The sequence below is a fragment of the Cetorhinus maximus genome, chromosome 7, assembly GCF_964194155.1.
Source record: "Cetorhinus maximus chromosome 7, sCetMax3.hap1.1, whole genome shotgun sequence".
NCBI lineage: Eukaryota > Metazoa > Chordata > Chondrichthyes > Lamniformes > Cetorhinidae > Cetorhinus > Cetorhinus maximus.
The window spans coordinates 138,602,195-139,755,627 of NC_135885.1; the positions used below are offsets into that span (position 1 = coordinate 138,602,195).

At 43.3% G+C, this 1,153,433-nt stretch overlaps 1 protein-coding gene, 1 non-coding gene and 1 pseudogene across 7 annotated transcripts; 1 reads left to right on the forward strand and 2 right to left on the reverse strand.

Annotated features, from left to right (window-relative positions):
• Positions 1-50,662: 50,662 nt before the first annotated feature.
• Positions 50,663-708,698, forward strand: pcdh9 (protocadherin 9). 5 transcript variants are annotated; one of them, XM_078546009.1, is made up of 4 exons: positions 50,663-54,397; positions 448,972-449,173; positions 482,433-482,563; positions 707,800-708,698. In XM_078546009.1, the coding sequence occupies exons 1-4, from the start codon at positions 51,365-51,367 to the stop codon at positions 707,827-707,829; spliced, it is 3,396 nt and encodes a 1,131-aa protein (XP_078402135.1). In that variant the 5' UTR covers positions 50,663-51,364; the 3' UTR covers positions 707,830-708,698. The 5 variants fall into 5 exon arrangements, with proteins under 5 accessions (XP_078402135.1, XP_078402133.1, XP_078402134.1 ...); XM_078546007.1 differs by lacking the exon at positions 482,433-482,563; XM_078546008.1 differs by lacking the exon at positions 482,433-482,563 and having other exon boundaries at positions 449,098-449,173.
• Positions 547,820-548,267, reverse strand: LOC144682509 (small ribosomal subunit protein uS19 pseudogene; annotated as a pseudogene). Its single transcript, XR_013577063.1, has one exon. The product of XR_013577063.1 is annotated as a small ribosomal subunit protein uS19 pseudogene (transcript).
• Positions 583,347-583,455, reverse strand: LOC144683139 (U6 spliceosomal RNA). Its single transcript, XR_013577185.1, has one exon. It is a non-coding gene; the product is annotated as a U6 spliceosomal RNA (small nuclear RNA).
• Positions 708,699-1,153,433: the final 444,735 nt, after the last annotated feature.

Sequence of the window (1,153,433 nt, forward strand, 5' to 3'; positions counted from 1 at the left end):
TCCTTTGCTTAAAAGTAATAAAAAAAAAACATTGGGTGACAGAGGGCAAGTAGGCTGTTGAATTTCTTCTCCAGTACTCCATTAATCTGCATGAAGCTTAGAAGGGAATGTATGCTGCTTGAAAATAAAGACTATTCTCTACATATGCTTCTCAGGCAGCAGAACTGTCAGAAGGATCAGCTTCACTGAATTTTCACATACATAAGAAACTTTCTCGAGATCATTTGAATTCCCATTTCATTTATTTATGACCCACGTTAGCATCAACAACACTTCAAACCCAGGTTAATGTATGCATTAGTGAACACAATCATAGATCTTCAAAGATCACAGGAGTCTTTAAAGGGACCCAGGAACATCCATTAGGTCACCAGAACAGTATGAGGTCAGAGATGAGACGATTTTTTTTTTCTCAGAGGGTTTGGTGACTTTGGAACTCTCTGCCTCAGAAGGCAGTGGAAGTGGGGTCACTGAATAATTTTAAGGCAGAGGTAGATAGATTCTTGTTAGGCCAAGGAATCAAAGGTTACCTGGGGTAGATGGGAATGCAGAAATCAAAACACAAACCCATCAGCCATGATCTTATTGAGTGGCAGGGCAGGCTCGATGGGCTGAATGGCCTATTTCTGCTCTTATTTCATACGTTCATATCAGATTTCAATTCTTGCATCACATTTAGATGTATTTTTTTGGAATTGTTGATCGAATAGGATGCCAATTCTGCTGGGAGACAGATTTTAAAAAAACACATTTTCTGCAATAATAGTGTTATTACTGTAATTTCTTCCAGCCATGCAATCGTCCAAGAATGTCGCATCCCTCCAATTCTTGCCTCTTGCTCAGGCCTGATTGCCTTCGCTTTTTCTTTGGCAGACCAGCCTTCAGTTGCCTCGGCCCTAAACTTTGGAATCCCATCCCTAAATTTCCCCCCTCCCCCAACACCACTTGAAGATGTTCTGTATAATTTAACGCTTTTGCCAAGGTTTTGGTCGCTCGTCCTAACATCACATGTGGCTTGGCACCAAACCTGATAAATGTTCCTGTGAAGAGCCTTGGAGTGCTTCACTATGAAAGATGCTCTATAAAGGCAAGTTATTGTTTTTCAATAAGAGCAGTTGGTGCTCTTTTTTTAGGGTTAGGGAATGAGGACAGCATGAGGAAGGGGCCTCTGGCCATAGTTTTGTAGTTCCAGGTTCCAAAAGTATATTGTAGTTTTTTGCAAGAGGTCAGCAGCAAACAGGGTGAAGAAGACATTGTTCTAAAATTTTCGATTGGTTTAGTTTTACTAATCCATATTTTTACATTCTAGAAACGCCTCTTTTAAATATTTAGAAGGCGATGCTTTTGTGCCAGACACATCACATGCCATTAATAGGAGGAAATAGAAAACTCTCCTGATTTTGCCACTCTGCATTGCTTATGTGATTTCTGACATATTTTCCTTTTTTTAATTCTTTAACGGGATGTGGGCATCACTTGGGAAGTGGCTAGAATGCTGAACTTGTGAATTGCGTAGGTTCTTTTAAAGGGCAACTAGTTAGATACATGAGGAGGAAAGGAATAGAAGGACATGTTGATAAGTTGAGATGAAGTAGGACGGCAGGAGGCATATGTGGAGTATAAACACCAGCATAGACAAGTTGGGCTAAATGGCCTGTTTCTGTGCTGTAAATTCTATGTAACTCCAGGTGTTACTGAGAAAACCTTGACCTGGATCTTCCGATGCCAACAGCAGCTAATATTGGGGCGTCCGCTGCTGTTGCACATCGGGACCCTGCATAAGTCCTGACCCTGGCACATATGTGGTAATTGCCTGGGGAGTTTAAACTTCCAATGAGCAGCTTTTGCTGCCCATGCCCCTCTGAAAAAGTCTTGGGCCTGTTGTGTGATACTTACCTAGATATTTATCCTAGCATTGTCCAAAACACCACCTACTTCTCCTACATCCCCATGCCCCTAACTCCCCCAAGCACCCCCAACTCCCCAAACCTCCCATGAACCCCATCATCCCCAATCCCCCTTGCACTCCACATTCTCAGCCGCCCCAACCTTCTTGAGTACCCACCCCAGATGTGGCTACCTAAGCCTTTGACTACGCAACCCCAAGAGGACTATCCACACCCCAACTACTCACCCCCTGAACCGAACTTTAAAAGCTTAGCTGAACACGGCAGCTGGCGTTGTAAAAAGGGGGTGTGGCCTTTCTGCTGCTCCTCTTCACAATTGCTCTCCATGGCTGGTTGCACTGAGGGATCCAGGCTGTAGCCGGAACAGGAGGACTCGACTGCAAGGACAGCAAAATGTAGGGGCATAATTATTTCCACAGTCAGCGATGATATCCCCAGTATCGCCACTGACCAGGACACCTTGGCCCATAACAGTGTTAATTTTATGTTCATTAACTTGTTAAGATATACAGAGGAAGGGTATTGTTTAATTAAGCGCCTAGAGCATTTATAAAGAGAAACTTCTGGGGCACTGAGTTGATAGGTATGAGGCAGACAAACGTAATGCTGCATTCTGTAAATAAACCAACTGTTAGGAAAATGACTTGCTTCTAGTCTCATACTTCATCTGGCTTCAGATCCATTTATCATTCAGTGGTGCACATAGTTGTTTGGTCATTGTCACATTAAATCTGTGTGGGAGCTTGCTGTATGCAAATTGGCTGCCATATTTCCGACATTATAGCAGTGACCGCACTTCAAAAGTACTTCATTAGCTTAAAGCGCTTTGGGCTGTCTGGTGGTTGTGAAAGGCGCTGTACAAATGTAAGCCTTTCTTTTCTGTATCCTTTGGCATTACAGCAGAAGTTGCAGTTGCCACATTTTTAACAGAACTAAGCATCAGCCAGTGCATTCTGTGAGATGTTCAATGAGTGTTCCCACCCTCTTTGCGGCCTGTCACATGAATCATTGTGCAGTGTGAGGGTGCATTTAATTTTTTGGCAATACATTTTTCCTGTCATGCATACAAGTGATTTGAGGAAGCACATCCTCCAAGAAAAAATGGCTCATGTCTACTGTTCTCAGATCACACAAGTATTTTAAAATGAGCCCTGCGGCACTTAAAGCTTTGGAGGCACAATCAAAAAAAAAATGAATGCTGCATTTTTACTGATTACACTCATAGCATGTGAGTGATTGAACCTGTCACTTTTTTTTAAAGAAATGGCATTGGAACATTTGATTTTAAAATATTTAAATTTGATTAACAACAAAAGACCAGGAATGTCAGCTTTGAGAGTTAAATTGTTGCTCAGCTCAGCTGAGCTGACTCTGCAGACTTAAATCACGCTGCCCTTTTCTTATTCTGTTAAACGAGTCCTTGGAGAAATTCATGTGTCCAGCCCCTGCTCAACGGCACCTCATTCACCTGGGGCATAGATAAGAGCCTAGAGTGAATCACAGAGCTTATTAAACATTTAATAAGCAATAAGGAGCCATCAGCCACTGAACTCACTTTGTGAACTATGAGGCTGCTGCAGGCTATGTGCTGAAATCACCATCTAGACGCAAATCCAGGTCCTTGCACAACATCGAGGAATGGTACAGGAAACTGCTGAAAGGGGACCAAGATTTTTTAAAAAGATGACCTGTAGGGAGCATCTGCATGACCAGTACTTAGCTCACTGCTCTACAAGAGCATCATGAAAAGCGCATACAAAACACCTGCCACTTTCCAAGCTGCTCCCTAAGAGAATATGACTTTCCTTTTTCAGGCACTCAAATTCTAGTTCACTCCTTGCATTTCCAGCCCTTCAAATTGTTTTCAGAGCTTAAAATTTAATCAAGGGATCGCTTAATGGAAGCAGAGGAAGAGCGACATCAGAAATACATTTGACAAAGGGTAACAAATTTCTATTTAATAATTTACAATTGCCCTCTATAGCTGCTTACAGACAGCAAAGTAGTCAGGCTTCTAAAGCTTCAAATCCACCAGCCTGGAAGGACAAGGACATCTATTTGTCCTCGTGCCGTGCAAATGGTTTTCAAGATTACATCTTGTTGATCTTGATGAAATTACCAGTGTAGGATCTGATGCATTGTGCTGGGAATTTACGAGCATGGGTCACTTACAGAATCTAATATTTCTATTCAGTGTTTTCCATGCACGTCTAGACAGCACTTAATTCAAGTCATCTCTTAACCCCGAAAATTTCATCAAACAGCTTCATTTTACTCTGAGACATAAAGTTTTGCTCTTAGGAGTCCAGTTAATAAGAGGTTTCATTCTTCCGGTCTGGACAATCAAACGGGAATAAAACGGGGCAGACAAATGTGAAAGTCCAACATTTCAAAGGGAATTCATTAGAAAGCAAATCAATTTTCTTTCAAAACAAAACTGCTAACAGTGTGTTTGTTTCTGTTGCACAATTAATCACAAAATATCGTGCTGTTGACACCGTCCTTTCAGAAGCATGTAAGGGAATTATGTGTCTTTTTTTCAGGAGAACTTAATTCCTTTGAGAAGATGTATCACTGGAAGCCCAGCCTTCTGAATAAAGTGAGAAGACAAAAACAATATTGCAGTAGATTTCTTCTCAGGGCATAATCTGTTTGCTGCAAAATGTAATTGAGGCATCAGGTGTATTCATGCGTTCACTTAACACACTTACAATGAAATAGATCATGTGTGTGCAGGATAAAACATTCTGATAGAATATCAATGCAATTCTTAGTCCAGGATCCTCACAGAGTGCAGAACATAATGCGAAGGACTGAAGCTTAGAAAGGGAATACTGTAAGTTTAAAAGCAGAGTGAGTTCAGACCAGAAAAATAGGGTGATAAGGATTTTCTTTTTAAGTTGCAAGACTTGGTTCTACTTTTCCCTATCTAATCACAGCGAAACATCTGCAGTAATGGTTTTTCTTCATTATTACTTCTGGAATCTCCTAAGGATCTACCCCGTGGCTCTCTCCTATTTCTCATCCGCATGCTTCCCTTGATGACATCATCTGAAGACATGGAATGGAAGGCTGAAAGATAGACATTGAGGCTGATGCCAGCTGGATGGAATTGTTATAGCACTTTTACCACTGCCCTTTTAAATCCATCTTCAACCTTTAGTACTTAACATCACTGGATGCGAGTGTTTACACAGCATGATTTCCATCCAAAATAAACCGGGAATGAAACATGGAATGAAAAAAAGAAAAACTTGCATTTATATAGCACCTTTCATGGCTTTGGATGCCCCAAGGTGTTTTATAGATAATGACGTATAGTCACTGTTGTAATGTAGGAAACACAATAGCCAATCTGTGCACAACAAGGTCCCACAACCTGTTTTCATTAAGCTGAAGGATAAGTACTGACTAGGAAAACTCTCCTGCCTTCCTATTTTTTTATTCATTCATGCGATATTGGCGTTGCTGGCTTGGAGAATTTCTGCCCATCCCTAATTACCCTTGCTCAGAGGGCTTTTAAGAGCCAACCACATTGCTGTGGGTCTGGAGTCACATGTCGACCAGGCCAGGTGAGGACAGCAGATTTCCTTCCCCAAAGGACATTAGTGAACCAGGTGTTTATTTTTTATGACAATCAACAATGGTTTTGTGGTCATCAGTAGACTTTTATTTCCAGATTTTTTTGTTCAATTCAAATTTCACCATCTACCATGGTGGGATTTGAATGCAGGTCCCCAGAGCATTACCCTGGGTCTCTGGAATATGAGTCCAGTGACAATACCACTACGCCACCCCCTCCCCTATGATATCTTTTGCCATGGTATCTTTTATGCGCACCTGAGAGAGAAGATGGGTCCTTAATTTGACATTTCATTAAAACAATGACAATACAGCACTAGGAAAGTCAGCCTAGATTTTGTGTTCAAGTCTCTGAAATAGGACTTGAACCCAGAACCTTCTAACTCAGGAACAGGCTATTGCGTTCCCTACTGAGTCACAGCTGAATCCTGAAAAATTAACACCTACAGTGAAAGTAAAAGGATATCATTAAGTATAGGAATAGAACTGGCCATGCAATCCCATGAACCAATTCCATCATTCTATTGGATCATGCCTGAACTCCATTTACACACTTCTGCTCCATATCCCCTGATATCCTTTCTAGCAAAAAATCTAACAATAACGAAAAAAAAATCTATCAAAATGGGCATGGTAAAGACAGAAATTTCACATATAGACAACATTTTTCACGCATAATGTTTAGATTCCATCTGAAATGTATGTTATTGATAAATTGGCCGTTGTTTAGTTTTGTTTACTGTTGGGTAAGCTACTAATAAGTTCCGCTGGAGGTAGAGTTGCTGATCTTTCATTTCAAACATGATTAGTTTTTAGGAAGGTTTTCCAGAATGTGTGTGTATTGCTACATACATACAGCACTCTGCTGTCCCAAATGCTAACACTGTGATTGGCTACAAATAGGGGGTAAGGGTTGAAAGGTCAGTGCTGTAAAAATTAAAAGTCTGTATTTCATGTTTTTGATCTTAGCTGCTAAGTAACTCCAGAGCTAATCATGTTAGGAATGTGTTTTCCTCTTCCTGTAGCTAATCTCTCTTTCTGCCTCATCAACAGATGAAATGTGATTGCACCATACTGCAGCTTTGAGCGCTAACAAGTACATTACTTTGTGACTCAATTAGTTCTTTCTGTAAAATTCCATGTTGGCATTTTGCAGAGCATTTCTCACATTTTGCTGCTTTGGATGAAGAACGGTTAGGCTGGAGTTTACTCATGGGGTCTTGACTATTTAATGCTGAGCACAGAGAATACTGCCTGCTAGCCATGGATAACAAGCAACTAATCTAACTGAGGCATTCAAGTTATGTCATAGGAAGCAAGAGCAAAGCTCAAACACCTGAATCCTGAAATTAAATTGCTGCCTGTAATTCACTGATGGGTGAATGGCATTTTATTTTAAATGTGTTGTGCATTTTTCCATTTTTTGACAGCAGTCATTTTTATTGAAATTGTGGAATAATGCCAAGTGACATATGACCTCTGAGAATAATGTACCATAATGTAAAGGTTTCCAGGATATGAGGCTACGATGAATTGCAGACTGCACCCTGAGACCTCGCTGACTGTGATATAGGACTTAACAGGATAGTAAATGGACGTTACCTGGGACCATGATGAAGGACCAAAGGAACATAGGAATTTAAAGCATAGGAGATGGTCTTTTGGTTCATTTTGCCTGACACAACCCTCCTTCAAATAATTATTCATTCTCCCTTTAAAAGTTGTGAAGTTCTCTTCATGAACAGCTGCCTGCACAGAGCACCCCATTGCTCCTACAGCCCTCTGTGTAAACCTTAATAGGTTTGGATTAGTTGCGGGAATTTCCATGCTGGGAAATGGAACAGATGCTTTGTTCATCCAATGGCAACAGGTCAGAGATAGCAGCGATTAGATACAGGAAACTGGAAGATTTAAAGTTAAGCTCCAATAATGGAGCAAAGCAGCCTTCCTCCACATGAACACCTCTGTCATAAAGTTCTGTGAACTATGAGGCGTTTAAGATGATTAAAGGGTTTACATAGTATTTAAATTGCAGAACCAGGCCATTTGGCCCAACAGGTCTAGGCTGGTGTTTATGCTCCACATGTGCCTCCTTCCATCTTACTTCATCTCAACCTAAAACAAAAACAGAATTACCTGGAAAAACTCAGCAGGTCTGGCAGCATCGGTGGAGAAGAAAGGAGTTGATGTTTCGAGTCCACATGACCCTTCAACAGAACTGAGTGTAGTTAGGAGAGGGGTGAAATATAAGCTGGTTTAAGGTGGGGGGCGGGGGGGAGAGAAGTTGAGGGTGGGGTGATTGTAGAGTTCTATCACTGCTTGTTTGTCCCTACAACCACCCCACCCTCAACTTCTCTCCCTCCGCCCCCCACCTTAAACCAGCTTATATTTCACCCCTCTCCTAACTACACTCAGTTCTGTTGAAGGGTCATGTGGACTCGAAACGTCAACTCTTTTCTTCTCCACCGATGCTGCCAGACCTGCTGAGTTTCTCCAGGTAATTTTGTTTTTGTTTTGGATTTCCAGCATCCGCAGTAGTTTTTTTGTTTTCATCTCAACCTATCTGCATGTCTTTTAATTCCCACCTTCCTCTTGTACCTAGGGGAGGCAGATGGAGAGAAAGTATTGCCTCTGGCGGAACAGTCGAGAACAAAGGGGCATAACCTTAAAATTAGGAGTAGGCTATTCAAGGATAATGTCAGAAAGCACTTCTTCGCACAAGGGCTAGTGGAAATCTGGAACTCTCCCCGCTGCCCAGCTCAAACAAAAAACTGCTGAGGCTGGACATTGGCAGAATAGATGCAAAGGAAGGGTCAATTTAAAAGTTCCAAACTGAATTTGATAGATATTTGTGGGGCAAGTGTATGAAGGGTCAAAGTGGATAGATGATGTTAAGATACAGATCAGACTTGATCTAACTGAAATGAGGGGCAGGATTGAGGGGCTGAATCGCCAACTTACTCTTGTTGCTATGAGCTTTTATGTTCTCGGTTGTTTAATGAGCTGTCGTGCTTGTTGCTATCTGAGAGTAAATACTTGTCTTTAGCCGCATGGGGTACAGTTACACAGAGAGAATGTTAGCAATTCAGGAGCATGGCCCCTTCTGTTTGAATGTTAATTTTACCATTTCTCACAGGACACAGGGCTTCAAATTTTAAAGGTGTTTCTCAATAGCCCCTTGCCACATTACGAGCCATCTGCAAAGGCGGTGGGGGTTGTGGGTGGGCGGGGGGGGGGAGGTGGAAGAAAGCACGAGTCCTGAATTTCCTCGATAAAATCTGCTGGAAAGAGGCAGGGATGCAGTTCCACTGACTTCCAAATGATTCCAGGAATTTTGGGGTGGCCTTGTAAGGGGTGGCATCTCCACCCACCTCTTAAAAGGCCAGTGATGCCAAGGGAGTGGTGAATCCACACACTGAGAGCTCCTGATTTTGTGATTCAGTTGAGATCTTGAAGATCAATAGGCCAATAGGCACCGGTACACTGAGTGAGGTGGGACTCATGATAGAAGTGGGGTGGTGGGGTGGGGAACTGGGGTTGAGAAAATTTAGGTCAGTCAGGCTGCTTGAATGTATTGCCTTTTTGACAAAGAAATTTGAATAAATCCTCTTTGCACGAGTGGACTGCTGGTTAGAGTTTTGAGATGGAGCTCTGGGCAGCAAGCTACGTTCATAGTTGGCCAGCCCCAGATTTGCTGGTAGCATGGGGCAGACAGGCATTGGAAATGTATCTCCAGAGGCATGACCGCCCCTTATACAGGGGGACAATGGGCAGCTGGATGGAGTCTTGAGGTGGGGGCTCTGGATAGCAGCCATCCATCCCCTGTAGTTAGCCAGTATCAGATCTTCCAGAAGTATGAGGTAGGCATTGGGAATGGACCTGTAGAGAGGGCACGAGGCAGCCCCATGCAAATGAGGTTCTGTTCCACTAAACTTGAATTACCTGTCATCTAATTGTCTGACAATGCCTGAGATTGTGAAACGCTCATTTTCAAGACCATAGAACTAACAGCTCAGAAAACCAACAATATAAAATCTGTATATAAATACAGATAGGTCAGGCAGAATGCAGTGCACAACCTATGAAATAAATATAGTGTTAAAGAAGAGAGCCTTAAGTATCTGCTTGCATCTGTTCTCCCAAAATCTTTGGTCCATCTTCAGAACAAGAAATCCTGAAGTGAATATAACTCATGTTAAACACCTGTAAAGCTCCTATAGTTGGAGAGGAGACATAAATTTGTTATCTACTCTAATCATTAAATATATCTTTTTTCACCAAGGACTAACACAAAGGAAAACTTTTTTTTTTGTTTCCAGATGTGTGGCTTTAAAAGGTGTCAATGCCTGACATTTATTACCCTACATATGGATCTTCACGCTTAGTTTAGAGTCAAGTCATGGGGAAGAAGTGACATGGAGCATAAATGTATGCAACCAGGTAAGAATAATTGCCAAAGCTCCAGATACCTGCATATTTGCCCTGCCCAAAAGAAAGCATTATAAGATTATTTAGAATGTATGGGACAGAAACATGCCATTCAGGGCACATTAGCCACAACTTGTAACTGTACAATTATTCATTAATGCCTCTTGCGTATTATGAACACATTCCTGTAAAACTAAATATACTCAGTATATGTCAGTTACAGGTAGGTAATCATGCACATTTCTCTTTACCTCCAGTTAAAGGAAATGGATAGATGGACAACTTGAATTGTGAAGAGCATTAATGTTTCAGTCTCCTGATGTATGTTGATTACAGAAGAGATAAAGTTCACACAGCAATGTAGGCTCGAAAAAAGTAATATCCATAAATATTAAGATTTATATACTCCACTCACTTACTACATAAATAAACTCAGCTCCTCCACACAACAGCCAAGACTCTCAAGCTAAGTGTTAGGTGGCTGTGTAGCTGATCAAGCTTGTTAACATAATAAACACCACAGCAACTAATATACAAATAAGATGCGCTGCTGGCACTTAATTTTGTGCTAATGAATGTGTAAGGTGGCAGCAGCAAGCATCTACCTGGCTGGAGTTATTGCACAGCGCTCAAGCTTTTTATTTACAAATTTCAAAAGGAAAGCCAACCGACTCCTTTCGTAACTGATGTTTATTAGGTGTCATACGCACTGTGAAGCGTGCACTTGACTGTTCAGTGTGGATGAGTAAAGGCTGAGCCAATGTCAAATGGAGGTGGAAGCTTACTACGGGAATTAACACTAAGAAGCCGACTTTCAATAAGCCTGGCAGAAATATTGAAGCAATGGAAGATGTGGGAAGTGCTGCGTTGATCAATGTTTCTAAAATAATGCCACTCCTTTTAGAAGTCGTGTGCCTTGATCCTGACCTAAAGCTGCAGGGGTCTCCTCGTCCACCTTGCTCAGATTGACTCGCTGGTAAAAATGTTAAATTAAACAGCAAACCAGCAGCATGAGATGGACGAGGTCCATATTAAGTACAGAGGAATAAAGGGGTGCACCAAAGCCAGGCATTTCACTGATATATAGGCTTTAAAAATGCCTCATCACTCTGGCATAATCATAGAATCATATAACACAGGAGGCCATTCAGTCTGCTGTGCCTCTGCTGGCTCTTTGAAAGAGCAGTTATGCTTAATCACACATCCCCATTTCTTGTCCTTTTCTTACACCCTAGTACCCATCCAACTCTCAGAATTATTTATTGAGTCAGCTTCCATCACCTTTCCATGTAGTTTCATATTCTTATAATGATATAAGTCCTTGAGTTAATTTGCTGTATAAGACACAGGGCACCAATCACCCATAAGGGATTGGGTAAACACATCATGGATTCATTTATTAAGACCAGACACATGAGAACAGTCTTACATTGTTGTAAAGCTTGAAGACACCAGGAGCTGTGTTGTCTGTTCTGCTGCTTAAAGCAAAAGTGAAACTAAAACTGAAACGCCTAATCATTTCCCTTCTGGTGATGTATATAGAGACATATTCATCCTTCTAAAGACGAACTACAACAGGCAGAGGGTTCCAGATCTTCATCTCACCTCTATGATTTGATTCCATTACCTCTAGTTGTTGAATCTCTCATCCGAAGGAATCTCTTTTTTTCTATCCAGTCTAGTGAAATATATCATCCTGAAACCATCTATAAGGTCACTCCTCAACCTTCTCTGTTCCAAGAAGAACAGTTCTAACTTTTACAACCTCTCCACATATTCAAAGTCCCGCATCTTTGCCTTTCCTAAGTCCCTTCCATCCTTTCTGAAGTGTGGTGTCTTTCCGTATTAATCCTCCCAAAGTTCACACTTCTCCTTCAATAAAAGCTTTCCTATCTATTTTCCTAACCATGTCCTTAATTAAGGGCGCGGCACTCCCTTTCTTCCCTCCTCCATCTCTGCAGAAAAACTGATAGATCTGTTTCGTATGGGGCAATGCTTTGTTGAAGCTGAGCTTCCACTGAGGATATAATGCTGTGGCTCTCCATTATATTTAGTAACTCTGGGCAGAATTTTGCCCTTGATGGGTGGGCAGGCCCTACCGACTCGGCGGTGGGCGGGCAGCCGATCGCCGCCGCCGAAATGGGCCCCACCGCCATTTTAAGTGGGCAGGCCAATTAAGGCCCGCCCAGCGTGTCGCCCGATGGGAAGCGCTATGCGCTCCCTGTGCGGGCGAGGGGATGGGATTCCCCAACTGCCAGTGTGCGCTATATCGCGCATGCACATGAAAGAGCACACATCTCCCTGAGGCAAAGCACTGCCTCAGGGAGATCGCTGAAACTCTGTGAAACTCTAAAAATAGAACAATTAACAAATCATTAACACGTCCCCCTCATGTGAAATTGTCACACGAGATGGGGCGTGGTAGTGAAGAACACAAACATTTTATTAAAAGTTTTTAAACCCGATATCAAACCTCATCCCGCCACTGGATGAGGTTTGTAAAAAAATTGCTTACCCGCCTGCCCGGTGGGCCCGTGCGCCGACCCGAAGTTCACACGGGCTCCTCAAAATCCTGGTCGATTGGAGAGTTAATGGCCTTAACAAGGCCTTTAATTAAAGGCGGGCGTGCGTCCTGCTACATAGTGCGTCTGCCGACCGAAATATCGCAATGCCGCGCGCTGACATCGGGACACTCGCACGACGTCAGCGCGCGACATTTTAAGCGCTGGCGTGCGGACTCCACCACCCGCACGTCAGCCAGAAGATTCTGCCCTCTAGTTCCAATGGACTCCCAATAAGCTTCCTCCTCACCACCAATCATTTTAAAATCAGCCAAAGCAACCGTGGGGCATCAATTTGTCTTCACTCTCAAATTATCACACCAGAAAACTTGTTTTTAGGTGCATCATAGTTGTCATGTTGATTATTGCTTGGCCCAATGTGATGTTCTCAGTCAAGACAGTCAGGACAATTGTACATATGCTAAATATGGTCCGAGTGCTCCAGCGTTAGGGAGAAAAACAGATGTGTATTTATATTGCACCTTTCATGACCACAGTATGTTCCAAAGCACTCTGCAGCCAATGAGGTACTTTTAAAGTTTAGTCATCGTTGTAATGTAGGAAATACAGCAGCCAATTTGTTCACAGCAAGCTCCCACAAACAGCAACGGGACAAGGACCAGGTAATCTGTCTTTTGTGGTGTTAATTGAGAGACAAATAGTGGCCAGGACAACTCTCTTGCTCTTCTTCAGGATAGTGCCATAGGATCTTTTACATCCACCTGACAGGCAGACAGGGCCTGTGGACAGCACCTCCAACAGTGCAGCACCCCTCAGTACTGGAGCGTCAGCCAAGATTATTGTGCTCAAAGCCTGGAGTGGGACCAGGATCCATAACCTGCTGACTCAAAGGCATAAGAGTGCAACAACGGCGATACATTTTCGTACTCAGTCATCATCTAGTTACTGCTGCTGAGAAAGTGCATACATGTGGACTTTGGATGAAGATAGGAATGACAACTCCCACATGACTAGACAGCATGGCAATATTTACTGTACAGACACACGAAAGATGAATGATCTTGTATGTGGAGGTAGCAGATGGTACACACTGTGTCTGTGTGGGAGAGAAGAGAAAAATCTGAGTCTTGAAAAAAAATAAAATCTTTCTAAACACACAGTTCATGAGGTAGCACAGTCATCTATAATCAGTCATGTCAATGCTTCAGATAAAACTGCTTTTCTTTCTTACTTATTCTTTGAAGTTCTAAATGCTTGTGGAAAATCAGCAAAAATAACTCACGATGGGTAGATATTTCCATGGAGCAAAAGGCCTGAGGAACAGATATAGATGAAGTCTGGCTTCAATGAACAGCTATTTCTCCTTCAAATGACTTTTCATATTAGCAAGTACAAATTCAGTGAGAAGGAAAACTAATGTTGCTGCTTGTTCTCACTCATGTTCATGACAGAAGGATACTGAATCACAATTAAAATGTTTCTTTCCTCCTTCCCATTGCTCTTTTCAGCACCATCTGTTTCATTCAGTTCCTTTGCTCTTCTTCCATCACTCCTTGCTAATGGTCTAGATCTTCCCACTCAGTAGTAACATTTATTCTGAATCAGAGATTACACAACAATATGTATAGTCTGCGTGGATCTGCGTTTGAGTTGGCAGTAGGGGGAGGGGTGGGTGGTCGGAGGGGTAGTTGGGTCTGGTCGGAGGGGGAGTGGAGGGGACAATCGAGGGGTAGTGGGGGCGAGGTCAGTGTGAGTGATGAGGGGGTCAGTTGGACAATTACCCAGGAGTTAGACTAGGATTTTTCTGTCTAATATCAAATGATAGAATACTTTGAGGGGAGTTTAGGACATTCAGGAAAGATGGATTAGGGGCAGCATCTTGCCCTTGTCAGGTGGGCTCGGCGGGGGTAGGTGGGGGCGGTCGCGAACTCAACAGCCACCCGCGATCGAGGCCAGAAGGCGATTTCACGCTGACAGGCCAGTTAAGGCCCACCCAGCATGAAAACACGAGTGGCCGTGCTGAGCGCTGCCTGTGTGGGCGGGGAGAGGAGGCTGAGTGGGGCGAGCACGAACTTTGCACATGCATGCGAGTGTGCACTTCATAATCTCCCTGATTAGAAGACATGTTCTCCCATGTGACTCTGTCACACGAGAAGGGACATGTTATTAAATAAATTTTAAAATTTTTATTTTATTTTCATTTGCTTTAGGAAACCCCATCCGGCCCGTGGATGAGGCTTCCTAAAAAGTTCAAAGGCCGCTTGGACTTTTCGCCTGCCCGCCAACCGCAAAGTTGGGCAGGCAGCGAAAAATGTCAGTCATTTGATACTTTAATGGCCTTTTAATTGTCGGCGGACGCGCTGCCAACTCTGGCGTGCGCCTGCATGCGACTGCGTGTTGACGTCGGGTCACTCGCCCGATGTCAACTTGCGTCATTTTACGCACGAGCGGGTCAGGCGTGTGCCCTCCCACCGAGCATTTGAGGCTAAAATAGCATAATCTCAATTCTGCCAACTCAACTTTTCTATCATTTCTATCGACCTGACTAGCCCCCACCACCTAACTACCTCTCCGACCCAACATGACTAGCCCCCAACCTGACAACCCCTCCCAACACAACTTGACTACTCCCTCGACCCATCTACCCACTCATCCACCCTGCCCACCTGCCACAATACCCACCAGCTAACCTACCCACCTATGACCTCACCCATCTACCCACGCTTCCCATCCATTCATTCATCCACTCACCCATTCATTACCATTCACACTGGACATTTAAACTCACTTTATGGCAGCTGGTGCCATATAAAGTTGGCTTGGCTCCTGTGCTGAATCCCTTCTTTGCTCTGTGCATGGATTTCCACACTGAGAGAGTTCTCCTGCATTGTGGATCAGAAGTCTGGCTTTTTTTAAATGTATACAGGCAAGTGGGTAGTTTTTGACACGATCAGCGTTGGACGCAGTTCTGACTCTGATCGGAAGATTTGGGCCAATATTATTCATTTGTTTCAGCTCTCTCTTCTCCCGGACCATTTCTCTTTCTTTTCCTCTCTACTGTTTCTCTCTTAACTTGCTTCTTTCCTGTCTCTCTTTCTTCTGAGCCTCCCATCACCTCTTCTAAGGTGCCCACCATCAAAGGATGTGCATTTGCACTCCAAAAATTTCAGTGATCAATAAAAGACCGACCCCCTGTAAAGTTGACAAAATTGGAATTATGCTTTTTAGCTCAATGGTCACTTAAATTTATCCTTCCTGAATCCCATAAGCTCTCCTCAAAATATTCTATCAATTGACATTAGTCACTATTCATCAAGAGTAAGCTTAAATTTGTAAATGGAGTGAGCACCATGAACTTAGTCGTAAGGTTTATTCTAAATCAGAGATTACACAACAATGCATATAGACTGTGTAGATCTGTTTGGTGTCAAGATTGCAGTTGGTCACTTGAGACAAATTAAATTGTGGAGTGTTCAATTGTTCAGTTGTTCGGTTTTTGATTATGTGTGTATGGTATCTGTTCTCTGTTCTAGGTGTGATTAGTTGAGCCTGGGTATGGTAACTGCAAAGCAAAACCAACCTATAGACAAGCAGCTGGATGCATGATGGCAGACATTTTAAAGCATTGAATAAAACTTCTGTTCAGACACATAATCTGGAGCGTATTATCTCTGCATATTTCCAAGGCATAAACTACAACACATTGATCTCCTGGTACCCTCACTTAAAAAGGGAAGGTACATTGCTCTCCACCTTCTGAAAACTATCTGACATTACCTTCACTTAAAGGTTTTTTTTTTGCAAAGTCTTATTTAAACACAAATTTAGGGCCTCTTGTTCAGAGTAAACACATTGTGGTAACATCAGCTGGAGCAAGACTTTCCCACTCTTCCCAAGTAGTGATTGTCCTCTGTATTTTAATGGAGGGTTCTATAACCTATTGAACTATCTTGCACGTTATAAAGATGCTGAATTTGTTTACATTCAGTACCTTTCCCCTCCACTCGACATGATCCATTGCTGCCTGTTTTTTTGCAATTAATTCCAAAAATAGTTTCAAAGTTATTGTGGAAGAAATTCCGTTTCATGCTCTACCTTACTTTGGTCCTATATACAATAGTTCAAAGAGACTTTGATCTGCAATATTTTTTCATCAATAAACTGATAAATATATATATACACAGCAGGACCTGGTGTGCTTTATAAATAACCAATATTGTTGTCAGTCATGTAAAACAAGTCTTCCAACTTGCAGGGCCAAATACATGCTGGGAGAAAGTCTGGCTGCAAGTAGAGTTCAAGACAAACATTGGAGTGATAATGAGTATTACAGACCACCGCACCAGGAGAGAGAAATGAAGAGGTGCAACAGTGTGATTGTATCAATTAGATAGTTAATAAAGGGAAGGTAATAGTGAGGGGATAATTCAATTACTCACTTACAAATTGGACCAACAAGGGCAGGCACCAGAGATGGGAGGCCCCCTGCAGGCATTTATTGCTATGATCAATGATTACTTCTTAATGCCATACGTTGGAACACATAGAGCACACAATACATTGGATTTAGTGTTCAAGTAATGCACCACAGCAGGCTATATGACTCCTAAGTGCGGCGTCTTATGAATTTAGACTCCCCCAGTGAGCTAGGATGCTGTAGCAAGTTTATGTATGATTTTATGGTGGTCTTGCATTTTCAAATAAACCTCAATGAGAAAAGAGAAAAAGTTACAGCAAAACACACAATTGTGCATCAGAGTTAGTAGCCCAATAGAGACAAATAAGAGGGTGTTGTTCAACTGAGGAAATGGGCACATGACTGGCAACTGTCCTTTGGTGTGGATAGTTTCTTTTTTTTTGTTCCTGGGGTTTGGGCATTATTGGCAAGGCCAACATTTATTGCCCATTCCTAATTGCCCTTGAGAAGGCGGTGATGAGCTGCCTTCTTGAACGTGCTGCAGTCCATGTGGTATAGGTACACCCACAGTGCTGTTCGGGAGGCAGTTCTGAGATTTTGACCCAGTAATAGTAAAAGAAACATGATGTAGTTCCAAGTCAGAATGGTATGTGGCTTGGTAGGCAACTTGCATGCGGTGGTGTTCCCTTGCATCTGCTGCCATTGTTCCCCGAGGTGGTAAGAGTTCACGGGTTTGAAAGGTTCTGTTGAAGAAGCTTTGATCAGTTGCTGCAGTGCATCTTGTAGATGCTACACAATGCTGCCACTGCATGCAGTTAATCACACAAATGAAGACATGAATGTGCGTCAGCTACAAGCAACTGAGAGGGAGAAAGATTTGGGAATAATTTTTAATCACTTTTTCAATGTTCAGACTCACTATCAAGGGACCATAGCTGAAGCAAACTATTAATTACAAAACTAAGCTCACAAAACATAAGAACAGCAATTCATATTTATATAGCACCTTTAACTTAATAAAATGTCCCAAGGAGCTTCACAAGAGTGTTATAAAGCAAAACATGAGGGTTATAAAAGGTTTTTGCTCCTGACATTTCCTGTGACTCAGGAGAAGGTGCAAAGGACAATAAGAATAATCACTGACTTAAAAACATTACATTGTATTTACAACAGAGAAACAGGCCGAGGAGGTCCATGGACAGAATCTTCTACCTGTCGGGCGGGCCGGCGGAGAGTGGGCGCCGAGCTGATCGCCGCCCGTGATTGGCTGCGCGCCACCATATTACGTGCATGACACTCGCCCGGTAGCGTTCAGCGCTACCTGTGCGGGCTGGGTGGGGGGGGAGAGGAGGGAGAGTCAGGGCCTGCGATGTTTTGCGCATGAGCACAAAAGAGCGCAGCAATCTCCCTGAGGCAGCTCCGTGTCTTAGGGAGATTAATTTCATTATGAAAACTTGAAAAAAAAAGAATTTAAAAAAATTATTCAGACATGTCCCCCTCATGTGACAGTGTCACGTCAGCTGGGACCTGTCAATGAATTTTTAATGAAAATTTTTATTAAAGTTATAAACCCTTCATGAAACCTCATCCCCTCCGTAGATGAGGTTCCATGAAAAATGCGAAGGCCGCTGAGCTGTTTGCCTGCCACCCCCCCCTTAAGGGGATGAGGGAGAGTTGGGGCCTGTGCTCTTTCGCGCATGCACACAAAAAAAGTGCAGAAATTTCCCTGAGGCACAGAGCTGCCTCAGGGAGATGAAGTTCAGGTTTAAAGTTTAAAATGAAGAAAGTTAAAAATCATTTACCCATGTCCCCTCATGTGACAGTGTCACGTGAGCTGGGACATGTTTATGAAATGTTTTTAAAAAACGTTTATTTATTCAATAAAACCTTCATGAAACCTCATCCTGCCCGTGGTTGAGGTTTCACGCAAAACGCGAAGGCCGCTCAGGCTCTTTGCCTGCCCCCCCGACCTTAAGGTTATACGGGCATCCCTGCCAAATTGTTTAATTGGTTTATTAATGGCCTTAACAGGTCTTTGACAGTTGGGGCAGGCGGGTGGCCGACTCTGGTGTGCGTCCACCAAACGGAAGATCGGAATAACGTGCGGTGACATCGGGATGCACGCCCGACATCACCGTGCGTCATTTTACGTGTCGGCATGCGGCCCCCTTCCCCACCTCCCCCCGCCCCTGCACACCGACGAGAAAATTCTTCCCCATGTGTTAATGCTTCACACAAAACTGTTTGAGCCAGGAAGGCACTTCCTGGGTTAGCACTTTCTGGAAAGATAATGGGTTAGAGGAGGTCAGACCCAGGTGTTTAAGGTTCCAAAAGGCATGGACATCATTTCAAGTAAGTAGGATAATTGATATGGTGGAGTCTGGCAAAAGCACAACCTACTCTTACGAACAGAGGAATCAGGAATGATATTGGATAGTTCAGAAGTCTTACTTTTCTCAAGAGGGTATGTGATTGATTTGTAGAACCTGATAATAGAGAAGGTTATGAAGAGTGATTCTATACAGTTCTTAAATTAAGCAGGAGATGGAATTGGGGAAAACCTCTTGTCATATGAAAGGGAAGAGTAGATTCTCTTAGATAATAATTAATGGATGGGGCTTGACTCAATGTCAAGAATGGGTAAAAAGTGACAACCTTCTTGGTTGGGTCTGAAAGGGGTTTTTGTCAGATGATTCCTAAACTGGGTGCATATTTATGCTTTATTTTGCCTTTTTCTGAAGGTAGTGGGAAAGGGGATGAAACCAGCCAATGGATAGGGTGTGAGTAAGCATGCATTCACTTGGCTTTGGTCACCTTGATACATAAACAGGACTGTTTTCATTTATTCACGTGTGTTGCACACTGATTGAAATATTCACTATTTTCTCACTTGGGATTTGTTGCTACTTTATAAATGATGTTCAAAAATAAAATAAAACGTAACATTTTCAGGAAGTAGAAGGTGAATCCTGAAGTGCGACAGGAAAAGTTTGTTTCACTGGCATAGATATCATGGCATAGTTTAGGCTGAAACAAAAATTATTCTGGGGTATGAACATGGGAGACTAGGTATGCATGGCCACTGGAACAACTGCATAGAATTTGTGGAACAGATGCATGCCAACTATGATCGGGTTTAGACTCCACCTGAGCCTCCTCCTGCTCTATTCATAGTCATGTCATCCTATCAATATATCCTTCTATTCTTTTCTCCCTCATGTACTTATATAGTTGCCCCTTAAATGCAGCTGTGCTATTCACTGTCGTAAAGTGTTGGGGATGGTTCAGTAGGTCTTATTAAAGTTTTTTTTTGTCTTAGGTAGTTCAACGGTAAGTATTTATTAACTGCTAGAAACTATATATATAGGCACAGTAAAGGTCCAAGCTAGGAGCTGTCTCCATGCTTGTTTCTACACACAGCTCTGTCCAACACTACACTGACCCCTAGGTGTGGGTCATGTGTTCTCTTACATCGCTTTTTGGGCGGTGCTGTATTCAGCCCCATGTTAACCTTTTATGTGCCAGACCCTTATACTACATTCACCTCAACCAAACCATGTGGTAGTGAGTTCCACATTGTCACCAAACTCTGGCAAAGAAGTTTCTCCTCAATTACTTATTGGATTTATGAGTGATTATCTTATAATATAGGTTCCTAGTCTTAGACAGGAGGAGGCCATTCATTACCTCAAGCTCTGCCATTCAGTTAGATTATGGCTGATCTGTGTCTCAATTCCATTTACCCACCTTATGGCTTGCAAGTATGATGTATCTACCATGCAATCTGCCTGGCAGTATATTTGCGGAAATGATCTATATAAATTGTCAAACGTGAATAAAAAAGCCATTAATCCACATGACATCTATCCGGATGTGAACAAAATACTTAAAGCACCATATTTACTGACAGTCATTGAAAGTCAGCTTTATAGAGCTGAACCTCACTCATATAAAACTGAAGGTCTACAATAATTGTAATTCCTAGCTCATAAGACGGTACACAGAAAGCAAAGGATATCCCGCTTTATTGAAATGGAAAGTTATTTTGCTCAACAAAGAAAAACAAATCAAACATGGAGACAATCAGAAATTTCAGTCATGTTCTGCTTACTTAGTATGGACACATTCCAAATCTCTACTTCAGGGGAATATTCTCCCTGTAAAATATCTTGTAACATATTTCACCAGAGCTGTAAACACAGTGGTAACACTGATCATGCCTGCCACTGCTAACTTAATGAATTTTGCCTTTAAAACAAAAATAAGAGCTTTAGCGTCTTCATTCCAGGAACAGATTAAATAATTACACAAATGCTTGGGAGTTAATATTCGAAGAGCTCAGTTTATAGGGGCAAGAGGAAAGCAAATGCACTGTAAAAAAACAAATGCTGTATCTGCTCTCACGTAAACACAACCGGGCAAATTATTTTGTGGATTCTTGATCTGGCTTTAAAGGCTTTAGTTCCGTCTTATCCATGAAATTGGTCAGTCCAAAATCAACCCGGTGCAGCATCATTCTCCAGTTAATTTTTTATGAGAGATGTGCTTTTATCTGCCTCACAAATTGACTCTATATTGTGCCATCCTGCAGGATATAACCAGTGCAGATAACCTGTAGCCTCATAGCATGCAAACCTATGGATTTTTAAACTGCTTGGCTCACCTTTCTGGGAACTATATTGCTGTGCACTGCCTGACATCCATTATCTAACACAACCTCCAAAAACAGCAACATTGCTGAACTTGTGCTTTCTAAGGTCCAATTACATACACACGGCATTTTAAGGATTCCATGAAATAAATGTTATTTTGCGTTCTTCTTTCTCATTAACACACTCTTGGGTTAATAGTTGCAGCATTCCCTCATAGTGCTGTGTATCTAAAATTAAAATTTGGTCAATTCAATAAGAATTATGAGAATACCATCTTGAGCAACACATTTGTAGAGGTTTCTTTTCATTATTAAGAGGTTATAAAAAGCAGACCATAAACAAGCATTGAACCAGAATTTGCTGTCAAAATAACAATGAGATTAATGGCACTTGCTGTTGTTTATGTGTAAATGAAATAGCAACTTCAGAAGAGGGCAAATACATGAATAAACATAGAATCCAAGTGTTTCTGTCCAAGTTGTGCTGCCCCACTGTTAGTTCCACAGAAACAGCATCTCACTGTCTGGCTCCCCATTGAAATGCAATGGATGGCGTGAAATTGCTGTTTTTGCATGCTATGGGTATGAACTAAACTCACCAAAAGTTAACTCTTGTCCCTTTCAGTATAAGTACCATTTTAACAATATGATAAGTGTTGTTAACGTTGCCTGACACTGAAAAAAACGATCACAAGTGTGTCATCTCATTCATTCAGGTTTTGATTATTGTTAGAGATTTTAGAAGAGTATTTTTTTAATTTTGCTTTTCCTCTCTCTCTCTTAATCCAGACTTTCCTTATCTTCATTTCACCCATTCTGATTTATGCATTCTTAGTCCTTGAGGTGTTAATCACAATCCTTAAATCTGATTGGTTATGGAAATACCCTATTGATTGCCCTGTTCACTCAGGTCCCAACTGCCTGGTTTCCCCACACTGCGAAATTATCAGCTCACAATTCAAGCAAACTCCAAAAATTTTGAAATCTAAAACACGCAAGAGCAAGGCTAACTAATGGCAAACACCATAGATGCCCTGTTACCACAAATTATGTCTCCTGTTATTTTATTCCTGATTAGAATCACATTCGCTATTTTATAAATTATTTTGAAACCTATATTCATTTCTTTTTTTTTAAACACAGTTTTGACTTGTATTTTGGCTCGATGGATGAAAATAGAACCAGGGCAACCCAATCAGTTGCTCTTGTACTGTTTTTATAACCAGCAAATTGACAGTAGGTTAGTTTGCTCTGTTGGTTCCCTGCATTGTGTCCCTGGGTGAGAATGTTGCAAACTGGGTTTAAGTAGGATTAGATGCTGGCTTCATGAAGGAGATGGGTGAAAGGCAGAGTGGGAGAAGAAAATCATCAGATGAAACAACTCCAAATTCTAGGAAGTGCTTTTACGCTAGAGGTTACAAAGGAACATGTGAAAATTAAGAATGGGATGTTTTGTGCGTGTATATATATATGTATGTGCTGTTTAGCTACTTAACTTGAAAATCTTTCGATTTTGCTTAATTGATCAGTTTATAATTTCACCACAGCTGTTGGACAGGGAAGATCTTGCTTTCCCCTTATTTTTAAGTACTTGCTGTTTACCTGCAGTTAAATAATGGTAAATAAACAAAGTAAAAAGTGACAACCTTCTTCCTTTGTGACCTGTGTATTTGTTCGATACTATTTGAGTAATGTAATGCGGGGACATGGACATTTTACATAATATGAATTGGAGACATAATGTTTATTGTTAAAGGCAATTTGTTTAGTGGCATCAATCATGCTTAGTACATGAAGTGGGGCAATTTTTTTTTTAATTGCTGACATTGTCTGGTCCATTAGATGCATTTCTTTACCAGACTAATGTAACCAAAACTCCATTATTCTCATTAAAGTTAGAAAATGTAAAATTGCATAATAGTAAACTTACTGTGAGTGCTGTTGATGTAATGATGATAATGGACGGAACCCATAATTGTAACGTGGTAATGTTCAATGTAACAAATTGGTGCTGGTCGGCAATGTCTTATTACAAGGTCTGACTACAATGGCTTGATTTGACAACCATGTTGAAATACCTTGTGACAGCATTCTTAAACAGTACCACTGTCTCGCTCAATTTTATATAATGTATTTCTGTTTGGTTAAATTTTGTGTGATTGAGTTTCTGTCTGTGCAAAGCACTTTGTATTGCACTAATGTTAGCCAATAATAAAATTATGCCTTGGTTTATGTCAAAACCAATCTTTCTCAATTGAAATCTTTTAAGATTCATTCCCTGGTGGCGGCTGACACTGCACCTACACATGAAAACTTCATAGACAAAAGCAATTTTGGTGGAGGAGTGTACTTACATACACACTTTGCCTCAGTGCTGTGAATTGAGTCTTCATGCAATTAATGTTAACTCTTTACATCCCTTAATACTGCTGGATAGGGAGAGAATAATAGCCTAAAGTGAACTCTACACTGTTACTGTAGCAATGAATATTATACTGTGTTGCCTGGCATCAGGTAAAATCTTATCATGATGACCAAGATTTTGCAGTAGCGATGATGGCGAACTGTTAGCATTTGCCATCATTGCTCCTCTAAAACTGATAGCAACTTCTGGAGTTCACACATGCACAGTTAAATGTGGAGATCCAGAAGTTGCTGTTAGTGATTCTACACTCTTCCGTAGGGGATGGTGTTGAGTACCACCCAGAATGCAGAAATCACTGAACTGACGAGGAATTTACTCTAATTCCATGTGCGTATGTTGCAAATCATTTACATTGCTTTCTGTATAATTTTAATTCAAAGTGAAAACTTCATTCTTTTTCACCTCCTGGTTTGCTCTTTGTGAGACTACTTCAATGTGATTGGCCGCTTACGCTACCTGATGACATCACTATTACTGGATGTCTAGGGATCCCCGGGACTTTGTGCCACATTCAAACTCACATTGGGAAAGAGGAAAGCCACAACACTGTGATCCCTAGATCTTTGTGGCCAAATTTCCTCAAGGTCACTAGTAAGTGCCATTGTTTCCTGCTGTCACTAAAATCCGGGTCATCAAACATTACAGCCTAAATATTACTTTTGGCAATATACTTTCTGTATAACATTCATCTATTTCTATGTTAATGCAGGTTCTTAAGCAGGTTATCTTGCTAAAATAAAAATATCATATGAACATATTAAACACTTGTTCACCATCAGCAGCTATTAAATGGTCCATCATCCATGGTGTGGCTTATGGAATCATGCAGTACAGAAGGAGGCCATTCATTCCATTATTCCTGTGTCAGTTCTTTGAAGAAGCTATCCAATTAGCCCCACTGCCCTGCTCTTTCCCCATAGCCCTGTACATCTTTCCTTTTTAAGTAGAGATCTAATTATTTTTGAAAGTTAACGTTGAGTCCACTTTCACTGCCTTTTCAGACAGTGCGTCCCAAATCATAATGCACTAAATAAGAAAATCACCTGATCCTCCTGCTTGGCTTTTCTTGCCAATTATCTTGAATCTTTGACCTCTGGTCCTCTGGTGAAATCACATCTGGAGTGCTGTGTAGAGCTTTGGCCTTCTTAATTAAGAAAGAATATAATTGCATTAAAAGCAATGGAGCAAAGGTTCACTGAATGACTCCTGGGATGAAGGGGTTGTCTTGGGGAAAGTTCGGACTGGTTGGGCCTGTATCCATTGGAACCGAGAAGAATGAGAGGAGATCTTACTGAAACATATAAAATCCTGAGGGGACGTGACAGGGTGGATGCTGAAAAGATGTTTCCCTTTATGGGAGAGACTAGACCTAGGGGACACAGTTTTAAAATAAGGGGTCTTCCATTTAAGACAGAGATGAGGAGACTTTTTTTTCTCTCTCAGGGTCATTATCCTGTGCAATTCCCTTCCACAGAGAGCAATGGAGGCAGGGTCACTGAGTATTCTCAAGGCTGAGTTAGACAGGCTCTTGACTGACAAGAGAGTCAAAGAGTATAGGGGTTAGACAGGAAAATCAAGGCCACAATCAGATCAGTCATGATCTTACCAAATGGCAGAGCATGCTCAATGGTCTACTCCTACCCCTACTTTCTACGTTTGTACATTTATATGGTTCCCCCTTCTCCTGCTAATGAAAACTGTTTCTCCTTAGTTACTCTATCAAAGCCCCTCATTATTTGAAAATCCCTATTAAATCTCCTTTTAGCCTTCTCTAAGGAGAGCAACTCAGCTTCTCCACCCTCTCCCCAAAACTGGAATATATCGAGTTAACCCTGGTACCACAAGTAACCAAGAACAAGCCTTGGGCTCAGCTGAAGCAGGGTAAAATGGTGGGGGTTAATTAGACCAAGGCATGTGGACACAAATCAAATTCCTATTTTAAAATCATACATTCTGACCTCAATTACATATTTGCATTGTAAATTGTTTTGTGCATGTTGGTAATGGAAACTGAAAATGTAGGCTAATCATGCTGATATTATACCTACATCTCAGTCATGATGGGCGTAACTTCACAGCCGTATTGCCACTTCACTCCTAGTTACTTCCCTGAAATGACCTTCTGAATCAGGCCAGATGAGAAAGGTGCAGTGAAGTGGGTTCCTGGGGTCTTGTGTCGAGAGCAGCTGAGTCAGATGTAAGGAAGCCACACTCCCTTTTTTACTGCACTAGATGCCATAAAGCAGATAGATTTAAAGGGCCAGCCACTTTGAGAAGCCAGGGAGAAGAAAAGTGTATAAGATAAGTGGGTCGGATTGGGGGCGTGGGGGTCGGGTGTTCAGGAGGCAAGGGTGGGGGGTAAGGTGGGAGGGAGGTAGTGGGGTAGGGTGGGTTGAGGGCGTGGGGGGTTGGGTGGTCAGGGGGTGGGGGTGGTCAATGGGGGGGTGTTCAGTGGGTGAGGGTGGGTGCTCAGTGGAGGGTTGGCAGTGAGGGGAGTTGGATTATCAGTGGGGAGTGGTCAGTGGGGGGTGGCCAGTGGGTGTGATCGGTGGTGGTCACTGGGGGTTGTGGGGATGTTGTCGGGGGGTCGGGAGGGTAGTTGGGGGCTGTGGGGTAGTGGGGGATGTGCGGGTTAGTCGGGGGGGGGGGGTGGGAATGTAGTCAGGGGGTGGGGAGGGCAGTCTGGGGGCAGGGGTAGTTGAGGGGTGGGGAAGGCAGTCGGGGGAGGTAGGTGTGGTTGGAGGGTCCCCTGAGTAGTTGGGTGGGTGGGGGAGTCCTGTGGGGTGTTGCAGGGTGTAATCAAAGGGAGGGGGGAGTTACTATAGTTACCCTGGAGCTAGAAGTGGTTTTATTGCTTCTATTTTTTTCTGGGTAACTATTCCTATAAGACAAACAGTCAAAACTATCTAAAGTTTGCAATTTAAAGCGGAGTTTTGGATGGTTCCCATTGCAGGGCAATTGCCCAACAGAAGTTTGAACTTCCCGGGCAATTGCCATGCAGTCCTTATCTGGGGATTTCCAAGGAGGATCCCCCAGCACACCTTTGGGGTAGACCCCTGGGTATGGTACCCCGGAGCTCGGAGTCATGGGCTGATATTGCAGTGCCTCTACAAATGGGAAGGAATAATTGCAGCCTGATGAGTTTTACATTAACAATTTTCATTGGGCCAGCCCTTGCTGGAATGAAGCATTTTGCATTGAGCACTATTTATTAGACTAGACAACCATTGCATCATAACTTGCTGGAAGTATGAGCTGATAATAACATGGTCAGGGCAATGGGACATCTGGGAGCCCTGTGAACAGTGGTACCCACTGTCTATCTCCTTAACCCATGAGATTTAAAGATTGGGACAGAGAAGGAGAGTGAACAAGTAAAATCAGGCACAGAAAGATAAATAAAGCGATGGAAAGAAAAACTGGATGAAGAGGAGCTTGTTTTAAATCTCCAATAACAATTTACTACATGCAGGAATGAGTTTGAATAGTTCAACATTTCTGGGCTGGAGAGATTGATTCGCATTGCATTAACTATCATTATGCTGTTACCAAGGTACTTATCATAGTAACAGGGCTCAACTTTCTGTGGTGATTTTAATGGGCAATTAATGTGCAAATACAGCATGTTCTTAAGAATAATAGAGAGGCAACAGAGAGGCAAAAGGTGAGCTGCCATTTTTGCGAAACACCGGATATTGTAAATCGGAAGTTCAAACTTCTGTTGGGCAATTGCCTTGTAATGGGATTGCAGAGGAGTGTGGCTCCAAGTGACTCCCTACCCATAGTCTTCTCCAACCAAATTTCCTTCCCTTCATGTCTAGATGCCTCTTACCCCATCCTCCCCATTATCCCGTTCCCTTCCGGACATCCCCGTCTTCTCAATCCTTTAAAAAAAAACACACACACACAATAAGAATTTTACCTCTATTTACCCTTGAACTCCACTCTCTAATTTGCTTTAAATAATTGAGAAACATTGAAGAATAAATTACTCGACACTCAAGGAACGCATTCCTCGGTATATATCTGGCCAGCTCGGATGCCTCCTGGATAATTATGTGCCCCTGCACATCAACACAATCCAAATTCAGCTGACAGTGTCACAGTTGTGAACAAATCAACTCCAACCCTAAACGGAGACCTTCAAGTAAAATCTTTAACAAAGGTGTTAAAAGACACAAGTGCAAATCAATTGGTAAATGTAATCACTTTATTGTGAAATGGATACTTTTTGAATATGTTGGTTTAATTCTGTCTTTGAAGCTTCAGCTACCAAGGAAAAAGTACCAGCTCTAATAAAATATATAAAATATTCTGAGTGTATTTTGGGTACCTAGTGCAAAGTTATGCAATCGGAAGAGTTTAAATAGATGTTTCAAATAGATGGATACAGGAATTTATAAAGGAAATAGTTGACACTAAAACTGTGACCAAAATATAAGAGCAGAAAGCGTTATAGCACCAATGTTTGGCATATTATCAATATCACTATGAATTAAGGCATATCCTGAATGCCTTCTAGTATAGAATGCTATGTGCTAACAATGAACACAAACACTAGACTCACCTGTACTAATATAACATTTAATACAGTATTTGAACATGCCTGTGTGGTTCATACAATGAATTGGATCTTATTTTCTCATGTCCATTAGAACGTATTAATAAATTACAGTTAATAAGCCAGCCAGTTAAACATTTTGCTTGGGGAACAAAATGCCAACCAATGTATTCTGTTTTAGGCAGACTACAGACATTGGTAGAAAGGCACCAAGACAAGAAGTTAGCAGCTGGTGGCTCAAAACAAAATACTTGTTGCATCTCTTCATGAGAATTCTGCTTCAACCTGGCAGGCAAGGGAAAACTGGCAGATTGACCAGCACCAGTTTTGACCAAAGAAGTAGAATGATCTGAATTAACACCCTTTACTTCAGATTCTAAACTATCCATATGCACAAAACCTCTTAAGTAGGCTGGGAAAGGAGTTACAATTTCTGACAGTATGTTGTTCATTTGAGTGTCTTCAAAACTTATTAAGGGTAGCTTTGCCAATATTGTAAAGTGAGGGATATCGGATAGGCTGCTTGCTGCACATCTCTCACAGTTTTCATTTCCGTTAACTTCAATGGAACAACAGGCGAGATGATTGCATTCAATAGCTCACATTTTACACTCGTTACCCAAGGTTAAGATAACTCCTTCCCTCTCCGTGCTCCTTTTTTGGTATGTTGAGTCTCAGTGCTATACTTAGGGAAGCTCAGGAAATCTTGGTGAAGATGCGCCCCTTGATACTGGTATTGTACGCAGGCATTTGAAGTGCGTCTGACTTACAAATGAGCCTTTCATTTGAGTTACACTGAACATTGTAGCCTGCTTTGAGGCTGATCGCAATTCTGCTGCACAGCATAAACTTGATAGTACCCCCAAAAAAATGTTAGAAGCATTCCTGTTGCCTTTGCTTCAAATACTTTCTCGAATTAAGTTGCAGGGAAAGGTAACACATTAAAAGAATTTTACATTTTACGTTTTAATTTGCTTGAATTAACTTTAATTTGGATTGATTCCTACTTGTTTCCCAACCAAATCAAAAGTCCCATTGTTTAGATTGAATTTCACAGGAAAAATGCATGGCATTCCTCTTTGATTAATTAAATTAAAGAAAAAGTCTCTCAGGATTTAGAAGGATTACAGTCAATATTAATAACACTGACTTTTTCCACAAATGGCAATTTGATTAATGCAAAATTCAACAGAGCATACCAAAACATCAAAATCCCAAACAAATTGTGAATTTATTAACTTTGTTTTGCAGATATTAAAATCTAAGGATTGTTAAATTGACTCAGTTTAAGTTGCCACTTAGGAAATGTCTATACTGTGTCCAATCAATGGGTTTAGATATAACATTTGCATTGTAAGTCAATGTTAAGTAACAGTATCTTTCAGTTTCATTAATAATTATTTAATAATTAATTAATAATTAATAATAATTGCATTTCATAAGTCAATAGGGTGTGCAACGATAAAAGAAAGCCTATAATATTTGAATGATTTTACAGCTTTGTTATGCATTACACAGACTATAATAGTAATGTGGAAAAGGATTCAAAGTGTAAAAGTAAGTCGGGCTCAAGACAGTCCCGTGGAGTAGCACAGTGGAGTAGTAATGCATTTTTTTTTGCAGCAGTTTGATACATGATTGTGTCTTGGATTGGCTGCATAGGAAATTTGCAATCTGTGCCTGTACTGTTGGGTGAAATTGGCAAGGGAAGACAAAGCGTTTCCCTGCAGTAAGGGAGAGAGAGTCAGAGAATGAGTCAAAATAGGCTATTTTTAGTGAACGTTTAGACTGAAACTGACAGAGGGCTGGAAGCGCGGAGGGAAGAAATTGTAAGCATTTTCCATTTTGTTGCTGTTGCACTGTCAAAGCACATTGGCTCTAAAGAAGATAAAGAAACATGGAATTCACAGGAGATTAGACTTCACATAAGAGTGGCATTCTTTCTTTGATAAGGATTTAGCAGACAAGAATTCATGGTTCTGTACGCTTCGTACTTTCTCCCCTTCTTTCCTAAAGGCACTGCCTTATGCTTCCATGACTGCTGACACCATTTGGTACATCTAAGCATTCATTCTTCATCTGGAAACCTAGAAATTGAGTACCTGCAAACTAATCAACCACAGCGCAACAGCTAACCCATTTCTGTCCTCATCTAGCATCTACCCATTTACGTTTTCTAAAAAGGATTTTATCAATCAAAGTGTTTTTCTCTCCCTAGCTCATGTACAGTGATGCCAATTAAAAAGCAACTGCTATCATTTGGCCAAGATCTGATACCTCAGCATAGGCAGGAAATGAAAATGTTATTGTTTATGCAACTTGGCAACATAGCACACCGTGCATTTACCCACTGAGCTATCTGTGAGCTAGTTAACAATTAGTTTTTAACATAAATGCATATTTAAGTGATTAGATTGAGCCAGATCAGGATCACATTCAGTGCCACTGTCAACCACAATTAGGCCTTGGTTTCATGCCAACACCAATCTGAATGACCGACTTCTCAATGGAATCAGCACTAATTTAAACTAGCTAAACTCTTCTGTTCCACCAATTACATCCAAAAAACAGACTTACATTGATAGAGCATCTTTCATGACCACCAGGTGTCCAAAAGCATTTTACAGTTAATGAAGTAATTTTTGAAATGTAATGCCTGTTGTAATGTAGGAAATAAGGCAACCGATTTGCACACAGCACTCTCCCACAAACAATATTGTGATAATGACCAGATAATCTGTTTCTGTGATGTTGATTGAGGGATAATTGCTAGCCAGCACTCTCGGGATAGCTCCCCTGCTATTCTTAAAAATAGTGCCACGGGGCCTCAGTTTAATGCCTCATCTAGAAGACAACACTGCCATTAGTCCAGTACTACTTCAGTACTGGAGTGGGACTTACACCCATAGCCTTCTGACTCAGACGTAAGAGTGCTACGTACTGAGCCATGGCTGACTCCATTCATTATATGGGTCTCTCAGTGCTCCTTAGCAATCAATTGTTTATCAGCTTCAATTTGTACAATATTAAAACTCAAAATATTTTCCCGTACATACATGCCCAAAAGACAAAGTCTTGTGGTGCAGTGGGTAATGTCCCTGCCTCTGAGCCAACAGCTCCAGGTTCAAATCCCGGTCCAGGACTTGATGGCCAAGGAAGGTATCACTAAACAGGTTGAGTATCAACCTGCAAACCCTTCTAACACATGCCAGTGGCAGATGGTAAGAATGGGAGAGATTCCTGGTCAACCGTGTGATGGAAAGAAAGCTGGAGCCTCTATTATCACTATCCAAGGCTCCCGACGACAGAATGCATGTGAAAGTGTAAGTTGTCACAGCAGCTTGAATTCCTTGTCTGGAATTTTCCAGCCTTCCCACAGTAGGGCCAGCGAGCCATTGAAATCTCCGTTCACATCAGTGGGACCGGAAAATCCCGCTGGCATTAGGGGCTGGAAAATTCTGGCCCCTGAGTGAATTGCAACAGGCCACAGCCACATTCCCAAATATCAATAGAACACTCCAACTATTTTGTTGAGAGCCTTTTACCTCACAAACTGCTCATCTCTTGTAATATAGATGCATGATTGCACTGTGCATTTGTTACCTGAGCTGGTAATCCCGAGGCCTGTGTTAATAATCTAGAGAATATCAGTTCAAGTCCTATCCATGAATGTTTGAGACTTTGAATTAAAAAGCTGGCAACAGTAAAAGAAAACTGTGAAGCTGTTGGGTTCCCAACTGGTTTACCAAAGCCCTTTCAGGGAAAGAAACCTTTCTTCCTTAAACTCATCTGGTCTAATTGGATGTCCTAAGAATATAGCAGGGGGGCCTGTTAGCTCAGTTGGCTAGACAGCTAGCATATGGATCAGATTAACACTACAGGTGGCTGAGGTAGACTTGGGCCTTGCTTCCTCTCCCCCTCTGTCATAAAAAAGAAATAGCACTTTGGCATAGTTAAGTGAATAATCACCAAGGATCTGCCTTCATGCAGAGAACTGAAATGGAAGAATATAACACACAATGGACCATGCAACTTGGGCCAAGGATTATTGAAAGTACTTGAAGTGGTTAAGATAAATAGAATTGATTAATTTAAAGGGAAGCTAGGTAAGTGCATGAGGGGAAAATGGATTAGGGGATGAAGTAAGGTGAAAGGAAGTTTGTGTGGAGCATAAACACTGGCAACAACCAGTTGGACTGTATGACCTTTTTCAGTGCTGTAAATTCTATGTAAAATCTACACCTAGGTAATTGTGACTCCAGTTATGTCACCAACATATTTGACTTTTAACTGCCTTAGCAAGTCACTCAGTTGTATCACCACATGCCCAAGGTGATTAGGAATAGAGAATGGAATACAGCTTTGTTGGATATACACGCATATCCCAAGAAGGAGTTTTTAATAAATTAAGAATGCAGTTTGAGGCGTTCTAGTCAATTTCAATCCTTTGTGACATATTACATAGATAACAAACTTTGTTATCTGTTTAATTTTTTCTCGTTCATCCGAAGGCAGTATAATCCATTCATCTTAATATTAATAATGAAAGACACACAGACTCCCAAATAATTATTCTGAAAAATACAAATTTGATCCAGTTAAGATCATTCAGATAAGCAATAATGCTCTGCATACACAGTTAAGCAATGGAATGTTTTCTGAGCAAGAATGATGCTGTTTCATTAGGTCTCTCCCAAATGTTTGTGCCCTCACAACTTAACAAGCTCTTGCGTTGGCTAAAATAAACCACTATCCTCTAAGTGCTTTTTAGAAGAATTGTTTTGCTTATTGTTGGTGTGTGCACTGGAACCGAATAGCAAGTGCTGGGTAGAACATGCGGTCTATGCAAGGCCCCCTAGATAAATTTCTGCCCCCACTATCTCTGGGTCTTCCACAGTGATCTGGTAAGATGTAAACTTGTTTCTTGAATTTTGTTTATCGGAATTTGCATGCCGATGCAATGGCTGAATATTTTGCTGAAATAGCATTTGCCGGAGTGTGTAGTGATTCAGTGAGCCTGATGGGGTACTAATGTAATATACATCCCATGCTTTGTATCTTATAGGCTGTGGCCATTTCACTGCCACTGTGGAGGGTCTATCTGTAGGAATTATTTATTCCTTTAGCATTTGGGGGCATTGTGGGTGTGTGTGGGGGTGGTGGTGGTGGTGGGAGGCAGTGGGGTTGCTTCGCTTGCTAGTCAGGATAGCTAGCTTCTCTGGCCACACCCATTATTCTGAGAATTTTAGTTGCTTCAGAATATTGAAGCAGACTATTTGTTATGGAGTGCCTGAAAGGGTGGTGGAAGCAGATTCACTATAACTTTTGAAAGGAAATTGGATAAAGGCATAAAAGCTGGGGCGGGGGGAATACAAGTCTAGGGGTAAAAGTAAAAGGGAGTGGGGCTAATTGGTAGCACTTTCAGAGAACCAGCACAGGTGTGATGGGCCAAATGGTCTCCTTCTGTGCTGAATGATGCTGTGCATTTCTATCCTGAATTTATGAATCTTGATGACTCCTGATGATGAGGAATTACATTTGAAGACACAAGGAAAAGTTATAAAACACAGACTGCTTCTGGAATTCAAATTCTTATATTGTATTTAACTCAATCACAAAGATGTTTAGTCGGGCAGAATCGGCTACAAAAATTCAATCTGTGTTGGGGAGAGAGTGGGGCCATTAGGGGTGGGGTAACAGATGAACAAAGCAGGCATGGGAAGCTTTCCTTAATTGCATTTATAATGCTTTTTTTAAAGTTTATAATTTATTAATAATGGCTACATAATTTATAAAACGTTTATAATGGTAATAAGGGATATGGTCAGTCCTGCTTAAGTGAATACCCAATAATTGCATTGAAAATGAAAATCCCAAACCACTGTCTATCTGCACTAACTACTGAGATATCCTTAAAAGAGAGGCTGTTTTATGATATCATGTTCCCAGCAGGGAATTTTGGCATACCTTCCCACAATTTTATGTCTGTGGTAGATGAAAAATTACAGAAATCCCAAATTTGAATATGGGTTCCAGTTAGTGAGGCAACAACTTTTTTGAAAACTTACTTCTTAAATATCTTATGAATTTAACACTGCTCTGCTGTTACATCCTTCTTCACATATGCAGCTCAAAATGACATGTCATCACCTCCTTTGTCAGTGTTGCAAGACTTCCATTATTTATGCAAGTTACAAGAAGATAAAAATGATAATGTTACACAATTGCTTATATATTACAGTGTATATTACATTTGTTACAATCCTCCTAGATACCAATAACTTTAACAAAAAAGAAATTTGAACTTCCAGTTAATAACTGAAAGGATGACATGAGAAGATTTTACATTTTAAGACTTTTGCTGTAACAACCAGACTAAAAGCACTATGACTAAACACTAATGTTGGAGGCCACTTATGCTTTAAACTACAGAACAGAACTTGCCCCTTTCATGTTTAACAAAGCCAAAAATCCTATTTCACAGGTATACTTTACACTGTCCCTTAAGTAGACATTCAATTCTCTCAAAACCAGTCCAAAGTGATTCTTATCTCCTGAGGTTTCACTTCCATTTTTTTTCCCTTCCCTGGCTGGTGACGATTAACCCCAGAACTGTCTTTTGTAGTGAGGGCTTTCACTGGAGATTCTCTTTCACACAAGCTAGACAAATCTTCCAGCCTTATTTCAAATCCTCTCAAATTTGGTCCTTTCAATCTGAGCATGTGGGCTCCCACCTGCTTCCTGTACAGTGAATCATACACTTTCAACCTCTAGCTATTCTTTCTCTCCCATATCCTGACAGACTGTGTCATTAAGTTTCAGGGATATCTTGTAAACCCTTCCCCTCTAAAGGTCAATTTCCATGGCAACATGAATCACATGGGCCTTGTATCCAGGGAGATATGCTGATTAGCTATCCTTGAGGCCCCAACTCTCTTTATCTTGGAATTAAATGGACATTTTAACGCACACCTGCTTATAACCCAACATTCTCAACATCTCCCTGGGACTTTGGAGACTAGCAGTCTAACCATTGTAAACACAGATGCTGCTCCTATTGTTTCCATGTGGAAACACCTTGTACCTTCTTTCCAATAAAACAGTCTGGGCTTCCTTTTGATCTTTAACAGCCATGACACCCAGGGCTCAGAATAGGACATATGACCTCCTTCATTTTATCCTAAGGGCAGAATTTTCACGTCAGCGTGCAGGGCTGGGCCGGGCCCCACATACCGACGTGTAAAATGATGCGTGGTGACATCGTACATGCATCACGACATCACTCCGTGTCATTCAGATCTTCTATTCGGTGGGCGGGTGCCAGTGGCAGCTGCGTGCCCGCTGAACTGCCAAAGGCCTGTTAGGGCCAATAATAAACCAATTAAACTAATTCTCAATGCTGCCCATCCCACCTTAAGGTTGGCGGGCTGGTGAAGAGCCCAAGTGGCCTTCACGTTTTACATGAAACCTCATCCACGGGCGGGATGAGGTTTCATGAAGGTTTTATTAAATTAATAAATAAATTTCACTCTCTTTGTAAACATGACCCAGCTCATGTGACACTGTCACATGAGGGGACATGTCAGAATAATTTTTATCTCTCTTTATTTCAAACATTAAATATGAACTTAATCTCCCTGAGGCAGCTCTGTGCCTCAGGGAGATTTCGGTGCTCTTTCGCGCGCATGTGCATGAAAGAGCACAGGCCACGACTTTCCCTTCTCCCCCACCCCACATAGGTAGTGCTGAGCGCTACCGGGCACGCATCATGCTGGGCAGGCCTTAATTGGCCCGCCCATGTAAAATGGTGGCGTGCAGCCCATTGAGGGCGGCAATCGGCTCCGCGCTCACCCACGCCCGCTCCCGACCGGCCCACCCGACAGGGATAAAATTCTCCCCTAAGTTTAGGACACAGTCCTGGAACATAACAATCTTATCAGACTCATATTTGTAATACGCCCAATCTTCTGTCAAAATGAAAAATGCATTAAAAATTTCCATTGTATACAATTTCATGCTCATATATTGGCTCAAGTTCCCGGTGAGTGTATTGAATGATGAGCCAGTATCTTTTCCTCCTGTATTTCTGCCAATTTCCTTTGAACAGACTGACGTCTTGCTGGAGTACCAACGTACCCTGACAAACCCTTCAGCGTATCCTTCATGCAGGAGCATTGGAAATGTTATTAGCTACTAACGGGATAAAAGGGTAAGACGTACAGAGATATAGGTCAAAAATACAAAGGAAAGAACTAATGAAGTACTTTTGGTGTGTGGTCACCTGGCAGTCGATTTTTGCACATCAAGATCCCATAAATAAAATGATAATAACCTGAGGATCTTCTCCAGTGATGTTGAAAATGGGGGATAACTCTCCTGCTCTTCCCTGAAATAGTGCCGCAGGGTCGTTTTCATCCACTTGAGAAAGCAGACAGGGGTTCAGTTTAATATCTCATCCTAAGACAGCATCTCCACTACTGTAGTGCTCCCTTAGTACCGTACATTGTCAATGGATATTTTTGTGCTCAAGTCTCTGGAGTGAGACTTGAACAGACAACCTTCTGGCTCATAAGTGCACACTTTACAAGAGGAATTGGATAGCAATAAGGACCATGAATCATGATTATTTTTTTATTTCTTTCCCTATCCATGGGGTAGTAAGGTCTTTACACTACCTTGGATTATATCAGCTAACTCAGCAGAGGTTTGACCAAGCCTGAAACTTTCCTCCCTTGTATAGCTCATCTCCACACTAGGCTTGTCCACGTACCTAATGAATCATTAGGTGTGCTTATTTTGCAGAAAGACAAACTGTAACTATAGTCAACCCTTTTCCCACTAAACTGCTGACCACCCAACTTCCCTTCCTGTCTTCAATGTTAGCTGATATTGTTAATGGTTCACTCTCCTTAAGTACTGTCCCCCCCTCTCCTTCAAATCTGCTGTCATCATCCCTTCTCTTCAAAAAGCCAACACTTCACTGATCTGTTCTCACGAATTACCACCCCATTTCCAACCTCTCTTTCCTCTCTAAAGTCCTTGAATGTTTTGACACCTACAAAATCCATGCACGTGATTCCCAGAACTCCACATTTCAATCCCTCAAATCAGGTTTCTGTCCCTGCTATCCAAACGGCTCTTATCAAAGTTGAAACTGACATCCTAAGTGGCTGCGACAAAGGCAACTTTTTCCTCCTCGGCCTTCTTGACCTCTCTACAACCTTTGACATGGTTGACCAAACCATCTCCTCCAAGGTCTCTTCATTACCACCCAGCTGGGTGTTACGCTCACCTGGTTTCATTCTTATCCAATCATAGCCAACGATTCACCAGCTCTTATGTCCCACAAGAATCTATCCTTGGCCCTTTCTAACTCTCATCTCCATGCTGCCCCTCAGTGACATCATCCAAAAATGCAGCATCAGTTTCCACATTTATGCCGATGACACCCAGCTCGACTTTCACCACCACCTCTCCCGACTCTTCCATTGCTTTGTCCAATACAGATTGAATGGTAATTTCCTCCAATTAAATGTTAGGAACATCAAAGCCATTCTTTTTAGTCCCTACTACCAACTTCAGGCCTTGGCAACTGTCTGAGGCTGAACCAGACTGTATGCAACCTTGGTGTCATATTTGACCCTGAAATGACCTTCCAACCACATATCTATGCCATCACTAAGACTGCCAGTTTTCACCTCTGTAACATTTTATCTTACCTCGCCCCTGCCTCAGCTCATCTGCTGCTGAAAACCTCATCCATGTTGTCAACCATTAGACTCAGTTATTCCAACTCACTCCTGGTTGACCTTCATGTTCTGCTCGCTATAAACTTGAGGCTATCTAAAATTCTGCTGGCTGTTCCAAACATGCACCAAATCCCTTTCATCCATCATCCCTGTGCTCACTGACCTGTAATGGCTCCTGGTTAAGCAGCATGTCAATTTAAAAATTCTCATCCTTGTTTTCAAGTCCCTCCTTGGCCTCACCTCTTCCTAGGTCTGTAATTTCCTTCAGACCACTGAGATATCTGCACTCATTTAATTCTGGCCTCTTGAGCATCTCTGGTTTTAATTGGTCCACCAATGTCTTCAGTTGCCAAAGCATTAAACTTTTGAATCCCCTCCCTAAAACTCCCTGCCTCTCTCCCTATCTTTCCCTCTTTAAGACACTCCTTAAAACCTACCTCTTTGAACAAAATTTTGGCCATTGGGTCTATTATCTCCTTACTTGTCTCAGTGTCAAATGTTGTTTTATAATGCACCTATGTAGCGCCTTGGGGCATTTCATTATGTCAAAGGTGCTACATAAACACAAGTTGTTGTTGTAATTAACTGTATTTGCTTTTGCTTCCTAAGTTATTTTTTTCAATTCCCTTCCACATCATGGATACGACTCTCATCTTTAACTTGTAAGGCTGTGGAATCAAGCCCCACTTAAGATCTGAGCGTACTATCTAGGCTGACATTTCAGTGCAATATTGAGGGAGTGTTACATGGTCAGAGATGTTGACATTTGGATGAAATATTAAGCCAAAGCTCTATCTCCTTGTTTAGGTCAACTAATAGATCCCACTGGTATTGATTTAAAGAAGAACAGACAGTTCTGATTAGCACTAATCGTTCAACCAAGATTAACAAAATAGATTATTTAGTCATTCATCTCATTGCTTTATATGGGATCTTGCTGAGCTCAAATTACTTGTCACATTTTCATACAAAACAAGAGTGGCTACAATTCAAAGGTCATTAGTTGACCTACAGAGCACTTTAGTCCATCCCGAAAATGTGACAGTGCTATATATTTTTTTACTTACCCAGGGTAACACTTTAGGAACATAGGAACAGGAGCAGGCCATTCTGCCCCTCAAGCCTGTTCTTCGATCAGATCACAGCTGATCTGTATCTTAACTCCAACTACCTGCCTTGGTTCCGTAGCCCTTAATAATCTTCCCTGACAGGAAAGCTTTGCATATTTGAGAAGGAAAGAAAACTACCACATGAAGACGGAGCTTTTGAAAGCAGCAGTATTTGTTTGTCAATTGAGGTGTTATAAACCTAGAATTGTCTTCTTGTTTTGGCAGCCAAGTAGCAATTTATTCTTTCTTCAGAAAAAAAATCCTGCTTGTTCATAGCCTGTTAGAAAGATGTGCAAACCTTGGTATTGTTGTTACTTCTGTGGAGTCTAATTTACTCCACTCATTGTCAATATAATTTTCTGTTCCTGATGTTCTTATGCCTGCTGCCTCAGTTTGCTGATTGAGGAAACTCATATCTTTAAAGCTGTTTATGATGTACACAGTATCAGTCAGCACTTTTTTTTTATATCTCCTCTATGTCTCACATCACACATCTGCAAATTCACCCAGAGTGACAGACGAGGAAAATAATGCATCTGCTGCTGCATTCACAGCCGCTCGCTCACCATTGCTTGATTATCACTGGGCCACACTCGAGAGTATTGTACCTTAAGCATAAATAGCTCTGTCGGCATTTTTAAACAAATATTGCTAGTAAAACCTTAGAGACCCTCTGCCCGATTCATGTCCAAGAAGCAGCTGACAAACTGACCATTATTAATCCCGAATGGAGTACCTGCAGTACAACATTTAGAACTTGCTATTTGCTCCTTTGATGTTGAAGGCTGAATTTCACATGTTTCAAGGAGTGGGCTGAAGTGGTGACCCATCAGTTACTGAAATACATCAATCTAAGTGTATCCATTTAAAAAGTTCTAACACAGGCGTGTGCTCCAGCTTATTTTATTCAGGATTGATGCCAACGAGCTGACACCACTCTTAGCTGGTATCAGAGTTTTGGTGGCTCTCACCACTAAAGAACTACAAAGACTGGGACGGTGAATTCAAATGGCACTGAGTGGCTATTCAGGCTCTATGTTTAAGGCGCTATATAAACGCAAATGAAGTCCGGGGCAAGCGAAGAAGGGTCAGCATGGAAAAAAAAAAGAAAGGCTTACATCTATATAGTGTCTTTCATGACCTCAGCACATCCCAAAGTGCTTCACAGCCAATGAAATGCTTTTGAAGCGCAGTTACCATTGTAATGTAGGAAATGTGCTAGCCAACCTGTGCACAGAAAGCTCCCACAAACAGCAATGTGTTAGTGACCAGATATTTTGGGTTTTTTTTGTGATATTGATTGAGAGATAAAGTTTGATCAAGATACTGGGGTTAACCTCAACCCCACCCCGCTCTCCTTCAAACTAGTGCCACAGGATCCTTTACATCTACCTGAAAGGACCTCACTATAATGTCTCCCAGGACATCATCTTTTACAATGCAGTGCTCCCTTACTACTGCAATGGAATTTCAGCCTTGCTTTTGGTGCGCAAGTGCTGGAATGGGTCTTTAGCCCACAGACACTACCTTCTGACTCAGAAGTGAGAACATACCAACTGAGCCACAGCTTAGGTGGTTTGGTGAAAGGGAGAAGATGAGTAGATAATTAACAGGGTCAGTAACAGAGGAAACAATAACAACTTGCATTTATAGGCACTGAGCCACCATTCAAGAATAATATCCACTCCTAATGTGAGCAAACCAGGCAGGCTGACAAGGTTGGGGGTTGTGGTACTCAGGATGGAAAGCAAGGAGCATATAAATATTTACACTATAGGAGAACTATCCAGGCTCAGCCCACCTTCCAGCTCTTGGTCCGAAACCCTATAAGTTATGGCACCTCAAGTCCAAATTCAAAGTTTTTTTTAAATTGCAATGGGGGTTTCTCCCTCCACCACTCTTTCAAGCAGTGATCCAGATCCCTACCACAGTCTGGGTGAAAAAGGTTATTCGACTCCCCTTCGTTCCTTCTACTAATTACTTTACATCTCTGTCTCCTGGTTATTGACCTTTAGGTAAGGTCCTTCCAATCCACACTATCTAGATCCCCTCAAAATTTTATACTCATCAATTATATCCCCCCTCAACCTCCTCTGTTCCGAAGAAAACAACCCCAGCCTATCCAATCTTTCCACATAATTAAAATTCTCCATTCCTCGTAACATATCTTTTGTATCCCCTCTAGTACAATCACATTCTTCCTCTAATGCCGTGACCAGAACTGTACACAATACCCAAGCTGTAGTCTTAATAGTATTGTACACAGTTTAGGCATAGCCTCCCTGCTCTTATACTCAGCATCGACCAATAAAGGAATGTATTGACCAGCTTATCTATCTGCCCTGCTACCTTCAGCAACCTGTGGACATGCACTCCAAAGCCCCTCTGTTCCTCCACACATTTCAGTATCCTAGCATTTATTGTGTATCCCTTGCCTTGTTTATCCTCCCCAAATGCATTACCTCACTTCTCTCTGGATTGATAGGGAACAGGACAAAGACTGCCAACAAAATTGAAGGTGAAAAGTGCCAACATGAATTAAGGAGGGAGGGAGTTGCAAGATGCTAGTTTGAGCTGAGACATGGGCATGAAAGATGTTACCAGGAATTTGGGAGTTGGGGGTGTGTGGTAAATGACATCATTAACCAAACTGAACTAAGGTGAGGGGAATTGGGAAAGATAACAACATAAACTGATGGCGAGGCAAGAAAGTGCCAGTATAAACTGAATGGGGCAGGGCATGGCAAGGGGTGAGTGGGGGGGGCGGGGGAAGGCATAAACTGAGGATAAATTCACTACTTAACTATCTGATGTTTGTGGATGCCAATCCCAAGTGCAGTCCTGCCCTGACCCAGGAGTTAAACATATTTTCACAAAAAGTCACTGAATGCAGGTCATTAATGCACACTCCTGCTACTATTTTCCCCTATTTATGTAAGGATGACACCTGGTGCTCAACTAAATCCAATCAACGCAACATAGATGGAGGATTATAATGTTGATGACATCAACGACTTGCCTGTATATAGTGCTCAAAACTTAGAAAAACTTCCCGAGATGCTTCATGGAGAGGTCATCAGACAATAGAAGATGTCGAGCCACGGGTGACATTAGGAAGCCTGGTCAAAGACCTGGTCAAAGAGGTGGCTTTTATACTGGGTCTTAAGTGGGTGAAGATGGAGAAGCTGGGGAGTTTAAGGAGGGAATTCTCAAGAACTGGGACTAAATGGTGTGGCCGCCAATGGTGAAGCGAAGTTCGGGATGGAGGGGAAACTACACAAAGGGCCAGACTGACCTGAATTGGGGGAATTGTTTGGTTGTAGAGCTGGAGGAAATGACAGAATTAGGGAGGGACAAGACCAAAAAGATTTCAATTTTAAATTGGAGGCATTCGGAGTCCAAGAACCAATGTAGGTCAGTAGGTACAGGGGTGATCAATGAATGGGATAACAGAGCTTTGGATAAGCTGCAGTTTAAGGAGGGCAGTGGTTGGGAGACCAGCCTGGGGAGCACTGAGATATTGAGCCTGGAGGTGGTAAAAGCACGGATGATGGTTTTGAGGAAGATGGGCTAAATCAGGGCTGAAAACAGGAGCTATTACAAACAGGGTAGTAGCAGCCCTTTTAAAGGGAGAGAATATCAAGTAATAGATTCAGATAGAGGCTGAGCAGGGTACTGAGACTATGCTCAGACAGACAATGGTCAAGAGGGTGGAATGGTTAGCAAGGGTACAGGGTTCGAGGCAAGGAGTCGGTGACAATAGCGTGACTCATTCCAATGTTTAACTGGGGGATCTTGCAGCTCATTCACAACTGGACATTGGACAAGCTGTGTGACAACACGAAAGCAATGGAAGATCCAGGAGTGGTAATTGAGAGGTGAAGCAGGGGGTTAGTGTGCATACACCAACTGGTCCATGTCTGTGGATGATTACACAAAGGGGCAGCATGTTGTTGAAGTATAGAAGGAGGCAGAGGTCTGAAGTACGGGGTGGTCCATAGTTAATGTTCAGGGGCAGGAAGAGAAGCCATTGCTAATGATGCTGCATAATCGGGTAGATAAGAGTGGAAGCAAGCAAGGACAATCCCACTCAACTGGGCCAGTGAGAAAAGATATTGGAAGAGGATTTAGTGGTCAACTGCGTCAAGAGCTGCAGAGAGATCAAAGAGCAATAATGCTTTTTGGTCACAGTCTCAATGAATGTAATTTGTGAATTTGGTTAGGACTGCTGAGAACTGAATTTGGTACCTTCCCCCATCTGAACAATTCAGTACCACAACATGTGGTGCATTGCCTTTTCAAGGGGAATAGCTTTGACATTGATGAGCATGCTGTGTAAGATAGCAGCTAAGAAACAATATCAGGTTATGAGTGAGTTGTTCAAAAATTCACCATCCTTCATACAATATATTCCGTCATTATTCAGAAGTCACAGGAAAGTCACTGGGCTCCCTGTGTCAGTCTGGAATCATTATCCTGGCAACAGTTTGCAACAGAGCTTCTAAGAGGTAATATCAGCTCTGACCAATGTCACCTTGTTGGCATCTGTGCATAACCCCAGCGGCCGCGTTTGCTCTTATTGGTGGAAATATCCCACATCCAAAAGCCAACTTCAAAGAGAAAGTCAAGTTTAACGGCCCTCACCAACAAACAGCCAATAATTACGTTGAAGATGCGCAAATGTCATCAGCAAAGAAAGCAATCACTGAGAAACAAATGCTGGATGATCTAGTTTTTAAATGAGTGCTGTATACACAACTCAAACACGTCTTGTGGATTGGTTTCCTTTATGTTTTTGGAAGGAGACGAATTGTCAAGTGTCTTTGTTCTCATCAGAGATACTGGAACAAGGGACGTTGCAGCTCTCAATGCTCACATCGAACGTTCAATCTCTAGAGAGCGACTGCCCCACCCCCATTATACTCACCTGAGATTTTCCACCCCACCCTCCAATTTTCTTATGGTTTGCTCAAGTGACAGCACTGATGTGTGTCACACATTGAAAGCAGTCTATCCTATTGGATCTGTACTCGTTGTTGGTTTAAATAGCCCAAAAATCATTCATGTTGGACGGTTAAAGCTTGAACAGTTCTCTCTTCTCTGGTGGCTCACCACCATCTTTTCAAGGGCAATTAGGGATGGGCAATAAATTCTGGCCTAGCCAGCGAAACCCACATCTCGTGAAAGAGTTAAAAAAAACTTTAAACCAAGCTGTTAGAGATGAAAGATCTATGTGCCAGACATCCCTGCCATTTAACAACAGTCCCATTCCTTCAGACCACTATGAACACTGCCAAGTTATATTTCCATAAAGTAGTTATGTCAGTGTGTTATGACCTTGGTAGAGACTCTTGACGTATATTTTTTAAGAATCTGAAAACCCATGTATTTATTAAATAAATAAAACCACGAGATTCACAGTTTAAAACAAAAATTACCACCCAAAAATCAAAGAACATAAATATTAATAACTACACTTGATCTTAAATAGTCAGTTACAGTAATGATATTAAACATACAATGAACATGATTACTTATAATCTACACCAAACTTCTTATATCAAGTTTCCTTCTATAGCCACCTGGTATATACCCTCAATAACTCGAGTTAGATACTCATCAGAAATTGAGCATTCCTGATATTTAAATTTAACACTTGGTTTACAAACTGTTTCAAAGATTCATATAAGTGTTGAACTTTCTTGGACCTTCTGCTTACTTCCAGAAAGGTTGCTACTTAAAATCTCCTCCAACTGTTTCACGGTTGAAGACTCCCAGTTCAACACTAGGTGTCACTAGCACCTTAAGCGTAACCACCTCTGGCCAAGACTCTCCTGGTTCTATTATTCTTTAACTCTGGGGTCTTGCATTTAAAACTGTCCCTCTCTTCTCAGCTTGGCTCTCCCAGAAGTTCAACTCACTGTTAGGACTTCTTCAGTTAACATGCTAAACTCTTTTAGCAACCCAGAGAATTTCACTGAGCCCTGTTTGAAAGAAGCATTTCCTTCACTCCTGCTTGTTCTAAACTAAAAACCCTGCTTGAAACAGAACTACACCCATAATCTACTCACCCCTATAATTCACTTCTGGTTGACCCTTTGCTATTCTATTGTTTATTTCCCAGGTAACTTGGTGACATGATTAGTTACTGAAAGCCAGGTGCTTTCCATGAAATCATCTCTTAGAGAAACTGAGTTCTTAAAGCGACCATCGCACCAACCCTAAACTACAGGTTTATCCCCAAAAGCACATGGGCCAAAACAAGTACAAAACCATAATCATTACCAGGTGGTCTCTCCTCTTGTTTATAATGTTTTCCAGCCTTACAACCCTCTGAGGTCTTTGCGCCCCCTCCCACCCTCCAATTCTGGCCTCTTGAACATCCTCGATTTTAATCACTTCACTATTGGCGCCTGTCTAGGTCCTAATTCGGGAATTACCAATTGAAACCCTTTCACCTCTCTACCTCTTTCCCCCTTTAAGGCATTACTTAAAATCTCCCATTTTGACAAGGCTTTTGATCACCTGTCCCTTTTGTGGCTGGGTGTCAAATACTGTTTGATAATCCCTTGTGAAGCATCTTGGAATGCTTTATCATTTGAAAGAAATTCACGTTGCTGTTGTAATTTCAAATAAAGTTGAAAAATCTGCATTTGTGTTCATAGAAAAGCGAAATATCAAGGATAAATGCAAAATACTGCAAATGCTGGAAATCTGAAACAAAACAGAAAATGCTGGAAAAACTCAGCAGGGCTAACAATATCTGTGGACAGAAAGACAGAGTTAACCTTTTGAGTCCATTTAACTCGAGCTAAAGAAAAAGAAAAATGTGGTGAAATGTATATTGTTTAAGGGGGTGGGGTAGGTGAAGCCAATGATAGGTGGGGGCAAAGGAGAGATTGCCAAAGATGTCATGAACAAAAGGATAGAGGGGTGTCACCATCAGCACCTCCTTTAGCCAGTATCACTACCATTAACACCCCTCTGTCCTTCTGATCATGACATCTTTGTCAATCTCTCCTTTGCCTCCACCTATCGCTGGCCTCCTATCCAGCTTCACCTGCTCCACCACCCACCCCCCCCACCCACCCACCCTTAAACAGTATAAATTTCATCACATTTTTACTTCTCTTTAGCTCTGATGAAGAGTTAAATGGACTCGAAACGTTAACTCTGTCTGTCTCTCCACAGATGCTGTTAGCTCTGCTGAGTCTTTCCAACAATTTCTCTAAATACCAGGGATGCTGGACATCATGAGTATGTTGTTTCTGTTCAGTGTTTAATTCACGGGCGCTTCTATTTCAAGAATGCTTACCTTGCTCTTATCTCTGATGGGGATTTCCCTCTGTCTCTTTTTGCATTGTTCACCTTCCTTGCTTTCAGTCTCCCTTCTTACGTTTAACCTGTGTCTACTGAAACCAATTCTTGTGAAAGGCCATTGCCTTGAAATGTTGGCTCTGTTTTTCTTGTAGCACTTTTAAGACCTTTTTTCCAATTAATTCTGCATTAATCTTGTATTGGTTTGCGGATACAGAATCATTGACACACCTGCAGTTTTACTTGTTACATATCCACTTTACTTCAGCTATTTTTTTTAATATATCATTTTAGGTTGCCTCCCATTGCTTGGAGAGTCCAGAACCAGTTAACATAGCCGCGGGGTAAGGAGGAATTAATTCTCTCCGAAGGTTGTGAATCTTTGGAAGTCTCTAGCCCGGAGAGCTGTGGATATTCCATTGTTGTGCACGTTCAGGGTTCAGGCCCATCGATTATTGATGTCTAAAGGATATGGGGTTCCAGTAGGAAAGTGAAGTTGTGGTCCAAGATCAGCCATGACCTTAAGGAATGGTGCAGGAGGCTGGAGCGGCTGTGAGGCAGACTCCTATTTGTGATGTAGTGTAAACATGATAAACTAGTGTGGATAAACATATACTTTTTTTAAAAAAAGGCTTGACCACCCCCAAAAGGAAAAAGCCAGTAAACTTGGAAGGGTACCAGTAAAACTTGTCCAAACTGGCCTTGTATATATTAAAATGGAGCTCCAGTATTACTGTTTTTTTTACTGGGATTTGACAACTTTGAATTGTTTTTCCCTTGTACAATTCTAACTGGTTAATTAGAAATGTGCAGAAAGCCCACCGACAATACTGGCGCAAAAGGACATTGCAGTGGAATATGACCAAGTGCAAGTGCTCCATTTCCACCCCCTCGCCTCGCCTCGCCTCGCTTTTTATATCTTCAGCTTTAACTTGTAAGTCCATGATTGTCGTGCGGGTGAACAACGGAATATCGAAGACTTGCATTCGGGCAGGCTGTTATTAAATAAAATCCCCTCTAGATGGCAGCCTTGACTAAAGCAGTAACTCAAGTTTCCTTTTTTGAGAAGACCTCCAGAGACCATTATACTCACCGTTTCCCAGCACACAGTAATCATAATGTATTGAAGGGTTTTTTTTTTTTGCAAATTCCTTTGGGCTTCTTTAAAGGGATAATATGTCGGATTACATATCTGCCTTACTCTTGAAAGGGTACAGAAAGGATTGATGTGAAAGACTTCAACGTTTTGGCTGGAAACGTGAGGAAATTGATGAACAGTGTTGGGCCCTAATTCACTCATTTCAACTATAAACCAGTGAAACTACACTTCATTGTCCTTATTTAGTTGATCTTATCTGCCCATCGCGCGTGATTGCCAGCGCCTGTGTACTTTTAAAGGATAACCCAACGACAGACTGATGATTTCATCAACAAAAATAATAATCAGCGCGGGTCACTTTTCCCATTTAATGACTGCATTGTTTTAGGACGAGTGATTTCCGACTTAAATATGCTGTATTTGGCTGTAATAAGAAAAACTCACGCAAGATTCGTGGAATAATGCGTATTTAACCATTCATTTTTGCCTGAGTGCTGTTAATCCAGTGCTTTGATGTTGCTCTGAGGGCCACTTGGATCCCAGCAACCTTTCTCCCACCCCCCTCAAAATAAAACTCCTTGTTTGCTCTGCCCACTATATTGGACAGTGGTTATTTCCGTCTAGACAAGTCCTGGCACCAGATATTTCAGGAAGGAGTCGCTCTCTCTCAGCCTTGCCAGGCGAAGGTTTAGGGGTTTTAAAACCAATGGATAATGAATGCACCGTCTCCTACAGATAGGGTTGGACTATAGGTGATCCATTATTGTAATTACAGCATAAGCTGTTAGCCCCGGACGGCACTTAAGCCAATCCCTAATAGATCAATTCAGTTTGACTTCAAAAATATCCGCGGGAATAACATTTGGGTTTTTTTTTTCATTCTCCCAAATAATCTCCCAAAATGTTTGTTGAGGCTCCCATTTTCCTGTCGGTAATGGGCTTGACATACACGAAAGTTAAATCAAAATACCGCCAAACTGAATGAAAAAATAGTTTTGCGAGGACAATCGTGGTTGTTATAATTTGCCGTTGTGCTTTGTAAATTAGAGCTGAAATTCTTCTATTGAAAAAAAAGTCTTCCATATTTAAAACTCAAGTTCACCTGCACCACAATCGTTTCTGTTGAAGACTGGGTGGAGGTAGAGGACTGGACTGATTCTAAGTGGCAAGAATTAATCCGAAGGTGCAAATAATGTGTGTAACTCGGATGACCGGAACTATAATAACCACTGGGTCATTCACATCTGGGTTATTGTGTGCGCTGACTTGTGTGTTCCACATTCTCCACTTTAAAACCTGACTTAGGGGCTGTGCTTGATTTCTCCCCTGTTTTTGTTAATTTAGTTAATTGTTTTAACTCTACAAGAGATTCTCCACTTTTAAAAAAAAAACTATGCCTCTGCCTGATCTCTGAGTCACGCCCCCTGCAAACAAGCCTTATTGCTGGATCTCACTCGGTGTGTAGCAACAGATACATGACAGACACGATGGAAGGGAGAAGGTGAATGGTACAGACTCCTGTTGGAAGTCCAGGAGGCTTGGGACAAGATTTGTTTTTATTTTCATGCGCGTTCAAGGTATAAATCACGAACCCTGGGCACCTGTACAGAGTTGATGGGAATTATTCGGTTAATGAATGAATACTCCTTCCCTCCGAGTGCAGGGGCTACGGCTGCCCGAACTGCAGCTCTTCTCACACCAGTTCTGTTACTTGCGATGAAGTGACTGCGTTTTAATTCGATCAGCGAACATTTTTCATTTTGTGCACTTAATTAAAGTGGATCCATTTCTGGTGAAGGGGAGTGGGAGTAGTGGTGGTGGTGGTGAGGATGTCAAATAAAGGACTTTAATGAGCATTAGAGTGAGTCCATGAACTAATAACCTCAATTATTTCGGGTTTGATGTTCAAATGTCACTTTTCACTAGTAACACCTGTTAATTGGTGAAATGTAATGGGGGGGAAAAAAAAGATGGTGTAACGTTGCATGAAATTTGCGCCCACTGAAACTGACGCATCGGCGCAACTATGCCAGAGTCTACACTCCACACGAGCACACACACCCCCTCTTCACCTCACTCTGCCCTTCAAGTCCTCTCTCCCTCAAGTTTCCTCCAAATACAACTTGTGCAATTCACCTCAGTCACTCCGGGTGGCAAAAGCAAAATACTGCGGAGGCTGGAAATCTGAATTTTTTAAAAAAAAAATAATAAATGAACAGGAAACTGGGGAAAATCTCAGCAGGTCTAGCAGCGTCTGTGGAGAGAGAGAGAAACTCGAAAAGTTTCGAGTCCTTATGATTCTTAGTCAGTGACTATAAGGGAGCCAGTTCCACCTTGTCTGCCTCAAGGAGTAGGGTCCATTTAGTGACTTGTCTTTTGCTTGATGCCATTTTATTTATATATTTTTTGGCCATATCCAGTGAATTATTTCTTGCACTTTGTCAATATGCAGTTAGAGAGGCACAGTGGCTTGAGCAGGAGAGTTGTTGGTGCCTCAGTGCAGGTTGGTAAGTGTGTGTGTGTGTATGTCTCTCTCTCTCTGTAGATTTAAAACCCTGCCTCTCACCAGTCACTCGCTGTCGGTGGCTGACGTCAGCTTTGCAGCTGATTAGGAATTCTGCACAACTTTCAAGGCCAAAGCTGAGGATTGACAGCTCCTGGCACCAATGGGCTGGCTCCTCGGGTCCCACTGACAGGCAGCGGGCCAGCCAATACGAGCAGGGACCGGGGAGGAGGGGAGGAGGGGGGGGGGGGGTGGGAGGGACCAGGAGGACTATACTCCACTTGTGATTGAGAGTTAGGGAGAAGATTCAGTGGAGAGACATGGATGTTTGTGAAAAGAAGGGGAATTAAAGAACGGAGGAGAGACAGGGGAGAGAGGTGATTCAATGCCCGCTGCATCTCGTCACAGCTCCATCCTTTAAGTTCTTTGCATCCAGCTTTAATTTGTTTCGTTTTTAAAAAAAATGTGGAATGGCAAATGGTGCAGAGGGAGAAGCATCCTTTAGAGGGAACGGGATTTAAAGCGGAGAGAGGGGACAAAACAGGAAGATTCTGCAGTTGGGTGTAGTGTCTGCTCTGCCCTCGCAACTTCTGTTGCAATATGTAAACTGTCGCAATAGTGGGATCGTTGCAAACTGCTGCCTTTTCGTTCGCTTTGTTCAAATGATAATAATAATAAAAAAAAAGAATGTGAAAATGATTCTTTTCAGCCGGTCGTGTGGCACGAAGAAGGGATCTGCAGACAACCTCTTCTGTGGCCGGGAACTGAATGCATCCTCCGGCAGTTTTGTGCACCGTGCATTGTAAATATTGCACCGAAGGAGGAGGGAGAGAGAGAGAGAGAGGGAGAAAGAATTACAGTGCTGTCTGCAGGAACCTTCGGGGGGGGTTTAAGAATTTTAAAGCAAAGTTATTGGCAGCAGCGATGGATGCAGGGGTTTGTTTCAGATAGAAATTGAATTATTTTGTTTCCCCAGTAGTATCGTTTTCTGAGAGAGAGGGAGAGAGAGGGAGAGAGGGAAGGGGAGAGAGAGATAGAGGGAGGGAGGGAAGTCACAACTGGGAAAGTGATCCTGTGCCTGTGATCCTGGTGAAATGATGGACCTGCGGGATTTCTACCTGTTTTTTGCTCTGATCGCTTGCCTGACGGTGGACTCTGCCCTGGCCCAGGAGCTGGTGTACACCATCCAGGAGGAGCTGCCGGAGAACATCCTGATCGGCAGCATCCCCCGGGACCTGAACATCTCCCACCTGAACGCGGCCACCGGGGCCAGCGCCAACCTGATCTACAGGCTGGTGTCCAAGGCGGGCGAGGTGCCCCTGCTCCGGGTGTCCAGCGGCACCGGCGACATCTTCACCACCTCCAACCGGGTGGACCGGGAGAGCCTGTGCGCCGGCACCTACACCGACAGCGAGTGCTTCTTCGAGATCGAGGTGGTCATCCTGCCCAACGACTACTTCAGGCTCATCAAGGTCAAGATCTTCGTGCAGGATGTCAACGACAACGCGCCCATGTTCCCCTCCCCGGTCATCAACATCTCCATCCCGGAGAACACGTTGACCAACAGCCGCTTCCCCATCCCCTCGGCCACCGACCCGGACACCGGCAGCAACGGGGTGCAGCACTACCAGCTGCTGAACGGCCAGAGCATCCTGGGCTTGGACATCGTGGAGACCCCCGAGGGGGAGAAGTGGCCCCAGCTGATCATCCAGCAGAGCCTGGACCGGGAGCAGAAGGACACCTATGTGATGAAGATCAAGGTGCAGGATGGAGGCAGCCCCCAGAAGTCCAGCACCGCTATCCTGCAGATCACCGTCAGTGATGTGAATGACAACAAGCCGGTGTTTAAAGAGACCCAGCTGGAGGTCCACATCCCCGAGAATGCCCCCCTGGGCACCTCGGTCATCCAGCTCCACGCCACCGACGCTGATGTGGGCTCCAACGCTGAGATCCGCTACCTGTTCAGCCCCCAAACCTCCCTGGCCGTCCGCAGGCACTTCGCCCTCAACAGCACCCTGGGTCTCATTACTGTCCAGAGACCTCTGGACCGGGAGGAGACGGCCATCCACAAGATGACAGTGCTGGCCACCGATGGCAGCTCCACTCCTGCCAGGGCCACCGTCATCATTAATGTCACCGATGTCAATGATAACCCGCCTGGCATTGACATTCGCTACATCATCAGCCCCATCAATGGCACCGTGTACCTGTCCGAGAAAGACCCCATTAACACTAAGATAGCACTGATCACCGTCTCGGACAAGGACACCGATGTGAATGGGAAGGTGGTCTGTTACATCGAGAAGGAAGTGCCCTTTCACCTGAAGGCAGTGTACGACAACCAGTACCTGCTGGAGACCTCGGCTTTCTTGGACTACGAGAGCACCAAAGAGTACAGCTTCAGGATTGTCGCCTCGGACTCAGGCAAGCCCACTTTGAACCAAAGCGCCCTGGTGAAAGTCAAGCTGGAAGATGAGAATGACAACCCGCCGGTATTTAGCCAGCCCGTCATCGAGCTCTCTGTCCCAGAAAACAACCACCGTGGCCTCTACCTGACCACCATCAGCGCCACCGACGACGACAGCGGCAAGAATGCCGAGATCGTTTACCAGCTCGGGCCCAACGCGTCGTTTTTTGACTTGGACCGCAAGACTGGGGTCCTGACTGCTTCCAGGGTGTTTGACAGGGAGGAGCAAGAGCGCTACATTTTCACGGTGACTGCCAGGGACAGTGGTAATCCGCCGCTTCAGAGCCAAGCGGCAGTGATCGTCACAGTGCTGGACGAGAATGACAATAATCCCAAATTCACCCATAACCATTTCCAGTTTTTCGTGTCAGAGAATTTGCCAAAATACAGCACTGTGGGAGTGATTACAGTCACCGACATGGATGCCGGGGAGAACGCAGAGGTGATGGCTTCCGTTGTCGGCGACAATGCTAATTTTATTTTGGACCCACTGAGTGGTGTAATAAGGTCCAATGTCTCGTTCGACAGAGAGCAGCAAAGCTCCTACACCTTTGAAGTCAAAGCTGTAGACAGGGGGAGACCTGCCCGTACCTCCATTGCCAAAGTTACGATCAATGTCATCGATGTCAATGATAACAGTCCTGTTGTAATCTACCCACCTTCAAACTCTTCATTCAAACTAGTACCTCTTTCTGCTATACCTGGTTCAGTAGTGGCAGAAGTGTTTGCAGTGGACGTTGATACCGGGATGAATGCGGAACTCAAATACACCATTGTTAGTGGAAACAACAAGGGTTTGTTTCGAATTGACCCTGTGACGGGTAATATTACTTTGGAGGAGAAACCAACTGTTGCAGACCAGGGCTTGCATCGTTTGGTGGTAAACATCAGTGATTTAGGCTACCCCAAACCCTTGCACACCCTTGTCCTTGTCTACTTGTATGTAAATGACACTGTCAGCAATGCTAGTTACATTTACGAGTTAATCCGGAAGACAATGGAGACTCCCCTAGATAAGAACATTGGAGATAGCACCCAGCCCTGGCAAAATGAGGACTATCTGACTATAATGATTGCGATTGTGGCGGGGGCTATGGTGGTGATTGTGGTCATCTTTGTCACTGTGCTGGTGCGGTGTCGGCAATCTTCGAGGTTCAAAGCCACACAGAGGAACAAGCAGGGTGCCGAATGGATGTCTCCCAATCAGGAGTGCAAGCAGAACAAAAAGAAGAAAAGGAAGAAAAGAAAATCCCCAAAGAGTTCTCTTCTAAACTTTGTTACCATCGAGGAGTCCAAACCCGACGATCCTGCCCACGAACCCATCAATGGGACCATTACTCTTCCAGCTGAGCTGGAGGAGCAGACTATAGGACGGTTTGAGTGGGGCAGCACACCGCCCACTACCTTTAAGCCCAGCAGCCCAGACCTAGCAAGGCATTACAAATCTGGATCTCCGCAGCCCTCTTTTCATCTAAAGCCAGACACCCCCATTTCTGCGAAAAAGCATCACGTGATTCAGGAGCTCCCTTTGGACAACACCTTTGTTGGGGGCTGTGACACCTTGTCGAAGCGCTCTTCCACTAGTTCAGACCACTTCAGTGCCTCAGAGTGTAGCTCCCAAGGAGGCTTCAAGACAAAGGGTCCATTGCACACCAGACAGGTAACCAAAAGCTTTTACTGGTCATTCAGATTCGCACTTTGCAGCACAAACAAGGGCAAAGCACAATCAGTGGCAATTGCCTGCAGAAATCCACAGAAATGATTCTATTGCAAATTAAACTTTTCTGCCCTGAAATGTGTAAACAGCAGGATGGTTAGAAAACCAACAAAGTTATTCTTTTTCTGTGCCAACTGTTTGTTTGCCTAGGCCTGTTAATTTCCCACTAATAAAGATTTAAGTGAAGCTGATTTCAAATTATTTGACTGCGCCTAAGCAGTCAGGAGAGCAGCATGGCCTGTAGATGGCAGTGGAGCACTTTCTGCTTATGAGTGGCAAGATGCCAGCTGCAGTCTATATGGTGGGGGAAGGCGCGAGGAAGAAAGGCTGTTGGTTACTGATGATTATATTGGAAAGCACCAGATAGTTGTAGTTTGATGGTTATTTGCAGACGAACATTAGTGCACCTGTAGTTTTGTTTAGTGATGAACTTTGGAATAGCGTGGCTTATATTATTGCCATACATAGTCACCTAGCAAAACAATAACTGATTGCATGGTGAAGCATTGCAGATAAATGCTTCTTATCCAGAGAACCGCATCTAATTATTTTCCCAGTTATTCTAGTGGAGTACTAGCATTTTTTGTTAGGCTAGAATTTAGGAAAACATTTGAAATTTTATGACTTGTTTCATCTATATACATAATATATATACAAATATAAATAGATATTTTCAGACTATATGCTTCTGGTAGATTACAAATACAATTGTTTCGAGTTTACCAGTTTTTAAATTTATTTGTAGTTTCAGATATATCTCCATATAAGGAAAGCCTATGTACTCTTTTTTTTCGTGCCTTTCTATATATTATTTCATTTCCATCCATGTGAAAGTATTCAAGATTGGAGAAAAGAATTAAAAATTGATTTTCAAAGTCGATTGAAAATGCAATGGTGCACAATATATTCAAGGCCTGATTACGGTCCCAATATAATGCCATTACCTTATATCAATGATCATCTTTAAGCAGTAAATATTGATAAGATTTTGCCCAGTCACACTGAATATCTTTATCCACAGCCAAAACGTTAATTTTGAACATTCAGTTTCTGTTGTGAAGTGCAAGGTATATAGACATAGCAGTTGAGAGAAAACAGCTAGATTGTGATTAAGCTAATAGTGTTTGTGCTTCTCTGTGTACCTCTATATAATGTGCATAAATATATATCTATATATATATATATATATATCACGGTAAAACCATATCACAGTACTTTGTCTGACAACATGACCATGCTTCCATGGAATTTTTTTTCCGAATATTATAGTGTTTAATTTCTCCTTGGTGGAAATTCAGAGCTTGCTTTCGTGAAAAGACAAGTGTTCACACTGCAAAGTGAAAGTCAGTACAGAGACTTTTTTTCAGTTATGTCAGTGAGGTCAAGCATCCCAGTTATTTGACCTCAGCCAAAATATTTGTGGGTCATTAGCACAGGTTTCTGCAGTATTTTATAAAAGGGGTGTGGGTAGTTTTAAATTATGTAACAGAAGCAGCTAATTTTGTCAACAAAGGGAATCGATTTGTAATGTGCTTGCGTTTGAAAATATTTTACTGTCTGCACAAAATTGCTACTTATCCCCATACTACTGTTGAAAGTCTACATGACCTCATTGTTGGGACATTGCAGTGCTGCTGGTTCACTGGCAAATATTGAGAGTGTGGTGACCATTACTTTGAAATAAGAAGCGTGTTAATATCTCAATTAAAAATGCAAATAATATATTCACATAAGATATGCTTTATAAAATTAGGTTTTGTTTTGAAGAAGTCATGCACAATTGTAGATGAAGCAGACCAGGACACAACTCTGCATATACAGCATAAGTGAAATTATTAAATAGCTGTACGTCAGTATCAAAGACAATTTGAAGCTCAGGTGACTCAAGTTGCATCCCTAAACTGTACCTTTTTTAGTAGCTTTGACTGATCTGACTATTTTCAAGGACTGCTAATGCAGACAGTGGCATCACATTCCTGAATGTTTTACTGTAGCATTTAAGGGGGAAAAAAAGAATAATTTAGTTACAATGGAGAAAACAATAAACTATATCAATGTTTTAAACTCATCATGAATCTTAATACAAGTATTGTCATCTACATTGAGCATGCTGGGAGAAGGATGAAATGTGTATCTCATATAGCAACAGCTGGACTGTTTTAACTTTTTGAGGCTTGTGGTATTGTTAGCAGCATAGTCCAAAATAATACACAAATCAGAATTTTTCATTCCTGTAAATTCTTGAAAGTTATGTATTGCTTATAGCTCAGTATAGGGTGCATTCCATTTCTGGGAGGATTATGCAGTCTACTTCTGATGATTCAAAGATTTTTTGCACTTTAAACGATCAAGATATAAAATAATGTGAATTAAACTTTGTATCAATGTAAAGCTTTTTCTAAATAAATTAGTAGATCTTTTGATTTAAGTAACTTTGAAATGCAAAGAAACATTCAGTTCATTTCCTTAGTCCCTGGATATTTTCAGGTGAATGTTAAATTTGACAGGTCTGCATTTTAAAGGCTTGATTTTGTCAGTGTGACTGGTAAGGCTTGGCTGGAGGATGTACAAAAAAAAAAGCACTAATGGATTAGTGCCATGAACTGAGAAAACAAAACAGGAACCAACTTAAACAGTCGCCGACTGATTTTTCTTAGGAATACTCATACGAGCAGCTCTTTGTGTGGTTGACAAAGTTGTAGACTGTGCTATATTATTGTGAGCCAGCGGTCCTTAGCGTTTTAAGAGGCGCTTATAGAGTATTGTTTTAAATACGAAACCTCATCAATTTTAAGTTGGCTTAAGTGGGAAATTATATCTGCTTCCACTGCATGAGGGAACAGTGGCACGTTCTGCTTTCTGCTTTTAGCTGCATGGAATGAACAATGAATCGGACTCACATTCCATCAGCTAATGCGACATTTTTCAAATATCTTTGGACACCAAATGAACAAAATGAAGTGAGGGGGAATGAGAGACAGAGATGGTTGCAATCAGAGGTCAAGTGGGGAGAATATTTAAGCAGAAGTGGAAGGGTGGGCGGAATGAAGCCTTTCGCAATTCTGTGATAGCCAGTGGCACTATTGGTTCAAGGGTGTTTTAAGTAATCTCACTAGAATTACCTTCAGCCATTCTTTCTGGGTGAGGCAGCTGCCATTAACGTGCCACTTGCAAGGGGATGGTTTTGTGACATCAGTCTTACTTCCTTCTAATTTTTGTATTTCCAAACCGTTCTCACCGTAGCCATCGTCAGGCAAAGCTGGCAATCATACCTTTAGTTAAATCGAGCACATAAAACGGACAGTGAATGTTTGGGGAGGGCTGGGTTTGAACTCATGCTTCTTTTAATTAAAAATGAAGGTAAAAGTCGAATTCAGGTGAGGGTTGTTTTTTTTTGTGAAATGACAAGTTATTTCCAAGTGATCTATAATTAGAGTAATATTGGGCTCTATTCTTTTGCAGAATTCCACACAGTATTCCCAAAAGTATGAGATGGAAACTTATTATGGTTAAAACTGAGCAAAAGTCAGTTCTCAAAGGGGTTAAGATGGCTCTCATCCAACGCTTGCCCACCTTGAAATTCACCAAGTGCACATTTAAATTGTCGGAGAAATTCATGACCAGTATGTTGAAAAGATACCTGTAAACATAGCGCTCATGCCTTCGCTTCTTCTGTAATTGGAGTGCTGCCTCTCTAAACAGGGATTTATCCAGCGAATGTGATAAAGGGAGCAGCTGCTCACGTTTAAGATTATGGGACACGGTCAATTGGACTACCTCTTTATAGGGGATGTCCTTGAGACGATGAATTGATGCCTGCCGTGTTTGAAGTCTTTTGTCAGGAAAAATGATGTGGGAACTGGAATTATTTCACTCTTCTGCCAAGATGTTTCTCTTGAAACTGCAGCACCTCTAGCATCAATGCAGAACTGCAGCAATCTTGCCATGGCCTTAGAGAATACAGTAAAATGCTCTCTGAGTAGTCAGAATACACATTTACCTTATGCAGTTGGATGTGTTCTTACATACGTTGGTGGAAAATTACCCAGTGGGTTTGCAAAATATTTTGTTTCTAAATGCAGCTTTTGTTAAAACACGATGGGTGGAGTGTTCAACTGTTGTTCTTGTAAAAATAAGGCCAAGAAAAGAGCAGACCCTCTCCACTCTTCCCCCCCCCCCCCCCCCCCCCCCCCCACCCCCAACGCCCTTTTAAAATCTGCTCCTCCGGAACAAGGGAGTTCCCCAAACATTATTAATCAGGGGTTCTGTCATAACAGGACATTAGGATTGGGGGGAGAGTTGAAAGAATTAATGGAGCTCAGCAGAAGCATTCCAGAGCAGAAGATCTAAGCAGCTTCTCCTCAGCCCTGCTCAAGCAGGGAGAACTGAAACTGGCCACCGGTCCTGGCTCTTGGGTATTTTGAGCCAGCTTTTCTCTCTTAAGCTGTGTCACACTGAGTGGCTGGAAAAGATTTTGCGGAAGTTCTTATCAGTAACCAGGCACCACACATTTTACAGCGTCTGAAAGCACCGGTCTTTTGGGACTCACTGAGAAGGGTCAGATAGTCATGTCAGTGTTGGTAAGGGCGAATCTATAAATATTATTATACAGTATTCACAGACATTTGGCTTGAATCACAATGTATATTTAAATATATCCAATTATTATACTCTTGTATTTATTTTATTGCTGTTTTTGCCATTATATTTAAAACTGTATGCACATATTGTGGTTGCAGATTTCTGTACTAAATAAAGTATAGCCTGATTATTAAATTTATTTTATACCATTGTTTAATTTATCATTTTGTGTAAGTTGTGTTTTTGTTCCTGTTTATTTTTTTTTGTTACCTGAGCCCATTTTTTGTTGTTGTTATGTTTCAAACTTTTGGTTATCCGAGACATTAATGTTTTTTCTACTTTTCACACGACACATTCTGGTCAATTTTAGCATAGTTTCTCAGACTCCGTGGGTAGATCTTGCTAGTCCTTTGGCTGTTCCCTTGACTAGGAAACTCAAGAACGTTACATTCTTTGCTACATTCTACATCGTGTCACTGCCCCGCTGTAAGATCTAGTCAGTTCAGTAAAATCACCGACACTTATCACTGGCTTCCACATACCCACCCAAAAAAAAAAGACACTCATTTTCTTTACACAAAAAGTAAATGAAGTAAAAAAACTGACCAGATTGGGGCGTGAACACTTTTTTTTTAACTTTGTTGGAAGATCAGGTGTCAGAGCCAACTGCTGTTGGAGTTGTATAAACACAATGGAAATTAAATTCATTTGGGATCGTTGGGATCTAATTTTATGGAACTACATCTGTCAGGCCAATGGCATGAGGGAATTGCTGAACACTAGTAATAAAACTTAATGGGTAGGGAGTGTAGCTGATATTCACAGAACAGTAAAGAAAGATGGAGCTCATTGGTCTGTCGAGGGCCACATGTGAGTTTTTTTTCCTCTCTCCATTTTCTTTGCTGCTCATAAAATTAGCAAATTAGAAATGATTTTAACCACATCTCAAGTGTTGCCGCCCCCACGTAGGCACAGAATTCAAAGCTGCCAAACCACTTTCTGTCCTTATTTAGAGTGTTTGGTCCAAGCGTATCACTTAAATGTCATAGAATGATACAGCACAGGGGAAGGCCATTTGGCCCATTGCCATAGCGCCGGCCGGCTCTATGGTAGAGCTATCCAGTTAATCCGAGACCCCTTCTGTACAAAACTCACATTGCGCCCAATTATCTAATAATGTGTTAATTGGAGTGTGGTTAGTGGATGAGTAACCCGGAGGTTGTACAATTCAAATTTACTTGCGAACAGCTGGAGACTTTGGGGCTGATCATTTGCTAACCTGATATTATTGAAATCTCAATAGTTTTGCTATCCTTGGTCAGATTTGAGTGTTGAATGAACTGGGATTTACAACAACAATATGCAAATTGCCTATTTTTGATTGCTGTTTCTAAGCATGATCCTGATTCGAACATAACATTGGCAAAGTAATTATTCATTTTTAAGAATTAGCCGTACACCAGATACCTCACTAAAGCTGTACACAGTCACCATTGCAGCCAAATGGGGAAAAAAAATCATAAAATATCTAAAATAAAATATCTAAACATTTGGCAAAGCAATGTGGGAGTTGCCTGCCATAATTGCTGTGAAAGTATACATTAGTATTGCCAATAGGCTTATTTAGCATATTACACCAATACGCTACAGGAAAATCAAACATATTGCATGTTTTGCCTGTTTGGAGAGAGGAAGGATAATGGAATGGGGGAGTGGGGGCAGAAAGAGGGCGAATAATAGAATGTGGTGGGGAGGGGGTGGCAGAAAGAGGGTGAAGAATGGAATGTTGCTGGGGCAGAAAGAGGGTGAATAATGGAATGTGCGGAGAGGGCACAGAAAGAGAGCGAATAATAGAATGGGGGGTGGGGGGCGCAGAGGCGCAGAAAGGAATACTTTGAGTGCGGTTGTCATCATTGGGTTGATCAAGATATGGCAGAGATCTGGAGACGATGTTCTTTCTAGATCCAGACGAATTTTCAGGCCTGCCCATCTCAAGGCAGCATAATGCCTCGAATGCCTCCTAAAACAAATAATAGGTCCTTCATTGGCAAATACAAGTGAGTCTGAATTTTTTACAGCAATGGCAACTTGCATTTATATTAGGATAGTTAAGAAGTACCAAGGCACTTCACAGGCACCATGATCCATCAACATTTGACAATGACTCTCCTAATGTGACCTTAGGATGACTGTCAACTTGGTCAAAGTAGTAGGTTTTTAAAGGAGCATTTTAAAGGAGAAAAAAATAAAGGAGGTCGAGAGACTGAGGAAGGGAATTCCAGAGCTTAGGTCCTTGCCAGCTGAATTTCTTCAACTGCTTTAGTTACAGATAAGATATGTTTGAACCTTGACAAATCCAGCTTCAAATCATTTTACAATCATCTGCCTTTATGGTTTAAAGAGATAATCATGTTTATCTGCTTCACTGGTCCAAAATAGGAACAACTAAGGTATACATTTCTTTGGGTAAACCAAAAACTGAAAGAGATACTTGATCTGAGACTAAGTGGTTCCATCAGAACTCTATGGGCAGCATACAGTGTTATCATAGTTAAAAATAGATCGGTATTTCATTACAATGTGAGCTTCTATTGTCTATCCGCTATCTGAATTATTCCAAATATTTTCTTCTATGAACCAGAAGATAGAGAATAAAATGTATTTTCGTTAGCAAGATCACATTGATAGGAAATTGTTTCTTTCTGATTGTTACTATACAACAGAGGGTTGGTGTAAAAGGTGGGTAAATGAAAGGATGTGTTTCCTCTTGTGGATTTTGTTTGACTGTTAAGTAGAAAGCACAATAGAGCAACACGGCCTACCTGATGGCACATCTGGGAATATGTGAGGAGCACAAGGCAGAGCTGGCCCTTTTTGTTAAGGTCCATTTGGCCCCTGGAAAATGGTGAAAGAGCAGTGATGATGATTACAAAAAAAAATGACAGCACAGAAGGCAGGGCTTAGCATCTTAGTTCCATGATGCCTGCTAACTTTTGTCTGTCTTGTTGTACATTTGTGATCAGTAGGGTGAGCTCATTAGAGTTTCATTATCTTGCAGCTCAGCAGCTCAGCTACCTCTCCTGTGAGGAATGGCGGAGCACAGATACAGACCAGACGTGTGACCCAGTGGGCAGTTGATGGGAGTTTTGTATCATGCAGGCAGCAACAGCTTATCACACATCTTACGCAAACACCTCCTCAGTCATTAGCTTGACTTTTTGTCTGATTGTCTCTCACTAGTCAGTTCGAGTATCCTTTTATTTACCAACCAGCACAAGCAATATGTCACACCCTGCCCTCTTTTTAACTCCAGGAATTTGTTACGCTGCTTCAGTTCACTTGACTGGTTCCAGACGTACATGTAACCCTGACAGAATTATCATTTGGGTGTCTCTGATATCCTGTTTGCGTGACAGCTGCTAATTCGGTTAACTGCCAAATTTTCAACTGTGCTGCATCAAAAGACAGTGTCAACCGTGTATCGTAAATTGAATGCACAGTGTAAAATCGCGTGTAGTGAATTAAAATGCCTGCTGTAAATGGTGTGCCCTTAATTAACATGCATGGTGTAACTACATGTAGTGATTTAAAATACACGGTGGAAACCATGTGCAATGAATTAAAATGCATCATGTAAACTGCATGCAGTGAATTATGTGCACTGTGAATCATGTGTATTGAATTAAAAGACACAATATAAGTCACGTGTAGTGAATTTGGTTAAATAACAACAACAACAAAACAGCTTGCATCTCTAAAATGCCTTTAATGTGGTAAAACGTCCTAAGGCACTTTGCAGAGGCATTGTTAGTCAAAATGTGATACCAAGTTACACAAGGAGACATTGAGGTAGATGACATAAAGCTTGGTCAAACAGCTGGGTTTTAAAGAGAGCCCTGCATTTAATGTAGTGCTTTTCACGACCACCAGGGGCAGGATTTTCGGGTCGTTGGGCAGGCCTAGGAGCAGCCAGGGAACGGCCGGCCGTCCATGATCAGCCTCGGACCGCGATTTCACGCTGGCTGGCCAAGCCAATTAACGGTCGGCCAGCGTGAAAGGTGCGCTGAGAAGCTCAGCGCTGGCAGAGGAGGAAGGTGAACGCAAAAGTCTGCGCATGCGCGGGGGTGCGGGCACTGAAAGTTCCCTGAAGGCAGGGAGCTGGCTCAGGGAGCTGAAGAATTGTAAAATCAAGAACAAAGGTTTTAAAAATGTGAAAAAGATGATCCCAGATAGTACCCACTCACATAAACGTAATAAAAATTCTTCCCAAATGTTTTTTTTATATTTAATTACGGAAACTTCATTCCACCCTAAAAAATCCAAAGGTCGCCTGACTGATTCGCCTGCCCGCCAACAGTAACGTTCGACGGGCAGCGAAAAATACACATTAATTAATTGATTAATGGCCTTAATAGGCCTCTTAATCGTCATCGGGCGTGCTGCCGACTCTCGTGCATGCCGGCTGACTGAAATATTGCGCGAGCGCCCGATGACGTCGGGACACTCGCCCGACATCGTCGCACGTTATTTCACGCTGGGGTGTGTCGGGCGCATGCCCACACGCCGAGTGGAAAATCCTGCCCTGGAGGCCTTTGCAGCCAATGAAGTGAGTGTAGTCCCTGTCATAATGTAGGAAACACAGCTAATTTGCACTCAGCAAGCTCGCACAAACAGCAATATAATAATGACCAGGTCACTACTTTTTGTGATGTTGATTCAGGGACAAATATTGGTCAGGGCATCAGGGATAATTCCCCTGCTCTTCTTTAAATAACACTATGGGATCTTTTACATCCAGTGTAGAGGATGGATGGGGCCTCAATTTAACACCTCATCCGAAAGATTGCACCTCTGGCAGCGAAACACTCCCTCAGTACAGCACTGGATTTTCAGCCTATATTTAACAATCAAGCCTTTGGGGTGGGAACTTAACAGCCAAGTTCTGACTCAGAGGGGAGAGTGCTACCAACTGCACCACAGCTGACACTTGCTCTTCAACTTTAAAGAGCCATACTTCTAGATTGGCTGTGTCCCTACATTTATAACAGTGACGACATGTTACATAATTAGCTGTGAATTGTTTTGAGACATCCTGAGATCATGGAAGTTGCCATATAAGCGCAAGTTCTTTCTTCCATTTTTTTCTTCTGAACTTCCTGGGTTCCACCTTTGTGGGGGGAAATGGTTCTGATTATTTCCTACAACAGTGGTTACACTTCAAAAGTACGTTATGGGCTGTCAGACTCTTTGAGACATCCTGAGGCAGTGAAAAGCACTATAAAAATGCAAGGCTTCCTTTCTTTAATATTGATGGAAACACTGGTTGGTGGAGCTGTCTTTCTGCCCATTAGTGCTCTCAAGACTGTAGATACAATTAGATCAATATTTACTTGTGTCAAACTAATAGCACTAGCCCTGCATGAGTCATTTGGACAGTGCACTCACAAACCAATTGTCCACAAATGAAAGCTCATCCACAGTGCTAAAGAGTTGGACCATATATTGTTGGTCTTTTGTCTTTTATTGAGAAGTCAAGATGAAGGACCAAAGCAGGAAATGCATGACACTATGAAAAGAGGGAAATGAGAAAGTAGTAATTAAGTTTAAAAGCCTATAGATTGAAAGCAGAAGTGGAGATTGGGGGCAGCTGAGACATTTCACAGTCCTGAGGTCCGTGGAAAGAAATTGGAGCAGGAGACAAAGATAGAACTAAATGGATCAGATTTCATCTCAGTGCAGCGAAGATGCTGGTAAAAGGAGGAGGACAAGAGAAAAGTTTTGGAGAAGCAGAAAAAAAAAAATCAGCTCTATACAGATTAAACACGGACCAAAAATTGTAATGGGTAGAACATTGGAAGGTTGAAAGTGAGAGAGGAATCGCCTCTCTGAATGAGGGCCAAGATTGATTGTCAACAGGGGCATGTAATGTATAGAGTTTGTGTTACATTTCATATATAACCCTCACTACCATCATAGAAATAAAACTTTTATCCTGTCATTTATGGTTATGTTGGAGTCAAGTCTGAGAGAGCAGGGAGTAGGTTGCATTCTGACTCATTGTAGCAGCTGGTGTACTTTTGTTGCCTCCTCTAAATTGGAGATGATGCCTGTGCTATTAGCTCCCATAATGGAGCTCTAAACTTTCATTCATCGTCCTTTGACATTCAATGGCATTACAACCGCTGATTCCCCCACTATCAAGCCACTCACCATCCTGACTTGGAAATATATTGTCGTCCCTTCTCTGTCTCTGGGTCAAAATCCTGGAACTCCCTCCCTAACAGCACTGTGGGTGTACCTACACCACAAGGACTGCAATGGTTCAAGATGGCAGCTCACCACCACCTTCTCAAGGGCAATGAGAGATGGGCAATAAATGCTGGCCAATCCAGCAGTGCCCACATCCCATAAAAAAATTAATAAAAAAAAACAATTCCAGGTTAAACAACATCAATGTTCATTTCACCTTAGCTACTACCCCCAATCTGCAAATTTTGGTAGTTTTCATCTAGGCTGCTAAATGGAGCAACCAGTACAGAATGTGAGTACTCCATCTCAAGTAAAAAAGACCAGCATGTTCCAGTCATGGAAGTGTGGAGGAATGTATTGTCCAAAAGTGGAGTAACCTGGATATGAATGGGTCGGTGGTAAGTTGAGAAAATCATTTTCAATTCATGGAAAAAATGAAAAGCAGGCTGATCTGATGCAATTGACCGCCAGTATAACGTATACAAAATACATTTTCAATCTGTCTCAAATCATTGTGTAGCAGCAATAAACAAAATGGGTGAAATGCTAACTTACAAGCAGAAAGATATCAGGTTGACTCTGTACCGTACCCTAGCCTGACTGCACGCCAAGAATTGTGTTGAGTTTTGATAACCAAAATCTTTAAGAAATATCCAAGCTGCAATGCTGATCCTGAGTGTCAAAAGATTGAGCTGTAGGCAAAGAGTGGAGAAGCTGGAACTCTCTGGCTTTGAAAGTTCACCTTCATAGAAAAATGTAAAATATTAAAAACAAAGTTTACTATGGAATATTACTTCAATTTATAGTAGGATACCAGAACACTAGAACAACTAAGGTATAGGCTAAAATTGGATAAAGGACAATTTAAGATGGATATTTTTAAAGCAGAGGTAGATAGATTCTTGATAAGCAAAGGGGCAAAAGGTTATCGAGTATAGGCGGGAATGTGGAGTTAAGGTTACAACCAGATCAGCCATGATCTTATTAAATGGCGGAGCAGGCTCAAAGGGCCAAATGGCCTAATCCTGCTCCTAATTCATATGTTTATATGGATATCAGGAAAAATATCTTCACACAAAAATGGTCAATATTTGGACTGGTCACCTGGGTAGTGTAATCAGATGATTTGAAGACAAACTTTTATTTAAGATGCAGAATAATGGAGAGGGGGGGAGACAATGATTAAAAATACAAATCTGGTTGGATAAGCTAAGATGGGCTGAACTATCTCTCTTGTGTGTAATCCTGTAAACAGATAGACTAAAATCCTGATCATTTATATCCCCTCCACATGCTCAGTGCAGTCTCCAATTTTGTAGTGTGTACTTTGCTTCAGGGCAAAGTTACCATATGAACCAGTAGGTTTGAAATAAATTTTTTGTTTAAGCAGGCTACAAAATTCGAAGATGTTTGTATTCAGTTTATTCCTGAATGCTTACATGTTAATCAGTAATACTGAAAAAGGCAACACAGTTGTAATCCATCAACTCACCTCAGTATATCTATTATCGGGTAGAATCTTGATATAAAGATCAATCCATTGCCACTTTGTTTTTAAAATGTGACCATGTATTAACAATGTTGAACAGGCTACATGTACATTCAGGCAGTCCCCCAGTTAAAGGAATGCACCACGAAACAAGGGTCAAAATGATTATTCTGAATTACAAAATGCAAAGTAAAAGAAATGACACAACTCACTGATCAACAGTAGGTGCAGAGAGTGTGATGCTCAATGGTCAATATTCAATTTCCAATGAGTTGATAGATAATTACACATTTGCATTCCACAGTAAAACCTGTTTATGGACAAGCACTTAGAGAGCGAGTGAAATCTTTATAAACCAAATCAATTTAATGGACAGAATTTTGCTGTCGGTGAGCAGGGGGCGGGGCCCACTCGCCGACGGGTAAAATGATGTGGGATGACGTCGGGCAGAACCCCCGATGACATCCCGCCCCATTTAAATTTTCAGGAAGGCTGGTCCACAGCAAAATCAGCTGCGGGCCCACTTACCTGTCAATGGCCAATTGAGGCCATTAACAGGGTCATTCAAACAATTAAAGGACCTGCCCGTCCAACCTTAAGGTTGGCGGGCAGGCCAGGAGCCCCGGCGCCAAATAGAGAAAACATGAAACCTCATCCACTGGCGGGATGAGGTTTCATGTAGGGTTTTTAAAAATTTAATAAACTTATTATGTGAATTATGAACATGTCCCATCTCATGTGACATTGTCACATGAGGGGGACATGTTAGGGAATTTTTCTTTTTCTATTTTTCATATTTTTAAAAGTTTCAGCGATCTCCCTGAGGCAGCACTTAGCCTCAGGGAGATGTGCGCTCTTTCGTGCGCATGTGCGAAAGAGGGCACTCTCGCTCTTGGGGAATCCCCCCGCCTGCACAGGAAGTGCAGAGCGCTTCCCACCGGACGTCACGCTGGGTGGGCGTTAATTGGCCCGCCCATTTAAAATGGCAGTGGGGCCCGCTTCTCCGGCAGGGATCGGCTCCCCGCCCGCCGGAGATTGGGTCGGGCCCGCCCACCCGACAGGCAAGAAATTCTGCCCAATCATTCTCTTTTACTCCTGAATTAAGTTATCTTCATCCCAAGCATAACTCTCCCACATGTGGGCCAGTGGAGATGTCGGGGTTACTGTATGGAAAAACAGCATCACCCCCAACAGAAAGGAAGTTATTGTTTGACTTACAAGACTGATGCTTTCGGTAACAAATTAGTGCCATTCTTGTACTTAACTTAGCCTGGTCAAGATCCATCCTGTTCCAACATCTTTGAGTCAGTTCTGGCTTTGGTCCCTGTGCTGAGTAAGCACTTGTATGAACGTGCTAAACAAACAACAAGACCTTTCCTAAACAAAAAGACTAGAAATTGTTTTCTTGGCTTGTGTAGCAAACAAATAGCAAGCTTTTATAGTAAGCATTCAAACATTCTTTACCAGGTTCAAGGTATCACCCATTCCCATCTCGGTAACCTCCTCCAGCCTAACAAATCTCCCAGCGTTCTGCCATCTATCAATTCTGGCCTTTTTTGTCCATCCTTCACTCCATTCACCCCACACTGATAGCCATGCCCAAGCATTGGAATTCTCTCCCTAAGTCTCTCTTTCACTCCACCTCTCCCTCTCCAATACACTGCTTATAACCCATCTATCTTAATATCTCCTTACGTGGCGCGGTGTTAAATTTTGTCTGACTTATGCTCCTGTAAGGCATCCTTAGGATGTCCTCTACATTAAGGTTGCTATATAAATGCAAGTTATTGTTTGCAAAAACCTTTAATAATGTAGAGTATCCACTTTTATGAGAATGTTTACTCGCTGGTTTTACAGTAACGATTTAGGTGGCAATGAATTTTGTACGGATATTCTCTGTGTTTTGAGCAGATATTCTCTGTGTTTTGAGCAGATATTCTCTGTGCTTTGAGCAGATATTCTCTGTCCCCTTAATGCTGCTTTAATTATATCAATGACAAATTAGTGATTACCTTTTGGTTTAATTGGAGGGAGTGGTGAATAGATCTTAAGAACAAATTAGGATTTATTTTTTACCCTATTTGCACTGTGTTTGTTTGTGTGTGTGTTTGTGTGCATATGTGTAACTGAATGTTGATAAACCAAACAAATTTGGTTGAAACAGGATCATCGAATTGACTTAAATTTTGTTTATACTTACATAATACCTTTGTCCTTTCGTTCCTCCCTAATTATGGCTATAATTAACAACATAGTAGCTCTCAACACCTTAAGTGATGTAACTATCAGTAGGTTTCCATTTAAAGCCTGCAGAAATTGTGGAAATGAAAGTAAATGTGTATATAAAATAAATTATCTTTAATTATTGCAGAATAATATTGCATCTCAATTTAGGACTCAGAAATGAAAATGAAGTATGAATTTTATACTTTTATACAGGGATGTTAATGCTGTCAATTGGAATGTATGTTATCATTGTGTTCTCATCCTTGTGTTCAAATCCCTGCATGGCCTGTACCCCACCCTGTCTTTATAACCCCTGACAACCCTACATCCCTCCGAGATTTCTGTGCTTTCCCAATTCTGACCTCTTGCACATCTATGATTTTCAGTGCTGCACAACTGGGAATTGTGCCTTTAGCTGCATGGGCCCTTAGCTCTGGAATTTCCTCCCTAAAATATCTGCATCTCTTTCGTCCTTTAAGACACCACTTTAAGACCTTCCTCTTTGATAAAGCTTTTGGTCACCTGTCTTAATAACCTGGAAAGCAAAATACTGCGGACGTTGGAGATTTGAAACAAAATCAGAAAGTGTTGGAAGTAAGTCTGACACTATCTGTGGGGGGAAGCAACAGAGTTAACATTTAGGCCCATGACTGTAGTGTTCAATTGTTCAGTATTTGACTATGTGTGCCTGTTGACTACTCCCTTGTATAATTGGTTAAGCCTGGATGTAATGAGTTAGAAAGACAAACAAAGCTGCAGGTTGACGAGCTGTAAACATGAATAAACTGAATAAAATTCCTGCGCACACACACAAGCATATCTCCGAGGCACAGAACACAACAATGATCTTCTGCCAGAAAAGTTCAGATGAAAGGTCATTGACCTGAAACGGTAATTCTGTTTCTTGCTCCACAGACGCTGCCTGGCCTTTTGAGTATTTCCAACACTTTCTGTTTGTATGCCTTTATGTGGCTCCTGTGAAGGGCCTAATATATATGGAAGCTGTGTTTTTTTTCCTGTGTGATTCCAATCAACAGTGCCCAAGGCTTGTTCAGAGGACCTTAGTTGAAATTCCAGCCTCAGCTTTTAACCTAGCGCAAGTGTGCTTAATGGGTAAGGTTTAGAAGCATTCCTCTTGGCTGTCTTTTAGATGACTTCAACTTGATTAGTGATGTACTCCCACCTGATTAAAAGAAAAATAGACCGAGGGATGCTCCATTCCACATTACTGAAGGACAGCTCCTATTGGTGTGTCGTGGAGCTATTGACAAGGTGTTGATGCCCTCCTTTACCTCTCCTGTGCTGCCAGTTACATGGGCATAGCACGGTGGCAGAGATTCTTAGGGGATACGGAAATTACAGTTCAGGCGTATCCTGTGATTCTCCCATTTTCTTTTACGATAACACTGAATTTTGCAGAACTTCAAAAATGCAGCCTTCATACGAAAGATGTTGTGGGAGGATCATATTTTTGATACTCCTGAAAGCTATCGTTGGATTTGAAGGAGCCCTGTTTCTCCATAGAAAACCTCACCAGCTCAAAACTGAAGCTATTTGTGAAATGCACAAAATTTTTTGAGAATACTGGGGATGATGATATGATTGTTGAATTTTCCAGAGCTTCAGCAGAGCTTACTGGCTTATTTGAAATGACTCAATGCTGCATTCTCTTTTTGCCAGAATATATAGGTGGACATTAAAGGCAACAAAAACTGACTCTGAAAAGTGAATATTTCCCTTTCAAAGTAATTCATCCTTCACATAACATGCCAGGTATTTCTGGAACTATTGTGCGTTATCTCTGTCACAGTTTACAGGACAAAATGTTTCTCATCAAACTTAATTATTTCCCTAGAGGAAAAAAATAGCTAGAATATTTTAGAGAGTGAACAGAGTTGATAGATACCATACTAAGGGGAATTATGGAGAGAATGGCTGCGCGCCGCCATTTTACATGGGCGGGCCAATTAAGACCCGCCCAGCGTGACGTGTACCTGTGCGGGCGGGGGGAGGAGGGAGAGTCAAGGCTTGTACCCTTCCACACACGCACGGAGCTGCGTCAGGGAGATTAAGTTCAGTTATAAAGTTTAAAATAAAGAAAGTTAGAAATCATATACGCATGCCCCCTCATGTGACAGCATCACATGAACTGGGACATGTTTGTGAAATGTTTAAAAAATATTTATTAATTTAACAAACCCTTCATGAAACCCCATCCCGCCCATGGATGAGGTTTCATGAAAAATGCGAAGGCCGCCTGGGCTCTTCGCCTGCCCCCCCGCCAACCTTAAGGTTGGACTGGCAGCCCTAACAAAAGGGTTAATTAGTTTATTAGTGGACTCAACAGGCCTTTGACAGTTCGACGGGCGCGCAGATGCCTCCGGTGCACGCCTGTCGGACAAAAGGTCGGAATGACGCACGGTGATGTCAGGACACACGCCTCCACACACCAAACAGAAAATTCTGCCCTATAATTGAAAGGGAATTTTTGATCTCTTGCCATTTAACTGAAAACTTTTCTGGTTTATAAGATAAGTCCAGACTAAGGTTATATGGACACAATTAGTACCGTGACTGTTAGTAGCTCTGTGGAACCCGTTGCTCCATGCAAACAATAAAGGTGATTCCAAGGAGTCTGAGAACATGGGCGGGATTGTTACCCCCACCAGCACTGGGAACAGAGGCGGGCAGGTCCCCTGTCTCCATCCCACCCCTGGGCCATTTTCCTAGAGGTGGGATTGGGGAGGCGCAGGGCAGGTAATCAGTTAATCAATCTAATTAAGGGCCACTTGAGGCCAATCGAAGGAGGCCGATTAGGATTTTCCAGTTGGCCTCCAGGTTCCCCGAGATGGTGGGGGGCAGTTTAGTTGCTTGGAGGCAGCCTCCTGGTAGAAGATTTGGAGCGGAGGGGGTGGGGGAGGCGGGGAGCAGGGCTCCAGGCAGGTTTATATTCCCTCCCTTATTGTTTGGGTGCAGCAAGAAACTTCAGGCCAAGCTGTCGAGGGGTTTCTCTCCACCTCCATCCCAAACTCCACCCCTCACCCTACGCCATTGCCTGCCTGCAAAAGCTATTTTCTCTTTATGCTTTGAAAAGGTTGGAGAGTGGATGTCTCTATTTGAAGCACCCTCTCTCTCACTTACCTGCCAAGGCATCCTGCTGCTACTTTCAAGCTGCAGGTCCTTTGTCGACCCTCCAGTTTGAAGAGCCTACCCACAATCCTTAATCAGACAGTGAGCCCACCCTCTCTGACCATGAATTGGCCTTCTCTAGGGAAAATCCGCATTGACTGACTGTTTCCTACACTGTGCAGGGTTTCTGACCCCCTTCCTTGAGCTTGACGGTAGGGCTCAAGGGCCCACGGGGAAAATCCTACTCCATGTCTATAGCATGCTGCCAGTCTCAGATTGATAGATCTGAAGCAAGGGTTTCAGCTAGTTTCCTCTTGTTTGTAGACATCTACAACTGTTAGTCCACATTCCTGACACCGTGAGAGAGCTTTTCAAAGTTCTACAAATTCTACACTCTACAAATTCCACTCCATGCCACTCCATAAGGGAATAGGAATTTGTCTTGGGCTCTTGCACCAAATGCGCTGTATTGGATGGGCCACTCATTCACACAACACCAGGTCCATTGGCATTAAATAGCAGGGTGCTAAGTATAACGGGCAGCTACTCTGATACCATTCATCTTGCACCACTGAACGAGATGAATATTTACCACAAAATATTTTGATACATCAGTCAGGGCTGCCAAGGTTCTCAAAGAGTATATTTTACAACACTGTTTCAATACCGCAGGATCTCTCAAAGTGCTTTACAACCAGTGAAATACTTGTTGTAGCGTTGCCACTGTTGTACTATAGGAAACACAGCAGTCAATTTGCATTCAGCAAGATCCCACAAACAGCATTGTGAAAAATGACCAGATTACCTGTTTTAATGATGTTAATTGTCGGACCAAAAGGTTGGTGACTGATTGATCTCTTCAGCTGGACAGAGTAGATGGGAAGAAACTGTTCCCAACCCGCGAAAGGGTCGAGAATGACAGGGCACAGATTTAAAGTGATTTGTAATAGAAGCAGAAGCGATATGAGGAGAAACTTTTTTTTTACACAGCAAGTGACTAGGGTTTGGAATGCACAGCATCAGAGTGTGGTGGAGGCAGGTTCAACTGAAGCATTCAAAAGTAAATTAGACTGTTATCTGAAACGGAAGAATGAGCAGGGTCACAGAGAGAAGGTGGGGGAACAGCACTAGGTGAGTTGCTCATTCGGAGAGCTGGTGCAGACAAGGTAGGTTAAATGGTCTCCTTCTGTGCCGTAGCAATTCTGTGATCCTGTGATCACCTTGCAAAGATGGGAGGATGCTGATGATAAATACTGACCAGGACACCAGGGAAAACTCCCCTGCTTTTCTTTATGATAGCATTCTAGGATTTTTTCCATCCACCTGAGAGAGCAGACAGGGCCTCAGCTTAATGAACATATATACAAATATACGAATTAGAAGCAGGAGTAGGCCATTCGACCCCTTCAGCCTGCTCTTCCATTCAATAAGATCATCACTCATCTGATTGTGGCCTCAATTCCACATTCCCGCTGAACCCCAGTAACCTTTGACTCCCTCGTTAGTCAAGAATCTATCCACCTCTGCCTTAAAAATATTAATTGCCCATCCCTCCACCACTGTCCAAAGACTCACGACCATCTGAGAGAAAAAATAATTCTCCTCGTCTCCGTCTTAAATAGGAATCCCCTTATTTTTAAATTATGAGCCCTAGTTCTAGTCTCTTCCACAAGGAGAAACATCCTTTCAGCATCCATCCTGTCAAATCACGTTAGGATCATATATGTTTCAATAATGAAAGATGACACTCTCTCAGTACTGCACTGGAAGTGTCAGACTAGATTTTATTCTCAAGTCTCTGATATGGGCCTTGAACTTACAACCTTCTGACTGAGAGGTGAGAGTGTTATCTATTGAATCACGGTTGAAAAGGTGCTTATAAAATGACACTGAGATCATGCTTCAGTTTTGGGCATCATCCAACTTCCAGGTCTAAAACTTATTGTTGTGAACCCCTTACGGGCTGTAATTTGAAAATCACCACCCAACCTCAGTTTCCTTTGTTTAGGATGGCCTGAAACCTTTTTTTGCTTGCTATGCTGGATATAAATCGAGAGTATTGTAATGATAGACTGTACAAAGAGTGTAACAACATTTAAAACTTTTTTTTATATATATAAGGACTTAGGTAGGCTTGACTTTTATTTCCTGTGGTTGAAGGTAAGTAAGCATTTGCAAATGAACAGTTGAGTCAGGCTAATTAATAATGATTTATCAAAAGCTTCTTTTAATGAGAAGAAATGAAGCCTAAATCCAGCAATATTAAAATGGTAATTATAAGAAATGAACTTGCATTTACAGAATGCCTTATTGCATTCCCACTTTATCCGAACAGTTGAATTGCATTTTATGTACATTCACTGCTGTTAAAAGCAAAATACTGCGGATGCCGGAAATCTAGAACAAAAACAAAAATACCTGGAAAAACTCAGCAGGTCTGACAGCATATGCGGAGAGGGATACATTTCTATATTTTTTAGTTCTGATGAAGGGTCATACGGACTCGAAACGTCAACTGTATCTCTCTCTGCAGATGCTGTCAGACTTGCTGAGCTTTTCCAGGTATTTTTGTTTTTGTTCTCTGATGTTATGTAGGCAAATGTAATCGGTGAAGAGTCTAAAATAAAGAGTCAGAAGAACGATCAGATGCAACATAAAACAGAGGCTAAACAGAATGGGTGAAAGGGAAAAAAAGGCAGATTATCGAACGCCTTTCACAAGCTCAGGACCTCCCACAGCATTTTCAAACCAACCAAGTCCATTTTGAAACAAAGACAAAAATACCTGGAAAAACTCAGCAGGTCTGACAGCATCTGCAGAGAGGAACACAGTTAACATTTCGAGGCGGAATGACTCTTCATCAGAACTAAGGAAAAATAGACAAGAGGTGAAAAATAAGCTGGTTTAAGGGCGGGTGGGACAGGTAGAGCTGGATAGAGGGCCAGTGATAGGTGAAGATTGCCAAAAGGTGCCATAGACAAAAGGACAAAGAGATGTTGACAGTGGTGATATTAGCTAAGAAATGTGCCAATGGTGACATTAAGGGTAGAAAGCAGGACGAGCAAGGTACAGATAGCCCTAGTGGGGGTGGGGTGGGGGGGAAGGGATCAAAATAGGCTAAAAGGTAGAGATAAAACAATGGATGGAAATACATTTAAAAATAATGGAAATAGGTGGGAAAAGAAAAACCTATATAAATTATTGGAAAAAGGGGGATCGGAAAGTGGGTGGGGATGGAGGAGAGAGTTCATGATCTAAAGTTGTTGAACTCAATATTCAGTCCGGAAGGCTGTAAAATGCCTAGTCGGAAGATGAGGTGCTGTTCCTCCAGTTTGCGTTGAGCTTCACTGGAACATTGCAGCAGGCCAAGGACGTACATGTGGGCATGAGAGCAGGGTGGAGTGTTGATATGGCAAGCGACAGGGAGGTCTGGGTCATGCTTGCGGACAGACCGAAGGTGTTCTGCAAAGCGGTCACCCAGTCTGCGTTTGGTCTCTCCAATGTAGAGGAAACCGCATTGGGAGCAGCGAATGCAATAGACTAAATTGAGGGAAGTGCAAATGAAATGCTGCTTCACTTGAAATGAGTGTTTGGGCCCTTGGACGGTGAGGAGAGGGGAAGTAAGGGGGCAGCTGTTGAACCTTCTGCGGTTGCATGGGAAGGTGCCGTGGGAGGGGGTTGATATATAGGGGCTGATGGAGGAGTGGACCAGGGTGTCCCGGAGGGAATGATCCCTGCGGAATGCCGCTGGGGGGGTGAAGAGAAGATGCGTTTGGTGGTGGCATCATGCTGGAGTTGTCGGAAATGGCGGAGGATGATCCTTTGAACGCGAAGGCTGGTGGGGTGATAAGTGACGACAAGGGGAACCCTATCATGTTTCTGGGAGGTAGGGGAAGGTCTGAGGGCAGATGCGCGGGAGATGGGCCAGACACGGTTGAGGGCCCTGTCAACCACCGTGGGTGGAAAACCTCGGTTAAGGAAGAAGTAAGACATGTCAGAGGAACTGTTTTTGAAAGTGGCATCACCAGAACAGATGCGACGGAGTCCATTTTGAAGTGTGGTCATTGGTTGCTGTATTTCATATATTACAACGATGTGCCCATATTATTCCCTCACAAGCAACAATTTGATATTGACCGCATCATCTGTATTAGTGATAATCATTGAGGAAAGACTATTAGCCAGGAGAATACCCCTGGTTTTCTTCAAACAGTATCACAAAATCTTTTTATCTCCCAGTTTTAACATTCCACCTCTAGTGCAGCAATCCCTCAGTACTGCACCGGTAGTGTCAGTAAAGATTCTGTGCTAAAGTCCCTGGATACATGACCTTCAGTCTCAGAGGCGAGAGTGCTACCAACTGAGTCATGGTTGACAGATGGCCATGGTATACTTTTACTCGTCAACTAAACAGGACAAATGAACAATTCAGCTCATTCATTTTTTGCTTTTGAAGGAATCTCACAGCTGATTGGTGTACCAAGATGATTTGAGGGCTTATTTAGTAAGAACTAAACTGACATAGTTACGGCCTGTCAGTCTCCCAGAATAAGTTGTCGATTATTTTAACAGCATTGAAAGGAATATTCGAATGAAATAATTTTATATGGAGAGCATTCAGGGATTCTTAACTCAGCCAGCACAATAGCAGACTAGCACTGAAGGAGCTAAATGGATGGATGAGTATTCTACTGAGGTTGTTAATACCCTGTAAAATGTCATTTGTACATTAGGTTACTGCAGATACAGTGATTTAATAAAACAAAATGCAATGTGGGCTTCAGCAACATAATTTAGCTTTAGAATCTGTTCCTGACTAAATTGCTCATGTTTTATTTGCTGTGCTAGTGCAGACTGGTGGGATTTAGAAACTGTTTCACTTCATTGAAATAATCCTCTCACAGGTATCTTGTCACTTGCCACATAAGATGGTGTGTACCCCACACACAAGCAGGACAAATACTCCTTTCTGCTGCTGTAGACTAAATACTGCAGTGCCCGCCCCTTTACAATATCTGCAGACACACTTGTATTCCATAGCCTGTCACAGATAAACTGACTCACGCAGACTTACAGTTTGCACACACTAACACATTATCAGCAATTTCTGCTGATTTATTCTCTAGAGCACTTTCTTTTCAAGAATGAGTGTTTTTCATTCTGTTTGTTTGAATACTAAAAGGAAGAATGAAATGCAGCATTCTGCATGCAGCCCAGTGAACAAGCGAACAGATCAAATTGCTGGGACAAGGTGTAACTGTGATCATGAGCAATCTGTGTTCTTACCTAGTTTGTCTCATTATACCAGGATTGGGGGTGGGTGGATGGGAGTAGTGGGAGTCTTTCTACTTTGTTAAATAACACACATTTAGGATAAGGATTTTTTAAAAATTCGTTCATGGGATGTGAGTGTCACTGGCAAAGCCAGCATTTGTTGCCCATCATTAATTGCCCATGAACTTGGAGCGACTTGTCAGGCTTTACAGAGGTCGGCTGAGAGTTAATTGCATTAATGTGGGTCTGGAGTCACACGTAGGCCAGACCAGGTAAGGATGGCAGATTTCCTTCCCTAAAGGACATTAGTGAACCAGATGGAACAATCACTGTTAGCTTCATGATCACCAATACTGAGACTGGCTTTCAATTCCAGATTTATTAATTGATTTTTAAATTCTGCAGTCAAAGGATCTGGTACCTAAAGGGCTAACAAGAGACTGAGTAAAGTACCGCCCACACGATGATGTAAGAAGGCACATGATCTAGAGCTAGTTTAAAGATGAGTAGCAATGTGTAAGGGCTGAGTGTGCAATCCTGTCCATACCACTGTAAATACCGTTAATAAAAATTCCCTTGTAACTTACACAAGACTGCTTTATGGTGTCCAAGCAGTAGCCTTCAAGCATAGCAACAACAGAATATATCATGGTAACAGTGGTAGAGTCCATCAAATTCCCCCAGCTACTGCAATGGGATTTGAACCCATGTCCCTAGAGCATTTCTGCATTACTATTGGTGTATTAAATGATCTGTGATGCACAGGGCATGTTGGTCTCGAATCGTTTAGCTGACCTAAACACCAATGCTCCTGATGCAAAAGAAGAAAAACATCACAGAGCATTGAACATGGCAAGTGGATAAAAACTGAGCACGAAGTCATTGTTGAAGAGAAAGTGTGGTCGAGGCAGATTCGGACGTGGTTTTCAAAAGGCAATAGGATAAGCAGCTGAAGGACAACAAGTATTGCAGAGCTACAGAGAAGGGGCAGGCAAGTGGGGCTAGTTACATTGCTCTTGCAGGGAGCCAACATGTGCTCGATGGGCCGAATAACCTCCATCTGTACAATGACCATTCTATGATTTTATTCAGTTGGAAGAGAATGATGTTTGGGAGGCTTTTGGAAGTCAAATAGCCTACAGATGCTCAAAATCAAATAATGGTGACTTGAGTAAGGAATGAAAGGGTGAAAAACATATGAACAAAATAAGTTAGTGCCTTCAGGAGAGGGGATGGAGGGAGCAGCTAAAAATTAGCAATACAGAGGCACAATCCACCATGTTTAGATTTGGAATTACCAGTATTAAGCATGAATATGTTTCTGAGTTATATTTAATTGTGGAAAAATCTACATATGATAAATCCCATACTTAAAGTATGTGAAGTCTTGGCTGTTCATCATGTTATTAGCAAAATCGGTTTTAAGTCAATAGGCAAGTAAAGGACACATGGGGACCACAGTTAAACATCTCACCCACAGGAAAGCACTGCTGACGACAGTTTTCCACTTTCCTTTCAACTGTGCTGTATGCACTCAGGTAATCCCACCCCCCACCCACCAATCAGGAGGTCCTTGATGGTCTGATTAAATTCACTGGTCTTGGTTTGTTCAAAGGGCATTGTGACAGTACTGTTAGGTCCCAACTCACAGACCCAACTTTCACATAGAGCTGCTTCCGTAGTCTCTGCTCTATCCTTAACGGCTTTCTGGAGGAGAGAGTTCGAGATTTCCAATACCTTTTGTGTGAAGAAGTGTTTCTTGACATCATGCTAGAATGGCCTACCTTTAATTTTAAGGTTATGCCCCCTTGTTCTGGACTCTTCCAATCAAAAGAAATCTACCTATCCTATCCAACAGTTATCCTTTAATCTGCTACTTTAAGGCAATATCAGAATAGTCTTTGCATCCTGTCATAATTTAACCCTTTCAGCTTAGATATCATTCTGATGAATCTACACCCCCTCCAAGGTTAATGTAACCTTCCTGAGGTATGCTGCCAAAATTGAACACAGTTATTCTAAATGTGGTCTAACCAGAACTTTATATAACAAACATAGCTTCCAGTCCTCCAGACCTTCCAGTCTCCTTCAGCTAAAGGCCAACATTACTTTGGCCTTTGAAATTAACTTTTGTAACTGTTCACACACTTTTAGTGATTCCAGGGTCTCTCTGTATGGGAAATCAGGGCCCTGCATTTGTTTCCTGCAACGCTTTGGAGGCTCCCAGTTCTGCTCCGTTAAAGGAGATATACGGTGGGAATAATTTTATCAATGGTGGGTTTCAGCACCATGTTATTTTGATGTGAGCTAATCAGAAATAAAAGGTGTACTATGTTGTTTTCAGGGCTTAAAATGAAGAGAGTCTTGAGTTCTAGTGGCTCTCAGTTTCAAAGCAACAGATCTCCTTATAATCCCTTTATGTTGCCTCAGTTCAAATGGAGCCTTGAAAGTTCTTTGATTTGTAATATGTTTTTTCAGAGATTCCTAATACCACCTGCTCCCGCTCCCTTGCTTCAAGATAAACAGCCCATATATATATATTTATATATATATATATATTCTCCAAATAGATTTGGGAGAATTGAAGGCGTCAAATAATCATTCCTGAAATGTCTGATGTTCGCCTACATTTTTCAAAAAATGTTTATGATTGCACAGCCAGTTCAGAGTTGCATTCTGTGTATTTTACTGGCTATCTAAAGAATGGAAAATCATAGAATCAATCCAATCAATCCAATTACAGCACAGAAGGAGGCCATTTAGCCCATCGTGTCTGTCTTGGTTCTTTGAAAGATCGGTCGTGTTAAGTCTCACAAACCACCCACACCACTACCCCCACCTCCACTGTGCCGCCCCCAGCCCCCACCTCCTCACCCTGTGCCCCCAGACACTTTGTCCATAACTCTGTAAAGTCGTCATCGAGTATCTGCCCTGTTTGCCATTGAATCAGCTTCTGGAGATAAATAGAGCTTTATTTTAAGAATAATTCATACTTCTGTTTTCTTGTTGTTTGGCTATTTTCTGTACATTTGTGATTCTTTGTTAAGAATTCTCTTAGGCAGGAGGTTAATGATCCTCTTGGTAAAGTTCTGATGTGGTCTGAGGTGAACTCTTGATAGGCTTCCAGATGAAATCCTCCTAGACTTTAAAAGACAAAGACAAAAGATTCTTGAATTTGCTCTAAATCAGCTAAAGATGATCCTTATCGAGCCAGGCGTCTATTTGGTTTAGAGTCAAATACACCCAAAGGACTTACAATGATTTATCTTTCTTATTTTATTTCTGTTAAACAAAAATATTAAGGGGTGCAAAATCAAGGCTGGTCAATGTAGTTAAGATGCAAATCAGCTAGGATTTAATTGAAATGTGGAACAGACACACGGGGCTGAAACCTGTTCCCATTTTCTTGCAAGTAAAGAAATCATAGAAAATCACCAATGGAATGGGAATTTGAGACATCAATCTCTAGCGGGAGATGGTGGTGTAGTAGTCACTGGATTAACAATCCCGGGCCCTGGCTAATGCTCTGGGACATGGGTTCAAATCCCACCATAGCAGCTGGTGGAATTTAAATTCAATTGATAAATACGGAATATAAAGTTAACCTGTTGTAACGGTGACCATGGCAACTATCAGCAATTCTTGTAAAAACCCATCTGGTTCACTAATGTCATTAAGGGAGGGAAATTTGCTGTCCTTACCTGGTCTGGCCTACATCTGACTCCAGACTCACAGGAATGTGGTTTACTCTTGACTGCCCTCTAAAATGGCCTAACAAGTCACTCAGTTGAAGGGCAATTGGGGATGGGCAACAAATGCTGGCCTTGTCAGCAGTGACCACATCCCATGAAAGAATTAAGGGAAAAAAAATCATATTTTTCGCTCCTGTCACCATATTGACAATTTGGGCCACTGACCTTTGGAAGGTATTAGTGAATTGGATCTGTTATGACCTGTTGAGGAGCAGTTGAATGGCTCCTCTCTTTGCCCTCTCCACGTTTGACCACAGCAGGTTTTTTTTTAATGTCTGGAAAGGATATATTTGCCAACTCAGAGTACTTGGCTATTTAGGCACTGTGATCATAAAAGGATCAATAGGACAGATTTTCTTGAGTTTAGCAAGGAAAAAGGTTAGCTTTATTATACTGAAACCAATCTAAGTAAAACAATAAAGTATGCACCAACTTTCTTTCTCACACACACACAGACTACTCAAAGTTACATGCACATAAATACAGATTACTGAGTGGGGAAAGATAAATAGGTCAAATTGGAGTCCATAAAAAAGTGAAATATTATACTGTCTGTAGTTTGGTGACTCAACTGACTTTAGGCTAAATTTGATGGTCAATGCTTTTGATTTAAAGATGCAGATGACTTGAGTTGCTGTTCTTCAGGAGACGGTAGTGCTAGGTTTCCTCTGTCTACAGCAAGGCATCCCTGGATGATCACAGTCAGCAAACAGGGCTTGAAGCTTACTGGATGAGTTGGAGAAAAAAAGGAGGCAGGAGTGACCCCACTTTGGTCTTCTCATCAAGCTGCTTGCCCACAGTTCTGCTGAGAAAACATGTGCTTAAAACTTACAAAAGGTTGGCTTGTCATGTGACCTTCCTTCTCCAACTGCCAGAGGGATTAAAAAAAAAAGACATTGTTCGTGTATTCCAAAAGATGACTTGATAAGCTCATGTCTGGAAGGTTAACTTAGCCTGGGTACCATTGTGCAAGCGATTAGGCTTAATGGCCCATCTCCAACAGTGGAATACCTCTGGGGATTGCCGTAGATGCCTTGCTAATGAGACTGGAGATGTGAGCCCTTCATGCTCCCCTAAAGTATTCGTCTTTGATGGGTTTTACAGACAGACTGACTCTACTCCAATGAATTGGATTGTGAATGTATAGTATAAATAGAGTTAGCCATCTTGGGCTATGAGTTCATGTCACTTTAGTCTCTGTTTTTTTTTGAAAGTCTATTTTTAAAAATTCAATTCAGATTTAAAATCATAATTTGGCACAAAGCACATCTCCATGATAGATTGTAAATTTATGTCTTTTAGTGTTACAAAGGATGATGTTGGATTTTAGGGCACCTAATTGTGCCAAATGTCATTCTGTAGTCTATCTGTCCAACAAGGAATGCTGCCAAAGGGAATAAAAAAAGAGATGTATTGATTCAAAGATCTGGGATTATTCTCCTCAGAGCAGAGAAGGTTAAGGGGAAAATTAGGTTTTGATCGAATAAATAGAGAGATATTTTCCATTGGCAGGAGAGCAATTTTCCACTCGCAGGAGAGCCAGTAACCAGAGGACACAGATTAAGGTGATAGTGGAAAGAATGAGAGAGGTGAGGAGGAGATTATTTTGTTTTACACAACAAATTCCTATGATCGGGAATGCGCTGCCTGAGAGGGCGGTGGAAGCAAATTCCATAATAATTTTCAAAAGGGAATTGGATAAATACCTGAGAAAAAAAAATTGCAGGGCTTCAGGAAAGTGCAGCGGCATGCTTTAATTGGATAAGAGCTGGCACAGGAATGATGAGCCAAATGGACCTTCTGTGGTGTATGATTCTATGAAAACACTTAACTATAGAAGCAGGTAGGTTAAAGGCCATTTTTACACTGAGGTATTGCAGTTGACAGCTGAGAGTATCAACTTGGATCCCATCTAGCTTAGGATCAGTGATTTTACAAGTGAGGGAATCGTCTTAACAGGGCTGGACTGAGATGCAGTTAATGTGTGCAATTGCATTCCACTATCCTGACAGTTATCCCTGGTTGCAGTGACAGACTCAACAAAACGTACATTTTTATCCAAGCATTTTCTGAAGTTACTAGGTCTGCCCATTCCACATCATGTTACATTCTACCTCCTGCCAACACATATTTCGGCTTTGGCACTAGGTCTGTGTTCACTGGCCCAAACACTGAGTCTGTATCCTTTGGTCTGCCTAAGCAGTGGTCTGAGCACATTCCATGTGAATAGAATGTTGTTGCACTGTCGGACAAATGTTTCTGAGAGAAAACAATAATTTGTTCACCAACAGTATTGAAACAAATGTTCTGTATCCACCGATTAACACAGTGGGCAGCATTTTGCTCTTGATGGGCGGGCCGGCCCGACCGACTGGGCGCCACCGAAACGGGCCCCGCCGCCATTTTAAGTGGGCGGGCCAATTAAGGCCCCGCCCAGTGGGCTGCCCACGGGCAGCGCTATGCAGTTTCTGTGCAGGCGGGGGAGGGGGGGGGAGGGATTCCCCAACTGCCAGAGTGCGCTGTATCGCGCATGCGCATGAAAGAGCGCACATCTCCCTGAGGCAAAGCGCTGCCTCAGGGAGATCGCCAAAACTCTGTGAAACTCTAAAAATAGCAAAATTTTAAAAATCATTAACATGTCCCCCTCATGTGAAAATGTCACACGAGATTTAAAACTCCTACGGATGTGAGTTGGTCAATTCAAACTTACTGGGCAGAATCTTCTGGCTGGCCTGCGGGTGGCGGAGCCCGTCCCGTCAGCGCTTAAAATGTCGCGCGAGCGTCCCGATGTCAACGTGCGGCATCGCGATATTTCGGTCGGCGGGTGCGCTATGCAGTGGGACGCGCGCCCGCCATTAATTAAAGGCCTTGTTAAGGCCATTAACTCACCAATCGACCAGGATTTTGAGGGGCCCGTGCGAACTTCGGGTCAGCGCACGGGTCCCAACGGGCAGGCGGGTAGGTGATTTTTTTTACAAACCTCATCCACGGGCGGATTGAGGTTTGATATCGGAATTATAAAATTGTAATAAAGTTTTTGTGCATTTCATTAACATGTCCCATCTCGCATAGCGCTTCCCGTGGGCAGCCCACTGGGTGGGCCTTAATTGGCCCGCCCACTTTTAAAATGGCGGCGGGGCCCGTTTCGGCGGCGGCGATCGGCTGCCCACCCACCGCCCAGTCGGTTGGGCCCACCCGCCCACCAAGGGCAAAATTCTGCCCACTATGTTAATCAATCCATCTCATTGGCACATTTCTCAATATATTAGACTCCCTTCACCTAGCCAGTGTTAAAGAAGTTGTTTGTCTTAATGTGGCTTGAGTGCTTACCTTCAGCATTTACTCAAAGCAAGATTCATTTGGTGGCAACATTTTAGAAATAATGTACTATTTTTAGATAAAGTAAAGGTTAGCAGGGTGCTTGACGAGAAAGCTAAGTGTTCAGATTCTAAAAAATGAATAATACGAAGGAATCTAATATAAATTAAAATAAATGGCTCCATCTTAACAAGGCAAATCTTTTTTTATTTAAGGTAAAAGGAACTGTGTAGCATTTCTGTTAGAATAGTCGTGCATATAAGTAACATGATAATTTTGTGAAATGCCATTTACGTCTTTGCCATTTGCGTTAACAAACAGTAATAAATAAACATGTTAATGAGGAAATCAAAGGAGGTTGCAAGTTGTGGAGGATGGCTCTTTTATTTTTAGCCTTCTTATACTCATTTTACATTTGGCTTGATCTTGTTTTCCTGGTTATGCACTTGCCAGGTACATTTTGCAAATATGTTTTAGGCAGATGCTTAGACAGGTTCGAAATTTCAAGGGAGATTTTCCTTGCTCCTGTTTGTGCCAAAATTGTAACCTTTTTCTTCATGCTGACGTTTATGTTTTCACTACAAGTGTCGGAGTAAATCATCACCTTATAAAACTGAAATTTTTAGCGATTTTAAAACATTACACACAGGAAGAGGATTAGACCATTCAGCCCTTTGAGCCTGTTCCACCATTCTGCTAGAACATCTGTACCTCAATTCTATTTACCTACCTTTTCTCCACATCCCTTGAATAGCTTAACTAAAAAAAAAAGAATCTACCGATTCCAGTCTTGAACCAGCACTCATCATCTTTTGGGGAAGTTCCAAAGTTCCAGTACCCTTTATATGAAAGAATGCTTCTTAACTTAACTGGACTAAATTCTAAATTTAAGACTAAACCCTTCTTCTGGATTTCCCGCTCTGGATTTCTCTATATCTACCCTATTGAAACTCTATTATGTTTGCATTGATTAGATCAACCCACAACCTTTAAACTAAAGAGAATATATCCTTCCTGAGTTGCTGTGCTCCAGACTGAAGATAGTGCTCCCAACGAGTTCTGACCAAGGCCCTGTAAATCTGAAGCATAAATTTCTGGTCTTAAAAGTTGTTTGAAGTTATTCATGGTGAGAGCAGCAACATTGAGTAAGACAATTTTGTGCTTACACCATCGAACATTTGCTCTGAAAAGATCAGAGATGTTAATCAGAGACCTCGGAGGTCAAGGAGAAACCGGAAAGGTCATGTTGGGGGTGCCGTATATCTGATCACACAGGGTTTGAGGAAGCAGTTTCACTAAGTGAAAGAACAATTTTGCCTCCTGGGTGCAGAAAGCCTCACTTTGTAGTTTGGGAAACCTGAGTGGTCAGAATTAAAGGTAAAATAGTGGATCAATGTGAGACATGCAGTCTAACTATGATAGTTAAATTGACAACCCATCTCCTGGGAGCAGGCTGGTTGCCCTCACCCCGCCTCCATTAAAACGAGCAGTGGGCAAATTGGGGTCAGGGCTTTGATCTTCAACACCTTGACCTTCCACCCAATCTAAACCCACCTTTTTTTTGGAGTTGAACTTGCCTATATGTTAAAGCACTCCCATGACTGTAAAGAGCTTTGAAACATCATGAGGTGGTGTGAGCTGCCATATAAATGCAAATATTTCATTAGTTCTGCAAGCTTTCTGCTGATCATTGACTGACATTATAGAATGATATCAAGAGACCTCTTCTTCCCCGTCGTGTTTAAGTTCTATATGTGACCCATGTTTGTACGTATAGAGATTGCACACCAACACAGCCTCGCTAAGCTTATTTGAGTAAATCATGATCCTCATAATAATTAGTCAGATAGCCAACAGGTAAAAAATGGTCATTGCTTGATTTCAGATGTCAACTGTTTGTTTCAGGTAGGCAGAAGTCCAATATAAGTGAAATAAATCTTCATCATGTACCATGACATTACCAGCCATTTCACTATCATGTCACAGCTTTGAAAGTGATTGTCTGTTGATTTCACTTATATCGAATGACATAGAATTTAGAGGAAGGCTATTTGGCCCAATTGGTCTATGCTCATGATTTAGTGGTATCGGTAAAAGCAATGGTTAAGTCCCACACCAGGATCCTCCCACCTACTTCATCTAACCCTATCACCCTTCTATTCTTTACTTCCTCCTTCACGTACTGTAGCCTTTAAATATGGCATTCGCCTCATACTCATTATGGTAGTGAGTTTCATATTCTTAGCACCGTTCAGTAAGTAAAGTTCTCCTGAAATCCTTATCAGTGACTATCTTTTATGTAGGACCCACGTTCTTGTCTCCGGCACAGTGGAAACATCTACACTACATCTCACCTATTAAACCTAGTCTGAATTTTTAAGACGTCCACCAGGTTTATCCCCTTTCTGTTCAGTCCTTCCTAGTAGTTATAACCATTCGGTTCTGGTATCATGCTAGTAAACCTTTTCTTGTACTTGCTTCATTGTGTCTATATTTCTGTTATGTGGAGACTAGAATTGGATACACCTGCTATTAAATGCAAGGTGAGCAAATGAGTAAAACAACCAATGGGCCCTCATTGGTAGTAACTCCTGATTAGTCTACAATTGTGGGATATGTTCACCCCCCTGGAATTAAATTGTGCATTATTTTTCAATAAATAATCTCCCAACATAGGATGCAAATCTTTGCTATTCAAAATATCGGTGGATGATAAAATCAGAACCTCTTTAGAATAACAGCAGGATTCATTAACAACAGCTATAAAATAGAAGAGAGAGGAATATATATTGTATAAAAAAAAATAAATGAGAGGGTGTGTTTGAGGCTGTAACACAATCTCATGATCTTCACCAGTAAATGCTATTAGAACATCTGAATTCTGTAGCAGCTATCTACTGCAGTATGACCCATTTTAATTCTCTGTACATAACATGTTGGCATCTATGTGCTTTTTGCTCCATGTAAAATGCGACCATCTGTCTTTTGTTCTCTTGCTTTACATTCGAAGTTGACCCAAGCAGTTGTCTGCCAAGCAGCTGACTATTCAATGTTAGTACAAACTTCTCTGTTGCTGCAAGTCTAGCTGAAATTACTTCAAATCCTATTCCGACCCAGTAGATGAAATTCTAATGTGCCAATGCCATACCAAGGATGGAAATTGTGAATTTGTTCTATTTATTAATTTTTATTTAATAAACTTGCAGTAAGGGTTTTCATTTTTTCTTCATGTTTGATGTTAGGGCTTTTACAATATTGATTTAAAGTGTGTGACAGATAGCTTTTCCACCCACTATCGCACAGTGAGACATAACAGAATGTGCAGAGCCTGCAGTGCTGGATGTTTGGTTAAGCAGAAGAGCTTTAGGCATAAACTGGAGTACTAGAGAGCCATCTGCTGAATTATTCATCCCTCCTCAACAGACTGGTGCTGTTGTATCATTATTTAGGGAAGAATATTATATTGTTATTGATTATAGCACTTGCTGTTACATTTCATTTGCCAGGCAGAGTGTGTGTGTTGCATTACTGATGCCTACAGTAGCTTCTGCACTGTTCACTCTGATCAGAGATAAATTGCAGAAGAATGAATATGGGTGGGTACCTGTGAGTATGAGTTTAAAAGAAAGAAAGACTTGCATTTATATAGTCACTGGACATCCCAAAGTGCTTTACAACCAATTAAGTACTTTTGAAGTGTGGTCACTGTTGTAATTTAGGAAACATGGCAGCCAATTTGCACACAGCAAACTCCCACAAACTGCAATGACCAAGCAATCTGTTTTTGTGATATTGATTGAGGGATAAATATTTGCCAGGACACTGGGAATTATCCACCCTCCTCTCTTCTTCGAAATAGTGCCACAGGATCTTTTACATCCACATGGGAGGGTAGGCAGAGACTTGGTTTTACATTTCGCCTGAAAGAAAGCACAACCAACAGCGCAACACATCCTCAGGGCTGCCATGAAACGCCATCATTGAATTTGTGTTTGAGTCTCTGGAGTAGGACTTTAACCTGAAACCATCTGACTTAGAGATGAGAGTGCTACCCTATGAGCTAGACCTGAAATTATACATGTACGCTTGACCACAAGTGTGTACACATGAATCCTTCCGCAAAAGAAACTGGATAAAACTCTCAATGTTAAAAGCAGAACAGATATGAACATAGGAATAGGCTCTTCAGGTGGGAAAAGGCCTGCAGTACATCCCCCTTACTTGCACAACTGAATTGGACAACCTTTCCAAACTATGTGCCAAAGAGAATAACTTGAGAATGCTAATTTATATTTACATTAGTAGGAGCACTTTGTTTTAGCTGTTTCAACTGGATAGAATCAATTTGGTGGAGAATTAACCAAGAGTTGCTATCCAGCACCAGCAAAAGCTAGTTTAAAAGCACAGAGAGATATGGGTGAAGGGTATAAGGGACACATGCAGGCCTCCTTGTTTGTGTTCGGTTTGTGCGTAACTACAAAACACTGTACTTAATCCCAGTTTTTATTTATAACCTGTGCTCACTGTGGAGCCTTATTATTATACATTTAACTTAAGAAAAATCCATCAGAACGAAAGGGAAAGGAAGATTTGGAAGGGGAGAAGTTTGAGGCTGTACAGACCAGTGCCAAGTCCAAATGAGCAACAGAAACAATATTTCAGTTGAACAGGCTTAACTGCAGTTCATTTTTGATGGACATGCAATTGAATTTTCTAAAATGGGCTTTGGAAGTCTGCAGAGGTATTTTCCATTTTAAATTGATTGGCCGCTCTGATGAATGCTGCCCACTTTTGAGAGGCAACACAGACATTTCATGTTCCAATAATTCATACCGTCATTTTTGACATTGCCACTCAAATGCTTCTTTAGCCTGGCCCTTTTAACAAAATTAAATTTTGCCGGAAAAGTAGAAAGGGTCTCGCTGTAAGCGAATATGAAGAACAAGTGAACTATGTACTTTTATTTTGTGGCCAATTAACCAACCATTCTCCATCGATGTCACTCATCCTCTCAATGGACCCAATGTTGCAATTAAGGTGTATCAATGTGTCAGAATTTGGACCCAGCTTTTTTAAAATGGTGCAAACAAATACTGATGTTAAAATGATGCAAATGCAACATCAAAGCAAATGTTAGAGTGCCATCACACTATTCTGTTGGGAATTCGGACATTGTCTGGCATCCATGGTTTCTAAGCTCCGTTATCTTGTCAGGAGGAGAGGTATTACTTTTGACCATTATCAAATATTTTTTGCATTGGAGATCCAAGTACGATTGATTGCTCAGTCAAATAGACGATGCGCTGGCAAGTAAATAAAATGGTTTGCCAGCCAAATTATGATGGCTTGACGCACTACGCGCTTAGAGCTTCATTGATTTTTTTTTTCATGTTGTTTTTAAGATAACAACAACTTGCATTTGAATGATAATAAAAAACGCAAAATGCTGGAAATATTCAGCAGGTTTGGCAGCATCCGTGGGGAGAGAGAAAGAGTTAATGTTTTCCAGTCAAGGACCTTTCTTCAAAATTGAAGGAAGATAAAAATGTGAACAAGTGAAAGGGGGAAGGTTTGTATTAGGTTGGAGAGTGAGAGAGATTAACTGACAAAAGATTTCATGGCACAAAAGGCAATTGAAGTAGTAGTGGTTGTAGTAAAGAAACACAGATATGTTCAGAGTGGGTGTGAATGGCAGAATAAGGAACGTCTGAAAATAATGTCCAAAGCAAAGTCAAGAAAACCAAGGTTCAGACTGGCACATGCAAGAAAAAGAAACAAAATGGGAACGGGGTCAGAATTTATGATATGAAGTTGTTGAACTCGGTGTTGAGTCTAAAAGGTTGTAAAGTGTCTAATCGAAAGGTGAGGTACATTTAAATGGCACCTGGTTAATGGCTCTTCGCAATAAGCAGCTATTAAGCCAGGTGACCAAAATCTTAGTAAACAGATAGGTTTTAAGGAACATCTTAAAGGAGGAGAGAGAGAGAGTTACAGAGGTTGAGAGAGAGCGTTCAAGAGCTTAGACAGCTAAAGGCACGGCCACCCAAGGTGGAGCAATGGAAAAAGGCATAAAATATAGACATGAGCCTACATGAACAGACACCTTGAATATACAATGATAATCAATTTGCCATCATGATAGAGGCTGATTGATTTACACCACCCCCTCTAGGAGCCAGGGAACATGTCACTGACTGGATAAAACTCTTGATTTTACCCTCTGTGTGCTTCAGTCTGAATCTCCAAACACCCTCTATACATTAAGATAAAAGTAAAAAACTGCGGATGCTGGAAATCCAAAACAAAAACAAAAATACCCGGAAAAACTCAGCTGGTCTGGCAGCATCTGCGGAGAGGAACACAATTAACGTTTCGAGTCCGAATGACCCTTCAACAGAACTAAGTAAAAATAGAAGAGAGGTGAAATATAAGCTGCTTTAAGGGGGCAGGGGGGAGGTGGATAAGTAGAGCTGGATAAAGGGCCAGTGATAGGTGGAGATAACCAAAAGGTGTCACAGGCAAAAGGCCAAAGAGGTGTTGAAGGTGATGATATTATCTAAGGAATGTGCTAATTAAGGGTAGAAAGCAGGACAAGCAAGGTACAGATAGCCCTAGTGGGGGTGGGGTGGGGTGAAGGAATCGAAAAAGGCTAAAAGGTAGAGATAAACAATGGATGGAAATACATTTAAAAATAATGGAAATAGGTGGGAAAATAAATTATTGGGGAAAAAAAGGGGGGGAATCAGAAAGGGGGTGGGGATGAAGGAGAGAGTTCATGATCTAAAATTGTTGAACTCAATATTCAGTCCGGAAGGCTGTAAAGTGCCTAGTTGGAAGATGAGGTGCTGTTCCTCCAGGTTGCGTTGAGCTTCACTGGAACAATGCAGCAGGCCAAGGATGGACATGTGGGCATGAGAGCAGGGTGGAGTGTTGAAATGGCAAGTGACAGGGAGGTCTGGGTAATGCTTGCGGACAGACCGAAGGTGTTCTGCAAAGCGGTCACCCAGTCTGCGTTTGGTCTCTCCAATGTAGAAGAAACCGCATTGGGAGGTACCTTCTACCTCCTAACCAAAATCCACAAACAGGACTGTCCCGACAGACCGATCGTGTCAGCCTGTTCCTGCCCCACTGAACTCATTTCTTGCTATCTTGACTCCCTTCTCTCTCCCCTTGTCCAGTCCCTTCCCACCTACATCCGTGATTCCTCTGACACCCTACATCATATCAACAATTTCCAGTTCCCTGGCCCCAACCACCTCCTCTTCACCATGGACGTCTAATCCCTCTACACCTCCATCCCCCACCGGGATGGTCTGAGGGCTCTCCGCTTCTTCCTCAAACAGAGGCCCGAACAATCCCCATCCACCACTACTCTCCTCCATCTGGCTGAACTTGTCCTCACACTGAACAATTTCTCCTTAAACTCCTCTCACTTCCTCCAAATAAAAGGTATGGGTACCCGCATGGGCCCCAGCTATGCCTGTCTCTTTATGGGGTATGTGGAACATTCCTTGTTCCAGTCCTACTCCGCCCCCCCCCCTCCCCCACAACTCTTTCTCCGGTATATCAATGATTACTTCGGTGCTGCTTCATGCTCTCGTCTGGACCTGGAAAAATTTATTAATTTTGCTTCCAATTTCCACCCCTCCATCATTTTCACATGGTCCATCTCTGACACTTCCCTTCCCTTCCTTGACCTCTCTGTCTCAATTTCTGGTGATAGACTGTCCACCAATATTCATTACAAGCTTACCGACTCCCACAGCTACCTCGACTACAGCTCCTCACACCCCGCTTCCTGTAAGGACTCCATCCCATTCTCTCAGTTCCTTCGCCTCCGTTGCATCTGTTCTGATGATGCCACTTTCAAAAACAGTTCCTCTGACATGTCTTCCTTCTTCCTTAACTGAGGTTTTCCACCCACGGTAGTTGACAGGGCCCTCAACCGTGTCCGGCCCATCTCCCGCACATCCGCCCTCAGATCTTCCTCTCCCTCCCAGAAACATGATAGGGTCCCCCTTGTCCTCACTTATCACCCCACCAGCCTCCGCATTCAAAGGATCATCCTCCGCCATTTCCGCCAACTCCAGCATGATGCCACCACCAAACACATCTTCCCTTCACCCCCCCTGGTGGCATTCTCGTTCCCTCCGTGACACCCTGGTCCACTCCTCCATCACCCCCTACACCTCAACCCCCTCCCACGGCACCTCCCCATGCAACCGCAGAAGGTGTAACACCTGCCCCTTCACTTCCCCTCTCCTCACCATCCAAGGGCCCAAACACTCCTTTTAAGTGAAGCAGTATTTCACTTGCACTTCCCTCAATTTAGTCTACTGCATTCATTGCTCCCATTGCGGTTTCCTCTACATTGGAGAGACCAAACGCAGACTGGGTGACCGCTTTGCAGAACACCTTCGGTATGTCCGCAAGCAGTACCCAGACCTCCTTGTCGCTTGCCATTTCAACACTCCACCCTGGTCTCTTGCCCACATGTCTGTCCTTGGCCTGCTGCAGTGTTCCAGTGAAGCCCAACGCAAACTGGAGGAACAGCACCTCATCTTCCGACTCTGCACTTTACAGTCTTCCGGACTGAATATTGAGTTCAACAATTTTAGATCATGAAATCTCTCCTCCATCCCCACCCCCTTTCTGATTATCCCCCACCTTTTTTTTTCCAATAATTTATATAGATTTTTCTTTTCCCACCTATTTCCATTATTTTTAAATGTCTTTATATCCGTCCATTGTTTTATCTCTACCTTTTAGCATTTTTCGATTCCTTCATCCCACCCCACCCCCACTAGGGCTATCTGTACCTTGCTTGTCCTGCTTTCTACCCTTAATTAGCACATTCCTCAGATAATATCACCACCATCAACACCTCTTTGGCCTTTTGTCTGTGACATCTTTTGGTTATCTCCACCTATCACTGGCCCTTTATTCAGCTCCCCCCCTCCCCCCCACCACCCTTAAAGCAGCTTATATTTCACCTCTCTTCTATTTTTATTTAATTCTGTTGAAGGGTCATTCGGACTCGAAACGCTAACTGTGCTCCCCTCCGCAGATGCTGCCAGACCAGCTGAGTTTTTCCGGGTACTTTTGTATTTTTGTTTTTGTTTCGGACCCCCTATACATTGCCAGTTTTGGAACAAACAGAGCTTCTGGCAGTGGAGTGTAACCTCATATAGTTCTGTTATGTCTTGATATTTTCATTATTATTTGATTGATGTTCAATATTTATGACATTAAAAAAAATTAAAATGCGCCAAGTAACCTGTCATATCAAGGCACGACATCTCATTCAATGAAGTGACATTTAAAAAGGTTAGATCATATTGCATATCACTGGGCTGTTTAAATTCTAGCGCAGTGTAGTGGTAGTAAGCAGCGGGTGTTTAGTCAGTTTTTAATCAGCCTTCTAAATTGTAGTACAGCTATTTTATTAAATCCTTTGAGCCTGCTAGATAGTGTACTGTAGAGCAGTAGTATGGCTTTTTGTTGATAACAACAATTGTTTACAATGTACCAAGACTTTTCTTAAAATAAGGAGCCCCATCATGTTATTCATCCATGGAATGGGGTGTAAAATGAACTGAAACGTCAGTAATGTGAATTAGATCACAGGCCCGATTTGGTCTACATGTACTGTCTAGAATGACATTTGTTACCATATTCAGTGCTTGACGAAGAAGTTGACTGAACTTACAATAGATGTGTGGAGAAAAGGCTGAACAACTAAAAGAAACAACGAAAGCTTAAGACTTTCAATTATACACTGCATGTCCGAAGTATTTAGAAACATGAGTCATTGGAGTAGAGTTGCCAACTCTTGAGGATTGTCCTGGAGTCTCCAGGAATTAAAGATTAACCTTGGCGAAACTGCCAAGAGCAACCTGATAGAAAAATCGTAGGTAGGGACAAGAATATTTCTGTTTAGTTTTCTTTTGGCTACTAAATATATTGAACATGCAAATAAAGGCTGTACAAATGAGTCAAGGAAAAGTCTTGTGTTCTAATTGGCGTGGGAAGGTGGTACGCCACAGCTGTGGGCATGTTGGGCAACCAATGGCAGGAATGTGGGGGTGAGGTTGTCGGAGGTAGTATGTCATGTGATAGTATCGCCTGTCCTACCAGAGTTGGCAGCCTACTTCAGACAGGCACAATGCAAGTCCTGCCCACTTGATGCCCAGTTGAAATTCATCCCCCAGTTGACACAAATGCATTTACTAAATAGGATAGTCATAGTCAGGGCAAATATCACTTTCTCCTTATTTTGACTCTTTGCCTGTAATAATTTTCTCCTGGAAGTTAACCATGTTAGACTGAATGGACTTGCTGCTTGCATTACAATTTAATGATAGTTTACATGAAAACTCAGGACAAGCTAAACAAACAGCATGGTACCTTTTCTAGATGTGATGCATAGTGAGCTGTAGTTTCACATAAGCTTTTACTCAGGCTGGTGTTTTCATTAGCTCCTGTGGTGGTCCTATCAAAATGATCCCATTTGTGTACTGTGTCGAGTTGTGCTTGTGTAATCTCCATGTTTTACGTTGATTGCAGGCTACCATGGCAACCCCATAGGGACTGGATTTTACTCTCCCTCACCAGCGGCTTTGAAGGCAGGGGGGCTCATAGATTCCTGCCTGCTGCCTGCCCACCTGGCCCAGACCAATTAATGGGCACTTGAGGGCCTCAGCCCACTTCTGCCATTATTCCACCTGCCGTATGGGGGGGCCCATGCCATACGGGAAGCCTGGCAGCCTTGGCATGCTGCTGTCGGACAAGGGGGTGGGGAATCCTCATGAGCACCACAATGCCCCCATGGTCATTCATCCCCTTTTAACCCTACCTCCAGCTTCTTGAACATGCCCCCAACTGCCCTCTGCCCCATTCATCGAGACCTCCACGCCATGGGCTCACCCTAGGCTCCTTGGCGAGCTGGGAACACCTATAGTCCCAGCAGTGGCCACAGCACCCATCTGGCACTGGTGGCACTACAGAGCCGCAGGCGATCCAGTTGGCTGGCAGCTCTCTAAAGCAGGCATCCCTCCTGAGAAATTGGTGACGGTCTTGCCTTAAAGCAATTGACACTGCTGCTTCCAGTGTTAAATTGCTGCTGGGCAGCCATCGGAGTCATGGGCAGGCTCCCCCCCTGACTTTATAGCCAGGGTTGGGGGGGTGGTGGGGTGTGGTGTGCGGGGCCCTTGGCGCCCTGTAAAATTCAACCCTCAGTGTTGCTTAAACCATTACAGGCTAAACATAGAACATTGTGACATCTTAGTGATTTGTCTAAAAGCACAGAAGAGAAAACTATATCACAGGTTCCTTTGTCAACAATAGCAGCACCATGTATGTCCTTTCTTGAATTGCCTATTTTTATTTGGAGCAAATTCCCAATCTCATTTATTGACTTTGCTTGAGGGAGCCTATAGCCATGGTTTCATATAGATAGGATCTGAGATTTATATAGAGAACGTGACTGAAGGCTACCAGAATTCCATTGGAGAAATATGGCATTTTGTTTCGGAATCTTAAACCCAAAACCGTCAAATAGTCCCAATTCAATCTGAAATAACTTTGTTCCAATCCGAGACCAGACCCCAAATTTGGTTACAATTAGTTAGGCACTAGTAACTTTTTCTTTGAAGTGCTCGCAATTTGAAATCCCAGTTACTTACTAAGGGAATAAAGCTACATAATTCAAAGGGCAGAATTTTGCCCTTGGCGGGGGCGGTTGGGAGGATGCCCGCTGCCCGCAATCGGGACTGGACTGCGATTTCACACTGGGTGGGCCAATTCAGGCCCGCCCAGTGTGAAATGCGAGCGGTAGCGCTGAGCGCTGTCTGTGCGGGTGGGGGGAGGAGGGCGAGTGGGCCGAGCGCAAACTTCATGCATGCGCACAAGTGAGCATTTCATGACCTCCCTGAGGCACAGAAGCTGCCTCAGGGAGATGAAACGTTAGTAAAAAAGGAAATAAAGAAAATAAAAATGTAATCAACCATGTCCTCTAATGTAACTCTGTCACATGAGCAGGGACGTGTTATTAACTCAATTTTAAAACTTTTATTTTATTTTTATTTGCTTTTGGAAACCTCATCCCACTTCAAATCTCTCAGCAACCCGCACAGATGAGAGTGATCAATCTGAGTCAGAAAAATTCCCAAACTCTGTCTCTCTCATAAGGGATTTTGGCTCTTCTCTTCTGAAGATCCACCCCTGATTTCCTTCAAAGCTACTCCAACTCAGAGTGCCTCAATGACTGCTCACCTCTCAATTGCTCAATCTCTTCTCCTGAGACTACATCCTACTGGATTCCCAAGGCTGCGCTCCAACATCTAATCACCGGCATGATTCCAGTTCTTTAGCTGTACTGAGCAGAACACCACTACTCACATGCATTCCTTTGCCCCAACTGCCCAGCAGCACAGAGCCGGTGACCTTCTGCTGCCTTCCCAGATTCCGATGGGCTTCTTCGAGCCCAACTGCATAGAGCTGGCAAACAGCTCACAGGGCTTCTCTGAGCCCCTAGCTCCTCAGAGCAATGATAACACTTCAGCCACATGCAGCTAGCTACCTTCTTCGACTGCTTCACTCATTACTGTTCACTGAACCTTGAATTGATCTATGTGACCTATTAAAATATTCCAACAAGCTGCTTTCCCTATTCCTAGGCAGAATCAGATGCAGCAATCAATGGAAGATTTTGTGCTTTGAATGTTATGATCTCCAGTAAATGAACTGTCACTGTCTGCAGGTGAGAACTTACAAAAGCACAGACTTTAAGAAAAAGACCCCAAAAATTAGATTTCATCAAAAATTTAAGACTGATGCTTGTCAGTACTCTGATTAGCTTATTTGTATTATGACTATTTTCATTCTATTTCTGCTCTACTCTATTATTTACTTTTTTTTTGTATGCTGTGTTTAATGTTGGCGGATGTTGAATGCTTGTGCAAAATAAGCCGGTATCCAGGGTTGTCCTACATCAGAGAAATCCGTTCCTGTGAAGATCTGCCTCACATAAAGCTACTTCAATGAAGACATCCATGATATCAAGCTGGTCAGCTTCCATCAACAGCTCTGCTCTCATGGTTTATGATGTTTCTGAAGCCCTTCTTTGGAGTTTATGGTCCTTTTATCTATAAGGCAATTGAAGAAAAAAAAAATCCTGCATTTTCCTCCTTAATGCCTCTCTTGGTCTCTGCTATGTCAGCGGTAGCTCAGTCAGTCACACTCTCGCTTTTGAATTAAGATCCACACCAGAAACTTGAGCACAAAATCAAGGCTGATAACTCCCGTGCACCGCTGGAGGGGCTGTCTTTTGGATTAAACCAAGGCCCTAACTGCTGTTGCGGATGGGCACAAAAGAACGCGTGGGCACTATTTCGAAGAAGAGCAGATGAGTTCTCCCCAGCGCCCTGATCAACGTTCATCCCTCAACCGACATTGCTTAAAAAGCAGATTACCTGATCATGCAAATTGGCTCCCACATTTCTTGCATTACAACAGCGAATGCACTTCAAGATTACTTCATTGGCTGTAAAATGCTTTGGGATGTCCTGAGGTCACAAAAGGCTCTATATAAATGCAATTATTATTTTTTTTTTCCTTTTTGCAATCCCGGGCTGCGAGAGTGAGCAGTCCGGTGCTCCTGCATCACTAACACAAATAATTATTGGTGAAAACACAAATATGATTCTTCCTTCAACATACTTTTTTCCCTCATTATGGCACAAACCCTGATGTCTGCTACAATCATCTACTGATATTATAAATTCATTGCATAACTAACCACCAATCTGTGTACTGCCCCGGGCAATCATATGTCCTCAGACATGTGGTGGCACTATGTTACTTGATTAGTTAAGTGTCTTGCCATTCGTGAGCACTACCCTTGCCTTGTGACTGGCACAATAAATCTACAGGATCACTCACATCCATCCGTACTCTGGTTGACGGGATTTCCTTGCATATCAGTAATTCTTTGCGTCATTGGGGGCACCGTGTTCAATGATTTAAAACAACTAAGTGCAGTTAATCTTACTGAATGTAATACAATATTAGGGTTAATGGGGATTTGTAAGCATTATGCCTAAATATACTGGAAACATTAGTGTTTGCTGATGAAAGCTATTCCATGGTACCCAGACATTGTGGAAGGTGTTGGGTGAAACTGCTTATTATATTCTCAGGGAACAGAAAGACAAGGGCAGCAGATGCACGGGAGCACCGCCGCTTGCAACCTCCCCTCCAAGCCACACACCATCCTAACTTTGAACTATATCACCATTCCTTCACTGTTGCTGGGTCAAAGCCGTGGAACTCCCTTTCAAACAACACTGAGTGTACCTACACCACATGGACTGCAGCCGTTCAAGAAGGCAGCTCACCACCACCTCCTCAAGGGCAATTAGGGATGGGCAATAAATGCTGGCCTAGCCAGCGATGCCCACATCTCATGAAATAATTTTTAAAAATCCTCCTGAGTTGTGTCAATGGTTACAGGCAAAATGGATACAACCAGAGCATAAAAATCAGACTTCAACTGACTTGGGTGAAAATCTTTCAGGCATGAACAAGCTCTTCAGAGAATAGGTGCATTGGGGAAAGGTGCTCCTTCTTTGTGAGACAATGCTTTAGATGAGCAAGATGGGGAAACTGGGACAGAGAGTACAGTCAAAACCGACACAGATGCTCTGAAATATTAAATCAGTTATGCTTGCTCTATGATATGTGTGCTGAAGCAATGATGATTGACATGGAAAAGAATGCAAAGGATTGAGGTGGACAGAGTTTTGCTGTGTGAAGAGGCTTCCGTTTAATGCATACCCTGTCAATTTGGCCATTAATTAGTGTCAGTATAAAACAGCCCGAATGAAATACACTTCATATTGTGTCTAAATCATCCCTGCCAACAAAGATTGCAGGATTTTTGTTTTCTGTTATGGCTTTGTTTGTTAAGAAAGGAAGTTCCTGCGCATGACAACTAAGTGAAGATGTTGCCAACAGATATTTCAGTTCGAGGTCTACGATGTTTTGGGACTGAATGTTCCTGAATTGCACACCAAATGCCTTCTGAATAATTTATTGAAATGGGAAGTAATGTTTTTTTTTCTTGCTCTCATTCATTGGCCTATCACACAGTCAGCGTTCTCTTCTAACATTTGGCTGTGTCCATGATGGAATATTGAACTGGAAGTGAAAGACAGAAAGATTTGCATTTCTATAGCGCCTCTTGTGACCTTGGGACATCCCAAAGCACATTACAGCCAATTAAGTACCTTTTGAATTGTTGTTGTTTTAATGTAGGAAATAAAGACACCTGCTAAAAGAAAATAAATTTAATTGCTGGTACTACAGAACTTGAGTATTGCTGAAAAAGAGACATGTCTAAGCTTTTTGTCTTGCACTCATCAGGATATTCGCAAGAATATCAATATTAGGAGGAAAGCAACAATTTATACTGTATGTGAACAGAGTGCTGATTGGTGGCAAGTGGCGTTGCCATGGAGAATGCACCACTGATGGCGACTGACAGTTAACTGCCAAGCATTGTTTGAAATTTAAACCAGGCAGCTTGACCCTGGTTGGTCAAGGCATCGCCCTGAGGAATGATCCAGCGAATGGCTGTTACATATTTTGTTTAGCTGAAACAGGAGCAATGTGTGTACATATTCTTTCTGTCTGTAAAGAGCAGGGCCCTGTGTATTAATATATGTAGCTTCCAGTACACGCAAATGCACCATATTGCAAGCCCAACTTACAATGTTAAATTGGTTGTCAGCCAGCCCATGCTTGCAAACCTCAAAACACAGTGTCCAACATTAGATGTGATTCCGCGATTGGACAACATTTGCTAAATAATCCTCAATGTGCTAAGAATTATGTTGACAACCAATTTAAGGTTGTCAGTCAGGTTTGCAATGTGGCACATTTGCTTGCACTGTAAGTTACATGTATTAATACATAGGGCCCTGCTCTTTGCAGACAGAAAGAACATGTGCATACATTGCACCCATTTCAGCTAAACAAAATAAGTGACAGCTATTGGCTGACTTATTCCTCAGGGCAATGCCTTGACCAATCAGGGTCAAGCAGCCTGGTTTAAATTTCAAACAATGCTTGGCAGTTAACTGTCAGCCACCATCCGTGGTGCATACTGGATTCAGGCCAGCTGCCCTGAGAAAGAGTCGGAGGCAGCCACAGGGGCTGCCAAGTGCTGAAATGGGCTGTTTTAAAGGCCTACCTTGGTGCAGTGAGCCTTCGTCCCAGTTAAAATAAAATTAGAAACAGAGCAATGGATATCTAGGCTCTTGGACAAGCCTCATTATGTATGCTTGGCTGAGACCCCAGACATATATTACTCTGACAGAACACCTGAGTCCCAGAGAAAACATTGTTTGATTGACAGATCTGGCCTTCTGGTCTCTGCTATCAAATTCATAATGCCTATTTACACAAGTTTAAGTGATTTTAACGGCTTGCCCTTACTTTCAGTGATACTTTAAAGGGACTGGGTGATTGACACTTTTATTGGACTGTAGTGAAATGACTTTTTTAACATAGCAGAAATGAATAAATAAATAAATGAATGACTTTTTAAAAGCTTTTTTTACACGTCCTATTGTCACTGTAGGGTTCATTAGTTCTATACACTGTATAGCGGATCAATGGGCATGGGAGTGCCATAGCTTGGCATTGGGAGCATGAGAGGCAATGGGGGTTGGGTGGAGGGCATACCTTGGCAAGGGTGACACGAGGAGGACCTTTTGAAATCATCTTTTAAAAGGTTCCCTCATGCAGACTATAGTTCACGGCTTCGCTGAGGGGCTGTGAAGCACAACTCTTTGAAAAGCTGGCCCGACTCCATGAAAACTGTGGAGGGCTAGGACCTGCCTATCTCCGCAATGTCGGCCAGGTCGGGAGTGCGGGGTGGGTGCTCGCAACCCGAACCAGCCCACACCCTTTAAAGTCACTCCTGAAAATCAGACCGCCAGCAATGGGGTTGGGAATCCCAGAATTGGGCCCCGCCCGCCATTTCCAAAGGGCTCTCTCAAGCCATCCAGACTCGATGAAAATCCAGCCCATTGACTTTGACAATCCTGCTCACTGAACGTGCAAATAGGATATTTGGACTATTTTCCTGAGTACCCGGTCCTTCTCATGAGTTTAGGGTATGGGGATAATGTGGTACTACATTAACCCAAGAACAATTATTTTTTTTTTACAAATGGCTGTGGCATTGTCAGCATTACTCTTAGGATATAAATGACTAGTTGTAAATATGTCACTGCCCCCCTGGACCAGACATGTGTCGCTAAGGGTACCGCTAACTGTGAACAAGAGAGGCAACGGTTTGAGGTTTAACTTTTGAATGCTCTAGTTATTTCAAGCTGCATTGCATCAAATTCTATTTTTCCAAGGAAGAGCAATTAAAGAATTCTATCTGAAAAGCAATCGCTATGATTTCCAGCTTTTAAAAGCGAGATCGTTGACAAGAACACTTGTGCAGGTAGCCCTAGGTCAGATTGACAATGACCCAGGAACAAAGATTGGAGATCAACAGCCAGAGTACATTTTTCTTTCCACACATTTCCTGAAATTAATGGTCTGCTGCGAAAACTTGCAGCAGCATCTGCCCCCAGAAGTGAAAACGTTTTAATAGGTAGGCTTCTTCAGTTGCTGTGTGGATGCCAAGAAAGATTAATTGTAGGGCAGTTGTGGTCCAGTTCTTGGGCTCTGCAACATAGTGCCTAAAATAATGCTGAAATAAACTTTCCTGTTTCTGCCAGAACCAATTAAAAGAGGAATTACTTCCTCAACTGCAGAATTTTTATACTGTTGTTTTAGTTCTTGGAAGAACCAGAAAACATCATGTCGAGGGCTATGTGAAGCTTGCATTGCCAGAGGCTATATCTGGTGCAGGCTGATAGAGTTTTTAATTATTATATCACAAGTATAAATAATATTGTGTTTACCAAAGATGGTGTACGCAGCAGGTTGGCTCCTGAATGTGAAAACAGCAAAGTGTTTTGCACGGCACTTTGCAGTGTTGGTAACACTGGTTTGAACAAGATGGTTGCAGTGCCATCAAGCCCGCTTTAAATTGCTTACAGACATTCACTGCTATGGAATGAAGCAACGAAACATAGATGAATTCACAACCTGGAAGTCATATGATTTTGTTTTTGTTAGGTTTCCCCATGTGTCTGTTTGAAAACTAACAAGTTCAAATACAATTGAAACCAACACGGCTTGCAGAAAACTGAAATGCGACAATGCAGTCAACAAGATAACTCCATTCATGTTCTGTGTTATTATCATTCACTTTGAATCTAACACCTTAGTAATAGCAGCCTTATATGGAGACTTCGAAAAGGAAATGTCAACCTTGTATAGTTATTCCTAGATTAACATGCACGTGGCAAGTAAGCATGATGTGCCTGATAATATTCATTCCCTCACTGAATTATATTTAGATTGAGACTGTCCTGGATTGGATAGGCCTGGAATCCCTTACACTAACTCTGGTGGGGGATGGCTAAACTCCCAGGAAAATGATGGAGACATGATAGGCCCCGTCATTCCTGGAGGTTTTGTAGTTGACTTGGAAGGGGGCACTCCTCATGTTGGCTTGAGCCTAAAGGGGGGGGGCCTGCTGTTTCTGTGGTAGTCCTTACACAGCATGAGTGGAGGTGTAATGAATTTCACAAAGCCATATGCGAGCCTCACTTAGTTTCAACCCCAACCGGGCACGGGAATGTTACCCAGGCTGGTTTCCCTTTGCTCAGGGGGCTCAGGAGGGCATGGTTAAAGTTAGGGAGACCTCCCTGACTACCCAAGGTGAAGAGGTGAGACTCCACGGACATGGGGCAGGCAGTTGCCAGAAATGCACGCGTGGTGGTGATTGCCTTTGATTGCTCCATGCTAATGAGGTGACCTCCCATCGACCCTGCGAACTATGACAGAGTCTGCACTGTATGGCTTTTGTTGGGCATATTGCCAGTATAACCACCTGGGATAGTAACCCATGGAAATTTGGGGCCCAGGTATTTTACAAGTGAACTTAGAGGTGGACCAATGCTTATGTCAGTAAAGAGAAAACCCTGTTAAGTGTGCACAATCTCAAAGGATTTTCAATCATTCATATATTTTATAAATGATCCACATTATGGAAATGCCTAGACCTAAAATCTGAACTAAAAACTGAAGACATTCCCAATGAACAGCAGGTCTGTCAGTATCTGAAAGAGAAGAATAGGTTCATGTTTCAGAAGTGACCCTCCATCAGAACTGAAATAATGGGCCAAATCTTTTGGTCTCCCGATCGTCGGAGACCCTGCAGAAGTCCTGACATGTGGACCTCCATGGGAATTGCCCAGGAAGTTTCAATTTCCAATAGGAAATTCCCCTGCTCCCAGGAACATGCCGCAAATGTCACCAACTCTGAGTTAGATTCAGAGGCTTCAGACAATTCCGATGTACTTACCTGGATCGTTACCCAGGAAACGTTAGACAGATTAAAACCTAGTCTGGGTAACTGGCCCCATAAACACTCACAACGACCGCCCCCGACTACTCCTTCTGACGCCCCCCCGACTACCTGACTACCCCGCCTGAGTACCCCACCAACTCCCCGACTACACCCCGGACCACCCAACTACACCCCCAACCAGACCTGACCAGCTCCCGACCTGACTACCCCTCCTGATCCGGCTACCCTCCGAACCCAACTACCCTCCTGACTCTCCTATCTAACTACCCACTTCCATCCACCCACTCACCCACTTGCCCTCTACCCATCTCACCCCTTACTCTCCTACCCACTTACCCACTCACCCCCAGTGCACCTACCCTGACCCCTACTCATCTCATCCAGCTCACCTACTTAACCTCCTACGCCAGATACCCCATAGCCCTGCCCACTTACGTCCTCCACCCACTTACCCACCTACCCATTACACTGGACATTTAAGCTTACCATACGGCAACCAGTGCCACAAAAAGGAGACGTGTCCTGCCTTGCTCCAACTCTACTTCGCTTCGATGGAGTTCCCCGAATGACACTATGCTCTGCATTTCTGGAAAAACTGACCTCAGAAGGCCCCCAGAAGGAATGCAGAGCAGCAGTGAATCGGGGAATTTTCAAGTGGAGTGGCAATCCAATGATGACTGTCGATCCTCGGAAGATCCAGGCCATTGTCCTGCCAATAGACAGCCTTCACTTGTCTGTGACGCTTTACATCATAAAATCTTTGACTTGATTCCTTATGTTGAATGTTGATAACGGAAAAAAAAACATTAAATGCAAAATCAATTATTTAAAGTATCAGGATGACTTTCAAGGTTTCAGGTAATAAATGCAAGTTCTTTCTTTTAAGATGGTGGAAGTAATTTTTTTTTGTGGTTCCTGGTGGGTTTTGAGTATCTACCTCTTGAGAGGTCTGTGGGCCACATTGTGCACTTGTACAAAGCAGTTTTGGCTTCACACTGATGTAAAATGTATAACAAATCCTGGTGCTAAGTCACTCAAATTGAATTTAGATTGAAGTGGTGCAAAAGCTCCACAAGGACATAGTCACACGCTGCGGAGGTTTCACATTCACTTCATTTGAACTCTACCTGGTACAAAGCAACCTTTTTAAAAGTTCTCTTGTGGTCTAACACATGCCTGGGAGCTTTTCAGTGTTAACAAAGAACTAACTTTAATATTGCATCTTTTGTTATGATTAAAATATAACTGGCCAACTCTACAATAATTGCAGCCAGAATGTTGGGCATGCGTGTCCCTGGTTGCAGTTACTGGATGTCCTAAGCTTGCCACCTGGGTGTTAAAATCAATGCTGACAATTGGTTGATTACGATAGAATCTTTGGGAATGAAAATCCGGCGGTTTCCGATAGGGTTGCTGAACCGGCATATTAGTTTCCTGCCCAGATGACAGGTTAAGAATCCGCCCCAAATGTTTTAAGACGACCTTGAACTTAATTGACGTGGAAATATTTACAAAGCTCATAAGCCTTCTGAAATGCTTTATGCTCTTTTATCCTGACGTTTCCATGTACAGCGTTTGGTCTGGATGCTGCCCAATGTGAATATGTTTGCGTTCATCAACAAGCCAAGTCCCATCAGTGAGAAAAATGTATAATTATACGATTTGCAAGCTGAAAAGTAATTATAAAAGATGATCCTATTTTCACCAAGTCATTCAAATATTTCATGGAGAAAGTGCATTTTTAGTTGAGGCGCAAGATCATAAGATTAATATACATGAGAGAGGCATTTTAAGTCATTCATCTGTCACCCCTGTCATCATTGCATCCCATTGCATCATCCATTAGTAGTTCCAATGTCTTTGCCTCTACCATTCCACCATTCCTTGTGTTGATCATCTTTTGTCTGAAAGAGTTATTTTGCCTAAATTTCCCTTTGTTTCTGTGGTCCTACAGCTCCATATGGTATAGCCAAGATTAAATATGAAGTACTGACTTAAGCTCATCCAAAGCTGTGCTGCCCATATCCAAACTCACACCAAACCCCGTTCACCCATCCTGTGTTCGTTGACCGACATTGGCTCCTGGTCACACCTCAAAATTAAAATTCTCACCCCTGTTTTCAAATGCCTCCATGGCCACATTCCTCCCTATCTCTATATCCTCCTCCATGCAGCCCTATAGTCTTCCAAGATATCTGCAATCCTCTGAGAGAGGTGTAGAGGCAGAGGGGTGTAGGAAGGCCTCTTGAATATTCCTGATCAGTCCACCATTGGCGGCTGTACTTTCCAGACCCTAATTCTGGAATTTCCTTCCTAAACCCCTCTACACCTCTCTTTCCTTCTTTAAGACGCTCCTTAAAACATGGTTCTTTGACCTATCTTTTGGTGTTGTCTCCCCTAATTTCGCGTAAATTGTACCAAATTGTGTTTGATAATGTTTCAGTGAAGTGCCTTGGGACAATGTACTATGTCAAAGGTACTATATAAATGCACGTTGTCGTTGTCACCCTGAATTTATCCCTTATGTACCCTTTACTATTTTATATACGTCCTGCAAGTCTGATCTCAGTCTTACTTTCTTTCAAGGCTGAAAAGACCAAATTGCTCCAGTCACTGCTCATCAATCAATTTTCTCACAGCAGAGATCAGAGACATGGCTCTTTTCTGCAATGCCCCAAGGCCTTTGATGCTTCCCTTGTGCCTAACCCCAACACTCATTGTGAGGTCTGACAAGAGTGCTGTAGTCTCAACGTAATGCCTCAGCTTGTAATTTACTGGCTTAGCAATATAATTCAGCATCCTATCTACTCTGTTGATTACTGCTCCAAAGTGACTTGACATGTTAGGTGCTGAGTCTGTTAGAACACTTTCATTTCACCATTAGTTAATTCAATGTCATTGAAGATATCCATTGCCTATTTTTCTTCCATTTTTTCAATGCCTTCCCCTTGCACTTGTCAGTATTAAATTTCGTCTTCATCTACGTCCAAACTCTATCCGTTCACTTTGTAGGTCCTCAGTTACCTCATCAGATTCAACTGACCCATTCAGTTTAGCATTGTCTGCAAATATGACCAGCTTGCATAGAGATTCTGAGCAATTTAGAGTCTAGGCCACACTGCTCTGATCAGAGCTTACACTGAGTGCTGATACCTAATGATACTTGTGTTAAAGCTCCCAGCATTAGGGCAGGGATCTGATTTTTTATTTCTAGCATTTTAGGCTCCTTGCTTTTGAAATCTTTAGCCCTTTCATGCAAACGTGATTTTTGTAAGATCAAGGTGGATGAAATTGTTTAGTAAAAGGTATTTGGTTTGCAAATGCATTTTAGATGTACTTGAATATTCAATTGCATATAAATTATGATATGTATATTTATACATTGCCTTGTCATATTGAAATATCTCAAAAATGCTTCACGCAATAAATTACTTTTGTGGTGCAGTTAATAGTTGACATATAGACACATTTAGTAGCTGAATGGTGCAACAGCCTGATAATAAGTGGAGGGTTAATCATCAGTGCAGCAGCAGTTGCCCCTGTTATAGCCAGTGATATTAGTGACTTAGTGCAAATCCTTTCATGTTTATTGCCATAAAAAAAGAGAAGGAACTTGCATTTATGTAGCATCTATCACAATCTGATAGATTAATCAAGAACTCTTGAAATCAAGTCACTGTTGTAATGTAGGAAATGTGGCTGTCAAATGCACACAGCAAAGACCCACAATCAGCAAGTGATAATGGGCTGATAATCTATTTTGTGATTTTGGTTTAGGGAAAAAATATTGGCCAGAACACCACGAAGAACTCCCCTGCTCTCCTGCAAAATTGATTTTCCTTACTTGTTTTAGACTACAAGTTGCTGAAGGTTGCGTCTAATGAGGCATCAACCGTTTGATCTGTCTTTCCTGGGGAAGTTTGTACCATGGAATAACATTGTTGAGGGACAGAAGTCTTTCTTTGTTTCTTAGGCTGTAAAGCTAACAGAAGATGTGACTAAAATGATGGGCGAAAGCAATGTAAGACTGTTCTGCCATATTATCATTGGTTTCGCATTTTTCTCATACGACTGTAAGGCGAGTCACATTTCAGGATTTTTGATGTTTCTTCATGGAAAGAATTTTGGAATCGAGTAACCTTTTATCTCCAGTGATTTCAAAGCATAAATTCAAACTTTCTTTTCGTATTTAGCCTCTGCGTTCCTAATTTTATCCCTTGCTCTCTAAGTCTTTTTCCCTTCTCTTCAGTTCCAATTCTCCTCTTGTAAAACACCTAGCCCAGTCCTTTTCTGATTTCCTATGTCCTGATTCCCAGATTTTCTCCCGATTGCTTCCTCTGACTCCCTCGACAAGCATCATTCAGCTTAAAAACAAAGGAGGATGAACACTCTGCATAACACTGTGCCCCAGAATGGGAGAATAGCGGAGTAAACCAAATCTTGGGAATGAACAAAAAGCTATGCTTTTATTTTGTATGGACATCTATAGTTACCATCTTGCTGTTGGCATGCCAGATTTATAATATACTAAGTCTTGTGTATAACTACCATTTCATGTCAACATCACACTTTCTTCTGGTCATAATATGTTATACGCCCTTTTTAATGTACCCCAGTCGTGACGTGAGTTATATAACATGAGGTCTGTTGGTACTTTACAAATCTTGGGTGGAATCTTCCGCTCTGAATTCTAAGCCTGGCAGTGGGTGCAGAAATGTGAGTGATTCCTGCTGGGGCCGGAGGGGGGGGGTGGGTGGGGGTGGTGGCTGAATATGCGTGATCTTGCGCTGTTCAGCTCATTTACTTATGCATCTGTGCAGAACATGCGAATCTTGTGGCAGGAGTGGGCAGGAAGTCGCCCATCTCGTCATTGACGCCCTGGGCTCAAAGGTCCAGGCACCATATTTAAAAGGCACCCAAAAGCCTCCCTCCCTTCCCCTCCTTATCCTGCCTCGCAGGTCCAGCTTCCGCTCCACCCTTCCACCCTAACTTCCAGCCTTTGGGCAGCTCTTGCTACCAGCACACAATATGAACAAAATTATGAACAGTGCCCAAAGAGGCGAAAGCAGCGCCAACTGACCTCAAAGTCATGGAAGAAGTGAATCTCACCAGCTGCATGCCCCTTATATAAAAGTGAACGTTCTAATTTCCTGCTGGCGGGGAGCTTAATTTGGAGGTTGGGGGGGTGGGGTGAGGGGGGGTCTTAATTCCAACGAGGTGTCCTTCTGATGAGCATGCATGACACACTAATATTTGCAAAATGGCTTCCCGACAATGTTCATCAGGAAAATCGCCCCGCCTTTAAAGTCCCGGGAACAGAATTCCGACAGCTCATGCCAACGTTGGGAAACTGATTTTTGGCCTTCCGCCAAATTAAGTTCAACCGCCCTCCACAATCCTCCCTGTTGGTGGGACCGGAAGATTCCACCCCTTGTTTTACTGAGTCCTAATTGTTCCATCTGTTCTTCTTTAAATTCTCACAGACTCTCAGGATTACAATTCTGAATACGTTCATCTGAATGCTGGATTTTAGTTATTTACGTAATATTAACAATACGACCAATTTGCACGAGCATTAATGAGTCGACGGCCATGCTATACATAAATACAGCAGGTTATTGATAAAATATTATCAGTTTTACTCCTGATATATTAATATTCTTTAATGGTTGTATGCCTAAAATATTGTTTTGGGGAGTAAAGAATAATACTGTCAGGAAAATGTACTGAGCAAAACTACATTTAGTTTTAGAATGAAAGATCTCATGAGCAGGCATATCTCCAAATGTGATCCTCATGTTCATATGCAGACAAGGTGATTATTTACTGTTAATGGCAATTCATTCAGTCATTTATCAATTTGGGTACAAGTTCTTTGATGCTAACCATTTCAAACTGCATTGCAGTGCAATAAATTAGATATCCCAATACTTTGTCTTGCTGTTCCAAAGTGCTTGAATTTTCCACAGCCTTGCTTTCCACATCTGGATCAACAACATTGAGCCCAGTTTAAGTAGCTCATTAACTGCTTGAGATTGAGAAACGAGTATAATTAGATGTACATCATGATTGGTTGGCATTTTGCCATTATGGCGGAAGAGTTACTCATTATTGTTTTACATCACTCCAAAAGGAATTTTATACCTGTGAAGGAATCAATGTTGCATGGACTAGGCTTGTATTCCCTTGAATATAGGATTAAGAGGTGATCTAATTGAAATGTTTAAGGTGATTAAAGGATTTCATAGGGTAGATGGAGAAAAAACTGTTTCCTCTGGAGGTGAAGTCCAGAACAAGGGGATATAACCTTAAAATGAGATTAGGCCATTCAGGGGTGATGTCAGGAAGCACTTTTTGATGCACAGGGTCATCGAAATCAGGAACTCTCTCTCCCAAAAAGCTGCCGAGGCTGAGGATCAATTGAAATTTTCAAAACAGGGATTAATAGATTTTTGTAAGGCAAGGGTATTCAGTATTATGAAACCAAGGATATTAGATGCAGTTACATCACAGATCAGCCATGATCTAATTGTGAAAACAGGCTCAAGGGTCCTAAACCCTTTCCTATGTTCCTCAAAGCACTCAAAGCTTTAATTCAACTTGGTACCATGGCTTCATTGCTGTTATTTGCATATAGCAGTTTATTCTGCTCACTCATATCAAGAAGATCATGTCAATCGCTCTTTTTTTACATGAAATGATGTAACATTTTGGAACAGTTAAGCATGTAAACAACTCCTCCCTTACCTAGGCCATAATACTGCAATACTGGGATCACAGGGGAATTTCAGACACTACAGTGCAATATTGCCAGCAGCTGGTAATGATTTGATAAAGTAGAAACAGCCTGCTAGCATTTTGCTAGTCATCTGCTGTTAAACTCAAAGCCTAAATAATGATATAAGGCTGTCGGAAATACCAGCTATTTTTTAACATCTCCTTATGTCTATATACATTCAAACATATTCGGAAGTGGCAAGTTACTGCAGCACGTTAAAGTTGCATTTTCTTTGAATAATGATTGTGAGCTACAGCTCTATTTTATATCTATTGTGAATCTAGAAGGTTTGGATGATTGCAACTTGTTTTGTTGTCTGTTTTTTGACAAGTACAAGGTGTGCTACTGAAAGCGCAATTGAACGTGTGTGTTTTGAGGGAAGCTTCAGGCTTGACAAAGCTTATGTTTAATACACAGTAACATGATTAGGCCATTCAGGCCTTCAAGCTAGTTCCACTCAATTAGATCATGGCTGATCTGTATCTCAACTCCACCTACCTACCTTGGTTCCCCAACCATTAATGTCCTTGGCAGCAAAAGTTTGTCAATCTTTTTTGGTTTTGAAATTTTCAATGAGCCCCCAGTGTAGTGTTCAATTGTTCTGTGGTTGATTAGGTGACCCTGTTTACAACTGATGCTCATTGTGTTTGATTGGTTAAGCCTGGATGTGTATTCAGAGAAAATTAAACAAAGCTGTAGAAAGAGCTGAAAGTCAGAGCTGAAGCATGGAGTGGACTGGTTAAAGCATTATGGATAAAAACTGTTATACACATAGAAACTACTGTCATCTCTGCACAGTTCTGAGATATAGAATATACAACAACCACCATCAACCTATCTCTGTGTACTCCCTTTTTTACCTATTCCTTTTCTTCTCTTTCCTTGATAGGATCTGTCCTAAACAATGCATCCATAGCTGAAAAGATGAGTTGCTATTTGCCTCCACATTGACCTCCACCATTTTGAAAAGTGTTAATAGAAGCTTGTTAAGAGTGGCTAGGGATGAATCTTTGAATTTCTTCTCCCTCCCTGTGGCTAAAAACTTGGTCTTTGACCCATACCTTTGAACAGTTGAGGAGGAAGCTGCAGAGATCCAGATGCCAGTAGGAAGACTTTGCATGCATCATCATAGTGTGCTGCCTCGCATCAGTGCTTCAACTCACTGTGCTCCCCTACAGCTAATATAAGATTTGCTCAAAGTTTCCCAGTTCTCTAAAGCTCCTTCATTGGGTGCCAAGTATACTAGAACCTAACATTGTGAAGCTGCTGTGGGAGTTATTCAACTCCTTCATCAATAGCTTTCAAAAATGAATCGCTTTACATAATCAACTTTGAACACCCCAGAGCTTGACTGAAAATAAATTATATTTTAGTTTGTTTTGTCAAATATCACAAGGTTGTGTTCAATACTGCAGCAGTACCTTTATCCAGTAGAACTATGCAAAGAACCATTTGTTAGAATCTAATTTCTAATAGAGAAAGAATGTGGCTGAATTTCAAACAAATCTATAGTTCCACAGGTACCTCTGGATACTGTAATCTTTGACATTGGAGCAATGTAAAGCCTGCAAATTTCAAACTATTGACGCTTCAGTTTCACGCATTTGAAGCAAATAGTAACCAAGCTCTTTTGAAACTGCAGGATATAAGCATCAATACTGTTATAAATTGGAAGTGCATTGACTTTTGTCAGGTCTGAGTGCAATAGATGCTTAAAACACCAATACCAGACCAAATGGTATGAAAATGGAAATGGGATTTCATACCTACTGGATTTGCCATTGGAGACATTGGTTAACTCAGGTGGTCTTACCCGGGGATTTGCTGTAACCAACTCTTCACTTGTAAGCAGAAAGCAATGCTTTGTTTCCTAGCTGCTCTTTCACAAGGTAGTAGCAAAAATAGACAAATCAAAAAGTCTCAATATCTAAGTCAGATATCCAGGCCAAAATAACATTTTACATAACTTTGAAGAATGCTTGGATTTCCTGGTGGATGATGATGGCCTTTTCACAACCTACCCTGTTATCTGATCTTTAACCACAACAAATCATCTTGCAAAGGACACCAAACTTATTCAACGCACCTCCCAGTGAGGGTGGCAAATCACGGAGATTGGGGAAACCCCTGTTGCAGTTTAAAACCAAATTACTTTGGTGCAAACAGCCCAGTGTCCACATTTTACAATAGACAATCAACACTTGGAGGAGCTATGGAAAGTCAAAGGTCGTTCTGACAGGAAAGTAGGCAAGGATTTTTATTACAGTATTATTAATATTTGGGCTATAAATCACTGGGACCATTACTCTTGCAGCGTGTGAATGAAATGAGAATAAAGCAAAAAAGAAGCTTCATAGATGAGATGGAGAGCAAAGCTGGAACATTTAGTCTAATTACAATAGTGCCTTTACATCAATTTGGCATGAACACTGTATTGGAATCATAGAATCGTACAGAATATTTGGCCAGTTCTTCCGCAAAGTTTGTTCCTTCTTCCCTCTGATCCCGCAAAACGAGCATTATTCCCTGACATGAAGGACGTGCTGGCAAACTGCTTTCTGGACTATACCTGTGGTGTAGCAACAGCTGCTGGCAGAGTTTTCTTGTACCTCCCCTTGTCTCAAGTACCGATCTCCACATCACTGTCAATCCTAAACCACCTACTAGTCCTGCAAGACTGGCAAGGGTTTGTCTGTTGATGATTTAACTCACCCAGAGCTTGATTTGAGAGTGAAAACATAGTTCATCAGAGCTGTAATCAGCAGATGAAATATTTCACTAAGAACATTCGAAATATGGCAACATGTCTTGATTTATACCCGTGCTGTATGGGAGCTGAGCTGTTGTGTCGGTGTTTTATCAAATCCAAATAATGTGCAGCTCTGAGGGGAAGAGAATTTTCTTAAAGGTGTTTTCTTCTTACCGTACTGATGTTTTAATGGGTTAAGCTAGTTCTAATCCCTGCTGCTGTAGCACAGTAAAAATGGGAGCCGAGATTTTTAGTCTGTTTGAACATAATAAGCTCTCGCCATCTAAATCAAAAATACCACATACGCAGCAGTCCTGTTGAAAGATCATTGACCTGAAATGTTAACTGTTTCTCTCGCCACAGATGCAGCCTCACCTGCTGATTTTTTCCCCCCAGTATTTTCTGTTTTGATTGTACCTTCCTTTCGTTTAGTCACACACACACAAAAAATTGAGTGCTGGATAAAACTGGGAAGCAATGTCAACAGATGAAAATAAAGGTCTTGAACTTTGAAGTAGTGTTCATTATGGGGAAAGTGCAGGGCCCAAATGCATACATAATATATAATATAAATAAAAACAGAAAAACCCAGCAGGTCTGGCAGTATCTGAGGAAGAGAAGCAGAGTTAACGTTTTGAGTCTGTATGACTCTTCTTCAAAGCTAAAGAGAGGTAGAAATGCGATGGATTTTATACAGTTTAAGAGGGGGTGGAGCAGGTGGATCATTTTTCTCCACGTGTTCCACCCCCTCTTAAACTGTATAAAATCCATCACATTCCTGCCTCCCTTTAGCTCTGAAGAAGTCATACGGACTTGAAAAGTTAACTCTGTTCCTATCTCCAAAGATGCTGCCAGACCTGCTGAGTTTTTCTGGCATTTTCGGTTTTTATTTTGTATTTCCAATGTATGCAGTATTTTGCTTTTATCCACATATATTTTCCACACCCTGTGAGCTATCCTACAGCACGTGTCATGGTTTCACTAAGTGTGGATGGAACATTTGCTTGAATTGCCAATTGGTAACCAACCTCAAAGAAAGCGTTTGCAATTATTTGTGATTTAAATTAACCCTCTCTATGATTTTTACTGCCTTTGTTGGCCACAAATAAGACTGGGAGTTCACAGCGCGGGGCAACACAGCAGTTAAGCTGCTTCCTTGAGTTCCATGCAGGGACCAGTACAATGCTGTTAGGCGTGGTTGCCACCTCTAATGGACTTATTCCTGGAGGCGTCGCGACGTGACCTCCCGACCCCATGCTCCCATCATTGGTCACCTGACATGTCCATCCCCATGGTGCACTACCTCTCCGCAGCCAATTGGAAAGCGAACAGATTCTCTGAGCCTGCTGGACGATTCTTGATCGCTGACCAAACAGCCGTTTCTCCTGTCTCTAATACCTTAAATGAAAGTGTTGAAGGAAAATGAGAAAGCTCCAGACCATTTTTTTTAAGTGTCCTGATGATTTTTTTCTCTCTGTTGGGGTTTATGGAGGTTGAACTGCAATTCCTGAAGACTTCACGGCTTCCTGGGGAGTTGCCAACACCAATGATAGGAGATACACACTTCAGTTCCACATCCTGTCCCAGTATTCCCTCTGTTTCACTGTGAGCGTCTGATTTTTTCTCTCAGCCATTCCCTGATAGCTCATCTCAAGATTTTGAGCTTCCTTTGCGGGGAAAAGAAGTGAACCCACAAATTAATCTGTCAACACAGCGACATGCAGATCCAACCAGACCCATCAATTACCAATTTCAAATTCCTGCACACCGCAGGCTAGTAAACACTGTCACAGGAACAGTCGAAACTCGTGTATTATGGAATCAGACAATCAGTATGCATTAGGTTAGCATGTTGTCACGGCAAAGTAAAAAACAAATGAGTTGGAAGTAGGATAATTAAAAGATATTCATGAGGAAATGAATGTGGTTTCATTAAATAGACAATGGAAGTGAATCAGTGCTCTGTATTGCCAGTAATTTGCATGTAAAAGTTTGATCACATTATTGGTACAGCCAGCTTCCACAGGTGAGGCAAGTTATTGTAAGTTTGGTACAGTTATCAGCGTATTAGAAAACAGGAAGTTCAAGGGCTTTTGACATTCTTTTGTAGTGGGAAAGGGCTCAGGAACTAAGAACATAAGAAATAGGAGCAGGAGTAGGCCATTCGGCCCCTCAAGCCTGCCCCACCATTCAATAAGATCATGGCCGATCTGCCCCAGGCCTCAACTCCCCTTTCGTGCCAGCTCCTCATGGCCCTCAACTCCCCGATATTTCAAAAATCTAACTACCTCCCCTTTAAATGAGTGACCTAGCCTGCACAACTCTCTGGGGTAGAGAATTCCAGACATTTGTAATTGTTATCAGAATGTTGTCGCCCACTAGCAAGTCGATCAGAGCATGTAAACTGTCATCTCATTGCTTGGGAACATGCAGGATATCAGACCTTAGCAGATATATTTTCAGGGACAGGAATGAGCTTTTGAGTTTAAAATTTTTGTACATGGAGTGACCAGTTGTTAACAATCTGCATATGGAGGGATCATTCATTTCTGAATGTAGTTTCATAAGATATAATCAAAACCCCCAGTGGTAGAAGTAAATGTGAATGTGCGACATAAGGATTAATGTGATTTTTTTTAAAAACTAGACAACTTAATTTATTAAATTTACTCAGTAAAGTTTCCAGGCGGTGAAGGGAGTGAACAAGTCTGCCTGTGCTCTCACAGCGATGGACAGAAGAAGAAAGATCTTGTATTTATGTAGCGCTTTTTGCAGCCTCAGGACATCCCAGAACACTTAGCCAATGAAGTACAGTCACCGTTGTAATATAAGAAATGCAGCAGCCAATTACATACAACAAACTCCCACAAATAGCTATGTGATGTTGACCAGATAGTCTGTTGCAATGACGTTGATTGAGAGGTGATTATTGACCGGGGCACAGGAAGAACTCTCCTGCTCTTCTTAGCATCGTAACATAGATCTTTTACATCCAGCTGGGAGGACAGGCAGGGCTGTGGTTTAACATCTTGTCCAAAATGTGGCACCTCCGACAGTGCAGCATTCCCTCAATGGTGCAATGGAGTGTCAGTCTAGATTCATACTGCCTGGTCCTAGAGTGGGACTTAAACAGACAACCTTCTTACTCAGAGGTAAGAGTGCTAACTGAGTCAAAGCAGATAGCAATGATAGTGATTAAAGATTGCCTCAAGAAACTAATTGTTATTACCAGCCCTGATAATGTAGGAATATAAAATACACATTGGGCAGTGATGTAATTTGCCAAGAACAACATAGAGCGATGAGAAAGAAGTTGAACTTTCGTTGTCTATCTGGTGATTCAATTTGGCTATCCATTTCTCTTAGTTTATCTTACTCTTAACCTCAAAGCCCTGCTACACATCACACATGAAAAATGTTAATTTTTTCTTAACCTTTGACCAGAAGTTCAGATGTATGAACGTTTCTGCGAAGTAACACATTCAAGTGATTATTACAGCGCAGATCATTTTGCTGAAGTATAAGCTACCTTTGGCAAAGAGACACAAATTTGGATATATTTGCTGCTTGATAAAAGTGGTCTTTTCCATGTAGTGATTTCTGTGTTTGAATCGTCACCTCGAGAGAGAGACGGTCATAGTTTCAACTGAGCTTTTTCCAACTGTTTGGCCAACTAAGAAGCCCACTTCATAAATCCTGTTGGTAATGAATCTGTATTTATGGGAGGTTGTTACTTACTATTCATCACCTTCATTTGCAATACAACATATTGAGGGATGTATGGCACAATGTGGTAGAACACTTTCTCAATAGTAATCTAAGCACTGCATTATTTATCTAGGGGAATAGGTTAGGTAACAGTCTAAGCGGTGTAGCTGAATCCTCCTCTGTATAACAAGCTTGATTCCAAAGTAAATATACCAAGTATCTTAAACAACAGGACTCAGAAGAACATTGTCAGCTGTGCAAGATTAAAACTGATGAACAATTTGAGCCAATGCATGAAAGTTTTCTACCAAACCATACACCATTATCTTGGATACTTGGATATATGTCATTGAGTGTACAAGATCCTGGTGATGCTGTGTTACAATTCACTCAGGGAATCAGAGTTGTTGTGGAAGCATGCACTTTTTACATGCATGTTGTAGTCTGGAACTATGGAAAATGATATGGGCTCAGACATTCTTCCCATCACACGGCTGGCCAGCAATTTCTCTCACTGTTACCACCTGCCCCCGGTGTGTGTTGGGAAGGTTTGCAGATTTATGCTCCAACTGTTTCGCTGCGTTATGAACACACCTTCCTTGGTCATCAAGTCCTGGGGGTGGGACTCAAACCTAGAGGCCAGAATTTTGACGTTGGCATGTGGGGACAGGCCTGACACGCCGAAGCGTAAAATGACGCGCGGTGACATCGGGCGTGCCTCTGAGCTAGAAACTCTGGGGAGAGTTTTCTCCCTGTCGGGTGGGCGCCCACCAAACTGTCAAAGGCCTGTTAAGGCCATCAAGAAAACAATTAAAGTAATTAAGGTTGTTGGGCAGACGAAGAGCCTAAGCAGCCTTCGCAATTTTCAGGAAACCTCATCCACGGGCGGGATGAGGTTTCCTGAAGGTTCCATTAAATAAATAAATAAAACATTTTTGCACATTTCAAACATGTCCCAGCACATGTGACACTGTCACATGAGGGGACATGTGTTAATAATTTGTATGTTTCTTTATTAAAAAATCTCATTATGCGCTTAATTTCTCTGAGGCAGCTCTGAGCCTCAGGGAGATTTCTGCGCCCTTTTGCACGTGTGCATGAAAGAGCGCAGGCCCCGACTTTCCCTCTTCTCCCCCGTCCATACAGGTAGCGCTTGGCCGTGTGTCACGCTGGGCGGACCTTAATTGGCCCGCCCATGTAAAATGGTGGCGCGGAGCAGATTGTGGGTGGCGATTGGCTCTGCATCCGCCCATGTCTGCTCCCGACCAGCCCACCCAACAGAGAGAAAATTCTCCCCAGAGTTTCTAGCTCAGAGGCAGGGACATCAACCACTGCACCACAGGACTGTATTATTATCATAACCGGGCTCTGGGTGCCTTTGACAGAAGAGAGCTGGAAACTATGCTGTTGCAAACTAGTGAACATTTACTGACTATTTATGGAGACGAACTATAGTTGGACTCCATTAGAACCTCCTTCCCTCAGGTTCCAGTTACATGTGATCTGACATCACAGATGATGCACTCTAGCTATTAGCAGACCAGCTACTATCCTTTTATACTACAAAGGCTCTTGGTAGGCCCTACCTAATACCATGGTGGAAGCACCATCACCACAGAGAGTTCAAAGAGAAGGCTCCCAACCACTTAAGATCAACTATGGGCAATGAATGGTGGCCCAGCCTGTGTCTCCAAATCCCAAGAACAATTTTTTTTTTAAAATCAGCGTGATTGGATACTATGAAGTCTATGGGCACAGATGTTTATTCTAAATGATGAAATTTAAGGACCATTAAATCTGATGGTGTGCTGGATCCTCGCAAATAGTACTGTAAGTAACTAATTCAAATTTCTTTAACAACTTCCATGATCTCAGAAGATCCCAAAACACTCTACAGGCAATGAAATAACGTTGAAGTGTGGTCACAGTTATGATGTAAGAAATATGACAGCCGATCTGCGCACAGCAAGATCCCACAAGCTGCAATGTGATCGTAACTAGAAAACCTATTTTTTGTTTAATGATGTTGGTTGAGGGATATATATTGGCCAGGACACCAAGGGAAAAACTCTCCCACTCTTCTTCCAAATAGCACCATGTCATCTTTTATGCTCACCCGAGGCGGCAGATAGAGCTTTGGTTTAATGTCCTATCTGAAAGATGGCACCTCTGACAGTGCGGCAGTCCCTCAGTACTGCAATGGAGTGTCAGCCTCTAGTCACTTGAACCTAAAATGTGCCGACGCCAAGCTAGAGTGCTACCTGCTGAACCCCATGAAACGGCTACCACAATACTAGCTGGATATTTATATATTTTTGATTCACTTAAGTTTTGTCACCAAGGTTTTATTGCCAATGGGTGAAACCAGCTGCTGATCACTCAACAGAAAGTCTCGCAAAATAATTTTTCTGGGAGAAGAAAAGTGAAGTTGGGTGAGGAGGCGGAACAGTGCTGAAAGACTGGTATGGATTAGCCAGGCTCTGCTTCGTGGAAGTGTCTCGAAGAGCAGTGGTTGTTGTGAGCAGCATTGTAGTGAAACACTACAGACTGCACGTCATCATTACTGACAGTTTGAGGGATGGAACAGATAATGTTTCTCTATATTTAAACTGTGTATCCCTGCAGCCCCCTCACTCCAACCAAAACATAAACCTCCACATTTGACTTGAGAGGAAAACACCAAGATTTTAAAATGTCAATTTAGTACTGACTTTTGCAATGAAAAAAAGGTCACTGAATTTTAAAAAAATTACATAAGCTGACAAGAGCAACATGCTTAAAGACATGGCACCTCATCAACGGCGCTTATTAAATAAATGTCAGATAAGCAAGTCATAACTAAATACACTTTCAAATCCCTTTCCTAATGATGTTCTGCACTTGAGCCTCAGCCCTGCTAAAGAGTCCCAAATATGTCACTGCCTCAATCATTAAGATGGGAATTTTAACCTTGTTGATAAGCAACATAATATCTGACACATCGATCAGTGCTGCAGCTCGTGCTCCATTTTTATTGGGCTGATAAAAAATTCAGTAGAATTAAATAATACAGTACCTCCGAGATTTTTTTTAAAAAATGAGTCAATTCTTTATGAGAAGAGATTAACGCTGTTTTTAAGATGCAAAGAAAAATGGAGGTACTTGAGAGCTGACTACCGCGCTGGGAATGCAGTTGCGTAGGCCCAGGGGAACTGAATGGAATATTCTGTGCGATGCTGATCTGACTTCCACTTGCTGACATTCAGCAGTTTTCCACACTGATGGACACGGCCACATGTCCCATGGCACCCTCAGGGTAATAATCATGGATTCAATTCTTCCGGCTTTACACGTGGGAGGAATGTATCCATTATACGAACGATTAGTTTTATCCACATGGCATTGCCCTGCTATTTTGTTCTCCTTAACTCTCTCTCTCTCTCTGTTTTTCACCGGTTAGCTGCTCTCTGCATCCGATATAAGTATTTCCCAGTAGCTGTTAACAGTCTGAGTAACAGCTATTCTACCTGAACCAAGTGGTTTGTGCAGTCAGACCAAAAGCAATTTGGGAGCAATGAAGCAGTTAGGAAATGTGAACAGAGCAGTAACTTATGCTGGTATCTTCTTTTTTGTAATGACATTCAGTGCCTTTATTTTTAAGCAGAAATCTTCTTAAAACAAAAGAAAAAAAATAAATGCTCTTAACTTCCACTCTTTAAAGTCCTAACATTTGATTTTTTGTTTTGCCTGTTTTTCTCCCCCTCATCATTGAATATTGGGGCTAATGCTGGGGTATGTTTCCCAGAGTGGCCAACATTAGCTGTAAAACATTTAAATGCAAGTTGCTTACCTGATACCAAAGTGGTAAATACATGGCAAACTGTGTCCATTACATGGATCAGAGAGGACAGTCAGGTGGCAAAAATGTATCTTCTCTTTTTTAAAATTCTTTTTTCTGATGCTGTCTTTTCTCTCTCTTTCTCTTGCCCCTTTCTCTTCCCCCTGTGTTTCAGTTTCCCTTTCTACAGCTGGTTTTTCCTTATAGCACCGCTGGGGTTGTTCCCATCTTGATCAGCTCCTAATGCTAGCGGTGTGGGCCATTTCTTTGCAGTGTGCATTTTTATTTATTGCAATGCTAGATGGAATAATCTTGCCTCCGTGATGCACCTTGGTTAGAGAAAAATGACCAGGTTTACCAACACGGTTCGAATACAATGAGATTGCGATTCTACATTGGGTAGATGGGAGTTTGTAGACCTACTGGCTCCACCAAGTGCGCACTTCCCATGGGTGAGCTTGTACAGTGATTCTTGAAAGGGTGTGGTGAGGCATCGCAACCTGGTCCGAGCTTATCCTCGCCTGCACTGCACATGCAAATTTTGAAACGCAGGTCACTGGGATTGCAATTGGGGGTAAGCTCCTTGCTTCATGCTTGTTGTAGTGTCCTCACCATTGCCCTACCTGAGGTAACCTGGATCAAAGACAGAAGACAGAACCATCTAGCTTCTTAATTAACAGCTCAGGACCACAACAGGCAGTGCCTTCATCTGCTGAGCCATACAGGGAGCCTCCAACACCCCTGTGCTTCACTATAATGTTATTTGCTTTGTGATGGCTGTAAAATGAACTTCTCTAGGATCACTCCACTTGATTCCTAATTACATTATTCTAAATGGAGCACAGTCTGTGAGGATAAGCTATGAGGGCTGTTTCTATTTAACTCCTTGGCTCTCGACTTATCCAACTGCAGTTAACCTTTTTGGTTGGGAGGAAGGAAGATAACCTCATTGCTGGCTCAGATCTTTCACCCTTTCTATTTCTCCAGTCTCTAGTCCTAGGAGGATGGCAGATGATGTTGTTATTGTAATAGGTGAGACCACAGTGACAGCGCTCAGTCAACGAAATAATGTATTTGGCGACTGTGGTGCTACTACTAACTGGGTTTGGGCCATTCTGGTACATGCTGTGCTTAGCACAATTCCAGGATTACTGTCAAATTGATAATGTGAAAGGGAGCTGCAGCAAATCATAAAATTATGATGGAACTACTGGCCTCACGGTGTATGTAAAGGGACAGCACCACTGTGGTTGAATGTTCTGTTATCACACCTCTTACAGTAGTAAGGCATGCAGACAAGTTATACAAGCCAAGAAAAGCAGCTGAACAGCTTCTACCTCCACCCCCTTAGACAAATATTGGGCATCTCTGGTAAGACAGACTGCTAAATATGGAAGATCAGCGTGTAGGGATCCCCAGCATGTTTACCCTCTTGAGTCAGCGTTGACTCTGTCGGCTGGGTCATGTGAGCCGAATGGATGATGGCTGTATCTCAAAGACATGCTCTATGGTGAGCTTGCTATCAGCATAAGACCAACAGGTCGCCCACATCTGCGATACACGGGTGTCTGCAAGCGAGACGTCAAGTTGACCGGAATCGGAGTCGATGCATGGATATCCTTGCTGCTGACCGGAGTGCCTGGAGACAAGCAGTCAGGAAGGGCATGGAAAAATCAAAGGGAAAAAGAAATGAACCCGTCCGAAGGAAGAAACATCATTGGACCTCGGGCTGACGCTATTCATCTGTGCCAGCTGTGGAAGGAACTGCCACTCATGAATCGGTCTCTCCAGCCACAACAGACGATGTTGATTAGAAAAAGTGGCTGCACGCAGCCCATCGGCTCCTGAGATGGATGGATGGATGCCATCAACTTCAATCAACTTGTCACACTTACTGTAACAATATTGCTTTAATTACATAATTTGTTTATTGAAAAATTATAATGGCAGCAGGTGCCAAATTATGATGACGATTTAGATAAAACATGTAATCATAATTCATAACATAGTTATAGACAATTATTAAAATAAAAACAATGTATAAAATAGCATAAGGGCTGTACAATTACGAACATTGCAATATAACAATACGTTGCAAAAATGCAGGACTCCTTAATTTATAGAATAAGGATGAAGTGTTGACTATACTTTGCATTTTGCATTAAAGTCCATAGATCATATATTGTCAGGTTGTATTCGTTAAATTCTCAATAATATCCATACTATTTATGAGTTTTATAAAGTAGGAGATTGGGCTGATTCGCAGTCTCTTCATTCTATATCTTATTCGTGGAATGGTGTCTTTTCTCCTTAATTTCATCACGCATTTACTTTTGTGTGGTTGTCGCAAGAGATAGTACACTAGCTAGCACTGGAGCTACTGCTGGTAAAGCAGGTGACGCTATACATCTCCACCTCTCTCTTTTAAAAAATTCCTTAAAACTTAGCTCTTGGACGAAACTTGGTCACCTCCTCCTTACCTGACTCGGTGACAAATTGCATCTGCAACATTCCTGTGAAGTGCTACGAGATGTTTTATTATTTTCGACGCACCATATAAACTTGTTATTGTGGTAAACACCCACATTCTGTTAGAAAGGGCCTAGACCGGGATTGCAATGTTTTAAGTTTTGTGAAATTTTGCGTAGCTATATGAATCCAACCAACAATAAAGAGCCCACTGAAGTTACTATGAATACAGACATCGGAACGTATATATTAAGTACAGGGAGTGGACAAAGTAACAAGGTTAGCAATGACATTATGCCAGTTTATTAGTCTTCCCCCATTCACTTTGTACAGAATTGAAGATACTTGTGCTACTCGCTACAGAGGTCCAATATTGCAGCTTTGCGTTACAGGTTTTGGAGATCAGAAGTTAGTAATACGGAAGGTGGGAGGGTAATTTTCAATGTTTGGGAGTGGATCATCTAACCATTGTAGAATCTATATTTGAATAGCCATCTCATTGAACTGTCACAGTCTATGTGGTGGTGGAGGGCTCCCAGAGTGCTGGTAGATAGAGTTCCAGAATTTTGAACCCACTGGTGATGAGGAAAAGGCAATATATGTCAAAAGTCAGAATGGTGTATGACTTGGAAATGATGGGTTCCCAAGCGCCTGTTGCCCTTATTCTTGTTGGGTATTCCTTTATTATTTTAACTCCATACTTTTTAAAACTGTGTTCATTGTTTGATAGCAAATGGAAAGGTTTTTAGAGCTACACGGAAACACATAGGAGTATTTTGGTAACCAGGACCTAAGAACTGTAAGTACTCCAATGAATATCAATAAAACACAGCAGCAGCATTAAGTTAAAGTGCTTTGTTCCTACTTCTGCACAAATTCCTGCTTAACTACAAGGACCTAAAATATTCTTTCCCCCTCAATACTAATATTAAAAAGGCTTATATTATCCTGTAAAAATAATAGCCTCATGCTCAGTATTCCCAGCAGTGGTGAAAGTTATAAGTGGATATATTTAAAATAGAAAAATGAATTATGGATAAAAATCTGTGAAATCTCAAAATAATTGTCTCTCTTTTTAATGAAAACATTTGGGTTACAAGCACTATACCAGACTCAGATTTAAAAACAGCCAGACGGGTGTTTCCAGAACAGCACTGCTATTATAATCAGAGATCTCTGATTGCAAAGGTGGTAGCCCTGCTACCAAGCAGATAGCGTGCAATAGCCAGAAAAAGATTACAAAAACAACAACAACTTAGTGTTTTTTAATGTAAAGAAAAAATCCCAAGGTCCTTCACAGGAGCATTATAAAGCAAAATGTGACATTGAGCCATGTAAGGAGATATTGGGGCAGATGGCCAAAAGGTTGGTTAAAGAAGGAGGTTTTCAGCAGCACCTTTGAGAAAGAAAGAGAATTATAGAGGTTTAGGGAGGTAATTTCAGAACTTAGGGTCCAGGCAGCCGAAGGCACGACCACGAATATTGGAACAATTAGAACTGGGGATCTCAAGAAAGCAAATTAGATAAGCGCAGATAACTTGGAGAATTGCGGGGCTGGAGAACATTAAAGAGATAGGGAGGGTTGATGCCATGGAGGGATTAGAAAACAAAGATGAGAGTTTTGAAATCATGGTATTGCTTGACAGGAGCCAAAGTAGGTCAGTGATGGAGGGGACTTTGTGTGAGTAAGAACACAGGCAGCAGAATTTTGGATGATCTCAAGTTTACAAAAGGTAGAATTTGGGACTTGCAAGGAGTATGTTGGAATGATAAAGCCTCCAGGTCACAAAGGCGTGCCTGAGGTTTCGACAGCAGAAGAGCTGAGACAGAGATCAAGTCAGGCAACGTTACAGAAGTGAAAGTAAGCGGCCTTAGTGATGGTGCAGATGCAAGGTTGAAAGTTCACCTTGGGGTCAAATGTGACACCAAGGTTCCAAACAGTCTGGTTCAGTCTTAGACTGTTGCCAAGGAGAAGGGATGGAGTCAATAGCGAGGGAATGGATTTTGGAGCAGAGACTGAAAACAATGCTTCAGTCTTCCCGATATTTAATTGGAGGAAATTTCTGCTCATTCAGTACTGAACATCGGACAAGCAGTCTGATAACAGTGGAGGAGGAGAGCTGGGTGTCGTCAGCATGCATGTAAAAACGAACACTGTGCTTTTGGATGATGTCACTGAGGGATAGCATGTAAATGAAACGTAGGCTTTAATCACATCATGTCTGCACCCATATGAAAATCCTTGCTCAGCTGCTTTAACATGAATGTTAAATTGTGTGAACGTCTTTGTGTAATATTTTGCTATCCTATGCATTAGCAAGTGTCAGCTGTGGCTCAATTGTTAGCACTGTCATCTCTGAGCCAGACCATTTTAGTTTGAGCTCCCATTCCAGAGACTTGAGCACAAAATTTAGGCTGACACCCCCATTGCAGTACTGAGGGAGTGCTGTTTTTCAGGTGAGATATTAAACCGAGGCACCATCTGTCCCCCAAGGTCCTGAAGAGCTCCTTCGATGAATAGCAGGAGACTTCCCTCTGGCATTCTGATCAACATTAATTCATGAACTGACATCACTCAAGCAGATGATCTGGCTGTTATCACAATGCTGTTCGCGGGAGTTTGCTGTGTGCAAATTGGCTGCAGCATTTCATGCTTAACAACAGTGACTCCGCTTTTGCAAACAAGCATGAGTACTTGGTTGGCTGCGAATTCCTTAGGGCATCCTGTGGTTATGAAAGGTGCTATTTAACTGCAAGCTCTTTTTATCTTTCTCATCATACTGCACGGTCCAATTTTAGGCCAGAATATGAGTGGTGCTGCTTTTTTCCCTTATGCAATCTTTTTCTCTTTTAATTTAATTTTGATATTGTTCAGTTTCTTATATTAAGGAAATCGTGCCACAAGCTGACAGAGCAAATTAGCTGGTCAGGTGGAGGAGCTGATTAAAGATGATAGTGTGAAGAGATTTGATGAGATTTGAAAAGCCACATGTGCAAATAAAGAATATTGTGCCGAACTGCACTCATTACAGCAAATATACACAAGAGTAGCGACTGCAAAACTTATAAGCAATCATGCCAGTGACTCATAAGTACCTGATTTGAGTAATGTAGTTACATCTAATTTAACAAATAGTACAGCAGAAACCTCTAGCCAGGCAAGGGCCTGCTTACAATGTTTCTCATTATAATATCTTCCATCCCAGACAAGATTTAGTTTCTAAGAGACAGCGTAGGCAGTGATGTTTTATTCCAGGTATCTGTTCTCTTAAACTTGGAACTGTCAAATTATTAAGGATGAGATTTCAGAATACTTGGAAGTGCATGATAAAATAGGACAAAGTCAGCATGGTTTCATCAAGGGGAGGTCATGCCTGACAAATCTGTTAGAATTCTTTGAGGAGGTAACAAGTAAGTTAAACAAAGGAGAGCCAATGGATGTTATCTACTTGGACTTCCAGAAGGCCTTTGACAAGAGACAGGAGGCTGCTCAGTAAGTTAAGAGCCCATGGTGTAATGGGCAAGGTACTAGCATGGATAGAAGATTGACTATCTGGCAGGAGGCAGAGAGTGGGGATAAGGGGGTCCTTCTCAGCATGGCGGCCGGTGACTAGTGGAGTTCCGCAGGGGTCAGTGTTTGGACCACAACTTTTCACTTTATACATTAATGATCTAGATGAAGGAACTGAGGGCATCCTGGCTAAGTTAATACAAAGATAGGTGGAGGGACAGGTAGTATTGAGGAGGTGGGGAGGATGCAGAAGGATTTGGACAGGTTAGGAGAATGGGCAAAGAAGTGGCAGATGGAATATAACGTGGGGAAGTGTGAGGTCATGCACTTTGGTAGGAAGAATAGAGGCATAGACTATTTTCTAAATGGGGAGAGAATTCAGAAATCTGGAGTGCAAAGGGACTTGGGAGTCCTAGTCCAGGATTCTCTTAAGGTTAACTTGCAGGTTGAGTCGGTAGTTAGGAAGGCAAATGCAATGTTGGCATTTATTTCGAGAGGACTAGAATATAAAAGCAGGGATGTGCTGCTGAGGCTTTATAAGGCTCTGGTCAGACCACATTTAGAATATTGTGAGCAATTTTGGGCCCCGTATCTCAGGAAGGATGTGCTGGCCCTGGAGAGGGTCCAGAGGAGATTCACGAGAACAATCCCAGGAATGAAAGGCTTAACATATGAGGAACGTTTGAGGGCTCTGGGTCTATACTCGATGGAGTTTAGAAGGATGAGGGGGGATCTGCTTGAAACTTACAGAATACTGAAAGGCCTGGATAGAGTGGATGTGGGAAAGAGGTTTCCATTAGTAGGAGAGACTAGGACCCGAGGGCACAGCCTCAGAATAAAGGGAAGACCTTTTAGAACAGAGATGAGGAGAAACTTCTTTAGCCAGAGAGTGGTGAATCTAGGGAATTTATTGCCACAGAAGGCTGTGAAGGCCAGGTCATTGAGTGTATTTAAGACCGAGATAGATAGGTTCTTGATTGGTAAGGGGATCAAAGGTTACGTAGAGAAGGCGGAAGAATGGGTTTGAAAAACTTATCAGCCATGATTGAATGGCGGAGCAGACTCGATGGGCCGAATGGCCTAATTTCTGCTCCTATGTCTTAAACCCTATAAGTCATTTCAGGTTTCCCAGCAGGTTTTGTATTTGTAAAGTCTGCCTTCAAAGCTCTTGTTCTAACTCACTGCTATTAATGATTGACCCAATCTTGAATGCACAACATAAAGTATCATGGTGGCCTGCAGTAGATAACCAGTTGCTAATTTAAGACAATAATTCATAGTCAAGGTTTTCATACAGATTTCAGTCCTTGTTTTTGTGGTTTATGAAATACCAGGAGATGCAATTGAATTACTACCTTGTAAAGTTGTTGCAATCCATCTATGCTTATTTATGTATACACAAGTTTCCTTTTTACAAGAATGAACAAATTGCAAGCATGTCATTTTTCTGTAAACAGAGGCTGATAAAGTGCCATTTATGCCATAACAAGAGCTTGAGTTTATGTTGCACCTTTGTACAGTACAGAAACTGAAGGAATAGAAGGATGAGGATATCGCGGTGGGAAATTTGATGTGGAGTTTGGCTTGGTGGTCGAGAATGAGGATTTTGAAGGGTGGGTGAGAGGAGGGTGTAACAAGGTGAGGTAATGAAAGGGGCAGAAGGCTAGGCCAATGTGAGATTGTGTGATGAGGGTCACATCGCCAAAGCTGCGTGTGTGCCTTATTAACATAGCCCTAAAAGAGGATGATTTATCACTGCTATTCGGGGTTCATCTGACATTGAGTCAAAGTTAGTTTTAATTTAAATAACTTTAGTTTCCAAATTAAACAAAGAAGAACAATCTGCTTTGGGCATAGTTTTTGAAGAGGCTCATCATACTGCCAACAACAGGATTTTGATGCTGTTGTGATTCCTTTACACATGTGAGCTTCTGACATTGGGAATCAGTTGATTTGCCTTTTCTATTCCGAATATTTTTACTAAGTAAGAAAGTGCAAACAATATAAATCTAGGCAGAGTGACAATCTGCATGAGAACTATTTTGGGATTATATGCTGGCTAGGACACTTTACTCTGTGGTTCTCAAGCCCCAATTGCCAAAGTTGACCGCCTTTATTTCTGAAAATATTCTTATTTTAATTCTCCAGGCTATGGGTGGCAATGTCAATATTACGTTTTTAAAAATATGCATTTTGTCTGCAACCGTCCACTAAGTTATTTTGTATCTCTTCAACCTGCCTGGCTTATGCAACCTGGCCCAAGGAAGCAGCAAGTGCTTATCCTTCTATTAGACCCTTGGCAACATCCCCTTGGTTGGTTGGGAGTAAGCATGAAGTGTCACCCAAATGGGGTCTACCATAAGATTTTCTTTGACCCGGAAGGGGAAATCATAACCTTGTTCAGCATCTGTCTGTTCAGTAGGGTCAAAGCTTTAATGGTAAATTATTTTACGATGGCTTGAGATCCAACAGGTCTATAAGGACTGTGGAGATAGAGTTCAAGTTGGTAGTGTAGAAACATTGGAACACATGAACAGGAATTGCCCATTCAACCCCTCGAGCCTGTTCTGCTATTCAATCAGATCATGGCTGATCTGGGGGTGTAACTCCATTTTCCTGCCTTCCTTCCATATCCCTTTAATGCCCTTGCCTAACAAAAACCTTGGAATCTCAGTTTTGAAATTTTCCATGCACTGAGCCCCAGTCCAATCTAATGGGGCTCTGATACCATTGAGCCCCAATAAATTTGAGTTCCAGATTTCCACAACCCTTTTGAGTGAGAAAATGCTTCCTGACATCACCCATGGATGGGTTGGCTCTCATTTTAACGTATGCACTGATGCTCTGAACCCATCTGCAACCACCCAAAATAATTTCTATCTTACCTGTTCAAATACCTCAATCATTTTAAGCCCCACATGGTATCACAATTTAACCATCTATATCTTTTGCATTTAACCATCTACATAAGGCTAGTCTATGCAACTGACAATATCTTTTATGCTGCTTAAATCCAGTGAAAGATTTTTAAACAGAGCTACCCTGGTGCCTTGTTACTTCAAATTAATGGACAGCAATTCCTTCCTCCTGTGCTGGAGATTGCAGGAAACAAAGGGTATGTTTATCATCTGTCTTGAGAGCATTGCTGTGTCAGACCTCCCACTGGAATGTCCTTCAAGTACAAATCCTCATGAATCCTCCATGTTGTATTGTACGTTTTAAGGTTTGGGCATCACAAATTGGCCCTAATAGGCGGTTGAGAATTTCTAAGTGATTTTAATGTAGTTTATTAAGTTAATTAAGAAGCAACAGTTTAGATATGATGTATAAACTAAATAGCCAGGAAATGACCGTAAGACCATAAGACATAGGAGCAGAAATTAGGCCATTCGGCCCATCGAGTCTGCTCTGCCATTCAATCATGGCTGATAAGTTTCTCAACCCCATTCTCAAGCCTTCTCCCCGTAACCTTTGATCCCCTTGCCAATCAAGAACCTATCTATCTCGGTCTTAAATACACTCAATGACCTGGCCTCCACAGCCTTCTGTGGCAATGAATTCCATAGATTCACCACTCTCTGGCTAAAGAAGTTTCTCCTCATCTCTGTTCTAAAAGGTCTTCCCTTTATTCTGAGGCTGTGCCCTCGGGTCCTAGTCTCTCCTACTAATGGAAACATCTTCCCCACGTCCACTCTATCCAGGCCTTTCAGTATTCTGTAAGTTTCAATCAGATCCCCCCCTCATCCTTCTAAACTCCATCGAGTATAGGCCCAGAGTCCTCAAACATTCCTCATATGTTAAGCTTTCCTTTCCTGGGATCATTCTCGTGAACGTCCTCTGGACCCTCTCCAGGGCCAGCACATCCTTCCTGAGATACGGGGCCCAAAATTGCTCACAATATTCTAAATGTGGTCTGACCAGAGCCTTATAAAGCCTCAGCAGCACATCCCTGCTTTTATATTCTAGTCCTCTCAAAATAAATACCAACATTGCATCTGCCTTCCTAACTACCGCGTCAACCTGCAAGTTATGCAATGCATATGACCTGCGAAAGGTGAGAGCAGATTGCTGACCCCGGAGTATGAACGGATTGATAGCACAGGTTCTGTTGATCTCTATAGCTTGTGGTGGCAGCCTTTTGCTCAGTAGCTGAAGTATTAGGAAGCTCTTCCTCCAGTCTTCCTCCATCTTCTCTGTTTTCTCTGGTCTTCCCCCATTTAAGGAAGGCAGCTGCTCGCTGAGGACTGTCCGCTGCCACTGCGCACCCATTAATATACTTTATTTCTAGGGGCTGGTTGGCTACCTTATGTCAATCACTTCTTTGAACCCCACCATCCAATGAGTACATGATGGATACCCAAGGTGCCAGAAGGGGTCACCACCTTATCCATCACTTTGGATTGAGGTTACTTTTTAGTTTGTCTCATTCCGAGGGCCATTTGCTAGACCTTACCACATGCTTGTATAGATAAAAGGATATATTAGACACAAAAAGGCTCCCTGCTATCTGTTCAGGATTATCTGTGGAGTCTAATGGCCTCTATACAACTCTCATGGGAGCACAATGTTTGTGATACTTATCCGTGACTTGTTTTGGTCCCTTACTGCTTGGTATTGTTTGTGTTTTTTTCAGGGAGGGGGAGAACAAATGCTATGCCAATTAATTTTATAAGAATGCTATATTATTCTGAAAAAGGTCTGTTTCTTACGGTGTCCTGTGTTATGACCGAGCCATTTGGTAAAGCAGAACTATTTAAAAATCCCAGAGGGAAACTGTAAACAACTGTCATAACCTATAATTTTAAGTGTTATGTTTGAGATGTGACTCTAAATTCAGGAATTACAGAATTTACATTAAACCAAATTAAATATTTTTAAAAATTTACACAGGTTAAAATATATATACACATGGCGACAAATTACTATATAACTTTTAACAAATTCCCAAACTAATCTCCATTAAGGCAACAGCAACCCATAGACTTAACCAGACACCAGGCAAAGCATTTTCACCTTACAAATTCAAAATGAGGTTCTTTTCACTTTGGTTCCTGTGGCGACAGTTGTAGGCTTACAGCTGCTTTTGATCTCACATTGCCTCTGCCCTGCACACACAAAACTTCTGAAATGATACCTAGCACAACTCATTGAATGTAAATTCACATTGTATCACAGTCCTCTGAACTAAACCTCTCTAACAATAAAACCCCTTTCATAGTACCAATTTTAATAGTAATATAAACATATTGTTTGGTATCTGCTTGGTAGTTTTCAGCCCACTTCTTGAATGCTGTATTCAAAAAATGCAAATGCACGCTATCTCTCTCACATATCAAAACTAGTATATGTCAAAACTAGTGCACATCAAAGCACCCAGACTAGCTGGCTTTAATACAATTAAGACACATCCATAGGCTAAACCTCTATTTTAAAAGAAAAATATTTTCCAATAATATTATATACATTAATAGCTTCATGATATCCTGGTAGACACCTCACCTTCTACACTGGCTATGGTGATGTATTAGACTGCTTCAGTCTTCTAATGGCAAAAATAAATGCATTTCACATGCATGTAAGGATCCTCATTCCACATAAATTTCCCCACCTGATTTACCCACCTATCATTCTGTCCTTCAATCTTCCTCTGTTTCCTTTTCAACTTATCTGGATCTTTGTTCCTGCCAATCGTTCAAACTGTGCATCTCACTCCCGGTTAATCTGCCCCCCTTCATGCACAGCCTGCTAGCCCTCTTGTTTCTGGTCTGTCTGAATGCCCTTTGCTTGTTTCTGCTTTCAGTCATATGGGGAAATAGCATTATCCCAAACTATCCAAGAGGGGATTACCTGGGAGCAGGCTGTTGCCCAATCTTTTAGTTAGGGACGTTGTTTGGGATAGCGAGTGGAGGAACGCATTAAGATAATTTGTTGATTCTTGATGAGAATCAACACTGAAAGTAAATAAGAAACAATTTAAAACAAAGGAACAATAACTTGAGGTTTATAAACTATGAAATAATTCTCATGGTTATAGTATGATGCAGTAGTTGTGCAGAAATTACAGGATTCTAGCTTTCAAATCCCTCTATGCCCCAACCCTCTCTATCACTGTGATCTCTCCAGCCTACAACTATCTGAGATCCCTGATTTTCATCGCTCCACCATTGGCAGCAGTGCCTTCGGCTGCCTAGGCTTTAAGGTTTGGAAGTCCCTTCCTAAATCTCCATACTTCCTTGCCTCTCCCCTTTTTTTAAGATTCTCTTATAAACTTACTTCTTTGACCAAGCTTTGTTAACCTGACCAAATAACTCATGTGACTCAATGCCAAATTTTGTTTAATAATGGGCAGAATTTTGCCGTCAGTGAGCAGGGGGCGGGGCCCGCTCGCCGACACGCAAAATGATGTGGGATGACGTTGGGTGGAACCCCTGATGTCACCCCGCCCCATTTAAATTTTCAGGAAGGTGGGGGCGCAGCAAAATCAGCCGCGGGCCCGCCAACCTGTCAATGGCCAATTGAGGCCATTGACAGGATCAATTATACAATTAAAGGACCTGCCCGTCCAACCTTAAGGTTGGCGGGCAGGCCAGGAGCCCCGGCGGCAAATAGGTAAAACATGAAATCTCATCCACAGGCGGGATGAGGTTTCATGAAGGGTTTTAAAAAGTTTAATAAAGTTATTATGGAAATTATGAACATGTCCCATCTCATGTGACATTGTCACATGAGGGGGACATGTTAGGGATTTTTTTTTTTCTATTTTTGATATTTTTAAAAGTGTCAGCGATCTCCCTGAGGCTGCACTCAGCCTCAGGGAGATGTGCGCTCTTCCGTGCACATGCGCGAAAGAGCGCACTCTCGCTTTGGGGGAACAACCCCGCCCGCACGGGGAGCGCATAGCACTTCCCGGCAGACATCATGCTGGGCGGGCCTTAATTGGCCCGCCCATGTAAAATGGCGGCAGGGCCCGCTTCTCCAGCGGGGATCGGCTCCCCGCCCGCCGGAGATTGGGTCAGGCCCACCCGCCCGACAGGCAGAAAATTCTGCCCAATGTTTCAGTGACGTGCCTTGGAAATTTTTGTTGCATCAAAGGTGCTATATAAATGCAAGTTATTGTTCTCCAATGAGCTATCTCACCAATGCTGATTCGTTTTTTTTCTACATTCATGCGATGTCAGCATCACTGTCAAGGTCAGCATTTATTGCCCATCCCTAATTACCCTTGAGAAGGTAGTGTTGAGCCACCTTCTTCGATGCAACTGAGTGGCTTGCTAGGCCATTTCAGAGCGCAGTTAAGAGTTAACCACAATTGCTGAGGGTCTGGACTCACATATAGGCCAGACCAGGTAAGGACAGCAGATTTCCTTCCCTGAATGACATTGGTAAATCAGGTGGGTGTTAACACACTTTGGTATATTCATGGTCACAATTACTGATACTAGCTTTTTATTCCAGATTTTACTTAATTAAATGAATATAAATTCCCCAGCTGCCATGATGGGATTTGAGCTTGTGTCACTGAAACATTAGTCCAGATCTTGTGATTACTAACCCAGCAACATCACCAACTATGTTACCGTACCCTTATTCTCCATTGTGCTGCCTTGGTTAAAACTGCAAGCAGGTCAGCAACTTATAATTCTGTCTGGAAGATTTTATGATTACTTGAGCCATGGGTAATCTATCATGACTGCTTGAAAAGTGACAGATCTAATAAATAATTTTTTGATTCTTGACGAAAATCAACGCTGAAAGTATATAAAGGAGAGTTTAAATTCAGGAGACAAAAAAGAGTATCAAAGACGAGGATTTCACATGAATGTGAATTCCCAATGAGACTGTCAGGCTGTAGTTAATAATTCTCTTGGAGGGTTGATACTTTCAGACCCTGTCAGTTCATTGGCTGGGAAGGGGCTTACTGTATCTTACCCACTGGGGCATGCGTATTGCCCAATTATCAAACCATTGTCAGATGCTCACAGAATGCTGCTGGTCTGTTCATGCGTAAGTGTGTTTGCACTGTGGTGTCTGAGGAGCACAGAGACTGAAGCGAGTATTCAAACCATTGAACAGCATGATGTGCTGTGACGAGCACTCCCAGCCTAACAAGCTCCTCTGAAATTGGCTGAGAGAATTTAATCTATACATAATATATATGTAAAATATTAATGGAGACATCACATAGGGGAGTTTCAAAGGTTTGAATTACCTCAATGTTTAAAACCATCTGCAGCAATATTAAATCAGTACTTAGAATGATTTAAAAATTGGAAAAGCACTTCTTGATTTTCAATAGAAACTGTTAAATTCATTTTTTTTTAAATGGAGAACATGCACAGCCCAGGGGGAAATGATTTTTTGTTTCTAGATTCAGGTCAGTTATTCTAAAAAAAATGCTTCATATTCTTGATAAATACGTTCACAATGTTAACAAAAAAAGCGACTATGTTTTAAAAATACTTCATGGCTGTGAAACTCTTTGGACGATGTAAATGGCATGATGTAACTTTCAGGGTGTAGTTAAGAGTCTTTCATATTGGACTATTCCAATAATTACTCTTCCCTAACTCCCTATCCTCTACTTCTTTAACTTTCAGCTTGTCTGCAGCCTATATCCTTCTGCAGCTTCTGATCCCTGAATAAGACAAATTGAAAATTGTCATCTTTCTGTTTAGATCCCTCTGCAGTGTTAGCTGTCCCGACCTCTGTAACATTCTCCACACTTATAAGCCCTTCACGAGCTCCCCTTTTCTTGGCCATTTCTCCAGCTGCCTAGGCCCTGTCCATTGGAATTTCCTTCCTAGGTCCTTCCATCTCCCTGTAAGATGCTCCTTAAAGCCTACCAAGTGTTTTGACCCGCTCTCCCAGTCATTCTTTGGCTGTGCTGTTTTCCCTCATGGCTTTATAAAAAAACCATGAGACATTTTTCTATGTTAAATAAATGCAAGTCAAATTTTGACTATGTTAAACACATGCAAGCTGTCATTGTTAAAAGATGCTTCCTATTCATTAAAGAGCTTGTAATGGTTTGTGTGGAAGTTGCATAACATTTAAAGCAGGACTATAGCCTCATTGAAGAAGACCAACCCACATAAACTCTGAACTAGGTTTCATGTTCTTGTCACTGCATTAACCCTTCATCCAGTTCGCCACCACCCTGAACCTTCAAAACATTTATAGACTTTTATTGCTGTAGCTGCTATCACAGGTTGTTACTTTAAGATTTTGCAAAAGGAAAAAAAAAAGAATTATAACTCTATTTCCAAATCTTTGCCAATTCACCTGGACTTGCCTCAGGATAGCCTGCTCCCAGGTTTCCATCCATATTCCTTTTGTTGAGCTGTGAGGGAGCAAATTAATTGGATCCCCCTTATCTTTTCCAGACAGGACTATGAAAGCCAATGTTCAGTCAGCTTTAAGTCAGAGCCTGAGGAGGGAACCGACAAGTTGATGCTTTAGGTGTGGAATTTTTACCAGAATGGGAAGAGATTACAAACCAGCAGTATTTAAAAAGGCAAAGAAAGGGGAGCAGGAGGAAAACATAAACACATACAATAAGTGGCTAAAGAGAAAACAGGGGGTGGTTAAATGGCTGACATAATATTAACGAGAGAATAGGAAGTTTACAAGGTATTTTTAATGTAACCTGCCGATTGGCAACTGACGGGATTGGTTGCACTAGACTCCGCTGAAGTCAACAGAGAACAATATTAGGCGGGATGTAAAACCAATGTTTTCCACCACCCTCCTGATCCTGTGGGTTTCCTGCCAGGGTTCATAATTGTTCCCATAATGAAAGGAGTGAAGGAGACAGAGAAAGCAGTGCGGCTGAGGTAGATAGAAATGAAAGAAGGACGAAGCAACAAAGGGAAGCAAACTGAGGAGGAAGTTGGGCGGCCACGGGGGACGGTGAGGAACGGGGGAGGGTGGAGAAAAACCACATTAAAATGAAGGATACAGAACACCCGACCAGCATGGTGTTCCAGTAAAGGTTCCTCACCCCAAGTGCACATGAGTTCACTGAAAGTGAGAGTCTGTTCTTAAATCTTGGTGCATCCGAATAGAATACTATTTGCATTGCTATGTATGAGTTAATGCAGAAGTGTATGAATTGTGCAGGAGATCCTAATATATCAGTCCATGCATGCGCAATAGAGGACAAAACAGAGTAAATTTTATCAGTCTGAATTCCTGGCAGTGAGCCTTGTTAGATGGAAACGGACCAGGTGGAAAAACCAGTTGACCCCATCACTCCCGATAAGCAATGGATCCACATTGAGAGCCTGCTTTGCAAAATTCTCCCTTATTGCATCCTAAGCAATTCCTGTATGGCACTGTTTGGTGCCCCCTGCTTCAGGCAGCCTCATAACATTCAGCCTTGTATTTCACTGCTTCTTTCCGCATAGTCCCTGGCATGGCAAGAGCTGAGGCAGGTAAGTGGGCACCTTTGGGGGCTGGGGAATGTATAAACAAATGTGATGCCTGTTGCATCACCATGTACACACTCTGCATGCTACCCAAAAATCACCTAACCTCCTGGGAAGCCAAGGAAAAGAACACTGGGCAAAAGTCTTAGCAGGTTCCTGGGGTTTGCAGAAATTCAGCGATAGAAAGCTTTGCACACGAAAGGGTCTGCAAAATTACCCAGACATGGCAGAGTAACAAAATTATTGTCTTGCCTCGTCAGCATGCCAAGAAACCATACTCTCTTGTCATAAGCAATTTTTTTCTGATTCTTTAGCAGTGTAATCCTCTTGTAGGCTGCTTAAGCAGTGGAATTGTCTGCTTATTGAAAATTAGGATCCTCGCAACAATAAAAAGAGAAGCAAAGGCCCAGTTTACGAACAAATGCAATTATTCCCTATCCCGCGTAATCCCCTCATAACGGACTGATCCGTGGAAAACGGATTTGCTCGGTTTGCAAAATGTCCATCGTAACCAGACAAAGCAGGTCGGCCATTATTCGTTTTAATGCCTTCTGGTGTTCCTAGGGCCAGAGGTGTTGAGGTAAAGCATTAGAGGCTGGAGTTGCCAACTCCCCCAGGATTTCCCTAAAGTCTCCAGCAATTAATCATAGATCCCCTGAACTTGGCTGCGAGAAACCAAGGAAAGAAACGACACCATGCGGTACATTTTTTTAAACAAAGGATTTTTTTTTCTCATTTTTGAAGACTTTTGCTTATTAGTCCTAAAAATTTGGAATGGGGAAACAAAAGGCTATTTGCCTGAGCAGGGCAGTTGACGGTATGTGGTCATATGGAAAACCTCCAAGAATAAATTCATTATTGCAATATTATTAATTAATGTTATTGCAATACAGCAGATGAGAGAGGAAAAGTGAGAGATGGGCTGTGACATGGGCAGATAGAGACCGAGGAGCTGGAAATTAATGCACAGAAGTAACAAGTAAGAGGACAATTTGAGAACTCAGAACAGGGAGAATGAAACTAGAAGCAAGAGTTTTCACATAAGGCTTTCCTCCTTAAGCCAGTAATCACATCAAAGCAAGTTAATGAAAAATAATTGTTGCCTATGGGGTCCTATATCTCTTCCCAAAATTCTCAGACATGCTACATCCCTTTTCAGTATCCCGTGAGGCTTAAGTATAAGCCAATCCAAAATAATCAGCAATTATCAAAATACAAATAAGACCAAAGCCTTGAAGTTGTATGATGTTAATGTTAGTGTAGGGATATGAAGACGTTTGTTAGAAATTCCTTTGTTTATCTTATCTGTCAGATATCTCTGGGCCATAGCAATCTCAAATTTGAATCTTGCTGATAAGAGAGACATGTTGCTGAAGCTTTTCATCTTGCACTCAACAGGACAAACACAAGAATGCCAAATTTCAAACAATCACAACAAATTATATTTATAGGAGAATAGGGTTTGGTTGGCAAATTGACTCTGATTGGCCAGAGCATTGCTTTGGAGAAAGCAACAGGGAATTATAGGCTCCCAAAGCTCCCAAGTAATTTTTAAAAAGGCACAAGGCTTGAATATATTTCTTTTGTTTGCAGATAACAGATCCCTGCATATGAATGTACGTCACTTCTAACTTTAAATTTCATTTGTTAAAAAGGGTAGCAATCTTAAATTTCATCCAGTGACGAGACATACAAATAACCATCAACCAACCTGTGCCAGACTGTGGTTATTAACTATCCCCCATAGAATGGGCACACTGCACATGTTGACTCTTGTTAGTCAATTGTTGTTCATCACTTGAGAATTAAGATTACAACTGTGTTTTTTTTTGCTTTCAATATCATTGTACAACAAGAATGTAGAGTTAACCTGATTTCAAACATCTTAGCACAACAACTATAATTTAAATTTCAATTCCTGGACAGTGGCAAAAATGTTTTGTGTATAAGTAATTGCATTTGGTTCAGGTCAGGTGTTAGACTGTGGTACCAAAATTTCTGGGGTTCAAATAGAACCCATAAAGGAGCCAAGCCTCCCGATCATGTTTCCTGAAGTTACCCTGAGTTAGTTGACCCTTTGAGAATGCGACATTAACAATATAGCCATTATTTGATATTCCTACTCATATGGTTGTAATCATAAAACCACTATAAGGCAGCATGTACTGGCCCTGAGTAATTCGCAAAGAGATAATTTAAGAATAAACCTAGTCTGGTCATATTTAATACAATCTGGGCTTTGAGGTGGAAAATGCAAAATGAAACAGAATTTATTATTGCGACGGTCCTTAGTTGGTCAGGATTATTGTACAGCATGAAGGTTGAAATTTAATTTGACTGTGAATTGATTTACTTGTTCTGTAGAATTAAATCCAAAAGAAACAGATATTTAATGTTGGAACATTAGGATTAGAGGGGATTCAGTTTAGTTGTTTTAATATGTCTGAGATTGAAATGGCAGTGTGTGATTAAGAGATTTTTTTGTTGCTATAATTGCTTGGTATTTAATTTAATACTGCATTTTGCTAACTGTTTAATAATAAAGTGCTACTGACCTATTTTATAGGTACAGTTCCTGCTTAGATTTTAATAAGTTGCGTAATGTTGCTTAAAATTTTTACTTCTAATATTCCTCTCCGCACTAATTAAATGTCACAATTTCTATCCATTTGAATAATAAGCTTACTTCAAATGTCTGGGCCAGAAGATTCCTATTTAACATAATTAATGAAGTGTTGATTTCCTAAACTTTCTATGCGTTTGGTGATAGTGGGTAATTATTTTACTTTTATAAGTACCTCAGCCATGTTTAAGGATTTGAATTTCAGCACATTAAAGTATCACTGAGTAGGAAGTAATTGGAATTCAGCCTCCTCGCAGGGCTGTAAAAATAAAATTAAGGTCAGTTAGCAGCAAAAAGGAAAGCTACTGTGCATGGTTTTTTCCTATATTTAATTTTTGACTCTTTACATAACTTGTTCCAGGCGTCTTCCCCTATCTTTCCTTCCTGTTCTTTATATTTTTTAAAACATCTGAGGATTAAGTATAGGTAGGGAAAATGCAAGTAAAATACTGGTTGTCTCCCCATTGCCTCACCCCATCCTTTCTCTGCAATCTCCTCCAGCCCCACAACCTGCCAAAATACCTGTGGTCCTCCGATTCTGACCTCTTGAGCATTCCCAATTTTAACACTCCACCATTGTCAGCAGTGCCTACAGCTGCCAAAGCCCAAAGTTCTGGGATTCCCTCCCTATATCCCTCTACCTCCTCTGCTTTAAGACATTTCTTAAAACCTACCTCTTTCACCAAGTTTTTGACCATCTGCCCTAATACCTCCTTATAGGGCTGGATAAAATTTTGTTTGATAATGCTCTTGTGACATTTTTTGACATTTAAAGGACAAATATAAATATAAGTTGTTGTGGTTGTTTGGGTGCCTGGGAAACCCAATGTGCTTTTCGTGATAATTCAGCATCCAGTTAATACAGAAAGATTTACAATTCTCTAACGCCTCATCACAACTGAGAAAAACCCCCAGTGCACCCAGCATGAAATGAATGATGGTGAAACACAGTTACCATTGTCAGGTGGGCAAATTCTCCTATTCATGTCTGATTCTGTTTTTGTGGGAGTACAGGGTATTAGTAACAACAACATTTTGCATTTATATAACACCTTTAACTTAATAAAATACCTCAAGGTAAATTATATTAGCGTTTGGACGAAGACTTCCTTTTCGACCCAGTGTCAACATCAAACAATCTGCGGTTGGGAATTTCTGGGTCAGATAGAGAGTAAAATTTTTATGACACTGCCTTAACCTCAAACCTCAAAGCACCATATCCAACTTTGCAAATATGATATTCTTTATGGCCCTTTTTTTTTTGCTGTTCCTCTAATTTGTATTGAATTTGCACACTTTAAAGATGGAAGTTTCTCATTTCACTGTTGATAGGGAGCAAGTGAACATTTCTAGTTATAATTGAACCAAGTTCTCGTAAAACCCTCAGAAGAAAATGAGCATCCGGCAAACCCTTTATTGGATGTAATACTGCATTCCTACTCTTTACATACTCGCGTCTGCTTTACAGTTAGGCCTTCACTTGAGTTTCTCAATAAAAAAAATACTTTGCACAGATATTTGAGCAGAAAATTGTAAAAGCCTCTTTTATATATATATATAGTGTGTCTGTAAAATGTATGTGATTGTATTTAGTATTCTACACTCTTACATGGTACCTGCTTCCATTACATTTTGATGCAGTTAGCAAAGTGTTCAAGTACAGCTCAAGGAGAACTTTTCCATTAGTTCCAGTGCTGACCCCCTGACTTCAACCAATCTATGTCAACACCATCTAATTTTTAAAAAAATATATTCTTTTGAAACCTCCGTCCATTGAGATCCTGTGGAGAACTCTTAAGAACATGATATTAGAATTCAAACTCCTGGTGCCTGTTCCAGTGAGGCCCAACAGTGCAGGTTAGTTCAAGCGCAAATGACATGCAGTTATGGGCATGGCTTACAGTCACTGGACCATTAATACTGAAAACAAAAAAAAAACAGTTGCTGCAGGAAAAAGGCACTGGAAAGTCTCAATAAGAAACAACATTGGAAAGTAATATTTTAAAGAGGCATCGGAAAATCAGATTTTAACCAGTCGTAATTAATTTCACAAAATTAACATGTGAACATATTTTTATCAAGTACAATAATTTTGGTCAAATAATCAAAGTCTGATAAATTATGCTAAAAAATTCGCAGGCTTTTGGTGGAGGCAGCGGCCTTGCCCACCAGCTGAAAAGTCAGGGGTGAGCCCACTTCTGCCAGACCAGGAAGCCATGATCGGATTTTACAGCCATCAGGCAGTTAATTGCCTGAGGTTGTGGCTTCCACCTCCCCCCTCCCCCCCCACCCCGTGTGGGAGGATGTCCCGTCTCCGAGAGCTGCCGGCCAGGCAGGTGGCCAGCAGCTCTCTAGTCCCAGCAGTGCCACCACTGGGAGCAGTGGCACCTGCTGGGACTGCAGTCAACCATGACGAGGAACAGCTCGGCCGCTGCCGCTGGCAAAATAGCAGCGCTGATGGGAGGAGGCCCGTGAGTTGCCTTTCATTGGCTGCTTAAGGGCCTCGATTGGCCCAAAGGCAGTCTGGGGGTAAAACACAGCAGACCTTGGATGAGGTTTCATGAAAAATGTGAAGGCCGCCTGGGCTCTTTGCCTGCCCCCTGCCAACCTTAAGGTTGGATGGGCAGCATTCTTAACAACTTTAATGACTTTCTTACTGGCCTCAAATGCCTTTATCAGTCCGGCGGGTGTGCCGCCAAGTCGGCGACGTGCCCGCTGAACGGACAATCTAAATGATGCGCGGTGACGTTGGGAAGCCCGTCCGAAGTCACCGCGCGTCATTTTACACGTCGGCGAGCGGGGCCCGCCCCCGCTCGCCGACCTGAAAACTCTTCCCATAGTGCTGCTCACAGAGGGAGCAACTTTCTAATAAAAAGGGACTGTCACTGAACAGGTTTTACTTTTGTTCTTGCGTTATTTGTGTTGTTTTTAAATTTGTGACTCTTTTTCCTTTCTTCATGACGGAGTTTTGTGCCTTTTTAACTTCCTATTGTCGACTTCTTCCTCGGGTTTATTCGATCTTTCTTGAATGTTGGTTTATTTGATTTATATTATTTTCCCTTATGCTTTTGACTTAGTGCCGGAATGAGTGAGGGGCAGTATGTGACCCGCAGGCTGTTGAGACCTCTGTATCCAAGGTAGGGATAGAACTTCATGAAGTTAGATAACATGCGGTATAGTTTTAAGAAATTACAGCCCATAATTACCTTTAATCAGGAATTACTCCCAACCTTTAAAAATATAATGTTCAGCTGAGAGAGGAAGGAATTGAGAGGTAAATATTACTGATCTTTGTCCTGTTCATTGCTGCAAGTAAAGACAACAGAAAGTTGAATAAATGTCACTTGATTTAAGATCTGGTCTGGAGCTGTTTGTGTCAATGTAACCTGGATGAATGCTCCCAGCTTTTCCTCCATGATAGTAGGTTTGGCCTTTCTCAGGGAGCCAAAATTTCACTCCTGACACCCAGGGCCAGGGAAAGAAATGGGCCTTGATGCTTCTCCTGTTTCTGGGCCCCTTATTCCTCCCCCTCACTTTAACTCTCCCCCTCAATCAAGCATGATATGTTTTCCCCTTTCAAGATTCACCAATCAATTCACCAAACAATCACAGAAAGGACCTAGTAAAATGATGATGCCCATTGTTGGCAGCTGGTCACAAATATTGTCCCAATGTATATGCAGCATGAGTCGTTAGTATTAAGGGCAGCAATGATATAATGCAGTGAACACTTACATGCTCTGCATAGGTGACTATTAAACAAACCAGAAAGTACAAATTTTATTTTAGCAGCATCGTGCAATATTATTAATTTGTCACGAAGATATCCCATTAATTATTTATAACACTGTGCAGACGATAACACTGATTTTGGTCACTGCCTCAGCCCTCATGAACCTGTTCTGCACATTGCACCATATGGACATGGTTACAGTAAATTCATACTCGTTAGAAAGATTCAATACTTCCAACCCAGATAAACTGCACAAGATCTTTATCTGCCTGGGTGCATTATATTGTTCAATATAATTATTTCATACAAGGGATGTAATTGGATTCTATTTTATCAGTAATCTCACAGGGTAGAAAGATCAAATGACTCATGAGCAACAAAGTGGAATGATTGAACAACATAGGGTCTTCACTGTCAGAAAGAAGCATTGGATTCCTCAGGTCTCTCTGTGTGACACAACTTTTAAGAGGCCAGAGGACAAAGACTGAATGATTCACTATTGTAACTGTGTTTTTTTATCAGCGAGTCTGAAGACTCTGCTGATTGTTGCTTCTCACTATGCTATATTTGCAATATCTACTATGCACCACAGTTTTATCACAATATTTCAATACCTCAAAGAATTCATAAAAAGCACCAAGATAGATGGGATAATAGCTAAGTAGACAAAGAGCAAGATTTAAATCAATGGAAAAGACTCTCGGGATTCATGTGCAGTGTAAAACAGGTTACGGATTCACTATGAGCCCAGTACGCACTCCTGTCCTGGCAATCCCACCCCACAAAGTGCACTCGCGGTAAACTTTCATGGCTAACATTCCAGATTTATTAATTAATTGAATTTAATTCCTTGTAGTTGTCATGGTGGGATTTGAAATCACTTATCAGGATCATTAGTCCAAGCCTATGGATTACTAGTTTAGTGACATAACCACTATGCTATGGCCCCTCCAGCACTGAGGAAGCAAGGGCCTGCTGTTCAGTTGTGAGAGAGGGGCCACTTTCATTTTAAAAGTGCCCTCTTTCCAACTATTTCAACCTTTAAACTAAATAAATGTGTTCAGCAGCCAGACCAGGATTGTGAAGGGGAACCCACAAGGTGGCCTGCAGCTGCAGCTGCAGCTGGAACTAGACAGATGGGGAGGGCCTGAAATCCTGCTTGGAGCACGGGCCCCTTTAGGCCACCGCTGGGGAGGCCGCGGCCAGGCTGGTGGTCTAGTCCCTGATGCAGGAAAGATCCAGTTGGCCTCATCTGACGATACCCCTTAATTGGCAACTGCTGTTTGCCAACAGGTAGTCCTACCACATCCTCTCCCGCCTCCAGGAAAATGGCCCGGGGCAGGGATAGTGCTGGCAATCCAGCAGCCAGCTGGTGGCTTTAAATTTTCTTCTTGCCTCCATGATTGCCCCCAGTGGGGCCTAAAACTCCTGCCATGGCGCTAGCAGGGCCTGGGAGGGGCCGATGCAGATGATGCCAAACACCAGGGCCCAGGGCTAGCTGGGGATGGGGGGGTGGTGGGGGGTCTGGGCTCCACGTTTTAAACAGGAATGAATAAAGAATTGAATAGTGAACCTGCCCTCTGGAGACTGATTGTCAATTTGATAAAAATCACTGCCGGGCGATTGTTTCCCACACAGTGCTGGGTTGTGACCCCCATTTGACCTTGATGTTGAGTTCACGACCCAAAATCCTGCCCCATCTGTAACATGATGAACAGGACTGAGCAGTCACTTCGACTCCGAGTCATCGTCATCGTCTGTCGAGGTTGACGTCTACTCAGGGTTGCAAATTTCTCCCATGGGTCTTCATGTGACTGAACAGGCTGACTCTCAAGCTGCAGATCTTTGGGCACATGGGGCGGGATGTCCCGTAAGGTACTACTCACGGGGTAGAGCTTTTACTAATTCCCTTCAGTTGGTATGAGATTAAGGCTTTGTAGGCATGGAACTGTTAACCATTAGATAGAGAAAAGGCAGGCCAATGCTTCAGATGACAACCATTGGGATGAAGTTACATCAAGGTTCAACAAGTATCATTAAAGCAGCCCATGTGGTCATGCACACATTGCTATTCGTGGGCGTTTGGCCTGCGCAATTTGGTTGCTATATGTCTTACATCACAACAGTGACTGTAAATGTGCTGTAAAACATTTTGGGACATCCTGAGGTCATTAAAATTACTATATAAATGCAGCACTGCCTCTTTCTGTTTTCTTTCCTCTCTTCTGTTACCGTAACTTTTGGTGGGGAGCCCCATTCTTCTGGGAGATTTTGTAACTCTTACACTGAAATGAGAGACGAGGAGAACTGCCACTGACATTTACTCCTCCCACTGACATTTACTCCTCCCACCCCCTCCTCGGTGCCAAATTGTCAAGATTCTGAGCCAGATTTCCGGAGGAGCACAGGGCTGGGACTTGTTGCGGGCCGGATTGGAAAATTGCAGTCCTGGGGGTTGCGTTGGGATCCCCATGCCTCCAGGACAGTTTGCAATCTTCAAGGAGCCAGTGGATGTGAGGGAACATGAAACCTACTTGTCAGCAATTAATGGCCCCTAAAACTCCTTAAGGAGCTTTTTTAGTGGGGCCTGTCCGGTGTGCAATTGAATTTTTGAGCTTTATTTCAGCAAACCCAAAGAGTCTGGTGCGCATTAATACATGTCTGTAATGTTCGCCCTGAGCCAAATTAAAGTTTACCTCTCTCTGTTTATTATCTGTTTCTTTTCTGGGACCCACTTATGCCAGCGCGAGCGCTGAGCTTTCATTTTTCTTTCATGGTGCCGTCCAGCCCCATCAACGCTGCTGGCCCTCCGGGGAGCTGCCTGCTCTAATTGGCAAGGCGACAGCAGGCTCCAACATGGCTGCCACCTGCCTTTGCTGCTGCACCAGGCAAGCCGCTTCGCCTCCTGGAGGCGCTAATTGGGCATTGCGCTCACTTCCTGGCCAATTAGGCCATTCGAATCTTAAAATAACTTCTTAAGGGTGACATTTTTGAGGTGCGGGGGCAGGGCCCAGGATTCATCTGGGTGTAGGCATCACCCCGAACCCCGCTTTGAAAATCTATCCCCCTTTGTCCAAAGTGTTAACCTAATTATTCACTGTACTGCTGCTCAAAGCCCACTCCATATTTTTAGCACGTTTCAGATTGCCAGCACTTGGCAGACTTTATTTTTCTTTTCATCTCTCCAGCTGGTTGGATACTGCTTTGCTCCTGCCTGGTGGGAAATCGTTCTTGAAAACTTTTCACAAACCACTTGCCTGAAGAAAAGAGAAGATACAGTTTACAGTACAATTTACAATACTCCTAGAAATAACAGTTGTGGATATTAACCCTGCGTCTGCATTTCCTTTACAAGACCCTGTCCTACCTGCTGGTATCGCAGAGCAACATAAAGCGTAGCGGGTCTAACAAGCTTTACTCGCAGAGTGGCCTTCAGAGTTACTCGTGCCTGCCCGATAATCCTACAGGTTCAGAGAAACCCACAACGAGACATTACTGAGGAGAGGAAGAGTTGTAATTTTCCCACTTCACCTTTTGTTTGGATCAGTGTGAAAATTGACACACAGCCCATGATTTGCCTCAGGAGATTGTATGCAGTCTGCATTTCCCATTCCCAGTGACTGGTTGACTCTCTATTGGCAACATGAATTGGTGAAATTACAAAGCGTAAATTGATGCCATCATCATTATATCGCAGATGGACGTAGGAGTATGTGCGCACAAATCATTGAAGATGGCAGATGAGGGACTTCAGTTACGTGGATAGATTGGAGAAGCTGTTTTCCTTCGAGAAGAGAAGATTGAGAGGAGATTTGAGAGAGGTTTTCAAACTTAGATCTTGCTAGGAGAAGCTCTTCCCTTTGCTGGAAGGGTTGAGAACCAGAGGACACCGATTTCAGGTGAATGGCTAAAGAATCAAGGCGGCATGAGGAAAACCTTTTTCTTTAACCCAATGTGCGGTTAGGATTTGGGATGCACTGTCTGAGAGGGTGTGGAGGCCGATTACATTGTGGCTTTTGAAAGGGAATTGGATAATTATCTGAAGAGATCAAATTTGCAAGGCCACAGGGAAGAGGTAGGGGAGTGGGACTAGTTGAGTTGCTCTTGCAGAGAGCAGGCACAGACACAAAGGGCCAAATGGTCTCCTTCAATGTTGTAACCATTTTATGATGACTCTACGGGACTCCGAATAACATTAAAGTATGTATTGCAGACTTCCAGCTTGAGGAGAATAATCTTCCCAAAAGCCAAAAGGGTGTTTTCTTACATTTAATTTCATCCCGTGAAACCTCCTGGTCTCACAATCCCCTCCCTAGAGAATGGGTTCTTTTGACAGAGAACTTGTTGCATTCCCTAGTTGCTAAGGTAACCCTAGTGTATTAATAGCATTCTTTGCATTACGTGGTTTTCTTACACATTTATACTCTCCTGATATTGTGTTTTCATGACCTGACCATGACACCCTTCACTGGTTGAAAGTATATAGTGCGAAAGAGACTAGACCATCAGAAATGTCAGGCATTTGGATGATTTATGAATGATCTATAGGATTCTCCTTAGCCTTCCAGTTGCACATGTTGCACCTTTTGTGATTTTGCCATTCAAGCCATAACTCACCAGGCATCTCAATCTGGACTTACCACCAAATATTCAGTGTTTGGGTGGGAAGGTGGGGGTTGGGGCTGGTGCGGGGGCAGGAATCTGTTTTGCTGTTAGCACCCATGCAAGTTTCTCTTGTCACTTTGGCAGATGGTGAAAGGTTCTGTTCAAAAGTGTTGGGGGGTGGGGCGCATATTGAATTGAAGCTGTAATTATGCAGCGATGTGAAACATTAACCTTACATAAGCTGGGAGGTAATCACACCTGTGTACTGCTGATAGACACTGGAGGAAGAGCAGGAGGTTATTTTAAGTTTTAAAGCTTTGCAGAATCCATGCAGTACTTTGTTATCCATATTTCAATCTGCTTCCTTTTTACTGCTGCAAGCCTTTTATCTTCCTGTCATTGGCGTACGTGTCTGCCCTCCTTATCCCACGGAATTTAAACACCAGGATGGGAACTTTAAATTTGAGGTGTTGGGAGACTCGGAGCCAATGTAGGTCACCGAGGACATGAGCGATGGCTAAGTACAACTTGATGTAGCTGAGTGTGTGGGCAGAAGAGTTTTGGATGAGCTCCAGCTAATAAGGGGTGGAAAATGGGAGGCTGGTCAGGAAAGCATTAGGATAGTTGAGTCTGGAAAGTTGAAAAGCATGGATGAGTGTTTTGGCAGCAGGTGGCTGAGCCAGAGGCAGAGATGGGGAATGTTACGGGGGTGGAAGTAGATGGTCTTTGTGTTGGAGAGAATGGGATCAGAGGCTAAGCTCAGGGTCGAATAGGATGCCAAGATTGCAAACATCTGGTTCAGCCAGAGATGGCGGCCATGGAGAGGGATGGACTTAATGGCAAGTGAATGGGTGAATGGAGTGAGTGGTGGGCTTTGAAGACAATGGTTATGTCCTGAGGGGACTTGATAGGATGGAGGCTGAGAGGATGTTTCCCCTTGTGCAGGAGTCTACAACTAGGGGGCACAGTTTAAAAACTAGGTTTCTCCCATTTAAGACTGAGATTAGGAAAAAAAAAAATTCTCTCAGAGTGTTATTAGTCTTTGGAATTCTCGCCCCCGGAGAGCAGTGGAGACTGGGGCATTGAATATATTCAAGGTTGATTTAGATAGGTTTTTAATTGAAAAGGTTGTTATGGGGGCAAACAGGAAATTTGAGTTGAGGCACCAATCAGATCAACCATGATGTTATCAAATGACAGAGCAGGCTCGAAGAGCAGAATGACCGACTCCTGCTCCAAAATCTTGTGTTCATGTGTTAACCAATGGTTAACTTGGGGAAATTAGAGCTCTTGTTATGACCTGGCTAACCAATGGAAATCTGCATTTCTTAACTTATCGTAACCCTTCATCATTTTGAAGTCTTCTACCTCATCCCTCTCAAGTGAAAAAGCCTTATTTTTTTTTTAAATCGCTTCCTTTACTGTAAATCTTGGTAACATAGCTGTGAGCCTATGTTCCACTCTATCCATTGCTTTGTACTCCTTCTATAAGCCCCCCCGCCTCACCACCAGAACTACACAGCATACTCAAAAATATGGCATTGCCAAGTTCCTTGTCAAACTCAACATGACTTAGCTCAGTACAAGTCATTTTGTTTGCTTTTTATTGGAATCATTCAGTGAACAATCCAGGAATTTGATCATTAATTTTTGAGTGCAATAGCCTTCATCAGGAATTAATGAACTATTGGTTATGCAATCAGAAAATGCTATTTCGCTCAACCATGTTTTAATAGGTTAATAATGGACATCCCAATGTGTTAAATACTGAGCTGAGGAAGTCAAGTCAAGCATCAAGAATCTATTTTGCAAAAGTCCAATTATGAGTTTGGTGTTCCCTTTTTCGGTGTCAATTTGTTGGAATGTTTATTACTGTCAGTGGGTAAAGGCTGTTTCAAGAATATGGGTTTTTGCTACATGCTAACTTATACCGCCTAACAACTCAGACTACTCATTGCACGTGTATCTGTATAATTTTCAAAACAATGTTGGAACTGGGAAATAAAGTGTAATTGATTGGCATTCCCAGTTGTAACACTGTGCTGAGCAAGATTTTCTCCACTAATAGATTCCGAAAGAAAGAAATCTACTGCTTCAGTTCCTGATTCCCTCTAGGCTGCAGCATGGGTCGACTTGGACAGTTTCCTATGCCTGCTGAGATATTGAAGCACAGACAAGCGGAACTAGACTATTAAGGCCATTTCAGATGCCGATATCATACTTATATAGCATTTAATAGTGTTGCTCCTCTGATCCCCTACTACTAATGGCGAGCATTTTATAAAACACTGGAACACCCGTTTGCCCATCGAGCAGGCGTGCTGCAATTTATAGGTATGGCTTCTATTGTGTATTAAAATGACAAAACTGGGTTTGAAATGAAAGTCTGTCTGTTGCACACTACATCAATATATTGCAGAGGAAATGAACTGGTGGTGCAGATTCTGAGGGGAGTTTTGCCTTACTAAAGCACAACACCCGCTCACTAGAAAAGATAGATATCTTTCATTCGATTCTGTGCCCTGTATGCTCCATTGTGCACTCTAGGGCGGCACTAATACACAATTCTCCCAGCCTAGGGTGCTCCAGCGGTTGCAAGTGTTGACACTGTGCAAAACGGCCTATGCTCCTGAGTGGCAACGAAAAGGAAAGTTACCTCAGTGTCGTTCAGAGGTGATGTCAGGAAGTACTTCTACATACAAACGCCACTTGCCGGACTGAATGGCCTCCTCCTACTTTCATGTTCTTTGGCAAACTTTATTCCTCATTCAATATCACAAAAAAAAATTAGATTTTTGGTCATTTATCTCATTACTGCTTGTGGACTTCACTGTACGCAGAATGAGCTGGTGCATGTATGTATACTACAACAGTAACCACACTCCACATTGTGAAATGTCCATTGTTTCAGAAGGGTTATGGGGATATAATCTGTTGTTGGCTGTCCTGGGTGCCTCATGCAACTGTATTACTCTGTCATAATTATACCATGGGTATACTTGCTGTGTAAATTAGTAGCACACCTGGCATGATTGAGGAATCCTTCACTTGTTGTCTTTGGCTGCTCCGTGCATCACAAGATTGGCATTGGTGGCCGGGCTGGAACATTCACTGAGCTACCGATGCTTATGTTCAGCAAAAGAAAGCAAGTTGTTCCAGCTTCCATACATTAAGTACAAAAGCCCAATTAAAATGGAACTATTGGTCATCCAAGTTTTTCTTCTCCCTTTTTTGGTAAGTCCCACCAATGGCAGAGTCAAACCAAGAGCTCATTGTGTGAGGAATTCCAGTAGCATATGTAAGATGATTGTGAAAAGAACCAGAGATAACGTGAGGGAGAAACGTATTTTTTTTATTCGTTCATGGGATGTGGGTGTCGCTGGCTAGGCCAGCATTTCTTGCCCATCCCTAATTGCCCTTATTTAGAGGCCATTTAAGTGTCAACCACATTGCTGTGGGTCTGGAGTCACATGCAGACCAGACCAGGTAAGGACAGCAGATTTCTTTCCTTAAAAGACATTAGTGAACCAGTTGGGTTTTTGTGACAATGGTCATCATCAGACTTTTAATTCTAGATTTTTATTGAACTCAAATTTCACCAGCTGCCATGGTGGAATTCAAATCCGGGTCCCCAGAGCATTACCCTGGGTCTCTGGAATACCAGTTCAGTGACAATACCACTATGCCACCACCTCCACCTCCTCTATGTGGTGAGTGGTCAGGCTCTGGAATGCACTGCTTAAGAGTGCAGTGGAACAAGATTCAATTGTGGCATGCAAAAGGGAATTGGATAATTATCTGAAGAGAGAAAGAAAATTGTAGGGCTGCGGAGTAAAAGCAGGGGAGTGGGAATGGCTGAGTATCTCTTAAGGGAACTCATAGAGAGTCTGCATGGATACAATGGGCTGAACAGCTTCCTTCTGTACTATTACCAGTCTATGATTCTATTGCTATGATCCCTGTAGAGGTTGATAACTTTAAAAGAGAGATATGGAATTCCCAGCAACCAACATAAAGCATGGCATGACAAGATCTCACACATAAGACTTTTATTGTAACAAACAGACTAAAAGCAACATTGACTAAACATTGGAAAAGCTCAGCAGGTTGAGTAGCATCTGTGGAGAGAGAAACAGAGTTAACGGCTCGAGTCCGTATGACACTTCTTCAGCTGCTACAGTTGTACAGGACATTAGTGAGACCACATCTGGAGTACTGTGCACAGCTTCGGTCTCCTTATCTAAGAGAGGATATAATTGCATTAGAAGCAATTCAGAAAAGGTTCACTTGACTGATTCCTGGGATGAAGGGGTTATTTTATGAGGAAAGGTTGGACATGTTGGGCCTGCATCCATTGGCGCTTAGAAGAATGAGAGGTTATCTTATTGCAAATATCAGATCCTGAGATCCTGAGAGGACTTGACAAGGTGAGACTGAGAGGATGTTTCCCCTTATGGGAGAGACTAGAAACGAGGGGACGGTTTAAAATAAGGGATCCCCCATTTAATACTGATGTGAGGAGAATTGTTTTCTCCCAGAGGGTCATTAGCCTATCGAATTCTCTTCCCCAGGGAGCAGTGGAGACTGGGTCATTGAATATTTTTAAGGCTGAGTTAGATAGAGTCTTGATTGACAAGGGAGTCAAAGGGTATAGGGTTAGGCAGGAAAATAGAGTTGAGGCCACAATCAGATCAGTCATGATCTTATCAAATGGCAAACTCGAGGTTCTGAATGGCCTACTCCTGCTCCTAATTTGTATTTTTAAATCTCCGCAAGCCCTGTCTCTACAAACAGAAAATCAGTTCCCTTTAGCATCGTGCTTGATAGATAACACAATCTTTTTCTCTGCTTTGCACAGCTGCAGCTGTTTCTCTCCCCCTCTCCATCTCTCTGAGTGTGAATGTGCCTATGTACAGAAGGACCAGCTATCCCTCTCTTGTGTCAAGGTGTGTAAACTGGTGCTTGATTATCTATCAGTTTCAGCCTGGGCCTCTTTCTCTATGACAAATAAATCACAAAGGCCTGTCGCAAGACGGAGTTTAGTATGATTTCACTATCCCTTAGTGTGTTTTACCTTAGTTTATAGAGACAGTTTAAAACATATCAATCTTATGAAGTCTTGCATTCATAACACTATGCTCTGTCGCTCCGTGATGCAGCTTGTTGCAATATTCTTCAGAATGGCTGTCAATCGCAGCATTGAGAAAACATAACTAAAATTCATGAGGAACACTGTTATAGAGCTAATTTCAGATTGTGCAGCTGATGACAACTTTAGCACTCACACAGGATTTGTGCATTTTGTTTCTTTGCAAAAAAATAGTATAACATTCTGAGTAGCGCTCTGTCAATTGGTTCAGCGGATTAAGTCAACAATTGGCTGATCTTCTAAGCTCTAGAATTCTCCCAGTTATCAACACAATGTGCTTGCTGAGTTCCCTGATCTCAGTAGAAACATGTGCTATGGCATTATAATTAGCCTCAATGTCAGACACCCCTTCTTGAGCTGAGAAGCAGCAGTCAGGGTTTCTGTATCTGTATTACCCAATGAACCCCTAGGGCTGAAAGTGACCATGTGTGTTCAGCAACTGAGGACAGGTTTGTTCTTGGCTGTAATACCCTTGAGTGGTCAATTGGTCTACTCGTGTTTACTGTCTAGGCTACTACTGGGAGGTATCTACCCGAAGAAGTTGAATACATTGGAACCACAATTCATTAAATAGCCAATATCTTCAATAGGGCCGTGAATGAGCCACACACAAATCACTAAGTCTGACAGACCTGTTCTGTTTTGCAGTACTTTTTAAAAATTCTGTGGTCATTTGCTCTGTTGCAATTAAGACATTATCCCACCCGGTCTGATTACAGACCTATAAATATTCCCAGGAATCTGTTAATCTAGTCTTTTTCTATGATTTAGTAATTTCTCTGCATTAAGATCTGATATTTGATCACCCCATAGTTTGATTTCAATTAGAAATCACGCTCTCCGTACTTTGCTGCTGCTCATATCACAGCCATCAGTCAGAAATATCTATCATCTCCCATCCCTGGATTGAACATAACCTCGAGATGATAGCAGAACTGTGATCTTTTATCTAAGCCTTTTGTAGTATCTAATTTTCTCTTTCCTTTCAAATAACGAAATAATTAGCTTTAATTCATTTGTTCCCCAAAGTGCAAATTAAGTTATTTTATGCTTGATACTTGGCTGTAAAGCGCAAAACCAAATTGCAGCACAGACGCTTCTAATGTGCGTAACTAGTGTAGTGTACTCTGCAGGATTAACGGGTACAGCTTTGTCAGATGGCCAGCGAATGAATAATGTCCAATTACGCATCACCTCAATCACATATTCAGGTTTTTTTTTTCCCCCTTGGCAGCCCGGTTTTGTTCACTCTATTTTTGCCTCTCCAGGATGTTATATGTCTGCGGGGAAGTGGGATGAGGTAGGAGAATATTGTGGGGATTGGGAGAAAGGATGGAGAAAGTATTTAGCCATGATGTTCCAGCCAGCATGGTGTGAAAGACTTGATTGACCAGCTAATTTTGTATGCTCGTAATGCACACGTGTCACTCTCACATAAATACTCGCACCTATTTTAGCAATTCTATTTCCCAAATGTTCAAATCGCTGTTGCAGTGTTTATATGGACTAGGTGCAAAGAAATCAAGAACTTGTCAAGAAGTTGGGCTGGATCTGATCTTTGTTTGCGGTAAACACCAATTAAATTTTCATTGGAGAGAATTTTCTCCCCCATCGGGGGGGAGGGTTAGACGAGAGTGTCTGTGCGCCGCCATCTTATGTGGGCGGGCCAATTAAGGCCCGCCCAGCGTGACGCGCACCCAGAAGTGCGGAGTGCTCCCTGTGCAGGTGGGGAGAGTAGGCTGAACCGGGCTGCACGAAAGAGCGCAGAAATCTTCCTGAGGCACAGAGCTGCCTAAGGGAGATTAGTTTGATTTGTAAAAATTTTAATAAAGAAAAAAAAATTAAGACATGTCCCCTCGTGTGACAGTGTTATTTGAGCTGGGACATGTCAATGAACGTTAATTAAAGCTTTCATTCAATTTATAGACACTTCATGTAACCTCATCCCGCCCGTGGATGAGGCTTCATGAAAAATGCGAAGGCCGCCTGGGCTCTTTGCCTGCCCCCCGACAACCTTAAGGTTGAACGGGCAGCTCCGTTAAGTATTTCAATTGCTATTTAAATGGAGTTAATTGGCCTTTGACAGTTCGGCGGGCGCGCAGTCGACTCTGGTGCGCACCTGCCTAATTGAAAATCTGAATGACGCACGGTGACGTCGGGATGCACGCCCGACGTCACTGCGTGTAATTTTACGTGTGGGGCCCACCCCCGCTCACTGACTCGAAGATTCTGGCCATTAGTTTAGGGAATGTTTGGAGTGTCAGCCGTGCCTCAGTGGGTTGCATGCTCAGCTCTGAGTCACGAGCTTGTGGATTCAAGTCCCACTTCAGAGACCTTAGCACAAAAACCTAGGCTGACGCTCTAATGGAGTAAGGGAGTGCTGAGTTGTGGGAGGTGTCATCTTTCAGTTGAGATGTTAAACTGAAATCCATTCTAGCCTCTCACGTGGGTGCAAATATCCTGTTGCAGCATTTCAAAGAGAAACTGGGAAGTTTATCTTCAATGTCCTGGGCAATATATAACAGCACAAAACCAAATCAAATTATCTGGCTAGTAACACGTGCTGTTTGTGAGAGCTTGCTTTGCACAAATTGGCTACTAAATTTCCCGGATTATAACAGTGACGACACTTCAAAGTTAATTCATTGGCCATAAAGTGCTGAGGAATGCCTTGAGATTTTGAAAGGTGCTATGTAAATGCAAGTCTCTCTTTCCATTATGCTCAATTCCTATAAACAAGCCCAAAATTCCATTATTTAGTCAACATTGATTTGCATTTAGCTTGTGGAATTTTCTTGTTCTATATTAAGAGGGAAAGCTACAATCTAAGGCAGAAAGGTCTCTGTTCAGATAATGTGAATTAAATGCTTTCTGAAATAATGTTTTGGAGCATTAGTTCTTGTAGCCATTTTGACACTCAGGCTGCCGACTGTTCATATAAGGGAGTCATTTGCAACCTGTTCATGTCAAAAAGACACTTATGTTATACAAAGTAGTAACGTAAATTGGATTTAGGGATTAACAGCTTGAAAATGTGAATTTTATGTAGTGTCATTCATTTATCCAAAGGAGACAATTCAGTGACACTTTCTGACGATTTGCTTGTTGCTCTGTAACAAGTGCAGCATCCGTGTCCTGAATTGATTGGAGTCTTCTGCTTCCACCTGTTTGAAAACCTTTCGCTCTACTCGGCCAGCAGTACCAGGAAATTTCTGGAATATCGGTGCAGTCTGACTTCTTCCATCATTGTTATGTAGTTCAGCTGTTATATCTGCCAGATTAACCCTATTTTGTGTGTGCCGGACTTCAGCCGAATCCCTCCTCTTGCCAGTCGTTGCTCTTTGTTTCCACTCTTGTGTATCTATCTTTCTCTGACTGGCTCTGTAAAAGCTACCTTGACATTAGTGAATGCCGAGTTTACCTCTATTGCTCGGTTAAGGTGAAGGAAAAAGTGTGTAGTCTCATAGATTATCCCAGCCTAGCCTCTAAACTCTTCCCCCCCCCACCGCATGAAATTCTATTTTTTATGTGGCAGCCAAGCCTGTGTGTCTTTAAGGCATTGTCATTTGGAACAGCCTGGAGAAGAGGGTGTGTGAATCCACTGTACTTCTGCTGTCCAGATTAAGAGAATTATCATGCAATCTCTCATTTGGATGAGATGCTAACCTGTAGCCTCATATAGTTTCTCATTTGGACAGTAATTCATTGGCTGAAGCTGATGTCATGACATTGTGGAAGATGCTATATAAATGGAAGTCTTTCTTTTCATTAAACCTTTCTTGCCTCTCCTATTCTACTGATAATCTATGCCTTTCTGAGCATTCCTTTTTTGTTCCTTTAGTTCCCCATTCTTTGGTCTACAGGATCTCTCTTCTGTCTATGTGCCTCCAGCTGCTGCGCCCCTAAGTCTGAATTCCCTTTCTAAACCTTTCTGTCTCTCGATCTCTTTTTCCTACTTCAGAGGCTCCTTCAAATCTACCTCTTTGAGCCTTTTGGTCACGTCCTAATTTTTAAATATTTCTTCATGGGATGTGAGCACTGCTGGCAGGACCATCATTTGCTGCCTATCCCTAATTGCCCTTGAGAAAGTGGTGATGAGGTGCCTTCTTGAGCTGCTGCAGTCCATCTGGTGCAGGTACACCCCAAGTGTTTTATGAAGAGAATTCCAGGATTTTGATCCAGTGATAGTGAAGGAACTACAATACAGTTTCAAGTCAGGATGGTGTGTGGCTTGGAGGGGAACTCGCAGGTGGTGGTTTTCCATGTTTCTGCTGCCCTTGACCTTGAAAGTAATAGAAATTGTGGGGTTGGAAGGTGCTGTCCAAGGAGCATTGGTGAGTTGCTTCAGCGCATCTTGAATATAATACATAGAGCTGGTGGTGAAGGGAGTAAATGTTTAAGTGCTGCTCAAGTGGACTGCTTTGCCCTGGATGGTGTCGAGCTCCTTGAGTGTTGTTGGAGCCACACTCCTTCAGGCAAGTGGGGAGTATTCCATCACACTCTTGACCTTTACCTTGTAGTTGGTGAACAGGCTTTGGGGAGTCAGGAGGTGAGGGGAATTCATGGTAATGCCATCGAGGGGAGATGATTAGATTCTTTCTTGTTAGTGATGGTCATTGCCTGGCACTTGTGTAGAATTAATATTACTTGCTATTTACCACCCCACGCTTGAATTTTGTCCAGGCCTTGCTGCACATGGATACGGACTGCTTCAGTATCTGTGGAGCTAATTACATAAGGTGCCAAACGTTCTGCAATCATTAGTGAGAATCCCTATTCCTGACCTTCTGATGGAAGAAAGATCATTGATAAAGCAGCTGAAGATGGTTGTGCCTAGCAATATCCTAAGGAAATCCTGCAGCAATGTGCTGTCACTGAGGTGATTGATCTCCAACAACCACAACCATCTTCCTTTGTACTAGGTGTGACTCCAACCAGTGGAGAGTTTTCTCCCTGATTCCCATGGACTTCAATTCTGCCAGGGCTGCTTGATGCCACACTCTCACATGCTGCCTTGATGTCAAGGGCAGTCACTCTCACCTCCTGTCAGGGGAAAATTTGTCTTTGCTAGTCTTTATATTGGACAAAAGACTGAGTTTGAATAGAAGGTTCTGCAATGAGGATACAATGTCTCCATTAACTTGCATTTATATTGTTCTCTTAATATAGTAAAATGTGCCAATATAATTCACAGGAGCAATTATTAAACAAAATTGAATACTGGGATACATAGGAGATATTAGTGCAAAATATAAGGCTGAAGCATTTGCAACTATCTTCACCTAGAACTGCTTAGCAGATGATCCACCTCGGCCTCCTCCTGAGCTCCCCAGCATCACAGATGCCAGTCTTCAGTCAATTTGATTCATTCCATGTGATATCAAGAAGTGGCTGAAAGCACTGGATACTGCAAAGGCTCTGGGCCCTGACAACATTCCAGCAATAGTACTGAAGACCTCTGCTCCAGAACTTGCTGCACCCCTAGCCAAGCTGTTCCAGTACAACTACAACACTGTAATCTACTCGACAATGCAAAAAATTGCCCAGTTATGTGCTCTCCACAAAAGCAGGACAAATTAACACCCAATCACTCTCCTCTCGATCATCAGCAAAGTGATGGAAAGGGTCGTCGTCAGTGCTACCAAGCTGTACTTACACAGCAATAAGCTGCTCACTGATGCCCAGTTTGGGTTCTGCCAGAGTCCCTTGGTTCCTGACTTCATTATAGCCTTGGTCCAAACATGGTCAAAAGAGATGAATTCATGAGGGGAGGTGGCTGCCTTTTACATGAAGGCAGCATTTGACCAACTGTGGGATCAAGGAGCCCTAGAAAAACTGGAGTCAACAGGAATCAGGGAGAACACTGTCCATTGGTTGGAGTCATACCTAGCACAAAGGAAGGTGGCTGTGGTTTTTTAAGTCTGTGGGCTTTGCTAATCTGAGTATCATGGGAGTATCCTTTGACCAAAGTCAAGTTGTGGAGTGTGTAGTTCACCACAGCTATCCTGGACAGCTCTGAAGGGAAGGACTGCAAGGCTTTTCTTGACTGAATTGCCACCTGGGTAAAAGAGGAAGCCTCTTTATAGCTCTCCTCAGTGGCTGTCCCTTGGAAAGCACTGAGTGGTCAAATCTGCCAAGGTTGGACAAAGTATCACTGGTTTCGCCAATTTCCAGCCAGATGGACAAGCATGATATAGAAAGATAAATAAAGACATATTTTACTCTGCCACACTTTTTACTGTTCATTCAGCAGCTTAAATAGAGCCATTTTCTGCTTCAAAAATGTTCATCACGGCAAGTGAGGTGGGTAACCATCTCCCATCTCTCAGTCAGTGTCATTTTGTTTCGGGCATCAACAGCTGCATCAGGAATGAGTCTATCTCTGAAGTTCATTTGATGCTTCTCTTCAGTAATTTGTGGTGGGGGGAGGATGTGTGGGATTGGCGGGGGAGGTGGGGGGGGTGCGGTGGAACACATGAGTGAGATCTGTTATTCAGCAACATGATGGATTTTAATGCTGTGTCACCAATTCATTGATATCTATCTAGGTATATATATAACCTGCTTCATAATGACATATACTGGCTCTCCCCTAACTCCCGTAGAGCACGCAGGAGAGAGACAGATAATTGGAATATAGGAGCTGTAAGGGCAGGACTAGGTGTTCAAAAGGAACATGATAAGAGGAAAGTACTGACAGACACTGAGTGATTGGAGTATCATGTAACACAATTACACACTGAAACACAGGTAGTGTGAAACCTCTGAACAAGAAAGACACAGAGACATCAAGGACAGGAACAGAACTGCAAGAAATAGTGCCAAGCAAAAATAAAGACTGAAGGTGGGAGAAGATATTTGAAGGCATATAAAAAGAGTAAAGAGCAGAACAAGCAAATTCATTACATAGGAAAAAGAGTTCAAACAGGAACAAATAGTAAATGGAAAACCAAAGAAAAATAATGGACAGGAAAATGTGATGGATAAAAAAATAGAGAAGGGAAAGAGTGAAACAGTTCAGAATCCACAGCTTGATCCTTCGCCACAATATGATGAACTTATCACATCAGCAACTTCTAAAAAGGAAAAAAGTCTGGATGAGAAAATAGCACCTTCAGGATTCTGCCTAATTAATTTGTTGCCTGCTATTTTTGCTGGAGTTTTGGTGCATTATAGTTTTAGTTGTTAGGAGACTTATCCCTATAATCCTCAGTAAAATAAGTGACAAGGTTTTGATTGACTACTTCTGCTCTGGCCCACATGAACTAGCTGTTCAATAAATTGCCAGTTTCAGCAACAATCTGAATCCTTGTCAAGCTATTGCGCACCTGCAGCAACTGTCAGATCCAATGCTTAAAGCACTTAAACAACACCAATAGTTTGTTTGGCTGCAGAATCGTTCTCACTTGAAACACTGGAATAACCTATTTTGACTCGTGTTTTATGGAATCTTCATATTGTTTTACATTGCTTTTAGCATTAACTACATAGGCATTTAAGTATGAGTAAACTAAAAGCAAGAAAAACATTGTACTTTCGTAGCATCTTTCACAATCTCAAGACATTCAAAAGTGCTTGGAAGCCACTGAAGTACTTTTGAAGAACAGTCACTCTTGCATTGTGGGAAACACGACAGTCAATGTGTGTATAGCAAGCTCCCACAAACGGCACTGCGATAATGAGCAGAATATCTGTTTTTTGCAATGTCAATTAAGGAATAAGTATTGGCCAAGACTCCAGTGATTACTTGCCTGCTTGCCTCCAAGCACCTTGGGGTCATTTACATTCACCTGAGGTGGGCAGTTGGGGCCCTCAGTTTAAAATCTCATCTGAGAGACCTCATTGCCAATAGTGCAGCGCTCCCTCAGTACTGCACCGGAGTGCCAGCCTAGATTTCTGTGCTTATGCCTCTGGAGTGTGACTTGGGCCGCTAACCTCATGACTTGAATCGCTACCGATTGAGCCACAGCTGGCACATGACAGATCACACTCTCACAGTCTTTATGGAGCAAGTTTTATTTCCAATGTAATGGATCATCCTTGCTGTTTAGTGCCCTCAGCTGAGCATGTCTATCAGATGAATTGTTGTGGGGTTGCAGAACCTTCATTGAACTTTAATAACTATTGCCAAAAAGCAACAGCTTCTTCTAAAATTCAGGAATATGAGGGCATTGTGAAGGCCCAAGACTTAAAACAACATGTAGCAGAATTTTACAGCTCCTCCCGCCAGTGTTATCTTCCGGCCCGGCCCTGCCGAAATCATTGGACTTTGAACGGCTCGTCGCATTTCTGGCCCCGCCCCTGCCTCAATGGGGCCATAAAATTACATCCATTGTGTTCTGGTAAAATTGTCCTGCAAATATGCTTTTTATGACATGAAAGCAAAGGGTCTGTTGGTTCATGTATGCCATGATTATGTTACACAGCTACCTATTGGTGCCAAACTTTTGTTTGATAATTGCTACTGTGAAGCACTTTGGGGCTTTTTCCGACATTGAAGGTGCTACAAAAATGCAAGTGGTTATTGTTGTTGTTGGCTCAGTGGCAGGAAAAAAAAACGTAACATTTTCATTCTCTTCCCATCCAAACAAAACCTCTAGTGAATGAATGCTGTTCAATGTAACCTGGCAACCATCATGAGGGCATTATAAGTCTTTTGCTGCACTCCTGTTTGATTCATCTATTTACTCTCACCTTACACTGTAGCTTATGTTTCTAATATGGTAATGACCTATTTATTTGATGCAAAAGCTAAAAATCACTCAAGAGATTCTGCAGGGCTTAAATCCCAATATTTCCTGACTATGCTCCCGGGATAGAGTTCTGTGATTGACAAGCTCCTTTGGCTCCCCAGATTCATGCATTTCCCACCTGATGGGCACAGATAAGCAACAGTAGTGAGACCCCTGACTGATTTTCCCAATCTCAATCCAGGGGAGGTGAAACCAGTTGTAATATACCAGCTGTCAGCCCCGCTCAGCTCTGCTAACTCACTGCAGAATATTAAGTGAAAGGTCTTCTGGTATGTTTGCCTTAGCTACTTGCCACTGTCATGAAGAGATATTAATGTATATAATATTACTGGAAATTATTTTTTAAAATAGAGGTTTAGTCTGTGTGTGTGTTAATTGGATTAAAGCCAGCTAGTCTGGGCGCTTTGATGTATAGTAGTTTTGAGATGTAAACAGTAAGATAAAGGGTGCATTTGCATTTTGTTGAATAAACCATTCAAAAGTAGGAGTGAAATCTTGCACCTAGCTAGGAGACACCAATCAATGTTTATATTACTAATAAAATTGGTACTATGAAAAGGGTTCAAAGGGCCTGGTGATACAATGAGAATTTATATTCAAAGGGGATGGCGGGGTATAACAGAAAGGGATTTATGTGTGCAACTCAGTTCAGTGTGGAGCAGTAAGTTCCTAGCATCTTTCCAGCAGATCAATAACTTAGCCAATGGAATGCAAAAAATAAAATCAGGCAAAGTGTGAACTCAGTTGCTGGTGTTAAGTCATTAATTCACAGAATGTGGGTGTCACTTGCAAGGTCAGCATTTATCATTCATCAATATTGAAAAGGTGGTGGTGACAATTGAATGTTATGTGGGTCTGGAGGCCAGAGAGGCAGATTTCCTTCCCTACAGGACATTTGTGAACCAAATAGGGTTGTTGATGACAATCTAGCAGTTACATGGTCACCATTACTGACAGTAAGTTTTCAGATTTATTTAATTATTTTAATTTATTTAAATGCCATGGTGGGATTTGAACTCATCAGTCAGGCCTCTGGATTACTAGTCTAGTAACGTAACCACTATGCTACTGTGCCCATGAAAGGAGTTCAAAGGCGAAACAATGAGAACTTGCATTCAAAGGGAAAGGCTGGGTATAACAGAAAGGGGTTTGTGTGTGCAGGTCAGAGGCATGTAAGGTCTAAGCCTGCTGATCATTTTGCATTACTGCCAAGACCAATTTCAACATATGTGTCCTTATTTTTGGCAAACTTTCACCCTGCCAGTTGTTAGTAATTAGTTTCAGCATTCATGGATTAAATCCCAGGCCTCAAATTTTCTGAATGGTTTTGTTCCAAATATTCAACAGAGATATTCAACCTGAAAAGTAAATTACGTGATGAAGGGGATTACCCCGTAACTAGAAATAATTATTTACTTCTGGGAGGCATTTATTTTAATAATGTTGTGATTAGCAGATTACCAAGACAGCAATACAATATTGCATCTACGTCTGAAAAATATAAATAGATGCTTACATCATTAACCAAATTGTATTTCAAAGTTACAGGATCTTTTTGAGTATAGCTTCTGGGATAAACAGTATCTGAACATGTAGAGTCCAGTAGTATCTCTTGAAATTTAATAAGAATTAAAGTGGGTGAGAGGAATTTGTTTTCAACTTTTATGGGATGTGGGATTTATTGCCCTTGAACTGAGTGGCTTGCTCAGCCATTTCAGAGGGCAGTTAAGAATCAACCATGTTGCTGTGGATCTGGAGTCATGTGTAGGCCAGACCAGGTAAGGATGGCAGATTTCCTTCCCTAGAGGGCGTTAGTGAACCAAATAGGTTTTTACAACAATTGATGATAATTGTCACAGTCACCATTACTGAGACTAGCTTTATATTCCAGATTTATTAATTGAATTTCTATTCCACCAGCTGCTTAGATGGGTTCAAACCCCTGTTGCCAGAGCATTAGTCTGGGTCTCTGGATACCAGTCCAGTAACATTATCACTTTGCCATTGTCTTCCCTCAGTCTAGTCTATGTGTTGGTGTTGGGTGGAAAAAAACTGTGATTATAGTCATTTATAACACTAATTTTAACTGAAACTTCATCAATTGATATGCAATCTGACCTGAATAGCCTGTACAAATAAACTTTTTGCTGCTATTTAATGACCAGTCACTAATATGTGCCTCTCCATGTGGCCTGGGATGGTTGGTTCTCCAATTTTAGCTGCTAGTTTGGGGAGACATTAGAGTGGAACATTTTTTGTTGGGTGCATCTTCCAACATCAAGAAAGGGAACTTGTAACCTGTCCATGGCAAACTGTATTGGTTGACACTGCAGCATATTGTGTCGCTGCACCAGCTCAAATAGGTTGACCTTCATGGATGTTGAAGTTCCTGTAAGAATAATGATGGTTGTGCAGTTTGGTGTAGCGGTGTCACTGCTCACTTCCCCGAATGCACACCATTTGTCTCTGAGATTGATTTGGCTGGAGGTATCTCCTGCAATTGTAGTTCAGACCTATAACTGAACTTCTATCGTGTTCCGGATGACTGGTTCTTTGTGGAATGACTCTGTGGTACTCAAATCGCCAGACAAATTGCTCAAGCTAATTATATTCAAGCAGCTGATTCACAGTCAGTGTCGTTGCCGATTAATTAAGGCTTTGAGGTCCTCTTCTCTTTGATGTAGGAAGTGGTGGCGGCTTCTCAGCAGGGCTGTATTATTTCTTAATTGATTTCACAACCCAGTCTTTCTTACTAATCTCACTGTTTGGGATTCATCAGGCGACATATCACTGGCTGGCTTGGATTCAGATAACTAATTACAGGTCACTCGGTGTGAAATATTTTTGCGTTTGTTATAGAGCAGCATTTCCTTGCCTCTGTTGTAAAGTTTCTCCACACTGTTTTTGAGGTGTTTCACAAATGGCTGAAACGGTAAACATGTTGCCAGTGTGGAGTTCACCACAAAGGATCAGCAAAGTTGCAGTCTCAGCCTCACTCTGCACTGAATTAGCTGTCCGAGGATGTCAGCAGCAGTGCTACAATCGGCCTCGGGCTCGAGCTTTAGGGAGGGGACTGCACATATGCATGGACACTGGGGGAGAATGCAGTCGGATCAACTGTGATGCTTCCTTCACAGTCAAATAGCATATTGTCACTCTGTCTATGCATGAATTCATGTATGAAGATTAACTGAGGTTCCTAGTGGAACTGTTATACAGCATGATATAGCACCTTCAGGAAATTGGGGGAAAATAAATTACATTTATAGAGCACCTTTCATGATCTCAGGATGTACCTAAATACTTTGGAGTCAATGCAGTGCTTTTGGAAAGGAGACACTGTTGTGACAGCCAACCTACGCATAACAAGGTCCCAGAAATAGCAACATCATAATGACCAGATATTCTATTATTAAGGTGTTGGTTGCGGGATTCGTATTGGTCAGGATATTGAGGATAACTCCCCTACTCTTCTATAAAATGGTGCCACAGCACCCACCTGAGACAGCAGACAGGGCTTCGCTTTTAACTTCTTATCCGAAAGACGGCACCTCTGACAGTGCAGCACTCACTCAGTACTCCATTACAGTGTCAGCCTGGATTATGTGCTCAAGCCTCTGGAGTGGGACTTGAGCCACTACTGCCTGACTCAGAAGTGAGAGTGCTCTCAGCAGGGCCACAGCAGAGAACAAAACGAAGATAATGGGGCTCTTGCGGTCTCTTCCTACATTACATTGTGTTGCTGTTAATGTGTTTCGAATCTTCCAAACCACTACGTAATCTATCATCAGCTCAATAGACTGGCAGTACCCTTTTAACATTTCAATGTAAGATATTTATGGCCTGTTGCGCAATTATAATACACACTTAACTCATTAATTTACAGTCAAAATTATTCTTACAACAAAACTTTCAACATGCACAAACGTTGAGATGACCAATTTTTAGAACCGGAACAGATTCTTCCCTGACTCCTTAATAAAGCACATCTCAAGAAAGATCTGTGACCTTGTACAGTGCCCTATCCAATTATATGATTTTGGCCTTTTTGCATGTCTGATTTCCATGTTCTACCATTGGTAGATGTCCCTTCAGCTGCCTAGGCCCTGTAAGTTCTAAAATGTTGTTCCTAAACTTGTTTGCCTCTCTGCTTGTCTCTCTTCCTTTAGGGTGTTCCTTAAAATTTACCACATTGACAAGGCTTTTGTTCACCTGTCCTAATAATTCCTTAAATGTCCTGGGGCAGGATCTTTCAGGTGGCAGTGTATCCTTCCCTGCCACCCAAACAAATCCCTACTGGTACCGGCTGCCCCGCAGCTTATTTACATTTAGTGCAGCATTAATTGGCTAAGGGCAAGACATCTGCCCCCATCTGGGGGTAGGTGGGGATAGTGGGGCTCCCTTAGAGAGCTGCCAGCCAATCAAAATTGGCCGGCAGCTTTGTAGTCCCAACAGTGCCAGGTTTGAGCGGTGGCCACTCCCGGGACTACAGCCAGTGTCCGAAGAAGAGGAGGTAATGGAACCAGACTTGAAGGTAGGTCTGGGGTATCAGTGAGGCCTGGCTGGCAGGCCCCAGCGAGGGGAATGAGTGGGAGGGAGGCTGGGTTTGAGAGGCCGAAGGGGGAGGGGGTTATGACCCTGGTGGCGGGGGAGGGCCTCCGAATGGTACAGTGGACACCAAAGGGAGAAACCCCTGCCCTTGCTTGACACAAGCCCATGTAGCTAAATCTGCTGGGCTACTTGCTTGATGTGGGCTTCCCCTTGCACTGGGTAAAATAGTGGTGGGAACAGGATGAAGCACTTTAGTGGCCATTAATTGGCCACCAAAGGGCTTCAATAGGCCCAAGGGCAGACAAGCCACTCAAAATCTCCACTGCCCATCGTATAATGGGGAAACAGTTCAGGGGTGGGCAAATAGGCAGCGGGCACACCATGCACCGCATTTTATGAGCCCTCCCCCCAGCAACCTTCAGCCATGCCGATAGGCTGCTATAAAATTCTGCCCTTAGTGCCAAATTTTGTTTTATAACGACTCTATGAAGCACCTTGGGGTATTTTGCTATGCCAAAGGTACTATATAAATGAAACTTGTGTCAGAAATTCTGTTGATGGGTTGGAAAATATTACCATTTAGAATAAGTAAATGTTTTATATCCAACTGAGGCAGAGGAGAATTAGAAATAAATCCACTTCCTTACAGCTTTGTGCATCACAAAGACACCCTGGTTAAGGCAAGATTATGTGCATTTTTCTTCAGGGTGACGTGTTAATTTTATGTTTGCATAGCTTAACTAAAAAGTCCTTAATGTAAAAAAGATTCATTGTATTTTATTAGATCTGTTCCTCATATTACTGCGGGGAATAATAATGTTTTTCTAGCCACGCATTATCCCTGGCAGTAGATCAGAACTCATGATATGTATTTCATAAAGATGTACTGCGAACATTCTTCAGATAGAAATTAATTGTCTGAAGCATTACCTTCTACTCTCCACGCTGGCTCTTAATGAATGAAATATGTAGCTGGTCTGAGGGCAGCAGCAATCAGATTTTACTCCTGTCCTTGGTTACAAGCTCGTTACATTTGAATAACACAGTGATTCACAAATAAATAATCTGGCTCTGTCTCCCAAACCTGACTGTGGAAGAACATCATTTTTATATTAGACCAGCCATTGATCTGTGTTTTGTGGATCTAATAACGCTTACATCTGGTTATCTGAATGTTCAGTAGTGATAACAGTAGTTACTTATTGGTTACCCAGCTCTTAGGGTCAATGACAGTCTATGGAACATCAGGCTATCAATTGAGTGAAAATTGCTTGAAAGCAGCCAGAGATATCACTGCCTCATGGAGATTGGGGTTGGAGCTGGTGGGATGGAATAGAGAGAGAGAGAGAGAGAGGGAGAGAGAAAGAGTGCAACACAAGTTGAGGAGGGAGGGAGAGAGAATGGAACACAACATGATGGGGAAAGGGAGAGAGACAGCAGCATAAATTGGAGGAAGGAGAGGGATAAAGAGTGAATGATAGAAACTGGGGAAGGGAGGCTCAGATTTTCACCCCCGAGGCAGGTAGCACACTCAGAGAATTTCCCTGCTTACTGCACCCGTCTGGATAGAAAGTGCTCTGGATGGTGCAACCTTCACTCCATACCCCCATGCCAATTCATTGCCAACTTGTTCCCCCCACCCACCCCCAATGGCCACTCATACCCTCCATGCTCATTCACCCAGTATATACTATGCACAGAACCAATGAACCCTATAGTAACAATGGCATATGTGAAACGGCTTAGAAAGAAACACCCATTCATAATTCCTGGGGAAGCAAAAAACTGTTGTTTCTACAACTCTATAAATGTGTCAATAAAAGTGACCATTAAATTGTCAATAACAGAAACTTTAACCACTTCACACCTCTTTATCACAACAGCTCTGAAGAAAAGTCATACGGATTCGAAACGTTAACTCTATCTTTCTCTCCACAGATGCTGTCAGACCTGCTGAGTTTTTCCAGCATCTTTTGTTTTTGTTTCAGATTTCCAGCATCCGCAGTATTTTGCCTTTATTACACCTCTTTACCTTGTGCAAATAAACATTGAGACATTGACAAAACAGATGGCAGAAAAAAAACTTATTATAACCACATAAAGATTTCAATCAAGCAAAGTCAACAGTTCTCTTCAACTGTGTGATCGGGAATCCCAGGGTTAATCTTTTTAAGAGTTTGGGCTCTCTTGAAAATTAACTCTGTGGACCTTCTAGTTTACACAAACTGAGAGAGGAAGCATGGGAGAGAGAAGCACACTGGCGAGAGGCAGAGAATGCAACACAAATGAAAGCGGGAGAGAGGAAAATAAACTGTGGAAGGAGGGAGAGACAGCAGTGCAAACTAGGGATGGGGGGGATTGAGTGAAACAAATTAGGTGAGAGAGAAACAGAAATTGGAGGGAGGGAGTGTTGAGATCTGTGATGTTGTGCACTGTTGGATAGGTTTGATTACTGGAGTCAGACAGCTTTTGTGTTGCTCTTTGAGGACTGAACTTCACCTCCCTGAAGCTGCCCAGTGTGTTAGTCAATGATTTGAATTAGGTTTGCTGAATTTGCTGTGCATCGTTAAAAGTCACAAAATTGCATGAAAACTTAAGTCAGAAGTTAATTCTATTGATTTTTTTAATCATCAATGGGTCCCATTGTGGTCAACACTGTAGCAGTCTTTATTTAAACATCATGTGGCAGTGTTTCTGCTTTGGGTACAATTGCAGATGCCAGTTGAAATTGCGACCAAAATTGCACCCATTTTGAGAAGAGATTTTCTTTCCTGAGATTCCGCTCAAACTCATTTGCATGATGCTAAGTGCAAAACCTTCCATGAACCAGTGCAGTCACACAATGATTTAAAATGTAACTGCTCTTTTAATTTTACCTTAAGATTTTTCCTTTGTGTTTAAAAGTGGTAATTTGGCAAGGTTTGATTAATACAACTGAAAATCAGTTTGTCACCCAAAAAGAGCATTTATATTCACAGCTTCTATCCAGCAGCTGAGTAACTCAATTTTAAATGGCTATAAATGGCTTTTTAAAAAAATATATGTATGAAACCATTTCCTAGATATATGAGGCTACATTTGTCAGTTTCATAGTAAATTAAAACAAAAATTGTATTAAAAAGCTTTTACAATGTACCTCTTAAGAGGCCTTGTGTACAAAAGATTAGGCCTAATTCTTGGAGACTTCACGAAGGCCTAAAAATGAGTGTAGTTAACAGAAACTTCCAGTTCATTCAACCTGAGGGCATGGCCAGTTTTGTGGGTGGGGCCTATTAAAACCAGCACAAAAGATCACAGAAACTCGAGTTCCGGTAAACGCAAATTGCACTTCAAACCCTTTCCGCTGGTTCTCCGGTTTCTGCCAAATTGCATCAAAGCAAACCACTGCCATTGAGTAAAATCTTCAGGCCTATTTATCATGAACTCTTTCTATTGTTTCTTTTTTTCTTCCTTGATCCACAAATTACATTTTTTAATCTCACCACAAATCAAAAAGTCACATGTTATTCGGGTCTTGGCAATACTTAGACAATCAACTAAGGCAAATGCCGTAATATTTCCTTAGTTTTGTTGGAATGGGAGTTTATGAAATAAGATTCCAGTTTCATTCATTTTATTTCTACTTCCAATAATTAGTTTCTGAAAGCTTTCTTTCCCTCTTTTGCGTTAACAACGCCTGGAAAATAGTACGACAGCAAAGAGACACCATTCTGCATTTGTGTATGGATGCTCAAGACAACCTGGCCAAAAGTTCAAATCAACTTGTACTGTTTTGGATGAATTATAAAAAATATTCAGCGTTGCAATGCCTTACTTTTCCTCAAACTACGTTACTAAGGCAAATGTTGCTTTAGCCTATATGGATTTTGATAAGATTCTGATAAACAATCTCTCTTTCATGGTTGTACTCTTATTTTTCCATTGTCCCCTCCCTTCACATGTTCCTGATGAGAGATGCAATGAACTGTTTATATGTGTAAACCATTGTGATTTGCACAAACAGCTGGGAGGTAAATGAGGGCAGAACAAATTGTATTCCCTTTCAAGCTTTTTATCTTATCAAGTTCACATCACATGTGAATCCCATGTTCCAGTACGTTAGTGGATGAATATGCTTTGCTACTGGCATTGCAGCCTTTCCAAAAGGGTATTTTTAATGTATCCTCAGATAGCACTTTAAACATTTTACAAATCTCTTCTGTGGCAACATTTTAGAGTCTTTTTGCATTTTCTTTGCATGTAACATTCAGACCTCACGAATACCATACTGTGACCATCTCCAAGGAGAGAGAATCTGACCATCTCCCCTTGACCTTCAATTGAATTATCAACATCCTGGGGGTTACCACTGACCAAACACTTAAATGGATCAGCCATATTAATACTATGGCTACAAGGGCAGGTCAGAGACTGGGGATTCTGTGGCGAGTAATTTACCTCCTCACTTCCCAAAGCCTGTCCACGATCTACAAGGCACAAGTCAGGAGTGTGATGGAGTATTCTCCACTTGCCTGGATGAGTGCAGTTCCAGCAACACCCAACAAGCTCCACACCACCCAGGACAAAGCAGCCTGCTTGGTTGACACCCATTCCAGCAACGTAAATGTTCAGTCCCTGCATCACAGATGCACAGTGGCAGCATTGTGTACCATATACAAGATGCGATGCAGCAACTCATCCAACTTCCTTCGACAGCACTTTACAAACCCGCAACCTCTTCTGCCTAGGACAAGGGCAGCGCATACATGGGAACACCATCGCCTGCAAGTTCTCCTTCAAGCCACATAACATCCTGACTTGGAGTTATATCACTGTTCCTTCACTGTTGCTGGGGCAAAATCCTGGAACTCCCTCCCCAACAACACTGTGGGTGTACCTAGATCAGTTGGACTGCAGTGATTCAAGAAGGCAGCTCACCACCACCTTCACGAGGGCACCAAATGTTGACCTTTCCAGTGACATTCGCATCCTGTGAACGAATAAAAATAATAGAATCATAGAATCTTACAGCACAGAAGAAGATTATTTGGTCCACCAGGCATGTGCTGTCTCTTTCAAAGATCTCTCCTATTTAGTCCCTCTTCACAGCTTTCTCCCCATAATTCTCTTCAAGTATCTTTTGAAAGTTCCTATGCGCCGGAATTTTCCATCCCCTCAAGCCGATGGGATCTTCCAATGTGGACAGAGATTTCAATGGTTCGCTGGCCCCGTCGCGAGGAAACCTGCCACAATGGGGAGGGGGGTGGAGGTGGAGGCGGGGGGATTGGGGGGGGGATTGGGGCAGCTGGAAAATTCCAGCCATGGAATCTGCTGGTATTGCTCTTTCAGACAATACATTTCAGTGCATTTGAGATCATAACAACCCTCGGTGTGAAACAGTTTCTTCTAATTTTCCCTCTCGTTCTCTTGCTAATTATTCTTGATCCGTGATCTCTGGTTGCTGGGGGAAACAGCTTCTCCTGACCTCTCCTCTCAAAACCCCTCTTAATTTTGAAGACCTCCATTACATTTAATTAATAACAGTGCAGTCATTTCAGCCTAAGAGGAATGCTGGCAATTTAAAAGTAAAGAACTTTGAACAACATGCTCCCCAGTCAGGCCGTGGAAAAATAAAACAATTATTCATGACGAGAATAAGTAATTACAGTGAAGAAACTATACTCAAAAGACTAGCTTTTGTGATTTAACCCCTGTTAATGAACCCTCCCCCCAACAAACACTCTAATCTGATATATAATTATGACTCTGTAGCTTCCAAGAGTACAATAAATTCTTTAAGCAGCTGTCCAGACCAACAGCAACTTCAGAAATAATAGGATCACAGACTTGGGAAAGAGTTTGGGTTGAAAGAGCACTGATGGATCATCGTTTACATTAGGTGAAATGTTCATAGAAATTTGCATAATTACCTGCCTAACTTGCTTCTAACAGGCAGCGAGATTCACTTTTGTCCCCCGGCTCTTTCCTCTCCCTTTCGAATCTGCAGTCGAAAGGGTGAAAATTCTCTCTGTGTCTTTAGAATTTACTAGTCTCCAGTGCTTAAGTATTTCCCTCCCGTCCTTGACGAATCCTGGTCATCTTTTTTTTTCATGCGTTTGAACCAGTGCCAGTTCATTTATTCACATAGGCTCTGTAAGGCATGGATAAATTTATTCTATCTAGCATTTAATAAAAAGTTGAATTAAAAATTGACTTATGCTATGACATGCTTAGTTTTGCCCTTCTAGGGTTTGAATTCTGAAACTATTGGCCCTTTCAAGAACGTGATGAGTCATCAATCTCCGAGCTGTGTGACAAGGCCACTGATTTCTTACAGTACTACTTGAGGCGGTTGTTTAATAATTAATTTTTCCGTTGCTGAAGTACTCAATAAAGTAGATTGAAACATTTTATTCAAGGGCAAGATATTACATCTTCAGCACGAGGTGAAAAAGAAATCTCATTCCCATGCAAAGGTTGGGCCATAAATCAAAATGTAGTTTAATAAAATCCTTATTTGTAACAATGATTTTTTTTTTTGCCCTCCTGAAATGTAGATTATGTTTTAAAGACCCGTAAATTTATATTTTTAATTTGTGGCAATATTGTCACTATTTGTCTTACCTGTGAAACATAAATGCTGTCTGCACAGATGGATTAAGTTTGATGCTGATTTTTCGGAGGTTATATTGTTATAGTTAGCTGAGTAATGTTGCATATAGTTTGTGAAGGCATTGCATTCGATGCAAGTGCGTTCTGCACGGTTCAATCTTCATAAATGTCAAGACATCTGTCTTTTACAAACTTGGAGTAATGCTAAAAATCTGCACTGATGGTCAATTCACTTGCATAAAAAAAAATTGACAAGTAGGAAGACTGCAGCCAATTAGACTGTCACTTACTGCATAAAAAAAGCATAACTTCCCCCGATGAAGATCATTTATTTGTTTGGCATTATTGCTGAGCTGGTAGAATTATCTCTGAAAATTGTTTTTGAACTCCACAGATTGTCCATAACATTTTCCTTTCTTCACATGTCAAACCTACTTTAGTTTCAAGAGCACTGATATACTAGCGCATTCAAAAGTAAACAAATTATGAAGTGGTTGGATGTGTAATTTAGGGTGAACACTCACCAATTTTCTTTAGATTTTTGGATTTTATTAATTCTGACTTCAGAAGTCCACCAATTATTACACCACAGTGAACTTTTTACTTAATCTATAAGCCTTTACAGTCTTGAAGTGGGGAGATTCCATTTGTCAAGTTGCCAATTTGTGTCAAGTTGAGTACGGTTGAGATGAGATGACCTAACTTCCTTTTCAGAGGATCCTCGAACCAGTAAGAGAGAGACGAATTTCATCCCAGCAACTTCAAAGCCAGGTTTCCCGTTGTAAAAGGACACCTGGTTGAATTTTGATCATTTAATGCTATAATTCCAGGTTATAGAAAGGCTACATAATAAAGGAGCTACTCCCGAAGTTTATCAGTTTTGTTCCACAGCTATTAATTTTGGCTGCAAAAGTCATTCATGCCATGTAACCATCCTCCAGTAGTTCCAGATAGTAGTTTAATAAGGTTCCTGTTCCAAAGAGGAATCATATTCGACATGAACCATTAACTCTGTATCTCTCTCCACAGATGCTGCCAGACCTGCTGAGCATTTCCGGCACTTTCTGTTTGTGTAGTAGTTTAATACGCTTCTTGATTTTGGCAAGGTTGTGCACTGTTTCCAAACCTAGTTACGCAGGTGTGAAAAGGCTTTAACTTTGCAGCAATTCCAAACTATAGCACAGTCGTGCTACACACCTTTATCAAACTCGACACCGCTCACCAAAAGGTCTTATCCAGAAATCTCAGTGGAAACTGACTCGTCAAGCTCCCCACTATTTTAGCCTGAGTTGTAGGTACAATCTAATGCCGTGCATTAAAGTCTTTAATCTGGACTGCCAAAAGACAGAGGTCATTGAATGCCCACAGGAAGAACAGTTCGATATGTCCTTAACACATTAATATGCCTGGCTCCGAGTGATTAACCATGGCTGTTGCTGCAGGGAGGATCCAGAAATTTGGTGTGAAGATAAAATATATAATACATCTTTTGAGAAACACGCCCCTTGTATAATTGATCCGTTTTCATTTGCAGTATGATTAAGAGACCAAAGTAATTAATCTACAGTTATCTAATGCAAATACCTTCCAGTATCAGATGAGTAACCCGTGTAGTGCAATCGTAAATTAATAAAATACATTGTTTTCTTGGGAAATACTTAAATGTATACTAGCAGACACATTTTCAGACAGAGTAAGTTTATTTAATTGCTTTCTATTCCTGCCCGGCAGCATTGGAATGCTGAGTTAATACATAATGCATTTTGTAGAATTTCACTCTCATTAGATAATTTGAATATCTGGTGTTTGCATCAGTCATAGTAAGGATTTCATTATGAAACAGGAACTTGAGACTTTCCCTGAATTAAATGGCTATTCTACTCAATGGACACGCCCCCTAGTAAATCCTTGTCTTGTGCAGTAAGTGAGTCATATGGACCAAGAAAATTCCAGGCTTGGTTCCTCGTACATTGAGGGGGCAACAGAGTTGGGTGCTGGAATTGGTCTTCATGCTATAAGGTTAAGAAAGGGAAAATTGGCCAGGGTTCCTGTTCCTGATTGCTATCTGAAACTACACCAAGATCCCAAGTACTTGGAATGGTAGCATAGTGCTTATGTTACTGGTTAAGTAATCCCCCAGAGGCCTGCACTAATGATCCAGAGGCATAAGACAGGGATGAATTTTTGCTTCCAAGGCAGGTAGGCCCATCTAGCCCATGCCAACTCATGCCAACACACCCACTACTCCCTTGACCATTACACCCTTCATGCCAACTCACCTAGTACCATCATGGGCAGACTTCAGCGGCCATGTTGAGGTGAAATAAAATAAAGTTCTAAAAATGTAAAAAAGAAATCCCCAGTCATGAAAGCCCTTTCAGACTCTTTACATCCCAAGGGGTTAATCTCTTATAAAAACAAACTTCTATTCATACCTCACATCAAATAAGTTAATCCTTTAATAACATCTTTGAGCTGTCAATCAAATTATGAACTCATCTTAACCATATTACGATAATTATAAGTTTTGGAAATCAGCCAAACATTTATAAAGAGCCCTTATGGAAATGTCAACAGGCTGCTAGAAAAGAGCTTTTTTTAAATTCTCATTGACTCCAACCATTTTTTTTTTCCATTTTTAAGAGCGGGTGATTTAATTATCTTTACACCATGATAGTTACATTGACTTATCTGCCCTTCAAGAGCATTTCTGTCTACTCCATAAATTAGTGACTCCCACGTTGCAGGTTAAGGCCCTTGCAACAGCCAAAATGGGATCAGTTTGAACTCAGCACTGATTTCAAGTGACCTTACTGCGCGTGTGTGAGCCCTGCCTCACCCCTTTTCCGTCACTGGCAAAAATTGGATCTGTCGGAAATGGGCCAGCACATCAACATCCAGGTCACTCAGCCACTTTGGAAGCTGCGTGGAGCCTCCACGACTCTGCAAAAGCCCAGTTCATGATTTTAAATCCCACCATGGAGACTGGGGAATTTAAAATCGGTCAATTATATAAATCTGGATTAAACAGCTAGGACCAATAATGGTGACCATGTAACTTCTTAATGGCTGTAAAAACTCATCTTGGGCGGGATTTTGCCCTTGGCGGGGATGCTCGGTGGGAGTGGGCCCGCGATCGGCTCCGCACCGCAATTTCATGCTGGCAGGCCAATTAAGGCCCGCCCGGCATGGAACGTGAGCAGCAATGCTCAGCGCTCAGCACTACCTGTGCGGGTAGGAGGAGGAGGGCGAGTGGGCCTAGTGCGATCTTCACGCACGCGCAGGAAAGAACGCTTCAATCCCCCTGAAGCACGGAGTCTCGTCAGGGAGATGAGGCGCTGTTTTTTTTTTAAAAAGGAAATAAAATTGTCATCAAACATGTCCCCTCATGTGACTCTGTCACATGAGCTGGGACATGTTTTTAATTCAAAAATACATTTTTTATTTGGTGTTTCTTTGCTTTAGGAAACCTCATCCCGCCCGTGGATGAGGTTTCCTAAAAAACGCAAAGGCCACTTGGCCTTTTCGCCTGCCTGCCAACCGTTAGGTTGGATGGGCAGCATGAATTTGAATTTAATTAGCTTCTTAATGGCCTTAATAGGCCTTTGAATTGTTGGCAGGTGCGCAGCCGACCCAAGCACGCACTCACTGAACAAAATATCGCGAGACTGCAGGGATGATGTTGGGACACTCGCCTGACGTCATCGCACGTCATTTTACGCTCGGGTGTGCCAGGCGTGCACCCGCACGCCAAGCGACATATTCTGCCCCATGTTTACTTTAGGAAAGGAAATTTGCCATCCTTACATGGTTTGGTCTATGTGTGTTCCCAGGCCCCCAGCAGTGTGGTTGGACTCTTAATTGCCCTCTGAAATGGCCTAGCTATCCACTCAGTTGTCACAAAGGCAGCTCACCACCAACTTTCTGGGGAATTTGGAGATGGGCAATAAATGCTAACCTTTATCTAATGCCATTCACACTCTGTGAATGAATGAGAGCAAATTATAGCTGAGATTTTGACTATCTGGAAATAATAAGTTCATTTGCACACTCTCCATCTGCTTGTCCCACACTTTGCACTAATGACACTGCAGTCATTAAAAAAAAAGTTAAACCTGAAAATGGTCTCACTGCAGGACATGTACATGTGCAAATGCTGTGAACAAGACTGAGACTCACATATGACGAGCTATGTGATCAAATAACTTGACGGCCCTCTCACAACCCTTGCTGACATATGCCATAATAGCTGCTTGTATGATGTACCATAAGGCACCCAGCAGCTGCAGAAAACAAAATACGCATTGCCCCATGTCTGTTAGAGTCTAAACCAAAATTCATGAAAATGCATCATTTGTACAGCCTTACTCCTGTCATATCTGTTTCTATTTAAATCCAATGGTAGCTGGTCCTGCTTGCTTTCAAAGATAAATCAGCCGACACTGTAATTATATGTTCCTAGAGTCAGTGAATGGAATCTCAGGACTGCCTGATACCTCCCAATCTGTTCACTGAGCACCCAGAGATACGCTTGTGCCATTTTTTTTCAGCTATGTCCAGATGGGACACTGCATGCAAATGGAGTATGCCTTCTCAAGCACAGAAAAGCTAGCGTAGTCTGCCTTGTCTCGCAGTGAGGCTTCTGTCCTAACAGATTGTTGACAGTGGACATTCTCACTGCAAGAGGATAAGTGGAGGCCTTTGCAGGAAAATAAAGGAAAGCATATGGAGAAACTAGAGATAATAAACGGAAGGGGGGCCGTCAGCACAGGTTGTATTGCCCCTGCATCTAAACCAGCTAGTGGCAAACCTGAATCTCAGAACTGTCTGTCATTCCAGCCTTCTTGGCAGAGCTTAATTTATTTCTGTTTTCAGTGAAAGTGCTTGCTGTTGAGGGGCAGTAAAAGATGATTGGATCACCCTGCTGTAAATATAACCTCTGCCAAGCAATGACAGAGGTAGAGGTAATTCACAGTCCAGGAGCTGAAACTCACGGTGTCTGACGTGCCTCAGTTGGTAGCACTCTCACCTTTTGGGTCAGAAAGCTGTGAGTTCACATATCCACTCCAGAATCACAGCATACAAATGCAGGGTGACTTTCAGTGCCGCACTGAAGGAGTGCTGCACCGTCAGAGCTGCTGTCTTTGGGACAAGGCATTAAACTAAGGCCCCATTTGCTGTAAGCGATCTTGTGGCACTATTTCAAAGAAGGGCAGGGCAATTATCCTGGGTGTCCTGACCAATATTAATTCCTCAGTTAACTTCACAGAAAAAGCCCAGATTATCTGGTCATTATCTCTTTGCTGTTTACCAGAGCTTGCTGTGTGCAAATTGGCTGCTGTTTATAACCGTGACTATAATTCATTGACTCTAAAGTGCTTTGGGATGTCCAGACATTGTGAAATATCTTAAAAATAAGTGCATGTTTTTCTGATCTTTTTGAAAAGCACTCCTATAGCAAGGTTTAAATGAAGAGAAAGTAAGGGGCTGGCTGGTGCAGGGATTCAGATCCTTGCTTCTCACCTCTGGGATCAGTCTCCATATATAATTTAACTGCTGGAGTGAAGATCTTTTTACCCCTCTTGACTGTAAGAGTCCAAAGTCAAATGAGTTTGAGAAACTTCAGCCAACAAGGGCGCATAATACTGTACTCATCCTAATTCACAGCTAAAGTGACGCATCCAGTAAAACAGCAAGGGAATACGTTTAGCATTCATGCACCCATATGTGCCACAGCCATTTCTGTTAAAATTAACAATCTCAAAACAGAGTGACTGTTGTGGCAAGCGGAAAATTGTCAGAGGTAAAATATCTTGGATGCTGGGTATCCAAAATAAAACCCAGAAATCGTTGGTAAAAAAATTAGCAAGTCATGCAATATCTGTGGAGAGAGACAGAGTTAACATTTCAAATCGATGAACTTTCATGAGGACTGAAAGAAGCTAGAGAAAACTGCCACACTGATTCCCCCCTCCCTTTTTGTCCCTTTATTCTCATCATGGGATGTGCGCATTGCTGGTAAGGCCAGCATTTGTTGGCTATCCCTAATTGCCCCTTTAACTGTGTGGCTTGCTAACCCATTTCAAAGGGCATTTAAGAGTCAACCACATTTCTATGGGTCTGGAGTCACATGCAGACCAGACAAGGGTGTCAGATTTCACTTCACAAAAGGGGATTAGTGAACCAGATGGTTTTTTTTATATAACATTCAGTTGATTATATGGTCATCATTACTGAGACTAACATTCAATTCCAGATTTTATTAATTAAATTCAAATTCCACCAGCTGCTATGGGATTTGAACTCACTTTCCCCCAGACCATTACCATGAGTCTTCGGATTACTAGTTCAGTGATATTACCATGATCCCACCATCTCATTGGTAGGAAGAGCAAGGAGAGGCAATATAAAATAAAGGGCACAATTCTAAAGGGGGCACAGGAGCTGAGGGACCTGGTGGTATACATGCATAAATTACTCAAAGTGTCTGGTCAGGTTCAGAAAGCAGTTAATAAAGCAAACAGGATCCTGGCTTTTATAAGTAGGGGCATAGAGTACAACAAAAGACAAGGAAGTTACGATAAACCTGTGTAAAATACTGGTGTCCTCAACTGGAGTATTGTGCCTATAGGCACCACACTTTAGGGAGGATGTGAAGGCATTAGAAAAGGTATAGAAAAGATTCACAAAAATGGTTTCAGGGATGAGAAACTTCAGTACATAGATAGCTTGGAGAAGCTGGGGCTGTTCTCATTAGAGAAGAGAGGATTAAGAGGAGATTCGATAGAGGCGTTCAAAATGATGAGGGGTTTGGACGGAGTAAGTAGGGACATATTGTTCCCGTTAGTAGAAGGATCAAGAACAGAGGACACTGATTTAAGTTGATCGGCAAAATAAAGAATGGCAGCATGGGGGAAACTTTTTTTTACATAGCCAACCCAGGTTAAGATCTGGAATGCACTGCCTGAGCATGGAGGGTGGAGGCAGATTCAATCGGGCTTTCAAAAGAGATTTGGGCAATTATCTGAAGAGAAATGTTTGCAGGGCGACGGGGAGAAAAACGGGAAAATGGGACCAGGTGAGTCACTGTTGCAGAGAGCCAGCATGGACCCAATGGGCCAATTGGTCTCCTTCAGTGCTTTAACCACTCTGTGATTCTATGATGGAGAATAGATGTTCTTCTGAAGTTGAATCTGAGGACTATTCAGCGTCATATCTTGAGAGTACATGTGGAATGGGAGGAAGTTTTTTCTCTGCTCATTACTCAGTCTGATCCATTCCAAGTCAGAATTCATTGAGTGTGTGGTTTTGGCACCTCCTAGAAGGTGAAGGAATTTGGATTGGGGTCGGGGGGCCGGTGGGGAGGGGGGGGCACGGTGAGGGGGTTGGGGTGGGGGCACATCTCTTTTCCAACAACAATGAAGGGATTGATGATTGGAAGCATGGCACATATACACCCTCCTGACTATATGCGTTAGGACAGATGGCTGAAGAAAGCAAGTAAAAAATCGGTGAATTTTAAGACAGACTGTCTTCACTGCAAAGGAGCACGTGCTGGCCAGAAGCTCAGTTTATAGTTTGCTGAAATTTATATTCCTGTTCAAATGGACTGAATTTTAAACAAAAGGTTAATTTGATGCAGAAGTCAATATTCCATAAAGTCATTTGTTCTTTCAAAGGTGTTAACCGAAGCTATTTATCTAGTTGTCGATGTATTGTATTGAGCAGGACTCTTCCATCATTTCAGCTGAGAAGGTTGAATGTTTGCAGTACCACATTTAATATAATTTCTAACAATGCCATTACATTCCTCAGATAAATAATCACATGCCATGTTTGAAACTTGAGGTTTAAAAATCTATGCAGACTAAAATTACTTGCATTTGTATAGCACTTTTCACAATAACCGGGTGTCTCTGACTGCTTTATTGCCAATGAGGTACTTTTGAAGTGTAGTCACTGTTGTAATATAGGGAATGCAGCAGCCAATTCGCACTCAGCAAGCTCCCACTCACAGAAATGTGATAATGAATGGATTAATCTGTTTTTGTGGTGTTGGCTGAGAGATAAATATTAGCCAAGACACCAAGGATAACTCCTGTGCTCTTCTTTGAAATAGTGCCATGGGATCTTTTACATCCACCTGAGAGGGCCTTGGTTTAATGTGTCATCCAAAAAAAACAGCACCCCTGACAGTGCAGAACTCCCTAGGCACTGCACAGGAGTGTCAGTCTTGATTTTGTTTGACTCAAATTCTGCAATGGGACTTGGACCCTGAGTTTGGAACTTAAAGGCAAGCGTTCCACCAACTGAGCCGCAGCTGACACACACACATTTACCTGTTTTGTTTCACTTCCTATCTAAGCTAGTGCTTAATTTTTTTTAAATAAAGAATGGAAATTGGAGGAAAAAATGGAAAATAGTCAATCAGAAATGAAATGAGAGAGAAAAGCGTCTTATTAAAACCCCTAAACATGTTTTAGTGATTGATAACCTGATTATGTGGCGTGTGGGGGTACAAAATCAACATCCTCCACAGGAATATAATTGGGCATCACTAAAGCAATGATTTTTCTTCTTTCAATGCATATGTTTGTGAAACATGGGTTATAATATGCTGTACATCAGTCTCAATCTGGAATATTCAAATACATTTCTTTATTTAGAATCTAAAACAACTTCATTGCCTTTTCATGTGTTTGCCTTCATAAGCACATTGGGTGAAAGTAGAGCAACATCATCAGGAAATCAAGGAAACATGCACTCCTCCCAGGAAATGTTCGTTCCCAATCAAGCAAGAGGCTAATTATTCAAGGAGCAACTTAAAAAGAAAATCATGCAGTTAAAAATTAGTTTCTCCACGGAAACTCGGGAGACATAGAAAATGTGGGAAAGATTAAAGGGAACTGGAATTTCTTCCATGGGCAGTTGGAATTTGCACCTGAAATCGTGCCAGTTCTGCCGATGTCAGATTGTGCCCAAGTACCTTTCCAATTTCACTACAACACAATTGAACTTAAGATGGGTAGAAATTGGGGGTAAATAAACGGGACCTGAAAAGGCAAACGCACACCAGCCTATCTATGTCTTCTTTGAGCCATCGATATAAGATTGTCACTAATAAATCCATTAACAAATTCAGGAGGAATTTCCATGCCCAGAGAATGGTTCAAATATGGAACTTGATCCCATGTGAGTTGTTGAGATGACCAGCAAAGACACATTTAAAAAAAAGGTTTGGTGAACACAGGAGGTAGAAAGGAATAGAAGGGGTTTTTTTTAAATTTATTTTTTCATGGGATGTGGACATCACTGGCAAGGCCGGAATTTGTTGCCCATCACTAATTGCCCTTGAAACGAGAGGCATGTTAGCTCATTTTAGAGGGCAGTTGAGAGTCGACCACCTTGCTGAGAACCTGGAGTTACATGTAAGCCAGACTGGGTAAGGATGGCAGATTCCCTTCCAGATGGATTTCTGCAAAGATCAATGATTGTTTCCATTCTGGAGATGAGCTTTCAATTTCAGATTTATCAATTGAATTTAAATTCCAGTCGCTGCTCTGATGGGATTTGAACACGCATCCCTAGTCTAGGCTTCTGGGTTGTAAATCCATTGACATTACCAATATACCATCATAAATTAAGGAGATAATGTGGGACCAAGCTGTACAAAGTCTAAATCATTGCAAGCGTATAATTTATATTATTTATATCCAGGGAGCCTCTAACTCTTTAGGATCCCACTAGTTCAGATATCCTTATTCTAAGTTTACATTGCACTAAATTGTCCCATCACATATATGATACATGTTCAGAATGAGTTCATAGTTTTAAGCAGCATACTGCCCTCACATATAAAAGCACATTGTGTTAAATTCCACATAACCTGTAGGAGTTAAACACTACTTTTATTTACTGTTATATATTGTATATGCAAGAGCAGGCCAAGTATTCTTAGTCATCCATTTGTAGCTTATGATCTTGTGACTCTGTGATGCAGACATTGTTTTGATTCTGGATTTCTCTGCTCATACTTGCACTGTGTCTGCCAAGTCTGGAGAGGTTAAGATGTGCAGCGCCACACGGCTCTCTCATTCTCTGAGAGTTTCTGTGGGTTTTCTCCCATGGAGGAGCAATGGGAACTCCAGGGAGGGATCATTGCCTTTAACTGTATGATCCTCTTAATTGAAATCCAATTATCCTAAGTTCCACAGAGCATGCCACACAGACACACACACACACACACACACACACACACTCTCTCTCACATACAACTTTTGCCTTTATAACCCAATTATAACAAGTGATGCATATAAAGGACAACTTGCTAATTTTATTGGACCTTTAGCACAGCAGCATTATATTGTATTGAGACAAAGCAATTTTCCTGTGTTGCACAACAAAGTGCCCGTCATTTATTTATCTCTTCCTAGTTGCAAAACCTGTGAATTTCTGTAGCTTTTTTTCTCTCTATGCCACTACAAGTGTTACATCGTAGATGCTTCGTGTGAGAGGCGTTATAATATATTTTTTCAACAGCTGGGGTGAGATTTTGCACCTCATTAGAAATTATTTTTAAACTGCAATTAGCATGTTTTTAGCCCTAAATTCCTTGAAATAATCTCTACTTTCCACTCAGATTTAAATGACTTTTTGCACCTCGTCATTAGAGGCTTGTGGCTTGTGATTTGGCTCTACAAAAGATTCATTAACAGCATTTCTCTAATAACTTCAACTGTGAATGTATGGGCAGCCGCACGTATAAAATATTAAAGTTAGGCCATCTCAATGTTTATCTGCTCAAGACTAACACATTCCCTAAATATTGGAACAAAATAAAAATACTGATGCTTCCCCAAATAGTATCAGCCATGGTTCAACTGGGTAGCACTCCCTCTTCTGATTCAGGAGGCTGTGGATTCAAGTCACACTACTGGACTTCAGCACAAAAATCAAGGATTCCTCAGTGAGGCATTGAGGGAGTGCTGTACTGTTAGAGGTGTTGTTTCTCAGATGAGATGTTAAACTGAGGGCCTTGTCTGCCCTCTTGGGCACATAAAAAGATCTCATGTCACTATTGTAAAGAACAGGGGAGTTATCCCTGAGGCCAATATCCATCCCTCAATCAATATCACAAAAGCAGATTATCTGGTTATTATCACATTGGTGTATGTGTGATCCTGCTATGCACAAATTGCTTGCTTTGTTTCTTACATTGTGACAGTGACTATGCATCATCAAAGGTATTTCATGGCTGTAAAATGCTTTGAGTGTCCTGTGGTTGTGAAAGGTGCTGCAACAATGCAAGTCTTTCTTTTGATGGTTGAAACCTGAAATGTAAACAGAGAAAACTGGATAACACTCAACAGGCAGGCAGCATCTGTGGAGAGAGAGAGAAACACAGTTAACATTCCAGACCTCATGTTTGGATGAAAGATCAGTGACCTGAAAAGTTAACAAAAACAGAATTACCTGGAAAAACTCAGCAGGTCTGGCAGCATCGGCGGAGAAGAAATCAGTTAACGTTTCGAGCCTTCATGGCCCTTCGGCAGAACAGTTCTGCCGAAGGGCCATGAAGGCTCGAAACGTTAACTGATTTCTTCTCCGCCGATGCTGCCAGACCTGCTGAGTTTTTCCAGGTAATCCTGTTTTTGTTTTGGATTTCCAGCATCCGCAGTAGCTTTTAGCTTTTTGTTTTTACCTGAAAAGTTAACTCTGACTGGCTGACATGCTGAGCATTTCCAGCACTTTCTGTTTTTGTCTCTGTTTCTTTATTCATTCATGGGATGTGGGCATCATACGAATATACGAACAAGGAGCAGAAGTAGGCCATTCAGCCCCTCGAACTTGCTCCGCCATTTAATAAATGACAGTAACCTGAAATCTGCATCCCACCTACCCGCCGATAGCCTATCAACCCCTTGCTTATCAAGAATCTATCCACCTCTGCCTTAAAAATATTCAAAGACTCTACCTCCACCACCTTTTCAGGAAGAGAATTTCAAAGACCCATGACCCTGAATGAAAAAATTTTGCCTCATCTCTGTTTTAAATGGGCGACCCTTTATTTTTAAACAGTGACCCGTAGTTCTAGATTTTGTCCACAAGGGAAAACATTCTCTCCACATCTGCCCTGTCATGACCCCTCAGGATCTTAAAGGTTTCAATCAAGTCACCTCTTACACTTCTAAACTCTAGTGGATACAAATCTAGTCTGTCCAACCTTTCCTCATAAGACAACCCACCCATTAGACTCTTAAACCTTCTCTGAACTGCTTCCAACGCATTTGCATCCTTCCTTAAATAAGGCAACCAGTACTGTACACGGTACTTAAAATGTGGTCTCACTAGTGCCCTGTATAACTGAAGCATACCCTCCCTATTTTTGTATTCAATTTCCCTTGCAATAAATGATAACATTCTATTAGCTTTCCTAATTACTTGCTGTACTTGCATACTAGCCTTTTGTGATTCATGCACCTGGACAGCCAGGTCTCTCTGCATCTCAGAGCTCTGCAATCCCTCACCATTTAGATAATATGCTTCTCCTTTATTCTTCCTCCCAAAATGGACAATTTCACATTTTCCCACATTATACTCCATTTGCCATATTTTTGCCCACTCACTTAATCTATCAATGCCTAGCCTCTGCTTCCTCTTAGCCAGCCAATCTTTCATCCATGCTGATATGTTACCCCCTATGCCATGAGCTTTTATTTTCCACAATAACCTTTGATGTGGCACTTTATGAAATGCCTGCTGGAAATCTAAGTACAGTACATCCACTGGTCCCCCTTTATCCACAACACGTGTTACTTCCTCAAAGAACTCCAAAGTTGGATAAACACGATTCCCCTTTCACAACACCTTTTGATTCTGCCTGATGACCTTGAGCTCATCCAAGTGTCCTGCTATAACTTCTTTAATACCAGCTTCTAACATTTTCCTTATGACAGATATTAAGCTAACTGGCCGGTAGTTTCCCACTTTCTATCTCCCTCTCTTTTTGAATAATGGAGTTACATTTGCTATCTTCCAATCTAATGGGACCTTCCCCGAATCTAGGGAGTTTGGGAAAATTAAAACCGATGTATCAACTATCTCACGGGACACTTCTTTTAAGACCCTAGGATGAAATCCATCAGGATCCGTGCTCTTATCGGCCCACAGCTCCAACAATTTACTCAGTACCATTCTCTGGTGACTGTAATTTCCCTGAATTCTTTACCCACTTCCATTTTCTGGTTTATTGATGTTTCAGGGATGTTACTTGTATCCTCTATAGTGAAGGCTGATGCAAAATACCTGTTCAATTTATCTGCCATCACCTTATTTTCCATTCTCATTTCTCCAGACTCACTTTCTATCGGACCAGTGCTCACTTTGTTAACTCTTCTACCTGTTTTTATATTTCTGGCTAGTTTTCTCTCATACTCTAATTTTTCCATCCTTATTAGTCTTTTAGTCATTCTTTGCTGTTCCTTGTATTCCGCCCAATCTTCTGACCTGCCACTTGTCTTTGCATAATGTTTTTTCATTAAGTTTGATACTATCTTTAACCTTTCTAGTTAACCACAGACGGTGTGTCCGCCCCGTGGACCTTTTCTTACTCATTGGAATATCCTGTGCATTCTGAAATATACCCTTAAATGTTAGCCACTGCATCCCTATTGACCTATCCCTTAACCTAATTTGCCAATTTAGCTTGCAAGAGTCTTGCCTGAATGCTTGTGAAGCTGTCTTCAAGAAGGACACTAAGGCATCGCTAGCAAGGCCAGCATTTGTCACCCATCCCTAATTGTCCGTGAGCTGAGTGGCTTGCTAGGCCATTTCTGAGGGCAGTTAAGAATCAACCAAATTTCTGTGGCTCTGGAGTCATATGTAGGCCAGACCAGGAAAGGTTTGCAGATTCTCCCCCCTAAAGGACATTGGTGAACCAGATGGGTTTTTCTGACAGCTAATGATAGTTTCATAGTCACTATTACTGAGACTAGCTTTACATACCAGATTTATTAACTGAATTTAAATTCCACTAGCTGCCATAGTGGCGTTGAGCCCATTTCCCTATGAGCATTAGCTTAGGCCCCTGGATTTAGTGACATTACCACTATGCCACCATCTCCCCCCATTTCTCAGAATAGTAGATGCTGGGAGGATGTTTCCCCTCATGGGAGAAACTGGAACTGGGGGCATAGTTTCAGAATAAGGGGTTGCCATTTAAGGCAGAGATGAGGAGGAATTTCCTCTCTCAGCGGGTGGTGAATTTTTGGAATCATCTCCTAGAGACAGATGCGGAGGCTGAGTCACTGAACATAATCAAGGCTGAGAGAGACAGATTTTTGAACTATGGGGGAATCAAGGGTTATGAGGACTGGACAGAAAAATGGAGTTGAGGCCAAGATCAGATCAGCCATGATCTTATTGAATAGCGGAGGAGGCTTGAGAGGCTGAATGGCCTCCACCTGTTCCTATATTTCTTATGTTCTGATCTGAGTTGTGTTTTGGATGAGGCCTTGATTTCAAAAGACTCTGCATTATCCCATTGGATGATTCTTCTCTACAGCTAAACAACCCTTCTTTCCCCAACACCAATACGTTTATGGCTAACAAACACAAGCTTTCAATGAAAATTTTGAATAAAAGGCATAATTTTCAACGCCCCCTATGATTTATCTTCATGTATATTTGCAGCAATGTCCTGGAGATTAGCTTTGACTTCCTGGAGATCTCAGGCCATTCCTGGAGAGTTGGCAAGCCAGCTTCTGAATTGTTGACCCCTTCGTGTTTCTCCTCGTGTGGAGCAGAAAAAGATTAGGGTGTTTAAAACACTTCTGATTCACAATGTTTCCTGTTACTCATTCACCAACTGTAAATTAATCAGGGAATGCTCAAGTGGGGCTTGTGTTACAAACGGGCTCATTTTAAGTGTCATTGTTTTCTGACCTGGCCGCATACAATCCTTTTTCTGAAGTAATTGTGCTTTGAATGGCAAAGCTGATTTAAAGTTGGATGACTGCTTGGGGATCGGTGATAAAGTCTAAGTAGGCACATTTTGACCCTTGCTCCCCCAACCATACACAGAAGGTGCAGTACTCCACATGCTTCGCCAAGTTGAATTACTTAATGGACCTTTAGTAAACGCTTTCGGTTGTTTATCAAACTCTACTGGGTACACTATGCTCCAGAAGAGGTCTGTACAGTAATTCTGGCACGTTATATTTGACACATCATTGCTTTAACTGCAGCATGCCACAGAATGACCCTTTGACCATTGGGCCTGTGCAGCTCCTTAATCACGCTGACATGCCTTGTAAACGGGAGCCCAGATTATTCAATCTCACAGAATCTCAATGAGTTTTTCAACGCAATACCAATCAAGTTAAAACAACAGGAAGCAGGGCTCGATATATCAACTCCTTTGTGCTTTTATCACAAATAAAATGAACATGTTTGTGTTTTTAAAACAACCTTTTCAATCCTTTTGCCTTACTCTTTGCGCAAAGGAGCTGGAGGTCATAAGAAATGCCCGGATGACGTGGGCTGTTGAAGGTTGTAGATTTACGTGGCATTGCAGAGCTGTAGCAGTTGAGTCTCATTTAAAATGCAGCCGCAGATTGGCATTATTTTGGACAACATTAAATTGCCGGTGTTTAATGTTGGCCATTGTCTCCATGTGAATGCATCAAAGTTGCATTAAGCGGGAAGTGGAGAAACATATGAGAGAGAATGGAATAGAGAGATATGCTGATTAGCTGAGGGGTGCAAAGAGGTGTGTGGGGCATAAACATCAGCATGGATCATTTAGGCTGAATGCCCTGTTTCTGTACAGTAAATTTCAAAGTGCTTCAAAGAATGGTGCCCCCTCACAGCACGGCCAGAATCGACAATGTTTAGAGGCACATTATGACTATTTTGCTTGTTAGTCTGTTCAGAATTTCAATGTACAACATCACATTGAACCTTAAATATTTACAAGATATGCCTCACTGGAATTGGATACTACAGAGATAATACTGTTTTGTTGATACTTGGCTAGCAGATATCCAATGATGCATCATCATCTTACTCTTGGCCCCTATTGCTCTTAGCTGGCACAGGTTATATTCTGGATAATTGTCTGGTTGTTGGCAAATGCTGTTCAAGGTGTCTGACCTTCACAGGTGTTGGGACCAGAAGAGATTGTGAAAAATAGTTTGAGAGGAGATTTGTGATTGATATGGAGGACTGAATTTCAAAAGTTAACATGACACCCTTGAATTTGTTTGTGTTTGTGCTTCATTCAGAGAAAGACGTGCATATGTATAGTGCTTTTTATGACTTCAGGACATCCTCAAGCGCTTAACAACCACTGAAGTACTTTAGAAATGTAGTGGCAGTTGTAATGCTAAAAACGTAGCAACCACTTTGCGCACAGCAGCTCCCACAAACCACAATGTGATAATGACCAGATAGTCTGTGTTTTTTTAATGTAGATTTGAAGGATGAATATTAGCCAGGACACCAGGGATAGCTCCACTGCTCTTCTTTGTACTTATACCATGGGCAGAATTTTCTCTTCGGCGTGTGGCCCGACGTCACCGTGTCATTCCGATCTTTCATTCGGCGGGCTTGCACCGGAGTCGGCTGTGCGCCCGCTGAACTGTCAAAGGCCTGTTAACCAATTTAGGCAATTGACAGGGATGCCCGCCCAGCCTTAAGGTTGGCAGGCAGGCGAAGAACCTGAGCGGCCTTCGCGTTTTGCATGAAACCTCATCCACGGACGGGATGAGGTTTCATGAAGTTTTTATTAAATAAATTTAAAAATTTGACAATTGTTAAACATGTCCCAGCTCATGTGACACTGTCATATGAGGGGACATGTCTGAATACTTTTATTTTTTATTTTTTTGAAACTTTCGTTTTGATCTTAATCTCCTTGAGGCAGCTCCATCCCTCAGGAAGGTTTCTGCGCTCTTTTGCGCGCATGCGCCAAGGAGCGCAGGCCTTGACTCTCTATCCTCCCCCCAACTGCACAGGTAGCGAGCGCTACCGGACAACCTTAATTGGCCCACCAAGTAAAATGGCAGTGCGCAACCGATCCTGGGCAGCGATCGGCTCTGTGCCAGCCCATGCCCGCTCCTAACCGGCCTACCCGACAAGGAGAAAATTCTCCCCCGTGAAATCTTTTACGTCCGCTTGAGAGCGCAGTTGAGGCCTTGGCTTAACGTCTCAACCAAAAGATGGCACCTCCGACAGTGCAGCACTCCCTTGGTACTGCGCCTGAGTCAAGGGTTCATAAGGTCAAGGGATGGAGCAGAGTTGGATATTGGATGACACAGCAGATTAGCGAACTGTCATTTCTTCCCAATTTCTTCCCACGGTTGTAAATCCAGTCTGAAATAATTAAATGAAAAGATAATCTCTCTCTGCCAATTATAAGGGCCCTATGTAAACCACATTTGTCAGATTGGTCAAACCCCTTAAATCCTTTCTTTCATGGCTCTTTAGCAAACATAGTTTTCAATTAGGAAAGAGTTGTTACTTTAAATATAGTGAGCTAGATTTTCCACTTTGAGTTCAATCGAGAGATTGTGTTGAAAATGCGACTGAAATTATGCTGCCCAGGTTAGACTTCAAGTTCCTCAGAAAATTCATTTATATAATTACAAATGTAAACTCCTCTGTAAATCATTGCAATCAGATAGCTTAAAGAATGTAATTGTATCTTTCATTTTCCTTTCCATTAGTAAGTATTCCTTGATGTAATTAAAAGCAATGCCTGTGGTGCAGTTTTATTAATGTTGTTGAAAATGGGTTTATCACCGAAAATGAGCATTTATAATAAAAGTGCCCAGACCTCCAGCTCTCAGTGATCTGATTTAAAATCACCGAAAAATGACTTAAAAAAAAAACAATACTGAACCATTCAGTAGTTTCTTTGGTATACACTAGGCCATTACTTAGCAAATTAAATAGATTTTGATATGAGAAAGCTTTTAGAATGTCCCTGTGTGCTTAAGGAAATGAGCACAATTTGAAAAGTGCTCCCACGCAATTGGCAGGAGCTCGCAATGCCCTAGGGGAGGTGAATCAGATCTTGAACCAGCATAAAAGATAAAAGAAAACATGATCAAATGCGGTTTTGGGCGCAACTCACTTACATTTAAAATTCCCGACGCTTTTCGTGTCGGATTGTGCCGATATTAAATGCACAGAATCTCAACCCCGTTATTTTAAAGAGCCCAATTAAAAGTGCAGTTAACTGTTTTTTAATGCGGTTGACTCAGGCACTCCTTGATCTTTGCTGTTTAGTACCATTGACTGTAAAGCTGTTTTTACAGCAGCATTCGGTTAGTTGACACAGATAGAGGGATCTGGGAGTCAGTATTTAAACTGCTGAATCCAGTTCTATTCCTCCAGCAGCAGAATCATGCTCCCGGTTTTCTCGTGGGACCCTGAGCCAACTGCTGGGGTTAAGGGAGCCAGACGTAAAACATCAACAGCTATCACCTAGGGATGCCAGGGTCCAAGAGACTGAAGTAAACCGGCACCAGTATAAAAAAAACTGTTGTTTCCTACATTATAACAATGATGGGACTTCAACGACAGGTGTACTTCATTGAATGTAAAGTGCTCTCGGATGTTCTAAGGAGGTGAAAGGCACTATATAAATGCAAGATTTTATTTGGTAACATTACGCTCATCCATCCAGCACCTCAACACACTCTTTGAAAATTGTTGCAAATCAGTTTAGAAATATTTTCAGGGAGGTTTGAAGAATTTCCTTATTTTATCAACATTTGTTTCAGATATATAGAGCTTTTTAAAGTAATTTTGTTAACCAATGGACATAGCAGCAGTGGCGCTGATGTAGTCAGCGATTTTTAAAAAATATGTACTGCCTAATGCAGCAAACTATCTATTTAAATTTGTGGTGCTTGATAGCAGAAATAAATGAAGCTAGAAAATATTGTTTGGATTATTTTTCACTCACTGTAACAAATCACTCATTTTAATGGTTCAGTTGTTACCTGCATATAATCAGTGCAATGCCGTATCTAACATTTCAGGATTATCATCTAATAGCTGAAGCTTACAGCACTTTTAGAAAATGACAAGTAGCAGCTACTGTGTGGGGAGATTTACAGACTGAAGGCCGAGTAAATGGAGAACGCCATGTAGTTCAAACCTGAACAAACAGAAAAGATACAGGAGCTCATTAAATAACAGAATTGTCTACATTGCTTGTGAGAATGGAAGCACATACAGTAGGCCAGGACACTTTGAAATGGCATTCCTATTGATAGGGAAATTCAAAATAAAATAATAGGTTACTTTTGCTTGAAAAAATGGAAAAAAAAATAAAAAACTATGTACTAAGAAGCTGTCCAATTGTGTTGGCTCATGAAAGATGTTAGGTTCACTGATGTGCAAATGAGTTTGGGCAAAAAAAATAGTTCCACGCCCACAGTAAAAATGAAAGCCTGAGATTCGCAACTTGCTTTCATGATTGATAAAGCTGCAGTCATGTCTGTTATCTCAGAAGGAGAGTATAGGAAATAAGGCCACATTCACTTATGCAAAGCTGGCGTGAATCTAGTTATTCCAATAGCAGTATTCCAGTTTTCGGGGAAGTTGGTTAAGGTGGAATACGGTGATACATCCTATAACTTATCATTGGTATTGTGCTAAGTGAGCACAAAGTAGTCTTTGCGCAAGGAGGACCAAATGATTAAATTAGGCATCACAATCCAAAATCAAGATAAAGGACAGTATACTGCCGACATTTTGCAAGGTTAGGCCTTTTGCATAGTTAGAAGCAATAAGGAAAGAGCTGGGTAGATTACAAAGACATGGTCAAACACAAGGAAACCATGGGAACAGGTGCCTGTTATTTTTTTTGGAAGTGGGAGGGAGAGAGTACCTTGTTTTGGTCAATAGCTATAGCAAGTGGATAAATGTTGAGCCTACAAGTGCCAAAACTATTGAAGCTCTGAGAAATTGGTTTGCAGTTCATGGGTTGCCAGAGGAGTTGGTGCTAGATAATGGTTCATAGTCAGAAGAGTTTGAAATATTCCTGAGTAAGAATGGAGTCAAACACACTGTGATACCATCATACCACCAAGCATAGAATGGTGCTGCGGAAAGAAGTATACAGATTCTGAAAAGTCTTTGGAGAGGTATTTGCTCAGTAACAAGCTAGGCATTAATTTCCATGTTTCCCTTTGACACAGGCTAGACAATTTTCTGTTCTCTTATAGAATTACCCACAGTCTACAACAGGATGCCAGCCTTACAAGTTACGGTTTAAATATATTCCTAGGACAACATTTAGTTTACTTTTGCCTGATGTTAATAGCAAAGTAAGAGAAAAGCAAGGCCAAGTAAAGATGATACACTGGGCATGGTGGAAAGCTACCAAGGTGATAAGGAGAAGTGTGTGATTGGAATTGCTATAAAAGGACAATATGCATTCACATATCCAGTGAAGAATGGTGAGAGACTCTATCAGTGTCATGTAGATCATTTGCTTGAAAGAGGAAACCTGACAGAGAGCATGATAAACCTCCTAGAGTTCAAATCCCTCCTACAGTCCCAAGTGAAAGTCAGAAAGAATGAGGAAGTTACAAAGGAACTAAAAGTTTATAGGTATCACATAATCTACCAATAGAGCACCGTGAGTCAGGGTTTTTGACTGAACCAATGTCACAGCGCCAACCGTTAAGTGGAGTTGGTAATCAAAATCAAAGTTCAGGGTTGACATAACCAGACATGTTGAGAAAACAGATTCAAGCTAATAGAAATGGAACTGGACAAAGATATCTGGACAGAAAGAGAAAGAAACCAGAGTGGTTAATTGGAAGTACTTAGGAAAGAAGAAAAAAAATTGTATTTTAATTACTTTAACATGCAAATTACTCTGGCAGAATCGATCATCTATATTTTGGTTGTGATTACAGTAAAAACAAATATGCAACCCAACCTGTTAAATTTCAGGTCTTGTTGATACTGAATTAGTCATATTGTATTTTGGGAAATTAAGTACATGTATCATTTTGCATTTTTAAGTGGGAAGGGAGTGTAGTATATCGCAAGATCTGAACATTTTGCCCTCTCTGTTGGGGAGGTTTAAGTAAAATTATTTCAATAACGGCAGCCTGCAGCTGAGTATGTGTTAGATGTGACAATTAGCCCATTTTTTTTTACTGAAGAAAAGGATTGTCAAAAGGTCTTCAACTCTCACCAGTTACACCCATCTCCATTGAAGAATATTTGACATAAATACAATTTTGCTACAGCTGTATAACTGTTTATTTGTCTATCTATTAAAGAGGAAGGTATACGCCACGAATCAGGAATGACAGTTTAACCTTGGAAATGATCTGAAGCAAAGAAATCCTTTGTTACTCTTCCACCAGTCAAGTGATTGATAACTTACATTTGCTGATGTTAAATATTTCTGAGCAGCATTGTTTTTTATGGTAATGAGCAAGTTCAAGGCCATTACAGACATCTCAAAGTACACTCACGTACATTTGTTAAACGGAGAATAGCATCAATAAACAGCTTCTCCACCCACGCACTGAATGAGTTGTTAAATGTGCAGAGACTAAAAGCAGCTGAAAACAAATGCCACTTCAGAACTGTTGGTCTATGCAAATACTTTCTTGTCCGAAGTAGATGCATCGCTGACATGTCGGACCCACATTGATTGCAAAAGGACATTAACATTTTCCTATTGGCCTTTGTTTTTCTCAGGTCACATCTGTGCAAATGGTTCCCAGAATTTTTAATTTCTGACAATTCACCTGATGTGACCTGTGACATTTAAAAAGCAAATCCTCAAAGCTTTCCATCTTGAAGGCACTGACTGGTGCTAGGACACTATGCTGCTGACTACCTTCTAGTACCTCACCCAATCACTATTCTTTATGGTTTAACCCAGATAGTGAACTAAAACAGGCATTCAACTAGACTTGACTATTGCAATGCACTCATGGCTGGTCACCCATTTTGCACTGTCTGTTGACTTGAGTGTATCCAAAACTGTGTTATGCTGCATGTCCCCTTTGCCTGCCACACCCTTGCTCTCTGTTGGCCCCTGGTCTGACAATGTCTTGATTTTAACACTCCCATCCTTGTTTTCAAATCCCTTCATAACCTCGTCTCTCTCTCTATCTCTATAATCTCCTCCAGCTCCTCTGAAATCCCTGCCCTCCTCCAGTTTTTGTGCAAATCCAATTTTGATTGCCCTACAATTGTTGGTTGTGCCAATAACTGCCTCTGGCTTATGATCTGGAATTCCCTCCAGAAACCTCTCCACCTCTTAATCTCTCTCTCCTCTTTTAAGATGCCACCTCTTTGACCAAGCTTTTGGACACCTGCCGTAATGTTTCTTCATGTGGCCTGATGCCAAATTGTATTTGATAAAGCCCCTGTGAAGCACCTTGGGATGTTTTATTACATTAAAGGTGCTAAACATAAGCAAGTAGGCAATATTGCTATCAATAAAGCCTATTTCCCTGATTCTATCCTTACTCGATGTCCATGCATGAAACTTTCCTTCAGCACTCAATGCATAATGATAGGGAGCAGGAATCCTGACTGATTTTGACTAATCTTAATTTATGGGTGCACAGCTACAACTAAATTAGCAACTCAGATTAAGTGGCATATGCGGTATTTTTAATTAATACCCACTCCATAGGGAGTTTCTTTAACCTACCTGGCCTGGCAAAAAACCAACAGGATTGAGTAGAGCACTAGATTTACACCTTCCCCAATATTACTCTGCACGATTGAGAGCAAAATCAGATGGTGTGTAAAACAAGCATTACACCTAATCCCGTTAGTTTCCTGGCTGCAGGGGTGGGATAAAATTACTCCCATTTTCTCCGTTTTTGTTAACAATACTTCAAATGGGCAGGATTTTCCCCTTGTCGGGCAGGCACAGCAGGCGGGCCCAGGAACAGCCATGAAACGGTCCACCACCCATGATCGGGCAATTTCACGCTGGCTGGGCAATTAAGGGCTGCCGGGGTGGGGGCGGGAGGAGTGTGAGTGCTGAAGTGTGCGCGTGCGTATGGGGGTGTGCTCAGTGAAAGCTCCCTGAAGGCACAGGGCTGCCTAAGGGAGCTGAAGAATTTTAAAATGAAAAATGAAGAATCGACAAATAATATAAACATGTCCGCACATGTGACTTAGTCACATGAAGAACGACATGTTAAAAATGAGTTTAAAAAATTTTTCTTTTTTTTACTCACTCCAGGAGACTTCATCTCGCCCATGGATGAGGTTTCGCAAAAAAAGCAAAGGCCGCCTGGCTTATTCGCCCTCCCGCCAACCGTAACGTTGGACGGGTAGCGAAAAATTCAACTTAATTGCATGCTTAAGGGCCTTAATGGGCCTCTTAATTGTCGGCGGGTGTGCTGCTGACTCTCGCACACACCCGCTGACTGAAATATCGCGCGAGTGCACGATGACGTCGGGATGCTCGCCCAACGTCATTGCGCGCTATTTCATGCTCGGGCGTGTCGGGTGCGCACCGAACATGCCAAGCTGAAAATCCTGGCCATGAAAATTGACAAAATCTCTGAAAAACACTCCCAGTGTTTAGCATAGACGATACAAGGCACATCATTGAGTTAACCTACCTACAAAAAAGGTTCAAACATTCAATAGCAAGTTATTACAACAAAGTATTTTGAAATAATCCCATTTCACTTCAAATGATCCCTTCAATCCAATTGTATTATTCATAGGTATGATAAAATGGTGAACATTGAACAGTGTTTCCTGATCTGTACAAATATAACACAACAGTAATATTTATTGAGAGTAAAACTTTCCATACAATTTCATCTTGATAGATTACAGCACCTCCCCTTTCATGATTATCAAGAGAAAATTCAACTTACAACTCATTAATATTATTTCCAAGCAGAAAAACAGTGCACAACAATACTAATTTTGATCTGGTCCCTTTATTTCGCCTTTCCCCCAAACAAGAATTCCAATTATAAACAATTAGCAGTTGCCATAGTTACTTGAGATAATTTGGCACCTCGGCAAATGCATTGTATCAGGGAATGTGGAGGCTAATTTTTCTTTGCATTCAATTATATGGTTCCATCAAGACGATGAATAGAGTGATCTAACTGGTTGATTGTTGTGTGACAACTAACAGCGACAAAGCTAAGAATTTTTTCCACTCACGATATGTTTTGATGCGAGTTTGCCTTATTTTTCTCTCCCTCGCGAACCTATTTCTCTTCTCCTCTTCCTCTCTCTTGCCTCCCCTCTCTCGCCCCTACTACCCCTCTTTCTCTTTCTTTGCCTTCCTCTCCTACTTTCTCGCTCCACATTTCTCTCCTACCCCCTGCCCTCCTCTCTGTCTTCCCTGCCCATAACTCCCTGCTTCTGCCCGCCCCCACCCCCCCACCCCATTCAACTTTTCCCTCCTGTATTTCAAATGGCAAATTGTGGGCTTTGATTAATCTCAGAATTGCACTCTTGCTGCACTGACTCCTTTCATAAAGGTGTACCAGAGACTTCTAAAACAATTAACTGAATATCCATCGAGGCTGGGGAAACCCGATCTGTGCACTTTTGCGGCTCACAAAAAGCATTCCCGGCCCAATGTGTGACTTCACAAGAGATATTCAGACAAGGGAGCCCGACTTCAGCGGGGCTGGGTGTACTTTTTGCACATTAGGCATCCCTGACCTGAAGAAAAGCCAGGTGAAAATGTCTCAGGGTCAGCAATGCAGAGGATTGCTGTGCTCATTCAGCGACCCTTTGTTTTATATACTGGGCTGTCTTTTTTGTCTGGGTGCAGAGGTACATTTTCCTCCATAAAAAAATCAGTGTGGCCATTCACACACCAAAATGCACCTCTGTACCCAGACAAAAAATGACGGCCCAGTATATAAAACAAAGGGCCACTGAATGAGCACAGCATCAGAAATGACATGGGGCTTTTGATTAGCATATGAGTAATTGTGAAACTAATTAAAAGGGTGGATTTAAAAGCAAAAGAATGATTATAAGCAAAGCTGGATTTAAGTATTTTCAAAGCAAGTGAATCTTACATTAAATCCAGCCAATATATCCATTAAAAAGCAATCTAACTTGTTGTATTCCGTTGGCGTTGCAATCGAGCAGAAGAAATGGAAATGGTGGAGCTTTCTTGAGGGAAAAAAAGCCTAATTAAAATTTCAGTTACTGTAGCCATTGTTTGGAGGTTATTGTAGGAATGGCTTGTTACTGAAAAATGTTTTACCAATGCAGAATCTTCCTAGTATGGGCAAAAGGATTGTCTTGTAAGTTATTGTTCATTAGCTTCGCATTCTTTTATTAAGAATTAGGGTGCATAACCTTAAAATGAGGGCTAAGCCCTTCAGGGATTATGCCAGGGATTAGTTCTTCATAAAAAAAATATAGTGGAAAGCTGGAACTTTCTCCTCCAAAAAAACTGTTAAGGCTTGGGGTCAACCGAAAAATTCAAGACTGAAGTTAATAGATTTTTGTTAGGCAGTGTTAGTAGGGGCTATGGAATCAAGACAGGTAGATTGATTTAAGGTACCTATCAGCTAGGATCTGAATGAATGGCCATGAGTCTCAAGGGGCTGAATGGCCTATTGTTTTTCCTATGTTCCTTCTTATGCTCCTAAAATGCAATTCAGCCTTTAAGTAGCTAACAGGCAGAAAGAGCTGTGAAAACCTGAAGGAGGAAATAAGACATAAAGACGCCGTCAGAGAATTGCTAAAATGGAGCTCTTATTTCGGAACTAGTATTGGCTAACCAATATTAAGGCCAGAATTTCACACTCCCCCAGCAGCGAGTTTTTAGGCGGGGAGTGGGGGGGTGCGGGAGAGGGGTGAGCATGAAATTGAAGGGACGGGATTCCCACCGGTTCCCGCCTGCCCCGACCACACAGCGATTTTACGTCAATTATTGGCCACTTAATGGCCGTTTCCCCGTTTCCTGCCCAGCTTCGATTTTTAGGCTGGCAGGGGGATTGAACTTGTGTGGAGGAAGGCCAAAAATCAACATTACATCTCAGGCAGACAGGGCGGAGGAGGGGGATGTGGGTGGTACCTCCAGCAAAAGCCCCCTATTGAAGTCGGGTGACCCCTCCCCTCTTAAGGTCTGTTGGCCTCCGGACCTCTCTCCCCCTCCCCCCAACCCTGCCCCGGCCTCTCCCCTGAGACCCCAGTCACCCCCCCAGGCCTTCCCTACCCTCCCTGCCCAGGGGCCCCTTGAACTTAACAATCAAATTGGCCAATAGCTCTCTATGGCAGAACGTCTTGAACGTCCCGCCTGCAGCCACTTAATTGTCATTCGAGCGTGAAATGGCTGCGGCTAACTCGGAGTGGGCGGGGATGTGTTACCCGCCAACTCTTTGGATGGCAGGAAGCGAGACCCTACCATCCGAAAAAATTCAGGCCTAAGAGCCTTAGTTCTTAATTGTTTCCTTCACCTCTTTATTGGCAGCGAGAATGGAAAAGAATCCTTTGAGCTTCATAGCATTTCTGATGCCAGACTGCTTTTGGGTGAGCGTAGGAACTTTCGCTGCTGGCACCCATGTGGTTATTTTCAGCAAGTACATAGGGCACTTTGGGAATAAATGGTCTATGCTGACATCAGCAAGGCAACATTGTGTATTCTGCTGATGTTGACAAATATAGATTCTTAAATGATTCTCAGAGCTATAACTCCTCTAGTTGGCAGGTATCAGAATGACTATGGTCTTCACAAGCAAGATACTTCTGCAGTGCCTTTGCCTGTGAGATTAGGCTGCTAACTCCACAAAAACGCCAGAATCATTTTGACACGAGAATAGTTTATGAACTTTGCTTCCGATTTTTTTCCCCTCTTGCTCACCATAGGATAGGGGGCTCGCTCATTGCTTTTGAGTTTTACAATTGGCACATTCCCTCGCCCACCCCTCCCTCTCCCTTATCCACAGGAGACTGAGCTTTTGATTCAATTCTTTGCAATGCCAGTAAATTTGAGACCTGTTTGTTCCTGAGAGATTGGATTATTAACTGAAGGATTTACCAAGCCAAAATGCTGGCATCTCTGAGATAGTATGTTCTGCTCCATGAGGTGTGGAATGTGGCAGCCCAGTCTGGAGGCGTTCATGAAACTCAACTCATTGCTACCAGGTAAATTGGGCTGTTAGATATTCTTGGAATTTGAATGTTGAACCACAGGGGATGCAATGTCAGTTTATTCAATTTTTAAAAAAAAAAACTACATTGCAGATTATAATATGCTTGCAAAGCTTTGCTTCCTAGGAAACAGTGTTCTGTAGCTCTGCTATTGGCTGGTGGTCTCAATGTTACCTTATTAAAGTTGCATGTAATCATCGGAGAGTCAACTTCCCAGTTGCTTTCCCCATTAAAGTTAGAGTCTCCTGCTGCCTGTAAACATGACATGGATGAACAGATTTGAATCTGGAGTAAAGCAGTCACACCAGATGCACATGAGAAGTGGATGCTTGGCAATACCTTGGCAATACTTACTGTCTACCTGCAGAGTCCAGGTTGATTTGGATTTCAAATGATTTTTTATACATTAGATCAGGCAGCAGTTATGTGGTTACAATTATGTACAGGGATGTACAGTGTCCTTTCTGCAACCCTTACTGCAGGTTACATGCATCCACTTACTGTATTATAATCACTTCTGTGCAATTCTCTCAATTACTGCTTCCAATGACCTTCTAATTGACTTTATTCAGCAGACACAAAGAGTTTCTTCTTGTGGGGATGAACAAAATGAGAGGTCACCAATATAAAACAGTCACACAGAAATACAACCAAGAATTGAGAAGAAACGTTTTTATCCAGAGGGTGGTGAGAATGGAACTCCCTACCACAGGGAGTGGTTGGAGTGAATAGTATTGTGTATTTAAGGGGAGGCTAGAAAAGCATATGAGGGAGAAGGCAGAGGGTTATGATGATAGAGTTGGATGAGGAAAGATAGGAGGAAGCTTGAGTGGAATGTAAATGCTGGCATGGGTGAATGGCCCAAATGGCCTTTTTCAATGTTGCATATCCTATGCATTCCTATGTAACCTGCCATCAAGGCTACATTGAAAATGTAAACCTTCTGGCATTGTTTTCCATTAGACGAATTACATGTGACATTTTTTTAAAAATAAAATATATCTCATCATGTTGTTGAAACCATTGTACACGCCCAAAACAACCTTTAGATAAAGAGTGAGCTGATAGGGAGTTTGATAGGACAGATGTAGTAGGGCAGATGTATCCACATGTCAGGGATTCCAAATCATAATTAAGATAGCCACTAATAATACTAAGAAGGAATTCAGGAGAACCTTCTTTACCCAGAGAGTGGTTAGACTGTGGAGTTAATTACATATGCAGTGGTTGAGATGATTAACACAAATGCATTTTAGGGGAAGTTTGATAAGAGGAGAAAGAATGAAAGGGGTGCTGATAGGGTGAGGTGAAGAGGGCTGATAGGAAGTTTGTGTGGCACATAAGCACTAGCATCAACCAGTGGGGCCGAATGACCTGTTTGTGTGCTTTGTGTAATCTGAATTGAGGCAAAAGTAAAAATCCTTATTTACCTGGCCTGACTGTTGGGACTGTAAGTTTATTTTTCAGTGTTGTGAGGGTTAGAGTAATAACCTGACTTACTCTAGAGATCTTTATCATCTCACCCATTTTCTGGAGATCACTTTGTAAACGCTGTGGGCAGAATTTTCGGGTCGACGGGCTCTGGAGCGGCCGGGGAAAGGACCACCGACTACGATCGGCCCCCGACTGCAATTTCATGCTGGCTGGCTGATTAACGGGCAGCCAGAGTGAGAGGCGCGCTGAAAGGCTCAGTGCTGCCGGAGTGGGGGGAGGGGAGCGGGAGGAGGGCGAGCGCTGAAGTCAGTGTGGGCACGAGGGAGCACGGAAGGAAAGCTCCCCGAAGGCGAGAGCTGCCTCAGGGACCTGGCAAATTTAAAATCAATAAAAACAGAATGTAAAAAAATGTCCACACGTCAGAATGAGACACCTCAACCAAGGGATGATGAAAACGTTTTCAAGACATTTGAATCTCTTTAAAAAATTAATCACGGAAACCTCATCTCGCCTTTGAATGAGGTTTCCTTAAAAAAATGCAAAGGCAGCCGGCCAATTGTAACAGACGGGCAGCGGGAAATCACCGTCAATTGCTACTCTGCCGATCCTGGCGTGTGCTTGCCGACCGACATCTCCTGCGAGTGTGCAATGACTTTGGGGCACTCACCCGACGTCATCGGGCGCTATTTCACGCTCGAGCATGTTGGGCACGCGCCCACACGCCCCGTGGAAAATTCTGTCCTGTGTGGATTTGTTTCCGACAATGTGATAAGATCTATTTGATTTTTAAAAAATTATCTTGGAATTTGTCAAATGAAAAGCAGTCTCAAAATAGCCCACTTAAGGTTTCCATTGGCAGCATGGCTGCACAAGATGACTGTGATTCAGGTTGTTATAGTTAAAAACATGTTCACTTCTTGACTACCTGGATATTAATAAGCCGAGTACTTCACTGTCTGATTTCTGTGCATTGTGGTTGTAAAACTGAGTCCGTATAGGTCTCCTGTTCTGCATCAAAGGGAAGTAACGTATATTTGTTTGTTCACCACTTGCATTTTAGGCTCAGCTTTGTGTAGCAGAGGGCATCTGATTTGTGGCATTGTCAGAATTTAACGTCAGATCACCCACAATCTAGCTGAAGGGTGGAAAAGGTTCAAAGGACCGAATAGCCTACTCCTGTTCCTAAATCCTAGGCTCCATGTTCCTATGTGCTCCAAAAAAATGAGTCTAATTTCCTAACCACCAGCCCATGTTATACTATCGGGTGGTTTTGAGCAGATGAAGTACTACCTGGCAGAAAAGGGCAGATTTCCAAAACAAAGAGATAACAGAGCTCCTCCGCCGCTGAAAAACTGTGGGATGAATTTATGCACTTGCTTTGCGAAATGAAGACAAGATTTTGCAGAACCTCATTTTTCCAGCATTTGTTAATATACAACTAGCTCACCTGCTAAAGCACAGCCCGTTCCACTGAGGCTTTCGTGTCAGTCTTCCTTAACTCTAAACTGATTAAAACTGGCGGTGGTAATAATAACTGCAAATCCAAAGTGATGTTTCCATTATAAATCTGTCTCTGGATTATGCACAGGAAGTTGTATCTTTGATTATTCAGAATATTGTTATCATCACAACACACTTTGGCAGTGTCAAAACAGATCAGCAAAGCTTCTTCTGTAATTATTTACATCTTTTCAACTGAAAAAAGCTGTTGCAAGTAGTTTCTGATGCACACCCACCTCTGGATTCCAATAGGGTAGCAACCTCATCCCTTCAAGCTTATCATGTTGAATCTGACTCACCTTTAATTTCGGCTCGCAGGTATCCCGTGAAACAAGGCATCAATGTAGGATCCTCTAAATGAGTCATTTCACACTGATGTTTTAGAGTTTACTACTAAAGGGAGGATAGGCCATCTCCCTGAATGGATGAGTCAGAAAAGAAATAGAGTTGCATATTATGGGGCGGGGGAGCAGCCCTGGAAACAAAAACAGTGGGAAGCCAATTTGCTCCATGCCTCCAGTGAAGCTCAGCGCAAACTGGAGGAACAGCACCTGATCTTCCGACTAGGCACTTTACAGCCTTCCGGACTTAACATTGAGTTCAACAACTTCCGGTCATGAAGTCTCTCCTCCATCGCCACCCCCTTTCCAATCCCTCTTTTTCCAATAATTTATATTTTTAACATATTTTTCTTTTCCCACCTATTTTTAAATCTATCGTTTTATCTCCACCTTTTAGTCCATTTTGATCCCTTCCCCCCCACCCCACCCCCACTAGGGCTATCTGTACCTTGCTCGTCCTGCTTTCTACCCTTAATGTCACCATTAGCACATTCCTTAGATAATATCACCACCGTCAACACCCCTTTGTCCTTTTGTCTACAACATCTTTGGCAATCTCTTCTTTGCCTCCACCTATCACTGGCCCTCTATCCAGGTCTACCTGCCCCACCCCCCTTCAACCAGCTTATATTTCACCACACTTCTATATTTCTTTAGTTCTGATGAAGAGTCATCCGGACTCGAAACGTTAACTGTATTCCTCTCCGCAGATGCTGTCAGACCTGCTGAGTTTTTCCAGGTATTTTTGTTTTTGCTCCATGCCTACCTGCCCAACAGCAATAATGAGCTCCGGGTGGGCTACATTGCCTGCCGGTAGGATTTCCACCCCTCACTGGGGCTCACACTTGGGAACTGCCAGCCAATCGGATTGGCCAGCAGCCCCAGCAGTGCCAAGATCTCATTAGTTCCTCTGCAAAGGGCACCCCCGACGATATAATACCCCCACCCCACTTCCTTCCTGCCGTTTCAAAATGTTTTATTTTTAACTAACGGCCTGCCTACTCCCACCCAGCTGCTCACGCCAACTGTGTTATGGTGTGGGCAGCATATTATTCGGGGTCAATTGGCTTGTTAACAGGCTCAGTTGACCCTTGATTATTTATTTAAATATGGCAGATGGGCTGCCGATATGAATTCTGTGAGGATGACTGTCAGGCTGTTGCAGAGACAGCACTACCAATTTTGGCACTAGCCCCTAGATGTTCAACTCTGCAGGGTCTACAGGGTTGAGTTTGCCATTGTCATTTCCAGTGCCTAGGTCGATCTGTCTGGTTTTATTCCTTTTTTGAGGCTTTGGAGCAGTTTGGTACAACTGAGTGGCTTGCTAGTCTATTTCAGAGGGCAATTAACAGTCAACCAAATTGCTGTGGGTGTGGGGTCACATGTAGGCCAGACCACGTAAGGACAGCAGATTTCCTTCCCTAAAGGGCATTAGGTGATGTGTTTTAATAGCAGTCAACAATGGTTTCATAGTCATCATTAGACTTTTAATGTCACATTTTTATTGAAGTCAAATTCCATCATCTGCCATGCTGGGATTTGAACCCAGGTCCCCAGAGCATGACCCTTGCTCTCTGGATTACTAGTCCAGTGACAAAACCACTATGCCATCGCCTCCTCTTCTGATGGAGGTGTTCCCCCACTTCCAGTCAAAGGCCTAAGCCCAATCATTTTTGGGCTTGCCCCGCGCCTGGCAAATCCTCCCGCCAGCCTAAAAAATGAGGCTGGGTGTGAAAGGCCCCTTAAGTGGCCAATAATTGGCCACTCAAATGCCTCAGCTGGGGAAAGGCCTTGGCTGCTCCAGCGTAAAATCGCTGTGAGATTGAGGCGGGCAGGAACCCAGCAGGAAGCCCGTTCCTTCTATTTCACACTCTCCGCCACTCCCCGCCTAAAAACCCACCGGCGGGGGAGCGTGAAATTCAGGCCGTAATGCCTTTCACAACCTAGGGATGACCCAAAGCACTAGACGGCCAATGAAGCACTTCTGAATTGTCGTCATTGTTCTTTAGTTAAAAAACGATCAATAAGAAATGTAGAGGGACAGCTGACAGAAAGGTCAACCCGTGTCTTGAAAAAGAAACAAAATGACGAAGAAGTAAGGAGCAAAATTAAGCTCTGGTAGTGTAAGCTCTGATAGGTAAAACGGATTCATCCAGCTGACAACATTTGATTAAATTAAAGCTTTCGATACAGTTCATTTCTTCAAGAGCACTGACTCCAAAAACTCATCACTTACAGAGGATGCTGCTGGAACATTAAGCCCTGGCAAGAGCACTGCACCACTAACACAGGGAAGAATAGTATAGCTCAACACAGCTGGACCAATAATGACTGCTACTCTCTTGCTCATGTTGGGGAGATATTGCCCATATTATGAATGGGTCCGGTGTTACCATGAAGGTGGAAGAGCTACAGCTGCATTCTGTCACAAACCATTTGGCTTTACCGGGATGTACAGTTTTGTGGTATTTGTTGGCTCTAATGCATTTATAATGAGACTAGCCCATTAAGTCAGCGCATGGTAGGAATTTTTTGAAGTGTGTTTTGCTGCATTTCGGAAAGGCAAACAGATATTTAGGCAGGCCTAAAAAAGAAAATCCCTTTCCGCCCCACCCCATTTGGCCTTGAATGAAACCAGTGACAGAGAAAAGAAAGTTAAAAAGCAGGCAGACTCCAAGTAGGTTTCCAACCATTCATGTCTCCCCCACTGCACCCTTCTCCAGTTAAAATAGACCAATAGAGAAGAGTGCAAATAAATGGGGATGCCAGAAGGTTGCTCATTCACACCTACCATTTTGTTCAGGATGTATTTAATCGATAGAGGTCATATCCAACTTACAATAAAAGGCTTGTACTCAAAATGCCTCAGCGACACCCAATTTGTACACAGCAATGAGATGGTTGACCAGACAATCTGCTTATAGTGTTGCTGGCTGAATGATAAATATTGGCCAGGACACCATCGATAATGTCCCCGTACTTCTTCAAATAATACTATGTGATCATTTACATCCAACTGAGAGGGCAGGTGGGGCTTCACTTAATGCCTCATCTGAATGACAGCACCTCTGACAATGCAGCACTCCCTCCGTACTGCATTGAAGTGTCAGTTTAGATTACATGTTCAACCCGAGTGTGATATCAACTTGTAATCTTTTGAATTGGAGGTAAGTGTGCTACCACGGGACCATGGCTAATACCTATGAGGAAAACAGAGTATTGTACAGCTGTTTCATTGGGAAGTGCCATCAACTGGTTAAGAGATAGTACTGGCTGTGACCTTGTAGAAGTCAACTGAGCGATTTATCCTGCTCTTAATGGAAGGAAATGTCTCCTATGAGGCAACCAAAAACTGTATATCAAAAATATTGCTCAAAAATTATGTTTGCTTTTCCCCTCAAATGCAGCATGTTCAATTGACAAACTTGTTTTGTATATGTAGGGCTGGAGCTTAAAATGCTACATGACACCTTACTTTTTGCTCAATATCTCTGTTCACAGTCAGCACAAGTGATGTGAAGCCATCAGCCTTTCAAAAGATGCTAAGTTGCATGAGATGCTGGCGCCTCAGCAAAGTGGCACAGCAATGCTGGATTGAATAACATCACTCTTGACCAATCCACAGGAGACTGACAGCAAACTTGCAATCCAATCAACAATTGCCATCAGCTCTATCTCATAGCAAACTCAACCTGGAGTGTTAAGGAGCCAAGGTGGCTGAACAGAAAATGTGCTCTGTTCTCCATTCTATAGTGGACGCAATGAAAAATGGTAGATATCCTTGATAGAAGAGAAACCACTGTAATCGCATCTGGAAATATTCCACGAGTAAATAAATTATTTACAGGGGAAAAAAAACGGTCTGGTCATAACTGCTTGAGCCAATGTAAGGCAAGAGCTTTTCCCAGAGAAGAGAATATCGAAATGAGAAGCTATTCATTTCCTGACAATATCTTAACATGGCAAATGGATCACTCTCTTGTTTTCTTTTCAAGAAAGCAGTAGGGAAGAAACCATTATTTCTGTTCTTCTGGCGTTATATATCTGTTGATAGAGTATGGTTCTGATTCAGAGTGCCCTGTTTAATTGTAAACTGTGTTAGGAACACCTGAGCTCACTGCTCACAGGAACAGAAAAAACCTACTAAATCAACTGTGAAGTAATGGACTACTGTCACTGCTCCAGATCCCAGATAATCTCAGCCACTTTGCCAGGGCCCTTTAAGAAGATGGCATCACAGGCAACAGGGTGATATTGTCAACAAGGTAATTATTATCGACGATTATTTTTTAATAACTTTGCAGATTCTTTCGACTTGTCACTTGTGTAAGCTGTGGGGTAGAAATCTTGTTTAACAAACCCCCCCTTTTTGTACACAACAATCATAAATATTCCCTTGTAATCACCTTAATCATGATGTGCAATAGTGTTGCAAACATAAAGCTTATTTGAGGATAATACGACTCTATTTTCAAATACACTGGATAAGCAGCAACTCAACACATGATTTTGTCCAGCTTGTGGTTGTACTTTATCAAGAGGGAGATGTTTCCTTTCTCTAAATGTGTTTCTTCTTTCTTGACTGACTTTTGTGGTAAAATTATCAGTGGGAGGAATTTCACTTGCCTCGTTTTGGCGAGTGCTAGCTTGTTGCTCAGACTTTATTTGAAAAAGTGGTGAGAAAAAGAAGTGAGTGAAAGCCCGGAATCTAATCTCTGAGCTTAGAGGATGTCTGTGAAGCTTATTACAGCATCCTAACTCATGATTAGATTGCTGCCATGAAATGCCTACATACTATCCATTATTCTGTACATATTGTCATGCTTTATTGAATGATTATTATAGTTTTAAATTAAAATTAAAGTAAAGTGGCTCTGACTATGTGATATCTTTAATGGCATGGTGCATATCTGTTCTATTTGTGACTATCTCTGCTGAACATACCGTGTTGTATTACATGACGTGACTTGAATTCATAACAGGACACGCATCCATAGAGATTGTGGGTAATGTTTTTGATCAGCAGTAATAATCCTGCAAATAGATGGCTAATTCTATTTAGCAATTACTTATGAGCCAGTTTCTTAGAGAATTACCAGAACTGGACATGCAGGCCATTCCAATTGTAAGCCACTTATGGAACATTACAATCAGTGGGGCGACCTGGTTTCATTTATATGCAAATCCTGGAGAGACACTGTAAGCAGCCTGTTTCCTCTTGAGAGGTTTTAACATGCGTGGATCCCAGCAAAGAGTTGGTTTAGTGGGGAAAGAGAGAGAGAGAGGGATTTACACCTCACACGACCCTCTCCTAGAGTTGGTGCAGACCATAATATCACAGTATCACTCACATGCCATCACTCAAAGCCACATCTGTGCTGATGTCCGATAGGAAGTTCTAGCTTGTCCACTGTTGGCATAGTAAACTGGGATGCTGCATTCCTAATCTTTCATCTTTGTCTTCTTGTGACTGGCTAAGTAACTGTACTGAATATTAATTCCATAAATTAGAGCAGCCCTGTTGTCTGAGGCGAGGCAGGGTGCCCTGTGAAGAAATACATTGCTGCTTGATGTGCAAATAAATGAATTCTGCAATGAACTGTTCTGAGGTAAATAAGAACCACTGGGTGCTTTATAGCCTGTTTACAGTGACTTCATTTGAGCTCCATTTACATTTATAAATATTGTGTTCTTCTATGATTTTTCTCTTTATTTTTAATATAACTTGCTGAAATTATAAACCACAAAAAGTAATTTGTGGCTTCCTTGCTGACTATATTAAACAGCAGTAGTATTGAAAGCAAATACACAATGGGGATCAAAATACACGGTCAGTGCAGCTGACTATTTCTTACGGATTGTAGGACAGCTTTGTGTGTGTTTGGAAGCTTTGGTTAACATATGCCCCAAAGAAAAATGACAGAGATCAGCCATGCCCATAGTGGGTGAGGGTTGGGGTGCTATGACCATCTGCCACTGGACTGCTGGTACTGGCCCCTTAGAGATGGTTATAGGGCAGAGATCCCTGCTCTTGGAACTGGAAGGGGTAAAGTGTGCACCATAGGGAGAACTTCAGAAATAAACGAAGGAAAAAAGAACTAAAGGCATTAAAATTACAGTCCATCATTGATCTAGATTTTTTTTTAAAAGGAGTATTGATCCCTTTAACATTTAATATGGAAAGATTTCATACTGTAGGTGGATCAAAGACACCTTTGATTTTCTTTTAAATTCAATCTTAAAGTAACTAGGGATTATCTAAAAGGCTGATACTTAAAATGGGGAAGTGGAGATTCATCCCAAATCAAATAAGTGCCAGATAATAACTGGTACAGGTAAGACAAGTGCATTCGAGTTACACTGTAAATAGAAACATCTAAAATGGTAGTTAACACAGAATAATAAAGTTTTATTACAATGTAGTATTTTCGGTTCATTTCTGGCCGTGCATATTGGAATCTATATCTCACGCTTTTCAAAGTAATTATCAGCTTTCTGCACTTTTTTTTAGCAAAAGAAGCGTTTTCTACATACATTTTAATATCGTCCCATCAGTTTTGGTTTTGGCTTTGCGGTATATAACAGACCCTTAGGCTCTCTTCAGCCTTACAAATCTCTGTTTCACTCACCCCAAGAGAAAGTCTGATGCTCAGGTTTATTTTGGAGTTGGAGGCTGGAAGTGTTGCATGTTCTCCTTGCAACGGTTTGAATTTAGCATTACAATTGAAGAATGTACAGACTTGCTTTTGTTTGGGTCTGTAACGGACACCTTTTGGTCCGTTTTTATTTCATTCTGAAGTTAGCATATATATATATATATATATATGTATGTGCGTGTGTATATATAAATATATATATGCTGTGCATCCAGGGTTTTGCTGAACCTGTGGTTATTGCCTCTTGATTAAGCAATCACCAGTGAAATGTAGAAAGATTCAGAGATTTCTTGGTCAGTCTGCCGTAGTGAAGTTAAGTGATCTGTATTGTGGCATTGTAGTTTAAGATATTGGGTGAGAGAACAGGCACTCGGTGCTTTGACACTGAATTAACTCCCATTAAACTCATTATTTTATGTTCTTGAAGAATCCTTGATTAAAGGGTGTTGGGGGGGGTGGATGGTGATGGAATATATGACACCATTCAAGCGAGACGGCAATAAATATGACATGCATGGGAATATTCAAGGAGTCCCACATTAACACAGAAAATCATGAGCGAATGTCTTATACAGTCGAATAATTTAACAATTAAACATCAGACAATAAAAAGGGAGTTCATGTAAAGCAATGAAAGCTACCTCGACTACAGCTCCTCACACCCCGCTTCCTTCTGTATTTCAGTTCCTTCGCCTCCGTCACATCTGTTCTGATGATGCTACCTTCAAAAACAGTTCCTCTGACATGTCCTCCTTCTTCCTTAACCGAGGTTTTCCACCCACGGTCGTTGACAGGGCTCTCAACCGTGTCCGGCCTATCTCCCGCGCATCCGCCCTCACGCCTTCTCCTCACTCCCAGAAACATGATAGGGTCCCCCTTGTCCTCACTTATCACCCCACCAGCCTCCGCATTCAAAGGATCATCCTCCGCCATTTCCGCCAACTCCAGCATGATGCCACCACCAAACACATCTTCCCTTCACCCCCCCCGGCGGCATTCCGTTGGGATCGTTCCCTCTGGGACACCCTGGTCCACTCCTCCATCACCCCCTACTCCTCAACCCCCACCTATGGCACCTCCCCTTGCCCACGCAGAAGATGCAACACCTGCCCCTTCAATTCCTCTCTCCTCACCGTCCAAGGGCCCAAACACTCCTTTCAAGTGAAGCAGCATTTCACTTGCATTTCCCCTAACTTAGTCTTCTGCATTCATTGCTCCCAATGCGGTCTCCTCTACATTGGAGAGACCAAACGTAAACTGGGCGACTGCTTTGCAGAATACCTGCAGTCTGTCCGCAAGAAAGACCCAAACCTCCCTGTCGCTTGCCATTTTAACACTCCACCCTGCTCTTTTGCCCACATGTCTGTCCTTGGCTTGCTGCATTGTTCCAGTGAAGCCCAATGCAAACTGGAGGAACAGCACCTCATCTTCCGACTAGGCACTTTACAGCCTTCCGGACTGAATATTGAATTCAACAACTTTAGATCTTGAACTCCCTCCCCCATCCCCACCCCCTTTCCGTTTCTTCCCCCTCCCTTTTGTTTTTTCCAATAATTTATATAGATTTTTCTTTTCCCACCTATTTCCATTATTTTTAAATCTATAACTGTAATGCCCTGTCAGTCTTTCCACCCCACCCCCACTAGAGCTGTACCTTGAGTGTCCTGTCTTCCATTCTTAATTAGCACATTCTCTTAGATAATATCATCACCTTTTACACGTCTTTGTTCCTTTGTCTGTGACATCTTTTGATTATCTGCTCCTATCACTGCTTGCTTGTCCCTACAACCACACCGCCCCCCAACTTCTCTCCCCCCGCCCCCCCACCTTAAACCAGCTTATATTTCACCCCTCTCCTAACTTTACTCAGTTCTGCTGAAGGGTCATGAGGACTCGAAACGTCAACTCTTTTCTTCTCTGCCGATGCTGCCAGACCTGCTGAGTTTTTCCAGGTAATTCTGTTTTTGTTTTGGATTTCCAGCATCCGAAGTAGTTTTTTGTTTTTATCATAGAATTACAGCAAGCTGTGCTCATGAAATTTATTGGTGTTTGTCTGTTTCACAATTATACCTTTGAACACAGCCCCTACAGCAATGTATTATAAATCAGCAGTGCTCATCCAAGTCATATCACAAGCCTTGGACAGGCAGACTTTTTGTTTCATCGCACCCTGAACCCTCTGTATTCTCCGGATGTTACATACTCCTGATTTTGTTAGTCCTGGAAAAGATTCTGCAGGACATCTGGCAGTGAGTCCTGCCTTAATAACGTAATGAGTCTAAAAGTGCTTTCACTGGCTATTCACAACTTACGTGAGTCCTTGCCTCACCAGTAAGGTTACCCCATTAGCTCTGCTTTCACCTATACACCAGTCTGAGGTTTTTACAGTAACATGCCTGATCACAATGTGTCAAGAACAGAAGTAATTTTCCATAGAAGGCTTAGGTTAGACATAATTTTCTATACCAAGTGGTTTGGCAATTCTGCACAGAATGTATATATGTGAAATCTTACATACCCACTGGATACTGCAAAGGCTATGGGCCCTGACAATATTCTGGCAGTAGTACTGAAGACTTGTGCTCCAGAATTTGCTGCGGCTCTAGCCAAGCTGTTCCAGTGCAGCTACATTACTGGCATCTACCCGGCTATGTGGAAAATTGCCCAGGTATGTCCTTTATACAAAAAGCAGGACACGTCCAACCTGGTCAATTACTGCCCCATCAATCTACTCTCTTTCATCAGTAAAGTGATGGAAGGGGTCATCAACAGTGCCATTATGCAGCATTTGCTTAATAATAACCTGCTCACTGATGCTCAGTTTGGGTTCCGCCAAGGCCACTCAGCTCCTGCCCTCATTACAACCTTGATTCAAGCATGGACAAAAGAGCTGAACCCAAGAGGTGAGGCGAGATGAGAGTGACTGCCCTTGACATCAAGGCAACATTTGACTAAGTGTGGCATCAAGGAGCCCGAGCAAAACTGGAGTCAATGGGAATCAGGGGGAAAAGTCTCCGCTAGTTGGAATCATACCTAGCGCAAAGGAAGATGGTTGTGGTAGGTGGAGGTCAATTATCTCAGTTCCAGGACATCACATCATAAGGTCAGAAATGAGGATGTTTGCTGATGATTGCACAATGTTCAGCACCATTCACAATTCCTTAGACACTGAAGCAGCCTATGTCTGGGCAATACCCAGGCTTGGGCTGACAAGTGGCAAGTAACATTTGCACCACACAAGTGCCAGGCAATGACCATCTCCAACAAGAGAGAATCTTACCATCATCCCTTGACATTCAATGGCATTAACATTTCTGAATCCCCCACTATCAACATCCTGGGAGTTACCATTGACCAGAAACTGAACTGGATTAGCCACATAAATACTGTGGCTACAAAAGCAGGTCAGAGGTTAAGAATCCTGCGATGAGTCACTCACCTCCTGACTCCCCACAGCCTGTCCAGCATCTACAAGGCACAAGCCAGGAGTGTGATATAAAATTCTCCACTTGCCTGGATGAATGCAACTCCAGCAACATCCAAGGAGTTTAAAAACATCTAGGACAATGTAGCCCAATTGATTGGCACCCCATCCACAAACATTCACTCCCTCCACCACCATGCACAGTGGCAGCAGTGTGTACCATTTGCAAGATGCGCTGCAGTAACTCACCAAGCATCCTTAGACAGCATCTCCCAAATCCATAACTGCTACCATCTAGAAGGACAAGGGCAGCAGATACATGGGAACACCACCACCTGGAAGTTCCCCTCACCATCCTGACTTGGAACTATATCACCATTCCTTCACTGTCGCTGGGTCAAAATCCTGGAACTCCCTCCCTAATAGCACTGTGGGTGTAACTAAACCACATGGACTACAGCAGTTCAAGGAGGCAGCTCACCACCACCTTCTCAAGGGAAATTATGGATGGGTGATAAATGCTGGCCTAACCAGCGAAAGCCACATCCCATGAATGAATTTTTAAAAGTGCATAAAAACTATCAAATACTTCACTTGCTGTCAATCAGTACAATATTCTCACACAAAATACACGAAACACCACTGTCCAATTTAGTTATGATATGATACCTGATACCTCCCAGTGATTTTAAAAGTAGTGCAGTGGATAGCTTTAGATAAGATCAAAACCAAGATTGAAAAATTTCTTACACTGAGAACTATCTAATATTCTGAACGGAATAGAGTTTCAACAGTGCATGGAGCCAAATAGTTCACACTGTAAATAGACCAGGCATTTATAGCACATATTTATTGAGCTATTGGCATCAATAAAGAAACTTAACAGTGGTCGTCACAGTTTTTAATTCTTCACCACAAGCAGAATGACAGAGTGACTATGCAAAAGACACTGGGTGATAACAACAAACTGGACGTCAATCAGTAAACCAAGCACAAATCACAATCTATTCCTCCCCCAAATCCCTTGTGTGTTACAGAACAATGTGGTAATAAAAGCAAGGCTAGTCTCATTTTAGGTGTTGCATGTCAAATATAAACAACCCAAGTTTTAAACATTTGTCATTATCTGACTCCTTGATGAGAGTTCTGCCTCATATTCAGTCCTGTATGTCCATCTTTCGCTAATAGCCCGATAGGCTCATACAGTTAGAATGAGGTCATTTGTCTCAATGGCCAGAATTTTCCAGCACCTCATGCCTGTGGGATCTTCTGGTCCCACCGATGTGAATGGAGATTTCAATGGCTTTCCGGCCCCAACGCGGGTTCCCTCGTGGCAGGGGTGATGGAAAACTCTGGCCAATGTTTCTGTGACATGTCTTCAAAAGACCTATCCACTTAGTCCCACTCGCCTACTCTTTGCCCAGAGCCCTGCAAATCGGTGCACGTGACCTGGGGAGCACTTGGTGATATTGGTGTCCCCATGCTTCCCTTGTCCTTGTAGGTGTAGAGGCTGTGGATTTGGGAAGTGCTGCCTAAGAAATCTTGGCAAGTTGCTGCAATGCATCTTGCAGATGATAGATACTGCAGCTACTGTGTGCTGGTGGTTGAGGGAGAGAATGTTTATCTCCATAGCTGTTGGCAGCATTTCTTGCTTCCAGCAAAGGCCTCCCTCCCTCCAACCCCACCAACGCTCTGCCCTGCAACTGGCCTGTCCTGAGGTGCCCATTACAAATGGTCACTTAGTGACTGGGAGCACCAGTCAGATCAGGAAAAAAAAAATATGGGAAGCCCTCTGAATATCAATAAACACTGTGATGTTAAGAAGATTGGCACTATGCATATTACATCATGCCCATCACACTATCAGCCCGTGTATGCTGCATGGTAATTAGGTAAAATTTGACATGAACCATGCTGATTGAATTTTGGTGAAAGTGAAAGATAATTGAACTTTCAGAATCTCTCAAAATTTACATCCAGGTCAATGTAACACCATGGCAACATTTCTACCAATCAGAGACCACTTGCTAACCAATAAGCACTCTCTTCTCATACAGAAGAATATGTTATTTCCCCTGACATTGGCATCGTCTTGCGAATTGTCCTGATGAGTGCAAGATGAAAAGCTTCAACAAAAAATGTCTCTTTTCTCAGCAATACTCAAGCTGCGTACTACCAAATGAGTATTAATTTGCATTCACATAAATCGAACTGATCACATCCGTAAATGTTTTCTTACAAGCATTTTTAAATGATCACCTTGGCCCATGATTTATATTACCTCTTGCCTTTGAGCACAGAAGTCAAGGCTGACAATCCCAGAGCACTGCTGAGTGGGAGCGCACTGTCGGAGGTGCTGACTTTTGGATGAGATGTTAAACCGAGGCCCTACCCTTCCCTCTAGGTGAATATAAAAGATGCTATGGCACTATTCTGAGGAAGAATGGTGGCTTAGTAGTGTCCAGAATGTCTTCGCCAATATTTACCTGTCAATCAACATGACAAACCAGGAGCTCTGGCCATTATCACTTTGCTGTCTATGGGAGCTTGCTGTTCATTGATTGGCTGTTATGTTTCCTACATTACAACAGCGACTACACTTCAAAAGTTTGGGATGAGCTATAGTTGAAAAAGGTGCTATATAAATGCAAATCTCTCATGCTTTCTTTCTTTCTTTGAATTTAAATCTATATCCGACTCAGCAGATTTCCCATGGTGTTTTTCATGGTACATTGACGGGCTTATGTGTCATTATTTCAAGGCAGGAAAGCATATTGTTCTTTTGTTCAAGTGGAAGTCTATCTCTTTAAAGCCATGATGCCGAATTGCTGTAAAATGATTACAACATGGTCACTTAGAGCTTACTTGTATCATCTAAGATGCTTGTTAATTTTGCTTTCTTACCCCAGATTAATTAGTGTATTTATTTATTTATTTTTAAGATTGTTACTCATCTACAATAAAGTGGGATGTTTGGTGTGTGATGGGCATGTACTGGGCATAAAACATTAACCAATTGTAGGAATGAAACCACAGAAGGTACCAATGAAGTCCTCCACTCTGCCTTCCACTAAGCCCCACTACCTTTGCTTACAAAGGCTATTCATTTTTGCAGGATCCTGTATTACCCTTTGCTCCATTCCTGGAGATGGGATTGTTCAACTGGACCCTGCATCCCTGCTATTTTTTAAAGGGGTGGGATGGGGGTGCCTCAGTGCATGCAGAATTTCTGGCCACCTCACGCTCCACCATTGACCCCTGCCTGACCTTTCTAGTCTTCCGACTAGAAACTATCATGGCAGTCGCTTTGCTCCTCCGATAAGCCCAAGACTTCATATTTTATTTATTCTCAACAGTCGTGATCTGTGTGTTGCTGTACCAGAAAGCAAGGGGGAATGCACTATTGTGGGAGGTCATAAAAAAGATTACTGCTGGGGCCTCAATTGTAACAGGGAGCATTTTAATCTTTCTGCCACGGGCTGGAATTTACAGTGGTGACAATCTGTATTCATGAGAGAGTTTATTGAAGTATTTCATGAATCTTTCCTCAAACAGCAAGGTGAGGAGACCGGCAGCAGCCTGAAGACAAGATTGGATTTGTTTCTAATTAATGAGGTGCAAGTCATGGATGCAGTTCAGGAAATGAAACATTTTGGGGTGTGGTGATCATAAATGTGTTACTTTTATGGCTGTATTGAAAACAGAACAGATAATTTTTTAAAAAACCTATTAAGAGATTAGAGTTCGGGAGGGGAAACTTTGAGTTGATGAAGTGTATGAAAGGAATACAATGGAAATGTCTGTTTAAAGGAGAGGAGAAGGAGTTTTTCTTTTAAGGAGCTAATTTTTTCATTGCAGCGGTAGAAGCAAGATAAGGGCCAATGAGAGCGTGATTGAGATTAATGAAAAGCGAAGTCATGGAAGGCAACAGGGACAAAGAAAGGGTCCATAACATTCAGAAACGAGATTTGAAGTGGGGGCAAAAAATGTTTTCAAAAGGAAATTGGATGAACACTTGAGGAAAATAAATTTGCAGGGCTACGGGAATAGAGCAGGAGAAAGAGACTAAGTGGATTTTCCCACAGAGAGTTAGCATGGATATGATGGGCTGAATGGCCTGCTTCTGTGCTATAATGATCCTATGACTCTGTAAGGGAGGCTCAGGATAGTGAGAAATAACAAAGTCAAGCATGTGAAAGCCAAACTCTGGTGAGATGCATTGGCTGTGTTCAGGGCAATCCAATTATTTACATCAGGCCTCAAAATAGTGTTAAGTCCTTGAAACACATGCAATGGGCCTAATACCTATTTAAGACATTGGCCCTGGTTGGCTAGTGTCTTACCTATACTAATATGGTGTGTAGTATGATATGAGCATAATGAGAGCATGCTTCTTCTTCACCATATTGGAAGATGCCCATAGTGCTTGCAAAACAGGTGTTACACTATGTACGTTCATGTTTCTATCCTTAAAAATATTTTGCTTCTCTTATTCCCTCAAATCCAGGTCTGCCAATTATATTCAGGCATCCCCTGCAGTACGAAAAGCCATCATAAATGACTCTTACCTGCGGGTACCACTTATCAAACATCTGATTTGATTAGGTGTTTCCTGAGACATTGTCAAAAGGGTCTATAAGTTCTCCTGTCTTTTTTGTGCATATCTTTGCATCCACTCTTATGGCATAACTGCTGAGCTAAATTCAACAGTTCAATATCTGTTGTAAAAACTCAGTTGTAAATGGCTACGAGGCTGGACATCCATGTCTTTGTTACCTCCAGAGTTGACTATTCCAATGCACTCCTTAACGACTTGCCACATTCTACCTTCCATAAACTTGAGGTCATCCAAAACTCTGATGCCCATGTCCTAACTCCCATTCAGTCATCACCCCTGTGTTCGCTGAACTACATTTGCTCCAGGTTAACCACGATTTTTAAAATCTCATCCTTGTTTTCAAATCCCTTCATGACCTCGCCCCCCCTTCATTTCTGTAGCCTCCTCTAGTCCTATAACCCTCTGAGATTTCTGCACTCCTCTAATCCTGGCCTCTTGAGTATCCTTGATTTTAATCTCTCTACCATTGGTGGAGCAGCCAAGGTCCCAAGCTCTGGAATTCCCCTCCTTAACTTCTCCACTTTTCTACCTCTTTTTCTTCCTTTGGGACACTCCATAAAATGTACCTCTTTGGCTTAAGCTTTTGACCATCTGCACTAATATCGCCTTATGTGGCTGAGTGTCATGGTTTGCTTTATAATGCTCCAGTGAAACGCCCTAGGATGTTCTATTACAATAAAGGCACTGTATTAATACAAGGTGTTGTTGTGGTTGTTGTTTTTTAATCCAGGTGCTCTGAACTGCAAAATGCTACTGAAGCCCTCAAATGGCTCGGTGGAATTATAATTAATTTGTCATTCAGATGAAGCAAAGTATGTAATAATAGTTCAGCATTGTTGCACATCACAGGACAAGAACAGATGAGGATGGGCCATAATAAACAATCTAGCTCACCATCAAGAAGTATTCGCCCACCACAGCTTCCTCCTTTCAAATAATACAAAGATTGTTGCCGGTGTTGGTCTACCCACTTGTCCATCCTATACCTTTATTAGTCTTTGCCTAATGACTTACATCCTGACATCACTTTAGCCAGTTAAAACTATGGCTCAATGCCATCCAGTCAAGATTTAATTGAGGTAGTGCTCAGGAATTACTTGACTTATAAGCTCTTGTGTGCTGAGTATCACTTTGTGAGTTCATCTTGGTTGCCTCTTTTCATAAGCAAAGAATCCAATTTTCTCCAGCCTTTCCTCATAAATCAGTCTTTATACTTTAGCATATAGCCTCATGGACCTTCTCTGCAGCCCTTCCAAGCTTTCCATGGCTCCCTCACCACCTCCATGAGCCAAACTGTAGAATGTACTGGAAGTGCAGTTTGACCAGAGCTATAGGTTTGGGATCCTCTGACTTGCACTTTAATAGTGCTGTAAATGACCATTGCCTTCTCACAAATCCAATTTAGTTTTGCAAATGTTTTCTTACAACCTTTTTAAAGAGGTTAAGTAAAAATAACAAGAGAAACATGGGCATCTTCAACTTGGCCCAAAATATCTTGTAGAATTGGCAGGCTTTAGTAGCAGTGTTACTGCCTATTTACTTTAATATCAGGTATCATATAAGTTCTATTTCTCTAATTTATATTTGTTTATGCCATCCATGTTCCTTTGTGTTAGAGTGCATTCTAACAGTATGTGATGACATTATTTAGTGTGATCCATGGGATGGTTAGATCTCATTCATTAGGTTTAATCAAATGAACTTAGATTGGCCTAGTTCTGTCCCTCTGGTTCATTTTATTCCATTCCTCACAGAAAATGCACTGAAGTGGTTGCTCTTTTCAAAGCTACCGTATATTTTTACTGTGTGTAGACAGGAGAAAGCATTTTTAACCAATTTTCCCTGGCCTAAATCAAGCCCCAATACTTCTGTCATATTGCAAGGTTCAGAAAGTCCAGTGAACTGATAGTGTCAAGGGAAATTATACAGGGGTTCACAGAAGTTTAATGCACTGTGACTCACTGAACATTAATTATGTTTTGGCTGTTTTGGATCATGCTATGATATGTGATTAGAAAGAGTTTTCCTCTGCATGGCAAGTGCTAAATGCACAACACTGATGAGAAGTGCCAGTGTATAATTAGAAGTTAGAATGCAGTCTTGGTATTTACAACCGGAGAATATATTAGGTCAAGAAAATTTGATATTGATGTTTCGTGATGTTTTAAACAAATCCATTATTTGAATGTTAACATTCAAATGTTGGTATTAAAGCTTATTACTATATCCATTCAGGGAATATTTCTTCCATTTTCTCTTCCCACTTTGTAACACGTTGTAAAAATAACATTTTCCCCATGGTGGATACCATGATGCAGTTCCTGTAATTGGCCAATAGTGGAAATAGTTCAAATATATCATGTTCTGCAGTCAGATTTCCAGAGGTTGTATACCATGTGGCAGCTTCATTACCATATTCATGCTGGGATCTTATGGGATACATCGGGTCTCAGCACAATTTTCGGGTACCAGTGGGTGAAATGTACACAGGGTACACTCCACCTGTTGGCACTAGGCATAGAAGGGCCAAACCTTAAATGGGCCATGCAGATTGTTCAGAAAAATGTTCAAACCCAATGCTCCTCCTGACCCTTTCAAAAAAATATTCCTACTTGTTCCCATCTGAATCCCCCATGCTACTGTCTACACTGAGGAGCAAAATAATGTGCAAACTCAGTGACTTTATGAAACTTTTCGGGAGGTAAGAGGGCGAGCTGCCATTTTTGCGAGACTAAGGGCAGAATTGAATGGTGCACACTCGTCCTAATGACTATTTTGGCAGCAAACTTTGGACCAGTTGCTTGAACCTCTCACTGAGAATGTCAGACGGTTATCACAATTGCTTCACCCATATAATGCCCACCAAATACGGTACAAGTCATAAAGAAGCCGTACTTGCACATATCATGTACTTTGCTGTTGTTCTATTTTATAATCGATTTTACACTGATGCTGAAGAACCTATCCTCCTGCTGCTTGTCATTCAAGAGAGACATAAAGAATGGGTTATAGGCAAGCTTTTGTGAATCATTTGAGAAAAGCAAACAAAACGAAATACAAAGAAATCCAAAAATCCAAAACAAAAGGATAGAGAAAAGAATAAAAGGTAACATTTCATCCATTATGTGATTGACTTTAAAAACAGGAAAAGAAACATTCAATTTATAAAAGCACGTCAACCATAACACTTAGAATTTTCTGGGAAGCAAACTCACCAAATATCAGATAAACAATAAAATCATCCTATAAGAACTGGGAAAGTGTTACAGAATTATCAACAACATGCAATTATTCCCATCAGACAAGTTAGTTGATTCCACTCTTGGAAGGGATCAGAAAGCCGGGGCTTATATCAATGAGAAGGTTCACAATTTAAAACTTCCTCTTCTCAATTTCTATTTATATTCATGAATAACATGAACTTAGGTAGTTTTAATGGATAAAAGGGTTTTCAGGAGAGGTTCCAAGAAAGATATGCAAAGGAGAGAAGCATCAACAACCTGCCACATATCTGATCTAATAAAAAAAAAATAAAAAAGACCCCATTAATCATTCCCTTGGATATTAAATCTTGAATATTTAACTTAAAGATAAGCACCAAATTGAAACCCAAACAGCCTACAAATAAATTCTGACTTCTAATATGCCTTCTCCTGATGCAAATTGATGATGCCACTTTCATCAACTCAACACATCATCTCTGTTAATATATATGGCTGTTCAAGCATAAATCTACTGTCGACCAAAAATAGATCTCCATTTTTTTACATTTGGCTTCCCCTCCAAACTCTATGTTAGTACACCAATCAAAGATAAATCTATAAGAACTTTGATATAACTGCAAAAGATCTTAAGATGTTCCAATATGTTGTATAAAAAGCACCAGATAATCCACCAACTCCCTAAGCTCTATTTCTCTTTAAAGAAAACTGAACATTTGGCTAAATCTTCCTCAGTGAAGCATGGATTATTCTTTTCCCACTCTTCTTTGACGGTTATGTCTTTAAAAAGTTTTATCATGTTTCCAACGGTCTTATTATGAAATATCTTTACAAAGGAATATCTTGCTGAAAAAAAACATATTGCCAGAGCTTGCACTCATCAGGACAATTGCATGAATGCAAAATTTCAAACACCCACAACAATTAATACTATAGGAGAAAAGGGTGCTGTTCGGTTGGCAAGTTGACTCTGATTGGCCAAGGCATTGCCATGGAGAAAGCAATGGGGAGCTATAGGCTCCCCAAGCTCCCGGGTAATTCAGAAAGGACACAAGGCTTGAACATATTCCTTTCGTTTGCAGGTAATATAGGTCCCTGTATATGAATGTATGTTGTTTCTAGCAAGTATAAATGAACCATGTTACAAGCTCAACTGATTATCTTAAATTGGTTGTTAGTGTAGCTATAAGTGCACTCAGGATTGTTCAGCAAGTGCTGTCTAATTGAATATACATGAGGAATAAACAAGAATATACATGATCTAACAATTGCTCCTTCAGGAGTTTGCACATCCCACCTTAGAAAAGACATATCAACCTTGGAAGGTGTGCAGCACAGATTCACAAGAATGCTAGCAGATCTCCAAGGGTTAGATTTTGAAGAGAGATTACATGAACCAGGTTTGGATTAAAGAATATTAAGGGCTGACTATTGATCTTTTTCCTTTAGGATTTTGGAGGAAAAAAAATGATAGGGTAGCTGGGGGAGTCTGGGACAAGGGGATATATCTCTAACGTTAGAGTTAGGCCATTCAGGGGAGAAGTTAGAACACACTTTTGTGCTAATGGTGGTGAAAGTGTGAAACTCTCTCCCATAAAAACTAATAGATGATAGCTCAGTTAATAATTTTAAACATGAGACCAATAGATTTTTGTTAACCAAGGGTGTTAAAAGGATATAGAACCAAGAAGGGGTTGATGGAGTTAGGATACAGATCAGCCAATGTCTCTTTGAATGGTGGACAGGAATGAGCACTGATACTCTTTTCGAGTTATCAATAGTCACAGATTGCAACTCTTTTGAGCACAATCACAGTTCTTGGTTTCCGGGAGTGGGACATGAACCCACAACCCTCTGATTCAAAGGCGAGGGTGCTATGAACTGAGCCACAGCTGACACCTTTGAATGGTGGACAGGTTTGAGGGGCTAAATAGCCAACTCCTGTTCCTTTGTTCCTACTACATGGTTTCTGACTAAGCCCTAGCTTGAAAAATCACTGAAGAGTCATACTGACTCGAAATATTAATTGTGTTTCGCTTTCCACAGATGCTGCCAGACCTGCTGAGTTTTTCCAGCACTTTCTGTTTTTATTTGAAAAATCACTTCCTTTGTTGATTAGAAGGAAGAGCCTGGATTGAGTAATTTAATACTTAATGCAAAACCCACTTTTGTAATGCTCAAATAGGCATTTCAGATCTAACCATTTGTTCTCTCTCTCACCACTGAAGCTTTCATGCCATCCATCAATTTAAAATAAGTCTTTGCTGTTTCCTTCATCACATCCCAGTAATCTCTTATGGACTCAAAAGAAAATTCTGTGAAGGCTTCCATTCCTTAAGGTGCCGTTTAAAAAATGCTCCTTTTTTATCTTCCTGCAGTGATATGCTCGATTTTCATCTGCCTCTTCCTATTTCTATAAGGTTAAGGATATATAACACTGCTTGTAACACTGGGTGATCTGTTAAGAAGGTGACGGAAAAGGGAGGGAACCTAATAGAAAATGGAAAGGAAATGAACCAACTCCTAAAATTTACAGATCCCCTTTCATTCCCCACATTTTCTTTTGTCACTATCGCCCAAATCTCAGTTTTAAAGTTCATTCCCACCTCCAATTCTAGCCCTCATTCCCCATAGTCATGACATTAAAAAAATGACTTATCTGCCATTGGGAAACCAGATTCTTCATGAAGCAATGCAATCCTATCACCTGTCTCATTTTTATTCAATCCGTGATGGTTGTGTCTTGAGCTGCCAGAGCTCTGAACTCTGGAATTCCCTCCCAAAACCTCACCACCTCTTTTTTTCTCTTTCTTCCCGAAGGCACTGCTTAAAATCTAACTCTTCGACTAATCTTTGCGCTAATATTTTCCTATGTGGCGTGGTGTCAAATTTTGTTTCATAATTTTCCTCTGAAGTGCTTTGGGATATTTCACAACATTAATGGTACTATAGGAATGCAAGTTATTATTTGTTCTTAAACATAAATGCTCATTTTAATCCCATTTCACACATTAATAAGCAATCCATGTTATCCTTGCCATCCTCCTATTTCTCATACATTTCATTAACCAGATAGCTTCCTTTCCTGGTTCCACCTCACCTTCTCATCACAAATGCATTGAACTCAAGAAGCATTCCCCCTGTAGTTGTGACCTCCCCACTCCTTTGCTCAAAGTTTTTGGAGGCATGGTGCTTGTATAAGAAGGGGGATAACTAATGATGGGTTGTTGATCCAATATATAAACATCACCTTCTGCCATTGTTCGTGCTTCTTTCTCATTCGATGCATCCTAGTTGAATTGGAGTTTGGGCAATTCCTAAATTCATGTCCATCATTCCCCTGAAGACTGCATCTTTAGATTGAGTACAATCTCTGGTCTCATGGTTATACCCGCTCTTCATATATTTTATGACGATGCTGCTGGTCCTTGGCGCCCAATTCAGTTGGAGAATGGGATTGACTTGATTGCTCTACAGCAAGCCAACATGGACTTGATGGGTTGAATGGCTTGATTACATGCTGTAATGACTCAATGAATGGAGACATTCCATCAGAGACAACAAAGTTTCTAGGTCCTTCATGCTAAGAGAACTGGTGAGCTGTCTTGCTGGCCAAAGATTCAAATTCTGCCTTCAGAGGGTGAATTTTATGAGGGCGCGTGTTGCTCGCCGTCCTCCCTGCTGTTGCAAAAGTCGGTCATGAACCGACCGACTTAATAAAAGGCAACCCCACAGCAGAGAGTGGGATTTCCACCTCACCTCCGAAAGCTACCGGCCAATCTGATTGGCTAGCAGCTCTAGCAGTTCCAGCAACGCCAGAATTCAGTAGTGGGCACTGCTGGGACTGCAAGCAGGCCCAAGAAGAAGAGAACAATGAATCTCAGGTGGATCTGCGATTTTTGGACAGGGAGGGAACCTGGGGCGGTGGGTGGGAGGGGGGTTGGGGGGTGGGGGGGATGGGGGTGAAAGTGGGGGTGGGGCTGGGGGGTGGGGAGGGTGATGAGCAGGGTGGGGGGTGGGTTTTGGGGGCTAGTCAGGGGGGCACAAAGGGGGGGTATCGCCTTGGGGGAGGGTGGCCCCAATGCACACAGGGTCCCCCCCCAAAAAAAAGATGTACACCCGCTTCTGTCTTTTTTTTTTACCTCAGAATGAATGGTGAAAAAGCAGACTCTCCACTCTCGCCCGCCAGCTCATGCCAACCACATTATGGCATTGGCAATGTAACATTCAGGTCAACCGGCTTGTTAGCAAGCTCAATTGCCTGTGAGTGATTTTTTTATCAAAATGGCAGGAAGGCTGCCGATTTCAGCACCCTCCTACCTACCACCTTATGGGAAACTGGCATGTTGATGTCGGGGCTTGTAAAATTTGAGCTGTATGTTTTAAAATAGCTAGAGGTTTATCTTTGATATTTTTTTCAATGAATTTAGTCAGATGGAAAACCTTACAGTCTTTTGACACATCTAGTCAGGCGAATTCTAATTACGTTAAGGTATCTTCCTTACCTTGTCTCGCAAGATCAGTAGTTAGGCTGCATTGTGCCATTGCACTTTTGGTTGTAACTAGGCTGAAGATTGTTTCTAGTTCATCTCACTGGGACAGGGCACTGCAAATACTTATAGGAACCAGCTCTTCTATGCCTATTGATTTTACTAGTCATGACTTCTCTCTGCCACCTTACAGAAAAAAAGTGTGTACTGTTGACTGAGATGCTTATATAAAACATAGAATATCTAAAACTCATCATAACGTAAACACAAAACGCGTAATGGTGAATGAATATCTATGCCATATAGTTCTACTAGATCCGAGTAGCTAATTGATAGTAGGTAACAATACAAGGAAAAAGCTATTCAACCTAATATTGACCTAATTCTTTTCACCACAGCCAAGTACAGACAGACTAGAAAAACCTCATCAGTTCATTGATGGACTAACAGTTTACAGTTTTTCACTGTGACAAAGGACCTATCCTCCTGCTTCATAAGAATACCATTAAACTAAAATACCCTCCAATACTGTAACACTATTTATGTCCTATTTAATAATCTTTAGTAAGATACAATTCTGAATATTGAATACTCACTGCTATTTATCATACCACTCTAAATTTCCTTCTTGTATTAAGCTTACATGCATGTCCATTGTAAGTGGGGCTAAGGAAAAATTGTGGCTATGTTTCATCTGTGAAAATTGAATCTCCTCTACAAAATATGTTTTTCCCTGCTTTACAAGATCAAAAATTCCCCTTCCTTGAAGAATCAGAGCAGCAGATACATGAGGACAAATGAAGGAAACCAAAGTCTATAAATGAAGGTAGAGGAATGAAAGCAGGAGACCAGTGCCAGCTTGGTATTGGGGTGCGGGGAGATGGAAGGTGAGAACAGGCTGAGAGGGAGAGGGAGAATTGTGAACAGTCTGATGGAAAGAGTGCAAGCCTGATATGGACATGGGAAGAGGAGAGACGAGTCCAAGCATGAGTGGTGGTGAGTGAACAAGGGTGTTGGTATGAACAAGAAAGGATTGGGATTACTTCCAAAGCCAACTTCTGATAATTTATGAGTACTCCTTGTCACCTAGCCCATTAGAGGAGGCTCCAAGGGCTGTCACTTTACAAAACGAGAGAAGGAAAAACTGTAGGTTGGGTTGACCTGGGAACAACTTCTCACTAAAGATATGATAAAGATATAAAATATTGAGATGGAAATAAGGTCAAAGCAATCCAAAGACATACTGCATGGTTCTGCATGAATCAGTATGGGAAATACACCAGTGTTGCACCAATGATTTGGAATGGGGATCACTACAGCAAAGGAGAAAGAAAAATACACTGACTTTGTTCTGTAAATTACGGAATGAATTGGTGAAAATGGAGAGAAACATGTAACTGGTGCCCTCTGGCAATGACAGAACATGAGGTAGCCATCCACACAAACTACAAAGACCATTTGTTTCCAAGACAGTGTGTCAACAATCTTTCTTCCCAAGGACAATCCCACAGTGGAACAAGCTGCCAAAGGAAATAGCCACAGACCCATCACTTGAAATCTTCAAGACCCATCTTTAGATCATTTCCATTTAAAAGTTTTCATTATCAGAACTACCATCTCAGCAGGTCATGGCCGGTTTAGATACCCAGGTAAATATCGGCGGAATATGGATATTCGTCTGTGATGCCGACACAATTGAAAGCAGAAGCAAAACTACATGGGAGAAAGTTGGCCTATTCCCGCATCAATAAAAACAGAAAATGTTGAATATTCCTCGCTGGTCAGGCAGCATCAGCAGAGCATGGAGAAGAAGTTAGGCTATCCTTTCAGGTCTGTGATCATTTGTTAGATGTTACCGTTGAATAGCCCATGAGGAAAAGAGCAAGGGAAAAGAATGATCTACAAAGTAATTAAATGACAGGAGTGATAATAGCTGAAGACAAGGAGGCTTGTTGAGGGAAGTTAGAGAAATGGAAGCAATGTGTGAGACCCAGAGGATGTGTGAATAGTTAAAGCAGAATAGCAGATCAGGAGAGAAGCAACGAGAAAAATAGATTGCATTTACATAGCAGCCTTATTGTAATAAAATGTCCCAGGGTGCTTCACTGGAGTTCGATCAAATAAAATTTGACGCTGAGCCACACAAGAAGGTGTGAGGACAGGTGACTGAAAGCTTGGTCACCAAGTAAGGTTTTAAGGAGTGCTTTAAAGAAGGAGCGAGAGAGGTAGCAATGTGGTGAGATTTAGGGAAGGAGTTCTAAAGCTCAGGGCTGAGGCAGACAATGGTTCTGATAGAAGATCATCGAACTGAAAGGTTACCTCTATTTCTCTCTCCACATACACTACCAGGTTTGCTGAGTATTTCCGGCATTTTCTGTTCCCATTTCAGGTTTCTAGCATCTGCAGCATTTTGCTATTATACTGAAGTTTTGGATAAGTTCAGTATCAGGAGTCAGGGGAGCCCCATTGGAAGCATGGAAAATATGGAAAAGCCAAGCAGGTTTCAGTGGTCCAGAAGTGTGGTGAAGTATAAAGACTGACAAATAATCACCAAAGGAAGCTCAAAGTGAAGGCACAAACTACATGTAAAATGAAGCAGCTTTCTGTTAACCTATCAGTAATTTGTCATATGCGGGATGCACATTTCATTTCTTGTGGTGGCCAAGATATGCTTAGACCAGCAATCCAGCATAAAATCATTTCAGAAGCAGACTCTTAATGCCCTGATGTTTTACTTTTATTTTGTGGTTTGGAATTTTCAGTTGGAATAAATTCATCCTGACTGCCTCATTGTTTTCCAACTATTTTGCCTGTGTTTCTGAAAACTAATCATGCCACCGAATCCGTAATGATAGGAATAACCCTCGACTTGTGCCGGCCCCATTCATAAATATTTTTAGCTTCTCTCTGATTTACCTCTTTTGTGAAGTGATCATTTTTGTAAGCCGCTGTTCTTGACTCTGATTCAGTCAAATCTTACCAAGTCAATTCCTCATGTCCAAAATAGACAAGGTATAAAATTAACGTTGAAACATATTTCTTGAGATGGCAACTGTTAGGATGACTGCCTCTAAGGATGCTGCAGGATTCTGATACAATAATGCTTATTGCAGTTCTGTTCAATTTTTTTCTCCTGCTATTTCAGTATAAGCATTAATCCACTTAACTCTACTAAAATAGCTGAGAGAGAAATTTCAGATAAAACTTCAAATATATTAGTAATCCAGGTCTTTGCTTCTGGGCCTGCAAATCTATAAAGGTCAATCAGTTTTCATATTGTGAGCTGGATTTTATGTTTCTCGGCAGGGTAAGGGACGTGGAATGAAAACTGAGTGCATGGTCCTTCCCGTCCTCGTCACCTCAAATTGTTCAATCAAGCGTTAGATGGCAAAAGGGAACTTGGTGCCCAATCGGCATTCTAGGTTGGGACATCATGTTGGCGCAGGGGTAGTGCCGTGAACAGGAAGTCAGTCAGGGCGAGAATTGTAAAGGCTCCCTGCCCTCAGAAACAGTCTTTATTTTTTTATTGAAGGCTCAAAAAAGATAAGAAAAAGTAATTGAAAAAAAATATATATACAGCCACTGCCACCTTCCCCGGCAGAATCTGCTGGTACATTCAACCATGGTCTCAGGAGCAGGACTTTTCTACTGCCCTTTGGCCACCTGGCCACAGATGCCGTAAAGCACTCCCCGAGCTTTTTCTCGTCCGATGCCTGTGAAATGCAGCGGGCAATGAGAAATTGCGGACGATTGGGTTGCTAACGAGCCCTATCGCTTGTTAATTAGTGATTTCAACATAGCGGATGGGCTGCCAATGTTCGCGCCTGCTCGCCTCCTGTAATTTGGGAGACTGGTGCAATGACATCATATTGCCCACACAACTTCATCACTTTTCGTCAGCGCGGGAGGGGCACCGCGCCAGATTTGGGTGCATAAAATCCAGCGCATGATGCTTTTCTGTATAATACTTTATGTTAACCTGGATTGCTGGGCGCAGGTCATGACAGCTTTGTAACATTGAGGACATTTCTCAAGAGTATTGAAAGAACACCTGGTTTACAGTAGGGTTGTGTGAACTACACAAAAGCTCAAAAGCTCTCCTGAGGTCAAAGTTGATAATAAGCTATTTAAATTAATCAAGGATCAACACATTTTATGCTGATATTTCTACTTGGCTCATGCACACCTACACACATATCCATGTGACCACATGCGCAAATAGGCATCTACATTTTTCATGCCAAAAATATGTGGGGTTTTCCACAGCTACGTTAGTTTCCTGCTATGCTTGTCCCATAGAATAAGAAAGTTGCATGACTTTCCAAATTAATCCTAACTCGAAAATGAAACAGCTTCAGACCATATTCACTCGTAGAGTTGCAATGGTGAAAATTGCTTTGTACTTGTTTACACTAGGACTGCCAAATCGAACGCAAGGAAAGACTTGCATTTATATAGCGCTTTTCACGAGTATCAAGCAGTTCAAAGCGCTTTACGGTCAATGAAGCACTGTTGAAGTGCAGTCACTGTTGTAGTGCAGGAAACACAGCAGACAATTTGCACACAGCAAGCTCCTACAGACAGCGATGTGGTAGTAACCAAATAACCTGCTTTTGTGATTTTGGTTGAGGGATAAATATTGGCCAGGCATTGGGGAACAGCTACCCTGCTCTTCTTCAAAATAGTGCCATGGAATCTTTTACATCCATCGTCTCACCTGAAAGACAACATTTTCAACAGTGCAGCACTCCCTCGAGTATTGCACTGGAGTCTCAGCCTTGATTTTTTTTTGTACTCAAGTCCTGAAGTGAGATTTAGTTATTTAATTAATATGAGATAATGAAATATAACGCCTTTACTGCCATTTTTCAAATGAGCATGTGTAGTATGTGGACCAGACTGACACCAAAAGGCTAAAGTCCACTTGATCCTGCAACCCAAGTCTGATTCACATATGTTGGAGTGACGACTCGAATGGTAAACAAACATGTAGACTTGAGAAAATATTAGAACAACAATGCTTAGAATGGAGGACTTAATCAATGTATTGGGTGGCACAATTTATCCAGCAATTTGTGACGATTTACAACTCACGTTGTATCTCTTCCTCGCCACACAATTGCTTGGTTATTTACACAGTAATAAGGGTGTGTGTCATTAAAATCACCAGTACTTTGCCAGCAAACTCTGGTGTGAAATATGGAAAATTCTTTAATTTGCCAACATCTTTTAATGACCAAAGAAAGCTTAAAGTCTGAAGCAGGGTTGCTTCCTTTTTAACAGTTGAGCTAATGAAGGGACGTATTTTACCTTTGAGGGAAGGAGACTATAGAGTAAGACACCTCTAGATTAAGGCATGGATTAGTTTTGGAGGAAAATAAGTCTTTTGGTTATCAGAAACTGGTGCCCTGTAAAAACAACACTGCTTTAACATCTGCAAGTTTCGTGGCTCTTCAGTCGTGGTAGATGCTCTGAAGGCTGACAGCTGTTAGTGGCTCTTGAGGCGATTTGGTATTGGTTTAATCTTCTATTCTGCACTTGGATGCTTGCATGGAAAACAAAAGGACCCTGCATCTGAATGCTTGAATCATTTGACTGTCAGAGCACAACCAAAGTGAATGTTGAAGATCTATTTCTATTCGAACTTTCTTCATAAATTGATTCACCTGTTTTTTTTCCCACTCTTAGCTTTCATTCCAAAGAAAGCATTCATGTGGCATCATGGATCAGCAGTCAGTTTTGAAATTGGCTGCTTGCATACAGTAGCCCAGCAAGAGATACACTGCTGCACTGATGAATAGGGTAAATACATTACAATTTGAACCATTGGAATTAGGGTACATTATTTTTTTGATGTGACTCTCATTCCCTTAAGATTGACTTTGCCGCAAGTGCTGCTGAGCTCCATATTTCAGCATCTTTTCAGCTGATTTTATATTTGTTTGCACGAGGGTTGATTTATTTTCAGATGAACAAAAGGCAAAGCATTCAGCTGGATCTACTATGCAATAATGGAGTTGCCATTGAAACTGTGCTCCCTCTTGCTTGTCGCAATTGGCTCAGCAGATTTGTACTAAGATGACTTGAGCAGAGTCTGAACAGACTGCTCCTTTTTTTTTTGGCTAGTGGTATAACCTTCATCCTGGAATGCAGTTTTGTATTCCTCCAAACCCACAACCACTACCACCTAGAAGGACAAGGGTAGCAGATAGATGGGAACACCACCACCTGGAAGTTCCCCTCCGAGTCACTTACCACCCTGACTTGGAAATATATTGCTGTTCCTTCACTCTCACTGGGTCAAAATCCTGGAACTCCCTCCCTAACAGCACTGTGGGTGCACCTACACCACATGGACTGCAGTGGTTCAAGAAGGCAGCTCAGCACCACCTTCTCAAGGGCAACGAGGGATGGGCAATAAATGCTGGCACAGCCAGCGAAGCCCATATCCCCTGAATGAATAAAGAAAAAAATAAGTAAAAGACTGAGGCAGAATATTAACCCCTCTGCTTTTTCTGTTGTACGCTGTGCTCTGAATCTGTTAGGTACGGTTGATAAACTCTCTGGCGCCGTGCTCCAACCTGTTTATGATGAGAAACATGATTTGGGTTTTTTATTTGCATTTTGGCCACTCTTGTAAAACAGCCCTGGGCAGAAATTTTCACTCAGTGGGCGGGCGCGCGCCCAACCCGCTCAAGCGCGAAATGACATGCGCTGACGTCGGCCGAGCGTGATGACGTCAACGCGCAGTCGCGCGGTAGTTCGGTCGACCAGTGCCAGCCGGAGCCAGCAGCGCTCCCGCCAACAATCACCAGGCCTGTTAAAGCTCATTAAGCTGTCAATTAAATTAAAACTTTCGCCACCCGTCCAACCTAACGGTTGGCGGGCATGTGAAAGGGCCAAGCGGCCTTTGCATTTTATTTGAATCCTCATCTACGGGTGGGATGAGTTTTCCAAAAGCAAATGACAATAAAATAAAAGTTTTAAATTTTAATTAATAACCTGTCCCTGCTCATGTGACAGAACCACACGAGGGGACATGTTTTATTGCATTTTTATTTACTTCATTCTCTAACGCAGCTCCGTGCCTCAGGGAGATTATGCAGTGCTCACTCTTGTGCATGCACTAAGTTCATGCTCAGCCCGCTCGCCCTCCTCCCCCCACCCTCACAGGCAGCGCTGAGTGCTGCCGCTTGTGTTTCACGCTAGAGGCCAATTAAGGCCCGTCCAGCGTGAAATTGCGGTGCAGTGCCGACCGACGGTGGCTGTTGGCTTCCCGACCACCCCTGCCCGCCTCCACTGAACCCACCCGCCAAGGGCAAAAATCTGCCCCCCCTCAGTCTCCAGTCACTACATAGTCACAATTTTTAGCATTTTCATAATGAGCTGGATTTTGTGATAAGCAGTGAGGTGACCACGCTCACCTTGAAGATCTAACAGCCTCTGTGGCATGAATTTCTCTTTTTCTCAATGTTAATTTCAAGCTTGCACAAAGTCAAGGGGATTTTACAGCAGGAGTGATGTCATCAAGCAACGCAAGCCAATCACGTTGTATAATTCTCACAGATAGCAAATCAAATCAGGATGTAAAATTCACTGGTATTCCTTCAATTTTCAACAACATTTTACAGATCAGGAGTGGATTATCAGACTGAAGCAGTGGCATTTCACACAAAATGGCCTGGATTTTGCAGTTGTTTTACAGAGCAATGTAAAGATTGAATTATATACACGAGAAGCTAAAATATCATAAACAAAGTAAAAACATAAACGAGAAACTGTGGAATGTCTATCAAAATGGAAAACATATAATTTGTCAGGGTGAGAGAGGTTGTTCAGCAGTAGTTAAGACATAGTTCACCGTTAAAAATCCAATTACATCTTGTTAACACGGTGTAACATTTTCAGGGGGTTCTTGACAGCGATGCTGCAGTGTAAAAATGGAGCTTCTCATCTGTTCAGTGATTTCTAAAGATGGCCACTTACAGGGACTCTTCACACTGTACCCTGTGAAGCAGCACATTATCACTGACAGCAACTTCTGGATTTCCATGCTTAACAGGGCATGTGCAGAGGCCAAAAGTTGCCCTCAGTTTCAAGGGCAATGACGAAGATGCTGACAAGTTTGATTACCATTACGACTGCAAAATCCAGCCCATTGTGTGTCAAATGTCACTGCTTCAGCCTGATAATCCACTGCTGATTTGAGTCCTAATTCCTTTTCACCATTTCTGACCCCCTTCAGGTTGGTTGAAGACTAACCAATCCCATATGGCATTGATCAAAATAAGTAGAAGAGGAGAAAATTCTGCCTAATTTGTGAGGCAGGCCAAAAACAAGAGATCATAAAAATAAGATAGTCACCAATAAAGAATTCAAGAGTTACCTCCTGATATCACGTCAATCAGTTATACTTCCTTTTTTATTCATTCACAGGATGTGGGCATCGCTGGCTAGGCCAGCATTTATTGCCCATCCCTAATTGCCCTTGTTCAGAAGGCATTTAAGAGTCAGCCACATTATTGTGGATCTGGAGTCACATGTAGACCAGGTTAGGACAGTAGATTTCCTTCCCTAAAGGACACTAGTGAACCAGATGGGTTTTTACCACAATGGTTTCACGGTCATCATCAGGCTTTTAATTCCAAGTTTTTATTGAATTCAAATTCCACCACTTGCCATGGTGAGATTCAAACCCAGGTCCCCAGAGCATTATCCTGGGTCTCTAGATTACCAGTCCAATGGCAATAAGTGCTTATGGGTCCTGCACCAGCATGTTGGCTCCACACCGACGTTGTTTCCCAGGAGGACATGCCATCTGCAACCCCGCCACTCACCCCCTGCCGGTATTATTCAGCCCATTATGGCTAGTTGGTGCAACAGAGGTCAGTTAGAGGTAAGTTGCTTTACAAGACCAATTGAGGCTCAATGCTAGCTCAAAAATATTTTTTGTGTTGTCAACTAAGTTCCTCCATGAATTTGGAATGATTGCTTCCTTTCACCCTTTTTATATTCTTTATTTTAAAAGTAAAGCATAAATTTCCAAGTATGCTACTTAGTGGACAAATCTCAAAAATGTCTAAGAATGTATCTGAACAGAAGCCAACTTTAAGATAAAGGAAGAGCTGTGAGTTTTGGATTACAGCAATGTTGCCAAATGAGTTTCCTTGTTGGAAATTAGTATGTATTTTCTGATTGTATATGTTTAAAGTGGGTATAAAAGGGGGGGAAATTGGATCCTCTTTAAAGCACTTTGCTTTTCAAAATTCAGCAAAGTACTAATATACTTTTTTTTTTACCATTTGCAACAGACTCCAATATAATGAGATTTGATTCTTTTCTTAGTGCACATTAGCTTCTCTTTAGCACAACAAGACCACAGTGCACCTGAGAATAATTCAGGCTATTGCTTTGAGCACAGCAGGAAGTATAACTGATTGATGTGTGGCATCAGAAAGTAACCATTCATTGATGAGCGTTGCCTTTTGGAGATAAGACAGGAACTGATAGCAAAAAATATCTTCATGACCACGTAAATGTTTTGAGAATGAACATCATGGCAGAGGTAAAGGCCGTTTGGCCCATCATACTTGTACTTCCTATCCTTTCCTTTTATATTCTTCATTTTCAACTACTCTATTCCTTTTTTAAAATACGTTATAATCTCTGCCTCAGTACTACTTGTGGCAAAGTATTTCTTTGATCCTTTTCGTTTTCTTTTTAATTCCCCAGAGAAAATACTTCCCCCTAGACAGATGTGTTCATTCATCTAACCTTTTTAGTATAAGTGCTTATGGGTCCTATTGGTGCATATTTCAATAGAGTTATTGCTGGTGTGCTGGACATTTCACCTTCAATTCATCCCAGCACCCTCGTACCCTTCATTATATTTCCTTGTTACTGAGGGCCCTTTAACAGGAGCTAAAATTGGAACAACACAATGGGGCATCAGAAAACTGCCCGACAAATGTTATGTTGGAGATCTTTGCCCGTATTTTCCCACAGCATAAATTTCCAAGCTCTGTCAGGTTGTTATGGGAATGCGATAGGTGAAAAGAAGGGGGGAGAGAGAGAAAGGGAGAGAAAGAAAGGAAAATGTTTGTCAGCTACTAGGGACAACCCTTGTCTACTTGTTGACCACCATGAAAGGGAGCATTGGCTACATCTTGGAAAAAGGTAATTTACCTGGCCTCTTGATTTGCAAATTAAAGCAAGCAGTTAAAACAAAAAGGCGTTGGCTGATTTGTTGGTCAACTTAGAGGACTAAATCTAACTTATAAAATGAGCAGGTCCAGAGTGTTCGACTAAAGTTCCTGCCTCAGCCTTTTTACCTTCAGCTAATGCTAACTATTTTAGAGCTTGTCGCTCTTGACTGTTCAGTCTTGCTGAACAGATTTTGGCTGACTGCTTTCTTAATTTCACTTGAACTGCCGAGCTTAATTGATTTCAGCTAAAGGTCTGCAGTAGAATGCAGGTGATTTTCTAACTGGAACTTTCCAGCATTAGCCTTGTAGCTGTCTGATTATATTCTTTTCCATCTTGTCTGCTCCCAGCTTAAGCTCCATCTTACGTGCATTTCAGAGAATTATCTATAAAGACAGTTAGGCACGACATGAATATTTAACCTGCTTTTCTGCAGTGTTCTCTCTTCTCCCCTCTGCTTGCTGAACGCTCCTTTCTGCCACAATCAGCATGATTGCATGGATGGGAAGCAGTGCAGCAGGATACAATAAGTTTACATAGTCATATCTACAGCAGAGGAACAGGCCCTTTGGCCTGTTTATGCTCCACACCAGCCTCTTCCCATCCTACCTCACCTCACCCTATCAGTCAAACCTTCTGTTCCTTTCTTCATCATGTCCTTATCCAGCTTCCCGTTAAACGCATCTGTGCAATTCATCTCAACTACTCCATGTGGTAGGAAGTTCCACATTCTCACCATTCCCTTACCACAGTCCTTAGTCACACATAATGCCCTCTGCATGGATTACACACCTCTTTTACCAGTCACAGAAAAGTGCTTTAACTTGTGAGGTATCTGTCACTATCGGGTTAGGTTGGAGGTGCTGTGACAAACAGAGAGGATGATACTAATCGACTGCAACAGGACATAGGCAGCCACTCAGAATGGTCAGACATGTGGCAGATGGAATTTAATGCAGAGAAATTTGAGATGATGCATTTTGACAGAAGGATTAGGGAGAGGCAATATATACCTAATGGCACAGTTGTAAAGAGTGTGCAGGCTCAGAGGGATTTGGGGGTGCATATGCATAGATCTTTGATGGCGGCAGGACATATTGACAAGATAGTTAGAAAAGCATATGGAATCTTGGGCTTCATAAATAGAGCTATTGAGTACAAAATCAGGAGAGTTATGCTGAATCTGTATAAAGCTCTAGTTAGGTCACAACAAGACTATAGCATCCAGTTCTGGCCACTGCACTTTGTGAGGGTCATTGAGAGGGTGCAGAGGAGATTTACTAGTGTGGTTCCAGGGATGAGGGATTTTAGTTACAAGGCTAGGCTGAAGAAGTCATGGTTGTCCTCCTTGGAGCAAAGGGGTTTGAGGGGATAAAGGTGTACAAGATTATGACTGGTTCAGATAAGGTAAACAAAGGAAAAGCTATTCCTATTAGCCCTGTGCAGATTTAAGATATTGGGTAAGATATGCAGCGAGAATGTGAGGAATAACTTTTTTATGCAGTCAGTGGTAATGACTGGGAACTTATGGTCGAAACTAAGATTATCAATGATTTCAAAAGGAAATTGGATGGGCACTTGAGGGAAAAAAAAACTTGCAGGCCTACAGGGATAGAGTGAGGGAATGGGACTGACTAGATTGTTCTATAGACAACCAGCATGGATTGGATGGGCTGAATGGCCTCCCTCCGTGCCTTAATGAATCAAGGACTTGATGGCTTTATGACTTTGAGCTGGGAAAAGGGAAGCAAGATAATTACCAGTGATCCACCTCTTTAATATCTGTGCCAATCGAAACCTCAACTTCAACCAGCATAGTAACTACTTCTCTAGCTCTCACACTCAGCTGGCTAGATGGCTAGAGTGTGAATAATGCCAACCAGCTCGGGTTCAATCTAATCACTGTACAAAAATATAACAAGTACACAGAAGTAGTCAGCTATAGTTTGTGTTACAGTATCACCCTATATGTATTATCTTTCAGATTCAAATGTGTTAGAATCCAAAGCGTTAGCCTGGATTTTATGGCCCCCCCCACCATCGGGCATGTTTCTGGTGGGGGGGAGGAGGAAAATATGCCAGGTGCCTTCCCACCCATTCCCAGAACTGATCCCCATAATACGCAGGGGTGGATAAGGTGCCCATTAGCTCACCCACCTTTAGGTCCATTGAGGCCCTTAAATGGCCCATTATAGCTCACTTAAGGCCCTCACCTGCCTCCACTGCCATAATACGCTGGACATTGTCAGGTGGCCGTGAGTGGGAAGCTCGTTTTTTCCACCCAAGCTGATGAAAAGGCAGGAAGGAAGAGGGGATGCACCCTTTGTAGAGTGTCCTGTGCATATTGGGGCACCCCCTCCTAAGATTGTAACCCCAGCTTTGTGCCTCCCTGTCTGGCCTCCAAAGCCCACCCTTTCCCCCGCTCCCCCACCCACCCACCCCCCCACTCCCCCACCCTCCCTAAAGTGCCCAATCCCTCCCCACCCAAAAAGCCTGAGACTTACCTGGGTCCGGTGCCCATCTTCGACCTCCATGGGCCTCTGCAGTCCCAACAGTGGCCTACTGAATTATGGCGCTGCTGGGACTGCAAGAACTGCCGGCCAGTCAGGCTGGCCTGCAGCTCTCGAGGGTGGGACTTCCTTCCACTAGGAACGAAAGGTCCACCCTCTGTTTGTTAAGGCCACCCGCAGTGTAATACCGCTGCAGAGCAGCCACTTTTAAAGTCGGTTGGTTTCAGACCGGCTTTTCTTCCAGGGTTTGAGGGGTGGGGAGGTTGAGCAGATCGGCCGCAATCTTCTTGAATGGTGAAAGAGGCTTAGGGGGTTAAATGGCCTAGTCACGTTCTTACGTTCCCAGGTTATTGTTATAATATAGGAAACACAGCAGCTAACTTGCGCACAACATAATCTCACAAACAGCAACGTTCTTAAGAACACATTAGCACTGCTAAACGTGTATTTGATCTGAACCTCCTATTCCTTCTTACCACACACATGACAACCAGTACATTTCCTCCTGACCTGTTCATTTTGAGAAGTGTGCCAGACAAATATCGAGCACAGTCAAGCGACATGTGCCTGCACCACCCTGACATACTGGCAAACTCAATTTCGTCAGGACTGACCGAGTGGCGCTGTAAATCTGACGACAGGATGAAATCCTGTTGCACACCTCTATACTTGTGGTGACATTCTCCTAAAGGGGTCTCTTAGAGGGAAAACAGCTTCTGAAATACCACTGCCATCCCCTTTTACTGCTAATGTAACCTTTGTGCTTATAGATAATATAGCTTATTACAGTTTATAGGGATACTGCCTGTATCTTGCCACTGTAGGAAAATATGCCACTTACTTTGCATCAAGACCTCCAATAACTATACAGCCTGTCCCCCAACCACCAGTTGATAGTACTGATATTACTAACAAACATAGCACTATTCATATTATTTCAATATTTTAATAGTTCAATTATTACATCAGAGGACGTAATAATTAATTTGCGTAACTTTCTAGCCAGACTGCATTTTGAATAGTCTGTTTGCTACTACTTGTCATGAAACTGGAGAAAAGTTCAACAAAGGGAGGCTATGCAGAGATTAACCACAAGGCTGCCTACTTAGCAGGCTGAGTGTAGCTCCAACGACACTCAAGAAGCTCGACACCATTCAGGACAAAGCAGCCCGCTTGATTGGCACCCCATCCACCGCCTTAAACATTCACTAGCTCCACCACCATAGCACAGTGGCAGCAGTGTGTACAATTTACAAGATGCATTGCAGCAACTTGCCAAGGCTCCTCTGATAGCAGCTTCCAAGCACACGATCTGTACCACCTAGAAGGACAAGGTCAGCAGATTCATGGCAACATCATCGCCTATAAGTTCCTCTCCAAGCCACTCACCATCCTGACTTGGAAATATATCACCGTTCCTTCACTGTCACTTGGTCAAAATCCCAGCACACCCTTCTAACAGTGCCATGGGTGTACCTACACCACATGGATTGCAGCAGTTCAAGAAAGCAACTCAACACCACCTCACCACCTTCTCAAGGACAATTGGGGATGGGCAACAAATGCTGGCCTAGTCAATGACACCCACACCCATTGAAAATTTTTTTTTAAAGGTTTATCCTTAATACCAAGGTTCTGAGTTCTGAGGAAAGTCTGGAGGGAAGTGACTTTTTGTGCTGTGATGGAGATGACTAAGAGGTATACAATATTTTTAGGGTACAGAAAGCATTAACCCAGAATAGTATTTCAAATGGAAATGTGAAAGTAGAGCTAATTGACATGGGTTCAAACTGGAGAAGGGTATATTTAGGACAGATATCAGGAAGAGTGATTTGTATGCAAAGTAAATTTTCCGGATAGATTTGATGAAAAGAAAAAAAATGAATGATCTAATAAACAATTGGATGATAAAATGGGGTGATATTAGTGTCAGTCTAGATGGATTAACCAAGAATGGGCCAAATGGCCATTTTCAAACTGCTCAAATCCTCAAGCATTCAGAATTTTTTTTGTTGCCCCAGTGTTTCATCAACTTTTTCATAGTTTTTCTGGCCCTAGTCTTTATGCTCTGGTGACCCAGGCAAATGTTAAAGGTCCCATGACACCATCTGTAGGAGTGCAGAGCATTTTCTTAATGTTCTGTGGGTGAGATTGAGAGTCACGATTGTGACACCTACCTCTCCAGATGGAAAGATTGCACAGTGCTGCCTGACTCCCACTCGTCAAACAGCATCTCCTGCTGCCTAGTAGCTTGGTCGGCAGCTGCACAGTTTATTTACAGGACACCATTCCACATAAAACTGAAATGTGGCTACTATCGAATAATTAGAGGGGACATTGAAACCATGAAATCCCAGATGAAAATGTTCTGCTGCAAAGTAGATATTACAGCATTAATTATGTATGTTGAAGAAAGACTAATAAAAAATAATTCTGGAGTGGGGGGGAGCAGGGAGGGGGTTATTTACCAAGGTATTACCACACCTCCACAGCGCTTTGATAGATAAGAATCTAAATATAAAAGTCTAATAACATGCCCGGAAGTCTACTAAATTGTCCCTGTACCTAGCCAACGTTTTTAATATTAACATGTATTTGCTACCTTGATGAAAACATCTTATATTAAAGAATTTGCAAAGGATCCAAAGGTTCTTATTTCTGACACATAAATGAGACTGAAAGGATAATCCCATACATATTGTGAGCAAATGCATTTCACACAGCAGCATAAAACAGGCAGAGGTGAAGCAGTCCACTTATGCTCCGAAACGAAAGAAAAGAAATAATTACATTTATATAGCTCCTTTCATCACCTGACACCTCAAAGTGCTTTGCAGCCAATGAAGTCCTTTTGAAGTGTAGTCACTGTTGTAATGTTGTAGTGAGGTCTCGTGGTGCAGTGGTAGTGACCCTACCTCTAGGTCAGGAACTCTGGGTTTAATTCCCACACCAGGACTTGCTGACTACGGAAGGAGCATTCATGATTCGGTGCAACAGGCTGATAATCAGCCTGGAAATCCTTGCACTATGCCCCAAAGGGGATAAAAGTGGTTTAAATGATATGCTTAAAAAGATGTTGTGATATCTGCCTGATTTTCAGTGAAAACCATGCAGTGCTCAGCTGCTGTTACGCAAGACAACAAACATGTATATTAACTTGACAAATATGGGGTTCATAGCACCACCACCTTAAATGATGGTGTGGGGAGCAATTTGCCATTCTCATAAGTGGAGGAAGAAAATTGATGTAAACTGGCTCGCAAGAGGACAAATGAGCTTTGGCTCTGCACTTCTGTCCAATAGATAAGGCATTAAACAGAAGTCCAATCTTTATGTTCTGGTGATCCAGGCAGATGTTTAAGGTCCCATGACGCTATTTCTAAGAGTGCAGAGCATTTTCTTAATGTTCTGTTCAACATTCTTCCCTCAGCCAACATCATCTGAAACTCATGAATTAGTCCTTCATCTTATGGTTGTTTAAAGGAGTGTTGTATTTGCCTGTGTTACTGAAATTTTTTTAAAAAGCAATTTATTCAGCAAAGCACCATGACATGTTTTGCAGTGAAAGCTAATATTATTGGAAGCCAATATCTATTAATAGGATTTCTTTTACTCCTAATACATTTTCAAAGTGTAAATTCCCTGTATTTAGCTGGTTGTGTATGAAACCAGGTGCATGGAAGCTGAATTCTATAACATAATGAAGCTGTAAGGATGTTTGCCAAACAGATTAACTGGATAGCACAGCAATATTAATATAAAACAGCGAGCTATTCATTTCTCAATAGCTAATCTGTGCCATGTTTCTGTGCATAATATCCTTTTATATTGGAGATTTTCTTCATAACTAACGAGTGTTTATTCTTCACAAATATCACAACTGCCAGTCCCAAAGATACAGATAAATTCATTGCAAAATACATGCTGATACATTTGTGATAAGAAGCAATAGTGGAAACCTGGAATTTCACACACCCCACCCCCCTCCCCCTGCCCCCAGCCCCCGGGAAGCTGTTCAGGCTGAAGGTCAATTAAAAATTTCAAAGCCAAGATCGGCATTGTTGATGGAGTGGCCAGGACCTTGAAGCCGCCCATCCCCACCCTGGTGAATCTCGCCAGTGCTGGGAACAGATCCGAGATGCCGTCACACCAGCTGGCACTGGTATTTTCGCCCCCTGCCGGCCTCAGTTCTCGCCTCCTGAAAAACTTAGCACCATGTCTTTAGCAGTTGAGATGAAAAAAAATAAATTGTGAATATATTTGAACTGATACGGGAGTAATGAAGATTGAAAAAGGCACCTGGTAAACCAATCACTGTTCAATTGCCTCTTAACACCCATCCTCACACCTATACCATAGCGAGCAATTAGGTCTTCGCCTGATGAACGACTATCGAAAAATATTGCCCCATACTCATTTAAAGTGGCAAGTAAAATTGTTGATAGAGCATCTGTGCAAATGCTTTGTTGCCTCTGGTACCCTTATACTGGCCCATGAGAGGCAGTTAACTCATGGCCTTTTGTAACAGAAAATCTATTCTGGGGCTTTTGAACCTCCCAGGTACATTTTCGCTGAGCATTCCAGCACAGAGCTTCAAACATCTGGAGCACAAAGTCCTGGTTTTGCAATGCTCTGTTCAGAATGCACTAATGATCGAAATACACCATCTAAACATTACTTTGCGACGAGCGGAGTGCCACGTAGTTGAAAACACTATAAAGAAAGGTACCTGTGTCTTATTAATGGCTCTCCATCTGAACTGGCTATCATTTTTGGTACCTTTAAATCGTGGGTTAGACATTTCAGGAAAAAATTCATTTCATATGACACTGTAATTTTGTTCCTTCATTTTGATTCCCTCTTTAGTGACGTATTAGCTTTTGTCTCACATTAAGCGCATTCATTTTGCATGTGCTAATTCCTCTGCTTAACTATGGTGAGAAGGATTTCAGATAAGCATTAACAAATTATTTTTTTTATTCATTCTTGGATTACGGGCTTCACTGGCTGGGCCAGCATTTATTGCCCATCCCTAATTGCCCTTGGGAAGGTGGTGGTGAGCCGCCTTCTTGAACCAGTGCAGTCCATGTGGTGTAGGTACACCCACAGTGCTGTTAGGGAGGGAGTTCCAGGATATTGACCCAGTGACAGTGAAGGAAGAGCGATATATTTCCAAGTCAGTTTGATGTGTTATTAAATTATATATGTATTATATATTCATAAAGAGGCAGTTCTGCCCTTCTTTCAAAATGTCATTGAAAAGTTGGAACTTCCAAAGTGCCTGCTGCCAAGTTGTCACTGACTGTAGTGAATTCAGGTCTGCTGTAGATATCATCTCAGAGTCAGTATGCTGATTCCTCCCAAGTGACTTGCTTTTCAAGGAGTTGACTCACACTCTCTTATATTTGCTTTTACAGTAGCGTGACCCAGCGCTATCACAACAGCAATCCTTGGTGATCTGTACTGGATATTCATGTATTTTGCACAAGCCTCTGAAGTGGGCTGAGTTTTTACTTATTGAGGTCATTCTGGACATTGATTGTTAAGGTATTTTATCCAATAGTACTGTGGACATGCAGACAGTTATGATCAGTTTGACTTAATTCAATTGATGCAACTTGACTTTTCCTCATGATTTGAAATAAGGAACAAGCCAAGTTCCCTCCAATGAGTGCATTATCGTGCGAGAGTTAAACAAGATTATCCCCTAGCGTTTCTAACCTCCTCACTTCAATGAAGACAAAAACAGCTTCCCCCTTAAACAAACTTGACTGCCCTTGCAGCCAACCCATTTCAAAAAAAAATCTCTACCTGCAAGTCATGTGCTGTGTAATAATGTGTCAGCCTATCAGTCCACTAGCCACATGGAGAGCTGAAAGAAATACACTCAAAGCTCTGGCATTTTGAGCCCAAAGTGCGATTGGCCCAAACCCTCCTGTCCCTAGATCATCGGAGAGGTGATGTACGCCAGGAGATGTGCATCAGAGCCCTGCAGAAGTCCTGACACACACTCACAAGTGTTAATTGCCTGGGAAGTTCAAACTTCCAATGCTGTTTCTCTGCTGTCTGGGACCGTCCGTGAATGTCTCCAGCCCTGAGCTCAGGGTGTAGACTTGGGCGAGATGTGCGGGACTTACCTGGATATTTACTAAGGAAATGTTAGACAGTTTAATTGTTGGTCTAAAAGCTGTTTGGCTCAACTGAGCACCCAACAATTATCCCCCCCATCGACCATCTGACCATTTCCCGACCACACCTGACAACCCCCTCGACCAGATCCAATTACCCCCTTGACTGGAACTGACTAACCCCCTGCCCCAACCAGATGTAAACACCCCCTGTCCCAACCAGACTACCCCCCTGGAGCTGATTCAACTACCCCATCAATCACCCAACCAACCCTGGACCCTACCCGACTACCCTTCCTGATCAGCTGACTACCCCCCCCCCCGACCTGACTACCCTTCCCGACCACCTACCTACACTCCAGTTAGACCCGACTATCCACCCCTGATCCGACTACCCATCTCACCCATCTACCCACTCACCTACCTCATACACCTACCCACCTCATCCTTCTCATCCACCTACCCATTCAGTCACTCACTCACCCATCCATTCACTTACCCATTCACTAAGCCGCACTCGTTCATTAAAAGACTTGGACCTTTAAAAACTTACCTGAATACGGTAACTAGTGTCGTAAAAAGGGGGCATGTCCTCTTCTTCCCCTGACTCTAACACGCTCGATGGACTTAACCTCCAGATGTTGTGCTGCCCATTTCTGCTTCATCTGGGATTGGAAGGCCCCAAAGAAATGTGGAGTATTGTGGGTAGGTTAACATTTTACTGGCAGTGGCAATGCGCCCATCATTACTGCTGACTGGAAGATCCAGGCCAATTTATTTCTAACTTATGGGAGCCCGAAGAGGCAACAAAATCTAATTAAAAAGTGTTTCAGTGTTAATGTTTACAATTTGTTTGTGGAGTTCAACCAGCAGTGACAAGCAGCAGTGATCTCCCCTTAGCAATCAATGACTGCTCCTCAGTTATGGAGAAGCATCCACTCTGAAACTTGTTCCGCTCTTTCAATGAAATGAAAAGAGCAAACCAGTAACCACGGAGATATATCGGAGGAGTGCTCTATACATTGAACCGACGTTGAGCAGGAGTCCAATTTTTCTCATGAGTAGGTATGAATACAAGGCAGTTGTAAGAAGAAAAATCCATAGAGGCCATTGTTTATTCCACAGACCAGATATACGCTACTTCCTAAGTATGCTCAGACTAAGTCCTGAAAAATGTACCTCGAGCTCCAAAGGTAGTTAAGCAAGTTTTTATTCCATTCCTATATGTGCCGCTATACACTCCAGAGGTTGTGTCCAAGATAGCAAAAGCCTGATGTCAGGGTTGCCAGCACATGTTCCAAATAAACTGGAGATTCTTGGTCTTTTGAGAAGTAACTCAAACTATAGGTTGTACAGTTCAAAGGGTCTGCTGCCGTTCCCTGTATTCACATCAAGGGCTGTTCATCCATCACCCCTGTGCTCAATGACCCATCTTGGCTCCTGGTCTAGCAACACCCTGAATTTAAATGCTCACGCTCACATTTAAACCCCTCCCTGGTCTCGCCCCCTCGCTATCTCTGTAATCACACCCAGCCCCACAACTTTCCAAGGTCTCTGTGCTCCTCAAATTCTGGTCTCTTGTCCATCTCTGATTTTAAGTGCTCCACCATTGGTGGCCTTGCCTTTAGCCTTCTAGGCTTAAACTCTGGAAGTCCCTCTTAAAACCTCTCCACCGCTCTACCTCTCTCTCCATCTTTAAGGCACTCCTTAAAACCTACCTGTTCGACCAAGTGGTCACTTGTCCTAATACTCCTTTTATGTGAATGAACAGTAGCAGCAGTGTGTACCATCTACAAGATGCACTGCAGGAACTCACCAAGGCTCCTTAGGCAGCACCTTCCAAACCCACAACTGTTACCATCTAGAAGGACAAGGGCAGCAGATACATGGGAACACCACCACCTGGAAGTTCCCCTCCAAGGCACTCACCACCCTGACTTGGAAATATATCACCGTTCCTTCACTGTCGCTGGGTCAAAATCCTGGAACTCCCTCCCTAACAGCTCTGTGGGTGTACCTACACCACAGGGACTGCAGCGATTCAAGAAGGTGGTCACCACCACCTTCTCAAGGGCAATTATGGATGGGCAATAAATGCTGGCCTAGCCAGTGACGCCCACATCCTGTGAATGAACATATTAAAAAAAATTGTTTGAAGTTTGGGATGTTTTAAAGCTGCTGTTTAAATGCAAGTTGTTGTTGTAAAGAGGAAATCTTTCTGGAGCTCCAAACCACCTTTGACCTCTAGTTGATTTTTGATTCCGCAAGTGGTAGTCTGGTGATCATTTCAGTTCTGGATATTTTACCTGGTGTATTGTTCTGTTGACCCTGCTTCAGGATTATGTATTCAGCTGCACTGTTGCTCTGTTAGAGAGATTAGCTAGATGCTTAGATCTGTAATAGAATATGTTCCTTTGCAAATGATTTATTTATAGTACATATTTTCTAATATGTAATGCAATCTGACATGGTAATGGGATCGCTTTGTATGTGCACAAGTACTTAAATTACCAGTTTAAATTACAAAATGATATTTATAATGCAGAGACCCACTAACAGTTTATGATATCCTTGACCGCTTTCCAGTACATGCACTGTTTTTTGAATGGGGACTAAGAGGTTGCTGAATGGGCCAGATACACCGCATCCTCTTTTATATCTGCGTCCTAATGCCTCCTTCTTTGGCTTGAGGGCAATTTATGTCGGATTATGTACCTGCGAAGCATCTTGGGATATTTTCCCACCTGAAGGATACTATATAAATCAAGTTATTGTTATTTTTGCTTCAGTCATGCTCCTAAAGCCCAGCCTTACCTCAACATGTCCAGTGGAGGTAGAGGCATAGTGGTATTGTCACTGGACTAGTATTCCAGAGGCCCGGGGTAATGCTCCGGGGACCTGGGTTTGAATCCCACTATGTTTGAATTTAATAAGGTTCTGGGATTAAAGGTCTGATGATTGTTGTAAAACCCCATCTGGTTCACTGATATCCTTTAGGGAAGGAAATCTGCTGTCCTTACCTGGTCTGGCCTACATGTGACTCCAGACCCGCCTTGCCCCCAGCAATGTAGGGGGACTTTAGGGGGTGGGCATTAAATGCTGGCCCATCCAGTGACGCCCATACCCCATGAATGAATTTTTTAAAAAAGTAATCCGTGTAGTAACAGACGTCAACCAACAGGGAAGAGAGCAAAGGCCTGAAAATGGCTCTGCCTATCCCATCAGCCATCTGGTTAAAGCCAGGCAGGGCAGCCGCTTGGAGACTGGAGCCCACGACTTCCATCACAGCAGTGTAAGCAAGTTTGGAGATCCTCCCATTGTGCAGGAGGCCCCGCCATTCAAGTCCCACTCGAGGGACCTAAGCACAAAAATCAAGGCTGACACGCCAATACAGGGAGCACTGTCAGAGCTGCTACCTTTCGGGTGAGACCTTCAACTACCTGCTTCCCCTGGTGGATGTGAAAGTTCTCATGCCATGATTTGGAAGAAGATCAGGGGAGTTATATCTGGCCAGTATTTATCCCTCAATCAACATAACAAAAAACAGATTATCTAATCGTTATCACGTTGTTGCTTGAAGGATCTCACCGTGTGCATATTAGCTGCTGTGTTTCAGCAGTGACTACACTTCAAAAGCACTTTAGTGGCTCTAAATGCTCTGAGAGGACCGGTGGTGTGCAAAGCGCTATATAAATGCACGGATTTCCCACCTCCCCCCCACCGGCCTTTATACCTACCAGCATAAACCTCAGCAACACTGGACAAATTATCTTGTTACTTATCGATAGCTGGGATATGGAATGAAACTTTACAGCTCCATCGTGGTGGTTGCAGGTCCCAAAACCACAGCGAGCTCCTGTTCAAAAAGCCCATTGATTTCAGCAGGACTGGAAAATCCCGCTGCAGAGAGAGGCAGTAAAATTCCGCCCCGCGGTGTTTTACGAGGGTGTAATGATATCTTGCAGCGAGCTTGAAGATCTGACAGGTGTATAAACGGCACAACTTCATCCATGCTGAAACTCAAGGTGCTGCTGCCCTGACAGAAATGTTTGAGCGTTACTAAATACTAACATTTCCTTTGGTGTGTTGTTCTCCATAAGTACAGGTGCACCATCAGTCTCTTCTGAAAGCAATTTTTATGCTTGTGGGTGATCATGAGGGTAGCTGATTTGCTGAATAGCTTGTTGTGATATATTGGACAGGAGCAGCTAATGGAGCTTGGAAGGAATAACTTTAAATTGATCCAGTTGGCAGAAGGGAGCTCGATGTTTAGTGAATCGGAAAACTACATTTGCAAAACTACATAAGGTGTCTTGAATCTCAATATGGGAAGTCCATTTGTCAGATCCTGCTAACTGCGGTGTCAGTCAGGTTGAAATGGGCAGTTGTGGTGCTTGCCTGTGGAAACATTGCAATGAAAATTGGGCCCTCCTTTTCTGGCCCTTCTCCAACCCTAAATAATGTAAAGGGCTGGCAATCATGTTTAAATCCGCAGAATCCTGATCATAGGCTAGTATTATTTAATCGTCGCGTCCCTTTCTTCAGGCAGGTACAGCAGGACAGTGGTTTTGTTATTGGGCTAGTCATCCAGAGGCCTTGACCAATAATCTGGAGGAAAGAGCTGAAACCCTACCATGGCAGGTTGTGAAGTGAATTCAGTAAATTTTGAATTGAAAAAGTGTATATGTAATGGTGACCATTAAGCTATTGGATTGTGTTAAAAACCTACCTATCTTACAAATTGCTTTTTGGGGGGGTTGGGAACCTGCTGTCCATATGCAGCTTCTCCTATATGTGGCTTTGTGGTTGAATCATTACTGCCCATGAAATGGTCCAGCAAGCCATTAGAAAGCTCAGCACCACCTTCTCAAGAGATGAACAATAATTGTTGGATTTCCCAGTTTCGCCCACACCTTAGCCAGAATTTTTCATGAATGCAGTGGGCCTATCGCACATCCCTCCCCCCTTCACTATCCCCCCTCACTAACCCCCCCCCCAACCCTCACCCGCTGACTGCAAAGCCAGGGGTGAGCCTGCCTCCGCAAGGCCAGGAAGCCATGACCTGCTTTTATAGCCGTCAGGCTGTTTAAGTGGCCAAGGTCGTGGCTTCCGCCCCCATCTGGGAAGATGCCCCGCCTCCAAGAGCTGCTGGACAATCAGAGGGCCAGCAATCTCCAGTCCCAGCAACGCCACCGGGAGCAGTGGCCACTGCTGGGACTGCAGCTCTCTGCCACGAGAAGCAGAAATGGAGGTCAGATTCAAAGATGAGTCCTTCAGGCAGGCCTTGGCGATAGTGGCCTTGGCCACTATCATGAGGACAGGGGCTGGGGATGGCAGGGTCGGGGGTGTGGGGGGGGGCGGAGTTAGCAGGATCGATGATCACTATTGGGGAGGGCATAGGCTACCCAAACAGGGGGTGCACTCCACCAACCTCCCCACCCCCACTGAGCCTGTAGTCAGGCCACCAGGGTTTACCTGTAAACTACCAGCAGTCAATAAACTGCCAGCAAACTACCATTGATTGGCTAGCGGCCTCAAATGACCCCACGATTCATCCAACATCTACTCCGCAGCTGGTAAAATACCAGCAGAGGTGGGCAGGTGATAGCCATGGCGCTTCACTATGCCATCAAATTTTACACGCTTCCCCCCCCTACCACCCGCTGCTCTGGGGCTGGGGTGGGGCAGGGTGATAAGTGGGGGAGAGGTGCTATAAAATTCCAGCCCCATAAATGAATGTTTTAAAATATGACACAAGAATGAATTGTATGCTATATTATGTCTGCATTAAGTGAAGCAAGCCAAATACTAAAATAAAAGATGGTAAATAAGTTTGGAGTTAGTGATAGGCCAAAGTAAAGAGGCTTTGCCATTGAGCAGCAGCTGGTGGGATGGGCTATGACTGAATATTTAATAGGTCAGCATGGTCACAGTGGTGAGCAGTCTAAACATTGTATCACAAATGAGGAACATGGAGTGTTTAATACACTGCAAGGTCTTGTGATAATTTTATAATTTAAAAGTTTATCAGGGCTTCTGATTCCCTCCTTACAACTTACTGTGAATGGAAAGGGTATGGGAAATCTGAGGACTTAATTGCTTGACAACTATTGCGCAATTTGAGGTTGGAGAAGAGGCAAAGGAGATGTGCATAATTTATTGTGTTGATTTTACACATAAGTAACAGACTTGACTGGCACTACTCTATGTATTAATCCAATCCTAAGCCAGTTGGTGGAGTATAATACTGGACACTTATACTTTCCTTGATAACAGGTTTATTCATAGATGCAGCATTATACATGTCTGCTTCCTTCTGAGTGACACAATATCCCAGCAGTCTCTCTCTTTATACTCTTTTGAGCAACCAGTAAAAAAATAAACTAATTAACAAATTAACTGATGAGCAAGTTAACAGCCCCTTAAATAGGCACTGTAGCAAAAGAGACAAAACTTTAAAGGAAACTTAACAAATTAAATTAAGATGGCATTTCTGGGGCTGATGAAGCACTCCAGCTCCCGCGGTGCTCAGGGGTTACGGCAGTCACTCTTTATAAGTGCTCTAATTACTTAATTAAACAATGCCCTTCATTGTGGATGTTAAGAATATAATGAACATACCATTAACACTGCACTGTGTGTTCATCAGTGAATTGTGAGACACTTTCAATCATAGGATCCTGAAACCATATAGGCCATTGAGCCTAACATGCCTTTGAAAATGCTATCCAATTAGTCCCACTTCCCGGCCCTTTCCCCATGGCTTTGCACATTCTTCACCATCAGTGTTTATCCAAGTCCCTTTGGAAAGTTACTATTAAATGTACTTCCACCACTGCTTCAGCAAATACATTCCATCACATACACTTAACTTTTTAATGAAGATGGTGTCACTTGAGGCTTTTATAAAGCATTGCTAAAATTGGCATTGGCCCAGTTTTTACTGTAGCAAGGCATCTAATTGAATCTGCCATCAATCAGAATTGCCCATGTACCCTTCAGCTCAAAGCATTTTTCCCCAAAAGGCTGCTGGAAATGCAAATGTTTCACAGTGAGGCAAAGGCAGGACCAGAGTCAACAGGGAAATCCAAAGAATACCTCTGTAACCAATCAGATTGAAGGATTGGGAAACAACCCAGGATGAGAAGGAAGCATTCATAAGAGTGGGTAAATCCAAGGTCAAATCAGGTGCAGAAAAGGAAATGAAGAGGAGGAAAGAATGAGTGGTGAAGAGAGAATGGATAAGTTGAAATTGTCAAAATCGCACCAAAATATTCTAAACCTAATGGAATGAGACTTTAAACTTGGACTAATATTTTGGTGCAAGAGAGATTGACTGACAAATCAATAATACTGATCAGGTCAATAAAAGGGTACTTATTGCACTTCATATATACCGTGCGAATACAGCAATGTCAGCCCATTCAAGATAGATTAGTGATGAGGTAGACCAGGAAATCCTGTCTTTATGAAGCTAATAACAGAGTGATGTATCTTGGACAGACATTTTAACATTCCTGTGTTTAAATTACGTTGTTGCCCTTGCCTTGCTGTACCATTTACAATAACAGAGAACACCATCACCCTCACCATTATTTTGAAAGTGACACTCTGGCCCAATTGTTTTTTTTCTGGTGGACAAGTGTACAACCAGCTGAAATACAGTACTCAATGTCATTCACTCATGCAGCTTTTGCAGGAAAAGTGACAACTGTGAGAGGAGATGGAAACGTAGCTGCAAAGTGTGGCATCAACAATACATTATCAATTATATTTAATTTGAGATTTCAGGAACTTTGCATTTCAGTCTGACAAATCTTGCAAGGTGCAGTGTAAATGTTACTCTCTGCACATTTCAACCTGGCAGACACACTCGGACTCTTTCATGCTGGTCAGTCATTTTCAACGGTGGGTGGCCTATTTTGCATAGAAAGGATTTTTTGTCTTTTATGATTGATCATAATCTGTAATTATAGTTGGAAACTCATAGTTTCTCAAAAGACATGGAAAAGTCAAAATTCAATTATTAATTACAATACTGTTGCCTCTGTAAGACGTTTTGATACTGAGTCTTTGAACGGCGCAGTAGAACTTTGATACCAATGGCAAATTAAAATTTTAACAACATAAAATAATACAGTCCATGCATTCTGTACATTGTCCCCTATTTTCTGCAACAGCTACATTGTGCCCTGAAAACTAAGGCAAAATCCTGCCAGTGCTGGAAATCGTGAAATTCGAACAGAAAATGCTGAAAACACTCAGCAGGTCTGGCTGCATCTGTGGAGAGAGAAGCAGAGTTATTTTTTTTTTAGTTGGTGAAATCTCCTATAACCCTCTGCGAATTCTCCGTTCCTCCAATTTTGGCTTCTTGTATATCTCCGATTTCTTTCGCCCCCTCCATTGATGGCTGTTGTCAACGACTTATCAATTAAATTGTTAAGGTTTGTTAATGTCAATTACATTGTTAAGGTTTAGAAAAACAGGTGATGGTCATTAATTGTCTTTGAGCATATATAAATAGAAGATAGCTGGGACACTGGGTGGAGCGGGAGGAGAGCTGTGAGACTGAACAAATCAGTAAACTCTTTCAATAAAGAAAAGCTCTGTGACTTAGTTTCTGCTTCACCAACCGGTTTGGATCCTGTTAACAGTTGTGTCTTCAGCTGTCTAGACCTAAGCTTTGGAATTCTTTCCTATACATCTTTGCATCTTTCCCTCTCTCTCTTCTTTTAGCATGTTTATTAAAACTTAGTTCTTTGACTAATCACTTAGTTACCTGTACCCATGCCTGCAATGCCATTTTTTTTTTATCAGATAACACTTCTGTAAAGCACTTTGTGATTTTTTTCCACATTAAAGGTGCTATATAAATGCAAGCTATTATACTTGTTGAATGAAAATTCATGCTTAACTCCCAAACCTTAGAATACCATGCTCTGCTGTCTCAACAAGTCCACCCTCAGAAGGAGAGAGTCATTGTGAAACATTTCAATCTTTCTGGACTGATTGCCAATTCTCCATTATTTCAGTGTGGGTTGGAACTGGGCTCTCTTGTAGGTGTCAGAGGAAGGAAAGGTGAGATTTAACTACAAATCTTGGTGAAAATTGATCCCAGAACCCATAGGTGGAATGGCAACCTGCTGGAATGATCTGCCACCCACTCACTGTTCTGCTTGGCATGCTCATTATTACAGTACTTTGACACCTAAATCATATGGAAATGCAGTACACCCCCAAGTTTACTGACTGCAACTAAAATATTATTATAAAAGCATACACTGCCCTCCTCGAGTGCACGACACGAAGAGCACAAAGACTGTTAATGGAGCAGCAGTGAAATACAATGTGTTATTTGAGAGACTCCAATGGAAAAAAAATGAGCAATTTGATTAAATGCAATTTAATTCACTAAGAATTGAAAGTTCATGTTATGGTTAGAATTCTGTATGGACAAATAATAGGGTTTGTGTAGCATTAAGTGACTCAACCAAATAGTCAATTATGTAACCATATCATGCGTTGGACTAAGTGCTCATATAAAACATTTATTTTCCTCTCGTCATTAAAAAAGCCCGAGGTGAAGGGAGTGCTAAAAGCTAAACAGCTCCAGTTCAATTTTCAAAATTTATTGTAAGAGATTGGAATAATACATAAGTAGTTGTATAGTTCTTACCTGTGGTTTTTCACATCATGCCGCTGTGAATTTGATGTCTAGAGAAGTTAATGGTTCTTAGTTTTTCTTTGTAGGTACTTCTATCTTCAAATAGACTTTTTCCACCCCTTATCATCGTCATTGTGTCTCCAACTGTAGTTCGGTGTACAGTTCTGGCTTTTTGGTGTACAATTCTGGCACTTTAGAAAAGGTGTGAAGGGTTCAGAGAAGTTAAGATTTACAAGAATGATTCCAGGGCAGCAGTTATGAGGGTAACTTGGAGAAGCCAGGCTTGTTTGCCTTAGGGAAAAGAGAGGAAATTGGATGGAAGTGTTCATGGTGCGGGGGGGACGGTCTAGACAGAGTAGGTGGGGAAAAACTGTTCCCGTTGGCAAAAGGGTTGAGAACCAGAGGACACAGATTTAGAGTGAATGACAAAAGAACCAAAGATGACGTGAGGGAAAACATTTTTATGCAGTGAGTAGTTAAGATCTGAAATGCACTGTCTTAAAGGGTGGGGAAGGGTGGATTCATTCATAGCTTTCAGATGGAATTTTGATAAGCATCTGAAGGGAAGAAAATTTGCCGGATTATCGGGAAGTGGAAGGGTAATAGAACTAGCTGAGTTGCTCTTGCAGAGAGTTGGCATGAACCCGATGAGCCGAATGGCCTTCTCCTGTGTTGTAACTGTACTATGATTCCATATTTCCGTGTTTGAGCCTTTAACTCTCCTATAGGGTTTTTAATTTGGCTCCTCCTAGGTTTCACAATCTTCAAACAAAGTTTGAGGATTGATGCTTTTTTCGTATTGGAAGGAAAGGGAAGCTGCCTACATTTCTGACGGCCTTAGTGAAGCAGGATTGGCAAGAAGTGACAGTGTGATTTATTGAAAAGAATGGAGAATATTCGTTGTTTCTTTCCTTCTGTATTTGGATGGGTTGCAGTTTATTTGTTGGGTGTAAGATCCTAGGTGTTGATTGTTAACATGATGAGATACCAGAAAATAGTAAATGACATTATAAAGTAATGTGTCATCCTTATGTACAGCATATGTGTGCTTTAACATAAATCTTGGATTGTTGGATATAGCTGGAAAATCAAACTCAAATTCCCAGGTGCATGAAGCTTGTGAGCCCAGATGTTTTAAGATATCAAATCCTAAATGGTGCAGTTTTAAATCACAAGGCCCTCCACAATGCAGTTGGCCTCTCTGTAATGACTGGAAATTGCATCCAGGCCCAGAATATGAAGATGGAGAGCTAGAAAGTAATTGAATGTGAATGCTGTCTCTGTTTTGACTTAAGAACGGAGATTGGCTTTTCTGACGATAGGCTTTCACTCCCTAAGTAGGACTGGAAGGGCTGATGCACTGAATTTCCACTTCATTTCATTGAGCGCCAGAACAGAACTATTGTGTGCGATGCTGAAAGTGGTTTTGGCTCAGAGCAGACTGGTAATTGTTGCTCTGTGAGTCATATAATAGGATTAAAAAGGAAGCCAATTAAGAAAAAAGATTACATAGAATTTACAGCACAAAACAGGCCATTCGGCCCAAGCAATCTGTGCCAATCCACACAAGCCTCTTCTCAAACCATACTTCAATACAGTTCTTGTCCTTCTATTCTATTTTCCCTTACATAATTAGCTGGCTAGCTTCCCCTTAAATGCATCTATGCCATTTACCTCAAATACCACATGTGGTAGCAAGCTCCACATTCTAATCACCCCCTCAGAAAATAAGTTTCTCCTGGATTCCTTAATGGGTTTATTATTGACCATCTTTCTAGTTGAGTACTGCTGAACAAAGAGACGCACTCATCAGGACAGGTTCTCAAGAATACTAATCTAAAGCGAACAACAATTTATACTGCATGAGAAGAAAGTGCTGTTTGTTTGGCAAGAGAGTCTGTCCTCATAAGGGCAAGACGAAAAGCCTCCACGGCATGGCCAGAATTTTCCGGTGATCCGGCGGGCTCAGCGGGCAGGTCCGGGAGCGGCCGGGAAACCGACCGCCGACCGCGATTGGGTTCCGACTGTGATTTCATGCTGGCTGGCCAATTAACGGCCAGCCGGCGTGAAACGCGCGCTGCGGCCCTCAGCGCTGCTGAGGCGGGGGCGGGAGGAGCGCGAGCGTGGAGGTTCACGCGTGCGCGCGTCAAATCATCTGAGGCACAGAGCTGCCCCAGATATTAAAAATAATGAAAACATGTCCCCCCGTGTGACTCTGTCACATGAGCAAGGACATGTTAAATACGAGTGTTTAAAAGGTTTTATTTTTTTTTTTAAATCACTGGCCGAAACCTCATCACGCCCACCAAAAATGCAAAGGCCGTTTGGACAGGCAGCAAAAAATTTGAATCAATTACTCCATGAAGGGCCTTATTGGGCCATTTAATTGTCGGCAGGCTGCTGCCAGCTCCTGCGCGCTGCCGCTGACCGAAATAGCGCGCGAGTGCACGATGATGTCAGGACGCTCGGCCGACGTCATCGCGCGTCAACCTACGCTCGTTCGGGTCAGGAGCACGCCCGCCCAGCGAGCGCAATATTCTGCCCCATATCTCCATTTTCAGCTATACTCAAGTTCGACCAAACGACTATCTTTCTATTTATGATCCCTGGTTCTGGACTCTGTGACAAGTGGAAACAATTTCTTTACGTCCACCCCGTTGAAACCTTTAATAATTTGAAAGATCTATTTAAGGTCACCCCTCAGCCATATTTTTTTTCCCAGAGGATAGAGCCCCTGCCTTCAATCAGTCAGTTATAACCTCCCAATTCCGGTATGGTCCTTGTAAATGATGAAAATATGAAGAATGACTAATAATAGGCTGATATCCTGAAAACCTGAGAATATTCACTCTAGGGTATGGCACGTGGAATATCAGGTGATGATGCACATTTGCTCATCTGTTTTGTAAGGGGCATTGATCTTTTGTGCAGTTCACAACTGAAGATAACCTGGGGGCAGAAATTTTCGCTCGGCCGGTGGGTGCACACCTGACCTGCTTGAGCGTGACATGATGCGCGTTGACGTCAGTTGAGCGTGCCGACGTCAAGCGCAGTCGCGCGATAGTTCAGTCGGCGGGCGCGCGCTGGAGCCAGCAGCCCGCCCACCAACAATTAAAAGGTCTGTTAAGGCCATTGAGTGATCAATTAACATAAATTTTTTACTGACGTCCAACTTAACGGTTGACGGGCAGACAAAAAGGCCAAGCGGCCTTTGCATTTTTTTTTGGAAACCTCATCCACAGGCAGGATGAAGTTTGCAAAAGCAAATAAAAATAAAATAAAAACTTTAATAAGTTTTGGTTAATAATGTGTTCCTGCTCATGTGACAGGGTCACATGAGGGGACGTATTTTATTACATTTTTATTTTCTTTATTTTTTTTTACTTATCTCTTCATCTCCCTGAGGCAGCTCCGTGCCTCAGGGAGATTATGCAGCGCTCACTCATGTGCACGCGTGAAGTTTGCGTTCGGCCGGTTCACAATCCCCCCCTCCCTCCCGCACAGGCAGCACTCAGCACTGCTGCTCACGTTTCACACGTGGCGGGTCTTAATCGGCCTACCCAGTGTGAAATCAGGGTGCGGTGCTGATCGCGGGTGGTGCTCGGCTTCAAGTCCTCCCCCGTACACCCGCCAAGGGCAAAATCCTGTCATTGGTTTCAGAGACCACAGAGGTTTTCTCCTTGAGATATTTTAAAAACTAGCAAATTACAATCTTCTGATGAGATCTCCTCTCTCCCATCGTTGTGTCTGCCAACCTCTGAAGTTAAAATTAAAAGCAAAATGCCTGGGTTTGCAGTTAGAGTCTGGTTTGAGCAAACCGCACAAGATCCTGTCAGTGTCTTCCTGCTGGAAGAAAGAGGGTTCAGATCGCAGACTTGGACACCTACATTTAGGGCAGAATCTTGCCCTCGGATGGCGGGCGGGCAGCCGACCCCCGCTGCTGAAATGGGGCCCGCCGCCATTTTGAATTGGCCCACTCAGCAGCCTGCCCAACAGGAAGCGCTATGTGCTTCCTGTGCGGTGGGGGAGAGAGGGATTCCCCAACTGTGAAAGTGCGCACTTTCGAACATGCGCGTGAAAGAGCTCACATCTCCCTGAGACAAAGTGCCGTCTCAGGGAGTTTACTGACAGGTAAGGAAAGTCAAAAAATAGAGAAATATTAAAATTATTAACATGTCCCCCTCATGTGACAATGTCACATGAGATGGGACATGTTAATAAGAAACACATAAACTTTATTAAATTTTTTAAAAACGGACATGAAACCTCATCCCGCCAGTGGATGAAGTTTCATGAATAATCTGCAGCCCGCTGAGGCTCCTGGCCTGCCCACCAGCCTTAAGCTTGGAAGGGCAGGGTCTTTAACAAGGTTAATTCACCTATCAATGGCCTTAATTGGCCATTGACAGGTCGGCAGGCAGACAGCTGATTTCGCTGTCCGCCTGCCTTCCTGAAGATTTAAATGGACCGGGATGACGTCGGGGGTTCCTCCCGATGTCATCCTGCTTCATTTTCCCCTCAGCGAGCGGGCCCCGCCCCCAAATCGCCAAGGGGAAAATCCTGGCCTTAGTCTCTACTTTTTCTACACAGCAACAATGGGCAGATTCTTTTGTTCAGCTTGCTGGTGTGGACCTCGCATGCTGACACGTAAAATGACGAGTGTGCGCGTCCCGTTCGGCAGGCGCGCAGCAGAGTCGGCTGTGCACCCGCCCTACTGTCAAAGGCCTGTTAAGGACATTAATTAACTAATTAAGCCTTTTGAGAAAGTTGCAGGTGAAGAGCCCAGGCGGACTTCGCATTTTTCATGAAACCTCATCCACGGGTGGGATGAGGTTTCATGAAGGCTTCATTAATTAAATATAAATTTATGAAAATTCATAAACATCCTAGCTCATGTGACACTGTCACATGAGGGAACATGTCTGAATATTTTTTTTTTCCACGTTTAAAACTTAAGTTAATCTCCCTGAGGCAGCTCCGTGCCTCAGGGAGATTGCTGCGCTCTTTCACGTGCATGCACGAAAGAGCGCAGTCTCCAACTCCCCCTCCTCCCCCCCAACGGGTAGTGCTGAGCGCTTCCGAGTGTGCGTCACGCTGAGCGGGCCTTAATTGGCCCGCCCCACGTAAAATGGGGGCGCAGCCAATCGCAGGCGGCGATCGGCGTTGCGCCCGCCATCGCCCGTTCCCGACTGGCCCACCCAATGGGGAGAACATTCTCCCCAATGACTACACTTCAACCATCAACATCCCTAAACCAGATTATTTATTGCTATTTGCGAGATCTCTCTGTGTGCAGATTTGCTGCTGTGTTTCCGACATTACCATATTGACTGTCCTTGGAGGTTCTGGTGTCGTAAAAGGCGCTACTTAAATGCAAGCCCTTCTTTCTACCAAAGAAAGCCCGCGCAAACAGAAGAGAAAACGTGATTAAGCAAGAAAGCTAGAAATCTTAAACGAAAACAGTCAAATTTGAAAGACATCAATAGGTTAATGTTTCTGGTTTGACCCCTGCATTCATCATTCCTGATAGAGCCGCAATCAAAATATTAGCCTATGTTGCTCTTTATATGCTGACTGACCTACTGCGCCTTTTCAATATTGTCTATTAAACTATCTGTGTGGTAAGAGTCTAGGGAATTTCACGCGGTGTGGTCTCCCGCAGAAGGTCACTGTTGCAAACAGTGAGACAAAACATGCATAAAGAAAGACCATGTTGATGTCCCGTGTCTGCAGAAAGAACCCTTATCAAATATTTATAGCTATAAAAATATTAGTTTACTCTATTGACTGATGCACATATACAGTATTGATTTAAAAAGCTGAGAATGAAGATGTAGACAGTGCCCTCTCTAAGCCAGCGATGAGTCACATTGCAAAGGTTTATAGTGCGACTGATGCAGTACCTGTTTTAGCCGAATGCACTCTCACAGCTATTTCGGAGCTGGATATTTCCACTTCGGCAGGAAGTGAAGCAGCTGAAAACGCAATTGAAATTGGAAAAAAAAAAGACTTTTTTTTCATGTTTTTCTCATTTTTCAACTAGCAGTTTTCCATTTCGGAGAAAGAATATTTATGGAAAGGAATTTAAAATTCAAGTGCCCTTTATGGATACCATGCCCTCTCCTAAAAGTCACTGAACCAATAAAACATGCTTTCTTTCATTTGATGCAAATGCAAAAAAATAAAATAAAATTGCTGTTGGTCATGTTCAGTATGTCATATATGCAAAATTCCCATTTACAGTGCAGCTGAGATGATTTCCAGAGGAGAGTTAGGGGACATTATACAGTTTTCAATTGCCTATCAGTGCAAGGCAAAACAGTTCAGACAATGTCACAACTAATTACTTAGTGGTTTTTCATGTTAACATATGAATTGAATAGGTGCAGTTTCCAACCATAATAACGACAATTTGCATTTATATGGTGCCTTTAATGTCGTAAATAGCCCAAGGGCACTTCACAGTAGCATTGTCAAACAAAATTTGACACCAAGACATGTAAGGCGATATTAAGACAGATGACCAAAGGCTTGGTCAAAGGGGTAGGTTTTAAGGAGTGTCTTTAAAGGAGGAGAGAGAGGTGAAGGGGCAAAGAGGTTTAGGGAGGGATTTCCAGAGCTTAGGGTCAAAGCAGCTGGAAGCATGGCCACCAATGGTAGAACGATTAAAATCAGGGATGTGCATGAGACCAGAATTGGAGGAAGCAGAGATTTCAGATGGATGTGAACCTGGACCTGGGGAGTTTATAGGGATATGAAGGGATAAGGCCCTGAAGTCATTTGAAAACAAGCATGAGGATTTTAAAATTGATGCATGTTGGACTAGAAACCAATGTATGCCAGTGAGCACAGGGGTGAAGGATGAGAGGGACTTGCTGCTGAACTCTTATCAATGCGTAAGGTGAAGGGCAAGTTACATTGCCATTCTTACAGTAAGAATCAAGTACTGACTTGTGATTTTAAAGAAATAGACATAATCCACATCTTAGTCAATCATGAGTCTATAGGTATATGTCACATTTTGGGATTTTCTGATCTCTTATCGTCGCATAAACTATTTTGGGATCGAGTTAGGTTTAAGGGTAATGTTTTGAAGCCAAGTGAATTCACACCAGAATAAAAAAGAAAGGCTGCCGTCTTCAGGTGGTGGAGAATAAGTACAGAAGCCAGAGGAGATGCTTTGGAGGATGCCACCACTCACCGTTTATTTCAAACTGATGTGGAGATCATTTTCTTTCACCCCAAGTCACAGCAAATCTAATCTCACTCAGCAAACAGTAAACAGAGTCTACTTAAACGGTACATTACAGCAAACAGTCTCAACAAAAACAGAGCACTCTAGGAACCCCCGCAAATAGAACTCATGGCCAAAACTATACCAATAAAAGCGGGATTGCAAAATGCAGTGAATGGATGATGGTACAAATGACATGTGCAGATTCAATCTCAGTTGTTCACAGCATTGATTGGCAGGGGGAAATTAATCAGTCATCTCCATTCTAGCTAGGGCTTGGAAGCATCATTGCACGCATCCTTGTAAGAAATGCCTGCAGGGACATGCTCCAGGGAGATGGGTTTTGGTTTGATTTGTCAGCCTGCTGGTGATTTCCCTACCCAGAAAGGCGCCAGGAAGATTTTCCCTTTGCTCCCTGGCTCCGTAAGTAATGGACAGAAAGAAAAAGTCACAAAGGAGCCGCATAGATTATCATGTTTCAAACTGAATAGAGTGAGGCATAGCTGATTGGCCTGGAGCGAAACATTCTTTATACAGGAGGCCATATTTTGTACTGGAAGTTAACAAATAAGGCAGAGCTGAAAAGGGACAAGGCATCTCGTTTATTGTTCTTTCCCCATGTCTTCAAGGAAAGAAGTAAGATTGAGCTAACTAGATAGAATTTGAAAAATAAGAAAATCTCGGATTTATATGGTGCCTATCACAACCTCAGGATGTCCCATAGCACTTTACAGCCAATTAAGTACTTTTGAAGTGTAGTCCCGGTTGGAATGTAGGCCTCCTACTTTCTATACTTAATAGTCGCGTGTAGAAATAACGACTTGTATCATCCTCCTCTTATCAAATGTCCACAGTCCACTTTTGGAGAGACTGGAAAAATGCCTGTGAGGGAAGTGTGAAAGACACTTATCCAGCTCACATCTTATCCCAGACTATAGTGTTGTATAGGTAAATATCGGGGGATGTATGGATGAATCTCAAAACATAAGATTCTTATACTGCAACTAGCAAGTGACTGGCAACTAAGAGAATATGTAAACTTGTCGGTCTGACTACTGATTTGCATACGGTCGCTTAAAACTTACATTCACACCATAGCAACAGCAAGTAGCACCTTTTTAAAAACAAATGGGTTCAGCTCATAATATGAAGATTTTTATAAAAAATATTGGATCACTCCAACCTCAGTCATTGAGTATGCAGATGACGTTTGTGTGGGTGCTCGCCCAGAAACAAAGCTTCAGATCATTGTTGATTCCTTCTCCGAAGTATGTGAGAAAATGGACCTTTCACTAAACGCCGGGAAAATTAAGGTTTTCTTCCAATCAGCTCCTACAGCACAATGCCTCCCCCCTTCAATTAAGATCAATGGTGAGATACTGGAAAATATGGACCATTTTCCATATCTTGGGAGCCTCCTCTTGGCGAAGGCAGACATAGACAACAGAATTCACCATCACCTCTAGTGTGCCAACTCAGCCTTCAGGCAACTGAGGAAAAGAATATTTGAGGACTATGCCACAACCAGGTGAGGAGGGGCTGGATGGATCTCCTTTCCCCCCCCCCCCTCCTTGTTCAATCACAATTTTTTTTTGCTTGAAAAGGATATACTTGCCAATTCAGTGAGTACGTAACTGTTTAGCCATTGTGACCATTAGAAAAACAAAAGGACAGGTTTCCTTGAGTTTAACAAAGAATGAGGTTAGCTTTATTATACTTAAACTCATCTAAGTAAAATAATAAAATACGCACTGACTTTCACACACACACATACATAGACACACACACACACACACACAGACACACACATACATACAAACACACACACATACAGATTACAGAGTAGGGAAGGATAGGTTGGCCAAATTAGAGTCCGTAAAAAAAAGTAAAAGATTATAGGGTGTTTTTTTTCTGATTCTGCCTGCCGGCAGGATTTATCGGTACCGTCAAAGTTAATGGACTTTTAGCTGGCTTGTCGCATCTGCTGCGGTGTGACCAGAAAATCCTGTCCATACTGTCTTTAGCTTGGTAACTCGGCTGGCTTCAGGCTGAATTTGATGATCTTAATGCTTCCAATTTAAAGATGTAGATGACTGAGTTGGTTGTTGTTGTTCAGGAGATGTAGTGCTGGTTTAGATTATTTTAAGAAATCTGTTTGCAGCAGGGCATCCCTGGATGGTCGCAGTCACCAAATAGGGCTCCAACATTACCAGGTGGGTTGTAGAGAAAAGGAGGCATGAAGGACCCCACTTTAGTCTCCTCCCTAAGCTGTTTGTCCTTGGTTCTACTGAGAAAATGTGTGCTTGAAACATAAAGAGTTGGCTTGTCATGTGACTTTACTTCTCCAACTGCCAGGGGAATTTTCTTTTAAGAAAAGACATTGTCCATGTATTCCAAATGTGACTTGATTATCTTATGCCTGGAAATTAACTTGGTCAGTGTCCCATTGTCAAAGCGATTAATATTAATAGCCCATCTCCAACAGTTGAATACTTCAGGTGATTCCCATAGATGGCTTGCTAATGAGACAAGAAATGTTTCACACTTCCTTAGAGTAATTGCCTTTGATGGGTTTTTCAGACAGACTGATGCCACTCCAATGAATTGGAATGCAGACTGTATAGTAATGCAAATTGGGGTTAGCCATCTGGGGCTGAGTTCAAATCACTTTAGACTCTGTGTCACTAGGCTAGGATTAGATTTGGAAATATATTGGTTGTTACTTCATTGTAACTGGATCAAAATAGTGGTACTCATGACCTAACATCATAGTAGGAGGGTCTTCATTATGGGATGCAGTAGCATAGCTGCTAAGTTACTGGACTAATAAGGCACAGACATGAGCTCAAATTGCATCATGCAGCTGGAATTTAAATTCAATTAATTAAATAATTCTGGAGTAAAAAATTAAACTTAGTAATAGTGACCACAAAATTATCGGATTGTCATAAAAACCCATCTGGTTCACAAATGTGCTATAGGGGAGGAATCCATAACCGGTCTGCTCTCTATGTGACTCCATACCCATAGTTGACTATTAATTGCTCTTTGAAATAGCCTCACATGTCATTCAGTTGTATTCAAGAATGTTGCTCACCACCAACTTCACAAAGGAAATTTGGGGATGGACAATAAATGTGGCTTTGCAAGCCATGCCCACTTGCTGAGAATAAATATGAATAAAAGGTAAATACACTCTCCTCTGTGATACTGAGCCATGGTTATATTCCGAGGTAGTTTAACTCAGCTGAGCATTCAGGGTGTGACTTAGGCTGATTCCTGTGATGAAGGGGTTGTCTTAGGAGGAAAGGTTAAGCAGGTTGGGCCTATATTCATTTGAGTTTAGAAGAATGAAAGGTGATCTTATTGAAACATATAAGATTCTGAAGGGTTTGACAGGGTCAATGCCGAGAGGATGTTCCTCTCATGGGGGATTCTAGAACTAGGGAGCATAGTTTAAAGCTGAGGGGTCTGCCATTTAAGATGGAGGTGAAGAGGAATTTTTTTTTTCCTCAGAGCGCATTAGTCTTTGGAATTATATTCCCCAGAGAGCAGTGGAGACTGGGTCAATGAATATATTCGAGGCTGAGTTAGGCAGATTTTTTATTGACAAGGAAGTCAAGGGTTGTGGGGCCAGACAAGAAAGTGGTGTTAAGGCCACAGTCAGATCAGCCATAGTCTTGTTGAATGGTGGGACAGGCTGAATAGGCCGAATGGACACCTGCTCTTATTTCTTATGATCTGATGATCAACACTGATGAGCTATGGATGGGTAAAGGAAAGTAGCTGATATTTTTTCATCCCAATCCTGATTGTTGGCCACATTTTCCTTGAATGTTTGAGGAGTGAAGGATTGCTTGGGCTATGGTACTGTATACCTAACTGCCACCACCACAAGTAACTAATCTCACAGACTTGCCATTCTGATTTTAATAAAGCATAAATGTGGGCATGTGAATTTTTTTATATTATAAGACAATTCAAATTTCCTTTCATACGTGACTTGTGCTTGGGGAGAACATTTGCACCTACATAACGGCAATGTGGAGTGCTGATGATGGCAGTGTAGGGGAATAATTTGAAGATGCTGGTTAAGAATGTTACCACCAGACACATGTTGGCACAGCAATTAAGTGCATTAGGTTTTGTGCCTATTTTGCAACAGTGTATTGGTATCAATGCACCAAATAAGGCCGGATGATAAACCAAACCCAGCTAATTGGCCTTGAGTGCAACACGTTGACAATGGTTCAAGTCTATTCTCTGCAACTTTCTGTCTAAACATCTGCCCTAAGCCAGTGCAAATAAAGGCCATTAAAGATCCAGTCACATCGATCACTGCTTTATTCCATTAATTTTGTAATATTGTATTCTTGAAATAATTGTATCCAGTGGCAATGGAGAATGAAAGGGCACGGTATTAGCACACCACTGTATATTTAACATTCTGCTTCACTTATGCCAGAAAGTTCCTACCTGCTATTGTAACCCACTGCCCTAGTATATGTCTATCTAATTATTAGATGATTAGAACGTAGTTGAATGAAATCGCTTAAGATTCCAATTAGCTGGTCAGTAACAATTTAATCTAAAGAAGAAGGAATTCTGAATTTCTACGGATGCAAAAGCAAACATTCAAAGGATAAAGTACGCCCGAAGGGAACAGAATAAAAAATAAATAAACTCACCCTGAGCTATCTCCTGACTGATTCATTGAATGGTCGAGCAGCTTTTAATGCTGAATGGGAGAGCTCAAGATAATGAAACCACTCTGCCCTTGGCACCTGCTTTAATTAGCTGTCTGTCCCCATTTCAGTAAGAAACCTATGGGACCCTGCAGCATGTTCTTTCAAGCATGCAAGGCAGAGCAAAATTAAAACACGCCACATGAACCCAAAATTAAAAGAGTTTGCTCCTGGCTTGGAATCTCACATCAGATGGAACGACACATCAGAGAATCAGTTTAAAGTCAATGGTCAGAAAATGAGGAATGAGGAGTTTGTGCTCATATTGGCATCCAAGATCTGGGTTCTTGCCTCTGAGCCAAGCCTCCACCCTCAGTGCCAAGCCTAAGATTTTGGGGCAGTAGTGCTCATCCACATTATGACTGGGCCAAGAAATGAGGTTTTTTTTTTCATCGAAAGTCCAAGTGTCACTATATTTTTTGATGAATGACAGTCTTAACTGCCTAAAAAAAAACCTCAATTTAAGCACTTGGGTTTTCTTGGCAGGATATGACCCAGAGGAAGGAAAGTTTATGAAGGAGGATGTTAACTTGATAGGTCCAAACTCAGGCTGAGAAGCTTACACTTGCTGTGTGCAAATTGGTTGCTGCATTTCCTACGTTACAGAGTCATAGAGCACAGCACAGAAGGAGGCCATTCAGCCCACCAAGTCCATGCTGGTCCTCCAAAGAGCAATCCAGTCAATCCCATTCCCCTGCTCTATTCCCGTAGCCTTACAAGTCTATTTCTCTCACATGTCCATCCAATTTCCTTTGGAAATCATTGATCAGGTCCACTACCATGATTCTCATAGGCAGCCGGTTCTAGGCCAAGTGTTTGGCCAAGGCAGCAGCTCTTGTCCTGCTTTTGTGGAAGTGAATAGTTGAAGTATGTGGGAGACACTCAAGTTCATGTGTACACCTTGTGTCCAAGTTCATTCATGAATGAGAAAGAAATAGAAGAATATGCTGAAGCTTGTGTAAAAGCCGACATGGAGCAGTTGGGCGGAATGACCTATTTCTACAAAGGCTGCCATTTATATAGCACCTTTCATGATGTCCCCAAGAGCTTTACACCCAGTGAAGTACTTTTGAAGTGTAGATACTGTTAGGTTTGGCATTCTTCCTGGAACGTGGTGCCCAGAATTAGCACAACACATCAGTGGGGGGCTTAACTAATGATCTACATAACTTCCTTGCTCCTGTATAGGATCCTGTAAGCTTTATCAACGGCCTACCATCCAAGATTGGCTAATGTGAACCTCCCCAGGCCACTCCCTTTAAAAAAAAATTCCACTTCCCGACCTAGAACCGGCTGCCTATGAGGATCATGGTAGTGGACCTGATCAATGATTTCCAAAGGAAATTGAATGGACATGTGAGAGAAATAGACTTGTAAGGCTACGGGAATAGAGCAGGGGAATGGGATTGACTGGATTGTTCTTTGGAGGACCAGCATGGACTTGGTGGGCTGAATGGCCTCCTTCTGTGCTGTGCTCTCTGACTCTGTAACGTAGGAAACGCAGCAACCAATTTGCACACAGCAAGCTCCCACAAACAGCAATGTGATAATGGCCATATCTGTTTTAATGATGTTGATGGAGAGATAAATGTTGGCTAGGATAGGGGAGGATAATTCCCCCATTCTTCTTTGAGTGCCATGGGATCATTTGTGCTCATGTGAGAGCAGATGAAGCTTTGATTTATCATTTCATCTGAAAGGTTGCACCTCTGGTAGTGCATAACTCCCTCAGTATTGCATTGACAGTCTAGATTTTTGTGCCCAGGTCCTGGGTGGGGGGGACATAAATCCACAACCTTCTGACTCAGCATCAAACTGCTAATCACTGAGCCATAGCTAATACTAAATTCTAGTTTAAAATGTGGCATTTTCCAATTCTGCCTTTAAAAACAATACTCATTTGCTCGAGCTTCCAATGCTTCAATGGATAAATGTGCTACCCTCTGTGGTACTGAGCCTTAACTATGTGCTGTCAGTTTATTTCAGCTCACATGGTGGTAGGATTGTGGTAGGATTAGGTATACAGAAGGAGAAAAGTTGCTATTTTCCTTATCCTGATTGTTGGCTACATTTCCCATGCTGGAAGCCACTTGGGCACAGAAGGATTCCTTGGCTCTAATGCTCCAAATTTTCCACATTTTCTTTTCCCCACTTTATCACATTTAATAAGCTTTGCTAAAACCCCTTCATGGCACTGCCCTTTCCTCTCTCTGTAATCTCCTCTAGACAGACAATCCTTCTCCCCACTCTATTCGTTCCGCTATTGACAACTGTGCCTTCAGCTATCTAGGCACTGAGCTCTGGAATTCCCGCTCCTAAGACTCTCCATCTCTCTCATCATTTACGACCCTCCTGAAAACCTATCTCTTTGACTAAGCTTTCAATCATCTTCTTCATATCTCTTTACTTACCGTGGTGTCAATTTTGTCTGGTTCCACATCTGTGAAACATCTTGGGACTTTTTTCCAACATTAAAGGTGCTTACAGAAATGCAAGTTGTTGCTGCTACTGACACTGTCTACATTCATGTAGCAAGGATGGCCATTGCATGAGATAGTGGAGCAATGTTGGTGCCTATAGACACGTATTTCAGCAGGAAAGGGGATAATATACCCCATCGCATGTAAAATGCAAAAAACTTGCATTGATTTAAAGCTTACTCTCAAGTAAGTCTCTGGAATTCTCTCCCTAAACTCTCCACCTCTCTCACCTCCTCTAAGAAGCTCCTTAAAACTTACCTTTTTGACCGAACTTGACCCAATATTGCCTTATGTGGCTTAGTGTCAAATTTTGTTTTGATAATGCTCCTGTGAACACCTTACGACATTTTACTATACTGAAGACGCAATATAAATACAAGTTGGTGTGTTCCAGGTCGAATATCAAATATGATAGAACCAGTAATGTAGTATAAGTATGGTGCTATACAATGTGAAAAATTGATTCAAAGGCTTGATTAATAGAAATTTATAGAATCAATTTGTCATTGAGGCAGCTGACAGAGGCATGATCCTTTTACACTGAACACATTTAATCTGCTTGTTCACCCCTGTTTGATGGAAGGCTACTAACATAATAAGCTGCCACATGATATTTTTAGCCTCCAATTTATCATCTAGGCAATTAGCATATGTATTAGATTTAAAAAAAGAACAAACCATAATCTGAAAGAACGAGGGATTAATTTGACCTAACAGATATGCTATGACAGACGGTGCTGAATATTTTTGTGATGTGGAAGTTTCACTTTTTTTTTACAGAGCTAGTTGATGTTCAGTGGCACTGCTCGTTTACAGAAGAAATACTTTACGGCATTTGCATTCTACTGAATTGTTTGGGTATCAGTTTTTTTCAATAAAGTAATAAATGAACATTGTTTAATAAGGTGTTGGAGGGAATGAAGTTATGTCCTTTCCAATATTTTTGGACCATACACTCTATCACACCACAAATGAATGGCTCAGGAGCAAGATGGGGCCCATTTCAATGTATAAGACAATATATAAGTTGCATTTATCTAGCAGTTTTCAATGGGAAATATTGATCACTGAGGAGAAGTGGAAGAGTTGGTGGTAATGACCAAAGTATCATTGAAATGATGGGCTTTAAGGAGGCTCATAAAGGTGTTGAGAGAAGGAACAATTCAAAGCGTTTAAGGAAAGAGAACGAGGGGTTGGACGCTAATTGGCCAAAGTTGGTGCCACTGATCGTAAAATGGAGGGGAGGTTGATGTGAGGCTAGAGATGGAAAATCAAAGGGCACAAACTGGGACCTAGGGTCTGAGGAGGATGCAGAGGACAAGGTCATGAGTGAAATTTGTAAACCAGAATGAAATGCTTATATTTGAGATTGGTGAGAACAGGAGTGATGGGAAAATGGGACATAACATGAGACACAGCACAGGCACAGTCTAGTGAACAGGACTGATCCTGTGTAAAGTGGAGCTTAGGACCCTTGTAGAAGAAGTCAAATTTGGAATTATGAAAGCATGGATAAAGGTCCCCGTGACTTACATTACACAAATCCGTAGAGAGCTATTCTCTTCGATCTATTCACTATCCCACACCCAAGTAAGTGACAATAAGTTGTAATGTAGGCACAACTGAAAAATATGAACTCATTCAAATTGTCAAGGTAACCTTCCTCCCCATTGCTAGGCTGGATTATTTATTAGAAATGTCAATGCAGATATTTGTAGATCAAGATTCGGTACGATAGTTGTGCTGTGCTTTATGATCTCATTTGCTTTGGCTGAAAGATTGCTTGTGATTGATTTTTATTGATAACACAGCAATACAGTAAACTGGATGAAGTTAACACTTTTGTTCTGCAACTATTTCTACTATCTTAAAATTTTGTATTGGTGCAGTTTTATTTTGGTTAGATAGCATTTACAGAAGTATTTATCAATACTGTATATCTGTTGGTATGATTGTACATGTCAATATGGTAATGGTACACACCTAAGGATTAGGATGCTCTAACTTGTCTGATAACATCATTGGTTTGTCTTCATATTCTTGTGGTGCCCAGAGCTGAGAAAGGCATAATTCCATTCGCAACTGCCTAGGCCCTAAGCTGTGAAATCCCCTCCCTAAATTCTATGTGTTTCCTTCTCCCTGTCCTCCATTAGGATGCTTCCCAAAAAGCTATGCCTTTGGCCAAGTTTTTTGGCCATCTGTCTTAATGGGCTAGATTTTCGATTCGGGTTTGGAGAATGTAAGTCGGGGCTGTTCCCAACTTTGCCAACTTGAACGTGGCACATCCTCCCACACCTGCCATGTTTTTGTCTCCTAGGGGCATGGGCAGGCAAGGGTCGGATATGTCGCCTCCATAGGCAGCCCCAAGGCAGCGATGGAGGCGTGTGGGTACCAAGGCAGACTGGTTATCGGAGGCATTGGCCCAGCTCTCCACATCATTATTTATGCCTTCTAACCCTCACCCCATACCCCCTATCTCCACCCAATCCCGATTCTCCTTCCATTCCCCCATAGTGCCATGCCCTCTCCATTCCCTCTCATATCCTCCATTCCCCCACATCCACCATGCACCCTCTGTGACCTCTCATATCCCTTATGCACCCTCCATGCCCCTTCATACCTCCATTCCCCCCATATATTCTCCCAGCAACTCACCCACTATCTAGTATGAACAGACCTCAGGAGCCACGTAATAGTAATGGAACATCTTTGGAACTGACTTGAAGAAAATCAAACCTCTAACAATCTAATATAACTGTCAATCAAGCATAGTGTCATTTATACTGCATAGAGAAGAAAATCCAGTCCCATTGAAAAAAGTGAACTCCCTTTAAGTGAAGCTGTCAAAACAAACCTCTGTTAAGAAACCACATCAAAGACAGATAATCCTATTATAACCTCCTAAAATTATCAATCAATCTGTGTAAACAAACTCCCTGCTGAGCTAAGCACTTCATAATGTTTTGAAGCATAGCCAAACATTCATAATGGGCTCCGCTGTCAAAATAAACCATTATAACTCTAGATAATGGAACCAATTGGAAATGAAGAAACAGATGGCTGTTTTTTTTTCCAAGCTACCCCAGATGGCTAGTTGTTTTTATAAGCTGCACCACATGTCTAGTTTTTGTTTCTAAGTTAAAGCAGTGTAGACATTTAAATTACTTCAGATCATGACACAAGAGTTTCCAAACACTGTTTTCTTCAGTTTTGAATACATAATAGAACTTTTTCAAATGTGAAAAATACTCTCATGCATCTCAACGCTTACAGAATGTTGGCATAATGGTCAACTTACCTGTTCAGGGCAGAGCCCTGTTATCAAACACTGCAGTAAAAATACATCGAACTTATAAGGCAGCATTAATAATGGCTTTTGATATTGTCAAGACATTTCACACTTAGCTGTCAGAATACTCCTGACTCATCAGCAGGCTTCCCACAAGGTTTCTGAGCTCCCTTACCTGATGGGCTTTCCAAAGTCTTCCAAAATCTGCCCGAGCTGATGAAAATAATGTGGCACGTGAAATATAAATTTCCCCTAGGCCTGTCAATGGTGACCCTGACGCCACGGGATATGCATTCAGGGTCGTAACCCAAACCTCTTCCTGCCTTTTTGAGGGGGAACTTCAAACTTTTGGTTCCGCAGCCTCAGCTTTGCTGACTTGGCCCCCCCATTCCCAATTTTCATCTCTGTTCCAATGTCTCCTTCCTTGACTCAGTGTCAAAAGGCGTTTTTTTCTCTCTCTCTGATTACATGCCTGTGAGATGCCTTGAGATGGTTTTACTATGTTAAAGATACTATATGAATACAGGTTGTCGCTCCCTCTTTGCAGCATTACCTTTCAGAAATGGAAATAGGTTACAGAGTTGATGAGGGCTATTATGTTGGGCAGACCCCAGGAAAGGAACTAGAGGAACTGCTTAGCACTACATTCGGTGTGGATTGGGATTACACTTTGGGATGTAACTCCCCACTGCGATGAGAGTTTCGCTAATATGTGAGTCACAGTGGAACCTCAGAGTATCTTCAGCAGATGAGGGAAGATCTAGTCTCACAGACCTTTTAGATCGTTTTGCAGGGTATAGAATAAGAAAATTATGGTCTGTAGCTCCTGGTCTCTCATACAGGTCACCACAGTGCACAGAGACAGACTTGTTTTTTGGCATTTGAGTACTATTAGTTCCACTTAAACAGTGGGGGGAAAAAACCTAATAATGCCTGATGGAATAATCATGTGTGGCGTAAAAACTGACCTCGATTTTCCAAATTATGAAACCAAACCTTATGTTGAGGTGTTTCCAAAAAGCACATTTGAATATTGGCTCCATTTGCCTGCTACTGATTTTAACATCTACAAATAATCTTAGAAGTAATTGAATCTTGTAAGTAGGAAAGTTGTACATGATGGTCATTTCTATCACTCCGAGGTCAAATATCTAGAGTTACAGTTTTCTACTTGACATTGTTACTATTTTAATGATAAATGCCAATTCTTGCCATTTCCTTCACAGGTCAAATACCAACAAAGAGAATGACTTGGGCCAAGATATTTCGGATGGCAGGGTTTCCTGTCCCGCTACCAAAGAGTTGACGGGGAACACATCCCTACTGACACTGTCTGCCCTGCAGCCATTTCACACTCAAATAAGCGTGAATTGGATGCAGGTGGGGACTTCGACCCCTCACTCGGGAGGAAGTCCTGCCTTAGAGATCTGCCGGCCAATCTGATTGGCCAGAAGCTCTCTAGTCCCGGCAGCGACAGAAGCTGCAGTGGACCAGAGTGGGACTTCATGAAGTCGATGAAGCCCACGTCCCGGGAGTGGATAGAAAGGTTAGTTTTCGAGGTCTCAGGGCAGGGAGGGTGGGAAAGCCTGGGGTGGAGTGGGTAGTAGGGGATTGGGGTGTTGGAAGAGAGGGTGAAGGAGGTCCAACGCCACTGGACCTGAAGGGGTGGGGTGCCCAAAGTTAGAAAGGGGCTTCTGATGGAGGCATCCCGGCCTTCCTGCCCAAGACCTAAAGCCGATCATTTACGGGCTTCCCCCACAGTGGGGAAATCCTCCCAGCAGCCTAAAAATTGAGGCTGGGTGGGAAATGGCCCTTAAGTGGCCCAAGGGTCTCAACTGGGGCATGGGCAGGTGACCCACCTGAGGCCCCGCCTGCCCCAGCATAGAATCACTGAGAGGTTGGGCGGGCGGGAACCCAACGGGAAGCCCATTCATCATATTTCACGCTCTCCCCCGATCTAAAAACCCATCTGCAGTAGAGTGTGAAATTCAGATCTTGCATTTATTTAACCTGTTTCACAACCACAGGTCATCCCAGAGTACTTTACAATGAATCAATTACTTTCGAAGTGTAGCCAATGTTATAATGCAGGAAATACAATAGCCAATTTGTGCACAGCACGCTCCCACAAATGGCAATGAGCAGATAATCCGTTTGTTTGTGATGTTGATCGAAGTATTGGCAAAGGCGCAGGGGAGAACTCCCTACTCTTCTTCAGAATATTGCCATGGGATCGATTATGTCCTCTTGAGAGAGGCCCCAGTTTAACTTTGCATCTGAAAGGCAGCACCTCTGACAGTGCAGCACTCCTTCTGTACTGCACTGGAATGTCAGCCATGACTTTTGTGCTCAAGCCCTTGAAGCCACCATCTTCTAACTTAGAAGCAAGAGTGCTACCAACTGAGCCGTGGCTGGCCCTCAATTGACATGTACAACTGCTACACAACTCGGGTGTTGTTCATCTGCATGCACTGCCTGCTGAGGGGTATTTATTCTTCGTTTATGTTCTGTTTCATTAATAATATAAGAGGCATAAAAGTCTATTTCATACAGTAACAGCAAAAACTATCAAAGAAATATTTTTATTCAACAGTCTCATCCTTGGTCTCCACATGACATTTGGAAGCTCATCACTCATGCACTGGATAATAATTACCCACTGCATTGTGATGAGAGAAGTTGGCATCAACTACTGAATTGAACACCCTCAATACCTGCTGTTTTGCCATATTAAGTGAAGCATGTCTAGATGTTTAATTCATAAGATTGCTCTCTCAATTGTGAAAGTTTATTCTTGGTTTGTCAAAATAGAATGTGAATCAATTAAGAAAATTCCATTCTACATTGCTCATAAAGAAAAATATTTGTAATTAAACAACATTTCGCTTATACATCTTGCTTACCTGGATGATTATTTCAAGATGTTCTCTGCAGTTGGAAATACCTGACCCTTATACCCTCTAGAAACCAATACATTAAAATAGATCAACTGTTTATTTGTCTCATTTGGTGAATGTGGGAACTTGCTGTGCGCAAATAACCTGTTGTGTTTGCTCGCATACTACATTGATTGTGCTTTGCAAGTAATTAATTGGTTGTGAAGTGCTTTTGAGATGGCCTGTGGTAAAGTGAGGTACCCTGTCCATTTAAGAGAACGCAAGTGTACTGATCATGTGACAGCACTGATGAATCGCTGCACAGCACGGGCAACTGGGAACTTTAAGTCTTGCTCACTCAGAATCCTCCAGAACATGTATGATCTGGTGCTCTGCCCTATGTCTCAATAAACCATCACTGTTTAGTCTTACATCAGTCTCTCCCCATTATTGATTGCAAGCAGCAATTGATGAGAACACAGGAAGGCCAACAAACTCATTTACCCAAGACATAAAATTGGCGACGAGGATAAAAACATTGCAAGAGCCTTGAGTGTGAGTCCACAAGATGGGTGAGCAAAGCATTGGAAAGAGCATCTGTACTTAACTTATAAAATAGGCGACAGCCGGCAGTCGGAGCAGAAAGCAGTGCTGCAGTTTAAAAACATTTTAAAAACCCTGTAGAATCGTGATCGCGGGGATCCTGCCAAAACTGAAAAAGAGCACAAAACCCAGCAGAGAAAAGCCGACAGCTGCAAAGACAGAGTTAAAAAAAAGTAACTGTTCTTAAAGCGGCAACGCATTTAAAAGGGTAAATACATGAAAAATGGCTATGGAAGAAAATGATAAGAGACCTCAGAGAGAGGACGACTCCGCAGTAAGCCAAACACCTAAACTCGGCAATACCTGGAAAGCCTATTGGAAGCGTAGCTCCCTTGCAGTCATTCATGATGCCACAGTTCAGGTGTGTCAATCCATGCGACCCCATTTCAGATGACTGGTCTCAGTATGTCGAACGCCTAGCATTCTTTTTTACCACTAACGACATCACAGGGGAGGAAAAGAAGAGGGCAATTCTTTTGTCCTCTTGCGGGTGCAGAACGTACGGGCTGGTCCGCAGCCTTACACCACCTAGCGCCCCAGACTCGAAGACTTTTGACTAGCTAATGAAAATTGTACAGAGCCACCTGAAACCAAAGCCCTCAGTTACTATGCAGCACTTCAAGTTCAATTCAAGGAACTCGCTTCCAGAGGAAACAATAGCTGACTCTGTGGCTGTTTAAAAGGCATTAACTGAGCATTGCGAATTCGGAACATCCATTGGGGATATGTTGAGAGACTGGCGATATGGGGGATTGGAGCTGATACTATCCAAAGGCGTTTGCTAGCCGAGCCTAGTCTAGACTTCAATAAGGCATTCGAATTAGCTACTGCGATGGAGAGTGTTGTTAGAAATTCCGAAGTTATAAAAGATACACAAAATGGGACTGTCCATCTGATCGAACAGGACAATCCGGCAACAAAAGTTGCGAGAACTTCGGATTCCACGGAAAGGCAGGAAATGTTCTTTAGCTCCAGACCATTGAAAAACAGCGGTACTACAGTGAAAACCCACAAAATGAACGAGAGAAATGCATCCAGGTCTCCAGTGAGCGAATGAGAACTCAAACAAGTCGAGTGCTTTTTCTGTCACTGCTATGGCCACATTAGGCAGCACTGCAGAGAAAGGCTAAAACAACATTATAAAGGCAGAAGGAAAAATCATGAAATATGCCTCATAGAAGAGCCAGAAGAAATAGAATCAGACACTCATTCATTATATAACCTCAAAGTGGGTCGAACCGAACCAATCCAAGTAGTCATTCCAGTTAACGGGCAACCCATTAAGCTGGAAGTTGATACAAGAGTGTCGATGTCCATCACTGGAGAGCACACATTTAGATATCTGAGTAAAGGAACCCATCCTTTGAAGTTAGAAGTTTCGGACACAAAGCTGAGGACACACACGGACGAAGAAATCAGACTGAAAGGGTTATGTCAAGTCTCGGCGACGTATGGAGATCAATCTGAAAGGTTGCCCTTGTGGTGGCGGCTGGAGAGGGCCTCAGCTTAATAGGCCACAACTGGCTCGAAAAGATTAAATTGAAATGGGCCAAAATTTTTCACATTACAACGAAAGGCTTACAGGAATTGTTGCAAAAGTATGCTTCCATTTTCAACGATGAGTTAGGAAGGATGTGAGTGCTCCAGGCCAGGATCCACGTAGACCCAAAGGCGACCCCCAGATTAATAAGAGCCAGACCAGTCCCTTCTGCTGTTGAAAACAAACTGGACAGACTGGAAAAATTGGGCAACCTACAACCAGTGCAATTTTCTGAGTGGGCGACACTCGTCATACCTGTGCTGAAGCTGGACCAAAGCATGTGTTTATGCGATGACTATAAGCTAACTGTCAATAAGGTGGCCAAACTTGATAGACACCTGATACCCAAGAGTGAGGAATTGTATTCGAAGTTGGCAGGGGGCACCACATATTCAAAATTAGACATGAGCCATGGCTATCAGCAGGTAGAGTTGGAAAAGGACTCTAGAGAATTCATCACCATTAGTACGCACCGAAGATTGTATCAATACACATGTCTACCCTTTGGGGTCTCCTCAGCGTGTGCTATTTCCCAAAGAATGATGGAAAACCTGCTCCAAGGATTGCCCCATGTTATCGTTTACTTGGATGATGTATTGTTTGGGGGACTGACCACCAATGCACACTTAACAAATCTAGAAGAGGTGCTCAAACGCTTCGCACAAGCGGGGGGTACGTTTAAAATGAGAGAAGTGTCTGTTCCAAGCTAAGGAGGTAGTTTACTTGGGCCACAAGGTTGATATGGAGGGCCTGCATCCTGTGGAAGAAAATGTCCAGCCCATTCACGAGGCACCTGGCCTGAGAAATACCACAGAGCTTAAGGCCTTCTTAGGCATGGTAAACTACTACGGCCGATTCCTCCCAAACCTCTCGACTGTGCTGGGCCCATTGTACGGCCAGCTTAAGAACCAGAAATGGAGTTGGTAAGTCCCGGACCAGGATGCCTTCCTGAAAGTGAAGCGATTGTTAAGATCGTCAGCCTTGTTGGTCCACTTTGACCCTAAGAAGGAACTAATTTTAACATGTGATGCATCCCCTTATGGAATAGGGGCTGTTCTTTCACATGGGATGGTGGATGGCTCCGAATGACCCATTGGTTATACATCTCGCGCACTCAGTGTCACAGAGCAATAATATTCCTAGATTGAAAAAGAGGGCTTATCTATTTTGTTTGGCATCCAGATGTTTCATCAATATCCCCACAGTCATCATTTTCATATAATAACTGATCACAAGCCCCTATTGGGATTATTTGGAGAAGACAAAGCGATACCACCTATCACATTGACTCGCATCCAGAGATGGGCACTAATATTAGTTGCCTAGGAATACGCTTTTGTTCATCGCTCGGGAGCTCAAATCGCACATGCTGACCCACTAAGCCGCCTTCCCCTACCAGCTAATAACGACGAGGCTCCGATTCCTCAGGGACCGGTCTTAGTGCTAAATTTTCTGGATTCCTTCCCTGTTCAGATCAGGCAAATCTGTGAGTGCACAGGCTGGGACCCACTATTGTCTAACGTCCGGGAGCAGGTCTTGAATGGTTGGTCAGGTGGATCTAAATTCGAGGAGATGAAGCCCTAATCTGATCACAAATATGAACTCTCCTGCCAGGGAGACATATTACTCTGGGGAGCAGGGGTTATCGTGCCCCCGAAGGGGGAAAGGCCATGAATAGCCGAGCTACATAGCGCTCACCCTGGTATTATCAGAATGAAGATGCTCACACGCAGCTATTCGTGGTGGCCAGGCATGGTCTTGGATATTGAAGACCTGGTCAAAAGGTGTCCTCAATGTCAGCAGGTGCAAAAACTACCCCCCTCCGCCTTAGCTCCATTGCACCCATGGGAATGGCCAGGGTGGCCACGGGTGCGCCTCCACATCAATTATGTGGGACCCTTCTTAGGCACAATGTTCATTTTACTGATTGACTCCAACTCCAAATGGATGGATGTCTATGAAGTCCGGTTGCCCACATCGGCTGCCACCATAGACCGTTTTCAGCAGAGTTTTGCAGTGCATGGGTTGCTGGAGGCCCTTGTGTCCTCATGTCCGCTTTTGCCAGTGGGGAATTCTGCAGGTTCATGACCCTTAACAGCGTTACCCATATCAAAACCCATACCCATACCCTACCACCCAGCATCGAACAGCGTGGCTGAGTGGGCAGTCCAAACCGTTAAATTCGGGATGAAAAGGATGGAAGAGGATTCCATTGGCACGAGACTGTCCCAGTTCTTGTTCGCTCAACGGACCTCGCCACACACGACGACCAGCCTTGTCCCTGCAGAACTACTAATGAAGAGATGTACCCCCACCTGCCTGACCCTTATCCGGCCGAATTTAGAGGGGAGAGTGGAGAAAAGCAAGAGGCGCAGAAGACCAGGCACGATGGTCATGGTCGCGAAAGAATTTTTACGATGGGAGATGTGGTCCTCGCGAAGAACTTTGGAGATGGGCCCAATTGTCTGTTAGGCGAGGTGAGTGCAGTAACTGGACCCCTCTCCTATAATGTAGCGATAAATGGCTGAATAATTAGACAACACGTGGATCGTCTCCGCAAAAGAACACCAGTCCCACAAGAAGATATGCAGTCTTCATCTACGCTTGAGTTTATGCCACATGTAGAGGACAGGCCACATGATTTGGAAGCACCAATGGGGCTTGTGGGACCCGAGGGGGTCGGGAAGGAAAACCTGCCAATTTCCACTGAGGAACTAGTGGACAACTGTTCCCTGAAAATGAGGTCTCGGAAAAACCAGCCGAAGTTGTTGAATTGAGACGCGCAACACACCCAAAAAAGTCCCCTGAGAGACTTGACCTATAACTAGTCATTGTGTAAATAGTTAATGTGTTTTAAGCTTGTTAGCTGTACTTTTAAGTAAAGGGGGAGGGATGTGGTAAAGTGAGGTACCCTGTCCCTTTAAGAGAACGCGAGTGTACTGATCATGTGACAGCACTGACGAATCACTGCCCAGCGCGGGCAGCTGGGAACTGTAAGTCTAGTTCTGGAGGGTTCTGAGTGAGCACGTATAATCCGGCGCTCTGCCCTACGTCTCAATAAACCATCACTGTTTATTCTTACATCAGTCTCTCCCCATTATTGATCGCAAGCAGCAGTTGATGAGAACATAGGAAGTCATGCAGTTAAAGTTCGGTTGGCCAATGAAGTCATTTACCCAGGACATAAAATGTCCCAAGGATGTGAAAGATGCTACGTAAATGCAAGTTTCTTCTTTTTCTTGAAAACAAATGTCATTTAATATCTTGAGAAAGGAGTGTCACATATCCTTTCAGTAGTATTAAAGGATGTTTGGGAAGCACGTTTTTGAAAAGTAATATATACCCAGGTCATCTTTTGTAATGTACGTTGGGTTCTAAAGCAAAGTAATAATCATTATTTGTCTGCAACATAATATCAATTTGAAAATATGTAACTCATTCTCATCTCACTGTATTTGACACACTTTTTTGGTTATGGCTTCCAAACAATAGATTTGCAGTTTAATTACATACATCTGTAGCACAGAAACAGACTATTCAACCCTACAGGCCTACGCTGTTGTTTATAGGTCATTCTGCACCCCTATTCCTCTAGTCCCTTATCCCTTATGGATGCATTGTGTCTCTCTTTGAATGCACCCACTTCCTGCTTGAACGTTTTCATGTGGTAGCAAGTTCCACATTTTCACCCCTACCTCTCTTTGTGTAAATAACTTCCACCTAATTCTTCATTTGTTTTGTTAATGGCTATCTTATATTGATGCTCCCTTGTTCTGGACTCACCAGCCAGGACAGTTTCTCCACATGCATCTGACTGAAGTACTTCACAATTTAAAAAAAAACTTTTAGGTCTCTTTTCTGTCGTGTCTTTTCCAATGGAATGAAAAACCCCTAGCCTGCTCAATCTTTCCTGAAAGTTGCATCCTTTCCATTCTGGTAACATTCTTATAAATCTCTTGTTGCATTTCCTCCAGTACTTCAATATCTTTTCACAGTATGGACCAGAATTTCACAGTATTCCAACTGTGGACTAATTAAAGTTCTACATAAACATGGCATCCACTCACTGCTTGTGCTCAGTTCCTCTGGAAATTCACTCCCAGGATTTTGCCTGTAGTCTTTATAGCTTTATCAACTTGTGTTGCTTCTTTTAACAATTCATATGTTTCTTTGTTCCTGTACCCAATTTATTTTCTTAAATTCCAAGGAATAACTGCCTCCTTATTCCTCCTACTATAGGAAACCAGTTGATACTTTGATGTATTGAATTTCATTCCCTATTTATCCGCCCACTCTGTAAGCCTATTTTATCTCCCTATATTTTGGTGTAGGCCTCCACATTGCTCCTGAATTTGGTGTTATCTGCAAATATTAACACCATACCTCCAATTTCTGAGTCCAAATCATTTGATGTATATGGTGAGCAACAGCCGTCCATACATGGATCCCTACAGGGCACCATTCATGATTTCTACCACACTGTGGAACATTATTTAACTCTTAACCTTTGCTTTCTGTTTCACAACCATATTTCAATCCATTCAGCTACTTGGCCTCATCTTTGGTGTGAACTTCTCGTGTCACACCTTTTATAAGGCCTTCTGAAAGTGTAGGTATCACATCCGCTGCATTGTCCTTGTCTGTGCATTCTGTTACTCATTCAAAAATTCAATAAAGTTGATGGAAATGATCTTCCTTTCAGGTATCCAGGCAGACTTTTTTATATCCTCTGTCTCTAGATGTTTTGTTATCTGATCTTTCAGCTAAGATTGCAGTACCTATATTACTATTGGCTTTAAGCTAACTGGATAATAGTTCTCCAGATTAATTCCATTTTCCTGCTTGAAGATAGGAATTATATTTGCTGTTTTCCAGCCCTATGACATTATGCCTTTTTCTGTGGACTGTTAATATATGGATACTCGTGTATCTGCTATCTCCTCTCTAGTTCCTTTGAGTAAAAGGATGAAAGAAAGTCTTGCATTTATATCGCACCTTCCATGCCACAGGATGTCCCAGAGTGACTTAGAGCCAATGACACACTTTTTAAAGTATTGTAACTGATGTAATGCAGGAAACACAAGAGCCAATTTCACGCACAGCAAGCTCTCACAAACAGCAATGTGATAATGATCGGAAATCTACAGGTGCAATCCATTGGAATCAGGATCCTCCTTAGGTTTTATTTGTTTTTTTTCCAGTATCTCCTTTCATTATCTTGTAATCTTTACATATCTACGAATCTTATACTTGTGAATTTGTTCTCATTTTATTCCACCTTTCTTCTGAACTACACTAGTTTCTCTTTTAAATATAGATCACTGTTGTTCAACTACTTTATCAGTATTTTTCTCCAGTTTACCTTCCTTAGCTCCATCCTCATTTGCTCAGAGTTGTTTCTTTCTCCCATCTGTTACTTTTGTTTTTGCAATATCTAGATTGCCCTCAATCATTATCGTAGAGCTTATTTTTTTCTAAGCACCTCTCTCATTGTTCATCGTCACTCACTTATAGCTGGTCCAGTTCATTCCCTTACCTGGTCCAGTGGTGCCTAATCCTTTTTTGGACTTCTTACATATTGAATGCACACTGTATAAATTCTGTCCCTGTGTCCCCGCCCGCACCATTTACTCTCCCTCCTTTCCAGACTAGTCATGAGTAGTTCAAATTGCGTATGACCATTATCCTGAGTTTTATTACTTATTTCATATAATTGACTACATATTTCTATCTGTTGGTCTGCAATGCCCCACTCATACTGTTACGTGTACTAATCCCTTTTCATTCTTTATTTCAATCCATATAGATTCTGTTTCTATCTCTTTCTTAGTTATGCCCTTTCTTGTTAATTTCCTTGTTATATATCTGGTTAACGTCAATACTGCTCCACCCTTTCTTCCTCCTTATTGATTTCTGCGTACATTATCACTGACAATATTTAACTGCCAATCCTGTCCATGTTGCAGCCATGTTTCCGCTTTCCCTATTACATTCATTCCCTCACTTCTATCCATTGCACCTAACTCCTCTGCTTTAGTTGCTCTTCGTTACACAGGCAAGTTAATATGCTCTTATTTTTCATTCCTCCTGATTCACTTTCAACAGACATTTTATCATTACTTCCTCTAAGCTTTGCTTTCCACGACTACTTATGTTATCTTTATCTCTTTTTTTATTTTCTGACCTTTGTTACCATCCCTTCCTTTCATAGTAACAGCAACAACTTTCATTCTTATTTCACCTTTAACATATTAAAACGTTTTCTTACCTTTATATCCGCCCAAACACTTGCCCTTCTTTTTTAGTTTAAAGTTGTTTCTACAATACTGTTCAACCTTTCCATTGGGGTTTTTGGTTCCAGCCAGGCACAGCTGTAACCAGCCCCTGAGGCTCAGCTCCTTCATGTCCAGAACTGGTGCAAATGCCCCCATAAAATGGAACCTCTCCCTCCCACACCCCTCGTATTGTGTTATCAAAAGCAGTGTTAGTAACTGAAGTTACTCTGAGAATATCTTTGAACCTATATGCTGTCATGGTCTGACTGAATAATATTTAGTAACTTCTGTTTCATGATGGGAGGCCAATATTATTAGGAAAATGATTTGCAGCCAGATAGAAACACAAAATGAGGGACAATGCCGTAACAAATTATTCAAAGACGATCTTGTCTCTACACATGACATATGGCACAATTCACTTGTGATTCCACTGGACCTACAGATTCTTAAGAAATTCAGTAAGATAATTTAAACTGTAAGTGTCATGCTCACTTAGCTAAGTGATGAGTCCTACTGGCTTCTGACTAAGTGAAGCATTGAACCAATGGCAGGTCATGAAATATCTAAATTGGCATTCTTATGCTGCATTGCTAATAATAAAGTCACAACGAAAATTCAAAATATATTCACTTTTTAAAAAGAATTTATTTTGCAGAATTTGCAATATATCAAATGGTAGAGTTTGTGATGGAAAATAGGCACCATATTTGTAACCCAGAGGCCAATGAATGTGAATGGTTTCCTGGATGATGAGTTATATATGTAACACCTTTCAGAACCTCAGGATACCCCAAAGCTTTTCACAGCCAATGAATTGCTTTTCAAGTGTAGTTACTTTATTCTTTCTTTACGTAACTTGTTATGGGTAGATTTCAATCTTGCCCAGATTGGTGCTATTTTGTGTCCAAATGCACCAATCTGCACTTTCCACACTATTGATGTTGGCAGCGTAAGTTTCCCCTGTGTGATAAGAGCATAATACTGCGGATGCTGGAAATCTGAAATAAAAACAGAAAATGCTGGAAAAGCTCAGCAGGCCTGGCAGCATCTGTGGAGAGAGAAACAAAGTGAACTGGCATGACTCGAAACATTCGAGTCATGCCAGTTAACTCTGTTTCTCTCTCCACAGATGCTGCCAGACCTGCTGAGTGTATCCAGCATTTTCTGTTATTATTTCTCCCCTGTGTGACCCTGGCGGAGCCACATTAATAAATGCAAATGCGGGTCCCGTAGTGTAATTGGCACTCCGAGGGTATTTGAAGCAGTTCCTGGGCAGGTCACCAGCCACGACCACCCTCGCCAGGCCAACCTGGGAAGCCGCTGACGCCCACGAAGATAACTTAACAAAATGCCTCTCGTGAGGCCTGAAGGAACCAGGGGCACTGCTGCTGCCAGGGCCTCCTTCCGCAGCACTCACCCCCACTCTCCCAGCCACACGACCCTTGGAATAAACATCCCCGCCTCCAGGAATTGTAGCCGGCGGCCTTCCTCCGATGCTGGCTGTCCAGTTTTTACCCTACCCCACCGTCTAGCTGTGGCACGTAACTAAAGACAGGTGGCAATTTAATTTAGTCATGCCAGTTCCAAAGCATCAAACATGTAAAGAAAGATGTAAATACGTTTTTTTTTACTTACACAGTCGGAAAATAGAATTACGCGAGGTAAAACAAAATGTTTTGCATTTTCACCTTAGGATGTCCCGAAATGCTTCACAGTCAATGTTATCAACTTCATAGAGGCCAATAACTTTTCAAAAGGCGTATGAATTCCCCAGCGACTGATGGAAATAATCAAATGACAAGATTTTCACATTTTAAACCTTTTACCGTGACAAACAAACTAAAATCAACATTGGCTAAACATTACTTCGTCGGGAACTAATACACTAAAGTACAGAAAAGGTGCTTTCTCCATTAATCAATTAATACAACTGAAAACCCCACACCATGTTTATACATTATACCACACTCTCAACAGATATCTAGCCTTTTAAACAAAGCCTAAACTCCTCCTGGCTTTCCAACAGGATCCCTTCTCCCTGCCACACCAGGGTGAGTCTTCCAGTATTCTTTTAAAAGTCCCTTCACTCAATCTCCTGGGCATCATGGAACAGGATGAAAGTGGCAAGACACCCTCTGGTGGTCTTTTCAAACAGGGAATGCATTCTCACTACATCCTGCTTGATGGTTAGCACAGAAACAGTCTTCCCCACTGCTTGACATAGCAGCAGCTACTTTTAGTCTTCCTCCTCAGGTCTCTCTGCCTGCCTGAATCTGAGAATCTGTGTGCAGCAAGACCAGCTCTTTTGTGTCAAGGTGTGAAAACCGCCACTTGAGTTTGTATGAGTTTCAACCTGGGCCTCTGTCCCCATGACAACCAGATCACAAAGGCCTGTCTCCAGGCAGAGTTTAGGGATTTCCATCCCCTATTCCTGGATATTCTATTTTACCTTAAACTATAATAAACAGTTTTAAACACAACTGTCTTTTAAAGTCTCACGTTCACAACAAAGTACTTTTGAAGTATAGTTAACTGTTGCTATGTAGGAAATATGATAGCCAATTTAGGTACAGCCAGCTCCCATAAACAGCAGTGAAATAAATGACCAAATAATGCATTTTTAGGTATTGGTTGAGGGATAAATCTTGACTCAGGACACCAGGGAGAGCTCTCCTTGTTCACCTTCAAAATAATGGTACAGAATCTTTTGCATTTACCTAGGAGAGCCGGCAGGAGTCTCAGTTTGACATCTCATCAAAAGAAAGCAGTGAAGGCAAAGTAGCACTCTGTTTGCACTACACTGAATGATCAGGCTAGATCATATAATCAAGTTTCTAAGGCCTCTGTGAATCCTGCCTTGCTGGAACTGTTATGGATTTGATACTAAACATTCCACAACCAGCAACAAAATGCTCTTAATTCAGAATGGGCCCCTTTAAGAGCATAGACCTGCTGTAGCAGCATTCCTAGGTCAGAACCCACCTGCCAAAGTTTGGATGGTGAAGACCAGGGCTGTATAAATAATTACCATGCATTTAAATATCCTTTTACCCCATCCTAATGATATTACAAAGCTCCTCATTGCTATTATTTTTTGAGATATTGGCATTGTGGTAATTTTGCTCAGTGTGACAGTTGATTTTCACAAACAGGGAATGTGACTAATATTTTGGTGATGTTGATTGAGGGAGGGGTGTTGGCCAAGGCACAGGAGGAACCCTCTGCTCTTTCTCAAGTGGAACCGTTGGAGTATTTTACATTAACCCAAACAGCTGGTCCAGGCAGATGGGACTTGTATTTACTGGCAGAGCCTTCTGTTGGAAAGAACCGGCATATTTCCTGTCAGCTCAATACAAATATTCTTTCTCTTAGGTGGTCATGAAGGATTTTTAGTCATGGCTGAAAGAAAGACTTAGATTTTTACAGTACCTTTCATCAGTGCAGGTTTATAGCCAATTATGTACTTTTTGAAATATGGTTATTATTGTAATATAGAAAACATGGCAACCAAACTGCACACTGCAAGCTCCCACAAGTAGCAATGTGTCAATAGCCAGTTTTATTTTGTGTTGTTGTTTGAGGTCAGAACACCAGGAATCCTACCGCTCTTCTGCAAAATAATGCTGCCGGATCTTTTACATCCACCTGAGAGGGCAGACAGGGCTTCAATTCCATGCCTCATCTGGGACAATGGCACCTCTGACTGTGCAGCACTCCCCCAGTACTGCACTGGAGTAAATCGGCCTAAATTATTGGGCTCAAGTCCTGCAGGGGGATTTAAATCCACAACATTCTAACTAAGAGACAGGAGTGCTACCAATAGAGCCACAGCTGATATGTAGAAATGCCATTCCCTGAGACTGTTTAACCTTTGCAGCCAAGGAAGAGGGAAGTACCATTGTTTTTTTTTAGTGGGGCGGGTGGAGTGGCTGCGGGGAGAAAGAACAGGTTTTTCAAAATGGATAACATTAGTATATCAGTCTTAGAAAAACTCACAGCATTCCCTGTGCACTTGCAACATTGCCCTGTTGTAAACAGATGTAGTTTGCCCTGTTGCTTCTGTTGTACGTTGTTTATATGGAAAACAGCTGTCTATGGTAAACAACTGCAGGCACTTCTCAACTCCTATTTGCACCTCTCTTCCATAGTAAACAGCTGGAGATAGCTGGAACCTCTTGTTCCTCAGTCCGCTATCTCGTAAACAGCTGGAGGCAGCTCAGCAGCTTCTGTCGCAGATGCCTCATCAGGGGAAACAGTTGCCGAAAGTTCATTTGCTTCTGTACTGTTCTTGTTATCTGATAAGAAGCTTTGGGTAGTTCACAACCGTATACCACGTTGTCAAGATTCAAATATTTTCATCTTAATCAGGGTAATGCCACAGGGATGACATTGGGAGCGGGCAAGGGAAGCATGACTCTCCGTTAATAAGACATAACCAAACCCATAGCAGATAGATTATTTTCACTGGTATCTTCAGAGCAATGATCAAACTATTTCCTCATTTTCTATTAGGTTGGTTGGTTGGTATGCAGTCGCACACACTTAACAACACATTCGGGCAAGACAAAGGTAAGTAAAAGATAAACTACTGATAAAGTCATATAATTTCTGGCAAAAAGCCATTGAGAAAAATACAACACAGCCCAGATGGATAATGCCAACTAGGCAAGTGAATTTGATAGACAGTAACTTGCCTCACAGTGGCCCAGAAGCATCTAATTAGCTGCTTAGAAAATCCAAACATGATTTAGGTGTAGCCTTATCAAAATGATGCACCTTTGCTTTTCACTGTAGCAGCAGGGGATAGAGAATGTGTGTTTGTGTGTTGTGTACCCTGAAGGAAAATAGCAATGACAGCTCTGCTATCATGGAGGGAAGAAGCAGTTTTCTGGTGTGATAAGCAACTGGAACAAATTAGGCCAGCAATAGCCGAAATCATTCAGCCAAAAGAATGAGGGGTCCTCAGCACCATTTCATTAATGGGTAGGATTGGAGGCTTGACTGACATTGCAAGGATTTGCTGTTTGAATTGTTATTTCAAATGTTCGTGATGTAATTGGAATATGCATATCGTCTAGCTTGTAAATTGGGACAATGCCTGGAAATTCCTTTTGGACAATCGGGCTGCTGATTGGAAATGTTTAATCTGCGGAGAATGCGTTCTGGTGTCAGGTCTCTGCAGACTCTGGGACAGTGGAGCAAGAGAAAGGTAATATTAGAGGTTTAGAGATTGTGATTACACTGCAGAAACTGCATGGGCACAGTAGAAAATCACTTTGATGGAGGAGAGATGCGCAGCACAGTGTGCAGCTCCTATTTTTTTCAAGGGAGGATTGGCATTCCAGGCTGGTGACTGGAAAGTTATGGGGCCCGGGGGGAGAGGGATAGGATGTTGCAAATTGACTGTCTGCTCAAAACACAACTACACATAAAAAATACATTAAATTGGACGAGGCTATCAGACAATGATAGGAAGGAGAAAAGCTGAGATTGGTCAATGCTTGCACAGATTGATCTGTTTGAGTTTTAAGACATTCAATCCATCTATTTTCCTCTTTTCACACCACATAATCCTTCTGTGGCTGCAGTGCTAGTTGGTACAATAAAAAAGAACATTTTTATAAAAAGCTGTGAGGCATCATTTCCTATGTACGAACCCACCAATAAAACTTCTGAAAAACTCTACAGTAGAATCCCTGAAATAGATGGTGATATGGCGGAAAGGTTTTCAATGTCCGGTGAACGCATGAATTGTGCGAACACAATCTCAGAGTTCTCCCTGAGTCATTTATTGCTCTTCCAAATTATCTCTAGTTTAAGCAGACTCCAACAGACCCCAAGCGCCACAATCAGCGTGAATTCCCTCATGTAATGGTTACGTTAAACCTTCAGAAGCATTATAAACGGTTTTGAAGACAGTAATGACAGAAGTTCGAGATAAACAGTATTATTGAGTGAGAATGGAACTCCAGCAGAATGGACAAATGGCCATTTAGCAAAGTAATAGCGGGGTCTGAAATTGGTTGACTGTTACCATGTGATGATGAGTTTTTACGAGAGTACAATGTGTTAATAATCGGGGAGCCTTCCAGTAACCCGATGTGGAAAATTTCCCTCCAGTGGTTCAATTCACAATATCTTCACTTGGCACTGATAGTCAATGGCTGGAATTTTACAGCCCCGTCACGGTGGGGATGGGGTCCTTAAACGCGGCGAGCCATTCTAAACTCCATTGACTTTGGCGAGACCGTAAAATCCCGCTGGCCTAAAATTATGCCCAATATTGCTGGACAGGCCCAGTAATCACGCTTTTGGATCTCTAGTCCTTATTACATACCATGCATACGTTTTGTAAACACCAACGAGTGACTTATGTTATTTGTTTAATGATCCAATCAGTCTTCCTGTTATGGCCCTCTCCATCCAGCCGGACTTTATGTTCAACATGTAACTTATTTTTTGTACTATTTGATAACATGAGCTTCTCTCTGCTCAAACTATGTCAGGGTGAGAATTTCTGGCCGGCTTTAACCGACTTTTTTTTAAAAGAAAATGTGTTTTCTGTGGATGTCTCTGTTCTACAAAGTAATAGGATCGTTTTGATAAGATGAGCAGGAGAGAATGCCGGTGGCACTCTGCCTAGAAAATAACACCTTAACAGAAACAATGCAACATGTGTCCAATTGAAAATGATGGGCCTTGTCAGATAAACCTATCGCTAGAGATCTATTAATGCGCGCGCTTCCATATTTGAAAGGAGAGGAAGGAACATCGAAAGATAAGAGCAGCAGTTGGCAATCCAACCCCTTGAGCCTTTTCCACTGTTCAGTTAAATCATGGCTGAATCTGGAACAGATAACCAGCAGTGTGATGCAAGCCTTATTCAGCCATGGGCTACCACAGATGTTGTCTGTTGTTCTAATTTTGCAATTGTGGCCTGCAAACTTCTCAAATTCGATCTACAGCTTGAAACTCACTTCCTGCAACTTGGAAGTTATGGAGCAGTTGATTTAAATGCAAATCAAGTTTGTTTGAGCCACTAAGATAAAAATAAAATACTGCAGATGCTGAAAATCTGAAATAAAAGTAGAAAGTGCTGGAAAAACTCAGCAGGTCTGACAGCGGCTGTGGAAATAGAAACAGATTTAGCGTTTCACATCCATGTGACCCTCCTTCAGAGCTCTGAAGAAGGGTCATACGGACTCGAAATGTTAACTCTGATTCTCTCTCCACAGCCACTGTCAGACCTGCTGAGTTTTTCCAGCGTGTTCTGTATTTATTTATTATTTATTATTATTGTTTGATGCACTACCTTTTGTGACTGGGCTTGCTAAATGTGTTTTCACAGTTGGGAAATGGCGAGATGTGAGTCAAAGGTTTTCAAGACAAACTGTGCTATTTGAGCTGAAGATAGCATGGAACACGTGAAGTAGTAATAAGCTATCTTTTCTGGAAATGGAATTGGCAGAAAGAAGGGCCTTGCATTGATGTAGCGCCTTTCACGACCAACCATAGGTGCTTCACAGCCAATTAAGCTCTTTTGAGTGTTGTCACTATTGTAATATAGGGAAATGGTAGCAAATTTGCATACATCAAGGTCCCACAAACAGCGACATGATAATGACTAGATAATTTACTTGCTTAGGTTGCTGGTTGCAGGATAAATGGTAGCCAGCAAACTGGGAAAATTCCCCTGCTTTTATTCAGAAAATGATAAGGTATCTTTATGTCCTTCCGAGAGGGAAGAATAGGATCCTGGCTTAATATCTCATCATGAAGGGTGGCACCTCAATTGTGCAGCCATTTCAATGGTACAGCATGGGACTGTTAGTCTGAATTATGTGCTGAAGCCTCTCGAGTGATGTTCGAATCCACAACTTTCGAACTGTCACTGAGCCAAGGCTAACACCCGAGATGAAAAGTTTGATGAACGTTGCTGTACTTATTTCATGCCCATGGAGGCTGCAGTATGTGGCGTCACATCGTAGGCATTGAGGTTGTCAAGCTTGAGAGGGAACGGTGGGCTCAAATTAAATTCTTGAAAAGTAAATTAGCTATTGTTAATAATAATTACCATTTACACTGTGACATCAAAACAATTGGCTCAATTTATTTCTTTGAGGTTGATAGATTGTTGTTAATTAGGCGAGCAACTTGTGGTACAGGTCATTCTATGTACCATTGTCCTATGTGCTACATATAGCCCTTAAGCCGTTCCATCATTCAATTAGATTGCTGATTTGTACCTTAATATATGGATTGATACATTAGTAAGATTATTCCACATAATGTATACGGGTGCAGTGCATGAAGTGATATTTTGTAAGTTTACATTTTGCTATCATGCTGGGCAATGGCTGCAGGCTTTTACAATTCAATCATTTGACTTCAGCCTGTAGATGCAGTTCCAGCTGATTTAAACTGAAGGTTTCATTATGCTGCAGGTTACAGGGGGCTACCACAACCTGAAAATAATTTAATTCTTAAAAATAACTTTGCAGTTATAATTCAAAGCAGTGTTTTCCCAATGAATCAGGACTCTGTAAGATACTCGCGAGATTATTCACCGCTTCAGAATTATAAGCCCCCATCCTTGACTCCTGTTGTTTGAATTGGAGGCTTGTCCTTTGACTGCATCTCTCTGCAGTTGCTCTTTCCTCAGAGAGGACAAATAACAATAGATAAAAACAAGGAGGGACAGAAAAGGAAGGGGAGAGATAAAATACATGAGCAACCATAAAACTAAAAGCACAAAAAAAAAAGATTTAAACATCTTTTCTCACAAAGTCCGAGAGCATGCTGGGGGAAACTGTTGAGGAAGGGACCCCCTAATACCAAATAGGAAAGAAATCTATTGGTTGGACTGGTACTGGGATTCCCTTAACAATGCTGATTGACCAATATACCAATCGCTTTGACCAGATAATCTAGTTTACAGTTGCAATGGCTTCTAAACTGCAGCAGCTGAGCCAAGCACAAACATAGAGTTACAGGACAGGTATCAAAGCTGGTGTGATGACATAGCAACAACACCATTATCATCCTTTTACTCAACGTCACAGCAGATAAGATACAGCTAAACAGCCTTCCCTTCCAATTGAATCACTCAATACGTGATTTCTACGTGACCTGTACAATACTGAGAAAGTGCAGGAAGAGGGGACCTTCTGAAAGAATGTCGGGGTCAAGGATTTCAGTTGGTCTGTTGTCCCGAGTTCTCTGTTACAGGTCAGGAAGAATCAGAGTTGGCGTTTGATCAATACTTCAGTTCCTGATAGGGCCACTGACTTGTTTTTTTTTTCTGAATCTTTGCATATTTCGAGAGAGCGTGTGTGGGCCATGTAGAAAGAAGAACCTTCTGACGCCATTTCTATTGGTTGACCTTCTGTTGTGTGTGGCAATTGTGAGTGTCCTGAGTGGTGAACTATCTCATACAATATCAGGCCTGGCTATCCTCAACCGAGTTTAATTTACAGTCGTAGGATTTTACTGCACAGAAAAAGAGGCCATCCAGATGTCACATCTGTGCCACCTCCTTGAAAGAGCTGTACAATTTAGTCCCATACCTCAGCTTTTTTTCGCATAAACCTGCAAATTAGCCCTCTACAAGTACATATCCAATTACCTTTGAACAATTCCAGTAGAGTCTAATTCCACCAAGCTTTCAGGTGGTGCTCCCCTGAACTTAATAACCCTGTGCATGAAGAAATTTCTTTGCATCCCTCACTGGTTTTTCTTCCAATTATTTTAAAACCATGAGCTCTGGTTTCCAGAAGAAATAATGTATCCCTCCTTACTCTATCAAAAACCCACATAATTATAATTATCTCTATTTGACCTCCCTTTACCTCTCTGTCCTAAGGAAAACAATCTGCAACAATTTACCATCTACAAAGATGTATTGCAGCAACTCGCCAAGGCTTCTTCAACAACATCTTCTACCACAGCCTCTACCACCTAGAAGAACAAAATATGTGAGAACACCAGCACCTCTAAGATACTGTCTCAGCCACCTATCATCTTGACTTAGAAATATATTGCTGTTCCTTCATCATTGCTGGGTTAAAATCCTGAACTGCCCAACTAAAAGTGTTGAGGGTGTACCTACACCACATGGACTGCAGCAGTTCAAGAAGGTGACTCACCACCACCTTCTCGAGGGCAATTAGGGTGGGGCAATAAATGCTGGCCTAGCTAGAGATGCCCTTATCCCCATAATTAATGAATAAAGAAAGATTCCAGCATCTCCAAACTCTCCACATAAATCACGCAGTAATGAACTTGATTTTTCTGATGTCATTACAACTGAGGCAATTTTTACCTTTCCAACCTCTGCATCATTTGGTTCTCCTTAGGCCTTTCAACCCCTGCAACCTAGAGACTCACCTTGCCTGCAGGCATCTGTCAGTATAACTGCTAGGATTAGCTGCAAGGAAACATGTGAGTTTAGTGGAGTGTGATTATCCTTACACTTGTTCTTCTTGTGGAAAAAAAACTTGGCCTCTGCTTAGTTCTTTCCCTGAGTTCACTGTTCACTCAGTTCCACTGAGATCAGGAACTCTTAGGTTGGAATTTTCCAGCCCCTCAGGCTGGTGGGATCTGCCGGTCTCACTGATGTGAGTGGAGATTTCAAAGGCTCGCTGGCTCAGTCACGGGGCGGGGGGGCTGGAAAATTCCGGCCTTAGTGTGTGAAGGTAGGAAAATCCCAAATGTCAGAAACTGAACTGGACCAGCCATATAAACACTGTGCCTACCAGAGCAGGTCAGAATCTGGAAATTCCACGGTGAGTAACTCACCTCCTGACTCCCCAAATCCTCCCCATCGTCTACAAGGCACAAGTCAGGAGTGTGATGGAGTATCCTCCACTTGCCTGGATGAGTGCAGCCCCAGAAACACTCAAGATGCTAGACATTGTCTAAGAGAAAGCAACCCAATTGATTTGCACCCCATCCACACCATCTTAAACATTCACTCCCTCCCACCGACGCACAGTGGCAGCAGCTTGTACCATCTACAAGATGCACCGCAGCAACTCACCTCTGACTTCTATCACCTAGAAAGACAAGGGCAGCAGCAATGTGGGAACACCACAGCCTGCTAGTTCCCCTCCAAGTCACACACCATCCTAACTTAGAATTATATCACCATTCTCAAGTGTAATTAGGGAAGAGCAATAAATGCTGGCCTAGCAGTGATGCCCCGTACCCCGTGAAAGAATAAGTAACAAAAAAAACATCCAATTCTGGATCCTTTTGTAGTGTACACTGATATAGCCACCAGTGGAGAAAGCAAATGATGCTTTTTTAAAAAAAAAATCTAATAGCTCATTTTATTGAAAAAAAAATTTAAAACAATTTGATGCCTTTATATATAAATATTTAAATGCATTTCACCGTTTGAAACCCTAACTTGTTAACGTTCCAGGTATTTTATACATAGATGGAGATAATTGATCAAAATAATTGCACACTTTAAGGGAGAAATGCTCAACTACATATTTCATCATCTAAACAGGACCAAACAAAGCCCACTTCCCACCGTGAGACAAGCAGAAAGCAATAAATTGTATCCTCGACCCCAAGCATATTTTTTAACAACGCAGATTTGACAATTGCACGGAATTGCTTGAGCGGTCTTCACTGCATCACAGCACTGTAGAAATGATCAGTACACAAGCCAAGCGTTGTTTTTCTGCATTTTGCAGCAGAGATTCTTCCTATTTTTTTTGTTCATCACATGAGTGATAGCCAACAGTCTGCATTCTTTAAGTGTGATAAGCCTGCATAGCATGGGGAATGGTGGCTCTACTGATGCAGACTAATGAGATTTAGCTGTAATAATTCTGCCAGTCACAGTTTAACTCCACTTCTGAACAAAAATCTAATCATTGTTGCATTCGCCCCTTCCACTGCCAAGGATACGTATGCCAGCTCTTGCTGAGCTTTGGCAAGTTTAATTGTTTTGGCACAGTACGCACAATCTCATTTGAAAATCTCAAATCTGAAAGCTTTGTTTTTTTTTTCCAAATGGTCAAATTTTGCATTGTTTTGTTCCCAAGATACGTAGTCTTGGGCTATAAAATATTTGCAGTTGTAGGAAATTGAACACTTAACTGTGGGTTATCCCAGAGAGAGCGCACAGTTGTTTTAGCATCTTGAGATCCAAGCCTTGTTCCGTTTGCAGCCAAGAGAGTTGGAATTTGTTACACCTTGCCAATAAAATCACTGAAATTAGGAAATCTCTGACTGCATCTGACAACAAGCTAAATTGGCAGAGGTTCGGGATGAGCGTGTTCTATTTAATGCAGTAGCTAAGAGGAGAGTTTCCTCACGTAGGGGGAATGTTGGCAGGAGAATAGAACATGAATGGCGAGGTAGCCAGTTAGAATTGAATTAATATATCCATCTAATTTTCCAGCATTTTGTGTAACCTGTCTCAGGTAGATAAGGGTCCCAAGTGCAAGTGTGTGACTAACAGAGCAAAAAATCACTGGCAACATGAACACCACACAATGGGCCAGAATTTGCTGGGGAGGGCATCTTGCGGCACGCTCTGTTAGTTACCATTCTATCCTTCACCCTTTAGCTCAACAGTACTTTGCCCTGTCAGTTGCTGGAAGTGTGAGCTGATAATGCAGTGATGGCAATAGGCACCCAGGGCCTTGGAGAACAACAGGATCAACAGTTTCTGTGGTGAATATGTAAGGCAATTCATAAAAAATTAGGAAGCTCATTAAGCTCATGGAGAGATGGTGAGCGAGATGCTGTTTTTGCAAAGCTAAGGGTGAAGCGGTGTAAATCATCCTGCAATTTGTGACGATTCCCAAATCACGTGATAGCTCTACCTCACCACAATTTGCTGACCCATTAGTGCATTGATAATGGTGAGCGCCATTCATGCAAGGTGATTTATACACCAAATTCTGCCCCACAGTGAAAGCAATTTTGGAAAAAAGCAGCACTCCCAGATTGACCTGTTTGGTGGTAATGGTTGTAAAAGCATTAATAATGAAATACATTTCCTTTGTGATTTTACACACACAAACATTCATCTCAGTATTGGTTCATGTGCTACAAATGCTGCAGATTGTTTGGTCCAATGATGAGCAGTCCATTGTCTACCTGAGCACATTAAATTGATCAACCATGAATTTTGTCAGCAGTCTCTATGCATTGTGGAAGTAGTTTTTTTTCTCTATAAGCATTTGTATTACTTGAGCATTGTTGGCCTGGATTGTTCAATGAATTGTACACCAGCCTTTGTTCAACTGGTTATCAGACATGCCCACTTGCTGCCCTCTGAAAGGATATTAGTTTGGAAGTTTTATGGAGGATCTCGAGATTATTTCACAGTGCCTGTTAATGGTATTGGCATTTTGTTATACTGTCAACAAAAAGGTGTTATTTAAAATGTTCACATGAAAATTAGGCTGTTAATTATAGCTCTTGAAAATTATAATTCCGTGCAAGATTTTGAGGTTGCAAAATGTGATTGTTGCTCTGTTTGGTAGTGGGCAGATTGGTGGGGTGTTGGCGGTGAATTGTGGATCTATACTTGCACATTATCATTTAGTGACCCAGCACATTGGAGGGCATCTCTCATGTGACATGATGCTTAATAATCGTGACGGCCTTTGTACTCCCAGAAATGCCCCCTGGTCTCCTATTAGCTACAGACGATAGGCCAAACATCTGCAACAGAAGATGAAAGCAACAGTGCAATCACTTCTCCTTCCTCATTTATCTTCCTCAATACTTTGTACTGAAACCCGTTCTGTGAAGATATGATTTTTCAAATGTCAACACAAAAGCAAGCCCATGGGAGCCAATGTTCTCATGGGCAATGTAAATGCTACAAATTAGGTTTTATCCCTGTTCAAAAGCATAAGTTGCTGTTTACTTGCCGAGTTACACAGAGCATATCCACCAAAGACACACTAGGACAGGTGTCTGTTCTACTCATGTACCAGCTGATGCAATTTTAAAAGCAAGTCGCCTCAATAAATGCCAGAACCACAGAGCATCATTTGTTTATCTTCCCAGTGCTTGTGGCTGCCGTGTGTGTTGGCTACAGTACAAACATTGCTTTTGTTTGTATCGTTACAAGACTTGATTTATCCTGGGCCCAGGCAGAATACAAGCCTTTTCTTGCTGAAATCAGTTTTTCCAGCCTAGACTGGAATACAGAGTGGCGGAAATAATGTTGCAGCCCTATAAAGCTGTGATGAGACCCCATTTAGAGTATTTAGTTCAGGTCTGAGTACCCAACCTCAAAAAGGGTGTACTGGCCTTGACATGGATGCACCACGGATTCACCAGAATGACCAAGGGAACATCATCGGCCTGAAACGTTAACTCTGTTTCTCTCCACAGATGCTCCCTGTCCTGCTGAGCATTTCCAGAACTTTTTGTTTTATTTCTCCAGAACAATTTTGGCACAAACAAGATAAATTAGGTTGCCTAGACATGTATTTATTTGAGTATAGAAGATTAAAGGGCGATCTGATTGAAGATTTTGATAGGGTAGATAGAGATAAATTATTTCCCTTAGTGGGAGAGTGCAGAACAAGGGGCCATATCTTAATATTAGAATTATACATTCAGGGTTCTTGCCAAGAAACATTTCTTCACACAAAGGTCAGTGGGAATCTGGAACTCTCTCCCCCATTGAGGATGTGGATCAATTGAAAATTCCAAAACTGAGGTTGGTAGCTTTTTGTGAGACAGGGGTTTAAGGGTCAGGGAACCAAGATAGGTAGATGGAGTTAAGACACAGGTCAACTATCATGTAATTGAATGTCAGAGCAAGCTCAAATGGCTGCAAGTCCCACTGCTGTTAAGATGTTCCTATGTTCCTGAACTCATTATTACTCATCTTAATCTTTCTTGCTTGTGATGTTAAGACACGTGAGAGGCGATTTCTCAAATCTCACCTTCCTGATTTGCATCTGAGAAATGAGCAGCTGTCAGAGGAGCATTCATCAATAAAGAAAGAGAGAGTTATATAATCTAGCACTTCACAACCACTGGAAGTCTCAAAGAGTTTTACAGCCAGTGAGGTACATTTGAAGTGTAGTCACTGTAGTAATGTAGGAAACACAACGGCCAATTTGCCTAAAGCAAGATCCCACAAACAGCGATGTGATAACGACCAGATAATCTGTTTTTTTCTGTGCTGTTGATCGAGGGATGAATGTTGGTCAGGACAGCAGGACAACTCCCCTGCCCATCTACAAGGTAGAGCCATGGGATCTTTCACATCCATCTGAGCAGGCAGATGGGGCCTCGGTTTATGGTCTCATCCAAAAGGAAGCACCTCCGACAATGCATTATCAGTGTAGATTTTTGTGCTCAAGCCTGGGTAGGACCTGAACCCTGAGCTTTGGCGATTCAGAGGTGAGGGGTGCTACCAACTGAGCCAATGCCAAGACAATAACACAGCATTCATTTTCTTTGCTGAACACCTTTGTACAACTCTGATTCATCTTTCCATTTGTGACTATGAGTCTTTGTAAATTTGACTTGGAATCATAATTAAAATGGGAAGAAGTCAATTTACCTGGATGCAAAAAAAACATTGGTTGAGGAAGGAGATACTGGGAAAATGGCTGTCGATATGATGATGTCAATGACCTTGGTCATGAGCATTACCTACCCTTTAAAACAAATAGGAAAAGTGAAATAATTTACGGCACTAATGTATGATATAAACAGCATCATTGATTAACAAAGAGGTAGAAGGTTGCAGAATAACTCCACTTGTGACATCAAGAAGCAAGTAAATCAGTCTCCCTGAAGTCTCAATGCAGCGGCTAGTGAATTATTTTTGTGTTATTTCCTCAGTCACAGCCAGTTAATCTATTAGCTTTGCATTCAGGCTGGCTCAACGCGATTTATCCAGTGACAATGAATTAACAAGCAATACAAAAATAGTGGTAATGAGGACATTAAAACCTAAACAGGGTGAAATTGTACAGGGAATGATTTGAAATGATGAAATTGGCTTTGAAACTGAAAAGCTGATTCCTGGCAGTGACTACAGGTATATGAATTCACCTAGCAGCATGCTTGACCAGTTTATTATCATGGTCTGATTCCCAATAAAAACACAAAAAAGGTTGGGAATGTTCAGCAGACCTGGCAGCGTATATGGAGAGAGAAAAACAGAGTTAATGATTCGGGTTGATGACCTTTCATCAGTTAAAATTTCCAGCGTCTCCAGATTTTTTTTCCCCCTGCTAGTCTTTAACTCGCTGCCATTGGTTGAACTTTACTGCATTACAATATGTCAAGAAAGGCAACAGAATTTTCATTTAAAAAATACCTTTTCATATTCTCAGGACTTCCCAAAGATCCTTACAGCCAATGAAATAATTTCGAAGTGTAGTCGTTGTTGTAAGGCGGGCAGATGTGACATGCAGTTTGCCACAGCAACGTCTCACAAACAGTAATGTGTCCAACGACCAGAAAGTCTGATGTTGATTGAGGGATGAATATTGGCCTCAGCACACTAGGAGAACTCACCTGCTCATCTTTAAATAGTGCAGAGGGATCTTTTATGACCACCTGTGAGGGCAGACTTGGTTTTACATCTCATCCGAAAGATGTCACCTCCAACCGTGCAAATTTCCTTTGTCACACCAAAATGTCAGCCAGATCACATACTTTGACAGGGGTGGGGCTTGAGCGAACAGATTTCTGGGTCAGCAATAAGGATGCTACTATCGAGACAAAGCTGATGTTGAAGTCCTAGCTTGGATTACATTGAATGTATAGCACGGAAACCATTCTGATGTCAGATGACCTTGGCCATGAGCATCACTGACCCTTTAAAACAAATGGGAAAAATGAAATAATTTACGGCACTAATGTATGATACAAACAGCATCATTGATTAACAAAGAGGTAGAAGGTTGCAGAATAACCTCACTTGTGACATCAAGAAGCCAGTAAATCAGTCTCCCTGAAGTCTCAATGCAGCGGCTACAGGCATACAACAATACTGGCCCTTACCAGTGTTTATGCTCCAAATGAGTTGCCTCCTTACCCTCTAACCCTATATATCCTTCCATTCCTTTCTCACTCATGTGTTCTTGTAGTTTCCCCTGAAATGCATCTAATCTATTTTCCTCAACTACTCCTTGCTGTACCGAGTTCCAGATTCTAACCACTCTCTGGATAAATAAGTTTCACCTGAATTCCCTATTGGATTATTGGTGCCTATCTTATATTTATCACCTCCAGTTTTGGTCTCCACCACAAGTGGTAACACCTTTTCTGTGTCTAGGTGTAGGGGGGACATGAGGAAGAACTTTTTTACGCAGAGGGTAGTGGGTGTCTGGAATTCACTGCCCAAGTTGGTGGTAGAGGCAGAAACTCTAAACTCTTTTAGAAAGTATATGGATCTGCACCTTAAGTGCTGTAAACTGCAGGGCTATGGGCCGGGTGCAGGAAGGTGGGATTAGAAAGGGCACCTGGGTGACCTCGGGCTGGCTTGGACAAGATAGACCGAATGGCCTCCTTCTGTGCTGTAACTTTTCTATGCTTCTGTGGTCTACCCTGTCAAACCTAGTCACAACCTTAAGGACCTCTGTCAGGACCCCCCTCAGCTTTCCCTTTTCTAGAGAAGAGAGCCCCGGCCTGTTCAATCTACCCTGAGAGATGCATTCACTGCATTCAAATGTCTAGATTAAGTTGCTGCCAACTTTAATTAGGGAACTGTTGGTTTCTGATACCTGAAGTAGAGGTTTACTAATCAAATGCTTATTACTTATCTCCACTGATCAGTCACAGGTTTCCATTTGCTAAAGTGAGGAATGGGGCCACTAATCTGTAGGTAACTCAACACTACTTGTGTAGACTGCAACACAGTTCTCTTAATGGACTGTCCACAGCACTGGCTTTCAAAGCAAACAGATTATTTGATATGTATCCGGTGTTAAGTGTTCCTACGGAAAGCCCATGAGTAATATCACTTAACAACAATTTCACACTGGTACACTAAAGGATACTCGGCTAGGGGGGCCACAAAGGAGTAAACACCTATAAAATGGAAACTATTTTTATGGGGTGTGCATACAGGAACATAGGGACAGGAAAAGGGCATTCAGCCCCTCTATCCTATTCTGCCATTCAATTAGATCTGCGCTGATCTGTACCTTGACCCCATTTAGCCATCCCTGTTCCATAACCATTAATACTTTTGCTGAACAATGTTGTAATATGCCTTTAAGGGATATCAGCATGACATCACTAGAATAGAAATGTGCCAAGTGATCCAGTCTTAGTTTGAGCAGAGCACACACAGATAAAGCTCTGATGCCTTCAAATTTTAAATCTTTTTTTTCATTCATTCATGCATTGGGCATTGCTGGCTAGGCCAGCATTTATTAACCATCCCTAATTGCCCTTAAAAAGTTAGCGGTGAGCTGCCTTCTTGAACCGCTGCAATCCCTGTGGTGAAGGACACCCACAGTGCTGTTAGGGGTGGAGTTCTAGGATTTTGACCCAGCGACAGTGAAGGAACTGTAATATATTACCAAGTCAGGATGGTGAGTGACTCGGAGGGGAACTTGCAGGTGGTGGTGTTCCCATCTACCTGCTGCCCTTGTCCTTCTAGATGGTAGTGGTCATGGGTTTGGAAGGTGCTGCCTTAAAGAGGCTTGGTGAATTCCTGAAGTGCATCTTGTAGATGGTACACACTGCTGCAACTGTGCGTCAGTGGTGGAGGGAGTGACTGTTTGTGGATGGGGTGTCACTCAAGCTGGCTGCTTTGACCTAGATGGTGTTGAGCTTCTTGAGTGTTGTTGGAGCTGCACTCATCCAGGCAAGTGGAGAGTATTCCATCACACTCTTGACTTATGCCTTGTAGATGGTGGACTGGCTGTGGGAAGTCAGGAGGTGGCTAACTTGTCACAGGATTCCTAACCTTTGACCTGCTCTTATAGCCACAGTATTTATATGGCTTGTCCAGTTCAGTTCCTGGTCAATGATAACTCCCAGGATGTTGATAATGGGGAATTCAGCGATGGTAATGCCATTGAATGTCAAGGGGCGATGGTTAGATTCTCTCTTGTTGGAGATGGTCATTGCCTGGCTCTTGTATTACACAAATGTTACTTGCCACTTGTCAGCCCAATACTGGATATAGTCCAGGACTTGCTGCATTTGGACATGGACTGTTTCAGTATCTGAGGTGTCACGATTGGTGCTGAACATTGTGCAAATCATCAGCGAACATCCCCACTTCTGACCTTATGATGGAAGGAAGATCATTTATTAAGCAGCTGAAGCTGGTAGGGCCTAGGACACTACCCTGAGAAGCACCTATGTATAACTGTCTTCATGTTCCTAGTCTTAATAAATGAGCTCACAACACCTTTATCAAATCCCTTATGACCAATTGGTGCCTTGTGTCTTGTACAGTAAAGAAGACCAAGGTCACTATATCACTATAGAAACATAACATGGTGGTCAGCAGTGGTCAAACAGGTGGCAGCAAGATTAAGTACAGGTACGACATGGTGAACAGCTTTAGACCATGATACATGATGACCCTCGACATTTAGGTCAGACCGCAACCAGGTCACAGATTCGGAGAGTGTTAAAAATGTAGCGTGCTGACTGCAAAGGAAAGCGCTGAGCTAGTGCTCAAGTAAGGAGCAGGTAAGCAGATGGATCTCTCCTGGTGAGATTGCAATGCATATAGCCTGTCAGTTCTGTGAGTGGGACAACGTGTGGAGACGACCAGCACTGGGTTAGCTCAGTTGGGGAGGTCGAGTGACCAGGGTGTGGGCTGGATCGATAGTGAGCAAGGGAGGTTCAAAAAGAAAACTGTCACAAAAATTGGGCCAGAGAAGGTTGTGGTTATAATGGGTGGCTTCGGGAGTTGCTGAACAATAAATTGAATAAGAAGCAATGACGCCGATACTCCATGGTGCGTTCCCGCCACAACTCGTCTTTGTGGGCAGAGAAGAAGGAATGTCAAAAGGATATTATCAGAATGTCCACAAAATTCCCCAGTTTGAATTGGGATGCAGGTGACCTACTAACCGAGTTCAAAATGCTTAAACAACATACAGAACTATGGTTTCTTGATTCAGGCATGTCTGAATAGATTAGCAAGCCATAAAAATTAGCCTAGCAATTGGGAATGAAGGTCTACACAGGCTGAACACATCTGGATTAAGAGCTAAAGGATCTGCGAAGGATATGGGGCAGAATGTTGCCCTTGTCGGGTGGGCAGGGAGGGTTGGGAAGCAAACCACCACCCTCGATCGAGGCCGGAAGGCAATTTCACACTGGCAAGCCAATTAAGGCTCACCCAGCGTGAAATGAGAGCAGCAGCGCTCAGCGCTGCCTGTGCAGGCGCGGAGGGGTAGTGTGAACGAGGCAAGGGTGACCTTTGCGCATGCGCGCGAGTGCGTACTTCATAGGGGAAGTATTTTCAAAAAAAATAACAAAATGAATAGTGTAATGAAACATCCTCTCATATGACTCTGTCACAGGAGCAGGGACATGTTATTAATTAAATTTTAAAATGTTTATTTAATTTTTATTTGCTTTAGGAAACCTCACCCGGACCGTGGATGAGGCTTCCTAAAAAGTGCAAAGGCCACTTGGCCTTTTCGCCTGCCCACCCACCGTAAGGCTGGATGGGTAGCGAAAAATGTCAGTCAGTTGTCTTTTTAATGGCCTTAACAGGACATTTAATTGTCGGCGGGCGCGCTGCTGATTCTCGCACGCACACGCCGACCGAAATATTGCGCAATTGCACATTGACATCGGGACACTCGCCTGACGTCAACGCGTGTGGTTTTATGCTCGAGCTGGTCGGGCTAAAAATTTTGCCCTTGGACTACATTGGAAAATCAGTTCAGAATCAGGTTAAACTTCCGTATTCATCGACTAGAGTTCATGTCATTTCGACAACAGCCTGCAGAATCCGTAGATGGCTTCAACAGCAGATGCAGAAAAAGGGTACATCCTGCGATTTTTCAAACGCTGAGTTGGGAGACAGAATTGTTGAGTTGGTGATCGTTGGTGATCCGCTCCCATGGAAGTGATCCAGAACATTCTGCTAGACAAGTTCAAAATGTACAGCATCCAAGAAGTACTCAAGGATGGATGTAAGTATGAAGTGATCTTTGCAGATTGACAAAGCTTACAGGTCCTAAATGCAGCCCCAAATGTTGACGCGCTCATTAGAACACCCAAACCTAACAAGACATGTGGAAGGTGTGGCTTTCTGCATCCACCAGGGAAATGCCCAGCGTTTCTACAAAGCATGTGGCAGAGAGCGTCACTGGCAGCAGCAGCGCACTGGAGCAAAAGCTGATGCAGCTACAAAGAGCTGTGCACTGATCCAAACAGACCGTACACAATGGGAACCTTCAAGCAATAAGAATGACCACCTGGCATCCCATCAGAAACATGCACATGAGATGATTGACAAACCAGAAAATGACGATAGGCTGATCAGATGAAGAACGGTGAACACATGTGTCACATCGCCAGTCTCGTGGAAAACATAGATACCACCGCACCATCCAAAGTTTTTCCGAGATTTGAATTATCGGTCCTAAGAAAGGTAGTAACTATTCATTGTAAAAACAGAAAATGCTGGAAAAACTCAGCAGGTCTGGCAGCATCTGTGGAGAGAGAAACAGAGTTAATGTTTCAAGTCTGTATGACTTCTTCAGAGCTAAAGAGGGGTAGAAATGTGATGAAGTTTATACTGTTTAAAAGGGGTGGAGCAGGTGGAGCAAAATAGAAGGTCAGGGATAGGTGGGAGCTCAGGAGAGATTGACAAAGATGCCATGGATACAAGACAGTGGGAATGTTAATGGTAATATTAAAGAATAATGAAGGCGCTGATAGTGACATAAAGGTAAGACACCAGATGGTGTTAATAACAGAACAAGGATCAGCAATATGTGAAAGCAAAACATAAGAACAAGTGACAGATGGCCCTGTGGGTGGAGGCAGGGTTTGGAGAAAAAGGATATAAAAAAGAACAAATAAATAAACGGATAAAATACAATAATAAATAAAAATTGGATTCAAAAAAGGGTCAAGAGGGAGGAGAGAGCTCATGGTCTGAAGTTTTGAACTCACTGTCTAGAAGGCTGTAAAGTGCCTAATCAGAAGATGAGGTGCTATTCCTCCAGTTTGCGTTGGGCTTCACTGGAACGTCACAGCAGGTCAAGAACGGACACGTGGACATGAGAGCAGGATGGTGTTTTGAAATGGCAAGCAACAGGAAGGTCTGAGTCATGCTTGTGGATTGGGCCAAGGTGTTCCGCAAAGCGGAGCAGTGAATACAGTAGACCAAACTGAAGGAGGTGCAAGTGAAACACTGCTTCACCTGAGAGAAGTGTTTGGGGCCTTGGGTGGTGAGGAGGGAGGAGGTAAAGGGGCAGGTGTTGCACCTTCTGCGGTTGTATGGGAAGGTGCCGTGGGAAAGGGATGAGGAGTTGGGGGTGATGGAGGAGTGGACCAGTGTATAATTACATGCCACTTCCATCAAGCCACTGGAGATGATTTGGTGAAAATCACTGACCAGTGCACCGCCAAAATTGCAACATCTCTTGATAGAGATTCAGGGTTATGACTGTGAGATTAGGTACAAGCCAGGTAACTTGATCATCAAATCGAATGCACTTAGCAGATTACCTAACCCAGCGAAAACAGAAGATATATCCTTAGATCCACAATTTGACTTCATTGACATGAACTTGAAATTGACCTGGTACATTTTGCGCCATGCAAACACTGACCGCTACAACAAGAAACAGCAAAAGATTCTACGCTACAGAACCTGTGGAAAACCATCAATAAAGGGTGGCCTAATTCAATTCAGCATGTCCACGAACATGTGAGACCTTTTTTGGCTTTGTCGGGATGAGCTAGCCATCTCCTGGGGAGACATTTTCAAAGGCAGGCAGATCATGATGCCAGAATCTTTGTGACCTGACATTCTTCTACAACTTCCTCACTCATACATTGGATGAGAAGACTCATGAAAGAGTCAGTCTATTGACCGGGTATGAACAATGACATTGAAGTCGCCGTTAAGAAGTGCGAGGCATGTCAAGAGCATCTGCCAAATCAGCACAAAGCACCATTGATTCCATATGAAATTCCTACCTACCCTTGGTCCAAAATCGCACCTGGCCTCTTCGTCCATGGCACTGACTTCATCGTCATTATCGACTTCTTTACCAAGTACACCATTATTTTACAATTGCTCAACACGTCAAACACATCTGTCAAACACAGGGACATGGGGGAAGTCTTGAGGTACATACATGCTCAGCAGCAAAATACTGTGGATGCCGGAAATTGGAAATAAACACAAAATGTACTGGAAATACTCAGCTGGTCAGGCAGAATCTGTGGAGCAAAACAGAGTTGGCGGTTCAGGTCTAGATGACCTTTCATGAAACTCTCATAATTTGCATGTTAACTTTTGTGGTGTCTTTCTACAAAGAAAAGAAAGGCTTGCATTTTTATAGCACCTTTCATGAATTCAGAACATCCCAAAACCTTTCACAGGCTATGAAGTCCTTTTGAAGTGTAATCAGTATTGCAGGAAATACAGCAGCCAACTTGCGCATTCTCATAACATCAACAAGAAGTCCATAAAATTATTACACTCAGTGCGAACAGTACAAGTATCAGTTTACTTGTTATAGACTTGTTACAGTTACAGTTACTGTTACAGTTATAAACCCTTGTGATTTGAAAAAAAAAATTAAGCCTCAATTTTTCTTTTAGTATGGTGCAAAATTGCTTCCAAAACCCTCCAAAGGCCACTAAAATATTTCATACCTTCCAAACAAAAGGTGAGATCCCGGCCAGTGTTTGTATTACCACAGATTTTTAATAAAAGCTCTGTCATGTAAAGAGACCCATAAAAGGCCATGATCACTTTCTTTAAACATCGAACACCATTTTCTAATGGTCTGCAAATCTCATAATTCTCAAGAAATCCTATTCTGGTAAGATTTGCTTCACTAAACAATGATGGCAGCCAGTACTAGGTACACTTGCTGTTCTTGTAGGCATTCTTATTGATTGATTCTGCCCCTTCTGGTACGGGCTTATATTTTAGCTTAAACACATGCAACTGAATGGCAATAACTCGTGTTTCTGTATTTGCCACCGGGTATTTTAATAGTGAGTCAATATGTGAAAGATGGGGCATTGCCCTGTATCACACCATGGCCAGACTTTGTCGCCCATCGGGCAGGCACGTGCCTGACCCAAACAAGCGTAAAATGGACGCGCGACGGCATTGGGTGAGCGTCCCGATGTCATCGTGAGCTCGCACGATATTTCGGTTGGCGGGCATGCACGGGAGTTGGCAGCGTGCCCGCTGACAATTAAAAGGTCTACTATGCAGGCCATTAAAGTAATAATTAAGTTCAATTTTTCGCAACCCGTCCAATCTTACGGATGGCTGGATGTCGAAAAGGCCAAGCGGCCTTTGGATTTTTATGGAACCCTCACTCCCGGACGGGATGAGGTTTCCAACAGCAAATAAAAATGTTTAAATTTAATTCATAACATGCCACTGCTCATGTGACTCTGTCACATGAGGGGACATGTTTTTTAACATTTTAAAATTCATTATTTTTAATTTTTTAAATCTTTAGCTCCCTGAGGCAGCTCTGTGCCTCATGGAACTTTTCCAGCGCACACCCGCGCGCATGCGCAAAGTTCCCCACTCACCCTCCTCGCCCCCCCCAACCCCACACAGGCAGCGCTGAGCTCTGCAGCACATGTTTCACGCTGGGCGGGCCTTAATTGGGCCGCCAGTGTGAAATCGTGGTTGCGGCCTGATCGCGGGCAGCAGTCGCCTTGCCAACCGCTCCCTTCGAGCCCACCCAATGAGGGCAAAATCTTGGCCCATGTCTTTTTATTTCAGTTCCAACCAGAGATGCCCTTACACTAAGCCTGGTTGAGTATGGCTCCAGCAAAACTCAAGATGCTTGACACCATCGAGGACAAAGTAGCCCACATGATCTGCACCCTATCCATCATAATAAATGTTCGCTCCCTCCAATACCAACGCACAGTAGCAGCAGTGTGTACTATATACAAGATGCACACCAGCAGCTCGCCAAGGCTCCTTCAACAGTACCCGCCAAACTCACAACCTATACTACCTGGAAGAACAAGGCAGCAGACGCATAGGAATGTCACCACTGCATGTTCTGCTCCAAGCTATGCGCCATCCTGACTTGGAACTATACCACCGCTCCTTCACTGTTACTGGGTCAAAATCCTGGAAATCCTTTCCTAACAGCTCTGTGGGTGTACCTACACCACATGGACTGCAGCAGTTCAGGAAGGCGGCTCACCACCACCTTCTCAAGGGGCAATTAGGAATGGGCAATAAATGCTGGCCTGGCAAACGACGCCCACATCCTGTGAAAAAAATTAAATGAAAAGTAATGCCAGCTCTAACCTGTGTAGCTGTTACCCAGCGCTTTACTTTCTTCATGCTTTTATAAATTTTTAACATTCCTCGGATTTTGCTGATGTTTGTGGATTTATTTTAGTCGTGACAATGCATCAACTATTTTCTTGAAAAGAGGCTAAGGAAAGTTCTAATGACTTGGACTGTATTTTATATCAGCCTTGGAACAGGTACGAGGAAGGTGATGGGGTCAGCGCGAGCCAGGGGGAAAGAATATGTAAACACTTGAAAGAGAGATGTGATATGTATTTTTTTTAAATGCGGCTAGAGACTGGGGTGGATAATGACTGCCTTGCTCTTGGGATGTTGCTAGCTGCTCCTGAGCGCTCTCAGGCAGGTGAGATGGCTTTTATTTCAGTTTGATTGATAAACGTGATACGTCATGAGTTCTGCTGCGTTTTGATGCTGTGCTGTCGTGCCACTAATCTACCTGTCACCCTATGTCAGTCAGTGTAACCAAGCTGATAATTAGCAGGTCCAATTAAATGCAAACAATGGAAATAAGGTTGAGTTGAAATGTCCGCGCTCCCTGCTATCAAAACTGCAATATCTTTGAAAGGCGAAACAATTTGCATAAAATATTGAGGTTAGAAGGGGCGTTTACTTGTACTGTACTGCACTGGGGAAATTAAGGACAAATTGTTAACCGACAGCATGGTTTCAGAAACCTTTCAGCTACTAGTCTGCCACTCTACGCTGTCTAGTACAGCGCAGCATCGGGCTGGATTTTACATCCATAAACCGTTCAGGCTGCCCACTTTGACTCCCCCCCAACCCCCCCCACATCCTCCTCCCCAGTGGGAATGTAAAATTAGGGCGTGATGACATTGGGTCGGCAACACAGTGCCATCACCCTAATCTCCAAAATTGCATCCGGCAGTCTGCCCGCCATTTTGAAATTACAGATTAACAAGGTATTGAGCTTGCTAATGACCCATTTGTCCACAATTTTTTCTTGCCCGCTGTATTTTTTTTTTTGAGCGTCAGCTGTGAAAATGTTTGGGAGCAATTTGCAGCAGCTATGACGAGGCGGCACAAAGGGCGGAAGGAAAGGCCTGCCACTGGGACCAGGGCTGAACCTTAGCGGCAGAATCTGCTGGGAAAGGTGGCAGAGTCCGTATCTGTCTTTAACTCATTTTTGAGCTTTTTTGAGCCTTCAAAAAAAATAAAGAGAGATCCAGAGAGCTAGGGGGCCTTTATTTGCCCCTCTGCTGCATGATGTCCTGGCCTATGGTGCCGATTGGGTGCGGAGTCCCACTTTGCACCTCTAATTGGCCTCCTCCACACTGGGCGGCCACCAATTGGCCATCCAACACTTGATTGGATGAGTTTAGATGGTGGGGGCAGGAGCGTCTGTTCTGCCTCCCTTGCTCTGCTGAAATATGTAAAATCCAGCCCAGAGTTTTTGTTCACTGATGGAGACATTACCTTGTCTTTACTTACAAATCACTGTCCCATCTAAAGCGCTACTCGAGCTGTTTGTTGCCATTGACAGGCTGGGGGTGGTGATTGATTAGCACCATAAGAGCGCCAATCGTACAGAATCAAAGTGTACTGCTGTGTTTTTAGGCACTGATCAATTATTGAATTGTCATTTCTAGTACAAGTCTACATGGCCCTGGAAAATTGTTTTGCTAATCGAATGGGAAACTTTAAAATAGAGTTATTGGCACTGTATTTGAATCAGTTACTTGCGTTGGAAGATTCATTGGTCACCAGTGCGATCTCATTCACGTTGTTGGTGACAGGAGTTATGTGAAGACTACAGCTTCTGAAAACTTTATATTAAATTTCAATCATAGGGACCCTTACCAATCTGTACAAAACCTATATATATATAGGCAGGGAAATTATTTTAAAAAACCTGATTCATGAAATTAATTATGTGTCCCGAGATTTCTGGGAGAATCTTGACTTTACTATTTATGATCCCGTATCACACATTAACAAAGCACGTTTGCTTACACATAGAATCATAGAGTTATTGAGGTCTACAGCACAGAAAAAGGCCCTTTGGCCCATCAAGTCTGTGACGGTCAAACAGGTACCTAACTATTCTAATCCCATTTTCCAGCACTAGGCCCATAGCCTTGTATGCCATGGCATCGCAAGTGCAGATCCAAATACTTCTTAAATGTTAATGAGGGTTTCTGTCTCTACCACCCTTTCAGGTGGTGAGTTCCAGATTCCCACCACCCTCTGGTGAAAAAATTCTTCCTCACATCCCCTCTAAACCTCCTGCCCCTTACCTTAAATCTATGCCCCCTGGTTATTGATCCCTCCACCAAGGGGCAAAGCTCCTATCTATGCCCCTCATAATTTTAATACACCTCAATCATGTCCCCCTTCAATCTCCTCTGCTCCAGGGAAAATAACCTCAGTCTATTGAATCTCTCCTCATAACTGAAACTCTCCAGCCCAGGCAACATCCTGGTAAATCTCCTCTGCACTCTCTCTAATGCAATCACACCCTTCCTATAATGCAGATTCCAGAACTGCACGCAATACTCTAGCTGTGGCCTAACCAGCGTTTTATACAGTTCCAGTATAACCTCCCTGCTCTTATTCTTGTTCTTACTCTTGCAGATTCTTGTTTGTTTGTAAATTCTGGGCATTGGTATATACACAAGAAGTCATTGCCTACGCTAGAATGCTAAACCATCTGAATTGCATCCTCGTTTTGCAGAATTCCCAATTTCAGGCAAGACACTTAAAAATGCTAGTTATATCAGTTGCCTTGTGGCTGAATGGACCAAATAAGTGCAAAAGAACGGGAACTTAAAATGAAGGTGAGTTACACCCCAAACCACTTATGCTCGTGTTTTCCGCAATCAATCTTCCTGATTCAAGATCCAATTCGCCCGAATCAAGCCACGCCCACTGAAATGACCACAGCACCATTTTGAAATTGCTGGTGAGATCCTGCCGAATGCACTGATTCAGGAGGACTCTTCAAACCGTTCTGATTTTCTTAGACACATGGACGCACTTTGGTTTTCAAGTTGTTATCAATGATTTTAAATCATTTTACTCACAGGTGGAGGACTGGACGCAGAATAAGAATGTCTAGTTTTGCTGATAAGCTCATTTCAGCTCTATTAATGAAACTGCACCAGGTTACCGCTCTTAAATTCATCAAGGTAAAGTAATTAGCCATAGTCCATGAGGGACCATAGGCATCTCAGAGACAATTGGTTACATAGCTTGAGGGACACCATCTGCATCAAGCATGGGGAAGGGTGAGGAGACAGGGTCTGCATGAACTATTGCATCATTCTGCGCCACACTCCAGCTATCTACTCAACTGATCTAACTGAGCCCCATTAAATTAATCCAGAAGTACTTTATAATGAAAATTTAAACAGAATGATTGCATTCTAATACATTGCCCAATTGCACTGATTCATGAAGATTTCATGTTTGTGATTATGCAAATAAAGTTTAGCAGAAACTTGAAGCTTAACTTAACCAGTGCAATTTCAATCCCATTTTTGCTGCAATTTTCCAATTGCGCCCAAAGTGGAAACTCTACCCCATACATAATCTTGGGCTTAAAATGCCAACTGATTATTCATGTCTTCATTGTTGAATACATTGATGATTGCAATCCAGCACACAAGACATCCTTCACTTGGCAATAACTGCCGGTAAAAGGCAATCATTTGTGCAACAAAATCTTTGAGTTTCTGTCCAGTAACTGTACAAATGAAATGCTTTCAGGTATTACAGCTGAGACAAATCATTTATTCTCGTATTCATTTCGTAGAAGTTCGGATACAATGTGTAACACTGATGCAAGAATAAAATGTGTCAGCCAGATGGATGCTCCCAGGATTGAACTGCACAGGAAATGAAACCAGCGACTGCTACATTCCTAATGACTAGGCTTGTCAGATTTCTACCTCCTTACTGCAACCATTGGTACACCCTAAGCCTGAGGGAACAGAAACATGGAGTAATCACCCTACTGTCTTTGGCATTTAGTTGAAGTTTATTTTTGTGGGGATCAGTGGAGAGCATTATCCCCTTTCTTTAGGTTTCAATGAGCTGCCTGTTCCTCATTCAAAGTGGAAGAAAAATAGTTTGAAGCTGGCAGGTGCCCTCAAATGGCAGAGTTTAGAAAGCAATTTGAACATAGGGCACTGAGAAACAACACTGTTATAGAGTTGATCTTCCAGGCAACTTTTCTTGGTGGACACGTTTAACTTTATTTACAAGACAGCTGCAGCAACTACATGCGTGCATCAAACTCTATAACTGAAGACGAATTCTCTCCTAGAGGTTCCCCATAGTGCTAACTCGTTGGTTTACATGGGTCATGTGATCTTACAACACTTGATTATTCTTAAAGCTACAGTCCTACGTTTCTCAAAACTATAATTACTACACACACTTAACTGATCAGTTCTCCTCCTATTTACCTGCATTGCATCCTCTTGTGGGACCAATATGCAATCCAATCTTGTCTGGAGTTTGGTTTAATGAAAATTGATGTGTGCTCCATTGGGGAAAGTACTGAAACCAATAATTTCTTTGTCTTTTGCATATGCCATCACATCTACTTAATTTTAACTCAATTAGCTTGCACATTTAAATTCATTGCCACATCCAATTAATATCATTGTATGTCTAATTTTTGCCTTTTCTTCTAATTTAAATAGAATGACTTAAATTAATATAGGACTTCTCATGACTTAAGAGAATCCCAAAGCACTTTACAGTCAATGAGGTATTATGGCAGAAAATAAAAGCTCATGGTGTGGGGGTAACATATTAGCATGGATAGAAGATTAATTGGCTAGCAGAAAATAGAGAGCTTGCATAAATTAGTCTTTTTTCTGGTTCGCAGGATGTGACAAGTGGAGTCTCGCAGGGGTATGTACTGGGGCCTCAAACTTTTACAATTTATATCAATGACTTAGATGAGGCGGGTGAAGGCATGATAGCTAGTTTTGCAGATGACACAAAGATAGGTAGGAAAGTATGTTGTGAAGAGGACTTAAGGAGGTTGCAAATGGATATAGATAGGTTGAGTGAGTGGGCAAAAACCTGGCAGATGGAGTGTAGTGTAGGAAAATGTGAAGTTGTTCACTTTGGCAGGAAGAAGAAAAAAGCAGAGTATTACTTAAATGGAGAACAGCTGCAGAATTCCAAGGTGCAGAGTGATCCAGGTGTTCTAGTGCATGAGTCACAAAAAGTTAGTATGCAGGTACAGCAATTAATCAAGAATGCTAATGGAATGCTATCCTTTATTACAAGAGGAATTGAACATAAAAGTAAGGATGTTATGCTTCAATTATACATGGTATTGGTGAGATCACATCCCGAATATTATGTGCAGTTTTGGTCTCCTTATATAAGAAAGGATGTAAATGCATTGGAGGCAGTTTAGAGAGGGTTTATTAGATCTACACCTGGAATGAGTGAGCTGTCTTATGAGGAAAGGTTAGGCAGACTGGTCTTTAGAACTGTGCCTAGACTGGAGTTTAGAAGAGTGAGGGGTGACTTGATTAAAGTAAATAAAATCCTGAATGGTCTTGACAAGGTGGACGTGGAAAGGATGTTTCCTCTTGTGGGTGAGCCCAGAACTAGGGGGCACTGTTTTAAAATTAGGGGTCGCCCTTTTAGGACAGAGACGAGGAGACATTTTTTCTCTGAAAGGATTGTGTGAGTTTGGAATTCTCTGCCTCAGAAGGCGGTCAAGGTGGGGGCTCATTGAATATGTTTAAGGCGGCGGTAGATAGATTCTTATTAGGCAAGGGAATCAAAGGCTATTAGAGGTAGATGGGAAGGTGGAATTTGAAAGAAAAACAGATCAGCCATAATCTTATTGCATGGCGGAGCAGGCTTGAGGGGCCGAATGGCCTACTTCTGCTCCTATTTCATATGCTTGTATGTCCGCATGGTGTGAAATGTAGACACTCTAGTAATGGAGAAAATGCCGCTGCCAGTGTGCAGATGGCAAGGTGCTACAAACAGAATGAGATAATGATGTGATAATCTGTTTTTGTGATGCTGATTAAGGGGTAAATATTGGCCAGGACACCATGAGTAGAATTTTGCTGCCCACACCAGTGGATTTGAAGGTGCAGGGGAAGGGCTGGTAAAATGCAATATGTGGTCTGCTTGGCAGCCCAGAGCTATATCTCATTTTACAGGGACTGCTGGAAGTGTCAGGCGATTGCCCACCCTTAGGCACATTGAGGCCCTTAAGTGTCATATAATGGCTACTCAAGTGCCTCATCCTTCCCCTTCAGCCATTTTAGCCCCAGCAAGGGGCGACCCATACCAAGTGGGTAGTCAGGCAGCTTTTACTGAACGAGCTGATTTGGGGCAGGGTGAGGGGGGAGACACCTCCTTTGGGGGTCCCCTGTGCCCATTGTAGACACCTCTCATAAGGTCATAACCTCCTTTAATCTATTCAACCCAGCCCCGCACACGTTTCACCATCATTGGGAAGACCCTAACTTGCCTGAAGTCTGACCTCTGTTAGCTCCTCTTCTGTGGGTACTGCCTGTAATCCCAGCAGTAGCGACTGCTCGTATCTGGCACTGCTGGGGTCTACAATAACCTGGCCAATCGGATGGACCAGCAGCTCTCTAAGGTGGGATTTCCTCCCCCGATGTGGGCAGAAGTCTCACCCTTAGGCAACTAGCGCCCTACTGAGTGTTAACTGGCTGCAGGGCAGCAGGTATCAGAGGGGATGCATTCCCTGCCGACTCTAGCTCTGAAGAGGTCATATGGACTCGAAACATCAACTCTGTTTCTCTCTCCATAGATGCTGGGTCAGTCCTGCTCGGTTTTCCCAGTTTTCTGGTTTTGACACAGGCCCAACCTGTTCAACCTTCCTTCATAAGATAAGCCCCTCTTTCCAGGAATGTGTCGAGTGTACCTTCTCTGAACTGCTTCTAAAGCATTAACATCCTTTTTCAAATAAGGAGACCAAAACTGTACACAGTATTCCACTTTTGTGTCATCAGCAAATTTAGTAACCATTCATTTGGTGCCATCATCTAAGTCACTTAAATAGATTGTAAATAGTTGAGGCCCCAGCACTGATCCAGGTGTACACCACTAGTTACAGCTTGCCAACCTGAAAACGATCAGTTTATTCCTGCTCTCTGCTTCCTGTTAGTCAATCAATCCTCTATCCCTGATAGTATGCTACCCCCTGCACCATGAGCTCTTATTTTATATAGTAAACTTTGATGTGGCCTTTTGGAAATCCAAATACACTACATCCACGTTCTTTGTTACTTCCCCTTATTAGAACTCTAATAAATTAATCAAGCATGATTTCCCTTTCACAAAACAATGTTGACTCTGCCTAACTGTGTTAGGTTTTAATGAGCACCCTGCTATTACTCCTTAATAATGGATTCTTGCATTTTTTTCCTGTGACTGCCTGGGTTAACTGACCTATAGTTACCTGTTTTCTGTCTCACGCCTTTCACCCTCAGTACTACACTGGAGTTTGTGATTTTGTGTTCAAATCTCTGGAGTGGGGCCCAAACCCGTAACATTCCAGCTGAGAAGCAACATGCTACCACTGAGCCGCAGCTGACTGTGGTTGCATTTGATTCTAATTCTACCTTGAATTTCAATTGAATTCCAGTATAGATATTTGAAACTGTGGTTGAACCAGTTTATCTTTATCTTGAAACAGATGTACACGCAAAATAGGCCATCATGAGGGGTTGTGTTCGCTTCAGTGTCTTCATCATTTGCCGTTAGGAGATTTACCAATCGCTCAACTCCAGATATAAGTTCAAATCCATGTGTGTACGGAAATGTGTGTGTGGATTAATACCATTTTTGGCTTTCCTGCATTCCGCTTGACTTGAATTCTCTCAGTGACTGACCTTACTCTGTAATTCAGGAAACCTTCTCATCGAGGCAACCTGCCTGGATCACTTTTTAAATTTTGCTGTGATCCTTGTCACTTCCTTCTTCCGTTTATATTTAGACTGGAAGCGTGTGCTGTTAGATCAGAGCTTTCGCTTGTTTTGTGGTTGCATTCTTATCTGTGGGGGAGGGGGCGATGGTGGTAGGAAGAGGAGCACCTCCATCCCCTCCACACCCCTCTGACCCAACAATGTTTTAAGATGATTTGTATTTTCCCAGCCTGGCACTATTCTGACTAATTTAAATATGAGACATATTTCAAAAGGAGATTGGATAAATACTTAAAAGAGACAACAAATTAGGGATATGGGGAAATCTGGATTGTATTTCAAAAGAGCCAGTGCAAACTTGATGGATAAAGTGACCTCCTTCTGTGCTATTCTGTAATTCTACAATGACTTGCTTCTCAATGGAAGACTAATTAGGCCCACGGTGTAAAGATCAAGAAGGGTGTAAAAGGAGAAATGTACATCAATAAGTAATAGATGATGCCAAATTTGAGTTGATAACCTGTACTTTGTACGTACAAAGGGGGAGAGAGAGAGATAAGACGAAAGAGGAACTTTACAGTTTTGAGGTCTCTGCAGGTTTTTCATTTAAGCTCACACAGCCGAAAGGTTAAGTCTAACCTACTTGTAATTTCCAAAGAATTCTACCTATTAAAGAAGCAGTCAGTCCCTACGTCGGGGCGCCACAATAAACCCTCCTGCAGCTTTTCGCTCTGTGCTGGTGGTAAGCTCTGAGTTTGGGGTGCTCCCACCAAGTTTATCTAAAATGCCTGCCATGAACCTCCTGCTACAAGCCAGAAGTCATGGCATATGAATCTGGCAAATCATTTAAATGTCACTTTGCATGATTTGTAGGGGCAGGCACTGTTAGAAGCCTGGGGGACACGGGACTGGGAGGAAGTGGATCGCGTTTCGTTTGTGCTATCCTCATCTCCATGAATTGGGAACTCAAACTGGTTCAAATGATGCTGGGATATTCATTCTACCTATTTTAGCTCTCCTTTAGCAACCTGATATATGGTGTTCCCTCCCCAGCCAGTGTGGAAGAAACACATCATTATTTGGGTAATGTACTGCGCTACATACATCAGCTTGTCTCAGCTAATAACAGTCCTGCCCTGAAGTCAAAATGTGGGTTCCAGTCTCAGTCTAGGACTTGAGCATACAATCTGTCCGATGCAATGTTAAATCAAACTGTCTGTCCCAGTAATTCAGCAGGATGCTAAAAATCCCCTGGCAGTATTTAAAGAACAAGGGAGCCATTCAATTTTCATGGTCACTATTTATTTCATTCCTTGTGCAACACGTATGGTCCTGCATGCAAAATGATTGACATGTTTGCCTGTGTAACAACATAATACAATTCATTGCATGTGAACTTCTCTGGGATGTGATAATGTACTACGAATGTGCATTTCTCCATAAATAGCACTTTTAATAGATGCAGCCCTCTTTGTTTGTGGAATCCCCATGTCCTCTGTTATATTTCAATTCCAGTTGTGTTACTGTCACCATCTATACTGGGACCAGTGGCATTTCCAACAGTCAGAATTGTTATACCTCCTGAGACAGTGCCACTTTTCCAGACCTGCCTCAAAGTCAGGTTCTCATTATGCACTGTACAGACAGACTCACAGCCAAATTTGCTTCACCCGGCATTCTGACCTTTTCAATTAGAACCAAGTGAATAAGGATAAGAATGATTTTTACACAAACGGAATCTACTAAATAATATTGGCCAGGGCTGCTCTATGTAAAATAACCACAGAATCAGCCACTGAGAGTTAACTGCACAAACAAGGCAACTGAACTCAGTCACACTCACAAGACATTTATTCAGCCTATATTAAGGTAACAAGTCTTGGTGTAATTGGAAATCACCACAGTGAAGTTAAATTTCACTTTTAATGAAAAAAACAGGCTTGTTTTTCTCCGTAAGTAATGAACTGCCATGTAACTTTGAAATGTGCAATTTCCAAGAATGCAACTTTGTTAGCAGGATCTTTAATTGCGAACAAAAACTGACGTGCACAAATTACACATTAATAGATGAATTTTACGCCCTTCAAAATGCATCAGATAGAAAATGAGTTAAATTCCTGTGTTTTTTTTTAACTGGTTGTAAATATAGGGCTGATGGGATAAAATAGAACTATTTTTGATTTCATCAGCAAAGTCGCCATTGACTCTTTCAACCACAGTGCTCATGGAATTGGATTATTAAGCATAATTTTCATGAAAAGAAACATCCTTTCACCAAAATAGTTTTCCATCTAATTTATTCAGGGCCGTAACCCGGCTTCAAAATTAGTTGGAGCAACACACATCAAATCGCACCTGCACAATTCAACAAATGCCTGCCTGGAGATTTCTCAGGTTAATGCGTTTATGTCTGATGGTGTATCCAATTGAGGCACCTGCTTCAGATATCTCTGTGTTAGCTACAGTGCAGTTACTAATAAAAAAAACCTTGTTAACATCTTGAGAGCCAGTATCAAACATTGTTCAAATGTTCATCAAGACCGCTTTCCTCACACTGCAAGAATCCTTAATGTTGCTTAGTTTTATGGCAAGGGACAAATAAGGAAAGCAGAACCTTTGTAGAATGTTGTACTGCACGGGAAATATGTTGGGAAAGGAAGCTGAATTGGTTTAGCAGAAAACATTCATATCGGCATAATCGTCATCATTTAGAATTTGCCAAATAGCTTTGCAGGCAACACTCCCGTGCTCTCTCAGTTGCACCTGGAGCCTTGTTTGGTCTTATAGATTCTTTCTCTAAGGTGCTTGGTTTTCTGCCTGATATAATCAGTTGAAAAGGACATGGAACGCATGTCAGCGTGGCTCTGAAAATCCAGCACTGACAGTTTGAATGTTAGTGATTGCTTTTCATATGCTGTGCCTCCTCTCGCTTGATTCCCTGATGCCTTATGACAGACTTGCTGAGACAAAGCCTTAATCAATTCTCAGCTGAATAGTGACAAATGCTGTTATGTCAGAAGCAATATGGACCAGGCAGAATAAAACAAACGGAAGCCCGAGGCACTGGCAAACGAGTAGCACTTAGTAGTACCAGAAAAATGGGGTGTAATTAAGTGAGTAATTTTAATATTTTCTTCATAACACACATGCGCTCAACAGAATATCTTTCAATATTTACTGAACAATTGCAGCTGTCAGCAATCCATGAGCTAATTAATCAGATACATCATATTTTTCAGTAAATGAATTGCTATGACATTAGGTTAGTCACAAAACTAGTTTCCTGCTTATTAGTGAGAAACTGTTTTTTCCGACTCTCCCTCACACTTCTACCATTGGGCTAATTGCCTTGAACGGTCTATTTACTTGTGTTTTTTTTTAAGTCACATAATTCAAACAGCTCGAGGGCATTGATAACATTTTGAAAAATTAATAAATAAATGGACCCCAAGGTTCTTCACTCTTGTTAACCCTGAAGCAGTTGTCACCCATAGATTCCATGTTAAATATTGTTTTTGGTCACATGAAATAAAAACAGAAAATGCTGGAAAAACTCAGCAGGTCTGACAGCATCTGTGGAGAGAGAAACAGAGTTAACGTTTCGAGTCCGTATGGGAGCACCTCGAAAGACGAACAACCAACCAACCAAATATTGTTTAAGAATTAAATTGTTACCTTTCATTTCTCCCGAGGTTCCAGTTGCTTCATTTGTTTTTCTCTTTTTTTTGTTCTAATCTATCTTGAAGACAATTGGTGGCATAGTGGTAATGGTACTGGATTTATAATCCAGAAGCCAGGCTATGCTCTGGGGATATGGGTTCAAATCCCACCATGGAATTTTAGTTCAATTAATAAATCTGGAATTGAAAGTTGGTATCAGTAATGGCGACCATGAAACGACCATCGATTGCTGTAAAAACCTACTTGGTTCACCAACGCCCTTTAGGGAAGGAAATCTGCTGTCCTTACGTGGTCCGGCCTACGTGCGACTCCAGACCCACAGCAATGTGGTTGACTCTTAACTGTCATCTGAAATGGCCTAACAAGCCACTCAGTTCAAGAGCAATGAGGGATGGGCAAAAAAAAATGCTGGCCTTGCTAATGACACCCACACCCCAAGAAGGAATATATATACATTTTAAAAAGTACCATAATACGTTATCTTATATGGTTTCCACAGAGTCAGGTCCAGTGGTAGGCGTGAGTGTAAGATTAATGTAGATACTTCATATTAAACACCATGCCGTCATTAAAATGGGACCAAGCTGCAGTGAGAGGCGGGAGTGGGGTGGGGTGATGGGGAGGAGTAGGGATTATGAAAAGAAAGAAAGAGATACACTTATATAGCGCCTTACACAATAACCAGACATCTCAATATGCTTTACAGCCATTTAATTACTTTTATAGTACTATAATTTCACCATTAAATGCAGGAAACACAGCAGTAGGGTTGCCAACCCTCCAGGATTGGCCTGCTGCATACAACCCTGGAGAAAAATCATTGGAACATTAAAAAAGGTTGTTTTTTTTGTTTGTCATTTTTTTTTTGACATTTCTCTTTCCAATAAATAAAATATTGAAAATGGGGAGAAAAAGGCTGTTTGGCTGACAGCTAAGCATCATCCAATTGGGTAATGAGTCCTTTTGCTCTCCAGTTGGCGTAGGAAGGCTATACGTCACAAGGATGGATGTGCTGGTCGATAATGGCTGGTCCATGGGGGAAAGCCATGTGTTGAAGTGTCCATAAATGCATTTAATTATGGCTGGCAACCTTACACAGCAGCCAATTGCCGCACAGCAAGCTCCCACAAACAACAGTGTGATAATGGTCAGGTAACCTGTTTTTGTGATGTTGATTGAGGGATAAATATTGGCCAGGCCACTGGGGAGAATTCCCCTGCTTTTCTTCAAAATGGTGCCATGGGATCTTTTGCATCCACCTCGGAGGGTTGATTGGGCCTTGGCTTAACACCTCATTCAAAAAAGCAGTGCCTTTGCCAGTGCAAATTGACAATTACATTGAGATGCAAGAGAGGATCTTGACAATTTTCTTTGTTTTTATTTTTTAAAAAGCAACTATTCCAATAAATCTACTATGAAAACACAGTTTTGTGACACTCTGCAACTTCATAGTAGAACATTGTTGCGGGCACAGTATTTTCAATGTAAGGAATTAATTCAGTCATGGAGTAGGGCAAAGGTGGGGTGAGGGGAGGGAAAGATGGAAGATTCTTTTCATACATTCCCTTTGAGAAGAGATATCTCACCTGGGATTACATTTGAAAACAGTCTTTCATTTTGGTGTAAGCGTTGAGAATGAATACCAAGAGTGCAAAGTAGTCTGATTGGCAGAATGCCACTAAGGTAATCAAAAGAGACAGATTTAGTGGAATATACATTTGTGGTCAGGAAAAGTCTTCGATGGCTAATCCTAGATCAGTCCAGGTTGGAATATCTCCTCTTAGTCTTTTTCAAGGGAATTATTTGCTTTTCAATTACTTTATCCAGACTGACATTTCCCTTTAAGCTGCATTCCCTTCTTTTAGATGTGATGTTAAACTGAGGCCTTGTCTGCTCTCTCGGCTGGATCTAAAAGATCCTGTGGCACTATTTTGAAGGGGATGTATCCCCGGTGTTCTAGCCAACATTTAACCCTCAATCAACATCACAGAAACAGATTATTTGCCCATTATCATGTTGCTGTTTCTGGGAGTTTGAGGTTCACAAATTGACTGCTGCGTTTCCTACACTATAAAAGTGACCACACTACAAAAGTACTTCAATGGCTGTGAAGCACTTTGAGATGCCCAGTGGTCATCGAAGGCACTATGTCTTTCTTTTTGCACAGTAAAACCATTTTCCACCACTTTCTCCATCGTGTTTTCTCTCTCGCTGCTCTGTGTGCCATTCCCCTGCTGAGATGGCCTGATGCTGCAAAAATAGATATCCTCTTGTGTAGTATTATTTAAATCCTTCTTGTGTTTATGTCCCTTGGCCAGTCTGCCACCATCCCCAACAATTGTCTCCAGATGATCTTAATTCATGATTTCTGATAGCCTGCCCAGCAATTTCTTGATATACCCTAGGAAGTGATCAAGTACTTCATGATGTCTGGTGCTTCTGGAACTTTCATTAGCAGCAATGCAACCCAGCTTTCAATATCCTGCTACTCACCAATGAGTTTTCTTGCATTGCATTGCTTCGTGGGCTCCTAATAATGCAACATTGCATAACAAAGCAATAACAACTGAATTTATTGAAGTATTGATTCTTATTGCGTTGACTGCATTGGGTGGGTTCTACACTGGGCAGGTGAACCATTTGGTCAAGTTACCACATGAAACAGTGACTGAGAAAATTTACCTCACTTGGTCACTAAGAACTCATGCATTTACCAACTCTGACTCCAAAACACTTGGATTTTCTCAGCACTTATTAGATTGCCTGAAGTCTGCTATTAAAGTACAGTTTGAACTCAATCTTCCTACACACACACACACACGCTCACGTCCCCCCCCTCCCCCACCCAGTGCACCGCAGCCCATGCCTTCACATCTTTCCTAAAGTGCAGAGACCAGAACTAGACACAATACTCCAGCTAAGAATGAGCTCCTTATACAAGTTCAACATAACCTCCTTGCACTTGTACTTCATGCCTGCATTAATAAAGTCTAGGATACTGGTTGCTTTATTAATCACGCTCTCAGCCTGTCCTGCCACCTTCAATGACTTGTGTACATTTACACCCAGGTCCCTCCGCTCCTGCAGCCCCCTCAGATTTGTATCCTTTACTTTATGGCTGTGTTTGGTGGCAATGTCATGCAAGGTGGTGTATTTTGTGCGTGCATGTGCAGATGGAGAGTTTTTCAGTGATATGTCACTGTAATTTATATTGTCTCTCCATGCTCTTTCTGCCAAAATTAATCACCTCACTCTTCTCCACATTAAACTTCATCTGCCACTGTCCGCCCACTCCACCAACTTGTCTATGTCCTTTTGAAATTCTACACTATCCCCCTCACAGTTCACAATCCTTCCAACTTTTGCATCATCTGCAAATTTTGAAATGGTGCCCTGTACACCAAGGTCTCGGTCATTAATATATATTAGGATGAGCAAGAGTCCCAACACTGACCCTTGGAGAGCTCCATGACAAGCCTTCCTCCAGACCGAAAACATCCATTAACCTAATCTGTTTCACTCATCCAATTTGGTATCCATGTTGCTACTTTCCCTTTTATTCCATGAGCTATAACTTTGCTCACAAGTATATTGTGCAACTCTGTATCAAGTGCCTTTTCTAAGTCCATGTACACCACATCAACAGGATAACCTTTATCAACCCTCTATGTGACTGCTTCAAAAACCTCCAGCAAGTTAGTTAAACACAATTTTCCCTTAACAAGTCTGTGCTAGCTTTCCTTAATGAACCCACATTTGTCCATGTGGCTCTTAATTTTGTCCCAAATTATTGGGCTGAATTTTACTCGACCCTGTCAGGCGTGTTTCCTGCGGTTGAGGTGGTTGGGGGGGAGGGGAAATGGGTGCATGTAAATTGGGGTGGGTACCCATCCTACCACCTTTCCTCCCACCTCAACTTCACTCCCATAATATGGGGGACGGGCGGGCGCTGAAATCTGCAGCCTGCCCGTCATATTAAAATGACCAATTAAGGGTCAATTAGGCTTGTTACCAAGACTATTGACCCTAATAATATGCTGCCCATGTCACAATACATTTGGTGTGGACAGCAGGGTGGGAGCTGGAAGCCTGATTTTTAACCACAAATGCTTAAAGGGCGAGGGGGTGGGGGGTTTGTTCTTTGGGTGCTGCCCTTTGTCAATCATGGCGCGGCCCCCTCTTAGACTGAATGCCACTCCCCCCCCCACTTCTTTCCTACTCACTTCCTTTCTTAAACCTACCCTCTTCCCCCAACTGTCCTTCTCCCTAACGCACCCACACCCTCCCAACTCAAGACCCCGGACTTACCTGCTCCAGAGATCCTAGGCTTTGGGCTCCACTCTTCAGCTGCAAGCCATTGGTGCCTTCCTGGCTCTGCCGGGACTGATGGAGCTACTGGCCAATCAGATCGCCTGAAAGCTCGGCCATCGTTTGTGAGCACCGCAGCACTTTATTGCTTTGGTGCTGGTCAGTGTGGAGCCGGTCAGCTTCAAACCAACATGGTTTTGGGGGTGGGGGGGTAGGGGGGCTCGTCCCTGTATTATTCCACCCACTTTTTCTAGAAGTTTCCCACCACCAAAGTTAAACTGGCTGGCCTGTAGTTGCTGGGCTTATCTTTACACCCTTTTTCAAACAAGGGTGTAAAACATTCGCAATTCTGGATTCACCCCTGAGTTTCAGGAAGGCTAGAAAAAATTGTGTGCAGCATCTCCACAATCTCCACCTTCACTTCCCTTTGATGCATCTCATCCGATTGTGGTGCTTTATCATCTTTAAGTACAGACAGCCTATCTAATACCTCCTCCTTATCAATTTTAAATCATTCCAGTGTATTAATTGCCTCCTCTTCTTCATAGCCTGTGTAGCATCTTCTTTCTTGGTAAAGCCAGATGAAATGTATTAATTTATACCTCAGGTATTCACACCGCCTTCAGCATGAATCCACTTTTTTGGTCTCTAATAGACCCTACACCTCCCACATTTTACTGGCCTGTTACTGTTTATATGCCTATGGAAGTCTTTGGGATTCTCTTTTATGTTAGCTGCCCGCCTCTTTTCATACTCCCTCTTTGCTTCTGTTATTTGCTCTTTCACTTCCCCTCTGAACCTTCTTTGTTCAGCTTGGTTCTCAGTTGTATTATTCACCTGACACCTGTCATAAGCATACTTTTTCTTTTTCATTTAATCTCTATCTCTTTTGTCATCCAGGAAGCTCTGGATTTGCTTACCTTACCTTTCCCTTTTGAGGGAATATACCTTTTATGTGCCCAAATTATCTCTAATTTGATATATTAAATAATGAGAACTGGATCGTGTTTACGTGGACTTATTATTTCAACTTGGTTAGAGAGAACCAGAGGTCATGCCGACAGCACAGAATTGCATTGAATGTATGATAGAAACAAGCCATTCAGCCCTATCGATCTATGCCAGCCTTTATCCTTCATTTGAACCTCCCCTCATTCTTCCTTTATCAGCATAACCCTCTCTTTCCTTTTCCCTCATGTGTTTATCTAGTTTCCCCTTAATTGCATCCATGCTAATCACCTCAACCATTCCCTGTGGTAGTGAGTTCCACATTCTCACCACTCTCTGGGTAAAGACATTTATCCTGAATTCCCTACTTGATATTTTGGTGACTATCTTATGTGGATGGCCTCTGGTTTTGCTCTTCCCCACAAATAGAAATGCACTCTCTCTATGCGCTCGATAAAAACCTTTCATAATCATAAAGAACTCTATTAGGTTACCCCCACAGCCCTCTGTAAAATTTATATAAGAACAGAACTAGGATATTAGGTAATTCTCTTTGCACGGATATGAGTGGAGTTGTGGAACACATTCCCAGCTTGTATGGTGGGTGTGGATCCTCTGAATTCCTTCAATTGAGAGTTGGAACTGTTTCTGGCCAGAGCAGTGATCACCTTGTACAAGAGGCACTATAAATTAGGCCAGTGTGATTTCCTGGATTCGTTCTGATCATCTGAAGAGTTTGATGATAAATTTTTGAGGTTTCTTTTCCTTAACTTACCTGCTTTTTTTCCTGCTCTCCCAGGATATTGCAATGGTCTGGGTGAATGGGGAGCCTATTAGGCATCATAACTATTTGGAATAAGCTAGGTGGATCAGAAGGCCTTTTCCTGGCCCTTCATTCTCTTATGTTTAAATTGAATTATACTGAGTCTGAGGCTGTGGTTATGAAGGAAGGCTTCAGAAGCATTCATGCAAGAATCTAGTTTGCTTTGCTCCACAATGTGTTTTCTTTCAATGAATTACCCTGGTTTTTCACTTCCATTTTTATTTTTTTCCCTTAAAATTTAATGCTTATGACAATATGGGCAGAATTTTCTGGCTGACATGCGGGTGGCGGAGCCCACACGTCAGCGCTTAACATGTCGCGCGCGCGTCCCGACATCAGCACGCGGCATCGCGATGTTTAGGTCAGCGGGTGCGCCTTGCAGCGCGACGCGCGCCCGCCATTAATCAAAGGCTTTGTTAAGGCCATTAAGTCAGCAACTGTCGACAATTTTGAGGGGCCCGTGCGAACTTCGGGTCGGCGCACGCACCCAACGGGCAGGCGGGTAAGTGATTTTTTAACAAACCTCATCCAGTGGTGGGATGAGGTTTGATTTCGGATTTTAAAAAAGTTTAAGAAAGTTTTTGTGTACTTTATTAACATGTCCCATGCATAGCGCTTCCCGTCGGGCGTCACGCTGGGCGGGCCTTAATTGGCCCGCCCACTCAAAATGGCGGCGGGGCCTGTTTCGGCGGCGGCGATCGGCTGCCCGCCCTCCGTCGAGTCGGTTGAGCCCGCCCGCCCATCAAGGGCAAAATTCTGCCCCACGTGTCCCTCATATTTTTGCTCTTTTTTTAAGGATTGAAGATTTTTTGAAGCTAAGAATGCAGCATGTGATTACAATGATTATATTTATTATAGTTTTAATCACAGCCAGCATTCAACAGCTTAAACTCTGCTTCATTGCAAACTTTGACATTTCCTTCTTGAGATGTGGGAATTAATTGCCCACCTCTGATGGCCCTTGAGTGTTTTGACCATAAAGGGGGATCTATCTCTAGCATTTCTTTGCCAGCATGTGTCATTTCAGATTGAGGAGTTAGTCATGTTGGTGTGGGACTATGTAGGCCAGAGCGAGGAGGTTTCTCCCAGACTCCCGTATCACAGAAAATGCCGGAAGTACTCAGCAGGTCTGGCAGCACCTGTGGAGAGAGAAACGGAGTTAACATTTCGAGTCAAGCTCTTCTTCAGAGCGGTTCTGAAAAAGAATCATATTCAACTCAAAATGTTAATTCTGTTTCTCACTTCACAGATGCTGCCAGATTTGCTGAGTATTTTCAACACTTCCTGTTCTTATTTCAGTTTTCCAGTATTTTGCTTTTATTTTAGATTCTAGTATCAGGTATTTTTAAAAAAAAACTAAAATTAAACTCGCAAACTGCCATGGTGGGATTTGAACTCAAGTTACTATGATTACTTAAATCCAGTTATTTAGCCACTACACTGTTGACTGGCATTGAAATAGGCCTGACATTTTGTTATAAATGGTGAGTTCAAGTCACCGTATAAATAGCATTGTTCTTTCCCAAGCACAAACTAAATATATTTATGGGAAGATGCCAATTTGGTATAAACCCCAATATAACCAAAACCTTTGGCTTCCCATTAGTTTTTCCAGTTGGAATGCGATGTTTTTGAAAACGCTATATTGAGGCTTAATAATGTTAACACCCGTCAGAGGTAAAGCTGACAACAAGCTCGTATCCCAGTTTCATGAATAGCAAACATTTAATTAATGGCTCATTGATCCATTAGTACAGTTTTGTTCTGGTCTGAAAAATATGTGTGCCGTGCCCAGTACACTTCCACATCTTATCACAAAATGCTGCAAGGTTTTAAGGTCTATATTGATTTACTTTGAAGCCTTGTGATCCAAGCCCTCGTACCAATTAATTTGGGGGATCAAAAGATTGTGTGTTCCATAGTTGACTGTGCTTTAGCCTTCTGCTGTCAGTACGGTCAAATAATAATGCAGTATTGGGAGTGTTCAATGACAAGACTGTTCTTTTATTTATCAATTCCTCTCTCTCTCTGTTCCTCTCTCTAATTTATAACTCAACCTTTGTACGGTCCTTGCCAACACTCCTTTATGAAAATTGCTCCATATGTGGTGGTATTGCTTCCCTGCTAGAAAGGAGAGCTGCACTGCACCTAAAATCTACGCTCGTTGCCGAGGTTGCGGGGAGCTCTTCATTCAGACTGTTTCCCGGAAATACTTGCCAGCTTGATTGAGATTTACATAAAACTCTTATTTCATCACAGTCCCTTGGAAGGGCTTAGCAATCCATGTGGAGGTCTGACAAAAGTCTTACACTTCTTGCAGAGGTCTGATTTTCACATGTCATCGAGAGGGGTTTAACCCTGAGCAAGTGTGCCCATAGGGGCATTTGAATCTTAGTTTCTTTTCAAGCTGTCTGCCTTGAGGCAAAATAAATTTAATAATGCCCTGGTTAGGCCACAACTAGAGTATCATTGCTTCTCAAGGGCAATTAGGCATGGGCAATCAATGCTGGCCTAGCCGGTGACACCCACATCCCCTGAAAGGGAAGTTATGCTGAACCTGTATAAAACTCTGGTTAAGTCACAACCTGAGCAATGTGTCCAGTTCCGGTCTTCGCACTTTAGAATCGATGTGAAGATCCTTGAGATGGCGCAGAGAAGATTGATCAGAGTAGATCCAGGGATGAGGGATTTTAGCTATAAAGTTAGGTTGGGGAAGCTGGGTTGTTCTCCTTGGAGCAAAGTAGATTGAGGAGAGAAAAATAAAAATGCCTGGAAAAACTCAGCGGGTCTGACAGCATCTGCGGAGAGGAACACAGTTAACGTTTCGAGTCTGTATGACTCTTCAACAGAACTGTTCTGTTCTGTTGAAGAGTCATACGGACTCGAAACGTTAACTGTGTTCCTTGCCGCAGATGCTGTCAGACCTGCTGAGTTTTTCCAGGTATTTTTATTTTTGTTTTGGATTTCCAGCATCTGCAGTTTTTTGCTTTTATATTGGATTGAGGGGAGATTTGATAGAGATGCATGAGATTATGACAGGTTTAGATAAGGTAGACAAAGAAAAGCTGTTCCCATTAGCTGATGGCACAGAGACTAGGGAACACAGATTGAAGGCTTTGGGCAAGAGCTGCAGGGGAGATGTGCGGAAGAACTTTTTCTAAGCAGAGCGTGGTGTTGATCTGGAACCCACTGCCCGTAAGGGTGGTGGAAGCAGAAATGATGAATAATTTCAAAAGGAAATTGGATGGGCACTTGAGGGAAATAAACTTGCGGGTGAGTGGGACTGACTGGACTGCTCTACAGAGAGAGCCGACACTGACTCAATAGGCTGAATGACCTCCTTTTGTGCCATAGTGACTCAATAACTCAATCTTTGTTCCAGAAATTACGACTTGCATAGCTCTTAAAGAAAAGCTCCATTCAAGGCCTCGTAGGTTTGGTCACTGAAATGGCTTGTGGGTATTTCGAACGCTGTGAACAACTTAGAGCTTTAAATTTTCTTTCCTTTTAGCTCATGTGAGAGCTGCAAAATTGATTTTCACATCTCTTGAGATTAAAGCATAGAACCAAAGAGAAAAACACTTTTTAATTCTTAGAATTTCAGGCAACAAATCAGATAAAGGAGCTGGAATTTTTTTCCTCAGAATTCTTATCTTTTTTTCAGAAAACCTGTGACAGTCCTTTGAGAATTATCTATCCAAATCTGATCCATTAGGAATAATTATGAATATCTTGTTCCTTCATTATTATTCATTATCAGCCAGCAGACCAGCCAACAGTTACGTAAGGAGTACACTGACATGTTAGAAACAAAGTAATAGGAATGCTTCTAGAATAATTTAAGAACCCAAATGATTGTTAATGGCTGGAAGATAACATTTTGATGGAAAAAAAAGAGCACAGATAGACTTCACATCCTAATATCATATTTTAAATCAAGAAATAATGGGGACTTGTAGGAAAGGTACTGCAATAATTGAAGGAGATTTCAATCTTCATTTAGGTTGGATGAATCAAATTGGCAAATTGGTAGCCTGGATGATGAGCTCATAGAGTGTATTTGGGACAGTTTCTTAGCAGAATATATTCTGGAACCAACCAGGGAAGGGGCTATTTTAGAGCTGGTGATGTGTAATGAGATAGGATTAATGAATGACCTTATTGAGTGATCATAATATGACAGTTCACATTCAGTTTGGGGTTGAGAAATTTGGGTCCGAAACTGGTGTCTTAAACTGAAATAAATACAATTACAAGGGCATGAAGATCAATCTATATGAAGAACAATCATATTTTAATGAACCCAGATTAATTTACGATTCCAGATCAACTGGAAAGGTAATGACACAATGGAGATTATTATAGCTCCCACAAACAGGTGGGTTTGAGGGCAGATGGGAAATAAATTATTTTATAATTTCACAGCTGCCTCCCACCTGTCTACTTCCATTTTTAGAGGTGAATCAAGCTCTCAGAGGCGATTTAGCCATTGACATTTTTAAAGGAGACTGAATATCTGAATTTTAACAGCTTAAAAAAAAAAATCCAGTTTTGGCTATGTTTCCCAGAGCTTGGGAATCTAGGCAGGTAGATGGAAATGAGAAGAGTCAGATCCACAAGGTAAGTACATTTGCAGCACTGCTTGTGGGCCAAGAGAAACAGGAAAGTTTGCTTCTGGCCCTCCAGGATTAATTCTGTGGCCATCACAACACCTCGATTTCTGATTCTCCCTCCCGTGACCTCTAACCCTCGATGCCTTATGATCACCATGCTCCAGCCCTCCATTGCAATTTGAAATGTTCCCCCCATCACCACCCCCCCCACCCCCAACCTTACCTGGCATCTGTCCCTCTACTGATTTACCCCCAACAGTCATCTGACTTGTCAATCAGCCTGTTAATCAGGCCGCCCGTTAGTTAGAAAATCTGCAGAAATTCATTTTAATAAGTCTGCAGTTTGTGTTAACTATGACTCAGTTGGTAGCACTCTTGTCTCTACATCCAAAGGTTGTGGGTTCAAGACCACTTGAGTACAATGATACCGCAAAGATCAAGGTTATTTGGCCCATTGTGCCTGTGTTGGCTCTTTGGTGGAGCTAGCAATTGGTCTTGCTCCTTCTTCATAGTTCCATAAAGCTTTTTCCCTTCAAGTATTTATCCAGTTGTCTTTGGAAAGTTACTTTGAATCTGCTTCCGCCACCCATTCTAGGCTGATCTCCCAGTGTAGTATGAAGGGAGTGCTACACTGTCTGAAATGCTGTATATCAAAAGATCCTATGGCTGGGATTTTCCGGTCCCATCCACAGAAGGAATTAGTGTGGACGGAATGGAAAATTTGACAGACCAGCCAAAGGTCTGTTGACTTTGGGTGGGAATTTCCTGTCCTGAAAATCCCAGCCTATGGCACTGGTTGAAGAAGGTCAGGAGAATTCTCCCTGGTGTCCTGGCTAAAACTAATCCCTCAATCAATTCAATGAAACAGATGATCTGGTTCTAAACACATTGCTGTTTGTGATAGTTTGCTGAGTGCAAATTGGCTGCCATGATTCCTACATTACACCATTGACTAAACTTCAAAAAGTACTCCATTAACTGGTTATGTGCTTTGCGGTGTCCTGAGCGCATAAAAAGTGCTTTATAAATGAAAGCCCTGCCTAACTCACAGAATCACAGAATTGTTACAGCACAGAAAAAAGCCAATCAGCCCATCGAGTCTGCACCAGCTCTTTGAATGGGCAATTCACTTAATGCCATTCTCCTGTCTTCTCCCTAACCTGCACATTCTTCCTTTTTAGATAGCAGTCTTCTGAATGCATCCATTGAATCTGGCTTCACTACATTCTCAGGCTGTGCATTCTAGACTTTAACCACTTGTTGCATGAAAATGTTTTTCCTCATGTCACTTTTGCTTCTTTTGTCAATTAATTCACACCTGTGTCCTGTCAGTCCCGACCCTTTCACAAGTGGGAACAGTTTCTTTCCCACTCTCTCTTCAGACTCCCAAACGGTCCTAATTTTTCCAATCTGTCTTCGTAACTGAAGTCCTTCATCGCTGGAACCATTCTTATGAACCTTTTCTGCACTCTCTCCAATGCCTTCACATCCTTCCTAAAGTGTGGCATCCAGAACTGGAAGCAATACTCCAGCTGAGGCCAAACTAGTGTCTTATACAAGTTCAACATAACTTCCTTGCTCTTGTCCTCTAAGCCTCTATTAATAAAACTTAGGATACTGTATGCTTCATAACCGCACTTTCAACCTGCCTTGTCACCTTCAATGACCTGTGCACATGTACATCCAGGTCCCTCTGCTCCTGTACCCGCTTTAGAATTGTACCCTTGTCACGGCAGCTGGTGGAATTTAAATTCAATTAATTAATAAATCTGGAATATAAAAATAGTGTCCATGAAACTATCATGGATTGTTGTAAAAAAACCCATCTGATTTACTAGTGTGCCTTTAGGGAAGGAAATCTGCTGAACTTACTTAGTCTGACCTACATGTGACTCCAGGGCCAGGATTTTATGGCCCTGCCACGGTGTGTCTCCCCCTGGTGGATGCGGCGAGCCATTTAAATCTCCATTCTGTTCAGCGGGACCGTAATATCCTGCCGGGCGGGAGGGACCGTAAATCCAGGCACAGATCTGCCCACTGCAATGGCCAAGCAAGCTACTCTGTTCAAGGGCAGCTAGGGATGGGCAACAAATGCTGGCCTTGCTAGCGATGCCCACAGCCCATGAAAGAATAATAAAAAAAGAGTTCAAGTCACAGCATGTGAGTTTGAGAATTTGAATTTAGTTTAAAGCTGACCCAGTCAGATGATCATGGAAACCCTTGTAGACACATGACTGGTTTAATATCCTTTAGGCAGTGAAACCTGTCCCCTAGTGTCATCCAGCCCTGCATGTGGCTTCATTCTCACATACACAATTGCGGTTAACCCTCCCCGAAAGGACCCAACAAGTCACTCAGACACATCAACCTGGTGCAAAGAATGAACTGTCATGGCTCGGGAAGAAGGTCCTTCACCGACTTCTCAATGTTGGTGAGACAATGAATGCTGGCTTTACCAGCGACGCCCAGGACCCAAGAACGAATAGAAACAAATGAAAAGCTTATCAGAAACTATTCACCGAAAGCTGCACCCCGTGATAGCGTCAGAAAAGCTGGAGCACACGGTACCATACAGGTCACTTCACAGTGGCATCAATTTTCCTTTATAATGGAGCAGATCTTTCATTTCATCTCCATGTCAATGAGGAACAGGCTTTCATCTGTCCTTTCAGATATAAGACCACCAACTGTCCACTCCTGAGCAGAACTGGCTGGTAAAAGGCTAGTCAGAAGAAGCATCCTGTTATAAAGCAGCAGGTGAATCACTTGATTGCTTGGTGTGAAAGAGGCCCTGAAAAAAGAGTCAGAGTGGGGGCCGGTGCAGGAAGTGTCATCGTAAAATAACAGTGGCAAGTCTTTTGTATACAAAAGCACTCTTGAAACTTCAAAAAGAGTTATGCTTCTAGCCCCTGACCATGCTTAGAAAAAGGCTGTTACCATGGGAACATCTTAAACTGTATTGGTTTTATGATGTCATCGCCCAAGGGTGATGTCTTTCACAGTGCCTACTGTTTTTCAACAAGGGGGACCTTTGCTGAGCCAACTGAAGGACGCTAACTAGACTTGTCTTCCCTGAAGTTTTGCACATTAAGGCGTGTGATTTGAGTGAAGATTTCAAGATATTTTGTAGAATTGATAGGGTAGACAGAGAGAAACTCTTCCTGCTAGTCGGGGAGTCTAGGGAACACAGCTTAAAAATTAGAACCAGGTCTTTCAGGAGCGAACTTAGAAAATTCTTCTATATATAAATGTGAGTAGAGGTTTAAAACTTGCTTTCTAAATGGTAGTTGATGCTTGATCATTTATTGATTTTAAACCTGAGATTGATAGATTTTTTTGTTTACCAAAGGAATTAAGAGATATGGGGCAAAGATAGGTACATGGGAGTCAGGTCTTAGATCGGCCATGATCTCATTGAATGGCAGAGCAAACTCAAGGGGCCAAATGGCTTCCTCCTTTTCCTATGTTCCAATGACACCTGTCAGCAATTTCTCAAAGGGCTGAGGGCAAGAAATATAACAGCAGCCTTGAAAGCAGAACCATTTTCCACACCACAACGTCCCTGCTCAGACACTCCATTCATCACCCAGTAGCCACAAGAAGGCCTGATAGTTCAATGGAGACACATATTTACAGAACAAAAAATATGTTTTGAAAATCACCAAAGCCAACGCAAGGAGGGACAAATGTCTAGACATGACTGGCACCACATCAGACGACCAGTATGGACAGTGTATGGTGCATTGTGTGTTTGTAGCATGGTAGAGAGCTTCTAGTTACTTTTTAGGCCTTTTCTATTGTTTGTTCATCAGTGCCATTAGTTTGGCTGCTGTCCAGTAAAACAGGAGGCGATTGCAGTCAAACATTGGATCACTGTCGTGCTGTGCAGCTTGGACAAGCTTGTTGGACTACTTTCTGAAAACAGTTTCCTGAAAATAGTGCCGGATGTGTTCAAGTGGGACATTTGCAAGTGACATTCTAGGAAACTCAAGACATTTAGACAGTTAATAACAGTAACTCTGTAGATAATCTTTCCCAGGACATCATTTTTTTTTCAACAGATGACGTTTTAGCCTTTTGCAAATATGGCAATTTTCTCTGAAAATGGATTTACGAGAAAAGCAAATTACTGTGAATGTTGGAATTCTGAGATAAAAACAGAAACCGTTGGATATATTCAGCGGTTCTGTGAGAGAGAAACTTGATGTACCGTTTCGGGCCGATAAGCTTTCATGAAAGTCCTGTTGGAAGTTCGTCAGCCTGAAACGTCGGCCCAGATTTTCATGCCTGAGTCGAGCAGCAGGAATTGGCTGCGCCCGCCTTGGGAGAAACTCACCTGAACGGTGGGATTTTTACGCGGGGGGGAGGTGAGATGGAGTCGGGCCCACCATCCCTGGATGCAGATTGTAGATGGCCACTGGGGCTCCCAAGTGCCAAAGTGGGGGATTTAAAAGGCCCACCTCGGTTCTCTAGGACTTTTTCCCAGTTGTTTTTTAAATATTAGGCCCTTTATCCCTCACCCCTCATATCACCCCACCGCCCACCCACTCCCCATGTCCCACCCATGCCAACTCATGCCCTATATCCACCCAAAATGGCTCCTCATACCCTCCATGCCAACCCCATGCTCCCCACACACCCCAATGCCCCCGATACCCTCCATGCCAACCTATTCCCCCACTTACCTCCATGAACCTTAACTTAATGCCAACTCATGCCAACCCAACTGCCATCATTTGCCCTTACACCCTCCATGCCAACTCACCCAGTACCTGCCATGGTGAGACGAAATAAAATAAATGCCTGAATATCTATTATGTCTTGACTATAGTTAAAAAACACTCTCATTCATGAAAGCCCATTCAAAACATTTAAACCACCACCCCCCAACGTCTTAATTATTCATAAAATCAAACACACTTGTATTCACAGTCTTACATCAAAGATAGCTAATCTTTTGATCACCTCTTGGAGCTGTCGATCAAACTGCAGATTTAGGATCCCCTACTGAAATAATGAAAGTCAGTCAAGCATTATTAATAACCCGATGATAGCCTTCGAGGTAATGTCAACCAACAACAATTGTGGATTATCCACAACTCTGTGAAATTCTGGGCCATTAACTCTGTTTCTTTTACCACAGATGCTGCCAGGCCAACTGCATTTCCAGCATTTTCAGTTTTATTCTTCAAAATGATTTGACTGGGAACCCTGTGAAGACTTTGACATGTAGTCAGTGCTATAATGCTTTGTGAAGGGTTAATATCCAGCATTACAGTCATAAAAGGAAATCTACCCTTAACCGCGCCAAGTTTTTAATAAAAAAATATTTCACACCTGTAGAACACAGAGAATGTTGCAAATGGCACTCACAAGAATCATTCACTACCCTTTTCTCAGTTCCCATTTGAAGACTTGAAAAAAATCAGAGCCCTGTCAATCTGCTATTCAGGGCGGTAGATGCATGTTCAGAAGCAAAGACAGGCTTTTCAAATAGGATCTCCTTTCTTAATACAGTACGGGCCACCTGAGGTGTTGATAATGTGCAAAATAATGAAGCATTGTGCGGATCACTTCTGAAATAATTTAGTGTAAAGAAAAAGAGCATGGATGAAGTTAAAGCCCTACCGTTATCTTATTGGGAACTGCCAGTGTGAAAGAATTGCTTTAGATGAAGCATGGCTTTAATGGGAGCTGGTGCATTAAGTTTTTGATGGGCTTTGTTGCATCCTAATGACCAGTTTGTTGGATCCTGTTCGCACGCTTGTTGTAAGGGGTGGCCGATTTAATGTACTAATGAAGAGCAGGCACTTCATAGGGTAGAAACACTATGTTTATTTACAAAGATACTCAGCAACAACTAAACATGTGCTAACATTGCAGACTCTTATCTCTACACTACTGCTGCTACTAACTACTGACTGCAGAGGTAGCCCGCGCGCTACTCTGCTGTTGGATACTAAGATCATATGATCTTCCATTATAACATTCTTCTTAAAGACATATCACACATCAGATTACCACAGGCTTCCTGTCCCAATTCGGGGTTTATGCATAGTAGCATACAGCCAGGCATCGACTTGCTTGTGAACACTTTAGACGATCTGAAAGTATCATTAAACTATAAAATCAGAATATGGTTGATGTATGCAGGCTGCTGAAGTGTTTCCCAACACCGCCGCCCCCCCCTACCCCACCCAATCCCATTTTGGTTACCATGATGGCTCAGCGGGGAAATGCAGCCCCTGACTCAATCCCCAGACTATATTCAGGTTGTTGCCATCTACAGCTAGATAGGGGGTCTGCAGAAAGTAGAGAGCTACATTCAGAATGGGACTTCTTCACCGAGGGGAGAAACATGAATATGTCTGATAGCTGAACATCATGTTACTTAAAATGTTTAGACAGTTACACAGTGCATTTGCTGTGATTTTCCCCTCCCCATCTTTCAGGCAAGCCACCCCAACATAATGGTTGGTCCAATCTGTATCTCCGGATAGCATTACTGGGAAGAATTTCTTTGATCATGGAATGTCAAAATGCTTGGAAAAAATGGACCAGGCAAATGGCAGATGTAAGAGGGTGTATAAAATACAGCTGGATACTGCCATGTTGGGCATTAAAGGGTTCAATGACTAATTCTCAGCCCAATTATGCTTTAATGTTCCACCATATGGAGGTGCTACAGTAGCAGTGATGGATCCCTGGTACAGTTGTTCTTGAACTGGGGCCTATGAACGCTTAGGATCTGCAAAGACCTCCCAACAGGACTGGCCTTGCAAGCGGGTCAAGAGTAAGCAAGTAAGTGGTACTCGCAAGCGTGATCTGTCCCTCAATCCCCTACTTCATGCACCTCCTCTCCCCATGATACTGTTCCCCCCATGCTCCTGTTCTTCCTGTGTTCCTGCTCTCACTATGTTGCTGCCCTCTCTGCATTCCTGTTCTCCCTCTCTCTCTCAATGATCCCCCTCTCCGTGCTCCTGCACCCTCCGTGCTCCTGCTCCCTCCGTGCTCCTGCTCTTCCTGTGCTCCTGCTCTCTTCCCAGGCTCCTGCTCTCTCCCCGCGTTCCTGCTCTCTCCCTGTGCTCCTGGTCTGTCTGGGCTTCTGTTCTTTCCATGCACCTGACAGGTCTGACATTGCACTGAGAAGCAGACACAGCCACCTCACTGATATCTGGCAGTAACTATGTGTCTTCATAAAAGCTTTATTAAAACAACCTTCCATGCAACATTTTCGTGTTTTAAACATTTAATTGTATTTTAATTTAGATGGAATGGGCCCATGATTAAGAATCCATTTGAAAAAGGGCAGGCCAATAAAAAAAAGTTTGAGAATCACTGCCCTAGTTTACCCAATGTCCCTTGGAATAGAGTATTCTCTCTCCCTCTCTCTCTCTCTCTCTCTCTCACTGTCTGTCTCTCTCATGTTTGCACTGAGCGATTTGCAGAGGATCAGTCTCTTTCTCCATGTAGAAACAGAAATGATCGAAGATACTGGGACTTGTGTTTGTGTTGATATCAGTGCGTTTATGCACTGCGTCATCAGGCCAAATTGAAGCAAGCATTTTGTTGTCAGTCAGAAGCAGTCAGAATTAAACATGTACCTTTGTAAGAAATATGTCATTGGAGAGTGTCAGATTATTGCAGAGAAAATGAGTCAGTTTGACAGATGAGAAGCTTTCTTTATTACAAGAAGCATGCCAGGTAATTGTAGCACAGTTGTAGCTGTTGTTTGTCTGATTTCCCTTCTTCCCTCCTGATTTTCCTGCCAATCACCCTGCTCCCCCCACCCCCCTCTTCATCTGAAGGTACTGACTCCTTGTTGGAGGAAGTACAGTTGTTCTCTGTCTTGTGTGATATGTAGGGCTCACAACATGCCTGTCATTGCCTTATGAGAGTCGGGGAATAAAGACCTTCAAGGTCATCTTGTGAGTGGCAGCTCACTTTGCATATGGCACGTCAACAGTTATCAAAGAGAAGAAGAGGTTTAACTGACATTTATGACATACTTTTGGGGTACACAGTTGCACAGTGCACATTTTATTTTCACAGTGCACATACCTGAATCCCCGTGTCAAGTTGTGCCCTTACGTGATCATATGGAATCATAAAATGATACAGCAAAGATGGAGGCCACTCAGCCCATTTTGCTGGTTCTAGCTCATGCACAAAGCGATGCAATGAATCCCACTGGACTGAGCATCTCATCCATTGAAACAAAGTAGAGCACATTACCACTGACTTAATGAGCATCTCTATACAACCTTAAAGGTCACTTTTCCTTATTAAGTTTTCAACCTGCTTTTACTGCACAAACTATTGAACAAAGTAATACAAGATGCAAAAAAAAAAAGAATTCTCTAGCCCAGAGGGGCTTTGGAGGCTGAGTCACTGAATATTTTCAAGGCTGAGTTGGACAGATTTTTGAATTATAGGGGAATCAAGGGTAATGGGGATCAGTCAAGAGAGTGGAGTTGAGACCAAGATCAGATCAGCCATGGTCATACTGAATGGCAGAGCAGGCTCGGTGGGTCGTTTGGCCTACTCCTATTCCTAATTTGTATGTTCTTATGATGTGTTTGGAATCCAAGAGAGCACAGTGGGAACTGGTGACAGGTTATGTGAACCCTTAAATCAACGAGCAATGTTTCATTTATTTGCTGAAAGCGCCGGTGAATTACACGATGTAAAAAGCCACTCAGAACATGGCCACTTAAGTATGCCAAACAGCACTTGGGAGAGTTTGCATCAGCATTCTGTTTATTTTCTGTGAGATAGAGGTTCCCAGAGTTCTACCTGGATGTGCCCATGAAGATCACAGAAGTAATCTACACTGTGTGACCTGGACTCGCTGTAAATAAATAAAATGAAGATGGCTGTGGGCTCTAATCCATGGTCGGCTATTGCAATGAGTTCACCCACATGCTGGACTCAGAGAAGCACAGAAGTATGAGAGGTGAGAAAAAGCAATCAGTTCAATATTGAATGCAGTTCGATGAACTTTCCAGCTTAACAGAGAAGGTAATCCAAAGATAAGTTGCCTGTGGTTAAGTGTGGTAGCTGGTGTTTGGCTGATTTTTTTTCCTTGCTTATTTTCTTATAGGATCGCAAAATCAGACAGCACAGAAGGAGGCCATTTGGCCCATCTTACCTGTGCCAGCTCTTCGAAAGAGCCATTCAGTTAATCCCTCTCACCTGCTCTTTCCCCATAGACCTGTATGTGTTTTTCTTTTTTGCCTGAATGCTTTGCAAACTGTCTGGCTGAGGGTGCCGCAGGTGAATATTTACATTGGCTTCATGCCTTCTCTGAGTGATGAGTCAGCATGTTTACATGCACCTATCTTGGCATTTCTCCCGATCCCATTGCTCTCCCTTTGCATTTTGCCACAAGTTCCGACAAACTTGCAAGACTGCAGGCGCTCATTCGGCTACCTCCGCTTGTGCAGCTTGCTCCTCAGAGGCAACAGATGGGTTGACTTCAGCACCTCCCGGAACAAGCCTAAGGAGTTCTTATTAAATAAGCAAGCCTCGGGCTCTTTCCTTTGCGTGCATATTGTTCACACCTCCCTTTAGTGCAAGGGAAACATGGTGAACTCTCCTTCCATGGCAAGCTGTAGTTCACCCAGTTTTGCCTGCCCCACTGCACACATTTTCTCCATGTAGAGAACATAGTGAAATGAAGAAAGGATCCTATTGCCTCTCTACGTTTGTTTGAGCTAGCTACGTAAAGCAGGCTAGCCCACTGATCAGCACATTGCTATTTTTCCATATTTACAAAATTAGGGTTGTAGAGCCAACTTCTCCTAAAAAAAAAATCTATTTTTCTCAGATAAATTCACATCGGCGTTTACTATTGTGGGGAAGGGAGGATGACAATGTCACTGTAATGGTGAAACCATTAATTCTGTCCTTGAAATTATAGCCAGTACTGTACTGCACACAATTGTTACTTGTCAAACGGGGTTAATTAATAAAAGAAAGGACAGACTTGCATTTATATAGCACCTTTCATGATCCAGAGCAATTTACAGCCAACTTAGTATGTCTGAAGTGTAGTCACTGTTCTAATGTAGGAAACATGGCAGCCAATTTGCACACAGCAAGCTCCCACAAAATACAAAGCCATAATGACCAGCTACTCAGGGTGTAATGCATTGTTTTAGTCATGTTGGTTGAGGGATAAATATTGACTTGGACACCAGGTCTCCTGCTGCTCTTCTTCAAACTGCTGTGGCTGGATTTTTAATTCTACTGACAGGGCTTTGGTTTAACACCTCGTCCAGATGGCGGTACCTCCACAGTCCTGCACTCCTTCAGTACTGCACTGATTTTGCCTGGATTTTGTGCTGGAGTCTTTGGAATGGGAACTTAATCCAATGACCTGCTGACCCAGACCTCAGAGTGCTTTGAACTGAGGCATGGCTGGTACAACATAGTACAGTGAGGACTATTTTCTCACCGATATTGATGATAACAACAAGGACAGTTCCTGCTCTAATACTGATTCCAAACAACAGCTGTATTTCTGAAAAATGGCCATTCACTGGGTATTCTTTGCCAGTGACTCAATTTGTATGAATGTATTGGAAACCAATTGAACTATTAGTGGCTAGTTTGTCATTTGATATCCATTAGTCAGAAAAATCACCAAACAGTTTGACGTAATAGTACAATGTGGGTGTTTCTATGAATGGGCAGTCATTTTGTAAAGGACCATGATTCAATTTGTTGTCAAGAAAAAAGAGTAAAACTGAAAATACACGAAGAATACATGAGAGAAAGATGTGGAAATAATAGTTTAATGGACAGCTCGATTTCTCATATTGTCCAATTTGCTCCTCTCCTCTGGTGTAGGAGCTGAATAGAAGCTGAAGCACAGTTTCTCCTCTTTCATGATGCTCCTTACAACATTTCTCTAAGACTAAGCTTTAGCTCGCCTGTCCCCCGAATGTCTCCTTAAGTGGCTCATTTTAAAATGTTGATTGATATTGCTCCTGTGAAGCACTTTGAGGTGTTTTACTATGTTAAAAGTGCCATTCAAATGAAGGCTAGTGTTGTTAAGAATATGTAAGCAATAACGAGCATGGCCTCCTGCTCTTTGACAAGGGACAGAAATGGTTCCAATCAAAGAGGGCGGTTGCAGTTCTAACTGAAAGGCTTCTTCCTGTGGAAAATCATATTTTGCTGCCCATTTTATCCTCAGATTTAAAATTCTTTGTAAATGGGCAAACAATGCAGCGGTTCAAGAAGGCAGCTCACCACCACCATCTCAACGTCAATTAGCGATGGGCAATAAATGCTGGCCCAGCCAGCAACACCCACATCCCGTAAATTAATTTTAAAAACTATCTTTGCCAGAGGGTACTGCTCATGAATTTTATATATCTGAACAAATTAGTTATAAACTCCCTCCCTATCCTTGGCTTCTTTACAATTGCAACAAAAATGTTAGCACTATATGTTTCCTGGATAATAAAGAACTAAAAGGTACTTCGATGTGCAACACAGAGTTTAATATTTCTCAGTTGCCTGATGACTGTGGCCTCTTTGCACATTAATCAAAACAAAAATTGCTGTTCAAAGCACTTCTTTATTTCCTGAAGCTTTAGGGCTCAAGGATAACGTTAAACAAAAATGTGAGTTATTACTTATTAATACCTCAAAGTGCTAATTTGTAAATGATCATTCTAATTAAAACCCCAGTAAATTATTTAAGTTATTTTATTTTCTAAGGAAAATTACAAAGGCAGGGAAGCAAAAAAAAAACACACAATAAAATCACAACTAAAGGCACTATGATAAACCAAAATTAGACCTCATTATTTGCTCCTTAGAGATATGAACTTAAATGATTTCTTCATGAATGACCAGGAAACAGCATCAAGGCCAGTTCTCTATGCCTTACCAATTTTTTTTCTTTCTCATGAGTTGTGAGCATCGCTGGCAAGGCCGGCATTTATTTCCCACTCCCAACTGCTCTTTTGCTCTCTAGAAGGTGGTGTGAGCCACCCCTTTGCGAACTACTGCAGTCCATATGGTGTCATGCTCAGAGTGCTGTGAGGCAGGGAGATCCAGGCTTTCGACCCAGCAACGATGAAGGACGAATGGTGCATTTCCAAGTCAGGATGGTGTGTGACAGAAGGGAACTTGAAGATTGTGGTGTTCTCATACAGCTGCTGCCCTTGTTCCTCTAAGAGGAAGAAATTGCCTGTTTAGAATGTGCTGTCGAAGGAGCCTCAGAGTTTTGCTGTGGTGAATCTTGTGGGTATGGTACACAGTGCAGCCATGGTGTGCCGGTGGTGGAGGGAGTGAATATTTAAGATGGTGGAGGGAGTGCCAATCCAGCGGACTGCTTTGTCCTGGATAATGTTGAAATTCTTGACTGTTCTGGCAACTGGAGAGCATTCCATCTTATTCCTGACTTGTGTCTTGTAGATGGTGGACATGGCTTTAGGAAGTCAGGAGGTGAGTTACTCACCTCAGAATTCCCAGCTTCTGACCTGCTCTTGTAACCACGGTATTTATGTGGCTTGTTAGAATTTTGTTCTATAGCAACCCCCAGGATGTTGCTGATGGGGGATTCAGTGATGGTAATGCCATTGAATATCAAGGGGAGGATCTGATGCTCTACATCCTTAACTGTGTCTCCAACAATGCTATGTTTTGGCACAGCCTCAAACATACATACATTACTTAATAATAGGACACATTGCTGAAGCAATCCAATGTTTTCCTTTGTATATGATTAAAATCCACTCTTTTCTTCTCTGAAGAAACCATGTCATGCTTGGGTACAGTTCCCAAGACGACCGTTGCTCTTTCTTCATCCAAATGACTATTCTTCAAGCATGAGCTTCAATAATATTCAACCTTTATGAGCATCGCAGTTACCCTATTCACAGCTGCATTCTACACACACATATTTTATCAGGAGTCATTGAATGGTAAGAGGATGATGACTTAGGAGCAGGAGTGGGCCATTCAGCCCTTCAAGCCTGCTCCACCATTAAATGCGATCATGGCTAATCTGTTTGTGTCCAAATTCCACTTTGCCGTCTGGCCCCATAACCCCTGACTCCCTTGTCTATCAAAAATCTGTCTAGCTCTGCCTTGAATAAATTCAATGACCCAGCCTCCATTGCTTTCTGGGGAAGATAATTCCACATGCCAACAACCCTTTGAGAGAACACAATTTCTCCTCATCTCCATCTTAAACGGTATTCATCTTATTCTTAAATTGTGTCACGTCGTCTCTCCCACAATTGGAAAAATCCTCCCGGTATCTACCCTATCAAATCTCCTCAGGATCTTATATGTTTCAGTAAGATCACCTCTCATTCTTCTAAACTCCAATGGGTAAAAGCCCAACCTGTTCAACCTTGCTTCATAAGATAAGCCCCTCATCCCAGGAATGAGTTGAGTGGACCATCTCTGAACTGCTTCTGACACATTTATGTCTTTTTTTTCAAATAAGGAGACCAAAACTATACACAGTATTTCAGATGTGGTCTCAGCAAGGCTCTGTACAGCTGCAGTAAAGCTTCCCTACCTTTATATTCCATTCCTTTTGCAATAAATGCTAACATTCTATTTGCCTTCCTAATCACTTGCTGCACCTGCATAATAACTTTTTGTGATTCATGTACCAGGACACGCAGATACCTCTGCACCACCGAGTTCTGCAATCTCTCTCCATTTAAATAGTATACTGCTTTTCTAATCCTCCTATTTTAAACATTTTACAGGATATGGGCTTCACTGGCTAGGCCAACATTTATTGCCCATCTCTAATTGCCCTTAAGAAGGTGGTAGTGAGCTGTCTTCTTGAACCGCTGCAGTCTCTGTGGTGTAGGTACACCCACAGTGCTTTTAGGGAAGGAGTTCCAGGATTTTTACCCAGTGACGGTGAAGGAACAGCGATATATTTCCAAGTCATGATGGTGAGTGGCTAGGAGTGGTGGTGTTGGTATGTACCTGCTGCCCTTGTCCTTCTAGACTGTAGCAGTCATGGGTTTGGAAGGTGCTGTCTAAGGAGCCTTGGTGAGCCTTTCTGCATTACATCTTGTAGATGGTACACACTGCTGCCACTGTTCGTTGGTGGTGGAGGGAGTGAATGTTTGTGGAAGGGGTGGCAATCAAGCGGGCTGCTTTATCTTGGATGGTATCAAGCTTCTTGAGTTTTGTTGGAGTTGTACTCATCTCGGTAAGTGGAGAGTATTCCATCACACTCCTGACTTGTGCCTTGTAAATGGTGGACAGGCTTTGGGGAGTCAGGAGGTGAGTTACTCTTGAGAAGGCAAATTTAGTTGTAATACATTTGGTCCCTTCATCCAAATCATTGATGTAGATTGTAAATAGTTGAGGCCCCAGCACTGATCCCTGTGGCACTCCACTTATCACAGGGTGCCAACCCAAAAGAGACCCTTTTATCCCTACTGTCTGCTTCCTGTTCGCTAACCAATCCTCTATCCATGCCAATATGTTACTCCCTACACAATGTAATCTTATTTTGTGTAGTAATCTTTGATGTGGCACCGTATCAAATGCCTTTAGGAAATCCAAGTACACCACAACTACAGGTTCCCCTTTTCCACCTTGCTTGTTACTTTTCCAAAAAACTCTACCAAATAAGTTAAACATGATTTCTCTTTCACAATGAGAATCATGAAGTCTGGCTTATTCTTGTGGTCCTCACTCTAGGCGCACTGAAACAAATTATAATGGCTTTTGTTGCCATTTAAGATTTGCAGTGTCAGCTGTGTTTCAGTTGGTAACACTCATGCCTCTGGGTTCAGGTCCAATTCCAGGGGATGAGCACAAAAATCAAGGCTAACATTGCAGTGCAGTACTGAGGGAGTACTGCACTGCCACAGGCGCCGTCTTTCAGATGAGCTGTTAACCTGAGGCCCCATCTGCCTGCTCGAGTGGATATAAAATATCCCATGACAATTTTTCAATGACAGGCAGGAGAGTTATCCCTGGTGTCCTGGCCAATATTTATTCCTCAAACAACATCACAAAAGCACATTATCTGATCATTATCGCATTGCTGTTTGTGGGAGCTTGCTGTGCACATGTTGGCAGCTGCGTTTCCTATATGACAACAGTGGTTACACTTTAAGTGTACTTCATTGGCTGTAAAGCTTTGAGAGGTTTGGTGGTCACATACGTGTAAGTGTTTCTTTATAAAAATTTAGAGCTTAACATGTCTCACCTGTCCAGTGTGCTTAATTTCCACAATAGTCAATTAACCCCCTTCATCCTGACAGGACAATGAAAATTAGATGGGTTCTATAAAGTGTGGAAAATCCACTCTGTCTGGTTACTCCTCAGGCGATGAAGGCAAAACCTTGGCTCTGTGACTTCTTCAGCAGTGGGATCACCGAGTTAGGCAAAACAGCTCTCCCTCCCTCAAATACTGCTTCATTGTTCATTCCTTTGTCTTCTTCCTTCATGAGCAATCAATGCTCTTCAATATGTGTGCATGTGCCTTAATGAAGTATGATTGTATTGTTTACTAGGAAACCTAAGATAGCAAACTCAAACACTGCGTGAGTTAAATTGCATACACTGCAGAAGCAACTGGAATATTTGGCAAATTTTTATAGCCACTTAATTTTGTATTTCAGAAGCCTTAAAGAATAACCGTGAAACTAGAAATGTTAAAAATGATCAGAAAGAGCTGATCTGAAAGTCCCCTTCCTTTGCGGTGCCTCTTATCAGAGCCAATTAATTAAATACAATCTGCTTGGGGAACTGCTATTCTCACTGACATGTCGTGAAATAAAAACAGATATTCAGATCATATGGTATAACACTTTAATTCCAATTAAGTACTTGATCCCAGGAGCTAGCTTTCTTGGTTTGACATGACACCCACTGTCAGCAATGAAAAATGGAGTCAAATTACTTTCATATATTCTACCTGTGAATAACATGCAGAATATTGTGTGCTCCAAGCTTTAAACGTGCTTGAATTTTTCTGTTACTATTTAATTGTCACTTGCTCTACGCTCTCCAGGCAAGAGCATGTGGGTTTTCAGTTGATCAAGTTGGCATAATTACATTAAATGGACATAAGCGTGACAGATATCTCTGATGCTTAATTTATCTCAGAGCAATGCAGAGATGACTACAGTTCTAATTCAACAACAGGTTTATTTCCATTATGTTAAAACATCTCAGAACTTACAGGATCTCTACACACACACACACACACACACACGGGCCTGAGTTGTTCAGTTGGCAGGGTCTTTCTTCCCGTCATCTGAAGAGTTCCAGCCGAATCCAAGTGCCCCAAAGCCATTTCCATGCTCAAACGAGCATTAGGTGGCTGCAGGTGGGACTTCTGCCCCTCACTCGGGAGGAAGTCCTGCCTCAGGAAGCTGCTGGCCAATCTGATTGGCTGACAGTTCTCCAGTCCCTGCAGCAACAGTGCTGCAGTGGACAGAAAAAGGAAGTTCAGGAGGATGTCGGAGCCTAAGTCCGGGGAGTAGAGACCCAGGTAATTTCATGGGGTCCCAGGGCAGGGAGGGTAGGGAAGGCCTGAGGGGACACAAAGGAGGAGATTGGGGTCTTGGGGGAGAGTTCGGGGTTAGGGAGGTCCAGAGGCCACTGGATCTTAAGGTTGGGGGTCAGCTGACTTCAGAAGGGGCTTTTGTTGGGCCTCTTCCCACCCGTGATGTAAATCTGTTCTTTTTCAGGAATTCCCCCATGGAAGTTCAATCCACTCAGCAGCCTAAAAATTGAGGCTGGGTGGGAAACGGCTCTTAAGAGGCCAATAATTGGCCATTTATGGGCCTCATTTGGGGCAAGGGCGGGCATCCCATCCAAGGCCTTGCCCACCCTAGCATAAAATCATTGTGTGGTTGGGGCGGGCGAGAACCCATAGGGAATTCAGTCCCTTCAGTTTCATAACCACCCCCCCCCCCACCCCCCACCTTAAAGCCCACCAGTGAGGAAGGGTAAAATTCTGGCCATGATCTCGGCCAGAATTCCAATCTTCTCTCTGGAAGCTTCTCTGTTTCAATTAGCCCACTAGCTCCACTTACAGGCTTAAGTAATCAAGTACACTTACATAGATCAGAAAACTGACCTACATAATCAAACACTGATCAATCAAACCATTGAACACTATGCTAAGCACGACTGCCATTTAAAGAGCCAGCAAAGGTACAATGAGATAAATGGCCTCCTTCTGTGCTGTTGAGTTTCTATGACTACATGTTTGCAATTTACTCAGAGCTATCTAAAGCCATTTCTTCAATGTTGTGAGAGAGTAAATGTGCTATCCACATTATTTCATGCAAAGTTCAGGCAGTGGAGTGGGAATAATTCAGAGGAAATTCTCAACCTGAATCATAATTGTTAATCCCTGCTTAAAGTGGATTGAGAATCTGATTTCCTTTTCTATTGGCAATCTGCTTGGCCAAACGTTTGCCATAGTCTGTTAGCTATTATGTCAGGCTTAACATGAACTGCAACAAATAAACTCACCCAATAAATACTGTGAAGCCACCTAGTGTACTCCAATCTTTTATTGTAATACCAACGTAATTATTGGAGTGAATGAAAGGCTGAAGCCTTAGCTTGGAGTGAAGATGAAAATTATAAATTGCTTCAGTCTCACTCCTGCAGTCCATGTTGCCTTTTAAGTGCATCAATGAGATTGCCAGTATATAGTCATTCCCAGGTTTGCATTATTGTGTATTTGGTATATTCTGTTTTGATTAGAGCAGCATCTCCAAAGCCGCACATAAACTCGTGATTTTACTTTGTTAAAGGTCACTTGACCGTGTGCTGAATAATAGATCTAATATCGTCCGGTGTAAACATTTCAGATCAAGAGATGAAATAACAGAATATTAAGAAAGCATTCTGACTGAGAAATCACCTTCAAACTATCAAGGGGAGTGTGTTTGGGAAATTACTGTTCAGATTGGTACTTGTTAATCATACATATTCATTTAGAGTAATACCCAAGACCAAAGCAATTCACTTATAGGTCAATATAACATTGCTTCTGAATTCCTCTATCACAATAAATATATGGTTTATGTTTCTCATTTAATAGAAAATATTTTCATTTGATTCTCCCTCTTTAGGTATTCCGGGGTACAGAGATTTCCTCAAAGCGTTAGTCAATATTGCTCCCTTTATTAACATGATTATCGCAAATTAATTGGTCATTTATCTCATTGCTGTTCGTGGAGTCTTACTGTGTGCAAATCGGCTACCAGCTTTGCCCACACAACAACAGTGACAATATTTCAAAAGTATTTAATCATTTGTGAAGCACTTTATGTATAAACTTGCTTGTTTATTTTATGGTGTATATATAGAAAACCACATTTTATAGTCTTATTTGCTCTGGTTGAGGTTGAAAGCCTAAACATCAATTGCTGCATTTTCTCTATTCACTCTTTTTGACAAAGGAGTAACTGAGAATGTTTCTTGTTCAGCACCCACACTAATCTTTGCTCTAAATTACCAAACAGAGGAAAATTATGTGAATATGTATGGCAGCATTTCATGTATTCACTGCTCCCCACAATCTTCTGGAATTCTATACCTTTCTAATGATAAATAATTGTTCATTGTAATTATTCATCACATTGACTGACAGCACTGTTTCCTATTTTTCATCTCACCTGGAAATTTATATTTGTACTTGATTTGGAAAATGGGAACTGTTCTCAAAATCTCAAATCTGTGGTAACTGCCCCTTTTTTTTTTTGACTCCAACTCCTGAACTTGCTAACCCAAACTGTAGGTGCTCAGATATGAATAGCTCTCTGCTCTCTCTCTCTTCAGGTATCATGCCCTGAGAGGGCATTGGCACCATGAGCATCCACGTTAATCTTGCACTGGAGGCGTGGATCAGCTTCGTTAGTGTTACATTCATTCACTTTGTGAGGGTCTTTAGAAAAATCGTTCTTAGTCTACCTCAATACATGTTAGCATTGATCTTTCCCATTAGCACCAGAATTCCTAAATCACGATTTCTTATTATGTGCCCAAGAAATTCCAACTGTCTCTTCCTGATCTTGGTCAGCAGAGTTCTTTTGGTCTCAGATTTTACCTCTTCATTGGTAGTGTGACTTGTCCAAGGTATCTTCATTATTCACCTCAAAAACGACAACTCTGCAGCCTCAATTCTTCCCTGTGTTGCTTCATTGATCGTCCAACACTCACTCCCGTATGTCAAACTGGTGTGATGGAGCATATCAAGATTCCCAGCTTTGTTTTCATGGCTAATTTTGAGTTGCTCATTTTTTTTTTCATTTTTTGAAATGCGCCTGCTCTATCCTCTGCTATTTTACCCCACTGGTCATTCATCGCGTTTGATACCAAAGCGAGAGGGATGAAAATCACATTGCGTGGGAGTGAGGCTCAAACTCCAAAAGTTCACTCTTGAGGGCCAATGGGCATCAACCAAGCCGGAGTCTGTCTTAATTTGCATACAAAGTCGCTTTTCAGTATGAGTGATTAGCCATCCTACTAACATTTGACGGGATGCCCTCGTGTGAGATGGGTGTCTCCTGCCTCAGAATAACTTTTTCTACGAGGACATTGCTGGCAATATCAGTGTTTCTCCTGTTTTCTTCAGCTCCTGAAGGAGACTGTTCTCAAGGCTGTTATCAAAGCTATTGCAGCATTCAAAGTGGGAGTAAGAGAGTTTTATTTAATCTGCACAGCATCATTTCAGTTTCCCCTTCTCTACATACATTCATTTACGCATACACTCACTTGCTCAGCTGCTAAAACAACAGCTTGAATTCATATCCAGTCTTTAACATAATTAAATGTTCCAAGGTGCTTCACAGGAGCATTATAAAAACAAAATGTGACACCAAGCCACCTAGAGATATTAGGGCAGGTGACTCAAAGTTTGGTCAAAGAGGGATATTTCAAGGAGTGTCTTAAAGGAGTAAAGAGAGGTAGAGGGGTGAAGAGGTTTATGGAGGAAATTCCAGAGCATAGTTCCTTGGCAGTTGAAGGAATGGCCACAAATGGAGCAGCGATTAAAATTGGGGATGCTCTAGAGGCCAGGATTGGAGGAGTGCAGATATCTCAAAGAGTTGGGGGGGTGGGGCTGGAGGAGATTACAAGGTAGGGAGGGGCTAAGCCATGAAGGGATTTGAAACTACGGGTGAGAATTTTAAAGCCGTTGCTTCGCTGAACCAGGAGCCAGCATAGACCTTGCAGCACAAGGATGTACAGGACTCAGTGCGAGTTAGGATGTGGACAGCAGAGTTTCAGATGACCTCAAGTTTGCAGACTCACTCACTCCCTTATACGTTAATTCACTCACACACTGACGATCACACACACACAAAAATCTTGCTTCTGATCATGCTAGAAACTTATTAAATGTGCTATCAGATTCAAAAGAAAATATTTTCCCTCATATTTTAATTAATGGCTATTGTAAAGGGAGTTGTATTAGACCTCGATGGTTGGAAATCAATTGGACAAAATAGTTAGATCAAATGACTACATTTTCCTCTATGATTAAAACGGTCAGATAATATAGTTCCAGTTGCTGTTCATTGATTTGTATTATATCCTGCTGACCATCACGTGTGAGAAAGTGTAGAATGTTGCAGGTTACAGAGTTGGTAGCTGGGATGAGAGTGTTGCCCCATGATGAGAGGCTGAGTAAATTAGGCCTATACTCTCTGGAGTGTAGAAGAATGAGAGGTGATTTAATTGAAACATGCAAGATTCTGAAGGGTGTTGACAGAGGAGACACTGAGCAGTTCTCCATCTGGCTGGAGAATCGAGAACACGGAGGGGGAACAGTCTCAGAATAACGGTCGAACATTTACGACTGAGATGGGGAGAAATTTCTTCACTCAGAGGGTTGCGAATCTTTGGAATTGTCTACCCAAGAGGCTTGTAGATGCTCCATCACTGAATGTATTTGAGGCTGAGATAGACAGATTTTTGGTGTCTCAGAGAATTGAGGGATATGAGGAGCGTGGACAAAATTGGAGTTGAGGGAGAAGATGAGCTCTGATCATATTGAATGGGCAGGCTTGGGGGGCTGAATGATCTACTCCTGCCCTTATATTCTGACTGCGATGCATCATACCCCTGATACAAGTAAGATGGGAAAGAAACTGAAAAACATGAAGACATTTCTATGCAAATTCAAGCTGCGTGAACAATTATCTTTCTACAGCTATGCAAATGCTTTCTTTAAAAGCACATGATAGCAATACTGCTGACTATGGAGTTTACAAAAACTCCATGTGGTTGAGCAATGGCTCACTACATAACCCAGAGGCTCAAAGAGAATGTCAGTATTTGATTTAAACCATCTGTGTCATTAATACAGTCAAGTGTATAAATATTACAGTACCTGTATCTTCAGTATTTCAATGCTTAAATACTTCATTTTTTACCTGTATGTTCAGTATTTCTGGAGACAACCGTATAGTCATGATTGCACTTGATGGTATTGAACAGAGTCCATTCATCACAGTTTCTTTTCAGTTCTGGTCATCTGCTGTTGGGCAGGGGAGTTGACTGAATAGTGATTTAGTGAAAAACAACAAGACCAAGTACGATGAATTCCCACCAAGTGATTAAGAATAGGAAACTCATGGAAGGGGTCATATATACAGAAACAACAACATCTTGCATTTACATGGCATCTGTAACATAGGGCAGAATTTTTAAGTTGGCGGGTGGGCTCGGCGGGAACAACCAGGGGCAGTCATGGAGCTGATCGCTGCCCGCACCGCCATTTTACGTGGGCGAGCCAATTAAGGCCCGCCCAGCGTAATACACAAGCGGTAGCACTCAGCGCTACCTGTGCTGGCGGGGGAGGGAGAGGCACAGAGCTGCCTCAGGGAGATTGAAGGGCCTCTGAAATTATTAAATAAAAGGTTTATAAATTTTCTTAGACAATTCGCACACAGCAAGCTCGCACAAACAGTACTGTGACAATGACCAGATAATCCATTTATTTTTGGTAATGTTGCTTGAGGGATAACTATTCTCTAGGACGCTGCGGTTTGAACAATATAGAATTTTGAAAAAAAAGATATTCAATAAGATGGCTCACAACAAGTGTAAGAGAAGTATTGATAAAATTGTTTAAAAAGAAAGGGAATTTGTCAGGTATCAATTAGAATATTGCATGCTGTTTCTAAGTGGCCACAGAGATCACACAGCATAGATTTGCCAGCATGATGTCAGGAATGAGAAGCTATCATTATAAGGCGAGGCTGCCGATACTATTTCCACTGGAGCAGAGATTGCTAAGAGGAGATTTAGTGGATAGGTTTAATATCGTGATTAGTTTTGATGGAGTTAGTAGAGAAAGATCATTTCCTGTGCTTGGCGAATCACTGACAAAGGGGTCATCAATCTAACATGGTCCAGATTTTGCAGTGGTAATTAATGGTAAAACTGTCTTCACCCCACTGAACCTGAAAACAATTTGGTGAGTACACACATGCACAGAATAACGTGAAATCTGGAAGTTACTGTGGGAGTAATTCTATACTCTTGCACAGGCTGGCTGTTGAGGCACCTCCAGAAGGCACAGAATTGGAAATCATTGACCTGACCGGATTTCCACTTTTATGTTATTAGTCCCGATGTAAAAATCCTTGAAAAAGATACACCTTTTGAATGAGGTGTAACTGGGTTTTGAATAGTGTACTAACTTTATAATAACCACCAAATAACCTCACTGGCCTCAAAAGCCAATTTAATATTTGTGGAATGTCAAAATTCTCTCTTTTGATAAAAAATTCCACTCTTTTTGAATTTTTTCCTCTTTTGTTAACAAGTTTGTTTATCTTGATTTTAGCTTCTATCTTAATCCAACCATAATCATTCGTTTTGGTCTTTAAAAATTTCAATTAAAAGTTAAGGATATTAAGTGATTTTAACTTCCTGGTTTGCTGTCTGTGAGAATGCTTCAATGTCATTGGCTGCTTATAAGATTGCTGCATGCCAGGAGATCCCTGTGGCTTGGCACCAGATTCAAACTGCCGACGGGAAAGGAAAAATGCATTCCAGAGATTGCCAGATCTTTGTGGGTAGCTTTCTTTGAGGTCAGTAGCAAGTGCCTTAACTTTATCACTGACCATAAAATCCCCTCCACCACCCCCATTGTCACTAAGAAAGTGAGCAGAGTGATTAGGAGGACTTTTTTTTTGCAGCAGGCTACTGTCGTATACTTTACTGCATGGTACAATTGAGTCATAAATCACTGCATCTTTTAAGGGAAAGGCTGATCAGTATTTAAACTAGAGGAAGGTACAAGGCTACTGATGCTTTATGGTAGACAGCAGAGTTGCTATCCAATGCATCACACATGAGAATTGTGGTGTCCTCGGCACTGAATGCTGATAGACACACTCTCTAATGACTGAAGCAATCTAACATGCTTCGAAAGAACCTTCCTTTGAAGAACGTGGCTCTAGAGGCCCTGATCCCTATCCATATCAGATGTGACTAGACGCGAGCAGTTTCCCAGACAGCTGGTTCCTGCTTCTTCTGTTCCACGGCAGCCTGTTCCTGATTTGTAGCTCTGCCTTTATCACACTGCGCCACTCTCTTCAAACTCACTATCGTCCCGCACGTTGGGGTGATTCAGGCTTAGAAATACCCAGCCCAATACTGGCATCCGCTGATGGCAAAAAAGTAGTTTGGCGAACAGTGAGGAGGACTGTACAAGACTGAAGGAAGACACAGACAAGTTATTGCAGCTGAAAGATGGGCAGCAGATAGGTGAATGGATACATTTTGCGGGGAAAGAGATCTTGGAATATGAGTTGGGTCTTAACTTAAAGACAATAAGGGTAAATGGAAAACACAGAAAATTATGCAGGGGTGTAAACTACGGCCTACTTGAAGGTGGGGCAGTCGGGGGGGGGGCTCATAAAATAAAACAGGTGGCCTTCCCACCGCCTTCCTGTCCGCTCCCGACCACCTCCTATATCACGGTGGGTGGGGAAGGCATCCATTAAAGGGCCTCGTCCTACCTCTGTCACTATTTTTATGTGTGGCAGAGACCAGGGCAGAAACGCAGCTTTCACTGTGCGGGTTGCTATCGGGCAGGAAAGGGGCATCTCCTTTGCGGGGGTCCTCCCTGCCCATTGGAGGCCCATCCCCTCACACTTCCCCTCAAATCCTCCCCTTCGACCTCTAAAACCCAGCCCCGCCCCTCCCAAACCCCCTCCTCCACCCCCCACCCCCCCACCCCCCCCACCCCCTCGATGGGGTCAACCCATCCAAACCCCATCCAAAACCCATCTAAAATCCCAGACTTTAAGCCTGGGCTCCATGACTCTTCCTCTTGGGGACTGCCTGTACTACCGGCTGTGACCACTGCTCAATCATGGCGCTGCTGAGACTGTAGAGCCGAATGGCCCGCGGCTCCCTCGGGTGGAACTTCCTCCCTGATGGGGGCAGAAGTCCCACCGTGAAACAATTATTAAGGCTGCTTCCAGCGTAATATCACCGCAGGGGCAGCCAGGTTCAAGTGGGCCTGCTGATGACTGGCTTCTGATTTGTGGGGGCGGGGGGGAGGGGGGTGCGGAATATGCCACCCTGCCAAATCCACCACCATGTGTGCAGCAGTAATGCCATGCTTTGTGTAGCAAACATTACCGGGCATGGATTGAAGATACAGCACAAATGTGTTGACACTGTTCATGAGCATTAGAGCGCTGTAAATACAGCCTTACAGCAAAAGGATTGTCATATTTGCACATAATATTCTTGTTAACAGTGATGCAGCTGTTGTGGCTCTTCTCCCTCCTCAAAAAAACAAAAAACATGTTTTCATGCAAAAGGTGTACCTTTATCTAACAAAAAGAATGATTAGCGTACAGCTACATGCAACAACAGATTTACAGCGCTGAATGTAAACTTTATCTCCAAAGCCACACTCTCCTGTGGGTATTTAACCCACCTGTAGTCACGATGTGGACTTAGTCATGAATTTAGACAAGTGCTACATCCTTAATGTAACTTTGTTTGAATGATAATTTTCCCTGTTTATTCATTCATGGGATGTGATCGATGCACCTATTGCCCATCCCTGAATCCCCTTGAGAAGCTGGTAGTGAACTGACTCCTTGAATGACAGCAATTTGCGTGCTGTATGTAGATTATTAGGGACGTGGTTCATGATTTTGAGCAGGTGGCAATGTAAGTCCATATCGGTCCAATCCAGGATGAATTTGCAGGTGTTGCTGTTCCCACTCTTCTAAGGGGTTAGTGGTCACAGGTTTGGAAGGTGCTGCATACAAGCTCACAGGACTGGAGTTTTAGCCCTGACCAGGGCCAGAAACGGAGGCAGACGTGGAATTTTGCGACCAGCGTGCCAGTTCCTCAGCTCCATTATTCCCCGGACCATTTTCCTGCCTCTAATTGGACAGCGAATCCACCTTCTTGCCGACGATTGGCCGCTGCAGAGAAAATCACATTGTGTGACTGTTTTCCACACTACGCAGGCTTCTGAAGCCCATTGGATTCCCAGGTCCGCAGGGGAAAATCCTGCCATCTGTTTTCCAACAGGAGTCAATCGGTAAGAATGAAGAGCAGGATTGATTCTCGTCTGTGCAGTCACCATGGAACCATTGGGGTTAGCGCCTCACTTGGAACCCTGCAGTAGCATTGAGTTGTCTTGTGTAGTAGACTTTACTGAACATGGTTTGAAGATGAAACACTAATGTTTTGACACTGCTCATAAACATTAGTTTACGGTAAAGGAAGAAAGATGGTGCAGTGAGAACATATCAAAGTCTTCTCGGGGCGGATGCACAGCAGGCTATACTTCTAAGCTGTCATGCGTTCCATGTTCTCAACATTTTAACTGCCTGAGTCTTGTCAAAAATGTTAAGAACTTTGATAATTTCAGTCAGAAAAACGGTGACAACAGAAGTGTGGAAATTAGCTGCCATCCTCATTTAGTGCAGGGACATAGCATTTTGTTAGCATTTACTTTTCAGTGTATTAATGAGTAAAACATTGCTCCCAGGGAGACACCTGGAATTGATAATGATGTCTAACCAGAAGAGGCATTAAAAACACATTCCTACTGATCTGGAGATATGCATTACACATGTTAATGGATTCTCGGCTGTTTAAACATCTTTATCCCTTTGAAATTGTATGCAGTCTGGTTCATGTGTTTGGACTTTTACAGAATGATTTGGCTTGTCAAAACAGACATTGAAGTCCCAGAGATGAGTTTTGATGGCATGGGAAAGCAGACTGCATGCAATGTTGTCTCAGATTTCTATCATTTTAATTTAGTGCAGAAAAGACCCATGTGTTGCAAACAATTGCAAATCATTTCTGGCTTTTGAAAACGGGATTGTGGATACCTTTGCTGAGGTTATACATAGGGCATAGGAAATAGGAGTAGGAGTAGGCCATTTGGCCCCTTAAGCCTGCTCTGCCATTCAACTAGATCATGGCTGATCTTCCACTTCATCTCCATTTTCTCGCACTATCCCATGCTGTCTTTCATATCTAGAAATCTATTCATCTCAGCCTTGGACATACTCAGCCACTGATCCTCCACAGCTCTCTTGGGCAAAGAGTTCCAAAGATTTACCACCCTCTAAGTGAAGAAACCCCTCCTCATCTCAGTCCTTAATGGCCTACTCCTTATTTTGGGATTGTGTCCCCTGGTTCTAAACTCCCCTAACCAGGGCATACATCCTTCCTGCAACTACCCTGTCGAGCGCTGTAAGAATTTTGATTTTTCAATGAGATCACCTCTAATTCTTCTAAATCCTAGTGAATACAGGCCCAGTCTCCTCAATCTCTCCTCATAGAACAATTCCGCCATCCCAGGAATCAGTTTTGGTGAACCTTTGTTGCACTCCCTCTATGATAGGTATATCCTTCCTTAGGTAAGGAGAACAAAACTGTACACAATACTCCAGGTGTGGTCTCACCAAGGCCCTAAACAATTGCAGCAAGACATCTTTAGTCCAGTATGTAAATCTCCTTGTGATAAAGGCCAACATATCATTTGCCTTCCTTATTGCTTGCTGCCCTTGCATGTTAGCTTTCAATGGCTCATGTGCCAGGGACACCTAGATCCCTTTGGACATCAGCACTTTCCAATCACTGACCATTTAAGAAATACTCTGCATTTCTGTTTTTCCTACCAAAGTGAATAACTTGATGTTTTTCCACATTATATTCTATTTGCCATGTTCTTGCCCACTCACTGAGCCTGTTTAAATTCCTTTGAAGCCTCTTTGCATCCTTCTCGCAAGTTATGTTCTCACCTAGTTTTGTGTCATCAGCAAACCTTGAAATATTACATTTGGTCCCCACATACAAATCATTTATATAGATTATGAATAGCTGGGGACCACCAAGCACTGATCCTTACGGGACCCCACTAGTCACAGCCTGCCAACCTGAGAATGACCTGTTTATTCCTACTCTCTGTTTTCTGTCTGTTAACCAATTCTCAATCCATGTCAGTATATATTACCTCTAGTCCCATGTGCTCCAATTTTCTTTACTAACCTCTTGTGTGGGACCTTATCAAAAGTCTTCTGAAAATCCAAATACACCACATCCGCTGGTTTCCCCTTATCTATTCTGCCAGTTGCATCCTCAAAAAACACTAAGATCAAACATGATTTCCTTTTCATAAATCCATGTTGACTCTGCCCATCCTACCATTATTTTCTAAGTGTCCAGTTAACACATCCCTTACAATAGATTCTCGTATTTTCCCTACTACTGATGTCAGGCTTAGAAGTCTACATTTCCCAGTTTTCTCTCTCCCTCCTTTCTCAAATGGTAGGGTTACCTTCCAATCTGCAGAAATCATTCCAGAATCTATAGAATTTTGGAAGATGATCACCTTATTTAAGAAAGGATGTAAATGAGTTAGAAGCAGTTCAGAGAGTTTACTAGACTAATACCAGGAATGGGCGGGTTGTCTTATGAGGAAAGGTTGGACACGTTAGGCTTGTATCCATTGGAGTTTATAAGAGTAAAAGGCGGCTTGATTGAAACCTTTAAGATCCTGAGGGGTCTTGACAAGGTAGATATGGAGAGGATACTTCCTCTTGAGGGAGAATCTAGAACCAGGGGTCACAGTTTAAAAATAAGGGGTTGCTCCATTTAAGAAAGAGATGAGGAGGAATTTTTTCTGAGAGTTGAGTCTTTGGACCTCTCTCCCTGAAAAGGCAGTGGAAGCAGAGTATTTGAATATTTTTAAAGCAGAGGTAGATAGATTCTTGGTAAGCAAGGGGGTGAAAGGTTATCGGGGGTAGGCAGGTATGTAGAGTGGAGGTTACAATCAGATCAGCCATGATCAAATTGAATGGCGGAGCAGGCTTGAAGGGCTGAGTGGCCTACTCCTGCTCCTAATTCGTATGTTCATATGTTCCATATGTAATTCATCTACTCTCTCTACAGCCACATCTTTCAACACTCTGGGACGTAGATCATCAGGTCCAGAGGATTTAACAATCTCAGCCCCATTAATTTCTTCAGTACTACTTTTTTGCCAATACTGATTTCTGTCAGTTCCTCATTCTCGCCAGTCTCTTGGTTCTCTCGTATTTCTGGGACTTTTTTTTTGCCTCTTCCTCCATGATATAATTTCAGTAGGAATGAAGCTGGGATATGAGGTAGACACCGGGATAATGGTGGCCTAACTCAAGAGGCGGGAAACTCACAGAATCAGATAGGAGCGTTAGTTTTACATCCGATCTGATAATGCTCTCCGCTGATTTCAACAAAGAGTAAAATCAGACAGTGTCTAAAACCAGCATTGCATCAGATTGTGTCAATTTCCAAACAAGGAGGTTAAGTTAAAATTATCCCCGACTTGTCAAGAATGAATTTGGAATCATTGCAGTAATTCAATTGCAGCTTCAGAGATAGGAGTTGAAATCTTGGACAAAAACCACAGCAGATTCAACTTTCCTAACTTGTGTATTGAATAAGATCCATTCTAATTTGAGATAGGGATAGGGTGGGGAATGTTGTTAGCTTTGTAACCAGAATGCTTACTGGAGCATTAGATGGGAGTGACTGTACAAAGAGAAACTCTGATGTTGTCCGCTTTAATATATATAAAAAAAAACCCGTCTCCTACTGGCCAGACTACAGTAAACCTCTCTGTTCAAACTCAGTAAACCTGTCCAAGTAATTCTTTATCATCTGAAAGTGTACACAGTGGGATTCCTGCAGTGTTGGCAAAACACATCCTCGCTAAATGCACAACAAAACCCTGTTACAGTCAGATAAAAGCAAAATACACTGGATGCTGGAAACCTGCAATAAAAAAAACAGAACATGCTGGAAAAACTCAGTAGGCCTGACAGCTCTCAAGAAGGGTCATACAGACTCGAAACATTAACTCCGTTTCTCTCCCCACAGATGCTGTCAGACCTCCTTTTATGGCCAGCCCTGGAGTGGTAGAATAGGCGAGTCCTTTTTACCCTTATTCACATGGCTGTAGCATCCCCACAAATATCCATCCTTGGCTCAGTGTCAGTTTTTTTTTTTAGTCTGATTATGCTGCTGCGTATCATCTTCCGGGTTACAGGCATTCTATAAAGGCAAATTGTTGTTGCTGTTTGCCCAAACACAGATGATGTCCAGTATCCTGACGTGGATTATGTGCATCTGCAGCTTAAAGTGCATTTTCACATAGACTAATCAAGAACAAAATAAGTCTCCTCAGTGGTAGAAAATCACACTGACAGGTTCTGTGACCAAGGAGAAAATGGATCAATTTTACAAAGCATCCATCATTAGTGTTGTGTGCACGTTGTACCAGCACATAAGGCAGCTGGATGAAAAATTCCAATGGCACAACAGTAAATACTACAGAAAGTAGCTTGTCTGAATTTATCTTGTCTGAATAAACCTGAAATCTAACTCATTATGTATTAGGGACTGAAAGGGTGCGAAGGCAGCGATCCCATTAAGCGAATTCGTATAACAATTTCACTCTCGTGGTTTTGTTAGTCAAAGATAGAGACTGAATTAATGTCACCCTCCCAGCATTGCTCACTTAACAAATGCGGATTGAAAAATACTTTCCAACTTCTGCTTAGTTGCCTTTTCTGAGTTAAATGGTCATGCAGAATGACACAGGAATATCAGATCATCATGCAAGATGTTGAGAAACTCACAGAATATCTGGTTGTGATATAAAATGACAAGGGACTCAGAATATGTCAAAACAGTGCAAAAGGATAAAGGACAGTGAATATTAAATATTAGTGTGAAATTACAGGAGGCTTGTCTAATATTATATGTTAGTGAGATATAGAGTACTGAAATATCAAATATTATTGTAAAATGGTAGGGGATTCAAATGTCAAATATTGCTGGGAAATGATAGATTGAATAAGAATCATTATAGCAAAATGGGAGGAAATTTGAAAATAAATGATTATTGGAAAATAATAGGGGATTTGATGAATATCAAATATTGAAGTGAAATGAGAGAAGACTCACTGAATATTAAATACTAGGGTGAAGTGATGGACTCAGATGGCAAATATCATATTATGTGAAATGAAAGGGGACTCCCTGATTAGCTTCAAAATAAGTCTGCTAAGTCGCACACATCTGTAAATTAAACTTGGTTGTCAGTCGATCAACTTTAATTAAATAATATCCAGATAATTTGAACATTTTGTCATCTGCCACAGTGAGTGACTGCAAAATGAGGGATGACAGCGCAATATTAAAATTATATATCGTCAAAATGAAAATAGGCCGGAACACGCCCAAAAATACTGGGCGACAACGCGTGTGTGTCCTACTAACTCACCTCAGAATCAACGGTATGTTTTACACACTAAGTTGATTTGATTGAGAAACAGTGAACTGGCAGCTTGCGAAGGAAAGGCAGGCGGAGTCAGACCAAAAGAATGGGTAAACGGAGAGGCTTGCAATTCGGCAGCGCCTTTCACCCATCGCGCGCTACAGCTAATGAAGCACTTTTGAAACGTCGTCACCGTTTTGTTGTCGGGAAATGCAGCAGCCAATTTGTGCACAGCATGCTCCTACAAACAACAATAACAGGCATATGACAAAGGGAAATGTGAAGGATCAGGAAATAACAATACGCTGTCAGCAGAATGTGCTAAAGCTGGTGAAAACGCAAGGCGGTGAAGGGGGGGGCGGGGGGGTGGGGGGGAATGGGGAACCAAATTGGATAGTGACGCGTGATTAAGCCATTCCCATTGAGGGAAGTGCAGGCAGTGGGCCAGCTGTGTGCCTCCTGCTCACTAGAATAGAAGCTACATGCAGCCGGTGTTAATCATCCTGCGCACGTCAGCAGGGGGCTCAAAAAATATGAATTCCTAGCACCACTTAAAGCTAGGCTGTGCCTCTTAAAGGGGAAGTGCACTGCAGCTGGAGCAGACGCTCGTAGTCATGCAGGAAGTAAATCTGACCTGAGAAAACAGTGAGAAATGGCAGCGAGTGGAGGCTTTAATAGAGGAGGTGAAAAATAGGAGGACTATCCTGTGTCAGCAGGGGGACCGGAGGCTCTTTAGGCATGCAGTCAAAAAGCAATGGGAAAAGATAGGTGTGGAGGTCAATGCCCGGACTTAAACCCCGACGGCCCTGGCTGCAGTAGTACAAGAGTTTCAATGGCCACACGTGAGTGATCAAGATGAACCCCAGCCCCCTCACCACCCCGCCAACCCACCCCGCACCCCGCCCCCAACCCCACAATAAGGAAATTTAGTCCCAAATGGACTGACTTTTAAAAAGCCTACTCTGCAGCGATAACACACTAGGGTGGGGGTAAACAGGCTCAGGGTCAGACTTCCCTCCACCTCCGTGGACAGAAATTCCTGCCCTCGAGAGCTGCCAGTCAATCTGATTGGCCAGCAGCTCTAGCAGTCCCCGGCAGCACCAGAGCTCAGTAGTGGGCACTGCCAGGGCTGCAAAGTGACACAGGAAGAAGAGCGATGGCGATCAGAGACAGGGAAGTTCCGGGGTCGGGGAGCGATTAGAGAGCCTAGGGAAGGAGGAGAAGGTATTGGCGGGCAGCAGGGAGCAACGAAGAGGGGGGGGGGGGTGACATCTTGGGAGAGGCTGAGGTGTGCGCCCACGCCACACCCCAATTAATGTGCCCCCATTCCTTTCCACCTTTTCAAAGAACACTTTCAAAAATGGCCTTCGCACTCCACTGCCCAACATTTTATGGATTGAGGCTCTTCATTGCCAATTAATTGGGCAGTTAAGGGCCTCAATTAGCCTCAGGATGGGCAGTGTAGTGGGCGATTTACCCAGCCTTGGTATTATGGGGAACTAGTCGCGGGTGGGCGAGGAGGAGGTGGGCTGGGCACCCAACATATTTTTTGTGCTCCCAGCTGTCGAAAACACACCTGGCGGGTGGCCGAGTGTGGGCTGGGGGAGGGTGGAGATGCTAAATCCAGCCTCATGCCTGGGAGCAGCTGATTTGTGCTCAACCCTTGAAATTAGGAAAAAGTCCCACAGCACCTGTCTCACCGCTTCCCTGTAGAGATTTGCAACTTGAAAGAATTGTGGAAAGTGCCAAACATTTGTAGAATTGTACCAGCAGCCAGAAAAAAAAAATCAACTGGCAACCAAGCTGCAAGTAGCTGATGATCTACTGAGGTGGGGGAAGGGGGTGTTCTTCCTGCTGCTTAACCTGAGTTCAGCCACGCGAGGTTAAGAGGCAGCAGGAGCTCCAAAATGGCACCCGCTGGCATCAAATCAGCAATGCAAGCTGAATGACACCATGATCTGCCTGCTCTGCATTCTTGATTTATTCTTTCATGGGATGCAAGCGTTGCTGGCCAGGCCCACATTTGTTTCCCCATCCCTAATTGCCCTTCAACTGAGTGGCTTGCCAGACCATTTCAGAGGGCAGTTAATAGCCAACCACATTGCCGTGGGTCTGGAGTCGCATGTAGGCCAGACCAGGAAAGGATGGCAGATTTCCCTTCCCTAAGAGGCATTAGTGAACCAGATGGGTCTTTACGACAATCGACAATGGTTTCATGGTCACCATTACTGAGCCTAGCTTTTCAATTCCAGATTATTAATCAAATTCAAATTCCACCAGCTGCATGATGGGATCTGAACCTTTGTCTCCAGAACATTTGCCTGGATCTCTGGATTACTCACCCAGTGACATTCCCACTCCATCACCGCCTACCTAACTCTGGTGGACTTCAGATGTGCCCATATTAATGTTCTCACCAATTTGGCATCCAACGGGATTCAAGGCAGAAGGGCACCCTGCGCATCAAACATCATTTTGGCTTGCAAACAGCACCCATAGCATCCAAAGAATGGGCACCAATGAGACCAATTTCATGCTTAAGGACTCAATTGATATCCCTTGCGCTATCATGTCATCTAAAACGAATAGTAATTGTGTTGCTCTGTTATCTGAAATAATATTCATGTTCACTGTGCCTAACGTTATTGAGAATTAATTATTTTAACTTAATAACATTATGAATTAAAGATAAATCATGAAAATTTTCAAAAGGTGTTGCAGCTTATATCTTGACATGCCCAGCAAACTGTGATGAAGCTCTAGACCTAAGAGTTTCAGGAACTGTGTCCATAATGCAACTTGTACAGCTAAACTGCCCCACCTCGGTGTCTGACCAGCATCAATGCTAATAATGAAGCAATAATTTAGACCTGAGGCCCTGTACGCTAATAACTGTTCTGTGAAGACCACCAGGAACAACCCATAGGGGGTATGAGTTGCAACTTTAAATCTGCAGAGCCTCACAAATTGGCAAATCCCATCAACATTTCTAGCTGTGAGCCGCACAAATGTAGCCTCACACGCTGCCAAAAATAATCTCTTTACTTAAAGGAAAGTTCTTATTTCCTGCAGCAGCAATCTGGGGCTCAGCATGTTGCGCGGCTGAAAGAAAAGGCTTTGGATTTCTGCCTGTGAAGTTTTACAAAGTTCAGTTCCTGATCTTGGCCTGTGCCATTGAGGGAGGTGCCAAGCAGAGGCTGGAGGCTACACAGGGCCGGAGGGAAAAATCCCTCTCTTCTGAGCTGCGTGACCACGCAATGTGATTAGTGCGGGGGCTTAGCAGACAGGGCACCGAGATACCCATTGAACTAACAAGACTGAATATAAAAAAAATAAAGGGAACAGTGTTGTGCTAAATATTATGTAAAAATTGTGCACAAATGGTCTACTCATTTACCATAAAGAAAGTTGTGCTCGTTCTTAAAAAAAATCTAACAATAAAAACTACAAAGAAGGGGAAAACACAAGGGATAGTTGAGCAAAAAAATAACATTTGTATAAATCTTAGAACAGTCCCTTTATATGCAATTCTACTCACAAAAATAGTAAGGGCATTAAGTGATCCCCTCCACTGTTGGATTTTATTTCTGTACCTAAATCTCGGTGCTCAGCAAGTTTTCATTATGGATAAGTTAGCTACCTACCCATTGCAGTAAACTAGGATTATGCAATCTTTTGTGCTGCTTTGCCTTCCAGTAGCTCCGTTGGTTGTTAACTTGCTTTGATATCAATATAATCGGAGTTTTTATGCTACTGGACATGAGGAGTGCTAGCAATAGTCCTTGTATTGGTACAAACGTTCGCATTAAGGTTCAGACATGTGTGGATGCGGAGTAGCTCAGAAGGCACCACAAGGCATCCCTTGATGATGTGCATGTGCAGCCGCACCAAAGAATAAATGCACCACACATTGAAATGACTAGGCTATGCATAAAAAAAGAGGGAACATTGATTGGTACCTCGGCTTTTGACCTCAGTTTTGACACTTAAAAAGTCAATGGCTACTTGGTTTCCATTCGTTACCCATTCCTTGCTCCCTCACTGAGCCTTTAAAGTCACTGCCAAGTGCTATGAAAAACTTCCTCAGATCCACCATCTTCCAATGGTTTGTTGAAGAATCCAGACCATGCTTAACTAAAATTTCAATTTTCTTAGATTTTTTTTTGAATGATAACATGGTCCTCTCCCTAAATTTGTAAAAAGGAAATAAATGTTGTTTGTTTCAATGGTCTCATTTTCCCCTGTTAAATAGACTGGCACTCCTCAGCATTGCAAAGTGGACCTTTTCATTAACAATATTAAACTTGTTCACCAACCAGTAATGCTCAAATGGTTTGATGTAAATCAAGGGAGGCGAGATGAGACCTGAATTGGGAGATCTAAAGCTATCTGTATTTCTGGAATTATTGGGAATACAGGTTTTAGAAGTATGAAGATATTTGAATAAAGTGCAGGCTGAGGATTTTATGTTAATAATTTTGAACTATCAGGGATATGTTCTAGAAGCAGTAGCTGAAGACACCCACTTGTCCCTTAAGTGTCTGAAAAAGCAGGCGGCTTAACATCTTAGTACATGGGCACTAATCATTGGGCTCAAAATTCAGGTTTCATTTAAATCTTATTTTTTTCCTCTTCTTTTTGTCTCTTCATTTGAAAAAACAATTGTGTTGGAAGCAGTTTGGAGAAGGTTCACTTGTCTCATTCCTGGGACAGAATTTTACGCCCCCATTTCGGTGGGGACGGGGCCGTAAAATGCGGCGAGACATTCTAAACCCCATTGGCTTCGGCGGGAACGTAAGATCCCGCTGTCGTAAAATTTCACCCCTGGGATGAGGAGCTTATCCTATGCAGGAAGGTTAAACCGGTTGGGCCTGTATCCACTGGAGTTAAGAAGAATGAGAGGTGATCCTATTGAAACATATAAGATCCTGAGGGGATTTGATAGGGTTGGTACCGGGATGATGTTTCCACTTGTGGGAGAGACCAGAACCAGGGGTCACAGTTTAAGAATAAGAGGTCGACCGTTTAAGACAGAGATGAGGAGAATTTTTTTCTCTCAAAGGATTGCTAGTCTGTGGAATTCTCTTCCCCAGAAATCAGTGGAGACTGGTTGTTGAATTTATTCAAGGCAGCATTAGTCAGATTTTTGACAGAAAAGGGGGCCAAGGGTTATGGGGGTTGGGTTGGGGGAAGGGGGGGGTGCAGAAGGCAAAATGGAGCTGAGACACCACCAGATCAGCCATGATCTTAGTGAATGGCAGAGCAGGCTCGAAGGGCTGAATGGCCTACTCCTGCTCCTAAGTCTTATGTTCCTAACAACTCTTGTACTCTGCCAAGTTCTTTTTATTAAAAGTAAAGAGACCTTGCCATCTGTGAGCTATACTGTACCGGACATAAAGCTATCAGGATTACTTGCTGCCAGTATTTGGACCTGGTCCAAACTCTGCTTCAGTTTGCTTGGAGCATCACTGTGTAAATGTGTAAAATTGCTTCATTTGGCTTGCATCCAATTCCTGCCGAGGCTGCTGTAATAATCTATCAATATAAACTCTGCCTTCTTTTTCTGCGTTGGGGCTGACATTACTGAGGAATGGTTTAATTTGTTGTTTTTAGTACTGCATGTTGCCCGTAGAAGAGCGGATCAGAAATAAAAACACAAAGTGCCGGAAATACCCAGAAAGTCGGGCAGCGTCCGTGGGGAGAGAAACAGAGTTAACGTTTCAGGATGTGACCTTTCATCAGAACTGGGGATCAGAAACACTTACTTCAGTGTCCTTCAATTCCTGATTTCCATAGCTGATGTTGAACTTCTCGGTGAAAGGTCATTCTTTTCTCCATATTTTATCAATTCAGAAATGAAGGACATTTACTTATTTATGTAGACGTGCTTCCTCTGGTCCCATGCAGGACAATGGGCAGGAAGACTCCACCACTGGTCGAGTCCATCGCAATTTCATTTGCTCCAGCCCAGGATGGTGCCCAGCTCTTGAAGGTCCCCCCACCCCACTTAAATGCATTTTCCCGGGTCTTCTTTGTCCAGCCCCACCTCCTTCTTTCCCATTAGTGACATCTATTTTTTTTTCACAGGATGGGTGAAGGCATCGCTGGCTAGGCCAGCATTTATTGCTCCTCCCTAATTGTCCTTGAGAAGGTGGCGCTGAGCTGCCTTCCAGAACTGCTGCAGGCCATGGCCTGAATTTTCTGGGTGGCTTGTTTCCCACCATCCGAAGGGTCAGTAGGGAACATATCCCAGCTGACTCAGAGTGCCCAGCAGCCATTTTACGCTCGAGTGAGCTTTAGTTGGCTGCAGGCTGGACCTCTGCCCTTCACTTGGGACAAAGCCCCGCCTTAGAAAGCCGCCTCCCTGCAGCGACAATGCTGCAGTGGACAGAAAAGGTTCAGGAGGACATCGGAGCCTAAATCCAGGGAGCAGAGGCCCAGGGAAGGCCCGTGGGGGAAATGGGGGGGTGGGGCGGGGGGCGGCGGGGGGTGTGGTGGCACAAAGGGGACAATTGGGGTCTCGGCAGCATCCAACTTCAGAAGGGGGCTTCTAATGAAGGAGCCCACCACCCCCCCCTTCCCACCCGAGATTCCCACTCCCCCACATTAACTCAAGCCTAAAAATTGAGGCTGGGTGGGAAACAGCCCTCATTGGCCATGTAAGGGCCTCAATTGGGGCAAGGATGAGCTTCCCGTCCGAGTCCTTGCCCACTCCAGCGTAAAATCGCTGTGTGGTAGGGGCAGGCGGGATCCCTGAGGGAACCCCTTCCCTCCAATTTCACACTGCCCATCCCTGTCAGTGGGGGAGCATAAAATTCTGGTCCATGTGGTGTAGGTGCACCCACAGTGCGGTTAGGGAGGGAGTTCCAGGATTTTGACCCAGTGACAGTGAAGGGACGGCGACATATTTCCAAGTCAGGATGGTGAGTGGCTTGGAGGAGAACTTGCAAGCGGTGGTGTTCCCATGCATCTGCTGCCCTTGTCCTCCTAGGTAGTAGAGGCCGCAGGCTGGGAAGGTGCTGCCGAAGGAGCCTTGGTGAGTTGCTGCAATGCATCTTGTAGATGGTACACACTGCTGCCACTGTGCACCGGTGGTGGAGGGAGTGAGTGTTGAAGGCAGTGGATCAAGCGGGCTGCTTTGCCATTCTGGAGGGGGGGTACTTTTGGGTGGCAAAATATGTGTCTGGCCAGCCTCAGCCATCAGGATATTTGCTCAGTGATATTCGTCTAAGCTCCAATGGCTGGAGCCCAACCTGTTTAACCTTTCTTCATAAGATAAGCCTTTCATCCCAGGCTGTTGTGTCGGAGATATCACTGTAATATCACCTTTGCTATCATTTGTGGTCTGAGATCAGGACGCTAGCCGGGCAATGCTTCAGTTGCGCTGTATAACTTCTGTCTGGCTGGAATTCCAATTCCTCAGCTGAGAACAGATCTGCGTTCATGTTTGACTGCAGGCATTTTGCTGAACTCCTCTCCCACCACCTCAAATAGACATGTTTAGACAGCATGGGTGTTGGTACCTGCAGCTTTGTAGGAACATAAATTAACTTTAGGTATAAAAGTGCCCTAGAGAGCTGAGGGAGGTTTTTGATCTTTTTTTTTAACCCTGGCATAAAACTGTACTGAACCTATTAAAATGTGAGAATTCCTCCTCACCGAGACATCTCATATCCACATCTCTCCATAGTCAGGTGAGAGCTGGAATTTGGATTTATATTACAGCTTTAATGTCACTACAAAGTAGAAACTATGATCATCACAGCAGTTGCTGTTTCGTACTCAGATAGTACAGCACTAGTTGACTTTTAGCTGAATGAAATGCACCAGGGAACAGCAATTTCCTCAAATGGAGCTTGGAGAAAACAAGAATCCACAGTCATTAGGGCTAACATCTTTCCTTGGATTAAATATTTGAGGAAACTATTTAACTATCACTGATCTTGAATTGGGTGATTAAGTACTGTTTGTATTTGGAGTTGTTTGCCAGGGTTTTTCTCATTGAGACCTCTGTGCTCCTCCAATTTTGCTCTTTCGCATGTTCCCGGTGTTAATCACCCCAGCATTGGTGTGTCTTCCGCTGCCTCTCTACTTGACGTTCCTCCTTAAAGACACTCTTTAAAACGTACCACATTGACCAAGATTTTGATCATTGGTCTTCATATCTCTTTCTGTGGCTCGGTTTAAAACTTTGTTTGATAATGCTTCTGTGAAACGGATTCAGACATTTTGCTGCACTAATGGTGCCGTACAAATGCAAGTTGTCATTGTTGTGAATATCTGACTATTCCATCCCTTTGTAATGCACGGGGGCAGTTCCACACAGTGAGGTTTGTTCCACTTTTGATTAATGTGAATCCTTCAGTTCAATTGAACAGTTCTTCCTGTGCAAAATCATATTTCAGTGTCCACTCTATCAGCAGATTTAAAATTCTTTGCAGCCCATGCTATTTCTTTACCAGAAAGGATTGTTCCTGAATTTTGTATATTTGAACAAGTTAGTTATGGATGCTCTCCCTCTCCTTGGCTTCTTTACGATTGCAACATAAAATGTTAGCGCTATGTTTCCTGGATAATAAAGAGCTGAAGGAACTTTGATATGTGGCACAGGATTAAATGTTTCATATATATAAACCCAAATTGTTGTTAGAACATCCACTGGTTGAAGTGTGAGGCGTTGTCTAATGCACAAGATGTTGGGTTTCCAGGTATCCGCTTCATTCAGGCATTTTGGGCAGTCACCTTGCAATGTGCTCTTAGGAGCTGAGAGAAGAAAGGGAACTGTGTACTGCTGCAGGATGTAAATAGCTGCAGCAGTTTAAGAGACTAGCCACCTTTACAAATGCACTGGATTGCAGGTCCAAGGACAGCTTGCTTCCAATTTAAGAGAGGGCAGCAACAACGTCTTGAGAGGCCAGCTGCAGGAGGTGAGGATTAGGACAGAGGACCTGTTTGGAGAAACTGGGGAAAAGGTCAGTCGAAGGAACTGCCTAGGCGCAGCCTTGCTAGTTAATCGCCTAACACCCCCTGAGTGGATGCTTAATTCTGGAATAACCTGACTAGGTCAGATCAGGTCAAGAAGAATCTACTATTTAAAGAATACACCATTTTAATCAAGGTCATCATTTCTGCTCACTGTGTTGAAGGGTTTCAGGAGTTTATAATTGATTAATTCACTTTTAATTGATGGGACCTTGCTCTATGCTAATTGATTGCTCTGTTTGCTTATGTACAACAGTGACTGCACCTCAAGAGCGATCCAGTGGTTGCAAATAAATGCATTGAGATGTTCTGAACGTGATATATAGGGCAGAATTTTGCCCTTGGCGTGCAGGATTGGCGGGGGCATTCAGGAAGCTGACCGCCGCCCACGATCGACAGCGCACCGCGATTTCACACTGGCGGGCCAGTTAAGGTCCGCCCAGCGTGATACACAAGCGGCAGCGCTGAGCGCTGCCTGTGAGGACGGGGGAGGGGGCGAGCAGGTCTAGCATGAACTTCACGCATGCGCACAAAAGAGTGCTGAGTAATCTCCCTGAGGCACAGAACTGCCTCAGGGAGGTGAAGAATATATTGAAAAATTTATTAAACAGCAGGAAAAATTAATAAAACATGTCCCCTCATATGACTCTGTCACATGAGTAGGGACATGTTTTTAATCTAAAAAGTAAAGTTTTTATTTCAATTGTATTTGCTTTTGGAAGCCTCATCCCGCCCTTGGATGAGGTTTCAAAAAAAAATGCAAAGGCCGCTTGGCCTTTGCACCTGCCCAACTATTAGGTTGAACGGGCAGTGAAAAATTCAGGGCATTTGATAACTTAATGGCCTTAGTAGGCCTTTTAATTGTCGGCGGGCGCACTGCCAACTCCAGTGCACGCCCACCGACCGAACTATCGCGCGACTACATGTTGACATCAACGCACGTCATTTCACGCTCGGTCAGGTCGGGCGTGCACCTGCCTGCTGAGCTAGAAATTCTGCCCATAAGCTCAAGTCCTTGTCCAAAAATCCAGTTGAATTAGCAACCCTGTTACCGCCCCAACAGTCCCTTCCCTCCCAGGCTTCACCTGCTTAGTAATTCCTTGTTTTGTGTACCTGTCATCACCCGTTGGTCTGCCCGCCAACATTTGGATTTGATTGCATCTGATGGTAAAGAGGAGGCATGCTCACTTTCTCAATTCTTCTTAAAGGGGAAGACAGTAATAACAGGAGCAAGGGGGAGGATCAGTCCTGCATGATGGTGCTGTATCTCAGGATAGCAGCATGTGCTTGCAATCCCGCCAGCCCCCTCAGGTACCTCCACATTTGTCACAAAGACATTCTTGGCCAGTAGCCGCTCCAGCAGCACACAATGCGTAGCCTGTATTTGCTTCAGTTCAGAACTTAGATGCCATGAAGCCAATGTAGTGTATGCACAAGAGCCAATTACTTAAAAACAGGAGCTAGCCAACCCCGTGCACTCCTGCCACTTGGGTAAAAGCCAGGAGGAGCACAAGCACCAGGGGAAGTATGGCGGTAGGAAGAAGTAGGCAGGGACATACACAGTGTGGGTAGTAATGAAAGTTAGGGTCATATTAAAGTTGTAATACATGCAAATACAGTTTTGGTAAAGATCTTGAAGTGTCCCAGGAGAGGTGGCATGGACAGCAGATGAATGAAATATGTACAGGAAGGGTCTGTTGATAATTGCTGTTTTCAGTGATAAATTGGCAAAAATGCAAACAGGGCTGTTCATCTAATGAGCAGATGCAGTATCAAGAGAAGGTCTCCATTATAAGCTTGGAACCAACATTTCTGGCAGCAGCCAAGATGCTCTACATCCTTTTCATGCCTGATCCTATGCTACTTTTGGTTGCTTACCCTCCCTGACACTCCCTAGGGAATTCTTCTCTGTAAGGCAAAGTGGTACAGTGTGTAGAACACCACAACTTGCAAAGGTTGCCCAGACTGATATCGGCATCTCAAATGTACCTTCATAATTCCAATAGCCTCCCTATGACATGTCTGGTGGGGAATTGATACTCAGCTGGCCTCCTGTTGTGCAGGTGTCAAGTGCTATATCTGAGGAGTTAGCTTTGATCGTCCAGGATCGACCCTGAGACATGGCTTTCTGGTTGAAAGGGTGGTTGACCAAAGGGGATTCATCATGAGATGATTATAACATATTTCCTCCTCGTACATACAGAGAATCCTGCTCCTCAGTAAAATTGCATTGCCTTTCAGGGAAGTTTCTGGGAAGGGTGAGGAACTGATTTGCTGAGCAAGCAACATACAAATAAGTTGCTGTGCACAACTATTGACGTAATGTGACGGATGTCCCCAGGAGCTGCGTGGAATGATCCCATAGTGTGAAAGATCAGGGCATTGGTGACCTTCATAGCCACTGGCTGTGTTGTGCATACAGTGGAGATGAGCTGTGAGCCAGGTTTCTGTCCGTGTTACAACTCATTGGTGGTCTCCTTTACAAAGTGCAGCCTCGACAAGCACAGTTCCTGGATCACGTGAAGGACAAGTCCCTTGGCGCTTAACCAGCCTGGATTCCCTTTATTCCTCCTCCTGCCCTAGAAGAGCACAGAGGGCAAGGTATTCTCATGGAAAATCCCATAGGAGTTTCTGTAGGCACACCATACAATAAGGTCAATACTGAAATAGTAGTTAGTGGTACAAAAAAAAATGTTTACAAATAAAGTGGGGCACTTTATAGCACCTCTGTGGGGAAAATGCATCTGACAGAAAAATGAGCAATGATCTAGTGTGATGGAGCTCTACCAGATTTTCAGCTTCCACCCATCCCTTACTGCTGAGGAAGATACGGAAGCAAATTCTAGTTGCTTCTGTTTTAAGCGAATATAGAGAATGCACACATCAATCAACATCAACTGTTACAACCACATGGAGAGGGGTGAAATGACTCCCCTGTTCTCCCACTCCAGTAACAGGGTTTCTCAGTGAATTTAGAGAGGATGTGTTTTTCCAATTCTGTAGGAGTTCCACTAGTTACTTTTGTAAAGAATTAGTCATACAGATTGTCTTAGGTTAAACAAAGAACAAGATATGTTTATTGAAAGTATTTCCTGAATTAACAAAAGAAAAAAACGGAATAAATCACAACCGCCATTTATATGTCATTCATCTGGACCCACACACACACACATACACGCACACACACAGGTACAGGTGGCAGAATAAGAGGATAGGATTAAGGATTTTTTATGGTTTGTGAAAAAATAAAACAAAGGAGCACATGGTTAGTTGTTCCTTGGCTGGTTTTGATGTGGTGATTCCATCTTGCATCCATTTTGTTCAATTGCCTTTCTGGGTGTAGTTGTATGAAGCAGATTTCCATGTTTTGTTCCCAAAAGAACTCGATTTGCATTAGGTTTTCTCTTCTCAGGATGGTTATTTTGCAAACCCGGGCACAATACTTCCAAGAGAGAGGTGGAGAGGGCCACACAGCTTCAGCAGCCTGTTTCAGTACAGCATTGTCTTTTGATCTCTCTCCCTTGCTTGGTAAGCTGGCCTGTAAAGCACACTGCTGGCTGTTTATTCAAGAGAAATTCTATTAGTCCATGTCTGCTGCAGTTATTGTTTTAGAACAGGTAATTGCATTTTGATGTCTCATTTCAGAAACATTTGAAAAGTCTCAGGATAGTGTCAAGCCAACAGGAGATGGGGTCCTTCATGCTCCCCAGGGGGTTGAGTGTCTGCTTATTTCATCCCACATAGTGGAATGCGACTGTGTATTGCAGCAATCTGGTCAGTTCCCATTGTCTTCAGAGGGGTCCAGTTTTTTTTTTAAACTCCACCAGAAAACGATAACTTAGAAATTGTGTCTTAAAAAAAAGCACATCTTCATAACTCAACCAACCCCCATCAGTCAACTTGACATTTGATGAGTTTCTGAAGGCACTTTTCTTAAGACACCAATTAAAGCACAACAACACTAATTTGCTTTTATGTAGTACCTTCAACTATCCTCATTGGAAAGTTATTAGACAAATATAGACACCAGGTCAAATAATGAAATATTGGGAACGGTCATCGAAAGCTTGGTTAAAGAGATGGGTTTGAAGAAGGGTCTTAAAGGGGGAGAGAGGCAAAGAAAGGCTTGATGAGGGTATTCCAAAGCTTTAAGGCCTGGATGGTTAAAGGTCAGGAGAAGGAAGTGGGGGATGCACAAGAGCAATTCGAAGAATGAAGCGATATTGAAGAGTTATAGGGTTGGAGGTGCTTATAGAGATAGGGAGGGGTGAGACCATGGAAGGATCTGAACACAATGTTAAGAATGGTGAAATTGGGTTGTTAGAGGACTGGGAGCCAAAGGATGATCCATAGGAGTTATGATACAGGGAACAAGAGTTTTGGATCAGCTATCACAATATTTAAGGGTCCTTGTTTTGCTTGCTCCACCAGACACAGGAGGAATAGAAATTATGCTCTCTCCCATGAATACTCAATGCTCACTTCAATAGCTTCAAAATGTTTCCCTAGATTTTGACCAGATATCTTAAGTATCCCTCTTCCTCCTACAATGATTTCTAACTGAATTATTTATATAAAGTGATGCATTACCTCAATAAGTTAAATGCTTCATGAACTACTAATCAAATTTCATGAGTAGGTTTCCTTCTGGGAGCGACCGGGTTCATTTTGAAATCTGCATGCTCGGAAATATCTGATAAGTGTGAGTAAGAAGCCATGTGTTACAACAGAAACTGTATCATAAAATCATCCAACCTTTGTAAGCCTCTTCCTCTCATTTGCACTGTTTAACAATTCGGAACAAGTGTAATTTACTGAAACATTTTCTGTTCTGTGTAATATTTCCTGTTCGCCATTGAATTTTATTTATATTAACACCAACGCTTCACGAGAAAGACTTGCTTTGTAAAGCTGTGCCTGCAAAGAGCTTTTACATTATTGAGTGATTTACTCAACTTCATCAACCTCTTTCCCTGAAAGGATGGGAGAATTTTTGTTAATATTACTGACACCCCCAATTATCTAAAGGTGAAACTTTTCCTCACACTTTCCAACAGTGTTTTTACTTCACACTATGATTTAAAAATGGTTTGATTACTTTTTGCATTAATGTATCACTTTCACTGTATTTTGGAACTTGATGGTTTTTGAGATTTCAAGGTTCAGCATTCTTACAGAAATGCAAACAATTAAATCATTGATAACATCATTTAGGAAACATTCTTGTACATTATTAGACTGCTCAAGGGTGAAATGAAGATATTTCGCTTCAAGAAAAGACTTACATTTATTTAATTCCTTATTACATCTTGTAGAAGCATCCTGAAACGCTTTACATAAGTAGAGTACTTTGAAATGCAGTTTAGAGGGTAAATTCAGCTGTCAATTTGTGCACAGCAAGCTCCACAAACAGGAATGAAATGAATGTCTAGTTAAAAACAAAAATACCTGGAAAAACTCAGCAGGCCTGACAGCATCTGCGGGAAGGGATACAGTTGACGTTTCGAGTCCGAATGACTCTTCAACAAAACTAAGGAAAAATAGATGAGAGGTGAAATATAAGCTGGTTTAAGGGGGGGTGGTGGGACAGGTAGAGCTGGATAGAGGGCCAGTGACAGGTGGAGATTGCCAAAAGATGTCATAGACAAAAGGACGAAGAGGTGTTGAGGTGGTGATATTAGCTAAGAAATGTGCTAATGGGGACATTAAAGGTAGAAAGCAGGATGAGCAAGGTACAGATAGCCCTAGTGGGGGTGGGGTGGGGGGGGAATCGAAATAGGCTAAAAGGTAGAGATAAAACAATGGATGGAAATACATTTAAAAATAATGGAAACAGGGGGGGAAAAGAAAAATCTATATAAATTATTGGAAAAGGGGGGATCGGAAAGGGGGTGGGGATGGAGGAGAGAGTTCATGATCTAAAGTTGTTGAACTCAGTATTCAGTCCGGAAGGCTGTAAAGTGCCTAGTCGGAAGATGAGGTGCTGTTCCTCCAGTTTGCGTTGAGCTTCACTGGAACATTGCAGCAGGCCAAGGACGGACATGTGGGACTGAGAGCAGGGTGGAGTGTTGAAATGGCAAGCGACAGGGACGTCTGGGTCATGCTTGCGGACAGACCGAAGGTGTCCTTAAAGCGGTCACCCAGTCTGCGTTTGATCTCTCCAATGTAGAGGAAACCGCATTGGGAGCAGCGAATACTGTAGACTAAATTGAGGGAAGTGCAAGTGAAATGCTGCTTCACTTGAAAGGAGTGTTTTGGCCCTTGGACGGTGAGGAGGGGGGGACGTAAAAGGGCAGGTGTTGCACCTTCTGCGGTTGCATGGGAAGGTGCCGTGCGAGGGGGTTGAGGTGTAGGGGGTGATGGAGCAGTGGACCAGGGTGTCCCGGAGGGAACGATCCCTGCGGAATGCCGCCAGTTAGTTGTGTTTTGTTGAGGAAGCGTTGTTGGATAGGGTAACTTTATATTCTTCTCTCTCTAGTGTGGCAGTATCTTTACTGTTTGGATAAAACCCAGATTTCAATTTAACATTTTATCCCATTGACAACCCCTCCAACAATGCAGCACTCTCAATACTGCACTCTTGGGCCAACACAAATCATGTACTCAGGGTCTGGCGTGGGACTTGTCTCTCCTATCTTCTGTACCAAAGCATAGAATGCAAGGAACTGAGCTACAGAAAGCATTTCTAACTGATCTAACTGCATTACCTAGGGAAATAAAAAGATGGCTATGTGGAGCAGGATGATCATTTACTCTGGGCTGCTACTCTCTATACTATGCCATTCTGTACTTGCTGGGCAGTTGCATTGAGTTTAACCTTAGTGTCACGTGGTGTCCTGTGACTTTTTGCTTCAATTTAATTATCTGGTTTAAAGGGATATCCACGACAGCACCCAAGCTTAGGGCCAGACTTTCAGACTATTTGTTGTGCTTGCCAGCCGATTTTTCAATCTGCAATATTATCCTCTATGTGGAACACAGGCTCAGAAGGGTCATGTCAAATGTATCTATGGGGAGGATGGATAAATAATTGATTTTTCTCCCACAACATTGGCTTCAGTTCTATGGAATTACAACCGAGCAACCCAAATGGCGAATAGATGTTAAAGGGGGCAAATTGCTCTCTTAGGGGCATTCACAAATCCCTCTAGCGCCATTACGAAGGGTTTCCACTTTGAGGCAAAGCTGGTGGTTATGTGTAAGCTGAGTTGAAAGCAGATCAAACCAGACTTGACTATGAAACTCTTGCACCTTTTGTTTACAGGCCCAGAGACACAGAGTGCAGTGTAAATATAGTTTCCCGCAGTTTGGGTTCCAAAGGGTCAAGTTTAGCATTGCTAAGAAGAATTTTTAGTTACTTGGATACCAAAACGCTTAAATTGGTTGTTCCCCCTAGGAATATAAAGTTTTATTTAAAGTTATATGTTAAAGTTGTGAAGTTAAACATGATTTTTGCAGGTAAAAACCAACAAACTAAATGGTTTTATTTGCCGTCATGATATAATGTCACCACCACCCCGAGTTCAGATTGTTGGAGGTGTCTGTTTTAATGAGATGCAAAGAAAGCGCAGAAGCCATTCACTCCACATTCCATCCAAGGCTTTGAATGCATCATTCAATCGTACTGAGGCTTTCCAACTTAACAGGGAGATAGATGAACCATTGTTTAAACCTTTGGAGACTTGTGACATCATAATAACATGGGCGTTAACAAATAAAACAATAAAGCTGCCACATAATGGGTGAGCCGGTTGACTTTGAGGTGTTATTAGATAGGCTTTGTCTGAATGTTAATACCCAAAATAGTTATGGAATGATATGGCAGGAGGTGCCATCACAGCATCCCAACATGTCATTTGGCTGGCTATTTGGAGCTAGTAACAATACAAATTTAACCTACATTATTCTAGAAAGCACCTTCTTGATACTCGTTCAGTTGTTTTAAAAAAAAGGAGGGCTGGGATTGTCTGAGATGAGGCAAAGACATAAAATCACATACAATATACGACACAGAAACAGGCCATTTGGCCAAACTGGACCATGCCGGTATTTATGCTCCAAGAAACCATCCTTCCAACCCACTGCTTCCTACTGCCATGGTAGTTTTCATTTTGGATGACCAATTTGACATTAATTCATAAACCATTGATTTTCAAAATCTTCACATCCTGATAGATGCGGTGGGTGGGGGGGGGGGGGGGGGGGGGGGGGCGGCGAGGGGGAGGGGGTGGGGGAGGTGGGCATGGTTGAGGGTGGGCTGCTGGGATGTGAGGAAAAACTTTTTTACGCGGCGAGCAGCAATGGCATGGACCTCGCTGCCTATGAGGGCGCTGGGAGCGGAGACATTTAATGATTTCAAAACAAAATTGGATAGGCACCTGAGGGAAATAAACTTGCAGGGCTACAGGTATAGAGCGGGGGAATGGGGCAGACTGGATTCCTCTTCAGAGAGTCGGCATGGACTCAGGGGGCCAGATGGTCTCCTCCTGTGCCATAATGATGTTATAACTTTACTTCATATCATGCCTATCAGCAGATTCTTCTATTCTTTTCTCCCTCATGTGTTTATTCAGCTTCACCTCAAATGCATCAATGCTATTCACCTCAACTACCCCTTGTGCTAGCTGATAGCTTTCAGCTAAAGTAGCAATTATTGATGACAATAATTGGAAATGATTAAGTATGATTAAATAATTGGGTTTTATTTGGACCCACGGATTACTCAATTAACAGCTTTTAATGGTATCAAATGTTTCATTGCGCAGCGCAGAAAATATACTTTAACAAAATAGAAATGGGACGGGTTCACTCACCAATCAGAGCATCCAGGAAATTCTTCCCATGAGTGGAAAGAACTACCAGCCTTTCCAAAACAAAAGCTAATTCGCCGCATTGGATGCATGTGCTGTTTACAATGTCATTCACTGTGTACAAGCTGATCTCTTGAGAGACTGAAGGTGCAGGTGTGATAAACAGTACATTGGAGAGTGTCCTGAGGATTATACCTGTGGGGGTTTCTTTTTTTTAGTCATTGATCTCCAGCTTGTTAGAAAGCAAAACAGAAAAAATGCTTCAATAAAACACCACTGAACAACTGTAGGGCCCCTTGCCCGTACTCCTAGAAGCCTTAATTGAGAACTAGGAGGAAAGAAAGGCATGAGCAAAAATCCCATTACGTGTTCTTTCTCTTGCTTCAAGGGAACTACTAGATGACAGGTTCACATTTAATTAGACAAGCTCAGCGGGAAGGAGTCTGCCAACTCCCCCTGAACAATGATTTTCCTTTGTTTTCCTATTACTTTCCAAAGTAAGGCAGATGTAGATCATTCCATTATGCCAAAATATCATGCTCAAAATGACAGTCCGATAGCGTGTCGGTGCCTTCCAGACACTCGTCTCACTGTTAACAAGGAAGTATTTGGAGCACATCATACCATAGCCATTCTTAAATGTCGGGTCAGGTAGAAATAAGCTGCAAAAGATGTATTTGAGGAAGTGATTTCGGTTATAAAAATAAAGCTACCAGGGACTCGGTCGACAATCTATCAATATATTCAATTTTGTTAAATTAGTGTTTCTAGTCTGGGGTAGCCCTTTAAGAAATTACATTGTTGCTTATTCTCTTTAAAGCAGAATGTCTTTGACAACCCATTTTCCCTTTGTGTCCTAACACACAGCATGACAACGTAAATCCTGTTGAAATGTGCTCTCATGCCAGGCCAGGAAATGAAAGTACAACATAGCAAATTTGTTTCTTCCCTTAACCAAATGCACAAAAAACTCTCTGGAAGATATTTTCACAATGATGGTCCCCCTTTAACAGATTCCTCATGAACGAAACGATAAGATCCTTCAACAGTTGAATGCCTATACTCATTGGCGTTTAGAAGAATGAGAGAAGAATGTTATATGTTTCTTTTTGAAACATGTAACATTCTGAGGGGGCTTGACAAGGTAAATACTGAGAGGATGTTTCCCCATGTCAGGGAATCTAGAACTAAGGGGCACGGTTTCAAAATAAGGGGTCTCCCATTTAAGATGGAGATGAGGTGGAATTTCTTCTCTCAAGGGGTCGTTAGTCTTTAGCGTTCCCTTCCCCAGTAAGCAGTGGAGGCTGGGTTTTGAATATATTCAAGGCTGAGTTGGACAGCTTTCTGATTGAAAAGCAAGTTACGGGTTATAGGGGCAGGCAAGGAATATAGAGTAAGGCCACAATCCAGAACAGCCATGATCTTATTGACTGGTGGAGCAGCCTCAATGGCTCCTGCTCCTATATTTTATGATCTTTTAAGCTTGACAGTTAAGCATGATTTTTGGACTCCTTGCCCATCTGGTACCCATATGTTAAAGCTGCTTGTTAATGTTGCCAGGATAACAATTTCAGAAAACAAGTGACTGTGCTGTACTTTCATTCCAAACAAGTAAAATGAGGACAAATGTTGACAGAGTTTTTAATCATCACATTGTGCGGAAGGGAAAAATGATAGATCAAAGCTTTGATTATTTTTTCAAATAAGAAGCTGCTTACATTGTCAAACTTCTCTTTGTGGAACAGCTTTTCCCTTAAAGTGACTAAACTCTTAAGTTAGCAAGAGTCCTGTCATCCAACGAGCAATTGCTTTATTTGAAACATCCTGGATTCTTTCCAATGGTTTACAGGCAGCAATTCAATTGAGCAGCTTAGCTGATAAATGAATCAAATGACCAGTCACAAGTTTTGTAGCTGTTGAAAAACCAATTAGCATCTATGATATATTTCTTAAGTACTAATGGCAGCGCACAAATGCTCACACATATTATATCACTTGTGCACCTCACAGGCACACACATACCACAGAGGCACACTGCACACACACCTCACAGGCACAGACACACACACAGACACACACACAGAGGTGCATATGCATACACATACACATACACAGAGAGGTGTGCCACATCATACAGGCACTCACATACACACTCAAAGATAATAACTAATAAAATAGTCAAAAAAGCCTGCTGAGCAAATATTAAAATATTATCTGATGGCTCATAGCTAACATAAAGCAGTGATCCTTTTTGATTTTACAGTTTGAGATCCTCCTTCACAATTTACATCCAAACTCGTCAGCTAGTTATTTCTATCTGCGCCGTGCTTTCTTTCACATAACTTAACCCTTTATTAGAAGCGCATTAATGTGCCAAATATTGATCTCAGAAACATGTCTTGTTGTAGACCACAAATAAGGCTTTAATCATTTTGAAAGGTGACATTATAAAACCAGATCTATAGTTTTCATATAGGACCCAAAGTATCAACTTGCAACTGCCCTCCATTCTGGTCTTGTCAGAGAATGACTAGGTATATAACTTGGCAGGCAGGCCAATTTTGATTTCCCTGCAAGACTTGCCTTAGCAAGGCGCAGTATCAAGTACTCCTGGTTATAAATAGTGCTTCTCAGTGCAGTCAGAAAGGAGAAAGAAACACACTGCCAATATCACTGTGACCGACCTGGATTAGTCTTTTGTATTGCACCACGAAACACCCACTGTTTATTCTCTGTTATTAAAAACTGGGAACTGGCTTTTTTTCTCCCTCCCTAATTAATGACTCTCTAATAAATTCCCAGGAATGTGCTTTTGAATCTTTCTGATTTCTGAGAAGGTAATTTTGTCATAAGGTTTTTCATAATAAAAGAAAAGTCTTATCCGGTTTTTCATTTAAAAAGGAATTTTACCCACATTGTGTATTAAAATGAGTCCCTGTAATTATTTATGCAATTGAGAAATATAGTTGTGCAAAAATAGTGCAGCAGCATCTTGTTTAAAGTTACATCAAATGTACAGTACAGAAACAAGCCATTTGGCCCAAATGACCTCACCCCATCCTACTTTTAGTCTCATCTATCCTTCAATTTCTTTCTCCCTCATGTCTTTATCTTGTTTCTCCTTAAATACATCTATGTTATTTACCACTCTCACCATTCTCTGGGTGAAGGATTTTCTCCTGAATCCCTTATTCGATTAATAAGTGACTATCTTGTATTTATGCGTAGAATTTTGCCCTTGGCCTGCAGGCTTGGCGAGGGCGGGCGGGCGGGCGGGCGTGGTCGGGAAGCTGACCGCCGCCCGCGATTGGGCCGGGAAGGCAATTTCACGCTGAGCGGACCGATTAAGGCCCGCCCAGCGTGAAACGCGAGCGGCAGTGCTGAGCGCTGCTTGTGCGGGCGCAGGGAGGGAGTGCCAGCCTGGCAAGCGTGACCTTCGCGTATGCGCCCGAGTGCGCACTACATAATCTCCCTGAGGCAGGGAGGTGAACTGATTTGAAAAAAAAGTTCAAGACGTTATATAAGTGTTATGAAACATGTCCCCTCATGTGACTCTGTCACATGAGCAGGGACCTGTTACTAGTTAAATTCTAAAATTTTTATTTGATTTTTATTTGCTTTTGGAAACCTCATCCCGCCCGTGGATGAGATTTCCAAAGAAAGTGCAAAGGCAGCTTAGCCTTTTCGCCTGCCCGCCCACCGTAAGGTCGGACAGGCGGCGAAAACTTTCTTTGAATTAACTTTTGAATGGCCTTAATAGGCCTTTTAATTGTCGGCGGGCGCACTGCTGACTCCGGTGCGCGCCCGTCGACCGAAGTATTGCGCGGGTGCGCGGTGATGTCAGGACGCATGCCCGATCGCGCGTCATTTTACGCTTGGTCGGGTCGGGCGCGCACCCGCCCACCGAGCTAAAAATTTTACCCCATGACCCAAAGTTTGGCTTGCCCCACAAGTAGAAACGCAAGTCTAGCCTTTCAAACGCTTTTATAATGATAAAGACCTCTATCAGCTCACCATTCAGCCTTCTTTTCTGTACCTGGATTTTTCCAGTCCTAGCCCACGGCAGAACCTGTCGCAGGCGGGAATGGAAAATTTGGGGAGCCAGCCAAAAGCCCATTGACTTTTGGCAGTGCCAGAAAATCCCAGCCCCAGTCTTCCCTGATGAGCATAGCCTCTCAGTTCTGGCATCATACTCTGCTTGGAAAAATATTAAATGCTAAAAGGGGAAGAACACTACGGGGTTTATATTACTTCCCATGCTGCTAAGAGCAGAGACTCACTTTAGTGAAGCAGGAAGAAATGGGGGAGAAAATCAGAGTGAAAAATCTGCTGCCAATTTGCTGTAGCCCATAGAAATGCCAATCTCTCATTCGGAGAACAATCGATAATCAGGGGATTGCAGATTTAATTTCAGTTTTAAAAGGCAACACATTTGAGAAAGTGGGAATAATTGGACATTTCTGATTTTTCCCTTTAATTTCTCAGAAGCATTTTTGCCCAAAACTCTGGATCAAACCAGACTCGAAACATCCACAAACAATCTGGTGAGCTTTCCAGCAATGTAAACAGGGCAGCTTTACTCAATCTGCTAGCATGCATTCAAATGCCGAGCACAGATTGTGGTGCTAAAGCTGATCATAAATGAGGTGTCAGAAAAGTGTAGCCCATAGCAGGCCTTTTGGTAGAACCAATTACATTTCAAGTGCGATATCTAGGGTGTGTTGAATGATAGATCCAGCAGCAGGGCTGATAATGTGCTATGTTGCAAATCCAAAGGTATATTGAATGGTGATCTGTTTAATTGCTGTGCTCTGGAGGTTTAAAACTTCCTGGCAAGGGTATGAAATGTGGGATTTAAGGAAAGCTGCAAGTTACTGCCTCATACTTCATTGTCTCCAACCCCTGTCAAATTCCATGTAATGTACATGATACAGTGCTCTACATCGGACTTAGCTGAAGAGAATATCGTCAGAAAGCAATACAGAACAATGAAGAAGAACATGGCATCTAAAAAAAAGTGGATGGTCTGAAACATCTACATGACTACAGCTTGTAATTAGATGAAAGTGTTCCATCAACATCAGATGATACTGAGTGTGCAGGGACATCTATTTTGTGGTGATTATCCCTGTTGTCAAGTTTAGCATCAACTTTTTTTTAAAACATGGCATAATATAACTCAGCCTAACCTTCAGAAATTACCATCTGGTCAATGAACAAAGTGGCCCATGCTCTTACAAAGAAAGAGAAAAACTTGCTTAATTTTCATGACCTCAGGGCGTCCCAAAGTGTTTTACAGCCAATATAGAATGTTTGAAGTGCAGCTACTGTTGTAGGAAAAGTGGCAGATAAATTATGCAGAGTGAGCCCTCACAAACAGCAGTGAGACCAGATCATTTGTTTTTAATGATGTTGGTTGAGGGATAAATGTAGGCTAGGATAATGGAGAGAAGTGCCCTGCCCTTCCTCAGCCAGGATTGTTTCATCCTGAAGACAGTGCCTCCAACAGTGCAGCACAACCTCAGTACAACTTGTACAGACTGGGCTCAGACTTAGGAAAGCTGATAATATAATTAATCACTGAGAGGAATCATTCTCTGGGGCCTTTGCTTAAGTAGGGCCAACAAATAGTACTGGTCAACAGGAAGTTATCATTTGAATCAGCATTGGTTAGGTAAGTTGTAGAATGATAGGGTACAGAATAAGGCCATTGACAGTGTCAGCTGTGGCTCAATGGGTAGCATTCTTGCCTCTGGGTCACAAGGCTGTGGTTGTGGTCCCACTCCAGGATCTGAGCACTAAAATCAAGGCTGACACACTGGTGCAATACTGAGGGGCCCCCCTTATGACTGCTTGGATGAAAAATCCCAATGGTACTCTTCTGGAGAAGAGCAGGGGTGCTAATTTGACAACATATATCCTTTAATTAACATTAAGAAACCACATTATTGCGTTGTTGTTTATCTGCAAGTTGGCTGCTGTGTTTCCTATATTACAACAGTGACTACACTTCAAAAATACTCCATTGTCTCTCTGTCCAGTGGTTATTAAGAATACTACATAAATACAAGACTTTGGGCAGAATTTCACCCTTGTCGGGTGGGCTTGGTGAGGGTGGGTAGGGGGGTGGGGAGCAGTCAGGAAGCCTCTGTCACATGAGCAGGTACATGTTACTAATTAAATTTAAAATTTTTTATTTTATTTTTATTAGCTTTTGGAAACCTCATCCCGCCCGTGGATGAGGCTTCCAAAAAAAATGCTAAGGCCGCTTGGCCTGTTTGCCTGCCCGCCAACCGTAAAGTTGGATGGATAGCAAAGCGTTTCTTTGAATTAACTTTTTAATGGCCTTAATAGGCCTTTTAATTGCTGCTGGACTCCAGCGCACACCCGCCAATCGAGATATCGGGCAAGTGCGCAATGACATCGGGAAGCTTGCTCAATGTCGTCTCGCGTCATTTTACGCTAGGTCGCCACCCGACAAGCTAAAAATTTTGCCCTTCCTTTCTGCGCTGGTGAAGTCTATTGAACACATTAGGAGGAAGGCATTTGCATTTATACCTCAACCTTCCGTGACCTCAGGACATCCGAAAGTGCTTCACAGCCAGTGAATTATATTTGAAGTGTAGTTACTATTATAATGTAGGAAATGTGGCAGCCAAATTGCACACAGCAAGGCCCAACGACATTGTGACTAAATAGCCTGTTTTTAAGTGAGTGATGTTGATTGAATCGGGCCTTGGGAACTTTTATATCCACCTGGGAGAGCCGATGCGGGCCTTGGTTTATTGTCTCACCTGAAAGGTGGCACCTGTCACAGTGCAGCACTCCCTCAGTACAACTTGTACACATTGGGTAATAACTCCACTGCAGCACTGAGGGAGTACTGGACTGTTGGAGATACCGTCTCTTTGATGAGATGCTTCATACCGAGGCCCATCTGCCTGTTCAGGTAGATGTGAAAGATCCCAACATAACATTTCGAAGAAAAACTGTGGAGTTCTCCCTGGTGTCATTGCCGACACTTATCCCTCAAAATCACAAAAATAGATTATCTGGTCATTATCAAATTGCTGTTTGTGGGAGTTTGATGTGAGCAAAATTAGCTGCCGCACATCCTATATTATAACAGTGACTACACTTCAAAAGTATTTAATTGACTGAAAAGCACTTTGAGAAATCTGGTAGTTATGAAAAGTGCAATAGATATTCAAGTCTTTCTTTTTCCCTCAGAAAGTTGGTAATAGGGTGGTTAATCACCAACTAATTAATCTTGAGTCTTTTTCAAGGCCTATAAAGGAAAAAATATTTTGGAACATTCTGCTCCGTCTCCCTCACATGATCAAAACCAGTTCAGAATGCATAACAAGTGTGTGACAAGCAATGCACCATCACATTCCATAAGATCATAAGATATAGGAGTAGAAATTAGGCCATTCGGCCCATCGACTCTGCTCCGCCATTCAATCATGGCTGATAAGTTTCTCAACCCCATTCTCCCACCTTCTCCCCGTAACCTTTGATCCCCTTACCAATCAAGAACCTATCTATCTCGGTCTTAAATACACTCAATGACCTGGCCTCCACAGCCTTCTGTGGCAATGAGTTCCATAGATTCACCGCTCTCTGGCTAAAGAAGTTTCTCCTCATCTCTGTTCTAAAAGGTCTTCCCTTTACTCTGAGGCTGTGCCCTCAGGTCCTAGTCTCTCCTACTAATGGAAACATCTTTCCCACGTCCACTCTATCCAGGCCTTTCAGTATTCTGTAAGTTTTAATCAGATCACCCCTCATCCTTCTAAACTCCATCGAGTATAGACCCAGAGTCCTCAAACATTCCTCATATGTTAAGCCTTTCATTCCTGGGATCATTCTCGTGAACCTCCTCTGGACCCTCTCCAGGGCCAGCACATCCTTCCTGAGATACGGGGCCCAAAATTGCTCACAATATTCTAAATGTGGTCTGACCAGAGCCTTATAAAGCCTCAGCAGCACATCCCCGCTTTTATATTCTAGTCCTCTCGAAATAAATGCCAACATTGCATTTGCCTTCCTAACTACCGACTCAACCTGCAAGTTAACCTTAAGAGAATCCTGGACTAGGACTCCCAAGTCCCTTTGCACTCCAGATTTCTGAATTCTCTCCCCATTTAGAAAATAGTCTATGCCCCTATTCTTCCTACCAAAGTGCATGACCTCACACTTCCCCACATTGTATTCCATCTGCCACTTCTTTGCCCATTCTCCTAACCTGTCCAAATCCTTCTGCAGCTTCCCCGCCTCCTCAATACTACCTGTCCCTCCACTTATCTTTGTATCATCTGCAAACTTAGCCAGGATGCCCTCAGTTCTTTCATCTAGATCATTAATGTATAAAGTGAAAAGTTGTGGTCCCAACACTGACCCCTGTGGAACTCCACTAGTCACCGGCCGCCATCCTAAGAAGACCCTTATTCCCACTCTCTGCCTCCTGCCAGACAGCCAATCTTCTATCCATGCTAGTACCTTGCCTATAACACCATGGGCTCTTATCTTACTGAGCAGCCTCCTGTGCGGCACCTTGTCAAAGGCCTTCTGGAAGTCCAAGTAGATAACATCCATTGGCTCTCCTTTGTCTAACCTACTCGTTACCTCCTCAAAGAATTCTAACAGATTTGTCAGGCATGACCTCCCCTTGATGAAACCATGCTGACTTTGCCCGATTTTATCATGCACTTCCAAGTATTCTGAAATCTCATCCTTAATAATGGACTCTAAAATCTTACCAACGACCGAGGTCAGGCTAATCGGCCTGTAATTTCCCATCTTTTGCCTCACTCCCTTCTTAAACAGGGGGGTTACATTAGCGATTTTCCAGTCCTCTGGGACCCTCCCTGACTCCAGTGATTCCTGAAAGATCACCACTAACGCCTCCACTATCTCTTCAGCTATCTCCTTCAGAACTCTAGGGTGTAATCCATCTGGCCCAGGTGATTTATCCACCTTCAGACCTTTCAGTTTTCCTAGCACCTTCTCCTTGGTAATGGCCACCATACTCACCTCTGCCCCTGACTCTCTTGAACTTTGGGGATGTCACTCGTGTCTTCCACTGTGACGACTGACGCAAAGTACCTATTTAGTTCCTCCGCTATTTTTTTGTTCCCCACTACTACTTCTCCACGTCATTTTCCAGCGGCCCAATGTCTATTTTTGCCTCTCTCTTACCCTTTATATATCTAAAAAAAACTCTTGCAATCTTCTTTTATATTATTGGCTAGTTTACCCTCATATTTAATCTTCTCCATCCTTATTTCTTTTTTAGTTGTCCTCTGTTGGTCTTTGTAGGCTTCCCAATCCCCTGGTTTCCCACTGCTCTTCGCCGCATTGTATGCTTTCTCTTTAGCTTTTATGCTGTCCCTGACTTCCCTTGTCAGCCATGGTTGCCTCGTCCTCCCTTTAGTATGCTTCTTCTTCCTAGGGATGAATTTTTGCTGCGTCTCCCAAATTACTCCCAGGAATTACTTCCTTTAGCTCCAGCGATTATTAGGCCCGCCATTGAAGTGCTTTGAAATATCCTCCAATCTGTCAAAGGCAGTGTTATACCTGACCATTGATTGATTAATAGTGAGTGCTATTGATGAGTAAACAGCAGCTATCACTGTGGCTCTGCTTATTCCTGCCAATGAAAATGATTTACCATTAGTTAGTATTCATTAAAATTGTTCACAACAAAGCAACCACCAGTTATCACTAAATCATTCTGTAAGGAATTACACTCATAACAGCTACAAATATTGATTGTTAATCCCACAACGACCAAGATTCTTTTGTGTCTCCTCAACATCAGCATATAGATCATGATAAGCCTTTTAATTGTATACAGTAAGCAGAATAAAGAAACCATTCCCACTTTAATGAAAGGCTCTTTCTATAATTATTGCCCTAACTAATGCCACAGTGGCTGTGTCCAATTAAGTGCTAATCCACTAATTGCAGTAAGTGGTTTATGATGGGTGTAATCTTACCCTATAGACCTAATTATCACTGTTGGTTCCCAATTAATGCATTTAATTATTTAGTACTTGTTTCATTCCATTCTCCAATTGGAATGCCGCAGCTTATATTTTTTACTATACTGTTTTTCGTAGAGAACGTATAACTTTCCAGCAACATTAGTGTCGGGTGTGTCTCCAAATTGGTTCTTATAATGCCAGCCCTGAATAAAACTCTCACTGCCTTACATCATGTAGTGGTAAAGCTTGTTAGCTGTGGTCTCAAAAGATCCTGAGGGCCTCTGAGACTAGTTGTGCAAATGGGCCTCAGATGTTTGTGGGTGATGTGTCAAGTCTTATATTGGATGATTGCAGAAGTGGTGGTAGGTTTGCCTAGTCAGGATCTGAAGCATATGTTCATTCCAGTAAGGCTGTGCTTTAATCTGCTGCTCAAGGTTTTTTCTCCCCCATGTCTTTGCGTATTACTATTAAGGTAAAGAATCGGCCTTTAGCTAGCCCAGGCGAGTGTGCAGCTGCCTAGATTGAAATTCTATGTGACAAATTCTCTACCTTTCAGCTTAATCAGATGATTTGCAGTTATTTTTCTACTTACCTTTGGTAATTTTAGCTAAACAGAAATGTTAGAGGGACATTTTTAGCAGTACTGCTATTAGATCTATGGCTCAGGGTTTCTGGCACCAGTTTAACAGTGTACCTTAGGCCCTGTTTTATTGTGCAATGCCTGAATAAATTACACCATTATTTATGCCATGTCACCATGTGCCAGGAACTTTTGACCTTTGTCAAGACCCCCCATCAAAATGGCTGAAAGTTAATTGCAATGGTTCCTCCTTCCTCCAACCACCACCCCATTCACAACAGCGGCGAGGGTGAATTTGCTTGATTGGCACTAGTTTCCTGTGGGTAAAACAGTCAGGAAAAGTTTAGTGCATTAGCCATCACCAACCTTGATTTTTTTTTTAACTATTCATATCACCTGGTCTCGATGTATCAAAGGGGAAGCGAGATAAACAGATGAGCGAGAAAGGAATAAGGCTGTGGGTGAGATTAAACGACATGGGAGGAGGTTCGTGTGGAGCATAAATGCTGGCTTGGATCAGATGGGCTGAATGGCCTGTTTCTGTGCTGTAAATTCAATATAATTGAACACCTCGCCATTGAATGCTGTTTCAAAGGCTTGATTGTGAAAAGTTGGATTGAGGTGAATGTGAAGAAAAAAAAAAACAATAAATACAAAAAGAGTGAATTAAGCAAGATGTTTGAGGAAGTTAAAGCATGTTCTTTAATTTACATAGCTTTAAAATTTCATTCTGAATTACAATCTGAGCACAAAAACTGTTCAAATTCTCAATTATAAGAATGTAAAATTCCCATTGTCAAAGCAGCTCCTTGGGATGCATGTTATAAGATCCCATCCTGATTCACCATGGTTGTTATATACTCTGTGGTTTAAAGCTCATCCTTGCTGGAGATCAGTGAAGGCAATAGTAACTTCCAAATCAAAGCTCTGTGGCTAACACATATATTCAAATAAATAAAGTTGGGTAGTGTACCAGAAATCAAAGCGAGGGAGGTATAGAAGAGTCCTGCATGGTCCCAGAATTGGATACTGGCTGTCTCACTTTTAATTTCTTGCTTCTTTTTAAGATTATTTTACAGGATATGGGCATCGCTGGCTAGGCCAGCATTTATTGCCCATCCCTAGTTGCCCTTGAGAAGATGGCGGTGAGCTGCCTTCTTGAACCGCTGCAGTCCATGTGGTGGAAGTACACCCACACAGATTTAACTCCCCTGATTCCTCACTTCTGATTGGCCGCATGGAAACGGTGAACCTCGTGGCATGAGATCACCAATCCTGTTGATTTTTGGATCATCATCCATATCTAATGGGCAGAATTTCACCCATGTCGGGCGGCTCAGCGGGGGTGGTCGGGAAGCCGACTGTCACCCGCGATCGGGGCTGGAAGGCGAATTCACATTGGCGGGCCAATTAAGGCCCACCCAGCATGAAACGCGAGCAGCAGCGCTCAGCGCTGCCTGTGCAGGCAGGGAGAGGAGTGTGAGCCAGGCGAGCGAGACCTCTGCGCATGTGCGCCAGTGCACGCTTCATTATCGAATGAAGTGTTATTTTTTTAAAAATTAAGAAAATAAAAATGTAAAGAAACATGTCCCCTCATGTGACTCTGTCATATGAGCAGGGACACGTTATTAATTAAGTTTTTTAATTTTCATTTTATTTTATTTGCTTTGGGAAACCTCATCCCACCTGTGGATGAGGTTTCCTAAAAAGTGCAAAGGCCGCTTGGCCTTTTTGCCTGCCCGCCCACCGTAAGGTTGGATGGGCAGTGATAAATTCAACTTAATTGATAACTTAATGGCCTTAACAGGCCTTTTAATTGTCGGTGGGTGTGCTGCTGACTCCGGTGCGCACCCGCTGAATGAACTATCGCACAACTGCACATTGACGTTGGGACGCTCGCCCAGTGTCAACGTTCGTCATCTTATGCTCGAGCTGGTCAGGTGCGTGCCCGCTCGCCGAGCTAAAAATTTTACCCATGTCAACATAAGGGGTACGAGCAGGAGTGGGCCATGCAGCCCCTCAAACATGTCCGCCACTTAAGATTGTTGCTGGTCTTGCACCTCAACTCCATTTCCTGCCCTTTCCCCATAACCCTTGATTGCCATGAGCGATGAATGGCCACTTGGACAAGTACTGGAAGGCTGACAATACTCTTGGAAAGGGGCTTCTGTCACTTTCTTGGGAAATAAATGGAAAAATTGTGGGGGAAAAGTGTAAGGATATGAATTTTTTTGAAGATGTAAAATAATCAGTGACTACTAGTAACATGGCGAACATTATGTAGGTTGAACCTTAAGGAAATATTTGATAAGGTACCCTAAAAGAGGCAAGAGCTAAGGTTATAAAACTCTTGAGATAAAGCAGGAAGTATCAAATTGGATAATAAATGATCTTGATAATAGTGCAGGAAGACTGGCGATCAATAATAGCAGTTGTATTTGGTTAGCTGAATCCCCTAGCTTTCCTGTCCTCAGACCTCTGCTGTTCAAGATATTCGTAAGTAACCTGGGATGAACATGTTGAAAATAGAATTCACATAAGTTTGTAAATAATGTTAACTTGTGTGGGAAAGTACCTCAGCACACATCGTTAAGTAAAGGTTAAAATTTTGAGGAGGTTAGGACACTGGCCATCTTAGTCAATAATGGAATTTAATATTGACGGCTGTGGGATAATATATAAGTGGAAACTAAAAGTAATAAATAGAAAAGGGAGTTGCTTCAGCGCACTCGATGCAATGAAATTTATAAGCCACTTTTTTATCGGCATGTTTATGATTTTTCTACCCCTACTGGCACAATTACAAAATGAAAGGACATCACTAAATAAGGCTCATATGAAAACACACTCGTCAATGAGATATTGAAAATGTCATCACGTTACTTGGTCGTTAAAAAGGCAAACAAATCATTGGAATGAAAGTAAATCCAACCAAGTAACGTTGATGATTTAGAAAGAATTGGCGAGGGAACGCATTGGGGTTGGATTTAGTCTCAGGCAGTGATACCAAACAAGCAGTATCGCATCTTCCACCAGTTATACACTTTGCCTGACATTCAGTTCCATAGAGTTCAATAGAACTGGATATCAGGCAGGGTTTATAACTATTGATGAGTGTTCATATTGTCCATTTTACAGCCCCAAACAAGTCAAACTTCACCCCCACATGCCCCTCAAGTACTCTTTCCAACTATGAATACCCACAAGGAGACGTAAAGCTCATTTTAAAAAAAGGATCATTTTATTTTAGATCAATTGGCTTTGAAACAGAGATTACATCTATTCTAATTGGAGCGAGAAAGAAAAATAAATATCCACTGAGAACCCAATTAATTTTTGGGGGAATGATGAAAGGGGTCAGGAAGGTTGGCATGGCGAAGTATTTTGTGCAAAAGCTAAAAAGGGAAAACTCGAAGAACACGATGATAAGCTGGAGCGGTCCCAACCTCTCTGCACTCAGGAGCTGATGATTTGTGGAACAGGCTGCCACCTAGTGCAGTGAATGAGGTTCAGCTGAAACAAATAAAAAGCGAATTAGATGAATTCCTCATTCAGCTGAGGACACAGGTGAGGTTAAAAAAAAATGACGAAAACTGTCCAAAGTGTCTTAAAACACGAATCGGCCAACTCAAACTAAAGCCGTACAATGCAGATGCTGGAAATCTGAAATACAAACAAAAACTATTGGGATAAGGGAAATGAGGGAACAATGGCATAGTGGTCATGTCACTGGACTAGAAACCCAGGGACCTGGACTAATGATCTGGAGAAAATAATTCAAATCCCACTATTGTAGCCGGGGAATTTAAATTCAGTTAATTAAATAAATCTGGAATTAAAAAGTTGGGATCAGTAATGATGAACATGAAACTATTAAATTGTTGTAAGAAACCTTTTTGGTTCACTGATGTCCTTTAGGGAAAGAAATCTGATGTCCTTACTTGGTTTTCCCTGCTATGCGACTGCAGACCCACAGCAATGTGGTTGGCTCTTAACTGTCCCCTGAGATCATCTGGCAAGCAACACAGTTTTATCTAACTGTTACGAAAATGTCTAAGAATAAAATGGAATGGATCACATGACCTCGGCCTTGGCAACAAATGTAACCAAGGCACATCCAGCCCAGTCACGAACCATGTTGAGTTGGAATGATTCATCATCGTTGGGTTAAAATCCTGAAACTCTGTACCTAACAACACAAAAGATGTACCCGCAACACAGAAATAGCACTGGTTCAGGAGGGTGGCTCACCACCACCTTCTTAGGGGCAATTAGGGAAGAATAATGAATGCTGGCCTTGCCAGCGATGCTCACATCCCATGAATGAACAAACAAACACCTCAGCAGATCTGTAAATATCTATGGGCAAAGAAACATAGTTGGATCACTGACCTTCCCTCCACCAGGTCAAACACAATGGGTAGGATTTTGCCCTGGGCGTGTGGGATTGACGGGGGTGGGGGGGCGGGGGTGCGGGTGTTGGCATTCAGGAAGCTGACCGCCGCCCGTGATCGACAGCGCACCGCGATTTCACGCTGGTGGGCCAATTAAGGCCCGGCCAGCATGACATGCGAGTGGCAGTGCTAAGCGCTGCCTAGTGTGGGCAGGGAAAGGAGCGCGAGCAGGTCAAGAGCGAACTTCGCGCATGCGCACGAGAGAGCGTTGAATAATCTCCCTGAGGCACGGAGTTGTCTCAGGGAGGTGAAGAGATATTTTTTAAAATAATAAAGGGCAGAAAAATGTAATAAAACATGTCCCCCCCTGTGTGACTCTGTCACATGAGCAGGGACATGTTTTCAATTGAAAAATAAAGTTTTTATTTTATTTGTATTTGCTTTTGGAAACCTCATCCCGCCCGTGGATAGGCCTTAATCGGCCTATTAACCATCGGCGGGCGTGCTGCCAGCTCCGGTGTGCGCCGGCCGACCGAACTATCGCGTGATTGCGCGTTGACGTCGGCACGCTCGGCCGACATCAACACGCGTCATTTCACGCTCGGACGGGTCGGGTGCGTGCCCGCCCATCCAGCTAAAAATTCTGCCCAATGCGTTTGTAATTTTTCATTCCTTTATCCTTTTGTAAACTTTCTAAATGCAGGCCTTTCATATTAAAAAAAATACTTCCAGTTTGTGAAAGTAGCAATTCACATAGCTATGCTTAAAAAGGACCCCACAATTTCTAGCCAGAAAGTATTCCCCATTTGATTTACAGGTTAACAATGTGCGATGCAGTGGTATGTTTTTGTTTTGAGTTACAATCTGTCTTCACATGTTGGGGCAAATTACCGGACTAGATTTTTGCGGAGTTTGGGAGACTCTGCGGACTATTAAAATTGGCGGTCAGGACTCAATACCAGGATTCCCGACCCCACGCCTGGGGTTTCTGATTTACACCAGAGCCTTTTAAGGGCGCGGGCTGGTTTGGGTTGCGAACCTGCACCCTGCATTCCCGACCTGGCCGGCTCCATTGCGAAGATAGGCATGTCCTCGTCCTCGACAATTGTTACGGAGTCAGGTCAGCTTTTCAAATTGCTGTGGTTCACAGCACCTCAGAGGTGAACCATAGTGTGCATGAGGGAACCTTTTGAAAGGTAAGTTCAAAAGGTCCTCCTCATGGCCCCCTTGCCAATAGATGCCCCCCAACCAACCCTTATAGCCCACAATGTGCCTCATGCCAAACTATGGCACTTCCATGTCCATTCACCCACTCAACACTGTAAAATGAATGAATCCTATAGTGACAATAGGATGTCTAAAAAAATATCTTTTTTAAACAGTCATTCATAGATAACTTCCTTCCTTAAAAAAAACCCATCATTTTTACTACAGACCAATAAAAGTATCAATCTTCCAGAGCCTTTATAGTATCTGGAAGCACTTGAAACCTCTTTAAATTGTGTAAATAAACATTGTGCAGTTGACAGCATGGATCAGAGAGCCAGAGCTGTCAATCAACAAATGTTTCTCAGGGATCAGCTGTTTCAACAGGCTAATGGATCTCTGGGCTCCCAATCAAGCCTCATTATATATTCTTGGCCAAGAGCCCAGACATCCATTAGCGTAGTAGAGTCCTGGCACTTTCTCCTGAGATGGGCAGGCTGAGCCGAGAATTTTCCCGCCTCAAGGATGAAAATCCAGCCCATCGTTTCTGGTCGACAGCTAGTAAAGGATGGGCTGAAAAACTGGACAGATTCTTTGATTTATAGTGGAGTCCAGGTCATTAAAAATAATTTTAGCTTTGGATAACTGGAAACGTTGAATTGTCTCATTGTTTTTTGCTACATTGGTGTGGTCTTGATAAATTTGTTGCCCTTTTTCCATATCACCTGATAAGTGAGTTCCAGTGACTATAGTTTCTGTGATAATAAAGGGAGTCGCTGGGGATGATGTTAAAAAAATGATTGAGTTACACAAGGTTTTCATGCCAGTATTCAAGAGGTTAGCACTGTCCAAGTGGCTATGCTATAGTATTAGATGGAACAGTTTTTCACAACTGTGAAATGTCGGATTAACTCTCTTGTTACCTGCTTCGTGCTGAATGGTGTATCATAGTGTAGAAACACGCTTCATAGTCAAACAAAACAAACGTTATTTACATGAGAGCTTCCGTGGCTGCTTGTACCCACCCGGCCACTCAAGCAGCCATTTTTTTTCCTAGGGAACCCCTCCCTAGAATTTATGCCCCCGCACTAGCCACATGTTGGTTGAACAAATCATGTGACCCCCTACTCAGTTGAGCTAGTCTTAAAGTGAAAGCCATCACACGTAGCAAGGTACATTTTTATTATGAGACTAAAAGTGGCTGTTTTTGTGTGTCATACAAAGGTATGTTTGCAGAGCTAATGGGGAAATCTCACAAAAAGACAGGTCTCACTCACTAGTTATCCCATCTAGATGAGCCAATATTGTTTTGAAAGTTTCAGGTTCCCTAATCGCCTTTCACATTGCAACCCAGGAGAATACCTTTGGAAAATATCTCCACTGATCTGGTCAGACCTTTGCAGGCAGTATGGTTTAAATATTTATTTCCTTTTCACAGCCTCTGATTGTTTATTTTGCACAGAGCAAACTGTTATGATTAGCCTTTCCAATGAACTTGCGATAGGGGCCCACCTTTGGGATCAAACTGAATTAGTAATGGAATGTGGAGACCGTAAACCTTTAGGTTCCATTTAGTAAGATCCAAACTTGAAGAAAACAATTGTGGTTGACTTCAGTCTTTTGAATCGTTCTTCCTTTAATCTGCTATTTGAGTTTCACCGGGACATGTTTTATGAGCCTAACAGTGGGAGGCAAGTTAATTAATGTGCACAATTGAGATTACCAGATTGCTAAAACAGCCTAAATTAATGACTGTATCTACTGATATTAACCCAGTTCCTGCAAACTATCTGGAAGGAACATAGGAACAGGAGGAGCCAATTCAACCCATCCATCCTCTTCCACCATTCAATTAACTGATCTGCTTCTTAACTCCATATACCCATCTTGATTCTGTAACCCTTAATATCATTGTCTAACTAAACTATCAATCACAGTTTTGGAGAGAGTTCCTGATTCCCATTGCCTTTTTTGGGAGGAAGTGCTTTACAAAAAAAAAAGAAAATTAAAAAAAAAAGACCTGCACTTACATCACAAAATCACAGAACTGTTACAGTGCAGCAGGAGGCCATTTGGCCCATCGTGTCTGCACCAACTCTCCAAATGAGTATTTCGCCTGGTGCCATTGTCCTGCCTTCTCCCCGTGACCCTGCAGATTGTTTCTTTTCAAATAATCATCTAATTCCCTCTTGAATGCCTCGATTGAACCTGCCTCCATCACATTCCCGGGCAGTGCATTCCCAAACCACTTGCTGTGTGAAAAAGTTTTTTCTCATTTCACTTTTGCTTCTTAGACTATCTTACGTGATCATCGGATGTTTCAAAGAGCTGAACACCCAATGAAGTACTTTTGAAGTGTAGCCACTGTTTTAATGTAGGAAATGCAGCCTGCAATTAATGCAAAGCAAGCTCCCACAGGCAACAATATTATGCTGAACAGATAGTCTGATTTTTGTGATGTGAATTGAGGGATAAATATTGGCTAGGATACCAGTGATAACTCCTTTGTTCTTCTTCAAAATAGTGCCAGTATAGGCGTTTCCCACTCTGGTTTCCCCTGTACGGATGGGTCTTGGCTTTAGGATTTTTATAAAGGACAAAATTGCACAGACATAGGGTTTGGCTCAACCACAAATTTGTTTATTTTAAAAAAGAACCTCCTAACACCCTAATACAAAGACCTCTAAACTAATTTAAGCGACACTGCAAAACACCTCAATTGGTTAGTCTAATTTAAATCCCTCCACAATTTAACCTCGTCTCCCACCCAAACACACAAAGTCTCCATCACTTATTAGAAAACCTTTGCTGAAAAAGCACAGGGTAAACCCCATGTTTCTGGCCCAAATCTTCCTTAACTCGAACCCAAATCTCCCCTCCCCACCCACCCCACCACCTCCCCACCACCAGGATTTGTTGTTGTTACATTTAAGTTACCTTAAGACCTCAGCCCTAATACCACTCAGATTTGGCTGATTACTTACGATCCTCCCACGTGATTGGTCCTTCCGGTGCGAATTGTAGGTCCGTGAGCCAGGTTGACCGGTCTTGATCCTCCTTCTTCGCTGCAGGTCCCAAACCTTCGACCTTGTCCCTTTTATAATGAGTCTTATCGGAATATCATAAACCCCACGTTTCCCGAAGCTATCCAGCTGATGGTCAGTGCTTAGCACCTTTCAATCCCTTTTAGCTTGTTACATACCCTGGTCCAGACAGACTCACTCAGTGCTGATGTTATCCCCATAACTGAAAACAATGGACTCCACCAAGGCTCCAAAGCTGGTATGCATGTAAACGTTTCTTCCCTTCCTTGATTGCAGTGAATTGGCTATTGTCTGGGGCCGTTTGGCTGTAACTATGGCCTCCTCAATTTCTTAATTGGGTTACATGATGGCAGTCATCTTGTGCCACAGTTGTGATGATGCCCCCACTTCTAGTCCTTTAGTTGTGTCAGTTCTTTTGCGATGTTGGAATGTTTGAAATTAACCCCTTACAGTATAGCCTATCTCTGCGTGTTTTGTGTTGAGGTTTGGCTTTTATTTACAGTACTTGTGTCCATGGGTTTTGGGGTTTTTCATATTTCAAAATCCAGTTGGAGGGGGTTCCGATCCCACACCAGGGCATCTTTTCTGAGAGGGCAGTTGGAGCCTTGGTTTAATGTCTCACCTAGAAGATGACGCCTTCCACAATGCGGTACTCCCTCCATATTTCACTCGAGTGTCAACCTTGGCTTTTGTGCTCAAGTCCTGGAGTAGAACTTGAACCCACAGCCTTTTGACTCAGAGGCAAGAATACCACCCACTCAGCCATGACAGACACCATTCAGCATGTCAGCAATCATTGTTGACATGTAGTGGCTTCCTTTTAAGTGGGAATAATTTGAATCATTTCTCCTATTAGAAGCGAAATTATCCAATATACAGCTGTGCCTTGCATGGTTGCCCTAGGATAGCCACTAGCTTGCTTAGTTTCCAAGGAGGAGTAAAACCTCATTTTGAAATGACTAGCTTCGGGCAGTTAAAAAGAAACAAAGGTTATTTTATTGAGTTTGAAAAGATAAAACTTTGAGTCGATTTGAAAGTCAGAAACAGTCGACCGTAAAATATGAAGAATGAGTTCAGAAACCTGAAATTCACTAAATGCATTTGCAGCAAGTTAAAGGCAAGTTAAATGATCTCCCTTGCCTCCCCCATCCCACAACCCCAACCTTCAACTTAACTCCCTGCCCCCACTCATGTGTTTATACTTTCTACTGTTACAATCTTTGAGGCTTTGCTTTGGCCTTTTTATTTGCCGATTTGTATTGGTTGTTCCCAGAAAACATTGTCCCTGTGATCAAGAGATTGTTATTTTTTCTCTATTATCAGGCCTTATAGAGATACGCTACTAATGGACTTGAAACTACCCAGTTGGTTTTGATGTTATTGCAATTAACATGGTCTAGCCCATGAATTCTGTTTCAAATGGTCATTAGCACTAAACATGCAATATAGCTTGAATAAATAGTGAAAATATTTTTTCTCACTTATTGCCCTGGGGTTTTTTCCTCTTTTTTTTTGCTGCAGCAAGGTGTCAGGGGTGGGAGATGGGAGAGTGAAGAAATGTATTAGCCAGGATGCTTTGAAAATCCTGAGTGTGAAACAGGTTCGATGGACTAGCTGATAATTCTCATTCCCAGCAATTTCATCTCTTTGCAATATAAAGCACAATAAATCTATGTATTAGAAGTTTCAAACAGTTGTGAGATAGGTATTTGTACAACATACATTTAGTTCTGTCACAATGTCTAATAGCATAATAGCCTGTAATGCTAGAGCAAACATCTCAATTTCCTAGTCACTATGGGAAGGTATCAGTGGTTTCTGTAACGTGACTTTTCACACGTTTATGAGGATGTAAAACACAGTTCCACAATAGAATCATCATTATTTACAGTTAAACAACATTGTTCCATTTGAAAAGGACAAGGACAGTGAAATGGTAACTGGCAATTAGCAAAGTGGATTTCAGAAATGCAACTACTGCTGAAAAAAGAGGCATTTGCTGATGCTTTTCATCTTCACTCATCCAGACAAATGTAAGAATGCCAAATTTCAAACCATCTTAACAATTTATACTACAGGAGAAAAGGGTGCTGATCGGTTGGCAAATTGACTTTGATTGGCCAGGGCATGGCCAGTTCGTCACTGTTTTTTCCATGGCAACACCTTGGCCAATCAGAGTTGACTTGCCAACCAAGCAGCACCCTTTTCTCCTATAGTATAAATTGTGGTTGTTCGAAATTTGGCATTCCTGGGTTTGCCCTGATGGGTGCAAGGCAAAAAGCTTCGGCAACATATCACTCTTTTCAGCAATCTTCAAGATCTACACTACCAAGCGACTGTTTATAAGCAAATGTACAACTGACTTACTCTGACTTATTTAATGTAGTCATGGCTAATCTACGACCGACTAATTTAGGCTAATGTTGGATAAGTAATTAGGGAGCTACAATTAACGGTGGTGAAGCAATAAACTCCACAGAATGGCACACAGCTGGAGGAAGGAACAGAGAAGAGAAGGCTGGGGGGAGTGGGGGTGGGGGGGGATGCTGTTGAGAGGAAGGAAATAATCTGATGCAAAATGTTTTTGCAAACCTCAAGAATGGTTTACTACCTCATCCCTTTGTGCCATGGCGCTGCTAATTTTGCCAACAGGAGTGCACTTTGAGCGAGCTGAATTGAACCTTGCCGTCGAAAACCTTTTGAAGCAAATGTAACATTTAACGCACCACTGCACCTCTTCCACGTTAAGAGAGCATCGCATCATCTTCTCCAGCTGTAGATGGGTGGCACCTCTCTGTTAAGTTCGGCACAGCTGTTCAGCCTCTATAATTAGTCTTACTGAGCAATGGTAAATCTTCCGTACAGTTCACATGCCACATTTCGTTGAGGAGTAATTACATTAGTGCAGAGGAGCCAAAGGAGTCCTCACTTCGAATGTAAGGCACCAGCAGAATCTCCTTCTATCCGAATGATTTCCAAAGAGCTTGCTTTTGACAATTTGCTTATCTTTATATCAGCACTGAATTGTATTGGTGATTAAAATGAAGAGATTTCACCTTAAAAGAGTTACCGTACTTCCTGGATTATTGCCACATTTGGGGCTTTTCTATTAAATGAGATGAGGTCATGCTGCACAAGCCGCAACATGTCCAGATACCATTTTAAGGCAATGCTTATGGAAAGTTCCATATAATCAACTGGAGACTAAAAATATACTTCAGCCTGAATGTTGTTATTGCATTTTATAAGCATTACCATCGAGAGCCACAACCCAACAACCTGGCCACTCTGGTTGAATCGATTCATCATTTTTTTGCTTACCGTCACTGATTTTAAATGGGATGATCCTATTTCTATTTGTCCTAAGGATAGGAAACAAAACACCTTCTCTGACCCATCTTAGGAGCTGGCGCTGCACCACAATCTGCTCCCACTGCTCCCCAAAGTGCAGTATCACATTATCTGCGCCTGCCTAAACTTAGCCAGACCAATTCCAGTAGGGGATATAGCTCCATGGCAGCCGTAGCCCCAAGTGATGATTAAATATGCAGCTGGATCTAATAGAGGAGAGAAAGTTCAGGGGAGCCTTTAGAAAAAAAATTGAGTGAGATGAGAACAGAAACCAAATGCTCAAATGATGGGAATTATTCAGGCGCAAAAGCCATGAAATAATTCACACATTATTGAGAGGATGAAAAAAAGTGCAAGATCAGAAAGACTTGCATTTCTAATACACCTGTCATGACCACAGAATGTCACAAAGCAATTTATTTTTTAATGAAGCACTATAAAGATGTACTCATTGTTGTGAAGCAGGAAACATAGCAACCAATTTTCACACAGCAAGCTCCCACAAACAGGAATGTGACAATGGCCACATAACCTGCTTTTAGTGACGTTTATGGGAGGGATAAATATTGGCCGGGGCACCCAGAATAACGCCAATGCTCACCATTGAAGCAATGCCATGAGTCCTTTGCATCTACATCAGAGGACAGACAGGGCCTCAGTTTAACATCTCATCCAAAGTACAGCATCCTTGACTGCGCAGTACTCCCTGAGTACTGTACTGGGACTTCAACCTAGACTTTTGTGCTCAAGTCCTAGATTGGGATTTGAACTCAAAACTGTCTGTCTCCAGACTGCCATCAACTGAGCCACAACTGGTTTGAGCATGTCCAGTCTTAAGGATAAACATAGAGACATAGAAAATAGGAGCAGGAGTGGGCCATTTGGCCCTTCATGCCTGCTACGCCATTCATTATGATCATGGCTGATCATCCAACTCAATAGCCTGCTCCCACTTTCTCCACATATCCTTTGTCCCTTTCAACCCAAGAGCTATATCTAACTCCTTCTTGAAAACTTACAATATTTTGGCCTCAACTACTTTCTGTGGTGATGAATTCCACAGGCTCACCACACTCTGAGTAAAGAAATTTCTCCTCATCTCAGTCCTAAATGGTCTATCCCGTATCCTCAGAGTGTGATGCCTGGTTCTGGACTCCCCCACCATCGAGAACATCCTTCCTGCATCTACCCTGTCTAGTCCAGTTAGAATTTTATAGGTTTCTATGAGATCCCCCCTCATTCTTCTGAACTCCAGCGAATATAATCCTAACTGACTCAATCTCTCCTCATATATCAGTCCTGCCATCCCAGGAATCAGTTGGGTAAACCTGTGCTGCACTCCCTCTACAGCAAGAACATCCTTCCTCAGATAAGGAGACCAAAACTGCACACACTATTCCAGGTGTGGTCTCACCAAGGCCCTGTATAATTGTAGCAAGACATCCCTGTTCCTGTACTCAAATCCTCTGGCTATGAAGGCCAACATACCATTTGCTTTCTTTACCGCCTGCTGCACCTACATGCTTACCTTCATCGACTGGTGTACAAGGACACCCAGGTCTCCTTGCACATTCCCTGCTCTCAATTTATAGCCATTCAGATAATAATCTGCCTTTCTGTTTTTGCCACCAAAGTGGCTAACCTCACATTTATCCACACTATACTGCATCTGCCATGCATTTCCCCACTCACTCAGCTTGTCCAAATATAAACATCTCCCAATCCTAGGGAGTTGAAAACGAACAGAATACTGCACCATTGGTGATCGCATTCTCACCCCTTTCACTGTGGATAGAAAATGGTGACACTGTTTGCAAATCCACACAATACAATTCGTGCACAGAACACGTACAGAGTCGACATCAATCTAAAGGGAGTGTTAAATACCATTTACTGTTTGCAATGAAATCCACGAGCATTGTCAATATTATCTCTGCATGGTTTTAACAATTTTATGACTAACCAGACTTTGTTATTGCTGGGATGGTAAACCCTTTGTACTGTAGTACAAAGGATCCTGATATTCTGTGACCTTAAATTTACAATCTCATGTAAGGAGCCACATCGCTTAAAACTGAAAGGCAATGGAAGAAGCAGATTCAACTTGAAAATCTCATCTTATTGTACAGAAACTTGCATTTATATAATATCATTAATGTAATGAAAAATCTCAAGGGGCTTTACAGAAGCGTTATCAATAACAGATACTTATTATTGTGTAGAATGGCTGCTGATCATTTATCACACTGAAACACAGGCATTTTGCATTTGTTCCTGGGATGTGGTAAACACTGGCAAAACTGTATATATTGTCCATCCCTGGAACATCTATACACCTATAATATTAAGAAAATGGTTTGCCAACAGACAACACATCGGAAGCCATTGGTTAAATTATTACCTTATAAAAGGTTAAGTTGACTATTTGCTCTCTTCCATTTACCACTGATCTGCCCATGATAGTTCAAGCCCAGTCCGAGAGGTCACCGTATTTGACATTCAGCCTTGTCTGAATTCACTGACATGTCCACTTTGGGATTTGTTTTATTTTTATTTTTGCAGCCACTTGTGTGCCCAGGTATTGACAGACGTCCCATTTAAAGAGAGCTGTAGCTAGTCACGTGATTAATCCCACTCCGCAAAGGATGTGCTGATAAACGAATCACAAAGTGACCATTTGGAAAAAGGGTATGATAACCTTCGCTTATGGTGAACTTAGGATATTACGAAACGAGTATTTGAATGGGACTGTCACTTTCTGCAAAATAGCGTGAATACTTTCAAAAGTGCTATTCAGATGATACATTGAGAAATATTTGGTAGTTTTATGTGGGAACAGTACGTGACCATTTGATTCAGTCCCCACAAACTCTGTTGTCCTGTCACCATCTCCATCCCTCAGCTTAGTCACTATCTGAGGCTAAAGGTGCTATATAAATGTAAGTTGTTGTTTTTAGTGAGTGGGGAGGAGTATGTAAAAACTAGCTGAGGCAAGTACAGTACTATAACAAAATAACCTGGGATGTATGTCCGCAGCAGTAATTGCTTAAGTTATTACTAATAAGTTAACAAAAAAGATAAGCTCAGTGAAATATATTTGATCCATTAACTGAGTTTGCTAGAAACCAAAAGCTAATTATGGGGATCAAATAAAAGATAAATATGATAAAGAACTCTTTTCTTAAATCCCTGTAGAAACCAGTTCAACACTCCCTGCCTTGCCTTATCTTGTAAATAGAAGCTGAGAACTGTGGTTTCATTTAAGGAATCAGCTTATCTCCATCACTTTATTTGTACAATGTGAAATGTCACAGTAATTCTTAAGCAGGCCTTTTCTCTTGGCATTCATTCTGGCCTGATCAATAACAGAGTGTGTTGAAAATAATGGAACTGGGAAGGACTGATGCAGTCCCCCTCACTTACTTACTAACTGCTGATTGCTTTTTCCTGAAATGGTGTGCAGAATCAATTTCCACACTTTACAGAATGTTTGAGAGAGCCCCAATATGATTTCCAATAGTACTTTTTCTCTCTGAGCTCCCAGTTCCTGTGCTACTCCATGCTTCACTGAGAATACTTTATGGACAGATATCTCATTGTACGCCAAACAAGAGCTGCTCCTTTGACCAGACTGAAACATGAACCTTTTTTTAAAAAAAAATTTGCTCTTGGGATGTGGGTGACATTGGACTACATTTATTGCCCCCCACTAGTTACTCTGCTGTGCTGGTGGTGGTGGTGGGCATTCCCCTTGAACCAACATCACTAAAACAGATTATCTGGTCTTTATCTCATTGCTGGTTTGTGGGAACTCGCTGTGTGTAAATTGGCTGCCTTGTTCCATACATCGCAACAGTGACTATACACTTCAAGAAAAGGTTCATTGGCTGTAAAGTGCTTTGTGACATCCTGTGAAAAGGTACAGTATAAATGCAAATCTTTCTTTTATTTTTGTTCTCTATTGATGACTCTTTCTTCAGTAGCCCGCTCTGTCTCTGCCTTTGTGGCCCTCCCAAAATCTGCACTGTGTTCTATAGCAATGCTTAAAGTGGAGATGCTCCACAATGGTGCTATGAAGGCAAATCCAAGATACCGAGCAGGTCTGACAGCACCTGCGGAGAGGAAGACAGAATTAACATTTCGAATCCGTATGACTCTTCATCAGAACCTACGGACTCGAAACGTTAATTCTGTCTTCCTCTCTACAGATGCTGTCAGACCTGTTGAGATTTTCCAGCAATTTTTGTTTTTGTTTCAGATTTCCAACTTCCGCAGTATTTTACTTTTATCCAAGATACTGATGTTTTTTTTTTTTCTATGCTGACCCAGTGACGATGATGATGAATGTCCAAGTCAGGGCATAAATAAGAGGTAGATTTCGGCATGTAGGCAATTGTGGGAATTAACCCAAGTACAGTACCACTATTGTGTTTCTGCATAAATGTATGTAATCTGTCAGTCAGCCAATTCAAATCTCTCTCTGATTCCTACTCCCTGTCTTTGGCCTCCTACCCTGAACTAACAGAGCTCAATGCAAATCGCAGGCCGAACCTGTGCACTTTTTCATTAATCTACTGCTAGGAAGTCTCACTCATAGAGATCTAAGATTCTAAATGTAGGTAGGTACAACTTATTAGCTGTTCTACCACTAGGAAAATGCTGAGTGTGTATTAGAATTTCAAAGTACCCCATTGATGAAACAGGATGGTAATACCGTTTGTCCCTCATATCTAATTTTCCTTCTACGCCATCCACTAGTGTCTGGTCTCAACAATAACTTCAGACTTAAGGGGTATGGTAGCCAAGTGATTGTATTATTGGACTAGTAATGAAAGGCCTGGGGTGATGATCTGAAGACAAATGTTGAAATCCCACCATAGCACCAAGGACATTTAAATTCAATTAAATTAGATAAATTTGGGATAAAAGGGTAGTTTTAGTAATGGTGACCATGAAACTGCTGGATTCTTGTAAAGAGCCATTTGGTTCACTGATGTCCTTCAGGGAAGGAAACCTTCCATCCTTAACTGGCTTATATTTGACTCCAGACTCACAACAACGTGGTTGACACATAACTGTGCTCCGGAATGGCTTAGCAAGCCACTCAGTTGTTTGTTTCTTACTGGCATTTAGGGGTAGGCAGTAAAATGCTGACCTTTCCAGTGATACCCACAGCCTGTGAATGAAATTTTTTAAAAATCGGATCTTAGTTGCCTCCCTGTTTTCCGCTTACTTGTCCATTTTTCGCATTGTTCAGCTTCATTTTAGAGTTGATTTTTTTTTCAGGTTCTTTCGATGTCTGAGTTACTCAGTTTTTTTTTTAACACATTGTCTAGCAGTTTTATACTTGTTTCCAATTTTCTATGAACCAGTTGAGTTGACTGACCTCTTAGTGATGAGGCTGTTTCACATTTGGCTCTCAATTTCTGTTGCTGTTTCCATCCTCTCCCATTAGTCGCCCTTTCGTTTCATTTCTATTCAGAGACTTGCATATCTTCCAGGTCCTGATAAAGGATCTACAGGTGAACCGTCAACTTATCTTTTCAGATGCCGATTAACCTGCTGTTCATTTTCATTGGGCATCAAGGGGAAGAGGGTGGGTGCGGGCGTGAGTGAGCGGGTTCCCGATCGACACGCCCGCCATTTTACGTGTGTGGGCCAATTAAGGCCCGCCCAGCGTGATGTCCGATAGCGCTCCCTGTGCGGGCGCGGGGGGAGATTCCCTCAGCCAGGAGTGCACACTTTCACGCATGCACGCGAAATAGCACACAGATCTCCCTGAGGCAAAGTGTTGCCTCAGGGAGATCGGCTCAGATTTTCAACTTTAAATAAAGGAGTTTAAAAAATTTCCCTTCCATGTCCCCTTCCACTGTCACATGGAGTTGGGACATGTCCGTAACTTTTATATAAACCTTTCATTAAACTTTAAATACCCTTATCCACTGGCAGGATGAGGTTTCATGTTTCTTTCACAAGCCTGCCTGGGCTCCCAGCTGCCACCAACCTTAAGGTTGGACGGGCAGGTCCATTAATGAGCTGAATTGTTTTTTTTAATGGCCTTAATAGGCCGTTGACAGGTCGGCGGGCACGCATCTGACTCATGCTGCGCCCCCGCCGACCTGAAAATGGAAATGACGCCGGGTGATGTTGGGAGTTCCACCCGACGTCATCCCGTGTCAGTTTATGCATTGGCAAGCTGGCCTCACCCCCACTTGCCAACCGGAAGATTCTGCCCGTTGTTTTCACACGTTAATGGCCATTTTGCTTTACGCTCCTTTACCCTTATAATTATGAGTGACGGTTATTTCCCACCTGTTTGCTGCAAAATAATCACCCAAACATCTTGCAGCCATTATGTCACTATCATTAATAATTCACTTAGTTACTGAAGCTGCTTTGGCCAGTCATTGGCCAAAGGGGAAACCGGATCCAATACAGATTAAAACTTTTAGCACAAGTTTTACTGGATGTGAGAATTAATAGAGAGATGGTAGTTTTAAGATTGCAAGTTTATCTCAAGGTTTAGGTTAGAGTCAGGGAACTGCATCAACTTCCCATGTGGTTCACCATGTCATCTGAAGCCTTCAACAAGATTGCAGCCTTATAATCATTTCTAGGATTACATTATTCTTTCTTTAATACTGGAAATAATTAAACAAATAATCTATTTCTTTACATGTATGAATACAGTAAAGGACATATAAAACATTGATGTTAAATAGCTCAGTGAGATACATAGGATGTTTTGATAGGACAGGGTTTCACCTTATGAAGCACAGAAAGACAAACAAAGACCATAACCTGTTACATTGTTCAAAATCATCTAGGTGTATTACAACAACAATAACAACTGGTATTTATATGGCACCTTTAACGCAGTAAAACATCCCAATGTACTTCACAGGAGTGGTACAAAGCAAAATTTATCACTGAGCCAAATAAGAATGTTGTAATATGTCTTTATGGGATATCAGCATGACATCACTGGAAGGGAAATGTGTCATGTCTTCCAGTCTTAGGGAAGAATTTTCCAGTCGGCGAGCGGGGATAGGGCCCACTCGCCGATGTGTGAAATGATGCGTGGTGACGTCGGGCGGGCGTCCTGATGTCACCGCGCATCCTTTAGATTTTCAGTTCAGCGGGCGCGCAGCCGAGTTGGCTGTGTGCCCGCCAAACTGTCAAAGGCCTATTAAGGCCTGTTAAAAATTAATTAAAACAGTTAAATGAGCTGCCCGTTCGACCTTAAGGTTGTCGGGCAGGCGAAGAGCCCAGGCGGCCTTCGCATTTCTCATGAAACCTCATCCACGGATGGGATGAGGTTTCATGAAGTGTTTTAAAATTCAATGAAAATTATTCTAAAAATTCATTGACATGTCCAGGCTTATGTGACACTGTCACATGAGGGGACATGTTTCAAAAGTTTTTTTTTCCCCTTTATTTAAATTTTTAAACCTTAAACTGATCTCCCTGAGACAGCTCCATGCCTCAGGGAGATATCTGTGCTCTTTCGCGCACATGTGCGTAACAGCGCAGGCCTGGACTCAGGGAAGTCCTCCCACCTGCCCGCACAGGGAGCGCTCAGCGCTTCTCAGCGATCGTCACGTCGGGTGGGCCTTAATTGTCACACTGGGCGGGCCTTAATTGGCCCATCCACGTAAAATGGCGGCGTGGACCTGATCGGGGGCGCCGATCGGGTTCACGCTCGCTCCCGCCTGCCCCTGCACAACCCCCTTGACGGGGAGAATATTCAGCCCTTAGTTCCACTTTTGCTTTGAGCAAAGCACACACGCACAGCTCTAACGTCTTCAAGCTTCATACCTATGTATAACTGTTCTCATGCGCCTAGTCTTAATAAATGAACCCAAAACATGTTTACAAAATCGCTTATGAATGATTGGTATTTTGTGTCTTGTATAGTAAATAAGCCCAAGGTATTATATCATTATAATAATAAGACAAAGGCGATATAAGGGAAGATGCTCAGATGCTCGGTTAGAAAGATAAGCTTTAAGGAATGTAAAATAAGAAAAAGAGACAGAGGGGTGTAAGAAGTGAATTCTAGAGCTTAAGGCCCAGGCAGCTGAAGGCACAGCCGCAAATGGGTTCTCAAGAGACCAGAATGAGAGCAGTGCAGATACCTCAGAGGGTTGTGGGATGGAGGAGGTTACAGAGGTAGGGATGGGTGAAGCCATGGAGGAATTTCAGAAACTATAGAGGATCCATAAATATAAGATAGCCACTAAAAAATCCCAATCGTGAATTCAGGAGAAACCCCTTTACCCAGAGAGTGCTTAGAATGTGGAACTTATTCCTACGTGCTAAAGCAAATAGCATAGAGGCATTTAAGGGGAAGAGGGACAAAGGAGTAGAAGGATAAGCGCATGAGGGACAAAGGAGTAGAAGGATATGCTGATAGAGGGGGATGAAGTAGGACAAGAGAAAGCTTGTGTAAAGCGTAAACACTGACATGGACCGGTTGGGCCAAATAGCCTTTTTCTGTGCAATTCTATGTAACCTATCTCCTAATAAACCTTACTTGCAGGAGGGTGATGATGATATTGTGCAATGTAGAGTGACCTCCTCTTGGAACTGAGTGTTAGAAAGTGTTTTGCTTTTGGATCTCTGTAGGCCGAGCTTCAGTTCTAATCAGTGCTGAGCTGCCTTACATTGGCGTATCCCATTGAAATGGAATGAACATTGAGTTCAAGGAAATCTCCACAGTGTGAAGTTTATTGGTACAGACTGGACTGCAGTCACACAAGTATTGAACTATTGGACTGCAATGAGCCATAATAAATTGGTTCCTAAAACAAGAGTGAGTATCCATTCCTATAATATTGGTACCTTACAGGTACATACTAAGAGGAAGGCTCATTCTGTCCCTTGAGCCTATTCCGCCGTTCAGTTTGATAATGGCTGATCCGTATCTTAACATCATCTACCTGCCTTGGTTCCGTAACTCCAAATTCCCTTGTCCAGCAAAAAATCTATCAACCCCAGCTTTACTATTGACCACTAGCCTCAACAGTTTTATGGGGAGAGTGTTCCAGATTTCCACTACCCTTTGTGTGCTCCCCTCTGAATGGTCTGGCTCTAGTTTTAAGGTTATGTCTCCTTGTTCCAGGATTCCCTATCAAAGGAAATTGTTTCTCTCTATCAACCCTATCAACTCCTTTGATCATCTTAAGCCCCTCAATTAGATCACACCCTAATCTTCAATACTTAAGGAAATACAAGCAAAGCCTTATCCTTATAATTTAACCCTTTTAGCCATGGTATCATTCTGGTGAATCTGCACTACACCTGTTCCAAGGCCAATATATCCTTCCCGAGGTGCAGTGACCAGAACTGAATGCAGTATTGTCAATTGGGTCTCATCAGAACTTTATCTTCCTTTAGCAGGTGGGCCTACACCACTGGGGAACTGTTTCCAATCTGGGAAACAGGTTAGTAGCAGAAAAACATTTTTGAATGAATAAGACAGGAGTTTGACCTTAGGGTGACCCAACCTTTCTGTGTGTTGTACATCAAAGATGTTCTGCATTTTTAACGTTTCACACATTAAGATGCTCCTTACAGTGGCCAGTGGACAAGGAACATAGGTGCAACACATGTGGCTTCAATGTTGACATATACTTCTGACAAAACAACTGATTCTTTGAATCAGTAGTGCGCTGTGCTGGAAATAAAATCCCCGTCAGTGCAGACATTATATTGAATCAAATTATTGTCATAATAGTGCTAGCATCATTCCTTAAAGGCAAGAAGCTGAAGGATTATTCTGGCCACATTGTGTAGCAACGTCATAAATGCATTCATGAAGATTCCCCATGTCTGATTTTGTAAAAATATAGATCGGCACATTTACAGTTTGAGCAGAGATACTGAACAGAACAAATCTTTGCAGACACATTGACAATGTCAGTACAGATAACATCCAGGACCTACCTTATCATAATTTGACCTTACCGTTTCTCACGGTCCTGTTTAAATGATAAGTTCAAATCTCCTTCCTCACAGGACACCAGCCATGGCTCAGTGACAGCAGTCTACCTCAGAACATGAAGACTTTGGGTTCAAACTCCACTCCAGAGACTTGAGAACATAATCTTGACTGACATTTCAGGACAGTGTTAAGGGAGTGCTACACTTTCAGAAGAAGTCTTGTCTTTCAGATGAGAATCCCAGATCCCATCTGCCTTGTCATGTAGATGTAAAAGATCCCGTGGCGCATTTTGCAGAAATAGCAATATCTCAGTGCATGGACAGTACTGTTGTGTTTCTCTACATTAAAACATACGGACATGCAAACAAAAACAGTGCCTACATTTCAAAAGATGTTCCATTGGCTGTGAAGCATTTTGGAATGTTCTGAAGTTGTGAAAAGTGAAATATAAATGTATAAGTTCTTTCTTTCTATCGTTTCTATTCTTTCTTTCAAACCCATGACCACTACTAGTGAGAAGGACAAGGGCAGCAGATGCATGGGAACATCACCACTTGTAAGTTCCCCTCCAAGCCACACACCATCCTGACTTAGAACTATGTCACCGTTCCTTCACTGTCGCTGGGTCAAAATCCTGGAACTCTCTCCCTAACAGCACTGTGGGTGTACCTACACCACATGGACTGCAGTGGTTCAAGAAGGCAGCTCACCACCACCTTCTCAAGGGCAATTAGGCATGGGAATAAATGCTGGCACAGCCAGCAATGCCCACATCCCATGAATGAAAAAGAAAGCCATAAATGCTATATTGTTTTCCCCATTTTTAAAAAAAAGAGGTGATTGTTTTGACATGTTTCTCCCCATGTACACCTTTAAAAGCAGTTTTACCGGAGGTGAGTGGAGTTGACAAGTAGATACACCATCAACACCACTTGCAGACATAAAAAAACGCAACCTTTGGAAAATGGCATCATGTATAGAATTGGCATTCAGCCCTCCCATGATGCGTTTACATCAGTGCAAGTTTTTTTTTATTCATGGGATGTAGGTGTCACTGGCTGGGCCAGCATTTTTTGCTCATCCCTAATCACCCTTGTTCAGAGGGCATTTAAGAGTCAACCACATTCCTGAGAGTCTGGAGTCACATATAGGCCAGACCAGGCAAGGACAGCAGATTTCCTTCCCTAAAGGGCATTAGCGAACCAGATGGGTTTTAACAACAATTGACATGGTCATCATCAGGCTTATAATTCCACAATTTTATTGAATTCAAATTTCACCATCTGCCATGGTAGAATTCAAACCCCAGTCCCCAGAAGATTACCCTGGGTCTCTGGAATATTAGTCCAGTGACTATGCCACCGCCTCCCCATCATTGCAAGTGATTAAGACAGAAAGCAGGATTCAGAGATTGGGGGAGAATGTAAGATCAAAGTAATCAACTGAAGTCGAGAGCCTGTTAACCTTTAAGAATTAATTGGACAGATAGTTCTTGGCAAAAGAGAGAAGAACAGGACAGCCACACATTGCTTATGTGGAGAATAAAGACCGACATAGACTGGTAAGGCGTAACAGTTTGTTATACATGCTGTAACTCTATGCTGTTCCACTTACCAGTCTGCAGCAACCCTACTTGGGAGTGTTGTACCACAGAGACAGTGATCATTTAATACCCTCCCCTGAGGCAAGTTTAGTAGGCTGGGGGGGGGCGACATTTAATCAGATGGGTGGGTGGCAGTTGAGGACCTTCTTGCCTTTGTCCCTATTAAGTCCATGGCAGGAGTGCTCGTGGACAGCCTTCTGGCTGCGTTCTCATTTGAAGCCCTTAACTGGGCTATTAATACCCACTTGCAGGCCTCATCCCACTGCCACTGTTATTTACCCAGAGGCAGGTGGACAATCCGCTATGCAGGAAGCCGGAATACAAAACCCTGGCGCTTGTGGGCTTTTCTGGGGGTGTGGGAGGAGACCATCCCTCATTCAAAGGCACTCAACGTCTGATCGAGGGATATAGCATCAAGAATGAGGGCCTGCTGAGAGCTGCTCCCTGCCCTTGCTGCTGAAGCACCTAACCCCCTGCCCGTTGACCCCCAACACCACCACCCCCACCCCGCCATCACTTGGGTCCTTCTGCAATCTTGGCACTCTGATGGGTATATTGTTGGCAGCATCCACCACTCCTGCTGATGCTGCTGAGCATTGCACTGCTGCCCTCCTCTGATTGGCCTGCAGCACTTGGGAGGACAAGACTTCTGCCCTGAGGCCCTTGACCCTGGGAAAGACCCACTGCTGCCAACTAAAGTGCCTGATTGGCACTTAATTCAGAAGGCCTTCCTGAAAGGAGGTGATGCAGGGATCTTTCCAGCTGGTGGGCAAGACCACCCCCCCACCCTCCCCCTCACTCTCTTCCCCCCCCCCCCCCCCCCAACGCCCCCCAACCTCACCTCCATTAAATACCTCCCAATGTGATTGGAGGCAGTGATTAACATCCATTGTTTGATGTCATTACTTTGGAGACACCAATATTTCCCAGTCAATCGGCAGCCTAATTATCGATCTCTGCCAATAAACCCCTTCAAATACAACTTCTGGATAACCACCAAAAATAGGGGCCATAAATATAAGATAGTGGCTAATAAATCCAATTAGGAGTTCAGGAAAAAGGCCTTTGATCAGAGAGTGGGGAGAATGTGGAATTTGCCACCAAAGGGAGTGTAGAGATGATTAGTGTGGATGCATTTAAGAAGAAGCTGGATAAACATGCATGAGAAACTAATGGAAGGATATGGTGATAGGGTTTAGGGGATGAGGGGTGGAAGGAAACTCAACTGGCGCATGAGCACCAGCATGGATCTGTGGGACCGAATGGCCTGTTTCTGTGCCAGTCGTTCAATAAAAGAGTGACCTGTACAGGCTTTTGTTCAAAATGTCTTTCTTCTTCTGAAAGTAAACCCCTACCTTCCATTGTTGTCCTTCAAATTGGGAGCAGAGCTCAATAGGAGTGAAATTATTGAGATCCAAGAACCATACCTTAATTTTCCATTTTTCGACTCACTAGGACTCCAATACTGCATTGCTTAGAAGAAATTCTTTCAATTTTAATGCCGCAAGGTTGACTTGCGATTGTCTGCATCCACTACTGCACTCCAGGATAGAAGTCATATTTAAAGGACTCCCAATTCACCATCACAACCAAGAGAGCAGGGGCTGGATTTCCCCTCTGGAGACAGGAACCTCACATCAGGAGAACATCTGGGTTCTGACCCCTCATTGCATCAGCAGTAGACCCCTTACACAATTTTTCACTGCCAGACTAATTAGTGGCCAGAGGGGTGTGCTTGCTCTTCACATAAGGATGTAAGGTGGGACCCCAAGACTGAAGGGCAACAATGACACATTGGCAATCTCACCATCCGAATTGGGACCTGACGATTGAGGTAAAATCATAGAATGGTTACAGCAAAGAAGGAGGCCACTCAGCCCCTCGGGTCTGCACCAGTTCTCCGAATGAGCAATGCCGCTTCCCCGTCTTATCCCCGTTGCCCTCCACGTTCCCCCTTTCCAGATGATAATCCAATTCCCTCTTGAAAACCTCAACCGAGTCTGCCTCCACCACACCCTCAGGCAGCGCGCTCCAGATCCGAGCCCCTCGCTGCGTGAAAAAGTCACATTGCTCCTTCTGCCAATTACTTGAAACCTGTGCCCTCTCGCCCTCGATCCTTCCACCAGTGAAAGGAGAGAGAGGGAGGCCGCCTCCATCTTAAAAGTGGAAAGTGGCCACGGTTGCCAGACTGTCCTCATGGAGGGGTGGCACCTCTCACAGAGCGGCATGCCACTGCAGCTGTGGCAATCGTGGTATGGCGACTGTGGAATGGGGGGGTGGGGTGGTTCAAAAGCCCACTGGAGCACCGCCTCCCCCAGCCTCCCACCCTTGGTATGCCACTGGGAAGCCACCTCCTTTCATTGGCTGTGTTTCGGCTGCCTCAGGGGTCCCACTCGCACAGGTCCCTTAATCACATTTGTTGGCTATCCACTGCTTGCAGAAGGTATCTGCACACCCCGCCCCCCCCGCCCCAACGACCCAGCCTTTTTGAAAACAGCTCACGGGCAGAAACGTGCCAGTGCACTGGCACACCGGTCAGCGGCAGAAAATCTTGGGCTTGCCCACGTCTGATCCTGCTCCAGCCGGCCTCAGAAACCAGGCCCTCGAAATGAAAGTGTTCTCAAGGAGTGGAGAGGAAAGATGTTTGGTGCGGAGCGAGGGGATTCTCTTCAGTTATAGCTTTTTGTTTTGGCAGATTTTTTTAGTGAGTGAAGAACAGAAGATGCGAAGTGTTTAAAAACCCCACTTTGCAGTGGCAGATGCTCCCAGCAGGATCCTCACTGCCCATCGGTTTTCCCTGGCTATAATGGATCAGTAATGTTTAAGCAGCATGGTGTAGGTCTTATTATTGGAGAATTGCTGACTGAGGGAGATGCTACTTCAGCCAGATGCACAAGGCGGCCCTGTCAGCAGCCTTCAACAATGAGCGTTGAGTTTATTTGGGTCAATGAGTTAGCGTTTTCACTTGAAAGCGTATTGTGTATTATTTTAAAGGAGAAGCCATTAACATTTGCAAACATGTACACAAACCTAGCCTGTCTCTGCAGACATTTGTAAATTTGTACACTTACCTACCCTGTCTCTGCAGCTAAATGTGTACACTTACCTACCCTGTCTCTGCAGCTATTTGTAAATTTGTACACTTACCTACCCTGTCTCTGCAGCTAAATTTGTACACTTACCTACCCTGTCTCTGCAGCTATTTGTAAATTTGTACACTTACCTGCCCTGTCGCTGCAGCTTTTTGTAAATTTTTACACTTACCTACCCTGTCTCGGCAGCTATTTGTAAATTTGTACACTTACCTACCCTGTCTCGGCAGCTATTTGTAAATTTGTACACTTACCTACCCTGTCTCGGCAGCTATTTGTAAATTTGTACACTTACCTACCCTGTCTCTGCAGCCATTTGCAAACGCGTACGCATATATTCCCTATCTCCGCAGCCACTTCAAACCCTACCACCTTCCGAGACCTTTGTGTTCCCCCAATGGACATCTTGCGCATTCCTAATTGGCCTAGGCCTTAAGCTCTGAAATTCACTCCCTAAACCTCTCCGCCTTTTGACCTCTCTCTCCTCCCTTAATACAGTCCTTAGAACCTCCACTTTGAGCTTTTGTCCGAACATGACCTTATCTGGCTCACTGTCACATTTTGTCTGACAATGTCCCTGTGCAAAGCGTTACGATATTTTAATATATTAAAGATGCTACATAAATGCGAGCTGCTCTTGTGATATCACATACAAAAAAGATGTCTATTTATTAGTATTTCTGGTATTAAATCATCACTGGATGACCAGTGACCTCTAGGTCAAAATGTAATGAGATGGCATCCAATATTTTCCACTGACAATTATAACACTGTAAATCAGTCAATTGAGAATGGATGGGAGCTCAACGTTGTGCTATCACATAGTTTTCAGGGTGAAGACCAGAGCTGTAGGAAGTACCTACTTCATATAGGATATGCCTCCCCTCACAAATCTGACATACCCCTTTAATTAGCCATTTCCCTTTCAATGGTAGCAACATTCTCCCAACCCAAGTGTGTGATTGCATTTATTGGTCTTGTATATTGGTCTTGAAAATTGCTGAAAAGAGAAACATGTTGCCAAAACTTTTCTTTTGAATTAGTCCGGGCAAACACACAAATGCCAAATTTCAAATGATCACAATAATTTATACTGCAGGAGAAAAGGGTGCTGATTGGTTGGAAAGTCGAATCTGATTGGCCAAGGCGTATTGAATGCATGTTGTCCCAAATTACCCTGAAGAACGGGGAGCCTATAATTCCCCATTGCTTTCTCCATGGCAACCCCTTGGCCAATCAGAATCAACTTGCCAAACAATCAGCACCCTTTTCTCCTGTAGTATAAATTATGATCATTTGAAATTTGGCATTCTTGTGTTTGTCCTGATGAGTGCAAGATGAAAAGCTTCAGCAACATGCACCCCTTTTCAGCAATGTTCAAATTCCATACTTTGGTCTTCTCAACTGATTAAAAACCCCAAATTGTTTCAATCATTCAACAATTCAGCAAATGCTATGCAAATTCAGCACCATATTGTAGAAATAGCCACAGACTCGATATAGTGCTGGCCACTGTATTTGTGTCCTTAATTATAGCAGCAATCTCAATGGCTCAGCTGCTTGAATTAAGCCTTATTAAACAATATTGCAAACACAAATCAATGAAGTTGAATGTTACTGCTGACACTCCCTACACTTAAGGTTGTGTCATGGATTTCTGATGAAATTATGATGCTCTCAAACCTGCCAGTAAATCTAGTATTGTTTAAATATGCTCGGGGTGCTTCAAAAACTGAAACACAGCCTTACAAACGTCATTGCTGACCTGTGGCAGAATCATAAAGGCTGAACCGGAGAGGATGACTGAAGGAAGAAAGACTTGCATTCATATAGCGCCTTGCATGAATACAGGACATCCCAAAACACTTAACAGCCAACAAAGTGCTTTTCAGGTACGGCCATTGTTGTAATGCAGGAAACAGGGCAGCCAATTTGTGCACAGCAAGCCCCCCACAGGCAGCAATGTGATAAAGGACAGAGTCTGTTTTAGCAATGTTGATTGAGGGGTAAATATTTTTGAGGACCCCCCCCCCCTGTTCTTCTTTGAAGTAGACGGCAGACGTTTTGACGTCTCATCCAAAAGATGGCATCACTGACAGTGGCAGCACGCCCACCTGGAAAGGGACTTGAGACCCTGATCTTTTAATTCAGAGGGATAAGTGCTACTGACTGAGCCAGAGATACAGAGGTTCATTTTAAGTCCCCTCTCTGAATGCAGCTGTCAATCCAGTGTTGAATTCGAAGAAGTTTTCTGCCCACGAAGAGCTTGTTTGAATCTGATGAAACTCACCTCACAATAGAGCCTTGCAGCTGACAGACAGCGGAGATTTGGATCCCATTTGAACGCAAGTTCTGGAAATGAACAATCGGTATCTAACTTAATGGACCATCCAGTCTATTTATTTTTAAGATTCGCTAACATGCTTGAAGGTAGAAGAGTTATTCCAAAAAAAAAACCTATGAGAGATATGAGCGCTGATGGTTAATTGTAAAGTTTCCCAGCCATATTCTGTTTGTTACAGACCTGCTTTCATTGCATGTACAAAAGCCATGTTGTTTGTTAAAGACAGTCTATTTTTATAAAAAGAAAAAGAACTGTGAGGATTGGCAACTGACGACTAAAATTTGAACTGTCAGATCCCTTTCTGTCTCTCAATGCCAAGATTTTTTTTATTTTAATGACTTGCAGCTTTATGACGAGATGAAAGGCTGAGGCCTCATTGACTGGCTATTTACTTGAATAGGAATTAAAAGAAATCTATGTTACATGAGCAATTCGCAGTGATCAGCATTGGCTGTGTTTCCGGCAGCTTGGACAGAACATGGAAAAGCTAGTGTAGTGACTGGAATACTGACGATAGACACTTTCATCTCACCAAAGGCCAAGCCTATCAAACACACTTGTGTTAGACATTGTAGCCATGCAACACTGACTGTGTCGACAAAGCATGGAGAACTTCCAACTTTGGGGATGCGCGCGTTAGTCGGACCATTACTAAAAATTTGTAAATGCCTAAAAACAAATCGACAAGAGGCTAAGGTAGATGATAATTTTTTGTTCAAAGCTCTGATTGCCATATTTTCCATTGCAACTGGGAATATAGGAGCAGGAAGAAGCCAATTAAGCTCCTGAAGCCTGTTCCACCATTTAATAAGATCATTGCTGATGTGTACCTTAACTCCTTCTCCCCACCTTATTTCTGTAACACCTAATACCCTTGCCTGACAAAAAAAAACCTATAATTCTCAGCTTGGAAATTTTCAATTGACTCCCAGCCTCAACAGCTCCTTGTGGGAGAGAGTTCCAGATGCCCGTCACCCTATATACTTAAAAGTGCTTTTGGAACGGCCTGGATCTTATTTTAAGGTTATGCTCCCTTGTTCTGGACACCAGATGAAATAGTTCCTCCCTATCTCCCCTAACAAATGTTTTCATCAAAATACTTCAATTAAGCCTTGCCATGGTTTTGTTCATATCAAACAAAAGTTTAATGGAATGGAGAGAAAAAGAAAATGAATGAGAGCAGGCCCAACCACACGAAAACAGCTTGGCATTTTGCTTTTGTTTTTCCCCTTTGCAGCACAAAAGCATAGATTTCAGTTCTGCCATGCACTCAGAAGCAGAAGTCAGCAGTTTTCACTGGGATATAAGCAGCAGGTCGCATAGCAAAAAAAAAGGCTAACTTCTCAGTAAATGGCTAGATGTGTGGGGAATCTTCGTTAATGTTGAACATCTGAGCTCATCTAAGCTGATCTCCTGCAGTGATATAACAACCTCCATACCACTAGTGAGTAGAACTGGAGTCATGTAATTAATAGCAGCTTGTGTTATAATTTACGTTTTGAGAGTGAGAGAAATGAGCTCATGCAGATTCATGCTGTGCCTATAGTGTGTAGCAGCGAGATTGAAATAGAGATTTTTTTTAATGTCTTTGTCTAGGTATCTGTTACTATTCTTCCAGCATCAGTCGTGCTGGGTTTTTTGATCAGGAAGTCAATCAGTTCTTTAGTGAGGCTTTTATTTTGTTTAAAGCTCTCCCATTCTTGAGGCACCTTTCCCCCTAAAAATGACAGGACAGAAGGTGTTGGAGCATTAATAAGTTGTACCATGGAGTTGTGAATGCCAGGTCTATTCTAGGATTGTCCATGTGGTGAATGACTAATTTCAAGATTTTTTTTTTTAAATCTGTGAGCGGAAGGGCAGGTGCTTCTCATGGGGAGAGGAAAAACATCCCCTGGGCTTATTGTTTGCACCTCCTAACCATTGATTATACAACCATATTGGTGGAGACAGGGGAGGTCGTCTACTCACCCACTCCACCAGGAACAATAAGGACAAACTAGTGGAAGAGAAAGAAATGGGAGAGGAAACATATGCAACACAAAACAGACAGATAGAAAGTATGACTGACAAAGATAAAAACATAACGTAGAAAAGAAGGAGGAAAATAGATTGACATTTATATTGCACATTTCAAGACTGCAGGATGTCTCAGAACACCTCACAGCCAATGAAGCCCTTTTGGAATGTTGTCACTATTGTAATTTGTGCACCACAAGATCCCACAAACAGGAATGGAATATCTGATCAAATTGACATCAATGGTCAATTTGCATTAGTCTCGTGCTTCTGGGGTAATGCTACATGGTGGTCGTCTGATAGTAATCATGCAAGAATTATTAATGCAGTCAAAAGTGAGTAACCTTGGAAAGAGAGAAGGACGGTGCATTTTATTTTGCTCTTTTCATGACTAAATGGATGGCTCAAAATGTTTCAGTGCCAACAAAATACTTTCGAAGTACAGTCACTGTTGTAATGGAGGAAATGTGGCAGCCAATTTATGCAAAGAGCAGCAAGCACATGAATGACCACAGCACCTATCTGTGATGTTGGTTGAGGGATAAATATTGACCAGGGCACAGGGAGAGAAGCTCCCTGCTCTCCTTGGAAATAGTGCTGTGGAATCTTTCACATCCACCCGAGCAGTCAGACATTGGTTTAATGTCTCTTCCAAAATAAAGCATTTCTGATCATGCAGCAATCCCTTATCGCACTGGGTTGTCAGCCTAGATTATGGGTTTGAGTTTCTGGAGTGGGATTTGAATGCACAATCTTTTGACTCAGAGCTGAAAGTGCTACAATGAAGCCATAGTTAACACCTACTATAATATATTAATTGGTCTGAAGTATATAGTGAGAAATATGGAATGAAATTATAAAATCTTTCAAAGCCTTTTGGATTGCTCCTTGTAAGTTACCAGAAACCCACAACTCCAGCCCTTGCGTTCAGTGAGCTCTTGATGCTGCCAGAGTAATTCAAGAAGGAATCCATTTATATTGCATGTGCACCATTTTGTTTGAAGATCACCCTTTGTTCGAGCGGCTACTTTGTCAGGCAGGCGAGGAAAGTGCAGATCAATGGAGACCATTTCATCGGTCTGGAAGGTTTTCCGGACCGGATGAGGTTTCCAAAAGCAAATAAAATAAATTAAAAACTTTAATTTTTCATTATTTACATGTCCCTGCCCATGTGACAGAGTCACATGAGAGGACGTTTCATTACATTTTTATTTTTATTATATCTCTTCATCTCCCTGAGGCAGCACCGTGCCTCAGGGAGATTATGGAACGCTTACTCGCGCGCAGGCACGAAGTTCACGCTCGGCCCGCTCGCTCTCCTCCCTGCCCCCTTGCACAGGCAGCGCTCAGCGCTGCCGCTTGCGTTTCACGCTGGGCAATCCTAAATTGGCCCCCAGTGTGAAATCGCGGTGCGGTGCCGATTGTGGGCAGCAGTCGGTGTCCCGACCCCGCTCCCGTCCACCCTTGCCGAGCACCCCCACCAAGAGCAAAATTCTGCCCTATCATTCTAAGTGTAATTCTGCTTAGCCTAGTCAAAGAAAGTGTTGCAATAAATATTTCATGAAAGTGTAAAAGAGAGAAAATAAAATGCAGTTTATTTAGAATTTGCAAATCATTATTTGGTGCAGGTTACTAAGTGATAGCTAACTATGCGTAGACGTTATTTATATTTTCACAGCATATAGTTATCAAGTCGGCAGAGTGGAATGATTATCATTCATTATATAATAAAATGCTATATATAAAACCAGCGTTAGTGTTTTTTTTGCTGTTGATTAGTTAAATAAGTTACTGCGCTGAAGATTGAAAATGATATCTAAACACACTTAGTTATCACTTAAAAAGCTGTTTCATGTGATACATTCCCTAAGTTTGCTTTGGAGCAGAATGGATTCCTCTAATAAATGGAACGTTGTTGGTGAATTACAGATCTTCTTTCACGCATGTAAAAAATGCAACATTAATCTTGGCCAAAAGGGAGTCCTGAGACTTCTTTTTAAAAAATGCACTAGTGGAGTACTCTCCCTCTCTCTCTCTCTCTCTCTCTCTCTCACATCCTGTGATCCTCACACATTCTGCCTCAGAGGAGATTCCACCACACCCCCACACACCACCACCACCACCACCATCTCCCACCTCAGTTATCAAATGTAAAATTCCTGGTTCTTGTTTCTGGTTCACATGTTAAGGGACAGGATTTTCGTGCTAGAAAGTCAGCATACATTTAATGCACAGATATTCAGGCAGTGTCACCAGTGGGCAATGCCTGGGAAGTTACCATCAATAATATCCCTTTGACTTTTATTCATTCAGTTACTTATTTAGTGAAGACCAAAAATATGCAGCATTTTATTCTACAATGATTGATAATCATTGCAATGTGCAGGTTTGATAACTTTCTGCAGTGAGGATAGTAATAACCTCTCTGCTTCTCTACCCCTCTCTCCTCCTTTATGACACTCTTTACAATCTACCTATTTAACCGTGCTTTTGGCCAACTGCCCGAATATCTCCTCACGCGGCTCAGTGTCAAGGTTTGTCCGACAACATATCCTGTTAAAGATGCTATACAAATGCATGTTGTTGTTGATGTACAATTAACAAAATGAACATTTAGGCTTGTGTCTCCTACTGCTACATAATTAAGCTGTGCACTTAAAAAGTAGCAATATCAGAGCCAGAACATATGGTCATGAACGAAAGTTCCTTTGCTCTGCCTCTGTTTGGCAGCTAACACACACATGCTAAAACATGTCCTATATCTGTAATCATCCATAAAATGAAACGTGGTTTGTTAAAATTTATTCATTCATGCCACGGGGACATCACTGACAAGGTCAGCGTTTATTGTCCATCTCTAATTCCCCTTGAAGGGGCGGTAGTGAACTACCTCCTTGAATTGCTGTAGTCCATGTGGGGAAGATACTCCCTCTGTACTTTTAGGTAAAGTCCTATCAGCAATGAAGAAATGGTGGTATATTTCCAAATCAAAAATGTGTGTGTCTTGGAGGGGGCCTTGAAGGTGATGGTGTTCCCATGCGCCTGCTGCCCTTGTTCATCTAAGCAGTAGAGATTGCGGGTTTGGAGGGTGCTATCAAAGGAACTATCAAGTCGCTGCAGTGTATCCTGCAGATGGCACATATCTTGCGCTGGTGGTGGAGGGAGCCAATGTTTAAAGTGACAGATGGGGTGCCAATCAAGCAAGCTGCTTTGCCCTTGATGGTGTTGAACATCTTGAGCTGCATTCAAACAGGGAAGTGGAGAGTATTCCATCACACCACAAGCAGGCGAAAAGTCAGCATTTCTTTGTCTTTGTTGAAAAATTTATGGTGGTAAAATTTTCCGATGAAAATGGGCCACCCCTAATAAATAACTTGTGTGACGGTTTGGGCATTGCAGCAGAATAATTCAGTGTACATTGATGGTATGAAGCTTTGGACCAAGATGATTTTGGTCAGAATTCTACCTCTTCACACAGTATCACACACTAGGAGGCTTCATGTTCAATTGGATAACGTGGCACTTGAAATAAAGCTGGAATGGATTCCAGAAGATTTGCTAATTCAGTCATGACCAGAATGGTATCACTTTTGGGGTTGGTTAACATAGTGATAGAAAACACATGGTACATTCAAACCATTTCCTTATGGATTTCTTAACCATGTTGCATGTGTTCCTCTATCTGAATATTCCCTGATTAGCTGCATTTACCGTGCAGATTTTTTGCATTTAATATATCAGTAGATTGGATCTAAGTAAAACGGTGGATAATCTTTTCATTTTTTGAACAGTGAGCTCTGGTGGGGATAATGAACTCCATAGTATATAAATATTGGTGGGGGGGTAGGGGGTAATAGTTAACATACTGATAGCCCCGACTCATGCCTTGACAGTACCAAGTCTGTCCCCAAAGGAGAGAAGTCCTTTCACATAAGTGTTCATCCTTGTGTGCAAAGCATTCTTATGACAGGTAGATGGGTTCTGCAACTAAGCACTATGGAACAGATGCAAGAATCCATTTGCACTCTCTGTGCTATTAGTCTATCCACCTTTCAGAATTTTTCAACCACTCACACAGCATGGGATCAACAGCAATGAGTTCTGCGCTATCGAGCAAGACCTCAAATTGCCTTCATTGTGCTTTAAATATAATACTGAATGCACAAAAGATCTATTTGTCTTGATAAGATTCCCATTCCGAGATCATTTCCTCTGTGGAGGGTGAACAATGCCCTACTGCGATGGTGATTTCATCTTTTTTTTTTGAAAAGGCATGTCCTGAACGATTAGCATCATTTCTAAGGATGGCAAAGTGTCCTTTGTTCTGGAGCAAGAATGGCCACTTTAGACAGCTTCAGGAAGCTGCAAACTGAAGCCTGTCATTTTGTATCCATGTCGAAGAACAGGAGACAGAGTTGGTGATTTATTTCTTTCTCTCCCCTAAGATGGAGGAGGACTTTGTGTGGTCTGTTGAGGTGAGGAATGTTTACCTAATCCCTATAGGGTATGTGTGTTGAGGTGAGGAAAGCTGCCTCTACGTCATGTGGTGTTTGCATTATTCCCCTAGAATAATGGCAGTGATTCACAGAATATGGTGCATTGATCAATTCTCTGTTATTTTGCCTTCCCATCCACCAATTATTGCTTAGCTAACATTTGGTTCCCCCGTTTCACCAGTGTTTTGATCAGAGGCTTCGAGATTTTGCAAGGGGTCAGCCAGCGAGCTTCCCGGGAACAAGATTGCAACTCTGAAAAGGCAACGTGTCTGAATGATGATATTTAACATCACTGATGTGCAGAGCACGAATCTGTGATAGTACTGACTGGCGCTGCCAGTGCTGGCAAAGATCAAGTACACAACTCTTCCTCAGCTGTCCACAATGATGCTTTATTCAGCAATCCACAGGGCAAACCATTTTGTTTGTTCCCTGTTTAAAAACAAGCTCTGACTTGGTATCCGATCCAGCTGTTCATCAGCCCATCAGTGCAAACGAATTGTGCTCTTGATAATGCTGCAAAAGTCAACACGTCTTGCTTTTGCCCTGTGTGACTTTTCTCTCTTTTTGCTCTTGCGCGATATGGGTTACTTTTTTCCCAGCAACAACAGTGTATTAGCCAAATGAAATAACCCCTATTGGAAGTTAAATCAAAGAGGATAGTGTTTCCATTTGGGTTCCCCTCGTTGTATCAGTGCCAACCAACCGGAATCATCCAAACCAGCACAAAAACCGAGGAATATAAGAGGCGAGCTACACCCAACACCACTTGTCTTCATGCTTTCCATGGTCTAGTAGGTTGGTTAAAGGTTCAGTTCCTTGGGATTAGGCCCCACCCAATTTTGGGACCATGTCCCCAAACTGACCACCCTCCACCCTCAGGACACTACAAGATTCTGCCGATTACGCTGGCTGAGGGTTGCATTGATTTTCTTAGGTGCACAGGCAGTAGTTGGCACATTGTCAAAGTTTTTACATATCAAAGTATTGGATTTATAGAGAAACTGGCTGGTGTGCACCAATGAAACTTTTAAAAGGGTTTAGTATAGCTTTTTTTTTTAAGATTCATTGATTTTCAATCAGGTTGATAACAGATGGAGGGCAAGACATGCTGATTAAAAATGGTTATTTTTGGTGAAAAATACATTTTCAGCTTTATTAATAAAATGCAACAGATCAACCATGATCATATTGAATGTGGGAGCATGTTCTTGGGGTCACATGGTCCACTTCTCCAATTTCTTATGGAGTTATGTTAGGTTACTGCTCCTACATATATCCAGGAATTCTTTTTAATGGAAGAGTGGGTTAAAAATAAGTAATGGTGTTCAATTGTGCTGCTCAATTGCACTGGTTCATGGAAAATTTTATATGTGTGATTGTGCAAATAAATTATGGCAGAAACTTCAAGTGTAATCTAACCAGTACAATTTTGACCACAATTTCACAATTGCGCCCAAAGGGGAAAAATTATCCCATTCCAGTCAGGAAAAAAAGTGACACAAGTGGGTGTGTGAGCAAAAGAACTTTGGCAACATTGGGCAGAATTTTACGGCCCTGTTTCGGCGGGGACGGGGCCGTAAAATGCGGCGGGTCGTTACAAATGCCATTGATGACAGCGGGAACGTAAAATCCCGCTGTCGTAAAATTCTGCCCATTGTATATGTGGCTGGTGTAAAATGGCTCCCTGTCCATTCTGCCTGATTGACACTATTGTAATATGCCTTCAAGGGATTGCAGCATGACATCACTAGTAGGGAAGTGTGTCGTGTGATCCAGTTTAGTTTCACTTTTACATGCAAGCAGAGCATAGCACATATAGCTCTGCTGCTGGTGTCTTCAAGAGATTATATCCATGTATATCTGTTCTCATGTGCCTAGTCTCAATAAGTGAACCCGCAACGTGTTTACCTAATCCCTTATGCTTGATTGATGCCTTTATATCAGTTTTAAAACCATAACACATCCCACCACTGCCGCCAAGTCATGGTTTTTATATTCAAAGGGGATTACAATCCCTTAAAGGCATATTACAACAGACAGCAGCCAACATTCATTTGTGTCAATTTCACTCTCCACATAGATAAAAAGACTAAAAAGGCAGTCTACCTGAAGGGTTACACACTGATGTTAAACTGGAACATTTCATCTGACATTTATCATGTGAAGGCTTACAAATTGACTCTTCCAAATCATGTGAACACTCCTATGTGAACCTTCTCTGGAGCCTCCTATACACGAATATGTTGGATAATTGAGTCTAATTTTTGTAGTAAATAGCCTGTTCTCTCGACCATTTTAAAATGCCAAATATCATATATACTGAAAATGTATCGGAATGTCAAAAGTCCTAAAGTAAATTGGTTCCAATTGAAGGAAAGTGGTGCTTAGAGAATCTTTTTTACATCTCTGCCCTCTCCAGTGCTCACTAGAATGTCGTTAATGGGAGGAAAAGTTTCAAACCATAAATTCCAAATTTTTAGTGCACATGGTAATAAAACTCATTTTGGCAACAAATGATTCAGCCAACTGATCAAAGGATAAGATAGAAAAGGCGTGTGTTTTTGTGGAAAATGAAGGCACATGCATTGAAACGGAGGTAAAATCATATCTGCCTCCTATATGAGTAAAACTACCACAACATGTATTTATAAATAAGCTTTAACATAGCAAAACGTCCCAAGGTGCCTTCACAGGAGCATTATCAAATAAAAATTGGCACTGAACCACCTAAGGAGATGTTAGGCCAGGTGACCAATAACTTTGTTGGAGAGGGAGGTTTAAGGGCTCATCTCAAAGGAGAAGAGAGAAGTAGAGAGATGCAGAGATTTAGGGAGGTAATTCTGGAGCTTAGGGCCTATAAACTGAAGGAATACAGCCACCAATAGTGTATGAAAATCAGGCGCAAAACGTTGCGGATGCTGGAAAGGTGAAAGATAAACAGAAAATGCTGCAAATGCTCAGGCAGCATCTGTGGAGAGAGAAAAAAAAGAGTTAATAAACTCCCAGGGGCAATGTCTATGAACAATAATCCACTGGGGCTAATTAACATAAGCCCAACACCATATTTGGAAAAGGGGACTGTGAGAAACCACTTGGTAGGGCAGCAAGAGAGGGGGGGCGACTTGCTGCCTACCCTGCAACAAGATTCACAGTGCTCCACACAGCTGCACAGGTAGTAAGCTGAACAGCGCAAGATTGCACGTGTTCAGCTGCCCCGCCCCTCCTAGCGGGAATCGCACATACTTCCGTGCCCGCCACCAAGCTTAGACTTGAGAACGTAAGATTCTACCTCGAGAGACTGCAACATCGTCAGGTCTCCAAACCTGTTCCTTTTCAAGTCCACCAATAAAACAAACCGATCTCCTGGTTACAAGTAGCTAACTTTGAAACCTGCAGAAGGTCAACCTCTTCGAGAGAATCCTACAACAATTCTGATATATGACTTCAGCTATCAAATTCACCTAGCTAGACTACAGGTGTGAAAAGCCTCTTCTTCAACAGGCCTGCACCATGTGTTTTCGAAGACAAGCCAATCACGTGAATTATGAACTATTCTTTTGCTTATAACTTGTAAAAGTGCACTATTCTCTTTAATGGCACTTTTCTTCAGGGTTTGTGTGCATGTGCGTGTGGGTGTGGGTGTGAATGAGTAACGTAGTGTTAGATTTTTGGGGTTAATGTGTGAATAAATAATCCTCTTTATTTAAAATCCACAAAAAAGTGTGCTTCTGGTTATTTCAATTGTTTATGCACTCAGGGGTCAAGAAATACACAGCTCTTCCTTTTCAAAAACACTGATTATGGACAGTAAGGGAAGAGGTTAAGGATTTGAGTTATTTCTCATCCCTGTCCGTAACAAAGGTTATATCATGCAGCAAAAGCATTCAGACTGACCAGCTGTGAGTGAGATTGAATGGCACCTACAATTCATCTCTAGGTACCACAGCTATAGACCCTTGAAAATCATAAGTTGACCAGATCTTTGAGTGGTTCTTAATGCCAGGCTGTGTTGAACTGATAATCAACATTGTGACTGCCAGTGCTCGAAACAAAGCAGAGCTTTCTGTTTACTGCCAAATGTTTGGGATCTCTTCTGTCCCTCTTAGGAGCCTTATATGAACAAGTTAATAATATCTGCGGTCCCTTCGTGGCTAATAAAGTTTATTAACACAACATGCAATATTCGCTTGGTTTTCAAAGAGGATCCTTATTATCAACTAACTTCACCCTAACAATTAAATTACGCTTGATGTAACGACCATTTAACAGCCTTGCTTATCGATGAACAAACAGTAACTGATAACCTCTTATTCCCCTACCTGTCATTTATACTTATCCAACCAGTTTGTGTGTTGTTCAATTTCAGTATGTTAAACATATGTTTTTTTTTAATGTTTTAAATCGCTTCCCATGTTTGTGAAGGTCTGTTGGCTGCCTCCATCCCACAAACACCTCCCCCCCCACCCACCACCCACCATCCCCTGCCCCAGGAAAAGTAGCACAGGGATGGAGAAAGTGCAGCCTTGTTGCTGCCTGTTACTGCCATGAAGTTTTGAATTTTTGTTTTGTGGTACTGTTAAATTTACTCCAACAGCTCCATCTGCAGTTTAGGGAGAGGCTGTGTGGGTTTCAGAAGCCAGCACACATGGTTACACAGTTACACAGTATGTGTTACACAGTTGTCTTTCCAAATTAAATGTGAGCTCTGATGCTACATAAAATTGTTTTACAATTAAGATTTTGGCGTTGTCAGATTTTATATGATCTGAATTTACTCATCCGCAAGCGTTGGAGATGACAGCTCATTGAGAAAAGGTATTAAGTGTTGCTGAAGGGCAGCAATCAAGCATAATAAACACTTCAGTCAGCTGTTTCAACAAGCACACAGCAAATTACATTTTCAGTTTGTTAGAATGTTTTTTTTTATCGCAGTGATTGATTTATCAAGGTTTTTTTTTCAAAAATATACAGCCTCAATCCAGTATTCCTCTACAGATATGGGACAAGGTTTTTCATTATGTGAAAGCCTGAGACTTCCATAGTCTATTCAGGAGCCTTCTACTGTTGCTGTTCTATTTCTACCACCTTCGTGCACTATATTTCTCTAGTTTGATGGCGTTAGTGTGAAGTGCAGGAGCTGTGAGCTGAGTCAAAAGATGATGCCTAGTGTTAGTGCCAGAACATCAATGTGCATGACTGTAGTTGATGGGTTGTCATAAACAGACTAATTGCAAAATCCAGATGTATTTATTCAATTTATTAATTTAGCTGATCCAAAACTCTGTTGTCCGTACCCGACACGCATCAAGTCCCATTCACCCCTCACGACTGCGCTCGCTGACCGAGCGCTGTCCCCTCATCCAGCATCTCCTCAGATTTAAAATTCTCATCACTGTGTTTTATGGCCTTGCCCCTCCCTATCTCTGTAATGTCGTCCAGCCCTACAACCCTCTGCACTCCTCCGATTCTCACCTCCTGTGCATCACGAGTCTGCTTTGGGGCTACCATTGGTGCCTGTGCCTTCAGCGGCCTAAACCCTAAGTTCTGGAAATTCCTCCCTAATCCGCGCTCTCTCCTCGTTTCTGACACTCCTTAAAACCTACATTTTTGACAAAGCTTTTGATCATCGACCTTGATATTTCCTAATGTGTTTCAATGCCAAATTTTGTTCAATAATGTTCCCCTGAAGTGCCTTGGGACATTTTCCTAAAGGTGCTATATCAATCCAAATTGTTGTTGGTGTATTTATTATTTGAGTGTTAAGGTTTTACATAATACCTGGCTGAAAGGTTTATGGTGGAGGATTGAACGGATTGGTGGCCCAATGGACATCATTCACAAATAATGCTTTACTGTATTTGCCACTTAATAGGTTTTTCCTGTCCAGAATACATTAAAAACTAAATATTTCTGCTCTGCAGAATGACAGCTCCAAGAGAATCAAATTACAGGAATGTCACTCTCCTGTTTTTGGCCTGTAAATAGTAAAGCAACAGAAAACATGACTATTGATTTCATAGCCTTATGACAGCAGGGTGTGAAAATTCAAATTCTGCCCTCCTCTAGCAAGATAACGTTGCATGATTAACCCTCCCCTATAAATCACCGGGGTTGCCAACTCCTCCAGGATTACCCTGGAGTCCCCTTGAATTAAAGGTTAATCTTCTGAGCACTGTTCTGAGCAAAGCCTGGAGGAAAAAAAAAATCACTGTGTTGTTAAGACAATGTGTCCTTTGAACACTTTCCTTCCCTAGTTGTAAAATGATTAAAGATTTAGTGGGGGTGGGGTGGTGGGTGCGGGTGGAGTGGGTAGGGTGGGTGTGGGTGGAGTGGGTAGGGAGGTGTGGGTGGAGCGGGTGGAGTGGGGAAGTGGGGGAGGCTGTTTGGCTCAGCAGGGCAGCTGGAGCTGTGAGATCTGAAGGACACCTCCAGGAATATGTCCAACCAAAACTGGCAACCCTGAGCATCAGAGGAAGACTGAGAAAGAGATTGGAAAGAAAGAAATGAGAAGTAATATCAAAATAGAACATAAGGGGATTGGAAAGGATTCAGAAAAAATACATAACAAGGATATTGAAAAAGGAAAAGGAAGTAAATGATGTTAACAAAAGAAAGGAAGAAGCTAGATAAAATGTTTAAAAACACAAATAGGGATAGCCTGGCGATACAGGTCGAGGTACACAGTGGAGTGGTGAACCCTGGCTTTAATTCACTATACAGCTGTTATTTTTTTTAAAAACACAATCCTTGGGAAGCATCAAGTTGACCCATGGGAGCAGGAGTAGGACATTCAGCTCCTCAAGGCTGTTCCATCATCCAATCAGCTCGTGGCTAATCCGTACCCCAATTCCATTCAGCCACCTTTTCTGCCCATCGCAAGGGCTAAGCAGTGTCTGCAGGAGGAGGGGAAGTTTTGAGGGTGGGGTGGAGGGAGAGGTGGGTGATTGTTCTTCCAGGCCACCCTTATACGTCTTTGTGAGGCTGATCCACAACGTTTCTGGTGGGGGATTAAGGTGTAGGCTGAGCCTGCGCTCTCTGGGGTTGATACGTGGGCCGGAATTTCCCAGTCCCTCATGCTGACGGGATCTTCCGGTCCCGACGATGCGAACAGGGATTTCAATAGCTTGCCACCCGTGCTGGTGGGGTGGTGGGCGGGTGATGGGTGGGTACTGGAAGATTCCGGCTGTGGTATGGGGAAGCACAGAGAAAACAAAAATAGTTTCAACCTCATTGCATTTTTTTTTAAAACCATAAAAAAGAGAGCAAGTAAACGGAGTGATAAGGATAAGGAGAGAAAAGAAACAGATGGAAAAACATTCTTTTCTTTCTATTTAGAAAAATGCAAATAAAGAGGAGCCTACAAAGATTGACTTGCACAAGGCATATTTAATTAGTTTACCTCATCCCTGATCACATATGCATTGGCACCCAGGTAAGGCCAAAAAATCCTTTCTTGCTGCTTGTCATCCTGCCTAATTTTGTTCAGGCTTTTAGAAATTGAAGCAGCTCAACATTTTACGAAATGCCGCTGTAAGACTTAGGCCTGCTGCAGGAGCTATAGGTTATTAAACGGCCGTGGCTCAGTATGGGGAAAGGGAGAGTAAAGTTTGAGAGGGAGGCATGCCATTACTCTCTTTAAATTGGGATGGTTGCCAAATCCTCGCAAACCTTTTTCTTTTCCCCCCCCTAATGTTGATAGTGGACGCTTTAAACATCATTAAGAACGTGACACGCAGTGTGATAAGTGAGCTGGGAAGCAATAGAGTGTTGCCAACCTAGGCACATTACTGGGAATAAGACGGATCGCAAGGAAAATCCGAGTGTAAGCAATGTGCTTGGGAAAAAAAAATCACACTTTCAGGACCTGGGAAGCCTGATTTCAAAGCCTGAATCAATTCCTTGGTAATAAAACACTTGGGTGATAGAACAAATTTGGATTATGTGCTGCAGATGACACAGCAGAGCTGCCAAATGGTAACTGCGGGCAACAATGTAATTTTCCACTATATTAGCTCTCCGATGTCCTTGCGTCTCTGGGTTCTAGCAGCACTGAGCCACCACATGGTGTCAGAGAAAGGAACAGGTTGGCTCTAAATTACATTGTTGCCCGCAGTTACCATTTGGCAGTTCCGCCGTGTCAGCTATGGCACACAATCCAAATGTGTTCTCTTGCTCAGTGTTATTATGACCAAAGAAATTCATTTAGGCTTCAAAAGATCAGTTTCCCTCGTTCTGAAGTGAGATTGTTCTGTTGGTGGAAACATAAACAATGTCACTTGAATTTCCTTGCACTCTGTCTCACTCCGTGTTTGGATTTCTGGCTATCATTTCAGTTAGCTGTTGGTTTTGGGCTGTCACCAAGTTTGAAGTCAGTTGCCCTGTTCTGCATGGCCTGGGACTTTGATTATTGTTACTAAGGCTCTTGTGAGTGTCCTGATGAGTGCAAGACAAAAAGCTTAGACATGTCTCTTCTTCAGCAATATGTATATACACATCTGAAGCCTTTTGAGATATCGAAATGTTGCGCTGTTAGAAAATGGTTGAAAGCTGTGATTGAACTCGAGGAATTTCACAGAAATGCAAGGCATTAGTTATTAAGATCTCCCAGCACAATTTCAACCCATTAAGAAGTAAGTGCTTTAGGGCTCCTTTCATGCCTCAGTGGTTAAATGTGTTTGCCTGGTGTGGCACTTAGCCACTCAGGAAGATCTCAGGTTCAATCACTGCTGCTGATCCCTATTGGAGTAGCAGTGGGACAGAGCTGCCAATGTGAGATTTAATGTTAACAGTGAGCTTTACGATGCAGAGGAGTGAAATGGATGGCAAGCCTATTGAAAATATATGAGCAAGGCTTTATTTTTTAGGAGGGATTTGTCAGCTGAGATGACTGACATTTAATACCTCTTTGCTGTGTTTTCAGTTTGTAAACATGGACTCCCCAGTTGAAACTGGGTTAGCACGGGGTCGGGTTAGGCTCGTCTGATCCTTCAGTTGCTTTGGGACGTCCTGTGATTGTGCAAGTTGCTATATATATACACACACACACACACACATACAAGTCTCTCTTTAACCAACTTGCAGGCAGTACTGCAGGAGGAGAGAAACTAAAGAGGAGGAAAAACTTATTTCTTGCCAGTGATTGAGCCTAAAATGATGCACAGAAACTAGGATACTTTTACCTAGTCTGTGAAACAACACAGTTGCAGCCAGAGACTTCAAATTTCTCACATTCCAGGGTGCCCTCTGGAATGCAAAACATTGCATTCCTCCAGTTCCCAATTTTCATCACTCCATGGCTGCCTTTGTCCTAAGCTCCGGAATTCCCTCCCTACACCTTTCCGCTTCTCCACCCCTCTCTCCGCCTTTAAGATGCTCCATAAAGCCTAGCTCTTTGCGAAGCTTTGAGCTGCTTGTCCTAGTTGCATGTGCACCTTCTCAGGGGCGATTAGGGATGGGCAATAAATGCTGGCCTAGCCAGCAACTCCCACATCCTGTGAAAGAGCTTTAAAGATGTCTCCTTTATGTGGCTCTATAACAATTTTTGGTTGGCCTGTGGGATGTTTTACAATTAACATTTAAGCTACTGTATAATTGCAAGTTGTTGTTTGAATACCCCCGCTCACAATATTGGTAAGTGCCAGCAACGATTCATCTTAGTGAAGGATTACTGTAACAATATTAACATAAGAGGAGCATTAACAACAGCATCTTGCATTTATGTAGCGCCTTTAATGTAAAATAAAATGCCCCCACAGCTCAGTACCTATGAGATACATGCACTGTCCGGTTTGTGATGCCAAAGCTACTAATATCCACAGAACTCCGCAAAAAAGTCATTCCCTTCAGGAGATGGAAGGGGGAAAAACTGGCGTGAAAACAAAGCGGCAAACTTTTCCACAGGGAGGATTACTGTAAACAGCAACACCATGGGAAAAATTGTCCCCGTGTTGGGGGGGAAGGGGGGGAAGTACAGGAGCGGGAGTGGGTGGGCGCGCCTCCGATTGGCACCCCCGATTGGGGGCGTGCCGCCATTTTATGTGAGTGGGCCAATTAAGGCGTCCGCTCGGAAACGCTGAGCGCTCCCTGTGAAGGCTTGAGGGGGGTGGGGGTTCCCTCAGCTGGGAGTGTGCTCTTTTGCGCATGCGCACAACAGGGCACACTCATCTCCCTGAGGCTAAGTGCTGCCTCAGGGCGATCAGCTCGGAATTAAAATTTGTAATCCAAATGATAAAAAAAATTTCCTGACATGTCCCCTCATGTGACACTGTCGCATGAGTTGAGACATGTCCATCACTTTTTTTGAAACCTTTAATAAAAATGTAAATACTCTCCTGAAACCTCGTCCCGCCCGTGGATGAGGTTTTGTGTTTTTTCTGAAGCCCGCCAGGGCTCCCGGCGTGCCCGCCAGCCTTAAGGTTGGACGGGCAGGCCCATTAATGACTTTAATTAGTTTTTCAATGGCCTCAATAGGCTGTTGACAGCTCGGCGGACGGGCAGCTGACTTGGCTGCGCCCCCGCCAGCCTGAAAATGGAAATGACTCGGGGTGACGTTGGGAGTTCCACCTGACTTCATCCCGCCTCATTTTTACGTGTCGGCGAGCGGGCCCCGCCCCCGCTCGCTGACCGGAAGATCCTGCCCCATGAATCCAGACCACAATAGAGATGATTGGGTGATTGGACACCCCCTCCCGCCCCCCGCCCCCCGCCCCATTCAGTTGCTCCTGGAGACTGTGCTGCTGTGGGTCACTGGGATTGATTTCACACACATAGGGGCAGAATTTTCGGGTTGGCGGGCGGCCACGATTGATGGGCCCGGGGGTGGCTGGGAGCTGCTGACCACGATCGGGCCCCCAGACTGCGTTTTCACGCTGGTTGGCCAATCAACATCACAAACACTGGACTCAAAATGTTAACTCTGTTTCTTGCTCCAAAGATGCTGCCAGACCTTCTGAGTTTTTCCAGCATTTTCTGTTTTTATTTCAGGTCCGCGGTATTTTGCTTTTATTTACTCCACCGACTACATTTTACTGGCTGCTTTTCAAAACGGAGAACTGGTTAGAGCAGGGCAAGGGTTTTAAAGGCCACAAGGACAAACGATAGATGGAGTTAAGATACAGATCATTCCTGATCTAAATGAATGGTGGAGCAGGCTCGAGGCGTTTGAATGACCGACTCCCATTCTTATGTCAAAATTATACCAAATATTTCCAATAGTCTTCATTTTCTATGCTATGTAACTCGTTAAGCTGAAAAACCTTTCATTTGCTCTGGATTCACGTACCCAGTGTGATTGTAGAGAGCCATCATTACATTGTATAGCCAATGGGCCTCAGGGCTTGATATATTATTGCTGCTTAGAAATGGTGAATTGAGAAAGCATTTTGAGTGCAATGTTTTTTTATGGCTTGCAAATGTACAGAATTATACTCACAACTATCGGAAGAAATGATTACTGTGTAAAAAATAAATCTTCCAAAATGTCACCCACATCGAATGAAAATGTACTTACTATAATAAGTATTTTTCTTATTTTGAAAAAAAGAACCCTTCATATTAGAAAGATAATTATTAAGTGGCAGTGAGTGGATTGTGTGGTGTAGGCAGAATGTTTGCGACAAACGCCTCAGGGAACGCAATCTGAAGCTGGAGTTCTTTAATACATTGACTGATTTTCAAATATAATTCTGAGGAATATACATGATCCTTCTCAAGAATTGTGGTACAATTGGCTCCAGTGATGTGGCCAGTGGCATTACAGTTATCATGTCGCTCTGTCGCCTTATGAAATTGGGAAGATCTCAAGAATGGTTTGCACTGAATAACTGGATTCACTTTTTTTTAAAAAATTCTTTCATGGGATGTGGGCATCGCAGGCAAGGCCAGCATTTGTTGCTTATCCCTAATTTCCCTTGTATTGAGTGGCTTGCTAGGCTATTGCAGGGGGCAGTTAAAAGTCAACCACATTGCTGTGAATCTGGAGTCACATGTAGGCCCAGCCAGGGAAGGACAGCAGGTTTTCTTCCCTGAAGAAGATTGGTGAACTAGATGGGTTTTGAACAAACTGAATATAATAAAATGTTATGCATGTTGTGCATACACAGTGCATTTTGGCTTGTGGCCATATTTTCTTTTTATCCTTCCTCCACTTATTTTAAAGGCATTTTTAAAGTGCATAAAGAGATGCCAGGCAGTGGGAGGAAGGCATCAGCCATGTCACTTGGCAGCTGTGAATTCAGCTGTGGCGCCCGCCAGCATCTACACTAGCAGGAGCTAAATCATCACAAAATAAAACTCAGCGAGCAATGTGAGGTTTATTTAATCTGTTCTTAATGTGCTGTGTTTATAGTAGCTAACAGGAGCTGAATTACTGTGTTTTCCTTTCTAGTGATTTAGATTGTTTGCCACAATAAACATTGTTTTAGCGATGAAATAGATGCTCGCCAACATGAATGCAGGATTTGGCAATGCAAGCTTGCAATACAGTGACTATTGATGCCATGCCCTTGGCAGGTGTGGCCATTCCAATCGACAAAACCTAGCATCACAGAGAAGATCTGAGTTCTTAAATTAATTCCTCCAGCTTAAGGGTTCACTGACTCACAGCAATAAGAAAGCAATGGTTTATATTTAGCTCAATACCTACAACAGAAAATAAAAATGCTTTGAAACTGAATGCTCTTTCAGCACATTTGGTAAACAGGGTGTCAGTGAAGCTCCCTTGATGGTTTAGCAGATGAATGCACATGATGGTCTGGTGCTAAAGCATTGAGGTGGCTAGTTTTAAGCACAATTCCTGTTGAGTCCTCAGTTAGCTGATCTCACCTAGGGGCGGGGGGGTGGTTGGTGGCTAGCTACTAGCATTCTTAATTGGCCCCAGGCTGGTGAGGATGTGGAAAGGATAATTCCATACTCCTGCTTCTGATCCCTATTCAGTAGCCCTCGCTAAGAAGTGCATGTCTATGGATTTTGAGTGAGAAGAGGATCATCCTTCGATTTGAATTCTTCCGCAGCCAAGTGGCCTGCTGACACCATTATGGCTCACATGTGAAGAATAGCTATTTAGGTTAAACACCAGAGAACTGCCAGATCCCACAGGACACAGCACATCAAGAGTATCATCAAGAGAAACAGCGAGAGAGTGGGAATAGAAACTGGATTTGTTGCGGTATCAGCCATTAGATAAACTTGCCTTTACACGATTAGGTTTTTTAAATTGTTGCTAAAAGATTGAGCCGATATTGTTGCAGTGAGGGGAAACTAGGTGGTTGGGATCTGAGTGAACAGGGCAATATTTTATGTCTACTTAACCAATCAGATTGAAGGATTGTGCAACTAACAGTGCCAGGACTGAGAAGGAGGAAATGTCAATCTAAATGGATAATTTCAATGTCAAATCAAGTACAGAAAGAGAAATAAAGAGATAGAAGGTTTGCATTGTGAGAGAGAGGCAGAAAGGAGTGATATACGCTGGATAGTTAGTTGGTGAAGGTAATAACTAGAGCCAGTCTTTACTGGAATAGATTTATTCACAGAGAAAAACATTACCGGTGAAAGTCACCGTAGTCCCAGAGAACCAAAGGCTGCTATCTCATTGGAGGGAGAGGACTGGTGGCAAGTTTAACCTGAGGTCCCCACACCTCAGGCAAAGCCTTCATGATTAGCTGGTATGGGAATTGAACCTATGCTGTTGGCATTATGCTGCATCCCAAACCAACTAACTGACTTCCACATTTGAGATATATATTGTCTAACTGCACTCTATTCCTGTGTCAGTAAGGGTCTATTTATATGTGTTCACGTAATCATCCAATCAATGCCCTCCACCTGTATGTACTTAACCTCAATTGATACAACTTAAAAGGAGATGTAAAAATTAATGTAGCATTTTAGCATTTTACACTTATAAAATCTCCAACAATTAAAACCCAAAGAAATAAGACTTTGAACTGGTAATAGTTAATTTTCAATGCTGGAGTGGTTATTTGGCAGTGATTAACAATTATCACATTGCCAGGGTACTTAGACTGAAATTGGTAACACTACTCTGTGGTGAATTTAATTTGTAACTGTTGCATAAACACAGGAATTTCATGCCTTTCAATGAGTTTCCATAATGAAGTAGATCTCTCTTTGGTTAAATGGATGGTCTGTTGGCCCCATTGTTCAAATAGATCCCAGATGTCTGATTACCCTCTCCATTTCCAGTAACTTGCAGTGGAAAAAGCATCATGAGCTGAGGGGTGCAGTGAAAAAAAAAAGTCATCGCAAAATGCCTCACTCCAACGAACCCAGGATTATAGATTGTTAACCCCTTCCTCTCTCCCTAACATTGTCATTTTGAATTCAAAGCAATAATTTTATAGGTTTCCTTGTCTCTGAATTTGCGATCGCACTGAAGTGACTTTTATGATTTAGCATATTATTACTCATGTAGCTACAGAAGAAAAGGTCTGACATAATCATGGAAATATAGCCCTGAAGCTGGAGATATGGGTCCATGTTGTGGAAAAATGAATAGTCAAAAGGCCTTCTTCATCTAAACCTATCTTGTGATCGTTTGCCTTAGATTCCTGACTAACCATGTGAGATTAAAATAGTGAAACAGTCTATTAATGCTCCGTAGAAATGAGATCTTCTGCAATCAAGAGTCCAGTAAAAGAATGCACTCAAGGCTAATGCGAATGTGGAAAAATTGATTTTACAAAGAACTATCAGGTGTTCAGGGCAATCTTGAAGGAGTGTGGAAGATTATCTCATTAGGGATGGTAGAACAGTAGATGAGTGTACCGTAACATTCTGAACGAGAATATAGAGAGGTTAATGCTTTTGTGAAAAAGGAGGTCTGTTGTTGGGGGGATTTTGTTTGTGGGAGAGAGTTGTAAGTTAACTTATTAATGAAGTGATTTATTGCTGTTTTCGGGGGGGATTTTCTCTGCCATGTATGTATTATTGCGGCCAATCAATAGCATGTTACTCACAGAAGGAGTTGTGGAAAGAAAATAGGTCCCTCTGCTTCACAATGTTAGCTGGATGTAGATGAAATAAGAGCCTATTTTCCTGGGTTTACTAATGGGAAAGACTCAACAGGGGAATAAGGTGGGCCATGTGCTATAGTCATGCTGTCTTTTGCTGTCATTAGGGAGCAGAGGAAAACAGATCTATTCAATCTGCTAATCAGGTTGAGGCTACTTGGCATGTTTTACAAGTTGCTGTGTTGAGGGTGATGCTGATTTTGCAGTTACTGTACAGAGCAGTAGGCTAGATTCCTGGGATCTGACAGCCTGGATGTTCAATGACAATGTTGATTACAAGGTTTCACCGCCATCAATGGATGTGACCTGAATGTGAATAGCTACCAGTTAGCACTTAGTATCTGTGGATTGGAGGCAGGGGCTTTATCAAGCAAATGTTTGGCTTCGATAAAAATTATTGATTGGGTTGAAGTCTGTCTGTGCCTGAGAACTGAATAGGGCTGTCACCACGACAAGTGTGATATAATGTTAGCTGGTCATTTCCATCACGGATTTTCCACGCTATTGCCTGGTTGCAGGTAAATCAAACATCTTCAGGAACCATGCCATATTAAAATGTGATTGATGGGCACATACAAGACAAGGATAGTGGGTTTACACTATACATACGTTCTGTAGTGCACAGGCTCTTTCCAGAAGATATATACTATCAAATTACCCCAAAATGGTGGGGGGGGCAGTAAATACTGAAAAGGGCTACAACAAATTACAGGAGAACTTCAATAAACCTGCAAAATAGGCAAATAATCAGCAATTTAAGTTCAACACAGATGAGGGGTATTACATTTTGGAAGGTGCAAGTCTGAGTGGGGTAGTGAAACGTAGAGATCTCGGAGGGATTTATTTCTAGAGGGATAACTTTGCTACTTTTCAATTCTATGTTAAACCAGTATTGAACCTTGGTTAGGCCACGCTTAAGGGTATTGTGTGCAGATCTGGTCACTACATTATAAAAAAAGATTTTGAGGCAGTGGAGGGTGCAGGGAAGATTCACAGGGTGGTACCAGAAATGTGTGGGTATCAGGAAGGGATTGACATGAAGGGATTGACTCATGAAGAAAAGACTGAGGGGTCACCTTATAGAAGTCTTTTCAATTATGAAAGGTTTTGACAAGAGTGGATACAGAGAGAATGTTTCCTCTTGTGGGGAAGGGCGTAACTAGAAGTTGTCAATATAAGATAGTCACCAAGAAATCCAATAGGGAATTCAGAAGAAATTTCTTTACCCAAAGAGTGGCAAGAATGTGGAACTTGTTACCACAGGGAGCATTTGAAATGAAGAATATTGATACATTTAAGGGGAAGCATTTGAGGTAGAAGGGAATGGAGGGTTACGATGATAAATTTAGATGAGAAAAGATAGGAGGAGCCTTGAGTAGAGAATTAATACTGGCATGGGCTGGTTGGACCAAATACCCTTTTCCTTTGCTGTATATCCTATGTGATCAGCTCTCTCACGGCAATGCTTATAATGAATCAGAGTTCACAGGTTTGACAACAGTAGGAATGTCATCAGCGATGTTTAACAGGAAACTGACAGGAGGCCACTTATAAACAGAGTACACCACATATTCTTCTTCACCTCTCCTCGAAGGCAGTCTGACACATGACCTCCACCACAGGTCGGGCAAGGAGGCAGGTGCTGAATCCACCCCAGCCAGGACAGGGATCAAACCCTGTGCTCTTAGCACCAAACTGATGCACACTGGTCATCCAGCCAAGTGAGCCAGCTGCCCCCCCCATCCCCAAGGAGTCTGAGTTGCTGTGGAAACATACACTTTTCCATGCATGTTGTAGCCTGGAGCTATGGATACTGATGGTGGAGGCTCCAATTTCTTTCCATCATATGGCTGACCAGCAATCCTTTCCACTCTTACCACCTGCCATTGGCGTGTGTTGGAAGGATTTATAAGACAATGCTAAACCTGCTTGGCAGCGTTATGAACGCACCTTCCTTGGACATCAAATCCTGAAGCGATACTTGAACATGGAGATTCAGCTCGAGAGGCAGGGCACTGCTACCCACTGTACCACAAGACCTCACCTTGCATATAAGACTTTAGAAATATTGCTCAAGCCTTCCTCCTAGTGATTTGGAGAATTTATTTTTCCTGAAATTCTGTAGGGATACTGGCATAACTCCAATAGAAGGTGTTCAACTACCCCAGAAATATAGCATAAACAACCTTTTTTGATGTGTTTTTGTGTGCACGCCAGTCTCCTGCAGAAGATGCAAGGGGGAATCAGGAGAACTACTGCAAAATCTTCAGATTAATATTTTAGAGTAATAATGGTGTTAGACTAGATAAAGTGAAGGCTTATAAGGGAATCATTTTCTGACCTGGTATCTCCTGTTTTACTAGCGCCATGGGAGCAAATTCCCAACTCTGTCCATTATTCTGTAAATGAGTAACTTATATAGTTTCAATATTTGTTTCAGCAAGGCGCATTCGTTGGATTTAGGTACGAGAAGGGAAATGGCCCTGAGGTTTGGTAACACTGAGGGATAGTGCTGGGCTTTGGCAAAAACCAAGCAGAGGGTCTTGGAGTTTCAATTGAATATCCATTGATGGTCCACTAAAGTCACCAGTTAATCAGAACATCTACCACGGCAACTTAACCCTGTAATCTTATTGATAGGCCCAGGTGATCAAGCACAATGCCACAGCAGTTTAGAGAGATCGCAAAACCAATGATGAGATTATTGGCTGGAAATCCATTTTTCTATATATAATCTGTCTATTGTAAAGCTAATGCTGGCAGTTTCATCTTCATTTCATTTTCTTTTAAGTATTGACAGTTCTGAATGCCGCTGGGGGTGGAGACAAGAAGATCAGTTCTTGCAGTAGATGTATGATAATGTACTCATTAAGGGTTAATAATGTAGTCATTGCACGCTCAGCAGGGAGGAGCATTAGGGGATAATGTAATATAGTTCACGAGCTTAGAAATCACTCAGTGTGAAGATTAACACATGAACAGGTAAAGCACTGTTTGCCCACTCCTTCAATGGAAGCATTAACCCTTTTAAAATGAATGTGTTAAGGAACTGCATACAGCCACATTAAACATTCATGTGCGCAGAGTAATTTGAAGGTGACATGAATGAGAAAGTGAGATTGGGTCTAGACGTAATGGAGAGCAGGCTGTCATGTGCCACTGCTAAATCTATCGGTATTTTTAACTCATCCTGAATGGAGGCATGGAATCTTATTTTATCCCCCTGCTGTCAAGGAAAATAAAAGTGCTGGCAGGTTTGTTTCCTGAAGGTCTCCATTGCCAAACTAATGCTCAGCATGTGCAATTCCATTAGCACACGGAGCAGAGAGAAAAGTCAACTGCCTTCTACTAGCTAGGCAGCTTGTGATGCCTGCTACTTTGCCAAGCAACATCATTCAGAACAAAATGATTGAAATGTTAAACAGTATCGTCTCAGGAGTCTATTGGATTTAGGCTGGAAAATATTGCAAAAGAGGCGTTGTTGCATCGGTCCAATCACAGCATTTTTTAAAAAATTCTTTCATGGGATGTGGGCGTCGCTGGCAAGGCCAGCATTTGTTGCCTATCCCGAATTGCCCGTGAACTGAGTGGCTTGTTTGGCCATCTCAACCCCGTTCAAAGCCTGAACTTAGCAAGCGAATCTAAATCATTGGCACATAGGGTGAAATTTTACGGCCCCGTTGTGTCGAGAGTGGGGCTGTAGAGTGCAGCGAGCCATTCAAAGGTCCATTGACTTCAGCGGGACCAGAAAATCCCACTGGCGGGAGCGACTGTAAAATTCCACTCATAGCTTTAACAACCTTCACCTTTGTGGAAACAAAAACTAAATAGCAGAAACATGGTGGCAAACACACAGCAGGTCAGGCAGCATCTGGGGGAGAGAGAAAGAGAGTTAACATTTAAGGCTGATACACTTTTGTCAGAACTGCTGAATGCAAATTGGCTGCCATGTTTCCCCACCTTACATCAGTGGCTACACTTTAAAAGTGCTTCATCGACTATGAAGCATTCCGGGAGGTCCTTTGGCCATGAAAGGCTCTTTAGAAATTATGGGGGGTTTTTTTCTGTCCCCTGAAGCAATTGAATTGTGATGAAGTACAATTTCACTGGCCTCCAGTAATTTATCCAAGTGGTCATCCATCATGTGTGAGTCTACCGATGATTGAAGAGGGCAAATAAACTATTTGACCTGGGAAGGGTTAATGGGTGCATAACAGCAAGGTCCTGATATCGCCAAGACAGACCCAGCAGCAACGCACAGAAGGAACAAAATTTAGAAACAGCTACTGGGCAAATTTCTGAGGATGTTTTTCCAATAGTCAATCATACCTTTGTTTTCTGGGAATTCCGTGGTTTTTCCACCGGAGTTATGGCCACCGGAGACGTAGGGGAGAACCCTGCTGGAAATTCGCCCTCTTAATATCTGCTATCAGGCAGGAAACACGCACATCCGGTACTCAAGAGGTTAAACAGTTCTCTGTTCATTCACGATAAAGGACATAAAGCTTACATTTTATATCCCAACCCCCCACCCCCCCTCAAGAGTGTGAGAGCACAGCGTCGGGTTTTAGAGTCAGGCATTTCCAGTCTGTCAGAGTAAATCAATTGCTTATCAGTGCTGTGCTGCCTGAAAGAATTCCATTCGGGTTACACTGGCTGCTTTAAAAAAAGAGGCAAACCACTATTCAGCAAAGGATGCTGCTTTTATCAGAGCCCACTGCACATTCTTTTCTGGGGTGTTCAGAACGGTTAGAGTCTGGGGGCTTAAAGAAGGGAGTTTTGTTTTCTGAATCTCTTCCTTTGAAAAGGATAAAATTGAAGATGGATAGAGAAACAGTCATTTGTGTTTTCAGTCTTTAAAACTAAAGGTTAGAGCTACTTTCCAGCATGTGAAACAATGAGATGCATTGTAGCATTCATTACTGCGTCAGTGTCTTGCACCCAATGAATCAGTCCCATTATTGGAGCTACCACCTTCACTTGACAAAGCTGAAAATTAAATTGAAACAGTCCTGGAACTCTGGGTGGATAAATTGGATTTGGCATTGCACCAGGCAGGCTTTACCCATCCTAACCTTGGAGCCCCTGGGAAATTCCTAATCCAAGCAATATATCCACCTCTGCTAGCCTATTAAAAGGACCATCACTTTTCCTGAACTATACAAAGATCGTGGTGAAGGTATGATTAGGTTAAAACATGGGGCTGCAAGGAAAATGCAGAGTTCAACCCTGGCGTTCTACTTGCAAAGATATTTGTAACATGCAGCATTTGAGGCAGGCTAACTTTCCAGTTCCTGACGTGTACCTCGTTCCTTAGTGAAAGAGAATATAACAGCTCAGTCAGCCAGCAGTGACCCATCATTGCCCTGACAATGTGGCCTTAAGCTTGTAAGGCACTGGGAACCCATGGTTTTAAACTCAGACAAAATTGTATTTTTTTTTCATTCAGGTAGAGGTTCAATATGTGATTCGATTGTTGAATTTGAGTGTGTAGGGGTGACACAAAGACCACAGCTAAACAGCCTGTTGCAGTTCTGCTGAATGAAAAAGTGACACAGGCCCTCATGGAGCCAGACAACATACAAAAAAGATTCAGCCTGGAGGGAGCCAAGGTCACTTAGGAGTCGCTCGGATAATTTTCTCTTGTACGCTAACTTATTATAATGGCAGTGATACCTGACTTGCAAAAGAAGGTTGTTCAGCTCGCTCCAAAGTGTGGAAGTGTAAGCCCTTGCCTGCTAGACAGCACAGGAGGAGGAATTATAGTTCTATAGTGCAGGGAGGGGAGGGGGAAGTAGGGTTTGATCAAATTTGAAGTAAGCGACTCCAATTACCCTTATGATTTCTATATAATTTAGATACAAATTAGGGTCAAGAACCAGAGATGCAGATTTAAGGTGACCGGTCAAAAAAGCCAATGGCAACATTTGGAAAAGCTATTTTTACGCAGCCAGTGGTTAGGATCTGGAACGCACTGTCTAATACCGTGATGGAGGCAGATTCAACTCTGACTTTCAAAAGGAAATTAGATAATTAAACACCTGAAGAACAAAAAAAATTACAGGACTGCAGGGAAAAGGCAGGGGATAGCTGAATTGCTCTTGCAGAGAGCTAGCACAGATCTAATGGGCCAAGTAGCCTCGTTCAGTGCTGTAACCATTCTAAGATTCTATTAATCTATGATTCCATAAAGTACATTGTCAGCCATTGCTGATTAAAAATGTTTTTTTTTGTCATAATTCTATTTTCAACCATTTTAATCACACTTCACCAAGTTACCCACTGTGTGTTGGCTGGGACAGTGAAACTTCAAAATGCCCATTGATGATAAATTGATATCCGATCTGTTAATTATTGGAAAAAAATCCTCTTCCCTGTCACAATTTCTGCATTGTCACCACTCACACTTTTGCAATACTGTAACAGTTCATGCACTGCTGTTTAAATGAATGCTACTGCTTCCTCTCTCCCATCCATCCTGAGAAATTGCACGCATTATAACAATGGTGGAAAACTCAGTAAATTGCTGATCATTGGCAATGTGGTGCATTGCTCTAAATGACCCATTACACCACTGGCATTTGTTGTGGTATACATTTTCATCAGTGATATAAATAATTCTCTAGCACCATAGGCAGAATTTTACGGCAGCAGGATTTTACATTGCCGCTGAAGCCAATGGGGTTTAGAATGTCTCGCCGCATTTTATGGCCCCGTCCCCGCCGAAACAGGGCCGTAAAATCCTGCCCCCGTGTTTGAGACTCATTCGTGCTCCTCACACAATTTCAGAATCAACAAATGATTTATAGATTGAAGCAGTCATTTTGTATGATTGACTTGCATGGCACAGCTTTAGGCCTGGCCTCCAATCCCTTGCTGTCTTATCAGGCTTCTGTTTATTGAATTGCCTATGAGTAAATTGGCTCCATCTATGCTGAAAACCATTCATAGAGAGATTTTCCATGCACCCCCGTAATACCAATAGTTAAAAAGGTTCACAGCCCATCTGGAATTCCCTCTTTGCCTTTCTCTCCTTCCCCCTCTATGATGCTCTTTAAAACATACCTTTTTGACAAAGCTTTCAAAGTTACCTGACCTAATATCTCCTCCAGTGCCCAACTTTATCTGACAATGTTCCCATGAAGCTCCTCGGGACATGTTACTGTGTTAATATATAATGTGTATTATATATACGATATAAATGTAAGTTGTAGATATAATCTATAGGCAGCCTACAACAGCTATCAGGACTATGTTTTTATCATTACATAACATCTCTGCTCTGTTTGGGAATGAACATGTTTCCTTTTTTTTTTAGGTACATTTTATTTTGTGTGTTTCAGCACCTTGGGACACTTAACTATTTTCTAAGTGTTATAGTAGTGCATGTTACTGTTCCATCATTACAGAAAGCCCTTGGATGAAACTATATTAATAAGAGCAACGTATATTGTGAAATATTTGATAATAGAATTGGTAATCCTTTCTGCCTGGTGTGGTATCTTGTTGTAGATAGAATTGGCACCAAATGACTCTGTAATCCAGGTGGGGGTGGGGTGGGGTGGTGGGTGGGGTGGGGTGGGGGGTGGGGTGGTGGGTGGCTGAAAATCTTACAATAATTTGTCCAAAATTGGGGGCTGGGGGCTGGGGGCGGAGGGAAAGCAAAGAAGAGCATTAACTTCCATGTTCTTTGCCCTTCTTTCTAGTCTCAGCGCCGCGTTACATTTCACCTGCCCGACGGCTCCCAGGAAAGCTGCAGTGATAGTGGTCTAGGAGACCATGAACCAGTAAGTGGTGGCACGCTGATCTCACACCCTCTCCCTCTGGTTCAGCCGCAGGACGAGTTCTACGAGCAGGCTTCCCCAGACAAGAGGACCGAGGCCGACGGCAACTCTGATCCAAATTCAAGTGAGTGACCACCTTTTTTTCCTTTCCAGATGTGGCTGTTGTAAACTGGAAATTGTACGTAACCTTGCTTTGTGCCAAATTGACTTTCAGAGCTGGCACAACACCACTCACTGCCCTCCCACCCCCCATGAAGGGGTCCGAAGCTCAACGCTTTTGATCCTGATCACCTTCCTGCTTCTTGTTTTGATTTTGAATGTGTTCAGATGTATTGTGTGGAGCTGCTGCAGGCTTTATTGTCTGCAGCACAACATTACTAAACCTTCGCTTCAGCACAGCACAAAGGCTGGGGTATATGATATTTTACTGCCAATGCTTAAAGGGGGCCAAGGTGCCTCTTCCAACAAAAAAATTTCACCGCAGAATGCCTGCTTTTCTCCAGAGTTAATGACCCGTGCCATCCCATTCTCAGAAATTGTACGATTTGGAGCTGTGTGTTCCTGGGATTTGATTAGCGGTCATTAAGCAGGAAGAAACGCAGGCAAATCTCTACTCTTTATTGTAGGAGGAATTTCACTCCTGCATTCTCCTAGTATTCACATCATTAAACACAGGGGTGCTGTGCTTCAGGTTTACAGTTGTGTGTATTCCTTCCTTCTGAACTGTGCTACATTATATCAACGAGAGGGGACCAATAAATATTTTGGGATATTTCTATATTTTGCGAAGGGACAGTAACTCTTGGATACCAGTTTCCACTAATTGGTATTTTTTTTCTTGTTGATGACACCATTGACTGTGAGGATGGTCTCTTCACATTGTAATGTTTTTATGGTGAATTGGCTTCTGCAACCTGACTTTTTGTGCCTGCTTTTGGATACTTACTCTGGACTAAACATGGATGAGCTTATTTACAAGTCCCGTTTTGGTGCTGCTTAGAATATATTTATGATTAGTGGGCAAGTCATTAGCACTGAATGATCCACTTGTCTGCCTGTCGAGACTTGATTTCAGCATATCTGAACTGTCTTATGCTGGTCAAATAACGAAGCCCTACAATGTGATAGTTTAAAGGAACCATGCAAGTTTAAAATATCAACCAATGGCTTTCTGTCTCCTACCCCTTGGTAGCATCATCACTTCAGCCTCCTCAGAGAGCTCAAAATATAGTTACTGTCTCTATGTCACAACAACATAGAAGGTATCAAATTTGATCCCTGATCTGGGCTAAGTTAACATCACTGTTAGGGCAGCAGTAATGAAAGTACTCTTAGTTTCCATAGGGAAAGATATATTCAAGAGGCTTCCTGTTCTTTATCACTGTCATCCATCTCCTGTTGGAGGTGCAAGTGTGTGGCCATTGTTATCGGTTCCAGTGATGCCTTTGGTCCCAGTGATATAATTGGTTCCTGTGACATTATTAGTCTCAGTGATGTAATTGGTCCCAGTGACATCATTAGTCCCAGTGACATCATTAGATCTAGTGACATCATCAGCCTGGGTGATGTCATCAAGACCCGATCGCTGGTAGTCTTGGCGGGGCAGCAGGGTTGGCGGGGTGGAGGTGGGGGTGGGAGGGGGGGTGGTGGGGCGGGGGGGTGGGGGGGTGGGGAGGGCATTCCCACCGGATGCAAACAACACAACAAGGATGCAGGGGGCAAAAATATGCCCATGTAGGAGGTTTTGTTTTTGCTTTCAAACGTTTCTTTTCTTTCCATTTGGAACCAAGATGAGCCTTGAATGCGTGAGCTGAACATTTCAAAATATACTGGCTCAATGGGACTGGAATTTCCATGGATGTGCTGTATTTCGTTAAAGTTAACTGTGGCATGCGTAGCATGATAGCAACTGCAGGAGGAAATAAAGGGTACACTTGAGAGAAAAATAGTTTTGTTCATAACAGTCCACCAAGTGGGAGAGACTGCGTTGCATGAGTGAGTGAGTAAGATTGACTTTGATGTCCCAGTTACTTTTGTCTAAAGCACTGTTCCCCAATTTGTGTCCTGTCCATAAAATACGTTTCAATTTTTTTTGACAGTTTAAGTGAGCCTTTCATCATTTTTCAGCAGTAACAAAATAGTGAGAGGTTGAACAGTGATGTTAAGAAACACTGGGCGAAACTGGTGAAACCAGGAGAGAATTTTCTATTTAAAATTCAAAAAGAAAATAGGACTTTTCATAAAAATGTGTTTAAACATTCAGAGGCCATGTGGTTTATGTAAAATGAAAACAGTCCCATCATCAATATTTGAGGGGGGGTGGGGGAGGGGAAGGTTTGGGGGTGGATGTTGTTGGGGCAGGGGGGAGGGGGAAGAGGGTTCAGTGCTGGTACAAACTACTCATCCAAGCAGAGTGCGGGATATACATCTGTGATGGAGAAAGGTCTTCTTCAGACTCCTTCCTTTGACCAAAGGTTGGATGCAATGTTGCACCAGTTGCTTTTACATAAGAATACAAGGAAGAGGAGGGAGGCAAGGTCATTCAGCCAAAGGATCATGGCTGATCTGTTGTGACCTTAGCTCCACTTTCCTGCATGTCCCCCACAACCCTTGACTCCCTTGTAGATCAAAAACCTATCTAGCTCAGCCTTGAATATATTCAATGACCCAGACTTGCTGAAGGAGAGAATTCAAAACATCAACGACCCTTTGAAGGAAGAAATTCCTCCTCATCTCCATCTTAAATAGGAGACCCTTCTATTTTGAAACTGTGTCCCCTAGTTCCAGAATCCCCCACAAGGGGAGACATCCTCTCAGCATCTATCCTGCCGAGCCCTCTCAGAATCTTATACGTTTCAATAAGATCACTTCTAAACTCCAATGAGAATAGGCCCAAGCCACTCAACCTTTCCTCATAAGCAATAGCAACACTGTAAGCAATAGCCTTATTGCGATGAGGTGTCATTGCTAACTATAGGATGATACGCGGTAAGATCTCAATATTTTCTGAAGTGACTGGCTACAAGTCCGCTTTGTCAGGAGAGTGCCCAGGATGTGTTGCATAGCTTGCTGGTGTCCACCTTCAGAGTCATTGTCACCTCATTAGGATCATCTGCCTCTTCCATCGTTCCAGACTTCATGCACTTAGAGGGGTGATGATCCCTATCTACACCAAACAAAGCTGATGATACCCTCACCTGGCTTAGCTTGTCAGCTGAGCAGAGATACCAGAGTATGCCGGCTGGTGTGCCTTGCCAGCCGGTTGGAGGCATACTTGAGAGCTCAGCACGCATTGGGGCATCTGTAAATCCTACCCACATTCAAAACTGGATTGTGCAGCTAGCAGCGATTCACTGATGCTGGCCCTGCCACAGAGAAATTGGTATAATTTATAATAATAAAATTAAATAGTAATAATAAAACCATGTAATGAAACTCCACTCTGCATGCAGTAAATTCTGGACCCAACCTGGAAGAGTTTGACACCGACACTCTGTGCGATATTAGAAACACTTGCCATTCAATAAAATTTAACAATTAATAAAATAGAGCAGATGGAGTACATAATGTGTGAAAATGTGAACTTGTCCACTTTGGCAGGAAGATTAGAAAAGCAGCCTGTGTTTTAAATGAAGGGAGATTGCAAAACTCAATAGTGCAGGGGAAGCCAGATGTCCTGGTGCATGAATCACAAACAAGTTAGTATGCAGGTACAGCAAGTGATTAGGAAGGCAAATGGAATATTGGTGTTTATTGCAAGAGGAATGGGATATAAAAGTAAAGAAGTTTTACTGCAGCTTTACAGGACCTTAGTGAGACCACATCTGAAATACTGTGTACAGTTTTGGTCTCCTTGGAAAAAGATATAATTGCGTTAGAAGCAGTTCTGGGAAGGCTCACTCAACACATTCCTGGGATGGGAGGGGCTTGTCTTATGAATAAAGTTTGAGCAGGTTGGGCCTCTAGCCATTGGAGTTTAGAAGAATGACCGTTGATCTTATTGAAACATATAAGATCCTGAGGGGACCTAATAAGGTGGACACCAGAATGTTTCCATCTGTGCGGGAAATTAGAATTAGGGGACACAGTTTAAAAATAAGAGGTCTCCCTTTCAAGATGGAGATGAGGAGAATTCTTTTCTCTCAGAAGGCTGTTAATATGTGGAATTCTCTTCCCCAGAAAGCAGTGGAAACTGGCTGATTGAATTTATTCAAGGCTGAGTTAGATGGATTTTTGATGGACAAGGGAATCATTGGTTATGAGGGGCAGACAGGAAAGTGAAGTTGAGACCACAGCCAGATCAGCCATGATCTTATTGAATGGCACAGCAGACTCGAGGGGCAAAATGGCCTACTCCTGATCCTAAATCCTATGCCCCAAATTCCTGTATCTCCCTTGTACACCTGAAACAATAATTTTGTTGGCAACACATTAGTGCACTAGCACATACAATCAATATAATCGGACAACGTGACAACATGTCAGAATTGTTGGATGAGATTCTGAAAATCAGTTGCAAGCTGGAAGCAGAAACAGATGATGGTGTAAAAGTGGAGAATGACAATGGGCAAAGTTAATTAAATGCACCTCATGCTCTATTGTAACATTGTTTGGTCTTTTAATGTTGTTGATTGATTAAACACTTAAGGTTAAACCATTATGCTCTGACCTTATTGGAAACAACACTTCCTTTGAATTCCTCACTGTTATTTTAAGGGAGGTGTTAAATCATTTAAAATTAATTGTTTAAGGTATCCATTAGAATAATGAAGAGACAAATTTGGTGCCAGCCATTAAGCACCTGATAACACCACTGACAGTAATTTCTAGACTGAAAAGACTCGAACCGTGTTTTATGTTTGACCCTTGCGTGAGGTGAAACCCTAAGGTATTGAAACTGTTTTCTGTCTTGCAGTGTACATGTCTTCATCATCTAATAACTTGTACAGAGTCTCTACAGGTACCTGTAATACATTTGTAACATGATTTGTTCTGATATGAGACATATGAACTGAGCCTGTCTCAGAGGCTTTGCGTTACTTCATCAGCACCAGAAGCAGCCTCTGAGATTTTAAAAATCCTCGAAGTGCTAGTTGGGGATAGAGAACGTATTTCCTAGTTTGAAAATGATTTTGAACACAGGTTTTTAAGTAATGATCCAGCTAAATTACATCTTCCTCCTATCCTGCCCCATGCATTACAATGTTCACCCAGTTCCCTGGTGTCTCCTGAGATTGTTTAGTGTGATTTGTAAGACTTCATTCTAAGTGGTCCATGGGTTATACACTTTATTGCCCATTCTACTTGCCCCTGCGTATGTCTAAAGAATTTTGCGTATGGGGGGGTAAATTTGACTGGACCTTGCTTTGTGCTAAGGTGGGGGTGCAGTTGAAAAGCAGGCATTTGAATATGCTAACATGCATTGAGTGACAAGAAAGACATTTGGGTTCAGCCAATTTTCGGATTAATTATTTTTGATGGACAACACTTATGGGAAATGGCAAGTGTTTCTAATGTGGCAGAGAGTGTCAGCATCTAACTGTTCCAGGTTGGGTCCAGGTATCACCAGAGGCAGAGTAGAATTTCATAACATTGTTCCAATAAAATTTCTTAGCATTAGCCCCAAGGGAGTAACCGCTACTGTAAACGCTCTGATTAATGTCAGACATGGCTCAGTTGATCGAGTCTCACCCTGGAGTCAGAATGTTGTGGTTTAAGCCCTGCTCTGCATAACTGGAACACAAAATCTGGGCTGACACACCAGTGTAGTACTGAGGGAGTGCTGCACTATTAGAGATGGCATCTTTCAGGGGGGACATTTAAAATGAGGCCTCCATCTGCCCTCTCGGGGTGGGGGTTGAAAGATCTCGGGGCACAATTTTGAAGAAGACAGTGAGTTATCCCCGGTGCCCTGGCCAATATTTATCCTTTGACCAACATCGCTAAAACAGATCATCTTGTCCTCATCACATTGCTGATTGTGGGAACTTGCTGGCTGTTGATTTGTCTGCCATATTTCCTACATTTGAAAAAAAATATTTCATCGGCTTGTAAAGCATTTTGGGATGTGCTGACATCATGAAAGGCACTATATAAATACTAGCCTTCCTTTCTCTGAATGATTCCAGTATTTTTGCACCAACTGTCCTTGTGGCCTTTGAATGAGTCTTACCTGCTAAATGTCAATAAATCATGAGCTATAATTGACTTTTTATTCTGGCTTTGTGCCCAAAAATCAGTTCCACAACTGCCAAAGCTTATTTTGCTTAGAAACCTGGCAGCACAAAAAGGAAAAAAAAAAATGTGTATGCCATCAGTATTGGTTAGATTGCATCCCAAGACCTACAGGTGAAAGGATACTGTGCTAACCCACTGTACCATGTTATATATTTTACTGATGCCTGATATATTTGCTGGCCGAAGCTTTCTAACGAGGGTGAAGGTTTTAGATTTTTTTTGGTTGCTCCTTTCCACAGCAAAATTGACTAATTTTCTACTGACTTCCTCAGAACCCATTACTTTCAGATTGAAAATTGATTTACTGCACCCTGAGGGAAAGTTGTGAAATTACCCAAGGACATCAGCATATGATTGCTGTGGTCATACTTTCATTCACATGTACGACTTCTCTTCCTAGCCACGCTTAAAACTCCACAGAGATTGTGTTAAGTTCAAATCAGGACTATCCTTTTAGTTGCGTACAGGTTGAGTCCTAGGGGTTAATATTTATGGCTGTGCAAATTTTTTATTTGATGGGCAATGTTAATTCACACACCCAATGCCTACGCTGGGTGCCTGTTTGCTGCAGGGAAGGACAATGCCATTTTCTTACAGGTGTTTATATACTACCTGAATGCAGAGCAATCTGTTGATTCACATTCTGATTCACACGTTGGATCACTTATTGCAATGTGTTTATTGCATTGAGGATAATGTTCAGCCTGTTGACATGTTTTAGATGTATTCAGCCCCATGCATCCCTTGAATCCTGGCTTTTGAAACCCAGGCAACTCGGTTTAATTTGGGCTTATATATTTACTGCTTTGTCCTGTTTAACTTGAACAGGACTAGAGGAGAGTTGCCAACCCTACAGGATGGTCCTTGAGTCTCCAGGAATTAAAGATTTATCTCCAGGACACTGCTTTGAGCAGTGGGGTATTAAAGGATTCCTTTTTTCCCCCAGTTTTCTTTGAACACTTATATTAATAACATTGAAGATGGATAAAAAGGCTGTTTGACTGGAAGGGTTTGGGAAAAGAGGCCATATGGTGAAACCTCCAGGGATACATCCAACCAGAGTTGGCAACCTTAGTGTGAAGGATTGGAAAATGCGTTGTTCTTAGTACAGTTGCTGCATTTGCTAATTAATCCTAAACCAAGTCCTGTTACAGTGCATTCACTCTCCCCAATGTTAGAGAAAAGAATTAGCGCTGACATTTGAATGTACCTCAGGCTTGAAAGCCCAAATTGACTCCAAAGTGAAGTGGTATGAGCCTCCCTCCTTCGCTTTGTTTGAATGTCAGGACGGGTTCTGAAACCAGATTCAGGCTGCATCAATCCATGGGCCCTACACTGTGACAGAATGCTTGGACCCTGGTCTCCCTCTGGCAGCATGTGGAATCAAGAAGGTAGGCTGTGTTGCCGTGGTGATGTCATTGGGCTAGTAATCCAGAGGCCCAGGCTAATGCTCTGGAGACCCAGGTTCAAATCCCACCATGGCAGTTGGCGGAATTTAAACTCTATTAATAAAACCTGGAATTGAAAACTAATCTCAGTAATGGTGACCATGAAACAATCCTCGACTGTCATAGAAAGCCATCTGGTTCACTAATGTAACCTTTAGGGAAGGAAATCTGCCATCCTTACCTGGTCTGGCCTACATGTGGCTCCAGACCCACAGCAATGTGCTTGACTCTTAACTGCCCTCTGAAAAGGCCAAGCAAGCCACTCATTTCAAGGGCAATTAAGGATGGGCAACAACCCTCGCAACCCAGTCCCATAAAAGAATTTTTTAAAAAGCCCATATATTCGCTGTTGAGCTGCCAATTCTGTGACCGAGGAATTATATTAAAATTTCGTTGTGATGCCACGTGTATATTGTTTTCAAGAAAAGAAAGAACCTGCAGTTAAATACTAGGAAGTGAAGATCTTTGATTGCACACAGTCTCTTAAAAATGTAATGTCATCAAACCGTTTGACTCAAAACACAACACTATGGGCTTTCATTTCACTGAATCATGGGGAGAAGAAAACATTTCCTATACATGTTGTAGGACAGCCCCCAGCCCCTTACAGCGATCATTGTGATGTCCATCAACTGCGAATTAGCAGTGCCAGTAAAAATTAGGTTTTTCTTCATTCACATTATGCCAAGGAACTTGGAAATGTGCTGCATGCACCGAGATGAGTAGTCATGTGGAATACTTTTTTCTTTACATGTGATGATTTCAGAACCTGTTACTGGTCACTCCATAGGAGGTTAATCATGCAGAAATGCCTTCAAAGGGCGCAAGTGTTGTCGAGATTTTGTTTTTCACTGGGGTACTAGCTACGTTTGCCAAACCTTTATTGTCTGTTGGAGGAGGGAGCATTAGCACAGCTGCATCGCACACGAGTAGCTTGATGGTTTTGGCATGATTTATATGATCATGTTGTGTGTTTATCAACAAACAAATGAAAACTGGCTTGCCAAACAGTCATTTTGAAACAGAGTACAGGCCATATTTTAAGTTGAGTCCGTAAATTGTTTTATAAGGTAATTAGATAGTCATGTGAAAAGGAACATTGGTGCTGTAAAGATTTTTTTGTTGTTTCATGGAGAGGTATTGTTGAACATAAACCGTTTATTGGTAACACAGAATGATGTACAGATCCAAGGTACTGCCCTGCATGGGTGCTGCCTCCATGCTGGCTCCTTCCAGACTTTACTTCACAGTCTACCATCATGTGACTCTCTACATCGTAGCGTGTACGGTACTGTTTCCCAGGCCCACATTAACCCTTATTCTACCGAAAGCTTTCACCCTGCAGTAGGAGCAGGAATGGGCTATTCATCGACACCCTGTGTTTAGCAGCACCATTGACATAACGAAATTGTCCCAAGGTGCAAAATATGACACTAAGTCACTTAAGAAGATATAAGAACAGGTGACCAAACGATTAATCAAAGAAGTAGGTTCAAAGCGATGTCTTAAAGGCTAAAAATTAGGCAGAAAAGCAGAACTCCTTAGCTTAGGGTTTTTGGCAGCTGAAGGTGTGACCACCAATGGTTGATTATTAAAATTTGGGTTGCTGTCCAAAATTATATGAGCACAGATACCTCAGGGGTTATCAACTAGAGGAGATTACAGAGATAGGGAGGAGTGCAGCTCTTTACCGCCACCCACTGCCAACACCACACACCCGCCCCAACACCCCCCCCCGCCCCCCCATTCCCCCATGCCCCTCACCACCTTGCTTCCATTACCCATAATATCTATCCTTGCCTTAACCAAAATCTGTCAGTCTCAGTTTTAACGTTTTAAATTGACCCCCCCCCCAGCCTCAACGGCCTCTTGGGATAGAGTTCCAGATTTCTACTGCCCTTTAGGTGAAAGAAGTATGGAAGGTTTTGGGGTGAGTAGCTGAGCAGCAGAGTGGAAGTAGAGCAGCTGATTAAGGTGAAGAGATATCCTGCCACAATTTGATGGACCAAGTGGTCTGCATCTGTGCTGCAACATTTCTTTAATTTTATGTGTGCTTTTGAAAACTGGGTTGTTCGCCTGTTTAACACACAGTCTGCGTGCAACTGAAAACTCAGGTGAATTACAATAGTGGCCTGTAAAACCCAAATGCTCAGCAGTTTGGAAATACAAAAAAATATAAAAGTAAAACCACTCAAAGAGTTACCTTTCTTTTTCTCTCAAAAGCGGAGAACACAAACCAATATTTTGTGACATTCACTTGAAAGAAGCAAGTGCCAAAATGTGGCTTTAATCCACAAGTTATTAAGGCACAATACTTGCAGGTAGATGTGAATTGTCACAGCCATTTCCCTTCCAGTATCGTTCCCTCCTGTAAGTTGCTCAGCGGGCATTGGCATCCCGTCTGCAGTCTATTCCCCAACGTCTTATAATCGCTTTCATATTTCTTTATGAAAATTGCTATGAGTGAGTAACTCCATTTATTTGTGATTGCAGCTTGGCAAAGTCTTTCATGTGGGCTGAGCAGAGGGCGAGCTGCATTAATAATCTTAATGGAATTCTTTTGACCTGCTGCTTGGAAGTATTTGAAATTCTGTTCCCAGTTTTTTTTTTGTTCAACTGCTTTAAATGTGTTAACTGGTGAATTTGCTCCAGTTAAACAAATGTTTTGCTTAGAACGCATGTCTTTTATTTAAACTGCAAGATGAAATGATGTGTTGAATAATGTGTTATTGCCAGACCATGCAAATCCCAGCAATGTATCATTCAGTTAGTCCTCCATTCCTTGTCCCCACTCTCATTATGCCTTCTCCCCACACTCTCTATTCCCATTTGTTATTGAACTGAAACGCTTTTTAATTCAACGATTCCCTGAATGGTTTGACTAATTTCTGTTCTTCAAAAATAACTATTTCTCTCACTCCTTCCTACACCTCAAAATGAATATGATTTCTATTAAGCTGCTTCCAACACAAAATGTTCACCATCCCAGAATGTTCTGCACAACACAGGAACAGATTTATACAGCAATCCATTGTGAAGAGGTCTATTCTCATCCTGTTTTATTTGTACAGTCTTGCGTTAACCCTCCGAGCGTGCCAGTGTCCTATCTAAATAGTTTTTAAATTAATTGCAAGCGAATCCACAACCCTCCCCTTTACCGTCAACCTCCACTACACATCTTCTAAGTTTTATCCTTTCGCGTCTCCTTAACATCATGCAAATTCAGCTTTTGCTATGATCTCATTCAGATCCCCAACACATGCCGACCTGCACGATTTTAACATGGGGTCCCTGGGGCCCCAGCTCATGCCAGTACAATTCAAGTATGGGCCTGCAGGCGTTTGCCTTCCAATGATCTGTAAAATATAGATAGTCACTCGATTTCTGTACAACGTACTGTCTAAAATAACCCGGCCTTCTGTGTCACATTACAGGCTGTCAGCATGATGTTGGCGTGATAACCATTGATGGCGGTGCCATGACCCGTACAATTGGTCAACCCGATGATTTGTCATGATTTCATCAACACTGCTCTGTATGCAGGTGCCAAGTGATGACAACAGGCCTTCTCGCAGTGAGCTGGGAAGACCATACGGAGACTTGGCCCCTGGGCTGTTCTTCCATGGTCACCAGGTGTCTTGTTGAGATGAGCATCAGAAAAGCCTGGACCCAGATTGTCCAGCCTCTTAGCCTGTCTGGGGTACAAGCAGTGGGGATGCCAATGGGAATTGGGAAGAAAATTTCCCTCACAGAAAGAAAAGGAAATATTTAAAATATTAAATTTCAGTGAACTCAAATAAACACAGTGATGATCGGGGAATTACAATCAGTAGCCTAATTCAATCAACACAATGATATAGCACAAGTATTTTTTGTATCTCACATATCATGATGTGATCCCAACATTTGCTTAATTTATTCATTTTATCGTAAACCATCTAATTTCTAAAATTAGGTGATAAGGTCTGTTCGTCAAAATGAGAGAAATTAGTGTTTTGATGAGGCTTGTTTAGTCTGTACCTGACTTGGAGATAGTTTAAGAAAAACTATTTATTTAGAACTATTTAATCCAAGATCTCAGGGTACGTACATTGTTATCTGGACTCAGACTGTTCTGTGTCTTGCTCCCTTGGAACCTGTTGGTCACCTGACTCTGATCTCATGCCTAAGTCATCATTAACATCATTGTCTAGTTAACATAACCCTTTATTCTACAATTAGCATTGGGGAATGAAGCATGTTTCCATTTCTTCCATCTAGTTCTGCCTGCTGTGCCACAGCCATGTGTCTCCGCACCATTTTATTGCAGATGCGTCCTGAGCCCAGGTTAAATGCGAATTGTCCAGGATACATTGCACAGCCAAGAGGTAGAAAAGGCTTTCACCCTGTTGCTCATCACTGGGTCCAATTCACTGCCCAATTTTTTGCACCCAATTTTTAAAATGCATGTGAACAGTAAATCCTGTCAGTATATAATGAGAGAATTTCTGCCTTGACATTATCTCAATGCTGCAACAAACTGGGGATGGCATAAACGCCACCACCAGATGAAACCACTGTAAGGTTTTTTAATGAATTAGGATAGGAGGATGTTCGTTTGGAGCATAAACATAAGCCTAAGCCAGTTAGGCTGAATGGCCTGTTTATGTGCTGTAAATTCGATGTTGTTATTTTGGTTGCCTCGCTAATGGTCCTTGAACTCTCCTTCCCCATTTTCAAGCCAAAATTATTTGCATGGACTAAGAATCTTTTAGCTATCCATTCATGAGTTAGCTGCTAGATCACTATAGCTATGTGGTTAATGAAAAATGGGCCTACACGGAGAGCTGGCCACAAATCCTGTTGTTTTTCCAGCTTGATATACAGCTGTAATAACTTGTAAAAGATTCCAAGCAATACCTAAATCCATTGGCCACTGAGACCTCTTCAATCCTTGCCCCGCATCCTCCTTCACCTCTTCCCCAGTGATTGAACACCACCCACCTATGAGAACTGTATCATTATGCAGATCCATTAATGTATATATCTGCAAGTCCTGTGCTACCTCAAGAGCATCATACGCCGTGTTGCTCTGTATTTTACCACAAACCACAAAAGCATGTCAATCCTTATAAAAATCAAGTAAGAAATGAGAAGTTATTATTGATGGGGAGGGGAAGGATGTTGCAATACCCCAAATATCTCCCGCGGCAGACAGTAACTGTGCGATTTGTTATATGCACCAAGTCCATCCGTAAATACAGTAAAACTACCTCTGGATATGGAGGAAGTTCTACGGACAGGGCAAAGCCATGGAAGGATTTGGACACAAGGATGAGAATTTTAAATGTGAGGCACTGCTTGACAGGGAGCCAATATGGGTCTGCGAGCACAGGAGTGATGTAGTAAGTCAGAAGCAGCAGCACACATTGTAAATGGACTGTGACCACCTTAACCACATAGACTGCACTACTTAAATTTGTGACGTATGCTCTGTTTTGACTTGAAGATTACAATGGCTGTCAGAAAGGCTCCCTGTTTGAGAAGCTCCAATGCACAGCAGTCAGCTTTACTTCAGTGATATTGGAAATTCAGTCACTGAGCTCAGATTAAAGCACAAAAGACTCGGTTTAAAGTATCAAATATCTCCCAGGGATTCCTCTCCTCTACAATCTCCTAACAGCGTATGTAAACATGATCTATATTACCATTCTTTCTAGCTTTCTAAGTTAACTCCCTCAAATGATACCAGCTAGCGAAAAGAAATTACAGGAATGTTTTGGCATCATGCATTGACCACTGATGACCATTACGGGATTACAACAACTTGTACTTATACAGCGCCTTTCATAGAGTCATTACAGGACAGAAGGGCCATTTGGCCCATTGGCTTCATACCAGATTCCTGTCAGGCAGTCCAATCAATCACACTCCCCCGCCTTATCCCTGTAGTCCCTCAAATTTATTTCCCTCAATTACCCATCCAATTTCCTTTTGAAATCACTTGATTATCTCCACTTCCACCACTCACTTGGTCAAAGAGATAGGTTTGAAGAAGCTTCTTAAAGGAAAATAGAGAAGTAGAAAGACCAAGAGGTTTAAGGAGAGAATTCCAGAGCTTAGGGCATAGGTAGTTAAAGGCACGGCCACCTACAGTGGAGCGTTTAAAATCGGGAATGCTCCAAAGGCCAGAATTAGAGGAACCAGATATCTTGGAGGGTTGTGGAGCCAGAAAAGATTACATGAGTCCATGAAGGTTTTGAGAATTAATGTATAGGTTAAGCAGTACAAGGGTGATGGGTGAATTGCACTTGTTGCAAGTGAGGACGCAGGGTGTTGTCACAATTTGAGATGTTCCTCATGTTTCACTTGCGGTCACACCATCCCTTGTTCGTCCTCAAGTGGTTGAGGGTTGCCCAGATTTTCCGTGGAAGGTTGAAAGCTGGGACTTCACCACTCAGGTCAGTTACCAGGTTGCGTTGGTGATGTTTGTGGTCAACCAGGAGGTGAGCCATCAAGAGATGGGGAAGTTGTCAGTTTGTAGGGTGTGGAGTGTGTTCCAGTACGGGCTGCGGGATTTCAGACAGGTGCGTGTTTTTATTTTTGAGGTCCTGTGACAATGGGAGTGCTTTATTAGCCATCAGCTGGTGCAAAAGAAAATGCTGCTAACATTCAGCAAAACAGTGCCCACGGAGAGATAAAGAGGGTTAACATTTCAGGCCCATTGTCCTTCATCAGAATTGGATAATATTACCAATGGACCAGTTTTAAGCAAGTATCGATGCAGGGAAAGGGGTGGAGGGGAGGGAAGAACATAAGGGAGAGTCTGCAGTAAGTTGGAAGGCATGGAATGATTTAAAAGCAAAAGGGATGATGGTGCAAGGCAAAAGGGGTGGCAACGGAAGAAATAGAATATGTGCCTGGAGGAGGTGTGAATGGCAACACCAGAATCATCACCAGCGTTCCCTGTCTAAAAAGATGGTTACAGTGGTTATATTAATAAATGACAGGGTGTGCTTGGCCTGAATAGACCAGGACAAAACAAATAAATAGATATAGGAATAAATAGATATACAGGAGAGTTGTGAGGCTGGTGGAATCAGAAGCAATGAGGTCTGAACTATCTCCTGAAGAGGGCTATAAGCCCATTAGTGATGACTAGCTTGAGTTGCTATTGTAAAAGTGGCCTACTGAAATTTTTATTTACTTTTAAGAGGTTGATTAAAAATGCATCAATTAGTGTTTTTCTTTAATAATTAATGTTTCAAAATATGTCTTGCATTATGAATTAGCATGACATACTTGCCAGATGTATAACTCTAAATCGGAAGTTCCTTTTGAAGGTTTATGCACCATTCACTGACCCCTCACCCACCACACACACACCACACACACCACACACACATGTATATCACACACATACTACATGCAAACCTACAACATACAAACCTACCCTATACACACAAATTCACACACACACAAACACATACCCCACACACATGTCCCACAAACAAATGAACCACACACACACACACACACACACACACACATGTACCTCCCACACACACATGTACCTCCCACACACACCTACACACACATACATGTACCTCCCACACACACACGCACACATGTACCTCCCACACACACACACACACATATACCTCCCACACACACACACACACACACACATGTACCTCCCACACACACCTACACACACACATGTACCTCCCACACACAGCTACCACACATACCACACACACATACATACATATACCACACATATACAACACACATACACATACCCCATACACACACATATACACTATTGATAAGGAAGTGCTGGATAGAAATTCACTTTCGATAATGTAGATGTGTTGCACCGGCCATTTGTTAAACCGCTTGCCTGATATTCAGCTGTACTGGTCAGTCAAATAAAAGCAGAGGCTGAACCAATAACACCCCCCCAGCCATTTTGTGCTACTGCTCAAGACAAATGTGGAACCCAGTATTTTGTTGTGCCCAAGAAGGTGGCAGAACTCAGTCTTATTGTTTTCAAGTGTTGGGAGAAGAATTTGAGAGAAGTTCAAAATGCCTTTAGCCATGTTGGGATTGTATGACTCAAATAGCAAACTGTTTCAAAGACCCGCACTCCCACAGAGCAATGGGGAAATGCAGGAGTTATGTCTTTCACTTTTAATTAGTGCAGCCCTCATATTAGAAGTAGACAGTAGACCAATAAGAGGTGCCCCTGATGTAACGGTAATTGGATACTACGCATAAGGAATAGCTCTAATAGGTTCCAATACTGTATCCACTTCTGCACATCAGCAAAGGTGAGCTGAGATCAGCCACTAAGGCACCTTCTTCTGGCTAAACTTGACCTTATTGATGCCTTTTGCTTTTGGGTTGTCTTTCCTCCTAGTGGCCCCTGAAAGTTTCAGCATTCCTTCCCCAGAAGGGCACATACCCCAGGTTTGGAACCGTTGGTGAAATGGATGCTTCAAGTAGCTATCTTCAGTTTCTTCAGATATTTCTTGAAACAAAGAAGTAGATTAATCTGTATTATTTCTCATGAAACAGTATTATGGACAACTGTTTGTAATTTTCTAAATGAGTATTACAGATTATAGCATTGACAAGGATCCTTCTGAAGCATTATTTATCAATGAGTTGCACTGATGTATTTTAACAAGTAATTAATTGGCAATTGAAAGCTTCAATACATTTTTTAATTGACATCAGCTTGAACTGTTGGTCACTATAAGCCAGCTTGAATCCATGTACAAGAGGTGGCCCCATTTACCCTCTCTGGTTGACATAAAAGATTCCATGGCACTATTCCAAGAGTAGCAGGGAAATTTGCCTTGTGTCTTGAACAATAATTATCCCTTAGCCAGCATCACGAAAACAGATTATCTGGTCATTATCACATTGCTGTTTGTGGGAGCTTGCTCTGTACAAATTTTTCTGCTGTATTTCCGATATTCTAATAGTGACTGTTGTAATATGCCTTTAAGGAAGAGCAGCCCTCCATCACTTTAAGGGAAGCGTGTCAGGTGACCCAGTCTCAGTTTCACTTCAGAATGGAGCAGAACACAGCGCACAGCTCTGCAGTTCTGATGACCTCAAGCCTACTGTCCGAGCACATCAGTTCACATGTGCCTAGAATTAATAAGTGAACTCACAACGTGTTTCCACAATCCCTTACAAGCGATTGGTGTCTTTATATCATTATAACACACATGACAGTGACTACACTTAAAAAGTACTTTGTTGCCAGTAAAGCTGTTTGGGATGTCCAGAGACCGTGAAACACGGTATGGAAATGTACATCTTCCTTTTCCTTTTGCTTCAGATCACACTGCTGCAGTTCCACAAGTCTCATGATCGCCCTGTTAATGTGTCTGTTTATTTATTCTCTTTTAGCTACCTCCAGCCAAGAATATCCTATGATATAAAAGGACATGCCCATAAGCCAGCTCTTTGCTTCCTTTGGTCCTGCTTTGAACTAGGAGGCTTGCAATAGCTGCTCAGGGTTAACTCTCCTACTTTTCCTTTGCTCTTCTGAGGATCCAGCTGAGTTCTATTAGTCCCCGCACACAGCGGGTGCTGCTGAGATTGAGAAATAATTTGTATGGTGAATGGAACCTGGGAGCCCCCTTCCCCTTCCAGCGCTGTGACTCTCCAAACATAGAGGGCCTCCACCACACTGTGCCGCCTCAGTAATCCTGATGTCAGGTTTTTTTTTAAGTATTTTATTTCACTTCTTTAGGGACTGGTGCTCAGTAAACCAGTCGACTTTTTGTTATCATGTTCAGCCTTCACACTCATCCTGAATCTTCACGTTACTGCTGCTGAATTTTAATGTGTGGTTTTCACGAAAGCAATGTATGCGTGCATCTAGAAATAGCATGTTTATTTAACAAAAAAACACACTGTGGAAGGATAATCTCTGCGCTATTCATACCAAAATCATAAAGACATTTCTAAAGAACATTTACACATCTTCTATAAATAATAGGTTTCAAAAAAACATGCCCATGATAAATATAAACCCCTTCCCCCACCCAAAAAAAATATATGAGTAATATGAACATGGGAAGCTAAGAGAGAGATTGGAAAAGCCAATCAGAAGTCTGAAAGGAGTTTGCTGGTCAACATAAAGGGATGCAGTAAAGGTTTTCTTAACGACGTAAGAAGGGTTGAGGCCACTTGGAGACAAAAGCAAAAGGGATTGCTCTTGAGCATCCAAGAATGGTGGGCGATGCAAATCATCTTAGTTTTTAGAGGAAGGTGAAAGTGGGACCTCAGGAGGACCTGGTGAGGATGTGGAAAAGCCAGCACTGAAACCAGTGTTTTGTTTTTTTAAGAAGAAGCTAATTGGAGTCAAGATAAATATGTCCATGTGGGAAGCATTCAGAATACCCCCGGATTCTGGGAATAGAGATGGTGATGGCACAAAATGGGAATTTCTGCAAAAAATGGGAATTGCACTAAAAAAGCGCAGGAGGACCAATGTTAAAACTCTGTTCAAGTGAGGGAAAAGTCAGGAAATTATAGGTCTCTTAGTCTTATCTTGCGTGTGGGAAAACTTCCAATATTAATGGGCAGAGAATTATGGGTTGTGCAACTGCCCTTACTTGGTAGCTGTTTGCAAGGGGAATTTAGAAAAGCCCTTTTCACACAGGTTGTTATTGGAACATTAAATGTTTTATTGCTGTTGAGGGAGAGACTATACAATCATTCAAAAGGGAACCTGAGAAGTAGGAATACAAAAAAAAAATTAAAATACAAAGAAAGGATTAGAGGGGACATGAGGATAAACTTCTTCACCTAAAGGGTGGTGGGTGTCTGGAATTCACTGCCTGGCTTGGTGATGGCGGCAGAAACCCTCAACTCATTTAAAAGATACCGGGATCTGCACCCGAAGTGCTGTAACCTGCAAGGCCATGGACCAGATGCTGGAAGGTGGGATTACAATGGGCGGCTAGTTTTTTATTTCTTTTTTTTTTTCTTTTTCGGCAAGCACAGACACGATGGGCTGAATGGCCTTTTTCTGCCTCATAGCTTTTCTATGGTTCGACGAGGAAATAGGAATAATATACATAGCTTTGTGATTCTGCTGTCCTCAATCGGCATGCATACTTTTCAGAGGCAGGGCAAAGAGGAAAGGATTAGTCAGAAACAAACAGTAAGATTATTACTCCAGCTTGATGTGGTTGACAATATTCTTTACAAAGTGAATGGTGCATTCATGGTCCCGGACTGATACACCTTTGCAGCAAGATTTGCTCCCGGGTACAATGTGTTGGTAACAGTCTAAATATAGTGGCGGAGGATTTGCTATCTCGCTATTTCTATTGAAATTTCAAAAAAAAACATTTTAAAAGAAGGCGTTCATGAATGTAGTGAAAATATGATAAAAGGATCACAACCCTGCTGAGCTTACAATGTTGCTAACATTCAGTGAACAGAGGAGGTCTATCCCTTCCATTCTTTACTCGTGATAGCAGCCAATGTAACAGTCACAAGCTGTGTGGCACAGTGCTGTTCACAATGCCTTCCAGCCCTCTTCAGCTCCTTTATTAAAGCAAAGATCTGTACAACTGTAGTTAGGAGACATAGTCCCATTGTAACCATCTATCCCTCCTGCACACTTCAATCCATTTATTGCAATCAACTTTAGACACTGCGGAGCGGTGACACAACCAGTCCATTGAAGCTGCCGGCCTGTTAACAATACACAGTGGTCCAGCGAGTTGCCAGTCAAGTTCTTAGAACACAAAAACTACATGGATCTGTTCAATAAGGGTGCAGTTAGTTCAGATGATATAGATTATATTTCTCAGACAAAGGCTGCACCTGAGCTCTGCAGCTTTGTCCTGAGGGTAGGTAGGTGATCATTTGCACTGTGACAATACAATATGGATCGGAAAATGAAAGCGTGAATTCAACAGTGGGTTGCAAAAGGCAAGAAGGAATTAAAGAACCTACACTTGTATTTTATTAATTATTCTCGCCATGAGGGGGCCAAAAGATTGTGGCCTTTTGAAGAAAAAGTGATAAGAATTGTGGTGCCAACACTTTCCATTTGAACATATTAAAAACTAACAATATATCGAACAAGCAGAAACTAATAACAGCAAAAGCCAATGGGCAAATCTGATTCATAAATGGGACAGAAACACATGTCATTACTTTGTTATTGAAAAGCTGACACTGAATAATTTTTTTGCCCCGGGTTACAGTGAGTTTAACGGATTTGTACCTTGAAAGAAAAATTGGAAGGAGCTTCAAGGTCAGGCAAGTGGAAAGGGCTGTTGTAGCTGTTGATGCTTTGCTTTTATTAAATAGCTGAGTAGGAGTAGCTGTGGATTAATGGCAGCAGTATATGGAGGAGAGCGTATTAAACACACATGTGGAAGTAATGTGGTATCAAAGAGAAACGATTAAGTCGGGGTGTCAAAAATTGGCAAGTTTTGATCATTCAATTGTGACTAAGCTTGACCGCTCTTTCAAAGAGCCAGTACAGGCACAATGGGCCAAATGGCCTCCTTCTGCGCTGTACATCGTTATAATTTGTTGAAAAATTAGCTAGACCTAGGCTTGCACATGGCAGGTTGAGTCTTAACTCCACAAAACAGGTGGGTTGGGGCAGGTCAGAGCTTAAAATGAAAAGATTCTGGAACAAGACCCACACGCTCCTTATTTCAATGGAGTCGGCCGGCCTGTTGGAAACCAATTCACTTGCGGCAAGTGGGTGGTCAGTCAAATATTGTAATGAAGCGGTGTTCCTTCATTTTAACAGTCAGACCTCGGGAAGCTCAGCAGCTTAAAGGAGGTGAGGGGAGCTGAATCCAGGAACTGTGTGGCTTTACAGCTCTGCTTGTGGGACAGGGGGAGCACAAGACCAACAAACCACCCAGTAAACTCCCACTCCTCCACAACCCATCTGAGCCCCTCCACCACCACCAGACCACACTTTCACCATCGCCCAGCCATCTTATTCTCATCCCAAACACACCTGAAACATCATCAGAGCTCCCACCATGATCGGGATCCCCTTGAACCACCATCCGATTAACCCAACACACCCCTTCTCCTTACCGCAAGCTAGAATCCAGGCCATTGGTGCTGAGAGGGAAAAGAAACTAAGTTTTGTATTTTGATTTATTTCTAATTAAGTGCTCAGAAGTGTGTTAATTTGCCTGTACAAGAGGCAATAGTCGATAGCTAACAGTAAGTTATGTGACAACAGTGCAGGCAGCTCTTGGGCCAAATTTTTCAGTGCCCATGAAACTTAAAGAGATAGTTTCAAACTTGCATTAAAAACAGAAAATGCTGGAAACACTTGGCAGGCAAGGTAGTGCCTGTGGGGGCGGGTGGGAAAGAGAGAGAGAATTAACATTAACTCAGAACCTGAAGTAGCTAGAGATTTAACAGCTTTACAGAGGTGGGGAAAAATAGAGGAGAGAAGTGGGCGGTAATAAAGGGGAAGATCTGTGATAGGCTGGAGGGCAGGAGAGATCAAATGACAAATGGGTTGGATGATGGTGCAAGGGGGAGGTCTTGTGGTGTAACAGCAGCGTCCCGCCCTCTGACCTGAAGCTTCAGCTTCAAGTCCCAATTCAGGACTTGATGGCCACACAAGGTGCATTCATCATGTGGCCAAACAGGTTAATTGGCCTATAGATCCTTCTAATACACCTTAAGGCAGGTGGCGAGAGTAGGCGAGTCTCCTGGTCAGCCATACTGCAGTACTCTACCAAGCGCAATCATGGGCCAATCCAGTGGAAGCTCATGGTCACTAATGCCTTCTTAGGGCCTGGTACCTGAAGGAGGAGGAGGATGATGGTGCAAGACAAAAGGACTTGGTGATGGGACAAGTAAAGAGACAAAAATATGGGCCCAGCTGAGCTGTAAATGGTAACAGCAGAACCATTATCAGTAGCTGCTGATCAAGAAAATGAGAGCAATGTTTATTATCTGAAGTTATTGAAATCAGTGTTGAACCCGGAAGGCTTAAATTGCCTAATCTAAGCTATCTGTTTCACATCAGCATTAAAATATACATAAAACAATATATTTAATGGAAAAAATCTAAATTGTTCTCTCGCTGAATACAGAAAAACAATGGATGTGGAATGATGTCGGGCAATGAAGGCAACTAAGCTCTTGCTTACATTATGCTTTCTGGAACTCTGAGCGCAGTAAAATCTAGCTGCACTTTGGTAGAAGCTCCGCTCATTGTAACCTTTCATGCTGGTTAATCAAACCTATCAATAAGACTTTGAGGGTCTTAATTCCAGTCATCGGTAGCACTGTAGATGTATCTGCTCGCCAAGCTTTCCCATTTCAGTTCTCTCATGCACACACAAATACTGAGCATTATTGTTGCTCCTCATTCACCAAGACATGGGGTTGAATGTTTAGACACTGATTTAAGAACATAAGAAATGGGAGCAGGAGTAGACCATGTAGCCCCTCGAGCCTGCCGCACCATTTGATATAATCATGGCTGTTCTTCTGCCTCAACCCCACTTTCCTGCCTGCTCCCCAAACCTCTTGATTCTCTGGGAAACCAAAAATCTGTCTATCTTGGCCTTAAATATATATAATGATGGAGCATCCAATGGAGAGTTTCAAGAATTCATAGTCCACTGAGTGAAGAAATTTCTCCTCATCTCAGTCCTAAACAATTAACCCCTCATCCTGCGCATGTGCCCCCGAAATGTAGATTCCCCAGCTTGGGAAAACAACCTCAGTGTCCATCCTGTCAAACCCCCTCAGAATCCCTTTAGGTGTCATGAGGAAGAAGCAGTGGAGTGTAACCATAGGATATATTTGTCCATGGCTTTTTGAAATATAGACAATAGGAGCAGGAGTAGGTCGTTTGGCCTTTGGAGCCTGCTCCGCCATTCAATATGATCATGGCCGATCCTCTATCTCAATGTTATACTCCTGCGCTCTCCCCATACCCCTTGACACCTTTAGAGTCTAGAAATCTATCTATTTCCTTCTTAAATATATTCAGTGACTCGGCCTCCACAACCTTCTGTGGTCAAGATTTCCACAGGTTCGCCACCCTGTGAGTGAAGAAGTTTCTCCTCATCTCAGTCCTAAATGGTCTACCCTGTATCCTAAGACTGTGACCCCTTGTTCTAGACACCCCAGCCAGAAGCAATATCATCCTTGCATCCAGTCTGTCCACCCCTGTCAGAATTTTATACGTTTTCAATGAGACCTCCTCTCATTCTCCTAAACGCCAGTGAAACAGCTTACCTGCTGTTTATATGTTTACTCATGCCTACTCTTCAACCAAACTTAATACTCTTAAAATATATTCCCAAATCAGCATGAAGGAACTCAAACAGTGGAGGGACCTTCTTAGAATCTCTTAGAAGTAAGCAAGACAGTAGTTAATAAGTATATGAAATCTACCTGAGAATAGGAGAACAGTAATGCTATAAGACATTAAGGTGAAAAAGCGTGTTAACCTGTCATCAATATTATGGTCAGGGTTCTAGAGTGTAACATGACATGTTACGAGTGTTAATTTGAAAAGCACACAGACCACAGGAGTAATCTTGTTGTAATCAGAGAAGTTCTGGAAGCAATAGGTCATAGCTCACTAATCTACAGGAATTCTTTGAAGAGGTAGCTAAATCAGCGAATAAAGCACATCAGGGGAATATAATTTTACTGAAATGTTCAGACAGCATCTGATCAATTTACACTTGTAAGATTTTCAAAGAAGTTTGTGGCTCATGCTCTGAATGGCAAATTAACAAGCTGGAAAAGTCTATTAAAAAACATAAGGTGTTCACAAATGCAAAACAGATGTACTGTCTGAGGAGCAGTGACTAGTGAAGTTCTGAGGGGATCCATTTTGGGTCCCCTGCTGTTTATATTATATTGAAGTGGCATGGAAAAGGATGCTTCAAGTAGCAGTATAATACTTGTTGCTGACACTAAGCTGAGTTGTCAGTTGACTGGTTTAAGAGAGATTGATGGAATGTAAAAGGGATTTGGGCAAATTAAGTGTATGGACCAAGGCACAGAAAATTGATTTTATTGCTGCTAAATCATTATTAATGCACACTGGACTTGGAAATTATGAACAAAGATGGAAAATTAGAAGGATTTTAGCATACTGCCCTTTGAAAATATCTAATCAATAAGAAATCTACCTCAGACATTTGGTTATAAATTAAAGCAAATTATTTTAACCCCATATAGCCTATTGCAGGACCATATTTAGCACATTTTGTGCATGCTAACTTCTATGGGACACTTGCTAATTGCTATTGGTTGCATTTAATTGTGTGCAAGTGCTGGGTATTAACTGAAGGTTCACACATGCCCCTATAAATGAACAGAGATTGAAACTGTGGTTGCTGGATTTGGGGTTATATGTTTGTAATGTGTAACCCCATTAATAAATGTCTATGAAAGTGTGTACAGATTGGCTCCAGTTCTGTCCTTCACCCGCTGGCTTTCTGCAATATAACAACACTGATGCAAGGAGTGAAGTCTAACTTGGGAGATTTCAAGACCCGTGAATGTCTCAAAGAGCAAAACTTGTTTTCATTTGAGAAGTATACTAAAAGGGCACATGATTCAAGTTTTTGAAATCATGGGATTCATGAATAAAATAGATGTCTCCAGGACATTTAATTTGGACTCTCATGATAGAACTCAGGCACAAAAATGCAGGCTTGACAAGCCTTGAACTGAGGCAGAGATGGATTTTATTTTTCAAGCATAGGGAATGTGTAGAATAGATTTCAGACATCCAGAAGTAACTCATATTGATTAACATTTTTTTTACAAAAAGAGAACTGAATAAATATCTCTTTCAACAGTCGGGTTGGTGGTTAGAAGAAACAGATTATTAAATATTCTAAGCAATGTAAGTGTTCCTGCACTGATGGGACTAAGAATGAGCTAGCTGAAGTATGTTACTGGACAGAGTGACAAGTGTGGGTTGTAAAATTGGACTCAAATTATATAAATGTCCTCAATTGTTGTTGGGTCTGGGGGTTATATGATATCACAGAAGTATAATTTATAAAATATTTAAAAAGCACTTGGATATGCACTTGAAGTGCCATAGCCCACAAGGCTATGCAGCAAGAGCTGGAAAGTAGTTTTAGGTTGGATGGCTACTTGTCGACCAGTGTCGACACAATGGGCCAAACAGCCTCGTTTTGTGCTGTAAATTTTCACTTATATAATCTTTGAGGTTAATCTGTGATTGCACACTTCGATGAGGAGACTCGAGTGCTCTGCAAAAAAAGTCTACGTTAGTCAAATGAATTTGTTCTGATGGGGATTGTGGGGAGGAGAACCAATCATAAGAACCTAAGAAATAGGAGCTGGAATAGGCCATTTGGCTCTTCGAGCCTGCTCCGCCAGTCAATAAGATCCCGGCTAATCTGATCCGACAAATCTAAATGGCCTTCTCTTAATTCACACTCGTGTTCTTAAACTAAAGAAGATAGCATGGTCACATGCAAACTATTTTCATAATGTATGAGTGTCTCTAGTTTTCAGAGTGCAAGAGAGTTTTGGGCTCTACCTGTGTATAACAGTATAAATCGATACATGTACAGCAGATCCTATTCCACACTGTGGTTTGTAAATGGCACAGAAAAACATATCTACGTTGAGGACAAAAGCAAACCATTTCAGATCACTTCGCTATTAAGGAAGGAGCCATAAAGAATGAGAGTTCTATCGGAGGTCACAGTCTATTGGAGCATGTTAAAATGATGGAGTACTGTAGCGTTTGAAAGCAAAATCCAGAAATATCAGGGAAGTAAATTGCATTTGGAGGAGGGTAGACCATTACAACAGTATCCAGAGTCGCTGATTATTGTTTTTCGTAACCATCTCTACACAAAGGTACATTAAATGGATTGCTTATTTAAATTGTTGAAACAATACTACCAAATTTATTGATTGCTTCCCTATGGAAAATTAAAGGCATTTAGACTCCTCATTAAATAAATAATGAAGCTTTTTAGAAATTGCCTATTGACCAACATCCTGCAAATGACTGATTGATTGAATTCTGCATGAAAAGCAGCACTGAGAGGATCCTGGAATCTCATTAAAGTGAAGGATGGGGATGCTAGGATTTAACTACTCATGGTTTCACCTACGTGTTGATTCATTGAAAAGTATACTTAGTAACCTAAACAGAAGTGTGCAATAAATAACTGACTGTGGTCATTTTATTACCGCAGCATTTCATCAGGGCTGTTCCCTGACACCATCCGCGGCTGTAATGATAGATTTGTATGAATATCATTTTTTAAATACAGAATAGAGAGAATTTGATTTTTTTTTTGTGTGAATGTAAATCACAAAGAGCAACTGCTGGAGATATATAGCAGGACCAGCATATAAAGAGAGGAAAAATTGCTAATGTTTCAGGTATTGAGCCATCTCTCTCACAGGTCCATTAGTTTTTGAAACATTTAGTGATTTTGAAAAGAAAATTATTTAAAATATAAAATTAATAACTTGGCAATCTTGGCCAGCGTTACAGCACAGAAACAGGCCATTTGGCCCAGCTGGTCTATGCTGGTGTTTATGCTCCACATGGGCATCCTCCCGCCACACTTCACCTCACCCTACCAACATATCTTTCACTTCATTTCTCCTTCATGTTTATCCAGCTTCCCTTAAACGGGTTTATGTTGTTTGCCTCCAGCACTCCCTGTGGTAGTGAGTTCCACATTCTCACCACTCTTTGGTAAAGAAGTTTCTCCTGAATTCCCTATTGGATTTATTAACACCATATCTTTCTGGCTCCCAGTTTTGGACTCCAACGCAAGTGATTGACATCGCACTAAACTAATGGGCCTATGAACGAGATGGCTCAATATCTGAAACATTAGCCACATTCCTGGGTTGTTAACCATGGAAATACAGCATCCATGTACCCAAGTCCACTGATCTTTGATAAGACTTCATAGTGGGTAGCGCAGCTAATTACTGATAGTCCTATTTCCAACCCGAACCTTGTGAATGCAGGAAGTTTGGAGCCACCAGCTGGTCAACCATTTTGAACATTTTGCTTAAGCAAAAGTATTGGAAGTGATAGTTGTGTAAGGAAAGTATATTTCACAAATGAATATTCTGTTACAATTATCTGAGGTGCTCAGTGATCAGAACAGCTTCTAGTGCTTTAAAAACACAACCCTCCTGAGTATTTGCTGACAGCAATGCTATGACAGCTGATAAACAACTAAGCAAAATACCAAATAGAAAGCAGAGTAATGGAGTATTGCACACATATAAGTGCACCAAAAACGGCAGAGAGGACGAAGACAGCATAGAATCTCGAGGAGATGCTTGTCGCATGCTCAATAACATGAAACCCAACTTTACAGAGGGAGCAAGCCACCACAAATAGAACCTGACAAGTGCAATTTAGCTGAAGACAGAGAACAAAATACAACAAATTACAGAGCCTGCCTTCAACCACCAGTCAAACTGTTACAAATAAAGACATAAAATGAACCTGAAACCATACAAGTACAAAGCAGGCCAGACCAGATTCACCACCAAAACTACAACAGCAACAATTTGCAATTAGAAAAGAGAGGGGAAAAAAAACTTGCATTTATATAGCACTTTTCATGATAACCAGGCATCACAAAGCACTTTATATCCAATGAAGTATATTTTGAAATGTGGTCACTATTGTTTTAGGAAGCGGAGCAACCAATTTGTACACAGCAAACTCCCACAAACAGTAATGTGCTAAGGAAAGCACCTTTAACATGTCCCAAGGCACTTCGCAGGAGCATGAGCAGACACAATTTAACGTTGAGGCTCATAAAGAGATTTAATGACATATGATCAAAAGATTGTTCAAAGAGATAAGTTTTAAGGAGGATATTAAAGGAAGAGAGAGAGGTAAAATGGGATCATAAAAGACTAAGAGCCAGATTTTCGCTACCAAAGTGGGTAGCATGAGTCGCGAAATGTCCTGCCTTGGCAGCGCCGTCTCAGTTTAAAGCCTGGTCACACACAATTTTAACTCTGTGAGGTAGATGCAAGATGGAATTGGGCTCACCAGTCCCAGAAGCAGGTCAGAGGTGACCACAGGGCAGGTGAATGCTGAGTAGGGCTGGTTAGAAGACCTGCCTCTGTTCTCCAGGACTTTGTTGTGGTTGTAATTTAGGCCCTCTGACCTTCACCCCTGACACCCCCTCACACCCCACCCAGTCCCCATGGTCCCTCTCAAACTCATGAAAAATATTAACTCTGGGAGTCTTGTTTTCACAGATGGAGAGAACCATTGAGGGTGGGTGGATGCATGGGCAGGATTTTCCCCCTGTTGGGGGCGAAGTTGAGGGGTAGGTGCGCACAGGCACGCTTCCGATCAGTGCCCCCGATTGGGGACGCGGCACTATTTTACATGGGCAGGCCAATTAAGGCCTGCCCAGCGTGATGTCTGCACAGAAGTGCTATGCACTCCCTGTGCGGGTGGGGGGAGTCCCAAAATCGAGAGTGCGCTCTTTCACACATGCGCACGAAAGAGCGCACAGCCCTGAGGCTAAGGGCAGCCTCAGGGAGATCGGCTGTAAATGTCAAAAAGCTCAAAATAGAAAAATAAAATTTCCCTAACATGTGCCCTCATGTGACATTGTCACAGGAGTTGGGACATGTTCATAATTTTTACAAAAACTTTATTAAAATTTTAAAAAATCTACCTGAAACCTCATCCCGCCTGTGGATGAGGTTTCATGCTTTTTCTAATTCGCGCCGGGGCTCCTGGCCTGCCCGCCAACCTTAAGGTTGGACGGGCAGGTCCATTAAGTAATGACTCTGTCAATGGCCTCAATTGGCCATTGACAGGTCGGCGGGTGCACAGCTGATTTTGCTGCGCCCCCGCGTTCCTGAAAATCTATATGGGGCGCGGTGATGTCGGGAGTTCTGCCCAACGTCACCGCGCGTCACTTTACGCGTTGGCAAGCGGGCCCTGCCCCCGCTCGCCGACGCGTAAAATCCTGCTCCAAAAGTTGGCATGGAGGCTATAAGGTGGCCTTGGGGGTGTATAGGGGGCACACATGCCATGGTTAAGACCTTTTGAATTTACCTTTCAAAAGTTCCCAAATTTCAGGACTCCTCTGACGTCCTTAAACCACAAGTCATGAAGAAGCTGGCGTGGCGCTATGAAAACCGTGGGGGCCTAGGATGCCTACTGCCCCGACAGTCCCCCTTCACCCCACCCCCCAACTATGGAGCTGGCCAGGTTGCGAGTGCAGGTTGGGACTCGCTACCTGCACCCTTATCCTGCCCCAGTGAAAATTGGGGATGCTGGAAATGGGGACAAGAATCCCAGAATAGTGTCCCGCCTGCCATTTTTAAACAGCTCCTTACAACTCTGCAAAAATCCAGGCCAAAGCTCAACTTGTGGGTCTTTTTTTAATTAATGCTTAACCCCTCGAGCATGCTTTAGGACACTTACTTTTAGTAAACACTTTGGAATATTTCACAGCATTAAAGGTGCTATATAAATACAAGGTGTGTTGTTTGCTGTCTTTCTAACCATTCTTCCACTCAACATTAGACGGCTTTTTGCAACAGTGCTAATGATCCGCTATGTGACAAAATAAAGAGTTTATTACAATTCTGTGTGCTTTATTATGACATGTTTTTTTTTAAAAATCACTTAACTAGAAAGGTATGCTGTATGGTTAAGCTGCTGTGAAAGCCTTGGCAACTGAACACCATGTTTACAGTTGAAAACTCAGTCCAGTTATTGAAGCTAACTTGACATAGTTAATGATAGATGTGGCTCATGCTTAGACTGGTCAGTGACATTGGTTGACAATGCCACCTCCTGTCCCACCCCACCCTGTAAAATATTGGTTTATCATGTGTCCATAAACTGTCCTTGCACTTGAATAGTCACCTCAGAATTAATAAACAGAATTTCCCCACAATTGATGTCTTCTTAATGTCAACTACAAACTAGTTTCTTCGCAATTTGTTGGCATGAGCAGATGACTTACTAACTGCACAGATCAGGTAATGTCTTTGTCATGTACAGGAAAAGTATGTGCGAACTTGGCCATCATGTCAATACATCCTGGAGGCAATATATTGAAATGTATATATTGAGCAGTTCCACTGTAGTCAGATAATGTGAAGGGAAACAAAAGATATAGTAATGTCCGCTGCTTGCCGGAGTATCTCAGCATATGCCTTATAGTCAGTGTGCACGTGTGTAAAATCCAGCTCTATCAGCCAACTTTGCAGTGGCATGAAGCAGATTCTTGTGAATAATTTAGTTGGACAGCAAAGATATGCCAACATCAGAGCAATGTTGACATATCCTCAATGAAGGGAAAATAATGAAGATACTGTTGCGCTAATAATACAGCCCAAATCTGCTCTAAGAAGCATTCAAAACTTCAATGATGAAAGCCTGTGATTAATGCTGTCTTTAATTTGTTATGACCAGATCAGTTGCTTCATCTGGTTAATCAGGTAACCTGGGAAAGCATAAGATCTGATATATTTTGGGACCTGGTGATGATGGTTGTGTTCTTAAAATTGAAGCCAGTTTAGAAAGCTTGGATTGTGGACACTGAAATGAAACAACCGGTTCAGTGAGTTGACTGTCACTGGTAAAGGGTTGTCATCCTGAAGTGCTCACACCTCATCATGTGCGACCCCTCAGTCCTGTGCTCACTGACTTATAATGGCCCCTGGTCCAGCAATGCCTCAATCGTAAGATTCTTATCCTTATGTTCAAATCCTTCCAGGGTCTTACCACTTGCTGTCTCTGTAACCTTATGTAGCCTTACAACCGTCTGAGATCTCTTTGCTCCTCCAATTCTGGCCTCTTGCACATCCCTAATTTTCAAGACTTCATCATTAACAAACATGTCTTCAGCTGCCAATGTCCTAAGCTCCAAGAATTCCCAATCTAAGCATCTCCACCTGTCTCTACAATTTGAAGATGCGCCTTAAAACCTACCACATTCCTGTCCTAATATCTGAAACAAAAACAAAAAGTGCTGGAGAAACTCAGCAGCTCTGACAGCATCTGTGGAGAGAAAGACAGAGTTAATGTTTCGAGTCCGTATGGCGCTTCTTCAGAACAGGCCCCTGTCCTAATATCTCTTTGTGTGGCTTGGTGTCAAATATTGTTTGATGCCTCTCCTGTGAATTGCTACAGTACAGTTTTCTATATTTAAAGTGCTGTACAAACCAAGTTATTATGTTGTAAATTGTTAATACAATCAAATTAGGTACTCGAACATAGAACCAAATTCAAATGGACTTTCTTTGGCTCCCATTGGCCTGGATTTTGTGGTGGTAATGATATCAAATTGCTAGTGTTCCTGCCATTACTCCAGTGAAACTGACAGCAACTTGTGGAGTTGATACAGGCGTAGCATTACATGGAAATCTAGAAGTTTCTGTCAGTAATTCTACACTTATACAGAGGGTGCACTATTGAGGCACAACCAGACGGCAATCAGTGGACCTCAATTGAATTGAAGAGAACTTCATCCTTACACAGTTAGCCTCACTGTAAAGACCCTTGAAAAAGTTGCACCTTGTTGAATGAGGTTGTTAACAGTGTACTAATTTTGTAATTGCTGCTGACCACCGTCACAGGCCCTGGGAAACATATTTTATATCAGTGGAACGTTGAAATCCTACATAATGATATAAAAAAACCCTGCATTTTAAACTCATTCATTCACCTAAAAAAATGTTTGTTTATCTTTATTTTAGCTTCTATCTATCTTCATCCAGCCACAATCATTCATTTTGCTATCTGAAAAGATAAATTAAAAATGAAGGGCATTTTCTATGTTTAACTTCCTGATTTGCTGTGTTTGCACACTTCAGTGTGATTGGCTGCTTACCTGCCTGATGACATCACTGCTGCTGGATGCCTGGAGATGATCCCATTGACTTGGTGCCAGATTTAAACTGACACTGGGAAAGGGGGGATATCCCCACCTCAGAGATTGCCAGATCTTTGTCGACAGTTTTTCTTAAGGTCAGCAACAAGTGCCCTGGGTCAAAATATTAAGAATGATAGCCACCATATAAAACGCCACTGCAAGTGATAATGGTCTGATGCAGCAATTTTAAACATATGCAAGCACAAAGCTATCCTCAATTTACGTCATGGTGTACTGTGATATCATGACAAATGGGTTAATAAAGCACTCGTACTTACATATCAGGAATCTGTACAATGTGCCCTTTTCAAAACAAGCTGCAAGATCAGAAAACAAAGCACTGATTGAAAACTCAATAAAGGATTAAGAAATATGTTATCCGTCCATTATTGTCTTCTGATTCTCACAGCAGCCTCAGGCGACACCTGCGCAAGTGAATAAGATTAGACTTTATCCAATGGGATTTTTTTAAAAAATAGTAAGCTCCTTGGGATCTTTTAACAAGTTGACGGCGTTATGTAGATGCAAGTTGTTGTTGCTTTTCTGTGAATGATATTCTTTCATCTGATATTTTCTGGACAGGAAAACAGAATATTATTGAATATCATATAATCACTAGGGGTTGCATGTTACACTGCGGGGTGGGGGGGGCGGAGGGCGGGGTCAAGTTTCTTCTGGAGCCTGTGTTTGAATTCAGCCTGAATTGGTGCTAAAGTGTCATAGTGACATAGTAGAAGGCCATTCAGCCCATCGAGTTCATGCTGTCTCTCTATAGAGATTTGATAGATTGAGCGTCTTCTTTGCTCTGCCACTTACAAGGGCATTAAGCATTGTTGCTTAGGAGATATTGATACAGTTCCTGGTTGCCTGAAGTTCATCAAACAAAACTGCCCATAAATTGGTGCTAAGTAACATTAGCTTGACAATGCCATTCATAAGCCACAAGGATGACTGGTGTGGAAAATGCACGCAGTACTTCTGCCAGCAGCGAAATAAATCGTGCGTTCAGAGTTCAGCTGCGATAATTGACAATTACCACCTTAACTTCTGCAAGGAAGCCACTTGACCTTTGCAAATGATTTTTCTTTCCACTCCGCACAGCCGGAAAACAGATGAAAATGGTGTCCACAGTAGCTAAACTGCGGAAGGTTAAATTCTCCACGTTGGCTATGCACATGCTTGTGAAACAATTCACAAGGTTACAAAGAATAACCCCGGCCACGAAACCCAAAATGCCCACTAGTGAGGGTCACCGACGTGGCTGGAACCTCATTACTGAAAAAGTCAACAACATTTCCAAAGTAGCTCGAAGAGCCGAGGACTGTCGAAAGCGCGTCAATGACCTGAGGCTTGGCGCTCGACAAAAGGTCGCTTTTAACAAAAAGAGAGGTACAGTCCGACACACAGATGTGGCAAAAGAGAAAGTCCTAACATGGGAGGAAGAAAAAGTGGCCCCGGTAGTCCACCTTGTGAAACATGGACCTGATGCGTCCTCTGACTCCAGTGATTCTGGTGAGTGTTGCATTGTTTTGTCAAACCCATCATTGCTTACCTCAGATATTGCAGTCTCAGCTATTACCATTAAGCATGCATTGCAATGATTATGCATGCAAGTCCTTCAAAGCATATGTAAATGTCTTTGCTCTATCATGAATTGCCAGCTTTCTCATATTCAGCATTCTTGCAAAGCCTTAGTGTGAACTAACCCTTCAGTTTATGCATCATCCATCGTCAATTAAGCCAAAGTCCTGTCTTTTTATCTTCCCAGATGAATGTTGCACTTCAAAACTCTTGAGATCAGAACAACAGCAAACCACTGTGATCTTGGAGGAGCAGGAGAAGGTGTCAACCCAGTGTCAGGAACCTGGAGTGGCTATGGAAGGTGCAGAGAGCGGCAAGGTACAACAAGGTTCATGTGGGGAACGTAAGGAAGACTGTACAGGTGGGCAATGGAAAGCAGCATCTTATATGAAAGTGCCCTCCTCGGAGCAATTAGAGCAAAGAGAGTCACGTCAGCCAGAGGCGACTGGTGCTGTCAATGCCTCCTCTCTATCACACTCCCAAAATGCACATGGGGAGGAGCTTTGCCCCATATGTCGTAGATTAGATACACTTGTGAGCACTGTGCAGCGTGGGTTCAACCACATACATAGGGACATAAATACATTGCAAAACGCTTCACAGTATCGTGGTGCCCGGCTGTCCCAGAATGTCATGTCTCTAGTTGGTGCAATGCACACACTTGTGAGACTCCATCATTTTTCCACCTTGCCACGCAGGGATGTGGCTATTCAGACCTCCATTGTGCTGACTGGAAGGCACCTGGGAGAGAATGTTGGGGCGGCATCCAGTGACACCACAACTGTATCGAGTGGCGATGTAACTACACTCAATGAGGCCCTACCTACATCCAGCAACATTGGAATGACATCCAGTGACACAGGAGTTTCATCCAGTGACACAGGGACTGCATCCAGTGACACAGTGATTGAAGTATCACTCGATCCTGATGGTGACTCTGCGGAGAGTATGTCCATTGAGGGGTCCTCTCAAAATTCTTCAGACAGTGATTGGTAAAATCAGTAAAAAAAAATCTCAAATATACATGGAGTTGACTGTTTGAATTTAGCTATTTCAGCTTCCTTACAATTAGATTTAAAGTTATATATTTGACTTAGTAGATCTACTAATTTATACAGTAGCCCATTAGCTTAAAATAGCTATAATACTGCATGCGAGTATTTACCATGGGTATTAATGTAGGATTAGCAGTTTGTAATGAATTCAATGTCATTTAAAATGCATGTAATCTAAAATCCAAACACTCTCATCACCTATCTGGCTTGTTTGGAATTCTTTGTAAATTTGTTCCACTTCCATAATTATTAATGTCGTTTGCAATAAAACAAAAAAAAATACATTATCCATCTTCTATCATGATCTGTGTTGTTTTGTTGTTTGCAATGGAGGTTTTGTACTTTTTTTTTCATCATTCATAGCTACTTGTGTTGTGAGGAATAAACATTTTGTATCAGTCATTCTTTGTCCCGTGTCTGCTTTTCATGCCCATGTTGCTTCTGCCTTGCTTTTCCATTTTGACTAAATTTTACACATGAGCCCCTACTTGGCAGAGCAGCCTGAGGTATCAAGAATTATCTGTCTCATGTGGTTGTCTTTCATCCTATGCCGCGTGGTTCATTTATGTTATTACCGAAGCGTGAAGTTTGGATTTCATCATCTCACAGACGCATTATTTTCCATGATCATAAGTTTGCAGAGGCCTGTTTTAAAATGATGCTTTTCTATACAGTGCATAACAAAGTAGCATCAACATGGTTTAAGTTAAGACGTTTCAGAACTCATCGACTGATTTGTTGGATAAATATATATAAAATATGAAATTTATAAGCAAAAGTATTTCTTTCTTCTGGGTTGCAAGCAATATGTTTTTAAATCTCCTCTATATAGATTTAATGTCCCAGTTGTTATTGTTGGACTAATGAGTCTTTCATTATCCTCCAAAACAAGATTTATCATGTGAGCGCACAGAATTTGGCTTAAATTAGGAGTTCCATATGTTGGGTACAGTTTATCCCCAGCAAATTTAGAGCAGGATTTAAAATATATATATAATTTAGAAAAAAACTCGTTCTTTAAGCTACATCGCCTTTCTATTCCAAAAAACATGTTATAAGCTGTTACCATCGGCTGTTGAACAGAGCTGCCTGAGTTCATTTCAGTACGCAAGGTTTGATCTCCTCATACATTTTTGACCTCCATATTACAAAACGGATGTAGAGTTGCTAAAGGAGGTGAAAAAAAAAAGATATTTAGGAATGATAACAGAACAATCAATAAAGACTCAACAGGCTGAGGCTCTTTTCTCTAGAAATGAGAAGGCTCAGGGATGACCTAATAGAGTTCTTTATAATTAGGAAGGGTTTCGATAGGGTTGATGTGGAGAAGATTTTTCTGCTCGTGAGATGCCCTTAATTTGAGGTCATGAATATAAGATGGTCACTAATACATCAAATAGGGAATTCAGGAGAAACTTCCTTACCCAGAGAGTGGGGAGTATGTGCCACATTCTGACACGTGGAGTAGGTGAGGTGAAGGGAAGGGGAAGGGGAAGGTAGATAAGTGCATGATGAAGAAAGGGGTGGCAAGATATGCAGATAGGGTGAGATGAAGTAGAGTGAGAGGAGACTCAAGCGGGGCATAAACATGGGTATAGATGAGATGTACCAAATGGCCAATTTCTATGCAGTCTTCTTCTTATCATGTCCACGGACAGTCTATACATGGCCCAGCCAGAACTGACACATTTTTGTGCCTTGTTGTTGAATTCGGCAAGATCTGCAACAGTGCAGGGTTCCTCTAGCGATAGGCATTGCAGGAGATGTTGCATAGTCTGTGGCTCAGTTCCACATTCACAAGTTGTCGGGCTGGTTGTATATCCCCATTTGCTTACTGACACCTTTGAACGACCTACACCAGTCCTAAGTCTGTTAAAGCACTTCCAGGTTGCCCAGTTGCAATTCGCTCCTGGGGGAAGGCTTTCATCCGGTAGAATTTCCATCGCTGGGGGTTGTTTGAGACCGGCGAGCCGGTCTTTCCACAAGGCGATACGGGCTTCAGATAGGGTTGATTGTAATGGAACAACACTGTTCATGAAGCTCTTCCTTGACTTTAGGCAGCTGGGTGTAGGTGTATGACCATGTAGAGGGTGCCTCTCATCTGATGTTTGACGGAGTCGCTCTTTCTTGCTGGCTACCATTCTTCTTATATCAGGGGGAGCGATACCCGCCAGTATATATAGGCTGTTGGTGTTTGTTGGTTTTAAACAACCTGTGATAAGTCGGCAGCTTGCATTCAGAACGGCATTCCAAGCAGTAAATTCTATGTACTTCTTTATAAGTACACATCAGCATCTTCCCCAGCGGCTTAACAAATAATAGCAACAAGCAGACCGGTTGTTACTGTTTCCATCACTATTAAGAAGGCCCAATTTATGCTGCTTGGTGCAATATAGAGTTTGCATCTGGAGAAAGATTTCAGCTCCACTAATTCCTGATGAGAATAGATTGTTCTCTGGTTAATTTGGTGGATTTTGAGACTGTCTTGAAAAGCTTAGCATGGGGTACACAGTTCAGCCTGATGCAAGTGCAGCTAGCATCCCATTTCCTGCTCAACCTCCAATTCCCTGCTGACTGGAGAAGAGGCTGTGAGATTCCACCTACCTCCCCATGGAGAAGGAGTTAATTTTCCAGTTGCACCTGTTTATCCCAACGTACTTGTTGTGCGGTGCAATTGGATCTCAAAAAATTTGTAACCGATGACTTTAGGGATTTTTATTACAATGGTAGGAATGTGAAATTGTACAACTGGCTATGGGAATATCAATAATAGCATGGGGCTAGAACTAGGACAGAATGTCACAGAAAGAAAAAGATGGTGAGGGAGAGCAGGTTGCTTAGCCATGAGGTGGGAATGCCTTCACTTGGTCATGGACTTGCCTGTCAACCATACAAATGCTTTTCGATGACAATCTAGAAGTTAATAACCAGGAGCATGTTTTGCCTCCTGTCTGGTCTCTACAGTCATCCCATTTGAGATCACCTAGCTCAGAACAGGGATTCAACTAGGAAGATTGCTAACCTATGTGAGTCATTACCACACCCGACATGTGCTATTATCCACTGATCTATCCTTAGATCAATGGCTATGTTCTTCTTTAATAACGAATAAAACAAATAAATCAGTCAATGTAAAAACTCATTGCCAGTCATTGTTGACAAACTGTAGTTATGATTCTTTCTTTTGAGCCTATTTCGAAGAGTAGTAGATGCATTTGTGTTTGTAAATCAGCTTTTTGTGCTGCGTGTGATTGGTCAACACCACCACTCTATCTCTCACAGGTGGGATGAGGGGAAGAGCTGTGCAAATTTCTTGCAGACTCCCCACACGATCCCATTCATACATTGCTGCCGTGATATCACTTTTGGTTGCTCTAGATTATTTGAAAATTTGCAGTCATAACCAATGTTCCCTTTAAATTTTAATTGGCTGTGCACGTCCTTTTTCTTGCAATGCATGGTTGAGCACATATGGTGTCTTACTGAGAAGAAATTGAAAGAGGCCTATAGGCACCTTCAAGTATGCAATGCAGTAGCGCCCGCTCACAGCCTAGTGGGAACATTGGTTACAACTCGCCACAGGGTGGTTTATATCATCACAGAGTCATAGAATTGTTACAGTGCAGAAAGAGGCCATTTGGCCCATCGTGTGTATGCATCCTCTCTGCAAGAGCAACTCCTGCTAAGTATTTTCTCTGTAGCCCTGCAAGTTTCTTGTCCTTTTCAGTTGTTTATCTAATTCCCTTTTGAAAGCGCCGATTGCATCTGCCTCCGCCACACTCTCAGTCAGTGTATTCCAGATCTTAACTACTCGCTGCGTAAAAAAGTTTTCCTCAGGTCACAATTGATTCTTTTGCCACCATCTTAGATCAGTGTCCTCTGGTTTACAACCCTTCCACCAATGGGAACCATTTCTTGCTGCCTTCTCTGTCTAGACCTCTCACAATTTTGGACACTTCTATCAAATCTCCTCTCAACCACCTCTCCTCTAAGGAGAACAACCCTAGCTTCTCCAATCCATCTACGTAACTCACGTCTCATCCTTGAGACCTTAGTCCTTTTGAAAATTATTTTGTTGCTTTAAAGATGATAACTTTCATGACTGTATGTTAAAGCATTTAAACGGAGCTGCTATGTAAGAATTGTGTGTTAACAGATTGCTGCCACTTACTGACACCCATGAACCAATGATCTCTCATTCCTGTTGTCTAAAAAAGGATTTTATTAACACCAATTCATACTCATTCTTATCTTCTCTTAATATTTCTGCAAGATTTGTCTCCCCAGCTATACCATATTAAGAAAGGATCCCATTTCATAAAGCATTTCTTAATAAGTTTATTTATTTGCTTCAACATTATTGGCAGTTAAATGGAGTATGGTAGGCGGGTGGGAGCGATTACACAGAGAAAATGGGTGAGTGGGTGTGATTGCAAGAAAATAATCCCATTAGTGGGTTTAGATTATGTTATAAACAGTAGAGTGAAGCTGCAGTGATTTATTTTCATCTGAATCCATAAAATGAGATTTTCTTTTTGTTACATCCATATACTTAACATTGTTTCAAACACATTGCAGCGTTGGAGCTAGCCATGGTTTAGTTGATAGCATTCTCACCCCTGAGTCAAAAGGGTCAGGGGCTCAAGTCCCAGCCCAGAGACTTGAATACAAAATCTAGGCTGACAATTCCAGTGCAGTAGGTGTGGGAGTGCTGCAGTATCAGAGGTGCTGTACTGCTGGGTGAATTGTTAAATTGTGGCCCTATCTGCCCTCTTGGGTGGCTGCAAAAGATCACATTGCACTATTCCAGAGAACCAAATTCCCCTTGGCATCCTGGCCAATATTTACCTCTCCACCAACATTACTGAAAAAAACATACAATGTGATCATTATCACATTGCTATTTGTGGGATCTTGCTGTGTACAAATTATGTTTCTTTCATTGCAGTGACTGTTGTAAAAGTACTTCACTGACTGTGGAATATTTTAAGATGTCATGAAAGGTCCTGCATAAATGCAAGTTTTATTTAACTAATGAGATATAACACTGCTTCATTTAGTGTGTAACAGATTAAGGTGGTTTTATTTTACAGTTTTGCTTTGGATAGGTTTAAATGCTATACTATGTCGAAATTCCATTACCGTCACTGAGAATGTTGTCTTGCCAGACTATTGACCGCTGTCCTGTTAAAAAAAGTTACACAGACTGATGAGATAGTATCAATTGCCAGTCAGAACACATTTAGAGAGACATTGTTTTGGTACTGTGTATGCTGGCCAGGGTAGAAAATTGTAGCATTTCCTTACAGACCTTTAAACACAGGCACACAGAAGGCATGAATGAGTTTATTGAATGTGAAAAATTAGTGGTGACAGTGAATGTGAAGGGAGACTAAACTGCGTCCAAGTTTTCTTTCTGTTTGCTCTGATTTTACAGTACATTTTGTTATTGAGTATCCTCAAAGATGATAATGTTGCCTTGTTCTACATTTTCGAGAAGCTTTCGTAAAATCGCAAGTGAAGGTCTTAGAAGTAGGAAGGGACCCATAGCTGAAAGTTGCTCCAAACACGTGCTTTCAACTGGAAAACATTGAGTTTCCATAGTAAGCCCGAACCCCTCCACGCTGTAAAGGAAGCCTCACAGAAAGCAATGGCAAACATCTCCCTGTATTATTGCTCATGTGTTTGCAATTTTTGCATTTAAGACAAATCGTAATAATTGTTCAGAATTTCCTGAAAAAGCGACGCACGCCATTTTCTTCTGCCACATTCCCATTGCTTATTCCAAAACTTCCTGTAGTAATTTCATAAAAACAAAAAGCTAAAAGCTACTGCGGATGCTGGAAATCCAAAACAAAAACAGAATTACCTGGAAAAACTCAGCAGGTCTGGCAGCATCGGTGGAGAAGAAATCAGTTAACGTTTCGAGCCTTCACGGCCCTTCGGCAGAACTGAAGCATAGTTAGGAGAGGGGTGAAATATAAGCTGGTTTAAGGTGGGGGGGGGGTGCGGGGGGGGGGAAGAGAGAAGTTGAGGGTGTGGTGGTTGTGGAGATAAGCAAGCAGTGATAGGAGCAGATAATCAAAAGATGTCACAGACAAAAGGATCAAAGAGGTGTTGAAGGTGGTTATATTTGTCTAAGAAAAGTGCTAATTAAGAATGGAAGACAGGACACTCAAAGTACAGCTCTAGTGGGGATGGGGTGGAAAAGACTAACAAGGTTTTAGTTTTAGATTTAAAAATAAAGGAAATAGGTGGGGAAAGAAGAATCTATATAAATTATTGAAAAAAAAGGGGGAGGGGGGAGAAACGGGGTGAGGATGGGGGGAGGGGGAGTTTAAGATCTAAAGTTGTTGAATTCAATATTCAGCCCGGAAGGCTGTAAAGTGCCTAGTCGGAAGATGAGGTGCTGTTCCTCCAGTTTGCGTTGGGCTTCACTGGAACAATGCAGCAAGCCAAGGATAGACATGTGGGCAAGAGAACAGGGTGGAGTGTTAAAATGGCAACACTCCACCCTGTTCTCTTGCCCACATGTCTGTCCTTGGCTTGCTGCATTGTTCCAGTGTAGCCCAACGCAAACTGGAGGAACAGCACCTCATCTTCCGACTAAGCACTTTACAGCCTTCCGGGCTGAATATTGAATTCAACAACTTTAGATCTTAAACTCCCCCTCCCCCCATCCCCACCCCGTTTCTCCCCCCTCCCCCTTTTTTTTCAATAATTTATATAGATTCTTCTTTCCCCACCTATTTCCTTTATTTTTAAATCTAAAACTAAATCCTTGTTAGTCTTTTCCACCCCACCCCCACTAGAGCTGTACTTTGAGTGCCCTGTCTTCCATTCTTAATTAGCACTTTTCTTAGACAAATATAACCACCTTCAACTCCTCTTTGATCCTTTTGTCTGTGACATCTTTTGATTATCTGCTCCTATCACTGCTTGCTTATCTCCACAACCACCACACCCTCAACTTCTCTCTTCCCCCCAGCCCCCCACCCCCACCTTAAACCAGCTTATATTTCACCCCTCTCCTAACTATGCTTCCGTTCTGCCGAAGGGCCGTGAAGGCTCGAAACGTTAACTGATTTCTTCTCCACCGATGCTGTAGTAATTTCAATGTGGCGCTGGATCACAATGGCCGATGAGAGGAATTTGGAACCCCCACAACCAGAGGCTTAGCCCACCTACAGCGATCAAGCAGATCAATATTGGCATGGCCTAAGTCATCGAAATCTGCATTTCCAATCTCTTTCACTGTATTAAACTTGATCACTTGCAGAAAATCATTTGAGTTATGGACACACTCAGCTGCTGGATTCAATGCTCAGGAGCATTCCCACTGACAGAATTATTTTTTGATCATATATTTAGAAGGTGATGTTGGTCATTGAGGTCCCAAATTATACAAACCAGGCCTTGCTTTGCCTGTTTCTCAGGTGTAAAATGGAGGGCAAAAAGGTTGAATTTTTCAGGGTTATGTCTCAAGGGCATATGTCTGACACCATGAAGAATCAATCAATATTCAGGCATCCCTGACAACCGTCTTAAATAGGTATTAGGCCTCTTGCATATGCATACAATATATGTTAAACCAAACATATACTAACAGGAAAGCATTCTGGTGACTTTGAGCAAGGAATTAAAGTTATCAAGGAACAACAGACATTTAACAAAAACAGAGTGCTAGAAAAATTAAGCAGGTCTGGCAGCATTTGTGCGGAGAGAAACTGAGTTAATGGGCAGAATCTTCTGCCTGCCGGGCGGGCTGGTCGGAAGTGGGCGTGGGCGGGCGTGGAGCCAATCGCCGCCCGCGATTGACTGCGTGCCACCATGCATGCGGAAGAGCGCAGAAACCTCCCTGAAGCACGGAGCCACCTCAGGGAGATTAAGTTCTAATTGAAAGTTTAAAATGAAGAAAGATTGAAATTATTTAGACATGTCCCTTCATGTGTCATGGGCTGGGACATGTTTACGAAATGTGTAACAAAATATTTATTTATTTAATGAAACCTTCAGGAAACCTCATCCTGCCCGTGGTTGAGGTTTCCTGAAAGACACAAAGTCCGTTTGGGCTCTTCTCCTGCCCGCCAACCTTAAGGTTGGACGGGCAGCCCTGTCAATTGTCTCAATTAGTCTCCTAATGGCCTTAACAGGCCTTTGACAGTTCGGCGGGTGCGCAGCCGCCTCTGGCACACGCCCGCCGAACGAAAGATCAGAATGACGCGCGGTGATGTCGGGACGCACGCCCGACCTCACCGTGCATCATTTTACGCGTCAGTGTGAAAATTCTGGCCAATGTTTTGAGTCCAATATGACCCTTCTTTGGAATGGCTCCAGAACGGGCTCTGAAGAAATCAGATTGGACTAGAAACATTAACTCTTCCTCGGTCCACAGGTGCTGCCAGAGCTTTACAGCATTTCCTGTTTTGGTTTCAGATTAGAGGGGAGGCAATGATGTAGCGGTATTGTCACCGACCTGCTAATCCAGAGACCCAGTGTAATGCCCTCAGGACCCAGGTTTGAATCCCACCACTGCAGGTGGTGAAATTCAGTAAAAAAAAAAGGTCTGGATTTAAAAGTCTAATGATGACTATGAATCAATTGTCCTAAAAATCCATCTGACTCACTAATGTCGTTTAGGGGGAGGAAATCTGCTGTTCTGGGCTCCATGTGACTCCAGACCCACAGCAATGTGGTTGTCTCTGAAATGGCCTAGAAAGCCACTCAGTTCACAAGGGCAATTAAGGGTGGGCAATAAATGCTGGCCTAGCTAGCGATGCCCCCATCCCATGAATAAAAAATCATTTCCAGCATCCTCAGTATTTTGCTTTTACAACAGATATTTACTTTTACTTAAGTCAATTATTCTGAACTCATTCCTTCCTATAATAACTAGGCCTTAGCAGAAAGAAAACAGGATCAAACTCAGGAAATTCAGAATTGCTTGAGTTAACTTGATTTGGATTTATGCCATTGTTTGCAATTAAAAGCGCTACAGTCACTTGAAACTAGAAAATAATGCTGTTGGTGACCTGGCAATGGTGTGATTTACAGTCATCACATGACATGCAGCATGAGGTCAATAAAGGGACAATTAAAACTGTGGAGCCTCAACCATGGTGTCTGGAATTCGGTCTCAAAAATTATTTTCCTAATTTTCTCAGTCTTTTTTTTGCAAGTTTTCCTATCTCGAGTCCTATTAAGAGTCTGGTTCAGCCTCCACCTCTGTGCTCACTGACCTACATTGGCTCCCAGTCCAACAACGCCTCAAATTTAAAATGTTCATCCTTGTTTCCAAATCCCTCAATAGCCTCGCCCCTCTCCACCTCCAGCCCTGCAGCCCTTTGAGATATCTGTGTTCCTCAAATTCTGGCCTCTTGAGCATCACCAATTTTCTTCTCTTCACCACTGGCTTTCAGGCACCTTGGCTCTAAACAGTAGGATTCCTTCCCTAAGCCTCTGCCTCTCTACCCCTCTCTCCCCTTTTAAGGTGCTCCTTAAAATTACCACTTTAACCAAGCTTTTGGCTCCCTGTGTAGTGTTCAATTGTTAGACGTTTCATTATGTATGTTTGTTGACCGCTCACCATGTATGATTAGTTAAGTCTAGGCTTGGTCACTTAGACAGCTAAGCTAAACTACAGCTAAGCTAAGCTGTAAGCATGATAGCAGACTTTTTAAAGCATTGAATAAAACTCCTGTTACACACATCAAAACTGGTGTATCATCTCTGCATATCTCCAAGGCATAAAACACAATACCCTGTCCTAATTTCTCCTTATTTAGCTCAATGTCAACTTCCGTGAAGTGCCTTGGGACTTTTTACTACATTAAACATGCTGTATAAATACAAGTTGTTGTTGTTGGTGGCAATTAATTTCAGTAACCTAACTATTTTCTACATGTTAAGAAAGTGAAAGCATTGCATTGATCAACCATCCTCCTGGTTCCTAACATTCACAGACAACCTGGAGGAGGAGCAGATAAAGCAGTAACAAGGCGGCAGTTAAACCAATTGCTACTAGCCCCTCACAGAGAGGGTACAGAAAATAAATTTCATTCAAGATGCTGTTGGAGGAACTGTGCACGCTTAGATTGCACTTTAACTAAGGAAGAGATTGGTGTTAAAATCCCCATAGAGTCCGATAATGCTTATAAAGAAATTTGAACTTCCAGTTAAAAACTGAAAAGAATGACATGCCAAGAATTCATATTTTAAGATTTTTCTTACTGTAACAAATATCTAAAAACACTCTTAACTAAACACTATTTTTGTCAGCAACTTACACTTTAAACCACAGAAAGGAATGTTCCTCTTTTATACTTAGTACACATTACATTACCCATGGAAAAACGATGCTTATATAAAATAGTCTACAGTTGCCTCCAGCGTCCAGTGGGTTCATATTTCCCTGTTTCACCAAGTAGTAACTTTAAGTGACTGTCTCCAGGCACTTCCATCAGCTTTTGGAGAGTTTCCCAAATCCACTACTAGCAGCGCAGCCTACTCCGACGATTCTTCTTCCCTCTGATCAAACCAGGACAAATCGCCTGGATTCCTTAGGTGGCTGTGAAATCCATCTCTTTGACTAGAAACTGTCTCCCTCCCGCGTCGGACTTTGATAGCTCGCAAAGAATCTATACCCCTTCTCTCTGCTGACCACACCAACTGGTGTTCTTTCCCCCCCTCTCTCACTCTTCTCTCTTCTGCCCAAAGGCTTGGAGCCAGCAAGTCTATTTGCTGTTAGCATAACTGTTCTTGCCTTTTGTTCCAAGGTATGAGAAACTTCGCACCTTGCCCAGCAGGTCCCTTGACTTAGCTAGGCTTGTTGTGGAGAAGGATTCGGAATAGTCACATGACCCCCTTCATGTCAACTTAAATTTAAAGACACAGTCCAAAACATCATAATTATATAAATCTTATCGTTGTAACATTGGCCAACATTGCAAAATGCCCAATGAGGACATGAAGCCATGATTTACCTTCCATAGAGCCTCGTCAACAAAAGGCTGCACTTTTGGAGGCTCATTTTCAGCCTCCTGACCCAGCGATCCTTGAGCTTTTGGCACATGGCCTGGGGCTGTGTTGGATAACTAGCGCTGGAGTCCGCAGCCTCTCAGCAGCAGGTCCTACAGGGCCCATGACCACGGAAACTGAAACTGTCAAATTCATCAGCTGCGCCTCTGAAAAGATGATCCCCCAAGGCAACCAACTTTTACTACTTACTTGCCTTTAGGTTCTGCCATGAGCAAACCTCATCTTGGAAGCATTTAATCTTCCCTCACTCCACAAGCATTGAATTTTAAGGACAGTTCTCATCCACAGCTGCAACTGGACTTTCTAAACAGCAGGTAACTTCTATATTTAATGAAATTCTAAGTTCTGAACTGAAGCAGAGAAAATGCTTGCCTTACCCATCCTCGATAGGCTGTTGTAGTTTTTTTAATGCTGGTGGTCCCTTTGATTGTGGAGCAGTAGCCTTTAGCTACCCCCCAATACATCCAACCCAACTAAATAAGTAATGTTGAATGAGGTATGGGCACCAGTCATTTCTGTCAGGGTTTCCCTGATGTAAGTTTGATGAAATATTTGGAGTGGTTTCAAATGCAGGCACCAGACATGAAGAAAAAGAGTCCCAGTTAAAATAAAGAAAGGCTTGCATTTATATAGCACCTTCCACAATCTCAGGGCATCCCAAAGTACTTTACAGCCAATGAAGTACTTTTGAAGTGTAGTCACTGTTCTAATGTAGGAAATATGACAATTTGCACACAGCAAGCTCCCACAAACAGCAGTGTGTTAATGAACAGATAATCAGTTTATTTTGTGGTGTTGCTTGTGGGATAAGCTTTGCCCTGGTCACCAGAGATAACTCACTTGCTTTCTTCAAAATAATACTATGGGATCATTTATGTCCACCTGAGAGAGCAGATAGGGTCTCAATTTAATGCCTTATCCACAGGATAGCACATCCAACAGTACTGCACTCAGAGTATCAGCATTGATATTTGGGCTTGAGTCTCTGGAGTGAAACTTGAACTTCCAAACTAAGCAGGCACGCTCCCAACTGAGCCACAACACAGAATCACAGAAGAAGGGTCATACGGACTCGAAAGGTTAACTCTGTTTCTCTCTCCACAGATGCTGCCAGACCTGCTGAGTTTTTCCAGCATTTTCTGTTTTTGTTTCAGATTTCCAGCATCCGCAGTATTTTGCTTTTATCACAGAATCACAGAATCGCTGCAGTGCAGAGGGAGGCCATTCGGCCCATCGTGTCTGCACCAGCTCTCTGAATGAGCAACTCACCTAGTTCCATTCTCCCGCCTTCTCCCCGTAACTCTGCGCATTCTTTCTTTTCAAATAACAGCCTGGTTCCCTTTTAATGCTTCAGTTGAACCTGCTTCCACCACACTCTCAGGCAGTGCATTCCAGACCCTAACCGCTCGCTGCGTGAAGAGGTTTTTCCTCATGTCACTATTGCACCTTCTAGTAATTACTTCAAATCTGTGCCCTCTCATTCTCGATCCTTTCACGACTGGGAACAGTTTCTCCCTGTCTACTCTGTCCAGGCCCCCCATGGTTTTGAACACCTCTGTCAAATCGCTTTTCAGCCTTCTTTTCTCAAAGGAAAACAGTCCTAACTTCTCCAATCTATCTTCATAACTTTTAAGTTCCTTATCTCAGGATTCATTCTCCTAAATCTTTTCGGTAGTCTCTGTTACCAATGTTACCAATATCACAAGGCTGTGCGCGTTGCAAACTATTCGTTGGGGGCACAATGTTTATTTACCCTGATGAAGCCTAACGCCCATCGTCAGCACTTAATTAGTTAAAGGAAAGCAATATTAGTGAAAAGAGACGCCAGACAAAGATGCATTGTCACAATAACGCAATAATGGCACATGCTAAGATTACCTTGTCTTAACTCTCAACAGATACAAAATTGCTTGAAATGTCAATAAAAGGAACAGCTCAGAAAGGTCAGGGTCTATTAGTGTCCCAGGTTGCCTAAGGGATTCTTTCTGCTCATTGAGAAACCTGGAAGTGGAATTCACTTCTGATTCCAGTGTAAAAACTAACAGAGGCTGCTCGCTGATTGTGTTGTACACAGCAAATTAAATTAAACGACTGATGTTTGTTGAGCTGCTTTTCCAAGGTTGTTTTTCTTAAAAAAAAAGTATGCACGGAATCTGTATATAATTTGCAGAGTTCATTCAACAGAAATCCTATTACCTGATTTAATCAAGCTGGCTGAATGATTCCTAATTACTGTCAGTGAGGTGACTCGTTGAGATTGCTGCTGACCGATTTCTTACTGAAAATATTATGTTTATTTTGATGTTGTTTTTCTCTTTGCTTTACTTATTTATGAATTTCACAGCTGGGTTTGTACTTCCCATGGATTGCACTTGCTGCGCTCAGGTGAAATAAAGGCTGGAATCTTCTGTTCTGGAGTCTAAGTTCTGTGGTGGGCGCAGAAGTGGGATTGATTTCCGGTGGGGCGGGGGGTGGGCGGGATGGCTGACCACATGTGACCTTGCGCTGTTCAGCTCGTCACATATGCATCCGTGAGGAGTTTGTTGGTTCTCAAGGTGGGGGCAGGCAAGGATTCGGCGTCCCCGCTGTTATCTCCTGTGTTTGAAGGTCCAGGCACCATGTATAAAGGGCACCCAGACAGCCTGCACTAACCCTTCCATATTTGCTGGGCAACCGCTCCAACCTCCCCCGCAAACCCTTCCTCCCTTCTTTGGTCATCCTCCACGCAACTTGTATTGCCATTACCCAGTCTCAAGAATGGGCTGGCATTTACAGACACACCAACCCCACCCCTACCCCCGAAGAGGACAATGCAGCGGCAATGCGCCATTACTCATGGAAGAAGTCTACTTTGCCAGGTGGACGCCACGGATGTGCAGCCATAAAAGCGAAGGTTCTGATTTCTTGCTGGCGGGTGAGTTAATTTGGAGGGGAAACTTAATTCCGACAAGGAGGCCTTTCAATGACAACGCGTGACTTGCTAACGCATGCAAGAGGGCTTCTCGACATTGTTCATCGGGAAGCTCAACCCTCCGTTAATTCATCTTTAAAGTCCCGAGAGTTTACTTCCTAATGTTCATCCTGACACCGGGAAATTGATTTTTGACCTCACGCCAAATTCACCTCCCCCCCCACCCGCCAAGCTTCCCGCTGTTGGCGGGACCGGAGGAGTTTGCCCACGGTTACAACTAGGAGTTGCAAATGGTCAAAAGTGGCAAGGATTTTGCAGGGGGTGGGGCTGGTATCCATAGATTGCATTGTAGTGAAATCTCTGGAAATGGATACTCCCAAAGTCTTATTGAGACTCCACTTTGCATGGTAGAATGTACAAGAGTCAATCTGAAATCACAGACACACGCACATTATGCACCACAGCCAGTTTTCAATGCACCAAGCACATTTTACCACTTTCAACATGGGACCGTGCAGGTGGGTGTGAAATGGCAGTGGTTTTTATGTAAGAATAGCTTGGCATGGGGTGGGGGGGGCATAAGGAGCCATAGGGGTCGTTTAGGGGCGTGGCTTGACATGGGGAGGTATGAGGGGCCATGGGGGTGGGTGAGGGCATGAGGTGGCATGGATGGAGCATGCAGAGAGTGTGGGGGTGAGGGGTGTGGTGGAGGGGAGGGGAGGGTGGGCTGGAGGGCTTTTTAAAAGCTTGCCTTGGCACCCGGCAGCCTCTGTGGCTGCTTCCTGACTTTTCTCTAGGTCAGTTGCTCTGACTGCAGCCTGCACCTACCCCTCCACAATGAAAATCCCATCCATGCAGGCACTTTCGCCCGAGGCAGGCAGGTCAAGCCAGGAATCTTTCCAACTCTCAATACCCACCCCCAGGATGAAGATCCAGCCCTAACAGGTTATCCATCATCAGCACAACTGCCTTGGTCACTGTTTACAGGTATGAATAGCTCGTACCTCTTTCCCAGTAGGCAAACTGAGTCCCCCTTTAGCCTTTAACAAAAAAATCACCCAAGTTTGTTATTGGGGAGAATTCAAAAAGGTCACATGACCCTCCCTTCACTGCTCCATTTTGCCTGAAATGTCTCAAAACATAACAAACTTGTAAACTTCATATTTGTAACAAAATCACTCGTCATTCTGCTGAAATTATTTTTGTTAACAGTGCATGCAGTGATCATTTTGAAAATATGAGCCCAAAACATGGCTCATTTACACTTGCCAGAAGTAACATACATTCATTCACGGGGCCCGATTCTCTGCAATCAAAAGGAATATGTTCAAACCTTGTGCCTTTTTTGAATTACCTATGAGCTTGGGGAGCCTTGAAAGCTCACTGCTTTCTCCTCAGCCAATTAGAACTAGCTTGCCAAATAATCAGCACCCTTTTCTCCTGTGGTATAAGTTGTTGTGGTCATTTGAAATTTGGCATTCTTGTGTTTGTCCTGATCAGGGCAAAAACGAAAAGCTTTGGCAACTTGTCTCTCTTTTCAGCAATATTCATTTTAAAAGTAAAGACACCTCCGACGAAAAAAAAACAGCCAATGCCAGTGCCAAAGGTGTCCTTACTTAACAGGTCTCAGTGTGTATGGCTTTGCGGAGGTACATTTTTAATATCAGTCATGTTTGCTGACTTATCACCGATGATGCAGTTAACAAGAAAAGCAACGCTGGTCTTCTGGAGCAAGTCAGTATATGGAGTTCATCAAAACAAAAGTAAACCCAACTACATGCGCATTAAAACATGTTTACACCAGGCCTGGTGAGCCATACTCCACTTACACGACCGATGGGAAATGAGCTGTGATCCTACTGTAAATTACAGTGGGTTTACACATTTTAATTCACAGTGGAAAATGTCATGAAGAAGATCAATGCCTGTGTGTGAGTAGCTTATATTCATTCTAACACTAGTCTGGGAATTCAAAAAAGCTCACTATTGGTAACTTGCTATTTTTTGGAAACTGCAGATTCTCCCATCAGCTGATGACTGCCTATTCTCCTTTCACAAGATAAGAATGAAACACAAATAAGATCTACAGACGTTCCAAATGTATGCAAACGTTAAACCTAAATTTAGCTGACTTTTGGTTTTTGAGCCTTTGTCCCTTTTAAAAACACATACAGACTATGGACTGGATTTTACCGTCGGCGAGCGGGGGCAGGGTACACTCACCGACACGTAAAATGATGCGCGGTGATGTTGGACGGAACTCCCAATGTCACCGCGCCCCATTTCAATTTTCAGGAAGGCGGGGGCGCAGCAAAATCAGCTGCGCTCCCGCCGACCTGTCAATGGCCAATGGAGGCCATTGACAGAGCAATTAAAGTAATTAAAGGACCTGCCCGTCCAACCTTAAGGTTGGCGGGCAGGCCAGGAGCTCCAGTGGGAACTAGAAAAAACACAAAACCTCATCCAGGGGCGGGATGAGGTTTCATGTAAGGTTTTAAAAATTTTAATAAAGTTTTTTTTTTGGGAATTATGAGCATGTCCCAACTCATGTGACACTTTAGTGCGCATGTGTGAAAGAGCACACTCTCGCTCTTGGGGAATCCCCCCGCCCGCACAGGGAGCGCATAGCACTTCAGCATGGATGTATTAATTGGCCCGCCCACGTAAAATGGCACCGTGCCCACCCATCAACTTCCCCCCCGATGGGGGGGAAATTCAGCCCTATGAATTCGCAAAGATGCAAACCTTGTCTCAACAGCAACAACAATTTATTTTTATATAGCATTTTTAATGTAATGAAACAAGCCAAGATGATTCACAGGAGCATTATAAGACAAAGCACGACACACAAGCCCCATAAGGAGACATTAGGTCAGATGACCAGCACCTTGGTCAAATAGTATTAACAAGTATCTTCAAGAAGGAAAATGAGGTAGAGAGGTGGAGGGCTTTAGGGAGGGAATTCCAGAACCTGGGGCCTAGACAACTGAAGGCATGGCCATCAATGATGGAGAAATTATGATTGGGAATGCACAAGATACCAGAATTAGAGGACCACAGATATCTTTGAGGGTTGTAAAGGTGGGAGAGGTTACTGAGGTAGGGAGGGGAAAGGCAACGAAGAAATTTGAAAATAAAGATGAGTATTTTAAAATCAAGATGTTGCTTGGCCAGGTGTCAATGCGGGTCAGTGAGCACAGGGGTGATAGAGGAATGGAACTTGCTGTGAGGGCTAATACACAGGGAACAAAGTTTTGGATGACCTTAAGTTTACGGAGGATGGAATGTGGGAGGCCAGCCAGGAGTGCGTTGGAGCAACAAGTCTAGAGGTAATGAAGGCATGAATGGGGGTTTCAGCAGCAGGTGGGGTGAAGTGGAGCGATGTTACGGGCGTGGAAATAGGAAGTCTCATAAATAGCACGGATATGGTTGGAAGCTTATCTTGGGAAGATTGTGAACAGATTGTCTTAATCTCAGACTGTTGCCGCAGATCTCTCACCACTAGAATATTTGTGTTTATAGGCATTAATAGTTTACGTTGCTACCCAGCACAACCTTTGGTTTTCTACACTGCCAAAAAGCACGAATGAATAGTTAATCTTGGTGGTCACCTGACTGTCATGTTTGGATCCCTTCACAGCCTTTCCCACCTGCCCACTGTAACCTCCACTAGCCCTGTCACTGTGTCCCGCACAAACTCCTCCATTCCTTTGACTCTGACCTCTTGTGTATCCCCCACACGTTTTGCTCAACCTTTGTCACAGAATCACAGAATTGTTACAGTGTAGAAGGAGGCCATTCGGCCCATCATGTCTGCACCGGCTCTTTGAGCATTTTAACTTAATGCCAATCTCCTGCCTTTGCTCCGTAACCCTGCACATTGTTTCTATTTAAATAATCACCTAATGCCCTCTTGAATGCCTCAATTGAACCTGCCTCCGCCTCACTTCCGGCAGTGCATTCCAAACTCTGACTACTCATTGTGTGAAAATGTTTTTTCTCACCTCACATTTGCTTCTTTTGCATAAAACTTTAAAACTGTTTCCTCTGGCTCTCAATCCATTTATGGGCGAGGACAGTTTCTCCGTATCTATTCTATCCAGACCCCTCATGATTTTGTAAATTTTTATTAAATCTCCTCTTAGCCTTCTCCTCTCCAAGGAAAACAGTCCCAACTTCTCCAGTCTTTCCTCATAATTGAAGTGTCTCATCATTGGAACCATTCTTGTAAACCTCTTCTGCACTTTCTCCAATGTGTTCACATCCTTCCTATAACGTGGCGCCCAGAACTGTACACAATACTCCAGCTGAGGTCTAATCAGTGTCTTACATAAGATCATCATAACCTCCCTGCTCTTGTACTCCATGCTCCTATTAATGAATCCTAGAATACTGTGTGCTTTAGAATCAGCTCTCTCTCCCTGTCCTGCATCTTTAATGACTTATGTATATATACACCCAGGTCTCTCTGCTCCTGCACATCCTTTATTTTATACCGTCTCTCCATGTTCTTTGCACCAATGTGTATCACCTCACAATTCTCCGCATTGAACTTCACCCACCTGCCCACTCCACCAATGTGTCAATGTCCTTTTGAAGCTCTATACTCTCCTCCTCACAGTTTACAATGCTCCCAAGTTTTGTGTCATCCACAAACTTTGAAATTGTCCCCTGCACACCAAGATCTAGATCATTTATTTTTTTATATATATATATATATATATATATATAGATCAGGAAAAGCAAGGGTCCCAATACCGACCCCTGGGGAACAGCACTATAAACCTTCTTCCAGCCCGAAAAATACCCATTAACCATTATTCTCTGTTTCGAATCCCTCAGCCAATTTTGTATCCATGTTGCTACTGTCCCTTTTATTCCATGACCTATGACTTTCCTCACTTGACATATAACTTTCCTCACTCATGCCTTCACCTGCCTGTGCCCCCATGTGTGGGCAAAACCTCATCCTTGTTTCAAATCCCTCCATGGTTTCACCCGACCCCAGGCTCTGTAATCTCCTCCGGCCCATAACCTTCCAACATCTCTACACTCCTCCAAATTTGGCCTCTTGCGCATTCCTGATTTTCATTGCTCCAGCATTGGCAGTTGTGCCTTTTACTGCCTTGGCCCAAGCTCTTTAATTCCCTCCCTAAACCTCTCTGTCCCCCTTCAGGAAGTTCTGCAAGACCTACCTCTTTCACTGAACCTTTGGTCACCTGTCCTAATATCTCTTTATGTGGCTTGGAGTCAAATTTTGTGTAGTAACGTTCCTGTGAAGCGCCTTGCTGTGTTCTTAGTATGTTAAAGGCGCTATATAAATGCAAGTTGTTGTTGTTGTGTACATGTACATTTGTAGAGGTGGTTATGTGATTGATCCCAGGCCATGTGAGTCACTGGCCTTGGTTACTTCTTTGTCTTTCATGAAAATTTTAGCTTTAAAGTCAAACATCGACTGCAGCCAAGGAATTGAGGCATTTTTATTCAATTGGTTCAAGATTGTCGGCTGGTCACCTCCTTTGACAGATTTTCTTTTCTTTAAAATTCACACCTGTGTTTCTTCAATAATAACCAATCAGCGGTCTGACTGAATCCAAGGTAATTTGGTAAATCTTCAAAAACCTTTTTGCGTGTTCACCGAACACAATAAGGGATATCTACACATCAAACCAGTTTCCCCTTAACAATACAAAATTCTGAGACCTTCTTATTCATCTGAACTGAAAAATACTGTGCTGATTTTCTACCTAGATTGCTTTTAAAATGACTGTGCTTTCTGTCCCATTCAGTCCAGTGGTCTTATTTATTTATATAGCCACTGACTATGTAGTTCAATTGGTTGAAATATCACCCATCGCTGGCATCTGAGTGCCAATCTAATCGAAACAGATGTGACGAGAGTCTTCACTCTGATGGCCTTAGACAGATGTTGTGTGAAATGAGTTTAGCTGACCCCAGGGAGAGCCTGAGTGGACGCTTGTCCTCAATAATAAACTAAAAGAATTTGGCAGGAGCCTTAACAGCCGCATTCCCAAACTGTGAGATACCAAGATGACAGTGTGAGAAAGCCTGTGCGTTGGTGGAGTGCACAGTTATGTGGAACCTGGAAAAATGGGTGAAAGTGAAGCACGTTTTAGGGACAGTGTTCAGGATATTGATGGTGTCTTAACTGGATGTTATGAAGAAAATGTACCATTCTGTGAAATACTGTCTCTCATTGTCATTGGGTCAACCCTCCCTGAAGTTTGTCCAAGTTCCTCCAATCTTTTCAGGTTTCCCTGACAGATCTTCCTTTTTTTCTCCCCCCCATGTTCCGTTCTCTCCTTCACACCTGAGTGCTGTATAATAAACGGAAAACAGCAGTTGATCCTATTTGTAACATCTCATTCTGTATCCCACCGTTCCTGTAACAACCCACGTCTGGGTTTTATACTGAGCTGCCCAGTCCTGCTGGCAATATGGTGCGAAGCATGAGTCAGCTTCAATGTAACTATATTCAGTAAAAGAAGCAATCAGAGGAAACCCAAATCTACCAGCTTATCTTGTTGAGATGTTTGAATGAGATATTCACTGATGTGGGTTAAAAGCCTTTCACAGGTCGACTGTTTGTATTCGACAGTAATCATCAACTTGCTTCACAATTATTGGAGGTGATTATTTTTGGGACTTGGCTCGATTTTCTACTTGCTCCGGGTGTAAAATTGGCAATGCCCATTATTAAATCTCACCTGTTGTTTGTTTTGGATTTCCAGCATCCGCAGTTTTTTTGCTTTTATTAAATCTCACCTGATTGTTGAGTATATTGCAGTGGTTGGCATTGTTGTCTGGCAAAGAAGGAGCAGTCTGATAGGACACTCAAGAGTTAATACTGCCTTCTTTATAGGTGCTCTTTGGGCCTGGTCAATTTTCCTTGTACAACTGGGGATCAGGCATGATGTGTGCTTCCGTGCATCAACTCATCGCTTAGGGGGGTTGTGATAGGGTTAGGGTGGAGTGTATTATGAAATTTGTGAGAGGGGCCCAGGGAGGATGCTCCCTTTGAACTTCAGGGCCCCAACGTCAGGCTCAAATGGGTTTCAGAAGTCTGCAATGCATAGGGAACAGTTATTCACCTGTGATTTTTCCCAAAATTGGCCACATTAGTGGCCAGAGTATTGGTCTACTGGCCAGTTAAGGGCAGCATGGGCTCTTGAAGATGGAAGGCCAATAGGAGGCCCTCCAGCTTGAAAGTAGCAGCAGCATGCCATGGGAGGTAAGTTTAGAAAGAGGATGCCCCAACATGCATACACTCTCTCTCCAAATTTTTCAAAATTAAAGTCAAAAGAGTTACCTGTAGCCGAGCACCACTGTGGGGTGAGGGCGGGGGAACCCCTCCATAGGGTAACCAATGGATGTTGCTAAACCCAGGCTGGCAAGAAGCCCTCTGAGCCAGCCTAGAGCCATGGAACCCCCTGGTCTGCCACCATGAGGCCTCCTCTAGGCAGCCAAACTGTCTCACGCTGCCTGCGGAGACCTGAGCTAAAAACCTCACCCCTGATGAATATGTCAGACTGCCATCCTTCTATATAAAGAGCTAAACTGCGTATTATTTGATGCCGATTCTGATAGACATTTTATCAGTATTTTAGGACTGTGTGTGAAATGTCTTTTGGAATTCTGTGCACCCAATTCTTTCACCGAATGCTGGAGGTTTGAGAATAGTGCTTCATTTCATCATGCGTATCCAACGAAGAATCATAGCTTAGTAATTATTGATATGATATAGCAAGGTGATATTCTTTTGACAGCATGAAGAATCATTTAAACTATTTAATCCCAGCCAGGTTACTGTATTTTATATTTCATACACTGATTTCAAGAATTACATTTCCATTTTTCTAAATCCCACTAGACAAGGCAACTGAATTTCAATACATACAAGGTTAATATTAATAATCACAACATGACTGTTGAAACCTCTGCACTTCTAGCAAGGGAGCGATGTACATTTAGCAGTGACATCCTATGTGACTGTGACTACGATAAACCTTCCCTCCTCAATCTTCTCACCCTGTCTGCAGCCTTTGACCTGGTTGACCACGCCACCTTCCTCCACTGTCTCTCCACCGTCATCCAGTTGGGTGGGACTGAACTGGCACGCATCCATTCATATCTATCCAGTCATTGTCAGAGAATTACCTGAAATAACTTTTCTTCCTGCTCCCACATCATTATTTCTGTTTTCCCCCCCAAGGATCTATCTTGGCCATCTCCTATTTCTCATCTACATGCTGCCCCTTGTAAATAAAATGATAGTGTCATGTTTTTATTTGATTCATAAAGTGCTAGGAGCTAATTATGTCAATATATATCATGGGGCACCATGTTCACTGTTGCACTGCAGTCATGTGATGAGTAATAATGTATCAGCCTATCAATCTACCAACCACATGGAGAGCTGAAAGAAATAGACCCAATGAAGCTCCAGCATTTTGAATCTAAAATGTGATTATTTCTAACTTATGGGAACCAGAAGACATGACAGTTATGTTTGAGATGCACACTGACAACACCCAACTCTACCTCACTGCTACTTCTCTCAATAGCTCCACTGTGTCTAAACTGCCAGAAAGCTCATCCAACATCCAGTATTGGTTGAGCAGAAATTTCTTCCAACTAAACACTGGGGAGACTGAAGCCATTGCCTTCAGTTTGCGTCGTAATTGTTTCACTTGCCATCCCTCTCCCTGGCGACTGTCTCAGGCTGTTCGCAACTGTGGCGTTGTATTTGACTCTGACCAAATAGCTGCACCATCGTGAAGAGTGCGACTTCCCCCTCTCTAATACTACTCGATTCTATGCCTGCCTCAGATATTCTACTGCTGAAATCCCCTTCCTTGCCTTTGTTACCTCTTGACTATTGGAATGCTCTTCTACTCAGCCTCTTCTCTTTCACCCTCCATAAACTCGAGTTCCTCCAAAACTCTGCTGCCCTTATTCTAACTCGCACCAAGTCCTTTTCGCCTATCACCCCTGTGCTTGTTGACTTCCACTGGTTTCTGCTCCTGCAATGCCTCAATTTTGAAAGTCTCATCCCTCTTTTCAATTCCCTACATAACCTCACTCCTCCCTATCTATGCAACCTCCTCCAACCCTACAAGCCTCTGAGGTATTAGCACTCCTCCAATCCTGGCTTCTTAGCATTCCCGACTCAGTGGCCAGAATTTTCCAGCCTCTTACACTGGCGGGATTTTCCAGTCCCACCAATGAGAACGGAGATTTCAATGGCCTCACCGTGGAGGAACTCAACACAGGGATGCTGGAAAATTCCAGCCAGTATCTTCACATCTTCGGTTGCTTAAGCCCTAAGCTCTGGAATTCCCTCTTTAGTTCTCTCTGCCTTTGTATCTCTTTCTCTTCCTTCAAGATACTCCTTAAAACCTACCTCTCATCTGTCCTGATATCTCTTAGTGTGTTTCGGTGTCAAAAGGGTTGCTAAGTACAGTTAGGGAGAGAAAGACAGCCAATTACAGACATTGGAAACAAGGCAACAGTTGAAGGTGAAATTGAGGGTAAAAAAAAAGAGGAAACATTGGAATGGTGGATAGCATCGAGGTATGGACTGAGGGAGGCTGGGAGTAAACCAGAGAGGAAACAAGACAATGTCAATGATCCCACTAAGGCTATGGTGACAATGAACAAATGTTAAATTTTGTGAAAAGCATCTTGGGATGTTTTAGCGTATTAAAGGTGTTATGTAAATGCAAGTTGTTGTTGTTGAGCTCTCTTATATTTTGTGTTCTGTATTGGAGCATAGTTATACCAAAAATCTATTATGGATGCATCATCATTTTACTCCAGCAATAGGCCTCAGCCAGAGAGCATGCTGGATCTTGCTGTTCTTTGGAGTAAGTGATATTAACAAGGTCCACACATTAAAGGCTTAACCCATCCTTACATTAAGCAGGGTGTCAAAATACGGACACAATTCCTTCACCCCACCCCACACTTTCAACTCAGAAGTTGACTGTCCTTTTGACGGGACAATAGGTAGCTGAGCTCTGAGATGTGCTACTGAGCCATATTTAACTCAGAAGTTCCCAATTGACTCTTTGGTTTATTTTGAATGAGCTGATCCAAATGGGAAACTAATGATAATGTCACAGTTGGCGGCAATAGCCCTGAGTTGTCTTCATCCAATATTATATGCATGTAGCACACTGAGGGGTCAGAGTTTGACCGATCGTGCTTCTTGCAGTCGAATGTCCATTTACCATACACTGTATAAACATTCAGCTGCCACATTCATATACTGAATGCATTTTGTGTGATTTCCATACACAAGCTTGATGGTAAAACCAGACACTGTGGCCAGGGATCTTCCAGCCCTGCCGCGGGTCAAATCTCCGTTGACTTCACCGGGACCGGTAGACCCTGTCGGTGGGAGGGGGGCCAGAAAATCCCACCCTGTATGTTCTTGTAATGTCTCGATCTGGCCGGTTAAAGAGTCATTCACAAATTAAATTGTTTTAAAGCGAGTTTCCTGTAATCTCAGGAAAAGCGTTGATACACGTTGGATAAATTCACTTTGTGTTATTGCAGTGAAATTTGTATGCATTGTTTATGGAATTTTCTCTTTCTGATAACATTTTTTATGAGGAAAAATGATAAAGAAATTATTTTTTTGGTGACAAATATTGTCCGCAAAGATGTATTTGTACAGCTCATAACCTTCAGAGGTTTTATTAATATTTTATATGGCATACTGAAATGTTTGCCTTCAACACATTATTTTACTGGCCTTGTATTTAATTAGCCCATAATTGTTCGATATTGAGAACTGTGCCAGGTGTCGGACTGTTTATGTTCTCTGTTACAGGTTAACTTGTCCCTTAATTAGATGGGTTGACCCTTTGATTCGATGGAGTGAATTTTTATTTGGTAGTTTATATTAAAAACGCGGTGTAATTTAATAATGTCAGACTGGGAATAGAATTTCTAACTGCAACAGAGCTTTGTGAAAAACTGCTCTGTTAGGCTAAATTAATAGGAGTCGTGTATGTTCCAAAATTTGGCATAATGGTAAATTTTCCAGATCAAATCCACACTGGGCTTGCACAGTTAAAAATTTCTCTCTCCCAGCAAAGTTTTCTGTGTGCTGAAATTCATGGATGGTGTAGTCCTCATTTGTGTAATCGTTCTGCATTTGAGTCTGAGAACTGATCTATATTCGTTGCGCCTGACTGGTTAAGCCTGGGAGCAGACCCTGAGTAAAGTAAAGAGACACCACAGAAGCTACTAGAAGCTGAGCTGTAAGCAGCAAGTGCAGGCATTTGGTGATTACAGGGATATTTTAAAACTCATGTGAATAAACCTGTTGCACACTTAGGCCAGAATTTTCCAGCACCTTATGCCGGTGGGATCTTTCTGTTCCGCCGATGTGAATGGAGATTTCAATGGCTCCGCCGCTGGGGAGGGGAGGGGGTCCGGAAAATTCCAGCTTTAGAAACAAGTGTCCTCTCTGTGTTGCTCTGAGATATATAAAATATACCATAGCTGAAAAATCATAGGCTGGAAGGGGTATAATTTTTGATATATGTTGGGCACAAAGACAGATTCTTCACAACATAAAAGTTAAGGGCCTTAAAAATTGGTTAACATCTAGTTACATCACATACGCAAGAGATAAAAACATCCATTCGGCCCAAATGGTCTATGCCAACATTTATACTCCTCCCATCAATCTTCATCTAATCCTATCTGCACATTCCTTTGTTCCTTTCTCCCTCATGTATTTACCTAACTTCCCCTTAAACACATCTATGTTATTCTCCTCAGCTACTCCTTGTGGTAGAAAATTCCAAATTCCCCCTCCACGGTGAGTAAAGAATTTTCTCCTGAATTTCCGATTGGATTTACAAAGTTGGATTTCTCAGTGACTATTTTGTTTTTATGGTCTACAGTTTTGGTCTACTCCACAAGTGGAACTGGTGTTTTATTCAAAAGAATTAGATAACTGGTGGGCCAGAGAAATGGACCAAAGCCGTGCGATCTTGCCAATGATGCCCTTTTCATTCAGTGGAGCTAAACTTCCAATGCTCCGCATTGGCCAGAAAGGAGATAAAGAAGGGATGATTCCCTGTACGTGTCCGCCCCTCAGTCAAACAGAACTCTGCATGCCTTTCTGTATCTCTGCAGTCCCGACCATAAAACATGCACGGGAATCTCCCAGTGAGATTCCCACCATGAATCAGGAGCGTGCAAAGCAGAAAACTCCAGCAATAGTATGGCAGGACACACCAAAATATCCAGGGAGCGACCTTGAAGAGGTAAACAAGCCCAAGAAGATTGAAAACTGAAGGCCACAGTGGGCATGCACTGTGTCAGCACATCTGGCAGGAACTTCCAGCAATGTGAAGCCAGAAACCTCTCCCTTAAGTGCAAGCCAGAAAGAATCACATTTTAACATGTAACAAATTTTCCATGATGGATTTTCAGCTTAAGTGGCCTCTTACCATTCTCATTTTTTTTTTGCCAGCCAAATAAATGGATGAGAGTGCGAATAACACCACATAGTTTTCAACAAGAGCCACTTTGCAATCAAGTCACTATAAATCAAGCCCCTTTTTGCACTGACTGCCAGTTTCCGATTGCACTGGCCATTTCGAGAGAGCTGCCTGCACTTGTAGTGATAAGGAAATAAGAATAAAAGTGTCTGTTGGTATGAACAGTTGTCGGAAAAAAATAAGAACTGACAGCACTAAGGTCTATACATTGCAGTCTGCCACTGGCAGCAGGTCTGATATGACTGTAGAAGTGGAAGGTGAATGATCAAATGTCACTGCCTCCAGATGCTCAAAGATGCACCTAAAGAGAGGGGTTTTTTTTCTCTCCCCTGGCCTCTGTGGAGGAAGCATTGATATTCTTCACAGGAAACAGCTATTTTCTAGCTGTCTCATCTCTATTTTTCCTTTCTCACTGGGCTGTAAGTGTCTTACCCAGCTATGTGAAGATGTGCCAGCAAGGAAACTGATACCACCAAAATTTAAACAATTGCAGATGTTCAGGCCTGTACACAAGCACCTGTTGTTCTGCTGTGGTCTAACTCCCCCTAAAACATAAGGAAGGTGGAGTCAGCGGCACAAGGAATATGACAGAACGGTTTCTTTTTTTCAAGAAGGCGTGAATGCCAACTCAACGGTAATAGCAACATTGTCATTTTAAAATCTCATTGGGAACCTACTGAAAGGAATGGAGAATGGGGAGGCAACAGCAATAAGACTGAAATCTAACGTGTTCTTTAATATTTTGATGGATGATGGAATAATTGGAGTACTCAGGACTGATTTCAATTGATTTTTCTTCAGCAAAGGTATCAGGAAGTAGGGGTCAAAGTTGGCCCAGTGGTGTTGAGGTACAGCTCAGACATGACCTAACTGATCAGGCTCAAGGGGGTTGAAGGACATACTGTAATTTCTTCAATATGAGATGCAGTGGATTGCGCACCATAATCTACTTATTGTTGTGTACTATTGTTTCCAGTTCGCTCGCTTGTGCAAAGTGTACGTTAGAATTTTCTCAATTGTAGAAGGTAATCTTTTTAACACATGGTATTGTACAAAAATTGAAATCACTGTTTTAGTTAAGAAAACAATTTAAAGACAGCACCTCTTTGGAGTTTGAGGAAACATTCTCATCCCCAAAAGGCTACCTACTAAAACAAACAGTGCTGTACGTTAATATTTTTGTTCCTTCTTTCATGGGATGTGGGCATTACTGGCAAGTCAATATTAGTTTCTCATCCCTAATTGCCCTTGAGAAGGTGGTGGTGAGCTGCCTCCTTGAACCGCTGCAGTCCATGTGGTGTAGGTACACACACAGTGCTGTTAGGGAGAGAGTTCCAGGATTTTGCCCCAGCGACAGTGAAGGAACGGAGGTATAGTTCCAAGTCAGGCTGGTGTGTGACCTGCAGGGGAAATTGCTGGTGGCCATGTTCCCATGCTTCTAGGTGCTAGAGGTTGCGGGGTTGGAAGGTACTATCGAGGAAGCTGAGGCAAGTTGCTGCAGTGCATCTTGTAGATGGTACAGCCTGCTGACACTGTGCATCAATACTGGAGCGAGTTAATGTTTAAGGTGGTGGATGGGCTGCCTATCAAGTGGGCTGCTTTGTCCTGGAAGGTGTTTAGCTTCTTGAGCGTTGTTGGAGCTACACTCATCCAGGCAAGTGAAGAGTATTCCATCACACTCCTGACTTGTGCCTTGTAGATAGTGGACAGGCTTTAGGGAGACAGGAGATGAGTTACTCTCCACAGAATTCCCACCCTCTGATCTGTTCTTATGTCCACAGTATTTATAGTGCTGGTTAAGTTCAGTTTCTGGTCAATGGTAAATCACAGGATGTTGATAGTGGGGGATTTGGCAATGTTAATGCCATAAAATGTCAAGGGGTGGTGGTTAGATGTTCTCCTGTTGCAGATGGTTGCTGCTTGGCACTTGTGTGTTGTGACTGTTACTTGCCACTTATCAACCCAAGCCTGAATGTCATCCAGGCCTTGTTTCTGCTGGCACAGACTGCTTCAGTATGTGAGGAGTTGTGAACAGGCAGTGTGCATTGTGCAATCATCAGCAAACATCCCTATTTCTGACCTTATGATGGAGGGAGGGTCATTGATGAAGCAGCTGAAGATGGTTGGACCGAGGACACAACCCTGAGGAACTCCTGCAAAGCTGTCCTGGGACTGAGATGATTGGCATCTGACAACCACAGCCATCTTCCTTTGTGTACTATATGAATAATATGGCTTTGCAGCTATCAGAGAGCATTGAGTTTTTTTTATTGAAAGCATGACGTCTATTGAATTTAATTTGTATCTTCCCTTTTTAGTTGGAGGGGAATGAATAAGATGTGTGCATATATTGCAGGTCAAATTTAAAGTTAAAGGTGCTCTACTTCCTGAATGGCAGAGTTAGAGGCTTGTAATTACGATGCTTTCAGACATCTGGGATGCAAGTTCTTCAGTCCATTATTTATCAACTCCAAACATCAGTTACTTTATGTCAATATAATTTGTATTGTGGAAGAGGTGTTTCTTGGCCCAGGAGGTGAGAATCACATTTAGGCTGTTAGTTTGGGAGAGAGGGTGAGAAAATGAGAGAATGCCTATTGGCCTGAAGTGTCATCATCAATAAATGACTTCTTGTGTGTTGATAAACCAATGAAATTGGAAAGCAAAGTGTTTAACCTGCAGTGCATCTGAGTCTTTTCTCTTCCAAGGACACCTTAAAGAAAGAATGAAAGAACTTGCATTTTACTTTCACAACCTCAGGAAATTCCAAAGCACTTTACAACCAAAGGAGTATTTTTGAAGTGTTCACGGTTGCAACGTAGAGACACGGCAGCCAATTTGCACACAGCAAGCTCCCACTGTTATGACCGTTGCAGTTGGTAAAGCAGAGTTATTTAAAAATCCCAGAGGGAAACTTTAAGCAACTGTCATAACCTATAGTGGCAGCTTTCCGCAGGGATCATTCCCTCCGGGACACCCTGGTCCACTCCTCCATCACCCCCTACACCTCAACCCCCTCCCACGGCACCTTCTCTTGCAACCGCAGAAGGTGCAGCACCTGCCCCTTTACTTCCCCCCTCCTCACTGTCCAATGGCCCAAACACTCCTTTCAAGTGAAGCAGCACTTCACTTGCACATCCCTCAATTTAGTCTACTGCATTCGCTGCTCCCAATGTAGTCTCCTCTACATTGGAGAGACCAAACGCAGACTGGGTGACCGCTTTGCGGAACACCTTCGGTCTGTCCGCAAGCATGACCCAGACCTCCTTGTCGCTTACCATTTCAACTCTCCACCCTGCTCTCATGCCCACATGTCTGTCCTTGGCCTGCTGCAAAGTTCCAGTGAAGCTCAATGCAAACTGGAGGAACAGCACCTCATCTTCCGACTAGGCGCTTTACAGCCTTCCGGACTTAATATTGAGTTCAATAATTTCAGATCGTGAACTCTCTCCTCCATCCCCACCCCCTTTCTGATCCCCCTTTTTCCAATAATTTATTATTTTCTTTTACAGTATATTTTTTTTCTTTTCCCTCCTATTTTTAAATTTATTTTGATCTATTGTTTCATTACCACTTTTTAGCCCATTTAGATCCCTTCCCCCCACCCCACCCGCACTAGGGCCACCTGCCACTAGCTTGCTTCCCTTAATGTCCCCATTAGCACATCTTTTAGATATTATCACCACCATCAACACCCCTTTGTCCTTTTGTCTATGACATCTTTGGCAGTCTCTTCTTGGCCTCCACCTATCACTGGCCCTCTATTGAGCTCTCCTGTTCCACCCCCTTCTACCAGCTTATATTTCATCTCATTTCTATATGTCTTAGTTCTGATGAAGGGTCATACGGACTCGAAACATCAACTGTATCCCTCTCCGCAGATGCTGTCAGACCGGCTGAGTTTTTCCAAGTATTTTTGTTTTTGTTCTAGATTTCCAGCATCCGCAGTATTTTGCTTTTATCTATAGTTATAAGTGTTATGTTTGAGATGCGACTCTAAATTCAGGAATCAGATGACCAATTCTCGAAGTTTTACATGAAAATAAATGAAACATTTTATTAAGTTACATAGGTTAAAATATATATACACATGGCTATAAATTACTACTATCATACCTTTTAACAAATTTCCAAACTAACCTCCGTTAAGGCAATGGCAGCCCATAGACTTAACCAGACACCAGGCAAAACATTTTTACTTTACGAATTCAAAATTAGGTTCTTTTCACTTTGGTTCCTGTGGAACCAGTTGGAGGCTTACAGCTGCCTTTTCATCTCACATTGCCTCTGCCCTGCATACCCAAAAACTGATGAAGTTACACCTACCACAACTGATTGAATGCAAATTCTCATTGTATCAACAACCTCTGAACTAAACTTCTCTAACAATAAAACCCCTTTCATAGCACTAATTTTATTAGTGATGTAAACATATTGCTTGGTAGCTGCTAGATAGGCATCATTTTCACCCCAATTCTTGAATGTTGTATTCAAAAAATGCAAATGCACGCTATCTCTCTTACATATCAAAACTAGTACACATCAAAGCACCCAGACTAGCTGGCTTTAATCCAATTAAGACACACCCACAGATTAAACCTCTATTTTAAAAGAAAAATATTTTCCAAAATATTATATACAGTAATAGCTTCATGGCACCCACTAACAAAAATGAGATAATGACCGGATCATCTGTTTCAGTGATGTTGGTTGAACTCCCTTCCTAACAGCACTGTGGATGTACCTACACCACATGGAAAGCAGCGGTTCAAGAAAGCAGCTCACCACTGCCTTCTCAAGGGCAATTAGGGATGGGCAATAAATGCTGGCCTAGCCAGTGATACCCGCATCCTGTAAATTAATTTTAAAAAAAGATATTGGCCTGGATATCGGAAAGGACTTTCCTGATCTTTTTTGAAATGGTGCCAAAGGATCCTCTACATCCACTTGAGAAGGCAGACTTGATTTAATGTCCCACCAGAAAGAAATCACCTCCAACAGTGGAACACTCACTTAATAACGCATTGGTCAAGCCAGTGTGGATAATTTACTCAAATCTCTTGTGTAGAACTTGAACCCACAACCTATGACCTAGAGGTGACCTCCCCACTGAACCACAGCTAACAGCTCAGACCAATAAATGGTACCTAAAATCTAAATTATTAGGTTAAATGGTTTATTGATTTTGTTTAAAAATTATTGCACAGATAAACACTTATTAGGCACTACTCAGTAATTATTTACAATTTCCAAACAGTTCAACCATCTTTTCATAATTTTCAATATTTGTTCCATCTCTTTCGCCAAATGGTTAATTGGATCCCGACTTATAGGAGTGATAAAAAAAGGAGCACATTGGAAAACACACCCCTGGTGACAGTGAAGCCTGCTGTTACAGAACTTCACAGTTGGAAAGATTCACATGCAAGTCAGAGTGTCCATTATAGTTAAATGGCTGCTCAAAGCATGCACCAAAATTAATGTGTTCAGCAAACTCTTATTACCGCTGCAGTGAAGATGGGTGGAGGTAATGTTTTCACTCTCGTTCGTCTGTTTGTCTGTAAACAATATACCTAAAAAAAAAAATTGGACGGGTTTCAACAAAATTTGGTACACAGATGGGGCATGGTTCAAGGAAGAACTGATTAGTTTTTGCCGAAGGTATAGATTCGGGTCCTGGAATTTTTTTCACAGCGTCCATTAACATCAGGAAATAGGGCACATTGACTTTTTTTTTTAGAATGTTGTGAGGTTTTTTTTTGAGGATGTTGCTGATTGTTTTAGAATGCTGTGGATTGTCTTAGCTGCTGTGGTGTAAATTGTCACAGCTGTCGAAAAAATGAGCAGGATTTTCAGAGCAGGTTGTTGGATGTGAATTGGCCTAAAGCTTCCTCAGTGAGGTGGAAGCTCTGAAAAAAGGTTTATTCTTTTCAGCTTTCTAGTTATAGAGCATCAACCAGGCAGTGAAAAGCCCTAAGGAAGAGCTGTATAATTGCAGTAATGTTGAGTTAGCACAGCATGGCAGAGTATGTGCTCCACTGAGTGCCCTCTTCGCTTGTTGCACCATATTACCACATGACCAGTATGCTACAATGCAGCATCTGAGTCATGGTCGGTAAATCATTGCTGAGTCATTAATAACCTTGTGATCTACTGGGCAGTTCTTATAAGAGCTTATTCCCGGCGCAGAATTTTTCTTCCATGGTCTTTGTGAGTCTTGTACAATTCTATTCACACAAGCATTTGTTATTCAGGATCTTTACGGAATAAACATTTTGAAGAGAAAAACAAAGGTGTGCATGGCTTGTGGCGGCCAAGCATTCATAGCGACCTTTTTTTTTAGATTTTAGGTACCATTTATTGGTCTGAGCTGTTAGCTGTGGTTCAGTGGGGAGGTCACCTCTAGGTCATAGGTTGTGGGTTCAAGTTCTACACAAGAGATTTGAGTAAATTATCCACACTGGCTTGACCAATGCGTTATTAAGTGAGTGTTCCACTGTTGGAGGTGATTTCTTTCTGGTGGGACATTAAATCAAGTCTGCCTTCTCAAGTGGATGTAGAGGATCCTTTGGCACCATTTCAAAAAAGATCAAAAAATGGCAGTTTTCTGGCTGAACTTATTACTACATCTATCAGAAATTATGTCAGGAACCCACAGAAAATTACAATTGTCTTATTTGTTGGCTTCCTGAATCAAGCTGTCTTGCAAAAAGGCTTGACGATGTTTTAAATAAAGCCGAAAATGCAGAAAGGATCATTTTGGGCATTCTCCAGTTTATCGAAGGGTCTAACTAACTTCCCAAAGGCTGACTGGTGCGCTGAATGGTTTCAAAATTCTCAGTGTTTTGTTTCCCAATTTGCAGTTTTGGCAGACTTTTTTTTTTAACCTCTACTGCTTAATTGTCCAGGTTAGGTCTGTTAAGTCAAAAATGTGCTTTCACCTGTGTACTTATGTGCATCTATTTTTTTTTCCCCATGTAAACTCAATATGCGCTAATGAGGGTCAAGGGTGCAGTTTGACAGGAATGTATGACTTAAGCCAGCTTATCTTACGCACTTCCACAATGATATCCAGTGCAATGGGAAAACTGGCCGCCTCAATATGTTTTGAAAGGAACAGATCGTGGCTGTTAAAATCACATTGACATCAATTCCACAGAAAAGTGTGCCCAGTTAAGATGTGCAGCTGATTTAAGAAACACAAGAGTCTGACTTCATCCTTGTTGCTCTAGTTTTACAAAAATGGGCACAATAATGACAGGTTTAGCAGTAGAAATCTCCACGCATGCATGGGCTCCCAGGGCACTGCTAAATTTGTCACGGCCTTCCCTTTATTTAGACCAGCCGTCTGAAAAGAGATTGCTGCATGCATTTCTGGGCCCGTTCCCTAAATTGTGAGAAGTAGTCAAAACTTGTGGTGCAATAGCCTTTCAACTTTGAGGCCCGATGACAGCCTAATCAGAGGGCCTTCAGAGGGTGAGAGGTGGTGGGAAAAGCCTACAGGTAAGTTTTTTTCAACCAATTTTAATATGGAGTCAGGGAAAGCAGTATTCCTCCAGCCTCCACAATAATACTGACTACTGCTAGCCTGTGTTCCATTTCTCCCCCCTCCCCCACCTCCCCCCCCCCACCCCCACCCCCCTCCCCCCGCGTCAACTGCCATCCCGATTATCGCCCACCCCCTACCCTCGCTCACCTGTGGGCCTCAGCTGTCTAAGCTGGTCAAAATGTAACAGACCTGGAGGGGAAAGCCGACGACAGCAATTATAATGGTGAGACCCAAAGACACATTTAAGATAGTTTATGTGCCTTTCTGTTCTGGTGCATCAGGATTAAACCCTGCTTTGATTCACGCCCGGTTTTGGGCGCCATTCAACGTAGGCCCCATTATAAATTATACTTGCACCCAAAAAAGATTGATTCAGCCAATTTGTGTGTTACAAAGCTCGGAAACTACCAGTGGTTGTCAGTCCAATCTCCTTGTCACAGCATTTAACAGGTTTTGTCGGTGGTAAAGTGAGTAAGGTACCATCTTGGGAACTGACCTTAACTTTATTTCTCTCATAACTGCAGAGCATCAACACTGTTTTGAAGCTATGGCAGTGCCTGTAAGTTACTCAGCTACTGTCCTGACCTAGAAAGCAGCGGGCGCGGAGAAAAGGAGGAAACTAGTCAGGATGAACAAATTGGAATCGATGTACAGCAGTGAAGCATGAGGCCTGGTCTCTGTTAGGAACAATAAATGCATTGCTCTCAGCGTTCAACTCCAGTGTTGGGCTTGTACTGCAATTGAATACTTGTGATCAGCACACAAGTTGAGACTCCAAATACTCGTAACAGGTTTTCATGATTAAAAGCTTGTCCCTGAGATGGAAGGTCGTGAGTTCAAGTCCCACTCCAGCCACTTGAGCATAAAATATAGGCTGACACTTCTCGTGCAGTACTGAGTGAGAATCACTCTCTCTGAGGCGGCATCTTTCAGATGAGGTGTTAATTCGAGGCCCTGTGTGCTCTTTCAGGTGGACACAAAGCATCCCATGGCTGTATTTTGTAGAAGAGGAGGGAAGTTATCCTTGGTGTCCTGGCCAATATTTATCCCTCAATCCACATAACAAAAATGACCATCTGTTGGTGTTGCTGTTTGTGGGAGTTTCCCGTGTGCAAATTGGCCACAGTGTTTCCTACGGTAAAACAGTGACTACACTTCAGAAAGAACATCATTGGCTGCAAAGCACTTTGGAGGGTGCTGAGATTGTGAAATGTGCTCTATAAATGCAAGTCACTTTTTTTCAAAGGTATTTTCTCTGGCCTCAATTTTTAAGGTGTCGGAGGGCCAGCACGCAGAAAGTTTGGAAGCCAGGAGGACATGCCGTTCTTAATGGCCTGGCTTCATTCAGATAAACCCCCCCAATCTGATTGGCTACCTGGCTGGTGGGAGGGAGAGTGAATGTGGTGACAGGAGGCCACAGCTGGCAGACACATCTGGCATTGATTGGACATCTAAGGGGACGGTGGTGTGAGGTAGTTCCAGCCCGGTTGGGGGTGAAGCCAGGTCTGGTAAGTCCCCAAGATACTTCAAAGGGCCTGCTCCTCCTGACCCCACAAGAAGTTCAAAAGGAAGCAGAACTCTCAAACTCACCTGGGTCTCTTCTGGCACATTGTCTGTTGCCAGGCAATAGACAATGTCGGACCTGCCATGACTTAAAATGACTATTATGCAGTAGCACCCCTGTTATCATCAGACCATAACTTATATGTTATATAGGACCCCAATCTGCCTTTAGCAAAAATCTAGTCCAAGGACTGAATCATCACCATTAATATTATGCTGAGGTCTTGCGGTGCAGTGGGTAGCCTCCCTGTCCCTGAGCCAGAAGTTCTGGGTTCAAGTCCCACTTCAAGATGTGATGGCCAAGGAAGGTACATTCATAACGCAGCCAAACAGGTTGAGTATCAACTTGTAAGTCCTTTCAACAGACACCAATGGGAAGAGTGGGAGAAATTCCTGGTCAGCTATGTGTTGGAAAGAAAGTTGGAGCCTCTACTGTCGCTAGATTCCAGGCTACAACATGCACGTAAAAGCATTTGTTGCCACAGCAACTTGGGCTCTTTGGGGGGGCTGGATGGCCAGTGTAGATCAAATTGGTGCCAACAGCTTGGGGTCCGATACCTGTTCTGGCTGGGGTGGGGCCTGTCTCCTTGCCCTCCCTGTCATGGAGGCTGTGGGTCGGACCTGCCTTTGGGCAGAGAACTGGAGAAGAATAGTACGGTAACTGGGGACACAGTGGGTTAATGGTAGGATTCTGCATTAGAAGATGTTCATCCCCCACACCCCCAGCCCCCCTGCTCACATAATCCTCTCCTGCCCACCGAGTGGAGGTTCAAATTGTGGCTTATGTGTTCACCGGTGACCTGAGGACCCCTCACAGACAAGCCCATTCCCAATCTGACATCTGACGATCAGTTTAAGGATAAATGAAGTAGCTGTGTTGATTTTACGCAGCCTTGGTTTCTGAAAATTGGGCACAGCTCTGCTGACTCACAGAAAATGAAGTCAGATCTCTGCAGTCCATTGTCGAGTGTAGGGGTCATGCATAAGTGGGTGCCATTATAGTGATGATAATTATTTTTAGTCTGACTGTAGAGATATTGGAACGGAAAGATTCCTGCCATTTGAAATGACAGCAAGCGATACAACAGCACGGCTCAAGAGGTTTGTGAATGTATTCGCCTCCATTCATTAATGCGGCCTTCAGACTTGTTCCCAATCATCTGACTTTCGAGAGGAGAATTTAATACAGTGGCCTTGGTAAAACTAAAGCCTTGCATGAATGACAGCAATAACTTAAACTAAAATAACCATAACTGCAGACTGGGAGAGAATATTGTGATATGATTACTCCAGATAATGATGGACATGATTCACAAAAGGGTATCACAAGGCAGTCATTTTCCAAAGCAGATTAGGAGGTTAGTGTACATATTCTAATAAAATTGAGGTGTATATTTTTTTCTAACTCAGTGATGTAGCAATGTGCTTTGGTTTAACCTCATTTAAACAGCAACCTCTGTGCACTTAAGTAGATTTGATTATTAAACCTGTGTTCAGTTTCCTGTTTAGCATGACCCAACATCAATTAGTTGTTATTGGAAGACTTAATTTCCTTTGTGTACCTACTTGTATACAGATTAATAATTTATCTCCATGACCCCAAATCATCTGGTGCATTTTTATGCGTATAACATGCAGCACTACACACACACACACACACGCACCCTGAATTTAATGCCCCCCTCAGTGGTGAGTTTGGGGGCGGCGGATATTTAATGGGGCAAAAGTAACAATCTGGCAAACACACTGAGAGGTAGTTATATCTTCCAGTCACAACGCTGTCATCTTAATGAACACAGATACAACTCACGCTATGGCATTTCACGATGAACTGTAAAAGAGGCAAAACCATTTCACTTACCTTTTAAACTCTTTCAATCTCCAATCCATGGGGCTGAATTTTGACCCCCATCGAAGGGGGGTTGGGAGGGTTGTACGGGGACGGGCGGGAGCGAGCGTAAACCCGATCGGTGTGCACCGCCATTTTACGTGGGCAGGCCAATTAAGGTGCCTCAGTGAGATTTGTTTAAGTTTAAAATTTCTAAGTAAAGTATTTGAAAACTTTTAAAATATGTTCTCTCATGTGACAGTGTCACATGAGCTGGGACATATCAATGATTTTTTTTAAAAAATGTTATTGAATTTTTAAACCCTTCATGAAACCTCATCCCGCCCATGGATGAGGTTCCATGAAAAATGCGAAGGCCGCCTGGGCTCTTCGCCTGCCCGACAACCTTAAGGTTGGACAGGCCGCTCATTTAATTGTGTAAATTAGTTTTTAACAGGCCTTAATAGGCCTTTGGCAGTTCCGCGGGAACACAGCCAAGTCGGCTGTGCGCCCGCTGAACTCAAAATCTAAATGATGCGTGGTGACTTCGGGACACCCGCCCGACGTCACCCCACGTCATTTTACGCCGCGGCCAGCGGACTGGAGAATTCAGCCCAGGATTCACGCCTCCAAACAGCTGGTGTAAAACCTGACATCTGCTAAATTCCAACGGCCTTCATGCAAATTAATCTTACCTGGGGCGGAATCTCAATGAGCCGACAATGCTGTACTTTCATTCTTCATAGGAGTGGGTGGGTTCCGGTGCCCACACTCTCCCCTGTCCTCATGAAAATGGCCAAGGCGGGAATGACCTCCGGCCGCCCCACTCAGTGACCATTTTTAATGGTCCTGATTGGGACCATGAAAATCCGACCCACACTCTCTTACACACTCTCTCTCTTTCAGATGTATACACAATTTCATGCTCACGCAATTACACACACACATTATCCTGCTTCACTTTCTTAATGCCCAAAAGTTTGCATCTCAATGAGTGACTCAGTTCTTTCTAAGGGAAGTACAAACCATGGAGATGCAAGGAATCTATAATGCGGCTACACAATGGTGAAACGTAGCTCCCAAGTCAGGACCTTCAGGGGTGGATGTTCCTTTAGGACCATTTGTGAGCCTGAAATAGCAATGCCTATGCAATCCTTACTTAGGACCCTTGCAAGTGGTCAAAATTAATTGGGTGTAAACTGAGTACGAGGGCCAATTCCAGCAACCAATTTTGTGAGCTACCCTTGCCGACACTGTAATAAATTGGGAGAAATTCCAAACTGGCATTCCATACATTTTTTATGTTGTTGTTCAAATAAAATATTATCAGCCAGAAATCCCAAAAAGTGTCTGAGAAACTGCTTCGAAAGATCATCTGTGGTGGCAAATGTTTTTAATTGCGTGAAAGAAAAAGAGAAACTGTCAACCATTTCAGTTCTTATTCCAAAATCATCGCCAAGGCCCGTTTTCCACCCCCCCCCCGTTAATTTGCAATGGAGGGATCGCTTGAACTGAGAGGAAGAAATCCAAGGATCAAGGGTGAGGTAATAGGGTGGGAGGAGGGAGGGCACTAAGCTATTATTGAGGCAGTTTGAAATCTGCTATCAATTTTGGTTCAAATGTTTCCCTCTGAGACTTTGCCACCTGCCTGGTGAATCCCATTGCACATGTAAGAAATCCCTCGTTGGGTGGATTGACATCATTGTGCAAGCACTCAGAGGAGATTTGGACTGGGGTCTTGAGTGACGGGACTCTGTCAGAATTCACAGTTGTTTAAGAGGTGTTTGGGAAAATAGTGACTCATAGGTGAGTGATCGTATTCCGTTGAAAATGGGGTGACGTATAAATCTTTTAACCCTCAGAGACAACATGATATCACTTTGTTATGAGATTAAGACGTACATTGAGAATAGTCTACTGGTGGGAATGCCTACTTGGCACTAGCTGAAGTCTTTGATATGGTGACTAACCCAGTCTTCTAAGTATCCTTTACCATGTGGCATACCCAGTATAGGTATGAAGATATTACAAACTTTAAAACCGTATTTTTAAATTAGACACCAAAAACTGTTTAAGATGGCTGTAGCATATCATTTGACTTGGCAGTATCCAGCTCCAGACAGTCCTGAAACTCAAGCAAATACTTGGTTACAGACGGACAATCATAGACACTTGTGAAACTCACACATCCCTTTGTTAAGGACACACCGTCAACAGAAAGGACCAAGGACAACAGAGACATTGAAGCTCAATGGGTACTAGATGGATATGAAATGGATCTCATAGACCTTTCATTGTATTGTGATGGCTCCTCGCCCCAAACACAAAGAGTTTGACTATCTGAAACTCTTGGGACATGAAAAGCAATGACACTGGGGGCGGAATTGTCCGTGCCCGCTGGCGTCGGGCGTGCTCAGTGGCCTGAACAAACCAAATGGTTGGGAAGGCCAAAAATCAGTTTCATGACGTCGTGAAACCAGTTTGCGATCGTCTGCTCTGCAGGCCGATGGTGGGCAGCGTTCCCAGCCATCGGATGTCAGGAACCTCACTGTAATACATCAGCATATCATTATAAGGCCAGCCCGCCATACTCATCCCCTCCTGGTGGATTGTCTGCTCACATTGGCAGGAAAACATGCCGGTGTAGAACATGCCGTGACAAGTGTGACGTGCAGAAGTCAGGACTTACCCGGCAGGGCCTTGCTCACACCCGAGGAGCAGCATATGCTGGAGCCCAGCAGCAATAACAGACTTGAGGAATGTCCATGGCATGCTGCATGGATTCTCATAGACATGGCTCTGCTGGGAAGCAGCTCAGAGCAGTTGGAAATTCACTGTTGACGCTCACAACAGATGATGATCGAGGCGGTGGGAGAGGAAGGTCTAGTTTCGGCTGGGAGAGGAAGAGAAGTCAGGGGGTTGAGGTTGGGAGGGGGGGAATGAAGGTGTCAGGATGGAGTGAGGTTGGTTGGAGGGGAATGAAGGTGGCATGGGGGTGAGGTTGGGAAGAGGGGAATGAAGGTGTCAGGGGGGAGGTTGTGGGGGTGGAGGGAGTACGGGGAGAGGAGAGGGTAACAGGGAGAAGACGGCAACTGGGGAGGTAGGTGGAAGTGGGGGTGTAAGGTGCAAGGGAAGGAGTGCGGAGAGGGGAAGGAGTGTGGTGAGGGGGAGGGAGTCCAGAGGGGAGGGAGGAGTGCAGTGAGGGGAGGGAGTAAGGGTGGAAGAAAAAATAAGAGTTGGGGAGGGAGTCGGGAAGGGGGAAGGAGTAAAGCTAGAGGAAGAAATAAGGGTAGAGGAAGGAGCCAGGGAGGGGGAGGGTCTAACTAGGCGGCGGTGGGGGGGGTTGGGACAGAGTCCGGGAGGGTGGGGTGGGGGGAGTCCGGGGGGGTGGCAGTGTAGGAGGACAAAGGGGTGGGAGGGAATGGGTTCCAGTGGGGCAAGGGGTGCGAAGGGGACAAGGGATTCTGGGGGAGAAGGTGTGCGATGGGGGGAAGGGGACCAGGTGGCTGGGGGGGTGGGGGGGTGGGGGGGGGTGGGGGGGTGTGGGATGTGTGGGTGAATGTGCAGGGGAGGAGTCTGATAGGTCCATGCTTGCCTCCTGGGGAGCAAACTGAGGGTGGATGTGGTATGAAGGAATGCTGAGAATGACCAAGGGGAGAGTGAGGCGGTAGGGTGGGAGGGTGAGGGTTTGACGGTAGCAATAGAAGGGATGGCGACCACCTGATTGTGAACCCGAGCCTGCTCTAGATCTAGGTCCCACCGAGGTGTGTCTCCACGCTGGGGGAGGGTGTGGGTAGGCGCTGTGACGGGTCTTCCAGGCTGCTTATTTCCAGCTCTTCACTGGAGGAGGTGTCCTCTTAGCTGGAGGTGTGGACCTGGATGGAGCTGAGGGACTGGCTGGCTGAGGGTGTTGGTCCCTTGGCAGAGCTCCCTGTGAAGCAAAGCAGAGATAATATTGCATGGCAGCAGAGTCAAAAGTAGGAGAGAGAGAGCACTCAGTTGTGTTGAGGGAGGGATGATGTGGTGCGGGATCCTCAGATGGGTGTTCGCCGTTGACCTCACCATTGCCGCAGGCAGGGTCCATCTCCTCACCAGTCAGCATGATGGCACACTCCTCAAAGTGAGTGAGGGGCCTAACGTGGGCCACTCCATCCTCAGTTTAGGACCTCTCCCTGCTGTTGTGAGCCAGCTTCTCCTGCATGAAAACAGATGGAGAGAGTGTGAGCAGGACACATGCCACTACATGGGATGTTTAAGTGCTGAGCGGAGCCACGGACAGGGTGAGGACATGAGCTTGAGAGGGTATGACCCTGATAGAGATGTGAAGGTGTGTGTGAGAGAAGGTATTGTCCCTCGAGGTGTGAGATCACTGTGGATGTGTGATGGGTTTGTGAGTGTGTGAGTTGAGAGTGATGAGAAGAGTGACTTACCCTGGTGGAATGAGATAATTCATCCTGTAGTGGCACTGGGTGGCTGTCCTTTTTTGCAGGTCATTGGCACTGACCACTGCTTCTACCAGCTGCCATCCTGGATTGGTGATGCTGCTGCCTGCCCTGTGGCCAGAGCAGGGGTAGAGGACACAGTGGCGGACTTCCATGGCATCCAAAAGGCAGTCCAGTGACGCATCATTAAACCTGGGGTTTCAGTCTTTTGTGGACATCTTCTCTGCAATAGTCGTGGGCTGGAAGCACTGAGATGTGTGTGCCAAGCTGTACATTAAATATGGTGCCTGGTGTGATGAAGCGGCGAGGCGATGGCGTGGCAAGCGAATAAGAGCTGACCCGTCATGGAAACAGTGTGTTTCCTGGGAATGCATAGCTAATGCAGTGGGTTTGGGATGAAATGGCGTGAAAAGTCGCCATTGCGGTCGGCGGGTAAAATGTCGTTTCACCCACCTGCTATCATATTTAGTTCAAACCTGGGACAATTCCGCCCTGGGTGTTTACCGGCCTAACACACCACCTTACTTTAAAGGACTTTGGACTTGCCACTGGTCACATGTTTAAGGCAGCCATGTCTGCTGCCTGCTTTTAAAAAATATAGCAGCAGAAGTTGTCCTAAAACAGAAAACATCAGAAAAAAAATCTAAGACCTGGAACCAGCTGCAAGACAACTACACAGCCAAGGTAATGTACAGCTATACCTTGGAAGCGGGAGAAGGACTCTCCTCCTAACATGTTCCAATTTCAGGTTCACCTGAGAGCCAATCTCCTACTACAAGGAGCCTTGCAGCTTACTGAGAACCCTCTGCTTTTACTGGATCTCCACTCCAGCAATGCATCAATTCATCCAAGAAACTATAGGCCTGCTATGAAAGAGACTGAAATAACTCCAGATTGTAATAATATTGTCTTTTTCTGCATCTGTATCAAGTCTTTGTGTGTCTGACAGTCTGTGTACAAGGTCACGTTTAAACCTCCAGGGCAAGCGTCTGATCCCAAAAAATCTCCTTTATTTTAAAATTCACAAAAGCCTGGAAATCATTTAAATGGGGACAAACCAATCAGAGGGTACAAAAACAAACTAACCTCACACGTGAAAACACTTTGATCATGCACAATAATTAAATACATAAAGTCTTGTACAGAATTTAGCCTTCCTTGGACAGGCTCGGCGGGTGCGGGCGGGGGTGGTTGGGAAGCCGACCGCTGCCCATGATCGGGGCTGGACCACGATTTCATGCTGGCAGGCCAATTAACACCCGCCAACGTGAAACACGAGCAGGAGCGGTCAATGCTGCCTGTGCGGGCGATGGGGCAGAGGGGAGGACCAGCGCAAACTTCGCGAGTGCACGTTTGCAAATCTCCCTGACGCCCAGAGCTGCCTCAGGACGATGAAGAGTTTTCAGAAAAGTAAATAAAGGCACATAAAATGTTCTAAAACATGTCCCCTCTGTCACATGAGCAGGGTCGTGTTATTAATTACATTTTAAAATGTTTATTTTATTTTTTATTTGCTGTTGGAAACCTCGTCCCGCCCGTGGATGAGGTTTCCTAAAAAGTGCAAAGGCCGCTTGGCTTCTTCGCCTGCCCCGCCCACCGTAAGGTTGGACGGGCAGCGAAAAACGTAAGTTAATTACGGCTTTAATGGCCTTAATAGGCCTTTTAAGTTTTGGCGGGCGCGCGCGGGAATCGACAGCGCCCGCCCGCCCACTGAAATATCGCACGGCTGCGCATTGATGTCGGGACGCTCGCCCGGTGTCAACGCAGGTCATTTCACGCACGAGCGGGTCGGGCACGCGCCCACCCGCTGAGGTGAAAATTCTGCCCTCTGTCCGCGACACGTGGAAAGATGATTATAAAATGCTTCAATTTCTACCCAATCCAAGGTTGATTCTTTAATCTCCGAGTTTGTGCCTATTATAAAGAATCTCTCTCAGGATGAATTATTCTGCTTGAGGCTCTCCTTCCTTTGTATTCACGATTGAACTGTAATCAGCACCATTGCAATAAGCAGTCAGAGATATTTCAGGAGAAGCAATTATTGTTGGACAACAGTAACTTGCATTTATAAAGCTCTGTTAACATAGTAAAGCATTCAAAGTGCTTCACAGGATCATTGTTAAACAACATTTAACACTGGGCCACATAAGAAGCCAGGTGACCAAAAGGTTCGTCAAAGAGAAAGGTTTTATGGAGTGTCTTAAAGTGGGAGGGAGGGGTAGAGAGGTGGAAAGGTTTAGGAAGGGAATTCCCGAGCTCAGGGCCCAATCAGCTGAAGCTTTGTATAAAAGATGGTTGAAAAGGGAAAAAAAAGTGGAAAGTTCAAATTTTGCAAAGTAGTTGTGGGGTGGTGGGGATGAGGAGAGAGTTTGGGAAAGAAGCTGTTACTTTTCTATGATACCTGAATCAGTGGCTTTGGATTCAGGGGAAATAGTGTCTGCCGAGTCTGCCTATGCTGCCTATGGATGAATAACCAGGAAAAATAATTTCGAACTCTTGAGAATGGAATGACACTCCCCTGTATGTAGATGACACAGAGCTGATCAAATAGGTAAAAGCAAAAAGCTCTGAGGAAGAGTCATATGGACTTGAAACGTTAACTCTGTTTCTCTCTCCACAGATGCTGTTAGATCTGCTGAGTTTTTCCAGCATTTTCTGTTTTTGTTTCTGATCAAACAGGCTCTGGTCAGAGCAAGTGCATGAACCCCTCTGCAATATTGGCCAGGATTTTCCCGTCGGTGAGTTGGGGGCGGGGCCCGCTCGCCGACGGGAAGATGATGCGGGATGATGTTGGGAGGAACCCCCAACGTCATCCTGGTCCCTTTAAATTTTTAGGAAGGTGGGCTGACAGCGAAATCAGCTGTTCACCCGCTGACCTCTCAATGGCCAATTAAGGCCATTGACAGGCTAGTTAAGATCATTAAACACTTGCCCGTCCAACCTTAAGGTTGGTGGGCAGGCCAGGAGCCCCAGCGAGCTTCTGATAATACATGAAACCTCATCCACTGGTGGGATGAAGTTTCATGTCCGTTTTTAAAAAGTGTAATAAAGTTTATGTCGTTTTTATTAATATGTCCCATCTTGTGTGACATTGTCACATGAGGGGGACATGTTAATAATATTTTTATTTTTCTATTTTTTAACTTTTGTGCACTGTCACTAATCTCCCTGAGACAGCACTTAGTCTCTTTCGCATGTGCGAAAGAGCACACTTTGACAGCTGGGGATTCCCCCCCCCCCCCCCCCCCCCCGCACAGGAAGCACTTCCTGTCGGGCAGTCGCTGGGCGGGCCTTAATTGGCCCGCCCACTCAAAATGGCGGCGGGGGTCGGCTGTCCGCCCACTGCCAAGCCGATGGGGCCTGCACGCCCACCAAGGGCAAAATTCTGCCCATTGTCTTTTCTGATATTCTCTGAGTGCCTAGTTTTAAGATGGTTTGTACATTTTAAATGAACTGGCAGTGTAATAATCTGCAGACTATTTAAAAAAAATTTAAAATCCCTGCCTAAAATTTAAACGCATTGTGTGCTATTTAGTATTGTCAGCAACGGAACATTGGCCACTGTTCCACAAAACCCTAATACCAATCTCTACCACCCATCCCCAAAATTAACCAAACCGGACACATTTCCAAGTCTGGTGGTGGACACACACTAATAGCTTACAGGCCGAATCGAGGTCTTTTTAGACAGGGGTTTGGTGGGGTAGATGTAGAGAAGATATTTCCACTCATGGTGTGGACTACAAAGCGAAAGGCCATAAGTACAAAATAATTACTAATGAATCTAATAAAAATAATCAGGAGAAACTTCTTTATCCAGAGACTGGTACCACATGGGGTGGTTTAAGTGAATAACATTGAAATCTTGGAGGGGAAGTGCATGAGGGAGAAAGGAATGGAAGGATATGCTGATAGGGAGACAGGAAATAAGATGGGAGGAGACTCATGTGGAGCATAAACAGCAGCATGGATCCATTGAGCCGAATGGCCTGTTACTGTGCTATAAATGCTATATAATTCTAGCGATTCTTGCCTCTATTTCAGTACTAGTATAGGCAAAAGAATACTGGCTTATTCCTTGTGATATTAGCTGTCATTCCAGGATTTTAGATATATGCTATAGAATATCCTGATGCTTGTAGTACTTTTGAAATAGACCTTTAAGGAAAAGGTAGTGACAAAACAGAATATAAATGTCACACTGATGTTTTGCTCTGTTATTGTGGTTGTTACTAATCACTGAATCACAGATATTTACAGCACAGAAGGAGGCCATACGACCCATCATGTCTGCACTGGCCAAAAATGGCTAACCAGCCTAATGCTACTTCCCAACTCTTGGTCCGTAGTTATGTAAGTTGTGGCATTTCAAGTAAATGCCCAATTGCTCCTGATGCTCACCATCCTCTGGGTGAAAAAGATTTCTTCCCAAATCCCCTCTGATCATTTAACCCATTATTTTAAGTCTGTGCCCCTGAGTTGTTGACCTCTCTGCTAAGAGGAGTACGTCCTTCTGATTCATTCTATCCGATCCCCTTGTAATTTTATACCCCTCAATTAAATCTCCCTTCAGACTCTACTCCAAGGAAAACAACCCCAGCCTTTCCAATCTTTCCTCATAGCTAAAATTGTCTATTTCTGGCAACATCCTTGTAAATGTCCTCTGCATCCTCTCTAATGCAATCACTTCCTTCCTGTAATGTGGTGAGCAGAACTCTATGCAGTAATCTAGCTGCGGTCTAATTAATGTTTTATACACTTCGTGCATAACTTATATTCTATATCTTGGCTATGAAAGGAAAATAACCCTATGCCTGCTTAACCACTTGATTTCTGGACATGACTCCAAGGTCCCCCTGTTCCTCCTCTGCACTGCTCAGACTCCTACCATTTATTGTGTATTCCCTTGCCTCCAACAATGCATTATCTCACACCCCTCCGGATTAATTTTAATTTGCCACTTTTCTGATCACCTGACCAGCCCATTTATATCTTCCTGCAGCCCATATTCTTCTTCCTCATTATCAACCACATGGCCAATTTTTGTTTCTGCAAACTTTTAAAATTATGTCCCCTAACAATAATAGTTTAGATTTATATAGCACCTGTAATGTAATAAAACATTCCAAGGCACTTCACAGAGGATTATAAAGCAATATTAGACACTGCACCACATATTAGGGCAGATGGCTAAAAGGTTGGTCAACAAAGTAGGTTTTAAAGAGCGTCCTAAAGGCAGAAAGAGAGGTAGAGAGAGGGAGAGGGGTAGGGAAGGAATTCCAGAGCATAGAGCCTAGACAGGTGAAGGCACATCCACCACTGGTGAAGCATTTAAAATTGGGAATGCACCAGAGGGCAGGAGTAGAGAAGCACAGACATCTCGGAGAGCTGTGGGGCTACAAGAGGTTAGGCTAAATGATTGGCATATACCACAAGAAACAAGAGTCATTGTACTGAGCCCTGTAAAACTGTGGACCATTATGCTCTACTTCCTGGCACTGAGCCAATTTTGGATCCAACTTGCCACTTTTCATTGGATCCCATTGGCTTTTACTTTTCTGACCAGTCTGCCACGTAGGATGCTGTCAAAAGCCCTGCTGAAATCCATGTAGACTACATCAACTCTTTACCCTCATCGGCCCTTCTTGTTACATCAACAAAAAAATCATATCAAGTTCATGAGACATGACCATCCCTTAACAAGACCATGCTGATTGTCTTTGATTAATCTGCGCCTTCCTACATACCGATTTATACCATCCCTCGGAGTTGTTTCTGATATTTTGCCCACCACTTACTTTCCTTGTTTAAATAATCAGTGCACAATTATACCTCACGGACCGCCTTTGAGGCCACTCCATGTTTGAGTCTTGAATTTCCTGGAATTCTATGCATGAGTCCTTGAGGTTATTTTAACAATTCCAAAACTAACCCTGAGCAGCAGAACTGCTCTAGGTATGAGCATGGCAGCACACAAGCAACTTTATGCATTGCATGCACCATGCCAAAAGCAAGCTTGAAAACCAACATGGAAACTTTGCTGAATAAAGGAGGGGCAATTTTTACTCTCTGATTGGTGAGAAAGTGGCTGGTGGAGCTGGTGAAACAGCCCTGCTTCCCAAAACACTCCCACCGATCTGAGATTTACATGGCATTGGTTTTGGCATAGGGTGAGCTAAGTTCCTACTGCACTGGATGGGAACTACTTCTATAATTGTTGAGAAGATTCCTGATACACGTGTGACCCTTACCCTGGCAGGGAACCTGGCCCAACCAACTAAAGCTGTCATGAACCCAGCAAAGCGCTCTAAGGTAAATTTAAAATTGGAAGAGTGGGTCATACAGGAGGAGCAGGAGTCTTGGTCCTGGAAGTCTGATACTCTTGTGCCTCAGGAATACCCTTCTCCCACCCCCTCACAACACTCCCCTCTTCTGGACATAGCCTGCTACTGGCAGCCTGCTCCTGACCTTTGCTCTCTCCAGCCAGCCTACTGGTGCCTTTCTCCGTTATAAGCTGAGCAGCTGACCAGGCGCATTCAAAATAAGCCAGCCTTCAGACTCAAACTCCTGTACAGGATTCCACTCTTGGTGGGAATTACAAACAGCCCTACAGTCTGATAAGCACAACCTGCTGTGCTTTTTTTGGACAGTACATTGTGGGGCCTTCACTTCATCACATGCTAATATCATGGCGCAGCCTATTCCACTGATCTCTTCTCTGTACTATGCAAATCCAGCGGGGCTACGCACTGGATAACCTCTCCGAAACTCTCATCTGCCAAGGGCAAGCCACCAGAAGCAACAAGAACACTGTGTGTCCACACGTAGGCACTGAACTCCACAAACTGCTGCCTGTGCCTCACTGTACAACAATCTACTTGTCTGTCTGATCAATCATTTTCAGTGAAACATTTTTTTTCAGCTGAATAGCAAATTACTAACATGATATCATCTGAATATCCATTCAACGCTGGTCTTTGTGCCCTAATTATCAGATCTCTTTGACTGTATTGTTCATGACAGCACTAAAGAATCATTTCACTGTTCATAAAGCTTGAAATGGAAACAAATGATCCTGTGCGGTCAAATGTTTTAATTTTTGTTGAGCAAGGTTGCATATCATTCTGAATTTTGTAGATCAGATTGTGCCATCAAAACTTGAGCTGACAGCTCTATCGATAGAAGCAACTTGTGGCGTGGCTCTGAAAAATATATTTTGTTGAGGAAGACCCAAAGTTTGGTATAATGCAGTAAGTTGGCTGTGGATTTGTTGACGATTTCCATGTTAGGGACATGGGTAAAACATCAGCTAAGCTTTCTGTTCCTTTTTGCTGTCCATTGAATCCTCTAGAATTACAGGGGTTTGGATGTGAGGTGAACATAGAATCAGCAATGAATATAACCTATAACAGCCCCATGTTAAAGCAGTTTTCTAATATTCTCCCTAACATCCCCCTACTCTAAAACTTCCTACGCTCTGTTGTCGGCTCTGGCAAACACGGGTTGAAAGCAATGAGTGGCGGGATTTTCCGCACCTGCCCGCCGCCAGGATCTTCCGGTCCCGCCGCAAGTCGATAAACCTCTGGCTGGGGCACCGCCTCGCCCGCGGCGGGTCCCACCCGCGACGGGACCATAAAATCCCAGCCTTTATTACACCCATCGGTCATCTCAGAGCACTTTACAGCCAATGAGGTTGGCTGTACCTCAACCGCACTGTTGCGGTGCAATGCAGAATGACACCAACGGCGCTGGTTCAATCCCTATATCGGCTGTGGTATTTCACGGAGGCCCTCCCACTTTGCCTTGCCCCGAGCTTTTGGAATGATGCCCCTCAAGCCACAAGTTGCCAAAAACTATCTCTCTCCAATGGAGAGAGTTGCCCATGGTCCTTTGGGACTATGGCCATATGAATCGCTGTTGTAATGTAGGAGGCACTGCAGTCAATCTGCACACAATGTGGTTATAATCAGATAATCTGATCTTTTGTGATTTTGACTGAAGAATAAATATTGGCCAGGACTCCAGAAATAACTCCCCCACCCTTATTCAAAATAGCGCCATAGGATCTTTTACATGCACCACAGCAGGCAGATGGGGCCTCGATTTAACATCGTCGGAAAGTCAGTGCCTCTGACAATGCAGTGGCCCCTCAGTACTGCACTGGAGTGTCAGCCTTGGTTTTTTTTGAGCTCCTGGCCTGAGGTGAGACTTGAACCCAGAACTTTATGGGTCAGCAGCAGGACTGCTATCAACTGGGCCACAGCTGACACCTTTGGCTATTTGTGAAAGTATTTGTAATGTCAAGACCATGTAAAAGGCATTTTCTTAAAGTGGTCCATGAGCTAAGAATTTGTGTGTGCGTATATAGCCTCCTTTTAATTTATGTGTGGTTCAATTTTAAAATAACCCAACAGACAAGCTTTAGTCTTAAACAAGATAAAGGTTAGTCTATCACAAAGCTACTGCTGAAAGTTATTTAGGTAAAAGTGATAAAGTTATTAACTAACATACAGATACAAAGATTAAAAGCAGATAAAGATAAAAAGATACTTAAAGGTGAGATTTCAAATCAGTCTCTGCAAGATATTGTTGCAGGCTGGCTACTTGAAGTCCTTCTTTCTGAAGTGAAGGGATTCAAATTTAAGTTCAGTTCAGTAGCTGCGATGATTGCTATAGTCAATTATTCAGATATTTGCCTTCTCAGGTGGAATCAGTGGGTTGGCATGTTTTTGGGTGAGAGAAAGTTTCTTATTCCTTGCTTATTCTGTGGTTATGGCACTTGCAGATTGTCTGCACTCATTTTGCAGAACAATACCTTCCTCTTTGCCCTCCCTTGGCTAAGCACCCTCTCTGAAGTTATTTCTCAGAGTTCTTCCTGGTGTTCTGCACGCAAAATGGGAATTCTCAAACAGACTTTATACAGTTCAGAAACTTAAAATGACTGCTATCCCAAATTTTTGAATCATGTTTCCACATTAGATATTGGGTTAGCCCCAGTCTAGGGGGCATAGTCCTTTCCATTGTATTTTTAGCCGAGGTAGTTAACCTTTTAAATGTCTCAGACATTAATTTGGATAGTTCCCATTCTTCCAGGTTTGAGGAGACTAGAAGGAGCTATTCACACCTCCAGGAAAACCACAATGAGTTTGTGTTTACCCTTGTGGAAATGTGAATTGAATTTCAAATGTCTTCACATGTCTGGATATGTGTACTGGCAATTAACTTGGAGCCTGCTACAGCATGACGTACATTACAGTTATAAAAGGTTAGGTGACTTTTGGCAGCCATATGTAAGGCTTCTGGCATCCATTTAAAAGGTAGATTAGTTATTTTTTAAAAAATCTATAATATTACACCAGCGCATTTGTGACTATGAATACAATCATTACAATTACTGAGAACTGAGAATTGACTGGGGAGCCATATTTGGAAAAGAACCCAACGTTCCAGGAATGGGTTGTGGATAAGATGGAGAAAGTGCCTGAATAAGTCAGAGACTGAGTAGGGCAGGCTGGACCAGAAGGGCATTAGGGTGAGCGGGGAGGTGGGTGGGGAATAGTGTGAGTGTTATCTTATGGTTACCTCAAGCCACAGTAAACTGTGTATGAGTCAGAACTGGTTATGGTCAAGCAACACAGTGCTGGGAAGATGTTGGGTCAGTACACCAGAAGCAATAACAGGTCAGTTGCCCCAGAAGTAACTCAAAGCCAACCTTGTCATACATTTCCACAGCAATTGGAGCAATTTTAATGAATAATATTTTTTGCATTTTCTTAAACACTGTTTGTTTTGTTCTGTGGAGTACTTTTCACTTGTGTTGTTTTTTTTTTCTATTCATTCACTGGATGTGGGCATCACTGGCAAGGCCAGCATTTGTTGCCCATCCCTAATTGCCCTTGAGAAGGTGGTGGTGAACCACCTTCTTAAACTGCTGCAGCCCACCTGATATCTGTAGCAATTTGGTACAACCAAGTGGCTTGCAAGACTATTTCAGGGAGCAGTTAAGAGTCAACCACATCCCTGTGGGTCTGGAGTCACAGATGAATCAGGTGGGTTTTTACAACAATGGATTATCGTTCCATTACTGAGACTAGCTATGATCAGTTTGCAGCAAAAGTTCAAAAAGTATTTTCAGCATTTTGACTGGTGTGCCTAATTTTTTTATTGGTCTGTTCTCCAGACTACTTATTCTGCACTGTTTATAGCCATAAACCTTCCGAGGTTGTCCTTGCAAGTTTAACTGCCCTATTTTCTCACGTTCAATGGTCCCTGTGCAATTGTGATTTGTCATTAGCTCAAAGTTTGTGTTAGCAAAGCGACCTGATGCTGCAGTGATATGGGCTTTGTGTAGCAAGAAAGAAAGACTTGTGTTTATTTGGCTCTTACACAACCTCAGGACATCCCAAAGCACTTTACGGTCAATTAAATTCCTTTAGAACCATAGTCACGGCTATAATATAAGTTACGCGGGAGCCACTTTTGTGTGAGGCAAGATCCCACAAACAGCAATATGGTAATCAGCAGGTAGTCTGATGAAGGACACATTTTGGCCAGGACATGGGAGAAAACGTTCCTGCTCTTCCTCAAGTCATGCCATGGGATCGTTTACATCCACCTGAGAGGTTAGCCAGGCCCTCAGTTTAACAACTCCTTTGCCAATGGTAGAGCGATTAAAATTGGGGATGTGCGAGAGGTAAGAATTGGAGGAATGCAGAGATCTCAGAGGGATGTAATGCTGGCAGAGGCTTCAGAGTTAGGCAAGGGCGAGACCATGGAGGGATTTGAACACAAGGATGAGAAATTTAGGGTGAGGTGGTGCCATAGTGGTATTGTCACTGGACTGGTAATCCAGAGACCCAGGGTAATGCTCTGGGGACCTGGGTTCGAATCCCACCACGGCAGATGATGGAATTTGAATTCAATAAAAATCTAGAATTAAAAGTTTGATGATGACCATGAAAGCATTGTTGTAAAAACCCATCTGGTTCATTAATGTCCTTTCGGGATGGGAATATGCCACCCTTACCTGGTCTGGCCTACATGTGACTTCAGACCCACAGCGATGTGGTTGACTCTTAAATGCCCTCTGAACAAGGGCAATTAGGGATGGACAATAAATGCTGGCCCAGCCAGCGACACCCACATCCCATGAACGAATTTTTAAAAACCAGACCAGGAGCCAATGCAGGTCAGCGAGCACAAGGGGTGGTGAATTACCAGAGTTTAAAGCAGTTTATGTTTTGGGGGAAGTGGCACTTAATAGTTGGAAGAAGAAAAACCTCAATGTGCTATAAATGTGATCTAATATCAAACTCAAGTGCCAGCTCCCAAATGGATGATGAATCCAAAGTCGGCATTGCAGTTGCTCTAATGACGTTACTCATCATGTATTATAACAGAACCTATCAAATCCTTATCAAAGCAACAAAATAAATATGACAGAGAAGAAAAGGCTAGATTAGCTTTCCAACATATCAAAAAAGACAGTAATCTGGAGTCAGTCACTGACAGCTGATAGGATTCACTGCCACCCTCAGCTGATATCATCAGTATCTTGTTAAAGACAATCAGATACCAAGAATGTGTGGCATATCACAATATCTATTTTTGTTAGCTTACCCTGTCTAGGTTTTCAAACTGTCAAGGGAAAATATATATATATATAAAAAAGACAAGAGTTACACAGACTAAACTTTTTGATAGGACTGAGATGGGAAAGACAGCTGTCAGTCTGGAGTGGGGTGGAATGGTGGAACTCAGCTGCTAAACTTAATCAGGAGAAGTTAAAAAGCTACTTTGTAACATTTGAACTGAAGTTTGTGCGTGGCAGCAAGATTGAACAGGCAATGGCGTTTGTTTGACCTTTTCTGGTTTGGTTTCATCGCAGTGGTGACCTGGCTAACGTTTTAGAAAAGGGAGCAGTAGCTTCAGAGCCGGGATTTTAGACTGACTCTATCCCAGGATGACACAGCATTGGAAACAGTTCCTGTACTGCCTTGGTGGAGTGGGGATGTGGGCTGCATGTTTTCATCTTGTGCTTAACTTTGTATGTGTTTCTGCAGGCCTCCCACCCTCCATAAACCTCAGCTCATCCAATACTGTGCTGTCCATATTCTAACTTGCATCAAGTCCCATTCACCCAGTACTCCCTGTGCTTACTGAACTACATTGGCTGGCAGCACTGCAAATTTAAAATTCTCATCCTTGTGCCAATGCTTTTGTAGCCTCCTCCAACCTGGCAATCCTCTGAGATCGCTGCACTGCTCCAAGTACCTGTCCTCTTGCATAATCCCTGGTTTCCTTCACCCCACCCTGCCTTTAGCACGCGAGTCCGTAAGCTCTGGAATTCCATCCCGAAACCTCTCCACCTCTTTCCTCCTTTAAGACGCTTCTTAGACTCTGCCTCTTTGAACAAACCTTTTGCCACTTGCTCTAATATCTCTTTGTATAATTCAGTCTCAAATTTTATTTGATTCCATGAAGTGCTTTGGGATGTTTTGCTGTGTTGTACGTGCTGAGTAAATGCAAGTTTTTGTTGCTGAGTAAAGTAGTTTATGAAGAGTCTATGAATGTAAAATTGGTTGATGATCAGGCAGATACCAGTTGACACCTGCTATGAATGCAGGTTTGTAAATTCATCATGTACAGAAGAGGACTATGGAGATGCCTTGGATGGAGAAAGCTATTTATCCCATAATATGCATCCTTCAACGTATCATTTATACTCTATTGAAGACTCCCCTACCCTACTTATCTAATCCAATGAGAGAAAGTTTTGTAAAAGCACTCTTGTCCACAAACATAGTTAAACAGAATGTCCATCATCCCTTGAGTTGCTTTTTCAACCTGGCCTTCCCCCCTTCTCCCCATCGCTCAGTCTGCACAGAAACCATTGCCTTCCATATCGTGTTTTGATTGATACAGTCGATGATTTTCCTTGTAATCCTGTTCCGTAGAATGTGATGCATATTCCAACACTCATGCATATTACAAATGAATTAACATACCATCTTTTTGAAAGGTATCTGCATTGCTGAAGAATATACATTTGTTTCAGTTCTGACATTTTTAAGACACTTTATTCAATTTAGTTGAAGAGGTCATTTTCAGCTTCAATCTCTGCAAATTTCAAAGCATGATGTGCCTTCTAATTAATGATTTTAAAGTGTAAATATTCTATGTTTGAAAAGGCACAGATGGCATTCTGTTCTTTTATAATTGAAATATAATTTGAATACCTGAATTTACAGTCTTCAGAGTCAGACTAATTGTTCAGAGTCAGGCTAATTGTTCCTTTATTATATCCACCTTTTCCTTGAATAAAGAAAGGGAACTTGCATTTCGCAAATGTCCAGCTGGAATTGAAATGTACGCTTATGAAATGTTGGAGGTGTGATGGAAAGATTTGCCAAGTAGACATGTCAATTATTGCCTTTTATTTATTAAGAACTCTGAATGATGATCCTGGGATAGGATCTGCTCCTGTTTGTGATATGCTAAGATATGTTGCTATGATTGGCATGAGAACTCCAAGCTCCAGCTGTTTGTGTCATCAGTGACATCACATTACTACACTGATAATAGCTGCCAAACTTAGATCATTGCCAACATCTTTGAGAAAACAGAGGATAAAGACCCCTCTAAGTTGCTCGAGCCAAGTTTGTGTTACAGAGGTGCACTTTATTTCTACAGAGACGAACGGGAGATGCATCCACTCTTGCATTGAACCAAGCCTTCTTTTCCTTGCTTGAAATTTTTTTCCCTGAACATTTAAGAATGGAAGGACGTGCATGTATAAAATGGCTTTCAGTCTCTCAGGATATCTCAAGGTTCTTTACAAACAATTAGGTAATTTTTAGTCACCATTGTATAGTAGGAAAGCAGGTTACTTCTGGATGGTGTCAGTACTGGTGGATTCTCCACAAACTGCCTTTTTGTAGCAAACGTAGGGATGTAGGCACTTGTGATGGACGGGTGGCCATACATTTTGTGGTTTCTCTCTCCTGTGGCTAAGACTTCTTCTGAAGGAAAAATGCGAACACACTCTTATATCAGTTAGCACACCCCTGTCATTCATTAGGAACGTAATGAATCTTTGGAGTCAATTTTAACCCCCAACCCTTGGCGAACAAAATACTCGAATCCGGCAGCCTGACTCCAACACAAATCCATTCACACCCCTCTCTCTCAGTTTTAAAGTGCGGCAGTGAATGAGGCTCCTGCAAAAGGCAGGCGGGGCCTAATTAACATTTTAAAGTTGCCTGATGGCATCATCAGTGCCATGACTTACATTTAACAGTGCCTGAGGGCAGAGGGGGAGCCTGAGTTGCAGGATTCCCAGCAGCTAATCCAAGCCAGAAACTTCCAGATCATTGCGTGACAGTAAGAGCAGGATTGTTCCCCCTGTCCACCCCCCCCACCACCACCCACCCCCTCCCCTACCCCAAGCCCCTCAAGAAGCCTTCGGCCTCCAGCAGCCACAATCTCCAGCCCTATCCCCTGATATCAGCCGTTCTGATGGCCAACGTCCCCACTCTCCCCTCTTGGTCACTGTCTCGAGCTCCCTTGCCAGTGCCAAGAACCACTCCCAAGGGAGCCTGGCTGCAGCTTATGGCCCACCTGTCAGGCTGTACATTTGACCAGCTACCAGGTGGGACGCACCACTGCAGTCTGTCAGCTCGGTCCTGCTGTAAAAGTCAGTCACATTCCCCCACTCCTTCCCTGCTTCCTGTTAATATTGGGGACTCTGTAACCTATCATGAATCTGACCACACCATAGTTGGTGCTAGGTACGGCTGCAGCAAATTTGTGTGCTCACAAACACGTTCCACACATTCTTGGGAGACAAGATAATGGCATAAAGCCATCATGGAGTTATTCTCAGCAGCTTCTTGGTAGTTGAGTTGGAAGATATAAAGAGCTTACTAGAGGCATTGGAGCTACTTTGCTCAAGGATAAGACTGTAAACGTTGGCAGTGCTGTGGTTGTCTCTAAAAATGATCAATTAGTGCCTGTATTTGAATAATAATCCTGATAATTAAAGTAAGAAGCCATTGACCCCATGAAATTGTGTGATCATTCAGCCCCTAATGTCTCTCGCGCATCCCCAATTTCAAGTGTTTACCATTGGTGGCTGAGCCTTCAGCTGCCTGGGCCCTAAGCTCTGGAATTCCCTCACTAAACCTCTCAATTTCTCAGCCTCTCTCTCCTCCTTTAAGACACTCCTTAAAACCTATCGTTTTGATAAGACTGTTAACCATCTCCCCTAATATTTCTTTATGTGGCTCGGTGCCAAATTTTGTTTTATAATTTCCTGAAAATTGCCTGTTGATGTCTTGTTATGCTAAAAACACTGAAAGGTCCGAGGAATACTCTGGTACAAAATTTCAACACTCGGAGTCCAGATGCAATGTTCAAGTGGTTCCTTTATTACGCATGCGGGGAGCAAATGCTGGGCAATCCAGGCACTTCTCCACCGAGGTTCAAATGAGCACAGTTTATATATTTTTTACTATCAGCTACAACTTAATGGTATTAGTTAGACAAAGGCCACAGCACAATGACCCCCCGGTGGGCTGATAATTGTGTTCTTGTACAGTAATTACAGTGCAGAGACTGGGTATTGTCCTTTAGGAGACAGCAAAGACTGTATGTTTGTTCTATACAAAAGGTTTACAGGGGGCTGATTGGATGTGGTTCAAGGCCATCAGACGGTGTGAAATGGCCTTTCCCATTTCTTGATCGAGTCATCCCATGTACCCGCCCATGTGTGTCTCCCATTTCCTAATTGCAAATTTACAGCTGAGCCCTTAGTACAAGTTTTTAGATTTCATGTAAGGCTGTGATTGTCTGTGTAAGCTTTGGCACCCTAACTGCTGGTCCTGGCTGGCACTTTAAAATAAATCCAAATTTTCTGCACCTTCAGCATTATATATAAATACAAATAGTCATTGCCCAGCCTGACTAGGGCCTTGGGTTTACGTAAACCAATTATTTTAACAAGTAGCAAACAACCAGTGAGAACAGCACTAAAATGAGGAAGACATGAAAAAATCACAGAATTGTTACAACATAGAAGGAGGCCATTCGGCCCATCATGCCTGGGCCAACTCTCTGAATAAGCAATGCACCCGGTGCCACTCTCATGTCAACTCCCCATAACCCTGCACATTCTTCCTTTTCAGGTACTAATCCAACTCTCTCTTGAATGCCTCGATTGAACCTACCTCCACGATGCTCTTAGCAACACACTCAGATCTTAACCACTCGCTGAGTGAAAAAGTTTCTCCTCATGTCTCCATTGCTTCTTTTGCCAATTACCTTAAACCTGTGCCCTCTCATTCTCGATCCTTCCAACAGTGGGTACAGTTTCTCTGTATCTACTCTGTCCAGACCCCTCAAGACTTTGAATACTTCAATCAAATTTTGGGAAATGATGGAGAATAAAGGTCGCAATCGCTCTTTTGCTCAGGTCACACTCATAAGGTTGCAAGTTACAATTCTTAGAATTTCAAGGTAGTAAAACTGCTGAGTTTCCCTGGGCTCCTTGAACACAGGATCCCAAATTTACAAGCACCTCAGCCTAATCACAAAGCAGATGATGATGCAATAGCTCGAAACAATTTGGAAACAGATACAACAAGAGAGATCACCTCACCCCTTCACTTATAACACAGAGCCACTTTCAAAGGCAGTTCTGTCCATTGTGACTTTAATCTCCTGCTGACGAAAACCAAAGAACTAGTGATTTGGCTTTCATTTTCTTCCCTGTGCTATATCCTGTCCAAGCAGCACGAGACTCAAGGCAGTATCATAAACAAAGCGCAGGAACTGGAAGGTACAAAACACATCTTTACCAGCCTGAATGCTTGCTTCCTGGGTGGACCACCTCTTGTGTAATCGAGCGGAGCGATCGGACAAAAAAAAACTCACGTCATCTTGTCTAATTTTGACCAACAAACCAGTCTTTCATTAGACTGTACGGAAATTCCTAGGAATGTAAGCAAATGCCAGAAGGTTTTCTTTTGAAAAAATGATCTTTTATCCCAATTTCATCCCTGTCTTGTAATGTGGTTAAGGCAGCCTCCCGTTTCAGAAGGCCAATGCTTTGTGCTGTGGTGGTCCTTGTCGTGGAGGTAAGGATGCCCAGGAGGTAAGGATGCCCAGGAGGTCATGACCCAATAACCAGTTCATCGTACAGAAAGTCCTTTGGTAAACAGCCATCATCCATCTGATGAATGGGACCAAGCCAGCACAGACATCGTTGGCTTAGCAATGAGCATATACAGATAGACTTAGCATACTTCAAGACTCTGAGTTGGAGACCTCGTCCTGCCAAGAAATGCTGAGGATACATCTGAGACAGTGAAAGTGGATAATGTTCAGCCTTTTGTCCCGTCTTGCATATGTTGTGCAAATGCTGAGGACACAGGCTTGGTAGGCCCACAGTTTGGTAATCTCAGTTAGGTTGCTGTTGTTCCACACTCTCTTAATCAGCTTGGACATAACAGGTGCAGCCTTTGCGAGGTGTATGCTGGTTTCAGCATTCAGTCACAGATTGCTGGTGATTGTGGAGCCTAGATATGTGAAGCTATCAACAACCTCCAGCGTCACATTGTCAATGCTGATAGCCAGCTTTCCTCGGCTGTGGGGTCTAGTACGAGGGGCCACAGTCTCAGAATAAGGGGTAGGCCATTTAAGACCGAGGTGAGGAGGAATTTCTTCACTCAATAAGGTGATGAATCTTTGGAATTCTCTACTGCAGAGGTCTGTGAAGGCTCAGTCATTGAGTACATTCAAGACAGAGATCAAGAGGTTTCTAGACATTAAAGGCATCAAGTGATGTGGGGATAGAGGGCAGCATGGCAACATTCTGAACCTGACACAATGACACAAAACCAGGAGGGAATGTGAGTTGTGAGGGGGATGCTAAGAGGCTTCAAGAGGATTTAGACAGGCTAAGTAAGTTGGCAATAACATGGTGGATGGAAAATAACGTGAAATAATGTGAATTTATCCACTTTGGTAGGAAAAACAGAAAAGCAGAGTATTTCTTAAACGGCGAGAGATTGGGAAATGCTGATGTCCACAAGGACCTGGCTAAGTCACTGAAAGCTAACGTGCAGGAGCAGCAAGCAATTAGGAAGGCAAATGGTATGTTGGCCTTTCTTGCAAGAGGAATTGAGTACAGGTGTAAAGAAGTCTTGCTGCAGTTGAATAGAGGCTTGATGAAACTGCACCTGGAGTATTGTGTACAGCTTTGGTCTCCTTATCTAAGGAAGAATATACTTGCCATAGAGGGAGTGCAACCAAGATTCACCAGACTGACCCTTGGGATGGCCGGATTGACCTATGAGGAGAGATTGAGGGGACTGGGCCTATACTCTCTACAGTTTAGAGGAATGGAGATGACCTTATTGAAGCACACAAAATTCTTACAGGGCTCAGCAGGGTAGATACAGGAAGGGTGCTTTCCCTGGCTGTGGGGTTTAGGACGCGGGGATACAGTCTCAGAATAAGGGGTAGGCCAGTTAGGACTGAGATGAGGAGGAATTTCTTCACTCAATATGGTGATGAATCTTTGGAATTCTCTACCCCAGAGGTCTGTGGAGGCTCAGTCATTGAGTATATTCAAGACAGAAATCAAGAGATTTCTAGATATTAAAGATATCAAGTGATATGGGATAGTGTGGGAAAATGACATTGAGATAGAAGATCAGCATTGATCTAGTTGAATGACAGAGCCGGCCTTGGGGCCGAATGGCCTACTGCTGCTACAATTTCCTATGTTCCTGTGACAGTGGTCCTCCTGATCATCAGACCAAACTCTTTATAGGTGTGAGAGGGTCTGTCAGTCTGTTGCTGAAGGTGTTCCTCAGTATGGAATGCTAGTGTGGCATTGCCAGTGTAGAGCAACTCTCTGATGAGGACTTGGCGCAGCTTTGTCTTGGCTCGCAGGCGCGGTAGATTGAACAGCTTTCTGTTAGTTCTGGTATGTAAGTAGATGCCTTCAGGTGACCTGAAGGCTTATGACAGCAGCAAAGAGAAGAATATGCCAAAGAGAGTTGGTGCTAACCCTGTTTGACCCCGCTGCAGATTTCAAAGGGTTCCAGTGTTAACCCGGTATAGCTGACTTATCCATGGAGTTGTCATAGAATGAGGAGTCTGCTTTTTATCCCAATTTCATCCGCGACTTGTGACGTGAAGACATCCGATAAGGTTTGCAAGATAAGTTTATCAACAGCAACTCCAGCCATTATCTCCCTTCCCCCTCCTTGGTGTTGGATTCAGTGGTTGCGTATTTATAAAGAAAAAAATCTTTTAGAGGCTCACCATAAAGGTGTGTTTTTATTTTAGTGACATTTGGTGCTATGATATTATTTACATCAGGGGCTCTCAATTGGAGGTTACAGCTCCTCTGGGGGCCCATGAGTAGCTCACCATCAAAAATAACCACAGAGTGTGTAGACCGCAAACCTCGCGCAAGATGTCTACAACTTTCTCCGATGTACATGCAGATGACTGCATTGTCATTCAATTCAACCAAATGCCAGTAACTCAAGAAGGTTCACAGCTGCAACATGTCACTAAACTGTTCACCCCAGCCTTGATCTGAGGCCCATTTCCCTCACCCCAGCCTCAATCATTGGGATGGTAGCATAGTGGCGATGTTATTGGGTTAATAATCCAGAGGTTTGGACTAAAGCACGTGTTCAAATCCTTGGGGGAATTTAAGTTCAATTAATGAATTTGAAATAAAATGCTAGTCTCACTAATAACAATCCTGAAAATACAGGATTGTTGTAAAAGGTTGGTTCACTACTGTCCTTCAGGGGATGAAATCTGCCCTTCTTACCTGGTCTGGCCTACAAGTGACCCCAGATTAACAACAATGTGATTGACCCTTAACTGCTTCTGAAATGGACCTGGCCTAGCAAACCACTCAAGTTGTACCAAACTGCTACAGAACAGCACTGTGCGATGCCCTAAACTAAAATAACTGCCTAAAGTATCTTTCAGTTAATCAATATGAAGATGCAAATTATTGTCATTGGTGCGGAAGTGGCAAATTCCTTCCTCAACCAATTTGGAAGAGGGTATTTTTTTCCTCATACCCACGGAGGGCAAAAGACAAACACATACTCCCTATGAACTGAAATGAACACCTCATGATAAAAGTATGATATCTGGATATCATAAATATTATATTTATAATGCGTGCAGAAGGAGGCTGTTTGGCCCATCATGTCTGTGCTGGCTGAATATCTCAATCCCAAACTAGTTGGTGAAGAATGGAACCGGAGAATAATACTTTTCTTGATAATAGGTTTATTCTCTGAATACTGCATTATGTATGTCAACTTCCTACCTCCCCACTCAGGACCCCAGCAGTCTCTCTTTATATGTGCTCTCTAAGTATTTAATTAAATGATGCCCTTCAGCTGTGTAGCTTAACAATATATTGAATATACCATTAACACTGGCTCTTTAAAAGAGCTTTCCAATTAGTCCCATACCCCTCTGCTGTTTCCCTGTACCCCTGTAAATGCTTTTCTTTCAAGTATATACAATTTCAACCTAAACTGAAATCATTACAAACTCTTTTGACTGACACAATACGATACAGAGTATTATTTTTCTAATGATAAAATAAAGTTTGGCAGAAGTCATATTGCAGTCGGCAGTCCAATCATTGTGATTCATTTAAATCGCAGAATCTATTATAAAACAGTAAATGATCTCAAAATTCCCCTATTTCAGGGGAATTGGGCCATGCCGACATTGAAGCGTTTCTAATCGACATTGCATATTCTGGTAGATTGGCCAAGTGGCCGTGTGGCTGGACGAATAACCCAGAGACCTTGAAGTCAGATCCTCCTGATTCACAAGAAAACCTCAAAGAAAAGAAAGATAATCTGGCCCATCACCGAGTTTCACTGGCTTACCATTGTCCAGACACTAAGCAATAGTTGCAAAATCAGCAGTAGAAAGCACATTGGATGAACAGGGTTAAAATAAGGCCCATCATATTTATATTTTTGAAGCAAAGGAACAACTGAGTGACAGCTTTTGCCCTGGTAGGCTGGCTCCCACAACACTAATATGGCCTGTTTTCTGTAGCGTGTGTTAAACAATCCACCTGAACAAAAGCTAAAGAAGCTTCTTAAAGTGACATTAAGGTGCTGTCCATGATATTTACTTTCCCCAATGCAGAGAAACAGACAGTCCTGACAGGGGATAAAGCAATGTTGGCCACCTAACGTACTGTGGGGTAATCATGACCCAATTTGGCCCTATGTATTCTCCAATTGTCCCCTCATCATCTCAGCTGTTCCCAGCAGGAAAGTGATTAGGAGCGGGACATCTGGTTGCTTTCTTTTCCCCTGTTCCATTATCCAGAAATGCTTGCACCAATTGTAGTGCCCTTACTGTGTTGCCTGATGTCCACTAGCTTTTATCACTATGAAAACCCTATCCTGTATGGAGCATGTTACCAGTAACTTTGTTGTTTTCCAAAGAATAACGAGCTCAGCAAACTGAAACCTCAAAGGCCAGAAGAAACACTTTAAACTTGGTGCAATACCCAAGCATTATTAATTCCCATAAGGTGACAGACACACACACACACACAAAAAAATTGTACGGTCCAATTCTACAAGCCTACATACTGAACTATGAGCCATGTTTGGAGGTGCTCATCCAGGGAATCACGGGTAGGCAGCCTCCATTTTTGTTCTGTTGTTTTCAGTAGGCAGTAATATCATGGACTGTATGTGAGGCATTCTCCAGGAATGTGGCTGGCAGCTCAAGAATTTTATAAATTGCCATGATATCTTACATAACCAAGAACAAGATAGATCTCTGATCCGTCACACTGGTAAACATCGCCATTGAAATAGAAAAGAGAGAGAGAGATAAATTTGATATGAATATCTTAGAAATGATAACATTGTCCACATTCATTTCTACCCTGCGTTGTGTAAGTCACTAAAGCCCCATTTTAAGTGTCTTTTTTATTCTTACAATATATTCAATTGAACTATTCCCATCAAAATCCCAATATGATCTGATTTTGTCCAAAATCTTTTCAAAAGAAAAGCTTCACAAAAGATTGCCAACTCTTGAGTGGTTCAAAACAGATTGAAATACTCTGGATAAGAAATAGGAACTATAATATTCTATGAAATGTTATATAAACTTTGAAAATTGTTTTGGGATTTAAATTTGATAAATTGTTTTAATTGAGACTCCCATAATGAGTGCACAAAAAAAACAACTAAAAATGAGGGGCAGATTTAAAAAGTATTAACCCGAATTGGATGGAATGGAAAACCAAATAATTACTGTTAAACTGAAGCGTGAGTTAAGTAATTAAGTGTGAAGAATAGCAAATTCTCAGGTTTCGTAACAGTTTGCGTGTGATATGAACATGGTCAGTTTTGAGAGCAATCGGTAAGCAAATGGAAAAAGGCATCAAGATCACCCAACAAATTTGTGAAGTGCCTTGCAAAAGTATTTCGGAGCTGAGGTGGGTGGAAGATGATGGATGTGTATTTTTGGATGTATTTTCAGTGGTGCTTCTTTGCATCACAATATAGGCACTCCAAGGGTAAGGTATTCATATTTTTTAACTGGAATTACTGTTTACTTCAGAGGGATGAACCTGGAGGAGTGAGTGGCACCAATACCAGGTCTGCCGTGCTTGACAGGCTTGTAGGTGATGGAGAACCCTCCAAGATAATGGCCATTCATTTCAGGCTTGATTTCAACCTGGTTAAATGTTTTCCCATTGTACACACCAACCATACTGCCGACCATCTCTGGGAGGATAACCATATCCCGAAGATGAGTCTTGACAACCTCTGGCTTCTCCATTGGAGGAGCTTCCTTTTTTGCCTTGCACAGCCTTTTCAGGAGGGACTGCTGTTTGTGGCGAAGGCCTCTGTCCACACGCTTACGCTGACGGGCACAGCACAACTGCATCGGCTGTTCGTAGGACATGTCGAGGAGCTGATCCAGGTCAACACCTCTGTAGGTAAATTTCCTGAAAGTTCTTTTCTTCTTCTGTTCCACTTGGTCAGCCATTTTCACCCCGTCTGGAGTGGGAAATGTCTAGAGGCAAAGTAGTGGGTAGAAATCGCGGAGACAGTTAACTAAAAGGGTAGAAGAAAAGGGCCAGCAACCTAATGACTTTGTAGGTGGACCTGGGTCAGAAAAGACATGAGCAGGCAAGAGGGAAAGGAAATGCTGTACACAACTGCATTATTGCTGAGATTTTAAATTATTTCAGAATAGGGGTTTAGGAGACAATATGTTACCCAAGAAATGGTAAACTGGTGATGGGAGCATTCGCTGATTGATTTCAGCTTGTTTGCAGGCAAAAAAATACTGAAGCCTTTTTCTTAATAAATTCAATTGCATAATCCTTCAGGTAGCAAAGTGTCAACTTGAATGGAATAGGCAACAACTTGCTAAAGACTTCACTAACATTACAGATTTCAGTTTCATATTTCAACTCCGAGATCTTGCACATGTATGAGAAATTACATTAATTCCATCTGCTCTTAAAAGATCTTGGCCATCAAATCACTTTAATCAGACTCTCACCCCCTTGCTCCTTAACCATCATATTGCCATTTGATCTTTCTGAATAAATTCAAAGCTTTGTAAATTTCCATTCATGGCCCATCCCTATTTGTTATTTTGTCTATAGGAATGGCCAGTGAATAGGCAGATTGGCGTTTTATTGCTGTAGATAGAAACATGGGGTTTGGCATTGTTCTTTGCAATGTTAGCATGTAAACAACAACTTCCATTGATACAACACCTTTAAAATAGTAAAATGTCCCAAAGGTGCTTCAAAGGGGCATTAATAGACAAACACAATGCAACATTGCTTGGTTTGTTATTTATTTTAAGGGTGACGAAAGCCCTTTTTTTTATTCATTCACAGGGTGTGGGCATTAATGGGAAGCCCAGGATTTATTGCTCATCCTTAATTGCCTTTGAGGAGATGGTGGTGGATTACCTTCCCGAACCATTGCTGTTGGTGATTATACAACAGAGTCGCTCGGCCATTTCAGAGGACGATTAAGAGTTAACAATATTGCCATGGCTCTGGAGTTACATGAAAGCCTGGTCCTAAAGGACAGATGAGTTTTTAGGGGAAAAAACAGTAGTTTTGTGGTCATCATTACTAATTCTAGCATTTTATTCTAGGTTTATTTAATTAACTGAATTTAAATTCTCAGCTACTGTGATAGGATATGTATGAACTCACGTGTCTGGATTATTAGTGCAGTAACGTAATCCCTGTCCTACCACGCTGTAATGTGTACTGGATTAATGCTGGCATTAAAATAGGAAAGAATGGAACCTTATTAGAATGCATCAAAAACAGTATGCTAATGACACACTCAATTCTGGAATGTTGAGCGAAACGGTGAGAAGCTTGATAATTTTTACTCTGTTGTTACACCCACCCCCTCATGCTGCTCTACACAGATAGGCACATGGTCAAATCACAGAAATCGTGTTTGTAGTCCATTACACTTACACAATTATTTCTTCTTCCAAGATGCCTGCCCAATGTGCCATTGTAGTTTCACATCTGATTTGCTTAAGAAAAGCTCTGCACCTCATCAAGCTAGAATAATGGATAGAAAGTTCAAATACTAGTTTCTTATTCCCTGAAAAATGTCGCTTCAACCTGTACCATTGTTATTTATGTAGTAAACGTAGTGACATTAACTTACTGTGCACAATTTTCCACTTGATTACCTTTAATAATAAGGTAAAAACTGAACAAATTTGTTTTATAATTGTCAAAATACAATTTCCAAACTCTATGTGGCATAGGATTGCAACAGGCTTCAAGAGAGTTCTCTTCAGTGATTTTGGATTCTCTTCTGAAAGTTGATATTTGATCTTTTTGGGTGTGTGTGTGTGTGTGTGTGTGTACGTACTCACGCACGCATGCTAAAAATCTGACACATTTTCTTGTGAGTCAGATATAAATATAGAAACTGTGCCTCCAGCTCATGCCTGTGTTAGCTCTGACTTGTGACAAGCTGCTGTTAACCATTAGGATGATTACTCATATCATAATGGAGTGGAGTTCACACAATGTAGTTTTATATAACAATAAAAAAAAATCTCTATCACCAAATCACATTCAAATATCTCAAACTGCTGTGCAATGAATTTGTTTGGAAGCTGGTGAATATTGTTAGGTCAGTTTGCTGTATTCCTGCAGTTGTTCTTTCAGTAATTTGGCTTAGTCAGTTTGATAGCTGAATTGTGCCATCTCCACAGCAATATTGTGGATAAGTGTCCAATTAGCCCTAAGAATACAAATATATCTTTATGTTTGTAGGCTCTTCTAAGCTCTAAGATGGTCAAGGTAAGATGGTTGCTGCCAGAAACCTCAGCTTCACTGGAGGACCTAGAGGCACAACACATTGATAAGAAAAAAGACCTTGCATTTTATATGTCAACTTTCACATCCACAGTGTGCTGCAAAGTGCTTCACAGCCGATGAAGTGCCATCACTGTGGAAATATAGGTAAATATGGCAGTCGATCAGCACACAGCAAAATCCCACAAACACCATTTGTTTAAAATGGCACTGGTTGAGGGATAAATATTGATCAAATATAGGGAGAAAACCCCAACTCCTCTTCCAATATTGTCATTGGATTTTGTGGCATCCACCTAAATGGGGGAGGCAGGACCACAGTTAAACATCTGATTGGAAAGACAGTGTACCTCTGACAGTACAGCACTCCTTCAGCATTGCACTGGACTTTTGGTGTAGATCGTAGGGTAAAGTTTATCATGGTAGTTTGTTGAACCTACGATCTTCTGGCTCAGAAATGAGAGTGCTGCTTGTGTATTACACACCGGACTGCAAAGTGATAGGATTATTTCCTCAAATAGTTAAAGCCAACCTCAACCACCAGAGTAGATATGATATTGCGCCATTCTGGTCTATTTGGAATTAAATGAAGGTAAACCTTTTAAAATTGCCAGTGTGTAATTCATGCAGTATAATGAACTACTGTTGTACTGAAAGTGAAGCCTAACAACAGTGAGAAATTGCTCAGTGCTGCCATTTCACTTCCGCCCACCTGTAACAGACAGCATACTTTGAGCTTAAAACAAACCTCCGTGTGAACAATATACCCCAGCTACATCCACATGAAACACATTACTGGTACCAGTCTAGTTGTCATCAAACAGGGTCTGCTCATGAGGTTGATCGCCCATTCTCAATGAATCAACTTTAGCTTAAATTCATTTACAACGAACCTGACATAATAAGATTAAAGACTTGCATTTCTATAGTGCCTTTCTGACCTCAGGACATTATAGCCAATGAAGTACTTTTGAAGTGCAGTCACTGCTGTATTGTGGAAAACACCGCAACCGATTTTCTCACGGCAAGCTCCCACAAACAGCTTTGTGATCATGACCAGATCATCTCTTTTTAATGTTTTTGGCTAAGGGATAAATATTGGGTCAAGTCAATGAGGGGAACTCTCAGACTCTTCTTCAAAATAGTGCCATGGAATCTTTTACATTTAGACATTTAGAGAGCAGTAGGCAGAATCTCCGATGAATGCCTCATTCAAAAGGTAACACTTCTGACAGTGCTGCACTCCCTCAGTACTGCTTTGGAAAGTCACCCTGGGATATGCTCAAGTTTTTGGAGTGAGACTTGAACCCATGCCCTTCTGAATTAGAGGCAATGATGCTAGCCACAGAGCTATGGTGCATAATTAGTATGTAGTTCTGTGGGCTCTCAATGATAGTAGGGTCCGCACGTCAATAGGTATGCTAATACAGTAAATGCTGTCAGATTGACAGTGGAATGTTGATGAAAAAGGTATAGCAAGCTGATGGAGCCAGAGAGTATGTACAAGAGACATCAGACTGAGTATTGATCAAGCAAAGTAATGTTACAGATAATAGTAAGACATCAGTTTTGTCGGCAGATATTATCAGAGGGTTCAAACCTTGATTCTCTCATGTCTGCCCACTATCAACAAATTTCCATCTGCGCTTTTCTGTCACACTCGATTGTCTGATCCCCACTCGATTCTGACATCTCAGCGGGTTTGGGGAATATTGTGAGTGAGGCATCAATGTATAAACTTAGCTAAAGGCAACTTTGCAAATGGATTTTGTCCAATAGAAAGCCATTTTTCACTTCAGGGAATTGTAGGGAGCAAATGGTTACAGAATTTCAATCGAAGTTTAAAGTCCGCTTTTCAGTTTTTTTTAAATAACAACATTCCACCCTTGATGAACTAAAACAGTTTATTATCCAGTGACCCCTGGTTCAAGGAAAGAATTCTCTGGCTGTAAATGATAAAATCACTCTTCATTTTATTGAACGTAATGAAGTTTTCTACAGGGTAAATCCGAGTTTCATTCCTTCCATTTCAAACATACATTTGACAATATTGTGTTCAAAGGTAATGTTTCTGACCTTCAGTCTTGAACACTAAATTCTTTAACGCAACCTTGCATATGTTTTGTTCTCCCAGCACCTCTGGTTAAATTCTGGAATCTAACTGTGATTGTTTCTACAGCTGTTGCAACTCAGGTAGATTTAATTGTGTTTTTTATATACATTACCTCTTTTCCTGAAAGTGGTGTTGATTCATATTCATTTATACCAACCGTCTTCACTTTAGTCTCTTTTGTTCTCATAGAATGTAGACAGTAAATACCAGTGGGGTATTTGACCATGTATTCCATCACAGCCAAGATGATCCTTTACCTTGTTTGAGGTCCACCTAATTGGATCATTCAACACTGACCATGATTGGTAGTGTAACACTGGTTGACTTGTTTCCTTCATAGGACTGGTAACTTGAGATCATCTACAGTGACAACACTGCAACTCATGCAAGTCATTAGGGCCTGAAGCTGGAAGTTTTCTAGTCTAGATGAACAATAAGCATATCAGGTGATGTAAATGGTCAACCCATCACAGCAATAAAACAGCATGTACCAGTTGGGTGTCACTTTGAACAATGCTGGTGTTCTTACTGAGCTTAAGCAAGTTCCAGGCTGGTTCAAACTGCCAACTCCTGCTCAAACCAATGGAACTTCTTGAGGAGACACAGTTATCTCTCCCTAACCAGAGCAGTTTAGAAGGCAACTGAAGACCTGAACTAGTGTGTCTCCTCAGCCCAAAAATAGACAGTAAAGAGCCAGAAGGACCTCCTAGGAGCTGAGATATGGTGATTTTTGCTTTATAGAGAAAAAAGTATGCTCTCCAGATTGAATTTTCCTTCACTTTCTCCATTAATAAACAAATGTCATTTAGCCATTTGGTAGTACGGTCAGTACTCAGGCAAATGCAACAGGCAAAGTACTGACCGTACCCAACCAGCTTGTGCTTGCAAAACTCACAACATAGTGTCCAACATTAGGTGTGATTCTGTGATTGGACAACACTTGATAAACAATCCTGATTGTGCTAAAAATTAGACTGAAAACCAATTTAAGATTATCTGTCGGGTTCACATTTTGGGTCATTTATATGCACACTAGAAACCACATATATTCACATAGGGCTCTCTCTCTCCTTTGTCGACAGAAGGAGCATGGACTGCATTGCCCACTTTTCCAACTAAACAAAAGCTTCGGTGGTGAGGGGGCGGGGGCAACCATTCCTTGGTCCATTCCCTGTGTCAGTACCTTGACCAATCAGAGTCAAGCTGCCTGGTTTGAATTTGAACAAAAGCTTGGCGGTTAACTGTTCTCTGCTGCATTTTCCATGGCAACGCCTCTATCAATCAGAGTCCAATTGCCAATAAATCAGAACTCTCTTCTCAAGCAATATAAAATATTGTTCCCTGCACTGTTGGTTTGTCTTGTGAGCTGTCCTGATGAGTGCAAGATGAAAAGCTTTGATAGCATGTCTCTTTTCTCAGGAATACTCAAATGTCACATTTCTGCAAGGTAGTTATAGCAAAATTATTTCACAAAACAACTGGACTGTGAAGACTATATGATTCAATGAGTGAAGACAAAAGATCCTTTGTCATCCCTTTGTGTAGTAAATGATAACAGCACTAGATCCACTATTAGCTTGCAGCTCCACAAACAAAAATACTCGACAATAGATCAGTTTGTAAAGAAGCATCACATAATTTTACAATATTTGTCAAAAACACCCTCTGCAAGCACAGCCCTAAAACTCCTTCACACTTTCATAAAATTGCAAGCCATTACAAATGTGATAGATTTGAGAGATTAAGCTTCAAAAGATGCACTTCCTCAATAAATATTTCCAAGTTTTACCAATTAATGTGTTCCAGCAATCTCTAAAACTACCCTGTTTTGAATCGAATTTATACCCATTTACTTGCGAGAGACCACTATAAACTTCACAAACTCCAACTTATCCAAAATGCAATTGCCCATTTCTTTTCTGAACTAAATCCATCTTGGCCATCACTGTTGTCCTGATTCTCTGTTTCTCCAATGGATTAAATTAAAAATCATCATCCTTGTATTCAACAAAACATCCATTGTTAGACATGACCTTTTCTATGGCTTCCCTTCATTCTACTTCTACATCCCACAGGCTTAGTTTTCGTCCCATTCCCATTTGTCTTCCGATTCTGACTTCCTGTGAATTCCATCCTTCTTCTTCCCCAACAGGAGTGGCAAAGCTTTCAACCTCCCAGGTCCCCGCCCCACTCTCTGGGACCTCTTTCTCTCACTACTTCTCTCTCATTGATTACAGCCTTCTCAGACCCACCTTTTTTTTTGTCCAAACCTTCAATCACATCCTCTTAAATGCTCTCTTCTGGCCCAGTGGTTGGCTTTGCTAGCTTGCACCATTCTTGTAAATTTCCTTGAAATATGTTGTATCCAATGTAATTTGCTGCTGATGAAGAAAGTCGACCATTTCTTTGTTGGGAATGAGGTCAAGAGAGCAAGACAAGGACAGAATGAACTCAGAGGGGGCATCAGGGAAGTGGAGAGCAGCTTGAGAAAGACACAAGCTCAATGATAGGTCAGGGGAGAAGATTGAGAGAAATGCCCTTTTGGCGAGAAAGGGGAGGGATAATGCACCTGAGTTAGAATAAAGAACAAAGAAAAGTACAGCACAGGAACAGGCCCTTCGGCCCTCCAAGCCTGCGCCGATCATATTGCCTGTCAAACTAAAACATTTTGCACTTCCGGGGTCCATATCCCTCTATTCCCATCCTTTTCATGTATTTGTCAAGCTGCCTCTTAAACACCACTATCATACCTGCTTCCACCACCTCCTCTGGCAGCGAATTCCAGACACTCACTACCCTCTGCATAAAAAACTTGCATCTCCTCTAAAGTTTTCTCCTCTCACCTTAAATCTATGTCCCCTAGTAATTGACTCTTCCACCCTGGGAAAAAGCTTCTGACTATCTACTCTGTCCATGCCACTCATAATTTTGTAAACTTCTATCAAGTCACCCCTCAATCTCCGTCGCTCTAGTGCGAACAATCCGAGTTTCTCCAACCTCTCCTCATAGCTAATAACCTCCAGACCAGGCAACATCCTGGTAAACCTCCTCTGCACCCTCTCCAATGCCTCCATATCCTTCTGGTAATGTGGCGGCCAGAATTGCATGCAATATTCCAAGTTAGTTGAATTGATAGTCTAAACCATAGTGACAAAATATTCCATGAGCTCCTCCAAAGTAGTTAATACGGTCCAGCTCTTATTGGCAATATATGGCTAAGCCAGTTGTGTGCCAGATGTGTTCAAACCCCTTGAGTTGACTGGAGGGATTCATAGCTAATAGAGGTCAAAAGGTCAGATGTTTGTGGGGGTGGGGATTTGTTTCCAAAATCAACTACAGATGGAAGTGAGGTTGGAAGGGTGTGGGGGTTTGTGAGTGAGCGGTATACAAGGAAGTACCACAAATGGTCTTGTCTGTGATGGAGAGAATGGGATTAGAGAGGCCACACGAGAGGGTAATTTCAAGAGAGTGGTTTTCAATATGGACAGGCTTTAGAGGAGATAGGTGACAAGAGGGAAAAGGGAGTTGAGGTGGAAATTGATATTACTGAAGAAGAGAGGTGGTTTAATGCAAAGACTGAATGAGGAAATGAGTGAAATATTTTAATGTTTGAGTAGGGCTTGAGCAGTAGAAAGGAGAGGGGAATAGCACAGTCAAGTGAATACCTGCTTCACCATCTTTTCTCATAAATGTCTTTCCAAATCCTTTCAACCTCTAACTCACAATTGGAATTGCCACTGGAGATATGCTAAAAGTATTAAAATGTTATAAGTGATGATGCTATTCTCTTTATTCCACTGCTCTTCAGATCAGTAGTTTAAAAACATTATAATTTTCTATTAACCAATAAATCTTCAAAATCTAACAATTTTAAACATTCATCTTGTTGTTTTTGATGTAAGTCTAACTGTTTGCAATTCATGTCTATCGCTGATAGCCATTTTCATGGTTAAGAAGCAAAATGTGATTTGTAATTTAACTATGGTGGCACCTAGTTTTGATATGACTCTTCCAATGGCATTGCATCCAAAAATGACCCAATCAAGAGTGCAAACAATCTAGACATTTTATTTATCCACAGCAGCTTTCTTGTGGTGTCACTCTTGTCAATGCTTGAAGGCTCTCTCTCAATCTGACACAGATGCATGCCAGCACTCACTCAGGCTTTCTGTGTAATTAGCCATGTTATATGCCAGCTAATTGCTTCATTTTTCATGTAAAACCCCTTCTTGTTCATTACATTACCGAGTGCGCCAGGCAGCAATGGGTCAACAGCAGTTAAAGGAGATTAGCGGTGACCCCCCCTGTGCTGAATCCTTGTGGGACCTCAGAGAGGAATGCCACTCAGCCATCGGCAGGGAATCCAAAGTTACTCCGTTCGCTGCTGCACGGAACTACAACTTGTGACTAGAGGGAAGATTTAATCCCCTCTTGTTAGATGAGGCAGAGAATTGTGAAGACGGTGTGGCTGTCAGGAGAATGTCATTTGATGAGAGAATGAGAGAGCTGCTAAACCCTTGGAGGCAAGGATTGCACAGCAGCAGTTTGCTCAGTCAAGCTGGTCTTACTTTCCCCGCAATTGTCCAATTGTGACTGTCTTTATACCATTTGATATCAAATGTACCCATTAATTGACACCCAGAAGATCAGAATTATCAAATACTCAAATTACCTGCAGGGCCAATTGGGATAATAAATGGCAAATGAATTACCTCTCCTCACTCTGCTTCATTTTAACCAATCAAGTAATGGAATGTCGTATAAAATGAAGCTTGAGGCTATTTATGCTGGGGTAAAATTGCTTGAGAAAGGGAACTCAGCTATAGTGCGTGAACTAGCAGTTTCTGTGTCAAATCACTGGAAAAGAAAAGTAAGCTAATTGAAGGAGGAGGTAGTAACTTGCTGATTGTGCACTTTGGCCATTAGGAGATAGACTTTTTTGTTTCATTTTTTTTCCTTCAATCTAGTGATGTACAGGCCTATAAAGAGCCCATGCACTTTACTCAACTCTGGGCCCACTATTCTAATGTAGGATTGTTCACAGTGGTTGCTGCAACAACAACAGATACATATTTTCAAGTCCCTTCAATACAAGCAAGCAGGGCACAGCACAGGGCTGCTCGTGTAGGTAAACCCACGTAATCTAATTGGGCTCTGTTGTCACTCCAAAGGCACTGACTGGGTGGGATCTTACCACCTTCGTTTTTGAACAAAGGATGGGACTGTTTTCGAGTCCCAACCCCAATGGCTTTTGAGCCTTGCCTCTCTGACCTACCTTAATAGGCCGCCTCCAAGAGCCCCATCCAATTAGTGACAGGCTTCAGCATCAGCATAAGGGGTGAGGGAAGGTGGGGTGGGAGGGGGTCACCAGCCATCGGGAAGATCCTGGTGGCATCACCAATTCAGCCCAAGTGGTCGTTGAATTGCCGGTAATTGGCTACATGCCGCTGTCAGGTGGCTAGCTGGTGTCATCCCGCCTCTGGCAAGATTGCTGAGAGGTGAGACCATATCGAGTAGATGACCTTTTCTAAAACTCCTCCTGCCCAGCTTCAAAGCCGCCTTTTTTTCTTCTTTATTCTTTCATGAGATGTGGGAGTGTCTGGTAAGGCCAGCATTTGTTGCCCATCCCTACTTGCCCTTGAGCTGAATGGCTTGCTAGGCCACTTCAGAAGGTGGCTAAGAGTCAACCATATTGCTGTGGATCTGAAGTCACATGTAGGCCAGACCAGGTAAGGCTATGTAGCTTTCCTTCCTAAAAGGACATTAATTAGTGAACCAAATGGGTTTTTACAACAATCGATGATAGTTTCATTGCATCATTACTGACACTAGCTTTACATTCCAGGTTTGTTAATCTAATTTAAATTCCACCAGCTGCCATGGTGGGATTTGAACCTGTGTTCCCAGAGCATTAGCCTGGGCCTGTGGATTACTGATAAGATTTTGCCCTGTTTCTCTTTATGAATTTGCTGCCTCTCCCTTCTCCTTTAAGACACTCGTTAGAACTGAACTCTTGGACCGAGCTTTTGGATACCTGTCCTAATATCTCCTTAAATTGTCTCAGTGTCAAGTTTTGCCTGATCGATCTTCTGTGAATCACCTTGGGGTATTTTTGCTTTTTCAATGCAGGTTGTTTTTGTACACGACTACAATTCTATCATTGGTCCACGTTGACCATTGCTGCAGTGATCTCGGTATAACACACTGGCTATTTCGTTGCCCTTGTTTGATCAATGTGCACTGGAAATTGGAACAAACAAAGGTTTGCCAGCAGCATTTCAAATGTGCAATGTGATCCCTGCTTCTGCCTTCATGAGTTTCACAGCACATTCCATACAAGATGTTCTGTAAGGAAGGGAGGAAGCACCAGGTGTAAATGTGACACTCTAATAACATCTCCAGTGACATAGGCAAGCCTATTCATGATCCTCTGCTCCTCCAGCCCCAACCTGTGCAGGCCAGTGGTAGCAACACACCTGAGGCATGTCCCACCACCACGTCAATTTCTAGAACTGCGCCAGTAGTCTCACTCAGGCAACATGTGTGCCTGTAAGTGGCATCTACTCAAAATGAACAATGGCATTAACCAGCATAAAACTCCTGGGGAAAATACTTCAATGCAAACACTTGTCAAGCATTTGAACTAAATATGGCAGGTAACAATATAAAAACTTACTTCTGCATGTTCTACTTCTAAATAAGTTCCAGATTTATTCAGAATCTGGGTTTTATTTCAGACCTTGTGATTCTATTGTATGTTTGCAAACATGCAGATTCAATGCAATTATTCAGTGTTGTAAATATCCTTTAAATCATTTATGCTAAACCGCTAACCTTAAAAATGGAAGGGCTTTGTTGCAGAAAATCCAGCAGCATTGATGGAAATCGCCTCAATGTTCCAAGTTACCACTGTTTCGTAGCAATTGTTTTATTATTAAACCACCCCACTTCCTCAGAACTGTGCTGTGTGTATTTTCACTTGTGAAAATTAGCTTACAAGCACTTTTTTAAATCCCAGTTGGCTAGCTAGGAGGGGTAGCTTTTCCAACACAACAGCTTTTTTTTGTTCTGCGGACACTTAAATAGAATCTTTCAAATCAAACTTCTAGGTGGCATAGGGATCTTGACAACCCCAAGCGTTGGCCACATAAATAGACCTCTTTTTCACCGTTGCAAACTGAACGTTATTGGAACTGCCATTTTAAATGTCACAGGATTGCAGAGGTTAAAGGGAATGTTAAAAAAAATCTACACCTGCCATTTGGATTCATAAATATCTTCTGTCGTTTTCATGTTTTGAACAAGACGGAATGGTTCAAAATATTGTTTGGGATGGGGAGGGGGGTAACATAAATCCAACAAAGAATTCAGGGTTAATTTCTTTACCCAGGGAGGGGCTAGAATGTTAAACTTGAGACCGCGTGGGGTGGTTGAGGCAAACAGCATAGATCTGATTGAATTGAACCTCCTGTATATAAGCAAATGAGGGAGAATGGAATAAGAAGGATACGCAGATGAGGTTAAATGCAGTAAAGTGGGAGGAGACTCGTGTGCAGCATACACACGGGAATTACAGTGAGACGGATGGCCTGTGTCTGTGCTGTAAATTTGCTACGTAAAATTTTAGCTCAAATTGAGCTAAATCAAATTAAAAGGAGAGGGAGCTTTGTGAGCTCAATCCTTGGCTCATGATTAACTATTAAATGGGGATTAAGTACAAGGGAATTAGATAAGACATTGTCAGGAAATCTGAAATAGGATCATATTTCAGTGTGGGAAGTATTTGGGAAAGTGCGAGTGCTGATTTCTTTAAACTGAAGAACCCTATCTTTACAAATAGCCTCAGCTTTGAAAGTATAGGACAGAATTTGTATTGTACATGAGCTTACAAACCCAGCATATCGAGCGTCTACAATTCAGCAGAGGTTGGAATATCAACTTTTCTGTAAATTAACTTGTATATTGTTCACAATATGATGCGTTTGAAATGCTGTTAGGAAGGTGGTAAACTAACTGCCTGCTGACATATCAGAAGCAGTATAGTGTTGACATTTACAGGGACTATGTCTAATATAATTATCATGAATTAGTACCAAATTATTATACACTGTCAAAATTTCACCAGCTTCTGTTTTTTTCTTAATAAATTTCTTAATTGTATAAATGAAAGAGGAAACAGAAGCAGAGGAAATGTTGACAGTGTATAATAATTTATTACTAATTTGTGATAATTATATTATTCATATATAGTTCCTGTGAAATCTGCTGCTATATAGAGTAACAGTTCGAATTGTGAGAAATGCTTTGTAAATCATTTATTTTTACCAGTTTTGTTCTTCACTTTGTTAAATATACAGGCCACCATTTCCCTTGTGGGAGAGACTAGAACTAGGAGACACAGTTTAAAATAAGGGGTCACGCATTTAAGATGGAGATGGGGAGAATTCTTTTCTCTCAGAGGGTCTTTGGAACTCTCTTCACCAGAGGCAGGGTCAATAAATATTTTTAAGGCAGAGGTAGATAAATTCTTGACTAACAAGGGAGTCAAAGGATATCAGGGGTAGGTGGGAATGTGAAGTTGAGGACACAATCAGATCAGTCATGATCTTATTAAATGGCAGAGCAGGCTCAAAGGGGCCCCTAATACTGTATGTTTGTGTAGTATCCCTTCCCCACCTCCCCCCCACCAATGTAACATTTGGATATTTTGGTGGTGTGTCACAAGAAGTGTAGTCATGGTAGATCCTGGCCTTTTGAATAGGTCAAAAACACGACTATGATTTGCATTTTATGAGATAAAGAACAGCAAGTGAGCAGGAGTCATTTTAAGGATCTTCAATAGGTTGAGCTCCATCACTCCTGTGCTCACTGAGCTACATTGGCTAAAGGTTCACCAATAAGGCTGAAGCATTTGCTACAATCTTCAGACAGAAGTGCCGAGTGGATGATCCATCTTGGCATCCTCCAGAGGTCCTCAGCATCACAGATGCCAATCTTCAGCCAATTCAATTCACTCCACATGATATCAAGAAATGACTAAAGGTACTGGATAATGCGAAGGCTGTGGGTCCTGACAATATTCCAGCAATAGTACTGAAGACTTGTGCTCCAGAGCTTGCTGCGCCCCTAGCCAAGCTGTTCCAGTACAGCTACAGCACTGGCATCTACCCGGCTATGTGGAAAATTGCCCAGGTATGTCGTGTACACAAAAAGCAGGACAAATCCAACCCGGCCAATTACCGTCCCATCAGTCTACTCTCGGTCATCAGTAAAGTAATGGAAGGGGTCGTCAACAGGGCTATCAAGTAGCACTTGCTTAACAAGTGACACCCAGTTTGGGTTCCACCAGGGCTGCTCAGCTCCTGACCTCATTATAGCTTTGGTTCAAACATGGACAAAGGAGCTGAACTCCCGAGGTGAGGTGAGAGTGACTGCCCTTGACAAGAGTGTAGCGTTAAGGAGCCCTAGCAAAACTGGAGTCAATGGGAATTAGGGGGAAAACTTTCCACTGGTTGGAGTCATACCTAGCACGAAGGAAGATGGTTGTGGTTGTTGGAGGTCAGTCATCTCAGTTCTAGGACATCACTGCAGGTGTTCCTCAAGGTATTGCCCTCGGCCAAACCATCATCAGCTGTTTCATCAATGACCTTCCTTCCATCATAGGATCAGAAGTGGGGATATTTGCTGATGACTGCACAATGTTCAGCACCATTCATGACTCCTCAGATACTGAAGCGGTCCATGTCCAAATGCAGCAAGACCTGGACAATATCCAGCTTGGGCTGACAAGTGGCAAGTAACATGCGCGCCACACAAGTGCCAGGCGATGATCATCTCCAACAAGAGAGAATCTAACCATCACCCCTTGACGTTCAATGACATTACCATCACTGAATTCTCCAAGATCAACACCCTGGGGGTAACCATTGAACAGAAACTGAACTGGACTAGCCATATAAATACTGTGGCCACAAGAGCAAGTCAGAGGCTAGGAATTGTGCGATGAGTAACTCACCTCCTGACTCCCCAAATCCTGTCCACCATCCACAAAGCACAAGTCAGAAGGGTGATGGAATACTCCCCATTTGCCTGGATGAGTGCAGATCCCACAACACTCAAGAAGCTCAACAACATCCAGGACAAAGCAGCTTGATTGGCACCATATCCACAAACATTCACTCCCTCCACCACTGACCCACAGTAGCAGCAGTGTGCATCATCTACAAGATGCACTGCAGGAATTCACGAAGGCTCCTTAGACAGCACCTTCCAAACCCACAACCACTACCACCTAGAAGGACAAGGGCAGCAGATAGATGGGAACACCGCCACCTGGAAGTCCCCCTCCAAGTTACTCACCATCCTGACTTGGAAATATATCGCAGTTCCTTCACTGTCGCTGGGTCAAAATCCTGGAACTCCCTTCCTAACAGCACTGTGGGTGTACCTACACCACATGGACTGCAGCAGTTCAAGAAAGCAGCTCACCACCACCTTCTCAAAGGCAACTAGGGATGGGCAATAAATGCTGGCCTAGCCAGCCAAGCCCACACCCCACGAATGAATTAAAACAAATGTTCAAATCGCTCCATGGCCTCACCCCTCCCTGTCTTTGCAACTTCCACCAGCCTACAACCCTCCAATATATTTGTATCCTTCTGATTCTGGCCTCTTGTGCATCCCTGATTTCGCTCCACCATTGGCACCCTGCCTTCAGCAGCTTAAGTCCTAAACCATGGAATTCTCTCCCCAAACCTCTCTGACACTCCATCTCGCTCTCCTCCATTAAGACACTGCTTAAAGCCAACATCTTTGGTCACCTGTGCTGGTATCTCCTATTGTGGCTCTGCATCAAATTTTGTTTAACAATACTCCTACGAAGCATCTTTTGTGATATTGAAGGCACGATGTAAATGTAACATGTTTAAAGTGTTGTTTAGTTAATTGTTGCTTTGGGTATACATTGGGTGGGTTGTGAATGAAGTGGTCAGGCTGCCCACCAGGCTTTGCAGGTGTGCGAAAGATAAGGGACAGGAAGGAAAGAGTTAAAAAATAAATAACATAATTGTAATAGTTAATTTTCAGTGCTAAAGCAGTTAATTGGCAGTAATTAACACTTATCACATAATTGAAAGGGCAATTAGACTATAAATGACTAGATTTAACTTTCTGTCGTGGGTTCAGTTCATATCTACCACACATTCAGCCATTCAGTGCATTGCAATGATATTGTTGAGCTGCCAGCACTGGTCAACACCTGATGGTCAGTTCACTGATCAATGGTGGAAGGGGTGGGACTCCTCTGTGGAGATGATTTGGAGCTGGGGCATATGAGTGGACAATGACAATTCTGTAGGAGTGAAAGGGAGGGACTGAGAGTGGGCAGGAAGTTTTGGCAAATGTTTTGAGCCTTTCATTTCAACCCGCCCTGGTTCACTTGAAGGACTTCAGGTTCAGTTGCTCAATACTCAGTTCCAATGTTGCTTACCCTAAAGTATAGGCTAAGAACCCAACCTAAGTGAGGCCCACATCTGCATTGAGTGGGAGCGTTGGATGCCTATTTCCAAGCAATAATGGGGTATGAAATTGGTGCAAACATTTTAAAACATGCATTTTTGACCCACTGCATGAAAAATAGGTAGTAGGCAGGTGAAAATTGCTTCCAATATCCTAAGCTTGTCAAGCTTTGCAATTCTCATCTGGACCCCAGCATGCAATTAGTACTATACAATAATTCTCTTGTTCTTGGATGATAATGTCAACACAGATGAGTGTGAATTAGCAGCCTGCTTTGCACTCCACCTGGTTCTCTTTCCTATCTCCTTTCCAGTGTCAGCCATTGCTCAGTGGGTAGAAAATTTGCCTCCATGTCAAAAGATTGTGAGTTCAAGTCCCAGTCTAAGATTTGAGCACATGAATCAATGCTGATGCTCCCAGGGCAGCACAGAGGGAGTGTGGTCATTCAGATGATACATTAAGCCAAGCCTGCCCTCTCCAGGATATAAAACATCCCATGGTGCTATGTGTGTTACGTGGCATCATGGGATGCTATAGTCTACATGTGCTATGTTGTAGAAAAGCAGGGGAGTTATCTTTGTTGCCCTGGCCAACATTTATCCCTTGATCAACATTGCTAAAATGGATAATCTGATCATTATTACATTGTTGCTTGCTATGTGAAAATTGGCTGCTGCGTTCACACTTAACTTTGTTGGCTGAAAAGTGCTTTGGGATGTCTTGTGGCCATGAAAGGTGCTATATAAATGCAATTCTTTCTTTCCCATTGGCTACAGGCCTAGTGGAGCACAAAGTTGGTTGCCCATTATGTGCTGCTGCCCAAAGGCTTGAAGCTATCACCCAGACTCCTAAGGAGCTCCAGGAGAGAGATATTCATTTGATTCTATAATTGGAAGCCGGGCATCCTGTTGTGAAACAGTCAGCAGAGAGCCAAGTACATAATCGACAAGCTTCCAGTTACAATTGAACTCAACTTGTTTGCTTTGTTAGGAATACTTATGAATAATAATTGCCTGTAGGCTTAGCAGCCTGCAGATATATTCCGTAGTCTGATTTCCCTTTTTCTAAAATGTGATTAGAGATGAATACATAAGTAAATCCTTTTAGCTCCACATTTCCTGATAAGGAAGTGTGGAAGATGATCAACTCAGTTATGAAGGCGCGAACCTTCATTACTATTCTGGGCAGTAGCTGTGGATTTGTGGGAAATAGGTTACATAGAGTAAAAGCTACAGACACACTTATTAAATAGCTCTAGGTGCCCATTTTCGTAGACTTGCATGTTTAACTCCATGTGGCTGAATCAAATTTGACAGCAGCATGCTGAAACATCCACATTTTTGCAGCACAAAGGCAGCTGTGCCTTTGCTGAACAATATCGCTCCCAGTAAGAAACAGTTTAGAGGAACTGTCAAATGTGACAATATGATCAGAGGTATTTATTGACAGTTCCATAGCAAGAACACTTAGAGCATTGGAAGTCTTGAAAGTTGTCCTTCCCCTGAAATTCATATAGAAATATAGATACATTAATCATGTGCGTGTATATATATCTTGTTAGAATTCCCACCACATGTTCGGTGTTTCTTTTATAAAGCATCAGCCCAAAGGCACAGATCGAAATCTGAAGTTGGCATTTAGCAAGTGCTGTTTCCAAGCCCTGGAATTTGTACTGAATAAACACCAAAGACGATAATGAATCATTAATGGAATTAGTTAGCAGTCTGCATATTTGTGCAGTAAATTGGGATGCAAATCCACGATTTTGTACCTTGAAAGGAGACCAATTGGCATAACATTTTCCGAGGAATTTAAAGGAATTAAAGTTAATCAGCAAGAGAATTTATGGTGCAAGTAAAAAAAAAAAGACTTTGAAACAAAACACCTTCACATTTTTCAGGATTGTGATGACTACTTGTCATAATGCTTTTCAGTGGCCTTGTGAGGTGTTATTACATTTTGTACTTATCTGGTAATATAAGATAGCAGATCTCCCACAGTGCATATAACAGATTCATTAAAGCCAGAATCTTTCCTCAAATGCTAAAGACAAAGGTTTTCTTTAGGTAACTTGCTCATTATGGAAAGGGCTGCTACTTTGTGAAACAAAGCCTTATTTGAACTCGGCTCGTCAAACTTAATCAATTGTGCGCGTTCATGCATAAGAAAGAGTTGGGCTTGCATTTTTATAGTGCCTTATTGCATCTTTTAGTAAGTGCCAAGCACTTTGCATTCAGGGAATTTATTACAGGCAGACACTTTTGCTGTGTGATAAAAACAAAAAGCTAAAAGCTACTGCGGATGCTGGAAATCCAAAACAAAATAAAAACAGAATTACCTGGAAAAACTCAGCAAGTCTGGCAGCATCGGCGGAGAAGAAATCAGTCAACGTTTTGTTCTCAGAAGGCCCCTCAAGCAGCATTGAAATGAGTTAGAACTTTATAATACAGCAATAAGTCATCTGGCCCAACAGGTCTTTGCCAGTGTTTATGCTCCACATGAGCTTCTTCCCACCCTTCTTCATCACACCCTGTCATCTTTTTTCCCTCCTGTACTTATGTAGCTCTCCCTTAAATGCATTGTTATTCACTTTAATCGCTCTATTTAGCCGTCAGTTCCACAATCTAAACACTCCCTGGGTGAAAAGGTTTCTCCTGGGCCAGAATTTTTGGCTCGGCAAGCGGGGGCAGGGCCCACTCGCCAAGGTGTAAAATGACACGGGCTGACATCAGGCGTGCGTCCTTAATTGGCCTTATTGGACCTTAATTGGTCCATGTGAAATGGCGGTGCGGACCCGATCGGAGCGCCGATCGGGTTTGTGCTCACTCCCGCCCGCCCCCACACAACCCCCCTCCGCCGACAGTGGGAAAATTCTCCCCCTGAATTCATTACTAGATTAATAGTGACTATCTTATATGTACGGCCCAAGTTTTGGACTCCTCCACAAGTGGAAACATCTTTCATACACCTACCCCCTCGGACTCCTTCATAATTTTAAAGACCACCATTAGGTCACCGCTCTATCTTTTTTTCTGCAGAAAAGAGCCCCAGGCTGTTCAATCTTACTTATTAGTTGACATGAATGGTTAATTACTTTAGTTTTTATGGCATTGTTTGAGGGAGGAATATTGGTCAGATTACCAAGAAGACTCCCTGCTCTGCTGTGAATTGGGCTCTTTAATGTCTACCTGAACAGGGGGAGTAGCTCTAGGTGAATTGCTCCTTCAGAGAGCCAGCACAGACTCGACGGGATGAATGGCCTCCTCCTGTGCTGTAACCATTATGCGATTCTTTGAACAGGAATACAGGAGTTTCTGTTTGACATCCCATCCAAAGGAATGCACCACCAACAATCTAATCACTGGACTTCATTCATGGTAGGGGCTGAAGTTCTACATACACAAAGTATCAAACTTTATATTCCCACCATTGTCTATCAACCCCATGGTTGATGCTACACCGCCTGTCTGTATGAGTCATGATTATATTTTTCAGATCCCATTAGAATCTTTGCCCCCAGTACCCAGTGCCTGGCTGACAATTTAGGCTGAATCAAACACTGTGTAACTTTGAAATTAAAAATTTTGAGAAAAAAATGCTGGAAATACTTAGCAGATCAGGCAACAGCTATGGAGAGAAACAGATTTAAGGTTTCATGTCAATGACCTCTCATCAGAACCGGAAAGATAGAAATATCATGGGCAGAATTTTCAGGCTGGCGGGCGGGTGCGATTGACGGGTCCGGGAACGGACTGTCACCCGCGATCAGCCCCCCCGACCACGATTTCCTGCTGGCCGGCCAATTTACGGCCAGTCAGCGTAAAGCAGGCACTGAAATGCTCAGCGCTGCCGGGGTGGGGGCGGGAGGAGGGCGAGTACTGAATGAAAGCTCCCTGAAGGCAGAGCACGAAAAAAGCACGAAATAAAGATTTTAAAATCAGAACAAAAATATCCAAGCATCACAAACAAGCCACCTGAGCATATACATTATAAAAACTCTGTCCACAGATTTTTATTTTTTTAAATTTAATAACGGAAACCTCATCCCGTCCTTGGATGAGGTTCCATGAAAAATGCAAAGGCCGCCTGGCCGATTCACCCACCCGCCAACTGTGAGGTTGGATGGACCACAAAAATTTGCGGACAATTGCAACTTTAATGGGCTTAATTGCTGTTATGTTTTACTACGGGGTCACTTTGCTCGTGAACCGGTTGTACGCTTATCTGTCGACAGGTGAGTTGATTGCAAGATACTGCAGACGCAGAGACCAATATGAAATGAAGCACATACTATTTATTTACACAAACAACAGAGCGCTAACATGATGTGTGCTTCTCCAAACAGACTCTGCTCTGGACTAACATTAACATGGTAGCCCGCACTACACAGCTATTGGATCTTACAGTCACGTGGCCAATCTGCTCACATTCTCTTAAAGGTGTATTGCACCTCAGATTACCACAATTGCCCTGTCAATTACCAGCGGGCGCGCTTCCAACTTTTGTGCGTGCCCGCCGACTGAAATATCCCTTGAGCGCCGGATGATGTCGGGACACTGGCCCACACGCCGACCTGAAAATTCTGCCCCATAGGTTTTGAGCCAGTGGAAGCAGGAGGGAGGGAGCAGGAAGAACAAAAAGGAAGGTCTGTGATAGGGCGGAGGGCAGGGGCAGGAGAGATTAAATGACAAAAGAATGCATGATGCAAAAGCCAAAGGGAGTGGTAGTGGATGTAGCAAAGAAACAAAGGACGTGTGCAAATGAGGTGTGAACGGCTAGATAGCAGCTGCCTGAATGCAACATGCAGGGAATAAAGAAAGAAAGGAGACAAGGCCGACCCAGCAAAAAAAAAAACAGCATGTAGAACAAGATGGAGGCAGAGGTTATGATCAATAATTGTTGAACCTCAGTGTTGAAGCCAGAAGATTGTGGAGTGCCAAGTCGAAAGATGTTGTGCAGTTCCTCAGGCTTGTGTTGAGCTTCACTTGATTTCTAGCATCCTCAGTCTCTTGCTTTAGTTGCTTGACTTTGGTAGTCTGAGCTGAAATTCAAATCTCATATCTAGTTTATTATTAGAAACATCTAATCCCATGTCCGAAATATTGCTTACATCCATTCCATCCTCACCTTCATTAAAAATCAAACCTGTTCCTTTATAGCCCTCTGGTTTGACTTTTTGACTTTGTCTTTGCTGACAGCTTACATTCTGCTCTAGAAACACTCCACCTCATCCAAAATTTGGCCGGGTACATCCTGTTCGAAGGTATGTACATGGGGAGCCTCGAGGTTATGGTCCTGGGCTAGCAGTTCAAATGATTGTAACTTCAAACCTCACCAAAGCAAGTTGTAAAATTGAATTCCATTATTCAAGTTATTCTTGGCTGGTAGTAGGAAAAATAACCACTAAAGTGACCAGATCGTTGTAAAAACATTATAAAACAGTTATTCAGCCTCAGCTGGAGCATTGTGTCCAATTCTGGACACCATACCTTAGGAAGGGTATGAAGGCTTTAGTGGAGGTGCAGAAAGGATTTACAAAGATGATTCCAGATATGAGGACTTCAATTACATGGATTAATTGGAGAAACTAGTGTCTTTGTCCTTAGAGAAGCAAAGGTTGAGAAGAGATTTGATAGAGATACTCAAAATCATGAGAGGCCTAGCGAGAGCAGATAGAGGGAAACTATCCCTTTTGGCAGAACTAGAGGACATAGGTTTAAGACGATGAACAAAAGAACCAAAGTCGACATAAAGAAAAGCATTTTACGCAGCATGTAGTTGCGATCTAGAATGCACTGCCTGAGAGAATGGTGGAGGGAGGTTCATACGCGCCTTTCAAAAGGGTATTAAATATGCACCCGAAGGAAAGAAAAATGCAGGGCTAGTGGGAAAGGGCAGGGGGAGTGGGACTAGCTGTCTTGCTCTTGCAAAGAGCTGGCATTGGGTGGATGGACCATTCTTTGATTCTATTCATGAACGTCCTTTAGGGAAGGGAGTCTTCAATCCCTACATGATTTGACCTGCTTGTGATTTCAATCATACATGGTATTGCTGACTCTTCATCTCCTATGGGCAACAAGGGATGGAAATAAATACAGTTATTGTTACCCACTGCCCAAGAACAAACTTTAATAAAACTGTTCTATATCTGTCACCATAATTTTAGCTGACTTGGATCCCCATCTTTCTGTCATTTGCTTTCCCTTTGTGGCCTTTGCTGTTACCAACTCCAGCCCTAGGTCTCAACTTGCACCCTCTACTCATTTTAATCAGGCATACTGTGCAATCTCCCCCCGCTACTATGAGACCATGCCAGAATCTTTGGCTCGGCGAGCGTGGGCGGGGCCCACTCACCGAGGCGTAAAATGACATGGGGTGACCTTGGGCGTGTGTCCTGACGTCACTGCGTGTCATTTAGATTTTCAATTCGGCGGATGCGCACCCGAGTCGGCTGCGCGTCCGCCGAATTGCCAAAGGCCTATTAAGACCATTTAAATATCAATTAAAGTAATAAACTGAGCTGCCCATCCAACCTTAAGTTTGTCGGGCAGGCGAAGAGCCCAGGCGGCCTGCACCTTTTTCATGGAGCCTCATCCACAGGCGGGGTGAGGTTTCACGAAGGGTTTATAAATTAAATAAATGTTTTCATTAATGTTCCTTGACATGTCCCAGCTCATGTGACACTGTCACATGAGGGGACATGTCTTAAAATATTTTCTTTTCTTTATTTAAATTTTTAAACCTTAAACTAATCTCCCTGAGGCAGCTCTGTGCCTCGGGGGAGATTTCTGTGCTCTTTCGCGCGCATGCACAGGCCCTGACTCAGGGAACCCGCCCGCACAGGGAGCGCACAGCGCTTACGGGTGCACATCACGCTGGGTGGGCCTTAATTGGCCCGCCCATGTAAAATGGCTGCGTGGACCCGACATGGGGCGCCGATCGGGGTCGCGCCCGCTCCCGTCCACCCCCTCACAACCCCCCCGACGGGGGGAAAATTCTCCCCCATAAGACGTAGGAGCAGAAGTAGGCCATTCAGCCCGTCGAGTCTTCTCTACCATTCAATGAGATCATGGCTGACCTGATAATCCTCAATTCCACTTTCTTGCCTTTTCCCCATAACCCTTGATTCCTTTCCTGATGAAAAATCTGTCTATCTCAGCCTTGAATATACTTAACAATCCAGCCTCTGCAGCCCTCTGTGGTAAAGAATTCTACAGATAACTATTCCTTTAGAGTTGTGAGCAGTTACGTTTACCCCACAGTCTAGAGATTACTGTTTGTGACATTACCAAACTAACACTTGGTATGGCTCAGATGTTGTTCCTTTGTCATTATTTCAATAGTGGCATCAGCTGGTAAAGATTTATTTTAATCTTAAATTAGCCAACAAGGGAGTACCTTATGAAGATGTTAAACATTTGCTTGCTAATATTATGAACAGCAATTTCTAGCGTCAGATGTCCTGAGATACTCAAGCCATTACTTCACCATTTGCTTTAATATTAGGCAGCCACTTGCATATTTACAGAAACCAATTAGGGTTGATGTTTTTCCCTCAACTGACATCACTGAAAAGCATTTTCAAAAGCAAAAATGATTTGGTCATTACTGCATTACTGATTGTGAGAGCTTGCTGTGTGGAAATTGGCTGCTGTGCTCCCCTGCACTACAACAGTGCCTACACTTCAATACACCCCATTGACTTTAGGCTGTTTTGTGACGTTCTGAGATTGTGAAAGGCTCTATGCAATTGCAAGTCTTTCATCCTTTCACAGCGCAGTGAGATCGATGGACTCAAGAAAGTCCCAAACATACAATTGAATCCATATTGTTTTTGATAAACTATGCTATGTGTAAAATCATAGGAAAGGTTAGCGATCAATTTCTTGTCAGAAACTGCTTAGCACCCTCCGTGATGGAATTAACCTTTACACTTATTGAGATTAAAGGAAAAAACACAACATGAACAGTGATTGAATATTTATTCTGAGATATATGATGCAGCTTGGCCTCTTCTGTGGGTGGCAGCTCTTTTAGGGAGTGTTCATGGGCTGAGGTTGTTAAAGGGCATGTGCCAACCTACTTCTCTGGCATAAAAGAAGATTGGGCTTTGATTGCAAGTGCAACCTAATCTAAATGGAACCGTTATAACACCCACAGAGTAAGGAACACGAGCAGCATGTGGGCTGTTGTTTATGCATCTGAGGACTAGTTGAAAACAAATGAACCAGAGATTGTCCTTTTATTCTTTCACAGGGTTTGGGCATTGTTGGCAAGGCTGGTACTTATTGCCCATCCCTAATTGCCCTGCTAGACTACTTCAGAGGGCAGTTGAGAATCAGCCACATTGCTGTGGGTTTGGAGCCACATGTAGGCCAAACCAGAAGATTTTTCTTCCTTAAAGGGCCTTAGCGAGCCAGATGTTTTTTTTTTATATATAACAATCCAGTAGCTTCAAGGTCATCATTACTGATTATAGCTTTTGATTCCAGATTTATTTAACTGAGTTCATACTCCTCAGCTACCATGGTTGGATTTGAACCCATATCTCCAGAGCATTAGTCCACACTTTTTGGATTACTTGCGCAGCAACATTACCACTATGTTACCACAGCCGCTAAAAATATTGCTCCACCAAGGCATTCCTCATTGATTCTTGCTTGGTGGCTACCATAGTTTCCTTCCGATCTCCTGAACTGAGAAGTTTTCACTTTTGCCTCCACAATATCGGTGCCCTCAAAGATTGAGGCCACTTTCAAAAGCTATTTGGACTATAAATCTTGCTCTGGAAAATGAGATCAGATAAATAAGTAATTCAGCCATGTACTTGGAGTCTTTGATTAAATGGTGTCATCCACCTCCCCATTAGTGCATTTGTACCATCTGTATCTTGTGCAAAGTTTGCAAATCCCCGGTGATATCAGGAAAAAGGCAAATGGTGCAAAATTATACTCCAGTTTAAATATTAATTAGGCGCACTCTTGCATGCCCTAGTGAATCAGTACAAAGGTATGAAGATAATTTTCCTTTGTCAAAACTGTGTTTGTCTAGCACTAAATTAAAAAAAAAACTATCCCTCAGTCTCCATGGAAACAAGCCGAAAAGGAAAGTGTGTACAGCATGTGCCCTTGGAGAAAACAAAACCATTGGGAGAAGCATGAATGAAGACATCAGCCATTCCAGACCTTGGGTACTTAATACTGACTACTTCATTAATTAGAAATTATGTCATAAAATATTGCTGACTAATTATCTCTTTACTCTCATTACAAAGAGCTAAAGAAGCCTCCCTAATGCATCAAAATATCAACCTTGTCACATGCAAAAAAGTTTTAGGCGAGTCAATTTTTATATGTTTAAACTTATGGTACTGAGACACACCAAAAAAAAAAACCCGGGGCACCATTATTAAATTAAAAATTAAATGAAGCATTGTTATAATGTGATGCATCCCTTCCCCTAAATGAGTCAACTCATTCTTGGAGGTATTCCTGGAAGTTTGATGATGTGGCGTTTGGTCTTGCGATGCCTGACCCGCAATGGGTTTAAAGACCGAGGGGTTTCGCCCCTGTCTCTAATATGGCGACGGGACGCGCGCACAAATTTCTGACCACAAGCGTGCCACCTGCCATATTGGAAAAGGTAGATGTGTTGAAGGTAGGACTGCATGTTGCAAACAAGAAAAATGTATTCTAATTATGGTCCCACACTTACTTCTAGGTCTCGTTGTCGACTTCCGATCCCACTAGCGCTTCACTGGCAACACGCTGACCTTGCATGTGGCATTGGCCAGCAGTCCTGGCATCCCATACATACTTAGATGTGAATCTGAGGGCAGCGGGAGTCCTCTTGACCCTACATTAAATAAAGACAGGCTGATTATGGTTGTGGCCATTACACCCTCTCTACCCTCATCCCCTCCAAAGACCCATTCTCGAGCCCTGTCTGCTTCGCATCCCCCACCCACCATCAATCCTTCCCTGAGATCCATTCACTCACATCCACCTTCATCCCAACACCCTCCTCTTTTACTTGCCTTCAGTCTCTGCCAGTGACCCCTCCCTGCCTCACCAGTTTGCTGTTAATGATGTCCGATGTAACCAATTCTTCATTTTGGCTGGGGGATGGGACTCTGTACCCCTGAACCTTTTGGGTCAAAGGATGCAATCTAAGCAGCACCGAGGAAGGTCTGCATTGTTGGAGGCACCATCATTTAGAAGATGATGTTAAGCTAAGACCTGCCTGCCTGCTAAAGTGCACAGAAAGGATCCAGTGAGACTATTCAAACAAGTGGAGGGTGTTCTCCTCAGTCCCTTAGCCAACAGTCCTCCCTCAAGCAAAATGATCGAAAAAAAAACTCTACGGTCATCATTGTCTCATTAAGAGTATGTGAGACTTTGCCTCATGATGTTCAGCTCCTTCCTCTGCCTTTTTAACATGATTGCTCTTCTAACAGCACTGTGGGTGTACCTACACTACATGGACTGCAGCAGTTCAAGAAGGCAGCTCACCACCACCTTCTCAAGGGCAACTAGGGATGGACAATAACTGCTGGCCCAGCCAGTGAAGCCCACATCACTTGAATGAATAAAGAAAAGAATCATCAAGGCTCCTCAGACAGCACCTTCCAAACCCACGACCACTACCATCTAAAAGGACAAGGGCACCAGATACATGGGAACACCACCACCTACAAGTTCCTCTCCAAGCCATTCACCATCCTGACTTGGAAATATATCGCCGTTCCTTCACTGTCACTTGGTCAAAATCCAGGAACTCCCTCCCTAGCAGCACTGTGGGTGTACCTACACCACATGGACTGCAGTGGTTCAAGAAGGCAGCTCACCGCCATCTTCTCAAGGGCAACTAGGGATGGGCAATAAATACTGGCCCAGCCAGCAAAGCCCACCTCCCGTGAATGAATTTTTAAAAAAGTATTCCACTAATTGTAAATCATTTTGGGAGATCCTGAGCATAGTAAAGTCACTACTCAAATGCAAATTCTTTTGTTCTTCCAGAGGGGCCTTTACTTATTCTTTAATGACCATTCTGCTATTTGGTTAAAACGTCAAGGGCTGGATTTCCACTTTGAAGGTGGGCAACAGCAATGGGGATTGTGTCTGGATGTTGAGCTCGCCCCCAAGAGGAAAAAGTCACAGCTCTGACATCGTGACCAGGGCATCACCTTAGCTGGCATGGAAACAGTTTCCCTGTCCAATTATAGGGTGGCAGCTGGGCTCTCAAAACTTCAGGGCCAATCAGAGGCCTTCCAGCTTAAGAGGAGCCAGCAATGGGTGCTAAGTAACTGAGAGGGCACTTCGAAAAACATGGAGGCGTCCCTCTCACCACCCTTTTTAAAAATTCAAATATAAATAGAAAAGGCAACCAGGCTCCTACTATAGGGATTGTAAGGGGGGGTTTGGGGAGGGGGTGTGGGCTGTGTATGGGGTTGAAAACCCCTCTACAGGGCAGCCTTTGGCTGTATATTCCCACTTCACCACCCCCCTTCCCCGGTAGGCAGGAAGGGCCTGTAGGCCAGCCTGGAGCCACTGGCTAACTCGTGGTCTTCCACTGGGTGCCCGTCTCCAGGCAGTTAAATGGCCCCACATCGTGTTGGGGAACTGGAAGCCAACTCGAAAATCCCATTCATATGAACATACAAACTAGTTGGCCTCCTTTGACTTTCCTTAGCGTGGTTTTTAATGAGCTTAATTGGTTGCACCCCTGGGTGGGGATGGGCAGTCCTTGTGGGCCCCAAGCCCGCCCCTAAAATGTCCGGCACTGGGAACGGGATCAGGATATTGGCAGGTTGGTCAGCTCCGTTATTTTTGGACCTGTCCACCTTCATTCCGAACCTTGACGGACCCAAAAATCCTGCGTCATATATCAACAGAATTAATCTCGCTCATATAAATAGTCGTTTTTTTTTTAAATGTAAACATAAAGAAGCCTGAAGATGGTAGAGTTTGCTCTGTGAAAAATATAATTTCAATATACAAAATAATGAAGCAGAATAAATAATACATTGAGAATTGTAATTTGTTCAAACACTGTATATGAAATAACATGTGGAGGTCTATGCAAGAAATGGTGGTAAGAAATGGCTTAAGACATTGGACACAAACTGAGTCATTTTCACTTTTCAAAATACAGATATCTATTCAGCAATATAATGACATCAAAATAAATATTTTCGATGCATTATGGAGCGAGAGCACTCTATCGAACTGGACAAGAATGAAATATCATATCTATTCCATAACACACATGTATCTTGAAATAAACTGAAAAGTGTTGTAATGCTATACCCTAATACTGGTGCTGAAAATTCTAAGAAGACTCATAAATGTCCGTGTCCTAGCCGACCGATTGGAGGTCATTGCTCCTTTTCCTTCTCTTCTCTCTTTTCAAGCATCTAATGGAGATTCACTGTCCCATTGATTTTAGGGCTGAAACTCAAAACTGAAGAGACTAAATGATTCTGTATTTGCTCCCAGCAGCAAGGCATAATTAAAGTGCAGCTTCACCCTTCAAGGGATTTTGCAGACAAGCTCCTTTTCTGCTTTGAACTCTTGTGAAGCCCTGTTAATTTTTTCAGCATACTTTAAAAAATATGATTTCATTTGATCCTTTCCTGTGTGCTGCACTGGCCAATGTCACCTAGGGGGCAATGAGGGTGCTTCAAGTGGTGAAGACTCCTTCTCAGTTCTAATGCTCCCTACAATTAAATCGAGTGTAAGTTTAACTGAGGGTTTCAAGGAGGTTAAAGGGTTTGCTAGGTTAGATAGAGAGAAACTCTCCCCTCTGAGAATGGAATCAAGAGCGAGGGGGCAGAATTTTAAAGTTGGAGCCAGGTCATTTGGGATGGTGTCAGGATCGAAGCACGTCTTCATACAAAGAATAGTGGAAATCTGGAACTCTCACCTCCAAAAATGCTGTTGAGATTGGGGGCTGAATTTTCACTACCAAGGCAGGTAGCTCATGTTGGGAAACTTCCCAACTTGGAAACTCTTTCGAGTTATCAACAGTCACAGATTGCAACTCTTTCGAGTACAATCACAGTTCTTGGTTTCCGAGAGTGGGACATGAACCCACAACCCTCTGATTCAAAGGCGAGGGTGCTATGAACTGAGCCACAGCTGACACCTCTTCCCAACTTGGAAGATACACCTCAGCTCAAAGGGCCCTGTTAACCCCAACTTTCACTCTAAGGAGGCAGGGCTGGGATCGAATCAGGCCCACTGACTCCGCAAGCAGGTGTTAGGTGGCCACAGGAGCAGGCAAGTGCTGAGGCAGGCTGGTTAGAAGGCCAGCTCGATTCTCTGGGACTTTGCCCACATTTGCTTTCAAACCTGTTAGGCCCTCTAGTCCTCACTCATCATTCCCCTCGCCCTCACCCACCCCTCATTCCTCATGCACTCTAATAGCCCCTCCATGCCAGCTCATGCCCCGAACCCACCCCCAATGCCCCCCATGGCTTCTCATACCCCATGCCACCTCCAATACTACTCACCCAGTATCCACTATGGGCAGAATTCAAGAGCCCATATCGAGATTAAAAGCAGATAAGCTGCTAACAATCCAATATAGCTCTCACTCATATACATTTGATATTGATAGAAACTGCCATCCATTAAATTCAGTCAAAGCTTTTTCATCTCCTCAAGTGTTCAATCTCTTATAAAAACAAATAAGCTTCTATTCAGACCCCAAAACAGAGACAGATCACCCAATAATAGACCCTTTAAACTGTCAATCAAACTGTGAACTCAGAACTCCCACTGAGATAATTGTTGTTTTTGAAACTTAGCTAAGCATTCTAGGTCACCCTGCTTACTTCTCCAATGCTCATGGGCATGGTTTGTGAAGGTCTGCCTGAGCTTACAGGCCTATGGGTAAGACCATAGCTGACTGCACTGATGGCTGCATCCCTAGCTGTGAGAATGCTCTGCTCCTCTAGGTGTATTCATCATGACATAATAATAACATTTGGGAAATGTCAACAAAGACCTCTATTGAACTGCACAAACAGATGGTAATGTTTTTCCTAACCTACACCAGATGGCCTGTCAATTAAAGCAAAACAAAAACAGAACTACCTGGAAAAACTCAGCAAGTCTGGCAGCATCGGCGGAGAAGAAATCAGTTAACGTTTCGAGCCTTCATGGCCCTTCAGCAGAACTACAGCATAGTTTCAACAAGGGAGAAATATAAATTGGTTTAAGGTGGGTGGGGGGGGGGGGGGGGGGGTGGGAAAGAGACACATTGAGGGTGTGGTGTGAGCAGATAATCAAAAGATGTCACAGACAAAAGGGTCAAAGAGGTGTTGAAGGTGGTGGTCTTTGTCTGAGAAAAGTGCTAATTAAGAATGGAAAACAGGATATTCAAAGTACAGCTCTAGTGGGGGTGGGGTGGAAAGACTAAAGATTTTAGTTTTAGATTTAAAAATAATGGAAATAGGTGGGGAAAGAAGAATCTATATAAATTATTGAAAAAAAAAAGCGGGTGGGGGGGAAAAGAAACGGGGTGGGGATGGGGGGAGGGGGAGTTTAAGATCTAAAGTTGTTGAATTCAATATTCAGCCCAGAGGGCTGTAAAGTGCCTAGTCGGAAGATGAGGTGCTGTTCCTTCAGTTTGCGTTGGGCTTCACTGGAACAATGCAGCAAGCCAAGGACAGACATGTTGGCAAGAGAACAGGGTGGAGTGTTAAAATGGCAAGCGACAGGGAGGTTTGGGTCTTTCTTGCGGACAGACCGCAGGTGTTCCGCAAAACGGTCGCCCAGTTTGCGTTTGGTCTCTCCAATGTAGAGGAGACCGCATTGGGAGCAACGAATGCAGTAGACTAAGTTAGGGGAAATGCAAGTGAAATGCTGCTTCACTTGAAAGGAGTGTTTGGGCCCTTGGACGGTGAGCAGAGAGGAAGTGAAGGGGCAGGTGTTGCATCTTCTGCGTGGGCATGGGGAGGTGCCATAAGTGGGGGTTGAGGAGTAGGGGGTGATGGAGGAGTGGACCAGGGTGTCCCGGAGGGAACGATCCCTACGGAATGCCGTCAAGGGGGGTGAAGGGAAGATGTGTTTGGTGGTGGCATCATGCTGGAGTTGGCGGAAATGGCGGAGGATGATCCTTTGAATGCGGAGGCTGGTGGGGTGATAAGTGAGGACAAGGGGGACCCTATCATGTTTCTGGGAAGGAGGAGGAGGCGTGAGGGAGGATGCGCGGGATATGGGCCGGACACGGTTGAGGGCCCTGTCAACGACCGTGGATGGAAGGCTCGAAACGTTAACTGATTTCTTCTCCGCCGATGCTGCCAGACTTGCTGAGTTTTTCCAGGTAGTTCTGTTTTTGTTTTGGATTTCCAGCATCCGCAGTAGCTTTTAGCTTTTTGTTTTTGTCAATTAAAGCAGTCCATTAGACACTGTTTTTATAATATTACTGACAGCTTCAGCCTTTTTTTTTTATCAAGTTTAAAAAGTAAGCAATTTAAAAACTTCAGATAATGACACTTAAACAGACCATATCCACCCATCAAGAAAGTTTACAATTTTTCCATCAATTCATGACTCCCACATTGTGGATTAAGGCTCTTGGAACTGCCAAAGTGGTACTAAGTTCAAAATGCCCTGCTGAGTTCTGCTTTCCCTCCTGTGAGAATCATGCCCTACCCCCTTTCCTCTGCTGGCAAAAATTGGATCAGTCAGAAATTGGGCGGTACTTCCACATTTACATCCACCCGCCCGGCATTTTAAAGTTTCGCGGAGTCTTCCCAGCTCCATGAAAATCCGGCCCTGGGTGTCAAGTGAAAATTTCGAAACTGAAGTTGATAGGTGTTTGTTATAGGCAAGGGTGTTACAGGCTATGGTTCCAAGGTTGATGGAGTTAAGATACAAATCAGCCATGATTAATTAATCAGTGGAGCAGGCACGAAAGGCTAAATGGTCTATCCCTGTTCCTAAATAACCTACCAGCATTCACCTTCCTGATTCCCTGTTCAAATAATCCTTCATTCTCTTTCCCGTCATCTACCTACCCATTCTAACCTTAAATTTTGACATAGTTCTTGCGTCAATCACAAGCTTCAGAAATCCACAGCTTCAAAACTCAGTATAAAGAAATTACTCTAGCTTTCTGTTATAAATCTCTTAAGATTTTTCAAGTACCTATGAGCCCTCATGCTAGAGCAGTGATTTGCAATCAAATTCATCCACAGATCACTTAAGTGGAGCTAAATGCCTGGTGGACCACCTCCCATTCCTACCCCACCCACTTCCTCTTGCCACTGTAAAAAACCTCACCAGAATCAATGGAAACTTATGAAAAATGTGTGTTTTGCTGCTCTTTCCCTGGCTAAATGTAGTAAATTTACGTACATTAGTCTTTCAATTAAATACCGTAAGTAAATTATTAATTCATGCCAGAAAAAATTATAGACATTTTCATATCAAAAACATTATTACAAGAAAACACATTTATTTGAAAATTAGCACAGTAATCTTCTGAGAAACTCATGCTCATCTTAAATCTATATTGAGCAAACAAAATCAGCACCATTAATCTTGTTAACAAAACAACTTTGTTGTTGCTTGGCTTGTGATGACGTGTGCCACGCATGTTGGTCTGATTGTGTCATGTCCTGCGATGAGGGTTCTCCCATTTGGCCTCTGCCATGCCAGCGATTTGCATTTTGGACCAGACCACCGGGCAGACCAGGACCATTGTTTCAGATGACCACAACGGCTTGTACTTATAAATCACCTTTAACGTAGTAACGTGTCCCAGGGTATTTTACAGAGTTTTAATAAAGCAAAATTTGACACCGGAGACCATTTGAGGGGACCTGTGAATAATTTGCCTTTATATGCTTTTATTTTTGGTAGCTCTATTTCAGGTTTCTCAGAAAAAAAACATAATATGTCACAAGTAGCAGTGGCTGGCAAGATTTCATGAAGTTAATTTGTACTGGTGATGTGAAAGAGAATTGTGACGCATCACCTCTTTGCGTTGGGTGCAGTCTTCTATTAAATGTGATGGTCTTTCTAATTTACGGAACTCAAAGAGCTGATGCTATAATCATGGTCTGAACTATCCACACTCCCGCCTGTTCAGAAGGAACAAATCATACACTGGGTGGAAAAGTACAAATGTATTATTATTGTGTTCTGGGCGAGTAATTCAGTCCCTCATCATTCACTCGTGATTGTATAACACAGTACATAATCAAGACTGTTGCAGCTGAGATTGCCTCAATTTTGATTTGGGTGAGGAGCAGCTAGTCCTGTTGTCTGCCTGGTATTCATCCCTTTGGCATCTGGGGAGATGTACGAATAAACCGGGACAAGTGTTTGTTTTTTGATGCTTCTCCTCAGTGGTTAGAAGCATCTGTCTTTTTCAAACTATAGTTTTCTTCCATTCATGATACAATACAAAATTAACAAAATAAAAGTCACAGGCCTTCTTTCCTATTAGTGCAGATGATCTTGATTGGACCAAATCATTGTATCTCCCTAGCAACCAGGGAAGAATTTTATTTGTCTTCCTTGTGCTGGTGGCGGTCACTCACAAAAAGTAATTCCGTGTAACTTAGCCATTGGTCGAACAATTTATTTAATTTAGTGGCCCTATGTCCATTAATGCCCCGCCTGTTGAGGATTAATGATTTAATATAAATATTTTTCACATACTGGATGTACCTGGTGTGAGGAAGTGATCTGATAAAGCACAGGAAGCTTAAAAGAGGCAGTTTCTCTTCTAATTGAGAAGGACTGAAAAAAAAAAATAGATGAAGGTTTTGCAAATCCTTAACACTTCATGGTGCCTATTGGTGCCTGGGAGGACTTTTGTTTTTTTGGTTTAAATCTAATGATAACACTACCGTGCTTTTTGCTATTTCCAAAAGTTTAGTATTGGACTTTCCACCTGAAGATTATTGAAAAGTGATATGACCGGGAATTATATCGAGCGTACAGCACAGAAACAAGCCATTGGGCCCAACTGGTTTATGCCGGGGTTTATTCCCCACACAAGCCTCCTATCCCACTTTATGACATCTCACCCTAAAAACATGTCCTTCTAATCCTTTCTTGCTTATGTGCTTACATATCTTGTGCCACGGTTAGTTTGGACAATCTGGGGCTGTTCTTCTTGGAGCAAGGGAGATGAGGGGAGATTTGACAGAGCTGCACAAGGTGATGACAGGCTTAGGTAAGGAAGACAAAGAAAATCTGATCTACAAGGACCAGGGAACACGGATTTTGGGGCGATGTGAGGGAAAACTTTTTTATGCAACAAGTGGTAATGACTTGGAACTTGCGCCCCACAGGATACTGGAAGCAGAGGTGATCAGTGATTTCAAAGGGAGAAAGATGGACACTTGGGGACTATTAGGTTGCAGGACTACAGGGATAAAGTAGGGGAATGGGAGTGACTAGATTGCTGTAGAGAGAGCCGGCATGGACTTGGCAGGGCAAATGGATTCCTTCTGTGCTGTAATGACTCCATGGCTCTATAAACACGTCTGCGCTATTCCCCTCAGTCATTCCATGTGTTGGTGAGTTTCACATTCCAGAACAAAATTTCTCTTGAATTTCATGGGGAAGCATTTTTCAGTCAGCAAGCAGGGGCGGGGCCCACTCGCCGACATGGGGTGACTTCAGGCGTGCATCCTGACCTCACCCCGCGTCATTTAGATTTTCAGTTCGACGGGCACGCGGATGAGTTGGCTGCGCGCCCGCCGACCTGTCAACGGCCTATTAAGGCCATTAAAAAAATAATTAAAATTATTAATGGACCTTAAGGTTGGCGGACAGGCAAAGAGCCAAGGTGGCCTCCTCAAAAAGCATGAAGCCTTGTCCACGGGTAGAGTGAGGTTTCACGAGGGATTTAAAATGGTCTGAAAATGTTTAAATGAAAGTAATGGATATGTCCCAGCCCATGTGACAGTGTCACATGAGGGCGGAGGTCAGGAGGATTTTTTCTTACCTTTAATAAATTTTTAAAACTTCAACCGATCTCCTTGAGGCAACACTTTGCCTCAGAGAGATCTGTTTGCTCTTGTGTGCGCATGTGTGAAAGAGCACACTCCCAGCTGAGGGAATCCCGCCCCCCCCACCCCCCCCGCCCCCGCCCACATAGGGAGCGCACAGCGCTTCCGAATTTGCGTGTCATCCTTGTGCAGGGGCCATGCTAATCTTCTCTGTATCATTCCAATTTTAGTATATGTGCTGCTGAAGCGAGCACAGCACAGCGCTTCCGGGAAGACGTCACGCAGGGTAGGCCTTAATTGGCCCACCCACGTAGAATGGCGGCGCACCCCTGACCGGAGGCGCTAATTGGGAACCTGCCTGCTCTCACCCGCTCCCACACAACCCCCCCAATGGGGGGAAAATGCTGTCCGTGATTGTGTTTATCAGTAACTATCTTGTATTTATGCCCCCCAGTTTTAGTCTCACCCACAGCTGGAAACATCTCTATGTCAACGCTGTCAAACTGCTCAATAATTTTAAAGACCTCTAACAGTTCAATCTGCAGCGTGAAAACCTCAGCCTGTTCAATTTTTCCTGATTGCTGTAACCTCTCAGTTCTGGTGTTATCCTTGTTAATCATTTTTTGCTATTCGGTCCAGCAGTACTTTGCTTAACAATTATTCCAAAGAAATTTTAACCCTTCCCTCTCCTGCCCAATAAGACAAGTAAAATAAAACAGAATGAAAAGCCTTCTGGAACCAAATGTGTGTCCAGAAGGAGTCTTAAGCCTGAGACGCCGCTCAATAATGTGCCTCGATTATAGCTCCTGCCGAGTCATGGACGATATGGAGCAGGTAAGAGAAATTGTAATTGGCAGTGTTATCCTTTGAATACTAACGTACTTGTAGCAAGTTCCTTTCTCTGCTATTTTATGAGAGGCATCAACATGTTTAAATCAACATGTTAATGACAGTAATTTTAACTTGACCTGCTGGGAAGAAGACCCACTGGAAAACAAATGTAATATTTGTATTACATCCGGCCAAATATTACACCCTGCTGACCTCAATGGAGTGAATAATGGTTAAGTTCCTGGACTAGTCAACCAGGGGCCTGGGGCCAGATTCTCCTGTGGGCTTGGGAAAACGCGATCTGCATACTTTTGCAACTTCTGAAATGCACACTCAACCCAAGTGTGACATTGAGCTTGCAGACCATTTTGCCAGCTGTGATAGAGTTTGCGCGGAACTTGGGTGTGGAGGCAGGTGAGTGAGAAGTCACAACAGTCAAGCTCTTTGCATTGTTTAATGGCCATCAAAACCTCACCCCTCACCTACCTATCCCCATGCCACCTCCATAGCCACTCAGCCAGTAGGCACTGTGTACAGCCCTCAGGAATCATGCAATAGCAATGGGAATTATTTTTAAATCATTGTAAAAAAAAAAGAAAATCCTCTTACATCCCAACAGAACCTTGATTCCAAACACGCTATCATCAATACTGAGGGAAAAAAATCTATCTCAGTGCAAGAAAATGTAACCCTTTAAGCGCCAGTTAGGTTGTAAACTTTGATCAATGGATCACCTACTGAAATGGAGCCATTATAAACTTTTGAAACCCAGCCAAGCATTCATAATGGCTACAGCTCTCATAACAAAGGTTTACAGCTACATTGTCTGAAACTGACAGCACAGAATGGTGTCCCATTTCCAGTTAGAAGCGGAGTGCCTGCCAATCAACAGAAGGGAGCAGGTGGAGAGATTTTTTTTACAACTTTCAAAAGCGTATTTTTTTTAACAGCCAGAGTTGCCAGTAAGTTTAAATTACAGCACAAAACATGACAGCAGAGGCTGACAGGACATTTCCTTTTATATTTTTAATGCATTATGGCACTTTTGACAATTGTAAAAATACTGTAATGCATGACAACGATTACACAGTGCTGGTCAATGTTAGGGTCTACTTACCTTTACTGGACAGATCCCTAAGATGAATCACTGCTTTAAAATGCATCTAAATTCCAATACAGCATCTAATCGTGACCTTTGATGGTGTCAAAACACTTTACACTTAACTTTCAAGTTCCTGACTCCTCAGCAGGCTACCCCCGGTGGGCAAGAACTCTGCAAGGAAGTGGGTTTTTTTTAGGGCTTACAAAACCCACACCAGCACATGAAAATAGTGTGCTTGAGGAAATACAGTTTTCCTGTGGTCTTCACAATGGGGCCACCGACTTCAGAAGAAGAGCATGTGCATTTTGCACTCAAGGCCTTCCTGACCTGCCAAAAGGTCACATGTAAATGTCTGGGGGTCAGAAAGGCAGAGGAAAACCACTTTTCTGGCCAACAAAAAACTAAGTTCAGCATTTTCCAACCTGATTCGCACCTCCATCGGGAGGAGAAAATCCAGCCCCTGGACTAACGATCCATTCAAATATTATCACTGAGGATTTTAAATACAAGTAATGAAGTCAATCTGGAATTAAGGAAAAAACTAGTGCCAGTTATAAGTGACCATGAAAATGCCAGATTTTCATATTTGGTTCACTAAGGTACTTAGAGAAAAAAAAAACCTGGTAAATTCCTTTGTATTGTACAATTTACAAATTCCTTACCTGGTCTGGCCTATATGTGATTCTAAACCTGCAGAAATTGTGCCCTTAGATATGATCCCGCAAACCACTCAATTGTATAGGGATTGAAACTAAATGTTGGCCTTGCCAGCAATGTCCATATTTGGTGAATGAATGAAAATAATAGAATATAACCATGTAGGGTGTTAAAACCAGCATCCCAACTAGTCCCAGCATTTCCCCATAGGCAACTTAGATGAAAATAACCTCCATTAATGTTTCTGATAAAATGTTGGATAAATATTTGGGTACGAGTGTGCTGAAGGCTTGTATAATACTAAACAGGTGGTAATTTCAACCCTTTAGTTTCCTAACCGTGTAAAGTAAGTAAAACAAATATGTATTTATGCGATTGGGCAGCACTTGCTGAACAATCCTGAGTGTGCTAATAGCTACACAAACGACCAATTTAAGATAGTCTAGCTCATAAAGCAGTTCATTTACACTTGCTAGAAGTGACATGCATTCATATGCAGGGACCCATTTTGTGAAAAGAAAAGGAACATGTTCAAGCCTTGTGCCTTTTTTTGAATTACTCAGGAACTTGGGGAGCCTATAGTTCCCCATTGCTGTCGCCATGGTAATGCCTTGGCTAATCAGAGTCACTTGCCAACCAATCAGCACCCTCTTCTCCTGTAGCATAAATTGTCGTGATGGTTTGAAATTTGGCATTCTTTCATTTGTCTTGATCAGTGCAAGACAAAAAGGCTTCAACAACATCTCTCCTTTTCAGGAATATTTAAATATTTATTTAGGCTTTACACTCAAGTTCTCTCTCTCTAAATTGTAGAGAAGTACGGCTTCCTTCTCTCTTTCCCAACTCTGGAATGTCAAGATGCAAGTACATTGCAAAGAAAAGTGCTGCCAGAGCAAATGTTGAAAAGAAAATCATCCAGGCATCCATTAACCATTGTTTCCTATTCTATTTAACAAATACTGGAGGAGAGATTTTATAAATTTAGATTGTCAGTATATGCCTCGTGTGGCAGGCGCACACATTGGAAAATCAGTGCACCCAATAGGGATAAGTGACATTGAAATTAATGGTCAGAAAATCAGTCAGGATGCATTGACCTCCTAGCTCAAATTCCTGATGTGAATTTCTGGTAGCAAAATCATAAAGGACCTTTTAAGTGCTAGCATTAAAATTTCAATGTGCAATATTATAAAAGATAGAGCCTGCATTTATGTGACACCTTTCCTGATCTCAGAAACATCCAGCGTGTTGTACGGCCAATGATGAAGGTTTAAGAGAGTAAAACAGAAAATGCTGGAAAATCTCAGCAGGTCTCACAGCATCTGTGGAGAGAAAAACAGTTGATGTTTCAAGTCCGTATGATCCTTCTTCAGAGCTACGAAGAACATTTAAAGTGTTGTCAATGCTGGAAACACAGCATCATATCTGAGCACTGCTAGATCCCACAAACAGCAATGTGATAATGAGCAGGAAACCTGTTTTTTTCCCCTCATGTTGGTTGAAGAATAAATATAGGTCAAGACACTGGGGAAAATACCCCTATGTTTTCCAAATGGTGCCATGGAATCTTCAGCATCTACCTAAGAGAACAGGTAGTCCCTCAGTTTAGCATCTCATTCAAACAACAGCACCCCTGACAGTGCAGCATTCTCTCTATACTGCACTGGAAATGCCATCCTGGATTATGAGCTAAAGTCACTGGATTCAAAGGTAAGAATGCTCCCAACTGAACCACAGCTGGCACTGCAAAAAATGTTGGCTGTGTATTTCTCCTGCACAGGCTAGCCAAGACAGTACCTACCAGCCGACTGGTAGTAAATTTAGGATGACTGTCACTGTACTGCTGCAGCATTCAGCCTGATCAATTCAATTGGAAAGGTCCCTTTCACTGCCTGCCTGGTGCAGAGCTGGTTGTAAGGAAGGTAATGCATGGCTGCATTATTCATCACTAGGCGCAATGAAAAAAATGTTCAAATTTTATCCTTTAGAGTGTGTCGCTAAGGTCACGGCTTGAGTTCGGCAGTGGGTCCATGTGCAGTTGCACAAAAAATGAGCCTGGCAGCCTCTCAACCCAGCACTTGGTAGCAGTTTATGACATTCCCTGCAAGCACAGTTAATCAATACTGACAATGAGAGCCCCTTTCTCACCTGCAATGGGTGGCGTTCACTTTTTAGGGCTTGGTCACTGTCAGCCACAGATGTATGAGTCACCACAGATTCGGTGACTCCACCGGATCGGAGGGGAGGTGTCAGTGGGAAGAAATGCTCACCAGCCAAGCCCATCTGTCTACTTCTGGTTGTCTATTGCTTGCGCAGTTAATTTAAATAGCTGATGTGATGATATGTCAGTCAAAATGTGTTAACTTATATTGACTTATGTCATTTTATAATACTGGCTAATAATGGGATATGTGTTCTTTTAATGAAAAGTGATAATGATGGAGCCAAGGGCTAAGACTAGAGCCTGACAACCAGTTGAAGCTTGTCAAGGTCTAAGTCAACACTTAGTTCTAATTATCTTTTCATAGATTGGCAAAGCTACTTTATCTTAAGTTTGAGGAATTTAAGAACAGTTAAAGTTATCACATAAGCAGAAACTGGTTCTGGCATTCTAAGCATCACAAGATATAATTGTTCTGAATGAATTCCAAGCCAATTGACCCTCTACTGTTTAAATTGTCATGCTGCTTGTCCAACGTCCAGTATTGGATGAGAGGAAATTTCCTCCAGCTAAATATTGGGAGAGTCGAAGTCATTGTCTTTGGTCATTGCCGCAAACTCCAAAGTCAACGCTTAACCTCTTTTCTTGGCAACCATCTGAGGTCAAACCAGCCTATTCACAATCTTACCTGCTACTGAGGTGACATATCCTTTCCATCATTAAGACATTTGCCTCCACAAAATTGCCCAACTCCATCCCTGTCTCAGTTCATTCACTACTGAAATGCTCATTCCTGCCTTTGTTACATGCAGACTTGACAATTCCAATGCTTGCCTGGCCAGCCTCACATCTTCCACCCTCCGTAAGCTTGAAGTGCATCCAAAACTCTCCTGTTGACTACGACAAGTCCTGTTTACCCATCACCCCTATGCTCGCTGCACCTGGCTCCCGGTCCAGCAAATCCTTGACTTTTAAATTCTCTCCCTGGTTTCCAAACCTCTCCATGGCCATGCTCCTCCCTAACTCCCTAACCTCCCCCAACCCTACAGCCCTTGGAGATCTCTATGCTCCTCCAGTTCTGACCTCTTGTGTGTGCCTGATTTTAATTCCCTCACTGTTGGCCAGCGTGGTTTCAGCTGCTTAGACTCTAAGCTCTGGAATTCACCCACTAAACCTCGCCGCCTCATTACCTCTCTTTCCTTCTATTAGGATATGCCTTGAAACTTAGCTGTTTGAGCAAGCTTTTGGTCATCTGCCCTAAAATCTCCTTAGGGGGCTCAGTGTCAAATTTTATGTGATAACACATCTATGAACTGCCTTGGGACATTGTACTGCATTCAAGGTGCTATATAAATGTAAGCTGTTGTTTTGTTGAAAAACAAATATTAAGTGGACCCTGTTCATCCTTATAAAAGAGCTGCACTGCTAGGTATGAATGACCAATAGAACTAATCGGCAATATCATGCATTTAACCGAGTCAATGGGCAGAATTTTTTGTCCCATGGGGTGGGCGTGTGCCCGACCCGATCTGGAGTAAAACAGTGTGTGATGACACTGGGCGAGCATCCCAACGTCATTGTGCACTCACGTGATATTTTGCTCGGCGGGCATGCGCGGGCACCGGAGCAGCGCCCGCCATTAATTAGGCGGCCACTTAAGGCCCTTAAGCGCCCAATCGAATGTGATTTTTCCTTTGCCCGTGGACTTTCCAACTCGTCGCACGGACAAAACGGGCAGGCGGCCAGCCGACATTTTCACAAACCTCATCCAACGGCGGGGTAAAAAGGTTCAGCAGCATTGTCAGCGTGAGTAGCGAGGAGTTTTGGAGATACTCTACGCCTTCAGCTCTTTCCAGGAGTCAGTGGGGAATGTGTGTGGAGTTTACCAATCAGCTGTCCACAGATGCGTCAAACTGGTGACAGAAGCTCTGTTCAGGCGGGTATTGACTTTCATTCATTTCCATATGGACGAGGCCAGCCAGACAGGGCGGGTCAGAGGCTTTGCAGCAATTGCTGGCTTCCCCCGTGTCCAGGGTGCCATCGACTGCACACATGTGGCCATCAAGGCACCAGCGGGTCTGCTGAGAGCCTTCGTCAACAGGAAGGGCTTCCACTCCATGAACGTGCAGATAGTGTGTGACCACAGGGTGCAGATTCTGCAAGTCTGTGCAAGGTGCCCAGGCAACTCCCACGACGCTTACATCCTGAGACACTCCCAGGTGCCGAGGCTCTTCAGTGCTCCAGCCCAACTGGGTGGATGGTTGCTGGGTGACAAGGGCTATCCCTTGAAGAGGTGGACCATGACGCCTCTCCACCACCCAAGAAAAGAGGCAGAGCAGTGTTACTATACGAGTCATGCCTCCACAAGGGCGGTGGTGGAGAGGACCATATGTCCTCTCAAGGTGTGCTTCCAATGCCTGGACCGTTCAGGGGGTGTACTACAAAAACTCCCAGTGCAGGTGTCACTGATAGTGGTTATATGCTGCGCTCCCCACAATCTGGCACTGGCAAGGGGGGACCCACTGGAGGAAGAGGACCTTGACGCAGCTGCACAGGCCACAGATGATGAGTCCAGTAGTGAGTCAGAAGAGGAGCAGGGTGAGGAGAACATTGAGGGCATGGAGCCAGACTACGGTAACCTCTGGGGAGGCAGGGGCATGAGGGGTGCCTTGATCCAACGCTCCTTCAGCTAGGCTTCAACCCCAGGCCAGATGACAAAAACAAAATTTATCTAATTTTGACAATTCCAAACTATTTACATAGACCTCTCTGGTCTTCATTCCCAGACCAGTATAGATAAGGTAAACATAAATGAGCACCCGTGACCTGCCCCTCTTGTGCTCATGGTGCCTTTAACTTACGCTTGCGAGTGCTATGTCTAGGTTCCCCCCCTCGCTGGCACCCACACTGGAGACATCCTGCTGACCCTGCTGTCCTGTTGGCTTTGATGACCTTGGCGGTTTTTCTCTGGCCAGTAGAGCCTGTGCTGGCCCCGCCTGGGAGGGAGCGGCCAATGCCACGGCTGGCATCTCCCCAGCCGCTGCAACCACTTCAGATGCCACAGTCACTGGCAAAGGGGCAGAGGAGCTGCTGCCATCGTCCAGAGTCCCCTGAGAGGAGCCCGTAGAGACGACAGGCAGCTAGTGCGCCAACATGAAGTCACTCTGGGCCTCCCTGCTCACCATTGATGGACGGGCACCTGGCTGGGATATTGGATGCCTCATCCATCTCCCACACTGACACTGATCATCTGAGCTCAGTGTCTGTGTGAGGGCTTGCAGGTCCAAGCGCAAACCCAGGAACTCCTCATTCTGTTCCCAGAACAGCCTCTCTCTGGGAGTCACCATTCTCTCAATGGAGAATGCAGTGTGCTCAACCATGATGGTCAACGTAGTGCTCATGCTCCACATGGACTCCTCCACAACTGAGACCATGGCAGGCATACCCTCATGGATCTCCACCAGATCCTCCCGCACATCTCGCTGGACATCCAGCATCTGCTGCCTAATGGCTGACTCCAGGGGCTCATCGTCAGCCTTTGACTGAGCATTGTCCTGGTCCCCAGCAATCCTCCGACTGCCGGCACCCTGGGCACTCTCTGCCTCCGCCTGCACCTCAAGCGAGTGTGAAGTGCCCTCACCACTGTGCTCTGAGATACTAGCCGCCAATCTAATGCTCACCGAGCGCTGGTGCTTGCTTCAGAGAGCGGATGTGATGCAGGTGCAATAAAAGCCTGGTGGTCCTCTGGCATCAGGGGTGGCCCTTCAGGGTCCACAGAGCGAAAACCTGCCGGAGAATCTAAAAGGCAGAACAAGGACATGTCATTAATTAACGTCACCACACTGTCACTGTGCATGCTAGGCACCCTGTTGAGACAATGGAGATCTGCTTCACGGTGCCATCGTCTTCCAATGACCAATGGGGACTCCATGTTCGAGGCTTACATCAATGAAGAGACTACACTAGAATGGTTGCACAAGCCAAAAGTCTCACCTCTGTGCACTGCACTCTTACCTTTGTCTGGCACCCCGGCCCCTCCATGCCCGGTTGCACAGGGAGCGTGCTGGCTCTTGAGATCCAGGGCATCTTGCTCGAACTTGCTAAACAGCAGGAGGTTGGGCTGCCCTCCACCTGTCCTTTCTGCCTGGTTATGGTTCATCTTCTCCTGAAACAACAGAGGAGCATTGATTAGTCCACTCTCTACCCGCAGCGCCATTGCAGCCTGGCCAACCCCACCTGTGGAACACCTTGCAGGGGACATCCAAGTCATGGCCTTCGAGCTGCAAGGCACTCAGTCCAAGCAGCCAGGGATCACCCACTTGGCCAGCACTGGTGTGATTGATCGTTGGCACTCAGACTCTAGCACCCTTGAGGTCCACAGGGAGACAGCCAGACCTTTACACTTCTGCACACTGACCCATGCCAACATGGTACTCACCCTTCCTGAGCGCAGCAGGTCATTGGAGCACTTGCAGCACTGCACCCAAGTGCGCCACACCTCGTCATGGCTGCTCACCAGTGCTGCCACCTCCTCCCATGCCCTCTTGGTGGCCTCTTCCTCCCATCCCTGGGGACAAGGGTGGGTCCCTCCTGGCAAGCACGTCCTCCAGGAGGATGGCGAGGCACACATTGGAAAAGCGGGGGGCCGAGTGCCCATCTGACCTGCCCTCCCGCCTGCTTTGTCCAGCCACATTGGGAACGTTGAACGCAGGTCCTTCTGTGGCAGCCTCCTAGGGGCTGCCTGGAATGCCTCTAAACCTCTGCCCCTGGCCCAGCTCTTCCTGGCCAGTGCGGAGCCGCGTCCCACCCTGGATGGGCCTTAATTGGCCCGCCAGCGTGAAATTGCAGTCAGGTCCGATTCGCGCACGGCAGACCATTCTCCGTCCGCTCCTGCACCCACCCACCACGCCTGCCCAACAACCTCAAAATCCTGCCCAAAATAGCATGGTGCACGAGAGACTGGGTATAAAGACAGAGCCATGGTGTATCATGTTTTACAGTATTCTTAAAATTCTCATCCTTTCCAAATCCTAAAATGGCCTTGTCCCTTCCCTATCTCTGTAACCTCCATCGTCCCTGCAGCCCCTTGAGACATCTGCGCTCCTCCAGTATTGGCCTCTCACACATTCACGACTTCCTTCACTCCTCCATTGACAGCCTTGCCTCTGGAGCCTGGCTGTTGTTCACCTTTCCTAAGATCTCTTTGTGGATCAGCGTTAAAATTTGCCTAAGAACATGCTACTAAAACACATTAGGATATTTATTTCTTGAGTATTGTGGGAAAAAGAGACATCCTGTCGAAGCCTTTCAATTTGCACTGATCAGGACAGATTCACAGGAATACCAAATCTCAAAGGGAAATCTCTTCGAGATTCGGTATGCTTGCAATCTTGTCCTGATGAGTGCAAGACAAAAAGCTTCAACATCATGTCTCTTTTTACAGCAATACTCAAGTTCTGTATTACCAAGTGACTATGTTTATTTCTGTGTCAAAGGTACCATAAAATGCAGGTTGATGTTGTACTATCCTACTGGTATGCATTTAATAAACATTAGCAGCAGAAAGAGGCTTCAAGTATTGGCTTTCCCATGAAACAGGACTTTGAAATTGTTTAACATATTTTGTGGAAAGTATTGCAAAAAGAAGATGGGGCTACTCTTGGTGCTGTAAAGTGCGAGGTTTGATCTGCTATTTGTTATTAACATGTGCACTAATATGATATTAACAGCATATTGTTGCAATCATGCACAAATTTGTTATTTTAAATGTCGTAGCAGTACATTCATTAACAGCACTAATTAAATTTATAATTGTAAATTTCCAAGTGCTTCTGTCACATTCATGCGCTGCTGCTGTTACTGGTTTCAGAAATTCACATCCAGGAGTCGGGAATACAGACAAATCTAGCCAGCGTTCCAACCTGCTTTTCCTGGGAATAGATTAGTCAAATCTTTTTTTTTTTGCCTAGAAAGGAACCAAGTACTTCTCGAAAGGTTAAACACGCTGGGACACTTTTCTTTAAGAAAGGGAAGACCGAGAGGCGACCTGTTGAAGGAAGTTTTGATCGGGTCATGAGTATAACATAGTCTCTAATAATTCCAATTTGGAATCCAACTAGTGGTGAGAATGTGGAACTTGCTATCGCATGCAGTGGTTGAGGTGAATAGCACCGATGCATTTAAGGGGGAAGTAAGATAAATACATAAGGTAGAAATGAATAGACGGTTTGCTGATAGGATCAAATTAAGTTAAGCTTGTGTGGAGCATAAACATAGGCATAGACCTGTTTGACCGAATGGTCTGTTTCTGTGCTGTAAATTATTAATATTAAATTTTATATAAATATTGCCCCTTCCCTGTGAAAATTGCGTTTTGAATATCACGGCGATTTTTGGTGGGGGTTGCGCCTTCATGAGAGCCCAATGTTCATGTCCCCATTTGAAACAGCACTGTAAGCATCTATAAGATGTGACGACACAACTATTAAATGCATCATGGTCAAATGTAAAAAGATCAACTCCACTCCAGATATTACTCAGATTGTAGCTTTTTAAAGAAAATTTACAGTGCCAAGCATGATATGCAACTTTGCCTGTCACAAGAATAAAAATCGAAAATCGATCCTGATAATTATGAAAAAAATAGACAGGAATAGATTTTTAACTCCCTGATATGTCAGACTTGGGTGAAAAGCCAGGGAAACTAGACAGATTACATTTATATAAGTCAGTGAATTCATTCATATATAAGAGTTGGCGCTTTGAGTTGGTTTGATACATTAATTTGTATTGAGTTTTAAAATCAAGGAGTTCTGAATGAAAAACTTATTCATTCTCTGCCCAAAGGCAGGTCCGACCCATAGCGCCATGAGCTCCATCATAAGTAGGGCAAGGATGCAGGTCCCAAAACCACCCCAGCTGGAATGGGGATCGAACCCCCTGCTGTTGGCACCAATCTAATCCACACTGGCCACCCAGCCAACTGAGCCAACCACAGCCTCCACCCCTCAATGAATCCAAGTTGCTGTGGAATTATGCACATTATAGTTTGGAGCTACAAATCGTAATAGTGGTGGCTCCAATGTTCTTTCCATCGCATGGCTAACCAGGAATCTCTCCCGCTCTTACCACCTGCCATTGGCGTGTGTTGGAAGGATTCACAGGCTGATACCCAACTAGTTCAGCCACGTTATGAATGCACCTTCCTTGGCCATCAAGTCCTGAGGTGGGACTCAAATCCAGAGCTTCTTGCTCAGGGGCAGGGACACTACCCACTGCACCACCAGACCTCTAATCACATATTACCTATTGTACTAAACTAAAAACAGAAAATTCTGGAAACACTCGGCAGGTCAGCCAACATTGTGGAGTGGGGAAGTGAGTCAAAATTTCAAATTGAAAAACTGCCATTTGAGCTGCAAGATGTTAAAGAGTTAACAACTTTTAAACAAATACAGAGCCAGAGAAACATGGAGTGGGGGAAGGAAAAGTTCAATGATAGGTTGGAAGGCAGGAGCGATGAAATGCCAAAAGGGATGATACCACCTTTTGTGCTGCGTGTTAAAGCTGAATGATGGAGATTCAGGTTTCTCAATTTTCCAAATGTTGTTTTCTGCTCTTGATTGGGCATCCTTGGGAAAATGAGTGGGAGAACTGAATGGAACTTAAGGTCTGATGACCCCAGCACAGGAGAAGAAAGCTCAGAACTCGAGTGCTCTTTAACATCTTCTAGAATCAAATGGAATAGCCATATTGTCAGAGACCTGAGAATAGGTTGTCTATCTCGTTGCCCTTCAGGTTAGAGATTGATGCACAGTCCATGGCAGATGAGGATAAAATATGACAATAAGGAATAGGGGGAAATAGTTTGTGAATAATGCACTTCTTTTTGCAATGCCACATTTGGCTATTCTCAAGATGTAAATGAAACAAGTGAAGTGGTGGAGTTCCAAAAGTTTGATTTACCATGGTCTCATTCTGATTTCTACAGTCACTGTAGTGCACTGTCAATAGTACTTTTGTACGACTCACTTTAAACCTCTGTAGTTAAATACTGTAGCAAAAGCTGATTCTCCCTCGGATCCCATTACCTTACACAAAGAAAGGTTAGGAGATTATGCTCTGACAGTATGCAATAGGAAAGAACATGCCAGTGAAGGTCACTTACCTGTCAGATTGTAGGATGAAGGGTAACATATAGAAAGAGAACTCATTCTGAATCCTATACCTGTACTTAAGCAACTTATGATGATGGATGCGGAATCAGTAGCTGCAATATTCCCAGGGTAATCTTGCCTATGAGAGACATTTTCCTTTCACAATGTGTATGTGTATGAAATATTCCAAGTCAAACGATAAGCTCTTATAAATTACCTTGCAATTTATCTCTTAAGCCTGGTGTCATGCAGAGTGTTCTCTAGTACAAGTCCAGCACCCTGCTCATCATTAGCAACTGCCTAACAGGTAGATTTTGTGCTAACTTTATTTTAAGTACACATTGTGGGTTTATTATAGAGTGGCAGCAGATGATCAGTTAATGATCAGTGCAGCCTGAGCAGTAACCATTAGCAACAGCAGTGATCAGCGTGGCTAGTCACCTCCTTTTCAAGAAAGCCGTGTTTGAATTAAATTCAATTGGGAGATTTTCACACAGACGCGGAGGTTAAGATGAATTGAGAGTGCCCAGTACACCTTATCAATTCAAGTATGACTGGCTACTGATGGCTTTTGCATTTCTACCGTGATATTTAGTTGCTTATTTCAGTGGCCTTTAGCTCCCCCCGGATTGCTAAAATACATTTTTTTTTCCCATTCTGGCTCCCAGGCTGGTTTGTTGCCATCACAATAAGGGTGACTATCTTGATCACATCACTAAACCTACTTTCTGGCCTCCAACAGCACTATACCCTGTTTCTACCCCCCAGCATCTCTTGCAGATGCCCTATTTTAACCTCCCCATTACTGGCAGTCATGCCTTCAGTTGCCTCGGCCTTGAGCTTTGAAATTCCTGCACTAAAACAACTCCACACCTCTCTGTCTCTCTTAAAACACTCTTTAAAATCTATCTCTTTGAACCAGCTTTGGGTCACCTGTCATAATGTCTGTTCACAAGGCTCGGTGTCAAACATTGTCTGATGACGAATTAAAGGTGCTATACAAATGCAAATTGTTGTTGTTTCCGCAAGGTGACCTTGATGCGCATTTTGTTCATGCTGATCTCAAACGCCTTTCATGTTCTATCTGATTCCCATCAATGGTGGTTTTGATTGTCCTGTTCCTGGGCTGCTATCAAATGCTACAAGAATAAATTGCATTTGCATAGCAGATTTGACATAGTAAAACATCCTAAGGCCCTTCAAAGGAGCTTACATTAGATGTAAAAAAAATTGTTTCCCTTTCAGCAGCCTCAATGTCTGTTCGAATTTCTTGCAACGCTCTTGTCAGCGGATTTGCTGATGGATGAATGGACAGCGTTGTCAATATCGGGGACTCCACTGTCGGTGAATTCATCAAAGCCAGTACACAGCTTTTAAAACAAGTCGCAGTCAGTCCAGTAGAACAGCCCCTTACAAGAAATTATCTCTGTTTTTAAGTGTGTTAAATGGTGCACAGTTTGAAGGAGGCAATTGAAATGATGTGGAGCTATTTCATTAAATTAACGTGACAGTGATCGAGTTCCAAAATTATTTGAATGCAATGGGAAGCACTTTGTGAATGACTAAGCTCATTCACGTATCAATCAAAACAACTCCCTTATGAATTAATATGTTAACTTTACCATGGCAGAGATATTGTCGATGCTGCATCTTCAAATAAATGTTGTCCGGACTGATTTTCTGCTTCAAACACAACCTTTTGTTTAAGGATTTTTCAGGTCTTATCCACACAAAAATAAATCTGCTTAGACTGATTGTGATGGGAATGTGATTATGTCTTCACTTCTGAATGATGGACTTCCATTGATTCAAGGTCCTTTGTAAAAGGGCTGAGAAGAGATATGAGGAGTTTGGAGCCTGACAATGATATTTGTTGATGTGGAGCATTTCGGTGTGTGTCTGAACTGAGCCAGGAAGGATTGGAAGCTGGGTGGAGAAGGAGTGAAAAGCTGGGAGCAGAAAGAATAAAGCTGGGTGGGGAAGGACTTGAAACTGGGGCTGAGGAGGATTCGAGATCAGGACAATAGTGCAACATTTTCACAACTTATTATATGTCCTGGAGGAGGTCTTGTGGTGCAGTGGGTGGACACCCTGTCTCTGAGCCAGAAGCTCCAGATTCTTGTCCCACTCCAGGAATTGATGACCAAGGAAAAGGCATTCATAATGCGGTAAAATAGGTTAAGTATCAACTTGTAAATCCTCCCAACATAGGTCAATGGCAAGCAGTAAGAGTGGGAGAGATTGCTGGTCATCTATGCGCTGGTCATCCATGTGTGGCCTCCACCATCACTATCCATACCTCCGGACTACAAAATGTGTATGTTTCCACAGCAACTCAGACTCCTTGGGGGAGGGGGTTTGTGGGGAGGGTGGGGCAGTTGGTTCAGTTGGCTGGACAGCCAGTGTGGATCAGATTGGCACCAATAATATGTGGTTTGTTCCCCGTTGCAGCTAGAGTGGATCCGTGACCTGCCTCCCTGCCTTACCCATGTTGGAGGTTCTGGTGCTGTGTGTTGGACCAGAGGGAGCTCAAGAAGAAGATTAGATGCTGTGAGAAATCAAGGAGTGATTGGCACTTAGAGGGAGGGAGTGTGTTGAAAGTAATGAGTGAAGCCATACTTTGTAGGAACCGAGTCCAAGGTACATATTTGGTAGAGAGGGTCAAGAGTAACTTTTCTGAACAGATTTGACCCCAACAACTGCCCAGAGGTACATAGTTAAGGTTCCTTAGCGACGGCAAAATAAAACAGAAGTGGAAATCACCATGTGTGTACGCTGCCTTATTTCTGGCAAGCCAACACTTTGGTGACACTGCTGGTTCCTGTACTAAAGTGTTGATTTGTGACACTCCTGAAGCACCTCTGGTCCATTTAGTACAACCATTGACTACCCAGGTGATTTTGCTTTTAAAATTTGTTGGTTCTCAGATGCTTAATAAACAGACTGAATCCTTTTCTTGGATTTGAGTGACGCTGGGTTAGAATGTTGCCCTTTTGACACAGGCAACCAGCCATGTGGGTCAGATAAATGAGAGAAAGGGTCTCCTTTCTCTGTTGACTGCTAAGCATGAGAGGTGAAATGAATTCTGGCTGTACCTATCATTTTCCCAGCGGACCTAGGTTCATTGAAGGGAAGCTGCATCAAACGCGGGACAGCAATCCTTGGCCCTGTCACTAGGTGAAAATTAAAAACTCTTATATTCTCAGGCACTGCTGTGCTACATCTTAATGAATGCGAAAAAGGAACACATGCACACGCAATTCTCATATACTAAAATAGATAAGCTTTCTGCTGCAGTTGAATTTTCCAATCTTATCTCTTGTCCGTGTAGTTAATAAAAGTGAAATGTGTCTAATATCTAGCTTATTTTGAGTTACTCAAGCATCTAAAATATTTGTGGCCATGCTCTTTCTAGGATTTGTGGTTCTCATAATAGATATTTTAAAGCAAACTTAGATCAATTTAAATTGGTTTTGCCTGTACACTCTTAGGAAGAATAATGCTTTCTGATCAATGTATAATATGTTATCCATGAATGTACAGTAGTTTATTGCAGACCAATGATATTGAATACTCCAAACATTTGGAAAGGCCCAGTATATCACAGAGAAACCAATAATGGGGAATAGCCCAAGTTATTGCCAGAACTTCAAAGTGACTTTTAAAAAAAGGGGGAAATTAACACTCACTAATGATTGATCCCAAGTTAAGTTTTAATGTGCCATTCCATATAGAAAATGCAGTTAAGCTCTTGAAAAATGTCAGGTTTTTTTTTAATCCCATAAGGAGAAATAAAAAGTAGAATTGCATTAATGTGGTACCTTCAATCACGCAGCGTTTCCCAAAGTATGCCCCTGCCCTTCAGCCACTTCCAAAGTGCAGTGACACCACATCTATATATGGAAACCCATGTATTATCAAATTAATGTTCTGTTATTTGTTTTTTTTCCCCTTAGGACACATACTGCTCCCCAAAAATGAAAGGAGCTTGCTTCTATAAACAAATGCAGTGAATGATTGCCATTAGGGGCTTCTTCAGAGCACTTGCAATTTTGATCATCAGTAAGTCATTTGAGACGCAAAGGTCTTCCTGTGTCACGCCCATTTTGGACCATGGGTCCAGCTTGAAGAAGACGTAAACTTCATTACACAGTTTCCGTTGCTCAAAACAATCATTCAAACTCATGCCCTTTGAGAGTAACAATGACAAATTATCACTGTGAAATGCGGAGTGAGAGGGCAGTTTACTCGAGTGGACTCAGGTGCATGTTGTTCAGCAAACTCCGGCAGTTGTTTGAGATAGCGCAGCATGTCTGAAACAGTGGAACTATGGCCCAAGGTGAAAGGCTTGTGTTTTACTTGTGTCGCCCTTCTCTTTCTAAACTACCCTGCAGCTTTTCCCCAACCCCCCTACCCCTTCCTAGGCCAGACAACGTGCCAGAAAGATAAGTTAAAATGGGAATGGCTAGCAGACAGCAAGATAATAGCCAGAACTCGCTGGGATGGTGGAGCTCATGGTGTGACCTGTTAATTGGACTTTTTCCTTCACCTTTTTTTTTTTGGCCCTGTAACTTGCTGGGAGTGTGAGCTGATAATGGGGCATTGAGGGAAAGGGACAACTGGGATCTTGGTGAATGATGGGACCAAGAGTACATCTCCTTAACCAATGCTATTTAAGGATTGGAAAAGAGACAGAGGAATGATGGAGAAGGAAAGCTGGCGAATTAGAGTCAAATCAGCTACAGAAAGAGAAATAAAGGGAGGGAAAGAAATATTGAGTTAAGAGAGAGAAAAGCAACAGACAGGAAAAAAAGTAAGGACAGTATTTTTTTATTTTAATTTTAAAATCTTCTTAAAAAGCATTTACTCTCTGTAGGAATAAGACTCAACAGTATAAATAGATCCCTTTCTGAGCCAAAAATAATTGACTTGGCATTGCATTAATAATTATCACGTTGTTAAGAGTCCTTGCACTGTTAAGTTCCAGACCTAACTTTCTGCAGCATGTTTAATAGGCATTTAATATGCAAATTCAGCAAGTTCTTAAAAATAACAGGGAGGTGGAGGGTAAGGTGCCATCTGCGTGAAGCAAACAGCATAAACCAACCAGCAAAGTCTGGAGATTCACGACCCAGGATGGATCCCCTGAACTTGCTAGCCAATTTGTGTATTTATATCACAAGGTTATTTTTCTGGTCCTTGTGGTGTAAAAGAGATGTGTGGTGTATTGTCAGTGTGTCTTTGACTAACGCTAACGACAAATTAAATAGGAAAGAAACCATTTCAGGAGCAGCAATTTCCTTAAGCTTCTTAGAAGCCAGGTGATTTTGAACAACACATCAAAAAAAATAAATTTACTTTGTGTAGCCGTCATACAGATCGCTGGCTCGGCAGCATAGTTACTTTTAAATCGTTATTATCTCATTTTCTGCCAGATGTGTTATCTGTGAACTGTACAAATGCTTCCCAGAGCTCCATACTTGCGGGGTTACAGAAACATTGTTTCAGAGCATGTGGCATAAGTAGAAGTGATCACGTGGCCAAAGTTGAGAAGTGATGCCTGTTTCTCCTGTGAGATAATCTATAGCTTGCACACTACTGGAGTCCTCCTTTGTGCTGTGCTGTTGGGTAGAACTATATTGTGTATTACGTTGTACAGTTTTGATTATTTAAATTGAATTTTGTGAGTTAACCCAAATTGCGGCGAGGGAAAATTAAAATGTTTTTTTTTTTCGCTCTGTGCACGTTGTGACATTTAGAAATTGAGCTTTGCTCCTACAAGTTATATATATTTTTTATTGAATATAACATTCTGAATTTGTGTTATCCTCAAATCAAAGGGCACAAGGTTTGTTGGAACATTGCACTGGTTGCCAGAGAATGCTGTCTGTGGGGAGAAGCTCCACTAACCTTGATTCCCAGTTAATCAACTACTTTGCATCTGGGAAATACTTACTTCCCTGGTGTAAAACACAGGTTAAAGTTGCATAAACAGTGACACAGGCTCTCCAGCTCCTTTATGTTGCCTTGTACTTCTTGGGTTTCCCCGGGAGAGAGAAAGAAGGAGGTGGCCGGATGCTTGAGTCTCAAACACACAGAATAATCAAAGTTTTATGGAAGCGAGGCAGGAATGTTGTTGTGAACATTTCCACCTTATCTTCCCATGTCAATGCTTGCTAGGGCTCCAAGGAAGGCTCACCCATAGGTGCTAGACATTAACATTTGCAAATAACCCCCTCCAATGTGGCAGTCAGAATATGCTTTCAGTAAGGTTCTGTTGGTGGAGAACGGCTTGGTTATTTTACACTCTCCTCTGCCTTCCTTCCCATGCAACTTGTTGACCTATTACTGGACCTGATGACCATCCTTGTTGCTGCAGACAGTTGTGTTTCCCCCGCCAGCTTCCTATCATCCAAGATGCTTTCCCACTAAGAGGTCTATTGAAGGGTAAAGGCCCCTCTGATACCCAGGATCTAACCTTTGAAAACACCAACACCATCACCCCCCACCCAAACTTCTGTTTTTGTACCTCTCTTTCCTCCCTTATGATTGTAGTAGTAGTAGGGGCTGGTATGTAAAGAGTTAATGTGCGACTGAGTACAACACTGCTCACACAGTGATGTGAGCAGACACATGACCCAGAGCCAGGGTCAGTTCAGAGGTGGACGGAGCTGGGTAAAGACCTAGACTGGAGTCAGCTCCATATCCATACCCTCTACTGTAAATATGTGCATAATTGTGAGTTGTTAACAAAGACTTGCACATACTCAAGACGACAAAACCTACTTCATGGTGTCCAAAGCAGGATTCTTCAATGATGCTCTTTAAAACCAACCTCCTTGGCCCAGCTTTTAGCCACCTGTCCTTCTAACATCGTCCAGTGTTAAATTTTGTCTGAAAATGCTCCTATGAACATTATCTATTTTACTATGTTAAAGACAATATATAAATGAAAGTTGCCGCAGACCTAGCTGATGAGAGTCAACAAGCCTCAGTTCGCACCTTGTCCACCCAGCTGTTAGCATTTTATTGCCTGACAATTGAGAAGAGATTTTTTTTTCCATGATCAAAGGGAAGGATTCCTTTTAACCTACTGACTTTCTTGTGGTTTTCACTTCCCCATTGAATTCTACCACTAATAGTGACACTAATGGAGTCTCTGTAAGGAATTGTCTTAGCCTGATTTACCATCAGAGGCTTTTACTAATAACTTACTGAAAAGACTGCAAGGATTTCAGACTTAAATAGACAGAAATTCCCACTGAGCCTTCTGACCTACTGTCTGAATTCCTGATATACAATTCCCGGCATATGAAGCTCCACACAGGAGCATGGATGTCTAGTATACTGTCTTGCCCCTCGACTGTATTTTGTCGAGTTATTCTACAGATCAATTATAATGTGTATTTTCTTATTGTTTCTTTCTGATTCCTTGTATTAACTTACCTACAAAGAAATCTGACTAAGCAGTTTTAGCCTGAATTCATGATTCAAAAAGGTGACGTCATTTTTCACTTTTGGAATTAAAGAAAAATGTGTGGTGGGCATCCAACATAATTTCTGGAAAGCAGTTTACCATGACTTGGGGCATGTTAGTCTGTAAACAAGGGTGAATGCAAGTTTCAATTCATATAGGAGTGTCTGCTGATGTAAATTGCCCGCTAGCTGTGAACACTAAAACAAGGATTGGAGGAGAGCCTAAGCTATAAGAGTTAGAAAAGCTATTTCTACACCTACGTCCTCCCCCATTGTGACAGTACATTTTAATGTGTGGCAATAAGGTAGCAGATTACATAGGAGCTTTGTTCATCCTGCAATGTTTGTTGAGTGTTCACCAGTTCTGTTGCTGGCACCAACCTCATGTATAATCAATTCTTTTACATCACACCAGGACTGGTAACAGCATTTTAGTGATGCAGAACTGCTTAACTTGTGTTCAGGGTCTCATTGCTGTGCAGACTACTTGGTTGGTATTACAGTGTCCGCCAAGGCTCAGTTGATATGCTTGTGGATTCAAATCTGCTTCCAGAGACAGGCACATAACACTCCAGTGCAGTGCTGAGGAGGGTGCATTTTTAGATGTGCACTCATTTAGATGAGATGTTAAATCAAGGCCCTTACTGCCCTTTCAGGTGTAAGTATAAGATCCCGTTGCACTATTTGGAAAAAGAGCTGGAAAGTTTTCTCCAGTGCCCTGGCCAAGATTCACCCCTTGAGCAACACCAATAAAAAACAGAAATAAAAACAAAAGTGCGGACAAAACTCAGCAGGCCTGGCCACATCTGTGGAGAGAGAAAAAGAGTTAGCGTTTCGAGTCTGTATGACTCTTCTCCAGATGCTTTCCAGCATCTGCAGTATTTTGCAGTATCCAATGAAAAAACAGATTATCTGATCATGATCACATTGATGTTTGTGAGAGCTTCCTGTGTGCAAATTGGCTACCACATTTCCTACATTACAATAGTGACTAGGCTTCCAAATTAATTAATTGACTATAAAGCACTTTGAGACATCTTGAGGCTTTGAAAGGTGCTCGTAAATGTACATTTTTTTAATATATTGAGCAGGTAAACTATATATGGGACAAGTTTGGATATGCATGAGTGGCTTTGTTTCTGCCCACCGTGTACCCCCCAAACAGACTAACCAATGGCCCGAAAACATAGCTTCCCTTGCATTTAATGGTAAGACCTTTGGGGGAATTCTGACTTTAGATTGGTCGATATTGGATCAGCTACCCAGTATACACCTTGCTTGATTTTTCTTTTCCCCCCCCCCCCGTTAATTGACTTTCAATTACCCTTTAGTGTTTGTATATTAGAGACCAGTAGTGCCGTAGAAGCTTTGTGAGTTGTGGGGGGAATATATTTATGGACTGGAGCACATTCAGAAGACTGACAAGGTGTTGTAATGTTTATAGGAAAGGGGGTGGCGATGGCGGAACCAACTTTTTCCCTATTATTGTTGATTATGCTGTAAATTTTAGTTTACGGGGTATAGAGTGGGATGGGTGAAGAAAGGTTGTGGTGACCTACTCGCACAGTATTACGTTTGGACAAGCGTAATTGGTTCAGAAGTGCTACAATTGAGACAATTCTGAGGTCTGATTGAATTCTGGTTCTAAAATGTAATCGCTGAAAGTCATACCTTGATGACATAGAAGAAATAAGGGCTTGTCGGGAGAGTGCAGGGCAGTGGGATTACTTTTGTATTGCACTAGCAAAAATCCAGCGTAGGGACGATGGGTTTCCTGGCGTCTCTCTCTGCTGCAAACCTCTATCAGTCCAGATATATCTCAGTGATATTTGGTATAGTCCAGCACTAGCGACTGTAAATTACCATTAGTATTTCACAGGCATGAAGGGCCAAGGATCAATATGAAGACACCAACCTATTCTATAATAAAAATCCATCTCGCAGCCAGCATGCTATTCGATAGCCACCGTTCAGGTCAGAGATTAAACGTTCCACGTCAGCATACAGTATGGGCTGTTTAAAGTTGTTTAGGCGTGAACGTCACCCTGGAAGTTACTACACTGGAAACTGTTGAGCCCACATATCCCTATGGGGAGAATTTTATCCCCGTCGGGGTAGTTGTGCTGGGAGGGGGGGCGGGCGCTCAGCCGATTGGCGCCCCCGATCGGCTGGGCGTCGTCATTTAATTGGGGGCCAATTAAAGCCCATCCAGCGTGACGCATGCCCGGAAGCGCTGAGCGCTCCCTGTGTGGGCGGTGTGGGGGGGAGAGGCGTTGCCTGAGCTGGGGAGTGCCTCAGGGAGATTACTTTCACTTATAAAACATTGAATAAAGGTAAAAAAAAATATTTAAGGACATGTCCCCTCATGTGAAACTGTCACATGAGCTGGGACGTGTCCATTAACTTTATTTAAACATTTTCAAACACTTTAATAACGTTCATTAAAACCTCATCCCGTCTGTGGATGAGGTTCCGTGATAAATGTGAAGGCCGCCTGGGCTCTTCGCCTGCCCCCCGACAACCTTAAGGTTGGATGGGCAGCTCAGCTAATTGCTTCATTGGCTTTTTAAATGGCCTTAATAGGCATTTGACAGTTTGGCGCGCCCGCCGAACTGAAAACCTAAATGACGCGTGTTGACGTCGGGACACACGCCCGACGTCAGCGCGCGTCATTTTACACCTCGGCGAGCGGGCCCCTCCCCCGCTCGCCAAGCCGAAGATTTTGGCCTCTGTGCCGTGTTGACTTGAATGAGTGACTTTACGATGTAGTAGAGTCCATTCAACTGATCAGATCACAGGACAAGAGAGTGGAGCTGTAGAATGTGAACCTTCAGTACATTTGCCTCAGGGTAGCTAGGGAAGCATAAGCAACATTTTCCACTCAACACAGCATTGAGATTTATGTGGAGAGGAACCTCTATTCATATCAAAGCTGCTAGAACATGCCAAAGCACAACAGTGAAAAATAAATTAAAAGTTGCATTTAGATAACACTTCTCACATCCACAGACATCTCAAAGCACTTTGCAGCCAATGAAGTACTTTTTTGAAGAATAGTCACTGTTGTAATGCAGGAAATGAGAGAGCCAAATTGCTCACAGCAAGCTCGCACTAACAGCAATGTGATTATGACCAGACAATCTGTATTTTTTTGTAATGTTGACTGAAGGATAAATAACGGCCAGGACACCAGGGGTAACTCCCCTTTGCTTCTTCAAAATAGAGCCACGGGATTTTTGTTTACATTCACCTGAGCAGGCCCCAGTTTAATGTCTCACCTGAAAGATAGCACCTCTGACAGTGCAGTACTCCCTCAGTGTTGCACTGAGGTGATCAGCCTTGATTTTTGTGCTGGAGCCCTGGAGTGTGACTTGAACCGGGAAGAAATAGCTATAAACGAATGTCAATGAACAGGACAGCAGGGTTAATTTGTGCATTTTTACCTTGAACTTCTCCTCCATTACCTTATTCCACTATCTCCAAAGAGTTAATCATTTCCAGGTTGGTGAGTAGGTAACTGAAACACAAGGGGTCTTTTTGAGAATTTTTATTTTCCCCTGCATGGATTGCTATTGACCTTATTTGTTGAAATCTCTGAAAATAAAATGTGTTTTCTCCCTCTTCCACATTCACTAGACTTGACACTGAAATGCGGCAGATGTATTAATGCAAACGTAAATTACACCCAGGAATCTAAGCAGCACAATATTGTACGATTTTATAATCTATCTCAATGACACAATTTATATCTATTTAATGAATGCACCAATTAAACTCTTAAAATTCACCTCTGTTAAAACAGCTACAGCAGACTAATAGACATTTGTAACTGGGAACAAAGGCGGCTGCTCTTCCTAACAAGTAACAAGTACATTTCAAGGGCAACTGAACAGAGAAAATGCTTATTTGATAGACCAGATTGTCACTTGGTTATTTCTGTATTTTGTTTTTCTGCATCAAGTGTTTCACAATCCAGTCGTTAGGGCTAAATGGTGATATTATCATGGGCTCCTCAGTCATTGAGTTATAAGTACACGTTTAAAAAAAAATGCACTGATGCTTGCTGACTAAAGAGACAAAATCATAGCTTCACACTGTTTGCTTAAAATTGTTTTGATCAATGTAGCGTGACAGTGTCAAATTATGATGACAATTGTGCTTTTATTGAGGGATCAGGAAGGCATGTAAAACCTGAGCAGCAGCGTAGCTTGGCTCCTGGTTGACCTGTGTCGTTTTTGCTCAGATTGGCCTCAGCAATAGTTTATCGAGAAAAATAACGCTTGATCCCCCCCAACTCAGACATGGTTCCTAATGACGATTTTAAAAAAACAACTTATTTGAAGTAGTTCATAAAATATTCCATCTTTCAAAGTCACGTATAAATGGAACCCCAGGTGATATTTATTCCGATTGCATCTGTTCATCGGGTCCCATTTTACACAGATCAGAATGTGCACAAGCCTTAACTCTTTGGCATCTGTGCTGTTTTGCAGGCACAATCAACGTGTTTTGATTAGGGATGAAGATTAATCTAATAATGTCGTTCTGTTGACCATAGCAATCCAAAAAGCTCACAGCACTCAGTGGAAACTGTTCACAGACAGAGAGTAATTCTGATCAAAAGGATTAATGTTAATCTTCCAAGTGCACGGCTAAGGGGATTTGGACAGCTTTGTTAAAGTTTATGTGGAGGCTGGAAAGTGCAGAGAGGGTAAGTATTAATTCTTAATGTGCTGGGGAGCAAGAATGGCTTGATCCCAGTGGAGCAGCCCGTCTCTCAGAAAAATCAGATATTAGCAGATTATAGGATGATCCTTGTGTCACCCAGGGAATAGAGATAAACACAGCCAGTTTGCAGATGAAAAGGCTACAAGAAGAAAAGCTGATGTTACAAAATTAAATGTCTGTTCCAAGGACGTTCAAATGTCAGTTTGAATGAAACCACCACAACAAGGATAGGTGTGTGAGAAATAGCTTTTTTAAACTGTTTTCTTTAGCAAATTCAGTATGACAACAATAACATCAACCTGCATTTGGATAGCTTTTTTAATGTAACAAAACATCCCAAGGCACTTCACGGGAGCATTAAGGAATAAAATTTGAAACTGAGCCACATAAGGAGATTTTAGACCAGGTGACCAAAGGTTAACCCAAGAGTGTCTTAAAGGAGTTAGCCCAAGAGTGTCTTAAAGGGGGAAAGAGAGGCAGAGAGGTGAAGAGATTTAGAGAGGGAATTCCAGAGTTTAGGGACCAGGCAGCTGAAGGCACGGCCACCAATGGCAGAGTGATTAAAACTGGGAAATTGGGGATGCTCAAAAGGGTTTGGGGTGGGGGAGAGTTTTGTTGGGGGTTGAGGGGTTGGAGAAGATTACAGAGATAGAGAGGGACAAGGCCATGGAGGAATTTGAAAACAAGGATGAGAATTTTAAAAATGAGACATTGCCTTACTTGGAGTCAACATAGATCATCAGTAAAAATTATTTTGACTTGCAATATCTTTATTAGGTTTGATTCAAATTATTCTGAGTAGTTGGGACACAGTCAACTATTTGGATGTCAAAACAAATGAAGTGGCAGGTGTTAGAAAGATTCTGTTGTATCTGCATGCACCTGAACCCAAGTGTTCAACTCATTTTCTTCATTCTAATTTGGCCCTCGAAATTATTGAGCAAGAATCTGGGAAAGGGGAAAAATACCCCAGATGAAAATGATTTTGTGCTAAGATGTATTTTTCTTTAAATTCCACCATTTTCTCCTCATAAAAAATTGCAGAAACCAACTGAAATTGCTAATGTATATTTTAAGTGTAGAAGCAAGTTGATCGGTCGATGGAAATGGATCATTTTCACTTGAAGATTGAGTTTTGAGAATTGGCCAAAGATAGATGTCTATCAATAAGGAAGCTCAAATGTGACATGTAAGGGAGGATTTGGTCAACAGCATGCCGTTTCTGATGGTGGAACCAAAAGTGTGCGCCACCTCTGCTCTCTTACTTTTAACACTTTCCCATGCGATTACAATTGAAATTTTAATTGCCAGTGGTGTGCACAGCAGACATGTGCAATCACGTAGCGGGAGATGCTTTTCAGTGGTCAATCCCGCCATTGGCTGACAAAGATGCAACTATGGGTGGGCTTTAAAAGAGCCTCCTGATCAAACAGGGAGGTTCTGCATCAATGCCAAAACTTCCCTGCCCAACTCCATTGCCATTAACATAAGAATTATTAAGAGCACAGAGGTGGCACGGGTGTTTTCCAAAATTAAATTTCACTTGTAAATATTTCACATTACATTAGTTTCACTTTATTCATGTGTGCATCATTGTTATTTATTGAGACTAGCTTAGCCAGAGAGCTAAATGTACTGATATGCCTCATGGCTGTCACACGTTCATGGTTATAGGGGAGTTAGGGACATTTTCTTTTATTGTGGAAGAAGCAATGTTGTGTTTTTTGTTCACTCTCTATTGAGTGTTCATAGTGTCCAGTGTTCTGCTCGCCACTCTGTGAGACTTGGCTAAACTTGCAGGCCCAGCTGGCCCTCCCTTCTTCTATACATTGTAATGGAGATTGCCTGAGATTCTTCAAAGGAAGATAATTGAAATGTTGTAGATGAACTCAAAGCCCTGTAAGGACTCTGCCAGACAACACCCTGAAGTGGACCCACATTTGGATGGTATTGACACTGCCCTTTATGTCCCCCATTACTTAGCTTGACTGATTGTTCCTACCACACTACCCCCCTCTACACAGAAGATGCCAGGCACTTCCCGGTTCACTCCTCCATGTCCCAGACCCACAATCTGTCCTCCCCTGGATCCCTCTTCCACTTCTGCATGCCCCCAACCCCACACTGCACCATCTCTGCCTCACTACTGACTCACTCTTGCCGGTCCCAAGCCTCCATACAAACTGCCATTCTTCTGATCCTCTCCCTTGTGCTGAAGAGTTACAAAACCTTAGTCACAATGGCTCAAAGCCGCCTGGTGCACTGTTAAAAAAATCATGAACCACGTGCCACAAGATTCTTATGCGCTGTTGACTTTATCTTCAAGGTAGGATTAATTAAAAATAGTTTTACGCTAATGAGTATTCATGGCATGCAAATATGTTACAAGTACAAACTCGCCACTGGCCAATGTCAGGCTTGACACACCGTAAACGCATCGCTGACTTTATTTCTGCATTTCAACCTGTCATTTGGAAATTGAGATTTTGCATCCTAAATCACCCTGCATGCCATGTCTTCCGTTTGTGCGGGCTCCATAAAATCCCCCACCTTTAGCTTGTAAAATGTTATGTGAGTAGATATATCAGAGATGGACTGCCCGAAAAGTTGGCTGAAGAAAATTCAATGGTACTTTACAAAAGTTTACAAGGCATATTAAAAGTAAAGACAAGGTTATATCTTGGATCCTTGTAGGCTACATTTGGGGTTTAATGAGGCTATTTTCCCTTGACTTTTAAACCGTAGTTGTACTTTGCGACACGGACTAGCTGTATACAACCTGCGCAGCCCAAGAGGGAATTGGATATATGTGTGAAGGCCAAAAAATTTGCAAGGCTATAGGAAAGAACAGAAGAGTGGGACTAATTGGACAGGTCGAACAAGGGGCCTGTACAGGCATGTCAGGTCAAATGGCTTCCTTTTGTACATTCCAGGATCTAATGACAAGCCAGGTTTGTCCTCAGTAACAAACAGTGGGGTCAGGCTTGTTGGGGAGTTATGGGGAGGGCATTAAGGTGGCGGTCCCCAGTGTCTATGTTTTCCCACCTTAAGCCAGCTTCATGCTGTAGTGGTGGCCTGCAGCTCATTATCTGCAGTCTCCACATGATAGACTGAGGCCCACTTCTCAATATTCTTGCCCAGAGCTGCAGCAGCCTGTTTGGGCATTTAGAATCCCCCATGTGACGTTGTAATATTTTCACAAACTTTTCTTCTGGCAGGCAATAAATAAAGAGTAAGATGTCACGCTAAAGAGTTTGAACTCCCTCACATACTGCAGTGTATTTTATTTAGTGTGCTATTTTCAAGATGCAGAACCCTTTTCTCTGAGACTCACATTGATTAGGTCACAGCACAAGTGATAAAATGTGGTTGAAGGAGCAGTATTAATCACCGGTTTTATGATGCAACTTTTACTGTTACTGGATCTGATTGAGCTAATCTACACAGTGCCTGATTTTTCATTTAATTTGTAGATTGATTAACCTAAATGCAAGATACATCAACAAGCATAGGATAGCAATGCGTTCATGTAGATGACAGCAGATCATATATGCCCTAAATTTGATCGATAAACTAGAAATAAAGCATCAAGAGCTTTGAAAATTCATCTTTTCCAGATAGCAGAATGATGAGATTCAGTGTAACCCAACCTATTACCTTCAATATTTACTTCTTTTGATGTTGGCTTTGAAATGTGACCCCCTCCAGCCTTACACCTCTCCTCTAATTCTGACTCCTTGCACAATCCTGGGTTTCCTTTACTCCACCATTAGCAGACGTGTCCTCAGCTTCCTTGGCCCTATGCTCTGAAGTACCCTAACCCTTGACATCTCCACCTCTCCACCTCTTTCTCCTCCTTTTAAGCCACTCCTCAAAACCTATTTCTTTTAGTCAGTCACACTAATGTCTCTCTATGTGGCTTATTTGTCAAATTTTGCCTGATAATGTTTCTGTGGTGCACCTTGGGATGTTTTATTATGTTAAAGGAACTTTATGAATGCAAGTTGTTGTTGTAGTTTATGAACATTGTCCATGCTTGCGTGAAACTCCTTATCCTAAACACAGTTCAATAAAGAACAGAGAAAGGGTTCTCATTCTACGCGCTGGAATTCTACTGCATTATTTCTTTACAATGATATTTGGCATTCGATTACTGACATGCCTCAAGTTAGTCATTCAATGGCATCACCATCGCTGAATCCCCCATTATCTGGGGTTACCAATAACTAGAAACTGAACTGGACCAGCCATACAAATACTGTGGATACAAGAGCAGGTCAGAGGCTGGGAATTCTGTGGCAAGTAACTCACCTCCTCACCCCCCCAAAGCCTGTCCACCATTTACAAGGCACAAGTAAGGAGTGTGATGGAATAGTCTTCACTTGCCCGGAAGAGTTCAGCAGCAATAACACTTAAGAAGCTTGACAGTGGCAGCAGTGTGTACCATGCACAAGATGCACTGCAGCAACTAACCAAGGCTCCTTCGACAGAACCTTCCAAACCACCACCTGGAAGTTCCCCTCCAAACCACTCACCATCCTAAATTGAAGTGATATCACTGTTCCTTCACCATTTTTGGGTCAAAATCCTGGAACCCCCTTCCTAACAGCACTGTGGGTGTACCTACATCACATGGACTGCAGCAATTCAAGAAGGCAACTCACCACCACCTTCTCAAGGGCAATTAGGGATGTGTAACAAATGCTGGCCTAGCCAGTGACATCTACATCCTGTGAAAAGAATATTAAAAAGAAGTCACTCTTCACCTTTCTTCAAGCAGGCTTTTGACAGCACATGGTAAGATTATGATGACTTGTGTTGCCAAGGTGTAATGCACCTAGCAACACTGTGAATACATTGTGAAATCATTGTGTTATCAAGATCACAAGGTGTTACTACAATGTGAAGAAATCTGAATGACTGGCAGATATCAATGTCTCTTACAGTCACCCATTTCTTCCAGTGCTCATTTGAAGATATTTATGTAGTCTATGTTATATTTACAATGGGAAGTTAGAGGCAGCAGAGTCCAAGGAGGATTTTTTTGAGAAAGCAAAGTTTAAACTGTTATTGGATGAGGCATATAGTATAACAGCAGGGAGATTATGCTAGCGCTTGTATAAAACACCAGTTAGACTGCAGCTAGAGCACTGCATACAGTACTGGTTACCTCACTGTATTAGATAGGGAACAGAGAGATTTACAAGGATGTTGCTCGGAATGGAGAATTTTAACTATGAGGAAAGCTTGGAAATGCAGGGGTTGTTTCCCATGGAACAGAGGAGGCCGAGGGGAGATTTAATTGTGTATACAATTATGAGGGGCAAAGATAGAATGGATAGGAAGGGCCTACTGCTGTTACCAGCGGGATCAATAACCAGGGGGACATTGATTTAAAGTCATTGGTAGAAGGACTAGCAGGGAATTGAGGAGAAATTTCATTTTTCACTCAAAGAGTGGTGAGGGTCTGGTAGAGGCAGAAACCCTCATCGCATTTAAAAAAAAAACACCTGGACATTGTCTTAAACCACAGGCCAAGAGCTTGAAGGTGGAATTAGGCTGGATAATTCTGATGCAGGCATGATGGGCTGAATGGCCACCTTCTGTGCTGTAAATCTTTCTATTTTTCTGCACTGGGAAATCAGGGTTATTCTGAGCATTTTGAAACATTCCACAGGCTCATTATCATCCAATAGAAGTGTTATTATGGTATGTCGATTTAATCTTTCATCCAAATCAGGCATCCTGGGGTTCACTGCAGCTTTTGTAATGCACATGGACGTCAGTGGAACTTGAAGACCTGTTTATTGTGACATATATAATTATGTATTGCAAAGGGCCCAAAAGGAAGCTAACTCTCATTGTCAAAACTAGAAATAATCAAAGGTATTACAGATGACATAATTACACTCAAGGACAGCGCAGGGGATTGTTTCAATTCCTTTAGAAGACCTGTAAATATCACAGTTCCTAAAGAGTTAATAGAATATTGCAGGGGTAAGCTGAAAAGAGTAACCTAACAGCCACATTATGCCAAATATAGAAGGAAAATATCTGAGCATTTATCAGTGTCTCTCAGTGATGTCAGGTTACTATGTTTTATGCTTTAAAACTATTATGCATAGTAGCAGCCTGGGAGCAGATGTTTTGTGTAGAACCCCTCTTATAATATTATCAAGTTTTGTTCCATCAGGGAAAGTGCTACATGCACTGCCTGCTGACAGATAACCACGACAATTTGTCTTTATATAGTGCTCCTTGTACAAAGATCCTTAGAACACTTTGCAATGAGGAGCAAAGAGATTTGATTGCATTGAGCCCTGAGAATGCAGAGGATAGAATGAGAAACTGAAAGCATCCAAGAGAAAGGGAATGGAAACTAGGATAGGGAATTGAAGCCATGGTCAAAGTGGAGTGTTTAGAAAGCAGGAAAATGACGGCCAGCTGGAGGCAACTGGATTGGAGGGAAAGGACTGGGCTTCAGGCCAAAGCTTCTGCTTCCTGACAGCTTAAGACAACTCTAGAGTACATTGATGACATTGAAGCCAGAGATATGGAGGTGCTGATGGAAGTTAAAAAGAATGGTTTCAGTTTTAGGAAGGTTTTTTTTTGCCTCACCCAGCTTCAGCCAGGCAATGTGAACGTGTGTCAACAATCTTTCAGCAGCTGGAGAAGACAAGGTGAAGCATATGCGTGCAAGCTGAACTTATACTTCCAGATAAAGTTGCTGAAGAGAGAATGCAGTGAGTTAAGAGGAGCAGAGAAAAATAAAATAATGAATCCCTGGGGAAGGAAAGGGAGGTGCCTAATACTCCAGCTGAACATGCAGGCACAGGGAGAGAAACCACGTTGATAGTCCTACCTCCATAGAGTCAGTTAGAGGTGGGCGTGAAAAATTCCAGAGTTTGAGCCAAGGCAATGAAGGGACAGCCACCAGTGGTGAAGCAATGAAAATCTGTGAAGTGCAAGAGGCGAAGTATTGGAGGAGTGCAGCAATCTCAGAGTGCTATAGGGCTGGAGGAGGTTATAAATGCAGGCAGGGCCGGGGTTGTGGAGAGATTTGAAAACAGTAACGATAATTTTCAAATCCAGGAAAGTGGTACATAATTGTGCTATGCTGTTTAGAACATAGCGAAGATGCTTTTGATGCAGTGCTACTGGTGTTTGTAAACAGCAGTGACTTATCCACTTATATCAATAGTTTTGTCTGAACTCGAGCCATCACTTAATACAAATCAACAGGACTCAAATTGAGGGTGATCTACAATCTGACATGAATGGCTGGAAAGAAAATCCATGCAACCTAAGTGGATGTAATTAGGCTTAGATTACTTGAGACTAGTTTTCCCAAGGAAAACAAACTCAAAGACATCACTGGCTATGCAGGCTTTGCACTTAATTGATGCAAAAAAAGAAGGGAAATGTTCAGCAATTTGGAGTGCGGTCATAATGTGGTTTGCAAATGACTGCCAGCTCCTTAATTCAGTAATTCAGCTTCGCCGAACAATATGTTTGTAAATGGTTGAAGACCTTTCTTTTGATTTCTACCTACAATATGCCTAGAAAATCAATTACTCAAGGATTAAATATTGCTAGAGCAGAAGATAGTTATTATCTCTCACACTCATCTTCTGGTACTCCCCTTAAACCAAAAGGATTCTTGAATCTGGGAGTGCAGTATTGCCACTGTAAAGAAGCAAGATCACACAGTTTTGCATTCCAGCACACTGTGCTAATTTCATGGTGTAAGTATATTGTTTAATTGTCCTTTTAATTTATTTATTTTACCAAACAGGTAGTTCACCACACTTATTAAACTTCATTGATGTGCTCAACATATTCATGCAAAGGACACCTTTTTGTCTTTAGCTGTTCTCAAATCCAGTTGTTTGTAGTAAACACATTGCAAGAAAAAAGAAACAATATGAATCAGATGAGCTGTACTTTATCGTCCTAAGCAAGGATTGACTAAATTGCTCTGATAAAGCCATCCTAAAAAAAATTCAGTCATCATTGGCTTTAGAAGAAATCCCACAAAATATTATTGTAATAAGCCAGTTATTTTACTCGATTGTGTAGTCTTATTTCAAATTAATTAGCATGTTGTTCTTCTTTCACTTGCTGACATACCCTTTTTTGAGTGGTACAGGATTTCCTGAATCCTATAGTTTAAATAATATAATAGTTCCAATATTGATGGAAACCTGCCTTAAATTATTGCGGGAGTGCAGCTATATCACAGTTTTCTTGGCATTCTACGTGTTGACAATAACACAATTCTTATGGCTTCCTTATAAATACAGAATGCAGATGCACTGGAACAATGAATTCCTTATACAGCCACCAAGGACTCATAATTGCTAAAATATCAATATACATGAAATCCACATCACCACAAACCTGCTACCTGTGTATATTAGCAAGCAGAAAGTGTCTAACAAAGCTCTTGTCCCAGACGCCTGGACACTTTGAGATGTTGAGATGTAACATGATCTGACAGTGCATAATAATGGACAGTATACATCAGATAGAAGGTCCTGTGGCACAGTGGATAGTGTCTCTGCCTCTGACTCAGAAGTTCCAGGTCCGAGCGTTGCCCCAGGACTTCTTGGCCAAGGAAGGTGTGTTCATAATTTGGCCAAACAGGTTGATTTACAACCTGAAAATCTTTCCATCACATGCCAAAGGCCGGCGGTGAGGGCAAAAGAGATTTCTGGTTAGCCACATGATGGAAAGTTGGAGCCTTGACCATCCATAGCTTCAGATTACAGCATGCATGTGAGAATGTTGTCACTGCAACTTGGACTCCCTGAGTGAAAAGTAACGTCAAATAGTTTCCCGTTTGGCTCTGACAGTCCACTAGCAAATTTGCTGCTTTTTGCACTGGGCTCTTCGAGATGTGAGAGGGGAAACTAACGGCGGTGGGGGAGTGGGGAGTGGGGGTGGGGGGGAGGGGCTTATTGCTCCCCCGATCCCAGTAGAAAAGTCAGTTGCAAGTCAAACTTTAAAAATGGCTTTCTGCAGCAATTATATGTTGAGGGTGGCCTTAATGAGGGAATTGTGGGACTTCCACTCCTCAGGGACAGGAAATCCCACCCTCGAGAGCTGCCGGCCAATCTGATTGGCCAGCAGCTGAGTAGTCCCAGGAGCGCCAGAACTCGGTAGTTGCTGCTGCTGGGACTACAAGTAGTCCCGGGGAGAAAATTCATGGCTATCAGACTTAGAGGCGGGCTTCTTGGTTGAGGAATATTCACTGGTCTCCTTGAATGGGTGCGGCCTCAAAGATATTCAAGAAACTTGACGCCATCCAGGACAGGTCAGTCTACTTGATTGGCGTCCCTGTCACCTCCTCCATCACTGGCACATACTGTCTGAAGGTATTGTCTAATTTATTGGGGTTCGTTGTTTTAGAAAATTAAGAAGGGTAAAAAAAAATCTTTGCCTTATAACGCTGCACAGCACAATAAATAAAGACAGCAGCTGGTTGAGACAGGAACAGTACAGCAAGAAGAGCTATAAACGCTTTTTGACAAGATTGAAATAAATAGGAAGAAGGCTCAAGCCTTTTTTGTAAGAACACAAAATGAATATAGATATCTCTTTCAAAATGTGATTAACAAACAGCCTTCTGGTATTTTACTTCGCAATTCAAATCTGCTATTCAACTAGCTCCTAAAATTAAGAAAATAAAGAATGTTGCTTTAGGACATTTGACATGTTACTTTGACTATCAATAGCGCACAGGATGATTTGAATATATTTCCATCTATTGCAGAACTACAAAAGAAAAAGGGATTAATACTCTTGTCATCATACTGTGTGGAGTGTCAGGAATAAATGAGAATATTATAGATTTTTTTTAAAAGTCAGAATATTCAATCCAGGGGCAATTCAATCAATTGATCCCTCCTCTCTTTGAATGAAGCACAACCTGTGACTTAGACCCACGCACAACCGGATTCATTGCATTGGTGGCTGAAAGCAGGGATCAAAAGGTTTTGCATCGAGTTTCACTGCATCTAATTTACTGCAATGGTGGCATTGACTATAAGCTCTGTGCCATCCAACCTGTTTTATTCTAACAGAGTGGTAATTAAACCACACGCTGGGCTAAGGGACGTGTGAAGGAGCATATGGTCAAACAGAAACACAACCTGCATAACATGACTAAACATCGGTCATGCGGGAAACCCAAGTGAAATGTACAAGTAGGCAGGATATATTATCGATGAGACCCAGGTGTCCATGAAAGGGTCAGTTTATTATGCTTTTGGGTAGCTGTTGCAAAATATCAGTAAGTTATATTCGTCAAGAATACTTCATGGGGGTTAATTAAACTCAGGCTAAAACACTGCCAATCAATTGCTTCACATGATGATCCAGGACCACACCAGATTTACTCTGGCGGGAGAGGAGTCTGAGAATAAATCCAAACAAAGAGGAATAATCTTAAAAATTGGTGCCAGGCGGTTCAAGGGGTGATGTCAGAAAGCTCTTCTTCACACAGAGTAGAGGGAATCCAGAACTCTCCTCCTCCAAAAAGCAGTTGAGGCTGAGGATAAATTGAATACTTCAAATCTGAGATCACTATATTTTTGTTAGGCAATGGTGTTTAGAGTCATAGAACCAAGGCGACTAAATGGAGTTAAGATACAGATCAGCCACGACCTAATGGAGTGATGGAGCAGATTCAAGGGGTTGAATTACCTCTTCCACTTCCTATGCACCTGAAGTTAAGTTTAATCCCCTAAGAGAGCTGCTTTTCCGCCTCCCCCCCAACCCCCTTGTTTTCACAATTACTCCAAATGTGATCATTTAAGAAATGATTAAATGCTACTTCTCAGAGAGCAGGCACTTAGTTAATTCCCAATGATAAAATGAACTGAAAATCTGTAGTGCAAAGAAGCTGCCCAGACATTTCAGGCTTACAGCTGCATTACGAAGGTAAAGTTGTGAAGTTGACAGCTTTGGTTGCTCAACACCACCATAATTGTGCAATCTTCATACCGCTTCTTCCAGGAAAACAACATTAGGGGTGGCATGCTTAAAAAAAAAACATGGATGGAGAATGTTTGCTGTTCAACCTGCAAGACATCAAAAGTATTTAGATGACAAGTGCCAGATTACCTGTTTCAGGACTAGAAGGAGCAGTTGAGCTGACATATCATGGGGTTTATAGCTGCTTTCTCTGCCAGGCATTACCATTCCTATGAAAATTGTGCAGCAGTTTAGCAAGCCAGAAGCCCAAAGAGAGGCAGGGCCCTAAATAAGGGCGTTGTGAATATTCGGCCCACCTAATATTTCCCTCAAGATGTGACGGAATTTTAAACTAAGATATGCAAGCTGCAAATAAACATTTCTTCACCTACACTCACAGTTCTCTGCCTTCCATGTGACATGAGGGAGCAGGTTGATGGGCACACTTACCGAGTTACAAGCTACGCGGAGGAAGCTCCCTGCTGAACAGTCCCCTCCCTTCATTTTCTTCCTCACAGGTTAATGCAGGCACTGTACATTTTTAAGGCAATTAAATGCCTTCAATGCCGCCTGCTCCCCCAAAGTGAAAAATATTTTTCATTAACTCCACAGCCCCTCAATCCCCAGCAGCAGAAAACATTCGCTGAGAGAATATAACTTCCATCTATCTTCTGCCCCAGATTCTAAAAGGTGTGATATGCCTGTAAGAACTGATAAAGCTTAAGTTAATAGTAATTGTAATTAATAATGCATAAAGCCATCTGTCATGCAGACATAGGTGATTATTACTTACAAACAGATCACCTCTATGTATGTAATATTTTTTATAGCTGCTGGAATAATGTTAACCCATTTTGTGCATCTTCTATAATTGGTGCCAAAGAAATCAATATCTATTTAGGTTAAGGTTTCATTGCATTATTCACTCTTTTTACTCTAGCTTCTAGTAACTCCTTGCTAGCCATTTTTATTATTTCTTTTTTTTTTTGCAGCCTTTTTGCCTGAGCGGCCAGGCATGAGTCTTGCTCCAAATTCTCCTGCTAATGTCATCTTATATCTGGTCACTGGAGAAGTCCACAAGACTCATTGCGAATTGGAAGCAAGAATATAAGAAATATCATGAATAGGCCAATTGGCCCTTTATACTTGCCCACCCTCCTCTACCCACCTACCCACACTATCCCCATACCCCTTAATTCGCTTAGTACCCAAAAATCTATCGACCTCTGTCCTAGCTATACACAATGACTGCGCATCCATAGATTTCTGGGATAGAGAATTCCAAAGATTCACAACCCTTTGAGTGAAGAAATCTCTCCTCAACTCAGCTCTAAATGGCCAACCCTTTACTGAGTATTTTTCCCTTCTGTGGCAGACACGGTTCCATTCCTTACATGACACAACTAAATCCCAAAAATATAAACCTGCTCTATCTAATAGTATTTCTGTGTGTTTGTTTAGTTTTAACAAATGGAAGGTTTACCCATTGAGTACCTGAGGTATACAAACCAATGGCGTTTTCATTTCCTGATCTTTGCTCTTAGCTGATCTAACCTGGAGTGAGTTGAAGATCTGTTACCATTTGCATCAGTTTTCCGGGGATAAGGAGAGGAAAAAATGCCAGAATTCCCACTCATGGCTTCTTTCCAGGTATCCCTGTTGGAAACATGGATCTACAGACAGGACAAGAGCAAACATACAGGGGAGGATCTTGCTGGTTGGGTTGTGGTCTTGACATCTGCCTTATATCTCATTGTGATCTTCCAGAGGCAGTCAATCAAGAAGCCGCCTCCAAGCGCTCTATCCAGTTAAGGATGGTGAGTGGACGCGGGAAGCGAGAGGTCCAATGGGAGGCCCGCAGCAATGTCCAGCCGGCAACCCCACCAGGAGAGGGGCCAGGGGTCGGGGGTCGGGGGGCGTGGGGGGTGGGTGCTACAGAGACAGGCTGGAGATCGCGAGGGTGAAAATGGAAGCGTTCTCTGCAGGATTGTGAAAAAAAGTTAAAAAAAAAATCCTCTTTGGCCACAGCTGTTAGGACATCATTGTGGCAGGTGAACCACTCCGCAGGATGGCTTGCAGTTGTGGCAGTGGCCATCACATCCCATCTGGTCCATGCTGGGATGGTGGAGTAAGGTGGCGATGCCCCCTCCCCCAGGCAGCAGAGACATCTCTCCCCCAATTGGCCCAATAATGGGCCCACTAGCTACCTGCCACCACCGGGTAGAATGGCTCTACTCAGAGGCTATTTGTGTTTTCCACCACAGAGCTATCAAAGCTGGTGATCAATTGAAAATTTCAAAACTACGATTTCTAGACCCTTGACAGGTCAGTGCATTAATGGTCATTGTGCCCAGGCAGGGAAATGGAGCTAAGATGCAAATCTGCCCACTGGTCGAACTGATGAGAAGAGCTGACTGGCCTTCCCCTGTTCCTGTGTTCCTAAACATTTTCCCAAAAATATTGGGAGAAAAATGATGAGGACAGGGAGGAGATGGGAAATTAGAAAAACTTCTAACCCATACATTCATTTGCTTGCCTGTGCAACACAAATGCTTTGAAATCATTTTATTTCAAATGCAGTCAAAAAATGTGAACTGTAACTTAGTTCTTGGCAACAATTCCAATCACCTGTAGAATTATGTAAAATGTCTTTTCTAAAGGAGAGAAGAAACATATGTTCATTTCCTGTTCATCAGTAATTGGTGTCAACGCCTCTGAACTGATTAATATTACTTAACAGATGGATCAGGCTTTACACTTACTGAAAATTATAGAAAACATAACAGGAGAAACTAGAACAAATATAAAACCATAAGACCATAAGACATAGGAGCAGAAATTAGGTCATTCGGCCCATCGAGTCTGCTCCGCCATTCAATCATGGCTGATAAGTTTCTCAACCCCATTCTCCCACCTTATCCCCGTAACCTTTGATCCCCTTACCAATCAAGAACCTATCTTTCTCGGTCTTAAATACACTCAATCACCTGGCCTCCACAGCCTTCTGTGGCAATGAATTCCATAGGTTCACAACTCTCTGGCTAAAGAAATTTCTCCTTATCTCTGTTCTGAAAGTTCTTCCCGTTACTCTGAGGCTGTGCCCTCGGGTCCTAGTCTCTCCTACTAATGGAAACATCTTCCCCACGTCCACTCTATCCAGGCCTTTCAGTATTCTGTAAGTTTCAATCAGATCCCCCCTCATCCTTCTAAACTTCATCGAGTATAGACCCAGAGTCCTCAAACGTTACTCATATGTTAAGCCTTTCATTCCTGGGATCGTTCTCGTGAACCTCCTCTGGACCCTCTCCAGGGCCAGCACATCCTTCCTGAGATACAGGGCCCAAAATTGCTCACAATATTCTAAATGTGATCTGACCAGAGCCTTATAAAGCCTCAGCAGCACATCCCTGCTTTTATATTCTAGTCCTCTCGAAATAAATCTGCCCCGGGCACAAAATTCATATGCGGAAATACTTTTGATGGCAAAGTACATAGAGATCACAACAGAACATCTACTTACTCTGAAAAATACAATCAAATTTAAAGCAAAGGAAGTGGTAACACACAAATCAATTTGGATCCGGCATCCATTTAAGGTTTAATCTGATAAGTTTCCAAAAACTGTGAAAGGTCCTTTGCCATTTCCTGTGCTTCCAGTTTTGCACTTCAAATATTGTGAAAGGTAAATCTCAGGCAGCATGCTCCCAGCTCCTTGAGACTCCTGAGTTCACCCAGTAAAAACTCGGAGGCTCCATCATGTCTCATCGAAAGCTCACATATAAATTTTATGTTGTGGACACAGGTCCAGATTTTATAGAACTGAGACTTAGTGGATTGTTGCACAATTTATTTTTTTGATTCATTTTTTGATCGGGTCTACTTTCAATTTTTTCATACCTGATGGTATGTGTGTAGCCTAAATTCCATGGTTTGATGAAGTGTCCATTCTTCTATTGAGCTGTGGCTCAGTGGGCAGTATTCTCACCTCTTGAGTTAAAAGGTTGTGAGTTTGACTCCCTCTCCAGAGACTTAAGCATGTAATTGAGCCTGATACTCCAATGTAGTGTTATGTTTTGGGATGGGATGTTTAACTGAGGCCTCACTTACTCTCTCAGATGGATGTAAAATATCCCATGGCACAATTGTGTAAAGAGCAGTGGAGTTCTCCCTGGTGTCCCAATCAATCTATACCTCTCAACCAACCCCTCAAACGGATAATCTTGTCACAATCCTGTTTCTGTGATCTTCCTGTGTGCAAACTGACTGCAATATTTGCTACACTATACGGGTGACTACAGTTCATTGGCTGTAACAAACTTTGGGATTTCACTGAGTGACTGCATTTCACGGCATGTAAACAGTTATACACTCACTGAATTGGCAAGCATATACTTTAAACGAAAACCTGTTGTAGTCAAACAAAGAGTGGGAAAAGAGGGGAGCCAGTCTACCACTCCTCACCTGATTGAAGCAATATCCAATGCTCATTTAAGTTACATTTCACTGTAATTGTGTTATGCAAAACATTTATTTTAACTCCATCCTAATCGTGATAATCTTGACTAGGAAAACAAACTTCAATTCAGTGAACTAATTATGATAACTTGGATTGCCGTTGGGTCCTTGAATCACTCTCTTTCTCATGACTCATTTAAATGTATTGCAACAACTAATTATACATTCAGGTGCTTAAGCCAGATAATTGAATCAGGAGCCATGGAGTATATCGCTTTGATATCTTCTTTATATTTGTAAATTGGCCATTGCGTTGTTATATCATCCATGCTTTGTTCTAGGTGACCAGTTGCACACTGGAGAGATTTTCGTTTTCCATTTGTGCATCAGATATCCATGTCTACCATCATTTGTGTAGATGTATTTTCAGGTTGTCCATGGGCTTGGTGGAAGTGTTCGTGGAAGGGGTGCCAATCAAGCCGGCTGCTTTGTCCTGGATGGCGTCAAGCTTCTTGAGTGTTGTTGGAGCTGCACTCACCCAGGCAAGTGAGAGTATTCCATCACACTCCTGACTTGTGCCTTGTAGATGGTGGACAGGCTCAGTAACTCAGGAGGTGAGATACTCACTGCAGGGTTCCTAGCCTCTGACTTGGCCTTGTAGCCATAGTATTTATATGGCTAGTTCAGTTCAGTTTCTGGTCAATGGTAAACCCCAGGATGTTGATAGTGAGGGATTCAGTGATGGTGATACCATTGAATGTCAAGGGGCAATGATTAGATTCTCTCTTGTTGGAGATGGTCATTGCCCGAGGTATTTGGTTATGACCTCTTTTGGCTCCATTCAGCTTTTCAAGCTTCATCAGGGTTGAAGTCACATTATCAAAGGCTGCATACTTGGCCCAAAAGGACATACATGACTTCAAATGATGTTGAGTACTGTGTTACCAAGTATAAAGTTGCAGACCAGTTCATGGCGTTACAAAGAATTACACAAAATATACAGCACAGAAACATTTGGCCCAACCAGTCCATGCTGGTGTTTTTATATTGTTCCTTGCATCGTTCCTCATCTAGCTCAGCATTACCCTTTATTCCCTTCTTCCTTATATTCTTATCAAACTTTCCCTTAAATGTATCTATACATTTCATTTCAACCACTCCCTGTGGTATTGAGCTCCACATTCTAACCACTCTCTGGGTAAAACGCTGAGTTTGAACACTCTAAATGATTTTTTGGTGACTATCTTATATCGATGGCCTCTACTTTAGTTCTTCCCCACAGATGGAAACATTCCCTATCAAAACTTTTCACCCTTTTAAAGAACCACTATTAGGTCATCCCTCAACTTTCCCTTTTCAAGAAAAAAGATACCCAACTTGCTCATCGTCTCCTGAGACTTGCTAATTCCTTTTGTCTTGCACTGACCATTTGAGAGAAATATGTAGCGAATACCTAAGAACGTACTACATTACTGAAATGTGTAACATAGTGATTTTAGGTGGTGACTACATTGCTTAGTTTACCAGAAGGATAAATTAATGAAAAGTATTATAAATTATAATTACTCTCATTTACAACAACAGACACTACCTGACTTCATAATAAACTTCCTGCTTATTATCTGAGGGCAAATGTTCACATTTTGTTGCCAGAGTTTTCCAAGCACAAATAAAGGAGCCAATAAAAATAATTGTCTGGTACAGTTTTCTTAACCCTTTGGTTTTCTTTCTATGCATGCAAACTGTACAAAAGCTAACTGGAGAGCTCCTCGTTAAAGACGATTATTCATTAACCATTCATTGCTAATGAGGCACCACCTTTGGTGTTAATTTAGCATGCCCACACAGGTGCCAAATTCACAAAACTTTGCAGCCTTTAAGTGGATTCATGATTCATATTTGTTTCTCGCTGAATTTGTGCCGAGCTTAAACATCCGAATGTTTAAGAATGTTGCAGATATCTTTTTTTCACGCTCCCCATCCTCGCTTATGACGTAAGCTGTTGCAGGTTTCTCTGTCCCTTCCCTCGAACCAGCGAGCTGCCCCCAAGCCATGAATGCCACCTGCAGTTCACCAATACTATCCTAATGAGGCCGAAGGACTAATTTGTCATGAGCCTGCCGATTTTAAGGGTAAATTTACCACCTTTTTGCTCCTGGCAAACTACCTCCTCGTGCTCCGTAGTTGTGTTATTAGAAAACTGCAGATGCACTGCTTTGGATTTCTCGATGGGTGAAACCAGGTGTGACTTGCAAGGATTTAGAGAAGCTACCCTTTCACATAAAAATTCGAACCTTTCCTGGGCAGCAATCTCCCAAAGAAATGAACCAAGAAATTGTTTTCAACATTTCAATTCCCCCCCCACCCTTTTCATGTACTTGTACTTTTTGATCCCTTCAATGCCAATGGTGCAAAGTGAGTGCTGATGAGAGGCCACTAACCTGAAACGTTAACTCTGCTTCTCTCTCCATAGATGCTGCCTGAGCTGCTGAGTATTTCCACCATTTTGTGTTTTTATTTCAAGTGAAGGAATGTTAGTTATAGAGCCGAATGCACAAACTTTCTACAGTATTTGGGGTGCAGAATGAAATTAAGTCTTTTATTAGCCCACATTCTGTTATTTTCCTATAAGACTACATAATCCAGTAATATAATTCAACTCACAATACACTATCAGAAGATGAATAAACCTTCTCCCTCTTTGTGCCAAGATTTACAATTAATTAATGATTCCATGTTAATTTTTTTGAAAGTCTGGGTCAGGATGTTGTACAATTTTTATTCTATCATGAATACTGAAAATACTACTGTGTTAATTTGGCCACTAAACAAGTGTACATATCGTTAAGACCGTACATGAATATGTTGCTTGTTCAAAGAGAATGCTCATGTTCTTTAGCAGGATAATGGTTTTGGATGGCACTAGTGGGTTCATTTGCAGACACTTTGATGTGGTTCAGGACATGGAGTTCAGATCCAACAACTGAGTAGATTTTCCTAACTATTTCCTCCAGTGATATTTAATTAGAAGTTTCTCTTGTGCTGAGTATTTGCAGCAGAGACAGTGAACTTCAGTGACACACTGCGTGTCACAATTTTTTCTGATCCAGGACTGCAAGGGATGCCCTCCACTCTGAGGCTAACTCATCACGCTCGGACAGAATCCCAGGAGACAACTTCCAAATTTCTTGTCACTGGGTTAGCAATACATTAGTGACCCTGTGAAAAGCCTTACTACATTTTCTTATGCTTTCATTTTCTCCTTGTAGAATACTGCCTCCCACAACTAAGAAATTATACTTGGATCTCCATAGTCAAGTGCACATTAATTAAACAAATGCCCCACTATGCTTTTGTTTGCTGGGTATCAGTTACATTGAAGTTACAGCCCAGAAACAGGTCATTCGACCCAACTGGTCTGTGCCAACATTTATGCTCCACACAAGCCTCTTCCAACCCTACTTTATCCAACCCCAAGCTGCATTTCCTTCTACACTATTCACCTCAATTTTTTCATGCTGTTCCACATTCTAGCCATTCTATAGGTAAAGACATTTCTCCTTATTTCATTATTGGATTTAATAGTGACTATCTTATATTTATGACCCCTAGTTTGGGACTCACTCACTGTTTGTCAGTCAGTCTTAAACGATCTGACTTCATTCGACCTCCAGAAAGTACATCATGTCATGAAGATAACTTAAGATGACCTGACGTCATTTTTCAGGAAGCTGACTGACTGATCTAGATAAATTGTTTGCTATGCTGAAGGGTTCAATTTTTTGAAAATGTGATTAAAATTAAGGAATTTAGGAGTAAGAAGGAAAGTGAAGTGGAAAACTTTGTTAGCAATTAACTTGGGAAAGGTTGGCAGGGGAATCCACTGCAGCAGAGATAAGGTCAATATTTGCTCCTGACAACTGTAAGAATGAAGAAATGTTCTAATCTAATCAGCATGGATTGGATGCAAACATGCAAATGCTGTGTGCAAATCAACCCCAAGCCACCCAGTCACCTTGAATCAACACCCACAGTTTAATTAACTTTGGGAAATTTAACATTTACGCTCATTTCTTTAGCTGAAAATTTCTAACTTATAATATAGAGCTGGCATTTGAAACAGGGCATGAGTCCATCAAATTAGTTTGTTAATTTTCAACCTGCAGCACAACCAATTCTAACGTGTAAGCATAATGGGAGTAATTCTCTCTCAGCTTGTGTAAGACATCCAAGCATGTTAAAGCTGAACTGTTGTTACTGTTATTCTTTGCTTTTATTGTATTAATTTAATGGGCATGTCTTGTGAATCCTTGATACTCATAGATTTGTATATGCATGTTTGAGACAGGGTCTACATCTATTATCACACCCATGAAGCACTTTGAGACAGATGCCAGCACTAATCCAACTTTGCTTCTTCTGGCGTTCTGTGGCTTCCTGAGAGCAAGGGGAGGTTGTGAGACAAGTTCTAAATGTCTCCTGAATATAATTCTATGGGAGAAATGTGATTAAAAGAAGTGAATCAAGGGAAGGCACCTTAAACACCCTATGAGTGGGAGATTTTTGCTTTTGATATTCAACTGTTGCATGTCCCATTTGTTGTAATGTGCCTTTAACGGTTATCAACATGATATCACTAGAAGGGAAATGTGCCATGTAATCCAGTCTTAGTTTCTCTTGTGCTTTGAGCAGGGCACACACACACAGCTCTAATGTCTTCAAGCTTTATATCTATCTATAAATCTTCTCATGTGTCTAGTCTTAATAAATGAACTCACAATGTGTTTACCAAATCCCTTATACTTGATTGGTGCCTTGTATTTTGTACAGTAAATAAGCCCAAGGTAGTATATCATTATAATAACACACCATTTTTAACATAATTGGGATAGGCATCAGATATAATTAATTCCCGCCAGCCCAACTGACCCATTATTCTTTATTTGAACACCATTGTCCTTCCTTAATTTAACTTGAATGGTATTGCCAAAAATTAGGGTTTTCATTCACAATTTGTTTTTGGCATGTAATACGTTCTTTCTACTGTATTTCCTAATTCACGTTTGCATATGACTTCCATGGGCTAAAACAGGATTGCAATCTTAAAGCCAAGTGTAGCTTTCAGGAGTGGTTATATTTATCAAAGTGAATACTTATACCACTGTGTGAACCAATGCGTTGGAAACATGGCAAGCCTAATGATAGGGCTTACAGCAAACAGAGTCTATTTTACAGCAGAGTATCTCCAAATTGCAGCAAACAGAACTCATGACCCAAACTACAGCAAATACTTCTGTGAGTTTTTAAGGGTTTTGCACCCCTCTAAGGCAGGAACAGGCTTGGCAGCAAAACTTTGTTGTGAATCAACTTTATTGAGACAAAGTCAGGACAAGTTTATTAAGTTCCCAAATAAATATGTCAATAAACCTGGGCAGCAATTTACACTTTAACACGGAACAGAGTCCACTTGCCAACCAATCACTCTCTTCTCATGCAGTATAAATTGTTGCTCCCTTTGCTATTCTTGCTAATCTGTCCTGATGAGTTTAAGATGAAATGCTTAGACAGCATAGCCCTTTATTCAGCAATAATCAAGTTCTGTACTACCAAACAACTATTTGTATTTTAAATATTTAGAGCTGTAACCTGTAATCTATGCACTAGGTGGAAAGGTGAGTGTTTAAAAAAATTGAAAGATACTTGATCTCACCTTTTACCATCCTGCTGCTTAGGGCTGGTTACTTGCTTTGCGCACTACTATAACCTGGGGCAGGGTGTGAAGGGGGGAGGGGGTTACGGCAACTCTGCACCCTTCTCCTTTGCAGGGTGATGGTGTGATGCAAAAGGTTATTATTTCATTAAAGTGCAAGCTAATTTGTTTTCTATCATTTGCAGTATCGTCCTCACGTCTGCTGATTTTTGAAACCTGAAATTTGATTTGACCATTTTGAAGGAGTAAATCAGGAGATACTGTTCCCACTGGCAGGAGGCTCAGTGACCAAGGCGACTCTTTATTTGAAGCTGCTCGTCAAATAAAAAAACTCAAAAGGGAGATGAGGAGAATTTATTTTATGCAGCGAGTTGTTGTGATCTGGAATGAGCAGCCAAAGAGCGGTGAAAGCAGATTCAGTAGTAGCTTTCAAAAGGGAATTGGTTAAGTACTTAAAAAGGAAAGATGTACAGGGTTATATTGAAGGAGCAGGACAGTATGAATAATTTCAAAATGTTTGTATGGACACGATGGACAGAATGGCCACTTACTGTACTGTATAGTTCTGTGATCTTCATCCATCCTATTTATTCCCAAACATCGGTTCATTTTCTTGCATGACATCTTTGTTAAAAAGAATTACGTCAAATCTTTAAGAAATGCTTCATGCATTGTCTGTATCAGCCTGCGGCAAGTCATTGTGATGGAACTTTCTTTCAAGCATGAGAATCGTGGACTTACTTTTTATAGCAGGATGCCCCAAGCCTTTTCTCTTTGTGGGACACTTAGTTGTATTCTGTGGTACCATATGGACCATCTATATAATTTAGTTCTATCTTCCCACTAAGTTATATTCACTAATGGATCTTGCAGTTCTAATTTGGGATCTATACACCAGCAAAGCAACCAGTCCTTTGCACATTTCTAAGTTCGCAAGATTCAAAACGATAACCCAGAAAGTTAGAAATATTAAAAAAAACAAAGAGTTGCTTTTCCATAGCACCTTTTCCAATGTCAGGGCATCCCAAGATGCTTTACAGCCAATGAAGTAGTTTGAGGTGTAGTCATTCTTGTGATGTGGCATTCCATTTATACACAACAAGCTCCCGTAAACAGCAATGTGATAATGAGCAAATAATCTCATTTTTGGGATGTAGATTGAGGGATAAATATTGTCTGGGGCACCACAGATAACTCCCCTGCTCTCCTTCAGACTAATGGTATAGGATCTTTTATGTCCCTCTGAGAGGGTAGAAAGGGCCTTGGCTTGACATCTCACCTGGAAACTTATACCTCAATATAGCTCTTCCTCGGTACTTCAATGGAGTGTTAGCCCTGATTTTGGGTTTCAAGTTCCTTGAATGGGGCTTGAAACCACAACCTCCCCCGCTCAGAGGACAGTGAGCCACATACACTAAGTACTAACAGAAGTGGAGTAGCTGGTTCTCATTTGGATGCTCTTGATACATAACAAAATCAGCTCCATTTGCAACTGATTCCTAATTATCTGCCCCTCATTATCTTGGAAAGTCTACTAAGGAATCCTCCTGACATTCTAACCCGCCAGGGAGAATCTCAAGCTTGTATTGTTACAACTTCGAAGCATAATTGTGCCATAAAACATAAGTACATGATAATTAGGAGCAGGAATAGCCCATGCAGCTCCTTGAGCCTGCTCCAATGTTTAAAAACTGAACATCACTTTCTTGCCCAGCTTCATATCTCGTCATTCCCTTAGTGCCCAAAGAACTATTGACCTCCATCTTGATAATCCTTGATGACTGAGCATCTACAGTTCTAAAAGTTAGAGAATTCCAAAGATTCACAACCCCCTGAGTGAAGACATTTCTCCTCATTTCAGTCCCAAATTACCAAGTCGTTACCCGAGACTGTGACCCCCTCGTTCTCGATTTTCCAGCTGGGGGAAACAACCTCTCAACATCTGAAAGTAGTGAGTGATTTACACTAGAATGAGTATCTATATGTGGTACTGAGTCACAGAGACAGAGGAAGAGGCAGGCTTTATCGGAATGTTGGCTAAGGTCCCACAATGTACTTGATCATCCCTTGGCTCTGTCAAGGGAAGAATCAGCCAGGGCTCATACGAGAGATCACTAGCCTGTGATGCCTGCTAAGTTTTTTAAAAATTCTTTCATGGGATGTGGGCATCGCTGGTAAGGCCAGCATTTGATGCTCTTCCCTAACTGCTCTTGAGAAAGTGATTGTGAGCCACCTTCTTGAACTGAGTAGCCTTGCTAGGACATTTCAGAGCGCACTTAAGAGTCAACTACATTGCTGGGGTCTGGAGTCACATGTAGGCCAGACTGGGCAAGAAGGGCAGATTTCCTTCCCTGAAGGACATTAGTGAACCAGATGGGTTTTTAACAACAATCGATGGTAGTTTCATGATCACCATTGCCAAGACTGGTTTTTAACTCCAGATTAATTGCTTGAATTTAAATTCCACCAGCTGCTGTGGTGTAAATCTTGCTCCTAGAGCATTAGCCTGGGCCTCTGGATTACTGGTCTCATGACATTATCACTATGCCACTATCTTTCCTGAAGAGTTGCCTCGGCTGTGAGGCCCAACCTAGTCGAGCAGCCTATCTACAGTCAATGCGAAGGCTGCCTTGTGGGTAATGGTATTTTGGAATCATAGATCAACAGGGTCACAATCATCAAAATTAGGCCAGAATGTGTCAGTTACATAAACTCGAACTTAAAATTTCCCATGAATCAGGGCACTCAGGCTGCATAATTGTAATCAATTGGCGATTACTTTTCAACTTTTTCTGTTCAACCTGCAGCCACAGCGTGGAGCTTGCTGTTTTAATTGGCTGCCAGACACGGCAGGTCAGTCGATTAATTCCTGGTGACCGTGGGTGCCTGTAGATCCATGATTCTAGGTGCAATGTGCTGACCATGCCCCTCCACCGCCCCCGCCCCACCCCCACCCCCACCTTCACCCCGAATCAGCACAATTAGCAGAAACTTTTCATCCCTCGCTGAGGACCATGGCCAGTCTGTGAGCGGCCGGATCAATTTGTTTGAAGGGCCCATAGAACAAACTTCAAAAGCTGCAGCTTCTTTGGCATAACACGAACATATGGGCGTAACTCACTTACACTTAAAACCGCACCGCCTCTTGTACTATTTGACTCGATTGTGTCCGGATCAGGATGCGGAGACGCCTGGCTGAACTGTTATGTCCGTTCAAAAGTGCAAATAGGCTCAATAATCTCGTCGGCAGCCTCCATGTTTAAATCATAAGAGTCGAGGAGATTCATAGCACGGAATGGGGAGTCCACTCAGCCCATTGTGTTCATACTGACTGACAACTAGTCATCCAGGCTAACCCTGCTTCCTGGCTCTTGCTCCGTAGCCTTGTGGGTTACGGCATTTCAAGTGCATATCCAAATGTTTTTTTTTTTAAACGTGATGAGGAATTCTGCCTTTACCATGCTTTCAGGCAGTGAGTGCCACATCCCCCAGCAAATCTGAGTGAAAAGATTCCCCCTCCAATCCCTTCTAATCCTCCTCCCTCTGACCTCCAATCTGTGCCCCCTGTGTAAAGGGCCAAGCTGGGAAAACACTGAGCAATGCGTGGGGACCCTTACTGAGGCTCTTTTAAATTCCAGGCCAACACCACGCTTTCGAACTGATGAATTCTTGATCTTCACTGGGCGATGGCAGACCGGTTATATCCCCTCGGTGCCAGTACTTCACAACAAGAGGAATTTTCGGGACGATTGTGGCAGCTGGCTGCTTTCCAGCTCTCCCCCAGAGCTCCATTACAGTCAATTTCTGGAATATAATCAGCCTTGAATGGCAACAGCTGGGTGACCATACAATTTGCGCAACTGCAAGCAAAATACCTCCAAATTACACCACCAGAAAACATATTCTTTTTTTTTAACTAAATGACAAATCAAAAATACAGGTTGCTGCTCAAGCCATTTAACTTGTACAGAGCTATAAAAGTAATAAGTTCGATAATGACAAGGTTACCAAGGATATCATCTTACTCCCGTGTTACTGTATATTTACTGGATGCATAGATGATCAACAAAAGCATAGACCAGGATTTTCAGCTGCTGAGATATTGAATGCAGCCACGAGCGCTGATTCCATTCAGTCACGTGGTCCTGTTGATTATAATCTGTTATTTCTCCGTGATTACAAAATCAGAGAATCAGCAAGAACTGTCTTCCACATTTGAGTGAGTGAGGATGGATATTGGGGCTGGGTTTCTCACCGAGCACAGGAATTGTAAATGCCGGGAGGCAGTCAACGGGTGAAGCAGCTGAAAATATCCCATTTTCTTTTGCCTCGTAGGCTTGGAAAACATTAAGCTTGTAAACGGAGTGTCTGCTTTCAGTCCACACTGCCGGGAGCAAATATACTCAGTCCTCTCGGTGTTAAGGGCTGCCATTTTGAGAAAAAAAAAGGAATTTTATATGGTGCCTTTCACAACTGCAGGACCTTGCAAAGTGCTTTACAGCCAATTAAAATGCAGTATGATGGTAATCGTATTGGTAAAGGTATCATGCAGTCAGATGTAAGGAACCTGAAAAGGAAGGAAAGAAAGATTTGCATTTGTATTTCTCCTTCCATGACATAGGACATCCCAAAGCACTTTACAGCCATTGAAGTGCTTATGAAGTGTGGTCACTGTTGTAGGAAAACATGGCAACCAGTTTGCACACAGCAAGCTCCACAAACAGCAACATAAAAATGACCAGGTAATATGTTTTTGTGATGCTGATTGAGGGGTAACTATCAGCCAGGACACTTTCCTGCTTTTCTTCAAATTTGTAAAATGGGGTTGTCAATCTCTCTCTGCCAGTCAGGGTCACAGTTTGACATGTCATCCAAAAACAGCACCTCAAGCAGTGCAGCACTCACCCCAGTGCTACGCTGGAGTGTCAGAGCTTTGATACCTGCGCCCAGGCCCCAGAGTGGGACCTGAACCCACAAAAGTCTGACTAAGATGTAAGCGTATGTGCTACCCACCGAACCACAGCTCAATAACTCGGGTGGGTTACTGGGGAAGCTTTGCCTTCCTGCATCATGATTATCACACTGCTGTCCTGATTGCACTTGTACCTTCCACCACCCACCAAGGCAACCAACTCGGTCTGAGGCGGGTAAATTCCTCTCATCTTTCGATTTGATCGGTTTTATGCCGCTACATTGCTTCAGCCAGAAAGATTTGCAGTCAGCTTTTCCCCTGGATGGTGGTGCATTGAAATCTGTAGATTGTTACAGCGTGACTTATGCCTTTCTACCTTTTGTCAGCGTTGAGCTCACACTGCTCCCCTCACAATGCTACAGCATCAATTCTGATTGCCCTGGACACTTCCCCTATGCGGCAGGGTAAAATATGCACTTGTTCAGAGCTGGTCGCCTCTCACTTGCCGCAGAGTAGTTTGTTTTGTTTTTGTGTCTTTGATAAGGGCTTCATCTACCGGTCTTTGCTGGTTCCTTATTTCCTGGTCGGTAAGTTTCTTTTTTTCCCAGCTGATTGTACCATTTCGCCCATGTGATTGAAAACTTGCAATGTAAATCCCCTGAGCTGCAAATGATGTCAGTATACTTATTAAAGCAATTTATTTCACATCTGTATTCAGCATTTTCCTTCCTTTCTTTTTTTTTTATAACTATCTTCATTATTTGTGTTTATTATGGTAAGCTTAAACATTATGGGATAGATCTGTAGCATACCACACAAGCGCAGAACTGCCCTCCTTTTTATCACAATGGCTCAAATTTAATTTTCATTTGAAGTATTGTGGCTTGGCGCTGGGCTGGTAACTGTTGGGTTGGCCAGTGTGCTTATGTCTCCACTTTGGCGCTTTTAATACATAAAATACTTTATTTTGTATACATAAACTGCCTGCAATACTTCTAGATCACATTGAAAGGGTTATAAAGAAGTAAGAGGCTTCTGGCTGACTGCCAGCGCTCTGTCATCAGTTGTAGCTGGTCCTAATGGACATCTTGTGGTCTTACTATGAGACACTTTGTCAACACAGAAGCTCCTGCTGACTAATGACTTGGTGGGGTAGGAATTGCTTCTGGCCATAGGCTGCATGACCATTGGCAACCTGTTGTGGGATTGATAAATACTGTGTAAATAAACCATGGTCTGCTTTGGATTGGGGCTTCACTACAGGGTCGAGGCTGACAGGTCACTCGGTCAAGGGCTGATTTACTTTCAAGTGCTTTGCAAATTCTTAAGCAATGCATAGCTACCGAAGTGAAAGAGAGGATACTTTGTCAATCCCTGACTGTAATGTAAGGGTCCAACACATATAGGGTTAACATGAGATTGAGTACAGTACTTTTGTTTTGTTTGTTCATGGGATATGAGCATCGCTGGCTAGGCCAGCATTTCTTGCCCATCTCCAATTGCCCACAGAATGATGTAAGAGAACACATGACCCACACCTAGGGGTCAGTCTAATGTTGGACAGAGACGTGTGCACAAACAAGCACGATGACGGCTGCTACCGTGAACCCTTTATCGTATATACATACATAGTTTTTGTATTTCATAAACACACATAGTTAACTTACTTAAGTCTACGAGGACTTCATTAAGGCATACTGAATGGTATCCAACACCCTACAACACTGGCTTTTCTTTAGACAGTTGTGAGAGCTGGTACCTGGCACCATGAGATAAACAGTTCACCCTTCCTTAAAGCAGTAACCATTTTTTTACTATGTGACTTATGAGAAATTTGAATATTAATTCAAGGGAAAGTTCAGCAAAAATTTTATTTTCAAATAAGGATTGATTTGTTAGGCCTTTAACTTTTATTGTAAGTAAACTTGCATTTTTGTAGAGGCCTCAGTGTAGTAAAATATCCCACAGCGCTTAGGACAATATTTGACAAAGCCATATCAGGAGATATTAGGTCAGGTGATCAAAAGCTTGGTCAAAGAGTTAGGTTTTAAAGCATGGTCTGAAAGGAGAATGACTTAAATGGAGAGGCTTAGTGAGGGAATTCCAGAGCTTAGGGCCTAGGCAGCTGAAGGCACAGCTGCTAATGGGGAAGATGGTGTCATGTTATTGTGGCAAAATGCTACCAGGTATAATTTTTGATAGCTCCTGCTGTAAATGAGTTTTGCAATTAAAGTTTCTTAAATCATAAAATTTGTGTCCACTCCCAATTGAGAAGGCACATTCCATGTGTTTGACTGAGAGTTTAGAATTTCCGCACAGCACTGTTAACATTTGTTTAGGGCTCTCCTATTTTAACCTTGGGAGAAACCTTATTCCGAATCTTAGTGCATTCCCTTTTCTACATAACACCAACGTGACATTTCTGCTCCTTACTTTGTGTGTCCCTCAGCTTCTCATAGTCTGTCCAATTAATCTTGAATTCAGAGCAGCTTTGTGCTGTGCTTGGGAACTGGGATTGAACATGGCAAGACTAATTTTACTTTGTAGTTGCCAGCAGAGAGTTGCTGTCTGAGATGTATCAAAGCAAGGTGCCAGAGGTGAAAGAACATTGCTTCAGTCAGCTGTGATATCCAATCCTTTAACCTTCTGTTTAGACTGGCTTCGTGATGCTACCTTATGTTCTCTAATATTAAAAAGCACAGCATGTATAAAATCTACAGTCAGGGAGGATGGGTAAGTATTGGTGCTGATGCCATGGAAACCAAATGGCCGTGGCTCTGGGAGAGGTGAGGCAGCAGTGACGGGGGTTTCCAGAACATCATATAATTCCTGGTTCTCACGTAGAGCCGTAGAAATGTTAAGTGGCCGTGGCTTCAGGAAAGAGGCTCTCTGTCAGAATGACAGCATGCCTGCTCTCCCTGCCACCCACTCAGAGATGTCACTATTTCTCCTGGTGTAGACAGCTTTTGTGGCCTGCCTCCCAGGTGCAGCAGTGGACTGTAAACCAGGAGATGTCATCTGCAGCCTGGCAAGAGGTTTTTTGCACAAATATTGAGGCCCACGGTGACCCTGACACCACAGGCAGTGCTCCGTGTGCCACAAGGGTCAAGCTGTGGCAGATGACATAGCTCAGTGGCAGAGTCCTTCTATCTGAAGTGAAGATGAGGAGATCAAGTGCGATGAAAATGATCCAAGCGGTAGGTCCATCACAGGAGTGCATAATGACTGATTGCAGGTCTCCAAAGAATGGTACAAGTACAGCAGTTTCGAACGCTCGATGAATTTGTTCTTTCTGTAAATGCTGAAAGTGAAGAGCGGAAACAATCCCCGACACAGTAGGCATGTTCAGAAACACACTTTGCTCACATGTTGTACATTTCTCAAGAAGATGGGAACAAACATGACTTCAATCATAACAGGCTCCTTTTCAGGTTTTAATTTGCAAATTGAATCTCGTGTCGGTTGCTCTTAGCAACAGGGGCCATGTTTTCTTTCAAGGATAAAACGTTGCTGGTGCTGAGACAGAACATTGGGACTAGAGCAATCAGACAAGGGACAAAACAAAATTGACAAAAAAAATGTTTACCGCACTGGCAATTTTAATGTTCTTGGGGTTGATTTTAATTTGGCTTGTGAGGGGGTGAGGGGAAGGTTGGTCGCAGGAATTATGGGGCTGGGCGGCAGTGGGGGCGATGGGGTGCTCCAAATGGGAAATCGTGCATCTGGTTGCCTGTCGATTTAGGCCTGGGAATGACATCGGTGCTGATGGGTGGGTGTGTAAATTCAGGAGGGGGGGACAGGCCAGCATTAGGGAGTCAGGGATATGGTCCTCCGTTAGTTAAATAAGGAGGGGGTATGAGGGTTATTGGGGAATTGAGGGCAGCAATGATTGGGGTTGGTGGAAGGGGGAGAGGGGAGGATAGACCAGGGCTTGGTGAGTTACGGAGTAGGGTGATGCCCTTCTGCCCTTCCTGGTAGACAGGAAATCCGTACGCAAAGCGTAGCTTGTCTTCTCCAGAGCACATCCCGCCCTTACCATGCATGAATTGTCAGGGGTTGGACCCCATGCAAGATCCCTGGACGCCGAGTTTAAAATTGGGTGGCTTTGCCATTGTCTATGTTAATTAGGTTCCTTCCCCCCTCATTGCTACTGCACACTGCTCCCACCCCTCTAGGGTTTGCCGGGAGGTGAGGGGGAGTGTGGAGGTGGGGGTGGGGTGAGGGGGAGTGTGGAGGTGGGGGTGGGGGGAGAGGGAGGTGGTTTGCACCATCAAAACTTCCCCCTTGCTGTTTCCCCCAGTGTTCTCCATTAGGCAAACGTATTTTATTTTGAAGTTAATACATAAAAAGCTTTTCTGTTAAAGTTAATAATTGGAAGTGAAAAAGCTCCTTCAATTTTCTAACTTTTCTTTGGTTCTGTTGGTTATTTATGTGTCTAAAAATCGTAAGTGATTATAGAGTGACTGCAGTAAATGTGCAATTCATTTATATGACAAGTTTGTGAGCCATTTCTGCCCAGTCTAGATCACTTAATGACAGCATTGGTGTCCCTTTATGTTAAAAGTACTACTAAATGTAATTTTAGTAATTGTTCAGTTGGCTGGATGGATTTTTATTTCTGCCTGCAACGGAGGAGAGAAAAAAACCTTTGCATCATCACGTAAGTTGTTGTATCAGAACACAAAAATATTGTTGAATGGATTCCATAGAGTTCGTGAGCTGTTACTCAGTGGGTAGCGCTCTTGCTCCTCAGTCAGAAAGTTGTGAGTTTAGGTCCTACTCCAGACACTTCGGCACAGACTGTCACACTGCGGGAGCCTGGTCACCAGTTTGTTGGGACTTATGGATCCGGGTTGCACGCTTATTGTGGGATGGCTGAGTTGGTACAATGGACAGAGTAGGTCAGCAGACAACTCTTAGGTGGAACACATTCTGTTTATTGACATAGGTACATCAGCAGCTACACCTGTGTACTTTCAACTCAAATCCTGTCTCTACATTACAGGCTCTAACTATTGACTACTGACTACTGAGGTAGCCCGCGCTACTCTTCTATTGGGTACCAAGATCATGTGGTTTTCCATTATAACATTTTTCTTAAAGGTACATTTATCATCAGATTACCACGTACGCCCAGTGCAGTACTGAGAGAGCGCTGTACCAAACAGGCATTAAACAGAGGCCTCGTCTGTCCTCTTGGATAGATGTAAAGGATTCCAAGGTGCAATATAGAACAGCAGGGGAGACCAGGCCAATATTTATCCCTCAGCCAACATCATTAAAATATATATATTGGTCATGTATCACATTGCTGTTTGGGGAATCTTGCTACGTAAAAAATGGCTCCCAATTTTCCCTACATTTTAAAAACACTTAATTGGCTGTAAAGCACATTGGGAGATCCTGAAAGGTGCTATTTAAAGCAATATCCTTACCCTTTTAATAAATCAGATTCTTCAGCTTATCAAGGTGACACTGAGACAATTTAGTGCACTCGCCAGGCAGTTCTATTTCATCTTTTGGTTCAAATGGAAATGTCCCCATTTTAAATTTTCACGTGCTCATTGTGAGACTAATGCACAGCATAAGGTGTCCCAGTGGCTGCTTTAGCTTCACTCTGCCCTTTCTCCTGGGCCTCTCAGCACACATAGAACTCCCTGTACCTTCATCTCTATCTCAGATGCTGGAACAAAGCACAGAGAGAAATGGGGAGCGAGTCTGAGAGAGGGAGCAATTGGAAGAGTCGTTGGGGCTGGATTTTATGGCCGCAAATCCGATGGGCCACACCCTCCCCCATCCAAGCCGCGTGATGATGTTGGGTCAACAATCCGCCCATCATTCCGCCAGCCTCCCATATTACGGAAGGTGAACGGGTGCTGAAATCGGAATCTCACTCGACATTTTGAAAAAAGACAAACGATCTAACAAGGCAATTGACTAGAATGTTATGTTGCCGTTTCGGTGGTTGCGCAGGAGAAACTTGGGGAGTGATTCACGCCAGGTATGAGGAGGCAACAAGAGGGCGAATGAAAAGGCCTCCCAGCAGGACCATGGCTGCTTGTAGTGGCAGAGCCTGCTGCCGAAGGTGGCAGTGTTTGGATGTTAACAGACTTGATTTCTTTCCTGTTTTTAGGCTGACATAACAAATGAGGAGAGGGGGCGGGAGGGCAGAGGAACTTTAAATTTGCTGGCTTCTGGTTCACGGCCTAGCTCCCCTTCCGCCTGATGTCCCGCCATAGATGCACGATTGGGCACAAAGCCCCCCCCCCCCCCATCCCTTCCCAGTGCAGACTGGCCGCCTTCCCGCCAGGCAAGTGCTAATTGGCCATCCGACACTTGATTCGTTGCGGTGAGTAGGCGGGGCGGGGTTCGGAGCGAACGCGTTACACACTTCCCAATCTACCTCCTTCCCTCTGCTGGAAAGCATAAAATCCAGCCCGATGCTCCGACCTGTGCTTTTGAATCTAACTAGATGGAATCAGCAGGAAGGGAGGGGTGGCTATGGCTTTGGCGAGGCTTCCTCTGTATCTCCAGCACAACCCGCCCAAAATCAGCCAAAGCAATGCAAAAGATTGCAGACTTTCAAGCACAAGTTACATCCAGCACAAATTAAATTTCCCTAATCATTTGCATTAGAAGCTGGTCTTGCCTACAAAACTGGCCATGTCCCAGACTGAATTTACTACTATGACAAGTTTCTGCAAATTGTGCCAATTTGTGGTACTTCGAGGAGGCTCTTATTATTAAGCTCCTTTAAGTGCAAAGGCACCACTCGGCATATTTTTTGATGTTTTTAATTATTAAAACAATATATAACTTCCTAAGAAATGACACCACAATGAAACCAGTAAAAGCTAGTTTAGTTTTCAAAGTCACTTTGGGCTGAATTCTCCCCCCATCGGGCGGGGGGGGGGGATGGGTTTTGTGGGGCCGGGCGGGAACGAGCGTGAACCCGATCGGCGCCCCCCCCCCAATCGCCGCCATTTCGCACGCACGTGAAAGAGCGCAGAAATCTCCCCGAGGCAACCTCTGTGGCTCAGGGAGATTTGTTTTAAGTTCTGAAAAATGTATTAAAGGAAAAAAAAAAATTTAAGGGACATGTCCAATCTTTTTTTTTCAAAATTTTTTATTTAATTAATAAACACTTCATGAAGCCTCATCCCGCCCGGGGATGGGGTTTGATGAAACATGCGAAGGCCGCCTGGGCTCTTCGCCTGCCCGACAGCCCTAAGGTTGGACGGGCAGCATTCTTAACAACTTTAATTACTTTCTTAATTTCCCTAATAGACAATCTAAATGACGCACGCTCAACATCACCGCGCGTCATTTTACATGTTGGCGAGCACCAGCCTGACTGAGCACCCGCTCGCCAAACCAAAAATTATGCCCTTTACGCTATTTAAAATCACGTCACACATGGGTGGTGTAAAAGACCCTTTTATTTTAAAAAAACTCTTACGGTGGTGATAAACCGTAAACTGCATTTTCAGCTGCATTCATAAAATGGCTCCAAGTTACCACTCTTAGATATGTCACAGAATATTTTTTTAATGCAAGCAGAACTTACATTCTAAAACGATGTCCGATTGTGTTGGGTCATGGACGACTTTACATTTGTGATTATGCAAATCAGTTTGAGTGGAAACTTAAACCGTGGAATCAGTTTGATCAACTAACGCAACTTGGGCCCCAATTGCTGATTGCACCCACAGCGAAAACTCTACCCAGGGATACCAATGGAACTTAAATCAACGGACTTTGACATTCAGTCACTCTGCCTCTGGGAAGCAGTTTTCATGATCATAAGCCTGTATCATGGGGGAGGCAATGGTGTAGTGGTGTTGTCGTTGGACTAGTATTCCAGAGACCCAGGGTAATGCTCTGGGGACTGGCATTTGAATTCCACCATGGCAGATGGTAGAATTTGAATTCAATATAAACCTGGAATTAAAAGTCTAATGATGACCATGAAACCATTGTCAGTTGTTGTAAAAACCCATTTGGTTCACTAATGCCCTCTAGGGAAGGAGATCTGCTGTTCTTAACTGGTCTGGCCTACATGTGACTCCAGACCCACAGCAATGTGGTTGACTCTTAAATGTACCTGAACAAGGGCAATAAATGCTGACCTAGCCAGTGATGCCCACATCCAATGAATTTTTAAAAAAAATCAGGTCAGTGTCTGAGTTGATGGTTGTTTTTCTTTATAATTGCCAACATACTGGGCTGTGCCAGCATTCTTGAAGCTGGTCGGTGTCTTTAGCTAGTTTTAAAAATTACCACATTCAATTGACTTTATATTCCAGGATGTTCCCTGGAGCACCCCCTCCACACCCCCAACCCGTTAATCCATGGTACTCTTCCTCAGAGCTGAAGAAGAGTCATACGGACTTGAAACGTTCGTTAACTCTGTTCCTCTCTCCACAGATGCTGCCAGGCCTACTGAGATTTTCCAGCATTTTATTTTTTCTCTTCAGATTTCCAGTATCGGCAGTATTTTGTTGTTTTTTTACCCCTAACCCATGGTATTTAATAACTCTTGGCAGCGTTTTGTAACTGTTGTCTGTGTACAGACTGAGTCAGGCTGGCTATACGTGTTTCTAAGGAGCATGCACATAAAGCTCAGCCATTTCCAGGTCTCTCATCCCCACACACATATGTGCTCTATAAACGTTTCCACTTCCCAAGTTCACAGAGAGGTCATGATTGCTTCTCAATGTGCCGATGAACCCCGTGAACAGCCGGAGTCCCAGTCAGCAAAATATTCAGCAGCGGCAGTAAAAGAACAAAGAGAACAGCAGAGTGTCGACTGATGCCACGGTGCCAGTCAGATAGTTGCACTGTTTCAGATAATGGCCGGAATTTTCCGGCCCTGCCGCTGCGGGCGAGGCGGTGCCCCAGCCAGAAGTCCATTGACTTGCGGTGGGACAGGAAGACCCGGGCGGCGGGAGTGTGGGTGCAGCAAACCCTGCCCAAAGAGCTGGAGGTGGACTCATTGCAAGCAGTCTATTTTATGGTAAAGCAAGGTCTATTTACTCAGCAAACAGCCTATAGAGTTTGTTTAAACAGTGCTGTACAGCAGATTACAGAGTCTATTTAAGTAGTGCATTACAGCAAACTGTGTACAGAGTCTATTTAAATAGTTCATTACAGCAAACAGTCTACAGAATCTATTTGAAAATGTCCTTCCAAACTACACCAAATGGAGCTCTTGGCCAGAAGTACAGCAGCGTCACCATCAAAACGCAGTCGCTGGAGCATAATTGCGTATTATATACTACGCAGGCAAAATCAATACCAGTCACTTGCAACAGTGCTGACTCCGGGTGTGATTGACACAGAAATAACCTATCACCTGCATTGTAGCCAGGATCAGCGGCGTCACAATATACAGCCAAAAAAAGCCTCAGAAAAGAGCAAAGATCATTTTTTTAAAAACACCAGTGCCAATAAGCAAGCCTAGTTTGCTGCCCCAGTCCAGCTAGATTAGTGCTCTGTCAGCCAAGAGGATGATAACTGAAGTGGGGGGGGGATATCACTGAAAACATAATTATTTTTACAGAAGGAAGACTTATATTTAAAAGAAAATGCATTTGGCTGAGAGGTAAGGATTCATCATTGGTCACAATTACCTGTGGTCTTATCCTTTCCTTGAAGTGAACTTGCGAATTTTCTTTAGCAACACTGCATCACATCTCAGTTAGTTTCAAGTATGGTCAACTCCTTATCAACGTAGAATTACTTTACCAAGGAATATAAAAACACTAGAATCAGAGTTTCCATCATTCCGTCTTATTGGGCATTTTTCAGCAATTCAAGCAAAATTATGGCCCTCATGCAGTACAAAAAGAAGCCAATTGGCCGATCATACCTAACCTGGTTCTTCAAAAGAATTATGCGATTATACTCGCTCTCCAACTCTTCCTCATAGCCCTGACAAATTTCCCTTTGTCAGTAATTATCCAATTTCCTTTTGAAATTTCCTATTGAACCTGCTCCCCACTGCCCTTTGAAACAGCACACTCCAGGTCACAACACATGCAGTGAAAGAAAATTCTCGTCTCCCCGTTGGCTCTTTTGCCAGGTACCTTAAATTTGTGTCCTTTGGTTATCAAACCTCCTACCGGTGGAAACAGTTTCCCCTTCTTTGCTCTATGAAAAAACCCTTCTAATTTTGAACACCTCTATCAAATCCTCCCCTTAGCCTACCCCACTCTGAGGAGAACAATCCCAGTTTCTCCAATCTGTCTAGGTAGCTGGAGTCACCTCGTCCCTGGTACCAACTTCGGCACCCTCGCCTAGGCCTGGGCATTCTAGTATACTGCAATCTTGTACATGCTGCAGATTTACATTTTAACAGGACTCAGCGTGTGTTGCTGTATATATATATGTATTTTTTTTTTCCTTCTGTGGATCCAGCTTTGAACAGTAATTGAGCTGCGCAGCATCAGTGGAGATTTGGTGGAGCCTTTTAACAGCCATAATAGGGAAAACCAAAGCCTCAAATAATTTCTCGGGACTGCGTTGTGTGTACGCGAGCAGAGCAGGGCGACTTGTAATGAGAAGCCTGAGGCTCGAAAAGTTGTTGTCTTTCTGAGCTGTCAGGCACTTAATTTAATATTTTGTTAATAAAATCACAGCAGGGTTCCGGAGTCTGGCTTGGTGCAGAGATTTCCCAACATTCAAACATCTAAATTGGGGAAGCAAATATAATGCTGAATGACAGCGATATGTTGAAAAAAAAAATGACTTCGCTGACACCTGCAGTGAACAAATACAATTTATTTATTTAGAAAAATAATTTGATAGTGATAAAATTTAACGATGGAGTGGATTCTTTATTACTAATACTGTTGTTAGCTTTAGCGGTACTTCAAATGCAAAGCATATAAATTCAATTTGCAGCTAGTTGTGTGTGAGTCCTTCCCCATTGCTTTCAGTTTCGCAGGGCAAGGATCTTTTCCTTTAAGAAAAGGGGAGATGCGGAGAATGTTTTAGTACATTCTGTTGTTATGATCTGGAACGCACTGCCTGAAAGGGCTGTGGAGACAGATTCATTAAGAATTTTCAAAAGGAAATTGTAGAAAATGGGTGTGTATGACAGACGTCAGATTGATGAGGTGAGTGAGAGTCAGGCTGAATATAAAAAGCTCAGATGGGCAGTGAAACAAGAAATGAGAGGCAAAGAGAGAGTATGGGAAGAGACTGGCAGCTAGTCACCTATAGGGTTATAAGTAGTAAAAGGGTAGTAGGAGGGAGGGTGGGATGATTATGGGCCTTTGATTGGTCCAGCAGTGTCGGTACCCCACCCTACGTCGAGCCTGGAAGCAACCAGTTAGATGGCCAGTTCTGGGAAAATTGCTGAGTTGGTCCTGCTGCTGGCAAGTGCAGGGTCAGGACTCCCATTTGATCCCGATGTTGGGGTCCCAAAGCCCGTGGCAAAATCTTACCTTATGACTCTATGCGATTGACTCTTAACTGCCCCCTGAAATGTCTTAGCAAGATATTCAGTTGTATTCAAGAAGATGGCACACCACCACCTTGCGTAGGGTAATTAGAAATGGGAAATACACGCTGGCCTTGCCAGTGATGCCCGCATCCCTTGAACTTCCTGAACACTTACACAATTCATGCATTACGAGAAGAAAGTATCAGTCATTCATCATTTTGTGTATTCAGTAAAAATATCAGAGGGTGGTGGGGAGTCACTTAGAAATTATTTCATTTCTATATTCTTCTGTTTTTTGTGTCACAATCTTAGTGTGGGTAGGAAATGGAACAAAACTGCCACTGAATTATTGCAAAGATAATATTGTATTCATTTGAAGGTTTAGTGTGTTTAATGAGGAACTGCTGATGGGGTTCAACATGTTATCTGGTTTAAACTGCACAGCAGGTTGCTCAGCGCCTTACTGTATGTTGATAACCTCAGGAATTAGTTAGTTAATTGTGTGGTAGGTGCAATGAGGGAAAGTGTTTATCTGGACCATCGGAATAGGATTTGATTGAAAGGCAACACTGCGGCAGCTTCCATGGTACGTTGCTAAATTAATAAAATGGCATCAACCCTTTGAGCAGGATTTTACCGTCGGCGAGTGGGGGCAGGGCCCACTCGCTGATGCGTAAAATGATGTGGGATGACATTGGGCGGAACCCCCGACATCATCCCGCTCCATTTAAATTTTCAGGAAGGCGGGGGCGCAGCAAAATCAGCTGTGGGCCCGCCGACCTGTCAATGGCCAATTGAGGCCATTGACAGGATCAATTAAGCAATTAAAGGACCTGCCCGTCCAACCTTAAGGCTGGCGGGCAGGCCAGAAGCCCCGGTGGCAACGAGAAAAAACATGAAACCTCATCCAGCGGCAGGATGAGGTTTCATGTAGGGTTTTAAAAATTGTAATAAAGTTGTTATGAAAATTATGAACATGTCCCAACTCATGAAGGGACATGTAAGGGATTTTTTTTTTGTCTATTTTTAATATTTTTAAAAGTCGAGGCGATCTCCCTGAGGCTGCGCTTAGCCTCAGGAAGATGTGCGCTCTTTTGTGTGCATGTGCAAAAGAGCGTACTCTCGGTTTTAGGGCTTACCCCCCCCGCCCGCACAGGGAGCGCATAGTGCTTCCCTGCGGACGTCACGCTGGGCGGGACTTAATTGGCGTAAAATGGTGATGCGGCCACAAATGCCGCCAGCGATCGGGTCCACGCCCGCCCGCGATTGGGTCAGCTCCGCCCGCCCGATGAACGGAAAATTCAACCCTTTGAGTAGATCCCACCAATGCAGGAATGTAAACACCTCGGTGTTCTTTGGAGGAGGGATGATTCTCAGTTTAATATCTCATTTGAGAAATGCATGAAAATAACCTTGAAGTGAAGTATTGCATGTATCACTTCTAAAAAAAGGACTAAAACTTAATGGCCTGAATTTTTCAGTTGGTGGGCGGACTCGGCGGGAGCAGGCGGGGACGGGCGAGGAGCTGACCGCCGCCCGCGATCGGCTCCACGCCACCATTTTACGCGGGTGGGCTAGACCCGTCCAGCAAAAGACGCGCTCAGCACTACCTGTGCGGGCGGTGGGGGAGGGAGGGGGGTGCGGGAGGAGGGAGAGTCGTGGGCAGCGCTCTTTTGCATGTGCACACAAAAGAGCGATTCAATCTCCTTGAGGCACGGAGCTGCCTCAGGGAGATTGAAGCGCTTTTGAAATAAATAAATGGATTGAAAATTTAATTAAACATGCTCCCTTGTGTGACTGTGCCACGTGTGATGGGACATGTTTTAATGTTTCAGAAATGTTTTTTTACTTAATTCATAAAAGCTTTAGGAAGCCTCATCCCGCTCATGGATGAGGTTTCCTAAAAAACGTGAAGGCCACTTGGCCTTTTTGCTTGCGTAAACAATGACCTTAATGACTTACTTAATGGCCTTAATAGGCTGATTAAATATCGGCGGGTGTGCAGCCGACTCCAGCGCGCGCCTGCTGAACAAAACATCGCGAGACAGCGTGATGATGTCAGGATGCCCTCCCGACGTAATCGGGCGTCATTTTACATGCCGGTGTATCGGGCCCACCCCGCACACCAACTGAAAAATTCAGGCCTGTGTCTTCCCATTGCTTGTGAATACTTAGTGGAAATTAATCATGTTCTTCTTGTCTTTGGATCCTGTTAGCTTCAATTATGAGCCTATTTCAATCGTGACTGTTTCATGCACTGGCTAGAAATGTAGTCCTGTTGCAAGCGGACACAGAGGTTGCTTTGGTAGACTTGATTCTGGTAAAATACCAAGGGACCTGTGCAGATTCTGTAATTGTAAAACAAAAAGCAAAATACTGCAGCTGCTGGAAATCTGAAATTAAAACTGAAAATGCTGGGAAAGAATCCACAGGTCTGGCAGCATCTGTGGAGGGAGAGGGAAGCAGAGCTGATGTTTCATCAGAAGTGAAGGTCATTGAGCGGAAATATTGGGCTGAATTTTATGAAATGGGCGTATTGCTCAACTCCCCTCCCCCCTCCACCCCGCCACTAGAAAAGTCGGTTGCAAAGGCTGACCCATGGTGTAATACCGCTGAGGGCAGACTGAACAAGCAGAAGGTGGAACTTGTGCCCCTCAGTGGAAGGAAGTCCCGCCCTTGAGAGCTGCCAGCCAATCTGATTGGCTGGCAACTCTTGCAGTCCCAGCAGTGCTAGAACTCTGTGGTGGGTGCTGTTGGGACGGCAAGCAATTCCATGGAGAAGACAGAGTGGACCCTGGAGAGAGGTGATCCCTAGTTTTTTTGATTGGATACCCTAGGGAGGGAGGGACAGAGGCGAGAGGTGGGGAGGGGGGAGGCACAAAGGGAGAGTACAATCTTAAAGGGGTGCCCCTGATGTGCACAGGGCACCACCACCCCCCCAAAGGGGGATACTCCCCTCTATTCCCACCCTTTCACCAGCTTTGTTGAGAAAACGGCATTCCTACTCTCATCCGTCTTCTACTGCCCAGCGTCTAATGGCATTGGATGTGGATTAAGATTCTTAAGCCATTAATTGGCCACTTAAGGGCCTCAGTATGCCTGAAGTTGAACAGGTTAGTGAGCGCCCTACCCACCCACACCCCTTCCCCCCATTATGGGGGTGGGTGATAAGCCAGTGGGCAACCCACGTGTCATATTTTACATACTGCCTCTGCCAAAAATGCGCCTGCCGGTGGGGGGGACATAAAATCCAGCCCATTCCCTCTGTTTCTCCCTCCACAGATAATGCCAGATCCCTGCTGGGTTTTTCCACAACTTTCTGTTTTGATCACTGTCATAGGAATGTTGTTCGTACCAACAGTATGTTTAGAAACATCATTTTAAATGACATCTTAAGAAAATCATGAAGTACAATGAAAGGAAAGACTTGCATTTATGTAACGCATCCATAACCTCAGGACCTCCCAAAGAATTTCACAGGCAATGAGGTACTTATGTCGTGTAGTCCCTGTTGTAATGTAGACAACGTGGCAAGCAATAAGTACACTGCATGCTCCCACAAACAGCAATGACCAGGAACTCTATTTTTTGTGATGCTGGTTGAGGGATAGACATTGGCCAAGACGTCAGGGAGAACTCCCCTGCACTTCCTCGCGATAGTGCTATACACGTCATCATCCTCTCAGCATGATCGACTGGTGTCAGTTTTAGGGAGGAAATGAGATTGAAGAAATTCAGGTCCATTAACTATTTAGTTGCTATATAATGGCTACAATTTTCAACAAAAAGCAATAAAATTGTACAACTTTTTTCAGTAAAAGCAACACATGGAAGGAGGAGGCCTGTATTGTAAAATACTAAAAAGCATAGCTTCCCTCGCAACTCTGGCTAAATTACAGTACTAAGTCTCTCAGACCAGGGAGACTCCATGACTAGTTAGCATCAGCTAGTGTGTCAGCCAAGAAGGCAGAGAAGCATGACTGAATCTTAATTTCCTATCAATGCTTTTCCGTGAATTTGCTGTCAAATCTATTCTCCTTTCATATGACTTAACTGCATCAGCTTACCCACGCAACGTAAGATAGAGTGCCCTGGTGGTCCCACCCTCCACACTATTACTAAATCAGTTATTTAGACACTTGCCCATCATTAAATTATGAGGGAAACCAATGCTCATAAGCTCAACTTGTATTGAAGAAATAAACAAAAAAAATGTTTCCCTCAAGTTCCTCTCTTTTCATGAAAATGGCAACTCTGCATTGGCGTAAGGCTGTATGGGCTCTGACAATCATCTGTAACTTCATCCAACTTACCACTTTCATACGGTCGCCTAGATGGTGAGTTTTGCTTATTTATTCATGATGAGCACCATAAGGAAGCATGATTCTGTCTCTTTCCAATGTCCATGTGCATTTCCCAATAATGAACACAACAACAACTGGCAGTTATATAGCACCTTTAGCATAGCAACCTGTCCCAATGCACTTCACAGGAATCTTATCGGATTAGTTTGGCACCAAGCCGCATAAGATATTAGGACAGATGGTCAAAAGCTTGATCAAAGAGGTGGGTTTAAGGGAGTGACTTAAAGGAGGAGAGAGAGGTAGCGAGGCAGAATGGGTTCAGGCTGAGATTCCAGAGCTTAGGGCTTTGGCAGTTTAAGGCACGGCCACCAATGGTGGAGTGGTTAAAATTGGGGTTGCTCCAGAGGTCACAATTGGAGGAGTGGTGGATACTGGGAGGACTGTAGGGGTGAAGGAGATTACAGACATAGGGAGCAGCGAGGCCACAGAGATATTTGAACGAGAAAGAGAATTTCAAAATCAAGGCATTGCCAGACAGGGAGCTAAAATAGGTCAGCGAGCACAGTGATGATTAGTGAACAGGTCTTGGTGCGAGTATATGACATGAGCAACTAGGAGCAACAGTCCAAAAGGAACTTTCCCTTAATCCCCTCGCTGCATGAGACCAAGCCCAGCTAAGGTGTTGTTCTGGTCTTTATGGCTCAGTATCACATCACATAGTACACTTAACCATTGAATCTTATGCAATACTCATTTATATACCTTTACATTCAGTCCCAAATAATGCAACTGAAACCTTTGCTTTAAGAAAGGAAATCTGACACAGTTGCACGGAGCAACTTCTTGCTTTTGCATATTTTTAAGGGACAAGCAAAAACTTAAATAGCCTACATTGAAATAAATAATTTTTTTTTCAAATAGTGCAAATTCTTCCAATGTGAACCCGTTTGATATTCAGCATTAATTCAGCCTGTCCTTCAATGGATCATCCTGGCATTTTCTACCAAGGAAATCCCCCCACCTTAAGGTGTTACTAAGGAGAAAAGTGGTAAGGATCGTGATAACCGCATAGCATTTCCCAGCTGGCACACATCCAAATCACCACAGTGGCTTTGAATTTATAATTAGCTGTGCAACATGCGAACAGTTTGAAAACTGGAATTATGAGGATTGGAAATGTCATGCTGGTAAGTTCAATGAGGAAGCAAGAGATTGAGTTTTGAGGTGGGAACTGAAGTGGGGTGTAAGCAAGTCTTACGTGAGTCAGTAACGGAGTTTTCTTTGTGGCAAGTTCCTCAGCGTACAAATAATCGTGCGATTCACTTGCCTTAGCAGCTCCATCTTGTAGAGACCACAAACACCTTCTTTGTGTCAAAGGCCAGTTACAATGACTTTTAAAGGTTGTACTGATGTTTGAACAACATCAACATGTAGCTAGACCAATGACTTGTGCGAACTTAAAGCTTGAATTGCACAGGTACTAGCTGATGAGGAACATCTCCCTAATGACAACAATGCTACTGAACAGTGCACCTGACAGAAATCAGGTTACAAATATTTCCCAGTTCAAATTATCAGATCTAAATGTCATATCCCTATGAGAACAGCTTCTAAAAGTATCTTACATTCTATCGAATGCAATATTTATATGCATCTCCTTAGAGGGGTTGACTTCCAAATGGATGTATGACTAGGTCACAATGTCTATATGAATCAATATTGTATTTATAATGCACCTATTCCCATACTATTGGGAATTATATGGGATGACTGCACCAGATGAGCTGTGGCAAGCGATAAGAGACTCCAGGGTACTCATGCTGTGATAGTTGTTCCAGTTTGGCAAACATTGATGTTCAAAAAATTAAGCACAAATTTAAAGATGAGAAGAAGATGGAATTACTTGGAATGCTCTTGTTTGCCAAATCAGTCATTACATTAAATTTGACAGCATGGAAACAGGCCATTCGGCCCGACTGGCCCATGTTGCGCATGAGCATCCTCCCAGCCCCTGTTCATCTCACCCTCTCAGCATGGCTTTCTACTTCTCTCTTCCTCATGTGATTATCGAACTTTCCCTTTATTGTAATCATGCAATTCCCCTGCATAAGGAAACTGGCCATTGATAGAAGTGAACATAAACGTTGTAGAAATGCTGCAAATTTATGTTGCAATGAAAATTTATGAACAAAAATGCCTAAACAGGCAAATCCTAGGATGTGGGGTCAGTGGGGGGAGGAGGGTGGTGGGTCACAACAGGATCAAGACGAACAAAAGGAAGTCTGTAGCACACCATAGCATTGCTGAGAAACTAGTGAGGGTATTAAGTAAAGATAAAGGAATTAAAGATAAAGGAAAACACACTTGGTCTTTGGCAACCTCCAGTCTTCCCTCGGATAACCACTGGTCACACAGCTGGGGACCTGAAAAAGCTTAATGGAGCCATAGCAGAACATTCTTTGGCCAAATTTGGCATTGGGATTCTGAAATAGCTATTACGCCCATGATTAGCATATTTCAGAGGTCTATTATCTGATTTAGGCCTGTACCCCGAGTACTTGGAAGTCACTGGCTGGGAATCAGATATGTGATAAGCACAATGTCAGGATATTTACCTCCAACTCCTATTTTTCTCCCTGAGATCAGCAGCAATGTAGACCAATTTCTCCTTCCAGAGTCCCCACAATTGGTTTTCAGCCAAACTCCAGTCACCACTGAAGTCTAGAGATTCAAGTAGAAGCTTTAGTGTATAAAATTGTTTTTTGTCAATAGGATATAATGTTCTTATGATCCCAGCTGAGGGCTCCAGCTCTCCTTCAATGTTACATGTGAATTAGCTGAAAACATGCAAAGTCCAAAAACCTGTGGCAGATGGAGTTTCAGTGTGGTGAAGCATTATGCCATTCCACTTTAAGATCACAGTATTTTACAAACAATGAGAAACTAGGAATCCATGGAGCAGCGCAAACTCACCAGAATGATACCGGTGCTAAAAGGCTTCAATTATGAGGTCTGTTTGCATAGAACAGGTTTTGTATTCCCTTGACTATAGAAGAATAACGGGTGATTAATGACTTGAGGCGTTTGAGTTGGTTAAAGGATCGGATAGGGTAGAGAGAAACTATTTCCTCTGGGCGGGGGAAAATAACCTTACCATGAGATACATTCGGGGGAGATGTCAGGATGCACTTTCTCACACCAAGGGGAATAGAAATCTGGAACTCTTCCTAATGCTGTTGATGCAGGGGGTCAATGAGATTGATAAATTTTTGTCAGGCAAGGGTGTTAAGAGTTACAGAACCAAGGTGGGTAAATGGGGTTAAGATACAGACCAGCCACAATCTAACTGAATTGTTGGAACAGGCTCATGGGGCTGAATGGCCTCCTCCTGTTCTTATGTCCCTAAGTGGTGCACACTTTCTGGAGAGGAGGGGAGTGGAGAGTTGTGGAATGCTAGAAAAAAAATAGTTTCACGTCAAAAATAGCAGTTTTGGGGTCAGTCGCAAGTTAGGCATGATTTCACCCACCCACCAATTGTACAACATTTGGTTCTCTGCACCTACTTACTGGGAAAACAGGTCAATTTATCATTCGGCTCTGGTCAATAAATGTGAAATTCACAGCAAATTGAATTTCTTTTTTTGATTGACAGTTGCATCATGACGATGACCTGGTAAATATACACATAACTGAACTCTGTGTTTTGACGTGTCTGTCAATTCTTAATAAAACATTTCCAATTTAGAATGGAATGGCCAGAATCTTTGTTGTAAGTGTGATGGCTGACAATCATATGACAGTATGTTTCATGAATTTCCTTGACTGAATAGGTAGGGGGAAAAAAAAGTAGTAATTTGTGGCAGTTTGAATAGACGCAGGAGGCATCTTGTCCTTTTGTTGGGTTCCAGTAATTGTTCAGCTATGTACATCTGTTCAGAAGCAGTGATTTTTCTCATTGATTGTGGGTTCTAACTCCTTATACTTCCCTGTTCCCTGGTTGCAGTTCAGGAGCATATTTTGAGGTGAACAGCAATGAGGGTCGTGGGTAGAAAGGACAAAAATCAGATGTCTAAATACCTTCCCCTGTAAAAATGAGTTCCTTTTCTTGTTTCATTGTAAAAGGACTGTAAAACTAAATTGTATATGTATCAGGGATAGATCATCCCCCCATTTTGAAGAACAACACGCCAAGGGTTAAGGTGAGCTTGATTGGTCTGATGCTACATTCCGATTCTCTGGAATTCTCTTCCTAAACCTCTCCACCTCTCGACCTCTCTTTCTTCCTTTACACAGAATTGCAGAACGGTTACAGCACAGAAGGGAGGCCATTTGGCCCGTCATGTCTACGCTGGTTCTCTGAAGGAGCAATTCACCTACTGCCACTCTCCCGCAATGTCCCTGTAACCCCATGCATTGTTCCTTTTCAGATAACAATCCAATTTCCTCTTGAAAGCCCCGATTGAATCAGCCTCCACCGCATTCTCAGGCAGCGCATTTCAGATCCTAACCAGTCGCTGTGCGAAAATGTTTTCCCTCATGTTGCTAAGGCTTCTGTTGCCAATTACCTTAAATCTGTGCCCTTTGTCTTGACCTTTCTACCAATGGGAACAGCTTCTCCCTATCTACTCGCTCCAGACTTCTCATGCTTTTGAATACCTCTATCATATCTAAGATGCTTCTTAAAACCTGGTTCTTTAATCAAACTTTTGGTCATCAGCTATTATATCCCCTATGCGGTTGAGTGTCAGATTTTGCCTTATGTGCTTCTGTAAAGCACCTTGGGATATTTTATTACATTTATACACCACCTTTAATGTAAGCCCTGCCTGCCTTTAGCATGAGCCTCATTGATTGCCTGATTCTCCATCTTATGGAGAATAGTGGCTGAGAACAGGGGGGCTTGGAATCTGGAGCTAGATAAGATAATTAGCCATAGTCCACGAGGGACCCATAGGCATCTAGAGAGAGGGGGGTAATGAGGCAATTTTTTTTTAAATGGAGCATCATCAGACATTAGGGGCAGTATAATAACATATTAGTCTAAGCTAAGGTTGCCAACCCTGGTCGGACGTATTCCTGGAGATTTCAACACATGACCACCGCCCGCCTTCAGCATTCCTACCCTCTTCTCCAATGACGTTCTAACTAACAAAGTTACATGCTCATATACAATGAAGAAAAGCATACAGCGTTTCTTTTGTATTGTCTCTATGTGATTTCTCTTAGACTGAACAGTGTCCAGGAGTTTAATTGATCCCAGGAGGCCCCAGGATAACCTTGGAGGGTTGGCAACCTAGGCCAAGGCCTGGAGATACTAGGGAGAGGGTTACTGTGCTGCTTAACATATACCATGCAGAATAGGACATGAATGTAAGCTGTACTGTAGTGCAGGTACCCACTTAATAAACCAGCAAAAACTAACCAAACGTTGACACAGTGCTCTCCGCACCCTGCTCCTGCCCCTGCCCCACCACCCTCCCGCCCACCCCCCCTCTCCCTCCAACCACCAGAAAAAGCTGATTAGGATAAAGTGTAGAGACTGGATTTTTACGGAGTCAACAAGACTGTGAGGACCTTTAAAGATGGCAGGACTCAATTCCGGGATTCCTGTCCCCATTCCTGGCACTCCAATTTTTGCCGGTGCGGGAGATGGTTGCAGGCTGCTATCCCAACCTGGCCAGTTCCGTTGCGTGGGTAGGCAGCCCCTAGTCCCCCCATAAGCTTTGTGAATTTGGGGCCAGCTTTTCAAGGGCCTGTAGTTCACAGCCACTCGGAGGAGGTGTGAACCATCGCCTGGATTCAGGAAACTTTTGAAAGATAACTTCAAAAGGCCTTACCCATGCCCCTGTGCCCCCTCCATGTCAACTCATGCCCCTAACCCACCCGCATAGTGCTTTATAACCCCCTTGCCAGCTCATGGTACTTCGATGATCATTCACTCAGCACAGATCCAACGAACCCAAGGGTAACAGTGGCATGTGTGGGACAGCTTAAGAAATACCCATTCATAATTCTCTTTAAAAAGGAACTCCTGTCACCACAACCTTATAAAAGTGTCAATTAAGGCCATCGTGAGTGTGCAGGTGAAAAGTTACTTTGAAATTAAAGCAAGGTTGCCAACCCTCCAGGGTTGACCTGAAATCTCCAGGAATTAAAGATTAATGTCCTGGAACCTGTTGCGAGAAAACTCAAATGCAGGAGAAAAACCATAAGGGCATTAAACATAGTGTCTCTTTTTAATTTTCTTTGAACACTTGTGCTCATTAGTCTTCAATATCTTGGTGATAAGGGAAGACATGGTGAAGTCTTGAAGAATGCATCCAACCAGATTCCCCATCCCTCAGGTGAAGTGGGAGGGAGATAAATTTTTAGTGTCTTCGGTTTTCAATCTATTGTAGTAACTGTTTTTGGTCATTAACCTTACTCCTCAGCTATTTCCTGTGGGGAAATGACATGTGCCTTTTCTCCCATAATTTCTGCTCAGTTTGCATGCTGAAACAAACTGAAAACACCTTTCTAAGTTGTAGAACATGGGGAGGCACTGCCATTCACAAAGAAAGAGACCAGTGCTTTGCATCACAGATCAAGCTGGGACATTGTGGTAAAATATTTAATATGGCAATCTCAGTGTAATATTTTTTACGAAAGTTCATCCAGTCTTAAAGGGTGTTCAGTGTAGTAAGGGTTAATGCAGGACTGGAGAATAATACCGCCCACAATATGATGTAGAGAGAGCCACATGATGGCAGACAGGAGGCAGAGTTGTATGAAGAGACTTGAGTAGAAGTCAACATGAAGTTAACTCCTAGCCTGGGCTTTACTTTATACATATGTATATAGTTATGCGTTACCATAAGACACAACTGTTCAATCTTACAAGCCTCTGAACCACTTTGTGAGACCTACTGACCAAACCCTTACAAAACGTCCAATCTCACTCCCTGTGTTATTTTCAAACCACGGCAATTCTTCAAGTAAGTAAAGAAAGATTTGCATTTATATAGCACCTTTCACAATGTTAGGACATCGTAAAGCACTTTACAGCCAATGAAATACATTTGAGGTGTGGTCACTGTTGTAATATAGGAAATGCTCAGCCAATTAGCTCATAGTAAGCTCCCATAAACAGCAATGTAATAGCCACCAGATAACCTGTTTAATTTTGATGTTAATTGAGGGGTAAATATTGACCATGAGACCAAGGAGAATTCCCCTTCTCCCCTTCAAAATAGCGCCATGGGATCTCTTACATCCACCTGCGAGAGCAGACAGGGTCTCGGTTTAACATATCATCCAGAAGGCAACACTTCCAGCACTCCCCCAGTAACGCACTCAAGTGTCAGCCTACAGTTCTGTGCTTAAATCCTGGAGCGCGACTTAAACCCACATTCTGGCTTAGAGATGAGAGTGCCACTGACTGAGCCATAGCAATAGGAATACACAAATAAACCCTTCTGTATTTAAAACATAATCTTCCTTATCTCAAACGCGCAGCTGTAATTAATTTTGAAGAAAATAAATCTTCATATAAGGCAACATCAAATAAGTTTGTAAATGCTACATTTTTTCAGCTAATATGTATTTGCAGACAAATTATTAATGGGGATGATGTTGTATATTTTATATCTTAGAGCTATGCAGCGATGAGTCTAGTTTCTAAGTGCACAGGAACTTTATTTACAGAGTTCTATACAATGCTTTAACATGTCCACACCACGCTTCAGCTCTCAGCCTCTAGTAACTTCTGTGTGTCTGTTTACTTTACTCTGAGTCAACACCCATGCTAACCAATCAAGCACAGTAAGCATCGATCAGTTACCAGACTCTCATAATCAAACACAGAACAATTGAACATTATAGATGGTAGCACAGTGATAATGCTACTGGACTAGTATTGCAGATGCATGGACTAATACTCCAGAAACATGAGATCAAATCCCACCAAGGCAGCTGTGGGAATTTAAATTCAATTAATTAATAAATCTGGGGGGAAAAAAAATGCTAGTTTCATTAATAATGATCATGAAACTGCTGGATTATTGTAAAAATCCACCTGATTCAAGGGAGGAAATCTGCTGTCCTTACCCAGTCTGGCCTATATGTCACTCCTGATCCACACCAACATGCTTGGCTCTTAAATGCCCCCTGAAATGGTCTAGAAAACCAATCAGCTGCAGGAAGCTCATCACCACCTTCTCAAGGGAAAATAGGGGTGGGCAAATTGGCCTTGCCAGTGCTCTCATATTCCAGGAACAAATAAAATAAATGTCTCCCTCAGCAGCCGTAAATCCACTTCTCCGCCTCAAATTCGGACACAAAGGACGACTGAAGGACTAATCACTGACTGACTGGTTGTGATGGCTTTTAGTCCTGACCTGCCACTTGCAACAACAACAATGTGCATTCATAAGTCCCTTTTAAAGTAGTAAAGCGTTCTCAAGGATTATGTCCCCCAGTGAAAAAAATGTTCTTTGTTCTTCCTGACAAGCTGAAGTGCAGGCAGTCTCTTGAGACGCTGACGGTTGGTGTCTGTGCTGCACACTCAAAACTTGACCTGTTCCTGTGGTCGGCTGGTGGACGTGTCCACCAATAAAGTTGTTGCTCGGCATCATTAGCGCGCTGCGATCCTTCACCAGTAGGTCATTAAAAATTATTAGTAGCTGCGGGTTACATAAATGGACACGGATGTAAGGTAATTGGCCACAGTGGCAGAAGAGCAGTGAGGGGAATTTTTATTATGCGGCAAGCTGTTATGATCTGGAATGCACTGCCTGAAGGCTGGTGGAAGTAGATTCAATAATAACTTTCAAAAGGGAATGAGGTAAATTTTCGAAGGGGAAAGATTTGCAGGGCGATGGAGGAGCGCTGGATTCTAGCTAATTGGATAGCCCTTTCAAAGAGCTGGCACAAGCGCGATGGGCCGAATGACCTTCTGTGCAGCATTAAACTATGGTTCTTTTCTAGGAATAAGTGCCCAAGATGGCAAGGTGCATTACAATGTGACTTCTGGTTGTTAGAGGCCTGTCTCTTCAGAGTGCCAGTAGAGATATTTAGATTTCAACCTCGTTATTTTTCTACCTGTTTTGAGTAATCACTTTTACAAAGATGTGCGGCCAAAATCCAGGGAGTGGAGTTGACATGAGGTTGATGTAGATGTTTTGGGCAGTGATAGTCCTGGGGCAGCTAAGTTATATAGGTGAGAGGTGGTGTTACTCAGTGGACGAGAGTCAAGCCTGTTTGGCCTGTGATTGGTTTTCCCATCGGTGTCAACAACAGATTCAGCCAATCCTCTTTCGCTTGCTCATAAAAAGCTGCAATAAGCTGTATATGGGCCTCACTGAAAGCCAGCAGGCATTATTTATCACTGCATATGTTGGGAGGTTGGTAGGGCAGATGTGGGGAAGATATCTCTATTTTTGGTGGAGAGCAAAAAAATATAAGATAGTCACCAATAAATCCAATAGGGAATTCAGAAGAAACCTCTTTACCTAGAGAGTAATTAGAATGTAGAACTCACTACCACAGGGAGCAGTTAAGGGGAATCGTATAGATGCATTTAAGGGGAAGATAGGTGGTGGCTGCCTCTCGATTCGAGGATGACTTCTACTCAGGGTCGTGAGTTTTTGCCATAGGTCTGACCTGCAAATCCTTGAGGACATGGGTTGGACATCCCACAAGGTGGTGGGATCCAGAGTGCAGGATTTGCTTCCTTTTCTTTCTTTCTCTGCTGCTACTCTGCTGCTTCACTAAAACATTGGGACTCAAAGTGTGAGGCAGCTTGATGGACAAGTTGTTGCCATTCTGAGTGATTGGCAGCAAGTTCCTCCCTATTGCTATGGTCAATGCTGCTGTGCTTCAAGGAGAGCTTCAGAGTGCCTTTGAAGTCCTTTCTTTGTCCTCCCCTGGGATGATGGCCAATCGAGAGCTGAGAGAACAAGACCTGGTAGGAGAAACGCTTTTCAGCCATCCAGACACAGTGTCCTGTCCATCATAGTTGATTTTTGAAGGAGTTTTGCCTGAATGCTCATGGGCCTGGCTTCAAGAAGGACACTAGCATTTGTTCAATGGTCCTCTATCAGCAGTCACCTCTCTCAAAAGGTCACCAATGACATGGAGATTCAACGCCAGTTCCACCAGAGGATCAGTTGCACCAGTTGAGTCTTCCACAAACTGCACGGAGTGAGTGATGACAAAGACCTCTGCAAGTCATCTGAAGTCCTCATGTACAGAGCGGTTATGGTCACCATGCTCCTCTACTGCAGTGACACCTGGATTATGTATCAGCGACACATAGGAGCACCAGAGAAATTCCATCAGCAAAGCTTCTGCCACATCCTCTGGTTTCAGTGGGTCACTTGGCAAGCGCATGAGGGATAAAGAAATAGCAGGATATGCTGGTGGGGTTAGATTAAGAAGGGTGAGAGGAGGCTTGTGTGGAGCGTAAACCTAATGGGCTGAATGGCCTGTTTTGTTCTGCAGTTTCTATGCTATTCTGTATTTTAAAAAATGTGAGAGCAAATAGCTTTATGTCCTAGAAATGATTGAATTTTAAATCTCCGCCCTTTCCCTCACCTCATTGCAGTTTTTCTTAATGTCCTTTAACACGAAATGAATTAACCCAGGCTGCCCCTGCACCTTTTTGTGTAAAAGATAAAGCTTCACAGTGAAGGTTGCAGACCAAATACCAAAGTGAAAACCATTGCAACTTGGCAGAGCCAGACTGAACATTCAAGTACCCCTTAGTAAACCTCACTTTAACCATTGATACATATCAGGTCAGTGAGACATATCAGGTCAGTGAGACTGTAGTGAGAGAATACAAATTTAATTTAATGAAAAAAATAATTAAAAGGAAAGGCTTCTTTTGCACAGAGGGTGGTTGGAATGTGGAATTCTCTGCCACAAACCATTCCAGTCCATAAATTCATTAAATAATTGCTCGGATAAAAGGATTATTGAAGGATATGAGGAGCAGGTAGGGGAGTAGAATTAGGCAAGGTGACTCACACACTGGTAGATCAAATGGACTGTTACTGTGCTGTAACATTCAATGATTCAGTACATGCAAGAGAAAGAAATATGACCACCCAGCTCCAGTCTGATATGGTTTTAGTCTAGCTAATACACTACATTGTTCCTGCTGTGTGGCTGTATTCACAAAACCATCGATCTACAAGGAGGACACAAAATGGGTGTGATATAATACAGATAATCTCATCAAAGGCAATCTTTGAGTGGATTAACTGGAATGGTTTTAGAAGACTCCTCTGTGCAGGAGCAGATGCAGACAGGAAAAAAAAAGCAGCATAAGGTTTGTGTCCCATTCTCCGACTTCTGCAGTACTGGCCAATCAGGCAGTAGAGTGGATAGCATCATTATTGGCGACCAGAAGGACGTAACAAATGAATTCTTGGTAATGATTTCATAGGGTGAAAAGTAATTAATGAATGCTTTAGCAGCATTTGACTTGACAGAAAACATGAGTAAAATGCATGGGTTCATATTGTAACCAGGAGAATGTTTAGCATGAGAACCATTTAGCATCGAGCTTCGCTGAATGAATGCAAATTTTTTGCAAGCCTAATAAAGTCAGGAGTGTAGGAATGTTCCTAATTTTGAAAAGGTAGTTCTCATTTGGATCTATTTCCTTTAACCTTTTCAACTCAAAGAGACAATAGAGGCAATTCAATTAAGCTCAATTAATTACTAAATTAATTAACTACTAAACACCGGTCCCATTTAAGCTGTGATGAGTTGGGGTGGAAAAGGAACTCAGAAGATTGAAGTTCGAAGCAGCAGAAAAATGGTAGTTTGGTGGTTATGCTGGTGGATTAATGATGCGGAGAGATGGGCTCATAATCCCACCATCGCAGCTGAGGAATTTAAATTCAAGTATCAGTAATGGTGACCAATCTGGTCACCATTGCCTATCTGATTCAGTAGTGTCTTTTAGGGAAGGAAAACTACTGTCCTTGCCCAGTTTGAACTATATGTGACTCCAGACCCTCTAAAAGTTTCTCAGTTGACAGGAAGGTGTCTTGCTGCCACCTTCAGTGGGATTCGGGAATTGGAATTCCGATAAAATCTGGAGTCGGGCAGGGTTGTCCCCTCTCCCTGTCTTGTTCATGTGTTGGATCAAACCTTTTGTCGAGTCCATCGAGCATAACATGGGTGATAACCCCGGACAGTGGAGGCATACAAGTCAAAAGCCTCTCTGTACATTGACAATGCCATCATCTTCTGCTTGGACCTGCTATCAGTTGTGTAGACAGTTCAAACTGGCCTCAGGAGCCAAAGTGATTTGTGGCAAAAACGAGGCCATGTTCTTTGGGAACTCGGCTGACCGGTCCCTTGTACCCTTCACCGTAGGGTCAGACTACCTGAAGGTGCTTGGGATATGATCTGGAGGGGCCGGGGTGTAGATCAAAAACTGGGAGGACCATGTAACCATGGTAAAACAAAAACTGGGCAAGGAAGCAACGCTCCCTCTGCATTGCGGGTAAGAACCTGGTCATCAGATGTGAGGGGTTCTTGATGTTGCTGTACATGGCACAGGCTTGGCCCCTAACCCACTCTGCACCATGGCAATATTCCAAGCCATTTTCTGCATTGTCTGGAGAACAAAAATGGACCTCATTTCCACAGACAAAATGTACAGCTCTTGAGACAAATGGGGGAGAAACATACCCAATGTCACTCTCATCCTGATGACCACTGTTGTGTGTGGCTGCATCGAGCTGTGTTTATACCCTCAACACTCAAATGCCAAGGCCTGAATTTTACAGATGGCAGGGTCTTGTTCCCCACCATCCAAAGAGTCAGCAGGGAATACACCCCCAAGACTCCGAGTGCCCTGCAGCCATTTCACACTCCAACAATTGGCTCCAGGATGGGACTTCCACTCCTCACTCGGAAGGAAATCCCTCTGCTGCCTCAGAGAGCTGCAGTGGACAGAAAAGGAAGTTCAAGAAGATGTCAGGGACCAAGTCTGGGAACCGGAGGCCCAGTAAGCACAGGGGTTCCCAGGTCGGGGAGGGTAGGGAAGGCCTGGGGGGGGTGTGCGAGGGGGGCGATTGATGTCGCAGGGGAGAGGCCAGGGGGTGAGGGAGGTCTGAAGGCCACTGGACCTTAAGGGGAAGGTGCCAACTTCAGTAGGGGGTTCCCCCTCCCCATTTCATGCCCAGGATGTAACTTTGATGTATTTTGGGCTTCCGCCACAGAGGTTCAATTTTCCCGCCAGTCTAAAAATTGAGGCTGGGCAGCCAACGACCCTGGAGTAGCCATTAATTGGCCACTTAAGGGCCTCAATTGGGGCAAGGGCGGGCTTCCCATCTGAAGCCTTGCCCACTCCAGCTTAAAATCCCTGTGTGGCCGGGGCGGGTGGGATCCCAGAAGGAATCACATCCCTTAAATTTCACACTGCCCCCACCCCCGCCTAAAAACTCACTAGTGGGGGAGTGTAAAATTCAGGCCCAAGTGTCATTATGTGCTGAGGTTCTTCCTATTCCTGGTGTTGTGAAAGACGAGTCTGGCTACATTGCAATGGTACACTCCATTCAGCTGCCATTTCACTATCCCTGTCAGACCCTTTCTGCACGCTTGGAATCTCCTCCCGTCCGCACGTTGCTCTCCAGGTTGCTGTGATAGGGAAGAGTGCCTTTGAAAAGCAGGTCTGGAAAAAGTTGCAGTGCTTTTTGTTAAGGTTCATCCCGAGCAGCTCGATGACGCAGGACTCTGTACTCTACCGTCCATTTCTAAGGACACACACCACGATAAACATCAACTGCGGCTGGAAGATCAACAGCTCGGTGAGAGATGCTCTTTGTTCTGCCTGAAACTTGTTGGTCTTCCAGTGCAAAGAGTTGTCCACGACCAAGTGTTGCAGATTGGCACAGTCCACGGTCCAGGCCTATGTGCTTAAGGGCGCAGTAAAGCTTGGGGTAGCTGTCACAGTGGTGCAATGGGAAAGGCCACTGTCTGAGGCCCTTCAGCCATAGTACACCGAAGGTCTGGAAACAGGGTAAAACCCCTCAGGTCGTATATTTGACATGTGTTGAACATTATTATTGACTGTAATTGTAAATGTAGTGAGCAACATGCAGTAGTGGAGGAAACTGGTTTGGTTTGCACCTTAAATAATGTTAACTTTGTACGGTCACATAATGTACTTTTATAAATTGTATGAATGAAGTATATTGTTGAAAAAAACAATAGGACTGACCTTGCCAGTGATGCCCACATCCTGTTAATGAATGATAAAAGGAAAGTTATTTTACCCACTTATGTTCCTTGCATTTCTGGGCCCCAACCTATCTCTGTAATTTCTCCAGCCCCAGAATCTTCTGAGATCTCTCTGCTCCTCCAGCTCTGGTCTTGCACATCTTCAGTTTCCTTTGTTCCATCAGTTGGCAGCTGTGTCTTCAGCTCCCGAGGACCTAAGCTCTGGAATTCCTTCCCTAAACTTCTCCGGCCCTATACATCTCTCCTCCTTTAAGATGGTTCTTAAAACCAAACATCTTTGAGCCAGCTTTTGTTCACCTAGCCTCATGTCTCCATATGTGACTCAGTCAAGTTTTGCCCAATAACGGTCTGAAGAAGAGCCTTGGGACATTTTACAACATTAAAGGTACTGTATAAATGCAAGTTGTTGTTTCAAAACAGATGGTAAAGGCTAGATTTCTATTTTATTTGTATGAAGATGATGTCTCTTTAAAGCTTTTTGAGATTCCATTGCAAATATCTCCAATAAAGTTCCCATACAGAAATTACAGTACCTGACATTTGAAGTTTAAGTTTTATCCACACTCTAGGTATAGGGCCTTGTCCACTGCAAGTGCATATCAAGCACATGCTTCCCAGTGTGTTAAAATAAAGGGGGAGGTGAAGAGGATTCACTAGGTTTCCCTCTACTCACACTCAATGTCAGCTGTGGCTCAGTTGGTAGCACTCTTCCCTCTGACTCAGAAGGTTAAGGGTTTACGTCCTGCCCAAGAGACTTGGGTGCAAAAATCACGTCTGATATACCAGTGCAGAGGGAATACTGCACTGTCAGAGGTGCTGCTTTTTTTTCAGAGGGGACATTAAACTGAGGCTTTGTCGGCCCTCTCAGCTGCATGTAAAAGTGGCAGCATTTGGAAGAAGAACAGTTGCCCCTGGTGTGCTAGCCAAAGTTTATCCCTCAACTAACATCATAAAAAAAAAACAATTATCTGGTTGTTATCACGTTGCTTCTAGTGGGATCAGGTTGTATGCAATTTGGCTACTGCATTTCCAGATTACAGCAGTGATACACACCTAATGTCGTTCACTGACTCAAAAGTGCGTTGAGATGTCCTGAGGATGTGTGAGAGGCTACGCAACTGCAAGTCTTCCTTTTGGAAATCTAGTTCCAAAGCTTGGTAACTTCCACTGCATCTGTGCTGGGCTGTGCCTTTGAGGTTTAGTCAGTTAGAACCTGTGGAAATTTTGAAAGACGCAAGATTGAGTTAGTTTATCAGGAATTCCTCTTTCATCCTAATGCAAACATTACTTTAAATTAAAATTGTTATCAAAAATATACTTAACTATAATACTAAATACATTAGCTCCGTGGTTTATATTTAAGGCAGGTGATTTGGGGCAACAGAGCAACTCCCAACAAGCCTTTGGAATTCCTGCACTCATAAAGTCGGATGTTGAAGTACCATAATTTTGCATTAAAATAGTTCACAGAGATTGTGAAAATACTGCTTATTGATTACAATTAGAGCTATCAAAACTCTCTTGTTATTGCCAAATCGCTTGCCTTACTGGTTTTTATGGGGAGAGGGCGGGTAGGGCATGGGAGAGCCCAGTAAGGGAGCAAAGCAATCTGTTCAGAGACAAGAAGTAATAGCAGAGACTCATTTACACAAAGGTTGGCAGAGACAGTGCCCATGCCTGACCGGCTGACTACCTCTCCGCCAGACAGGAGTGGGAATTTGTTGGCAGGAGATCACAACTGGGGACATGTGTTACAACCGGGATGGGAGGAGTGCACAGTTTATCTAGCCCCATTACTCTATAGGTTGCACCATTAGTTTACAAGTTTAATTCACTCACCAAAATAACCTTCGCTTCTGTTAGACCTAGAATGAAAGTGGCTTTAACCAGGCTTCTTTCAATAAACTCAGAATGATAGATTTATGATAAAACAAACCTTTCTTTTTAAAAGAAGTTGCAAAAACTAGTTAATACACAATTGTAATCTGGAAGTATAACTATCTATCCCTTTTAAAATCCCCCAGCAGACACACGCATATGCACATGCACAAACACAAACTATAAAAGGACAAGCAGATAGGATCTATGCAGTGATGGACTTTGGAGGATAGGCTTTACAAAATAAAGGATAAAATTTGTAGGGCTTTGACGCTGTCAATGTGGAGCTCCCTCAAGTTTAAGATAGGCTGTTGGTCCTAGCCGATGTCTGGAGGTTCTCACCAATGGTGCTTTGGTGTGGAGGAAAATATAGCCAAATTAATCCTTCTCATCTCCATCTTCTAGGTTTCCAAAGACAGACGCTCCACTGAGCTGAGGATTCTTAGCTGGAAACTGACAAGCACTTTATTTCAGACAAGGCAAGGAGAAGGCGAGCTGGGCAGCTTTTTACTTTCTCAGTTCAGTCCCAACTGAATTAAAAAAAACTTAAAGCTCATCCCTGTCATGTGATTTCCAGTAAATCACTAGCCTTTGCCTTTAAACCAGTTGTTTTTTTCCACCACCAATTAAAATAATTGCAGTGCAAACATCTCTTCCCCCTCAAGTACCATGCTGGTCAGGGGATTTCTTGGAAAAGACATGTTTGCTCTCAGTCCAAAGGTGTACTTATGACCCTTTTTTAAGAAATCCAGGTCAGCCTCCAAAGTGACCAGGTAATGTGGTGTCCTTTCATATTTTAAAAGAAAATATGATTTTTAACACATGTAAGAAAGGTTTATTCATTCCTATTCTATTTCTATATATCTGTTATCAATATTATAGTTGATAAGCTAGGAACTGGTTTGACTTGTGGGCCAAGAAAGAAAGTCCTGTACTTATATAGTGCCTTTCACAATCTCAGGATGTTCCAAAGTGCTTTACAGACAATGATGTACTTCCAAAGTGTGGTCACTGTTGTTGCGTTGGAAACGCAGCAGACAACCTGCAGGCAGCAAAATTTCACAAATCGGAAATGGCCAGATAGCCTGTTTGGAAGTAAAGTTGAGAAGAGAATATTGGCCAGGATGCTAGGGAGAATTCTGCTGCTCTTTTTGAAATTATGCTATTTACATCCACCTGAGAGTCAGACAAGGCCTCAGTTTGATGTCCCCTCTCATAAAAAGGCACCTCTGATGGTGCAACACTCTGTCAGTGCTGCACTGGAGTGTCAGGTCTGATTGTGCTCCAGTCTCTGGAGCAGGGCTTGAACCCATAACCTTCTGACTGAAGAAAGGCCATAGCTGACACTTTCATTCACCCATGATGAGCAGCAGCCTTGCCTGATTACACCTTCATAATATGCGCATGATGTTCCATTATTCTATCCACTACAGTAAACAGAACTGATTGGATGGCTTTGCAAAGGGAATTAGTTTAAAATTCTATTCAGTTAATGGTATTATGCTCTCAGCAGGTATAAACTTGGATCAAATCCACTTAAGCAACATTGAATAAAACAATGCACATTAACTGGAGAATAATAGACATTACGGGCTTTGTGTAAAGTATTCAGGCTGGGTAAACTACAGAAACAACCAAGTTAACAGACAGAAGACCAATCACTACCAGTTACCAAGCTTCAGCAGTGCCTTATGAGAACAAGGAAGCTCTGGTCCGATGGGCATTCTCTCTCCATTAAACTTTGTGCTCCATATGTCACCTTTTAGTAATAAGGAGGGCTGTCACAAGAAGGAAAATATCCCTGCTGATTTCCGAGAAGCCGGGTTCTTTTTTTCATAGATTCCTATTACAGACCCCTGAGTACTATTCATCATCTTGGGCAACTTGTCAGAAGATGCCACTGACCAAATTGAGTAGAGGCGGCTCTCCCTCGGTTATTGTTTTCACTCCTATTGTGCAGAGGCTGGGAAACCGAGAGAAGATGTCGCTCGTTTATAATTCTCCAAACCTCCATCAACAAGCGCAGCAGGCTGAATGTAAAATCATTTTCCTTGTTTTTCGAGATCTCCCCCCCCCACCCTTTCCAATAGCTCTTCCAGTTTCAATATATTAAGCGACACTAATATTGATTGCGCTGTCAATTAATCGTTCCAATGTTGCCGCATCTACCACTACATGAAAATACCCTCTGGAAAACATGTATTGCAAAGAAATCGTACTCTGATTACAAGGAAATTAAAACAGCAGGGAGGAGGATGATGGGCCTGTGCTGATTCGCCAATCAATAGTATTTGACCTTTTCCTGTCTATGATTGATTAGTTCTTCAAATCTTTAAAAAGGTGGATTGCACTCCCTGGTTAGGGAGAGTTGTTTTACAGCATCTGTATAAATTTGTATTGATTATGACCCTGTTCTTGGCTATGATTGTCATCTAATGGGTAGATCAATTGTAAGAATTCATTAACCCAATTCAGTGGATTGTGACCTAGCAATAAGTTGTGGTTAGAGGCAGCTTACGATAGACCAGCGCTGAAGGATTGCAAAAGCTTCTTCATGAGGCAGAGAGAGAGAGAGAGAGAAACACATCTATTTCAACAGTAATGTGTTAGTTATCAAATTGCCTATTCACTGCACACATTGCTTGTTTGAAATTATGGAATTCCACTGTTCACTTTTCCTGCCTGCTCAAAGAAATAGTCGAAGGGAGCAGATGAAACATTATCCTGATGGGCATTTAAGGGCTATAACAATAAAGGATTGACCTGAAGTCACAGAAACGGTCGCAAACCTGACACAGCACCACAGCCAAAGACGGAGGCCATTGTTACATGTTCAAGTTCACTTTCATAATCTTGTGGGAATAGTTGGCAACTTAAAGGACAAAACGACAATCAGTATTTATTTTATGAAACCTTCAGACTAATCCTTAGGGGGTCATAAAAGAAATACTAATCTTTCTGACTGTAACTTAGAAATAATATCTCACCTGTTCCTCACAGTGCTTGTATGGGGAAAATTGCTAGTTCCTTTATTGCACCTGAGCGATTGTACAATTTACCATATATTGTCTACATCAATGCTTATCCATTACATATTATGATATTCAACCCATTATGATATATTGAGTAAAAGCCAATTTTGTCTCATGAATTGGCTTATTGTAATTTATCAAAACCTTTAGTGCCGGGTTTCATAAACTCTCATTAAATGGAAAACTCTTTTGCAAACATGATCTCAAGCATCATCCAGGCATGTTGCTAACATCCCAAAATGCTGCCCCTACTGAGATTATTGGCAGAACTTTACCAGCCCCCAGGTGGTGGGCTTGGAGGCATGGGAGGCTGCTGAAATCACAGGGACAGCTCCATAGTATAGTCTCGCTGTCGGGACATTTCCCAGCCAGGGACAGGATATGGAGCCAGCTTGTTGCTCCAATGGAGATGGGCGGCCAACTTGCATACTTAAAAGGCATATAAGGAATATTTTGTGGAGCTACTGGCATTTTGTCAATGGCAAGGTAACCTCCCCTCCCCGCTCCCTGCCCTGCCATTGTATGGGGAGGCTGCCAACTTAATAGAGGCAGTGCATGCGTAGTCTGGGGTGCCATCAGAGATGGAGGTTCTGTGACCCAAAGAGAGGGCCCTGTGGCCATAACAATCTCCCTGGTGAGACCCTTGGCCTTTTTTCTCATTTTCTTTAGTTACTTGTCAGAGGCTTGAGATCACCAGCCTCCCTCAGCAGCGACCACCAGTCCCACTGGGTGCTGCTGAGGCTTCAGAGCTGCCAACCCTCTGATTGGACCGGTAGCATCAAGAGCCCCACACACTGCCCTTAATTGGATGGTGGGCCAGTGGATGGCCAATGAGGAGGTAGCCTGCGGTAAAATTGCTGGGGCAGTCCTGCTGTTGGCAGGTGCAGGCTCGGGACCCCGCACTGCGCCCTGGGCTGGGGTTCTCAAGCCTGCAGTAAAATTCATTCCTTTGTTTCATTAATATACAGCAGTTGAGTTAACGTTTACCTAGCCAGCACAAGCAGAAAAATTCAGAAATCAGATATCCTCGGGGCTCTCTGTGATCCAGGGCCTAAAGCCTTTGCCTGGAGACACGTTTACACTTCAGCAATAGTAAACAAGTCAGGCAGCATCTGTGGAGAGAGAAACCAGCAGCTGTACTGTCCCACTGCCACCACCCACCCCACCCACTCAGAGTTAAAGGGCCCAATTCAATGGAAAAACCATTCACTTACACAGAGTTAAAATCCAGCCAAGCATTTCAGATAACCTTTCACCAGAACTGGCTAAAGGTGAAAGGTAATTGACCTGAAACATTCGCCAAGATTTTGCTCTCAGCTGTGATCCCCGCCCCCACCCCAGCATAAATATCAAGGGGAGGGGTTGGGGTGAGTCCTCCCCTCCTCTGGCAGCTTGCCGCACAGACATTTAGAGGTCGGCAGGCAATTAAGTGGCTCGAGGTGAGATTGGGGAGGAAGTCCCTCCTCCTAGAATTGCTGGTCAGCCGATTGGTTGGTAACCCTGTGGTTCCAGCAGCGCCACCGAGAACGATGGCCACTTCTGGGATCGTATCCAGTCCCCAGTGGAGATCATTACTGGAGCTAGACACTGAGGTAATTGGGGATATATCACTGGGGCCATGCCCTGGCGAGGGGATTGAGGGGGCTGGGGGCTGGGATGGACAGTGCGGTGGGGGTGGGGGAGGTGGTGGGTGAAACCAGGAGCCAATGGGAAGCGGCAAAGACATTGAGGGGGTCTCCAATGAACCCAGGGGACCAATAAGGGAGGTAACCCTCCTTTCCTGCCACTAGCCCAAGCAGTGAAAGCTGCCAGGTTTCACAATTAGCTCCGGCTTTCTCTCACCATGGGAAAAATTGCAGCAAGGGAGGGAAGAGACTGTTGGGGCCTCAATTGACCCACAGAGGGACATGCTGCACGATGCCTCACCTGCCAGGTGTAAACTTGTGGGGGGGAGGGCTGGGGCAGGCAGATAGATGCAAGAAACAGTGTTCATGGCAACACATTCCTGGGGAGCGTATCATTTAGCCTATTAAAGCTGTTTCACTTTCCACAGTTGTTGCCTGACCTGCTTAAAACACTGCATTCCTGGCAAACCCAAGCTATACTGCCAGCTTAATGTCTCTGCTTAGTCAAGAAATAGGGAACTCCGTGCACGTGTGCAACAAGTGTAGCATAATTAGAAATCATCTTCTGGGGGCGGATCTGGGTGACAGAGTGGGTTAGGTACTAGCCTTTCACTGTGAATCATAGAATAGTTACAACTATTCGGCCCATCATAGCCGTTCCGGCTCTCTGCAGAACTCAACTTCTGAGGTTCGGTTCAAATCCCATTCAGTGAAGGATTCCGTCTGTCACTTTAAGAGTCCATGGGCAGAATTTCACCCTTGTCAGGTGGGGGGTCTTGGCAGGAGTGGGCGGGGGCAGTCGTGAAGCCAACCACCGCCCACAATCGAGGCCGGAAGGCAATTTCATGTTGGTGGGCCGATTAAGGCCCGTCCAGCGTGAAACATGAGCGGCAGCGCTGCCTGTGCAGTCGCGGGGTGGGGGGTGGAGGAGGACGAGCGGAGGAATTAGAGTCTCACTCTGGGAGGCCAAACAATGATTAATAAGGGAAATGGGAAAATTGTTGCACTGATGCACTAGAGGTTGCTCTTCTGCATTTGGAACTGAGCAGAGGGAGCATTTTGCTGCACCAACACGAAAGTAAAATATTGTGGATGCTGGAAATCTGAAATAAAAGCAGAAAATGCTGGAATACTCAACAGGTCTGGCAGCATCTGTGGGGAGAGAAACAGAGTTAACATTTGAGGTCGATGATCTTTCATCAGAACTGAGGCATGAACTCTGCATCTGTCTGTGCTGTCTCTGATCTGCATTTCCATCCCTCAGCACTCATCTTGATGCAAACAATACAAAAATAAAAGCAAAGTGTGATTTCAGATTCTCCAACTGGTTCTAAACTTCGGCCTTGCACCATCAGATGCAAGTTATACTTCTCGTTTTGTGGGATTTAAAATGAAAACCACTTTGCTTCAGTGTAAATCAAGGAATGTTGCTCGTCTTCTTAGATCCACCTTGCAATTTAGTCATGTCAGCTGTAAAAGGAAAGCTACATTCAAATGCCACTCTTTTTTCCTTTTGCTTGACCTGACAGCTCATCTTCATGTGCGAGTCTAGATAATGAGTGTCGGTAAACTGATTAAAGTGGATGGCAGCAGATCTAAGGCCTGGCCTTCTCCTTACCTGACGTACACATGCCAATGTCTCTCAGGAAGAGTCACAGGATTGAAACAAAACACAGCAACCAAAACATTTTAATACGTCCAAAAAGATGCGTGAAAATTAATATCTACACAATTTACGTGAAGCTCAAAGCTTTTTCAGGAGCTGAAAGGATCTTACACAATATTATTAAGGGGAACTGATAGGATAGGTAGAGAGAAACTATTTCTATTGGTTGGGGACTCCAGGACTAGGGGCATATTCAAAATCCAGAGTCAGACCTTTCAGGAGTGAAATTAGGATGCATTTCCACACACAAAGGATATAGAATGTTTGAACTCGCTTCCATAGATGGCAACCAACGGTTAGATTAATTGTTAATTTAAAATCAGAGATTGATAGATTTTTATTAGCTAAAGTTCACATATATGGGGCAGATACAGGGATATAGAGTTAAAGCCACAGATCAGCCAAGATCTCATTGGATAAGCGAGAAGGGCTAAATGGTTTCCTCATCTTCCTTTGTCTCTATATGAAGTCATTGTAGGCTGTGATTTTCAATTTAGTCCAAGTGTTTTAATTTCCAACAGAGCAACTTATACGAACATGCAACATTGCATGACTGTGAGACAGGTCTGGCAACAGTAGCTACTGAATCAATTTGCACCCAGGTGATACTTGGCTGCAATTCTCACACAGGTGCAGAGCCAAATGTCACGGCCGCACTCCAGCCTGGTTGAGATCCACTAAGTCAACTCCAACTGGGAACCAAACAGGGATCTTCCCAGTGCCTAAGGCTCAGTTACATCTATTGACTGAGCAATTAGGGAGATAAACTTTGGAATTCAACACAGAAAATGTTTGTAAGTGTTTAAAACACATAACCTTAAATTTGTATTGATTCATTCAAGAGGGGATTGGTCAGTAAGCACCTCTTCGCACAAAGGGTCGTGAAAATCTGGAACTATGCCCTCCAAAATGTTGTTGAGGCTAGGGGGGTCAATTGAAAACCTCAAAGCTGAGATTGATAAACTTTTGTTAGGCAAGAGTCTTCTCATGCTGTCCCTCGGGATCATTTGATTTGGTTCCACTCCATTTCGATGGATTCTGAGATGGCTGGTAAGTCCAAAGCATGATCCACAGACGCTGCAACAGGCAGGGCAGGTGGTGTTTGAAGGGTCGGATAGATGAGTTGTTTGGAGGTTTGTGCGCTCCCTCCAATGCCTTGGCTTCGTCTCTGCATGTTCCTGATGAAGTATCTCGATATGTTCAGTGTCTTCCTGAATAAACCTTCTCCATTTTGGCCGGTCACAAGCCAAGGACTCGATGAGTCAACGGGTACATTTCACTTCTTCAGGGATGATTTGAGGACATCCCTAAAGCACTTCCGTTGTCCTCCTAGGTGCTTCTGGCCATGACGGAGCTCTGAGTAGAGCAATTGCTGTGTCAGGCTTATGAATGACGTGTCCCACCCAGTGGAGATAGTTTTGAGTGATTGGCAGCTCAATGCTGGACATGTTGGTTAAGGAGAGGATGTTGCTGTTGGACTGCCTTCCTTGCCATTCGATTTGGTGGATCTTGCAAAGGCACTTATGGTGGTACTTCTCCAGTGCTTCAGAATGCCCGCTGCAGTTTCTGCGAATAGGAGCGAGGGGGATCACTGCTGCCCAGTATACTATGACCTTAGTCTTGGAGGTTGAGATCCCGGTGCTCAAATATTCTTTTCCTCAGTCAGCTGAAGGCTGAGCTAGCACACGGGAGGCGGTGATGAATTTTGCCTTATATTTCTGTCTTCTTTTCCTAAAATATCGAAAATGGTCGCCATTTTCCAAGGTCTCACCGAGAAAAGAGCATTAAAGGTTATGGAAGTAAGCCAATGGTGGGCTAAATGGAATTAAGATACAGATCAAACACGATCTAATGAAATGACAAAACGGGCTGGAGTTGCTGAATGGCTTCCTCCCGCCCCTATGTTCCTTAAAGCTTATTTGCTCTTAATGATGTCCTGCGGGCAATTGCAGAGTAATGTTTTTTTCTATAGGTCGACAGCTGATGCTAAATGATTTGCTTCTTCCCAAGACTAGAATGATCAGCAGGAAATGACTAGCTTTCTATTTCCCTTTCTGTTAAGGATTGTTTTGCCTAAGAAACAAAGGATGAAACTCTGAAGTGTGACTGATGAAGCTTTTTTTTTCTTTATTTAGTTAGGTAGGTGGATAATTACTGCAGTGAAATAAAAATAATAGTGCTGGAAGCAGCAGTGATACAGCACTGAGTGAAGAATGCATAGTAAGAGTTCCAGGACATTGATGCGCCGCGCACAACTGACTGATTCACTTTCATATGGCTTGCACTCATTAAACTGTAACCTACGTCTAATCCTCACTTCGAGAATCTTTGATCAAAGCCATCAACTGGGAACCGACAGCATAGCTCCAACGAAAAAAATGCTACAACTGCCAGTTTCAGTTGCTAGGTGACAAGAATTAGACTGGAGAGAGAGGGCAAAAAAAAATAAATAAAATAAAAGCCTGCCACCCGAATTTTCACGCACCGAGATCGCTGCTGTTTGAAAGTTTAGCGAGGCGCGGGCACAAGTGAGATATCTGGCAGCAGAGCGCGTCAAAACACGACTTTTGTTAGCGACAATCTTGAAAAGACAAGGACAAAGAAAAGAGACTGTGACGAGTTCCCTGTCATTCTGCTGATTACTGGGGCAAGCAAAGCATCTGCTTTGTGACATTGAGGCACAATAGACTCTATTCAGTTGCTTTCTGACTGAATGAAGATTATTGTTTGCTGCAGAAAATTTACTGGGTTACGTTGAGAACTATTTTGGCGTAAAGAATTACTCTCCAGCTTTTTTTCTTGGTCTTTAATCCAAAGCCTTAGTATGTACGTGTTTTATGCCTGTATATAACAACAACTTGCTTTTATATAGCACCTTTCATGTAGCAAAATGTTCCACGGCGCTTCACAGAAGCGTTATCAAACAATGTTTGACACTGAGCCATATAAAGAAATATTAAGGCAGCTGATCAAAAGCCTGTTCAAAAAGGTAGGTTGTCATAGAATCATAGAATGGCTACAGTACAGAAGGAGGCCATTCAGCCCACCTTATCTATGCCAGCTCGTATCTATGCAAGAGCAATTCACCTAGTGCCTCTACCTACCTAGTGCCTTTCCCCTGTTGCCCTGAATTTTTTTCCTCTTTGATCCAATCTCTTTTAGAAACCATAGTTGAATTTGCCTCCACCATTCCCCCAGATCCCAAACACTCAATGATTTTTTTCTTCTCACGTCATCATTGGTTCTTTTGCCAGTCATCTTAAGCTGCTGTTTTCTGGATCTTGATCCTTCTACCAATGGGTAGAGTCTCCTTATGTACTCTGTCCAGACCCTTCATGACTTTGAATACCTCTATCAGCTATCCTCTCAACCTTCTTTTCTCCAGTGAGAATAGTCCCAACTTCTCCAATCTATCTATGTAGCTGAAGTTCCTCATCCCTGGAACCATTCTATTGAATCTTTTCTGAACTCTATTTAATGCCTTCACACCTTTCCTAAAGTGTGGTGCCCAGAACTGGTTGCAATGCTCCAGCTGAGAAGAAGGAGAGAGAGGTAGAGAGGCGACGAGGCTTATGGAGGGAATTCTAAAGTTTAGGACCAAGGCTTGGTCATTGACGGTGGAGCAATTAAGATGTGTAAATGGCCAGAATTGTGGGAGCACAGAGATTGTGGAGGGTTATAGATCTGGAGGTGATTACAGATGGTGGAGGCCCTGGAATGATTTGAAAATAAGGAAGAGAATTTTAAAATACCAATTCACCAAGGGTCCTTAGAACCTTCCAAACCCATGACCACTACCATCTATAAGGACAAGGGCAGCAGATAGATGGGAACACCACCACCTGGAAGTCCCCCTCCAAGCCATTCACCATCCTGACTTGGAAATATACCGTCGTTCCATCACTGTTGCTGGGTCAAAATCCTGGAACTCCCTTCCTAACAGCACTGTGGGTGTACCTACACCACATGGACTGCAGCAGTTCAAGAAGGCAGCTCACCACCACCTTCTCAAGTGCAACTTGGGATGGGCAATAAATGCTGGCCCAGCCAGTGAAGCCCACATCCCATGAATGAATAAAAACATGCAATTTTAATGTGGTACATGAGAGTGCAAAATAGCAGCTTATAGAGGAGAAGCAATTTCACTTATGACTCAAAGAATGAATAAGGGCAGTCATCTGGGAAGCCTCTATGAAGCCAGTTGGGCACTTATATTTAAAAGTTTTGCAACGTGCCTGTTACTCTACAAGGTTGTTTGAAAGTGTACAATTCTGCCCATCACTGAGTGTGGTTTCTAAGAAAAAACTTCCATGCCAATAAATACTGTAATATTAATTAAGCTCTTGTTGTGTTAGGATACAAAGAAAACCAGTGCATCAATCACATGGTGGGTTAGGGAAGGACAGAAGCAACATGTAAAGAGTGGGGTAGGGTAAAGCAGCCTGGATGTGAATTACAAAGCGAGCTGAGGAAAGACAGAACAAGAACATAAATTACCAAGTGGGATAGAAAAAAAAATTGACACGTTGCGAATCAGAAACTGGGATGAAAGAAAAGATACCTACATATAACCTACAGAAAAGCAATGAGAGCATTATTCACCATGCAGTCATGCTATACAAATCAGTAGAAATTATGCAACCAGGTGCTGTCCTGAAGAGTTTGTGTAAGATTTTTCCCTATTACAGGTTTTGATCTGTTTGTGTTGCATCCTGTTAACAGTCAACAATGCAAGGCAGCCCCACACTCAATTCTTGGCACCTCACTGTTCCTGGATTTCAACCTACAGCCGTGCCACATTCTAGTCACCTGCCAATGTGCTGGGCAGATCACATAAACCCAGGCCTCTTCTAACACTGTTCTTGTTCTGCCCACAGGAGGTAGACAAGACTAACCCAGAGGACTCTACCTTTCTTTCTCTTTCATGGGCAGAATCTTCGGGCCTGTGAGCAGGGTCGGGCCCCGCTCACCGATGTGTAAAATGACGTGCGGTGATGTCACAGGGCGTCATCCTGACCCTCAGTTCGGCGGGCGCGCAGCCGACTCTGCTGCACGCCCGCCAAACTGTCAAAAGCCTATTAAGGCCATTTAAAAACTATTTAAAGTAATTAATTGAGCTGCCCGTCCAACCTTAAGGTTGTCGGGCAGGGGAAGAGCCCAGGCGGCCTTTGCATTTATCATGAAACCTCATCCACGGGCGGGATGAGATTTCATGAAGGGTTTATAAATTAAATACATTTTTTTAAATTAAAATTCATTGACATGTCCCAGGTCATGTGACACTGTCACATGAGGGGACATGTCTTAATTTTTTTTTCTCTCTATTAAAGTTTTTAAAAATCACATTGATCTCCCTGAGGCAGCTCCATGCCTCAGGAAGATTTCTGCGCTCATTTGCGCGCATGCACGAAAGAGCGCAGGCCCCGACTCTCCCTCCTTCCCCCCCACCCGCACAGGGAGTGCTGAGTGTTTCCTGATGCGCATCACGCTTGGTGGGCCTTAATTGGCCTGCCCAAGTAAAATGGTGGCGATCAGCTCTGCTCGTCCGCCTGCACCCGCTCCCACCCAACCCCCCCCACCCCCGCCCCGACGGGGAGAAAATTCTCCCCCATGTTAACCTGGGAGGTCGCCCAAAGGCATGCCCAGGATTCGGAATGACAGATGGTCAAAATAATCTTCATGTCATATGGTGTCATAAGCTATCTAAGACAACTTAATCAGCCCACTCTGCCTGGAGCGAGCCAAAGAAACACCAAGGTTCTTATTATTAGCAAGGAAATTTTGGAAGAAGTACTTTTTGTTTACAGTTCTCCTTCAATTGAGTAAAATAATAGTCCAGGGAGATTTTCGGTTGATGTTTCATCAAAGACACCAATTAGTTAACTGCCAGGAAATCCTTTATTTGGTTTTTCCCCCTGCTCCTATCACCTGTCCTGAAACGGCTCAAAGGAAAACAGCTCAGCCCATGAGAGATTTCTCATGACTGGTCCAGAGGTTTGGGTGCACCATGCTTTCAGTTGGGAAGCCTTCATTCCAAGCTCGTGGTATGGTTTGCCGGTGTCCTATTCTCTTGTTTATCTCTCGGTTTGCCTTTGAAGTCACACGCCGCATTATTTGTTAACGGTGACGCAAACAAAGCAACCTCCCAGATAAGGGGGTTCAATTCAAGCGTATCTAAGCGGCTAAGAAGATTTGCATTTTCACTAAAATGCCAAAACAAAAGTCTGCTGAGGCCAATAAAATGGGGGAAGGCAGTGAACAAAACATATTCCCCCTTGTCTTTCCGTCCTATTTAAGAAGCTTTATCATGACAAGAATAATCAAGGCCCAATTCCAAAGCAGATTAGACACTCTATTAAACTTTTGAAGCAAAGGTTGTAAGGTAATCAAAGACCATAACATCATAGTTTAACATTCAGCCAATATTAAAATTATGGTCCATAATTCATTTCCAGTGATCTGTGCAGTTCTTTTAACTGACAGAAGTGACAACTAGGCAGCTGAACCTTTCATTGTCTGGGACCACTTCCAAGAAATACAAATCAGCCATCAAATAAGAATGAAACACTCCTTCATATTTTTGCTATGTAACTGCTCTAAAAGAGAAATCAAAGGCTTTGGGGGCACTTGGAGGAAATATTGGCCTGGATTTTATCCCGGAGATTCATTCCAAGCCAGGGGCTGTGGGGCGGGAATTGTTTATTTGAGGTCAGAAAACCCGGAAGAACTAGGTTCTCGAATCATTTAATTTTTTTTTTTGCTTTCGGCCTCCCACCCACAGGCAGCCTGATTGGTGACTGGAGGCCTCGGTGGTCAGGGAGATCTGCAACCCAAGTTGCAGTGGAGGAAATCGGGTGGTTCTAACGGAGCGGGGCGGGGCATGAGGTGGGACAAATAGTGTGGGATAGCGGTGGGGGGTGATGCCCCAATCATGGGGTGAGGTATCCTGCTCCCAGTAGGAGGGCCAATCACTGGGGAGATTCTGATGGTGGAGGATGTTCCAATGTTAGCTGAGATACTTTTCAGGGGGCCTGATATCTACACAGGGAGCAGGCCGATCATGGGGGGATGTTTAACTGAGTAACTTGTTGAGCCTACTGGCCCACAAGCAGTGTTGTAAAGCCACTTGCGTCCTAGATTCAGTCCTTCGATCCTCCTTTCACTTGCCGGTTTTCTTGAGGCCTGAGAAACCTGGCTGAGCTGTGGTTCAAAATAGAATCAATGTTAAAATGGAGGCAGGCTACCTATTGATTTTTTAATTGAGCACCCCCCACCCCAAATGAGCGGATTGGCTGCACACTCTCATCCCATCTGTTAAAATCCAAAAGGTTCCTGTTTCAGAATTTTTGAACTTTAAACTCTGAACTCACCTCAACCCAATGGTTTATGAGAGTTGAGATTCAGCCTATTAGCATATTGCCAAATGGTAATATTTTTTAAAAGGCGCATATTGATTGTCCACAGGGTTTAAGCTTTATGGATCTTAGATTTGAAATCTTCAAGACATTCTCAGCCTTTGCGCTATGAAACTAGCCCAGTGATTACTATTACTGTTCAAAATTTATTACTTTATAAATCAATGATCCAAACTAATCTACGTTATTACCCAAAATGCATTTGTTTAGATGTATCTGTGTTATTTTTGCTGTGTTGAATTTTTTTTGTGTGTTCTTGTCCGCCTATTCCTATACTTAGATCATACAGGATCCCTATTTGCTTCTCTTTAAAAGTGTCCACTGACTATTGTTGTCCTATGTCCTCTGGTAATTTTAACATGGAAATCTCTCATCTATTTTAATTGCTTAGCCTTTGCACCAAGTAACTCCTCACCTTCAGTTATTTTCATTCACATCCCACTATGTTCTCTTCAACTTTTGTTTCCTGCTGCCATTTTTCACTAATACGCTGAAAATAAACTTCCTGTCGCACATCCATAAGCATTCCCGGACACCTGCACCGCCAAATTTTCAATCACTGACAGAGGCATCCCTGACTAAATCTTCATCTCCTTTGCAATCCATATCGTTCTGCTGCCACCCCTTCAGCCTCTTTGCACTTAGTATCAGCTTATCTGCCGTTGGCTGTCACCTGCAACAAACTCTCACTGGTGTCCGGAACCCACTTGGGTCTGGCATCACGGCTCTCCAACTGATTCTCTGCCCTATCCTTAGAAAAATCCTCCCTCTGCCTGTGGTAATTGCCATTTTCTTGGAAATGTTGGACTGTAGCTCAAAGAATAATCCTGTGATGTAAGATCACATGATCTGTGTAAACCAATGTGTTAGCAGCGCGGGGAACCTCCACAGAGAGTAGAGTGCTTCTTCGTTATGGAGTTTGCTGAACATGTGTAGTTGCTATTGCCGTCTTGTAAGTAAAGCCAAACGTTTCCACTGAGAAAAGTTATCTGAAGATCAATCCTATAACACTGCCCGTTTTGCTTTTGCTGATTTTCCAAGCAATATAAAAGTCTTACTACAATTATACAGAGCACTGCTGAGGGCAAACATGGAACACAATGTGCAGTTTTGGTCTTCTTACCTAAGGAAGGACATACTTGCCATAGAGGCAGCGGAACAAGAATTCACTAGACCTGTGCTTGGGGCGAGGGGATACTCAGGAGAGACTGAGTAAACTAGGCTTATGTTCCCTGGAGTTTAGAAAAAAATGAGAGGTGATCTAATTGAAACATATCAAATTCTTAAGGGACTTGACAAGGTAGATGCTGAGAAAATGCTCCCCATGGCTGACGAATCTAGGACACAGGGTGGCAGCCTCAGCTTAAGGGTGGTCATTTTGGACTAAGATGAGGAGACATTTCTTTATTCAAAGGGTTGTGAATCTCTGGAATACACTAGCCCAGTGGATGCAGTCACTGAGTATATTCAAGAGAAAGGTTGATCAATTTTTGGGTACAAAGGGAATTAGGAGATATTGGGATTGTGTGAGAAGATGGAATTCAAGTAGATGATCAGCCTCCATTGCATCGAATGGTGGAGCATGCTTGGAGGACTAAATGGCCCCATTTTTTATCTATTAAATTCTTATATTATGTTCTAATGTTATATTAATAGAACCAACGTGGTCAAAACCTTTCACAATCTTGAAAACCTCTATTAGATGCTTGTTTACTTCTCTGTTATTGTGATAAGAGTCCCAGCTATTTGAACTATTTTTCATAGCTATAACCTCTCATTCCCAGTGTCATTCCAGTGATTTTTTACCACATCTCTTTGCACTCGAAAACGCACGATAACCTCCAACCAAATAACTCAAAATCATTCCTTTGTTTTACATCCAGTGCTCCTGTTGGGGTTGGGGTAAGGGGTGATGTTGTAAAAAGTTATAACTTTTTCAAGCAGCAGACCCACCTTTGAAGACCTGGGTATCTCCATCCATAAAACACTTTGCTCCTCCACACTGTGCAAACCTCGCCATTTAGAATAGAGTTGTCAGCACTCAGAGTTCTCTCCACCCCCTATCCTACATTGATGGCCATGGCAGGGCTGCTCCTAGAAACCCAACAGTCCATTGCATAATTCAATGTTACACCATCAAGACCTATGGTCTGTCCATTGTGTTCTCGCCAAAGTTACAGAGCAGGTTATGTGAAGAGCCAGTTATTTTCAATCCTTTTATCTTTACCTGTTTTAAATGGGGACCTAATTAGATTCTGTCCTAGGAGTGCATCCTTCCCTGTTGAGCACACAGAGTACTGATTAAGGTTGCATTCAAGGAGCCTCTTTTATTTTAACCACAGCTTTCGTTTTATCTTCAGAGAGTTGAAATCCCCTGTTATTACAATACCTCTTCACGCAAACCTCTCAAAGCTGCTTTCAAGTCCCATCTTCAATTTCTTTCTATAATGTATTTCTACCTCAGAATCACAGAATTGTTACAGTACAGAAGGAGGCCATTTGGCCCATCGTGCATATGCCAGCTCTTTGAATGAGCAATGCACCTGGTGCCACTCCCCCACCTTCTCCTTGTATCCCTGCACATTCTTCCTTTTCAGATAATAATCCAATGCCCTCTACCTAGGTAAGAGATCCCTTATTACTGCTAAACATAACTGAGACAGGCTCCAATATCGATCAGCAACACCAATATAGAAAACCCTTCCTTTATGTTGGTGTAATTGCACCCTTAACTAAGTAACTCCTCTTTTACTTCCATCCTTCTTCATCTTTCCTGCAATGTCAATGCTCAGAGTATTTAGTTCCCAGTATTTTCTCTGCTGAAACAAAGGCCAGGATTTTACCAGCCCCAAAGCAATGGGCGGGGGGAGGGGGATGGGAGTGGGGGATGGACTGGGGGCGGGTGGGTGCTGGTAAAATGTTGGGGGTGCGCTTCAGGAATTATTCCAATGGTGGGAATGGTAGCGGTTCAGCTGCTGCCAATCGGAGGTGGGCAGCCAATTTCAATAACTAGAGGCACAATTAAGGACCACCGTCTCAGGCCGACGGCATTTTGCCAGTGGCGGAATGGCACCCCGCCATGTGGAGAGGCCATCAGCTCCTCGGAGGCTACCTATGGAACAAAGCGAGGGCCCAGGGGAAGGAAGGCAGCAACCCTCACCTGCCCAGTCCTCCCAACCCTCGGGCCCAAAAATTTCCCCAGGGGGCTTTGTCCTCTGGGTCCTGTAACTTCTTTTCAGACCCAATGTATCCTGCTTTTCTCAGCAGTGACCAGCTCCCCTGTGACGCTGTTGAGGCCTCTGGTGTGCCAGCCCGCTGATTGGGCCAGCAGCAAATAGACCCAGCCCACCACCCTTAATTGGACCCCAGGCCTGGTGGTGTCCAATTAGGAGGCTGCCTCCAGGAAAGCTGCTGATGCGGTCTTGTTGCCCACCCAGGCCGCCTCAGGACCCACATGTGAACCCAATGCCAGGACCTCCCACTCCGATCAAATTTCACCCCAAATTTCTGTTAAGGTTAAAATAACAAGTCCATCCATTCTAATTAGGGCAATAGGTTTACCAACCTTCTCGTTATTTTTTTTTTCCCCTTCACTACCTTATATAAGAACATAGGACTTAGGAACAGGAGTAGGCCGTTCACCTCCTCTGGCCTATTCTTCAATTCAATTAGACTACAGCTGATCTACCTCAGTGCCATTTTCCCACACTATCCCCATATCCCTTGATGTCTCTACTATCTAGAAAATTATCTGCCCAAAGGAAAGAGCCTCTGATTCCTGTCCTAAACCGCTTTGCCTCTTCATTAAAATTATTTTAAATTCCTCCCCAACATTTGGCCCGTTCCCCATCTTTATTAGTTTGAGATCATCTGTTCTAGTTACCTTCTCTGAAAAGATCATTAATATTGACTTGTTTCTTGTGAAACTTGTTCCATCGATAGAGTTTAGCCCCGTCCTGAAACTTGTCCTGGTGAAGTAGAAATCTTAAACGTTACACCATCTGTCAGGTCACACATGCTATATCTGCTTCTCTCTAACTGACCTAGTGCAAATAGCTGCCTCTCACTCTATTAAAGTAGTTTATTTCCATTAAATGATAAAATTGTCATACTTCCTTCCCCCGCATCTTTTTTTTTCTCCTGTTCTGACTCATGTGAAGCACATTTTCACAGGTACTGCTCTCTGGTATTTCACATAAAATGGAAAGTCTGAGTCAAGGAAATGTTAGCAGATATACGCCCATGGGTAAACACAACAGCTTCTTATGCCACGCAGTCTACACCCGCACATCAACCGGCAAGGATCACTAGATTGGGATTAGCAGCAGGACCTTGGCTGAATTTTCCCCTCCCTCTTTTATGGGAATAAAATAGGATTCTTTAGGGCAGCGCCCTCATCCCAAATGTCTTCAGCTGATTGATCGATGACCTTCCCTTCATCCTAAAGTCAGGAGTTGAAGCTATTTTCGTATCAACTCCACAGTGTTCACTTCCAACAGCTCTTCCAGTAATGAAATGGTCCATCCCATCCCATCATGCCAGCCCAGCATGAAAATCCTCTTGGTTTGTGCCTGGCCCCTTGTTGTATAATGCATTTACCCATTAAAACTATCAATCACGTCCCCATAGCGCCCTATTTTCCCTCTGTTTTCAAATCAGAGCCAGGCTGGTTTTCTAACAATCTATTCCAGCAATGCTCCCTGCTTTGAGCTGATTTCGTTTGCAGACCAGCAATGATTCACAAAGTGCTGCTCTTTTTCTTCCAGCGTGACAGACTCTGCTGCATGCAGAGCAGTTTGCAATCAGAGAAGTGCAGTGATAATCCCACACACGGCGCTGCTGCTGGAGACTGTCTGCTAACTTCAGAAAACCGCACTCATTACTCTTAACTATTGGCAGAAATCAAAATGGGGTAAAACGAATCATATTGACTCTGTGACATTTAGTTTTTATTAGATATTTGATTTCTTTTTAAGAGTTACATAATTGGAAGACAAATTTACTGGGGATTTGCACTAAATTGTGCTCCTGGTGGGGGAGGGAGGGATCACTCACTGCTTTGGAGATGTTTCCAATAGATTGTTAGGTAAAGGCCATCAGAGCTTTAACAAGACTTGTTAGATTCAGGGACCAAGAGCATGGATACCTGAAATTGCTGAGGTTTTCAGAAACGCCTCTTGGTGTGGCAAACCGATCTGGAGCCTGTGAAAGTGACATTACAGTGACAGATTTACCCCCTCGTCCCCACCCCGGTTAGGCCTAAGGTGTTGTTTGTATGCAGAAAATCATGTACTCTTGGTGAGCTAGCACAACACATTTGTACATTAGTGGATAAGGAATTTTTTCCAGGGGAAAGTACTTTAGAAAACAACAGAAGATAAGAGCAGGGCTTCAAAACCCAAAGCTTCAGACAAAACTAACGCCCTTTTAGAATAAAATAACGGCTTGTGTTCTTGATATTTTTTAGTGTGCACTAATCATTTCAAATCAGTTTGAACAGTGGAAGAATGATGGGTGTACTGGGTTTGCACATTGTTCTAACTTTGGAGGGGATGCGAGTCTGAATCTAATGCAAATAAGCAGGATATGGCTGGACCTGCTTAAATTAAGTAAGAGCAATATAATTTTACTTCTAGTAGGTATAGCTTGCGGGTTAAACTGCCCTAATAACTACTTTGGTTAGACTAATACTATGCACTGTTCTGATATCCATATCACAAGAAAAGGATAAGGAGACACTGGAGAAAGTGAAAACAAGACTTACAACAAAACTGAGGGGCTATGGCTTTCAGGGGAAAAAAAGCTGCATGGATTGTGGATCTTCTCTCTGGAAAAGGGAAGACAGAGAGGTAATCTTGCATTTCTATAGCACCTATCACAACCTCAGGATATCCTAAATCACTTTTTACCAATAAAGCACTTTGATATTTCCACACGTGAAGGAGTCTAAATCTCGAGGTCCTGAATATAGGCAAGTCACTAATAAGTCCAAGAAAGAGCTCCAAAGGAAAGTTTATTAGCCAAAGCGGTTAGAATGTGGAATTCAGTACCACGTGGAGAAGTTGAGGCATTTCAGGGGAAACTAGATAAATGCAAGAGAGGGAAATTAATAGAAGGATATGCGGATAGGATTAGATGAATTAGAGCAGGAGGAGACTCCTGTGGTGCATAAACGTCGCATAGGCTGGTTGAGCTGTTTCTGTGCTGTAAGATTTTATGTTATTAGCACTGCAATGATAATCACCCTCAGAAATGTTGACAGGATGGCTCATGCAGAGGCCAAAAAGATTTCACGCTAGTGTTCTTCTAAGGCTGAAGCATGTGGAGAGAGTAGAAAGGGCTTTGCTCAGCATTCGGGTTTTCACTTATACAAGTGCCACTGCACCCTGAGTGCTCTAAACAGTTCCAGGCATCTCACCTGAGGAAGGAATTGTTGGCCTTGGAGGGAGTGCAGTGTAGATCCACCAGAATGATACCCAGAATTACATGCGTTAAATCACAAGGAAAGACTGCACAAATTAAAGTTGTATTACCTGGAATTTAGAAAGTTGATTTGGCCGAGTTTTCAATTACTTAAGGGGAATAGATAGTTTTGATAGAGAGAGCCCATTTCCGCCAGTTGGGGGTGTCTAGGACAAGGGGGCAAAATCTAAAAATTACAGCCAGATCTTTCAGGAGTGAAACCAGGAAGGACCACTTCATGTAAAGAGCGATGGAAATTTGGAACCTTATTCTGCAAATGGCAATTGATATAAAATCAATTGATAGCTTTAAAACTGAGATTGAAAGATTTTTATTAAGCAAAGGTATTAAGGGACATTTGCTAAAAGTAGGTAAATAGAGTTAGGTCACAGATCAGCCATGATCTCATTGAATGGCGGAACAGGCTGGAGGGACTAAATGGGCTCCTCTTGCTCCTATGTTCCCATGCTTCATACTTGAAGTGAACCTGTTTGCTAATACTGCTATCTGAAATAGATAAGTGGATCATTTTTTCACTAGTGTGGAGTGTTGCACTCTATAGATGTGAGAGTCAGACTCTGAAGAAAGAGGATGAGAGGAGAGTGACAGCTTTTGAAATGTAGGTATGGCAGAGGATGCTCAGAATCAACTGAATGGACAAAAAGACAACTGAGTAGCTTAGATCAAGAGCAGAAGTTCAGGAATCAAAAGATTTGCTAAGTACAGTTAGAGAGAGAAAGGGAGCCAAGTACGGACATTGGGAACAAAGACCCAATTGTCCTGGCAACAATTGATGGAGAAATTGAGGGTAAAAACAGAATAGGAAGAAGAAAAAATGGATGGGTGAATAACACTGAAATGTGGACTGAGGGAGGCTTGAAGAAAGCAAGAGAAGAAGCAAGACAATGTCAACAGCCCAACTAAAGCTATGGTGATAATGAACAAACGAAAGATAATTTCTCAGCATTGTTATTCTCCAAGCTTGATGAACTCAATAATTAATATTAAAAAACACAGGTTCCCAATTTCTAGATGTATACTAGAGCTTAGGAATTGGAGCATGGCTGGGTCAGAATCTGTTCCAAGTGCAGAGCACTCTGCATATTCCTAATGGGGCCAGCGATGGGACAATGCCAAATTGGTCCAGTGCCCTCATTATGTCATTACCCATTAGCTCCAAGTATTGTTTGAGAGCACGGGGGTAGCTCAGGTAGGGGTGGCCATCCAGTGGAGGCTGTGTGGTGTGGTGGTGGAGGAGTAGGGGTGGGGTGAGTGGTGACCAGCAGTCAATGATTTTCATACGGAGCCGAGCGCAGCTTTCCTGGTTGCTCAGTGCACGATGAAGCTGAATTTAAGGCACCCGTTGCATCCTTTCGCTGTCCAATTTCACAAAGGGCTGGAAACAAGTCTTAAGCCCAGGGTTTATTTTGCAATTGGTCTAATGCCAGGTACAGGACTGAGCCCTGGATGAGTATCAAACAGGCCTACCGACTAATAAAAGTAGGCACCCACTTCTGGTGCAGAGTAGGCATTCACAAGCCTACTGCCATATTCAACTTTCAGGTGCCCTTTCTACACCTCTGAAATGGACACACTACAATCTAATTGCTGGCCTTGATTAAGGGGAGTTTGCTGTGTATAGCTCGCCCATGGTTTGTGAGTACTATGATAGTGAAAACACTGGAAATTATACGGAATTATTTAATCACAGGGTGCCATGCCACCTAGTGTGCAGGATAAATATTTGAGAAGCCCAACTATCTCAATTCATTAACAAGATCCGCAGATTATTTTCTTCTCCCTCATACCAAATATGTATCAATTTGTTCACTGCTAAATCTGCCTTCCTCAATCATTGTGCCTATTTTTGCTGCACTAGATGGCAGCCTCTTTCATATTATAGCAACTGATAGGTCTAAAGTAATTTATTTTAAAATTATATTTAGTTCCCTGTTTTCTAGTTAAAACCCTGTTGCTTCATTCTCCTGCCGTTTAACACAAAGAGCTTCTCTATAAGTAGCTCTGATTCCCTTCAGTATTATTTTTTTTTCTTGCTGGCTCTTTTTATAAACTGGAAGAGATTGGGAGAGAATAGGTTTTGTTGTCCACAGATCACTGAAGGTTCATCACCGCTATAGAGAAATTGTAGTCAAAGCAAGCAGGATATTGAGCGGCATTAATAGAATCGCTAGGTCGTGTAGAACTTGAGTATTGATGAAAAGGGAGAAAAGTGCTGGTGAAGCTTTTCACCTCGCACTCTTCAGGAGAGACACAAGAATTCCAAATTTCAAAGCAAATAACAATTCAGACTGCGTGAGAGAAGGGTGTTGATTGGCTGGCAGGTCGACTCTGATTGGTCGAGGTTTTGCCATGGAGAGTGCAACAGAAACTATTATCCCCCATGTTCTTGTTTAATTCAAATGTAAATTGTTACTCTTTTGAAACGGTTTGCTTTTTTCAGCAATATTAATAGAATTATTGAATATAAATCAAAGGTCACCATTTTGACACTGGTCAGGTAGCATCAAAAGTGATGTGTCCAATTTTAGACTCCCCTCACGGCAAATGGTAGAGTGGACTTGGAAAAGTTCCAGGGTTGTTCCACAAGAATGATTCCTCGCTGAAAGAACCTCAGCTACTCAAATAGGCTCAAGGACCTTGGTCTATTCACTTTTGAACATTGTAGGCTCAGAGGTGATCTGACAGAGGTCTATAAAATAATAATAATTAATGTATTATTTCAGTTTAACATTGAGGAAGAGCAGGCAACATGAGTTTAAACTGTGTAAGAGTAGGAATAGGTTGGTCAATGGGTGATTCTTTCCCAGGGAGTAGTGAGCCTCGGAATGTGTTTTAAACTGGTGCGGTTGGTACTGATTCTCGCCTTCAGGATGGAGATGTGCCATCTCTTGACTACAGCAAACATTGTATATACAGAATGTAACTGATCCATGTGATCTCCTGGACTGGCTTTGATCACATGACGGAGGGGTCAGTTGACAGCCAAGGCTGCTGCTTTAAATGAGAGCAGTTCAGACTCTGACATTTATATTAGCAAAAGATGTTTGGATTTTGGGCAAAGCCGAACTCATTTTGTTTCTAGAAGCAAGGCAAAGGTTATTGTTACTAATTAGTTGAGGGAGAGTAATTTAGAGAGTGTTTAATTCCTTCCATATGCCTGATCTCGAAGTGGATGCCAAGAGCCAATGGAAGCTATACCAGAACACCATGAGTTGGGAATGGAGCTAAAGGGAATTAAGACCGTTTACGTAAATAGCTGCTTCTGCCTTTAACTTCTCAGACGCTTAAAGACAGCAAGTGCGTGAATCTTGAAGAATTGCCTCATTAATGTTCTACAGAGTGCTGATGCCCTTTAAGATAAAATCAACACAGCTTATTCTAGTGGTAATGTTTAAAAAAAAAAAAATGCTTCTTTTGAGAAATGATCGAAGGTGATGTGCTAAGTCAAGCACCATCTATTATCGCAGCAGGGACTGGAAAGGCATTTCTGATAAAAAAAAAATAAGGGTATTAGTAAACCTCACCACTCATGGAGGCAGCCGTGGTGAGATTAAGAAAGGGGAATCTGGCTTCCTTTCGGGGTGGCATGGCCGTGTGCAAAAAATGTACTGCGTTGGCGTCAGCAGCTGGCAGCAGAAGATAGCATTTAGAACGAAGAGGTCTTTGGCTCGTTCAGTCAAACATGTCACCGTTAGCAGGAAACTGGGTCCCTGTGATGCTCTCTCACTTCCTTCTGGCAGTAAGCCCCACACACCTCTCCCCTCCCACCTTCCCCGAAGCTATTATACAGTAAATTAACAGCAACCAGACAGAATCAAAAATGCATATTTAAGATGGGAGAAATTTAATTTCATCCCTTCCCCAGCAAAGCAACGTTCATGTCATAATTTTTTGGACACACCAAGAATTATTTATTTTGTACCGTTGAATTGAACAATTCCCACAGCCTGAGTTAATATATATATTTTTTTTAACTGGGCTTTCTAATAAATATTCTGTCTTCCAGCCAATTTGAATCACGGTGCTTCTTTTAAAGGAATGACATTTGCTGATCTGTTCGCTCAATAAATTAATCCTCACAGTGTAACAGTAATGAGTTCCTCAGTGCAGTTGTTGCTTGCCTCCAGAGATAATCCACTCGGAGCAGTCCTGTTGAGGACAAAAGCCTCAGGACTAAAAGCCAGCAATCATTAGTCAAGAATCTCGGGGATGAGGCAGCGCCATCTCACACATTCCTTTGGTTGAATGTTAATCCAGTTCCAGGAATTTGAAAATGTAAATGAAAATAAATAACAATAAATAGGTTTTTGAAGCCGCGAGATTTTCTTCGCACAGTATTGACAGGCAGTTTGTGTGGGACACTGCCTATACTCAAACCTGACAGGCAGCTGGCTACAGTGGCCTAGCTGCACCTTTGAGCTACCATCACTTGTTAAGTGGCCATTTGACCCTTGGCCTTGTCTTAGCTGAATTGTCCTGCCCATTTACAGAAAGGCTGTGTTTGCTGAATTATGGATGCTGCGCGTGTGAATCACCCTTTTGGCCAGCTCTACTTTGACCTATTCCTGGAGATTTTAACATGTGACATGGGCAAAAATTTCCCCCCTGTTGGGGTGGGGAGTGCAGGAATGGACGTGGACAGGCGTGCCTTCGATCGGCACACCCGCTCGGGGGCGCGCCACCATTTTACGTGTGTGACGTGAAAGAGCGCACAGATCTCCCTGAGGCTAAGTGCTGCCTCAGGGAAATCATCTCCGATTTAGAACTTTAAATGAAGAGGTTTAAAAAATTTCCCTGCCATGTCTCCTCATGTGACACTGTCACATGGGTTGGGACATGCCCATAACTTTTATTGAAAGATGTGACTAAAATTTAAATACCCTCATGAAACCTCATCCCGCCCGTGGATGAGGTTTCATGCTTTTTCTGAAGCCCGTCAGGGCTCCTGACCTGTCCGTCAACATTAAGGTTGGACGGGCAGGTCCATTTGTGACTTTAATTATCTTCTCAACGACGTCAATAGGCCTTTGACAAGTCGCGGACGTGCAGCTGACTTGGCCGCCGACCTGAAAAAAATGGAAATGGGGCGGGGTGACGTCGGGAGTTCCACCCGACGTCATCCCGTGTCATTTTACGCATTGGCGAGCAGGCCTCGCTCGCCGACCGGAAGAACCTGCCCACGGTGATCATTCGCGTGGTGGTTGCTCAACTTTGAAGAGGTCAGAGATCAACGGCATATCAATTACTTTTCCTAGAAAGGACTCCTTTATTGAGTGTATCACATATTCTTTGTTCCTACATGCATTACCTTGTACTTATAGTTATTTTAAAAAAGAGCCAAGCAACACTTTGGTTCTTTTCAAAACCAGGGCCTGGAATTTTTCAGATGGCGGAGTTTCCCTTCCCTCCATCAGAGGAGTTGGTGGAAAATGCATTGTTGCCGATACTCGCTGCCCTGCAGCCATTTAATGCTCCAAGGAACATTAATTTGCTGGAAATGGGACTTCCGCCACTTGCTCTGAGGAAGCGCCATCTCAGAGAGCTGCTGGCCAAACCGATTGGCTGACAGATCTCTAGTCCCAGAAGCCCCAGACAGGACTGGGGCTACAATCCACCCCCAGAATGTAAGCCCCAGGAGTCCAGGACCGGGTAAGTATGGGGTTCTCAGGCAGGGAGGGAGGGGGAGATGAAACCCAGTGGGGTAGGCAGAGCTGGGGTGGGGTTGTTGCTGGAGAGGCCGGGAGCGGAGCAGGAGCAGCTGCAGGGGCCCAACCTTCTGGGCGTGGGTGGGGGTGTGGGATGCCGCCCCGCTGTTGAAAGTCGGCTGTTGGTGGAAGCACCTCACACCCTTCCCCACCTTGAGGCCTTAACGGGGTCACTCTCCTGGCTTCCTCATGCCCCTGAACTCCTTCCGCATGCCTGAAAATTGAGGCTGGATGGGAAACAGCCCTTAAGCGGCCATTAATTGGCCAGTTAACAGCCTCAATTGGGGCAAGAACAGGCAGGTCGTTGTAGGCCTTGTCCATCCAACTAGTAAATTATGGAGAGGTCGGGGCAGGCAGGAGCCCTATGGGAAGGCCATCTGAGGGATTTTACACCCATAAACCGCCCCCCACCCACCTCTCCCCCTCACTTACAAACCTGCCAGCGGGGGAATGTAAAATTCTGCCCCGGGCGTTTTACACTAGCAACCAGAGTTGTGTGTGTTTAAACTCTGCTTTCCATTATGAGAAGATAATGCGATTGGCTTAACCCTTATGCTATCCGACAACTCTAACAATGGAACCAGCCCCCAATGAACAATTATGCTACTCTGGCACTGAGAGCAAAGGAGCCACTAATTTTTTTTAAAAAATGATTGTCTCTCAGCAAGTAACAGTTAGCTTTGGCCTGATGATTACAAAATTGACTAAGGGTGAGTTGTCATACATGGATGGTGCCAGTGAGTAAACTTTTCTCCAGCAGGTAATGAGAGTGAAAAATGTCTTTCATCGTAAGACGCAGGAAAATGCAGTTCCTGGCTTGGCTGAGTGACTGGAATAAAATGTACTGGTAGAATACTATCAAATAAGAGATGTTAACGGCCAACTTAAAGTGGCACATTTTCCTCAGTTTATCTGTCACTGTATAGTAATGTCCTCCCTGCTACCACACGGCTGCTGCTGCCAGCAAAGCAGTTAACACTTCACTAACAGTTGAATGAAGCATTCCAGCAAACCATTCTGTGTTGGCCGTGGCTCAGTTGGTCGCACTTTCACCTCCGAGTCAACAGATTGTGGCTTCAAGTCAGCCCCCCCAAGTGACCTGAGCTCAAAGCCTAGGCTGATGCTCCATTGCCAGAGCCGGAGGAGCATTGCACTTTTGGATGTGCCACCTTTTGGATGAGACGTTTAAATGCCCCAAATGCCCTCTCAGGTAGGCAAAAAAAAGTTCCCAAGCACTATTTTGAAGGAGAACAAGGAAGCCCATTTCTCAAGTGCATCCACCCCCACCACCCCCCCCACCCCAGTCAATACCTGAAAACAGACTATTTAGTCATTGTCACATTGCTGTTTGTGGGAGCTTGCTGTGCACAAGTCGGCTGCCGCGTTTCCTACATTACAACAGTGAAGACACTTCAAAAGTACTTTGTTGGTTATAAAGTTGGTTGTCCCGAGGTCATGAAAGGTGCTATATAAATGCAAGTATTTCTATCCCAGAAAACTTCACCATGGCTGCCATGATACCTTAGTTGGTGTGGAGGAGTATAAGTCGAACTGCAGCAAGTGGTCTTTTTCAAAGGCCTGGATAGAGTGGACGTGGGGAAGATGTTTCCATTAGTAGGAGAGACTAGGACCCCAGGGCATAGCCTCAGAGTAAAGGGAAGACCTTTTAGAACAGAGATGAGGAGAAACTTCTTTAACCAGAGAGTGGTGAATCTTTGGAATTCATTGCCACAGAAGGCTGTGGAGGCCAGGTCATTGAGTGTATTTAAGACCAAGATAGATAGGTTCCTGATTGGTAAGGGGATCAAAGGTTACGGGGAGAAGGCGGGAGAATGGGGTTGAGAAACTTATCAGCCATGATTGAATGGCGGAGCAGACTCGATGGGCCGAATGGCCTAATTTCTGCTCTTATGTCTTATGGTCTTATGGTCTTATGGTCCTGTACTTTGACAGCCAAATGCTGAAGTCCCTTTTTATTTCAACTGGTTCATTGCAATCTGAAATGTGTAGTTGATGTTGGTTTTGTCACACTCTTTCACTTGTTGCCTAAGGTGTAGCTTGGTCTTGTGATCTCAAAAACGGGCTTTAATTCCTATTCACTGAATATTAAAGACATTGGCCACTGATATTAAGTCTAGGGCCTGCTTTTTTTTGCCAAGTTGGCTTTTTGCATGCAACAGTTATGTCTGGTGACAGAATGATGAAGAGTCTATATATGATACTGAAATACAGTTATTGTGGCATTCCTAATTTAGACTTCACAATTAATTAGTGTAAATATGAGATGCCCTGAACATGCGGTTTACAGTATGTCCCAATTTATAGTTGCCTTGTTCAGCATTGTTCCACTTTAGCATCACAGATATAATGGGGTTGGTAGTGTCAGGATTTCTGCTTTATCATTGTTTTGTATGTCTTGATCAGAGTGGCCTCTCCTGCTCCCCGACTCTCTCCTGTTCACCGCTCTCTCCCGACTCTCTCCTGCTTGCTGCTTCCCTCTCTGACTCTCTCCTGCTTGCCACTTCCCTCCCCAACTTTCTCCCGCTCACTGCTTCCCTCCCCCATCCTCCCGCTCCCTCGGTCACTCCCTCCCTCCTGCCGCCCATCTTCCGAGCCCTCTCTCACAGCAAGGGGAAGGGTTGGGGAGCAGGGAAGGGAGAGAGTTGGGAAGTGGCAGAGAGCATGAGTCAGGAAAGTGCTAGGAGCAGAGGGAGATGGGGCATGGGAGAGGGTCAGGAGTGGGAGACAGTCAGGGAGTGGGAGAGTGTTGGGGTATGGGACAGGGAGAGGTTCGGGGAGTGAGACAGGAAGTGGGATAAGGTCGGGGAGCGGGAGAAGTTGGCAAGAGGAGTATTTTAAAAATCATTTCATTTATGAATACAGGAATTTAGAAATGTTAAGTATTTTAACTTACCAGGTATAATTTTTTTAATGCTTTTTTCTGATGCATAAGTTTCTACAGAACCTAAGTACAGCTTCCACATTGGTTGTAATGGGAAAATCTGATTCGCTTAAAGTTGTTTCAAGTGAAGTTGCACTTTTCAGGAACGCAACAACATTGAGCAAGGAATTAGTACAATCTTTTCCCTGTACTAAATGAACTAGAATATAGGTAGAGTTTTCGGGTTGGCGAGTGGGGGCAGGGCCCACTTGCTGACGCGTAAAATGATGCGGGGTGATGTCGGGCAGGCGTCCTGACGTCACCACATGTCATTTAGATTGTCAGTTTGGCGGGCGCGCAGCCGAACTGTCAAAAGCCTATTAAGGCCTGTTTAAAAACTAATTGAAATAATTAAGTGAGCGGCCTGTCCAACCTTAAGGTTGTTGGGGGGCAGGCGAAGAGCCCAGGCGGCCTTCGCATTTTTCATGGAACCTCATCCACGGGCGGGATGAGGTTTTATGAAGTGTTAAAAAATTCAATAAAATGTTTTTAAAAATTCATTGACATGTCCCAGCTCATGTGACACTGTCAGATGAGGGGACATGTTTTAAAAGTTTTTAATTTCTTCATTTGGATGTGTAAATCTTAAAAAGAATCTCCCTGAGGCACTTCTGTGCCACAGGGAGATTTCTGCACTCTTCTGCGCACATGCACGAAAGAGCGCAGGCCCCGACTCAGGGAATTCCCCCCCCCCACCCCCCGTCCGCACAGCGAGTGCTCAGCGCTTCTGTGCAAGCGTCACGCTGGGTGGGCCTTAATTGACCCACCCACGTAAAATGGCGGCGCGGCCCCAATTGGTGGCGCCTATCGGATTCACACCCACCCCCGCACAACCCCCCCCGATGGGGGGATGTTTCTGCCCTATGTTGCCAGTATCTGTATTAAATACCTTGATACATTGAGGGCACACTAGATAAGTACATGAAAGAAACATGAATAGACACTCATGCTGACACAGTGACATGAAGTAGGCTGGGAGGAGGCTCGTATGCAGCTTAAACACAGACTAAGCCAAATTGGCAGTTTCTGTGCTATAATGACTTTGCAGTACTTTGCGATAAGCCTACATGAATCGAAAGATATAAAATACCAATAATTCAATTATTGTTTCCATGTTTTATGAAATAGGAAACTTGTAGGTCAACAATGACTTAGGCTATCAAGTAAGAAGCTCAAAGACTTCTACGATTTACAAGGTATTGATGTACCAAGTTTGAAAAGGAGGCACTCATCTTGCTAGCAGTCACCTTCTAATTGCTGCTTGGAGTAGATCAATGAAGTGGCCATTTAGCTAGGGGCTGTAAAAAGAAGTGAGAAGGAAACTCACCTCTTTCAATACACAGAGCATGTCCTGCATTCGTGCAGAGCAGGTTATTGCTCTTTTCGTTTTATCTTACAAGGTGAAGGGGCTTTCAATCCGCAGAGACCACAAGGTGAGAAAATAAATCATAACTTTAAAAAGCTATCTCCTGGAGTATCTAGAAGTGCTCTCCTATTTTAATCCAGAGAAGCTGAGAGTTTTGCAATGTGGGAAATATACCCGAGTTAACTGGGCAAAGAGGAAAGGTGGCTGAATAGTGATGAAGCCACAAACTCTGCACCATTTTGTACAAAAACAGGACTTGCACAAAGCAGCTACATTAGTAATTCATTTGTGGATAAATGGAGACTTCTTGGAAGTGACAGAAATGCCTTTCAGGTTTGCAGTAGACATTCGCATTTCACTGTAATAGAATATGTGATCTCTTTCAAATGTCAAGAATTATGTCACATTCTCAGTGTATGTAATCAATATTGTAGTATGAGTCTTCACCTAAGTAGCTACTTAATTCAAGGCATGCCAATTTTTATACAATGCAACAATTGAAAAGGTTATAGAGGAAAAGACAAGCTACACCTTCTTAGGCAGCCCATTGGGATCGAGGGTGGCTTGCTTCCTCTTCAGTTTGCAGCAGGTGGTTTTTGAAGGTTGGGTGGTTGGGATGTTTGGGGGTCTGTGCACTCTCTCCAACGTCTCAACTTCGCTTCTGCACATTCCCGCTGATGTCTCTTGATGTGTTCAAGTGCCTCCCCGAATGAGGCTTCTCCATTTTGTTCGGTCACAAGTCAGGGTCTCCCATAAGTCGGTGGGGATGTTTGACCTTTTCAGGGGTGTTTTGAGGACATTCCTGAAGCATTTCTGTTGTTCACCTTAGGAGCTTCCTGCCATGACTGAGTACTGAGTCCAGCAGTTGCTTTGGGAGTCTGGTGTCAGGCATGTGAACAACATGTCCCATACATAGTGGAGCTGGCTTTAAGTGATTAGCACCTCAGTGCTGGGCAAATTGGCTTGGGAGAGGATGCTGCTGTTGAACCACTTTTCATTTCACCGGGTTTGATCTGGATTATTAAGAAATGGAAAAACCTAACACATCACCTTTCATATTGTCAGCACACTTCACAGCCAATGAAACAATTTTGAAGTGTAGATACTGTTTTGTATGCAAATGCAACAACCAATTTGTGTATAACGTCTCCCATAAACAGCAATGACAAGAGCGAGCAGTTAATCTGTTTTAGCAGGGTTAGCCAGGACATGTTCTTCCGCTCTCCGTGTAGAAACAATAAACCTAAATAACCCAGTATACTGAATGACCCACCCAAATGAAGAAATTGCCACTGAGATTACACATCTTGTAGCTTTCACTTTAACATGAATGAGAACCGAGAGTTACACATGAATTAACAGGCAAATGATACTTCAAATATAAAGATAAATTTCACTTCACGTAGTCGATATAACAAAGATATGCCTTAGGCAACAACAAGCACCCACATCACTCTGCAGAGAAAGGTGGCATTACACAGCTATATAGTTCCACAATATGCTGTTGTTTATTCGCGTAGGGTAGTTCAGGAGTCCTGTTTGACAATAGCTTTTACCGTCAAGATTCATGGGTACAATTATCAGCAGCAAGGCATGTTTCTATGAGCGCTTTCTCCCTCAGGTCATGACAGTCCTGATGTAGCTTTCCAGAGTTCCTTTTCATCTGACCAACCAATAACACCCCAGATCATAGTTTGGCCAATTCTGGGAAAACACCCAGCTCTTTAGCATCTCCAGGCTATTCATACAGCTTACCAGGTTTTAGACCCTTTTAGCCAGCTCACACAGTACCACCAAGAGTTCTTGTCCCCATTTAATGCCAAACAAGAAAAACTGACCTCTTCCTGTGAGTGATTAGCTTATTCTCCTCACAGGAATTCTCTGTGTTCTCTTTCAGAGACCACATCTGGAATACTGTGTGCAGTTTTGGCCTCTTTATTTAAAAAGAGATATAATTGTATTAGAAGCAGTTCAGAGAAGGTTCACTTGGCTCATTCCTGGTATGAAGGGTTTATCTTATGAAGAAAGGTAGGTTAGGCCTATACACATTGGAGTTTAGAAGAATGAGAGATGATCTTATTAAAACATATAAGATCCTGAGGGGATTTGATAGGGTGGGTACTAAGAGGATATATCCATTTGTGGGGGAGACTAGAACCAGGGGGCGCAATTTAAGAATAAGAGGTATAGCATTTAAGACTGAGGTGAGGAGAATTGTTTTCTCCCAGAGGATCATTAATATGTGGAATTCTCTTCCCCAGAAAGCAGTGGATCTAGGTCATTGATTATATTCAATGTTGAGTTACACAGATTTTTGATATACAAGGGAGTCAAAGATTATGGGGGACAGGCAGGAAAGAGGAGTTGAGACCACAAATAGATCAGCCATGATTTTATTGAATGGTGGAGAAGGCTTAAGGTGCCAAATGGCATATTCCTGCTCCTAAGTTCTATATTTCTTTGTTCTGCTTCTGTCTGCTTCCTCTTTGCATCTGCATTTGTGCACTGATTACCTTCACCCTCCAGCTCCTCTGCTTGTATCTGCAGCTCTCCTTTGTGTCTGACAGCCACATGGCTTTTTTCTTAACTCCCTTCCTGTTGGTACTGCTTCCAGGTTAAGAGTCACCAGGTCATATAGACCAGTATTTCTTATTATCCATGAAAATTACAATTGACCCCTTTACAATTGATAAAAACACTTAAAAGTCCTTTTCAAACATTCTTAGAAAAAAACAATCATGGATCCCACAGACTTTTTAAAGAAAACAGGACTTCCAGAAAGCAGCCACAGATTTTCCTTTCTCTATTGCTCCTGGGTCAAGAGGCGTCACAATGTGGCAAACTTCCTGCTCTTCTTCAAATAAGTGCCATGGGATCTTTCACATCCACCTAAACAGGCAGGCAGGGACTTACTTAATGCGCCATCGGAAAGACAGCACTTCTGACAAGGTAGCATTTTCTCAGTAATGCATTTAAACATTAGCTTAGTCCTGGGGTGAAGCTTGAGCCCATGACCTTTGGCTCTGAGGCAACTGGGTCAACGGAATTACCTGATGGGATCAAAATATAATACTTTAGTGACATTTTCAGATATGTAATCAGCAGACTGTGTGCCAGCTTTGAACATCGAGATGCTTTCTAACAAATCATCGAGTAACATGAGCTTTCAGAAACACTACAACAGCCCTGTGTACTAAAACATTTTTACGAGGTTACTTGACAAATCGTCACAAGTGAACATAGCTTCGTATGCATCAGGAAATCCATTTCATATAAACGCAGCATGCAAGGAAAATTTCAACGCAATCATTCAGTCAGACCTGAGACTCATTTTAATAGAAAATTCAGATTTCCCCTCACAAAATCTAAACAACACTCGTCGCATCAGACACCATTTGCAAAATGCTGTTAGCGGATTCAACAGGGCACAAACTGGGTGGAGTTCTGATTTAATATAACTACCTCTTTTCCTGATTAGTTTCACCCACTTTCAACCGGATGATCGGGTGTAACCAATTATAAAACTTAGCCCCTTACAACTGTGAGATAGTTTGTTGACGTACCAACGGAGAGTGTGCCCCACCCCCCCCACCCCGATTCCACTTTGAACCTGAGAGCTACGCCAACCTTCGAGCACCTCTACGCTAGGTGAGATTATCACAAGTCCAATTCCAATCTTCTGCCATCCAATTAAGGGTTATGATCTCGCACCTATTTTGACTGTATTCCCATCGATTCTCTCGCTGGGGAATGAAAAGATAAAAATGCACGATAACGTCAGGGTTTTTGCGGCATATCGAGGAGTAATGAAAGCAATATGTTAACTAGTGAAAGACCCATTTACTCATATGCTTCGGAAAAGGAGTCAACAATGACCCGGAGCTCAATTCCTGAGCGAGCGCGCGCACATGTCACTTGCACACTGAAGCCCGATGACTGAGTTTTGGTCTTGGATTGAAGGCAGCGTAGGTTGAACAGTTTCCCATCTGTTCTGTAGATTATCTCCACACCTGTGGGAAATTTGCTGGAGGTGACGTGCTGTACTGCAGCGAAGGAAATGGACAAGTTGGTGCAATGACGCAGCCTTGTTTGACCCTGATCTTCACTGAGATAGGATCCCTGCTTGAACCCACAACCCTTGGCTCAGAGGCAATTGAACTGTTCCAGCTTGGATCACCTTGATGCTTTCTAACGAATCCTCTAGTAACGTGTGCCAGTTAGTGAGGATCACGGCTTGCACGGCTGATAGTAGGGATGAAGGGCTTATCTTGTGAGGAAAGGTTGGACAGACAGGGCCTGTATCCATTGCAGTTTAGAAGAATAAGAGGTAATCTTATTGAAACATAAAATCTCCTGAGGGCACTTGACAGGGTGGATGCTGAGAGGATCCCTTGTGGGAGAGACTGGAAATAGGGGACACAGTTTAAAAATTAGGGGTCTCCCATTTAAGGCGGAGATGAGAAGAAACGTTTTTCTCTCAAAGCACCGTGAATCTTTGGAAACTGGTGGAGGCAGGGCGTTATGTTCTACTATGGGGTCGCTTTGCTCGCGAACCGGTTGCAGGCTTATCTGTCGGCAGGTGAGTCGATAACAATATAATGCAGATGCAGACAGAGACCAATATGAAATGAAGCATATGTTATTTATTTTCACAGACAGCAGAGCACTAACATGATGTGTGCTTCTCCAACCAGACCCTACTCTAGGCTAACATTAACATCGTAGCCCACGCTACACAGCTATTGGGCCGTACAGTCATGTAGTCAATTTGCTCACATTCTCTTAAAGGTTTATTGCACCTCAGATTACCATACAGGGTCATTGAATATTTTTAAGGCCGAGGTAGGTAGATTCTTGACTAACAATGGAGTCAATAGTTATCAGGTGTATGCTGAATACCAAGCTGAGGCCACAATCAGATCACCCGTGACCTTGTACAATATTGGAACAGGCTCAAGGGGCCAAATGGCCTACTCATGTTCCTAAGTTGTATGTTTGTATGTCATCATGGAGTAAGCAGAGGATGGTGACAAATTTTTGAGGGCAGCCAAGAGAAGGATACCCCATAAGCCTTCTCGTTGACCTCGATCCTGAGGGACTGCCTAAGAAAGAGATGTTAAATAATAGGACTCTAAGTTGTAGCAGAGGGCTTTTATGCACACCATGGATGTTAGAACAGATCACTCTCTAGTTCCCTATTTTACCTAAAGAAGAAGCAGGAGAAAATATTCATCAATCCCACAGCCAGTCAATGTATAAAAAGAGAATGAGAAACAAATAACAGAAAATATATAGAGTGAAAAATAATAATATAATAACACCACTTGCTCACTCCATGTGGGCCAAGTGATAGAGGCTGATAACTTGATCTTAACCATATTTATGAAAGAAGTCTACATCTCAGGTTCAAGCCACATGGCTAAGATTTGTCACATGTTCACAGTCCTAAAGCGAAAGAATCCTAATTAAATCTAAATCTCTCCAGCTATGGAAAACAGGCATAAGTGTGTACTTTGTCTGACTCGTAGGTCTCTAGATGTCTCCAAGTCTAAATTGTACTCTCTACCAAATCAAGGAGGATTCCACTATATTTGATAGAGATGGGAATAGTGCAATGTAGCATGGAATTGAAAAGAGGGAAACCCAGAGGCCAGCTCTGCCTTGTGGCTCAATGGAGCATGTGTGCAAAATGCCATTGGGGTGCAGATTTCAACCCATGATTGCTCCAATCGGGAGTTCATGATCCTAGGTGTGCTATCAAGGGATAGCTAAAGAGAAATGTTCTGCTTTTCTGCAGGAAGGGTAAATTCCTAATGCACTTCACAGCAGTGGGTGGACAATTACAGAGTTAGCAAAGCCTAGGAATAAATTGTTCTCTTGCTGTAAGAAGCAAAGGTATATGGTGTGTGATGTGGGGTAACATATAACAAGAGAAAGTGATCAATCACTCTACCAAAAATACAGGGTGGTTCTGTCTTCATAAAGAAAGTTCATAATTTACACTGGAGAAGAGTCAAATGCTTATACTCCCACGTTCTCCAAATTCTGCAAAGTTCAATTGTGAAAATTATTCTTTTTAATGTATTTTTTGAAGGAAGTATGATCAGCAAGAATGGCTCTGTCCCCTCAACCTCTTGTCTCTCCACCCCCTCCCTGGTAGGTTGAAGCTCTGTGTAAAGTGAATGATTTTTTATCCATGATGTGCTCAGGTGGCTTGAAGGAAAGGTCCCTGGAGCACAGCTGGTTCCTTCATCCAGTAAACCTTGAGCCCCTTGATTTCTTCCTCTTGAGTTAAACCTGAAGGAGCATGTGTATACGCTGACAATCCTGCTACCCTGGAGCGGCTTTCATCCCCTGTCAAGCGTGAAATCAGGAGGCTTCCTTCAGAGCTGGATTTCAAGAGTTGTGGGCAATTTGGCTGCCTGTGCAGCAGCTGGAGTCATGCGGCAGTGTGCACGGCTTAAGCACTGCTTTCTAAACAGCTGTTGAAACAGTGCCATCTAAACTGTTGAACATCGCCAGTGAACACATCAGTGTCAATGGAATCTATAAGCCTTGAAAGTATTGCCGTCAATATCTGTGAATGCCTGGTTGACTGCGTTCCTGTGACATTCCTCTGCCATATTAACTCAGGTGGGAGACGTGGTAAACATGTTTGTTTCAAATGGGTATATTTGAAAAGGAAAAATTTGCAGGAGAATGGGGAAAGAACGATGGAATGGATACACTTTTCAAAGGGCTGGCACAAACCTGGTGAGCTGAATGGCCTCCTGAATTAAACATTCCTTCATTCAAGTTAGCCGAAGAATGGTGCTTGAATACGCTAAGCACTCATTCACAAATATCACTGGCAGTATTTTCTGGGCTTGTAATATAAAGCTTAACCCTCCCCACTCTTCTTTCCCCCAAAGGATACCATTCCTTTGAGCTCAAGGCACAACTAAAGAAAATGCTCAAATAATTTGTTTGATGATTAACTGAATTGATCAGCCTTCATGACAATTAAGCACAACATAGTCATCAGGGCTGCCAAATAACTTGTATTATTGTTTCACTAGCTCTGTTAGTCATCCAGGGACACATGTCGCAATTCACACACCTGCCAAACACACACAAGGATTTTACATATTGGCATAAGTCCCAGCACTCTGTGGCCAAGGCAAGGGTATCTTGCTAGGACGCAAATGTATATGTTTACATGATGATGGATCCCTGTGATTTTCATGCCATCGCAATTGTCCATCCCCCCATAGTTAGGTAGGCAGATTGTACCTCTCCATTTCTCTGGCAGAACATCACAGAGTGATGGAGAACATGATGGGACATGTGGAATGTTTTCCATAAATTTTCCTGTCACACTCTGCTGGAGTTCAGCTAGGTAGTCGGGTAACCTTGGAAGTTTGGGTTTTTAAATATCCTTATCCATTTAATATTTTAATGATCGTGCATTGTGTGATATGTACTGGGGTGCCCGTTAAAAGGCTCTTGATGATGCACATTCCCTGAATCAACATAACCTTGGGCCAGGTTTTTCTCCTGTACAGGGATTAATTAGGCATCTCCCATTCCAGTAATCAAAAATGGGCTCTATTGATCTTTCAATTACAAATAGGGTAGGGGATTGGGGTGGGGGGACGGGTGCTGGGCAGGGGGGGCTGCTGGGCAGGGGGAAGAGAGATAAAGAGAGAGAGAGAGATAAAGAGAGAGAGAGAGAGATAAAGAGAGAGAGAGAGAGAGACAAACAGAGAGAGAGAGAGAGAGAGGGGGAGATTGATCACACACGGAGGAGAATCTCAAATACACCCTTTCTACTGGATGGGCATTGATCCCTTTCCATAACTGGCACCGTCTGCTGTCTCAGGTGGATCAGAAACATTTTGGAGGTCAGCAGGTGAGCTCTTTCTGCTCCTTTGGCCAATATTTATCCTTCAACCAACATCGCTTAAACAGATAATCTGGTCATTGTCTTATTGCTGTTTTGGGGGAGCTTGTTGTGCACAATTTGGTTGCCGTGTTTCTTACTTTATAACATCTCAAAAGTATTTAATTGCCTGTGAAGTGCTTTGGGATGTCCTGAGTTGGTAACAGGCACTATAGAAATGCAGGTTTTATTTATTTTAACGGCAAACAGCTAGGAGATCCTGCAGCAGTGGAACAGAATGTGCACGATTCCTGCCTTGCAAATGTGGGGAATATTTTTGTGCATAGACTTTAGCAATTGAAAATAATGCATGGAAAAGGCTGTTATGGGTAAGACATTGCGTGTAATTCAAGCACACAGACGGCACAAAAAAAATTGAAACAGAGATTCTTTATTCCACTGGCATCAGATCTTTATAAACATGAAACATTAATGGGAAAGCTTAACTCAGAGAAACAAACTATTTACAATAGACATTCACAGCCAAAGCTCCAGATCCACCAGGCAGCATCAAGGGCTTAACTCCTGATCTCTAACCAGCCAGTTAGCGGAGTTCAATGGATGGAGTTTCGACTGCTAATTTCCCATGACCAAATGACCCAGATTACCTGACCCCCCCCCACCAGACACAAAGGGGGATTTTTCTATCCTTGTGACCTCTCAACCCCAGGTGTGCTGTCCAGGCGGACTGTCTATAGTCCCCAGCAGCAAAAAACCTCTTGCTGCAGTTTCTTTTAAAGGAAAGCACAGGAGAATTTTCCTCTGTGATTGTGCTGAAAAATATTTCTGAATTCACAATAATAAATGCTGAGGCACTTTATCTGTTTACCTCAACGGTATTGACTCAAGGGGTCTTGACAAGGTGGATGTGGAGAGGATGTTTCCTCTTGTGGGAGAATCGAGAACTAGGGGGTCACTGTTTAAAAATAAGGGGTTGCTCATTTACGATAGAGATGAGGAGAGTTTTTTTTCTCTCAGAGGGTAGTGAATCTTTGAAACTCTCTTCCTCAAAAGGCGGTGGAAGCAGAGTCTTTGAATATTTTTAAGACAGAGCTAGATAGATTCTTGCTTAAGGAGGGGGTGAAAGGTTATGGGGAGTTGGCAGGAATGTGGGGTTGAGGTTACAATCAGATCAGCCATGATCTTATTGAATGACGGAGCAGGCTCGAGGGGCTGAGTAGCCTACTCCTGCCCCTAATTCGTATGTTCGTATGACGTGGTTAATTTGTACTTGGCCGTTTTCTTCCAATGAAAACGCATTCCATTGTGGTAAAGCTAGTTCAGTACCTCAGTCATTAAGATGAAGTTTAGTATGCATATGCTGCTCTTCTTTCCTCAATGTCATCTTAGGACTTGTACTCTGCAACTCTGTTTCAACACAAAACAAAACGTGAGGGAGTAAACATGTTGCAAAGCTATTCCTGCTACTCCACTGACAGTATTAACATGGAGGTGGAATAACTGACAGTCAACGTGCTGGAGACATTTCTACATTTGTCATTAAAAAAAATTACCTGCAATGTTATCTGTTCATGTCAGCAACCTTGTGTGAAGTGCCTGACAGTTCAGAAAGCGAGACGTCAAGAAATAACTGGTCAGCTCAGTGGTTGCAGGAAAAGCTATGTTTAAACCCAGCGCACATTTAGGCCGGGATTTTCTGCCCCCCACCGGCATCAGGTGTGTTTGGAGATGTGAGCGGACAGTATGGTGCGGCCGGTTTCACGACGGCGTGAAACCAGTTTGCGATTGTCCGCTCAGCCCGCCAATAGCAGGCCACGTTCCCTGCTATCGGACGTCGGGAACCTCATCTTAATATATCAGCGTATCGTCATAAGGCCTGCCCGCCGGACTCATCGTCCCCCCTGCAGGATCGCCCATCCACGTCGGTGGGAAAACACGTCAATATGTTTCACAACAGCACATAAGTAATGTGCACTTGGTGGGCTGCACTTCGCTTGGGACTTCAAGGTTTGTTTGCCTACTTTATTTCAATCAGCACTCGCAGTCATCAGCGCCAGGCTTCACAGACAGCACCACGTTACTTTTAGAGGGCCTCACAGCAGGTCTCCACCTACCTGATCAGTCATATGTGAGTGGCTTTTCAATGGCTGCAGGGCTACAGCTTGCTTGGGGAAGGGGGAGAAGTGGCCTCAGGCAAGGGAGGAGGCTGCAGGGCGAGGGCTGTACTGGGGAAGGAGGGTATCCCAGGGTGTGTGTGGGGGGCACATGTTGATTTGTGCAAGTGGCCTCAAGATGGCGATGCCTGAGGAGGCAGTCTGCAAAGGAGATGAGGCCAGATGGACATGTGAGGGTATGTGTGTGAGAATGGGTGGTGATGCCCCTTGAGCTGGCAGTGAGTGAGATGCCAGTAAATGTGTGAAGTGCTTGAGTATGTGAGGTGAGAGTGAGGAGATGGTTGCCATGCCCTGGTTGCACGGATGAGACCATTCTTGATCCATCTGCATTGGATGGCCAACCTCTTCAGTGCAGCATTGGCACTGATCACCACTGCCATCGCCTACCAAGCCATAGTGGTAATGCTGCAGCCCCTCCTGCCGCTAGAGCGGGGGTGGAGGACATCGCAGCGGGCCTCCACGGTGTCCAAAGGGTGCTCGAGGGCTTCAATCTTCTTGCTTTTTGGGGGCCATGTCTTCTTTGCTGCAGTCCTGGGCTGGAAGCACTGAGCGCGGCTGTCATTTATGTGGTGCCTGGTGTGAAGTGGCGAGGTGACAATGTGGCAGGCGAATCGGAGCTCGCCCGCCATGGAAACGGGGTGTTTTCTGGGAATGCATAAATAACGTGGCGGGTTTGGGACGAAACGGCATGAAAATCCGCTGGCACATGTTGTACCCTCTCGGTACTGCACTTAGTACAAATGTGTTTTCTACTATTAAATTATCTTTGTTTGTTTATCTACAATCAATCATCGATGCACCATCAATTGCCATGCCTATATTTTCCTTTTCAGTATTTATTTAAAATATCCAATTAAGTAATAAAATGCAATTATGTGACATTGTTCCTCCTAACTTTTTCAATACACTTTCGTCACCTGTAAGGGTGTCAGACCTGAAAAATTGAACTTCATTTGTTTGACTCTTTGAATCCTTTATCTGCATCAGACACAGTTGAAGTAAAGCTCCCTAGGTACTATGCTGATAATCAGGAGTATGGCTCTTTCATCAATTGTATGTGAAGCTACTTTGAGTGCTTAGGTCGAGATTGTTCACACTCATTTTAATTAAAATCTTTGTAACTAGCAAGAGGGAGGAGCCTTTCACCCTGCCAGTCTGAGCTGATTTCAAACGCAGCCTTTAGTAGCTCCTCATGGTTAAATTGGAAATCTAACAATTGTGCCGTATGCAATAGCACTGATGAAGTCTTCTTTCTCTGTACTTTTTTTTTAGGTGACGTTCCACTTGGCCCAAGAGGACTAGCTGAAGCGACAGAGATGTGCACTCAAGAATGCTTGGTACTTGGTCACTCAGACAACTGTTGGATGCCTCCAGGTCTCGGTTCCTATCAGCAACTCAAGTCCCCCATGGCTACCTTTGAATCTCAGAAAGAATGGATTAAGAAAGATAAGCTAGTGAACGGACATGCACTGTCAAGGGCCTGGAAGGAAGATGGTAACAGAAACCATTTTAATGACAGGAAATTGATCAGTGGCAATGAGGGACATTATACCAGCGGGAGTCAAATGACGGACATTCCTTTGGCTAGCCTGAAGTCATACAAACATACACCAGCATCCTTGGAAACACCTAAAGAACATCAGCTATGAAGAGCGCTTTTCCCTTACCCACCATTAACTCATGCAAGCCTAACGATAGGCTATAGTGGTAGAATATGCTAATCCTGTGTGTCAGAATTCTGTGTTACGGGTAGGCCTTTAGACCAGTGTTGCAGCAAGTACTTGAAGTTATTTGTGTTTTAGAACCACGAGGTTTGATAATTCTGTAGTCCACTTGTTGACAGTTCACATGCAAAAAAAAAACTAAATACTGTGATTGATTAATGGACTATCATGAGTTTGTCACTCCACCTGAACTGCATGGTCAAGAAATAAAACAAATGGTGGAACTGTCTCACGTTTGTTTCCTCAAAGCCACCAAGGAAACAAGAGAAGCCAATGGAAGCAGAAGGTTGGGGAGGGAAAGAAATGCTTCTTTTACTTGATAGTGATTGCTGCTGATCTACTTAAAAAAAAAGCAAAACCTAAACAGGAGTGATGTCGATCATGACCACAAAATGGAGAATACAACTGTCTCTCTTGTGCAGTAAAATAATCCTAGTGGACACTTCACCCATTATTCAAAGTGTTTGTAAATAGAATCAATCAGTGAGACCTACTTTTATGTAACTATATCCTTCACCAACAGTAGAAAAAGGCAGTGTTGCACAGTTGCTTCCCCCCCCACCCTGCCCCTGCCCCCTCTTTGTTTGTATACTTTTTGGGTTTCTTTGTTGCTTCTTATTGTCGCTGACCTCCCAGTGCAAGTGATATGAGTGTTTGTAATCTGTCCAGCACCACTGTTATTCATATTCACAGAATATTTAATGTGTCGTGCCTTCATAATGTACTAAAACATAATACTGGTTGTCGTGGGAGCTGGGCGAAACTCTACTTCTAGTTATCTGTACATTTGTTCTATGCCTGGCAGGTACCAGCAACATGTTTATTTGTTCGAAGAGTATGAGGATGTGTCCAATACAGCTTTTAACAGCATGTTTAAGCAAATGAGAATCAATGATTCTTCTGTTGTGGGGGGGCGGAAAAAATCAACAGTTTGGGCATGGAAAGCCAATTTAACAATCTGGTAGATAGCATGTTTTGCAAAATTGGCTGATTATCTTTTTCAAACACATTCCAATAATAATGACACCAAGTGGGGAAAAAAAAACGTAAAAACGCACACCAAAAAAAAAAGAAAAACAAAATAAAACAGGCAACCAAAAAAAAAGAGAGAACAAAGCCAGCGGTCATTTTAAAGCTGCAATTGCCTCTTTTTTGAAGGGGATTTCATTTCCAAATCTTTCAAAGCTACATGCAAAATAATCGAGACCTGAGTGTGCATAATGAGAACTGGAGTTGGATTGGAGCTGAAAGGTCCAAGAGCGGTGAGATACTGCTTAGCAAGACAATTCAGTAATCCATTTTTATCTGTTATTTATATCCACTGTTATTTATTTTGATACATATAGTGTACTTTTTATATGAGAGAGCTAGGATTGTCATTGAGTGTAACGTACACAAACAGCTCCATGGCGTGAACTTAACACAATGATCGTATATTGTTGCAAAGATTATTATGATGTAACTTATATTTTAGGTATGGAAGCCACAAAATATGAAAGAAAAGCTTGAAAATACAGGAGTATTTAGTACGCTGTATATATTACAATTGAATAACATTCCCCCTAATGTACTAAACAGTTTCTTGCTAGTTTAATCCTATGATTGCTGATTTTCCAGTGAGTTTTTCTGTGTACTGATGTTCAACACACAGCATCTTTATTATAACTGTATTCAGTGAAGGAGTCATGAAAAATAATTTTTAACTTAGGATAATTGTCAGGTAAAATACATTTCTTTTCTTAGAATATGTGCTAATGAAATATCCACAGAATATATGTAACTTGTAACCTAAATGTGAAGGCTCAACTCTAAAGGTGTTTCCGATACTGAACTTTGAAGGTAGCATGTTAATATGAAGTTGACAATGGATTCATGTGAGATACAGTCTGTAAAAGGGTTAGTGGCAGCTTTAACTGTTAGATGTTGAAAACATTTTGAACCCAGTTATGTATTTGGGTGCAAATGCATAAAAAAACTTGCATTTATATAGCGCCCTTCATGACCTCAGGACACCCCCCCAAAGTGCTTTACAGCCAATTAAGCACTTTTTAAAGTACAGTCACTGTAATGATGCAGGAAACCCGGCAGCCGAACTGCGCACAGCAAGATCCCACAGACAGCAAAGTGAGAAATGCCAGATGATGTGTTTTCTTTTAAGCAATTTTAGTTTGAGCGATAAATATTGGCCAGGACACGAGGAGAATTCCCCTGCTCTTCTTCGCAATAGTGACCACGGGATCTATTACATCCACCTGAGATGCAGATAGGGCCCCGGTTTTAGCTTCTCGACTGAAAGGCCTCGGACACTGCAACACTGGGAGTGTCGACCTGGATTATGGGTTCCAGTCTCTGGGAGTGGACAATGTTGTACCCAGTTTTTGGAGCCCCTCGCCTCTAGAAAGCTGGAGTCTCTGTCTGAGAGAGCAGGCCTTGTTGATTACAACAGAAGAAGCTTTTCACAACACATCCCTTGCTAACTGGCTCCCCCAGTCCTCCCAGAAGGGAGGGTGCAGCGTGGGTTGGGAGAGATGCGAGCTTAAAGGCTGTATTGCATGAAGGTGCAGGATCCACTTAGAGCAATTTGCTATCTTTCACAGCCCAGCAAAACATCAGAAGATCGCTCGCTCTTGCAACGACCAGCCATGGGGTCCAACAAACGGGGAATATTTGTCCTTAAACAAAGTAAATAATAAAAATTAACCAAAAAATCTCTCCTGCAAGGGAAAAAATAAAGATCTTATCTTTGGGTGTTGCATCCCTATTGTCCTTCTGTATGCAATCAGAGGAAAATCTAGCAGGACAGGGAAGTGAATCCCAAATATATATATATATATATATATAATATATATATATAGACATACATATATATAATATACATATATAATTTAAATATGCATTTACTTACGTGCTGGGTACTGGAAGAAAATACAAGATTCACTAATTTGTGCTTGAGTATAGCACGGAAAGATTTAAGTCCATGTTTTAAGTTTTGATGATCAAAATGCTGTACTTTCTGTAAGCAGTTCATGTGACTTTGGTTTCGTCAAATTGTTATGATGTGGGTACAGATGATCTGCTTAGTCACAGTAAGTTCCGTCAGTTTGCAAGACGTGTTTTGATGAAGATGGCAAAATTATATGACAGTTATCCTTGTTACTGCATTGTTGGTTCAACGTTATTTACAGTTATTCTGCTCTGCAATAAATGTTTGGCATTCTGTATGTGTTGTATTATTCTATAAATTCACCACTAGAATCGAATCATGATACCCAAGTCTAATGGTGCACATTAAACCTTGTTATTCTTCAAGTCTCCATTCGTCTGACTGTTACTCATCTCTTTCTATGACCTTCCACCTCATGGGCTATTTTCTCCTACAGCTAAATTTGACAGCTCCTGCCCCCATTGTATTGGTACAACACTCTAGACTGGACTTTCAGATGGCTTCAGGGCTGGGATCCGGGGCACGAGTGATTTAAACTTCGCTTTCCTGGAGGTCACCTTTGGATCCCGACACCTCTGGGACAGTGTCCAATTTTCAAAGTGGTGGAGGGGGGAGGTAAAGGGGAACCCATCTGCCTTTACATTTGAGTTATTTGGGTTTTTTTAATAATGTATTCATCCGTGGAAATTGGGCCAGCATTTATTGCCCATCCCTAGTTGCCCTTGAGAAGGTGGTGGTGAGCTGCCATCTTGAACCACTGCAGTCCATGTGGTGTAGGTACACCCACAGTGCTGTTAGGAAGGGAGTTCCAGTGACAGTGAAGGAACGATGATATATTTCCAAGTCAAGATGGTGTGTGATTTGGAGGGCAACTTGCAGGTGGTGGTATTCCCATAGCCCGTTAAGTTTCTTTAGGAGCTTGTTCATGCGTTGGTAAGAGTGAGGACAGGGTTTTCAAAGGGTAAATCGGCGGGCCTGAACAGCCTGGTGCATGTTAGGGCCCATGCTGTCAGGTTCACTGTGGGAACATCAGGAAGTTACTGTTTTTTAGTTGAAATCTGTTGTTTCATCAATTGACTTGCTCCACGTCAATCACTGTGCCTTCATTTTGCCTGCATGGCCACTTGTGCCCTTGTTAATGCTGCTGACCCTATGAGAAGCTGTCTGCTCTATTTGGCAAGACAGCTGCAGTCCCCAATATGGCTGCCACCTGCCTTTGTCGCTGGTACCAGACAGACAGCTCCTGCCTCCTGAAGGTGCTATGCTGTGCTTTAAACTGTCTATTTACATCCAAGATAAAGGAGATTTGGACCCTGAAGGGTGGTTAATTAGCATCTCCACCTGGACACAAGGCCCATGTGATTCACATTACCATGGTGAAGAGCTTTGAGGTGGGAATGGCACTATCAGGTACGATTGTAATATCGGGTTACAGGCTTTCCCCAAATATCACTGAACATCACAGATAGGTTAGTCTGTCAGGGTCTGGAAGAGAAAGAGCAGCAAGAGGCCCCAGGTCTCTATGGTTCACCGCACTGGAATGTAGGTGAAAGCTCATGCTCAGATTGGAAAGACCAAATTTGTGAGGAGTTAAAACGAGGCTGGAAGACTTGCCTAGCTTTGGCTAGAGGGAAAAGCTTCCCAGAAAACTCGCACCATAAAAGACATTTCTAGAGTTAAATGTTTTCAGACTGCGAAAGGAAAAAGATCAGAAGTAAACCCCCAGGGGCTAAGAATCATTTTGGACTGATTCTGGCAGAATTGAATGTCTGTTTAAAGGACATTATCCTTTCGGCCTGAAATTTTTAACTCCAGAAATGTCTTTCACGCTGCGAGTTTTCCTGGAAACTTCTCCCTCTCACTAAAGCTGGTGATGGGTCTTTGGTTGTTATAAAAGTTCTGTTCTGTAGTTTAAAGTACAAGTTGCCTACAAAAATAGTGTTCAGTCAATAGTGTTTCTCTCCTTTGTTACAGTAAAAGTCTTAAAACGTGAAATTTTGTCGTGTCATTCTTTCAGCTATTAAATGGAAATTCAAATTTCATTTTAAAAATGATCAGCCCCTAAGGGGATCACAACAACAGGAAGAGTATGCTGTCCAGAATGTCAAGGCCCACCAATTCTTCTAAGGAATTCTTTTAAGATAATAGCTGCTCTTTTCAGGGGAAATTTTACCTGTTGTAACAGTAAACGCTGTCTCACGCAATGTTAAAACGACTCAGATTGAACAGATTTTGTTTGCTCTACTGGCCCATCGCTTTACCCTTATAGTAATTCACCCTCATGGCTTTGAGTTCAATGGACACTTTTGTTCATGCAGCATCTTGGGTGAGCTGCCTTGCAGGGATATGACTAGGTTTGTGGCACCACAGATGAAGTAAACCTTCCCGCAACAGCGTCTTTTGGCTCGACGTTTAAACTACAGCAGAAAATGATTTGATAATATCTATGACACAATCTTGACACTTACGGTTTCAGTGAGCTAGAAATCTAACAGGTTTTCAGCAACAACTTCTATTTATTATGACATCTTTCACATGGTAAAATATCCTAGGATGCTTCACAGAAGTGTTATCAAAGAAAATTTGGCACGAGTTACCATAAGGGGAAATTAAGGCAGGCGACGAAAAACTTGGTCAGTGAGATTTCAAGAGGCATCTTACAGGAAAAAAATGGTGGTGGAGAGTTTTAGGGAGGGAGCCCCAGAGCTTTGGACCTAGGCAGCTGAAGGCAAGTGACCACCAATAGTGGCGCAATTGAACTTGGAGAAGAACAATAGGCCAGAATCAGATATCTCAGAGTGTTCTGGGACTGGAAGGAGATTACAGAGATAGAACTACTTAAGGCCATGGAGGAATTTGAAAATAGGGAAGTAGAATTTTAAAATCTAGGTGTTGCTTAGCTGGGAGCCACTATAGATCAGTGTGCACAGGCGTGATGGGTGAGATTTAGCCAATCAGAGGTTAATATTTCTGGCGGATAATGGGGTCCAGGAGACTCAAAGCAAATGGTAGAATGGGTTAAAGTTAGAAAAAAGAATAACATTGAGATAGTGATGAAGAAAAACTTGTAAAACAAAATCAAGCTAAGCAGGAATGAAGTGTTGACTATTTTTGTTGTCATGTTCCAGTCATTTAGAATTAATATTACCATAATAAAGATATCCTTGGCATTTAGTAGCTGTATCACTGTAACATTACAGTTTATTTTAGCATCACAGTGTATTAACCCATTAAAAACAGTAATGCCATGACGTCCTGTGCCTGCCTGAATTTAATCTGGTACCCCCGATGGTGATGATATTAGCAGTCACTATTTAATCAAAAGTATTTAAAACTAAATAGAAGTAGACTGAGCAAAAACGAGACTGATACTCATATTAATGGTAGTTCTTCATAATTGATTTCTAAAGAAGCCCCGGTGGAGGGGTAACACCTTTCAACAGAAGCCCAACAAATAGAATACAGTTCATCTACCATCACCCTTTGGAATGCATTCTCGTTTGCACTATGTAATTCACAATTTTTCTTAGCAATTAGTTACATAGTGAAAGGAACTAAAGTAAGGTGCCTGCTTTATATTTTAGAGTGGGCAGAGGAAGGTTTTTTTTAACTTTCAGTGTTCCACTTAAGATTACAACAAACATTCTACGAGGTTTGATGGGATGGGGAGAAGAGGTCTGTTCTTGACTTAGATTGCATTGAGACAGAAAGTTGAGAGTCATCATGAAACCAGTCTTTTTTTTAAATTCAACATTTTCTGCAATTCCTAAGCACCCTTATAGGCCAACAATAGAAAAACTTAATCCACCATTTCCCCAGGCCATAGGAGTCCTTCCCAGAGTGTGTGTGGTGTGTAACTAAAAGGTGAAACTCTTGTTTAACCATCGTCTGATATATGTGATTTATTGCACTATGCATTAGCCTATGGCAACACTTCAGCCCCACCAGTATCATCCAGGGAATCTTTCCTCCACCTTCTGTACTTTCAGCAAACACTCTGGAATTTTTTTTCTGACATGTTCATAATTGACAAAAGAGCCAGAGGAGTGATGAGGAGTTTTTCCTGACTCAGTGAATTGTTGTTATCTGGATTGCATAGCCTGGTGGAAGTAAATACAATTGTGACTTTCAAAAGGAAATTTGATATAAACTTGAAGGGGAGAGATTGCAGGGCTATGGGGAAAGAGCAAGGGGAGTGGGGCTAATTAGATAGCTCTTTCAAAGAGCCAGCATATTACAATGGACCAAATGGCCCCTTTCTGTGCTGTGTGTTTCTCTGATTCTATAACTATGAGAACAGTTTGTTCTGGGTACACACTGTTATACCATTGAACAACAAAAGGGAAAATGTTTGCTGATGCTTTGAAACAACAGATTTGTCTCTGAATGAAATCCATGATGAAAGCTGTATCACATAAATTGCCTCCCTAATAACACTGTGGGTGTACCTACGCCATGTGGACTGCAGCGGTTCAAGAAGGCAGCTCACCACCACCTTCTCAAGGGCAATTAGGGATGGGCAATTAATGCTGACCTAGTCAGCAACACCCACATCCCATGAATGAGTAAATAAAATTAATAACGTTTACCCCAACTTAGTCGAACTTTGATGTAAACTACTCAATCCACACACATATATAGAGCACATGTATGTGCATGTATGTAATATATGTATATATATTTATAGTTCCGATATATAGAGATCTGATGTAGCAGCAATGGAAAGGATAAAGCCCGCAGTCTGTTTCCAATGAACAGACCCGAAAATGTGCCTAAATTTTCTAACTTAGCAGGGTGGGATTCAATTGTTTTCAACGGGCCAGAGAATAAAAAAGGCGCAGCAGATCCCATCCCATCACATTACTGCTAGGTAGGATAGGATCAACTGGCTAACATCATTGACCCTTTGCCTGCACCACCACAATAAAGCTTCAATAACAAGATTTGTTGCAACTCCCGCTTACAAGGAGCATCAACGAGTGAAGGGTGTGGGAGGTAGGGGAGGATTAAAAATGGGAGAAGATAGCAGGCAAGTGAGGGCCATCTGTCCCTTCACCAATGCTGTCAATTTGAGGCTAGGCTACATAAACACTGGAGCCTTATTTACATCCCATGCACCAGCTGTCGTCACCACCCTTACTGAAATGTAACTTAAAATACATGCTGTTGGGTGGGTGGGTTTGGTAGGGGATGATGGTGTAGGTGGAGAGAAAGCAGGGGAGAGCATAAAAATAAGCAATAGTAGCAGGAGTAGGCCATTTGTCCTTTTAAGCCTGCGCTACCAGTCAATAAGAACATGACTGATCTGATGTGGCATTAATTCCACTTTCCAATCTGTTCCGCCATAACCCTTGACTCCCTTCAATCAAAAATTTGTGTATCTCAGCCTTGAATGTACTCATTAACCCAGCCCCCACTGCTCGCTGGGGGAGAGAATTCCACAGACTAATCCACTCTGAGAGAAGTAACTCCCCCTCATCTCTGTCTTAAATGGGAGATCCCTTATTTTGACACTGTGCCCATTAGTTTGAGGTACTTCCATGAGGGGAAACATCCTCTCGGCATCTAGTCTGTCAAAACCCCTCAGAACCTCATATATTTCAATAAGATAACTTCTCATTCTTCCAAACTCCAATGAGTGTAGACTTCTGAGTATAGGGAGAAGATTTTGACACGCTCTTAGAGCAGGGAGGGAGCCCATGGTAGTGAATTTCATTCCAGGATCCAGAAGAGAAAACTCCTTACCTCATAAAGATTGACCTTTTAGGATAATAAAAACAGAAAAGGCCGGAAAAACTCAGCAGGTCTGGCAGCATCTGTGGAGAGAGAAACAGAGTTAACATTTCTCGTCTCAATATGACTCTTCTTGGGAACTGAAGTTAAGAGTTCTGATATTGGGCATGAATCTGTTTCTCTCTCCACAGATGCTGCCAGACCTGATGAGTTTTTCTAGCCTTGTCTGTCTTTATTTCAGATCTCCAGCACCTGCAGCATTTTGATTTTATCTTATTGACCTTTTAGGATACCTGCTTCTTCCCTGTTGTGTTTTATTCCACAGGACAACCAAGACCTCAGCTATTGGGATTCCAATGATGTTGTAGGATATGCAAGCATGAATGAAATTCCTCCCCCTTAATCACCACCCACTCTGCCACCGTGCCTCCAAGTTCCAACTGTTTAAAGAAACTGGAATGAGGAGAACCAGGAACAACACTGGTAAGGCAAGTCACGCTGTGTATTCAACAAAATTGCAGCAGACTTGCTCGACACACAGGAGGATTGCCTATTTTGTAGGCCAGAAGCCACAGCTACAACATTAGCATCTACCTGGCAATGAGGAGAATTGTCCAGCTATGTCCTGTACACAAAAAGCAGGACAAATCCAACCCAGCCATTTACTGCCCTATCAGTATGCTCTCCATCATCAGTAAAGTGATAGGACAGGTCATCAACAGTCCTATCAAGTGGCACTTGCTTAGCAATAACCTGCTCACTGATGTTCACTTTGATTTCTACCAGGGTCACTCAGCTCTTGACCTCATTACAGTCTTGATTCAAACATGGACTAAAGAGCTGAACTCCAGAGGTGAGGTGAGCGTGACTGCCCTTGACATCAAGGCAGCATTTGACCGAGTGTGGCATCATGGAGCTCTAGCAAGATTGGATGTAATGGGAATCAGGGGGAAATCTCTCTGCTGGTTGGAGTCATACCTAGGCTGTGGTTGTTGGAGGTCAATCATCTCAGTTCCAGGACATCACTGCAGGAGTTATTCAGGGTAGTGTCTTTGGCCCAACCATCTTCAGCTGCTTCAGCAATGCTTCCATTCCTTCCATCATAAAGTCCAAGGTGGGGATGTTTGCTGATGATTGCGCAACTTCAGCACCATTCATGACTCCTCAGATACTGAAGCAATCAGTGACCAAATGCAGCAAGGCCTGGACAATATCCAGGTTTGGGCTGACAAGTGGCAAGCAACATTTGCACCCCACAAGTGCCAGGCAATGACCATCTCCAAAAAGAGAGAATCCAACCATCGATCCTTGACACTCAATGGCATTACCATCACTGAATCCCCCACTATCAACATCCTGGGAGTTACCATTGACCAGAAACTGAACTGGACTAATCATATAAACACTGTGGTTACAAGAGCAGGTCAGAGGCCAGGAATCCTACAGCAAATAAATCACCTTCTGACTCCCCAAAGCCTGTCCACCATCTACCAGGCACAAGTCAGGATTGTGATGGAATACTCCCAACTTTCCTGGATAAATGCGGTTCTAACAGCACTCAAGAAGCCAGGACAAAGCAGCCCACTTGATTGGCACCACATCTACAAACATTCACTCCCTCCACCACCGACAAACAGCAGCAGCAATGTGTACCATCTACAAGATGCACTGTAGGAACTCATCAAGGCCCCTTAGACAGTACCTTTCAAACCCATGATTGCTACTATCTAGAAGGACAAGGGCAGCAGGCACTTGGGAGCACCACCACCTGCAAGTTCCCCATCAAGCCACTTGCCATTCTGACTTGGAAATATATCGCCGTTCCTTCACTGTCACTGGGTCAAAATCCTGGAACTCTCTCCCTAACCGCACTGTGGGTGCACCTACAGCACATGGACTGCAGCTGTTCAAGAAAAGCAGCTCACCACCACCTTAGAGACAGGCAATAAACACTGGCCTAGCCAGTGATACCCACATCCCATGAATGAACTTGTGAAATAGAGTTGGTGAAATTAGCCACACAGCTTCATATACCAATGGGCACTCTCTCCTCTCCCAAAAGGAACAGTTTGATACACCTTCATAATGCACACAGCTTTCTTCATCAGCACCTTCCAAACTTTGACTTCTCTCACCTCGAAGGACAAGAGCAGCAGGTGCATAATAACACCACCACCTTCACGTTCCCTTCCAAGCCACACACCATCCTGACTTGGAAATATATCGTCGTTCCTTCACTGTCGCTGTGTCAAACTCCTGGAACTCCCTCCCTAACAGCACTGTGGGTGTACCTGCACCACATAGACTGCAAGGATTCATGGAAGGTGGCTCACAACCACCTCATAAAGGGCAGTTAGGGATAAGCAATGCTCACATCCTATGAATGAACAACAAGAAAGAGAAGCCAATTGAAACCATCCAACACCAATCAACCACCACAGTCATGGATGTGGGTAAATTACAGGCTGGGTCTCTGGGGGGAGGTCTGAGATCCACCAGGGTCTGAACTAGCTGTGGATTGAAGGCTACATGCATTCAACATACTTATTCTTTACACCAGGGAATCAGTGAAAGAAGCTATAGGTTAGTAATTGGATGCCACATATAATCGACCAGCACAAAAGCTGTGGCACAAAACCCTGTCATCAGTTGCACATTATACAGTTTATTCAATAATCTCGATACACTTGATTTAGACATCATGCCAAGGATGTATATTTTCAGAGAACTACATCAAACGATGGGTATTGATGGAGTGGAAGTAATGCTGAGCACAGAGTTTTACATGAGCTTCCATTTAGAATTTGAGGAACAGGAGGTAGTTTGTATAAACACAGTCATCCAGGCTCCACCAGTGTCGCTGGAGGGACCTGCTCATTTTTCACGGCATTTCTCCTGTGTGGGCACGCCTTCTGGATTGTGACCTTCTTCCATGGCTCGTTCACTTTGCAGAACAAAGTTGTCGAAAAAGAAAGGAAAACTGCATTTCTACGCACCTTTCACAGGTGGATATCCCAAAGTGCTTTACAGCTAATAAAGTACTCTTGAAGTGTGGTCACTGTTACAATGAAGGAAAGATGGCAGCCAATTTGTTTTTTTTTCTTTATTCTTTCATCAGATGTGGGCTTTGTTGGAATGGCCAGCATTTGTTGCCCATCCCAAATTGCCCTTGAACTGAGTGCCTTGCTAGACCATTTCAGAGGGCAGTTAAGAGCCAACCACATTCCTTGGGTCTGGAGCCACATGTAGGCCAGACCAGGTAAGGATGGCAGATTTCCTTCCCTAAAAGACATTCATGAACCAGATGGGTTTTTACGACAATGGTTTCATGGTTACCATTACTGAGACAAGCTTTTAATTTCATATTTATTAATTGAATTTAATTATAATTTATACTTCAGTGACTGAAACTCTTGCATAAAGCGTGATTTTCCAACTAAAAGAAAAAGGATGGGTTTGGATTTGTTGAGGAGTTAACGTTAATCTGTTTTTTCCCAAACTGCAGACTTCTGGCCTTGACTTAGGCTGGGTGGGCAGCCACCCTAGTCCAAGGATGTGGGAATTCAAATTTAAATATGGTAATGAGGCTGTGAGCCTCATTGTCATTCTGTTTTTCCACGTTACCTCCCGTCAGATGAACATCAGAGAACCAATCTGAGGTGTGGACTTGGAAAATTCATGAGCCTTTGCAGCTACCTCTTGGGAACAGGTGCCTGCCTGAGGAACCCTGTGATCGGGCCCAACCCAATGACCTCCCATCCATCCCACCTGAGGCCCTCAATCCCACCACGAAGCCTCCAATTCTCTCCCCTGCAACCACCTGATAGGCCCCAGATCTCTGTGCCAAGGCTCTGACATCCCCCACTCACCAAACTTTGATCTTTACCCACCACCAGGCCATTAACCAACATCACGGAATGGCAGCCCACCTGATTGAAACCCCTTCCCCTCTAGGGATATACATAATTGGTCTCCTCCCAACTGATCTCCCACCCCACTTGACCCCCCACCTATATTTGGTCCCCTCCCCACTTTGATTGACCCCTTTCCTGCCTCCTGGGTGGCAAAACGCCCTGATTGACCCCGTCCAGCCCTCACCCACTAATTGACCACCTCACCCCACCCCCGTCACAGCCCTAGTCCTGCAACCCCACCATTCAGTTCTTCTCTCTCTCTCTCTCTCTTTAGTCTTTTCCCACTTTCCTCAGCTGCTTAAAGAAGAAATGCTGTCAACTGCAAGTCCCCATTGAGGATATCACCACACATCAAACTTCCATCCTTCACAGTGCATGGTTGGCAATTCTAGTTCCTAAAGAAGTCTACTGATGGAGATTGGTTAAAGAATAATTAGAAGCATATATTAGGAGCTCGTGGAGGATCTCATTGGGATCATTTGATCTTAAGTAACAAGTTAGGAATTTGAAACTGTTTTCAATGTAATCACCTCCCACACTAAGAAATATATTTTTAATTATTTTACTAAAGTTGAATTTCTTGAAGATGTATAAACATTAATTATAGTGATTAATATTTATTTTAAGGAAATATTGAGGCTTCTCACTTTTCATATTACAACATTATTATTCCAGTAGAGGTGGGAAAGAGACAATTAAACATCAGCAGTTTGACTAGACGGTGTGACATTTACACAAATTCGGATGTTGGGCAAAATCAATAATGTTTTGCTGCCATTCCCAACAGAGTAAATTTATTGTAATGTGAACTAGGTTGAACTTATTGTAACCTCCATCCTTGTTCACATTATATTAATGTCATAAAATATTATCAACTGTATTGTTTTATTAAGTTTCAAAAGTTGAAATGTAAGCTTGAACATTCGGCTACGATAATATCCCATCCACTCCGATTGCCTGCGAAACCTGGAAATGGGAGGCTAATTCCATTCGGGTTCCCAACCCACTGCAGGCCTCCCCTACTGTGGACAGGTCCGCAAGTTAAAATTCAGCCCAAAGACAATGGCCAGAGTTTTGAACTGATAGACCAGCTGAAATGACAGGGCCCGGAGCAGGCAGTGAGAACCCTCATTGGGGTCAGAAGCAGGCCTCTGTTACATTCCCCAGCCTTCCCTATCTCCTCCAAGCAACTTGAGCATGTTGTGAGCTCCCAAATCCTTCTACATCCTTCCCAGAAATCTACATTTGAATCTCTTCCAACCAGTTTACTATCCCTGCCACATCTCTCAAACAGCACCTCATCAGAATGACAGATGATTTCCCTTTTGGCTGCAGCGCACTATCCCCCTTCGTCCTTCTCTGTGACCAGTGTAGAGTGCAAGCACAAGTTTTCTAATGGGACCTGGAGCAGCACTCCTGCTCCCCCTGGCCTATAAGTAAACAGACCATCATTATTTTTAAATAATTCATTTTCTTGGTTCTGCTGAATACTCAAAAATAGCAACATCCTCGTAGTTAGATAGATGCATTGCTGGACGACATGCAGGGTCTGGTGCAAACATGAATTATTTTGGCAACAAATTGTAGCCGTAAAATCATATGGTGAGACACTACAGTATGCTGGTTTAGAGTAAGGATTAACAGTATGAGCACAGAATTTGCAAATGAACTTTAACATTGTTGTGACATTCCTTTAAAGGGCATATCTTAAACTGCATCACTATCCACCATGAGACAGGATGCGATGTATAATCCCATGTACAGAGCAGAACATGAGTCCCAAGATCAGAGGTGTTCTACATAACCTCCCAGTTACCACTGTAGCTTCAAATAAAGAATCCACAGTATTGTTCTACCAAACCTTGTTGTATGATTGGTATGTTTGATTAAACAGAAGAACAAAACAAAACATAGATGGGTGTGAGGTAGTGAAGTAATTTTGGTCGGAAGAATAATTGAAGGGGGAACAGGAGTGCGCATGCTCCTAGGGGAGAGTTTTTCCTGTGGTGGGCGGGCTGAGCAGGAGCGGGCGGGGATGGGCGTGGAGCCGATCGCCGCCCGTGATCGACTGCGCGCCGCCATTCTACGCAGGCCAGCCAACTAAGGCCCGCCCAGTGTAACGCGCGGCCGGTAGTGCTCAGCGCTACCTGTTAGGGTGGGGGGAGGAGGGAGAGTTAGGGCCTGCGCTCTTTCGCGCATGGGCGCAGCAATCTCCCTGAGGCACATAGTTGCCTCAGGGAGATTGACTTGAGAATAAAACATTTTAATAAATTATGTAAAAATGTATTTAAACATGTACCCTCATGTGACAGTGTTACAGGAGTTGGGACATGTTAAGCTGGAATAAATTATTTATTTGCTGCATAAAAGCTTCAGGGAACCTCATCCCGACCGTGGATGAGGTTTCCCTGAAAAGCACGAAGGCCTTATGGGCTTTTTGGCTCCCGCCAACCTTAAAGTTGGACGGGCAGCTTCCTCAACTAGTTTAATTACTTTCTTAATGGCCTTAATAGGCTGTTGATATTTTGTTCGGCTGCACACCTCCCGAGTGAATTATCGAGGTGACGCGCAATGACGTCGGGATGCACGCCCGATGTCATCGCGCGTCATTTTACACGTCGGCGCGTCGGGCCCGCCCCCGTACACCAACAGCAAAATTCTTCCCCTAAATGAGGAAGCGGAACAGGGGGATCTGAGGATACAGATACACAAATCACTGAAAGTAGTTATGTAAGTTAACACAGACTTAGAATAAAAACAACAAGGGGGCTCATTTCTAAAGGAATAGAATTGAAAAGCAGAGAAGTGGTTTTAAACTTGGATAGGACACTGGTTAGATCACAACAAAAACAGAAAGTGATGGAAAAACTCAGCAAGGCTAACAGCATCTGTGGAGAGAAGAAATAACAGTTAAGGTTTCGAGTCCATGTGGCTCTTCTTCTGTATGGCTCTTCTTCACTTCTGAAGAAGAGTCATTCGGACTCAAAACGTCAACTCTGTTTTTTTTTTCTCTCCACAGATGCTGTCAGACCTTCTGAGATTTTCCAGCATTTTCTGTTTTTGTCTCAGATTTCCAGCATCCGCAGTATTTTGCTTTTATCACTGGTTAGATCACATTTGGATGACTGCGAACAGTTTTGGCCACCATGTTATAAAAGGGATATCACAGAACTGAACAGGCTGCAAAAACTGTTCTGAGATCTGCTCTTCTATCTTGGAGTCTAGGCATTGAGATTGGTTAGTAGACAGACTGTAGACATACTCTGGTATTTGCTTAAGACTTGTTTTTTAGTATTACACCTAAACAGGCTACAGAGTAGGCACGTTGCTCCTAGGCATGATTCCAACTTCTCTCTCTCTCGAGAGAGAGAGAGAGAGAGAGAGAGTTTAACACATCACTGACTGATGTCAATGGCACATCAACATCTATATCATACATTAGCATATCCCACCTGTTAACCATTTGCCACAAATTTAGTAGAATGATACTTGAACTGAGAGGTTATGCCTATCAGGAATAAATGGACAGGGACTCTTTAGCCCAAAACAAGAAGACTGAAGGGTGAACTCGTAGAGATAATTAAGATTATGAAAGGATTTGCTTAGATGAGGAGAAGATGTTGTACTTGTGGGTGAGACCCAAACTAGGGGCCATAGTTATTAATAAATCCATTCAGGAATTCAGGAGAAACTTCTTTATGCAGAGAATGGTTATAATGCAGAACTCGCTGCCACAGTGCTCCCAAGCTTTCCCTCACCGAGATCCCATTTTAACACTTGAAAATTGCCTTGATCCTTGCCTGGAGGTAGGAGGGGAGGGTTGGTAGGTGGCGGGGTTGGTTGGAGGACAGTTGTCAGAGTGGGCTGGGTGGAGCATCTAGAGAGCAATGGCTTTTTTAATGATCATTTTTCAGACATTGATGATACCTCAGAGAAAATTCTCTTGGAATGTACCGTTCAAACAGTGGCTAGAAAGTAAACTGACAGATGCATAACAAAGGGCCATGGAACCAGTCCCAGGACCGTCCCCCCAGAGCACCAACTCCACAAGTGCCATTGCTGCCCTGGAGCTTGATACCCAATTTGCTGGTTTTGCCAGCCCCACCGGGGAGTACAATCCATGGTTAGGGAGCCCCTGCACTACCACGAGGCATATTTGAGATGACAAACGTAGATGCACTTAAAGAAAAGCTAGCTAAATACATTAGGGAGAAGGGAATGGAAGGATATGTTTCTCGGGTTAGATGAAGAAGAATTGGGGGAGACTAATGTAGAGCATAAAGAATGGCATTGACCTTTTTGGACTGAATGGCCTGTTTCTGTGCTCTAAATTCTATCTAACCCTGTGCCCTGTAGGGAGCAGCAAATGATACACGAATTGAGAGGTTATACCTATCAAGAATGGTTGAACAGTGTGGGGCTCTTGTCTCCAAAAATAAGAGGAATGAGGGGTGACCTGATGGAGGTAGTTAAGCAAGCTGTGGCTGTAAGCTTCTTTCTGTGCTCTTATACTTGTAAAATAAAATAAATTAAAATATATGAAGCAATGAAATTACAATAAAGGTGGTCTTCCATGGACCTCATTACCATCCAAGTGAAGACACAAATCAGGTCGGTGATCCAGGGAGCAGCCATTAAATGGCAATGGCAATCATATGGGTCTGGATTTAGTTCTACCGTCACTGCCTCCACCAGTAGGCCTGAAGTGGTCTTGGATCCATCTGATGCAGGGAGGTAGTGGCTACCAGAACCTGATCACATGACAGAAAGCTCACAAATGCATGTGAAGGAATCCAGCTATAAATGCAGAGTTATAGGATTAAAAAGAGTGATCCTCCTATGAAGCAGGGATGAAAAATTAAAACCAGCATTCATCTGCTGGACAAGGTTCAGAAGTCTATATGTATGCCTGGTCTTAATTCTGTTGTCCAGGATACCAACATCCTATGGCATTGAATATGATATATCCACTAACACAAGGCAGTTCCTGAAGAACAGAAACTGGCCTCTACATCATCTCAGCAAGACATTGTTAAATTGTAAACTACCACAGTCTAACAATGGATGACCTTAAGGATGCTCCTAAATCACTTGACAACTGAATTCTGGAAACTGAATGTTGCAAGGAAGTGCCCGCCATCTGCACCTCTCAGTATCCTGTTTGCTTGAAGGATGTTGACGAAAACAAACGATGTTGTCCAGCATATGTGCTCAACATACCTCCTGCTGGCTTGGCTCTTTTATGGTATAATTATTGGAACCACACAGCAGGATTTTTCAATTCATTGGATTCACACCAGCATCTCTCATGGTAAAGGTATAGCTACTATTGTGCAGTGACAATAGTTCTTCCCTTAATTGGATAGAGGTATCTCGCTAGACTCTGTAGCTTTCTACTTGGGGATTTAAGGTAAATAATACTTTAAATATTGACGGGTATCTAAAAATCTCTCTGTAACCTTGGCCAGGATTCTCTGGCCCCGTCACGGGTGGGACCCGTCGCCAGTGAGGTCGCCCCCCCCAGCCAGAAGTCCATTGACTTGCGATGGGACAGGAAGATCCCGCCGGCTCATGAGTGCGGAAAATCCCACCCATTATTTAGATTTAAGACTTGGGTTCTCTAATAGAAACAAGATTAAAGTTTCTTTTCCTAGGATTATCAATGTTGCGATTGATTTACCATCAAATATGATTTGTATGTTCAATTATTTAACAAACTTTTATATGATTTAGAAAATATATTGCCTCATATAGTCTTCTGCATCCAAACTCGAGAGTGGATCTCTGTAAACTCTTCAGTGCAGAAGTACATTGTTGAGGAGAGATGCCTGGACCCTTATAATATCCAGATTGTTATAATCTGGCTAAATCGTGTTAAAAAGGCTATCCGGAAAGAAGATAATATTCTCTGGTGGTTCCTTTCTTTCAGGGAGGGTTGGATCAGTTCTATAGGCCCATTTAAGTGTGTGTGAGACCTGTCTTTCTCAGCCCTAAATGAGAGTGATCATCCGAGGAATACTCCTGATCCAAAAGTGGGCTAGGACAGCTAGAAATCCCTCATGGGACAAGGGCGAAATCAAGCAGTAAGGGATTCTACTCAGCCTCACTTTCTCTCCTGTCATACTTGCAGGATGAAAGGGCCCACAACACCAGGGAGAGGGCCAAGACTGGAAGCTGGACTTCCATGGATATGACTGCTGACTGAGGCAAAGCTGGAAACATTAGAACTGGCAGTGAAGCAACGCAGATGCTCCATATCGGATGCTGAATTTTGGGTGGCTGGAATGGAGAGTGAAGAGGGTTTGCACCTGCCTGTCATTTCTGGCTTCCGTGGCACCTTGCTGCATCCATAGGTGGGAGCAGACCTTTACCATCATCACTCAAGTCATTGGGGATTTGCAGAGTTAAATGTTGCAGAGGCTTGGGAGCAGCTCGCCTGTGTTCCACCTCACACCTTCTCCGAGGGTGACAGTCCTGACATCTCTGAGGGTGCAGCATCAGGTCTATCCCCTGCACCCAGCACCAAGGCAGGTATATTCACCTTGGTGGGGAGATATTCATAAAGTGGGTCTGGGTCACAATCTGGTTAGCACCGCACAGTTGCACAGATACAGATGATGGAAGCAGTGACAGACGAGGTTGCTGATAGTCAGAGGGCTGTTGGGTTACAGCCCCTGAAGAGAAAGACTTGCGGCAGCATCTTCCAGTTGGCGAGCAGGGATGGGGCCTGACCTTATGATGGAAGGAAAGTCATTGATGAAGTAGCTGAAGATGGCTGGGCTGAGGACACTACCCTGAGGAACTCCTGCAGTGATGTTCTGGAGCTGAGATGACTGACCTCCACCAACCACAACCATCTTCCTTTGTGCTAGGTATGACCCCAACCAGTGGAGAGTTTTCCCCCTGATTTTCATTGACTCCAGTTTTGCTAGGACACATTGATGCCACACTCTGTGAAATGCTGCCTTGATGTCATGCATAGTCACTCTCACCTCACCACAGGAGATCAGCTCTTTTGTCCATGTTTGAACCAAGGCTGCAATGAGGTCAGGAGCTGAGTGGCCCTGGAGGAACACAAACTGGGCATCAGTGAGCAGGTTATTGCTAAGCGAGTGCTACTTGATAGCACTGTTGATGACCCCTTCCTTTACTTAACTGATGATCGAGAGTAGACTTATGGGGTGGTAATTGGCCAGGTTGGATTTTTCCTGCTTTTTATGTACAGGATATATTTGGGCAATTTTCCACATAGTGGGGTAGATGCCAGTGTTGTAGCTGTACTGGAACAGCTTGGCTAGGGGCGCAACAAGTTCTGGAGCACAAGTCTTCAGTACTATTGCCGGAATACTGCCAGGTCCCATAGCCTTTGCAGTATCCAGTGCCTTCAGCTGTTTCATGAAATCACATGAAGCGAATCGAATTGGCTGAAGGCTGGCATCTGTGATGCTGGGGACCTCTGGAGGAGGTCAAGATGGATCATCTACTCGGCACTTCTGATTGAAGATTATCTGGCTGAAGCCTTATCTTTTGCAGTGATGTGATGGGCTCCTCCATCACTGAGGATGGCAGAATTTGTGGAGCCTCCTCCTCCAGTGATTTGTTTAATTGTCCACCACCATTCACAACTGGATGTGGCAGGACTGCAGAGCTTAAATCTGATCCATTGGTTGTGGAATTGCTTAGCTCTGTCTATCACTTGCCACTTATGCTGCTTGGCATGCAAGTAGTCCTGTGTTATAGCTTCACCAGGTTGACACCTCATTTCTAGGTATGCCTGGTGCTGTTCCTGGAATTCCCACCTGGCACTCTTCATTAAACCAGTGTTGATCTCCTGGCTTGATGGTAATGGTAGAGTGGAGGATATGCCAGGCCATGAGGTAACAGATTGCGTTCGAGTACAATTCTGCTGCTGCTGATGGCCCACAGCACCTCATGGATGCCCAGTCCTGAGTTGCTAGATCTGTTTGAAATCTATCCCATTTAGCACGGTGGTAGTGCCACACAACATGATGGAGGGTATCCTCAATGTGAAGGCAGGCTTCATCTCCACAATGACTGTGCGGTGGTCGCTCCAACCGATACTGTCATGCACAGATGCATCTGCAGCAGGCAGGTTGGTGAGGATGTTTTTCCAACTGCCGCAGACCCAGTCTAGCAGCTATGTCCTTTAGGGCTCAGCCATTCTTGATAATGGATGTTGAAGTCCCTCACCCAGAGTATATTCTGCACCCTTGCCACTGTGATGTTCAACATGGAGGAGCACTGATTCATCAGCTGAGGGGGGATGGTACGTGGTAATCAGCAGGAGGTTTCCTTGCCCATGTTTGACCAGATGCCATGAGACTTCATTGCGTCCAGAGTTGATGTTGAGGACTCCTAGGGCAACTCCCTCACGATTGTATATCACTGTGCCACCACCTGTCTGTCTTATCGGTGGATTTTTACAACAATGGACCATTGATAATGGCTTTATGGTCATCATTAGACTTCTAATTCCAGATTTTTATTGAATTCAAATTCCACCATCTGTCATGATGAGATTCAAACCCGGGTCTCTGGATTACTAGTCCAGCAGCAATACCATTACACCCCATCACCTGGCCTGGCTCTGCCACAAATCACCTGGCTTCAGACCTCATCACAGCCTTGATCCAGACATGGATACAAGGGCCGAGTGGCAGTGAAAAAGTAACAACCCCTCTGATTAAGGAGAGGCGGGGGCATAGTGGTATTGTCACTGGGCTGGTAATCCAGAGACCCAGGGTAATGCCCTAGTGACCCGGGTTTGAGTACAAATTCAATAAAAATCTCGAATCATGAAACCATTGAAACCATGAAACCATTGTTGATTGTCGTAAAAAGCCATCTGGTTCACTAGTGTCCTTTAGGGAAGAAAATCTTCTGTCCTTACCTGGCCTGGCCTACATGTGACTCCAGGCCCACAGCAATGTGGCTGACTCTTAAATGCAATGGCAATTAGGGATGGGCAATAAGTGCTGGCCTAGAACAAATTGAAAAATGAATCATGGCAGCATTCAAGCAGTTATGTCCCATGAGGCTCTAGAGAAACTTAACACGATGGGAGCCAAAGGGAAAACTCTCCTGAGACTGAAAGTAAACACATTAAGATGGCTGTAGATGTTCGAGGTCAGTCAATACAGACCCACGACATTATTGCAGGAGTTCCTGAGGGAAGCGTCCTTGAATCAAACATCTTCAGCTGCTTCATTAGTGACTACCTACTCATCATAAGGTCAGGACCAAAGCTGTTCACTGACACAATGGGCTGGATTTTATCCCAGGCTGCAGGACCCTGATGTTAAAAAAAAAATGAGTCCCAAACCCGCACCTGCTAGCAAACGGAGCCAGCCCGGCAATTTTACTTCAGGCAGCCTCCTAATTGACCGCCTGCAGGCTGGCTGAACAATTTAGGTGGCGAGGTGGTGCTGCTGAGGCATGCAGGTGAGCTCAGGGCACTTCAAGATGGAGGTTATACAAGTGTTAATACGAATTAAAATTCAGATGGCCAAACACAGGGAAAAATCACTCCAGTGGGATCACTGGGACCATGGCGGCTGCCTTTCCTGCTGACAAACCCCTCTACCAGGCATTGAGGCTTCGACTCCAATGGTCCCTTCAGTTGCCACAGGGTGGGCTGCCTCCATGAAGCTGGTTGGTGGGGTGGGGCGGGTGGCCTATGTGGCGAATGGGCTTCCCCTCCCAAGGCAAAAAATTGGGGGGAGCCCACAGTATGGCCCATAATGGGGTCTTAAAGTCTGTAAGTGAGCTGCCTGTCTCCTCGGAGTGGGCAGCCGATTGGCATGGTAGCCCATAACTGGGAACATTTCCCAGTGGGGGCTGCTTCAGGGAGCTGTCCCACCATGACTCCATGCTATTTCACTGGCATAAGCCCCTCACCCCACCTTCGTTCTGATCACCCAGGGGCCAGTAAAATTCTGCCCAATGATACAGTCCTGGCAGATGAAGATTGTAGTTCTCTAAAATTGTAGCGTATTGATGCAAATTTCAAGAGCATATAATAGGACGGCAAAGTGGCCAACATATATCTCAGTGTGCGTAAGTAAAGGAGCAAATACTTTGCTGCTATTCTCCTCCGAAGAGTTCAGCATCTTTTTGTGTAGTCCTTTTATTGTGGAAGCAGGATGAAAGGTCTGGTTGTATGTTGCAGCTGGAATGTATGTCATGTCTAAATATATCGTACAAACGGTCAATGTCACATATTGTCTACATACGTTGCATAAGGCAATAATCAATATAAAACATGTCAACTGGAAACATTTTCTGATCTCCCTACTTGGGCCATGTTTGTAGGATAGTGATTATACATTGAAAGAATGTTGTATGTTGGCAGTCTTCTCAGAAGACAATGGTTTGCGCCATGGTGGTCAACTCTGTGTTAAGTATCAACTCTGTGTTGAGCATCTCTTGGCGTGGCCACTTTGACATTGCAACCTCTGCCGCACTTGCTACAGAGGAAGACAGTGGGCTGAGAAGGTGCACAATTCATTGATATTTGTTTTCTCTGGGCCCTCTTCTCAGCCAGATGAGATTTCTGTTTCTGTTTGCCTCTTCCAATGCTCCTCAAAACACTCAGCCTCCAGAGGTCACGGCCTTCAGCAACTGCCTCTCAGTTGTCAGTATCAAGAGCCACCATTTTCATTTCTCGCTTATAGATGTCCTTGTAGCGCAGGTATGGACGCCCAGGAGATCATGACCTAGTGGCCAGTTCACTATACAGAAGGTTTTTAGGTATACACCCAATGAACATGGCTGAGGCAGCATAGAACTCGTTGGCTTAGCAAAGGAGAAAATTGTCAGTTTAAAACATTTAGTTCATGTTAATATACAAGAAGGGACATCCTAGTAATAAACACAGGATAGTAGAAAGAAGCTGCATTTCTATAGTGCATTTCATAACCTCATGACACCTCAAAGTGCTTTACAGCCAATAAAGTACTTATTGATGTGTAGTTCCTGTTGTAATGTAGAAAATGCTGAAGCCAATTTCAACCCTCCAGCTCTCACAAGCATTAGTGCAATTGAAGCCAGATATTCAGTTTTAATGATGTTGAGCGAGGGATAAATGCTGACCAGGAAATCAAGGAGAACTTCCTCACTTTTCTTCAAAATACGGAATCATTTACATCTGTAGTGTATTGAAAATTGCATTGTACATTTTGTCCATTTGAGTCTACCCTATACTCCTTTACCAGCAGAGGGAGTCTAGCTGGCAGAGAGGTTACAAAGGATCCATGTTTTGACAGCATGTGCAGCAGTTCTGTTTCTTACTGAATGTGGCTGAATTTTATTGTTTCTATCCAAGATCTTCCACCTGATAGAGCAAGCAGGGTCGTTTAACATCTCATCCAACAAAAAACACACCTTCAATAGTGCTACCAAAGACTCTATTGAAAACACCAGCTTAGTTTTTGTGCTCAAGTCTCTGGAGTGAGACTTGAAAGCACAATCTCCTGACTGAGAAGTGAGACGACTACCCTCTGAGTCACAGAGCTTAATCCTACCATTTTGCTCACCTTGAAAAAATTATTCTATGTTTACTTTCTCATTGCAGCTAATATTTACTATGGCTGGCATCTCCTTCCAAGTGTACTGTAAAACTGATGAAATATATCTAAACCATCACGCCTGTGCTCTCTGACCTATGTTAGCTCTAGGGTCCAGCAATGCATCAGTTTTAAAACTCTCATTCTTGTTTTCAAATCCTGCCATTCTCTGGCTCCTCCCTATCTCTGTAACCTTCTTTGAGCCCTGCAACCCTTCAAGATCTTCTCCGATTCTGACATGTTGCACATCCATGATTTTCATTGCAACACCACTGGTGGCTGGACCTGCAGCTGCTACAGCTGAAATTTCCTATCTCAACCTCTCTGCCTCCCAACCTCACTGTCCTCCTTTAATATACTCCTTATGTGTCAGCTATGGCTTTATGGGTGCTGCTCCTGCCTCTGATCAGAAGGCTGTGAGTTTGAATTCCATTCTGGGGACTTGAGCGCTAACTCTCAGCTGACACGCCAGTGCAGTATTGGGGGAGCATTGCACTATTGGAGATGCTGCCTTTTCGATGCAGTTAAACCGAGATCCCGCCTGCCTTACCTGGTTGGATGTGAGAAAACCCATGGTGCTATTTCAAAGCAGAGAATGCAATTTCTACACCAATGTCACCAGAAAACAGATTATCTGGCCATTACCACATTACACATTAGTGAGATGTTGATGCACATAAATGGTTTCTATGTTTCTCACATTACAGCGAAGACTACGCTTACTTCAAAAGTACTCAATTAGCTAGAAAGTGCTTTTGGCACAAACTGAGGTCATGAAAGGTGCTATATTAATGAAAGTCTTTCTTTTTTAAAACTTATCTCTTTGACCAGGTTTTTAGTCACAGGTCTTAATATCTCCTTATGTGGCTTCAACGTCAAATTTTGTTTGAGAATGCTACTGTGAAGCACCTTGGAACATTTCATTATGTCAAAGGTGCTACATAAATGCAAGATGTTGTTCTTTTCAGTCATTCATGGTGAAAGCCACATCCGCCTGTTGGATAACGACAGAATGGCAATTTACGAAGCAGGTTGACACGGGAATAAGAGGGGTAAATTATGACCAAATAATAACACTCACACCATCCTCTTACAAAGATTAATGGTAATTGAAATATATTTATCTTTCTCTTCCCCCTCACTACCTTAAGGGTCTCCAGGTTTAGAGAAACCTCGGGAGACCTCACATTAAGTAGGTTTTACCATTTACCCAGCTCATGTCTGTCAGTTTAACAAGGTGAAATAACATATTATATTTGGCTCTGGAATTGGTCATTAGCTGGAGGACAGCACTGGAAATTGTGCCTCATTTATTTCAAGTCTACCTGTTCCCATGGATGATTGTCAAGTTTCAAATGTAAATGCATTTTTTTCTCTCTGTCGTGTCCTGCAGAACTATCCCTTAGCGAAGAGATGAGGCAGCATCTGCCTGGGAATACAGAATAGACAGTTGACAGGGTTTTACATGTTCTTTTCTATTTTTTTTAATACTGGCTATGTACAGAAAGATAATTCCCACTGACTAAGGACGGGATCTGATTGTCGATTTTTTTTTTTTTCACCAGACACTAATAGAAAGAAAAAGAAACACATTATGAGATCATCGTGATGCAGGTGCACCTTAATTAAGAGTGCAATAATTATGGATAATTGTGTTCAATCAATTGTCAGCTACAATCAATTTTTATTTGATTGAGTCCTGTTAAATTATTCAGAGAAGCTGAGCTCCAGCTGAACTCTGCCTAACTTCTTCATTTTTTGCATTGACAGCTGCCTTGTTTCCTTTACAAAAACACAAATACTTGACGAATGCTTTAATCTGAACTCTGGGAGGCGATACGATTTTATCATAAGTAATTTTTTTGACATCAGGCAAAGTGTTTGGTTGTCCTCTTGGTCTGGTTCAAGAGGAATTACATTTCCTCTGGACTCCTCTGTACCTCTGTTGCCCAATCAGTGAATTGTATGGCTTCTCACGCATGTGTGTACAAACATCCTTTTTTTTGGATAGATGGTTGGTGCTGCCTTTACTGTAGATGTTGTCTCCTCAGCAACTGCTTCTCTCGCAACCGTTGACAAGTATTGCATTTCAAAATCATCCCTCTGCCCCCCTGTATTAATTGGCAACCTGGTTAGCCTGACTCCCAGTTGTTTGTCAGTGCCACAATGAGCTTTCGGCTGCACGCCAGTCCATCCTTAAAATATTACCAACAACAGCCGGCAATTATGAACAGTGGCCGTATGAACAACGATGGACACAGGCCCATTCAGGCTGACATTCTGCTTTCTGCAGACTGTCACATACAATTGTAATGCCTTGTGTATCACAATGTATACACTCCGCACTCCACACAAAACCACGCGGTCTCCTGGGAGAGGTGATAAGACAGTCTAAATGCGGCCAATTTGGGAGAAAAGAAGTCCTGGAAATTCCTCTCTGATCCATCTAGATATTCAAAGCTAGTCCAGGAGATCATTCTGGCCCTAAGTTTCCTGAAGTATCTACTTCATGTAAGAGGTGACGTCTGACCCAATCAGAAACTGGCCCGGCTGTCGCTTGTTTGTTTTGTATTATACTTGTGGCACAGAACGTGTTTGTGGAATCTTCTACATAATTCACCAGAGCAGCCTGTTAGCTATAGAACTCTCACCACTGAGCCAGAAGACCTTGGGATCAAGCCCTATTTCAGAGACTTGAGTGCAAAACCTAGACTAACGCTCCAGTGCTGTACTGAGGGAGTGCTGCACTGTCAGAGGTGCAGTTCTTCAGATGAGGTGTTACACTGAGGCCCCATCTACCCTCTCTGGTGTACATAAAAGATCCCAAGGCACAATTTCAAAGAAGAACAGTGAAGTTCTCCTTGATGTTTTAGGCAATATTTATCCCTCAACCAACTTCACAAAAACAGATTATTTGATCATTATCATTAACTGTTAATTAGCTCTAAAGCACATTGAGAGTTCTTGAGGTTGTGAAAAACACTATATAAATGCAAGTTCTTTACTTAAGGGCAAGACTTTCACCCATGAGCTCTGACTCTACTGTAATTTTAGGATTTAGAGTCATTAAGTTAGCACAAGAAACACCATTAATTGTAAACTCGTTGATTTGGGTTAGAAAAGTTTAGTGCTGTGGGACACAAAGGCTCTGCTCTGGCAGTATAACCATGCCACAAGACCAGACTTTGTTCTGCCTACACCAGTAGAATTTGGCTGCCTTGTCTCCTGCATAATAACAGTGACTGCACTTCAAAAAATATTTTACTGGCTGTAAAGTGCTTTGGGCTGTCCTGAGGTCATGGAAAGCACTTTGGAAGCCAGGCACCTTCAAATAGTGCATTGTACTCGGCGACTTACCATGTGTGAAGTGTTTCCAGCTTAAAGTATTTGAATAGCATCATTGAGCAGGAGGTGGGGTGGTGGTCTTGACAAACCCAGTTTCCACTTAAAAGTGTATTTTTTCACTAATACTTATACAATCTTTCACCCCATTAAAGCCATCACAAGGAGTATAACTTTTTGCTGCATGCTGACTGGGCTATATGTTGACATTTGGGTTATACTTCACCAAAGCCAATTTGACCTCTCTAGGACAAGTCTGTCTCTAATTGCAGGAAGAGATTGATCACAGGTTACAATGTCCTGTGAATTTGAGACCTCTAAGGCCCCAAGAGAAGGAATGCGCTGCACAGTGTGGGGAGGGAGGTCATTGAGAGGAATTGAGATGTGGGAAATATTGGAGGCGGTAGCAAGCAATGTGCTGCAGCTGGTGGCATGGATGATAGAGTCCAACAGAAGGACATTGGAGGGTGATTTAACATGGGTGTAAGTGATTATGGAGCATGTCAGCACTCTAACGGCATCAGCCCTGCAGGTTCTCAAACCCATCTGAACCCAAAATTAGCATTCATGAGCTATCTTGCAGAAATTAGTGGATAGCAATCAGGAGTACTGTGATTTTTCTTTCCCTTATTCTAACCTGAAGGGAATGAAATGAAATTTAGTGTCTTATCTTTGCCCAGATCAGATCAGCCAACTCAGCAAGATCAGAGATTGAAAGAGGCATCTGTCTAGGTCTCTATTGGTTTAGTGTCAAGACAAATAATGCAGTTACTTTAGGGGAAAAAAAAATAACATTCACAGGCAAAATAAAATAGTTCAGATCCTCTAGCACACTTTTCCAACAGCATGAATCTTCCTTATTTGATGTGGAAAACTGAAGTGAGTTGGTTATTGAATGGCCATTTTTCCATTTTAAAATTGCTAGCAAACAGTTTTCTTAAGCTCCTTCTCGAATTCCATGTTTCACGCCACTCATATATTCTAGTCAGAGAGTATGGTGCCTGTGCAAAATTGTATCAATTTAATAAATGCAGTGCATCCAGCTTTATCTATCCAGCAGCAATCTGGTGTATGTGGCAAGGATTAAAATGAAACCTGGAATGGGACCCATTTGCTACAATGGGTTTACCTTGTCAGATATTTGGGCACATTACTATATTCACTATCGCCAGCTTGCTGAGGAACCTATTTAGCAGCCCACAGTTTTGAGTCAGCTGTGGCTCAGTGGTTAGCATCCCACCTCTGAGTTTGAAGGTTAGAGGAGCACGTCATCCACCTGGCATTCCAGTACGGTATTGAGGGAGCGCAGCAATGCCAGAGGTGTCGGCATTTGGGATGGGGCGCTAAGCTGAAACCCATATATTAGACTTTCAGATAGACACAAAAGACTCTGCAACATTATGTAAAAGAAGAGCAAGGGAGTTTTCCCTAATGCCCTGGATAGTAGTTGTCCTTCGACCCTTATCAATAAAATGGAATATCTGGTCATTTTCATGGTATTGTGTGTGGGATCTTGGCAAATTGGTTTCAGTGTTTTCCTGCCTTACAGCAATGGCTACACTTCACAAGTACTTGGCTGTAAATTGATTTTGGGCATCCTGAGGTCATGAAAGGAGGTCTATAAATGCAAATCTTTGCCAGTCTTCCTGGCGCCCTGAGAGATGTTGGCCTCAGTATTGAAGGCACCACCGGGAGCAACAGCCACAGCCGGTACTGCAGTGAGGCCTAGTAGAAAGATCGTCACTGGAGCTCCGGGGAGAGTGGGCCAGGATTGCTCAGGCCAGTCAGGGACCCCTCAGTGAAGGAAGGAGGGGAAGCGGTCATTGTCAAGGGCAAGGGGTGGCTTCCTGAGTTTCCCTTTGTTTGTGTCAGTGGGCCCCTCCTTTGGGTGCAAGATGCTGGAGAAGGATGTCCCCGCGGCCCTCCCCCCCTCCCCCCACAACACCCCTCCACCCCCACTGCCGCAATCAGGCTGTAGGTGTATAATCCAGGGTTTACCTGGCGGGTTGACCCACTGGTGAGATCCCTGCTCGTCACTGGTTAATACCATTGGTGGCAGGGTGCGACCCTTAATTGTCTAATTAAGGGCTTCAGTTGGCCTCCGGATGGGCAGGTCATTCTCCACTATTTTCCTCCCTGCCCATAATCTGGGGAAGTCGGGAAGATGTCAGGGTCTCTCCCCCCCACACCTTTCCACCCCATTATGCAGCCCTCCACTCCCCATGCCCACCCACCCCCCATCCCTGCACACCTTGAGGGGGGAGGGGGAGCATGAATTTCTGCCCATTGTTTCTCGCAATCTAGTTTATTAATTACTTTATTCATCTTAAATACATCAATTAAATCACCCCTTAATCTTCGATATGAGATAGGCTATTAACATGCCCATTGTGGCTCGTGGATGCCTTTCAGGTCGTGTGATGAATGACCTTGTCTTTTTTGGTAATAAATGAAGAATGTGGCAGATAAGGTCACATTACTAAATTACAAGCTGAATACAACTAAACAAGGCCAGTCAGCCCATTTTAATTTATCCAATTTATATGGCCCAGCAGTCAACCATGGCAGCACACAACTACTTCTTAAATGATTCCTAGCATTGTACCTTCACTACCCTATGCAAAAGCCCATTCCATGTATTAGTGACTCTGTATATGAACAGCTTTACAATGCTAGTCTTAAATTTTATTTTACCAGTTTGAACCTGTACCTTAATTGACCAACTCTCAGTACTTTATTTGAGGTAATTTCTCAGAGCTGCCTTTTCCTTACCGCTTACAGTGTCCTACACCTTTACATGTGAACATAAATATGAACATATGAATTAGGAGAAGGGGTAGGCCACTCAGTCGCTCGAGCGTGCTCCGCCTTTCAATAAAATCATGGCCGATCTGATTGTAATGTTATGATGTGTCAGATGATGTGTACCAGCCAAATTAAATCCACGAAGGAAACTTGATACCACTAACACAATGGTTTTGCAATTTGTATTTATTTTGAGATGCGTGCATTGAAGTCAGAAGTAATAAGTCCACCAAGACCTTCAGAGATTTAAAAAAAAACAAATTAAAATATTTATCAACAAAAGAAAAGATGTAAACATATACATAAGACTTCAGTTACTTAATATTATAGTAAATACTAAAATTCCTACCTAACTTGACTCGCAAATACAACCCCTTGTAAGGCAACAGTCCAAAATAGATTTAAAAGTTTTTTAAAAAGGCCAGCACAAGTATCACCATTAAGGGATGGATGCAACGTGCAGACTTGCTGGAGGTGGTTTTCTGAGGCTGTTTTGCAAGCTTCTGTCAAATGTCACAGGGCCTCTCGTGACATAACCTTTCATTCTCCCTTATATGTGTTTTTTTCTCTTCTTAATGTGTAAATTCCATTGTCCCATATGTCCTTGAAAATGTTCTTTCCCATAATATAAAACTTTCCATGGTGCTAATATTATCAATAACCTTTAGGAAAAATAAACACACTGCTTGGCCCAGTTTCTCTGGCTAGTTGTAAACATCTTACGATCTCTTTGAAATTCAAACTGCCCTGATTTATCTAAAAATGAAAATTCTCCTCACACCTTACATTCTCAGGCTTCAGCCATGTTTACATATTTAGCATTTCAAACCCCTCTCTACCTAACTTCTTTTGATACTTCCAAACCCACAGATTAGCTGTCTCCAATTCAATTAATCACACACACACACACACACACACGCACACACACACACACACACACACACACTATCCAACCCCCACTATCAACCTACTTTTTTAATAAATCACAATAATATTATGAAAATTATTATACTTCCATAACACCCCCTTCCTTATGGAAAAATGAACCATCATAATTTTAAAAGACAGCTTCATTTTCTCAACCCATCTTACCACACTTATTATATACTCAAACCACTACATTACCAAGTGCATGCATTAACATTACAATAAATATCAATATATACCTTCATATCAACAGAGGTAATTTCAGTCCAGTGTCCAGATTTTAAATGTCTAATTTTATTTTCAGCTTTAAACTCTCGACAATGCATCTTCAATCAGACTTCCTCATCCAGTCACATGTATAATCTGCAGGTTAAATGATTACAGTAATAAACTCCATCTGAACAGCCTTTCTCTTCGGTCTCGAAATCTGTCCCGAAATTTTATAGGATTGTGGTCTGTATAAACAATTGTTTCTGATGAATTATTTGTAACATGAACCTTAAAATGCTGCAACGCTAACACCAGACCCAGAGTCTCCGTTCTGATCGTTTAGTATTTTCTCTGTTGTACATTCAACTTTCATGAAAAATACTCTATTGGTTTCTCAATTCCAGCTTCATTCTCTTGCAATAGTATAATCCCAATGCCTGCATGACTCCCATCAATGGCCAACTTAAATTGCTTGGCATAATTGGGTGTCATAGTCAATACAATTTTTAAACTGTCAAATGCCTTCTGACACTCCTTTGTCCATTGAAACGTATTGTTCTTTTTTAATAGTTCTGTCAATGGAGCAATCACACTGCTAAAATTTTGTACAAATTTCTGGTAAAACCCACTCTTGCCCAGAAATCTCAAAACTTCTCATGCTGTTGTAGGTTCAGGGAAATCGAACATAGCTTTGAATTTCACACCTCTCGGAGCCACCTTGCCATGTCCAATGGGATGGCCTAGATATGTAACTTGCGCTTTTGCAAATTCACTTTTAGCCAAGTTCATCACCTAATTAGCTTCTTGTAGTCAATCATATAATTCTTCCAGATGTTGTAAATACTCCTCCCATGTTTGACCAAAAGCTATCAAGTCATCAATATAAACAGCACAACTGCTCAGTCTTGCAATTATTTTGTTTGTCAGTCTTTGAAATGTTGCTGGTGCATTTTTCATGGCAAGTGGCATGACTTTAAACTAATATAGTCCATCTGGCATCACAAAAGCCAATATCTCCTTTGCTCTCTCTAACAACAGCACTTGCCAATATCCTCTCAGCAAGTCAATCTTTGTGATAAACTTTGATTGCCCCGCTTTCTCAATGCAATCTTCCAACCATGGTATAGGATATGAATCCGCTTTTGTCATGGCATTCACCATTCAATAATCCACACACAATCATTGTGTTCCATCTGGTTTTGGTGCCATCACAATGGGCGAACTCCAATTACTGCAACTAGACTCAATGATGTTATTTTGAAGCACAATTTCAATTTCTTGCTGTAATCGTGATAACTTTGCTGGACTTAATCTATAAGGATGTTGCCTTATGGAGACTGAACCTCTCACATTTACATCATGTGTAACTAAATTTGTCCTCCCCAGCTTATTCCCACAAATACCTTTGTGTGACTGCAATAGCTTCTCCAAATCATTTTGGCTCTTGTCTGGAAGGTAACTCAATATTGCATTTAAATTTTTAAGTACCTCCTCATTATCCAATTTGATTAGAAGAAAATCAATTTCAGAACCCCTTATTTCTAGCTCTTTCTCTTTATCTACCACCACTTTTATCTACCTCCTTTTGGTTCTCTTCCCTGTCAAAGTACTTTTTAGGCATATTTACAAGACACACCCACTGCTTATTTCTTCTCTCTGGAGTATTTATTAAATAATTTACTACACTCAGTTTCTTTTCAATCTTGTAAGGTCCACTAAACCTTGCTTTTAATAAGTCACCCAGTACTGGTAACAGAACTAACACTTTTTCCCCAGCGAGAAAACTACAAGCTGTGGCTCCTCTGTCTACCTTCACTTTCATCACTTGCTGTGATATCTTTAATATTCCTTAGCTAACTCACTTGCTCAGCTCAATCTTTCTCTGAAGTTTGATATGCAATCTAGGACAGTAGTTTCCAAAGTTTGACCCACCAATTTCTCATGAATCAACTTAAGTGGTCCCCTTACTTCATGACCATAGACTAATTCAAAAGGACTAAATCCAGCCGATGCATTAGGAGCATCCCTAATATCAAATAACACGAATGGGATTCCCCATCCCAATCCTGTGGATAGTTCTGACTATACACCCTCATCATGGTTTTTAAAGGTTGATGCCATCTTTCCAAACCCTCTTGTGATTCAGGATGATAAGCTGTTGACTTAAACTGTCTTATCCCCAAACTGTTCATTACTTCCTTAAACAGCTGTGACATGAACTTTGAACCCTGATTTGATGGTATTTCTTTTGGTAAACCATATCTCGTAAACAAATTTAATCACAATTCTCTTTGTTGTAATATTTCTCAATGGTATTGCTTAAGGAAACTTTATATACACATCCATTATTGTCAGGAAGTACCGATTTCCACTTTTAGTCTTAGGGAGGGATCCTACACAATCCATAGTGACCCTAGTAAAAGGTTCCTCAAAATCTGGAATTGGAATTAAAGGTGCTGGCTTAATCACTGCTCTTGGTTTCCCTATCATTTGACATGTGTGACATGTTCTACAAAAGTTGACTACGCCCCTATGCAATCCAGGCCAATATAAATATTTTTAATATTTTTACCTGTGTCTTTCTAATTCCTAAATGTCCGCCTGTTGGAATTCCATGTGTTATTCTCAGTGTCTCATTTCTATATCCAGATGGTATAACAATCTGATGCACTTCCATCCATTTTTTATCTGCTGAAGCTTGATATGGTCACCACTTTCCCATTAACATATTACGCCTAAGGTAATAACATTCTAGAATACACTCTGTTCCTGAGTAAGCTGTCTGGTATAATTTTTATTTGTGGATCTTTTTGCTGTAACTCTAGCAACTGCCTTGAGCTAAATACCTCAGCTGCATTATCCCCCATTCTCTCTTCTTCAACAACCCTATCAAAGACAGTGTCAGCTAATTGAACTTCAACACCTTTTCCCTGTCTTCTAGACTCCTCCTCCCCCTGTCTCAACTTATGACTCTGTGACTGTATTACCACACAGTTTGGAAACAAACCAAGATGCTCTTTCTGCAAAACCTCCATTGAATACACCTCCACAGGCTGCTCGACTACAGCAGGCATCATGATCATCTGTGACCCAGGTATATCATTACCTAAAGTAAACTGCACCCCTGCAATGGGCAATTTTTCCACTACTCCAATACTCATCTCACCTGTTGCCCACTTACTGTTTAAATTTACCTTCCATAATGGAATAGTTTTAGCATCACCATGAACCCCACTTATTATCATATGTTCCTGCAATACTCTCCCTGAACAACAAATATCACCATCCCATAGCATTAAGGGCTGACTAGCCCCTGTATCTCTTAAAAATTTATTATCATCACCTGCTCCAGCCTATACACATGGAAAGACTTCTCCTTCACATACAAAATCTTCAAACATTTCTGCAACCTGGTCCTCAGAACTCCCTTTGCTAAATTGTGAACACATTCTGACTTCTTTACCCATCACTGATTCTTCCTTCTTTACCTGTACACAAACCACTGTTTTTTTTCCCTCTACCTGAACCCCAGAACCCACAGTACTTTTACTTCAAGAACTTTTCTGTATCCCAATAATTGCAACAGATTTTCCCTGTAATTTCCAACACGTTGACTTTGTGTGCCTAACTTTGTTACAATGAAAACACTTTAATTTTCGAGTGTCACTTCTACCCTCAGTGCCTTTCTTTTTAACCTGAGAAAAAAAACTTCCTGGGAATTTCCACCTACTCCTCTCTTCCCTGACGATCCAACATCCTTTTACCTTCCCACTTTCTATCCTTCTCTGATTTAAAAGGGCGATAAAAAAAAGTTTAGATCAATGAGTTATCCCATACTCATCAGCTATCTCTGTTGCCTGGCTTACCATTTTAACCCTCTGTTCCTCCACATGAGTTCCCACTACTGAAGGAATTGAATCTTTAGATTCTTCCAAAAGAATTACTTCTCTAAGAGCTGTATATGTTGTCTCTATCTTTAATGCTCGTATCCGCTGGTCAAAATGAGTTTGCTTTACCCTTTCGAGCTCAATATAAGTTTGACCAGGCTGTTTCCCTATATTCCTAAATTTCTGCCTGTATGCTCCAGGAACGAACTCATATGCACTCAAAATAACTTTTTTTTTTACCAAATCATAATCCACCGACACTTCTTCTGACAGTGAAGCATAAACCTCATGAACTCTACCGGGAACCTAGACTGTAAAAGCAATGTCCAGTTTTCTTGCGGCCATTCCATCTGTTTAGTTATCTTCTCAAGTGAAATAAAGAATGCCTCTACGTCACTTTCTTCAGACTTCAGAAGAGTTTACACAAAATTTAACATCTCTCCATTGGGTTTTAGGTTGAAAGTTTTTTTCATCAGCAGAACATTCCTCAGCACCTGAGGTCTCTTTTTAAAAAATCCATCCTTTAAAGTTGGTACTCTCTTTCCATCTCATTTTCTCTTTCTTCCTTTTCTAGCATCACCATTTCAAATTCCCTTTCTTGTTTTTTTTTCTCTCTCCTGCCTTTCTGCCAGTTCCCTTTGGAATGCCCTTTCTCTTTCCTTTTCCTTTCATGTTACCTCTAATTCCAGTATTTTTTTCATTTCCATTGCTTGCTCAAATTCAAGCTTCTTCATTTGTGACTAAAGTCTCACTACCTCCAGCTGTGACTCACAAGTGCCAGGTATCACTTCCAACTTCAAATGCTGTGTTATTACTTCAACTGTGTTTGCTTTCTTTGCCCCTACAGATAACCTCAACTGCAACCTATCCGCCAACTCTTTTGACTTTCCCATAGATACTTTTCGTAACACAATCAGAGTTATATCTTCTACTTCCAACAAAGAATTAGCCATGGAAACAGTGTTATGACACAGCAGACGGTAAATGCTAAGCTGCTCAAATCCCAGAGGGAAACTTGAAGCAGCTGCCACAACCATGTGTATTTATTTTGAGATGTGGGCTTTGAACATAAGAAATAGGAGCAGGACTAGGCCATTTGGCTCCTCAAGCCTGTCCCACCATTCAATAAGATCATGGCTGATCTACTCCAGGCCTCAACTCCTCTTTCGTGCCAGCTCCTCATAGCCCTCAACTCCCCGATACTTCAAAAATATATCCACCTCCTCTTTAAATATTTTCATTGATCTAGCCTCTATGGGGTAGAGAATTCCAGGTATTCACTGCCCTCAGAGAAGCAATTCCTTCACATCTCAGTTTCAAATGAGTGTCCCCTTATTTTATAACTATGTCCCCTAGTTCAAAATTTCCCCCATTAGTGGAAGCATCTTCTCAACATCTACCCTGTCAAGCCCCCTCAGAATCTTATACGTTTCAATAAGATCACCCCTCATTCTTCTAAACTCTAATGAATAAAGACCTAACCTGTTTAGCCACTCTTGATAAGTCAACTCCTTCATCCCAGGAATCAGCCTAGTGAATCTCTTTTGAACTGCCTCCAATGCCAGTATATCCTTTCTTAAATATGGGGACCAAAACTGTCCACAGTACTCCAGGTGCAGCTTCACCAACACCCTGTACTGTTGTAAGAAGAACTCCAGCCCCCTAGCGATACAGGCCAAAATTCCATTTGCCTTCTTAATTACTTGCTGCATCTGCATGCTAACTTTTTGTGTTTCATGCACAGGGACACCCAGATCCCTCTGTGCTGCACTTTTCCGGGGTCTCTCTCCATTTAAATAATAACCTGCCTTTTGATTCTTCTGACCAAAGTGCATGACCTCACACTTACCTACATTAAACTCCATCTGCCAAGTTTTTGCCCACTCACTCAACCTATCTATATCCCCTTGCAGGTTCCTATGCCCTCATCACAACATGTCCTCCCACCTATTTTTGTATCGTCAGCAAATTTGGATACATTACACTCTCTGACCCCTCCTCCAATTCATTAATATAGATAGTAAATAACTGAGGCCCCAGGACTGATCCTTGTGGCACTCCACTAGTTACATCTTTCCAACCTGAAAAAGACCCATTAATCCCGACTCTGTATCTTCTGTGTGTTAACCAATCCTCAGTCATGCTAATACATTACCCGCAATACCCTGAGCTCCTATCTTGTGCAATAGCCTTTTATGTGGCATTTTATCAAATGCCTTCTGGAAATCCAAATACACCACATCTACCAGTTCCCCTTTATCAACTCTGTTTGTTATACCCTCAAAGAACCCTAGCAATTTTGTCAAACAAGATTTCCTTTCACAAAACCATGTTGGCTTGTTTGATTGCATTAAGTTTTTCTAAATATCCTGCTATTTCTTCCTCAATAATGGACTCTAGCATTTTCCCAGTGGCAGATGTTAGGCTGACTAGCCTATGATTTCCTGCTTTTTGTCTCCCTCCCATCTTGAACAGCGGCATCACATTAGCAGTTTTCCAATCCACTGGGACCCTCCCGGAATCCAGTGAGTTCTGGAATATTTTGACAAATGCCTCCACTACCTCTGCAGCCACTTCCTTTAAAGCCCTTGGATGCAGGCCATCAGACCCTGCCGACTTGTCTGCCTTTAGCCCCATTAGTTTGTCAAATACATTGTCCCTCATGATAGAGACTGTTACAAGATCATTGCTTATCTGATATCTTTGGGGTATTTATAGTGTCGTCCACCATGAAGACCGATGCAAAATATTGGTTTAAATTATCTGCCATTTCCCTGTTATCAATTCTCCAGTCGCATCCTCCAAGGGTCTCATGCTCACTTTAGCCACTCTCTTTCTTTTCGTATAATGTAGAGGTTGTTGCTGTTTGTTTTTATAAGTGCTGCCTCAGGGAGATTGGCTCCAAATTTAAAAATGGAAAAGATACTAAAAACAAAATTTCCCTGACATGTCCCCTCATGTGACACTGCCACATGAGTTGGGACATGTCCATCACTTTCAGTGAAACCTTTATTAAATATTTAAAAACCCTCATTAAGCCTCATCCCGCCCGTGGATGCGGTTTCATGCTTTTTCTTAAGCCCGCCAGGGCTCCCAGCCTGCCTGCCAACTTTAAGGTTGGACGGTCGGGTCCATTAACTACGTAAAGTACTTTTTGAATGGCCTCAATAGGCCGTTGACAGGTTGGTGGGTGCACAGCTGATTCGGCTGCGCCCCCGCCAACCTGAAAATGGAAATGACACGGGATGACGTCGGGAGTTCTGCCCGACGTCATCCCGCATCATTTTACGCCTTGGTGAGCAGGCCCCGCTCCCCCTCGCCAACCTAAAGATCCTGCCCATTATGGCTTTAGACTTTACCTCACTAATAATAAAAATCTACCAGAGTACCAATTTTACCAGTAATCTTTGGGAAAAATAAACACACCATTTCTTAACTTCTCCTGGCTAAGTGAAACATTTCACCCCCCTCTTTTGAATTCAAGCTAGTCTGGTTTATTTAAAAATGCAACTGTTCCCTTTACACCTCACATTGTAAAATTTCACTCACATTTACCTAATTAGCATTTCAAACCTAGCTTCTCTTCTCACGTCAAAGCCTTCAGACCAGTTGTCTCTAATTCAATTAAGTCTCACACACACAGGCACACACACATACATAGTCACAGGCCCCCACTATTACTCTACTTTACAATAAACTCCAAATAACATTATGAAAATTATTATATCTTCCTGACAACACCATTTTTTCAGTCTCACCCACTTAAAAATCCCTCACACCAACTCCTGAATTCAAAGTGCTTCTTGCACTCGTAACCTTAAGGTTCACCAACTCCAAACCAATTGAGTAATTTCAAATATCCCACAATTTGTTATGATGTGGCAGATGTTGGTTGCCAGGTGGATCAAATCCATGAGAGAAACTTGATACCACCATCACAAATATTTTGTAATTAGTATTTATTTCGAGCATTGAATTCAGAAGTAATAAGTCCACCCAGACCTTCAGGGATCTTATTAAAAAACTAATTTAAATAATTTATTAACAAAAGGAAAGATGTCAACACGTACATAAGATTCCAGTTACTTAATACCATAGTAAATACTAAAATTCCTACCTAACCTGACTCCCAAATACACCCCCTTTGTAAGGCAACAGTCCAAAATAGACTTTAAAGTTAAAAAAAAACAGGCCAGCACAGTTATGATCTTTAAGGGCTGGATGTAGCAGACTCATGCAGACATGGCTGGAGGTGTTTTTTCTGAGGCTGTTTAATAAGCTTCTGCCAATTGTCACAGGACATCTCTCAATGTAGCATTTCACTCCGCCTTATATCCATTTCCTCTCTTTTTAACGTGTAAATTCCATTGTCCCATATGTCTTTGAAAATGCACTTTCTCACAATATAAAACTTTTCATGGTGCTAATATTGTCAGTCACTCTTGGGAAAAACAATGCACTGTTTGGTGTAGCCTACTTTGTTAGATATAAACATGCTACTTTCCCTTTGAAATTCAAACTGCCCCGATTTATCTAACAATGCAAATCATCCTCACACCTTACATTCTAAGACTTCAGCCATGTTTATGTATTTAACATTTCAAACCACTCTCTACCTAACTTCTTTTGATACTTCCAAACCTCCAGATCAGCTGGACACAAGCACAGAAACTTTCCAAACCCCACTATTAACTTACTTATACAATAAATCACGATAATATTATGAAAATTATAGTTTTGCAACAATCACCTCAACTCCACATTCCCACCTACACCCAATATTCTTTCACCCCCTTGAATCTATCTCACTCTGCCTTAAAAATATGCAAGGGCTCTGCTTCCACTGCCTTTTGAGAAAGAGAGTTCCAAAGACTCAAGACCCTCTGAGAGAAGAAAAAAATCGCTTCATCTGTCTTAAATTGGCGACCCTTTATATTTAAACAGTGACCCTGTCAAGGGGTGAAATTGTCCCCGATTTGCACTAATTGCGGTAGCGGGTGGGAAAAAGAACATTTTACCCACCGGCCGTAATGGGGGCTTTTCATGCCATATCGTCCCAATCCCGCCTCATTAACCATGCATTCCAGGAAACATGCTGTTTCGCCAGCAGGTGCCATGCCATCACCTCACCGCCTCCTAATGCCAGGCACCATATTTAAAGTGCAGCTGTGCGCACACCTCTCAGTGCTTCCAGCCCAGGACTGCTGCATGGAAGACATGGCCCCAAAAGGCAAGAACACTGCAGCCCCCGATTCAGTGACACATCCCTGGACTGACTTTTGGACTCAGTGAAGGCCCATCATAATGTCCTCTACCCCTAGTTTGGGCAAAGACCAGCAAGCAAGGTGACAAATCCAGCACGGGAGGTGGTGGCAGCAGTGGTCAGTGTCAATGCCCTGCAAAAGACAACAGCCACCCAGTGCCAAAAGAAGATGAGTGGTCTCATGCGTTCCGGTCAGGGTAATCACTCTCAACTCACACACTCACCAACCCATCACATATCCACAGGGGTCTCACACCTTAAGGGACAACACCGATAACTCTCACATACATCCTCACATCTCCATCAGGCTCATATCCTCCCGATCTCGTTTCCTCTTCCCATCCATGGCTCCGCTCACCACAGAAACATTCCATGCAGTGCCATGTGTCCTGCTCATGCTTTCTCCATCTGTTTACATGCAGGAGAAGCTAACTGACAACAGCAGGGAGAGGTCCCAGTCTGGGGCTGGAGTGGCTGGACACCCCTGGGTCATCCACTCAGAAATCTCAGAGGCTGGCCGCTCCCTCCAAGTCCCATTTGCTTGTGACTCCTTCAACCTCATCTTCTGTTGCTGCAGAGGTAGCGGCGGCTGGCCCAAAGGAGGACAGCCAGAGCAAGCTGGGGCCCTCAAGGCCTCAGCTCTCCGGGAAACCCACACTGAAGTTATCAGAGGCATCAGGGCCAACCATTGGAGGGGCTGTTTCCACTCCTGCTGCAGATGTCAGGGTAGCACCTGGAAGTGTTAGGCTTACAAAAGTTAAGAAATCCTGATCAAAATTCGTTGCATGGATGAACACATTTTGTCACTTTATAATCTAAAAATAGATTCTCTTTCACTGAATAATGTATAATGGTGTCTTTCAGCTTCATTTACAGGCTGTGCCAGTCATCCCTTGCAGCCCCCCTCATTAGAAGTTCACTGCCCAGATTCTTGGGTATTTGAAAGGAAAAATGCCAAGGATAAGGCTGTGGTGAGGGAAGAGGGGAAAGTAAAATGTGCATGGCTTACAGCATCTACAGCTTGTAAATCAGAAGATAAGGGGAAGTAGGATGTGGGAAGGAAGGTTAGGTAGAAGGATATTCTCTTCTTCAATGGATTCAGCCCTGTTACTGGCCAAGGCCTCAGCAATGGCTGTCCTGATAAAGATCAACAAGGTCACTTCCATGGGGTTTATAAGATGCATTTGTTACCCTCAGGCTAGTCCCTGCTGCATCTGAAAGGAAAGTGTGTCAGTAAGTCTTAGCAATGCATTTGGTCGATTTGGCTATCATGGTTGAAATATGGCAGCATGTTCAAGCTATAAGATGTGGGTGTGAGGCTTGAAGCAGTGCTAAGTGTGTGAGGGTGAGGTGAAGCAATAGATGTTAAGTATGAGTCCTGACTGATAAGGACTAGTAGACAACTGATGGGGGTGTGGTGAATTGAGCAATGGCTGAGGCTAGTGGTGCAGTTGGTAGGATACGACAGTTGAAAATGTTTTCATAGGCCTTGATTGCTCATATGAGATCATTGAACTTCTTGTGGCACTACATTCAGATCTTCAGGATTAACTGACTTTGGCCTCCTTGGCTATCTGCTCCCACTACCTTCTCACCATGTGTCTGGAGGGTGTCCTGCCACACCACCACAGATATAGGACATCTCTCCTCCTTTCCACCTCCTCCAACAAATCTTTCACTGCAGCATTAGAAAACTTGATATCCATTGTTATGACGCTAGACCAGGTCCCCAAGTTTTTGGTGAGGTCCAATTAGGAACAAATAATATTTTGTTTGAAGTAGATAAAGTTTGAGATTCAAGAAACTTGCTAAGAGAATAAAGCCATAAGATTCCATGAGTGTTGTACAAACAAAAATAAACGTTATTTTGCAAGGTCAAAAAGATAAAACAATTTACAATATCTATCTTATTAACCCTAAATGTTAGAGTACATGAAGTACATGTGAATTACCACACTGTACAATAAACAGCAAATATAAACAAGACAGATTCCATGGATTTCTCAGCAACACACCCAGACATCAGTAAACACTGTGACAAAAACAAAAATACCTGGAAAAACTCAGCAGGTCTGGCAGCATCTGCAGAGAGGAACACAGTTAACATTTCGAGTCCGAATGACCCTTCAACAGAACTAAGTAAAAATAGAAGAGAGGTGAAATATAAGCTGGTTTAAGGGGGGGTGGGACAAGTAGGTCTGGATAGAGGGCCAGTGATAGGTGGAACAAAGCAAAAGACAGATACGGAAATCCTGTCGGAGAGAAGAGCAATACTTCTTCAAGGTAGGCATTCCTTGAACACTGTGAGTCAACCAATCTCTTTGTCTCCCTCATGAGGGTCTCCAAATTTTTCACTTTCAAAGATCAAGCTTCTGAGTTCCCTCAAAGTTGCGCCAACTCGGACTGCCTCAATGACTGCACACCTCCCAAGGTTTCAATCTCATCTCCCAAGACTCAGTTCCCCTGTATTTCCAAGTCTGCACCTACTTACTGGTGCAATTTTAGCTCTTTAATAGCTGGCTAGCTTCGCTGGGCTGGCACTGCCTGTGTATTTCACAAAGCTCCAATTTCCCCAGTTACACCAAGCTATAAATGGCTCCCAGAGCCTCTTCTGAACTCTAACCCTTTCCAGCACAGAGGCCGTGACCTTCTGTCACCTTCTCAGTTCTCTGGAACTATTCCTGAGCTCTAACTGCGCAGGGATATCAAACGGCTCCTGGGATTTCTTCTGAGCCCCACCTACACAGAGCCAGCTAACAGCAATGCTTTTGCTGCCTGGAGCTTGTTAATGGCAGTACCTTTTCTGAATGGCCTTTTCCCCTGCAGAACACATTCCCCCAGTAAACACAAATAGATTGAAACCCCATAACTTTCTGGAGCTCCACCCATCTCGATGACGGCGTAGCTTTCCAGGGCTCACTGAATGCTTTTAAATTAATTGTAGCTCTAACTCCCAAAACAAAACCACTCTCCGGGCTGCATTTCTTTGCAAGCAGTTTGACTCCAATTCTCCAGCTACGTGAGCCCACCTGCTGTTTTATGGTCTTACTGTTCTAGCTATTAACCCCTTAAGTCAACATGGCCTCAACCGTTTAAGTGTAATCGTCTTAATGCTGCTTTAGTTGTATTTATCCAATTTTCTACAATTAAACCTTAACCTTCACAGAATTGAAAGTTATCTCTAAAATAGTACTATGAACCATAAACTGGGCGTTTAAAACACCATGCTCCCTCATGTTCAGCTGTTCCTCTTTCTTTTCCAGGTCTGATTCAGCTCTCAAAACATTCCAAACACCTGCTCCAGCCACAATGCCCGTTCCCATTAAAAAGTGCAGGCCAGATTTAAGTGGTTCTAGCAAGTTATGATGCCGTTCCATCCCCATTACCTTGAATGGGCAGGGGCAGCATGAAGCTTGATGACTCTGTTTCCATTTTCAGATGCTATCCAATTTAGCTCCAAAAACCTTTAAGCCTGAGGACTTAAAACCGGTACGAAAATGAATTGGGAATGGTAAATTTGGTAGGGAACAGAAGATGCCAATTAATGCCCACTGTGGATTCTTAAGTTTGAGAAAGTCTTTCAAGATAATGACTAAGAGAAGACTAAGAAAATTTCAACATTAAGTTACAATGGAAACACTCTAGTTGAAGCTACAATTAAAAGAAAGAGGTTCATAGTTTGTTTTGCCCTCAACATTTTCATGTTGAGTTCATATATGTCTGATCAACATGAGTTTTCCATTTATAAATCACAGCAATACATTTGGACCTGCTGTGTTAGATCCAGTACAACTTTTCCATTTGCCTTCCTGAGATCCGTGTGTCTTAACTCGCCTATAGTTTGGCTTTAAATGCAATCATAACTAAATGAGATGTTTTCCCTCCCCATTACATGATCTTTGTTTGTGAAGATTGCACCCATGAGCTTGAACACCTGTTCAAATGCAAATGTGGTTTCTGTATAACTATGATTTAATGAAAAAACAGCTTCTCCAAAAGTAAATGCCTCAGACTATAAATCTGTTTCATTAAAGTTAATGAAATATTAGAATCGTTTGAACAAATTTAATTACTTTGGTTTCTCTATTTTATCTGGCATGACACAAAAAATTAATTTACCATAACATAGCAGAAGAAGGGAGGAATGTTGTCAGGCATTTAATAGCTACTTGGCAGAATCCCCAATTTTACTTTCAGTAGCAGTAGAACGCAACATAATTTATTTAACAATGAACAGTTATAAAAGTTGTGATCCGAATTCATTTCATCACCAATTTCAATGACTGTGCAGCAAACAACCGAAGAGATAATGTTGTTAGCTCAATGGATTACTTTTTAATTCCTCTATTCTATATTTCCTCTCCTTCTTTCTTTACATTGATACCACATTACTAAAACTAATCCCATTAAAGGTTAATCAACACAATTTCTGGAAAAAAAAAAGCCTACAAATATCGACTGCTTTTGTGGGTTGCCATGTTCAGCTTGTGGTATAACAATACACTCAGTAGCTTGTAAGGCTTTTCCCACAATACATTGTCATCGATATAGTCAGGACATGTCAGTAATGTTGCACATTTCAAATTGAGCATAACATCCCATAGGGAGGCTGGGAGAATTGGCTGGTGAAATCCTTGCTGTGCCCTTTAATTCAGTTTATATGGAATGCATCACTTGCTTGACTTTGGTGGATGAACATTTTAGGTTTTGCAACTCAGGGAAGTGTACACAGAAGAGAGAAGACAAGTACAAATAAATAGAATTACCTTTGCACACAAGGTATTATTTCTTGAACAATACATTTAGTCTCCTTTTCTTTTTAATTGCATAGACCAGCAATCTCTTCCCAAGCTTCTGTTTACATTGCTGCATGGTCAGTCATTTTTAAGTACAGAGTGTTAAGAAGTAGATTCATAGACGTTTACAGCACAGAAGGAGGCCATTCAGCCCATCGTGTCTGCACTTATCAACAAAGGTCTGACTACACTAATTTCATTTTCCAGTGATTGACCCATAGCCCTGGAGGCGATGGCAACACAAGTGATTATCTAAATACTTCTTAAGTGTTGTAAGAGTTTCTGACCCAACCACTCTTTCAGGCAGTGAGTTCCAGGCTTCCACCACCTCTGGGTGAAAAGATTTCTCCTCTACTCCCCTCCTAGCCTTCTACCTCTTACCTTAAATCAATGCCCCTCTACTAATGGAAAAAGTCCCTTCCTATCCACCCTATCTATGCCCCTCATAATCTTATACACCTCTACTAGGTCCCCTCTCAACCTTTGCTGCTCCAAGGAAAACAACCCCAGCCTATCCAATCTTTCCTCATAGCTCAGACCCTCCAGCCCAGGCAGCATCCTGGTAAATCTCCTCTGCAACCTCTCCAGTGCAATCACATCCTTCCTATGATGTGGTGACCAAAACTGCACGCAGTACTCCAGTAGTGACCTAACCAGCATTTTATACAGTTCCAGCATAACCTCCCTGTTCTTGTATTCTACACCTCGGCTAATAAAGGCAAGTATCCCATGTGCCTTCTTAACCACTTTATCTATCTGTCCTGCTATCCTCAGGGGCCTGTGGATATGCACACCAAGATCCCTCTGATCTTCAGTAATTTCCAGGGTCCTACCATTCATAGTGTAATCTCTTGTCTTGATAGCCCTCCCCAAGTGCATTACCTCACACTTTACTGGGTTTAATTCTATTTGCCACTGCCCTGCCCTCTTGACCGGTCTATTGATATCCTTCTGCAGTTTATGGCTATCCTCCTCACTATTTACCACCCTACCAATTTATGTGTCATCCAAGAACTTCTTGATCATACCCCCTACATTTGAGTCCAAAACATTTATGTACGCCACAAACAGCAAGGGCCCCAGCACCAAGCCCTGCGGAACCTCACTGGGAACAGACTTATAGTTACAGAAACACCCTCGAACGTTACCCTCTGCTCCCTGCCTCTCAGCCAATTTTAGATCCAACATGCCACTTTGCCTTGGACCCTATGGGATGTTACTTTCTTGACCAGTCTGCCATGAGGGTCCTTATCAAAAGCCTTGCTAAAGTCCATATAGATCACATCAAATGCATTGCCCTCATCGAATAGAGACAGTTTAAGTAAGTTACATTGGTATTTGTGAGCATTAGGAAAGAGTTTTAGCTTTAATGTTTAAGTTTAATTTGTATTTCTATATCTGTGTGTTAAGAAGGGTTAAATGGAGTTTTGGTTTCACTTTAAAAAGGTGATTGTATTTCTAATAAGAGCTTACGACTTAAGAAGTTAAGCAAACAGGAGTAGAAGAATTGGACTGTTGCCTAGCAACATGGGCCCAGCGAGGGAGGTCCCTCCCACAGACACATACACAAGTAGGAAAATGACAGTTTTGGTTTTGGAAGCTGTTGGAGTTCAGCTGGTTGAAAGTAGCTGCCAGGAAAGACTGGAGCAAAGGGAATAATTAGGCAGTCCCAAACTAAAGAAAAACCCCAGAAATCCAGGGGAGTGGAACAGGGGAACCTGGAAAAGGTCTTGTTAAGTGAAGTTAAGAGCGAGGGACAGAGAGAAAGGCTCCATGCTTCAGATTTAAAGAGACAGATGCTGAAGAAAGCACATTTAAAGCAAAAACAGCTTGCAAGAGGCAATAAGGTCCAAAGAGACAGCTGAAGGTCTGTAACTCTTTGCTGTGAGCATGTGACACAATTGTACTGTTGGTGGCTGAGTCAGTGAGAGAGAGTGCGTGCAAAACAGCTTGAATGCATGTGGTGATCGAGGGGAGAGGAACATCAGAAGGAGAGTTTAAAACCTTGGAGGTGAACCCTTGTGGAAAGCATCTGAGAGAAAGCATCTGTTTGGGAAAAGATTCCAGGGCAAGGTCTTGGAGAGTGGGGATGGAAACCCTTGTGTGAAAGACGGAGTGCAGTGAAACCAGTTGGCTCACAGTGTGACAAGCGCCTGGGGGGAGTTGAGGAGAGATCCCTAGCATCTGTTTGAGGTGAACATCTGTTACTTGGTTTCAGAGTGTGGTGTGTCTGACCACAGGCCACCATAGGTGTACATAGACTGTGTACTTACTGTGAACATTAGAGTACAAGATAGCTTTTGTAACTTGTGTTTTCCTTGAAAATCTGTATATATCTGTAAATGCATAGTTGTGGGTGAAGGAATATTATAATATCATTAATCTTTTCTTGTTAAATAAATGTTTTATCCTTTTGTTAAAAGTTCATCAGCTGACTCTTGTGACTCTGTTCAGTAGCTACTCTCCACATATCTACACTAACAAATCAAAGTTAGGATCTATCAAGCTGGGATCAGGCTTGTCCAGGGGTAACCAAAGCTGGAATCATAACAAGAGAAAAGCTTAAAATCATATTTTCTCTTGTTTCTTTCAATCCAATGATGGGATTCCTGGCTGCTAATCAACATCTCTAAGAGGATATACAATTCTGGGCGGGTGCATTGTTGGATGCTTCATCACATGACCACGCACCTCAAACTCTCCTGCCCCTCTCCCCAGCCATTGGCCCATCTTTCAGACTTGCTGCCTTCCCACGGCCAATCGGAAAGCAAGCAGAATCTTTGTAACCCAGCTGGATTAAGCTTGACAATTTGGTTAACAGCCTTCCTGCCTCTACCTCCAATATCTTTACAAATAATAAATTAAATTGCTCAAGAAAAATGCAATAAACACAATTGTTTTTAATATCGCAATGATTTTTCATGCGGCTTGCTCATAGCAGTGGCCTGGAGATTAATTCTTAATTCCTAGAGATTCCACAACAATCCAGGAGAGTTGGCAAACCTAACTTTAGAAAATGGTATAGTTGAGGCCATCCTGTCAGTCACTTACAATCGTGGATAAAGGCTGCAAAATGTTATTTTCTCCCAGCAGGAACTGAGTGACCAGGGTAGCAATACCATAATTTATGGATTTCACTGGCATTGTGCAGTGGGCAGGATCCTTGACACAGCTGTCAGCCAACAGTGCTGTATCTGTTGTTAAATGCATTTTATTTAAATCAGCACACAATGAGGCTGTCCACAGTTGTTCTATTTTCACATCCATTCTTCCCACAACCTATGCCAAATTGCAAAAGAAATGATAGATGTGGTAAATGTGGTGTACGTGGATTTTGCAAAAGCCTTTGGCGAAGCACCACTCAGGAGCCCATTGGAGAAGGTTAAGGGCTATGTGTGTAAATTGGATTAAAGGCTGGTTAGAAGGGTGGAAACAGAGACTAGGAGTTAAAGGCACTTCTCAGAACTGTTGAAAGCAGCTTGTGATGTCCCACCAAATTTCTTTCTTAGAAAACATTACATAGCATTGCTAGTAGATATAGTGCTAGAGGGACCAATAACCAAATTGGTTTCAGTGATGTTGGTTAAGGGATAAGTATTGGCTAGGACACCGGGAAGAACTCTTCATTGAAATTGTGCCTTGCCTCTTAGAGAGGAAACAACTGACAGCTTGTAGTACCAGATCATTCTCTGCTAACCCCAGCTGGAGACACCCTGCTCTGGACATTGGGTGAGGTCAGGGTAAGACATGATAGCAAAGCCTATGACTTATTGCCTAGATTTGTGCACCAAGACTGCCCATCTGGACGAGCTATCTGAAGACTGCTGGTGTAGCTGTAGCAATGCATGAGTCAGTGCCTCAGAGGAAGAATTGAAAAGCAAATTAAAAACACTTTGAAAAACACATTTTGTGCTGGAATTTACCTGTGGCTACCATTTCTGTGGTGCAATACAGCAGCTACTTTGCACCTCCATCCATACAACTTCTGAGCCCAGTGTCAAATGCTCTGCGCCAACCCTATTTCTCCTCTTCTGGTGCTCTCAGCTGTCCTGCTACTGATTGTTGCCACTGTACATGGGAGGGGCAGAGAGAATGCGACAATAATGCAAGGGCAGAGCAAGAGTTGGGAGTTGAGGGGAGAGACAGAAACCAGGACAAGTAAAAGGAAGGGAAAAATGTCGGGCAGGGAAAAGGGTGAAGTTAAAATATGTACAATGCCCGGGCAGAGCAAAGACCATATAGCAAACTAAGCTAAGGGAATAGAATGTGTAGTAAGAGAAGAAAGCACAAGAATGCAAGGGAAAAATAGATGAGATGGGGAAAGGAGAATTTGGGGTGGATATCGGTTAAGAGGAGCAAGTCTCTTCTTCTTAGGCAACCCCGTGGGATTGAGGATGACTTGCTTCCACTCCGGTTCAATGGGCTCTGGGAAGACTGATAATTCTAACAGAGGAGCAAGTATATGGCTGTGAAGGGCACAGGGAAGGGTAATGAGGGGAGAGAGATCACAAGAGGAGAGAGAAAGGGGAAATCAGTGGCAGTGAAGGGAAGAGAAAAGGATGGTAGTCCAAGGGAGGAGTTATGAATAATAATGAAGGGGAGAGAGGGAGAGAAGCTGGGAATGGTGTGTTTTGATGTCTGAGGAAGCAAAATGCCAGCATTGACTTGGGGGGATTAAGTAGGAACTATGTCAGTATGAAGTGTGTGTGTGGTTACATATGTGACCCTGAACACCAGGGGAAAGAGGTGAGTAACAGCTTGAATGGGAGAGATTGAAAAAGGCATTCCTGCTTAGTTATGTTGAAGGGGTTGGAGATCATCAGTTTGAATTGATGAGACACAGGAGAAAGAGTTGAAGTGTTGGAGAAGAGAGTATGTCTGTGAACGGATAGGGAAGTGGATGAGCACAAACTGAAGTGGTAGTGATTGGATATGAGAAGGTGACTATAGAGATGACCTTTGGGAAGTGATGGTCTGGTTGATCCAGTGAAATGTTGTCCTGTCTCCATTTTAAAAAAATAGGAACATGGCAATATAGGACCAGGAGTAGACCATTTAACCCCACAAACCTGTTCCTTCATCCAATAGCTGATTTGCGAACTAATTTCATACACCTGTATTTGCCTTTGTTTGACAAAAACCTATTAATCTCAGGTTTAAAATTAGCAACTGACCTAGCAACAATTGCCATTTGCAGTAAAGAGTTCACATTTCTGCACACCTTTTGTGCGTAGAAGTGATTCCGATATGTACATATGTTTCCTAATTTCGCTCTTGAAAGTCTGGCTCCAATTTTTTTTTAAACTAGGGCCCCGTCCTAGACTCCAAAACCAGCAGAAATAGTTTTTCCCTATCTACACAAACAGTTTCTCTTAATGTCTTGAAATTTACAATCTAACCAGCCCCTAACCTTACAAATTGCAGGGAAAACAGCCCAATTAGGGTAATCTCTCCTCATAATATAATCCTTAGAGCCTGGGTGTCAATAATTGATTCACTGCTAAGTATAAAAGTAATACAAATGAAATGGAATGCATCATTTTGATGCATACATTCATGTTGTACCTTCAACTTTAGATTATCTCTCAAGGTTTTCATGTACTCACGTTTCTTTTTCCAGTATAAGAGAAGCAGTGTTAAATATATCTTCAATTTAAGGTGCAAAGCCTTTGCAACTATATGTTTTCATGAGCCAAGCGCATTCTTCAGCTACTAACTGATTGGGGTCCATGTCAGCTTTTGCTGGTTTTCTAGGTTGGCCTCAATGCCATTTGAAACACAGAGATTAATTAGACATCGTAGACATGTCAAATGTCAAACACCTCTGAGAAAACATTCAAAATGGTCCATTCCTGTGCCCCTTCTAATCAGGATCTGTAAAATGTTGCATGAAGCCATTTAGAGATCAGAGGTGGGATTGATGTATGAGCACATCATGTGCTGAGCTGGAGCTAAACATTGTAAATAAAGATACAGATGTGTTTTACGTACTTTCAGCAATGCTGTTATTAAAATAGGTTACCAATTTTTACATGGGGTGGGAAATGTCACGTTTATGGCTCCCAGATCAAATGAGACATAGAGTGGGAGAACTGGAAACAGCATCTTGACATGTGTACAACAGCAATCAGGGCCATAACCAGGTAAAATGTAGGTCAGTGTATAACTGCATGTGACAGAGGTGAAAAATATATTTATCCATGTCCCTGATATTCCTCACTCCACTATTGGCAGACGTGTCTTCAACTGCCTAGGCCCTAAGCTCTGACACTTCCCTCCATAAGCCTTTCCCCCTCTCTCTCCTCCTTTAAGATGCTCCTCAAAACCGACCTCTTTGACCAAGCTTTTGGCCACCTGCCCTAATATCTCCTCGTCTGGTTTAGTGTCTAACTTTGCTTCATTCGTGCCTGGAAGTGTGGTGGAGGCAGGTTCCAACAAGGCATTCGAGAGGGCGTTAGATGATTATTTGAATAGAAATAATGTGCAGAGGCACAGGGAAAAGGCAGGGCAATGGCACTAGGTCTTAATACTCATATGGAGAGCAGACACAATGGGCCGAATGGCCTCCTGTGCCGTTAAAATTCTGCGATTCTGTGATAACATGCCTGTGAAATGACTATGTTAAAGGAGTTACATAAATAGAAGTTGTTGTTTCAGTAGGATGAGGAGGGGTAAAGAGACACTGAAAGGTATTGATATCAACACTAAAGAAGAGTCATATGGACTCAACGTTAACTCTGTTTCTCTTTCCACAGATGCTGTCAGGCCTGCTGAGTTTTTCCAGCACTTTCTGTTTTCATTTCAGATTTCCAGTATCCGCGGTATTTTACTTTTAACTGGAAGATATTAATGTACGTCTTTGAGGGATATTTTATTTTACAGATAATGAGAATGTGTTCAATCCCACGCTTTAAACTCTAGTAGAAAGCAATTTGTCCTGTTTTGTCAAAAAGGCCAATTTTTGTGATGGCCTTATTAAGGAGAGAATTGTAAACCAAAATAGATGAGCAAGACAGGGCCAGATGTGGGTTACCAATGCTCCAGCATTGCCCTGGTGTCTCCCAGAGTTGAGAATTAATCTCTAGGTTATCATTGTGAGGAACGCAGGGGAAACATCAAAGGGCTATTTAAAAAATTATTATATTTAATTCTCTTTGAACACTTTAATTTATTAGTTATAAAAATGATTGGGCATGGAGTGGGGAAGGCTAGTTCAAAGGACAAGACAGCTGGAGGTAAAAGGTCTTGCATTGAAGCCTCCAGGAAAACACGTGCCCAAAATTGTCAGTCTTATGCCAGGTTATGAAGAGAAAGAGCTTTGATCTGTAGAAAGCAACAGAAATTTTAAGAGAAGTAGAAGCCAGCAAAACATAACTAGAACACTAGCTGTGTTAGAGATAATGTGAGCAGAATAGAGAAATAATTTCTACAATGGGGAATACAACCTGAGAGCTGCCAACAGCACATCACGGATTGAAATGACTGTGGTAAATCGTTTCAGAATGAATAAATGCCCACTGTGAGGCCAAATGTGTATGCTGTGTAAAAAAAAAAAACATTTTGCTAAAATGTACAAAGCCAGAGCAAAACCATCCTCAGCAGACAAGCAATAAATGGAAAAGATAGAGTGGAAAAGCACTCGGAGGGCGATTTAGTCTTTTTTGCTTGTACTCGTCAATATCAGGAATATCTGTTCTGAAGAATGGAACACTTAAAAAAAAAAGAAACCACTCACGTTTCTATAGTTTCTTTTATGACTTCAGGAAGTTCCAAAGATGAAGTACTTTTTGAAGTACAGTCGCTGTTGTAATGTAGGAAAAGTGGCAGTCAATTTGCACCCAGCAAGCTCCCACAAACAGCATTGTGATAATGACTAGATAACCTGTTTTTGTGATGTTGCTGAAGTGATAAAAGTTGGCCAGAGTGCCAGGCAACTCCCTGCTCTTCTCTGAAGTAGAAACATAGGAACCTAGGAGCACAAGTGGCCCATTCAGCTCCTTAAGCCTGCTCCACCATTCAAATAGATAATGGCTGATCATCTACTTGAAAGACATTTTACCATGCTATCCCCATATACCTTGATGCCATAAGTATGTGGAAATCTATTGATGTCTCTCTTGAACATACTCACTGACTGAGCTTCCACAGCTCCCTGGGGTTGAGAATTCCAAAGATTCACCACTCTCTGGGTGAAGAAATTCCTCCTCATCTCTGTCCTAAATGGCCTGCGTCCCCTGGTTCTAGACCACCTCCCCATTCCCCCCCTCCACCCCCCCACCCCACCCCACAATCAGGGGAAACATCCTTTTCGCAACCATCATTTAAGAATTTTGTAATAGTGCCATAGAATCTTTTTATGTTCACCTGAGAGAGAAGAGGGCTCATGTCTCATGTAAAAGACTGCACCTCTGATAGTGCTGCACTCTCAGTACAATGATGGAGTGTCAGCCTGGATTTGTGAGCCTTCAACCCAGTCAGAGATGACAGCCACTGAGTTAGACACTGATTCAGGGCTGACACCTTTCATGTATGGCTGACCCTCCATTTTAGACTACAAGGGACTCCCAACAACAGCCCTTAGTACACATTGTGGCACTAAATCCATTTCCCTCACCAATCATTCTTGGGTCTGTCTGAGCGTCCATGCTAATCATGGGAAGCTTAGTACATCCATGCCTACTAGAAACTGCATTATTACTCTCTAAACTCATTTTCCATAGGTCTCTATAAACTAGCAAACAAAAGAAACTTTCACTCCAGGCTGGACCTGGTACCTAGTCTAACCCATTAGAAGGCCCAGTACTTTAGGGAGAATGGATATTTCCATTGTTGTGATTTAGAAAGGGGATGATGTTGCGTGGGAACATAGGGCCTAGGAACAGAAGTAGGCCAGTCCTTCTAGCCTGCTCTGCCATTCAATAACATCATGGTTGATCTGGTTGTGGTCTGAACTCCACTTTCCTGTCTGCCTCTTGTACAACACCTATGTTGAAAGGACAGCTGAACCCATGGTGAATGCAGAGCTATATAAGTTAAGTTATAAATAGAGGTTCAATGAATTGTGATGCCACTGAATGTTTACAACAAATGAAGTAAATTAAGCATGTCTCATTAAAAAGTTAGTGATATACTCTGGCTGTAACATCAAACCGATAGGGAAATATAGCATGATGCATGCTTTTTAAGACAAACAGTAAAATTTAGAATCCCAAGGCTTGGATAAAAGAGTATAGCTAGTGTTTCAAGGATGTCGACAGTTATAATTGGTCAAGTCAATGGATGCAGCAATACTAAACGGTATACCTAGAATTTTAGGAGATTAGGAATTGGTTTGATGGAAGTTTTCAGGATATTAAGGGGAACTGGTAGGGTAGATAAGAGTAACTATTTTTGCTGGATAGGGGAAGTAGGGGTAGGAACGTAACCCAAAAAATTAGAAGCAGACCTTTCAAGAATGAATTTAGGAAACACTTTGACACTCAAAGAGTAATAGAAGTTTGGGACTCTCTTCCAAAAATGGCGATTGGCGCTAGATCAATTGTTAAGTTTAAATCTGAAATTGACAGATTTTTGTTAAGCAAAGTTTTTAACCGATATGAGGCAAAGGCAGATATATAGGGCAGAGTTTTGCCCTTGGCAGGGGTGCCCGACGGGGGCGGACGGGGTGGTTGGGAAGCCAGCCGCCGTCCGTGATCAGCACCGGACCGCGATTTCACGTTGGCGGGCCAGTTAAGGTCCACCCTGCGTGAAATGTGAGCGGCAGTGCTCAGCGCTGCCTGTGCGGGCGGGGTGAGGAGGGCCTAGTGGGCCAAGCGTGAATTTTAAGCCCGCGCGCGAGCGAGCGCTCCATAATCCCCCCCTGAGGCACGGAGCCGCTTCAGGGAGATGAAGAGATATTTTTTTTAAAAATAAACGTAATGAAACACGTCACGGGCATGTTATTAAGAGAAAAACCACAGCTTTTATTTTATTTTTATTTGCTTTTGAAAACCCGGGTGGGTGAAGTTTCCAAAAAAAATGCAAAGGCCGCTTGGCCTTTTCGCCTGCCCGGCAGCTGTTAGGCTGGACGGGCGGCGAAAAGTTTAATTCAATTGATTACTTTGTGGCCTTAACAGGCCTTTTAATTGTCGGCGGGAGCACTGTCATCTCCGGTGCACACCCGCCAACCGAACGCGACTGCGCGTTGACGCTGGCATGCTCAGCCGACGTCAACGCGCGTCATGTCACGCTCGAGCGGGTTGGTTGCGTCCACCTGCTGAGCTAAAATTTCTGCCCATAGAGTCAGGTTGCAGGTCAGCCATTGAATGCCAGGCGGAACAATCACAATTGGTGGGAAAATTCTTAAGGTAATAAATAACCCAGTGTAACAGATTCAAAGAACCAAACTAACACACCAGCTAATGGTGATAATAGTAAATCCAAACAATGAATGATTGAAAACATGTCTCGACAACGTAACCCAAGGTATAAATGTAGAAAAAGTAACATCAGTTTTCAAACTCCAAAATCTTCAGGCTTGTTGAAATTTATTGTTATTGCTATGTACAATTAGGCAAAGATTTGTCTGAGTTGTTCGTGCTTAATTATAATCTTTTTGCCCCCAGAAATGCACATAGCAGAATTCAATTTGACATCACTTCAGCTCCAGATATTTCCCAATAATATCATGGTTTGAAGGAGCGGAGAGAACGAACAGAAACATGTACAAAGGTTGGAACGAGTCCTACAGCTGGGAAGAAAGCATGGTGTAAAGCTGAAAGTAAAAGATTTGAGTTGCAAAGGGCCAGCTGTATGTAAGTCAGTGAAAAAGATAGTGTTGAGTTTAGATAGGATGTTGTCATATTTTCCTATTGCCCTTAGTGAATTATTATAGGATATTATTGTGCATCCTATGCCTCTAGTTCAGGAGTAAGGAAACACTAAAGAACATTGATTAATACTCTTTATTAAATCAAGAGAATAAGATAATACTCCCAAGCCGGGCTTGTGACTGATCAAAATGGAGGAGGTTTACTCAGGAAGACACTGAACACATCAACAGACTTCGTTGAGGCCGCGCAGAGGTGAAGTTGAGGCGTCGTGCGGAGCACACAAACCTCCTAACAACCCATCCACCCAACCCTTCAAAGACCGCCTGCTCGCCAGAGTTTGCAGATCATGCATTGGGCATATCGGCCATCTCAGAGATAAAGGTCATGTGGACTCAAAACGTCGACTCTTTTCTTCTCCACCGATGCTGCCAGACCTGCTGAGTTTTTCCAGGTAATTCTGTTTTTGTTTCAGCCATCTCTGAACCCATCGAACCTGAGTGGAAGCAAGTCATCCTCGATCTCTGGGGACTGCCGAGGAAGAAGACCCCAGGAGGTGTCTTTTTCAGCTTCTCAGAAAAAATGGATTGAAGAGTTCCCTTTTTACTTAAATGGAGGGCAGAATCATCCCAGATTTGCACTTAGTGCAGTAGCGTGCAGGAGAAAGGGTGTTTTACCCATTGGCCGTAATGGTGAATTTTCGCAATGTATTATATCATTTCTATCTCATTAAACATGCAGCAACAGGAAACACGGTGTCTTGCTGGCAGGTGGCCTCCGATTTTCCCCCCACGCTGTTACCTCACCCCTTCCTCACGCAGGGCACCATATTTAAACTACAGCAACACGCACAATTCTCAATGCTTGCAGCCCAGGAGGGCATCAGTGAAGACATGCCCCAAGACCCAAGAGGAGTGCAACCCCCCCTGATTCAGTGATGCATCCCTGGGATGCCTTCTGGGCACCATGGAGGCCTGTCATAATGTCCTCTACCCTGGCCCTGGCTGTAGGAGACCCGTCAGCTTCATCACTCCGGCTTGGGAGGTGATGGCAGAGGTGGTCAGTGCCAATGCTGCGCATATGAGGTTGGCCATCCAGTGCATAAAACGGATGAATGATCTCATCTGTGCCACCAGGGTAAGGCAACCATCTCATCACTCTAAACTCACACACTCACAAGGCCATCACACACTCACTGGCATCTCACTCACTGCCAGCACAAGGGACATCACCACTCACTCTCTCACACACAAACCCTCACATCTCCATTTGGCATCATCTCCCCTAGAGACTGCTTCCTCAGCCCTCACCATCTTGCGGCCACTTGCACAGATCAACATGTGCCTCCAAACACAGCCTGGGATATCCCCTTCCCCAGTACAGCCCTCACCCTGCAGCCTCTTCCCTTGCCTGCGGCCACTTCTCCCCCTCCCCCAACCAAGCCCTAACCCTGCAGCCATTGAAAAGCCACTCCCACCTTACAGCTGGTCTGGTAGTTAGAGACCTCCCCATGAGACCCCTAAAAGTGATGTGGTGCTCCCTGTGATGCCTGGCACTGATGACTGCGAGTGCTGCCTGAAGAAAGGTAGGCAAACAAACCTCGAATTCCCGAGTGAAATGCAGCTCACCATGTGCATGTCGCTTATGTACCGTTGTGAAACAGTGTGCCTGGATGATCCAGCATGGAGGGATGATTCCAGTGAGCAGAGCTTATAATTAGAAGCAAGTGTATTAAAAATGATGTTCCCAATGTCCAGCAGCAGGTAATGCGGCTCGTCATTGACGGGCAGAGTGGACGATCGCAAACTGGTTTCACGGCGGTGTAAAATCGATTTCTGGACTTCTCACCATATCGCCCGCTCACGCCCGCTATGACAACCACATCAACGGAGGTGGAAAATTCCGGCCCGTGTTTTAGAATGTCCATCATTCATTGAATGAAGTAGTACAAATGGGGATATCATTGTGCCTTCACTACCTCCTGGTGTGTTTCCTGTTGATGCATCCAATGTTCTTTGTTGCGTGTGCCATTTACATCTTACCTTTTCAAATCTTTATGATAAAGAAAGATGTATCTCTTACCTAGAGTGATTTCTTCACACCCACCCCTGCTGTCAGGTACTGTCCCGTGCCTCTAGTGTGTTTTAAATTCGCACTGTGTTCTTTTAAATACTAATTAGCTCATTCTGTATAATCATATCTGTGCCTGCCAATCCTCACAGGTAGAAGCAGTCAAAAACATCATAAAAATCCCTTGCAACATAAACACTGACAGCAATATGTCAGCTTGATGAACTGTTTAGACAGATTAGAGTCAAATTTGTCAGATGTCACAAAACCACAAAGAGAGTTTTAAAGTTGCAATATCTTATGATAAAGCCCCCAGCAGAGAATAACTGCAGCTTTAAAAGCTGGTGAAGACTGGCATTGATACCTCCAGCTCAGTGCATTATTAATTCATATTATCCCTGTTTCTTAAGCATTCAATCAACTATCTGCAAGCATATCCAAATGAGAGAGAGAGAGAGCGGTAGAGAGAGAGAAATGGTGGGATGGTATTTGGTCATGAAAAGCTTTATTAATGTTTTTATGGAAGAAACTTCTTTGGTGGTGAGTGTTCTGGTATTTCTTAAGGCAATTGAGAAAAGAAACACATCAGAACACTTACGATGGCTACAGAGCAGATCAAATCGCAAAAGTGCAATTTGACGGGGACTCTGAATAGATTCTTGACTGAAAGATCAGGTGTTTTGGGTTTGTTTGTATATATACTTTTTAATGAGGTTTTATAACCCTAAAGGTAAAGAAATGGGTTAAAAGTTTAGTGACTGAGGGGAGGACAGTGGTCCAGGGAAACAGACACAGAGAAAACAAAAAAGGGAGGATTTAATGTGTGTCAGAGAGTGAAGATAGAAATTTTCAGCTCTCTGAAAAGAAAATAGTACAAGGCTATTGGGACAGTAGTTGACCGAATAGTCAGCAACAGAACTCAGTAATGTGACCAGTTTAGCAGAGGTGCCACTGTAAGGCTGAGTTTAGTGTACAGGCTTTTTAGGCGTCTCAGGGAGAGATACAAGTTGGGTGAAAAGCATCGAGTGAATGCTCAGGAATTCACCAGAAGAAAACTGTTTGCAACTGTGCCGGTCCCAAGCAAAAAACTTTTGTATGTTATGCTAGTGGTTACTCTTCACTGGTTTATGTGTCGGTAAGGATATTGCTAGAATAAAGGAATAGTGTGAATTTGAAGCATCTTCTTGTGTTTGTACTCAGATCTTTCCAACGTTTTTGTCTGGTAAATTATTATGGAACAACGGATGGTAAATGCTGAGCAGCTCAAATCTGAGACGGAAACTTGAAACAGTTGCCACAACTGTTTTTGCAATTTATATTTTATTTCGAGATGTGTACCTTGAATTCAGTAAAAGTAAGTCCATTAAGCCTTAGAGGGATTTTACAAAACTAAATTTAATATTTATTAATAAAAGAAATAATTTTAAGCACATACATAGGTCTACAAATTGCTACTATGATAACTCCTAGCTCCCTTAATTAAACTGACTCTCAGTTACACCTCCATTAGGGCAACAGTAAAAACAAAATAGATTATAACAGGCCCAGGCAAAGCACACAATACCCTGGACAGGGATATTCACAATGAATTCTCTTAGCTTTGGCTCCTGTAGGCGGCAGCTTGGTACATAGAGGCTGGAGGCTTTGCACAGTTATTAGATTTTAGAATTCCTTCCTATTACACATAGTCTTCTCTCCTTTATACATATTTTCTCCTTTGAATGCAAATTTCATTGTTTCAATATGTATTTGGACTTTATCTTTCTAATAATAAAATTCTTTCTTTCACAGTATCAATTTTATCAGTCAGCTTTGGGAAAAATAAACACACTGGCATCTTCTGGCTAAGTGTAACATTTCACCCTCTCCTTTGTATTAAGACTACTCTGGTTTATCTAAAATGCAAATTTTCCTTTACACCTCATGTTCTAAAACTTCAGCCATGTTTACTTACTTAGCATTTCAAACCTAGCTTTTCTTCTGATACAACAAAGCCTTCAGAGCAGCTGTCTTTAATTCAATTAAGTCACACACACACACACAAACAGAGGCTATTCAGACCCCACGATTCCCACTTCACAATAAATCCCAATAACATTATGAAAATTATTATATTTTCATGACACTCTGGTTTATCTAAAAACACAAATGTTCCTTACACCTCACAACCTAAAACTTCAGCCATGTTTACATATCTAGCATTTCAAACCTAGCTTCCCTTCTGATAACTCAAAAGCTCCTGACTAGCTGCCTGCAATTCAATCAAATCCTGCCCCCAAACACATCCACAGAGAAACTAATCCAAACCCGATTATTAACCTAGCTTTACAATAAATCATAATAATGTTATGAAAATTATTATATTTTCATGACATAAATATTATATTCTTTGTGTTAAAAGTTCATCAGCAGACTCCTGTGAATTTGTTCAGTAATTTTCCTCCACGATTTCTAAGAAAAATAGTTAGGATCTATCAAGCCAGGTTTAACTTTGGGATCTGACTTGTCCAATATTAACATCAGTTAGGATCATAACATCAGTCATTAAAAATTGGAAAAACTGAAGCCATTGACCCTGAGATGAGTTTCACATCCACTCTGTCACTAAGACCACTAATTTCTACTTCTGTAACATCATCTGACTCCATCTCTGCCTCAGCTCTTCTGCTGCCGTAGTTCTCATCCAAGTCTTTGCTACCTCCAGGCTTGACTATTCTAATACACTCCTGGCTGGCCTCCCACATTCTATCCTCCATAAACAGGAATTCATCCCAAACTCTGCTGCCTACATCTTAATTCTCACCAACTCCCATTGACCCACCTGCCCTGCCCTTGATCACCTGCACTGGCTCCAGGTTAAGAGACATCTCACTTTTAAAATTCTCACCCTTGTTTTCAAACTCCCCTGTGGCCTGACCCCCACAGGATCTCTGTAATCTCCTCCAACCTGACAATCCTCCGAGAGATCTGCCCTCCCCTAATTCCGGCCTCTTGAGCATGCCCAATATGAATCGCCCCACCACTGGTGGCTGTGCCCTCAGCTGCCCAGGCCCTTAGCTCTGGAATTCCCTCCTTACTCCTCTCCACCTTTCCAATTCACTTTCCTCTATGATGATATTCTTAAAGCCTACCCCTTTGACCAAGCTTTTGAACATCTGCCCTAATGTCTCCTTATGTGGCTGAGGCTCATCTTTTGTTTTATAATACACCTGTGAAGCACCTTTAATAATTACAAGTTGTTGTTTTAGTGCTATTGCAAAGTCGAAATCCCTGACCTTTGAAGGATGTCGAGGCACACAAATCTGAACTTAATCATGGGGCAAAATCTTTAGCTCGGATGGTGGGCGCGCGCCTGACCTGCTCAAGCGTAAAATGACACATGTTATTTCATTTGGCGGACGCGCACTGGGGTTGGCAACGCACCTGCCGACAATGAAAAGGCCTGTTAAGGTCATCAAATTATTAAATTAAATGGAATTTTTCGCTGCCTGTCCAGCCTTACGGAGGTCGAAAAGACCAAGCGGCCTTTGCACTTTTTTAGGTAACCTCATCCACGGGCGGGATGAGGTTTCCTAAAACCAATAAAAATAAAATAAAAATGTTAAAACTTAATTCATAACATGTCCCTGCTCATGTGACAGAGTCCATGAGGGGACATGTTTGATTATATTTTTAATGTCTTTTTTTTATATATATAGCTCTTCATCTCCCTGAGATAGCTCCGTGCCTCAGGGATATTATTAAGTGGGCTCTCACGCACATGCGAGAAGTTCGCACTCACCCCTCTCGCACTCTCCCACACACCCACCCTCACAGGCAGCGCTGAGTGCTGCCGCTCGCGTTTCACGCTCGCCGGACCTCAATTGGCCCCAATCGCGGGCGGCTGTCGGCTTCCCGACACCCCCCCCCACCCCACCACCCACCCCTGACCCCCCCCGCCCCCCCCCCCACCCCACCAAGCCCGCTCGACAAGGGCAAGATTCTTCCCCATGGAATCCAACAGCACTGGCACTTTCATGATGAATTAATTTCAAAAACCACGAAGCTCTCGTGCCTGCTAACATGAGAGAACCTGCTTTAGACAAAACGCATCAAAATTACCAGAGCATTTTAAAAGTCCAAATGTTAGGAGGAGATGAGTTTGTTTGGTCTGGTGTTTTAGCACATATCGTCAACACGATTTGCAGATACCTGACCTACAATATATACAATAAGTGAAAGGAGACAATCTCCATATTCCGAGCAATTCTCCAAATCTTCTTCCCTTTTGAGCATTTTTCCAGTGTAGCTCTAATCCCAATTTGTCACTTTTTTGGGACATATCAGTAGGGTAGCCATATTCGTTTGTGGGATGTGGGTGCCACTGGCTAGGCCAGCATTTATTGCATATCTCTAATTGCCCTTGTTCAGGGAGCATTTAAGAGTCAACACATTGATAAGGATGGCAGGTTTCCTTCCCCAAAGGGGATTAGTGAACCAGATGGGTTTTTTTGACAATCGGGAATGGTTTTGTGGTTATCATCAGGCTTTTAATTCCGGATTTTTATAGAATGCAAATATCACCGTCTGCAGTGGTGGGGTTCAAACCCAGGTCCCCAGAGCATTACCCTGGGTCTCAGGATTACTAGTCCAGTGACAATACTGCTATGCTATCACCTCCCCCTCAGTTCATGATATTTAAATTAGTGCCAGTGATGTCTAGGGCTTGAGTCTCTGGGGGTTACATTTCCAGTGGCTCCATACTGCAAGCAAATATACAGTAGAGCAAGGTTTCTAACTGCTCGTTTGTGCCCAGACCACCAGTTCGGTATCCCAGGGTTGGGGGTACTTACAGCCCGATTAGGGTGCCAACCTCATGTGGATTTTGCTGAAATGTAAGTGGGTTCACTAGCTCGTGAAGCAGCAAAAATAACTTGAATACCTACTTCTTGGTTCTGCTGGTTTGTGGTGATCAGTTACAAAGCCGATATTACCCCTTGTACTCTAAAATGGGACATCTTCAGTTACTATTTGAATACGGGTGGACTCCTTGCTGCTGTTTATTTATATAGATGCAAGAGTGAGAAATTTTTACTTGCATGGTCAATTCTGGTGTTCCAAAAAACAGACTACTGACCAAAACACCCAAATTGGTGTTCCTTATGAATCACATGCTTTCTACAGAGGTTTATAAATTTTCTCTGTCTGTCGGTGTCTCTCTGCCTGTCTGTCTGTCTCTCTCTCTCTCTCTCTCTTTCTCTCTATCTTCCTTCCTCTAAGTTCTTTTTGTCTCATTTAGCTTCTGGACATTGTCTCAATTTTAAGATAGATACATAACCATGAACAATGGAGTTTGAGGGCTGGGGGGTGGTGGGGGCTGGGGAGGATTTTTTTTAATAAGGGTAAATTGAAATTCTGACAGGCGTTGCCTTAAAAGATGCTGCAATTTTTGAAAGAGTGTGCAGTTCCAGCGGTAGAATATTGCCGTCGGCGTGCGGGGACGGGCCCGATATGCCAATGCGTAAAATAACGCGAGATGATGTCAGGCGTGCGTCCCGACATCATTGCACGTCATTTCGATATTGCGTTCGGCGGGTGCGCGCCAGAGGCGGCTGCATGCCTGCTGAACTGTCAACGGCCTGTTAAGGCCATTAAGAAAGCAATTAACCGTATTAACAACGCTGCCCGTCACAGGCAGGCGAAGAGCCCAAGTGGCCTTCGCTGTTTCCAGGAAACCTCATCCACGGGCGGGATGAGGTTTCCTGAATGTTTCATAAAATTAATAAATAAATGTTGTCAACTTCACAAACGTGTCCCAGCTCATGTGACACTGCCACGTGGGGTGGGCATGTTTAAATAATTTTTTACTTTATTATTTATTTAAAAGCTTTTTATCGCCTACTTAATCTCCCTGAGGCAGCTCCGTGCCTCAGGGAGATTGAAGCGCTCTTTTGCCCGCATGCGTGAAAGAGCGCAGGCCCTGACTCTCCCTCCTACCCCAGCCCCCGCCTGCACAGGTAGCGCGACCTGCTGTGCGTTAGGCTGGGCGGGCCTTAATTGGCCTGCCCGCGTAAAATGGTGGCGCGCAGCGGGCGGCGATTGGCTGCCCGCCCTCTCCCACCCAGCCCACCTGACATGGGTAAGATTCTACCCGAGGTTTGTTACCACATTTCGGCAGGTTTTAGTATGATGTTAAGATGCTCCAGAAAGCCTCGCTCTTTCACAAAGCTTTTGGTTATCTGTTTTAATATCTCCTTATGTGGCCTGGTGTCAAATTTCGTTTTCTGTGAAGAAACTTGGGATGTTTTACTATGTTCAAGCTGCTAGATAAATGCAAATTGGTGCTTTGTTGAAAACAGTGTACCACAAAGTTCTTTGACAATTCTGTGATAGAAGTTAATGGAGCTTCAACCTTTGAAACGTTGCCTTGGGAGTCTGCAAAGCTGTAGAATTTGGAAGAGCAGCTACCATTTAAGAAATCACATGACTGCTATCTCACCGACTGTCCTCACAGACTTGAATTTGTCTAAAATTATCAACATTAACATTGCACAGAGTCCAAAGCTGTGTAGAGTTGGGGATATTCCATGCACATGTCAGTGCCTCCTGTAATAAGTGTAAATCACAATAAGAATGAACTGATTACTTTCGCTGTGGCCTCCATTCACAGTCTCCACACAGCCCATTCAAAACATAGGTTACCATTAGCACTAATTTCTCGAGAAAACCTAGTATAAAATTGTTTTGCCAACAGATGCATCTGTGTGTTCAAGAATGTACACAGTTGTCAGTCAAGCATACAAATGTTAAACAACAAATTTCACAGCTCCGTTTACTCAATGGTAATTTCCACAAGCATTCAAAACTGATTCATTCCAAGAAATAGCGTAGAAGAAGTACACCAGTGAAAATATTCTTTTTGAACATGGGTAAAAGCCAGCTTAAAGGCAGTTCAGCTATGCTGACGAAAAGCTTTAGAAATTGATTCCCATCTTTTTGGCAACTGCACAATCCTAAAAGGGAGCAGTTTAAGTAAGCTCAGAAGAAACCTACAACCTCCTCTTTTGAGAGATTGAGTCATTGGAAAAGGTCGATTTGTTTGAACAAAGGAGAGTGTGGTCCTATCAAATTGGACCTGCGAAACCAATTTCAGAAAATGCTTAGCATGTACAATGCAGACTGCCCCTTCCCGGGCCAAGTTTGCATGATGAGCGTGATCTCCGTTAGTTGTCAAACAATACGCATTCAGTTTGTCCTCACACATCATAAAGAGAGGTTCCACTGTTAATAATGTCAAGTCCCATCATCGTCTATTCCATGTGACACTAAGTTAACAGCTTTCTGCTTTAATATTGCAGTTCAGTAATGTGTCCCATTTTCTGTGGTATGAACAGTAATGCTGCAAATGCCTTTAGCATCCAAGAGAGAGAGAGTTAGATTAATGTTTTTGTGTGTCCGCCTTCATCAGAACTCGCAAAGAGCTACATCTGAAACATCAATCTATCTTTCTCTTTTCGATACCGGCTGCCCTTTATGTTCTCGCAGAATTTTCTATTTTTATCTCTTGCAATTCACAGCCTTGCTTTTCATCCTTTATATTTATTAAAAATGGTCCCTTACAATAAATCCATACTCCATTATAATAAATCCATATTCCATTACCTTTGCAATACCTGTTAAAAACCCTGCGCCAGCTCAGAAAACAGAAACGTGCTCCATAAAAATTGTCCTCCATTAGAACTTGGAGCAAAAGCTAAAGTAATAACATAATCACCATCAGGTTTCATCAGGATTGCAATACTTATTTGCAATCTTCACAGGAACATGTTTGGAAATATGTACATCTAGGTAGATTAATTGTTGCTAGATTGTGAATAGATTGATGGCAATAAATATGTATTTCCCTTTCTCCCATAGGCATTTCTATTAACTAAAACAGTGAGAAAGCTCTGGGAGCAAGCTGCCTACACTGCAAGATGATCAGAAGACCAGTGGAAGTTCAGTGTTTAGTACCAAATAGTGTTTTATCTCAATTTGCTTTTGATCCCTCCATTTTAATTATTTCCCTGCCTCCCTGTTCACCTGTTTTCCTGAGCTTTTTATTTCTATTTGTGGCCTTTTTTGTGTCTAGAGGACTAGAATTCCAGTGGGTAGGAGGAGTCATACTTGATTTATACGAAGCCCTGATCAGACCGCACCTGGAAGGCTAAGCAGTTCTGGGCATCACACTTTAGGATCGATATCTTGGCCCTGGGCGGGTGTTCAGGGTAGGTTTATCATAATGATACCTGGACTCTAACCTGATCATCTATTATACTGTCGACAATTCTGCCCTTCATGAGGCCTTCACAAAACTAGGCCACTTTGACAAAACATCACAGATTTACTAATGTTTTTCCCTAGAGTTTAAAGTGTGGAATGAAACACAGTCTCTTTTTGTCTTATATAAAATATCTTCAACTGTCCATCAATATTTCCCAGTGTGTTTCTTTTTACCTCTCCTTGTCATACTGAAACAACAACTTCTATCTATGTGGCTTTTTTAACACAGTTATGAAGCACAATTAGACAGCGAAATAGATGAGGAGGTATTAGGCCAGGTGGCCAAACCTTTGTCGAAGAGGTAGGTTTTGAGGAGCATCTTAAAGGAGGAGAGAAAGGTGGAGAGGCTTAGAGAGGGTGGAGGCCGCTGAAGGCACATTAGACAATAGTGGAGTGAGGAATGTCAGGGATGTGGATAAACATAGTTTTCACCTCAGTCAACTACAGTTATGCACTGACCTGCATTTTACCTGATATGGCTCCTAAAACAATTGCTGTTGCACACACTTCAAGGTGTTGTTTCCAATTCTTCCACACTTAGGGGCAGAATGTTACATTCGGTGTGCGGGCGCCTGCCTGACACGCCTGAGCATAAAATGACGCCCGATGACGTCGGGAGAGCATCCCGAAGTCATTGCGCAGTCTTGCGATATTTCGGTTGGCAGGCACACTCCAGGGTCGGCTGCATCCCCTCACCCACACTAGGCAGCGCTGAGCGCTGCCGCTCGCATTCCACGCTGGGCGAGCCTTAATTGGCCCACCAGCGTGAAATCGCGGTGCGGAGCTTCCTGACTGCCCCCGCCGAGCACCCCCTGCTCAGGGCAAAATCCTGTCCAGAGTGTCACTTGACCTGGGAGCCATAAACCTAACACTTCACACACCATGGCGGAATGCTGTGGCCCCGTCGTAGTGGGGGGTGGGACTGTAAAACACGGTGAGTCATTCAAAAGCCCAATGACTTTAATGGGACCGTAAAATCCTATCGGTGTAAAAGTCCACCCCATGTAAAAACTGGTAACCTAGTTTAATAACAGCATTGCTGAAAGTACGTAAAACACATCTGTATCTTTATTTACAATGTTTAGCTCCAGCTCAGCACATGATGTGTTTGTACACCAATCCCACCTCTGATCTCTAGATGGCTTCATGCAGCATTTTACTGATTCTGATAAGAAAGGGCACAGTGATGGACCATTTTGAATGTTTCCTCAGGAGTGTTTGTCATTTGACATGTCTACGTGTCTAATTCATCTCTGTAGTTTCACACTTTACGCATTGAAGCCAACCTAGAAAACCAGCAAACGCTGACATGGACCTCAATCAGTTAGCAGCTGAAGAATGTCCTTGACACGTGAAAACATGTAGCTGCAGAGATTTTGCACCTTAAATTGAAGATATATTGGCTATTGTTTCACTTGTACTGGAAGAAAGAAATGTGGCGAAAACCCTAAAAGGAAATCGAAACATTGAAGGCACAAAAGGAATGTTTGCATCAAAATGATGTATTCTAGATCCTTATCACACCTATACTTCGTAGTGGGTATTTATTTTTGGTACTTAGCCTCCAAGAATTAAATTACAAGGAGAGGTTATACAAACTAGCGTTGTATTCCGTGGGATTTGGGATGTTATATGATAAGGGGTTATTTGATTGAAAGTTATTTTCAATATGTCAAAGGGAACAGGTGGGATAGAATGGGGAGACTATGTCCACTTGTTGGGGAGTCTAAGACTACAGGGCATAGTCTAAAAATTAGATCCAGACCTTTCAGAAGTGGAATTAGGAAGCAGCTGTACAACAAAGGGTGGCAGAGATGGCAACTGTTTTCTGCAAATGGCAATTGAACCTTAAACCTGAGTTGATATATTTTTGTTAGCCTGAGGTATTAAGGAATATGGGGCAAGTGTCGGTATGTTGAGTTAGGTTGCAGGTCAGCAATTAGATGGTGGAACATTTAGGCTCCAGGCTCTAAGTGGCCTCCTGCTCCTACATTCCTGTCCCTGCTGCTTCCCTGTCTTTCTATATAGTCCACCTCTATTCCGCCATTGTTGCTCTTCTCTGGCCTAAGTTATGGGCTGGGTGGGGGGGGGTCATGCTAATCCTGGACAGCAGTTGATATTCTCCATTTCAAATTTAGAAAAAACTGCCATGTTGTGAGATGGCCATTTTGAAAACAAATGGAGCCAAAATCCGAGCAAAACATATTCATTATTGGACTTCCCAATATCCTATAGCTATGTTTGGCACGAATTGAATGAGCAACGATTGAAATGCTGGGCTGAATTTTCACGACAGTTTCCTGATCAAACACTGTTGACCTGCCTGACCTGTTGAGTGTTTCCAGCATTTTCTATTATTATTAGAAAACCTAGCACTGTGGAATTAATTAACAATTCACTGAAAGAGATGGATTAGGAAATAATTTCATAATTATAATGAGGGCCACAGCGGGGGGCAATGAGTTTTCTGTGTTTCTAATGATAGCGTGTAGGACAAAATTAATAAATGTAACCATTGTAAGTGAGTTTTCGTAAGTGCTTCGGATTGAAACACGTTTTTGTGGATGACGCATGCTATTTAGGTTCGCAATAGATTAACAGCACCTTTTCACATTGGCGTGGTTTCAAACTGGGAATGGTTTACTTACTGAATAGTGCCCTGGCCCTCCTTTAGGACCAGGGCACCAGTGGAACGCATCCAATTGACTGTAATTTGGAACCGACCGATGGAAGTATTTAGAGATGTGTGAATTAATGTGATCTGAGTAGAATTAATCCCAGCTGTAGCATTGATATGAGGAATTGCTGAAGCTTTTTTTTTTATCCTTTAGCACAGTTGGTTGACACTGGTAGATACAGATAGGAACATGAATGTTGCCCTGAGTTCAGCAGATCCTTTAATTCTGTCCTGGGGGGAGCAATTTTTGGCAAGGCTGCATTTTTTCGTTCAACCATAGTTGCTCTGGCGAGTCCCATTCTTATGATTGCCTTGGTTAGGTCACTTCAGAGAAAATTATGGATCAACTCTGGGAGCGTGAGGTTTTATTCACATGTCAAATAATAGAAGAAAAAGATCAATTTGTCGACAGCCTCCCGCATCTCCCAAAGTGTGTTGCTGCTAATGAAATACTTTTGAAGCACAGTCAATTGGCAGGATTTCCCATGTCCGCCCACCGCTGGGATCTTCCAGTCCTGCCGCAAGTCAATGGGCTTCTGGCTGGGGCGCCGCCTCGCACACGACGGGTCCCCACCCGCAAAGGGGCCGGAAAAATCCCGGCCAATTTTGCAATGTCGGAAGCACGGCAGCCAATGTGTGCACAGCAAGCTCCCACAAACAACTATGTGATAATTATTCTTTAAACAATCCAGGCGAATGTGTACCTTCATTGCAGTATAACCCGAAGCTGGTTTAAGTCTTGATTCAGAACAGCGGTGTTTTTACACTTTCCTTGGGTTTTTGCTTCATGACAGTGATCACTGTGCATCTGTGTCCTGAAGAAAGGTCGTTCAGACTTGAAAAGATAACTCTGTTTTTCTCTCTCCACAGATGCTGCCAGGCCTACTGAGTTTTTCCAGCATTTTCTGTTTTTATTTCAGATTTCCAGCACCCGCAGTACTTTGCTTTAATCCCTGTGCATCTGTTGCTCATTACATTGGGATTTGGGTTAGATATAATTGCTGCGTTCTGCAAAGCACTCATCAAACAGCATGCAAATGTACACAGCAGGAACAGGAAATAGGAAAGCTAGTAGAATATTATTGCTTGTTGCAAGGGGAATTGAATACAAGAGTAGGGAGGCTATGCTTCAGTTGTGCAGGAAATTGGTGAAGACCACATCTGGAGTACCATATACAGTATTAGTCTCCTTATTTAAGGAAGGATGTAAGTGCGTTGGAAGCAGTTCAGAGAAGGTTTGCTAGACTAATACCGGGAATGGGCGGGTTGTCTTATGAGGAAAGGTTGGACAGGCTGGGTTTGTATCTACTGGAGCTTAGAAGAGTAAGAAGTGAATTAATTGAAATCTTTAAGATCCTGAGGGCCTTGACAGGGTGGCTGTAGAGAGGATGTTTCTTCTTGGGAGAATCTAGAATTAGGGGTCATTGTTTAAAAATAAGGGGTCGCTCATTTAAGACAGAGATAAGGAGAATTTTTTTTCTCTCAGAGGGTTGTGAGTCTTTGGAACTCTCTTCCTCAAGAGGCAGTGGAAGCAGAGTGTTTGAATTTTGTTAAGGCAGAGGTGGATAGATTCTTGATAAGTAAGGGAGTGAAAGGTTACTGGGGGTACGTGGGAATGTGATGTTGAGGTTACAATCAGATCAGCCATGATCTTGTTGAATGGTGGAGCAGGTTAGAGGGACTGGGTGGCCTACTCCTGCTCCTAGTTTGTATGTTTGTATGTATGTCCAACAGGCTCCTCCCCTGCACCTCCTCCCTCCCACCCCTTCCACCACCCGTTACTTTCCCAAAATTGCACACTTTCATTATAGAGTGTAGATGATGAAGGGGAGCTGCATTTCCATCTTTGGCCACACTCCTGTGCAGTGTAGAAACACCTGTGGAGAGTTCAGGCTGTTTATTGTAACAAAGCGAGGCCACAAATCGAGCTGCATGTGGCCTGGTGACCCTCATTTTGTGACACATCTTGAGCGGAGGGCGGAGAAAATTAAATGAAAGCAAAATCCATGCATCAGCTAGATGTGAATAAATGTAATATGATAATACTCCGAAAGCAATTCACAATTTCCACAGCTGTGATTTGCCATGCCATCAGTCCCGCGGAACAATTAGCATATGAATAGCCTTGACCTATGAGTTCATCTTTTAACTCTTTTGGAACAGAGAGCCAGTCTATGCTTTCAAACTGTGCCGAGGTTTGTTTTCCTGTTACCTCTGCAGGACATAATGATGAATGCTATCAATATGCAATATCCAAAAGACACAGATGCCTCTATTGCACAGTACGGGATGAGCAGAAATTTCTTCCAATTAAATGCTGGGACCACCAAAGTCATTGTCTCTGGGTCCACCACAAAGAACTTCCCTAGCTACCAACTCCATCCCTTTTCACAGGGAGCAGTCTGCAACTAAACCAGTCTGTTTGCAATCTTGGCATCATATTTGACCCCAGGAAATGCTTCCAACCACATATTCACACAATCTATTTCTACCTTGAATATCGCCTGATATTGTCCTTGCCTCAGCTCATCTGCTGTTGAAGACCGCGTACACGTCTTGCTTACCTCTAGACTTGACTCCCACATTTGACATCCTGTAAAGTTAAGTTCACCCAAAACTCTGCTGCCCCTGTCTTAACTCATGCCAATCCCACCCCACTATCCACTTCTGCGCTCGCTGACATACATTGGCACCCACTCAACTGATGTCTTGATTTTAAAATTTGCATCCTTGTTTTCAAATCCCTCCATGGGCTCGTCCCTCCCTCTCCCTGTAATCTCCTCCAGCCCCACAACATAATCCTGGCCGCCTGAGCAACTTTGATTTTAATTGCTCCATCTTTGAAGGCCACGCATTCAGCTTCCTGTATTCCCTACACCCTCTGTTTTTCTACCTCACTTCCCTTCTTTGAGACACGCTTTGAAAACTATCACTTTGACCAAGCTTTCGGTCATCTCACCTAACATCTCCTTTGGTGACTCTTTGCCATACTTTGTTTTATTATCTTCCTCTGAGGCACTTTGGGATGTTTTATTACATTGAAGATGTAGAAATACAAGTTTTCCTTATTATTACTGTATTACCCCCCCCTCCTTCATCCACTTTTCTCCTGAAACATTACTTCTCTGACAACATTACCCAAGGGTCAGTTCTTCACATGAACCCTGGACGGTCAGAATCACTTAGCTATTTAATTGTCACCTAACAGCCAGACAAGCAAAGAGGTCAGGAGGAGGAACTCTGCTTAATTTTCAACTTCCTAGCTTCTGGCTGCTGGGTTCAGTAAAAGTCTAAACAGATCAAAGCTGAAACTTGCACTTTAATACTAGGTTTGTGATTCTGCAATTGTATGCTTAATATAAAGAGACAGGACTAAAGCCTTTTGTTTATATTATTACAGTATTTGCATTGCTAACAGGAATGCATCCCATTGATAGTACCCACTGTAACCATGGTGGGGGTCAGGTGGGGAGGGGAAGAATGGGTGAAAAAAATGGTGGATTGGGTGTCAATCAAGTGAACTGCTTTGTCGTGGATGGCGCCCAGTTTCTTTCGTCTTGTTTCAGCTTGGCTCATCCAAGCAAGTGGAGAGTATTGTACCATATCCATCAATTATCCCTTTTGGGAGTTAGGACTTGAGACATTTGGCACAGGATGCCCCGGCTCTGAGCCTTTCTCGCAGCCACAGAATTTATGAAGTGGATACATTTGAACATTGTTGATAAGAGAGAATTGTTGCCAAAGCTTTTCATCTCACGCTCATCAGGACACAAGCAAAAATCCCAAATTTCAAAATATCACAACCATTTATATTACAGGAGAAAAGGCTGCTGATTGGTTGACAAGTCAACTCTGGTAGGCTGAGATGTTGCCATGCAGAAAGCAATGGGAAACCATAGACTCCCCAAGCTCCCGGGTAGATTAAAAACTGCGTAGGATTTTAAAATATTCCATTTGTTTGCAGTGAATGGATCCCTGCGTACGAATGTTTGCCACCTTGGCAACATGTCTTGCTTTTCAGTAATATCCCAATTCTGCGCTACCAAGCAACTGTTTGGGTCCGATTGACTTTCATATCAATGGTTTGCAAAGGTCATAACCTCACCTCATGTTACAGAGAGAGCTACTGAACCCTAAGGAATATTGTGGCTTAATAGCCAGATTAGAAAGGGATTAGTGGGTGTTTGGAGCAGGATATCCAGCTGCCATCTCAAATGTGCACCAGAAGCTGCATGAGTCAGGAACAAGAAAGGGAAAGCTGAGATTTCATGCTTGCATTAAAATAAATGGACTTCACTGTGGAACAACTGAAGTTATAAAAGAGGCAGCAGCCACGTGATGAGGTTAGAATCATTCAGCAGCAAGAGTGGCCATTCAGCCCAGCGTACATGTGTTAGCTCGTTGAAAGAACAGTCCAATTGCTCCCACTACGCTGCACATCACCATATCCCTGCATTATTTTATTCCATTTCAAGTATTCATCTAATTCCTGGTTAACTGCCTGAATAGGCTTTTCAATTATCAGCGGGCGCGCAGCCAACTCCGGCGCGCGCCCACCGAACGAAATATCGCGCGACTTCACGATGCATGCCCCATGTCATCGCGTGTCGTTTTACATTCCGGCATGTCGGGCGCGCGCCCGCCCGCACGCCAAATGTAAAATTATGCTCTTTATGTTTCTAATCTGCTTCCACCATCCTTTCTGGCAGTGCGTCCCAGGATGCCTTTGGTCCCCACCATATTCCCCGGCTACCAACTCCTCCAGCTCCCTAGCAACAGGCTGAAACTAAAGCAGTCTGTTTGCAATCTTGGTGGCACATTTGACCCTGAGATAACCGTCTGATCGCATAATCACACCATTACTTAAAGCACCTATTTCCACCTCGGCAACATGTCCTGATGTTGCCCTCGTCTTAACTGTGCTGAAACCCTCATTCATGGCTTGCTTACCTCTGAACCTGACTATTCCAATACACTCCAAGTTGATCTCCCACATTCTACCCTCTGTAAACTGGAGGTGGTCCAAAAGTCTGAAGCCTGTGCCTCATGTTGCACCAAGTCCTGTTCCACTACCCGCCCCTGTGCTTGCTGACTTACATTGGTTCCAGGTCAAGCAACAAAATTAAAATTCTCATCCTTGTTTTCAAATCCCTCCATGGCCTCACCCTCCCTATATTTGAAATCTCCTGCGGCCTCATAAACTGCTGTTGCCATCTAATTCTACCCTCGTGAACATCCCCAATTTTAATTGCCCCAGCATTGATGGCCAAGTCTTCAGCTGCCTGGTCTCTAGGTTCTGAATTTCTTCCCCTCACATCTTTGCTTCTCGGCATTGTTTTCCTCCTTCAAGACACTCTGTTACAGACAGCTGAGAGCTGATATGGGTGGCTCCCCTTTTTCCTACCTCCCGACTGACCAGAGATAGCATTTGTTTTATAAAGTGAATTAACTCCGAGTTCCGTGACTGACAGGAACAGACACATTACAGGTTCACTCGAAATTGTTAAAAGAAATTTGAATGTTTATTATTCAACACCCAAATATATATGCGACCACTCCCAGTCGCAGGCGTAGAGATACACAGACAAGCAAGTGAGAATAATGATCACAAAGGTGGTGTTCATTTAGGTGTTAAGAGTTCAAGACTTTTTTGTCAAACTTGTTTTCCACTGAGTGAAGCCTTGACACAGTGCAGGGCTGTAATCCTTTTATGGACAATGAAGAAGAGTTTGGAGGTTTTAAGAAGATGGATTCGCTGTTGTTTATGGTTTGCAGTAGCAGATTTCTCTTTGTTCCGCTCCAGCCAAGCTGTGATATCGAAGACCTGCAGCGAAACCCTTATCCAGTTCCTTGCAGGATCTACCCCGAAACCCGCCGCTGGCAGTACCGCCTTATGATGTTCCAAAATGTCTTCTCTCTGTCTCTAGACCTCACCTTCCTTCTCTGAGACACTCTTCGAAACCTACCCCTTTGACCAAGTTTTTGGTCATCATACCTAACGTTTCCTTTTGGTGACTCATTGCCATATTTTGTTTTGTTGGGCAGAATTTAGCCTTTGTCGGGCGGGCTCGGGGGTGGGGGTGGGGTACGGGGTGGGCGGGAAGCTGACTGCCACCCGCGATCGGGGCCAGGCCACGATTTCATGTTGGTGGGCCAATCAAGGCCCGCCCAGCATGAAACACGTGCTGCGTCGCTCAGCACTGCCTGTGCCGGGGGCGAGTGGGGGGTGGGGAAGGAGGGTGAGTGGGGAACTTGGCGCATGCGCGTAGATGAGCGGTGGACAATCTCCCCGAGGCACAGAGCTGCCTCAGGGAGATGAAAAGTTCTGAAAAACAGAGTCACATGAGGGAACATGATTTTTAACATTTAAAAATGAGCAGAGACATGTTATGAATGAGATGTAAAATATTTTGGACGAAATTTTACGGCAGCGGGATTTTACGTTCCCGCCGAAGCCAAAGGGGTTTAGAATGTCTCGCTGCATTTTACAGCCCCGTCCCCACCGAAACAGGGCTGTAAAATTCTGCCCTTTATTTCTCTTTTATTTGCTGTTGGAAACCTCATTCCGCCCATGGATGAGGTTCCCTAAAAAGTGCAAAGGCCGCCTGGCCTTCTCACCTGCCCGCCCACCGTAAGGCTGGACGGGCAGCAAAAAGTTTAAGTTAATTAACACTTTCATGGCCTTAACAGGCCTCCTAATTGTCGGCAGGCGCGTGGTCGATTTTCGACCAATAGTTTAGTCGCCGCTGACCGAACGATCGTGCGACTGTGCGTTGACCTGGGGGCACTCGCCCAACACCGTCGCGTGGCATTTCACGCTCGAGCGGGTCGGGCACACGCCCGCCCACTGAGGTGAAAATTCTGCCCCATTGCCTTCCTCTGAAGCACTTTGAGATGTTTTATCGCATTGAAGATGTTTTCGAAATGTAAGTTATTTTTGTTCTTACTGCATTACTCCCCTTCTTCATCCACTTTTCTCCCGAAACATCACTTCTCTGATAACATTACCCGAGGGTCAGTTCTTCACATGGACCCTGGACGGTCAGAACTGCTTAGCTATTTAATTGTCACCTACCAGCCAGACAAGCAAGAGTGTGATCAGGAGCAGGAATTTTCAACTTCCTAGCCTCTGGCTGATGAATTGTGGCCTCAAGTGGCTCAAGTGCTCAGTAAAAGTCTTCAGGGATCAAAGTTGAAACTTGCGCCTTAATACTGGTTCTGTGATTCTGCAGTTGTATACTTAATTGAGAACAACAGGACTTAAGCCTTTTGTTTATATTATTACAGCATTTGCATTGCTAACAGGAATGCATCCCATTGATAGCACCCACAGTAACCATGGTGGGGGGTGAGGGGAGAAATAGAAAATGGCGGATTGGGTGTCAATCAAGTGAACCGTTTTGTCCTTGATAGTGTCGAGTTTCTTTCGTCCTGTGGCAGCTTGGCTCATCCAAGCAAGGGGTGAGTATTGTACCACGTTCATAACTTGTTGCTTTTGGGACCTTGGACTTGAGCCACTCGACACAGAATACACAGGCTCTGAGCCATTCTAGGAGCCTCAGAACTTATGGTGAGGATCCAGCTGGATATTGCAGAAAAGAGAGACATGATGCCGAAGTTTTTCATCTTACACTCCTCAGGACAAAAGCCAGAATGCTAATTTATACGACTCGAGAAAAGGGTGCTGATTGGTTTGCAAGTAAACTCTGTTTGGCCGCAGTGTTGTCATTGAGGAAGGAATGGGAAACTATCGACTCCCCAAGCTCCAGGGTGGATTAGAAAACGCCCAGGGCTTAAAAATATTCCATTTTTTTGCAGAGAATGGATCCCTGCATACGAATGTATGTCACCTCAGCAACATGTCTCGCTTTACAGCAATATCCCAATTCTGCACTACCGAGCAACTGTTTGGGTCCGATTGACTTTCATATCAATGGTCGGGAAAGGTCATTGACTCACCTCATGCTACAGAGTGAGCTACTGAAGAATATTGTGGCTTAACAGCCAGATTAGAAAGGGATTAGTGGAGGATCAGAGATGAGGAGGAACTACTTTTCTCAAAGGGTCGTGAATCTGTGGAATTCACTACCTCAGAGTGCAGTGGTGCTGGGACGCTGAGTAAATTTAAGGAGGAGATAGACAGATTTTTAATTAGTAATGGGTTGAAAGGTTATGGGGAGAGGGCAGGAAATTGGAGTTGAGGCCAAACTGAGATCAGCCATGATTGTAATGAATAGTGGGGCAGGCTCGAAGGGCTGAATTGCCTACTCCTGCTCCTAGTTCTTATGTTCTTATGATTGGAGCAGGATACCCAGCTGCCATCTCAAATGTGCACCAGAAGCTGTGTGGGCCGGGAACAAGAAAGGGAAAGCAGAGATTTCATGCTTGCATTAAAATAAATGGACTTCACGGAACAACTGAAGGATTAAAAGAGGGATCAACCACGTAATGTGGTTAGAATCATTCAGCAGCGAAAGTGGCCATTCTGCGCAGCATACTCCTGTCAGCCCTTTGAAAGAACAATCCAATTAGTCCCACCCTGCTGCCCTTTCACCATAGCTCTGCATTATTTTATTCCATTTCAAGCATTTATCCAATTCCATATTTGAAAATTGGCATTGAACCTACAGGGCTAAGGATCAAAAATTCAAAGGTGGGCTTAGCCTGGAAAGCTCTTGTTCAGCCAGTATAGACATGAGAGCCTGAATGGCCTCCTTCTGTACCATAAATCCTCTATGTTTCTAATCTACTTTCACCATCCTTTCTAGCAGTGCATTCCAGATTGCATTTGGTTGCCACCACATCCCCTAGCTACCAACTCCTCCATCTCTCTGGAAATAGTCTGAAACTAAACCAGTCTGTTTTCAATCTTGGTGACATATTTGACCCTGAGATAAGCTTCCCTAGTCACACCATCACTTAAGCCATCAATTTCTACCTCTGTAACATTGCCTGATATTGCCCTTGTCTCAAACAGTGCTGAAACCCTCATTCATGCCTTCCTTTCCTCTAAACTCTAAACCTCTATTCCAATGCACTCCTGGTTGATCTCCCACATTCTAACCCCTGTAAACTGGAGGTCGTCCAAAATCTAATGCCCGTGACTGAAGTTACACCAAGTCCTGTTCCACCACCCACCCCTCTGCTTGCTGACTTACACCGGTATCCTGTCAAGCGATATGTTGATCTTAAAATTCCCATCCTTGTTTTCAAATCCCGCCATAGCCTCACCTTCACTATCTCTGTACGTCCTGCAGCCTCACAGTCCTCCGCTGTCCTCGAATCCTGGCCACCTGAACATCTCCCCCTCCCCCCGGCACTCCCCCTCACCCACCGATTTTAATTGCTCCATCATTGATGGCTGCCTGGGCTCAAGGGTTTCTTTTTGTACCACTCCAGCCAAGATGTGATATCAAAGGCATGCAATGAAACCCTTGTCTAGTTCCTCAGATAGAGAAGTCAAGGCCTACCTGAATGTCAACCTACTGGTGTGCCTTGCAGGTTCTTGTTCCTTCACTGGTCTAGATGTTTCTTCCCTTTACCCAAAAATGTGTTTCATTAAATCTCCTTATCAGAACCTTGTTTCTGTCATGTAATCAGGGCATCTGTTTAAAAATGGTTTATGATGGTTAGGCCATTGTTAAACAATAAAGCCTGAGTATAACCCATTCACATACCAAGTGATAAAACAACGTTTTCCACACCCATTCTCTGGATTTCAACTCTGGTATCAAAAATTCAGCAAGCAGTATTATGAAACCAATTTCTTTAATTATTTGGAGAAGCACAGCCATTAATCACGGGAAGGGTCCCTTCTCAAAGATATCTCCAGAAAGGTTGTTCGCATTTTCATTACATTGTCAAGGCTTGCCCAGTCATGAAGATTAGCTCAGAGGGTCCTATAGTTCCAAATGTATTGGCAGGAAATAAATGGTCACCTGACCTCTCAGCCCCATTTTATTTTAAAGTGTCCATTTTGAGTTTATCCACCCCCACTCCCACCCCACCGCCCGCACACGGAGCACACAGCGCTTCTGGGCGCGTGTCATGATGGGCGGGCCTTAATTGGCCTGCCCACATAAAATGGCTGCGCGGCCCTGTTTGGGAGTGCCGATTGGGTTCGCTCCCGCCCCCTCCCACCCAGCACAACCTCCCTGACGGGGGTAGAATTTTTCCCCATGAGTCCACATTGCATGAGTGTAACAGCTCTTTGAAACGCAGCTCTTCGACCAAGCTTTTAGCCATCTGACCTCATATCTCCTCATGCGACTTAGTGTCATGGGGAGGATTTTCCTGTCGGTGAGCGGGGGCGGGGCCCGCTCGCCAACACGTAAAATGACGCGCGGTGATGTCGGGTGGAACTCCTGTCATCACCGCGCCCCAATTAAATTTTCCGGTAGGTGGGGATGCAGCAAAATCAGCTGCACGCCCGACAACCTGTCAATGGCCAATTGAGGCTATTGGCAAAGTAATTAAACTAATTAGTGGACCTGCCCGTCCAACCTTAAGGCTGGCGGGCAGGCCAGGAGCCCCAGCAGGAATTAGTAGAAATAGCATGAAACCTCGCGGGATGAGGTTTCATGTAGGTTTTTTAAAAATTTAATGAAGCTTTTGTAAAAATTATGGACATGTCCCAACTCATGTGACACTGAGGGGACATGTTAGGGAAATTTTATTTTTCTATTTTTAGCTTTTTTACATTTAGAGCCGATCTCCCTGAGGCAGCACTTAGCCTCAGGGAGATGAGCGCACTCTTTCGTGCGCATGCTCGAAAGAGCGCACTCTTCATTTTGGAATTCCCCCCCGCCCGCACAGGGAGCGCATAGCGCTTCTGTGCGGACGTCACACTGGGCGGGCCTTAATTGGCCCACCCACGTAAAATGGCGCCGCACCTCCAATCGGGGGTGCTGATCGGAAGTGCGCCTGTGCCCGCCCACCCATCAACTTCGCCCCCGACGGGGGGAAAATCCTGCCCACGTTTTGTTTTCTTATGCTCCTGTGACCTGCACTGCGATATTTTATGTTAAAGATGTTATACAAATATAAGCTGTTGTTGTACTTTCTATATTCCCTGCCTATCCCCCTCCACTTTTCTCCTGAATCATTAATGACATTTCCCAAGAGCCAGCTCTTCACATGGGCCTGAACTGTGAGAATCACTTAGTTATTTAATTGTCACCTGACAGCCATACAAGCAAGGGTGTATAGGCAATGATCAGGGGCAGGAACTCTGGTTCATTTTCATCTTCCTAGCCTCTGGGGGCTGAATTGTGGCCAATCGAGCTCAGCAAAAGTCATCGGGGGTCAAAGCTGAAACTTGCGCTAAAATACTGGATGTTTGATTCTGCAATTGTATGCTCAAGCATATGGGAACAGGAGTAAAAGCCTTTTGCATATATTATTACGGCATTTGCATTACTAACAGCAATGCATCCTGTGGATTGTACCCCTGTAATCATGGTGTGAGTGGCTGGGGTGGGGAATGGTTGGTTAAACTGGTGGATTGGGTGTCAAGTAAACAAACTGCTTGTCTTGGATGGTGTTGAATTTCTTTAGTGTTGTTGCAGCTGTGCCCATCCAAGCAAAGTGAGAGTATTTTACCCCATTAACAATGTGTCACTTTGGGTCATTAGCATTTGAACCATTCACCGCAGAATACCCTGACTCTGACCCGTTCTAGTAGTCACAGCATTTATGGAGATGACCCAGCTGAGTTTCAGATCAATGGTCAGCATAAGTTATAAACTCACTGTTTGAAAGTTACCATTGAACCTATAGGGTTACAGACCAAGACCTGGAAGCTTGAAGCAGTCTAGATGGCTCTTTTTCAGCTGTCAAGGGCATGATGAGCCAAATGGCCTCCTTCTGTGCCATAAATCTTTCTAGGTTTCCATGTTCTATGTTGCTAATCTGCTTCCACCCTCCTTTCTGCCATGCATTCCAGCTCACATCAACTCACTGCTTTTAAAAATAAATCTCTCCTCTCATCTTTCGCTGATTAACTTAAGTCTGTGCCCTCTGGTTAATGACCCTAGTGCCAGCTGACAGTTTCTCGCTGTTTAGTTCATTAAAACCCCTCCTAATTTTGAGGGTTAATTTTGGGATTGGCTGCCTGCACTTTGCTGGCTGGGCATTTTCTACTAAGAGTTGGGCTTGTCAATAATTTTATTGCTCGGGTAACATGACCCAATGGTTAATTCTTCGCTTGGAGCCTGGACTGTGAGAATCACTTTGCTATTTAATCCTCACCTGACAGCCACACAAGCCAGCGTGTCTAGACAGTGACCAGGAACAGGAACTCCAGTCAATTGTCAGCTTCTTAGCTCTCGGGCGCTGAATTGTTACCAGCTGAGCTCAGTAAAAGTCATCAGGGTCAAAGCTGAATCTTGTACTATAACACTAGGTGTTTTTTTTATAAATGTACCCCAAAGAGTTAGATGGCTTCCACTGATGTTTGAGAAACTTGTGTTAGTTATTGATGGGGGGAAAAGAATATCCTGTTTAGTGAACCTCAATGATTGTCTGCTATTTCTGACAACAGTTGGAGGGCTGTACAATGTATATGCTTCATGTTGAAAAATCTTCATGGCACGGAGCAGAATTTTATGGCCTTGTCGCTGTGGGACCGTAAAATCCCACTGGCATAAAATTCCGCCCACAGTCTTTATAGTTACAGGACCAAACGTCCTGAGGCCCAGATTAATGATTCAGAGAATCTCACCATGACAGCTGGGTAATTTAAAATCAATTAGATAAATCCGGAATTTAAAAAGAAACCAATGGTAATCACAGAATCGCAGAATCAGAGAATCACACGGTGCAGAAGAGGCCCTTCAGCCCATCGAGTCTGCACCGACATCCGAGAAACACCTGACCTACCTTCCTAATCCCATTTACCAGCACTTGGCCCATAGCCTTGTAATGGTGACCATGAAACTACTGGATTGTCATAAAAACCCATCTCGTTCACTGGCTCATGGAAACCTGCCACCCTTACACAGCCTGGCCTATATGTGACTCCAGACTACAGCAATGTGGTTGACACGTTTAAATGGCTCTGCGAGCCAGTCAGTTATATTCAAGAAGGTGGCTCACCACTGCTTTCTCAAAGACAATTTGGGGATGGGCAACACATGTTGGGTTTGCCAGCGACCTCAAGATCCTGTGAATGAATTTTTTTTTAAAAGTGCCTGCATCAGGACTTGATTTCAGTTCGGACCAACTGCCTAGAGGCATTGAAACTGGCGGGCAGCTCCTGTATCCTTAGTTATTATGAAACGTGGAGAGGCATTTTATCCTCTTTAGCCTGTGGGTGTAGAATACTCCCTTCGGAGGAGAACGCCAAGACTAATCTACTGTCACAGAGCCTGACTGATTCCTTCATCCATCAGTTGAAATGGACACTAGGTAGGCTAGCTCAGCTAAAACAAGCAGCTTATTTCTGTCCAATGTTGCCCTTGTCACCTATCTGGGCCATGCTTAACGCCTAATATTTAGAGAGAACAATCTTCCGCCCGCACTTTAAATTAATTGTGAGTTTAACTGAAGAAAATATTGCAGTTAAGCTGCACAAGGATCCTACAGTGGGCTTCTTATTGTGCTGCAGTGTTCTGTGATGTGGTTCACTGCTAATGAAACACCAGCCTGTGCATATGCAGCCAGGTAAGTGTTCGCATCAGATGGGGGCATTTACTGTAATTGCCTCTAGGGTCTTGCTACAGCAGGGATTTGGCAAAAGGGCCCAAATCTGCAGTGAAGGCTCCAAGAAGGAGCAAAGCTGGTGAGCAGAGAAACAGAAAACTTAATAAACGAGCAAGCGTGTCACTGGCAACACAGGGTCGGAAATGAGAATGAACCGGTGACCGGCAGAGTGGGAGAGAAAGCAAAGGTAAGAGCAGAAAAACAGCAGTAGAGAAATAGCAGTGATAAAGAAAGAGAATGTTGACAATAGAGAGAAGCAGACGAATGACAAATTGAGAGATAGAACTGAAAAGAAAGGGACCATGGGCTGGATATTTATGTAGGAATGGGAACACATGAGTTGAACCCTTTTGGAGCTTCTGGAAAGTGATCCCGCCTCCAAACCCCATCAGATTTTTGTCTGTGAGAGATGTGGGTGAAGAGGGCTCAGGTTTTACAGTGTGGGAGGATTGCAGGAGTTTGAGTTCGGAGATGGGCTGGTTAGAAAGCTCCCGTTGGATCTTAGGGACAGCATCCCAGCTCCCAACAATGTTCTTATGCCCCCCCAAACCTCACCTCTGACTTGGAACCTACCCCAATGTCCCTTATAAGTCCCCTTCATATCTCATGCATCCTCCATACCCCTCATACTCCCCACGCCCCATGTATCCTCCATAGTAACTCTCCCATATTCCATGATAAGCAGACCTCAGGATGACATTGAAATTGATGTAAAAAAAAGCATATAACAGCCTAATACGGCTGTCATTCAATCATACTGATAAAAAAACTTATTCATAAAAGACATTCAAAACATGTAGACCCCCCTCAAGTGGTAATTTTGTTATAAAAAGAAACAAACATATTGAGTAACTATATCAAATACCCGTTAAAGTTTTCAATCTTAATGCGAACACAGTGCATTACCGAGATAAGTGGTTCTATCACTTTTGAAACTCAGCCAAGAATTCAGAATAGCCACAGCTATCAAAACTGTAGTTGCAGCTCACAGGCAATGAAACTGAAAGACCAGATGGTGTTATGTTTCCATTTGGAAGCGGATTGCCTATCAGACAATGGGATGGAGAATGTGGTTGCTTGTTTTTAAAACTTTTAACAACAACTTTTCAAAGTTAAAGGTCTTCTGGCATTTGAATCACAGTCCAAAACATGACGTGAGTTTTCCCAATACAATTTTCCACAGTTTTGCATGCATTATGACACTTTGTCCAATGGTGTCATGAAAATATTAATTTATATAATGTTATTGGGAATTATTTTAAATTGGATTGTAATAGGGTCTGTGTCTGTGGGTATGAGTGGATGTGTCTTAATTGGATTAAAGCCAGCTAGTCTGGGTGCTTTGATGTATAGTAGTTTTGAGATGTAAACAGTAAGGTAGAGGGTTCATTTGCATTTTGTTGAATAAACCATTCAAAGACTGGGGGTGAAATCTTGCACCTAGCTAGGAGACACCAAGCAACATGTTTATATTACTAATAAAATTGGTACTTTGAAATAGGTTTTATTGTTAGGAGAGGTGGAGTTCAAAGGGCCTGGTGATACAATGAAAATTTACATTCAAAGGGAAGGTTAGGTATATATAGAAAAGAGTTTTGTGTGGAAATCAAAGGCATGTAAGAAGAATCTAAGCAGCCTGTAAGCCCTACAACTGTCTGCAAAGGAAACAAATTGAAAGGAACCTCATTTTGAATTTGTAAGATAAAATGTGCTTTGCCTGGTGTCTGTTTAAGCCTACGGGTCATTATTACCTTGGGGAAGATTACCTGGGAGTGATTAATTTGGGGATTTGTTTAAAAGTTTTTATGGTAGTAATTTGTAGACATGTGTATGTGTTTAAATTTGTTGTAAAATTAACAAATGTTTAATTTAATTTATATAAAAACCTCTTGAGGCTTGGTGGGTTTTATTCCTGAATTCAGAGCTGTATCTCAAATATCAGAAGAATGAGGGGGGATCTCATAGAAACCTATAAAATTCTTACAGGACTAGACAAGGTAGATGCAGGAAGGATGTTCCCGATGATGGGGGAGTCCAGAACCAGGGGTCACAGTCTGAGGATATGGGGTAGACCATTTAGGACTGAGATGAGGAGAATGGTGAACCTGTGGGAATTCACTACCACAGAAAGTAGTTGAGGCTAAAACATTGTATGTTTTCAAGAAAGAGTTGAAGATAGCTCTTGGAGTGAAAGGGATCAAAGGATATTGGGAGAAAGCAGGAGCAGGCTATTGAGTTGGATGACCAGCCATAAACATAATGAATGGCGGAGCAGGCTCAAAGGGCTGAATGGCCTACCCCTGCTCCTATTTTCTATGTTTATATGTTTCTATGCCAATTGAAAACATAGGTTATGACAGTTGTTTAAAGTTTCCTCCTGGGCTTTTAAATAACTTAGCCTTTACCAACTGCTGTGTCATAGCAAATGGTAAAAGTACTTTAATGCATCTCAACACTTAAACAATGCTGGCCAATGTAATTGTCAACTTCCTCTTTTATGACAAAACCCTATGATCAATCACTGTAGATAAAAGGCATCTACTTTCCAATGTAGCATCTATAGTGACATTAGTAGTTGTCAAAACATTTAATAGTTATCCATCAAATGTTCCCAACTCCTCAGCAGGCTTCCTCCAGTGGTCATAAACTGTCCACCGAGGCAGGCCGCCATACAATCACACAAAAATAGTGGGGATGGAGGAGAGGAAATTCAAATCTGCTATAGGGTTGACAATGGCGAACCTGACCTCAGGAGATGTGCATATGGGATTGCGAACCAAGCCCTTACCGATTCGCGAAAAGCCTACGCAAATAGCGTGGAGTCAGTGGGGGCACTGTAGGTTTGAAATTGCTGCCGAAACTTCAAACTTTTTGTCCCCCCCACTCCTATTCTCACTTCCATCACCAGACGGAAATTTGGCCCCATGTTTGTACTTCTAGGTCTAATCTTCCATTTTTAACACGTAAGAAATGATTTTTTTTTAGGGTAAAATCCTTGTCATTTGTAACTTTGAATTGTTGAATATAATAATGGTCTAAACTGCCATGAATCATTATTTGCAGCACACCTATTTTATATATTAAAACGTTTGCATCTGTACAGAGTTCTATGAGTTTAATACTGTGAGATTCTTGGGACTTGACACAGTCAGAGACAGCTCAGAATTCTAAGTGCATGAGCAAATATGGCTCCTTTATTAAAACAGCTTCTCCATACTCTCTGTTTCAGTTTGCAGACGCTCTCTGCTGATGCCATTCTGCATGGCGGCTTCAAGTGAACAAGATGTACATTGCAATTTCAAAACACTACAACATTACAAACACCGCCACGCAAGCTGTTACAGAGGTGAAATGCTATCTTTAATATTTTTATGGAAGTAGAAGCATTTTGCCAACCTTTAAAGCTTCACGGTCCTAAATGGTGTTGCTTGTAGCCTTTTTGGCATTTTATTAAATTAGACTTAAAATATTTATTAACATTTTCCAGGTCCCTGCTGCTTGAACCAATGTGACCCACTCTTACTATGACTGGCCTCCCTCTCTGCAGCCTTTGGACTATAGACTTCAGGTTTTGCTACACTGAACTGTATAATACAAATTCAGCTTATAGAGTTACCATCCTTGGCAAATATAACAAGGTTGTTGCTATTAGGTTACTAAAACTGAATCCATAATTGATTGTTAAAGCAATGGAGAACAAGTAAATTGATACCAACTGGCTTGATAAAATTTTGACTTTTGCCGAAAATTGTGCCATGCAGTTGCCAAAACTATAGAAATGACCCTTGTCTGTCACTAATTTTAAAGTTATTTTTCAATGGATAGAATCATTGATAACAAGCTCGATAACAACCTAATGTCAGAAAAAAATAATCAATAGAGTGCAAGTGTGTGAAGAGGAAATCTCTACCAGATACAATGTGCCTAGCCTGAATAAGGCTGCAATATTTTAGAAAGCATTATTGTGAAATTTCCATTTTGCACACTCGCCAACCTGTAGAGTCTCTGAGTTAAATTGACAATTACTTATGGATTGGGAAGGGTTCTGCTGAGTGGCCATATATTGTTGCAACTCCTGTCAGTCTGGTTTGGATTCTACACAGGTCGCAGAGGTAAAAGACTAACACTTCATTTAAACCCACTGCAGCATTCGTGTCATTCTCAAAAATATTAAAAAAAGACTTTAGAAATTGGAGCAGGGGTAGGCCATTCAGCCCATCAAACCTGCTCTCCCATTCAATAAGACAATGGCTGATCTGATTTTGACCTTAACTCCACGTTCCTGCTTGTCCCCCCACAATAACTGACTCCCCTATAGTTCAAAAATGTGACTGTATTAGCCTTGAATATATTCAATAGTTCAGCCTCCAGAGCTCTCTGGGATAGAGAATTCCAAAGACTAACGACCCTCTGATAGAAGAAATTCCTCCTCAACTCTAACTTAATCAGGAGATACCCCTTATTCTGAAACTGTGCTCCTTGGCTCTACATTTCCCTCATGAAGGGAAACATCTTCTCAGCATCTATTCTGTCAAGGCCCCTGAGAATCTTTTATGTTTCTTTACGATCGCCTTTCATTCTTCTAAACTTCGAAACTCCATTGGGCAGAATCTTACGTCCTGCGGGTGGGCGTGTGCCAGACCCGATCGGACGTAAAATCGCGTGAGATGAGGCTGGGCGAGTGTCCCGGTGTCGTCAGGCACTCGCGCAATATTTCGCTCGGCGCACACGCGCAAAAGCCGGCAGCGCGCCCGCCAACAATTAAGCGGGCACTTAAGGCCGTTAACGGCGCAATGCTCTCCAATTTTTTTGTGGCCCGTCCAACCTTACGGTTGGCAGACGGGTGAGGCCTTTACATTTCTCGTGAGATCTTATCCCAAGGGCGGGATGAAATCTCAGTTAGGAAATAAGATGAAAAGAAATATCTGGTGGATAGCATTTTTGTGGGGTGTGCTTTCATCGTGTTGCATGGAAATTCATTTGCAGCCTTTTAGTGCTTCATTTCATTCTTTGCAGGTCCGCAGCTCCCTGAGGCAACCGTCTGCCTTCAGGGAGCTGTCTCGCAGAGCTCACCCACGCCTGCGATGATGTCGCCGCCCGCCCTCTTCCCAACCCCACCCCCGCAGCGCTGAGCTTCTCAGCACGTGTTTCACGCTGGCTGGCCATTAATTGGTGGCCCGGTGTGAAATTGCGGTGGGGGGGGGTGCCAATTGTGGTCGGGGACTCGTTTCCAGCCCTTCCCGGGCCACCAATCGCGCGCGCCCAACGAGGGGAAAATTTGGGCCAATGAGTGCCAGTAAATGTTCCCCCTTTCCACGTAAGACAAACCTTTCCTTCTCGAATCGACGTGGTGAACCTTCTCTGAACTGCCTCTAATACAAGTATATCACTCCTTAAATAAAGGGACCAAAACTATACCCAGCACTCTAGGTTTGGTCCCACCATTGCCCTGTATTAGTTGTAGCCAGACTTCCCTCCTTTTATACTCAATCCCCCTTGCAATATAGGCCAACATTCCATTTGCCATCTTAATGCTAAGGCGGGGACATGTCTATAATGCCTTGTATGCTTTATAGAATCATAGAATTATAGCATGGTTAAAACATGGAAGGGGGCAACTCAGCCTGTCGAGCCCAGGTCTGTTCTCTTCATGAGTAATTTAGCTAGTCCCAAACCCACACCTTTACCCCATAGCCCTGATTTTTTTTTCTCCTCTGGTGATTGTCCAATTTCCTTTTGAAGGCCATGTTTGAATCAGCCCCCACCACCCTTTCAGGCTGTGTATTCCCAATCATTTTGTATTGCTCCCCGTGGGGATCTGTAATGCAAAATAACCAAATTTACCAAACAACCAAATGAACTCTTGGTGGTGCTACTGAGGGAGGGAGTTGCCCTACGAGTATTCAACATCGCCTCCGGAACCCATGAATTCTCAGGGCATCAGAACAAACAAGGAAACCTCTTGCTGATCACTGCCGTCCCTCAACTGATGAGTCAATGCTCCTCCATGTTGAACACCACTTGGAGGAAGCACTGAGGGTGGCAAGGGTGCATAATGTACTCTGGCTGGAGGACTTCAATGTCCGTCACCAAATGACTAAGTAGCACCACTACTGACCAAGCTGGCCGAGTCCTAAATGACAGAGCCACTAGACTGGGTCTGCGGCAGCTGGTGAGGGAACCAACAAGAGGGAAAAACCTTCTTGATCTCATCTTCACCAACCTGCCTGCCGCAGATGCATCTGTCCATGACAGCATTGGCAGGAGTGACCACCGCACAGTCATTGTGGAGACAAAGTCCCGCCTTCACATTCAGGATACCATCCATCATGTTGTGTGACACTACCACCGTGCTAAATGGAATTTGAAACAGATCTAGTAACTCAAGACTGGGCATCCATGAAGCACTGTGGACTGTCAGCAGCAGCAGAATTGTACTCAAACACAATCTGTAACCTCATGACCCGGCATATCACACACTCTACCATTATCAAGCCAGGGGATCAACCCTGGTTCAATGAAGGGTGCAGGAGGGCCTGCCAGAAGCAGCATCAGGCATAGCTAAAAATTAGTTATTAACTTGGTGAAGCTATAACACAGGACTACTTGCATTCAAAACAGCAAGTGTTAGACAGAGCTAGGAGATCTCACAACTAATGGGTCAGATCTAAGCACATCCAGTCATGGTCCAATGGTGATGGACAACTGAACAACTCACTGCAGGAGGAGGCTCCACAAATGCCCCCATCCTCAATGATGGGGGAGCCCAGCACATCAGTGTAAAAGATAAGGCTGAAGCATTTGCTACAATCTTCAGCCAGAAGTGCCGAGTGGATGATCCATCTCGGCCTCCTCCGGAAGTCCCCAGCATCACAGGTGCCAGTTTTCAGCCAATTCGATTAATTCCACGTGATATCAAGAAACAGCTGAAGGCACTGCATAGTGCAAAGGCTCTGGGCCCTGACCATATTCCGGCAATAGTACTGAAGACTTGCGCTCCAGAATTTGCCATGCCCCTAGCCAAGCTGTTCCAGTACAGCTACAACACTGGCATCTACCCAGCAATGTGGAAAATTGCCCAGCCATGTCCTGTACACAAAAAGCAGGACAAATCCAACCCAGCCAATCACCGCCCCATCAGTCTACTCTCCATCATCAGTAAAGTAATGGAAGTGATCATCAACAGTGCTATCAAGTGGCACTTGTTTAGCAATAACCTGCTCACTGACGCCCAGCTTGAGTTCCACCAGGGCCACTCAGCTCCTGACCGCATTACAGCCTTAGCTCAAATGTGGACAAAAGAGCTGAACGCCTGAGGTGAGGTGAGAGTGACTGCCCTTGACATCAAGAGCGGGTTTGACCAGGCGTGGCATCAAGGAATCCTAGCAAAACTGGAGTCAATGGGAATCGGGGGGAAAACTCTCTGCTGGTTGGAGTCAAACCTAGCACAAAGGAAGATGGTTGTGGTTATTGGAGGTCAATCATCTCAGCTCCAGGACATCAGTGCAGGAGCTCCCCAGGATAGTGTCCTCGGCCCAAGCATCTTCAGAAGCTTCATCAATGACCTTCCATGATAAGGTCAAAAGTGGGGATGTTCGCTGATGATTGCACAATGATCAGCACCATTTGCAACTCCTCAGATACTGAAGCAGTCCATGTCTAAATGCAGCAAGACCTGGACAATATCCAGGCTTGCGCTGACAGGTGGCAAGTAACATTCATGCCACACAAGTGTCAGGCAACGACCATCTCCAACAAGAGAGAATTTAACCATCAGCCCTTGATGTTCATTGACATTACAATCACTGAATTCCCCGATCAACATCCATTGACCAGAAACTGAAGTGGACTAGCCATATAAACACTTTGGCTACAAGAGCAGGTCAGAGTCTAGGAATTGTGCAATAAGTAACTCACCTCCTGACTGCCCACCATCTACAAGACAGAAATCAAGAGTGTGATGGAATACTCCCCACTTGCCTGGATGAGTGCAGCTCCCATAGCACTCAAGAAGTGTGACACCACCCAGAACAAAGCAGCCCTCTTGATTGGCACCAAATCCACAAACATCCACTCCCTCCACCACCATCACACAGTAGCAGCAGTGTGTGCCATCTACAAGATGCATTGCAGTAACTCACCAAGTCCTTAGACAGCACCTTCCAAACCCACAACCACTACCACATAGAAGGACAAGAGCAGCAGATAGATGAGACCACCAACACCTGGAAACTCCCCTCCAAGCCACTCACCATCCTGACTTGGAAATATATCGCTGTTCCTTCACTGTTGCTGGGACAAAATCCTGGAACTCCTTTCCTAACAGTGCTGTGGGTGTACCTACACCATATGAACTGCAGCGGCTCAAGAAGGCAGCTCACCACCACCTTCTCAAGGGCAACTAGGGATGGCCCAGCCAGCAAAGCCCACATACCATGAATGAATTTTAAAAAATACAGATTTGACTTTTTGCAACTTTCACTTTAACACAAATCAGAATGTAAATTAAATATAAATTAACAGGCAAACTACAGTCAGTGTGAACTATAAATTACACATGGAACAGCAGATATAATGAGCTATGAGGCAGTCCACTCAGTCTGTATGGCACCAATTTCAGCCACAAAGTTCTTCCAAGCTCGATCTTCCTCAGGCAGAATCCCTGTCATGTTCTTTCTAAGACTTAGCTGATTCAACACAGGCAACAGCTTCTGTGTAAACAGGACTCTGCCCGTGCAATCTTCTACACAGTGACGCACTTCTTTCTGGAACCTTCTTAACTCTCAGCTTCCATCAAGTCATGGTAGCGTGGTTCAACCAGAAGCAGCATTACCCTTGCATGCATGGCCAATTCAAAGTATTCAATCGTTCAGAAGTAAAAGGAGCGGGAGCAGCTGTCCTAAATGTGCTTTCTGTCCGTTCAGGGTTCCAGGTCTCTGACTCAGCTTGCTGACCATCTCCAACCCTTCCCTTTCCTCTTTTCCCACTGCCACACAGCGTCTGTGTTTTAACTTCCTGTTGGTACTGCTTCCAGGTCAAGGGTCAACAGGTCCAACAACCCTTTTCAAACATTTTTAAAAGAAATCACAAATACTCCAAACATTTTAACGCAATTACAAATTTTCCTCACTGTCACTGGTTCTGGGTCAGGAGCCGTCACATTATCCACTCGCTGCATAAAGAAGTTTTTCCTCATGTTGCCTTTGGTTCTTTTGTCAATTATTTAAAATTGGTGTCCTGTTGGTCTCAACACTTCTGTCGCTCCATTTAATCTGGCTAGATCCCTCCATGACGCTTCTATCAAATCTCCTTTCAAACTTCTCTTCCACATGGAGAACAATCCCATTTTCTCCAACCTATCCAAGTAACTGAAGTCCATCATCCCTGGATCCATTTTTGTAAATCATTTATTTTTTAAAGCCTTCACATCCTTCCCAAAGTGTGGTGCCTCAAGGTCTCCCTGTTCCTGCACCCCCTTCAGAATTGTACCCTTTAGTTTATATTGATTAATTATATTGATTAATAAAGACTGATGCGTTGATACTTCAAAGAAAGTTTTGAATGCTACGCCTTAACATCTAGCAAGAAAAACATTAGTCCAGGTCTTAACTCTTCAACTCGTTATCTGCTGAGGTGCAAGGCGTGTTGCTTGATTTGTCATTGCTGTGCCACAAGCATTGTAAATACAGACTGCCAGAGAGAGTAAGGGATTTATGTGGCTCATGGTTTGTTTTTATTCATTCATGTGATGTGGGTGTTGCTGGCAAGGCCAGTGAACTGCCTTCTTGAACCTCTGCAGTCCATGTGGTGTAGGTACACCCACAGCGCTGTTAGGGAGGGAGCTCCAGGATTTTGACTCAGTGACAGTGAAGGAACGGCGATATATTTTCAAGTCAGGATGGTGAGTGACTTGGAGGGGAGCTTCCAGGTTGTGCTGCTCCCATGTGTCTGCTGCCCTTGTCCTCTGAGATGGTAGTGGTCGTGGGTTTGGAAGGTGCTGTCGAAGGAGCCTTGGTGAGTTCCTGCAGTGCATCTTGTAAATGGTACACACTGCTGGCACTGTGTGTCGGTGGTGAAAGGAGTGAATTTTTGTGGATGGGGTGCCAATCAAGTGGGCTGTTTTGTCCTGGATAGTGATGAGCTTTTTGAGTGCTGTTGGAGCTGCACTCACCCAGGCAAGTGGAGAGTATTCCACTCCTAGCTTGTGCCTTGTAGATGGTGGACAGGCTTTGGGGGGTCAGGAGGTGGGTTACTCACCACAGGATTCCTAGCCCGAGACCTGCTTTTGTAGCCACAGCATTTATATGGCTAGTCCAGTTTGGTTTCTGGTCAATGGTTATCCCCAGGAAGTTGATCTTGAGGGATTCAGCGACGGTAATGCCATTTAATATCAATGTGCGCTGAATGTTGCTTCTTCCCATTTATGTCCTGTGTACATATGTGTGGAACCAATAATAATAATTTGTTATGGCATTTAGGGCAAATTTCTAGTCCTCATCTGTAGCAAGTTACTTGGCCCACTGTGAGCTGTGATTTTCTGATCCACTTTTTCACCAGGATGGATGCGTTACCATGAATGCAGACAAAGGCAATTTTTTCACTTTATTTTCCAGCACCTGAGCACTGCAAGTTACAACCAGTAGGAGTTGCATTTAGCTTCAACTGTTGAATAACTGATATTTTTGAGTGCAGTTAAGATAGAAAGGTTCCATCCAAGAATATAAGAAATAAGAGTAGGAACATTCCATTAGGCACATTGAGTTTGCTCTGTCATTCAACAAGATCGTAGCTGATCATCTACCTCAATTCCATCTTCCCGCATTATCCCCATACCCCTTAATTATCCAAAAATCTATCATCCTCTGTCTTGGATATGTTCACCAACTGAGGATCCTCAGCCTTCTGGGATGGAGAATTCCAAAGATTCACAATCCTTTGAGTGAAGAAATGGTCAACCCTTTATCCTGATGCTGTGACATCCTAGCCCTAGACTCCCAGCCCGGGGAAACATATCTTCAGCAAATGCCTTATAAAATCCCTGAAGAATGTTAAATGTTTCAAAGAGATCACTTCACATTCATCTAAATTCCGAGGAATAGATCCCGAACCCACACCATCTCTCCTTTTCTACTTTCTCTTACCTGCGTCCACTTGGCATTCCAATATGTGCCAAGTCTTCTCTCAGAATTCATCATCAAACTTTAAACCTAAAGTCAACTAACTGTGCAAAATATCACTTATACCAATGGTCACTCAGTACAGCTCTATTCACACGTAAATTTCCCCGGTCGGGATTTCTTCAAAAACGAGGGAAATGTGATGAGATTATCTTTGAAAGAAAAATGACAGGGGACTAAGGTCCCCAAAATATTGCAAAGTCTCAAAAGGTTTTGAAACGTACCTTGAACAATTCTGAACTTACTGCAAAAAAAAACCCACAATGGCCATACTTAATTATTGATCATTTTGTTATTCTTGACACAAGGGTGAATGAAGCAAAAACTGTCATTGTGGGCGATACAGTGATCAGAAAAACAAAAGTGGTGCTTTTGTACTGATTAAATGAATTCAATTCCGAAGAGGCACTCAGAGACGTACGTAGTTAATGATAAAATCCATAACTGAATTTCATTTCTCATATAAATATGATTGTTTAGCATTTCATAGATAGGTAAAAGTGGATTAGCATTGTGTGTGTCATCAAATTTGCCCAGAGGTCAACCTGACCCTGTAATAATATTCTGTCTCAAGCACAGCTTGATCAATCTTCTCTCAACACCTCCGCTATGCCAATTAATTTCTCACTAGGTGCTGGCTTTACTGCTTCTATCAACGTTTTGCGCTGCATCAGAATTTTATATAAATAACCTTAACCAGCATGAGATGTCTACTAGTGGAATTAAAAAAGTACCACCCAGAGACTGCTGTTATCCCCAATGTAACTGCGGGAACAACAAAAACAACAGGAATTTGTTGAGTGGTGACATCGTCTTGATTTATTTTGCCAGCTTCACAATTTTGCAAGAAATTATTCCATTTGGCAGCTGAATATTTCAGCCTGTCCCATTCCCCCATTCCAATTAAGTGACAAAAGAGGTTATTTTGCACCCAGACTTTTGATTGCCAAAGATGTACTTGGATAAAAATCTAATTGTGGACTCTTGAGCATCTCTGGTTCCACCATTGGCCACCATACCTTTAGCTGCTTACACCCAAAGCTCTGGAATTCCCTCCTTTCCGTCTCACCACCTCACCATAGCAATCTATCTCTTCTATTCAATGTTTTATATATCAGGTCATCATACTGTTACTATATTCATGTCCAAAGGCTGTTAAGCTATCAGACATACTGTTCCCCGCATACATGTGATACTGCTAATCAAGTCTAATAGTTACTAATGTTGATAAACATAGCACCCAACTATATCTTTATAAAAGAAACCAGCTCAAGAAATGATTCTGCAACACAAGCCCAGAGTGCCACCATTATAGTATCTGTCCTTTTATATTGTGGGGCTGGTTCCACAGTCAACCAATATCTAACAGATTGTATTGTGTGCAGTTTGTTAGGAGCTTAATAGCAATGGGTTACTTTATTTGCTGACCGTACAGGCCTTCCCCAATGGCTGAAGTGAGGTCCATTCTGACAAGCCACTGAGAAACAACATTACGAGGCAATTGGGGTCTGATAGTCCTCCGACCAGGTCCTTAAATTGCAGTCACATTTCCTTTGATGGCAGTGTATATCTTGGCAATCATCAACACATCTGCTTCCATCTGTTCTCATTAGGTATGCTTGGCTAAGAGGCCAAAGCAACAAAAGCATTAGCTCAGCAGAATTCTGTTTTAGCAAGTGAAGTGAATTGTTGACATCATTTGATTAACAACTTTGCATGGCCATAGTGAGTTGTTCATTCAGTGATCTTTTTTGTCAATGTCTCAGTGTTCATTGAGAGATGTGAAGTGCTTGAAGCCTCTGTTATTGGCAGTTTAATGGTCTATCACTTACACTTTTTATCCGGTTGTAGGAACAGCAGTTATTTTTCAAGGAGCATTTTCACATGGATGTATTTTTCACATCATTTTGACAATTGCTATTTTCATTATATAGCTCATTGGTTATGTACATAGTGCATACTGGGTGACTAGGCATGGATGGGGCGTGGGTTAGCATTGAGTTGGCATGGAGAGTGTGAGGAGCCATGGAGGGTGACTGTGGGACATGGATATGAACTTTTGAGCTTATGTTTCTAAAGGTTCTCGAATCCAGACTATGGTTCATGACTACTGTGAGGAATCATGAACTACTAGTCACGGAGAAGTTGACCCAAATCCACAAACATTGTGGGGAGCTAGAAGATGTCTACCCTGCAATGAATTTGGCCAGATTGGGGCTACCGGGTGCCAGTGGGTGACAATTCTGGAGTTGGGTCCCACCCACCATTTACAATGGCGCCAAAGCCATCTCAACTCTACGAAAATCCAGCCCCCAGCACTGGCTGAGAAGAAATTTCCTCCCACCAAATATTGGAAAGATCAGAGCCATTGTCTTCAGTCCCTGCCACAAACTCTGTTTCCTAGCCATTGATGTCATCCCCCTCTCTAGTCACTGTTTCAGCTTTCTATCTGACCCTGAGTTAAGCTTCACACCACATATCCTCTCCATCATCACCAAGACCATCTATTTTTTTTTTCCATAACACGAGCCATCTGAGCTCCTGCCTCAGCCCACCTGCCACTGAAACCCTCATCCACGTTTTTGTTACAACCAGACGTGGCTATTCTAATGCTCACCTACCTGGCTACCCACCTACCATCTCCCATAAACCTGAGCTCATCCAAAACTCTGTTGCTTTAATCCTAACTCTTCCTAAGTCCCACTTGCTCATTACCCTGTGGTTGCTGACCTAAATTGGCACCTAATTTGACAATGTTATGTTTTTTAAAAAATCTTATCATTGTATTTAAATCCCTCCGTGACTTCACCCCATGCTATATCTGGAACCAGCCATACAACCCTCAGGAATCTCCGAACCTTTGCAATTTTGGCCTCTTGCACAACCCTGATTTCCTTTGCTCCCCCATTGGCAGCTACGCTTTCAGCTGCTTGGGACCTAAGCTCTGGATTTAACTCCCTCCCAAAACCACACTGCATCTCTATCTCAGTCTCCCTCTTTTTAGCTGCAACTTTAAAATTCACTTTTTGACTGAGTTTTTTGTAATCTACTCTCTTTATATTGCTCAATGCTCCCTTGAACCATCTTGGGACATTTTATAATGTTAAAGGCACTATAAAAATGCAAGTAGTTATGTCCTATTGTGTACTGGGAGCTCTGTTATTCTACTGTGCGTGAGGTATATAAATGGGAAATAATTCATAACATTCCCAAAGAAAATAGAGTGATTGTGGTGTAGTATCTGCCATAGTTGCCCTTCAGGCCAAATGTCATAATAATTGATTATACGCTACGTTCGAGGTTATTAATCTTCTTAATGCTTCTGGTGAAACAGGCAACTTTTCATTAAATGTTTGCCACTCTCCAAGTCCACTAAGCCATTTTCATTAAATTTTACCAACTATCTCCATCTCTTTCAGGCAATGTTTATTGATTTTTTAGCAGAAGACTCAAACTCTTCAGGGCCATTTTTCTAAAACTGTACAGGCTCCGCAGGGCAATTCCGGGACTTTGTTTTTTTTAAAAATAAAATTAACACCCCTCCACAGTCCTCTTTTCAGTCATTTTTATTCGCTAATGATTCAGTTAAACCTTTGCTGCAATATATATCTGCTAGAAAACATACAGACAGGCGAAAACGAAGAGCTGCATCTTGAGGTTATTATGCGCATGCAATGCTTCACAAAGCAGTGCCCTTACAGGCAAGAGAATGGTCAAATTAAATGTTCCATAAGAGAAGGATCACACTCGCAATATCTCAGTTTTAGATAAGATGAGCCTGAAGCTACAGTCACTGTGAGTTTCAATAAGTAGATGCAGAATTTGATATCACTCGGCAGACAGTCTAAGCTGTTGTCTGAACTGTTTTCTGCCTACAAACCCATTCCTTTTGTAACACCTGTGGTCTGCCAGAACACTGGTGAGCCTATTCATTAGGAAATCTTGAGTGAATTTTGCCTCCGAATTTTGATACACTGTTAGAGTTGCAATTTTCAAGGCCCATCCCATCATATTATTTTCTGCACTTTGCATAGGACCAGTGGCATAAACTTAACCTAACCTGCCTGTTGGGCAACTGACTAGATTGGGTGCGATGCTGGTTTTGTATGCCCACCTCCAATTTTACCAGACCTTGCAGTCAATGCTGTGTAATACTTGGCCAGGTATAAAATAGACATAGCTCTCAATTCCTATGGGTTTCCTGCCCAACATATTACTCCTTACTCCTACAGTAAGTTGCACAAGTCCAACATTCTCGCCCCTACCCTACCCTTTTCGAAAGTAAAACATTTGAATAGCGGCATGGCTGTACCAGATAGGTACGTAAGGAGTGTGGATATTTTTTTTTCCATATATTTGACCCCTTCAGAATTTAATATTACTAGTGATTGCGAAGAGTGTTATTCAAGATTACAATATTTAATAAAAAGGACGAATAATGATAGGCCTTTTGTTCTGATCTTGTCCTTTGTCATATGTTAAATGTATTATAATGGTTGGCTGACCTCTGTGCTCCGATGGTGCTGACCACCACTGCCACTGCCTCCCAGGCCAGAATGGTGACCCTGGTAGACTGCCTGTGGCCAGGGCATGGGTAGAGGGCATCACGGTGACATTCCACTGAGTCCAGTAGTTGCCCCAGAGAGGCATCACTAAATCTGGGCCTGCTGTATTCTTTGCTTTTGGGGCCATCTGTTGCCTGGAGCAGTCCTGGCCTGTAGACATGAAGTAGGCTGCATTCTGGCACCCGAAGGAAGGAAGTGCTGAGGTCACAGCGAGGTGGACAAATCCCAACCCGCCTGTCATCGATCTGGCTTTTTTCCTGTGAACGCATTATTAATGAGACAGGGCTCACCGAGAAGGGGACAATATAGGACGAAAACCCACCATTGTGGCCGACGGGTGAAAGATCGTTTTTTTACGCCCACTACCACATTTAGTGGATATCTGGGACTATTCCACCCATAGTGTCCAACATTAGATGTGATTCTGCGATTTGACAGCACCAACTGAACAATCTCAAGTGTGCTAAGAATTATACGAACAACCAGTTTAAGATTAGCAGTTGAGCTTGCGATGTGGTTACTTGATGCTTACTAGAAGCTACAGACATGGGCAACAAAATGGTACTCACTGCACAGAATGTTAAAAAATTGGGAGATTGATTGCCTAATATCTGTTTAATACAACCGCTATAATCATTGTAATACATTAAACATATGACAAAGGACAAGATCAGAACAAAAGGCCTATCATTGTTCACCCTTTTTATTAGATAATGCAACCTTGAATAACACTCTTCCCAATCAGTAGTAACATTAAATTTTGAAGAAGTCAAAGATACGAGAAAAAAAATCCATGCCCCTTACCTTGCAATGTACCAGAGGACCAAAGACCTTATGTAGTATGATTGCAAGTTATATTACACGGACGACATGGCATGGAACTAGCAATCAATGTCACCTGATGGATCCATCAAAACTCCATTGCCATGCATTTGAATCAACACACTGACATAGGGAGAGAGCTGCCTAAACTGCCAATACGTAAATGGCACAGCTATGCTACTATTCTAATGTTTTACTTTCAAAAAGGGTAGGGGTGAGAATGTTGGACTTGTACAACTTACTGTAATAGTAAGGAGAATTATGTTGGGCAGGAAACCCATAGCAATTGAGAGCTATGCCTGTTTTATACCTGGCCAAATATTACACAGTATTGACTGCAAGGGCTAATGAAATTGGAGGTGGGCATACAAAACTATCATTGCACCCAATCTAGTCAGTTGCCCAACAGGCAGCTTAGGTAAAGTTTATGCCACTGGTCCTATGCAAAGTGAAGAAAATAATTTGATGGGATGGGCCTTGAAAATTGCAACTCTAATAAGAGGATGAATGCTCTATTGCATTCTGCCACGGTAAGTCAACCACCTCGTCATTCTCCACTCACACTCCCAAACCCATCACACATCCACAGGGATCTCACACCCCAAGGGAACAACACCACTAACTCGCACACACACCCTCACATCTCCATCAGGCTTATATCCTCTGGAGCTCACATCCTCATCCCATCCATGTCTCCGCTCGCCACACAAACATTCCACGCAGTGCCATGTGTCCTGCTCAGACTCTCTTCATACGTTTTCATGCGGGTGATGCTGATTGACAACAGCAGGGAGAGGTCCCAGAGGTGGCGGAGTGGTCCACATGTGGACCGTGGACCGTGCCTGCGGTGACAGTGGGGTCGGCAGCCAACACCCACATGAGGATCCTGCACCACATCTTCCCTCTCTCAATGCAACTGTGAGTACTCTCTCTCCTGCTGTTGACGCTGCTGCTGTGCACTAATTATCTCCACGTTGGTTCAAAGGGAGATCTGCCAAGCGACCGACATCCTCAGCCAGCCTATCCCTCTGCTCCATCCATGTCCTCACCTCCAGCCAAGAGGACTCCTCTTCCATTGAAGAGCTGGAAATAAGGAGCCGGAAGGCCTGTCACGGCGCGTACACACACCCTCCACCAGCGCAGAGACACACACCTCAGTGGGGCCTAGATCTAGAGCAGGCTCGGGTTCACAATCTGGTGGTCACCACACGGACCCCTATCCACAGCAGGAGGAGGCAAGTTCAGCCAAGCTCCCCAGCCCTTGGAGGACAACTGGGAAAGAGGCACCTGTGAGGCCCGAGTCAGATGATGAGCCTGTGAATTTGGCCTTCCAACACATCTTGGAGAGTCAGCAAAAGGTGGGGGAACATCACGCAGAGTTGCTGGAAGCCCTCAACAGAGTGGCACATGAGTTGGAGCAGTACATCCATCTGCACTCTGATGAAGTGGTGCCCACATGTGCGGATATGGAGGTCTCCATGGAAAGGATGGCAGACACCATGGAGACCCTGGTCCAGGAGAACATGGAGATGCACGCAGACCTGCACCCGCCATGGGTGACTTCCTGCAGTGGCAATGCAAAAGGCAACAGGGCACCTCACTGTTCCTCCAGGTGCTCCTTCCCCTCAAGGAGTCAGGTCGGGGCCCTTGGGCACCTTGAATGGAGGAGGAGCGGCAGCTGAACACCCCTGGGTCATCCACGCAGGAATCTCAGAGGCTGTCCGCTCCCTCCGAGTCCCCTTTGCCTGTGACCCTGTCAACTTTGTCCTCTGTCACCCCAGAGGGAGCAGCTGGTCCACAGGAGGACAGCCAAATCAAGCCAGGGCCCTCAAAGCCTTGGCTCTCCAGAGGACGCATGCGAAAGTCATCAGAGCCAAAAGGACCAACCATTGCACAGGCTGTCTCCACCCCTGCTGCGGATGTCAGGGCAGCACCTAGAAGAAGTGGTTGGTCTAGAAATGTTAAGAAATTCTGATCACAAGCGGTTGCACGGGTGAAAACATTTAGTCACTTTATAATCTGAAAATATATTCACTTTCACTGAATAATGTGTAATGCTGTCTTTCAGCTTTATTTACAGGCCAAGCGAGTCCTCCCCCTGCATCCCCAACCAATAACCCCCCACACCCCTACTAACAGTTCAGCTGCATGCAGCCAGCCCATGAATGACCCTGGAGAGAGAAGTGTGTGTGTGTGTGTGTGTGTGTGGGGCAGGGCCTTTTGGAGCCTCGTGCAAGCACTCTCCCAGCACCTTCATCCACCACACTCATCTTACTGTCCCGAGCATTTTCAATGCTGCTTGCTGGGGTTTCTTTCAGTTGTCTATCTGAGCTGAGCTGCAACTCTGCCAACCCACTGATCTCACTCCCATGAAGCACCTGTGCCCGTCCAACACGAGGCTCCGCTCACTTTCAATTTCAACAACCATGGTCGAGGTCAAATATCTTGTCAGCTCCCCATCCTTTCCCCTTCCTGAGTCATCCATGCCCTTTCCCCCATCACTATTGACCCCCAGCATTACCTTCCACCTCCCCACTGTCACTTACCAACCGGAGCACTTGTCATTGCAGGATGTCCAGGTGAATATGCACGTTCCCTACCTCCATAAAAATCCCATCCCTATCCACGTTGACCTTCTGGCTTCCTCCTTCCCCCACCCCCAGGGTCCGTGTCTGCCTCCAAATCCCCACCAACCATCCTTGCTGTCCCTTTTACCGTTACCGACACACACTCACCCTTCCACCCTACTGACTCGCTTTGTCCCCTTTCACACTTACCATTCCCTCCTACCATGCCTACCCTCAGTTTACTCCCCAGGAGGCAGTAATTGACTCGACAGACAACTCCCTTGCATGTTCATCTGGACATCCCACCACCCCACTTACCCCCTCTTCCACCCTTACTCCCTCCTCCCCCAGACACCTTCATCCTCCGAACTCCCTCCTTCTCCCCCCCACCCCGGACACCTTCCCCTCTCCAAACTTCCTCCCTTATACCTTCCTCAGCCCTTACAGGTACCTCCCCACCTGCAGCATTTTCCTCCGTTATAATCTCCCCTCCCCATACTCGCTTCTCCCTTCCCCAACCTCACCCCCATCCCCCGACACCTTTGTCCCGCCTCCCAACCTCACACCCCCTTGACAACGTCACCAACCATCTCCCAAAATCATCTCCGCCGCGCACTTCCCTCTTCCACTCGCACCGAGACCTTCCTCTCCCACCGCTTCACCAATCATCTGCAGCAGCCCACAGCCAGGACCATGATGCTCCGAAGCAGACCTGAAGCATCAACAAACACCCCCCACCTCCGGGAGCTGCTTCGCGGGGGAGCCATGTCCATGAGGATCCACCCGGCATGCGATGCAGGTGTTCCTCCAGCGTCCAGTAGCTGTAGGGCTCTAATATCTTCTTCCCCTTGGATGTCCGCTATCTGAGCAAAGCCCTAAAGGTGAGTCCCGACTTCTGCACATCTCGCTTGCCCAGACATGTTCTGGGCCAGCGGGTTTTCCCACCGGCGCAATGGTAAATTGGGGGACAATTCCGCTGGGCCTTACTTTGCATCCCATTACCGGGACGCAAATTGGGTTCACGCCGGCCTGCAGTGGGATTTGCGTTCCATAACCATCGGATGATCCTACAGTGATTTCATGCCAGTGTGAAACTGATTTCTGCTCCTCACACCGAATTGTCCACCCCCATCCTACCACTAATGGGACCGGATGATTCTGCCCCCTATGTTCTATTTATTCATACAAAGGTCTCTGTCCTCTGCAAACAGAGAAAAAAAAATGTCCAGGCATTGCGCCCTTTTCAATTAAACAGAAGTTCCTTGGTGCATTCACCATAGCAACGCCTCAACCAATCAGAGTCCACTTACCTTTTTTGAAGTTAAACAAAAGCTTGTGGGATAATTGTTCCCTGGTGCATCCTCTATGGGAACATCTCAACCAATCAGAGTCCACTTGCCAAGCAAACAGCACCATTTTCCCATGCAGTACAAATTGTTGTTCCCTTTGTAATGCTGTGATTTTTGCGTCAATCCTGATGAACGCAAGATGGCTTCATCTCTCTTTTTTCAGCAATACTCAAGTTCTGTACTACCAAGTGACTAATTTTAAGGTTGCTGAAAAGAGAAACCTTTTGTTGAAGCTTTTCTCTTGCACTCCAGGACAAATGCAAGAATGCCAAATTTCAAGCGATCACAATTTATGTTACGGGTGAAAAGAGTACCGATTGGCAAGTCGACTCTGATTGAGCCATGGGGAAAGCGAAGGTGGACTACAGGTGTGGTTGGTTGAAATTTCTCGTGTTTGTGCTTTAGCATCATATCTCTCTTTTCAGCAATACTCACGTAAGAATATTACTTTGCTCTTGCTTCACGGCCTGGCAATGCTAGAGATAGATACTTAGGGGACAATTTTCACCTACCTTGCTGAACAGAAAACCCACAGGATCAGATGGAATGCTGATATTTTACACCCTACCCAACTGGGGCATTTTAACCTATTCCATGAGTCAGGAAGATGATGGGATTGGGTGAAATGTTGGGTTTACGCCCCATCCGATATTATCCTCCATTGAAGTCAACAAGTAATATTGGGTGGGTGTAAAACCAGCATGCTACCCAATCCCCTGGGCTTCCTACCCACGTGGTTAGGTTAAATGTGCTCCCTTAGTGTCTAAGCTTGAAGCTATTTCTTTCTTTGCCCTTGAATTATCATCCATCACCTTGACAATTCCAAAGACAAAATCACTACACAAGCATTATGTTTGCTCATCTTAACAGGATAAGCAAACTGTCGTATCAAAGCAGATTTACTGGAAATATGCAGCTTCTTTACAAACATAAGAGCAGCTTGAACTGTCTGAAATATGTTATTGAATCTGGCTGCAACCCTGACAGCTAGCAGATCAGTATTCATGATAGGGAACAGTTGGGAAAGAGCAAACTGAAAAAATTACACACTTAACTGGTTTATAGCATGTCAGAAGGCATCCAATTCCAATTCAAAGTCTGGGTTTCAAAGGTTTTTACACCGCAGTATCTGGACGGAACATACATGGAGATCATTACTGAGGAAGAGATTGAACTTTCTTCAACTTGTAGCATAACATTGTGTCCATCAGTTCAAGAAGGCAACTACAATGATCACAATTTTAGGGACCAAGTATAATTAGTTACGCTGAGGTAAGGCAATAGGTACAGAAGATGAATATTGTTTGGCACAGAAGGGGACCCCAAACACCAGTATTGGCTCTTTGAAGGATCTGCCCACTCTAGTGCCACATCCAAGCTTTTTCCCCAGAACTCTAGAAATTAGTCCTATTCAAGTACATATCCAACAGCCTTTTGAAAGTTACCATGGAATCTCATTTCGAGCCTATCATTATATTTTCATCATCAGCAGTCCCCAAGGCATATCTGGGTAAGATTGCTAATTTAATGTAACTTTTTGCTGGACTTTGACAGGGATGAAATTTGACTAAGATCTCTTAAACCCACTTTACTTGAGGGTGCCATAAGTCTACATCATCGGCTTGGAATATTATCGATCGAATCCTAATGTGGACAAATGAAGATATCCCTCTGTGCTCGGTCTTGACTTACCACCAGGGCACAACAAACACTTTGGGAAATCATGTGTGAAGGATAGCATGCATGTACTGGAACACACATGGTTTTTCCCACCTATTCATTTAGATGGGGAATTGCACTGACTCCTTACAGCCCCAATTTTTTTTTGCCTGTGTTGGGCTTAGGCAATCCGTTGTGTTCAATTGCTATAATATTAAGGTGTTCAAAGTCCAAGCAGGCAAATAAAAACTTGAAAGAAAGGCCGCTGACATAACTTTTTTTTTTCCCCCAACTAAAGCTTTTAACAGGAATATATATTTTGGTGGAATAGGCATCTCTGCTGTAATGGGTTTGACTTTGTAGTTTTGTCCAGTGCTGTAATCATTCACAGAATGGATACACTTTGGATAATTCAAACATAGCTCTGCCACAATTCAAGCGTTACTTAACACTATGATGTTGCAAAAGAACATTAATCAGAAAATGCATGAAGTTTTAAAATGAAAACCAGTTAATAGAAAATTTCAATATTGTGCAGGTGCACATGTGAGTAAAGCAACAGACTATAATTTCCAATGAATTTAAACAAATGTATCCAGTAAATTTATAGTCCAACCGTAAATTTACATCTGAGTGTGCTTTACAAATATATCTGAAAATAATTTATTACTTTTTTTAAAATTCCCTCAAAGTAAAAGATGGTATCATGCAAATTCATGCAATCAACCATCTTCTGTTCTTTTCTTGCTTTTTGTGTAGTCCAAGGTCATTCGACAGTTGGATGTACCTGGGGAATAGAGTCACTGATCAACCTGACAGTGGCACTATTGATTGAATTCATATAAGCAGAATCGACTTTGACATGGCAAACCTGGTTTTAAAATCCTGTGTTTCACGCAAAAACAACTTCTATTTAATTGTGCAACAGGAGAATTACTGCAATACCGCTTTTTTTTTGCCACTACCATACTTACTAATGTAAGATTGCATCAAACAATAAGATGGCATTTGACAGCTTACTGAATTGACTAGGTGACAGAAGACTCTGCATGGATAGCTGTGCACCAACTGAACCTTCTTTTCATTCTAAGTCAGGTAAATTCAATAGGAAGTCACAGGTGAGTCACTGACATAACTCTTGAATTGATTAAGTGTGTGTTGATTGCTACTGTTAAAGCTGCAAATGACCCACCAACACTAGCAGTGAGGGGACTCAACCACACTCACAAAATTACTTAATTGATTGGGATCTAAATCCACTATAAGGTCTGGCATATCTACAGCGACTCTAGATGCAAATGTTATAAGTGCAATCAGTCAAAAAAAATTTTAATTGATTAATCCATCACAATCAGCTAGAGTTCATTTAATGGAAAAATAATTGTTGCATGAGGCTGGTACTCCTGTCAACAACTGCCTACTCATATAATATACGATGCCAAGTCTTTAGTTGAGATTCTCATTTGGTTGAATCAAGTGTAGTTCTGTCTATAACAATGCAGTCTTGTATAGTTGCCTTCAGAGTTGGCCTGCCTTCGCACCAAAGAGGTGGCTTTATTTCTGCCCATTAGTAATCGGTTCCCCAAAAGAAGCAGTGTGAAGATGGTGTATTAGTATTGCAAACACAGAACTTTGTTAACTTGCTGATAGTTTTCCTTGTGTGCAAGTTGCACTAACAAAGTGTAGCAGGAGCGAATGGGTTTTGGGAATACATGAAATACTATCTAGCCTTGTCTTCAACATTTTCCAGTTTCACCTAATTCACACACAAGGTAATGGAAATCTGGAACTTATTCCCCCTCCAAGCACATTGTTGAGCTGAGGATCAATTGAAAATTTCAAAGCTAACATCGAAACTTTTTTTGTTGGGCAATGGTGGGTTATGGGAACAAGGGGCAGGAATTTTCAGTTTGGTTGGTGGGCGCACACCGGAGTTGCCAGAGCGCCCGCTGCCAATTAAAAGGCCTGTTAAGGCCATTAAGTAATAAATTAAATTAAATTTTTTTATTGCCCGTCCAACCTAACAGTTGGAGGGGAGGCAAAAAGGCCAAGCGGCCTTTGCATTTTTTTTGGAAACCTCATCCACGGGCAGGATGAGGTTTCCGAAAGACAATAAAAATAAAATAAAAGCTGTAATTTTTCATTAATAACATGCCCCTGCTGATGTGACAGAGTCACATGAGGGGACATGTTTTATTACATTTTTATTTTTTAAAATTAGTTTTAAAAATATCTCTTAATCTTCCTGAGGCAGCTCCGTGCCTCAGGGAGATTATGAAGCGCTCACTCACGCGTATGCGCTAAGGTTGCGCTTGCCCAGCTCGCACTTCTCTCCCCCTACCTGCACAGGCAGTGCTTAGTGCTGACCCTCGCGTTTCACGACGGGCGGGCCTTAACTGGCCCGCCAGTGTGAAATCGTGGCCCAGTTCCAATCACAGTTTGCGGTTAGCTTCCCGACCGCCCCCACCCTTCCATGCCAAGCACCCCCGCCAAGGGCAAAATTCTGCCCGAGGTTGTTATAAGGAATTATAATGCAAATCATCCATTATCTAACCGATACGCTTAATTGAGGGGCTGAATGGCCTCCTCCTGTTCTTATGTTTCTAAGTCCCTAAATAAATTAGGTACTGTACATTTAATTTCACGCACAGAGCCAAGCACTAGACCATTGGTGCTCATTTTAATTTGCAGATGTAAGCTGGGATAGCTAGAGATTCCTCTTAAAGAATCAAAGAAAGCAAAACCTTACCTTTAGTAAATGTGTGGAATATAAACATTTTAATATTAACAGCCAATTAAGGCTTGATGTGTATATGTAAATTGGATTAGTCAGAAGAATTTTCTCCAGAACTCAAAAAATTGCAAGTCATATCTATTTGAACATGAGGAATTTAATTATTCTCCTATTAAAGATAATTTCTCAATTAGTTATGCTAATTACATTTGCTTTAGAAGCAAATTTTTTCCATTAGAAAATAACTTATATTTAAAAATATTAGCCCCAATTCAAGAATTTTAAATTGATGTTTCCAATAATACTGTTACAGTTAATTATGTGAAACATAATACAAGCTGTCGTACTTATGAATTTGAACAGAGTTAATTATAAAACCTGGTTCCCTTAATAATCACATCCTAAACAAACTTGAGGAATTTGAGTAATTTGCCTGTAACATTTCAGGGAGGACAGATTGACCACTGACATCTCTGCTTTATTGTGGCCCTTCCCTGATGAACGTGTGTGAGTTGGAAGACAGATGTGCTTGGAAAATTGAAGTGCGAAGCTGCCAAATCTCATTCCAGTCCAGTTGTCGAGCTTCCACTGGTTCCCACCCGAGCTGGCGTAACTCTATGTAAAACTGACCGCCTGATGTTGTCAAATCTTGTGAACGAGCTGATTCCAACACTGCACGCCAGAAACAATGCGTGCCAGAACCTCTTGACAGAGTCCCAGGTGCATCTACGGGCGTGAATTTGACCCCTTGGGCAACGACAGTGCTTTTATATGTCACCCTCTTTCAAATCGTGGGACATTGGTAGCCTGACATTGACTCCTTATGTTTGAACTGCTCACACCAGCTCCTTTATCTCACACGGCCCAGCCAGGTAACAGTGTGACCACTTGGATTTGTTCTGTGTGGAAGCCCCATCGTGCACCATCTCCACTTCCTTTGCTCTGGGTAGTTGTTCTACTGACCACCACCCCGCACCCGCCCCCAGCTGGTTTGTAGGAGGGGGCTGAGCACAACATTTGTCGGACGGCCTCCCCAATGGTTTCCCGCCCACCCTGACCTCTCCGCGACTTTATGCTGGGATGGACAAGGCCCGCCCACCCTTGCCCCAATTAAAGCCCTTGTGGCAAATTATTGACCGCTCAAGGCCTCAATTTTCAAGCTGATGGGAGGCGTTCCAGGGTAAGGGGGAAGCCCAAAAATAAATATAAATGAGGTTCAGGCCTCGGGTGGGAAGGCGGGTGTGCGGGCGGTGGGGGTGTGCATGTCTCCATCAGCAGCCCCCTTCTAACCTCGGGGCCTCCGCCCTTAAGGTTCAGTAACCACAGGACCTCCCTCCCCTCCCCTGGCCTCTCCGCTGACACCCAATCCCCCTCTGTCCACCTCCCCAGGCCTGCCCTGCCCTCCCCGCCCTGAGACCCCCGAACCTTACCTGTTCCTGGAATCTCAGGGCTGAGGCTCTGCGGACTGCTTGCAGTCCCAGTCCTGGCCACAGCAGCTTCTGGCGCTACAGGGACCAGAGAGGGGGCCGGGCAATCAGATTGACCGGCTGCCCTCTCAATCGGGCCTTCCTACTGAATGAGGGGTACAAGCCCCGTCTCCAGCCAATGAACGCTTGTTGGAGCATGAAATCGGTGCGGGGCAGACAATTTTGACGGGGATGTGTTTCCCGCCGATGCTTCGGATGGAGTCTGATCAATGTATGTTTCCAGTCTTTTCATATTTCTATTGCCTGTAGCTGCTGTGCTCTGAGACAACTGTGGCTCAGTGGGTAGTACTCTTGCCTTTAATTCAGAATGTTCTGAGTTCAAGTCCCACTTCAGAACTTGAGCAAAAAAGAAATCATGGTTGACGAGGTGCAGTATGGAGGGACTGCCTCACTGTTGGAGGTGCTGTCTTTCAGATGAGATGGTAAACCTAGGTCCAGTCTGCCCCATCCAGTGGATACGATGATTCTGTAATCCCTATTCTACAGGGTTATTAATGTCATCCTACCTGCAATTTGGTGTTGGCTGTAAATTTTGAAATGATACTTCTGCTCCACATGTTTAAATCATTTATACAAATGACGAACAACACTTGCTCCAGTTTCAATCCTTGTGGAACACCTCCTCCCATCATTTGTCAACCCGAGTAACCTCCTTTAACCCTGTTTTCTGTTTCATAAACAGTTTGCAAAAATTCTGCTACTTGTCTCCTGGCTTCACATGTTCTGACCATAGCTATAAGTCTACCTTGTTGTACCTCATTGAAGGTTTTTTTGGAAAAGCCAAATATATTATGGCCTGAATCTTCGGCTCGGCGAGTGGGAGCAGAGCCCACTCAACGAGGCGTAAAATGACATGGGGTGACGTCAGGCGTGCGTTCCGACTTCACCGCGCGTCATTTAGGTTTTCAGTTCAGCGGGCACGCACCCGAATCGGCTGTCAAAGGCCCATTAAGGCCATTTAAAAAGGCAGTTAAACAATTACCTGAACTGCCCGTCCAGCCTTAAGGTCGCGCGTGTGCGCGAAAGAGCACAGAAATCTTCCCTGGGGCACAGAGGTGCCTGAGGGAGAATAGTTTTAAATTTTAAAAGGTTAATAAAGCGGAGAAATCATTTTTATGGCATGTCCCCTCATGTGAAACTGCCACATGAGCTGAGACATGTGCATTAATTTTAATAAAAATTTGTGTGAAAACTTAAAATCATTTATGAAACCTCATCCCGCCCGTGGATGAGGTTCCATGAAAAATGCAAAGGCCGCCTGGGCTCTTTGCCTGCCCCCCGACAACCTTAAGGTTGGACGGGCAGCTCAGGTAATTGCTTAATTACCTTTTTAAATAGCCTTAATGGGCCTTTGACAGTTCGGCGGGTGTGCAGCCGATTCGGGTGTGCGCCCGCCGAACTGAAAATCTAAATGACGCGCGGTGACGTTGCGACACACACCCCGCCCCACTCCCACTCGCCGAGCCGAAGATTCAGGCCAGGGAACCACCCCGCCCCGTCCAATGCCCGCACAGGGAGCGCTCAGCACTTCCGGGTGCACATCACACTGGCCAGGCCTTAATTGGCCCGCCCACATAAAATGGCGGCGCGGACCTGATCAGGGGCGCCAATCGGGTCTGCGCCTGCCCCTACACAACCTCCCCACCGGTGGTGGGGGGGATAATTCTACCCTATGCCTACTTCATCATCCTTATCTAATCTACCATTAATAAAGTTGCTCAAGCTCTACATTTCCTTGTAGAATTGGTGATGGCCACACTTTATTATACTTTCAGCTGATATGTTTTTCTATTAATCTTTGAGTAAGGATTCCAATATTTCTCTACTGCTGACGTTAAGCTAATTTGTCTATAGTTTCTTTGACACGTTCTACCTCCTTTTCGTATATAAGAATCACATTAGCTGTCTGCCAGTCCTCTCACACTAATCTCTTTATGAATGAATTTTAATATTTATGTAATAGTGCCTCTGCTATCTCCTCCCTAACTTATTTTAATATCTGTGGGTTAAGTTCACAAGGGGTTTTATTCTCAGTTCGATTGGATTATCAATTATGGCCCCCTTTTTATCTTAAATATCTTTCAATCAATCTTTACCTAGGCAAACTGTTTAACATTTCTGCCAATTCACCATCATTGCCCATGAGTTTAATGTATGTATAGTATCTCTTAGTCGCCATCCCCATGCTGAGTTTTCTATGGTTATTTGCGTATTTCTCTCAATTGACCATTCTTAATCCCCACTGACTCCGCCAGTCATCTGTCTCTCAAGACGGTTTATTTAATGCCCTTATGCTCATCTATGTATCATCCATTGCCATGCACTACCTGTGTTTAAAACTTTTCTTCACCCCTGCCTCCCAGCTTTCTGTTTAACTGAGCATTGGCTCTCAACCCTTGTCAGAACTCGCTCATCTTTTGCTCGTCAAACAGATTGAAAACTTGACTTCCCGGCAACCCAATCCTGGAAGTACAGTGGCGTGATCATGTTGTGTTTCAGTGAAATTGCATTAACATGCTAATTTTGAATTACGGGTGTTCTTGCTTATAAAGGAACCTGGAAAAAAAACAATTTATTGATTGTGTGGGGAGCTATTTATAATTGCACTATGTCTGCTTGAAGACAATAATTGAACCCTAAACCAATACAGTGAAAAATTGTTTAATGTAAAATGCCTATACAAAGCAGTTTTATGTGCTGAATGGCATTATTAATTTACAAGCTGAGATGCATGTTACCTAGAGGTTATACATATATTGACATGTCTTAGGCCTTATCTGATCCAGTGTGTTTCTGTTTATTGTCCACTGGTACCAGTGTGCTGGTAATAGTGTTTAAGGTAAAAGTTCAGAGGCTCCTCTTCAGGATTGTTTCGTTCAAGATGACCAACCAGGTATGCATCCAAGTCTGTCTATGTGCTGGTCTAATATTGGTGATGGGATGGAAGATGCAGAATGGGTGATAGAGAGGTCTTGTATATCCTTTATTTATTGTACGTTCAATAGAGAAGGGCCGTGTGTTACGGGGAAAGGCTTTTTGAAGATAATTTTGGTTGAGCATTTTATGTCGTTGAGGTGAAGAGTGTCAACATCAGGGGCGTTGCTTGCACGCGATGGTGATGCGATGGATTCTCTTTTCATTTTGTTGGATGAGTATTCACCACCTAGATTGGTGTCATCTCAGATGTGATGTTAAACCAAATCTTGACTTGCAGGTTTACAAATATTACCTATGCAGTGACTGCTAGAGGGGCGGGTGAAGGCATCGGCTTTGCAACGTGCTCACTTGTAACTCTGTTCTCCTCAAATTATAACACTTGATAACAACAAACTCTCCCTTTGGATCCGTCCAGGGTTGTATTTTTCTCCTCTGCGGCCGGGTCCATCTTACAGGCTCTGAGATTGGCTTCCAGAATGTCTTTGCATCAAAGCTTGGAATACCCTATGGCGCAGATTCCCGTGCTCAGCCCTCGACGCCTTTGGTATGCGGGAACCCTCCGTGTGAACCATACTGCCGATCCTCCGAAGCTGAGCTCTGATGAGCATGCTCTCGATACCAGGTATGCGGCAGCTTCCAACCATTTAGGGATCCGGGATTTTGTCCAGCCACTTGATTTTGCGGAGGGGTCTTAAGTGCTGAAGGTGGAATGCATCTGGTTGCCTTATGTGATGCCTATAATCCATGCCTCGCAGTCATTGAGTGTGTGTAGCATTACATATTCCAGGTCATGATGTCCCACAAGCTGAAGGCAGAATACAGTTTCATGTCAAGACAAATCATGAGCTGGAAACAGAATAAAACACTGTGCTATAAAACTAAAACAGAGTTCAGCAGAGTTTAGCCCTTGTCGGGCGGGCTCGGTGGGATGGGCAGGAGCGGTTGGGAAGTCGCTGCCCGCGATTGAGGCCGGACCACAATTTCACGCTGGGTAGGCCAGTTAAGGCCCACCCCGCGTGAAACGCGAGCGGCCCCTGTGTGGATGGGCGGGGGGGTGAAGGAGGTGGGGGAGTGCGAGCTTGAACTTCGCACGTGCGCACAAGTGCACGCTTGCAAATCTCCCTGAGGCCCAGCGCTGCCTCAGAGAGATGAAGAGTTATCAGGAAAATAAATAAAGGCTCATAAAGTGTTGTAAAACATGTCCCCTCATGTGACTCTGTCACATGAGCAGGAGCAGGTCGTTAATTAAATTTTAAAATTTTTATTTTATTTTTATTTGCTTTTGGAAACCTCATCCTGCATTTGGACGAGATTTCCTAAAAAGTGCATAGGCCACTTGGCCTTTTCGCCTGCCCAGCCAACCTTATGGTTGGACGGGCAGCGAAAAATGTAAGTTAATTAAGACTTTAATCGCCTTAACAGGCCTTTTAATTTTGGCGGGTGCGCTGCAGATTTCCACCTGTGCCTGCCCACCCAAAATATTGCGCAACTGTGCATTGATATTGGGGCGCTCGCCTGACACCAACATGCGTCATTTTATGCACCCGCCCGCCAAGGTAAAAATTTTGCCCCTTATATTACACCAGTGTGAATCTTTTCACTGCCTGTGCCAATTACCCTATAGCTCCCCACAGTGACGCCACCAATTTAGTCCCGGTTAGTGTTGAATTACAGACAGTTCTAGGCCATTGACAGAAGTGTGTCTAGACCCCTTTCATGGCCCTAGTTAAGGAGGTTCGCAACTCTTCATGCTGGGCTACTTTTGAGCTTTGATCTCAGATTAAAGGAACAATTTTGAACCTAAAGCAATTGTGACTTTTGTGCAAATCATGGCGAGGAATTATTGGCACCGGATAGTGAGGAGCAGAACACTTTCCCATTTTAAGCAACCATTATTTCCACAAAACACTCCTGGGCCGGGTTTTGTACAGACCAGGTGCAGAGTAAAGGTAGTTCTACTCTGCTCTAATAGAATCCAATCATATGAAAGCATCCCCCACTACATCAGTCTGACATTTTCATTTCATATATTAGGCATCCTCAGAGCTTTTCTGAGACAGGCTGCCAAGTTATCACCAATTAAGTACAACGGAGAGAGGGAGATCATGGGATCTTGCAGCAGACAAAGGCAGAAGGCTTTGCTTCAACTTGAGGTCCCTCAGATGAATGCACTGTGTCCTAACCAAATGCGCACACTGAACCAGCAATTTGAACTTACTGCACCACCAACCTAAAAGGAGGTACTGCACTTGAAAGTTTACTTTTTTCTGTATCTCAAAAGATTTGATTGGGGGGATAAAACACTCTATAAATAATAGCTTCCTTATGAAGTTCAGGAAACAGATATGCCCTTAACATTGACTCACTGTTATGGCACAGCCGATGGTAAATGTTGAGTTGTTCAAATCCCAGGGGGAAACTTGAAACAGTTGCAACAACTAATTTTGCAACTTGTATGTTTCAAGATGTGGGCTTTGAATTCAGTGGTAATAAGACCACGGAGTCTTGTAGATTTTTACAAAACTAGATTAAACATTTATCAACAAGAAAAAAGATTTTTAAGCAATACACATGTCGATGAATTATCACGATAATAACTTCTAAATCCCCTACTTAATCTGACGCCCAGTTACATCTCCGTTAAGGCAACAGTAAGACATATAGATTTTAAAAGACCCAGGCAAAGGAACATGATTCCCTAAACAATCCAATTCAAAATGAGTTTCCTTAACTTCAGTTCTTTGCAGGCAGCAGCTTGAAGTGTAGATTTTCATACTTGTTAGATCTTAAAATGCCTGCCTTTACAGAGAGCCTTTGCTCATTTATACATATTTTCCCCTTAGAATGCAAATTCCCATTGTTTCACTCTGTCTTTGGACTTCACCTTTCCAATAATAAAAATCCCTCGGAGCACTAAGTTTATCAGTAATCTTTGGGAAAAATAAACACACCGGCCAGAATTTTCCCGTTGGCGTGCAGGGGTGGACCCTGCATGCCGATGTGTAAAATGGCGTGCGGTGACGTCAGGCGAGCGTCCCAAAGTCATTGCGCTATTTAGGTGGGCGGGCACGCGATGTTCTCCGATGTGTGTCCACCATTAATTAATTATGTAGTTAAGACCCTTGAGGCAGCAATTGACTGCAATTTTTCGGCGCCCGTGCAATCTTCAGGATGTCGCACAGGTGCAACGGACAGACAGGTAGCAGACATTTGTATAAACCTCACCCATGGGCGGGATAAGAGGGGTGAGTGAGGTCGCGAATGTTATCTGTCAAATATTTAATTGTGAAAGTTACTGATACTTGCCTGTATGAGAATACTTCAAAACTCATACCAGCTGCTTGGACAGGAATAACGACCTTCAGGTCATGACTCTACCGTGAAGATCATTTTGGGGCCTGCAGGTTTCAGGAAGCCTTCCCTTAGCCTGGGAATAGGAGTCGTGCTCTCCACTGGGGGCACCTCCTCTGAGGAGGAAGGGAGGGCTAGAAGGGGGAGGAGGCCAGGAGTCCACATTCAGCCTCTAGGGGAGCCACCTTTGAGAGGAGAGGCGCAGGTACAAGGGGTGCAGGGCCAAGAGGAAGTCCATGGTGGAAGGGGCCGCAGAAGACACCACTATCCTGCGGCCAGGGTATACAGGCAGCAAAGCAGCTACCTCAATATGTCTGAGGCAGTGCTGAAGGAGGCTCTGACTGTCAAGGGAGACAGTCACCTCCATCTGTCAGATGATTGGCTTTGAGATCTCCGCTAACTGTGTGGGTGGGCACCATACCAGTGGCACTATAGGTCACAGCTGCCCTCAACTTCTATGCCTCCGGCTCTTTCCAATAGTCGGTGGGTGATCTTTGCGGTGTCTCCCAGTCAGCTGCCAACACTTGTATCAAGTAGAATACAGATGCTCTGTTCAGGCGTGCATTGACCTTCATCCACTACCACTGGGATGATGCCAGTCAGACAGTGTGAGCCGGAGGCTTCACAGCAATTGCTGGTTTCCCCCACGTCTAGGGTGCAATAGACTGCACACATGTGGCCATCAAGTGGGTGAGCCGAGTGCCTTTGTCAACAGGAAGGGCTTCCACTCCATGAACGTGCAGATAGTGTGTGACCACAGGATGCAGATTCTACAAGTCTGTGCAAGGCACCCAGGCAGCTCCCACGATGCCTACATCCTCAGACACTCCCAGGTGCCGAGGCTCTTCAGTGCTCCAGCCCGGCTAGATGGATGGCTGCCGGGTGACAAGGGTTATCCCCTCAAGAGGTGGCTCATGACGCCTCTCCACAATCCAAGAACAGAAGCTGAGCAGTGGTACAATAGGAGCCACGCCTCCACAAGGGCTGTACCGGAGAGAATCATCGGTCTTCTCAAGATGCGCTTCCAATGCCTGGACTGCTCAGGGGGCGCACTCCAGTACCCCCCAGGTCGTGTGTCGGTGATAGTGGCTGCATGCTGCGCTCTCCACAGTCTTGTGCTGGAAAGGGGGGACACAGTGGACGAGGAAGACGTAGACGTAGTTGCTCCGGATGCACACGATGAGTCCAAGGATGAGCATGCACAGGAGAACGCTGAGGGAGTAGACGCTGACCCGGGCATACTCCAGGGAGGCAGCGACACCCAGGAGGCTTTAATCCAAAGAACCTTCAGTTAGCCCACCACAGATGGACCTTTACCACATGCCAGGGCTGCAGACTCCATACTCCGTACCTGAGTGCTAAATCTCCCTGGATAGTAACATTAACTAAGGCTCTTGTCAATAAAGCTCAATGTCAAACAACTCACTCATAACATCATGGGTTCCCAACCACTTGAAGAAGTAAGGAATCACCCTGAGGCATGGCAACATGTCAAAATTTATTGAGATTAGAAAAGTAACTTCAGAAACCAAAACAAAAGGTGTTGCACATCACACCATGTCTTAATTAACTAATATAGGGCAACATAAAAGCACCAGTGAGAAACCCGTGGTGTGCCTAACGTGTCTTAAATTTACACTTACAGGTGCTATGTCTAGATGCTGTCCCCTCACTGGCATCTGAGACAGCCTGCTCACTGTGCTATATTGTCCTGATGACCTTGGCGGTCGTCCTCTGGCCCGTGGAGCCTTTGATGGCCCTGCCTGGGAGGGAGTGGCCAGTTCCACAGCTGGCTTCTCCCCAATTGCCGCAGCCTCATCGGATGCCACGGTCACTGGCAGAGGGGCGGAGGAGCTGCTGCCCTCATCCAGAGCGCCCTGAGAGGAGCCTGCAGAGATGACAGGCAGCTACTGCACTGACATGAGGTCACTTCGGACCTCCCTGCTCACCATAGATGGAATGACACCGAGCTGGAATACTTGGTGCCCAAACCATCTCCACATTGGCACTGACCAGCTGTGGCCAATGCCGCTGTGAGCGCTTGCAGGTCTGAGCGCAGCCCCAGGAGGACCTGATTGATCTCCTGGAGGAGCCTCTCCACGAGAGTTGCCACTCTCTCCATGGAGGAAGCATGGCGCTCAACCATGAGGCTCATTGCATCGGTGATGCTCATTGTGAAGGACTGCTCCTTCAGCATGGGCACTATGCCATGCATAGCCTTATGTATCTCCGCCAGATCCTCCCACTTACCCTGCTGCACTTCCAGCGTTCGCTGCCTCATGGACGACTCCAGAGGCACATCATCAGCCACTGACCGAGCATGTGCCTGGTCCCCCGGTGTCCTCCAACTGCCGGCGCCCTGGGCACTCTCTGTCTCCACCTGCATCTCAAGCGAGTGTGAAGTGCCCTCACCGCTGTGCCCCGGGACAGTAGCTGAAGATCTAATTCCCACTGAGGTGCTAGTATCTGCTCTGGTGCCTGCCTGGCAGAGATGGTGTGATGCTGGTGAGTCAATTTCTTCTGTGCCCTCAGGAGTGAGAGGTGGCCCCTCTGCCTCCTCCTCCTGGCCCTGCTCCAGTGATGCTGAAAGGAAGAACAAGGACATTTGATTAGTTACAGTGCAGACAATGTCAATGTGCATCCCTGTCCCCCGGATCATTATGTGCTCTTCCTTTCATAATCAATGGTCAACCCATGTTGCTAACTTCAATCCCAGAGCATTCAGCAGTGCCATGGCTTCTGGGACACACATGATGACCTGACTGCTCGCCAAACATACCTCCCTGTGGCACCCCAGCTTCACCATCACCGGTGGCCCTGGGGGCATGTCGCCTCCCCAGATCCATGGCCTGCTACTCAAAAGGTGTCAGGATGGCCAACTGGGCCTGGCCTCCGCCAGTCTGCATCCGCTCTGTGGAATTGTGCACAGTCTTCTCCTGAAAAGGAGAGAGGAGCATTGATTATTCCAGCCTGTACCTGAATTCCTATCACATCCCTGCCACCCCAGCCAGAGTTGGACATTGCAGGACTCCAGTTCTTCATCACCCCACAGCTGCCGCACACTCACCCAAACAAGCCAGGACTGACTCCCCCGCATTGACCAAATGCTGCCTGCTTCACATGTGGCACCACAAGGTGTCACTTTGCTAAGAAAGGAGTCACAAGCACATGGATCGCAAAGACCAGGAGATGGATTGATGTCCCGCCACCTGGAAGCTCCCCTCCCAGCCTGTTAGCACCCTGACTTCGACATGCTTCCCAGTTCCAGCTCTCTGCCTAGGTGCAGATCCTTGACTTTCACCCCCATTCTACACTCTGGGTGTTAGTGTCACACATGCTGCCAATGCAGAACACACACTAGCTCAACCCTCTCAGGGTGAACTGGGCATGGGCAATCTCTGCTGGCACACCCAGCGAGGGATCCATGCCGTGAAGGATTCAATGCCGTTACTGTACTCAGAGTTGCTGGGGGGAGCCGGCGGGGGTGGGGAGGCGGGGGTTGTGGGGAAAGGGTGACGGCTGCATTGAGTGACCTGAGTCAACATGGTATTCACCCTTCCCGAGCGCAGGAGGTCGTTGAATCTTTCACGGCACTGGACCATGTGCGCCGCACCACATCACGGGAGCTGACACTGCAGGGCACCTCCTCCCATGCACGTTTAGTCAGGTGGGGAGGCCTCTGCCTCCCGCCCCTCGGAAGCAGGACCTCCCACCACACTGCCACCCCCTCTGGGAGGGTAGCTAAGCACTCATTGGAAAACCGAGGGGCGCACTGCCCTGCTGCCCTACCCTCCGGCCTGGCCTGCCTCACTAGCCTACCCTCCAGCCTGGCCTGTCCCCCTGCCCTACCCTCCAGCCTGGCCTGCCCCACGGCCCTACCCTCCTGCCTGGCCTGTCCCATTGGCCTACCCTCCGGCCTGGCCTGTCCCACTGCCCTACCCTCCATCCTGGCTTGTCCCACTGGCCTACCCTCCGGACTTGCTTGTTGAACAGTAGCTCTCTGTTGCGCCCTTCTGCCGGCCATTGTGAGCAGCCTTGCAAAGGCTGCCGGGCCTTCATTTAAACAGGCCGCCGGGTCACCATTGGACCCAGCAGTTAGTGCACGCCCGCTGCCGCTCGCCCACTCCCGCTTTCCTTGGGAGTTGAGGAATACACTGGGTGGGCCTTAATTGACCCGCCCGCGTAAAATGGTGGTGCAGACCTGATTGTAGGCAGCGATTGGGTCCGCATCTGTCTGCGCCCACTCCCGTTTAGCCCGCCCGACATGGGGAAAATTCTCCCCACCATTTCAGAGCTTCACCTGACACATTTCACCCCCCCCTTTTGAAAACAATTTCGTCTGGTTTATTTAAAAATGCAAATGTCCCCTTTAACTCTTACATCTATTTACTTATCAATTCAAACCTTGCTTCTCCTAATACATCAAAGCCTTCAGACCAGCTGCCTTTAATCCAAGTAAGTCACACACACACACACACACACACACACATAGACACAGATACCACTATTTTACCACAAATTCCAATAACATTATTATATCTTCCTGACATCGCTGGTAGTAGATTCTTATAAAGCATGTCCCTCATTATGTACTTAGCATGGAAAGTGCACAATGATTAGGATCTGACTTTTAGAAATCTTAAAGCCTTTACTGGTTGATCAAAAATCAGCAAGGACTGGCCTTAAACTGTGAAAAATAATATTTCTCCTAAGTACACAGGATACCTAGTTCAGAATACAGTGTTAGTGAATTCTTTCAATAAGTATCTGGTCTCAGACGCCATTTCAATGAAATACTTTTGACAATGCCTTCAACTGAATAGAAGGGCCATTTTTTGTGGAATTTAGTTGATATTTAAATGGACAATCATTTTTAGTTCAGTTCTACTTGTCATCATATGTTGCCATGTGAGTGTTTTTCTTTAAGTAAATGGGCAAAGTCCAAAGTCTATCAGCCTCTGCTTGTATATACTCATCAACTGACCACCTCTAGGGTAGAGAATTCTAAAGATTCATAAACCCTTTGAGTGAAAATGTTTCTCCTCATCTCAGTTCTAAATAGCTGAACCTTGATCTTGAAGCTATGATCCTCAGTTTTAAACCCTCCAGTGAGGGGAAACAACCTCTTAGCCTCTACCCTGTCAAACCTTTAATAAAAATGTTATATTTTTCAGTGGGATCACTTTCATTCTTCTCCACTTTAGAGAGTATTCTCAATGCTTTACTATGTTTACTATTACAGACTTTGCTTTTTTTTCCATGATTCACAGTGGTGCAGGTCATTCTCTGCAGCTCAGTTCTTAGAGTCATGGCATTTATTGTGCTACATATGTTTGTAAATGACATTTGTTTTTAGGCAGTATCAAGATTAATCACTATCCTAGTTGAAGATTACCTAGGCCACCACCGCCTAGAAGTTCCCCTCCAAGTCATTCACCATCCTGACTTGGAAATATATCGGTCATTCCTTCACTGTCGCTGGGTCAAAATCCTGGAACTCCCTCCCTAACAGCACTGTGGGTGTACCTACACCACACGGACTGCAGTGGTTCAAGAAGGCAGCTCACCATCACCTTCTCAAGGGCAACTAGGGCTGGGCAATAAATGCTGGCCCGGCCCACATCCTGTGAATGAATAAAAAAAAGACAGAGCGAAATTCCATAAACTTTTCTCTTATGCTTCTTAAATTTAAATAAATTAAATAATTTTCGACAAATTATGGAACTGGACAGAAGCCGTGAATTGGAATCCTACCAAGGATAGTAGTGAAATTGAATTCAATAATTTTAGTTATTTGTGCCCCTGAAACCTATTGAATTGTTGAACTAGTTTACTAATGTGAAGGGAGCCTGCTGCCCTTACCTACTCTGGTTTGTATGCATTTCTACTGCCACGCTGTATAGCTGAGTCCTAATGTCCTCTGGAGTGCTTGCGGTTCAAGGAAGGCGCTTTCTGACGACAACTAAGGATGGGCAGTAAATATGCCCTCTTCAGCATTGCCCCAGTCCTGGGAACAAAGGGGAAAGGTGACCACTGTCTTTTCAAACCAGGGCAAGACTTGTAGCCCTTTATGGGTGCAAGCACAGAGGTGTGTGAGCGTGATTTGCCTGCACCATCCCACTCCTGGTTCACTTTCCCGGAAGTGTGATGGGGATCGGCAGGTCTACCCATCCAAAAGTGGCAGGCAGCCAATTAAAGGTGTTTAAGCCACTTAAGGCCTATTATCAAAGGCCTATATTTTTAAAATTTAAAAGTTTAAAAGTCTCAAGAGCGGGCACTTCAAAATTGATATACCCCCGCTCTCTTTTACCTGAACTGCAGGCTTCATCCCCTTTTGAGCTGAAGGGCACCCTACTGGCACTTCTTGATCAAGGGCCTGACCGTCATCCTTTATTGGATGTCGAGCCCACTGTCTTGATCGCCACTAATTAACCCATTTTGTGAAAATCTTTGCAGGGTGAAGGTTTCCCACACAGCATAGGGTGGCGATCCCATTTGGCCCTGATGTTGGGGGTCCCGGCCCAAAGAACAAAATCCTTCCCATGTTGTGAAGGAAGGAGAGAGCTTGCTGCTGTTTCTCCTTCTTGGCAGAATTAGCGGCACAGAAGTTGTTGGAGAAATAATGGCAAGTTTAACGGCGAAGTCTGTTAATAGAATTTTAATGACGCAGCAACTCGCGGCGTGAGTTGCAAATCACTGCAAGCTGTCGGATTGTTTGTGCCTCTTCATTGTTGACATCGAAAAATGGGAGCTCATTCTCACCTCCCCGTCAGTTTCAAGAAATTGCTGCACTTGCGCATTAATTACCCATTAAACTCACCACAGCTTGCTCAGGCTGGTATTTAACAGCACTAACGACAATGAGATTTGTGTTCCTGCAATGGCCCCTCTGGCCCCAAAACAGGACAACTGAGTGTGGAGTCTCAATCCCGCAAGTAGTAAATTGTTTTTAGATGTTTGTAAAATATATATATATTTTCTTTTTCTGTTCCCATTTGTCTCTCTCTCTTTCACTTAATCCAACCTATAGAATGATACAGCAGAGCAAGAGGCATTTGACCCATCATGCCTGTGCCAGCTTTTTGTTAGAACTCTCTGATTAGTCCCAGTTCCTGCTCTTTCCCCGAAATTTATTTCTCTTTCAAGGATTTATCCAAATTCCTTTTGAATATTGAATCTGCTTCTACCACTCTTTCAGAAAACGCATTCCTGATCATAACAGCTCTCTGTGTGTTATGTCTTTCATTCTATTTTGTTTTCTGCACCTGGCTATGTTATTTCCATCATTATCTTTCTTCTCTCTCTTTCTTTATCCTTAAGCCACGTTGGTTAAGGAGCTGTTGGTTCAGTCTTTCACCATGATCGCAGATTATCAGTTCGCTTTTCAAACCATTTGCAGCCCAATTTTTTGAGGTTAAGGGTGAGGAGAAACATCTGACAGACTGGACATGCCATGAGACACCCAGCTTTATCTTGGTCATCCAGTATACACTAACTTAGAAGTTTTCTATCAACAATTTAAACGACTGAAACCTTCCTCATGTTGCTGTTCAGTTCAATATTTTGAAAGCATGAACCCAACCTTTTAAGGTCAACAGGGTACATTGTCGAAAGGCTGTTCCCTAGAAACATATTTATGTGCAGCGATGGTTGGGTAATAATCAACATTTGCCGTAGTGAAGCTTTTGTAAAAAAATGCTGCAAGAGAATCAAGTGATTTTTAATGGGAATGGAAGCTCAAAATAAATTCTCGAACGTTGGCTGTGCCCACCATTCTGATCATGCCTAGCATTCTTGCTTGTCTTCGTATTATGAATGCAGTCTTCTCATCTATTTTATAAATGCCTGCCTGTGTTTGTTCCATTTCCTTCTTTGTCAACCCCTTTGCATCTTGGGGGAGATGGTAAATTGCTATGTCCTTGTGTATGCAATTCCCACAAATCATCAGGATGAGAGAAAAAAAAGTTTTCATTTGCATGTCTGCACAAATAAGTATGTTTTCCAGTGGCTCGTAACTTCTTGTATCCTGAAGAAATTGTCTAAATGCAGAACTTCTGCAAGCTCCCAGATCTCCTATTTCCTTTCTGTCCTGCTCCTAGCCTCTTAACTGCCAAGAGCTCACCTTCAAGATATAAATATTTGGAGCACCGGGTTCTCCTTTTATCTGTGAGAGTCTCTTTTCAACCGGATTCCCTGCATGGAGCTGTCATCCTCTCTTGCAGCTCAGCCCTGCTCCTTCCAGCTCTCACCCCATCTCTGAATAAGCAACCCCATTTTCTCATTTGCATGAAGTTTAAAAGATTTAAAAAAAAAGAGAAAGACTTGCAGTTGTATCACTCTTTTCGCAACCTCAGGTCATCACAAAACAATTCTCAGCCAATAAAGTACTTTTTGAAGTGTAATCACTGTTGTAAGTAGAAAAAGTGGCAACCAATTTGCATGCAGGAAGCTCCCAGCTATGATTGGACTGAAAAAAATGGAACAGGCTTAAGGGGCTGAACGTTTCTCTGCTTCTCATCTGTCTGTTGACTGATGGACTCCTGACCAAAACCAATGGCGAAGCAGCATCAGCTGGTTGAATGCCACTAGAGATCAAAGGAATGATCCCCAGCAATGAAATAAGTCAATTGGTTTGGCGGAGTTTGGAGAAATGGAGTCTAAGCATCCCCTAAGTCCTGGCAGAGCATTCCTGCTCCTCTTAATCCCACAAAGAATATTAAATAAAAGGAAGTTGTGGAAAAAAGATCGGAGCTGATTCCGAGAGTAGTTCTCAATGCCATCTGTAATTAGTTTAAACTATAATTGTGGAAATGCTCTGATTAATGCTGAAATTTGCAAACTAGACATTAATTTCAGGATTAATGATCACCCTGATCTAAAATGCTCTCTTTTAGAGTCTGTCTCTTAAAGATGTAGATAGAGAATTGGTGAGCTTCAGAGCTGCAAGGCGATTGCTCACTGGAAGCTCTCATTAAAGATGAGGGGCTGATTTTTTGAGCCACCCACAGGTGGGAAAGCAGGAGGATGGATCCATAAAACAGGGTGTCATGTGCACCCCACCAGCCAGCCTGGCCCCAGTCCTGCCGCGATTTTGTGAGTGTGAGCGTGACATCGGGTGGGCTGTCGCCGGGGGCCCAGTTGAGGCCCTTAAGTGAGCAATCACTCTGCCACTGCTCTGATATAATAGACAGCAGGAGAGGCCTGCACCCAATGTGCATTCTGGCAGGTTTAGCCTTGCTGGTCAGTGAAGGGGTGAGTACCTCCTTTCTGAGCCCCGGTGTTAACCGGAGACCCCCCCCACCTCCCCACCACCACCACCACCACCACCCCACAGTTTTCCCTCCCAACGTCACCTTCCCCGTTCAATATGCTTGCCCACCCCCTTGCCAGGTCCAGCCAGCCCAGCCCTAGTGAGATCCTGGGCTTACCTGGGGGTTCAGCCTATCACTGAACACCTCCTCATTGCCCTTGGTGCAGCAACCAATCTCCAATTGGCCAGCAGCTCCACAATGCAGGGCTTCCTCCAGGAGAAGGGCAGCCATCTCACTTGACCTAGTTAAAAGCTGAAAGATTAAAGTGTGGCAAGCTGACTGAGTTGAGTAGAGGCAGGCTCATCCCTGACAGTTACACTGGGATGCGTGGAGCCCACCCTGAGCATATAATCAGCTTTTGGCTCAGTGGGTAGCACTCTCACCACTGAATCAGAAGGTTGTGGGTTCAAACCCATTCAAGGGGTTTGTGTACAAAGTGTTGAGGGAGGTGTCATATTTCAGATGAGGTGTTGGACTGGATTTTTTTTTAAAAATTCATTTATGGGATGTTGCTGGCTCAGCTAGCATTTATTGCCCATCCCCAATGTTCAGGGGGCATTTAAGGGTCATTGCAGTGGGTCTGGAGTCACTTGTAGGCCAGACCAGGTAAGGACAGCAGATTTCCTTCCCTAAAGGGCATTACTGAATCAGGTGGGCTTTTATGGCAATTGGCAATGGTTTCACAGTCAGTCTGCCAAGGTGGGATTTGAACCAGGATTTCTGGATTACCAGTCTAATGACTACACCACCACCACCTCCCCTATTATATGGTTATATATATAAAAGAAAACATTGGACTATTTTTGAAGGTGAACAGAAAAATTATTGCTAGTGTTTTGTTCCAATATTTATTCCCCAATTACTTTCACTAAAACAGATTATCCAGTTACAATTTCATTGTTCTTTCTGGGAACTTGCTTTGCTCAAATTGACTGTGGCGTTTCCTATATCAAACAGTGACTGCATTTCAAAAGGATGTTACGCTATGAGACTCTGAAAGCCACTGTATAAACATAACGCTTTCTGCCTTTTATTGCTGCATTTTCGGACCTTTTCAGGAAATTACTTGTGACAGACAAAACGTTTTGTCTTCATTTTTAAGTTAAAAAAGCGTCTCTGATTGGTGAAGCGAACGCATGATCGTACAAATTAGGAGCAGGAGTAGGCCACTCAGCCCCTCCAGCCCGCTCCTACATTCAACAAGATCATGGCTGATCTGACTGTAACCTCGACTCCGCATTCCCGCCTACCCCCGATAACCTTTCACCTCCTGTCCTTATCTAGACTCTACCTAGATCTGCCTTAAAAATATTCAAAGCCTCTGCTTCCATAGCTGCCTTTTGAGGAAGAGAGTTCCAAAGAAGCTGCAGCAAAATTTATAATATTAGCTGTAGACGTCCTTTGAGAAATAAACTTATTTAGGAACTGGCTTGACACAAAATTAAGATGTTATGTAATCTTGTTCATTAAAGCTTATTCATAAATCCAACCAAGAAGTCAAAAAACAATATTGGAGAAGACACACCAAAATATTTCTTATTTAGTTCTACCTCTAACCTTTTGTGTAAGGTTATCTTAATCTCCTTGGGAAGCTCTTAGTGGCTCTGGGAAATATTGTGACATAACTGTACCAGACACTGAAGCCAAGATACGCCAATGTCATGTGCCATCTGTCAGCCTAAGAGTCTTGATTAAACTATTAGTGATGGCACCTGTACATTTTTTCTCATCAAAAGTTAAATCTCCCTGCCAAAGAACCAAAGATCTTTATCCACACAGAACCCCATGAGAGGGAAATGACGAAAATAATGAGCCTGATGCCGTCTGGAGTGTGTTTCAGTCAAAATCTAAAACTTTAACATGTTATTGCCTTCTTCCAAGACTTTTCCTTTGTTAAATTGCTAAAAGATTAAACATCCCAGGTACATACATACAGCATTTCTCTTACAATTCTTTAACCGTGCTCAAAACTCAACTATACTCGTCATATATGTGAGTAATTTTAACGGTTCCCAGTATGTTTTCTGACTTGAATTCTTCCCACTCAAAAGAAAATTATAGAAACCCCACCATCCCAGATTTTTATGAGATGAAATGCAGAAGACGTGTAGAAGTCGATAATATTTATTCTTTCCTCCTCCCTACCCATCCCCCCCCTCTCCTTCCAGTTTTATATTTATTGCAATAGACCTTGCGTGCCTGTAAATTCACAAGCCACAAAATTAACATGAACTTGACCAGTGCCGAAGCTAAGTGGTGCCACTGGCTATGATGTTGATGCAGGAATTCAACCCTCCTTGTTGTTACACTAACAGGGATATAATTGGGTGCTCCCTGTTTTTGAGTCTGTTCTGACTATTACAGTTGTGATGAGTGGCTCTGAACTGCTCACCTCAGTCATTATCTTACCTACCTCTATGCCAACAGCTCTGTGTTCCTTCCAGCTTTGTTGAAAGGTACCCTCCACCTCTTTGCATGGACCTTACTGTAATGATCTAGGCAAGTGAAAGAAGGGGAGAAGACATAGAACAACCATCATGTCTCATTGACTTGCATTCTTGTGCAGGTGAAGGACATTGAGGCATTCCACTAAGTCTCATTCAATTATCACCCTGATCACTGATCTATGTTGGCTCCCAGCCCAACAAGACCTTGAATTTAAAATTCACCTGCTTAAGTTCATGTCTGTCTTTCCCACTACTACCTCTGTCCTCCTCCAGCCCCAGGGCCCTCCAAGAACTCTGCATTCATCCAGACCTGGCCTCTTGCTGATCTTGATTTCCTTTGCTCTACTTTAGGCAACTGCCTAGGCCCTAAAGTCTGGAATTCCCTCTCTAAATCTATGCTGCATTCCCTGAAAGGCCAATTGTTCTTACTAAGGGTGTGGTGCCCAGAACTGCTCACAATACTCCAGGTGTTGCCAAATTGGGGCTTTGTATAGCTGAAGAATTAGTCCTGTACTCTCCAGACTGTTGGTCATCCCTTCAGTTCTCTTGCTTAAACCATACTTTTACATCACAATGGTGCAGTTAATGGGAATAACATGGTTTAGGATCAGCAAAACACATTGGCACTACTATTTTTGCAAATGTTAATGTTTATTATAGACCCCTTGCTCTATTGGGGAGAAAAACACCACACAGTCAGGCTAAACTACAGGTTGGTTTTATTACAAGAAATACATTTCCACATTCATTTGTAGATAAACAGCCATACTTACATAGATATTTAGTTTTTACACATTTCTGGCCTTGATCATGCTTCAGCTACAACATTTCACTTCACCACCATTATGCAAATCGGTGGATGAAATAAGAGAACAGAACAAACACAAAAAGAAAATACTACAGCTACTGGAAACCTGAAATGAAAACAGCACATGCTGGAAATGTTCAGCAGGTATGGTAGCATCTTCAGAGAAAGAAATAGAGTCAACATTTTGAGCCAATGCGTTTTATCAATAACCAGTAGCCTGTAGGGTATAGGTTTGAGCTCATGAAGCTACATTGCTGAGTTACAGGCTCAGAGGGATTAAGTCAACTGGGGAAGAAAAGCCTCAGCTAATTTTCCACTGCTCTATAATTCTGAAGCCTGGTTCATTCTGCATGTTAGAATGCTGCTGTGGGAGGAGAGGCTCAGGCACAAGGGGTGCAGGGCCAACAGGAAGTCCAAGGCAGAAGGGACCACAGAAAACACCATTATCCTGCTGTCAGTGCCTACAGGTGCAGTGCCGAAGGAGGCTCTGCCTCTCAAGGGAGACAGTGACTGCCATCTTCAGAGGATCGTGCCTGAGATCAGCTCTGACTGTGTGGGTGGACACCCCATGCCAATGGGTCTGAAGGTCACTGTGGCCCTAAACTTCTATGCCTCCGGCCCTTTCCACGGGTCAGTGGGGGATCTGTGTGGAGTCTCCCAATCAGCTGTCCACAGTTGTGTCAAGCTGGTGACAGATGCTTGTTCAGGCGTGCATTGATGTATAGACAAGACCAGCCAGTCAGAGTGGGCCAGAGGCTTTGCAGCAATTGCTGGGTTCCCCCCTATCCAGGATGCCATCAACTGCACACATGTGGCCATCAAGGCGCCAGCGGGTGAGCCCGGTGCCTTCGTCAACAGGAAGGGCTTCCACTCCATGAACGTGCAGATAGTGTGTGACCACAGGATGCTGATTCTACAAGTCTGTACAAGGTACCATCTGTAACCTCCGAGGGGCAGGGACAAGCTTTGATGCAATGCTCCTTCAGCTAACCTACCAAATAAGAACTACCACCACAGACCAGGGCTGCAGGCTCCTTACTCGATCACTGACAAGACCAGTTCCTTGGTCAACAACATACAGTATGTGCCAGTGCAATAAAGTTTAAGGAGTTACACATCCATCAGGAATTCATGGCTTACCCTGCACCGACAGAGCAAATGAAGCACCCAGAGGCCAGTTGCACAAAAAAAATCATTTACTGATGACTGACAAACAAAGCAGAAATTAACATTGACGGTGTTTTACATCACAGCATTAAAAAAAGAACAGAAAAATGGGGGAAACAAATATCACCCGTGATCAGGCCATGATGTGATTAAAGTGCTTTAAGTTTTCGCTTGTGAGTGCTACACCTAGGTGCTATCCCCTCGCTAGCAAGGGCATTGGAGACAGCCTGTCTCCAAAGACACCCTGCTGTCTTGTTGGCCTTGATGAGCTTGGCGGGCGTCCTCTGGCCCGTGGAGCCTGTGCTGGCTCCGCCTGGGAGGGAATGGCCAGTGGCACGGCTGGCATCTCCCCAGTTGCCGCAGCCTCATCAGATGCCACGGGCACTGTCAAAGGGGCAGAGGAGCTGCTGACGTCACCCAGAGCGCATGAGAGGAGCCTGCAGAGACGATAGGCAACTCATGTGTCAACATCGGGTCGCTCTGGGCCTCCCTGCTCATCATTGATGGACAGACACCTAGCTGGGATACTGAGTGCCCAATCCATCTCCCACACTGACACTGAGCAGCTGAGATCATTGCCAGTGTGAGGGCTTCCAGATCTGAGCACATCCCCAGGAAGCCCTGATTGAGTCCCTGGAGGAGCCTCTCCATGAGAATCACCACTGTCTCCATGGAGGAGGCACTGCACTCGGCCATGAGGGTCAGCGCAATGCTTATGCTCCACATGGACTCCTCCACACCGGACACCATGGCACACATTCCTTCATGTATCTTCGCCAGATCCTCCCTCACACCCCGCTGGATATCCAGCATCTGCTGCATCATGGGCGAGTCCAGAGGTCCATTATCAGCCATCGACTGAGCATTGTCCTGGCCCCCAGCAGTCCTCCCACTGTCACTGTGCAAGCCTGGCACCCAGATGAGACAGAGATCTGCTTCATGGTGCCCTCGTCTTTCCATTATCAATGGACATTCCAGGTTTGAGGCTCACATCAATGTACAGACTACACTGCAACGGTTGTAAAAAGCCACATTCTCACCTCAGTGCACTGCACTCTTACCTCCCTCTGGCACCCTAACCTCACCGCGGCTGCTTGACTGAGGTGTATGTGGCCTCTCCAGCTCCAGGGCCTCCTGGTCGTATCTACTGAGGATGAGGAGGTGTGAGGGTCCCCCACCAGGCCGCGGCCTCTCTGCATTGTTATGGGATGTTTTCTCCCGGAAGGATTGAGGCACATCGATTAGTCCACCCTCTACCTGCAGCGCCATTGCAGCTTGGCCAATCCCACCTGAGGAACACCTCACAGGGCTCAGCCCATTCGTGACCCTGGAGCCGCAAGGCACTCAGTTCAAGCAGCCAGGACTCGACCCCTTGGCCAGATCCTGCCTGATTGACATTTGCCACTCACACTCTAACACCTCTGAGGTCCACGGGGGGATGGGCAGCTCTTACCTGTTCTGCAAAGTGACCCATGCCAACACGGTACTCACCCTTCCCCATCGTGGGTGATCATTAAAGCGCTTCCGGCACTGGACCCATGTGCACCTCACCACATCGTGGCTGCTGTCCCTGGATGCCACCTCCTCCCAGGCCTTTTTGGTGAGGTATGGAGGGGCCTGGTTTCCTCCTACCGTCCCTGGGGGCAAGTGTTTCTCTCCTGCCTGCCACCTCCTCCAGGAGGGCAGCGAGGCACTCATCCGAAAAACGCTGGGCCGACTACCCCGCCGACCTGCCCTCCTGCCTGTCATGTCCACCCGCTACGGCCTCCATGCTGTCGACTTCCGTGTCCTTTGGTGGCAGCTTTCCAGGGATTGCCGAGGCTGCATTTGAGTTGGCCACCAGCTCACCATTGGACCTGGTGGACATTAAGCCACCGTCTCCACCCGACCCTTCACGCTTATTCAAAGGCCACATCACATGCTGGGCGGGCTTTAATTGGTCCGCCCACGCAAAAACGTGGTGCACCGCCAATTGCGGGTGGCGGCCTGCTTCCCGGCCACTCCCGCCAAGGATAAAATTCTTCCCTAAAGGTTGTAGTTAGCTCATTACCTCTGACCTCAGTGCACAAACCTTCTCTTGATAAATACAAATCGCAGAACTGTTGTGATAGCTTGGCCAAGTTTCCCTTTGGGATTTTGTCAGCCTGGCAAACACCACCTGCCGTACCATAACAGCACTAAATCCAGCACTATCACTTAACTCAGTCGGCTGGATGGCTGCTTTGTGATGTGGGCTGATGCTAACAGCGTGGGTTCAACGCACATACTGGCTGAGGTCATCTATGAAGACCCTCTTTCTCAACCTTACCCCTTGTCTGAGGTGTAGTGACCCTCAGGCTAAACTCATCACCAGTTGTGTCCCTCTAATGACAGTGTCCCGTGGGACAACAGTGACCTTCATTCTCTCCATGCCTTAACTATAGCTCTTACTATGCTACCAGCCAATGACCCAGGGCAACTACTCGGTGTCAATGTGCAACCAGTTAGAAATTTGCCATATGGAACAGGAGCCACCTACACCCAGGTGTCCATATGCAGGACTTTTGAAAGTGTGTCAAACGCTTTCCATTCTACTTTACATTTATCCTTTGTGCCCTACTAAGGTATGCATGGAATGCAATAAAAGGCCTATCAGATTGAATGCTTGGCTCGGTTGAGCAGTAAATGTAAAACAATTTGAAGAGCTTTATTTTGTGGTGTGCAGTCTTGGGGCCTATCTGCCTAGTACGTCGATGATCTAAGTTTCTTAAAGTATGCTGTTCTCTGACTAGACATGACATATATTCATTGGAGGAGGAGGTCCCACAAATAGTGAATGGAGGCGAGTAGCATATCTAATTTGCCAACCACCAAACTGGGGCTGCTCTGCTTTATGCCAGTGATGCTGGGTATTTCTCTTGCCCTCCACGTAGACTTTGGAAAGGAGGGCAAATATTCAAAAACTGTTTTCAACCATTTTGTAACGGCTGGAATTTGCTTTCCTTGTCCATGTGCCATCACTTTTTAAGTGTGTCCACATCCCCTTAAAGGTAGCTAGGTAGCAGCTATCAATATCCTGCCTGCAACATAGGCCTTGCATCTGGTCCAATTTATGTGAGTTGGCTATTTTCAATGACCTTTTGGCTTCACAATTATTGGCGGGGTCCTGACTACCTTATACTTCATGGAAGGAGAAATAATTCTGTTGCTGGTGTGTGGACACCATGGAATATCTTGCCACGTTCCATCATTACTGGAAAGAGAATTGGCCAACTTCTGTTTTCTCCTTTCATGGGACATTGCTGACAAGGCGAGTATTTGTTGCCCATCCCCATTTTCTCTTGAACTGAGTGCTTTGCCAGGCCATTTCCCAGAGGGCAATTTAGAGTCACCAACATTGTTGTAGGTCTGGAGTCACATGTAGGCCAGACCGGGTAAGGATGGCAGATTTCCTTTCCTAAGGACACTAGTGAACCAGATGGCTTTTTGCAATAATCGATGATAGCCATCACGGTCACCATTACTGAGACTAGCTTTCAATTCCAGGCTTATTAACTAATTGAATTCAAATTCCACGAACTGCTATTGTGGGTTTCAAATGTATTTGAAGTCTCATAACTGGGAATGAGTAATGTCTTCAAGTCAGTGCTTTTTGTATTTGGTTTTATCTCATAAAGTATGGCTTCTTGAAGGGGAAATCATGCCTGACAAATTTATTAGAATTATTTGAGGAGGTAACAAGCAGGTTAGATAAAAGGGAACCAGAAGATGTAATATATTTGGATTTCCAAAAGGTGTTCAATAACGTACCGTGCATAAGGCTACTTAATAAGATAAGGGCCCATGGTGTTAGGGGTAGTATATTAATATGGATAGAGGATTGGCCAACTAATAGAAGACAGAGAATTGGGATAAAGGGGGCATTTTCAGGATGGCAACCTGTAACTAGTGGAGTGCCACAGGGATCAGTGCTGGGGCCACAATTATTTTCAATATATATTAATGTCTTCGATGAGGGAAGTTAATGTACTATCACCAAGTTTGCGGATGATACAAAAATAAGTGGGAAAGCAAGTGGTGAGGATGACACAAAGAGTCTACAGAGAGATATAGGCAGAATTAAGTGAGTGGGCAAAAACTTGGCATATGGAATATAATGTGGGAACATGTGAGGTTATGCACTTTGGCAGGAAGAATAGAGGAGCTGAATATTATTTAAATGGAGAAAGATTGCAGAAGGCTGCAGCACAGTGGGATTTAGGAGTCCTCATGCATGAATCCTACAAAGCTAACATACAAGTTTAGCAGGTAATAGGGAAGGCAAATGGAATGTTGGCCTTTATTTCAAAGGGAATGGAGTATAAACATAGGGAAGACTTGCCAGAACTATATAAGGCACTAGTTAGATCACATCTAGAATAATGTGAACAGTTTTGGTCCCCTTATCTAAGGAAAGATATACTGGCATTGGAGGCAGTCCAGAGAAGGTTCACTTAATTGATCCCAGGTATGGAGGGCTTTTCATATGAGGAGAGGTGAGTAGGTTGGGCCTGTACTCATTGGAGCTTAGAAGAATGAGAGGCGACCTTATTGAAACAGATTCTTAGAGGGCTTGGCAGGGTAGATACTGAGAGCGAGTGGGCGAGTCTAGGACCAGAAGGCATAATCTCAGAATAGGGGGTCACCCATCTAAAACAGAGATGAGGAGGAATTTCTCCTATGAGAGGGTAGTGAATCTGTGGAATTATTTACCACTGAGGGCTGTAGAGGCTGGGTCGTTAAGTATATTCAAGGCTGAGATGGACAGATTTTTAATCAGTAAGGGAATCAAGGGTTATGGGGAAAAGGCAGGAAAGTGGAGTTGAGGATTATCAGATCAGCCATGATGTCATTGAATGGCAGAGCAGACTCGATGGGCCAAATGGCCTCCTTCTGCTCCTACATCTTAGTCTTATGGTCTAAAGACAATGCAGCCCATGGAATTGCATTTTGAATTTTGAAATATTTGGCCTAAGCTTAAAAAAATCATTAGGAGAGTTCTTTATAGAGCGAGTTGTTGTGATTTGGAATCCATTGCCTGAAAGGGCGGTGGAAGCAGATTTAATAGCAAATTTCAAAAGGAAATTGGATAAATGCTTCAAGGGGAAAAAAATGTTGCAGGGTTATGTGGAAAGGGCATGGTAAAGGGATGATTAGATAGCTCTTTCAAAGAGCCAGGACAGGCACGCGGGCTGAATGGCCTTCTTCTGTGCTCTGATTCTGTGATACCACACTGAAAGATACAATATAGAAATATATTAAAAAAGGATACAAAATGGAATCTATCATTACAATGTAATATTCTTGAGATTTCCCGAAACCTGCCATAAATGTATCATGACCGAGTAGTATCCTGTCAGACTGAAATTTGTAGCACAAGCTGACACAGGGAGACTATAAAGAAACTTTTTCTGTGTCAACATGATTCATTGGTTGGCATTCTGGTTATGCTATATCTGACAGCTTGTAAAGGATTTGTATGCGCGTCTGAGAAAAACTGATGGTGGGACGGGGTTAGAGATGGAGGCAAAGAAGTCCAGATCAGTGAGGATTAGCTATTGTTTTCTCTAGATTTCATCATGAATAAGTTACAAACATACAAACATACATACTAGGAGCAGAAGTAGGCCATTGAGCCCCTCGAGCCTGCTCTATCATTCAATTAGATCATGGTTCATCTGATTGTGATCTCATTCCCGCCTACTCCTTTCACCTCCTAGCTTATGAAGAATCTATCTACCTCTGCCTTAAAAATTTTCAAAGACTCTGCTTCAACCGTCTTTTCAGGAAGAGAGTTCCAAAGACTCCTGACCCTCTGAGTGAAAAAATTTCTCCTTGTCTCTGTCTTAAATGGGCGACCCCTTATTTTTAAACAGTGATCCCTAGTCCTAGATTCTCCCACAAGAGGAAACATCCTCTCCACATCCACCCTGTCAAGACTGCTCAGAATCTTATATGTTTCAATCAAGTCGCCTCTTACTCTTCTAAACTAAGTTCAATGACCTGGCATGATCAGAAGAGTGCTACGTTCCAAAAGAAAGTAGGTCTTGATGAATGGTCATCGGCCTGAAATTTTGGACTGAATTTTCACCCCAAAATGAGATGAGAATTGTAGGTAGGTGGGCATGTCATTTCATGTGTTAATTTGCTAGCACCACCCCATGCCAGGACATTTTTTTTCTGAAGATGGAAGGGCTACGCACAATTGCCAGGTAACCAATTAAGTTAAAGGCCAATTAAAGCCAATTATCAGAGGCCGATTGGAACTCTTCAGTTGGACTGTGGGCTCCCCCACGGCCTCGGGAGCTGGTCAGCTGCCCGGAGGCAGCCCCCTGGCAGGGGTCCGGGGGTGTTCTAGCTCTGGAAGTGGGCTTTGATGCACCCCTCTCCCCCATAGACCTGCACACCTCCCCCTTCCCCTGCCCTGCCTGGTCACAGAGGCCCAGCTGCTACGGCCATTTTTTAATGTAAAAGTTTTAAAGTTGCTGAGAGGGTGCCTCAAGATGGATGCGCTCTCTCTTTCCCTTACCTGCCCTGGCAGGTTGCAGCTCCTTAATGTCGCAGCACCTCCTATTGGCCCTCTAGCTCTGAGCGCCTGCCTAGCATCTTTAATTGGATGGCAAGTGAGACCTCTGGGAACTAGAGGGACTAACTACTGGATGGCTGCAGGCTCCTGGCACAGTGTGGGACTGGGACCTCCAGTTGACTCAAATGCCAGGGTCCCGACCATGAACCCAAATTCTGCCCCTTGGCTCTCTTTCTCGCTCCACGTCTGCTGCCTGTCCTGCTGAGTATTTCCAGTATATTCTGTTTTTATTTCAGGTTGGAGAATTGGTGCCCTCTCTTAGCCTTTCCACAGAACTCACTTCATCTGAGCTTAACTTTGCATCAGCGATGCAACAACTTTGTGTTTCCCCTGCAGCATTAATAAAAACTTAAGATAAAGGTGTAAAGCCTATTCCATGGAGATATCTATTGTGGTCTGTATAGTACTAACTTGGCTCATTGTGCTCCTTGGAATAGTCTTCAGAGCAATAGTTATAGAGTCATAGAGGTCTACAGCGCAGAAAAAGGCCCTTCGGCCCATCGAGTCTGTGCCGGTCAAACAAGTACCTAACTATTCTAATCCCATTTTCCAGCACTAAGCCCATAACCTTATATGACATAACATCGCAAGTGCACATCCAAATACTTCTTAAATGTTTTGAGAGTATCTGCCTCTACCACCCTTTCAGGTGGTGAGTTCCAGATTCCCACCACCCTCTGGGTGAAAATATTCTTCCTCACATCCCCTCTAAACCTCCTGCCCCTAACCTTAAATCTATGCCCCCTGGTTACTGATCCCTCCACCAAGGAGAAAAGTTCCTTCTTGTCTACCCTATCTATGCCCCTCATAATTTTATACACCTCAATCATGTACCCCTTCAATCTCCTCTGCTCCAGGGAAAATAACCCCAGTCTATCCAATCTCTCCTCATAACTAATACTCTCTAGCCCAGGCAACGTCCTGGTAAATCTCCTCTGCACTCTCGCTAGTGCAATCACATCCTTCCTATAATGCGGAATCCAGAACCGCACGCAATACTCCAGCTGTGGCCGAACCAGCGTTGTATACAGTTCCAGCATAACCTCCCTGCTCTTATATTCTATGCCTCAGCTATCTGTTTATCTTGGAAATCTGTTTATGATTTTTCTAAGAACACTATGACATGATGCAAAATGCTCTTTAAATTAATGTAGGAGACCTGCTAACAATTTCTAATCGTTACCTTTAATGACAATGATTGTTATTCCCAAATGCTCTTTAAAGATGATATGTTATGGACTGCGTTGGTGACAACAGTAGGTGGATTTCGAAATGCAATACTATCCTTCTGCTATAAATTAATGCACGCTGACATTGTTTCAAATGAATGTACTAAAATGAGTGTGATATATTATTTAGTGAGAGGATCTGGTCAACACATGATTGGGGATGTTATATGATGATGTTCTTTGTCAGTCACAGAACCATAAATGCTCACACTGGAATATATTGCCAGAAATCCAGAAAGCTTCATTATACAACAAAAAGCTGAGTGCAGTTTCTTGAATAGCTGCTGTCATAACATTGACTTATTTGAGTGCAAAAATGCATTTACAACAATAAACATATATTTACCATTGGTATGTCGCCACTTAAATCGTGCTTGGCTCCTTCTGGAGTGAGTAAGATACCTTAGAAGAGTGCTATTTCCTCCAGAGAGGCATGCTCAAGGAGTTGAGTATCAGTAACTTGACAGAATCAATTTGCTTTTGAAGTGAAACATGATCTTATTGGAGAATGATATGACTGTAAAAGCAATGCATCATCGAATTCTAAGAAGTATCTCTAAGCTATTGTTGTGATTTTATGACATAATGTTGTGCAGCAACAATCTTCATTTTAAATTATACATTCCTACTGTATAAAAGTCATCTATGAAGTGATATACATTAAACATGCAGTATGATGTGATGCCTGAAAATGGATTAACTGATCAATTTCAAATGTAACTGCCTTTATAGAATGCCAATTGCCTAAAAGAAAGTTTACACGTAACAAAAAGTTTGATTTCCACAACATGAATAATATATATGTTGGATAATCAATTAGTACAGAAAATATCCCATGGTATCTTAGAAAAGTAGAAAAGTGAAAAACATGTTAGTTTTTTTAATTCTTTCATAGGATGTGAGCTGGCATGGGCAGCTCTTGTTGCTCATCCACATTTGCTCTTGAGGTGACAGTGAGCTGACTTCTTGACCTGCTGTATCCATGTGGTGTAAGTACACTCACAGTGCTATTAGGAAAGGGGTTCCAGGCTTTTGACTCTTCAACAGTGAAGGAACAATGACATAATTCCAAATCAGGATGATGTGTGGCTTGGGGGGGAACTTGTAGGTGATGGTGTTCCCATGCAACCGCTGCCCTTGTCCTTCTAGGTGGCAGAGGCCACAGGTTTGGAAGGGGCTGTCAAAGGAGGGTTTGGCAAGTTGCTGCAGCGCACCTGCAGAGAGTAGAGATGGTGGATCATTTGAGATTTACAACTTTAAGTTTTTAATAAATGAACCTTCTATAGGATTCTCTTATTCCTGTAGACAGTATGAACAGAGTATATCCCTTTGGTTTGCCAAAATTATTGTTAGCCATTACTGAAAGGAAGAGGTTAAATAACGATTTTTTAGTGTTGTGAGGTATCTAAAAGACACTCGACACAAAGTCAGCTGTAGATAGAGACAAGCAGCAATTTTATTCAGTACAGGTGTGCACACAGGGGAAATATTCTTTCAGAATGCTCTAAAAGGTGTTTCAAAGTTACACAGTTTCTGTCGGCTGTACATACCATTTTTGGGGTATCTCATCCTTAACTCACAGTGCTCTTATAATGTACATGTAATTTGTTAACATCCATAATTACAAATGAGTTTACAATACAAACACAAAATGACATTTCCATTACACCCACAATTACAGAGGAATTTGTAAAACAATCACGGAATGACCTGGCCTTTAGCACAAAAAGATGCCCACGGTTTATTCCAAAACATGTATTTTGCTTATCTATCCTGATATTTCATTGTAGTGCCTAGTCATCTGCATATGTTAGCTTGACCCTGAGGTAAAGTAATCAGTTTATTATGGCATAACTCATAGATCATTCATCACTTATTTTATCCTGACCCAAAGATCATACTCCTTTAGCTTATCATGGACTGACCCATAGGCTAGTCATCAATTTCTTGGCCGATTCATATTCCCTACTATATCCATTCCAGTTTTTTTTTACAGCAGACATTTTTAAAACCTATACCCACAACTTGGCCAAGCCTGGGTGATCCCATGATGCATCCTGATATGCAACTTCATATAGTAACTGCAAACTTGGCCTATGTAGGAGCTTTTGAAATATGTGTATACAGAGAAAAAGTGCTGTTGAACTTTTAACATTCACATAGTTATGTTAAAATTATGGAAAATATTGATTAGACTGAGCTTAGAGTGCTTTTCACACTTCATATCGCGTAAAAATTATAGAGGCATTGGAGAAGGTGCAAAAAAGATTTACAAGGATGATGCTAGAACCGAGGTTAAAACTATCAGAAAAGATTGACCAGACTAGGTCTCTTTTCTCTCAGAAAGACTGGACTCAGGGATGATCTAATAGTTGCATTTAAAATTATGAAAGGTTTGAAAAGTTAGATGTGGAGGGAGTTCAAAACTAAGGGTCAAAAATATCAAGTAGTAACTTCACTAATAAATCCAATAAAGAACTCAGGAGAAATGTAATTATCCAGAGCATGGTTAGAATGTGAAGCTTGCTACCATGAGAAGCAGCTGAGGCCAATAGCGTTCGTGACTTTAAGGGAAAGCTATGTCGAGGGAAAGTGGAATAGAAAGTTATGCGGAAAAAAATGAAGTGAAGTTGGTTGGGGCGAGGGTCACGGAGAGCATGAACACCAGCACAGACCAGTTCGGTCAAATGGCCTGTTTCTGCGCTGTAATTTCTGTGTAATTTTATGTCATAACTTGAGCACTGGGAGAAACTTTGAAGATAGAAAAGATGGACAAGTTGTTTGATATCCCATTTTCTGTCAACAGCTCTTGAGTTGGTAGCTTACCATAAATTACAATGTTATTCTAAGGCCCCTTTAACAAAGTCAACTGGCTTGGAGGAACTTAAAGGCACTTTAATAACATTCTGACCTTTCAATAACAGCTCAGTTTTGTTGGACCTGTTCCATTTATTAGCAATTGCTGCCAACCCATGGCTGCTAACTTGCCAATTGTAAACCATTTGACTGGTGGGCATATCAGATGTCTTCAAAATCCATGCTAGATTCTCTGCTGAGACTTAAGTCAACACTTCTTTATAAATTACCATGTTATTTCATCAATGTCTCCTGAATAGGAATAAATGACAATCTAACCATATTTCCTTGCTAACTATTCTTTCAACGGTGTGAAGTGGCTTTGTCAGAGAACAGCAGTTGCAGTTTGTTACTTACATTCAGTAAGATTTTTGCTGCCTCTGCTTGTCAATCCAAGGGACTGAATTATAATACCCAGCAAATCAATGGAGCTGGCTCTTCCACAAGGACACAGGTCTGTCCCCATTATCAAAGGCTGTCAACAGAAAGCGACACAAAGTCACAAGTGGTAAAATGATGCCCAATTTAATCAAACAGCAGACAAATGGAAAACACCGATGCCCTAGAAAAGAGTTTAGCAAGGGGACTGATAGGCTGGTATAAATGATATATATATATATATATCAGGCGTGTGTAAAGAATTAGCAGGGACTGATAAGAAATTAATGATCAAAATTTTATTAAAATAATGTTTGTAAAGCTCTCACTTTTCTATGTCAGGAATGTAGAAATGCATTTTGATACAACTATTATATCAGTGATCTAAGCTGCAACTTAAAAAGGCAGCACTGTCTGTATGAAATAAAAATGAAAAGGACATTTACTTTGCAGTAATTTTAATAATTTAACAGTTTAGCTTAAAAATGTAGATTTTTCTTGGCATATATTAAAAATATACCAAGAACCATAGTCATAAATGTAAATTAAAATGCTACACCAGTTTCTCAGGTGCTTACATGTATGGCATTTATATCATTGCACTGTTTCTGTAAAGATAGAACATAACCTTAAGAATTTTTATTCATTCAAATATTCAAAGCCCTTCTGATAATCCCTTTCTTTGGCTATGTTTGAATAGTATTTAAAACCTATCCAGGTAACATTTATCTCTGACGCTGTCCGGCCTGTCAACATGAGTGATTGATTGTGAACGAATGTGGATCTGGGTCAAAAAAAACTGACTTGACCTTTGCAGATTAGAGAACGTTGGGCCAATGCTATCATTTTACAGGAAAGTTTCTTGCATGTTAGTTAAAAATAAATTAAATTGAATACACAACTATTAAAAAAAACTTGCTGTAACAATATTACTAACACTTTTACATTATTTGTCATAAACAGCACTGTGGGTGTACCTACACCACATGGACTGCAGCAGTTCAAGAAGGCAGCTCACCACCACCTTCTCAAGGGCAGTTAGGGATGGGCAACAAATGCTGGCCTAGCCAGAGATGCCCACATCCTGTAAATAATTTATTTTTAAAAAGATAGAAAGTAGATGACAGCCATGTTTAAGCATATGATTATTTATTCTCTGGCTAAAAGAGAATATGATTTTTGGGCAAATATAAGTAGAGATGTTATATTAGAAAGCAAAGACAAGAAAAAACAATGGGGCTAATTTTGACTCTGTGTCTTGCTGTAAGTGGGAGATAGTCAATCGGGAACCTGTTTTACACCTCTTCAAAATGTTTATTTCCACAATCGGGAGAGGTCTAAAACCAACTTTCTCTCGTACACTTTCGAGTCAAAATTACCCCCAGTTAGTTCACCAACCATAGGGTAAAAGCTCCACTTACACACTTCTGGCATGATTTCCCAACCATATGTGCTCTACACTTGGTACTTAACAGGCCTGCGTACTGTGGAACAGCAAATAAAATACCAAACTCTAAAGCCATGATAGCAGATTCAAGTCAACAAAAATCATGCTTAAATCATTCCTGACACTACATTTTAAGCACTGTACAAGTCGCTGAGATACACGGTTCAAGTCGCTGAGATACAAAGCAAACATTCAAGCCTTGGAAGTAACGCAGAGAAAGAACATCAATATTAATCCCTAGATTTAGAGAATTAATCATCAGGTGATACTGGTCTATACATCACATAGGCCCCAAAATGATGCTGACCGCATTATTGGGAACGGACAAACAAGAGGAATCCGAGACCCAGGCCTGAGGATGGCACTGGTCCTTTTGTGTATGCAAATTAGGAACCTAACTCCTGTTTGAAGCTATTCCTCTCCAAAATTGGTGTGACTTGAGACAGCTAGCTGCCTGTACTTGGGGAAAACAAGCCTGGGGATCACCTGCAACAAGAAAGATGAGGAAGTTACCTGAATGTTGAGCTAAGAGGAGTAGGAGAGCTAGTGCTCTCAATACCATTCCTCATTCTCCTGTGGTCCTTCCCTCCCCACTCCGATCTCCTCCGCCCTCAACTCCCCACCTCCGACCCCGCAAACTCTGTATGTACATAAGCGAGCAGCAACCAGATCTTCCGTTACTCTTTGGAAGGCTCTCTGACTGTACTGGCTTCATCATAATGAGGTCCATGAATGCCTCAAGCCTCATCATTCAGGTGCACGGACAGTACCATGTATCCTCACGTATGCCCAAGAGTGGCCTCAGCTGAACATTTTGACCTTGAGATTTCAATCATGAAATGAGATGGCTGAATAGGAAGTATATAGAAAATAGAATCACCGAAGGAGGTTATTTGGCCTGTCATGCTGGTGCCAGCTCCTTTAAATTTGGAATTAAACCGAGGTGTGACAAGTGGATACAGATTCAATCTGATCGATCAAAAATTTAGGAGTGGTTTTAGGAAGCTCTTCACACCAAGTGTTATTGACACATAGAATCACATAGTGAAGGCTGCAAATAGCAATTAGATAATTAATCAGATAATTTGTTTTACTGATGTACACTGCTTGAGGGATAATTATTTGTCAGTACACCGGAGTGAATTTCACTGCTCTTCTTCAGAATAGTGCCATGGAATCTTTTATGTCTACTTGAGAGGGCAGATGGGCCTCAGTTTAACACCTCATTCAAAAGACAGCGGCCAGAATTTTCCCGTTGGCGATTTGGGGGCGGGGCCCGCTCGCCGAGGGGAAAATGACGCCGGATGATGTCGGGAGGAACCCCCGACGTCATCCCGGTCCCTTTAAATTTTTAGGAAGGTGGGCGGACAGCGAAATCAGCTGTCCGCCCGCCGACGTGTCAATGGCCAATTAAGGCCATTGACAGGATAATTAAGATAAATAAAGACCTGCTCGTCCAACCTTAAGGCTGATGGGCAGGCCAGGAGCCCCAGCGAGCTTCTGATAATACATGACACCTCATCCACTGGCGAGATGAGGTTTCATGTCCGTTTTTAAAAAGTTTAACAAAGTTTATGTCGTTTTTAATAACATGTCCCATCTTGTGTGACATTGTCACATGAGGGGGACATGTTAATAATATTTTTGTTTTTCTATTTTTTAACTTTCATGCACTGTCACTAATCTCCCTGAGACAGCACTTAGTCTCAGGGAGCAGTGCGCTCTTTTGTACTTTGACGGATGGGGATTCCCTCCCCGCCCCCCCCCCCAGCACAGGAAGCACATAGCGCTTCCCATCGGGAAGGCCGCTGGGCGGGCCTTAATTGGCCCGCCCACTCAAAATGGCGGCGTGCCCCGTTTCAGCAGCAGGGGTCGGCTGTCCGCCTGCCGCCGAGCCGGTGGGGCCCGCCCGCCCAGCATCTCCAACAATGCAGCTCTCCCTCAGTAATGTACTGCAGCGTTGAGCCTGGATTTGGTGCACAAGTTCTGGAATGGGACTTGAATGCACGAGCTTCTCACTCCAAGGCAAGAACAACTGATGTAAATGCTATAATTATAATCAAAATCCACAATATATATATCTACTATATATATTTTGATATTTTTTGCATCATTTGTATGCCATTGCAAAAGCCACACTTTCTGCAGGTACTCAACGTGTGTTATTTATGTATCCTTTGCACTTTCACGCATTTTAATAGTTGGGTTTTGTTTGTTTCAATTTTCAGCCGGGAAATACACGGGGCTAAAATTCCACCAGTTATGCCTTGGCCTCGAATCAGAATTTTCAAATAAATAGAACCCGCGCAGAAACAGACATGAAATAAATATATCCGGGTAGCTTTCTGTGTCTGGAGACATGACGGAGGCCTGGCCCACTTTCAGATGGATTCGCAGGCTGCTTGTTTTTTCGCATCCACGCAAACATTCAAAGATCTACACTTTGGACTAATTGTTGTGAAGAATTGACCACCATGCAGTAATCTGATCAAGAATTCAGATGAATCCACGCACAGCCTGGAAATTTTATTTGACTATTAAAATGTGATTATAGCCTGAAATCCCTCCTGATTGAGTGCTGTTTTTTTTTTTCCCCAAGCATTTACATAGAGTTGAGTTTGTGCAGAGTTTTTAATTTACTTGTGGTGGAAATCATTCTTAATGACCAGTGTGCAAAATGGAGCTGATGCACAATTTTTACCTCCAGTTATTTGCAGCCCTAATTCAATCACAAAACGTCTCTAATTATAATCTGCATTTGGCTACAATGAAATAAGAGTCTGGATACATTACACAGGAAGGGAAACGATTGTTTATTGCATTTTTATTTCTCCTTGGAATGTGTGCGTTATGAAGAATGCAAGATTTATTGCCCATCCCTAGCTGACCTGAGAAAACCATTAACTGTGGGACTCCAAACCTGCCTCAGTTCATCTGATGTGGAAAACCTCGTCCATGCATTTGTTACCTGCAGGCCTGACTGTTCTAATACACTCCAGGCTGGTCTCCTATGCCCTACCCTGCCTAAACCTGAGGTGATCCAAAAATCAGCTGCCTGTGCCTTAATTCACACCAGATCCCAGTCGTCCGTCATCTCAGTGCTTGCTGACCTGCATTGGCTCCTGGTTAATTAATGGCTCGATTTTAAAATTCTCATCCTTGTTTTCAAATCCCTTCATATCTTCGCCCCTACCTATCTCAATAATCTCCTCCAACCCCGCAACCTTCTGAGATATCTGCCGTCCTCTAATGCTGACCTCTTCAGCTGTCCCAATTTTCATTGTTCCACAAGGATATCCATGCCTTCAGCTGTCTAGACCCTAAGTGCTAGGATTCCCTCCCTAAACCTCTGCATTTCTCTACCTCACTTTAAAGCACTCCATAAAACTTTCTTCGTTGATATGCTTTTGGTCATCTGCCCTAACATCTCCTTATGTTGCTCGGTGTTATGTATTGTTTTGTAATGCCTCTGTGAATCAATTTGGGATGTATTATTATTTTGTAGGTAAAAATAAGTACTAGTTATTGGAGCTCTTTGAAGAAGTAACATATGGGGCAGAATTTAGCTCTCGATGGGCGTGCGGGCCCCACCGGCTCGGCGGCGGGCGGACAGCTGACCCCCACCACCGAAGCAGGCCCCGCCGCCATTTTGAGTGGGCAGGCCTGTTAAGGCCCGCCCAGCGGCCTGCACGAGGGGAAGCACTATGTGCTTCCTGTGCGGGGAGGGGAGGGATTCACCATCTGTCAAAGTGCGCTCTTCCAAACATGCGCACGAAAGAGCGCACTGCTCCCTGAGACAAAGTCCTGTCTCAGGGAGCTCAGTGACAGGTAGGAAAAGTCAAAACATAGAAAAATTTAAAAATTATTACCATGTCCCCCTCATGTGACAATGTCACACGAGATGGGACACGTTAATAAAAAGGATATAAACTTTACTAAACTTTTTAAAAACGGACATGAAATTTCATCCCGCCAGTGGATGAGGTTTCATGTATTATCAGAAGCCCGCTGGGGCTCCTGGCCTGCCCGACAGCCTTAAGGTTGGACGGGCAGGGTCTTTAATTATCTTAATTGGCCTGTCAATGGCCTCAATGGGCCATTGACAGGTCGGTTGGCAGACAGCTGATTTCGCTGTCTGCCTGCCTTCCTAAAAATTTAAATGGACCAGGATGACGTCAGGGGTTCGTCCCGACATCATTCCGCGTCATTTCTCCGTCGGCGAGCGGGCCCCACCCCCAAATCGCTGACGGGAAAGTTCAGGCCATGATGTGGATAAAGGGGAACTGGGGGATGTACTGTATTTCAATTTCTAGAACGCATTTGATAAGGTGCCACATCAAAGGTTATTGTGGAAGATAAAAGCTCATGGTGTAGGGGGTAATATATTGGCATGGATAGAAGATTGACTAGCTAACAGGAAACAGAGATTAGGCATAAATGAGCCATTTTCTGGTTGGCAAGATGTAACGAGTGGTGTGCCACAGGGATCAGTGCTGGGGCCTCAACTTTTTGTAATTTATATAAATGACTTGGATGAAGGGACTGAAGATATGGTTGCTAAATTTTCTGGTGACTCAAAGATAGGTAGGAAAGTAAGATGCGAAGAGGACATAAGGAGGCTACAAAGAGATATGGATCGGTTAAGTGAGTGGGAAAAGATCTGGAAAATGGGGTATAATGTGAGGAGATGTGAAATTGTCCATTTTGGAAAGAAAAATAAAAAAGAAGCATATTATCTAGATGGTGAGAAATTGCAGAGCTCTGAGATGCAAAGGGATCTCGGTATCCTAGGGGAGCATTTTCTCCCCGTCTGGGGGAGGGGGGGTGTTGGGTAAGAGCAGGCACAAGCAGGCACGGGCGGGCGTCCAGCTGATCACCGTCCCCGATCAGCTGGGCGCAGCCATTTTGCGTGGGCAGACCAATTAAGGCCCGCCAAGCGTGACGCGCACCCGGGAGCGCTGTGAGGTCCCTGTGCGGGCGGGGGGAGTAGGCTAAGTCGGAGCCTGCACTCTTTCGTGCATGCACAGAAATCTCCCTGAGGCACAGATCATACCTTCGCCCACTCACAATTTGATTTTTTAAAATTTTAATAAAGAAAAAAAAAAATTTAAGACACGTCCCCGCGTGTGACAGTGTCACATGAGCTGGGACATGTCGATGAATTTTAATTTAAAAAATGATTTAATTTATAAACCCTTCATGAAACCTCATCCCACTCGTGGATGAAGTTTCATGATAAATGCGAAGGCCGCCTGGTCTCTTCGTCTGCCCGCCAGCCTTAAGGTTGGTTGGGCAGCTCAGTTAATGATCTTAATCGGAATCGAAATGGCCTTAATAGGCCTTTGACAGGTTAGCAGGCACACAGCCAACTCCGCTGTGTGTCTGCCGAGCTGAGGATCTGAATGACGCACGCCCAACGTCACCGCAGTTCATTTTACGCTTCGGTGAGTGGGGCCTGTCCCTTCTCGCTGAACAGAAGGTTCTGGCCCTAGTGCATGAATCACAGAAGGTTATACACAGGTACAGCAAGTAGTTAGGACAGCTAATAGAATGTTATTGTTTATTGTGAGGGGAATTGAATACAAAAGTAGGGAAGTTTCTCTTCAGTTATGTAGGGCATTTGTGAGACCACATCTGGAGTACTGTGTGCAGTATTGGTCTCCTTATTTAGGGAAGGATGCAAGTGCATTGTAAGCAGTTCATAGAAGGTTTACTAGACTAATACCCAGGATGGGTGGGCTGTCTTATGAGGAAAGGTTCAATAGGATAGGCTTGTATACACTGGAGCCTAGAAGAGTAAGATATGATTTGACTGAAACATTGAGACCCTGAAGGATCTTGACATGGTGGATGTGGATAATGTTTCTTCTTGTGGGAGAATCTAGAACTAGGGTCGTTGTTTAAAAATAAGGGGTTACCCGTTTAAGACAGAGATGAGGAGAATTTTTTTCTCTTAGAGGGTTGTGAGTCTTTGGAACTCTCTTCCTCAAAAGACAGTGGAAGCAGAGTCTTTGAATATTTTTAAGGCAGAGCTAGATAGATTCTTGATAAACAAGGGGGTGAAAAGATATGGGGTAAGTGGGAATGCGGAGTTGAGTTTACAATCAGATCAGCCATGATCATATTGAATGATGGGGCAGGCAAGTAGCCTACTCCTGCTCCTAATTTGTATGTTCATATATTCTATGTTGGAGTCACATATTGACTAGATAGGGCAGGGCCAGCACATTAGTGAACTAGTTTATAAATCAAGTTTCCCTTGTGTCCACCGACAAATAACTAGTTTTGTTGACCACAGGTTTGCAAACTTCCATGGTTGGGTTTTGGACTCATGATCTGGGGGTTGGCATAAAGATGTCAATCAATCAAAGCAAACAGCTCACTTCCAACTTTGAGAACAGACCCCAGCTGAGCTAATCCATTATTGAGGAATGGAGCTTAGCTAAGCATTCATAATAAGGTTAACTGTAGAAACAGATGCCTGGTCATCTGTTAATGTTGATACAGTTCACGGATGGTCTGTTTATGAATGCTTGGCTGAGCTCCAAGCTTCACTAATGGATTAGCTCAGCAGGGGTCTGCTTTCACAGTTAAAAGTGGAGTATTTGCTTTAATTGGCATATTTATGATGTTACAATAAGCTTTTCTTCCTTTGAACTGTTTCTTTCAATGTTGGTATGTTTATTTGGACAAGATTAAGAACTGTGAAGTGAGGTAAAGCTTCTGTTATTTATACTATAATGGCTCTGATTGATTTCATAGGTTTTGAAGAGCAAAATTTTATACAGATATATGAATAGGTGCATAGTTCCGGGGGTGGGGTAAGTGGGGGGTGGTGGGACGGAGGGTTGGGGGCTGGGTTTGGGGTGGGGGGCAGGAAGCTGACTCATTCCACACCAGCCTGCCCCACAACCATAGCACAGGGCGGTTGCGATAAATTGCTTGGCAGTGGTACTTCTGCCCCTCACTGGGGAGGAAGCCTATCCTTGGAAGCCACCGGCTCTAGTTATCCCAGCAGTGCCAAGATCTCATTCGTGGGTTCTGTTGGGTCTGCAAGCAGTCCCAAGAAGATGGCCAGTGGTTCCCAGAGTAACGTAGGTCAGGGGTTTTGGGTGTGGGGTGGTCGGGGGGGTGGGGGGCGGGGTGCGCAGGTTGGGCAGCTTAGGGAGGTGTAGAGGGGTGGGGGTGGTAGGCTAGGGGGAGCTGGCAGGCAGGAAGAAAGTTGGGGGTGCTTTCTTAGAGGACTGCCCCCCCCCTAATGCACCAAGGGTACACCCAACGCCCCCCCCCACCCCCCGCCCCGCCCCCGATGATAGTGCCCCACTTTTCTTCCCGCCTCTTTAAATAAAAAAAAAAATCCTGCCCACTCCTGCTGGGCTGCTTATGCCAACTATGTTATGGCATGGGCAGCATATTATCGGGGTCAAATGGCCTGTTAACAAGCAAGTGGGCTACAATGGGTGGGCTGTCGATTTCAGTGCCGGGCCCACCAACCGTGTTATGGGGGTGAGCTCAGCGGTGGGCAGGAAGGTGGTAGAGTGGCACCCAGCCTACTTTACGCCCGATTACATGCCCGGCAGGGGCACATCAAATCTAGCCCAGTACTTTTGTTTTAAATGTATTTCAAGGCTTGCCATTGTTATTATATGGTTCATTGGTTCTGACTGGGTGACATGGGGTGTCACCACGAAGGCACAAAAGGGCTTAGAGGGGGCCATGGGTAAGGCCCTTTTAAGCTACATTTCAAAAAGTTCCTGAATGGGACTGACCAGGTCAGGAGTGCAGGCTGCGGGCTCACTACCCACACCCCTATCCTGAGCTGGCAAAACATCGGGAAAGGGGGTGGGATCCTGGAATCAAGTCCCGTCCACCGTTTACAAAGGCCTGCGGGGTCAGCCCGACTCTGCAAAAATCCAGCCCATTAACTCTCTTTCCCTCTCTCCGCAGACGCTGCCGGACCTGCTGAGAATTCCCGGCGTTTTCTGTTTTTATTTCAGACTTCTTAAAGCCCGTAGTAGTCAACATCCGTTGGTGTGGTCGCAGGACATCCCTCCCTTTGCAACTTACCCCTTATGGCTGGATGGATTTGGTCCTGCAGCCCCTGTGCCAAATAATTCTTCTAATGACATAAATACTGTGTCTGCTTTCAACAAAAAAGTGCTTGGAAGGGGCAGAAGTAAAGCTTTTGTGCAATTTTGTCCGACTATGACACCCTGTTGAAAGTAAGGCCACCTGTTACATGTAGATCCTAAAATGCATGTGGTTGTACATCACATTTGGTGCAGAAAACCTGGCAGCAAGGAACATTTCAAGATTCAACCAAAATTAGGGAGAGGTTAAAAGAGAAATTGAGCCCTTTTTCTCTCTCGTCTTTTACCTTCTCTTTTGTTTTATGTGAGGAACAGGCTATTTTCCATTCAGAAAATATGTGAAACTGTTTTGGCTCAAAGCAGAGGGGTACAGCAGTTGAAAGCCTGTGTCTTGTGTTTACAGACCACAGTGGGTAGGTTCACTTGCAAGACAGAAAATTACCTGCCCAGTTTGCGTGCAGTTCCGGTCACCACACTGTAGGAAGGATGTGATTGCACTGGAGAGGGTGCAGAGGAGATTTACCAGGATGCTGCCTGGGCTGGAGGGTCTGAGCTATGAGGAAAATGTTGGATAGGCTGGGGTTGTTTTCCTTGGAGCAACGAAGGTTGAGAGGGGACCTGATAGAGGTGTATATGACTATGAGGGGCATAGGTAGAGTGGATAGGAAGGCACTTATTAGTAAAGGAGCCAATAATCAGGGGACATAGATTTAAGGTGAGAGGTAGAAGGCTAAGAGGGGAGTTGAGGAGAATTTTTTTCACCCAAAGGGTGGTGGGAGTCAGGAACTCACTGCCTGAAAGGGTGGTTGATTCAGAAACTCTTGTAACATTTAAAAAGTATTTAGATATTCACTTGTGTTGCCATTGCCTCCAGGGCTATGGGCCAAGCACTGGAAAGCAGGGTTAGTGTAGACATACCTTTGTTGACCAACATGGACACAATGGGCCGAATGGCCTCCTTCTGTGCTGTAGACGTCTATGATAATTTGTTATATTGTACCAACAAGGCGATGAGTATAATAATATTAAATGACTCTAAGGGAAAGAGAATGTTTACAAGTAAGTGTCGGCTGAAAACATCAAAGGAGAAATGACAGATAATTATTTTCATGTTTTAATGCTTGGGGCTTACAAAAAGTTTTCAGAATTTGAAATATGGGTGTGATAATAATATCAAGCACCTGGTGCAAACTGGACAGAGATTGCAAGGTTTAAACACAGAGACCTCGTGTCCATAATAGGTTCATGTAGAACACAACAAATCAGGAGCAATATGGGTGAGTGATACAAGTGCCTTGGCTGATGCAGAACAACATTAGATTGAGGTCAAGGACAACAGAGGGAAAAAGGGAACTACAGGTATTTATTACAGTTCTCCTGGAGAGAAGGGAGGACAGACAGGGAAGTATTTTCTGTCTGATCTTGAATGTCTGTTAAGAGGCCAGATTGTTAATCATCGCGGACCTCGATAACCAAATTTTGACAAAAAAGCAGAAAAGCGCATGTTCACAGTGTGGCTCAGTTCATAGCACCCTCGCCTTTGAATCAGAGGGTTGTGGGTTCATGTCCCACACCCGGAAACCAAGAACTGTGATTGTACTCGAAAGAGTTGCAATCTGTGACTGTTGATAACTCGAAAGAGTTTCACAGTTTTGTTGCAGTGCTTGTCAAACATCCAGCTGAATCTAATCTTTCGTAATGACCATATGGTATGTAAGGTAGCAGTAGGAGCTCATCTAGTTTTCTGTGATCATAATGGGGTTTAATTTGCTCTAATCGTGCTTTGTTTGTCACATTTGCCTAGATTTCCACTTTGTACCATTCTAATTCAATCTCTAACCCATGTATTTTAAACATGGTTAACGATCGTTTTAATTTTTTCTGTGTTCTATTTTGACACAAACTTGCTTAATGTAGCATTACCATCAGGCATTAAACCATGATGCCACTCTTCCTTGCACATTGTGCAAAATCCGGAATGTTCCATGTAGGCTGCGCACAAGTCAACCTTTTTAAGTGACTGCAGTCACACAAAATAATTTAAAGAGGCCTCACACTTAAATAAATCACCTGCACACTCCAAAAAATAAAACAGGGGGATGTTATGTGAACTAAAAAGTTCACAACGGCTCAAAAGAATGGCAGTGGCGTAACAATAATAGATTTGAAAATGTAGACTTTAAGGGGCTGTGAAATTTGCAAGGGTTTTAAGGGAAAGGATATTGGAACACAGTGGGCAGCCTTTTCCAGTGGGTGAGGGGGGGCGGGGCCTGCTCGCTGACGCGTAAAATGACGCAGGGTTTCGTCAGGCGTGTGTCCCGACGTCACCCCACGTCACTTAGATTTTAAGTTCGGCTGGTGCCCAGCTGAGTCGGCTGCGCGGCCACCGACCTGTCAACGGCCTATTAAGGCCATTAAAAAAGTAATTGAAATGATTAACGGACCTGCCCGTCCAACATTAAGGTTGTCGGGCAAGCGAAGAGTCCAGGCGGCCTTCCGAAAAAGCGCGAAACCTCGTCCACGGGCGGGATGAGGTTTCATGAGGGATTTAACATTTTCGGAATATTTTTAAATAAAAGCAATGGACGTGTCCCAGCTCGTTTAACAGTGTCACATGAGGGGTCATGTCAGGAAAATTTTTTCTAACCTTTAAAAAATTTTTATAACTTCAACCGATCTCCTTGAGGCAGCACTTTGTCTCAGGGAGATCTGTGCACTCTTTTCACGCACGTGTGAAGGAGTACACTCCTGGCTCAGGGAATCCCCCCCCCACCCCGAACCCCGCCGCCTGCACAGTGAGCGCTCAGCGCTTCCGAGCAGATGCCACATTGGGCGGGCCTTAATTGGCCCACCCACGTAAAATGGCAGCGCACCGCTGATCGGGAACCCGCCCGCCTGTTCCCGCTCCTGCACAACCCCCCCCTTTGACAGGAGGAAAATGCTGTCCAGCGTTTGAAAGGACTGTACAGAAAAATACAAAACATCAAGGAGTATTCAGTTACGTTCCATAGAATTCATGATGGCCATGCTCAAATGAATTAAGAACAAGGCTTGTATTTATGTAGTGTTGTTAATGGAATAAATTGTCCTGGGGTGTTTCAAAGGAGTGTTTTTTAACACTGAACCACATAAGGCGATATTAGCGCAAACCGCCAAAAGCTTGGGCAAAGAGGTAGGTTTTAAGGAGGTGAGAGGCAGTCAAATCGAATGTGCTTATGCAGATATGTGGAAGGCAGTGCTGGGGATAAGCAGAAAGCTTTCATGTGGAAATACAAGGCATATTGCATGCAAAAAGATCAGGTGAATGACACAACCAAATCAAAGAAAGAAGTGAGGGGAGTCCAGAGAACATCGAATTTAAGATTGTTGAGCGTATCTGGCATATTAATACAGGCATTTTTAAGTAGTTACACAAAAAACAAAAAAAGGTAAGGTAATGATCTTAAAAAAAAAGTGGGAAACTGGCATTCAGGTAAATGGAATTCTAATAATTATAAAGAAAAGCAACTCACATATCTGCCTTTGAGAAATTTACCAAACCCGACATTAGATTTTTAAGAAGGGCAGAGGAATAAATAACATGTGAGCATGGATGGATATACCTAGTTATAAAAAGGCTGGGCTTGGTGTAAAAATAAACAACATTGAGGGAATCGTGCAAGTGAAAAGTGACGGGGGCTGAAGCTAGTGAAGCATTTTGTAGCTGTTCTAAATTTTGTTGAGGTTCCTGAATTGGAAAGTGGCTAATGGAACGTAATAGCTATATTTAATACAGGTTGGTCATTCAAAAAGAAGTACCCGAAGCATGGTCTCTGTGACTGCTGACAATATCAAGCTCAGTGTGACTTTCAGTTAACTGAGTCAAGAGGCGTCAATTACAATTCAATGAAGGTTAATGTCGAGAATTAGTGAGAGAACAAGAGCGATAAGTAAGTGGGTTGATTTTCTGTGGGAGTTCTTCTGATCGTTATAACTTTGGCGGAAGATCTGTGGAAGTTCTAGAGAAATTGTGCCATTTCTCCAGGGTTTTTCCCAGATTATTCATAGGATAACAATCTACCCCCTTCTCCCTCATATGCTTGTCTAATTTTCCCCTTAAATATGTCAATATTATTCCCTTCAACCGCTGCCTGTGGTAGCGAGTTCCACATTTTCACCACCCAGAGCGCAGAAATCTCTTCTGAATTCCCTATTGGATTTCTTGGTGACTATCTTATATTGACATCCTCTGGTTATCTTCTTCCCCACAAAAGGAAATGTTCTCTCTGTATCCACTCTCTTAAAACCTTTCATAATTTTATTAGGCCATCCCTCAGCCTTCTTTTTTCCAGAGAAAACCCTGTCAAACTTCTCCTGATATGCATGCCCACACATTTCTTATAATCCTTATAAATCTATTCCCCAAATTTATGAAGAATGGCAATGGAAATTTAACCCCTACGTGTTAAATCCAATATTGACACAAAGTACTGATCAGGCAGGGGATCCCAGTGTTATAGTAATAAATTCAGGAACCCTCAGCACAATACCTAACTGCATTTCTTTTTAAGGCAAACACGTTCTTGGCTGTATTATGAAAGGAGAGCGAGCTTAAAAAAAGAAGTAGGTTACCATGGAAGACCTTTTGAAGTAAAAAAGTATAAGTAAATTCAGGAGACATTTTTTTCTTGGGGAGAATGGATGAGGGATCTCTAGAAGTTTGTTGGCCTAATCTTTCCTTGTTCCTGAAAAAATAATGTTGTGCTGCCTCTTCCCTGTTCTTCCCAATGTACTAACCTATAAAGGGTTCAGATAAATTCTATTAATCTGAAACTTGCAGACATTATAGACTTTATATAGGACATTTGCTGAGATAAGGGAGATAAATTGTGTATGCTAGTGACCCAACATTCATAGCCTTCTGGTTTGTTTTTCCCATAATGTAACATGGAGATAAAATGGTTTCTTATATAAGTTTGTCATAATCGATTGTTCCTTTTATGTTCAGCCAATTATCTCACAATAGCTCTCCCTTGTTGCTAAGGTGATAATGTAGCAATAGTTAATTGTCTGCCGTAAAGCCACGACTGTTATAGGTACTATTCTCTCTGAATTGATTATTATGACATACAATGGTTACAAAATAATAGCCCATATAGCATTTGTGATTCTGCATTTTTAACAGTCCAAATGTCACCCTCATGACCCATTTTAGAAAGGGCAAAATAGCAAAGAATTATGATTAGCCTAAATAATTTTTCCATTTTGATTTTAATAAATGCTTAAACAGCTAGGGAAGGTGACCTCAGTGGAGGTTTGACCCGGAGATGTCACTGAACCTGGATTTAAACGAGAATGCACAGAATTCAAATCAGGCTGAAACTTTTTGGTCAGTGACCATAGTAGGCATAAATTGTGCTCTGCTAGTGCTCGGTGAATTTTTGTGGGGGGAAGTAATTATTAATGCTAATTCAGTTTCTGTGAATCACTCAAAGCTGTTGAACATCACAGCACAAGAAACAATACCCAATTAGGCAAAGAATTAGTTAATTCTTTCGAGTTATCAACAGTCACAGATTGCAACTCTTTTGAGTACAATCACAGTTCTTGGTTTCCGGGAGTGGGACATGAACCCACAACCCTCTGATTCAAAGGCGAGGGTGCTATGAACTGAGCCACAGCTGACACCTCTCCAGGGAAGCCAGGGTAGATAAATGAAGTTGCAACTCTGTAATTGATGAATTTGGTGTTATTCACAGATAATTAAGGCCCTGTTCATGTGGTTTTTAAACTGCATTTGCACATGTAGCAATTGATAGTGATATAATTCAGGTATCTAGGTGTAGTTCTGTGAGCTTTCAACATTGGCCTTGCTTGCGTACATGTGATCATAGACCTAGTGCCTAAGAAGCACTTTGATCAGTAGAAGATCATGAGCAGAGTGCCCATTTATAGCTAGTAATATGACTCAGTTTCTTCAGTATTGAATTTTCATGTTTATACTCCGAGCAGGTCAAACAACACTGGAATATCTGTGCAGTCTCGTACATGCAAAACTACTGCAAAGTTACCTACACAGAGTTGTTATTTGGTTTACCTCTCAGATGTGGGGTCAAAGGTCCATGCATGGCTGTGAAAATGTCACTGCTGGAGAGGGTCAATGGTGAAAATGCTGAATTTTGAGCCTACGTAACACAGACAATATCAGAATAGTGGCTTGCTCACATCTCTGTCCTTGACCACCTGCAATGTCCCAGTGAAGCTCAACGCAAGCTTGAGGGACAGCAGCTCATCTTCCGATCAGGCACTTGCCAGCCCTCTGGACTCAACATTGAGTTCAACAACTGCAGACCATGAATTCTGTCCTCAATTTTAATCATTTTTTCCTTTTGCCAAGGGCCAGCCTGTATCATGTTTTCATGTTTTTTGCATCCAGGCAGAACTGTTCATTATTCTGCCATTAATACCTACTCTGGACCTTTTTGTTTCTTTACTACAACCACTCCCACTCCCTTTGCCTTTTGTTCCATGACATCTTATTTCATATTTCCTGCCCTCTACCCTATCCCAGACCTCCTTTTGCTTTTACTCCCTTACCCTGTTACAACAGTATAAAACTCCTCACATTTCTACATCCCTTCAGTTCCGAAGAAGCACTATATTCCATTCAAAACATGAACTCTGTTTCTCTCTCCAAAGATGCTGCCAGATCTGCTGAGTTTTTCCAGCACTTTCTGTTTTTATTTCAGAATAGTGGATCGAATGCCAAGTGTTACTTGCAATCAAGTAGCCATATTCACCAGAGAGGCAGATCAACAACAACTTCTAGTAAAGTGTTTTAATCATATATCGAAGGAGAAAGGAATGGAGAGGTATGGGGACAGGATGGAGGGGGTAATTGGTGTGGCAGGATGCTCATTTGTAGTAGAAATGCCAACATAGATTAGTTAGACCAAGTAGCCTGGTATGGATTTTAGTTATGAAAAGACACATTGACCTGTTCGATAATGAGTTAGCAAGCATTTGTACCAAAGTCAACCTGTATGAAATCATTATGTGCAGAGTGTTTTTGTCATAACTGGTGATTACCATGCCAAGTGACATGTATATCAATGGTGGCCTGAGTAGTTTATTGAAAGGCACTAGCATTGAGACTGATGGACATGACTGTTAATATGGGGGAAAACAGGGATTGCTCAGCTGATAAGATGCTCAATAAGCTGCTACCAGAGAGCTTGGGCAGCAGACTGGTGGTGCTACCCATCTCACTCTTTACCATCCTCCTCAACATCTGGTTACAGTTCCTCATCCCATGGTGGCTCCAGGTGTTGCGCACCCCCCCCCCCCCCCCCCCCCCCCCCACCTCCCGCCCTCGCAAAGCAAAGTATGCAAACCATTATGATACAGGAGTTACATTGAGTTACATTGCAAGTAAGCCATCAAACCTGGTCCAGGCAGCATAGTCAATGTTCCCAGAACTCTAATGGTGATATTGAGGAGGTCTATAATTGACTCATGAATTTGGTTGTAGCACAATTGAGCCAGTAGATCGGGTTTCTGAGATGAATCATTCACCTAGTATAGTAGGGGTAGGAAAATGGATGTAATCTTGCCTGATGCACTGTTGGCGATCACATGTTAATTGCAGATTAATGCAATAGAAATCCTTGCCATTCATGAAAACAGCCAGCTCATTTGCAGCCCGTGTGATTATGTGTTTGATGTAACCAGTTGTCCATGGGAAATGTGATTAAATTGATTTTCAAACATGCCATCAACCATTGGCTTAACACAAGCAAATCTGCAGACTGACTGACTGACTGATGGGTTTCATTTTGCAGCCTTAATGGAGCCATAGAAGATGGATAAAAGCAAAATATTGCGGATGTTGGAAATCTGAAACAAAAACAAAAATACCTGGAAAAACTCAGCAGATCTGACAGCATCTGCGGAGAGGGATACAGTTGACGTTTCAAGTCCGTATGACTCTTCATCAGAATCAATCAATTGCATAGAAGATGGAGTTGAGGTCCTTAGTAATCTTGACTGAAGTAGACAATGTAGTGCCAGCTGAGAAATGGATTGCGGGAAGTGATGGATCTAAATGAGGCTGTGTGGAGAGGAATAGACTCCCTACATAGCTCATCTGGGCTATGCAGATCATGTATGTGATGTTGGTCCTATTTGGCAGATTGGGAGAGCCAGGATGTTGGAGCTGCTTTCCTCCTCTATGCCCTCCCTTTAGCTGTGGCATTATTTGAATCAACCAATTGCCACTCCTGCTTCTCTTCCTCGAAAAAAAAGACTTGCATTTATATAGGACATTTCACATCCTTGGGATGTCCCAAAGCATCCTTTAGCCGACAAAGTACTGCTGAAGCGTGGTTAAAGTTGTAATGTAGGAAATGTGTTAGTCATTTTATGCACAGCAAGATCCAACAAACAGCAAAGGGTTAATCTGTTTTTTTTAATTCACAGCGGTTGATGGGTAAATACTCATCCCAGGATACAGGGAAGAATTCCTCTGGTCTTTTTTGATATCGTGCTATGGGATCATTTGCGTCCAGCTGAGATGCCAGATGAAGCCTCAGATTAATTTTATACTTGGAAGGATGCCAACTCTGATCTAACCCGCCTGCCAGAAAACTGCCAAACTCAGGGACACTGCTGATTTTACACTCTGCCCGATTTTGCATTCCACTGAAGTCAATGGGATCATCCTGGTGCAGTGCAAAGTAGGGTTCCATCCAATCCCACAGGTTAGCCATGCAAGTAGGAGGTTTGTCAAACATTTGCAGCAACTTAATACAGAGCAGATGAATACTGCTGGGCCAGCTTTCTTGTTATTGTGTATTTTGTCCTTTTAAACAGCAGAGTCAACAGGCATCAGTTGTAACCATACATAATCAGTCTTTAATGAGACATTACACCATATGATCCCAGTATGTGTACATGGGAATTTAATAAGCTCATATTATACAATCCAGCATGCGCACTCAGATACTCTTAACACGCTTACAACTCTTACACCAGTTCTAACTTTGACATATACATTCCATGTATACTGCCATTAAATCACAGCACATCACAGATACATAAAAGTGATACTAGATTAACAATGTGGAGACAGCAAGATGCACTCTTCACAATCTCTCCTGATCATCCTGTTGCCATTGTTATACGCCCACATCATTCTATCACTCTAAACACCAGTGACCAGATCAACATCACCCAGGCCATTAACTTCCATTTACTCCATCAGTTCCTTGATCTAAGCCTTGCCTCAAGCTCATTTACACAATACATTCCATGTTCAACAAAAGGGTTATTTAATTCACCATGTACTGACTCCACAAAGAGCCCAGGACATTAAGGTATGCAGGTAGTGTGAGCCCTCATTCTCACAAATGTCACTGATGTATGGACAGTACTGTGTCATGGTTTTGTGACTGGTTAAGGTCTGAGTGCTAACACTGAGTGCCAAAGAAATTGCATCTAGGCTCCACTTGGATCGCAGGACACTAATTGAAGTATTGAAGTCATTGGGTTTGGGTATCTATCAAAACCCGCTTTCAGAGCCACGTAGCTTTCTCAACAACCGTGAGTGGCTCCAACCTTCTCATGAGGATTCCAACCAAAATTTTCAGCTGGAATTAAATGTCCTTCAATGAGGCGGGTTTGGTGACGGCAGATATATAATTATGTGGGAGGGTGGCAGGTGGACTCCGCCACCTTCCTGTCTCTGTTCCAATTATCTCCATGGCAGCCAGCTCTGTGGTCAGCCTTCCTCCCTCTGCCAATTGAGGCCCTTAAGTCCCACCCCCGCTGGTATTAACCCAGCGGTGGGGGGTAGGTAGTTGGGAGAGGGGAGGGTGGGGGTGGGGCACAGGCAGGAAACTCACCATGCAGGAAGCTTGAAAAGCAAAACCCTGTTGGGATTGCTTGCAGGCTTCTGAGGGTTTCCCTCCTTCAAGGGTACTCAATGGCCAGAAATGTTCCCTCGTCGGGCGGGCTCGGCAGGAGCGGGTGGGGGGCGGTCAGGAAGCAGACCACTGCCCACAATCGGCTCCACTCCACGATTTCACGCGAGCGGGCCAATTAAGGCCCCGCCCTGCGTGGGTCGCGAGCAGTAGCGCTGAGCACTAGCTGTGCGGGCGGGGGGAGGAGGGAGAGTGGGTCTGGCGCACAGTTCGCACATGTGTGAGAAAGAGCGCTTCAATCTCCCTGAGACACGGAGCTTCCTCAGGGAGATCGAAGCGCTGTTTAAAAAAATTAATAAAGACAGTAAAAAAAATTTTTTAAATGTCCCCTCGTGTGTCTCCGTCACATGAGCTGGGACATGTTTTTAATTCAAAAATTAAGTTTTCAGCTAATGTTTATTAGCTTCAGGAAACCTTATCTCGCTCGTGGATGAGGTTTCCTAAAAAATGTAACGGCCGCTTGGTCTTTTCACCTGCCCGCCAGCCGTAAGGTTGGACAGGCAGCATTAGTTTGATCTTAGTTAGATTGTTAAAGGCCTTAATGGGCCCTTCAATTATCGGCGGGCACGCAACCAATTCCAGCCTGCGCCCGCCGAACAATATCGCTCGAGTGCGTGATGATGTCAGGACGCACGCCCACACGCTTAACGTAAAATTCCGGCCAACGTCTGAAAAGAAGCTGGCATTGGGAAGGGGAGGGCGGCGTGGACCTCTGAGATCCACCCCCTACCTTCGCTGACAACACCACCCCCCCCCGCCACCCACCCACCTCTCCCCACTGGCCCGCGGCCCCTCACCCGAAATCACTCGCCTGCGGCTTTGGCCCATCCACGATCGGATGGGTTCGGCAGCAGCCACTGCCTCGCTGGTGGCACTGGTGTCCAATCGAGCTGCTGGCCTCTGATTGGCTGGCAGCTCTTGGCAGGTATGACTCCTGCCCCCAGTGTCCGTAATGTCAGGGGTAGGCCCGCCATTGGCTCTTCAAGTGCCGGAGTGGAACATGCTGTGGCGGGCATTCCGCAGGACTCATGCTGGCTCTCCAGTCAGCAGCCCACACCCCTCTCTCCTTCACCAGAGCCTGGCCCAAGTTTCTGATCTACCCAAGATGACAGACATCACCAGGATATTCAGTGCTTTGACCCACTCCTCCCGCTGCTTCCTGAGATCTCTGCTCACTGCCCAGTTCTGATGCAAGATCAGCGACTCGAAACATTGGCCTGAATCTTACGCTCGTCAGGCGTCTACTCTAGAGCTGCCTCCGGGAGCTGCAGTCATTTAAAAATGAAATGAGCTCAATAAACTGCTGCAAACTGTGACACTGCTGCAAATTCAAGCAACTGACAGCGGACCACATAGCAGGTCACCCCTCAAACGTTTTCCTTTATCTTGTTTAACCCCGGGCATCTTATCCCACCCTGGATGTCGTTTGCAGTGAAAACCCGAAGGCCGCCTGGCCAATTGGCCCACCCGTCAACCGTAAAGGTGGACGGGCCACGTAAGATTGCTGACAAGCGGCTCCTTAATGGGCTCAGTGGCCCGCTCAGTTGTTGACGGGGCATGCTTGGGGCTCCCGCACGCGCCCAGCGGACATAATGTTGCGCACAAGCGCGATGGCGTCGGGATACGCGCCCGGCGTCTTCTCACGCAGTCCCGGGCCGGGCCTGTGCCCACACGATCGAGGCAAAACTCTGACCATTTACCCTGTCCCTCTCCCCGAAGATGCTGCCTGAGCTGCTGAGTATTCCCAGCATTTTCGGTCTTTGTGGTAACCCTGCCTGACGTGGATTTTCTTATACACAGCTAACTGCCTGCTCCCAGTACACTTTCTTCACGTTCCTTTTGATAACTGGTAGATTGGCCTCAAACATAAAACCTATTCGAGCTTTAATCACTCCGCTGAGGGGATGGTGGGGATGGAAACTAACATGTTCATTTCCTGTGCTACTCCAGCATATTGAAGGCAAGGGCAGAACATAAAATAAAAGGCTGAAAGCTCTAATTGGATAGAGATCCCTTCTCCTAAAAGAGAACTCCACATGATTATTGCTATTAGTCGATATTTTGATAGATGTAATCCCTTTCTGAATGTGCACAGCGCTGCTTTCCAAAGCTAACTCATGTTTTTAAGAACAAGAACTGAATCACGGATTCATGTTTGCCGGTCAGCCAATCAAACAGCACACTTTTAATGCTCAATCAACATCATGAACAACCGCTGACAGTGGAATGCACATCCATAAGTAAAACTTTCATAACCTTAAAGGTTGCACAAGGTCTTCTTTAACTGGGCTTAGCTCTGCTCCCCATGGTTTCCATTGGGATATCTTCCCCATGTTGCCTTTTGCTGAATAGCTGCATTAAGCTACCATGTTTCATTCAGCCAACAACGAGGTGGGAAATAATACATTGAGATTTGCAATATTTATTTGCCATCCATTGAATTTCATTTTATTGATGAGGGCCAGTCTGCAATTTAAAAGATTTGATTGGGTAACCTGGCCTAGGAGCCTGAAAGAATAAGTTAGGAGAAAATCTTTACTCTTGTATCCCCAGTTTTATCTGTTTCACTGCAAGTTTTAAACTTTTGGGTGAGGAGGGGGTCATACTGTGTGACATTAACTAGGCTATTATAATGAAACCATTAGCCTAGTGTAAACAAAAACATTAAACACCTCCCTTAATATGGCAGACGAAGGAATTTTGTGTTGAGGAAGTGAAGCATTTCACAGAATCACAGAATTGTTACGTTGTAGAAGGAGGCCATTCGGCCCATCATGTCTGCACTGGCTCTCTGAGCATTTTAGCTTAGCACCAATCTCCTGCCTTTTCTCCATAGCCCTGCACATTGTTTCTATTTAAATAATCATTCAATGCCCTCTTGAATGCCTCAGTTGGACCTGCCTCTACCACACTTCCAGGCAGTGCATTCCAGACCCTGACCACTCGCTGTGTGAAAAAGCTTTTTCTCACCTCACATTTGCTTCTTTTGGAAAACACTTCAAAACTGTGCCCTTTGGTTCTCGATCTGTTTACGAATGGGAACTATCTACTTCTCCCTATCTACTCTGGCCAGCCCCCTTTGAAAACTTCTATCAAGCCTCCTCTTAGCCTTCTCCTCTCCAAGGAAAAGAGTCCCAACTTCTCCAATCTTTCTCCATAACTGAAGTGTCTCATCCCTGGAACCATTCTCATAAACCTCTTCTGCATTCTCTCCAATGTGTTCACATCCTTCCTATAACGTGGTGCCCAGAACTGTACACAATACTCCAGCTGAGGTCTAACCAGTGTCTTATATAAGTTCACCATAACCTCCCTGCTCTTGTACTCTATGCCCCTATTAATGAAGCCTAGAATACTGTATTCTTTAGAAACAGCTCTCTCTACCTGTCCTGCCATCCTTAATGGTTTATGTACATATACACCCAGACCTCTCTGCTCCTGTACACCCTTTAGAATAATATTCTTTATTTTATACTGTCTCTTCATGTTCTTTGTACCAAACTGTATCACCTCACACTACTCCGCATTGAACTTCATCTGCCACCTATCTGCTCACTCCACCAATGTGTCAATGTCCTTTCGAAGTTCTACACTCTCCTCCTTGCAGTTTACAATTCTCCCAAGTTTTGTGTCATCCGCAAACTTTGAAATTGTTCTCTGCACACCAAGATCTAGACCATCAGGAAAAGCAAGGGCTCCAATACTGACCCCGGGGAACTCCACTACAAACCTTCTTCCAGCCCGAAAAATACCATTTAACCATTACCCTCTGTTCCCTATCCCTCAGCCAATTTTGTATCTACGTTGCTACTGTCCCTTTTATTCCATGACCTATAACTTTCTTCACAAGTCTGTTGTGTGACACTGAATCAAATGCCTTTTGGAAGCCACTATACACCACATCAACAGCCTTGCCCTCATCAACCATCTCTGTTACCTCTTCGAAAAACCCCAGCAAGTTAGTTAGACATGATTTTCCTTTAAGAAATCCATGCTGACTCTTCCAAATCAATCCACATTTTTCCATGTGACTATTAATTCTATTCCAAATAATTGTTTCTAGAAGTTTCCCCACCACCACAGTTAAACTGACTGGTCTGTAATTGCGGGGCAGATCTTTACAACCTTTTTTGAACAAGAGCGTAATGTTTGCAATTCTCCAGTCCTCTGGCACCTCCGCCACATCCCGGGAATATTGGGAGATTAGTGCCAGGGGCCTCTGTAATTTCCTCTCTCACTTCCTTCAATATTCTTGGATGCATCTCATCCAGTCCCGGTGCCTTATCAACTTTAAGTACCGACAGCTTATCCAATACCTCCTCAGTATCAATTTTAAACACTTCTGTTGACTGAGTTTCCTCCTCTGTCACCAGGACCTGGGCAGCATCTGCATCCTAGGTAAAGACAGATGCAAAGTATCCATTTAAAACCTCAGCCATGCCTCTTGCCTCTCAATGTAAATCCTCTTTTTGGCCCCTAATACTCCTCCATTTACCACCCTTTTACAATTGACGTGCTTATAGAATACTTTGGGATTTCCTTTTATGTTAGCTGCCAATCTTTTTTCATAATCCCTCTTTGCTTCTCGCATTTGCTTTTTCACATCCCTGGATGGAGGAGTTGAGGTCCGGGGCAGATCAGCCATGATCTTATTGCATGGTGGGGCAGGCTTGAGGGGCTGAATGGCCGACTCCTGCTCCTATTTATTATGTCCTTATGTTCTGAGCCTTCTGTATTCAGCTTGATTCTCAATTGCATTTGCTCCCTGACACCTGTCGTAAGCACACTTTTTTCTTCTTTAGCTTAATTTCTATCTCCTTTGCCACACAGGGAGCTCTGGATTTGTTTGTCCTACCCTTCCCTTTTGAGGGAACATACCTTGACTGTGCCCAAACCACCCCCTCTTTGAAGGTAGTCCATTGTTCAGCTATTGCTTTTCCCACCAACCTTTGGTTCCAGTCTATCTGGCCCAGCTCTGTTCTTGCCCCATTGAAGTCCACTCTCTGCCAGTTGATTATTCTTGTTCTGGATCAACCAATGCCACCCTCATCCTAAACCTTATGATACAATGATCACTGTCCCCTAAATGATCCCCTACTGTCACTTGATCTACTTGGTCCACCTCATTCCCAAGAACCAGGTCTAGCAGTGCCTCCTTTCCTGCTGGACTGGACACATACTGCTGTAGGAAATTCTCCTGAACGCAATCTAGGAATGCTTGTCCCTCATTGCCCCTAACACTACCACTATCCCAGTCTATGTACGGGTAATTAAAGTCCCCCATTATAACTATTCTATGATGTTTACACCTCTTTAATTTCCTTGCAGATTTACTCCTCTACGTCCTTCCCACTAGCTGGTGGTCTATATATTACACCGAGCAATGTAATTACACCCTTCGTATTCCTTAGCTCTAACCAAATCGATTTGGTCCTTGAATCCTCTGATGCACCCCCTTTCTCCAGCACTGCAATATTCTCCTTAACCAAAAATGCCACCCCTTCTCCTTTTTACCCTTTTCAATCTTTTCTGAACACCTTGTAACCAGGAATATTTAACACCCAGACCTGCCCTTCCTTAAGCCAGGTCTCCGTTATCACCACAATCGCTGCTGACAGCCTCACTGCGTGATTTCATTAGGCAACAGGGGTATTAGACAGAACCGATATTTTATGTACAGTACAAGTTTAGAAAAAAAAGGTAACCTAGTCACTGAGATGTGCTGACATTTCATGCATTTCATTAAATTTAATCCTGGATAAACCAATCATCTAGACAGATAGCTATATAGAAGGTAACACAATGTTCCTCATTATAAGACCAAAGAAGTAAGAGTTGGTGCATGACACTGCAGGCAGAATTCATAAAATCTTCATCCCAAACCACATGGTGAGACAATGTACAGTTTCCATGATTTGATGTGCAGGAGTAAAGTAATGTCATGCCGTTCAAGAAAGCATATACTGCATAAAAATACTGGATGGTAAACATAAATCTAAAACTGTAATTCAATCTTAGGACAGACCCTCTCTTTCAGTTTCCTGTTCATAATTTCCATTGGCTTTTTAACTCTCAGGTTGGATAATCCTCCCTTGTAATACTCTCCCAGCCATCCGCAATCCCCCATTTGTTGCACGTTTTTTATGGATGCCCAAATGATTTGTTCATTGCTGATAATGGATGAACTGAAAAAAATATTCTATAGTCTTTGGATCTCCTTTGTAATTTCTGTTCTGCTCAAACACCCGTACAGTCATTTCCATTTAGTCCCTTGTTCAGACACTTCCCCAGTTAGCCTGCCACCCACACGTACTGGCCACAGTCACTCAATCTTTCATGTACTCCTGTGGTTTCACCGGTTAATTTTTCACCCAGTTGCTCAGGCTTAAAGATGTAGTTCCTGTAATGTTAGACACCTCAACATCCTTTCAGACATTTAGCTGCCCACCTCTCCTGTTTCCATACTGTGCCTTGTCACTTTACTAGATTATGACAAAATGATGGCAATCCTGATTCTAACTTGTATTCTTTTGGAAATGAACAAATTATAGTTTGAGTCTTGAATAGATTGAATACATTTTCCTATGGTGCATTATGTTTCAGCTGTGGCTCTGAGGGGAGCATGGTGTTAGTTAGCTATGGGTTCAAATCCCACTGCAGCAGTACCGAGAGGGTGCTGTACTGTTGGGGGTAATGTTCTTTAGGCTGAGGCTTTGACTACCCTCTCAGATGGGTGCTAAACTTTGTATGGGGAGGTGATGGTGTAATGATATTGTCACTGGACTAGTAATCCAGAGACCCAGGGTAATGCTCTGGGGACCTGGATTCAAATTCAAATTCAATAAAATCTGGACTTATAAGTATAATGATGACCATCATTGTAAAAAACCCACCTGGTTCACTAATGTCCTTTAGGGGAGGAAATCTGCTGGCCTACATGTGACTTCAGACCCAAGTCCACGTGGCACCAAAAATGCCCTCTGAACAAGGGCAATTAGGGATGGGCAATTAATGCTGACCCAGCCAGTGACACCCACATCCCATGAACGAATACAAAAAAATAAATTCTCATCTGTGTCCTCACTCATATTTTATCCCACAACCACCATGGTAGGTTATCTGGTCATTGTTGCATTGCTTTATGTGGGGCCTTGAGGAGTCAGTTGGCTTAGTTGACTTGATGACTACCGTGTGGTTCAGAGTGACTCCAATAGTGCGGGTTCAATTCCTGTTCCAGCTGAGGTAGACTTGGGGTCTGTCTCCTTGCCTGCCCCATGCTTGCTGTGGAGTGGTGCCCCTCAAGCTGCCAATTGTTTGTCTCTAAAAGGGAGATGCCTATGGTGCCACATGGACTATGGCTCATTACCTACCTACCAATATGTGACCTTGCTGCCCATGACTTGGCTACTGTGCTTCCCACAATGCAACAGTAACTACACCTCAAAAGCACTTAATTGGCTGTAAAGTAGTTTGGAATATCCTGAGATTGCGAAAGCCGCTATATAATCTTTTATAACATTGTGCTGGGTGAATTAGTGTGGAAATATATCTACATCCTGCTTTAATAATCTGTGCTCCTGTGAAACAATTAAAACCCATCTGATACATTTAAGAATGTGTGCCAGTCACTGATTTATTCCAAAGCCATTAATATATTAATCATCCCCAGTGGGGAAATTTCACATCAGCAGGAAATAAAAAGAGAATATCGCACAGGAAAATATTAACTGATCTGTCACACCAAGATGCAGCTTCAAATACAGTCAATCAAACAGTGTTCAGCTGTTTCCTGATAGCATTCTATAAAAGAAATACTTTCCCTAAAGTTAACCCTATAAAATTGAAACTATTAGTTGCATTTCTATTCCCTCTTCCGCACGATTCTAAAATTTTAATGGTTCAGAATTTATTGGCATTGTGTGGACTGGTCCCAGTCAAGCATGACTGAAATGCAGTGTCCTAGATTTATTTTACTCACTAGGATTCTTTCCGCGTCTGTCCCTCATTATTCTCGCTGAACGGATGCAAAATATGGAGAATGAGGCACACACGCCATATGTACAAAAAGCCAATATTGAATTGCTGAAATACTGAAATGCCTTGGAAGATTTTACCGAATTTACGGCACTATGTAAGAACAGAAAACACTTGACAGACGCTCTGCAGCGCTCCTTAATGCATGGCAGCATTGACAATAATGACTGGGAGGAACTTGCTATCAATTCTTTGGAAAGGTGACAACCTGTCCATCACGCTTTGAGTACTACCTCCTGATGAGCAGAGCAGCGACAGAGAAAAAAAAGTAAAGGAAGCAAATCCTGCACTCTGGATCCCACCACCTCTTAGGATGCCCTGCCCCATGTGCCCAAAGGTCTGTAGCTCGAGAATTGGCCACATGAAGACTCATGGCAGAAAGCCATGGCCCTATGAGTAGATGTTATCCTAGAATTGAGGGAGTACCGATGAGGGGGATGAGAACAGAAAAATATAGGAGGCAGATCCAACCGTGGCTTTCAATAGCAAGTGGGATAAACATCTGAAAGAGGAAAAAATGCAGTTCTTACTGGAAAGAGCAGGGGAGAGGAGCTCACTAAATTGCTCTTGTAGACAGCAGGCATGGGCTTGTTGGGCTGAACGGCCTCTTTCTGTGTGCTAACCATTCTATGAACCTCTTTCACCATTCAAAATGACTGATATCTGTCTTGAATATACCCAGTGACTGAGCATTCACAGTCCTCTGGGGTAGAGAAGTCCAAAGATTTCTGGGGGAGAGAAGTCCAAAGATTTGCAACCTCATGAGTGAAGAAATTTCACAGCGACACTGTGGAAGGACCATGCAATGCCAGGGAAGCTGCAGCACAGAGGGAAAATGGCACCTTATTGGGGCCTTACCTGGCTTCATTGCCTGCCTGCCTCTATGGTCCCTCCAACAACTCACTACAACCAACCAGAACTTTAAGGAGAAAGCAGGGCACAGCACCCTTCCTCAGAAGAGATTCCAACAGAATCCAACAGAAGAGCTCAACAAATGCCCTGTGCATTTACTTTCCAGGTCACACCAGAGAGTGGGAATGGAAGAGATCCATTTAGAATTTGTACTAAGTTAGAAGTAAGGCATGAGGCACACAATGGCACCATTTTAAGTATTGTATGTCTAAATACAGTAAGTAAAGCTCTGTAACATAAATGCTCAAAACACTAAGTAGGCCAGATAGCACCTGTAGAGAAAGAGAGAAACAGGGTTAACATTTCAGATCAATGGTCTTTCATCAGAACTCTGGGCTCGCATACAGTAAGACTTGGGCAACATTCAGGTTTGGGCTGATAAATAGCAAGAAATAACCATCTCCAATAAGAGTCTAACCACCTCCCCTTGACATTCAATGACATTACATCATTGAATCCCCACTTTAGCAACATCATGGAGGGCTACCATATTGCCCAGAAACTGAGCTAGATCAGTCGTATAAATACCAAGAGCAGGTCAGCGGCTAGGTATCCTGTAGTGAACAGCTCACCTCCTGACTCCTCAAAGCCTTTCCACCATCTGCAATGTGCAAGTCTGGAGTGTGATGCAATATTCACCACTTGCCTGTATGAATGCAACTCCAAGAACGTGCAAAAATATCAGCATCATTCAGGATAAAACAGTCAGTCTGATGGGCACCCCATCCACTACACCAAGCATTCACTCCCTCCACCACCAGCTCACTGTGGCAGCAGTGTGTGCCATATACAAGATGTACTGCAGCAACTCGCCAAGCCTCCTTCGACAGCACCTTCCAACCCACGCCCTCTACCACCTAGAAGAGCAAGGGCAGCTGTCGCATGGGAGCACCACCGCCTGCAAGTTTCTCTCCAAGTCATTCACCATCCTGACTTGTGAATATATTGCCTTTCCTTCATTGTCACGAGGTCAAAAGGCTGGGACTCCATACCTGACAGCACGGGTGTATCTTCATCACATGGACAGCAGTGGCTCAAGAAGATGGATTGCCGCCTTCTCACAGGCAATTAAGGATGGGCAATCAATGCCGGCCTTGCCAGTGACACCACATCCCATGAAAGAATAAGAAAAAAAAACTGAGGCCATGTAAATGTTGTCCGATACTGACTACATTCATGTAGCTGAGCCCATATTGATGGTGACCTTTGCTGCTAATTTGCCTTTGAGTCCAGCATTGCAGTTTGGACTCCAGCTAAATACTGGGCTTTCGACACAGGAACAGGATTATCCCTCATCATATTTTTCTTCTCTTGTCTCTCTCGCAAGGTCTAATTCCAAAAAAAGTCCCAGGTGAGGACCCTTGTCATTTGTAACAATTGAATGGATTTCCAATTCAATGAAAGGAACACAGACAGCCATTTATCAGTGCAAGGCATGTCTAAATATATCTTTCTTATTTTAATCCCCATTGTTCTATGGAGTTGGTTATAAATTACACTTAACCTCATTAGATGTAAGGACTATATTGGAATCTCTGGCGACCAACCTGCAATCTCATTGCTACATCTTCAGGGGACTGGTCTAATGCAGTTGACCATAAAAGCAGCAACATTTAGGTCATTTTAAAATTCAGGGTAGAGCCATCCTTTTCAGTATGACTGCTTCCTTTTCATTTTTATCACTGTAACATTTGGCCTCCATTGTCCATCTAAATCTTGATTCACCTTCATTGGTGGTGGTGAGGCTACGGGTGTTTGGAAAGGGGGATTGGGGATTGGCAGTTAATAGGGGATTGTAATGGACAAACGCACATAGTCTTTATCATCTCTGGGTTCAAATCCAGCAAGAGTGAAAGTCACCCTTTCTAACAGTTGAAATTTTGACTCCATGCAGGTCCAGAATGCAAAAGTATCTGAAATTTGGCCCAGAAGTTTGGCTTCTGCTGCTGAGTAGCGGTGGAAGGAACGTGAAGTAGTACAATGAGCTAATTGCCTGCAGTTCTCCCATGGTCAACTCATTTGAATAATTATTCATAGCTCCTGAGCATGGTTGGCCATTGGCCGAGAGCTAGTCTAAGTATAGATGTGGAAAACCATATGAACAGGACGAGGCCATTCAGCTCCTTGAGCCTGTCCCAGTCTGTTAGATCATGGCTGATTTGTACCTTAACTTAATTTGCCCATTTTAGTTCCATAACCCTTAATACCCTGACCTAACAACATTCTACCAATAGATCAGGCATCATCTGTGGAGAGAAAAAGAATTAATGGTTCAGGTCTCTGTACTAATGGAGGTACTACCTTTCAAATGAGGTGTTAAACCTCTCAGGTGGACATCCAATATTTGTCCCTGAACCAACTCCAAAGGCAGGTTATCTGCTCCTTATCACATTGCTGTTTGTTGGAGCTTGCTGTGCACAAATCAGCTACTGCCTTTTCTCCATTGCAACAGTGGGCAACATATTACACGGTGGGGGTAGGGGAGGGAGGGTTGTGTGGATGGATCACACCACCTGCGCCCCCCCCGCCCCACCGCGGAAGCAAAGTTGGTGTGGAGCTGACCTGCCCCACGCTAACCTGTCCCGCAACCATGACATACTGCGGGAGGGTGAAAGAGGTGCACTGTGGAACTTGCGCCTCTCACTGGAGAGGAGGACCCACCTTTGGGAGCTCCAGCAAGTCCCAAGAGCGCAAGAGCACATTAGTGGGTGCTCTGTGCTGGGAATGCAGACAAGGCCCAGGGAAGACATGAATCCCAGAGTGAGGTAAGTCTGGAGTATTGAGCAGCGAGGGTTTGGGCAGTAGGGAGGGGGGCGGAGAGGGTGTGGGAGTGGTGGGTTTTAGAGAGCCGATGAGTCGGTAGAAAGGATGGGGTGCTAACTTGGGTGGGGGGGGGGGCTGCCGCGAACGAGCAAAAGGCACCCCCTGCAGGAAGCGTCCACCTTCCTTCCCGCCCTTTTAAAAAGCTTTTTAAAAAACAAGCCTGCCCCCTCCTGCCCAGCTGCCATTATGGCACGGGCAGTGTATTATCGGGGGCAATCGGCTTGTGAGCAAGCTCAATTCACCCTTGACTTATTTATTTAAATATGGCGGGCTGGCAGCCCATTTCACCGTCCGCTCACCCGTGTATTATGGGGGTGAACTCGGGGGTGGGCAAGAAGGTGGTGGGGTGGGCACCTGCCCTATTTTATGTGCCTCTCCCGCCGGAGACACGCCCAGCAGGGGGTGGGGGGGATGTAAAACACAGCCCAGTGATTACACTTCAAAAACACTTATAACTGGCAGTAAAACACTTTGGGACATTCCGAGGTCATAAAAATTGCTCTATAAATGAAACCCTTTCTTTTCTCTCTCTTTTTCACATGTGCGTTTGAAAGGAGCAGCGATTTGTGCCCATGCAATCTTGAAGGACAAATGACTCACTAGACAAGAGCATTCCTGATTATATTAAGTGGAAAGAAGAAGGGGAGGCAGGGAATAGTTACTGTTGGAAACTGTGAACTTGGCAAACAGATAAGCAAGTGTCACTGAAACGTGACAATAAAGCGAGAGAAAGATCACACATAGCTGCCACAGAGTAAAAGATGGGGAAGTCTCTCCAACTAACTGTCAACAACTGCACAGGATGAGGTCTATGATGTGGTGCGAGATGAAATATCATATTATTGCTCCGTATGGAGTTGAAGGGGCATCAAGCCGCTCTGTTTCAAATCCAGAGTTAATGTGGTCACTTTTTGAACAGTTTTTATACTTACCAAACTAACTACTGAAGATGTGAGAGGAAAAGCAGAAATAGGCGACAGGCTCAGTAATCAATTCTGATTGATCAGCAGCCTGCAGGCTGCAGCAAACTGTCAACAGGAGCATAAAACTCTTATAGCTTCAATAAATAAAGTCTCCGAAGGGTGTGGAGAAGCTGGTTGGTGGAAGACTTTATTTGTCTCCGGTGGTTCCTGTCCTTTGGGAAGAGTTGGATCGGTTCTTCAGACCTGATTAAGTCTCTGTGAGGCTTGTCTCTCTCAAGCTTAAGTGAGAGTGATCGCCCAAGGAGTAAGCCTGATCTGGAATAGTCCCAAAAAAGCGGCTAAGATTATAATTCACTTCACCTTGGGGCGTCCTGCTAAGTTACAGGTCATATGCAAATACAAGTTGTTCTTGTATTTTCCTATGTTTTCACAGAAATTGCATTTCAAAAGAATTTCATTGGCTGTAAAGTGCTGTGGTGGTATGAAATTACCTGAGGAAGAGTCATTCGGACTCGAAACGTTAACTGTATCCCTCTCCACAGATGCTGTCAGACCTGCTGAGCTTTTTTCCAGGTATTTTTGTTTTTGTTCTAGATTTCCAGCATCCGCAGTATTTTGCTTTTATCTTGTCTGAGACTTTCAAATATGGAAGAGTGAGATGTCACCACAACAATGGTGTTCTTTTATGGCTTGGTAAAAGTTAAAAATCTGCTCACTGTCCAGCCCCTACGTGTCTCAGAATAAACAGCCCGCAGAGGGTGATGAGGATATTCGGGTGGTCGGTTGAGCCAGGGAGGGGCCAGGAAATGGCCCAGCGCCCGCGATCACCCCCCCCCACCAGCCACGGTTTCACGCTGGCTGGCCAATTAACGGGCAGCCAGCGTAAAAGGCGCGCTGAGCGACCAGGGTGGGGGGCGGGGAAGAGGGTGAACGCAAAAATCTGTGCATGCGCCGGGAAGTGTGCACTGAAAGCTCCCCTGAAGGCAGGGAGCTTATCTCAGGGAGCTGAAGAATTTTAAAATCAAAAATAAAGATTTCAAAAATCGGAATAACGCATCCCCGCATTGGACTCAGTAGCATTAACAGAAACATGATAAAAATTACGTCAAAACAATTTTTAAAAAAAATTAATGTCGGAAAACTCATCCCGGCTGTGGATGGGAGGTTTCCTCAAAAATACAAAGGCCGTCTGGCCGATTCGCCCGCCCACCAACCATAAGTTTGGAGGGACAGTGAAAAATTCCTGAGAAATACTTTAATGGCCATAGCAGGCCCCTTCATTGTCGGCCGGCACGCTGCTGACTCTTGCGCATGCCCGCTGACCAAAATATTGCGCGATAGCGTTGGGACGCTCGCCCCACATCATCGCGTGTTAGTTTACCACCCCACCCCCGATCGGGTCGGGCTCGCCCGCCCACAGGACGTAAGATTTTGCTTTTGGAGTGGGGCTTTGCTTGCCGGGAGAAACCCGAAAGCCGATAGCTTGGGAGAGCCTTCCAACCATTTGGCTAGGGATGAAAAAGCTGATATTTCAGAGGAAGCAGACAAAGGTATGGATGGGAGAGCTCTTGATCATTTTACTAATATCTCAGAGAGCACTTCCTCAATTCTACGTGAATGAATTAACTGTTATTAACGCTCCTATGAAGCACTTTGCTAATGGCGCTATATAAATGCAACATATTGATCTATGGTGCATTTGCATATATCCTTATATCTCCTCTTGGTCATGCAGCTTGATGAGATGAAGGACACTTTTGCCAGCAGGTTGCATGAGTGCTGGAGGAAATGCATTTGATCAGGGTCCGCCTGTGTCTCAGGGGGCATGTGAAAAATGGCAAGCTACCTTTAATTTGGTGCTACGTGGCATCTTTGCACAAAGCTCACTGTAGGGATTTTAACAGAAATCTTTCTGAGGTTGTGGTTGTCAGATATTTTTGGAGCATGTGTGAAAGAACCTTTCTCCTCTATTAACTGTGTTTTTTCTGACCTTGGGAGTCTTGGATATTAGCACTGGAAGCCTGCAATGGAAAAAAAAATGTGTTCCGTTTGCTAGTAATAATTAGCAAACATAAGATAAATATTTAAAAGAAAATCTCCAGAAAAGTTAACATGGATTATAAATAATGCCTTGTTGAGCATCAGGCATACACCTGAACTAATCTGAATCTGTTCGAGTATCGCTGTCACTTAGATCATTGTTTAGTTTGTGAATAGTCTGCTTGTGAGGCAAGTGTTAGGGATGAAATTGTTAAATCAAATGTCCTTGTGCATTCCTAGTGCCATATTTGGGTCAAGCTTCATGTATACAACCCAAATAACAGTTCCGTTAGTAAACTATTTTCTTCTACCTTCAATCTGATCTGTCAACCCTGTTCTATAACTGAACACTAGGAGGTGTGAGAGTGCAATCAGCTACGATTTTCCTTTCTTCTTTTCCAACTATATATGTAGCTAAAAGTGAAGGTATTTGACCTTCGTTGCTGTTGATGCATAGTAACAAAGAAAATTCTGCACTGCTTTCCCTCTATGGCTTTGATAGCATGGTTGTTATGTTACTGGATCAGTAATTCATGTGTATGTGTGTGTGTTTGCATGTGTGTGCGTTTGTGTGTTTGCATGTGTGTGTGTTTGTGTGTTTGTATGTGTCTATGTTTGTCTGTGTGTGTGTGTGTTTGGGTATGCATGTGTGCGTGTGTGTGTGCGCGTGTGTGTGTTTTTGAGTGTGTGTTTGTGCATGCACATGCATGTGTGCATTTGTGTGTTTGTATGCACGTGTCTGCGTGTGTGTGTGTTTGGGTATGCATGTGTGTGTGTGTGTGTGTGCGTGTGTGTGTTTTTGAGTGTGTTTGTGCATGCACATGTGTGTGTGTGTGCATTTGTGTGTTTGTATGCACGTGTATGCGTGTTTGTGTGCGTGTGTGTGTACGTGTGTGTGTGTTCAAACCTCACCAAGTTTGGGAATTAACTTTTAATTAAATAAATCTGGATTTAAAAAGATACCATCAGTAATGGTGACCAAGTAAAAACCAAACTGGAAGGAAGCCAGCCTTTATCTCATCCGGTCTCTGTGTGCCTCTAAACCATATCAGATGGTTGACTCTTAACTACCTTGTAAAATGGCTTAGGAAACCATGGCCTGGATTTTTCCTCTGGCGGGCGGGGGGGCGGGCGGGGAGCGGGCGTGGAGCCAATCGCTGCCCGCGATCGGCTGCGTGCCGCCATTTTACACTAAGGGTCCAATTAAGCCCTGCCCAGCTTATTAAGCGGCAGGTAGCGCCCAGCAGGGAGCTGCTTCAGGGAGGTTGAATGGATATGATCAAAATTAAAGAATCAAATTAAAAATTTATCCAAACATGTCCCTTCATGCGACTGGGTCACACGGGTTGGGACATGTTTGTAAGGGCGGGAAAATTTATTTATTTGTTTTATAAAAGCTTCAGGAAACCTCATCCCGCCCGTGGATGAGGTTTCCTGGAAAATGCGAAGGCCGCTTGGGCTCTTCGCCTGCCCCCCCGCCAACCTTAAGGTCAGACGGGCAGCGTTCTTAAATACTTTAATTCATCTCATAATGGCTTTAATAGGCCCATAACATTTTGAAGCGTGCCCGCCGAACGAAATATCGCGATAGCGGCGATGGTGTCGGGACGCACGCCTGATGTAATTGCGCGTCATTTTACGCATCGGCATGTCAGGCCCGCCCTCACACACTGGCCAGAAGATCCTGCCCCATAGCTTTGCAAACCACTAAAGGCAGGTCAGCAACATTAGGGACGGACAATAAATACTGGCCTTGCCAATGATGTCCACATCCCTTGAAAAAAATAATAAAAAATAACACTTTTTTTTTCATTTATCAGCTCTGAATGCAATTGCAAATCAATTAGGATGCAGACATGGTGCAAATCCTAGACTATTGTTCAGCAAAATGACCCCACCTGTCTAAAATACGATTTAGCACCAGGAAGATTGGCCTGAAATACCAAAGGAAACCTGACCAAAGAAGCCCATCAAGAAACTGAGGATTTTATTAATACCGAGCCTGACAATTATTATTCATTAGGAATCACCACCGCATTTTAGGTTCAAATATGGTACTACCTATTAAAAACAGTTGAATATACCTGTCTTTCAAACAAAAATCTTAACTACTTCTTCCCTCCCCCTCTCTGAAGGCACTGACTCCTTCCTTAGTGTGTGATTTTATTGGTGTGGTTGATCACTTGGACATTATTCATGCAGGGCCTGGGAGAGGTGGGGTGATTACGTGCTGATCACCCAGGCCCCGATGTATAAAGGGCAGAACGACCAAAACCAGCCGGAATAGGCTTAAGGAATCACTGAACTAAATTTCCTTTAAACAGGAACAACTCGCAACCTGTGCTATCAGATCGTCACAGTGCAAAAGATCACAGAATCTCAATTTGCGGCAGACGTAATTTGGCGGCTGAAATCCCTCCATCATTTGCGCTGGATCGGTCGATTTTAGGCAAAATGCACTTAAACTACCGGCACAACTGAGTGAAATTCTACCTCTGGATCGTCTGCATGGCTCAGCATCACGCTGGGCAGTGTCATCAACCCCTTGATACAGTTCTCAAACTAAAAGTCTCAAAACATGCTCAAATCCAAGCTACCCAATGGGTCAGGATAAATTTTTAACCTCAAGTTCTCCACAAGTAAGTCCACTAGTGAGTGCATTGCATATTTGAACACCGAGTTGCACATGTTTTTTTTTCTGGCCAGCACGTGAAAAAGAAAGACTTGCATTTATATAGTGCCTTTCAAGGTCACCAAGTGCTCCAAGAGTATTTTACAGCCAATGAAGCACTGCGAAGTGTAGTCACTGTCGCAATGTTCGAAACGCGGGACTTAGTGTAGTTTGAACGCAGCTCCCACAAACAGAAATGTGATAGTGACAGATCACTTGTTGTGTGTGTTGCTGACTGAAGGATGAATATTGGTTAAATGGCCAGGAAATGATGCACCACAGTTATCTGAATTTCCAATGCACACCCACAATATCGCGCCTCCCTCCTGGGATCAAAATGAAATGTTTTTGGTGATGTAGAATTACACAGAATACCTAGCACAGAAACAGGCCATTTGGTCCAACCAGTTTGTGCCTGCCCTTTTTTTTTTAGCTCTGAAGAAGAGTCATACGGACTCGAAACATTAACTCTGTCTTTCTCTCCACAGATCCTGTCAGACCTGCTGAGTTTTTTTCCAGCATTTTTTGTTTTTGTTTCAGATTTCCAGCATTCGCAGTATTTTGCCTTGGTCCAACCGGTTTGTGCTTGCATTAATGCTTCTCTTGAACCTCCTCCTATTCTTCCATTTAATTCCATCAGCGTAATCTCTTTTCCCTTCTCTCTAACAAACTTGTCTAGCTTCCCCTTAAATGCATCTACGCTACTTGTCCCAGCTACTCCCTGCGACAATGAGTTCCACATTCTCGCCGCTCCCTCAGAATTCCCCCAACATCGAGCACAATAGCTATTTTCAGGTCAATATAAATCGTCCCCTGCCGACCTCCTTCAAGAAGTTGGCCTTTCCAAATTTGATTAAAAACCTTTGGAAAATTGAGCGTGCACTGAGCGACCAACGCTGGAGCTCATTCCTTTCTGGTGGACCTGTGAAACAGCAGGACAATAAGGAAATCCATCAAAGCTTTCATGTCCGCTACAGCCTCAAGTCTCATCCCCCCAATCAGACTGAAATTGAATCAGGGAAAAAAACAATACGAAGTAGTGGAATGAGCAATAAGCCATATGTGATTAGATAGTTTAGTATTTTTTAATGACTGTCTTATCCCAAAGCTCAAAGGCAAAGATATGCAAATGATGATAAAATATTTAAAGCTGTAGCGGCTAGTATTATTCAAGGAATAGCAATCTCTACTGGAAACTAGTAAGTGTTGATAACAGTGATCCTGACAACCTACAATAATTAGAAACCAAACCTAGCATGCAGAAAATAATATGCTTGCAAAGTGCAGGATAGTTCTGCTGTTAAATGTATTAATATTTGCACAATGTGGTTGTGAGACACACTTCCATTTTTCTGTTGGCTATTAAGCAGCTTATTAAAGGTACATTTTAACGTTTTCAAGATAAAGAAGGCCAGCGATGGAAGGTTTTTCTCATCACTAATAGGTGTATTCAGGTAAAAATAGCATAAATGAAACATCAGTGCCCTTTCACATCATTTCAATAATGTGCCTCTGCCCATTGTGCAGGACTGCCTTGTTACACTGATGCAACACTTCATATCTCAGCCAGTCCCTGTCTTTGCGAAATGGCTGAACCCGACCTTGAAAGTTGTGCCTCGTATGTTCACTTTCACTTTGAAATTGACTTGGGCTACCCGAAGTGTAGCTGCTCAGGAATAGCAAAGAGAGGAGAATGTTGTCTCACTTTGCCATGGATTTAAACCAGATTTTAGAAGTTAAAGGGGTTTAAACAAACTATATATATATATATATACACACACACACAAGGTCTTTCATCATCCATTACCTTCTACAACACTAGCTGAGATTACAAATCAAATATATTTTTATAGCCCCATCGTGGCAGGACCTGCTGCGGGAGGTTGGGTGGCTCACCTGAAGTCCGTTGACTTTAGCGGGACCGGACCATCCCGGTGGCAGGCGGGGGGCGGGGCGGGGGAATCCCGCCCAATGTCTTTGAAAAGACACACTTGTGAGGACTCCAAAATTTGGGGGCCCTAAAGGTAACAATGTCGCTGATAAACCCGCCGGTGGTAGCACAGATTTAAGGAGAAGCTAGATAAACGCGAGGGAGAAAGGAATGTATTGATAAGGTGAGATGAAGTCTGTGTGGAGTAGCAACGCCAGCATAGTCCCATTGGACCGAATAGCCTGCTTTGGTGCTGCAAAATTCTTTATAATATAAAATTAAGCACCGGCTGTAGAAAGATTGAATTACTTTAAAGCCATGGGTATTAGCAAGGCACTTAGGCAGGAGGTTGTGCATGAATTTCTTCATTTAAAAAAAAAGGATAGGAAGCTGCATCACTCTTATATGGATAATGATGGAAGGCTCGGAGATAAAGGTATATATATATATACAAAGGATATGCCATTGTCAAATGCAATGAGATAAAAACTAGCATCACCTCAGTTCAAATCAAATTAGCTGGTTACAGATATTACATGAAGAAACGGATTGGGGTGTTCCCATTATAAAACCTGCCTTTGGGTCAAAATAAATTGCATAAACCATTCTTGGTTCCCTCCTACGTTTAGTAATGTTATTTTCTACCTTTCAATGCGTTACTGTTTTGTGACATTATTCAATCTATTCTAACATTTTCAAGGAGTTTGGATAACACCATAACCCTTGAGGGTAAAGTTTACACAGCCCAGTCCTGCACAGACATGTCTTCATTCTCTCTGCTCGCCACGTGCTTCCATTCTGTGGGTGTCTGTTGTTTATTGTACCATGTGCTTAAACACAAGGAGAACATACCACAAGTTGACAACAACTTTACAGTTGTTGTCAACTTGTGGTATGTTCTCCTTGTGTTTAAGCACATGGTATAATAAACAAATAGCAAGCATTTATTTAACTTTACGCGCAGTAGACAATACTTCACTATTTCACATTAGCGCAGTGACATTTTCAGTCAGCATAGCAATGGACTACTATTCTGGTCGCCAAATTTTGTGAAGCAAATATTTTCCAGGAATTAGTATAACAGCGGGCGGAATTTTCTCATCCCGCTGGCGGCGGGAGTGATAGATGGGCTGCGCGGGAAATATGGCACGGCCTGCTTCACGGCGGCGAGAAGGCAGGTCACCATCATCCGCTCAGCCCGCCGACAGCGAGCTGCGTTTCCCGCCATCGGTCGGCGGGGAGCTCATTGCGATACATCAGCATCGAATTAAAAGGCCATCCCGCCAGGCTGTTGGAACCCCGCCATATCATCCATCCACATTGGCGGGAAAGCACGCCAACGTTTTTCACAACAGCGCGCAGGCGACGCGCACTTGGCGGCCTTCACTTTGGGGGAACTGAGGTGAGTGATCAGCAGCGTTCTCCACAGCTCACCCATTGTTTACAGGCCTCAGGGGCACCGGGGGTAGGGGGGTTGCGGGGAAACTGATTCCTGGACCTGGAGGTGAGGGAGGGGTGCCTGGGGGCAACTGCTGGCCAACCTCGGAGGCGACTGATGAGGGAGAATGTCTAGGGGCAAGTACTGGCCAGCCTTGGAGGCAGCAGTTGTCGGTGAGGGGGGCGGGGGTGGGGGGTGGTGGTGGGGGGTGGGTGGGGGTGGGGGGGGCGGGGGGGCGGCGGAGGGGTCAGGTGCTGCCCTGACGCTATGCACAGGCGATTGAGGTTGGTGGGCAGGGTAAGCGAGGGAAGTGGCCACGCATTAGGGACTCCTGTATAAACTGATTGCGCCCCTGCAACTGAGACAGATCAGGCGCAGCCACAGTGATATGATTGGTGTCAGGCTCCTAGCCTGTCCGCCCATGCAAGCTTCACAGAGGCACCAAAGGGCCAGCAAGCACTCCATACTTTACCACGAACCCCCTACCCACCACCCCTGGCCCCACCCCCCCACAAACCCCACCAGCACAGACTTCGAGTCCACCATCACTTTATTGGACCCTGGAGGAGTTGGACTGCACACGTTGTACAATCTCCTCGCCAACACTGGCCATGTAGCAGTCACTGCTGGAGGCTCACAGCCTCTTGCAATCTCAGCATCCCGGTTTGGACCAGTGTCCCCCATGTCGCAGGTTGACAGGGCAGCCATGCAGCGCACTCATCTCTGGCCATCCGAGGGGTGACCAGCATTCTCCGGGAAGCATTAAGCGGCAGTCACACAGGGCCAGGAAAGGTGCTAAGTACGGCCATGATAACAATGTCTCTCTCTCTCTCTCCCATGCTGCAGGAGGACCACGTCAGGATCATGGATCCTGGTGACCTAGCTGTATGCCTGATGGCCTACAGAGACCATAGAAGATGGAGGAGAGAGTGACTGAGGCTCCTGGCTGTGCAAAGGCAGGAGCAGCAACCTCATGAAGAAGGGGCAGCAGGAGCTCCTGCTCACGCTGCCCAGGAGCGACAGTGAGCCGTGGCTGGTCGGTGCCTAGCGACACCCAGGGTCTATAGACACCGCCTGCCATTCCTGCAGATGACTGAGAACCAGTGTTGCCAACGACTGCGCATGTCTAGGGACCTGGTGCCTCACATCTGCCACTTACTGCAGGACTTGGCGCCGAGGGGACATGGAGGGCATCCACTGCCAGTGGCTGTGAAAGTGACCATGGCGCTCAATCTTTTTGCCAGTGGCTCCTTTCAGGGCCCCACAGGTGACCTATGTGGGATTTCACAATCCACTTCCCACAAATACATCCATGAGGTCACGGATGCATCTTCTCCATGGCAACAACTTTGTGCATTTCGCCCGGGACCGGGACAGCCAGGATGCAAGGGCCCTGGGATTCTCCCTGATCTCGGGATTCCCACAGGTGCAGGGTGTGATTGGCTGCACTCATGTGGCGCTCAGGTCTCCATCGCTACACTCGGTGACTTCATCAACCGCAAGGGCTTCCACTCACTGAACGTGCAGCTGGTGTGCGACCACCAGAAACGCATCCTGCAGGTATGTGCACGGTTTCCAGGGAGTGTGCATGACACCTACATCCTGAATCGCTTGTAGATCCCTGCAGTCTTCCAGGGTCCACAGAGGCTGCAGGGTTGGCTCCTTGGGGACAAGGGCTACCCACAGAGGCTGTGGCTGATAACACCTGTGCAGCAGCCTCAGACTGCAGCAGAGCGACGCTATAATGAGGCTCATGCAGCAGCTCGCAACTTAGTGGAGCAGACCATCGGGATGCTGAAGATGACGTTCCGGTGCCTGGACTGGTCTGGTGGAGCCCTGCAATACAGTCCGCAGAGAGTATTACACATCGTCGTCATCTTCTGTGCTCTTTACAACCTGGCGCTGCAATAGGGAGAGGAGCTGGCTAAGGAGGAGATGGGGGACCTGCACGTCCTCTCCAATGAGGAGGAGGCAACGGGGATGAGGGTGAGGGGGTCCTCAGTGGTGACGACAATGGGGATGAGGCTCTCACACTGGTCAGATGAGGCAGGCGCACTCAGGAGACTATCATAGCTCCAGATTTGTGGAGGTTGATGACAACATGCAGTGAGGTGTCCCCATAGATCCTCACATGGCCTCTAAGAATGTCTGACCCCTGTCTGGTCAAGGGCAGATCGCTTATGCTCCATGATCAGGGCCATCTCAGAGATGCAGCCATGAAACTTTAGATGCATCTGATGCTGTGTCTGCCTTCAGCACCTCAGCCCTTCAGGAGCTGGTGCACAGTATCACCGGTCACAGATGCTGGTGTGATGGGGGCCAGCCCCACCTTAAAGGTGCTGAGAGCGCACAGAGAGAATGTGAGAACTCTGTGGCGCCTGCCCACTACATTCTGGCAACAATGACCAGCACCGCCGAGGTGCAGGCATCAGTAATGTTTCCAGGGATTGTGAGGCTGGACCATCACTGTGGTCTGAAGGCTGCACAGAGCACAGGGAAGAGGCCCTGGACTGAGACACCTGCCTTTTATCTTGTGCAGAAAGGTTTCACATCTGAGTGACACGAACACTGCTCATCACAACTAGGAGCCAAGCCACGGTGACATTCTTAGGAGTTTATTGACAATAGTGAACAGTATGTACAAGTGATCAACACCCATGGCCAGGCTGTGCAGCTACTTTTACCTAACTTTCCTAACCCTGCCGCTATGTCTTGGTGCTCCCCGGACATCCACAGCAAAGGTGGAGGCAGCCTGCTGACTGCGATGCCCTGTCTGTGATGACTTTGACGGACATCCTCTGGAGAGCAGAGACTTGGTGGGCCCTGGCCTGCTTTCGGGGTGCTGCTGTGTGGCAGTGGCACCCTCCTCGGCCTGTGGAGCTGGATCTGCGGAGGTCACAGGAAGAGGGGATTCAGATGGGCCGGTCACTCCCAGAATCACCGGGGTGGATGTCCCCGGAGTGTGCACCTGCTGATCCTCCTCCCTATGAGTGCCTGAGGGCCCCTGGCTGACTCCGTGAGTGGAAGGGGAAGCTGGAGTGAGATTGAGCTGCCCAGCACCCCTCTCGTGTACACACTGTTGGAGGCCAACTGTGGCATCAGTGATGGAGTTGAGCCTGCGCAGCATTGCAATAGCAACATCTTGGAACAAGGTCACCATGGCGGCTGCCATCCTGCCAGTGTTGACCTCAGCGTATTGCAATGCCGGCGCTATCGCCTCAACCTGAAGATGGACGGACTCCTCCATCGTGCCTTGCAATCTGAGGAATGCAGTGGACATCCCTTCCTGATGTTCCCGAGCTTGCCTTTGCAGCTTCAGCAACTGTGACATGACCGAGTCCAGAGGCTCATCATCTGACTCCGACTCAGCAACGTTCTGGCCTCCAGCAATGTTCCGAGTGCTGGGAACCTGGGAAGTCCCTGCCTCCGTCTGCTGTGGATCAGAAAGTACGATGTGCTCACCAGATTGTGATCCCGAGGCTACTCTAAAGCTCGGTCCCTCTGAGGTGTGTGTCTCTGCGCTGGTGGAGGGTGTGGGTGAGCGCTGTGATGGGACTTCAGGGAGGGTGCCTCCAGATTCCTCTTCAGAGGTTTCTACGGAGCTTGATTGGAGGCCCTGGGTCATGGACTCTCTGGGCTGTTTGGCAGATGTGCCTGCGAAAGCATTAATACATGACAGTGGCCTGTGAAAGAGGACACATCACTCACAGCATGGTTATCTGATGGATGTTGCATTGCTGGATCCTCACTTTGTAGAGTAACACCGATCTCACCATTAACACAGGACCGATCCCGGTTATTGCCGGCCAGCTGGATGGCTCTGTTTTCGAATTCTGTCAGAACTTTGATCTCGGGCATCCCTCCACCTGTCTGTAACCTTTCCCTCCTGTTGTGAGCCAGTTTGTCCTGTATGGATAGAGATGGGGAGAGTGTATTAGAACGCCTGTCAGGCCAGATTACAAGTATGCCTGTCCTGTGTGGGTGGTGAGTGGTCCCATGGACAGGATGAGGACAATGACGGTGAGTGTGAGAGAGTGAATGGTGATGTCCCTTGCACTGGCAGTGAGTGAGGACCCTGTGGATGTGTGATTGGTTTGTGAACGTGTGAGTTGGGAGTAATGAAAAGAGTGACTTACCCTGGTGGAACGGAGGAGATCATTCATCCTTTTGTGGCACTGGGTGGCTGTCCTCCTCTGCAGAGCTTTTACGCTGACCACCGCTGCCACCGTCTCCCAAGCCGGGTTGGTGACATTGCTGCCCATCCTGCGCCCAGAGCAGGGGTAGAGCGCATCCCAGCGGGCCTCCACGGCATCCAGCAGTCGCTCGAGGGAACTGTTGTTGAAGTGAGGGGCTGAAGTCTATTTTCCATTGCTGGCCCCATCTCCCGGACAACGGTGGTGAGCTGGTGGCGATGAGAGTTTTGCTGGTGTCTACCTTTTAAAGATGGCGGCTGGTGTGATGCGACAGCGGGGTGATGGCGGGCGGGCGAATGAGAGCCCGCTCGCCATGGAAACGTGGGAGTGAATAAATAATGAGGTGGGGTCAGGACGATACAGGATGAAAACCCACCATTTTCGTCAGTTGGTAGGACTCCATTTTACCTGCCTGCTACCACACTTAGGGGAAATTCTGGGGAAATTCTGCCCAATGCCTTAGCAGAGAGATGTATAGGAAATTTTCATGTGATATGACAGGAAAACAGATTTTTTATTTAAATGCTACTTTTCATTGGGTTATCCTATCTGTCTAATAGATTGTTAGAAATATGTTGAAACAATTAACGCATTTGAGGAAAACTGATAAGTGCAGACAGCAATACTGACAATGTGTCAGTCATAAGCCCAAGATACATTAGCCATTTTATATTTATTAAAATACATATATTTTTAAAAGAGAACTTTCCTAATTAAATTTTCTGACTAGAATTAATGTTTTTCATTGGCATAGCACTGCCACAATTACAGCTGCTAAGATTTGCTATGTGACTTTGTATCATGATAGGATGCTTTCAATAAATTTAATGCTGTACTAGAGTTATAATACCATTGTCTGACAGAAACTGAGTGAAAGCCAGATTTCCTGGACTTTGGATTAACCGCCAGTAGATTGGAGAGGTGGCCACGTGTTTTCTGTTGTCACATAGTGCAGGGCTGTGAGACCTGATCTGGAATTCATAACGCGTCATTGTCCGAGGCTCATTGCCGCTAAATCTAAAATAGCTCACCCTTGCTTGCTTCAGAAAGTGCCTTTGGATACCAGGTGATTAAGCCTAAATAAGAACAACTTCCACATTGAGAAACTGGTTACAAAGACCTCCAACGTACCTGAAAATCTATTCCAACACCCACTTCACTATGAGAACTATCCCATGGCAAATTCCAACATGGCAAAAATTCTTCACTGACACATCATTCTTTCCTACAATTCAATCCATGCCAATGGATACATGAGCATCCCACTCTCGAAAAGGGTGTCTTTCACTACCTCAGGATGTCTCAAAGCGCTTCACAACCAATGATGTGCTTTGGAAGTGTTGTAATGTAAGAAATTCAGCTGTCAATTTGCAAACAGCTTGGTCCACAGACATCAATGTAATAAAATGAGATAATAGCAATATCGACTATTATATTAATGATTTAGACCAGCAGCTGCCTCAAAAGACATAATGAGGATACAGAAGAAAATCTCTAATAAAGATTGTCTGAAGTTAATCCTCAGGGTATATTATTAGACTGGTTTCACTCCTATGACCGTGCGCTAATTTTCTGTTCATAAAAGTTGTCACTTCTTATTTAGCAATAAGAACAAACATGGGTCTGATGTCCGAAATCCGGCAGGCCCAGGACTGAGGCTGAGCCAGGTTTAGGATTTTCCTGGATTTTGGATTAACCGCCATCCGATTGGAGAGGTGGCCACATGTTTTCTGTTGTCACATCGTGCAGGGCTGTGAGACCTGATCTGGAATTCATAACGCATCATTGTCAGAGGCTAAACAGAATCTCACCCTTGATCCATTCACTGGGATTTAATGAAAAGAAGTACATTTAAGAGTCCTGGCCAGGATTTTACAGCCCCGCCCGCGGCGTGTCTCCTCCCCCAGCAGATGCGGCGAGCCATTTAAACCTCCATTCTGTTCGGATGGACCATACTATCCTGCTGGGCGAGAGGGGCTGTAAAATCTGGCCCCGGTTTTGGTTGGAAGGAACTCGTGGGCCCTGCTCCGCCTGCAGGGCATGTAATGCAGCTCCGTCGTTCTGACTCTAACCGCGAGTTCCCTGGAACTGCAAGCCCTGATGGAGAGAATCGCTGACTCTATCCCGTTGGTGGAACAGGCAGCTTTGTATCCGGAGAATAGGGAGGGCTGGGGGGGTTGTGAGGTACATGTTAAAATGCTGCAATGGGCTCAAGTCCTTTCAATTATATACATAATTCTCACATGTCTTGGACTTTGCTTAATTTTCAGAAATAGCTTAAAATCAAGGTGACCAAATCATATTGTGATAAAGGGTTGTCGCCTTACATCCTGTCATTGGTTTAGGAATGACAGGACAACACCAGGTTTAAGCTTACCCATTCATCTCAATGAAATCCCATTTGCAGACAAAAGGTAAGCATGCGCAATGAACTGAGCAGACAGTTCATGCAGTTTTAGAACAAAAGCATGAGTGAAATCAACAGAACGGAAACCAAAGGGACAGACTGAGTGCTCTTGTCATGTGTTGGCCTTGAGAACAGGCACTCTTAAAAACTAGAGTAAAAGTCATTTCCAAACCTTATGAATGTTTTATGAGTTGGATACTTATTGAAAAGCATAGGAATTCAGTGGCCAATGTTAAGTCAAACATTTAACTCATTCATTTGATCTGTCTTTGTCTGACATCCCTATGAAAACACAGATAGAAGGATGTCACATGGATATATTTGCTTATGAATATGCCATGCAATTTAGAGCCAGAGAGTGATACTACCCATTGTACCTGTGACAGCTCTTACAAAGAGCTAGCCAATTAGTCCCACTACCCTGCTCTTTCCCTGTGCCCCTACAAAGTTTTCTTTCCCAAGTATATATCTAAGTCACTTCTGAATGTGACTATAGAATCTACTTCTAGCACTCTTGCAGCAAGTGAAATCCAGATCACAACAACTTGCTAAGTAAAAATTGCTCAACTCTCCCCTGGCAGCTTAGCCAATTATCTTAAATCTGTGCCCACTGTTCGCCAACATCTTGCCAGTAGAAGCAGTCTCCCTGTCATGAAGCTATTAATGTATGTAATGTTATTGGAAATTATTTTTTTAAATAGAGGTTTAGTCTGTGTGTGTGTGTAAATTGGATTGAAGCCAGCTAGTTTGGGTGCTTTGATGTATAGTGGTTTTGAGAAGTAAACAGAAAGGTAAAGAGGTACATTTGCATTTTGTGGAATAGAGCATTCAAGAGTGGGAGTGAAATCTTGCACCTAGCTAGGAGACACCAAGCAAGATGTTTATATTACCAATAAGATTGGTACTATGAAAGGGGTTTTATTGTTAGAAGAAGTGGTGTTCAAAGGGTGTGGTGAGTCAATGAAAATTTACATTCAAAGGGAAGTGTAAGGTATAACCTGAGGGGAGTTTGTGTGTGCAGAGCAGAGGCATGTAACATCAAAGCAGCTGTAAGCCTACAACTGTCTGCAAAGGAATCAAATTGAAAGGAACCTCATTTTGAATTTGTAAGATGAAAATGCTTTGCCTGGTGTCTGCTTCAGTCTATTGGTTATTGTTGCCTTAGTGGAGATTAATTTGGGAGTTTGTTAAAAGTTATGATAGTAGTAATTTGTAGCCATGTGTATAAGTTTAATTTGTTGTAAATTAATAAATGTCTCATTTAGTTTGATATAAAAGCCTCTCGAGAGCTGGTGGTCTTATTCCTGAATTTAGAACTGCATCTCAAACATACCAATTAAAAAATATAGGTTATGACAGTTGTTTAAAGTTTCCCTCTGGGGTTTTAAATAACAGCCTTTACCAACTGTTATGTCATAACACTCCCTATCTACTCTATCAGATCCCCTTTAGCTAAAATGTTCTCAAAACCCAACGCTTTTGCCATAGTTTGATTCCGACAGCTATCCTTCACTGCAGGTGCAAATGCACTTAATTGGAATACAGAACACTGTCCACCAATATCCTGCCCCAATAACCTTTATTCAGATGTAAGCATGAACGCCAAGGAAGCCATTTGCACTATGGACATGGTCCAAGGAGGGAATCAATGGATAAGAAAATCGGTGGGGTAAATAAGTACAATCAATCCACAATCAGCAGCTTTTAGCCTGTAACCAACGTGAAAAGTACACCCTAAGCATCAGCAAATTCAATCAGGGGGCCATAATCTTTAACCGAGCGATTAGCTGCCTCTCTGCAATATGTTCAGTGCACCTGTTAATGTATTTGCATAAATTTTGGTCTGTGATGCTTTACTGCAGATATTAACCCACTTTGAAATCACTTAAGCTTTGGACCTTATTGATCTTTGTGGTCCATTTACCTACTGAATTCATATCATTAATAAATATGTTACAGAGCTGCCAACACAAGGCCAATATTTGGAGCAGCAAATAATAGATCAGTAGGAATGACTCAGGTTGCAAACCTGTTTCAATATATATGGATTTATGGACTTCCTCCACAATTCCATCTCCCCATCTCAGTGAGTTTATCAAGTACATAGCTTAATCATAGCGAACACAACATTAGTTTAGTAGGGACAGAAGATAGAATGGTATCATTGCCCTCATTGTCCTGGGGTTAAGGTAAGGCAAAATAAATCAGCTGGACTCCAATTGAATAACTGCTGCCAAAATCATGTGTAGATACCAAGTGAGAATAGGCTAAGATTGTCTGCAGTATTCACATGTTTAGGTAACTTTTATGTGGCCACTGAAAAAACAGCACTACTGCTTGGAAGCAAAAATAAGAAAAAAATCATGTGTAACATTTGCCATTTCTGATGAAATATCATTGACCTGAGATGTTCCTTATATTAGGAAATTCTTCATACAGAAAGGGATTAAATCATGGGATTGACTTCTAAATGCAGTCATATGGGCAGGAATATGTATTAAGGAACACACTTGGATACTGCAATGGGGTCTTTAGGACCTTTCTAGATGGACAAAGGTCAAGCATTTGTCCTCATTTTTAAACACTTTGCAACAGGTCTAGTTGGAATGTCCTCCTTGAGTGATGTGATTGTGCTTTGTTTAGGAATAATGAAATTCTCAGTCAGGAAACCCATTTCGGGGTGAGGTACAAGCAGGACAAAAATCTTGATGAATTTTATTTAAAGTGCAGCTCGTTGTGTTGTATGAGGGTGAAGAAAACAGTTCTTCGCTCCTTGATAAATTGAGTATCCTTCTTGTAGATTCTGATATCTGAATTCATCACATATTTCACTTGTGATTCTCAGAATTGATATGGCATTTTGTCATGTAAAATATGCTCTGTGAGGATTAAAATGTAAGGCCATTTCTCCTGCATCTAAAGATGATCAACTCCAGTAATAGATACATTTGATTACTCTGAACAACTACCCACAGTTGTTTGAGAATATTTATTTCTCAATGTGGAATTTTTCTGCGAAGCTGTTTACATTTTTACTGATGTCTGACAACAGCTAAACATATTAACCTATTTAGCAAAAGCTTCAAAATTACCTCTGCTCCTCATATGTGCTGGGCCCAGCATCTTGAAAGGGGTGCAACCTCCATCTTTGATCCTGTACCAGCTTTCAATGTGGCTCTTTTGAAATGAGAGATTGTATCACATCTCTGTACTAAACACCCTTCACTAAACACAACTTCACATAAAGCTAAATAGAGAGGATAGCTGCCAACTAAAATGGGAGAAGAAACAGCAATGACCCAAAATTGATCAAGACAAAATGTTGGAAGCAGATTCAATGGAATCACCAAGGCCTTTGGAATTATGAAGTCGTTGATTTTGAATAATCTGACACTAACATGATTGTTATGGCACCCATAATCTTCCAATTAACTTGCATTTTCTGGATATAAATTATCTTTTTCTGAAACATTATTTTTTTCACTTAGCTCCACTGGCAGTGTTGTCCATTCTCACACGTGGTTGTACTCAAGAAGATCAGAGTAGTTGCGATCTCCCATTGTACATTGGGTGGATTTTATTACTCTCACCTCTGTCCCCATTCCCTTGCCTTCCCTCACCATTGCACTGCCTCACCCCATCCCCCCCCTCCACTGTTCCCCCATTCCCACCCTTGTTCCCTCAACTTCTCCCTCACTGTTTTCTTACCTTCTCCCCTATTCCCCCCATCCTCTTTTGTTCCCTCTTCTCTGCCCTCATTTGCTCACCATCTCACCCCAACCCCTCGCATTGTCCTTCCCAATTTCCCCAGCTTCTCCCCCACCAGTTCCTTTGCCTTCCCCCACTTAGCCCTCCCATGCACTTTTCTCCTTCACATTCCCTAGCCTCCCTCTCTCCCACGTGCACTGCTCCATTTTGAAGTCTGGCATCAGAGCAGCGAGCTGTGGCAAGAGACCAAGTGCCCTGAGATGACCTTCCGGATGTTCCCCATTAGATCTGGTGGAGATAATGGGCTCTAACGTGAAGAAAGTTGATCTGTCGGTGCTGGGGCCCTCCAATGTCTGGATTAGAGGACGAGTCAAAAGCAGACTAGGCTGGATATGAGGGTCCTGGATGAACGCTCCTGGTCCTTCCATCTCCACAGAAATAAAGACTCAACTAATATCTGGGATGGGGTGGGTTATCTTATGAGGAAGGGTTGGACAGTTGGGGCCTGTACACATTGGAATTTAGAAGAATGAGAGGTGATCTTACTGAAATATATAAGATCCTGAGGGAACTTGACAGGGTGGATGCTGTTAGGATGTTTCCCCTGTGAGAGAGAATAGAACTAGGGGACACAGTTTAAAAATAAGTGGTCTCCCATTTAAGACTGAGATGAGAATTTTTTTCTTCCCTTAGAGGGTCGTAAGTCTTTGAAACTTTCTTCTCTGGAGAGCAGTAGTGGCAGGGTCATTGAATATTTTTAAGTCAGAGGTAGATCAATTCCTAAGATAAAAACAAAAAACTACTGCGGATGCTGGAAATCCAAAACAAAAACAGAATTACCTGGAAAAGCTCAGCAGGTCTGGCAGCATCAGCGGAGAAGAAAAGAGTTGATGTTTCGAGTCCTCATGACCCTTCAGCAGGACACAGATCGATTCTTGACTAACAAGGGAGTCCAAAGGTACTGGAGGGTAGGCAGAATATGTCGTTGAGGCCACAATAAGATCAGCCATGGTCTTATTGAATGGTGGAGCAGGCTTGAGGGGCTGAATGGCCTACACCTGTTCCTAATTTGTACGTTTGCATGTACATATGTAGAGAGAAAGTGACCTTTGGGATCCTCTTTAGATGAGACACAAGCTGATAATTTTAGAATGTGCTCAGCAATCCGTGTCCCAATTCCATGTTTAATTTAATTCTGGGAGAGGACTGCCTGAGGGGCACCGATCTCACCCTGAAATCCTGAAGCTCATTGTGGAATAAGTCTAGAATATTCTATCAAGGCCTGGGAGAGGGTACAAAGGAAGTTAACTAGAATTATTCCAGGGATGAGGGTCTTTGGTTATGTGGAGATAGGATGGAAGCTAGGATTGTTCTCCTTGGAGAAGGTTGAGAGGAGATTTTGTAGACAATTTTGTGGTCAAAATAATGATGGGTTTTGATAAAGTAAATGGAAATAGTTTTCACTGATGGGAGGGTCAGTAACCAGAGAATGCAAATTTAAGATAATTAGCAACAAATCTAGGGCAGAGATGAGGAGAAATGATTTTTTTTTGCAGCAAGTTGTCGTGATGTGGAATTCAATACCTGAAAAGGTGGTGGAAGCAGATTCAATAACAACTTTCAAAAAAGAATTGGTCAGATACTTGAAAGGGAAGAAAAAAAATATTGCAGGGCTAGAGAATCACACAATTGTTATGGTGCAGAAGGAGGCCATTTGACCCATCGTGTCTGCACCAGCGCTCTGAACATTTTAACTGAGTGCCAATCTCCTGCCTTTTCCCCCGTAACCCTGCACATTGTTTCTATTTAAATAACCATCCAATGCCCTCTACAGGGTAGGAGCAGGTGGTTTAGACTTTTGGCTCTTTCAATGAGTGAGAAGAGGCATAATGGGCCAATTGGCCTCCTTCTGTGCTGGATGATTCTACAATTCTTCTATAAATCCCTTCCTTTTTTGGGCGTTTTCCTGGACCCCATCCCAGATATTAGTTGAGTCTGATGAGTTGTTGGCTATGGGATGAGAAGCAGCATTAAGTCTGCTAATATTGTCCCAGTTCCTGTTTGACTTTGATAAAATGATCAAAGAGTGGGTTAGGAACCTCTGCAAACATAATTGTAGAAGATTTGTTACTTCTATGTTAATCACCAGCTGTTTTGTTCTAATTGTTTATTAAAAATAAATCACGTTTATACAGTTTAAAGGAAGAACCCCATCATCACCTGCTTTAAGGGTGTGCACACACCCGAATAATATATTGCAAAGGGGTTTCTCTGAAAACAAGCCTGTTCGACTGTACTAACAGCAGACGGCCATTTTTTATTTATGGCCTATTTGTAAACTGCTCTTGGTACCATTTATTTGTTGCCCTCACTGAATATGTTTTACAACATCAGGCAAATTAAACTTGTGGAAAAGCAAATAAATACTGTACACCAACACAGAATCAACAACTGACTGTTAGCATAGAATTTAAAGCATAGGGGTAGGCTATTCGGCCAAACAGGTCCATTCTGGTGTCTCCAGAACATTAGTCCAGGCCTCTGGCTTACTGGTTCAGTAACATTACCATAATGCTACTGTTTCAATGGTGTGTACCATCTATAAAATGCACTGCAATACCCCGTCAAGGCTCCTTCAATAACGTATTACAAGCATGTGACCTCTACCACCCAGGAGAAGGGCAGCAGCCACATGGGAACACTATTGCCTGCAAGTTCCCTTCCAACTCACACACCATCCTGTCTGACTTGGAAATATATTATCATTCCTTCACTTTGCTGAGTCAACATACTGGAACCCCCTCCCTAACCTTATTGTGGGTGCACCCACACCACACAGGTTACAACGGTTCAAGAACACAGCTCACCAGCAATTAGGGCAATTAGGCAATGGTTAATGAATGTTGGCCTAGCCAGTGACATCCACATCCCATGAATGACTTTTTTAAAAAATCAGCGAGTGGGAAGGAATTCTACATTCAGTCACATGGGCACCTCTGACTCTTAGCTATTTTATCAATAGAGAGTAACGTGATCCCAGCATGATGCAATATTTCTATAACTCATTTGATCTTACCTCATGCAATATGCAATGGTGCCGATTTCTCCTCTGTGAGGTGCTTGGGCCATGGTGACAAAAACACACCATTCGTCTAGCTAATCGACCGTGATAACAGGAGGCTCGGTCCGTTTTGTGTTCCGGGTCTCCATCATAATGGGGCTGGCTGGTAGAAAGCGAGCATTCCAGGGACATCGCAACATTGGGAGGCCTTGCCAGCCACCAGGCCCCAAGGAAGTAAGGAGAAAGGGGCCTGTCTTTGGGAGGGGTGAAGACAGTACGGTGCAGCAATGGCCCAGCTTATTTATATGGAACATGAAGTCCAAAAACTGCATTGGGATCCCATGGGCACCATACAATTCCAATTTAAATCCTAAATTCCCGGAATCTGTCTGCACCGTTGATCACACCATCTTCCTTCAACACCTGTCCACCCCACTGTTGTCCAGCTGGCTGGAACTTTTCCCTATCCATCCAGCCATAACTGGAATATTACCGTCAAAGTCTTCTTTACCCATTCCTGTGCCCTTGATGTCCCCCTTGGCTGGTCTTATTTCTCATCTACCTCCTGCCCTTCAGCGACATCATCTGAAAACAAATCAATTTTCACATGTGCGCTGATGACACTCAGCTTTACCTCACCACCGGCTCTCTCAACCTCTCCACTTGTCTCTAAATTGTCAGAATTCTTGTTAATATCCAGTACTGGATAAACCAAAACATCTTCCAATTAAATATTGGGGATACAGAAGCCATTGCCCTCAATCCCTGCCACAAGCTCTGCTCACTCGCCACTGACTCCATCCCTCTACCTGGCCACAGTCAGAGCCTAAACGAGGTTGTACAAGGTCATGATGTTTTCGCTGATCCTTAGGTGAGCTTCCAACCACATAACTGTGCCATCTGCTTTCGCCTATTTACGCCTCCAAATCATCACCTATCTCCACTGCAACCTCAGCTCTGAAACCCTCCACCATGCCTTTCTTACCTCTTGACTTGACTATTTTAATGCAATCCTGGCTGGCCTCCCATATACCACCCTTTATAAACCTGAGCTCATACAAAACTCTGCTGCCAGTATCTTAACCCACACTTAGGGCAGGATTTTCCCGTCGGCGAGCGGGGGGGGCGGGGGGGGGGGCCCACTTGCCGGCACGAAAAATGATGTGCGGTGATGTTGGGCGGAACTCCCAACGTCACCGCGCCCCATTTAAATTTTCCGTAGGAGGGGGGGCACAGCAAAATCAGCTGTGTGCAAGCTGACCTGTCAATGGCCAATTGAGGCCATTGACAGAGTCTTTTAGCTAATTAATGGACCTGCCCGTCCAACCTTAAGGTTGGCGGGCAGGCCAGGAGCCCCAGCGGGAATTAGACAAAGCATGAAACCTGATCCACGGGCGGGATGAGGTTTCATGTAGGTTTTAAAAAATTATATTAAACTTTTTAAAAAAAATTATGGACATGTCCCAATTCATGTGACAGTGTAACATGAGGGGACATGTCAGGGATTTAAAAAAAAATATTTGTCACAGAACAGCCGATCTCCCTCCTAATTCGGCCCGCCCACGTAAAATGGTGCCGCGCCCCCCAGTTGGGGGCACCGACCGGAGGTGCGCCTGTACGCACCCACAATTCAGCTTTGTCCCTGACGGGGGGAAAACCCTGCCCTTAGTCCTGTTCACCCATCACCCCTGTGCTCGCTATCCTTCACTGGCACCCAGTTAAGCAGTGCCTTTATTTTAAAATTCTTATCCTACTTTTCAGATCCCTTTTTGGCCTTATTCCTCCCTATCTCTGCAGTCTCCTCATTCTCCACAAACCTCCAAGATATCTATGCTCCTCTAGTTCTGACCTCTTGAGCATTCTAGGTTTTAATTGCTCCACCATTGGTGGTCCTGCCTTTTGCTGCCTGGTCCCTAAGCCCTGGAATTCCATCCCTATATCTCTTTGATTCTTTACCTCTCTTTCCTCTTTTAAGACACTCCTTAAAATCTACCTCTTTGACCAAGCTTTTGTGCAACTGCACTAATATGCTTTTATGTACATGGTTTGGTATCATATTTTGTGCCTTGAGACATTTTATTACATTTAAAGACATGATATAAATAAAAGTTGTTGTTGAATCCTGGACAAATTTTGATGGTTAGAGTAATGGCTGCAACGGTAATTGAGATCTTAGCTGTGATTTTTAAAGTGCTGACACCTCAAATTTCCCCCAATATGCGTTTATCACTGATGCATTCAGTTTCACTCACTGCAAAAATAACACATTAACTCTACATAGATAAAATAGTTTGGTTAGCATGGATCCTTCCTAGACAGCTAAAAGCTATGTTTCCATAGTCGTGAAGGAGGGTTTAATTTTTAAACATTTTACGCGAAGTGTTTGGAATCCCAATGATAAAACATAAAATATCTTTATGATATAGTTTGTCTTGTGCTTTATGATAATGCAACGGATTATAAGGATTCAACAGCAGACACATGTTTGTAAAACAATTTTACGAGGCTGGAAAATGCTTTAAATGCCATTGATGTGAGTTGGTTTTCACTGAAAGTGCCATTTCTATGACGAAGATAAATAAAAAAGGCAGCCTTGATTCAAGCCAATCTGCAGCCTGAAAGACCAGATTACTGGTCATAGCAATGTAGTAATGACATTTTAAACCAACATTGAAGGGAAAGTTAAAACAAAAAGTTATGTTGCGCTAGCACTGTTTCATGTAAGATTCCATTTTGTGACTTACTGGGTCAAAGCATAAGCAATAATGCCAATGTTATTAACGCGAGCTTGTTTTATTTGTGCTGTATCCGGGAGGAGAGGGGGACATGAGCTTGTTGAATTGAAGAGACCAGCTTTAGCTAAATCTTTCAAGGGGTGGCTTCATTGTCCACCATGATCCTGACTGGAAATGTGCCCGAGGTACTGTCGGAGCCACGACTCCAGCCAAGTCTACACGTAGCCACAAAGCCTTCTCAAGGAATGGCCAAAGCCATCTCCACATTTCAATAGAAGGTTTGTGAGTTTCTTTCTAACAACAATTGTTTAGCCTGGCCCTTAAAGTGAAAATGGTCTACCCTTGTTTTTATAACTCTTTTTAATGACAATCAGTGTACAAATGTCAATGTGTTTTTTACAGATGGGAATGATACGCTTAATTCAAAGCTGTGACGGGAATTCAGTATTTATTTAACAAATGGTAATGATGTGAATGTGATTTTGTCAGTTTAGAATGAATTGGCATAATGTAAAAAGTTTCTATTGAAATGCCAATACAGACTTTTGGAAGAAGCCTTGTTTATAATTTTGGAATTTGATCTCTGTCGGTACATGTTGCTTTGAAATGCTGCTTGAGATATTAATATGCAATTACATAATTTTATGTGCTGCATTTCTGGACTCTACAGCAAAATGTATACACCCTGCAATGAGAATATACTAGCTGGTCAATGTATGTCCAATGTTACTCCATGAAGCCCAACTCCACATTTCCCCTTGAGCCTCAGTGTAACAAGATGTCCAATCACATTAAATAACTCTGGTTAAAAACCAGCACTTTCAAATAACAAGTGCCATGGCTTTCCACTTAACAGCCCAGCTGAGCACAGATGAAACTCATTTGAAACATTGGCAGGCAACTTGAATGACAGGCAGCCCTGGGACTTAAATGCACAGCCATCTGGTGGGGAGGTAGATGCCTTATTATTTGTACTCTAAGATTGCCTTTGCTGAATAGTCTTTTTTGTAACAGATTAAATGCAATAAGGACTTCAGTAACTGCAGCGCTTTTGATTCTAGAACGAGTGAGTCATGTCTGCCCTTGAAGGCGGTACATTTTTATGATTTTGCATAATGCTCTGAAGCTTGCAACATCGGTTAGAAATTCTATGTGAATCAATTAGTGCGTAATAGCTTGTATTCCTTCACAGCAGATTACAATATGTTGGAAGTCTATTGTTCACATGCAATGTTGCGGGGGAGAAGGGAAACCTTTAATCCTGAGTTTTAGTTGAGGTTTGTTAATTTTATACTATTTTCTGCCTTATGTGCTCACATTGCAAGTTAAATAACTTGTGTGCACTTACATTATTAATTCCTCTCACCATTTAGTATATATACACATATAAACATGCAATATACATATATATATTACATTTTCCTCTCCATCTTCCTGTCTCCAATCAAAGAAGTTAAGTTTTGCGATATCTTTTAATCACTCAGAGCTATGACAAATGGTTGTCACGCCTCTCTGGACCCTCTCAAACAAGTCAATGCTCCAGCAACAAACAACAGCACAGAGTTGTGTTCAAGGAACGAAGTCACTACATCCAAATAGCTAAGCTGAATTCTTTATAATGTGACACCAGCTCCTTGTTCATTATAAGTAAAGTTGGCTAGAAGTCGCATGATCCTTCAGTACCTATTCTTAGCCAATGCTGACGGCAGCTGTCCTGCTTGAGAGAGTTCTGAAGTAGTGTTGAATACATTGTAAAGGGGCTTTGACTTGGGGCCTTTTACTCTCAAGAAAAATAGTTTAACCGTTGACTATTTGAAGAATTAAAATGGAAGGTCATAGCTAATTAAAAACTTCCATGCTGGTAAAAAGGTGTTTTCTCTCTTCAAGAATGTGCTACTAATTACCTAGTGTCTGGTAGTTTAATAGAAGGTATAATAAAACATCATCTCCTTCATGCAGAAGGGAAAATTACACGTGTACTATTTCAAAGAGGATTTGTCACTGAACGACTGCATTCTTTGAGCATTATTGTATCATCTGAAATGGCCAATAGTTTAACAAAGTCCTGACTGAAATGAAAAATAAATATGGTTCAACCTGATAAGGGAGTGCAGATGCTTGTTCTAACAATAAACACATTGTTCATCATTTGTCACATGGTGAAGACAAAATTTTTCCTTTGCAAAGTTGCCTCATGGCAATGTTCCAGCATCCTATAATTTCAGTTGTTGAAGGCCGCAGATCGTGGAGGTGACCCACATTTTGTGTTTGTGCTGTTGGGACTCGGCAGATGTTAATAGAGCCACAAGCTCCTTCCTGCAATTCCTAACATGTGGATTTCCAGTCTGCATGGTTCTCAGCTAGTTTTCAGCAGTGTGCATCAGAGAGGCAGACTAACAGCAGCTAGTTACCCGGAGAACATTCTCCACGGAAGCTGTAGTTTATTTTTGGCATGGCTATGCTTCAGATATTGGACCTTTTGAACAAGGTAAACATTTGTCTTTGTTTCTGTTAAGTGAAGGGCATTAAAAGTAAGGATTCAAACTTAATTATTCTATGGAATCCTAAACCTGGTTGTCTCTTTGCAATACAAATATTTAATTACTAGTGGTCTTTCCAGGTCACCAGCTATTTTCTCAAACTATTTTGCAGAGATTTTCAACTTCTTCCCTAACAATTGGAACTCCCTTATCTTCTTCAGGGCTAAAGTTTCCTCCAAGAAGTTTGATTTCCTTTTAAAACGTCTTCTCTGTTGAAGAATGGTTATTTCTCTATAAAGCCCAAGTCCAGTGATTCTGTTCCCACATTTAGAGAGCCCCTTCTAACCAGGTAAAAGGATTTTGACATGCTGAGGCCCAAGCCATGTCAAGCTTAAGAGGCCCTATAGCATTACCCCCCAAAAAAAGTGCATTATTCTAACAGAAAGGACTATGAAAGTAGAAATATTAAAGCTTTACACTTGCATATATACATAGAGTGCAATGAAAAACTAATAACCGAACTAAAATAAGCAATAAGCATATTTTATATTATGAAATACTTACAGATTCCTTAATGGGCATGTATGAAAGCTTTTAATCTACAGCAACACAAGAGCAATTACACAGATCAGCACTTACTAAATGGAAGCAGCAATACAACCTGCACACAACTTAAAACATGTTTAATCATGATTTTGGGGCAATATAATCACTGATAATGTCCTCGAATGATAAGCTACGAAGTTTATCATTTTCTATGCACATAATGCTTAGTGCAGGCAGCTTTTCTTCCAGCATTGTTGTCCGCTTTTGCTCTTCATGTTTTTTGGCCGTGAAAATGACCTTCCTCCTGAGCAGTTTATTATCATTAGACTCAATAAGGGATGAAATGTTGCTTCTACATTAGGGAAAGCCAACTGAATTTTACCTTAGATGATGACTCGATACAGGTCCTGGTGGCATAAAGTTCCCTTATCTGAACAATTTTTCTTGGTATAAGCTTGGAAGTGCTTTACTTCCCCTATGAGGTTAACATCAACATTGTCAGGATAATTTTTCATCAGAAGCTTTACACCTTCACACAGCTGTTTTCTCTGAGGCATCTACATCAACTAAAAGTGGAAAATTATTTGCAACATACTTATTTTTCTCTTGAAGTTTTGGCTGCATGCGGTTATACCTTCCTGCTATGTTGGGTGCATTGTCATATGACTGTCCTCTGCACGTACTGAAGTCAACTTTGCAGTCAATGCCTGGATAATCCATATTGGCCATACTTTCACCAGTATGGCTTTCTAATTCAAGGAAAGTTAGAAAGCGTTCAATGGGAAAACCATCATCGGGTGACACATGGAATAACAGTTAGTTGATCACATGTGCAAGATCTGGTGTAGAGTCAACAGACAAACTGCAGTAACCTGCTTTCCTCAAGTCATCCAAAATAGATCCTCTTACTTTTTCAGCCATAAGCTAGATGGGTTCATCACACATTGTTTTAGACAAATATGAAGGCTTCCCAGACCTGCTGCTAGCGTAATGTTTTATATGGCTGGCAAGAAATGGATCAAACTAAGCGGTGAGTCCTATCAAGCCAAGAAAGTTCCCGTCATGTGGCGAGCCGAACTTTTCATTTTCTTCCCCTGAAAGCTAGCCCACGTTCTGCTCATGTGCACATAACTGCAGTAAAACATTCAAGTACTTGCCTCCAGGGCTCTTGCTCCTTTTTTATCTGTTCCTTCAGGTGTGAATCCAAGGTTAACCCACATTGCCTCATCAGCTATGTAAGTGTTGGATCCAGCGCCCTTTGGGTTTGTTGGGGCTAAAGGATCTGGGATGCATACTTGTTTTGGGGTGACCAAGTTGGTACAGAGACAGAGAACATCAGGAGATCATTGTTAGAATAAACAAATGCTGTTTATTTATAAAACTAAATCAGCAGCTACACTTGTGTGCTCGCAGCTCAAAACTCTGTCTTCACTCTTCAGTGTCTAACTCAAGACTCTCCCACAGAGATAGCCCATGCTACTCAGCTATTGGGCATTAAGATCATGTGACCTTACGTTACAGCACTTGTCTTAAAGGTATATTACATACCAGATTACTACATCCCTCCCCCTTTACTGAAAAATACATTTTACAATTTTCCCAATATATCAACATATTTACACAGATCGATTATTTACTAAGTCAGTCTCTCGGGGAGTTTCCTAATGCATGTAGAAAGTCTCAGCTCTACGGCTCCTGAAGTTGGATTTGGAGTCTCCCTTACTGAAGTCGCCTGAGCATCAAGTTCTACAGCAGGTACCGGTAAATTTGTTTCTTCGACTCTTTCAGATACAGTCAGCCCTTCAATCACATTTGTACCCAGCTGAGTTCTTTCAACAGGAGATGTCGACTCAGACTCGAACACTGACGGAATCATTTCTGGATATTTGATTTCTCCTCTTCTTACATGATCCACATGTCTCCTAATTACTCAATCTTCGACTTTCACCTGGTAAGAAAGAAGTCAGGTTATTGCACTTATCTCACCGAACAATCATGCTGGTCCTTCTCCAAAATTTTGCACGCTTTCTCTCCTAAATTAAATGTTCTGTCCCGACTGTGACAATCATGTCCCATTTTCTGACTTTGCTGTCTTCTTTCTACCTTCCCCTCCAAATTTGGCATAATGAGGCTCAGTCTCGATCGCAGGCGGTTCCTCATCAACAGTTCCGCAGGTGTGACACCTGTTGTCGAATGAGGGGTGGTTCTATAATGGAAAAGAAATTGTGCTAATTAGGCACTATCCAATCTCCAGACAATTTCTTCATACCAAATCTGAATGTATGAACTGTTGTCTTGGTGAGTCAATTTGAATAAGAGTGGTATGGAGATGTCTTCACATGAACAATACCATTAAAGCTTGTAAATTGGTTAAATTCAGCACCTCTGAATACTGTTCCATTATCTGATACTAGCACTTCAGGTAATCCATTAATTTCAAAACTTGTCTATTGTCGCCGAAGATTTGGGTGACCTCACTTTGTGAAGGGGAGCTACTACACTCTTCCTTTCCACAATGATTACACAAGACTCAAGCTTCTTTTTAACCGGTTTATTCAAGCATATGCAAGGGAGCTGCTACCATTCCATAAAATGGTGACCCGGCTCCCCGATCGATTACATTCTATCATTTTTGTACTATTTTCTTATCATAATACATTTGAGTATGTTTGAATACATCCAATCAGTAACCGGCACACCAGTTCCATACTATCTCTATCATATTAAGTACATAAACATGTAATTTTGCTACCCAATTATTCTAAAGCATGTATAGATAGTTATACTATCCAATCAGAATTAAGGCACGTATATATGGACCTTGATTCTTGCAATTCAAGACTACTTGTTCTTATTCAAGCCCCTTCTTTGTCCACTGTTCATCTTCCCATGTCTAAGCTAAAAGCATCTGCCCCTTCCTTATCTGTTGAATAGCACACTTAATCTATTCTTGATGTAATGCTTTGTCTCCAGTCTGACTCTCAAGGCTGTGCAAGGTTCATCTGGTAATCTTCAACTATCAATGTGCTTAGTAGCACTAGCTGCCTGGAGATAATAAGTATTTTCAGCAAATTCTTACTGTATTCTCTTTTAATACATTTATTTCCCCCTAACAGTCCTCCCTTTTGGCCCTTGGCAAAGCCCAAACTGGCCATGCCTTTAGTTGAGAATTCGTCTCCTGGTCCTTCGGGTGGCCAGTCATCTAGACCATCAGAGGAATCCTAAACCACTCGGCTATATAACTTAATACTCCCTAACAGTCCCCCCTTTTGTCTATTCCTAGGGACTCAAACCTATGGCTGTCCAGGTAGGCCCAGTTTGGGGAATGGCCATGATGAATTTTATGACTCCATCCTCTCCTCCACCTTGGGGTTGGATAATCACCAATTCCTGCCGTTCCTTACGCAAATTTATGAGGTTCAATTGGTACACTGACTCAAACATGTGTTCGGGGATTGTTCCGAACCTGATATCTTCGATATCTGATTTCACCCCATCAATCAGGTCCTGTGCTAGCATATCGCATACCCGCCTCGTGGCAATGTGGCTCGGCTGTATCTATAATCCCGTCTGTGGCCTGCCTAAGGACCCGTAGCAGACCTTCTCCTTGTATCTCCACAGCTGTCAGGGTATGCTCTGTTCCGTACGGACAAAAATGCAACCCTCTGGCAGTCTCAGTGGCCACCCAGGAGGCATAATCATTTAAGTCGTGGATCTGACCTGAATTAAGCATGGAATTGGAACACCCAAATAGCCCTCCTATATCTCCCAGTAGTGCTTCTTTTTACCCTAGCCTGTGCCTTCGCTCTAACTCTCGGGACAATTCGAAATTTATAATCCTTGATTATCCACTTTAGCTGACTCCTGGCCCACTTGACGGAATTCTGGTGGCTGTGACAAGTTGCATGCAATACCGACAGTAGTCCTGAGATATTATATGTCACTTCCAGAGAGATCATAGTTACATCATGCAGTAATGGTTTTGACTTTCCTATCCTGATTATCCCATCCGGCTGGGGGTGGATTTACTACACCTGGGCATTGAGTGGGTCTTTGATATCCACATGTAGTCAAAGTAAAACATCGTGTATCATGACAATCATGCCTATCTATTGTCCCTCAAGACCAGGTTCCCAAACGAAGGGAGGTAGGTCTATCCATCCAGCAGTCATATTAATCTCTTGATACACCCAAATGTCTGTTGGCCAAAAGCTGGTAGGGGGCGCATGCATTTCACATACCCAATACCACCAACCCAGTCCAGTCATATTGTTACTCCGCCACTCATGTCTGTGCTTATGCTTAGCGAGATATTATTAGGTGAGTGTACCAACCCGCTGGGGCGTATCCACAAGAGTGCATTTGTCATTTTATCATTGTCCTTGCCCTCGGGTAGTACCACCACCCTGTGAAGTTCCCTTGTTGACATTCGAGGGGTGTTAGCCGGACCGGTTGCCCTGTTGCTGTTGAGTGTAAATTCCTCTTTGTGCTGTCACACGTGGGATCCGATTCCCAATTGTTCGCCTGATGTGTTTGTGTGGTGGCTTGACCCATGTTCCAGGTGTTGGGCTTCTTTATTCATTCCCCAATTCCTCCTCGAGGGAGTAATGTGTATTGTCCCGGGTGGAGGCAGATGTCGTCGCTGAATTAACGGTCGGCGCCTTCCATGCCAGTACTGACATGATCACGACCAGGATCGTAGACCTGTGGAGACATTAACATCTGCTCCAGTTGTCCGGGTTACCACTTGGTGATTCGTCATATATCTTTAACTGTGTGTAATGCCTCCTTTATTTCCCATTTTCATATCTACAAGTGCGCATGTATCACCTGTCATAATTACATCGTATGGTCCATGCCACCTGGGGTCAAACCCTGTTCGCTCAGGGCTCACCTTGACCATCGCCTTATTCCCCACTTGGGGGGTCCGTTGTTGCTCTTTGGATTTGCCTGTTTCCATATCCTTAATCATCTGTCGGTCCCTGACTTCCTTCCTTAACTCATGCAATTGCTTACTTATTTCCCTCACACAGTCTCGCATCCTTCCTTTTAGTGGTCCTACATCTCCCCCTCCCACTATGATTCCCTTGGGTAACTGCATTGTTCCCCTTGTCATTAGTTCAAATGGGGTGAACCCGGTGGTCCTGCTTGGGGTTGTCCTAAGGCGCATCAGAATATTGGGCAACACTGTTACCCAGCTGTTCCTTGTCTCTTGAATTGCTTTTGCTATTGATGTTTTTAAAGTTTGGTTCATCCTTTCCACCATCCCTGAACTCTGTGGGTGGTAGGGAATGTGGAATTTCTGGTAATCTCCATAAGTTTACACATTTCTTTGATGACTCTTCCTGTGAAATGAGTTCCCTGATCTGAATCCATCTGGGTAGGTACCCCCTCCACTCCTTCCAGTCCACTATCTCCTGCTGCTGTCCCACATCGGACCTCAATTCCTTAAGCTGTCTACACAACTCTACAATGCACCTTCTTATCCTACCTTGCAGTGGCTCAGTATCTTCACTTTCAGTGGAGGTTCTCTCTGGGAGCCGCTTAACTCTGCCAGTCACCATAGTGTTAATCCTATGGTCCTACTTTTTGTACCTCGCAGGCACATTAATATAATCAGTAATACATCTATTTAGCCTTTTTCCAGCTTTCCCTTTACCTGTATCCATCTTGTGGTAAATTGTTGTTAAGTATTATTTCTACTTGCCCTTCAATTACCTCAACCACAGATTCCAAGTAGTTTTACCTCTAAGGTTTTTTTCCCCCTGACCACGATCATCCTAAGATTTTCTTGAGGTCAGTTTCTCTATTGTCTTGATTGTTTAAGATGTTTCCTTACTCTTTAAGCCATATTAACTATTTTATGTCAACAGGGATCTCTGTCTCTAGGTCTTCGCTTATCTCCCCCTGTGCGGTTCCAATATCTCAGTTGATGGCCAGATTATCAAATTCCGTTCCCTTAAAACAGTTTGTAGATGGTGTCCTCTTTCCTTAACTCTTTCTCCTACCCTTAATCCTTTCCTCATACCATTTTACACATGTAATAGCTACCATCTTATCTTTTTCAGGTTGTCTGGAGAGACTTTACAGTCCAATAAAGCATTCTCACAACAGTTTTAAAACAGAAATCAGGTATTGGCATGTTTTGTTTCCTTATCTTCTTCTCAAACAATATTTTATTTTCTCAGAAGTAACTCACTAAATTGTGTCTGACCCCCTTTTTTAAAATTACCCCAGATTCATTAGCTCGGCCAAAAATTGGATTTCTGCCAAACTTTCTCAAGGTCTTGAGCTTAACTTTATATTTTGGGAACAGACTGACATTTACAAAAAGCTTGCAGCATTTGAATTAGTGTCAATTGTTGTCAAGCCATTTAAAATAAAAATTCCCTTTTGAGAATTTTATCGGGAACCAAACCACAATTTTTAAAAAAACTTTGAAAGAACTGTAATTTACACTATCAAAATTAAAACTAACTCTTTCCCATGTGTATTGATTTGTATCCAGATTAAAAGTCCCATATGTTTATCGACACATTCTTTATCTTGGATAGCGTCCCAGTTATTCAAAAGTAACCTTCTAAATTACACTGCACTTTACATCTCAAGATTGTCCCAAATTCAAATTACAGCGCTGCTGGAATGCAGATTTCCTTTAATATTTAATTCTTCTCTTCAAAAGAGACCCCTTTTTATCCACTGGAACCACCTAGACCATGTGTTTTTGTCTTTTGGTTTTCCTAGAATCCTTCTGTGATTTTGCTACCCAATTATTCTAAAGCATGTATACATAATTATACTATCCAATCAGAATTAAGACATGTATATATGGACCTTGATTCTTGCAACTCAAGACTACTTGTGCTTCATCGAAGCCCCCCTTTGTCCATTGTTCACCTTCCCATATCTAAGATAAAACCATCTGCCCCTCCCTTATCTGTTGAATAGCACACTTAATCTGTTCTTGATGTAATGCTTTGTCTCCATTCTGACTCTCAAGGCTGTGCAAGGTTCATCTGGTAATCTTCAACTATGAAAGTGCTTAGTAGCACTAGTTGCCTGGAGATAATAAATATTTTCAGCAAATTCTTACTGTATTCTCTTTTAACACATTTATTTCCCCCTAATACTTTGTATATGTCCATCCATTTTCAATGAGCATCTATGATAAGTAGGAACATTGTTTCCATAAAAGGACCCACATAATCGATTTGTACTCATACCCATGGCCTTCTTGGCCACTCCCAGCGGTATAATGGGGCTTCTTTAGTGGCTTCCACTTTTTCTTCAACTGGATATAGGCCTTGCGAATCTATATTGTGAGCCAGGTACATGTAAAAGTTATCTCTTTTGCCTGGAACATGCACTTTTCCTTTCTCAACCTCACTCTCACCTGCGAAAAACATTTCAGAACTTCTTCCAAGTTCATCAAATGTTCCTTTTCAGTCACAAGGATGTCACCCAAATAAACTACAACATGGGGCAATCCCTGTAGTAAACCTTCCATGGCTCTTTGGAATATGGTGCAAGCAGAAGATACACCAAAAGGTAAAGGGGTGGATTGGTAAAATCCCTTATGTGTATTTATAGTGACAAATTTCCGGGATGCCTTCTCTAATTACAATTGTTGGTAGGTGTGACACAAATCTAACTTCTTATAAGTCATTCCACCTGCCAATTTAGTATTTAAATCTTCAATTTTAGGTATGGGGTGTCTATCCAATTTTGCCACTTTATGGATTGTTGATTTATAGTACCCACATATTTGAATGCTTCAGTCAGGTTTGAGAACAGGTACAATTGGAGCTGCCCACTCTGAAAATTGTACTGGCAGCATCATTCCTAGTTTTTCTAATCTATCCAGTTTGGCATCTACCTTATCCTGCATCGCATAAGGTACTAGTCTGGCCTTCATGTATCTTGGTGTTGCCTCTGGATCTACATGAATTTTTGCTTGTAGCCCCTCAACTCTTCCAAGTTTTTCTTTGAAAACTGAGGTATATTTTTGTAGTAGCTCTGAAAGCCCATTATTCTCAGTTGAAAGAATTCCGTCCATTCCAATTCAACTCCTTTCAGCCAGTTTCGTCCGAGTACACTAGGTCCCTCACCTGCTACTGCCATCAAGGGTAATGTCATGGTTTGAGCTCAGTAACGTACTGTCACTTTACATACGCCCTTGACTTGTATGTCTTCTCCTGTGTATGTTCTTAATTTGTCATTAGTTTCCTCTAAATTCAGCCTGTGTTCCCCATGATTCAGACATTTAAAAGTATGCTCACCAATCACCGTAGTGGCTGCACCAGTATCCACCTCTATTCTGATAGGCTTCTCATTCACTCTCATGGTTACATAGGCTCTGTTCTTCATACCTTTAATTATATAATGAATAGATATCAGGATCTATTACTTCAGGCTTTTCAATGTTGTTCAGTTCATTGGGTTTTTGCTTTAGTCTGAAAGCCTGCCTGATCCTATATTTACAATGTGTCATGAAGTGTCCATAACAATGGCAGAAGAAACACTCGATCTTTTTAAACTGTGATTCATTACAAGGTTGTCTGCTTCCATATCTGTTATTATTATGCCATGTTTTTGCTGCTAAGTTATCTCTTTTAACTTGTCTGCTAGCGGTGGCTGTTTCCTGCTTCTGAGTAAAGCTCTGCACATTGGTGCTCTTTTTGGTTGAGGCTCCCCGCCCAACATGGAGGACGGCGCCATTTTGTGCTCCTCGTGTGGCTTCTGAGTCTCGCTCCGCACCTTCCATTGCCAGAGTGATTTCCAAGGTCTTCTGAAAACCTCAATTTGTTTCAGCCAGTAATCTCTTCTGAATCGCTTTTTCGTTTATATCGCATACTAAACGATCTCTAAGTATAAAATTGACAGATGTACTGAACTCGCAACATTCAGTTAATTGTTTCAGACTTGCCACATTACAAGTCTAACTGCCTCCCCCGCGGCTCCATTCCTTGAGTTGAATTTAAACCGTTGCATCATCACCGATGTCTTGGGCTGGTAATGATTCTTTACAAGGTTCACAAAGTCATCAAAACTTTTGGAGTCTGGGGCTCTGGGCACCAACAGATTTTGAATTAATCCGTATGCCTTACTCCCATGTGTGGACAGAAGAATTGAGCGCCTCTTCTCCTCTCCTGTAATGTTCATTCATCTGGAAGAAGTTCAACATAGCGAGACCAGTCGTCTGAGGTTGGATTGAAGAGCTCCACTCTTCCAAACTGCGGCATGCTGTGAGGGGATTACTTTGACAGTCAAGAAGAAAATTTTCTTTTAGTTACAACTACCTTGTGAGGTGTGGCCCAATTTCGGTTCTTCTGATTTTCTTTGTTCTTCCTAGCTTTTGATGTTGTTTTTACCGTGGCTTTTTGCGCTTTTACTCTCATCGTCAGTTTGTTGGGCCCAGTGCCCTTTGGTTTGTGGGGGCTAAGGGACCTGGGTTGCACGCTGATTTTGGGGTGATGACGTTGGTGCAGAGACAGAGAACATCAGGAGGTCGTTGTTAGAATAAACACGTGCTGTTTATTTACAAACTAAACTCAGCAGCTACACTTGTGTGCTCACAACTCAAAACTCTGTCTTCACTCTTCAGTGTGTAACTCAAGACTCTTCCACAGAGGTAGCCCACGCTACTCTGCTATTGGGTATTAAGATCATGTGATCTTACATTACAACACTTGCCTTAAAGGTATATTACGTATCAGATTACTACAGTGAGCAAAGCTTTCCTATGATCCTCTGAATTCTCATGATTTTGAATTCCAACAGGGTTTTGCCACTCATTAAACCAATCACCAATCACTAGCCAGTGTTGTCAATGATGTTGAGAAGAGATTTCAGGCGAAACAGTAAACACAACCAGTTGTTGGAGAGTATACTAGCCACTCTCGATTGTATTTTTCACCATTAACTTTTGTTGAATGAAATAGACCCTGTGAAAAATGGTTAATTTGGTTTTTGAATGACTGCTTCGATTTCTCAAATGGGCTGTTTCAATGTTGACACTTTGAGGGACCTTTCTGTGTCCAGAATGAGGTGTTTCATTCTCAGTCACAATACCCCAGGGACCAAGATCATTGGACTTTGTATCTCTCTTTCCTTCAGCTGGGATTTCAGGCTCTGTAACATTCTCAGGTGTAGTGGTCACATTCACGTCCATATCATCAACTTGAGTAGAAGAGGCGACGCTTGTGGTTGCTGTGGGCCCGGCTGACTCTTGAGTATAAGGTCCCTCCTTTTTTTCTTACAGAGAAATATCTGTCAACTTTCAGTAATTGTTTTATCCACCCTTCAAATTGCTGCTTCATTTTTCCTTCTGACGTCCACTTCCAAAAATGCTTTTCATTTCTAACAGGCTAGTTACGATAATGAGACAATTAAACCTCAGACAAATTCTTTGAACTCAATCCTTTATGTTTACAAGTAAAGTAGGAGTAAAAAAATACGAAACATGTATTTCAATAATATATATATATTTACCTGCTGCCTAGGAGAGAAGGCAGATCCTCGTCTGACTTGGACCAGGTACAACTGATGCCACTGAGCTACACTTTCTGAAGGCACCCCTATCACGGATTACGACCACATCATGTGTGTTTTTCACGCTTTATGGGCAGAATTTTATGGCCCCGTTTCAGCGGGGACAGGGCCGTAAAATGCGGCGATTTCTAAATTCTAAACGCCATCGACTTCAGCAGGAACGTAAAATCCCACTGTCGTAAAATTCTGCCCCATAAGTTTTTAGATTTTTTAAAAGTGAAAGCATTTTACAATTTAAAAAGACGTTTATATTAATCATCGCCTTGAAAAAAAATCATGAAAGGCACTTTTATTTAGCGATTGAAGCATCTAAATGGATCATGTGACTGTCAGAGGTCGTGGAAAGGGCGTCATCATGGATATGAGTCATAACTATTTCTGCACAGACTTATAAACTCAGTATGACACATAATTGTGTAGCCATGGAAATATATTTTTGCCACATCAGAAACAAGATGTCCGTTTCAAAGACCCTTTTTCTCCCCATCTCCTTTGTTTTTCAACTGATTATGCAAAACTTGAAATTTACCCTTTTTTCACCTTTAGAGGCCCCCTCATAATGTGAGGACTGTAGCTTGCTCGTAAGTCTGGCATTGCTTCTAACACTTACTCTCACACTCCTCAGCATGATGGTCATCTGATAGCCGGGCCGGGCCAAGCCTCTTGCCTTCAACACCTCCCTACCCATTACATGTTATATTATCTCTCACAGCATTGAAACGCTGAATTAACTCTTCAACTTTTTTTTTCCCTCTTATGCTTCAAATGTGCCATCATAAAAGAAAGAAGGACTTGCATTTATATAGCACTTTTCACAACCACTGGATGTCTCAAAGTGCTTTACAGCGAATGAAGTACTCCTCGAAGTGTAGTCACTGTTATAACGTAGGTAATGTGGCAGCTAGTTTGCAAGCAGCAAACACACATAATCACTAATGTGATAAATGACCAGGTAACCTGGACCCGATTTTCGCTACCAAGGCAGAAAGCTGAAGCAGGGAAATCTCCCAACTTGTTGGATTGGGCTCAGTAAAAAGTACACCAATATGTACAAGTTTCACAGTGATGGAAGGGGGGCAGGTTAGAATCAGGCCCACTGACCGCGGAAACGGAGCATAGGAGACCACGGAAGCACGCGAGTGCTGAGGCGTACTGGTTAGAAGACCCACCTCAGTTCTCTGGGACTCCACCCAGTTGTTTCAGAAGCTGTGAAGCCCTCTAGCGCTCCCTCCTCATGCCTACCTACCACCACCCACCCCCATGGCCCCCCACACCCTCCATGCAAACTCAGTGGACATTTAGAATAGAGTGGGTAAAATTGGGCAGAGTCAACATGGAATTATGAAAGGGAAATCATGTTTGACAAACTTGTCAGATATTGCTGAAAAATTTTTTTTTTGTTGAAGCTTGTTGTCTTGCACTCATCAGGACAATTCGCATGAAAATACTGATGTTCAAGAGAAACAACATACTTATACTGTATGAAAAGAGATTGCTGATTGGTTAGCAAGTCGACTCTGATTGGAGGAAGCATTGCCATTGAGAATGCACCAATTGAAGGTGAGTGACAGTTAACTGCCAAGCATTGTTTGCAATTTAACCCAGGCAGCTTGACTCTGATTGGTCAAGATATTGCCCTTTGGAATGAACCAGTTTAGCTGAAACAGCTGCAATGTATGTACATGTTCTTTCTGTCTGCAAAGAAGCTGCATATAGTAATATATACAGGGCCCTGTGAACAAGGCTGTCATTCTCTCACAAATGCCTTCATCTGCCCTGCAGTGGGAGGCGATGGCAGCGGTGGTCAGAGCCAGTGCCCTGCAAAAGAGGGCAGTCACGAAGTGCCGAAAGAGGATGAATGATCTCCTGCGTTCTGCCAGGTTAAGTCACTTTTTTTATCACTCTCAACTCACACACTCACAAACCCATCACACATCCACAGGGATCTCACTCATTGTCAGTTCAAGGGACATCACCACTCACTCCCTCACACACACCTTCATTGTCCTCATCCCGACCATTGCTCCACTCACCGCCCATATATGCCAGGTATCCTTATCCTTATGCCTGGAAGGCATCCTGCTTACACTCTCTCCCACTGTATTAATGCAGGACAAGCTGGCACACAACCAGAGGGAGAGGTCGCAGACTGGTGGAGGAATGCCTGACATCAAGGTCCTCACAGACTTTGAAAATAGGGTAATCCAGCTGGCCGATGATGATCTGGACAGTCCCTGCTCTGACAGTGAGGTTGGCGGTGCTCAACCAAGTGAGGATCCAATTGTGCAACATCCAATAGATAACAAGGCTGTGAGTCAGTTCCCCTGTTCCGCACTGCTATGCCATGGACTAATTATCTCTCCTTGCTTTTGCAGGCACATCTAGGAAGCAGCCGAGGGGGTCCAGGGCCCAGGTCCTCACCTCAAGCTCCGAAGACACCACAGAATAAGAATCTGATGACACCCAAATTGAAGACCCGTCACAGCGCTTACCCACAACCTCCAACAGCGCAGAGGCACACACCGCAGTGGGACCTAGTTCCAGAGTAGCCTCGGGATCACAATCTGGTGAGCACATCGCACTGTCTGATCCACAACAGGTAGCAGCAGGGGCTTCCCAGATTTCTGGCACTTGGAGGGCCGCTGGAGGCCAAAGGTCTACTGAGTCCAAGTCAGATGAGGAGAATCTGGCCTCGGTCATACTTCAGTTGCTGGAGCTGCAAAGGCAAGCCCGGGAACATTGGAAAGAGATGTCCGCTGCACTCCTCAGATTGTAAGGCATGATGGAGGAGTCCATCTGCCCTCATGCTGAGATAATAGCGCCAGCATTGCCAACGCACCGAGTTCAACACTGGTACGATGGCAGCCGCCATGGAGACCTTGGTCCAGGACATTGGTTCTGCACTGCGGTACGGGCTGAACTCCATCACTGACAGCATAGTTGGCCTCCAGCAGTGTCAACACGAGAGGGGTGCAGGGCAGCTCGATTTCACTCCAGCTTCCCCTTCTCAAGGAATCAGCCTGGGGACCTCGGGCACCTATAAGGAGGAGGATCAGCAGGTGCACACCTCAGGGACATCCGCCCAGGTGACTCTGGGAGTGTCTGACCCATCCGAATCCCCTCTTCCTGTGACCCCAGCAGCTCCAGCTCCACAGCTCGAGGAGGGTGCCACTGCCGCACAGCAGGACCCTGAAAGCAGGCCGGGGCCCTCCAGGTCTCAGTCCTCCAGAGGATGCCCATCAAGGTCATCACAGACAGGGCGTAGCAGTCGGAGGCCTGTCTCCACCTCCGTGTTGGATGTTGGGGGAGCACCAAGGCATAGCAGTAGGGTTAGGAATATGTAGTTGCACAGCCTGGGCATGGGTGTTAATCACTTATGCATGTTCACCATTATAAATAAACTCCCAAGAATGCCTCCTTGTCTGTGGCTCCTTGAGCAGTGTTTGTGTCACTCGGATGTGAACCCTTGGTTCCTGCGCAAGATAAAGACAGCTGTCTCAGTCCAGGGCCTCTTCCCTGAGCAGTGTGTAACCTTCAGAGAAAAATGATGGTTCAGCTTCACACTCCCTGGGCACATTACTGCTGTCTGCACCTTGACGGTGTTTGTTATTGCTGCCAGAATGTGGTGGGCAGGTGTCACAGAGTTCCTGTTCCATTCTCTCTGTGTGCTCTCAGCACCTTTGAGGTAGGGCTGACCCCCATCTCTTTAGCACCTGTAACTGTCGATGCTGTGTTCCTGAAAGGGACAGATGCTGAAGGCTGACAAAGGATCAGATGCTTTCATGGCTGCGTCTCTATGATATGACAATGATCACGGAGTGCAAGCGAGCTTTCCTCAGCCAGACAGGAGTCAGACATTCACAGAGGCAATGTGACAATTCAGGGAGTGTCCTCACTGCCTCACTGTCATCATCATCCTCCTGGAATCTAGCGACTATTAGGGCCTCCACTGCGTCTCCATGACATGAGCCTGAGCACTGAGGGTATATTCGCTGCCTTCAGCCACATAGGAGTCAAACGTTCACAGATGCAAGGTGAGGATGTCAGGACTGTCCTCACTGCATCTTATCATCGTTCCCCAAGAATCTTGCAGCTATGAGGGCCCCCTGAGCACGCCTGCCTTGTCTGGACAGTGCAATGGCCTTATTGCTGGCATCCTAGCCTTCAAGGACCTCATCACCATCATTCCCTTTGATGTTCTCCTCACCGGAGGATATACACAGCTCCTCCATCCCCTCGTCAGTCCAGTCCTCACCCTTTGCAGCACCTGGTTGTGGAGTGCATAGCAAGCAACGATGATGCGCGACACCCTCAGGGGACTGTATTGCAGGGCTCCACTGGACCTGTCGAGGCACAGGAACCTCATTTTCAAAATGCCTATCGTTTGCTCCACCAAAGTCCGAGTCGCAGCATGAGCCTCGTGTACCGTCGCTCTGCTACAGTCTGAGACCACCACATGGGCGTCATCAGCCACGACCTCTGTGGTTAATCCTTCTCCCTGAGGACCAATCCTGTAGCCTTCTGGGCCCTGGAAGATGTCAGGGATCTGAGACCTGCTGAGGATGTAGGAGCCATGGACACTCCCTGGGAATCATGCGCAGACTTGTAGGATGTGTTTGTGGTGGTCGCACAACAGCTGAACATTCAGCGAGTGGGATCACTTGTGATTGACGTAGTAGACTGCTTGTTGCCATGGAGATCTAAGCACCAGGTGAGTGCAGTGGATGGCAACCTGTACCTGTGAAAAACCTGAGATCTGCGGAAATCTCAGCAACTTTGCTGCCTGCCTTTCGTGATCTCGAACGAAATGCACAAAGTTCTTTGCCTTCTTGAAGATGCCATCCATGACCTCCGAGATACACTTGTGCGTGGAGGCTTGCGAGATACTCCACAGGTCACCCGCAGAGCCCTGGGAGGAGCCACTGACATAAGAATTGAGTGCCGTGGTCACTTTCACAGCCACTGGATGCCCTCCATGTCCCCGTGGCGCCAAATCCTGCAGCAGGCGGCATATATGACTGACGAGTTCCCTAGACATGCTTCATCGACACTAGTTGTCGGTCATCTGCAGGATTGACAGGTGCTGTCTATAGAACCTGGGTGTAGTGAGGCACCGACAAGCAAAGCTCGCTGTGGATGTTCAGCTGTGTGTGCAGCAGGCCCTTCTGCCCCTTCATCTTGAGGGAGGTGCTCCTCCCTTTGCCCAGCCAGGCACCTCCGCCGCTCTCTTCTTCTTCTCTGCTCCCTGTAAGGCATGAGGCGCACCGCTAACTCACCAGGTTCCATGATCCTGATGCACTCCTGCAGAATCAAAGAGAGAAACATGTGGAGTAGCAGGGTATGCTAAGAACCTCTCTTGGTTAAGTCTGAAGGTCCCTTCATGCAAGCAGGAGAGTGCTGGACATCAATTGGATGGCCAGAGTGTAGTGCACTTCATGGCCGTCTGAAACCCCACCCACCTCCGCCCCACTCCACTTGACCGATTGGCGGCAGCTTCAACCATTGGACTGCATGCTCTGCTCTCAGCTCAGGAGCAGGTATTCTCCTAACCCACACTGTAAGGCTGCGCTGTTGGCTTAAACCAAAATGGATACTTGTCCAAACCTTAATAAAGACATTGCAAGGGGCTGTGAGAGCATCCACCAGTGACTGTGCCATGGCCACCTTTCGCAAGGGGCTCTACAACATGCCCATGTTGGCCCAATTGCTCTACTGCCCCCTAAAACACACAGTCTGTGCCCAAGGGGTGAAGTTCTTGAGCATTTGGTGGCACTTTTTTGCTTTTGCGTTGCTTGAGTGGACAGAGAAGCCTCAGAGGCCCAACTCCAAGCAGGTCAATGGAGCTGCAGCTGAACGGTCTCAGCTACAGAAGGAAACTCACTTCTGACAAGTTTTTCCAAGTGCGTGGCTGCTTCCCTCACACCCCCACCCGCCACTTACCCCCGGCATGTGCTTGAGGATTTCCTTCAGTCTGTCTGTGCTGCATTGCCCCCCACCCCCCCTTCCCGACCACCCCTGTCCTGGCCTGACCCACATTGGAGCCCTTGCCCTGGCATGGCACTGAAAGCACCTCTCCCTCATTGTCCTATGGGCAATGCTCGTGAGCACTGCGCAAGGTGGCGTGTACCCACCTCTGGGTTCCCTTAGAAGTTCAGGTCACCAGGCGCACACCTTTTAAAGGCAATCGTGAAGCATACCATTCTACGTCAGTCCAAGGTGGGCGGTAAATTTGACTTGGGGGATGAATCACAGCATCGCGAAAACAATTTTTGGCCTTCTCACCATGTTATCCAGCCCCCCTGCCCGCCATGATGCCCAACGCCAATGGGGCCAGAAAATTCTGGCGAGAGTGTCTGGTGATGTAATTCTCCTGAGCCACCAGCTTAATGACATGCCCTGACATGGCAGTGTGTGCGCATTCTTGTGTCCTTGGTCCTTTTTGTTAATAAAAAGTCTAATATATGAGCCCTACTGATGATATCATCAGCCAGGATTCTTCTCCCCTTGTCCCGATGTCCTCTAATCCATGTCCCCCCCGCGTAATGAACTGTGCACATAGGATCCACACCTCAGCCAGTTTCATTCTTAGAAAGTTAAAAATATAAAACGCTGAATGAATATAAAAGCACTGAATTCATCGGAACAATTTGAGGTTCATACACAGTTCAAGATACAAAAGGTCAAATCAACAAAGTGCATTAGTCAGTTCATGGAGTACATAAAAAAGCAGCTGGATTGCTTTATATTGGTATTGTATTGTAGATGAATTGCCCCTTTATAGAGACTGCCCAAATTTGAAATATCAGGCATTTTCTAAAACTAATAGTCAATCTAATGTAGCAAGTTGAGAATCTACTTTGATTTGAGTTTTATAAAACTCCAGCCAGGAATATCCCGCAGAAAATATAGTTCTTCAATTTAATAACCTCGTTGTTTTATTTCAACAGATCATCTACTGTTTCACTCAAAATATAAACAAATGAAAAAGAAATCATACATTTGATACAAAAACATTGAGCAGACCACAGTAAAGCATTTTACTTGCACAAGACAGGTTTATTAATACATAGCTGGAAGTATGTCAAAGGCAATAACCTCATCTTTACTCAGCTGGTATCATAACTGGTGTTGCACATTCAGGTTTGGCTTAATTCTCAAGTACAGCAGTGATGGTCACTCTGGTAAGAGGTTTTGAATTTCAAGCATTTAGGCATGTCCCCATTTCAGGTTAATGTGTGTTATCCACCGCAGAATGTGATCAACCAATTTACTTTATTTCCTTGAGAGTTTTTTTATTATTATTCATTCACAGGATGTTGGCTTCACTGGCTGGGCCAGCATTTTTTGCCCATCCCTAATTGCCCTTGAGAAGGTGGCGAAGAACTGCCTTCTTGAACCAATGCAGTCCATGTGGTGTAGGAACACTCAGTGCTCTTAGGAAGGGAGTTCCAGGATTTTGACCCAGCGACAGTGAAGGAACGGCGATATATTTCCAAGTTGGGGTGGTGAGGGACTTGGAGGGGAACATCCAGGTGGTGGTGTTCCCATCTATCTGCTGTCCTTGTCCTTCTAGATGGTAGTGGTCGTGGGTTTGGAAGGTGCTGTTGAAGGAGCCTTGGTGAATTCTTGCAATGCATCTTGTAGATCGTACACACTGCTGCTGCTGTGCGTCGGTGGTGGAGGGAGTGAATGTTTGTGGATGTGTTGCCAATCAAGTGGACTGCTTTGTCTTGGATGGTGTCAAGCTTCTTGAGTGTTGTGGGAGCTGCACTCATTCAGGCAAGTGGAGAGTATTCCATCACACTCCTGACTTGTGCCTTGTAGATGGTGGACAGGCTTTGGGGAGTCAGGAGGTGAGTTACTTGTCTCACGATTCCTAGCCCCTGACCTGGTCTTGTAGCCACAGTATTTATATGGCTAGTCCAATTCAGTTTCTGGTCAATGGTAACCCCCAGGAGTTTGCACAAAGATGTGCACAATAGTGTGAACATTTAATCAGTTTGAGCATCATTTGGCATGTAAGAGACATCAGTAAAAATGGAAGCTGGAAAGCTTGATGATAAATTTTCCTTTCATCTCTCAATGGTCTCTTTTTCTTGCACACCATCCCTACCTGACCGAATGAGTAAGGAAGTGAAATTGCCCTTCATGGGGGAAGGAGGCTTGACATTCTTTGGCCCTCCCCGTTTGGTACCCGTCGTGGAATAACTTGTGGGTCAGGCAGTGCCACTCTACACATCCAATATACAAAGATAATGAAGGAGATGAAGAACACAGAAGAACTTTAACCAACCATTATTATCTTCCAGATTTTTTTAAGAAAAGCAAATTTTATATAGACTGCATGTAAATTTAAAAAGAAGCTGGGGAAACAAAATTGTACGATATGAAACAAGATTAATGATCTAGTGGAAGAATCATTATAATCTAAAGAAATGTGACCCAAAGGCTTGTAATTACCTATAAAAACAAATCAGGCAATTATGGCTCTCTTAAACTGACAAATGTCTGATTTCCCTACTTAGTAATATCTACCTTGTCACTGATGAGTTATGAGGCCTTCCTCTTACAAGAAATCTAACCCACATGCCTCCAATTCCCATCAGTAAATTCTTCATGTGCAATAATTGCTTCTTTTGAAATCAATTGCAACAGAGAATGTTTTGCGGTTCTTATATGTAGTAGCACACTGCATGATTATAAATGTATTAAGGATCAATGGGGAGGAGGGGTTAAGTCCCCATCCCCTGATCTCCCACAGGATAAAATAAATTGTTGGTTTAATTTGGGCTAAAACTGAATTATGACCCTGTCTGTGAATTATTACTCAGTTATAGAAACATCTGCTCTTGAACACTGAGTACGACTGGCAGTAGGAACATGGTGCTTTCATCATTTGGACTTGAATTTCTGCCCAGGTTGAAGTTTCATCTTACTTACAGTGATCATTGCCTTAATTAAGCACAGCTTGGATCCAATTTTTAATGGGTACAGATCCACAACACGCACACACATACTTCAAACTTGACAACAATGGGCAATGTGGCCAATTGAAAATTCCCAGTAGCTCCCATTCTTTCCTTGAGCTTAAACACAGAATCAGGATCGAGCATTGTGAATGTACCTTTTTTTCTTGTTTGTGAAGCTGTGAACTTCCTGGAAGGTTTTGGTGTAACTACAACATAAATTTCCTGGTCATATCCTCTTGCATTACATTTGTCAAAACACCACTTAGCTCATTAATGTTGACCTGCTGAATGTGGCAGAGCTCTGAATCTGAATTGCCTGCATTTTATGCCAGTTCTGAAAGGGTATTCATTTGTTCCCAACATTTTTTTTTTATTCATTCATGAGGTGAGACACAGCAAATCTGATAGACTTGCATTACAACAGTGACTGCACTTTAAAAGTACTTAATTGCCTGTGATGCTGTTTAGAACATCCTAAGGCCATAAAAAGCACTTTAAGCGCAAAGTTCTTTCCTTACATTGATATAATTGACCAGTTTCATCCTTGGAAGAGTTCTCAAACCTTGTAACTTTATTTCTGCAGCTTTAGAATGATTTTTTCATGCAATTATTTTTTGATTTCAGTTTTGCCCTTGAAACCTGAACCGCAGTCACTAAAGCTGCTGTCAATCTCTGAATCCAATATGTTGGCACCCCTGTCACCCATCCTTTTCTCCCACCCCACTTTCTCGAAGCAACAAGCAGCTGCAATTGCTTTGCCAATGGACAAACTTTTCCAGTATTGTTGTGGTCGAGGTAGATGAAGGACCGAGGCAAGGGGCCCCTATAGTGAGACAGCAGGGGACATTGTTTCACTTCCTATTACTAAACTCCCAGAGTGGTTACAGGCAGCACATGTCATACAAGGATCTGAGAAAGAAGCAATCCATTCATGGACAATGCTTTACAACAGAAGCAAATGGCCATCTTTCGTGATAATTCTGCATTATCATAATCCAGAGTTATATGACTATTACCTTTGATGGGCAAGGAAGAAAGAGACAACATAGTGAATGTCTTACCTTCCCTGCCTGGGTGAGGTCATTGAACCTTTGCTGGCATTGCTCATCCATTCTTGATTCACAGAAGTGACAGTCAATGCCAGAGCTACCTCCCTGCGTATGCATGGGCTGGTTTGAACTATCTGTAACCCAGGAACTAGATACACCTGGCCTCTGTTTCCTTCCAATGGGCATACGAAATTGTAGGTGCTCCTCCTGTCAGACTTTCTAGGTGTCTTTCAGCTGCTTATTTCTTGCTGTGAAAATTGAAATGCTGTTCTAAACTTCCTGAATAAAAGTATTTGCTTGGGCGGGGGGTGGGAAGAACAAAGCATTCTGCCATTTACCTTCCACTCTCCAGCCTTACTCAGTATAATGGCACCTATTCTGCCCTCTTAAAATATAGCAGCCGGGACTTCCTAACAGGTTACAAACTACTTGAGCTAATTAGCAAATGGAAAACGCAGGAAATTCCCATTTTATATTCCCTTGTCAGAGTTGGTGCAGACATGGTGTAATTTTTTGCATAAACTCTACATAAATGCATTCCAGGGAATTTCAGGCCTTTGTTATATTATTACTGTGGATTTTGATTCATATGAAATGCAAGCAAAATATTGCACGGCATTCATTAATGCCATAAATAACTCATCTTTGCTATGCTACCTGTATCTCCCTGTCAAGGCAGCCTTACGTCTCCCTCAACAGTTTCCGTCGCATTCACTGTTGTTCCCACTTGCCCTCGTGCATTTTAGGAATAAGAGAAATAAGCTTAGAACAAAATATTGATGAGGCCATACCTGTTCCAATTGCAGAATGCTGTGCACGCATGCAGGATAGGTTTTATTTACTCCCAATTGGATTGGGTTTGCACCGTTCATAGTTGCAAATGAAAAAAGAATCACCTTTTTTTTTAAGCTATTCCGTTCTCATTTGAGAGTTTAAGCAATTCATGAAGCTGGAGGTGGTTGAGATTGAAGGAGAGGTTTCATCCTGTGTTTGACATGGGAATAGTTGATGCTGACACCGGCTAAATAAAATGGGAAAATATTTAATGTTTGGCTCTCAACCACGCTCAAAACCTGGAGCTGGGAAAAGAGGAAGAAGCAATTTCTGGTGTCCGTTTCAAAACCCTACTACATTGAGTTGGCATTCCTTATACAAATTTGGCCGAATCTTGTTGACTTGTGGCTGAGAGGCCTCTTTAGCACTTTGAAGCAAAGATCGTACTAGGAGAAATCCTTTGAATGCTATCTCATACTTCAGGGCAATTTACAGTGCCGGGATTTGACAGTTCACATTCTGTTCTTTGTTCATTAAAATTCACACCTTGGAATAAAGTTCAGTAATGAAGGGAGTTTCATCTGTCGTTGCAACAGCTGTTCAAAAGTCCTGATTAAACCCCTCGTAAGTGAATTAATCATGTGTGTGCCATATGTTTCAGTTTACCCTGCTGTCTTGCTACAGATAATCAGACCTAATTATCTGATGCCGAGTTTTGAGATTGCCTTTTAATATTTGATTGTCAAACTATTGGAATACTTTGCTTTATCAAGCAGAATATTGGGTTAACATGCCTATAAGATGTGTACTGTTACTACTTAATGTTGGGGAAGTTCCTTTCTCTTTGGTTTGGCGGAGGTCTTGTGATGCAATGGATAGCATCGCTACCTCTGGACCAAAGGCTTTGGGGTCGAGTCCCATTTCAGGACTTGATGGTCATGGAAGGTCGGCTTGTAATGCGGCCAGACAGGTTGATTATAAGCCTGTTAAACCCTTCCTGTATGCCTGATAGCAGATGGTAAGTGTGGGAGAGTGTTCTGGTCAGCCATACTGCAGGAGGCAATGGCAAACCACTGCAGCACTTTGCCAAGCATTATCATGGACCAATCCAATAGAAGTTAATGGTTGCCAGTGCCGTCTTAGGGTACGGTACCTGGAGGAGAATGTGATTTGAACTATTATTGTGGCTTTTGCTTGCGTTGAAGGAATGCCTGAATTTGTTGTTTTCTTTTTCGTGCTTACATTTCCAACAGCTTGCTTCTGACATTCTCAAAGCTTTTGGAAGCACACTATTCAACTTACTCCTCTGTAAATATTCTGGATTTAAAGTGAGAACGAATTTAATTTCCCACCAACTCGAATGTTCCACTTTCTTTTATTATCAGCTGCGTCTGTTGTGAAATCGGTGCAGTCTTGCTGTGTTATTCTGGTCGTGAGTAAGTGGCAGTTTTACACAGATTTGAACGATTGTTGCTTCTGCATCTGTTTGCAACTGGCAGCTGCACTATTTATCAAGAGCTCAAAAATGTTTCAACCACGTTATACTTTGCACACAGAAAAGCTGCTAAATCCTTGCAATGATGATCCATAAAGTCAATATAGATATTAATTTGCACAACTGTCAAATCGCTCTGTAATTTTTCTGGCTTTATTTAGATTTAAACAGCCAGTTTGCAAGCGGGGATGGCAGGCCTAAAAGAGGGCTCTTTTGAAAGGTCTGGAAAGAGGCACTGGTTGCTGGTGGAGAAAGAGAGCCAGCAAATTGACAGAATCCAATGGATGTGTGTCTTAGCAAATATATGAAGTACAGCCAGCGCAGAATTGGAGAATATTCCTTTTCAATAATTTAATAAACAAATCTGAGGAGGGATCCTCCTCTGACATTTCTATATATACTTGGCCTGGCGTTAGTTTGCCTCTCAATGAGAATGTTGTGTTGTTAAAGCTTAGGGTAAATAAGGAGAAACTGTTTCCAATAGTAAGAGGGTTGGCACTCGAAGGTAATTGGCAAAAGAACCAAAGAAATGGAAAAAAAAAACTTTGCAGCAAGTTGTTATGATTTCCGAAAGAGTGATGGAAGCAGATTCAACAGCAACTACAAAAGGGAATTGCATATGTTTTTAAAAAAAATTAATTCACAAGATGTGGTTGTCACTGGCAAGACCAGCACCTATTGCCCATCCTTAATTGATCTCAAGAAGATGGCGGCGAGCCACCTTCTTGACCGCTATGTGGCTTGCTAGGCCATTTCGGAGAGCAGTTCAGAGTTAAACACATAGTTGTGGGTCAGGAGTCACGTAAGGCAGACCACATAAAGACATAGGGCAGGATTTTTCAGTTGGCATGCAAGGGCGGGCCTGACGTGCCGACGTGTAAAATGACGTGCGATGATGTCATCGCGCTGTCTCGCGATGTTTCGGTCGGCGAGCGCCCTCCGGATTCGGCTGTGCTCTCGCCAATATACAAACGGCATATTAAGGCCATTAAGGAAGTAATTGATGTAATTGTTGACACTGCCCGTCCAACCTGAAGGTTGGCGGACAGGCGAAAAGGCCAAGCGGCCTTCAAGTTTGATGAGGTTTCCTAAAGCTTTTATTAATTAAATAAATAATTTTCTTAAATATAAAAAACATGTCCCATCTATGTGACACAGTCACGTGAGGGGACATGTTTGATTAAATTTTTAAACCGTTTATTTAATAATTTCAATAGCGATTCAATCTCCCTGAAGCCGCTCCGCATGCTCATGAAAGAGCGCTGGCCCTGACTGTCTCTCCTCCCCCCCCGCCCGCACAGGTAGTGCTGAGAGCTACAGTTCGCGTCTTATGCTGGGTGGTCCTTAATTGGCCCGCCCATATAAAATGGCGGCGCGGAGCCAATCGTGGGCGGCGCTCAGCTCTGCCCCCACCCCCGCCCACCGAGCCCGCCCGCCGCCCTGAAAAATTCAAGCCATAGGGTTTCCTTCCTTCAAGGGCATTAGTGAACTAGATGGGGTTTTTACAACAATCTCGTAGTTTCATGGTCACCGATGGTGGGATTTTTTTTTTTATTCCAGGTTTATCTAATTACCAGAAATGAAATTCTCCGGCTGCTGCAGTAGGATCTGAAGTTGCATCTCTGCATTAGATCACTTTCTGGATTATTGGGCAGGTAGCCACTATGCTACCGTTCCCAGTGTGGTGGGGTGGAACTTAGAAGAGATAAGTGTAAGTCAGGAAAGCAAGCAGACCTATATGCCTTGTTTCAAGTCAAGAGAAATGTCCAGCAAAGAGAGCACTATTGGTGACCACCAGCTAATTGTGTTAATTGGGACACACACTAAATTATATGTCCTTGTCCTGCCGTTGAGTCTCACCAACAGAGTAGGACACAAGTCTAATTCAATGATGGAGCCTGCTGAATTTTTGATGCTTCATTTCAATTGGAAAGGTCGATACCAGTGGTAATTGACCCTGTGGTAAACCTTTCCCTTCTGATTCTGAATGTTTGGACTCAAGCCCCGGTCTTGAGCACAGCATGGCCAGAGGTGCTGTCATTGAGATGAGATCTTAAACCAACCTGCAGAGATTGAAAAAGGAACAAGACTTGTGTTTACATTGTGATTTTCACTACCATCAGATGTCTCAACATGCTTTACGGCCAATGAAATGCTTTCTGAAGTGTAGCCTCTGTTGTAAGGTAGGAAACGTGGCAACCAATTTATGCATAGCAAGCTCCCACAAATATCAAGGAGCTAGTCACCAGATAATCTGTTTTATTTTTGCGATGTTGATTGAGGGATAAATATTGGCCAGGACACTGGAGATAACACCCCTGTTCTTCTTCTAAGTAATGCCATGGGATCTTTGACATCCATCCAAGCAGGGAGATGGCACCTTGGTTTGATGTCTCATCTGAAAGACATCACCTTCAACAGTCCAGTATTACCTCAGCTTAGATTGTTGCATTGAAGCCATGGAGCTTTGTGACTCAGGAGCAAGACATGTTACCAATAGAGTCACAGCTGATAAAAAAATGTCCTTTGGTATTATTGCAAAAACAACAGGGAGCCCCCCCCACTAGGTTTGCCAGCCAACATGTGCTCTTCGATACAACACTATTAGCACACATGCATGCGTTATTTAAGTAACATGTTCTTTGTGGGGCTTAATTCACCATTGGCAAAAGTGACTATTCCATTTGCCTTCAAAAGGACAGTGACTACACCTCATTAGAACTGACTGTGAACCATTTTGGAATGTTCTGAAGACATGAAGACACTTAACAAATGCAAGTCTCTTTACTATAATTGTGGGAGGTTGCTGCTTAGTTGCATTTTACTTTGTGGATCTGTCTCATTTGCTTTGGAGGGCGCCAAATTTGAACATTAATATTCCTTTTCACCCAGACTTTTTTCAATATATTATTGTTTGTTGTTTTAATTGAATTTGCTGAAAAGCAAGTGATTTAGGAATTCTTTTTTGGATTTTTTATAGGAAGAGAAAGCTTGCATTTCTACAGTGCCCCTCAGAACCTGGGGACATCCCAGACGTCAGTGACTGAAGAATGTTTGAAGCATCATCACTGTTGCAATGTACCATTTTGCACATGGGAAGATTCCACAAAACCTCAGTGCGGTAGCGGCCAGTCTGATAGTCTGTTTTGGTGATGTTGACTGAAGGCTAAATGTTGGCCAGGACACTGGGAAAACTCTCCTCCGGACCTCAGGGATCATAACATCAAGCTCATTGCGTGTGAGAATGGAAAGAGCTTCCATTCCAATAAACATTCAGGTGGTGTCTATTCCCTGTGGTGGCTTGGAAGGGTTTGACAGCTTAAAAGCATAATGGTGTGGTAATGATGCTTGTGCTATTTGAAGCTTCAAATAGAGTGAAATGATAGTTGCTGGAAGACCAGGGTTGTACTTCTCAGCCATACCTGATGACCTCACTAAGTAACCCCCAAACTGCAATGAAATATTCATTCCATAAAGGTGCATAACTTAACCAGAATTAGTCTTGAGTACAACATTAGGGAACCAAATTGAAGATCTGACCATTTGGATGACCCTCAGCCAGGGTAGCTCTCTATAGTCCATTAAAGCTGCTCAAAATAATCACTTTATGATGAATAACTTAGCTACAAAAATAAAGATAACTGTACAGCAAGACGGAAAGGAGGTCCTTAATGCAGCAGTAGTGGAAAAGGCATGTGATGAAGAGGAGGGAATGAAGGGAGGAGAAGTGCCGCTGAGTAGTATGCTGAAGCAAGCACTCATTGAGAAGTGTTTCTATGTGATTCCCAGATCCAGTACCTCCATAAGGATTGCACATGCAGGAAACTCCATTCTGTTCCCCCAAAATATAATTTCCCGTGTTTTGGATGGTTGTGGTAAAATGTTAGGACAGAGGCAAGTAGCCTCTTCCTGTGCTGTGCTCAGTTAAACAGGCAGGATGCATTTTTACCAGCTCTGGCTAATAACAATGCTGCGATCAGTTTTTACCTTAACATGACACTACAAGGTCAAGAAAATCTATTTACACAAAGGAGGGGGAATAAAATTTACTTGATGAAATTTTCACAAGAGTCATGGTGGCTACACTATAAGGTGCATATCTTCTAATGCCTAACATATTGTTCAATATAGATGCTTCCTGTGTGGAAGGAGCAAGTATGGGTCCTGGTTGCTGGGAATCCCTGTGGGGCTGAGTGGATGGAAATCTCAGTGTGCCTCTTGATTAAGTATCATGTGATAATTCTGCTATCTCCATAGATCATCTACGAAGGCATAAGTCGACAACTCTCTGGCATTTATTGATTTATGGAGAGGATGGGTTGCACTGACAAATGTGCAGTCACCCATTGTGTAGACGATGCTTCCTCTTCATCTATTTCCCAGAACCGTAGGGTGTTTGAATCTGAATATCGGCTGTGACACAGCTTGCAAAAGCAGTGCTCAGATCCAGGGTACCACCAGGTAACAGTATCTTGACTTGGGAAGAGAAAAGGAAGATGTTGTTATAGGGACAGAGTGGGGTGCTTTTTCGTAGATGTAAGGTACCAAGCTTTTGTGCACGGTTTACCTCTGTTGCACTAAGTGTTACTGTTACTCACACTCTCAACTAAGCTAAGGGAAGGATAATTACTGCATGATGGCAGGTTACCTCCAAACTCTCCCTCCCCTACCCTCTTTCAGAAACACTGACCCAGAAGTGCTAACGGCTATCTCCTCAGAACTTGACAGTTCTTTAAAAATGGAAGGACCCCTGTTGCTGCATGTGAGTTCAAGCTGATAATGAGCAGTCTCCTCCAGGAAGTGCATTGCAAGACATCCAGATGTTAAAAATTGGCAGGCCATCCAAACTGCCGTCTCTGTGGCAAGTCCACTTTCTTCCTTGCTGTGCGTTCATTCCAATGCAGCAAGTATGTAAGATCTGACGAGGGCCTTTCAACATTCATCATAGGCGAGCTACTTGTTTGGCCTACAGAAGTCTGTTCTCCTGCAATGAAACAAGGTGTTAAAATGTTAAGGAATTGTTTCAGTCTATGACAGGGTTAAAAATTTAACTGGAATAAAATACAGTAAACTCTTCTCTGAGAAGTACATACACATTACTTTCACAGTTACTTCCCAGACAAGAGGCCTTGAAAGCCACACCTTTCTAGACAGCTAACCAAGCTTAAGCTGATAACCTGACACCTGCTTTCAGATAAATTCGCTGTTTTGATTCAAAAGAATTGCTCTGGCAAAGGAATATAACATGCAATAAGGGTCTCATTCCAAAACCAAAAGATTTTCTTTACATTTGAAATTAGGTAAACAAGCGGTCAGCTCCGGAAACTCTGCGAGAAAGTCAGGTCTTAGCAGATAAAAGGTTGAGGTCCCATCAAACTGAGATAAAGATAGCAAAAGCCACACTTCATACTTGGAATGTATGTATAAAACTAATTCGTTATTTATTTGGATACCTTAACTATTTTCATTCTTAAGTGGATTTAAGACTTGAAGTTAGTGCTTTTAGATGAATTAGTTTATCTTGTATTTACACTTTGTAGTATTCAAAACAATATTATATTGTAATCCAAGATATAAACTTATAATAAAGTATTATAGTAACCATTAAACAGGCTGCAATCTCATTCTATAAACCTCATGAAACCTATAACTCTTATAGAATTCTTAATTATATGATTCTAGGTTCTGATAGAGGAGGCTGTTAGAGACACGGGTCCATTATAACATACAGCATATATTCTTTCTGAGATAATTTTGTTTAGTTTGAAAACTCCTGAATTGAAGAGCATTTTATCTTAAAATAAAATTGCTATCTAGTGTAGCTGATGCTATTTTAGAATTTATTTTATTTAAGGTTTTAATCTAGCAATAAGTTCAAAAAGAAGATTTACCCTTGCTGGGTTGGGGAGGGGGGGTGGTGGTGGGGGTTTTGGTGGGGTTGGGAGCAGGCGAGGTTTCGGGGGATAGGGGTGGTAAAGGTAACAGAATTCTAACAAAAAAATCACGGTAAAACGTTGACCTCTCTGTGGTTTTCAAGATGCGGATTGCATTTTTGATTGATGTATGTGAACACTACAAGAAAAATGCAAAGATAACTAACAAAAGAATCAGTAGTGACATGGGGGTGGGGAAATATGTGTGAGTTATGACAAATACTTCATCTGAAAAGGTGGTGGAAGCAGATTCAGTAATAACTTTCAAAAGGAAATTGGGTAAGTACTTGAAAAGGAAAAACAAAATGTGTTGGGCTGTGGGGAATTGAGCAGTGAAGTGGGGGACAAATTGGATAGCTATTCAAAAAAGCCAGAAACGCGCAGGGTGGGCCAAATGGCCTCCTTTTGCGCTGTATCATTCTGCACCTTCGATGGCATTCATCCCTACATCATGACCAAACTGCTCCTTGTTCTGATTTTGTTGATTCTCTTTGCCGCTTCCTACTGAACAACTTAGATTTCCACTTTGATCGAAAATAGGCCTTCCACTTCAAACTGGGCCATTGTTTATTTTGCTGATTGTCCTACAACCGAACCCCTGGTGGGTCATCTTTGGAAGTTGAAACAAAGGGAGGGAAAGAAATATTGGATCGAAAGAGAGAGACAGAGAAAAGAGACAGAAAGGAAAAGTAAGAAAAGATGTATCAGTAAACCACCTTCTTACAATATGTTTAATTATCCAAACACTAAATTGCTAGGATATAATCTAAAAACATCTCTAGTTAGGTGTACGCTTGAGACCAGGGATATAGTGGATGATCTGCCTGCAATCTGTCCTAAATCCCAATACAATACTCAGCCAATAAGCTGATGTAATATTTTTTATATGCGGCAGATACATTCCAAGTATTGAGTTGTTTTTTTTTTGCACGTTCATATACATGCATTAGAGGAAAGCAGATTGAATGTACCAAATTACTGGAAACTATCACTGTCAGATCAATGCCAGGAAGATTAGTCTTGCTATTGTATACACTACTCTTCCCTTCCAGTCAATAACAAATGAATCAGAACTGAAAATGTCCTAATGGGTAATCAATCATACATGGCCACGGTCAAGCAGTTTAGCTAACCTTTGAAAAGCAATTAAATTAAAGCAATCCAGGTATCAACTGCAATGATTTAACCATCTACCCTAGCCTACTTTGACTCATCTACCCTAGCCTACTTCGACTGCTTTGTCCCTTAACTGTTACCAATATGTTAGTGATTCAATGATATCTGAATAGCACAAGGGAGCAGATGTTTCATCAGTTTGATGGGGAATGACAAATTTTCACCTCAGCCAATTCTTGCTGAAATTGGATGCCCTTGCATGGCAGTCATGGCTAATAGGATCAAACCCACAGGAGATCCATTTAGTCATATTCTGCCATTATTTTCCAGACTTTCATTGTCACTGACACTGACATATTTTGTCATCTGCTGCTACTAATAATGTTCAAGGTGTGCTCAAAAGCATCGCTGGATAAAAACTTAGCCCAATTATGTCGAGAGTGGCTGACAGTGGTGAACAACTTCACATCTTCTGATGATGACCTCTTCTCTACCTTTTGTTCCAAGAGAAATGTTGCATGCTCTCTTTCACTCATTATGTAAAATGCATTGAAGGAAGTTGTTGTGGAAATTAACTGATATTAGTCAGGTTTGAAATAATAGGCTATCTATTGCAGTAGACATCATTAAATTCAAGCAGCAAGTTTTATATGTCTGCTGCTTATCTTTATATGAATTGAATTCTGACTGTATCGCCCTGAAAAAAATAGCAGTTACCATTAGCGTTTACTGCTGCTGTGCTCTTCTACAAATATGTTAATAATAGCTTTGTTTTTCAAGGCAGAAGTCAGAAGACAAATTAATCCAGTTTGTTCATTCAAACTGGTCTGTTCTCAGTTGGTGGAGTTGAGGTAAAATTCTCTACTACAGCTTGAGAATAGATTATGCTTTCTCTCTCTCCCTCATTCTCTTTGTTGTCAAGGAGAGACTATTTTTTTTCTCTCTTATTTGGAAAGTTATTTTTCATTTTCTGCTGAAGTTTGGACTCATTCTTGGATATATTTATATTGGTATTGGGTTCTTGGACCATAAGACCATAAGATGTAGGAGCAGAAGTAGGCCATTTGGCCTATTCAGTCTGCTCCGCCATTCAATGAGATCATGGCTGATCTGATAATCCTCAATTCCACTTTCCTGCCTTTTCCCCATAACTCTTGATTCCCTTACTGATTAAAAATCTGTCTATCTCAGCCTTGAATATGCTTAATGACCCAGCCTCTACAGCCCTCTGTGGTAAAGAATTCCACAGATTCACTACCCTCTGAGAGAAGAAATTCCTCCTCATCTCTGTCTTAAATGGGCGACCCCTTACTCTGATATTATGCCCCCTGGTCCTAGGCATATGGAGTTTAATGTAGGAAAATGTGAGGTCAAAATGTGAATCAAAAGGCAGACTATTATTTAAATGGAGAGAGACTCCAAAAAAGTACAGCACAGAGGGATCTGGGTATTCTTGTGCATGAAACACAAAAAGTTAGCATGCAGGTGCAGCAAGTAATTAAGAAGGCAAATGGAATTTTGGCCTGTATTACTAGGGGGTTGGAGTTTAAAAATAGGGAAGTCTTGTTACAACTGTACAGGGTGTTGGTGAGGCCGCACCTGGAGCACTGTGTACAGTTTTGGTTCCCATATTTAAGAAAGGATAAAATGAAATTGGAGGCAGTTCAAAAGAGATTTACTAGGCTGATTCCTGGGGTGAAGGGATGAAGGATGATCAAGAGTAGCTAAACAGGTTAGGCCTTTGTTCATTAGAGTTTAGAAGAATAAGGGGTGATCTTATTGAAAAGTACAAGTTTCTGAAGGGGATTGACAGGGTAGATGTTGAGAAGATGTTTCCACTAGTGAGGGAATCTCGAAGTAGGGGACATGGTTACAGAATAAGGGGGCACTTATTTAAAACTGAGATGCGAAGGAATTTCTTCTCTCAGGGGGTAGTGAATGTCTGGAATTCTCTACCCCAGAGAGTTGTGGAGGCTAGATCACTGAAAGTATTTAAAGAGGAGGTGGATAGATTTTTGAAATATCGGGGAGTTGAGGGCTATGAGGAGCTGGCACAAAAGAGGAGCTGAGGCCTGGGGCAGATCAGCCATGATCTTATTGGATGGCGGGGCAGGCTTGAGGGGCTGTATGGCTTACTCCTGCTCTTATGTTCTTACATTCTTAGACTCTCCCACAAGGAGAAACAACCTCTCATTATCTACTCTGTCAAGCCCACTAAGAATCTTATATGTTTCAATAATGTTCTTGCCATCCCACCATCTCACCAAGTGTCTAGTCTTTATTTCCAAGATGGGACAGCGAATCTCTGCAATATTCAGACTTGGGCTGACAATCGCAAGTAACATTCGCACCACACAAGTGCCAGGCAATGACCATCTCCAGCAAGAGAGAATCTAACCTTCGCCCCTTTACATTCAATGACATTACCATTGCTGAAATCCCCACTATCAGTATCCTGGGGTTTACCATTGGCCAGAAACTGAACTGGACTAGCCACATAAAGACTGTGGCTACAAGAGCAGGTTAGAGGCTGGGAATCCTGCAGCGAGTAACTCACCTCCTGAATCCCCAAAGGCTGTCTGCCATCTACAAGGCACAAGTCAGGACAGTCTTGGAATACTCTCCACTTACCCGAATGAGTGCAGCTCCAACAACACTCAAGAAGCCTGACATCATCCAGGACAAAGCAGCCTGCTTGATTGACACCCCATCTGCAAACATTCACCCCCTCTAGCACCGATGAACAGTGGCAGCAGTGTGTACCACCTAAAGGATACACTGTAGGAACTCACCAAGGCTCCTTAGACAGCACCTTTCAAACCCACGACTGCCACCATCTAGAAGGACAAGGGCAACAGGTATATAGGAACATCACCACCTGGAAGTTCCCCTCCAAGCCACACACCATCCTGACTTGGAAATATATTGCCTTTCTTTCATTGGATCAAAATCCTGGAACTCCCTCCCAACAGCACTGTGGGTGAACCTACACCACCTAGACTGCAGCGGTTCAAGAAGGCAGCTCACCAACACCTTCTCAAGGACAATTAGGGATGAGCAATAAATGCTGGCCCAGCCAGCGATACCCACATCCCATTTATGAATTTCAAAAAATTAAACATGTGTGATTTCAGGTTTGAAATAATAGGCTGCCTATTGCAGTAGATGTGCAAAAAAAACCCTCAATATTTGGAATATGTGCCATATATATAAAAAGCTAAGCCCAATTGTATCTTCGCCTTATATCCACCTTCTAGCAAGAATCACAGAATAATTGCCAAATGGGAGTTTTGTCTGAGATCAGCTAAGCTAGGGCATCACATTTATTAATTAAATTAAGCATTGTTTATGATGGGTTCTATAGCTTTCTTGTATGTAAATAAGCCCTGTGTACTGGGGAAATTTTTTTTGGAAATTCCACTCTGGGGAAGATAAGAGAATCATATAGGTCGCAGCCTCCAGAGGCTCAGGTTTAACAGAGAGGCAGAGTGGTCTCATCTGCTCCATGAAGACATACAGATAATCTTCAACATGGGATGGTCTGACTAGCTGCCATCAAAGTAACCGTGGTTCACAATTTTGATAGCTTTTGGTTGTTCGAGAGTTGTGAAAAGGACCTCATGGGTATTTGTTAATTAGTGTCTGTAGATTTATCAGGCAGGTGACTGGCACTTTTCTGGGCAGTACCAACACCTTTATTTCTTTTCCCACTCCACGCCCTCTCACTTAGTAAGACATAGCTCTCCATTTTCATAATGAAAATCAAGGTGCATGTGACCATCTGTTTCCCTTGACACAATGTAGTAATTCGCATCGACAGAGAGAGTTCAAGGAAGTCATCTAAGATTAGCTAGTCTGCAGTAGTTTTTTTTTTCCTCAAGGTGTGATTCTTGAAATAAGGAAGAGGTCAGTACTTGAATAAGGGAACTATTTGCATGGTCAGCCTGTATGGGGAGTTGGATAGTTTGTAGTTGGTGGGAATGGGATCAAGGGAACCGGAAGTGGATCTCGTGGATGACATGAGCTCAAGGAGAGATCCACTAATCCTTAACAAAAACAGAAATACCTGGAAAAACTCAGCAGGTCTGGCAGCATCGGCGGAGAAGCAACTTTGTTCTTCTCTGCCGATGCTGCCAGACCTGCTGAGTTTTTCCAGGTATTTCTGCTTTTGTTAAGGATTTCCAGCATCCGCAGTTTTTTGTTTTTATCCACTAATCCTTATTTCAGTGATTCTGGCAATTGCTGGTTATGCAAATATGCATGAGAGGCTTGACAGTGTAGATGCTGAGAAAAAGAGGGAGATTTTCCAGCCCAGCCCGGCCACCAGAGTCGTCCGGTCCCGCCGAAATTCAATGGACTTTGGGACGGGCGGCCGAATCTCCCCCCCGCCACCGGGGGGTGCCCGCCCTGACGGGGCTGGAAAATCCTGGCCAAAGTTCCCACCTGTGGGAGAATCGCAGTTTCACGATTTGGAGTCTCTCATTTAAGATGGAGGTGAGGAAGGATTTCTTCTTTCAGAGGGTCGTTAATATTTGGAATTTACTACCTCAGAAAGCAGAGGGTATTGAGTAATTGTACATATTTAAGGCTGGGTTAGACACGTTTTTGGTCTACAGGAGTCGAGGGTTTTGGGGGACAGGCAGGAAAGTGGAGCTAAGGCCACAATCAGATCAGCACAATCTTATTGAATGGAGGAGCAAGCGCAAGGGGCCAAATAGCCTCCTCCTCCTCCTGTTTCTTATGGTTTTATATTGTTATTACAAAATTGCCAGCTTTTTGTGATTGATTGCTCAGCATGTTTCTACATCCTTCCCTGCTAAGTTCTTCCAAAAGTATATCATAAAAATTGCATCCAGAATTAGATTTTGGATATAGAACAGTGAGCCAGCTCAAAGTCTTAGCTTTGTGTTATGTCTTCTGTAACAAATGTCAAAATATTTGAATGATCTAATACGTGCGCTTATGTGGATTGAATTAATCAACATGTTATTCAGGTATATATTGAGTATAAAATGAAACTCTGACCTGTGACTCCAAAGTCACCCGAACTCAAAATCTTCTATGAGAGTTATGGTCAATGGAGTTATTCATTGGATTCAATTATATTTGGAATTAAAGTATATAACCGAAACCTTTCTTTGCATAAAGAATGATTGATTGTTTTTAACCTGCACCAATTTATCACCATCACAATGAAAACATTGAGAGGAGCAATGCTCTCATTGTTTCCCAAGTTTATTTATTCAAGAATAAAATGTTTGCAAAAGCTAAAGCATATTGAGATCTTAATCAATGTGTGATATATTTACCAGTGTTTTGAAGGAAATGGGTTACCTGATTACAAATTTAGCAAACTAATGGCCTTTGTACTAGATTTATAGATTGTTTGTGGTCTATTTTAAAGGTTAACTTCTAATCAATAATTAAGAAAAATTGCCATTCTGAATCAAGTCCATGCCTTTAATGCTCTTGTCAAAGAATCCATGACCTATAACTGAGGCCAGGTCAACTATGGGATCACAATTACTAAGCAAGGAATGTGCCTGAACCAAATGCGAGTGTTATATTTGGCTTTGGGGAATCAGAAAAGTTTTAAGACAGTCCTAAGTCCAAGTAAAAGCTATTCATCTTATTAAATGTCTTCTGAAAATCCATACATATTGCACTCCCTTTATTTGATTGGTCTGCTCCTCAGATAAAAACGGACACCCTGAGAGAAAGGGATTATTTATTTACTCCTCTACATCTAACCCTATTAACACATGCTTCTATTCCTTTTTGCGACACATGCTTATCTAGCTACCCCTTAAGTGCAACTGCACTGTTTACCTCAACTACTCCATGCAGTCTCTGGGAAAATAAGTTCCTCTAGAATGACCTATAGCATACATTGGTGACTACCTTAAACTCTAGAATTCATCATGAATGTTTATCTTAGCCTTTGTCATGCTGCATGCAGATTAAAAGTCTTAAAAGTTAGTCTTCTCTGGCAAAGGATATCTTCAGGAATCTTCTATGTTGTTACTGCAACCTGGTTTTGTTAAATCAAATTCCGTTCTCTAAACCTTCCTTCAGTATAAATGGGTGATGTTCAGTCTGAGGGATAAAGTGTACTTGTATAACAGGGATGTAAGTACTGACTTGTAACCTGTTTCCATTTTTTGGGCACTCAATATCAGCGTCAGTTGCTCACAGGTCAGACATAACACAGAAAGATGTAGAACAAAGCTCCCTCCATTTAACCCCAACCCTAATACCACCCTCAGGGGTAAGTTTCTTGAGAATTCTGAATTTGTGCTTCTCGAGGGTCCTCCAGGTGATCTGCAGGCTGGTGCAAATGTGCAATTCGCTGGCACCATGGCCGCAGCCATACCAGAGAACGGGTCAGAACCTTCCTCCCCGCCACTCGCGTGATGTCACACAACCAGACCTGGTCCCGGGTGTGTGGGACAAGTCGTCATAAATACGAGCAGCAACAATGTAGTTTTATAAGCAAGATTTATGTAACAACATACAAGTGCGAGATCGATTTTCAATGCTTGTGGGGGCTTAGAACAAAGAAGAGGAACCAACAGAATGTAAAGCCCGACTGCAGTAAAGTGAGGTATCCTATCCCTTTAAGAGAATACAAGTGTAATGATCATGTGACAGTACTGACAAATCACTGTACAGTGTGGGCAACTGGGAACTGTAAGTCTAGTTCTGGAGGTTTCTGAGTGAGCACGTATGATCTGGCGCTCTGCCTTATGTCTCAATAAATCGGCACTGTTTATTCTTACATCAACCCCTCCCTGTTATTGACTGCAAGCAGCAATTGATGAGAACGTAGGAAGGTGTGCAGTTAGAGTTTGGTTGGCCAGCAAACTCCTTTACCCAAGACATAAAACCGACGTGAGACTGAAGCTCTCCTCCTGGGAAGCAGGCATCACTTCACTGAGGTCTCACCAAAAGCAGCATCATTTCTTCCATCAATACTGATGTCTTTTTGCGGCGGCAAGTAGAAGCGGCTGGGGTAAGATGGGTAGTTGATCCACAGGGTATTTTGCCCCACTTCAGTGGTCCATGAACAAAACTAGTTGAGAACCAGCTCTTCAACTGCGCTGGTGACTTTTCCATTTTCCAGACCAGCCATTCCATTGTTTTTTTCCTAAGATTGGTAATTTAGTACCACTAAGTGATTTTTGGCAGCTTGTTGCCAGAAGATGTTAATAACCTACAGATTGGGCATTTAATAGATATATGAATTTTAGTATAGATCAATGCCTTTATTAGCTGAAGCATAGAATATAAGAGCAGGGAGGTTATGCTGGAACTGTTCAAAACACTGGTTAAGCCACAGCTAGAGTATTGCGTGCAGTTCTGGAATCCGCATTATAGGAAGGATGTGATTGCAATAGAGAGAGTGCAGAGGAGATTTACCAGGATGTTGCCTGGGCTGGAGAGTTTCAGTTATGAGGAGAGATTGGATAGACTGGGGTTATTTTCCTTGAAGCAGAGGAGATTGAGGGGGGACATGATTGAGGTGTATAAAATTATGAGGGGCATAGATAGGGTAGACAGGAAGGAACTTTTCCCCTTGGTGGAGGGATCAATAACCAGGGGGCATAGATTTAAGGTAAGGGGCAGGAGGTTTAGAGGGGATGTGAGGAAGAATTTTTTCACCCAGAGGGTGATGGGAATCTGGAACTCACTGCCTGAAAGGGTGGTAGAGGCAGATATCCTCATGACATTTAAGAAGTATTTGGATGTGCACTTGCGATGCCATGGCATACAAGGCAATGGGCCTAGTGCTGGAAAATGGGATTAGAATAGCAAGGTACTTGTTTGACCGGCGCAGACTCGATGGGCCGAAGGGCCTTTTTCTGTGCTGTAGACCTCTGTGACTCTATGACTCTATGACTCAATGCAAAGTATAACATTTTCGGAAGAAAAATTAGGAGGTCACACATTACTTGGAAAATAAGAATGGACACGTGGTAAAGGAGCAAAGGAACCCAGGGCCAGTATTTTTACCTCGTTGGGCGGGCTCGGTGGGAGTGGTCAGGAAGCCGACCGCCATCTGCGATCGGGGCCAGAACGCAATTTCACGCTGGTGGGCCAATTAATGCCCTCCTAGCATGAAACAAGTGCTGCAGCGCTCAGCATTGCCTGTAAGGCAACTGATGGTGCAGCCACAGATGGTGGAATGATTAGAATCGGGGATGCTCAAGAGGCCATTTGTAGAGGAGTGCAGATACCTTGAACGGCTGTGGGGCTGGAGGAGATTACAGAAATAGGGAGGGGTGAAGCTATGGAGGGATTTGAAAACAAGGATGAGAATTTTAAAATCATTAAGGTACTTGACAGGGAACCAATGTGGGTCAGTGAGCACGGGCGTGATATGGAAAGGAGACTCGGCTCAAGTTAAGACACAGGTAGCAGAATTTTGGATGACTTCAAGTTTACAAAGGAAGAGCAGCACTAGAGGCCACCAACATAAGACAGTCAATAAGAAATCAAATAGGGAATTCAGAAGAAAGACTGGTGAGAATGTGAAACTCACTACTAGAGGGAATAGTTGAGATTACTGGTATAGATGTGTTTCGGGGAGGCAAGAGGGACAAGGGGATGAAGCATTATTCTAATAGAGTGAGCTGAAGAAGGATGGGAAGAGCCTCAAGTGGAGCATAAATATTTGCATGCAGTGGTTGCCTTGTTTCTGTAGGAACATAGGAATATAGGAACAGAAGGCCATTCAGCCCGTCCAGCCTGATCCCCCATTCAACACGATCATTGCTGATCAAACACTTCAATGACTTTTACCCACACTATCCACATAACCCTTTACGTTATTGTTAATCAAAAATCTATCAATCTCTATCTTAAACATACTCAATGACTGAGCTTCCATAGCCCTCTGGGGTAGAGAATCCCAAAAATTCACAACCCTCTGAGTAAAGAAATTTCTCCTCATCTCAGTCCTAAGTGGCTTCCCCTTATTTTGAAATTGTGTCCCCTGGTTCTAGACTCCCCAAGCAGGGGAAACACCTTACCTGCATCTACCCTGTCTATTCCTTTAAGTGTTTTGTAGGTTTCAATGAGATCACCTCTCATTCTTCGAAACTCTAGAAAATACAGGCCCAGTTTCCCAAATCTCTCTTCATAAGACAGTCCCGCCATCCCTGGAACAAGCCTGGTGAACCTTCGTTGCACAACCCCTATGGCTATAATATCCTTTCTGAGGTAAGGGGACCAAAACTGCACACAGTACTCCAGGTGCGGTCTAACCAAGCTTCTATACAATTGAAACAAGACTTCACTACTCCTGTACTCAAATCCCCTTGCGATAAAGGCTATCATTCAATAGCCTTCCTAATTCCCTGCTGCACCTGCATGTTAGCTTTCGGTGACTTATGGATAAGGACACCCAGGTCCCTTTGTACACCTACACTTTCTAATCTCTTAACATTTAGGAAATACCCTGCACATATGTTCCTTCTACAAAGTGGATAACCTCACATTTTTCCACATTATATCCCATCTGCCATGCTTTTGCCCACTCAGTAAGTCTGTCCAAATCCTCCTGTAGCCATTTTACATCTTCCTCACAACGCACATTCCCACCTAGCTTTGTATCATCTGCGGGCTTGGAAATATTGCATTTGGTCCCCACATCCAAATCATTGATATATATTGTGAACAGCTGGGGCCCAAGTACTGATCCTTGCGGTACCCCACTAGTCACAGGCTGCCAACACAAGAATGACCTGTTTATTCCTACTCTCTGTTTTCTACCTGTTAACCAATCCTTAATCCATGCCAGCATATTACCTCCTTTCCCATGTGCTTTTATTTTGCTAATCAACCTCCTGTGGGGGACTTTATCAAAAGCCTTCTGAAAATCAAAGTGTACCACGTCCATCAACTCTCCTTTTTCAATTTTGTTAGTAACATTCTCAAAAAACTCCAACAAGTTCGTCAAACATGATTTCCCATTTGCAAATCCATGCTGACTATACCCAATCAGATCATGATTATCCAAGAATTCATTTATGACATCCTTTACAATAGATTCCAGCATTTTCCCTCCTGCTGATATAAGGCTAACAGGTCTGCAGTTTCCTGTTTTCTCTCTCCCTCCCTTAAATAGACATATGCTACCGTCCAATCTTCAGGAACCATTCCAGAATCTATAGAATTTTGGGAAATGTTCACCAATGCATCCTCTATCTCTTATGCAACCTCCTTTAACACTCTGGGATACAGAATGTCAGGTTCTGGGCACTTCTCAACTTTCAGTCCAATTAATTTCTCCAATACAACCTTTTTACTTATACTAATTTCCTTCAACTCCTCATTCTCCCGAGTCCCTTGGATCTCTAAATATTGTATAACCTGTGTAATGAAAGTTCCACACTAATGTGCTAACTAGTTCTGTTAAACACCTTGTTGACAAATGTGTCAACAGAAACCTTGCCATTATATCAGAGCTTTGTGTAAAATAAATTTATTTGAATACATTTAGGCCTTAAAATATAGGCTGACCACGGCACTGAATACTGCTATCTGACTCCTGGGGAGTGAACTCAAGGTGGGTATTAAGATAATAGGGGGCGGAAGGAGCTGGTAGGGTGGGAGGCTGAGGGTTCGACGGTAGTGGGAAAAGGGGTGGCGAGGGTTGTTGGTGTGGACACAGGGGATCACATGGACACAGGGGGTGGGAAGGAAGAGGTCAGAGAGGTCAATGTGGATGGCAGTTGGATTCTCCAGGAGGAAGGGAACATGCACGTTCACTTGAACATTCTGGAATGGCAAGGGTTTGAGCTGGAAGGCGATGGTGGGGAGGTCAAATGTTATGCCGTGGGGGGGGTCGATTGTTATGGGGGAAAGGACATGGGTGACTGGGGAAAGGGAAATGGTGAGGGAGCTCATAAAAAATGGCTACCATGGTGGTCAAATCGAAACTGAGAGTGACCTCGTGTTGGACAGGCACAGGTTTTTTCCAGGGCTCAGTGGGGATCTGTGTGGAGTCTCCCGATCAGCCGTCCATAGTTGTGTCAAACTGGTGACAGAAGCTCTCTTCAGGCAGGTATTGACTTTCATTCATTTCCGTTTGGACGAGGCCAGCCAGGCTGAGTGAGACAGAGGCTTTGCAGCGATTGTTGGGATCACCCACATCCAGGGTGCTATATACTGTACACATGTGGCCATCAAGGTGCCAGCAGGTGAGCCCGGTGCCTTCGTCAACAGGAAGGGCTTCCGCTCCATGAACGTGCAGATAGTGTGTGACCACAGGATGCAGATTCTACAAGTCTGCACAAGGTACCCAGGCAGCTCCCATGATGCTTACATCCTCAGACACTCCCAGGTGCCGAGGCTCTTCAGTGCTCCAGCCCGGCTGGATGGATGACTGCTGGGTGGACAAGGGTTATCCATTGAAGAAGTGGCTCATGACGCCTCTCCGCCACCCAAGAACAAAGGCAGAGCAGCGGTACAACAGGAGCCACGCCTCCACAAGGATGGTGATAGAGAGGACCAAATGCCTTCTGAAGATTTGCTTCCAATGCTTTGACCATTCAGGGGGAGCACTCCAATACTCCCCAGAGCATGTGTCACTGATAGTGGTTGCTGGCAATCTGGCGCTGGCAAGGGGGGGACCCACTGGAGGAAGAGGATGTTAACACAGCTGCACAGGCCACAGATGATGAATCCAGTAGTGAGTCAGAAGAGGAGCATGGTGAGGAGAATTCTCAGGGCATGGAGGCAGACCTCTGTAACCTCCAGGGAGGCAGGGACACCAGAGACACCTTGATCCAATGCTCCTTCAGCCAGGTTGCCAAATAAACACTACCACCTCATGCCAGAGTTGCTGCCTCCATCCCGAGTGTCTGAAATGGCCCTTTCCTTTGGCCCCAAAGTCCACTCAGTGCCTGTGCAATAAAGCTTCAAGCCACCCACATCCAGCGTTACATACTGGCGTACCCTGCACCACATTAAAGAAAAAAGATGAAGCATATTCAGGCCCTTACGACAAAGGAAAATTTATCTCATGCTGATAGTCAAAACAAATTAACAGAACCTTCTCTGGTCTTCAACCCCAGATCAGTTAAAATGAACTAAACATTGCACAACAGAAGATCACCTGTGACCAGCCCCTCTTGTGCTCATGGGGCCTTAAACTTACATTTGCCAGTGCTACAACTCGGTGCCCCCCACCCCCCGCTCGCTGGCAGCGGCATTGGAGACAGCCCGCTGACTCTGCTGTCTTGTTGGCCTTGATGTCCTTGGCAGTCGACCTCTGGTCAGTGGAGCCTGTGCTGGCCCCGCCTGGGAGGGAGCTGCCAGTTCCACTGCTGGCATCGCCCCAGTCTCCGCAGCCTCATCAGATGCCACGGTCAGTGGCAGAGGGGCAGAGGAGCTGCTGCCATCATCCAGTGCGCCCTGACAAGAGCGTGCAGAGACGACAGGCAGCTCATGCACTAACGTGAGGTCACTCTGGACCTTTCTGCTCACCATCGATAGGATACTGGGTGCCCCATCCATCTCCCACACCGACACTGACCACCTGAGGTCAATGCCTGTGTGAGGGCTTGCAGGTCCGAGCGCAACCCCAGGAACTCCTGATTCTGTTCCTGGAACTGCCTCTCCATGAGAGTCGCTACTGTCTCAATGGAGGAGTCAGTGCGCTCGGCCATGAGGATCAACGCAGTGCTTATGCTCCACAGGGACTACTCCAGAATGGAGGCGATGGCACACATACCCTCATGGATCTCTGTCAGATTTTCTCACACATCTTGCTGGGCATCCAGCATCTGCCGCCTAATGGACAATCCAGAGGCTCATCAGTTGCCTCCAACTGAGCATCATCCTGGTCTCCAACAGTTCTCCGACTGCCAGTGCCCTGGACACTCTCTCCCTCTACCTCCACCTCAAGTGAGTGTGAAGTGCCCTCACCGCTGTGCACTGACATCCTAGCCAAAGATCTAAACACCCACCAAGGTGTTGGTGTCTGCACTAGTGTCTGGTTCAGGGAGCAGGTGTGACACAGTTGCATCTGGAGCCTGGCGCTCCTCTGGCATCAGGGATTGGTCTCCGGGGTCCTGTGATTGGATGCATGGTGGCAAACCTAAGGGAGAACAAAGACATATCATTAGTTTAAGTCATCACACTGTCACTGTGCATGCCAGGCACCCCGATGAGACAATGGGGAGCTGCATCATGGTGCCATTGTCTTTCAATGATCAATGGGGAATTCAGTTTTGAGGCTCCCATCAATGAAGAGACTGCACAAGAATGTTTGCACCATCCGAAACACTCACATCTGTGCATTGTACTCTTACCTCAGTCTGACACCCCAGCCTCTCTGCAGCTGGTTGACTGAGGTGTGTGGCACCTCTCTAGTGCCAAGGCACCCTGCTCATTTCTGGTTAGGATTAGGAGGTTAGCAGGATCTCTGCTGGTCCACGGCCTTTCATTGTTGTTATAGGCTGTCTTCTCCTGAAAGGACAGAGGAGCATTGATTAGCCCACTCTCTACCTGCAGCGCCATTGCAGCCTGGTCAACCCCACCTGAGGAACACCTTGCAAGGCACATCCGGGTCGTGGCCCTTGAGCCACAAGTGCAAGCAGCCAGGGCTCACCCCTTTGGCCAGCTTCAGCGTCAATGACGGTTGGCACTCAGCCCCTACCACCCCTGAGCTCTAGGGGGGATGGCCAGACCTCAACACTTCAACACACTGATCCATGGCAGCATGGTACTCACACTTCCTGACCGCAGCAGGTGGTTAAACCACTTGCGGCACTAGACACAGCTGCGCCGCACAACATCATGGCAGCTGACCTGCGCTGGTACCTTCTCCCAAGCTCTTTTTGTAAAGTGAGGTGGCCTCCTCCTTCCATCCCTAGGGACAAGGGTGCCCTACTGGCAGCCACCTCCTCCAGGATGGCCGCGAGGCACCCATCAGAAAACCGGGGGGCCGAGTGCCCACCGGACCTGCCCTCCCACCTGGTGTCTGCAGCCGCATTGGAATCCATAGTGTTTAATCTCCCGATGGCAACACCGAAGGTGTCTTCCTCGCCAGCAGCTTTCCAGGGTCTGGCTGTGTCGACAGGCCCCCCGCCCCAGCCTGCCAGCGTGAAATTGCGGTTAGGGGCCAATCGCGGGTGGTGGGCCGTTTCCCAGCTGCTCCCAAGCCCGCCGACTGTGCCCACCCACCGACCTCAAAACTCTGGCCAGTACGCAATGCAAGTGAATATATTTGCAGATTAATCGGTGACAATTTTATGTTCATCTGTGCAGCCACTTGTGATCAAAGTTTTGTGAGTTTTCTTGGCCTACCACTTCTAGGTGCTGCCCTGACATCTGCGGCAGGTGTGGAGACAGCCTGTGGAGTTGTTTGCCCTCTTGTCTCTGATGACTTCAGCTGTCATCCTCTGGAGAACCAAGGCATGTATGGCCCTGGCTTTCTTTGACTGTCCTGTGGGCTAGCTGTGCCCTTGGCAGTGACAGAGGATGAGGTTCAAAGGGTCACAGGCAATGGGTTTTCAGAGTTAGTGGACAACCTCTGAGATTCCTGAGTGGAAGACCCAGTGCCACCCATCCTCTCTGTGGGTGCCCGAGGGCCTCAGCCTGACCTCCTTGAGGTGAAGGAGCACCTGGAAGGAGGTCAAGATGCTCATTCTCCTCTTGCGTTGCCACTGCAGGCACTCACCTACGGCTACAGCGATTGAGTGAAGGTCTATGGACATCTCAGGCAGAAATTGGGTGTTCTGCTGGGCCTGGGTCTCCAATGCATCTGCCATCCTCCCCATGGAGACCTCCATGCACGCACATTTGGGCACCACTTCATCAGAGAGCAGGTGAATGGATTCCTCAAACTCGCGTGCCACTCTGTTGAGGGTTTCCAATAGCTCTGTCTGATGTTCCCCCACCTTCTGCTGACTCTCCACACTGAGTTGGAAAGCCAAATCCAGAGGCTCGTAATCTGGCTTGGGTTTCAGAGTTGCCTCTTCCCCAGTGGTTGTCTGGGAGCCGGGGAGCTCAGCTGAAGCTGCCTCCTCCTGCTGAGGACATGTGACCATGTGGCGACCACCAAATTGTGAGACCCTTCCTAAACTAGCACTAATACTCACCGAGATGTATGTTCCTGAGCAGATAGAGGGTGCAAGTGACTGCTGTGATGCCACTACAGGTGTGGAACTCTCCTCCTCTTCTCCCTCCTGGCTCCTCTCTGAGCTGGCGTTGGGACTGAGGCCAGGTAGGGAGTTCTTCTCCCCCTTGGGCCTTGGTCCCTCCCTGGAGGCAACTGTAAGTGAAAAAGCAGAGTGCAAGTCACAGCAGCAACAGCTGCCTCCAACTTGGAGACACAGTCCACACTTAGGTTTGCAATGAACGGTTGAATCCTTACTAGGTGGATGCCCAGGTCTGCGCTCCCCATTGCCAATGGCTCGGTCCCGCACCACTCCTGCCAGCTCAGATGCCCCCTGCTGAAACTCTGTGCGATGCCTGAGAAATAGGCGCCCACATCTCATCTTCTCACGCTCTCTTCAGTTATGTAAGATCTTTTCCTGCTCAAAGAGAACAGCATGTTTGAGAGGAGTTGCATGTTGCATGGATTGGAGCAGTGGAAATTGATTTATTCATCATACCTCCCCTTGTAACAGAGCATTTAGAACTGCACAATATAATCAAGCAGAGTCAGCATGGCTTCATGAAGGGGAAATCATGCCTGACAAAGTTGTTGGAATTCTATGAGGAGATAACAAGCAGGATAGATAAAGGGGAACCAGTAGACGTAATATATTTGGATTTCCAAAAGGTGTTCGGTAAGTTACCACACATAAAGCTACTTAAAAAGGTAAGAGCCCATGGTGTTAGGGGTAATATATTAGCATGGATAGAGGATTGGCTAACTAATAGAAGACAGAGAGTTGGGATAAGGGGGGGTATTTTCAGGATGGCAACCTGTAACTGGTGGAGTGCCACAGGGATCAGTGCTGGTACCACAATTATTTACAATATATATTAATGACTTGGGCGAGGGAAGTGAATGTACTATCGCTGAGTTTATGGATGACACAAAAATAGGTGGGACAGCAAGTGGTGAGCATGACACAAAGAGTTTACAGAGGGATATAGACATGTTAAGTGAGTGGGAAAAAACTTTGCAGGTTGAATGTAATGTAGGAAAATATGATGTTATGCACTTTGGCATGAAGAATAGAGGAGCTGAAGATTATTTAAATGGAGAAGGTCTGCAGAAAGTTGCAGCCCACAGGGATTTGGGAGTCCTCATGCATGAACCCTAAATAGCTAACACACAAATTCAGCAGGTAACAGGGAAGGCAAATGGAATGTTGGCCTTTATTTCAAATGGAATGGAGTATAAAAATAGGGAAGTCTTGCTAAAACTATACAAGGCACTAGTTAAGCCACACCTAGAATACTGTGAACAGTTTTGATTCCCTTATCTAAGGAAAGATATACTGGCATTGGAGGCAGTGCAGAGAAAGTTCACTTGGCTGATCCCAGGTATGGAGGGATTTTCTTATGAGGAGAGGTTGAGTAGGTTGGGCCTGTACTCATTGGAGTTTAGAAGAATGAGAGGCGACCTTATTGAAACGATAACAAATCTGTGGAATTCTTTACCGCAGAGGCAGTAGAGGCTGGGTTGTTAAGTATATTCAAGGCTGAGATAGACAGATTTTTAATCAGTAAGGGAATCAAGGGTTATGGGGAAAAAGCAGGAAAGTGGAGTTGAGGATTATCAGATCAGCCATGATCTCATTGAATGGTGAAGCAGACTCGATGGGCCGAATGGCCTGCTTCTGCTCCTACATCTTGTGGTCTTATGATAAGACAACCTGCTTTTGTGGCAGATCATCACTGGTGTGAATTGGGCAGAAGGATTGGATCCAGCTCCCTCCAGAGCACTGAGCACATCCACATGCAAGGGGAAGGCTCAGGAAGGCATGTGATTTGCAGAGGTTGCTGGTTCCCTCTGTACCTAAGCTAGTCCCCACCCTCCCCCCACCCCTCCCCCACTCCCCACACCCCTTTCGTGCAGTGTTCCATGTCTGCTGAAGGATGAAGGAGTCACAATGGTCTCACCAACACATAGTAAATGCACTGAAGTGGGACTGTGAGGCAGGACGTGCCATTGCCACTGAGACTTGGACCCTGACATATTGGAGTCTTCATTGTTTATGTGACCACCTGATGAGACTAACATTGGCGGAGCGAATAAGCTCGTTCATCCTCTTCTGGCAGTGTGCTGCCGACCTCTTATGCACACCTTGGACACTGATGGAATCAGCCATCTGCGCCCATGCAGCTTTGGTATCTCTGCTTTGACTCCTCCTCCCATCAGGTGGGTAAAGTACATTTCATTGGCATGGTCCAGGAGGGCGCGCAGGGAGGCGGCACTAAATTCCGGACGGATGACCGCTTTGCGGAACACCTTCGCTCAGTATGCAATCATGACCCAGACCTTCCTGCCGCTTGCAATCTAAACACTCCACCCTGCTCTCATGCCCACATGTCCGTCCTTGGCCTGCTGCAATGTTCCAGTGAAGCTCAACGCAAACTGGAGGAACAGCACCTCATCTTCCGACTAGGCACTTTACAGCCTTCTGGACTGAATATTGAGTTCAACAACTTCAGATCATGAAACCTCTCTTCCACCTTTACTCCTTTCCTAATCCAATTAATTGTTTTAATTTTATTTATTTTTAGTTTTTAAATTTTTAAAATATATTTATTCATTTTTGTTTTATTTTTTTTTTTAATCCTATTTCTGCCACCCAATCCCCACCCCACAGGGCCATCTGCACTTGTTTTGATGTTTTGCTTTCAGAGCGCTGACCCTTGTTCTGCTATCAGTACAGTCTTACCTTTATGCCACTATCAGCAGCTTCTTTAGTCTTTAACACTCCCTTTGTCCTGCGCCCATCACATCTTTGTCAATCTCTCCTGAGCTCCCACCTATCCCTGACCTTTTTTCTCCACCCCTTTTAGACAGTATTCATCACATTTCTACCTCTCTTTAGCTCTGATGAAGAGTCATACGGACTTGAAATATTAACTCTGTTTCTCTCTCCACAGATGCTGCCAGACCTGCCGAGTTTTTCCAGGATTTTCTGTTTTTTTTATTTCAGATTTCCAGCATCCGCAGTTATTTTGCTTTTAACTAAATTTTGGAGCTGGGCTGGCGGATGACCTTGCAGACATCCCTGCTTTCGGCGTGACATTGTGGCGGTCCGGGCGCCTTTTAAATATGGTCCCCCAGGTATGACGTCGGGGGACGCGCGCCATCATGGAAGGATGCGCCAAACCCCCAGATGCATAATCATTGACATCGGAGCTGGAAGATACGGCGAGATTTCCTGTGGGCCCCCACAGTGGGAAACATTCCCCGTCACAGGACTTAGTCCCTGGCGGGAGAATTCCACCCTTGAATTTGCTCGGTATTACATGCGGCAACAATTAATCCTTAACTTGCTTTAACTTCAGCTCGTCATCTCTGACTCAAGTATTTTATAGCTCACTTATCATCGTTATATTTGATTATAAATTTTGCGAGCTAATGGTGTTCTGCTTGAATAACTGTTTGTGGTCTGCTTCAAAGATTCTTTAACTTGTATTCCAGTGTGGCTTAAAGCATGCTTTGATTACGCAAATCTGTTATCAAAGTACTACTTGCTAATAAATGATCAATCATTTCATCCCTTGAGAACAACCAGTTGGTACACAGAACTGTTGCAGAAGCATTAATGTTTTACTGGGCTTGACTGATGAATGATAAATAAGAAATGAGTAATAAAGGAAAGACTCAGAAAGGGGTCTTGTAATTTCCATCTATAAGATTATATAAATGAAATTTGAAAAAAAAAAATCTTTTGATGGACAGTTGGAACTTGTGATGTGTTAGGCAATGGGGACATTGATTCTAGGTCTGCAATTACAGCCCTGTTATCCCAGTTGTTTTATTGGAGCTTTATCTATTAAATTGACCATAGTTGCTGAAAGCAGACAGTGTCTGCTATGGATAGAAACCCTTGTCTTTTACTCTTTGCCATATTGATTTAGCATATCACAAACCTAACAATTAATCTTGCTTGTAGTAAATTGTTTACAGGAGGACAACAGAATGTCCTCTCCCTCCTCTGTTAATTTGAAAGATGGAAAATATCACAATATCCCATTTCTACACGTTAAAATGCTGCCCAGATTTATTTACGAACAATTCTCTGCTGACTGTTTAAGAGTCTATTGTTTGCCTAACCCCTTTCTGTCAATTCTTGGTGAGACACAGGGATCACAATGCGATAGCCCCCAAAATCAGGTGCAGGATTCGTGATGTGTAATTACCTCACACCCGATTCACTTTGAATTTTGAAATGCAGGGCTGAATCTTCCGTTCAGTGTGTGTGGCCCACCCCCGCACGCCGATGCGTAAAATGACACACGGTGACGTCATTCCAATCGTCAGTTCTGCAGGCGCGCACTAGAGTTGGCTGCGTGCCCGCCAAACTGTCAAAGGCCTGTTAAGGCCATTAGTTACCTAATTGATGTCATTGTTAGGGCTGCTCGTCCAACCTTAAGGTTGTCGGGCAGGCGAAGAGCCCAGTCGGCCTTCGCATTTCTCATGAAACCTCATCCACGGGCGGGATGAGGTTTCATGAAGGGTTTATCAAATTAAATTTTAAAATTTATAAAAATTCATAAACATGTCCCAGCTCATGTGACACTGTCACATGAGGGGACATGTCTACATAATTTAATTATTTTTATTTTAAACATGTTTTGAACTGAACTTAATCTCCTTGAGAGCTTCCGGGTGTGCGTCACACTGCCTTAATTGGCCCTCCCTTGTAAAATGGCGGTGCGCAGCTGATTGCGGGCAGCAATCGGCTCCGCGCCCACCCACAGCTGCTCCCGACCGGCCCGCCTGACCGAGAGAAAGTTCTCCCCGCGGTGATTTTGACTCAGCTTCAACCAGATAAAAGATGACTACATCCCTCATTTAAACGTTTCAACTCCCATACTATTTCCTCGTGGCTCCTGGACACCAAACAGAAAGGCCGCATGTTAATTCTGCCAGGCATTTCTACGATTGCAGATACATTTGTGACTAATCAGCAGAAGAAAATGGAAGGACGAATGTTTTTTGACTCCCCAGCGATTTGTCTCCCTGAGTTTGCTCACAGCAGTGTCATGTAGATTAATCGTTGGTTCTTGGAGACTTCAGGTCAATCCTGGATGTTTTGATCACCCTTCGTTTCATGAGACGCCTGGGAAGGGGAGGGGACGGAGGAGAAGTTTAGGAGCTGGGTGGTACTCATCCAAATATTGGGCCACCATTCACCATGTGACCACAAGTCTTCATTTTTCAAAGGGCCAGTTTGATAAGGGATTTATTTGAAAGGAATCAAGTGGATAGGTTTTGGAAGCGGAATTGTGGTAGTAGAATCATCATCTTTTTCCATGGTTGCAAGCATGAGGGACCATGTGGCCTGCTCATTCTCCGAGCCCTTAGGCCCTTATATTTTTTGGATTGTCTGCAACCAGGTAGTTGGAATCCCCACGGTACTCCTGTGACTAGGATTGTTACTAAACCAATTCAATACAGTAAATTTGCATTATTGTGAGAGGTAAGGTCATCTTTGAGCAGGCACCCAAAGAGTGCTGGTCCAAATAATGCTGCATGACACCTATGCTCGGAGTCCCACAGAGTTTGAAGTTTATTATAACAGAGCAATTAAGGATGTGTAAAGGATCTTGGAGCCATATCCTTAAACTAGCAGTTCTATTAGATATCTGAACAATTTATAGGGCATCATTTAAATATTGGAGAATGGGTAAAATGTACAAAGTCACCACAATTGTTTCACTTTTAATGGGAAAAATGAAAGGCAGGCAGTCAAATGCTTCAGAAAGATGTTGTTATTAAGAGCTGCACATTTAAGAGAAATAGAGTGGAGTGATGGTATTCACATTAGATGGACATTTGTGGGTCAGCTCCACATTTATCTGTGAACTAGATATCACTGGCCCTGTTGTACTTCTGTTTCAACCGCTTCCCTGTGATATTCAACACGTGTGTATATCAGAAAGGTCTATTTTTAAATGTTATCATGTGTAATTATACGGCCCAGACTTTGCTAAGAGTTACGGTCTCATGGTGAGCTGTTCATGAGAATTTTTCCTGCATGCCCCAGCTCAGAAATGGATTGCCTTGCAACTTTCTGGAAGTATGGTCTGAAAACAATGTGACCAGGGGTAGAATCTACCGGTCAGTGTGCAGGGGACGGGCATGACAGACCACGTTGGACGTGCATCCGAATGCTCCCGTGCGCCATCGCGATATTTCAGTGGGCAGGCGCGCTATGAGTTCTGAGGCGCGTCCGCCATTAATTAACAGGCCACTTAAGGCCCTTGAGGCAGTGATACACAGCAATTTTCCGCAGCCCGTGCGATTTTCAGAGCGTTGCATGGGCGCAACGGGCAGGCGGGTAGGACACGCTTTTATAAACCTCAACCACAGGCGGGATAAGAGGGGTGAGTGGGCTCGTGAATGTGAGTTGTTAGTCATTTACTTTAGAAACTTATTGCCACTTGCTTTCGTGAACAGGAGAGCTTCAAATCTCTCCAGAGCTGCTTGTACAGGAATAACAGGCCGGGACTCTGGGGGAAATATAATTCATGGGGCCTTGCAGGTTTCAGGCAGCCTTCCCTTACCCTGGGAATGGGAATTGTGCTCTCCACTGGAGGCACTTCCTCTGCGGAGGAAGAGAGGGCCAGAAGTGGGAGGAGGCCAGGAGACCATATTCATCCTCCAGGGGAGACACCTTTGGGAGGACAGGCGCAGGCACAAGGGGCGCAGGGCCAAGAGGTTGTCCAAGGTGGAAGGGGCCGCAGAAGACACCATTATCCTGCTGCCCGGGTTTACAGGCGGCGAAGCAGCTACCTCAATATGTCTGAGGTGCAGTGCCGAAGGAGGCTCTGTCTCTCATGGGAGACAGTGACCTCCATCTGTCAGATGATCGGCCCTGAGATCAGCTCCAACTGTGTGGCTGGATACCCCATGCCAGTGGCGCTGAAGGTCACAGTTGCCCTCAACTTCTATGTGTCTGGCTCTTTCCAGATGTCGGTGGGTGATCTTTGTGGAGTCTCCCAGTCGGCTGACCACAGTTGTGTCAAGCTGGTGACAGACGCTCTGCTCAGGTGTGCATTAACTTTCACTCACTACCACTCGGACGAGGCCAGCCAGGCTGAGCGAGCTAGAGGCTTTGCCGCGATTGCTGGGTTCCCCCATGTCCAGGGTGCAATAGACTGCACACAAGTGGCCACCAAGGCACCGGTGGGTCAGCTAGGTGCCTTTGTCAACAGGAAAGGTTTCCACTCCATGAACGTGCAGATAGTGTGTGATCACAGGATGCAGATTCTACAAGTCTGTGCAAGGTACCCAGGCAGCTCTCACGACACCTACATCCTCAGACATTCCCAGGTGCCGGGGCTCTTCAGTGCTCCAGCCCAACTGGATGGATGGCTGCTGGGTGACAAGGGCTATCCCCTCAGAAGGTGGCTCATGACGCCTCTCCGCCATCCAAGAACAGAAGCTGAGCAGTAGTACAATAGGAGCCACGGCACCACAAGGGCTGTGGTGGAGAGAACCATCGGTCATCTCAAGATGTGCTTCCAATGCCTGGACCGTTCAGGGAGTGCACTGCAATACCCGCCAGATCATGTGTCACTGATAGTGGTTGTATGCTGTGCCCTCCACAATCTGGCGCTGGAAAGGGGGGACGCAGTGGAGGAAGAAGATGTAGACGCAGATGCTCTGGCTGCAGACGATGAGTCCAGTAGTGAGTCTGAGGACGAGCATGCTCAGGAGAATGTTGAGGGTATAGTCACTGACCCGGGCAACCTTCAAGGAGGCAGGAACACCAAATGTTCCTTCAGCTAGCCTACCACAGATGGACCTCCAACACATGCCAGGGCTGCAGGCTCCATACTCTATACCTGAGAGCAACATTTGCCTGGTTAGGAACATTAACTATGTGCATTTTCAATAAAGCTCAATGACAAACAAGTCACTCATAACATCCTGGGTTCCCCTTCACCTACAGAACTAATGAAGAACCCAGAGGCTTGTTGAGAACTAAAACATTTAATGATTGCATATTAGAATACAGAAATGAAAGTCCATTAAAAGGTGTTGAGCAGCACACCGAATGAGAAGCAACAAATACAGGGTCAAAACTACCAGTGATAAGCCTGTGTTGTGCCTAAGGTGATTTATGTTTACACTTGCGGGTGCTCCCTCCTCACTGGCACCAGCATTGGAGACAGCCTGCTCACTCTGCTGTCCTGTTGGCCCTGATGACCTTGGCGGGCATTCTCTGGCCCATTGTGTCTGCGCTGGCCCCGACAGGGAGGGAGCGGCCAGTGCCATGGCTGGCATCTCCCCAGTCACCGCAGCCTCATTGGATGCCACGGTCACTGGCTTAAGGGCAGAGGAGCTGCTGCCCTCACTCAGAGCACCTTGAGAGGAGCCCGCAGAGACGACAGGCAGCTCATGTGCCAATGTGAGGTCACTTTGGACCTCCCTGTTCACCATTGATGGATGGGCACCTAGCTGGGATATTTGGTGCCCAATCCACCTCGCACACTGACACTGACCACCTGAGGTCATTGCCGGTGTGAGGGCTTGCAGGTCCAAGCGCATCCCCAGGAAGCCCTGATTGTTCTCCTGGAGCAGCCTCTCCATGAGACCCACCACTCTCCATGGGGGAGGCAGTGTGCTCGGCCATGAGGGTCATTGCATTGCTCATGCTCCACATGGACTTCTCCATCACGGAGACCATGGCACACATTCCCTCATGTATCTCCGCCAGATCCTCCTGCACACCCTGCTGGACTTCCAGCATCTGCTGCCTCAGGGACGATTCCAGAGGCCCATCATCAGCCACCAACTGAGCATGTTCCTGGTCTCCAGCAGTCCTCTGAGTGCTGGCACCCTGGGCACTCTCTACCTCTGCCTGTACCTTAAGCGAGTGTGAAATGCCCTCACCACTGTGCACTGGGACACTAGCCAACAATCTTATCCCCACCGAGGTGCCAGTAACTGCACTGGTGCCTGCCTGGCTGCAATGGTGTGACGCTGGTGTGTTTATATCTTCTGGGCCCTCAGGGGTCAATGGCGGTCCCTCTGCCTCCTGAGTCCAGGCGTGCTCTGGAGAGGCTGAAAGGAAGAACAAGGATATTTGATTAGTAGAAGTCATTACACTGTTAATGTGCATGCCTGGCACCCAGATCAGGGTGCGCTCCTCCTTCCATTATTGACAGGCAGCCCATGTTGGATGCTGAAATCAATATACAGTCAACAGTAGACTGTTTGCACTGACAGATATTGTGACCTCAGTACACGGCATTCTTACCTCCCAGTGGCATCCCAACCTCACCGCGGCTGGTTGACCTGGGCACATGGCGCCTCTCCAGCTCGAGAGCCTGCTGCTCATATCTGGTTATGATGAGAAGGTGGGGCTGCCCTCCAACAGTCCACAGCTTCTCAGCATTAATGTGTGCTGTTTTCTCCTGAAAGGAGAGAGGAACATTGATTAGTCCACCCTGTACCTGCATGGCCATTGCAGCCTGGCCACCCCCACCTGAGTGAAACATTGCAGGGCCCATGTGAATCATGACCCTGGAGCTGCCGTCCACTCACTTCAAGCAGGCAGGGCTGATCCTTGCTCAGATGCTGCCCCCATCACATTTGCCACTCACACTCTAAGATCAAACCAAGGAGCACTACCACCTAGAAGGACAAGGGCAGCAGATAGATGGCTACCCCGCCACCTTAAATTTCTCCTCCAAGTCACTCAGCAACCTGACTTTCAAATGTTTCGGCGCTCCACCACTGCCGCTAGGTCAAAATCCTGGAGCTCGTTCCCAAAAGATTACTGTAGGTGTACCTGCACCACATGCAGCGGATACAGAAGGCAGCTCAGCACCACCCTCTCAGGGCAACTAGGCATGGGCAATAAATGCCGGCCTGGGCGGGGGGTGGGGAGGGTTGGGGGGGGTGGGGGGGGGAGGGGGGAGGGTGGGGGTGGAGGAGGGGGGTGCAGGGTTGACCAACCTAACTGCTGTGCTAAGTGACCCATGCCAACACGGTACTCACTCTTCCCGATCGCAAGAGGTCATTGAACCGCTTGCGGCACTGTACCCAGGTGCATCGCACCACATCGTGGCAGCGGACCCTTTTGTACCGCCTCCCCCCCAGGCACGTTTCGTCATGTTGGGGGGTGTCCTCCTCCTCCCGTCCCTTGGCAGTACAATGTTGCACCATGCTGCCACCTCCTCGAGGAGGGCGGCGAGGCACTCATCTGAAAATCTGAGGCACACTGCACCCTGCCGAGCTGCCTTCCCCCCCTGGCCTGCTCTCCGAGGGTGCTCTCGGACATCCTCCTGTGGGCCATCGGTGGGTGGCAGCCTTTGGGAAGACTGCCTGCGCCATTTTTAAACAGGCCGTTGTGTCGCCATTGGACCCAGCGGTTATTGGACTCCCACCACCGTCCGCCCCATCCTGCTGTTCTCGGAAGCCACGATTCACGCTGGGCAGACCTTAATTGGCCCTCCCACATAAAATGGCGGCCCGGAGTCGATCGCGGGTGGCCCATCCACGCCCGCTCCTGAACAGCCAGCCCACCATAGGGAAAATTCTACCCCAGGTTACTAGGGCATCCGGGGCTTCAGTGAACGGTGGTATAATTTGCCTCCTTAACCAATGAGATTCAAGGATTTTTTTTAAAATAGGAATGATGGAGAAGGAAATTGGATGAATTCGAATCATATCAGGAGAAAGAGAAATAAAGAGAGGGAAATAAAGATTTGGATTCAGGGAGTGAAGAGAGACAAGTAAGAAAAATAATTCAATTTTAAATTAACTTTTTTTCTTAAAATCCCAAATGATTTATGACTGGCAGCTGTGAGATCGAACAGTTAAAATTCTTTCCTGGCCTTTCTGGGCCAGAAAGGTTAATTGGCATTGACATAAACAATTAGTACATTGTCGAAAAGGTATCTGTGCTGTTGAGTATGAGTCTTAACTTTTTCTGGCGAGGTTAATGTGCAAGTTCAGCGGGTCCTTAAAAATAGTGGGGCGGTGAGTGAAGAGGAAGGTGGGGGTGGTGACAAGGCCTTAAGGTGCGATACTACCAATTGGCCAGCAAGTTCTGGAGATTTAGGACTCATGGCACATCTCTTCTTCGTCTGAACTTGCTGGGTGATTTGTGTATTGTGAACTCGCTGTTACTTGTCCAAGAAGGGTGTGAGCCACCAACAGAAAGGAAGCAAAGCCATTGGCCTGAAGCATCGCATTAACAGGCGATTACAATTTTTTTCTGAATACTCTCACCATTTGGCAATGATTACAGTTCTCTAGAGTTAACAGCAGTTACAGCAGTGACCTCGAAGGGAGCAGGGATACTGAGCAAAGTGCTGGGGACCGAACTGGATTAAAATATTCAGGAGTGAGGAAATATGTAAATTAGAGGGGAAAATCAAGTTGTGTGTTGTGGAAAAGCAATTTAAAAATCTAATTGCATGATTTTAGTGTTTTGGAATCTAATTGGGCTTGAGTGACCATGCAATTGGAAAATTGATTAAAATGATCCATTGTCCAGTGGTATTGTTTTGCTCTCTATAATCATGCATTCCTACCGTTCCTACATATCTTCATCCATACTGATGTTGAAATTTTATTTATGGTAAATGAATAAAAAGCTAGTAGGAAGTGAGGCTCAGAAGTCTGAAATAAAATAACAAGAAAAGGATATATATTTTTAAAATATACCAAACGGTATCATTTACACATTGCTGCTTGTAGACAGCAACATATGAAGGTCACTAGGTTTGGAAACGTGAGTGGAGAGGAGTCTGGGCTGAAATCTGCACAGAATCTCTCTTGGGGACCATGGGTACTTCAGTCACACTGTTGAGGCTCCCTGACTAGTCAATGCTGGACTATCTGAGATCAAATCTGAGATGTTGCGAGAAACGTCTTTGAGCTAAATAGAGATGAATGTCTAAGAGATCTATTGAGTCAGCAGGAATGTCGAATATGCTTTGCTGTTCAGCTGCTTGACCTCAACCTGTTTGCAATCTGTGCACGTGCCCATCAGAATGTAAATTACACTGAGTAGCTGCAATAATTCTCCTAAACTGAGCCTGAACTCTCTGCCTCCTTAGAGAATTGTGAATAATGCTGCAGCTCTTATATTTATTCTGGTTGACTCCCTTTTTCAAGTGGCTCCCTGATGTTCCAACTTTATTTGTTTGTTGGTTCCCTTTGCACAGAGTCCCGGTGCTGATTTCCCTACCACTTGTTGCAGCATCATGCAATACGCAGATGTCTTGTGATGTCCTCGGGTGGTGATGGATACATGTCTCTGCTCCATTCTTGCTTGAAATCACAATGACTAAATTAAGCCAAATTAAATTAAAAGAAGAGGACAGGAATAAAAATGAAAGGAATGAAATGGTTACAACCCAAAAACAAATGTTGATCTGTACAGTTCTGGTTACCTCAAGTGCCCCAGGTCATCTTGTAGAAGGTCTGTCCTTGTCAGCGTGTAATATGGAGGGCCACAGAAAACTACTGTAAACCAGGTAGTGGCTGATTCACTGCTGATTATGGCAGCTTTATATGTTAGGCTAGAGTTATATGTGACATTTTTTCCTCAGGGCAAAGTCGTTTTGGGTGCTCAGTGGAGGCTGATTTCATGCTACCAGCACACACACAGTGTGACACACTCAGTCTCATACACTAGCAGTGCTTATTGAAAATTCAGGTGCATGATTTCCTGACCATCAGTTTGGACAATTTACACTCAAAACTCAGGTCTACACTGCCAGCAGGTGAGAGTTTGCTCCAGCAGTGCAATGTCACAGAATTTACATCCTTTAACTCTGGAGATTGACCCTAACATTAAAAAAAAACTATCGGACCTTATAATTCAGGTGCTGTTAAAACGTTTTAACCCTCAACAGACTGGTAGTGTGGTATCATTTCACTTTAAGTGACGCAAGTGTGTTTTTCACGTATATTTTAATTGCCTTCTACACACATGGGGCAGAATATTGCCATCAGCGTGTGGGGGTGGGCCCGACACGCTGATGCGTAAAATGACGCACCATGATTTTGGGCGTGCGTCCCGAAGTCATCGCGCGTCATTTCGATATTTCGTTTGGCGGGCGTGCACCAGAGGTGGCTGCGTGCCCGTCGAACTGTCAACAGCCTATTTAGGCCATTAAAGAAGTAATTGACACTGTTAACAATGCTGCCCGTCCAACCTTAAGGTCGTCGGGCAGGCGAAGAGCCCAAGCAACCCGCGCATTTTTCAGGAAACCTCATCCACGGGAGGGATGAGCTTTCCTGAAGGTTTTATAATATAATCAAATACATTTTGCAAAATGCACAAACATGTGTCACATGGGGGGACATGTTTAACTAATTTTTTATTTCATTTATTGAAAAGTTTCATTATCAACTTAATCTCCCTGAGGCAGCTCCATGCCTCAGGGAGATTGCTGCGCTCTTTTTGCGAAGGAGCACAGGTCCCGACTCTCCCTCCTCCCCACCCCACCCCCCGCCCACACAGGTAGCGCTGAGCACTACTGGCTGTGTTGAGCGCTGGGCGGGCCTTAATTGTACGGCCCGTGTTAAATGGCGACGCGCAGCCGATCGCGGGTGGCGATTGGCTCCGCGCCCGTCCCCGCCCACTCCCGACATAGGTAAGATTCTACCCACGTACTCTCCTCGACACTAAATCATAGCACGCTTATTTAAAATTACGATCATTTCAAAGACTTACCAGAATCTTCAAGGGTAATAACATTGTCAGTCCTGGATCCCCCCCATTCCGTCTGTGACTCCCAGCCTATAAAACTAACCTACCTTCTTCTCTACAAATGTCAATGATTGCTGATGTGATGATTTCTTCTTTATTTGAGACTGTACTATCACTATTTGAAGCAATCCTGCCCATGAAGATCCTTTCATAACATTCAGTCACTTAACGTAGTTTTTGTCAATCTTGGTTCTTAATTTTTGAGGTGTGATTGAAAATATTGGCTACTTCTACGCATCCACCATGACACACAAAATATTTGAATGCCATGAGCTAGGCGTTGTAACTAAATTGTCAAAGTAAATCAAAAGAAGAGGACAGGAATTATAATGTTTGGAAACGAAATGGCAATGAACCAAAATACAAATCACGATCTGCAGAGTTCTGGTCACCATAAGATAAGCAGGATGAGGGAGGCACTGGAGATGGTTAAAAAAATAGATTCACAAGGATGAAGCCAGAACTGAGAGGCCATATTTATTAGAAAAAGCTGAACAGGCTGTTTCGTCTAGAAAAGAAAAAGCTGAGGGGGTGACTTGATGGATGTCTTTAAGATTATAAAAGTGTTTCATAAGGTAGATGTAGCAAAGGAGGTTCCACTCGTTGGGAGAACTTGGGAAAATAGTCACTGTTAAACCCAATAGGGGCTTCAGGAGAAACTTCTTCACCAAATAATGGTAAGAATGTGGAGCTTGTTATTACAAGGAGTGGTTGAGATGAATTGCATAGATACATTTATCGGGAAACCAACTGAGCATGAAGAAGGAATGGAAGGTTACGTTGATAGGGTTAGATGAAGTGGGGTGGAAGGAGACTTGTGTGGAGCATTAACGCTGCATAAGTCGGTTGGGACAAATAACTTGTTTCTGTGCTGTCGGCTCTGTGTAATGTCACAATCAAATCGCTAAAATCTAAAGATAAGTACAAAAAAACTCGTCATATAATTTGGAATGATACAGATTGTAATGTCAGTCTAGAGTGACTGTTGGTGATAATAAAGAGTTAATTGAGTGTTATCACAGGTTCTTTGAGCGGTTCAATGGAATTTTGCTGATTTCAGTAGATGTGCCAAAGCGTGAACTTTGCCGCCCCCAGAGACAATGGTCTAATGGGGTGACACTTTCAAAATTCTGTGTAAAACTTAAGTTCACTGTGCAGCCACTTGAATGTCTTTTTATTGTATCGGGGAGAGAAGTGTAATTGATCGTTTTTTCTCAACAATGTTGTTCTTCAAACAGTGGACAGACTGGGGAAGCTGGGGTTGATCTCTTAGAGCAGTGAAGGTTAAGGAAAGATTTAATAGAGGCGTTCAAAATCATGAAGGGTTTTGACAGAGTAAATAAGCAGAAATGGTTTCCATTGGCAGGAAGGTCAATAATCAGAGCACAGAGACTTAAAGCAATTGGCAAAGGAACCAGGAACTGCATGAGGGAATGGTTTTATGCAATGAGTTGTTGTGATCTGGAATGCATTGCTTGAAAGGGCAGTAGAAGCAAATTCAGTCATAACTTTCAAAAAGGAATTCGATAAATGCTTAAAGGGGAAAGAGCAAGCAGAGGTATAGGACTAATTGGATAGTTCTTTCAAAGAGCCAGCACAATTATGATGGGTCAAATGTTTGCCTTCTGTGCTGAATGAGTGATAAATCTGCTGTGGAAATTTGTCGCCTGTATTGTTAAAACATCTAAAATATATTACTGATAGCTTCCAAAGAATGGATTTGTTATCATCTCCCGCGCATCCGCCCTCACACCTTCTTCTCCCTCCCAGAACCATGATAGGGTCCCCCTTGTGCTCACTTATCACCCCACCAGCCTCCGCATTCAAAGGATCATCCTCCGCCATTTCCGCCAACTCCAGCATGATGCCACCACCAAACACATCTTCCCTTCACCCCCCCCCGGCGGCATTCCGGAGGGATTGTTCCCTCCGTGACACCCTGGTCCACTCCTCCATCACCCCATACTCCTCAGCCCACTCCCATGGCACCTTCCCATGCAACCGCAGAAGGTGCAACACCTGCCCCTTCACTTCCCCTCTCCTCACCGTCCAAGGGCCCAAACACTCTTTTCAAGTGAAGCAGCATTTCACTTGCACTTCCCTTAATTTAGTCTACTGCATTCGTTGCTCCCAATGCGGTTTCCTCTACATTGGAGAGACCAAACGCAGACTGGGTGACCGCTTTGCAGAACACCTTCGGTCTGTCCGCAAGCATTACCCAGACCTCCCTGTCGCTTGCCATTTCAACACTCCACCCTGCTCTCATGCCCACATGTCCGTCTTTGGCTTGCAGAATTGTTCCAGTGAAACTCAACGCAAACTGAAGGAACAGCACCTCATCTTCCGACTAGGCACTTTACAGCCTTCTGGACTGAATATTGAGTTCAACAATTTTAGATCATGAACTCTCTCCTCCATCCCCACCCCCTTTCCGTTTTCTCCCCCTCCTTTTTGTTTTTTCCAATAATTTATATAGATTTTTCTTTTCCCACCTATTTCTATTATTTTTAAATGTATTTCCATCCATTGTTTTATCTCTACCTTTTAGCCTTTTTAGATTCCTTCACCCCACCCCACCCCCACTAGGGCTATCTGTACCTTGCTCGTCCTGCTTTCTACCCTTAATTAGCACATTCCTTAGATAATATCACCACCTTCAACACCTCTTTGCCCTTTTGTCTGTGACATCTTTTGGTTATCTCCACCTATCACAGGCCCTCCATCCAGCTCTTCTTGTCCCAACACCCCACCCCCCACCCCCCCCTTAAACCAGCTTATATTTCACCCCTTTCCTATTTTTACTTAGTTCTTTTGAAGGGTCACTCGGACTCGAAATGTTAACTGTGTTCCTCTCCACTGATGCTGCCAGACCTGCTGAGTTTTTCCAGGTATTTCTGTTTTTGCTTTTGTTTTGTTATCATCTATAATGGCCTCCTTCAATGCTCTATCTTTTTATGAGTTTGAAATATGTTACAATAGTTATGGGTGGGAATTGGTAAACAGCACAATTGCAAATCTAAAGTGAAATAAAACCTCCACAGAAGTCAATTACATTAAGGCCAAAGTAATGAGAAATGCAGACTCCTCTGTTCTATACACACAGTGTTCCACACAGTTACATATATTTTTATTATTCATCATTTAGCTGTTATGTGTTTGCTACGCTTTGTTTCACCAAGCTGATTCTGAGTGCTTCACTGAGCTAACACATACATCGACATAATGACTGGCTTGTTAACAGATGTGAGCAGATGCACCATCAATGTGGTTTAATCAGAAATACTCCTTCTGAAACCAAGGCTGCCATATGAAGTGCCTAACATAGCAAGTAAATGTTGCTCCCCATTGAATTCACACACCTTATGATCTGTCATAAATTAAAATGTGAAGAAAAACAACTTTCCCAGCTGTCTGCGTGTGCCCTCCATATCGGCAGCTCAGCATTGCAAGTTCCCCTCAGTAACTCCCGATATAATCTAAATGGTAACTTATTAGAAGGTGAAATAGAATGAGTGGAGTTTGAACACCAAATTACAATATTCCACTTAAAACCATGATGTGCACACCTGAATGCCACTACAGTTGTGTGAAGCTCCTTATAGGTGCTGGTTAGCTCAATGGTTAGAATATGGTGCTCATAATGAATTCATTGACATGCTGGCCAGGTTTCCTGTCTAATCATGCCTTTCTCAAAGTTCAGTGATTTGGAGGCAGCCTCTGAGTCAGAGGGCAGAATGGCCCCAGGTTTGTCAAAACATGTGGTAGCAGGTCAACCGGCCCCCAACCGTGGCTTTTCACGCTGTGTCGTCCCAAACCTGCCGCATCAATTGTGCACTCCCGGGAAATACGCCGTTCCCATGGCGGGCGGGCTCTCATTCGCCCGCCACATCATCACCTCGCCGCTTCAGCACGCCGGGCGCCATATTTAAAGTCCAGCCGCACGCACGCCTCTCAGTGCTTCCAGCCCACGACCGCTGCAAAGACGTGACCCTGCCAGGGAAAAAGACTGCAGCCCCCAGGTTCAGCGACGCATCCCCCGAGTGCCTTTTGGACACCATGGGGGCTCGCCGTGATATCCTCCACCCCCGCTCTGGCAGCAGCATGGGCAGCAACCTCACTAATCCGGCTTGGGAGGCAGAGGCAGCGGTGGTCAGTGCCAATGCCCTTCAGCAGAGGGGGCAGCCACCCAGTGCCGCAAGAGGATGAATGTCTCATCCATTCTGCCAAGTTAATTCACTCTTCTCACCACTCTCGATTCACACACTCACAAGCCCATCACACATCCACAGGGATCTCACGAGTCAGGGGACAACACCACTAACTCTCACACACGCCCTCACATCTCAGTCAGGCACATACCCTCTCGAGCTCGTGTCCTCATCCTGTCCATGGCTCTGCTCACCACATAATCATACCACTCAGCGCCAGGTATAGTGCTCTCACCCTCCCCATCTGTTTTCATGCAGGAGAAGCCTGCCCACATCAACAGGGAGAGGTCCCAGACTGGGGGTAAAGTGGCCGACATTAGGCCACTCACTTATTTGAGGAGTTGCCATCGTGCTGACTGGTACGGAGGGATTTTCTTATGAGGAGAGGTTGAGTCGGTTGGGCCTGTACTCATTGGAGTTTAGAAGAATGAGAGGCGACCTTATTGAAACATATAAGATTCTTGGGGGCTTGACAGGGTAGATGCTGTGAGGTTGTTTCCCCTTGTGGGAGAGTCTAGGACCAGAGTGCATAACCTCACATTTTCCCACATTATATTCCATTTTCCAAGTTTTTTCCCACTCACTTAACCTGTCTATATCCCTCTGTAGACTCTTTGTGTCATCCTCACCATTTGCCTTCCCACCTATTTTTGTGTCATATGCAAACTTGGCGACAGTACATTCACTTCCCTCATCCAAGTCATTAATATATATTGTAAATAATTGTGGCCCCCAGCACTGATCCCTATAGCACTCCATTAGTTACAGGTTGTCATCCTGAAAATGCCCCCCTTATCTCAACTCTCTGTCTTCTATTTGTTGACCAATCCTCTATCCACGCTAATATACTACCCCCAACACCATTGTCTCTTATCTTTTTAAGTAGCCTTATGTGTGGTACCTTATTGAACACCTTTTGGAAATCCAGATATCTTACATCTACTGGTTTCCCCTTTATCTATCCTGCTTGTTACCTCCTCAAAGAATTCCAATAAATTTGTCAGGCATGATTTCCCCTTCATGAATCCATGCTGACTCTGCTTGATTAGATTATGCATTTCTAAATGCTCCTTTATAATAGGCTCTAACATTTTCGCAATGGTGGATGTTAAGCTAACTGGCTTATAGTTACCAGTTTTTTTGTCTCCCTCCCTTTTTGAATAAGGGTGTTACATTGGCAATTTTTCAATCTTCTGGGACTTTTCCAGAATCTAAGGATTCCACTGCATCCACTATCTCTGTAGCTACTGCCTTTAATATCCTAGGATGCAACCCATCATGTCCAGAGGACTTATTAGACTTTTAGCCCCATCAGTCTCCCTAATAATTTTTCTCTCGTTATAGTTATTGTATTTATTTCCTCCCCGCCTTTTGCCCCTTAATTATTTAGTATTTTTGGAATGCTATTAGTGTCTTCTACTGTGAAGACTGATGCAAAGTATTTATTCAACTCCTCTGCCATTTTCTGGTTCCCCATTATTATTTCCACAGCCTTATTCTCTAAGGGGCCTTTCTTCTTCACACTCCTTCCTCCCTCTCGACTCCTTCCCTTCTCCGCATTCCTTGCCCCCTCCAAACTCCTCCCCTTACACTTTCCACCACCCCCGTTACCCCCTCCTCCCCCCATACTCCCTCCACCCCATCCCAACCTCATACCCTGACACCTTCATTCCCCCCTTCCAACCTAAGCCCCCCGACACCTTCATTTCGTCCCTCCCAACCTCACTGCTCCAACACCTTTATTCCCCCCTCCCAACCTCACCCCCAACAACTTCATTCCCTTCCCTAATCTCACTTCCCCCCACACCTCTTCCTCTCCCAGTCGATCCTAGACCTTCCTCCCCCACCCCTTCGAGCATCATCCATCATGAGCATCAACAGTGACTTTCCAACTTCTGTGAGCTGCTTCGCAGCAGAGCCATGTCCCTAAGAATCCACCCAGCATTCCTTTAGGATCCTGTTGCTGTTGGGCTCCAGCACCATCTGCTCCTCGGATGTCCACGATGTGAGCAAGGCCCTGGCAGTAAGTCCCGACTTTTGCACATCCCAGTTGTCAAAACGTGTTCTGCACCAGCGTGTTTTCCCACCGACGTGGGGTGGGGGATGAATCGGGCGGGATGGCCACATAATGATATGCTGATGTATTACAATGAGGTTCCCGATGGCGGGGAGTGTTATCCACCATCAACGGGCTGAGCGGACGATTGCAAATTGGTTTCACAACGTTGTGAAATTGATTTTTGGCCTCCTCACCATGTTGTCCGTTCACGCCACCGAACATGCCCAACACCAGTGGGCATGGGAAATCCCAGCCAGAAGGTCCCACTCCAGAACTTTGGACTCATAATCTAGCAACCATTTTGGTGCAGTGCTGAGAGAATGCTGCACTGTCAGAGGTGCCATGTTTGGATAAGGCATTAAATCCTTGATGGATCTAAAACATCACAAGCAGTATTTCGGAAAAGAGCAGGAGAGTTCTTCCTCATCTCCGGCCAACATTTGCCCTTCACCTAAAAGCATTTTATTTCGTAATTTATCCATGTGAGATCTTGCATTTCGTACATCACAACAGTGATGACACTTTGGTAGGACTTCATGGTGAAGTATTTTTGAAGTGTAGTCATTGTTGCAATAACGTGATTGGGAAATCTTGACTAGATGAAAGGTACAATAGAAATGCATGTCTTTCACTCTAGTTTACATACTAACTGTGACAGAACAAAACAAACTTGAAGGCTGACGCTAATATCAGTTTGGTGTCATTTTGGGGAAAGTGATCACTTCCTCATTTCCCACGTCATTTTTAGCAAAGCTGCAGTAAAAACAAGTTTTCCAACTCATGCCCTATGAAAATGATCATCCCATTGATCAAACTCCCAGACCAGTTAGATGGTGATGCGAAGAAAAGTTGTAATTTCGATCACACCAATAAAAAAGGTAAACAAATAACTTTGGCTTTCGCCTCAGTTTGTTCCCACTAAGAAACACTGATTTATGCAACTGTCTGATTTGGATGTGTGCAACACAACTCTCTCAGATTGAAATCCATTGATTTTCTATAACTGTGAAGAATTCAATGCATCACCACAGCAGTGGCACTGTAATAAACAATCCTTTCTTGAACATAGTGATTTCTCTCCTCCTTAATACATACTTCAGTCCTTCACTTTGTCGTTACTGGAATACTCAGTCTCTGTAGTGCACCTGGCATAGTAAAAAAAAAAATCTTTTCAGGTGAAGGGTGATGATGGTGATGATGCAGTGTGCATTGTTGCTAAGGAGACAGTGATCAGATATTTAATTAGGAAATTTGGTTTGATCAAAGTCGAGTTGTAAACTACTGTGATATTAAAAGGGGTTATGTTATTAAGTATAACACATTCTGATTGATCTAGTTACTTCCACACTATAGTAAATAAAGCAAACCAGATGGTCACTTCGGCAAAGCCCACTCTTGGCCGATACTGAGATTCACCTTCCTTTGCTAAACAAATTTCCTTCATTCCCAGCCAAGCTAATAGATTAGATTGGTGTGGGTATATTTGTGCAGCAACAGGAATATTCCATTTTGGTGGTAGAATGGGAAACAAAGTTGTCCTACACATGTTCTCTATTAGTTTGTAGTAACTGATTTAGATATCACCCAACTAAAATTGATGAGACAAATGTTATTGATGTCATTCATGGTTCAACTGGTAGCACTCATCTCTGGGTCAGAAGGTTATGGGTTAAAGTCCCGCTCCAGGACTTGAACACAAAAATCAAGGCTGACACTCAAGAGCAATATTGTGGTAGTGTTGTGCTGTTGAAGCTGCCACTTTTCAGATGAGACGTTAAACAGGGGCCCTATCTGCCCTCTCAGGTGGGCATAAAAGATCCACTGTAATATTCCAAAGGAGAGCAGGGGGAGTTATCCCTGGTATCCTGGTAAGCATTGATCCATCAATCAGCATCACTAAAAACAGATTGCCTATTCATTATAACATTGCTGTCTGTGGGAGCTTGTTGTGTGCAAATTGGTTGCTGCCTCTTCTATCTTACAGTAACAACAACCCTTCAAAAGTATCAATTGGTAGTAAAGTGCTTTGAGATGTCCCGTGGCTGTGCAAGGTTTTATCTAAATACAAGTCTTTCTTTCTAAAGTCTTTCATGGAGCCCAAGTCTATTTGATTAAGACTGCATCTCACTATATCTGCCATTCACTGTAAATGTAAAAACTCTCAAATGAAGTGAATGGTCTTTGGTGAAACAATTTCGCCATGACTGAAGAACTGTGATAATATTCATTTTCAATATTCTTATTATGGAATGCTATAGATTTGGATTCAAATTTTTTATTTCAGCGATTGTGCAAATTTGAATCGAAAGTTGTAAAAATACATTGAATTCAAAGGGAGCTCTCATGGGGTATGGTAACTTTAAGTTCTGCATGTTGTCTCAACTTGTGACATTACTGCATTGTACCTTTAGTTTGTAGCACGTCTGTGCACCTTGATTGCACGGCACAGATACACAAATACTTTTTGCCAGTGCGCATTAACATTGTCTGTTCTGTTTGTGCATGACTGTAAACTGACAGCATACAATACTTTCATATCAAATTCTGTACTTAAATAATCCAACGGACAGTCAACAGAGCGGCCAATTTGGTTACATAGGGCAGACTTTTCTGCCTACCGGGTGGGCGGGTGGGCCCGACCCAATCTCCGGCGGGCGGGGAGCCGATCCCCGCCAGAGAAACGGGCCCTGCCGCCATTTTAAGTGGGCGGGCCAATTAAGGCCCACCCAGCGTGACGCCCGGTGGGAAGCGCTATGCGCTCTCTGTGCGGGCGGGGGGGACTCCCAAAAGTGAGAGTGTGCTGTTTCACGCATGCGCACGATAGAGTGCACATCTCCGTGAGGCTAAGTTCTGCCTCAGGGAGATCGCTGACAGTTGTGAAAACATTAAAAATAGAAAAAAAATCCTCAACACGTCCCCCTCATGTGACGATGTCACATGAGATGTGGCATGTTCATAAATTTCACTGAAACTTTATTAAACTTTTTAAATCCCTACATGAAACCTCATCCCGCCAGTGGATGAGGTTTCATGTTTTCTCTATTTGCCGCCGGGGCTCTTGGCCTGCCCGCCAGCCTTAAGGATGGATGGGCAGGTCCTTTAATTGCTTAAATGATCCTGTCAATGGCTTCAATTGGCCATTGACAGGTCGGCGGGCCCGCAGCTGATTTTGCTGTCCCCCCGCCTTCCTGAAAATTTAAATGGGGTGTGGTGATGTTGGGGGTTCCACCCGACATCATCCCGTGTCATTTTATGCGTCGGCGAGTGGGCCCCGCCCCCTGCTCGCCGACGGCAAAATTCAGCCCATTGTGTCTCAGACCATTATAAGTATATGTCCAAAGCCATAAGATGAACTTGGATAGCAGCACACACAATTACCAGCCTTAAGACAGAACCCAACAATGTGCTCAGGTTACCTTTTCATGGTTCCGAAGCCATAATTCTGAAACATTGGACATTTTGTTGTCAATTTACTGTTACGCACAAACAGAACGGACAACGTTCACACATGCTGGCAAAAAGTCTTAGTATATAGGTGCCGTGCAATGTTCCTTCCAAGGCGCCCGGACGTGCCACAACTTAAAAAGTACAATGCAGGAATGTCACAAGTTAAAATAATGTGCAGAACTTAGATACCATGCATTGAAAAGATCAGGCTGTGTGCAAAAAAAAAAATAAATAGAGGGAACATTGGTCCTGTAGTATTTTCTTAAAGGACTAACGTGCTTAAATTTAAGTATACAGTGGAGCTAATTGCATCATTATTGTGTTGGGACATTTTCATTTCTCAAAAGCTACAGAAGCTCAATCTGTAGACTGTCAGAATTATAACTAAAAATAGACAATCAGCTGTCCTCTTGTCACCTACACAGCATTTTGTTCATAAAACAGCCAAACGCTGGGAAAACTCAGCAGGTGGGTATTTGTGGAGAGAGAAACAGAGTTATTGCTTCAAGTTGATGACTATTCATTCAAGTCACTGACATTAGACATCACAAAGGCTGCCTGACATACCGAGTGTTCCCGGTAATTCATATTTTTATTTCAGATCCCAGATTTTGGTTTTGTTTTATCGTTTTGTTCTGACTTGAATCCAGATCTACGTTGACAAGCACTGGGGTTCATTTCTAGAGGGATAGAATTGAAAAGCATAGTAGTTATTGTTAGCTTGTAGAAAATCTTGGTTAGACCACACTTGGAGTACCGTGCACAGAAAGACATAAAGAAAACATTAGAACATTAGGTCAGGGATAGGTGGGAGCTCAGGAGAGATTTGACAAAAATGTCATGGACACAAAACAAAAGGAATGTTAATGATAGTGTTAAAGACTGAAGAGGGTGCTGAGAGTGGCATACAGGTAAGATAGCATAACAGGTTAATAACAGAACAAGGGTTAGCACTCTGTGAAAGTAAGACATAAGGCCAAGTGACAGGAGGCCCTCTGTGGGCTGGGGAGGTGGGGTTGGGGGGTAAAAATGGATTAAAGAAGGGGAAAAGATGGGGGAGAGAGTTAATTGCCTACAGTTGGTGGACTTGATGTTAATCCCAGAGGCTGTAAAGTGCCTAATCGGAAGATGAAGTGCTGTTCCTCCAGTTCGCATTGGGCTTCACTGGAACATTGTAGCAGGCCAAGGGTGGACATGTGGGCATGAGACCAAGATTGTGAGTTGAAATGGCAAGTGACGGGAGGGTCTGGGTCATGCTTACACACTGAGCAAAGCGATCACCCAGTCTGCGTTTGGTCTCCCCGGTGTAGAGGAGACCGCATTGGGAGCAGCGAATACAGTAGATCAAATTGAAGGAGGTGCAAGTGAAGCTGCTTCACCTGAAAGGAATGCTTGGGGCCTTGGATGGTGAGGAGGGAGAAGGTAAAAGGTGTACCTTCTGAGATTGCATGGGAAGGTGCCGTGGGAAGGAGATGACTAGTTGGGGATGATGGAAGTGGACCAGGGTGTCACAGAGGGAATAGTCCCTGTGGAATGCTGATGGGAGCATGGGTGAGAGGAAGATATGTTTGGTGGTGGCATCTTGCTGGAGTTGGCAGAAATGGCAGAGGGCGGTCCATTGAATGCGGAGGCTGGTAGGGTGAAAAGTGAGGACAAGGGGGACCCTATCATGGTTCTGGGAGGGAAGAGAAGGGGTGGAGGAAGAGGTGCAGGAGATGGGTCAGACATGGTTGAGGGCTCTGTTAACCACATTAGGGAGATCCCTCAGTTCAGGATAAAGGAAGACATGTCAGAAGCTCAATCCTGGAAGGGGGCATCATCAGAACAGATGTGATGGAGGCAAAGGAACTGGGTGAATGGGATGGAATCCTTACAGGAAGCAGGGTGTAAGCAGCCATAGCCGAGGTAGCTGTGGGAGTTGGTGGGCTTGTGATGAATGTTGGTAGACAGTTTATCACCAGAAATAATGACAGAGGGAGGGAAGGAAAAAGTCAGAGATTATCATGTGAAGGTGAGAGAGGGTTGGAAATTGGAAGCAAAATCAATACATTTTCCCAGGTCCAGATGAGAGCTTGAAGCGGCACTGACACAGTCGTAGATATACTGGAAAAAGATGCCCTAACCACCTCCTCTAGATGATGGATGTCCAATCCCTCTACCCCTCCATCCCACAGCAGGATGGTCTGAGGGCTCTCAGCTTCTTCCTTGAACAGAGGCCCGAACAATCCCCATCCACTACCACTCTCCTCCGCCTGGCTAAACTTGTTCTCTCACTAAACAATTTCTCCTTTAACTTATCTTACTTATCCCAAATTAAAGGTGTGGCTATAGGTACCCACATGGGCCCCAGTTAAGTCTGTCTTTTTGTGAGTTATGTAAAACATTCTTTGTTCCAGTCATGCTCAGGCTCCTTCTGACAACTCTTTGTCCAATACATTGATGACTGTATTGATGCCACTTCCTGCACTCATCTGGACCTGGAAAAGTTTATTAGTTTTGCTTCTAATTTCCACTGCTCTCTCACCTTCACATGGTCCACATCCTGCACTTCCCTTCCCTTCTTTGACCTCTCTGGCTCCATTTCTGTTGATAGACCATCTACCAATATTCATTACAAGCCCCCGACTCCCACAGCTACCTTAACTACAGCTCCTCACACCCTGCTTCATGTAAGGACTCCGCCCCATTCTCCCAGTTCATCTGCCTTTGTTTCATCTGTTCCGATAATGCTACCTTCCAAAACGGCGCTTCTTTCTTTTTCATGAACCGAGGGTTCCCCTCACTGCCGCCCCCCCAACTATGGCTGACAGGGCCCTCACCTGTTCTGGCCCATCTCCTGCACCTCTGCTCTCGCCCATTCCCCTCCCTCGCTTGTCCTCTCATTTCACCCCACCAACCTTTGCATTCCAAGGATCACCCTCCATCATTTCCACCAACACCAGCATGATGCCACCACCAAACACATCTCCCCCTCACCCCCCACCTGTCAGCAATCGTAGGGACTGTTCCCTCCGGGACACCCTGGTCCACTCCTCCATCACCCCCAACTCCTCATCCTCTTCCCACTGCACCTTCCCATACAATCACAGAAGGTGCAACACCTGCCCCTTTACCTCCTCCGTCCTCACCGTCCAAGGCCCCAAACACTCCTTTCAGGTTAAACAGCACTTCAATTGCACCTCCTTCAATTTGGTCAACTGTATTTGCTGCTCCCAATGTGTGGTCTTCTCTACATTGGGGAGGCTAAACTCAGACTTGATGACCGATTTGTGGAACACCTTTGCTCAGTGCGCAAGCATGACCCAGACCTTCCTGTCACTTGCCATTTCAACTCACCACCCTGCTCTCATGCCCACATGTTCATCCTTGGCCTGCTGCAATGTTCCAGCGAAGCCCAACACAAACTGGAGGAACAGCACCTCAACTTCCAACCAGACACTTTACAGCCTTCCGGACTTAACATTGAGTTCAACAACTTCAGACCATGACCTCTCTCCTCTATCTTGACCATTTTGGCTCCTTTTGTAATCCAACTTGTTCCCCAGCCAACCCACCCCCACCTCCCCCCCAACAACAGGGCCATCCTCCCCCTCGCCACCCACCCCCCACCCCGCGCCCGCTGCCCCCCCCCCCCCCCCCCCCCCCCCACTCCCCCGCCAACACAGGGCCATCTATCACTTGTTCCTTTGTTTTGCTTTCACAGAGCACTGACCCTTATTCTGCTATCTTACCTTAATGTGACTATTAACAGCTTCTTTAGTCTTTAACACTACCATTAACACCTCCTTTATCATGTCCATGATATCTTTAACAGACTCTCTTGAACTCCCACCTATCCCTGATCTTTATTTTGCTGCACCTGCTCCACCCCCACCTTGAGCAGTATAAGATCCATCACATTTCTACCTCTCTTTAGCTTTGAATAAGAGTCATATGGACTGGATGCTTTAACTCTGTTTTTCTCTCCACAGGTCTTGCCAGATCTGCTGAGTTTTTTCCAGCATTTTCTGTTTTCATTTCAGATTTCCAGCATCAACACTATTTTGCTTTTATTATAAAGAAAATGTTTCTATTTGTGGGGGGTGTCCAAAACTTATGATCATAAATACACTTTATATACTAGAGTAATAGACAATCTCATGTAAAAGTCAATCCCCAACTTTCCAAGGTCACTCCACTCAGGCTTGTCTCACCGCCCCACTCTATGGCTGGAGTAACACAACAGAGACCATGATTTAAAGCAAGAGTTTTCTGATCTTTCTGCATCGCGGCTGGATCACAGAGTGCATTTTGTCCACTGAGATATCAGGGAACGTCAGTAAAAGTTTGTTTCTCTTTGAAATGACGGAGGTAAGATTGGAACAACCTACAGGGTCAGTGTTCACAGTGTGTGCGAACTGTGAACCTAATAAACTTACCCAGAAATGGAACAAAGCTCACTGAGCTGTCATGAACAGTCCTGCATGGCCCCATAGGAAGAGAAAAGCGATTATTAAAAAATCTTACCTTTTCAGGCTTCCCTGCTCACTCTAATCCACTTCCTTGCGAGCTATGAGCATCTGAAACTGAGACTGAAAACCCAGTCTGGCTCTCTGCTGGCTGTGTGAGCAGCGAGTGTCAGTAGTTGAAATTAAGCCCCTCGAAAATGTTACCTGTGTACAAGTTGACCTTAATTTTTCCCTAAAAAGGGGTCTCAGAATTTCCACTTTTACACCAGTATATCCGATAAGCTAATAAACCAATAAAATTCAGAAGCAGTGACTTTATCCTATGAATGTGGAACTGGTTATTATGAAGGGCGGTTGAGGCGTATAGAATGGGTGCATTTAAGGGGAAGTTAGATAAACACATGAGGGAGAAAGAATATTCTGACAGGGTTAGATGAAAAGAGATGGGAGGAGACTTGGCATGGAACAAGAACACTGGGACAGACCTTGGGACAAATGGCCTGTTTCTGTGCCACAAATACTATCTTAACATTGAACTACTATGGTTTTAAATGCAATGCTATATGATAAAGTATACTCCATATACTTCAGTACCTGCCTTACTACCCGACCTAAGAGTATAAACTATAGAGGAATGAAAGGAAACAAGCCAATCAGATACACGATACATCATGTAGCGATATTTATAAATTTTCCCAAATGTCTTTATGAGCTTTATAGCAAATAATGCAACAAGGATGAATTATGAAATAATTCATTAATGTAAGTAATTAAAGCCAAACTGTTAAATTATATAACTTATTTGTAAATTTCTTACATCCTTTTAAATAGTAACTAGAAAAATGCAATGCAAAAAAATGGGCATCTCCTGCAGTAGGTTCATAACACGGTTGTCAACACAACAAAGGGGCTCTCAGATCTTCTAGAAACGTAATCTACCCAGACACTTACTGAGCCATTGTCACCTAATGGAATGGCCTACTCAGTGTCAGGGCTCCTTTCAGAAGAATGACTGTTTTTTTCCAAGTTTGGATGTATCGCATGTACTCATTGTAGAGTAGCCTAGCAGTAAGCACTTTTAGGAAAAGTGAGTGGAGGTGGGAGCAAGGGTCATACCCTTTATACAATGATCAGGTTAAGGGTGATCAATCAGACATGTGTTGTGTTTGTTAACACTGTACTGCAAAGTAAGGATGGTATCAAAGCTGCAGAGGGAGATTCATTGAGAGAACACACTCATTAGCAAAACAAAAACAGAAATACCTGGAAAAACTCAGCAGTTCTGGCAGCATCGGCGGAGAAGAGCAAAGTTGACGTTTCGAGTCCTCAAACGTCAACTTTGCTCTTCTCCGCCGATGCTGCCAGACCTGCTGAGTTTTTCCAGGTATTTCTGTTTTTGTTTTGGATTTTCCAGCATCCACAGTTTTTTGTTTTTACACTCATTAGCAAGTTCAATAATAGTGCTGGCTATGATTGAGTAAAATAAGAGGAGTTTATTAAGGTTGTTCCAATTTCTTTAAGGACTGTTAATGTTTAAAGAAGAAATCTGAACAGCCAGCAATTAACCAAAAGAACTATTGTAAGAGGTTCCCACTCCTGTTCCCCTTACAAATGGTTCTTAGACTTTAGGATTAATGAAGAGCAAATCGCAGAGAGACAAGGTTTGGCACAACCAAAGGTTAATGTTTTATTAAGTGCACTAAATCCCTAATACAGATCCCTAATATAGATACAGTTCCTACAACACAAACACAAAGCTACACAAAATTAAAATGAACTAGCCTCAGTTCAAACCTTTCTGTGATTAGCTGAGGTGAACACCCTAGTTCCCAGCTGACCCTTGTGTGGTTTGACCTCAGTTCCCAGTTCACCCGGTAAAGTTACCAAGACTTGCTAAAACCCTAACTAGAATGATGGGCAAAACACTATGCCTTAGTCCCAAACCCTTAAGCAAATCTCAGGCCAATATAGCCACGATTTTGCTGAAATACTTACAACCCCCAACCCGGCTGGTCCGTCTGGTGTTGATTGTAGGCCTGAATCAGTCTGACCGATTCTGACCCTTCTTCCGATTGCAGCACCCCGCTCCGGTTTCATCCTCCTTTATAATAATCCATATCGCAGATATCACTGACATACATCCTGTTGCCAACCTGCTGAATCACCTGATGTTTAACGCATTGTAATCCTTTACTTTATCCCATGCCCTGATCTAGACAGGGGTGTAGACAGACATACCCGGTTCTCATGTTATTTCCACAACAGGAAACAATGGACCCCACCCCCTGGTGAGGGATCTCTGGCTCCAAAGGTGATGGGCATGACAATGCTTTTTGCCCTTCCTCGACAGGAGGGAATGGTGCTGTGTAATGGCTGTCATCTGGAGCCGTCATGCTAATGGAATTCCCAATTTTTTAATTGGGTTATGTGATAGCAGCTATCCTGTACCATTGTATATGATTCAGTCCTTTAACTACATCAGGCAGAAGGAGTTACCTTGCACCATTGTTGTGATAATCCTTTCCAGGCTCTTAATTGTGTCAAAAGCAAAATACTGCGGATGCCTTTATCTCCACCTTTTAGCCTATTTCGATCCCTTCCCTCACCCCACCCCCACTAGGACCATCTGCCACTAGCTTGTCCTGCTTGCTACCCTTAATGTCCCTATTAGCACATCCTTTAGATAATATCACCACCGTCAACACCCCTTTGTCCTTTTGTCTATGACATCTTTGACAGTCTCTTCTTGGCCTCCACCTGTCACTGGCCCCCTATCGAGCTCCGCCTGTCCCACTCCCCTCTACCAGCTTATATTTCATCTCATTTCTATATTTTTTAGTTCTGATGAAGGGTCATACGGACTCAAAACGTCAACTGTATCCCTCTCCGCAGATGCTGTCAGACCTGCTGAGTTTTTCCAGGTATTTTTGTTTTTGTTCTTAATTGTGTCAGTTCTGTTGCAATGTTTAGAATTAACCCCTTACTGCATTGCCTGCCTCTGTGTGTTTGTGCTGAGGTTTGGCTTTTATTTTACAATCCTTGTATTCGTGGGTTTTTGGTATTTTCGTATTCTATAATTTTCCCAGTTGGAAGGGATTCTGATCATACACTATGCCAAAAGATTTCACCCTTTTAAACAAAAACAAACTTCATTGCATACCAAAAAATATTAAAGAAAGCAAACACTATTAATTTAAGTTAACAAAGAACTTAAGTTAACAAAGACTTATGCTATAAACTCAGTTCTACTTTCTATTTCTTCTCAAAAATTCCCTTATCTTATAAAATTTTTAAGGTTCATTCGCTTTTTCTGAGACCAACTCAAAAGGTACATTGCAGCTCTCTGAAATTCACCCTGTTTCCTCTTCAATGTTCCAGCTATTCCCCAAGGTACAAGATTTCATGAGGGTCCTTCTATTAGCTTTTGGCTCCAATTTCTTTACAGAGCTCATGACTCTGGATTCCACAGCTTCAGCACTGGCCTCCCGGTGACTCCTGTGCAATGAAAACACCCTTGGTTTCCAATAGCTTGCTCCTATGGTTTCAAACTGTAACTGAGGTAATTACGTCCAAAACTCCCAATGCAGCAAGGTTAACTGCCTTTCACTAAGGATCACCGTAGATTTCTTCCATTAGCTACCAGCTAAACAAACCTTCGAGTAGATTTTCCCCTTTCCAACTTTGTCTTATACTGAATATCGGCTCGCATTCACAAGCTGCATCATGGATGACAGATCCAGCAATTATTCAACTTTAGGTGTAGATCTGGCTTCACCTCTCAGCTTCCAAGGAGCTACAAGCTATATAAGTTGACACGGTCTCTTATCTGCTTTTACAAACAGTAAACAGTCTTGCTTGCTCCTAACTGAACTGCTGGCTTCTGTTGAACTCAAAACAAAGCATCTCACTAAGCTCCACCCATCTCTATGGCAATGTGACACTTTTTACTGGAATATTTGCAAACATTGTGTCTTGAATTCACAGTTCCATAGCTTCCCCGAATACCATCCTCAACTCCATTTCAGAGACTTCATCGTTCATTTTTGCCTGTTATCAGTTATTTATGCTTAGAAGCACTCATAATGGGCACCTAGCCTCAGACTACACACTAATTAACTTCAGTATTCCAGCGAGCATCTTTCAGCTTGCAGCACTCAGCCAGTTTTACTTAATTTAGCAAAAAGCTTCTTGGCCTTATGAAGCACACTGGTCAAAATTTTGGTCATGTTACAGCAAAAATATATGTTGTTGCACACCTGGTGTGGCTGCAGCTACCTTTGCTGCTATTACAGACATCCATCTGTAACCAGCCACTCAAGACAATAACATAGGCGGATGAGGTTTTGGGGGCTTTAAACACCATCGGAAATGAGTGACTTCGTTTTTAATCGGACAACCCATCTTGAAATAATGTGCCTGAGATCACTAACAATGCATGGCGCTCCAGAACTAATCAGTATTGCAATTCGACCAATGAAAACTAACAAGTTGGATATAATATTCACTCGGGTATGACAGTATAAAGAAATTAAGCTAATGATAGAACCAGTTTCTAGGTCATGAGGATGTGAACCAGTGCCTGGGTCCGAAGGTTTAATACATAACCAGTGATTGTGACTTTATGCTTTAGAATTTTTGGCTGACATGTCTTTTTTTTTTCCCATTTGCATTATTTGAATTGTGAGATTAATGGCAGTAATATTTTTGCTGGAAACTTTACTGTGAAATTCCGCCGTGAAAAATAAACCTTTGTTGAGGCACTCTTGCTTGCTCTGGCAGACTCATATCCAAAAAAAACCCAGACAAAAATTCCTGCCAGTGCTACTGATTTGAGGTGGTCATTTGGGAGGTACACAATCTCAGCTACACGGACGTGCCATCAGCTGCATCCATATTAGTAATTCATAATCTAAGTAAATTGGCTCTGGCGTCACTCAAAATGGCACCTACACACAGGAGCCAAGGACAGAATTAAACTTCAGTCATATCTGTCCCAGTGGAAATCTTTCTGCTGCACTGAATATTACTCATTTCCAATCACGCATCCAAACAGGAGGACAGCTTGTTGATTTGATGTATGAAAAGAAAAATCTAGAGAGATTTACATTTATATAGCATCTATCACAATCTCCAGGCACCCCAAAATGCTTTACAGCCAATGGAGCATAGTTGCTACTGGAATTTAGGAAACACAACAACTATTTAGCACACAGCAAGCTTTCACAAACAGCAATGTGATAATGACCAGGTAATCTGTTTTTTGCGATGCTGATTGAGGGGTGAAATTGGGGCACGACACTGGTGTTGGTTGCATGTTATTGTGATTGTCCAAGGAAGAGGTTGAGGCATAGAGTCTGAACAGTAACTATTTATTGCAGAACATAACTATGTACAGGTATAAAAGACAGTAGGCTTCTTCAGTCTAAGCCATGAACTCTCTCCATTCAGACCATTGCCAGTCATGTGACTCACTATACATCATCATGTGGGCACTGTTTCCCCAGTCCCGCATTAACCCTTTCAGTCCTGAACACCCTAATACTACAGGGTTAACAACCCTGTTCTTCAAAATAATGCCATGTTTTTTTTTTAAGTCCACCTAAGAAGGCAGTCAAGGCCTCAATTAAATATCTCATCCTAAAGATAGCACCGCCTCAATCAGTACCGCACCAGAGTTTTGCCTTGATCTTATCACTCAAGCTCTGGAATGGGACTTGAGCCCGCAAGCTTCAGAATCAGCGGGGAGAATGCACCAACTGAGCCGCAGCCAACAGTGAACAGCACAGCAAAATAAAAAGTGCAATAAGGAAGAATGATCATGTGTTCGTACGGTGCCTATCATGGGATATCCCTCATTGCTTCACTGCTAATGAAATAAATCTGTGGTGGAACCACTGAAACATCATTGGCTCGTAAAAGCGAAGCCCTGTGTTTTGTTTTATGTTTTTTAAAAAAGTGTTTTTGATTTAATTACAATTACCTGAAGATTTTGATGTTTCAAAGGATTTTGTCTATTATTTATTGAATGCATGAATCATAGGTCCTACCTAAACACTATTTTTCCTTCTCAGCCAATGAAATCCTGCTACTTGCTAATTTTTTAAAGGTACAGTGTCTATGCATTTGGATTTTGAGTGATAGCCAGGCAGAAATCCCCTGGCAGAAAATTTGCAAAAGATCGGCTTGATTTAGTGCACCAAACATAGCTGGGTACAGCAAAGACCTTTGTGTGCAGTGGCAGCTGAGATGTCAAGAAGTGGTGGGGTTTTCTGCATGAGTAAAAGTAAGAGAAGGAGATTAAATCTTACACTGCAGATTTGCTTCTCTTTTTGTGTGTGTTAGCCTGTCCGACTGTATTATTTTAAGCACCAGTTGAGACTAAAGGAATATAACTTGACAAGACTAGTTTCGATGAAATAGATTTCTTTTTTGCTGCATTCAGGCCAACGTCTGCTAAATTAATCACACATGTCTAAACGTGTACTTGCGTTGGCATCAGAGGAGGGTAGAATTGGGCCTTCGCAATTAAATAGCCAGCTGACACTGCCCAGATGGCAGGTTGTCGCTGCCTACGGATCAGCACTTAAACATGATCGAGGAAAGGAGCGGGGGAGAAGGTAGGGGGGGAAAATTGGATGATTAAGAAACAAATCAGAAAAAAAAGAATTACAGCTGGATGGCTGCTTAACAAGAGTTAGACTAGAGAGCATAAATTGACTTTGCATCTTTTTTCTTTCTGAAAAGTTTCAAGCCATTTTCTCCCATTCTTATTTTTACTAAACTCCCGAGGCCACGTGCCAGTCCATGTGGGGAATACAAGCATGTGGCTAGCCAGCTCGCAGAGCTGGGGAACTGTGGCTATAAATTATAGAATCATAGAATGGTTACTGCACAGAAGCAGGCCATTTAGCCTGCTGTGCCTGCACCAACTCTCTGCAAGACCAACTGACCTAGCCCCACTTCCCCGCTCTTTCCCCATAACCCCTGCAAAGGATTTTTTTTTTTCTCTCCAGATAATTATCCAGTACCCTTTTGAAAGGCCCGATTGAATCTGCATCCACTGCACTCTTGGGCAGTGAATCCAGATCCTAACCCCTCGCTGCGTAAAAACATTTTTCCTCATGCCGCCTTTGGCTCTTCTGCCAATCATTTTAAATTTGGCTCTTGACCCTTCAGCCAAAGGGAGCTATTTCTCCCTATTGATTCAGCCCAGACCCCTTATGGTTTTGAATATCTATATCAAAGTTCCTCCCAAACTTCTCTCCTCTAGGAAGAACAGCCCCAGCTTCTTCAATCAATCCATGTTACTAAAGTCCTCATCCTTGAAACCATTCTTGTTTTCTGCACCCTCTGTGATGCCTTCATATCTTTCCTAAAGTGCGGTGCTCAGAATTGGACATAATACTCTGGTTGAGGCCAAACCAGTGTTCTGTAAAGGTTCATCATAATCTTCTTGCTTTTGTACTGTATGCCTCTATTTATAAAGCCCAGGATCCTATATGCTTTATTAATCGCATTCGCACAACCAGCCTTGCCATCTTCAATGACTTTTGCACATATAGATCCCTTTAATCTTACGCCCCATTTAAAGTTGTCTCCTTTAGTTTATAGTGCCCTCTCCTTGTTCTTCCACTCAGAATGTATCACTTCATATTTCTGTGCATTAAGTTTCATCTGTCATGTATCCATCCATTCCACCAGGCTGTTTATGTTCTCTTGAAGTGTATCACTATCCTCCTCCCAGTTCACAATACTTTCAAGTTTTATGTCATCCTCAGATTTTGAAATTGTATCCTCCACGCCCAAGCCTAGATTACTAATATATAATCTCTGACCAGGAGCTGTGGCGGAACATAGAAACATAGGAAATAGGGGCAGGAGTAGGCCTTTTGGCCCATCGAGCCTGTTCCGCCATTCATCCAAATCATGGCTGACCTTCGACCTCACTGCCATTTTCCCACACTATCCCCATATCGATTCATATCTTTAATATCTAGGAATCTATTGATGTCCGTCTTGAACATACTGAATGACTGAGCCTCCACAGCCCTGTGGGTAGAGAATTACAAAGATTTACCGCCCTCTGAGTGAAGAAATTCCTCTTCATCTCAGTCCTAACGTGCCTGCCCCTTATCCTGAGACTATGGGCGGGATTTTCCGCACCCACCCGCCGCCGGGATCGTCCGGTCAATGGACTCCTGGTTGGGGCGCCGCCTCGCCCTCAACGGGTCCGGAAAATCCCGGCCTATGTCTCCTGGTTCTAGACCCCACCTCCCAGCCGGGGGAAACATCTTTCCTGCCGTCCAGCCCTGTGAGAATTTTGTGTGCTTCAGCGAGATGGGGAATAGCTTAATGATGGTTCATTCTCTGAGCTTCTCTCCTGCCCCATTGGGAAAGGACCGGTTGCCGGTCAGCTCTGTCAAATTTTGTTTGACAAAACTCCTGCGAAACATCGGGGGACGTTTCACGATGTTGAAGGTGGACATGAGGATATGGGAGACTGATGGGAAACACCGTTCCTGCGACTCTGCCTCTGAGCTTATGGTGAACAAGAGGAGAGTTTCAAAATCACGAGGGTAAAAGCAAAATACTGCGGATGCTGGGAATTTGAAACAAAAACAGAAAATGCTGGAAAAACTCAGCAGGTCTAACAGCATCTGTGGAGAGAAGGACAAAGTTAACGTTTCGAGTCCGTACGTGAAAAATCATGAGCGGTTTTGCTCATAACAAATAGGAAGAAATCACTTCCACTAGTAGGAGGGCTGGCAAACTGAGGGCACGAGCTTAAGGTGACTGGCGAAAAAAAAAGAGGTGAGATGAGAATTTTCTTTTCCACTGTAAGCATTGCCTGACAGGATTTTGGAAATAAAGTTAGCGCTAACCTTCAAAAGGGAACTGGATGTATTCTTTTAAGGGGATAATGTGGGGATAAAGCAGCTAGTGGGAATAATTGGACAGCTCTTTCAAAGAGTAGGCACAGATACAGTGGGCCGAATGGCCTCTTTCTGTACTGTATGATTGGGGAAAGCGCTATGGAAATTCATCCCAATTTCAAATTGCAGTGCCCTAAATTCTCCGAAGAGCAGTCAAGAGTTTCTTGCCTGGGTGCTATCAATGATTTGGGCGCAAAATGTGCTCAAAGTTGGGCTAGTTCTAAGAAGTGGACATTTTTGCTTAACTTTTCACTCAAAGATATTTGCACATCACCAAACCGTGACATGAGCCAGTGCAATTGGCAGTGTTTTGGAATATAATTTTGTTTTGAAAATGTATGCTTAAAACATATTCCTTGATGTATTTAAGAGTGCTAACCTTGTGCAGCGTTATTATTCCAACTGAAAATGGATTTAGCAGTAAAGATAAACATCTTTAACTAGTGCCCAGTCCACAATCTGTGAGTAACCTGACTCTAAATATTTGAAATCAATAGTTTGCCAGCTGTGGGTAGCATTCTGGACTCTGAGGCTGGAATTTTCCACCCCCAGTGGCGTTGTACGCCATGCTGGGCATAAGCGGACAATATTGGGAGAAGGCCAAAAGTCCGTTTTGAGCCATGGTGAAACCAGTTTGCGATCGTCCGCTCCACCCGTCATTCCCGCTGTCCAGCATCGGGAGCCTAATTTCAATGCATTTGCATCTCATCCTCCTGCCAGATCGCTGGAATCATCCCCTCACACTGGGTCATTCGAGCACATCGGTGTGATTGCACCTTGACATGTTTCACAACTTGCTTCGGGCAGCACTCGTGGTCATCAGCGCCAGGCTTCACAGGCACCACCACATCACTTTTGGCAGAGCTCACAGGCAGGTCTCTATCTACCAGACCAGCCGTAAGGCAGGGGGTGGTTTTCCAATGGCTGCAGGGCAAGATCTTGCTTGGGGAAGGGGGAGAAGTGGCCTCAGGCAAGGGAAGAGGCTGCAGAGTGCAGAGTGAGGGCTGTGCTGGGGGAGGGGCTATCCCAGGGTGTGTGTGGAGACACATGCTGATCTGTGCAAGTGGCCTCAAGAGGCTGAGGGCTGAGGAGGCAGTCTCCAGAGGAGATGAGGCCAGATGGAGATGTGAGGGTGTTTGTGAGAGAGAGTGAGTGGTGATGTCCCTTGAGTTGGCAGTGAGTGAGATGTGAATGTGTGATGGGCTTGAGTGTGTGAATTTAGAGTGATGAGATGGTTGCCTTACCCTGGCAACACAGATGAGATCATTCATCCTCCTTCTGCACTGGATGGCCAACCTCTTCTGTGCAGCGTTGACACTGACCACCGTTGTCACTGCCTCCCAAGCTGGAGTGGTGACACTGATGGGCCTCCTCTGCCAGGGGAGGGATGGAGGACATTGTGGCAGCCCCCCACGGCGTCCAAAAGGCATCCCAGGGACGCATCAGAAAAATGGTGGGCTGCAGTCTTCTTGCCTTTCAGGGCCATGTCTTCTGTATCATAGTGCTGGGCTGCAAGCATTGAGAGCGTGGCTGCAGTTCAAATATGCTCCCGGCGTGAGGAAGTGGCGAGCTGATGGCGTGGTGGGCAAATCGGAGGAAGCCCGCCAGCGAAACGGCGTGTTTCCTGTGACTGCATAAATAATGGGGCAGGAAGCGGGCGATACATTGCGAAATCCCACCATTGCAGCTGGCGGGTAAAACATTACTTTACACACCCACTACCGCACTTAGTGCAATTCTCGGATAATTCCACCCTGACTCATAAAGTTATGGTTTCAAGTTCTACCCCAGGACTTAAGCACAAAAGCCCAATGCAGCCCCGAGGGTGTGCTGCACTGTTGGAGGTTCCATTTCTCAAATGAGATGAAACTGAGGCCTTATCTGCTCTCTTATGTGAATGCAAAGGTCCCATTGCATGACCTGTATTTCAAATAAGAGGAGGGGATTTCTCTCTCGTGTCCCTCAACCAACATTTAAAAAAAAGCAGATTATCTGGTCATTACCATATTGCTGTTTGTGGGAGCTTGCTGTGTGCAAATTGGCTGCCGTGTGTCCTACATTACAACAGTGGCTACACTTTAAAAGTACATCATTGGTTGTAAAGCACTTGGGGAATTCTGGTGGTTGTGAAAGGCGCTATATAAATGCAAGCCTTTCTTCTGAAAAAAAAACTATGCAGAGAACCATTTTGTGCCATTGATGCACACTTGTCTGTTTCTTGATAAATTAAAAGAAAAGTAATATACAATACTGTAGCTTTTAAAATATGCATGTTCGTGTCCTTGCGCATTTAAAGAAAACAGCATTATTTTAGTAGCAGAAGCCTGAATTGGTGATTCATTTGATTCAAGCACGTGGTCAGCTTTGTGAGCAGAGCTGATTTCTGGAGCAATGGCTTTTGAAATAGCGCAAATCATCAAAGAAACTGAATATTCGGTGGACATAATTTGTACTTGATCTTTTACACCGATTTTGTGCGAATTGTGTTGTAAGAAACAGTGCAACTAAATGGAAACTCCAGGTTGCTGATATCGTCAGGATTCTGACCGAGCAGGTCAGTGGGAAATAAATTTGCCAGCTGTGAGAAAATTTGTTCCACATGAAGTTTCTTTTTGTGCTTTTTAATAAAAAAAAAAGTAAATTATAGCTTCACACGTTGTTGAATTAATGGATACATGGCCTCCTTTATGTGGGGTAACTGAGTTTTATTGTCTGTCCTGTTGGTCAGCCAAGTGCCTGACAGAAACCTGTCACCAATGGCTAAGCTTCTCTGAACCAGTGAGAAATCTGAAATAAAAACAGAAAATGCTGGGAAACACCTAACAGGTCAGACGGCATCTGTGGAGAGAGAAGCAGAGTTAATATTTCAGGTCGATGACCTTCCCTAAGAAGAGACTTGAGGCTTGACAGCTTATAAGTAAGTTTAAAGCCAGGGTAGAAGAGGGGGTGGGGGAGACGGTGTGGTGAGGTGGAGCAAGTAACAAAGGGAAATGTCTGTGAGGGGGTCCAAGACAAGGAGTGATTAAACAAAGAAAGAGATGGTGGTTGCAAAGCAGAAAGGGATGGTTTTGGGATGAGAGTGAAACATAAGATGGATCTAGAGGAGCTGTAAATGGCAACAGGACCGTAAGCAACATGTGTGACCCGGGAAAATGGGAGTGGTGGTTATGATCTAAAGGTTGTTGAGTTCATTTCCACCTGAAGAATACCTGTTTGCCCAATAGGACACTTATAATGCTCTCCAAACACCCAGCCTTCACAGGTCAGGTTAACAGACATAATAGTTAGGAACCTTTGCACACAGATTGTTACCAGCTAAGATTATGCACATACAAGCAGAGCCTCCTTGAATGCTTCCTGCTGATGTTTAGCTAAGATCACCTTACTCCCCATGAAGGGGGTTGCCTTGCAGGCTTACCTGGGTAGATTTGAAGCCCTCGGTGGCTGGCCTGCCAATTCGGGTTTGACTGAGTTGTCAAGACGATGCGGGACTCTCTTCTCCACCAAAATGAAAAATAAATATTCCACCGCACAGCTAGGTGTCAACCTGCGATCCTCCGGGATGTGAAGCTACGAATATAAAAATGTGAGGTGAATATTCTCCCAGCACACCGCAGCCTTACTGCAAAGCCTTTAAATTTTCAGTGTTTACACTTTCCCGAGCTGTATGCAACGGAAATGGAGGTCACCAATGCACCAATTTATTATTAGGAGAAGCACGTGCTTTTTAATAAAGCCTGCCAGCAGTGATGGGGTAAGTCGGATAATGTCAGAAAGTAATTAAAATGTGCAGGAGCCTGAGAGCTAGGAAAGGTCATTAACCTGCAGGGCACTGGATTCGCCTTGGAGCAAATAACACAAGTACATCTCTGCCTGTTGTCTATCATCTGCAAAGATGCCAAGTTGTCAGCTATCATGCAGCTTATGGGACTGCTTCTCATCTTGTTGAAAGGGCCCATTGTCAAGAACAATAACATTTCTCCATCCTTTCCTTCCACCTCGGTGGTTTGCACAGCCCACTGCTGGAAAGAGGTTTAACTTTGCTGAACTTCCGGCGAAAGGAATTATTTTACATCCTTCTTAATTTATTTCTCGGTCAAGACTGAGGTGACATGAGGAAAAGCTTTTTTATGCAACAAGTGGTTAGGATATGGAATGCACTGCCTGAGGACGCTGGCTACAGATTTAATCATCGCCTTTAAAAGCAGATTGGATAAATTCCTGAAGGAGAAAACAATTGCAGGGATCTGGAGAAAGAGTGGAGGGAGGAGGATTAACTGGATTGCTCTTTGAAAGAGCTGATACAGTCTCAATGGGCTGAATGGCCTCCTTTTTTGCTGTAATATTGTATGGCTTTTTGATTACTGCTGGAATCAACACTCATGTATGTATAGGGCAGAGAAAAACAAAATAACCAATACCTTTTCAGTGAAGTTGGCAAGATAAAATGTTTATTTATTTGCTTCCAATAGAATTGACTCCTATATTATTGTGTCTTGTGCCTCGGAGATATATAAAAATGATACTAGTTTCTCTGAACTTTATTTACAATGGTTATAAAATGTCTACTCTCAAGCTTACTGCATCTTGCTTCAGTTTGGGTTCTGATCCTCTGTGACCACAGACAGGCTAGGCTAATAGCACAGAGAACAGTTAACAGACAGGCACAATCAAACACTGAACAAGTCAACAATTGAAAAAGACATATGCCTTTTTCACCTTGTTGAATAGTATGTTCCAACATATTAATGACATTTTGCCATTTCTTTACTCCGTCCACAATGATCTTCAGGTCCTCACCTATACAATGGTCCTCAGGGAATTATCTTGCTCTCATTATAAGCCTCCGATTTTTGTGGTCCATAGCTCAATTGAAACACAAAGCACTTTAGCTGCCTTAAAGGAGGTTAGACACCATTACTGGAGGCTGTTTTCCAATGAACCGCTTAATGGCAATGTGCCCGGCCACCACGGACTTTGGTTTTCCTCAAGGCCTACTACCAAAAAAAAAGAGGGAAACATGAAATTCTTATTTAATGCTCAATCTAGATTCTGAAAACAAATTAAACGCCATTGAGATTATTTGGAAACTGGTGAGTTTTTTTTCTTAAATGCATCAGAGGTGGAAAATTCTTCACTAGAAACGAATTGGTGGGTATAATTTTACACCTCAGGGGCAAACGCACCTGAAGTGTCTTTGTGCAATCTGCAAGTCCCATCACAACACATAACTAACTATATGTCATTTCACGTCACGTTAAGGTTTTTTTTTTGGTTCAGCTTTCAAAAAAGACAAAAGGAGAAAAAGAGTGATTGAGCGAGAGGGAATATTTAGCTGCAATGTGCATGGAGACATGGACTTTGAAGAAGATTTAGTAAGAAAATCCATTTTTATTTAATAATATGAATGCTAACAGACTGAAGAATTGTAACTAACCATTTTTTCAGCCCTTTAATCCATCACAGCAGTTCGCAGCAGGGAAAATTCACCTGACTTTATTCTAGAATTGCCCTTGGTGAGGACGACAGATGTTAGAAATAGCACCAAAGCTTATATATTGTGTCATAGACCAAAAGCTGTGGGGCTGTGGAGTGCTAATCATAGAATCACACTGTAATAACTCATATTTACATAGTGCCTTAATGTAGTAAAATGTCCCAAGCTGTTTTGCAAGAGCGTTAGCAAACCAGATTTGACACCAAGTCACATGAGGGTGATGTTAGACCAGGTGAGCAAAGGCTTTTCTTCCTTCTTTCATGGGGCATGGACATCACTGGGAAGGCCAGCAGTTGTTGCACATCCCTAATTTCTCTTGAATTGATTGGCTTGTTAGGTATTTCAGAGGGTGGTTAAGAGTCAACCTCATCATTGTGGGTCTGGAGACACCTGTAGGCCAGGTCAGGTAAAGATGGCAGATTTCCTTCCCTGAAAGGGACATCAGTGAAAAAAAAAACAATGGTTGACATGGTCACCATTACTCAGAGCAGCTTTACCTTCAGATTCTTATTAAATTTAAATTTCACCAACTGTCCTCGTGGGATTTGAACCAATGTCCCCAGGGCATTACCCAAAGCTTTTAATCCAGTGCTATTACCTAGACACCACCATCACCTACTTCAACAAAGGTGTAGGTTTTAAGGAGCATCTCAAAGGAGAAAAGAGAGTTAGCGAGGCAAAGAGGTTTAAGGAGGGAGCACCGAAGTTTAGGGCTAAGGCAACCAGGTGCAGGATTTGTTGTGAATCCAAAGCAGCATTTTGGATGAGCTGAGATTTACCGGGGCTGCAAGGTGGGAGGCCAGCCAGAGCATTGGGATGGTTGAGTCTTGGGTTAACATAGGCACAGTAAGGGTTTCAGCAGCAATTGAGCAGAGGCGAGGTTGAAACTGGCAACATTACGGAGCTGCAAGTAGGCAGCCTTGGTGATGGAGTGGATATGAAGCTGAGGTAACTCATCCCAGGGTCAAATAGGAAGCAAGCTTGCGAAAGTCTCAGTTCAACCTCAGACAGTGGCTAAGGAGAGCAACGGAGTTGGCAGCCAGGGAACGAAGATTGTGGTTGGGATCAAAGACAGTGGCTTCAGTCTTCCCAATATTTGGTTGCACGAAATTTCTGCACATCCAATACTACATGTTGGACAAGCAGCACAGTGGATTTTTCCTTTTCAGATACTTACCCAATTCCCACTTTGAAAGTTACTATTGGATCTGCTTCCTTCCAACATTTCAGGCAGTGTGTTCCAGTTATATTGTTGTACAGTACATTTTTGTCACATTTAGTCTATAAATCTTGACATGAATGTGTGTGTTTATTGATTGCACCTGATGCCTTACATTTACTGTTTGCTGGTGGAGGCATAGTTCACTGAGAAGCAAGAAATGGAGGATAAGAGAGAGAGAAAACATGAGAGAATGGATCAAAAACCAAATAGTTCTTCATATCATCTCTGACGTTCAATACATTCTAAAGCAAGTTCTCGGTGTTTGTTGTTTCAAGAAGCTATACATCATGATCAGTATTTATTAGCTGTTAGGTCAAAGTTATGATGGTGCCATTAACATTCTGCCCAATAAAAGTATAACAAGTGTGAATTCCCCCAGGCATTCCTTATAGAAAATCAGAAGATACATTGATTTTCATCAAGGGGTGTTCCACAATGTTGTACAGAATATAAATACACTTGATCTGCAATAACAAAGTCCATGCAAGAGAAAGTAAAAACAAAATAGTCTCGCTTTCTGAAATCTTTCTACTTTCCTGGTCACTAATTCTTCCTGTGCTTGGCTGTTTCTTTGCTTTTTTCCTCCTCATTTCTTATTCCCTGTTCATATATCCCCGAGGTACTTCCCCCATTGCCTCCTTTCACTCTCATTGCATGACAAGAAATGTCTTGCATTTTTGAATGACAAGGACTTTTAAGAAGATGATGGGTAACATGTATTGAATTGGAACTGAGCATTAGAGTCAGGGTGGAGAAGGCTGACACAACCCATGCCAATGAGAAAGAAAGGGAGGGCTAGGGTTTCAGGCTGGGATGAGTGCTTCAGATGGCAAGTGTGAGATACAGGGATCTGGAGCTTGTGAGGGTGTTTCTGCCTGGAAGTACTCATGAAGTGTCCACTCTTGGAAACCTGCAAGTTTAGAGCTAGGGAACAGCATGTAGTTTGGCCTTGGGATCAGCCAAAGAGAAGGACAGGCTCTAAGACCATATAATAGGTGCAGTGAAAGAATTCCTGCAGTTGTTGGCTACTCTGCACTGGCCTACTCCTGCTCCTAATTCGCATGTATGTTCATATGTTCGTAATAGTCTCCAGGATCACTTGAGGAAGCTTGGACCACTAAAGGAAGGTATGGATTTTTGGGAGTGTTGGCAATGTGTAGGGACATTGAAAGGGGCAATGCTGGGTCTGGCAACATGATGTGGCTAGCTGGTTAGACAGTTGTTAGGACCCCCATAAAGACCAATAACTTAAAAAATGAGATGAATTTTTCAGCGACTAACGGAAAGAATCACATGACAAAATTTCACACTTTAAGACCTTTATTGTAACAAACTAACTAAAAGCAACACAGACTAAATATTACTTAACAGGCAATTAGTGCATTAGAATAAAGAAAAGGTACTTCCCCATTAACTAACTAACATAACCAAAATGCTTTACAGCTTCCAAAGGAGTACCGATCCTCACCAGCATCCTGCTTTGTGGCTAACACAAAACAACATTTCCCCCAGATTCTCACAGCAGCAACTGTTTCAGTGCCCCCCACTGGGTCCCGGAGTCTGAGTGTCTCTGTCCAGCTGCTTTTTTTTTGTAACAAGTTGTGAAACCTGGCACTTGAGTTTCTATAGGTTTTGGCCTGGACTTCTTTCCCCACAGCAACCAAATCACATTGACCAGTCTCTGGGCAGAGTTTAGTATGAGCTCACCATTCCCCAATTCAGGGCATTCTATTTCACTTTAAATTAAATGAAACATTTTAAAATGTAACAGCCTTATAAAGTCTCACATTTGTAACATAGTGCGGGATTAGGCAGACTAATAGTAATCTAGATTTGTATACCCTTTGAAGGTTGGCGTTTGGCAGTGTTGGGAGAGGTAGAGAGAATTGAGGTTAGGGTGTTTTTCAATTGAAGGTGGTGCACACTGGAGTAAAGTTGTAGCAGGAACTCAGAAAATGACTATGAACACGGCAGAAGGAAAAACAATGAATTTCTTCACATGTATCATACCACAGATGTCAGTCTACACACATATGACCATTCTTCACATTTGAGATTGGAGCCATAAACAGGCTGTTCAACCACTAGGACATCAAAGTCAACCCAACCCTGTCCTGAGCCAACCTCTACACACCTGCCCTTTCAGGAAGAAGTCAACAGATAGCGATCAAGATCTAGCTTATTTAGATACTGATGCCAAATTTAGCCCCTCCCTTGTCCCAACTGGCAGTGTTACAACCAGCATGGGAGGAGTGCGCAAATTATCAAGCCCCACTACTCCACAGGCCTTGCCATTAATTTGTGTTTAATTTTCTCACCAAAATGGCCAATTGTGTATCTATAACCTCTAGTAGCCAGAAGAAAAGAGACTTTAACCAGGCTTCTTTTAAAAACTCAGAATGATTAATTTATTTTAAAACAAAACTTCTTTTAACAAGTTGCAAATACAGGTTAACACACAATTGTAAGCAGGAAGTATAACTATCGATACCTTCCTAAAGAATTCCCACAGTACACACACGGGTACACACACAGACAAACAAAGGACAAACAGATAGAGTCTCTCTGCTGAGATGGGCTTTGGAGGATGAGCGCTATAAAATAAAGGATAAAGTCCACAGGGTCTCAACGCTGTTGACCTGGAGTTCTGGATGGATAACTGGAAGTTCTCACCACGGGTCTCAGCTTTGTAGGTCCAAAGGCAGATTAGTTACACTCAGATAAGGGTTCTCTGGCGACAGGCTGATAGCCACACGTAATTTTAGGCAAAGTAGAGAGGGAGTCAGTCAAGGTAGCCTTCCTTTCTCAGCTTGTTCTCCAACTAAACTGCCTTCAAAACAAGCAGGTTCACAATTTAATATTTTTTTCTCTCTCCCATGTGATTGCCTTTTTGTCTCCCAGCTTTTCATTAATTAAAGTTCTTTGCAGTTCAACACAAACAAACAACTCTTCCTCAAGTACCATAGAGGTTAGGTGATTTCATGGAAGAGGCCTGTTTGTTTACAGTTCCAAGGTCAACTTTTGGCCTTATTTTTTAATAAAAATCCCAGGTTAACATCCACAGGTCCAGATCGTACCAAATCTTTCCGTTTTGTAAAATAAAACTTCAGTCTTGAGGGATGCGATTCTAGCAGCAGCTGCTCTTTGAACATGGAGCAAGGACAGAATTCTCCAGTCGGCCAGCGGGGGCGTGGCCTGCACTCCGACGCGTAAAATGACGCATGATGTCGTCGGGCGGGCATCCGTACGTCACCGTGCGTCATTTAGGTTTTCAGTTCGGTGGGCGCGCAGCCGAGTCAAACTGTCAAAGGCCAATTAAGACCATTTAAATAGTAATTAATTCAATTAGCTGAGCTGCCCGTCCGACCTTAAGGTCGGCGGGGGGGCAGGCGAAGAGCCCAGGCGGCCTTCGCATTTTTCATGGAATCTCATCCACGGGCGGGATGAGGTTTCATGAAGTGTTTTAAAATCTAATAAAAATGTTGACGTTACTTCTTTGACATGTCCCAGCTCGTGTGACAGTGTCACATGAGGGAACATGTTTTAAAAGTTTTTTTCCCACCTTTATTTAAATTAACACATGTCAAACGAATCTCCCTGAGGCACCTCGCGCGCATGCGCGAAAGAGCGCAGGGATTGACTCAGGGAATGCCACCCCCCCTCCTGCCCGCACAGGGAGCGCACAGGGCTTCCGGGCGAGCATCACGTTGGGCGGGCCTTAATTGGCCCGCCCATGTAAAATGGCAGCGCGCCCCTGATTGGGGGCGCCAATTGGGTTTGCACCCACACCTCCCCCCGTCCCCGCACGACCCCACCCCCGACAGACGGGACAACTTTTCCCCAAGAATCAAATGAGTCCTTCCCCACTTGTACTTTCCCAGTTGACAATTGGAGGAAACTTTGAGGATCGTTCAGTGTGAGCCATGGCTCAGTCAGTAGCAGTCTTGCCACTGAGTCAGAAGATTTTGGATTCAATTCCTACTCTCGGGACCTGAGCACAAAATTTAAGCTGATACACCAGTACAGTACCGAGGGAACACTGCATTGTCAGAGGTGCTGTTTTCTGGATAAGGTTTTCAATCCCACCTGCCCTTTACGGGTTGATGCAAAAAAGCCCCACAGCACTATTTCAAAGGAGAGCACCGGAGTTTTTTTCTGATGCCCTGATCAATATTTACCCCACCACCAGCATCACTACCACAGCTGACCCAGCAATTTGTCACTTTGCTGTTTGTGCACAAGTTGGCTGTCACTGTTCCTTTGTTACAACAGCGATAACACTTCAAAAGTACTGAACTGGTTGTAAGTGGCTTTGTGACAGCATGTGCTTGTGAAAGCCACAACATGACTACAAGTATTTCTTTCTACGTTGATATGATGTAAAAATCCCTTACACCATGTTTCCTTTGGATGTTGACATTAGAATCTACATTTCATAGATCCATGTTTTAATATGTTTGCCTCGATAGCCTATCCCAGATGTGGTAATGCTGGTTTGAATAATTAGAAAAGTATCACTGAAATACCTATTTTCCTGCTGCAGCTGTTTGCAATTTTAGCACTAAAATAATCACTTTACAATTCTGAATATGAAATACCATCAGGCACCAAATGTGTCCAATCACCATTCATTCTTGAGTGACATTCTATTTGGATCAGTTTGCTCCCCACTTGTTGACAATGAACATTTACACACATTATAAAATTTCATTAATTAATATTATAGATAGGAGTGAAATAACACACCTGAGACATTGCTGATAGCTACAGTGGAATTATTTGACGATAATCAGCAGGCGACTTGAGTAGCCACCTGCAGAGAGTGGCCATGACATCAGAAGGACCCCAATGCCAGTTTATGTTGCCATGAAAATATAATAATTTTCATAATATTTTTCTGGTTTATTGTAAAGTAGGTTTATTGGGGGTTGTGTTTTTCTCTCTGTATGTGATTTAATTATATCTTGTAGCCAAGCAGACTGCAAGTTGAAGCTATCAAAAGAAATAAGGTGTAGAAGCGTCTTTGAAATGCTAAGTAGGTAAACATGGTTGGGATCTTAGCATGTAAGGTGTGACAGGAATTTTCATTTTTAGATAGATGAAGGGAGGTTTGAATTTCAAAGAGGTGAATAAAAATATTGGCAACATGGAAAGATTTATCTTATGAGAAAGGTAAAGTTCCAAAGACATACGGAAACAATGGAATTTACATGTTAAAAAGGGAGAAACATATATAAAGGAGAATGAGTCTATGGGCAGAATTTCCCCCCCGTTGAGGGGGAAGTTCAGAAGCAGGTGAATGAATGCGTGCCTCCGATCGGCACAGCCAATTGGGGGCGCGCCGCCATTTAATGTGGGCGGGCCAATTAATGCCCGCCCAGCGTGATGTATGCTTAGAAGCACTATTCACTCCCTGTGCGGGAAGAGGAGGGATTCCCTAAGCCAAGAGTGTGCTCTTTCGAGCGTGCGCACAAAAGAACACACTCATATCACTGAGGCTAAGTGCTGCCTCAGGGAGTTCGGCTCCAAATGTAAAAATGTTAAAAATAGAAAAATAAAATTTCCCTGACATGTCCCCTCATGTCACACTGTCACATGAGTTGGGACATGTCCATCACTTTTAGTTAAACTTTTATTAAATTTTTAAAACCTACATGAAACCTCGTCCCGCCCGTGGATGAGGTTTCATGCTTTTTCTGAAGCCCGCCAGGGCTCCCGGCCTGCCCGACAACCTTAAGGTTGGACAGGCAGGTCCGTTAACTACTGCAGTTAGTTTTTAAATGGCCTCAGTTGGCCGTTGACAGGTCGGCCGGCACACAGCTGATTCGGCTGCGCCCCCGCCGACATGAACATTGAAATGACGCGGGGTGACGTCGGGAGTTCTGCCCCATGTTATCCCGTGTCATTTTACACATTGGCGAGCTGCCCACCCCCGCTCGCCGACCGGGAAATCCTGCCCTATGAGTCAGGGGAAGGTATTGTGAGATCTAACAGAAGTGTGTGAAGTAACCTCAATGAAGCCTCCAGCATTTGTGCATAAGTTTGCTGTCTACAGAAACTGGAGCTGGAGAAAAATAATTTGGAATTCCACTGTCGAGGGTATTGTGTTAATTTTCTGGATCTGTTTAAAATCTATTTTTGGACCATTGCCTTAAAGGGGGTGTAACTGGGAATCAGATTAATTAGGAATATTAGGAGTTATTATCGTAATAATTTGTAGTCCTATGTATGTGCTCAAAATCTTTTCTTTTGTTAATAAATATTTTAAATTAGTTTTTTTTAAAGTCTCTAGAACTCTTGCTGGACTTATTACTTCTGAACTCAATGCACGCATCATGAAATAAATACAAATTGCAAAACCGTTGTGATAGTGCAATCAAGTTTTCTTCGTGGATTTGATGCATCTGGCACACATCATCTGCCACATCATAACAATGTACTGAATTGGGTGAAGTGATTGCTATCCAGTATAATATGTTAGCTGGCCAAAGAGTAGCAAAAGGGCAAATTAAATTTTATATTTAGAAGAGTAGGATTGCCTCTTCAGGTTTCACAAAACTAGCCCAGGCCTCTGACTTGCCAGCCCCCTCTCTTAAGATTGGGTCTTCTCTCCCCAACCCCACCTCCCCTTTCCTTCTTAATTACCTTCTGGTGACTTGGAGCCATAGCCCATTGGCTCTATGCTAATGAGGCCCAACCCTCGGAATGGGTTGGATTTCACACTGGGATTCCTGAGCAAAGACAAGTGTGTTCCACAGGCAAACTACCCAAAGTCCGCTCTGAGTAAAGGAATATCCTCACTATGGCTGACACTGTAGTGCCGTACAGAGGGATGTGCTGCATTGACAGAGATGCCACCTTGTAGATGATTCATTAAACCAAATTTCAGGTGAATGTTAAATATTCCAGGCTATTATTTTGTGGAAGGGCAGAATCCTTCCTGGTGACCTGGCCAATACTTAGTCCTCAATCCTAAAGTAGGATGACATGATTGTTATCTCATTGCTGTTTTTCAGAGCTTGCTGTGCACAAATTGGCTCCGTACATTACAACATTAAAGTACAATTGTTACTTCACGAATACTTCATTGCTTATAAAATGCTTTGGAAGTTCTCAAGATCATGGAAGCTGCTAGAAAAATGTCAGTTTTTCTTTCTTTATTGACTGCTCTTCAAGAAAGGAAAACAATACATTCATTTCTATAGTACCTTTCATGACCCCGTGATATCTCCAAGTACCTTTCAGCCAATGAAGTATTTTTGAAGTTACTGTTGTAATGTATGCACCATTACTTTCACTAGATACTGCTGAATTGCTCAGTTTAAAACAGACTCCATCAGTTGCCTTGTTTTACATGTCGTATGCATATGAGTTCTTGGATTATCCTTCTGAAGTTTTGTAACAATTGCAATGGTGCCACAAAGCTATATAATGTTATTGGAAATTATTTTTTTAAATAGATGTTTAGTCTGTGGGTGTGTCTATGTGCGTTTTAATTGGATTAAAGCCAGCTAGTCTGAGTGCTTTGATATATAGTAGTTTTCAGATGTAAACAGAGGGGTAAAGAGTACATTTGCCTTTTGTTGAATAGAGCATTCAAGAAGGGGAGTGAAATCTTGCACCTAGCTATGAGACACCAATCAATGTTTATATTATGAATAAAATTGGTACTATGAAAGGGGTTTTCTTGTTAGAAGAGGTGGAGTTCAAAGGGCCTGGTGATACATTGAGAATTTGCATTGAAAGGGGAGTGCTGGGTATAACAGAAGGGGATTTTTGTGTGTGCAGAGCAGAGACATGTGGCATCAAAGCTGCTGTAAGCCTACAGCTGTCTGCAAAGGAACCAAATTGAAAGGAACCTCATTTTGAATTCATAAGGTGAAAATGCTTTGCCTGGTGTCTGCTGAAAGCCTATGGGTTGTTGTTGCCTTAGTGGAGATTAATTTGGGAATTTGTTAAAAAGTAGTAATTTGTAGCCATGTGTATGTGTTTAATACCTTGTTGTAAATTTTTAAAAATGTCTCATTTAGTTTGATATAAAACCTCTCGAGAACTGGCGGTCTTATTCCTGAATTTAGAGCTGCAGCTCAAAACATACCAATTGAAAAATAGGTTACGACAGTTGTTTAAAGTTTCCCTCCAGGGTTTAAAATAACTCAGCTTTTAAAAACTGTTGTATCGTAACAGTAGTATTGAGTACTTTCCAATTATTTAGACTACCCCTAATATTACACTCACTCCTTTGAGAAATCTGGTATAGATTTTGTTTGGTCCGAATGATTTATGAAAAGTCAATAAATCCCACACCTCTACAATTACTGGATTTCAAATCCTAATCAATAGAATCCCATAGTGGAAAGATTCATTGAACCATCCATTGCACTGTAAGCCTCCACTTCCCTTACCCAAAGTGACTCCACTTGTTTTTTGATATCTCATCTGCTATCAATGGAAATTTGTTTTGTTTTCCTTAATGTCCATTCAGTTTGCTTTTCCAATTATTTCTTTTTGTCCAGGAATAACTTTTTGCCATCTCTTACTATGCAAATGTCTTCTGACACCATTTATTTGACGCCTTGAAGACATGGCCCCTTTTTCTTTCATGGCTGTTTTAACCCTCCCTGCTTCATGGAAAATACATGAATAAACTAGGGCATAGTTGAAGCAGATTGCAATGTGCTCCTGCACAACTTTTTAAGTGATCTAAGATGGTTGGCCTGTTGCTGCTCAGCTGAGAGCGAGTGGTATGGTGCATGAGAAACGTGGAGCTGATGTCATGGCTATGAAGGAGAAGAAAATAACATGAGGAAGAAAGCAAATAGAGTTGTGGTTGGGGGACACATCAAAAGTAAATGTCAAGAATGAAAGAATGCTTAGGATATGGGTCAGTTCGGTTGATAGCTTAAGAAGGGCTGTGGCGAGGCCAGCATTCTTGTATGGTGATTTCCGATGTAACTTTTGTTACTGTGCTGTTTGGGCAGATAATAATTTTAGGGTTTTGCATTAGATATTCATTTGGGTGCAACAATATTGATCCCTGCTGTAAACAATCTGGGCATCTTGTCTTTAGGCCTCTGCTTGTGCTGCTCAATAACTAACTGTATGATCACATAATGCAAATGTATAATGGTAATCAGGTTTGTGAGCTGAAATGAATATTTGTGTCTTTGCGTATTTATTCCTTAAATCTCGCCGAAGCTAGATTGGCCGGTTATGGAGTTGAGGCCACATACAAATCCTTTCTTTTCATAGTAAGAGAACAAAATGAGCCAGATATGATCACAACATAAAAGCAAAATACTGCAGATGCTGGAAATCTGAAACAAAAAGAAAAAATGCTGGCAAAACTCAGCAGGTCTGACAACATCTGTGGAGAGAAAGACAGAGTTAACGTTTTGAGTCCATATAACTCTTCTTCAGAACCAAAGAGAAGTAGAAATGTGGTGAAATATATGCTGTTTAAGGGGGATGGGACAGGTGAAGCTGGATAGAAGGCCAGTGATAGGTGGAGATAAAGGAGAGATTGCAAAAGATGTCATAAACAACAAGTTGAAGGGGTGTTGATGGTGGTGATACTGGCTAAAGGAGATGCTAATGGTGACATTAAGAGTAGAAAGCAGGAGGAACAAGTGACAGATGGTCCTAGTGGGGGTGCGGTGGGAAGAGGGGACTGTGTGGGGAAAAAAGATTGAAATGGACTAAAAGGTGGGGATAAAACAATGAATGGAAATAAACGGATGGGCATCTTGTCTTTAGGCCTCTGCTTGTGCTGCTCAATAACTAACTGTATGATCACATAATGCAAATGTGTAATGGTAATCAGGTTTGTGAGCTGAAATGAATATTTCAACAGATATGATCACAATCACTTGTTATGATCAGTACAACCTGACTTGGTTCTAAACTCTGGAATTTCCTCCCTAAATCTTGCAGCCTCTCTGCCTCTCTCTCTTCTTTTAAGATTACAAAGGATCTATGGCATAGAAACTGGCCACTCAGCCCAACCAGCCCATGCCAACATTTATGCTCTGCACAAACCTCCCCCCATCCTTCCTTATTTCAATCTATTATTGTAACCTTCTACTCCTTTCTCCATCATATGCTTGCTTCGATTCACCTTAAATGTCGCTATACTATTGCTCCTAAAAACCTACCTCTGACCAAGACTTTGGTCATCTTTCCTGATTTCTCATTTAATAGCTCAATGTCATTATAATGTTTTTATTGCTCTTGTTAAGCACCTTGAAACGTTTTTTTACTATATTGAACATGCTATATAAATTTAAATTGTTGTATTTGCATAATAATACATGTTTTGAAAGTTGCTACCCTTCCCTGCATCAGTGGGGCAGTTTGCATAGCATAAAATAGATTCTGCCTTCTCTCTTTATTTTAAACTTTTTGTGCCTTTCCTGGACCCAATTTGACTTTTCAGCCTTTGCAGCAACTGAACTACTTAAGAATCTTTGCTGGACAAATCCACGAGTGAAGAAAATCCATTCCTCCCTTTATAACCACCTCCAGTGGGATTATGGTTCAGCAGCGTTAGTCTAAAATAAACTTGTATCCCGGTAAGATTCATCTCACCCATTAAAGGTCCCTTAATACATGCCACACCTGGAATATGGCAATATAGTGGTTATGTTACTGGGTTAGTAATCTAAAGGCCTGGATATTGATCTGTAGAATATGTTCAAATCCCACCAGCAGAGTTTAAATTCAATAAACCTAGGATTTTTTTTTTTTAAAAAGCTAGAATAAGTAATAGTGGCCATGAAACTATGAGAATTAGGGATGGGCAGTAAATGCTGACCTGGTCAAGGATACCCACATCCCATGAATGAATTTACAGAAGATAGCCCTTGTATTTTCAATAGAAATGAGAATAAACTAAGTTCCTCTCATACAGTTATGGGTGTAGCCAGCTGTCCTCACGTTGTTTCTGTCAGCTACCTAATTTAGTTTATTTACAGCCATGTAAAAATGCAAGCTTTCTGCATCCTACAAGCTATTTAGCTTAAAAGCATATTGCTTAAAAGCAGTGTACAATGGGCTTAAGAGCAGTGGTTTTGGGTCTGTTAGCTGTGGTGGAGATGTTACTTTTTATGGGTTTATTAACTTAACATGCTGTTTACAAACCACCCAAATTACTATTTCAAAAGTGGTGTGCAGGAAGCTCACCCAGATTTTACCACAATGAGTAATTGTCACTCTTAATGAGTGACACTTGACAGGCCCACTCACATGGTTTCACTCTTTTAGTGCACAGAAAGTCTGAGTTAAATTTCAGTGAGCGCCACAATATTAAATAGGGCAGACTGACTGGTTTTCTTCAAAGGTGAAAGGCATTATTAATTGGATGTTCAGAGGAGAAACTAATTTGAGCTTTGAACAAAAATGCTCCTGGTATGGATATCGTTATCTATATCTCAATTACTTTCAGAGGGGGGGAAAAAAATGGGATATGTATTCAGCCATTATATTAACTGACAGCAAAGGGCAGAATTGAAAGGTGCCAGTTTGAGCTGGCTCCTGAGGGTAGGGGAATGGACAGGCTGTGCTGTGTTCTCAACCATTGGCTTAATGCTGACAGTGATTGCTGCAACTGGCCAGGGCATCATCAGCCTGTCAGGGCACTGCTGCAGCGAATGTCATTTCTAAAATGTACCTTTGGAAGTGCTGGCTCATCGAATACAATGCATTAATCACATTTTGAAGCAGTGTTAAAGACTGAAGATGATTTAATGAGCGGGAATGTTGAAAACGAAGCATTGGAAAGCCAATCTACAACTTTCTTTTACAATGAATGGTGTTACACTCTGCCCAAGGTCACAACTCTATTAAGCCAGAGGAAAGGAGCAAGGCGTATATGCTGTGGTTTGCAGTTTATTTTAAGTATGTTATTTATTAGGAAGGTGCAGTGCCTTTCGATGGTTGCAACTATTTATTTAAACGGGGGAATTTTTAATGGAACACAAACATTGTATGTCAGCCAAACAAGATAGCTTAGGGCACGGGTGCAAGTGTGATGAGCAGAATTTATTTCTCAGGTGCTTCATTTCATTTAATTCCACGTTTTCTAGTCTTTTCACTTTTAGGTTTAAACTAAACAACGGCAAAAGTTAATAAAATATAGGTCCAGATTTTTGCTCCTGAGGTGGTTGCTCAAGGTGGGAAATTTCCGGGTTTGATGTACCCACCTCGGGATAACTATCCTTGAATTGTGTGATTTTTCACTCCAGGGGAGTGGGTGCGGGATGGAGTCAGGCCTGCTGCCCCCCAGACGCAGATCGGAGGTAGCAGAAGGGCTGCCGAATGTTAAGGTGGGAATGTTAAGGTTAACCTTGATTCTCTGGGATTTTGTCCCAGTTGTTCTGTTAGACGGCAGGCAGGCAAGCCCACTTTTAACGAAAACACGTCCGGGGGCGGGATGAAATGTCCGGGGTGAAATATAATAACAGAGGATGTCTGGGGGCTGATGTTTTTTTGGGTTCTGCTGTCAGGCGCTTGAATGTGTCGCATAGACATAGTTTGGTGAGTTTTTTTCTTGTTATTTAATCTGTCCGGGTCTGCAGCTCCCTGAGGCAGCTCCGCAGCAGCTGTCTGCCTTCAGGGAGCTCGCTCGAAGCACCCACCCACTCCCTCACTTTTCACAGCACCGGCCCACTTTCCGCCCCTCCCTTGGCAGCACTGAGGCTTTCTCAGTGCGAGCTTCACACTGGCTGGTCAGTTAACTGGCCAGCCAGCGTGAAGTTGCATTCGGGGGCCAATTGCGGGCAGAAGCCCATTTCACGTCCGCTACAGGGCCTGCCCTCGCGGCGCACACGCCAAGCGTTAATTCAGGCCTGTGTTTCAGAACAATCAAAGGTTTCCAGAACTTTAGCGGTGACTATTGTTAAGAACGTTTTCAGTAGTTATCTGTTAAATTATACCCCCTAATACATTATTCAACACTTGTGTTTCATAAATCGTTCAGTGCCACAGTCCATTTAATTTGTACAATCATTTGTCATTGGTTTTTTTAAATGGTAATTGAATATATATCAGTGCAGCTCTCTAATCTTAAAATGTGCAACTGTTAATCATAAATAAAATATATTACTATGCATCAGTTTCAGACAGGGACAGTAGAATGGGTATTTCAATTTGTAATTAAATCTATTTGCTCTATTTGTCAATTAATTGAAGTGCAAAATCTGCTGATTTCCAAAGCAAGCAAGTTGCCTTGGGGCTTTGCTCTTGGGTAATCTGCTCATTGTGGAATAAAACTAAAGTTCACTTCAGGATTTGTAAAGACTAAACGTTTAGCTACACCGTGCTAATGTAAGCCATCCATTTCTTAGTAGCATTTACAGTTAATAGATTTAAGGTCATGATTTACTGGCAGCAGTGATTCCTGTGCTCCTGTATGCTTCGGAGACTTGGATGACCTATAGCAGGCACCTCAAAGCATTGGAGAAGTACCATCAGTGGTGCCTTTGTGAGGTCCTTCAAACCCAGTGGCAAGAAAGGCTGTCCAACAGCTGCGTCCTCTTCCCAAGCCCACTTGTCCAGCATCGAGGCGTAAACATTCAAAACCAGCCCTGCTGGATAGGACTTGTTGTTCATATACCTGACTCCAGCTCCTAATGCAACTGTTCTATTCGGAATTCAGTCACAGCAAGAAACTCCCAGGAGGACAGCAGAAACGCTTCTGAGATTCCCTCAAAACATCACTTTCCCTCAAAGATCAAACATGGCTGCCGACTAATGGGAAACCCTGGCTTGTGACTGACCAAAATGCGAAAGGTACATTCTGGAAGGCACAAAATACATCGAGAGGCTTCGTCAGAAGCACACAGCAGCAAGGTCAAGGCTTCGGAGAGAGTGCACAAATCTCCAAACAACTCGTCTACCTGACCCTTCAACCATCACCCATATGTGGCAGAGTTTGCAGGTTGTACATTGGACTTATCAACCATTTCTGAACCCATCGAATTAGGGTGGAAACAACTCATCCTTGATCCTGAGGGACTGCCTAAGAAGAATGAGAAGATCACTAAATACCACAAGGTCTTGCTAAGCAGTTGGACCTTCCGAATTTGAGAAGTGCTTGACATAAGGCATCCAAAATTAACCATTGTGATATAACAGCGGGTGAGAGAAATAGGATATGTCAGACTGAAATCAACCTTACCCATATCCATTAACAACATTGTTGTGGCTGGCACAGAAATCAAAAGTTTTTCGTTATTATTGTGCAATGGATTCAAATTAGGGCTCTACACTATGAGAGATAGCCTACCTTTCATTGCTATATCAATGGTTGGTTATTCTGATAAAGGTGTATTTAGCAGTCGGGAAAATGCAGTTCAGCGGCTTGTTTGGTTAAATTTGAATCAATCCAAACTCCTGTCTTATTTGCTCCAGTTCCCCATCTGTGTCCTGTCATAATCCTGTCTGTTCTGGTCCCTGAATCCCTTCTGCAATTTGTCCTTCACAGTATCCAAGTCCATATCAGTGAAGAGGAGCAAACTGTTTGCATTTGAGCAGAATCTTTACAGAAGCAAGTTACGTGGTGCTTTGTTTTCGGTCTCTAGATATCCATTGCGTTTCTTAAGCAAATGTCTCAAGGTCATTTTATTTTAGTAACAACAGCAACTTGTGTCACAAGGAACTGCTGTCAATAATAGGGCAGAATGAAGAAAGTTGTACCTTCCTTTGTGCCATAATTTCTTTCCAGCCTGAATATACTGTCAACACTCCATCACAGGAATCTTTCTTGCATTCCAACCAGTAATTTTCACAATACTTAATAAATTGGTTCTTATTGTTGAGGCTTTCTCATTTTGTGTGACAGATAGCTTGTGCATTCTATTGTGAATCAGCATGTTGTGCTCCAAATATGGAATGGATTGACTTCTGAAACTTTTATGTATGGTATTCAAGCTTAGTTAACTTCTACTATCCACTAACTGCTTCAGTTACTAGCTCACAATAAGCAAGTTCAGTACTTTGGATTTTTCACATAGATGTCTTAAGTTGGCGAAGCTAACCCTAATCTTATTTCAACTTGTGGCCATTCTGACTATACCTTCTTCCAATTCTATTGCCTTTCTCTCAAAGCCTCTATGTGGATAGAAACCATGGGCGGTATCTTCCGGCCTGGAGTACAAATTGGGAGGCGGGAGCAGAAATGAAAGTGACTTCCGCTCGTGGGTGGGACAGCTGGACCTATGTGACCTCCCGGTGTTTACCTCATTTCATAGGCATGAGCAAGGAGCCCGGTGAGTCTTTCAGAGGGCGGGGGTCAGGAGGTCGCCGTCCCCGCCCTTACCTCAGGAGGTCGAAGGGCACCCGGACAACCATTCGCTCACTGCAAGCCAGATGCTCCAGATTCTGAATCCATCAGAATGCCACATAGCAGGCAACGTGTGGCCCCACGGCTCAGCAATGCCTCCCTGCAGATTCTCCTCCCGGCCGTCCGGGGAGGGCGGGAGGCCCTGTTTCCCAGGGGTGGCAGCAGGAGGGCCCCCTTGACTGACCACGGCATCCTGGGTGAAGGTTGCAGCAGAGGTTAACACCCGTGAGGACAAAGGAACTGTCCAGCAGTGCAGAGAAAAGATGAATGATCGGATGGGCTCCGTCAGAGTAAGTGGCAATGTCTACTCACTGCAAGGTGAAGCTCATATGGGCATCAGGCAGTTTAAGTGTGGCAAGTGCAGAGGGGTGTCAGACAGGAGTTTGGGTTGCAGGACTCAGCAGTAGATATGATATGTGCACTGAATGTGTGCCAACCACTTCAGGCTCTCAATCTTCTATCAGTTGCAGGATGTCCCTGCTTGTTAATCACTTATTGGGAGAGCACAGCAGCTTGCGTGGGCATGCACACTCCTAAACTGCTCATGCACCCATTGGGATGACATTCAATCCTTCTGTCTGTCAGGAGGACAAAAGTACTGAACCAGAGGGAGTGGGCCAAGACCGGCGGCAGCATTCCAGATATCCGAGTGCTTAGTACCTTTGAATTGGAGGCCACCGAATGATCCGGGGAAGAGCAGGACAGTGCGTGCGCTGAGAGCGAGACAGGATACCCCCAGGAAGCCAGTGAGGGTGCCCCCACTCTGCGGTTGTCAGACGCAGTGACAGAGTTATTGTTTTAATGAGGTAGCCTGCTTAGGTATCCAATAAATCTTTTTTCTTCCCCACTCCAGGTACCAGCAAGAAAAGGGGGAGGAAAAGAACCCACACGACCCACAGCTCCATCTCTAACCCCACCTCCGAGGATGATGGGTCAGAATCCTCAGTGGATGCACCATCCCAGCGTTCAGCTGCACCCTCCACCAGCACAGAGACAGTCAGCTTGGTGGGTGCACGTTCTAGAGTAGGCTGGGGTTACAATCTGGTGAGCACTTCTCAGACACGAGTCCACAGCTGATGGAGAAAGTGACAACTGAGACCTCTGACACTTGGAGGACTTCTGGAGACCAGACCCCTGCTGAATGCCATCCAGGTGATGAGACTCCGGACTCAGCCATGAGAGACATGTTGGAGATGCGGAGACCGGCAGGGGAACATCACGCAGAGGTGCCAGAGGCTATTTGCAGTCTGGACCGAAGGCTGGAGGAGTTGTCCACGTCCTGTCTGATGTTGTGGCTCCAGCATGAGAGCACTTGGCTGCTTTCATGAAAAGGGTGATGGCCGTCTTGGAGATCCAGATCCAGCAGAATACACAGTGGCTGACGGAGGTGTGCTCAGAACTGGACCCCATCGCTCTAGTCATAGGTGCAGTGCAGCAGTGGCTTGGCAAGATGGTGATGAGGCACCTTGAGCTCATTCCAGGTGCCCCTTCCCCTCAGGAGTCAGAGAGGTGCTATCAACAGAGAGGTGAGAAATGCCAGAAAGACACCCTGAGCGCTTCATCCCAGGACACTCTAAGGGTTCCCTGCTGCTCAGCCTCCCATCTGCCTGTAACTCCATAACCTCCAGCAGGTCAGGCAAAGAAGGAGGAACCTGTGCAGGCAGCCCTTAGAAGGTTGGGGCCCTCTAGGCCTTGGCCCACCAGAGGATGCCCACCAAAGTCATCATAATCAACATAGCATAGCAGTCAGCAGGCTGCCTCCAACTCAGCAGAGGTCGTTGGGACTTTTTAAAAATTCATTTATGGGATGTGAGCGTCACTGGCTAGGCCAGCATTTATTGTCCATCCTTAATTGCCCTTGGGAAGGTGATGGAGAGCCGCCTTCTTGAACCACTGCAGTCCCTGTGGCGTAGGTACACCCACCGTGCTGTTAGAAGGGGAGTTTCAGTATTTTGACCCGGCGACAGTAAAGGAACGGCAACATATTTCCAAGTCAGGATGGTGAGTGGCTTGGAGGGGAACTTCCAGGTAATGGCGTCCCGTATGTCTGCTTCCCTTGTCCCTTTAGATGGTAGCGGCCGTGGGTTTGGAAGGTGCTGCCTAAGGAGCCTTGGTGAGTTTTTGCAGTGCATTTTATAGATGATATGCACTGCTGTCAGTGGTGGAGGGAGTGAACGTTTGTGGAAGGGGTGCCAATCAAGTGGGCTGCTTTGGTCCTGGATGGTGTCAACCTTCATGAGTATTTTGGAGCTGCACTCATCCAGGCAAGTGGAAAGTATTCCATCACACTCCTGACTTGTGCCCTGTAAATGGTGGATAGGCTTTGGAGAGTCAGGAAGTGAGTTACTCGCCGCAAGATTCCTAGACTCTGACCTGCTCTCATAGCCACATTATTTATATGGCTAGTTCAGTTCAGTTTCTAGTCAATCTAACCCCCTGGGTATTGATAGTGGGGGATTCAGCAATGGTAATGCCATTGAATGTCAAGGGGTGATGGTTAGATTCTCTTTTGTTGGAGATGGTCATCGCCTGGCACTTGTGTGGTGCGAATGTTACTTGCCACTTGTCAGCCCAAGCCTATCAGCTCCCTATCTCAATCAAGAGACTGACATTTATGAGTGGTCCCCAAGAAGGCCAAAGCAGCGGCTACTCACTCCAATGTCCAGGGAAATGACAACCTCACCAGGTGCACGCCACTTATATGCAGTCCTAAATGTGAACGGTTGAATTTCTCACTGACAGAGAGCTTAATTTGGATGGGGCACTTAATTCTGGTGAGGTGGCCTTTTGATGAACACGTATGACATCCAAATGCATGCAAACGTGCTTCCTGACACTGCTCGTTGGGAAGCTGAACCCGTATTTACAGTCCCATGAACTTAATTGCAAAAGCTCATTCCACCATCAGGAAACTGATTTTTGGTCTCCCGCTAAACTTAACTTCCCCACCTGCCAAGCTTCACGTTCCAGATGGGCCTGGAGGATACCACCCTCTATTTTAATTCAATGTATTTCAGGAGACATGTCCTTCTGGCTCTGGAGCTTGGAGTGGTTAATTTAGCATTTGCTTGTTTGCATCACTTCTCTGCGGTAATTCAGCGTTCAGTTTTGCTGCTGATGCATCCTTCCCTTGTTTATATGCAGCTCTTCCTGTTGAGTCACCTGCTCCATCTTTCATGACAGCCTCCTTTTATTTGTTGCACCTGTAACAGCCAACGTTGTCAATCCTCACTTAGCATTTGCTCCTGTAGGGAAAAGAATACGTCTTTTTCTTTGTGTCTCATGGTTTAAAAAACAATTAAAACTCAGTTCAGTCCCCTCAGTGGGTTTGTGATCCAGCATCCTCAAAACCATTGAGAAATGTAGCAACTTATCTTTCAGCTTATGAAGACATTTTAACAAGCAACAGTTTCTTGGGTCCCCTTTGTGTTTCATTTGTGTCAGTGATTACTGTTTTCCTGCTGAATCAAACAGTCTGCTTCGTACAGACTCGCATTTCCCCCATTAACTCTATTTTTTTTTTCCTTTTGTGTTCCTATCTCTGCCCTGTGCACAATGACAGTTAAGTTTTCAAACATGGAATTTGCACATTAATTTGATAGTTCATGTGTCCCGCACACACTCTGGATTTCCTTGATTTGGACATGCCCAAAAATTGATATATGCCAAGGAACAAGTGGAGGCCATTTAGCCCCTGAAGGCTGTTTTGCCATTCAGTTTAAAACGAGACTAGTCTGCGACCGAACTCCATAAATGCATATCAACACGGCATGTACACAGGGAAGGAAAATCTTGCTTTTTAAACATCAAGGGCTGAATTTTCCCCCAGTCAGGGGGGTTGTGCGGGGGGCGGGCGGGAGTGAAGGCAATCCCGATCAGCGCCCCCAGTTGGGTCCGTGCCGCCATTTTACGTGGGCGGGCCACGCGCGCAAAAGAGCGCAGAAATTTCCCTGAGGCACAGAGGTGACTCAGGGAGATCAGTTTAAGGTTTTAAAATTTAAATAAAGGGAAAATAAAACTTCTAATACATGTCCCAGCTGTCATGTGAGCTGGGACATGTCAATGAATTTTTAAAATAATTTTTATTGAATTTTAAAACACTTCTTGAAACCTCATCCTGCCCGTGGATGAGGTTTCATGAAAAATACGAAGGCCGCCTGGTCTCTTTGCCTTAAGGTTGGGCGGGCAGCTCATTTAACTGTTTTAATTAGTTTTTAACGGGCCTTAATAGGCCTTTGACAGTTTGGCGGGCACACAGCCAAGTCGGCTGCGCGTCCGCCGAACTGAAAATCTAAATGACGCGCGGTGACGTCGGGACACTCGCCTGACCTTGCCGCGTGTCATTTTTACGTGTCAGCGAGCAGGCCCCGCCCCCATTCGCTGACCAGAAAATTCTTCCCCAAATCTTTATCCCAACATTGATTTCATTCATTGCTCTGAAATATGAGGCTGGACTTTTTGTTTCGGTGTCAGGACCCTGATGTCGGATGCATTCCCAGGTCCCAATCCCAAATCAAGTCAGCAGCTGAGGACCAATATAATTTTTGACGAGCTGGCCAATTAGCGTGCTTGCCATCCAATTAAGGACGGTGAGTGGGCTCCCAAGGTTGGAGGGCCAACAGGAGGCCCTCCAACCCTGAGAGATCGGGGTTGCAACTTCCTGTCAGAGGTGGGCGTTCCCAGCACAGGTAGAAGAGAGAGAGAGGGTGCTTCAAGATGGCGGTGCCTTCTGAAGAGCATTTAACAAGGGTGAGACTTACAAAGGCCACTTACAAAGCCACTTTGGAGGGAAGGACATTTCACAATCACAGTCATCGGGGTGGGGGCAGGATCGATTAAAAATTTTATATGGCATGCTGGCCATCGGTTTTCCACCAACAGACTGCCATCCATTCATTGGCCGGAATTCAGCCTCAGCTGGGGTCCTCACTGCAGACCAGAAAATTTCAGTCAGTGTCTGCACTGCACCCTTAACTGGCCCTTCATGGGCTTTAATTGTCTACCCCAACATTGAAGGGCTGGTAGTCGACAAACCTCCTCCCCAACCATCCATTTCTAAAATGGCCCTAAGGCAGGAACATGCTGGAAAAACGGATGGGGAACTGTGGGCCCACATCCAGTCCCACCTCCACATCCATTCAAAAATTTGGCCCGTGATCTCAAATATGTTTTTGTCCAAACATTATCCAGAAATTCTATAATAGGTGCAAAAGAGGTGCTGAGATCCTTTTGGACATGTCCTCCTATATGCCATTGTGAGCTATTGCATCACCGCAAAGCCCAAGTAAATGAGATTGTATCTTATTGCTCTTAAAAAGTAAAACCTCCCTATGTGTTGTACGAGAATAGTTCAGAAATGTCCAACCTCCAGCCTAAGAAGAAAAAGTGAAGAATAATTTGTAGAGCTAATAAAAACTGTTTGTAACCTTAAATGTCATATCCCTTGAGTGAAGTCTGAATGTGCCGGAAGATGTTTAGTATATTTAGATCCAGATGAATTGTACAATTTGTCCAGAAAGCATAAAAACTTGCAAAAACATAATGGCTCGTTTGCAAGACTTGTAATGAAGGGTAATTATAATTCATGAACAGGAGAAATGTTTTCATTAGTTAAATCTTTATTACGGCACTTTATTTAATTTGTAACCCAGACTGACGTTTTGAGTTATCCCTGCCACAGAAGCTGAAGCAAACCAACTTTAATAATACTAATGCTTTATTAATGGGCTATTATGTTGCTTATTGTTAGCCTCTGAGGGCAGCGATCAGTGCACCCTGCAGAAACTGATTTTAAAGTGAGCTGTAAGGGCACATTACAGCATCAAACCAGGCCATTCAGCCCAGCTAGCATGTGCCATTATTTATGCTTCATACAAGCCTCCCCCCTGCCTTAATTCATCTAACCCTAACAGCATACTCTTCTACACCATTCTACTATCAAGCTTCCCCTAAAAAATACACCAGTGCTATTCGTCTCAACTACTCCTTTTTGTAGCTGGTTCCACAGGCAGTGAAAGAATGTGAATCTTTGGGATAATATTATGGTAATGCAGCACTTTGCCAATTCATACAATGTAATGGCCGTGCCGAATATCGCCTATGCAGTGTCTTATTGATCTCCGTTGCACTACCACGCGGGAATGCTCACTCGCTACAAGGCATTTAGCGTGAGGCAGACAGAAAATATCATTTAACATTAGTTGATTTATTTCAGAGTGTGGCTATTGTCTCCCAGATATTTTCAGAGCTCTCTTTTCCTAATGGCCTACCTGCAAGCCAATGCCAAACAAAGCAGGGTGCCCAGGTAATGTCGTTGCCCCATTTCTCCATCAATGCCACTTTAAAACAAATTGAGCAAACTGAAAGATTGAAGCTATCGGGTAAGAGTGATAAAGGTTGTTTTTGTTTTCCTTAGAAAAGAGGAGATTTAGAGGTGATCTGTTAGAAGTCTTTTTTAAACATGAATGGGTTGGACAGGTTCAATGTGGAGAGAATACTTCCACCTGTGGAAGAATCCAAAACTAGGGGTCATAAATATGAGATAGTAACTAATAAATCTAGTGTGGAAACGAGGAGAAATTTCTTTACTCAGGAGAGTGTTTAGCATGTGGAACATGCTACCACAGGGAGTGATTGAGGCAAATAGCTTAATGCTTTCAAAAGAAAACTACATGAGTGCATGAGAGTAAAGGGAATAGATGCTGCAAGAAATAATCTTAGGGAAGGCTGCACCATCTGTGGCTAACTAAGGAATTTAAAGATGATATACAATTGAAAGAAAAGATGTACAATGCTACAAAGGTTAGTGGTTGGTCAGAAGATTGGCAATGCTTTAGAAACCAGCAAAGGATGACAAAAAAATATATAAAGAGGGAGAAATTGGTGTATGAGAGAAAACTAGCAAGAAATATACAACTGACAGTAAAAGCTTCCATAAGTATATAAAAAGGAAAAGAGTAGCGAAAGTGAGCATTGCTTCCTCAGAGAGTGAGACTGGGGAATTAATAATGGGAAACAAGAAAATGGCGGAGACTTTGCACGACTATCTTGTATCTGTCTTCACAGTATAAGACACAAAAAGCATCTCAAGAATAGAATCGAAAATCAAGAGGCAAAAAGGAGCGTGGAACTTAAACAATCGTGGTCACTAGAGAAAAAGTACTAGGAAAGCTAATGGGACTAAAGGCTGACAGGTCCCTTGGACCTGACGGCCTGCATCCTAGAGTCTTAAAAGAAGTAGCTGCAGAGACGCTGGATGCATTGCTTGTAATCTTCCAAAATTCCCTAGGCTCTGGAAAGGTTCCAACTGATTGGAAAACTGTAAAGGTAACACCTCTATTCAAGAAAGGAGGGAGATAGAAAGCAGAAAACCAGAGGCCAGTTAGCCTGACATCTATCATTGGGAAAATGCTAGAATCATTATTAAGGAGGTAGCAGCAGGATATTTAGAAAATTGCAATACAATCAGGCAGAGTCAACATGGTTTTGTGAAAGGGAAATCAGGTTTGACAAATTTATTGAAGTTCCTTGATTATGTGAAAAGCAGCCTGGATAAATGGGTACCAGTACATGTAGTGTATTCGGATTTCCAAAAGACATCCAGTAAGGTGCCACATTAAATATTGCTACATAAGATAGGAACTCCTGATGTTGGGGGGTGATATATTAGCACGGATAGAAGATTGACTAACAGGAAGTAGTCACAATAAATGGGTCATATTCAGGTTGGTAAACTGTAATGAATGGCGTGTGACAGGGGTCAGTGCTGGGGCTTCAGCTATTTATGATCTATATTAATGACTTGGATGAAGGGGCCAAATGTATTGTAGCAAAATTTGCAGATGCTACAAAGATGGGTAGAAAAGCAAGTTGAGAGGAGGATACAATGAGTTTGCAGAGGTATATAGATAGGTTAAGTGAGTGGGAAAAAAATTGGCAGATGGAGTATAATGTGGGAAAATGTGAGGCTGTCCACCTTGGCAGGAAGCATAGAAAAGCAAAATATGATTTAAATGGGGAGGGACTGCAGGATGTTGCGATCCAGAGGGATCTGGGTGTCCTTGTACATAAATCCCAAAAATTCATTCGTACAAGTGACTAGGAAGGCAAATAGAATGCTGGCCATTATTGCAAGTGGGATGGAGAATAAAAAGTAGGGAAATCTTGCTGCAACTCTACACACTTAGAATACTATGTAAAGATATGTTCTCCGCACTAAAGGAGGGGTATACACGTATTGGAAGCAGTTCAAAGAAGGTTCATTAAACAGATTCCTGGGATGAGGGGATTGTCTTATGAGAAAAGATTGAGCAGATTGGGCCTATACTCATTGAAGTTTAGAGGAATGAAAGGTGATCATATTGAAACATATAGGATTCTGAGGTGACTGGACAGGGCAGGTGCTGAGAGGATGTTCCCTCTTGTCAGGGGAATCCAGAACTAGGGGTCAGAGATTAAAAATAAGGGTTCTCCCATTTAAGATGGTGAAGAGGAGGAATTTTTGTTCTCAAAGGACAGTTAGTGATTGGAATTCTCTTCTTCAGTGAGCAGTGGAGGCTGGGTCATTGAATATATTCAGGGCTAAGTGAGACAGGTTTTTGACCTACAAGGTGGTCAAGGGTTATGTAGGAAATGCAGGAGCGTGGAGTTAAGCCACAGACAGATGAGCTATGATCTTATTGAACAGACAGGTTGGGCTGAATGGCCTGTCTCTGTTCTGTAAATTATATTTCACTCTACGTAAAATCACTAAATGTATGTAAGAGCGGCAAAGTAACCGTTTCTCCCCGTTCTTCACCTTCCATTGTCGTCTGACCGGGATGGGTGGAGTGCGCGAAATATCCAGCCCCACTACTCCGCAGGTCATATCATTACTTTAAATGTTTAATTTTCTCACCAAAATGGCACCTATACCTCTAGTACCCAGAAAAAAAAGAGACTCTTTGAAAAACTCAGAATGATTAATTTGTTTTAAAACAAGACGTATTATAAGAAGTTGCAAGTACTGGTTAAGGTGTTTCCGTAAAATGCCGTGTGGGTCCTGGAACTCAACTGATGACTGGGTTCTCGACCCAGAATTGAACCTCCTGGCCCGTGTGTGTCCCAATCTTTAATTTGCTCTGAACATTTTTAAAAGTGATTTTATTTGACTGTTTTTTTTATCTCTGTTTGTGTGTCTGTATGTATCCTTTAGTGTGATTGGCTGCTTGGGCAGCTTGATGACTTCACTGTAGCTCCAGGCTGGGAATCCCCAGTTAAGCACATAGCAATCTTCTGCAGTACCACTGCTGGCTCACAGAGGTGAGAATCCTATCACAGAGGTTGCTATACTTTGTTATTAACTGGGCCGTTTAAACTTCAGGTTTTCACACTGGAACAAGAGCACTCAAGAGTGGGTACAGCACAGAATAAGGCCATTCAGCCCATTGAGTCCATGCCAGCTGTCTGCTCTGCAAGAGCAATTTAACTGGTCTCCGTTCCTCGCTCTTTCACTGTAGCTCTGCAGATTTTTTTTTTCCCTTCAGGTGCTTATCCAATTCCTTTCTGAAAGCCACAAATGAATTTGCTTCCATCACACTCTCTGATCGTAACCACTCACTACATAAAATATTTTTTCCTTATGACAATAATCGCCTTAAATAGTGTTCTCAGCTCTTCAACCCTTCCACCAATTGGAACAGTTTCTCTCATTAATGCATTAATCTTCTCGGAGGAATAAGGGATGGTTTAAAAATCAAACAATATAATGACTCTGAATGGATCTTGATTCTGAAAAAAATGTTGTGCTTCTCATACTATAACCTCATGTTTTCCTTAGTATTGTAACACTCTTTTGAGCTGCTACAGATTCTGGTTTTTAGTATATCCAGTTATTAAAATGGCATTTAGTTGACAAATTATCTTACTTGGCCCATCTAACGTTTGATCCATAACTCTTTGAATGCCAGCAGGAGGGCAAGCCATGACATTATGTTGTCCCCTGATGGTAAACATACATTTTGTTCTTAATTGATGTTGCCTAAGACTGTCATCAAACACAACCTGATGATAGATCTGTGAGAGAAATAAAATTATGAGCTTGTACCATTTTGCAAGGCCAGCAAATAAATTCTGAGGCTTCAGAACTGGGTGTTGGCCTATATTTAAGGCTGAATTAATAGCCTTTCACGCTCATCACAAATTGTCACAGTTCCACTGAATTCAGGTGCATTGGAAATTGTTTCTTGTACAGCATGTCAGAAATTACAGAGACAACTTCACCAGGAATGAGCTTTGTCATTTATCTTAACATGCACCTTGCATAGCTTTCAAATCCTCTGTGGTTTCCATCAAGTAAGGTTACACTTCAGTAGGTTCTGCCCCTCAAGCTAAATTTTTGCAACCGTGCTTCCTCTTACCACTATTACAGAAAGAAGATGTGGCACCTAATTGTATTTACAATGGATGTTCGCTTTATGATCCACTTGGAAATGTTAGCCCAATGATTTAACACTTGTTGAGTAAATTCTTCATTTAACCTGTTTTAAATTTCCTTTCCACTAATTTCATTCCAAGTTCTCAAAGCCTTAATTTAACATAATATACTAGGATTAACTGGGATAAACAATGACAAGGTTCCCCATCTTTAGGTTTTTCTGAAAATTCATTCACCTTATACTCGAATCAGTTTTGTTGCTCTTCTCTGTGTTCTCTCCAAGTGTGAAAATATATATTTTTGTACAGTTTTGACCAGAGGTGTAAGTTTGACCTGACCATCATATTGTACGGCACTTAGCTCTCAACCCATATTCTCTGTAACCACCACTCCTCAATCACAGCTCCCTATTGTGAAGTCTACCTTAACAAAAAGAAGTGCAGCATTGGCCTCCTCTGACTGAAGCCTCTTCACACTTGTAGACATAGGGGCCAAAAACCTCCTTATTATACTTGGAATTAAGGGTTTGCCAGGGCTGAGCATGTAGAATATACTTCTATCAGATTGCCATACAGAACCTGCAATATGATTAAATGGATAGAAAAATGGGCAGTTATGAACATTCTGTTATGAACATGCAATTTCCCCTGCCTGAATTTCCCTAATGTGCTGAGCCCAGTTCACTTTTATACTCAACTGTAAGAGGAGAATCTGTGCTGTCCTTGTTACTTAACAGTTATATCATAGAACACAGCTGAGATCAGTGGTAGGCGAAACCCATTTGAATCTCTGTAGCTTGTGACCCTCAGGGGAAATAATAGTTTAAAAAAAGGACTAACAGCCCATTGATTTCCTTTGAATCCGCCATTAGTCATGTCTTTTGTACATTTCCATTCCTTTAATAAACTTGCAAATCTTGATATCGTACTTGATTCCTCCAATAGTTGACTGCACCAAGAACTTGAAGAAACCAATTTGGAAACTTCTTATTTCTTTAAAAGCTCCACATAGTTCTTAACTGTTCAGTGTTGTTTAAATATAAGAAATTCCTCAATGAATGCCTTGTTGTGATTGCATGTATTTTTGCAATTTTGTCTTGTGAGGTACATTCGAACGAAATTTACATGAAGTAGATAAGGTTGTTATGTTTTGGGACTGTCTTTAATTTAGGGTAAAATGGAGGCATGAGGGGGGGTCATGTGACCTGCTCTGATTTCTGCCAATGACAAACCTGGTAGCTTAATTGCTAAAAGTTAAGGAGGTGTAGGGTGGGGGCGGTGGTGTGTGGGAACAGGTTGTTTTACTGGGCAGAAGGTACAAGAAGCTCACGCCAGTAAACAATGACCATGTTAGATGTGCTGACAGTGAATAGACTGTTAGTCTCCATGTCTCAGGGAGGTGTCAGGGATGTTAGGTTATGTAAACAGTTATACTTTACGTTGCCTGTTTAATTCCAAGATAGAATGAAGTTGGGGGGGGAGGGGGGGAGTCTAGAGAATAGCTAATTAGCACTTCTACCTGGATACAAGGCCATGTAATTCACATTGCCATGGAGATGGGCTTTGAGAGGGGAAGAATCCATCGGAAGGCATTGTTGGATCTGGTTACAAGTTTTTCCTAAAAATATCACTGAAACCTCAGATTGTGTCAGTCTACGAGAATCTGAAGGAGAGAGAAAGGGAGAGAGAGAGATAAAGGCAGCAAGTTTCTATTGTTCACCATGCAGGATGTGGGTGGGAGTCAAGCTTGGATTGAGGAGACCAAGGCCGGGATTTTCCGGCCCTGTCGTGGGTGAGGTGGCGCCCCAGCCAGAAGCCCATTGACCTGCGGCGGCACCGGAAGATCCCAGCGGCGGGCGGGTGTGGGAAATCCTGCCGCAAGTTTGTAAGGGTTTAAACAAAGCTGGAAGATTTGCCTAGCTTTCCCAATGGGAGGGATCTCTAATCTGTCCCTCACCGCGAAAGATAGTTCAGGGAGTACCAATTATCTGGCTGGAAAAGGAAAAAGGAAGCTGAGAATATCTTTGGACTGGTTCCTGGAGAATGAAGTGTCTACTTAAAGGGCAGAGTAAAATATAATTGTGGCAGAGGGATTTTTTGCAGTTGCACAAGTTGAATATGGGATCTTTTCTGTAGTTTAGGGTGTAGGTTGCCTATTGAAATGGTAAATATTTAGTAAATGTTGCTTTTAGTTTCTTACACTAAAAGCCCTAAAACTTGAAATCTTGCCATGTGATCCTTTCAGTCATTCACTAGAAGTTTGAATGTTTCTTTTTTTAAAAATATCCACAAATTCAAACTGGGAGAAAGTGACCTGGGAGGTCAGATTTTCATTCCGGTGCGGCGGGGTTCCCTGGGAGTTGGGCTGGGTGACCCTGGTACAAGGGCAGAGGCGAGCTGGGCAGAAGGCCTGCCTCAGTGCACTGGCACAGTATCAGAGTTTTAAAAAAACACAGAAAAGCGTAAAACAGTTCTATAGTCCTCGCCCCTCACACCCCCTTCACAATCCCCATGTCCTATTCCTGCCAACCCATGCACCCAATGCCCCCACTGACCCCCCCCCCCCCCCCCCAAAGGTCCCACATACCCTCCATGACAACCTATTCGCAACACCCAATCAGCATGTCCCCTCATACCCTTCATGCCAACCAACACCTGCTTGTCAACCCTTCCATGGCCCCTCAAACACTCCATGCAAACCTATGCCCCCACCCACACCCATGACCTTTTATAGCCCCCATGCCAACTCATGCCAACCCATGGACCACACCCACCAACTTTTGCCCTTGCACTCGCCATGTGAACTCACCCAGTATCCACCATGGGCAGACCTCAGGGCCCACGATGAGATTAAATTAAATTAAATTCCAAGTGTCTATTGCAGATTTTATTTTTTAAAATCTCATAAAAACTCATTTACTAAATTTACATTCTTTCAATTACATTATCCCATATAACAACAAACATTCAATTCAGTGCATAACCCCTTCTCAGGACATGCGTTAGAATGAGTGGCAGGACAGATGATTGGACAGAATACAAAGAACAGCAGAGAATGACTAAACGTTAATCAGGAGAAATAGATTAGAGTATGAGAGGAAGCTAGCCAGAAATGTAAAAATGGATAGCAAGAGTTTCTACAGGTACTTAAAAAGTAAAAGAGTAAATAATGTTAGTGTCGGCCCTCTAGAAAGTGACAGTAGGGAGTTAATATTAGATAATAAGGAAATGGCAAAAGAAATGAACAAATATTTTGCTTCTGTCTTCACTATAGAGGATAAAAAAAACATTCCAGTAATAGTTACAAATCAGGAGCTGAACGGGTGAAAGGAACTTGGTGAAATTGAAATCGCTAGGGAAATGGTACTGAGCAAATTGATGAAACTGTGGGCTGGGAAGTCTCCGGGTCCTGATGGATTACATCCTAGGGTCTTAAAAGAGGTGGCTGATGAGGTAGTCGATGCGCTGGTGTTAATTTTCCAAAATTCACTAGATTCTGGAAAGGCTCCATCAGACTGGAAAGTAGCAAATATAACCCCTCTATTCAAGAAGGGGGGGAGGCAGAACACAGGAAAATATAGGCCAGTTAGCTTGACATCTGTCATGGGAAGTTATTAGAATCGATCATTAAGAAGATTATAGCTGGGCCCTTAGAAGAGTTCAAGGCAATTGGGAAGAGTCAGCATGTTTTTGTAAAAGGAAAATCATGTTTAACCAATTTATTGGAGTTTTGTTTGAAGGAGTAACATGCACAGTGGATAAAGGGGGGCCTCTAGACATACTGTACTTGAATTTCCAGAAGGCATTTGATAAGGTACCACAACAAAGATTATTACAGAAAATCAATGAACATGGTGTAGTGGGTAACATATTAGTATGGATAGAGTCTGGAAGAAAGCAGAGAGTATGCATAAATGGGTCTTTTTCTGATTGACAGGATGTAACGAGTGGAGTCCCACAGGGGTCTGTACTGGGGCCTCAACTTTTTATGATTTATATCAATGACTTAGATGAGGGGAGTGAAGACATGGTGGCTAAATTTGCAGATGACACAAAGATAGGTAGGAACGTATGTTGTGAAGAGGACATGAGGAGGTTGCAGATGAATTTAGATAGGTTGAGTGATTGGGCGAAGATCTGGCAAATGGAGTTTAATGTGGGAAAATATGAAGTTGTTCACTTTGGCAGGAAGAACAAAAAAGCAGAGTATTACTTAAATGGAGAATGGCTGCATAATTCTGAGGTGCAGAGGGATCTAGGCGTTTTAGTACATGAGTCACAAAAAGTTAGTATTCAGGTACAGCAAGTAATTAAGAAGGCTAATGGAATGCTATCCTTTATTACGAGAGGGATTGAACATAAAAATAAGGATGTTATGCTTCAGTTATACAGGGCATTGGTGAGACCGCAACTTGAATACTTTGTACAGTTTTGGCCTCCTTATTTAAGGAAGGATGTAAATGCATTGAAGGCAGTTCAAAGGAGTTTTACTAGATTGATACCTGGAATGAGTGGATTGTCTTATGAGGAAAGGCTGGACAGACTGGGCTTGTTTCCACTGGAGTTTAGAAGAGTGAGGGGTGATTTGATTGAAGTATACAAGATCCTGAACGGCCTTGACAAGGTGGACGTCAAAAGGATGTTTCCTCTTGTGGGTGAGTCCAGAACTAGGGGGCACTGTTTTAAAATTAGGGGTTTCCCTTTTAGGACAGAGCTGAGGAGAATTTTTTCTCTCAGAGTATTGTGCAACTTTGGAATTCTCTGCCCCAGAAGGTGGTGGAGAAGGGGTCATTGAATATTTTTAAGACAGAGGTAGATAGATTCTTGTTAGGCAAGGGACTCAAAAGATATTGGGGTTAGATGGGAATGTGGAAATCAAAATATAAGAAGATCAGCCATGGTCTTATTCAATGGTGGAGCAGGCTTGAGGGGCTGAATGGTCTACTCCTGTTACTAATTCTTACGTTCTAATTCAGAGGCCCACTTCACAGAGTCCATAACCACTTGGAACTGTCAATCAAACTGTGAAATGACAGGCACCCTATGAGATAATGGATAACAATGAAGTCAGTCATGCAGCATTAATCCCGTAATGGAAGCCATAAATTTTGTGTCAACAGACAGAGTGAAATAGCAAGCAATAATTTTTTAATATTCCAGACTGTTTTTTTCAAAGAGTTAAAGGGCATGAGGTTTAATTGCCTTGACAGCTTGATAGCTCCTCTTGACAGTTCATCGTGACACCCTTGACAGTTGTTTTTGACAGTTTCAATGATCTTCACAGTTCCAATGAGTCTATGCACATTTTACACATATTCATGCCTACTTTTACAAATTCCAAAAGACACCTAACGTTCCCCCGAAGGGCACCTGATCTCTGTCTCCCTGGACCGTATCCAAAGGGGTACCTTACCTCTCCAAAAGGGTGCCCTTGCTATCCAAATGAATCCACAAATGTCACATTTGCTCCTACCATGGCTAACATGTGCACGTCAGGTTTCAGACGCCTCTCGCACCGAAGTCACACATGAGTGGAGGCAGCTGCTGATAATGGGTAGCTGCTGCCATGAAGTGCACATGCACGAATCCTGACATGGGCCCATTCCTGTCTGTGTGCAAATAGAAGGTGCCATGTTCGGGGGCGGACCTTCTGGTTTTGGGCCTCTTACACCATTTTTGCAATGATAGGGAGGCTCTCCATCACTGTTAAAATCAAAGCCTTATTACAGTTCAGCAATTATTACATAGAATGCTTAGGCGAAGCATATAATTGAAGATGAGGAGGTGTGGTCATGATAGACCTGTTTTGCTAACTCTGTCTCAGAAATGGCTTGATGCAATATTGTAGGAAAATTCTCAAAAGATAAGAGGTAGCAGGGTGAAGGAGATAACTTGAGTAGCAGTTATGCGGTCAGCTAAACATGAACGCAAGTATAAAATGATGAACATTTGTAAACTAGGGAAACAAATCAATTCCACTTAATGCTTCTTTTGTTGTCAGCCACTATTGACAATACAACACTCTAAGACACAGCATAATGCAAAGAGTTGTCTATAAGACTAGAGTAACTGGGCTGGAATGCCCAGATTGAAGTGCACTGTAATAGAGACTCAGTGAAGCTGGCAAAAAACTATACTTATCCACTCAGATATCAAGCTCTAGCAAGAGTTCATTGAACTTTTCTTTGAACAACAGAACACATTGGATTGCCCAATATTGGAACTTTGCCCTGTACATGTACAAGGAGATGAGCTGCTGTAATCTGCCTTTAAGGTATTGCAGCATGACATCACTAGAAAGGAAGTGTGGCATGTGATCCAACTTTAGTTTTGCTTTTGCTTTCAGCAGACCACACACACACACACACACACAGCTCTGAAACTTTGATGTCTTCAAGCTTTATGTCTGTGTATACCTGTTCATGTGTGCCTAGACTTAATAAATTAATGTGCAACGTGTTTACCAAATCCCTTATGAGTGATTGGTGCTTTTGTATCATTGTAACACACACAACACAAGCAGCCATAACTGGGTTTTGTGATGCACTCTACACTTCTTAAATTACACTGAAATAGGCCACCAGTTTAAACTGAACATATATTAAACTAGAAACATACTAATTTCAAAATAATAAGTCATAAGGTGCAACTTGTTCCTAGCCCTTAGGTTTGCGATTCTGGTTGACAAGTGGAGAATTTTTCTGGAAATAATATGTTTATGTAAAATGCATTTGTGTATGTGCTTGTTTCATTATATTGGTTGGAGCTGTTAAGTAATGTCACAAGGCATGGAAAGGATGAATATATTTTATAGCATTCTGGAAAAAAACTATTTGTGAATTAGTGATAGTGAAGAATTATTAGACTTATGGAAAGCAGAAGGGAATCACACAAACAAAATCCGTCTCGATTTTTAACCATGTAAAATGATTATGTGCGAAATGTGCGATTGGCAAGAGTGTCCTGCAGTCAGCATCGCAGTGAAACAGTCTGGGAAGAGGGTCCTGCAGTCAGCATCGCGGTGAAGCAGTCTGGGAAGAGTGTCCTGCAGTCAGCATCATGGTGAAGCAGTCTGGGAAGAGTGTCCTGCAGTCAGCATCACGGTGAAGCAGTCTGGGAAGAGTGTCCTGCAGTCAGCATCGCGGTGAAGCAGTCTGGGAAGAGTGTCCTGCAGTCAGCATCATGGTGAAGCAGTCTGGGAAGAGTGTCCTGCAGTCAGCATCACGGTGAAGCAGTCTGGGAAGAGTGTCCTGCAGTCAGCATCATGGTAAAGCAGTCTGGGAAGAGTGTCCTGCAATCAGTTCTTGTTGAAAACAACAAGAGTGACATCACAAGATAGTGCGAGAGAGCGGCAGAGAGATCAGAAGCAGCCCCAGTGTGGGGAAGCTTCAAAAAGTGATGTCAGCACAAAGGTGACAGCTGATTGGAGTGTAGTGGGTAAGTGTTTTTCTCCAGCTTTTTCTCCAGTTTTTCTTCAGTTTAAAATAGATTAAGCTAAGGAAAAGTAAGAGTTCTAGTTTTTATTTAAAGTATATAAATAATTTAAATTTTTTTACTGTATTTAATTTAAAGTAAGGGTTTTTTCTTCAACTCGAGGCATGGCAGGGCAGCTCAGTCCCATGTTATGCACCGCCTGCAACATGTGGGAAGTCCTAGATGCTCCTTGCACTCTGACCAACCACGTGTGCAGGAAGTGCCACCAGCTGCAGCTACTTGAGCTCCGAGCTTCGGAGCTTAAGGGGAAGCTGGAGGCACTGAGATGCATCCGGGAGGCTGAGAGTTTTGTGGATAGTACATTTTCAGATCTGGTCACCCCACAGCTTATGGAAGTGCAAGCAGAGAGGGAATGGGTGACCAGTCAGAAGAAAAGTGTCAGGCAGGTAGTCAGGAAATCCCCACTCGAGAACTGTTTTCCTGTGTTGGAAAACGGTGAGAATGACGGTTCCTCTGGGGAGTGCAACCACGCTCATGGCGCTGTGAGTGACTCAGCTGAACAGGGCGGGAGGAAAATGAGGGGAAGAGCAATAATGGTAGGAGACTCTATACTAAGGGGAACAGACAGGCATTTATGCGGCTGTAGACGTGACTCCAAGGTGGTATGTTGCCTCCCTGGTGCCAGGGTCAAGAATGTCACTGAACGGCTGCAGGGCTTTCTAAAGGGGGATGAAAACAGATAGAGATCGTGGTACATATTGGTACCAATGACATATGTAGAAAGAGGGATGAGGTCCTGTAAGCAGAATTTAGGGAGCTAGGAAGCAGATTAAAAAACAGGACCTCAAAGGTAGTAACCTCTGGATTACTTCCAGTGCCATGTGCTAGTGAGTATAGAAATAGAAGGTTAGTCCAGTTGAATGTGTGGCTGGAGAGATGGTGCATGAGGGAGGGCCTTAGATTTCTGGGACATTGGGACCATTTCTGGGGTCAGTGGGACCTGTACAAGACGGACGGATTGCACCTGAACCAGAATGGGACCAGCATCTTTGCAGGGAGGTTTGCTAGTGCCATTAGGGAGGGTTTAAACTAACTTGGCAGGGGGAGATGCGCAGCCAAAATTAGAAGAGAGAGTAAGTGAGCCTGGAAGGCATAGAAATTATAGGCCAATTAAGGCACAAGGGAGTTGGGCAAGGTTGGATGGTATTTATTTTAATGCAAGGAGGCTGACGAATAAGGCAGATGATTTGAGGGCAAAAATTAACACATGGAAGTATGATGTCATTGCTGTCACAGAGACATGGTTGAGAGAGGAGCAGGATTGGCAGCTCAATATTCAAGGATATCGGGTCTTCAGGCGAGACAGGGAAGGAGGTAAAAGAGGAGGGGGTATTGCAATATTGATCAAGGAATCAATTACAGCAGTAAGGAGGGATGACACCTTAGAAGGCTCCTCAAATGAAACCATGTGGGTAGAACTGAAAAACAAAAAAGGAGCAATCACATTGCTCGGAGTGTACTATAGGCCCCCAAACAGTCAGAGAGAAATAGAAGAGCAGATATGTAGGCAAATTTCAGAGAAGGGTAAAAATAATAGGGTAGTAATAGTGGGGGATTTCAACTTCCCCAACATGAACTGGATTAATCATAGTGTGATAGGTTTAGAAGAAGCAGAATTCTTAAAATGCATCTAGGAGAGCTTTTTAAGCCAGTACATAGAAGGTCCTGCAAGAGAGGGGGCGGTCCTGGGTTAATTTTAGGGAATGAAGCCGGGCAAGTGGTAGAGGTATCAGTGGGGGAGCATTTTGCAGATAGTGATCATAACTCCGTTAGATTCAAGGTTGTTATGGAAAAGGACAAGGATGGGGAAGAAATCAGAGTTCTAAATTGGGGGAACGCCTATTTTAATAAGATCAGATATGATTTGGCCAGAGTGGACTGGGAGCAGCTACTTTTAGGTAAATCTGCATCAGTACAGTGGGACTCATTCAAGAAGGAAATAGGGAGAGTACAGGGTCAACATATTCCAGTAAAGGTAAAGGGTGGGACCAACAAATCCAGGGAACCCTGAATATCGAGGGATATACAGGATTGGATAAAGAGAAAAAGGGAGGCTTATGGCAGATACCGAGGGCTCAAAACAACGGAAGCCCTAGAGGAGTATAGAATGTGTAGGGGGGAGCTTAAAAATGAAATTAGGAGACCAAACAGGGGGCATGAAAAAACATTGGCAGGTAAAGTAAAGGAAAATCCAAAGTTATTTTACAAGTACATTAAAAGTAAGAGAATAACTAGGGAAAGAGTAGGGCCCATTAAGCACCATAGTGGTAATTTGTGTGTGGAGCCGGAAGATGTAGGTAGGGTTCTAAATGATTACTTTATGTCAGTGTTCACAAGTGAGAGGGATGACATGGGTATGGAAATCAGGCAGAAGGACTGTAATATAATTAAAGAAGTTAGCATAGAAAGGGAGGAGGTTCTAAATGGTCTGGTAGGCTTAAAAGTAGATAAATCTCCAGGACTGGATGAAATGTATCCCAGGCTGTTGAGTGAGGCAAGGGAGGAGATAGCAGGGGCACTGGCAATAATTTTCAATACCTCTCTGGCCGCAGGAGAGGTACCAGAGGACTGGAGGACAGCCAATGTGGTACCGTTATTCAAGAAGGGAGGAAAGGATAAACCAGGGAACTACAGGCCAGTCAGTCTAACCTCAGTGGTGGGGAAACTATTGGAAGAAATTCTGAGGGACAGAATTCATCTACACTTGGAGAGGCAGGGATTAATCAAGGACAGTCAACATGGTTTTGTTAAGGGGAGGTCATGTCTGACCAATTTGATTGAATTTTTCGAAGAGGTGACCAGGTGGTTAGATGAGGGCAATGCATTTGACGTAGTCTACTTGGACTTCAGCAAGGCTTTTGATAAAGTCCCGCATGGGAGGCTGATAATGAAGGTAAGAGCCCATGAGATCCAAGGAAATTTGGCAAATTGGATCCAGAATTGGCTGAGTGGCAGGAAGCAGAGGGATGGTCGAGGGGTGTTTTTGTGACTGGGTGCTTGTGTCCAGTGGGGTTCCACAGGAATCGGTGTCGGGTCCCTTGCTGTTTGTGGTATATATAAACAATTTAGACTTGAATGTAGGAAGGTTGATGAGTAAGTTCGTGGATGACATGAAAATTGATGGGGTGGTAAATAGTGAGGAGGATAGCTTTAGATTATGGAGGATATAGACGGGCTGGTCAGATGGGCTGATCAGTGGCAAATGGAATTTTAATCCAGACAAGTGTGAGGTGATACACTTGGGCAGGACAAACAAGGCATGGGAATACACGATGAATAGTAGGACCCTGGGAAGTACTAAGGATCAGAGGGTCCTTGGTGTGCATGTCCACCAGTCCCTTAAGGTAGCGGGACAGGTAGATAAGGTGGTTAAGTAGGCATATGGGATACTTGCCTTTATTAGCCGAGGCAGAGAATATAAGAACCGAGAGGTTATGCTGAAACTGTATAAAACGCTGGTTAAGCCACAGCTAGAGTATAGCATGCAGTTCTGGAATCCGCATTATAGGAAGGATGTGATTGCACTAGAGAGAGTGCAGAGGAGATTTACCAGGATGTTGCCTGGGCTGGAGAGTATTAGGTGTGAGGAGGCATTGGATAGACTGGGGCTATTTTCCCTGGAGCAGAGGAGATTGAGGGGGGGACATGATTGAGGTGTATAAAATTATGAGGGGTATAGATAGTGTAGACAGGAAGGAACTTTCCCCTTGCTGGAGGGATCAATAACCAAGGGGCAAAGATTTAAGGTAAGGGGCAAGAGGTTTAGAGGGGATATGAGGAAGAATTTTTTCACCCAGTGGGAATCTGGAAAATCACTACCTGAAAGGGTGGTAGAGGCAGAAACCCTCATAACATTTAAGAAGTATTTGGATGTGCACTTGCAATGCCATGGCATACAAGGCTATGCGCCTAGTGCTGGAAAATGGGATTAGAATAGTAAGGTACTTGTGTGACCAGCGCAGACTCGATGGGCCGAAGGACCTTTTTCTGTGCTGTAGACCTCTATGACTCTATGTCCTGCTATCCCACACCGCATTCTGCTAGAATGCTGGTTAGGTCGTTCCTTTCTGCAGATATCTACTGCAACTTGGCAGGAATATCATGAAACATGTGAAAGAAGAAGGAGACACCTGTGAGTGTTATAGGTTTTCTTTTACTTGATGGAGCCTTAAGTCAAAAATTAGGGTAGACAATGTACCTGGTCCAGGTAACTAGGGCCCAATGCTTCTGGACAATGCTGCGGGCTGAAATTTGTGAAACTTGGATTGATCTTTCTTTCGAGGTTGCCAAATTCTGAAGACCTTCTAGAGGTTTTGGAAAGGGACCAAAGAAAGGTAATTGTTCAGAAATGTTGACAAGGCATATATGGATACAATGGCCCTGATATTAACTTAGAGGGTTGAGGAGGGGGAGAGGGGGTGGAAGATATTGTGGGAAACCAAGAACAAATGTCAAGAAGTCTGTGGGATTTTAAGGCATTCACATCATTGTCATTTTACTTCTGGGTTTAGTATTGATTGTGGGGCAGTAGGCATGATGAAACCCACATGGTGTGACTTGCATGGCAGTGTGGGCAGCTGAGTGTGCCTGTTGCAAGTGCTTATGGCATTGGTCCATTGATGTAATCTAAGTGAGCTTTTCACTAAAAAGGACAGCAATACAAGCGGCTGTTGCTGCATTGTCCTCGACACCTTCCTCCCCCTCATCTTCCTCCTCCAATGGTACAGTACATTTTACATAAGTTACAGGGAAACTCTTCGAAAGGAGTTTTGAGGATTTACTGGATGAAATTCAGAAAAACATAACTTTTTAAAGCACAGTTAACTTGGATTAGTCGGTATATTGGATTTTAAAAAAAAATATTGCTGATATGGAAAAAGGATTTTCAGAAGTTTTTGGCAAGGTGCATGTCAGTGATTACTGGTAATGGTAAAGAATCACAAGAGAAATAAACTAGAGCATTGTCCACAAAAACATCTTAAGCGGAAAATAGTGTAAATCCATCAGTGACTTTGGTTGACCAATTCTCAGAGAATGCAACTGGTACTAATGTTGGAAGCAGAACAAATAGTGAGCTACAGCGCAATGAGATTCAGAACGATGTACATCTTTTGGATAATTGGTCTGTAAGTGACAGAGCAATTGAATATTTAATCTACGAAAAGGAAATCAAAAAGGAAGTGCGCAGCTTGTCACCCCAGAAAGAAGTTAGATATTCAGTGAATATAGCTGTAAACATAGGGAAGTTTTGTGGTCCAATGCTAGCATCCCTGCCTCAGGGCCAGAAGCTGTGGGTTCAAGCCAAAATTCAGGAATGATGGTCATGGAAGTTCATAACATAGCCAAACAGGTTGATTATCAGCGTATAAATCCTTCTAATATGTCTGATGACCTGATGACCTGAGGATTGGGAGCACCTTAGAATTCAACAAAGGAAGACCAAGGGATTGATTAAGAAGGGGAAATTAGAGTATGAGAGTAAGCTTGCGGGGAACAAAAAAACTGACTGTAAAAGTTTCTATAGGTATGTGAAGAGAGAAAGATTGGTGAAGACAAATGTAGGTCCCTTACAGCCAGAAACAGGAGAACTTATAATGGGGAACAAAGAAATGGCTGACCAACTAAATACATACTTTGGTTCTGTCTTCACAAAAGAGGATACAAATAACACACCAGAAATGTTGGGGAACACAGGGTTTAGTGAGAGGGAGGAACTGAAATAAATCAGTATTAGTAGGGAAATGGTGTTGGGGAAATTGATGGGATTGAAGGCCGATAAATCCACAGGGCCTGATAATCTACATCCCAGAGTAGTTAAGGAAGTGGCCCTAGAAATAGTGGATACATTGGTGGTCATCTTCTGAGATTCTATTGACTCTGGAACAGCTCCTAAAGATTGAAGGGTAATGTAACCCCACTATTTAAAAAGGGAGGTAAAGAGAAAACAGGGAATTATAGACCAGTCAGCCTGACGTCGGTAGTGGGGAAAATTCTAGAGTCCGCTCTAAAAGATTTAATAGCTGAGCATTTGGAAAACAGTGGCAGAATCGGACAGAGTCAGCATGGATTTATGAAAGGGAAATCATGCTTGACAAATCTACTGGAATTTTTTGAGGATGTAACTAGTAGAGTTGATGAGGGGAAGCCAGTGGATGTGGTTTATTTGGACAGAAGGCTTTTGACAAAGTCCCACATAAGAGATTAGCGTGTAAAAGTAAAGCGCATGGGATTGGGGGTAGTGTATTGAGATGGATAGAAAACTAATTGGCAGACAGGGAACAAAGAGTAGGAATAAATGGGTCTTTTTCCGAATGGCAGGCAGTGACTAGTACCACAGGGATCAGTGCTGGGACCCCAGCTATTCACAATATATATTAATGATTTAGATGAGGGAACTAAATGTAATCTCCAAATTTGCAGATGACACACAGCTGGGTGGGAGGGTGAGCTGTGAGGAGGATGACAAAGATGCTTCAGTGTGATTTGGACAAGCTGAGTGAATGGGCAAATGCATGGCAGATGCAGTATAATGTGGACAAATGTGAGGTTATCCATTTTGGTAGCAAAAATAGGAAGGCAGATTATTATCTGAATGGCTATAAATTGAGAGAGTGGAATGTGCAACGAGACCTGGGTGTCCTTGTACACCAGTCGCTGAAGGTAAGCATGCAGATGCAGCAGGCGGTAAAGAAGGCAAATGGTATGTTGGCCTTCGTAGCCAGAGGATTCGAGTACAGGAACAGGGATGTCTTGCTGCAATTGGTGAGACCACACCTGAAATATTGTGTGTAGTTTTGGTCTCCTTATCTGAGGAAGGATGTTCTAGCTATAGAGGGAGTGCAGTGAAGGTTTACCAGACTGATTCTTGGGATGGCGGGACTGACATATAAGGAGAGATTGAGTCGGTTAGGATTATATTTGCTGGGGTTCAAAAGAATGAGGGGGGATCTCATAGAAACCTATAAAATTCTAACAGGACTAGACAGGGTAGATGCAGGAAGGATGTTCCCGATGGTGGGGGAGTCCAGAACCAGGGGTCACAGTCTGAGGATTTGGGGTAGACCATTTAGGACTGGGATGAGGAGAAATTTCTTCACCCAGAGAGTGGTGAGCCTGTGGAATTTGCTACCACAGAAAGTAGTTGAGGCCAAAACATTGTATGTTTTCAAGAAGGAGTTAGATATAGCTCTTGGGGCAAAAGGGATCAAAGGATATGGAGAGAAAGCAGGAGCAGGCTATAGAGTTGGATGATCAGCCATGATCATAATGAATGGCGGAGCAGGCTCGAAGGGCTGAATGGTCTACTCCTGCTCCTATTTTCTATGTTTCTATGTAAGAATGGGAGAGTTTCCTGGTCAGCCATATTGCAGAAGACAACAGCAAACCACTGCAGTAATGTTCCAAGGATAATCATGGACCAATGCAATAGAAGTTCATGGTCAACAATGACCTCCTGAGGCATGGTACCTGAAGGAGGTGGAGATGCTGTAAACTTGCACTTAGGTGCAACAAGGGAAAAACAAAAAGGTGTGCGTGAGCAGAGGGATAAATCACCAATCAGAAGAAGTTGATTTTTTTCTTTCTATAAAAAAGGATGGATTAACCCCTGGTGAAATACTACAGACAACTCTGATCACGTAATCAGAGGAAATATTTCTCTGCCTTTGAGAAAATATGAGGTTTGGTTTCAGACATCAGGATTTGGAATTAGGAGATTAAGTAGGCGAAATCGAGCCCACTTCTACGGAAATGCAGGCAGCCCAACATAATTTTTCAAGATTATAAAGGGAATTAATAAAATCTATCCAGGCAACTAACTCAGTTCAGTAAAGGTTTCCAATATCAGGGAGTGGAAATTAAAACAAATCAAGTAGAATATTTTCACCCAAGGGATACATTGTGGAGTAAGTGGCTAGGGAAGACCACTAAATTAGACAACATTAATGGATTCGAGAAGTAATTGAATGCATTTCTAGGAAGGTTTAGTGAGAGGTATAGTGAGAAGGTGCTAGGTTAGATAGACCTTTCAAAAAACTAATGGGCTTGTTAAGCCTAACAGCATTTTCATGTTCATCAAAGTTCTTTGATTCCAAGGACACTCCATGATTGACAGGTAGTAACAAGCTATGAGAAAAATGTGCCTTTCTACTTTGATTAAGTTCTGACAATAATTTTAACTGACAGTGGCATATAAATGTGCGATCTCAGAATTGCGATGTGAATAGCTTACCCACTGTGCATCCTGAGTTCTTATTAGCTAGACATCTTACTTAAGCAATGATAGGTCTAGATGTGTGCAGCCTTACCAAATCAAAATTGTGCTGGACAATGAAAATATTGAGTTCATCAGTCACTTGTATCGTTCATGATTTGCCAACACTATCCAGTTGCCATTAAATCACAATTGTAAGATTCTTACAATTCTAGTTTTCAATGTTTATCATTCTGTTTTATTGTTGAAACCTGGCCCGAGTGACTATGGATTAGCCCACTGTGATACCCACTCCTATTACTGTCATTGTAATCCTAATTGAGTTTGTCAGCCTTCATTTGGCAAATTAGAATACAGAATTACATAGAATTTACAACACACAAACAGCCCATTCAGCTACATGCTGGTGTTTATGTCTTACCTTACTTCACCTAACCCCATCAGCATATCCTTCTATTCCTTACTCCTTCATGTACTTAACCAGTTTCCCCTTAAATGCATCGATGCTATTCACCTCAACTTTCCACGGGGTAGTGACTTCCACAGTCCTACCGCTCTCTGGGAAAAAATGTTTCTCCTGAATTCTCTAGCAGTTTTATTCGTGACTGCTTCATGTTTAAGGCCCTTGGATTTCACTTCCTAAACAAGTGGAATCGTTTTCTCTGTGTCTCCCTTTACAAACCATAGAAAAGTTACAGTACAGAAAGAGGCCATTCGGCCCATTGTGTCTGCTCCGGCCAAAAAACAAAAAAATCTATTAAAAAAACTAGCTGCCCATTTTAATCTCATCTTCCATAATATCAATTACCTCTATCAGATCATCACTCAGGCTTCTCTTTTCTGGAGAAAACAGTACCATTCCGTTGACAGCACTCCAAATGTGGTCTAACCAAGGTTCTGTACAGTTTATTAATTTGATAGTGATTGTATATCATTTCCATTTCTTCAGGGTTTTATGATTTTTATAATTCCAGGCTTCAATGTCTATCATTCTGTCTTATTATTGAAGCCTGACCTTTATTGACTACAATCTACTGTGACATCCACTCCAATTAAGATAATATCAAAGCTTCCTTAATTAAGCCCATCTGCCCACATTTGGCAATTGAGAATACTCACGTTGTATTGCTTCAAATTTGAAGAACAATGAGAGGTAATTTGGCCTAACTGATCTACACCAGTATTTTATGCTCTACACAAGCTTTTTCCTACCTTACTTTCTCTCACACAATCAACATACACACTTATTCTTTTATTCCTCATTAGGGTTGCCAGCCCTCCAGGATTGACCTGGAGTCTCCAGGAATCGAAGATCAATCTCCAGGACACTGCTGTGTACAATCCTGGAGAAAAATCAGCGGGACATTAAAAGAGATTGTTTCTTTTCGTCATTTCCTGCGAACATTTCCCTTCACCAGGCATACAAATATTGAAAATGTAAAAAAAAAGTTGTTTGGCTGAAGGTAAGGCATCATCCAATTGGGTAATGAGCCTTTTTGCTTTACAATTGGGGTAGGAAGGCAATGCGTCATGGACGTGTTCGCCGACTAATGGCTGGAGCATGGGAGCGGTTAAGCCATGTGATGATATTTCCAGGAATACATTTAACCACAGTTGGCAACCCTATCCCTCATGTACACACCTAGCTTCCCCTTAAAGGCATCCATGGTATTCGATTCAACTACTGCGCGTGGTAGAAAGTTGAGGAGGTGGGCGGTGGGCTATGGCTCAGGAAACCTGGCCAAAATGGGTAAAAAGTAGACAACCTGTTAAAATGGAGAAGATTGATTCCTCGAACCACCTTTGTTAAAATCAGAAATTGATGGACGCGAGGTGAGTTGCTTTCCCATGTGAGATTTTTAAACATTTCTGCCTCTCGCCTGACTTCAACCCACCTCTTTTTGGGGATGAAATTTACTCATAGTATCAGCTTTCACAGAAGCTTTATGACATGAGAGAGGAGAAATGAACAATTTACCCAGATGATAAAGTCTATATACCCATCAATGAAGATGCTGGAAAATTGATCCCAATTTCACCTCTATCAATGGTGAAGGTCCATCCCATCCAGTTGCCAGCATTTGCATATGGGAATAAAAACTTGATGTGGTACCAATCAGAATAGTACCAGATGTGAGGGAACTGTCAGCCTTTACACAGGGAATAGATGATTATGACTGGAATTCTCTATTCTCTAGCTCCTAATGACCAACCTGTTAAGTTCAGTGTGTGCAAACATGCTAACTCTGCATATTTGTGCTTGTGGGCCTCTGATTAATTCATGATTCACTCAGCCAGCAGTGCCATGCACATCATCCGTGATCTATATGCTGCAGTTAGTAACATAACCATGTTTTCACATCCAGCCAATGTTACTGAAATTGCCAATGATGAAGGAAGATGCTCCTATTAAGCAATAACAAAAGCTGTCTAAATTGCCCAAATGCAACATTATGTTCTCTTTAGCTGTCAATAAATTTCCCACCCTAGCAGGGTTAGATGATTAAAATTTCCTCATGGACACTTTTATTGAAGGTCTTCCTATCTGCATCATTTGCTTCTGTCGTCTGTTGTTTTTAAAACCTCTGGCTACAGATCAACTGTATCCAATTTCCTAATAACTTATCAGGGTGCTAAGCCACCAATGTCCAGGCCCTTGATATGTTTCAGATGTTTATTCCAACAGGACCCGTCTCACTGGGATCAGCAAAAGGAATCATTTAGAAGATGGTGTCAAAATGGTTGTTGATATAATGAGTAGTGTTGTACACAAATGTTTCAATTACATCTTGATGCTATGAGGGAAGAGTTATGATAAATACTAATAGCATTTGCATTTCAAAAGTAAATCATGGCTAATTGCAAATCACATTTCGGCATGAATTTTTGAAAATGCTAGTAGAGGCTTGAATCTGGAAGTTCTGTCTCTGAACCCAGCTTCTGCCAATTTCGCAGGGTGGGGAATGGGGAGGCGGTTTCTAACTTGAACACCTGTGGTTCCTGGAGGCAGCTGCCCATATAAATCAGCAGCTGTCTCCACTTTTGTGTAAATTTGGTGAAACCCGAATTGTGCAGATTAGATCAGCTAGGAGCAAGTCTGAACCGTGTGGATTCTTTTCGATATCCAGTGTACCCTTTTGGAGAGGTAGGGTACTCCTTTGGATAGGGCCCCAGGACACCTTTGAGAGAGGTTCCCTTTGGGATTGTTAAAAATAGACAAGAATATGTGTAAAAATTCCATAAGCTTATTGGAACTCTTAAAATTCTCAAAGAACTGTCATTGCTGTCAAAGAACTGTCAGGTTGTCAAATAAATAAAACAGTGAAAGAACTGTCAAACTGTTAAACAACTGTCAAAAAGCTGTCAAAGCTGCCAAAGAGCTATCAAGCTGTCAAAGAGCTCTCAAAGCTGTCAAAGCTGCCAAAGAGCTATCAAGCTGTCAAATAACTGTCAAGCTGTCAAAGAACTGTCAAAACTCTGTGGAACTGTACTATAGAACAATTGAGGGGCTGCGTGGGTAGGTAGAATGGCATAGGGTGGATTAGGGGGTATTAGGGGCCAAAGTTATGTATAGAGGCACATATGTGCATCAGTATGGGGGCTCATGGGGTGGGTACAGGGGCATAGGTTGGCATGAGGGGCCATGGGGATCGATGAGGGTGTGGGTGGGGGGCATGTGGTGACAAGGTGGCATAGATGGTTCATGTGGAGTATGTGGGGGTGTGAGGGCTGGAGGGATGTTTTTCATTTAATCCTTTTTTTTCAACCTTTCACACAGTACTGATTCAGAGTCAGGGCTTCCGACCAGCCCGACTATGCACCCAGCAGCCTCCACACCCATTTCTAGGGCTGTTGGGCGCAACTTCTAATCCAGCCCACCACCAAGCAGCGAAAATCCCAACTTCTGGGCCTCTTTTTCCTGGGTTGGGTTTGCGGAACTGGGAAACGTGCACCCGACCTGGGAACGAAAATAGGGAGCTTCGTTTGTACGGCATTCTTAATGTGAATTTCAATGTGGCAAGCTTTGCATGTTGTGAAGGCTCGTGTTTATAATAATGTTCTGAAACATTGCAAGCATCATCCGGCTGCCAGCACTTGCGTATGGGAATTAGCATGATGTGGTACAAATCAGAATAGTACCAGATGTGAGGGAACTATCAGCTTTTACGCAGGGAATAGATGATTAATACTGGAATTCTCTATTCTCTAGCTCCTAATGACCAACCTCGGCTTGTAACAGACTGAGGTGGGAGCTTTTTAGGGTTCAGCCCCAACCCAAGGTGCGAGCTTATAATCTACTCAGCTGCTTCACTCTGTAGTGAGGCAGTGTTTTATTATTGGAGTCCCGTTCATTCAAATGAGATGTAAAACTGAGGCCCCATCTGCCTGCTTAGATTAATGCAAAAGCTCCCATTGCACTATTTGAAGAAGAACACGCAGGTTTTCCTGGCCAATGTTCCTCCCTGAAACAACACCACCAAAAGCAGATCAACCCATTGTTCATCACAGGTGCGTTTGCGGGATTTTTCTGTGCACACACTGGCTTGTTTTACTTTGTTGACATAATAGTGACTGTGCAACAGACATGATTAACTCAATGTGAGACAGTCGAAAGATTCTGAACACGTGATAAGTTATGGTCTGACTGCATGACTCTTAAATCAATAGTTTTTACAAACAATGCATCAAGGTCCAGGGAAAAAAAATTTGAAGAAGAATTAACTATCATAAATTAGATGAGCAAGTCCCAATTATTTTCTCATGGTATGGTACTGGTTAAATAATAATATATTAAAAATAATAATTCAAAATGTAATATGGAGGTAAAGGATTTTTCATTCAAATGTGTTGAAGCACCCCAGGATGTAACAGAAGGGCCTGAGCAGTTCTCTAGACACTCAGTGACTGAGCAATGGATGCTTCAATTTTAGAGCTGGGTAGTCCTCTATTTTCTATAGGAAAACCTTTGTTTAGCTGTCTACCTGTGGCAAGGTCTTGTATTCTTTGGGTTCTTTGAGCCCTATGGTCTTAAAAACAAAGAGGAAGGCACAATTCTTCACTGTTGTCACCGGCATTTGGCATTCTGGCCCCTATCCACCTGGTACTCCTCACAGGCCATGTGCAAAATTGGACAAACACAATAAGTCCTCTCAGAAACGAGAGTCCCGCTTGTGCTGGATTAGGATCATGCCATCTCTTCCTGTAAGTTAAAGTTAAAACAGCTTTGCTTTGGTGCGTGTTAGACATGAAGGTCACTTAAAGTAATTTTTATAAGCAGTAAGAACCGATGTTTTTGTTGTCTGGAATTCACTCCCTGTACCTCTCTGCTTCTCTACCTTGCTTTCCTCCTTTAAGACGCTCTTTAAAACTTACGTCTTTGACTGAGCTTTTGGCCACCTGCCCTGATATCCCTTATGTGGCTCTGTCACGTTTTGTTTTCTGATGCTGCTGAGAAGCACCTTGGGGTCTTTTATTGGATTAAAGATGCTATATAAATACAAGTTCTTGTTGTTATTCACTGGGTACCCATTATTCTCTACACAAAATCTGCAATTGTATTTTTTATGATGTACATTTGGGATTAAAAAGTAGATAATTTGTTTCAAATTTTTGTACGGAAACATTACAGAAAAAAGCCATTTGGCCCAACTGGGTCTACGCTGTTATTTATGCTCCACACGAGCGTCCTCGCACATACTTCATCTCACCTTATCAACATATCTTCTATTCTTTTTTCCCTCAGTCACTTATCCAGCTTTCTCTCATTTATTCCCTTCAACAGTGCCTCTTAAAGAACACTATTTAAAATAAATTCAAGTGAATTTGTGTCACAATTGCTTGTTAATATTTTGTTAATTGTATTGTTAAGGTTAAGGGTAAATAGGTAGAGAATGTTGATTGATTAAGTATCTTGAGCACATATAAAGAAGGACTGCGTCTGGCGGCGGGGGAGGTCCCATCATCATCACCCCCGGAAATGATATTTTAGTTTAGTTTTGTTAGTTTCCTTTCATGCTTTGTTTTAGTTACAGTGCCCCACCAGCGGCTGTCACCCCTTCTGGTTCATTGATTTTTGGTTTAATTTATTGAAATTGGTCCTCAAAAGAGTCTATAAAGAGGGCCTGTGTCTGGCGGTGGGGTGGTCCCCAGTGGAGGGCTCTCTCTGTGGGAGTCGTTCCTTTTTCTATCGTGGACTTGGCATGGAGAGTGTTGTATGCAGCAGTGCCATGCATTCATAGCTTAAGGTGGTTCACAGACCCCAGGGCCGCATATGTTTACTGCGGCCAAGGGGAGTTTGTGTTCCACATGGACATAGATTGCCTGAGGTTGCAGCCGCGCTTTCATTTTTTGAAGGGGCTGCTCCTCAAATTTGGGCTGCACTTCAGCCCCCAGCTTCTGATCTTTGGCCACCTGGTGCAGAGTGGGAGATGGGGGGTTGGGGGGCGAGTTGGGGGAGGAATGCCTCGTTATCCTGCTCCTGGACCTGGCCAAGGTGGCTATCAATAGGTCCCGGCAGTGAGCAGTTGAGGGAGTCATCCGACCTGACTGCCTGCCCCTCTTCCATGCCTACGTACATAGCCAAGTGGGCCTGGAAAGGGACCATGTGGTGCCTACTTGTACACTTGAGGCCTTCCGTGACTGGTAGGTGTTCTGGGAACTGAAGTGCATCATCAACCCCAGGAATGATATTTCGGTTTAGTTAGTTAAGTTTCCTTGACATTTTGAATTTTATTACAGTGCCCCATCATGGGCTGTCAACCCTGTTTATTAGTTTATTCTATTGATTATTTGGTTCATTTCAAAAGAGAATATAAAGAGGAACCCTGGGTCATTGTGTTGGTTGGTTGGTATGAGGCAGAGATTTGTAATGCTGAATTCTGTAAATAAACCTACTATCAGGAAAGGAACTGTGTCTCGTTTCATACTTCACCATCTGGCTTGGACTGTATAACATTGCTCTCCCATTCATTCGATTCTTCTTCTGATGGCTTCCACAATGGGAATTAATACCATGTCGCTATCTTCTTTTGGATCATGCCTTGTGAACTTCACCCAGTCCTGCCCTCCATAACTTTTTGGAAAACGTGAAGTGGTTAAATTATATTGGATTAACTGGTATCAAAGTTTGGAACCTATATCAGAAACAGGGAGCCAGGACCCTCAGCAACAAAATGAGATTGGTCAAGGGACAGAATTGCCAAAAGAAAAGCATTTGTTCCTTTAAGTATTAATAGGATCCCCAGATTCTTGTCACCCTCAAGACTTTTGAAACATTCTACTGAATGCTTGGAAAAATAATAATAAAATTCATGAAATAATAGACGTCATGTTGGTTCCTTGCACTTTTTCTTCGTGATGACTGTTGGTAGCCAGAATTCCACCCAATCGTTCTACCTTGTCTTATAAATAGAACTTTCCTTCAGATTTACTTTGCTTTTTGATTTAGTTCAAGTGTTTTTTTTTATCAGCTGTGCCTCAGTGAGTAGCACTCTCACTTTTTAGTCAGAAAGTTGTGGGTTCAAGCCCCAATTCAGGACTTGAGCACAAAATCTTGGCTGATATTCCAGTGTAGTACTGAGGATGTGCTGCACTGTCAAAGGTGTCGTCTTTCCAATGAGGTGTTAAACCGAGGCTCCCTCTGTCCGCTAAGGCGTAGGTAAAGATCCCATGGCACTATTTCAGGGAAGAGCAGGGGAGTTACACCCAGTATCCTGGCCAATATTTATCCCTCAACCAACTTCACTAGAACAGACTATCTGGTCATTATCACATTATTACTGTTTGTGGGAGCTTGTTGTGTGCAAATTGGCTGCTGCATTACCTGCCTTACAACAATGACTACATTTCCTGAGTAATTCTGGAAATCCTCTGTATTTATGGTTTGGTTGTTTGCAATATACCTGCTTGGAGACACAGCTTAAAAAGTAATTAAACATAGTTGGCATAAATCAGTGAATCAAGATGTCCCATTAAATTCCAAACATCCCAGGTGATTGCCCTTCTGGGGTGATGGTTTTCCTTCACAGTTATACCTAAGGACAAAGATGTGTCTTGAGTCTGTGAGAGAGGCAGAGGCAATAAGATTTTATAGCTCTTCCAAGTGTAGCATTATATTTGGCAGCATGCACCCAAATCATGAGGCAATCACACTGAAGCCAGCAGGAAGATTGAGTGATGTCAACATTGCCATTATAACAAGCTGTCATGTAAGAAGCGAGGGACTGTGATGATAGGTGGTGTGGGGAAGTGATTTTGTTTTGCTATTTCGATATTTTAAGGAGTTCTTTTCATTTGCCTGTTTCACATTAAATAAATGTCAGAAAGTCAAAGGGGCATTATGGTGTAGATGGAGGCCAATCGGTCCGTCAAGTCAATGCTGCAGTCTGTTGCCTGATGTTTTACAACTGGAGCTTGGTAACAGTAGATAATTAATCAGCTTATTGAAGAAAAACATGTCACATTACAACATGTAATGTTTTCCAGTACGAAGAATACCGTAGTGATAGTCTCCTTTCGGTCTCTGGCTGTGCAATCTAAATATTAGGTTAATAAATATTATTTTCTTCTCAGTTTCCATTTACAGTGTGTAAAAAGTACATCTAGTATAACAATCCCTAAAATATAAGTTACAATATTTCTCATTGAAAGTAAATGCCCTGCCAGACACAGCTGCTTGAAAAGGGGTGTTTTTGGGTAAACTCTGATCATAGTTGATACCCTTTGAGTGTGTACGCAAAGGTGCTTGAGTTACGAAGCTCATTCTCCAGCTAGTTCACAATGTATCCATTTTAGACAAGAATATCCTGAAGTAAAGAACAAACAACATGTTGTTCAAGTGTCCATCATTGTTTAGGAGGGCATGATTCAACTGGTCAAACAAGTCCTTCCGGCTGTCTACGAGCGTAAGCCCATTGAAACATAGGACAGGAACACCATTTGTCTTAGCCTCACTTAATGGTGGATGTAAAAGGGTTCTGTTAAAGCTATATTGCTAATAGACAAAAAAAAGGGAAAATGTCAAATGTCAGCATTGATGCAACCCACTTTTGCAGTAAGTGATTTTTAAAAATATATTTTCTGTCAAGATATGACATCATAACATACATTTGGTGTCAGCCATTGGGAGCCCTCTTGCCTCATGTCCCAATCCAGCTAAGCTGAAACTCCAGTACAAAACTGAGGAAGGGCTGCAATGTTGGAGGCACCATTTTTCGCGTGAGACGGTATACCTACAGGTGGATGCAAAAGACGTCATGAAACTATTTGGAGAAAGAACAGTGGTGTAATCCCCACTGCACTGGCCCACAATCGGAGTCACCATAATGGGTTATCTGATCATTGTCACGTTGCTGTTTGTGGGATCTTGCTGTGCACAAATTAGCTGCCATGTTTGCTACATTAAGAGGGTGGCTAGACTTTTAATGAACTTCATTAGCAACAAAGTCCTTTGGGATTCCTCGAGTTCATGAAAAGTGCTACATTTCTGATTGACGAGGGAGTCAAGGGTTATCGAGGGGACAGGCAGGAAAGCGGAGTTAAGGCCACACCAGATCAACCACGATCTTATTGAATGGTAGAATAGGCTCAAATGGCCGAATGACCTATTCCTGCTCATATTTGGGACCCTAATTTAGAATTGAAATTTAAAGTTGCTTAGTGAGTTTCCCAGGGCTCAAGAAAACTGTTAGCGATGGGGAGATGCAAGCCAACAGCTCCGAATGTTCACTGCTTTTTTCCAGTACAGGAATAACCCCTTCCAGGCCCATCAATGAAGTCCTTGGACTCCATTGGCCCCAATTGCCAGGCTCACCTCCCGCCGGCAACACCCTCAGCCATCACAAGGCATACTTCCTGCACAATCAGGTAGAGAGTATCAGCCTTTTGTTACCGAGTTCATGACAGGGGCAAGTTGCAGCAGCAAACCATACAGAACCATTTTTGACTGCTACTGTTGGATCCTCTGTTACTAGTTTAGTGGGGCTAATGGATCTGGGTTGCACACTTGTTTTGGGATGGCCGACTTGGTACCATAGACAGAATAGATCAACAGACAGCTCTTATGTAGAACACATTCTATTTATTTACAAAGGAACTCAGCAGCTACACTTGTGTGCTTACAACTCAAACCCTACAGATGAAGGCACATGTGTTGCCTAATGACCCAGAGGAGTCTCTCCCTCTAGGAGTCTCTGAAACTTGGTCTACTTGGCTGTGTCTCAATTGCCTCAGGACTGATGTAATCACTACAAAGCCCTTCTGCAGAAGTGGGATTGCAGCCAGATGAATTCTGTTGACTGTGACCATGGAGAGATATCCCAATTGATGAAACATCTCCCAGAATTCCCTCTACTAGCAGAGCCAAGCAGCCCTGAAGACCTGAATGCCTGAAGGTCTTCAACTCTCGAGCTAGAGCTTGTGTGAACAGTGCTGAGGGAACGTGACAAAGTGACATGCAAGCTGTAATCCTCACCAACGGAACCACCACAGACCCTATGCCAGTGAAGATCAGCGTGAAGCAAGACTGTGTCATTGCACCAACCCTCTTCTCCATTGTTCTCACTTCAATACTGCACCTCAGCTCCAGTAAATTTCTCAAAAGCATGGAAATAATCTACAGAACAGAAAGGAAACTGTTCAGCATATGTTACCTTCAATCCAAAACCAAAATCGCTCCTATTTCAGTCATTGAGCTTCAGTATGCAGATGATTCTTGTGTATGCGCTCACTCAGAAACTGAGCTTCACGTCATTGTTGGCTCCGTCTCTGAAGCATATGAGACATTTCACTAAACACCAGGAAAATTAAGAGCATCTTCCAGTCGCCATGTTTGGTGAAAGAGTGAAAACAGGCACGACATGTATACATTGCTAATAAGAGATGGCTATTTGGCAGTGTGGACTTAACACACAATTTGGGTCCTAATTGCTGCTCATCATAAATTGAATTTACCTAAACTGCTAAACCAGACGCCTGCAAGCTTAGTACTCATGCTGTTCAGACACAGTTTTCATGGAGCAGTATGTGTGTGCTCGATGCATCTACTTCCAGTGAAGGTGCGGAGCACACTGGCTGATACACAGCAGCTCAGGGTAGGATGACTCATGGACTGAGGAAGAGGGCACACAGGTTCTCTGAGGTGAAACTGGAAATCCATGTGGAGAGGGTTCAGTAAAGGTGAGATACTGCGCAAGAGGAAAGGACTCCTCCTCACCCTCCAGTCCTTCTCTCCTCTAGCAGTTGGCGCTGCTTTGTCTGGTCTCATCTTCTCCTCCCATTCCTCCTCCAAAAGCAGCATGATTCCCATGACCAAGCATTCCTTTCCTCCTATAAAGTGGAGTAGGACAGCATTTACTCTTTTTTGTGAAATCCTCAGAATTTGTAGAATAAATGTAGCTCAAGTGTTGGAGTCGTGACAAAGCATCTCAGAAGGTTTGCTGGTGTGTTTCAGAGGTCTTCTCCACAACTCTAGCAGAACTGAGCTCGAGGATCCCTAGGTAATGCTTTGAATCAACATCAACATCGTATTTATTCCCAATTAGCTGGTCACTGTTAGAGATAATTAATTGAAACATTAGCCAACAAAATGCCACATGGCCTCTTTAATGAGCACTAGTGGGCAATTTGATTGGCAATCAGCCACTTAATCCTCCAGTTGGTCATTCCTAGTGTGAGCTTCAACTCCTTTATTAAGATGGTACTTTGTGTTAAATGCAGGCTAAACCAGAATTCCATCTTAGGACCCCATCTTTATCACCTCAGAGGTTCTTAAGCGCCCATGTTATTTGGCGAAAGTTATCCCTATGAATGGATCACGTGATCCATCGATGCCACACAATCATTTATTTCATATTTTGCTTTCCTTAGAAAGATATCAGAAAGTTTTGGTTTCTTTGGTTCTTCCATACTAGATTACAGAAACAATGACCACATCTGGGGCACAGCTGATAGTCGAAAAGTGCCATCTTGTGATATAATAATATAAAGGCACCAGTCACTCATTAGGGATTGTGCAAACACATTGTGGGTTCATTTATTGAAACTGGGCACATGAGAACATTTATACAGAGGCATAAAGCCTGAAGACATCAGAGCTGCCTGTGTGTATGCTGCTGAAAAGCAAAAATGAAACTAAAACTGCGCAACACACTTCCTTTCTAGTGATATCATGTTGCTATCCCTGGAAGGCATATTACAAAGAAAGGAGTTACGTAATCTTGCAACAGCCCTTAAAGTTTTCATGCAGATTTAACTTTATTCAAGCAAAATATTGTTCTATTATTCTTTTCCAAGGAGGCATTCTCAATGGAATACTTAAGACCGTCCTTTCAAAAGTACATGTTGAATCCCTCTAATAGGAATGTAGGACTTGTGAGGCAAAAAAAAGACAACCCTGAGTCTAGTATGACTTCTATTATCCTGGCCCTCACATGGTACAACAATAATGGAGTTGTTGACCAATCACATAATCCATCTCCCTCCATTAGTCTATAATAAACCCAACAGGTAAATAAAATCCCCAGTTTGCAGAAACTTTGGGAACCATAGGTCCGAAGACACTTGTTCCTCTCAAACATCTTACCCTCACTACACGTCTGGTCTCAAAATACTTGTATAACATGTCCCAAAATATTATTTGTGGGAAAATTTCTATTCAATTTCCAGTTGATTGAATCAACACTACCTGATCCTTGGAATCCTGTTCCATGAATTGACCGCTCACTCATTGAAATGATGTTTCTGCTGATTTATGTTGAATTTCTCCACCTTTAAGCACGATCTGTGTCCGCTGGATCTTGCCTTGTTTTCATCTTGCCTTGTTTCAATCAATTTGCATCAGGAAGGCATTCTGCATGAATTATCAATGTTTATTGATTCTATGAATGGCTCATTACCACACTGCTACTGTCACCATGCCCATGAGGTGTTGTAACACCAGTTTCTTTTTTCCCCAGCACTCTCAGGGAATATCTGTTGTAGAGTAGAATCCAGCACAGAAATATCCATGGCTTGAGCAGACACATCAGAATGATAGGAGATGTTCATTGCACACTGGAGCAGAGGAGCCCTGAGAAGCACAGGGAATCCCAGAATCTTCATAGTATCGCTCCTCCTTCACTCTGTTCAATTCATTACGACAGCAGCCACCTTTACTGAGATCACAAGAAAGCAACAAGTTCATTACTAATACAGCAATTGACAATAAATGTAAATTTGGTAATTTTAAAACGTATTAATCCAATAATTGAAAATCATACAGCGCGAGAATAAGTTAATGAATTAAGTTTTTTGATGAAGCATAATATAATGGGTCATCTTGACAGGCTCAATGCTGGTATTTAATTATAATGCTGGGAATTAACTATTTGAATGAACCAAATTACATCATGTCTTTTCTAAATGTGACCCTCCAGTAAACTTGCCAATTCAATTAATTGGAATATGTTTCAAAAACTATTAGCGTTAACATCATGCATAATCCTACCACACAAAATTGGCACATAAAAGTGAATATACAGCTTGGCTTTGTCAAGGGTTCTTGGGGCAGAATGGGATGAATACCACCCTTTCATCCCTGGAACTTGGCTTGGCATACAATTCAGATTGATGGGTTGAAGATCACGCTTTGAATGTATAAATTGAGTGATTATGTGGCGTGCTCCAGCACAAGGCCACAGCCTAAACTCTCGCAACGTCAATCTTTCACAAAAAATTGAGCAACAAACGCAGTTCTGAAATTGCAGTTGTGTCCCTTGTGCTATGAATGATTGTATCATCAGAACTTTGCCAGGTCCTCTGTACATCCGCTTGTAACAAATAACCTTGGTGAGAGAATTGTAAGTCCTCTCACACTGATTGCTCTGTGGTCTTGTTTCTCCTTGTAATCTGATTCAGCCCCGATTGGTCTGGCTGCCAACATGCTAACAAAACTTAACAGCAGGATCTCATTATCATTCTTTTCTGTTCCCATTTACAGCCTCGTTGGCAGCCGAACAGGAAAACCAGTGGCAGGAGGCCACAGCTGGGAGCCTTTGGAGATTGACCTCGGTAATTGAGGGGGAGGGGGGAATGACCTTTGAAGCTAATTTGGGGGGTGGGGGGGTGTGGTCACTGCAGCCCTAGAGAGGAGAGCTTGGCAATCGGTGCATCAGAGCTTGGAAATAGTTAACAATCTAAGCTAGAGAGTAAAAGTCAGCAATCAGAGTTTGAGGGAAAAGGTTGGAGGTTGGAAATTGGAGGTAAAGGACACCATGCTGAGCTTGGGGGAGGAGAGGCCAGGGTTTCCTTAAGGGGTTCAGAGTGGGGGAGGGTCCAGTCCTCCTGCTCCTCCCAGCCTACAAGCAGCACTGTTAAAAGCACTCACATTATGGAGACGATAGTTCCCACCTTCCTTTCACTGCTAGGTTTCCCAACCTGTGGGATATGCAAACAAGCTCTCCATTTTTATACTTTAAATGCCACCACCTCTCCTGACCTCTGACCCTCTATAGTGGGCATTACTATCAAGGTCACCGTGTATTTTTTTGCCTTGGGGTCTCCAATGATGCCATCATTAATGGGGAGACTGTGGCACAGTTTTAATGTTGTTGGCCTAGTGACCCAGAGGCCCTAGCCAATTCCCTGAGGATGTATGGGTTCAAATCCCACCACAGCAGCCTGTGGAAGTTAAATTCAATTAACTAACCTGGAATATAAAGCTAGTCTCAATAATGGTGACGATGACAACTATCCTTGATTGCTGTAAAAACAAACCTAGTTCACTAATATCCTTTAAAGAAGGGAATCTGCCAGTCTGGCCTACATGTGACTCCAAATCCACAGTAATGTAGTTGACTCTTAACTGCCCTCTGTATTGGCCTAGCAAGCCACTGAGCTCAAAGGCAACTAAGGATGGGCAACAAATGTTGGCCTTGCCAGTAATATCCATGTCCCATGAAAAAAATTTAAAAAAACATATTTTGACAAAATTTAGGAGATGGAGAAATATTAACCTTTTGCAAAGAGCCGTGAGGAACGAGTGTTTCTCAGCTGAATATTGTTTGACAGAAATATTCTCAATATTTAGTAAGAATTCTTTTTTTTGTTTGTAATGTTTTTCCTTGACAATGGAAAATAAGCTGAATGGATGACTTCTTCAGCCTAAGAGCAGCGATGCAAGGCCAAGGGGACATCTTTCAACAAGGCTGGAATAGAACATGAAGTACATTTGTACTTACATAAAATCTACTTAAACATCTGCACCATTTACTCAAATGCAACGCTTCACTTCAGCTATGGATAAGTACAAAATATTGCTACCAGTAGCATTCAAAACAATTCACGATGATGGGTCATCACTACACACACAGCAAATATGTGCCTTGTCAACATTACTGGGACGCTAGTAACTGCTTTTAGGGATCATTCATAATGCATAACAAACTCATGGAATGCTGTGTGCTGAATTATAAATCTCCAACAAAAAAAATAGGGAAGTTTACTTCAAACTAGTTCAGTGCAAAGGATCCAAATTTTTTTTACTTGGTCAAATTGCTCCACACGGTTTTCCGATTTCTGTGGATTCCTTCAACCATCCGAGCGCTCTCCGCTCCTCCAATTCTGGCCTCCCCAGAATCCCCAATTCCTTCCCCCCTCCATTGGTAGGTGTGCTTTCTGCCACCAAAAACCCTAAACTCTGGATTTCTCTCCATCAACCTGTCTGTGTATCTACCGCTATCACCCTCTTTAAGGTGCTTCTTAAAACCAAAATCTTTGACCAAGCTTTTGGTCCTCAACCCTAAAATCTCCTTATGTGGCTTTGTGTCAACTCTTGTCAGGTAACATTCCTGTAAAGCTTCTTGGGACATTTTGTGACACTAATGGGCTAAATAAATATAAGTTGCTCTTGAGGGTGTGCCCATTTATATATATTGCCTGCATGCAAGACCCTGCCAGTTGAGTTGGACCTCAGATAATTTACCTCAAATGCATCCTTTGGCATTGTAAATACAATTTAACTACACATGACGCACAAGAGAAATCTTGCCACTCAGCTGTACGTCAGTGGGTAGCGCTCTTACCTCTTAGAAGGTGTGGGTTCAAGTCACACTCCAGAGAATTCAATGCAAAACCCTGGCTGACAGTCCCAGTACAGGACTGAGGGATTGCTGCACGACCTGAGATATGCTGCTCTTTCAGGATAATTGCTAAACTCTGGCCCTGCCTGACCTCTCAGCTGGGCGTAAAAGATTCTGCGGCTTTGATTGAAGTAAAGCAGAGGAGTTCTTCCCAGTGTCTTGGCCAATATTTATCCCTCAACCAAACACATTAGTCGGAAAGTTGAGTTGAGGTCAAAGATCAGCCATGATTGTATGGAATGGCAGGGCGCGCTCAACAGACTGTGTGGTCTACTCCTGCTCCTATTTCTTATGGCAAGCAGGTTATCTTGTCATTGTCATACTGTTGTTTGTGAGAGCATGCTGTACGCAAATTGGCTCCCATGCATCCTACCTTACAACACTATTGACACTTCAAGATTGGCTGTAAAGATCTTTGGGTCATATAACGTTCTATGGAAATGCAAGTACTTTTTCCTTGTGTTTTTTAAAGGGAATATGATGAGGTAATAGTAACCCAAATGAAACATTTTTGTTTCAGGAATACATAAATAGTCAGAATTGAGTTATAAAACTTCACTTCAGATCGGAGGAAGAAAAATATCCTTTATTTCAGTGTAGTCATTCACTTGCTCAATTTGTAGTTCATCAACTGAGAATGATCCGAAGTCCTGGTCCAAACTGAGACTACCTCTTGGGATCACAAAGTGCCTGAAATTTTGCTTGCTTTGTAAAAGCTGGAAGATTCTCCTTACAAAATAAATGCTGGCAGTTTCTTACAAAAGGAATGCGCTGCTTTGAAAATATGCTCACTACATTATTATCTCTCCATGAGAGTGTAATGTAATGAGTTAATAGAATAGTTACGGTGATGAGTGATGTAGACCATGATGTAACAGTGACATCAATAGTCATGGCTAGACACTCGGAAAAGACGGTAGAACAGCCCGTAATCGGGAGGGACATACATCCTCAGTAACCTATCATACATAGTGTTAATAAACCAGTTTGAAGCAAGTACCAGAGTAACACTACCGTCTCTCTAGATACGATAGGCTATGCATACCAGAAGCCAGCAGCCTATGGAACAGGAAAAATGGTAGACATTACAGTTCAAATCAGTTGAGCTGGCAAACAAACATGTTAGCAGGAGAGCTGAATTGTTGGTTCTAGATTTTACAATGGTGAACTTAATACCCAGACAGATGGCCTTTCTGCCTCACAGTGGATAATGCTTTAATTTTGTAGTTACCACATTGAATTCCCAATAGATGGCAGGAGGCAGTGTGGGTTAATGCCCCTGCTTTTTCTCAAAGCCTCTGATCCCAGGACCTTACCTTCAATGTATAGCAATTAGTTCAAAAAGAGGACACAGAACAAAGTGTGTGTACCCTTCAGGAACGTTGGAACTTATTGAAGTTACTGGTGGGTGACAAAATGAGGTTGGAGCTAAACACTTTAGTTAAATCTCCGCTTCACGTCCCAAGTTGACTAAATCTTTCAGACGTGGCCCATTTTTCCAGTGGGGAGGATAAAAGAATCAATGCCATCTTCCCCGTTAAAATCAGCAGGTGCTCCCTGTCCATGGCACGTTTTCAGTGCTAATAGAGTTTGTGTTGTTCTTTTTCATACTCAGGGCTGACCAGAGGCTGGTGATTTTTCAGGGAAACATCTACAATCTGCACATCTTGAGTTGGAAACCCTCCCAGTGCACAGTGTCCTTCAAATCATTTATTAATGCAGAAAAATCAATAGGCAGCGGTGATGGTGGAGGCTGCAGGACAGCTAAAACAGCATCGGTGAGTGATTACGGCCTGCCTATCCGCTGCTGGATGCAGAGTCCCTGAGACAGCTTGTGTCGATTGTGTCGACCTGTAACTACATGCCTGATTGAGATTTACTGGCCATGTGAATAACTCTCCTCCTCTGAATAGCTCCAGACATTCGTCACCCACCCAGAAAGGGGGGAGAAAAAAACGGTTCAAAATTTTCAAATCTCAGTAAAAAATCAGGAATACTGACACCACGAGTGCTGGAGTTCCACGTTAAGGTTACACTAGGCCAGTTCAGACAAGTTTTACTGGTGTCCTTCACTTCCAAGTTTTATTGGTTTTTCCTCCTGGGCAGTTTCCCACGTGCAGATTCCATTACCATTTTACAGGAAATTCCAAAAACAACAACAGCTTGCGTTTATATAGAGACTGGGATTTCCCGTACCCTCCAGCATCCGATGTGTTCAGTCGTGTGAGCGGACAATATGGCATGATCTGTTTGACAACGGCATGAAACCAGTTTGCGATCTTCCGCTCAGCCAACCAATGGCGAGGCTGCATTTCTTGCCATCAGACGCCGGGAGCCTCATTGTAATACATTCGCATATCATTATTAGGCCAGCCCACCGGAATCACCCTCCCGCCTGCTGGATCGTCCAACCGTGCCAGCCAATGTGCTTCACAACAGCACATAAGAGACATGCACCTGGCGAGCTGCACTTGGCTCAGGGCTTCAAGGTTTGTTTGCCTACCTTGCTTCGGTCAGCACTCACAGCTATGAGCACCAGGCTTCACAGAAAGCACCACATCAGTTTTAGGGGGGCCCACTGTAGGTCTCTACCTACCAGATCAGCCATATGAGGATGGCTTTTCAATGGATACAGGGCTAGGGCTTGTTTGGGGAAGTGGGGAAAGTGGCCTCCGGCAAGGTAAGGGTCTCGAGGATGAGGGCTGTCCTGGGGAAGGAGGGTAACCCAGGGTGTTTGTGGGGGCACATGTCGAGTTGGTGAGGGCTGAGGAGGCAGCCTCCAGGGCAGATGAGGCCAGATGGACATGTAAGGGCATGTGTGTGAGAATAGGCGGGTGATATCTCTTGAGCTGGCAGTGAGTGAGATGCCAGTGAATGTGTGATGAGCTTGAGTGTGTGAGTTTAGGGTGATGAGACGATTGCCATACCCTGGCTGCATGGATGAGATCATTCATCCTCTAACTGCATTGGATGGCCAGCCTCTTCTGTGCTGCATTGGCACTGACCACCGCTGCCACCGCCTGCCAAACCTGGTTGGTCATGCTGCTGCCCATTCTGTGGCCAGGACAGGGGTAGGAGACCTTGCGGCAGGTTTCAGCGGCTTCCAACAGGGACTCCAGTGATGCGTCAACAAACCTGGGGGCTGCAGTCTTTTTCCCTTTCGTGGACATCTTCCCTGTAGCAGTCCTGGGCTGGAAGCACTGAGATCTGTCCACGCATCTGGACTTTAAATATGGCGCCCGGCGTGATGAAGCAGCGAGGTGATGATGGCGTGGCGGGCAGCTAAGAGCCCGCCCGCCGTGGAAACGGCGTGTTTCCCAGGAATGCATAAATAATGCGGCAGGTTTGGGATGATACAGCGTGAAAACTCATCATCGCGGCTGGTGGGTAAAATGTCGTTTTACCTGCCTGCTACCACTCAGTGCAAATGGGGGACAATTCCACCAGAGCCTTCAACATATAAAAAATGTCCGAAAGCAATTCGTAGTTTCAAAAAAAGACAAAAGACAATTTCCCGATGTTGCTCTCAAGCCTGTTGTATGCATGAGGGCCTACTTAGATTTGCATAGAATTAACAATGTGAAAATAAACTGTTTGGCCTGCTGACTCTGCATTTGTCTAATTTAAGAACAACAGCCTTAAACCTATCTGTTAGTACAGTTCCTGCATCGTGTCATTCTTGAGGGCTGTAAGAGCTCAGTCACTGACTATGTTTAAAGCGGAGATTGACAGATTTCTAATTTTTTTATTATTCATTCACAGGATGTGGGCTTCGCTGATTGGGCCATCATCTATTGCCCATCCCTAACTGCCCTTGAGAAGGTGGTGGTGAGCTGCCTTTTTGAACCGCTGCAGTCTCTGTGGTGTAGGTACATCCACAGTGCTGTTAGGGAGGGAGTTCCAGGATTTTGGCCCAGCGACAGTGAAGGATCGGTGACATATTTCCAAGTCAGGATGGTGAGAGACTTGGAGGGGAACTTCCAGGTGGTGATGTTCCCATCTATCTGCTGCCCTTGTCCTTCTAGATGGTAGTGGTCGTGGGTTTGGAAGGTGTTGTCAAAGGAGCCTTGGTGAATTCCTGCAGTGCATCTTCTAGATGGTACACCCTGTTGCTACTGTGTGACGGTGGTGGAGGGAGTGAATGTTTGTGGATGTGCCGCCTATCAAGTGGGCTGCTTTGTCCTAGGCAGTGTCAAGCTTCTTGAATGTTGTAGGAGCTGCACTCATCCAGGCAAGTGGAGAGTATTCCATCACACTCCTGACTTGTGACTTGTAGATGGTGGACAGGCTTTGTGGAGTCAGGAGGTGAGTTACTCATCACAGAATTCCTAGCCTTTGACCTGTTCTTGTAACCACAGTATTTATATGGCTAGTCCAGTTCAGTTTCTGATCAGTGGTAACCCCCAGGATGTTGATAGTGGGGGATTCAGTGATGGTAATGTCATTGAACATCAAGGAGCGATGGTTAGATTCTCTTTTGTTGGAGACAGTCATTGCTTGACACCTGTATGGCACGAATGTTACTTGGCACTTGTCAGCCCAGGCCTGGATATTGTCCAGGTCTTGCTGCATTTGGACTTGGACTGCTTCCGCATCTGAGGGGTCGCGAATGGTGTTGAACATTGTGCAATCATCAGCGAACATCCCCACTTCTGACCTACTGGTGGAAGGAAGGTCATTGATGAAGCAGCTAAAGGTGGTTGGGCTGAGGACAATACCCTGAGGAACTTCTGCAGTGATGTACTGGAGCTGAGATGACTGACCTCCAACAACCACAACCATTTTCCTTTGTGCTAGGTATGACTCCAACCAGTGGAGAGTTTCCCCCTGATTCCCATTGATGCCAGTTTTGCTTGGGCTGCTTGGTGCCACACTTGGTCAAATGTGGCCTTGATGTCAAGGGCAGTCACTCTCGCCTCACCTCGGGAGTTGACTTATTTTGTCTATGTTTGAGCCAAGGCTATAATGAGGTCAGGAGCTGAGTTGGCCTGGCAGAACCCAAACTAGGTGTCAGTGAGCTGGTTATTGCTAAGCAAATGCCGCTTGATAGCATTGTTGATGAACCCTTCCATTACTTTACTGATGATGGAGAGTGATCTGATGGGGCAGTAATTGGATTGGTTGGATTGTACAGGACATATCAGGGCAATTTTCTACATAGCTGGGTAGATGCCAGTGCTGTAGCTGCACTGGAACAGCTTGGCTAGGGGCGCAGCAAGTTCTGGAGCACAAGTCTTCAGTACTATTGCTGGAATATTGTCAGGGCCCATAGCGTTTGCACTAGCCAGTGCCTTCAGCTGTTTCTTAATATCACATGTAGTGAATTGAATTGGCTGAAGACTGGCACCTACGATGCTGGGGACCCCCAAAGAAGGCCCAGATGGATCATCCACCCGGCACTTTTGGCTGAAGATTGTAGCAAATGCTTCAGCCTTATCTTTTGCCAATACCAATGACATGAAGGGATATGGGGATAGTGTAAGAAAAAGGCATTGAAGTGGATAATCAGCCATGATTGTTGTGAAATGCAGAGCAGGCTCAATGGGCTGAGTGGCCTACTATCAAACCCATGCTTAAATATGGCCTCTGCATCAAATATTAACTTCAGTTGCACACTTTGCAACCTCTCAAACCCTCTATTAAAAAAAAACTCTTTCTCCTGCTCTCTGTCCTGATTCACTTACATTTCTTCTCATATTTATACCCCTTTGCTCTTGCCCTATTACTTTCTGGAAACAATCTGTTTCTATTGACACTGTCTGAACCCTTCTTAAATTTAAATAGCACCATCAAGTCAGCCCTTCATCTTCTCTTATCCAATGAAAAGCAGCCTTAGGCTTTCAAATCGATCATCCCTTGTATTTTATATTTTCACATGTTCGGTAATATGTTAATAAATCTATTGCCTCAACTTCCTTCCTGTAGTCTGAAGCCCAGAAGTGCATAATAAAACTTCTGCCATATTGTGGCTCATTGAGGAAGATGGCAGGATTGGCCTCAGCCCAAGGAGCTGAGACCTTCCATTATCGTACCTTCTCCAGCAGCACATCTTTAAAGGTGGGGCTTGGCGGGGAATAGGGCTGCAGAGTGTGGTGGCACCTTTACTGTTACCAGCAGAGTTACCATATCATACCATTAAACTCACTGAGCCTGCTCCCTCAGTCATTTAGATCCCAGCTGGCCAGTATCTTGCCTCCATTGACCTGAATTGGCTCCATATCCTTTAGTACCCTTGAGTCTACCAATCTCAGCCCTGAGATTTTCAATGATATCCCTGCTGCAACGACTTCTTGGGAGAGGGAGGAAAGCAGAAGATTTTCATTACCCTTTATGTATATATCTTTGTTTTCATATCTGTTGACATAATCCTCAAAACAGCGCGCCAGACCAGCATGACAAATGAACATTAGTTCTTCTGCCCAATCATTTATACAGCCTTCTTATGATCCTGAGGAATGAGCAGGAAGTACATTGAAATTAGAAGGCTTTGTCAAATCCATTCAGATATGCAGTCCATTGTTAGAGGGGTGGGGATCAGGGGTGCATTTGCTCTGTGATTGGAGGGTCATAACCCCTCCCATTTTCCTTAACACCCACAAACAGCTGCCCTTTCCACTGGCTGGTGCTGTCAGAATATCAGTCCGGGGAATTGTAACCCACCTAATTATCTCTGTACTTAAAAAGCAAGTTCTCACACATTGTGAGAAATCTCCTCAGCAACATCGTCTCAAGAGCTAATTATTATTTCTTGTTTCTTCACTTGTCCCTTCATCGCCTCCATTTCCCATTTAATCTCACCACCCTTCATCCTTATCGCAGGTCTTATATTGGTGAATATAAATTTAGTTGTTTCCTCCCCTCTCCCCTTTCCCTGCCTCTGGACTTGTTTAAAACCTGTTACGTCTCTAACTTTTTTCCACATCTCACGAGGTGGGCAGCCACCTGAAATATTAACTCTGTTTCTCTCTTCACAGTTGGTGCCAGACCTGCTGAGCATATCCCGCATTTTCTGTTCTGATTTCAGATTGCAATATTTTGCTTTTGCTTTCTAATTATTATCAAATTGCTCAAATAGAGTCTGTAGTAGGTTTCCTTACAGATAATCTACCTGAAGGGTGTAACTTTATCATGCTTCAACTATTCCGACTAATAGAGATGAGATGAAGACTGGGGATGAGCAATGCATAATCTTCCTGCATTGTAATATTTTAAGACTGTAATACTGTCACATACTCTCTGAGCATCTTCCTGATAATGAGTTTTTCTCCTTGAAGATATATTTCAGCGAATTCCCTAACTAATCTTTCCATATAATTATATTTTACTTGTAATTAGATTGGCCCTGCCCCAATTTAGAAAATGGGGTAGTCACGTAAAAATTAGTTTGCATAGAATATACAGCATAGAAACTCGTTATTTGGCCCAACTGGTCTTCACCGGTGTTTATGCTCCATATGAACCTCTTTCCATCTACTTCATCTCCCCCTATCAACATATCATTCCATCACTTTCTCCCTCATATCTAACTTCTTAAATGCATCCTCAACTACCCCTTGTTGTAGCGAGCTCCATATTCTAAACCATTTTTTGGGTTAAGATGTTTCTCCTTATTTCCCTATTGGATTTAATGGTGGATATAAATATATTTTATATTTAGGACTCCCCTAGTTTTGGACTCCTCAATGATTGGAGGCTGACTTGGATTTTCCAGTCGGCCCCCAGGTCCCTACAGGTCTTGGGGACCATGGAGCCGCTTGGAGTCGGCTTCCCGATGGCGAATTGGGGGAGTTATGGGAGCAGTGCTCCAGGCAGGCTTAAGAGGCCTTCCCTGTCTGCTTGGGTTCAGCTTCATCCTGGAGAAGCCCCCCCCCCCCCCCCCCCCCCCACCCCCCCCAACCCACTACCACCACCACATGCACCCACAATGGTGGCCCAGACGCAAAGGTCTTTTTTTATTTTAATTCTTAAAAAGTTGTAGAGAGGGTGCCTCCATTTTGGAGCGCCCTGACCCTCACTTATCTGCCAGGTCATCCTGAGGTTGCTTAAAGCTGAAGAGCCTCCTATTGGTCCTCCAGCTCTGAGAACCTGCCCAATTGGCTGGCAAGCCCACCCTCTGGCTACGACCTGGTCAACAGAGGCCCTGCCCTTAATATATTCCTCATAGCCAAATTTCCCACCTAGCATTGTATTTGCTACAAACAATACAGTACCCTGGGGCCTTGTGGGGTCAGGGTAAGAGATTAGAGGCAGTCCTGGGGCTTTTCAGGTCACACCAGAGGGCTATGCGTGGCACGTATGTCATAGTCCTGCTCCCAGGTGTGACAAGGCCTGTGTGCTCAATTGAGATAAGGCACAGCTTGGTGTACATGTTCATGGTCTTACAGCCGATGGCTGTGGGGTTGTCTGGCTCGGTACTGGACTACAGATGGGATGGTCATTGTTAGGGACAGCCCGTAAATGGGGAAAACATAATAAAGGGGTGGGTAATCAAAGCTCTCCTGAGCATGTTTCACCTCTGTATGTGACCGTGCACACAACCTCGAGATGGGGAGGTGTGAGGTCCACATGGGGCATGGGGACATCAACAGGGTTCAGGGGTGAGGACTGGAATGTCCAATAAATGACGATGGGATCCAGGGTTACTGGGGGAGGCTGGAGAACAACCAGGAGGAGCTCTACCTGCACATCGTGAGGTTCCAAGGAGATTGGAGAGACCCAAACACTCACAGGGGGAGGGCTGAAGATGGTCTCAAAATAAAAATGCAGCACCACCATCTTGAAACCCCAAAGTTGTTCCACAGCTTGAAAGTAGGCGATGGTGTAGTGGTATTGTTGCTAGACTAGTAATCTGGAGACCCAGAGTAATGCTCTGGGGGCCTGGTTTCAAATCCTGCCATGGCAGATGGTGGAATTTGAGTTCAATAAAAATCTGGAATTAAAAGTCTAACAGGACAGAGGTCTAACAATGACCATGAAACCGTTGTAAAAACCCATCTGGTTCACTAATGCCCTTTAGGGGAGGAAATCTGCTGTACTGGCCCACATGTGATTCCAGACTCACAGCAATGTGATTGACTTTTTGAAAAATTGCCTTCCAAGGGCAATTAGGGATGGGCAGTAAATGCTGGCCTAACCATTGACACCCACATTCCATGATCGAATGAAAAAAAAAAAATCAAAACTGGAAAAGAATCTGCACAGGAGGGGTCTGAGGCAGGGTGGGACGAGCCCACAGCTGGACTAGGGGGCCCTTTCAGTGGGCACCCTCAAATTGCTAAGAGTCACAACATTGAAATAGAGTAAGAGCTGAGAGAAGAGCGGATGACTTCCCTGAGGTAGTGCAGTTGGAGCCATTGCCCCTTGGTACACTTTAAGCAGTCATTGGCTTCACAATACAATTGTTCCATTTGAACTTTAACAGAGAGGTATGTGAGAATGGAAAATGCAAGCACACCTGCATATCTGCCAGATCATCAATAAAAGCCTCTAATGTGCTTTCTCCAGTTGGCATGGTTAACGGGTCAAATGGCATCCAGTCATTGCTGAAGTTGAGCTTGATCGGCATATCAGATCAGAGGTTGCAGGAGTGCCTTTGGTAAGGTGGTACATTTCACGAATGTGTGCAAACCTCTTCCAACCTCTGTGGGATTGAGATGTCAAGTATCAGGATTGGTATCTTGGTTACCTGGATTTGTGAGTTTGCACCTCAGCTGCAAGGCTGTATCAGCAAAAACTAGCACAGACGCAGCTCTAGGGCATGACAGTGACTTTCTGTTTGTGAGTGGGAGGTCTGCTATATTTGCCCAGTATTCATTAACCTGTTGCATCTATTAGTCCACAGGGAGGAGGAGGATTGGATAATGGAACATAGCCGCTCTCGATGTTGCCTTCTTGATGGCAGTGGTCCAACTGAGGAGGAGGAGAAGGGCCTGGCACTACCTAGCCCAGCTTCAAGAGGAAGGCCCGGCCTCGGGTCCATGGTCCAGGGGAGTCCCAACAACATCCAAAAGACGAGGAGGCTGGAGCCTTTCCGCGGAGGTGACTCACACGACCAAGGGTCCACCAAAGAACACTTTCCTATCTGGAGATGAGTGAAAGACAATGCTGTACATGTCTGTGCATGTCAAGAGATGTGATCATATCTGCCAGATTCTGCAGGAGGATTGAATGCCCCATGGATTGGGAGGACATTGCATGCCAGTGCCCCTGAAGGTCACCGCTGCACTCAATCCTGTTCCTGCGTATCGCTCCAGGGATCCACAGGAGACCTATGTGGCATCTCACAGTCCTCAGCACATAAATGTACAAAGGAGGTGGCAGATGACCTCTACTGTAAGGCTCATCATTATGTGAAGTTTACATTCGATAAAGCTAGCCAGGCTGCTAGATTTCTGGCTGCCTGGGGGTAAGGGGTACCCGCTCAAACGATGGCTCATGACACCTGTGCATCATCCTCAGAGTGCCTCTGAGGAGGGATATACAATGCGGTGCTTAGGTTGACACGATCCATCATCGAGCAGACCATTGGCATTGTGAAGATGCACTTCCGATGTTTGGACCGCTCAGGTGAGGCTCTATAGTACTCTCCACAGACGGTGCCCCATATCATCATGGTCTGTTGCACTCTTAACAACCTGGCACTTCCAAATGGGGGCTCCCTTGCCAGGGAAGGACTAGGAGGAGGCTGAGAGCCCCTCTAATGATGAAGAGCAGGAAGGGAAGGAATGTGAAGAGGGAGAGCTTCCATGTCAGCTTCCATGTGAGGACACCATCAAAGAAACACAACGTGGAAGATGTGCCCATGCCTCACCGATAGCCACAATATTCCAGGAGGAGTAAGGTGCAGGCAACAGGATATGGCCACATTCCTTCTGTCCTTCAGTGCGATGCCAGTGCACTGACAGACCTTTACAACCAGTAACACCAAGAGCAAGTTCAGCATTCGGACTTGCACCTTCAACCCTCATGATTCACCGGGCCCTAATCTTTGGAAAGGTCAGCGGTGAGCCCTCTATGTGTGCGTTCTGGGAAGTGAAAGTCAGCACAACAGCACAAATGCTGCATCAGAGGACTTGATGGAGTCATCGCCACCTTAATGAGAAACCTTTAGCAGACACAGGGATGTGCGCATGGTTGGAGAGACCATCATGGCTGCAGGTCTTGCGCTTTGGCATTTCCAATGAAGACAGCCATCTCATTTTGAGATACAGTTACAGCTAATCCTCCAAGGCTACTGAGCACACCTAACTCCGTGTTGTCTTGTATGGAGTGGAGGTTATTGGTGCATTGTTCAGACATTTCCAGTAAAGAGTTTGACACATCTCCCTGACATAACACAAGGGTCAGTAACTATCATGACTCAGCTTCACATCACATGAACGTGAACGTGAGGGAGGCGAACCCTGAGTGGGAGCATGGCCCATCCACGAAATAAGAGGGCACATAGATACATATGCACAATGCTTTCAAATGATGAGACCATTCTCATGAGCAGAACATATATTTTCAAAGGTGCAAGTTATATGCTGCGATTGAACACCAGTGACCCAGAAGTGATGTCAAAGTTTCTTAATTTTTCTAACCCTTCCACTGCGTCTAGATGGATCCCCGACATCTGCAGCAGAGGGCGGCGGCAGACTGCTGACTGGTGTGCCCTTGATGATTTTGGCAGGCGTTCTCCAGAGGGTCGAGACCTGGGCCGATTTGGGTCTCCGGCTGTGGGGCTGCTTGGCCTGTACAGCTGGAGATGATGGTGTCTAACTTTGCTTCGCAACACACCTGTGAAGCTCCTTGGGGCATTTTAATACGTTAAAGGTAATATATAATGTTACGAGGATGCGATCCTTTTTTAAAGATACAGGGCGGAATTTTCCTTTCCAGAGACTAAGGCCGGGATTTCCCAGCACTGCTACGGCGGGTTTCCAGGTAATGGATGTGGTGGATCATTCAAATCCCCATTGACTTCGGCAGGACCAGAATACCCCCTTGTATCTGAGCTTCATAGGTGTGCTAGAAAATAAAATTAGATGCCAAGCCACACAAGGCAATATTAGGGCAAATTGCTGAAAGATTAGTTGAACAGGTAGGTCTTAATGGGCATCTTAAAAGGGAGGTTGAGCGATAGAGTGGCTTAGGGCTTATAGGCAGCTGAAAGCACAGCCACCAAATGGTGGAACAATTAAAATCAGGGATTCTCAAGAGGCCAGATTTAGATGAGCACAATTATCTCACAGGCAGGGAGATTACAGAAAAATGGAGGGGTGAGACCATCACAATTCCCTTCCACGAAAGCATGTAGACTCTATATTATGTTTTTCTAAGTGTCTCCGTTTACTGTGCCCTGTTTTAAAATAAAAGTGTTAATTAAAACATCTGTCCCTAAATATTCCAATGCTTTTTAATTTTATTTTGCTTTACATTTTGAATGCAATTTTCTGAATTTGTAACATTGAGCCTATTTCCTCGAGACTGGCTGCTCCAAACCATACTTTTCAAAGATATGCTGTCCATATCTAATTTACATGAACTTATTAATTCGTCATTTCAAATGCACCAAGATAAGGAGGAAGAAGCAGTTCTCTAAATTAGTTCAGGAGCCAGTAATGTACTTCTAACTGGGTAAAAGTTATGAATTCAAAACTGTCTCTTTGACTGAAGGAGATTGAAGTAATCCCATATTTTCTGAAGGTATGCAACTGGCTATTGTATTTAAGCCTCTCGGAACACTGAAAACATAGAGGAGCAGAGCAAGATATCTACATTGCACGTATACTGAAGGACAGAATAACAGCAATAAAACTTTGGCTAAACTAGTAGCGGAGAACTACTCTGCCAATGTAAGCTATTGCAGGATTTGTATGACACGTCCCTGAAATATTTCTTTAAACCAGGTGAAGTAGGAAATAAGTTTGAGGGTGATAGTTGACGATAGAGGCAAAGGGCTGAATTTTATGAGGTGCTGAAGCTCGTCACCTCCCCCCCGCTCACAGTTAAAAAGTCTGGGGGAGCCTGCCCACTATCCCGACAGCTGCACCACGGCATGTTAACACTGGGGGCAGTGTTCATTGTTTTAAGGCGTGACTCCTTCCCCTATCTTGGGAGGGAGTCCTGTCACAGAGTGCTGTCAGCCGATCAGATGGCCAGCGGGCTCTCTTGTCCCAGCAATGCCCAGTGGTAGTGGTGGCCACTGCTGGGGCTTTTGTTCACACTTCAGTCCCACGTTCCTGATCTATGAGCACCTGGTGTGGGGTGGGGGGTTGGGGTGGTTGTGGGGGGGGAGGTGGGAGGAGTGGTTGTTGAGGGAGGGAGGAGGGCATCCTTGTGAATCTGCTCCTGGGCCTGGCCAAGTTGGCCACTAACAGGTCCAAGCAGCGCGTGATTGAGGGGGTCATCTGACCTGACCGTCTGCCCCTTTTCCGCGGCTATGTTCACGGCCGGGTGTCCCTGGAGAGGGAATATGCGGTGTCCGCTGGCAATATTGAGGCCTTCCATGCTTGTTGGGCACCGTGGGAACTGGTGTGCTTTATTGACCCTCTTAATCACATTTTGGTTTAATGTTTGTAAGTTCCCTTTAAATTTTGTCTTTGCTTTTGCAGTTTCCCTTTGAGGTGCTGCTTTTTAACTTGTCCCCAATTTTGTTAATTTAGTTTATTTGGTTGACTCAAAGGAGTTACATTGAGAAGCCCGGGAAAGTCCGGGGTTAGGTCTCAGTGAGGGAGGTGAGGGGGGAGTGAGCGGGTTGTGGGGTGGGGGGTGGAGGGGATGGGAGGCCGGCTTCAAGAGGCCTGGAGGAGGGCTAATCAGGGGAGATGACCAGCCAAAGCTGCTGGGCTTCCAGCATGTTGTGGGCCTCCCCCCATTACCACAGGTAAAATACTGGTGGTGGTGGGTTGAGGCCCTTAAGCGGGCATTAATTGGCCACGTATGGACCGCAATAGACTCAAGTGTGGGCGAGCCAACCGATGCCTCCTCCGCCCCTTATAATTTCAGAAAGGTCGAAGGCAGCTAAGTAGGTGGTTGGCAAGTTGCCTGCTTGATTTTACTAGCACCCCCACCTTCAAACCTGCCAGCAGGAGAGCATAAAACCCAACGCATTGAGTGTAAAAGACAGAAAGTCATTCTAATCGTATATAAAACACTAGTTCAGCCCCAGCTGGAGCATAGGCCTAAATTTTCAGCACGGTGGGCCCAGGAGCGGTGGGGAAATGGACCACTGACCGAGATCGGCCCCCGATGGTGATTTCACACTGGTTGGCCAGCCAGCGTGAAACGCGTGCTGAAAAGCTCAGCGCTGCCGGGGTGGGGGCGGGAGGAGGGCGGGCGATGATGTTTCCGTGGGCGCGGGCGAGCGCTGAGAGAGAAAGCTCCCCGAAGGCAGAGAAGCTGCACCAGGGAGCTGCAGACCCAAAAACCATCAGATAAAGCTTTGAAAAATCAGGAAAAAAATGTCCAAGCATCACAACCGGGCACCTGAACGTAGAGATGATGCAAATGCTGTCCACAGATTTTTATTATTATTTTATTTAATAACGGAAACGTCATCCCCGCCCCTGGATGAGGTTGGATGAAAAATGCAAAGTCCATCTGGCCGATTCGCCCGTCCGCCAACCGTAAGGTTGGACCGGCCACGAAAAATTGGAGACAATTGCACCGTTAATGGGCTTAGTTGCCCTCTTAATTGTGGGCAAAAGTCGGAAGTGAAATATCGCGTGAGCGTGAGATGACATCGGGACTCTCGCCCGACGTCTTCTTGAGTGGTTTTATGACCGATCTGGTCGAGTGAGCTCCCGCCCGCGAGACATAAAACTCTGCCCATAGTGTCCAATTCTGGGCACCACACTTTGGGAATGACATTGGGGAGGGTACTAAAGAGATATTATTGGTACGGGTCCAGAAATGAGGGATTACAATGTTAGACTGGAGAAGTTGTTGATGTATTCCCTGGAGCAGAGAAGAGTAGGAGGAGATTTGATAGAAGTGTTTAGAATCATGAAGGGTTTTGTTGGAGTAAATAAAGAGAAACTGTTTCCACTGACTGAATGTTCAATAAGCAGAGAGCCCTCTGGCTGTCCCTTGGGATCGAGGATGACTTACTTCCATAGTGAAAATGAGTTCTCAGGTGACTTCAGAGCCCAATGTGTGGCCTACAGTCTCTGTCACAGTGGGGCAGAGGGTGGTAGGGGGAACAGGTGGGTGGGGTGGGGTGCCCAGGTTGCCACGTGCTCCTTTCGCTGTCGACGCTTGGCTTTAGCTAGCCCTTGGCAATGAGACTCGATGTGCTCCACTCCTTCCTGGAGGTTTTCCCTCCACTTCGGGTGGTCTTGGGCCAGGGATTCCCAGATGTCAGTGGGGATGTTGCACTTTATCAAGGAGGCTATGAGGGTGTCCTTGAAAGGTTTCCTCTGCCGTCCTGGGGCTCGCTTGCTGTCTCAAAGCTCTGGGTAGAGTGCTTGTTTTGGGAGTTTTGTGTCAGGCACTGGTCCAGCGGAGCTGATTGGAGGTGGTCAGTGCTTCGATGCTGAGGATGTTGGCCTGAGTGAGAACACTGACCTTGGTGTGCCTATCCTGCCAATGGATTTGCAGGGCCTTGTGGAGGCAGCGCTGGTGGTACTTCTCCAGAGTTTTAATGTGCCTGCTGCACATAGTCTCTGAGCTATAGAGGAGGGTAGGTATCTCTGCTGCTCTGTATACCATGAGCTTGCTGCTGAGTTTGATGTCCTAGTCTTCAAACATTTTCTCCCTCAGGCGGCCGAAGGCTGCGCTGGCACACTGAAGGCGGTGTTGAACCTCGTCGTTGATGCCTGCCCTTGTTGACTGTCGGCTCCCAAGGCATGGAAAGTGGTCCACATTGTCCAAGGCCTCGTCATGGATTTTGATAACTGGGGGGCAGTGCAGTGTGGAGGGGGAAGGTTGATAGAGAACCTTTGTCTTACGGATGTTTAGTGCAAGGCCCATACTCTTGTTCGCCCCAGTGAAGGTGTTGACAATGACTTGGAGCTCCGAGTGTGCTCAGGCACAAGCATTGTCTGCATACTGTAGTTCAATGGCAGAGGACGGGACAACCTTGGACCTGGTCTGCAGGCGGCAGAGGTTGAACAGGTTCCCGCTTGTTCTGTAGTTTAGCTCCATTCCAGCGGCGAGCTTGCTGAGGGTGAGATGGAGCATTGTGGCAAGGAAGATCGAGAAGAGCATTGGTGCAATGACACAGCCTGCTTGACCCCGGTCCGGACATGGGTTAGGTCTGTGGTGTATCCATTGGTCAGAATCACGGCTTGCATCTCATCGTTGATCAGGCGGAGGATGGTGACAAACCTTTGGGGGCAACCAGAATGGAGGAGGATGCTCCATAATCCTTCGCAGTTGACAGTATCAAAGGCTTTTGTGAGATCATAGAAGGCCATGTACAAGGGTTGGTGCTCTTCCCTGTATTCCTCTTGCAGTTGCCACAAAATGAAGATCATGTCCGTTGTGCCCTTTAGTGATTAGAATCCGCATTGCGATTCTGGGAGGAGCTCTTCAGCACAGGGAGAAGGCGATTGAGGAGAATTCTTGCGATGACCTTCTCTGTGGCAGACAGCAGGGAGATTCCTATATAGCTACCGTAATCGGACTTGTCACCTTTCTTGAAGGTGATGACAATTACAGTGTCTCTGAGATCTCCTGGCATGCTCTCCTCCTTCCAGATAAGGGAGATGAGGCCATGTATTCACACCAATAATGCTTCTCTGCCATGCTTTAGTGCTTCGGTGGAGATCCCATCTACTCCTGATGCCTTGTTGCTCTTTAGCTGTCAAATGGCCTTTTCTACCTTGTGCCGGGTTGGGGTTGTGCTGAGATGGTGGTGCGTAGCCTGCTGCGGAATGGAGTCGAGGGCACTTTCATTGAAGACAGAGTCTCTGTTAAGAAGATTTTCGAAGTGCTCTTTCCAGCAGGCACTGTCTGCTTCTCTGTCCTTGATGAGCAGCTCTCTATTCTTGGCCAGCAGTGTAGCGGGGCCTGGATGCTTTGGCCGTCGGTGGTCTTGACTGTGCTAAAGAAACCTGGCATGTCATGGAGATTTGTAGGATCTCCTGTGCTTCCTCCACCCACCATCTCTTCTTTAGGTTGCGAGCTTTTTTGCTGGACCTCAGCCTTCAGCCAGAGGGCACAAGTACAAGGGGATTGACAAAAGAATCAGAGGCAGCATGAGAGAAACCATTTCATGCAACAAGTGGTTACGATTTAGAGTGCACTGCCTGATTGGATGGTGGAAGCAGATTCAATAGTAGCTTTCGAAAGGGAATTGGAGATGTTTCCGCTTGTGGGGGCGTCTAAAACTAGAGGCCTGAAAATATAGGATAGTTATGAATAAATCCAATAGCGAATTCAGGAGAAACTTTCAAAGAGTGGTTAGAGTGGTTGCTACCACATGGAGTCAGTCAGACGAAAAGCATTGATACCTGTAAGAGGAAATGAGAAAAGTACAGAAGGGAATAAAGAATAGAAGGATATTCAGATAGGGTTAGATGAAAAAGGATGGGTGGAGACTCGTGTGAAACATAAACACTGGCACTGACCAGCTTGGTCAAATGGCCTGTTGCGGTGCTGTAAGTTCTAGGTAAGTTCAACGTTCTGCTTAGTGGGTCCACATCATAACACAGCATATTCTGAGTCATTATCAGCACGGCAACAAGAGATGCACTAATAATGTGCAGTGTGGTTGTCTCAAAAACATTTTCATTCCTTATTTGTGAGTGGACATTCTGGGTTTCAGTAGGTTGCGAGGATGGTTTCCATGCTGTGCTCGTATAGAATTGTGACTTTAAAAACATGCATTGCAGTTCCAAGTGAGCAACTTTGAACTAACATCAGGACAGAATTCTGATCCTATCTGACTGTGGTATGTATGCCTATGAGTGATGTGTTTTGGAACTGTTTGAGTTACACATTAAAGTAGTGTAATTGATTTGCTCTGCTGACATGATTGATGGAACTTTAAAAGCTCATTTTGAGCACTGAGTTATCCCCATGATCCTTTGAAATTCTTAATTTATTGTGCTCCAAACTATACTGTCAGGGTCCAGGATGACAAAATGTACTAATTTTACTGACAGCAGGGCAGTGTAGGCTTTGGTTAGAGCAGAGCTGCCTCCTCTGGCGATATGAATTGAAACCAATATCCTCCTCAGTTTCTCAAACAATTGGAAAAGGGGAACGCTGTCACGATGAATCAGTAAAAATGTTCTACATGCACAATGTCCTTTTGTAAAAAGGTGACAGCTTCACAGTGTTTGCACACAATGCCCTAATTCTCCGATTATGAGGTGATGAGGTTAATTCCCCTAAGCCACTTCACACATTCTACTAATGCCATTAAGAACCATTCAGCTCCATATTCCCTGGGAGATGGAAGAGTGATGAGCATCATGACAGTTTTATGAGCAAAGGTTGGGCCCTGTTGATGATTTTCACTAAAAGAAATGAAGTGATTCCATAGAGACATGGCACACCTCTTAGGCTGTGCATCAGGGAAAACCTTCCATTCCCAGTTCTTATTGAAAGTAAATGCTGTTCTTCACTAACAGTGTCCAGGAAGGTCATGACTGTTGCCTATCACTCACAAACCCAAAGATATTTAACGTTGTATCAATCATGAGGGCCACTTAGCAGAATCAAAGCAATTAACTCAGAGACCTTTCTGTCAGTTCTTCACATTTTTTTTATCATTCCCAAATCTGTGAATAGAATCTCTAATGCAAAATAAATTTAAAACCTTTCCTTCAGGTATTACTGGAACATCTCACAGAATAAAGAGATGTAATTGTCTATCATGACCATCCTATCTTTTGTACTTTCTATCATCTTACGTATATAATCTACTGATACAGGCCTTATAAAATATACCGCGTTGGTGCTCAATTACAGCTGAATTCATATACATGCCATCCTAGTGCATACAAAGTCCTGATGCGGGAAAAGATTGCCAAAGCTTCATTTATTCTTAACAGAAACAAACTCTGTGGCTGAATTTTTCTCTGGGATAGGGTAGTCACCAGAAGGAAGGGACCATGGAAAAGGACAGAGATAAGGCAGGAGTAAAAGTCTTGAACTGGGGGGAAGGCAAATTTTGCAGAAATGAGAAGGGGCTTGGCTGAGGTGGACTGGACAGCACTGCTGGAGGATAAAACAGTGGAAAACCAGTGGGAAGCACTAAAAAGCGAGATCCTAATTGTACAAAGTAGACATGTCCCCTACAAAAATAAGAGTGGTACAGCCAAATCTAGACCTCCCTGGTTGTCTTGAGGAATTCAGGGGAAGATCAAACAGAAAAAGAAAGCGTATGATAGACACAAAGAACTAAGCACTGCAGATAGCCTAGACGAATATAGGAAGTGCAGGGACGAAGTAAAAAAGGAAATAAGGAAATCAAAGAGACGGCATGAAAAAAGATTAGCAAGTAAAGTTAAAGATAACCCAAAGATGTTTTACCAATACATTAATGCTTAAAGGTTAGTTAAGGAAAAAGTGGGACCTGTCAGAGATGAAGATGAAAACTTGTGTGTAGATGCAGAGGCTGTGGGAAGGGTTTTGAATGAATATTTTGTCTCCGTGTTTACAAAGGAGAGGGAGGATGTAGATATAGTAGTCCAGGAAGAACACTGCGAGATATTGGATGGGATAGTCATAAAGGGAGAGGAAGTACTCAAAGGGTTGAAATTCTTGAAAGTTGATAAGTCACCAGGGCCAGATGGGTTGTTTCCGAGGCTGCTGAAGGAAGTCAGTGAGGAGATAGCAGATGCTCTGAGGATGATTTTCCAATCATCACTAGATACAGGGGAGGTACTGGAGGACTGGAGAAATGCAAACATAGTTCCATTGTTTCAAAAGGGATCAAAGGAAATGCCAAACAATTATAGGCCAGTTAGTCTTACATCAGTGGTGAGCAAATTAGTAGAATCAATCCTGAGATTTAACTGAGGGTTAACTGTCATGTGGAAAGGCATGGACTAGTCAGGAATGGTCAGCATGGATTTGTTAAAGGAAGGTCTTGCCTCACAAATTTGATTAAATTCTTTGAGGAAGTGACAAGAAGGGTTGATGAAGGTAGTGCAGTGGATGTTGTGTACATGGATTTTAGCGTCACCAACATTGCCCCTCTGCAGAGTCCTTCACCCAGCCACTGCGAACAGCCTTTCCAAGGCTGCCAGGCCTTCCTTTATACGGGCCGCTGGGTCACCATTGGACCCGCCAGGCTGAGCACACCCTTTATTGAGTCAAGCGTCTGCTATCGTCTCAACATCGAAAAGCTCAAAAGTAATTCATTGGCTGTAAAGTCCTTCGGGATGTCCTAAGGTCATGAAAAGCACAATATCAATCCCAAGCTTTTGTTTAATCCTTTGCAGCATAACTAAGATTAAAAATCAGTTAAATTTCTTGCATTATCTCCAAGAGATAAAAAAAAACGATTTTGTTTAACTACGGTTACCACTACTATCTTCAGTTCAGCATTAGATGACTGACTTACTTTCACAAGCATGTAAGTCATCTTGGCCCTTCTTCAGGTGAGAAAATGAATAGATTGATATTACAGTCTGGAAATGGGTTGTCAAAGTTCCATCACATCTGATGAAGGGACACCTATGGCGCCCGGGGACTGGCAGAAAAAGAAAGAAAACATCACCCAGCAGTCAGCTGAATAAATAGGTATCATGATTACTGCAAGAAAGCTTCAATATACAATATTACTTTCATTGACACAGCACGCTGATTCAAATCTAGAAAATGAACTGAATGACACCAGGAAGGCACAAGGCATCCCATTCGCGGAGGGCAGGTTATCTATCTCTGCTGCCATGGAGGAAAAAATGTATAATAGGGAATGAAGTTGGTGCTCTGGGGTCTATGTTTATCTTTGATGAGCATCTAGAAAATGCAAGGATGTCTGAAACCAGTTATTTTAGCTTCACTGCTTGCTGGAGGAAGGCATCTCAAAAGCCAGAGAAAAAGACATTTTACTCAGGAGTAATGACTGAGTTTTGTAATATACCTGCACCTCTGGACATTAGCAGTGGGAATGAGCGCATTCTATGTGTGCTAGAGCTCGCACTGGATGTAAAAGAAATGGAGATTGGCAGCCTTCAACAGAGGACAGATTGGAAATGTTCCGGGCGTTTCAGGTGTGGGGGGTCTTTTAAGAATCCACCTTTTTTCTCTGCGGCAATTGCTGATCGTTGTTTTTTAAAGGAAATGCAGCAATGAGCGGATCAATAAATCCCCTCCACTCAAAGTGGATACTTAAGTTTCCCTTTGCCCGTCCCCATTATCACAGTCAAGACGTTAGAAAATGCTGGAAATCGCCAGCAGCTCTGGCAGCATTTGCGGAGAAAGAAACAGGGTTAATGTTTCACATCAGTGACCCTTTGTCAGAACTATAATTCTGACCTGGGATGTTAGGCGGAGTCTTGCTGCTTTAATCTCTCGAGGAATGGCAGGACCGTTTTCTGGTTTGGAGACAGGATCCTTGATGTACAAGCTTGGTGGTTGGTGGTGGTGGTGGTGGTCGGAGGAGACCTGGGAAGGCCTGCCCACCTTCCCCTCCCCCGCCCCCCACCCCCATGCCCCCACCAGTCCCACCTCTTTTGGGTTTCTCCCTATTACCTGGAGGTCAAGCCCAGGGAGCTGAGGGGTTGCAGTTGGCGGGGAGCTGTCCCAAGGATGAGACAGGGAGGACAACATCACCAACTGAGCGGGCATGGATGGAGGAGGTCAAGGAGGTAAGCAGCCAGAGTGTGTGGGATCCTCAACCCTGGAAACAGTGCACCAAGACTTCAGGAGGGCACGAGAGGTGAGCGGTGTAACACTGTCCGGTGCCAAGCCCAGGCTCGAACTTGCTCAGTGTTCTCATCCATAGCACCCCTCAGGTCAACTGCACTGGCATCTCCACTCATACCTTCCTCTGTAGGCACCTCACATCCTCACCTGAGTCGCCAACCTCACACTTACCCTCATCCTACTGCCCTGTCACACCCAAGCCTCAGAATCAACTCTGCAAATCGTTTGTCTGACGACTGTCCCTTGGGATGCTTAGCTGTGTTAAAGGTGCTATATAAATGAAAATTGTTGTCTTGAATGCCTGTGAGCTGTGAACAGGCACCCTCAAGGCGATGAGTTGAGATTGTCCAAACGAATTTCATGTAGTTCTTATAACATTGGAAAACAATTCATCCTGGTCTCATTCAATCCTACATCCCAGGTAAGGAAGAGCACTGACCCCATCTAGTTCTTCCCTTTAGATTGATAGTCTGAGAATTTTCCTGAAATTGCTCCTCTCCACCACTGTAACATCATTGGAAATTGTGTAACATGTCCAGTGAAATGTGGCATCAAAGTGGGCACAGCTCAGAGGGAATTGGCACCCAAACATGTACCAGAAAAAATCAGTTGACGACGAAATTCAGAACACATTCTAAGTGTAATAAACAATTGCAGCAACTTTACTGATCTCAGATCCTCCTGCCCTTCTATCTTCTTGTGTGCTTCAGTAGCACATGTTGTTTGGTCATCTCCTGTGAAGTGCTTTAGGATGGTTTACTCTGTTACAGGTGTCCTATAAATGAAAAGAGTTGCTTTTGATTGTGGAACAGGCACAGTTTCTGGTCCAGCATGTATCAATCTGCAGTCCATCTACCTCATTGAACACTGTCACACACCAGGGGCTGAGTTTTTAGCTCGGCGGGTGGGCGCACGTCCGAGCCAACCAAACGGAAAATGACGCGCGATGACATTGCACTCGCTTGCTATTTCAGTCAGCGGGCGTGCTGCCGACAACTAAAAGGCCTGACAAGGCCTTTAAAAAAAGGTCATTCAAAGAAATTTGTCACTGCCCGTCTAACCTTGCGGTTGGCGGGCAGGCGAAAAGGCTAAGCGGCCTTTGCATTTTTTTTGGAAACCTCATCCGACAGCAAATAAACATAAAATAGAATGTTTTTAAATTCAATTAACAACATGCCCCTGCTCATGGGACAGAGTCACATGAGGGCAGCATGTTTTATAACTTTTTTAACATCTTTAATTTTTATTTTGAAAACTGTTCATCACCCTGGGGCAGCTCTGTGCCTCAGGGAGATTCTCAAGTGCGCAGGCGTGAAGTTCACACTTGCCCTTCTCCCCCCCACCCCCAGCCCACAGGCAGAGCCAAGCGCTGCTGCTCGCAATTCGCACTGGGCGGGCCTTAATCGGCATTGACTTTTAAGGGTGCTCTCCAAATTTTCCCATTATGCCTGCAATGATGCCCGCTGGTGCCAGGGCCGAAAAATCTCCAGGTGCAATATTAAAAATCTCCAACATGAATAACCACTACTAGAAAGAAATATGCTACCTGGTTTTAATATTGTTCAAGACCATGCAGGATGAGCAACCAGCTAGATGTATAAAACCCCGAGCAACATTTATTGTGGGTTCTGTGGAAGGTGCACCTTCAAATTTTCTTCTACTGCAGCAGAATCGTGGGTGGCAATGCCAGCATCAGCAGAAGGGGGGCTGACAACATCTTCAGGTCAAGTAAGCTAAGGTTGGGAAAAGAAATGTTCGTCATTGAAAGAATAACCTCTCCAACCAAGCAGGCATAGATGGAAGTGGCCAAGGAAGTAAGCAGCCAGAACTTGGGAATTTCAACCTGGATACAGTGCACCAAGATTTCAGGAAGGCATTGTTTGGTGTGTGGAAAACAATGAGGGGAGGTAAGACAGAAACAAGCCCAGACAAGCAGAAAGTGTGGGCTGCACCCGGGAGGCTCGGGGCCCAATGTTGTTATCATCTTTTGAGCGAGATGCTAGTGCCTGTTGAGCCTTGGCAGCTACATAGCCCGTGGACTGATGATGACAAATGTCAGCATGAAGCCTGTTGCCGGGACACCTGACAAAAGGCCTGACCCAATTTCTGGTCAGTCATTTTTGTCAGTCCTCCATGGGATGCAAAGGATTGATCCTCAAAATTGGGCAACGCTTCACCATCTTAAATCTGTTAAATAGGCGCAGTGGGATAAAACCCCAAAGTAATGCCACAATCATATTAAATGGCATGGCCATACTGCCTGCTCCCATTCCTATTTCTTATATCTTTACTTAATGACTCATTTTTTTGTCCTGTCAAATCGCTACTCTTCTTTTTGACCATGTTGCACATGACATGGTAAGGGACTGCGGAATAAATCCATGTTCTATAAGTGGGTTGCCTGCTGACTGTCAAAGTGCAATCGGGCCATAGGTTCTATTGCAGGGCTCAGAAACTTGTATTTTACATTCACTCTGCAAGAGATGAAATAAAATAGATGGGTATGAATTTTAATTTTAAATAGCAATTAAATGATTTGTCTCTCCATGAAGTACAAAATTACGTTATGGGGATGAAAAGCCAAAATGTTGACAAACTGTGATGTCAGTTCAAAGCATCACTCAATTTTTTAATATCAAAATGTTTTTTCATTCAGCCATGGGATGTGGGTACTATTTGGCAAGGTCAGCATTGATTGCCCATCCTTATGCAAGTGAATGATTTGCAAGGCCATTTCAGAGGGCAGTTACAAGTCAACCACATTGCTGTGGGACTGGAGCCACATGTAGGCCAGATTGGGTGAGGGTGGCAGATTTCCTTCCCTAAAGGACGTTAAGGAACCAGATGGGTTTTTAGACAATTCATGGCCACCATTAATGATATTGGGCCTTTATTCCAGGTTTAGTAAATTAACTGAATTGAAATTCTGCAACATCCATGGTGAGATTTGAGCTTATTTCTTTGAAACATTAATCCAGGTGTTTGGGTTACTATACCAGTAACATAACCATTATGCTACTGTATCCCCTATGTAACAGGCAGGAATGATTTTGCATTATAAAATCAGCAGGTGAGATTACCAGTAACACTACCATAGCAACGACCTCTTTCCACCAAAGACCAACCCCGCATTAAGGGAGCATCATTGACTCCAGACTTATGACACTCCTGACGTTAACGATAGCAATCTTTAAAATGAATGTCCTAACTTCTAGAGAGCTGACAGTATCAGAGGCTCACATTCTCTGTTGATATAGCAGCCTGTCATCGGGCTACCTGTAAAAGCTGAAAGTGCAGCCTGGATACACTCCCAGGCCTCAATGAAAAATAGTGGATTTCCACAACCCATTCAGAACAATGGCAGGAAGAAAATTAAATAGGGGAAAAGGGAATACAGTGGTCAGAAGTATATGATATAATGCTGCACCTCTGTACTGAAGAGAATGTTGAATCAGAAGAAATATTTATACTGCTGATTTACATCTACAATGCTGTTTTAATGAGAGGAAGGGAGTAACAGAAGGCTTGTATTTGTAATTTGCTTTCCTAATTGATAAATTGCAAAGTCAATTAGCCCCTGATTAAAATGGTTATAAACAGCTATTTTAAAAGATAAAAGGAAGGTTTACATTGATACAGCACCCCTCATGATCTTGGGATGTCCTGAAACACTTTACAGTCAATGAAATACCTTTTTAAGTTTAGTCACTGTTGTACTGTAGGAAACGCAGCTGTCGATATATGCACAGCAAGCTCCCACAAACATTAATGTGATGATGACCAGATAACCTGTTTTATTGATGTTGATTGAGGGATATGTATTGATCAGGGCAGTGGGATTTGGTTTGCGCATCAATTAACACCAGCTGTGGACATAACACTATACTCAATGATTGAGCATCCAAAACTCTCTGGGGTAGAGAATTCCAAAGATTCACAGCCTGAAGAAATTTCTCCTAATTTCAGTCCTAAATGGCCAACTCCTTATTCTGAGACTGCAACCCCATGTTTTAAATTCCCTAGTCAGGGGAAACATTTTCTTAGCATCTACCCTGTCAAGCCCCTTAAGAATTTCATACATTTTAATGCATTCACCTTTCATTCTTCTAGGTTCCAGAGGTTACTCAATGTCTGCCATAGGATCGAGTGTGATGATTTCTGTTCACTGCAAATGATTTTTTTTTCATGGGATATGGGCTTCGCTGGCCAGCCCTAGTTGCCCTTGAGAAGGTGGTGGTGAGCTGCCTTCTTGACCCACCGCAGTCCATGTGGTATAGGTACACCCACATGGGTGTACCTACATCACATGGACGATGCTGAGGGATGATTGCGTTGAACTTGGCTGCTCTGATTTAGAACATTGTGATTCTTGTATAACACGTAATTAGCACTTGCATTTTAGAATGTGCTCCGCGAACACGTGTTGGATTTTGAACTCCTAGCTGTGTATTATCATGTGTCATTAATTACACCTGCTTCATGTATTCTCATTATAAAAACATACTTGAAATCAATAGTTCCTCCAAATTAGCGCTAAAAGGAATTATGGGATATATGTCAAAGAGCACAAAAAGACCTTGTGTCAAACTTGTATACCTAGTGCCAACTGTCACATGTTAGAAAAAAAATACAAACTGAACATCGAGGGAATGAGAGAAACTATTGCCTAAAATAAATTGTGGCTATGGTTTGTTCTCATTCGATTGTCCTAAGAGCTTTGAATAACTCAAAGCTCAAAAGACATTTTCTGTGAAGAGCAGCATCAATCATGGAAACAAATAGTCATAAAACTTAACTCTCTGCACTCTTGCTGGTACTCCTAAGCTTCCGTTATTAATTTCTTATCGCTATCTGTGAATGTCCTTCATTGCACCTGTACAACTGCATGATCTTTAAATACATCTCAATATCTCTGCAAACGTTATGAAAGGATTGACTAACTTTCCACAAGTTTTCACAAGTCCTTTCAGAGTTTACACAGAATGTACAGAACAGAAGCAAGTCATTCACGCCCCACAGGCCTCTGCCGGTGTTTAAGCTCCACATGAGCCTCCCCTGCCCCTTCTTTATTTAACTCCATCAGCATAACCTTTTATCCTTTCTCCGCTACTTGTTTATCTGGCTTCTCTTTTACTTACAATTAAAATATGGTGTGAGACCATGTATGTTCCTGGGGGAATTGCGTGCAGACTTCTGTATAATAATTAGAAGAGGACAGAATGAAGAAATGCATTTTGCTGATAATCACACAGAGCCATGCACCATGTTGCCAGGGCGACCCTGACCATAAAGGAATGGTCAGCAGATGCTTTATCCATACCTGTAAGCAGAACTGTCAACTGTGGACATATACTAGGCATGAGATTTTCAGTCGTGAGTCAGCTATGCACCCAAGGCATTGCCGTAAGCCAAAAACATAAGATTGGTAAAAGCGACATGCTGTGTCCATCATATGGGACACAAGGGATTACTTGTCTTTCCCTGAAGCCAAGTTCACTGTCTTATCATTGATGATGCAGCTGCTCCATGTTGTTAATTGCATTCATTTCTAATTAGAGTAGCTGGATTGCAGTACCTTGTAACACCGGGGAGAAGCATTTTGAGCCAAATCATCTGTCAGAAATTACCTGAAAGAGGTTGGCTCACACCAGAGGTATGGAGGTTAAAAGGGGGCTTTGGAAGAGTTGGACATTGGGCCTTGAGGAGAAAAAATGGGCCAGGGAGAAGGGGAAAGAGTGCCTTAATTGGCAAGAGGGAGATCAAAGGCTTCCTTGAGGGCACGTGGAAATTGTGAGGAGGGCACTACCCCTGCTCCTCCTCGAGGAGCGCTGGAAAGGACACATCTTTTGGAGCCAGAAGCTCCTGTTTCTCTTTCACTGCCAGGATTCCTGATCCAGGGAAACACACTTACATGAGTGAATCTGCAAAGTGAGAACACAGCAGAAACATGTCAATGGTGATCCCGCCTCAGAACAATCCGATGCCTTGTATCCATCACCATAAAGCATATGCATGCCATATTGGGAATGTGTTCCGTATACTTGAACCTTTACTCCCTCCCTCTCCCACATCTTACTGCCTCCTGCCCATCATGGGAGGTTTAATATTGCAATCCAGGATTCTGATATACCACCATTCACATTTAAAATATTGAAAAGAATTGTTTAGATTGTCAGCCATTTCAATTTAAGAACATCACATGGACAGTGAGTGGACAGGGAACAATGCTCCTTGGAGGAATGTGAGCATCATATGTGGAACCTCACTCCACCACAACCTCCCCACCCACTCAACCAATGTTTGTATTATATAATGCACCCGCTTACATCATTGGAGAAATACAGCCAAAACTGAAGCTTTGAATGCCAGACATTAATGCTAAGTTCTGGCATTATTTTTCTATTTTCTTACATTACACTCCAACAATACTCGGGAAGCTCAACACCTTCCAGGACAAAGCAGCCCACTTGATTGGTACGCCATCCATCACTGTAAATATTGACCTCAGGTGCAAAGTGGCAGCAGTGAGCACCATCTCCAAGATGCACTTCAGAAGATGCAACTTGCCAAAGCCCCTTCACCAGGACTTTCCAAATCTGCAACCTCTACATCCTAGATGGACAAGGACAGCAGACACATGGGAACACCACTGCCTGCAAATTCCCTCTCAAGTTACACACCATCTAGACTTGCAACTATTCACTATTGGAACACCTTCACTATTCCTTCATTATTGGAACACCCTCCCTAACAGCTCTGTGGGTGTACCTACACCACATGGGCTGCAGCAGTTCAAGATGGCAGCTCACCACCATCTCCTTAAGGGCAACTAGAGATGGGCAACAGATGTTGGCTTTACCAGTGACGCTCATAAGCCATGAAAGAATGAAAAAAATGGTGGTGTTGTTACAGGGCTGATAATCCAGAGGTCTAGCCTACTAATCCAGAGATACGAGTTCAAATTCCATTGTGGTAGCTTTTGAATTGAATTATTTGTTTTAATAAACGTGGAATAAAAATCTACTATCAGTAATGGTGACCAGGAAGCTATCGGATTGTTGTAAAAACCCATCAAATTAGGGAAGGAAAGCTGCCATCCTGGCCTCTATGTATCTCCAGACCAGCAGCAGTATGCTTGACTTTTAACTGACCTCTGAGATGTCCAAGCAATCCACTAGGGCATTGCAGCACCATCTTCTTAAAGGCAGTAAATGCTAGCCTTGCCAGTGATAACCGCATCCAGTGAATAAATTAAATTACAGAAGAAAAACGCATTGACGGTTTCAATATTCATGTCTGTGCTCCGTATAATTACCTCATTTTCGTATTTATTCACTTTCTTTTTGTTACAATGTTGTAAGGCTTTTGAAATTGGGATTCAGCATTAAAATCGAGAACTGGGATGTTTTAATGAGCCATTATTTGATTATCTGAAAGTTGAAATATCGCTCCAGGAACCAGTAATTATTTAAGTTGAGTAAGCCCTAGCTCAAAGCTACACTCTGCACACTTACCATCCCTTTCCCACCTTAAGTGGAGCCTTAAGTGCTTGGCTGCACCCTCACACCCTCAAGAAGTCAGCCATCTCTGCCATGCCAATAGAACAACTCTGGGATCCACAACTGTTTTCCGAATCGTCCTCTGATCAATCTACATCAGCGACCCAATCAAGTGGGCTCTCAGAATAAACAACAAGAGGTTAAAACGAAACCAGAAAGAAACAAAAATATTGGAATGAAATGGTAATTTTTTTCTACGCATTCATTGGATCCGGATGTCACTGACAAGTCCAGCGTTTATTGCCTGTCACTAATTACATTTAAGAAGGTAGGAAGCGGAGATTATTGCATCACACTCCTAACTTGTGCCTTGTAGATAGTGGACAGACTTTGGGGAGTCAAGAGGTGAGTTAATTGCTGCAGAGTTGCCAGCCTCTGACCTGCTGTTGGTAGCCACATATGTCCGGTCCAGTTAAGTTGCTAGACATATGCTGTATCATTCTTTAATTCTATGCTAAATTATTCAGTTACCTCACTTTCTGATGCAGAATGTTGTGCAAAGAGGAATGCATTTTAGAAATTGTATGTTGACTCGGCTCCTGTCAAGTCCTTTTGGACTTTAAAGTTTTATTTTATATTATAGGTGCTATATATATATGCAAGGTTTACTGTTTAATTTGAGAGTTGAAGTCTGAAACCGGTGCATTACTTCAGTCCAAAATTGACAGAATAGCCTGAGATTTGTAAATTGCTGCACCCCCAAATTCCCACTATGTGCTTCTGCTGCATAAAAAATTGTTTACTCCTGCACATCTCTGTTGCCCCATATCCTAATCCTCATCAAGGCCTATCACCTCTGTGCTTGCTGACCTACAGTCGCTGCCGGGCCAGCAACACCTCGATTTTAGAATCCCCACCCTTGTATTCAAATCCCTCCGTGGCCTTCCTCACTCCCTATCTACCTCCTTCACCCCCACAACCCTCCAAGATCTCTGCGCTCCTGCACATCTGACTTCCCACACATCTCCGATTGTCATCGATCCACTATTAGCAGCTGTGCTTCCAACTGCCTAATCCCTAACCTCTAAACATATCTCTTTGACCAAGCTTTCAAATACCTGTCTTAATACCTCTTTATATGGCTGGGTGTAAAATTTTGTCTAATAACATGCCCGTGAAGTGTCTAGGGATGTTTTACTATGCTAAAAGCGCCATATAAATGTCACTTGTTGTTATTGTTGTTCACCCTTCATGACTGTGCTTCATTATAGACTCTTTCTTGTGGGATGCTAGATTTCACAGAGGGGGCTGGCATCAGCCATCAGATAAATGTTTCCCAGAGGTTAGCTCATCATTCTGTTCTTCAGCTACAGGAACGGGGGTATAAATGCAATCGAACAGCTTTACACATTGGGCAATGCCACACAGCTGGCAAAAGCATCCTTGGCTCTTCAGTTGGTGCTGCATAATGGGTGTGGAGATTGACTGGTGCTGACCAATGCTCCTTCTGAGATTCATGCCTGCGCAGCCTCCTGTCAGTCTTAAAGGGACCATGCAGTACAAAAAGCCAGCTAAGCACAACAAACGGAAGTTGGAGGTAACATCGGTGCTGATAACACGGCAGAATAGGACATTCCATGCCTAAGCGAGCTGGGCATTGCAGATCCAAGTGACCCCCTATCAGTGACTGGAGTCAATCAATGGTGCGCAAGTTCAAAGTGACGCTCACTCTTAACTTCCAATAAGATATTGCACCTTGAGTGTAGCTCTGTTTACAGGAACTGACCAAAAAAGTCTGGAAGAGAAACCTTTTAATGCTGCATCCTCCTTATCTATGGTCCAAGTGGGTGGCATGATAATGATGTATGTGATGAATTGGCCACTAGCGAGACCTGAAAGGCTGTCTCTATGCTCTCAAAGCTTAACCACGGCCCCCGTATTCCAAAGAAACATGGTTATAAACCCATGCTGTTGTTTTCACTGAAAGACTCTTCCTTGGCTAGTCAGTTAATCTGTCTCCTTGTTGAACTTGTTTGTTCCCTATGGTGCTCAGATGCCAGTTTCAATTGTATAAAATGATTGCAAGTTGAGAATCAAATAAATCCTGAGTAAATTTGCATGTACTGTGTTAAATACTGCTTAAAAAGCACTTAACAACCAAAAATTCATTAACATTGGGTCAGTTGCTAATGTATGTTACACTTGTTCACTCCCAGGAGCAATTTTAGAAACACGAGCAAAAAAGCCTCTCTATTTAAGTTAACTAAATAACTGTATCTTTATGCATAATTAATGTGTGTCTGTTCAAACCTCAGAGCCAGTTGAACCCTAAGCCTAAATTATTCCCTGTAACTTATTGCCTTTGTCCCCTAAACCCATGCATTGTCATTTAAATACCGTTCTGCCTTCAGGTGATAACATACGGCCGGAGACAGAAAATGAAGCAGAATCTTACAGAGGGTGAGCTTCAAAAGAATGCTACTATCTTTCAAGATTCCTCCACTGCCTTTATCCTGCCAGGTTTCTTGTCCATCATTCAGTCCTGGATAAGTAAAAATTTCCTCCAAATAAGCAAAGGAATAACCCATAGTTTCTGACCTGGATTTAACAGTCAGTGGCGAAACGACAGTGTTTGCTGCTGACCTTGAAGAAAGGCAACCACAAAGACCTATAAATCTTGGTGGCATGGGTTTCACCATTCCCAAAGTTATTTTCATTCTGGCCTGCGGCAGCAGTGTTGGGGTTTAAGCAGCCAATCCCATTAGAAGGATTATCATTCGCTTCCTCTAATGAGCTTGAGCATGGGGTGGCGTTGGTGGCATAGTGGTATTGCCATTAACTAGTATTCTAGGGTAATGCTCTGGGGACCAGGGTTCAAAACCCACCATGGCAGATGGTGAAATTTGAATTCATTAAGAATCTGGAATTAAAAGCCTGATGATGACCATGAATTGATTGTTGTAAAAACCCATCTGGTTCACTAATGTCCTTTGGGGAAGGAAATCTGCTGTCTTTACCTGGTTTGGCAGACATATGACCGCTAACCCACAGCAATGTGGTTGACTCTTAAATGCCATCTGAACAAGGGCAATTAGGGATGGGCAATAAATGCTGGCCCAGCCAGTGATGCTCATGTCCCATGAATGAATTAAAAAAAACTAAAAGGCATCAATATAAGATACAAAAACAGAATTACCTGGAAAAACTCAGCAGGTCTGGCAGCATAGACGGAGAAGAAAAAAGTTGACGTTTCGAGTCCTCATGACCCTTCAACAGAACTGAGTAATATTAGGAGAGGGGTGAAATATAAGGTGGAGGGGGGTGTGGTTGTAGGGACAAGCGAGCAGATAATTAAAATATGTCACAGACAAAAGAACAAAGAGGTGTTGAAGGTGGTGATATTATCTAAACAAATGTGCTAATTAAGAATGGATGGCAGGACACACAAGGTACAGCTCTAGTGGGGGTGGGGGGGAAGGACTAACAGGGCCTAAAAGGTATAGATTTAAAAATAATGGAAATAGGTGGGAAAAGAAAAATCTATATAAATTATTGGAAAAAACAAAAGGGAGGGGGAAGAAACGGAAAGGGGGTGGGGATGGAGGAGGGAGATCAAGATCTAAAGTTGTTGAATTCAATATTCAGTCCAGAAGGCTGTAAAGTGCCTAGTCGGAAGATGAGGTGCTGTTCCTCCAGTTTGCGTTGGGCTTCACTGGAGTAACAGCACCTTATCTTCCGACTAGGCACTTTACAGCCTTCCGGACTGAATATTGAATTCAACAACTTTAGATCTTGATCTCCCTCCTCCATCCCCACCCCCTTTCAGTTTCTTCCCCCTTCCTTTTGTTTTTTCCAATAATTTATATAGATTTTTCTTTCATCTCTTTGTTCCTTTGTCTGTGACATCTTTTGATTATCTGCTCCTATCACTGCTTGCTTGTCCCTACAACCACACCCCCACCCCCCCAACTTCTCTCCCCCCACCCCCCTCACCTTAAACCAGCTTATATTTCACCCCTCTCCTAATATTACTCAGTTCTGTTGAAGGGTCATGAGGACTCGAAACGTCAACCTTTTTCTTCTCCGCCGATGCTGCCAGACCTGCTGAGCTTTTCCAGATAATTCTGTTTTTGTTTTGGATTTCCAGCATCCGCAGTTTTTTTGTTTTTATCAATATACGATAGTTATCAGGGAATCCAAAAGGGAGTTGAGAAGAAACTTCTTTACCCAAAGAGTGGTTGAGTGGTTGAAGGGAATAGTAACGATGCATTTAGGAAGAAACTATATGAGGAAGAAGGGAATAGACGGTTACAATGGTACATTTAGATGAGGAAAGGTGGGAAGAGGATCCAGCGAAGCTTAAATGCCAGCTTGGACTGGATAGGCTGTAAGGCCTGTTTCTGTGCTGTAATGTTATGTAATCCTATGTCCAGGGCTGATATTGTATCAATGAATACATGTACAACAGAGAACTTACGGCACAGAAGCAGACCATTCAGGCCAACTGCCAGTGTTTAAAATCCACAGGAACCCCTTCTCACCTGACTTCATCTAACTTTATCAGGCATAACCAACTGTCCTTTTGCCTGTACTTGTCTATTTTCCTCTCGAATGTAGCTATATTTTTCACTTCAGCTCCTCCCTGTGGTAGAAACATCTACATTCTAATCACTCGCTGGATGAAGAATTTTCTCCTGAATACACTTGTAATTTATTCAGTGTCTGTTTTTACTAGCAAGAATGAGCGCTTCGTAATAAATGTTTGTTTCGTAACTTCAGAACTTGGTTCAGAATTTTTATTGTCTGAATGGCTATATAATAATCTGAATCTCCAACAGGCATTAAGCTTTCCAATCTAGCTTGCCTAATGGCACAGGGATGGCAATAAAATATATTTGCATTGGCTTGAAAATAGAGAAGGATAAATGCAAAGCACAGAGTAGTTTCGTGAAATAGACCCTGAAGTGGGCTCTTTCATTGAAAGAAATGGGAACATTTGCCTTGTCATAACACGGAATCGCAGGGGTGCAGAATAAAGAAAGGAAATGGATATTTGGCAAGTTAAATGTAATTTCTGAACATTTACGGTGCAGCGGTGAACATTACAACCTCAGGCGCAGTCACCAAGATAAGATGGTCAGAATGTGAGATGAGTGATTTTAACCAAACTCACTGATATGTGTTCTTGTTGTCATTTCATTCCCAGATGTTGTTAATGATCGCAATTTAAAGTTTGTAAAAGGTCAGAAAGTCTTTGAGCAGATATGTCCCAAAATCGGCAAAGTCCGATATCAGGTGGGGTAATCGGCGTGTGACCCGCCTACGGCAATGGCGGCTGTCTCCGCCATATCGTGCGCCACTTTGTTTCAAAAAATTGAGAGGCACGGGTTTTATGTCGGGTCGCTGCTGGGGTGGCCTCTGATTCCCCCCCTCGCCCCCCGCCGTCACCTCAGGCCTTCAGTAAACCAGGTAGGTGCCCCTGCACAGAGCTAGAACTCTTCAAAGGATAGGAAGCTGCTGGGAACTGATGGCTGCCAAAGGGAGGAAACATGTTGCCCCCCAGGTTTAGTGATGCCACCCTTGCGTGATTACTGGACGCCGCGATGTCCTCTACCTCCGCTCTGATGAAGAACCTCATCCAAGGTGACAAATCCAGAATGGGAGGTAGTGGCAGCGCTGGCCAGCTCGAACGCCCTGCCAAGGAGGACAGTCACCCATTGCCGAAACCGGATGAATGATCTCCCCAGTTCCGCCAGAGTAAGTCCCTCTTCTCATCACTCTGAACTCACACACTCATAAAGCCCTCACTCACTGCCAGTTCAAGGGACATCACCATTCACTCTCCCACAGATACCTTCATCCACCCTGCCTCACACCACCTACACATGCCAGGCAACCATATCACCTGGCCAGGCAGGTGTTCTGCTCACACTTTCTCTATCTGTATCCATGCAGGACAAGCTGGCACACAACAAAAGGGAGAGGTCGCAGGCTGGTGGAGGAATGCCCGACATCACGGTCCTCACAAAATTTGAAAACAGAGCCATCCAGCTGGCCAGCGATGATCTGGACCAGTCCTGTGCTGACGGTGAGGTCAGCGGCGCCCAACCAAGTGAGGATCCAGCAGTGCAACATCCATCAGGCAACCATGCTGTGAGTCAGTCCCCCTGTTCTGCAGTCCCCTGCCAACCACTGATTATCTCTCCTTGCTTTCACAGACACATCTGGGAAGCAGCCAAGGGAGTCCATGAGCCAGGTCCTCGATGCCAGCCTCGAGGGCACCACGGAAGAGGAATCCACAGACACTGTAATTGAAGGCCCATCGCAGCACTCACCCACACTCTCCACCAGCGCAGTGACGCACACCTCAGCAGGGCCTCATTCTAGAGTAGCCTCGGGGTCACAATCTGCAGCGCACATCGCGCTGTCCAATCCACAGCAGGTGGAGGCAGGGACTTCCCAGGTCGCTGGTACTCGGAGGACTGCTGGAGGTCAGAAACCTGTTGAGTCCGAGTCAGATGAGGGGCCTCTGGACTTTGTCACACCTCAGTTGCTGGAGCTGCAAAAGCAAGCTCAGGAACTCCAGGAAGAGATGTCCGCTGCACTCCTCAGATTGCAAGGCATGATGGAGGAGTCTGTCCACCTTCAGTCTGAGGTAACAGTGCTGACATGCCAATGCACCGAGTTCAATGCTGGTAGGATGGCGGCCGCCCTAGAGACCTTAGTCCAGGACATTAGTCCCACACAGCTGCGAAGGCTGAACTCCATTGCTGAGGCACTTGCTGGCATCAGTGTCTATGTGAGGTGGGGGGGGAGCAGAGCATCTCAAGCTCATTCCAGCTGTCCCTTCCTCTCAAGGAGTCAATCAGGGGCCATTGGGCAGCCATAGGGAGGAGGATCAGCAGATGCACACACTGGGGCCATCCACCCAGGTGACTCCTGGAGTGTCTGGCCCGCCTGAATCCCCTCTTCCTTGACCCCAACAGCTCCAGCTCTGCAGACTGAGGGGAGTGCCACTGCCATACAGCAGGACCCCAAAATCAGGCTGGGGCCCTCCAGGTCTCGGCCCTCCAGAAGATGCCCGCCAAAGTCCTCACAGTCAACAGGGCTTAGCAGTCAGCAGGCTGCCTCCACCTCTGCTGCACTGCATAGTGGCAGGGTTAGGAAGGTCAAGAAGATGCAGTTGCATAACGCGGGCACGGGTGTTAATCGCTTGTACTTAACATTGGCCATTGTAAATGACCCCCAAGAATGTCTCCTTGTCTATGGCTCCTTGTTATGATGAGCAGTGTTCATGTCAATCAGATGTGAAACCTTAGATAAAAACAAAAAACTGCGGATGCTGGAAATCCAAAACAAAAACAGAAATACCTGGAAAAACTCAGCAGGTCTGGCAGCATCGGCGGAGAAGAGCAAAGTTGACGTTTTGAGTCCTCATGACCCTTCAACAGAACTAAGTAGAAATAGGAAAGGGGTGAAATATAAGCTGGTTTAACGTGGGGGGGGGGATGATGTGAAACCTTGTTTCCTGCACAAAACAAATGCAAATGTCGCAGTCCTGGACCCCTCCCCTGTGCAGTGTGTAACGTTTTGAGCACAGTGATTGTCCAGCTTCAAAGTCACTCTCCAGATTAGTGATGTGCACCTCCATGTGGCTTTTGCTTTCTGCAAGAATCTCGTGCCCAAGCATCACTGGGTTCAATGATATTCTCTGTGTGCTCTCAGTCACCTGATAGGCAGGGCTGCCCCCCATCTCGTCACCATTCCTGGCAGGTGAATGTGTGGTGCTGAAGGGAACAGGTGATGAAGCCTGCCAAAGGATCAAGTTGTCTTAAGTCCATGTGCCCGCTGCATCTCAGTAGCGTCTCCATGATATGAGCCTCTTCACAGAGCGAATGTGCACTGCCCTCAGCCAGACAGGTGTCAGACATTCCCAGATGCAATGTGAAGATCCCAGGAGTGTCCGCACTGCATCTCATCATCATCCTCCTGGAATCGTGTGGCAGTGAGGGCCTCACAAATATGCCTGCCTCATCTGGCCAGTGCAATGGCTTCATCATTTGCACCTCACCTTTCAGGACCTCAGCACCCTCATCCCCTTCGACTACCTCATTGGAGGAGATGTGCAGCTCTTGCATCTCCTCATCAACCAGGTCCTCCTCCCATTGCATCGTCAGGTTATGTAGCGTGCAGCAAGCCGCTATCGCGATACACTCTGGGGAGTGTACTGGACTGCTCCGCCAGATCTGTCCAGGCGCTGGAGCCTTATTTTCAGGATGCCAGTGGTGTGCTCAGCCAAGCTCCGGATTGCGGCATGAGCCTCGTTGTACCTCCTCTCACCAGGAGTCTGAGGCCGCCACACGGGCATCATCAACCACGTCCTTTGTGGGTAGCCCTTGTCCCGAGGAGCCAATGCTGTATCCCGTGTGGTCCCTGGAAGATGCCAGGGATCTGAGACCTGCTGAAGATGTATGAGTCGTGGGTGCTTCCAGGGTTTCTTGCACAAACCTGCATGATCCGTTTGTTATGACCGCAGACCAGCTGAACATTGAGAGTGGAAGCCCTTTGCAGTTCACATTCTGGACTGCTTGTTACCAGGGAGGTTTAAGAGCCAAGTGGGTGTAGTCGACGGCACCCTGTACCTGTGGGAATCTAGAAATCTCAGCAAATCCCAGCGCTCTTGCTTCCTGGCTCACCTGATCACATTCGAAATTGACAAGGTTGTGCAAAAAGGGCATCCGTGACCTCCTGGGTACATTAGTGGGCAGAGGCTTGTGAGATCCCGCAAAGGTCCCCAGTGAAGCCCTGGAAGGAGCCATTGCTGTAGAAATTGAGCGCAGCGGTAACTTTAACTGCCACTGGCAATGGATGCCCTCCGAGTCCCCGTGCTGCCAAATCTCGCAGAAGGTGGTGTATGTGTGTGACCAGCTCCCTTGACAATGTTCAGGCATTGGTGACAGTGATTCTCACTCATCTGCAGGTAGCACATATTCCCTGACCTAGCGATGCACCTACGAATGACAGCTCTGTGGGATCGTCTTCGTGTGGAGGAGGCCATGTTGCCCCTTAGTCTTCAGGTTCCTGCTCCCCACTTTGGAAAACCAAGTGCCTCCATCCCATGCTTCTCCTTCGAGATCACCAGGCTCCATGTTCCTGATGGTCTCCTCACTGCAGTTTCAAAAAGAGACATGCAAGGGTCAGCAGTTTTCTCCTCAGGAGCACTGTTTTTTCATGGGATGTGGGCTTTGCTGGCTGGGCCAGCATTTATTGCCCATCCTCAGTTGCCCTTGACAACGGAGTGGCTTGCTAGGCCATTTCAGAGAGCATTAAGAGTCAATCACATTGATGTAGGCCTAGAGTCAAAACCCTAGATGGGTTTTTACAACAATTAACAATGGTTTCATGGTCATTATTAGACTTTTAATTCCAGGTTTTAATTAAATTCAAATTCCACCATCTGCCACAGCAATTGGAACCCAGGTCCCCAGAGCATTATCCTGGGTCTCTAGATCACTAGCCCAGTGACAGTACCACTACGCCATCGCCTCCCCATGTTGGTTAAGTCATCGCCTGCAGCTGCCTCTCAAGACCCCTTAACACATGCCGGAGAGTCCAGGCCACCACATGGATGCCCAGTGTTTAGTGCGTGTAATGGTTCACCATGCCCACACCCAGTGCCACCCCACACCACAAGACCATGTTGTGACAGCTTTGGCCACTCAACTGCATCCTGAACTCTCATTTCAGGTGCAGGCATTGTCCAAGGCTTTGCGGTTTGCTTGGACCACAAGGGGTGACTTTTCAACATCAGCTTAAACGTAGTGCAAGGGGCTAGGAGTGCAGCCTTTGTCAGCGTTCGTTGGTCACCTTTCCCAAAAGGATCCTCAGGCTTGCCAAGTCGCCCAAAGGTTCTGCAGCACCACAGCACTTATTTGAGCTTGAAGTGTGTGTGCAGAGTATTAACAGTAGAGGAGCAATCATTGGCACTGTGAGGAATTAGTGCTGCTGGAGTGGGCACAATTGCTTGACTAGCCTGGCTCCAATCATGCCAATTGAGCTCAAGCTAAATGCTCTCAGCTGCTGAAGAGTGCTCATCCTTGAAATGTTTTGGCTCTTGCCCAGCTCTCCTCTTCCCCCTCCCCCCCCACCAGCATGTGTTTGTATTCAAACTTCAGTCTGTGCTGCCATGTACCCCACCCCCGACATTGCACAGTAGCCCTTACCCCGATGTTCCTTTCTCCCCCTTCCCCACTTGCACTGTACCTCTTGCCCTTATTTTCCCTCCACCCTCCACCAGTACTGTAGCCCTTGTCCCGAGTTTCCCTTTCCCCCCGGTTCTTTTGCCCTTGCCCCGAGGTTCCCTTCTCCCCCTACCCCCTTTGCACTGTCGCCCTTGCCCGGCACCACAAGCCAGCCATGAAGAAGCCGCTGCGGAGGCTTGCCTGTGATCACCCCTCCCCCACCCCTGGGGCTGGGGGCGCTGAGTGATGTGATTCCGGCATGAGGCCACAATAATGAGATGCAAATGCATTCAAATTAAGCTCCCCCCATTCAACGGTGGAAATGTGTCCCGTCATTGATGGGAGGAGGGGACAATCGCTTCCTGGATTCACATCGCTGGGAAACGTGCATAGGGCCTTCTCGCAAGGTTCTTCGATCTCGCCATCGAACACGCCCATCACGATCAGGCACAGAAAATCCCGGCCTTTATGTTTAATTTTGCCATGCCATCTGGTACAGGCTCCACTGCAGCTGTGAAATGTGGACCCCTGGAACACTTACACATTAATTCCTAGCTATATTTACAGATAATACAACAATATATAACACTTACCCAGCAAGCAATTATTGACCTGGTTAGGGGATTTGCTGAACGGCAGGAAAATAGGGTGTAGAGATAATCAGCAGGGGCTCAAAGCAGCAGGTTGTAAATACTGTGTCTCTGTCGGGTCCTCAATTATTCAGGTCATTTATTAACAACCTCAAAGACGGGATAACTCAGATAATGCTGAAGACACAAAGAAAGGCGACATAATGATCAGTGTAGATGGAAGCATAAACTTACAAAGAGATATTAATAAAGTAAGTGAATAGGCAAAACTATGGCAAATGGAATTCAGTGTAAGCAAGTGTGAGGTAATGCACTCTGGATCAGAAAGGGATAGAATGGAGTGATTTCCAAATGGTGAAAAGCTAGAAGCAGCAAGACATCCAAAGCAACTTATAAGTTTGGAACTCCCTTCCACCCACAAATGGCAGTTCCTGCTGGGTCAATTGTTAACTTTAGAACGGCATTCTGCGACTGAAAGATTTCTAAAAATTTCTGTCAGCCAAAGGTATTCAAGGATATCGGGCAATGGTGGGTATATGGAGTTAAGTTGTTGATCAGCCATGATCTCATTGCATGGTGGAACAGATTTGAGAGGCTAAATGGTCCATCCCTGCTCCTATGTTCCTGTGAAACATGGGCCAGAATATAACACTCGTCGGGCGGGCGCATGCCCAACCCAACCAAGCATAAAATGATGGGCGATTGAGTTGGGCTGGCGTCCCAACATTATCACGCACTCGCTCGATATCTCGGTCAGCAGGCACGTGCAAGAGTCGGCAGCACACCCACCGACAATTAAAAGGCCTATTAAGGCCATTAAAGTAAAAACTGGAAGAAATTTTTCACTGCCCGTCCAACCTTAGCAGATGGTGGGCAGGCAAAGAGGCCAAGTGGCCTTTGCATTTTTATTTTATTTTTAGATGCTGTTGGAAACCTCATCCAAGGGCGGGATGAGGTTTCCAACAGGAAATAAAAATAAACTGAAAACATTAACATTTCATAAATAACCTGTCACAGAGTCACACGCGGGGACATGTTTTACAACATTTTTAAAAAATCTTTATTTTTAATGTTTTAAACTCTCCGGCCAGGATTTTTCACTGAGCGGGCGGGCACACGCCCGATCCGCTGGAGCGTACAATGACATGCGAGGACGTTGGGCGAGCATCCCAGCAACATCGCGCATTCGCGTGAAGGGTCATACAGACTCACACCATTAACTCTGCTTCTCTCTCCACAGATGCTGTCAGACCTGCTGAGTTTTTCCAGCATTTTCTGTTTTTTATTTCCGATTTCCAGCATCTGCAGTATTTTGCTTTTAACTAATTAGGAAAACGTGTTTTATCATGTCAAGGCTGAGGCATCCTACTCTATGGGGAATGGTAAGGTCATGGAGTGAGTACAAAAGAGATTCAGCTAATACCAGGGATGAGAGGCTTTTAATATGAGTGGTGATTAGAGTGGCTCTTTTCAGTAGAACAGATCGAGCTAAGAGGATATCTGATACAAGTGTTTAAAATGATGAAGGATTTTGGAAGAGGGAAGTACTTCCATTAGTCAGTGACAATTACCACCAAAAGATTGGAGGGAGAGGTTCAGACTCTATGAATGAATTTAGTGCCCTCCCCATGGTGAACTTGGGGGCCAGGGGGCATTTATTCAGACGGGAGGCTGATGAGGGGGGAATCCTGCTGACTTCCTGCCTCTGCCCTTACTGAGTCCGTGGTGGGAAGTCTCACTGACAACCTTCCCAATCTGTTGCCGATTGTAGTCCTTAACTGGGTGATTAATGCCCATCTAAGGGCCTCATCCCACCACTGGGTGTTCACCCAGTGCCAAGGGAGGGAGATGTAGGGAAATCAGTCCCATAAAGCAAAACGCTGCCGGGGTTGCTTGTGGGTTTCTGGGGAGTGTGGGGGGTAGTCCTTTGTTCAAAGGCACTCAGTGCCTGATCAAAAGAACAGGGATTGGGAATGGGGAAAGGGGATTTTGCTGAGAGCTACCCTCCTGCCCTCGCTGGTGACCCTACTCTCCCTTCTCCCCCATCATCCCACCCCCCACCACCTCCTGCCCTCCTCAGTCTGCCTCCCATCACCACTCACCTGTGGCCTGGGTGCCTCAGCGGTTATTGGCCTTAGGTGTGTGCATTACCAATGGCAGCCACCGCCTCCCCTTGATCCCCAGGGAAGGTCCTCCACTGCCCAATTAAGTGCCTGATTGGATTGGCACTTAATGAGGTGAGTCTTCCCAAGAAGAGAGAGGTGTCAGCTGTGGCTCAGTTCATAGCACCCTCGCCTTTGAATCAGAGGGTTGTGGGTTCATGTCCCACTCCTGGAAACCAAGAACTGTGATTGTACTCGAAAAGAGTTGCAATCTGTGACTGTTGGTAACTCGAAAGAGTTTCCCAAGAAGAGGTGATGCGGGGGCTCTCCCCTACATTAAATACCACCCCATTTGTTAGGGTCCAGGATGCCTAGCCAGAAACACTGCTAAAAACAGAATTCATAATAGATTTTAATATATATATTTGAATATTTGGTAAAGTCAAATAAATGACAAACAGCATGTGAAAGCACAGGAACATCTTTATTATCTGGCATGCTTGGGGAATTGGTGTTGCTGGTTAATTAAAAATGCTGGTTAATGGAGAGTTTCATTTAGCGATGGAATATAACACAATGCTTGTAGCGTGAAGTTTCAAAGAATAAAATATAAAATAATATGCAAGTGCTCAGGAAGTAAAGAACGGTATTCTTTTTACTTCTAATCTCCAACAGTACATTAAAACATAAATGAAAGTATCAAGTAATGCAGCATACTGGTACTAAAGTGAACTAATCCCCAGCATCTGTCTCTGACAGTGTTGAAGGTGTAGGAGATTGAGCCCTAGTACAAGCCTTGGATGCTTTCTTGAATAAATCCCTGATGTCAGTTTGCCTATTTGGCTGCTGCTTTTCCTGCATGAGGGTAGAGTGCAGAATGTGCAGTTGCATAACCTCTTTTGCCGTTGTAGGTCTGACTTTCAGCAAATTTAATCAATGTATCAAAAGCTGAAGCAGCATTAACCCAAGTTATTTTCTCCCCTTTATTGAAATCTTCTTCTTCAGGACCTTTTTCAGTCTCCTTTGGCCTTTGAGGATTCACAACATTCTCCATAATTATTGCATCGCTAACAATATGTGTCACAATTCAGCCTCCTTGTCAGCTTCAATCCACTCTTCTATCTCACTTCCGCAAAGTTTGCTGATTGGGTGTGTAGAAGGAGTATCATTCACCATTTCCATCATTATGGACAGTGCATTTGTTCGAGGTCTTACATTAGGCCCTTCAAAGTCTTCTTTGTCAAAAGAGCCTCCCTCAAACATAGCACTGGGCAACCATCTTCTCCAAGTCCTTCCCAATGCACTGTTTACTGATTTCCTGGCACAGACCACGTTAAAAAAGTGCACCCTTTTATGCTATAAACAGATTGGAAGTTCTGTACAGTGCCTTCATGATTGATTTACTTTCACGCGAAATCCCTTCTGTAATAACATCTCATAATCTGGAAAGACACCATGGTCCATAGCTCGAATTGATGAGGTTACACTGGGAGGAAGGAAATTGGTAAAAATGTTACCGTTCACTAACTCAGATTCCTAAGGGTGAGTTTAACAATTGTCTAGCAATAGATTAGCTCTGCTATCTTCCAGCTTGTCCATTTTTTCCAAAAAGGTTCTTTCGCTGTGGGTGCAATAGCATGCATGAAACCATTTTCAAATTTTTTTTTGTCCATCCATGCTCTGTAAGTTACAGGTGTGACATCTTTAAGTGACCCAGGACGCGTAAATTTTCCAACCAGCTGCTTTACTTTATGCAAACCTGCAGCATTTACACATTCTATCCTTATTCAGCTCAGCACCAGCAGAACCAGGATTCGGCAAACATCACCAACACTAAGCCAGTTTCGTCTGTGTTACAAATGAGATCAAGGCCTGGGTTATGTTCAGCAACGAATAGGCTGAAAAAAAATCACAGTATTTCCCTGCAGCTTTATGGTCAGCCGATGTTTGTTAACTAATACACCTAACCTTCTAATACCTGACCAAGTTTTAAAAACAAAAGCTATCCATCAGAAAAAGCACATGCTTCAGTCAATTTTGTTTCCTTGTGATTTTCTTTTTGCCTTTTCACTGAACATCAGGCCGGAGGTGAGGACTCCCTCCAAACGTTTGAACGAAAACCATTCATACAAAAGAGCGGCCCAGCGGCTCTAACCTTGGCGCAGGTGGAGTACGGCATCCTTCACCAGCTTTTTTTGATTGCAACCAGCAAAAAAACTTCAGCAATTGTCCTTTTCAACCCCTCACATCATATATTGTGGATAAGCCACCATTACATTGCAGCAATTTTTGCTCAGCGTGCGGGTGCGTGCCCGACACGCTCGAGCGTAAAATAGTGCGCGACGGTGATCGGGTGAGCGCCCCGACATCATCGTGCACTCGTGTGATATTTCGCTCGGCGGGCGCGCACAGGTGCTGGAGCCACGCCTGTCATTAATTAAGGGGCCAGTTAAGGCCTTTGAAAAGTCAATTGGTGCTGACTTTTCATTGACGGTGCGATTTTACGCTCGCCACATTGGCATAACGGGCAGGAGGCCAGCCAACAACTTCAAAAACCTCATCTACAGGTGGGATAGAAAAGGTCAGCAGCATTGCCAGTGTGAGTAATGAAGAGTTTAGTAGATGGTTTGCTGCTGGTGACTTATCGGTATATGGCAGCTTCATCTCTGTTCAGGGCTTCATTGTTTGCATTCCCAGGCTTCATTTCAGCACTCCTTAGTGTCTCCAAGGACCCCGGAGAATTCAGACCGTGTGGACCCATCCAGGTATCAGACAGCCTTCTGTTACCCTGGTAATGGGGATTGTGGTCTCCGCTGGAGGCATCTCGTCTGAGGAGGAAGAGAGGGGCAGAAGTGGGAGGAGGCCAGGTGTCCCTATGCAGCTTCCAGGGGGAGCGGCCTGTAGGAGAGTCGCAGGGCCAGCAGGTAGTCTAAAGTGGAAGCGGCTGCAGAAGATGCCACTATCCTGCTATCAAGGTTTACAGGCAGCTGCGCAACTACCTTAATATGTCTGAGGTGCAATGCTGGAGGAGGCTCCGTCTCTCAAGGGAGACAGTGACCTCCATTTGTAAGAGGATCAACCCTGAGATCAGCTCCGACTGTGTGGGTGGACACCCCATGCCAGTGGCTCTGAAGCTCATGGTGGCCCTCAACTTCTATGCCTCCAGCTCTTTCCAGGGGCCAGTGAGGGATCTATATGGAGTGTCTCAATCAGCTGTCCACAGTTGTGTCAAGCTGGTGACAGACGCTCTGTTCAGGTGGGTATTGACTTTCACACACACTTGGACTTTCACTCTAACAACTCATTGATATCAACGCCCATCCAGAACCCTCCACCCCTTCCCGTCCGCCTGACCCCATCCTGTCTTCTAATCCCAGCCCTTGCCGTGTATTCACCATACCCACTGACCTTCCCCTCTCAAATGCTGAACGTTCAGTGCTCAGCAAAGGACTCAGTTTCATACCCTTACACCCTCACCTTAATGAATTCTGGGCTCGGCACAATGCTGAACTCTTCTTCCGCCGCCTTCGTCTCTGTGCTCACTTCTTTGGGCAGGAGTCCTCACCCCGTTCAACGGATCCTTTCACCCGCCTCCAATATTCTCCCTCCACCTGGACCCCTCCCTCTGGCCTCTTACCTGCTCTTGATCTTTTCACTGAGAACTGTCAGCATGTCAATTTCAGCCATCTCAATTTCCCTGCTCCTCTCACCCAATCTAACCTGTTTCTTTCTGAATTTGCCGCACTCCGTTCTCTCAGGTCCAACCCTGACTTTGTTATTAAACCCGCTGACAAGGGTGGTGCTGGCGCACTGACTTCTACCTCGCAGAGGCTGAGCGCGAACTCGCAGACACTTCCTCCTACCTCCCCCTGGACCATGACCCCAACACTGAACATCAAGCCATTGTTTCCAGGACTGTCACTGACCTCATCTCCTCTGGAGATCTTCCCTCCACTGCTTCCTACCTCATAGTCTCCCAGCCCTGGACAACCCGATTCTACTTCCTCCCCAAAATCCACAAACAGGACTGTCCCGATAGACTGATCGTGTCAGCCTGTTCCTGCCTCACGGAACTCATTTCTTCCTAACTTGACTCTGTTCTCTCCCCCTTGTCTAGTCTCTTCCCACCTACATCCGTGATTCCTCTGATGTCCTTCGTCATACCAACAATTTCCAGTTCCCTGGCCCCAACCGCCTCCTCTTCACCATGGACATCCAATCCCTCTGCATCTCCATCCCACAGCAGGATGGTCTGATGGCTCTCTGCTTCTTCCTTGAACAGAGGCCCGAATAATCCCCATCCACCACCACTCTCCTCCATCTGGCTGAACCTGTTCTCACACTGAACAATTTCTCCTTAAACTCCTCTCACTTCCTCCAAATAAAAGGTGTGGCTATGGGTACCCGCATGGGCCCCAGTTATGCCTGTCTATTTATGGGGTATGTGGAACATTCCTTGTACCAGTCCTACTCCGGCTCCCTCCCACAACTCTTTCTCTGGTACATCAATGACTGTTTCGGTGCCGCTTCATGCTCTCGTCTGGACCTGGGAAAATTTATCAGTTTTACTTCCAATTTCACCCCCTCCATCACCTCCATATGGTCCATTTATGACACTTCCCTTCCCTCCCTTGACCTCTCTGTTTCAATTTCTGGTGATAGACTTTCCACCAATATTCATTACAAGCCTACCGTCTCCCACAGCTACCTCAACTACAGTTCCTCACATCTTGCTTCCTGTAAGGACTCCATCCCATTCTCTCAGTTCCTTCGCCTCCGTCGCATCTGTTCTGATGATGGCACTTTCCAAAACACCACTTCTGACATGTCTTCCTTCTTCCTTAACTGAGGTTTCCCACCCACGGTGGTTGACAGGGCCCTCAACCATGTCTGACCCATCTCCCGCGCCTCTGCATTCACCCTTCCTCTCCCTCCCAGAACCATGGTAGGGTCCCCCTTGTCCTCACTTATCACCCCACCAGCCTCCGCATTCAAAGGATCATCCTCCGCCATTTCCGCCAGCGCCAGCTTGATGCCACCACCAAACACATCTTCCCTTCACCCCCCCCTGTCGACATTCCATAGGGACCGTTCCCTCCGGGACAGCCTGGTCCACTCCTCCATCACCCCCTACACCTCATCTGCCTCTCATGGCACCTTCCCATGCAACCACAGAAGATGCAACACCTGCCCCTTCACTTCCTCTCTCCTCACCATCCAAGGGCCCAAACACTCCTTTCAGGCCTCCTTCAGTTTGGTCTACTGCATTCGCTGCTCCCAATACGGTCTCCTCTACATTGCAAATGCAGACTGGGTGACTGCTTTGTGGGACACCTTCGGTCTATCCGCAAGCATGACCCAGACCTCCCTGTCGCTTGCCATTTCAACACACCACCCTGCTCTCATGCCCACATGTCCGTCCTTGGCCTGCTGCAAAGTTCCAGTGAAGCTCAACGCAAACTGGAGGAACAGCACCTCATCTTCCGACTAGGCACTTTACAGCCTTCCGGACTGAATATTGAGTTCAACAACTTCAGACCACGAACTCGCCCCTCCATGCTCACCCCTTTTTCTCCCTTTTTTTCAATATTCATTTTTATTTTTATTTTTTATCCACTTATTTTTATTTATTTTCATTTTAATTCATTATTTTATGCCCATCTTTTATCCTATTTTCGATAATTTTCACCCCCCCCCCATCCCTTCCCCCCACCTCACCTCCCCCCACTAGGGCCATCTGTCACTTGTTCATGTTGTTCTTTCCAGAATGCTTACCCTTGTCCTGCTATTATCACATTCTGCTTTCTACCCTTAACGCCACCATCAGCACCTTCTTTAGCCAGTACCACTACCATTAACACCCCGTTTGTCCTTTTGTTCATGACATCTTTGTCAATCTCTCCTTTGCCTCCACCTATCGCTGACCTCCTATCCAGCTTTACCTGCTTCACTCCCCCCTTAAACAGTATCAATTTCATCACATTTCTACTCCTCTTTAGCTCTGAAGAAGAGTAAAACAGACTCGAAACGTTAACTCTGCCTTTCTCTCCACAGGTGCTGTTAGGCCTGCTGAGCTTTTCCAGCATTTTCTGTTTTTGTTTCACATTTTCAGCATCTGCAGTATTTTGCCTTTATATTAGTGCATTGACTTTAGTTCATTTCCGTGTGGACCAGACCAGCCAGACAGAGCGAGCCAGAGGCTTTGCAGCGATTGCTGGGTTCCTCCGCATCCAGGAAGCAATCGACTGCACACATGTGGCCATTGAGGTGCCAGTGGGTCAGCTGGGTGCCTTTATTAACAGGAAGGGCTCCCACTCCATGAACGTGCAGATAGTGTGTGACTGCAGGATGCAGATTCTGCAAGTTTGTGCAAGGTACCCAGACAGCTCCCATGATGCTCACATCCTGAGACACTCCCAGGTGCTGAGGTTCTTCAGTGCTCCAGCCCGACTGGATGGGTGGCTGCTGGGTGACAAGGGATATCCCTTGAAGAGGTAGCTCATGACACCTCTCCACTACCCAAGAACAAAGGCAGAACAGCAGAATAACAGGAGCCATGCCTTCACAAGGGCAGTGATGGAGTGGACCATAAGTCTTCTGAACACTCACTTCCGATGTCTAGACCATTCAGGGGGAGCACTCCAATACCCCCCAGATCAGGTGTCACTGATAGTGGCTGCATGCTGCGCTCTCCACAATCTGGTATTGGCAAGGTGGGACCCACTGGAGGAAGAGGATGTTGACACAGCTGCACAGGCCACAGATGATGAATCCAGTAGTCAGTCAGAAGAGGAGCACAGTGAGGATAACATTGAGGACGTGGAGGCAGATCTCTGTAACCTCCAGGGAGGCAGAGACACCAGGGACGCCTTGATCCAATGCTCCTACAGCCAGGCTGCCAAATAAACACTACCACCTCATGCCAGGGCTGTCACCTCCATCCCAAGTGTCTGAAATGGCCCTTTCCTTTGGCCCCAAAGTCCACTCAGTGCCTGTGCAATAAAGCTTCAAGCCACCCACATCCAGCATTACATACTGGCGTACCCTGCACCACATTAAAGAAAAAAGATGAAGCATATTCAGGCCCTTGCGACAAAAGAAAATTTATCTCATGTTGATAGTCAAAACAAGTTAACAGAACCTTCTCTGGTCTTCAATCCCAGACCAGTTAAAATGAACTAAACATTGCACAACAGAAGATCACCTGTGACCAGCCCCTCTTGTGCTCATGGGGCCTTAAACTTACATTTGCCAGTGCTACAACTCGGTGCCCCCCAACCCCCGCTCGCTGGCAGCGGCATTGGAGGCAGCCCGCTGACTCTGTTGTCCTGTTGGCCTTGATGTCCTTGGCGGTCGACCTCTGGTCAGTGGAGCCTGTGCTGGCCCCGCCTGGGAGGGAGCTGCCAGTTCCACTGCTGGCATCGCCCCAGTCGTCGCAGCCTCATCAGATGCCACGGTCAGTGGTAGAGGGGCAGAGGATCTGCTGCCATCATCCAGAGCGCCCTGACAAGAGTTCACAGAGATGATAGGCAGCTCATGCGCCAACGTGTAGTTACTCTGGAGCTCCCTGCTCACCACTGATGGACAGACATCTAGCTGGGATATTGGGTGCCTCATCCATCTCCCACACTGACACTGACCACCTGAGGTCAATGCCTGTGTGAGGGCTTGCAGGTCCGAGCGCAACCCCAGGAACTCCTGATTCTGTTCCTGGAACTGCCTCTCCATGAGAGTCGCTACTGTCTCAGTGGAGGAGTCAGTGCGCTCAGCCATGAGGGTCAATGCAGTGCTTATGCTCTGCATGAACTCCTCTAAAGCAGAGACCATGGCACGCTTACCCTCATGGATCTCCGCCAGATCCTCCCGCACATCCCACTGGACACCCAGCAACTTCCGCCTAATGGACCACTCCAGAGGCCGATCATCTGCTTTCGACTGAGCATTGTCCTAGTCTCCAACAGCCCACCGACTGCCGGCGCCCTGGGCACTCTCCGCCTCCACCTGCACCTCAAGCGAGTGCCCTCACCGCTGTACACTGACATTCTAGCCAAAGATCTAACGCCCACTGAAGTGCTGGTATCTGCGCTGGCACCTGGTTCAGGGATTGGGTGTGCTGGAGCCTGGCGGTCCTTTGCCATCAGGTGTGGGTCTTCGGGGTCCTGCGATTGGGTGTGTGGTGGTAAAACTAAGGGAGAACAACGATATGTCATTAGTTCAAGTCATCACAGTGTCACTGTGCATGCCAAGCACCCTCATGAGACCATGGAGATCTGCATCATGGTGCCATCATCTTTCAATGATCAATGGGGAATCCAGTTTTGAGGCTCCCATCAATGATGCGACTACATAAGAATGCTTGCACCATCTGAAACTCTCACCCCTGTGCACGGCACTCTTACCTTCGCCTGACACCCCAGCCTCTCCGCGGTCAGTTGACTGAGGTGTGTGATGCCTCTCCAGCTCCAAGGCGTCCTGCTTGTACCTGGTTAGGATTAGGGGGTTAGTGGGGCCTCTGCTGGTTCGTGACCTTTCAGTATTGTTATGGGCCGTCTTGTCCTGAAAGGATAGAGGAGCATTGAGTAGTCCACTCTCTACCTGCAGCACCTTTGCAGCTTGGCCAACCCCACCTGAGGACCACCTTGCAGGGCACATCAGAGTCCTGGCCCTCAGGCCTCAAGGCACTCAGTCCAAGCAGCCAGGGGTCCCCCCCTTGGCCAGCTCTGGCATCATTGACAATTGGCACTCTGACTCTAACACCCCTGAGTCCCACGGGAAGATGAAACGGCCAACCCTTAACAATTCAACACACTGATCCATGCCAACATGGTACTCACCCTTCCTGAGTGCAACAGGTCGTTAAATCTCTTGCAGCACTGGACCCACCTGCGCTGCACAACATCACGGCTGTTGACCAGCACTGTCACCTCCTCCCAGCTTCTTTATCTAAGATGCAGTGGCCTCCTCCTTCCATCCCTGGGACAGGGATGTCTCTCCAGGCAGCCACCTCCTCCGGGAGGACCGCGAGGTACCCATCAGAAAACTCGGGGGAGGGGCCGAGTGCCCACCCTACCTGCCCTCCCGCCTGGCGTCTGCAGCCACATTGAAATTCGTAATTTTTCATCCCCTGCTGACAACACTGAAGATGTCTCCCTCGCCGGCAGCCTTCCAGAGCCTGGCTGTGCCAGTTTTAAACCGGCTGCCGGGGCCACCATTGGACCCAGCAGCCAACAGGCCCCCGTCCGCCCCATCCAACTATTGGGGAGCCGTCGTTCACGCTTGGCAAGCCTTAATTGGCCCACCAGCGTGAAATTGCGGTCGTGGGCTGGTCGCGGGCGACGGGTCATTTTCTGTCCGCATCTGGGTCCACCCACCAAACTCAAAAATTCCGGCCTATATTCTTTCATCGAGACCTATGTACCTCTGCGGATTTCAATTTTCACCTCGACTTTTCCCTGGTTTATAGGATGCCATAATTGCAGGATTGGGTTTATAATTCACACAATACCCAAAGTAAAAATGGTGGCTTTTACAGAGTTGATCTTCAGACGACTTTTCTTAGAGGAAACATTTGGCTTTATTTACCAGACAGCAGCAGCAACTACACGCGCTCAGCAAACTCCATAACCAAAGCACTCTCTCCTTTAGATGTTCCCCGTGCTGCGAGCACATTGGTTTACACAGATCATGTAACCTTACATCACAGGGTTATTCTTAAAGCTACAGTCCAACATTTTCCAAACTTTTATTACTGCAGTGGCTACAGACGAGAACCACAAGTGCCTCTACTGGCAGCTTGTCTAGCCATGCCGAGGTGACCTGGGAAATCTCCGGGTTCCGGATTACTTTGTAACTGTTGGTAAAATGATGATTCGTATTAGGAGAACATTAGAAATTCTAGTTAGTAGAGAATTCTGGTTGGTAGAGTGGGGGTAACACAAAGTTTGCTGCAGATAATTCTTGAGAATTCTAGTTGCTATGGTCAGATGGTCTCCTCCCAGGTTGTAAAATTTCAAAATTCTGTGATATCCAAACAGTGCAGGAAGGCTGATAGACCTAAATGAGACAGCAGTGCGTCTGTCTGCTCACCAGCAAGACAATGCTTGGTGTGTGAGGCTATGAAGCTTGGGAATAGTAAAACTTAGCTCTGGGTCTTAGAAGAAAAGCAATCTATCCTATGAGGAAACGTATTTTTTAAAAAAGAGACAGAGGATATTAAAACAAACTAGACACTAGCGAATTACTGTTTTATCCGACGCTGCCAAACATCTACAACTTCTGATTTTAAAAGGAAAGTAATATTGTGCCTGTGCTATTTAAGAGAGCTTTTCAACGCTCCACTGCAGATTGACTTTGTCTCGTAGCATTTGAATTGCCTTGATCTAGTTCATGTGGTTGATTAGATTAAGTTACTTGCCGGAACTATACGCTGTAGCTTGCTTCACAGCTGAAAGTGACAGAAGATTTGCATTAAGTAATTTACACCAAGATCATCCAAGTTCCCCTATTTGCACTTGGCTTTATTTCAAGAGCTGAGGGTGGCAACTAGAATCAGGGTAAATAATTCTGCACTGTTTACATTAGCACTTTTACACTAAGCCAGTTGGAAATTTGCAATGAATGTCAATTTGCACTTGGTGGATCAACAGGGTCCCAGGAGCACTTCCCTTTGCATTCTGGATGCAGCACACATCATTTGGTCATGTTGACTGACAATGGAAGGTTATTGTAAATGTATTTGTGTGCCCTGCAAATAATGGGGAAGTAATTGGTCAATGCCTGTAATGTAAAGAGCCAGAGAGTGAATCAGCTGCCCAGTTTACAATAAGCAAACATGGCATAATATGGGCTTCTGATTCACCATTGGTCTGGTTTGACCAATGTCCTACCCAATGAGCTTATATCAGTACATGACAGCAATTCAAAGCAACCAGATTCCAATCAGTCCCCTGATCCTCCATCTATTTATCTGACATCCACATCACAGACTCCCCCAACCAGAGTCTTTCCCTATTTGCCCTATCAAAACCCTTTAGAATTTTGAAAACCGTGTTATCTCTGTAACAGCCTCCAGTCCTACAATCCATTCAGATCACTGCACTTGCCTAATTCTGGACTCTGAGCACGCCTGATTTCCATTATCTCAACTTTGGCATTCTCAACTGTGAAACCCTGGCTTTACCATTCTCCTCCACAACTATCTGTGCCTCTCTATAACTCTCCCATCCTTTAAGACGCTCCTTAAAATCTACCTCATTGACAAAGCTTTTGGTCAACTGCCTTAATATGTCCTTTTGTAGCTCGATGTTAAATCTTGTTGGATAATGGTCCAATGGAGAGCCTAGGGTCGTTTGACTACATTCAAAAACAACAACTCATATTTATATAGCCCCTTTAACATAAAAGGTGCAATAATAATGTCAGTTGTAAGGCTCTGGTCAGACCACATTTAGAATATTGTGAGCAATTTTGGGCCCCGTATCTCAGGAAGGATGTGCTGGCCCTGGAGAGGGTCCAGAGGAGGTTCACGAGAATGATCCCAGGAATGAAAAGCTTAACATATGAGGAACGTTTGAGGACTCTGGGTCTATACTCGATGGAGTTTAGAAGGAAGAGGGGGGATCTGATTGAAACTTACAGAATACTGAAAGGCCTAGATAGACTGGACATTGGGAAGATGTTTCCATTAGTAGGAGAGACTAGGACCCGAGGGCACAGCCTCAGAGTAAAGGGAAGACCTTTTAGAACAGAGATGAGGAGAAACTTCTTTAGCCAGAGAGTGGTGAATCTATGGAATTCATTGCCACAGAAGGCTGTGGAGGCCAGGTCATTGAGTGTATTTAAGACCGAGATAGATAGGTTCATGATTGGTAAGGCGATCAAAGGTTATGGGGAGAAGGCGGGAGAATGGGGTTGAGAAACTTATCAGCCATGATTGAATGGCGGAGCAGACTCGATGGGCCGAATGGCCTAATTTCTGCTCCTATGTCTTATGGTCTTATAGTTGTTGCTGTGGGTTAAGTATGATTCCTTGTGGGGTCAGCATCAGGCTGGCCCAATGCAGTCAAAGATGGGACTTGCCAATTCAGAACCATAGTTTGAGTCAGGAGAGGACAATTGATGTATGGGAATTATCACTGTAAACTCACATCATGTTGGTGACAACTCGTAGCTGTTTCATTTTTCACTCACATTTGTTTCAAGACCATGGAGATGAAACGTAAACAATGACAAGACTTGTTAAGTTCCTCTGACAATTGGTAAAAGCTGTTGATTCAGTGTATCAGCCATTAGCGTCATTACTTAGCATGCAGCACACATAGTTATTAATATTCAGCTCCAGCATGTTTGCACTGTTGCTATAGCTTCTCGTGAAAGCACTGTGAACAGATATGTTGTGCTTTTGCTTGAAAACTACGTACTGCTGTCATCTGTCGAGCCTGTTGGGCAGGAACTGCAGTGTCACAGCAACTATTTGAAGATTAGGCTCAGTGTGCAGAGGACTTCTGTGAAGATTTTAAGGATGATTCCTTACTTTACCTAGGAATTGAAATCAGTGAAGAATCACTTCTAAAAACTGATTTATTCATCGATTCTCAGAAGTCTGAAAGACAATTTGACTTCAAACACATCCCATATGTCAAAGTCACACCTTAATAGCAAGAATTTTGATTTAAAAAAAATGCACATTTCTCCTGTGTATATAGCCAATGCTTCAAATGACGCCTTGCGGAGTGGAGAAGTTATTTCACGTAAAGAGTTCAGTTAAACAAAGAACCTGTTTGACACAAAACCTATGTATTTATCAAGACTTCACAGTAGAATGATGCTGGCAGATGCAGGCATCAACACATTTTATTAAAGTGGTGGCGAATACTTGAGTTTGGGTTCTCAGGATGAATGACAAGGGTAAGCAAATCTTTCACTGAACAATAATAAATCCCGGTGTATTTTTATATTTAACCTGTCTAAGTTCAGACTCTGCAGCTACAAGTTGCTGCCAGTAATCCTTTTATACTTCCACAGGTGTTCTCCTCATTCAGTCTTCCAGAAAAGAACAATTGTCAATTTGCAGCTACATACCTCCAGCCGAAAGAAGTTAAAAATATGAGTAGCAAACGGCGACATTTCATTAACAATTCATTTGTTGTATTTTTCTCCCCTTGTCACTCACCATCAAAACTTTCTAATGAGTGTCAATGGTGGATCAGTCAGTAGCACTCAGCCTTAAGTCAGAAGGTTGTGGCTCCCAATTCCACTTTAGAAGCTGCACTCATACCCTTGGCTGTTGCCTTTTACAGTGCAGTGCTGAGGGAGAGCTGCATTGTCAGGTGGATTGAGGCCCTGGCCCGAATCTTCGCTCATGGTTTTGGGTGTGCAGAGGAGGGAGGATTCCCAGCTCCGTAAACTTGACCTTTAAAAATGGCTGCCCGGACATTAGATTTTTGGACCAGGGCGGAGGGTGCAGGTTAGACCGGAAATCGAAGTGGGTGACGCTGGAAGATGCGAGACACATGCCAGGTGCGAGGGAGGGCTGGACGGAAGGCCTGCTTCAGGCAAAAATAAAAACAAAAGAATAAAACACCCTTCCAGCCCTTACCCCTCACATCCCCTTACCTCCCATACACTCCCCATGCTCTATCCATGCCAACTGATGCTATCACATTCCCTGTGCCCAGTTGTATGAACCCTTATACTCTCCATGCCAACCTATGCCCCTATACCTACCACGATGGTTCTTTATAGCTCCTCTGATAACTTATACCCCTGTACCCAACCCCATGGCCATTTATAGAATCTATGCCAACATATGCCCCTATACCAACCCCATGGCCATTTATAGAATCTATGCCAACATATGCCCCTCTACCAACCCCATGGCCATTTATAGAATCTATGCCAACATATGCCCCTATACCAAACCCATGGTCCCTTATACATTCCATGCCAACTTATATCCCTCCATCCACCCCCCTGCTCCCCTTATAGCCCTTATGCATACTATGTGGCCAGCTCATGAAAACCCATGCCCCTCACCCACCACTTTTTGCCCTTACACTACAATGCAAACTCACCTAATATCCACCATGGGCAGACATCAGGATCCATGCTGGAGTGGGGCAAAATACAGCTCCATAAAATAAAATTCTAAAGGCAGGATTTTGCCCTTGGCGGGTGTGCTTGGCAAGGGTGGGCGGGGGTAGACGGGAAGCCGACCGTCGCCCACGATCAGCTCCGCGCCGCGATTTCATGCAGGCGGGCCAATTTAGGCCCACCCAGCGTGGATCGCAAGCGGGCGGGGGGAGGACGGAGAGCCGGGCCTGGCACGCAGTTCACACGTATGCGAGAAAGAGCGCTTCAATCTCCCTGAGGCACGAAGCTGCCTCTGCGAAGCTGCCTCTGCGAGATTGAAGCACTCTGTATAAAAAATGAAGAGATTAAAAATTTAATAAAACATGCCCCCTCATCTGACTCTGTCTCTGTTACATGAGCTGGGACGTGTTTTCAGTTCAAAAACAGAGTTTCTATTTAATGTTTATTTGTTTTAGGAAACCTCATCCCGCCCGTGGATGAGGTTTCCTAACGCCTGCCCACCCACCATCAGGTTGGACGGGCAGCATAAATTTGAATTTAATTAGATTGTTAATAGCCTTAATAGGCCTTTTAGTTATCGGTGGGCGCGCAGCCAACTCCTGCACTCATCCGCCGAACAAAATATTCCGAGACCGCGCGATGACATCAGGACACGCGCCTGACGTCATCGCGCATCATTTTATGCTCGGGCGTGTCGGGTGCGCACTCGCACGCCCAGCATAATATTCTGCCCTAAGTGACTAATGCGGACTTCACTATATGGAAAAACACTCTTATTCGTAAAAACCCATATACTGCATTGACGTTCCTTCAATTACATAAAGCCTTATAACAACAAACATTTCATTCAACTGTACAATCCCTTGTTACAACAAGCAATGGAATTCATAGTCCCACTTCAAAACGTTTATAACCATATGCAGCTACCAATGAAATTGTGAAATGGCAGGCAGCCTACTGTGATAATGGATGTTTGTGAAATTAGTCATGCAGAGGTGATCCAGTATTGGGAGTGCTCAGGCTTATGTCAACAGATAGAGTGAAATAGCAAGCCATGACTTTTTTAAACACTTGAGACATTTAGTGCTGAATGTAGGCCTAAAAATGTTAAGAAATTCTGATCACAAGTGGTTGCATGGGTGAACATATTTTGTCACTTAAAATATATACACTTTCACTGAACAATGTGTAACGGTGTCTTTCAGCTTAGTTGACAGGCTCCTTAAGTTCTCCCCTGCATCATCCCCCAACCCCATCCCTCCCCACCACTAGCAGTTCAATTGTACACAGCCGGACCACGAGTGATTCTGAAGGGAGAAGTGTGTGTGTGTGTCTGTGTGTGTGTGTGTGTGTGTGGCAGGGCCTTCCAGAGCCTTGTGTAAGCACTCTCCCACGCACACAGAGCCTCCCTCCATCATACTCATCTCAATGTCCCGAGCATTTTCAATGCTGCCTGAGTTGTCTATCTGAGCTGACCTGCATCTGCGCCCACCCACCGATTGCACTCTCATGCAGCAGCTGTGCCCGTCCAACGCGAGGCTCCGCTCACTTTCAATTCCAACAGCCATGGTCACCTGTAAGTTTCCTCTCAGCTCCCCCACCCTTTCTCCTCCCTCAGTCACCCATGTCCTTTCCCCCATCACTGTTGACCCCCCCCGGCATCGCCTTTCACCTCCCCACCATCACCCACCAACTAGAATCCTTTTCTTTCCAGAATGTTCAGGTGATCATGCATGTTCCCTACATTCCTGTGGATCCCACCCTGATCCACATTGACCTCCCTGATCTCCTCCTTCCCACCCCGAAGGTCCATGTCTGCCTCTGAGACCCCACCAACCACCCTCGTCATCATCTCTACTGTTACCATCGCACTTTCAGCCTCGCAACCTTCCGGCTCACTCTGCCCCCTCTCATACTCACCATTCCCTCCTACCACACCCACCTTCAGTTTACTCCTCAAGAGGCAGTCATTGGTTCCATTGACCCCTCCCTTGCATATTTACCTGGACATCCCCCCCTTATTCCCACCTCTGCGCTTACTCCCTTCTCCACCTTTACTCCTTCCTCCACTTTACTCCTTCCTCCCCCAGAACTCCTTCCTTCCCCACTCTGAACTCCTTCATCCTTCTGAGCCCGATCCCCATCTGAACTCCTTCCCTTACATCTTGCTGCCCCCTTCCATCTACCTTCCCACTTGCCATATTCTCCGCTGTTACACCCTCCTCCCAAGCTCAGCCACCTCCCCCATTCCCAACCTCACACCCTCCCCAGTACATCTTCCTCTCCCAGTCAAACCTAGGCCTTCCTCTCCTACCACACACTCCTCCCCCCCACACCCCCCACCCCAGCACACTTTCCTCTTCCACTCAGAGCTGAACCTTTCTCTCCTCCCCCTTGCCAACCACCCATTGCAGCCTATGGCCAAGTACGTAGTGTTCCGAGCAGACCCGAGACATCAACAGAGACCTCCCAGCGTCCGTGAGCTGCTTCGCAGCAGAGCCATGTCCATGAGAATCCACCCAGCATGCCATGGACGTCCCTCCAGGGTCCGGTAGCTGTAGGGCTCCAGCATCTTCTGCTCCTTAGATGTCCGCGATCTGAGTAAGGCCCGAACAGTAATTCCTGACTTCTGCACATCACACTTATCCAGACGTGCCCTGGGCCGATGAGTTTTCCTGCTGGCATAATGGAAATTCTGGCATGAGGGAGTGATTCCAGTTGGGCCTTACTTGCATCCCATTAGCGGTATGAGAATGTGGGTTCAAGATGGCCTCCAGCAGGATTCGTGTTTCGCTATGGCAGACACTGTTGGATGATCTCGATGTGTTTTCACGCTGGCATGAAGCCAGTGTTTCTCGTCATATTGTTTCTTCCCCTCAACACCCACCGTGACACCTAACGCCAATGGGGCTGGAAAATTCCAGCCAATGAGTGTAGGATACTTACATGCAAATAATTTACATAAAATCAATCCCAGTCACTTAAAGCTACATGGGTCTCCAGGCGTGTTTGACAGGGAATTATCTAATCACCTCCGTTCTGTCCGGGAATAGTGGTGTCACTTTACTCATTCTAAGTTAAGTTTTTTAAAGAGCTTCCACTAAGGAAGCAAGAGGAAAAGTCAGAAGCCAGAGCAAGCAGCTAGCAAGGGAGTGAAAGCCAAGTGTGCCGTTCGCAAAAACTGTTGCATTGTTCTGAGACATTAAGAGTCAAGCAAAACTAAACAAGACAGAAGCTGATTTTGTTCCAGGCCACTTGGTGAAATTTATAATTTTCCGATCTTCAGGTAATGGATGAGCCGGAAAGCGAAGGGACACTCTATGGGTATCTCATCAGGGCCGGCAGATGAACTGGAAATCAGACCAGTGTCGGGGGGATAAAGCAGAGCGTGTGCTCGCATCTTTCAGCCAGACAGATTATGAAAATAAAAAAAAGCATGGCACAGCATTGGGTGAGTTTGATGGACATTTCATCATCAAGAAAAAAGATGTGATTTATGAAAGTGCTTTTATAACACGGCAAATACCATGGCCCTGAGCATCTGATTCACCGTGATTAGTGCGAGATGCAATATCCACACCTTCGATCGAGCTCAGAGACAAGAAAAAGTAGAATTTCAATGGCAAGATGAATTGTTACAAGTCAAGTCAGCTGCTGGCAACAACTGGAAGAGTTGCCCAGCTGAAGATAGCAAAAGATATTACTCAACTTTAGATTACACTTAAAGAAGATAGCATGCAAACTAGAAAATTATTACCACAGAGAAAGAACGGTCTCTAAATTAATTTTGCATTTGCTTTTGGTAGGAGCACTGGAAGATAATGATGATTCTGTTGATTATCATGGCCTGTCACACTAAAACCAGCTTTCAGCCCAACACTGGTGCACAAGCAACTGTCATAACCCTGATAACAGTATATCAAAAATGCAGAACATCATGAGAGGTAATGTCTATTAAATTGTGTCCTTTGCCAAACATAGAAGGAAGGCCAGATGAATGAAAGAAACTTGCTGCCGCCCAAATATGTTTTAAAAAGTCCCAGGTGACAATCCATGACATGACACGAAAGTGATTCTTGTTAAGAATGCTTGGATAGAACGTGGCCTGGTAACAAGATTGTAAAGATAGAGCAAGATGTCACCTGTGAACACTCTTGAAGAGAACAGCGATGTCATCCATCAATAAATTGTTAGCATGCTATGAGAATGTAAAAGTGAAGGAAAGATCTATAAATAGGATGAGTAGTTCATTCACCTTGGAAATTGGCCCACACATGCCACAGTAAGGAATGTATTGAAAGAGCGCCACTTGTTTATGCATTGGGAATCTCTGTAGATTGGCGAAAGACAAACTAATCCAACTACTGGTAGAACCTAATTTAAATATGACCTATAACTAACCCTTCAAAAAATCCCTGTTTAATGCACTACCTGCAATATGATGACTTTAACTTGCCAAATATTTAACAAGAAACCTTGCACAAGAATGAATAGCTGTTAATCTGTTGTTGCTGGTGAAACGTGACAAAATGTTTACATTCTTCCCCCTTCTTTAATGTAAAGAGGAATGGATATTCCCATCACCACTGAGGCAGTGATTGGAGTGAGTTCTGAAATCATGTTACTTTCTAAAGGACGTGTTAATTTTTGGACCAAATCCTCGATCTCCATTCCCTTTGTCCCCATTTTCCCATCAGTGCAAACTGCCTTTCACTATTTACACACAATAAATTCCCAAGTTTCACTCATCCCTTTAACATCTCTCGACACTGCTTCCACCACTCACCATCCTGATGCTGTCCCCACCTCCTCAAGAATTGCTGGTAACTCATGCCTGCCTAACTCAATTTCCCAGTCCTTTTATCACACCTGGTCTCCACTATGCCCATCCAATCCCCATAACTTCTACTTCTCAGTTTCCCAATCTGGCCCTGCATCCAAGCTCCAATCTCTTGATCGCCATTTCCCTAGTCACAGCGTTTCCTCTGTATCCCCATCCATGTCCCCATTTCCCCTTTATCTGACCACTTGAGCCATCTCCGAAACCCTATTGCCAGTCTGCTCTCCACTCACACAGTCACATTCCCTGACCTCCTAACCTCCTCATGCCTTGTCAAATGCTTCTCCTTTCCCAGTCCCTTGTCACTCTATCCCCCTCTCCCAACCATCCAATCCCAAACTCTAACCCTCTCCCCCACAAAAAAAAAACCTCCCCCCTTCTTCAAGAATTCTGACCTCCTGTCTTCTTATCTCTGGTTACCTCCTCCAGTCATGCCCGGCCAAACCCAAAACCTTGCCCCGCTTTGTCTCTCTCTCTCCCCCTTGTACCAGCCAGTTCGGAATCAACCTCAATGTCTTTCTAATCAATTTATTTTCCCTGTTTCTTGACCAGTGAGTTCTCCTTGCCAATAAAGTTTCCTGTCCTGATGCCATGCATCATAACTTTGAGTGTCCAGATAACTGAAACTAAAGAGCCTTCCTGCTCCATTGGTTTTACAGTAACTGGCTCTCCAGTGCAGGCTCAGATCCAACCTCCAGAGATTGTTGTCCATAATGCTCCTTTATTGTAAGATTGTCTTAAACTCGTGTTTCTGAGAGTGAATCACTTATGTGCTATCTACTCGGTACACTTTATTTGTGTATAAATCATAGCTACTCAAAAAAAAAGAAAATATTTGAATTTCTACATTCACAGCCTCAGGATATCCCAAAGTGCGTTACAGCGCTTTGAAGTGCTTTTAAAATGCAGTCACCGTTGTAATGTAGGAAATACAGCAGCCAATCTGAGCACAGCAACACCCCACAAACAGCAATACGGTAATGATCAGATGATCCATTTAGTAACTGATCATTTTCAGCAGGACGTTGAGGATAACTCCCCCAATCTTCTTCAAACATGTGCCATGAGCTCTTTTGCATCACTTGTGGGAGCAGGCAGAGCATCTCCTCAGTACTCTGGACAATTACTCACACCCCTAACATTGTAAATGGTGTCACATTAACCTCCAACGGTTACATTATGATTCATTTAAATTATCTATAAGCTTCTTTCAGCAAATATTTCGCACACAAGTTGTTATGACCTGGAATGCGCTGCCTGAAAGGCTGGGGGAAAGCAGATTCAATAATAAATTTCAAAAGGAATTGGATAAACATTTGAAAAGAAAAGCTTTTCACGGTTATGGGAAAGGGGTGGAGAAATGCAACTAATTGGATCGGTCTTTCAAGGACCTGGCACTTGTCCTTTCAAAAGCTTTGAGTCATCTTAGCCTCAGCCTGTTGAATCTTTCCTCATAGTCATAACCTCTCAGTTCTGGTTTCATCCTTGCTGAACCATCTCGTTCAGGTGTTGTTGATACCACTTAAAATTCAAAAGAAATTTATAGCTTTCAAATATTGCATATCTTGTCAAATCCTTCCGTGGCCTTGCCACTCCCAATCTCTTTTAGCTCCCGCAGCCCTACAACCCTTTAAGATACCTGCACTCCTCTAATTCTGGCCTCTTGAGCATTCTTAATTTTAATTCACCATGGTTGGCTGAATCTTTAGCTGCCTAGGCTCCAGGCCCTTCCTAACCCCCCCATCTCTCTGCCTCTCTTTCCTCATCGAGCACTTCTTAAAACCTACCTTTTTAGCCAAGCTGTTGATCACCTGTCCTAACATCTCCTTGCGTGGCTCACTCTCATATTTCCTTTCATAACGCCTCCATGAAACGCCTTGAGATGTTTTATTACATTGAGTGTGCTATATAAATACAAATTATTATTATACATAAAATGTGACATTTTTGTTACATGATTTTATGGTCTTTTGAAACCTCATTATTTGTTTTATAGGTGTCAGAGGAACACCAGTATCAGCAATGAAATCAAACTAAGCTATAGAATGTCAATTGTGCTGTCCACAGACTTAAATCAGCAATAGATGTGGTAAGTTAATTTATCATAGGAATGGTATTGCTTTTGTTTTGGGAATGCTGTGCAAGATTCTGGCTGAGATTTTTCAGCCCTATCGTGGTGGGACCCGCCGTGGGAGATTCGGTAGCCCAGCCAGAAGCCCATTGACTTTTGATGGGACCGGACAATCCCGGAGGTGGACAGGGCTGTAAAATCTCATGCACTGATTAACTCTTCAGTATCCAATACCATGCTGCATTGTATTTAGTTATTGTTGGCAACATATAGCATTTGTAGCCTTTTGCTCGAATTTGCTTTTGAGAATTTGCCTTACTTTTGGCTGCTAATTCATGCACACATTATTGAGTTTTACTTGGGATTTTCTCAGCCTCATACTTAGCATTTTCCCCATTTCCAAGCAGGGCAGATGCAGGACAGTTTGATTAAGTCAGGAGCACATGGGTTGATAACAATGTGAAACTTGAGTTCACATCTATATCTCTAAGACAATAAGATCACAGCTCAACTCCTGCAGCAACTCCACTTTTCCGACCGATCCCCAGATCCATTGATCCCCCTAGTACCCAAAAATCTATCAAATTCTGCCTTGAATAGACTCTTCAACTGACCACCCACAACACTGGGGTGTGGAGATTCCAACCTTCTAAGACGTTGCTCTGTATCTCAGTCTTAAATGGCTGACCCCTCATCCTGAAACTATGACCTACATATTCCTCGACTCTCCAGCTAGGGAAAGCAGCCTCTCAGCATCTGCCCTGTCAAAACCTTTAAGAATTGTATATGCTTCAATGAGATCACCTTTCATGCTTCTAAGTGCAGAGAGTATAGGTTCATTCTACTCAACCTCTCTTTATTGACATCCCCAACATTCTAAGAATCAGCCTGGCAAATCTTCATTGCACCCCATTTTGAGGCAAGTATATTATTCCTTAAGTTAGGAGAGGAAAACGTAATGCAGTGCTCCAGGTATGCTCTCACCAAAGCCCTATTAAGCTATATTATGCCCTGTTTAGATGACACCTAGAGTATAGTGAGCAGTCTAGGCACCTCACCTTGAGAAGGATGTACAGTATAATCCTGCCGTTCGCGAGGGTTGTGAACGATGAACACTTTACAATGGGGGGGTCAATTAGGTAGGTTCTAGCCATCCTAAAATTTGACATGTATAAAGGATCAAGGGCAATTAAAAACTATGCTTTTAATAAATTTAAAGAGAAATTTACTGCAGAAATTATTTAATAAAACAAGAAAACAAGAAAAATATAAAATTTGCCACACTTACAGTACTTTACTTGAGAGTGGAGGTGGACTGCGATCAGGAATTAAATCACAGCAACAAGGAACACCCACATGTAAACAGCAGCAGGCAATGCACGCACAGTGCACACTTTCTACTGCAGGAAATGTGTCATGGGCATCTTCCTTTTGTTAACTTTAATTAGGTGATGTTTCTTTATTTCTGCATTTTCTAAAGATGGCTTCATTTTTAAAAATTTTTAATACCTTGGATAAGTAAACATTTGGGTCGCAATGGGTGCTCTGGTGTACAAAGACTTTTGCAAGGATAAGGGAATTGGCAAAGGAGGAAATTGCGGATGGCAAGACTTTACCCTATTAGCATTGGAGTGAGTGCACTGTAGATTTCCCAGAATGATACCTGCCCTCCAAGGGTTAAATTTCGAGGAGAGAGTGTACAAACTAGAGTCATGTTCCCTAAAATTTAGAAAGTTAAGGGGTCATATGATTGAAATTTTCAAGGTATTAAGAGGAGCTCACAGAGCAGATAGAGAGAAACTATTTTGCTGGTTGTGAAATCTAGGATTATAGGGCATACTCTAAAAATTAGAGCCTAATCTTTCGGGTGTGAAATCAGGGCCAGGATTTTACGTCTGCACCGTGCCATGACTCCCCCCGACGGTTGCGGTGAACCATTTTAATCTCCATTCAGTTCGGCAGGGCTGTCATATCCTGCTGGGAGGGAGGAGGCTGTAAAATCCCGGCCTGGGAAACACTGGTAGAAATTTGGAACTATTTTCCACAAATGGCAATTCGTGCTAGATCAATTATTAATTTTAAATCTGATATTGATTGATAGTAGTCAACCAAAGGTATCGAGGAATATGGGGCAAAGCAGAGTGTACAGAATGAGGTATAGCCATGATCTCACTGAATGGTGTAGCAGGCTCAGGAGCTACTCTTGTTCCTTATATAACTGCAGTAAGCTTTCATACTTTTGTACTGTATTCCCTTGCAATAAATCTATCAGTCGAAGAGTGTTCTATTCCTTGCAAAATTTCACTTGATGTCTTGGTGCAGTTAGTAAGGACTGAAATGGAGCTTAACCAAGAAGAGTGGCAGTAATCATTTATTTTGCATCACATGTCACATATAGATGAGTAACAGATAGCTGGTGCAAATGTAAGAGCATGGCCAAGAAGTTTTGTGCTGTGGTCCATTGATTCTTGAAGACATGTGTCACAGTGCCTCTAAACAAAGTGCATGAATCATGCCTTTGCTTCTAGGTGCTCTGCAATATCCTTCAAGTGGTAGGTGTACTTGGTTGCCCATACATTGCCTTAACTTGCTCCTTTCAGGGAAGTTTCAGCATATTAATTGCAAACAACAAGTGTCCTGTGCGCTTCAAGCTAAGTAATGCAAGTCGGAATCGGAACTTCGTGTTGTAAGAAAATTGAGGTTTGTTGAAGAAACGCTCCAGGGAGCACTTGGAAAAATACTGTATTTTAAACCTCAAGCACATTCGATATACATTTCTTAGTAAAGTCACATACGTTTCCATTCGGCTGTGAGGTAAACTTTGCTTTTCTAATAACAATTTCAGTGGCTGTCCCCTGTATTTTGAGCTGTGCGACCACTCTCCTCTTCCCATCCTCATTTCCAGAATTCTCTGAGTGCTAGAAAGTGATGAGGAGCAACAAAGAAGTGTCCTTCTTTGCAAGAAGGCTGCTTTGAGGAAAATGTTGCTTTCCTTGGGAGAATAATCATTTTGTTTTTATTTGCATCTCTATCAATTAGACTATTCTTTACACACTACCTACAATTCTTCCTTAGGTTTTCTGTAGCTCATTTCTGGGCTGCTGAGTCTAGATGGAGGATTTCATGTACCTAGGTTAACGTGTGACAGGGCCCCACTGCAGTGTTCTCTTACTCACCGGTATATTCAGTAAAAATGACATAATGACCCAGAATTTGCTGGTAAAACAATGGTTAATTTAAAGGCACACACCGCTATCAGTGCAGAAATAACCCAGCAACTTGTGGCGAAGCAATAATACCCATGAGCTGTGAATCACCACAAGTTGTTGGATAATGTGGTGCTGCTCCACTGTGAGCCTCACAATAATGGCAGCCTACCCTCAAATCTCGCCGTTTGAGTTTCAAGTAATTGCTGCCTTTGCTTTGTTTAAATAAATCATACGTGCCACAGCAAGCAGTGCAAGAGCACTTTTCATCACAAAATTTAGTTTTGTGCATCGCCACTCCACCTCTCCAAAAAGGAGATACTGCAGAGTCACATTCCTGCAGGAAATAAGTTGTTCCTGTAAGTTTTTTTTTATCACTTTCCCTATATGTCCCTTTCCCCCCTTATTCTTTACCTGATCTTTCTTCTCTTTATTTTTCTTTCTGTATCTAATTTGGCTCCAATCCATCCTATTGCCTTCTCCAGCATTCTTCTATTCTTAAATCTGATTGGTTAAGGAGATAGGCTATTGAGCCCTTCAGTAACCAAGGCCCCAAAGCCGTTACCTGACCCTGTTATCGCCTAGGACTTCCAGCAGTTTGTGCCACAAGATGTTTTTGAGCCAAAAGAAGAAAATAAGAGCTTTCAAATGGGATATGACCCAAGATGTTTTGCTGCACCAAATTTTGGGTAATGCATTCCTTCATGAAAAGCCAGCCTGTGGCTTCAGGACCAATATCTCTCCGCAGGCTTCCCCATCACTTACAGGTAGAATGATATGTTACATTGCATTGGGAATCAGCAGAAAACTCTCCACTGGCTGGAGGCATACTTAGCTTAGGCATACTTAGGCAGAAAGGTGGTTGTGGTTGTTAAAAGCCAATCATCTCAGCCTTATGGGGCAGCACAGCAGGAGTTCCTCAGGGTAGTGCCCTAGAGCCAACCATTCCGCTGCTTCATCAATGGCCTTCCCTCCATCATAAGGACAGGAGTGGGCACATTTGCTGGTAATTAGACAATGTTTAGTTCCATTTACGAATCCTCAAATAATGAGACAGTCCGTGCCCCCAAGCAGACCATACTGGTAAGTGGCAAGTAACATTTGCACCACACACATGCCAGGCAATGATCATCTCCAAGAGAGAGTCTCACTCTCCTCCCTTGATATTCAATGGCATTAGCATTGCTCAAACCCGAACTATCAACATGCGAAGAGTCAGCACTGACCGGAAACTTAACTGGACCGGTAACAAAAATACAGTCACTAATAAGGCAGGTCAGAGACTGGGAATTCTGTAGAGAGTAAAAAACCTGTTTACCAGCTAAAAGTAACAAGTCAGCAGTGTGATGGAACACTCTCCACTTGCCTGGATGTGTGCAGCTCCACCAACCAACCTACTGGAGTTTTATGAGGACGTAACTAGCAGAATAGATAAGGGAGAGCCAGTCGATGTGGTGTATTTGGATTTTCAGAAAGCTTTTGATAAAGTCCCACAAAAGAGGTCCATGTGCAAAAATTAAAGCACATGGGATTGTGGGTAATATATTGGCACAGGTTGAGAATTGATTAGCAGACGTGAAACGAAGAGTAGGAATAAATCGGTCTTTTTCGGAATGGCAGGTGGTGACTGGTGGGGTACCACAGGGGTCAGTGCTTGGGCCCCAGCTATTCACTATATATACATCAATGATTTGGATGAGGGAGCCAAATGTAATATTTCCAAATTTGCTGATGACACAAAATTGGTGGGAATGTGAGAGTTGAGGAAGATGTTAAGAGGCTTCAAGGCTATTTAGACAAGTTGAGTGAGTGGGCAAATACATGGCAGATGCAGTATAACATGGATAAGTGTGAAGTTATCCACTTTGGAAGAAAAAACAGAATGACAGAGTATTATTTAAATGGTGATAGATAAATGTTGATGTACAAAGAGACTTGGGTGTCCTTGCTCACCAGTCACTGAAGGCAAGCATGCAGGTGCAGCCAGCAGGCAAATGATATGTTGGCCTTCATTGTGAGAGGACTTGAGTACAGGAGCAAAGATGTCTTGCTGCAGCTGCACAGGGCCTTGGAGAGACCACACCTGGAGTATTGTGTGCAACTTTGGTCTCCTTACCTAAGAAAGGATATACTTGCCAGAGTATACCCCCAGAGGGAGAGCAGCGAAGGTTCACCAGACTGATACCTGGGATGGCAGGATTATCGTATGAGGAGAGACTAGGCCGACTAGGCCTGTATTCACTTGAGTTTAGAAAAATAAGAGGGGATTTCATTAAAATGTATAAAAATCTGACAGGGCTGAACAGACTGGATGCAGGGATGATGTTTCCTCTGGCTGGGGGGGTCTAGAACAAGGGGTCACAATCTCAGGATATGGGGTAGACTATTTAGGACTGAGATGAGGAGAAAATTCTTCACTCAGAGGGTGGCGAACCTGTGGAATTCTCTACCACAGAGGGCTGTGGAGGCCAAGTCACTCAGTATATACTGAAATAGGTAGATTTCTGGACTCTAAAGACATCAAGAGGTACAGGGAGATAGTGGGAGTAAAGCATTGAGATAGGGGATCAGCCATGATCATATTGAATGGCGGAGCAGTCTCTGAGGGCCAAGTGACCTAATCCAGCTATTATTTTCTATGTTTCTAACACTAAAGTAGCTCAACGCCATTCAATACAAAGCAAGCCCATTGATTTGCACTCCATCCACCCAACCACTGATGAACACTGACAGTCATGTGCACTATCCACAAGATAAAATGCAGCAACCAGCCAAAAGCCCTTCAACAGCACCTTGCAAATCCACAATGTCCACCACCTAGAAGGATACGGGCAGCAGGCAAATGGGAACACCATCGTCGAGAAGTTTATTTCCATGTCGCACACCATCCTGAGTTGAAACTATATCACCATTCCTTCATTGTCGCCAAAGCCAAATCATAAAAGCCCCTTCCTGGCAGCACTGTGGATGTACTTTCATCAGACAGGCTGCAGCAGTTCACAAAGGCAGCTCACCGTCACCTTCTCAAGGGCAACTAGGGATGGGCAATAAATGTCAGCCTTGGCAGACACACCCCACATCCCATGAATGAATAAAAGCAAAACATCTTATTTTCTCCTCATGTGGTTTGGTGTGAAATCTCTGTCTAACAATATCAATACATTGAGAGTTGTTAGATGATGCCGTTCAGGCAGGTCTGGGAAATTAGGTATGTAAAAATTCAGCCACGTGGAATGGACTGTGTATTTCACCCACTCCATTGTAATTGCCCCATCCCACTGAGCTTGCAACAGGTAAGGTGGGGGGAGAGGAGGGATTAAAACATCCCCCTCCATGTTTATCTGGGTGATAACTGTGTTCTTTGGTGCTGTGGCTACTATTAGCTGACATTTTGTGGAATCTCAGGAGCTGCTGTTTGCCCCATTGCTTGTGGTCTACTTGAAAAATTGATCATATTATTAAACTACTGCCATTCCTTTAAGGCTGGCTGCTAGGGGAGCAGCTAGTCTGCTAACGATAATAAAAGTAAAATACTGCGGATGTTAGTAATCTGAAATAAAAACAGAAAATGCTAGAGAAACTCAGCAGGTCTGCAGAATCTGTGGAGAGAGAACCAGACTTAACGTTTCGAAATGGCATTTCTCTTCTCCAGAGTTAAAGAGAGGAAGAAATGTGAGAGATTTTATATTGTTTAAGAGGGTACCATCAGTCACTTGTTCTTATGTTTGGCTTTCACAGAGTGCTGACTCTTGTGCTGCTATTAACACATTCTGCTATCTTGCCTTTCTGCCACTATCAGCACCTTCTTTAATCTTTAATGCTACTTTTAACATTCCCTTTGCCTTGTATCCATGACATCTTTGTCAAATGTCTCCTGAGCTCCAAATGCCCCTGACCTTCTATCTTGCTCCAACTGCTCTTCCCCCTCTTAAACAGTATAAAATCCACCAAATTAGTACCTCTCTTTAGCTCTGAAGAAGTCAAAGGGACTCAAAATGTTAACTCTGTTTCTCTCACCACAGGTGTTGCCAGACCTGCTGAGATTTTCCAGCATTTTCTGTTTTTATTTCAAGTCTCCAAATGATGTTGGTTTTTGAAAAGTTGTTTATTCCTTAATTTTGTATAATTGTATTATTCAAATCATTTCCTGGCTCGGGTATTATATATGTAGGTAAAGAGTAAGCAGCCTTCTTTCAGAAGATAGATACCTATCCCTATTGGTCATTTATGTTGCCAACTTTCCCTCCTGTTTAATCAGATAATTATTTTTCAATGCATCATTGGATCAAACTTCACTTTGCAATCTTCTCTCAAGCCTGTATAAATGGGCATTTCTGATTGTGTTCCTCCTGTCCTGTGCTTTGAACTCCTTATAAAATCAGGCCTCAATCTTTGTGTCAGCTTTTAGAAGCTCGGGGAATCCATAAGGCACACAAATCTAAACAGTATAAGGATGCTAACCATGCAATGCTGAGTCTTATAGATTATCCAGCTACAGGATAAGAATGGAAAAAAATCTAGTTCTTGAATCATTTATCTGAGCAGCAGTTAACCCACAGGTCAAACATCTGAAGATCCTTGCTGCCCTTGCTCAAGATCATCAACTTTAATTACATAGAATGCACAGTAGGGAAATAGGCCAATTGGCCCAACTGTTCATTGCTGATGTATAAGCTCCACATAAGCCTCCTTCCAACCCTTTGCATCTCACCCTATCAATACATCCTTCTATTCCTTTATCTCTTGTCTTTATTGAACCTCCCCTTAAATGCATCTATTCATCTCAACCACTCTCTATTAGAGTGCGTTCCATGTTCTCACCACTTTATGTGTAACGAGGTTCCTTCTGAAGTCCCTAGTGGATTTATTAGTAACTATCTTAGAGGCATGGGTCTGAATTATATAACAGGCTGGGTTCCCCACCTACCCCCAACCTCTATTTAAAAAGCTGGGGAGGAGTCTGCCAAGAAGAACAGCGTCTGCCCCACAGCCATTTAATGGTCAATTTGCTGCAGGTAAACTTGGGGCAGGAATTCCCTGGTTCTGGATCAGGGAGTCTGCCTTGGAGAGCCACCGGACAATCAGAGGCCGGCAGCTTTCTAGCATTTCGGGATAGGTGCGCATCATTGGATTGGTATTTGTGTATGTGTTTGGGGGCCACACTGGGTGCCATGCTGGCAGGCCCCAGCGGGAGGGACGAGGGGAGTGAGGGAACTGGGGAACAGGAATTTGAGAGATGAAGGAGAGAGGGCAACGTGAGGAGAGGTAATCCTTGGAGCAGACCCCGGATGAACCTAGGGGACATTAATTGCCCACTTAAGTGCTCCAATTGGCCCACTGATGGGCAAGCTGCCTGATGTCACCCCACCCCCCGCACCACTAGTATAACTGCAGTGGGGGCAAGGCTGGGTGGGCAGGCAGTAGGTAGGCCTCCCATTGGATTTAACCAGCCCCCTCTCACCTTAAAAAACCATCACGGAGTGCAAAATCCAGTCCATGATCCTGAATTCTGGTCTCCTCCACAAGTGTAAAACATCTTCACCACATCTCCCCTATCAGGCGTCCCTCTGCCTTCTGATTTCTAGAGAAAAGAGTCATATCCTGCTTGCTCTTTCCAGTTAGGAATAACCTCTCAGTTCATGGCATCATTTTTGAAATAAGTGACCTTTACGTATTAGTGGTTGAAGAACCTTATATTTCGCTGGTGGGACACTGGGTCACTCTCCTGCTGTTCTAATTGATTACTGTGTCCTTTCAAGTTCAGTCAGGAGTTCTATCTGTCAATACTAATTCTAAAATGGACTAACAGGTTACATTTGCACAGTAAATGATCCTTATGCACAATCTCAACAGGACTTGTAGTGCAAGATTAAAACATTGCTCCTATGTCCTTGAGTTATGTTCCCTTGATGCTCTGACTATCCATTAGCATTACTTTAAACTAACAATACAAGAAACCCCTGAAGGTGACAGCAGCTGTTTTAATCTAGTAGTGCTGTAAAGATATCTACAAGATGACAACTTCACGCAAGTTTAACGCCTTTATTAAGCATTACTGCTATTGTGAGGAAAGCCTAACTATTGGGTTAAGCCATGCTTGATTTTGCTATGAATCACAGAATCACACAGTGCAGAAAAGGCCCTTCAGCCCATCAAGTCTGCACTGACACGTGGGAAACACATTCCAGACTGTCACCACCCTCTGGGTAAAAACTGTTTTCCTCACATCCACCCCACCCTCACCTTGAACTTATGTCCCCTCATGACTGACCCTTCAACTAAGGGGAACAGCTGCTCCCTATCCACACCCTTCATAACATTGTACATTTAGGCTTTTAATTCCAGAATTTTTTTTTATTGAATTCAAATTCAGTCATCTGCTGTGGTGGGATATAAACCCAAGTCTATGAACCCATTACCCTGAATTACCAACCCGGTGACAACATCACTATGCCACCGCCTCCTCTCACAGAATCAAAGCACAATTAACAGCACAGAAGGAAGCCATTAGGCTCATCATGTCTGCACTGGCTCTCCAAATGAGCATTATGACCTAGTGCCATTGCCCTACCTTTGCCCCATACACCTGCACATTGTTTCTGTTCAAATAATCATCTGATACGCTCTTGAATGCCTCCATTGAACCTGACTCCACCACACTTCCAGACAGTGCATTCCAGACCTGAGCCACTCATTGTGTGAGAAAGTATTCTCTCATGCCACATTTGCTTCTTTTGCAAGTCACTTTAAATCTGTGCCCTCTCGTTCTTGATCATTTTATGAGTGGGAACAGCTTCTCCCTATCTACTCTGTCCAGCCCTCACTCCGAGGAGAACAGTCCCAGCCTTTCCAATTTATCCTCATAGCTAAAGTTTCTTATCCCTAGAACTATTCTTGTAAACCTCTTCTGCACTCTCTCCAATGTGTTCACATCCTTTCTATAGTGTGGCACCTAGAACTGTACACAATACGCTAGCTGAAGCCTAATGAGTGTCTTATATAAATCTAACATAACCTTCCTGCTCTTGTACTCTGTGCCTCTATTAATAAAGCCCAGGATGCTATATGCTTTATTAACTGCTCTCTCCAACTCTCCTGCCACCTTCAATGACCTAGCCACATATACACCCAGGTCTTTCTGCTCCTGCGCCCCCTTCAAAATTTCACCCCCTACTTTATATTGTCTGTCCATGTCCTTCCTACCAAAAAGCATCATCACACACTTCTCCGCATTGAACTTCAATTGCCACCTATCTGTCCACTCCACCAACTTGTCCATGTCTTCTTGAGGTTCCACACTGTCCTCCTCACAGTTCACAACATTCCCAATGTTTGTATCATGTGCAAATTTTGAAATTGTCCCCTGCGTACCAGGGTGTAGATCATTAATATATATCAGGAAAAGCAAGGGTCCCAATATGACAGGCTCATAAATGACAGAATTCCAAATTTGGCTCAGGTGTCTAACCCTCTGGAACTCATTTGAAACAAACATGTTCAGGTTTTCAGACTTTGCTTCCCTTTTTGGTTAATTATTTCCCAATTTTGTACACGTCTGGTTCTGTTGCAGAGCATTTGATGGAGGTTGATTGGTATCATTTGTCAACAACTCTGTTATTGTTGTGAATACCAGGATGGTAGAAGGTGAACTAGATGGACCTTGATTCACTTTTGGTTAGCAATTCCCATGCTCTTGCTCATATACACTGGGACCGAGCTTTAGTTCCAGTTCAACCTGCAAAAATTCCTAATGCTCAGACACAAAAATTGTTGGATAGTTAGACAACAGAGTAGGTAGATGAATAAAACAAGCTCCAAAATCGTCCTATAAAAAATTAAGAACGTTTGAACATAAGAAATAGGAACAGGAGTAGACCATTCGGCCCCTCAAGCCTGCTCCTACATTCACTAAGATCATGGCTGATCTGCTTGAGTTTAAATTCCCACGTTCGATTCTAATCCCGATAACCCTTGATTCCCTTGCCTAGCAAGAATTCTGGCAGATGGTCAACACTCTTTGTAATTTACATGTGGGAAGACAGAGATGTTGTTGCTGCTGAGAGTGTTACCTCACTCAGTTTTTGAACTTGACCATGTTGGGTGAACCATTGTGCATCTCATGTCACTAGCTGTGACATTCAACAAGTAGAGTCACACAAAGTTCAGATAATTGTGGAATGTGTAAAACTTCACCGGAATAGGTCAGAGGTGTCATGATCTGATTAGAGACCATCAACATTTAAAGAGAAATCCTAACACCCAGTGATTTAACTAACAGGACTACACTGCAAAGTTTCAAGTTTTAAACAAGCACACAAACTTTATTGCAGATCAAACAAATTAAGCAAGGCATTTTAAGTTAAAATTATAACTGATACCCACAAATATTATGCACAAAGGTTTATTTCTTACTTCCCCCAAGAATTCTCTTATAAATTGCGATATCTTAAGCTTATTTACCTTGGTAGAGACGGCTGTGATATGCTTTGAAGGAATATAGTTCCTAAAACTAACAATTATATTCTAAAACACATGGACCCAGGAACTAGATATTCTTAACAAAGGTGGCTACCAAATTGATGCAAGGCAGATATTGTGTCATTTTGTACCTGTGTCAATATATAAAGCTCACACAATGTGCTTCATGTTTTGAATGCATAATGCAGCGGTTTTATTGTCACATCTACACGAACTAGGGGGAGAATAGGCAATGATCCAGAAAATATAACTGAGGCACTCTCTGTCCTCTCAAGTGGATGTAAAATATCCCATACCACTATTTTGAAACTCTTTCGAGTTATCAACAGTCACAGATTGCAACTCTTTCGAGTACAATCACAGTTCTTGGTTTCCGGGAGTGGGACATGAACCCACAACCCTCTGATTCAAAGGCGAGGGTGCTATGAACTGAGCCACAGCTGACACCTCTACCACTATTTTGAAGAGGAACAGGGGAGTTATCCCTGATACCTTGGACAATATTGATCCCTTAATTAGCATAACAAAAACGGATTATCTGATTATTATCCAATTGCTGTTTGTAGGCCCTTGTTGTGTGCATATTGACTGTTGTGTTTCCGACATTACAACAGTAACTGCACTTCAAAGTCATTCATTGGGTGTTAAAAAAAAGTGTTTTGGGATGTCCTGAATTCACGAAGTGAATGTTGCACAACAGAACAGACACAAGGCTTTCAATATTTTATATGCACATTGGTTGATCTCCTGAGGCATATCAGATTTATCAATAATTATCTTAGAGTCATCGGTCTGAATTATGTGACAGTGATGTAATTAACAGAACTACACCAAAAGGTTTCATGTTTTAAACTCTGAGGAACTGTTTTTTTGGAAAATTGGAAGGACATTGAATCTTGGACACTCTTCCCTCCTGACTTGTTTTTAAAAGTCTACAAGTTTAATTCTGGACTGTGAACATGCTATTTTAAAAAAAAAGAAAAACGCAGGTCAACAGCTACATGTCCAGTGGGGACAGATGGTGAGAGAAGAGTTATGTGGTTTGTCTGGGTTAAATAAGAACTGCTGCTGCCAGACTAGATACTCTTGCTGATTGGTTGAAAACTCCTGGCCTGAGAGAAATACTTTGCAACATTTTATTCTGTTTGAACTCAGATCCAGAGGGTGTATGTGCCTTGAAAGCAGACGGCAAAAGAAAGACTCTCTTTCTCTCTCCCTCGCTCTCTTCCCCTTTCTCTCCACTTTGTGTTACAGGCAGCTCATAGTGATTTAACTGCCCGTCATAAAATTCTCATCAGAATAGTTTAACTGTATTTTGAAAGCCTGCAAGTTGTGACCAGTGAGATTATCAAAGACCGTGTGTCACCAAGGATTCATCTGTAAGGACTTGCAGCTCTACTGTAGCCAGAGTTCCGTCAGATCAACTGAGTCAAGACCTTTTCAAACTTCATCCTTTCTAAAAAAACATTCCCATGCTCCAGCCTCTGCAGAGACCATGTTCGTTTTGTCCTGTTTTGTGTTTCTGTGTGAGTGTATGGGTGTTGGACTGTCTGTTTTGTTAAAAAAGGGAATTTGTTACACTTCCAAATTGCAAACTGTATGTTAACCAGTTTTGCAACTTGTTTTTAAAAGTGGAAATTTTTTAAAATAATAAATCAATTATTTTTTATTCATTGAAAGTAGTCTGGTTAAAGCCTTTTTAATTTGTGTATAGCAGCATCAAAGGAAAATAATTGGCTAGTTTGGTGAGGGAATTAAACTTTTAAATGATTCTTGCAACCTGTGGAGAAGTGAGGCTGGAATTGCCTGTCCACTTGTCCCGTCACATTCCGTAAAAAAGCAAAAACATTAACTTTATTGTTTATTGAACAGATTAAACAAGGCAGATTAAGCTAACTTGAGAACTGATACCCACATATGCTATGCACAGTGGTTTACTTCTTATTTCCCTCAAGAGTTCACTTATACATTGTCATATCTTAAACGTACCTTAATATTAAGGCTACTAAGGGATAGCAGCACGACATCACTAGAAGGGAAGTGTGTCATGTGATCCAGTCTTAGTTCCACTTTTGCTTTTGTTCAGACCGCACACACATACAGCTCTGCTGCTAATATAATCAAGCTCTCTATTCACGTATGAATGCTCTCATTTGCCTTGTCTCAATAAATGAACACACACATGTTTACACAATCTTTTATGAACAATTAGTGCTTATACCATTGTAACAACAAGACATGGACCACCCAAAAGTATGCCACAATTCTCTGGAAACCATTTAATTCTCCTCAGTTCCTGCTATTCTCAGAGGTAAGACTTTCATTCACTACAACTGGACTATGGTGTCTCAGCCCTTTGTTCTGGGTGCCTTCTCAATACTTCCAAGCTAATTTGCTGTGTGCTTTCTTTTGCCACAAGGCATGGTAAGGACAACTGTAGGTTTCTCTGCTAGCTTCAAACCAGGAAATCTTCCAGCCTACTTTCCTTTATGAAATCCAAACTGAGATTAAGCCCTACCCACATGCCATGAAGTGAATGCTTATAGTGCAGTCTTAGCTAACTGTCATTTACTTTGGCTATATACTCTTAGCTGTACCACACACTAATTCCAAGCTGCTGCAACGAAAACTGTCAGCAAACACACAGGTAAATTGAAACCAGAGAATCTCCAGAAGCTTCACCCATCTCTGTGACAACATGGCATGCTCTGGGATGTCCTCAAACTGACCTTTAGTATCCCTCATTTACTTTTGAAAAAAAGGGACACGCTATCTAAGCTTTTTTTTTTCTTTTGCACTCATCAGGATAACTCCCAAAAAATTTACAAACTTTAATGGGGGAACAACATTTTATACTGGAAGAGAAGGGAGTGTTGATTGGTTGGCAAGTGGATTCTGATTGGTGGACACGTTGCCATGGAGAATGCAGCATGGGGCAGTTTGTATGCCAGCTTTGTTCAAATTCAAACCAGGCAGATCAACTCTGATTGGTGAAGGCATTGCCGTGGGAATGAACGAGGGAATGAGTGTTCGCTAATCCTTTGTTGAGATGAAACAGGTGCAAAGTGGGCACATGTTCCTTCTGTCAGCAAAGGGCAGAGTCCTGAATGCGAATATGCGTGGCTTCTGGCATCTGTGTGCGAGCCATACTGTGAGTCTGACTGACAATCTTAAATTGACTTTCAGGTAATTCTTAGCACAGGCAAGATTGTTTAGCTAGCTTCCTCTCCCTCCCAGAACCATGATAGGGTCCCCCTTGTCCTCACTTATCACCCCACCAGCCTCCTCATTCAAAGGATCATCCTGCGCCATTTCCGCCAACTCCAGCATGATGCCACCACCAAACACATCTTCCCTTCACCCCCCCAGCGGCATTCCGCAGGGATCGTTCCCTCTGGGACACCCTGGTCCACTCCTCCATCACCCCCTACACCTCAACCCCCTCCCACGACACCTTCCCATGCAACCGCAGAATGTGCAGCACCTGCCCTTTTATTTCGCCCCCCCCACCCCCTTCACTGTCCAAGGGCCCAAACATTCCTTTCAGGTGAAGCAGCATTTCACTTGCACTTCCCTCAATTTAGTCTACTGCATTCGCTGCTCCCAATGCGGTTTCCTCTACATTGGAGAAACCAAACGCAGACTGGATGACCGCTTTGTGGAACACCTTCAGTCTGTTCGCAAGCATGACCCAGACCTACCTGTCGCTTGCTATTTCAACACTCCACCCTGCTCTCATGCCCACATGTCCGTCCTTGGCCTGCTGCAATGTTCCAGTGAAGCTTAACGCAAACTGGAGGAACAGCACCTCATCTTCTGACTAGGCACTTTACAGCCTTCCTGACTGAATATTGAGTTCAACAATTTTAGATCATGAACTCTCTCCCCCATCCCCACCCACTTTCCGATCCCCCTTTTTTCCAATAATTTATATAGATTTTTCTTTTCCCACCTATTTCCATTATTTTTGAATGTATTTCCATCCATTGTTTTATCTCTACCTTTTAGCCTATTTCGATCCCTTCCCCCCACCCCACCCCCACTAGGGCTATCTGTACCTTGCTCGTCCTGCTTTCTACCCTTAATGTCACCTATTAACACATTCCTAAGATAATATCATCACCTTCAACACCTCTTTGCCCTTTTGTCTATGACACCTTTTGGTTATCTCCACCTATCACTGGCCCTCTATCCAGCTCTACCTGTCCCACCCCCCCTTAAACCAGCTTATATTTCACCTCTTTTCTATTTTTCCTTAGTTCTGTTGAAGAGTCATACGGACTCGAAACGTTAACTGTGTTCCTCTCTGCAGATGCTGTCAGACCTGCTGAGTTTTTCCCGGTATTTTTATTTTTGTTTTGTTTAGCTGGTATTGTCCAACAGCAGGATCACATCTAATGTTAAACACTATGACATAAGTTTTGCAAGCACGGGCTGGTTGGTTACGGTCAGTACCTTCCCTGTTGCGAACAGCTGAAGGGGTGCGCTGTCTAATATGATATGATCCACCAACCATTGGGACGTAAAGCTTATATACCTGGCATGACACCGGCACTGAGATTCATGTACTATATTACTCATTTGTGTGATAGGCAGGACATCTTTTTGGCTTGATGGCAGCATCCTGTTAGTAGAGAATACCACTGGTACTGTTACTGCGTAGTAACAGCATGCAATGGCTAGCTTAACGTCTTGCTCAAATTTGTGAGGCACCTTACCCCTTCCAGGGTAATCTGAGGTCGACTGGGGACTTCTCAGGGTCGAAAGTGGAGCTATAGGCATATTTATTAGCTTGAATGATATGCATGGAGCAATGACCTGATCAGGGTGGCCATCATCCCCATAGGATGGCTTTGATACACCCTCTTTCAGCACCAAGCTTGCACAGTGAGCAAATGCCTCTGGCCCGCTTTGCGAGGTTGCCGATAAGGCAAATCTTATAGCACGTGGAACTTTAGGAATCTCAACACATATATTCACCAATGAATGTGGGTATGCAATATCCCTCATTTAAAATTATTTCTTTGATCTGTTTAACTTATATCGACTTCAAGATTGCATATCAGTTTCTTATCCAGTTGCACCCATTTTGCTACCTTTTAACCTTTTAACCTACAAGCTAAAAGTTATATTCCAAAAATCAGAAAGTTATATTCTAAAACACATGGGCCAGGAACTAGATATTTACAACAGAGGTGACTATCGAATTGATACAAGACTTAGTTCTGAAACAAAAATGACAGATGCTGTGTCACTTGGTGCCTATGCCCATATATGAAGTCCATACCATGTGCTTTATGCTTTGGATGCATAATACAGTGGAAAAGAGCATCAAGCAGCATGGCCCTTCCATTGTTTGCAATCGGCAAGGTGTGGATGGTACCCAAACACCCGTGCTTGCAAAACTCAAAATACAGTATCCAACATTAGATATGATTCCATGATTGGACAGCATTTGCTAAATAATCCTAAATAATCCTCAGTTTGCCGAGAATTACACTGACAACCAATTTAAGATTGTCAGTTGTGTTCTCATTGTGGTGCATTTGTGCGTACTGGAAGCTACACAGAGCCCTGTTCTTTGCAGATAGAAAGAGCATGTACAAACATTGCACTTGTTTCATCTAAATAAAATAAGTGACAGCTATTTGTGGGTTCATTCCTGAGGGCGATGTCTTGAGAAATCAGATGTAAGCTGCCTGGTTTAAATTTCAAACAATGTTTGGCAGTTAACTGTCAGTCACAATCAACTGGTGCATTCTCCATGGCAATGCCTCTACCAATCGAAGTCTACTTATTAACAAAGCAGCATCTGGTCTCATACGGTATAATTATATTGTTTCCCCGATACTGTTATTTATTTGCACATTTTTCTAATGAGTGCAAGACAAAAAGCTTCAACAAAAGTATCTCTTTTTTCACCAATACTCAAGCTCCGTACTACCAAATGACTACCAAGCGGCAAATAACATTTGCACCGCACTCATGCCAGGCAATGATCATCTCCAAGACAGAATTTCACGAGCACCCCATGATATTCAATGGCATTACCATTGCTGAATCCTGAACTAACAACATTCTGAGAGTCAGCATTGAAGAGAAACTTAACTGAAGAAGTGACTTAAATCGCTAAAAAGGCAGGTCAGAGGCTGGGAATTGTGTAGAGAGTAAACAGCCTGTCCATCGCCTAAAAGGAACAGCAGTGTGATGGAATACTCTCCACTTACCTGGATGTGTGAAGCTCCAATAACACTCAAGTAACTTAACACCATTCAGGACAAAGCAGTCCACCACATTCAATCCCATCACCACTGGTGAACATTGACTGCCATGTGTACCATCTACAAGATGGAGTGCAGCAACCTGCCAAGACTCTTTCAACAGCACCTTGCCAATCCACGATAACAACCAGCTAGAAGGACAAGGGCAGCAGGTAAATGGGAATACCATCGCCTAGAAGTTTGTTTATACGTTGCAAAAAATCCTGAGTTGGAACAATATCATCATCCCTTCATTGTCACCAGATGCAAATCATAAAAGTCCCTTTCCAACACCACTGCGTATGTACTTTCACCCGATGGACTACAGCAGTTCAAGACAGCAGCTCACCATCACTTTCTCAAGGGCAACTAGGGGTGGGCAATAAATGTCAGCCTCGCCAGTGACGCCCACATTCCATGAATGAATTTTTTAAAAATCCTATCATCTCCTTATTGGTTTGGTGTGAAATCTCTGTCTAACAATATCAATACATTGAGAGTTGTTAGATGATGCTGTCCAGGCAGGTCTGGAAAATGAGACAAGTAAAAATCCAACCAGGTGGAATGGACTGCATATTTCACCCACTGCATTGTAATTGCCCCATACCACTGAGCCTCTATCAGGATAAGGTGGAGGAGAGGAGGGGATTAAGGCACCCCACACCTGATTTTATCTGGGTAATAAATGTGTTCTTTGGTGCTGTGGCTGATATTAACTGACATCTTGTGGAACCTCAGGAGCTGATAATTGCCTCACTGTGTGCGGTCTAGTTGAAAAATTGACCATGTTATTAAAATATTGCCATGTCTTTCAGGCTGGCTGCCAGAACAACAGCTAGTTTTTAAAAATTCATTCATGGGGTGTGGGCTTCGCTGGCTGGGCCAGCATTTATTGCCCATCCTTAGTTGCCCTTGAGAAGGCGGTGGTGAGCTGCCTTCTTGAACCATTGCAGTCCCTGTGGTGTAGGTACACCCGCAGTGCTGTTAGGGAGGGAGTTCCAAGATTTTTACCCAGCGACAGTGAAGGAACAGCGATATATTTCCAAGTCAGGCTGATGAGTGACTTGGAGAGGAACTTCCAGGTGGTGGCATTCCCAGCTAACTGCTGCCCTTGTCCTTCTAGATGATAGTGGCCGAGTGTTGTGGGAGATGCACTCATCCTGGCCAGTGGGGAGTATTTTATCACACTCCTGACTGGTGCCTTGTAGATGGTGGACAGGCTTTGGAGAGTCAGGAGGTGAGTTAATCATCACAACATTCCTAGCCTCTGACCTGCTCTTGTAACCACAGTATTTATATGGCTAGTCCAGTTCAGTTTCTGGTCAATGGTAACACCACAGGATGTTGATAGTGGAGGATTTAATGATGGTAATGTCATTGATTATCACAGGGCAAGGATTAGATTCTCTTTAGTTGGAGATGGTCATTGCCTGGCACTTGTGTGGTGTGAATGTTACTTGCCGCTTGTCAACCCAAGCCTGGATATTGTCCAGGTCTTGCTGCATTTTGGCATGGACTGCTTCAGAGTTTGAGGATTCATGAATGGTGCTGAACATGGTGCAATCATCAGCGAGCATCCCCACTTCTGACCTTATGATGAAAAGAAGGTAATTGATGAAGCAGCTGAAGATGGTTGGGCCGAGGACACTACCCTGAGGAACTCCCGCAGTGATGTCCTGGGGCTGAGATTACTGACCTCCAACAACCACAACTATCTTCCTTTGTGTTAGGTATGACTCCAACCAGCGGAGAGTTTTCCCCCTGATTCCCATCAACCCCAGTTTTGCCAGGGCTCCTTGATGCTACACTCAGTCAACTGCTGCCTTGATGTCAGGGGCAGTCACTCTCACCTCCCCTCGGGAGTTCAGCTCTTATGTCCATGTTTGAACCAAGGCTGTAATAAGGTCAGGAGCTGAGCGGCACTAATGATAATAAATTCAAAATGCTGCAGAAGCTGGAAATCTGAAAAAAAAACAGGAAATGCTGGGAAATCTCAGAAGGTCTGTCGGCAGCATCTGTGAAGAGAGAAACAGAATGAACGTTTTGGGTCTGTATGATTCTTCTTCAGAGCTAAAGAGAGAACCTGCCTATCCCAAAGTATCCAAATGACAGTCTGCCAAAGGGCAGGACAAATTTGGCTCAGGTGTCTGACCTTCTGGAATTAATTTGCCATGAAGGTGTTCAGATTTTCAGGCTTCAGCCCCCTTCTTTTTGGTTAATTATTTCCCAAATTTGGACATGTCTGGATATGTTGCAGAGAATTTGATAGAGGCTGATTGATATCATTTGTCAACAATTCCATTCTTGCTGTGATTACCAGGATGGTAGAAGGTGAACTAGATGGACCTTGATCTTCTTTTGTACAGCAATTCCTCTGCTCCTACTCATGTACCCATAGAACCGAGCTTTAGTTCCAGACCCATCTGCAAACGTTCCTAATGCTCAAACAGAAAACCTGCTGGATGACTGCATAACAGAGTAGGTAGATGAATAAAACGAGCTTCAAATGGGCTGTCCTATATAAAAAAAAATTGGCAGATGGCCAACACTCATTGTAATTTACATGTGGGAAGACGAAAACGTTGTTACTGCTGAGAATGTTACCTCTCTCCGTTTTTGAACTTGATCATGTTGGGTGAATCATTATGCATTTCACATGTGTAGCTGCTACATTCAACAAGTGGAGTCACGCGACAGCACAGATAATTGTGAATGTATCAAATTTCACAGGAATAGGTGTCAAAGATGTCACGATCTGATTAGGGGCTATTGACATTTAAAGAGAAATCCAAACACAAGAGATTTAAGTAACAAAACTTTGCCACAAGATTTCAAGTTTTGATCAAGCGCATAAACTTTATTGTAGGTAGAACAAATTAAGCAAGGCATTTTAAGTTAACACTGTAACTGATACCCAAATATACAATGCACAGAGGTTTACTTCTTACTTCCCCCAAGAATTCTCTTAAATATTATGATACCTTAAATTTATTTACCTTTGTAGAGACTGCTGTAAAATGCTTTGAAGGAATATAGTTATATTCCTAAAACTAAAAGTTATATTCTACAACTCTTGAACCAGGAACTAGATATTCACAATAGAGGTAGCTGTTGAATTGATGCAAGACTGAGTCTGAAACAAAAATGACAGATATTGTGTTATTTTGTGTCTATGTCCTTATATAAAGCTCACATCATGTTCATTATGTTTTGAATGCATCATACAGTGGTCGTACGGTCACATCTACACGAGACTAAGGGGGAGAAAAGGCAATGATCCAGGAAATACGACTGAGGCACGCTCTGTCCTCTCAGGTGGATATAAAAGATCCAATACCACTCTTTTGAAGAGGATCAGAGGAGTTATCCTTGATAACTTGGACAATAATTAACCCTTAATTAACATAACAAAAACAGATTATCTGGTCATTATCTGATTGCTGTTTGTAGGCCCTTGCTCTGTGCGGACTGACTGTTGTGTTTCCTACATTACAATGGTGACTGCACTTCATTGGGTGTAAAATAAAGTGTTTTGGGACATCCTGAGCTCATGAAAGACACTATCTAAATACGAGCCTTGGCTTTACTAAAAACGTGACCGTTACAGGAAGTGAATGTTGCACAACAAAAAGGACGAACAGACACAAGACTTTGAATATTTTATATGCACAGTGGTTGGCCTCCTGAGCCGTACCACATGTGGAATCAAAACCTGTAGTAGCTTGGAAAGTTGTATTTTAATATTTGCAAAGAATGTCATTTTTATAATGAAGTTCCTCTGGAATTCCCTGTTGGATTTATCAGTAACTATCTTAGAGACATAGGTCTGAATCATATCACAGTGATGTAATTAACTGAACTACACCAAAAGATTTAAAGTATTAAACACTTGGCCTGAGAGAAGAATTCTCTGAACATTTTATTCTCTTGAAACTCAAAATCAGAGAGTGTGTGTGTGCCTTGACAGCAGGCTGTAAAAGGAAGACTCCCTCCCTGACTCTCAGTTTCTCTCTCCCTCTATTTCTCTGTCCCATTTATGTTACAGGCAGTTCAGAGTGAGTTAAACATCTATCACAAAATTCTCATCAGAATAGCTCATTTGTATTTTGGAAGTCTGCATTTTGTGACTAGCAAGAGTTATCAAAGACAATGTGTCACCCAGGATCATCTAAAAGGACTTTCAGATTTACTGTGACCAGAATTCTGTTACATCAACAGGCTCAAGACCTTTTCATACTTCCCAAACTCCAGCCTCTGCAAAGACCATTTTTGGTTCGTCCTGTTAGGTCCTTGTGTATCAGTGTATCTGTTTAAAGGGGGAAAATTGTTACACATCCAAATTACAACTTGTATGTTAACCAGTTTTGTTTTTAAAAATGGAATTTATTTTATCATAAATCAGTTATTTTGTGTTTATTGAAAGAAGCCTGGTTAAAGTATTTTTATCCTGGGTATAGCAGTATCAAAGAAATATAGTTAGCTAGTTTGGTGAGGGAATTAAACATTTAAACTATTGTCGTGACCTGTGGAGAAGTGGGGCTGAAATTGACTGCACACTCCCCGCATCACGGTCCAGAACATAGATTGGGGCTTTTTACGGGGTTTGAAATGCAGACAACGAGTGATTGGATGCAGATTAATATTAATTGGTAAAGGATAAAATGACAGAGAGCAGGTTTCTTATACATTAGTAAACTAAAATGGCTCTGGAAGTTGCTAAGACTTTTCTGGGGATAGAAGATGTAACAGTAGGTTGTTTGAAATTCTTAACTAAAGCTAAACTGAGAGAGTTAGCAGATAAATGAAAGGTAAAAATTAAAGCAGGATGTCATAAGGATGATATGATTAACGTCGTTACCCAGCATTTAGAATTGCTCCTGCAAAGTGGGTTATTGGGCAGAGCTCATGAGATTTATTCGCCACTTTGGTAAGAGGTTTCGTACAATTATGATGCAGTAAAAAGGGCTATTCTTAGTGCATATGGTCCCTGAGCCATAAAGGCAAAGGTCTCAAAACATGAGGAAGCAGTCTGGGCACCTACATTGAACTTGAGAGAGTAAAGCAAAGTAATTTTGACGATTGGATACGGGCACTAAAGGTAGATGCCACATGCGAAGCTCTTGGGGAAATCATCCCCCTAGAAGAATTTAAAAATTGAATTCCTCCAATTGCTAGAAACCACTTTGAAGACAGAACAGCTACAAGAGCTAGATAGTCAGTGGAGATGGCTGATGATTATGAGCTGGTCCATAAATCCAAACCCTTTCAATCACCCCCACAAACACGAGAAGGATAGAAAGTGGGAGGGCGAAAGTAAGGCGCAGAGGCAGGGAGGAGAGGGGCAACAGGGAATATCCCGGGAACTTGTACTTAGACTGGAAAGCAAGGTGCGGAGGGCGGAGTTGATATTCAAAGGCCCGAGTGTTTCCATTGTACCAAGATGGGTCAAATTGCTGGAAGATGCACGGAAAATACATGGGACTTATCGGGATACATAAGGATGATTCAGTAAAAGATCCCCAATTGAAAATACAACAGATCAAATGTTGCACTAACTGCAGCTGTGAGTCTGAGTGTAAATACTGCTGTGAGTTCAGGGAAGGTGACCAAGATACATGAGAGTGAGCAGAAATTTTGTTGAGAGGGTAAGTAACATCCTATCCCTTTAATGAGACAACTAAATATATAATGATATTATGGGATACTGCGGCTGGTCAAACATTACTGTTGGGAAAAGGCATGACCATTCCACCAGAGAGTGCAGTAAGAGCCAAGGTATTGGTAATGGGTATTGAAGGAGGTCACAAGCTCATCCCCTTATACCAGGTGCACCAAGAGTGCAACCTTGCATCAGAGCCAGTGACCATGGGAGTCGTCTCCAGTTTGCCTGTGGACGTGGGGGGGTTGACCTGCTCCATGGCAAACACTTGTTGGGATCAAAAGTGAAAGCATCTCTAATAGCCGCAGGGAAAGCGTCTGAATCAAAAAACGCTGAAAGGGCTGGGGGAATCCAGCCAGAATCCTTAATAATACAGGGAACCAAAAATGTTTCTGATGCCTTAAAGGGGGCAAGGGAGCCTGTAAGGATTGGAGTAACTAGGCAAAGGCTGCTTTCAATCGAAGAGGCAGGGAACACCCAGCCAAATTCAGCAGAGGTGAAGAGGGTGGAGAGTGTTCAGGGTCCCTTTCAAGAAGATGTAATAATTCTCATAATGTTATTGGAATTTATTGTAAAAATAGAGTAATAGTGGGATATGTCCATGTGTCTATATGTGTCTTTTTAAAATTCATTCATGGGATGTGGGCTTCGCTGGCTGGGCCAGCATTTATTGTCCATCCCGTGTGTGAGTGTTTGTGTGTGAGACTTAATTGAATTAGTTTGGATGCTTTGATCTAAGAAGAGAGATTAGGTTTGAAATGTCAATTAGATATACGTGGGGAAGTTTAGAAACAGGTGTCAAGGGAACATTTGCATTTTGAAATAAACCATACTAGATTGTTTTCAAAGCAGGGGTGAAATGTGTCACCTAGCCAGGTGAAATTTAGAAACAGTTATTTTTCCCAAAGATTATTGGTAAAGCTTAGTGCTATGAGAGGGTTTTATTATCAGGGAGATAAAGTCCAAAGACATAGTGAAACAATGGGTTCAAGTCATTCAAAGAGGAAGGTATATATAGAGAAGAGAATACTGTTTGTAAGGGAAGGCATTGTTAAGATATTACAAATGTGCGAAAAGCTTTCAGAATCTATGCCTCAAGCTGCTATCCTCAAAGGGCTGAAGTTAAGAAAACTCACTTGGAATTCGACTTGTTCAGTGTATCATGTTTCTTTGCCTGGGTCTTTTAAAATCTATGTGTCTTACTGTTGCCCTAACAAAAGTGTAACTGGGAGTTAGATTGATTAGGGGAGTTAGAAGTTATCATAGTAGTAATTTGTAGATCTATGTATGTACTTAAAATCATTTCTCTTATTAATGAATGTTTAATCTAGTTTTATAAAAACCTACAAGACTTGGTGGTCTTATTACTACTGAATTCAAGGCACACATCTCGGAATTTATACAAATTGAAAATTAGTTTTGACAGTTGTTTCAAGTTTCCCTCTGGGATTTGAACAGCTCAGCATTTACCATCAACTGTGTCATAACAGTCCCAAAAAGAGGTATTAGGAACTGTGAGGGATGGAGTTGTTGAGAAACAGCTACTAGAATTTAAAAAGGCCAAGGTTAAGTCCATGGAATTAATGGAGGTCCAGGAAGGACTGGTGGGATTGAAACTGAATGAAAGAGAATGACCCGGAAATTCGTTCAGTAGATATGTTGTATGCAAAATTAAACGAGGAGCAGGGAAGTTTCAAGACAAGTAAGGAAACAGTGAGATAAGTCCTATGCACAGCTGCAGAGCCACTTGAAGTTAAAAGGGCCAAAGACAGACCAGCAGACATAAAAGAGGTGCATGAGGGACCTGTAAAGTATAAATAACTAGAGAGGAATAGGCCAATGATCAATTTGGCAGACAGCTTCATGGTAGACAAGCAAGCTGAGACCCAAACATTTCAACCAGGGGATGAAATGTTAGTGTTATTGCCTTTACAGAAGGAATCTCTAAAAGCACGGCTCAGTGGTCCCTCCAAGGTAATTAAGAGGTTGGGAAAGTAAATTATTTGATTGACACTCCAGACCATAGGATAAAGAGTCGGCTGTGTCACATCATATGTTCAAGCAATACCATCATAGGGAGGAGAATAAGGAGGAGCAGGTATGTCAGGTAGTAATGAGAGCAGAAGATGAAGGAGACAGTGAAAGTGAGGCAGAAGAATATTTAGACAGTTCACCAACTGAACCTCCTACTATTCGGTTAGCTAATTCTCAAATATTAGGACAGTTAAACACCTTATCTGCATACTTAGAGATAGGACAGCAGAAAGACAGAGTGAAGTCACTTAAAATATTTGAAGGCATCTGTAGAGATCAAACAGTCTGTACAACTTTAGCCACACATGATGTGGATAAAGCAAAATCTTTTATAAAACAACACATTTATCGCTTAAGCCTGGAGAAGCAGTCTAAGGTGGAATCAGAAATATAGAAAAATCACTTAATTGAACCAAGTCAAAATAGTTAGAGCTCTCCAGTAGTGTTGGTGCATAAACCTAATGGGTCATCTGGATTCTGTATAGATAACAGAAACATTAATGCAGCAACCGAACCAGACTCTTACCCAGTCCCTCGTTTAGAAGATTGTATTGACAGGGGGGTTGGCAGTGCCACATTCCTCACTAAGGTAGATTTATTGAATGGATACGGGCAAGCACCTTTAACATTGTGAGTTAAGGAGATATCAGCTTTTGTCACACTGAATGGGCTATACAAACGTTGAGTGATGCTATTTGGACTAAAAAATGCTCCCGCCACTTCCCAAAGACTATTGAATCAAGTTGTAACTAATGTTCCTAACTGCGTGGACAATGTATTGATTTACAGCTGCTGTTGGAAAGATTGCTTAAAACAATTAAAAACCCTATTTAAACAAATGCAGTTGGCGGATCTCGTTAATAAGCCTTGCCAAGACTGAATTCGTAAAAGCTTGAGCAATCTACAAAGGGGATGTCATAGGGAAAGGACAGGTATCGCTAAGAGTAGTGAAGGTACAGGCTTTGGTGGAATTCCCTGCCCCTAACACTAAATGAGAAATCATGAGATTTTTGGGGATGTGTGGCTTCTGACATAAGTTTGTGCCAAACTTCAGCACAATAGCTGCTCCACTAACAAACTTGTTGCAAAAGAAGGCAGAGGTAGACTGGTCAGGAGAGTGCCAGGCAGTTTTTGAGATGTTGAAGACAATTGTATCTCAGGAATTGGTGGTGGCTGCCGCTAACTTCACTAAACCCTTCAAGGTGGCAATCGATGCCAGCGACTTGGGGATGTCTTATTGCAAGGAGATGAATCGGGCATAGAAAAACCAGTGGGGTACTTTTCTAAAAAGTAAAATCAACGTCAAAGCAATACTCCACAATAGGAAAGGAAGCCCTGGGATTGTTACTGGCTCTAAAACATTTTGAGTTATATGTCCATCATGGCTGTAAAGAAACCCTAATGTACACTGACCATAATCCCTTGGCCTTTGTAGAAAAGCTTACGGCTCAGAATGCCAGACTGTTCCGATGGAGTTTGCTCCTACAGCTTTATAACTTATAGATTGTCCATATTGCTGGGAAATATAACTGGTGATGCGTTATCCAGACTGTAATTTTTGTCAGAATAACATGGTGTGGTCCCATTAGCTGATATCTTGTGGAATCACAGGAACTGCTGATTGCTTCATTCCAAGTGGCTTAGTTGAAGTGTTGAACATATTGTTGAACCACTGCCATTCCATCCTGGCAGGCTGCTGACTGGTTGGCTGGTGGGAGAGCAGCAAGCCTCCTAATGATGTTGGTTGTTTAAAAGTGGTTTATTCTTTACTTTTGTATAATCATATTATTCATTCATTTGCCAACTTTCCCTTCAATTTCATCAGATAATTATTTTCCAATGCATCACTGGTTCAAATTTCACTTTGCAATCTTCTCTCAAGCCTGTATAAATGGGCATTTCTGATTGTGTTCCTCCTGCCCTGTGTCTGGAACCCCTTATAAAATCAGGCCTCAATCTCCATGTCAACTTTTAGAAGATTGGGGAATCCATAAAGCACACAAATCTTATACAGTATAAGGATGCAAACCATGCCATGCTGTGTCTTATAGATTATCCAGCTACAGGGTAAGAATGGAAGAAAAATCTAGCTCTTGCATGCTTTATCTGAGCAACTGTCAACCGACAGGAAAACCATACTGCTCTTGCTCATGTTCATCACTTGTAATTACATGGAATGTACATAGGGAAATAGGCCTTTCAGCCCAACTATTCCATGCTGGTATTTAAGGTCACACGAGTCTCACTCAACCCCTCTGCATCCCACCTTATCAACATATATTTCTATTCCTATCTCACTTCTGTTTATCAATCCCCACCTTAAATGCATCTGTTCATCGCAACCGCTCTTTGTTGGAGTGAGTTCCACATTCTCACCACTTTGTTTGTGAAGAGGTTCCTCCTGAATCCCCTATGAATTGGTGAGTAGCTATTGTAGAAGCATGTGTCTGAATTATACGACACTCCCCACAAACACTGTCTAAAATGTTGGGGAGGAGCCTGCCAAGAAGAACAGTGTCCGCCCACAGCCATTTAAAGGTCAATATGCCGGAAGTAAACTTGAGGCAGGACTTCCATGATTCTTGATCAGGAAGTCCTGCCTTAGAGAGCTGCCTGACAACCAGAGGCCGGCAGCTTTCTAGTACTTCAGGGTGGGTGTGCATCTTTGGGTTAGTATTTGTGTATATCTTTGGCGGTCTCATTGGATGCAAAATTGGCAGCCCCAGCGAGGGGGTGAGAGGAGCGAGGGGGCCAGGGAGCTGGAGTTTGATAGGCCAAGGGCAACCTGGGGAGCGGTAACATTTGGGGCGTATCTCTGCTGAGCCCAGGGGTCATCAATAGCTCATTTAAGGGCATCAGTTGGCCCACTGGTGGTCAGAATCACAGAATCACACAGTGCAGAAGAGGCCCTTCGGCCGTCGAGTCAGGCCGTTAGTGTAATTGCATTAGGGCAGGTCTGGGTGGGCAGGCAGTAGGTAAGCCTCCTGATGGATTTAACCAGCTGCCTCTCACCTTCAAGCCCATTGGGGAATGTAAAAGCTAGCCCATGATCCCGAATTCTGGTCTCCTCCACAAATGGAAAGATCTTCTCCACAACTACCCTACCAGACACTCCTCTCCCTTCTCATTTCTAGAGGAAAGAGCCATAGCCTGCTCCCTCTTTCCAGTTAGGAATAACCTATAGGTCACGGCATCATTCTTGAAATGAGTGACCTTCATGCATTTGTGGTTGAAGAACCTTATGTTTCGCTGGTGGGTCATTGGGTCACTCTCCTGCTGTTCTAATTGATTACTGTATCCATTCAAGTTCAGTCAGGAGTTCTCTCCTTCAATTCTAATCCTAAAATAGACTAACATGTTTCATTTTCACAGCAGATTATCCTTATGCACCATCTCAATCGGACTTGTAGCACACGATTGACTGACAGCTCCTATGTCCTTGAGTTATGTTCCCTTGATGCTCTGACTATCCATTAGCATTGCTTTAAACTAACAATACAAGAAACCCCTGAAGGTGACAGCAGCTGATTTAAACAAGTAGTGCTGTAAAAGTATCTACAAGCGCTGTAAAGGGACAAGTTTAACACCTTTATTAAGCATTACTGCTATTGCGAAAGAAGGCAAAAAAATGGGTTAAATCACGTTTGATTTTGCTATGAGACCCATAACTGTAGACAATTTCTTCAATGAGGAAGTTTGAGTACAATACTTGGGCTCATTTAAAGAATGATGTCTCAAATAATGAAGACTGGGTGGTCCATCTTTTAGCAAAACCAGAAAACATGGCCTGCACTTGAAATAAGATAAATTCAAAACTAATCTGTGGACACACTGGGGGCAGTTTTAACCCTAACTGACTGGGTGATAAACCCATGAGATTAGAGGGAAACACAGAATTTACATCCTGCCCAACAGGAACAATTTTAACCCATCCCAGATAGTCAGCATATTGACGGCATTGGGTTTGTGTTGGCTTTAAAATGTTTGCCCTTCCGCCCCCATTCTCCCCTCCCCCCAAAAAACTTTATTCTCTATGCAAAAGAGTATTATTGGATGGGTATAAAATATGCGTTCTACCTGATCCTGTGGGTTTCTCACCAGGAGAGTTGAGCTAAAATTACCTCTGTTACTTCAGTGAGCAAGTTTTTAATCTATGAAAGGGGAAGTGCTGAAAGCAGCCAGTTTTCTTCCTAATTCAGGCCTAAAAGGTTTCCTTCGGAATATTAATATTTTGGGATTCAGTGTTTGACACAACAGTTATACTCACCAAGTCTCAATTTGTCACTTCCTACTATCCTGCAGATACCACCAATCCCAAAGTACCCAGATGGCAGGCTCCCAAATGGTGGGACAAGTGTTGATCAGATGTCTGACCCTCTGGAACTCATTTGCCATAAACGTGTTCAGGTTTTCTGGCTTCACATCCCTTCTTTTAGGGTAATTATTTCCCAATTATGGACATGTCTGGATCTGTTGCAGAGCATTTGATAGAGATTGATTGAATCATCCTCAACAACTCCATTACTGTGGTAAGGTGAAGTGGATGGACCTTGATCTTCTTTTGTTTAGCAATTCCTATGTTCTTACTAATATACCGTAGAATCAAGCTTTTGATCCAGTTCTTCCTGCAAAAGTTCCTAATGCTCAAACGCAAAACCTGCGTAGCAGAGTAGGTAGCTGAATAAAACGAGCTCCAAAATGGGTGTCCGATATAAAAGAAAACTGCCAGATGGTCAACACTCATTGTAATTTACATGTGGGAAGCCGGAGATGCTGTTGCTGCTGAGAGTGTTACCTCACTCAGTTTTTGAACTTAATCATGCGGGTTCACGCACTATGCAGCACGAGCTATCACATTCAACAAATGGAGTCCTGTGACCTTTCAGATAACTGTGAATGTGTAAAACTTCACAGGAATAGGTATCAAAGGTGTCATGATCTGATTTGGGACCATTAGCATTTAAAGAGAAATCCAAACACCCAGCGAGTTAACTAACAGGACTGCGGCACAAGATTTCAAGTTTTAAACCAACACAGCATTTTCCCGTCGGCGAGCAGGAAGCGGGCCCACGCGCCGACATGTAAAATGACACACGATGGTGTCGGGCGAGCGTCCACCGAACTGTCAAAGGCCTATTAAGGCCTGTTAAAAATTAATTCACTCAATTTAATGAGCTGCCCGTCCAACCTTAAGGTTGGTGAGCAGGCGAAGAGCCCAGGTGGCCTTCGCATTTTGATGAGGTTTCATGAGCTGCTTTAAAATCTAATAAAAATTTATACATTTATTCTTTGACATGTCCCAGCTCATGTGATAGTGGCACACGAGGGGACATGTTTTAAAAGTTTGAAAATCATTGATTTTAAAGTTTAAGACTGAAATAAATCTCTGCGCTCCTTCGCGCGCATAGGAATCCCCACCCGCCCACACAGGGAGCGCATAGCGCTTCCGGGCGTGCGTCACGATGGGCGGGCCTTAATTGGCCCGCCTACATAAAATGGCGGCACGGCCCCGATGGGGGGCACCGATTGGGTTCGCACCTGCCCCTGCCCACCCCGCGCAACCCCGCCCATCCCACACAACCCCGCCAACGGGGGGAACTTTCTGGCCATAAACTTTATTGTAGATGGAACAAATTAAACCAGGCATTTTAAGTTAACATTATAACTGATACCCACATATACCATGCACAGAGGTTTACTTCACACTTCTCCCAAGAATTCCCTGATATATTGTGATACCTTAAAGTTATTTACCTTGGTAGAGACTGTTGTAATATGCTTTGAAGGAACATAGATATATTGCCACAAGTTATGTTCTAAAACAAGTGAACCAGGAACGAGATATTCACAACAAAGTTGGCTATTAAAATGATGCAAGACTTAGTTCTGAAATGAAAATGACAGATATTGTGCCATATTGTGTCTATTTCCATACATAAAGCCTGCATCATGTGCTTTATGTTTTGAATGCATAATGCAGTGGTCTTATTGTCACATCTACATGAGACGATGGGGAGAAAAGGCAATGATACAGATAATGCCACAGACACCACCATCACTATCCCTGGGTATGTCCTCTCCCATTGGCAGAACAGACCCAGCAGAGGTGGCGGCACAGTGGTTTACAGTCAGGAGGGAGTTACCCTGGGAGTCCTCAACATTGATTCCAGACCCCATGAAATCTCATGGCATCAGGTCAAACATGGGCAAGGAAACCTCCTGCTGATTACCACGTACCGTCCTCCCTCAGTTGATGAATCAGTGCTCCTCCGTGTTGAACATCACTTGGAGGAAGCACTGAGGGTGGCAAGGGCACAGAATGTATTCTGGATGGGGGACTTCAATGCCCATCACCAACAGTACCTCGGTAGCACCACTACTGACCGAGCTGGCCAAGTCCTAAATGACATAGCTGCTAGACTGGGTCTGTGGCAGGTGGTGAGGGAACCAACAAGGGGGAAAAACATACTTGACCTCATCCTCACCAACCTGCCTGCCACAGATGCATCTGCCAATGACAGTATTGCCGAGTGGATGATCCATCTCGGCTTCCTCCAGAGGTCCCCAGCGTCAGAGACGCCAGTCTTTAGCCAATTCGATTCACTCCACTTTAAAACCAAGAAGCGGCTGAAGGCATTGGATATGGCAAAGGCTTTGGGCCCTGACAATATTCTGGCAATAGTACTGAAGACTTGCGCTCCAGAACTTGCCACGTTCATAGGCAAGCTGTTCCAGTACAGCTACAACGCTGACATCTACCGGCTATGTGGAAAATTGCCCAGGTATGTCCTGTACACAAAAAACAGGACAGATCTAACCCAACCAATTACCACTCCATCAGCCTATTCTCGACCATCAGTAAAGTGATGGAAGGGGTCACCAACAGTGCTATCAATGGCATTTGCTTAGCAATTGCCTGCTCACTGACACCCAGTTTTGGATCTGTCAGGACCACTCAACTCCTGACCTCATTACAGCCTTGGTTCAAACATGGACAAAAGAGCTGAACTCCCGAGGTGAGGTGAGAGTGACTGCCCTTGACATCAAGGCAGCATTTGACCGAGTGTGGCATCAAGGAGCCCTAGCAAAATTGGAGTCAATGGGAATCAGGGGGAAAACTCTCCGCTGGTTGGAGTCATAATTAGCACAAAGGAAAAAAGTTGTGGCTGTTGGAGGTCAGTCATCTCAGCTCCAGGACATCACGGTAGATGTTCCTCAGGGTAGTGTCCTAGGCCCAAACATCTTTAGCTGCTTCTTCATTGACCTTCCTTCCAGCATAAGGTCAGCAGTGGGAATATTTGCTGATGATTGCACAATGTTCAGCACCATTCGCGACTCCTCAAATACTGAAGCAGTCCATGTCCAAATGCAGCAAGACCTGGACAACATCCAGGCTTGGGCTGACAAGCGGCAATGACAAGTGTCAGGCAATGACTATCGCCAACAAGAGAGAATCTAACCATCCCCTGTTGATGCTCAATGCATTACAATCACTGAATGCCCCATTAGCAACCTCCTGGGGGTTACCATTGACCAGAAACTGTACTGAACTAGCCATATAAATACTGTGGCTACAAGAGCAGGTCAAAGGCTAGGAATCATGTGACAAATGACTCATCTCCTGACTCCCCAAAGCCTGTCCACTATCCACAAGGCACAAGTCAAGAAGCGTGGATGAGTGCAGTTCACACAACACTCAAGACGCTTGACATCATCCAGGACAAAGCAGCCCACTTGATTGGCACCACATCCACAAACATTCACTCTCTCCACTAATGGCGCACAGTAGCAGCAGTGTGTGTACCATCTACAAGATGCACTGCAGGAATTCACCAAGGCTCCTTAGACAGCATCTTCTAAACCTACGACCACTACCATCTAGAAGGACAAGGGCAGCAGATATATTGGAGCACCCCCACCTGGAAGTTCCCCTCCAAGTCACTCACCATCCTGACTTGGAAATATATCACTGTTCTTTCACTGACAATGGGCCAAAATCCTGGAGCTCCCTTCCTAACAGTACTGTGGGTGTACCTACAGCACATCGACTGCAGAGGTTCAAGCTCATCACCGCCTTCTCTAGGGCAACTAGGGATGGGCAATAAATGCTGTCCCAGCCAGCGAAGACCACATCCCGTAAATGAACAAAGAAATATATACCTGAGGCACTCTCTGCCCTTACAGGTGGATGTAAAAGATCCCAAACCACTATTTTGAAGAATTGCAGGGGAGTTATCCCTGGTACCTTGGACAATAATTATCCCCTAATTAACATAACAAAAACAGATTATCTGTTCATTATCTGAATTGCTGTTTGTAGGCCCTTGCTGTGTGTGGATTGATGTTGTGTTTCCTACATTACAATAGTGACGTCCTGAGGTCATGAAAGTCACTATATAATACAACCGTTGTCTTAGCTAAGAGTGTGACTGTCACAGGAAGTGAATGTTGCACAACAGAAACGATTAACAGACACACGACTTGGGATATTTTACACGCACAGTGGTTGATCTACTGAGCCGTACACATGTGGCATCAATACCTGTAGCAGCTTGGAAAGTTTTATTTTAATATTTGCAAATAATGTAGATTTTGTAAATAAGTTCCTCCCGAATTCCCTATTGGTTTTATTAGTAGCCACCTTAGAGTCATCGGTCTGAATTATATGACAGCGATGAAATTAACAGAACTACTCCAAAACTTTTCAAGTTTTAAATTCTGAGGAACCTTTTTTTTTAGGGAAATTGGAAGGACATTGAATTTTGCACACTCTTCCCTCCTGAGTTGTTTTTAAAAGTCTACAAGTTTAATTCTGGACTGTTAACAGGCCATTTCTTTTAAAAATCCACAGGTAAACAACTAGGGCCAGGGTTTTCTGTTGGCAGGGTTGTGGGGGAGCGGGACCGGGAGTGGGCGTAGGCGGCCTGGACCCGATCGCCGCCCATGATCGGGTCCGCGCCGCCATTTTGCGCAGGCGGGTCAATTAAGACCTGCCGAGCGTATTTAACGACTCCCATGGATAGCGGGAGTGTCCGGGCGGCGGCGGTGAACGTGCACAGGCCGCCGGGTCCAATGGCGACCCGGCAGTCTGTTTAAAAGAAGGCCTGGCCGCCTCCTGTAGTCTGCTCACAATGGCCAGTTCCAGGCCGCAGCAGAGGGGTTCGGGTGAGCAGGCCAGGCTGCAGGGTCTGCCCCAGGAGCAGGGCAGGCTGCAGGGTAGGCCAGCGGGGGGGCCAATGTGCCCCTTGTTTTCCTGATGACTGCCTTGCTCCCCACCTCGAGGAGGTGGCAGCACGGCGGGAGGTGTTGGTCCCCCAGGATGGGTGGAGGAGGCCCCCCCGACATGATGAATCGTGCCTGGGAGGAGGTGACGGAGGTGATGAGCTCCCGCGTCGTGGTGCGGCACACCTGGATCCAGTGCCGCAAGCGCTTCAACAGTTTGTTGCGCTCTTACAGGGTGAGTACTATGTTGGCAATGGGCATTTAACCCAGCAGGTAGCCTTACCCTCTGCCCACCGCCCCCCCAAAGTCTCAGTGTGGTGACTGCATTGAGGGCAGTTTTCCTTTGCTGGGTGGGCCAGCAGATAGTGCCCATGCTGAGGTCAGCCTGAGTGGGTCATGAGGAGATGAGTTTTCCCCCGCAGCATCTGTTGATCTGAGTCCCACGTGACTAGTTTGGGGGCAACCTGGAGGAGCTGCACCTCCGCGCAGACTCAGGATTCCACATGTCCTAGTCAGGGTGATGAGGTGGTGGAAGGGGAGCTTCAAGGTGGCGTGGCAGTGAACCCTCTGCTGCCCTCTATGCTGCACGTGCTTGTGCCTCCTTCCTATGGGAGGAAATGCCATGTGGTTCCTAATGTGATGTAGGCAGCAACGGGGTGAGGAGGCACTGGAGGCCTGATATGTTCCACTCTGGTTGGGGTGTGCTGTGTGCGAACAGAGTCCATGTGCAATTTGCCCTAATCAATGCTTTTCTCTCTTTTTCAGGAGAAGAATGCGCAGAACGCGGCTGAGTGTGTGAGGACTGGAGGCGGCCAGGCACAGCTCTCCATACTAAACCGCTTAGAGCAGGAGGCCCTTGAACTGGGGAGGCGCCATACACCCAGGTCTACTGGTGTCGGTGAGGCTGGTGTATTTATGCCCAACAGTGAGGTCAGCATTGTCCTCCCAACAGCCATAGCACTGAGATTGTTAAATTAGTAATTGTTGCAACATTGCTGGGCCATTGGTTTTGGAAGGTTAAGTGCATAATGAGCCAGCGGCACAGGGATGCACTTTGTCATTGTCTGCACACTAACTGATCCACTATCCTTGTTCTTCCTTTCA

What these genes read in the sequence shown, in the direction of transcription:
- pcdh9 (XM_078546006.1), top strand. Translation starts at nt 51,365, where the DNA reads ATGATGGACCTGCGGGATTTCTACCTGTTTTTTGCTCTGATCGCTTGC. An exon ending in GTCCATTGCACACCAGACAG is followed by an intron (nt 54,398 to 448,971) that starts GTAACCAAAAGC and finishes CCTTCTTTCTAG; the next exon opens with TCTCAGCGCCGCGTTACATT. An exon ending in CAACTCTGATCCAAATTCAA is followed by an intron (nt 449,174 to 482,432) that starts GTGAGTGACCAC and finishes TTATCTTCCCAG; the next exon opens with ATGAATGTTGCACTTCAAAA.